Source organism: Leptinotarsa decemlineata, unplaced genomic scaffold, assembly GCF_025532065.1.
Source record: "Leptinotarsa decemlineata unplaced genomic scaffold, Ldec_3_MD MMD2_tig00026307_RagTag_RagTag, whole genome shotgun sequence".
Classification (NCBI taxonomy): domain Eukaryota; kingdom Metazoa; phylum Arthropoda; class Insecta; order Coleoptera; family Chrysomelidae; genus Leptinotarsa; species Leptinotarsa decemlineata.
The window spans coordinates 17,089,889-18,108,115 of record NW_027412681.1 but is presented as its reverse complement, the minus strand read 5'-3'; the positions used below and the strand labels follow the sequence as shown (position 1 = coordinate 18,108,115).

The window sequence follows — 1,018,227 nt, the reverse complement described above, 5'->3', positions numbered from 1 at the left end:
TCCAAGAATTTCAAATAATTGAGCAAAATTTCCGTATAGTTTAAATTGGGGAACTTGTGGTTGCATTGCAAGGAATGGTTTGAAAACGTCGAATCACTTTTACCTAGTCTGAACGACCTTTCATGTTCAGCATACCGCTTTTAGAAATTTCGACTACATTTTCCCACATAAACACTAACCCTCCGAACACTCAAGCTCATATACTTCAGATTTCTCCATTTTATCCACTTTATCCTTGGCATTGAAAAGGAAATTAGATAACCTGGCATGTGGCCTGAATGCCAGATTTTCTAAATTGCAAAATGCCAACATTTTTACAACTATTTCAGAAAGACTAGTGAAGAAGAAAGCATCATTATGTCAATAAGAATGTGTCATGAACTCTTTTCTGAAGATAGTATGCGCTATCTCTATAGTAGAAAATTTCACCGAAGTTAATTTTTTAAAACATACTTTAAAACTCAACCAATTTTTTAAAATATGACAAATAACAACTTGATCTCGTAGCTAACCGATTACATTTTTTTCGCTCTCATAAATATCTCATACAGAGCAGATTTATTGAGACAGATGTGCATTACCGAAGGCTTGCCAAGGGAAGCGAGCTAATCGAACGCTTGGATTTATATTAAACGAACCCACTTTTTATCGTAATAATGAATCCTCAAATTGAGGATAGCTCTGCCTAAGGGACAGTCCATTAATCACGTGATGTTTTTTAGCATTTATTAAGCCCCTCCCACCCCTCGGTGATACGTGGTGAGGTTTGAGACCAACACCCCCTCCCACATCCAAAATCACGTTTATTTTTTAGTACCTACAAAAAACTTAAAAATTATTAGAATATCATCACTGAATACATTGAATACTCAAATGCATATATTTTAATACACAAGTAATTCCATTCTGAAATTATGGATCATGACAGAAATGTCTAGACAAGTTGTTTTTGACTGACCTAAAAGTAATATTGAAGTAACGGTGTAATCATGCGAAAAACATATATTATACCAATACATGAACATATTCTTTCAAGTACATTTTCCGTGGACAATGTAACTGGCGACTGGCAAGCCGAGCCGGGCGGCCATCGTGGTGCGCCGCCCAAGTGGACATCTTTCATTGCACGGCAACGGCGAGCCAAGGTCCGACTACACGCTGCTTTTCGGAAACATAAGTACACGTGATATCTCACTACAACCCCCTTCTCTCTTGTGATATTTCGTGAATTTTGCTAGACTCTTCCCCCCTCCCTTTCAAGCCCCACGTGATTGATGGACGGCCTCTAATGAACGCGTACTGGAATATAAAGTACTGTAGTTGAATCAAACAGTAGTGTTCATACTACAAAAAATGTATGTTTTGTATCGAAGTCCAATGGATATAAATATGTTTTTTCAATTGAACAATAATGACGGAATATCAGAACTTGACAACAACATGGCTATCTATTCTACTAATATTATGGATCAATTATGACAATATTCCTAAAGTAATTCAAATATTTAGATCGTAAATTGGTTTTTGGTGGTGTATTACGAATTTGAAATAGAAGAATGTCACCAGGAGAAGCATTCGTTTTTAAATTATGTTTTTTATAAGAGAAATGTTGATTATTGAAGTGAAAAGGGTCAAAGAAAGCTGAAAATTCGCCCTTTTCTGAACTTTGAAGGGCCGTAACTTTGTAAATAAGGGAAAGCGCCGCTTTTTTTTCGGATTCGTAATCTACGCATCAAAGTACGTGAGTACACTCAAAAATTTTTTCAAAAACGCCGGATGCCCTCAAAACGAAAATTTACCAAATTTTCATTACTACCGATGAAAATTGCACAATTATTATCAGGTATTCATCATCAAGATATTACCGGTAACATTGTATGTCAGAGTCATATTTGTGATATGTGCATTCAGTTTGAATATGTAACTGATCAATTTACGAAATTCAATTGGATTATCATATGTTGTACTCTTGAAAAATCTGAAAAAATAGAGATTTCGTGGAAAACGATTAGGTATATTTCTTTGAATTTGAAATTTTCGTACTTTCATCATATCGATCTCATTTCGCAGTGAAATTTCAATGTTTTTCACGCTTGCTTGAGGATATTTTGGATTTTCCTTTATAGAATATGAGAAATTTCCACAACTTTTTTGTGAAATTCTCGAGTACACAGATCAACTTTCACTTCATGAAAACTAGTTAGGGAGTTCGTTTAAACAATTATCAAAGCATTGTTAAATATCCCTTAGTTGATAAAGTTTGAAGCAAAATTGAATTCAGTTGGTTGCTTCCTAGAATTATCAATATGGTCATCAGCTTTCTAAACTGAACTGAAAAGTAAAAAAGATCATTTTTATGAGAAAAAAAGCACACAAAGTGTTTGACTGGATTGTGGTTGGAATAACGATATATAATAATAATAATAACTCGACGTAACGACCCGAAAAATAATGCATCTCTATAGGAGTTTGCATCCCAAATCGTCCGTTCCACGGTTGTACTTCCCCCGACAACAGGGAGGCCGTGAACTTTTGAGTTTGGAGTGTCTACATGACAGAATGGTGCTGGATACAGCTTGTAAAATCGTCAGGAGTTCGGATCCCCTTCTCTGCATGGTCCGTGACCATGAGAGAGCAGGAATTGGAGCATTTCTCTTTAGGGCAGTTGCCCGAGCAGCTGATGATCTCGATATAGTTTTCGACACTGAACGAGGTGACCACAACTCTGTCACCAAGTTGGAACCTGTTCAGCAAAAAGCCCAGATAAATGCCGCAGAGATTACCTTACTTCTGCGGAAACACAAAGATAAGCCAATGCATGGGGTCTTCTTCAATAACATTAGAGACCTTGGCTTATCAAAGCGCCTGACCTTTACTTTCCTCAGGTCGAGGGGGCTGAAGTCGGAAACTGAGGGGTTCATCATGGCTTGCCAGGATGGTGTCTTCAACACCTTAGTCTACCGCAGTCGCGTGATGGGTATAGAGGTTCCTGACATAAGGTGTAGGTCCTGCCGCGAGGCGCCCGAGACCCTAATGCACTTGCTATCAGCATGTCCAGCATATGCGGTCCCGGCCTATATCCATCAACATAACGCGGCCCTAAGAGTGCTATATCACCATCTACGGCACTCTTACGGTATTGACGAGACACAGGTTTTGCCCTACGCTCCGGGGGATATTAAATCCGTTGTGGGGAACGAGAAGTGACGAATTTATTGGAACTATTCGTTCCCCACCCTCAGGCTCATACAAGCTAATAAGCCTGATGTGGTCCTTCTCGACCACCAGAGCAAAACGATATTTGTCGTGGAGGTTTCAGCTCCTGGCGAGACGAATATCGTCAGAAAAGAGCAGGAAAAACGGATAAAATATCGAGATTTTCTCTTCGAACTCCGCAAATTCAATCATGATATCGACGGCAGATAAGACAATGGCATTATTATCAGGATTCTCAATATGCGTCAAGACTTGACTCTGGACCTGTCATTTTGAAAGTATTTTATGATGAATTGAAATATACCCTATTTCTTCTGAGTATCTTAGAATCTTCTGGAATCTTGAGGATTATAGGACTTTAGTGTTGAGTGTTAACAAAAGATTTTATCAGGGTGCCAGTTTTTTTTACCATGATATCAAAATGTTACATTGGTATTCTTATTTGATAGCTTTTTATTGATGCGACTATTTAGCATTTTTTTCTCCTTCACGAGATATTTTTAATAAAAATTTTGAAATACAGACAGCATTTTCAGCAAGCCAATTGGAACGGGGACATCAAGGACTCCTAAATGGAAGATCTTAGTTCCAGTGTTTGACAAATTTTAAAAACATGTCACTATTTGAGGGGATATTATTAGTGAACAATAATAAGTCAGGAGGACCAAATCTGGCAAATACAGTTTTCATTCTTTCAATGACAATATATGTATTTTTATCTGGAATATTTAGTAATTCCAATTAGTTGGAATAAGCATCAAATAATGTCTTTGAGTATTATGAGTAAAAATGTCAGAACCTACACCTTCCCAGCATCTATTAGGTAGTGGATATCATGAGAGAGTTTCTTTTATGTTTTTTAGCAAATTTTTCACGAACGTGACACGATTTGATGAAAGTCTCTGTTATCATTCCAGGCCAAGAATATTTTTCTTGCTCGATTTGGATTCAAAAATCCGTTTTCATACATTTTCAAAGCAAAGCTATTATTCATTGAATTTCATAAAAAAGTAGTATTTATTCTTACTGAAATAATCTATATCTATTAATATGCACACCTGATGTGAATCACTTGTTCCAGTCACATCTTCATCAACATTAATTTATTTCCTTTATAACAGTTCAGTTCCCTGTACCGACAATCACGCATACGGTAGGTACGTTAATATTTTGACAAAAGCCTAATTTCAAAGTCTTCTATCTGGAAATCAGTAAATGCTATCACTTTCAAAATATATGAAAAAATATACATAGTGTTGCTAGTGGTTTCTTCTGCATGTCCCTATCCCATCCTCCCTTTCTGTCCTCCAATTAGAAAGAATCAATGAAGATTGTGATATTTCAACTCAGTGAGAATTTTCCAAGAAATTTCTATATGAAACGACTGTTTTGCATAAACTTCATCGTTACGCCCTGTCACTCTCGAATGGAAACTTTGGTTGTACTTTTCCGTGTCATTTAATGAGAGAAAATATATGAATTTTCTGAACTGACGATTGGAATTTTCTTCATTCTTGTGCAACCAATATTGTCCATAATATAATTTGTAATAATAATTAAAAGATTATTGATAACTCGACTTATTCTTTTATAGTTTCATTTATTGACAGGTTATTTGAGTTATAAGAAGCTTATAAATATACCTACGTATGGTATTTTCAAACGATTACTGATAACTATGATTACCAAAAACACAAAAGTTTCCTTATTTCAAACAGCACAATATGTGTGCAATACAATTTTCCATACACTAGTTGTTTTAGTATCGGTAGTTATGTTTCACGTCTTCTTCAATAATTTTGAAAAGGATGCGAAGAGATTATGGCACATTTTTCTCAGTTCTTGTGCGGTAAGTTATCAAATGTCAAACTATTTCATGAAAACTCCAGGAATATTCATTTACATTACAAAACATAAAATCAAACTTATTTCATTTGGAAAATGTCAATGAAACGGCGGTTTACGTAGGAGATTATAAAATACAGTTACTTAAAGTTATTTATTATGCAAATGACTTCGAAGACAATATGCTTCCAGAAAGGAGGGGCTCTTCTAGTTCGGTGAGGGTATGTGAACTCTTTTGACGCTCTGATTAGGCTTCCAATGACTTTTTTTTTGTCCATTTTTGAAATACTTTTTCAACAATTATTATTATTTTATCCAGTTGCATAACTTCTTAGTTATTTTAATGTTTCAGCAACCTTTTGTTCCTTCACATATTAGCTTTTATTCATTCTAAATTCTATTGCATATTTATTTTTCATTTTACTTTTTTTTGCCAACCTATGATAACATCTGAGGTCTATGTTTTTTTTAAATATTTTTACTGTTTTTGAAAGTGATTTACCTACTTGCAGATTTTGAATGTTACAATTGAGGAACGAACCGCTATCATTCAACAAGAAATATCCATATTCGAACAAACCTAATAAACTCATTAGTGAAAACATATTTCAACAAATTCACGCAAAAAAATCTTTACTTGAGCGGTTGGATTGAAATTCTGAATATTACCACATTTTGAATTCCATGTGAGTACATATTCGATAAGGTTATACTGAAAACAGTGCGAACATATTTTGATTGTCTTTCAGACAAAAAATCCAAAAAATCTGCAGAAGTACTTCTATATTATATTAACATCCTTTGAGTAGTTGAGTAAAACTATTTTTAAAAGAGCAAGATTTTCATACCAAGGCGTATAAAATTAGGAATAAACAACAGTAATCAAGCAACATTTTCTTTACGTAGGAAAAGAATTTTTGCTGTTGTAAATAATTGATAATTATGCAGTGCGGACGTGAAAAATCGGATAAAATTTGTATGAAAAGGAATCATTTTCAGTAAGTTTTGGTAAAAAAGCGAATTAGGTGACACCAGTCGCCGCAGAGAGGCGCTACCAACTTTTTTTTTCAAAAAAAGGAGGATCTTGTGATCCTTCGCCCGAGATGTATTTGAGTTTTCTACACAAAGACTTTCTATGTTTTGAATTCGGATAACCGGTTGCGGAATTTTTGGTGTATGATTTGAAGACTGGGAAAAAATTATAATTTGTAACTTTGCAATCAAAAGAGGGTTCAAACATCCCCAAAGTTAGTTATCACAGGTGACACTGAGTTTGTAATATGTATGAGAAAATAACGAGTGAATCATATTTAGGAACAAAATTGAACCAAAATATTTGAAAAAAAGCACATTTCTTTTTTAAACCAGTTGAGGATTTTTTTGTGTTCGACTATGTAGAAAAGAATCCATACCATGTTACCTCAGTAACAGAGAGTACTGTGTGGGGATACTATCTTATCCCTCCACATTTAGGAATGAAATAAGAAGCTATCGATTAATATCAATTTTCAGTTCATCCTTCATAACTCCTTTATTTTCAAACTTTCAGGTCAGTAATTGTCATTGAGGAGTATAGCGAAGCCACGACGGTTGAATGCTTATCTCTAAAAGTTCCACATTTATCTAGGTACCTATACAGTATCATAACTTCTTTTTTCTCAACTTCACAAATGAAAATTCTTACATTTGCTGTCTTGTAGTAGTAAATTGACATCAGAAAGTGTTTTGTGTAGGTATTATTTCCTTCAAACCGATAAAATAACGAAACACTTTAAGACTAGGCCACCGAATCGAACGATTGAATGTTTCTTTCCAACGGTGATAAAAATGACATTCATGAAATCAACGTCCAGTTGAAATTATTTCTTGAATCGTACGTGACTTTCGGGACCTAGTTATTAATCATTCTCACAATTTAATTCACTGTCACTGTCCTAAACAAATTTAGGTAATGGGATCTAATATTCAAATATAATTGTGACAAAATATGAAAATTATGATTATTACATTACCCACACTAATTTTAGTGAGACAACTCGAATAAATATGTAATCAAATAAAACTAACCAATACAATAAACAAATACAAAAGACCTGAACGAAAAATAAATTGCCACATTTCACTGATTCACATAATACGGAAATAATTCTTCAGTTTGAATACCAACATTTTATATATGATATACAGAACTCTCAAGATTTTTATTTGTATAATGAAACATTTTCAATGGGAATGCAAACGTTGTGCTGAATTTCAATGACATCGAGAATAGTACTCGACGTATCTCAATCACTTCAATTACGTTCTCTTCAGGACCAGGCGAACTAATTTGTATGCGGACACAATTAATCAATTTGTGTTATTTCGGCAAAAGAGCATTGAATCAAATGGCGCTTCACTGAAATATTACAGTTTAAACTAGAATCATAGGAACGGACAAAACTTTTGAAACAACTAATAGAATAGCGTCATTGAACTATCTGAATCAAACGTACGTACGCAAAATTTCAACACAATTGGATTCATTTGCAAGATCTGACCCGAAATAACATTTATTATCAGAAAAATTATGAAATACAAATCAATCAACCTAATTCAGCTTATTAAAAGAGAAAAAGAAAAAAACATTAGAAAAGTGCTGCTTTGTTCTCTCCTGTTCATAAAAGAGGACATATGCCTCCTCACTCACAAGCGATTTTGGTGAAATTGGGGACACGTGTGAATCGTTGTATTCATTCCACATGCCACTATTAGGGTGTCTGCAATATGTTGTGTAATGCCCGTTGTAAGTAGTCCCACTGTGATTCGAAAGTACATATAGATTGTAACGATAAGGAACCACATTGTCTGCTGCATAATTGCTCATATCTAATCCTTCTAAAGAAAAATTATTACTAACATTCAATTTGCCTCTGAATCTTTCCGTTGGAGAGAAGCTTTTTAAATGAATTACTGAAATACGAGAAAACTTATTGATTGATAGGGACTTTGTGCATTTTCTTCTTTCCTTGCACCTCAAACAGGTTGGTTTTCATCTCCATCCAGGGATTCCTCTTTTGTCAAGAAATACAAGCATTGTGACAAATATAGATACATTGCGCAAACATTGCGAATTAAATAAAAGCTTGCAAAATGTTATGTACCTACCGGGCTTCCCACTAAAAAGAAGGTATTCAACTCAAAAAGTAAAAAGGCATTATCCACTTTTTCATTTTTCAGAGATGTATATGCAATATTCACAATGTCCCTAATATAATTGATGTTGATACCACTAGACTTCAAATATTCATCGACTCGTATACAGTCTCCGATGTAAACAAAGATTTTGACCGAAAGAAGTTGCGAAATTTTGACGCTAGCAATGTGTCACCTTGCAAAAGCAAACTATTGCATCAATTTCGCAAGTAAATTATTTATGTACCATTTGGAATAATGCTCATTTGCAATATCCAACCACATATCAACCAGACAATAAAGGCTGGATATAATACCAGTTCAGATGGTATGAAGGGGATCAACTACCAAGTTATTGTGATTCGCTCAAAACTCAATCAGGTAAGTTTTTGTTATTACAATTGATTGTAAATAATTTTTCAATATGTCATAATTGTATAAACTTGCAGATTTTTATCAGAAACTGACGAAGAAGGCGATATTGATGACGATGATGCCATCGACTGAAGGAGTAGTGATAAAGAAAATGAAAATATCGACGACAATGATGAAATTTATGAAATATTTTTTTCTATTGAATGATATTAAAATATTTTTCTTTACTTTATATAACATGGCTATGAATGTAATACAGTTATTTTTCGATTGGCTATGTTTAAAGATTGTAATCGACTAAGTATTCGCGCTCGCACCTACAGCGGACTTTATAATATATGTAATTATAATTTGTTTAAATAAAGATTGTGGCAGGGGGTAGCAATAAAACGTGTTGACATTGACAAAAACATTATTTCAGATGAGCATCATTTTGGATTGTGTGCAGTTTTTATTCATTGCAGCGTTGAACGATTCTGAATAGTTCTGAATTGTTTTCACACGTGACTTTTGATATCTGTTGATGTTAATTTCTAGAATATTCAATATAAGAGTTTATAGCAAGATGAAGTTCTCATTATTGTAATTTCTTCAAAATATTTGAAAAATTTCCTTCAAAACAAAACACTTATTTCTGAAATGAAACACAAATTGGTGTGACATTAAAAAAAATACTTATGAGTTACTAGCAGATTTCTTGAAAGTTATTGTTTTCAGTTCATACCACTTATGGCGGAGGGAATTGTTTTAATGTATGACTTGAATGTTTGGAGCCTGGAGATTGGCAGAGTGCAGAAAGCTTATCTTCATGGGTTCCTCCTAAGTCTTAGTACTATAGCAATTTCAGTTGGCATTTTATTTGAAACAGTTTCCAAGGCTGAGAATGGGCAAGAACACTTCCAGACATTCCACGCCATTACAGGTGAGTTTTCCCCTTGAGGCCGGATTAAAAACTAAAATGAAACCGAGAAGCACTTTTCAGTTAAACAGCAAGAGGTTCACTTATGTGTTGTGTTTTTGTGTGATGACTCTTCTTTGGTTTAAATTGAATGGGGTATACTTTTATGAGGAATTCATTTTTGGGAAAGAAAGTTTTTGCCTCTCAACTTCTCTATCTTCAAACAAATATTCACGGCTAGCGAAACGGACCAAATATTTTTTGCTCTGGCGTGAGAAAAGTATTTTCGGAAGATTTACTCTTGCAAATCGTCTGTAAATTGAACCATCAGTCGAGAAAAGAGAACTTCAACAAGAATTATATTATCGCAACTGTGAAAACCTGATACTTTTACAATTGAATATTCGGAAATGGTAGAGGTCTCAAAGAATGCACGTCCTTTGAGAAGGAATAAAAAATCTTGATGAAAATTAACAAGTTTTCATTAATAGAGAGATGATGAAAATCACCGTTAACTGAGAAATATTGAGTTCACAAACTACAGTAGAAGTAGTCGCTTTTTCGATGGTTGAGAAGTGAAGGTGTTGAGCGGGGTTAAGGGTAAAAAGACCCCATATTTGAAGAAGTTTTATTGCGAGTTCGGATAGGTCCAACGATCATCAAACATCTCTTAATGAGAGCTTAAATTATGGATAGTGCGTCCTTGATGTCTACATTGTGGAACAGAACAAAAAAGTCAATTGAATATTTCTGAAAATTAGGAGTGCATTAGTTTCATTGTATGGGAAAGGAAAATTTTGGCTTTCTACTACTCCATCTTGATACAAAAAAATGTGGGAATCTTTCAAAGAAAGGAAGGAAGCAATAAATTTTGAAAAAGTAATTCCATACAAAGAAGTGTAGATCATGCAATGAAGTAACTTTCAGACACAAACTGAAAGAAAAAGCCCTCCTGAAACAGTTACTTTCAAGTAAATTCTGAATTACACGAAAGAAAAATTATTTCGAAACAAATAATTACTTTTATTTGTATTCCTCACTGGTATACATCGACGTTTACTCGTGAGACTTGCCTTAGGGCTCTTCAGTATCACTCTGGATAACATAATGAGAAAAAACACATAATTCTTTCATAAATTATGGCTTTATATCACGAAATGAGTTGAATCTACCCATGTCGTCGATGACATCGTAATGACAAATAAGCGAATTTATTTGATTAAAACCCAGCCAAAGGAATTTTGTGTAAAAATATAACCTTTTCAATTTCATTATATTCGTGAATCAGAATAACGATAAAGAAAATAACCAAGTTTCTACAAAATCTGAAAACAATATGGTGGTTAGGCTGAGAGGAAAATATGTAGATTCAGATACAGGAATAAGTCAAGCTGACTAATACCGACGGCGACGACAGAAGATGATAATCGTCCTATTGCTCGTGAATAGGGATAACTCAATACTTCTCAGAGATGGGAACAAACCTTATACTGAAGACAAACAAGTTCAGGGAGTCTATGCTGAAAAAAAGGAAAATTGGACCTGTAAATCATGAAGACGATGCTGAAGAAATTAGATGATGTCTTATATATCTCAATTAAATCTGGCTTGGCATCGAATCATAAAATGAAAACTCATGATGCCTAAGCAATTAGACGAACGTCAAGAAAACTTTCCGTCACCAAACAGAAAGGAGTAAGCGATACGGTTCAACAAGGAGGTGTCGCTGACAGATTTACAACTTTATAACCGTCTCCAACAGTATTAGTGAAAAGAAATGGTGGAATAACCCATTTTTTCTAAAATTTAAGGATCTGAATTACGCCTGAACTTCCTTAAGTCTATGTTTTTCAGTTTATTTGATAGTTATTCAACATATATTTGACTCTCTCATAGAACATGAATATCCTATTAGATCGGAAGATTTACGAATGAGACACAGGATTAGATTAGTTATGTCGGACCAAATTTCTTTGAGATTAAAATCAAACCAAAAATGAAAAAACATCACATATGCACGGTGTCACCAACAGGAGCTAACCGCACATTTGTGGTTTCAATTAGAAGACCCAGCATTCCCAGGCATCATCTAACATCACCACGTAGGCAGCTATAGCTACCTGCGTGACTTCCGGGTCCAGGATATAAATACATAGATATAGATTATTATCGAGTGTGTATGATATATATCAAAAGGGAAAAATTCGTGGACAAGACACTCAAAGAATATGGAGGCAAACCGCGGACACGTGTTTCTGGCTATTGGCCTCATCAGCGCGGTGATGTTAGATGATGCCTGGGAATGCTGGGTCTTCTAATTGAAACCACAAATGTGCGGTTAGCTCCTGTTGGTGACACCGTGCATATGTGATGTTTTTTCATTTTTGGTAACCAGTTGTTGTACATCTTTGCAATTGGCTGCACCGCGCTGATGAGGCCAATAGCCAGAAACACGTGTCCGCGGTTTGCCTCCATATTTCTTGAGTGTCTTGTCCACGAATTTTTCCCTTTTGATGTATATCATACACACTCGATAATAATCTATATCTATGTATTTATATCCTGGACCCGGAAGTCACGCAGGTAGCTATAGCTGCCTACGTGGTGATGTTAGATGATGCCTGGGAATGCTGGGTCTTCTAATTGAAACCACAAATGTGGTTTCAATCCAAACAGGATTTCAGCTGTTATGGCATAATATGCTCTATTTAACTTATCACATATTTAGTCCACCTGCCTATCCCAATTTAGATTGGCGTCTAGGTAGGTCCCTAAAAATTTTATTTGTTCAATAATAATATTGAAGGTAGTCAATTTGTTTGGAATGCTTAGTATATTTAAATGCCGTTCAATGAAGTTAGAACAAAAAGGTGAAGTTTCCTTTTCACATTGATTGTTTTCATATGATAATTTTTGAATGGAATTGGCAATTTTAATTTTGATTGTAATTGAATTGTTCTATATATCCTTCAGTAACATTGGAAGACTTCTAGTCACCAAGTCGCTTCAAATTTGGTTCTATCTACCATAATCAGCAAATAATGTCGTTGAAGTTCGACGAAGGCTATGAAATGTGTAATTTTCAGGTTTGGGTAAAATTAAAATTCTGCGATTTCAAATCTAAGGTTGCCGAAACGATGGATACCAGCAGACTGAATCGACCATTTTCGTTTTTTGTCATTCACGAATGACAGTATCGGATGGAATATAGGATGGCCGTAAATATAAATATTGCCTGTTATGTACAACAGCAAGTTTCCTTGCAAAATTACAACTGATGTTCTCTCAATATGTCTTGTGGTTTCTGGTATTTTCAAAGCAACATGTATTACTTGTTGTCTATTAGATTGATAATTGACACTTTTGTTAGTTCTTTTCGTCTATACTCACCGGCTATCCCAATAGTTGTTGCTATCTTGAAATACAGCAAATAAAGTTGATATTTTCATATCTTATTTTGTTAAAATTACCGTTGAAATTTCATTAACTGCTTCCCTAATGAATTTATTGATCTGCTGGCTGTTGAAGACTTCTGATTTCTTTACTCTATAACCAACATTCTTTTCTTGAAGAAATTCGATAACGTCAAGGAAAGTGGCTATGTTTAGATTTTTCTTCACTAAAATGGTAGTAAGGGTACATGGTTGTTTCTGGCGCATTTCAAGGTCGCGTGTCAGCGATTAGAATTGGTAACGGTTTTAGAGGCGTTAGTGGGTGGAAAAGAGACATGTGCGACGCAATTGATGCAGAGAAGGGTAAAATGAGTATCGGAGAGATTATCTTCCAAATAAGAGAGTGGTTGAATGATGAATGTGAATGGAAATATTGGGAGCGCAAAAGTGATATAATGATAGTGATGAATGAAAAATCAGAATAAAGAAAAAACATGGCGGTAATGTGACGGGCATTGATTGGGGTCTCAATTCATCATTTAAGAAAAAAACATGATGCCCATGTGCACAAGGTGTGGCAGAATATATCATTCAAGAAAAAAAACATGATAGTTTAACGTTTCAACGTGCGATCCCTTAATGTGTATAGGTTGTCTCAAAATACATCTTTCGACCGTTTTGCGTGCAATTATTCATTATTATTCCGACGTTACATTGCCGCCATGTTTTATTCTTCCATCTGATTTTCCATTCACCATTATTATTATTATTATATAACTTTTACGCTTTCAAAATTTTCATCTACATTGATTATTTTTATAATTCAACCATGCTCTCATCTTTCAAATGAATCTCTCCGATACTCATTTCGTCGTTCTCTGCATGGAGTAGGTCGCACATGAGTCTTTGTCACTTACAAACGCCTCTGAAACCTTTACCGACTCCAATCGCCGACGCTCGACCTTCAAATGCGCCAGAAACATCTTTGTATTCCTACTTATGGTAGTTTTCAACATAGAGTACACGCTCTACAAAGTAGAGAATTTGACAGTTTCAGATCTTTGCGACAATTAGGCCAAAATGACATCCTCCGTGATAGTTTCGCTTTCCTTCATATCCATCCATTCCGAAAACGAATCATAAACGTTTTCGTATCTGGCCAATAATTATGCTGTAGCAACAGTTGCTGTATTGGAAATTCCGTAAGGCACATTTTCAATTTGACTATCGCTTTCGTTTATAGCAATAATTGCAAACAAAAATCATGCAAACTTTTAAAAATCAAAATGTCTACAAACTTCATGTCAAATTGGTGTCAGTTATTTTGCTTAGTTATTTACCTTCGACCTGGAGGGACACTCCTAGCCAATATTTTGCTACTACAAAAAAAGAAATATAAAAAAAAATATATACATATATATGCATATGAGATGCGCGCTGAAAAGGCGAAGTTCATCGTGAGCATAGATATGCTCACAGATGGTCTTCCACTTAACCTAACCTAACCTATTATTGTGTAAGAAAATATATTATTTTGCCGAGATGGCTTTCTAGGTTCAATGTACATCAATAAACGTATCTTGGGAGGACAGCTAACTTTTACCTTTATTTCAGGTTTGATTTCCTGGATCCTAGCCGTGGTATCTATAATTTTTGGCCTGTTTGTTACATATTCCCATACTCTGAAGAATTTGATCAAGCCAGTGATTTTAAAATTCATTCACAACTACATTGGAATTGTAGGATACGCAGTAGGCATACTCAGTTTGTGTTTGGGATTGTATTATTGGGGTTTCTCTGACTTCGTAAAACCCAATGATCAACAGGCTACAGTAGGACTAGTAGGAATCATAGGAATATGGACAGTACTTGGGGCCTGCAAGTCATTATATTATCAAGTGAAGACGATAATTACGTGATAATACGTTCATGGATTCGGAATTGAAAATCCTACTATACTGATATTCAATGTATGACCGAATTGTTTTTATTGTATTATTTATTTTCGCGACTGTCAAATTTTTAAAGCAAATTAAAAATATTTGAAATTTCAGTGTTTCATTTAATTTTCATGTCATGACTATGAAATTTGAATTTATTAATTCCTCATGGAGATGTAAATTTGATTTCAACGATAAAACAAATATACTTCATTTTTTTTTCTAACCAGTTCCATTTCCTAATATATGAAGGTAATTATTCTGAAGGAAGAACTAAAAGCATTAGAGAAATATAGAAAAATAAAAATCCAGACAATTGTAAAACGAAAATCAATAATCAAATCGGAGAAATCTTTTTTACGGAAGTTCTGAGAAAAAGCTTCGATTTTAATGTTTTTTTAAAATTGTTAGTCTATATTTTTTGCAATTAAAAACCTTTCAAAGCAGGAATACAACTATTTATATTGTATAAACTCTATATTTGATGAATATTATTTCGGTTTTTCCCACCAAACTGTTATTTTAACACCTGGATACGTGTTTCAATCACCAAGTGATCCGAGGTGTTAAATAACGGTTTGGTGTTGGGAAAAAACTTCAGTAATATTCATTACTAGACCAAAAGTTCCAAACAGTGCATCACAAGTCTATGCATGATATTTACATAAAAAATCAGATTTGCGTGGCTTTTTTCGAAAAAATGTTTTCGAATATTATTTAATAATACAGATATACTCATAAATTATACTCCAATCGATCAATTATTTGAAGAATACGTGTCTCTCAATACAACTGAAGATACATTTTTAGGAAAGAGCAGAAAAAAAAGGTTTACTAGTTTTCTCAAAAAAAGCCGCAATCATTCATATTTATCAGAGTCAAGCAGAAGGTAATCACTTTCTGATCAATCAGTTGAATAGAACTGGGCCGGAATATTAGGCAATCATATTGTAGGTCCATTTTTCATTGATGGAAATTTAACCGGTGATTCTTATTTACAACTTCTTGAAGAGGCAATACAACCTCGTATAGTTGAAATAATTGAACAGAATTTGTGGGGATATTTAAAATCTAAAGTTTATGCTACACAGTTAGCAAATTTAGATGAATTTCGTCGTAGAATTATTGATGAATGCCAAGCTATAACTCCTGAGATGTTGAATAATGTAAGAGCAAAATTCGAACAAAATCTTTATTGTTGCATGGAGCAAAATGGCGCACATTTTGAACATTTACTCTAAATTTCCTATGTGAGTTACCCTTATTAGGTGTTACTTTTTTTGTGTGTGCTTTAAAAACAATTATTGGGATTTATTAACCCTAAAACAGTTTTTTAAACTTTTCTGTGTCATCAGCATTCAAGGAAATCAGCAGGTTGTATTCGTTGTGTAGGTAAGTTTTTGGTATGATTCACTTTTTTATCAGAAGCATAAAATATCCACGTCAAAAGGCCACCATCATAAGGAGGTGCCACTCAATTTACCTAAAATGTAAGGGTGGTAACCAACCCCATCACCGGAAAAAATCTCGTAATAAACAAATAATTCTTTCTTTTTTACGAAATGAAATGGATACGTATTAGCAGGTTGTCATAAGGAGCAAAATTTTTATTTTTTTTTCATGAGAGTTCTGAACGTAAATTGTGCCTTGAAAACAATTTGATTTATTTTAAAAAGAGTTGAACTCGATAAAAATAACTTTAAATCTTCAAATCATCTCGAAAACTGATCGTTACAAAAATTTTCTTTTAACAGAGATGTGAAGGTATTCGAAAGACCTTTAAAACAAGGTGCCACTCGACCTACTTTCCCAATCTAAATAAGGGTCGTCGGACGCACCCCTCCGAGGGGGTACGTACTACAAAAAACCTGATTAGTCTGAAAGGTGTCCCCCTTTAATTAAAAATCGACGTGTCCGAGCTTTTTTTTAAAAATCTTACTTTTTATATTCAAAAACGGCTCTGTTAAGTTTTCGTTGTTACACACTGTATATATGGAGTGGTTTGAAACTCTGGCCATTGAAGAAGCCCCAAGTCCGGTTGATATTCGTGGGCGACACCTTCATAATATGGAACCATGGAAATACAGAACTAGACACCTTCCATCAACATCCACCATCAACAGCGTAAAACCTTCCATCTCTTTTGCAATGGAGAAGGAAGTTCACAACACCAGTCTTAGACGTTTTGGAGAAGAAGATCGACACCAAATGAAAAACATACCGAAAACAACCCACTAACATGGGCCAGTATCTAAACCAGGAATCCAACCACCATCAATCGACGTAAGAGAGGAATCATCAAGACTTTAGTAGACCGTACTTTCGGGCTCTGTTATACAAAGGAAGGTCTCGAAAAGGAACTGGGCATCATCAAAAATGATATTTAATGGAATAGTTACTCCAAAGTGATGGTGGAACAGACTTTGGCTAGAACAAAGCCAAATATAAATACAAACGAATACAATAAACTGTTCATTGTATTCGTTGAAAAATGTCCTTATAGTACAATACTGCAGTGACGTTAGTTACAAATACAAAAACATAGGAAGTTTTATTTCTCAATTTTCTTGATGATCTCGTACCACATAGTAACGGCTACATCCATCAATTTATTTAAAGGTTTTTGATTAACGATTGCGATTGCGAATATTTGAGTCAACATGAGGACTAATTTTTTTTCATAAATGAGTGAAATATTTTTTGTAGTTGAAATAAATAATAATAATAATAATGATAATAAGACCTTGGCTTATCAAAGCACCTGACGTTTGCTTTTCTCAGGTCGAGTGGGCTGAAGTCGGAAACTGAGGGGTTCACCATGGCTTGCCAGAATGGTGTCTTCAACACCTTGGTCTACCGCAGTCGCGTAATGGGTATAGAGGTTCCTGACACAAGGTGCAGGGCCTGCCGCGAGGCGCCCGACCTTATGCACTTGCTATCAGCATGTCCAGCATATGCGGTCTCGGCCTATATCCATCGACATAACGCGGCCCTAAGAGTGCTATATTACCATCTACGGCACCCTTACGGTATTGACGAAACACCGGTGTTGCCGTAAGCTTCGGGGGATATTGAATCCGTTGTGGGGAACGAGAAGTGCCGAATTTATTGAAACTATTCGTTCCCCACCCTCAGGCTCATACAAGCTAAGAAGCCTGATGTAGTCTCAAGGCAAAAATATTAGCCGCACAGATGCAGAAGGCTGTCATTCTTGGCTCACTGCGTTTGCTCAGGGCACATTATTCTCGGACCCAATGATCACTTATCCCACGGTGTGGGGAGTGGTCATTGTTTGATAATGCTGGGGCGCCCTACCGATTGTATCGGGGCTTTGGAGGATAAGGCCTGACCAGCGCACACTACGGTGAAATAATAATAGTAATAATAATAATAATAATAATAATAATGTTTATTTATCAACACAATTCACAAAGTGTATTAGAACAATAGATATAAATACAATCGAAAACAAATTATTGAAGCTTGTGTGTGATAATACCTTAATAATAATAAACTAATACATATACAATAATGATCATAAACGTATAAATGCATGTGCAATTGGGGATTCGTCGTAATTTGGGTAAAGATAATTGTATAGTCTTCCATGTGGTTAGTCTTTCATTTAGGTAATAGTATTTGGGTAATTTGGACGGTGGTTTGTTACAAAAATGTCAAATCGAGCAGATCATTAAAAAATTTCCTCTCGGTGGTTGTTATCCACATTTCAACATGATGCTTGAATGTATTGTAATTGGACCAACATCATGTTCGTCATGACTCGCTTAGTATTGATGATAGAGACTTTCATAGTGGATATTTGAAGTACTCCAGGAAAGCGCTTTTTATGAAATCTCTCCGAAAAATGCTTAGTTGACATGAAAACTTTCAATTTTGGCTTTCGACGAACAAAAACCAATCATGTATAAGTTGACAGTTCGTTTCTCTGACGTAAAATGAATCTATTAAAATCACCTTCCAACATCATAACAAAATTACGATCTCTCGACGCGCGACAGTCATAAAAGCGCGTCGAGAGACGCGCTTTATGACTGTCTAACTTTTTTCTCAAGGATGAAACACAAGCGCTATAGGAAAATCCTTAAGAGCGATACCTGTGCGAAAGAAGCGATTCACATTGGATTTGAATCGCTGGATATTAAATTTCGTTGGAAAAACGTTCTCAGAAAGTTTATTCCACATGAACGCAGTTCTCCAAATGAAACAGTTCCTAAACAGTGAAGTTCGAGGTGTACTGAGTTGAACCTCATAACGATGAGCGGCCACAGTCGGTGTCGTATTTCTGATATGTACCGCTCTTGGTGGAATCAAATGTGCCAAGTCACTTGAAAACTCACCGTGGAAGTATATATATATAGAAGACAGATAAATCTCCAACCTTTCTTCGATGTTCCAGACTATGTTCGCTTCTCCAATCAGGCGGATGGCTCATTTCTGGATGGAATCCAGCAGCTTCAGGGTATATTTGGGGACGCGGCTCCATTCTTGAGAACAATACTCCGAAGAAGGTCTGGTCTGAGCTTTATGAAGCATCAAAAGTTGCTAAGGTGTGTATTTTTCTGGTTCAACACAGTGTTCCAAGTTTTTGAGAAGCAGAGTTCGCAGTTCCAGCGACATGATTGTGCCAAGACATATTGGTGCAGAAAAGCGGAATTGTATGTCCTGACATTATTATATCTGGTTCGAAGACATTTATCTTTTTGAAGAAAGCCAATGCCTGGGTTTTCGTGGCATTGAATTGAACCTGGTTTTTTTCACCCCAATCCGAAATCACTTCTAGATCCTCATCAAAATATGCAACCTCCTGCTGCCGGTGAAGATGTGCATCCGCAGCCGATGTTCTGAAATCCAAATGAAATGAAGGGACAAGTATGATGTCGTCAGCAAAGCAATATATTGAATTCTTGTTTTTTCTAATGAGTCGTTGATATACAATGAAGAGAGGGTTGGAGACAATATGGATCCCTGGGGAACACCAGCGTTAATGGTGAAAGTATTCGAGAGTTATCCATTGACGGCTATTTTCAGGGAACGGTCTTTCAGGGAGCCAGAAATACACAAAAATGATTCGACAAGTCATAGCATCGAAGTTTGGCCAGCAAACCCTCATGGTACACACCGTCAAAGGCCTTAGAAATATCAAACGCAACAACTCTTGACTCTCGATGTTACTCTATTGCGTTATTTCATATATGGGTGACATACGATAGAAGGCAGCCTGTTGATATTTGTTTCTGAAAGTCATTTTGATGATTGCTCAAGATGTTAAAGGTTTCCGAATAATTAAGGATATGGTGGTTTACGGCTTTCTCCGTGATTTTTGATATCACTGATAGCAAGGCAACTGGTTTATAGTTTCTTGGGAGATTTTTCTTCCTTTTTGTTTGGGAATGGGCTGAACGCAAGCAATCTTCCAACAAGAAGGGATTACCCCTTCCTTGTAAGATAGGTTGAAAAGTCAGCAAAATACTGGTGCAAGTTCATTTGCGCACTTTTCAAATACATCAGGACCAGACGCCTTGTCGATATTTAGCTGTTTCAAAACTCGCCTGACTAGACGATTTCGAGAATTAACTTCCTGCATTGTGGATTCTAGTGTTAGTGGTTGAATGTTGGATTTTGTAAAGTTTTGATTAACGTAAGATACGATTGGCAAGCAGTTTATCCTTAATTCTTTGTTTTCATTCATTCCAAGTTTGCAGCTGTTGAGAGCGTTAAAAAACCTAGTTTGGTTTTCAGCACTGGCATTTTTGCGCCATTGTCGGTAGGCGAGATTTTTGAAGGCGGCAGCTTGCTCGCAGTTTTTGTTGAACCAAGGTTCGCCGTTAAAAGTTCGTTTCGTTGAGAAAGAAATATATGCATCCATGGATGATAAAATAATTTCCGTAACTTAAGAAGCACAAGTTGATGGATCTTTAGAGATGAAACAAACATCCAGCCAGGGGAAATTTCGTAAATGGTCTTGAAGATCCTCCCAGTCGGCTGATCTGTAATGCCAAACTTTGCGCGGCTTAGATTGTTTCCCAACATTTATCGGTAATTCACTCAACACTGAAATGAGTTTGTGGTCAGAAGATCCCAATGGAGACCTAACGGTGACTGTAAATTTCTGGATTGGTTGTTAGGTATAAGTAGGGTGCTAATGCCGACTGAACGCCTCCCCCCACCCCTTTTGACCTTGAGACGTCACACGACCTTGAATGACGTCACCTAACCTTGAACGTCGTACACGTAGTATGAGCTTGAATGCGGTGTTTGACCTTGAGTGTAGGGTTTGACCTTGACGTTCGACACTTCGACTACCTTGAGCTTGCTCCATGGCATTGAATGTTGACCTTGAATGAAATCGTGACGTGTACAGAATATAACCTTGAACAGTGGGCGTTCGGCGTTGTCTACTCCCTTGTTGGTAATTCCTATATAAGTTCAGAATATCGTATGACGTCACCTAACCTTGAACGTCGTACACATAGTATGAGATTGAATGCGGTGTTTGACCTTGAGTGTGGGGTTTGACCTTGACGTTCGACACTTTGACTACCTTGAGCTTGCTCCATGGCATTGAATGTTGACCTTGAATGAAATCGTGACGTGTACAGAATATACAGTGGGATTAGGCGTTGCGGTGTTTGACCTTGAGTGTGGGGTTTGACATTGACGTTCGTCACTTCGACTACCTTGAGCTTGCTCTGTGGCATTGAATGTTGACCTTGTAGCTCTCATTTGGGTTATGGTGGGGGGGAGGAGTTGGGCTTTTATAAGGAGTGTGGTGTGAACGTTTCACTCATTTCAAATTCTCCTTATCGTACGGTAGATATTTCTATATACAAGATGTATTCGTGCGTTGATTGTAAAAAAAGTTTCACTCGTAGTGACAACCTACGTCGTCATCAGCGGGATTCCTGCACACCCGCAAATGGTGATGGACCTTCAACATCGAAGAGGCAACGGTTGACACCCCCAGCACTTCCAACACTGCAAACATGCGTTTGCTGCAATTTGACTATTGCAAGCGATCAGATGAATGTACATCGGAGGACGTTGCAGCACAGAACAAATGCATGTGTTCAATATGGGGAAGGTGTGAAAATTGTCAATACAGCTTTCAAGTGTCGAATTGTGAGCTACCGAGTGGACAGTGAAAACCACCACATGGATTACCCAACATGCTTCAATGAAATTAGGCAGAAAGTAGTGAAACTACTCGAAGAAGTGTTGGATATCCATAAATGCATGAAAGTGAACATGGAAGTGTTTGGGCGGTACAGTCTGCAAACTAAGGATCTTTCAGACATCAAATCATTTAATAGTCCCAATGAAGTAATTGATCAATCGAATGATTTGGATGTGGTTTATAGCAGTTTTGCAGATAGTTTAACTGTTAAAGCAGCGGAATTTCAAGATCGGGATTCAGGTATGTGATCTAGTCAAAATGTTGATGATGATGGACTTATAGAGAAAACCCATATTTTCAGGTTGGACCATTGAGAAAATTTTGTACTTGGAGGTGAATATCAACAAGTATAGCCCCTTCGGAGGGTCTTCATACATCAAATTGCCAAGGTTCATCGAATTGAAGAAAAGTGTGGTGAATGTTCTTAATCAAGATCAGTGCTGCTTTGCGTGGGCTGTGACTTCAGCTTTATACCCTGCCAGTCAGAAACTTAATGAAATTTTATCATATCCCCACTTCTCAACCGTCTTGAATGTAGCAGGTATGGAATTTCCAGTTAAGTTGAAAGATATTCCTAAGTTTGAGGTTATGAACGATTGCTCTATCAATGTTTATGGGTTGGAAAATGTTTTTAAAAATGGTAGAATTGAATATGAAGTTGTGGGTCCGTTACACTATTCTAAACGTAGATTAAATAGTCATGTTAATCTGTTGATTATTACAGATGATTCTGGTAATAGTCATTATTGTTGAATTAAGGATTTATCGAGACTAGTATCATCACAAATATCTGCCCGTGGTCATAAAAAGTATTTTTGTGATGGTTGTTTATTGTACTTTGATAATGAACGAACTTTATTGCGACATCAGTTGAATGATTGTAATCACATATCGACAACGACACCATCCACAAATTTCAGGGTTGATAAATTTGGTAAAAGGGTACCTGAGAATATTTTGAAATTTGAAAATATCGAGAAACAGTTGAGGGTTCCATTCGTTGTATATGCTGATTTCGAATCTATTCTGAAACCAGTGCATACTAATGAGCCAAATCCTGCTAACTCTTATACAAATCGAACATATCTTCATGAACCATATGCTTTTTCTTACCTCATAAAGTGCTCTTTTGATGATTCTATATCTAAATTTGTACTATATAGAGGTGCTGATGCAGCTAAAGTGTTTGTGTCAAACTTGGAGGCTGATGTCACCAATATTTATCACAAATATTTGAAGAAAGTCATTCCAATGAGTCCATTGACTGATGAGGAAGAGCATGATTTCAATATTGCCGCCACATGTGGTATATGTGGAGAACCATTTGGTGATGGTGATATTAAGGTGCGTGACCACTGCCATCTAACGGGGAAAAAAAGAAATGGAGCTGCACATAGTATTTGTAACCTCAATTTCAAATTGCCCAACTTTATACCCATAATTTTTCATAATCTCAGTGGGTATGACTGTCATTTGTTCATAAAAGAGTTATGCACAAACAAAACAAAAGTTGATGTCATTGCTCAAACTAAAGAAAAGTATGTTTCCTTCACGAAACATATAATTATGGAGAGAATAGTAGATCACAATGGAGTGATGAAAAATAAGTTTTTGAAATTAAGGTTCATCGATAGTTTTAAATTTATGGCTGCTTCCCTTCAAGAGTTAGGTGACAATTTAGATGAAAAACATTTTGTGGAAACAAGAAAATATTTTCCGGAACAGGATAAATTCAAACTTATGAGGCAGAAAGGTGTTTTTCCGTACAGTTTTATCGATTCTTTAGATAAATTAAATTATTCTAGTATACCATCAAAGGTGGACTTTTATGATAAATTAAATGAAAAACATGTTTCTGATGAGGATTATGATAGAGTAAAGCAGGTATGGAACACATTCAATTGTCAAGATTTGGGTGAATATTCTGACATATACCTAAAATCTGATGTTCTACTGTTGTGCGATATTTTTGAAAATTTTAGAAATATGAGTTTAGATACATATAAATTGGATCCTGCTCACTATTTCACTTCTCCAGGTCTTTCTTGGGATGCTATGTTGAAGTATACGGGTGTCAACTTGGAATTATTAACTGATATCGATATGGTGCATTTTCTCCAAAACGGTATACGTGGTGGTGTAAGCCAGTGTTCGGAGAGAAAGCATATTGCAAACAATCAGTTTCTTCCAAATTATAATCCCGAAGAACCTTCATCTTTCATAATGTATTTGGATGCAACAAATCTGTATGGTCATAGCATGTCTCAATCATTACCTTTTGGTGGGTTCACTTGGTTGACCGCCAGTGAAATGTGTCAGTTGGATATCAATAGTATTCCAGATGATAGCCCCCAAGGATACATACTTGAAGTAGATGTGCATTACCCTGTCGAGTTACACGATCTACATTCGGATTTACCATTTTTGGTTGAAAGTATTATACCACCTGGTTCAAAGTCCAAAATACCCAAACTTATTCCTAATTTGAATGATAAAAAGAAATATATCGTTCATTATAGGAATTTGAAACAAGCGGTCCGTAATGGTTTCATGGTGATGAAAACTCATAGAATTCTCAGATTCAATCAGTCACCGTGGCTGAAAAAATATATCGATTTAAATACAAATTTGAGAAATAAGGCTACCAATAAGTTTGAGAAGGGTTACTTCAAATTGAATATAAATTCCATATTTGGCAAAACGATGGAAAATGTAAACAATAGAAGAGACATTCGAATTGTCACACATTGGGAATCCATAAGAAGAGGTATGGGTGCCAATGCTTTGATAGCTCGTCCCAATTTCAAAACATTATCCATATTTTCGGAAGACTTTGTCGTCATACATATGGATAAAGTTAAGGTTTGTTATAATAAACCATTGTATTTGGGGTTCAGTATATTGGATATGTCGAAAACAGTCATTTATGATTTTTTCTATGATGTCATCAAAAAACATTACGGACCACAAGCTTCTCTTCTCTATACCGATACGGATTCTTTGATACTGAAAATAATGACGGATAATTTTTATAATTTTATGATTGCAAATGTTGACAAATTTGACACTTCTAACTATAGGTTGGGTAATAAATTCAATGTGCCAGTTAGCAAATCGGTGATTGGAAATATGAAGGATGAACTTCCGAGTGATCCCATCATCAGTTTCCATGGCACCGGTGCGAAAGCATATCATGTACAAAGTGTGTCTGATGAAATAAAGAAAGCAAAAGGTATTAAAAAATCCGTTATAAAAAATCAAATTTCAATTGAAGATTACATTAGGATTGTTGAAACAGGCGGTATAATATTTAGAAAGATGAATGTATTCAGGAGTGATTCACATGATATTTACACGTTGATGTGCAATAAAGTCGCGCTATCACATAATGATGATAAGCGATTCATCATTCCTAATACCACCAAGACATTACCTTGGGGCCACAACGATATTGAATTCTATCAGACAAGTTCCGAACAAAATTTAAGAATTCTTTTGAATGTACTGAAAGATGAAAACAGTATAAGTGACAAGAAATTAAATTTACTCATTGCCTTATTGGAAGAGCAATCGAGTAATTGAATTTTTTCACTCATTATCTGGTCTGTTCAACAAATTGTAAAATTCATACTTGTGGAATATTTCAAACGAATTATCCTACCCCACTTCCACCCCCACTCCCATTCCCACCCGAAGTGGTAGGGAGCATACGGCTATAAAACATGAGGAGGAGGCCGCAGTTCATCATTCGATTGCAGTCTTCCTTCGAAAGCAGCAGCCAACCTGAGATACCTGCCAGCCAACTTAGTTGAAGTTGAAAATTCCAAGCAGCTTGATGTAAGTACACACTTCCATACTATTTATATTATATTGTCTAATATTTTCATTTTCTCTTTCTAGAATCATGTCTTTTCTAAGGAATGCTCTGATGACCCCGATTACCACTCTCAGTGAGAGACAGTTGGAGGATGTAGAGCGGAGGAGGGTGGTTGTCCTACAGGACATCATGGTACAACCACCAGCTGCAACACCAGCTGCAGCTCCCATTCCACCACCGGGGATGACTTCCACCCAGGAAGTGGCGGCTCCCATTCCACCACCGGGGATGACTTCCACCCAGGAAGTGGCGGCTCCTGACTTGAAGTTCTTTTTCGAGGACTTCAAACCAACCCCCGAGGAGGAGATTGACCCCCCACCAACTTTGTCGACATTCAGTGGACCAACTTCTTCGTCAGCACCCCAAATCGAAGATTTACTGAATGTCTACAACCCGGACCTGGACGAGTCTCTGGCGGATTTATCGCATCTTCAAAGCTTCTTATCGCCCATCGAACTATTATCCCCCATCGATTCAGGGGATGAGTTCGAGAAACCGGTGAAGAGGGCCAAGAAGATGAAGAAGTCCGCACCTGTGAAGAAGTCCGCACCTGTGAAGAAGTCCGCACCTGTGAAGGCATCCAAAGCCAAAGGTGGGAGGGGTGGTAAGTTGAGTGCTTTTCGCAAAAAGTGTGAAAAGAACTCACCTTACGTTGGTTGGCCTACAGCACCCCTTCCAGTGATGGAGGTGCAGAACTTGGTGGAAGTCGTCGCCCAGGTCCATCGGGATGCGTCACCCCCTCCAGTCACCCCCCAGGTCCATCGGAATGCGTCACCCCCTCCAGTCACCCCCCAGGTACGTGTTGAGCATTCCGAACAAGAGGTTGGCCCGGAAAATGTCCTTTCACAGACTGTGGTAGAGGGTAATAAACTCAAAGAGTCTAATACCTATGCACAGTCTGTGAAAAAGAGATATTTGAGGGAAAAGAAGGTTGTGGATGGTTCTGATTCCAGAAAAAGGGCCTTGATGGCGGATATTTCCACCATCGAGGCCCAGAAACTGGAATTAGAGAAGCGACTCTCTTTGCTTAGGGCGAAACTTCAAGAAGAAGATTCGCAACAAGGAAAGAGTTTGGCTTACATCCAAAAATATGGACCTCTTGTTCAGGAATGGGATGCCATGTGCCAGGGGTTCCTTAATACCTAACCCCTTTTGTAAATATATTTTTGTTTAGTTTAAGTTAGATGTATGTTTAGAATAAAAAAATTGTAATTTTAGGAATATAATAAAAACTTGCATGTTAATTTTAAGGTTATGAATGAAAAAATAAAATAAAGAATATTGGAGTGCATATCTATTTTGGTTGTTGCACACAAAATACTGCGTGGTTGGGGCAGTATTTATTCCTTCATTCTAGTCATTTTCTAGTCACATGTAGTATATAGAATAAAATTAGTTAAATAGAATAATTGTATAGAATTTCCATCATTTGAAAGTGTGTGAATTGTAAAATAGTTATTTTTTCTAGAGAATAAATAAAGGTGATTCTAGTAATGATGCTCTGAGTATAATTCCAAAACTTTTGACACTTCTCTCATCATTACTTCTCTCAACATTATTCAAACAAATTTCATTTTTGTGAATGTGTAAAAATAAAATCATGAATCTAATGAATATTATATTGGATTTATTCCCCAATTCTCACATCAATACTTGAATAAATAACCTAGTGGGTCTTTATTTTTCACTTATTCCCCCTCTCTTACTCTACCCCACTTTCTTCAAATCATATAAATAAGATTGTATTCTCAATATTCTTCAACTTGTTCGTTCATCATGAATCAAGCAACACCAATTATTCGGGAAGCTGATTCCACCAGTGAACCTCATTTTGCCCCACCAGAGAATTGGTCCTATGGTGACATTCAAGTTGATGTAGTTGATTCAACATCTCCCGATGATGAATTCGATGGGTATTCAGATACAACAATAGAGCTGAATGAAGAACAAGATGTAACCTCAGACGAAGATGAGTTTGAACATGATGAATTCGCTAGCCCAGAACTTGTGGATCAACTGTGGCTTGAAGATCATCAAATCGCTCCACCAAATATCATCGTGGTGGTTGATTCTCCCGAACCTGACATCATCATTATAGATAGGTTAGGTTAGGTTTTCCTCGGAGTGCACATAGTACCTGGTTGGTGCACACGGAATGCTGCGTGGATGGGGCAGCATTCAACCTAACCACTCTATTTGGTAGTAGTGAAAAAAATAGGCCTATATCGGTACACCCTTGCGGTGAAACGTTAGTTGTTTCGCTATAAAACGAACTAATTAGAAAATGGAAACAGTTAATCATTATCTTTGAATATCTTTGGAACACTATTTTAATAATGTTGATAAAAATTCGTATCATAAGGAAATTTCAAGCAATGTATATTCGGATAAGTAACGAAGGGAAAGGTTGTATAGGCGATCGCTTCGCGGCCTGGGGCGCTCAACATCCGCCACTTGCATCCGGGGCGCGTTTTTTGCGACCCCCACCTCCCCCCCACTCCGCCTCCCACTATACCCCCTCCTGTGCAAGAGTATAAATGTAGGAGTTCCTCAATGTAATCTTCAGTTGAGTAGCTATCGTCAGCATGTCAACATACCAGGAAGCCGATTCCACGACCGGACCCCAGGCGGAAGAACCTACAGCGCCACTCCCGGATCTTCAGTTGGAGGATTCCGATATGGAGAATCCAGATATGGAGGCCGATTCAACCACCACGCCTCATCACCCTTCCACATCTTCGGTCCAGGTACTGCATGTGACCAGTACCGTAGACCACTCCGAAGACTCGAGCAGCTCGGATGATGATGACGATCTCTGGGACGACGACGCATTTGCGGAGGAAATGGCGTTTTCTGAGGGTTCGGTGATGTGGCAGTACTTCCCCCGACCCGATGACAGCGACGACGACGACTACTTGTAATCCTTTCCTTTTTTTTCCCTATTTTTTTCCCTATTTCACCCATCCTTTATCCTTCCTCGGAGTACACATTTTGTTTGGTTGGTGTACACGAGACACTGCGTGGTTGGGGCAGTGTCTACCTCTCTCTCTCCTTTCCACCTTTGAAATAAATATTCTGAATTACAATACCAATTACTCTTATTGACTACTCTGAATAAACACCCCTCGAATTTGAAATATTGTCTTATGAAAATTATATTTCCAAATCTTGACATGAATTCTGCAATTGTTCAGATAAGAGAGAGCTAGTATGTTATCAAACAGATTCAAATCCACTCGGACGCTTGAACAATCATTTTTCAATGTGATTTATTTTACATAGATAAGATATTCAGAGAACTTACATATTCTATAACACATTTGTGCATACCTCATATGTATATGGATGTACATTTTAGAGGTATATCCATACATTACAAACTACTCTTCGTATGATTATGTGACACTCAAAATATTCTATTTCTTCGATTGAGTGATCAATCTTATTATTAGATATCTACACTTTGTTTGTAGCTCTGAAAAGAGCTGTATTTTTGTTGACCCGAAAGTCCACGGTAACTGCTCCGCAGATGGGGTGTTGTTGCAATCTCATTATGAGATATCTACTCTTTGTTTAAATAATGTAGCCCTGAAAAGGGCTGTTTTTTTTTGTTGACCCGAAGGTCCACGGTTACATCTCCAGAGGTGGGGTGTTGTTACATATGATACAGACGGCTATTCTCCTAAAGTTGGTCAAAGGCCTATCACATGCTTTACACCATGTTTGCCCCATCTCCATGAAGCGGGCGGTGTAATGAATGTCGACGTGCTCATAATACCCTCCATTGTTATTCCGCACAGAATAAAAGCGGAAGCAACACCAACACAACTTCTCTATTTCACCGTCAATCGTTTTGATCCTGACATGGCTATCCGTTACACAATACAAATCTAACGGATCATCCAATGTCTCAGTGATATTCAACCACTCAACATTGCCAATAACTACTCCGCTGTCGTCAGTCTCGTGAGTCGAATCTGTTGCGATACCTTCATCTTCTTCTTCAACAAGACCTTCTTCATCATCATCAATATCTAAATCCCCAACACCTTGCTCAATTGCCTCATCGTCTTCGATATTTAAGCCACCTTCTGCACCTTGCTCATTCACCTCATACTGCATATCTCCACCATCATTTTCTTCGTCAACACCCACTATCTGTCCAACGTCTTCAAACTCTTCCACCAGCTCATGGTTATTAATATCTCTCTGAGATAATAATGCTAACACAGCAGCTCTCTGGGCAGACATATTAATGTATTCTTGTGGTGATACTTGAATACTGACTGAAGTTTACAATCACTCACCGATTTTTATATGATTTTTGACAGTGGTGGTGGTAGCTCCCTCCACTCTACCCCACTCTTCACGGTACCTGTTTATGAGAGGGAAACATGGGAGCGTGAGAGTGTAGTTAAATTCATCGATTGAATATTTGTACATCTATCAGTGAATATGTCTTTCCCTAAAGAGTGGGATACAAAACCGACAATACGCGGCTTTCCAATCAAAATTGGCAAACATATAGTGTGTTACAACTGCCATGGGTATTGGACTGAAACATATATCAACCCATGTACCGGCCTGTGTCGTAGATGTGTTGTGGCAAGGAATCCAGACCCACTTCGGAAGAGGATAAATGGTTCAACTCTAGAAGTAAGTGACTACCGCCAGCAGTGCAGAGAATGTTCGAAAGAGATTATGTGTAATAATATGGGCATTTCAAGGAATATATGCATAAATTGTGTAGCGACTTGCGATACATTAGTCCAGCGATGTCTACAATGTGGTGAATATAGTGTGGATTGTTGGAACAATTTATGCAGTGCTTGTAGAAATGATTGGCAATTGTGTGAGAATGTCGGCCAATTTCACCCCAACAGAGATGTCCACTTTCGAGAGTGCTGGTGTCTAACCCATGAAGAGCGGATAGAGAGACGGAGGATTCATGGAAATCTTATGCTAACATACACATCTTGAAGTGATTTCAATATGTTGAATTTATGAAAAATAAAACCAATAGTTTACATATTACTTGCATCATTTCTAAAGTTATTATTCTATTTAGTTTTTAATAAATAAAACAATTTTAATACACTATTTTTTTATTTTTTATCTAATATTGAGTACAATCATGATAATGTCATTACACTAAAGAATTTTCATCGATCCATGAGTTGTGATCTTCAGAGAACCCCAGCCACTTTACATAGAGGCGATGTCCTTTTCTTTTTAAAACTCGCTCCACCAAATACGTATTGGGATCTTTCGTTTTATTCAACTCCAGCCCATAAAAACAGCCTTTGATTGGTTGCCCATTCACATCTTCTAATGCATAAGTTATAGGTTCTGTATTATTAACTTTCACAACTTTGAATATTTCAGCTGTAAAATTTGCTGTATAACCTTTATCGAATGCATTTTTATATTTGCTGATTCAAACACTATCCCCAATTTTAAACGTACTTTTTTTACGTTTCACATGTGGACTCTTAGATTCGGCATACATTGACAATTTAGTAGACTGTTTCACATCTGCAGGTTTCATACCAATCGTACGATGAACTTTGTTGTTATACTGACGAGTAATTCTAGGAAGAATGTTCAACCACTTGTAATGACCTTGAAGTGAAAACTCCTTATGAAGCCAACTCTTCAATGTTCTGATTACTCGTTCTGCAATTGCAGCTTTTTTTGTGCTGAATGTTGAGTAATGATTGATGTTGTGTTTCTTCATTAACGATGAGAATTTCGAATTATAGAACTCAGTACCATGATCAGATTGTAAATTTTTTGGAGTATATTTAGCATCTTTCAACACGCTTGCCATAGCTGCAGTAACTGAATCACCAGTTTTATTCTTCAACGGCCTTGACCATACAAACTTTGAATAACAGTTGATAACTATAAGGATGTACCTACATCCCTCATTTTCTTTAGAATATGGTTGCATTTCCATCAAATCCATCTGCCACAAGTCAGAAAAACCCTTTATTATTGTCTTCCGACGGGGGAAATTTCGACGCGCCGGCTTGTGTATTTCTTTCACAACCTGCCATTTTGCATTACTCATATTACTGCTCTAAGACTTCTTCAAGATGATAAAATTGAGGAATCACTTTTCTACTGTTCAGGTGCAAGTGTAACGATTGACTATTAAACTTCAATGACTCGCTCAGTAAAAGTATCAACCAACTTAGCTATTACGTCAGTTCGCTTTTCCACATTACTCAATTGATCAGCTAATGCAGAAGTGATGAGTGCATTTTTGTCAATGATTATTTGCACCTCATTATGTTTTGAATCAATATGTTTTCCGATGTTACGTAGCGTTGATGCAATGAATTCTTGGAAATACTTCAGGTTTGTCTCATTGACTTTTCTAATGTGATCGTCAACATATCCTTTAGTAACAGAATCTTTACTGTCTACAGGTTCACCAACATTTTGAAACCGCTTATTCTGAATATCATAATCACCATTTGGTGTGAGAATGAATCCAACACCAGATCTTCCAACTATTGGTTTACTAACACCACCTCTTCTACGACCAAATTTATCAATTGTGGTATGCATAGTTAGATCGTTTGTGATCGACTGAGCCAGTTTCACACATCATGTTCATGATATTGCGGTCAATAGACTAATCCTTCTTCACGTAATTCCTCAATTATGGCTAATATTTCATTATCATGTCCGGTATGTCCAGCCAGTCGTGAACTCCAAAGTAGTCGAAGGCGATCAATCAATTCTTCGAGTTCATTCCAATAAACATAAACTGTATGCTTATTTCTGATATATTTTTTCTGGGTGGGTATTTTGATCATGCCAGCACCTTCTCTACTAGGGTTTCCATTGGATAATAATGGTAGGATTATTTCTCTATATTTCTTCCAATTATTCGATAGAAGACCTTGTTTTCTCTCATTGTATTTATATGCAGCCTTTGTTAATTTGAGTATATCACCATATGTGGTCATATCGGAAGAGGGGATATTTCTCGATGGTACTTTCATGAATATCAAGTTATATAGTTTTGGAGTGCCCTGATAAGAGCCAATAGTTTTACCATTTTTCATAAACACAATTTTCTCATCGATAAATTCCACATCAGCTACTCCCATTTGTAAATTTCCCGTTTCAGTGTTCATGTGTACTCCAAAGACTGTATCGTAAGAGGGATTTCCTGATAGTAACTTTTTTATATGCTTTTGTACTTCATCACCATCATTGAATACATTAGGTGATTGTGAATCTAAAGTTGTCAATTGAGAGATTTGAAGATCCTTCGAGGAAGCCCCTTCAAATTTCGGTTTCCACTCACTTTCAATTATAGTTTTGGTTGTTAATGGTGTAGCAGGCTTTGTTTTCTGCATCACTTGATTCATTTGAGATGCTCCTTCAGTATTGGCTGATATTACTTTCAAAGGTGTTATTATTGGCTCATAGATCCTCTCGAGTGCTGATTGATCACCTAGACGACTACTTTTGATATAATTGAATTTTTTCCGAACGGCATCCGTTGCTTCAATTAACTTTCTTTTTAAACATATTTCATCATCATTTTTTCCCTCCATAATTCACTCCAAGAATTTGTATAATGAAGTGTTATCTCCACTATCTAGCACTCAAGTGATTCAATTCTTCAAGAACGTCAAGGATATATGAAAGCGTCGAATCCTTTTCGATAACGTCCATTTACCACTTCTCGATCCTTATCAATTACTAAAAATCCATATTTATCTTCCCAACATCTCGCACACATATCTTGAAATTGCTTATATGTTACATCTGGTGATACATGGTCGGAAAAAATATGATTGAGATTCATATCATCTTGTTTGAACATTACGATAAAATTTGCATTTGCATCTCGTATCAATTGTTTCGGAACTCGTGAATATGTTTGGGCTAAATAGAAACAATCCACATTTTTATGACGACCCATACTGAAATATGATCGTATAACATCCTGTTTCTCGCACATAACATCATCAAAAATGAATATCGAATCAGGTTTGGCGTCTGAAGGCTCTACTATTTCACCTGCATTATTGGCAAAAGTGTAAAAACCCAACCCTTCGATTGGAGATAATTCTTCACGTAAATACTCGTATTTAGGTTGATAAAGAGACTTTGAATAAAGATAAACATTTGCGAATCGTAATCCTAGAGGATGCGTTAGCAAAGAAATCATAACATTTGTCTTGCCACAGTTAGAAGGTCCAATAATCAGGCCGCGAATAGAAAGTGGAAGTAAAGATCCGTGATGTTGTTTGACACCACTTCCCGATCCACCACCCACTTTTTCATCGAAATTATCGATGGAAAATTGCTGCTTCTGCTTCAATATGCGCATTGTATGACAGTTGGAGACTATATAAGCAGGGTTCCACATCGATTCCTTTATTTAAATAGGGGTTATGAGTCGATGCAGATCTACTGAATTGCATTCAAATAAAACTGGTAGAGGATTGATCAATTCCCTCATCAATAATCTACCATTTGAATTACACTTACCTGGCTATCAGTATTGTGGTCCGGGCACCAAATTGCAGAAAAGATTGTTGAGAGGTGATTCGGGTGTCAATCAGCTGGATTTTGCATGCAAAAAACACGATATTGCATATTCACAGTACCCCGATAATCTTGCAGCTAGGCACATAGCGGATAAAGAGCTTGCAGAAAGTGCTTGGAATCGTGTCAAAGCAAAAGACGCTACTATTGGAGAAAAAGGAGCTGCTTGGCTAGTTACGAATATGATGAAAGGGAAACGCCGATTTGGTATGGGTTGTGACTCATCTCCCAAGCACTCACACATTCCGAAGAGAAAGCGTTCTATTAAGAAAAAAAAAGTTAAAAAAATATTGAAAGCTTCTAAGGTGATAGCTTTTGGTTCTGGGATCGTTCAGAAAGTGCGTGATGTTCTACACAAAGCGGGTGGAAGTGAATTTGTTGTCAAAAATTCTAAAAGAGCAGCTGAAATTGCACTCAAAGCAGCACGCAAATATATGAGGGCTGCAGGTGGGAAAAAGAAAATTCGCACACCGCGAATCATACCGATTCCTAAAATTGGTGGAATACTACCACTCATTCCAATTTTTGCTGGTTTATCAGCACTAGGTAGTTTAGCCGGTGCTACTGCTGGTATAACGAAAGCAGTTCAAGCAGCAAAAGCGTGTAGGGAGCAGTTGAGTGAGACAAATCGCCATAATAAACACATGGAGGCAATTGCTATAGGTAAACAAGGAAGTGGCATCTACTTGAAGCCTTACCGCAAAGGATTAGGAGTCTATTTGAAACCTCAAAATTCAAAAAACTCATAAATTTGCTACCTAAAAGAGCTCTCTCCAATATCGACCTCAACTATTACGCTAAGAAAATGACGATTCCATATTTTCGGGGGGTATATATGCGTGACGATTTACCAAAATCAGGACCACTCCGATATGAATCTGCCATAGTAAATTTGGATAGTCGACATGGTCAAGGGACACATTGGGTAGCATATAGAAAAAGGGGAACTTCGATAAAATATTTTGATAGTTTTGGCGATTTACCCCCTCCCAAAGAACTGATTCACTATTTTTATATGGGTTCGCACTTTACAAAAAATGAGTAAAGAACAACTCGCTGATATGCCGAAAGAGGTGTTGATTGGGTGTGCATCACATGAAATTGCATCTGTATGGGATAAGTTACCACAAAACCTACAAAATAATATTGATGTCTTGAAGTATCAGTACTGTCAAGAGCATTACAATGATTCCAGCGGTAGCAGTAGTAATTCCGATATGAATGATGGTCCACCTACAAGAAAAATTTTTTGTTGTTATTGTAAAGTGAATGATGTGAATGTAGTCACACATAATGATATGGATAGACCACCGAAAAAGCGACGATTGGTCCACAATTTCTGCTGTCAGCAATAAAAAGACATGAATCATCGAAAATTCATCAGTCATGTCACGCACGTTTTCATTGTCGGGATACTCTAGCGAGTTGAGTGCCAACTTCTACCCATTGAATTGGATACCAATAGTAATTATGGTCTGGGATTACATGGTTTCTACTCCTACAATTCCATATTCAATGTAGATGCTAAGAATAATGTTATCGGCTATTCGAAGACAATTATCTCACCCCCCACTATTATAAAAATTCCACCTGGGGCATATGAAATTGATGAAATTAATAAGGTGATTCAAAGATTCATGAAATCCAAAGAAGTGCAACTAGAAAATGGAATTGAAGAAAATATCGACGAAGTATTTCTCCTACGTGCAAACAACAACACTCTGAAATGTGAAATGCGATCGAAATATTACATTCATCTCAAACATGAAAACAGCATTGCTGAACTTCTAGGGTTCGATGACAATGTTTTCAATTGTGGTGAAATACATGAATCAACATTGCCCGTGAATATCAATAAGGTGAGGATTATTCGTGTGGATTGTAATGTCACAGCTGGAGCATATTCGAATGGCGATGAAATCCATAGCATCTTTGAATTTGATATTGATGTAGAGCCCGGTTACAAACTCACCAAGGAGCCACAAAATATTATTTATATGCCAATCCGACCTGGTGGTCGTCAGTACCTCGACAATATCACTCTTCGCATATTGGATGATAATGGTAATCTGATTAATTTCAATGGTGAAAAAATAATAGTCAAATTGGAACTGATAAAGCTATAATAATCATCATTTCTCATATATTTATTCACAACATCGACGACAGTCATTAGTAACAATCATCGTTTCTCATACGTTGATTCAGAACATCGATGACTGTCATTAGTGTATGAGTAAAGGAAGCATCGATAAGTTTGGTCGCAGAAGTAAGGCAGTTTCAAATACTGTTTTGCGTGGGCAGGCTGGAGTTGGTTTCAAATTAACAACCGATGGAAACTTTGATATGGAAAATAAACGTTTGAAAAATATAGCAGAGCCTGAAGAGAGTACGGATTGTGTTAATCGAGGATATGTCGGTTTTTACATCTCAAAGATTAGAGGAGAATTAGATACTGATATTGACAAAATTAATTTGAAATTAGATGGAGTAGAAAAATATTCCGTATCAGTGAGGGAAGATCTCATTACGCTTGGACTGAAATTAGTAGAATTTGTAAAAAAGTATGAGCATATGGATAAGGATATCAAATCGCTGCAATCTGATTTGAAAAAACAACCCTCGATAAGCATTCAAACGATCGAGCAAAAACGATGGTGAGCGATGATCATCTGTGAAAAAAGTCAATATAAAGCTGAAGTTGATCAAATTGTTACTCAGTATTTGTTACTTCCTAACGCTGAGCAGGTGATATTCATTGATGGAACTATAAATTCTGCGATTATCGTTTCTAAAAATGGGGTTGTGCTTCAATAGTCAGCGATTGCCGCAGCGGCAGCAGTTGAGTCAGCATAATGTATTTGGTGGAGGCTATGATCATGTGCATTTAAAGAAGCGAAAATCCAGCAGTCGATTCATTCCACGTATATCTGCCAAACGGTCAAGATATAGAATAAGTGCTAGTAGCCTGAACTTTCTCAAATCTATTGGCTTGAAGGTGCGATATAAAAAATAGTAATAACATGGCGACAATCACCACAAGTGATAAATTGGAAGTGTTCGAGGAGCCCATGTTCGACCATTCCCTCATCAGCCTTCATGAGCATACATATAAGCCGTATGGTTCACCATATTACAAAAATTCAGATGAAATAAGAATTCCAATCAATTTTCAAGATCTTATACTCGATATTGCAGATAGTTACATATATATCTAGGGAAAGTTCACACCATCTGATGCAACGAATCAGTGCTATCTATCCAATAACGCCCTCGCCTTCCACTTCGATGAAATTTGCTATGAAATGGGTGGAGAGCAAGTGGCCGTTGTTCGAAAACCCGGCATAACTACCACAATGAAAACGATGATATCATTCGGAAAAACGCATGCAAATTCGCTACTACCGATAGGATGGGGACTCGATGTGAATAAACAAGATATATTCGATTCCGTTAGCAATGTATTTAGTGGTAAATTACCCTTGAAGTATCTCATGGGTTTTGCTGAAGATTACAATAAGGGGATAATGAATGTGAAGCAGGAGCTCATTTTGATTATAGCTCGCTCATTCAAAAATTCATTCATTGGAGAAGTCGATGCAGATTTGGAAATCAATAAAATAGAATGGAGAATCAGGCACATTGTGCCGGAAGATCGACAGAAACTGAAACTATTGAATCGCATAAATAAAAATGGTAATGATGCTAAAGTGAAGGTGGCTTATCGTATGTGGGACCTTTATGAATTACCCACACTTCGTGATACATCCTCGGATATATGGGCGGTGAAGACAACCAGCAGCCTCGAAAGACCACGATATATCATCATCGGCTTTCAAAACACCGACCAATCCGAAAATATGTCAAAAGATGTAACGAAATTCACACATGTGAATATTAATAATATTCGACTATCTCTGAACTCTGAAGTATACCCATATGAGCGTTGGAATCTGGATTTCGACAAGAAGTTAGACTCATCAGCTTACTATGCATATGAAAACTTCCAACGTAGCTACTATTATAAAACTATGAGTGAACCGATGATGGATATTGGTAGCTTTCGCAACAACCCACTATTCATTATCGACTGCTCCCATCAACCCGAAGCTATGAAGTCATCCACTGTCGACATCAAAATAGAATTCGAAACACGCAAGGTGAAGTTTCCAGCAAACACCAAAGTATATGCACTCATCCTCCACGATGCTGTTTTATCATATAATGCTCTTAATGGATCTGTTCAAACTGGATTGTAATAAGATTGACATGTAATATGCTATGAAATATTCGATATTGATGAATAATAAAACACTCAATAATTATGTTATATCTTTTATTCACCAAACAATTAGATACAAAGAAATATGGATTGAAACATTATTTTATTCACAAAAATATACAACAGATTTCAAATATTCACAACACCATCATTTATCGCTTCTTCCAGTTGCGGGTTGGGACTCTGTGGTTCCAATTGATATTTCTCTATGATATTTTGCGGTAGGTAGGTGCATATGTCTTGAAGAAAATGTTTCAAGTCTGCTTCAATTATTAACTCACAGAACTCATCCAAATTTCTACTCCCATATGAATATTCATGACACAATGCCACACCGAGTTCATACTTCTCACTAAGCTCCAAAAGTTTTCGCACCTCTTCAGCATCGTAACATACACTCAAATCATAATTTGATGAATGTAGAGCATCAAAACTCAGATCAGCCATCTCCCAAGCCATTTTTCTTATGGCGGAATCCAAATCCACTGCTTCCGGCCACTCTTGGGCTGAATATTGCATCCACATATTTATAGAATGGTGAGTTCTGAAAATTCATAAATGGCATTCATTAGTTTGCAAATAATATAAAAAAAATACTCACTTGAAATCTGACTATGTCTATGAAGTGACCAAGTTGATACATATTTTATATTAATCTACCATATTTTCACTATTTACAAAAAAAAAATTCATAATTTCAAAATGTTCAATCTAAAACATTGAATTTCATCAATGATCGGGTTTTAGCACCAGGATAATCCTGCGGACTTTGACCCATATAAGTAAGTGTGAATTTGGCTTTGGATGAATTCACTTCACGAATGAAGTCTTCTGGTAATTGCTCTGTGACACGTTTTGGAAGCCATGCTTTAAAAGGAGTATCACTTTCCTCATCCAATAAAACTACTTGAATTGATTTACCATATCGTGTGGAATACATTGACATTTTTTCAATTTTATATTCTTTATCAATAACCAGAGTGTTTATAGGTTTCTGCTCTAAAGCTTCACTTTGTTGAATTATAGAAAAATTAATTTTTTCAATGTCAAATTTCAAATTATCCATATTCATAAATATAGTGAAATTATGGTTAATTAAAATAAAATATATATTCACCTCACTGACGAAAACGCCCTCTCGGATGGGTTGATACTCGTTGTCTTCACTTTGGAATTCGACAAATACTTTTGTTTACCTATTTGGGTATTTTAGAGTGTCTAAACTGAATGTGGAAGCATGATATTCTGAACTTATATAGGAATTACCAACAAGGGAGGGGGCAACGCCGAACCCCACTGTTCAAGGTTATATTCTGTGCACGTCACGATTTCATTCAAGGTCAACATGCAATGCCACAGAGCAAGCTCAAGGTAGTCGAAGTGTCGAACGTCAAGGTCAAACCCCACACTCAAGGTCAAACACCGCATTCAATCTCATACTATGTGTACGACGTTCAAGGTTAGGTTACGTCATACGATATTCTGAACTTATATAGGAATTACCAACAAGGGAGGGGACAACGCCGAACGCCCACTGTTCAAGGTTATATTCTGTACACGTCACGATTTCATTCAAGGTCAACATTCAATGCCATGGAGCAAGCTCAAGGTAGTCGAAGTGTCGAACGTCAAGGTCAAACCCCACACTCAAGGTCAAACACCGCATTCAAGTTCATACTACGTGTACGACGTTCAAAGTTAGGTGACGTCATTCAAGGTCGTGTGACGTCTCAAGGTCAAAAGGGGTGGGGGGAGGCGTTCAGTCGGCATTAGCACCCTCCTGGTATAGATTCAGAAGACTTGCATATTCTCTATCACGGTCAGGAATCCAGTTTGGCTCATTTATAATCTGAGTTCGTCCGCTGTTTATTGCAAAAGCCTCAGCTTCGCGACCTTGTTCGTCGTTGATATTGGAAAATTTGAGCATTTCGATATTTTGGACGTTGAAGTCACCGAATATGTAAATTTTGTCACTGGGATGATTGATTTGCAGAAAGTCAACGGTGTTTGCAGTTGAAGAGAATAGTGCCCTGGCATTGGGAAAGTGTTTTCAATGGATTCATCAATAAGTTATTACTCCGTTTGCATTGGATATACAGACTCCATATTTTCACGATTTTTTTTATGTTTCATGACCTAATTTTTTACTATATTTTTTTTTATAAAATAGGTACGTACTTTCTGTCATTTGCAAATAACTGTCTGAAAACATCGGATTATATTTTAAAAATTGAAACATTTTTCCGCGAATAAGTCGTTTTCTGAAAAAAACTTTGTAGAACAGAAGTTGTTTGCAATTAGTCAGTTTATTTTAACTCAAAGAAACATTTTTTTATTCTCGAGACAGGGTGGCATCCATCTTCAGGTAAGAAGCAACCCCAGGTAGAGGGTTGGCTCTGAAATAGAGGGCGAGTAGAAACTGAATTGAATTTTTTGTGCAAATTGGTGCTGTTTGGTTATTTATTATATTCAATGAGTGGACAAAACTATCAGGTATACTTTCATTACATGTATTATATGAATTATTAACGGTTGAAATGAAGAAGAAACTCTTCATGAATCATTAATCAAGCATATCAATATATTTCAACTTTTCCTCAATTCCAGGTAGTTTTTCTCCTAGGGACTAAGTATCCATTTGATTTTTATAATTTATACCTTCTCCTCTTCCTTAATCTGAAATCAATTGATCCTACTCTCCCCCATCAAAGTAGTACACTTGATTTGGAGTACCTATATCTTAGATACAATTTTCAATTGGATTCATTAGATCTTTGATCGCGGTGAAAATGGTTGTCAATACAAAATCTCGAATTCTTCACGTTTCTGAAATTTTATTTCAACAAATTTTAGCAGTTTTTATACTACTCATATTTTGGGAAATATTCAAGAGTTATAATTTTTCTCAGAAACCAGCTTGGCATATAATACTATGTGTAGCGGGGGTAAGTAAAAATACAATAATGAAAATCGGTTGGTTGAATTTGGGATATCTTATCAAATTTGAAAACTGTTTAATTTTTTTTATGAAAATGTACGCTCCCAACGCTGTGCTTGTATAAAAGTGGCACTTCATATTTGATTCGAATCGCTGTAGATTGTAATAATTCATAAGACCTTCATTACACAAAAGTAAAAAGAAAGTTAGCAGAAAATAGGTACTGTTGAGGTTCAACTACACAAGGTTTTTGAACTTGAATGTATTAATTTTCGAAACTTTGCAGTTTCAAAAATGAATACATATAGTCATCGCTGTGTGAGGTACATGAACAATATGTATCAGTTCGTTCGAAATAGACATAAATGAAAAATGATTTGAAAATGAAGTCACATGTAACCTGTAACTTGTAGCATAATCCTAAACGATATACAAAAACATACATGCAAACAATTGAATATATCAAAATCTATTTACTCGTGGAGTCCCTATGCTGGTATAATTCAAGTAAATGATATAGTGCAACCTATCTTCTAACAGTTCCCCTTTATGATATGGTTAGGGAGTTAACTAATTTTGTTATTCAATAATCTTCAATAATCATTTCTGAATAAGAATCACAGTAACTAATAATATAATAAATATTTCGTCTACATTGATGAGTGGAAAAGTAGGGATTGAAATAACAGAGTGATGATTAAAAATACTTCTGAATACTACTTACTCACATATATATACAATCGATCGCTTCAAAAATACTTCACTAACTTTCTTTGAAAGCTTTTGATTATTCCTTTTCCATATTCTCTGTTTCACTATCACTGTCGTCATTCAAATCAATAATGAATTCATTTCCATCATTAATATGGAAGAGTCCAATCTTCTTATAGTCTTTTTCAACTAAAATCACTTTTTTAATCCTTTTCTGCCAGTCTTCTTCAGTAATATTAGATACTTCTTCTTTAAGTAGCTCTATTACCTTCTCATAAAATTTTGTAAAATTATTTTTACGCCTGATGCTTTGTTTCAATTTTCCAAATTATGTGGATAATTACACTTAATTTTCAATATAGTTGAACTATGCTTTGATTACAATGCTTCAGATTACTTCCTCAATTATTTTCTCCCAATTGTCTCATTAGAAATATCAGAACTTGGGTGCTTCTTGCTTTCCTGAACCCATGTTGGGAGTTTTTCAATGTGTTTTCTGGTTTCTATCTAAGTGTTTTTTCTATTATTTTGTTAGCACGTTCTCAGAAATGCTGTTAATGTTGGGCTTCTATTTTTGGTGCATTTCGCTTTTTATTTATCAGCCTCATTCCAGCCATTTGATATGTCTTTCAAAAATTTCTTTTTTCCACTTTGCTCCGTGAAATTTATCATCTCCGAAGTAACTTCATTCTGAAGTGGAGATTTTTTCAGCTTTAATTCACTTATAGCTTCTGTAATCCATTCCTCTCTTGAGTTTTCTCCTTTATTTGATTCCGTAGCTTATTTAACATATTGTTTCCATTTTTTTAACGATTTCTCTGTCTTATATTTCTCTTATATTTCCCGAGGTAGGTATTTTCTTATCTTTGAAAGGAATTTTTTGTGGAGGACTCAATATTTTTTGCTGTATTTTGGGTATATAACCTTCCAGAATCTGAAAAAATAAAACCTAAATCAATAGAGAACCTGCTGCAGTGTAATGAAGGGCAAACTGAAAAGTTTACCCCGATAAGTTTCTGGGAAATATATACTTCTATGGAGTTCAATTAGTCAGTAACTTGTCGCATCCAAAAATTTTGCCAACAAATTGAAAAAATTAAATATGAATACGTTTTTAAAACCTGAAATTCACGATGAAATTCTCGGCCCAAACTGTGATGACTTTAATTTCTTGACACAAGTCAAAAGAATGAAATGTCCAGATTTCACACGCGACAGTCTACGAAAACAGCTGCTACGAAATAACAGGTATGTAGTAAGGCACAGATCATCCTAGCTCCTTCCCCACTTCTCTATGAAATACCTTTGCTAAAATTTTCGGTAGGTCACTCAAGTATATAAATTATTCCAAACCAGCAATAAATAGGCATCTACAAATATTATTCAAAGAAGATTCTACAACCTTCTCAAACTATTGTAGATGTCTTATTGAGTATTAACTTTATTGACTTATTTGTTTGTTAATTATAATAGTATATTTCGATTTGCAATTTTTTCGTTTATCAATGTAACATGAGTAATTGAAGTGTACATTTCAATAAAAAGCTAAAAATTGTACACAATGAATAAAAAAAAATTTCGAATTCGAGTTTCTGATTTTTTGCATTTTCTGAGAACATTTACTGCACTAATGTATATTTTTTTCACACCATCAGAAAGAAGAGATTTCAAAGAACAAAACGCACATCGACTTCTTGAACAAAGGTGATATTTTGATGCGAGCATTTTCGATTGAAAATAAGAGTGCTTTTTTGATGTTAAGTCAAACTGAGGTGAAAAAAAAAATATTTTATATCAAATATAAAAAAAATTACAGTGTATTTGAGACATAAAAAGGTAAGTTTTCACTTAATTTCGTACTGAAAAAGTTTTTTTTTGAAAAAGCTTTTGGTTTTTTGAATTTTTCACATAAATTTTCAGGATATGTGAAAAAATTGTGGAGACGAAAATTGGAGATATATTTTTACAACTTTGCCTCTCAACTTTTTTCCATTGGTCTTGTAATTGTGCCGGAAATCCAGATAAATAATTTTTTACCCTTAAAAACTCACCCCCTCCCATAGCCCTTAATTTATTTTTCCTTCCATTTTTATTATATTTCCTTCCTTTTCTAATAGGTGTATCCTTTTCACTTTTTACAATTTTTGAAGGCTTCAGCCCTAATCTATAACGAATAGCTACAGCTGTGGAGGTTAAGGATTCGGTAATATAAATAAATTTTTGTCATTCTCTGAATTTGTTGATTGGAAGTTATTGATGGCGAATCTGGAACCAAACTCACTAATCACTGAATGGATTTCCTATATTAAGCAAATTACCTGTTTATTATTAGGCTATCCATTTATAATTAACTTAATTTCAAACTACTATTATTATTTCAATACATGACGTGCATACCATTTTTGTTTGAGAAAGATATAGGAATAGCGGAACGTGTCACATATTACAAATAGTAATATATTGTGGATTTTGAAAAAAACAAGTGTATTTTTGTTCAGCTGTTTTCTCTAGTGCCTCTTTCTCAAAATATAGCATAATTAGTAATTTCGATGTTTTAATTTACAACAGCACTCGGACTATGTAGAGTAATAACGCAAGATGAGAGAAATCAAGTATTTTGATCTTCTCGTAACTGATAAATGATAATTTCTCGTAAATGATAACTTGTCAATAACATCTGATTCATAAATACCGTAATTTATGACGTATAAGTGGGTCTTTCAAAATATCCCGATGATTATAATTTTCAATTGATCTATCTTTTTTAGTAACTGATAAAATAATGACTGAACAGTAAGATAAAAAAATGTATTATTCAGGCTGATGAGATGATTCAAACTCGATTTCGAGAAACGTGATTATTGACAATAAATGTTCATGAAAAATGAGAAATGAACATTTTTTTTTACCACTTTTATTTGTAACTAACGTTACTGCAGTTTCGTCCTATAAGGACATTTTCAAACTCATACATGTTTAATGTATGTATATTTTCTCGAGTTTCGCTCCGTGTTCTGTTGTGAAACTCCAGATAGCCCGAGAAGATGGCAAATGAGACAATTTTTTTCTGATTGATTCGACCGTTACTTGATGAAGATCAATAGTAATTTCATAAATTACACCTTACGATTTGATCTCCTCAAACTTTATTTTTTAATATCACGACATGTTTCGCTAACACAGTTGCTTTTTCGTAGTGATTGAGTCGTTCACTATGAAAAAGCTACTGTGAATTGAGTACTTAATTAACTACGAAAAAGCTACTGTGTTAGTGAAACATGTCGTGATAGTTTTTAAAAAGAAAAAATGAGATTTTGCCGAAACGTTGTGATAATAATCCTAATGACGATAAAATATACAGAACACGAAGAATAATCTTAGGACGTTCATTCCAATATTTCGACACTTTTTAATGTTATCATCAGGGAAAATTGTCCATTTGATTTGCATAGAACCTCGTTGAATGAATATTTTAAAATATTTTTGAAAATTCAAGAATTAATTTCCCATTCATTTATCGAATATATTTTTTTTTAGTTTGCATTATTCCTGGCAGAGGGAGTTCAGGTCTATAGGAAAGAAAGTATTGTGTCTTTTGGAGAAACAAGAAAGGATAAGATCAAAGTTCATGGAATTATTATGGTAACAGGATTTATATGTATGTCAATAGGAATAATTCTGAAGATCTCTCAGAAAGAAGATTCTAATTTGGCCCACTTCACAACAGTACATGGAAAATTAGGTGAGAGATTTCAAATCAAGAACTAATCCAGAAAAATATCAATACATATCTGTTGAAAGGGAACATAAAAAACATAAAAAACAAGTTTATATTTGATATTTAAGTGTTTTCATTTCCCTCACCGGCTACCGGTCAGTATCCGGGCGGTTCGACGTAGGTGTTTTGTTCACTCAGTCAAACGGTCGATGTGTGAGTCGATGGTTCAAGCCCCAGCCTAAACGCTCGATTTTCACTTGCTATCGTCCTACTCGTATTAGGAATCACACGATAAAAGATAAGACCTCGTTAGTCCTTAGCTCGCACAAGTTTCGACTTCTTAGGGTTGTCGTTCGTAGGGGTGCGATAGCTGGTTACGCAAAACGTATTTTATACATATAAATCCAGTATAATAGTGAAAGCATACTTTATTGCTTCCCGTCGCCATTGCAATGGTAATAATTCTATCTATTGAATTTAGAACTGTGTTTGAAGGATTAAATTTTGTGAGGTCTCTGGATCTTGAATATCAAATACCTGTCCTTACTCCTGATAAAAGCGAGTTTTCAAACTTCGCATCTCAGTTTCATACTTGATAATGGGGTCAAACCCGAAACCGGTCGTATAAATAAAATCAACTAGTGGTAATTAGACAAAAGAGTCGGTCGGTAGCCAAGCGGTTCGGCGTGGGTGCTTTGTTCACTCACTCGAATTGACTGCCGTGTTGATCGGTGGTTCAATCCCTAGTCTGAACGATCGATCTTCACTTGCTATCGTCCAACCCGTGTTAGGAATCACACGTTAAAAGGTAAGACCTCGTCAATCCTTAGCTCGCACAGGTTTCGACTTCTGAGGGTTGTCATTCGTAGGGGTGCGACAGCTGGTTAACGGAAAAAACAGATTTTGAACATATTTTTTTAAACAGATTCATTCCATTAAAGTGATCATGAATTACCACAAAATAAACAAGTCATCAATCACACATATTAGATCAGTCAGTCGAGCAACACAGATGACAATGTATTATAGACTAAAACTAAAATACAATATAGTATCTTTGAACCTGATGTTTAATAAGGAGTGTGTAAAAAAGAAGAATCATGCCCAACTTCATAAAATTCAAGTTCTGCGTCCAGGATACAACTAAAAATACAAGAACTAAGGTTGGAAATGAATTAAAGGAATCTATAGATCGCGAGACAACTTGAAATTCCATCTGAAATAAGTCCAAGACGAGTTAAGACATGTACTCCATAACGTGGAATTTGACTGCCTGGAGGATAAGATTAAACAAGAAATTAGTAAAGTATCGAAAGAGAAATATGATAAGCTGAAAACTAAGTGCTCCTCAATAAACAAAAGCCAACTATGAAAGAAGAAAACATTCAACATTCGGATCAGACATTCCACCAAGATTCGTTAACCTAACTAATACCGATTTCAATAAAAAAGAAATTGAAATTCTGGAAAAAGGACCAAAATTCGCTCCCACAGACAACAAGAACATAAAGACATCATAGGAGAACAAGCTGAACAAGCTATCTCATACAACGCCAATATACTAGATAACCCACTCTAGAAGAAAAAAAAGTACTTTTCGAAAATGCAAGAAGTGGTGGATAAATTAGATGTCACCATTCTGAGGAATGACCCCACCAAAATGAACTCCCAGCAAGCTAAGAAGCCTCCAGAATTGTATGGATTATTCAAATTCCACAAAGAAGGACATCCAGACAGACCCGTGTTATCATATATAGATGTCCCAACCAGTAAGTTCTCTAAGTTTTTGAATTCAAGATTTAGAGACCTCATAAAATTCAATCCTTCAAACACAGTTCCAAATTCGGTAGACCTAGCTGACAAATTATCAAATCTGAATATCAAAAATAATATCAAACTAGTATCATTCGACGTAGAAAACGTGTTTCCTAACATTCCCCTCGTGAAATACATATTAGATACGAGTCATACAAATCCATATACGACTACCGAATTTTGCAAATTCCTTGATACATATCTGAAACAAAATTTCCTCAAATATAATAATAATTTTTATCTGCAAAACTCAGGTCTCTCTATGGGCTCACCACTAAGTCCCATTCTGGAAGAAATTTTCATGTACTCACTAGAAAATACCCGCATCCTTAAAAACCCTCTTTCCTCTGGTGCAGATCCAGAACAGATATATCAACCTGCCTGCGGACCTATTGCGAAACAAAGTTAAAGTTGGTAGCAAATTGCTAAAAACGACTCTCCTCAATGGAAAGATTCACCTAATTATCTCTGGTCTGGATTCCTGGTCACAACGACCTGGAAGGCAATAAGGCTGCTGACTCCCTTGCAAAGGAGATTCATCGGACCAGAACCTGTCGTAATTGGCATTGCATTCAAAAATTGAACATTTGGATGGCAAGAACATTTGAAGACTTGTGGCAAAAATCGTCCAGGATTGGCCTACTCCAAGGCGTTCATTCACTCTTCGAAGTTCGAAACCAAATAGTTGTTGGACTACAGGATGTCTAACAGGCCTACTTACAGGTCCCTGTCGTCTGAATCATCATATGCAGATACTCGGACTGTAGGAAGACGGTGTGTGTGTCGGAAAATGATGAAATGAAACAGCAGAGCATATACTATGTGCCTGCCCCGCAGCACATCGATTCAGGTTTTCAGAGTTTGGTGGAACCACACTTCTACCATGTGACCTGAAAGATCACTCACCGTATAAACTAATCGGTTTCGTCGAGAAGCTGTGTTTATTTGGTCGAGTTTGAGTAGGTGTGAACCACAATAAACCCTTGCGGGTTGCATTGGAGGATTGACTAATCCCACTCACTTTTGACCCAACCTAACTACCACCTTTACCTTATTTATACACAGCCCCAATCATTTCAAGTTCAGGGAAAATGGGGCTTATGTCGAGGTTGAGCAGTTTACTAGGAGCAATTCTTTGGGATCACAAGGAATTCGTACCATCGCTACAAAGAGTTTATTTTTTTATTTCACTGAATCGATGCCTTTCGATTTTATTAAGAGTTAACAGTTTTCCAATAGCTAAATTAGAGAGCCTCTCACACAATTATCTTGGAGATTTTCTAAAGTCTGTCAGAATTCATTGAAGATTTACCTAACTTTTTTTTTCAGAATTAATTCAGCCCTTCATTCCGCCAAGTTATATCCCTGTTGATGAATTGATATCTTTCAAGACAGCTGTTTTCCTATACTTATGTAATAGTATTTTGTATTTGCTTGACGGCTGAATCTAGTTTCTCAACCATATTTAGAAATGAATAAATGCTATCATCTTTTCTCCTAGAATATTTTCGAAAAAATCCAAGCCAGTCAATCGATTTGGGTATTTTATATCTCTCGAAGCGTGTCTATTATTATTTCAAGTCGAACTTGCTGATGGTCAGACATTCATCATCTCTCAGATACATACCTATTACCTATTCATTGAATAATAATATTGATAAATACTACTTCTACCAAGCACCGATGTTGTAACTGAGGATACAATATAAGGTAGTAATACATGAGACAATAAATAAAATGTTCATAGTAAATAAATGGCAATCCAGTTCAGATGGCAGTTGTGTACTGTTTCTGTTCTTCCACCTGTTCCAAGAAAGTTGAGAATAATAATTTTAATAATTTACATGAAAGAATTTCAACAGATTTCATTTGAAATAGGGAGAAATAGAACAAGAGGATGGTGGAAAATAGTCTAAAGGTAAAATGGCAAATTAGGTCTAGAGAAAAGTAACAAAATAGAGAGCCCTTCAGGTACTGAGTTAGATTTACCAAATGCCAAGCAAATAATCTGTGAGTTTAGGGCTTGATGCTGTTCTGGGGGAATTCAAAAGTGAACTATCAAGTTCATAGATATTATTGATGAATGATGCGATACTGGAATGTTTGGAAATTTGGAATGTTTTGAGATTGTAAGAATTGTTTGTCGACGAATATTCAGATTGTATGAAAGCGTTGAAGGGCCACACAAAAATATTTTTTTCGATTTGTATAATTCTGACTTTCATCTTAGAATTCTGAGTTGCAAGTCAGAATTCTGACTTGAGTCTCAGAATTCTGAGTTGCAAGTCAGAATTCTGACTTGTATCTCAGAATTCTGACTTGTATCGCAGAATTCTTACTTGTGAGTCAGAGTTCTGACTTGTATCTCAGAATTGTGACTTGCAAGTCAGAATTCTGACTTGTATCTCAGAATTCGGACTTGCAAGTCAGACTTGCAACTCAGAATTCTGAGATGAAAGTCAGAATTATACAAATAAAAAACAAATTTGTGTGGCCTTTTTTGTATAATTCTGACTTTCATCTCATAATTCTGACTTGCAAGTCAGAATTCTGACTTGCAACTCAGAATTCAGAGATGAAAGTCAGAATTATACAAATCGAAAAAAATGTTTTTGTGTGGCCCTTCAACGCTTTCGTAAGACTGTGTAAATCAGTTCTGAATGCCAGTTTTTTGTGTGAATCGGGAGGTGTACACAACGTGAATATATTGTAAAACATGCAAGCCATATGATGTCGATCTCTGTTGTATTAGTGAGTCATTCAAGTTGTTTTAGTTTTCCAGAACTGATATGCGTTCAAATTTACGAAGTTCATAGATGAGTCGAACACATGATGATTGTACTTTCTAGATACGTAGATATTTCTGAGCAATTTAAGCAAGAACTATACAATGCATTGAAGTGGTTACAATGCGATGGATAGATAGATAAATATATCGATACATTTTTATTACTAAATATCAGCCATTCATTCATTTGGAATTGTAAGATACAGGATGATTCTTGTAGATCGAAATATCTACAAACACTTTGAATTCGCAACATACACACCGGTGATCTGATATTAGTTTATTTTTATGCTGGAACAGTATTCATCACAACTGAAATTGGTAATGATCAAATCAATTAGTGATACAGATGTATTGTATCCTATCAGGTTCATTGGCAACCTGAGAAAAATCAAATGAATCCAAAAAAGCTAAAGAAGAAGAGCTAAACTCTTCGACTACTCGTATACACATATAACACCTTGGTTACAGAAAACATGATTCATATAGAAATAATAAATAAAATTAAATAAATCAGGTGAAATGAGACTCACTGATATTTGGCCCTCAGCATATGATAAACAAAAAAAAACAATTATATTTCAGCAAATAATAGAAATTGTACCTATTGAATTTGTGTCATATCACTTTCATCGCGATGAATTCTGTTATCATGTTGCCGTTGCGGTAACAGATATATTTTTTAGACAACTTATCTATGGCACTTTTTGTCAGGTTCAGCCTCTTCCGTGTTAGATCTTCCAGTACAGAAATTGTCGTCGACTTCAGGTGTTGTTTATTGTTCATCACTTTATCACGCGTCACGGTGTCAAAAAAATTTACCAAAACAGCTGACGGATAGCTGTCGGTATTTATTACTACATACTTTTTTCGGTGATGGTTTTCACTTTCATATTTTGATTTATAATTTCCAACACAAGTAAATTGTCGCCAGTATTATCTTGAACAATAAAAAATCTAATATTTGTATTTCTAGATATCATCATCGATTCAAGATAGTAGATCATACTTTACCTGGTTCAATTCTACAATATAGTCCGATAAAGTTCGTTCATATTTGTCACTGATTTTTTTGATGATTTTATCCACCACACTTTGTAGTTATCCTTCAGTAAATATGTCTTTAGTTTTTGTCAACTAACGTGGTTATTTTGTTCCAAGTCCCTGTACGCAAGACCTATTTTCAATGAGTCCGATACTTTTTTACGGCAGATGGCAAACAGCAAAAAGAAGTTGAGGATAAACGAAGAAACACTTCCAACTAGTTCATGAAATGACACAATGGACGACAGTTTCGTTTTTGATATGGTGGTGGACAGACGTGCCGATAATGACCGTCTGCCATCAAAAGGTCTCCAGAGCAGAAATCGACTTACTGAAAATCTCAACGGAGCTTCTGTCAACTTTGATAGGAGGAGACTGAACAACTGCGCTAGATTGGTTAGCAACATCCAATAATATGAGAGAGAGACAGAGAGAGAGAGAAAATGGACATCTCATAGAGTTATGACTTCACAATGTACTTGAAATCAATAAGTATCAGGACACTTATGGTGATGTGACTTACTCATTCGCCATCTTGAATACATGGAAGGAAAGGGTTGAAACCTCTTTTCAAATTGCATTCATCAAATATAGTTTATTTGTTCTGTTTATAATTCCTAGATTAATGCCAGATAAGTAGTTTAGAGGACACCCACCCTTACATTTTTGTATCATAGCCAGAAATAAAATGTCGCTTATCTTTTTAACATCATCTGAAAGATACTTTCTTTTGGATAAGGGTATGCTTATGAGTCTCCTGGTGATTATCTGGCTTTTTCAGATATATTTTTCGAAGGTGATTGCCTTGCGAGAATTTCAGTTTTTTGCCCATATATGGTTGTATTTTTGGTGCTCATCAAGGCCAACCAGCCAGGTCTGTTTTGCGTTCTACAGAAGTGTAACTTGGATTATTACCTTTTACATTTTCTATTCGGTTGCCCATCGATATTTTCCTCTTTTGAACAAACTCTCATCAGTGCGTTGTCAAAGGCTAACTCCTTCTTTGTCCAACTGTCTTGAGTCATAACTATTCCTTGAGGGATTACAAGTTTTCGACAGCCTTAAAGTCTGTGTCCGATTGTAATAGATCAATACATATTCCCGGATGTTACACGCTTTTCTTGATGCTGTCTGTGTACATGAGTACTAGTAAGTTTTGCGGAGTTCTTCTCTCCCTTGTTCAGATCTGTAATATGGTTCATATATTTTCTTCGAAATGTTGGGAAAATACAATCACCAGTGACAGAGCGCCGGATGTTTCTAAAAGGCATATCGAAACCAGTTGATCAGATATACCGAAGTCCCCACTCCTGCACGTTTCGAAAAGTTGTAACAACCGTGCGCATGCTTGCCGAAAATGATTTCAACCAGATAGTTTCCCTACCAGCAACCGCATAATTTAAAGTCCCGGTAGGGCCCAACCCGAATTTGAAATGCTGTAGTTTCTATTGTATGACATAATGGTAGTTTCTAAAAACTTTAATTTTGTCGAATACAAATAATCGAAATACTTTTGAGGATTGGACAAGTTTAAATTATTTGTGCCCTGATTCAGACCACACTTTTGGATTCAAATTGAATTGAATTGAAAGAGTTTCAGCGAGGTTAGGTACTGCCTTATCACACCAGGCTGGTTCGAAAGTAGTTAGATGACGAAGAAGTTGGATAGGCGAACCTGGTCTCTAAAATGACCTGCTAGATCGCCTGATTTGACGCTTCTAGATGTAGATAAAAAATATTTAGAACGAAATTATCACAAGAATGTTTCGTAATGTAAGAAATGAATGGTGAACATTCATTAGAGTGAGTTCTGTATATATTTTTGAGATCATGGTACTTTTCGTTCATTTAAAAAATCTCAAAATGAATATAAAACTACTGATCTCTTTCATACCAAAATGTATTGAAAACGATGACTTTTTGCGTAAATTTCCCCCGATCTCGATATCTTTTCTCATTCAAGAGTTGAGGATGGGGGACTTTTTACTATAATGAAAATTATGTCAACTGCAAATGTTTTCGTTAGATTTTGGAATTAGAGGAAACACTTCAAGTAGATACTAGTATAGCACAGATAAAGTCATTCTAATGATGAAATACCGAGATATGGAATAACTATCATCGTCTAGACCGAGTAGATATTATCAATCAATACGTGGCTGGATACAAGAGTAGATTATTTCTAAAATTTCATAAATTTTCTAAATTGAGGAAAAACTTAATGAAAAGCATGATGAGGTATGCTTGTAAACCGGTATCTGTTTATATCATAGTCCAAGAACCTGTGAACGCCAGACCTTCATTTCATGAGAGCTGAAAGTTTCTCAGTACATGGCCCCAACTTTGGTGGGGATTGAAGAGCTACTATGAAATTATGATTATCGTGGCTTTGGAAGATAACAGTTAGCAGAGGTGTGACAATTTTTGTGTGTGTAAAATTTATTTTTCAAAGTGTCAAAATGTTCATTGGAATTATATTTCGTGATGTGGATATTTTCAGCCGCATTGGATAGTTAATGTTGCTGAAATGATTATTTATAACCAAAAATACTGTCGCTCTTGCTTATCAATACGCATTTCTGTACTATCCAGTGACGAATCAGTGCTCACTGTTATTCGATCTTAAATAAAAAGCCTCCAAAAGTACTCTTGTATCACTCCGACCTTGAATAAGGTTATGATTGGACCTGCATGGGTTAGGTTAGGTTAGGTCCAAAGTGAGTGGGTCTATTCGACCCTCCACCGCAACCCGCAATGGTTTATTGTGGCTCACACCTATTCACACTCGGCCAAATAAATCCAGCTTCTTAACGAAGCCGATTAGTTTGTATGGTGAGTGGTCTTTCAGGTCAGATGGTAAGAGTACTAGCGAACTCTATAGACCTAATTCGGCCCCCAGCGGGGCAGGCACAAAGTATATGCTCTGTTAATGAGGTAGTCGGATAGTCAAGTTGCAAGATTTCCACCTTGATACCCACTACAACTTCCCCATATGAGGGTTTTTGCACGTCATCTACACCTGACGATGCCTCAAATTCAGCCGTGCAGGGCTTTTTCGCCTCCGGTTTTGGTGATTCATCATTTGAGCGTAAACGTTTGCTAACCTGCTCATGGGAGGTTTATTCCCCCACCTGAGACAGATTCTGCGTACGCCGCTCAAAAATTGGGTGCAAGGCGGTTTTAGAAAAGGTACCCCGCTTTCGAGGAGACGACTCAGTCGTTTCCTGGCTGCACCACCAAATTTTTTTTTCAAGGCTCAGTTATTGGATGAGTAGTTGGGGAGTTGAAAACCACTCGCTCCTGAACTAAATTTACAGGGACGTCAGTTGGAGTCGTAAACTCGACATTCATCTCCTCTGTAGACTCGCTCCTGAACTAAATTCACAGGGAGGTTCGTTTGAGTCGTAAACACGACATCCATCTCCTCTGTAGACTACCTGCATAGGACGTAGAACCATTGGCAAGGACCTGAAATATTCAAAAGCTTAAATCATCAAACTACAGAATGATATAAAGGAACTAAGAGAGGATAATAAATCCGACGCAATGTACCCTAGAATGGATTTTGAGGAAAACCCTCTGAAATGTCTGAGAGACAAAAACGTCAAAGTGATGTTTTGATATATACTTTCTCGGAACCTGAACAACAACAACAACAGGACGAATCTGAAAAAAATATTGTCTCCAGTATTTTGGATAGAATGATACAAAAGAATGTGTCATTCACTTACTTTTCTCTATTGAAGATACACAACTGAAATCACTCTAGTTCAAACATGTACTTAGTCAAACCAACAAATCCCACACACCAACTCTCCTCGAACCTAAAATGAGGTATAGTAGGTTAATCACCATGACTTTACTATCGATGCTATTGCATTTTACTTACTTTTCTTAAAGACTGAATATATGCAACTCTCTTGTTTGAAGATCCAAAATCAAACTATTCGCTGTCCTGCAAATTGGACAACCCTAAATTATAAATGGTACACTGAACGTGACAGAATTATACTTTGATAATAACACCAACACACCATGCATTACACACGCGAACCTGCCACGTCAACCGCCATGTTGAATCAAATGTCATGAAGGGACAGCCGCTTTCACAGAGCTTATTCGACTGTCGCGCGCTACACTTCAATTGACCAATGAGAAACGTTTACTCCAATTCTTCACTTCCCCATTTCTCTGTTTCCAGGATTTTTCGCTTTGTAATTAAATAATTTCAAATACAAAAAGACAAATGGAATGAGAATTAACCAATTTATTGATGCAATTGGTTCATTTATTGGCCCATTCAAATTTTTTGTCGTTTCCAACAGTTGCTGTTGGAGCAATTCATCCAGAATCTTCGTGTTGAGTTCAAAAACTGGTTAACACTATCAGGGTTATATACATTAGGTTATGCATTTGATTAAGATCTTAAAATATTTTTGTTTTTAATAATATTGAATTATTTGAATACGTTATTATAAGATAATTCAAAATTCCATTGTATAGAATATTCCAAAATATACCGTGGGGATATATTCTAAGAATATAGCATATGGTATATTCGATCGACAATATTCTTAGAATATTGAAGGGAGAATAATCCATTTATAGACATTCTATGCACATTCTTTCGGGAATAATCCTGCCATATTCATTCAAGCATATTCCAAGAATATTCTATGAATATTTGGAATATATACGTTCGTTTTATGATATACAGGGAATATTCTATGAATATCTGGTGCTGAGTGGGTCGTTAAAGTGTCGTATCTATTAATAAAGCACCTTTTGTCAGAAACCTCTACACTCATCACGCGACTGCGGTATACTGAGGTGTTGAAGACACCATTCATCATTATTATCATTATCACCATTAATATTATTATCATTTCAGTTATAAGTGCTTTCTGAAGATGTTAATTCCAAAATGAACAAACAAACAAAGTTTTCATTTTTGTAATATTATTTCAGTAATATCTAATATATAAAAATGGATGTTTGTTGTTTGGTTGGTTGGTAAGTGAATAAACTTCTATATCGCTCAACCGATCGTGATGAAATTTGACATGTGTAAGTAATTTTTCATAGAGAAGGTTTCTAGGCTATCAATTTTTCTTTAACTCGCCACTAGATGGCGCGGAAGAACAATTTTTTGAAAGCACTGTTCTATAACGCTGCGCACGCCTAAGTTCTTTGATTCTGATTCTGTTAAAACATTGGAACAACAGCGATACATTACTATGAATTACTAGTACATAGTACTAGTAATTCATAACACAAGGCTTTATAAAACACGAATGACAAAGAAACTCTAGTGACTACCTGAAGAGTTGATATTGATCTTCAAAATTGGAAGTTTGAATTGTGATATTCTCAAAGATGTGTAATGAAATAATTTTATTTTCAGGTTTGTCGGCATGGATCCTCGCTTTTGTGGCCAGTATAGGAGGAGCTATATCCGCTCAGTTTTCATTTGCAGAAAAAACCGCCACCATCAGACTTGTTCACCTTTTAGTTGGTGTTATTGCCTACCTCCTTGGAATTATAAACATTGGATATGGATTGAAATATTTGGATGTGGGAGATAACGGGAAAATATTTCTCATCGTTTTATTGTCAATTTATGTATGTTACAGTTTCATGGGACCACTTTTGTCAGTTAAAAATTACTTCAAGAAATGAGTATTGAATAATGATTTCAACACGAGAAATACCAAAATTGTATGAAGGAGAGCCCAGGAAAAATTATTATACCTACTAATCATCATGAATAGATATTTTTGATTACGAAGAAATTTATTTGTAGACCAAAATCGGTGAATTGGCGGAGTGTGTAATGCGCCCGACTCACGAACGGAAGGTCGTGAATTCGATTCCAACCTCCACCAGATATTTTTCTCGAGATAATTTATCTAGTTGAAGTTGGGATGATTCTGCGAAGGTGTATGGCTGACGGACTGCGAATAGCCTTGAGGCTCCCTGGGTGGCTCGGGGAGTTATTAACATTGTTTACCCAAAACACGAGACTAATGACCAATGTAGTTGATGCCGATGACACAGAAGAATAAAATAACTTTGTCGATCAAATGATCTACCAAATTAGAATATTTTCAATATACAGTGTATTATAATGTATAGTTACTGTACTAGTTAAATTAGTAGAAGGGTGGCGTATCAAATTTAGATTTTTTAAATGTTATGAGATCTTTTGCTTTCTATATTCACATGGGTATCTATATACCAAGTGGATCATAAGATATGCCAAAAAAGACGTCAAACTGTTGATCTTTGAGCCGCTGATATTTCCAATGGAATTCATTTGAAAAGAGATGGAACAAATGAGAAGATGACAAATTTTTCTATTCGAAATCTGATTTTTTTTTCGAAAGCCCTTTGCAAAAATATCGTTTTATATAAGGTCAATATGTAGCGTTTTGAAAGTAATAATGAAATAGGGCTGTACAACAGACATATATAAGAAGCAGACGAATCTTTAAATGAACATGTGTATTTTCCTTTGCGAAAAAAAAACGAATAAGCTGTTTTTTGAAGTCAGAAGAGGGTAGCTCTGATATATGTAATTTCATAGTGGCATGTATAGACCTAACTATATATAGACCTAACCTAACCAAATCTTTATTGATGTCAATTTGCTCAATTTGAGCAAAGAAACCTCCTTGGAGCACTGTACCACGACTCGATCTCTTAGATTTTGTAACAAGTTGCTATGTATCACAGCATGTATCACTTGACTTACCTTTTGGGGTCTTTCATCACGTTTTTCGAAGCTCAGTCTATGTTGTTTACCAAACATACAAGCTTCACAGACTTCACTGTCGACTTCTACATGAATCACACGTTTCTTCAAAAACTTCTGAACATATCTCTTGTTTTGGTGGCCCAGAAAATTGTAGTTGATCATTAATAGATATGTTAGCTTGTGCCTCAACTTCAGGTAAAACAACAAGCATATTCATATAGTTGAGACCATTTTGTCTTTCTGCAAATGCCATGGCATTATTTTTGAATATGCTACAACCATATTTGGTGAAAGATGAAGTCATTCCATTATCGAGCGCAGAAGAAATAGAAAACAATTTTCTTCCCACCTCTGATACAAACCAAACGTCTTTTAGGTAATTTTGAGACCACTCTCTGTTAACACACATTTCAACATCGATATCCCCCTTTCCTATAGCCTTCATGCAGTGACCACTACCAACTAACACAGATTGAGGGACTGAAAAGTGTTCAAACGAAGAAAACCATTCCTTATGCATTGTCATGTGCTGAGTTGCTCCGGAATCGGCAATCCATACTTCATGCTGGTCAATTTTATCATACTGATATGTTGATCCTATGAAAGCGCTGCCTTTCTTAACATTTGTTCTTCCTAAATCTCTGTTTTTTTACATTCATTTTCTTAAATGTCCGTTCTGTTCAAAACCAAAACAAATCCATGTTTTTCTATTTTTTGGGTGTAGGATTTTTGGGCATTTGTGTTGACCTTTGTTTGCTGACTGGTCTTTGCTACGAGAAAAGCTGATTTTTCAGGAGTATTCTCACTACTTTTGTCCTGCAAGCAGAGATCAACAGTACAAAATTTTTTTCGGAGAAGAGTGGAGTTTCTTTGAGATTTAGGAACAGATTCCCAGGCATTCATGATTTCGAAGTAATCAGGAGGCATGGTATTTAAAACTCTGAGAATTATTGAAAAGTTCAAAGGAAAACCTTTTGGAAAATATATTCTCATCAATGAAAATCAGAGAAGGTTCATTAATACATATCCGTTAGTTGTAAATAAATTCTGACATAATTTCCTGAATGAAGATATCCTGGAGAAATAAGATATATCAATAGCATTTCTCAAATTCAAAGTAGTGAACGATTCTCTTGATCACGTACACTTGGAGTTATTCAGAATCTTCTAAAAGTTCACAAAAACTTATTTTCAAAAATCAAATTCTTCAGTGTAAAATCTTAATGCATAAATTTTAAGACGTGTGGAGAGCACCCTTATAAAAACATTGATTATATCTTCATTGAAATATCTGATTGGAATTTATTAATTTCTTTTGGCTATAATATATTATTCCTGTTTACAGTTTGTGTTTTCCATGAGTACAAAAAAACCTAAGAAACCTATTAATTTGATGAAAATTGTACGAAAAAAATTCCTCAAAATCGAATTGAAATTGAATGCCTCCGAATCCTATCAAAAATCAATCACAAAATGAAATATCAAATATAAAGATGTGGCAAAACGTACAATTAAATCAGAATGAAATAGTAGATAGATAGATTAGGTTAGATCAAAAGTGAGTGGGTCTATTCGACCTCCTTCACCGCAACCTGCAAGAGATTATTATGGCTCACACCTATTCACACTCGACCAAATAAACCCAGCTTCTTAACGACGCCGATTAGTTTGTATGATGAGTGGTCTTTCAGGTGGTCTGATTGGGTCCCCAGCGGGACAGGCACAAAGTATATGCTCTGCTGTTTCATCGTTGATGAGGTAGTCGGATAGTCAAGGTGCAGGATTCCCACCTTGATACCCGCGACAACCTACCCATATGAGGGTTTTTGCACGTCAGCTACACTTGACGGTGCCTGAGATTCAACCGTGCAGGACTTTTTCGCCTCTGTTTTTGGTGAATCATCACTTGAGCGCAAACGTTTGCTAACCTTCTCATGGGGGGTTTATTCCTCCACCTGGGACATATTCTGCTTACGCCGCTCAAGAATTTGGTGCAAGGCGGTTTCATAAGGTACCCCGCTCTTGAGGAGACGACTCAGTTGTTTCCTGGCTGCACCACCAAACCTTTTTTTTAGGTTCAGTTATTGGATCAGGAGTTGGAGAGTAGAAAAGCTCTCGTCCCTGATCTAAATTTACAGGGAGGTCAGTTGGAGCCGTAAGCTCGTCATCCATCTCCTTTGTAGACTCAGCGTCAGAAATCATTTTTAAGTTTACTCTGTCCTTAAAAGTCCCAAGAGTAGCTAGGGAAGAAAGGTCAATCACGGCAGAGCCTCGCATTACCGTGACAAGGCGATACTACGACTAGAGGGTGCCCGGTATCTCGAAGGTTCCGTAGAGACAGCTGATAGGCTCAGGGTCATTCATCCTCTCGACACGGATACACACACCTCAGGATTGAGCCATCGTTGGGATGTCATTCAGTTAGGGAATAACAGAACCACAAGTGATTCTGTCACTCCCGTATCCAGCGGGGCTACGTGGAAGCAGGCATCCGATGGCCGGTTTGCTCAACCACCACATCCCAAGCCAATGTACTCGCCAAAAACAGTATGCACAGTGGTTCAGGCAGTGAAAGATGAACAAGTATAGTCAACCCGCCAAAAATGAAACAGTATCACTTCTCATAAAAATTACCATTTATCAAATTCTCACAGTGGCAAATCCGATCATTCAAATTGTAATTTTTCATTTGTGGATAATATTGATTATAACTTCACGAGAAATGTTGAAATGGTTATTTGGAAGGTGTGAATAAACTTATAAGAAGTTGAGTTAGAGAAACTATGTAACACCAGAAGTAAATTCTTTAATATTGAAACTTATGTGATAGGTACCATATATTGTACAATTACATATACTATCAATTCGATGTTTCGATTGAAACGAAATCTGTAACATTTTGATGAATGAACGGTATGATATCACTAGCTTTTGAGTTTTAGTGAAATAGTTTAAAGTGAAATGGAAACCTTATAACTTGCAGAAGTTCAATGAGGTTTTCCTTATTTGAAGATCATAACCTTCTTAGATCACAAAAATTGCGCTGAAATGAGGCAAACCTAAATTGAAAAATACCTTATTTGTATTAAATCACCACACTTAATGTGGTGAACTAGTGTGACTGGTTATTTCCTGTTATTTCAATAATTTTAACAATTTGTTTCATGGATATTCTATTCATAATAAAAATCGACTGAAACTTTTCAGAAAGAAGTATTTTCTGCAACCAATGTAAAAATATTTGAACATTTTGTTTACTCCTGTTTGATACTAGAGAATTCAGTGTTAAAGTTCTAAAATTCAAAATAGTTATAATTTCACTTTGTGAAAAGGTATTGATTTTTCAATTGATAACTCATAAGCTCTGTACATTATTTCAAAATTGAAAATAATGCTCTTCGAAGGAAGAATACAATCTAATTCAGTATTTAATAAAACTCTTTTGTCCCCATTGTAGTCTAGTTCACATGTACTTTTTTTTGTAACATTTTTCAGCCCTGTCCAAAAATTACGACCAAGGTGTCATTCGATTCGTATTTTTGCCTAGAAAGTTAAAGGAAAGGTCCGAAAACGCGCCGTTAAAAATTACAAAAGTTATGAACAATTAAGTGAAAAAAATGGGGCTTTAGTTTTTTCTTATTATCTCGGAAAATTTTCAAAATTTTGGAGTTTTGAAAAAAGATTTGAAAAGATCAATGAATTTGCGTAAAAAAAGTCCCGACTCCCGAAACTGTATCTCGATTATTTATAATTTTTACAGAGCCCTGAAAATAGAGCCAATAGCGGGTAGTCTGACATAAAACCAAAAAAAAATTATTTAAACATATTAAATGTAAATATTAAGGAATGAAAAAATTCATGTATTGTTGGGATACATCAATAAACAATAATTCGCAGTCAAAAAAATTTCATCCCAAATTTAACGTTAATTATAAATTTGTTAATTAACCCTTTGACTCACGAGTTTTGGTTTCAAGAGATAAAAATTATTTTCTGGTAATATATTGTCAAAATATGATATTTGTAAACACTTCAAACATTTGTTTAGAATTCACACCCCTGGTAGTACGAAAAAAAAATTGTCTACAATTGTAGACATCAGTAGTCAATGGTACCTATTATATTTATTTGAAAAAGCAAAGAACATTCGTTGTGTAAAATCAAATATAAAAAAGATTGTTCATTCTAAATCAATTATTGTGGAAGTTCTCAAAACAGTTGCGATTTTTCTGAAGGCACAAATGTACCTTACATTTAGTGCAAATCCATCGTGACTTGCCCTTGCACCCAACATTTTTACAACGTCCAGGTAGTGATATACTAGTGTGCTCTGGCATATGATTCACATTGTCCATTTGTACATCTGCTAGAGGCCTCACTTCGGTTCTTTTTCGACTTGGCTGGACTGGGGCATCATCTTTTGATGGCCTCCCAACCTTCTTTCGTGAAATTTCATTTCCCTGTTTGATGAGGACGTCTCCTATTTCCATTCTGAAGTGTAATAAATCTAGAGTTTTATTTGCTGGCCGTTCAAGCAGCTGATAATCTTTTCTGTACTCTGTCCATGAATTTATGAGTGATATATCTACAGCATGAAATATCATCCTCAGTGTCCATTTCTTGGACCTTATTTTTGTTCTATATAATGATATGAGTGTGTCAGCTTTGTCGACGCCACCCATAGAGGTATTGTATTCCTTTACTATTTGCGGACGGTTCACGTCAATACGATATTTTTATTCCAGCGTTTCACATTATCCTGGTCTCCTATTCCAACATAGTTTGACGCCAATGCCACTGGTTTATTATCCAGCCAATTGACCAAAACAACTCCTCCGTTTGAAAATCCTCTCTGTTATTTACGAAAATCTTTGTCGTTTGTGAGAGGAGGCTTGAAAAATCTATTCAGTCTGACAGTACCCGTCACGAAAATTGACTTCTGGTTCGAAACTTCGATCAAATTGTAAAACGTGAAATAGTTATCACAAAATAATTTATGCTTTCGTGATGCTAAAATATCTGACAGTTTGAATAGAAGGGGTTATATTTTTAGGAGTGATTAATTTTTTGGGAAAGAAAGTTTTTGGCTTTCTACTACTCCATCTGATACAAAAATCTGACAGTTGTAATACTATCGCAGCACTTTGCCCAAATTTTTTTTGATAACTGTGGATTGATTTCCGTTGTATTTCCTTGATATATAATGAAATTGTACGTTAGACCACTCGCACCACATAGTAGAAATAATTTGAAGCCCCAAGGATGTGACTTATTTTTTATATACTGTTTTATATTTGAGTGGCCTTTGAATGGGACCATCTGCTCGTCTACGCAAACATTTGTTTCGACATCTAGCTCCTTGCATCTTTTGAGTACCGAGTCGAAGATTGGTCTCACTTTCCACAGCTTATCATTTTGATTTTGGTCATCCAAATTGTTGACGCAATGCAGATTGGTTCTAAGTTTATAAAATCTATTTATAGACATTGTCGTGGAATATCTGAACTTTCAATGATTTATTCCAGTACATACTCAGTCGTGGAAACTTCAAACAGCCAGTGATTATGTGCAATCCAAAGAAAGCTTTCAACTCTTTTATATTGGTGGGTGTAAAATGCATGTCATTGTTTTGAAGTGCATAAATATTGGTACATTCTACCATTTACTCGAATAAGTTTTCTGAGAAATATATCATAAAGTATTCTGTTGGAGAAATTTCATTTTCTAGTGATATATTTTGCACTGATTGATCATTCAAAAACATACTTCTTGTTTGGAACTTGACGCCTTGCATCCATTCTATTTCAAACTTCTGGGATGTAGATATATTTCAGGCACTCGTCATTGGTTGTTCATTATCTATCTTTCTTTCTTCAATGGAGTCCTGCTCTTCGTCTGGTTGTTCGAAATTTTCCTCAGTGTCCTTCTCTATGTCATTTGACGAGGGATCTCCAATTTGTCTTGATATCATAATATCTTCATCACTATCCTCACTATCAAGGCCTTCTATGTCAGAAAGGCCTTTCTCTAGTTCTTCTAGAAGTTCTCTCTCAGTTAGAATTCTCTTTCTGTCCATGATTTCCTGAAATGACCAAAATTTTCAGTGGAACAGATAGTTAGTTCCTTGTATACAAATGTCTACAATTGTAGACACGATATTTTAGGGGCCTATCATAATTCCTAAGAGAAATATTTCACAAAAATATGCATGAGAACTTCAAGACAATTCATTTATAATCAAAAGAAAAGCAAAATATTGACTGGATTATCAGTAACTTCTGATATAATTAAAGAATTACGAGAACTTACCTGGATAGAATGTTTAACGAAGTTGTCAGAATGCACGCTGCTGGATATGTTTCTATATGTGTATGGCAGATATCACTGCTAACTGGCTAACACATGTGCAGAGAGGTCAACAAATGTATTTAGGGTTGTATAAATGCGAAACGAAGCGAATTGTGGGTATCACGGAAACTGGAAAGTTAGTGTCTACAATTGTAGACACCGTGAGTCAAAGGGTTTATAACTTTTTCTGAATTGAAAGTTAATATAAAAATCCCTATAATTATTAAACTAAAACCCCGGCATTTTTTTCACTTTGGTGAAGTTATCCTCAATAGGCAAAAAATAGATTACCGTTGCAAAAATGAAAAAATTGTTATTTCTATTTTTTTATTGACAATCGAAAATTATAATTTTATAAAAAATACATTTCAAAATTTTTTTTTCCTACTTTTTTATTGTTTCTATGTCTCATGGCTAAAAACTAATTGGTAATTTTTTTTTAAATTTCATACAGCTATTGTTAATAAATTTATTATAAACAAATACATTGTTTATAAGCAATTCGAAAATTATTATCGCATTATGTTAATTGAAAAAAATCATGATTTTTAGAAAAAAAATGGTTTCGTAAAAAAATTTCTTTGTTGCTGAAAAATGCGTTTGTTAATTGACAATCGTTTTTTGCAACTACATATTAAAATTGAGGAACCGTTTTTTTTAAATCATAAATTCTAATGTTCTTTAAGGTTTTGAAAAACTTTTTTTTAATTCTTTTTTAATTCTTTAAAAAAATTGTTATAAACAAATTATTATTTTTTTTTAATACTTTGTTCTATAGTAAAAGTAACTATGTGTTTTTTTTAATTTATTCTATTTTTCATAAAACTTTCAATATTGTGATACCTTGATACTTGTCTTTTTCATCCGCTCCTTCGCTTTTATAATTATAATAACTTTCAAACTATTGCAGTTATGATGAATATGCTCTGAGTCTTTTTTGTTAATTATGAATTTATTAACAATTCAAGCCTTTTACTAAAGTTGTAGTCCTATTATTTATTCAATTATTGATCGTTATTTATTAGAAAAAGAAAAAAAATTAAGTCTTTTCAACATAAACTTTGTGTCATGTAACAATAAATCATAAGGATTTTATTACTTGCACTTTTAGTAGTTGTAGAATCATTAACATTCACTTATTGTCATATTTGTATGGAGTTTGAGAAAATTAAATGAAGCAGTCAGTCATTCTGTTAATTTAATTTTAATGAGTTTACTCATTAACCTTCTTTAAATTCCGATGCTCACAAATTTTTAAATTACTTTAAAATTCCGGTTTATACCTGTATGCGATATTCTTTTGTTACGTGGAAGAAACATCTGCTTCCGGTTTTGGAGGGTTTACCTTTATCCGAGAAAACTTGAATTTTTTTTTTTAATAAATAACGATCAATAATTGAATGAATAATAGGGCTACAACTTTAGTAAAAGGCTTAAATTGTTAATAAATTCATAATGAACAAAAAAGACTTGAAGCATATTTGTCATAACTGCAGTGGTTTAAAAGTTATTATAATTATAAAAGCGAAGGAGCGAATGAAAAAGACAAGTATCAAGGTATCACAATATCAAAAGTTAAAAAAAAATAGAATAAATTAAAAAAAACACATAGTTACTTTTATTATAGAACAAAGTATTGAAAAAAAAATATTTTTTTTAAAAAAACAATTAAAAAAAGAATGAAAAAACAGTTTTTTCAAAACCTTAAAGAACAATAAAATTTATGATTGAAAAAAAAACGGTTCCTTAATTTTAATATTTAGTTGCAAAAAACGATTGTTAATTAACAAAAGCATTTTTTAGCAACAAAGAAATTTTTTTAAGAAACCATTTTTTTCTAAAAATCATGATTTTTTTCAATTAACATAATGCAGAGAAAATTTTTTCGAATTGCTTATAAACAATGTATTTGTTTATAATAAATTTATCAACAATAGCTGTGAAAAATTGAAAAAAAATTATTAATTGATTTTTAGCCATAAGACATTGAAACAATAAAAAATAAAAAAAAATTGTAATGTATTTTTTATAAAATTATAATTTTCAAGTGTTATTAAAAAAATAGAAAATAACAATTTTTTTATTTTGGAAACGGTAATCTATTTTTTCGCCTATCAAGGATAACTTCACCAAAGGAAAAAAATGCCAGTGTTTTAATTTAATAATTATAGGGATTTTTATAATAACTTTCAATTCAGAAAAAGTTATTAATTAACAACTTTATAATTAACGTTACAATTGGGATAAAAATTTTTTGACTGCGGATTATTGTTTATTGATGTATCCCGTGTTAGGAATCACACGTTAAAAGGTAAGATCTCGTTAATCCTTAGCTCGCACAAGTTTCGACTTCTGAGGGTTGTCGTTCGTAGGGGTGCGACAGCTGGTTATCGGAAAAACAGATTTTAAACAGATTTTAAACAGACAGATTACATGAATTTTTTCATTCCTTAATATTTACATTTAATATGTTTAAATATTTTTTTTTGTTTATATGTCAGAGTGACGAAAGGCGCGCGGAAGCCAGACTACCCGGTTTTGGCTCTATTTTCAGGGCTCTGTAAAAATTATAAATAATTGAGATACAGTTTCGGGAGTCGTGACTTTTTTTACGCAAATTCATTGATCTTTTCAAATCGTTTTTCAAAATTCCGAAATTTTGAAAATTTTCCGAGATATTAAGAAAAATCTAAAACCCCATTTTTCTTTCACTCAATTGTTTATAACTTTTGTAATTTTTATCGGCGCGTTTTCGGACCTTTCCTTAAACTTTCTAGGCAAAAATACGAATCGAATGACACCTTGGTCGTAATTTTTGGACAGGGCTGAAAAATGTCACCAAAAAGAGCTAAATCGAGTACATGTGAAACAGACTATTGAGTATATCATGAATATTTTTAGCCATCAAGAGTACGATACACTTACTTATTGAAAGGTCAATGAATGAAAAATTTATATTTTACTCTCTCGACTGGTACATAGGTCTAACATTGTTCTGAATAATTCAAATGAACGCAGATAAGTTCACAATTGCTGTAAAATTGCTCATTAAATCACAGTTCTAGATATTCATTATGATTTGCTTTACTGGAATTTATTATCTAACTGGAGTTTCCTATACTGTAAATCACCTGAAAGCGTATATCCCCAACCGCATTACATCTTTCAATTCAGTTGGCGATAGAAATCACTAGCATTGATATGGAAATAAACAACTCTCGTGAGGAACACAAAACAAATGAGATAACTTTCTCAACTATGGGCGACAGTGATTGCGATAATCATAAAATAATTTCGAGGTTAGTGAATTATCAATGTGAACATATTTTGCTGTGATATAAACGGAATATCCTTTTCAGATTCGTAATTAATTATGTTGTTCGATTCCTTTCTGCAGTTGTTATTGTGTATTGTTGTTGGATTCCCTTCCAGAACTTGACAGGATGGTTCTCTTATCACGTTATACTCTGCACATTTGGGGTAAGTGTACATTCATATGAGCATTATTTTAGAAATGAAACACGAGGGGTGTCAAATGAACGTTAGTTGGCTCAGAAAAAAAATGTTATTTTGAATTGTGCGGGTTAGTTAAGAAATGGCATAGAACAACTCTTTCCAAAATGTAAAATAATAACATACTTGAATACCGTCGGAATAGAAACGCAAAAACAAAACATTCAGAGTGTGTCATCAATGTTTGAAATAGTAATGAAAGATTGAATGTTGAAAAAATATCATTACAAATAATACTTCACTTCTGAAAGAAAAATTAATTCAATTAGGTAAAAAACAATTTTATACTAACTGATAAAGTAAACATCCATATATGTTTACCCAATTCAATAAAAATAGTGTATTGACGAGTCACAATTCATAAAAGAATATAGGTCTGCATAAAAAAAGTGGAAGTAATGTATTTCCAGGTGCTGATTACAAGATAAATTGTAAAAAAAATACATCATTAGGTTTCCTTATAAAATCCAAGTGAAGCTGGAAGAAAAATGCTTCAAATATTTAGGTGAGATGTTTCCGGGACTCTCATTTTGTTGGACCAGATTATCGAAAATTCGTTCAACATAATTTTGAAACGAAAGTTGAGAAAAAATAAAAAGGAGTTTGGGATACCTTCAAAAAAGTTATCCTTAAAACTCGCTCAAGCTATGTGCCAAAAATTCAAAAATTTCAGGTTGTTCAATGAGCCCTAAATTTCACTTTCTCCACTCTTATCTCGACTACTTTTATAAAAATTTGCATGCGATAGGCAAGATACACGGGGAGACATTTCATTTAGATATCAAGAAGATAGAATGAAGGTAGGTATCAGGGCCGATGGAATGTCAATATTATGGTAGACTACTGTTGGACGCTGAATGAGGTCTCAATTCAGTACAACGGAAAAGCACCAGAAGAAGCTTTCAAGATAAATATGAAGATTCATGTAATATGAAGATTCATTGATGAATTGACCAAATAAAACTATGACCAGGTTTTTATTGCAAATTTTTCAGTTGTTCCACTAACACTAACATTTTGGTGACCAATTTTTTAGTAGTGTTCACTATTTTCGCAAGTATTAAAATATCTAAACATGTGCTTTGCATATGATAAGTGATGGATTTATTGTTCTGATTTCAAAAACACTGATAACCACTAATAATTATGTTGCGATGACAAAATATAATATTCAAATACTCAACTCAATTTCTTGATCCCATTCTAATTCAAAGACATTCTGAGGGAAATATTTCATTAGAAATCAAAATCCGGATGATTGTTCATGAAATGGTTATTTCTCCACTCTAGCAGAAAAGGAAGAGAGGCCGTCACAACCTGTGATTGCACTTCCCTACATCAGAGGATTATCGGAAATGATAAGAAGAAATGGGTACAGGTACAACATCAGAACCTGCTTCAGATTCTGAAACATTATCTGTAGCAGCCTCACGAAAACCAGGTCACCAAACGGGGACTGCGATTCCAAGAATTGCATTTACCGGATACCCTGTGAGTGCGGAAAATCCTATATCGGTGAAACTGAGAGGCCATTGAAAGTTCGCATTGCCGAGCACAAGAAACACACACAGCAAGGGAAAACAAGCAAATCAAGAGTAGCAGAGCATATTTGGACCCATCAACATAACATCGAATGGTCCTAAGCTGAGATCATATACAGAAAGGAACATTGGTTTAGGAGAAAATTCAAAGAAGCCGCATACATGTTGTCCAACAATGTATTCAGCCAAGCTAGCGTAGAGATACGAAACATATAAAAACCCATAATCAAACGAAAAATGGCCAACTCCCGCGAAACGGTCATCTCCGGCTAAACCGGTGAAGCGGAAAAAGGAAAGCGGGGATAAGTGAAAGTACTTGAATAACCCATAAATAGTTTTTTTGGAGTAATCACCCGAAGACGATCCTGGATACTAACAATTGAAACGTCGTGAAGTAACTTGGCTTGAAATATCTTAATATTATATATATATATATATATATATTTATATATATATATATATATATATATATATATATATATATGTATGTATATATATATATATATATATATATATATATATATATATATATATATGTATAAAATCTAGAAAGGTTAATGCAGTCAAGCTGCTGGAAAATAATTCCATGAAAATCAAAAAAAATTAATAGATAAGTACTCTTTGATCATTCCCATATTGATTTCAATTTAAGAGCCACCGGTATACAGCTGTTTCAGCCTAAGCCTATTGGGCATCGTTAGTACCGGGCAGGCGGTCCTCGATTGAAGACAAAATGAGAAAAAAACAAAATAGTACTTGATAAAAATAGCTGCGTAAACGCAAGCGAAACATAAGTGGAACCACCTATTATATATATATATATATATATATATATATATATATATATATATATATATATATATATATATAAGTATATATATATATATTGTTCAATTGTCTTTATTTTTACTTGTATTTTATTTCACTGTTTTCAAGGTTTATTTGCTTGATATAATTGTTATTTTCAGCTATTCTTTTTAATTCTTTATTAGTTCTTTTTGATATTTCAAATCATTTTATATATCCGAACTTAAACCAAGAAGGGCGTTGGATTATATCCGACAGGTGTCAGTGCAGGATTCTTCACTGAAGTTATTCCTGCATATGCTGTTGGCAATACAACTGCCGCAATAGATTTTCAATCATTGGAACACATTTGCAGACCGGTTTCGGGCTGCTCTTAAAAAAGGTAGACATACCTATACATTTTTAATTTGAGCCAGAGGTTTTGTTTTTAACTCTAACAAGTACCTACTTATATTATTTCTCAAAAAGATATACATATTACTTAATCGTATCATCCTAGTTTTAATTAAAAGTTGATTTTCGTTTTATATTCAATTCGCTAATTATTTCATCATGTCGATTGAATACCTGTTATATCTGTACCTGTTATATCAATGGTTGAAGTAAGAATTTTTGTATCAATAAACGTGATTATAAAATAAATAAACTTTTTTATTCAAAATCTAACCTGCATAATACAAAATAATGTCGACTATTCTTGCCGAAAAGTTTTCTAGAATTAATATATATATATATATATATATATATATATATATATATATATATATATATATATATATATATATATATAATGTATAGTATAGGTACATTGAATTAAAATACCTAATTATAAGGGCGGCAAAATTTTCTTCCGCCCCGGGCAGCCGATGCCCACGCTACGCCACTGGGTTGTGGATATGGTTTTCAGCTAGTTGCGGTGGAAGCTGTAGTCGAATACAGAAGGCGAATCTTGTTGGTGGTCGATGTCGAAGCTTGGATTTGCAACTGATTACCTTGGGGAACCTCATTTATCCTCGACATCCGAGGATTGAGTTCTCTGTCGATCTTATAGATGGCGTCTTCGTAAGGGAAGATGTCGTCGACCTTATTTGTCCTTTATAGACAGTTGAGTCTAGTACCGCATATGTAGTTCAATATAGCGCCACTGATAGACCTACGGCGGGTCGGAACAGCACTATCTGGTGTTGACCCATTTATGCGTCGTGTTTGGGTTCTGGTTTTGAATTCGTAGTGACTGTTGAAGAATTACATCAGAGTATCAAAAACCGTTCACAATTTCCTTTAGATCGATCTAAAGAAAAAACCTCCATATTGAGTATGTATACATACGCAGTATTTGCATTAACTTTTTCAATCCTATTATGAAGGTTCGCGTTCCATAAACTGTAATGAAATCAAAATGAGTTGAGAATGATAAACTACCAGCAGACATATCAACCCAACTCCAAACGATACAACATGTAATAACTGGTATTATCAAAGGGTTCACATCACATGAACGCAACTGAGATAATAACATTTCTTACTGGAATCTGGAACTGAAGTGAAATTTGCTCAACCTTTGTCATCTCACAAAGCAGTATAGTAATTGGCAACATGATCAAATAAATTGAGTAATGTTGAAAACTCTTCACTAATGTACTGATGAATTCATCTCTTGAGGAGATGAAGTAGACTGTCTAACTTGGTGGGAGAAACGCGCGTCGAGAAGAGTGTTGCACTTCTGATCTTTGGGAACAGTTCTCATTTTGGACATATTTTATGCTATAGGTTCCTTTCACAACTGAGAAGAGTATTGATGGACATACGTTAGAGCTAATGTTGTTAATCTATACTTATAAATGCGAAAGTCACTTGCTCATTCATCTATGTTTCACCATATTTACATATAAAAATTACCTTTTCATCACTGTTTCTCCGTAACGCTATAATTTCGGAGGCTGAAATTTCGTATGTAGGTTCACTTTATTTATTTATTTATCCTAACAGACCTCACAAGGGAGTTGTAGATGTGCAATAAGAAAGGATTTCTAATTATTCCAACTGGGGCGAGGGCAGCGGGGCAAAAAGGGGCGTTCATAAAATAAAGTTACTTTTCATCAGTTCCGTATCGGTATTTTATCGAAGACTGAAATTATATATGTAGGTTCGTTTTATGTTCCCGATGTGCAATGAAAAAGGATTTTCAAATATTCCAAGTAAGACGCCAGCCGTGGAGGAAAAAGTTGCGTTCATAAAATTATCTAACAGGATAACAGGAATGTAATTTGGATTACTAGTTGTTACCAGTGGCTTCGCTCGCGTAGAATTTGGTTTGTCACATTAAGTTCCGTGACAGACCATTTCAAAATACTAACAGTGGAGTAGTTGTTTTCTGATAGGCGTCAGTCCATTCAACCTACTGTGTTGGTATATCCAAGAATGGCTCGAACATTTGAAGTTCATTTCTTTAGATTTGTTTATTGCCAGTCTTCAAGCTTAGCCCACTGGCTAATAAGGAAGTTTTTCTTCCTTATTCAGAGGAATAGGGCAAATTTCGGATATGCAGTTGGTTAGTACCTTGGCCACTAGATGGAGTAATATTTTTGTTGTTCGCTCCAAATTGAGAGGAGGAACGAAATACTTTGAAAGAATTTCGATTCTCAATTATGGAATATCATTGACTCATGGAATATGAAAAAGTTCAGGTTTCCAACTTCCAAACTGACTAAATTTAATACAAACTTTGAACCCCTATTTTTTCTTCTTGGGGATGAAAATTCCTGATTCCCTATCTTGATGCTTATTTACGCTATACAAGGATCCAACCTGCATATTTCGAGATTCTAGGTTCAGTAGCTTCAGATGTACCTTAATATAAGAGCGGTCAACAGCTAGTAATTTATATGTTTACTTATAAAATACAGTAACTAAAAAATATGCCAACTGGACTGAGTAATGAATAATGAAAAGAGAAATGAAAATTTCTATGTTTTTTACCACTTTCATTAGTAACTAACGTGAGTGGTAAAAAACATAGAAATTTTCATTTCTCTTTTTATCATGATCTCCTATCACGTAGTAACGGCTACATCCATAATTTATTAAGAGTAATGAATAGCTTGGAGAATCGAATTGTTGCCTATATCTAAAGAAATTCTCAAAAGCAACACAACCGTCAATGACGTCTGTCCTCACGCGTCTCTCCGCTTTCGAGTCTCGTTCTTGGCTATGGCCTTTCATTGCTTAGACTGCCCCTCTAACCCCACGTTTCGTTCCTTGTCGTCTTACAGTAGACGCGACGCGTAACAACTTTTAAACGATTCGTCAAAATTACTCAGTGTAAGAAACAAAGTTTTGTCTATATTAAATACTCAAAACGACAATTGTATCAATTTTTATTAGAATTTGATAGATACTCTAAAATGTACATTGTAAAAAAAGTATCCAATTTAATTGTATATATGGCTCAGTTGTCTTGCATATAGTGACTACCATATAAGTAGATATATGCTATCGCGGACTTTTATTTAGGAATATTCGAGATAAACAATCTTACGGTACATTTTCTGTATGTAATAAGTCCAACTGTATAGGCAGCGCACATGTATAGGGAGCAAACATTTTTCCAACTTACTCAATTCTTCCTTATCGTAAATTATGACCAAAATTACACAAAACCTCTGTATATTGTAGCCAACATGTTATTCTGATATATAAGCTGTATTTATGTAAAGTTTCATTCAAATCAGTTCAGTCGTTTAGGTGTGAAAGAGCCACAAACATACATACATCCTCACAAACTTTCACATTTATAGTGGTATAGATTGAAATTGATAACAAGTTATTTTCGTTTCAGTATATACCCCTCATGGCTGAGTCAATAATGCTATTTGTTGGAGATGATATATGGAGTAGACAGATGAGTAGAAAAGCTAAATACGCAATTCATGGGATATTGGTGACTGTAGGTACTGTGTTCACGATCGTTGGTAATGCGCTAGTTTTCCATTACATAGAACCCGGATATCATCTTTACACAGCACATGGTATCACTGGTGAGTTTACGTACACTTGAAATGAAACAATACTACCAAGGATCATATATCAACTGATCAGCTTTAGATCAAAGATATTTTGAAATTTCAGTTTCATTCAAGTTTTTTATTCTAGTTATAATGTTGTTTTTGATATTTTTTGAAAATATTGAAGAATTTCACTTTCATTACAGTTTTTAACTTTGCTATAATGTTGTTTTTGATATTTTTTGGAAATATTGAAGTATCTTCACCATTCATTTCAATTGATGAAAATTTGAAAATTTGAATTGATGAAAAGTCTGTAGTAGGGGGTTGAGAAAGCGAAAACTGCTCTTTTAGTCACAGGTGTGGGATTTGGTACAGTTATACTGCCTCAAGCGATTATTTGAAGATGTGTACCGTGTTAGGAATCACACGTTAAAAGGTAAGACCTCGTTAGTACTTAGCTCGCACAAGTCTCTCAACTTCTGAGAGTTGTCGTTCGTATGGGGGCGACAGCTGATTAACGGAAAAACATATTTCAAACAGATTTTTTTCAAACAGAAGATGTGTAACTGAGACGACTCACTTTCTTCTATTTATTCAACCTAATCCACTGAAAACACTTTTTCAATTTGATTTTAGATAAAGCCGATGAACCTGTTGATCACTTAAATTACTAAAAAGTTACTACTAATTGTTCAAAAACATTAATTGATTGCAATGAAAGATGAAAACTTAGGAATCACTTTGGGAGCGTTTGTGATATGTCAAACTTTTGATCCCATCTTTGTGATACCACTGGAAAAGAAACAACATATTTTAACGTGGACTGAGCCCAACAATAACAAACATACTAGTAAAAAACTATTTCTGCAATAACTAATGAAAATTTGCTGTTTTCATTTACGATCATCAGAGGTTCATCTTGATTGCAAGTCATTTCTAGATTGATTTGAGTACAATAGTGTTTGAATGCTTGTTCAAATATTTCATTATTGCTGATTTCTGAAAACATATTTCTTAAAAGATAACAAAAACCATATTGGAGGTTATATGTTATTGTGAGACATCAGATACAATGTTCAATTCATACTAAAATTCAATAGGTAGGTAGATATTCTTGAGAAAATATTGATTCTGTTAGAAATAAACCTGTTGATATATGGAGTGATCAGATAAAAACGAACAAATCGTTATTAGGAACTGCGTCAAAATTTCAAAGAATAGCTTTTTGTAATTGGAGGAAGATACTCTTTTTCACTATTTTTGACCCCGAGACTTTCACTTGAAGCAAGGGTGACACTTACTTCAAAATTTATAAGTGACAGTTGAGTAAGACGTTCCATCATTTAGTTCAATAAATATTTGAACTGATATTCACCTGCGCCTGAACAATAATAATAAATTTATTCGAAACGTGCCCGCACATTCCAAAGTGGAGATCTCTCAATCGAGTACCATGGAAAATATTGATCTAAATGAACACACAGTATGATGGAAATCATTTGATGATTCAATGAAACAGTACCTACAATCTAGCATCATGCCTTGATTATTCATCAGTATTTTCTTCACTACATTGAGAGAAGAGGCAACATCAACTCATCATTTCTTCTTGTCTGTATACCTGAGAAGTAGAATTTATTGATAACAGTTATCTTCTTTATGAGATTTTCATGATGAAAATTGTCAATGAGTGGCATTGAATATGTTTCGTAATTTGGGATGACTCGAACAAAATCTTAATTATCGTGTGGAGGTAGGTGATTATCAGTTTCAACATTTGAAGGTAGCAAGAAAGCTACTAAAATTTTCAAAAGTAGTTTTTTTGATAAACTATCTGTCGGAATTGAGAATACTGAATTAATGGGTTCTGGAGTTTTTCTTAAATTTGCATTTGATGAAGTTTCTGGAAACTGATCGATTTCATGTGAAGACTCTATGCGAAGTAAGATACATTGTGTATAGTTCGTTCAGCATTGTCTGAGAGTAAAAGAATTTCAAGAATGCAAACATGTCGCTACATCAAAGACTGCAATTCACCCACAAAATCATTGAGATATGTCTACCCTCTATATCCCTTGGGGACGCCGCTAACGAGCCATTAAAATAGGGATATGCGACAAAGAACGCGACAACACCGACAAAGAACACAAAAATACCGCCAAAAGAACCGCTTGATGTTTTTTCTGATATTACGTTCAAGATAATATTAATAGGCGTCGGACTGGGGGTATTAATATAAATTTTCCATTGATATATTCTGTATGATGGGTAGATAATTAAAATATGGTGAAAAATGATTTTGTTCAAATATTTCATTTTGGGAAGGACAATTTATATTTGAAATAGTTTTTTAATATTTAGAATTGTTACCTTCTACAAATCTATAAAATAATCAGAATAATAAATTTACAAATAAATACAAAAGTAGAAAGGGCAAAAAGTTTACTGCATTTGATAAATTAACTTTTTGGAAAAAGAATTAAATTTGTCATTAACTTTTTTTTTTTTTTTTTTGGGGACTATATAAATTTTATTTACAAAAATGAGAAGTTGAAAATAAAATACAAAATTGAAGAAACCAAAAGTTAAATTTTCCCTCGGTTATCTTAAAGGCGCGATTTTGTTCCATCCTTTACATAAAAGAGGACGTATGCTTCTCCACTCACAAGCGACTTTGGTGAAATTGGTGACACGTGTGAATCGTTGTATTTGTGCCACGCGCTAGTATACGGGTGTCTGCAGTATGCTGTATAATGTCCTCTGTTAGTAGTCCCATTAACTTGAATTTAAAAAAAAAATGCTTATTAAAAGAAATATGTATCATCTGGTGACGTTTTAAAGACTATCTATTTTCTTTATCCAAACTATTTAAATCAAAACATTATAATTTGTAGTTATGATTCGTCTTTTGATGTAGGTAAATAAATTTGATATCATCATTATCATTGACACTGATAATATCAAATTGATCGTCGGTATGATAATGAAGGTGGTTAAAGTATTCGAAACATCACTAGAAAAGTATCCAAATAGAATAAATTTCCGCGGTTACAAATTTGAACAACTGATTTCGAGTTGAACTGGCTTTCTTTATTTCTCTTAGATAGTTTCTTCTCCATTCTACAATCTCTGATTTTTCTATTAACATGCTCTTTCTATCTTGCTTTCCAAAAGTGAAACTCAGCTCATGTAGTATCTTCCATAATCGAATTATTCTTATATCAGGAAAAAAACTGTTTTCACGAATAACTGACATAACTTTATTTAATGTAGGTATTTCGTTTTTTTATGTAAAAAGAGTGTACTGTTTGATTTGAAAGGGTTATATTTTTAGGAGTGATTAATTTTTTGGGAAAGAAAGTTTTTGGCTTTCTACTACTCCATCTGATACAAAAAAAATGGATGAGAGAATCTTCCAAAGAAAGGAAGGAATAATCAATTTGAAAATAAATAACTCCATACATGGATGTGTAGATCATGCAAAGAAGTAACTTTCAGACATAAACTGAAAGAAAGTCCTCCTGAAACAGCTACTTTCATATAAACATTGAATTACACGAAAGAAAAAATTCTTTCGAAACAAATACTTCTATATGTACTGTTCTCCTAATAGAATTCTTCACTTCTTCATCGATAACCAAACACTTTCTACCAGTGGATACTTTCGGCTCGAAAAAGTTGTTGTTCATTTTTGCACTACTTTCTCCTTACTTTTTATTTCGGGCGGATATTGTGTTCTTAAAGAATTATATACATTCATAAAAACTGTTTTTTCATTTATATTTAATGGTAACAATTTCGGATGCTTCACGATTTCCGAACAACTAGCTTCCATGTTGTGAAGCTGTTTATTCAACGCGCTCTCGAAGTAAACTGAAGAGTATCACGATTAACCCCGCTTAAAAGCCAAGTTGGTCTTATTGATAGGTGCGATGTGTCTGTTGACAGTATAATTCAAAGGAATATCAATTCATACCGCCTTAAAAAAAACAATGTTTTTCAATCTCCTTCAAGTAAATACCTATTTGTTGGAGAATGTCTTGGTTACTACTGGACATATTATAACATTTGTCATAGTAGATTTTTATTTTGTTTGTTATGAATGATATTTTTCAAGAATAAATATTTTATTTTCGTCGTACAAATTCAGTAAGAGTAAATAATTTGAATGCAGTACGCCTATGGCACTATATATATATATATATATATATATATATATATATATATATATATATATATATATATATATATATATTCCTCGACCATTCTAGACATATTTCATATACTATGTTGTGTACCTTACTATAGGTGTTTGAGAAATATCAAGTTTTCTAGGTTTATTCGAAAAAAATTACATTAAAAAAAGAAAATTATTTGATAACAGGAATTTGCTAAAAATATACTTAAGAACGAATGAGTGATAGTGTTTACTAACAGTCATACTTACACGGCCAATGTTGTTACGCCACGTTCTTGCTCATGCGATTTTTTTTCATCTAATTTCACTATATTTCGTTATGAAAGATTCGATCTTTCCGATCAGGGCAATCTAACACCGTTTCGAATCTTGCTTACCCTTCTTCTATTATGATAATACTTATTTATTCATGGGCGCACAATCATAAATATCATAACTTTTTTGTCTTTGCAACACAGCTGTCATAACCTAACAAACCGAAAGTCCATTTGTTCAATCTTCAATTTTCTTCTATCAATTTTTCAAAAGATTCAGTATTTATTTTATTGCTATTCTAGGTGGGGACAACTTCTCTTTATCAAATATCATGGAAATCTGTCCAGCCGATCTTGAGTTACAAATAGTGGACGTAACACTTAAAAATATTAATGTCATTGTAGGAGATGTCAGATATTCGCCCTAAACCAAAAACTAAAAATTTCCTTTTACATTCCTCAACATCTCAGGCCTGATCGATCTAAACGTAAGCGTCATACAATATTTTTGACATATACCCAGAAAAATTCTAATGAGATCAGAGAACGGGATTCTGCAAGCCATTCTATCGAGTCTCATCTTCTTAGCTGCCGATATGGAAATATTCAATTGACGCACTGCCCCGAATTTAATTTGATGATAGGATGATGTTTCCTCCAGCAGCATATTTACTGGAACATGTGATTTTGCTGGACCAGTATATAAGTTTGTCAAAATTGGTACATCAAAGAAAGTAACATAGTCGTTTCAGGAAAGTGGCACTGCAATTCATCTAGAAAGTCACTGTAATATATCTACCCGCTATGCCTCTTGAGGGCGCCGCTAACGAGCCATGACTTGCGACAAAGTTGGCCGACGCTGTTTATCAGGCGTCGGACTGGGGGTATTAATATAAATGTTTCAATGATATATTCTGTATAATATAAGATAATTGAAATATCGTGAAAACAAACAACAAATTTGTTGTTTGTCGTTTGCTTCAGCTTGGTTAGAGGAATGATACTCTGAACGGATATATTATCATGAAGGGCGTTGGATATGATCTATCCAGGGGAATAGTTGTTTTCTGATAGGTGACAGTGTAGGTAAGTCGAGACTGACCTGAAAAAATTGTTCTTTTAGTTGATTTTATTCGAATTTGTAGTTATGATTCGTCTTTTGATGTAAATCAATTTGATATTATTATTACTGACACTGATAATATCAAATTGATCGCAAGTTTATTTCTGAGGACGGATAAAGTCTTCGAAACGTCACCAGATAAGTATACAAAAATAACAAGTTTCTGCGGTTAGAAATTTGAACATTAGAAATTCGGATTGAACTGCGCTCAAAGTTCTACATTGTTCGTCGTTTCGGCTTCGACTTTGAAGCCATTTTCAAGAAGTAGAGAAGTGTGACTGTACTGAGAACCACACTTTAGGGTTTTGATGTTCTGGTCTTGCCAAACCTTCGACACGGTATGACCCTCATTAACCCATATTTCATCCAAATGAAAAATAGATTTACCCAATGTTCTGTCTTTCTTTATTTCTCTTAAATACTTTCTTCTCAATCTTTGATCATTCTATTAGCTTGTTTTCCAAAAGTGAAGTTCAGCTCTTGTAATGTCTTCCATCTATATTGTATTTGGTAAATTGTATTTGGTAAATTTTCGTTATCTGGACACCCGGCGATTTTGAAAAAATTTTTGACTGTACTTACGTATTTTGATGCGTAGATTACGAATCCGAAAGAAAAAAGCGGCGCTCTCCCTTATTTAAAAAGTTACGGCCCTTCAAAGTTCAGAAAAGGGCAACTTTTCAGTTTTCTTTTTCACTAAATAAACTATTTAAAAACACAAGCATTTATTCACTAGGTCACCTTTACACCTTATTCCTCCTTCTTTAACACTTTTCACTTCAATAATCAACATTTTTCTTACAGAAATGTTAAAAAATGTACGGAGCTGCTTTTTGGTTACGTATCACTGTATTTTACGTTTTTAAGGTTAATGATATGGTTGGTACGACTGATGCAGTCCATATTCCTGAAGTAATTCAAATGTTTTTTACCTTCATTCTTTAGATCGTAAATTGGTTTTTGGTTGTGTATTACGAATTTGAAATAGTAGGCGACGGCAAATACCAACCGCTTTTTTCTGAAATGTCACTAGTAACTAACCTAAAAATAGAATAATGTCACCAGGAGAAGCATTCGTTTTTAAATGAAGTTTTTTATAAGAAAAATGTTGATTATTGAAGTGAAAAGTGTCAAAGAAGGAGGAATAAGGTGTAAAGGTGACCTAATGAATAAATGCTTGTGTTTTTAAATAGTTTATTTAGTGAAAAAGAAGGCTGAAAAGTTGCCCTTTTCTGAACTTTGAAGGGCCGTAACTTTTTAAATAAGGGAGAGCGCCGCTTTTTTCTTTCGGATTCGTAATCTACGCATCAAAATACGTAAGTACAGTCAAAATTTTTTTCAAAATCGCCGGGTGTCCAGATAACGAAAATTTACCCAATACAACGAAAACTGCTCCTCAAAAAGTATTTTTTCTTGTGCCGAGGAATGCAAACATTCGATTAAGGGACGAATTTAAGAACCCGAAACTGTCTGCAACGAGCTGCTTATACTGTTGTGAAGATCACTTTGATGTAAGTATTTTTATATTTACATAGGTATATTTACATTTAGTGTCATAGTCTAAAACACTAATAAACATATTTACTTCTCGAATATAAAACCTTTCTGACTGCTGTTATTCTTCATTTTTAGGTAGAGAACTTCATTCAGTACCAAATAATGAATAAACAACAAGGAGTACCTGTTACATTACGTCTACGTAGGTATTGTGCCCCACAAATTTCAGTGTCAGAAAGTAAATAGGCCAAAACATGTGAGAGAGGCTGCTCTCAAAAGACAAAGACTTATGTTGCTTCAAGAGACTCTATCAGAAGCTGCTCCCAGAGAAGTTATGGAAGAAACTAATTTATGTGTAGGCCCTGTGGATACAGCAGATAAAACAATCACCAGAGAAATAAATTATTGTGAAGCTGGTCCTAGTTCATCTTCACACGACGTTTTCTCAACAGAAAATAAAAGCCTTGCTTGTGACAAAGCCGTTCAAGTTAACACAATGAAGCCAACGACAATAAAATATAGAATCAAAGGTGTCACTGTTAGTCCTAAGACAAAAAATGTTGCATTATCACCGTTTCTAGTACCAGTTAAAAACACATCAACTTCACCTATTAAAACCGCCCAGATTGCCGGTATGAAAAGGAAGTTATTCCCAGATACAAAACTAACAGACGATTTATTTATTACATCGCAATCTTCATCAATCTTTAGTGAGTATGAAGAAGAAACTACTTCTTCCGAAGCGAGTTGGTCTCAAGATAACAAGGACAGACAATTTCAAAATGTAATGCGTAGTGCAACATTGACCGCTGTGGAAAAAGAGCCTAAAATGATGTTAGGACTGCCTAAAGACAGTTACCATTTGATAAAACTATTGAGTGATAATATCCAGTTCCCACTATTGAAATTTTAATAACTTTGAAGAAAATAAACTTAAATGAATCATTTGACATATTAGCTATACAATTTGGCTATACACAGAGCACTATAAGTAGAATATTTTCGAAAACAGTAATTGTTCTAGCAGAAAAAATGAGGGAGTTAATTGTGTGGCCTAAACCATCTGACATAGTTGAAAATTTACCTATCGCTTTTAGAGCACGGTATTCTTAAGTTGTTTCAATTATATAGATTGCTTAGAAATAGAAATTGAAAAACCGTCCAATGCAATCCACCAGTCTCTGTCATGGTCGCATTATAAGAAATGTAATACTCTGAAATACCTTATTTCTTGTACTCCAGATGGGTAAGTCAATTTTAATTCAGAAGGATATGGTGGAAGGGCTTCTGACATCATTATAGTAGAAAATTGTGGCTATCTAGAATGTTTACCTCCAAACACAGCTGTTATGGCAGACAAAGGCTTCAAAGACTTACTCATTTGATAGAAAATAAAAAATATACCCTTATTCAGCCTCCTTCAGTGTTCAAGTCTACAGCAAGTACAAAACATTAGGTGAAGCAGTCCAAAAGAATAGCAGCATTAAGAATTCATGTAGAGCGTGTAATAAACAGGTTGAGAGAATTTCATATGTTGTTGCCTCATGCATGTGTACATCACAGCTTAGTTCCGATAGTAGATGAAGTAATAGCATGTGGCATAATCAATATGCAAAACGTTTTAATGAAAAAATAAATAAAATTTCCAAGTGTTTTATTTTTATTCATATTGGTGTGGCACACTCAGATGGTACCTTATTTTCAATGTACAAATTCCAAATAGAATGAATATAGGTTACAAGTAACTTGGCTAACTGACAAGTAAAATTTCAACTTGCTCCTCATACTATGATCTATTTGATATTTTTACATATAATAGGAAAAATAGCATTACTCCAGAAGAGCATGTTTTTTTCCAAAATATTTGCACAATAGTTCTCATCATAATTTGCAATATAAATGTCTACTTCCTTGATATTTCAAAATCATGATGTGCAACACAATATTTCACATAAAGTGGCTTCGAAAACTTTGCAGTGTGCTGCTTCATGCATCTTCGAAGCAGTAATTCTAGCATACCGTAGCTCATGCCACAGCGGACAGTCATTCTGATCAATTGTAGCTAGATTAGCTTCATTGCAAGATGATGTGTCCATCATACTCCTGCAATAGTTGATGAACTCTGTGGCGTTAAGCCGTTTTATTTGGTAGTGTATTTACTAAATGATGAATGGATAATTTTTCTACTCTGCTTTTTTCCTTGTAGTATTTCATGAGTTGACTTTCCATGTGACCGATGCTTTTGCTATGGTTTATTAGAGTTGGCAGAAGGCTTCGAGTATTGGCAGATTGAGCGGGTTTGGCTTTTGAACTACTACCTAACTCTTTTAGCTCTTATATACTTTAGGGTTGTGCCTATCGTGGATAGTTTGGACTTCTTCCAGTAACCGTCGATACTAGTAGAGGGAGGGTCTTCGCTACGCCTGTGCAGCCAAGCTATAAAAGCTATTGCATGCTTACATCCACCTGAAAATTAAAAATATATATAATAATTATATTTTCTGAATAGAACATGATCACATTTTGAAATCAGACTCTTATTTTTATGAAACAAAATGTGTAAGTTGCAACTTGTGTTAATACTCATTCGTGTCCTGTAAATAATACTTTACCAATCAATTATATGTACCTAAATGTGCTGGGCAATCTTCACATTCTGCAGAGAATGTGTAGTTCATCACATACTGCTGTTACAGAGTAACACTTCTGTTTCACATTATGTTCGGGAGTAATACGAGCTTTCACTATACATGTGTTTGCTTCCCTATTTACTTGAACATATCCAATAGCTGAATCGTCATAAGAACATCTTTCGGACCTAAAACACAAATATTATCAGGTTAGAATAAGAAGTGATTGTAAACATTTTCTTAAACAAATTTTTCACTACATTATTTGAGGTTATGTACACTTTCTCAATGTTAGTAAGCAAATAACTAGAAAACTGAACGAAAAGCTGAAATTAAAGACACTTATACACAATAATTATTCAAGTACCTTGCAGCTTTGACGCCTCTAATCTCAGCTGAAGTGAAATCGGGATGATTTGCGACAAAACTTGTCATCATGAAGACATCTATTCTCGGCAAATTGTCAGATTGTGCCATGACAAATCCGTCTTCAGTCATTGTATTTATTTTCTGGGACGTTCACAGTAAATGATAAAATGATATTAGCCAAATAACTGCTTGCAAAACTCTAATTAGACGAACAAACAATAATAGAATAGTACAGAACAGCATGTAAATAAATGTTGTTGACATGGACTTTGACGTCATCCTAAGATCCTACCAATCCCGTTGCGTTTTACCTAATTTGAATCTGTCTCGTAATTTTTACGTTTTCAATTATGAACTATTTAAAATTTATAAAGTATATAGTCATGTGAACCCATTTACATTGATCTGGTATCAAAATAGATTAAGAAAAAACTTAAAATGAGCTATTTTATATTACATGCATATGACCTATTGAATGGAACAAAATTATTTACTGTTTTTTCTATTTCAAATCAGTGAAGAGGAACGCCGAAAATGAATGTTTCTGCTTTCTCTCTCATTACCATCAACTTTTTTTTAGAGAGATTAGTTTTGAACGGAAAAGCTGCACTATAATCCTCAATGGTGGACTTCGAAGTTTCGGAAGAGAAAGTTCATACAAAAACTGATTTCTTTCAAGAATATAATCCTTTTTCGATTCTTATGACAGGGATTGAATCAAATAAGCGTATTAATATCTATGAGTACTGTCATTATAATATAGTAGATTTATCTCTTTCGGTGACATAAAATATTGATATTATGAATGAAATGGGTGCTTCATCTTGTAATATTATACAGAATGGTTCTGATGAGGTAATAAGACAAATATCTTATTCTAAAACTTCGAAGTAATTGAAGATGCCAGTGTTTCATAGTTTCATTTAAATACTACCTGATTCAATTCCTTAACGAATGCTCAGGGTACAAAATAAATAAAAAAAATGATTTTCGTATAATTCAATCTCCATATGAACGTAGTTGTTTCGACAGTTTTTTCCCTCCTGTAATTCAATATAGTTTCGGGGGGATTTGTTTCCAGCTGGCATCAGACTTCTGATTTTCATGCATAAACTACACATCTTTTTGAAGAGTTCATTTTGAACTTGTTGTTTTTTTATAAATATGAAAGGAAAGAAACTTTGTTTCATACTGTGTATAATAATTGGTTCAGTATATTCGTAAAAAAATGAGTTTTCATTCTTAACCCACCAAACTACGTAGACAACCTTCCAATCGAAATAAACAAAATTTTCATAAATTACCATTTTACAATTTTTTTTTTCAGGTTTGATATCAATGATTTTCTTAATCATATCGTTGGTTCTTGGAATGGCAGTGAATTATCCAGATTATACTAAAAAAGTTATTGACTTAAGGCCTGTATGGCATAAATTCTCCCACAACATTTTGGGCATCATAGGATACGCAATCGGGATAATAAGTCTCTGCTATGCATATTTCACGCATTGGTTCGCGTATTACAATGGAGAAGAATCAAGATGGACAGCTCTGATCATCACGATATTTATTTCTCTATGGCCTCTCAATGGAGCCTTTGTGTCAGCCTACAATCAAATAAAAACAGTACTGAGCTAAAGAATATTTGACTTATTTAAAACCACATCGCAAATAACGTTAGTTACGAATAGAGTGTACATAAATGGATCACTGTTAGTGAAATTCATTACAACATAACAAACGCGATGTAACCCCTCCAAGTGGAAAATAATTTCAGAGTATGTCTTGCGTGAGTTTCTGGGAACAAGGAAGCAACCAGAGGTGGAAAAAGTTATTAACGTGGCCCATAGAGTGAGACGCCGACTAAAAATATGTGAAATATAGAAATCCATTTTTGGCCGTTTTCTATAATCTACTATATGACTATTTGTGAGTTTTCAGAGCCAGAAGTTTTTTCTACTTCATTCAATATGAAAATATATTCACCTAGTGTACGATCAGAAACGTGTTAAGGAACTTATTAATACAAAATTCGCATGGCAACTAATGAATTGCCTTATTTTGATAAAGAGGAAGCTCAGTTGACTGGAAAATAAATATTATATTATTCGTTGATGTACCGCTATAAGGTTTTATGTACTAGGCAATACATAGGCACATACTTTAAAGTTTGGGTTTCGTTGATTTTACATGTATTAGAATAAAAATCACAACATGCTCTGTGGGATTCAGTGACATGATCTGTTTATTTCTGTATTTGTGTGAATCATTCATTTGATCAAAAAAAAAATCCCAAAGTGAATTTTTCCCCAAGTCCTTTTACATTCGGGCAACATTAACCAATGATCTCTCGCATATCGTGAGGTAAGTATTATTTGGCAGTCTCCAGAAGGTACAGCTTTGTGCTTTGTGCTGATTGACATAAGGAATTTCTGTATCGTAACCATGGTGGAGGAGATGTTGAAGACACCATGATGGCGAGCAATGACGAATTCTTTGGTTTCCGACATTGGCCCACTCGATTTAAGATAAGCAAAATGCTTTGATGAGCAAAAGTTAACTTTGTCGAAGAAAACCACACGCATCTATTCATCGTTGTAGTTGTATGTATCGTTGTAGAAAAGTAGTCTGTTGTTTTGACATATATGTGGTTACTTTGTGTAGCCAAGCAAAGTTCATCGGCTGCTCGGACAGCAGTCTCAAAGAGCTGTCCTTCCATATGCAAACAAATCATGCAGGATACAAAATTGAACCACCTGATGACTTTCTGTTGGCTCCATCATGTGATTTTCTGTTATGAAGACACTCCAAAGTCCAGGACCTTTCTGTTGTAAACAGAACATGAACGTGAAACAGTCGTGTAGAGCAGGGATGAGCCACCTTTTCAATCAACGGGCCAATTTGAATTTTGACATTTTTTGGTGAGCCGCACATATAGTAACACTTATTGATAATTTACACTTTATTCATGATAAACAATATAATAGATAACATTTAAATTCAAAAATGTAATGATTTCATTCAAATTTTTTATTCGAAATGAAAGCAAACGAGACAGGAACAGAAAGAAGAATTTATTTAAAAAAATGTATAATAAATTTGGCACTCTTTCTTCGATACAAGCTGATCAATATCAGCCAGAAATAATGAGGTAGCTACACGTTCGCAACTTTTTAATCGTGCATCACTCAGCCTTGATCGGTAGTCATTTTGATTAATTTCATGATTGAAAATAGTTGTTTGCAAACATACGTACTTTCAAACAGAGACATAATTTGCTTTGAATTTTTCGTCAAAAGCGGATATTTCTCAGGGATCACATAATATTTATAAAAATGTTTCTCTGAGTGATGGACAAAGAGATCATTTTTGTTCGCTCAGTTCACAGGGGGCATTTCAGTTGTCAAAATTGAAGTATCCAATTCATTCTGTTGTATGGTCCGCAGACTATTCATTATTCCACTGCCGGAAATTCATTTTCAGACAGAACGTGGTTCACAGAACAAATAATATTAAATATTCATTAAAAACACTAAAAAAAGTCAGTGTCGAATCGATCAAAAGTATGTAAGTTGACTTGTTCTTGCACAAAACTTCATATTGGCCAAACGGGGTGAACGTTTTGCTATAGAATGAAAGAAGGTGTGAATATTTTTTCGAATATGAAGATCAATTCTACATTTGCAAAATATCTTTTGGGAGAGTGGTATGCGTTCAATCATGACTATAACGTGTAACTTGGAAGAGAAAGGTTTGGAATACAAGTGTATGTAGAGAGCCTATATTGTTTAAATTGGTAATTTATAAATCAATCAGTCGGTAGAATTGAGTTAGTATGAATACGCCTGAAGAAGCTATTAGATTCCATCTCATACACCGGATGTATTACACTTTCAGCTTATACCACCAAACTTGGGTGAATTATTTCTTACAATTTGTTTTTTAAAATAAATCAAAGATGATCGAACAGCTGAATAAAGCTAATGATTGCTTTGGAAGTATGAATATTCATTGAGGTAGAAAAATAAATCATTATCCACCTAGAATGAATCAGCAGGGCACGAATAAGAAAATATTATCCTCAGGGGCACTAGTGAAATATCATAACAAAAACAGCAAATATTTAAGTGCGAGTATAAATTTCTAGTATTTGAAAGTATATCTTCTGGTCCTGACTTTTCGGAAGTACATTAGGAAGTGAACAGGCCGTTTTTTAAGAAGAAAAAAGTTTATGTCAAATCACTTGTAACCATCTATGGTTAGAAGCGTTCGAGAAATCTCATTAAATGTTAAAATTGCCGTTCATCGTTCCTTTATTACTTATCCACTTTTGCAATTGTATTTTCATGGTAAATATAATTCCTCCGACAGAGATCTAAAAAACTAAGGACCTATAATCTTGATGTCTAGCACACCAAGCCAATGCATTGAACATATCTTTTGCATGGCTGACGTCTCCCAACGTACAATTACCCATATAAAATTAGAGATCCAGTAACATATATCAACACAACATCTCGCGTATACGAAAAGCATATCAACATTCTCGTCATAAGAAAGAAATCATTGTTTTTCCTCACAAATTCACACGAATTGAATAATTATTCACGTTCTCAACAGAAAATTTGACAAATATACATATTATGTTAATTCATGGCTCACGTTAAACAAATCAATTCATTTCAGTACTCTCAACAATTTTTTCTACTATTTTCATTTGCCACAAAAAATAAGAAACAAATACTTATATTTCATAAAAATGGTATTTTTAACAGTTCTTCCATATTTATATAAAACCCCTGGAATGCAGGGGCGTTTATTCGAGATTTGTGTAGTTGTGAAATACACCCGGGACGAACTTTCGGCATGTGATACCATCCGTGAAGAATCACGCTAGAACGTATTCTTTGCCATAAACCAACCAAAACTAATTTGCAAACAGGTTGATAATTGCAACACCTGACGAGCTATATTTGAAGGATATCAAGTCAAATAACCACGAATACCAAAGATATATGTAGTTCCAAACACCGATTTTATTGGGGACAGAAGAAATCAAACGTTGCACGCATGATACAGTCTTATACCACTGATGACATCTAAGAAATCAAAACAGCACTTTCTAGTTCTTGAATTCAACATTTGAACGTTACTCTTGACGATATTCCAGTAAATTATCACAACAAATAAAGCAGAAATTAGAGAAAAGTTTTATTTTTTATTGAATGACTAATAAATACATATATTCTAAAAGTAATACTTATTTTCGTACAATCTAGTTTAATATTATTCTGATGGTGTTTAAAGAATACAATCAAGATTCAATCAAATTAATAAAACAATTTGGCAAGTGCATAGTAGAACGTCAATTTGGCTCTAGATACAATTGAATCAATTTGGCAATGCCAACCTAAACAGAGAACACATTAAGTAATCTCGCACCTTCCTTAACCTAGGGTTATTCAATGGAGAAACAATCACAGACATCTATTTAAATCATAAGAGAGTATTTTTGTGATTTTGTGATGATACTGTAATAATTTCCACAAATACACCATACCAGGGTGGACCCAGAAGTACCCGGCCTGACCTAGAGATGACGGTAGTTGTTTGGAAAATATCACTGTATCCGAAAGTACACAGTCTATAAAGCATTTGTTTCAAGTTTGAAGGCGCTACGTTCCTTAGTATTTGTTTGGCAGCCATCAATAGCAAACGTTTTCACTGAATTTGTGAAAATGGAAAAAAATGGTCATCGTTATGTAGTACAATACTTTTACTTTAAAGGCTTCAGTCCAACCAATATGAAAGCAGAAGTGGATTCTATTCTGGGTGAGTCTGCTGTTTCGTTTACAATAGTAAAATATTGGGTAACAGAGTTTAAAAATGGCAGTACGAGCTGCCAATACGAGCATCGCAGTGGTCGACCAAATAAGAAGATGACTCCAGAAACTGTGAAGAAAATCCACAAAGCGGTACTGAATGACGGTGGACTGAAAGTGCGCGAACTAGCAGACTTAAGTATTTCAAAAAGTGGACATAAGCAAGCTGGGCGCAAGATGGGTGCCGCGTTTGCTCACAGTAGAGTAAAAACAGTGTCGCGCAGATACTTCAATTGAGTGTTCCGCGAAGTTTCATAGCAACAAAGCAACATTTTTGTGCTGTTTCACAACCATGGGTGAAACATGGGTCCATCACAAACGAAATAGTGGACTCAAAAGGAAGAACCGGCATGGTATCGGTTTTTTGCCCGTGAGATAATTTTCACTGAATATTAAAAAAAAGGGAAACTATCAACAGCGAGTGTTATGCGAACTTATTGCAACGTTTGAGTGAAGAATCAAGCAAAAACGATGGCATTTGGCTAATACAAAAGTGCTGTTTCGTCAAGACAATGCACCAGCTCACAAATCTATCATCACAATGACCAGAATAATCAAAATGAAGTTTGTATTGTTACTTTTTTCACCCTATTCGCCAGATTCAGCTCCCTTTCATTATTTTATGTTCCTAAACTTGGGAAAATGTCTCAGTTGTCAGAGACTTTCTAACGATGAAGAAGTGATGTCTGCAGTTGAGTTGAGGAGCAAGCAGTTCTTACTATAAAAAGGTTATCGAACTTATTGAACGTCGCTGGGAAGTGTATAGAGCTTCAAGGAGATTATGTTGAAAAAAAATACAATTTTGTTGGGCCGGGTACTTCTAGGACCACCCTCTGAAACCACAAACTGACCTTAATTGGCTACACATGGCTATGAATGTGACTTCTTAAATATATGAGTCAATGTCTGTCAACCATATACGTTTCTCCAATGTAAAAGGAAAGTATTGGTTCACATTGATTCTTCAAGTGGTTGCTGACATTGTGTTAATTTTCTGAATGCCAATTCAAATAAAGAAAATCTTCATAGTATTTTCCGATAATTTTTTTAGTATAAACTTTTCAGATGAATATTCCTAATGAAATTCACTTCAACTAGCTTCAAATTTGATTTTTTCTACAAATTGACAGTTTCATAAACCATAATATTTAGTTTAATATATTAGAAAAAAAACGCAACTTCAATACAGTCCATCTCATTGTTCTAAAATCAAGAATTTAACAAATTCTTACTTTATTTCAGATATAAGCCAATAGGTGCTTGTGATTCCAATCAATTCAAGGAATCTGTTACCCGAGAACTGAAGTTCCTAAATGAATTCGAAATTTTGTATACTGATAACAACAACGATCCGACATTGATTCAAATAATCATTGAGAGTCTTCAGTTCCGGGTACGGTACATACTTAAATGAAATTCAAATTAACATCAGTCAGAAGTTTCCCTATGTCTAATTTCAAGACGCTTCTAGATTTTAAGTATTCCAAACAAAGCGAGTAGATTCAGACAGAAAAATTATTATTGAATAACAAAAAAATCATTTGAAGTATTTGATGATGGCCATACTCAGCTTGTTAGTCGCAAAATGATTTGAACTCGAGAAATAGTTCTTAAATAATTTAATCTGGAAGCGTCAATTAAAATGTGGGGTACAAAATATCGGAGTTATTTTGAAATGGCTCACTCATACATTATTTTACATTCATGCTATCATTCGAATTCACTAAATATTTCAATCGATATTTATCAACTTCAGTACATATTTTGACTACACAGTTCTATTTATTCCAATCACAGCTTGTTACTCCAGAAGATCTTTAGCCCTCCTGCAGGATTCGCAACAGTGGCTTACATAGTACGGGTAATGACACAGTCTTGCCTGTAGTGCCAACTTGCATTTGTTAATTCTATCCACACAAGATCCTGGAAAATGAAAAACCAAATGAATGAAGTATTTTTTCAAAAAATGAAATATTTCAATCATGTTTTCCGCCACGTATGAATATATTTACGAACAAAATTGTTATATACAACATTAGCTTCTACTTTAGAATCATGTTTGGTAGAGCTCAAAGAAAGCATACTTTCATTGAACAGTCGAAAAATAGTAATTCAGTTGCTAGAGGGATCCAATCTACATTCACTGAGCTAGTAATGACTTTTTTATGTTAGGTTAGGTTAGGTCCAAAGTGAGTGGGTCTATTCGACCCACCACCGCAACCCGCAAGGGTTTATTATGGCTCACACCTATTCACACTCGACCAAATAAACCCAGCTTCTTAACGAAGCCGATTAGTTTGTATGGTGAGTGGTCTTTCAGGTCAGATGGTGAGAGTACGGCTCTGCCGAACTCTAAAAACCTGATTCGGTCCCAAGTGGTGTAGGCACAAAGTATGTGCTCTGCTGTTTCATTATTTTCGAAACAAAGGCGACACAAACTGTTCATCCCTACTGTAGTCCAACAATTGTTTGGTTTCAAGCTTCGAAGAGTGAATAAACGCCTTGGAGTGAGCCAATCCTGGAAGATTCTGCCAGATTCTGTCCGATAAAGCTTCTTGCAGCACCCTCTTTTGCAAGGAAGCCAGCAGCCTCATTGCCTTCCAAGCCAGTATATGGCCAGGTATCCAGACCAGAGACAATCTGTTGAGTCTCTCTATCGAGGAGAGTCGTTTTTGGCAATCAATCATTTTCGAGAATCGAATAGTTTCAATCGAACAAACAATTGAGACTCTAGAAATTTCACGATTAGTTCACTTCTATATGATAAAAAAAAATGATTTGTTTTTGTATTTTTGAGACAGATGAAACTTCCTCAATATGCAAAAAAATCTTCGGTAACACGACCAACTCAAAGTAACATATGAAATTACATCCAGTAGCGAGTGACCTAATGCTGGGATAATATTGAAAATAGATCAGATATCTGTAGAAGGGTTCCACTTTCAATATAGCAAATATGCATTCCTTCTCTCTTATTGTAGAGCTTGTACATTACTCTATTCATTTCAGAAATATCAGCTTCGCTCAATTGACGACTCTGGAATTTTGGATTAGGCATAACTTGATATTAATATACACCAATTTTTCTATAACCTATAAATCTAGGAACATCAACGTTACGACCGTTAGTCTGCTCAAAGTATTCGATTCCTTTTAGTAGGTATTTGTGATATATCGAGAGCTTGGAAGTATCAAATAATTTGATACTAAGTAGTCGATTCCGTCTATCACGTTTTTCAATGTAATCTCTATTTTAGGATGTTTACGATGCTCAAAATCATCTGCGTTCACATAATTCCAAAGGAGCCGAAATTTCTTATCTGTTTTCGCCGGACTGACCCACATAATGTCTGCACAGCATGGAACAGTGTCACATCCAAAAGATGCAGCCGATGAGGCATTCAAAAGTTTTCAGGAACTCCGAGGATGCTGCATCTCTTGGTATCAACCAATACACTGCTTTCTTCATCCCACCCCATTTCAAGAGATTTTATGCTTACTCAATCACCCCATTTACCTCTGGTTATTTGTTCTGAGTGAATAAAAAGTAAACCGTTTTTGTCATTGGAAGATCTTGGCTCCTGCCGAGAAACGTCAAAATTAGTAGCAAATTGCCAAAAACGACTCTCTTCGATAGGAAGACTTAACAGATTGTCTCTCGTCTGGATTTCTGGCAATACTGTTCTGGAAGGCAATGAAGCTGCTGGCCCCCTTGCAAAAGAGAACTACCTTGCTTCATCGGACCTGAACCTGTCACTGACATCGCTTTAGGCTTTGCCAAACATAGATTAAACACCTGGATGGCAAGAAGATGTATGGACTTCTGGCAGAATCTTGCAGGGTGTGCTCACTTCAAGGCGTCTATTCACCCTTCGAAGCTTGATACCAAACAAATGTTGGACTACAGTAGAGATGAACTACGATGTCTAACAGGCCTTCTTTCAGATCACTGTAATTTGAATGATCATATGCAGAGAGTCGGACTGTCGGAAGACAGTGTGTGTCGCCTCTGTTTGGAAAATGATGAAACAGCAGAGCACGTACTTTGTGCCTGCCCCGATGGGGACCGAATCAGGTTTTCAGAGTTCGGCAGAGCCGTACTCTTACCATCTGACCTGAAAGACCACTCACCGTACAAACTAATCGGCTTCGTTAAGAAGCTGGGTTTATTTGGTCGAGTGTGAATAGGTGTCAGCCACAATAAACCTTCGCGGGTTGCAGTCGAGGGTCGAATAGACACACTTACTTTGGACCTAACCCATCCTAACCACAATTAGGTTCTATGGAATGTAAGCAATTCAACGAAATGAAAAAGTGACTATTTTGCTTGAATCATGAATTAATTCTATTTTTTCTGATCTGCAGAGGCGGCGTAAGGTGTGGGCGGTTTGGGCCACCACCCACGGACACGCGGTGCAAAGGGTCTCGCGCATCAAATCCAAAAATAAACTAAAAAAAATACATTGGAAAATGCATTATAACATTCTCAACCTTCGTCGCACAAAAGCATATGAATGAAAAATTCGTGAATATATTTCTTTTTCTGATAAACTATATTATATTAAAAACATCAATTTATATTAATTAATAAAATTGATTAACTAAAAAATTATCATTTTTGTCGTTCCTGATCATTCGTTTTTATTTAGTCTGGCAACATTATTTGACGTTCAGCTCCTATTGTGGGGAATCCCCGGTCATGGACCTCGGGACTTCCCCTTAATAGAAAGACATTCAATGTATCGCATGCAGACGCAGTCTAGCTTCATTTTCCTATATTATAATTTATCTAATAGATAAAAATGAATGTTTGTTGGTTGGTTGGTTGGTTGGTAAGTGATAAACTTCTACATCGCTCAACCGATCGTGATGAAACTTGACATGAACAAGTAATTTTTCATAGAGAAGGTTTTTAGGCTATACATTTTTCTGTAACTCGCCACTAGATGGCGGTGTAGAACAATTTTTTTGAAAGCACTGTTCTATAACGCTGCGCACGCCTAGATTCGTTGATTCTGATTCTGTCAAAACATTGGAACAGGAGCGATACAACTACATAGTACTAGTAATTTATAAAAGTATTTTATGTGACAATGAATAATAGTACATGGTTTTAAAACGATAACACGTTTCTAATAAGTAGAAATTCGAATGGTGTCGTGAAAAAAAATGTGTTTATTTTATTTATCAAGAGTAAGATAAGAAGTATTCATTATACTCACACTCATATTTTTCACATTTTTCTTCACAAAGCATGACACGATTGAAAATCATGTACATTATTTGTTTCATATCTACCATTTATTGCGGTAGAATCCACCTTGAATTTTTCATTATGCGTTTCATATTGTATTAAACATATATTCCGTTAGTGAAAACTATGTCCCGTTCAGTCAATAAGAGAGAGACTAAAAGGGGGAAAATGAATCTGATTCAGCAAAAAAAAAATTTTTTTGTTTCTTTAATTAAAGTAAAGTGAGTAATTAGCCGCAGTTTCCATGACTTTGACTGGGGTTTTAGTACGGCGACCAAAACATGTTTTTTTGTTGATTTCAAGTCGAGTTTTTTTAATTTGTTGTTTAATATTCCGAAAAAAGTAGAAATTTTGGTGAGTGTTCCTTAATAAATAAAAAAATTGTTCCATTTCAAATTTTTTTCTATTTTATAAACTCTTCTTCTTGCACCATTATAGGACCTCGCGAAATGTACTTTGCCTATATTAAATTTAGGTCTTGCGCTGCCAATGCTGATATGTACCTCCTTTATATGAATCTGGAATATCATAAGGAACCTGTGTGCTATCTGGGTAGTTGTTATAATTATTGAAAATAATTTTGAATGGGTAATGGTAAAAACCAACAATTTGAATTGGATATAACTAGAAAAACATTGATTTTACATATACCCCACGGAAAATGTAGAAGAATGGGTAATTATTTTATTCAAATAGAAAAATATACAAGATGTTCCATTCGGAAAAGGGGAATACTACTGAGTATTGTTTCCAAAACTTGAGATATTGATAAGGATCATAATAATTTTGGCTAAATATTCATGAAAAATTATTCCTTAATATCTCTACAAACGAAACTAGCTATTATGTAGGTAAAAAGTCCGCAAAATGAGTTTTCAATAATTTGGCATTATCGCCACAGTTTTTCGGAAACTATTTTCTCAGTGAGCTGAAGGAATATAGACTATAAAGATATAAGTCATCATAAACCATACTATGGAAATTGAGTACTTACGATCCACTGGTTCGTCTTGTACAGGCTTAGACCTATCCCTGTTATCGGCTTTACTTTCGCAAGCGCAAGTCCTCTTTGCTACAGGCATGTCATTTTCCGGACAACCGTTGGCTTGCCTTCCGTGAATATCCAAACATCTCACTTCTCGTCTCTGAACCCCGATGGGGCACGTGCCCTCGCAGGTTCTCCAGTCGCCAAAGAACCAGTGAGAAGGACAGACTCCGTCACAAGGTTGTTCTTCTGAAGGTTTAAGATGTCCTGGACAGGTCATTTCGTTAGTTATATGCGATCGTCCTCTGATTTTGACGACACAGAAAACTTCTCGTTTTTGCAAGGCACTTCCAGAACAAGAGTCTGAGCAGGTGCTCCATGGTCCTATAAAAATTTGTATCATCAGAAGTGACTCAAAGTTGATGGTACACTATTCGATATAAATTGTACTTATCAAAATTAAATTATAAATCAACAATCAAACATTTTTATTCATTACGGCCCTTTTTTGTTTGTTCAAATTGAATGCGTGATCTGTGTGTTATATTTATCAACTTTTGTCTTCAATATCCTATCATGATTTGCAATTTCTTTTCCTTTTTTCGATTACTATGCTTTTGTTTATTGAAATATTACTGAAACGTGCTTAGCAAAAATGATGTGTGTTCTTGTCACTACAAAAGCAGGTTTATCAGTTTTAAAATGTTTGACCTGATGTCCAAGAATTGAGAGTGTAATTGGTAGCCCAGTGTGTAATATTCATTTCTACCGATGAAGCTACGGTGTTAGCGTAACGCGTAAGTAACGGGTCAGTTCATTCATTATTATTTCCCAAGGTTCAACTGTTCGAGCCCTGTCCCCGAAACCCCCATACATTCGGGAGGGCACGCCAGCATTATCAATTAATGGCCCCTATCCACACCATTGGTCCGAGGATCATGTATACATTTATCTGGTCAAAATGTCTGTCTTAGTGCGGAAAGCCGACATGATCTTCAGATTCGAAAGTACAGAGGGCATCGTTCCACTATATAAGAACTCCAATATTTCACTCATTTTTTATCCTTCTTCCATTATTTTTCCCTGAGGTTGTGCTGGTCGGGGCCTATCCCCCGAAGGCCTGATACATTCAGGAGGGCGAGCCAATATTAACAACCAATGACCACTTCCCCCACTGTGGGTAAGTGATCATTGAGTCCGAGAATCATGTGCTCTATGCAAGCGCAGTATCTAGGAATTACAGCTTCCTGCATTTGTCCATCCAAAATTTTTCCCTTAGTGTGGCAAGCCGGCATGATCCTGAGGTCAGCTGATTCAGTGTCGTCAACTATATAGAGTTCACAGAGGAATGCTTCAATTCCTGTTCTCTCATGGTCGCGGATCATGCAGAGAGGGAGATTAGAACTCCTGACTTTAAAGGCTCCATACTGCTCCATTCTGCTACTACTCCATTCTGTCCTGTAGATACTTCAAATTAAAAAATCCACTGCCTTCCTGTTGTCGAGGGAAAGTACAACTGTGAATCGGACGATTTAGGATGCAAACTTCTATGAAGTTGCATCATTCATAGGGTCTTTACGTTGAGTTGATACAGCTTTTTCCGAGTTCACTCCATTACTCCATACGAGTAGTGAAGTACTATTATGATTATTATTGATTTTTTCAACGCAGGGTAAGCTGGTCGGGTTCCCTGTGGTTCCAATACATTCGGAAGGGCGCACGAGCATCATCAACCAAATACCACTCCCCACACCGTGGGAGTGATAACGAATGAAACATCATATTTTTCTGATTCCCGATCCTTCATTTTATTGAAAAAACCTCAATATTTCATTTCAATTATTTATCAATAACTCTTATCCACATCCTCTGTTGAAGAAGATCTAAGAACGTCTAAGATAATATTAACAACAACCAGTTGGATCAAACTCCTTTGCAGTATAATAATAATACAAATGAGACTACTCCACCTTTAGACCATATTTTGTTTCCTTTTTTATCTTATATCGATGATGTGACATCATGCAGAATTTTCAGAAATATAAATGTTTTTTGTTACTTTTCTTTTTGGTAGATTGATTATATTGACTTATTTAATTATATTGACATGCATTATTTCTATAAATTTCATTTCTTTTTGAGACGGCCATTCTCACCAACAAGTAAGTTTGAACATTTTTGTTAATAAAAAAATTACTATTACCATATAACTTCTTCTAGCTTGAAGCTGATAATAAATTTTATTGAAATTAAACATTAAATCCGTTTATATCCGAACTCTGGTGAAATTATTAGTTATCAATTAGGTAGAAGGGTATATGATTCCAACTGATATATTATACGAAGCACTGTTCATGTTACTATGAGCACGCCTGAGGAACCTTTTGTATAGCAAAACACGTTTTGCGATTTTGTGAACTGTTTAGTGAAAATATCACAGTAAAGTGTAACTTGAATACGTTATGGATTTTTATCAAGTATCGCATATTCATAATCCTCTTTAGATACAGACCGTTGCACATTTGTCTATCCAGAATTTCATACCGATATATCATACATGTATTTTTGAGAAAGAAGGTTTTTGGCTTTCTACTACTCCATCTTAATACAAAAAACAAGGACGAGGGAATCTTCCAAGAAAAGGAAGGAAGTAATCAATTTTAAAATAAGTAACTCTATACATGGATGTGTAGATCATGCAAAGAAGTAACTTTCAGACACAAAACTGAAAGAAAGTCCTCCTGAAACAGCTACTTACAGAAGATACTTTTCTCTACTCAGTTTGTATTTCAAACATTCGTTGTGGAATAAAAATCAAATATCATTCACATGAGTTCTACTTTAAATGAATGGTAATATAATACATAATATAATAATAATAATATACTAATATAATACATGTACTCTCCCACCACTCACAAGGACTGATAGAGTTTTTTTGTCCAGATGCATGAAGTTGAAGATCGTCCATATGAAACAAATGGTTGACCTTATGCCTCCGGGTTTCGGGGGTGTCTCGGGCGTGGGATGCAGAAAAGAAGGGAACTGACGGAATCGCCCTGAAATACACCTCTCCAGAAAGTAGCCTGAACAGATGTTATGAAGAGAATACATCAGATTTGTTCGAAGCATCCCACCATTTTGTAGGGTACTGCAAGGCATCTGAGCAAACTGAAGATGAGTTAATGCCTTGTTCTATCAAATGCCTTGCTGTAATCGATCGAGGCCGCGGAGAGGTTAGACTATGAGTCTAACCTATATGAATCCTGAGTTACACGTGTATTGATGGGCAGGTTCTCTTCACATTAGGCGACAGTCTCTCTTCGAGCATCTCTACTCATATTTTCATTCGAATACTTGGTCAATTTCTGTGAGCAGTCGTGTGTACAACATGCCCGTAAATTTTGTAATTCTCAGAGAGCCAAATCTTGTTGAAAACAGGGTGTGAATGGAATGAGCGAATGGAAAGAAGAAAGAAGGATGTACTTGACAAGATGAAAATAAGTAACCAGTGTTAGTATAACCATCGTCAATTGATGAGCGGCGGAACAAGAGGTTAGTGATGAATTTAAAGGGCGCAGACTCTGCTGATCCTAATGGCTGCCTTAAACAATGTAGGTACATTATTGAATTATAAGGAAAATATATTTATTGTTTTCTTCAGTACAGTTCATTAATATAATTACGTAATGAAGATAAGAGTTTCTTTATTTGCTGATTTCCATCCCTCCAAAATTGAAGTAACTTAGCATTTGGTTTCCGAAACGAACTGGTGATCCTTTGAGAATGGTGAGTTAAGACCATGGGGTCATGGAAATTTTCCTTTGAGACTGTCATTGAATGTGAATGACGTCATGACATTTGAATTTCCGTTGTCCAAAATGACATTGTGTGTGTTTGTGAAGGGGTAGATTGCATACAAGGTAATAACAGGGTTTAACATTGTGCGGTCGGGTATGGCGGTCGAAATTTTTCAACATGATTTGTTAATTTGTTCTTCAAGAATTTGGAGTTTATCATTAGGTAAAAACTTTAATCAAAACAAAATATAAAACTCTTCCTTAGGGATATTCTCAGATAAAAACTCACCTGTAAACCACTGACCATCACACTGCTTATCACTGGAACATGCTCTGGATAGCTCGGGTTGGACATCATCCTTACAACTGTCTCTATCTTGATAAGCACACACTGCGAACCTTTTCTGAGTACCTGTTCCGCAGTCTTCTGAACAATGCGACCATTCCGTTGTCAACCATACTGAAATGGATCTGTGACTCGCAGTTGAAGTATGTGAATCACTTACTGGTGGAGCAGGTACATTGCAGGAACCAACGTTGCAATATTCCGCATGCGGAGGGCGATCCTCTGGTCTACACCTACCTGATGGACAAGTAACTGATCGAGTTCTGTGACCAGTTCCGCAAGATACGGAACACTGAAAATTAGATTCAGATTCAAAGTAAGTTATGACAGAGGAAATTTGTATGAATAGACGAAAACTGGTAAGTTGCTTGATATTCGCGGATCATCTGCATATGGGTAAATAAACAGACAATAGGCAAATAGATAGGAAGATACATATTTGGGAAAGAAAGGTTTTGGATTTCAACTTCTAAAAATATATTCCTTTCAACTTAGAAAGATCCGTAGTAGATCAAATTCTGAACTTTAAATGCTCATCGAAATTGGAAGAGTGTAATAAATATTTCGAAGATACCTATATATGAAACAAAATATAATTGAAAGATGAAATGAGTCATAATCCACAGTGCAAAATAGTATTGAACGAAAAATGGAACATGAAAATACTGCATTATTGGGAGTTTGAGGTTAGTATTTTCAGGGGATATGGATGAGAATTTGAGTATTTAACTCTCTGAAAATAATCAGTTTTTCAAAAGTTTTATGTTAAATGAACTTTTGTAGGTTGATCATGTTTTTTTTGTTCATAATGTTATTGTCGGATTTCTCAACTATAAGCATAATGATATTTTGAATGACATATACACTGTAGAATGGTTTGCTCGTATGCCAATTTGACTTACATACTATTCCAAGTTCTATTTTACTCATATCATATATGGAAATCTAACTGTTTGGATATTTGTTGATGAGACGAAGAAAAACTCAAGAATTTGGATATTTGGATGGAATTTGGCGAAGAGAGTTTATAACTTGGTACATTGAATGATTTAATTTCGGTGAATAATATGACCTAATTTATATCAACACCACCCTCACCACTTTGATATAATAAATGTCATTCTAATAACTGATGATGTCATCAAGGTGATCTTGGGAGATATATCTGATGCATAGGTGTGAATGGTGTCATAGAAATGTTTTTTAATACTAGCGAATAGCATCATGACATTGGAATGTCTGTTGTCTGTGATAACATTTTGTGTGTTTGTGACGGGGGTAGATTACATACACGGTAAACACAGGGTTTGACATTGTCCTCCACAAACGTCTGCATAGTTCAAAGATCCACCAACTAATAAACGGTCCTTCCTGTTAGCTCATCAAGTTGATGAGTGGTGAGAAGAGGTCGTGACAGCAGCAAACAAAGCCATTACGTCCGCCTCTGGGCATGGAGAGAGACATGTGCACCCCACAAAGTTTCTCTGACTGATGTGTGCTCATCTCTATGCCGGATACCTCTTCCAAAGCTGCGGTGGTGGGGCGGGTGCGACTTCACTGCCTCTAGAGGTAGAGAGTGCACACGATAGCACTCCACTGCCTGCTTGCATCACCTTCTGTTAGAGCATTGTGATCGGATTGGTCATGAGGTTGCCTGGGACATGAGGTAGTTATAGTGAAAAACAGTTCATCCAAAGGCGGACGTGATAATTTTATTTGCGGCTGCTGTGACCTCCTCTCACCACTCACCAACTCGAAGAACTAACAAAAAGTACCACTCATCAGTTGGTAGATCTTACAACTACGCAGACGTGTGTGAAATCTGTTCAAACTTGTATGGAGTATACATGAAACACAATGTTAAACCCTGTTATTACCTTGTATGCAATACACCCGTTCACAAACACATAAAATGTCATTTTGGACAACGGAAATTCTAATGTCATGACGTCATTCATATTCAATGATAGTCTCAAAGGAAAATTTCCATGTCGCCATTCGAACTTATACACCCGACACATTTTTCAAGGTCACTTTGATGACATCATCAATAATTGAAATGTCATTTATTACGCCATAGTGGTGGGGGAGACCTAGAACCGGCTGCAATCTCCTACTAGTTATTGATAAACTATCATCTGCATTCGACTTCTTCTGCAGTATAAAATATTCAAGTGATTAGAATTCATACGTTCTTTTATAAGCATCAAATGATTTATTATTTCCCACCTTCATGATATTTTTCCTAGACTCTCTTCTGCTTAGCAAATCGAATTTTATTGATTGTTCTGTTATATAGTGAATAAGTGAGAAATTGAGTGAAAGCCAAATATTTTTTGTAAAAAATGTTTTGCTTTTTACTTCTCCATATAACGAAAAATGTGAGAAACTTTCGAAAAAAAAAATATCTACAATGAAAGCCCTCATTAAAGATGTGTAGTTCATACTCAGAAATATCTTTAGATAAAAACTGGAGAAAAAAAACCATTTCAAAACAACTCCTTTCACATGAACTTTAAATTACATGAAAGGAATTTTTTTTTCGAAACAGCTACCATCATATGAACATTAAATTAGACTAAAATTACTTTTTTCATTTTGTTCTTGTTACAATTTTCAAACGTTCCAACTACAACTGCGACAGTCATCTTCAGTGGCGTGGTCGAAGGTCAACGTTTTGTTTGTACTACAAATATCGTTATGGAATTGAAACAGATACCATTCATCAAAGGTCTACTATCATCTCTAATGGTGTACTTGGAAGTTTTTGGACAAGACACTTGTCTTATCACCACCTCAGCACAGTTTTGGATAATAAGTATAAAAAAACAAAGGTCATATTTTTTTCATAACATATACGACTTTGTGTCACTGAAAGAGAAAAATCTGCTCTTGCCACGATGAGAGTCCGAATAAACATTCAAACATTCTCAGCCATAAACATTTCATTTGAATTGAATAAGAGAATATTTTTAGGTAATATAATTTTTTTTGGAAGTCCCCATATTTTTTGTTCAATGGATGAGTAGATAGCCAAATAGACTAGGATTAGATTTGTTTTTTTTCTGTCTATGTGGCTTTATAATTGGGTGCAGAGAAAAAAAATGGATATTGAAAAAACAATAGGAAATAAATTTAATCCGCCATACCGCTTGCACTGTAGTAGAGCAAACTAACTGCAGTTTTGCATTTAAGTGATTAGAAATCGATACTCTAATTTCTAATTAGTATACTATACTATATTTTCTTCTAAAACGGACATTAGAAATAGGTCTGCAGTACAATTTCTTTATCATGATAAAATCTCTTGAAAATTGGAATAACTTTCGGTTATTTTCCAGTTATCCAGAGTTCAATTTTCATTAGAATCTACTGGAAAAAGTTAATGGTTTCGAGAAAAAACTCATTACAAAATTGGATTTCGTATCATTTTCTTCTCTATAATATTTCGTTGTTATTTTTTTAGGAAGGCACTCCTATCTCCCATGTAGCGTAACAAAAACAATCAATCTTCAAGTATATAAATTCTCGGGATAAAAATATCTGGTCGAAGGCAAATTCAAACTCAGGATATTTAGATAGTGGTCGGTCACACTACCGCTGCGACAATTCACCGCTATTTAGAGTTAGTTGTTCATCAATTTAATGTGTAGTTTCTCATGATTCTTCAAGATTTTCTCACCTGAGACCATGGGCCAGCAGACCACTCCAAAGCATTGAATTTGTGTTCATCAAACGTGCGAGGCAATTCGTTATCACTTAGACTTTCGCAAGCACTCAACTGGCAGATCCTAGTTTGACTAGTGGGCTTCGGGATTGAACATTGAGACTCGCTCACAGGGACTGAACCCGCAACCAGATCTTGCCTGCACTCGGGAATGTTCTGCTGGACACCGTCGCCACAAGTGACGCTGCAATCTGTCCACCTGGAGTGCCAAGAGGGTGGACAAGGTTCGGTATTGCAATGAATCGGTGGTGGAGAAGGAGCTCTCAAATGGGCGCACTTTCTTTCAGACACTGGCACTTGAGTTTGACCCGCTTCCCTAGTGCAAACTCTCACGTAGTTTTGAAAACCTGCGATAGAAAACATTGTTATTATAATCTTTTAATCAATGAATTATTGGGTGAAAATAAGACAAAATTCTGAAATAATTTTTCATGTTAACTAGTTTAGTGATCCAATAATTTTTCTGAAAAAGGGGCTGGTTGGGTAACAGGATCAATTTTTTTCTCTTAAAAAAAACATTGTTTTCTTGCCGACGTTTTGAATTTGATTAAATTCTTCTTCAGGGCTCGAAAAGTATTATTTTCGTGTTGATAATATTACTATTTCAAAAACCATCAGACATATTAGTTACTTTTTTGAAAACAGAAAATAATAAACATTGGGTTTGTTTCATGTCGTTTTGTGTTGGTGTTGTCTCGGAAATTTGTTGTTGCAATGTTATTTATTTTTATTTTTCAAATATGTATCTAATATGTCTGATGGTTTTCAAAATGGTAATATTATTAACACGAAAAAAACAACTTTTCGAGCCCTGAAGAAAAATTTAATTAAAATCGAAACGTCGGCAAGAGTACAATTGTTTTTTTAAGAGAAAAAAATTGATCCTGTTACCCAACCAACCCCCTTTTCAAGATTATTTCAAGTGTCTGGTACTTGTAACTTGTTAGAATATGAATACATGACTACTTTTTTTATTTAGATATACAGTATCCGAAAAAAGTCTAATCCATTTGAACATTTTTTTATTATTTAATTTTTTTAATCTGACTATTGAATTTCAATTTTATCTGATGAGGTTAGCCAGAAAATGAAAGTTTTATTCAAAAATCAAGAATTCCTTTTGTGAATAATCAAAAACTTTCATTGAGAGAGTTATTTGTCTACAAACTCTTTTCAGATTTGAAATTCACAAGAATTCCCAAGAAATTCTCAAAACCAGGATTGATGAAAATAGATTTTGAATTTTCATTGAAAATAATTGATTATAAAAGGTGAAATGGGAAAAAATGTTTTGCTGGCTGTCAGTAAAATTACTAAAATATTCTTGAAAGATATTTTGCGTGATACTATTACAAGTGAGACGTTAGTGACAAGTTATCTGAATGTTGTGCACAGATTCAAATAAAAATAGGAAAATATAGAAAAGTGAAACATATTTTTTTATTTAAACAGATCTCGAATGGAACTATACCTCTGATATTATGAATAGTGTAACGTATTTACATATCTTTATGTTTGGATCAGAATATGTTATTGATTAACGATTTCAATTCGATGAAGCTGTTTATACAGAATTATATGGAATATACGAGTATGTTACCGCCGAAAAAGGAATAGTATTTTGCAGTACCGATGACTTCAATTGCAGTGAAAAATTTCGATATTTTGGAAATTAGGGTTTACTCCTATATAGAATTTCAATTCATGATATTTCTAGTATATGATGAAATAAATTTGAAATTTGACCATTGCATTTTGGGATAATGCAGCAAATTTGAAAAAAAAAACATGGTGACTGAAAAATATTCAAGAATAATAATAATTCTGTGGTCGAAAAGACATTCATATTGTATCATGATAGAATGATAACTGCAGACCTCTCGAGAAAAGTTTTTGAATCTTGGTGAGTTGGCTGTAAAACACCGTGTGAATATCCAAAATCCACTGATTCCAGTGCCATTTGGTACTGGAATCATGGGAGAACTAAGTGTGTGAGATAAAATTGAACTTGTGCGCCTTGTCGGAGAAAAGGGAAGCTGCCAGAGAATTTCAAAACAGACATCCTGATAAATTTCCAGTGAGCAGCGGGTTGTGTACCGAGGCATATGTTCAGAAACAGAAATAATCCACATTATGAGAAAAGAAATGTTGTGGGAATATTGCAAAATTTTCGTAATAATATCCATTCAAATTTGTGAATGGCAAGTTTGAACTCAAATATCCCTAGAGAAAATATCAGGAAAAGCATTGTGAAAATTTAAAAATAAAACCATTCGAACCAAAAATTTCACATACTCCGGAACCGAGAGATGAAGAAAGAAGGTTATGTTTATGAGCTCAACGAGGATATTTGAATGATATAAAATTCTTCAAAATAATTTTGTTAGGTGATGAAGCTACCTTCACTACAATAGGAGTACCCTCGTTCGAAAATCCAAGATACTGGTCTGCGTATGATACTAATTGGGTTATAAACGCAAAAAGATAATACTTCCATAAAATAAATGTGTGGTGCAGAATAATCCATGATGAGATTATCGGTTCATTTTCCTTCGAAAGTAATGAATGGAAATATATTTTTAGACTTTTTGAAGAAATGAGTTTTGGAACGCAATACATACATGAATTTGATATTTCAATTAGACGGATCTTGATTTGAATGTTGATAAAGCTACCGTGTTAGCGAAACATATATTTTTCAAATAAAGTTTGTGGCGATCAAATGAAATGAAATGGATATTTTTTGATGATGATATACCACCATTTGAGACAGCGCCCAGTCCAATAGTGATTCTCCTGTATTTTAACCTTGAAAAGTTCGCAACAGGCCTTGGTTTTTGTAAAAGAAAATGATATTTGGTTCCAAAGTACAGTTTTTTGAACTATTCAATACAGAATTGAGTTCTTCGAAATCGGAGAAAAGATGGAGAATTTAAAAAGGAGCCCTGTTTCAAGTGGGTCACACTGTGTGTTGAGTTGGTAATCATCAATAAAATTTACAATTTCACTATTGAGTTTCAGTTACAATTTCAGCCATTTTCAGGCCTACGAAAGAAGTGAATATCATTATTCAACAACATATTTTATCCAGATATAGTATTCAGAGTAGATCTTTTTTATTAATTTTCTAAGGAATATGTGAATTCTAATATTATTTTAAACTTCAGTTCGGAAAAAAATTCCCCTCATTTTCTTTTGTAATAACTTTCTGATAAAAAAATAGATTATCACCTCCTCCACAAGATTTCGAACAAGCTGTCAACCCGGTGATCTTCCAGTGAAAATGTTTTCTCCTTAGCCTAGTTCTGCGATGGGGTACAGGAGGCCTAGCCTCGTCTCTTTGATTGAAGGAAGTATTGAAAGACGTATCGAGTTTTCTTGTTTCTAACACCATCGGTTCGATTATCGGTCGTTTTATTGAAGGTGGAGCTATAGCAGGAATTTTAGCGATCGGCAACGAATATCCGTACTTGATACCATAGTTGGTTTGATAGTTGACGATCTGTAATGAGAATAATTATTTATTATCACATCTGAGTGAGAAAAAATTTTTAATTTAAGATTAAAAAAATATTTCATAGTTTTTCATAGTTCATCATCAGTTTTCTTATAGAACTTTCTAAATGTTACAATTGGGAATAATATAGCGTTTGGTAAACATGAGCTAAACGAAATACTCATAAACTCAAGTTCCTTGAAACTTTTTTGAGTATTTTTCTTTTCACTTTGCCATCTAGTAACGCTTGACCTTATATTTATTATGATTGGAAATTCTTTATCATATCGAACGGTCAAATAGGACCCATGAAGATAATCTGCATAACTAAACAAAGAGAGTGATTCGTAAAATATTTTTTTTTGCAATGAATGTCTAAAGTTTGCAAAAACCTTCTTCAGAACACTACTATACCATATAACAAGCATTTTCTAATGATACTGCATCAATTTGTAATCTTCAATATCGGGGATGTGGAATGAATTCCTTTTTACAGGTAATTACTATGAGAAATCAGCCTGTGGACCATAGTCAACATCCGGAAATTAGCTTTACCACAGTAATTTCCGGCCATACGAATATAATCTGCAGCTATTAAAATCCAACGTCCATCAAGATTTTCGCACAATACCTTCAGGTCGCCTTGACAACTTTGATCCTATGTTTATGCCTGTTTACTATATAATTGAAGTGTAGCCCCCATAGCCCCGACACATTCGGAGGCTGCGCTGGCGTCATTAACAATGACCAATAGAGTGAGGTAAATGATTATCAGCTTCAAGAATCATGTGTCCTGAGCAGGCGCAAACAGCCGAGAAAGACAACCTTTCTGCCATATTGCAACAAGCCGGTACGATCTTGAGATTGGAGATAAGGGAGGGCATCATTCCACTATTTTCACAGAATGATCCATATAGGGTTTGGGGGATTTTAAAAGAAAATCTCCATTTTCTTTTGTTTTTACTTCTATTTTTGAACAATATTCGCCTCACACGGAAATGAAAACTACAAATATTGTTTTACTCTGATGATCAAGAAGGATTACATCAGGCTTATTTAGTTCGCATCAGCCAGAGAGCGGAAAATGAATAGTTTTAACACGTCTCATTCAATATTCCACGTAGCACGAAGCAACTCCAGTGCCTCGTCAATTCCGTAGGAGTATCGAAGGTGGTAACAGGATACTCTTAGGGCCGACTTATGTCGACATGCACAGGCTGAGACCTCATATGCTGAACATACTGACACCTGGTATGTTTAGCATATGAAGCCTATGAAGGTGAAGTGAATTTCAATAGTAATTAAAGTGATTGGCCTATTTTCGTTCAAATAAAAAAACTGATTTGTGTCACAATATGGTCTTTTTTTGTATGTATGTATATAGTAGGTAGGGTGAGTGTTCACCCACGGCATGTGACCCATTGTACATCCTCCCAAGGAGTTGTCCTCCTAGGTCATTGTCCATCCTGTCCTTTCCAGAAACCTTACAGGTCACTAGGAAACATTTCCTTTAAATCGGCAGGTGTAGGCCAAGACTAGCAGAACACATTCTCTTTTGCAACCTTGAGGTATCTCATGACGGCCTCCGCGAAGGTTTTGGAAGGTGCAGTGATATTATTGTCGTTGCGCGGCTTCTTCTACCTTCCTGGGGTTCTCCTAATGGAGGTGTTCAAGTGAGGGCGCTTTCCTGCAGGGGCAGCCGGTTCCTCGCCTTTATTCAAGGCGGAGATCTTGGCGCCTGCCGCAGGAAGTGCCCTTGCTGTTGGAGGTGGAGTGGGGGAGGAGGAGAGTGCACTTATAGTTTCTGCCACTCCTATTACATCACGAGGTGATCTGGTATGTCCAGCCTCTTTCCGAGCGGTAGATTGGGGTGGACATTTCTGTTCATGCCCAGCCACCGCCATAGATTGAGGTGATCACTTCTGTCCAGCTTCGGGATTGGTTTTTGTTGTGTCTGTTTGTTTGTTTCATATATGTGTGTTCCCACGAGTAGCAAGCTGGCAGAGCCTCGCATTAACAGAGGAAGGCTGCTTACAATGAGGTTTCGCCCGGTTCCCCAAGGGGATCGTTCGTTATCGCATATCACCCTGCGACCATTCAGCTGTCGGCACGATTCCTTACACCTTAGCTTGGGTAGGCTGGTCCACGGTGGCATGTTTCGCAAAGGCTTTTGGGGAGTTTTAGTTCCCCTCATCCTACTGCCACTGACCAGGAGTCCGGCGATCCTGTCTGTAAGGCCACATATTGGCTTCCTAGACAGGGCTTCTAGTTCCCTGGCCGTTCCCCTATCCGCCACCTGGGGACGCGTCCGATAGATAGCCCAACCCACGGAATGGTCTTTTTTAATTGAAAGAAATATTTTTTCAGAAGAGATTATATTTTGCGGAAAAAATTACCCCTTTCAATTTAAACAAGATTTCTATTGCTAGAATTGAATCAAATATACGTATGAATGTCTTTACGTACTTTCATCGTGACATGAGGAGATTTACCTCATCCGTTACATAAAGTCGTTATGTTGTGAATGAAACAAGTGCTTCATCTTGTGATATTATGCAGATATGCAGATATGGAGCAGATGACGTGATTAGCATATGTCTCGTTCCGAAACTTCAAGTCCACCACTGAGGATGATAGTGATCCAGCTGAGTACTTTTTCACATATTAGATCGTACGATATTTTTTCTGGATGATATCTGATTCAATTTTATAATGAACGTTGGGAATACAAAATGAATAAGGAAAAGTAACTGTCGTATAATTGAATACACTGCACAATAAAATCGAACTTTTTTGTGGCATGGCATATTTCACATGTTGTTTACTAGTTCAGGCTCGCTTATATTCAATCATCTCTCAGATTTTTGTAGCAGCTCTAGTTTAGGCGATACAAGTACTCCCTCGAAATGAACTTTCTATTTGACTGTTGATATCGCTGTGGTCAACCTCTCACTAGTTTCTGTTCCTTTTTTTGCAATGACTTCGTCAGGAAGGACCTGTGTGAATAATCCAAATGGATTTTGTCACATTTGTGGCAAATATATATTCAAAAATTCTGTTCAAATGTGCCTGACTTCGTGAAAAATGCCTACATGGAGTTCTTTCAACGTCCATTAGACACAAACCCTGCCCTGGATACCGAATATAGTGTGTAAAACGTGTGTTGAGCCTTTACGATTATGGAAAAATAATAAGAGTGATCCCTTGAACCTCATCAGTCCTATGATTTGGTGTGAACCGTCAAACCACCACGACGACTGTTATTTCTGCGTCGTAAACATAACAGGAATTAACCGCCAAAATCATTCCAAGTGGGTTTATCCTACTGTTCGGTCAGTTACTAGACCTGTTCTGCGTTCAACTGATACATTAGAACTCCAACCAAGTACATCTCAGGTACGTCCGCACGAAATTGTTCAACGAATGGAGGAAAGTGACCTAAGCTGCGAAGATAGTGATAGCGATTTTGAAGACGCCGAAAGACCAAGACCATTCAACCAGGAGAATCTGAATGATTTAATAAGAGATCTCGGATTGTCTAAAGCTTCTTCAGAACGTATAGCTTCTCGATTGAAAGAAAGACATTTGGTCAGCAAAGAAACGAATATCTCATTTTACCGTACCAGGCAAAGAAATTACTTCCTTTGTTTTCTAAGAAAAAGGATTTTGTTTTTTACAATAATATTCCGAAATTAGTAACTGAAATGGGATTAAAAAGATACGAGCCATAATGATTGGCATTTGTTTATAGATGCAGTCTTAAGTGTATACTTTTACATAATGGCAATGAACTTGGCTCTTTGCCTATTGCTCATTCAACCAAAGCTAAAGAAGAATATTCCATCCACAATATCCCTGGTTTTAGACACAACTTGCTCATATGCGTAGACTTGAAAATGGTTCATTTCATTTTGGGCCAACGAAGCGGTTATACGAAATATGCGTGTTTTATTTGCTTGTGGGACAGCAGAGCTAAAACTGAGCATCGGACCAAAAATGATTCGCCTCTTAGACACGAATTGATACAAGGCAAGTTTAATGTAATAAACCCCTCTCTAGTGCCTCGAGAACGTATTACCTCCGTTACATATCAAACTAGGATATCCAGATTGTTTCCAAAATTGAGTGCTGAGAAGTGAAAAGCTGGAATTAGAAAATTAATAAACAATGTGAATTTTACTGAAAGTAAGGCAACCGCTGAAAAAAATAACTGTAATGAGTTTGTTTGGCGCGTAAAAAACTTTTTGGGAAATAGTCCGTTGACTTTTCCTGACCACGTCAAGGAGTTACTATATTACAAATGCATTAAGATGCATTTTCTTCAAAGCCACCTTGATTGATTTACTGAAAATCTTGTAGATTCAAACGAGGAGCAGGGAGAACGCTTCCATCAGGATATTTGCGCCATGGAGGAGCTCTACCAGAGCTGTTGGACCGAAAGTATGATGGCTGACTACTGTTGGATCATCCAGAATAGTAGTAAAACTCCAACTCATTCAAGAAAGTCACATAAAACAAAGTTTTGTTCTGATTAGAAAGTGAAATAAGTTGTTATATGATGGAAAACCATATTTTTCTGATAAAAATAGCTACCCTTCATATCTCACAAAGTAGAGCTGCTAGCAAAAATCCAAGTACATATTTGGAATCCAGATAGAAAATGCAGCTAGATACATAAAAACAGTCCATGCAACAAAAATGCTGTTGTGCAGTGAGATTCATGTGAAAGAAGTTGTTTTGAAAAGGCGTTTTCTTACACCTGAAAGTACAATGATCCATATGCACACATCCACATGTATACAGTTTATTTCGATTTCGTTCTGGAAGTTTTCCATAATTTTTTGTATGAAAATGGAGAAGTTACAGTCATGAAGTTTTTTTCCCCTACTGTCTTTTTAATATCTTCCCAACGATGTATCACAAGGCCTCGATTATGCAACTGACCGTAACTGACGTAACGATTGGTTTGAAAAAACTAGTGTGACATGTCGGTTATACTTCAGTTGAGGTGTTTCAGGATTTTTTTATGATCATATATCTTAAAACTTGTAAGAATTCAAATGAGAGTTCTAATTTGAAAATGTGCTGAAGTATGGAAAGAATTAAAAGGAGTATATTTCAAGAATAGGAAATTTTTTCGGGCAAAAACCGGTCTTGATACAAAAAAATTCGGGAATATTTTTGAAATTGATTGATTCCTTCCTTTCTTTGGAAGATTCACACATTTTTTTCGTGAGGAAAAATAGTAAACCAAAACCTTCCTATCCCAAAATAAAAAAATATAATATTATTTCTGAATCACATTTTCTCGGTGTTCGAGTATCTCTCAGTATTTTTTGAACTTATAAAATCAAACGGGAGGTACAATAAAACTCCCAAAGAACACGAAGCGAAACAAGGTGAAAGTAGTAAAAATCATTTCACCTACCATAATATCGACGCTGTGGGCCAAAGGTCCCGGCGAAGTCAACGTCTCCAAAGAATTCTCGTCCTGGCGGATATAAACGAACTTTGTGCCCGCTCCTTGGAATACTCTGCTGTTGCTTTGTTTCCATTCACCATTAACTATGAATGACCCGTTGGTGTTTTTTATGGCTGGAAATATAATTTGATATAAATGAAAGATATGCGAGCATAAAAATACTAATTATAGTTTAATTAGAGGTTAATTTCGAAAGAGCGACGTATAATTGGCCCGGTACCGCCGCAACCGCAATGTCTCTACATTTTAAATCTGTTATATCTCCCAAAAAAAAAATCATTCAAATTACATGCTGTAAGGGCAGATAAGATAAGGGATATATTAAAGAAAATTTTATAAACGCCCCTATTTCCCTCGAAGCTGGCGTCTTAATTGGAACGCTCCACTTTTATCCTCAGGGGGTGCCCCAGTTGGAATATTTGAAAATCCTTTCTTATTGAACATCTACAATATAAAAAGAACCTAATTACAAAATTTCAGCCTCCGAAAATATACCAGTATGGAGAAATTGTGATGAAGAGGTAACTTTATTTTATGATCGCGTCTGTTTCCCCCGCTGCTGGCGCCCCAGTTGGAATCTTTAAAGTCCTTCCTTATTGCACATCTACAAAATTTCAGCCTTCGAAAAATATAGCGATAAGGAGAAACAGTGATAAGTCAAATCAAAATTAAATCAAATCAAATCACTTTCTTTAAGACAAGTACGTTCATGTTTTAAGCTTTTGAAAGAGGAAGGTAAGTTGTTGAAAATCTTTGAGCCGATTCGAGCTGGAGCTTTATAGGAAATATTGCGTTTAGACAGTGGTAATCGTAAATCATCCTTACGACGTGTGTCGTGGAAATCTTCATTTATGAAACACAAATCCCTATTTTTGAACACATAAATACAGATTTCAAATATGTAGAGGCCTGTACAGGTAAGAATTTCAAATTTTTTGAAGATTTCTCGACAAGAATAGTCTTTTTTCACACCAGCAATTCATCTACTGATTTTTTTTTCTTTGATACGAGGACGTTATTCGACAGTGAGACTCTACACTGTCGAATAACGTCCTCGTTTCCATATTAGGCAAATACCATACCTCAGTCGATTCTCTACTTGTGCGTAGTATAAATATATTATTTGTTGCTGTGTCAAAATAACTTTGAGATTCCTGAACATATAGTGGAGAGATGAAAGTTTGGAAATCAGGAGCTTGTAATGTTCTTTCCAATCTAAATGTGAGTCAACGAATAATCCTAAGAATTCGCAGCTGTTATTTAGAGGCAGATGTGTATTATTTAAAATTATATCTACATCTACCAACTCTCTCTGATGACTATGGAATTTCACAAGGTTAGTTTTGTCTGCTTTCAAATAGAGAGTGATTTGATTGAACCAAGAACTTAGTTGGCATAGAGCAGTTTCACAGGTTTCTTTTAGTTCTATTTGATTTTTGTTGGAAATCAGTAGAGAAGTGTCGCCTGCATAAGTAGTCATCTCAATATCCGGAAAGGAATTTGCGATTTCATTCATGTACAAAATAAAAATAACTGGGCCCAAAATAGATCCTTGTGGAACACCTATATTGATATCGGTATTGGCAGATGTAACATTACGAATTATATTATTTTGATGATGTTTCAGACTCACATACTGAGAATGACATCTAATAAATGATTCTAACCATTCCAGACAAACACCTCTAATACTATAGTTATACAACTTCGATAAAAGAATATCGTGGTCCACACAGTCGAAAGCTCGACACAGGTCACCGAAAATGACCATTGGGACCTCTCCTTGTTCCATATGGTTTATGAGACTGTCATAGAACTCATAGATGTTGATTTACCAGGTCGAAAACCGTGCTGACTATTTGTGAAAATATTATGCTCATTGATGAAATTCATCAGCCTTTCCAAAAATCCATATTCGAAAACATTCGAGAAACTACTGCAAATCGTTATAGGTCTATAATTTTCCAAGTTATCGGGACAGTGTTTTTATAAATAGGAATGACTTTTCCTTCCTTGAGGGTTGTGGAAAATTTTCCTGTTTCAAATGAAAGATTCAATAAAAATGTCAAAGGTCTTATTATAACATTCCTAACTTTTTTCAAAATGAAAGTGGGTATACCATCTGGACCTGCAGATGTTTTATTTTTCAGCCTATCACTGAGCGGATTAAATAATTCATTAGGTGAAAACGGTCTGAGAAATAAAGAAGATATAAGAATTTCTTGGGTATTGTTTACTGCAGTATTTTCATATATAAACGCCCCCCTGGGGGGGAGGCGGTTGGAATACTTGAAAATTTTGTCTTAGTGCGCATTTAAGACCCAAGAAGCACATATATGCCAAATTGCAGCTCCCTACGACTTGTCAGTACGGAGAAACAGAGATGAATGTGTGACTGTTAAGTGAGTGACTTTCGTGTAGATCTCTATCTGTATTCGTCGAAATTTTCCCAGCAAATCGGGAACAAAGGTATAACGTTGGTTGTTAGATATGTATGTTGTTATCGGATTTGTGATGATTGCGTTATAAGTATATGTGGGTTACTATTTCTACCAATTTCATTGAAAGCTCTTCCTATAAAATGTTGCCGATACGCGTTTTCCGCGTATCGGAAAAAAAATTATCAATGGTTATTCCTCTTCCAGATTACGAACTGAATTGTTAACTATCGTGACGAACTGAAAAAATCTGACTATAGCTTTTTTTACACTAGGTCAGGTTATGGTCCCAGAAAGCCAATACATCGTCAATATATCTCCGCCATATATTTGGGTTAATATCACAAGTCTCGGTGTATGTTTCCGTTTGTCATTGAAAATGTCATGGAGTAGAATAAATCCAAAATGAGTGTCTACCTTATCTCCTCAAGACGTCAACTTTGTTCTAAATCTAAAGCAAATGAACTTTAAACGTTCAAGCCAGTCTCTATATACCCACACACTAGGTTTAATGGACTGACGCCTATCAGAAAACAACTACTCCCCTGGCTAATACCACGAAGGACGTTGGATTATATCCGACAGGCGTCAGTGCAGAATTTCCTGCATATGCAATTGGCAATACAACTGGAAGAGTCGACCTTCAATTATGGAACGGGCGCACTTGCAGACCGGTTTCGGGCTTATTAGCCACTCATCAGTGCAAGATAGTGACCATCATCGACCTGAAGTCAATGATATTCCACAATTGAAAATCGGAATTCTTTCAGAGTATTTCATTCCTCTTCCAAAGTTGGAGCTAACATCACTAAATGTTACTCAATCTAGTGGACGAGGGACTAACCAACTGCATATCCGTAATTTGCCCGATTCCTCTGAATAAGGAAGAAAAACTTTCTTATTAGTCAGTGGGCTGTGCTTGAAGACTGGCAGTCAACAAATCTAAAGCAAATGAACTTTAAACGTTCAAGCCAGTCTCTATATACCTACACAGTAGGTTTAATGGACTGACGCCTATCAGAAAACAACTACTCCTCTGGCTAATACCACGAAGGGCGTTGGATTATATCCGACAGGCGTCAGTGCATGAATCTTCACAGAAAATTTCCTGCATATGCAATTGGCAATACAACTGAAACAGTCGACCTTCAATTATGGAACGGGCACACTTGCAGACCGGTTTCGGGCTTATTAGCCACTCATCAGTGCAAGATAATGACCATCATCGACCTAAAGTCAATGATATTCCACAATTGAAAATCGGAATGATGCTTTAGATTTGTTGACTGCCAGTCTTCAAGCATAGCCCACTGACTAATAAAAAATTTTTTCTTCCTTATTCAGAGGAATCGAGCAAATTACGGATATGCAGTTGGTTACTACCTCGTCCACTAGATGGAGTGACATTTTGTGATATTCGCTCCAACTTTGGAAGAGGAATGAAATACTCTGAAAGAATTCCGATTTTCAATTGTGGAATATCATTGACTTTAGGTCGATGATGGTCACTATCTTGCACTGATGAGTGGCTAATAAGCCCGAAACCGGTCTGCAAGTGTGCCCGTTCCATAATTGAAGGTAGACTCTTTCAGTTGTATTGCCAATTGCATATGCAGGAAATTTTCTGTGAAGATTCCTGCACTGACGCCTGTCGGATATAATTCAACGCCCTTCGTGGTATTAGCCAGGGGAATAGTTGTTTTCTGATAGGCGTCAGTCCATTAAACCTACTGTGTAGGTATATAGAGACTGGCTTGAACGTTTAAAGTTCATTTGCTTTAGATCTGTTGACTGCCAGTCTTCAAGCATAGCCCACTGACTAATAAGAAAGTCAATTTTGTTATTGGAACGCACGTCGTTCACTTCTGATGTTTAGGAACAGTGTTTCTTAGGATATTACTTCGTTATATCATTACACTTTAGCAGATTCTGTATTGAGTCAGCTTTGTTTATTTCTCAGATTGTGAAAAGTAAAATAACCAAAAATCAGTAAGAAATATCATTTCATTTTGTTTCGAGAGGAAAAAATATTGAAATGCCGATTTGTTGAGCTAATTAACATAATAATTCAATATGCATATGATCATTTCAATGTTGATTGAACAAATGTATTCCAATTGAAAAAGGAATATTTAAATGTCAATATATATGATGATCATTAATTTCAGAAAATGAGATCCCACAGCGGTTTCCACATTTGAATCTACATTCACACCATAACGTTATCTACAAAGCTTTTCAACTCTTTATTGTGATTAATACATTTTCCATATAACTCACAAATCCGAAAATGTAAATATTATTTGAAAGATATTATTTTTTGTTAAGGAGTCAATCACTATATACAGGTGTGGGAGAGTGAATATTTTAGTACACCTCGATAAGTTACTGCGTTAATTAAAAGTATTTCCACAGAGTAAAATGTTCTCTTCGCCAGTAATTTGTCGTATTCAATAATTTTGCTCATCAAAAAAAAAAAACTAAAAAACTCTACCGATACTCGTACTTAACGTTTTGAAGGATAAAATCTAGTGAAGTCTTCAACCTTTCATGATAAAAAACGCTGATTTGCTACACAAAACATGGCGTTTGTTTGTTAGCAGTTTTGAGAACGTCAAGTATTAACACTTCATGTTTTAAACATTCATTTAATTTGTAAGCATAATTTATAAACACGAATTGCACTCGTGGAATATTTATATTGAGCATTAACTTTATAATTTACCCTTTCTTACACTTGACCAGATTCTGTTTTGATCTGTTTTTTTTTATTCAAAGTAGGTTCAAAAACAAAAAAGAAACCAATTATGCAATTTTTTCGTTTTTGACATCTGACATTCGGCAGAAATGATATCTGTTAATTTTCTACGACACATATGGGTCATATGGTTTGCCCACACTGGAAGATTTTGAAAAAATCTTTCGAAATACATCGTAGTATCATCATACTGTACTCATTCATTGAGTTGCAGTTTTCAATTGCTTCATCATAGTTATCTTCAGAGACTTACTGAATGTGAAAAGTATCTATTGTAACAGATGTAAACAGATGTAACAGAAATGAATCAGTAGTAGACATCTCTTTTTTATTCATATGTTTCCGTTCTTCTTTTCTAATCAAACTGTTTGAAATCTGTTTTTCCGTTAATCACCTGACGCGCCTCTATGAACAACAAATCTCAAAAGACGAAACTTGTGCGAACTAAGGACTAACGAGGTAGCAAAGCATCCACGTCAACCTGACCGGCTACCGTCCCATGCATTTTTGTTACTTGAAACTAATTTTAACTTTCATATTCAAATCTCAACTTCCTTAGTCATTTCTTTCAATAATTTTTTATGACTCTTCTCTACTCCATATGAATAGTTTATTAATTCAACTTCAGAAATACCACTAAAATGGTTCAAATTTGAGGAGTCCTCAAAGGGGCCACTTGACCTATTGCGTTATAAAAACCTTAGCGCATTATCAAAACATATGGTACGAGAAACATAGAAACAAAAACAAACTTGAAAAACTAACACCAATAAAAAATAATCAGTTTATTCATCGTCATAGTTCATGTAAACATAAGTGCACTGACACTAGAAGTGTCATGCCACCATTTTTGGCAAGTAGTGCCTTGCCCCACTCTTCTCCTAGTAATTGTCGGATTGGGACTTAGAGCACACTAGACAAAAATATAATCATCTTCTTCAGTATCTGACGGAAGTTATGTTTTCTTTACATTTTTCTCCTTAGTCTTGTTTCAAACATTTTCATTAATTTCTTTATTACGGTGATTCTCTTCATCAGACTCTGAGAAACTTTCAAAAATTGCTTTTCCATTGATTTCTTCTCGGACTTGTTTATCTCATTGCAAGTTTTACTTTTTCTTCTACGTTGTTCTAAAAGAAGCAAATTTTTTCAGGAGTGTCTGTCAGAAGGCGATTTTCTTTTGAAAGTTCTCATCATAAAATGAAAAAAAAAAAAAAACGTTCGCGTAGAAATATTCGAGAGTAGCGTTACTAAGGCATTGAAGTGTTGTTGAGCAATACTTCGATACGAAATTCAACCACATTACCTACATAAAAAAATAGAACAGCTCATGCGCAATACAGAATTTTTCTTGGTGTTCTATCCACACTTTGACTTCTATACACAGCTCATGGCAATGCAGAACTTTTCTAAGTGTTTTATCCACACATTGACTTCTATACTTATGTTACTGATGTGTTACTTATGTAACTAGAATCTAAAATGGAATCCCAATACCAACAGACTGAAGTCGACGTACCTATGTAGGTATTTCATTTCTGTTGTGCTCTTAAAGACAGCGTTGCTAATCGAAAATTATCAAATTCCTCAATTTCGCAATCAAAATCCCCACCACAATTCGAAATTCGTCGTACCATTCCCCACTCATGCGCGATATCAATTACATGGTTTCGGAAGAGATGGTAAGACTGGATGTCAATGCCACGGCACGTAGCCAGAAAAGAAATTTATTTTTATAACTTTTGATTTTTTCGTTGTAAAAACATAGATGGCGCTCCTATGTATGAAAAATTAAAAAATAGTAGCATTCTAGTTAAAAAAATTTTTTTCTTCAAATTTCGTGAGAATATAATTTATGTGAACCAATATTCCTCGCCATCTGTTAATTTCAAATTCGTAATGTTGTTGACGTTCTCTTAATACATGAGAATATATTGCGCATCGAAATAATAAAAGAGGTTCAGTAGTGGCTCTTTTCTGCTATAGTGTGTAATTGATGGTTAATTTTTGTTTAATTCGATATATCTTTATTATTCTTCCACTTTTTTTTCGAATTGTAAATTCGAATTTTCGTTGAAAAGTATAATATTCTCAACACTAATAATTTACACCGTTCATTGACTGTTTAAAGTCAAGTTCATGACAGTGGCGACTTCAATAAAAGATAATTATTTACAATTTCTTTTTTGAAAATCTTATTCATGCAAAATGACAATTCTGAAATATTCACCACTGATCGTTCTCTATCGAATAATTATTCTCTATAGGTCGCATTTATAAAATCGGACATAAATCCATTTGAATTGATTGAGGTTAAGTTTATTTTAAACTCAGTGCCAAACTACGAATTTACTAAATAGGATACAGCAATAAATTTATTGCAACTCATTATGTTATTACTATCCGTTTATTACAATTTAGATCTTCATGTCTATAACAGTCCTGGCACATCTGTGAAATTGTTGGCGAAACTTAACAAGAAGTTAAAGAAAACATCCAACCCTTACTGGATCACTAGTGAGAGAAACATTGACCCAATATTCTTTTAAAAAAATTGAATTGGAATAATGTAGCAATTTTCCACTAGCTGTAATAAAATCTATTTATCGGTTCACCAGATATCGTTTTCCGGACCCAACAACTTTCAAAAGTTGAAACTTGTATGAGTTCAAGATTAACTAAAAACTTTTTAACGGATATCAAACTATATTTTGATGAAATGCATAAAATTATCATCTGAAAGTTAAAAAAATATATCGATTAAAATCCAAAAGAAACTTGTTTCGCTGAAATATGAATAATGCGATTTCTATCAAAGAACAAGCTGAATTTTCTTGAACAATTTACTTTTTTATATCCTTCCGCAATGAAAAATGAATGAATGAATAATTGTTATGAATTTTTCAATTTATATTCACAGTATTTAATTTTAAAACACGTTTTTTTATTCAATTTCTTATTTGGGATGACGGTAACATCGAAAAAGTATATTTATTTCAAATCCTGTGGAGAACCTGTCTGCTGGTACACGTCACAGTGAAAGTTGTTAAGGTGATACGAGTATATTAAACTTATTGAAAATTAACTCATGAATCATGAACTTCTATACTTTCATTTATTTCAGTTTGTGAAGGAAGAGAATAATGATATAAAACTGTAAGGGAGCTTTGCCATGATTCCTGGACTATTTGAATGTTATCTCAATGTGAAATGTGGATCAGGATATTACAATTTGTACTGTTGTTATGAAAATTCGCTTCCAAATATTTCTATAACCCCCAATGAAGTTATTACAATTCATCAATTGGTATACCTATATACAGGGTGTTTATTAAACATGCAGCAAAAAATTAAGGGACTTTTCCTTGGACTATTCTATGAATATTTAATCCTATGATGATACAAAGCGAAAACGAATTTCGACAATAACACTTTTGCCAATTTTTAAATTATTAACGTAGGCGAAATAAAGGATAGCGTACTACACTAGACCTACCAAGTAATAAAAAATCCAACAATTCCGTTGGCCTATCAACAATATTCCGACCACTACAAACAGCTGCAGACATTCAATTTGAATAGTATGTCTCGAAGGTGATCATTTAAATGTGTCGAATAGGTTGCATCCGAGCAGGGGCAGTAATTTTCAATAGTTCTTGCAGATTAAGAAACATTACATGTATTTTTTGTCAATAAATTGATATTGTCAAAATTCTTCTTCACTCCGTATCATCATAGGACAATATATTGTTAGAGTAGTCCAAGGAATAGTCCCTTAGATTTTTGCTGCATGTTCAATAAACACCGTGTATAATCACCCTGAGATTGGGACCAATATATTGAAAATTACGCATTTTCATACAGAAAATTATATCAAATATATCTAGTAGGTGCAGTAATTTTGAGTTGACTCTCACCTGTAAGGTTACATGAATAACACGGCTTCGCACGGGTAGCGCATCATTTCTGTCATAGGGTCACATTAGCTTGTTTATGAAGAAGGTTGTTGTTTTTAACTGAAGGACGTGGTTTTGAAAATATAAGAAACGGAAATTTCGCCCTCTAGAAAGATGTAAAACAGTGAAAAACATGCTAGAATACTCAGAAGTATTCCAGAACATTCCGGAATATCTTTTAACATTCTAGAACATTCTCTAATGTGTTGGAATATTTGGAGGTATTCTGGAATGTTCAGGAAAATTCTGTAGAATCTCATATCATTGTGGAACGATGTGGTAGATTTCTGTCCATACATTCTTGTCCATACATTTTCTACTTTGAAGGTTTGCTTTTGAAGATATAGCTGGAAGTTTCGTCCTCTAGAGAGTTATAGAACAGTTCAGAATAATCGAAAGAATCTGAGAGCATTCCACAACATTCCAGAACATTCCGGATTACTGTGTAATGTTCGATGATACTCTTGAACGTTCAGGGACACCTCGTGACATCCCAGATCACGGTGGAATGATGAAGGAAGTTATACGTTACGGTAGCCATCTATCCCCCAATCGTGGAAATGGGCCTCTCTTGAAGATATGGGTATTAGTATAGTCTGAAACGATTGGTTATGTCCCAGAACAGTCCATGTGATTGTGAAGTATTCCAGAACGGTATCTAATATGGAATCTTCTAGAACATCATAATCTATTCGAGTGGGGATACCAATTGTTAGCCGTCAACCTTTTATGATTTGAACTTTAAACTCCCATTCCAGCTATCACACTATCTCATATCAACCCCAAGCGAATTCGGGTACCCAGCTAGTAACTAGTAATAATGAGCTCGGATACAATCAACAAAAGTATGTTCACAACTATTAATTTTGATTCTGAGATAGCAGAGTACCTATTTCTCAAATACAAATTAAAAACATCAGTTCGTCAAGTTGCTTCAATTTATTTTCTCATGCAAAAGTTTTAATTTTTCAATGATTCTCGAAGGGAAATTATAATATGCATAAAATGCTTACGGTAACTAACGTATACAGGGCGTTCCAACGACAACTTGACATCCCCTCAAAGTCAGAAACGGACGAAAATGTCAAAGAGCACGTCAATTTTTATTTCTAGGGGGACTAATTTTGATTTGAAAATCATACCCCCTGCGGTCAACAACTACCCCCGCTATTTTTTTCAATTGCATGGGGGGTCGAGTGATACATCATTCGAAAGATCTTTTGTTCCTCTCTCTGTAACTTTTTTCGAAATTGGCACACTCGTTATTGAGAAATTAAATATTGAACTTTTTGTTTGAGAAAAAACAGAAAAATCGCTGTCGTTTATTCAACAACAAATAATATCAGTGGAAACAAAATCTGGGACGGATGCATTATTCAAAATGACCTCCACCTAGTTCCATACAATAATACAGTCTACTGTACATTATTCAAGATGTCCAGAGTCAGCGATCGGCATTCCCAAACCATTCTCTGTCGCAGATCTAGTAGATTCGTAGGCTTAGTAGCACCTTTCGAGGTGCATACATTATTTTGACGGATAATCAATTTGAAATTTAACGAAAATTAAAAAAACTTTCAATAGCTGCTCAGAAAGCTCATGTTATTTCCACTACCTAGTGTGTGTTGGGTTTTCTATAGAAGATTTGCGTCCAGTGTGTCCTGACCTTCATGGCTATCCATAGCACACTGGACAAAAGTTAATAAACCATCATCCAGTATTTTCCAGCAAATTCAATTTATGTTATTATCCCATTTGCATATTATGTAACCCAAAAGAATGTTGGCGCCTTAATGCGGTAATAATTTGAATAATGATGAAATGAATATGCAAATTCCTGCAACTAAGAAGATATACCACCAATGATAAAAAAAAACAATTTTCCGAAGCGATTGGAACTTGTATTTCAGAAATACATGAATTGTATTCTATTTCAGGAAACCAGTCAAATATCCAATGTGTTATAAAACATTTTATTAAATAAACAATTGAAAAAGCCTCTAGCCAGGGTCGAAACGTCTCGACACTTAATTGAAGAAACTTTTCCATTTTCCAAGAGAATCCAACTAAACCAACAGGATTCAACAACCTACTCAAACCGTATATATATATATATATATATATATATATATATATATATATATATAATCGAAGATTCTCACGGATGAAGTATGATGAGCTGTTTTCTCGGGTTTCGCTCCGTGTTCTGTGTATTTTATCCCCATAAGGATTATTTTCACAACGTTTCGGCAAAGTCTCATTTGCCATCTTCTGGTGATGTCTGGTTTTTTCAACCATACTGATTTGTTCGAAATCTGTGTCTCAATTTATAGGGATGGATGTTTCCCTTTACCTGCGTTGATTCCACTACCTGGGTTTGCTCGACTACCTGTTTTGGTCTTATTACTTGAGCTGCCTGTCCTGCCTCTGTTATCTCAGGCCAAACTGTTGAAGCATATGATTCAAATGACATTTCCGGTTTGTTTCTAACCTCACTGATATAAAGACGATTATTGAAATAAATTTACTGAAATCATTATTTGTTTTGAAATTATGGATTACCAGTAAAAGCCATGTGGTTGAAGAACAAAGAGAGAGCCAAAAAATAATTGACAATGACAGTTGTCGTGTGATTCAGTTCGAAAAGGTGTGTTTGTTTGTCTATGATGAAACTATAGAATGGAAGAGAACTATTGTGGTGCAAATGTGATCAGAGACACTGGCTGTTATATAAGTAAATCAATGAGGAAACCCCAATATCAAATATGTCCAATTTAAAATTAATTATTTGACAATACCCTTTTTAGTTTTGAGAAAAAAAGAAGTGTTGTTGAAAGAAAGTAGAACCCTGCCATAGGGAGGTTGGAACTTAGTTCAAAATATCTGAAATGTTATGAATTATATTAATGAAAATCCAGAACCATTTCTGGTTTGGAAATCATATAATTTTTTATCAATATCTAGTAGGAAGGTATAGATTTCACTGAGGTGATCAATGTCTGATCTTCTATTAAGGCAATTATTTGGTTGTAATATAAATGACATTTCGAAAACCAATCTTTTAGATGCATTTCTCTCAGGATGTAATCTAATGATTCTATCCTTGAGTAGTCTTGACGTTTGACCAATATATTCACTACTACAATTCAAACATGGAATTGAATATATTATTTGAGATTGGAAGTTTACGTTTTGAAATAAATGTATTAATGGTTGATATGGTTTTGAAAGCTATTTTTACATTCAAATTTTTATAATTTTTTTTTATTTCTACCATTTCGTATACTGTCATTAGTTTTAAAAATGGTTTATAAACCGCGGATTGAAATAACGTGTTTGTATTAGAGACCTTGTTGATCCTTAACTCGCACATGTTTCGAGTTTCGAAGGTTGTCAAACAGATTTTTAATATGGAAAATGTGTAACAATAATCATCCCGGGAGAAATGCAAGACATAAATATGTATTGGATTCATTAAATATATTCATGGAAACTGGTTAAGTAACTAATATACCATATGACTGTTCAGCAATTATAATAATGAAGGCATTGATGTAGAAGTTCTGGTTCATGATGTCCTGTTTAGAAAATACGTAGTCTTCAACCAAGTTGACTCAAGCATCAAGAGTGAGTTGTACAAACGTTTTCAGAATTATTCAATTGACATAAAATCCTTCCTCACGAATTGAAAATGATTCATGATGTGAACGAAAATGATTTCGACAGATGGATTGAATTTTGTGAGATCCTCTCAGAAAATGTAAACGGTAATCCGTCTTTGTTGTTTCTCGGATGAATATAATTTTCATTTGAATAGACAATATTTTCGATACTGCAGTGATTCATTTTCCGAAATGGTACGACAAATTTACTCCTAATATCCCCTAAAACAAAAAATGTATACAGAAAAGTAAACCTAAATAGTTAAGTATACTTCAATTTGCTGAATGATCAAAATGACCCAAACATTGCTAAATGGAGGTTTTTCACCAAGCTGGGGTTCCTGTCCAGTGCGTAGTACCAATGCAACAGTTACTCTATAACTTTTTGGGTAGCTGGATTGAAAGTAAATGTTTTACAGAATGCATTGCTGTATACCTGTTTCTATGAGGATGATTGGGATCAAAAGCCCAAGAGGTGGAACCAACTACTCAATTTACGGGAAGAAATTATGCCCTAGGTGCTGTAGGCTACTAACACCTGATAGTATTCAGAATGTAGAGGAGACATATACGCTCATTCCAGTCATTATCTGCAAAGTGGATAATTCTCAATTCGAATGCTTGATAAATCAATTTTTTGTTCGGTTTTACTTCCTGGTTCGACATTAAAACGTATTTTATCTTTCCTCTTGTAACGTTGCAACGTCGGATATATTGTTGTAAATCATGCCCTGGAAAAAATTACGCCGGTCGCCACAAGTAGCCATACACCAATTGTGACGTAGCTGCGAGCGAGCGATTGTTCGATATTCGCTGCTGCTCTAGATGCAGCGAGAATAATGCTACCGATTTCGATGGAATGTCGACGAAATTTTCTAGCGCATTCGATTAGGTACGATATATAAACGCTAGCCACCACCATATTGACCAGTGAAGTGGAAATTACAGTGCGGTATGCGAAACGATCTAGTAAAGCGATAGACATTCGAATAATAGTTGAAATTTTAGTTGCAGTGTTTATTGTATTTCAAGCGAAATAGAGTTTAGTCTGATTATTCAGTGTAGTCAATACAATATTACAAGATGGGATACGGGATTGAAATACTTTTCAAATCGCGATTTTTGACAGTTGGGTAGTTATAGGAAGGGGTTAACAGACAAGAGGTTGTTGTTTACGTAGGAATTACGTAAAATTTTTCTCAGTCTCAATATCAAATGACTCATTCAAAATTGACTCGTTTCAACAGGAATCTACTGTATAATTAAGTTAATTATTTTTATTTTTGCAATATACTATCAGAGGAAACAAAAACTAAGTGAAATTTTGTACTTATAATTTCATATGGCGATGTTTTCTTAGAGAAAGCGACTGTCGAATATTGAGAAGAGATTCGCCAACTGAAAATGTATCAAGATCAATGAAAAATCTGCTAAAATGTGATGATAGTAATAAGAAATTCTTCAGAGACAATATATTATTAGTCAATAACTTGTGGTATTCAATATTTTTTCTCATAAAACAAGATGAAACAATTGAATTTAAAAAAAATTGGCTGTCGGAAAAATAATAATTATCTTGGAAACACTCCAATAGTTTCAATTAACTAGGCCAGATCCACACTAGGTGAAATAATGTTAACATATATCACTTTCTTCCAGAAAAGAGGTATTTTTGAAAGTTGTTCTGCTATTATTCTTACCAAAAATTCGTTTTGATTTTCAGAAAAAGGAGTAACATAACCTACGAGGTGGCAAAACATTTTCATTGTAATTTTTCTGTGATGAGTTTGTTGAGGAGTGTCGAGGAAAGATACAACAAAAAAAAAAATATTTTCAATTGAAATTGACATTGAGATCTGACAAAAACCTGCAGTGCTTTTTGCGATAAATCAGTTCTGCATTGGTAAGAAGTACTCCAAAACCACTCTTCAGATGATCACTTAATTGATATTAGCCATGTCCTGCTGCTGAATAAACGATAAGCAGAATAGTTCTCTATGGGAAAACTTGAAGAAATACCTCTAGGATTAAAATCAATAATTGTCATGATTTTAGTCAGATAAGTAACAGTTTTTTGACAAATGTATTTCTTCCCAGCGCAATCATCAGTCTGGATTAATTTCTCTTCAGAGTTTTGGTGCAAGATATGCTTTTTTTCTATTTGGGGCAACTATCGGATACATAAAACATTTCCATTCTGGAATAAAAGGTTTGTATAAGCAGTGGATGAAATCAGTTGTGTATCAGACGACACTGCTGTCTTGGTTAGATTTGTCCTGTGGTGATGAAGAGTAACATGTCAAAACCAGTCTGAAGATGATAATGCGATTATTTCAAGCAAAGTCCTGCTATTGGATGAACAACAAGCGCCTACAAGAATTTCTACTGTGACAAATCTTGCACAAATATCTGTCGCATATAATCCAATATCTGATGTAGTATCAGACAGAGAAATAACAGGAATTTACTAGATCTCCTGTGGAAGCAGGTCAAGAGATGTGAAATAATTTCTATTTGAAATATTTATTTTATTTCATTTTCATCACCCACTGAAATTTTTGAAAAGTAATACAGGCTGATTGACTGTGGATGTCACACTAGACATTTCTGGTGAACCAGACACCAGTGTATTCGAACATTCTCTACCCAACTAAAATATTTTCAACAATACGCTGTTGCCACTTTTATTAGGAATTAGTGGAAACTTTGATTTTTCGAAAGGAACCTCTATACAATATTATCTTTGGAATCTACAACAAATTCTTGACAAATTTTTTTGATATTTTCCTTTACCTATTTGTTACCGTTTTCGAAATATGAATTAATTTAAATTTTTTTCTTCGGAAATCATAACCTCTAAAAATGGTCATATCTTTGAGTTGATGCATACTATGGTATCAAAACTTGGTTAGGTGTTATGTGATACTTGAAGGCTTCCCACACTAATTTCCGTTTTTCGTTTGCTTGAAAAAGTGACTGAAAATTGATTATTTCAAATGGAACACCCTATGTATCATTCCAAATTCAGAAAGCTGTTAAAATTTGCTTTCTTTCTGTGTACGGTATGCCTTGAACTTTCTACATGTTCTGCTGATAATTTTCCCACACAGCACTAGATGTTCATGGAATATTCCCTGTATATCATAAAACGAACGTATATATTCCAAATATTCATAGAATATTCTTGGAATATATACATGCCTTTAGAATATTCATAGAATATGCTTGAATGAATATGGCAGGATTATTCCCGAAAGAATGTGCATAGAATGTCTTTAAATGGATTATTCTTCCTTGAATATTCTAAGAATATTGTCGCTCGAATATACCATATGGTATATTATTAGAATATATCCCCACGGTATATTTTGGAATATTCTATACAATGGAATTTTGAATTATCTTATAATAACGTATTCAAATAATTCAATATTATTAAAAACAAAAATATTTGAAGATCTTAATCGAATGCATAACCTAATGTATATAACCCTGATAGTGTTAACCAGTTTTTGAACTCAACGCAAAGATTCTGGATGAATTGCTCCAACAGCAACTGTTGGAAACGACAAAAAAATTTGAATGGGCCAATAAATGAACCAATTGCATCAATAAATTGGTTAATTTTCATCCTATTTGTCTTTTTGTATATGAAATTATTTAATTACAAAGCGAAAAATCCTGGAAACAGAGAAATGGGGAAGTGAATAATTGGAGTAAACGTTTCTCATTGGTCAATTGAAGTGTAGCGCGCGACAGTCGAATAAGCTCTGTGAAAGCGGCTGTCCCTTAATGCATGGTACATTTGCGTTAAATTCGACATTTGATTCAACATGGCGGTTGACGTGGCAGGTTCGCGTGTGTAATGCATGGTGTGTTGGTGTTATTATCAAAGTATAATTCTGACACGTTCAGTGTACCATTTATAATTTGGGGTTGTCCAATTTGCAGTACAGCGAATAGTTTGATTTTGGATCTTCAAACAGGAGAGTTGCATCTATTCAGTCTTCAAGAAAAGTAAGTAAAATGCAATAGTATCGATAGTAAAGTCATGGTGATTAACCTACTATACCTCATTTTAGGTTCGAGGAGAGTTGGTGTGTGGGATTTGTTGGTTTGACTAAGTACATGTTTGAACTAGAGTGATTTCAGTTGTGTATCTTCAATAGAGAAAAGTAAGTGAATGACACATTCTTTTGTAACATTTGTTTTCATAATTTTTATCACTCGTTTTCAAGATAGTATCAATTTGCCCAAAAGGAAACAGAGTGGTACCTGGTACAGGCAGGTGCGCCAAGGAACTGAAAACGTAATGATTACTTTTTTACAAGACAATGCATGTTGTTCTCCAAGTCATAAAATGTTGTAAATGTTCATGAGTAACCTATGCGAAAAATATCTATTTGATTTTTATTCCAGTTTTATTGTGCCACTTTCAAATAGTGATAATGAACGTTAATGTACATTTTGTTCCATGTATTACTATTGAAACACTGGCTGATGCATTGTTGGACAAATATAAGGAAAACTATTCTGGTGAGCAAAGTTTGAATAACTTTAAGTAAATGAAATTCATTGAAGAACCCATCATACCACTCATTTTAAACACTTCATTTGTGGGTTTATTTTTCTAAGTGAGAAACCTAACCTAACCTATTTCTTGATGTAATACATTTTTTCTTTTTCAATGAAATGATATATTTATTATTTTTTAATTAGTGCTGATGAATTCACAGAGTTGTTATTTTAGCATATTTTTTAGTATACATTTGTTTGTGAGTAGGAACATCCTAATTTGAATACATTTCTAATATTTGTAATATGACAGTATTCAGGAATATTTTATTCAGTGAATAAATATTTTGAATTAGATTTTTTATTTTTAATATTGGTTGAAACGTCAAATATTTCAATGTATATTGTTTTTAAAATATATTTGTTTATGAATATTATGTCTTTTATTACTTGTGTGAATCTTGTATCAAAATGCAATATATACATGCCTAATAGCGGTTACTCGTCACATTCTTGGAATATTCCAAATATTCCTAGAATATTCATAAAATATATTTAAAGAATATTCTATGGTGTTTCTCTATTGTATATTCCTTCAATAAACTAAGAATATCCTGAATATTTTATGAATATTCCTCGGGTTCTATTCCTGGAATATTCTTAATAGAATATACCTTAGATATTCTAAGAATATTATAAGATATTCCAAGAATATTCCCAAGGAATATTCTTGAAATATATCAAAGGTTCGCCAGGAGCACTTCCAGGGAATATTCTCCAGAAGATATATATATCCATGGCATATTCATAGCATAATACAATATCCTTAAATGTATATTCATGAAATATACCTGGAATATCTATTGCTATGTGGGTTATCACACTACAAAAATAATAAACACATTCATAAGAACATCCTTACAAAATACGTTTCTGAAGGGAAATTTTCACAAATAAATGCTCACATATAAATGCTCAAGTCCGAAACTTGACTAGATAGGTATACGCATGATGTATATAGATGTACATAGATGTACAAATTTCAACAGCTTTCTGAATCTATAACAATACAAAAGGTGTTCCATTTGAAGTAATAAACATTCAGTCACTTTTTCTGGTAAACGAGAAAACTTACTGTTTCACATACGGTAACTCAAATATATAAGCATAAAAAAATGAAACAAATTCATATTTCGAAAACGGTACCAGATAGGTATAGAAAAATATCAAGGAAAGTTGTCGAGCAATTGTTGTTGATTCCAAAAATAATATTATATAAAGGGTGTTTCATTCAAAAAATCAAAGTTGCTTCTACTTTCTAATGGAAGTGGCAATATCGCATTTTCGAAAATATTTTATTTATTTTAATATCCGATTATGCTCTCCATTGAATTTTAAATGTGATTCGTTGTCTGGTTCACCAGAAACGTCTAATGGGCCATCCACCGTGAATCAGTCGTTATTTTATACTATATAAAATAGTTTCTGATTTCTATATTCTTTTTCCTTTTAATTTATATTTTTCAGTCAGAAAACAATTTTGAAAGCAATGTATTCTAAAAATGTCACTTTCAGTTATATCATTTCCCTAAACATACGATTCACATTTATTCACAAACTATACCATTAGATACGCTACTGGAGTCGGAAATTAGTATTGAAATGATTTATGGAGCACCGTTGTACTAATGACTACAAATTATGCAGTGCCTCAAGTTGGTTTATGTGAGAGATTACTCTACTCTGAGACGAGCAAAAATCAGAGTCTCATATCCAATCCCTTGTGGTCTCAGTTGTTACGATGGTTTCCGGTAGTGTATAATGACATCTTTGAGCAATGAATATTCATGAGGTGAACGACGTTTCTCTAAAGATATTTGAAACAGGATGGTGGATACTGTAATCAGTAATTCGATTTAGAAAAATATGATTTGATTGGTTGTTGATGACTTCTTGATTATTTTTAATTGAAGAAATCGTCGAGGTAACCTTGATATTACACAATAAATGAAATTTATAGAGTATTCACTCAAGCAAGCTGAGTTGTGGGAAAAGTGCATACAAAAAATGAATGGTTTTCTCATGATGAGTAATTGAGAATTTCAATCACAGACTTTAATTTATACAGATTTACAGGTAGATAATCCGCCAAATGTTTCATTTCGGCAAATAGATTATTTGTCAATGTTGTGTTCATTTCGAGATTTGGATTTATATTATGGTTTTTTTCAAAACTTGGTATTTATCTTTTTTATCTTATTAGTTGTGTTATACAGTACCTACATCATATCATTTCAAAGTCATCTTCTGGTTACACATAAAAATATTATTTTATTTTCGAATATAGACCTTTTATCTTGAATATCAAACCAATCAGTTACCAATGAGTTGCTTTCATTGATATCGAGATGTATTGGTTACATCCCCAACTACGAATCTGAATAAATACGAGGTCCGGCTATTAAATAATGAGACTGCGCTCCTAGAGGGCGCCCTAGGGCGGTGAGGAAAATAACGAGTAGTGTTTTGGGCATCTGGAAGTCTTCTCTAATCACTTACCAAAACAGGTTTTTGTCACCATTATAGTATTTGTACAGTAGCGGTTTGAAAAAAAAGTGTTTTTTTCCGTGCCGAAAACCAAGTGTGACGAAAAACAGGAGCAACGCAATAATCTCAAATTTCTCGTTGAATTGAAAAAAATCCGTTGCAATTGTTGCAAGAGGCCTAGGGGTCAATTATCCATCTCGTGCGCGTGTTTTTGAGTGGTGTAAGCGCTTCAGTGAGGGCCGAGATAGCAAGGATATCCAAATCAAAATTCAAGGCAATGTTGACCATTTTTATTCTACATTAACGGTATCGTAATAACTGAATGGGTTCCAGAGGGTTAGACTGTCAACCAGATTTACTATTTGTCAGTTTTGACAACACTGCAAGATCGCAAGAAACGGTCCGAGTTGTGGAAGAACAACTCGTAGATTTTGCAACAGTACAATGCACCTGCCCATAACGCGCTATCTGTGAAGCGGTATTTGGCTGATAAACCCACTCCAGTGCTCGAACACGCGGCGTACTTTCCAGATTTGGCACCGTGCGACCGTTCACCGTATTCATAAGAAATGGGGACGGAAGGTTATACTGATTGCAGGTATATATTTTATTACGAAATAAAATATATTACTGACATTTTTTGTGGCATTCACCATGTAGAGATTTTGAATATTGAAAAAAAAAGCGATTACATCTCTTTTTAGAATTCGCTTTGAAATTATATCTAATGGTAAAGTCATAAATATGGAATATATTTCTTCCTAGGTGACAACGAAGATATTAATGACTAATAAGATCGGCCAGTTCTACAAACTCTGCAATGCCTTCTTCAGAGGTCTCCTTTTTAAATTCAAGAATTACCGGAAAATGAATACATCCTTGTTGAACGATATCTTTTTCAAAGGTATCTAGCTTACGACGAAAAGCAGACACGCTATGTATCAGATCACATATGAATTTTTCATTTCCTGTAACTCTGTATTGAGCGCATTCAAATATTTTGAAATATCTTTCAAGAAGGATGACACTTGTTTTTTTATTAGCCAAATACGTTCAATAACTTGACTTTTACTTAGCCAACGAACATTGTTGTGTTGTAGTAAGTGAGAAAACGCAGAATCACATTCAGAAAGGAACTCATTGAACTGTCGGTGGTGAAGAGCAGAATGGGACCTCATAAAATTAATCAACTTGACCAAGTTGTCCATCACTTCTTTGAGTGTAGCACTGTTTTCCACAAAGGGTTGCTTACTGAATTATGCACTGATAAGATATTAGACCTGAATTTTTATATCTGATTCTCTTTACTACACCTTTTTCTTTGCCAATCATTGCTGGGGCCCCATCAGTTGAAAGCAAAACCATTTTTTCATAACTGATGTTATATTTCATAATAAAATCATCAATGGTCTCAACTAAGTCTTCTACTAGAGTGTTACCTTTCAACGACAATATTGCTATCAACTTTTTCTAAAAATCTGACACTCAATGTCAAAAATTCTTACGAAAATTGACATTTGTTCATCATCAACAATGTCACATGATTTATATATATATATATATATATATATATATATATATATATATATATATATATATATATATATATATATATATATATATATGTTATATATATATATATATATATTTAGCACAAGCTAATGCAGTTACAATATTAGTCTTAATCTAGGTTAAAAATTTAAATGTCACAATTAAAATTTAAAATTTAAAATCATGTACATTGAAACATATAAATAAAAACAGCACAATAAATAAAATAAAAAGAAGAAAAAAAAACTGTATTAGCAGGTTCCTATACTAAACACTTTGTAGGTCTAAAAGGTGCACTTTTAATTTTCTTTTAAATTTATCAAGTGCTATGGCGTATCAAGGTGCCTTTTGCAGAAGTTCAAGAAGAGTGTTTTTAATGTCTGCAGCTAAAATTTCAGTTCTTCGTGTATTACTTCTCGCTGACAATGGAATACTTTGAATTGCAGAGACAACAACTTTTTTTCATTCAAAAAGTGACGTAACTACTGCCAACATACATTCCTTCACTATCCCAGAATCTGAAAATGGTTTATGGTGTTTATTAAGCGTCCAGCACACACATAACACTGCTTCTGTGGATTTTTCTTGGTCGCTCATGCAACGAACTGGTAATTTTGTAATCTTTTCGTATGCACTGAGATATGTCTGATTTTTTTCTTTACGAGCCTGACTGCCGAGAGAAAAGTTTTTGTGGAATTGCTGATGAGTTGTTTCGTAGTGTCGCTTCAAATTTCCACTTTTTACAATAGCGACGGTTTTATTGCGTATAAGGCGCACTGGAACCGCTTGAGGCCTATCAGGCAACGTAAAACAATATTGATCAATTCATTATGCCAAAAACCTTTTATTTTCACTGTCGACCTTTCGTTTTGTAGGATCCATATCAACGTAGGTACAGAAATATTTTTTATCAAACGAACGAAAACGGCAGAAATCATAAAACAAAATTTGTGTTATTTTAATTGATAAAGGTATGGTATACCTCTTCTACGAATTTTATATGTACGATATGTATTTTATATACAGGGTGTCCCTGGACTTCCTCTTTTCCTCTCGGGAATGTATAGATGGGGTCAAAATATCACCAGTACTTCATATAACTTTTTTTCGTAAAAGTCTTCGTAACCAAGTTACGGGCCCTCGAAGTTACAAAATGAAAAATGTTTTTCTTTGATAACTTTTCAAGTGAATATTCAAAATCATCCAAATTTTGGTAATTGACTAAACAAATGAATTCCATCGATGAGCTTCCATGCAGAAGTCAGTTGTTTTGCTACAAAGTCAGGAACGGACTACCCCCGACGGTCCACACCCCAAAACTTTGAAATGACAGATATTTTTCAATATTTTTCAACAAAATAAGGTTACTTGGACAATTTTATGAATAAAAGTACTCGTGTGGAAAGTCGATCGGAGCAACGAGTCTTGATAAAAATGTAGTTCTACTCGACAACATCAAACCCGCTCGTCCACCATTATTTGAAATGAATAATTATCAAAGCAGAAATAATAATGATAACGTTAATTCAACAACATTTATAACAGGAATAATACAAAGTATGCTAAAATGAAGTCGTAAATAAAAAGTACAGTACCTATATGAAAGTTTAAGTCACAATTGTGATAGCAGATATTTTTTCAAAAGAAATATCAAGTTCTGTAGATTCGTGGTGTTTTTAAACTAACAAGCTACTTTACTATGAAATATCGAATTCATTCCATATTTTGTATGTACATAACACGTGTGGAATAATCACGTTTCGTGTTGATCAGTTATCTGAATCTCATGAAACTCAACATTCGAATGTTTCAAATTCTTTCTCACAGCTAAACTGTTGAGGAGTTTCACTGATAATTATAATTTTATGGGAGAAATTATTTAACACGAATCTAAATTTAGCTGAAAAAACGACCATCGGAAAAAATATTTACTATACTAATAAAAAGCAAACGAATGAACTACAAAAACGGCTGCACATGATCAGGTGAAAAATATCCAGGGAATAATTATGTTCCATTTCTTTCACAGATGTTGACAAAAAAACCTTTTAGAAAGTTTTGATAAAAAATGAGAAACTGGAATGCGATTTTGTTTTGTTGAGTGGTGCGTTGTCATATGACTATCATTGTATTGTCAATATTCTATAGGATATTTTGATATGGCAGAACAGTTTACATTCAATGAATATGCAGATATGCATGTATTTTATGGACGAGCATTTTGTAATGCTGCAGAAGCTCGTCGTCTGTATTCCGAGCATTTTACCAATCGAACGGTACCGTCAAGAGAAACATTCGAGCGTGTCGATCGCAGCTTGAGGGAGACAGGTATGTAATAATTGATAATTAATTTGAGCACGTTGTTTTATTTCGATATTATTGTAGGTACAGTTTTGCCAAAACGAGGTGGTGAGGGCGCTCCTAGGACTGTACGTACCGTTGTATTGGAGGAAAATATTTCGGAAGCCGTCGCTGATGATCCTTCAATGAGCATCAGAAATATATCAGAACAGTTCCATACATTCATAGAATAATTAGGGAACAACTGCTCCACCCATTTCATATCCAGAAGGTACATGCCATGACACCTCAAGATTTTCCAGCACGACTGGAATATGCCAATTGGTGCATGGATAGGCAAAGAGAGGATATGACTTTTATTAATCGAGTTTTATTCACTGATGAAGCAGGTTTCAGTAGAGATGGAGTTATCAACTCTCATAATCTCCATATATGGGCCGAAGAAAATCCCCATGGGATATTGCAAACCAAACACCAACGGAAATTCAACGTGAATGTTTGGGCTGGTATCATAGAAAACCATCTTATAGGACCATTCGTTCTACAGGACCGATTGAATGGAGAACGTTATTTGGAGTTCATTCAGAACGATTTGAATGGACTTTTGGAACATGTTCCATTGCAAACCCGAAGAGATATGTGGTTTATGCATGATGGTGCTCCTCCTCATTTTAGTTTGATTGTGCGTGACCATCTGAACCATATTTTCCACAATAGATGGATTGGTAGAGGTGGACCATATTCATGGCCATCGCGGTCTCCGGATTTAAATCCATTGGATTTCTTTCTGTGGGGGCATCTAAAAAGCCTTGTTTACACTATTCCTATTCACACAAGAGATGCATTGTTGAATAGAATAACATTACATTGTGAAGCCATACGAAACGACCCTGGAATGCTATTCCAAGTACAGAGAGGGTGTCTTCGCAGACTAAGAAAATATATAGAGAGAGAAGGTGGTCATATCGAGCAGTTTCTGTAGCGGATTTTTCATTTCTGTTTGCTCTTGAGGCTCTTGAGTTTCGTTAGTTAAACGTGTTTGCATTATAAAAATTCGTTATGAACATTTTACCTATCATTTCCATTTTCCTTAAAAACTAATATTTTCGAATAATGGTAGACATCTCAGGATAAATGTTGTTGAATTAACGTTATCATTATTATTTCTGCTTTGATAATTATTCATTTCAAATAATGGTGGACGAGCGGGTTTGATGTCGTCGAGTGAAACTATATTTTTATCAAGACTCCGATCGACTTTCCACACGAGTACTTTTATTCATAAAATTGTCCAAGTAACCTTAATTTGTTGAAAAATATTGAAAAATATCTGTCATTTCAAAGTTTTGGGGTGTGGACCATCGGGGGTAGTCCGTTCCTGACTTTGTAGCAAAACAACTGACTCCTGCATGAAAGCTCATCGAAGGAATTCATTTGTTCAGTCAATTACCAAAATGTGGATAATTTTGAATATTCACTTGAAAAGTTATCAAAGAAAAACATTTTTCATTTTGTAACTTCGAGGGCGCGTTACTTGGTAACGAAGGATTTTAGGAAAAAAAGTTATATGAAGTACTGGTGATATTTTGACCCCATCTATACATTCCCGAGAGGAAAAGAGGAAGTCCAGGGACACCCTGTATAATACAATATTTGGGGCGGTCGGCGCGTCAACCTTTCACGATCCGTAAACGGACCGCGGTCCGCCTGTTGCTGACCGCGGGTCTTATAACTTTGTTCCAAACAATTTTTCAATGAAACGGTCGTGGCAGGCACTAGAGGCAAATACTCGTAATTGGCAGAAAGGCGGGTAAAAATGATTTTTGATTTATTCGACAAATATGAAAAATTCAATAAGTGTTCATTTTCTGGAAAAAAATACTTTGAAATTTCATTTCTCCATATTTATGACGGAAAAATGTGAATGATTTCTGATTCAATTTCATAACAAATGTTTAGAGTAAAGTCTGAATAGGAAAACGTGTTTTTTATATAATTCAATGTTTATATGAAAGTAGTTTTTTCGAGAGGACTTTTTCTTCTAATTCGTGTCTGAAAGTTACTTTTCTGCATAATCTACACTTCTTCTTGAAAAGTTCATTTAGAAATTAATTACTTTCTTCCTCTCTAGAAAGTAGAAAGTCAAAACTTTTCTTTCCAAAAAAATAATCTCCTCTGAAAATGTACCTTCTCCAATTTTCTATTTTCATTCAGAACACATTTTTCTAGAGTTCACCGTTTCCGAGATATAATCTTCAAATGACTTCTGCCCTTCCACCCTATGCTCACCGCTGTGAGGCGGAACCTTCTACTATGATTTTCTACTAACTACTTCTAACGAAGCCCTGTAGTCAAAAACTTCGATTTGCAACAGAGTGACTTTTGAAGCCTCGTTTTTTATTGATTTGTTTGTAGTTTTCTATCGATTCCATAGATGGAGTCTGGTATATGATCATGAAAGCACGCTTTTGTGCCTGCATATGCGATTGGGTTCACAAGGATTCGAATGGGTTTTTTTATCAACCAGGTTCAGTTACCAGGCGCAGAGTATGATACTTGTGCGAACTGATGAGATTAATAACCGAAATCGTGCAGTTTCCAGCATGGATAGTGGATTAGGATTTATTTTGATAAAAACAGTCATGAAGTTATACTGATTTTGCTGTTTTTAATGACCCAGATATTTCATGTTGAATGTTTCATTCACTTTGTAAAACAGCAATGGAACACTTTTAACGTAATAATTTCTCATGATTACGTGAAATAGTTTCATAGCATAAAATATCTCGAAAATGGCAACCCTGAATAACAAATTTCTGATCAACTCACCTAGAAAATTCCTGGTGTGTTTCAACTGTTGAACAAGCACCCTACAGGCTCCAGCTGGAATCTGAGCAACCAGAGAGTAGCCGGGTGGCAGATCAGGTCGAGTATAAATCCCATTTATACTCCTACAGGTGCCCTTCAGGCAGGCTGCGCACTCTTCCTGCTCCTCGTCAAGGCTACCTATGACGCCGCGAGAGTTCACAACCTGAAAAGAGAAGTGAGTATCTGTAATGATAGGTATTATTATGATTTATACGACTGTACGTGTTGGTTGCAGGCGACAATTCGCAGATTGAAATTGATATTGTTCGATTTATTCTTTTAATTGGGCCTTCAGGTGATAAATATTGAAAAAAGAGCTTTTGCGTAATATGATAACCATTGAATCGATTTTTCAGCGTTTCGTGTGAAACATAAATCTGAATAATTTGATTCTTTTCATTTCACTGTATCCAGTATTCCAATAATTTGACTTTTACGGATTTGAATATAATGTACTGCTCCTCAATTTCATTTCGTATTACTGAGTAAAATGAGTTATCAGCGCTAAGTTACTTCCAATTACATCAGAAACGTTATTGAAATAATATTGAAAACATGTGTTTTGAACCTTTCTCATCACATCACGTAATAGCTATGGTTTATAGTGAATAGTGAATAATGAAAATGCCGCAAAGAAGTATCTCCTTATTGAAAGTCGAAAAATGAAATATCAAAATTCAGAACATTCCGAAAAGAAATTTCAATGCTATATATCTATGAATTCCATCTAACTATCAAAAAACTAAGATGACCATCACAAATAATCCAATACTAACGAGATTAGCCTCGAATCGATTTTCGAAGATTGACGGAGATAAGCTGTAGCTGAGCATGTAAAATGCCTCAACTGGCGTATCTCCCACATAATAATCAGTAATGATGAAAAAAGTCGGATGAAAGGAGACCGGCAGGTGAATTTAATAAGAAAATAAGACGTTATCTTCGGGTTCGCCGCCATACAACTATTAAAACGTCTTCGTGCACTTAAATAATTGGTGATGTCAACAGCATCCTTAAATGGTGAGGAGTAAGTGGAGTTCCAATTACTGGAAACGTTAAAAACCACACTCGCTCCCATTTATATGTAAATAATAATAAATGTCAATCACAAAATGTTAACATTTAATTATCAACAATCAGGTTGAATTCATCAAAAGAGAAAATATAAAGAACAAAAATCGTTGATCAGAAGTTTTGTAGTATGAATAGTTACAGTAAAACCAAGAATAAAATTCAAGAATTAATGTGATGAATACCGATAGTTTTTCAAAGACTATCGACAGTTATATAGTATAATTTCATAATGCTGGTGAAGTTTGAAAAAAATTAAGTCACCGTGACTTTCAAATTTCATTTGAAATTAGTATTTTTTCGTGTAAAAACATCATTGATTAGTGACGTGTCGGATATAGAGTTAGGCTTTATAACTTACGAAACTATAATTGGATTTTTTTTATTTTAACGAAAATGATTCAAAAGTCTATTGATTGCCTGATGAAAAAATATACAGTATTCAAATGACGATTTGGTGAAATGGATTTCATCGGTAAATACCTATATATGTTGAAATCGTAATTCGTCAACACACTATTGAATCTGTTTTTTCAGTTAGTTAGCCAATGGAGCTAAGAGTCTAACAGAATTAACTGACTAAATGTAAAAAGTATCTGATGAGAAAATGAATTACACTGAGATTATAGGTTATTTCAAAAGTTTTGTCCGAGTTCATGAGTCTACTTCAAACTGTATTATCTTAGTGAATACCGATTCAGTTTATTCGAAATGATCGTCATTTGAATTTGTACACTTTTATCAACGTACCACAGGTCGATTAATTCCGTCAGCATAAAAATTGTGTGTTCGAAAGTCGATGATGGCCGTTTTTTCCTGGTCTTAATTGGCAGCGCCAAAACATCCGGCAACAGAAACGATGTCTTTCAAAAAAGTATATATCAATTTACAAATTTTTTACTAAAAATGTAACATTATTTGAAAAAATATACTATGGATTTCCAATGAATAAAAGCATATCATTATTCTACAGTGTGTCTCACTTCTCATAGAAACACCCCCGTATCTTCCGTAATATTCGAGGTAGAACGATGAAACTCTCAGGACTGATTGAATGCTCAAAATGCACCCACCACCTGAATGGGGTTGGCCAAAGTGATATACACTGTCCGCCACTCGCGACGGAACACCCCATTTTTACGGTAAAACATATTAGGGGGCAAAATAGGCTCATAATTCCTTCAGATTCGTGATCAAAACTACCGACTCACCACGAATTCACTTTTTTCCTGAAAAAATTTCAGTCCGAATTTGTCTCATTTCTTATGGAAACACCCCCGTATCTTCCGTAATATTCGAGGTGGAACGATGAAACTCTCAGGACTGATGGAAATGCTCAAAATGCACCTACCACCTGAATGGGGTTGGCCAAAGTGATATACACTGTCCGCCACTCGCGATGGAACACCCCATTTTTAGGTAAAATATATTACGGCGCAAAATAGTTCGCTTCCAATACCTGAACCCCTTCATTCTATCTGGAGAGTACTCTCAGGTATGAAAGATACAGATGCTGTGAGATGCTATCATCCATTTTGAGCCTATCTGAGGAAAATGTCACAGCACCACATTCTCAGATTATCGAGATAGTGTGAAGCAGTGTATGAAAAATTATCGATGGCGGCATCTATTATAACTGAAAAAGATTATTCGTGAAACTAATTCTGGTTGCTGCACATCCAAATTCTATCCCAACCAGAAGTGAGAGCTCTCGATTGATGAGCAAAAACTGCAAAGAATGGAAAAAATCTATATTCAAAGGTTCACATCTCGAAAACTGTACAATTCTGAGCTTTGGCTGCGGACACTTTCAATTAGCACATTAAGAACTACAACATATCAAATCTTCGGCAAAATTCAAGGCAAGCCATTTCTCATAAGAAATGTGCGGGGTCCTTTATCAAAATATTGAGGAAACATTTCACCATCCGAAACCAAATTAATCTTCATACTCATTGCAACACCGAAACAAATGTTCATTTTTAAAGAAAAAATCGCACTGGGTGAACAGGTGGAATTCAGATTATTTTACCTACTTGCTGAATTGTTGTCTGAAATCATTTGAAGGAATTGAATTACATCAGTTTCATTGAATCATGCGGTGCCCTGAAATCACCATGGAAAACAGTTGCTCATTGATATTTACTGTCAACCTGACAATATTGTTGAAAGATCTTGTTGTATTAACCCCCAGACCAGTTTTCATTGCATTTGTTGTTTCTGGTATTGTTGTTCTTTGAATCACCGTTGTTCCTGTTGTTTCTGCCGTGTTTTTGTTCCCATTGTGTTTATTGTTCCTGTATTTGTGTTGGATATTGTTCCTGTGTTCCAGTTGTTTTCTGTTCGTGAGTTGCTGTTCATATTTCAATATTTCTGAAGTTCTCATTTCAACTTATATCAGTTCATTTTAATTGACAAAGTTCAACATGGCACGTCTGTCACTTCAAGCAAAAATTGAAATTGTTTTAATTGTTGGTGAAGGGGCGAGGTCTTATCGTGAAGCGGCCGCTGAATTTAATAGAAGACACCCGGTAGAGATAGCTGTACACCCTGGAACTGTACATAAAATATATAATCTATTCGAGAGCACCGGCCAAGTAACAAAGGACAGAAAAATTGTAAAACATCATATTGATGATGATATGATATTGGCGGCTCATCAAGCTGATCCTAGAATTAGTTTGAGAAACTTATCGCTTCAAGTCATTATGAGCCGCAGTAAAATATGGAGGTGTTTGAAGAGGCATGAAATGCATGCGTTCAAATCCAAATTTTTACATACTTTGCACGAAGGAGATGAAATCAATCCGCCGAATGGAGTATTGTTTATGGATGCAGGAAAAGTATCTCAATGGCAGGAATTTTTTAAAGTATATCTTATACAGTGATGAGGCTACCTTTACCACGGATGGTGTTGTATCTTCCCAGAACATGAGGTTTTGGGCTGAACAAAATCCAAATTGGGTGGTGAATTATAGAGACCAAATATCTCAGAAAGTTAATGTGTGGTGTGGTATCCTGAACGAAAATATTATCGGGCCATTTTTTTTCGATGAAAATTTAAACGGACGACTATTCGTTTATGTTCTCGAAAATGCATTTTCCGATGTGTTGGAAGAACTACCTTTGGATGTGAGACACAGCAGTTAGATGTTTCACCAGTTCACAATAGTGGCATAACAAGGGTTTGGTTAAATAGGAATCTACCTATGAAATGGATAGGACCCAATAGCCCTCTCGTAGTATGGCCACCACGATCCCCAAATTTAAATCCACTGGATTTATATTTATGGGGAAACTTGACAAATCAAGTTTATAAAGATAGGCCAACAAATAAGGAAGATCTCCGTGCAAAGCAAAAATTATACAAGCGTGTAGAGAAATCACACCTAGAGAACTGAGAAGAGTTGGAGAAAATAATAGAAGGCGCATAGAAAAATGTGTTCGATTGGAGCGAAATTTCATAGAAGGCACGAAAATATAGAATTGTCAACAGTTAAATCATTTGAAATTGATTCTTTTGTTTTTTAATTGAAAATGTGATTTTGAAAGTAGTACTTCGAAAGAATTTTGAACTTCATAACATTTTTCGCCACAAAATATCCTTGTTTTTTTTAAATGATGGGAAAATGAGAATATGAACTAACATTCCCCATTCTAAAATCTCACTGATTACATGTTTCCGTTCCTCTTACAAAATTTACCATTTTCTCTCTTATTGAGAAGGAATAACTTTCCTGACAACAAAATAAAAAATAAATTACTTATGTGAAAGCAATAGTCGAGTTTCTTTCAAACAATTTCGTTCAATTATTACGGAAGATACGGGGGTGTTTCCATGAGAAGTGAAACAAATTTGAATTTTTCAGGACTGAAATTTCTCCAGGAAAAAAGTGTAATTGTATAAGTTCGTAGTCGTGATCACGAATCTGAAGGAATTTTGAGCCTATTTTGCCCCCTAATATGTTTTACTGAAAAAATGGGGTGTTCCATCTGAGTGGCGGACAGTGTATATCACTTTGGCCAACCCCATTCAGGTGGTAGGTGCATTTTGAGCATTTCCATCAGTCCAGAGGGTTTTATTTTTTTAGAGTGTTGCTAAAAATATTTCTTTAGAAAATTTTATTTTTATTTATGAACATTGAACTGAAAATAGTTGGTCTCTCCCAAAATTTGTTAATGCTAGAATCATTTTGGATTATCAATTTTCCAATGGAACTTGAAAATTTGTCAACCTATTTGAACTTTGTGTTATTCTCTTCGAACGGATTTTTCGTTCCATTTTTTTCAGTGAGACCTATATTCTCATAATTATTCCTCAAAAAATTTAAAGATTCACTTGATATCAATAATGCGAAATTGGAGTGAAAAGTATCTTGATTGATTTATAACTATTAGCGTTTTTCATGATAAATGTTTTTCCCTCGAACGACGAGAGAGAATTTCCTAGATTATTTATCTTTTGTTCTTGAAATACCATATATGCATGCATATCCAAACAATCCACTACAGTAATCCTCTATAAAAGACGCCTGACAAATCTGCCCCTCAATCATTCCACTAACATGGGTTTTCGAACGACAGCAGATTCACGATAAGATCATCAGCAGACGTCGTCGACAATTTTTCAAACATTAAAAGAGGTTTCATCCATTTGTTTAGTCTACTCTCGTACTCAATTAGATTTGTTCATGATCCAAGATTTGTTTGAGATTTCGATCTGATGGGGCAAGATACGATGGATTTACAATAATGATTAATCAAAGGTGAATTCCTATTTCTGTATTACATGAGGCAACACTAATCTGGCTGATTGACGGAAGATCTCAGGACGGGATGGAAAGTATTAAGAACACAAGACATAGGGCTTAACTACTACAAAATATGTCTTTACACTGGATCGACTACATAGATAATTTTCAATTTGAATAATGAGGATCAAAAGAACAAGTTTCAAATTGTTGAAATTACTGTTAATGACCGTTTCCACTACTTCCCTATTATGAGACATTATCAAAAATATAAGTGAGATATATGTGACGAGATTTCAAATCAGGAATGAAATAGTAAATAATAAGAAACCTAGCACCTAGACTTCATAAAATGAGAATGGTGATTATTGAAAATCGCTATTATAGATTTCTGTGTTCAAACCCTTTCTATAACTATAGGTTTTACATAAATATAGCAACTGAATTGGTCTTTGTGACAGTTGTATGGAACGAAGACGTCAATCTGTATTGAAGTGAGAATTAGCTATGTAAAAAAATACATGTCACTTTCTGATGACAGAATCCATATTTAGTAAATACCCAAATGTAGGAATATATATATATATATATATATATATATATATATATATATATATATATATATATATATATATATATATATACAAAACACAATTTTTGATTTTGAGCTATCTAGGGCCGTGATATATGGAGGTTCATTTGCATGGTCGACAGTGGTATAGGCAATAATTGCGTTGCTAATGTTTCATCACCTTGGGACACGTAAGATAGCTAGATGTAAGTACACGTAAAGTTGAGACTGAACGTGAACCATTTGGATATTCAAAAATTTCAGATTTAATTTTAGTATGTTACTTTCTTTGTATCTGTACTAATCCAGGTATATTGGTTTTCAAACTGGAGCTTCGGCTTGTATTGAAGTATTAGCTTTTCTGAAGTGTTTTTTCTAAACCAGAGTTTCTACTCTCTCAAGAGTAGTTCGAATCTTTCCTGCACTGATGAGAAGTAATACTTCGGAACCGGTCTATAGGTGATCTACTCGAATAATTTTAGGATGGTCTTGCTGCTGGATGAACAACAAACATCCGCGAGACTAATCTCTGAGGTATTTTGCATAACAGTCTGTCGGGTATAATTTGAAAACCGGCGTGGCATTAGCAGGGAAAGTAGTTGTTTTTCGGCAGATATTTACCTACGGTGTAGATAGTTTCTTATATGAATGCATCTCTCCTCGATACAGTTTTTAAACACTTATTTAATTTCTATTCGTTTGCCGTGAGGTGAATAGGCCTGAATGTTTATCAAAATCTCTTTAAAGATCATTTAAGCAATGTTCACTACTGATAAAAGGGGCATTGATAACCAGAATAATGACATTGGAACTGATTTGGGAGTACCGTGACAGAATCAATATTTCCTCTTATATTAGAAGAAAAATGTGTAAATAACAAATCAAATTTCAGAATTAGAAACCTACTTCCAATATGAAGAATTTTCCCATTCACCAATGCGATACTTTTTTCGACGATATCACCAACCATCTCCGATGTGAATAACCTACAGTTCATTACTAGCTTTTTACTATTGAATGGTGCAGACTGATTTCCCTTCAAATTGTTGTCAAACGTTTTCTATAAATTTTTTCTTCAGATGAATAGTATCTTTCTACACGCTTTATATTACTTTCAGCTGTATGTATGTTTACTTGTAACTCTCCTTTTCATTTCATATCGGGATCTGTATTTGATAGAATTATCGACATTATTGCTTGATCTTTTCGGGGGCAGATGGTGCTGTACGTAACCTCCTTGATATAATTCGAACTCACTTCACATGTATTTTTGATTTGAAAAAAGTATTTTTTTCATCAACACGCGCGCCTGCTGCCTTATTTGTAACCCTCCTTTGCGCACCTGCTGCCTTGGGCATGTTAGCTGATTTTCAGGCTCCTTCTCCGGAATCGGAAAATATCAATGGTCATTTTTCTAAACAATATACGGCTGATTGATCCCAAAGTTCAGATGAAATAAATATAGTTTAATAAGAATAAAAAACACGCATACGAAACTAAAAATGAAAAATAAATATAAATTAAAAAACACGCTTTCAAAGAACATCGAACTAAAAAATTAAACACATTTTTTCAAATAACCCTAAAACAATAACGAACGAAAAATACTAGTATTATTGTGAAAAAAGCGTGGGCGCTTTGTGCCATATTTTTTATCAAGCGCCCGTCGCTTTCTTCACAATAACACCAGTATTCGTTCGTTATTGTATTAAGCTCATTAAAAAAAATATTTTTAACTTTTCAGTTCGATGTTCTCCAAAAGCATGCTTTTTAGTTTTTTAAACTATATTTATTTCTTCCAAATGTATTGTTTTGTAACTTATTGAGGTGAATGAAAAGTTTGGCTTCTTTATACCTAAAAGTTCCCCATTACAGTTTTTGTTTCCCAGACTGTAAAAGTGATAAAACTGTTTTCTTCACAAATAATGAATTATATTCAATATTGGACATCAGTATCAGATATTCCAACAGTAGATGATATTTTACTAAAAAAACAACAACTTTCAATACAGAAGACTGCCAGTAATAATCCAGTTAGAAACTAGTTAAATGATTTCAACCCAAATTATTTTTCTATTTCAACGCGTTTTATATGAAACAATTCATCATTTCATAATTAAATTGAAATACAAAAAAATATAAGCACTTTTTGTTACGCATGTATAAATCTACTAATTTTCGAACTATACATATTTACATTTATTGTATTCTGCTTCTTCATTTGAATCTCTATTCTCTATTCAGAGTTTATATATTTTTCATTATGGCTCGATAAACCAATAAAAAAATGGAAAACGTTAATTTAGTAATCCCTTCGGCAAATGGAATATTTCAATATTCAATTTCTGATCTTAAATAAAGAAACTAGACGAGAGAGTAAATTTATTTGATTCATGTTAGTATATGGACATCAAATTATAGCCCACTCGCCAATGATTATCTATTATAATATCTAGTTGTGTGGTCTATGGAATTGATTTCAGATATATCATTAATACATATAATTCAATCCAATCAGTTGCATCAATAATTTCAATCTGTCTAGAAAATAGGTCAATTGCATATTGTGTTGAATCAGGACAGTTGTTTTCCACTAAATCTGTACAAACAGTCATGTGCATATTGCCTAACAGATGGGAAAAAAGTTTGTAGTGACATAAGAAAAATGAAGACGGTAGAATTGACATTTTCAGTCTACAAACACTTATCCCTACAATATAGTATGATTTTTTGTAATCAGGTATGAAAAACAATTTCATTCGTGGAATTTTTAAGTATTAGGAACACTTGAAAATATTTTCAATCTGTTCCCTGAAACTGTTTTGAAATCATCATGAAAACAATATCCGCAGCAGATCAGTTTTTGTTTTTGTATGGTATACAAATAGTATACTGTAAAATGTTTCTGTAAACTTTTCAATAGAGTTGAAGTTTTCAAATATTACGCTTATATTTCTGAGATTTTCCACATTTTTTTCAAAGCAATGAAGCAGCTGCCGTGTGTACAAGTGACTCCCTAGCTCAAAATAAATTTCCAAGTTAATTAGAAGCTGCTATCAATACTCGATAAATCAATCGAAATAGGTACTGGAATAGTATGTCATGACTTTATGACTTACAATTTTACTTTTTCAGGGAAAACTGATGCCTGTGATTCGTAACATCAAACTCTACTTGGTAATTGTCGAAATCTTCAATGAGATATAAAATTGGTTATTGGTGACGATTTGAATTAGCAGTTGGAGTTCGACATCTGAATTGTAGAAAAGGACAACTGTGCAGTTAACAAAGGAAAATATTGGATTTCGTGCCTTTTCCAACAGGTCGTTGATAAATAATAGATAATAAATTGGAAAAAATTTGGTTCCTTAGAATACTAGCATTGAGTAAAGGTAACCGAGAGAAAACCATCGGTGGGTTCCTTCAAGAACCATATTTATGAACGCTTGAAATTTTTTGAAGCATTCCAAGTATGTATAAATATGATTATTAGAAGGAGGAGTATATTTTTATTCAATTATATACGGTGATTTTTTCTAAAAATCAACTATGGAGTGGAATACAAATTGTTCAGAACTGTTAGAACTGCAGTTTATTCCTTATCCACTAGTTGTGCAGTTCTGTAGATTTGTGTAACATACATACAGACAATACAGAGTGAATTTTTAATGAAATCGTTCGAATACTTTCTATATCGTTCTGAACGACGAAATATATATTTCTTCTTTATGAACAGCAATTGGCATGTTCTCTCCTATTTTTTTTTTGTCAACTGAACTAGTAATTTTCCTTTTTATTTTTATCTATTTTTCTTTAGATTTATTGAAATGATTTTCGAATTCATGCCTAGATTTTTCTATCAATTTTTGTTCCTTGAGGTGCCAAACGACGAGTTGAGTAAATTCATTTCCATTCGGAAATTGAAGGTGAACATAATCAGGATTAACCTAAGCTGAACTTTTTTGACTAACAGTTCATATTCACTCATTCTTACATGTTATTTTAGAAATATGAGTAAATTGAAGATCCATTTTATTGTTGGGCAAATAATGCCATTGCATCTCTCACACAGACCATTTTTTAAGGGAAGGTCGTGATATGATTTGATTGAAGAAATGATTTTATTTCACGTGGTATCAATGAGGTTTCTTGTGGGGTGAAAGCACCCCACAAGTCACGAAGAGTAAGCATTTTATAGCAGTTGTAGAGAATATACATAAAAAAATGTGTTTATTATTGGCTGAGGTAGGTATGAGTCGTTCAAAATCAATATTGAGTCTGATCAAGTTTCTGAAATTATCTCTCTCTCTCTCTCTCTCAGTACTGGGGAAGTTCTTGAGAAGAAAGCCACATGGTTGCTGTTTAGTGGTAGTTGAGCTGCTATTGCATATTCAGAAACATCGATTTCAATCGTGAATATACAGACTCGTCAATAGATGTAACAGTTACATTTTAGGTAATTCTTTCAAATGTCCAGATGTCGTTCAGACATAAGAAATGTTCTGCAGTAAATTAATCGTTGAATTTTCTCAAAAATCTTGGGTATTCATTTCAAGTAATGAGCAAAAATTCCCAATGTACGACGCGACGTAGAGATGAATTATTTGTAGGCACAGGCAGTCCGAGAAGTGGCTTGAATTTGTCTGGATATGTTCTGAATACTGATCTATAGCTGAGAATTTTCATTTCATCAGTAGCACATATACATTTTTCTTTATACAAAATCAATTGATATTTTTCAAAGATCTTCAGATAGATTGGTAAATTATAATTGCGATGTGCTTTATCAACTGAAGTATCCTTGGAACCCTCTTTTTGAATGTTATTTTGCATTTTTTTGACCAAGCAACCTCATTGGTAACCTAAAATGAAATTTTTCGAAACTGATAAAGATTACCACATACTTCAAAGGCGGTGTACTTTTCTTCTTCGCTGTTTGGTTCTGATAGTTAGCACTTCAAATATGGATCGAACTGAATATTTTATAGTTTGACAATATCTTTTTTCGGGGTAAATTTGTTAATTGTTTGGTAATAATCAATAACCATTTTTTTACGACTTTGGCTAGTTGTAATTAGGTACAACTTGAGCACGCTAGACAATGTTGATTGGTTCAATGAGGTTTTCTATTGACAATATGTCGATTTTTCTTTCAATAGTCTTTAACGGTCAGACGATATACTTGGACATGAAGCAACTAGCTCCAAATGAACAAAAACCAAACTAGATACTGTCAGGGGCTGTTTCGATCCACTAAATGAACGTTTCTTTGCTTTAACGAAAGTTTCCGTCAGATACAAACTGAAAAAAAAAACCTTCCAAAACAACTAATTTCAAATGAACATTGAATCAAATGAAAGGAAAAATCCTTTCGAAACCACTACTTCTATATGAATATTGATTTAGACGAAAATCACTTTCTTCTTTCAATTTGTACTACAAACAGCCGTCATGAAACTGAAACATATATCATTGTGTTGGTATAAAATGTCACTTACATGGAACATTATCATCCTCAATGATGTACTAATGATGTTTCGAAACAAGATACTTTTCTTTTCATCTCATTAACTTACGTTTTGGATAACAATTCAAGATGAAACATTTATTTCTTTAGTAACATTACTACTTTAAGTCATCGGAAGAGACACATTTGCTCTTGCCATGATGCCAGTTTGTATACGTATTCACTTGTGAGTTTGAAGACGCTGATTTGTTATCTTCGTCCTTTTTTAATTTATTGTTCTTTATAACATATGTCTACCCAAGGAGTTACCAGTCTTATATGCTATGTTAATATTCCCTCTTGTTAGTAGTTTTTTATTTCATCTGATAATTTTCCTGTATATGTGAGTGTTTCGTAGGTGTGAAAAGTTACTTTTCGAACAGTCCATTAACCAACAGTTTATATAGGAAGGACTTCCAACATGGGCTACAACATATTACATATAGAAAATAAAACATAAAAATTAAACATGCCAGAATCTGTGGAAATCAATAAACGCAAATATTCGAATTTCCTTTCAAAAGATCAACCATTACTAAACTCGTTCTCATAAAATGTCAATAATTGACATATTCACATATGTGTGATGCACTGTTTGGAACCTTTAGTGTAGTAGAAAGAGGAATATACTTTCGAAGATGATCACTTGGTGATCGAAACACGTGTCGAGGTGTTAAAAATAACGATTTGGTGTTGAGATAAAACTCCAGTAATATTTATTCACATCTTAACTGTTTTTCTAAAATAATATTGTATTATTTGTGTTTTCTAAATTTATCTGTTTTGTTAGAATTGATCATTCATCTAATTAGGTTTTCTCACAAAATTCCTATATTTTACCTGTTTCCTAGAAATAATATTGCATTTCACTAAAATGGTTCATTAAAAATCTACATATTTTACCAGATTCAGTCATTTATCTAATGGATTTTATCATTACGTACTGTTATATGAAAGACATTGTAGAATAATTTGATGTTCCAGTAACTGATGAAGCTACCGTCTAGCGAAACGCGTTTTAAATGAAATTCATTGTGAAAATTCTATAATTATTATCATGGATAGTGTTACTGATTTTCATCAAGTAACGGGTCAGAGTATACATATCATACATTTTCAAACTTATACAATATATAAGTTTGAAAATGTCCTTATAGGACGAAACTGAAGTAACGTTAGTAACAAATAAAAGTGGTAAAAAACATAGAAAGTTTCATTTCTCTTTTCTTCATTAATCAATCAATTGATTATAAAAAATTTAATTGTTTTGAGCATTTAAAAAAATTATTTGCATGCTATTTCCTGAGCTTTTCAATTAATCAAGTTCAATGAATTAAAGAAAATAAAAAAAAATATTGTTTTTGCCAGATTAAGCGAATCCCTCTAGATAATCGTCAGATTATGAGACAGCACGTCTAAAACATAAAGATGAACCATATATATATATATATATATATATTTCAAAATGGCAAATTTTTTGCACATTATAATAATGGCCGCAAGTTTGTGTCAGATCGAAATCGTCAGATTATTGAACGAGAGCTTTTTTTTGTTGCACTTAACACCCCCTTAGAAAATCTGACGCGCTGGATTAATTTTTTTTCTTTTCACTTTCAACCCTTCCGTACAACCACCCACATCGATCGATATGTCACCACAAACGATCAGCTCTAACATACCAACATTATTAAAAATATGTAGGACATTGATGCTATCAATATCTGACGCGCTCGAGTATGTATGTTTTACATATTTGAAAATCTATAGCCGCTTCCCCCACCAATGAAAAGACATATATTATATAACATTTTTTCTTCTCATCATCTAAGCTTTGCAACCTAATATGTCTCAATGACGCTCGAGTAAATCCCCATTTTGCATCGTGGGCTCCCCTGCTATTGAGATTATGCATATAACTGAATCTTATGATTCTATCAATTCTGTCGGCCCATAGACTAATTAGAATTCACACTCTTGATTTTCTCTTTTCAAATTAGACACTGATCAACACGCCACGATTTGGCTGACACATGTCTCATTACGAAATCACGAAAGAAATCAATCCACAACCCGCACTCACAAAGTGACCGACGAAATACATTATGCAACGATTTCATCGCGACTAAATAAAAAATAAAAGATATGCTAATTTGAGGGCGGTGCGAGATCGATCGGATAATCCCATTTGCAGTGATCAGATACGATTATTTGAGATGTCGAAGTCTGGCTAAAAGTACAGGTTACAACTACGACCTCTTATAATGAAGGCATTATTGCATTTTGCACGCTTAATGTGTGAAAAATATAGTACAGTTGGGACGATGAACGAATCCACACGAGTCATCAACCATGTTATTAAACTCATACTGTTATATGGTATATTTTTGTTCCGGAAGAAAAAGAAGACGAATAAATATAGTTGAGAAAACTAAAAATCATGCTTTTAAAGAACATCGAACTGAAAAGTTAAAAAAATATATTTTTTTCAAATAAGCTTGAAACAATAACGAACGAAAAATACTAGTAATATTGTGGCAAAAGCGACGAGCGCTTCATATACAAAAAATATGTCACAAAGCGCCCACGCTTTTTTCACGATAATAATAGTATTTTTCATTCGTTATTGTTTTAAGCTTATCAAAAAAAAATATTTTTAACTTTTCAGTTCGATTTTCTTTAAAAGCGTGTTTTATAGTTTTTTAACCTATATTTATTTTTAATTTTTCAGTTTCGTATGCTATAAAATCGTGTTTTTAGTCTTTTTAAACTATATTTATTTTATCTAAAATTACAGCGTACTGCGCCATGTGCCTGCGAATAGATCAAGCAATAATGTCGATAATTCTGACAAATACAGATTCTGAGCTTGAGAGTTACAAACAAACAAATAAACATACATACGTACATACATACAGGTAAAGCTAATGAAAGCGTGTTGAAAAGCATTTGCCTTCCATCGATGAGAGCTATAATTTGGAAGATACCTTGTACGTAGTACAAGAGTAAGTTGTCGTCAATTTCACTGATTCTGACAGTTTACGTTGTTTACATGTTATTTATTGTTAAGTTACTACGGTTTCAATCATTTTACACTAGACAAATAGTTGTTTTTACAAGTAATACACTGTAGGCACTTTTTAATTAACGGTGATTACATTTTTGCTTGATATGTAGAATATTTAATATCGTAAAATGAATTTTTTGAATTTACTTTTTACAAACCAGAATCACAAATGTTTTCTCGTAATGCGGGTTTTGCCAACCAAATTTTATCAACAGAACATTGTTAAAAATTGAAATGATTTTCCATAACATATGAGATAAAATATCACCGATTATTCCTTCAACCGATGAAATGATAAAACACCGATAAAACGATTCTTTCCAATAGTGATGAGACTAGCAGCTATTAAATTCAGTGTTACTATCTTCCAAACTACGATGATGGATGCAGTTCCAAACTAAGACGGTTTTCAAACCCGAATGAAGATAACACTGAAAATCTCGGCCGCGAAAGCCTCAACCAATTTATCAGCTATTGAATTGTCTAGCTGTCATTATTTTTGAATGATACGTGACTTTTGGCGCCTAGTTATGTATCACAATTTCAATCACTGTCACTATCCTGATCGAATCAAATAATTGAATATGAATGTGGCCAAATAATGAAACTTTGAATGAATATTTCACAGGTTCTATTTGATATTATGATTATAACAGTAACTAGACCCCCTCACTACTGAGACAGCTCAAATGAATACGTAAATCAAATAAAACTCACCAATACAAATAACACATACGTACAAGGGACCAGAATGGAAGATGAATAGCCACACTTCACTGATTCATATACTACAAGGGCTGAAGACTCTCGGGCTTAACACAAAGATGGCGTTAGTCTTATTGCATTCACCGTTTTTTCAGTTAGTACTAACTTTCAAAAGAAAGCTGTGGAAATTTAATGATATTCTACTCATAAGTTTGTGAGTTATTGTGCTAAGAGTGATGGAAAAAATACCGTTCAAGGCCGAAATTGCACATGACCGCATATGACAAAGAAAAAAAATTTGTTTCATCAAGGCAACGCGTCATGTCACAAATCAATCAAACCAATGGCCAAGCTACTTGAATTGAAATTTTGAAAAAAAAAGTGTTTTGATCTCTTACGCCCGGGACTTTCCAATCCATGTGACATACTCACGAAAATAAGACAAGAATCCTTCAAATCAAACTCTTTCTTGAATACCGACAATTTACATATGATATTCAGAAATCTCAGGTTCATATTCGAAACTTATCTGTACAATAAGACATTCCTTATTCCAATGGAAACGTTATTCTGAATTTCAATGAAATCGAGAAGAATACGCGACATAGTTTAATTTTATCCATATTCAACTACGCCAATATCGTCTATGACCCTTATATCGATAAAATAAAATCATCAAGAATAGAGAGAATGCAGATTGGGTGGCTGAAAATGAATAACAGAAGAGAATTGAATATGGCTAACTTCGTTCATAACCTCAGAATGAAACAGCTACCTCAATATCTTCTAAAAAAGTTGATATACAGACGTGATACACATAATAAAAGTGTCAGAAATCGAAATGAATATTCTATCCCACGGCATAAATCCAAACAGTTTGAGCGATCATTCTCTTATCAGGCTGTTACTATCTATAATCATATCGAAGAAACTATGAAACTGCTTTCTTTATTACCTTACAAATAAATATTTGAATTTTTTTGGATAAATAAATAATGATCTTGAAATCAAGTAATAAAAAAAAATTCTCCAGAATATTTTCCGTTTCAGTTTATTTTTCAACAGTGTATTTTTTACCATGTTAGAATTAATTTTATTTGTTTGTATTTACCTAGGTATGCTTGATTGAGTGGAAGAGTAGCTTATATGCTATACTCCGCCAAGTAAAATAAAGGTCATTCATTATTATTATCATTATTATTGGTAGTAGGTCGACCATTGTTGACTAATACGAGGTGAGTCATTTATGTAGGTACTTTGTTCATTTATTGGAACATGGTACTTTCAAACAAATGTTCTTACTGAAATTTTTCATAATTCTAGTAATAACATTTATTTAATTTGAGAATTGATATTTGGTTCTCATATCGATGCATTCAGCATAGAATATTACAGGAAATAATCTCTACGAATACCACACGACCTGAAAATTTTCTCAGATTCATGTCCATTTTTTTTTCAAATTCGACCTTTGTTATTTTTGAGCTTTAGCAATCGCTTGCTAGATAACAAAGTTTTCGTTAAAAATAGATATTTATCGATAGAATTTTGAAGTTTTGTGGTATTACCATGAATCATATTTCATTATGGTAATAACTGACATATAATGTGAAGATGAGAAGTTAAAGTGAAGTAGAACAAACGGGAGAAAACTTTTTTCACTTCGCGAATATTCAGATGGAACATGAACTTTCTTTTGGAAGTTATAGAATCAGCTAGTGTGAGGGAAAAGTTCTGCAAATTTTAATGAATATTGGTGCTTTAATCAGATGTATCAAGGACAATCTTGCCCTATAACCGATGACCGACGACGTCAAGGTAGTGTTTGTCTAAAATATTGGAAATATGGAAGGTGGTGTTTGCTTTATATTTTATCCTGAACATACAGTATCCCAAAGGATAAGCGAAAACATTGTTACAAAGACTCATTCTGAAAATACACTCAGATTGAGGCTCGGGATGAAAAAAACTATGGCCTATAATGGAAAAGGTATTCGATTCTATTAACAAACTTGTGGAATTTCAAACGTGGAAGTCTTAGGAAATAGCAAGTGAATGAAATTGGCATTCGAAAATGTTATTATTTTCTATGGTATAATATGAATGGACACAACCGCACTTAGTTTTTCCTTATTTTGATCAAAAACCAGAACTTTGTAAGGCTCTTAACATTATATTGATAGAATGAAAAACATAAGAGCCTCTAATAAGCATTTGAAATTACCTCATAGAAAGCTTTACCACGCTGCAAAAACTCAACTTATTATAAGATGGATCAAGGACATATCCAAAAGTGGTATTGACATGAAAATATATATATATATATATATATATATATATATATATATATATATATATATATATATATATATATATATATATATAGCGTAGGACATGCGTCAATATCGGTTGCATAGTTTGAATATTGACTTCATATTAAGAATTGCGGGATGGTCACAGTTTTCAACAGTATTCAATATGTTCTGTAACGAATCAATCATTCTCAAAATTCAACATTTTGTAGCCAGTGTTATCAATAAAAAAAGATAACACATTACTCTCATTGATTTTTGTTTTCAATTTTAATATATCTCTTCTATACATTAGGCACGAATATAATATAAAATAAATTTAACGACGATAATATACATAATAAACTATTTGTTTTCTGATAATTCAAAGTACGCATAAAATATACATCATATGTGAATAGACGTGAAATACATTTCCAAACTGGATACACCACATTTCTGAAATACAGACATTTGAAAATGTTGCCATTTTTAGTGAAAATTAAAAATTGTCATTTTTGTCATTTTTTAGTTATTTGAGTAATATGAAACTGAACAATGTTTGTTTGGAGGTGATTGACAATGTTTTATGATGAATTTCATTAGTTCGCACTTCCATTGTCTGATATATTATATGAAATGATTTGAAATCCCGAAGAAACTAATAAAAAAGAAGAATTAAAAAAATTAAAAAAGAATAGCTGAAAATAACAATTACATTGAGCAAAAAACCTTGATATGAAATAACAGTGAAATAAAATACGAGTAAAACTAGAACAATTGAACAAAGAATAAAAATAATACAATTTTGAGAGATTCCAAGCCAAGTTCTTTCACGACGTTTTGATAGTTAGTATCCACAATCGTCTTCGGGTGATGACTGGACTAATTGCTATGAGAGATGACTATTTATGGGGCATTCCAGTACTTTCACTCATCTCCGCTTTCTTTTCCGCTTCACCGGTTTAGCGGGAGATGACCGTTTGGCGGGAGTTAGCCATTTTTTCTTTTGATTATGGGTTTCCATAAGTTGCGTATCTCTACGCTAGTTTGGCTGAATACATTGTTGGACAACATATATGCGGCTTCTTTGAATTTAATCCTAAACCAATGTTCCTTCCTGTGTATGATCTCAGCTTGGGACCACTCGGTGTTATGGTGATGGCTCCAAACATCTGTTTAAAAGAAAAATCTGTTTAAAATCTGTTTGTACATTAACCAGCTGTCGCACCCCTATGAACGACAACCCTCAGAAGTCGAAACTTGTGCGAGCTAAGGATTAACGAGGTATTACCTGTGAGGTCTTAACGAGGTCTTAACGTGTGATTCCTAACACGGGTTGGACGATTTCAAGTGGAAATCGATCGTTCAGACTAGGGCTTAAACCACCGACCAATACGGTAGTCAATTCGAGTGAGAGACCTAATTCTTCTTATCCTTTCAGATAATCCTCTGATGTAAGGTGCGTGATGCAGTGCTTGCACTTCCCTACTTCAAAGGATTATAGGGTCCAAGTACAACATCAGTACCTGCTCCAGATCCGGAAACACTATCCGTAGCACCAAATGCGGAATGAGATTCCAAGAATTGCATTTACCGGATACCTTGTGAGTGCGGAAAATCCTATATCGGTGAAACTGAGAGGCATTGAAAGTTCGCATTGCCGAACACAAGAAACACAAACAGCGAGGGAAAACCAGAAAATCAGGAATAGCAGAGCATGTTTGGACCTATCAACATAGCATTGAGTGGTCCCAAGCCGAAATCATACACAGGGAGGGAACATTGGTTTACGGGGAAATTTAAACTATTCTATTCAGCCAAGCTAGTGTAGTGAAACGCAACATATGGAAACCCATAATCCAGCGAAAAATGGACAACTTCCTCCAAACTGTCATTTCCCGCTGAACCGGTGAAGCGAAAAAAGGAAAGCGAAGATAAGTGAAAGTACTCAAATGACCCATAAATAGTCATCTTTTGGAGGAATTAGTCCAGTCATCACCCAAAGACGATTGTGGAAACTAATAATCGAAACATCGTGGAATCTATTAAAATTTTATTTTTATTTTTTGTTCAATTGTTTTATTTTTACTTGTATTTTCACCGTGTGTATTCGACCCACCACCGCAACCGGCAAGGGTTTATTTTGACTAACAACTATTCACACTCGACCAAATGAACCCAGCTTCTTAATGAAGCCGATTAGTTTGTATAGTGAGTGATCTTTCAGGTCAGATGGTAAGAATCGGCTCTGCCAAACTCTGAAAATCTGATTTGGTGTCCAGCGGAGCAGGCTCAAAGTATGCTGTTCCATCATTTTCCAAACAGAAACGACACAGACTGTATTCCGACAGTCCGAGTGTCTGCATATGATGATTCAAATGGCAGTGACCTATGAGAAGGCCTATTCACATATAAGTAGGTACTTGCTAAGTTTTTATGTCAGTTTATCGGTTGATTGGTCAAACCACCAACACTGACATAAAAACTTGGCAAGTTGACTTGGGTGTCACACCAATAGGTGGTTCCACTTTTGTCTTGGTTGGGTTTACGGAGTTATTTTTATCAAGTACTTTTCTTGGTTTTTCACATTTTTTTTCAATCGAGAACCGCCTGCCCGGTACTGACGATACTCAATAGGCTGAAACAGCTGTCTACCGGTGGCACTTGAATTGAAATCAACATGGGAGAGATCAAAGCAGTACTTATCAATTTTCTATATATTAATTTTCATCAAGTAACGGGTCAGTCCATACCAATAAATGTTAAGTAACAATATCAAGTGCTAAAGATACTGGCATCATACCCATTTTTCATAACTACATTGAAACAAACTACTTGCATAGTTCAATGTGGAATTCTCTTCGACTACATAAACGGCAATTACGTGTCATGTTCAAAATTCCAATTGTTCTTGCCAAACAATGTGTTCTATCATTCGATTAGTAATACTCATTCACAGAAATAAATCAAAGCTGACATTCGTTTGATCCACCTACAAATCGTTACCCACAAATTGAAGCAATGGATTCGTGAAGTGGAAAAACTGACGTGGTTTTATTCCAAACTAATAAACATCAAAAGATTTTTATCGGGTAGGAATGAATGATCTTAGGTATGAATTTCTAGATCGATAAACAAACTGCAGTAACGTGGGACGAAATAGAATTTGGAATAAATTACATTCTTTCATTCAGTTTACAAAGTTTTTATTTTCATGGCTTATTGATGTTGTGGTATTCCAAATATTATGGGAATCTGGGACTGGGAATCAATAACTGGGAATCAATAACGTTGGTTCCATTGCGAAATATAGAGTATAAACGATATTCTACTTTGAAATTTTGAATTGATTTTTTCATTTTCAAGTAATGAAATCCAGAATATGTAGTTCACCACTATTAAAAAAAATCCTTGTTTTAACTGTTTGCCTATTTGAACGCGTTAAACTTGAAAACAACCGAACTAATTTCTATACGTTACCAATGGAAGAAGGTTTACGTATAAAATTCATTGATGTGTTGTGGAAATTGGTTGAAATTATCCGTACGAAGTCGGGGCGGATATGTTACACATTTGAGATTTCATAAAATATGCTGCTCAATCCCTTTGAAATATACTAAAGTAAGCCACTACATGTTGTCATTCTTTAAAAGGTTTACAAGAAAGCTGAATTTCGACATCGACTGCCCATCGAGATTTGTCATATGTCTTTCACCGCAGCTTTAACTGCAAAGCAACTAGTTGCGCTCGTTATCCAACACCAGGCAACACTGTTTCAACCCGACAAGATTTCATCAGTGGTGCTAGACCACTCTATTGTCCTAGAAAGATACGACTGAAAGTAAGTGATTACATTTCTCCCTACGGAACCACCATCTATGGGAGCCTTGTACTTGTGATGCACTGTTTGGAACCTTGGGTGTAGTAATGAATATTACTGGAGTTTGATCCCAACACCAAACCGTTATTTCAATACCTCAACACGTGCTTCGATCACCAAGTGATCATCTTCAAGAGGAAGATTATACTGTTTATTCTGATGATTGAAACACCTGTCGAGTTGTTGAAATAACGGTTTTGTGTTGGGCTTGAACTCCAGCAACATTTATGGAAGCCTTGTTTAACTTTGATATTCGAAGATTGAGTTGTCTGTCGATCTCACAGACGGCGGTTTCGTAGGGAGGAGGATTTCACCACCTCCACTTTCCTTTCAAGAGGGACAGTTGTCTTTATGATGTAATAGATAACATAAGTAGATCAAACTCATTCCGTGACATAAATATCGTAATTTATGAATGAATTGTGTGATTTTTTTCATAATTTTATCTAGATTGGTACTGAAGAGCCCTAAGGCAAGTGTCTTACGGCGAAACATCGATGTCTACCAGTGAGGATGACAGTGTCCCATGTAAGTGAAAGTTTTACCTTTCATTCAGTATATTGTGTAGGAATCCTGTGATTGATATCTGATTCAATTCCATAACGAATGTTTGAAATTCAAACTGAGTAGAGAAAATTGTTTTTCGTATTATTCAGTGTTCATATAAAAGTATTTGTTTTGAAAGAATTTTTCTTTCTTGTAATTCAATGTCTATATGAAAGTAACTGTTTCAGGAGGGTTTTTCCTTCTAGTTTGCGTCTGAAAGTTACTTCTTTGCATGATCTACACATCTATGTATAGAGTTACTTCCTTTGAAATAGTTTACTTCCTTCCATCCTTTCTTTCGCAAATTCCCATATTTTTTTATATCAAGATGGAGTAGTAGAAAGCCAAAAACGTTTTTTTCCTAAAAATGTTATATTATTAAAATAATAAGAGAAGCGGGTTCAGGTTAAAAAAAATCCTACCATTGAAGTATTTCAATATGTTTCGTCTATTTCCAATTTTCAAACAGGAGATGATTGAATAAAATTTGAAAATCATTGGAAAAAGATAATAAGGTTTCTGGACAAAAGCAGTTCATTTGTTATTGTTGCACTAAACTTAATCATACTTTTTCAAATCATGGATTGAAAAAATTCATTCGCAGATTTGAGGAAAACCATTTTTGAAACGAATATGTTTGTTTCTGGGAAAGAAAGGTTTTGACTTCCTACTTCACCGTCTTGATACGAAAAAAATGTGGCAATCTTCCAAATGAAGGAAGGAAGCAATCAGTTACAGATATTAACTCTAGATTAAGTGTAGATCGTGCAAAGAAGTAAAAATACTTTTATATGAACGCTGAATTATACAAAAAACACTTTTCTCTATTCCGATTGTATTCCAAACATGCAATCGAATCAGATATCATTCACATGATTCCTACACAATATAATGAATGAAAGTAGTAAAATTTCACTAACATGAAACACTGTCATCCTCACTGGTAGACATCCGATGTTCCACCCTGAGATACTTGCCTTCAGTACCAAATACGGGTAACATTATTAAAAAAACACTCAATTCGTTCATATAATTACGGAATGAGTTGAATCCACTCATGTCATCAGTGACAGTAAGCAAATAATATTCATTCGCTTTTTTGATTAAATCCCAGCCATACGAATCTTGTTTAAATTCAAAGGGTATATTTTTAGGAGAGATTTCGAATGATGAAAAGATGAATTTTTTTTTGAAATGTAAAATTTATGATTTAGTTTTCAAATGTTCCTTGCATACCAACTGATCATGTTGAGTTTAGACCATAAAGTAAATCACTTTCTACATTCAACGGTGGAGTTTCATGGATTGGTAAATTGAAAGAGATTTGTAGATTTCGCTATATTTGAGTGGTCACAAATGCTCAAAAAATTTTCATGAAAACCGTGTCCATGATTTCTTGAATATTTTACAATTCTTCTCGAATAAATGCTTCTTTAATTGATTCATTTGGATGAAAACATTTCAATTTCATGAATGTTTTTGTTTTTGAAATAATAAAAATTTGAAAAATTGGTATACCTTCATACGCCATTCGGTGTAAATTATTTTTCATTAGTAATATTGAAGTTATTGTTTGAGTAAACACTTATTCTATGCTAGTTTGAAAATAAAAAAAATACTGTGACATCAAGTGTCATTAGTTTTTTTGACGTTAGATTAATTTCTGGTGATTGTTGTTGTCACTTCTAGAAAAAATACAAAAGTATTAACGTTATTTGTTCACAAAACATTGCGGTTTATTTAAGAAATAACTTCGATAGGTTATGGGCCCTAACTCACAATAATTTGGTTTGTGAACAATTTTGAATTTGCTGGTTTTTTTAAGCTGCTGACATAGATTCAGCGAAGCGTTTTAAACCCCTAACCAGTGAGTTAGAATGGTCTATGAGGTAAAGGATAATCCGCGATTTGCTAGACTATCATGAAGACGCATTAGATGTTATTGATGGAAAACTGGTAAAACCGTCCCTATTACCAGAAGGTACTTCAGAAGTTCAGATCAAAAAGTATAAAGAGAAATTTGATCTGTACCGTGAGGCCAACAGTTATGCCAAATCGATGATAACATCTGCAATAAGTGACTCCGTCTATTACGATCATGGATGAGGAAACAGCTTACCAAACCTGAGAAGCGCTAAAACAACAGTTTGAAGCTACATCAAAATATCAGTTGTTCAACATATGTACCGATTTTGTCGCTTTTGTTTGGACGTCAAGAGATGATGTTTCTACTCACATAGCAAAGTTACGGAGTTTGTGGAATGAACTCAATAATGGACTCAAAACAAATAATCAGCCAAGTCTGCCAGATGTTGGTTTGTAAAATCCTTCATGTATTACTTAAAACTTCTGAAATATTCAGATCCAGTTTGATGTTGCTGACCTAAGATGAAAAATAGAGATTGCAACTTCTGATACAACCAACTGATCTTCTGCCTTTCCCGTTTCAGTGAATGTTCACACTCCATTGTATCATTCTGGGATTAAGACCTATTATTATTTTTTTTTTTTTTTTCACCGTAGTGTGCGCTGGTCAGGCCCTATCCCCCGAAGCCCCGACACATTCGGGAGGGCGCGCCAGCATAATCAACCAATGACCACTCCCCACACCGTGGGGTAAGTGATCATTGGGTCCGAGAATCATGTGCCCTGAGCAAACGCAGTGAGCCAAGAATGACAGCCTTCTGCATCTGTGCGGCTAAGATTTCTGCCTTAGTGCGGCAAGCCGGTATGATTTTTAGATTCGAGAGTAGAGAAGACATCATTCCACCAAGGACTCCAACAATCAGAACGACCATCTTGACAGAGTGATCTGGATAGAGTCTGCGGAGTTCGAAGAGAAAATCTCGATATTTTATCCGTTTTTCCTCCTCTTTTCTGACGATATTCGTCTCGCCAGGAGCTGAAAACTCCACGACAAATATCGTCTTGGTCTGGTGGTCGAGAAGAACTACATCAGGCTTATTAGCTTGTATGAGCCTGAGGGTGGGGAACGAATAGTTCAAATAAATTCGGCACTTCTCGTTCCCCACAACGGATTCAATATCCCCCGGAGCGTAGGGCAACACCGGTGTCTCGTCAATACCGTAAGAGTGCCGTAGATGGTAATATAGCACTCTTAGGGCCGCGTTATGTCGATGGATATAGGCCGAGACCGCATATGCTGGACATGCTGATAGCAAGTGCATTAGGGTCTCGGGCGCCTCGCGGCAGGCCCTGCACCTTGTGTCAGGAACCTCTATACCCATCACGCGACTGCGGTAGACTAAGGTGTTGAAGACACCATCCTGGCAAGCCATGATGAACCCCTCAGTTTCCGACTTCAGCCCACTCGACCTGAGAAAAGCGAACGTCAGGCGCTTTGATAAGCCAAGGTCTTCAATGTTATTGAAGAAGACCCCATGCATTGGCTTATCCCTGTGTCTCCGCAGAAGTGAGGTGATCTCTGCGGCTTTTATCTGAGCTTTTTGCTGAACGGGTTCCAACTCGGTGACAGAGTTGTAGTCACCTCGTTCAGAGTCAAAAACTATACCGAGTTCATCAGCTGCTCGAGCAGCTGCCCTAAGGAGAAATGCTCCAATTCCTGCTCTCTCATGGTCACGGACCATGCAGAGAAGGGGATCCGAATTCCTGACGACTTTACAGGCTGTATCCAGTACCATTCTGTCATGTAGACACTCCAAACTCAAAAGTCCACGACCTCCCTGTTGTCGGGGGAAGTACAACCGTGGAACGGACGATTTGGGATGCAAACTCCTATAGAGATGCATCATTTTTCGGGTCCTTACGTCGAGTTGATACAGCTCCTCCCGAGTCCACTTCACTACTCCAAACGAGTAGAGTAAGATTGGAACGGCAAGCATATTTGTTGCAGCAACTTTGTTCTTCCCCGACAGTTCCGATGACCAGATCTGTCGAAGTTTGTGCTGATACTTGCCGCGGAGAGAGTTTTTCACTGCAGTTACCTCTTGTGAGTGGCGTTGTTCCACCCCGAGGTAAGTATACGTCTCTCCGGCATCCAGATGGTGTAGGATGCTTCCATCTACGAGCTGCACATCCTCTCCGTAGTCCCCGCATCGTCCTCTTTTGAGATGAACCATTGCACATTTGTCTATCCCGAATTTCATACCGATAGCATGCGTGTACTCTTCCACCACCCTCGAGGACTGATAGAGATCCTTCTCTCCAGAGGCATAAAGTTTAAGATCATCCATATAAAACAGATGGGTGACCTTGTGCCTCCGGTTTCCGGGGGTGCCACAGTTATATCCTCGAGTCTTTCTGAGCGCAACGGATAATGGCAGTAGTGAGATGCAGAATAGAAGGGGGCTGAGGGAATCACCCTGAAATACACCCCTTCTGAAAGTGACCCACCCTGTTTGAACTCTTGCTTGACCAGATGTTATGGTGAAGCGAGTTCGCCAAAGTGGTGTCAGTTGTTCAATGCATCTCACTATGTTGTCGGGTACCGCAAGGCATCTGAGCAAATGCAAGATGAGATTATTATTATTATTATCATTATTATTATTATTATTATTATTATCATTATTACTAAAAAAGATGACAAAACTTTTGATGAGCTCCTGTTATAATTGTGCATGTAGGAAAGAAATTTCTCACCAGATAAAAAAAAGAATAAAGAAGTACAAGAGGCACTCATTGCTGATGGTGAAAATTTCAGGAAAACAGGAAGATAAGCTCAAATTTCCAAGAAAAAGTACTCAAAGAGAGAGGATTTCTGTAAATATTGTAAATGTGAAGGACACTGGGTGAAATTTTGTAAGAAGTGGGTAGCAGATGGACGACCGGCCAAAAACAAAGAAAAGAATTCAAAAAATGATATTGCAACGGTAGCGCTCATGTGTTTATGTAACGAAGTGAATACTTTTGAAACAATTGCATTAGAATAGTGGATAGATAATAGAGCCACAAAGCATGTTGCAAATTGTTTGGATATGTTTGTTAGTTTTGAACAATTTGAGAGTTCCTGTTCCATTAAAGCAGCTGGGAAGGAGAGTCTCAATGCACTTGGAAAATGTATCAGCAGAGTCATCAGAAAATGCTCATGATCAAAATCATAACAGTCTTTTTCGATCAACACCTGAAGATTGTTGATATGAGGTATAAAAAGGCTGCTACAAAATGAGCTAAGTCCATCCAGTCGAGAAATCAGAGAGTTTTTGATGGTGCAGAAACTCATGAAAACCCATTAGTCAGGGAAGCTATGGATTATACTATAGACGACCCCTCCCGATAAAGAAGGCCCCGAGACTCTGTCGAATGAGGCCCCTTTATCTTCCGATGAAAGATGAACAACGTTTTCATCCAATTCACCCCAGCCAGGCAGGGGTACACCATGAAGGGCGGTACTGATGTCTGAGGACATTCATGCCGCCATACCATTTAACACCCATATCAGTTATGACCAGCAAATCTCATCGTCTGTCATTTGGCACAAGAAAGGTAGCAACACAGCCAGGTGAACGTATCTTGTCTGATGTATATGGTCCTTTTGAAGAGTCATTTCAAAAGGAACGATATTTAGTCGTTTTCAAAGACAGTTATACAAACTTTCGATATGGCTACATCATTAGATAGAAATCAGAGGTCAAAAATGCTATGGAGCATATGATTGTGCATGCGAGAACAACGGGTCATATAATCAAGAAAGTTTCAAGTGACATTGGCGGGGAGTTCGATAATGAAGAAGTCCGAAAGCTTCTGAGAACCAAACACATAGCAATCAAACATTTCATCATAAGAAAGAAAGTGACGAAAGGAGTAATAGGAATTCAACAAATTCCAACTGAGCAGCAGATATTATGACGAAGACGTTAGCAAGACCACGCCTACAAGAGCTGTTGTGTGATCTGATGGGACTCGTCTGACTAATTTTTTTGGTGATATAAGCTTTGTTTCACCAGGGGAAGTATTAGAGTAAAAACTTAGTTGAGCACAACTTGTTCTAAGCTAGTTTAAAAATAAAAAAACAAATCATATGTTTTCTGGTGATTGTTGTTGTCACTTCTGAAAAAATGCAAAAGTATTAAAGCAATTTATTCAAGAGATAACTCAAATAGTTAAATATATCCCAATGCTGTTCTGTACAACGTAGAGCAAATTCTGTGATTGTTAAAATTTCAGTATCCTCACTATTTTCACTGCATAATATCATTGAGATTGATTGTTTCTGAAAGTTCTGTTGAAGTTTTTATTTCAGTTCATTCAAACAAAGTTCATTCAAACATATGAGCAATTGTATAAAATTTTAGATGAAATGACGTGCTTTTCGACGAGTCATAATCTGAAGACTCCTACTAGATAACACGTTGCAAAGTTGCTTGAAAACCGTTGCTTTCATTTTTTACAGTTCGTGCCAATTTTATCATTTTCTCAGACTCAGATTGATCCTTACATCCGCCAATCCGACTCTATAACATATTTGGTGGTATTTAACTGAAATAGCAGTCCAAAATTCGTCTGTTATCCAGCTATCACCCCCTTACGAAGGACAACTCTCAGAAGTCTATATGGGTGTGGGCTAAAGGTTAATGAGGTCTTACTTTTTAACATGGAATCCTAGCACAAAGACCCGGATTTTCTTAGCGGGGAGTGCGTTATGCGTCAACTTTCACATATTCTAAGTCCGCCTCTGTTGAATATTTGGAGTTACTTGTGGCGACTACCATTTCAGAATTAACCGAAAATCAACGTGTCTACTGCAGTACATGAGCACTTCGAATAATTATTCCCTGTACTTCGTTACATGTACTTGGCGCTTTCCAAACCGAAGTGTACGGCTTAAACTTATTACCAACTCGCAACTTCATACACCAATTAGATGGTAGATATACCTTACGAATGTCTGTGTCTAATTAATCTTGTTTACTACCTGCAGCAGCGCTATGAGTTAGACAGCCCAACAGTAGCGTAACGCTGCACTGAAATAAATTATGATTTTTAAATGGTTCTCGTGATGGAAGATACTACGTGGGAATTGATATTCTGATAACGAAAAAGAAATATTGCATACTAAGTGAAATAAAATTCATGGTTTTTGTGGGTGGTGGGGAAATAGAAGCGTCTACATAAATACTTAAACAAAGATAAAAATTGAATAAGTATAACTTTCAACATAAAATCCATTCCAGCATTTTATCACATAATATAATTACATCATGGATGTGGCAAAGAAGGGTTGAATAAACCCTAGTAGGTGGAATAATTATATCAACTGTGACTTTTCTACCGTGAATAAAAATCTAGAAATTCTTTTAGTATCTGAGTTTACCTTTTTCTGTTCTGAATAAAAACGTAGAAGCAAATGCCACATGGTTACCTTTATATACAATAAAATAAACCAGTGCACTCTGAGACTATGATAGTCAATAAAAATGTCTTTGTATGTATGTTAACACCGGAAGATTTACAGTTAGATTTTTAGTTTCTCAACTAATTTCGAATGTTCGCTATACGATAGCTGAACTGATTTTTTGAAACAAATATCAAAGTGGCAGTCATTTGTGACAAATTAGAGATACCAGAATGTGAAAGATTGATAATTCTCAATAGTTTTTACAATTCCTTTACGTTTGTAATTTCTTTCATTGATTGAATTGCTGAAAGTTTCCTGTAACTCAACATCTATGCGAATATAGTGAATTTTCATAGGATTATATTTCAAATTTGTATGTCGAGCTTTCTGAATTATTTTTGAAATACTCCATCATTCTGTTCAACTGTTATATCACTGAAAAGTATGTCAGTTAAATAGACATTTACATTCGGAATGTTCCGAAAAATTGACATAGTGACCTTTTGAAATTCTTCGGGAGCATTTCAAACCCCAAAAGGTAATCTTAGAAAGTAATAAACGCCAAACAGTGTTGGGAAAAATCAATGCACTAATGATCCTTCGCCAAGGACCATCTCAACTGAGAACATACGCCAGAAGAGGTAGGTAACAGATCCTAGATACCTATAAATAGCTTCATTCAGCTCTATCAAAGTCTCAATGATCCAACCGTTTTCTTCACTACTACGAAATAACTGACACACATTGAAGCCGCTTTTTCGTAACTCCACTGATGAGTGTCTTTTCTTGTGTCTCCAACTAATACCTAGATGTGAACACTTATTTGTTTGGATTGAATAGTTTTACTACGTACTAGTAAGTGATGAAGTCACCATGCAGCGAAATGCGTTTTAAATAAAATTTATTATGAAAATTATACAATCATTATCATGAATAGTTTTATGACGGGTATTCTACTTGACCTTGACATTTGGAAATTCGTGCCCCTCAAAAACAATATTTTCCGTACCTTGCAGTAGTTGTCAAATTCCTCTATAGTATAATTGAAAGTTGCCTATGCTTTATCTCCAATGAAATTCAGTAGAATCGCTTTTGCAATATTATCTGGATTCGTTGATATTTTAAGTAGCAAGAGGTGGAAAAGCAATTGATGAAAAATGAGAAATGAAACTTTTTATGTTTTTTACTACATAAAAAATATCATATCTCATTTTCCATAATGACCTCCTACCATGTAGTAACGGCTACATCAATCAAATTATAAAAAACAGTTGACTTTTCTGTCAATTCCATTCATGACATATTCGTAAAGAGAAATGTCCGTACTTTTTGATTCGAAACTTCGAACTATTCTCTGTTGTATTTATGAATCAGGATTGCAATGTCTTTCGGCTACGGTTGACAGGTTTCAGTAAATGCTGCAGAGTGAAACAGTAAGTGACAGAGTCTCAACAGACAACCGTTGAGACTCTATTTGAAGTGATAACTTTTTTTGGGAGGGTAAACCGCTTCGTTACCTAACGCGTTACGGCCTGGCCACGGGGATCGGCGGTGCGAACATCGAAGCGTTTGCAGGTCACGGGCAGTCACGTTCGTCGCCGCTACCAGTAGTTCTACAGCGAAATGCCTTTATCGAAATTATCTCGATATTGCTTAGAAAGTAATTGTTTTTGGTTTGAGACCTGATATTTGTAAGAGATTGTGAAGTACATGATTTGAATAAAAATCGGGGTATAGATGGAGATTTCCACAAGAAGTACGAGAAATACAGATTATATCCAGGAAAATGTTTTCAGTATACCAGAATGAGTATTGAAACCTTCGATTATATTCTTATGAATATTCAACCAGATACTTTCAAATAATTATGTTTGTAATTATTTATTGCAATTAAATTATATGACACTAATTTTTTGTATAATTAAAACAAAACACAACTTCTACTTGAAATTGACGGTAGAATCCCACAATTAAACTCGTTTGATCACTGCACTACTCGCCGCGACTACCGCTTGAGTCCGTGGCTCGCGCCGTACTGATTCATGCCTTTGTTTTGCTCGCCCGCCGCACCGCAAGTCGCCAACGCGGTTTGCTCGCTACATTTCGCCGCTCGCCGTTGCCTTGGCTTCATCAGTACGTTGTTTTATATATTAGATTGTGTATATAAATGTATCTGATTTTTATGAGAAATGAGGAACATTAACAGCACTCACGAATTCGAACTTGTGAATTATGCTTTTTTAAAAAAATTGGTACTACATAGAAGAGATAATGTAAACTGAATAGTTGAAAGAATAACCTTTGGCTACTAATGAATCATGGTGAATCAATCTCTCTAATATTTATCAGTCTTTCCTTGATCGTAATGTCAAGTTCCCAGACTACTTGTTTACAATACCTCAATACAATCCATATATGTCTTTTCGATATGTTTGTTACATAATATCTAGCACCATGTGTGGAACCAGTGTGTTAACAAACATAACAATGTGTTAACGTCCGCTGCTATAAAATTTAGGTATCATTTTCGTGTTTGTTTAATGGTATCAATTTCATTTCACTAATATAAATAATAGTAACACCTTGTTTGTTGAGATTTTTTGGGAACTGCTTTCTATTTAGGTTCTATAATAGTATAGTGTGCTGCGATCTAACAACCAACACTAATAAATTCGTTTTTTATGAGAGTTTTTATAGCTGGAGATCGATTTTGGGGAAATTCGTTTCTGACATTCCAATCTATGAGGTTGCTTAATCTAATGGTGGGTATGAGACATCATTTTGATGCGTGTAAAAAAGAATTTGATTTTATTACAACGAAGTGTACTGCCACTTTTCAGTTTTTAAATAAGTATATTGATTATTGATACCGTATTCGCTCTTAAAGAATGCCTCCGTGTGTTTGAGTGTAACCTTTGAAAACACACTTCTTTCAAAGTTATCATGGCAACAGCAATAACCCAAGAAATTCGAGGTCTGAATATTGACTTTTTGATTAATGATAATACAAGTGTACTTTGAAATATGTAATAGAATATCTTCAATAATTATTTAGCTTAATTTAAATATATAACAATCTCAACGTTTCAAATAATTGTGAAAAGTGGTTGGTATTGTCTGAAATGATGAGATTTATGGCTATATGAATCTGTAAAATTTTGCTCAAATCATTACAGCCAATATTCTCGGAAGAATATGAGATTGCACTATCTTTAATGGTAATCTCAATAATATTCAATATGTGTGACTGATTACTTGTTTACTTTATGGTAATTCATGGTAACTTAAATGAAATGAACAAAAAAACTTTTGTCTAAATACCACTGGTAAATTTTGACCCCATTATCAAGTATGAAACTGATATTTGGTGGAATCAAATGTGCCAAGCCACTTGAACACCTCCCGTGAAAATATCTATAGAAGAAAGACAAATCTCCAACCTTTCTTTGATGTTCCAGGCTATCAAAGTTGCACGTGATGTTTGCGTCTCCAATTAGGCGGATGACTCATGAATGGAATCCCCCAACGTCAGGGTATGTTTGGGGGCAAAGCTCCAAACATGTGAACAATACTACGAAGAAGGTCTCATCTGAGCTTCATAAAGCATCAAAAGTTGCTGAGGTGTGTAACTTTTCTGGTTCGGAACAATGTTTCAAGCTTTTGAGAAGATTTATTTGCAAATCCAGAGACATGATTGTGCCAAGATATATTGGTGTAAATTTTAATCCCCAACAAACTTATCGAAGCAGAAAGCGGAGTTCGGTTCAGAGATATTTATCTTCTTGGAGAAAACCGATGCCTGGGTTTTTGTTGCAATGAATTCAACCTGGTTACTTTTACCCCAATTCGAAATCACTCCTAGTTCCTCATTAGGATAAGCAACCTCATGTTGCCGGTGATGATGTGCATCTATATCCGATGTCCTGGAATCCAAATGGAATGACAAGACAAGTGTGCTATCGTCAGCAAAGCAATATATTGGATTCTTGGTTTTTTCAAATAAGTCATTGATATACAATAAAGAGAGGTTTGGAGACAATATGGATCCCTGGGGCACAACAGCGTTGATGGTGAAAGTATTCGAGAGATATCCATCGACGGCCACTTGTAGGGAACATTCCTTCAGGAAACTGAAAAGCCATACTTAGAAGTGATCCGACAAGCGATAGGATCGACGTTTGGCCAGCAAACCCTCACTCCACGCACGGTCGAAGGTCTCGATTGCGTTACTCCAAATATGGGTGACATACGATAGGAGGTCGCCTGTTGATCTTTTTTTCCATATTGATGTTCGCTCAAGATGTTGAAACCTTTCAAATGTTTGAGGATCTGGTGGTTTACGACATTCTCCATGATTTTTGATATCACTGATACCAAAGCGACTGCTCTATATTCATTTGGAAGATTTTTCTTGCCCTTCTTTAGAATAGGCTAAACGCGAGCAATCTTCCAACAAGAAGGAAAAACTCCTTTCTCATAAAACAGGTTGAAAAGTCTGCAAAATACTGGTGTGCAAGTTCATTTGCGCACTTTTTAAGTACGATGACAGGCACTTCATCAGGGCCAGATATAAACTAGAAAAAGCTTTTATCTGCTGAATGATGAGCTTCTTGTATATTTTTTGTAGTAATTCGTATTCAGTGAAATAATTCCAACAGCAAATAGTGAATTGTACATAAATAATTCGGATTATTTCCTGGGTACTCTAGTTTCAACTATGTTATAGAAGTAGCATATTTTCAAATTTGTCTAAACTGTACTTCGAAATTGATGCGCATTTACAAAAACATGAACGTGATTGAACTTTATGAATGTTCAATAAATGCATGATTTCATGGCGAATGCTGTCGTTATTTTTCCAATTGGTTCATTGAATGAATTCCAAAATGGAAATCAAACATTTGGTCGATCGATAAAATGATCATAAAATTTTCACGATTCCATTTCGCGAAGTTTGTGTGTTGTTTTAAGTTATATGGCATTTAAAACGGTATCCAGGTATCATTGAAGCCCAAAATGATATTATATATTTTTTATGAACCCACATTCTCTCGAAACTGCTGATCTTAAAAGTTCTTATAAATATCACTCAGAATCGTATTCTATAACAAGAAATGAATTGAAAGAACTTATGATCCTCATCCATGAATTATCACATCGAAAATGTTTTATTATTAATTTCAGGTAACGAGGTTATCGAATTCGTTCAGATTATAGGAATTTTGAATATTACTGGAGTTTTTTCCAAACACCAAATCGTTATTTTTAACACCTCGACACGTGTTTCCTTCACCAAATGATCATCTTCAAAGAGGAAAATTAAACTACACCAAAGGTTCCAAACAGTGCATCATAAGTATAAAGGAATTTTACCAAAATGAATTATTTGTTCATAGAATAAAGTACCTTCATTTTTGACAATATTGAAAAATATTATTAATAGAAAACAAAGCAAGAAAATAACTGAAGTTGAATATTTTTGTTGAAATATTTGGAAATCAAACTATGCGGAAACTCAATCGAAAAAGTAAAAAAATCAAATACTTGGGTATTCTAGTTGACTATGGACTAACGTTTGAAGAACATGCAAACAATATATTGAAAACTATTTATTTTAGGGTAGGTAAACTTTTTATTCAGATGTTCAAGATAGTTCCAAACATGAACAAAAACGGTGATATATAATAGTATTATACTTTCTCATTTCCTCTATCGCTCCACTATTTTATATCTACTGAACCAAAATCAAATTAACAGGTTCCAAAAACTACAAAACCAATAAATGCGTATCATTTTGTCATGTAGCAGACGCACCACCTTAAAAACAATGTTGGATAGTTAGCAATTAAAGATTATTTATTATTCCAGACACCTGAATACTCAATTGATGAAATGAGTTACAATTTTGAACTGCACAAATACCCAAACAGATCAAGAAATTGTTTTCACAAAGTCTATATAGCTCTCAAAATTCTGTCTTCGTTAAAGGAGACCAAGTTTTCAATGATTCAACCCCAGAATTGAAGGATATAGATTCTATTATTGAAGGATATAGATTCTATTGACTTTTTCAAAAAATTGTTGAAAAAATTGTTACTCAATGAACTGTATTATTAGTGTGTGACTAAATGAAGGATTCATATATGAGTCCAGTATCTCGTTACTGGACTCTTGTGACGTAAATCGCCACGTCGATTTTTGATTTCTACTTTGTATGTACATTTGAGTATAAACAGTTCACCCCTAATTTCATCCCTTTCTGGAGGGGAGCAACCCTTTCGAAAAATCCAAATATCATGGGGTGGTGAGTGATAGGGGGTTTCATTCTCTATTCAACCGTGTAAAATTATTAAAATTTGCTACATCAATTCAAGAGTTATGATTATTTAAGAATAACGACGATTAATGTAGCGCAATCACCCTCAGAATTGAAAATTCAGTCCTGTAAGAAGGTGTAGGTGTTTTTGGATGTTTGAGGATAAATGGTCGATACAAGAAACTGATATCACGGAGAGAACAAGTCAGTGTATCCTAGCTGTTAGTTGTTCCCTTCGACATAATCTATAACTAGACTGCTAATGGTCATATCCCAGATATTTGAAAAATTCATCCCAATTGAATTTATGAAAACGTGTCTGCGCAATGCGCAGAAGGCTCAAATACTGTCATTTGAGACGTTGACACAAGGCTTCGACCATTTTGTTCATAGGCGTCGTCGGCTTGATAGTTATTCGTGAAAAAATGAGGTGTTTCGTACTTTGGTGTAGGAATTCTTCGTTGAATCACCCAAAAGGTGTTAAATTCCATAAGTAAGTCAGTTATAATTTTAAAAACATTAATATCCAATACAATAATAATTATTTCACAATTTATAGGTTGAAGTGCCTTGAATTATTTACAATAGTTACAACTTTGGATTCACGTAGCTAGTACTAGTTTTAAAGTTACCATTATTTATAAAAAGCAATTGTAGATGTTCACTAACCCAATAAGGATTCATAGAATGGAAAAACTTAAATTCCTCATAATAATATAAGTACAGAAATAAGTGTAGTACTTAGAATTGAAAAGATGATTTATAATGCTAAAATAGATTTTTCTAATAATTAGTGTATGCAAGGCTCTGGCAAGGCTATAGAACAAATGAAATTCTATTATACTGTAATTTTATTGCATTATTCTAGGATTCCTGAAGATAGATACAGTGAATGGTTAGAAGCCATCAAAAGAACATCTGATACCCTTCCACTTTCTTCAAGGAGAATATTTTCTGAACACTTTACTCTCGATAGTTTTATACCTATACGTGGAAGGCTCAGAAAATTTAAACCACATGTAATATCAACTTTAAAGTTGACACAGTCACAGTTGTTAATGGGGTAAGTTTCTTTTAATAAAATTGGTGAATAAAATATGCGATTACGGTAATACATTTACAATTGCTGCTTATTGATTACTTTAAATTATTAAAGATGGCACTCCAGCATTACCAACTGAGTAACTTTTTTTTCAGATCACGAAATGGTTTCAATAACAACCCTATGCCATATCAGTTCAATAATACTTTCAAGATATTAATGTTATACCATGACATCAAACAAGATGGAGGAAATTGTTTGGGTCTAGACATCACTTCAGTTTTAACACTCCAAAGTATATCTAAACCAAAACAGAGAGAGGTCTCTATTGTAGAGCTTGGTTCCATTAAGAAGTATGGGTTTAATCATGAGGAAGTAATAGATGATCACGATTATGGCCAAGAATTTGCCTCCCTTTTTTGATATAATCACTGAAAATGTTTTGGTTTACGTAGCTGGTTTGGTAATCGAAAAAATCAAAACTGTCATTGAATGTGCAAAATGTTTTATCAGTAGAAGTTGTTGTAAATATGACAAAAGATCATTGTATAGATTTTACACAGTTATTGATAAGTAGGAAAAACAGGGGCGGATTGATCAAACCATCCGATGATGTTGTTTCAGTTATACGTTTTGTAGAATTACAGATCAAAATATTTGTACCAACAACAGGTAGTTTTACCTAACCACAAATTTTTTTCCCAGAAATTCAATTTTCGATGTTACTTGACATTTATGCGTTTCAAAAAGGATGTGTTTTCAGATCTGGATGATCGCTGTCACTTTTTCAGAAAACCATAAATCCATTCTTATCAAGCTCATAATACAAGTTTATACCAAATTGAGATTTCATGAAGATTCAAAGAAACAAATAGATATTGTAAGGGGTGCTGTGATCAGAAAACAATTTTCCAAACTAATATTGTTTCGAAATCAATGAAAATTGGAACATGATGTTTTTACACTATATTGAGAATAACAGTGCAATTTCCTCACAAATTGCATTTAGTATTCTCCACTAAAAATAAGTAATAATATTTAGTTACATTTACTATGTGAATCGCTAAGAACTATGCCTGTAAGACTCATTGGAATATTGTATTGTAGTCTGGAACACTTGCTTCTTATTCCATTAAACAAAATTGAATCCATATTCAATTGTTCGAATCTATTTATACTAATGTATCATTATCATTGGTTTGCAATTATTATTTTAGTATTATTTCCACTGATGTTACATCACAATCTAATTGAAATCAAAACTGAGTAGAGAAAAGTGTTTTTTGTATAATTCAGTGTTTATATAGAAGTATTTGTTTTGAAAGAATTTTTTCTCTCGTGTAATTCAATGTTTATATGAATGTAGCTGTTTCAGGAGGGCTTTTTCTTTCAGTTTGTGTCTGAAAGTTACTTCTTTGCATCATCTACACATCTATGTACAGAGTTACCTCTTTCAAAATTGATTGCTTTCTTCCTTTCTTTGGAAGCTTCTCACATTTTTTTTTTGTATCAAGATGGAGAGAAAGGAAAAACCTTTCTTTCCCAAAAATTAAACACTCCTAAACAACATACAACATACTTATGTTTATGTTATGAGTAAACTGAAATTTCGTAAATGGATGAAGTTTTGTTATACGGGATTAGCAGTCTAGATTAAGGTTATGTCGATGGTTGTTGCCACTATTCGTCTTCAAACAATGGTTGCACCACGTGCGTTAAATGAGAAATGCGAAGCGATTGTTAATTTTGGTGAGGCTCATCTCAATTATCATGAGACTGTACGATTGTTCAATGGATGTTTTCCAGATCGCCCTATTGATAGAAATTATTTCAAACAGTTAGTGAAAAAATTTTATGAGGACGGCAAAATAAAACACTACATGGGATGATTAATAAGTGGACATTATGAGCGAGTTTGTGAATAATTCGTCCCCATCAAAAACAACTGTTGCCTTAAATTGTAAAGTTTCGCAGATGACTGTATTGGAAGTTCTAAAAAAAATTTCATCCATACAAAATGAAAATGGTGCATGAACTGACGGACGATGATCCAGACCGTCGTCTAGAGTAGTGTGAAATTGCCTCTAACAATATTTTGCGAAATCACATCTATTTGAAACACATCTGTTTCATTGATGAGGCTACTTTTTTTTGAACGGTCACGAGCATAGCCAAAGTGTGAAGTACTGGTCAAATGAAAATCCTCGACTTTTTCGCGAAACTCATACTCAGTTTCCCCAAAAAGTTAATGTGTGGGCAGGAATACTGGGTGACCACATTATAGATCCATTATTCATTGAGGAAAATCTGACTCGTGCCCTCTAGATCCACTGATAGTTGCAACTATTGAAAATAATTCAGAGGAATTTTACATGGACATTATTCTACAACAAGATAGAGCTCCTCCTCATTATGCAGTTGCTGTGAGGACTTATTCGAATACTGTTTATGTAGAACGATGGATCCAGCGCCGAGGATCTGTGGAATGACCTCCAAGATCACCAGATCTAATTCCTTTAAATTTTTTCCTATGGGCTTGCTTATAATCTGAAGTCTACGAGACTCAATGTCACTCTATTCAGGAATTGCGTGCGCGGATTACGGAAGTGTGTACAACAATTACTCGCGATACATTGCAGAGCGTCAAGACTGAAACTAAAAAATACTCTATTTTTGCCAGGAGGTCAAAGAAGAACATTTATTGTAATGACTGGAAAAGTTACTGTTAGTTTAGTTGCCTTCTTGCTTCGGGAAGGCACCTATTACCTGAGTGTACTGTAAAGATAGATAGAGGTTGACACTTATGATGCGGACTGAAGTAGCCTATCGACAAACCACGGTTCAACAAAAGTTTCGGGCAAGCTGTGGCATCAAGTTAGCATTTTCAGGAGATGACTGAATCTATGGTGATGTTTTAACGAGTAGTAATATACTTGTATACGAATCATCACCTTGCACACTGAACTGGTGTATGTAACCGAATGTGTGAAACATGTTCCTTGTAGCCACCTATTATAGTTCGCTTAGTTTGACCAACATATGTCGCAGTCCTTACAGCTTATTTAGTAAATCCCAGAGTTTTATTTTTTGGGTTGCCTAACACTTGTTGGCATATACGAGCAGTTCTGAAAGCCACTTTCATATTCAATTTTTTCTAAATTTGAACCAGTTTGTTGGTGTATTTTGGTTCGTATGAACGGATTATGAATGTTGATACTTCATATTTTTGAAAGTCATGAATTTACAGAGGCACTTTCTAAATTTTTTCTTTCTGAAATCTTCTTTGGATCCATTATTGTTTATATTGACACCTATACTTCAAATAATATTTTATACTGTGATATACCTTATTTCATTGCCATGACATGTGAACGTACGTTGAAATTGTGTGTATTTGTTTTTTACATTTTTTGAAAGCGACTATTCTTTCGAGAATCGTCGTTAAATTTTATTTTTTATTGTTATATTTTACCTATTTGCTCTAACTGAGTTCACATTAGTTTTGCTCAAATTGTGTTTCTGAATATTTGTATTTTCAAATCATTTCTTTACTTTTATAGTTTGAAATGCTCTACATACCAGATTTTTTAAAAAGCTTTGTCAATAATATTGTATTTTCTTGGACAATAAAGTATATATCTATCTATCTATCATTATGTTTGGAGGATACCAGTTACTTTCAGTTATAGGTATTCTTGATGAATGTTTCTTTGATATCATATCTTTGGGAACGTGACTGGCCTATGGATAAAAAAATGTAGTGTGCAATAGTGTGTCATTGTGGGTGCTGTCGGGGATATATTTGAAAGTGGTAAATTCTGAACAGTTATCGGTATTTCTAATAACAACAATATCCAATAATGGTAACTCTTGGTTGTTTTCAATATCATACGTTAATTTCAATGAATAGTCAGGTAGTAAAAATAAAAAAAGACATAAATAGGACATATTATGCAAGGTGATGATTTCTCTACATACATATGAAAACATCAACATAACTTGTTAAAATCAGGTTTGGTCAACTTTTGATGATGCTAACTTGGTTGGCGAAACATGCGTTGATAGACAGAATTTTTGTTCTGGTGACGGAAAAGTGTCAGATCAATTTCAGCTAGAGGTTTCAAATCCTCCTTCATCAAGCCAATCAGTAGTGTTCACTTTAAACAACGTCACAGTGTTGGTATATCAAAAACTCCCCGCAATGGATAGTCCTCTCGAAGAACCAAGAAACAATTGAACAAGTGTATAAAGACGCATTTCGCTAGCCAAGTTAGCACCATCAAGAAACTGAAACTATTTCTTATATCTATGCTAGAGCTTTCAATATACATGTGGACGAATCATTACCCTGCATAATGAGGATCATAAAATGAGTGCCTCAGTATCAGTTACTGCGTTACATTGTTATTGTATTTCAATCTTCAATTATATGTCAATGATCACCTCTTTTGATACATGATATTTTCCTGGTGATTATTACCATAAAAAATGAACGAGTTATTTGGATAGGAACTTCTCTCGCTGTTCAGATCTTATTCTAAATTTTTTCATTTTAAACTTCCAAAGGTGTTCAAAAGCTTATAATCGGGTCTCAACAATTTCAAACATTTGCTCAACGAGTTGCCCAACAAGGGTTGAGCATTAAGTGTTGTGGAATTTGATAGAATTAAGCTTGCATCTCACAAAGTTTCATCGATTTTCAATTTACTTGGGCTTATTAAGCAATTTTATTTAAATTGAAACTTGAAACGTAGGTACTATTTTGTTTTATTGCTTATATTCAAGCATGCCGTAGACTCATCATTCATGTATTATATCAAATATTCACTTTCTCTCATGCGTAACTTATGATTTCAGTTTCAGTTGAGGAAATATTTCTATAGATTAATCGAAATTATGTTACTCAAACACCGTTTTCAATAGTTGTGAATATATTTTCAATATTTTGATATTTCAACCTTCCCGTCAAGCTATTTCTAGATACCTTCCAGAGTTCGGTCATCACTCAAAATATACAATAAAGTGAGTAAGGTAATTCACGTATCAATTTTTTCCCCTGATTATTTAGTTTGTAACATGTAACTGCTTCTTTATTGATTAGATACTGATGTATTTAGCACTTGTGTATTTCACCAGTGAAAACTTAATTTGCTGTGGATGAAATACTGCAAATGCTAAATATTTTGATACTGAACTGCCAATATTTCAATCCACTGCATGTCGATTGGAAAATAGTATGTTTGTGATAATCGAACAGTATATTGTTATGAAGTGTTAAAAATATGAATAAGTAACAATTCGTAGAAATGAGCGAATGTTTAGAATATCCCTCGAAATATTAATTTTCTTAATAAGCTATGTATCTCTATTTGACACAGTCGTCAGACTCATTTTAATTACTGTAGAGATTTGCTGCACGAGACTGACTGCAACTTTGTCACTGTATTTGAAACAACTTCTGTCTCAAACGCAGGTTTCATATATACGGTGAAGAGTCGAAGGAGTCAGTTGTGTCCCAAATTTAGGTACTGTTATCTTGGTTATATCCATTCTGCACTGACGAGGAGTAATTCTCTGAAACCGGTCGTGGTGACCATTCAATTATTCTTAGTGGTGTTCTATTGTTAGATGAACGAGAAGCATTTACAACAATTTTCTCTGCGGAAGAAGTTGCACAAATGTTGGATATAGTTTAATGTCCGTCGTAATATTAGCCACAGAAGTAGTTCATTTCCTGCAGACGTTGGCTTGATCCTTGAGACACCAGGTTTTTCCTTCAACTATTTAGTTAAGGAACATTTTATTCCTTAATTCAATTTTGTATTATAAATTTTTGTTAGAAAATTAACTTTTTTTAACTGCATCTATCTGCTTGGGTTTTTATGTTAATCTTTTGTTTTAATTTTTACTTGTCATTTTCGTTATTTCTCATCGCATATCATTGAAATGCTCTCTTCTCTCGAAACGAAAATTTATTGCCGAAAAACAGATGAATACTTATAACGACACGACTTGGGATGTTTCGAGTAGGTACTCATTGTTAACACTTTTATGGATTTAGACAAGGAATTCTGGCCCAAGCGGTTGACCCTTTTTGTCAGTGATAATTTTTCGAGAGTTACTTCGAACACATTTCTAACCCGATGCATTCATTCTGTTGTGGGATTTCGGCCAGGAACTATTTCTCATTCTGAGGTTTCCGCCGAGAGCTGAACCCGTTTAGAGTCTCCTCGCTGATCGAGAAAAGACTTAGCGTTAGTTTCTCGAGGTCACCCTGTAATTTTCTTTTTCGTGTTTATCGTGTTACTGATAAATGCTGTGTTCGTCTTAATAATAATTCACCTATCACCAGTCCCGACAGATCCTGCTCTATCGTGACTTCTTTCAGGTTTTTTGTTATGCTTATTGAAACTTTTTGTGATAATATACACACTATAGGAGCAATTTTGTTTGACAAGAATTCATTTAACAAACGTTGATGACATCTCCCCTTACGACGACGCCATCTACGGGATCGACAAAAGACTCAATTCATGCATATCAAAGATAGACGAGTCTTCCCAGATATTCAATTGCAAAGCGTTGTCTTGTATTGTTTTGAAGTCTAGTTTAGTCAATAGTTGATCTAGTTGCAAGTGGCTTCATTCTGCTAAGTTCAGTAGCTGATGCTACTGAGAATGACTAGCGACTACTATAGTAGTCGATACAGTAGACACCGAAGGAAAACAATGTTAATGTCAGAGTTCATGTGGATATATTCACATATTATTGTTCTCAACTCGGTTAAGAAAGAATCTAGAAATATAACAATCGTTCAGAAAACATACATGTCTTTATGACTTACCGAAAATACATAAAGAGAATGTGCCTCTATCGTGGCACCTATCATAAACGCGATAGGTATACCAATTCATGGAGTGGTCAAATACCTGACAACCTTACTGCAACCTCGTTGAGGAAATACAGAATCGTTTATCAAGGACTCGAAGCATTTCATCGAAAAGATTAGAGACATGAAGCTACGTCCTGGAGACATACTAGAGAGCTTCGACGTGGTATTCTTATTCACAATGGCGTATTCCCAGCAGATATAACCGTCTTCTTCGCACACTGCTCATCATCAACCTATTTTCAGTGGCATGAAGTGCCACGTACGGTACGGACGGTACTGCAATGGGCAGTTCATTATGTCCGACGGTGGCAAACTTTTTATGGAAAATTTCGAACAAAGGGCCTTAGAGCAAGCGGCCGTGAAACCATGTTATTGGCTACATTATGTTCACGACACGTTTGTGGTATGGTAAGATGGTGAAGATACACTAACATATTTTCTACTACATCTCAACTCGCTCAACCCAAAAATTCAATTCACAATGGAACGAACCAAGGGACTCTAGCGTTCTTGGATGTTCTCGTAAACAGAGGTGAAGACGGTACATTGGACCACCAAGTGTACAGAAAACTAACGCACACAGACAGATACCTAAACAAAAACTCGAATCACCAGCCACAACAAAAGAGAGGGGTAATTAAAACGTTGGTTGAGAGAGCACGACGTATCTGTGAACGACCTGAAAAATGCATTAAAATGTAATGGGTTCAGCGAAACAGCCACAACAAAAGAGAGGGGTAATTAAAACGTTGGTTGAGAGAGCACGACGTATCTGTGAACGACCTGAAAAATGCATTAAAATGTAATGGGTTCAGCGAAACAGAATGCGAGCAGACCATACAACCCAGGAGAGATAACACCAAAGCAACCCTAGCTAGGCCAGTCCAGGGACACGCTAGTGAAACACGACGTGAAATCAATATTCAGGCTAACAAAAATCATCAGGCAATGTCTCAGGTCAGCGAAGGATTCTAGGGAACCTCTAACACCCTAGGGGTATACCGGATTCCGAATAGCTGCGGGTTGGTCTACATTGGAACCATGAAACGAAGTATAGGGATCCGTCTCTTCGAACACAAGAGAAACTGTCGCCTCGGACAAACCGACAAATCGGCTATAGTCGAATACGATCTCAATGGAGAAGGTAACTACATTATCTCATTCGAAAACACAGTAATACTCGACAGTACCCAAAATTACTACCCAAGAATATATAGAGAGGCAATAGAGATTCAAAAACATAGGAATAATTTCAGTAGAGAATAAGAGACAATGAATATTAATAAGAGTTGGTTACCTGTTTTTTTCAAGTACGAAATACAAGCACTGCAGGAAAAGCCTGTACATAAAAGCAGTTCTCCAGATGAAAGAGGAAGACGGAAACGAACGGGTAATACAACTGAGAACGATATAAATAGAGCGCCCAGTACTGAAATAGTAGTTGATGCGTTGGATACAACAGGAACACGAACCCGAGAACTAGCTCGGGTATTGCGACCGTTTGCGCATTTGAAAATATCTACCGCAGCAGTAGGCGAAACGGCAGGTATAAAACCTGCAGATTATGGTCAGAAAACTCGAAAAATAGCGTTCATACAAATACACATGAATTTATTTGGTGTAGCGCCATTTCGAATTTGTTCTAAATCGAAAGATCAGGCCTTTGGCCAGAAAGTTGCATTTCATGTTTTTACATTCTATTATTTCATATGACTAAGTAATAACTGTTCATCTCTCACGTAATCCATAAGTTTTATCTTTCGAACATTCAATATTATTTTTTATTATCGATTGCCTTTTTGTTATTTTTTTTATATCCATTTTTCATATTTTGATATTTATTTGTTATTGTTCGAAGTAATAGCTAGAACTTAGAACTAGATCAAATGAGAAAATTTTCATTCACACTGCATATTGCCTTCAATTTTCAAAATCTATAACGAATCTGATGCGAAAAAATCAATGGAACGTCACTGTCAGAAAATGAAAACTGATTCAGACAAGATTTATACTGATGTATTTTTATGAACTCCTGATATTTTAAGATTTTAATTCAACCGGTCACGTTAGAAGTATTTACTGTCTTATAAATATCATGTGAAAAGATAAACAATAAATTCATCCATGCGTGGGGTCAGCGAATTTTTGTTTCGGAACTAAAAGTGAATTAAAGTTTTATTTTTAGATATAAAAATATATTAATTCGTGTGAGTTAGTACGAATACGTCGAACAGGATAAAAATAGGAATAGTAAAAGTGTGTATGCCATAAATTGTTTCGATTTATTGACGATTTGGCAGCTCGTGGAATCTGGGTTCTTTATCATGGATTAACAATACTCTGTGTAATTGAATAATGTAGCCCACACATACTTATAACGTTTTGATATTTATCAGGTTCATCTAACTGCATAATATAGCGCTATGAGTAATGACGTTCTTAAATGTTAAAACAATATTTTTTGAATAAACAGTTGGGTTTTTTGAATGCTTATCAGTTTATCTTAAAAATATATGGTGATATAATATGATAGAGATATATCTATTGTTAATGAAAGTTATTCGCGTTTTGAATCCTTCGACATAATGCAATAAAACATTGAAGTTTCGTAGAAATAAAGCAAATGCACAAAAGTTAAAGAATGCTTGGGTCTATTCAAAAGAGCAAAGGGGTTAACTAAGTTAAATTCAAGAAAATAGAAATCAAAATGATCCTGATGACCGAGTTGAAAAGAAATACATGGATACTTTGAGAAATAAAAAAAATGGAATTCGAAAAATTCACCACCTTCAACGTCCCTACAAAATAGGATCTGGCAAATGTCTGCCGGGAAATACAAAATTAATAATCTAACATATAATCAATGTGTAAGTGATCGCTGTCTGTACATGTAAGATATGTGACATATACTATTATTGAGGTTCTTCATTAACGCAATGGAACCCAAATTAATGTTTTTTAAATTTTGTATCTGTTCATCTGTGCCGTCGTGCTCGATAAATTCAAAAAAGGGTCATTCGATTTGGTAGCGATTTCATCTAAAGTATTTTAGTAACCTTCTTTCAGTGTTTTGTGTTTTGTCTGTTTGATAGCAGGGGAGACCACGATGCAAAATGGGAATTTACTCGAGCGTCATTGAGACATATTAGGTTGCAAAGCTTAGATGATAAGAAGAAGAAATGTTATTTAATATATACTTTTTCATCGGTGGGGGAAGCGGCTATAGATTTTTAAATATGTAAAAAAATAATGTTGCATGGACATACTCGAGCGCGTCACTCTCATTCAATAATCTGACGATTTCGATCTGACGCAAACTTGCGGCCATTATTATAATGTGCAAAAAAAATTCGCCATTTTGAAATACTCAAGTGCGTCAGATTAGGATATATATGGTTCATCTTTATGTTTTAGACGTGCTGTCTCATAATCAATATTTTTTTATTTTTTTTAAATATAGCATGCAAATGAATAAGTGTATGTTTTTTAAGTAGAATACTTGTATCTATAGGAAAATAATTTTTTAAAACTGCTCAAAAAAATTTGATTTTTCATAATCAATTTATTAATTAACGAAGAAAAGAGAAATGGAACTTTCTATGTTTTTTACCACTTTTATTTGTAACTAAAGTTACTGCAGTTTCGTCCTATAAGGACATTTTCAAACTTATATATTGTATAAACGTATATATTGTATAAGTTTGAAAATGGCCTTATAGGACGAAACTGCAGTAAAATTAGTTACAAATAAAAGTGGTAAAAAACATAGAAAGTTCAATTTCTCTTTTCTTCATTATGATTTCCTTCCATGTACTAACGGCTACATCCAATTTATTGATTAATTGATCATCATCTTCAACTTCATCACGAACGAGTCTCTGTGATCAGCTGTGATGGCATCATGGCAACAGAATTCAGATTGGGGACGGAGTGAGAGAGTAATAGATAGGGAAAAAGTGAATGAAGGAATAAAAACTCACAGAGGGAAATATAGGTATCACACAGCTGCACGCATTACACCTTATCGACGAATTTTTGTTATTTCGGCTTGCGGAAATCGTCAGATTATATATTTTTCGTTATCCTTGAATTATTTCCTTCAGAATAAAAAAAAATTTGCTACGCTCGAGAATGTCGAAATGACGTTATTTTTTTACAACTTTGCTGCCTTCCCCTTTCTTTACGTCACTCTCGAATTGTCAGATTACTGGAATATACACTTTTTAGTACCAAGATTCAAGTATCTTGAATGTTTTGAAGGTAACTACGAATGAAATCATTGTAAACGAGTTAGACTTGGTAGTTGTTGCCTCTGAAAAATTAATTCCTACAAATGAACTTTAATTTTTCATAATAATGTATATCACACTTGTACCTACTCTCCGAAGCGATATAATAGCTGGTTGACAAAACTGTGATATTAAGTAGTACTCGAATTGAAATAGAACCCGTGAATACAATTCCGCTTTCTGCTTCTGCTTTTTTGAAGGTTAAAATGGACACCAATATGGAGTATTATCCTCATGTGCGGATCCCCCAAACATACCCTGAAGCTGCTGGATTCCATTCAGAAAAGAGCCATCCGCCTGATTGGAGAGTCAACATCACTAGCAACCTTGATAGTCTGGAACATCGAAGAAAGGTTGGAAATATTTGTCTCTCTTCTTTCACGTTCAAGTGACTTGGCACATTTGATTCCACCAAGAGCAGTACACATCAGAAATACGTGACAGACTGTAACTGCATATCGTTATGCTACACTCACTCACTACACCTCGAACTTCACTGTTTGAGAACTCTTTCATTTGGAGAACTGCGTTTATGTGCAATGAACTTCCTAAGAACGTTTTTCCTAATGGACTTAATCTCCAGCGATTCAAATCCAACGTGAATCACTACTTTCGCACAGTCACCGCTCTAAGAGCGTCTTAAGGATTTTCTTGTAATGCTTGTGTTTTGTCCTTGAAAAAACTGTTAATAGATACAGAAAAATTACAAAGAACTGTCCAGCCCTTGTTGAACAGTATAATAAACATATATTTTTATATCATTCAGATGTCACAGTTATAAACTCACAGCTCATTCATAGAAAGATTATGTTGGTCAAAACCGAAAATATATGCCTCCCAAATGATTCAGGTTGGAATTTGCGATGGGTTTGTTTCTGTGTAAAGAAGCATTGGACACCGTCCAGTCAAGCACTGGTTTTCATGCTCACTGACTAGTACATATAAGTAAAAGGAGATGGATGTACAGTATGAAAAGTACCATTCGCCTAAGATGTGGAAAAATACTCATTTCAGAAACTGTTTTAAATCATTTCGTTTACAAAAAATAAATTCCTCATATGTTGAAATTCAAGGAAAAAGAAATGGAAACCTGTGATTGTTTATTTAGCAAGGAACGAAGTATGTTATTTATATATAGTCAATGAAATATGCGCGAGTAGGAACAGTAATTTCACTAATCTCAGTAACCTCATAGATATCAATGGGAAAAGTGAAATTCCTAAGAAGCAACAGTTTTTGAAAAAAACACTATTTTTTTTGTTCTTCTCGAACATTAAAGAAAAAAAAACTTTCACCACATAAAAACTCTTCATGAAGGTATTGCATACACATACTGAATAAAAACCTTTTAGAAACAACTACTTCCACATGAACATTGAATTATACGAAAAGAACTTTTTCTAATTAATTTTCTACTACAAACATTCTTTATGGAACTGAAACATATATCATTCATATAAACGCTACGCAATGTGATATAAGAAGGAGTATCAGTAATGTTACTCACATGGAACACTATTATTCTCAATAATGAACATCGAAGTTTCGGGACAAAACACTCGTCTCATTACCCTATCTGCATCGTTTTTGATACAGTACAAAACAAAGCAGTCAACAGTCATTTCTTTATAACATTAAGACTTTGTGTCACCGGAAGAGACAAATCTGCTTTTCTCGAGATGAAAATAAGTAACTGTATTTCATCAGTTCGGACTTCCATTGTCTAATATAATATGAATTGATTTGAAATTCCTGAAAAGAAATTAAAAAGATTAACCGAAAATAACAATTTTATCAAACAAAAAACTGAAATTACAAAGAAATAACATACAAGTAACAACCAAAAAAAAAATTGAAATATTAATTAAAGCTGAAAATGAAAAAATATTATCAACAAAAAATTAAAAATTGAAATTAAAAGATTCCAAACCAACGTTTCGATTATTAATATCCACAATCGTCTTCGGGTGATAACAGTTATCACCCGAAGACGATTGTGGATCCTAACAATCGAAACGTCGTGACGTAACTTGGTGTGGAATCTTTTAATTTTTATTTTTCATTCTTGGTTAATAATATTTTTCAATTTTTTAATTTTCAGCTTTCATTATTATTTAAATTTTTTATTTTTTTGTATGTTGCTTGTATGATTTTATTTCTTTGAAATTTCAGTTTTTTGTTCAATAAAATTAATATTTTCGATTTTTTCTAATTTTTTTTTCAGGGATTTCAAATCAATTTATATTGTATTAGACAATGGAAGTCCGAACTGATGAAATACACCACGACACGTTGTCAACCACTTTCAAACAAATGCCTAATACCTATTCATATGCATGCAGTATTCCAGTCATAGGAGTTTCATTTGATTTCAAAAGGGAATATTTCAGGAGAGATCAATGTTTTGACTTTCAACTCCTCCCTCATTGTTTAAAATACGTGGGTAATTCTAGAAGAAAGGAAGATAGAAAATAACTACAATACAAATTCTCTATAAAGACATGTAATACTTTCATAATAGTATCTTTCAGATATAATCTGAAACAAAAAACCCTTCCGAAACAACTACTTTCACATAAATTTTAAATTGAAAAAAAATCTCTCGAAAAAACTGTTTCCATGTTGACATTTAATTTCGAGAATATAACTTCTATCCATTCAGTTAATACTAAATACATTCGTTTTTTTTCTTCCTGTTTGAATATGAAAGAAACTTTCGTGTGTGCCCTACATACCTTCATAAAAAGTTTTCATTATAGTTTATTTTTCGGAAGTTTTCCATATTTTTCGTTCAAAGATTCAGAAGTAGAAAGTCAAAAAGCGTTTTTCCATATAGACAAAATTTCAATTCAGTAAATTAATATAAATACGGATGCACAGCCACTTTCAAACAAGTCCGTGACTTTATTTCGATCACCGTCTGTAATATAATGTTTTCATTGAGCTTCCCTATTTTCGTGTCCATTATGGAATGAAAAATATTGTAACCGAATGGTGTCAGAAAGAAATATGGGGTTAACGTACCGATTCCAGCTGAAAAAAATGTGTGTTTCAAAATAATTTATTTCGATCTTTTCCCACAATAAATTGCATGAAATCGCTGCAATCCATAGCTTATATCTGAGCGTCTAATTCACGAAAATTATCGTGTTCTTAGAGTTAATCTTCTTACCTATAATCATGTATAACGTATTATGCATTGTATTTTTGACTTTGACAAGCTAATCTTCCTTATATGTCTCTATTATCCATTATCGTTAAACTGAAAGGGGCCCTTATTTCGTTAGCTAAATTAACCATGACAGCGGGTCCCTTCATGAAGAAATTACGGCATGAAACGTGAAAAGTGTTTTTTTAATTTAATTTTCACGATTCAGCGCCTGATTGTGATGTATTAACGAACGTTTGGGATAACAACGGGAATTTATGTGAAGAATTGTTAAAAGAATAATAATGTCCATTGTGTGAACTGAATATAACCATTTGCATTTTTTTGGTAATCATTATCAATAAGTCACCTCATCAGTTTGAAGTTTGATGTTCTCTGCATAACTAACAATATACCGTCAATGATGATCATGAAAGGAGTAAATTATGGAATATATTCATTATTCGCGACTTTGTTAGCGAGGGCTTAAATTTTTAGGTTTTCTTGGGTTTCCTAACAATGAAATATACATGAAAAATGGGAAATTAAACTTTCTATGTTTTTTACCACTTTTATTTCTAACTAACGTTACTGCAGTTTCGTCCCGTAACATTAGTTACAAATTCAAGTGGTAAAAAATATAAGAAGTTTTATTTTTTATTTTTCATGATGATCTACCACGTAGTAACGGCTACATCCATCAATTTAATAAAAAATATTTTCATGTATTTTCCTATCTTTGCCTTCTACAAAATTTGATTTACAAAATATAAAGATAGTTGAAAATTCAACTGTAGAGTACTTTTATATAATTTTTCTCCAACAAATATTTCACCTAATTGTTAAATTTGATATAACTTTCTCATTTATGTACCGATTGTAATAATTAAACACTAAATGTTAAGTGCAGCATACCACTTGCAGCCATTTTTGAGATTAGAGCACACAAACACACTGTTTCCACACATTGTTTTGGGTGGAATAGCCTAATAAAACACCTATAATAGTTTTTGTCAAAAAACTGTCACGTACAGTCAGCGATCAGTCACATTTTTCATATTATTTTGAACATTCTACTAATAGATGAGTCAAACCGAATAAAAGTTGAAAAGAACTGTTAAATTCAACTAACCAGATACTTTATTGATAATGATAGTGTTTCTAGCAGTAGCAACATATAAGATTGAATATACTTAAAATAACTTTTTTCTATACAAAAACTTTGATATGCTTTCTACTGTCAAACATTAGACCAGATAGCTTATCTGTGTGAAAATATTCATCAGTTGTTATCATACACTGTTGACACTTAAACGGCGAGTGAAACGGTGTCGAAAGAAGTCACCTTCAACGGCCAAGAGATTGCGTGGACCAACGAAGCTAGATACCTGGGAGTCAACCTAGACAAAAGATTAACGCCAAAACCTATTACCAATAATAGGTCGAAGAAGCAACATGGGATTGAAAGTAAAGATGCTGATGATGAAGACCGTAATATTACCGATAATCCTGTATGCTTGCACGGCATGGGACCAGTGCGCAGCAACATTAAGAAGGCAGATCCAATCGTTTATGAACGCGTGCGTAAGTAAGGGCCGCCGTAAACGTTCCAAGATATGTACCGAATAGGTACATATTCCAGGATCTTCTTCTCCTACTTCTCTTTTTTATGGTCTTTGCTTCCCTTTGGCGCAGTAGACCATTCCGGGATCTAAACCTGAACATACACTAGAAGCATGTATGAGAAAATACGCAGAGGACACGCTTGACAGAATTCGAGCGCACGACAATCCAGTGCTAAGCGATCTACACAATGCACTGAACAGGAATCACCCCAGATTCCGAGAGACGGGCAAACACTGGAGGCCTACGAAGTAGAATCTGAGACCACAACGGAGAGTCACTGTCAGGCGGCTCCGGTATGTATAAAAATTCTTCTAACAGTTAACTAACACTTCCTTTCCAGGTTTAACGAGAAGCACTCGACAGCGATCTCTTTTTTAAAAACAATAGTATCCAGTGAATTTTTAGGAAAGTCAAGATAAAACAATATAATAGATCAGAAAGTAAAAGCACCTAGAGGCTGACTTTCGACCAAAGAAGGTCAGATGTCAATCTTGCTGAAGTGTCCATCAGTAAGTTGAGGACCGCTCCGGAGGAGCGGGGGAACGCGATGAGATGTTCTACACACATTACCCGTGTGGAAAAGATTTCAACTCAGTGTACTCAACTCGGGGCTCTTAGCCCTATAGCACTTTATAATCAGCAGCGATCGCACGTGTTAATATGTATATTAAGTATTAGCATTTATCCCGTGCGGAGCCGGGCCGGTTCGCTAGTTTATTCATAAAATTTACTGAAATTAAATCTTGTATCTATATTTTGGTTTATTTTACTAAGTTATGTTATGTTATGTTATGTTATGTAGGATAGCTTTTTCTTTATTTTCTAATTAATGTTTATTTCTTAGTTTAAATGCATTCAATTGCTCTTGGCAACAGTGCCCTTAAGTAATGTTCAATTTCTGGGAAAACCGACGGTCACGACGACTCAGACAAATGCAGGTAAGAGGCTAAGAGTTCACTGAACAAAGACGTTCTAATTGTGCCAGTGTTTAACCAGTTATTGTTTTTCTATCATTTAAAATACGTTTTTAATATTGTTGCATCCGAGTCCTAATCAATATATTCCCTAGACAACGATAACAAACCTACAGTTATATTATGTTGTGTTGTGTTGTGTGTATTCTTATTTCGATATCTGGAATTATGAATATTTCAGTATACTGAACTTAAGACCGTTAATCAGTTGTAGAAATAATTATTCTTGAAGAATGAAAAACTTGAAACTGTAGGAACTTCACAACAAACAATATTGAACCGTCAAACGATAGTAATATGTGATCAAAAATCTAACAAATTGCAGGATCTCATTTCTTATTGAACCTAGAAGTTAACTATTTCGTCTTCGTTTCTCACTTGTAGGCATGTATCTAATCGTATCAGGTTTCTTTTCGCATTATTGTTTTTTTTCATTAGGTAGTTATACATTTCCACTGTCAAACTTTTCAAGAAACATATCTCTTGTTTTCATTGTGAACTGACAGCAAATCTGATTGTTGATAAAACAAAGCCCGGATCAAAAAGTACCTCCGTCAAACCCTTATCGCAACACCACGTTTTCTTGGGTTGATTGAATTATTCGAGATAAATATTTTCTACATAGCCCCGCTATGTCGCCATATCGTTTCTCATGTCTCGCGATGTGTGGCTATCTGTTAGCACATGGCCGAGAAAAAAGTTATCTAAATTGCCGCTGTACATTTACATTGGTGTATTTTATGGCTTGATTCGGATTAGGAGTCGGATTCCTAGTGAGCGTTTGGCTGACCGCCGCGCCGTTTCATTCACAATCACTTTCGATGCAGCTTCGAGAAAAGTGTATCTGCTAGGACCTCTAGGCGCCACATCATTCACTCTATTGAAGAAACAAACGAAGTTTGAAGTAATTAAGAATCATAAACATTTGTTCAGTTGGAATTACATAATGAACCATTTTTGGGAAAAACTTTTTGGCTTTCTTCATCTTCATCTTCATACAAACATGTCGAGAACTTTCGAAAAAATTAGTTTTTTCCTTCAGAGGAACTAATTTCTCCCGATAAATATTCACCATTCAAGTCATATAGTGAATCATGAATATCTGATAATGAAAATAATTTACAGTATTGAAAATGACAATAATAAGAACACACATATGGTTCAGGTCAATAATGTGTTGATATCGAAAAGTATATAACCCCCAACGAAGGTGAGAAAATTGTTTAGAGGAATAAACAGAACTCCACTTTCATCGAAATACAAAACTGAATATGCCGAAATGTATTATTATTTAAAAGAAAAGCGATGGGTTCAAAAAATGTTCTCTATGAATATTACAAAATTGACTAACACGGTCTATTTCTTATCTATAGCTCTGAGACAAACATCCAAATATACGATTTCACTGACTAGACTTACATTGTTTTAGTATTTTTTTCAGAATATAATGAAATTTTCATAAACACATGAAACTGCAGTTTTGCTTTTATTATTTATTATTTTATTTGGAATTAAGTTTATAAAAAAAAGGAAAAAAATCACCTCAAAGATGTTGCTTCGTTTCCTCCCGTTCATAAAAGAGGACATATGCCTCATCACTCACGAACGATTTTGGTGAAATTGATTACACGTGTGAATCGTTGTATTAATGCCACATGCCACTACATGGGTGTCTGTAATATGCTGTGTAATGCCTGTTGTAAGTAGTCCCACTGTGATTTGAAAGTGCATATAGATTATAACGACAAGGATCCACATTGTCTGCTGCATAATTGATCATATCCAATCCATCTGAAAAAAAGTCAATGGAAACATTCAATTTGCCCCTGAATCTTTGGAGATAATATTTTTAAATGAATTACTAAAATACGAGGAAACATAGACTGATAGATACTTTGTACATTTTATTCTTTCTTTGCACCTCGAACACGTTTGTTTTTTATCTCCATCCAGAGTTTCCTCTCTTGTGAAGGAATCCAAGCCAGTTCTTTGTGGTATGGGGATAGACAAATTCCAGAAAGGATCGAAAGTTACTGATGAGTGTCCACAGTGGGTGCACTTCATAGTGGATTTTAATTGACCAACGAAACTGTCGCACAATTTTTCGTCAATTTACGTTAAAATCGATTTAGGTTTCTCAGTAATTCTGTTGAGATCCTCATGTAAACTTCCTAAAAGATAACGAAGGAATTCCTGGGCGTCTTGATGGGCAGAACCCATGAATTGAGGAGCAAATCTTTGAATCTGACTTTTAAAGTAGACTGTATTGATTATTCTATCACATCAATCTTCTGACTACAATTCCTAAATAACTTCTGCGAACGCTCTGATTAAACCACCTTTCATACTAGAAATAATAGTATTGATATCTTCCATGTATGTTTCCTTTTCTAAATATTCCAGCAACCATCTCGTGTTTGATAAACATTGGATTACACTGTTCATGAAACAGGTGTTTTCAATATTTTTCAACCCATTAAACCCGAGAGTTCTGACTGAAGAATGTATAAGCCATCTAATGTTGTAAGTGTTGATGCTACGTTCGCCACTGCTATCTTCTTCTGAGTAATCACAGATACGATGAATCACCCCTTCATTGGATCGGTGAGATAAGAAATTCGAAGCTAAACTGCTCCAAACTGAATTGGATATTAATTTTTTTGGGAACTGTGAGGGCTCGGCCAGAGGATTCTACTGTTTTGCTGAGTCTTTCACCACACTGCACAACTCCAGTTCTTGCATTGTCTCTACATATTCATTGCGTTGCGTGAAAACAAGAGAATTAGATAGCGACATCGGAGAAAGAGATTTGTGATAGATAATGTTCGATTGGGGATGAGGATAGGATAGGATTATCTGTACTTAGTGTTTTTGATTTGGAATTGTACCTAAACATGAAGCTGCATTTCCCCTTTGAATAGAAATGTTAATTTTTTCAATCAAGAAAGAGGTAGCTCTTGGGTCGTTCGTCTCTTTGAATATCCTAATGCCGATTTCATAGGCCCCAATGCTTTGGGGCCTATGGTACCAAATATTTCGACTTCTATTGCATGAAAAATGAAATTATCTCACAAATGGTTGTATTTTCTCTTTTTTTGACAATTTCGCTGACGAAGCTGCTGCACCGCTGGGTACAGAAGTCGAAGGAGCGTGACAAGAAGCCAAAGTATCGACGCAGGTGGAATCCCAGACAACTGGTTTCCCTCCCCGCCAACGAATGAGAGTCAAGCTATCTGATCGTTTCCCATCATCGCCTGAGGGTTCTTAGATGTAAGATATATTTGCCGAACCAAAGGTACATTTACAGCTTGATGAAGAGAAAAGCGCCCGGCGCTATATCTACAACTAAATCCATGATATACTCGGGTGTTTATTTCCACTCCACATTTGCATTTGTGTTGAACAGAAATATTGAAACCTAGTCAGAGACCTACAACAACTCTAAAAGATTCATTTTCATTTATAAACTAGCTACTTTCCTAGAACATATGCCAAATAATTGACGTGTTGGGGCAACATTTTTTATATTTTATATTAAGTTGCTTGCGAATGTATATATCTAAAACAAAAAATCTTTCAATTTATAATATCACTTTAAAATAATTAAGAAACAACCTCGAACATAGCCCATTTCACTGACAACGTAGCTTCCTATCAGTGAACACTTTTGAAAATCGTTTAAGTTGCTTGCGAATGTATACCATGTGTCCCACATTTTATGTGACAGGCAATATCTGGTTTGTTGAAGGAGATACACAAAAATGTTTCATATAAAAGTTTTAGGAGTTCATGAGAGCTATATTTTGATATAATTTTTAAATATACAGGGTGTTTGGTGTAGGTGCTACAGACCAAAATTACATTTTTTAAAATAGAATGCCCTGTATATCATTACATATTCAGATGCTACGTTAAATTCTGATATCATTTCATGTTTGGTTGTTGAAATTCGGTTACGGCGTTGTTGAGTTATTGCACTTTTCCTTAAATATAAAGTTTCAAAAAAACGTATTTACTCGTACACGAATCCAGTCTATATCTTTTATTAAATTGACCTAGACTACTACTGAATACAAACCATTATTCTCACCTCTACGATACGATATCGATATCAGTTGAATATAATATTGAAATTCTTGAGAATGTGACTAACTTGAGGGTGAATTGCTTTATATTGCACAAATTTCATCAAGTAGCTTATGCTTGTTGATGCCATAGTAACAAATGTTGTTGAATTGTATCTACTTGTCAGTTCGATTCAGTGATTCTTTGCAAAACAGTAACTGTGTTCTTTGTGCAAAAACTCCAGTATGCCTTTCGCGTTTCATCCAAGTGATTGCATTGATATGTTATTAATTTTTGGGGAATGTCAGAAAAACTGCCGTCAAGCACAACGTCTATACCAAGAACGTTTTCCAGACAGACCCATTCCGTCACGAATGACTTTTTCGAGAGTTGTAGAAAAATTGCCAACTGGGTCATTTCCTTCTACTATAAAGCATCGTCATCATACGAGATCTGTTAGAACTGAAGATTTATCGTCTGCCTCTTTATACGGTCAGAGCGTCAGAGGCAGACGACGGGATGACAAGTTCAGTTTGAGGAGTGCCTAGAAGATGACAGTACTACAAACTGTCGAAAGCGCCCGCAGATAATTAATAGAAGATATAAAGCTTCAAATCCATTTTGTGAAATTTAATATTGAAATACTGAAAATAAAGGAAAAGTAGTTGCATCATTCATATATATATATATATATATATATATATATATATATATATATATATATATATATATTTATATATATATATATATATATTACTTATAACTTATATATAAGCTTTATATCTCCTATTTAATTATATGCGAGCGTTATCGACAGTTTCGATAGCAGTTCGAGTAGAGCCTAGATGATAACAGCACGACCAGCTGCCGAAAGCGCTCGCATATAATTGAATAGGAGTTATAAAGCTTCAAATCCTTTTTGTGACTTACAATAATATTAAAATTTATATATATATATATATATATATATATATATATATATATATATATATATATATATATATATATATATATATATATATACTTATATATATCAATAATGAATTTATTTCCACCATTGATATGGAAGTGTCCAATCTCCATATAGTCTTTTTCAACTAAAACTACTTTTTTAATCCTTTTCTGCCACTCTTCTTCGGTAATATTAGATACTTCTTTTTCAACTAGCCTTATCACCTTCTTATCAAATTTTGGAAAATTATGTTTACGCCTGATGCTTTGTTTCAATTTTCCCCAAATCAACTCGATGGGATTGAAAACACAAAAATAGGGGGAAAGTCTCAATACGGTGTGTCCATACTTTTCAGCAATACCCTTTCAAATGTTTCTGTCTGTGAAACTTCAAGTAATCGATTTTTGATATAGTTATTTTCAAAATACAAATTGTTATCCATTAAAAAACTTTGTATTTCATCTTTCCTTGAATTTTTATTCGGTACTTTAATGAGCTGTCGCGAATGATAGGAAGCGTTGTGAAGAACTATTACACTATTCGGATCTGAATTTGAGATCAATGTGTTTTCAAACCATTTTTCAAAAATATTTGCTTCCATGTTCTTATGATAGCCAACATTGCAGTCTTCAAGTTTTTTTCCAAATAATTTCAAAGAATTCGGAACCCATCCTTTACTTCCTCCGCAATGGACAATGATTAGTCGCGATCCTTTGTTTGCAGGCATGTTAGGCGTACACTGCCGTTGTTCTTGTCTATATTTAATTATTTGTTACGCAATTCCACTATCCGTCTGCTTTCCATAACTGGCTTGACGTTTGTTTATTATTTTAAATCTAAATCCTAGTTTATTTTTCCAATTCTGAACAGTTTTGTCACAGCAACTCACGTTATGGCCGAAAGTATTCAATTTCTTCCTTATGATTTCAATTGTAGGAATCTCATTGCTTTTGTAACAGTCGTACATTGTTTTTTTCAATGATTTTATTGGATGAAAATCTAAAGGTTTTGGTAATCCCGCATCAAATCGCGTCTTGCGTTCATAAGGTTTGTTTTTGATTATTTTACGTACAGCTGAGAAAGGAATTTCGGTCAAATCTGATGTTGTTTGTAATAGTTTTTTCACTCGAAACAAAACTTGATATGTAGATTCTTATATACATTGAAACATACTCTCTGTGTTTCAATATTCAAATGCAACCGAATCGTACTCAGTGGTATCTCTTTTTCGTATTGTTCACCAACGCTATTAGAATCACTACACAGGAAAAAGTCTGCGTTGTTATCACATTCGTTATTGCTATTAGTACTTGTCTAAGGACGCCACATTTTAAACAAATAACAAAAATTTTAAGTAATTATAACTTCATCAATATCGAATTTCAACACTCAAATCGCGATCAGTTCCTGAACTGAACATTGACAACATGACTCTTCTTACCATCCTCACATTCTATTGGTCACCGTAACATGACTTCAAATTTAATTTCATGACTCTTCAGCTAATCATAAAACTCGGTTAGTAAAAATTATCCAATACGAATCGTCAATTCCTCAGTGCCTTTGACTTCACCGATAGCTTCAAGAATTACTATATCGGTCACTTCGACTATACAAAGTATCAGATGACTTATTTGGTGGTCTCAGTTTTCTTTTTTTTACTGACTATTCATTTATTTAAATTTCAATGGTACTTCATTAAGTCAATACCTACAACTGAAATCAATGAATGATAATTTTGCTAGAATTCGTTCATTCTGATCGAGCTGAACAAATAAAATTAAACTCATCGTCCTGGGCGTCAGATAGATGGCCAGGCTTGCATTTCACTCTCCATGTGAATTTCGTAAAAATACTTTTATTGAATAGAAAGCATTCATCGATTCAGCTTGAATAAAAAATACTTCGAATGTTCGCTTTCACAGTGATGCTGAAAATAAACAAATAAAACATGTTCATGACGGCGGAATAATATGCGATTTTGAGAAAATAATTCGAGACGGAAATAACTTGAACATCAACCATCCTGGGCAATAAAGAATTGACAACAAAGGCATTATGCGCACATAGGCGTGCAAGTGAGAAATAATTGAAAGGAATCAATACAAAAGTTTAACTGATCGCTGTCTGTTTGTTTATCTGTTTTCCTATACGTTTATACGCGATAATTTCAGAAACATTTTGATCGATTTTGTGGCGTTTTTCAATAATGTATTGTGGTCAATGAAAAAGTTATGTCTTTTAAAAATATCACGTCAAATATTCGACAGAAAAAATGAAATCAGAATGATGTTCAGTTATTCAAGGTGAATATTTGGTCAACTATACTTATAATTTGTGAATAGATATTCCCATGAATCGGACATAGGCAAATACATGAAAACTCTCGAAGCCGCAAGAAACAGGTAAACAAAAATATTTGATAGTTTTTTTATTCAACTATTGTATACAGTTCATTTCCCTAATTCAACTGTGGAAGTTTATAAATCATTTCTTTCCGTAGAAGTTTATATGAAATCAGATTGAATGAAATTCTTTACTTATTTGGATACCACGAGAATAATGAAGATACCTACAGGTTGGATTATTGAAATGAACTATTCTCTCCATGGTATCATGTTCGTCAACTCCAGAACTGTTGAATGTTTTTTTCCTACTTACGTTTCAGTTCAAATATCAACAAGAGATGAAAACAACTGATAATCACTTTCATATAGACTATCTATCTGGTTCAGTGTCTGGCGGTAAAAATTCTGTTGTAGAAAAAAAATAAAAACTTGTCTATTTTATAGATGATAGAAAGAAATCGAAGCTTTGAATGTTAAGTGACAGAAAAATCACAGAGAAAAATATCAATTCATGAAAAATTACTGGTACTGTGCTCTAAAGACGTTTACATATCTTGATTTTGTGTCAGAAACCCTGTTGACAAAGACAAACTGACTTATTTTTATTAAGTTTATTATTATTATATTTGAAAGGGTACTGATTTTCGTCTTCTGCCAGAGAACTGGACGTACTGGAAATAATTAAAATGTTTATGTTGAATTAGGAGAAAACCCAGAAAAAAACCTTTTTTTCGTGGAGAACCGGAGATCCACAGCACCAGGAGTAAGTATTCAACGAAACTTACGGCTGATTCCTACGACAGTAATGATTTCCATTCAATTGTATTCCAGTATACTTTTTTTTAAGAATTCGGTCGATGCAGCTAATAATTCAGTTACATTCGTTACTCTACGAAATATTTTGAATTGAAATTTTCTTGAATAACTTTTTCGTAATCGTTGTTGAAAATAGAAATTATTCGAATCAAACAATATTTTTGAAATAATTTTTTCAGTAGGGTGGCAGTGTTATCAACAATAAAAAAGGCCTGTTGAACATTTTCTACTAGTGAAGTGAATCGAACAGAATTCAAGATTATTCAAACAGAAGGGGCAAATTACGATTTTTAGAACTCCAATTCAGCTCAGTTCTCCATAAACTCGAACAAAAACCGGCAAATGAAGAACAAAAATCAAGAAATTGGGTTCACCATATGAGAAACCGAGATATGTGAAAATTCAAATTATCAGGCATATTTTGACGAAATTCTAATGACATAACCTAACGAAACTGGAAGAAAATAAAGAGAATACAGTATACGCCACGGCTGATGGCGAGCGTTCGCGCAGGTATAACCTCCCCCAGCTACTACTTTCGGAATACGATGAGCCCCTTGCCGGCCAGCGTCGTGTCTATAATTAGTTTTAATTAGGGTAGCAAATGGAACATGACTTCTTTGTAATTTCTTTTCATATTTTATTTAGTATTATAGGTAGTAGAACAGAAAAATAAACTTAATTCAGTCATTACATTACATTTACATTAATAATTACTGGATTTACCTCTGAACGTATGTGTTTGTTTCAGTTTCCCAATATATCCGCTCTATATCTACTATATGTCAGCAACGCCCTTGCCATTTTTCGGAAGTGATTTGATCAAACTCGTGCTCCACCAGTTTCCTCACATCTTCAAATTCGAAAGTAACATTCATTTGGGACACTTTGTTTTCAACAGTAGCTCAAATGAGTTCAATAGGTATGATGGAAATCGCGAAACGTTATGTCCGTGTTGAAGCAGAACCTCATCAAATTTGTATCTGAAATGATGCTTTTTATTTACCTTTATCAACTCGTATAATACGGGTTTGAGCATGTTAGGGGTGAACACAATGCTTTTTTCGTGCAGCCACTTCACTATTTCAGCCTTCCTGGAATTTGTGTTGGGGGCCGGAATAATTTGAATGTTGTGGTATGGAGCATTATTGGTCCCGACTACCTAATTCACAGGTGAATTTGGGATTAACTATTATTGTAACCATTTATCATAATTTTCAGAATTCACTTCTGAATCATAATTCCCTGATGTTGTGCCTGATTTTAATATAAGCCGACAATTAGGTATATAGCCCATGTCACCTCCTGCATGGACAATAATGAGTCTTGGCCCCTTCGCAATATTTTCAAATAACCCTTTGGTTGATTCATTTGTCCAGTTCGTTGAAAATGTATGTCTACTATGAATGCATGTTTCATCAAGAAACACACAATTGGTCGCTGTTGGCTACGAAATTATTTTATTTTTTGTAAATACTTAATTCTCAATGCTCACATGTCCATTTTCTCTATTATAATATAAAAAAAAACTAATCAATACAGTTTATTGTATGATTTTCATCATAAGAGTTTTACAAAAACCGCGACACGTGTTTCCCTATACAATAGCTTCTTCAAGCATAAACCGAGAGTCACTTCTGAATTACACCATTTTATATTATAACCTATTACATATTCGTCTACCTAAATGATAAATCTACCTGGAAAGGTCAGGTATGAATTCATTAACAATATCAATACATTATGTTATGTTGTGGAACTGGCCGCGATGGTAGTGCGCCCGACTCACGATCGGAAGATCGTGGGTTCAATTCCCGCCTCGACCAGATATTTTTCTCGAGAGAATTTATCTGGTTGAAGCGGGGATGATTCTGCAACCGTGTTAGGAATCACACGTTAAAAGGTAAGACCTCGTTAGTCCTTAGCTCGCACAAGTTTCTCAACTTCTGAGAGTTGTCGTTCGTATGGGGGCGACAGCAGTAGTTGTTTACAGCTGATTCTCGGCCTCCCCCCACCACTATGACGTATTAATTGCTTTTTTTATTGGTTGTTGTTTGGTGAAGTTTTTTTGTTGTGCAGTGAAGTCAAGGCGTTGTGACCTTGAAGTGTCTGGTGCATGGATCGTTCAGATTTTTTTTTCATATGAGATTTTGTGTGTTTATGTGTGTGTGTGTGTGTAGGAGAATGCACGGTACAGGGTTTCATCATGTGCTTGTTTGTCTATGTACAAACATACGTCTGCATACTTCGAAGATCCTCCAAGTAATAAATGCTCCATCGGTGTTAGGGCACCAAGTTAGTAGTGGAGTGACGTCACAGCAATAACCGTTCAACGGCTAGAGAGCGACATGTTCACTCCACGACGTGTGGCAGAGTAATGCGTATTCATCGGTCTGCCCTCACCTCTCCCGAAGCGATGAAGGTTCGCTCTAGCCCCGCTATCGATGGTGACACAACGGCAGCCGAGGACCGTTTGCCTAGCGTCTACCCTCTCCGAGACCGCAACGACTATTGCTTGCTCGTACCGGCAACTGTTATCGCATCAAGTTGGGAGATGGGCTTGGCTGTGACGTCAGGCATCTCTAGTGGATAGCAACTAGCAATGTGAATCTTTCACGGTTTCATGGTGGGGGTGACTCACACTGTTTAATATAAAAGAAATGCTTGGCACACTATGAAATCAGTAGACGAATATATCTGCAGCAGTTAGCAATTGGTAGAGTGTTATTCAGTTGTATACGTGCAATTGTTGTAATGTGACAATTCCTATGACCCAAGTGAATTCTCACCGAAGAACCATGAGTCATAAAAATAATGCATGTGTTCAATTGTCTGACGGTGTTCAAATTATAACGAATGCATTCAATTGCCGCATTGCTACATACAGGGTGGAGAGTTCGATTGTAACCAGTGACTACATGTCATTTTTCAATAAGATTAGGCAGAAGGTCATTGAATTACTGGAATCAGCCATCAGGATCCATAAAAGCATCAAGGTGAATATGGAAGTTTTTGGGAATTATATTCTTCAGACTGATGATTCGAGGGACACGAAGTCATTTAATTCCCAAAATAAAATAGTGGACCAATCTTCAGATTTGAATGCTGTTTTTGATGGATTCCGTGATGTAATTGTGGCTCAAACGACTGAGTTCCAGGATCGTGACTCAGGTATTTATTTTTTAAAAATTTCAATAAGATTGAATAGTAACATTTTTTTTTATAATTCAGGTTGGACTTGTGAAAAAATATTGTTTCTCGAGGTCAACATTAATAAATACAGTCCACTGGAAGGACGTTCATATGTGAAGCTGCCTCAATGTATTCAATGGAAGAAAGCTGTTGTGAATGTTCGTAATGAAGATCAATATTGTTTTGCTTGGGCTATAACATCAGCATTATATCCTGCAGATAGTCGAGTGTCCGAACTTACGTCATATCCACATTTTTCCACTGTTTTAGATGTCACAGGTATGGATTTTCCGGTTAAAGTTAATAATAAGAGTATCGAAATATTCGAAGATAGGAATGATATTTCAATTGATGTTTACGGTTTAGAGAGTACATTTGAGAAGGGTAAAATGAAGTATGAAGTGATTGGTCCATTGCGATACTCACAGAGAAGACTCCGGAGACATGTCAATTTATTGTTTATAACTGATGACTCCGGTAATGGTCACTATTGTTGGATCAAAGATCTTTCAAGATTAGTTTCTAATCAACTGTCAGCTCATAGACAGAAAAAATATTTTTGTGACGGATGTTTGATATATTTTTCTGATGAGAGATTGCTTTTACGTCATAATATGTATGATTGTAATCACATTAGTACCACAACACCAACTACTAATTTAAAGATCAATAAATATGGTAGAATGGTTGCGGAAAATAAACTAATGTTTGAAAACTTTGAGAGGCAAATGAGGGTGCCATTTGTAGTGTATGCTGATTTTGAATCAGTGCTTAAACCGATTCATGTGAATGAGCCAAATCCTGGAAGTTCATACACGATTAAAACATTCAAACATGCCCCATATTCATTTGCTTATTTGATAAAGTGTTCATATAATGATGATTTGACAAAATTTGTTACATATAGGGGTGTAGATGCAGCTCAGAAATTTGTGAGTAGCATTGAAGATGATTTGAAAGAGATACATGAAAATCATCTCAGAAACCCTAAACCAATGGATACACAAACTGTCGAAGAAGAAGAACAGTTTGTTGCAGCCAGAACTTGTGGTATATGTAATAAAGCATTTACTGATGGTGACGTCAAAGTAAGAGATCATTGTCATGTCACAGGAAAGAAAAGATCACATGCCGCTCACTCGAAATGTAATTTAAATTTCAAAATACCAAACTTCATACCTATCATTTTTCATAATTTAAATGGTTATGATTGTCATTTATTCATAAAAGAATTGTATAGGAATAAAGAGAAAGTTGATGTTATCCCGCAAACTAAAGAGAAATATATATCTTTCACGAAGCATCTCTTTACACACAGCTATACCGATAAAGATGGTGTGGTTAGGAAGAATTATCTCAAAATGAGATTTATCGATAGTTATAAATTTATGACTAATTCGTTGGAGAAGTTGGGTGCAAACTTGACCTCCGATCAATGTTTGGAGATGCACAAACATTTCCCACAAATTGAGAAATTCAATTTGATGAGACAGAAAGGTGTATTTCCATATAGTTTTGTTGATGACATTGACAAATTGAATTATCCATTACTTCCGACAAAAAATCAGTTTTATGACACACTCAATTGTGAACATATATCGGAAACTGATTATGATAGGGCTAGAAATGTTTGGAATTTATTCGAGTGTCAGAATTTGGGGGAATACTCTGATTTGTATTTGAAGTCGGATGTATTGCTACTATGTGATATTTTTGAAAACTTCCGCACCACAAGTTTAGAGATATATAACTTAGATCCGGCACAATATTACACTGCACCTGGATTATCATGGGATGCCATGTTGAAGTTCACTAATGTTGAATTGGAATTACTAACTGACATTGATATGATTCACTTTTTTCAAAAAGGTATACGAGGTGGAATTAGTCAATGTAGCGAGAGGAAACATATAGCAAATAATAGATTTTTACCCAATTATAATCCCAACGAACCTTCCACATTCATTACATATTTAGATGCAACAAATCTATACGGTCACAGTATGTCACAACCTCTACCAACAAGTGAATTTACATGGTTGACACCAAATGAAATTCTTAATCTCGATGTGATGGATGTGAGTACTGATAGTCCGTATGGGTATGTATTTGAAGTGGACATTCATTATCCACAAGAGTTGCATGATAAACATTCTGACCTTCCATTTTTAGTCGAAAAAATAATACCACCTCGTACACAATCGAAAATTCCCAAATTAATTCCAAATTTGAATGATAAAAGAAAATATATTGTTCATTATAGGAATCTACAGCAAGCTGTCAAAAATGGATTGATTGTAATGAATACACATAGAGTATTGAAATTCAAACAATCATGCTGGATGAAACCCTATATAGATCTTAATACTGAAATGCGTAATAGGTCTAACAACAAATCTGTTAAAGATTTCTATAAACTAATGAATAATGCGGTGTATGGAAAGACAATGGAGAATGTAGATAATCGAATTGATGTTAGACTCGTTACACATTGGGAAAATATAAAGAAAAATATAGGTGCCAGCACTCTCATAGCCAAACCAAATTTCAAAAATTGTTCAATTTTCACTGATAATTTCGTTGCCATTCAATTGGGTAGAGTGAAGGTTCATTACGATAAACCATTATATTTGGGATTTTCCATATTAGAATTATCTAAAACAGTCATGTATGACTTTTTCTATGGATGCATCAAACAACACTTTGATGAAAATGTCTCTTTACTTTACACAGATACCGACTCGCTCATTCTTAAAGTAAACACAGAAAATTTTTATGAATTCATAAAAACTAACATAAGTAGATTTGATACATCCAATTACAGTATAGTTAACCAATTCAATATTCCAGTAACAAGTTCAGTCTTGGGTAACTTCAAAGATGAATTTCCAAATGATCCAATCATGAGTTTTTATGGTACAGGTGCTAAAGCATATTATGTGAAATCTGTTGATGGTGAATTTAAGAAAGCCAAAGGGGTTAAACGATCTGTAATAAAGAATGAATTGACATGCGAAGATTATCAAAAAATCGTCGAACAAGGTGGTATGATATTCAGAAAGATGAATTCATTTAGAAGCGTGTTACATGATATGTATACTGAATTAAAAAATAAAGTTGCATTATCATATCACGACGATAAACGATTTATCATTCCGAATACTACCCACACTCTTCCTTGGGGTCATAATGATATTGAATTTTATGAAAACGATCCAAATGAGAACATTCGTTGGATAAGTAATATTATTCAACAATCACAATCTCAGGAGACTCCATTGGATCAATTGATTAATTTATTATCTGCCGAGATCAATGATTGAAATATCATTCAATATCTTCAAAACCGGAAAATTCAATATTGATATTTATGTAGCCATTTATAATTAATAATATATGATAGAAGTAATGTGATATTAATGTATTATGTATGTATGTATATGTATTACTGTAATGAATATAAAATGATTGAAATTTTATTTGTATTATTTCTATTTCCCTAATCAATTACTGCAATATATAGTATAATGTAAATGACAGAAATATCAGTTTGAAGAGAATCATCGTAGAGTGCACAATGTCTAAAACAATCGATAAGTTTGGTAGAAAAAGAAAATGGGGTGGTAATGTCATTCGAGGTCCTCCTGGGAATGGTTTTAAATTAACAAAAGATGGTCATTATGACATGCAAAGGAAAATATTGAAAAATACAAGTGAACCAATTGACAAGAGTGATTGTGTAACTGTATCATATCTTGAGGGGGAAATTAATGGAGCAAAGGAAGTTATACTTCTAGCCCTACAAGCTGCAATACAATCCACAATAGGCAATATTGCTCGGGACGCCCGGCAAGCATTTGACGATAAAATTGCAGAGGCTCGGATAACTTTCACTCGTAAATTTGACAAACTTACAAGTGATGTAGACATAAAAATGTCTGACATAACAGCGTCTACAAATAAAAAATTTGATGCTATGTCAAACATAACAGGGACTACAATGAAAAAGTATGATGTACTGGAACAGAGAGTTGAAGTATTGGAGAAAAACCATAAAGAAGTTTTGGAGAGAAACTATAAAGTCAGGCCATCATCATCAGGTGGACTGGGATATCCAGGACTGAACATTAATCCAAATCATAGAATAATACAACCAAAACCAAAACCAACTGATGATGTATTAATGGAACCAACATGGTGAATGTATTCCCTCGTTAGGTTAGGTTAATAGTTACGTTAGGTTAGCTGCATACTTACGTTAGGTTAGGTGTTAGGTTAGTATTCCCTCGTTAGGTTAGGTTAGATTAATAGTTACTGTAGGTTAGGGTAGGTTAGGTTAGGTTAGGTTAGGTTAGGTTAGGTTAGGTTAGGTTAGGTGTTCGGTTGCATAGCGGTAGGTTAGCGTACTAGGTTAGGTTACGTTAATACATACGATAGGTTAGGTGTTCGGTTGCATAGCGGTAGGTTAGCGTACTAGGTTAGGTTACGTTAATACGTTAGGTTAGGTGTTCGGTTGCATATTATGTTACGAACGCGCGCGCGAAGAGGGCGTAGATGTCTCTCCAGATGTCCCGCCTACCTGGGGCCGGAGGCCCCACCCACCTGGGCAGAGCCCAGGCAGCCCTAACGGGCCACGCCCCCCCCCCCCGGCGCCACCAACTTTTCGGATACCCCGCCCCTTTCCGAAGCCCCGCCCCCTTTCCGAAGCCCCGCCCCTCCCCTCCCCGAAGCCCCGCCCCCGACTCCCAACATTTGCGCATGTACACCCCTACCCTCATCGCGCATGTGCGCTCCCACCATTTTCCCACCGCTCACGCATCGAAGTCGATACCCTCCGGAGAGCACTCCACAACATTCAGTTCGAGAAGTCATCTCATCGAGAGCAGTCCACTCCACAACAAGGCAGTACGTTCCAACGACCAACTTGATATTTGAGTAAGTAAATTAGGAATGTTATTTTTTATATCAACTAACTTTGTATTATTTCTTCTTTTTCAGAATGGCAACCAATACACAGGAGGTGAATAATGCTGTGGCGTCTATTCTGCCGGTGTCCGCTGACCAGGAGGAGGCAGCATCTTCGAGAGCGGTGACGGTTGACCAGCCAACCACTTCGCGTTCGCGAGTTAGGTGCAGATCTTCTAGCCCTGACTTATTCGAGGAGGAGGAAGTCAGGGCTGTGAAGAAGGTTTGCCAACGACCTGCAGCAAAGGTTGGTCCTATTTCAAAGTACCGAGCTACTTGCAATAGGACTAATCCTTATGCAGGTAGTTTTTCGACCTCTCGTAAGAGGGCCTCCACACCAGCAGCAGCACCAGCAGCAGTGGAAATTCCGAGGAGTCCTTCTCCGGAGTTGGTGATATTGTCGCCGTTGGTGACGCGACTACCACCGCTGCCAGCGACACCGGCGGATCCTGAGGTGTTGGTGCCACAGCCTATCGGAGAGGTTAGTGAAAAGATGAGTGTTTTTCTGCAGAGATGCAAGAAAGCAGAACGAGCTGCCCGATCTAGCGAGGCCGCGTTGGTTACCATGAAGCGACAAATGGCTGAAATGGATAACCGACGGAGGGAAATCCAAAAGGAAATGGCCGAAATAGATCGGAAGTATGCATCTCTGCAGGAAAGGTGTAAAGCAGAGACCTCTTCGATAAAGATGTACAAAAAAATAGTGACAGTTATGGACACTCTTTTTGTAGATGAAGTGTAAATATAAGATTAGTTTTAGGTTAGTTAGGAGTATTTAATTATGGTAGTTTTAAGTTTATATTTGTTAAGTTTATATTGAATAAAGGAAAAGGAAGTGAAACAAAGGGTGTACACTGTTTTTTGGTTTGGTACACATTGAACAATGCGATGGTTGGAGCATTTTTCTTCACTTCCTCTTATTATTATTATCATTTTTTTTTATTTCAATTCCAAGTTCTTCTAGACAAATACCTCACATCAATTTTTGTGTTCTCTAATCACTTGTAAATAATTTCATGTGAAGAAAATTTAAAAAATAAAAAATAGACATGTTTCATAGTGAAATCGACAAGTATATTTCATTTGTATTTTATCCATTCAAGTATCTCTTTCATTGAATATGTCTTATGTCACTTTGCAATTTACCCCTACTCATTGAATATGTCTTATGTCACACTACAATTTACCCCTACTCAATGTTCCACTCCTCTCCCACTCCCTCTCGAAAGTATAAAAGTAGAAATCATCTGATGAAACATTCAGTTGATCAGCTAGCATCGAGATGGAACCCGATTCAACCTCCGAACCCTATAGCTGCCCGGATCAGGGGTACAACTTCAATTACTGGGATAACAGCCAGGTACAGGTAGTCTCTTCCACCACGGAACCCCACAGTCCGCCATACGAATACCGGGATCACGACATCAGGATGCAAGTTCAACATGTCACTGGCAGTGACGAAGGACACTTGGATGACTCGGAATATCCAGATCCTGACGGATGGTGGGACCCTGCTTATGATGACATTGTCCCAATGAGTAGCGACGACGACGATGATGACGACGACGACTCTGGTGATGATGCTGATGACGAGCTTGACATTAGACGTCCTCCACCATCCCCTATCCTCATCGAGGATAGTCCTCCGCCATCCCCAATCCTAATCGATGATGATGTCCTCAATTCCGATGATGACATATAATCATCTACTCGTCCATCATTTCCTTTCCTTTCCTTCCACGGAGTACACACTTTTTGGTTGGTGTACACGAGGCACTGCGAGGCTGGGGCAGTGTCTTCCTCCCTTCCTCTCCCTCTTATTAGTTTTTTTTTTCATAATAATCACTAGAATTTCTCCTAATAATCGCTCAGAGTTTCATTCTTGATGTTTTCGAATCTCAAACACTGTTCTACATTTCACCCCCTCCATTTCATTTCTTCCAATATAAATATAGCAACAATCCCAGTTCTATATCATTCTTCCACAATGTCGAGTACAGGACCCATCCAAGTACATGAAATAGATTCAACGTCTGATCATTTGAGTACAACCTTCGCTCAATTTCTGCAGCGAATCTATGATCTTCCTGATGATTTCGCAGAACGAGTGGAACAAGGTATTCAGGACGACATAGATGCTGTTGACGATAATAATGCGGATGATGTGATTAGTATATCATCTGATTCAGCTGATTATGACGACGACGACATCATGAGTATATCATCTGATTCAGATGACTACTATGAGGATGATATCATTAGTATATCATCTGATTCAGATGACGATACCATAATTATTGTTTCTGATGATGAGGAGCGTTAGTCCATATCATTGCATGGATTGATAAAAAATAACAGCCCTTTTCAGGGCTACAATTAAAGACTGAAACAATAAAAAAAATAGCTCTTTTCAGAGCTACCATTATACTTTCAAACAGAAACAGATTCATACCATTGTTAACATTATGTTAACATTATAATCTCAAACGAAATATATGTATGTGAAAGTATTCATCATTATATGCATATGAATGATTGACAAATGCCAACTTCAACTTTCATTTAAAGTAGTACTCATCATATGCATAGATATTCAATGACTATCAAATTCCAAATTTCGACTTTTCAGTCAAAGTAGTAATTTATTTGTCATATAATGTATAGATATTCAAAGACTAACAAATAGTAATTTATTTGTCATATAATGTATAGATATTCAAAGACTAACAAATTTCCAACTTAGACTTTTATTAGTCAAAGTATTCATTTGTCACATAATCTATGAATACTAATACAACTAACTACTGTTTGTGTGAATAATGTAGCCCTGAGAAGGGCTGTTGTTTTTTTTTTTTTGACCAGTAGGTCCACGGTTATTGTGCCACAGGTTGGACATTATTACATATAATACATGTAGATACTCGGGTGAAGTTTGTTAGTGGCCTCTCGCAAGCTTCACACCAATTCTGTCCCATTTCCATAATTGAGACAGTGTTGTGGGTGTTGACATGGGCATACCACCCTCCATTATTGTTTCTATGCGAATAAAACCGAAAGCAGCACCAACATAGTTTTTTGTTCTCTCCATCTATTGTGCTGATCAATACGTATGCATCCAATGCACAATACAAATCCAAGGGATCTTCCAGTGTCTCACTGACATTGAGTGTTCGCATACCGATCCTCATAGCACCATCACCTTCAGTTGTGTCAGCTTCTATCCCTTCATCATCTCCTTCTTCATCCATGACCCTCTCAAACTCCATCACGTCATCATCTTCGTCGCTTTGGTTGGCCTCGTTTTCAACTTCGTCTATCTCATCTTCATCGACTCCAACATCTTCTGCTTCAACTATTACTTCCTCTAGCGGAACATTGACATCCTCATCATCTGATTCGTCTATCCAATTGTTTTCATCAACAGCAGCTATTCTATTTAATGCAGCATTTATTTTTGCAGAATTCATCTTGTTGTTGTTTGCTCACAGTTGTAGAGAGTGAATGAATGAACTCTAGGTTTGCAAGTCAACTTATATAGGAGGTGATGCGACTCCCACTTGACTCGTTTAGAGTGGAATAGTAGGAGAAGTTATCCCACTATACTTCCACATGATGTTGATTTGTATAAATAGAGATCGTAGGTATAGGAGAGAGCATTCAGAGTTTCTGTAAGTCATCTCTTAATATTTCTAATCGAATTAGTAAAATGCCGTTTCCAAAAGAGTGGAATGAAAAACCAAAAGTGTGTGTCTACCCAATGATGATTGCAGGGGCTATTGTGTGCTACTTTTGTCAAATAAGTAGACCTAAGGATTCAATCAATCCATGTACTGGTATGTGTAGTGATTGCGTGTTGCGGATTCAACTATCGCCTCCTTCTCATCCACCGAAGCGAACAAAATCGGATTATCGTCAACAACAGTTACAGTGTCTGAAGTGTTCCGAACCTATAATATTTAACAATATAGGTATCTGTAGAAATATTTGTGGTACCTGTGCTGCCGTTCCAACTCCACTGCAACGTTGTTTGCGTTGTGATACATATTCCATGAATTGTTGGAATCATGTATGCAATGCATGTAGAAGTACTTGGGATCTGTGTGAGAAGGTTGGTCAACTCTACCCCAATAGGAGAATCCATTTTTTTCAATGTTGGTGTTTGACGCACGAGCAACAACTATTGAGGAATAGAGTCAAAGAACGTTCCACATCCACAGAGACATATTAACATTTTTCATTTTTTATTATCGTTATTGTCCTCTATTATTAATAAATATATATATATATATATATATATATATATATATATATATATATATATATATATATATTTTGAATTTATTTGTATTATTTTCTAACATTTAAAAATACATGCATGCAACACAAAGTTTTCCTCTTAAATGACAAAGATTGTTACATGCGTGAATAGTTTAGTGAGAGAGCGCATGTGCCAGTTGATGAAAGAGCGCATGCGCTAGTTTATTTTCTTCTATAAATGGTGAGGTCTCAGTAACATCATCACCTTTCCTATCCACATTCTATTGCTATCACATATCATTCCTCAGACCTTAATAATCATGAGCTCTATGCCGCTATTGATTGCTGAAGATGGTTCACCACTTGTTGATATCGATCAGACTGATTTTGAAAATATTCCAGTATTACATTTATCGAGTCAAGATTCGATAAATGATTTTGATATTAACGACTTCGTTAACTTTGCAGATGTGCCAGAACCAAATGAGCAAATTATTATTGAAAATCCGATCGTTTCGCAATTATCATCACTCAAACACTCTTCATTTACCCTTCCTCTTGGTGTTGATAAGAAATCTAGAACAATCAAGAGGAAGGTTACTAAGGCATCTTCATCGATTGTCACTGACTTTAAAGAAAAGAAAGAATCCAAAAGTGTTGTGCGACAGAAAAAACCCGCAACGAAAAGTGACAGATCGAAGAGGAAGCCAAAAGGTACTCCTAAAAAAATGAAGAGTGATTTGAAAGCTGAACCGCTATCTTCTTTCAGTCCCCTCCATCGGTTTGGGGAAATGAAAAGGAAAGCAAAATGCCGTCTTGTAAAGGCACAGATGACTATTGCTGAACTTGAAAAGAGTGAGCGAGCTATTAATGCTAATAATGAAACTCTTGAAGCATTAGATGCCAAGATTGCATTAGCGAAGGTTGAATTGGCTAGAATGTCTAAAGATGCTGATGAACTCCGTTCAAAAATTGGTAAAGATAAGCAATTCCATCAACGTTCGAGAATGCAAGCTCAGGCTGAGCTTGAGGAGTCGACTAAGCTTTATGAGACAGCATTATCAGTGAGAGATAATTGGCAAAAAGAGTTGGATACTGCATTTCAAAGTGACGGCGATTAGTTTTGGGAATGATAATGTGTTTTCAATATCGTGAGTTGAAAAATATAAGCGGGAATGGAGTATACAATTAATTTGGTTTGTTATACACAGAACATTGCGAATGGCTGGGGCAATGTTTACCGCTGCAATATTTTTCAGTTCACATACTTATAATTGAAATGAAAACAATAATGAACTTTAATATTACTTTATTCATAAAAGTCACTATTATATACATTTAAACCATATTTGATTCATCAATCCAAGAATTTTGTTCGCTAGGAAGGCCTAACCACTTTACATATACTTTATTTTTTCTTCTCTTCAACACCTTCTCAATCAAATATACGTCAGGATTCTCGGTTCGTAATAACTCTTCTTCGTAAAAACATCCTCTAATCGGCTGTTCATTCATATCTTCAAGATTATAAGTCGTTGGGATGGTTTTATTAATTTTAACAATCTTGAATAGCTCCGTGGTAAAATTCGCAGTGTAAGACTTTTCAAAAATATGTTTGTATTTACTTATACGTACAATATCATTTAATTGGGATTTGGGTTTACTTTGTCTTCCTCCAATTCCATTGATACCCTTGAATTTTAATTTTGTTGTTGAATCAACATTGATGGGTGCCATACCTATTGTACGATGAACTTTATTATTATATCTACTAGTTATAATTGGAAGAATATCAAGCCATTTGTGGTGACCTCTCATCGAAAATTCCTTGTAGAGCCATGCCTTTATTGTACGAATCACTCTTTCTGCTATAGCTGCCTTCTTTGTGCTAAATGTTGAATAATGATTGATATTATATTCTCGCATGAGAGATGAGAAGCTTTTATTGAAAAATTCTTTCCCTTGATCGCTTTGTATGTGTTTGGGGGAGTATTTGGCTTCTTTCAGTACATGTTTCATTGCATTAGTTACTGTACTACCTGTTTTATCTTTAACTGCTACAGTCCACAGATATTTGGAGTAACAATCTATCACTACAAGTATATATCGGTATCCTTCATTACTTTTTGCATAAGGTTGCAGTTCAGCTAAATCTATTTGCCATAGATCTGCAAAACCTTTGATGGTGGTTATTCTTCTACGAAAATTACGTCTTGCAGGTTTATGTAATTCATTAACAACTTGTCGTTTGACATCACTTATTTCATTAGTCATTCTATTTCAATATGATTAAAGAGAAAAGGTGATAATGTTACTGCATTGAATGATGATGTGACAGTGATCATTACAAGTGAATATGTTAATATATTATACCTTCTTCACGTAATTCTTCAATTATTGAAATTATTTCATTATCATGTCCGGTATGTCCGGCTGACTTTGAAGCTACCAATAGTCGTAGGCGAGCAACTAACTCTTTCGGTGAATTCCAGTACACATAATTCACAGGTTTTGAATTATATATTTTCTCCATTTTCACTCGTTTGAGTGCTCCACCAATTTTACTTCTACTTCTTATTGGATATTGTCGTGAGTCTAATAGAGGTTTGATAACTTCACGAAATTTTTTAGAATTTGTATTTTTAAAACCATTCTTCAGATGATATTGTTTATATGGAGCATTCGTTATTTTCAATATTTTGGAATATACTTGACGAGTTTCTTCATTATCAACATCTTGTGGATTCTTCAAAAAAATCATATCATACAATTCTGGACTACCTGCGCATTCATATTTTTTCACTTTATTAGCATCCCAAAATGAAATGTTTCCATCTTTGAAATTTACCACTAGACTTCCCATTTTCAGCTTTTGTGTAATTGAATCCATACGTACGCCAAATGTTCCATCATATGCTGGATTTGTAGATTTTATATTATTCAAATGTTTCATCAAAACATCTTCACCACTTTCATTCATAACAGGTGAGATGTCAGGATCCGAGGAATCGATGTGGGACGATGATGGTGTTTCGAATAGAGTTGTTCTCATATCGTCTTGAAGTGTGCTCGTGTCACTATTCACAGATGATACACTACCAAAAGATTGTTTTCTTCCTATTGGAGTACTCATGGGATAATTTGAAGTAGATTGAACAGTTCCATGATTTGGTGATAACACTGGTGATTTAGAAGTAGCGTTTGATGATAAAACATTCAATGGTTTCATTATGGGCTCATACAATCTTTCAAGTGTCGTACGATTTTCAATATTATCATTCTTGATAGAGTTGAATTTCTGCCTGACAGCTTCTGTTGTCTCTACTAGTTGACGTTTCAAATTTATTTCATTGTTTTTATTTTCAGGATCTTTTTTTGTATTCATAATGCCCTTTTTTTGAATTAAAGCTTAATTCGTTGGTGAAGTGACCACTACAATATTCAGTGATCGAATAAGTTCCAAAAACAAGATCATGGGTATATAAAACTATCGAATCCTTTGCGATATCTACCTTCATCTATTTTTCTATCCTTATCAATGACTAGAAATCCATATTGGTCCTCCCAGCATTTAACACACATCAATTGGAATTGTTTGAATGTTACATCGGGTGAAACATGATCTGAATAAATGTGATGTAAATTCGTCTCATCTTGTTTGAACATTATAATGAAATTGGTATTGTCACGCACTAACTGTTTGGGTACCCGTGAATATGTCTGTGCTAGATAAAAACAATCAACATCCTTATGACGTCCCATACAGAAATATGATCTAATAATATCTTGCTTTTCACATATCACATCATCGAAAATGAAAACAGAATTAGGCTTAGCGTCGGAGGGTTCCACTATTTCTGCATTATTGCTGAATGTATAAAAACCTAATCCTTTTATAGGTTCCAAAACACTTCGCAAGTACTGATATTTAGGTTGATTGAGTGATTTCGAATAGAGATACACATTTCTAAATCTCAGTCCTTGTGGATGTGTTAATAGTGATATCATTGCATTCGTCTTTCCACAATTTGAAGGTCCTATAATGAGTCCTCGAACTGATGATGGAAGTAGTGGACCATGTCTGAATACCCTTTGTCCATTCAATCCACAACCAAATTTCTCATCTAGATTATCTACAGCAAACTTTTCTTTCTGTTTTACAATGCGCATCGTGCCGTGGTTGGAGACTATATAAATGTTATTAGCTTATTCATTTCAATGTGTACCATCAAACGATACGGACGTATTGAAAGTGATCGTAAAATTAAAAGAGGTTGTGGTTTTGTTAATGATTCAATAAACAAACTTCCTTTCGAATTACATCTACCCGGTGGTTATCAATACTGTGGACCGGGTACAAAATTGAAACAACGTTTAGCTCGTAACGACCCTGGAATCAATAAATTAGATATTGAATGCAAAAAACACGATATTCAATATTCTAAGCATCCATCCGATCTTGCAGCAAGACATTTAGCCGACAAAGAACTTGAATACAGCGCTTGGGATAGGGTTAAATCGAAGGACGCAAGTATTGGGGAAAGAGCAGCTGCATTACTTGTCACCAACATTATGAAAGCGAAAAGACATATGGGCATGGGTTGTAGTACCAATAAGAAAAAATGTAAGAGGAAACAAACGAAGAAAAATAAAATTAAAAAAGTTGCATTTGGTGCTGGGATAGTCCATAAAGTGCGAAATGTATTGAAGAAAGCTGGTGGGAATCAATTTCTGACGAATAATAGCAAAAAAGCTATCACTGTGGCATTGCAGGCGGCACGTAAATACCTTAAAGCTGCCGGTGGAAAGAAGAAAATCCGCACACCACGCATAATTCCTGTTCCCAAGATCGGTGGACTTTTACCATTGATACCAATTTTTGCTGGACTATCCGCACTAGGAAGTTTGGCGGGAGCCGCTGCTGGTATTACCAAGGCCGTGAATTCGGCAAAAGCCAGCAGAGCGGCTTTAATGGAAGCCAATCGTCACAATAAAACCATGGAGGCTGTAGCATTAGGCAAACGCGGAAGTGGAATATATCTCAAACCATACCGTAAAGGTTTAGGACTATATTTAAAACCATACAAAGCCACAAACAAAACAAAAAACTAATTGAACCCCTACCTCAGAGGCCTCTTACTGATCTCGATCTCAGTTATTATGCACAAATAATGAAAATTTCACATTTTCGTGGTGTTTTTATGCGTGATAGATTACCATCTTCAGGTCCAAAACAAAACGAGACAGCTATTGTTAATTTAGATGGAATAAGTGGACCAGGAACACATTGGGTGGCATATAAAAAATGTGGGAAAGAAGTCACATATTTCGATAGTTTTGGAGATCTACCCCCACCATTGGAATTGACTCGATTCTTTCGAAAATGTTCGAATGTAAAAATCAAATATAACTATGATCGACAACAGAAATTTAATACAGTTCTCTGTGGTCACTTGTGCTTGCAGTTTCTCTCTAAATAATTCTCCAAATAAAAATGGATTCAACACCAAAACTGGATCGGGAGGCTATCAAGGGAATGGGGTTTTCACTTAGAATGTTTTCAAAATATGGTACCTTGAAAAAAATGGATAAAGTGATGCTTGCAAATATGCCTAAGGAAGTGATACTTGCATGTGTTGCACATGAGATTGCATATGTTTGGGAAAAGTTGCCTAAGCATCTGCAAGATGACATCGATATAATGAAACATAGATATTGTTATGAGCACCACCACCACGATCAAAATTCAGAATCGGATGTTAATGACGGTCCTATACCTCGGAAATCTATGTGTTGTATTTGTAATATAGAGGATGTGAATATTGGTATCAATAAAAATGATACTTATTACAATACAACACCTTCCAAAAAGTGTAAATTGTCTCAAATGTGCTGTTGCTGTGTACAATAATAAATTGAAATGTGTTTCAAAATATTCATCAGTCATGTCACGAAAGTTCGAGCTACAAGCTGTCGGGACAAGTGTCTTGAGTGCGGATTTTTTTCCACCAATTGAATTGGATAGGAACAGTCGTTATGGATTAGGACTTTTGGGATTCTATGGGTGCAATACAATCAATAATATAACTGAAGCTAATAACTTAGTTAGTTTTAGAATCAGTAATGACAACTCATCGATACCCCAAAAGTTGACAATTGAAATTCCATGTGGTGCTTATGAAATAGAAGAGATCAATGCCGTCATACAGAAACATATCATGTTCAGATTGTTTCATGATAAAAAACCAAATGATGTCGTTGCAGATGATATTTTCTATCTACACGCCAATAATAATACATTCAAATGTGAAATGCGATCCAAATATGAAATTGATCTGACACATCCAAATTCAATAGCAGAAATGATGGGGTTCGCTCATGAAATATTTCCACCAAATCAGATACATGAATCATCATTACCAATAAACATTACAACTGTGAGACTTATCCGCTTAGATTGCAATATAATATCTGGTTCATATATAAATGGTGAAGAATCCCACATTCTTTTCTCATTCGATATTGATGTTGAACCTGGCTACAATCTCACTAAAGAACCACACAGTATTATATATATGCCTGTCAGTCCAGAAGGTCGTCAATTGATTCACAACATTACAGTGCGTATTTTGGATGAAAAAAATAACCTTATCGATTTTGGAAGTGAAGAAGAGATTTTCATTATTTTGGAATTGAAGAAAATCGAATAACTGTTGTTATGGGTTTCATTTATAATAGACAAAATCGCATTGAACAATCCCAAACGAGTTGCACTATCAAAAAGAAAGGTGTGCATAAAAAGAAGCTCATTCCACAAGTGTATGCTAAACAGTTAGCACATAACGCTCTGTCTGTGAGTGATCTTAAATTTTTGAAATCGATTGGATTGAAAGTGAGAAAATAACAATGGTGCTCGAAACAAACAATGAAAAGTTGAATATATTCAATGAACCAGTGCTCGATCATTCTCTCATAAGTTTACATGAGCACACATATAAGCCCTATGGATCACCGCTATTCAGGAATTTGGATGAAATCAGAATTGCAATCAATAATCAAGATGTTATACTAGATATTGCCGAGAGCTTCATTTACATAGAAGGTAAATTCACCCCCACAGATGTAGCGAAAACATGCTATCTCTCGAATAATGCAATTGCATTTCTCTTTGACGAAATTCGTTATGAAATGGGTGGTGAACAAGTGGCTGTTGTTAGAAAACCTGGGATAACATCTACAATGAAAACCATGATATCATTTGGACAATCTCATGCTAACACATTATTGACATCTGGTTGGGGACTTTCACAATTGAAGCAAGATATCTTGGATACAAACAGTCATGTTTTTAGTGGAAAACTACCATTGAAATATTTGATGGGTTTTGCTGAAGATTACAACAAAAGTATCTTGAATGCCAAACAGGAATTGATTTTGATTATCGCTCGATCATTCAAAAACTCATATATAGGTGAGGTTGATGCTGATTTGGAAATAAATAAAATCGAATGGAAAATAAGGCATATTGTACCAGATGATAAACACAAGCTCAAACTTTTGAGTAGAATAAACAAAAGCGGTCTGAATGCCAAAATCAAGTTGGCGTATCGTATGTGGGACCTCTATGAACTACCATCATTACGTGGGACTTCTTCAGACATATGGGCCATCAAAACAACTAACGCATTGGAAACTCCTCGTTTTGTCATCATCGCATTCCAAAGTACTACCACATCTGAAGATAGAACACAAGATATTACAAAATTCACAACTGCTGATATCAATAGTATTCGAGTATACTTGAATTCTGAAGTTTATCCATATGAGCGTTGGAATTTGAATTTCGATAAAAAACTTGATGCTCCTGCTTATTATGCTTTTGAGAGTTTCCAGCGAAGTTATTATGATAAAGATATGAGTGAACCTCTGATGGACATTGGACAATTTAGAGAGAATCCACTATTCGTCATCGATTGTTCCCATCAACCGAATGCAACAAAATCATCAACTATTGATATAAAGATTGAGTTTGAGACGAGGAAGACCAAGTTTCCAGACAACGCTAAAGTATATGCATTAATTTTGCATGATACAGTTTTAACATACAATGCATTGGATGGTTCAGTTCATAGCAGATATTGACACTTTTTTTTTCACTCTATCATGTACTGTTTTATGATCTTTTTTTTTTTTATTTGTAACTGACTTATATCATGTATTGTATTTTATATCATATTTATTGTTTTGTAATCATTTTCTATTGTATTTCATCAGATTTAAATAAATAAAACATGAAAATAATACAAAGTTTTTTATTTGACATTATTTATGATTTACAGGAACATACAGACTATCTAAAATAACTTCTTCCTCATAATCATCATTTTCGCGACCATCTTCAATTTCCTCTCGATTTTCATCATTCAATTCAAAGTGATGAATAATCCATTCTGGCAAGTATGGTTGGAGGCTATACAGGAATCTTCTTAGGTTCAGTTCAATCATAACCTCACAAAGTTGCCACAATTCCAATTCATTATCCAAAAATTTGTTGCAAACTTCTGCACCACTCCAATAGTTCTCAGCATCACGAAGGCATAATTCGATTTGTTTTTCATCATAGCATACACTCATATCATAAACGCTTGCATGTTCGGCTCCATCACCCAACACCTTCAATTTAGACGACAAATGTTGAACCGATGATTTGAGATCTACAATATCGACCCAATCTTGACTTGCGTACTGCATCCACATCTTTAAATGGTGGAACTGAAATCGAATAAAAAAAACAATAAGCAACCTCCAATTTTTCAGTGATATAATACTCACATTCCCATTTTACTTGTAGTTACAAAGTGAGTGTATTCAACTAAGTTAGTAATGTTTATATTTCCATATAATTATCATCTAATATATGAATATTAATAAAACAATAAGAAATTCATTATACTTACTATTATTATTCAATCATATTGAATTTGACTAGAGTTATCGTTTTCACACCAAAAAAACTTTGTAAGCTATGACCTAAAGAAATTCACTATAAATTATTACTATTATTCAATCATATTGAATTTGACTAGAGATCGCGTTTTCATGCCAGCAAAACTTTGTTGGCTCTGTCCTAAATACATCATCGTATATTTACCACCTGATGAGTTGATACAAGATATATCGTCATCACTGAATTGCAACGAAATACGTTTTGGTAGCCATGTTTTAAATAATTTATCATTGCTCACATCTTGCAAAGTTAATAAAATTGATTTACCAAATCGTGTAGAATAAGTTGACATATTTTTAATTATGTACACTTCATCAATTGGCAATGATGATAAGGCCTTTTGCTCTAGTATTTCAACCTCCTGTACAATCAAATTATTAATTTTATTCAAGTCTACTTTTGAAACGGACATGATGAAAATATATATGAAAATATAAACAATTTCCAACAGACAAATACACTCACCGTCTTCCTTCTATTACGAACTGAATAACACTCTACCAATTGCTAACTGCTGCAGATATATTCGTCTACTGATTTCATAGTGTGCCAAGCATTTCTTTTATATTAAACAGTGTGAGTCACCCCCACCATGAAACCGTGAAAGATTCACATTGCTAGTTGCTATCCACTAGAGATGCCTGACGTCACAGCCAAGCCCATCTCCCAACTTGATGCGATAACAGTTGCCGGTACGAGCAAGCAATAGTCGTTGCGGTCTCGGAGAGGGTAGACGCTAGGCAAACGGTCCTCGGCTGCCGTTGTGTCACCATCGATAGCGGGGCTAGAGCGAACCTTCATCGCTTCGGGAGAGGTGAGGGCAGACCGATGAATACGCATTACTCTGCCACACGTCGTGGAGTGAACATGTCGCTCTCTAGCCGTTGAACGGTTATTGCTGTGACGTCACTCCACTACTAACTTGGTGCCCTAACACCGATGGAGCATTTATTACTTGGAGGATCTTCGAAGTATGCAGACGTATGTTTGTACATAGACAAACAAGCACATGATGAAACCCTGTACCGTGCATTCTCCTACACACACACACACACACATAAACACACAAAATCTCATATGAAAAAAAAATCTGAACGATCCATGCACCAGACACTTCAAGGTCACAACGCCTTGACTTCACTGCACAACAAAAAAACTTCACCAAACAACAACCAATAAAAAAAGCAATTAATACGTCATAGTGGTGGGGGGAGGCCGAGAATCAGCTGTAAACAACTACTGACAGCTGATTAACGGAAAACAGATTTTAAACAGATTCTTCGAAAGTATGCCTGTAAATATACCTAAGTATTTTCACCTGCGAATGAACAGATTCAATAATGGCGAATTATTCAATTCAGTTTGATCGTTCATGAGTTGTTGAGAGTTTTTGAATTTGTTTATTTCCATACTCTCCAACATGTTGAGTTTTAAACCTTTCTTCTGGAAATGGAGGGGTTTGTATTCATGGTTGAAATCATGTCCCTCTGAGATTAAATGACTGGCATATGTGGAATTTATTTTTCCATTTTGAAAACTAAATTTGTGTTCCTTTATGCGTTCCTTTATGCGTTGTGTTCCTTTATTTGGACGTTCTTCCAGTTTGACCTATATAAAATATCGGACATGATCCACACGATAATTTATACACTACTGATTTTTCTGAAACTGAACTTTTATCTTTGTTATTTTTAATGTGTATGCCAAAGTTGTTGTTGGGTTTGAAAGCAGTATTTACTCCTTTGCTGTAGAGAAAACCTAAAATATTTGTAGTGGGTTGGCCTAAATAGGTTTAGGTTCTATAATTTTTATCCTCTTCTCGTCGAATTGGGTAAACTTCTTTCAAAGCTTGACTGTATAACTTTTCTGATAATAAAGAATATATCAGACCGCTATCGTTATCATTGTTGACGGCTATTAGCTTTATTATATTCAGTTCTTTATTGAAATTCGCTTCTAACAAGGATACATTTATCAGTCTGTGGATCAGTTGAAAGCTGCTACCTTATGCTGATATGGGTGAGTGGACGAATTATTAATGATAAAATCTGTATGTGCCGGTTTACAATACATTGAAAAATCATGTTTGTTGTTAACTTTTGTTATTGTCAAGTCCAAAAAATGTATAGATTCGTCCTGTTCCATCTCCATTGTGAATGTGATAGAAGGGTGGAGAGAATTGATGAACTTCAAAAAGTTTGTCAACGGTCTGTTCGTTCCCGTGAAACATACCAGGATATCATCCACATATCTATACCAATACACGAAACTTCTTACTGTGTATTCTTCTCTCCAAATCGTCCATGAAAATCTCTGCCAGAATAGGACTAAGTGGGTTTTCTACGGAGAGATGTGTCGGAAGCCACAATTCCCAAAATATCATTAATTTTGTGTTGCAACTTTACCGTTCCATCTAATGAAAGTCGTAAATTCAATTTGTCTCATATTGGAATACTAATTACTCGGGAATATCAGTTACTGGTGCTCTTCTAGGCCGCTTCTTTTTTGGGGCGAAAAATTTTACTTCTCCGTAATTTGCAGAAATCAATTGATCCTCTTCAACCATTCTTTCAATGGTTCTTATTGAAAGAACTTTAGTGAGGGTTACATTTTAAATGATTTTTTTCGCATGAGGGAGGTCTCGCCATCACGGCGCTGTCGTTTGAATAATTCTGAATGGAAATAGATTGGGTAATCTTGGTCGAAACGAGACAGCACAAGATAGTCCCCACTCGACAATGAAGGACAAGAGAAGTCGAGAAAAGTAATATTATAGAAACTTACTCAATTTTTCTTGCACAATTTGCAGGTAGCAATTTCATTCTTATTCTCGATTATGAACGAGAAATAATGGTTATATTTTGAATATGTTGTTTCTATTTGGCTATAAGTTGTGGGACTGTTAGGTTCACTTAGATATAATATAATCTCAAGTAACATTCAAATACTATTGATATTCATATGAGTTCAATGAAAGGTATACAGAGGTATTTTAGTCGCTAAATAGGTTCATATCAATAACAAAATATGCTAATCTTTCTTCCATATCAAACATATTTGCGATAAGGTTTGAAGGTGCTCTTGAGTTCAACACAATATCCCCAGTTACCATTATAGAATATTTGTTCCCCTAGAAGATTCATTAGCCAGCTACGAATCCTTGTTGAAACTTCTTGGTTCTAATATTATAGACCTTCAACATTGTTTGGATTTATTATATACGGTGTGACCTATTTGAAAGCGAGACACCTTCCTTGAATTTGCATCTTTTTTCTGATTCCGAAGAACATCATTTTGAATTGTAAGGATGAAAAAACTGTACTTTGGTACCGAATATTATTTCCTTTCTACAAAAACCAAGGCATGCTTCAAATATTTGAAATAATAGAAATCGTATTAGTGTTGTTTTAGGAAAAATTCACTATTGGACTGGGTACCCTCTCAAATGGTGGTGTACCAAATTTTATCAAAAAATATTTAATATCAATAATTCTATGGCTGAATCAACATTCACATTGTATCATGATAGAATGTTAACTGCACACCTCTTAAATGGTTTTTAAATCTTGCTGAGTTGGCTGTGAAACCCAGTGAGAAAATGCAAAATCCCGCTCTTTTCATTTGGCGGTGGACACAAAAGAGATTATTGTTGATTATTACTGCTGCTGTCGAAACAAAAACTGTATTTAAACAGTAACGTCAGATTATTAGTAAGAAAAATATTTTGTAAAGTGGTAGGAATTAGTGATTTATCATGGGAGAACTAAGTGTGCGATATAAAATTGAACTTGTGCGCTTTGTTAGAGATGCTGCTCTTTCCGCAAGAGAAGCTGCCAGACAATTCCAGGATGTCTGATCCTGATAAACTTCCAGTGAGCAGCAATACGGTGCACCGTGAAAATTCTGTTTTAACGAAACAGGTTGTGTATCGAAGCATATACTCAAAAACAGAAACAATTAACATCATGAGAATAGAAATGGTGTGCGAATATTTTCGTAATAATCCTCATTCAAGCTTGCGAACGGGTAGTTTAAACTTAAATATCGCTAGAGAAAATATCAGGAGATGCCTTGTGAAAAATAAAATCGAACCATTTGAGCCAAAAATTTTACACACTCTGGAACCGGGAGATGTAGAAACATGTAAGAATTCTGTTTGTGGGTTCAAGGAGAATATTTGAATGATTGTATAAATTTCTTCAAAACAAGTCTCGTCCCAAAATTTGGAGTATAATTCTGCATATAATCCAAACTGGATTATAAACGCAAAAAGGCAATATTTCCATAAAATAAATGTGTGGTTTGGAATAGTCCATGATAAGATTATCGATCCGTTTTTCTTCGAAAGTAATCTGATGTAATTATATTTTTCATAAATAGGTTTTGGGACACAATACATAACTCAACGGCGCAGGATTGCTTGAATTTGAAATATCAATTAGATGGGTCTTCTGTACATAATGCAGGTATTGTAAGAGAATGGCTGAATAATAATTATGGAAATCGATGGATAGATCGAAATAGTCCATACTGTATGGACTCAATGTATGGAGCATACATTGAGTGGCCGACAAGATCCTCGTACCTGACACCGCTATATTTTTTCTTTAGGGTACTGTGAAACAAAAAGTTTACAAGTCCAGACCGCAGTCAGTAGAAGAACTACGCATCAGAATATCTGCAGCTTGTGCAGAAATTATAATGGAACAACTGACAAAAGTTATATTGAATATTAGAAGAAGGTATTACAAGTGCATTACAATGAATGGCGGATTGGTTGAATCAACAAAAATTTGATGAACGATCATTCCTGTTTCTGTTTACAATAATTTGTTGAATTTTTTTCAAATATTCAATTTTCCTAATGATTATTTGATCAGAATCAATATGTTCATTCGTTCATTTAATTTGCCACATAGTTATCGACGATTATTCGACGTTTATTTTACCTTTCCGTATCGAATATTTTTTGTTGAAATTTGGTATACCATCATTTGAGAGGGTGCAGCATTCCTTGGTTTTTGTAGAAAGAAAATGATATTTCGTCTCAAAGTACAATTTTTCGAGACCTACAATTCAAAATAAAGTTCTTCGAAATCGGAGAAAAGATGCAAATTTTAGAGAGATGTCCCGCTTTTGAATGGGTCACACTGTATTCACGTCGGTATTTTGGAGTCACGATGAAACATAAAAACATGGGTTTATGGAAGTTTTATCATATAATCTTAAACGCTATGAAATAACATCTATAATAGTTTAATTATGAATGCTCCTTCAAGTAGTTCCCGTAAATAGTAGTACATACTTTAATAGGTTCATTTTTATAAGCAAATAGTCTTACTATAATCAGCAGAATGATTTTTCTTGGAAAGTACATGAAAAAAGGTAAAACAAAAATAATTGAAAATTATGAATGAAGAAGCATCTGAAAATCATGAAAACAAAACAGCAACAATACAAAATAATTAAAAAAAAAGTTGAAGTCGATCACTGAACTGAAGAATGACGAAGTGTTATTTGGAAAAATGTAAGTTTTCCTAATCGACCTCATGATCATATCCATCCATTATTCACCTGATATCTGCTCGAAACGTCTGCATGAACAGAGATTTTCATATCGGAAACTTCAAAAAAGTTCCGGCTTACGGTTGGATAGTTTTACTATGGTATTATCTGCAGCTAGGTAGTTGGGTGAGTTAGATATATTGTATTTCACAAGTAGGGGATACGAATGGGTGCATGAAGAATGGATAACTTTTCATTTCTGATTTCGATCTATTCTTGATCTATTCTATCAGAATGAACTTAGGCCATAAAACAATTGGAGATATATATTTTTTTATTTTTCCCGAACATCATATCATCTTCTGAAAAATTTTTAATTTTTGGATGATTTTTGTATCTTCACCTTTTATGTTATTTATTGAAACTGCTATCAAAATAGACAATGATCATGACATTTTCGAACATTGTCGGACATTTTAAGGGCACCTTAAACTTTGAAATTTTTCATATAGAAATGTATATTCCATAGCAATATTTTTGATGGTTAATGTTCATATTATATCGTACAATTGTAATTTTTTCCGATATTTACGAGAGTTTCGGTAATCTGATGACCATCAAATGAATTACATTTTTTAATTGGGTCCTGACAATCACTCGAATGAAAGCAACTCCTGCTCTTTTTAAGTACCATAGCTTAGTCTCAAGAACTTCACACGTACCAGAAATGTGTTGATATAGTATACCTCTGATATTTCCACATCGCGTTACAATCACCAGAAGTATAAAAAACAAACTTTTACCTCTAGCCTCCACTTTGGCTCTGGCGGTATTCAATATAGAGTCAATCAACGTCAAGAACATATACATTTTGAAACGAAATTCTGGAGATTTATTTCTCTCAAAGTACCTACATTGTAGGTTCTGGGAAACTAACGAAGTTGAGTCTCAGACGACGATATCGTAAATACAGTGGATCCACGATATATGGATTCTCAGGCACAGTAATCTATGGGCTGGATCTGATGAGAGAAAATTTATCGAAATAACTAGTTTGTCTGTGATCTACTCGATTAATTCCAAAGTAATCCTGCTGCTGGATCAACCAAGAGTGTTTGCAATTTCATTTACTGTGTGATAACTTGCATAAATGTCTTTTGAATATAATCCAATGTCCTTCGTGGTATTAGCCGGCAAAGTAGTTGTTTTATGGCAAGCATCTATCCGATCTTACAGTGTCGAAACGTTGAGAGAGATGAGTGTTTCGAATTTTATTTAAAATAATCATTTTCTCAATACGTCTGTATTCCTCTTCGACCGTCGTCAGACTGTGTTTTATATAGATACTCATCACATTAAATAATATTTGCTATCGAACAAAGAATCACTATGTAGAGTTGCATTATTGTCTGACGAAATTGCACTCGTCCATCAATTTGATGCGTTTTGAATAATGAAAAAATAGAACAAATCGACCACCAAGTTTTGCTTAATGTAAGTCATGAAAAGCAATCGTTTCAACTATATTGCTATGAATGACGAACCCCAAAACAGGCTTCAACAACTCCTATACTAATATTTGATACCCTTATTTGAGAATCTGTTCTGAAAAATCTGTTTTTCCTTTAACCAGCTGATCAATTCTTCCTTCACTCGCGAATTGATTTTGGCAAACCGTTTTTTGCTGTATCCGTTATGAAAGTGTATCAATGTAATTTGGCAAGTTTTCACTTCTTGAAATATGTAGGTATATGATTGCCTACTTATTCGTGGATTCAAACTTGAATCTAATACAAGTATTAGATTTCGACTTGTGCAGAAATATTACAGGTATCTCCGCAAAACAACTAAATCACATTTGTGTTATTATACCACTGACGATTTATTGTCTGATGGACCCGATAGATCAGAATAAATCATAATCGATTTTCCACAGCCATCATGCTCTTTCTGAGAATTGTTATTCCTCGTTTGATTAGATGACATCAGAACTAATTTTTACCATCAATTAAAAAAGGATCATCATGTCGACACTCCCGTAAGTGTTTAATTCGACATAATGATTGGTTGTAGAAAATTTTACACAATAATTAATTGCTTTATGTTATCGATGGTATTTTATTCGAAGGATTGTTGTTCGATGAAATGTAGTGTTTCAATTTTGATCGAAGATAATTTTATTCAATTCCAAACCCAGAAGGCGCGGTGGAACTTGTTACATGGAAGATCCCTGAAAAGTTTAAGGTTATTTCACCTTTCAAATTAGAATATTTTGTGTCTCATTGAAGTTAGAATAACTTAAATCTTACAGTGACACATGAAATTTGAAACTTCATTATGATTTCTTTAAGAGAAATGAAACTGATCATGAAAACTTTTAAGTTGTAACATCGAAATTCAATTACTGAACCTACATTTTAAACACCGTGAAAGGTATCTTTTTGACATCAAAACATATATTTTTTATGTGAAAAATAATAGTCAGCTACACCTATTGAATTATTGCTCAATTTACAATGAATTGTAATTCTTTTCGTAAATATTTAACTCCTGGTGGGTCCTGTTTGAGTCTACCATAATGATTTGCTAGCATTCCTGGACTCCATTTCCCTAGCAGCGATTCTCCGTTGAGGAAATGTCCTGATGAAACCTATCGCTTCAGTCGTCATTCACAACAGCCAAATTTGCAGGAAGGAAATGTGTATTTTCAAGGACATATTACATCCTAAAGCTCTATATACAGGGTGTAACTAAATAAGTGTAAAACATTTAAGGAGGTGATTCCTCATCGAAAAAAAAAAGATCTGTCATATAAAGAAATTTCATTGGAGCATCCCTTGTTAAGATACAGCCCCTTAAAGGAGGTACATAAAATTTGTATAACAATTTTTTTCATAAGCACTAACAAAGTTACCAAAATTGAAATTAACCTCACGTTTTGTTCCACCAAAAAGACACTTAGTCAGAAATTTATTTGATTTACTCTATGGTTGTAAGGGGTGGAGAACGCAACCCCTAAAATTTATTTCCAATGTAACTTTTCGTCTCATTATTTGTTTACCATTTGAAAATTTATTTCTGATAGCCTGTTCCATTTAAAACAATAATGTCTCGTGGGTTTTTTGCCCAAAATGAACCAGTTCGCAACAAAAAATTATTTTAGGAACAACTACAGAGATACATCGTCATAAATGCGAAAATACGAAACTAATCTATCTAGTAGGTCGCTAATAGCGATAGTGACAATTAAATTGGTATGACGCCGTCAGTTTGTGAATTTTCGAAATTGAATTGATACTAATTGTGTGTTGTTCTATTCTTAATTTGTTACTTTAATAATTCACTTGTTATCAAAATGGCATACACAAATGAGAAAATGGCTGATATGCATTACGTTATATGCATTACGTTTACGGTTTGTCGCAGGAAAATGGGTTAGAAACTTCTAGAAGATATGCTGAAATGTATTCTCAACGGCAGCATCCTTCACATAAAATATTTGCTCGACTTCATCAACGATTACGAGAATATGGTTCATTCGATAAAAGAACACAGGATTGTGGTCGCCATCGAGAAGTACGAACACCACAGCTTGAGGAAGCAGTACTTAATTTGATTGACAACCTACTATCAGTACTAGAAATATTGCTTTCCAGCTGAATGTTGATCATATGACGGTATTTCGAATGTTAAAGGATCAACTCTTATACCTTTACCATCTGCAACGAGTACAGGCACTGTTACCGCGAGAATTTCCGAACCGTCTTGAATTTTGCAATTGGATGCTGGAAATGATTAGAAGAAATTGTGACTTTCTGAAGACGATAGAATTCACAGACGAATGTAGTTTTTCTCGGGACAAGATTATTAATTTTCATAATTACCACATATGGGCTGATGAAAACCCTCACGCTATTGTCGAAACTAACCATCAAGAACAGTTTTCTCTTAACGTGTGGTTCAGAGTTATTGGGGATGATTTAATTGGGTCTCATTTTCTACCTCCTCGATTAAATGGTGAGGCATACGTTCAATTTTTAAGAGAAGTGAATCCAGTACTGCTGAAGGAAGTTCCTTTGAGCGTCAGAAGGGATATGTTCTTTATGCATAACGGGGCTCCCCCCCCCCCCATTTTAGTCACGTAGCACGTCAGCATTCAATTGAAACATATGCAAATCAGTGGATAGGTCGAGGAGGACCACAGAACTGGCCCGCTCGATCCCCGGAACTCAATTCTGTCTATTCCTCTATTTGGGCCATTTACAGCATTTGGTTTATCGTACTCCTGTTCGCGATATAAAGAACTCAAGAAACCGCATCATCGATGCGTGCAGGGTAATCAGAGAGACTCCAGGAATATTTGAGCGAATACGTGGCTCAATACGCCGACGTCTAGACGCATGCGTAATGTCTGAAGGTAGACATATTGAACATTTACTATGATTTCTACATGTTGTGTGTTTTGTTATTAATGAATTAGTTTTGTTTATTACCCTTTGATCGTTTAATGCAGGTACTAACTACAGAATAACAATAAATCCAGTTCGCATTTACGACGATGTATCTCTGTAATGTAGTGGTTCGTAAAATAATTTTTTGTTGCGACCTGGTTTGTTTTGGGCAAAAAAACCCAAGAGACATTTTTTGTTTAGAATAAAACAGGTTATTGGAAATAGAAATGTTTAAATGGTAAAGAAATAATGAGATAAAAAGTTACATTGGAAATAAATTTTAGGGGTTGCGTTTTCCACCCCTTACAACCATGGGGTAAACCAAATAAATTTCTGGCTGAGTGTCTTTTTGTTAGTACAAAACGTGAGGTTAATTTCAATATTGTAACTTCTTCAGTGCTTGTAAAAAAATTGTTATACAAATTTTATGTACGCCCTTTAAGGGGCTGTATCTTAACAAGGGATGCTTCAATGAAGTTTCTTTATATAAAAGATCCAATCTTTTTTCGATGAGGTATATACAGTTACACCCTGTATATATATATATATATATATATATATATATATATATATATATATATATATATATATATAGAGAGAGAGAGAGAGAGATTTTATCGAGTGTGCATCATATAATATAATGATATGATAATATAATATAATATATATGATATATATATATATATATATATATATATATATATATATATATATATATATATATATATATATATATATATATATCATCAGTTATTTCAAACTCTGATACAATACTGATAAAAAAAGGCAATTTTATTGCATATTATAAAGAGGGCCATGAATAAGTCAAAATGAATGCAATGGCGTATTTATGGATCTGTCACAAAACCTGACAGGTTTGACGAAAGTGTATTCAGTTTTGTGTTAATTTTATAGAAATTGAAAAAAGGGTTCAATTTTCAAATGCAGAAAAGGTGGATATACTATGTATTCATGGCGAAGCAAGAAGGAATTCAAAAAAGCAGTGAGAATATACACTAATCGGTACCCTGATAGAAGATTACCGTCAGACAAAACATTCGCTAGCTTAGCCAAATCTTTGGCATGAATGTTTTAATGAACGCAAGCGAAAAAAACAAAAAATGACTACAGATGGGAATCACACTGTTGCATTGCTAGGTCAAATTGTATTGGAACCACATAGTTCTACTCCAGACAAGTAGCAATCGAATGTGATATTTCAAAATCGTCAATTGCCAAAAAACAAATTCCATCGATACAAAATACATCTGGTTCAAGGACAACATCCAGGTAATAATCCTAATGTTTTATTTTAATAACTATAGATAATCTATTCCCATATTTAGGAGATGCTGATAAAAAGTTGAACTTCATTGCATGGTTGTCCACCCATATTCATGATGATGATCAGTTTCTGATGAAAGCCATTTCCATAACAACGGTAGAATGAACTATTGTCACTATTGGTCTGACGTGTCCCCTCATTGGATGCAGGAAACAAGATTTCGGTCTGTGTGGGGGTTAATGATTGATGCGGAATCACTGACGGATATTTGATAGGACCTCATTTTTTAGAAGGCATTCTCAATGTGGAGAGAATTTGATACAGGATCCAAAAACAAATTGAAAAATCTGGGTTACCATTTAAAAAAAGCGTCGGTGTCGCGACGCCCTAACGGATGACGCTTAGTGCTGAATCTCTACGCGAATAAGAGATCCCTTCAACATCAACATTATCTGCTTTCACAAAATATGGATATTCTCTTTCATTTTCCAAATATTTGCTGACGGAGTTTTATATGGGAAACCCGGTATATATACATAAAATTTAGAGATAACGAAATCCTAGAAGAACTACTGAAAGTCTCGGCTGCCTGAGCAAGCTCGTAGGTAATGTAGCCAACAAACAAAATACTACTCCTATATAAGCAGACATAATAATTTTGCAAGGTGGAGAAAGGAAGAGAGAGGACGAGAGAGAAAGAAATCCGTTTGTGATGTGCTCTGGAAGGCACCTCTGAAATGATCATCACTTATTAAAGAATAAGGAGAAATATCATAATTATTGTCAACAAACTTTTTTTTAACTCTCTTTTGATTTTGAGTTTTGTTTCTCATGTTGTTCAATAATTCAGATAGAGTGTTGTAAAGTTTGGGTCCAAGATATGTTATAAATTTCGTATTATGCGTGAGTTTGCATTGTGGAACATTTATGGTTTCAACTGAACTGTTACGAATATTAAAATCGTGTGCTACAAATTCAACTGAATAATAAGCACTCCATTATAAACTCTGGAAAATGTAAGTTTATAAATTCATTTATAGATTGATTACAGCGAAGAAATTGGTCCACTAATATCCCTAGGTATTTTCTGTGTCTGTTTTATAAAGGGAGAACAGCTACAATTGGGAACATTTGCACAAGTTGTTTCGTGGATTATTGTAATGTTTCAGCCAGGTGATTTCCAGTTGTTGGAGTAGATGCAATACATTTTGTTTTTTCGACCTTGACACTCAACTAGTTAGAGCTCAACCAGTTCTCAACCAGCCTGGGTGTATACTTCTTCCCAAGTTTTTCCAACAAAAGTAATAGCTGTGTCATCAGAAAATGAAGTTATTTCAATAAAATAAGGAATTTTGAACATGTTGTTCATATATAGGAGAGAAATAAGATACGTTTCAATACAGTTTCTTGGGGTATGCCCTGAGTAGCTAGGAGTGGGACCCTGAGGGAGTCGTTTGCTTGACATTTGTCGAATAGTCCGCAAATATTTACAGCACCTCTCACACTAATATCAGCTAGACTTCGAAGGTGTATATATATTATGATCGACAGTATCAAATGCCTTAGCCAAATCCAAAAAGAAAATTATGCATTTTCGTTGATTTTGGAAACAGATTTGGTAAACAATATCAAAAACTTGAATGGAACTGGCTGATACTTGATGAAAATCCATAATAAAACTAATTGAGCCAACAACAACTTAGGCAAGTCAAGTCAAGTCAAGTCAAAAATGTTTATTAGCTTTCAAGAATAATTACATAATATTGTGAGTGTGTTTTGTGTGGGGCCCTGCTATAAGCTTATGCCTCTTCAGGGTTACAACTTAGGCATACAATTAAGAATAACAAAGATAAAAGTTCAGTTTCAGAAATATCAGAAGTGTATAAATTATCATGTGGGTCATTTCCGATGTTCTATATAGGTCAAACTGGAAGAACATTCAAAGCCCGCATAAAGGAAGACAAATATAGTTCCAGAATGGAAAAATGAACCATTAATACAAGCCCCTCCATTTCCAGAAGACAGGTTGGAGACTGTTGGAGAGTTTGGAAATAAACAGATTCAAAAACCCTCAATAGCCAATGAACGATCGAACTGAACTGAATAATGTGCCATTATTGAATCTATTTATTTCCAGGTAAGAATAGTTGTGTATATTTACGGTACTTTCGAAAAATTTATTCATATAGTTAATGAATTCATATATGTCCTATTCAGGTGGATTCATTCATTAGAAAGTAGGCATACAAGTAGGTTATATGTTAGAGTATAAAATAGTTGTAATTTAGAAGTAACTTTCAGTTTACGCTTGAGGAAACTATTGTTTAGTGAAAATCATACAATAAACTATAATAATTGGTTTCAATATCAAAAACTGTGTATTCAGTGGAACTGTTTTCCAGTAAACTATATTGTAATTCAGGAAAAATGTTACAATTGCAATCACTTTGTGTTAATGAACGACGTTTTTTTGAAGTTGACGGTTCATAACTAATTTTTGTCACTTTTTTGAGATATCTCATTTCACTGATTGAGAACAAATTCCGCACTATAGAAATAGAATTTTGACTTTCTGTCTTTTCACCAGTTGTACGAAACTGTTAATTCGTACAGTTGTACGAATTAGAATGAACCAGTCGGTTAATTCTGAAAAATCTTTAGTATAATTCAATTGGTTGTACGATCTACTCAAAAATTTATGGTAGACAATATTTTAACGAAATGGTTCTTTTTTCCGATTGACATTGCAACAATTGTACAATCAGAATAACAAGAGAATAACTCGGTAGTGAAATAATTCACATTGCCTGACACAACACATTTATTCTCTGTTCACTCTTAGTTTCATGATTTTTTCTGAAATCATCCGAAAGGCAATATTAGTTGAGTTCAGAAAATGAAACATGGAAAAGCGAACATGTCAAAATCAGCAAATCGTTGGGAAAAAACTTTCCTTCCAAAAAAATTCGAGGAGATTTTCGAGATATTTGACGGTTCTCAAATAATTAATTTGTAGGGTCAACTGTCAACAAAAGCGACAAAGGTTGAATGGGCTTGATATTTCAAGAAATCATTGGCCATGAAAATATACAACAAATAGAAATGTACATGCTTACTTACGCCGTTCAAAGAACCTACCTGCATATTTCATGACTCTAGGTTCAGTAGCTTCGGCTGTACGTTAATATAAGACAGGGCAACAGCTTATAATTTATATTTTTACTTTAAGAAGACAGTAACTAAAAAAATATTATGTCAAGTATTGGATAGTTTCGAAAATCGAATTATGTTACCTATAAAGAAATTCGCAAAACCAACACAACCGTCAACGACGTTTGTCCTCACGCGTTTGCCCGCGTTCGGGTAGCGTTTTAGACAATGGCGCTTCATTGCTTAGATCGCCCTTTTGCCTCTGCGCAATTGTACCCCGTTGTCTTACAGTAGACGCAACACGTAATGACTTACTGCGTTGCGTCACGTTAATCTTATCGTGATAACTTGCCTGAAGTTAATCTTATATAACGTTCGAACGATTCGTCAAAATTACTTGATGTAAAAGAAAAAGTGTATCTATATTAAATACTCAAAACGACAATTGTATCAATTTTCATATGAGTTTGATAGGTATTCTGTCTGGCTCAGTATTTTGCATACAGTGCATATTTCTTTAATGTTCCCAGCCCCTTTTATATTTTTGAACAAGTCAACTCAAAAAATTGAAATTTGGGATAATGGAATTAATGCATGAATACTTTATTTTAAAGTAAAACTGACAGATGAAACTTTCAAGATGGCGACTTGTCGCCATATGGGAAAAAAATTAAATGGAAAAGAGGGTCTTGTGGCACATCTTTTTGAAGCTCCTGACAAATGTTCCACAACCCTAGAATATGAAGTCAATATCTCCACCTACTACAAAATGGTGAAACATTTAATAATTGCCTGAATATATTGACTTGAGGTCGGTTCAGAAGTTGCTCGAAATGGTTGCCTTGATCCGATATTTCACGCCAAACATTTTCGAACACAGTAACGTCAATATCTCTACAAATATTTATTATTCTCCGCCGTATATCTAATATTGAAGCAGGTTCAATTTCGTACACCTTTTGATTCAAATAGCCCCATAAAAAAAAGTCCAAAGGTGTCAAATCTGGCGAGCGGGCTGGCCATTCTGTAGGACCTCGACGGCCAATCCAACGACCGGAAAAAGTAGCATCCATATAATTTCTTACTTGTCTGGAGTAATGTGGTGGTGCTCCATCTTGTTGGAATACAATATCCATATCGAATTCATTAGGATTCGCTTCAACGATTTCAGTAATGACAGGGTCAACATTAGTTTCCAGCATATTCAAATACAGTTCCCCTGTTAAATTTTGATCAATAGATAGAGATCTTACAATATGGTTTTCCAATATTCCTGCCCACATGCTAATTCTTTCTGGATATTGGGTATGCGTTTTCCGGAAACGTGAGGGTTGGTTGTCTGTGAACATTACCGTTTACAAAAAATGTACATTCGTCACTAAAACAAACATTGTAGAGATAGGTAAGATGCCTTGCAATAGTTTCCGTCATGATTTCGCAGAATTCTGTTCGTCGATCAGGGTCATCTTCAATTAATTGGTGTAACATTTTAATTTTGTATGGATGATGAGATAAGAAATACACGAATAAGAGAAGAACTTGACATAGAAGACATTATTTCATTTATAGAACAAAAACAATTAGGATCGTGGGGACACATACAGAGAATGCCAAACAATAGACCTGTGAAACAAATCTATGAAGCGAAAACACAAAACAAGAGAAGAAGAGGAAGACCTGAAAAAACATGGAACGACATGATAGGAAAGATTCTAAAAGGAAGAAATAAACAATGGAACGAAGTAAAGACACTGACTAGATATATATATATATATATATATATATATATATATATATATATATATATATATATATGTATAACCCAAGGTTGCCAGTTGGTTTTCGTGTTATGTTTACAGTTTACCGAAAACCCACACACACCAACCGCTACCTACAAGCAACATCACACCACCACCCTACCCAGCTACAATCCGTAGCCAACACGTTAATATCCCGCAGTTTCCGCCTAACAGAACCAACAAACAGGGCAACAGAATTGGAGGAGACAACAAAGGCTCTGCGACAAAATGGCTACGGACCAAAGATCATTCAAAAGGCCATCGACAGACAAAGAAGAACCAACAAAACATCCATTAGATCGACAGAAGACTCCACACGACATACAATCTGTGACACTACCTTATATCAAAGGTGTGACCGACAAAATCGGGAGAATACTAAGACGTAAAAACATTCGGACAACCTACAAACCACACAAAACGATATCCAGTTGGCTGCCCAGACCGAAAGAGATAATTTCCCTAGAAAACCAAGGAGTATATAGCATCACATGCGAGGACTGTGGACAACAATATATCGGTCAGACCAACAGACGTATATCTGCCAGAACCCAGGAGCACAAAAACTCGATAAGAACTAAACAAACCTCCTCTGCCCTCTTTCAACACCATCTACAAACAGGTCACAAGATTAATTTTGAGTCCACAAAACAGATAGCACAGGTGCAAAACCCAAGAATACGACAAATCAGGGAAGCTATCGAAATCGAAAAGCAAGGCCTCATCAACAAAAGGGATGACTCACTAAACATCCCAAGGATTTGGAAAACAATAATTAAAAACAACCACCAAAGACAACCACAAATTGATAATGAACCATCGCAGGTAGGAGAACCGCCAGAAGCCATTAACAACCCTCAGGTAGAAAAACAGGTAGGAGAACTACCAAAAGCCATCAACAACCCTCAGGTAGAAAAACAGGTAACAAATCCATACAACTTACGCAAGCGAAACCATATAAAAACACCACAAGAAGAACCTGACATCAGTTACACCTCTCGAAGCGAAGCAGTAACTCGTCTTGATAATGCCATCTGAGATGATGGCGAAACGTCGACTATCGAATAGTACACAACGGATGAACACCCGGAAAAACAACACATCATATTCTACCATCCGTGAAAACCTACATTGTAATATATATATATATATATATATATATATATATATATATATATATATATATATATATATATATATATATATATATATATATATATATATATATATATATATATATACATTCGCGATGGAATAAGTAGACTGTTCAGGATTTACTAACATCTCACCAATTATTTGCACTTGCTGTTCTTCCGGAATGGACGGATGACCCGGAGGCTTTTTGTTATATACACTACCGGTAGTTGTGAATTTGGATACAAGTTCCCTCAAATATTTTCTACAGATAGGACGATTCGGAAAACGTTCATTGTTACGCGTGCAACGGTATAGGAAGCGCATACAAAGATAGCTCTCAGGGAGCAAGAATTTTTCCAAGTTACCTAATACTTATCGTTATATTATGACCAAATTTACACAAAACCTTTGTAAATTGTAGCCTATATGTTACTTTGACGAATAAGCTGTATTTATGTGAAGTTTCAGTCATTTAGGTGTGAAAGAGCCACAAACATACATACATATATCCATCCTCACAAACTTTCACATTTATATTAGAATATCAAAACGAAGACATTGTTGTCAAGGTTGTGATTCTACATATTCTATCATTATTTTTCCTTAACTGTTTAGTATAATTTCCGTTAGCCTCTGCAAGAGACATATTACGGCAAAAACGTCAGTCATTTCTGAGAAGTTAGTGCCAATTTTGGAATTATAGTATAGCTATTTTAAAGAGTCAGCAAAATTCCATATAATTTATCAGTATGTTCAACTGATTTTTCATTTGTTTCTAATTATCATGTTATAGGTTAGGTTAGATGTCCTACCGCATTATAACAAGAAAATCCATGTTCAAGGCAAAAAAGTATAAATTCGAAAAGACAATAATCGCATACTTCAAGGAAACAAAATATTTTCAAAGTAACATTTTGTATTCACATTTTTATGGCAAATATCGTTTTGTTCATTTGCAAAAAATTCCTCAATGTTCCTGTAGTGAAAGTATTGTTGAAATAAAGCGTTACAATGTGAGTTTTGTTACGTATTCAAAAAAAACAGTCTAATGTGAGATATCCATTTGACAGTTCACCCATCCGCGACAAGTTTTTCGGTATACAGGTATCACAATCACAATAATGACTAATGCTGTCAATAATGACAGCATTATTCATTGCTGTTTCTTGAGTTCTTGACCTTTTACAATATGAAAAATGCAAAAAGCTAAATTATTAGAGAATTTGATGTCTAATGAATGTGATAAAGGGCAAAAACTGTAAAGTTCACCACGAAAAGAAACTATGTAATATGAAATATGATATATGAAATATGAAACTGAAAAATACAATTAACCCTAGTAGAATACAACTTTTTTATCAATGAAGAGTACAACTCATGTTAGGATTGATTTCCAATATATTGGAATTATCGATACATATAGAGCAATAGCGTTACTGGTGGACAGAACAAATATGAGAATGTAAAGTTTTCGACTGCATTTAATCGACGTAATAGTTTATTGAGAAAAATTCTGTATTGAAGATAGTATTTATGTGAAGTTGAACTATGTATAGCGCAAGAATTGAACCCTGGAGATCATCACCGTAAATGGCTATGAGATGAGTGTTATTGGATAAACGAGCCGTAAGCTTAGAACAACTATTACTTCGGAAATAAAGTTTTCTAGTTTCAATTCGTTCTGCAATATATTGAACCATTCTCAATCTAAAATCAATCACATGATCGAGCGATAATGAATATTTCCGAATAAATTTTCATGCATTCAAAACCAATTTGGTTCTAATGAAGATATCGACTTCTGTGGCTTTAACATAACGCAAACATTTTGGCATGAAAATGATGAGGTTTTATTGAAAAATGTTATTTACGAATATATAGATTGATTTTATAGGTATTTTGACTTACAGTAACCAAACTTCGCGTCTTTAATTGCAAAATTATAGGACAACCAATACGGTTTTCTAATTGACTGTTGAATTGAAATTCAAAAAGACCTGCATCATTAGCAATTTTGTGTTATTTCAAATGAGCTATCATTAGAGTATAAATACTGTTTATACCAAAATCGACGTGCTCTAGAATTTTTTGTTGAAACTCAAAAATTAAAAAGCTAGGATAATTTCCATTGGAATACTCTGTATATCTTTGATCTCCACGTATTAAATGACTAGTTTAGAGAATGGTACAGTAAAACTTTAAAACAATACGGAAATATATTATTTTATGGATTTTATTTCAATAGGCATTGAATACCTACTCAAACAGCACCTAAACATGCATTGTTCACTAGCGCTCTGAGAATAGCAAGATATGCAGAAAATTTTGTTCCATGACAAGTCAAAGCCAAACGATGATGAAATTCCTACACATAAAATAAATTAGTTGGAAAATAGTATTCTGAACCTCATATATGTGTTCAAGTGAATCAAAATGTTTATTAGTTCTCTATGCGGTCGTAGAAAAGTACATAAAGGGAGTTAATTTCAGAAAAAACACTGTGAAAAAATATATTCGTTTCTTCGAAAATGATGTCTTTGGATAATTTTGAAAAGAATTGATCCTAAAATACGTTTTTCTATATTTTCGATACGAGGCACCAAAATAATAAATTCAAACAATTGAATGCATTGAGAGAAAAAAAAATATCTGAGTCTTGGAGTGTTTCCGAAAGCAAATTCGAACTTAAAATCTCTGGATTGTGAATCGGATACACTATCATTTACGTCGAGCAACTCTTGGCTCTTTGAAGAGCCAAATAAAATTGTTTTCAACAGGAATATTCAACAAATTCTCTCTGGTCTGGCTACACTGACCCAAAAGGTAATAAGGCTGCTAACTTCTTCCCAGATAACATGTCACTGTCATCGTTCTAGGTTTCTTCAAATAGATGCTAATTATTTGGACTATAAAAAGAGTTTCAGGTTGTGGAAAAATCTGCCAGTATTGGCTCAATCCAAAACATTCATACAACATTCGTAGAATGTCATCGAACAATTTGTAAACTAGACCAGGAATGACCTACATTGTTTAACAGGCCTTCTCACAGGTCACTATCGATTGATTCACTATTTGAAGAAACTTTGATTGTTGAGAGAAAACGGCGTGTCTTCTGCGAGAAGATGATGAAATAGCAGAGCACATTGCTTTATGCTTGCTCCGCCATGGTTATCAATGTTTGACAGAGTCTCACTTTTGTCATGTGACCTGAAAGGTCACTTACCCAATAAATTCATAAGCTTCTTCAGAAGCTGGATTCATTTGGTCGATTTTGAATACGTGTGAGTCACAATGGTTCGAAAGTACCATTTCATAAAATTTGAGTCCTTCTTCACAGAATATTATGATTGCGATATCATTCCATTCGTAACTTCGACCAGAGTAATTTTCGATTTGAGCCAAGATTCGCAACCACATAGTTAAAAATTCACAAACAATTTAGGTGAACAAAAAAGGTTTTTTTTGCTCATATCTCAAAAACTATTGCGTTTGATCAAAATTTCAAGAAAAATCCATGAAAAACAGAAAATTCCATAAAAAATTTTCAATTGAGAGACGAGAAGGCGTGTATTTGTAGAAACGAGTGGTTCGACTCACACACGCAACGCCTGTTTCGGAAACTTCAACAATTACCATTATTTTCACCCATTGAATACAAATAGTTAAGAATAAAACAATCGGGTACTCGCTGCATTGTTGAAATACTAATCCGCCAACAGGAAATTATTTTGTCAATTTTCCCCTTATTTACACTTATGCTGATCAATAACTTTTTCCAGGATGAAGATTCACATGAAATTCTTGATAAGTTGTACTCTGAAAAATATATTCTCTATTGGATTGGATTGGAATTATTCTTCGAAAGCTTATGAAAAGATTCTCGCTGGAAAAAATTACAAAATTTGATTTTACATTTTTGTATGAACAATAAAATATGTTGAAATAACTATTTTTTTTAATATTCCGATTATTTTCATTTCCTACTGATGAATACTACATGAAATTGTGGGCTGACTAATTTTTTTTTATTACAATTACCTATTCAAGCAAATAATATTTTTTTGCGAGTAACGCAACTCTATTTTTTATATTACCTGAAAATATCTAAAATAATACCTATTTATGTTCATTTTGTCTGACCTTGATATTTTGTCCGTAAAGGAATTTTCAATTATGGAAACATATGAAAAAAAGTAATACAAACTATGAAATTATGGAACAACAAAAATTATTTGACGCTCCGAGGCGACTTGATTGATTTCAGTGGCGCATTTGTTTTTTCAGCTGCAGGAAATCCCTGAAAAGCAGTATGATTATTTATTGTGTCGTTCACATTTTATTATGTTGACTTATTTCACGAAATTATAATTTTTGATAATATTTCATTGGTAAACTCTCAATTTCTTTAAGATTCACCAAACTTTCTGTTGGTTGTGCTTATTCTTTTTAATATAATTCTTCAATTGAATTATATAAAGTTTTTTATGACGAAGAATCTCCTACAATGAAACACTTATTGCAAGTACACTGAATATTACAGGCGGTAGAAAATAAACCTATGATGTAATATACTCGTATATTGGACATAATTTCATAAGTTTCATAAGTTTTTTTCATTTCTTTCAATAATATGATAACTACATAATTGACTTATAGACGTATGTCGATATAAAGGAAAATAAAATAAAATAAAATATCTATTTAACATACAGATATATTTGGACGTTAATACAGGGTGTTTATTAAACATGCGGGACGCTTTGTTTCGAAGATGCGGGGCGAAAAAGAATTTCGACAATAACAATTTTGGTAATTTTAAAATAATCAACGTGGCCAAAATAAAAGTATAGCGTACCACACTGGATCCACCAAGTAATAAAATCTTACAATTCTGTTGATACCTATCAACAACATTCCGATTACTACAAACAACTGCAGACATTTAATTTGAATGGTATGTCTCATTAGTGATCCTGGTGTTTTTGAAAGAGTTCGGGAGTCGATAAGGAGAGATTGAGGAGAAATGGGGTTGGTCATTTTTAACAGTTCTTGTAGATTAGGACCATTACATGTTATTTTTGCAAATGAATTGTTGTTTTCGAAATTCTTTTTCGCTCCGTATCTTCGAAACAGAGCGCCCTATCAAAGATCATCAAAAGACAAAATATCCTCAGAAGAAGTCCAAGGCATAGTACCTCAAATTTTTGTTTGCTGCATGTTTAATGAACATCCTGTATAATTATATAGAAACATGTCATAGGCAGGGCTTTTAACGAAAGCAAAATACTAATTTCGGAATTTTTTGACAACGTAGTTGAGTGCAGCAAATGGATAGTGTTCATAAATTTTATAATAACTCAATCAATATATGTTAGGATGTGAATTATAGTTCCTCACCTGCAACCCATCATGATAAATTTATCTCGGACTTACCTGGAACAAAAATTCATATTAACAATGCATTCAACACAGTTATAGAAAAGCATAAATATGGTTAACTGATAGTAGGGTGCTAATGCCGACTGAACGCCTCCCCCCACCCCTTTTGACCTTGAGACGTCACACGACCTTGAATGACGTCGCCTAACCTTGAACGTCGTACACGTAATATGAGCTTGAATGCGGTGTTTGACCTTGAGTGTGGGGGGTGACCTTGACGTTCGACACTTCGACTACCTTGAACTTGCTCCATGGCATTGAATGTTGACCTTGAATGAAATCGTGACGTGTACAGAATATACAGTGGGATTAGGCGTTGCGGTGTTTGACCTTGAGTGTGGGGTTTGACATTGACGTTCGTCACTTCGACTACCTTGAGCTTGCTCTGTGGCATTGAATGTTGACCTTGTAGCTCCCATTTGGGTTATGGTGGGGGGGGAGGAGTTGGGCTTTTATAAGGAGTGTGGTGTGAACGTTTCACTCATTTCAAATTCTCCTTATCGTACGGTAGATATTTCTATATACAAGATGTATTCGTGCGTTGATTGTAAAAAAAGTTTCACTCGTAGTGACAACCTACGTCGTCATCAGCGGGATTCCTGCACACCCGCAAATGGTGATGGACCTCCAACATCGAAGAGGCAACGGTTGACACCCCCAGCACTTCCAACACTGCAAACATGCGTTTGCTGCAATTTGACTATTGCAAGCGATCAGATGAATGTACATCGGAGGACGTTGCAGCACAGAACAAATGCATGTGTTCAATATGGGGAAGGTGTGAAAATTGTCAATACAGCTTTCAAGTGTCGAATTGTGAGCTACCGAGTGGACAGTGAAAACCACCACATGGATTACCCAACATTCTTCAATGAAATTAAGCAGAAAGTAGTGAAACTACTCGAAGAAGTGTTGGATATCCATAAATGCATGAAAGTGAACATGGAAGTGTTTGGGCGGTACAGTCTGCAAACTAAGGATCTTTCAGACATCAAATCATTTAATAGTCCCAATGAAGTAATTGATCAATCGAATGATTTGGATGTGGTTTATAGCAGTTTTGCAGATAGTTTAACTGTTAAAGCAGCGGAATTTCAAGATCGGGATTCAGGTATGTGATCTAGTCAAAATGTTGATGATGATGGACTTATAGAGAAAACCCATATTTTCAGGTTGGACCATTGAGAAAATTTTGTACTTGGAGGTGAATATCAACAAGTATAGCCCCTTCGGAGGGTCTTCTTACATCAAATTGCCAAGGTTCATCGAATTGAAGAAAAGTGTGGTGAATGTTCTTAATCAAGATCAGTGCTGCTTTGCGTGGGCTGTGACTTCAGCTTTATACCCTGCCAGTCAGAAACTTAATGAAATTTCATCATATCCCCACTTCTCAACCGTCTTGAATGTAGCAGGTATGGAATTTCCAGTTAAGTTGAAAGATATTCCTAAGTTTGAGGTTATGAACGATTGCTCTATCAATGTTTATGGGTTGGAAAATGTTTTTAAAAATGGTAGAATTGAATATGAAGTTGTGGGTCCGTTACACTATTCTAAACGTAGATTAAATAGTCATGTTAATCTGTTGATTATTACAGATGATTCTGGTAATAGTCATTATTGTTGGATTAAGGATTTATCGAGACTAGTATCATCACAAATATCTGCCCGTGGTCATAAAAAGTATTTTTGTGATGGTTGTTTATTGTACTTTGATAATGAACGAACTTTATTGCGACATCAGTTGAATGATTGTAATCACATATCGACAACGACACCATCCACAAATTTCAGGGTTGATAAATTTGGTAAAAGGGTACCTGAGAATATTTTGAAATTTGAAAATATCGAGAAACAGTTGAGGGTTCCATTCGTTGTATATGCTGATTTCGAATCTATTCTGAAACCAGTGCATACTAATGAGCCAAATCCTGCTAACTCTTATACAAATCGAACATATCTTCATGAACCATATGCTTTTTCTTACCTCATAAAGTGCTCTTTTGATGATTCTATATCTAAATTTGTACTATATAGAGGTGCTGATGCAGCTAAAGTGTTTGTGTCAAACTTGGAGGCTGATGTCACCAATATTTATCACAAATATTTGAAGAAAGTCATTCCAATGAGTCCATTGACTGATGAGGAAGAGCATGATTTCAATATTGCCGCCACATGTGGTATATGTGGAGAACCATTCGGTGATGGTGATATTAAGGTGCGTGACCACTGCCATCTAACGGGGAAAAAAAGAAATGGAGCTGCACATAGTATTTGTAACCTCAATTTCAAATTGCCCAACTTTATACCCATAATTTTTCATAATCTCAGTGGGTATGACTGTCATTTGTTCATAAAAGAGTTATGCACAAACAAAACAAAAGTTGATGTCATTGCTCAAACTAAAGAAAAGTATGTTTCCTTCACGAAACATATAATTATGGAGAGAATAGTAGATCACAATGGAATGATGAAAAATAAGTTTTTGAAATTAAGGTTCATCGATAGTTTTAAATTTATGGCTGCTTCCCTTCAAGAGTTAGGTGACAATTTAGATGAAAAACATTTTGTGGAAACAAGAAAATATTTTCCGGAACAGGATAAATTCAAACTTATGAGGCAGAAAGGTGTTTTTCCGTACAGTTTTATCGATTCTTTAGATAAATTAAATTATTCTAGTATATCATCAAAGGTGGACTTTTATGATAAATTAAATGAAAAACATGTTTCTGATGAGGATTATGATAGAGTAAAGCAGGTATGGAACACATTCAATTGTCAAGATATGGGTGAATATTCTGACATATACCTAAAATCTGATGTTCTACTGTTGTGCGATATTTTTGAAAATTTTAGAAATATGAGTTTAGATACATATAAATTGGATCCTGCTCACTATTTCACTTCTCCAGGTCTTTCTTGGGATGCTATGTTGAAGTATACGGGTGTCAACTTGGAATTATTAACTGATATCGATATGGTGCATTTTCTCCAAAACGGTATACGTGGTGGTGTAAGCCAGTGTTCAGAGAGAAAGCATATTGCAAACAATCAGTTTCTTCCAAATTATAATCCCGAAGAACCTTCATCTTTCATAATGTATTTGGATGCAACAAATCTGTATGGTCATAGCATGTCTCAATCATTACCTTTTGGTGGGTTCACTTGGTTGACCGCCAGTGAAATATGTCAGTTGGATATCAATAGTATTCCAGATGATAGCCCCCAAGGATACATACTTGAAGTAGATGTGCATTACCCTGTCGAGTTACACGATCTACATTCGGATTTACCATTTTTGGTTGAAAGTATTATACCACCTGGTTCAAAGTCCAAAATACCCAAACTTATTCCTAATTTGAATGATAAAAAGAAATATATCGTTCATTATAGGAATTTGAAACAAGCGGTCCGTAATCCACCATCGAGGCCCAGAAACTGGAATTTGAAACAAGCGGTCCGTAATGGTTTGATGGTGATGAAAACTCATAGAATTCTCAGATTCAATCAGTCACCGTGGCTGAAAAAATATATCGATTTAAATACAAATTTGAGAAATAAGGCTACCAATAAGTTTGAGAAGGGTTACTTCAAATTGAATATAAATTCCATATTTGGCAAAACGATGGAAAATGTAAACAATAGAAGAGACATTCGAATTGTCACACATTGGGAATCCATAAGAAGAGGTATGGGTGCCAATGCTTTGATAGCTCGTCCCAATTTCAAAACATTATCCATATTTTCGGAAGACTTTGTCGTCATACATATGGATAAAGTTAAGGTTTGTTATAATAAACCATTGTATTTGGGGTTCAGTATATTGGATATGTCGAAAACAGTCATTTATGATTTTTTCTATGATGTCATCAAAAAACATTACGGACCACAAGCTTCTCTTCTCTATACCGATACGGATTCTTTGATATTGAAAATAATGACGGATAATTTTTATAATTTTATGATTGCAAATGTTGACAAATTTGACACTTCTAACTATAGGTTGGGTAATAAATTCAATGTGCCAGTTAGCAAATCGGTGATTGGAAATATGAAGGATGAACTTCCGAGTGATCCCATCATCAGTTTCCATGGCACCGGTGCGAAAGCATATCATGTACAAAGTGTGTCTGATGAAATAAAGAAAGCAAAAGGTATTAAAAAATCCGTTATAAAAAATCAAATTTCAATTGAAGATTACATTAGGATTGTTGAAACAGGCGGTATAATATTTAGAAAGATGAATGTATTCAGGAGTGATCTACATGATATTTACACGTTGATGTGCAATAAAGTCGCGCTATCACATAATGATGATAAGCGATTCATCATTCCTAATACCACCAAGACATTACCTTGGGGCCACAACGATATTGAATTCTATCAGACAAGTTCCGAACAAAATTTAAGAATTCTTTTGAATGTACTGAAAGATGAAAACAGTATAAGTGACAAGAAATTAAATTTACTCATTGCCTTATTGGAAGAGCAATCGAGTAATTGAATTTTTTCACTCATTATCTGGTTTGTTCAACAAATTGTAAAATTCATACTTGTCGAATATTTCAAACGAATTATCCTACCCCACTTCCACCCCCACTCCCATTCCCACCCGAAGTGGTAGGGAGCATACGGCTATAAAACATGAGGAGGAGGCCACAGTTCATCATTCGATTGCAGTCTTCCTTCGAAAGAAGCAGCCAACCTGAGATACCTGCCAGCCAACTTAGTTGAAAATTCCAAGCAGCTTGATGTAAGTACACACTTCCATACTATTTATATTATATTGTCTAATATTTTCATTTTCTCTTTCTAGAATCATGTCTTTTCTGAGGAATGCTCTGATGACCCCGATTACCACTCTCAGTGAGAGACAGTTGGAGGATGTAGAGCGGAGGAGGGTGGTTGTCCTACAGGACATCATGGTACAACCACCAGCTGCACCACCAGCTGCACCACCAGCTGCAGCTCCCATTCCACCACCGGGGATGACTTCCACCCAGGAAGTGGCGGCTCCCATTCCACCACCGGGGATGACTTCCACCCAGGAAGTGGCGGCTTCTGACTTGAAGTTCTTTTTCGAGGACTTCAAACCAACCCCCGAGGAGGAGATTGACCCCCCACCAACTTTGTCGACATTCAGTGGACCAACTTCTTCGTCAGCACCCCAAATCGAAGATTTACTGAATGTCTACAACCCGGACCTGGACGAGTCTCTGGCGGATTTATCGCATCTTCAAAGCTTCTTATCGCCCATCGAACTATTATCCCCCATCGATTCAGGGGATGAGTTCGAGAAACCGGTGAAGAGGGCCAAGAAGATGAAGAAGTCCGCACCTGTGAAGAAGTCCGCACCTGTGAAAAAGTCCGCACCTGTGAAGGCATCCAAAGCCAAAGGTGGGAGGGGTGGTAAGTTGAGTGCTTTTCGCAAAAAGTGTGAAAAGAACTCACCTTACGTTGGTTGGCCTACAGCACCCCTTCCAGTGATGGAGGTGCAGAACTTGGTGGAAGTCGTCGCCCAGGTCCATCGGGATGCGTCACCCCCTCCAGTCACCCCCCAGGTCCATCGGGATGCGTCGCCCCCTCCAGTCACCCCCCAGGTACGTGTTGAGCATTCCGAACAAGAGGTTGGCCCGGAAAATGTCCTTTCACAGACTGTGGTAGAGGGTAATAAACTCAAAGAGTCTATTACCTATGCACAGTCTGTGAAAAAGAGATATTTGAGGGAAAAGAAGGTTGTGGATGGTTCTGATTCCAGAAAAAGGGCCTTGATGGCGGATATTTCCACCATCGAGGCCCAGAAACTGGAATTAGAGAAGCGACTCTCTTTGCTTAGGGCGAAACTTCAAGAAGAAGATTCGCAACAAGGAAAGAGTTTGGCTTACATCCAAAAATATGGACCTCTTGTTCAGGAATGGGATGCCAGGGGTTCCTTAATACCTAACCCCTTTTGTAAATATATTTTTGTTTAGTTTAAGTTAGATGTATGTTTAGAATAAAAAAATTGTAATTTTAGGAATATAATAAAAACTTGCATGTTAATTTTAAGGTTATGAATGTTATGAATGAAAAAATAAAATAAGGAATATTGGAGTGCATATCTATTTTGGTTGTTGCACACAAAATACTGCGTGGTTGGGGCAGTATTTATTCCTTCATTCTAGTCATTTTCTAGTCACATTGAAAGTGTGTGAATTGTAAAATAGTTATTTTTTCTAGAGAATAAATAAAGGTGATTCTAGTAATGCTCTGAGTATAATTCCAAAACCTTTTGACACTTCTCTCATCATTACTTCTCTCAACATTATTCAAACAAATTTCATTTATGTGAATGTGTAAAAATGAAATCATGAATCTAATGAATATTATATTGGATTTATTCCCCAATTCTCACATCAATACTTGAATAAATAACCTAGTGGGTCTTTATTTTTCACATATTCCCCTTCCCTTACTCTACCCCACTTTCTTCAAATCATATAAATAAGATTGTATTCTCAATATTCTTCAACTTGTTCGTTCATCATGAATCAAGCAACACCAATTATTCGGGAAGCTGATTCCACCAGTGAACCTCATTTTGCCCCACCAGAGAATTGGTCCTATGGTGACATTCAAGTTGCTGTAGTTGATTCAACATCTCCCGATGATGAATTCGATGGGTATTCAGATACAACAATAGAGCTGAATGAAGAACAAGATGTAACCTCAGACGAAGATGAGTTTGAACATGATGAATTTGCCAGCCCAGAACTTGTGGATCAACTGTGGCTTGAAGATCATCAAATCGCTCCACCAAATATCATCGTGGTGGTTGATTCTCCCGAACCTGACATCATCATTATAGATGATGATGATGATGATCAGGTAGGTTAGGTTAGGTTTTCCTCGGAGTGCACATAGTACCTGGTTGGTGCACACGGAATGCTGCGTGGGTGGGGCAGCATTCAACCTAACCACTCTATTTGGTAGTAGTGAAAAAAATAGGGCTATATCGGTACACCCTTGCGGTGAAACGTTAGTTGTTTCGCTATAAAATGAACTAATTAGAAAATGGAAACAGTTAATCATTATCTTTGAATATCTTTGGAACATTATTTTAATAATGTTGATAAAAATTCGTATCATAAAGAAATTTCAAGCAATGTATATTCGGATAAGTAACGAAGGGAAAGGTTGTATAGGCGATCGCGAAGCGATCCTATAACGAACCTATAACTTATGCATTAGAATATCTTCTAATGCATAAGTTATAGGTTCTGTATTATTAACTTTCACAACTTTGAATATTTCAGCTGTAAAATTTGCTGTATAACCTTTATCGAATGCATTTTTATATTTGCTGATTCGAACACTATCCCCAATTTTAAGTATTTTTTTTACGTTTCACATGTGGACTCTTAGATTCGGCATACATTGACAATTTAGTAGACTGTTTCACATCTGCAGGTTTCATACCAATCGTACGATGAACTTTGTTGTTATACTGACGAGTAATTCTAGGAAGAATGTTCAACCACTTGTAATGACCTTGAAGTGAAAACTCCTTATAAAGCCAACTCTTCAATGTTCTGATTACTCGTTCTGCAATTGCAGCTTTTTTTGTGCTGAATGTTGAGTAATGATTGATGTTGTGTTTCTTCATTAACGATGAGAATTTCGAATTATAGAACTCAGTACCATGATCAGATTGTAAATTTTTTGGAGTATATTTAGCATCTTTCAACACGCTTGCCATAGCTGCAGTAACTGAATCACCAGTTTTATTCTTCAACGGCCTTGACCATACAAACTTTGAATAACAGTTGATAACTATAAGGATGTACCTACATCCCTCATTTTCTTTAGAATATGGTTGCATTTCCATCAAATCCATCTGCCACAAGTCAGAAAAACCCTTTATTATTGTCTTCCGACGGGGGAAATTTCGACGCGCCGGCTTGTGTATTTCTTTCACAACCTGCCATTTTGTATTACTCATATTACTGCTCTAAGACTTCTTCAAGATGATAAAACTGAGGAATTACTTTTCTACTGTTCAGGTGCAAGTGTAACGATTGACTATCAAACTTCAATGACTCGCTCAGTAAAAGTATCAACCAACTTAGCTATTACGTCAGTTCGCTTTTCCACATTACTCAATTGATCAGCTAATGCAGAAGTGATGAGTGCATTTTTGTCAATGATTATTTGCACCTCATTATGTTTTGAATCAATATGTTTTCCGATGTTACGTAGCGTTGATGCAATGAATTCTTGGAAATACTTCAGAGTTGTCTCATTGACTTTTCTAATGTGATCGTCAACATATCCTTTAGTAACAGAATCTTCACTGTCTACAGGTTCACCAACATTTTGAAACCGCTTATTCTGAATATCATAATCACCATTTGGTGTGAGAATGAATCCAACACCAGATCTTCCAACTATTGGTTTACTAACACCACCTCTTCTACGACCAAATTTATCAATTGTGGTATGCATAGTTAGATCGTTTGTGATCGACTGAGCCAGTTTCACACATCATGTTCATGATATTGCGGTCAATAGACTAATCCTTCTTCACGTAATTCCTCAATTATGGCTAATATTTCATTATCATGTCCGGTATGTCCAGCCAGTCGTGAACTCCAAAGTAGTCGAAGGCGATCAATCAATTCTTCGAGTTCATTCCAATAAACATAATCTGTATGCTTATTTCTGATATATTTTTTCTGGGTGGGTATTTTGATCATGCCAGCACCTTCTCTACTAGGGTTTCCATTGGATAATAATGGTAGGATTATTTCTCTATATTTCTTCCAATTATTCGATAGAAGACCTTGTTTTCTCTCATTGTATTTATATGCAGCCTTTGTTAATTTGAGTATATCACCATATGTGATCATATCGGAAGAGGGGATATTTCTCGATGGTACTTTCATGAATATCAAGTTATATAGTTTTGGAGTGCCCTGATAAGAGCCAATAGTTTTACCATTTTTCATAAACACAATTTTCTCATCGATAAATTCCACATCAGCTACTCCCATTTGTAAATTTCCCGTTTCAGTGTTCATGTGTACTCCAAAGACTGTATCGTAAGAGGGATTTCCTGATAGTAACTTTTTTATATGCTTTTGTACTTCATCACCATCATCGAATACATTAGGTGATTGTGAATCTAAAGTTGTCAATTGAGAGGTTTGAAGATCCTTCGAGGAAGCCCCTTCAAATTTCGGTTTCCACTCACTTTCAATTATAGTTTTGGCTGTTAATGGTGTAGCAGGCTTTGTTTTCTGCATCACTTGATTCATTTGAGATGCTCCTTCAGTATTGGCAGATATTACTTTCAAAGGTGTTATTATTGGCTCATAGATCCTCTCGAGTGCTGATTGATCACCTAGACGACTACTTTTGATATAATTGAATTTCTTCCGAACGGCATCCGTTGCTTCAATTAACTTTCTTTTTAAACATATTTCATCATCATTTTTTCCCTCCATAATTCACTCCAAAAATTTGTATAATGAAGTGTTATCTCCACTATCTAGCACTCAAGTGATTCAATTCTTCAAGAACGTCAAGGATATATGAAAGCGTCGAATCCTTTTCGATAACGTCCATTTACCACTTCTCGATCCTTATCAATTACTAAAAATCCATATTTATCTTCCCAACATCTCGCACACATATCTTGAAATTGCTTATATGTTACATCTGGTGATACATGGTCGGAAAAAATATGATTGAGATTCATATCATCTTGTTTGAACATTACGATAAAATTTGCATTATCTCGTATCAATTGCTTCGGAACTCGTGAATATGTTTGGGCTAAATAGAAACAATCCACATTTTTATGACGACCCATACTGAAATATGATCGTATAACATCCTGTTTCTCGCACATAACATCATCAAAAATGAATATCGAATCAGGTTTGGCGTCTGAAGGCTCTACTATTTCACCTGCATTATTGGCAAAAGTGTAAAAACCCAACCCTTCGATTGGAGATAATACTTCACGTAAATACTCGTATTTAGGTTGATAAAGAGACTTTGAATAAAGATAAACATTTGCGAATCGTAATCCTAGAGGATGCGTTAGCAAAGAAATCATAACATTTGTCTTGCCACAGTTAGAAGGTCCAATAATCAGGCCGCGAATAGAAAGTGGAAGTAAAGATCCGTGACGTTGTTTGACACCGCTTCCCGATCCACCACCCACTTTTTCATCGAAATTATCGATGGAAAATTGCTGCTTCTGCTTCAATATGCGCTTTGTATGACAGTTGGAGACTATATAAGCAGGGTTCCACATCGATTCCTTTATTTAAATAGGGGTTATGAGTCGATGCAGATCTACTGAATTGCATTCAAATAAAACTGGTAGAGGATTGATCAATTCCCTCATCAATAATCTACCATTTGAATTACACTTACCTGGCTATCAGTATTGCGGTCCGGGCACCAAATTGCAGAAAAGATTGTTGAGAGGTGATTCGGGTGTCAATCAGCTGGATTTTGCATGCAAAAAACACGATATTGCATATTCACAGAACCCCGATAATCTTGCAGCTAGACACATAGCGGATAAGGAGCTTGCAGAAAGTGCTTGGAATCGTGTCAAAGCAAAAGACGCTACTATTGGAGAAAAAGGAGCTGCTTGGCTAGTTACGAATATAATGAAAGGGAAACGCCGATTTGGTATGGGTTGTGACTCATCTCCCAAGCAGTCACACATTCCGAAGAAAAAGCGTTCTATTAAGAAAAAAAAAGTTAAAAAAATATTGAAAGCTTCTAAGGTGATAGCTTTTGGTTCTGGGATCGTTCAGAAAGTGCGTGATGTTCTACACAAAGCGGGTGGAAGTGAATTTGTTGTCAAAAATTCTAAAAGAGCAGCTGAAATTGCACTCAAAGCAGCACGCAAATATATGAGGGCTGCAGGTGGGAAAAAGAAAATTCGCACACCGCGAATCATACCGATTCCTAAAATTGGTGGAATACTACCACTCATTCCAATTTTTGCTGGTTTATCAGCACTAGGTAGTTTAGCCGGTGCTACTGCTGGTATAACGAAAGCAGTTCAAGCAGCAAAAGCGAGTAGGGAGCAGTTGAGTGAGACAAATCGCCATAATAAACACATGGAGGCAATTGCTATAGGTAAACAAGGAAGTGGTATCTACTTGAAGCCTTACCGCAAAGGATTAGGAGTCTATTTGAAACCTCAAAATTCAAAAAACTCATAAATTTGCTACCTAAAAGAGCTCTCTCTAATATCGACCTCAACTATTACGCTAAGAAAATGACGATTCCATATTTTCGGGGGGTATATATGCGTGACGATTTACCAAAATCAGGACCACTCCGATATGAATCTGCCATAGTAAATTTGGATAGTCGACATGGTCAAGGGACACATTGGGTAGCATATAGAAAAAGGGGAACTTCGATAAAATATTTTGATAGTTTTGGCGATTTACCCCCTCCCAAAGAACTGATTCACTATTTTTATATGGGTTCGAATCCTATCAATACTATCACATACTATCAAATGGTGTGGCCATTTGTGTTTGAAGTTTCTTCAGAACAAGACATGGAGTTAACACCAGTACAGGATAGGGAGAGTATCAAGAGGATGAGTCATTCATTGATCGCATATTCCAGAGTACGCACTTTACAAAAAATGAGTAAAGAACAACTCGCTGATATGCCGAAAGAGGTGTTGATTGGGTGTGCATCACATGAAATTGCATCTGTATGGGATAAGTTACCACAAAACCTACAAAATGATATTGATGTCTTGAAGTATCAGTACTGTCAAGAGCATTACAATGATTCCAGCGGTAGCAGTAGTAATTCCGATATGAATGATGGTCCACCTACAAGAAAAATTTTTTGTTGTTATTGTAAAGTGAATGATGTGAATGTAGTCACACATAATGATATGGATAGACCACCGAAAAAGCGACGATTGGTCCACAATTTCTGCTGTCAGCAATAAAAAGACATGAATCATCGAAAATTCGTCAGTCATGTCACGCACGTTTTCATTGTCGGGATACTCTAGCGAGTTGAGTGCCAACTTCTACCCACCCATCGAATTGGATACCAATAGTAATTATGGTCTGGGATTACATGGTTTCTACTCCTACAATTCCATATTCAATGTAGATGCTAAGAATAATGTTATCGGCTATTCGAAGACAATTATCTCACCCCCCACTATTATAAAAATTCCACCTGGGGCATATGAAATTGATGAAATTAATAAGGTGATTCAAAGATTCATGGAATCCAAAGAAGTGCAACTAGAAAATGGAATTGAAGAAAATATCGACGAAGTATTTCTCCTACGTGCAAACAACAACACTCTGAAATGTGAAATGCGATCGAAATATTACATTCATCTCAAACATGAAAACAGCATTGCTGAACTTCTAGGATTCGATGACAATGTTTTCAATTGTGGTGAAATACATGAATCAACATTGCCCGTGAATATCAATAAGGTGAGGATTATTCGTGTGGATTGTAATGTCACAGCTGGAGCATATTCGAATGGCGATGAAATCCATAGCATCTTTGAATTTGATATTGATGTAGAGCCCGGTTACAAACTCACCAAGGAGCCACAAAATATTATTTAAATGCCAATCCAACCTGGTGGTCGTCAGTACCTCGACAATATCACTCTTCGCATATTGGATGATAATGGTAATCTGATCAATTTCAATGGTGAAAAAATAATAGTCAAATTGGAATTGATAAAGCTATAATAATCATCATTTCTCATATATTTATTCACAACATCGACGACAGTCATTAGTAACAATCATCGTTTCTCATACGTTGATTCAGAACATCGATGACTGTCATTAGTGTATCATAAAGAAAATGAGTAAAGGAAGCATCGATAAGTTTGGTCGCAGAAGTAAGGCAGTTTCAAATACTGTTTTGCGTGGGCAGCCTGGAGTTGGTTTCAAATTAACAACCGATGGAAACTTTGATATGGAAAATAAACGTTTGAAAAATATAGCAGAGCCTGAAGAGAGTACGGATTGTGTTAATCGAGGATATGTCGGTTTTTACATCTCAAAGATGAGAGGAGAATTAGATACTGATATTGACAAAATTAATTTGAAATTAGATGGAGTAGAAAAATATTCCGTATCAGTGAGGGAAGATCTCATTACGCTTGGACTGAAATTAGTAGAATTTGTAAAAAAGTATGAGCATATGGATAAGGATATCAAATCGCTGCAATCTGATTTGAAAAAACAACCCTCGATAAGCATTCAAACGATCGAGGAAAAACGATGGTGAGCGATGATCATCTGTGAAAAAAGTCAATATAAAGCTGAAGTTGATCAAATTGTTACTCAGTATTTGTTACTTCCTAACGCTGAGCAGGTGATATTCATTGATGGAACTATAAATTCTGCGATTATCGTTTCTAAAAATGGGGTTGTGCTTCAATAGTCAGCGATTGCCGCAGCGGCAGCAGTTGAGTCAGCATAATGTATTTGGTGGAGGCTATGATCATGTGCATTTAAAGAAGCGAAAATCCAGCAGTCGATTCATTCCACGTATATCTGCCAAACGGTCAAGATATAGAATAAGTGCTAGTAGCCTGAACTTTCTCAAATCTATTGGCTTGAAGGTGCGATATAAAAAATAGTAATAACATGGCGACAATCACCACAAGTGATAAATTGGAAGTGTTCGAGGAGCCCATGTTCGACCATTCCCTCATCAGCCTTCATGAGCATACATATAAGCCGTATGGTTCACCATATTACAAAAATTCAGATGAAATACGAATTCCAATCAATTATCAAGATCTCATACTCGATATTGCAGATAGTTACATTTATATCGAGGGGAAGTTCACACCATCTGATGCCACAAAGCGGTGCTACCTATCCAATAATGCTCTTGCCTTTCTCTTCGACGAAATTCGCTATGAAATGGGTGGTGAGCAAGTGGTTGTTGTTCGAAAACCCGGCATAACTACCACAATGAAAACGATGATATCATTCGGAAAAACGCATGCAAATTCGCTACTACCGATAGGATGGGGGCTCGATGTGAATAAACAAGATATATTCGATCCCGTTAGCAATGTATTTAGTGGTAAATTACCCTTGAAGTATCTCATGGGTTTTGTTGAAGATTACAATAAGGGGATAATGAATGTGAAGCAGGAGCTCATTTTGATTATAGCTCGCTCATTCAAAAATTCATTCATTGGGGAAGTCGATGCAGATTTGGAAATCAATAAAATAGAATGGAGAATCAGGCACATTGTGCCGGAAGATCGACAGAAACTGAAATTATTGAATCGCATAAATAAAAATGGTAATAATGCTAAAGTGAAGGTGGCTTATCGTATGTGGGACCTTTATGAATTACCCACACTTCGTGATACATCCTTGGATATATGGGCGGTGAAGACAACCAGCAGCCTCGAAAGACCACGATATATCATCATCGGCTTTCAAAACACCGACCAATCCGAAAATATGTCAAAAGATGTAACGAAATTCACACATGTGAATATTAATAATATTCGACTATCTCTGAACTCTGAAGTATACCCATATGAGCGTTGGAATCTGGATTTCGACAAGAAGTTAGACTCATCAGCTTACTATGCATATGAAAACTTCCAACGTAGCTACTATTATATAACTATGAGTGAACCGATGATGGATATTGGTAGCTTTCGCAACAACCCACTATTCATTATCGACTGCTCCCATCAACCCGAAGCTATGAAGTCATCCACTGTCGACATCAAAATAGAATTCGAAACACGCAAGGTGAAGTTTCCAGCAAACACCAAAGTATATGCACTCATCCTCCACGATGCTGTTCTATCATATAATGCTCTTAATGGCTCTGTTCAAACTGGATTGTAATAAGATTGACATGTAATATGCTATGAAATATTCGATATTGATGAATAATAAAACACTCAATGATTATGCTATATCTTTTATTCACCAAACAATTAGATACAAACAAATATGGATTGAAACATTATTTTATTCACAAACATATACAACAGATTTCAAATATTTACAACACCATCATTTATCGCTTCTTCCAGTTGCGGGTTGGGACTCTGTGGTTCCAATTGATATTTCTCTATGATATTTTGCGGTAGGTAGGTGCATATGTCTTGAAGAAAATGTTTCAAGTCTGCTTCAATTATTAACTCACAGAACTCATCCAAATTTCTACTCCCATATGAATATTTATGACACAATGCCACACCGAGTTCATACTTCTCACTAAGCTCCAAAAGTTTTCGCACCTCTTCAGCATCGTAACATACACTCAAATCATAATTTGATGAATGTAGAGCATCAAAACTCAGATCAGCCATCTCCCAAGCCATTTTTCTTATGGCGGAATCCAAATCCACTGCTTCCGGCCACTCTTGGGCTGAATATTGCATCCACATATTTATAGAATGGTGAGTTCTGAAAATTCATAAATGGCATTCATTAGTTTGCAAATAATATAAAAAAAATACTCACTTGAAATCTGACTATGTCTATGAAGTGACCAAGTTGATACATATTTTATATTAATCTACCATATTTTCACTATTTACAAAAAAAAATCATAATTTCAAAATGTTCAATCTAAAACATTGAATTTCATCAATGATCGGGTTTTAGCACCAGGATAATCCTGCGAACTTTGACCCATATAAGTAAGTGTGAATTTGGCTTTGGATGAATTCACTTCACGAATGAAGTCTTCTGGTAATTGCTCTGTGACACGTTTTGGAAGCCATGCTTTAAAAGGAGTATCACTTTCCTCATCCAATAAAACTACTTGAATTGATTTACCATATCGTGTGGAATACATTGACATTTTTTCAATTTTATATTCTTTATCAATAACCAGAGCGTTTATAGGTTTCTGTTCTAAAGCTTCACTTTGTTGAATTATAGAAAAATTAATTTTTTCAATGTCAAATTTCAAATTATCCATATTCATAAATATAGTGAAATTACGGTTAATTAAAATAAAATATATATTCACCTCACTGACGAAAACGCCCTCTCGGATGGGTTGATACTCGTTGTCTTAACTTTGGAATTCGACAAATACTTCTGTTTACCTATTTGGGTATTTTAGAGTGTCTAAACTGAATGTGGAAGCATGATATTCTGAACTTATATAGGAATTACCAACAAGGGAGGGGGCAACGCCGAACCCCACTGTTCAAGGTTATATTCTGTGCACGTCACGATTTCATTCAAGGTCAACATGCAATGCCACAGAGCAAGCTCAAGGTAGTCGAAGTGTCGAACGTCAAGGTCAAACCCCACACTCAAGGTCAAACACCGCATTCAATCTCATACTATGTGTACGACGTTCAAGGTTAGGTGACATCATGCGATATTCTGAACTTATATAGGAATTACCAACAAGGGAGGGGACAACGCCGAACGCCCACTGTTCAAGGTTATATTCTGTACACGTCACGATTTCATTCAAGGTCAACATTCAATGCCATGGAGCAAGTTCAAGGTAGTCGAAGTGTCGAACGTCAAGGTCACCCCCCACACTCAAGGTCAAACACCGCATTCAAGCTCATACTACGTGTACGACGTTCAAGGTTAGGCGACGTCATTCAAGGTCGTGTGACGTCTCAAGGTCAAAAGGGGTGGGGGGAGGCGTTCAGTCGGCATTAGCACCCTACTACTGATACAGAAGTATTCAAATATCAATTTATTACGATTGGAAGTAATACTTTTCAACAAATTCTTGAATCCAATTGAAGAATAGTTATTGTGACATTGTGTTAGAGATAGACAAATATTCTAATAATGGGAATGTTCGACACATTAGGAAACGTGTTTTTGAAGCAAATTCATATGTTCAAACACAATGTTATGGGAACAATATCTTTGGAGATTCTCCTATTTTTTTTCAAATGATTATCATCTAAAACGACGTGTAACGTTCTAATTTTTTCTAGGTTCAATTTACAATGATATTTTTAATCCCAATTGGGTGTTTTCCATATTTAAGGTACTTGAGACAAATAAACATAAAAATAAAAATTTTCTATGACCGCTCTCGTTTGAAAATTCGAAATATATATAAAGTTACAACTTTATTTCTACAGACTGTCTTGGATGATATTTTGGAAATGAATACGATACTATGTTGATATCTAAAAAGTTTGCAGAAAAAGTTTTGATAATTTCATTGGTTCACCCATAGAAAAAACTCGAATAACGCTATAAAACTGCTAATGAAATTTTTTACCCCATTACTCCACCTTGGGTTCAATCCCAATTTGAAAATATCTATAAATAGTTTCAACTCGATTTACATATTTCATTTCTCACTTCTTCGACGGAACACTGTATAGTGACCAATACCTAATATTTTCAACGGAAATATTTCCCAATAAAGAAGATGCTGATGTGTACTCGATAACAAAATATGCTTGCAGCAAGACGGTGTGCTGCATATTTAGTTTGGGAATCCCTCGATCAAATATTGTCTAATCGGTCGATCGACAGACCAGAACCTACTCAATGACCAGCACGATCACCAGATTCAACTCTCTTTACCGAAGTGAAGTCATTCCCTTTGAGTGGGTTTGAAAACACTGATACATCTAAGAGGAATGATTCATAAAGAAATCCTCCTAATAACCGCAGAATTATGGTAGATAATATCCAATAAGCCTTTTTTATAGATTAGTGTACTATACTATTTAAGTATACTGAAAAAATATCTATCATATTACCGCAAGAGCCACTCTACTATTTGTATTTTGAAGTTGGGATTTTCATTTTTTAACCAAATGGCAAAGTTAAAATGAAAATCGGCCAACTTCGGCCACAGCATTATCCTGAAATATCGTTGACTACGATTTCATAAAAGTTATCAGTTACTTTTGGACAGCACTGTATAAATGAATATCACGTAGAACTAACTGCATGCCTTTAACTGAAATACTTCAAGCGTTATTCTCCAGAGTCGCGGTTCCTTTGAAAATCCCGATTTATTTTTCAAATTGTGGTATAGCTCGATGGACTGAAAAAAAAAACGACTAATGATCGATGATAATCAAATCACCGATAATAAGATTAAAGGCGAGAATTAAGCCTACAAGACTTTAATTCCTTTGAAAGTGACAGCAATTAGTTATTCAATCACTATCGGTAATTACATCTCGAACTGCTAAAACGGATTATCATTTACTTGTGGGTACTATCTGCACGGATTGTGTCTCAGTACTGACAATTAATAAATGACGTGCAAACTTTTTCTTTACGAGTGAAATAGGTATTAACTATTAGAACACATTTTTTGTTATTTTTTGGGTTTCCAACAATGGAAGTTTGAAAATGATTTATAAGCCATCAGAACTATTAGACTTCTGCTGGTGATGAAATTGTAAGTGGCTGTCAAAGTTCTAAGGTGGCACGCTGAGTTATCAACATTGACTACTCTAAACACAGGAATAATGACCATAGCAGATACCTGAAAAATCCTAGGTATTATAAAATTAAATTGTAGGCTTTGACAGTCATAGTTAACTATGTCAAAATCTCTTGATTGCCATCGTAATGTGAAAGTACTTCAAAGATGAATTAATTTCGAATGTTGAAAGCGAAATGCTCTGTCCTCCATTGAAGGTTATATTTATGATTCGAATGTGATGTTGGGGGAAGACGAGGTGACGAAGCAGTGGGTCGTGATGGTATTTGAGGCACCTGGACGAAGCGCTGTGGTGCTATCTTCGGCAATTCTTGATAAAATGAAGATATCTCTCCATCACCATCATAACCTAATAGGTCGTTGCCTTGGTTTCCCCTACATCATCTCCCACATCATCGAATATCTGAGATGGGGTTTCCGCTGAAAAAGCTAACCATGCGTGATAGCGAAATGTCAGGAAGAAATTCCATATGTTGACATGGCCCAAACTCAACAAACGATACTAATGTAGCATAAAATGAGTTATTATCATTTCATTCTTGAACAAATTTCCTCAGGTACCTATTTTTCTTCCTAACAGTCACCGTTTTTCAAATATCAACAATGGAAATACAGTATTATGAAAAATTCAAACATTCAGAATAGCTACGGTAATTTACCTTACTTACTTTATTGACTATCGTGAAAATCTCTATAAAACGTATTGAACCTTCCTGGTGAGAAAATCAGTTTTCAGGTTTGAAATTCTATGACATTCAGTCCAAAACATGATTGACATATCTCCAAAACTGTCAAAGACCTGTTGAAAATGCTTTATAACTATTTGGTTTATTTGGAAATTATCTGCAGAAAGCCTCTTACTTTTTTGTAGAAGTCAAAGCATTTCTTTCAACATCACTATATATGTATAAAGGATTCAAAGAGGATTTTTGTCAATAGAAATTTGAAATGGCAATGGGTTCTTCCTTGTCGCCAATTCAGGGTAACATTTTCATGCAATATTTTGATCAAATTTACATCGACATTTATCAGATGGTCCAAAGATATTGTGCATATATGTTCACGATATTGTCACCATCTGGCACCAAAACCACGATGACATTACCTTGTTTTTAAATCACTCAAACAATAAAGAAATCGAGATGATTTTTTTTGTTTTCTGTTGTTCTTTCTGTGGAAGTTATGATAAAATAATTTTAATGTTGTTGAATCGGCAAAGTTAGGATTGCCAGCTATATCACCTGATTTCTCACCATTGCATTTTATTTTCGGAGCATTAAGATAAGAAGGTTTCATTACTATTCTTGCAAGTCTGTTAGAAATGCAACTGTTAGAAAATGCCGACAACTTCAATAATGTGAGAGACTGTTTGGAAAATCGGATAAATTATTGTAGAATAATTCGTGGTCATTATTCTGTATTTTTGTAGGTTATAGGTAGGTTATAGAATCAGTATGAAATTGGTACCAATAGATTTATCCGATAATCAGCGGATTTCATAATGGGGATTAAATTCGTGGTCACCCACGAAATTAGTATGTAGACTGAAATTAAGGCAATTCGAAACAATTATTGAAATTGATCTGTTGATGAAACAAAAAAATCAAGAGATTTTGTCGTAGAGAATATCAACCCCACCCTGTGAAAAATACATTCCGAAGAAAATCATTAACTCCTTCAAATCTTTCGCGAGTTGGGATTTTTTCTGATAAAAGCCATGAGTCAAAATATTTTACCGGCTCGAAATCAACCCTCAACACCTGATTTTGAAGAAAAATCAAATTTCCATAGTTCTCAAGGACAAATTTATGAGTCTTTATGTTAGTGAAATAAAGCATATATCGGAATATTTTGTCGGCCAGAATCCTTGAAAATTGAAAAATCATGAATAATGTCATAGAAATTTTCATGATTTTTACTGTAAACTGAATAATTTTGAATGTTTGCTCTGAATCAATTTTGTAATAATAATTACCCACTTCCGAAACGAGCAAAACATTTTTTCTAAACAATAATGAATTTTTCTGGACAAATGACGTTTTCATGCTTTGAATTCAACCTGCATTCAATTTAAAACTTTTGATTACTATTTTCCATAAGATTATCCAAAATTCCAATGAGAAAACCGCTTAAAATTTTCATTCTAGTTGAGAACCTATTTGAGTTTAATGTTTCAAACGTTACAATCATATTTGATAGACTTTTATATCATTTTTAAAATATATGTATTTTTTCCGTTAACCACCTATCGCACCCAAATGAACGATAACCCTCAGAAGTCGAACCTAGTGCGATCTAAGGATTAACGAGGTCTTACTTTTTAACTTGTGATTCATAACACGAGTTGAACGATAGCGAGTGGAAATCGAGCATTCTGCGTGCAGTTTGAACCATCGATTCAAACATCGACCGATTGACTGAGTGAACAAAGCACCCACGTCGAACCGCCCGGCTACCGACCGACCGATATGTATGCTTTTGTTGTACAAACATTACTTTGTAGTTATAATTTCTCATAGTAAATGCGACGTCGACAATTTTTGAAATGAAAAGAGTCTGTAATAGGAACATGGCCATATACCATAACTGGCTAGAGTAAAAGAGCTAACAGTATAATTTGGCACTATTTACGAATGAAATATATGTTTAGGTCTTCAGCATATGCATTAGAATAACTTTTAAGGAAACATATTAGTCATTCTGTAATTTCTGTATGGGTTCTCAGTTTGTGTCATGTTGCCGCCTAAAAGGGAAACAATAATGGGATTATGACAAAAGAAATAAGCTTGTTGTTTGTGCTTGCAGAGTGATAAAATGTTGATCCTTATTTGGAGTTGAAATATACAAACAGTTTTTGTTAAAAAGCTAGTGAGAACATTTTGAAATTCAGGTGACTTCAGCAATATTTGGAAGGTCTCATTTGAAAATAACATTTTTCTTGTACAAATTTATTAATTTGAATTATTTAGATATAATTGAATTCCTGATAGAGATTAGCTATATATTTGATACAATATGAAGATTGCAAATTACTGTTGATTAAATTGTTATCAAAAGTACGATAAGAACAGAAATATTTTCGAAGGATCTGAAAATTTAAATGAAAATTTCAACATTAACAAAGCTATCAATTCATGAATAATAATAAAAATACATGATTCACTTTTTCCAAGAGTATTCCACTTCTCTTTGTATGAATTTGTTTGTGGTTGTTTTTGTACTTTTGATATCGACCTGATTATAAGATGAATTATTATACTCACTTTGAAATTCATATAGATGTTTTTTTAATCAACAAAAATTATACGTTTTGTTCAAGTTTGAAGCTGGCGTTTTTCTATTTGAGGACGCCATCTTTGATATTTCCAAACAAATTGAATTTGTATCTGTCATAAAGTATAGATGAATATTCGATCGGATTTTCCAATTTCAATGAATTCTAGTCGAATTGGATTTTTTTTTTTAATTTTGAAATTGACTACTCGAATCATATATTCTGTGAAGCTCTCATCAATGACTCGTTAGGCCTCATCACGAGGCGAATTCAAATGATTATCGAAGTAATACTTGATTTCAAAAAGTGAATTTGAAGCACCTTATAAAGGAATTTGAATACGATCTGAGCCACTTTTCATTCTCAAATTGTTGCCACTAGACTAATTATTATTTTGAAACAACACTTTTGGCTTTCTACTCATCCATCATTATACGTGGACTGTTCAAGGACTAAGGTGAATGTTAAAATTTCGCGGGCCACGCCAAGTTCGATCAAATGTCATGGTTTTGCTCACTGTTTTTGTAGATTACCACGGCGTCGTTCACCAGGAGTTCTTGCCACATGATTGTACGGTCGATAAGAAGTATTTATGCGCCGCTTGGGAGAAGCAATACGAAGAAAACGGCCGGTATTGTGGATAAACTATACATGATTTTTGCATCACGATAATGAACCTGCTGCTCACTCGTTATTGCTTGTTCGTAATTTTTTGACCAAAAACCACACCGTTATCATGCCTCAGCCATCGTATTCGCTAGATTTGGCTCCCCTTGTCTTTTCCTGTTACCAAGATTGAAGAGATCCATAGAAGGACGGCGTTTTGTGACGATCGAGGTGATGAAAAACAAATCGCTGAGAAAGCTCAAGGACATACCGAAAAGTGAACATCGGAACTTCTTCGAGGATTAGAAAAACGGTGGCATGAGTGTATTATATCTGAATGAGACTAATTCGAAGGGACAAAAAACGAATTGATGAATAATTAGATACTTTTTTACCAGTGTGAAGTGTGTAATCTCAATAATAGAAAAAACAGTTTTTTGTCGAACATTTTTTGGGTATTTTCACCTTCCACAATCTGAAAAATATGTAAATTATAATGAAGAACTTTATACAAGTGTAGAAAGGGCAAACTTTTTAGTTTAACCCCATAAATGACGCAAAATCAAAGTATTTTTCGCAATGAAAAATGTTCCATTTATCAGTAACCTGTCGTATTTAACAATTTTACCTATAAAAAAAATTGCTAAGAAATAATACAATACTTAACGTTTGGGAGACCGAAATCTGCTTCTGTCTTCAGAATAATCAAGAAAGTAATAACTGCAAATATCTTCGAATTTTTTGTCCATTTTTGAAGACGCAGACAGATTTTAGCCTCTGAAACGTTAAAATAAGTATTGTATTATTTCTTAGCAATTTTTTTGATAGGCAAAATTGTTAAATACGACTGGTTACTGATAATAGAATATTTTTTATTGTGAAAAATACTTTGATTTTACGCAGTAACTTATCGGGGTAAAGTAAAAAGTTGGGCCTTTCTACACTTGAATAAAGTTCTACATTATAATTTTCATATTTTTCAGATTATGGAGGGTAAAAATACCCAAAAAAAGGTCGATAAATAACTGATTTTTCTCCACAAAAAATTACTTTCGTTGAAAATTTAAGAAAAAACGTTAGAATAATGAACATTCTCAAAAGAGACGTGTCTATCATTCGTAAGAAAAATGAACTCTGAACTGCACAAAAATCACTTTTTTCATTCTGCATTATCGGCGTAGAAACCTTTTGAAGTAGACTCAGTATTATCTATACTCGCAAACATTTTGTATTAACTTTTAAAAATTATGTTATATTAAAGTATTCGTTTTGTATTTTATTTATAAAGCTTGGAATTTAGAAATTTCTACCATTTTAGGAATTATAATTTCTGAAAAACCACATCAAAATCATATACAGGGGTGCGCAAAAGTCCGGAATGAAATTAATATCTTTTTAACCAGTATTTTAGGCAAGAAACTCTGAAACACGTAAGTTGATTCCACGTTGTACGCATTTTTTCGCAATAAAATGAATTTTTTTTTCAACCCCTTAGCAACCCTCCCCATGTTTTTTTTCCAAATGCAAACCTATGTCGTGTATGGGCTCATTGAAAATGAGAAATGAGAAAGAACTCTTTTAAAACCAAAAAAGTTAGAAATACCTACTTAGTGCTATCTATGAGTGAATTAACGTTGAAAAAACAAATAAGTGGTGATGATGTACATTGCTCAACAATTGCTGAGGATCACCAGTACCTACTTTCTAGAAGTTTACAAATTTTAAGAACAGACCAACCCCAGGCATCACAACAAATTTTATTGATTTATGTGTAAAACTGATAACGTAATTTAGCATCAACATTCTGTGGATTTTATTTTTTCACCAAAAACTTACACATAAAATTAGTTCCATCCCAAGCAATTGTTGACCAGTGTACCTTAAAAAGAGAAAAATGGTTGTTGCATTTTTTGTACCAAAATGAATGCCCTGATAAGAACTATTGTCTTGATTCAGTTTTAAAATTGTGGCATTTTTGGGTGAAATTGAAAATATGTATGTTTAGTTTATTAATTGGGTACCTTCAAAGTGTTCTTTTTTAATTTGCTGAACAAAAATGGTATTGTCAGAGAGGCAGCGTATCGAAGTCTTGATATTGTTGGGATGTGGGGATAGAATGCGGAGTCAAACTGAGGTGTGTACTTTATTTAATGCAAAATATCCGGAAAATCACATTTCCCAGGCTACTGTGAATAAGATCTCACACAAATTTTAAGAACATGGTACAGTGAAGGACTTGCCCAGACGTGGCCGGCCACATGTTTTAGACGAAGATCAAAAATTAGACATTGCCGTATGTCTGCAGGAAGATCCACATTTGTCAACGGTTTCATTAGCCCAAAACAATCCTGCGTCTAGACGTACAATTGGGAAGTTTTTGAAAACAAAAAAATACTACCCATATAAGGTATGTCTTGTCCAAGAGCTCTTAGAAGATGACTAGTAAGTAAGTAAGTAAGTAGCTTTATTCATCATTAAAACATATACACAATTCAGCCTGCTGGTGAACATATATATACCGGGTGTCCCACATTTTATGTGACAGGCAATATCTGGTTTGTTGAAGGAGATACACAAAAATGTTTCATACAAAAGTTTTAGGTGTTCATGAGAGCTATATTTTGATATAATTTTTAAATATACAGGGTGTTTGGTGTAGGTGCTACAGACCAAAATTCCATTTTTTAAAATAGAACGCCCTGTATATCATTACATATTCAGATACTACGTTAAATTCTGATATCATTTCATGTTTGGTTTTTGAAATTCTGTTACGGCGTTGTTGAGTTATTGTTTGAAATGTAAAGTCTTTAGAACGACTATTATTTTTTAAAATATCTCATACAATTATTCTCTCTGCATCAGATCACATGAAAATTAGTCAAAATTTTGGGTGTTCGAAGTAATGGTTTCAATTTTGAGTTGTGGAATTCAGTCAGGAATCATTTTGAATATGAAACAATTGCGAAATTGAAAGAGGTGTATTCGAAAACAAATCTTTAATTAATAACAATGTAAATAATATAACTTGATAAATCATTTCATAGGAATGGTAGATACCTAGAAATAAGTCAAAAAAATTGTTCAAAGTGATGCCCATTAGATGCTCTTATAATATCAGGCGTAATATCACTGCTCGCTAGTCGAATTTTCATTTTCAGATCATCCACATTCAAAGGGGGAGTAGTGAAAACAATATTTTTTAAATAACCCCATTGGAAAAAATCAAGCGGTGATAAATCTGGGGAACGAGCCGGCCACCGAATTGGACCCTTATTACCAATCCATCTATTTGGGTACGTTCTATCCAGATATTCAGTAACAACCTGTGAATTGTGAGGAGCACCATCTTGTTGCCACCAAATTCCTTGTCGTTCTGCTATGGGAATATCTTCCATCAACTGGATCAAATCATTTTCTAGAAAATGTAAATATCGCAATCCATTGAGATTTTCATTGAAAAAGTAAGGTCCTATGATGGGGCCATTGAACAATCCACACCATTCATTAATACCCCAAGTAGTTTGAAAATTACTTTCGCGGACCCAGTGGGGATTTTCTTGAGACCAATAGTGACTATTATGTCGATTCACAACTCCATTATTGTGGAATCGCGATTCATCGCTCCACAAAATTTGACTGTGTAATATTGTAATATTAACTGAATACAAGCAATGAATTCAAGTCGTCGTTCAAAGTCCGTGGGTTTCAAACCTTGTACCAACTGAATTTTGAATGGGTGGTATTTATTTTCTTTCAGAATTCTCTGTACATTAGATTTACTCACACCGACTTCTTCTGCAAGAGTACGGATAGAAACATGTGGATGAATAATAATATAAGCCAACACATTGATCTCTAAATCTTCAGTTCTAACAGATCTCGTATGATGACGATGCTTTATAGTAGAAGGAAATGACCCAGTTCGCAATTTTTCTACAACTCTCGAAAAAGTCATTCGTGACGGAATGGGTCTGTCTGGAAAACGTTCTTGGTATATACTTATCAGACTAGTCAAAATCTTTAAACTAAGGCTAAAAATTTAAACGAATCCCAAATATAAATATAAAACATTATAAAAGAAGAAAACTCTACGATATATATACACTTATACACACATATAATATATAGGTTACAATAATCATGCCGCCAGGTATTCATTCAGAGAATAGAATGCGCCGTTACAGAGAAATGAATGTAGCTCAGTCTTAAATTTACCCGTCTTGTTTGGTTCCGAGCATAACTCCAAGTATTTGTTGTAGCATTTTATTTGTTGGTATTTATGAGATTTCTGTCCAATAGTCCATATAGAAAGTGGTTGATAGATTTTGTTCATATTTCTTGTATAATAGTCGTAGATGTCTCGATTCTTGGAAATATTGTGTTTTTGTTGTGTGAAATCTATAATTAGTTTGAATATGTAAAGACTGGGTAGGGTTAAGATTCTTGTTTTCCTGAACAATTCTTTACAGGATATAGTAGGTGACGTTCCCATCATGCATCTCATTTTCTTTTTCTGTATTCAGATTACTAGATGACCCCCAAAAAAGGAGACCATATGACAGTATGCTTTATGCATGTGCAAAATATACCATTTTCAAGACTTCAAAACTGACTGTGTTACGTAGTTGCCTTATTAAGGAACAGATACTGCTTAGTTTGGCTGCTACATTATTAATATGTTCTTTCCAGGTCATCTTATGGTCTACTGTGACTCCTAGGAATTTTATCGATTCAGCTTGTTGGAATTATTTGGTGGTTCATTGTTATTGTTAGAGTATTATAAAAGCTGCCATTCTTGGGTAAGAATATCATAAAGTGAGTTTTTTCTGCATTAACAGATAATCCGTTATTGTGACAGTAATTATAAAATGCCTGTGCACTTACATCAGCTCTGGCAGAACACTCTTGAGCTGTTGAGTTCCTCAAGCAGAAGTTTGTGTCGTCTGCATATACAATTTCTAAATCTGCTTGTCTGACTGAGTGAGTCAGGTCATTCATAAACAATATGAACAACAGTGGGCCAAGTATTGAACCCTGTGGTACCCCCTGTGCGACAAATTGTTTATCAGATACATTATTATTCAGTACTACAGCTTGTCTTCTTCCGTCAAGATAGGAGCGCAGCCAGTCGTTGCCTATTCCTCTAATTCCCAGATACTCCAGTTTATCAAGGAGTAGTTTATGATCTACTATGTCGAACGCCCTACTTAAATCAAAATAGAGTGCAATAGGAGTTTCTTTTTCATTCCATGTGTCATAGATAAAAGAAGTGAGTTGAGCTATAGCAGTAGTTGTAGATTTTTTCCTCCTGAACCCGTGTTGGAAGTTCTGTATCAGATCATTCGACTCAAGAAACTCTACTAGTGTGGAATAGCAGCATATATCAAATACTTTGGCTAGTTGACTTTGCAGACAGATGTTTCTATAGTTCTTTGTGTCATTTTTTGTTCCTTTATTTTTATAGATTGGTATTGATTTTGACAACTTCAGTATGCTGGGGTATTGTCTACATAAGAAAGATTCATTGACGAGATAAGTCAGTGGTTCACTGAGAGCATGAGCACTTTTCCACAAATTTCATCAATTACAGGGCAGGGTTTCAGCGAACCTTTTTTTTAATAGTAATTCAATTTCATTAGTAGTGACTGGGAGAAAAAAAAAGTTTTGTATTTACGAGGTGGATGTTAGTTTACATGTTTAATGTTAGTATAATTTGGTTTGTTATGTGGAAAATTAGTGAAAGACTTGTTGAATGCATTTACAATATTTGATATACCTGATATCTCCTGTCCATTGTAGTTGATGGTATCAGGAACATTTATTTTCCCTGTCTTCTTTCCATGTTTCATTTCACCAACTATCTTCCAACTTTCCTTCACAATGTTTGTGCTAGTGGCTAATCTGATATTACTGTATGTGTATTTCGTTTAATTTTTTAATTGATTATATATAATTTTTAGACTCTTATATCTTTTTTTGATTATAACATTATCAGTGGATTTTGCCAGCCGAGACATTTCACACAAGGTGTTATGTAATTCTCTTAGTTCCTTTGTGTACCAAGACTTTTTTTCAGTTTTTGTTTTTATTTTATTATGGGGAAATGCACTATTGAAGTGAAACATGAGACTGTCATAGAATTCCTGAACCTTATTATCGAGACCTAAGGCTGTTTTCTTATCCACCCATGATTCTTTCCATAGCGCGGTAATGAATGATTGAATGTTATTATCATTGATGATTCGTTTGGATATTGGACTGTCTGTTGTATTTTGCTTAGCATTACCAACTAGGATGCTACATACCTGAAATGTATGATCAGACATATAAGAATCTTTCACCCATACTTTCTCTGTATTTGCATCTGTGAACATAACATCTATTAGTGTTTGTGATGTGCCCTGTATTCTTGTTGGTTCTTTGATTACATTAACCATATTAAATTCTTTAAATAAGTTGTTTACCTGCTTGGAAATATTACTGTCAGATAACATATTTACATTTATGTCTCCACAGAAAAAATAGAAAGCATCATTTACATATTCTGTAAAGCAATTGTTGCAATTTTTCTATGAACACTATTTCATCACTTCCCGGTGATCTATATAAAACAATTATAAATAGTTTTTCATTAGTTTCATCAATTTTAAGACAAGTGATATTAACCTCAAATATTTTTTCAATGGTTTCTTTATACTTTATAACTTTTGTATCAAACTTAGATTTGGCAAATATACAAACGCCTCCATGAGTGGAAGTTTTCCTACAGTAGCGGGATAAAAGTGAGTATCCTGTTAGATTAATGTAATCGAATTTATCTTCTGTTAACCAGTGTTCAGTAATGCAGCATATATCAATTTGAAATTCTTCTAAGATGAGCACTAGATCCTCTATCTTGTATTTCATCAATGTATTTCATTTCCTTTCAATTAGTTTCACTGCAATCTGGTGTTTCCGTTGAGTGTGATGTGATGTTTTCTCGAGAATCTTCTTTCAGGTGTGTGGGAGAAACCTTATATAATTTATTTTTTTCTAACTGGTATTGATGTACTGAGTCTCCAGTCGTATCTATAAAAAAGAACGTGATCTATTTGTGTCTACATCATTTTTTAGTTGGTTATCTAAAAAATGTTGTCCCAGCCTGAAGTTGAAACGTGTGAAGCGTATCTTACTGGGCCAAAAACTTGCTGCATACACTTGCTCTTTCAGGTGTGGTTCAACTCTAACCATGAAAGATTGGTTGTCTTTTTGTGTATTTTGTGTTGTTAATTTTTTTATGTATGTGTTGTCAGAATTTGTTCGTTGTTTTATGTAGTTATCTATGTTTTTCACAAGAACTCCATCTGGGACACCTGAGACAAATAACCATATTTTTTTATTTTTGTTTTCATTCTTCCCATGGAAATGTTCGTCACCATCCCCGCTTCCAACATTTTTTCTTATTTTCCGTCTGACGATAGTCCTAAAATCCTGATCATGTTCTTCTTCTGGTTTTCTTAAGTTAATAATTTCATTGAATTTTCGCTCTGTTTGGATTTTCAGTATTTCGGATGCAACCTGATTTGCTTCAATTTTTTCCAAACCCTGTACTACGGAGTTCGCCGTTGACCCTGATTGTGAGCTTGTATTCATTTTATTTGGTTCCTCACTTTGTTTTTGTTTGAATGGCGTTTTTTCGGTTGGTTTCTTCTTCGTGTTTCGCTCCAGATTTTTTGTTGGGCCAGATTGAATGTTTTGATTATGATTGTATTGAAACAATTTATCTTGAAGATATGAAATTTTCTCATTCAACAGTGCAATTACACATTCCTTGTCACTTATGATAATGTCTTTATCCTGAATAATTTGTCTAAGCAGCTCATTTTCTATTTTTCCGAAAGCATCGTTGGTTTCACATGATTGCGGAAGTTTTTTATTGTCACAGCAAATTATTTTTGCATTTATTTTTTGACCACATGATGGATGGTAGATTGATTTCTAATTTATGCACTTAACACCATTAGCTACGACTTTTTTACAATATTTGCAGTCTCTCTGATCATTCGCGTCCGACTCAGTCGGCGCCATTTTTACAGACAGGCGTTTGCTATTTTGTGGGGAAATGATGAGGCGATGTGACGAGAATAATGTGTTTCCACTCAACATACTCTTTTCGGACGAAGCTACTTTTTATTTACATGGAGTAGTTAACAGGCACAACTATCGATTCTGGAGTCAGGAAAACCCACACTGGATATGCGAAGCTCGTACGCAGCGTCCTCAGAAAGTAAATATATGGGCAGGCATCATCAAAAACAGAATATTAGGGCCATACTTTTTCGAGGGAAACCTTACCGCTGCACGCTACTTAGACATTTTACGCTTTGAATTAGTCCCTGCTTTAGCTGTTATGTTTCCCAATGAAGCAGATCCAGATATCCTCAGTGAAACACTTTGGTTTCAACAGGACGGCGCTCCCCCACATTTTGGTATTGATGTCGAAGAATATCTTGATGACATATTTGCAGGGCGCTGGATTGGACGACGTGGTACAATTGAATGGCCGCCAAGATCCCCAGACTTAACGCCGTTTGATTTTTTTTATTGGGGATATATGAAAGACAAGGTTTATCAAAATAGGCCGGCTAATATTGAAGAACTAAAAAGCAGAATTAGAGTGGAATCACATAACATAACGGCTGAGGCCATTCGGAATTCCGTAGACGGGTTTTACCATCGCCTAGGAGCCTGCCAAGTGAAGGGTGGAGGCCAATTTCAGCATCTGTTACGTTAATTCACCCGTAGACAGCACTAAGTTAGGTATTTGTAACTTCTCAAAAAGTTTTTTCTCATTTCGTTGTAACCACAAAAAAAATGAAGGGTATGGTCAGAATCCATTTTTCACGTGCTTTTCAATGAGCTCATATACGACATAGGTTTGAATTTGAAAAAAAAGTTGAAGAGGCTTGCAGCTAAGGGGTTGAAAAAAAATATTTAATTTTATTGCCAAAAAATGTGTACAACGTGAAATCAACTGACATGTTTCAACGTTTTTTTTCCTAAAATACTGGTTAAAAAGATATTAATTTTATTCCGGACTTTTACGCACCCCTGTATTTGTTGAAATGAAAGAAATTATATTTGGTTTCAATGAAAGGAATTTTCGTTACTGACAATAGAACATAATTTGAAAAGCTGAACATATACAATCAACCGCACTGTATATTATTTCCACTACACAGAATCGAAAACCGTTACTTGACTGCATTGTAGATTTGAATTGCTGAACTCGTGCATGATAAATCAGAACAAATTAGAAAACATTCGATGAATTTCATGAAAATAACCTTCACACTATTCCCTACTAAAATGAAGTTCAAACCAGAACAAGCACGTGCAACAAACACTTTTTCTTCTTTTTGTTATGTCATCAGTATGGATTTTCATCGATATAGTCACAATAATTTATTATGTGTATGTCCTAACAAATTTACATATTTTAACGTTAAATTGTGAACTTCTCGATTTCCGTTGTAAGAATTCAGGACATACATCAAATAGTAAACAGCGTTAATGAATAGTTGGTTATTAACATATAACAATAAATTGAACTTGAATAATTTGTCGAACAAGATGAAAATAAATTCAAAGAATTATACAATAAGATTTTTTCAGTAATTCTCCTTCTCGAAAGAGTGTTCTTGCAAATGACATGAGGATTTTTATAATATCTATTTTGGAGCGTTATCTTCCGTAGTTCTCGTCATAAAATCATTACCAATGGATTTGTTGTGGTTCGAGAGACTCGACGGGGGTCTACGTTGGCGTGACCATAAAATGGGGGTTCATAATCCGTAAGCGGATGTCCACGGAAATTTATCTGGTTTCGATAGTAAAGAACTAAAATGTTGGCTTTACCTATCAATGTAGGCAGATAATATTTTAAAAAGCTCAGCGACTGCAACATGTAAAAACTGGCGAATTCCATATTCAATACAACGTGCCGAGACTTGCAAAGCGCCTCCGCCGCCAGCAACGTTTGTTCAGACGTGCAAAAGGAACGAAGTAAGTACAACTTGTGTGTGTGCTTGCAATCTTGCATGAACTTGTTTGATTCTTCACGAATATAAATATTGAATACGAATGTCATGGATAAACGTTACTCATTTGTTTCCGGAATTTTATTCGAAAACTATTGATTCGTGACTGAAACGCAGCCGTAACAAAAATTTCCATAGTTAGAATTAATTTTCACATTTTTCGTCGAGTTTTGGGAATATGTTAAAAATGTAGCTGCAGGGGGTCCACCGGAACTAGCAGAATATCAACTGCAACTACGGCAGTTGTGTGGTTGAAGTACTCTTTTTGACGTATCAAACGTCAAGAAAAGAACTCCGATACCGCGATTAAAGATGACTGCCGCAGTTGCAGATGGAATGTTTGGATATTGTAACCAAAGAAGACCATAGCGAAAGCCGAAAACCAACCAAAACATTGACGCCAGCCGTGAAAGTGTACATTCCTATATTTTTTCTGTACTCCGAAATTATATCCATTGATCTTTCCGAATATATTTTCTAGTTATTTATTTTACACCTATTGTCAATGACATTTATTTCACCGAAACCTTTATATTTTTCCATTTGCTATTCTACAAGTCAAATATTGATTTCGTTACTATTTATATATTTACATAACGCAAGGTTTTGATAATGATAAATAGTTACAAGACATTACCAGGCAGTATCTCCAATACTCGGCAATTAAACTCGTAAGTTTTGATTAGCATATAGATAAAAGTAGTAATCATACCTTGCTAATACGTTGTTTCTAATCATAATTCTGCGTAGACATTATTTAATCAAATCCAAGAAGCGATCTACTTCCAACAAATTAATAACATAGTAGATTAACAGGAAGAATGATGAATTGATTGGAGTTTCGTCTCGTTTCGTAAATTATTCCACCGTGCGTGGGTATAAATCTTCGTGAAATGTTCAGTAGTTTATGAAATTCCGTTCTGACGTAGACGCTAATGCAAATCGTTTTATGCTTTTGAGGAGTTGAATGAATCCGGTATCACAAATAGTTTAGAGCTTGAAAAAATTCAATCGTGTTCAAATAAACTCGATAAAAATATTCAACAGTGGAGGTGTAAAAAGTTCTTCATATTTACTTTTGAACTGTAGAAGATATCAAGGTCAGACAAAATTTAAGTAGAGAGGTACTATTTCCAGTACTTCTCAATACAATGAGCAATTCTGTGTTATCACTAGTCGCTAAGAGGGGCTTATCTTTTTTTTTTTATAGAAAGGGGGGTTTTGCGAACTTTTGTTTGATATCTGTATCCAACGATGGTTAGTTTTCTTTTCGAGAATCTATAAAAGAACAATCAAACTCGGGATCCAAAAGTTAAATAGAAACTCACTTCAGTTCATCCCATTATTTGTTTGAAAAATCCACCATAACATGGAATGTTTCACCATTATATAATAATATAACGAATCATCACAAACAAAACCAAAGGTGTAACATTAGATGATCTAGCTAGCAACTCTAGGCACAACGTCTGTATTCCATCTGTTTGGATAAATGAGTCCTTTGTTTACGAAGCCACACTTGTCTGTGAATGAACTCATCATCAACGTAATATCCATCAAGAGTCACACAATCAGTCCAGCGCTGCTCTAATATTTCAATACCAGTTTTGTAGAACAATTTATCTTTAGCCTGAAAATAGGCCTTAGTTTCAGCAATAACCTCTTACGAGCGGAATTTCTTACCGGTGGCATTTTTTTTAGGTCTGCGAATAGCTAGTAGTCGTTGGGAGACAAATCTGGTGAATACGGTGGATGTGGAAGCAATTCGAAGTTCAATTCATGTAGATTTGCCATTGTTTTTATTGAGTTGTGACACGGTGCGTTGTCTTGATGAAATACATTTTTTTTGCCAAATGCGATTGTTTCTTTGCAATTTTGGCCTCAGACGTCCCTTCTCAAGATAGTCGATGAATATTACACCATGCACATCCTGAAATACCGAGGCCATAGCCGTTCCAGCCGATTGTTGTGCTTTCGGGAACTTTGAACGAGGTTCGCCAGTTGTTCTCCACCCATATGAGGACCGTTTTGATTCCGAAGGGACGCGATAGGTCCAAGTTTCATCCATTGTCACATATCGACATAAAAATTTCGATTTGTTATGTTTGAACATGGCCAAACACTGCTCAGAATCATCAAGACGTTCGTGTTTTTTTGGTCAACTGTGAGTTCGAGCGGTCCTCACTTTGAACAGAGCTTTCTACTAGTCAAATGATCATGTAATGTACAACCGACACGTTCGTTTGATATCTTTACAATATCAGCTGACTCACGCAACTTCATGTTTTCATTTTATGTCTTCTGGTGTTACGGCCTCATTTGGACGTCCACTGCGTTCTGCATCATCGGTGTCTCTAAGCCCATGTTTGAAATCATCAAACCAACGTTTAATTGTTGTTTCTGATGGAGCAAAGTCCTTGTGATACATTTTTTCACATCAAGAATCGGTGTAAAATTGAAACACGAAATTGTAAAATTATGAGTAGGATATCATGAAATTTCAACAGCTTTCTTTTAAAGGTTAATACTAATTGCGATAGTGCTGAATGCAATAAGAGTAGCGCCAACTACGTGTTAGGCCCAAGACTTTTCAGTCCAGGTAGTAGGTATATGCTCTTCTTAGCTGGAGCAGGTGCAGTATAAAAATGTTTACAACAATATACAAAATAATGTAAAAAACCAAAATCGATGTTTTTTGGACAAAAGGGATTTCTCAAACAGCTGATTCAATTGTCATCCAGTCACCCTCGAATCAGCCTGTCGAAATAAGAAGGTGTCCCCATCTTCATGAAACATATCAACTGTTGAAAACTAAAATGCGAATTCTGATTCAGGTTTTGTGGCGTTTGATGGTCTCATACTGACTTATATTCATTGATGCTCAAATGAAGAGAGCAGTTGTATTCTTTATTGGCCCTCTTGTCAAAGTGGTGCTACAGATTTTTTCTATGGTCTTCTTTGCAGCTATGAATCAAATGCATTATTTTAGGAAAAACACTCTGAATTACTCATGTTGTCCTCATCTATATGAACAATGTTTTATTTACAATTTGTGTGACATTTTTACAATTTTCATGTTTTGTCGATTTTATTGTAATGGAAAAAATACAATTTTGTAAATAATAATTTCAATAAGTAGTTCCTATTGTTGAATGAACAGCTAACAAAAACAAATTGTATTTCCATAACAAACACAATTGAAAATTTATACGGAGTGGGCCGAATTGAAGGTCAAATTTTATGACAAACTTAATGATGAAAACCGCATATCGATATCTATCACTGTTTCTGAGTTATAGCATGTTTTTCGAAAATGTGCATTTTCGAAAAGTTACTATAACTTTTGTCCCGTCAGAAATTTTTTATTTCTATGAAAACATTTCCAAAATATTTTTTACGTAGAATTCAATGGTGTAAACATTTTTGTGAAATGAAATATCAATAGATGGAATACCTTTTTTTATATGTGACACCCTGTATATTCTTGAATATTTTAATAGAACTTAAAATTACCTTTTCAAAAATGTAGCACACTTCATGATTTGCTAGAGTCATCTTTGAAATACAAAGCTTTTAGGTATTTTCATGTAGATTTTGAAACGCACACTTTGAACAATAGGCTTTGGACGTCGCGACGCGGCGACAAAACAGGAAGAAATGTTCAGTAGTAGCCATCAAATGTTGAGAAAGCTTTTCACAGCAGTAATTGAAACGCATTAAAAAAATATATGTTTAAAATATGTTTTTCCGTTAACCAGCTGTCGCACCCCTACGAACGACAACCCTCAGAAGTCGAAACTTGTGCGAGCTAAGGATTAACGAGGTCTTACCTTTTAACGTGTGATTCCTAACACGGGTTGGACGGTAGCAAGTGAAGATCGATCGTTCAGACTAGGGCTTGAACCACCGACCAACACGGCAGTCAATTCGAGTGAGTGAACAAAGCATCCACGCCGAACCGCTTGGCTACCGACTGCCGCTACCGACTGAAACGCATTGTTTCAATAAAACCCATAACAATAATAATAAAAATGAAGAACAAACAATGAAATATATTTCCTTACAGAAGATCTTCGAAATGTCTACCAGCTTCTCCTTCACACAGGCAACACCTTTTCTGAATGTTTTCTGCCGGGTTAATTAGTTCAACAGGAGTGAGAGAGGCAAAACTTTGCATCACTGCGGCTTCCAATTCGTATCTAGAATTGGTTATCAATTTGAAAATGAGATCTTTCAACCTTCCCCAGAAGTAAAAATCCATAGGCGTCAGGTCCGGTGACCTGGCCAGCCAACGGTTGGGTCCTTGTTTGGGTATCCAACTATTACCAAAATTTACAGCCAAAAAATTGGTGAGAATTGTAGTGTTGTCAGGCGAAGCCTCGTCTTGTTGACGATATATTTTTCTGAGCTCCATTACTGGCAATTCATCAACAAGGGGTTCAATACTTTGCCTTCAGATTTCTAAATCCCTCGGAAATGTGAGAGTAGCATTATAAATGAACGATATTGATATTTCCAAATTTCGCGTTGACGTTTTGGAATTATTTTCAACAGCTCCTAAAACGACTATTTCTTTCCCATTTGATTCATATAATTTTGGCATTTTCTTTCCAAATTGACCACTAGTAACTAGGTTGTGTCGCAATCTTGCGAAAATGTCTCCTAAAAGTTTTCTTTTCTCTGGATACCTCTCGTGATACTAATTGCTTGCTGGTTCTGTATTTTCCCCGATTAGTATAAAACAGACTATCATATCCCATTCTTCATAATTCTCATACTTCATTGCGAATGTATTTGAAAATTGAACAAAAACCACTAATAGGAAAAAGTTTTTATTGCTTAAATCAAAATATTACAACTACCAGTGAATATTTGCATTCTGTTTTATCACCGTATCGTCCGAAGCCTACTTGATCAAAGTGTGTGTCTCAAAGTCTACATGACAATACCTAAAAGCTCTGTATATCAAAGATTACTCTAGCAAAACATGAAGTGTGTTACATTTTTGAAAAGGTAATTTTAAGCTCTATTAAAATATGCAGGAATATACAGGGTGATCTATCAAAACAATAGTTTTCCGTCATTAACTACTTATTGATATTTTATTTGAAAAAATTAGTGTTTACATCATTGCATTCTACGTAAAAAAGTGTTTCGGAAATGTTTTCATAGAAGTTTTTGGCAGAAAAAAAAATTACAGCAAATTTTCGAAAATGCACATTGTCTAAAAACATGCTGTAACTCGGAAACGATGACAGATATCGATATGCGGTTTTCACCATTAAGTTTTTCATAAAATTTGACAGCAATCAGTTTCCATCTATCTAGTTTCCTTTTAAAGTGTCCAATTTGGCCCACCCTGTACATTGAATCTCTAAAATTATAGTTCAATGAACTACAAGTTAGATTTTCAATTCGTTGGAATACTAAGTCCACCTGTGTAATTGTGAGGTTATAACTTCTTGAGTGCCGCAGATGCATAATAAAATTCAGTTCAGTTGAAATTCGCTACTTATCGGCTATATTCGCCTTCAGAACAATAATATTAGGTCACTTCCTTGAAACTAATATTGAAGAAGGTTGAAGAAATCAGGCTATTTTGATATCAATTCTTTCAACTAACACTATAGCTACCTAAGATTTTGTATTAGTGTGAAGTTACCCACAACTTTTCATCCACAGTTTATGACGAGGGACAATCGAACAGGGTTTAGAATGAGATTTGCGAACGGTGTTGCCAGATTGCAAATATTAAGAATTTTAACTGTATTTCGATGTTATCATTTCCAAAACATGTCGAATAAATGAGTCAGCATTCTACATAAACTCATTATATCAGCTAACTGTCACTATACAAGCATTAATACCGAAAAAAATGTAAAATAAGCGTATAATATTATTCAGGAAAAATTCATTTGTACCGAAACAGGTAGCGTATGGGAACTGGAAAATTGGTATCTCGGTAAAAATTTTATGACTTGTGAAAAGTATGTCATTTGTAATATCCTGCGTTGAACAATTCCGAATGCCCAGGAAAGATTTATCCACAAAATATAAAATTTCTCACTTATCAAAAATAGTTTGTCGATGAAAATTTCAGAATATATTCTTCGAAGGTACATCTATCGACGCGCTTAAACGGATTTGCGACCCATGTTCCTTCGGTGCGAAAAAAAAAGTTCCATATATTCGGAACTGAATTACTCAAAAAAGTCAAATTTCTGATTATCAAAAATAGTTTGTTAATGAAAATTTCAGAATATATTCTTCAAAAGTATATCTATCCACGTGCTTAAACAAATTTGCGTATCATACGTTCCTTCGGTGCGAAAAAAATAGTTCCATATATTCGGAACTGAATTACTCAGAAAAGTCAAATTTCTGACTTATCAAAAATAGTTTCTCGATGAAAATTCCAGAACATATTTTTCGAAAGTATATCTATCTTTGTGCCCAAACAGATTTACGTACCATACGTTCCTTCGGTGCGAAAAAAAAATAGTTCCGTATATTCGGAACTGAATTACTCAAAAGAGTAAAATTTCTGACTTATCAAAAATAGTTTGTTGATGAAAATGTCAGAATATATTCTTCAAAAGTATATCTATCGACGTGCTCGAACAAATTTGCATACCATATGTTCCTTCGGTGCGAAAAAAAATAGTTCCATAAATTCGGGACTGAATTACTTAGAAAAGTCAAATATCTTACTTATGCACTCGGCGGTATTGGAACTTTCAATTTTCTGGTTTCCTATCGACATAGTTTCGAAGAATATATTCTGCAATTTTCATCAACAAACTATTTTTGACAAGTGAGAAATTTGCCTTTTTTGAATATTTCAGTTTCGAATATACGGAACAATTTTTTTTGCACCGAAGGAACGTATGGTATGCAAATTTGTTCAAGCACGGCGATAGATTTACTTTCGAAGAGTGAATTCTGACATTTTCATTAACAAACTATTTTTGATAAGTGAGAAATTTGATTCAGTAATTCAGTTCTGAATATACGGAACTAATTTTTTTCGCACAGAAGGAACGTATGATACGCAAAACTGTTTGAACACGTCGATAGATATACTTTCGAAGAATATATTCTGAAATTTTCATCGACAAACTATTTTTGATAAGTGAGAAATTTGATATTTTGTGGATGAGTCTTTCCTGGACATTCGGTATTGTTCAACGCTTGATATTTGAAATTACATAATTTTTATAAGTTATAAAATTTTTACCGAGAAACCAATTTTCCAGTTCCCATACGCTACCTGTTTCGGTACAAATGAATTTTTCCTCAATAATATTATACACTTATTTTACATTTTTTTCGGTATTAATGCTTGTATAGGGACAGTTGGCTGATATGATGAGTTTATGTAGAATGCTGATTCATTTATCATCGAAATACAGGTAAAATTCTTAATATTTGCAATCTATCAACACTGTTCGCAAATCTCATTCTAAACCCTGTTCGATTGTCTCTCGTCATAAACTGTGGATGAAAAGTTGTGGGTAACTTTACACTAATAGATTTTGTTCTATTCAAGCTATGAACATCTCGTGATTTCAACTATATTTAATTTTAAGTGGAACATATTTGGAAACGCACATCAAAGAAATACATATTCGATAACAAATTGAAAGAACAAAAAATGTTCAAATTCAATTCCCTTCAGAGTGCAGCTTCTGGTAAACAAGTCATAAATTAGATAAATTGGCAAATAAATTGTGTTGAGTAATTTGAAAACTCTTATGGACTGGCAACCTTTTACCCATACAACTTGTAGTTGGAATTGTAGAACAGAAAGATTGACTAGATTAGTTTTTAATTGATGGTTTCACAGACAATTATAAATAACTTTGGTTCGGAGATGTTTGATAATCAGATTACTCTCGGTGAGATTATGAAACGGCAATGAAAGACGCAATGAATTGTTAAACAAAACTTTAATAAAACCCGCAATCGAGTTCGTATCGAAAACTGTATTGTTTTTCATTGATTAGATTAGTAAAATGATATGCACATAATTTGTGCCATTATCAATTTGTTATTTTCTCTTCCAAAAATGTACCCACCTCACAGTGTATTCTTTTACATTTTTCATATTTTGTTGTCATGAAGATATCTTGAACTGATGTGATTTTTTATTATTTTTTATTCTATTCTATTCTATTCTATTCTATTCTATTCTCTTCCATTCCATTCCATTCCATTCCATTCCATTCCATTCCATTCCATTCCATTCCATTCCATTCCATTCCATTCCATTCCATTCCATTCCATTCCATTCCATTCCATTCCATTCCATTCCATTCCATTCCATTCCATTCCATTCCATTCCATTCCATTCCATTCCATTCCATTCCATTCCATTCCATTCCATTCCATTCCATTCCATTCCATTCCATTCCATTCCATTCCATTCCATTCCATTCCATTCCATTCCATTCCATTCCATTCCATTCCATTCCATTCCATTCCATTCCATTCCATTCCATTCCATTCCATTCCATTCCATTCCATTCCATTCCATTCCATTCCATTCCATTCCATTCTATTCTATTCTATTCTATTCTATTCTATTCTATTCTATTCTATTCTATTCTATTCTATTCTATTCTATTCTATTCTATTCTATTCTATTTCTATTTGGCACAAAAATATGTTCCTTTCGAATAATTGTTTTTTTTAGTCTCGCCGCCAAGAAGACTCATTGAAAAAATTATATGTTCTACAGTTGGATTATTTATCGATATTTCTTGAAATAAATGAAGTGAATGTCAATATGCTTCTGAAGGATACTATAATAATCTACAAATTATTATGTTTTCGTATAACATAAACTCGAAATGAGCAATAATTATACTTATCTTCCTGAAAGAAAAAACCTTTAATGAAATACCTTACAGAACAATTATCTATTGTCACTATTTAATAATTATGAACTATTAAAAAATGCGATTTATTGAATTCAAGGTTTCTTAGTTACAGCTACAGCTACAGGAATTATACTATGAAATACCAAAATGAATATTCATAACCAAAAAAATATTGATTTTTCTAATATTGCCATTGATGAAAATAGGATAATTCCATGTCATCAGTTCTGAAGTTATGTCGGAACATATGAAAAAAACAATGAATTACAATAATGAAAATAGTAATTTTGGAAAAGAAATGTTTTTTCTCAAAAATTTAACTCTTAAGAAACTATTTGCCTTTCAATTCAAAATAAAGTATATTTGGTGGACATTTCTTTTCAGAATGAAGTTTATCGTAAATCATTTGAACGAGTCATGACCATTTCTCGCAAGTAGAATACTATACTTTTTCATGATAATCAGGAATTTTTCAAAATGAGATTCATTCGAGAGAGATATTCCGAGGAGTAATATGATCAAATTACATTAAAATAGCGACCTGAAAAATAGTTCGAAATATTTTGAATTTTCATCATTTTATTTTACATGAGTACTCCTCCAGTTTACAAGTGTCAACTACTTTAAAATCGTAAATACCAATCATTGAGACATAAAACTATTCAATTCAAAATTATTCTGACTTAATTATCCAGTGATGAACTTCCGAAAACGAGTATTTTTTTGCCACATTACAAATTTCTGGTGGTGTTCATTGCTCAAGCTTGACGTCTGTGAATATATTTCGATATATATATATATATATATATATATATATATATATATATATATATATATATATATATATATATATATATATATTATATATATGTATACAGATAGAGATTTCATCGAGTGTGTATGATACAAATCAAGAATGGAATGATTAAGTGTAAAAATGGGCAATGGTTTCTGTTGTTGAGCAACTTTGGCAACACAAAAGATTAATCGAGTCTTTTCTAGCTTACAGGCGACGCCTCTGCAGAGTAGGACAAGAACTTTTCACCATGCGATTACTGGAAGCAGGGGTCCCACAAGGTGCAGTCCTTTCGCCACACCTACATGCCAAGCGTACATCACTAGATACTTGCAGCAACAGGCAGATATTTATATAAGAGGAATGGGTCAACATGTGGAAGATCAGTATAAACCCTGACAAGAGTCAGGCAATACTGTTCACCCGGAAGATGATATACCGATAGTATACAGTAAACGTCTCAGATGTCTCCCAGCGACCTGTCCACCTTCCTGGAAAGGACAAGATGGACGATGACCTAGGAGGACAACTCCTCGGGAGGATGTACAATGGGTCACATGTGGCGTAAGTGCGTGGGCTTACACTCACCCTCCCTACTCTACAAATATAGATACAGTAACCGTGTGGGGAAGATTCCAACTCAGGGCACTCAACCCGGGAGGGGGCATGGAGGGTCTATAATACTTTATGATTAGCAGCGATCGCACGCGTTAATATGTATATTTGGTATCAGCATTGCACCTATGCGGGCCAGGAGTATCGATGGTGTCATATACATATGAAAGGGTATTGATATAAAATGTCACATCTAGCACTGTCATCCTCAATGGTGTCCTTTGAAGTTTCTGATCAAGACAGTTGTCACTATCCATGATAATAATTGAACAATTTCATTTGTAGACGCGTTTCGCTAATCCCGGAGCTTCCTCGGTGGAAATAAGAAGCTGAATGTTTGTAAAAATTGTGATAAGATTACAAGACGAAGCACTCATTTTTTTGGAATGAATTACGACTCTTTGTCACCGGAAGAGACAGACTTGCTCTCGACACGATGACAATACGTATACATACTCATACGGTTAGTTTATCCCAGCCAAGGAAATGAGAGATTAGATTTCTGAGAAAAATGTTTCTGGTTTTATATTTCTCCATCTTCGAATTGAAAATAATGAAAACTTGCGAAGAAATGAGAAAAGAAAATGATCACAATAAAAACCTATAAAGATATGTAGAACAGACACAGAAGTTTCTTCATGACGAGTTTTCATAGTATATATTTATTTTCTAGCTCCCTCTTTCTTTTTCGCGAGAAAAATAATCTCTTCTCAAAATATTCTCTCTTCTAATCATTAATATCTTCATTATAAATATTTAAAATCATGCATGACTGAAATGAATGCAATTTTCACCAAATAATGTTCAAGCATGAAAAGAATCCTGCATTCGCCTTGACCTAATCACTCGAAGCTAAAAGAAGGTGATGCGTGAGTGGCTGAACATCCGAAATTAATAAGTGTGAGTCGGCGCATCGAAAATCAACCTAACATAAAGGAACACGTTCAATGAAAAACGATAGTTGGCCATGCACTTTGTAGATTTTAATCGCTTTCAAACTTATGGCGAACCCGCCGACCCATCCCAATGTATAAATCGTCTTTATCGCCGAGATAAAAGTGTCAGATCGCGTGGAATATTTGTTAATTTCACAACTGATAGTCATCGTGGCACACTTCTCTTGTATCTATGTATTCATCACATGCAACATACATTTTATGATATATAATTAGGGGAGATGATGAAAGGTGTTCATTGCTGATAAAACGGTTCGACGTGGATGTGAAAAAATAGGCAAACCCTCTTTTGTGCCATCGAATATATTTATTTTGATGAAAAGGTGGAACGTTTCTACTGAACCGTTAATTTCACGGAATTGAGATTTTGGAAAAGCGGCAAGCAGAAAGTTCTTGACAAAAAGCAAATTATTGACCACCTATATGCAATTTTCTTCCATATGAAAATTTATTCTGAAAATATTCGAAATATCACTTGTGGAGGAAATACCTCGACGTGAGAAAGTTGAACTTATTTCGACTTGAAATTTCAAAATAAAGGCTGAAAAGTAATTGATATTAACTATTAATGTACTGATTGAAATGGTGTCATTTTCAAATTTCAACTTTCTTCCAATCAATTGATTGATCAGTCATTCATTTCCGTTTTGAAAGAATCCAGTACATACGAATGGGTGAAAGGAAAATAATCGTGACAATTTCAGAACTCAAAGTAAGTGTAAATAAACACCAAATATTTAAATAAACAAGATAATCATATTTTGTTTGTGAAAATGGAAATATGCAGTTGAAAATGTTTAGGTAGTAATTTTTTGTTCATTCCCGTTCTATAAAATTGCTGAACCATTTCTGTTTTACAAACAAATCTATCCTTGAATAACCATATAGACCTCTTCAAGATTCTGAAGGTTCAACTCCAGCTAAAATACGGGCAGTTCTTGGAGTGAACACTCTATGAGCTTCTATAGAGATTTCTCAGTGTATCTGTTTAAAAAATCTGTGTTTCCGTTAACCAGCTGACGCACCCCTACGAACGACAACCCTCAGAAGTCGAAACTTGTGCGAGTTGAGGACTAACGAGCTCTTACCTTTTAACGTGTGATTCCTAACACGGGTTGGACGATAGCAAGTGAAAAATCGATCGTTCAGCCTAGGGCTTGAACTACCAACCAACACGGCGGTCTATTTGAGTGAGTGAACAAAGCAACCACGCCGAACCAACCGGCTACCGACCAACCGACCGACTTCATATGTGAATGAGAAGAAACTGAAATATAATATTTTAATGATATACTTTTTGCATCGTTGAGATAATATGCAGAGTGAATAAGTTCCAAGTTGAGTCTGCTTTTACTTCTACTTCATATGAAAGTAGTTGTTTCAGAAAGTTTTTTTTTCAGTTTTTAGCTGAAAGAGGTTTCTGTGTATGGTCTCTGAATCTTTATAATTTTTATAGAAATCACTTTCTTTTGTGAAGGTTTTCAATTTGTTTGATGTTTATTGATGAAGAATTAGAAAGCTAATTTTTCATTGGTATCACTGGGATATTGAAAGAGGCTTCTGTGTATGATCTCTAATGAATCTTTATAATTTTTATTGTAGTTATTTTTTTTTGTTTACGAAGGTTTCTCATATTTTTGTTAAATGATGTAGAAGTAAAAAGCCAACAAATTTTTTCATTTGTAACTCTGAGATATTGTAAGTCCAACTTATGGATAAAGTATACTATCATTTCCATACTACAAAGTTTGCATTTTCTGAAAAAATAAAAATATTATGGAAATGTCGCTACTTTTGAACAACAATAACGCTAGTTGCACACACACCGATTTTGGATGGCCAGTATAAAATCGGCCGATATTTTATTGGTAGCGGGTGCTTGCACACTCACGGGATTTTTATCGGTCAAACAAGCAGTTGCTTTGTTGTCGTAATTAGCACGCACTACCAAAACGAAGTTAATGCGTAGTAACTACATATTCACCGAACATTCGACACTGGAATGGTCGGTAAAAAACCGGTGAGTATGCAAGAGTGTATTTAGTCATGTACGCCACTACTTCCCGGTACTGCCGGCGATACAGTGGCAGTGGACGGCTGCTCACAGGTATTTTACCGGCGACGATCACCAGTTGGCGTGTGTGCAAGGTTCCGTTCCCACATGTGGTTCACTATTGGAATTTGGACGACCGGTACAAAGTCGGCCGTCCAAAATCGGTGTGTGTGCAACTAGCGTTAGTCTGTTAACTGAGACTGAGAACTTCAACGTCTATATTTGGCTTATTTTACGATATTCAAAAAGGAACTTCATTCCATAATTGTTTTGTGCGAAATGGCTAGTACCGTTTCGCGAATCCCTTATATGCCAGACAAAAATGACTAGTCATAGTCATAATGACTAATTTTGTTTATTTAGACTGTATAAAATATTGATCTTTTCGAAACTTAATTGAATTGATTATGAGAATTGTTAATAGAACTGAAAAAAACTGGTCACTTATTTTTCAAGAAAAAAAATTTTTACCCACTGTCCCAAATTTTTTCGATTTATCACCTTTGATAACATTCACATCACATGGTCAAATGGTCAATCAATCAGAATTTCAAAACACCATATTTTTCAGTCTCAGGTTTTATTACCTAGAAAAATGTACAATTCGAATGATATTATTGAGAATCCCTGTATATATGAAATGAGGTCATGGGTATGGGTATCCAATAGATCCTGAAATATTAAACTTGAAAAAAGTAGTATGTAGACACTTACCAAACAAACGGCGATAAGGGCAATAAAATTTGACAGCCACATGTTGAGTTCCATTCACAGCTATGCTTCTCAGTTTTATAATATTTGTTGGACGAGCGATTATTCACGTATGCGGCACTGCTACATCAAAATGCACTACTAAATATAACCTCCTGATTCAATAGCATTATTGACTGTGAGAGAATAGTACCCAAATAAACACGAATCAGTATAATTCCTGATTTAGAATATATTAAAATAAACATCAGTTCTGTATATGGATTCGTTTCACAATGCAATGAAAAAATTCAAAATTTCCAACTCACTAATCGCATATAATTGTTAAATGTATATATTGAAAAATAATGTTAATATGCATCATAATTCATAATCGATTCAATGGTCATGTTGAATATCATTAGACCGTATCGGCACCAGGATAGAAAAAGCAAAACTGAAGTGATTAACGTATTTCAGATTAACACAGTAAAAGAGAATGTATTGCACTTCGAGAAACCAATTCAAATAGTTGAAAAATATATTTTATACACTTTGAAATGGATAAAAACGGGTAGCCTGCTGGGTTGACGTGGGTGGTTTGCTTTACTCAGTCAGTCCATCGCTGTGTGAACCGGTGGTTCGAACCACAAGGTCGGATGATCGGTTTTCACTTAAAAAAAAAACTAATAAATAGAGTTTATTCTATGATTTTCACTATAAGGGTTTTACAAAAACCGTGACACGTGTTTCGCTATACAATATATTCTTCAAGCATAACTGTTATGCATAACTGTTATGCTTGAAGAAACTATTGTATAGCGAAACGCGTGTCGTGGTTTTTGGAAAACCCTCATAGTGAAAATCATAGAATAAACTCTATTTATTAGTTTTTTAAATATGGATTTTCATCAAGTATTGGCCAGTTCTATTCAATGATTTTCATTTCCTTTTCACTTAAGAAGCACACGTGACAAGGTTAAACTTTGTTAGTCCTTAGCTCGCACAAGTTTCGACATTTCAGAGTTGTCGTTCGTATAGGGGCGACATCTAGTTAACTTTAAACAGACTTTAACAGAGTAACAGGTTATTTCACGTTGTTATCCATTTCACCTAACCTTAAATCTAACCTAATCCGGAATCTCAAAAGCTAGGTCAAACATCTCAGCTTGTAAAGTGGAAAATCAAAAAATAATGTCTCAAAAATCAACAGTAATATGTTTCAATTGACATGTATATGATACATGAATATGAAAAAAAATACCCATTGAGAAACAATTGAAAGTAGACAATCTCTTGTTATGTTTTGAAAACAGTGTTGATATCTTCCGAACTTTGTTTCAAGTTTTAGTACCTAGATTTAGTAGAAATATCACCATGCAGGTTATAACAATATACATTTTTGATATATGGCAATGGCCGGTTTTTTCAAGAAAATAAGTAGGAATAGTTATTGATAACCTATGTAACCTAGATAAAGATTAGATAAGAGTTCATGGTTTTAATGTGCTGCAGAAATCGCTATATAAGCACAAGTTTTATTGAATAACAGGAAAGTTTGCTGACTTTTGACAAGTTCATTGGATATATAAGCCAGAACTTGATGAATAAGTATAACTTTCACGAAGGAAAATTATAGCTCCACTGAAAACTGATACTTTTGTTATTTCATCAGTTCTTCTTTCATAACCACTAAAATTCATTAAATGACAAAAGTAGTAGTTTTCAACACCGAAGAATGTGTTTTCCCTTCCTGAAGTTAAGTTATGGCCTATACATATGATAAACGGACCCTTCAATCACAAATGATAAACTATAGTTCATTAGGATCAGAAAAACATGTGTGAAACATGTGTAAGATTTCCGGACGTAAGATGTTTTTACGCAATCTCTTTGTAGGCTTCAACAGCTTTGATATCCAGATGAAACATCTTGTTCTTCAAACTGTCAACCTTTGTGGGTTTCCATATTCATTTACTCAGTTTGTTTTATCCAATGTGTATTTCTTCATATTTGTTGCTGTTGCCTTTTTATATTTTGTAGTGAATGAAGAATAATATCATTATTCTTTCATTATTATTATAATAGATTGTCAGGAAGTGGCCATGCAAGTAATGCAGTTTCATATACTCACATTGCAACTAAGATTTTTAAAGTAAGTATTTTGTTCACTAACTTCTGTCAGCTGTATATTTTCAAGACGAACAAGACGAATATTCAATTAAATCACATTTATAGACTTGAATGTCATATCGGAGCGGTATCAAAATCGCCAGCCTTTAATTTTACATTATTATGTCCTAGAAATTCAATCCCTATTTATAGAAAACAGGATCGTTCATGTTCAAGGGGCCCTTCGTGTTTGACTTGTTTCATTGAACCTATGTAACGGAGGCGAATATTTTTTCCTCTGGAACTGAGAGGTGTCTGAAACAAGTTTTTTGCCAACTGTCCAGTGATTCCTCACTTTAATTCTCCAGTGGTTCCTCACTTTTATTCTCCAGTGATCATCTCTGGCGCTGTTATTCCAGAGACACTAACGCAATGAACAACTGGATATTCGATCCAAACGTACGATTCAATTGAATCATCTTCTTCAAAGTAATAACATGTTGAAAAAATTGAAAGCTATGCTTTTGGAAACAAAGATCAACAAGCGACCTTCTATCGCATGTCACCCATATTTGGAATAACGCAATCGAGAAAAATGGAGAATTAGCTATTGCGCTTGATATTTCTAAGGTCTTTGACCGTGTATGGCATAAGGGTTTGCTGGCCAAACTTCGATGTTATGGATTTTCGGATAATTTTTGAGTATAGCTCTCCAGCTTCCTGTAAGAACGTTCTCTGCAAGTGGCCTTCGATGCATACTTCTTGAATACTTTCACATTCAACGCTGGTGTTCTCCAAGGGTCTCCAACCCTCTTTTTATAGTATGTCAACAACTTATTGGAAAAAAACCAAAAACCCAATATATTGTTTTGCTGACGACAGCACACTTGTCTCGTCATTCCATTTGTATTCCAGGACATCGGCTACGGAGGCATATCTTCACCGGCAGAAGGATGTTGCATATCTTAATGAGGAACTAGAAGTGACTTCGAATTGGGGTGAAAGTAACCAATTTCAATTCAATGCCACAAAAACCCAGGCATCGGTTTTCTCCAAGAAGATAAATCTCTCCGAACCGGATATAATGATGTCAGGTTAGACAATTCCGCTTTCTGCTTCAATAACTTTGTTGGGAGTTAAAATGAACATCAATATTTCTTGGCACGATCATGTCGCTGGAATTGCAAAGGATGCTTCTCAAAAGCTTGGAACACTGTTCCGAATCAGAAAACTATACAAACCTCAGCAACGTTTGATGCTTTATAAAGCTCAGATCAGACCTTTTTCGGAGAATTGTTCTCATGTATGGAGCTCTGCCACCAAACATACCTGAAGTTGCTGGATTCCACTCAGAAAAGAGCCATCCGCCTGATTGGAGAAGCGAACATCTAAAAGAGGTTGAAAATTTGTCTCTCTTCTATAGATACTTTCACGGGAAGTGTTCAAGTGACTTGGCACATTTGATTCTACCAAGAGCGGTATATATCAGAAATACGCAATGTATTGTGGAGGCTTATCGTTTTGAGGTTCAACTCAGTACCACACGAACTTCACTATATAAATACTCTTTCATATGGAGAACTGCGAACCTTCCTGATAACGTTTTTCCAAATGGATTTAATGTCCAGCATTCAAATCCAATATGAATCGCTACTGTCGCTCAGGCACTGCTCTGAAAGCGCCTTCAGTGTGCTTGTAGTGCTTGTGTTTTGTCTTGAAAAAAACAGAAATTCACTGCGATAAAACGCTTCTTCCATGACAGGAACGAAACATATAGCAATGAAATTCATGATTACCACTCGATCTGAGAGTTTCCTCTTTCATTTTCAGTTTTTCGAACATGAAATGTGTTACTTTTGATGTGAAACATCTATAGCCACACGTGAAACCGATTGGTACTTTGGCGACGCATGCTGTGACGACGGGTCTCCATGCGCAAGCGACTGTACGATTCTCTTCCCATTGGTTCGGCGTTACGCTATCTCTCTTCCCACACTGAGCTTGGATACGTATAATCTATACAGTTGTGTTTACTACTGTATAGATAACCTGTGTTTTACTAAATAAATAATTTTTAAAAATAATTCTAAATGAAATATGCCTGATAGTGATGATTTAGAGGGTGAAAATGAGCAGCCTCCGGCAAAGAAAGTAAAATCACACTACGACACACTATCAAGTCATCAGTAAGTTAATTATATTTTTATATTTCATAACTGAAGTGTGCATTTAACTATGCATTAAGCCCACGTATATTTGGTGTATCTCAAGGGTCAGTAAATGTAAAATTTAGTCTCTTGGTAGATCGAATTTACACAATTCTCATAGCATATAATATTTTTAAATTAATTATTAATTAATTTTAATTTCATTCTCATGAAAAATTATGCACTGAAATACTTGAAGAATGAATTTCATAAAGACTAACAAAATTGTATATCAAAATCAGCTAATAACGAGTAGCGCACGATTTAATTTGTTATCACCAGAAACACCAAAATATCAATTAATTAATTGATGTTCTAATGATAGTGAAATTTATATTGAAACCTTCATTCTTGTTATTTATCATTTAAAATCTAGCCAGATTCTTGAGTTTACTAGTATATTAAAGCCACCTCAAAATTTTTTCATGTATATTTTGATTACATATTGATTATTAATAATTCAGTACTCAATATTCACCATAGGGGTCACAAAATATTATTTTTGATGTTTCACATCTGCTAGGCATCCTCTGACGGATCACAATGTTTTTGGTAAAACCAATCTAACAATCATCAATAGATGCTCTCATTGTACTGCTAAATAACAAAGTTTTCATTGGAAAATGGAAATTCGTCGATGAGATTTTGAGGTTTTGAGGTATTGCTTCCAACGAAAATTCAAAATTATTTATTCAAGGTAATCGAACGAAAATGTACCCAGAAGATAACTAAGAAAAACTACTTGTGTTCTATGAAATTTACTTTTCAAGTATCTTCACAAAAATCAAGAGAAGACAAAGCTTGTGATAGTGAAGGCCAATCAATTCTGTCTTTCCTTCACATCTACATTCATCTACCATTATTCGTCAGAATTCAGAGAATTAGACGATCAGAAGAAGAAACAATTTTTGTGAGAACGACTGAAAAAAATTAATCCATGGCATACAACCAATATTTCAAAAATATCCGTTGAAGTATAGGTGAAGAATGCGGTTGAATCAACAAAGATGTGCAAGGAGATTCCGAATGAAATCTTAGTTTAAACTGAGTGGTTAGCAACTAAATAAATTAAAATATTGAAATTATTTTTTTTACAAAAATATTAGGTAAAATTAGAAAATTGAACGACTGCTGAAAGGGTTCCAACAATCCTGATACCTCCTTTGGAGGATACAAATAATGTGATCACAAATATCGGAGAAAAATTTCCATTTCCAATAAAAAACCTACTGGTTTCTGCATTTTTTCTAAAACGTTAGCTCCTCCTATGGAGGGTTTTGCAGACAAACTTATAATAGAGAATAAATAAGTGTTTTAAATATATATACGTAAATCACATTCAAACTATAAACTGTGTCATGAAATGGGAAACAAATCTAACAGATAACAATGGCATTCAACGGACTAGAATTACCTTCCTCGTATTTGTAAGATGATATTTAAACATGAAATGATGAAGAATTAATCGATTAGAAATGCAATAACACGGCTTGCTTTTATTAAACGATATGACGTGTCCCTCGGTTTTATTGATAATAATTGTTATGAAAGAAAAAATGTCGATTTAATGGAAGAATGGATCGATTCGTCCATGAGGCTGATTACGAACTCGCTCGAATTTAACACACTACTCGGAATTAACGACAAATAATGCATTTCAGTTCTTGTTGCAATTGGACATGACCGACGAAAATTAAAGAACTGGGGTTTTCAAACTGACAAAAATTAAAGAACTGGGGTTTTCAAACTGACATAAACACATAAAAACACAATGCATTTTCTATTTGATTTTTATCACTAGCAGAAGTAGTAAAATTTAACAGAATGGATTATTATAGGTTAACGATCAGAATGATAATAATGATTTTATTGATAATCATATACCAAAAGAGAGATTTCATCCTTTGATAGTCAATTAGTATTGTAGTATCAGTATTCTTTTGAACATTAGTTCAAGTCAATTCTTTTTTAAAGAATTATTATTGTTTCATTAATTGGTGTCAGCGTTTCCAAATCACTCTTCCAGCCCTTTATTTTTTTATTGAAAATAAAAATAACTTTACTTATCCATCAAATACTTTTTCCAAACCGGAATAAAAATATTGGTTTTCGACTCGCGTTTTGCTCATCAAACTAACATCATCAGCTAAGCTGACTTCTAGACTTATGTTAACACTTTCATATACATCTGAACAAATCACTACGTACATGATGAGGGTGATTTGAAACCGAATTTCTTGTTACGAGTTAATATAGTCCGCTGAGCAAGAATGACAACCTTCCGCATTTGTCCGTCTAAGATTTCAGCCTTAGTGCGGCAAGCTGACAATCTCGAGAGTAGAAAGGGCATCATTTCACCGAAGACAACAATAATCACAACAACCATCTTGACATAGTTGTATGGATAGAGTCTGTGGAGGTCGAAGAGAAAATCTCGATATTTCATCCATTTTTTCTCCTGTTTCGGATGATATTTGTCTCGCTAGGAACTGAAAACTCCACGACAAATATTGTGGTCGAGAAGGACGTTCTATCATTCAAAATAGTATGAGTACAAAGAGTATCAACATGTACCACATTGTTTGCATACCACCCAATATATTTCTTTGAAGTCGTGTTCATATAGAAGTATTTGTTTCGAAAGAACTTTTTTCTTTCGTGTAATTCAATGTTTATATGAAAGTAGCTGTTTCTGAAAGTTGCTTCTTAGCACGATCTACACATCCATGTATAGAGTTACTTATTTTCAATTTGATTACTTCCTTTCTTTGGAAGATTCCCACATTTTTTTTGTATCAAGATGGAGTAGTAGAAAGCTAAAAATTTTCTTTCCCAAAAATTAATCACTCCTAAAAATATAACCCCTTCAATTCATTCTACTGAATTAGGAACTACCATCGATGGCGTTCCTTCCGCTAATATTATAAACTGTGACGAGACAAACATTTGTGATGATCCAGGTCAAGTTCTAGCCGTTGTCAGAAAAGGCAAGAAACATGCCCACAGAGTGATTAATGTCTCGAAGTCAAGCACCAGCGCAGCGTAATGTTAGCGGTGACATGTACGTAGGCTGGATGGAGGATGGCTTTCCAAATGCCTGGTATAATAGAACCGTAAGCGGCTGGTTTGATGCCAAAACATTTTAAGATTGGTTCATGACCATTGAGCTTCCATATTTTAACTCACTGGGAAGAAATAAAGTTGTTAGGTGATAATTTCTGCGGCCATTCAACAGCCAGCGTTGTAAAAGCCTGCGAAAATAATTAAATTAAATTTGTTCTGCTTCCTCCCAATTCAACCGACTAACTAAAGCCTCTAGATGTTGCCTATCTTCAAATATGCATGGAAAATGATCTTAGAATATTGTGAACTTGAAAATATGGGAATCCTGGCACAAACCGTGCCAAAAAAGTCACAGACTTTTAAACGTAACTATTGATAAAGTCGGTTTAAGAAGTGGGAAAACACAAAAACAGGCTTCAAAGCATGTAGTATATTCCCCTTCAATCTAGACCAAACTCTGAAGAAAAATGAGATATTTGAAAATATAGAAAATGCTGAGAATGAATATGAGATAGAGCAAATATGGAGTGCGTGATATAATTGTTTCAAATTGAGAGAATTGAGAACAGAAGAAGAAAGCGCTTCAAAACGAAACGAAAGGGTAAGTGTGGGGGCTGGGAAAAGTGTTTCTGTTGGATACTTAATGAATACTCATGTGAAGAAACAACCTCCCGACCAGAAAGAAAAAATGGTTGAGGACCAATCCTCTGGAATGTCCCAAGATTTATCAGATCTGTCTGAGGTAGAGGGGGACCAGAATAATTTCGATTTAAACAGGTAGGAAAATAATGAAAACCAAATTTTTGGCCTTGGTGATTTTGTAGTAGTTTTCCACCAATAAACGAGACATATTTTTTGTTGCTGAAATTAAGCAAATAATGAGACGGACAATAACTTTGCTGTCAACTGTTTACGAAAAAAAATCACAAATTGAGTAACATTTTTTATATTTCCGAATAAAATAAAGTTGAACAGGATCAGATAATGAAAAAAAAAATTGAAAAGTCCTCAAGGAGATGGCAATATATCTTTTTCATTTCAGAATGGATATTTTTTTAAAAAACGGGATAAATGATCAGTTTCACCCACGAAGTTGCTAAAGTCAAAAAAACGTGAAATAAAAGAGACGATCCGTTTCACCCCCTATTACGGGGTGAAACCGATTAACTTTTGAATGAATATATAATCCAAAACACTGTATTTATTTTGACAGCGTTGACAGTTATAAATGCTTGAAACTTTAAGCTTTAGTATACGGTATTTTAGATTTCCATTTTTGTAAGGAAACAGAAAAAATGCAAAAAACTACAAATTTTGACCGGTTTCAACATTTCAATATTTGGAAATTGTGCAGAAAACAAAAAACTGATCATGGAAGATAATGTTTCAATAATTTTTGTACGAAATCACAATATTGACGACATTGACATGAACCACGTTAGTGATAGACAATATGCATATGCAGATTGCAGTGTGAAAAGCAAATACTTCTAGCGTCTCGGTAATTAGCATAGACAATATTTGTTCGTAGTAATGTAAATCATATGTCAAATATTGTTCATTTCGAAAATAGTTGAACAAATATTATAACAACAAATTTATATGTATTTATTACCTTGATTCAACAATTTGAAAGTCATAAAACTGGCAGTCATCAGATTGGATTGTTAATTGATTAAAACCGACTGAAAATGACTCTTTTTGAAAATGAATAGATTGAGTATAATTTCTTTTATTGAAATTAGAAAAAACCCCATTCAAAACAATGAATTTCTAATAGAAAAATTGAAGAACACAGAAATCTATTTAGCTTTGATTGAGTTGAAAGAGATCTTATACGGGAAACGCTACAACATCATATATGGAAGGGTAATTTTAAATTGTTTAATTACAAGCGTTTATGTGGAATAAACTTCCTGAGATCCAATGTGAATCGCTACTTTCGCACAGGCACTGCTGTAAGAGCGCCTTGAGAATTTTCCGGTAGTCCTTATGTTTTGTCTTACAAAAAAAACAAGCGTTTATCAGTTATCACAATCACCTCACTACCTTTCCAACGTATATAGATCTCTCGTCACAATCCAAGTACAATATTTCCTGGTTTTTTTGGTATACGAGTATAACCTTCCACAATCTGAATACAACTTTTCTGGGGTGCACTTTTCAGTTTGCACTTCAGCAAATTTCCTATTGATGAAGCTTTCTTCATTTTTTAGATTGCGGGAGGTTATATACCCAAGAAACAATGAGAAGTATTGAGTACTCCATAAAATTTGTGTTTCAAGGAATATACAGACAATACTGTTGTATCACTTGTCGTCGAGAGAGCGCTACTAACTTTTTTGTGAGTGAAAAGAGTCTTGTAATAACTCGTTTTGGTTAGGTTAGGTCCAAAGTGAGTGGGTCTACTCGACCCTCTACTGCAACCCGCAAAAGTTTATTGTGGCTCACACCTATTCACACCTATTCATACACCTATTCACCCAGCTTCTCAACAAAGCCGATTAGTTTGTATGGTGAGTGGCCTTTCAGATCAGATGGTAAGATGATTCTAGATATCATCTAGAATGTTTAGAAATCAATAGATTCAGGAATTCGGGTAATTTACTGAATGATCAATTAGAACTCAATAACTCTCCGTTACTGAATATATTTTTTCAAATGTGAAAATGGAACATAAGTGCAGGTAATTTAATTTGTTAGAAACTCAGGTAAAATATCAGCTACTTAAAATGCAGGTACTTCGTTTACAGGTACTTTGATTTCAGGTACTCCATAAACTATATATATATTTAGTATTGAATGTGTAGAATTAGTTGAAAGACACGCCAGATGAAGCCATTGTATGGCGAAACACGTGTTGCGTTTTTGTAAAACAATTTAGTGAAAATCTCACAATAAAGTGTTTTTGGAATACGTTAGTTATGGATTTTCATCAAGTATCGGCCGATTCCATCATATAAACGATAAATATCTTAATTTCAGAAAAAAATGTATTCAACACTCACTTCAGTTCATTCCACTCAATGTTTGACATTTGCTCCCTGACAATAATGAACTATGTTCACAAATTCATTTCCTACATTATGAAATGTTCCGGAGATAATTTCATTGCGTGAACCCTTTTTTAATCCGCGGGATCTGAAATGGCTTGCGGTTGAGTATGATACACTTCAGGTGTCATGTGCCTCCTAAAATATATCCACAGGCATCATATCAGGTGATCTAATGGGCTCCTCTGAGGAACCACGTCTGCTTGTCTACCGGTTTGGATAAACAGAAACATTCTATAATGTAAGAAATGGATGTGTATACTAACTTCATTATTGATGAACATTATCAAAATATACACTGGAATGGTTTTTCTTGACATTATGATAGTATTGTTTTCTTGCAAATCCTTGAAACAAATATGACACTACTTATCACTCAGGATCGGCTGATTCAATTTCAAAAAATTAACAAAAGTTTAATGGATAATTGTAATATTTATAAACGTCGCTCTTTCGGCGACGACTGATCACCATTGGCTCATCAACAAGTACTTTAAAAGATGATACCTTTTTACGTTAATTTTGTCTGACCTTGATATCTTGTTCAGTTCAAAAGTTAAGTGGAGGTGGGATATTTACGTCTACACTGTATAGTAGTGAAGTGAATTCAGAATGAACATGTGAATGAATACGCAGGACTGTCTACAGAGCATTGCAAGCAATTAGAAAAGCTTGTAACTTCAAAATACACAAGAGAGAGTATATTAGTGTGCAATGAAAAAAAAAGTTGATTTTTTTCTTTATTGAAGTTATCTATTTTCTGGGTTTGAAGGCTAAAGTTTTTGGAATTTCTTCCTGACGTTTCGCTGGCGCGAGTGGCTAGCTGTATCTGTAGAGTAGTGAGAGTGGTTTTCCTCATTGAGTACGTGTTCTGCCACAGGCGACTCTTCCGTTTGGCCAAGTCTGCAGTTTTTTTCTTCAAAGAAACTGTACTCTGTGAAAGAAATCACAGGATTCTGAAAACATGGAACTCATTACCCCCGACCAAGAATACCGTAGCCGACTGGTACGGCAGGCAAAAGAGATACACTAACACACGGTTAGTTCCAACAGAAAAAAAGAAGTTGTGAACCTCAATCGAATATGGAATCCAATTCTAACGAGTTCAAGAATAGCAAACATCATGACGCCAGGTAGAAAAGGGTCAACGAATGTTATTGGCAATTTACCTAATTGAGGTACAGGTATTATCACACAAGACTACCTGAATCAACATATACACGCTCTACGTAATTTATATGAGCTAGGTTTAGGTATTAGCACGCCAAACTTTCTGGCGAGTCTATAAAAATACGTAACAGCCGTAATATCCATTCATCGGAGATATTGACTCAGGATGTATAAACCTCTGAGGAAGCCAGCGAAACGTCAGGAAGAAATTCCAAAAATCCACGGCCTTGAAACCCGAAAAATAGTGACTTTAAACACCTAGGCCGCGAAAGCCTTACCCATTCTGTCAATTATTTTTGTTTGCATTTTACTTCAGATGTTTCGACTTTTGAGAGTTGTAATTCGTTGGTGGACGACAGCTTGTTAACAAAAAACAGATTTGAATTTTCTGAAAGTATAATACAGATTTTACAGCTGCAATGAATTCAAGGTTTTCATATAAATAGTACCATACTGCATCTCTCATGACTATATTTTGTTACGTAATAGCAGATCGTACTAACTCTTCACAGTCTTCAGCAACTCGTGGACATCCGTGTTATTATTGAAATGTATGGGTTCTCTGGTGCATGATTGAGTAAACTGTATGTCTTTGCAGTAACTATTTTTCTGACCAGTTGATTTTCACCTCATTATTAGCTATTATTCTCTTTTTCAAAACTGTTGGTACCAGTGTTGGTACGAGTTGTACAATCGATCGATTGACATTTTTTCGATTGCTGACAAAATGTTCTACCTACCTTCACGATTTACACTGTAACCTACTGTACGATCGGTAGTACAACAAATTATATGATCTGTGAGCCCTTTAACTCATATGAAAAGGAAGAGAGAGAACAAATAACAGAGATTTTTACTGAGTAGAACATTGAAAATTGAACCTTCTGTGCGATAGGTAGTACAATAAATTACATGATCTGTGGGCCCTTTAACTCACACGAAAAGGAAAAGAGAGAACAAAGAATAGAGATTTCTACTGAGTAGAATATTGAACCTACCATACGGTCAGTAGTTACAACGTATTACATAATCTATGAGCCCTTCAACTCACACGAAAAAAAAAAAGAGGGAAAAAAGAATAGAGATTTTACCGAGTAGAACATTGAACATTATGCTGGGCTGAAAACTATCGGCCTGACACATAGATGGCGCTAGTCTCATTGCATTCACCGCTTTTTCAGTTAGTACTAACCTTCTGAAGAGACCTGTTGAAATTTCATGATATTCTACTCATATTTGGGAGTTATTGTGCTGAAAGTTACACTGCTTTTCTTATTTTCAAAATAATACATCAAAAACAATTTTCGTGTTTTAATTTTACACTGCCTCTTGATGGGAAAAAATTCTGTTCAAGCGAAGCAACGGCTTGAAAAGTGGTATACAGACTCCGCCCCATCAGAAACAACAATTAGACCAAACCAATGAAGCGGAAAGACGGAAGAGGGGATAGGTGAAAGCACTCGAATGACCTATAAATAGTCCGATCTCGGAGGAATAAGTCCAGTTATCACCCGAAGACGATTATGGATACTAACAATCGAAACGTTGTGACATAACTTGGGTTATAAAATCAATTTATATTATATTAGACAATGGAAGTCCGAACTGATGAAATACACCACGAAACATTGTCAACCACCTTCAAACAAACATATAGACGTTGGTTTGCTGACTTCAAACGTGGATACACCGATGATGTAGAACGCAGTGAACGTTCAAATGAGGCAGTAACACCAGAAGACATAAACAAATCCACAAAATTATTTTGAATGATCGAAACGTGAAGTTGCGTGAGTTAGCTGATATTGTAAAGATATCAATCGAACGTGTTAGTGTTATATTGCATGAGCATTTGAATATAAGAAAGCTCTGTTCAAAGTGGGTGCCGCGCGAGCTCACACACACAAGAACGTGTTATTGTTTATGAGCAGTGTTTGGCCATGTTTGAATATAACAAACCAGAATTTTTACATTGATATGTGACACTAGATGAAACATGGCTCCATCACTTCACTCCGAAATCAAAACAATCGTCATCTGAGTGGAGATCAACTGATCAACCTGGTCCAAAGCGACCGAAAGCACAACAATCGGCTGACAAGATTATGGGCTCGGTATTTTGGCATTCATGTGGTTGTAATATTCATCGACTATCTTGAGGAAGGATACACCATCCACAGTGAATATTATATAGAAACGACCAAAGAAACGACCGCATATGGCAGAGAAAAATATTTGTTTCATCAAGACAACGCACCCTGTTACAAATCAATCAAAACAGTGGCAAAATTGCAGGAATTGAGTGTAGAATTGATTCCGCATCCACCGTATTGTATTTGTGAAATTCTATTTCATATCTGATTGGAAGAAGAAGATAACCTGGAGCAACTACTTTTCTCCATGGATATTGAATTGCAAATGATTAACTTTTTCAATTTGTAAACCAAACAGTCATAAACAAATATCATTGGTGGGAAAAGATATACAACAACCAGTATTTATGTGAAATTCTATTTATGCTATCAGGTGGAAACAATCATTTTTAACCCTTCTTCGACAATAGTTTGGACAATTCAAAGAGGGATATTTTTTGTCTTTTGAATATTTGACAGTCAGGACTAACTGAGACTTCAAAATATAAACTTCGTTCTCGCAGTCACTTTTCATGTTTCAATGTATAAATTGAGAAAAGATGTGTGAACTCTCTATAAAATAATATCCGTAGGTGCAAATAGTTCTATCCATATCTGGATGAAACAACCTAATATTCATTTCTTTAAGTAGCTTTCATTATCATTTGTTTTATTTTAATATTTCTTTGAGAAATTGTACAATAACAACAGGTGGTCCCACTCAGTTTCTAATTAGATGAACTGGTAAGTTGAATCTACATTATTTGATATTCAACCCATTTTTTCTAATGTGAATTAGAATTATTTATTAATGATATAAAGATGAGGATATCGCCTTTAATGTGCACTCACTATCATTTAGTCTCTATCATTAAAGCTCAATTATGTAAATTAAAAGTGTATCTGAAAGAAATGTTTCCTGTGGTCATAATGGAAAAACAGTATTTTCTTTTAAAGTATAATCCATAGCATCAGAAGGTGTTACAGCACATTGAAATTGTAGAAATTATTCTAGAAATGCGATTACTAAAATATTCTGAAATGGGAATGGTAAAAAAATTAAAAAATCCTATTTGATGTGCTTTGATGATAAAATTATCTGGTGAATTTAGACATCCAAGGGTACAAAAATTAGCACACAACGTTGATAGGATTGTTCAAAACACCATCATAAATGAAATCTAAAAAATCCTCATTGATTCGATACCTGTAAAAATTTACTCAGGGTCAAAGGACACAAAAACAGTTTTTTCGCCATTTTCAGCAAAACGGTAAGTTTTATCAGAAAATTAGTTCTGACAAAAATTGTAGATCAGATAATCAAATATGAAAAATGATTGAATATTTTATTCCTAGCCCTGCGTGGCAAGGGTCGTATTCCTGCTTCATCTTAGAGTACCCAATACATGCAATACTTATTAGTTTTGAGTGCCACTCCGGAGTGAAAACACTTTTTTATTCTAACCTATATTTTTCAACATATTTCATCCTGTTTTCAGTTCTATAACAAGAATGTCAAAATATTGCTTTATTTTTTAACTTTTCACTGAAGGTGAAATTGATACTGCTGAACGTGATATGAAGACATTTAATCAATGCAAGTACTGAAAGAGCTGATGAATTCACAGAATATTTTAAAGAGAAATATGTGACCATACATGTGGAATGTCGTAAAAAAGTATACTTGAAAGTGTTCTATTGATGTAACTATTAAAAAAAAGCATGAAGAACAAGAAACTAGTACTGTAAGTCCTCTTCGTACTAGAGCTTGTGTAAGTGAATCAGCATTTTGTTTTAAAATCCTGACCACTTACTTTGCGGCCAAAAATTCAAAGAAGAATATGAAATTCTTGCCGTAAAATTGAAAAACTAAGTACACTTTGAAGATTCGATTCTGGAAAAAGCTCGGACTCGTTCTTATGCTATGGCAAAAGCTGTTCTTGCTCGAGGCTAAGTTTCATCATGATTGCTTCATTTGTTTCTTGAAACACCACTGGGGTTGAAGTCGTTCGTCTTCAAGATGAAACTACGAATCTGGCCATGGAGGAAATATTCACTTACATCGAAACTAGCGATGACTGTCAGTTCACTTTCAACGAATTTAGAAATGTTTGCAAAACTACAACTATATAACAGGACGCTGAAGGTACGATTGAAACTGATGGTGATAAAATTATTTGAATAGGATGGCGAACGTTGAATATGATTTTGATTGTCAAGTTGACGGGAATTCGGTCAAAATGTTGAAGAAAACCAATTTCTAAATTGTTGACGTTTCGAAACAATAAAGATGAAACAATAAAGTTTCGAAACGTCGACAATTTAGAAATTGATTTTTTTCAACATTTTGACCGAATTCCCGCCAACTTGACAATCAAGATAAAATTATTATTACTGAAAAATCGGAAGCATTAACATTCATATGCTCAGTAGACAAACATGATATTTTGAATCAAGCTTGGTACGACAAAAAACACGACAGAATCCTAGAAGACAACAAACCCTAGAAGGAAACAGACAGAACGACAGAACCCTAGAAGCTACTGCAGCAAACATTCGCAGCACAAATAGAATCACAACAGATCCGTGGACTAGGCCTATCGGGAAAACCATGTTAAAAAACGCGATAAGTCCAGATCTCAAAGGTGGCGTGGAAACGTGTGCATATTATGACGATTACAACTCTTTCAGCGTTATGTATCGTTATATGTCAGAAACGGTGGCATTTCAGAAACGACGGCTCTTTGAAAAATATAATCTGTCATTTTTTATAGGAAATTATCTATTTTATGATAAAATGACCGTTGTGTGACCCGTTTTTGTGACTTTTGATCCCGAGTAAATTCTTCTCCAGGTATTGATTCGATGATTTTTGGATTTCATCTATGATAGTGTTTCGAACAATACCAGTAATTTTGAGCTAGGTGCAAATTTTTGTACCTTCACTGATATTTTTTGGTCCAATTTCACCAGATAAAAATGAATTTCAACAGAGAAAACTGAAAAGTTTGGGACACTTTTCCAATAGTAACGTTGAAATTGATGTATTGGAATTCCCTATAATAGGATTGAAAATCTAAAAGAGAGAACATGACTGTCTTAAAAAAATAAGATGAATTTAGTAATTTTGACAAAACTATATTTAGTCGCCGTCAATATAGGCTCGTGGATTAAAATGAATGGATATTGGAATTCCTACCGAAATTATTAACAGCTGGATCATTTGGTTTTTCACAGGAGTACGTGTTCCAGGACGTTATTTATAATTCAAATAGTAAACATGGCGTCGGAAAGGTAGTTCTTCCATAAAAATTGTAATAGTCATCGTGAAATGTGTTCTATTTGAGATCTGAAAATGCCAATCAATGGTAGCGAAAAAATACTTATATTCGAGTAGAACTGAACTTTTATACATATTTGAGACCTTCAGATTCCGATTCATTTATTTTTTGAACTGTAGTTCGAAGATATAAAGAAAAAATATAATTATTTTCGAGCGGTAGTTCATAATTTGATATTACATAAGTGATTTGGATGTGGAATATAGATATTAAGTATTCCAAAAAAGCAATTCATAATTAAAATGTCGCTAAGGAATTTTATTTTTCTGCCCGATACATAAATGATTACATTAACACCTGGTACGGATAACGTTGGATGGTTATGCCTACTGTAGGCTGACAGCAATCCTGGAAAAACCCAGTAGATAATAATCGCAAATCGCTTCAAATGAAGTTCAATATCCACACCTGAATCAATACTTTTCACTATGAACTAAAAATATTTCGCGATATAGTGCTCTCTAGACAAATATCGCAACAAAATAATATTGCATATTTTACTACACGATTTAATGCCAGCTGTTCCTGTTGTAAATAAAAATGACGGAATACGGATATAAACCGTATTGTAGAATATTCCACACTGTCAGCAGATAAAAGATGGACAGCGAATAATTATTATAATGTATCGTCCATAAATATAGTACATTTCTTTGATGTCCCCCTCCTTTTATTTTCTAACGGGTCAACTCAAAAAATTGAAATTTGGGATAATGAATATCTTCAATATCTTCAACTACTACAAAATGGCGGAACTTTTAATAATTGTCTGAATACATTGACATTAAACTACATAATATAAGGTAATAAGCTTGAGATCAGTTCAGAACATGCTCGAAATGGTTGCCTTGAACTTCTTGACATATGAACAGCGTATCCAATATTTCACGCCGAATATTTTCGAACACAGTAACGTCAATATCTCTACAAATATTTATTATTCTCTGCCGTATATCCAATACTGAAGCAGATTCACTTTCTTACATTTTTTGCTTCAAATAGCCCCATAAAAAAAGTCCAAACGTGTCAAATCTGGCGAGCGGGCTGGACATTCTGTAGGACCTCGACGGCCAATCCAACGACCGTGAAAAGTAGTATCCAAATAGTTTTCTACTTGTCTGAAGTATTGTGGTGGTGCTCGATCTCGTTGGAATACAATATCCATATCGAATGCATTAAGTTTCGCTTCGACGATTTCAGCGATGAGAGGGTCAACAGTAGTTTTCAGTATATTCAAATACAGTTCCCCTGTTAAATTTTGATCAATAAAAATAGGTCCCACATTGTGGTTTCCCAATGTTCCTTCCCAAACGTGGATTTTTTCTGGATATTGAGTATGTGTTTCCCGGAAAACGTAAGGGTTGGTGTCAGTCCAATAACGGCAATTTTGTCTGTAAACATTGCCGCTTGAAAAAAATGTACATTCGTCACTAAAAAAATATTGTGGAGATAAGTAGAATGCCTTGCAATGGTTTCCGTCATGATTCCACAGAATTCTGTTCTTTGATCAGGGTCATCTTCAGTTGATTGGTGTACTATTTTAATTTTATATGAATGATACCTATTCCTCTTCAAAAGTCTCCACACAGTAGAAGCAGACACCTCACATACATTTGCGACGGAATGAGTAGACTGTTCAGGATATACTACTATCTCACCAATTATTTGCACTTGCTGTTCTTGCGGAATGGATGGATGACCTGGGAGCTTTTTGTTATGTACACTACCGGTAATTGTGAATTTGCATACAAGTTCCCTCAAATATTTTCTACAGATAGAACGAATCGGAAAACGTTCATTGAAAATCCTTTCGGTCAGTTTTGGGTCAATTTTTTCTTCCAATGGACGAGAATTGACCATTTTAGAGACTGTTGTATAGTAAATCCGAAAACTAAATGAGAATATTGTAACTGAACAATGATGTTCATTGTCGTACTGACATTTTTTGTCATTTTTATAAACAAAAAATAACTTAACAAACTTTATCAGGTTGTTGGATTTATCATATGGCAGATAAAAAGAAATATTTCTAGAAATATCGATATTGATGTGTTTCTCTTCAGGAAATTATTAAATGTACCGCCATTTTGTAGTAGGTGAAGATATTGACTTCATATTCTAGGGTGAGTGGCGGGGGATCACTGTCTCTCTCTTATGGGTGTTTGACAGTCCCCCGGTGCAGACCACACGGCACTCACCCAGTAAAGTTATCGGTCAACCACCCAATCCCGCTTCTGCGGGCAACAGGTGTTGGCCGATTTCAAGCTAGATGTGTGGGAGAGGTGTCTCGCAAGAGCCCTCGGCGGTTACTCATCTAACGCTGGAAAGGTAGCTTTCCTAACATGAGTGCCCTTCGGGGTAACGTAAGGGTATGCGGTGCAGACCACACGGCGTACACCCAAAAGTTGTTGATGAACCGCCCTATACCGTACCTATACGGGTAATGGGCGCGACATCTTCGACATATGATGTGTGGTAGACGATGCTCGTGAGAGTCCTCGATGGTTACTCATCAACTCCTAACATGAGTTCTAGGGGGGAGGTGAGTGCCCGCTCGCGGCTGGAGGCTAGTGAGCCTCATCTCCAACTGGCGTTGGCCTCTTAGGGGCAGCGGCTCCGCTAGCGGGTAAAGGGATACGGGTTGCGGTAATCCATTCATGGGTGCATTGCAGCCCCATTCTGAGGCACTGGACGGCTTATGCTGTTCCGTGATCCTTGCCTGCTTCTGTACGGATCCAAGCGTTTGAGGTGTCGAGGCTCGCGGTCCTTCCGGGCTCTAGTATCCGAGTCTAGCCTTGAAGGGCACCAAGGCAGACACTTTAGGTGTCGGAACCCGATTGGACGGAGCTACTAGTATCCGAGCTTAGGACCCCGGCCGGCCACTTCCGGGACCATATTCCCAACTGATTTGGCATTGCTGGCGGGGGCAGGTGTGCGACGCGAGCACTCTCTGGCGAAAGAAGAGCTTAGTTAACTTGTACGAACGTTCGGTCGAACGCTGCCTATGGTCCTGTCTCTTGGTTAGCCACACTAAGTAGATGTAAGGAAGCAATTCCGGGTTAGGTGAGCGGGAGGAAGCCCTGCGAAATCCTGTTGGTGTGGGGTGAGGGGCGGTACCCGCAAGGATTTCCCGAAAATCCACCCCTCCACACCCGATCGCATCCAACGCCAGGGTGCGTCTGGGGGGCCTAACCGGCCTAACCGGCCCCCAGGCCCCCCGGTGCGGTCGTAACTAAGACTCTCTTAATGGTCAGGAGCTTCAAAATGATATGTCACAAGACCCCCCTTTTCCTTTAATGTTCTTTTCCAGATGACGCTCAGTCACCATCTTGAAAGTTTCATCTGTCAATTTCACTTCAAAATAAAGTATTCATGTATTAATTTCATTATCTCAAATTTCAATTTTTGATTTGACCCGTTCAAAAAATAAAAGGGGGGCATTAAAGAAATGCACTGTATATAATGAATAGTAGACTTTGAAGAAATAAAAGGAGGAATAGAAAACTTCATGAAAATATAAATTTCCTCAGAGCATTATTGGTTTTTTTAATTTCTCCTTCCATTCGAAATTTCGCTTTCTTTATATTACAGTTATCTCTGGCAGTCAATGGAATGTATACGCCTATCATATTTCCAAATGATGAATATTGATCAATGGAAACCATAGTCCAAACACACTAGACACATTAGAACGGCGCGGTTTTGACCCGCCATAGGTCTCATCAGTAGTGCAGGGCTGAACCACGAATACGTTGCTGGACTCAACTGTCCTTGAACGACAAGCCTGAGTTAGTGAGGTCGACAATATCTTTTCTTACAAAGACGCCATCTATGGGATCGACACAGAACTTAATCTTTGAATATCAAAGATAAACGAAACTTACCAAAGCAGTCAATTGCAAAGTCAAGTTTCGACATCGACAAAGTTCGTCCTCTGTATTTCACTGGACACTGTGTTTGGGCTCTGGTTTTCAACTAGTTTCCTTGCAGTAAAAGCTGCAGTGAAAGACACAGGTCGAATACAAACAAGTATACTTTTAAAAAACATCGACTTTTTCAAATAAGAAAATATATTGTCGTTAACAACATACAATAACAACCTCCTTACTTGTATAGATATCTCAAGGTTACCAAAAAGGATGTTCTACACAGACCAATCAACAGTTTCAGAAATGCTGGATGAAATGAAATTCATACAACGATATAATAATATCATGAATAAAAGGCACTCGCTACTGCAAATCATTTCAAAAAAGCCATCTTACAACAAGAATCTGCAAGTCCGGGACAAGATTACCAGTAAGAGAAATAATAAAGTTACTACAATGTTCTATCCGAAATTATTATTTTGAAATGAAAGACAAACTTTTCTCGTAGAAAGATAACCAATGGGATTCTTATTTTTCCCGGTTACAGGATATAAAAACGATGGCTTTTAAAGAGACCCATGAGGTTCCAAGTCTGACTCAAAAATGTGATAACTCACATGAAATACAAATTGCACACGGATTTTCAAGGTGATTTTCCATTTTTGGACATGAAGCAGAAGAGAATCGAAAAATCCAAAACATCTATCTCTATTTTCTTCCTGTAACACCAAGGAAAGGTCAATGAACGGAAGCCAACCAATATTATTTACGTCAAAAGACTATTGGAGAAGATGAAAAGAATTAGACATCAGAATCTACTTGTGTGCACTGTTTGGAACCTTTGGTGTAGTAATGAATATTACTGGAGTTTTTTTCCGACCATCTCCAAGAGGAAGATCTTCCACTTGAAGATGATCACTTGGTGATCGAAACACGTGTCGAGGTGTTAATATAACGGTCTGGTGTCGAGAAAAACCTCCACCAGGACCTACTTTGGAAGCTGCAAGTTTGAATACTCACAAGAAAAAAACCAGCATAACTTCCACTGGCCCGAAGCTGAAATTATACATAAGAATGACATTGGTCAACAAAATGAAGAAGCTGCGAACGCACGACGCACTCAGCTAGGCCAGTGTGCAGATATGTAGAGCATGAAACTCAAAAGCAAAAGGGAAAAGTACAGCGCACTCTCCCCGTTGACCATCGTGGAACATATCAAAAGTCATGAAATAACTCGGTTAGGAATATTTTTTCTACCTTTCTTTTTTTCTATTATTTCTTTCCATTTTTGTTAAATGGGCAGAACACTCAATTTTTATATTTTTTTGTGGATATCTGAACTTTCAGCATTTCACAAGAAATACTGCAATCAGATGATAAAAGGATATTTCTGTGTCTAGTGTGAAATAGAAAGTGATCCCTTCATGTCGAATTAGCAGAGAGTTATAGATATGAACTGATGAAATGTTTCAATGTATTTTCAGAATTTTTGATTGTTAATGGTAGGAGTATTCTGATTTTGGAGATTTCATTGGCTTCCTTGTTCAACCTGACACATTTTGCAGATTTAGTTGCCAAAATTTCGAAGTGTGCTCCCCCATTATGGAACATGCTAAGCCAGTGCCGACTTTTCTGTGCACCCTACTATTATGTTTTTTCCTGGTGTACATCTCAAGTTGGTGAAGTATTTTCCAAGGCATACCAAAGAGACAGTTCCATTTTGAAAGATAAAACCAGCAGCTAGGGATGGAAGCAAATTATTGTTAGTTCATTTGCAAACAAGGGGTGAGGTTTGTATTCGGCGTGTATTGTTGGAATTCGTGCTTGAAATTGTGCTTTGAATTCTGAATGACGTTTACGAACAAAAATATGAAAATATGTCGCAAATTGACAATTTGATTGAAATAATATTTTTGTAACTGCATTTTTTCTCGAGTAGATACATTCTACCATGAATGTCCTATAAAAAAGTCATCAATATATCCACTATTTTAAAATAATGATAAGCTTGAATACCAAAATGAATATTTCAATTATTACTGATCTATGTACTGAATGTACTCTCTAATAACTATATATGGTGCTTCACCCTCTGCTATGTTTACGATCTCTAGTCAAAATATCAAATCAGTATATCCCTGAGAATACTACACTATTGTTTTGAAACGTCCCGTCTTGAAAATATACAAAGTAACTACTACCATATACTTTAAGGAATGTGAGAAGGCCGAACATATCATAATCTGTTCAGTCACAATCACGATCTTGATAAAATACCGAGTTTATCCGCTCAGAAAAAATGCGACGTCACAGGTCTCATCAATCGCATTGACGATAACGAGTACCATCAATCTTCAGTTAGTGAAATGATTCATCAGTCCACTTGTCATTAACTCGATGTATTGACTTTAAAAATAAAAAAGAAAATAATATATATGGATAGTTTTTCTCGTTCCCAGCAAGAAAAAATATTCACTATAATTCAGTCCCTCCGGTTCCGTAATAAATGCACTTTTTATCGAAATTAATCGCCAGAGGATACAATCAATCACTTGAAGGTGGCCGTGAAAAATAATGTTGATTCGGTTTTGCAACAATGATTTTCCACATAATGAAATGTGTTGTAATATTTCGATTTGATGAAAAGGCAGAAACTATGCATGATTTTAATTTTTTCATTTGCCAGTGAGACGGAATGTAATTATTGTTTTCAAAGGTGTGAAATATTCGAAAAGTATGCAAAACAAAATAGTATATTTGGATAATGAAATTGGAAAAATATATCCTCATAGGTTAAATATCTCGTCACATTTCTGTGGATTTGAGGGCACTTTTAACAGATTCAAGAGAAAAAAGGTGAAACTGGAAGCTCTAACGTGAAATGAATTCAAAACAAACACCTTTTTCACTCATCAGAAATACAATACTTTTCTTGACGCGCGTTTCATCATCAATGTAGACGTCTTCAGGGGATGAAGATGCCTATATGATTGACAATATTTCATGATGAATTTCATTAGTTGGGACTTTCATTGTCTACTATGTAAAATGATTTGAAATTCCTAAGAGAACCAGAATAGCTGAAACTAACATTTATATCAAGCAGTAAAACCCTAAAATGAAATTACAGTGAAATAAAATACAAGTAAAAAATAGACTAATTAAACAAAAAATAAGAAATTGAAAGATCAAGCTAAGTTACTCCAAGACGTTTCGACTGTTAGTATCTACAATCGTCTTCGGGTGATGACTGTTAGTCATCAATCGAAACATCATGAAGTAACTCGGATTGGAATCTCTTAATTTTGTATTTTTGATTTTCTGCTCAATTGTTCTCTTTTTGACTTTTATTATAACTTTGTATTTTATTTCACTGTAATTCCATTTCGTGGTTTTTTTGCTTAATATAATTATTATTTTCAGCTATTTTTGTTTTAATTTTTCATTTGTAATAGTTCTTTTAGGGAGTTCAAATCATTTTATATATTAGACATTGGAAGTCGGAACTAATGAAAGTATTGCAGTTTCATACATATACTTTTCACTTTCGTTGACAAATTGCTTGAAATGTTTCGGCATTTTTCGGAAGAATGGAAATTGTTCTAATAAAAAATTAAATAATCGGCATCAAAAAATGATAATTTACCTATTCCGTTATTTTTATTAAAAGTAGTTTGCACTTGTTGAAAGACTTGTATAGGTTATTCTTCTATAAACGATTGACTTCAGAACGAAAGAAGATAATGGTTCTTTGGCAACAGGAAACACATCATATGAAAATATTGTATTTCATTTTCTACATTCATAAATCTCATTCAAATACGCTTACACCATTGATACACAACTCTCACTGTGGTAAAGTTCACACTAAAAACTTGATAAAACATATTTTTTCAATTCTCCTTCAGCAATTTTTTGTAGTTGACCAGAAATTGCAATTGTCGAAACTTATAATAATATATTCAGAGTCTATTGCTGAAGATATCGTCAATTCGTATTTTCAAATATTGAAAATTTTAATTTTGACTTTCTTCTCTTACTGAAACGGAATACCACTGAAACATACTATATGATTTATGCAATTTACTGTCATTTAAATATTCACAATGAACTCGTTAATTGAAACAGAATGTCTAGAATTCTTGTGTCGACTTGAAAATATATATTTTTAGATTCAAATTTTTAAATTGTTTTCAATGAAATTCTATAGCTAATAATGACATCTATTTTAAATGATTCAGGTTTTTATCAATCACCATTAATATCATTTATAATGTATAATTCTCAGAAAAGTTCAATTCCATACTTTCATACGTTCAAAACCAGGATAAGGATATAGTTATAAAAAAATGAACTAATACTAAGTGATGTTTTATTGCATTACATACGTCTCTACTTCAAGAACTATGAATGAAATAATATCGAAAATGAATACGTTAATGGAAGAGAAGATACATTATGTGAAAAATTATTTCAGTCTATGGTGAAAGAACACGAATCTCACAATCAATGCATAATTATTATAATGAATCACTGTAAATCGAAATTTTATATAGTTTCATGATACTTATATGTATGTAAATGAAAAAAATTCCATTAAAATATATTATACTTTTCTGTATTCAATGCAAAATTCAACTTTCCATTTGTATTTTGAAAAGTCTAATATCTGAATTTTTGAACATCATTGTAATAAATGTACCTACTTTATTCTAGTTTGAAAATTATTTACATTTTCCATTCAATTTCTATAGGTGGTCATGAATCAAAGACGATAACAGATAATTCATAATGAGCATTAATATGATTCAATTTTTGAAAATATCTAGATACCAAAAATCCTAATTTTTGTCGAAGCTTTCAGGTATTATTTTTCATATTCAATATCATCAAAATTCAATTCCTCAGATCTAATTCTTAAATTTTTTTCACAATTTGAACTTTTCGAATGATTCATTTTCCATTCTGATAAGTTTCAGGAAGAATTGTGTGAGATGAGAAAAAGCAGAGGATTTAACTTTTGAACGTGAAATAATAAAAAAATTGGATTTTTATTGAAATTTCAAATATTATTTACGAAAATGAAAAATATGACGGCGCCGAAGGCAGCTCCTTGTGAGAGTTCCATTATTATTGATTATTCAGCACTACCTTTTGATATTTAAATTTGATGATCAACAACAAAAGCATTTTTAATATTACAAAATATGAAAAGAATAGATTTGTTTCCACCTAATTCATTGTATACTCATGAAGTCAGTTAAACTAGCATTACTATTACTTTCTGTAGTTATATTTATATATTTTCTATAGAAATTCACGAAAAAACTATTTTTTCTCAATGAAACTCAAAACATATTTCATCATTTTCAAATATATACAACAAGAACTTATACCTTCATTCCCCAAGTTATTTGCTCAAAATCTCTGTATAAGTTTTCATTATTGAATGAAATCAACATTTATTTCAATTTCCAATTATTATCATCCATTTTCTGTAATATATAGAGTTGTACTCTGAATAAATAATAATGATGTTACGAAGATTTATCTGTTCAAAGAAATAAGTGAATATCTGATATTTCAAATACATTTTCAAATAAATTTCACAATTTTCATTTACTATGGCGTTCAAGGAATATCAGAAATGTATATTTTTTAGTATTTAATAGACATTTGTAAACGGAAATTAGCAAAATGGGTGATTCAAATAATTTTAAAAACGATTGGAAGCACAGTTCATGCCTCATTATAAAGTATAATCTGCTATTTTTTGAAATTTGTAACCAGAAAAAAATTTTCGTCACAAGATTTCATTAGTATGTGGCAATACAAATAGAAATATTAATCTTACTCAACACAGTCAATAAAACAATTGATCGCGAACACAGCAAACAGCGAAACTGAAAGCTCCGCAGCAACTTAAAAATTCGGCGCGTACGAGAGATTTACCGGAGAGGAGAGAATCTAGTAGGCGCCGGCCACACCGTCGACTTTTCGAGCCAACTTGATTCACAGCACTGACTATTCCACCAAGGCCTACTCCATATAACAGCACGCGCTCGACTCTGACAAGAGATTCGACCATTTCACGTGCTCAGTGCGCTCCGTTTTCGCTAATTTATGGCATTGTAGGTGGGCAGGGGCATCTCGTGTCGCACTTGGTGCAATATCGAGATGCAGCGGTAGTGGTAGCGTTTGGGATGGAGTAGGAAGTCGTGGTTGTCGCAGGTCGGAACTAGGTTATTATAGAGCTTGCGACAAAAGAGAACTTTAAAGGTGGAGTCAGCTTGAAAACATGATCGATGGGTTCTCATTTAGAGGTCTGGACTGATTATAGGTTTTACTTGGTTTCAATCCCAGTTTGTTAATCTTCAAACTGGGTATTTTTGGAACACATTTTGAATAATAATATTAAAGTAAACAAAAAACATGAAATCTCAAACGAAGGAAATAAAACTATCTTCGTAAAAACGAGGAAGCGTAGAGGAACACATAGGTTTACATTTGCAAATGTAATGTGTCTGATGGGAAGAAATTGGATCATGAATTTTGGATTAGAAGAATTTTTTGCCTCGATAATTTCTTATAAAAATAGAAAAGTCTTGAATGAATAATTGCAAAAATCAGAGATATCGGACCAATGCAAAACTGAATGTTACATGTCAAAATGTGTTCTTCGTTAACCAGCTGTCAAGAGTCTTACTTTTCAATGAACTAAGTTGAACAATCCAGGTTTGTTCTAGAATGTGTGAAATACTCCACGGAGAATGAGAAATAACCTGAAGTATAGAATGAGGAAAATAAATTTTGTCTAATTTCTACTACGACTGGTTTCGGTTTATTGAACTATTATCAAGTAAACTGACGCAGTTTGACGAACAACTCCTCGAATATACAATGATATGGTCAATGTACCTGCAATAGGTACCTGAAATAACAAAAATGTTACCCGATATATCAATACTTCATCTCAGATACCAAAACAATCATAACATATCAAAAATACTGGCCATTGCTCCAAAAACAATACTTGTGAATTGCTCCAAATTACAATGGAACCGAAACCAGTTGTCAAAATTCACAAATTCAAAAGTGGAGAGCTGCATAGTTCTGTTTGGTAATTGAGGGTTTTGAAATTGGGGTTTCCATTCATTTCATTTATTTCTTATTTCTAACACAATTAAGTGTTACTTGAAAGAATATCGGTCTATGCGATTATATTGATATACAATATTTCCCAATATTCGGTGAATGCGCTCAGTTCAATTTAATATCTGTAATATAACCTTTCAATTTCATTTATTTTTTGAAGAGGTATGTAGAATTATGATTATGGATTTTAACTGATATACTATGGTTAATATTCGTAACTGACGAAAGACATATTATATGTTATGACAAACAATATTTTTTAGAGTTCAGTCCAGTTGATGTGAATTTATCACAATGAGCTACCAGATTTGATAATATCGAATACCAATCAGTTTTATGAAAAGAGACCAATCTTGATCTACACCATATTGAATTTAAAAAATGCACTATAATTTGCATGTGTATTTTTTCACATCTCCTCATGATACCCATTTTAATAATTTTAGTTATAATGTTAGTTATATTCTTCAGGCCTAATTTTCCACAAATTGTTTGCATATTGTGATCATACGAAAGATGACGATATGTTTCTTTATTGCATTGCCTGTAGCTGAAATCTTTCTTACACAGCCATATTTTATTCAGTTGTTCTACAAATAGAGGATGTCAACTATTGATCAATCTTATACTTAATCTAAGCAATTTTTTTTCAGGAGACTCATTCATGAACATTTTTCCTTGTGTGGTCCTTGGTATGTTTCCCTTTATATTGAGTTTTTGGCCTATATATGAAGTCCTGGTCATCCCTGAGAAACACGTTTTCATTTTTTATTTTTTCCAATTTTTTTAGCACCCACAATATTTTGCTGTCACTCATTTTCTTCAGTTCTCTGCATCATATGCAATCAGGCATATCAATGAAGTAAAGATGAACACTTCCATTTATGCGTTTGTTGAAAATTGAAGATAATTTAGAAAGAATGGTCCCTGTCAAAATATCCGTAAAAAAGATCATGATGAATTTCAATAAAATGTCACAAATGAGACAAATTGTTTTCATTTCCATGGTAACCAGAAGTTTAAAAACGTGCACATAGGAACATATTGTCTAGATTAGCATATTGCGATATAATCTACGGACCTGCTGTGATATAATTTGATGTAAATCGCTTACAAAAAATATAAAACAATTGCATTCGACTTTCTTATGGTGTGAGGAAATTCGACAATATATCCCCCAAGTTCTCGAAGTCAGGTTGGTTACCGATTGCTGAAACCTGGCAGCTCCACTTACTGTCAATCACATAAATTCCCCTGTTACAAAAAGCCAAATTATATTTATGAAAGAAATAAAACTTTTAAATCTCAGAATAATTCGAGGACACTCGACAGCCTGCTTTTCTCGTAGTTTCATTCACAACTCCATCAAATGATATAATGCTCTGCCAAGTTAATTTAGACATTACTTCATGTATAATTTCAAGAAAAAGTTAAAAACATATCTGAAGTCTTCTAGATAGATAATACACACATCGGAAAAGTCTAGGGATATTTTTAAAAATGGCAATATTTTTTTTTCAGATCGCTTTAGGAAAAAAAAAGTTGACGGGTGATTATTAAACGAATGTAACTTACAAAAAAATTTATTAAATGGTCAAAAATACTGAGTGCGCATATAAGCAAAACTAAAAAAAATATGACTCTTCTTTGGCACCCCGAAAAAAAAAATAATACAAAAAAAAATTGGAATCAGTACAACGTATAGCCTCCACGCTGGTTTATTATGGCCCTACATCTATCGTGCATCGACAAAATGAGATTGTCAATGTCTTGTTGAGGTACATTTGCCCATTCAGCGATTAAAAGCTCTCTCAATTGAAACGTTGTGTGAATGTTTCTCGTATGCGGAGTAATTCTTCGTTGAAGCATGTCCCACACATGCTCGATGGGATTCAGGTACGGTGATTGTGCTGGCCATGGCAATACATCAACTCCTTCGTTGGTGAGCCAGTCAGTCACTAGACGCGCGACATGTGGACGAGCATTATCGTGCATTAGGTGGAAGTTTTCACCAACAGCACCAGCAAACTAACGGACGATAGGTAGAAGAATGGTGTCGAGGTACTGTCGAGCTGTGAGGGAGCGATTTGGAAAAACGAGATCGGTTCTGCCGCCGATCATGATTCCGCCCCATAGCATTACTGTACCACCTCTGTATGTGTGGACTTCCTGGACGTGTCTCAAACGTTCATTATTTCCAGGTCGTCTCCACAGTCTTACTCGACGAGAATCTGGATGAAATCCAAATCTGGATTCGTCTGTAAACAAAACTGTGGCCCAATCATTTGCATCCCAGTTTTGATGTTCTTGACACCACTCTAATCTTCTACCGCGATTGCCTCTCGACAAAGGTGGACATCTAAGTGGCCTTCTGTTGTGGAGATCTGCTTCTTGCAGTCGATTTCTGACAGTATCACGACCAATGGTTACCTGGTGCGTCTGCTGCAACACGTTAACCAACTCAGGTGCTGTGATTGTCGGTTGTCTTCTTGCGGTTAAGACCAAAAATCGGTCTTGAACTGCAGTTGTAGCGCGTCCTCGCCCTGGATGTTGTTCGGCTGGACTGCCAGTTTCACGGAAACGCCGCCACAATCGACTGAAACCACTTTGCATAGAATGTACAAACTCGATACTTCCAGATTATTCATTTTAGCCGAAAACCTACAGTTTGTAAAAAACTTGATAAAAGATTAGTTACCGTTTTTGCAGGCTTTGTTCAACCCATAGAAATCTACAGGGTGGTCGAGTGTACCAATTTAATCGAAATTAAACGACCTCATGCATTTATTTTTATGATATTCAGTATGTTATAAAAATATCCCTAGACTTTTCCGATGTGTGTATATTCATGTTATGCCTTGCTCGTATGGTTTTTCCTTCGTCTCACTTTTGTGTATGTTTTGTTATATATTTTACCTTATTCAAGCTGAATACATTTTTAATATTTACTTTTAAATTCATAGCCTTCATTTTACAAAGATTCATAAACTACCCGCTAAATTATGTATACTTGGTATTTATTTTTATATTTCTATATAATACATGCTATCCCCTAGGTTAAGTTGTAAAACCCTCTCAGCTGAACTTCGCCCTTTCATTGATTTTTGTATCTACTTCTTCTTTATAGACAATGTATGTCAATAAATAAAGATCATTTACTATTATTATTATTATAATTATTATTATTCAAGAACTGGTCAAGAATGTAACTTATAATTATTAGGAAAAAATAATTCTTGCTCTGCTCACAGAAGTTTATCATAACTTGCAAAATGGATATCGATGACTTAGTTAGGTACTTGATATAACCACACTAGACATCACTGAAGTAAGCATACTTTAGAGCAGGAGAAACTTCGTGATTCAGCAGTGTTGGAATTCCCGCATTTGTTTAATAAACTGTTCTACAATATGATTAAATCAGTTGTTTCATTAGCTTTTCCTCAGAGAGAGAGAGAGATATATTACAGTCTGTAAGATTGGAAAAAGGGTAGGTTATTTATATGAAACAGAAGTAATGATGGAGCAGTGGCAGCAAGGATTGTGTAGGAGTTGAAAATGATGGTAGTCTCATATGGAAAGGGATTGAGTTTTAGAAAAGATTATTTCTCAAGATATGAGCTTCATGACCATTTTACCATTTACCATTTTACACAAGAATGTGAAACACATTCTGCAATAATGCAATAACTGCAATACTGTTCAACATTCTATTCTATTTCAATACAAATATTGTTTTTGAGTGATTATTATGATCATTATGAATTTATCATTCATGAAAAAAAATATTAGATGATCCCAGTTATGGTACATAGATCTTCTGCTCCATAATATTTATATTTTTGAACTCGAAGGAAGTATACTACATGTTCTCAAAGTGAAGTGAATAAGAGAAAGAGCAAAATTCATTAACACAACTTGTAATATATCGAATGTTTAAGAAAAGGAATAACCAGCATGTAAAAATCGAAAATGTTGTGGGATACAAAGTCGGTTAAATTAAGAAAAAATTGAACATTTCAGAGTAAATTCAAATCGGCTATTTCCAAAGATATTCTAATATATTCAAAATGCACCATTTTCCTTTACTTTTTTTCTGTTATCTTTCATAAAAATATTGAAACAAAAATCAGTTTTCAATCTTCCCAATTTATAATCTGACATTTTCGAGGAATTATATTATTAACTTTGAATTTTAATATGGACTGGAGACTAAATTCAACCGATATAAGTTAGCCTCTTTGATGATCCCTTCATTGATGTATCAGATAAAATCGAAATTTTCAAAATTTGGATAAGCTCCCAATTCCACCGGTTGTGTAGATATCTCTTATTATTACCAATTTTCTCATGCTGGATCATATTATCAAAGTTCACTTTCAGTCGATGGGTCGAAAAAGTATGTACACATTGAACAAAATCCATAGTAAAAATCAAAAGGAAAGTGCGACTGGCAATCATATTTTCCTACAATTGACTTATTAGTGAAGGTGAAATTATATCATTCACGATTGAAAATTTTTCTAGAGAAAAATAAAGATGAAGAATCAGCTAGTGAATAAAAAATGAAGTTAGTATAAGTAGGTACTATATACTTATGATACACTGTTTGGAACCTTTGTGTAGTAATGAATATTACTGGAGTTTTTTCCCAACACTAAATTGTTATTTGTAACACCTCGACACGTGTTTCGATCACCAAGTGATCATCTTCAAAGGGGAAGATTGAAACTAGAAACTGATGCAAGCTAGCCCTATTTATGCTATATAGGTATCCCATACAGGTAAACCATCCAGGGGTACCACCCATACAGGTATACCAACCTGAATAATTTTACAATTTTGCCTTATCTATTATTTTACAATATATGTTTATATAAAACAATTTTCAGCTATATAAAATTTATTTCACAATATTGCCTATCCGAATTTATTTTTGCAATGTGTCCTTATGTAGTGATCAGTAAACCCAACAACATTTTTTTATTTTAACAAGCTATATAGTATGCTCTTTGGTATAGGTCCATCATCGTTATTCACCATATATTTTTGGGTTTCTACACTCTCATAGGCATCTAGTTGCCTGTTGTTGTTAACTTGTCTAACTAATCTTAATCAACTGAAGTCTATGGAATGGTTTTATTGCAAAATATGATGGGCGACTGCTGATTTTTCAGGTCTTCCATATTTTTTGTGTGCTATGTGTTCCTTATATCTTACTTTAATAGATATTTTTGTCTGTCCATAATATTTTGCATCGCAGTCCTCACATTCAATTTCGTAAATTCCAGACTTTTCCGAATTCTCTACTTTGTCTTTTAGACTTCCCAAAAGGCTCTGCACTGTATGACTTGTTTTGAAAACCACCTTCATACCTAGTTCCTTGAAAATCTTTCCAAAGTTCCTCGTATATTCGTGGTATGGAACTGAGATGTATTTATTTTGGTTTTTGTCCTTTCTGAAAGTCGAGATTTCGTTCATTCTTAACCTAAACTTCTTCTTCCTTATAATGTCATCTAAAATATCCCTCGAGAAACCGTTAGTGGCTGCTATTCCTGTATTGTACGTCTTCCTTTTGTGAACCTATCATGTGTTAGAGGGAAAGTCAAAAGACGATGTACATAAAAATTCAACCCAGCACGTTTGTGTTGTCCACAGTGATGTGAACTGTTAGGAATATACCTGTATGTGCTTGTTTCTTTTCTAAATATATCGTATATCGAAACACGTGTCGAGGTGTTGAAAATAACGACTTGGTGTTGGGAAAAAACTCCAGGTACTATATGATTCGACGAATGAATATCTAAATGTGAACAGAACGCAACCCTTTCTCCTATACGCTTTCATTTGTTAGATTCTAAAATCTTTTTCGGGTGATGACTTGACTAGCTTGGCTGAATGCGTGACACCATGTATGCAGCTTCTCTGAACTTACTCCCAAATCAATATTCCTCCCTGTAGATAATCTCAGCTTGGGATAACTTGATATTATGTTGATGAGTCCAAACATGATCTGCTATTTCCTATTTCTGGTTTCAATGGCCTCTCAGTTCTACCGGTATAGGATTCTCCGCACTCACAGGTAAATGTAATTCTTTGAATTGCAGATCGCATTTGGTGGTCTGGTTTTCGTGAGGCTGCTACGGAAGGCGTTTCCGGATCTGAAGCAGGTTTTGATCTTGTACTTGGACCCAATTCTTCTAAACCTTTCCTTTGACATAGGGAAACACTGGTTGTGACGGCTTCTCTTCTTTGTGAGGCTCTTGCTGCCTTTCAGACAAAATGTGTTCCACCATCACTTTGGAGTAACCATTTCGTTGAAGATTTTTTTTTTATGATGCCTAGTTCCTTCTCGAGACCTTCCTTTGTATTACAGAGCCCAAAAGCACGATCCACTTGAGTCTCGATGATTCTTCTTTTGATAGATTGATGGTGGTTGGATTCGTGATTCACATACTGTCTCCTATGAGTGAGTTTTCGGTATACAGATGTTTCCTTCCCACTTAGTGATGGTCCTCTCCACCAATACGTCGAAGAATGGCAATACGTTGTGGATTTCCTTCTCCATTGTGAAGGTGATTAAAGGTCTTACGATGTCGATGAGCTTCAGAAAGTTGTCTAGTTCTGTTTTTCCATGGTTTCAAATAATGAAGATGTCGTCAATGTATCTCAACCAGACTTGGGGCTTTTTGTGGTCTTCTTCAATGGCTAGAGTTACAAACCACCCCATAAATATGTTGGTTATAATTGAAAGTCGATCCCATTGGCAGTCCCTCATCTTGCCTAAAGAATCCGTCGTTCAGTTCTGTACACAGCACAGTAATCCATGATTACTTCTAAAGGTTATTCCAGAAATTCTAAACCATATTATATCATGTTAGGCAATAGAAGTCGGAACTGAAGAAATTGAGTGTTCCTTATTGTTTCGAATAAAATGTTTACAGGACTTTTTGAAGTTGATGTTTCAGTTCACGAAGAGAAAGTGTTGCATTTCTAGTCGATTCGTATACGAAACGGTCCTGCCAATCAGTACTAACTCCCTAATGATAATGACTGGTTCATCGTAAACTAGTTGAAGTTTCACTACGAAAAAGATACTTTGATAGCGAAACATGTCGTGATATATTTCTAAAACAAAGTTTGTGAAGATTAAATCATAAGGTGTAGTTTATGAAAATAGTTGAATTCAGGCCATTGGTTGAGTGTAAGATGCATATATTATTATGGAAAATAGAAAACAGTCTGGCGCGAATTGACGACTCTGTAATAAGTCAATTATGAAACAATCACAATCATTTCCAGGGGAAATCCACCAGACTTTTGTTAATTGTGCGAGCGTTCAAACGTTTTCAGCACTATTGGAGGTAAATAATGTGAATGGTCGAATAGCTATAAATAAACAAGGTGCTAATGATTCATTTCCGGCGAAACCAAAATACTTCATTAAATTTAATGCAATTGAACATTTCAATAGAATGATTTATTGAATTTGATGAGTTTGATATATAGACCATATCGATTGAAAAGATAGGTTGAAAAAAATAGAATGAAATTTTTTAAAACAAAAAAATTTTTGCAAATGATCTAATACAACTTTGCATGACTTTATTGTGCATTTTTGAATGCACCAACTCAATGAAATATTGTGAAATAGAAAAATTCGTGAATCCGAATCACCCTGTCATAAAAATTTCCTGTTATATAATAATTTTCATTATTATTTTCCTCATTGCTTTATCCGAAGCTTGGGCTGGTCGGACCCTGTCCTTGAAATCCCGTTGCATTTGGGAGGGCGTGCCAGCATTATTAACCAATGACAACTCTACACACTGTAGGGTGAGTGATCATTGGGTACGAAAATCATGTACTCTTAGCAGATGCAATGAGTCGAGAATGACGGCCTTCTGCATCTGTCTGGCCGAAATGTTTGCCTTAGTGCGGCATAATTTTTGAGATTCGAGAGTAAAGAGGCAATCATTTTACCAAGGACTCCAATAATCACAACCATCTTTACATAGGTGTCTAGATTAGATAGAGTTTGAGCAGTTCAACAAGAAATTCTCGTTATTTCATCCGTTTTTTCTTCTTTTTTCCGACAATATTGATCTCACTCGGAGCTGAAAACTCAACGACGAATATCTTCTTGAACTGATGGTTGAAAAGAACTATATCGGGCTTATTATATAGCTTTTATGAGCCGGAGTGTATTGAATAAATAGTTTCAATGAATTCGGCACTTCTCATTTTCCACACGATGCAATATCTCCCCAGAGCGTAGGGCAACACAGGTGTCTTTTCAATACCGGAAATGTGCTCTAAGTGGTAATTGAGTAATCTTAGGGGCGCGTTATGTAATAGCCTCACCTATGGATGTACAGTGTGACATATTCAAGATGAAGAGACCTCGGTATTTTGGTCATTTTTGAAAGTGGAGATTTGATTTTTGGTACAGGCGTAGACTTTCATAAACCGACTTTTCCCAATAGTGAGCCCGAGTGACAGCCTTAAACCTAGCCTACTGCGGTCCCGCGAAAAGGGCAAATTCTCGATATTTTGCTTCGCGTTGATGATACCGAAATGAGGTATTTGAGAAAGTTGCTTGAAAATCGAATTTGACTCTACATCCCGAATTTCGATGCAAAAGTCGGATTTCATATTCGAGTCCAACTTTCAATTAATGGTTTTAAATGAGAAGCTACGAAACTAATCAATTCGTTATAATGTAGGAATAACAGTAAAAAACCTAATATTCATTATGAATACATTTGTTTCATTGATTTTGACTATTTTATCATTGCTATAGCTTCTTATTCGAAGCAATGTTGTGGAATTGGCCGCGGTGGTAGTGCGCCCGACTCACAATCGGAAGACCGTATGTTCGATTCCCGCCTCGACCAGATATTTTTCTCGAGAGAATTTATATGGTTGAAGCTGGAATGATTTTGCAACCGTGTTAGGAATCACACGTTGAAAAGTAAGACCTCGTTAGTCCTTAGCTCGCACAAGTTTCTCAACTTCTGAGAGTTGTTGTTCGTATGGGGGCGACAGCTGAATAACGAAAAACAGATTTTAAACAGATTGTTTTAAACATCTGATCGAAAATCGGACTTGAATATGAAAATTACATAAAGATTCAAATTTTGAAGTTTCCGGAAGAAAGCGCCATCTTGTAAAGTTTACGGGACACAAAATACATATTAGAGAATAAACTTTTGAAAGTAATACTTCATGTGAACTGGACAGTTTACAAAACAGCAGCACGTGTTTGGCTATATAGTAGTTTCCTGAAGCTTTTTCATACTGACTGAAATTCGTGATTTATATTATAACAATTTCAATAATGTTACCTTTTACCTAGTTATTGACTGATAATTTCACACAAGTTTGGGTGATGACTAATTTTTACCAACTCATTGAATATGTGCTTTATAAAATAACAATTTGAATCATTTGACTACATAAAAATTGAAAATTTCACCTGAGTTTAGGTGAAAAATAATTGAAAATCTAACATCATAAAAAGTCCACCAACACATTGAATGAACATGTAATAAATAAACTACCGATTTCCACTTTAGAAAACAGATTCGGAAGAGAAGAAGAATGAAATTCTATTTGGTTGTTCAGAATATCATCAGAATTCTTAAATCTCTTTCGAATGTAATACTTTATAGTCATGGTTGAACACATGACCCTCTGTCAAAAGATGATTTGCAAGTGTTGAATTGATCTTCACATTCTAGAAACTAATCCTATGTCATTTCGTTCATTGTCAAAGTTTTATGACACTCATTATTATTTTTCATTGAAGTGGGATAGACTTGGTTAATGGTGGAGTCAATGACCGAATATACTGAAAGAATATTTGAGTAAGAAAACATATCCTCATTTATTAGTTTATGAGTGACAATTATCCCCAAAAAGGAGATCTTCAATATTCACACAAGAGTAAATGAATGCTCAAAATAATTTTTTTAAGATCAGAACTTTGTCACATTGAATTCGAACCCGTTTTTATATGACCTTTCAAAAACGCATTTCAACATATCAATCAAATAACAGTTAAAGTCATCGACGGTGTTTTCTGCCAAGACATCAAAACTATAAAAATATTTTTTGAGGAACGCATTGATATAACGATAATCGATAATATATAAGCCAAATAATTTCTAAAGAAAGAGAAATGGACTTTGATTTCGGATTATGACGACCGATGAAAAAAGATACATGTTCGTTATGGATGAATGCCTCAGGAAGTAAAAGTTTTGGTGAGATGTGAATCGTGCCCAAAAGTTTATATAAGGGAGGAATTCAAGAATTTTCAAAACAAGAATTTCCGAACATGATAAAAGTTCTAAATTGAATAAAACCAATTCCACGTATGCTTGCCACCTCTTAGACAATAAATACGATTTTAATATGAATTACGACATGTCATCAACAGAAGATAACGCACAAATAAATCAAACCTGCTGGAATGTCTGGAAGTAAATCAACGCAAAACATACAAATTTTCTTTAGAACGATCAACAAGAAGTTAATCACCCACTATTATTAAATTTGTTTTCATAGAATGCCAAGAATTAACATACTTGAAATTCACCTGTTCTCCTAGAATTGATATTGGATATTTTTTTTCAAAATCCACCTGTTTTTTCAGAATTAGTCGTTTATCCAAATAAAATTTGTAATTACCTACCATTGTAAACAAGTTTGATGTACCAGTTGAACTGATGAAACCACCGTGTAGTGACATGCGTCTTGAATAAAATGTATAGTGTGAAAATTGTTTAATAATAATCATCAATATTTCATTGTTTATAATTTTCCAAAATTTTCAAGTGCACCACAGCTGAAGGCGTTATGATGACCCAATAAAAATATATTATAAGCGGTTTATAACCGCTTATAATATATTATCCGTGTTGATGAAATTTTATATCGAAACTTACAAATACAGTTAATTGTGATTTTCAATATGGAGGGTTTAAACCGCATTTAGATTATGCAACAAGTCGTAAAACAACATGTTTTGAAACAGTGTTGTAGAATGAGATGTTATTTCTATAACGAAGGATGTTTTAGAAACAACGTGTTTGAAAACAATTTTTGTGTTTTGTTGTTTTTTTCAGTCGGTCAAGATGAAAGCATATTGCTTAAAAAATGTTGATATGAGCGCTGAGTTGTAATAATATAATCGGTGTATACATCGGCTGTTGTACTTCTTGACAAGCACTAGTTTCTATCCTCTTTTATCCTAATGCATCTCTCTGTCAGGAATTTGCTAACCTGTTGATTAGCAGTTGAAAAACGAAGACAAAACAATTGAAGTTTGTTTTCGATCAGTGTGAATGATATGAATAATGGCTTGGACTCGGTACATTGAAGAGAGATAGCCATACAAATGCTCGTCAAATTCCAAAGTCGACAATCGATCACGTATTACTGGGATGATTCTGCAACCGTGTTAGGAATCACACGTTAAAAGGTAAGACCTCGTTAGTTCTCAGCTCGCACAAGTTTCTCAACTTCTGAGAGTTGTCGTTCGTATGGGGGTGACAGCAGATTAACGGAAAAACAGATTTTAAACAGATTTAAACAGATTACTATAGTTTGACAGTAAGCATATTCTTTCGAAAAGTGTTTTCAAATCCATTATGATACACAAATATTCATTTTCACATTAAATGAACTGTATGCATCTCATATTTCTCATAGAAGTAAATTGTTTATCAAAATTAAACATTTCAACCTCAAATATTCCCCACACTGCAATATTTTTATTTCCAGATATCCCAGTTGTTTCTTCATAAAAAATTATTAGAGTGCTGGAGAATTGATAAGCACTGCACAGTGAGAGATTGAGTATGATAATCTTGTACGATCAAATTCGACAAAACAGAGTTATTGAAATCAATTTGATCCTTCATAAGATATTGTGAATTTATTAATTCCCATAATTTCGATAAGGTTGAGTTTCAAATATTTATTCTTTCAGTAGAAAGTTTTGAATCCAACATTGTGGAGGTGAGTATCAAACATTGTTTTGTGAACCTTTCATGATGAAATTCATATGAAACTGTAAGTTTTCATCTTTTTCTTTGGATGCAAGTCTCTCTTTCTACTGGTTCTTCGAAAAAATTTATTTTCGAATAGTGACAATCTTTATGATTAAGTTGTATCTCTCAGAAAGCATTCATGAGCAATAAAGTTATTTTTATCAAAACTGATTCGACTGGATTAATTCAGTCCAACTTCTTCAAACAAAAGGTTACATCACACGAATCATTCGAAATGTCAGAATGAAATATTAATATCATTTGTTATTTCAACTCGGCCAAGTGCCAACTTTGATTTGATTTTCCAGAGAATCCTTTATGAAAATATTATAACCAATGAAATTTGATTTAGATCTCCAATCACGAGTCGATTAATTTTATATATACACAAAGTATACAAATGTGCCATTCCTTAAATAATTCATGAACATCAAATATCGATATGATAGTCCTGTTTTCAAAATATTCCATTGCGTTTTTTGGTCGGTTGGTAGCTAGGCGGTTCGACGTGGGTGCTTTGTTCACTCACTTGAACACTGCCGAACACAACACTGCCGTGTTGGTCGGTGGTTCAAGCTCCAGTTTGACGAATCGATTTTCACTTGCTATTGTTCAACCCGTGTGAGGAATCACGCTTTAACGGTAAGACCTCGTTAATCTTTGGCTCGCACAAGTTTCGACTTCTGAGGGCGGTCGTTCGTACGGGTGCGACAGCTGGTTAACGGAAAAACAAATTTTTAACAGATTTTTTTAAACATTTCTGGTTGTACTATATAAAATGGTACCTACAAAAAATGTGAATTGGTTATTTCATCCATATTGTCAAATCCCAAAAGTATTTACCTAAATTTAGTAGATTTTTCGACTCATCCGAGTATTCACCTGAGAATCCCTTGTGAACATATATAGAGGGGGTCATATAACGTACGCAAAAATTCAAAGTAAGGCGAGTTTCTGACCTAAACACTATTGCAAAATATCAAACTATCATGCGTGGCAGAAGTTTTATATTCAGTATCTTAACAAAAACAAAATATGTTTTCAAAATATGTTTCTTCCGTTAACCAGCTATCGCATCCCTACGAACGACAACCCAAAGAAGTCGAAACTTGTGCGAGATGAAGACTACCGAGGTCACACCTTTTAACGTGTGATTCCTAACACGGGTTGGAAGATAGCAAGTGACAATTGAGCGTTCAGTCTAGGGCTTGAACCATCGACTCACACATCGGCCAATTGAGTGAGTGAACAAAGCACCCACGTCGAACCGCCCGGCTACCGACCCACTAACAGGAGCAATACCCTCCGAAAACGTAATTCTATACATTGTCGTTCTGCTTCAGAAAACTTATTCATTCGTTCTAAAGACATGGAGGTTCAACATGCTGACGATGCACTTCAACTGAATGTTCAAGATACAATCATTCACAACAATTTTCAATTTTTGCCGTTCGGTGTGTATTCAGGTTTTTGCTTACCAAAAGATTCAGACAGGCTTAGCCTGTCATGCCGGAAAGGATAGATATGATTGAACTTCATTAAAAAGAAACAGAAATGATAACTTAAACTAATCTAAGTTGAGCTATTCAATATTGAAATTATTCAACTTGAGAAAAGCTTAGGTTATTATCTAAATTTTATGTATATTTATATGATAATATGAAGAAAGGTTATTTATTATTAGAATTTTTCATTAATTATTCTGTGTATGCACATAAGCCATTGTTACTTTGGTAGGAATAAATAATGATACTAATAATGTACATACACAAAATAACTATCATAATTTTTCGGCCACATTTCACTTAATGAAAAATATTTTATGCTTGTTGGTTAGATTTTCAAAATACTGTCAACAGTATATGTCTCGTCTGTGCTACGAGAGAGGAGGAGCCTGCCTTCCGCTTACGTATGCGTAAAGGGAAGCCAGACAGACTGGCGTTGTAACGCGTTAGGTGACGATGCGGTTTACCCTCCTATAAAAAGTTATCACTCCAAAAAAAATGGGAAAATTGGGTTGCCGACTTATGATGTTTGTCAGGATTGAGTTTCCTGGCAGATATATTTCTAAGAAAATTGTTAGCGAATTGATCGGAGAATTTCGCGAAACTGAATGTGGTTAAGTAGAGGCATGGTGAAAATCCGATATTAAATTGAGCTGTAGAAGAAGCATTACTACAACAACTTGCAATTGATAGTTCACTCATTGCAATAAATTTGGCTCTGCGACTAGCGTGACTACCTAGTGAATATTGAAAAAGTACAAGTTTCATGACTTTGATTATACTTCACGATGTTTCGATTGTTAGCATCCACAAACGTTTTTGTGTAATGCCTGGACTTATTCCTTCGAGAGATGACTATTAATAGGTTATTCGAGTACTTGCACCTATCCCCACTTCCCTCTCTCTGCTTCACCGGTTAAGTGGTGGTAATGCAGCACCACAGTAAGCACCCTCACTTGTATGGACTACCCAAAATCCACAAAAAGGGTGTACCACTCAGATCGGTCATTAGCTCCAGAGATTTTTACTGGCACTAATAAAACCATTACATGGAAAAAACTTTCATCTTTTGTAAAGAATTCACAGAACAAGATCAACTAATCAGTTTCGACGTGGGAAGTCTTTACACTAGCGTTCATGTTGAAGAAGCACTTTAAATCATACTTATAAAAGTAATCATGGAGTTACTAGGATGCTCTGTACTAAACTGCTATTTCCAACTGAAGGATGAATTCTGTAAGCAAGATGAGGGACTACCAATGAGATAGCCACTTTCACCAGTTATAGCCAACATATATATGGAGTGGTCTGAAACTCTGGCCATTGAAGAAGATACGTTGGCAACACCTTCATAATATGTAACCATGGGAAAACAGAACTAGATGCCTTCCTGAAGCACATCAACTGCGTAAGAACTTCCTTCACCTTCACAACGGAGAAGGAAGTCCACAACTAATTGCCATTCTTAGACGTATTGGTGAAGGGGACCGACACTAAGTGGGAAACATCTGTGAATCGGAAACCCTTTCACACTGGACACTATCTAAACCACGAATCCAACCATCATCAATCGACCGAAAGAGAAATCATCTAGACTCTAGTAGATCGATCGTGCTTCCGGGCTCTGTAATAAGAAGAAAACATCATCAAAAATGATCTGCAACGGAATGGTTAGTCTGAAGTGATGGTGAAACAGACTTTGGCCGGAAGACAACAAGAGCCTCGCAAGAATAAGAAGCCTCCCTATATCAGAGGATTGTCGAGAAGAATAAGAAGAAATGGATCCAAGTACATCAGAACCTGCTTCAGATCTGGAAATACTATCCGTAGAAGCCTCCCAAAAACCAGGCTACCAAACGCCGACTGCGACTCCATGAATTGGAGTAATTGAAAGTTCACATTGCAGAGCATAACATCAACTAGTCCCAAGCTGAGGTCATCCACAGGTAGAAATACTGGTTATGGAGGAAATTCAAAGAAGCCGCATATATGTTGTCCAATAACGCATTGAGCCAAGCTAGCGTAGAAATACGCAACATACGGAAACTCATAATCAGGCATAAAACGGACAACCCTCGCTAAATGGCCAGCTCCTGCTAAACCGGTGAAGCGGAGAGAGAAAAGAGGAGGTAGGTGAATGTATTCGAATAGTCACTTCTCAGAGGAATGAGTCCAGTCATCACCCGAAGACAATTGTGGATACCAACAAACGAATCGTCGTGAAGTAACCTGGCTTGAAATCTATTTATTCTTCAATTTTCAATTGTTGCTTGTATTTTATTTTATTGTTATTTCATTTCAGGGGTATTTTGCTTAGTATAATTGTTATTTTCAGATATTCATATTATTCATTGTTTCAGGGATTTTAAATCTTTCAATATCATATAAGACAATGGAAGTCTGAACTAGTGAAATATATTTTTGTTTTCTTTTCATGCTTGTTTTCCTTATACTAAGCTGAATAGTTCCAAGGTCTAAGTACTTAATTTTATTGCGCCTTGAAATTTCACTCTCACTTGTGTTTCGTCCAGTTTTTCATTATTTTCGATATTTGAAGATTCGTCAATGTGAACAATTGTGAATTAACTTTTGGTTTCATCATATTTGCCAAAATTTTATATGCGCAATTTAGCACAGGCTACTGTGCGCAACTGGTCTGTAGCACAGGCATATTCCTTCGGGTACTTTCTATTAGATTGGTCATATGATTCCTGTTCAATTATTTAGATATTTTGCTTTCCACCCATATGTATATGTGTATTTTGAATATTTTTCAAAACATGGTCGAGGAACTGCGATTGACGTTACCAACACTGGTCAAAATAAATCAACTTGGCATATGTGGAAAGAAGAAGAACTGAATACCAACAATACTCAAAAATGTTTGATAAACACTCCAGAAATCTCAATTGACAGTAATATCATTGTTTCAGTATTAGCTAACCTCAATTATTGATTTCAAGTAGGCTCATATCTCGAAGAAGGATCGTGTTCAAATCCGATTTGTCAATTGTTCAGATTTATTGGGAACGGCAGCCGGTATGCAATTTCCTTTCTTCATCTTTGAAAAAGTATTCGTGTCTATTGTGAATAGAGGAATATAATGCAATAACATGGATATTTTTCTCCTGTTTCAAAGTTATAGTAGCAGGAATGCCTCAAGTGATACAGATAGGGGGTCGATGGAAAAATACTAATTATTCCAATCATTAATTCCATACAACTTTATGTATTCACATTACATTATTGTTTCTTACGGTCGGTTTCAATATTATTCAATCAATTCTATGACAGTAGTAAAAGTATCATCTTGATGAAAATTTAATAAAAATATTAAAAAAGGCACTGAAACTATTCGTTTGAAAGTTGTGTCGAAACTGAAATATGCGCCACATTCTATTGAACCGCACTTGTGAAGCACCTCTACTGCCCTTAATCGCTACTCTCAAAAACAAGATGGTCTGTGCCTGTAAAACTTGGAATTATGGAATTCAAGGACAAACGCTTCTTCTCTCCATCTCTTCGCGCTGAGCTGATCTTCAACAAGTGTGAGTATCACGTTTCGAATCAAACAGATGAAAATTATTTTAAATGAATCTAGCCATTATTAATCGTACTCTTACTCACATTGTGGTTGTAGGTACCCTCATCCCTGATTATTTAATATTCCGGTTTAGTTTAATAAGTTCTTCTGAATATTGTATAACGAATAGATACTCGTCTCTTGAAATCTTTCAGACGGAAAACTATGATCCTGATTTATTTTTCTATCACCACCAGAAGAACCATCTACAAGGAGTGTCTATTCGATCCTTCATTATAACTCAAGAGTGTTTTATTGTGACTTACACCTATTTGAAGTTGACCAAATATATCCAGTCTGAACGAATTCGATTATGTTATCGGGTGAGAGATTTTCCAGGTCAACTGATAAAAGTGAGACTCAAACGCTAAAAAAACTGATGCAGTTCACAAAGGCTGTGTTACCAGGGCCAGAATTTGACAGACCGTAGTATATTTCCATGAATCTAGTGAAGTCTTTATTGGCGATCATTCAGTGATTATCTTCATCAGGAAGGTGAGCAACACATATGTGTGGACTGGGAAGTAGGTCTCCGTGATGGATTTCAAAGAACCCCCCCCGCCATAACTGCAGGAAACTAATTACATCCACCTGCCAGGAAACGCTTTCCTGATCTACTCAGGTGAACTCTAGCCTCCCAAGCCTCCCAGCTTTGTAACATCCTCTATAGAAACCATAATGAACAAGATGAATATCAGTTCCATACCACCAATACACGAAGAACTTTGGAAATATTTTCAAGGAACAAGGTATGAAGGTGGTTTTTAAAACAAGTCATGAACTACCAAGCCTTTCAGGAAATCCAAAAGACAAAGTTGAAAATTAGGAAAAGTCTGCAATTTACGAAATCAAATGTGAGGACTGCGATACAAAATATTATGGACAGACAAAAAGATCTGATGATATAATGAATAAGTGCACACCTTTTAGGTGTGGAAGACTAGAAAAATCAGCAGTCACTCATCATATTTTGCAACAAAACCATTCCATAAACTTCAGTTCATTAAGATTAGTTACACTCTCATAGGAATCTAGATGCCTATGAGAGTGTAAAAATAAATAAATATAATAATATTGTGAATAACGATGGTGGACCAATACCTAACAGTATACTATATAGCTTGTTGAAATAATATTTAAAACTATTAGATAAGGCGATATTGTGAAATAAATTCAAGATACGCAAGACGCAGGTACCTAGAAGAGGTATATACGGTATGAATAAGGATAACATTGTAAGTATATTTAGTTTATTCTTCATTTTGAAGATGATCACTTGGTGATCGAAACACGTGTCGAGGTGTTAAAATAACGATTTGGTGTTGGAAAAAAACTCCAGATATATTCATTACTACACCGAAAGTTCCAAACAGTGCATCACAAGTACATAATGAATATATCTCGGTTGATTGGTAAATATTGAAGTTGGCGGATATTCAAAGTGCACTATTCCTACTTTAACGACCACAGCAACTTTCTGATGTATGTTAGTGGGCTGGGGATATATTATATTCAGTCATTCAAGGCTCCTACGTCTATGTTTTTAGTGAATCATCATTTGGGTGTGTTTGCTGACCTGCACAGGGGTTTGTTTCCTCCTGATGCGGATTCTGCTTCTGCTACCTAATGATTTGGTGAAAAGCAAATTCATAAGAAATCCTGATCTTTAGAAAGTGATGAGTCTGTTCCTGACTGCATAACCTAGCTTCCAAAGTTTGTTAACAAAATCAAGAGTTGAAGGTTTGAGAAGTTCTTACTCTTGATACGATGTTACAAAACAGATAGATAATTGAAAGTCGTTTGATCAATATCCATCTCCTCTGTTAACTCAGGGTTGGATTCATCAGTTACTTCATGGTTCGAGTAGCAAAGGGAAGAAATTCCATTACGCATAATCATGACAAGTTTTTTCATTATGAGTGGACGTTTGATATCTCGATCCGTTAGTTATCTTGAGTGGACTCTGAATAAGATATTCTCTCAGTACGGAAACACACCTTACGATGAGGCGTCATATAGGAGAACATTCATCTTCATGGGTGACACCTCATCCGACAGAGATATTCTAAGGCCCCCTCAGCTAGGCGATTGAATATATTACTTATGAATTATACCATATGTATATATATATATATATATATATATATATATATATATATATATATATATATATATATATATATATATATATATATAAATTGGATAATGTTAGCGACTGGAAAAATGTATGGTGAAATGGATTAACAGGGTCTCTCAGTCAAAAAATCAAAAATCAAACAAAATACAAAAGAAGTGAAAGCTTGGCAAAGTAAAGCAGAGTTTGATTTTTGATTTTTTGACTGAGAGACCCCGTTAATCCATTTTACCATATATATATATATATATATATATATATATATATATATATATATATATATTATGTATTGAATTTGATCACATGAACATTATTCAGACCAGGAAGCCTGATTTCCAACCCGAAAAATCCAGTTAGCCAAGCTATCGTGCCAACCCGCTTAGTAAAACTATTCTGTAGTCCTGGTTGGAAGAAAACTACAGATGAGGGAGGGAAAGGAAGTTTCATTAAAGTACACTTCACTATTGAAAGAAATGCATGAGTACCCATAATTCGACAAAATTTGTAGACAGTGAATAGGAAAGATAGATTAATTTTCAAGTATGAGAATCTAATAATTCAACATCTAACTACAACATCTAACAGCTTTCATAAAAACAGTTTTTAGTTTGATCTATCTCTTCAAGATGATCATTTGGTGATTGGAACACGTATCGAGGTGTTAAAATACCGGTTTGGTGTTCGGAAAAACTCCAGTAATATTCATCACCTCACCAAAAGTTCCAAACAGTGCATCACAAGTATATTACAGAAATTTAACGAAATATTAAATTTTTTTGTTAGTTTCAACTTCGATAACTCTAGTTTATTCTTCGATTCTCGAAAAAAAATCTCAAACTTCAAAGCCGCAAAGAATTTTTTTGAATTTTCATTGTTATCTGGGTTCAGATTTCTTTCCAGTTTCACGATTTGATTTTTAATAATTTTCTTATTTCTTTCATTCTTTCAGTTATCATATATTATAAAATATAAAATGTCCTCACCTATGCTTTCCTTTTTTGAATCTTCGTTTCAACTTACCTGAAAAAAAAACAGTATTTGAATGCAATCGAACTTTATAATGGTATGGATAATAGATTAGTTTCAAGTAGCCACACTTTTCCATTCACAGTTTTCGACGTACAGGCTCTCGATGTTGGGATGGTGGAGAAATCGTCAACAGTGTTTACGAAAAAGTATTCACGATAACTTCTTGTGAAAATCAAATTATATGAAACAAGAGGAAAATAAATAGTAGCACGAATAGTCACAAAAATATCAAAAACTCTTCTGGGTTCTGGGCATCTATTCCCAGATGAATAAAAGAATTTGACAACTGAAAAATCAATATTATTAAATGGCAATCAGTAATTTTATGGCTTCAGAATTATCTTACTAACAGGGTAAAAAAATCGTAATTCCCAAAACACGTTGTATGGTACCTTCGTAAAATTTGGTGAAATAACTCTTGATAGGCTGTAGTTAAAGGGTAGATTATCATGACATGCTATAACAAGATCCAAATGAATATTAATACATACGTAGCTGAGCCACTGATAGCAAACCCCACATGCAATCTCGAGCCACTATTTCAAACCTGAGCCATATAGGTATATGGCTCAGGTTTGATTTTCCCGTATTTCTCACTCATCTGCTGTCTAAGAGCCAATATTCGAAGGGGGAAGTGCGAAGCCAATATTATCCAATGATTTTCGTAACGCACCGTCACGTGTTTCTTTTGTAAATAAGCGTTATTTGCCAAAGTTCAATGGGTCAGGTTGGTATGAAAGATGTAAAAATTTGTTACAAATACAATATACAATATGTATATGTAATATACAAATGTATACATCGCCAATATCAACTCCTATATGTAAACCTGAGCCATCTGAATTTGGCATCACTGTTTCGATTCTTCAACCGGGGACTTCACTTGAGTGTTTTAAGTTGTACTAAAATGTGTAGGAACCAGGGCCGTCATCGTTGGAGCCTCCCTCCTACTTTTCCGACTTGGGAAAAAGTTGGTACATTTTTGGCCGTGAAGATAGAAAAAAATAATAGTAACAAAATGAATAAATTAATTTGAAGAAATAAAAATGAGAGAAAAGAAAGGGAGATGTAATAAGAAAAGGGAAAGAACCAGGAGAAGGTTGGGATTTCCCAACATGCATAACTTGGAGATAAAATACTTTAAAATTCTGAGTTGTTTGAAAACTTCAAAAACGTTTAATTTCTCCCAAGTAAGAGAACAGCCAACAAATTTCGAAGTAACAATTTTACAAAATTCATAACTTTTCGCTGTTTCTTCGGAAAATTTCGGGCCGTGAAGATAGAAAAAATAATAGTAGGAAACAATAAGCACAATATTATTTAAGTGTTGTTTCCTTTCATTTGTATTGAATATTCCTATACATGGTGGATATGGTGGAAGACCAAGGACCTTAGTCCAAAGTAGAATAATTCTCACTATTATTTTTATAATTACCAAAATTTATTTTTGTTTGTGCATACCCTAATGGGCATAAGCATTCAGCCAATCTTTAGATAACTGAGTAAGAACATTAATATATTATAGTAGTAACTAATCCCTCGGCTTTCATTTTCATGAAAGTTGGGAAATTTTGCTGATGGGCTTGGGTGAATTTGGATTCCCTCCCCCCCTGGTTTTTCTTTTCGCTACGGCCCTGGTAGAAACCATGTCTCAACGAACTAAGAAAATTCTTTCGTTGGCTAAAGCAAATGCTTTTGGAGGTAAGTTTGTTGTTGTTATTTTATAATTCGAACAGCCATATCAATTATGTGATTCCAAATATCTTTAGTGTCTGTGCACGTTTATTTTATTTCAACTTTATCCTTCATATATGATCGACTGAAAATCTTTCAGAACACTGTCTGTTCTTTTACTAGTTGTACCGAATGAAACCTAGTTCATGATAAATTTTTGAAAATTTTGAGAAAAATCCTGAAACTCTGTTCTGGCGTGATTTTGCAATCGGTTTCAAACTGGCTTGAAATACAACAGCTTACAACTAGATGAAAATGGGATATCATATTATTTTTCCCCTCACAATCATTATCACTCCTAGAAGCGCATTTCGAAAACCAAGTTATTTTCGTAAGTAGGGATCGTTATCCCTACTCACTGTTACTTGTGTGCTAAAGGAACAAATGATACTTGTTGTCATTGATTGATAACACCGGCGTTTCCCAATTTCGGTAATAATTTTTGCTTGTTCTGTACAAGCACTTATATAAAAATAAATCTTGATTTGCAAGAAAAAGAAAATGAATTCGAAAGCATCCTCACTGAAACAGAAAAAGTATTCTCAAGTCTTAGCAGAATTGTTATCAGAGGAAAAAGAGAGCAAGTAATTCTTATTTTATTTTATCAAAAAATTAGACAACATATCTATTTTAAAGTAAAAGTGAGGGACAGATTTGTGAAAGACAATGATTACATATTTCACACTGATGGAAAATCATTTTTAGTACACAACAAAAGTTGTGTACAAATATGCTGAAAAATGTGACGTCGAAAATCCCAAAAGCATCAGTGCTACTAAGTTACGTAAGCATTTGGCAACTGTTACACAGTTACTGCAATTTTTGAAAAGTGACTTAGAGCAGCTGTCCAGGTTTATGGGACATACCCTCAAAATGCATTGTGATATCTATAGGCTCTCTGATAGTACTCATCGTACAGCCAAAATATCCAAACTTCTGCTCCTCGCAACAGAAGGAGGTTTGGAAAAATATACGGGATTATCATTGTTTGAAATTAACATTAATATGAACGCGATCGTTGAGAAGTGCGAGTTTGAAGAAAGAATATCTTCAATATATGATGAAATGACCAAGAACACATGACCAAGAATAAACAAGAAAAAAGTGTTCATCCAAAACTGTGATGATCTGCAGAACATAAAAAAAATATTGCAAAATATGAAAAACATATTGAAAGCAAAAAGGCTCCAAAAGAACACGAGATCACTAGCTTTAGGGAAGAATATCCTGGTATCTTTGATGATCGGAAGTGGACACCTGTGAAAGCTGTTGTTTACAATATTTATACTGGTAAACTAATCATTTCAGAGTGAAGGTGGTGGCAGTCAAATCATAAGTTTTTTTAAACTCTCACATACAGGTATACCTATTCTTTTCTCCGAGTAATCTAAAAAATAGTTGACCATAGCATAACTTGGTTGCCGCCGATCAAGCCGAATACGATTTTTCCCTTTTAGTTCTCATCAACTTCCAACAATGTTTCATTTTGAATTCAGTGAAATGAACCACGAAATATAAAATTATTAGTTTGAATTTATATGTACATTCTCCCCGATTTCCCACTTATTTTCTTGCCCCTCTAGAAAAAAAAAATTAGGTTGGACAATCATCCATTTGTCGTCAGTTTCAAGACATGCCGAACATCTGTCTTAATCTTTCAACAAACAGCAAAGCTCTTGCACTTGCTGCCCCAAGAGGTTTCCCCTGAGGTATACAGCCTGGAGAAATTCTAGAATATCAACTCTTTTCTACTCTACACTGGTACCCACGATGTTCTCAGAACATTACAGGATTTTCCTTTCCGTCAGAAATAATCTGATTAAAAAAACAATTTGTTTAAAATCTGTTTTTCCGTTAACCAGCTGTCGCACCCCTACGAACGGCAACCCTCAGAAGTCAAAACTTGTGCGAGCTAATCATTAACGAGGTCTTACCTTTTAACGTGTGATTCCTAACACGGGTTGGACGATAGCCAGTGAAAATCAATGGTTCAGACTAGGGCTTGAACCACCGACCAACACGGCAGTCAATTCGAGTGAGTGAACAAAGCACCCACGTCGAACCGACCGACCAGAAACAATATATAAAAAAATATACAGATCGTAAAGCTTCAGTTTATTTTTCATCTTTACGAATCTTATTATTTAATATTGCATAGACCAGTTATTTTTCGTTGTCAACATGGTGATAAAATTTGATTAATAATCTAAAAACAATTGTCAGTATTGCCAGAATTTCCGAAAGTCCATCTGAATTGCCATTTCGTTGAAAATGAAGTGGAAATAAATAAAAAATAAACCAACAATGGAAACTTTATCCTTCAAATCATTCAATGAATAAAAATACTTGTAGAATTAAAAGAGATTAAACATATCTATCTATCTTTTTTTCAACATAAAAAACTGGAATTAGATTAGGCAACGGTGTTGGGCTCAGGATTGTGACCTCAGATCAATAAATATGTATATTCTGATTCAACTTGGATGACAATATTTGTGAATTCGTAGTGGAAACTGTAAATTTCAAATTTGTCTTGTTGATCGAAACCTTATTTCACATTTTCCCATTTGTATTCCTATTCAGTTCTATCAAATTTTCAAGTCACTGTAAATGTAGACGTGGTCGAATTGAGTAGTAGCGGCTGGAATTTATTATTTAAAATGTATTGTTCAGACTGATGGAAACAAGGTGAATACTTTTGATGCGACCGTAGAAATCATCGTTGGTTGTTATTGGATTATATATAGACTATTTCTTTAATGAATGCGTTCAGTCGGTAGCCGGTCGGTTCGAAGTGGGTGCTTTGTTCACTCACTGGAATTTACTGCCTTCTTGGTCGGTGGTTCAAGGTCCAGGCTGAACGATCGATTTTCACTTGCCATCGTCCAACCCGTTTATGAATCACACATTAAAAGGTGAGACCTCGTTAATCCTCAGCTTACACAAGTTTCGACTACCTTATGTCACTTCGAACGATTGTGTTTCTTGACGATATTTGAAGTAGTGCAGCAAATAAGACATTATGTAGCGTTGAAAAGTAACTACATATTGAGAAAGCTGGATGAAAAAGTCAATGATAACAGCATATGAAACTTAAAATTGGGAAATATGAATTTCAACAACAGATTTCAAGTGACGCTGATGACAAATACGCCAAGTAGTCAACTTTGAGAACAGCAAATAAAACTCAAAAATTTACGAAACAATCACCAGCTATGGCAACTGACAATTACACAAACTGTCCAACATAGAAAAAATATATGCTCCAGACGAAATCCTTATACAATATGTTTCTTTGCAACATTATACGTAAAACTATGAGTTTGGCTGAGGTCGAAAAAAGTTTTTTTTCCGCAAGCGGTAAACCACCAAACCGCAAAACCGCCCGAAACGTACACGCTACTGTTGAAAACCGCGAGAGAGCTGTATGTGTTGTTGATCTGATGAAAAGAAGCAGAAAAAGAAAACGTCATCAAAAATTAAAAAAGTATTTGGTCCATCCACTGACTAGCCAAGATTCTACATTCAAGAAAAGTTTCTTAACAAAGAATCAAGATTTAAGAAAACATCCTGAGAAATGTTTCAACTACTATCGGATGTCAGTAGCCAGTTTCGATAAAATTTTGCAGACTGTAGGTACGTCCACACACTACCTACATGAATACAATAGTTCGCTTATGTATTTCACGAGAAAAGCGGAGACTCTTCATGACGGTGCGTGCCGAATAATGATAGAACCGCCCGCGGTTGCCGCGTTAAATATGTGCGCTCCAATATAAGTTCTATGAACTTCAAATTTTGGCGCGGTTTTTCCCGCTAGCCATTCTGTAACGAGTCGCGATTTCAAAATCGGTTGCGGAAAAAACCGTCAGTGTAGCTGCTTCCATTAGTTCCATCATTGGTGGTTTAGCCGTAGTGCGGCCTAGGTCTCAGTTTGAAGTCAATACACTTTTTTCCAATATTTCTGTAAGTTCATTTTCCAGAGGGGATTATCCAGTCGGTCAAATAATCGGATTAACATTCCGGGTGTGGAAACTTTTGACTCATCTTCTCGTAATTATATCTACTCATTTAACATATAATCAATCGCAAAATGTTACTATTTTAATAGGTCCTCTGCTTTCACTTTTTGAAAACGGTCTCTGTTTAGGTTTTCTGAAAATCCATCGTTAAAAATAATAATTGGAAATGCACGGATCAAAAGTTCAGATCCTTGTGAAATCAAATACATGTTCTGATAAATTGAAACATTCGCAATAATAAATAAATATTTCTGGATATATAATCTGAATATATTCAGCATTGAATGTGTAGAATTAGTTAGTTAAGACACGCTCAAAGAAGCCATTGTATGGTAAAACACGTGTTGCGTTTTTGTAAAATCGTTTAGTGAAAATCTCACAATAAAGTGTTTTTTGAATACTTTTGAATATATTCAGATATATATAAAAAATATTCTCGAAACTTTCGAAAAATAAAATTCAAATAGAAAAAAAATTTGGAAATGATTTGGAAAATATTAGGGCGAGTTAGATTTAAAATGAAAGAGTTGTTACCAACATCCGATGTTTTCACTAGAAATTAGGAAAAGTCAAATATTTGAAATACTTCTAACCAGCTCATTTGAATATGCAGGGATCACCTCAAACTGAGAAATACCATATTTACAAGTTGTATCTACTTTTATTAGTTATTTTTACCTCTTGAATATAATGTTTGAAAATATTTCTGCCTTTTGTTCTGAATTCGATGTTGAAAATGGTGAAAATAATAAATATTCATTGTTCATGCTCTAAGTCAAAAAAGTTTGAGCTGAATTCATTCGATGATATCAAAACTCTTTTGAAACTGCCTGAATCGTAAATTTCAACCATGAATCAAAAGTGTTGGCGTCATGACGCGGTCAAAAATATGCAGATTAGTCTATGAAGAAGAGCACCCAATTCAATCTGAGCAGAAAAGAGCAAAAATAAAGAGAATGTGGGAGGATGTAATTTTGCGATCAGTTGATAATTCATATACCTTACGCAACTTCCATTCAAGAGCAATTTCATTATGAAAAGGTTCGAAACGGGCATTTTATTTAAATTTCTCACAAAACACAATAATTTTTTATCTGCCTCAGCGTTTCTCCTGATATCAGATCAGATTCAGAATATTGTTTTAACAAAATGGCGCAACAACTGTGAGCGAATTTACAGTGTGGTCCAACGAAAACTTAACACCTCGATTTTCCGGCGTTAACATGAAAATGTGGAAAATCGCTCGAACCCGTCAATTGCTGATTCGAGGGGGAACAACTTTTCCGCTGTTTTCATCCCCGTGACTTCAACCCCCTAACGGGGGTGAGCACAACCCCTTGATTTTGAATACGGATGAGGGGTGTTGAGATACCTCATTTTGAAGATCTTATCGTGTACTATCTGCCCGTAAAATTTCACTTCAAAATATCCATCGATAATGAAATAACAGCGAAAATAGTGAAAGAGGCAATATGGAATTTATCTCGAGAATATTATTCGTATCCGACGCATTTCAAAGGTATTGAGTGGTTAATTTTTTGTCCAAAAAAGTAGACGGACCTTGTTTTTGTACCTTAGTCTATCGTGAATTGTTAAGAACGGTACAAGTGTGTACAAGCGATTGTAAATTTGTAGTGGAATTAAAATGGTGTATTCCGTAGAAGAAAGGGTGGAAATGATAAAATTATTTTTCCGAAATAACGACTCTGCGCGCACAACAGCGGCTTTATTTAACGAACGACATCCTGGAAAAAATGTATCCGCTGCTTACGTTGTGCAACTGGTTGCCAAATTTGACGCTACTGGGTCAGTTGGAAACAAAAAGAGGGTGCATGAAAGAGACGAAGCGAGGGACGTGGCTGTCTTAGGTCATATAGCAATGGATCCGACCGTTAGTACTAGGAAATTGTCCGAGGTATCTGGTGTTTCACGCACAAAAATCATGAGAATCCTGAAACAACATAAATTCCATCCGTATAAGATACGATTGGTTCAGGAACTGAATGAGGATGATCCCGATCGCCGACTCCAGTTCTGTGAAGTGATCAGTGAAATAATTAACTGCAATCAAAACTACATGTTCGATATCTGTTTTTCGGACGAGTGTTCATTTTACCTTAACGGCATTGTAAACCGGCATAACTGTCGGTATTGGTCAGATGAAAATCCACGATTATTTCGTGAGGTGTATACACAGCGCCCCCAAAAATTAAATGTTTGGGCGGGTATTTATGGAAATCACATAATCGGCCCTTTTTTTCTACCCGGTAATCTCACAGGCCAACTTTATCTCGATCTATTGGAGAACGCTATTTATCCAGCCCTCGTGCAAGTATTGGAGAATGCAGAAGACCATCAAACGATCATTTTCCAACAAGATGGCGCACCACCTCACTTTGTTCAACCGGTGCGTCAGTTTTTAGATGACAATTTTCCTCACGCCTGGATTGGAAGAAGGGGACATATTGAGTGGCCACCCAGATCACCGGATCTGGCTCCACTGGACTTTTTTCTATGGGGTCACCTGAAATCCAAGATTTACGCTACCCAGCCTGAGTCACTGGATGATTTGCGAACTCGGATCATTAATGAATGCCGTCAAATTACACCAGACATCTTGAGTAATGTACGTGAACGTTTTCAGCAAAACTTATATTATTGCATGGAAGTGGATGGTGCCCATTTCGAACATTTAATAAAGTAATCACAAAAGTACGTACTCTTCCACTCTTTTACCTGTCATGTCGTTATCGATGGATATTTTGGAGCGAAATTTTACGGTCAGATAGTACACGATAAGATCTTCAAAATGAGGTATCTCAACACCCCTCATCCCTATTCAAAATCAAGGGGTTGTGCTCACCCCCGTTAGGGGGTTGAAGTCACGGGGATGAAAACAGTGGAACAGTTGTTCCCCCTCGAATCAGAAATTGACGGGTTCGAGCGATTTTCCACAAAGTAGGGCATTGTGTAGCTGTCGATGAAGAACACTTAGTATGGATTTTATGCTGTTTGTTTCAATGAATGTATTCAGTTGATGCATAATGACGGTTAATTTTTCATATATTAATTTTTGGAAATTACAGTAACACATCATTTTCAACTCCAAGAAGAACGATTGGAGATGTTCCATTTGAAAAGAATGGTGATCACTCGAAGATAGGCCATTCTGCATATTAAATGTTCATTTGAAAAAACAGTACAGCAATAAAAACTCGACTCGTTCGTGAAATTTTCAATAATATTATTTGTGTGTTTAGCCAATGATAAATTTACGCGGTGTTTTAGAAACGCACTGTAATTCTCAGAATTGCATATAGAATTTGTTCATATACTTTCAGTTCCAAAATTAATTGATAAATTTTCAAAACCAAGTCACTCTGTAAGCGAGAGTAGGTATGTGAATTATTGATCTAGCACAAGATATGAGCTGGTATTTGATGGCTGCGAGGTAGGAAAAACAGTGAATGTAGGAATGCAAATTATTCATTGTAGAGATTCGTGAAACAGCGGAATTTCATTGTGAACGATATATCAGCGCGAATTGAGAACCAAGAAGTTCTAAACCAAAGCACAATAGCCAGGTCATTACGAAAATAGAAAAAAAAGGGGAATATTAGCACGAAGGCGTTATGTTTCTTGAAAGAGGTGTCGGCACCCAGTTTTGTGTTTTGATTGACTAAGATCTGTCAAAAAAACTTCTTCATCTTTCTGGATCTACGATAGTAGACAGCCTGAAGTATTCTGACAACATTATAATATCAATTGTTAAATACAGGATTTGTTTAACATAAAGAAGTTAAGTTTATTTGTAATGGTGGAAAGTTTGGATCTTCAAACCATTGTCTTTATCCCTAATTTTTCAACAAAGAACTGGTGTTGAGAGGTGTCATTAAGAAGAATTACTCATCCATTTCCGCTTCGTATTTGGAAATCCATTTTGAGAAAATGGAATTTTGTATCGCCAAAAATATTAGAAATTTTACCTAAAATTCATCTAATTAATGAAAATCATGATATTCACATTTGGTTTTTCTCAATACTGCCTATCAAAAAATTATTCTGAGTGTGTCACTACCAAGTACTGCTGTAAATTAATATTTTACGTTCCGACCCTGTGTTTTAGCGAACCACTTCGGCTTCATGGAAGATCTGCAAGTCCTCGTCATCAAAACCATACATTTCTTGATGCAGTTAATGCTCCAGAGACACAAAAAATAGTTCATGTCGACTAGCATTAGCCGCTCTGGTGGACACAGCGGAGGAAATGATTTAGTGCACCAGTTGACGTGTTTATTATCTTATATCTCATAGAAGACCTCTATGAGCGCGATTTGTTTAACATGTTATATCGCAAGATAATGATTTACTCCTGTGAAATTAATCATAGAATTATAACGATGAAGAAATATTGATACGATAAATTTCTGATGGTGGAGATGGAGTCCGGTGACGCTAGGCCAAGGCAAATAATTTTTGAAAATTTCACCAAATATTTTGGGAAATTAAATATAGAAGTTGTAAGTAATGGCAAGGTTCGCCGCTGTTTCATGGATTATTTTCTAGATAATTCAAAATTTTATCAGAGAAACTGGAAAAAACTGAATTTTTATATTCTTATTTTCATTTTTTTTCAGTGGAACAAAATATTTATTTTCACACTTTATTCTGATATCAAAGATAAGAAGAGACCTTCACAATTGAATATCTCTATAGGCTGGAATCATTTGTTTCAAAATATCAAAATTGATTAAAAAAATTAAAATTAAAATAAAAACTTTGTTCCAAAAAATATTTTCTGAAACGAATCAAGTTTTTAATTATTTACGAAGTATTTTGGTGAAATCCGTGAGTAATATTTATGATATGAAATGTTACAGGAATGTTGAAGAAAGTAATTGCAAAACTTTACCGTATGATATGTTATGAAAAACACGCCAAAATTATTCATTTTCTGAAAATTCATTCTTAGGTATCAACTGGTTTCAACTACAAAAATATTACTGCAGTATTTGGCAGTATTCAAAAATTATTTGATGGTATTTGGGTGATATTTATTGAATGAATAAAATTATACTTGAAAAATATACTTATACATTATCTACTCATAAATTTTACAGTAAAATTTCAGCCTCTTGGTTGGGTTACTTGGTTGGGCTACTACTTCAGGCCATTTGGAGAAATAGTCCATCACAACCATTAGGTAATTATTGCCGGATGTGGTCATAGGAAGTGGTACCAAAATGTCAACTGAAATTCTCTCGAAAGGGCACCTACTGAGGTACCTTTCTCGAAGGTCTCAGCGCTCACACCACTTTTCCACGTTTCGGTGGCAGTTGACCAAATAGTACCTCTCACGCACTCTCGCTAGAGTTCTATTTACTGCAAAATACCCTCCAGTACGACCATCGTGAAGTTGTACTAGTATGTTCGGGATACACGTCTTTGCAAAGATCATCTGGGATTCGTGGTTCCTTCCATAAGGGTAGTAGGTAATCTCGAATGCACATGGAGTCCTGTTGGAGCCAGTTACCCTTTTTCTGCTGGCCGTGCTCGTAAATATCTTGTCATTCCGGTCTCACTTCTTTGAATCCATTCTCGTACAGTTTTCAAGACAGGATCCTTCTTTCGCGCTACGATGACATATTTCTTCGCCATGAAGATAGTGTCACCCTTGGAGGCTGTTAATAACCGAACCACAACATGATCAGGTGACTCCTCAGATTTTCTGTCCGTATCCCTTACAGGTTCCTATCCTCCGGGTCAGAGCGAACCCGAAGCAGCAGGAGGTAGGGGAGCTTATCTTCCTATCAGAACTGTTCATGAAGGAGTCTCTTCCCACTACCTTATCAAGTCTGGTGGAAAGTTCTTTTCCTGCTCACCGGCTATCCTCGTCCTCCTGGCATTGACAAAATTTACATCTTTCCACAGTAATACTTTTCCGGTTCGGTGATTCTTTCTGAATTTCCCGGAGAACTTCTTTTTTGAGCTTTTTTCCGACTCCTTCAGCTTCGTCTCGAATTTTTTTTTAACTCCGTCAAGCTTCTCATTGACTACTTTTTCCAATTCCTCCTTTGTTTCTTGAGAAGTTTTCAAATCTTCGAATGAATGAAGGTATATCTGATTGTCTTTCTCTTGTTTCTCCTGAATATTTACCAATAATTTACGATACCCCTTCCTGTTTCTTTCTTGTTTTTCCAGAATATTCAGCAATAATTCACGATCTAACTTTCGGCGTAATCGTTCTTCTTCATTCACCGCCAGGAGTTCTTCCACCTCGTCATAATCGACACTCCTTGTTTTCCCCATAAAACAGAAAATTTTAGCCACTTCCGACACCAAATGTTACTTTTTTTCCGTAGGTTTACCATTAATTAACTACACTGTGTGATAATTAAACTTAAATTCATTTCACTAATAATAAAACAAAATACTTCAACTGAAACTTCAACTATTATTCAAATGTATATCGGCTCATTAGATCGCTCTGCACCGTACTGTTCGCGAAACTAGACTTCCATAGGCGAGTGGGTCGAATTTATATATGGTAATCAAAGGCAGTAGAAAATTCGCCGGAATTCCATCGAATCCGGTATCATTATTCTCGAAGAAACGCCCCGTTTGGAACGGCCGCTAACGTAGTCTTGGTCACGTCACAATTGAGTTAGTTATGGCTACCAGCTGCGGTCGGCGTTATTTTCTGTAGGGCATGATTCACAACAATACATCAAAACACGTGTCGCGATTTTGTGAACCATGTTCAGTGGATGAGTGAACTGTATTTATCAGTTTTGAGAAGAACTATCCTCAAGTATCAGACAGCTTTCATTCAAGTTATACTGTAGTCCCTTCCTAATTAAAAAAAAAATGTTTCAAGAATACCAACTGAACAAATATTATTCTTTATGTTGGGTGGTTTTTGTCGTCGGATACGAGAAAACTTTCTGATTTTGTTGGATATTCGGGTTTTTCAAAGCCATGGTCGTCTTCACCATAGCTGATTTTTTCTGAATTACTCACTTCTTCTTTTTCTTTTAACATTGCTGCATACAGAACCATTACAGATGATGTATAAGAGATTATCTTTGAAAAACTGACAGATAATATGAAAAACAAAGTTTTTGAAATTACAATTTTTATTAATTTTCATTTTCCGAAAAAACATTCATGATAGTATAATTTGAGTAAAATTATTATGAAAGATTAAATTTAAGATATATTATACAATGGAATTGTTTAAATTGATATTGTTTTTGTAAAAGCTTTTATCTAGAGAAATTTATTCCTACTTATTGACTCTAGATAAAAGCTTTTACAAAAACAATATCAATTTAAACAATTCCATTGTATAATATATCATAAATTTAATCTTTCATAATGATTTTACATAAATTTTACATTATACACTAGAGTACACTTGGTACTCCTAGTGAGAATATATAAGTTTTATCAATTGACAGATGTCACTCTGGCATTTTAACGTTCTATTCTCAGACTCGTTCATTTGAATCCTGCACGCATGATGTGAATAACGGTCTGACGAATAACAATATTTTATAAAAAATAATCTCAAGCATTTAGAATTGTATATCAAGTTTCATCTTCTCCAATGTATCAACATTTTTTCTTCAACATCAATGTAACCATCCTCACATAAGATGTAAGTCATGAACAATTAATATTTTTGATCTTACCTTAAAACTTATATTATTGTAGTTTCCCTGATGATGGAAATAAAATTTTCCGAAAGCTTGGACTAACTTAAAAGAGTACTCATTTACTTGCTGCAATACCCCACTATCCAATAGTTTTTATTCTTAACTAGTCAGCAACGACTACCCTTCCTCTAATATATATATATATATATAAATATATATATATATATATATATATATATATATATATATATATATATATATATACGAGATTACTCACTTAGACAATTGTTTTGGGGCCCACTAGAAGGTGTAGATTCTGAGTTATATGTTGTGCAGCTCATATGCCAATTCTGCAATGGTTACACCAATGGTTAAAAATTGCAAATTTGCAAAAATTTACTGGAGGAAAACTCATGATTACCATCACAAATATTTCAAATTACGATAACTGGAAACATAACTTCCTGAAAAGTTTTCGAGCCATGCAAATGCGTATTCGTGATTTAACAATTTCGTGAATTTGCATAGTGTATAGGTAAGTATAACGGATATAGCGGCTGAATAATGTAGTTCCACAATAGTATTATGAATAAGATGGACTAGGTAGTTGTATCTCTGATAAAAACTAATTTCATTATTAATATCAGGTTAAATATAAGTTGAGTTGGATATCTGAAGACAAATGAAATCCTTTTGAAAAACGGGAAAAAATAGAGTTATATTTATAGATTTCTTATTTCTGCTATTTCCATTTCGCCCCTTTCCATCTTGATTATGCCATCCCCAATTCCCACTCAACTAAAAAAATTTAAAAAAACTGTTGGAAATATGACTTGACCCAAGATTGAACCTAGGACCTCTGGTATACTAGTACAGAATTCTAACTACTTCACGAAGTTACTTACAGTTGCTAAAAAAAATTCTTTTTTCGTCATACTACAAATTTCTGATTGGGTACACTCGTCTTCACTTTTCGTTAAAAACCATATATATTCCCAAACGAACTGTCAGATCAAATATAAGGTTTGACGTTCAAAGACATTTTATGAGGTAGGAATTACTCAACGCCTATTTGCGAATGAAAATTATTGAAGAACAACTGAAGTCATGCATTTGTTCATCTGTGATTGGGTGAGTGAGTGAGTTATGAATCTGGTCGATTGTGACTGGTTCGAAAGTGTGAGTTGTGAATAATTTTGACTACCTACTTAACAAGAAAGGGAAAATAATTCCAAATTCCAAAGTAAACCAATTACATTACATATATATATATATATATATATATATATATATATATATATATATATATATATATATATATATATATATATACATCGGAAAAGTCTGGGGATATTTTTGAAAATGGCAATAATTTTTTTTTAGATCGCTTCAGGGAAAAAAAGTTGACGGGTGATAATTGAACGAAACGAAAAAAAATCATAATACAAAAAAAATTGAAATCAGTACAAAGTATGGCCTCCACGCTGGTTTATTACGGCCCTACATCTATCGTGCATCGACAAAATGAAATTGTCAATGTCTTGTTGAGGTACATTTGCCCATTCAGCGATTAAAAGCTCTCTCGATTGAAACGTTATGTGAATGTTCCCCATATGCGGAGTAATTCTTCGTTGAAGCATGTCCCACACATGCTCGATGGGATTCAGGTCCGGTGATTGTGCTGGCCATGGCAATACATCAACTCCTTCGTTGGTGAGCCAGTCAGTCACTAGACGCGCGACATGTGGACGAGCATTATCGTGCATTAGGTGGAAGTTTTCACCAACAGCACCAGCAAACGGACGGACGATAGGTAGAAGAATGGTGTCGAGGTACTGTCGAGCTGTGAGGGAACGATTTGGAAAAACGAAATCGGTTCTGCCGCCGATCATGATTCCGCCCCATAGCATTACTGTACCACCTCTGTATGTGTGGACTTCCTGGACGTGTCTCAAACGTTCATTATTTTCAGGTCGTCTCCACAGTCTTACTCGACGAGAATCTGGATGAAATCCAAATCTGGATTCGTCTGTAAACAAAACTGTGGCCCAATCATTTGCATCCCAGTTTTGATGTTCTTGATACCACTCTAATCTTCTACCGCGATTGCCTCTCGACAAAGGTGGATATCTAAGTGGCCTTCTGTTGTGGAGATCTGCTTCATGCAGTCGATTTCTGACAGTATCACGACCAATGGTTACCTGGTGCGTCTGCTGCAACACGTTAACCAACTCAGGTGCTGTGATTGTCGGTTGTCTTCTTGCGGTTAAGACCAAAAATCGGTCTTGAACTGCAGTTGTAGCGCGTCCTCGCCCTGGATGTTGTTCGGCTGGACTGCCAGTTTCACGGAAACGCCGCCACAATCGACTGATAACACTTTGGGAGACCCCCATACGAAGAGCTACATCATTTTGTCGCATGCCACCTTGAAGAAGCCCTACAGCTCTATTCATCTCAGCCAATGGTAAGTGATGGCGTTCCATGTTAAAGCACAATATTTCCAGTTTAATTGCTGAGCAAGAACTGCATAGAATGTACAAACTCGACACTTTCAGATTATTCATTTTAGCCGAAAACCTACAGTTTGAAAAAACTTGATAAAAGATTAGTTACCGTTTTTGCAGGCTTTGTTCAACCCATAGAAATCTACAGGGTGGTCGAGTGTACCAATTTAATCGAAATTAAACGACCTCATGCATTTATTTTTATGATATTTAGTATGTTATAAAAATATCCCTAGACTTTTCCGATGTGTTTATATATATATATATATATATATATATATATATATATATATATATATAAGCGATGGGTAGTCCTGACTGACTAGTTAAGGAGAAATACGGAATACTGTTGGGGATGCAGTCAAAATTGCTGGGCTGTTGTTTAAAGAATACTCTTTGTTATATGGTCGAGCTTTCGAGAATGTTTATTCCCTTTATCAAGACATCTACAATAAATTGATAACATTGAAGCAAAATTGTAAAACAATAGATAAAAAGTACTTACTAACTTGAGGTTATATTAAAAAGTCGAAAATTTCACTGAGAAACACAAAAAAGTCCTTTTCATTATGTAGAAAAGTGTCACACATTAAAATTTTTATGGTTTAAAGAAAATATATATATATAAAATTTATTCAGAAATAACATTTAGAGGATTTGAAATTTTAAATTTTATTTTAACGGCCATGCATGGCACTTACTAGTGGCGTGGTAGCAACTAGAAAGAAAGGAAACAGGAAATATCTGCAAATTGATAATTGACATTATGACATTTGAAGTTTAAAATTTGAAAATTGACAATATAACTAAACCAGGATTACCAAAAGGTATACCAAACAACAGTGTTTACACTAGCAGTCTCAAAAAGTATCTGAAAATGGATACAGTGCTGCCAAGTACTCATAAAAGAAGTGAGTAACAAGACTCAACACTACCTCCAAACTCACACACTATCTGTTACTTTGGGAACCTGGGGGAATCAGTTCCAATTTCAAGATATAATTATAAATATTACTAAGGTTGTTAATCTCAGTCTTTTTGTTAATATTGTTTGTATTCCTTTTGATAAAGAACATTTCTTCAAACAGCCGTTTCTGTAAATTACTTCCAGTACACAATACTCTAACTTCGGTGTAATTCATTGTGTGTTTTGTGTTGATGACATGTTCAACCAATGCACAGGTAGCTTTGTTCATATTACAATCACTTTTATGTGACGTTATACGTCCTGATAAAATTCTAGATGTTTGACCAACATATGTCTTATCACATGTATGACAAGGAATTTCATATACTACATTAGACTTTTCTAGGGTTTTCAAAGGAGTTTTAATTTTGGAAAACAGACTATTCGTAGTAGTGACAATGTATTGAGCAAATTTAATATTTTCACTCTTGAAAACGTTCAAGAGCTTGGGTGTTAAAGACTGAAAATATGGTAAGGTTTTGAAAAATAATGAAGTTGGAGGTATATCTCCACTGTTTGATAAATTTAAATTATTATTATTTATGGGGTTAACTAAATTATTTGAAACAGTAGTCACTGTGGAAAAAGAGTTGAAAAGTAATTTATTCAAAAGTTTGCAAGGATATGAATTTTCAAGGAGAATACCTTTTAGTTCTTTTATACAATCATCTTTGAAAAGTGGATGTGTCAGATTGATCACCCTGTGTTTCATGGTGAGGACTAAATTTATTTTCATCTTTGTAGGATGGTATGAATGGTAGTTCAGTAACCTGTTGCTTGCGCATGGTTTCCTGTACCATCTTGTTCGTAGAACGTTATCTGTGTTTCTGCACACTCGCATATCCAAGAATGGTAAACTGTTGTTACCTTCCTCTTCAGCTGTGAATTGCAGATGTTCGTTGTAACTGTTAAACGTTGTTAATGCTTCAACAGTTCTCCCACGAGGCACAGATAGGATCAAATCGTCCACATAGCGTTTAATGAAAGGAATATTAAAAGGGATTCTATCCTTTACATTCATAATTAAGTCATCTAGTACAAAGTTTACTAGAGTTGTGGAAATGGTTGACCCCATTGGGGTACCAAAAATTTGCTTATAGAAAGTGTCCTGAAAAACTAGGACATTAGAGTCAAAAATAAATTCTAAAATTGATTTTAAATTTGGAAAATCAAGCATACAATGCTGAGAAATGATATCCCAGTGGTTTTGTAGGCTATTAATCATTACATTTAAAGGCAAATTTGTAAAAAGTGAAACTACATCGAAACTCACTAGGACATAGTCTTCAGGAAGTTTATAATCATTAATAAAATTACTAAAGGAAATTGAATCTTTCACATAAAATTCGTTGTCAGTGTTATATGACATTGACAAGATATTGGCCAACCATTTAGCCAGTTTGCTGTTAGGTGAGTTAATTGATGACACAATGGGTCTCATCGATAGTTCAGGTTTGTGTACTTTCGGTAATGAGTAAAGTAAGTAAGTAAAGTAAGTAAAGTGAGTAAGTAAAGTAAAGTAAAGTAAGTACTTTTTATCTATTGTTTTACAATTTTGCTTCAAAGTTATCACTTTATTGTAGATGTCTTGATAAAGGGAATAAACATTCTCGAAAGCTCGACCATATAACAAAGAGTATTCTTTAAACAACAGCCCAGCAATTTTGACTGCATCCCCAACAGTATTCCGTATTTCTCCTTAACTAGTCAGTCAAGACTACCCATCGCTTTATAAATTCTAGACATGGGGTTCTTCATAAACATCCGACAGCAGTTTGGTCTACAAACAGTTACACACATGAAAACATGGGCAAAAACGAACACCAAGTTGGCATCGATGAGAAACAGAAAGCTGTTCTTGCTGAAATGTAGAAAGTACCACATATTTCCAAATCACGTAACGAATGGCATTAGAAACGTGACAACATTATTACACCACCGAGGAGGAACAACTGGACGATCCGTGCAGAGTTTTAATCACAGGTTGAGGAAAAATATTTTCAACTTAGAAATTAAAATCACCTTCAGTGAGCTCATAACTTTAGAAAGAGTTTTAAATGACTTCAAGCGAATATTATCTGCCACGTTGCCGGTTTCCACTTTTGAAGAATATGAACGAAGGCTTACCATAAAATATAATACACTTTTCCATAAAATAAAACATAAAAACATAATTAAATTTAACAATCTCCAGAACAATGAATTTCTCTCTATTAAAATACAAGAAAAATGGATAAAGAACCTTACAAACGTTGAAATACCTTCGGACATTAAACGTTTTCTGGCTCTGGGTCCAAAATTTGGAATTTGTCCTTTAACCAAAGAAATTAAACTTTCTAACCTTCTTGCAGATTTAGAAAATATACTATTCAATATTGATAAAAACTTTCAAGATATCTATCGTGCTCAATGCACAAATATTATTACAAATTTCCTCTATAAAAATTCAGATAATTACCATTTTTTTAAAAAACTTTTGATCAATGTAAATCTTTTTCAAAACAACATCCTGAGATTTATGTAGTAAGAAGTGATGAAGGCAATGTGACGGTCATAATGTTCAAAGAGAACTACTCTACTAAAAGTTTTGAATTACTTAGTGATATTGAATATTATAAAAAGTTAAATCATAATCCAGTCAGCACCTTACAGCAAAAAGCTAACAAAATAGTTTCTAGGATTAAGAAGGATAAATTGGTGGATGAAAACACAGCCAAAAAGCTGACTATCTATAATGCAGTAATTCCTAGATTTTACTCATTACCGAAAGTACACAAACCTGAACTATCGATGAGACCCATTGTGTCATCAATTAACTCACCTAACAGCAAACTGGCTAAATGGTTGGCCAATATCTTGTCAATGTCATATAACACTGACAACGAATTTTATGTGAAAGATTCAATTTCCTTTAGTAATTTTATTAATGATTATAAACTTCCTGAAGACTATGTCCTAGTGAGTTTCGATGTAGTTTCACTTTTTACAAATTTGCCTTTAAATGTAATAATTAATAGCCTACAAAACCACTGGAATAACATTTCTCAGCATTGTATGCTTGATTTTCCAAATTTAAAATCAATTTTAGAATTTATTTTTGACTCTAATGTCCTAGTTTTTCAGGACACTTTCTATAAGCAAATTTTTGGTACCCCAATGGGGTCAACCATTTCCCCAATTCTAGTAAACTTTGTACTAGATGACTTAATTATGAATGTAAAGGATAGAATCCCTTTTAATATTCCTTTCATTATACGCTATGTGGACGATTTGATCCTATCTGTGCCTCGTGGGAGAACTGATGAAGCATTAACAACGTTTAACAGTTACAACGAACATCTGCAATTCACAGCTGAAGAGGAAGGAAACAACAGTTTACCATTCTTGGATATGCGAGTGTGCAGAAACACAGATAACGTTCTACGAACAAGATGGTACAGGAAACCATGCGCAAGCAACAGGTTACTGAACTACCATTCATACCATCCTACAAAGATGAAAATAAATTTAGTCCTCACCATGAAACACAGGGTGATCAATCTGACACATCCACTTTTCAAAGATGATTGTATAAAAGAACTAAAAGGTATTCTCCTTGAAAATTCATATCCTTGCAAACTTTTGAATAAATTACTTTTCAACTCTTTTTCCACAGTGACTACTGTTTCAAATAATTTAGTTAACCCCATAAATAATAATAATTTAAATTTATCAAACAGTGGAGATATACCTCCAACTTCATTATTTTTCAAAACCTTACCATATTTTCAGTCTTTAACACCCAAGCTCTTGAACGTTTTCAAGAGTGAAAATATTAAATTTGCTCAATACATTGTCACTACTACGAATAGTCTGTTTTCCAAAATTAAAACTCCTTTGAAAACCCTAGAAAAGTCTAATGTAGTATATGAAATTCCATGTCATACATGTGATAAGACATATGTTGGTCAAACATCTAGAATTTTATCAGGACGTATAACGTCACATAAAAGTGATTGTAATATGAACAAAGCTACCTGTGCATTGGTTGAACATGTCATCAACACAAAACACACAATGAATTACACCGAAGTTAGAGTATTGTGTACTGAAAGTAATTTACAGAAACGGCTGTTTAAAGAAATGTTCTTTATCAAAAGGAATACAAACAATATGAACAAAAAGACTGAGATTAACAACCTTAGTAATATTTATAATTATATCTTGAAATTGGAACTGATTCCCCCAGGTTCCCAAAGTAACAGATAGTGTGTGAGTTTGGAGGTAGTGTTGAGTCTTGTTACTCACTTCTTTTATGAGTACTTGGCAGCACTGTATCCATTTTCAGATACTTTTTGAGACTGCTAGTGTAAACACTGTTGTTTGGTATACCTTTTGGTAATCCTGGTTTAGTTATATTGTCAATTTTCAAATTTTAAACTTCAAATGTCATAATGTCAATTATCAATTTGAAGATATTTCCTGTTTCCTTTCTTTCTAGTTGCTACCACGCCACTAGTAAGTGCCATGCATGGCCGTTAAAATAAAATTTAAAATTTCAAATCCTCTAAATGTTATTTCTGAATAAATTTTATATATATATTTTCTTTAAACCATAAAAATTTTAATGTGAGACACTTTTCTACATAATGAAAAGGACTTTTTTGTGTTTCTCAGTGAAATTTTCGACTTTTTAATATAACCTCAAGTTAGTAAGTACTTTTTATCTATTGTTTTACAATTTTGCTTCAATGTTATCAATTTATTGTAGATGTCTTGATAAAGGGAATAAACATTCTCGAAAGCTCGACCATATAACAATGAGTATTCTTTAAACAACAGCCCAGCAATTTTGACTGCATCCCCAACAGTATTCCGTATTTCTATATATATATATATATATATATATATATATATATATATATATATATATATATATATATATATATGTATATATATATATGAACTAGTACTATGTTGCTGTATCGCTGCTGTTCCAATGTTTTGAAAGAATCAGAATTAACGAATTTAGGCGTGCGTAGCGTTATAGAACACTGCTTTCAAAAAATTGTTCTACAGCGCCATCTAGTGGCGAGTTACAGAAAAATTGATAGCCTAAAAACCTTCTCACTATACAGTGTGTCTCACTTCTCATGGAAACACCTCCGTATCTTCCGTAATATTCGAGCTAGAACGATGAAACTCTCAGAACTGATGGAAATGCTCCAAATGCACCTATCACCTGAATGGGGTTGGCCAAAGTGATATACACTGTCCTCCACTCGCGATGGCACACCCCATTTTTACTATAAAACATATTAGGGGGCAAAATAGGCTCAAAATTCTTTCAGATTCGTGATCAGGACTACCAACTAACTACGAATACACTTTTTTCCTGAAAAAATTTCAGTCCTGAAAAATCCGAATTTGTCTCACTTCTTATAAAAGCACCCCCGTATCTTCCGTTATATTCGAGGTGGAATGATGAAACTCTCAGGACTGATGGAAATGCTCAAAATGAACCTACCGCCCGAATGGGGTTGGCCAAAGTGATATACACTGTTCGCCACTTGCGATGGAACACCCCGTTTTTAGGTAAAACATATTACGGCGCAAAATAGTTCGCTTCCAATACCCGAACCCCTTCATTCTATCTGGAGAGTACTCTCAGGTATGGAAGATACAGATGCTGTGAGATGCTATCATCACCACATTCTCAGATTATTGAGATAGTGTGAAGCAGTGAATGAAAAATTATCGATGGCGGCAACTATCATAACTGAAGATCATTCGTAAAACTAATTCTGGTTGCTGAACATCCAAATTCTATCCCAAGCAGAAGTGAGAGCTCTCGATTGATGAGCAAAAACTGCAAAAATGGAAAAAATTTATATTCAAAGGTTCACATCTCGAAAACTATACAATTCTGAGCTTTGGCTGTGTACACTTTCAATCAGCACATCAAGAACTACAATATATCAAAATTTCGGCACAATTCAAGGCAAGCCATTTCTCATGAAAAATGTGTGGGGTCCTTCATCAAAATATTGAGAAAACATTTTACCATCCGAAACAAAATTAATCTTCGTACTCATTGCAACAACGAAACAATTGTAAATTTTTAAAGAAAAAATCGCACTCGGTGAACAGGTAGAATTTAGATTATTTTACCTACTTGCTGAATTGTTGTCTGAAATCATTTGAAGGGATTGAATTCCAGCAGTTTCATTGAATCATGCGGTGCCCTTAAATCACCATGTAAAACAGTTGCTCATTGATATTTACTGTCAACCTGACAATATTGTTGAAAGATCTTGGTTGTATTAACCCCCAACCAGTTTTCATTGCATTTGTTGTTTCTAGTATTGTTGTTCTTTGAATCACCGTTGTTCCTGTTGTTTCTGCCGTGTTTTTGTTCCCATTGTGTTTATTGTTCCTGTATTTGTGTTGGATATTGTTCCTTGTTCCAGTTGTTTTCTGTTCGTGAGTTCCTGTTCATATTTTAATATTTCTGAAGTTCCCATTTTAACTGATAACATTTGACAAAGTTCAACATGACACGTCTGTCACTTCAAGCAAAAATTTAAATTGTTTTAATTGTTGGTGAAGAGGTGAGGTATTGTCGTGAAGCGGCCGCTGAATTTAAAAATATTAAAATCTGTTTTTCCGTTAATCAGCTGTCGCCCCCATACGAAGGACAACTCTCAGAAGTTGAGAAACTTGTGCGAGCTAAGGACTAACGAGGTCTTACCTTTTAACGTGTGATCCCTGACACGGGTTGGACGATAGCAAGTGAAAATCGATCGTTCAGACCAGGGCTTGAACCACCGATCCACCATATTTTTTGTATATCAAGCGCCCGTCGCCTGTTTTACAATAATACTAGTATTTTCCATTCATTATTGTAACTTTTAAGTTTGATGGAAAATTGGACGTTTCGAATGCGCTCCACCCAGAGAAGCCGTGACGGACATTTGAACGATGTTATATTCCACTCATAATGGCATCAATATGTCTTTCAGATGAATGAAAATTTCGATGTTATCTCACACACACTTTGTTTTATATAAATTTAAAGGTAGGAAGATCTCAATGAATGATTCTATAGTAATAATAAATACTATATGATAGGACTTCCCTTAGATTGATATTCAATATTATATCTTGGAGCTTCAACCATCGATTCATTTTACCGTTTTCATTGTAGTAAAATTGAAAAATACGTATTTGTACACCCTATTACGAATGTAATGGGCCTGTTTCATGCTATGGAAAATGATACTGGTTTGCTTATAGACTGATCAAGTGAGTTATATTATATCTATCAAGACTAATCGGTTCCGAGATCTCTTTATATTTGCAGAAAAAAGAACAATTCGAAAAGGAAGAATTTAAATTGGCCGCCTGTCGGTTAACCAATAAAATTGATTGTGTCTAGAGCGGAGTTGCCAAGTGTATTGGTTTTTAATATCCAATCACAGATCTGATGATCCAATTTGACATACGCTATTTTTGTTGTTATCGTTGTCAACTCGGTGTGAATACAACTGTTACAATTATCAAATTAAAGAAATTAAATCAAAACTTTCATCCTTCGATAAAAGACAAAGTTTGAAATGAATGTCATATAAATAAAAGAGACCTACTAAATATACCTCCTACCTTTTCAATTTTTCATTCTTCATTTCGGTACTAAAGTATTGCAAATTTTTCAAGTAAAATTCATCGATCACATATACTACAGAGGGCGCTGGCTGACTGGATGAAAATATGGCTAATATACCAGTAACGTTGAATTTCTTATTTTTGGTGGGTGGCATGAATGCATAATTGATTTATTTTATTAGGGTTCATGAGCATTCGAAAACCATTCAAAAATACAGCTCGTTAAATTCTATTTAGAATCATATTTAGATATACTACATCAGTCATCAGTCAATCAATGCTTGATTCGTGGATTCGAGCTATCTTATTAAAGTATATTTATTTGTTTGCTGGCTTTATTCTTAAAAAAATGAATGAATAATTACAGAAAATTTTAATTGATCGTTCATTTTCTCAGGAAAATGGAGTACCCATATCACAATTCATTGGTTTATTCAGCATTGAAAAAGTATGTCATATCGGATCCATTCTGCTTGTTTTTGCCACATTGAGTTTCAACTTCTTCTTAGCTGACACCTCGCATAGGAACAATTCGTTTTTTCATCGAGTTTGGTTAGTGTGTTTCGAAAGTATTTTAGAGATATATTTGAATATCAATATGGTGCATTCTTGTGCTGACTTAAAAAGTGCGGAAAGGCACAAGAAAACAGAAAGCGCATTGGTTTATAGGTGAGTTATGTCATATACTGTGTTTAGGTTCCCAAAGGATAAAATGGGTGGAAGTATTGAAAAGAAAGAACTACAATTCTTCTACTCTTCCGAAACTTTATAGAAATCATTAATGTAAATGACAATAAATGGAAGGGAAACGAAAATATTGAATTTGATGATACAGTTTTTTATTTCAACTTCAAGTATTCTCCACAGAAAGTATAGTCTGGAGTTAATACTGTTGCTGAAAGTATGAAACAAAATAAATTATTATTTTCACACAATAATCAAATGCTTTTCATTCTACTTCATTAATTTTATATGATTAATGGTATTACCTCAGAAGCTTTTGTTGGGTCAGTTCAAATACAATCAATTCTGCCTATATTCGACCTCATTCAACCTTCCTCTTAAGTTTTGGAAGATTCAATTCAGTAGCAACAAATTTTATAATAAATTGCAGTTGTACAGATTGAGGAGTGTAGAATAAACTGAATATTCGAAATGATTCTTTAATCCAGTTTGCTATTTTTTTGATTTTCATAATAAGACTTTACTGTCTTTGAACTGTATATTAATAAATAATGCAAAAAAATCATAGTTTAGGTTTTATGATCTTTCGACTTTGTGTACTGAACTTATTTCCAAACCTGATTTTTCATGTACACTCCATTCCATGTGGAGAATTTTTCATTAATTGAAACGTTAACGAGTTCATATACACTTCCATAATTGAATTGATAATTATAGGCTTCGTGAATTTTACGATTTGGCGATGTTGATTATTTCCATCATTCCGATTGATCAATCGAACAAGAAGCGGGAATAGGCTTGTGACGTTACCGGCCTACCACATTCAATTTTTAATAATTATTTACGGAAAAACTATGGTACTCAGAGAGCTGAAACAAAGTGCATTGTTATTCAATTTGAAATTTCTATCAAGTGAACTTTAAACCAAAAATCATAAAACAAGCCCATTGTGGAGAACCAGGATAACCAACATATGTTTAATAATATGCAAAAACAATGTTTACTGCCTTTTTATACTAGTAGTGATTTTTCATTCTTACGGCAATAATATCTGAAATGAATGATAATGATGTTAATAGTAATAATAGTTCATAATAAATTTGATGCAAAGCCAATTTCACAATCAACTGAATCAAATTATATGAAAAATATAATGAAATTCGAACAAAACCACCAACACCAGATAGCTATGCTAATGAGATTTGCGGTCCCGTTTCGTGATTTATGTCAATATTAAATTAACATGTGTTCGCATTCCGCTGATATTAGAAGTGATACAATTTTCGTTTTTAGTGAGGTGGCCATGAAATGATGAACGATCGCATTAATTGACTGATTTATCGTATAAAGCTTTTCTTTAATCTATTTTCACCAATATTCGAATGGTATATGCACCGCTTAGCAAAAATAATAAACATTTATGTAGTCGTAACGTGTTTGAATATAGGCTCACCTAAAAATGAGTCACTGTTGCATAAATTAACTGATAAAGTAACAAAGTAGCTGGAATGATACATTTACTGAAGAATTTCAAAGATAACTGACGTACACCTGTTATTTGAGTGCCAAAGTTTCATAAAAATATTCAGGGTGTTCCTTAATTACCTACTGTCAATAATTTCAGTGAGTAAATATTTTAGATAAAGTTTTTATATACATACTGGGTGTCCAAAAAGCTTTAGTGGGGAAGTTAATGAATATGAAAACATTTGGGCAATCACATATGTACAGGGTGTCCCAAATTCGAGGGTGACCACTGGGATTTCGGAGACAGGATACAGTTCCGGTTAAATTGCAGCAAAGTTGTGTAATTTGTTACTCTGAAAAAATATTTTAAAATCTGTAAAATCCGGAATAATCCTGAAACAACCGAAAATGCGCGATTTATTTGAAGCACCATTACAAACAAAAACACTTTCTGATAGCAACTTTTTCGTTCTACAACAGACAGTCCTCAAATTTGAAATCCGACGTTCCGTTCTTCAGAGACCATCATCAACTTTGTTTTTCATAAGGACTGATATAATGAAATACCCTGTATTCGATAGAGCTTTTCAAAACAAATTCAATGATATATAATAACTCATTATTCGAAAATTGTTTTTGGTCAAAACATTTTTTTGTCAATTTTCAGTTGGCATTGCCAAAGTGATATTCGCCGGGTAACTGACTTAAATGAAAGGCAGCTATGGACCAAAATAATAATTTTTAACTGAAGCGTCATTTCTAACTAAAACCTTTCATTCCCACATCCAGAAGAGCGTATCATTTAGGATTTCTAGTTTCATTATTTCAAAATAAAAACCACGGTATATCGTTAGACATTTCGTTTTAATAAAGATTCACTGAAAAAACAATAAGCAAACTAGAATTGGGTAAGTAGTAAAAAAAAATGTAGCTTCAAAAATTGATCAAAAAGCTGTAATAACAAATTATCAACACTTATTTATATTTATAAAGTACGTTCAAACTGTTAAAGTTCTGCTTCGATGCATTCTGCACTAAGCTGACCTAATTTCAATATGGAACGTTGAATGAACCTGGCGGGAATTGACCTAATGTCTCTGATCAAATTCAGCGGCAATTGGTTATTACGATCTGGTATCTCGCGGTATGAACGATTTTCGAAGTCACCCCATAGGAAATAATTCAGAGGATTCAGGTCTGGACTCCTAGCAAGCCATTGCACAGGTCCCCGGTTTTTAAACCACATATTTGGGAACATTTCATTTGAATTATCTGGGATTTAATCGTCTATTATGAAGAAGGGTGTTATCTTGTTGCCATCATGGCAGGCTTATCTTTGAATATGTTGTTTAATACTGAATCTATATATCTTTCAGAAGTCGAACGGTACTTGTCTAGAAGTTCGACCCGTTGGATTGACTCCTGACTTTCTACCAACCTATATAGTACTCGCCGTGCCTATTGAAGATATCGTTAGTAGAAAAACAGCATTCATCGATTACTTTAAGTGAAAACTCATCATCGCCATTGATTTTATTGGAAAGCCACTCGGAGTAAGTTAGTAACTTAAGTGAATTTTGAATGCATGATAATTATTCAAATTTAAATTTTGCCATATTCTCATTCTGGGCAGTTGCTTTTCATTTTCAAAATACCTAGTTGATCCTCAAGATGAATTATCCACCTCAAATAAAAATATGGTCAATAGCAAAATAAATATATTGTTAATAATATTTCAAAACTTATATAAGTTTGGCAAAGTGATTTTATGCGGCTGCAACCGTTTAGGATATTGATGAAAGTATGGTTCACTAGAAATTCTAGTATTCCGATTTGATCCCTAATGAATCCCTAATGAAATATTGTCAAATATGTTACGTCAAATATGGAAAATAATCATGAAATAATTCAAATTCATTCAAGAGAATACATGAATTGAAAGATGTTCCAACCTCAACTTCATTATTCTAAAACAAAAACACTCAGTATTCAGAATTCCATCTTTTGATATTCCAAGTTCATAGACGACGAAATTGATACGAGCACAGGATATAGAAATATAAAATAATCTCTAAATACCTACGCAAACTCTGCACAGATTGCATACTAAGCATTTTACCTTAGTAGTGACCGGATCAAAGTTGCAATGTCAGCGTATAAATCTTCATAAATATTAAGGGAGGTCAAGATCAGGAACAGCAAATATTGAGAAATTCATTCAGTATCTATTGATCTTCAAAAAAGGTTCCAGCAATGCAGCACATCTCCTTTTCTTCAATCCTGCTGGGTGCTAGTATAATGTAAGTTTTTGGTGATTTATTGTATTTTTTATTAACATTTTAGTGTAATCTTATTCCTGAAGTATTTTCCCCATTTCGTTACAATAAATATTTAATTGAGTTTTTAAATGAGTTTTTATATTATTTGGATGAATGATGAATGGGTGAAACAGCGAATGAAATCCTCTCGTCAATAAGCCAAGCGAGTACTGAGTTGCGACAATATCACACTTTTCTGAATTTGAAAACGGCATTTTCTATTTTTATAAAATTTAGAAATGGAAATTACAACAACTGATACAGACATTCAAGTTAGGCAGTGAAATTTTTATTTTAGTCAGTTATCCGGCCAATGTCGCTTTGGCATGGCCTACTGTTTGAATGAAAATAATATAGCATTGACTTTGTTTTGAAAAGCTCTATCGAATAAGGGTATTTCAACATATCGGTCTATATGAACAACAAAGCTAATGATGGTTTCCGAATAATCAAACGTCGGGTTCAAAATATGCGCACTTCATGTTGCAGATCAAAAGAAATTTGCTGTGAAAAAGTGCTTTTTGTTTTATAAAAGCGCTTCAAATGACGTTATAAAAAAATAAATACGAAATTGCGCATTTTCGTTTTTTTCAGGATATATTCGGGAGTATTCGGAACTTCATAGATTTCAAAACATCTTTAAGATGTTCTACTTCAATTCAACCCACCCTGTATCTCTTACGGATCCTGAAATTCCGATGGTCACCTTCGAATTAGGTACACCCTGTACAAGAAAATCTAGTTTTTTACACATGTATAACCTATTTAGCCTTGCAGGTGCAGAACCAGGGACTGAATCCCAAATTCCTGAATGGAACCCTCTGATTAATAGGGAAGATTAATAATGAATCCCAGTCGTATAAAACAGTTTCATTTCATTTCATAAGAAGTGGAAAATGACTACCATTAACGTTTCTACAATAATTCCGCGCTTACGTTTCTGGTGTTAAAGTAGCGCACACACACAGTGCCTTCATTTCAAAACTTCCCACCCCTTTGTGTTTCTTTTAGCAGGGAGAATTTGCCGTAGGCAAAAAACATGCCAATTTAAATATCGAGGGGGAAGTTTGAAACCAGTGCCAGTGGTATTTTAGGTTCAATCCCCTTACCCCTAGCTACCCCCACTTAATAATTTTAAATGGCACCCCCTATCTTGTAACACATCATTGTAAAGATCTTAAAAATCCTCACTCAACCCCGTTTAGAAAAGTGAAATTGGTTGATCCGTTCTCGTAAAATAGGACAAAAAAAAAATTAATTTTAATAAAAAATAAAATAATAGCTATTGCAATTAAATAAATGTACCTTACTTTATTGGGTATTCAAAATGTTCATCTTTGGTAGCTAAGCAAAAGTTCAATCTTATTCTCGAATTCCTGTCAGACTTTTGTAAATGTTATTAATTTGTCTGTATGTGTCAGTAATCCTATGCCTTAGATCCTGAATGTCCTGCGGGAGAGTTTTGTATACCATTGTATTCAAATTACTCCAGAGAAAGAAATCCAATGGCGTTAAATCCGGAGATCTCGCCGGCAATTCCAGAGCGCCTCTTCTGCCAATCCATTTGTCAGGATTACCGTTGATCGAGCCACTGTCGGACATGCAATGCGTAGTGTGTCGGTGCGCCGTCCTGTTGAAAATATAAATTTTGTTCATCCAAGAGCGGGTTGTCTTCTTCATCAACTTGGCGTTCTAACGACTGTGTTATGGGTGGATGGATTACATTTTCCAATAAGTTTAAATACAATTGACCAGATGAATTTTCTTCAAAAAAAAATAGGGCCAATTATTTCGTTTCCCAGAATTCCAGCCAAACGTTTATTTTTTGTGGATATTGCGTATGATCCTTTCGAAACAATTGTGGATTATCCCAGTATCTACAGTTATGCTAATTCTCGCAGTGATTATTTCACAAAATTCAATTCTCCTATCATAGTCATCCTCACTGAGTTGCTGAAGAATACTCATTTTGTAAGGAAAGAACTTGTTTAGTTTTAAAACTTTGTGTATAGAACCAACTGAAATATTTACAAACTTGGCGACTTTCCAAATTGAAGTGGTAGGCTCAACGGCGAATTGGCCTAAAATCTCAATCTGTGCGGCTTCCGTAAGAACTCTCGGCTGCTTTACTGCTTTGTTCCACATAGAACCGGTCTCTTCAAATTTTTGAACAAGGTCTAGAGCATATCGGTGACTCACATTTTGGCCTGCACCTACGAGCACACCTATCTTCCGCACCATGAATAAAAATAATTTCAGTTATTTGTTGTAAAGTGTACACCATTACGATTTGTATTACTGTCAGTGCAACTGAAACCACTTGACAAACAGTTTAAAATTAGGAATAACTAATTCTGATAAATGTTTTCACCATTTAATTGTAACTGACGCCAAGAAGCAACTGTGTGCCCTTATCTCACTTTCAGCTAAAGCAAAAAACTCTGTGTAAAAAAGAGACATAAACATACCGTTATTGAGTCAGTGGTAGCGGTTCCATAAATGTTTGCATTTTGTTATAATTCATTTTGTTTTTGCCCTATTTTACGAGAACGGATCAACCCGGTTTCTAAACGGGGTTGAGTGAGGATTTTTAAGATCTTTTAAATGATGTGTTACAAGATAGGGGGTGCCATTTAAAATTATTAAGTGGGGGTAAGGTAAGGGGATTAAACCTAAAATACCACTGGCACTGGTTTTAAACTTCCCCCTCGATATCTAAATTTACGTGTTTTTTGCCTACGGCAAATTCTCCCTGCTAAACGAAGTACTAGGAGTGGGAAGTTTTGAAATAACTAGTTTCAAATGAACATTAAATTATAGATAATCACTTCCTTCCAGTTTTTACTCTGAATATTCGTCATAGAATTGAGTCAGATATCATTCATACGAACGCTACACAATATAATATATGAAAAAGTAAATATATGAAATTTCACTTACTATCACTCTCAATGGTGGACTTCGAAGTTTTAGAACAATACCCTTGTCTTATTATTGCAACGATATACATTTCTGGTTAACATTGCAAGGTGGTGAACTCATTACATTCGCAACATTTCGACTTTATGTCACGATGTTGATTCTCAAAGACATTCATATGTTAATTTGATTAATTCCCAGCCATAGGAATTTTGTTTGAAATGATAGAGGTATATTTTTCTATCTTTCTGAAAATCATTTTAGAAAGCCAAAAGTTTTTTTCCATGTAAGCTCACCATCAGATGGACTTCGCCCCCTTAACATCAGTAAACAACTGGTTGTAATAACTGGTGTACTGGCAAAAATACTTTTTCTGTCAAAGTAGATCTTTCGAGAATTAATAATTAATTATAAATATAACATTGTAAGGGGTAATCATTTTGACTAGATATTTTCATTCTGGAGACAATAATAATTACGCAGAAACATATGGGCAAATACCAAATCTCGTTTCAAATATAAGACATGTATGAAAATATTCCTTATTTCGGTATTCATATCGTTCTCGTTATTAGGTCAAATTCCAAAAAATCCATCAACCATGATAATCGCGTAACAAATGAACATTTATTACTCATACTGTCAACAAATTTATTCGTTTGCCAAAAGCCGAATCACATACTCAATCAACAACTTTATTAAGCAGCAATAAAAGTGCCTCGGAAAATATTTACAATTCGCCGAAATGGAAATCTCGTACCTAGTTGAGTTGTTATTTATTGTTCGTCCCAATAACAGTGCAGAGCCGGACTTGGAAAAAATATGAGAAATCAGATACACCTACCACTTGGGAGACGTCATACAGGTACCACAAAACCGGTCCCTTGCTGGATCTATTTCATATTCTTCTGGACATAATTTTGGTTTTTCATAAATTATGTAATCGAATGGCGAGCTGTCTTTGTCCCTTTGTTTGCATTGTCTGCAGCTAAGGTCTCCGTAGTACAGCCCTATATTATTCAGGCGATTTCTCCATGAACATTATGTGGCATCTGTCGAGAAGGTTTAGAAAGATAACGATTCAGCGAGAGATAACTGCGTAATACATTTTATTTTTTCCAATTCTGAAGAAGAGAGGAAGACTACGTTCATAGTCGATATGTGGTTAGTAAGGTAGAATGCTCAAAGAATCAATACCCAGGCAGTTTAGCTTTCAAAACTCATCTGTTGAGAGTTCTTTTTCATTAAAGCTGTGTGATTACAAATCTCGCCCTTATTTAACATTATATAAAAAGGCAGACAGAATCAGTTTCGATTCGTAGATATGGTTATAAAATGATGTGTGGAGGGAGAGAGGCCCAGAAAATTAAGTTCAGTATTCAAATGTCAGCAGAATTTTGGAACATTTGGAATAAAGGATAGCATATGAAAACATAGGAGAAAAACAGCTAGAAGTTTTAGTCAGTTTATGAATGGATTGACGCCTCACTTGATGAAAATTGATAACCTTCAGAAGATTCCTACAAACTCATAGATGAAATGCTTCTCAAAAATCAAACAAATCCATTTATTCATTCATACAGGGTGGGCCATCAGAAACTTGACATGGAGGTTTCAGGTACTAATCTAGCAAATTCTAAAAAACGCTCAGACAGGTCGATTTTTATTGGGAGGGGGACAGTTTTTTCCCCATTTACAGCGTCGTCACTTCAACCCTGGAGCAGAGGGGTGAACAACCCTAGAAATTTCAATATAGAACTGGGGCGAGTCGCACATCGATTGAAAGATCTTGGAATGTTCTAAACAACGGTGTACATTTTTTTGAATTGGACGAACCATATTGAATTTAGAGTTGAAGTTACTTACTTTATTCTCATGTTAGCATATGCTCAAAATGGGCACCTCCAGCTTCCATGCAATAATAGAGATTCTGCTGGAACCGTTCTCGAACATTGTGGAGCATTTCTGGAGTAATTTGGCGACATTCTTTTGTGATTCGTCGTAAATCTTTGAGTGATGCAGGAGGAGTTCAGTAAATTCTGCTTTTCAAATGACCCCACAGAAAGAAATTTAACGGTGAAAGTTCTGGTGATCGTAGTGGCCATTCGATAGTGCCCCGTCTCCCAATCCAGTGATCCGAAATAGTCTGATCTGAATACTGCCGAACAGGCAGAGCATAGTGCGGAGGTGCCTCATCTTGTTGAAATATTAACAGATCCTCCCGATAAGTGTGGCCATTTTCGATAATATCAGTGAGAAGGGGATTAATAGTATCTTCCAGAAGCTCCAGATACATTTGTCCGGTTATATTGTCCGGTTAATGAATATGAATTCCATACAGGTGTCAAAAATAACCAGTTAACTAGAGTTCAGTGATCCAATAATTTTTCTGAGAAAAAGGTTGGTTGGGTAACAGGATCAATTTTTTCTAAAGAAAATCATTGTTTTTTTGCCGACGTTTCTAATTCAATCAAATTCTTCTTCAGAGTAACAGTGTAACAATGAATTTTCATAAACATACCTTCTACAAAACTATACGATTACTATCGTTTCAATTTCACAAGAAATAATGAGTTCTTAATTAAATTACTCACCGAAAAGTAGTTTTTTCTTGTTGATAATATTACTATTTTAAACACCATCAGACATATTAGATACATGTTAAAAAAAAATAAAGAACATTGCAAAACAACCAAAATTTCCGAGACAACATCAACACAAAACGACATGTAACGAACGAATGGCTTTATCTGTGATTCTGATAAGGAGGTATACGTTATTTAATCAATGGCAGAAAGAAAAAGAATGAAAAAAGGGTAAATTATTCCGGTATTTCATGTGTTCTGAAACTCTTGTTTCAAGATACCGTCCGATTTGACCAACATATTATTTGTGTCAGCTTCCACGGTTCAATTTGTACACTATATTTAATTGTATTTCTTGTGGTGTTTTTTTTTTGTTTCATTTTGTGTCATTTTCATTGACTTTTTTCAAAAGATAAGACGACGATATTGTTACTTCCATTCCGAAAAATAAAAAAACCGAAACATTAGACATTTTTCATAGTTTTCATCCAAAACTAAAATTTAGATACTAAAATAATCAAAGATGCATACCAAATTTTAAAGGTAGACTGGTATCATAAACTAACTTTTTCTGAGAGAATTTCAAATAATTTTTCAAGACATAATTTTCAGAGTGAAATCAACATTATAAGGAATTTGAAATCAAGAGCAATTGCCATTTCCAATTCTAAATTCCATAACAAAAATCATCAATTGAGAATTATCTAGTAAAAAATAATTTTCCTAGAGCCCTCATTAGAAAAATAATTCAAGAAAGAAATTTCTCCTTCGAAAATACAGGTGTGAAATTCAAATATCACAAACTTCCATTCGTAGAAAATTTATCTGAATAACTTGGAACAAATTAAAGTGGCATTTTCAAATGAAAATACAGCTGGAAAGCATTTTTTCTCGAAACAAAAAATAAAAACACCACAAGAAATAGAATCCAATATAGTATACATATTGAACTGTGAAAGCTGTCACAAATGCTATGTTGGTCATACACTTTTTTCATTCTTTTTCTTTCTGCCATTGATTAAAAAACAGACACCACCTTAGAATCACAAATGAAGCCATTCGTTTGTTTCATGTCGTTTTGTGTTGGTGTCTCGGATATTTTGGTTGTTTTGCAATTTTTTTTATTTTTTTGGAATATGTATCAAATATGTCTGATGGTTTTTGAAATATTAATATTATCAAGACGAAAAAACTACTTTTCGTTGAGTAATTTAATTAAGAACTTATTATTTCTTGTGAAATTGAAACGATAATAACGATGAAGATCCATAGTAACTTCGAAAACCACACCTCAAGATTTGAATTCATACACTTGAGAAAGCTATAGTGCTAGGGAAACATGTTGTGATATATTTTTTCAAATAAAGTTTGTGGAGATCAAATCGTGATGTGTAGTTTTTGAAATCACTATGGATCTTCATCGAGTAACGGCCGAATCAATAAAAAAAAACCTATAAGTTTTGTGGTTACAGATCCCTAAAGAAGAATTTAATTGAATTCGAAACGTCGGCAAGAGAACATTTTTTTTCTTAAGAAAAAATTGATCCTGTTACCCAACTAACCTTTTTTTCGTTAAAAATAACAGTTTGGTGTTGGGATAAAACTCTAGCAATATTCATAACTATCAATTCTTAACAACTTCTCTATAAAGCATTTTGTTGTATTTTTCGAAATAAGTGTTCTCTATTTTTGAAAAAACCCAATCATAGAATTGGAATGTCTTCAAATGAAAAAAAAAAGAAGCAATTACCGCACTGTATGCATGTCAACCTACCAGAGAGGCAAATATAACGTTTCTTTTCAGTTCAACTGATGAAGCTACAATACACCGACACGCGTCTTACATAAAATTTATTGTGAAAATTATATGATTATTATAATAGATAGTGGATACTGCTATTAATTTTCATCAAGGAACGGTGGGACGGAAGCTGGTTGGCTGGGCATGGGTGGTTTTCTCCAATCACTCAATCGACTGCTGTATGAATCGGTGGTTCAAGCCGCGAGTACGATCGGTTTCCACTTCCTATCGTCCAACTCGTGCTAGGAATCGCACTTTGAAAGTTAGGACCCCGTTAATCCTCAGCTCGCACAAGTTTCCACTTCTGAGAGTTGTCGTTTGAAGGGGGCGACAACTGGTTGATGGAGAAACAATAGTTTTTAACATTTTTTTAACGGGTTAGTGTATTCGAAATTTTGTACATATATTTAAAGATGTAATCATTTGAAGATTGAAGAAACAACCTGTGATTGATTATTTGACCTAAATTACCAAGCAGTAGTAGATCATGTTACGAGTATATCTTCTAGCCGCTCCGAAATATTATTTGCTGGCCTTGTGTATGCAGAGCAGTCAACAGGGTTGGTATCACCATGACGTTAATGGTGTAGTTATCACTAGAATGAGAGTATATAATTCAATTTCTTCCCATTAATAAGCCGATCAAATACTTCAGTGACAGTATTCACTTCAATTACCCACTTGATTAGCACCACAATCGAGAGAAATACCACACTGACATTCCATTAGTAGATTCTGTGGTGCACTTAAATTTATTGCTAACACGAGTATTATAAAAAAATGAATCGATGTCCTTGCACGGATTAACTACTGCATATTGCAAGTGAAGTAGGAAATAGAAGTATTGCATAATTTTTCCAAGAAACAAGCTCGAGGTATCCAAAGTAAGTTGCGTATCATTTTCAAAATTTTCATCGATAATATTTCGTTACTTCCACTAGTATTATTTTTAATATTTCTCAAGATGAAGATTATTCTCGCTAATCTGGCGTAGAATAAATTCACTTCTTCTGATGACACTAAATTTGTTGATGAAACCCGCGTCGAGAGAAGTATTGTATTTCTGGTAGATGTGAAAAATATTTGTTTCATATTAAACTCACTAAAATATTGGGATAAATCTTTCCTACATTCAATTATTTTGTTTCCATACTAGAACTTAATTTTGCATGCAGGCTGAAAATGGATTGAAAATGGAAGCCGAAACGTCGAATACAAAACTCCAGACACGGTTCAACCAAATTCAACAACCTACTATATGTATATATATATATATATACATATATATATATATATATATATATATATATATATATATATATATATATATATATATATATATATATATACAACAAAAGGAGGAAATTCGTGGACAGAACACTCAAAAAATAGGGGCAAACCGCGGACACGTGTTTCTGGCTATTGGCCTCATCAGCGCAGTGCCTATTTTTTGACTGTTCTGTCCACGAATTTCCCCCTTTTGATTTTAATCATACACACTCGTTAATATTTATATCTCTGTATTTATATCTTGGACCCGGAAGTCACGCAGGTAGCTATAGCTGCCTACGTGGTGATATTAGATGATGCCTGGGAATTCTATGTCTTCTAATTGAAACCACAAATGTGCGGTTAGCTCCTGTTGGTGACACCGTGCATATGTGATGTTTTTCATTTTCGGTAACCAGTTGTTGTCCATCTTTGCAATTGGCTGCACCGCGCTGATGAGGCCAATAGCCAGAAACACGTGTCCGCGGTTTGCCCCTATTTTTTGAGTGTTTTGTCCACGAATTTCCCCCTTTTGATTTTAATCATACACACTCGTTAATATTTATATCTATATATATATATATATATATATATATATATATATATATATATATATATATATATATATATATATATATGCCCAATAGGATGAAACAGCTGTCTACCGGTGGCTCTTGAATTGAAATCAATATGGGAATGATCAAAAAGTACTTATCTATTTATTTTTTGATTTTTATGGAATTATTTTCCAGCAGCTTGACTGCATTAACCTTTCTAGATTATATATATATATATATATATATTTATATATATATATATATATATATATATATATATATATATATATATATATATATATATATATATATATATAACCAAAGTATATATATATATATATATATATATATATAGAGTTGTTTCGTTTTTCTTGGATTTTGGATTCTCTTGGAAAATGGAAAAGATTTTTCAAACATTACTATATATATATATAGTAATGTTTTTTTTTTGTTTCGTGGGTTCAGCAGTCAAATGATGTGTACAATGTTTGCCAAGCTTTCGCTTTATTCTACAGCTTCTTCAGGGCTATCTTAAATACAATTTGGTTTAATTTCAACAGAAAAAGGTTAATATTTATACTTACAGTAAATATAAAAAAAATATATATAAGAACACTGTATACAATAATTGTGGAAAGTTTGTAAAAAATGTTTCTCAAAAGATTGAATTTAAATTGACTTTGTTTAACGAATAGATATCAATCATCTCAGTACAATATATACTTATTTATTACATTTAGACATAAATATAAGTGACATCATTGGGAATTTTCCATCATGTATTTCTTTTTTTCAATTTGTCAAGTCAAATACGAATTTTCTCTGACATTTTGTTATAAATCAAACATAACTATATATTTCCATGAACATCAACTATTTGTTTTTCAAAATTGTTATATCAATTTTGACAACCATTAAGTCAATTTAAATTCAATCAATATATATATATATATATATATATATATATATATATATATATATATATATATATATATATATATGATGAGCTGTTTTCTCGGGTTTCGCTCCGTGTTCTGTGTATTTTCTCCCCATAAGGATTATTTTCACAACGTTTCGGCAAAGTCTCATTTGCCATCTTCTGGTGATGTCTGGTTTTTTCAACTATATATATATATATATATATATATATATATATATATATATATATATATATATATATATATATATATATATATATATATATGTAAATAGATAGAAGAGTACCTAGAAGATGACAGCACAACCAGCTGTCGAAAGCGCTCGCAGATAATCAAATAGAAGTCATAGAGCTTCAAATCCTTTTATAACCTACATTAATATATATATATATATATATATATATATATATATATATATATATATATATATATATATATAGATATAGAGGGATATTGAGCGAGATGGTATTATCGATGGAAAAAAGTTATTGGACAAAGCACTCATAGGAAGGTGGGCCAACCGCAGACACGTGTTTCTGGCTATTTAGCCTTCGTCGGTACGGTATAGCCAAGTGTAAAGGATAGACAACACTTGGTTGCAAGAAAGGGGTCAAACAAGCAAGCGGATTCATTATCAGGGGCCAACTGCGATTTTGTGTCATCGTTGGAAGACCTTGTGATTACAAGGACTAACTCCCAACTCCGTCACGGGTGCAGCTATAGCAACCTGCGTGACATCCGGGTCCAAGATGAATAAAAAAAATAGAGGGATATTGAGTGAGATGGTATTATCGATGGAAAAAAGGTTATTGGACAGTCAATAAGCTAATAAGAAGCTATAGAAATGATGACATATTCAAAATCAATGAAATGAATTGTGTTCATAATTGATTTTAGGTTTTTCATTTTCATTCCTACAATATAACGAATTTATTATTTTCGTAGCATCTTATTTAGAACCATTAATTAAAAATCGGACTTGAACAAGAAATTTGAATTTTGCGTTGAAATTCGGTATTTTCGAGTCAAAATCGATTTCTAAGCAACCCTTTCAAATACCTTATTTCGGTATCTCGAAGCAAAATATCGTAGACTGGTTTTAAGACTGTGACTCGGACTAGGTATTGCAAAAAGTGCGACCCGCGAAGGTCTATGTCTGTAACAAAAATCATATATCTGCTTTCAAAAATGAATAAAATACAGGGGTGTCTTTATCTTGAGTGTGTCACAACGTATACAGGCCGTTTCTTTTATCATGTGGTAACATTGCTATATTCTAAACCGTAACAGATACGAAGACGATTGAATAGGAAGAAAATTTACATTTCCCTCTTCGAGATATATGGGAAAAACAAAAAATGCTGTTTTTCGTTTTTTTCGAATGTAATTGTTATTTCGGAGATTATAAAAAATGTTATTTTATTCGAAGTGTACTATGACGATGTAATAATAAATACCCGATAAAACGTTTCGTGTCAGCATAGCCTCTACTACCTACTACCCCTACTACCTCTACTACTCTACTACTACCTCTACTATCATCATCAGTGACAACAATTTTGAATTACGTTCCTGTCATTTCTTCTTTTATGAATTGTTTCGATTTCTTCTAAATTTAATTCGAACAACTCGATAAATTTGACAGGTAGTTACCCTTCCTTAAACAATAAAAATTCGTACTTTTTTATTTTGGGAATTTTTGTATTGCCGTAATCCTTTTTTCAAGGCTTATTTCTCCACAATCAATTATATTTCATAACATTTTTATAATTCTCAATCCTGAAAGTAAGGAAAATATCAGTTTTTGGTCAAAATTTGATTGTTGTATAATTTGGTATGATCAAGTAGCATTTCAATTCATTCACCATCTTGAACGCGTAGGCTTTGTTCGGTTTCTATGACAGGAAAAATGAATGCGTTGTTGATATCTGTTGAGAACTTTAGATTTTTTGTCTGACAACACATGAAGGATAGAGTTTTTTCAACACCAAGTATAGATATCGACCATCTAAAACAAAAATTAAGAGATGCGTGTATTAGTATTACACCTATTATGTTAGAAAGTTGACACAGAAATTGTCTGGACCGACAACTTATGTGCATTTAACCAAGAGGTCGTCAATTTAAGCATTCAATGTAGATTGCCATGTAGCTTTGATTTTCCATATTGGTTTCATTTTTCCCATGGAAAAATAAATTGTTTTTCTGTTTGATTGTTGTCACTGATGATGGTTATTTCAAATGAAACGCTATAGAAATATCAAACGTGACATACCTGAATTGTGAATTTATCGCTTTATCATTATCTGTGATGAAAAAGGCAGGTCCGTATTAAAAAAAAAGTTGATGATGGTCATGTTGACAAGAAACGTTTTATCGAATATTTATTATTACATTGTCATAGTACACTTCGAATGCAATAACATTTTCCTTTTCCATTTTTTGATATTCTCCGAAATAATAATTATTCCATTCGAAAAAACAAAAAACAGCATTTTTGGTTTTCCCCGTATAACTCGAGAAGGGCGAGAGTCCCCGTAAATTTTCTTCGACCATTGTATTGTTCTCAATAACAGTTACGTTTGTTCCCATTTAATCGTCTTCATATCTGTAACGGTTTAGAATATAGCAATGTTTACCACGTGATAAAAGAAACGGCCTGTATAGAAGGATTTCAACACCGCTCGACACTCCAATGCCCTTATAATGTTTTGGGAAACATCCCGTTTTTTTTTAAGAAACATCTTGCACTCACCTCAGTCACTTGGGGGATGAAAGTGGCGATGTGACAAATATCTAAAAGAGGTCCCTGCACGGTTGATAATGGCTGTTTCAGTGTTTTGCTTTCCAATTGTGTCATGAAAGTGAATCTGTCTTGAGGAGACATGATCCTACAGTTACTTACACATAACATGATTGGAATAATCGTTATATCCAAACTCTACAGCCGACAAAGAAGTCCCAACTAACTTAATTTTCTCTGAAATGATAGAGAATGCCTTCACGATACTTTGCATAATTAACCACCGATAACAAGATGTATTCCGTCTCACTATTACTATAAGACACTTCCGTGATTCCTAATTAACTTGTTTTAATCTCATTCGAAGATTCATGATTGCTCTAATGTTCCAAATCGAACTCAATTAGTGTTATTAGTGCACGGTTCGATTAAACGAGACCAAAGTAATGGACTTTGATGACTTGTCATGTTTTGAAAATATATTTATTGCTTTTGTTCTAAAATCCCATTGAGCAGCAAGAAAACAAATGAACCAAATTTTGCTCGGAATTGTTGAAACGGAAGCCGAAGAATTCCGATGTCTCAGCGTGACAATGTTTATGATAACTCAAAGAAATTTGGACGAAAAATCAGGTACAAAAATGTTATTTTTATATTTAGTGAAAGTCGAGGTCAACCCATCGAGTGGATAGTTATATTCATACTACTTCAACAAAAAAATAAATCAATGCAATGAAGTCTGAAAATTTTTTTCGTGAAGCTTTTGGACACCCAAACTGTGAAATTTTGTGTTGTATACAATTATGAAAAGCTCAAAATCAAATTATATTAAAAAATATTGGTATAAAACTTCATTTGCATGAATAACTTTCATTCTCAAGGAGTACCCCCGGGTTTCATATAGAAGCACTTTCTAACCTCTAATGAAACTTCGTTTCCAAGAAACTATCAAAATAAGTACCTACCTGAATACAACACACAACTACATTCATTCATTTATATACAATTAATATTGATATAATATTCTAATTCAAAATAAATATATTATAATAAATGGGTGAACTTATTCAAAACGTTATTGTGTATTAGCAAATTGTATGGTATGATATCATCAGATCAATCGAATATTATAATTGAAGGTTCTACAATTTCCTCAACCTAATGGTCTAATTCACGCATGTTGTCTGTTCTCTATTTTTATAACATGCTCAATACATTCCCGCCATTATCGACACCAAGGACTCCTCGATGAGTATTTTGACATTTTTTATTCTGGATGTCGTATTTCTTTTACCAATGAAACCCTTTACCTGAATGGGGCTGACGCAGAATAATAATATCTTGTTTGTGTTTCATCTTGTCGACTATACAGGGTCCTGCAACAGTGGCGCGGTGTTCCATATCTCTATATAGGAAGCAGATAGGAATCTAATTTTCTATAATATTACCTTATTGCTCGAGCTCGACAAAATAAAAATATTGGCGGTCACACAGGGTGTTCGATTTTTTCTGGGCGGATCCCAACTGTGTCTTTTTAAATGGCAACCTATATTTTTTATCGCTTTTTCGGTTTCTTCATAGAAAATAAAATAAACTTTATGTATATCTGCACTTCGAAAATATTGACGGTTTTCGAGATATCTAGCATGACAGGTTTTTTTTTCCAATATTCGTCACTCAGAATATTTGAAATTATAAAGTGGTGCCAAGTCCAGTTGAAATTTTTTTTTGGTCGAATATTCTACATTGGTAACTCTCTCAAACGATATATCTGAAATCGACCTGTGATATACAGGGTATGAAAAACCGCTTGCCAAATATTGTAAATGAAAATTTGCAAAATCTTCCTTAGATTAAATGGAACACCCTGTATATTATTGATCCATAAGAAGCGCCAACGAAACCTCTACAAATTTCATTAAGTATTCCCTATGGCTAAGTTCAATAGTTTTTCTTAAATGAGCATTTCTTTCGAAAAATGGTCATTTTTTCAAAGCGAAATCCATTTGACGACTGATACATTAGTAGGTGTCCAAACAAATATTTTTTAACGAAATAAATGTATGTACCTATCACTTTTTGCTAAATGGAAAATTATTTTTTCATTGGATGCAGAATTTCACTCATAAATCGTGCAATATCAAACCAAACAAGTTAAAAGAAAAAAAAAATTATAAATAACTATTTTTTTCATGTTATTATATTCATTCAGAGCTTGAGTTCTAGATATTCAAATTTGTCAACTGGCAAATTACAAAACTACAAAAGGGATAGTTTAATTAAGGTTGATAATGAAACTTTTATAAAATATGTTCAACATGTCTTCCATTTTCTTGAATGCAGAGCTGAAGTCTATGTTTGAAAGACTGTTCTACCCTGCGCAAGACAGCTGGTGTAATGCTGCGAAAAGCATTCGTTATTCTAAGTCGCATATTTTCGGGAGAAGTTGGTGGCTCAACGTAAACCATATTTTTTATGTATCACCATAAAAAAAAATCTAGTTTCGTCAAATCTGGTGATCTAGCGGGCCACCGTACAGGCCCATTCCGTCCTATCCATTTATTGGGAAATACTTCATTTAGATGATCTCTCACTTCTGCCGAATAGTGAGCAGGTGCACCATCATGTTGTAACCACATTCTATTGCGGAGGTCAAGAGGAATATCATCTAACAAACCTGGTAAATCATTTCGTAAGAAATTGAGATACATTGCACCATTCATATGTCCCTCAAAAAAGTATGGACCAATTACATATTCTCCAATGATGCCTCCCCAGACATTTATCGACCACCTATGTTGATAATCCACCTGTCTCAATAAGTGAGGATTTTCTGTCGCATAATAATGGTAATTATGTCGATTTACAAATCCATTTTTATGGAATGTCGATTCATCCGACCATAAAATATTATTGAAAAAATATTCGTTTCGACGAATTTTGTTCATGGCCCAATTGCAAAATCTCACTCTTTTCTCGAAATCAGCATACAGTAGTTCTTGATGTAACTGAACGTGGTATGGATGCAAGCGATGTTTCTTCAATACTCGTTGCACTGATCTCTCACTTATATCCACTATTTCCCCAATTTGTCGTTGACTCCTACTAGGATCTTCTTCAACAGCAAGAAGAACTTGCAATTCATTATCTTCATTAGTAGCTGGCTTGATGCGCTCATGTTTGGAATAATTAATAGATCCAGTTTCAACGAATCGTCCCAAGACCTTTCGGAAAGATCTTTCATCTGGATGCCTTCTATCTGGATACCGTTGAGAATAAATTCTACTTGCCAATAAACAATTCCTGTCTGATTCACCTAATATGAAAATCATATCAATCAAATCACTTTTTGATAACAACATTCTGATGAAATTATACCGACAGTTCAACTTCACGATTGACTAAAAATTTCAATATTCATTTGCAGCCAAATATTTTGTTCTGTCATTTGCCAGACTACTTGATTTCCAATAAATATTTCATTCGCTGAAAGGTTGTTTTAGACCGAAAGAATATGGCACAAATTCCGAGATTTTTGAAATTATTGTAACTATTCAAGAACGTCCATTTTGTGGTGTAATTCTCAACTTGTTTATCTAGCAACAGGTAATTTTAGGAATGGGCGATATTTTAAGGAAAGGGTATTTTTTGTATATTCTTATCAGTCGTCAAATGGATTTCGCTTTGAAAAAATGACCATTTTTCCAAAGAAATGCTCATTTAAGAAAAACTATTGAACTTAGCCATAGGGAATACTTAATGAAATTTGTAGAGGTTTCGTTGGCGCTTCTTATGGATCAATAATATACAGGGTGTTCCATTTAATATAAGGAAGATTTTGCAAATTTTCATTTACAATATTTGGCAAGCGGTTTTTCATACCCTGTATATCACAGGTCGATTTCAGATATATCGTTTGAGAGAGTTACCAATGTAGAATATTCGACCAAAAAAAATTTCAACTGGACTTGGCACCACTTTATAATTTCAAATATTCTGAGTGACGAATATTGGAAAAAAAACCTGTCATGCTAGATATTTCGAAAACCATCAATATTTTCGAAGTGCAGATATACATAAAGTTTATTTTATTTTCTATGAAGAAACCGAAAAAGCGATAAAAAATATAGGTTGCCATTTAAAAAGACACAGTTGGGATCCGCCCAGAAAAAATCGAACACCCTGTGTGACCGCCAATATTTTTATTTTGTCGAGCTCGAGCAATAAGGTGATATTATAGAAAATTAGATTCCTATCTGCTTCCTATATAGAGATATGGAACACCGCGCCACTGTTGCAGGACCCTGTATATATATACAGGGTGTCCCTGGACTTCCTCTTTTCCTCTCGGGAATGTATAGATGGGGTCAAAATATCACCAGTACTTCATATAACTTTTTTTCCTAAAATCCTTCGTTACCAAGTAACGGGCCCTCGAAGTTACAAAATGAAAAATGTTTTTCTTTGATAACTTTTCAAGTGAATATTCAAAATCATCCAAATTTTGGTAATTGACTAAACAAATGAATTCCTTTGATGAGCTTTCATGCAGGAGTCAGTTGTTTTGCTACAAGTCAGGAACGGACTACCCCGATTGTCCACACCCCAAAACTTTGAAATGACAGATATTTTTCAATATTTTTCAACAAATTAAGGTTACTTGGACAATTTTATGAATAAAAGTACTCGTGTGGAAAGTCGATCGGAGCAACGAGTCTTGATAAAAATGTAGTTTCACTCGACGACATCAAACCCGCTCGTCCACCATTATTTGAAATGAATAATTATCAAAGCAGAAATAATAATGATAACGTTAATTCAACAACATTTATCCTGAGATGTCTACCATTATTCGAAAATATTAGTTTTTAAGGAAAATGGAAATGATAGGTAAAATGTTCATAACGAATTTTTATAATGCAAACACGTTTAACTAACGAAACTCAAGAGCCTCAAGATCAAACAGAAATGAAAAATCCGCTACAGAAACTGCTCGATATGACCACCTTCTCTCTGTATACATTTTCTTAGTCTGCGAAGACACCCTCTCTGTACTTGAAATAGCATTCCAGGGTCGTTTCGTATGGCTTCACAATGTAATGTTATTCTATTCAACAATGCATCTCTTGTGTGAATAGGTGTAGCGTAAACAAGGCTTTTTAGATGCCCCCACAGAAAGAAATCCAATGGATTTAAATCCGGAGACCGCGATGGCCATGAATATGGCCCACCTCTACCAATCCATCTATTGTGGAAAATATGGTTCAGATGGTCACGCACAATCAAACTAAAATGAGGAGGAGCGCCATCATGCATAAACCACATATCTCTTCGGGTTTGCAATGGAACATGTTCCAAAAGTCCATTCAAATCGTTCTGAATGAACTCCAAATAACGTTCTCCATTCAATCGGTCCTGTAGAACGAATGGTCCTATAAGATGGTTTCCTATGATACCAGCCCAAACATTCACGTTGAATTTCCGTTGGTGTTTGGTTTGCAATATCCCATGGGGATTTTCTTCGGCCCATATATGGAGATTATGAGAGTTGATAACTCCATCTCTACTGAAACCTGCTTCATCAGTGAATAAAACTCGATTAATAAAAGTCATATCCTCTCTTTGCCTATCCATGAACCAATTGGCATATTCCAGTCGTGCTGGAAAATCTTGAGGTGTCATGGCATGTACCTTCTGGATGTGAAATGGGTGGAGCAGTTGTTCCCTAATTATTCTATGAATAGTGGACTTGGATGTATGGAACTGTTCTGATAGATTTCTAATGCTCATTGAAGTATCATCAGCGACGGCTTCCAAAATATTTTCCTCCAATACAACGGTACGTACAGTCCTAGGAGCGCCCTCACCACCTCGTTTTAGCAAAATTGTACCTACAATAATATCGAAATAAAACAACGTGCTCAAATTAATTATCAATTATTACATACCTGTCTCCCTCAAGCTGCGATCGACACGCTCGAATGTTTCTCTTGACGGTACCGTTCGATTGGGAAAATGCTCGGAATACAGACGACGAGCTTCTGCAGCATTACAAAATGCTCGTCCATAAAATACATGCATATCTGCATATTCATTGAATGTAAACTGTTCGGCCATATCAAAAAAATTCAAAATATCCTATAGAATATTGACAATACAATGATAGTCATATGACAACGCACCACTCAACAAAACAAAATCGCATTCCAGTTTCTCATTTTTTATCAAAACTTTCTAAAAGGTTTTTTTGTCAACATCTGTGAAAGAAATGGAACATAATTATTCCCTGGATATTTTTCACCTGATCATGTGCAGCCGTTTTTGTAGTTCATTCGTTTGCTTTTTATTAGTATAGTAAATATTTTTTCCGATGTGCGTTTTTTCAGCTAAATTTAGATTCGTGTTAAGGAATTTCTCCCATAAAATTATAATTATCAGTGAAACTCCTCAACAGTTTAGCTGTGAAGAAGAATTTGAAACATTCGAATGTTGAGTTTCATGAGATTCAGATAACTGATCAACACGAAACGTGATTATTCCACACGTATTATGTACATACAAAATATGGAATGAATTCAATATTTCATAGTAGAGTAGCTTGTTAGTTTAAAAACACCACGAATCTACAGAACTTGATATTTCTTTTGAAAAAATATCTGCTATCACAATTGTGACTTAAACTTCCATATAGGTACTGTACTTTTTGTTTACGACTTCATTTTAGCATACTTTGTATTATTCCTGTTATAAATGTTGTTGAATTAACGTTATCATTATTATTTCTGCTTTGATAATTATTCATTTCAAATAATGGTGGACGAGCGGGTTTGATGTCGTCGAGTAGAACTACATTTTTATCAAGACTCGTTGCTCCGATCGACTTTCCACACGAGTACTTTTATTCATAAAATTGTCCAAGTAACCTTATTTTGTTGAAAAATATTGAAAAATATCTGTCATTTCAAAGTTTTGGGTTGTGGACCATCGGGGGTAGTCCGTTCCTGACTTTGTAGCAAAACAACTGACTCCTGCATGAAAGCTCATCGACGGAATTCATTTGTTTAGTCAATTACCAAAATTTGGATGATTTTGAATATTCACTTGAAAAGTTATCAAAGAAAAACATTTTTCATTTTGTAACTTCGAGGGCCCGTAACTTGGTTACGAAGACTTTTAGGAAAAAAAGTTATATGAAGTACTGGTGATATTTTGACCCCATCTATACATTCCCGAGAGGAAAAGAGGAAGTCCAGGGACACCCTGTGTTTTTTCTCGAAGCCACTCAATGATATTTGTTTACCTCCATGCGTTGGTTGGTGATTTTCCAACATTTCTGAAATGATAACTTGCATTGTCCACGATAATCACAGAGTTAGGTGAAATGAGGCCTAAGATTTGCTCAAAAAATCTTCATGGTAATCGCCAGAATGCTTTTGACTCAAACAAATAACCGCCCCCAAAAAAAAACCATGACCACTTCCAATGAGGTAAATTTTTCTCCATTTTTATGCTGTTTATCATTACACATACTTTGGTCTTCTTTCAAGGCTTCCATCATTTTGTCGAGGGTTGGCTATCTCTTGAAATAAAATGAATGTACAGGCATAGTTTTTTGTTCTGAAGATGGTGTTGGTGATTTCACAGCTTTATTTTTCTCTCGATCTAGAATTTGAATTTTGAAACTCTCGTCATTTGCGAATACATTTCCACCAGAGTATCGAAAGTAAATGGAATATTTCAATATATGAGAATAATAGTATTTTCGTTAACAGAAAAATCACATTTGCTCATTCGTTTTACTGGAAAGAAAATTGAAGTGGCCATTCCATCATGAAGTCGCCTTCTTTTCCATAGAATATTGAAAATATCTCAGCAAAGTCTGATTTGATCAGTAAGCTGTGCAGGTATGCGATATATTCGAAAGTGATTTTCATAGGAAGTATTGAACATTTCAATCTATAAACAATCTTTTGAGATTTGTTGCATCAAATGATACAACAACATCGGATGATCAAAATGATTACTACATTGTTCATAATTTTACAAAAACGCAACACGCATTTCGCTATACAATAGCTTCTTCAGACATGCCTTCAGGATGGATCGTCGGGAAGAGAAAGAAAAAACTGCTTCAACAAAGTAGGGATCGACTCAGAACAACTACATGGGTATTCACAGGAAGGTTCGTCCATTGGGAAGACTCATTGTATAACAGTGACCTAAATTGCAGACAATGCGACAATACAACAAAAAACTTATCATATTCTATGTCAATATGAGACACTGGATCATATGTGGCAAACAATTCATGGACAACCTACATTATTTCCATAAAAATATCACGAATATCCAATAAGGGATCTATATGTATAATTTGTTACAGGGAACAAAATTGCTGGAATGCGAGTCATGGAAAAGGTGAGGAAGAGTTGCAATGAGACTGCAGTGTTTTCCGGAGACATGGAAGAAATGAACAAGTCGGACTGCTCCCCCGAAAAGCAAAAATATATTTGAAGTTTGATTTGAAAGGGTTAAAATTTTTAGGAGTGATTAATTTTTTGGGAAAGAAAGTTTTTGGCTTTCTACTACTCCAGCTGATACAAAAAAAATGGATGAGAGAATCTTCCAAAGAAAGGAAGGATTAATCAATTTGAAAATAAGTAACTCTATACATGGATGTGTAGATCATGCAAAGAAGTAACTTTCAGACACAAACTGAAAGAAAGTCCTCCTGTAGCTGTTTCAGGAGGACTTTCTTTCAGTTTGTGTCTGAAAGTTACTTCTTTGCATGATCTACACATCCATGTATAGAGTTACTTATTTTCAAATTGATTAATCCTTCCTTTTTTTGGAAGATTCTCTCATCCATTTTTTTTGTATCAGATGGAGTAGTAGAAAGCCAAAAACTTTCTTTCCCAAAATATTTGAAGTATCTCATACTTCAATACATGAATTTTTTCAATGTGCACATTATAAGAGAACTGAGTATTCGATTAATTGAGAACATTTTTGCGGAACTGATGAGTTATGCGGAAGTATCGATTGTAGTTACTTCGAACTTGAATGACTCAGGATAATTGTGATGCACTGTTTGGAACCTTTGGTGTAGTAAATAATATTTCTGGAGTTGTATACTGTAGCATTTGAAATGCTACAACACAGAATAATCGATACCTTTTACCTAATACTATTTCAAGAGAGAACACACTGTATAGAAAAAAAAAAAAAAAAACCGAACAAACCAATATTCAGAGTATTCATTTTCACATCCAGGAAACATCAAAATGTTCGGAGAACCAATTAAGTCCATTTGATGGTATGTTTCTTATTTCGCGATTAAATTAATTTCTGGTGATTTTCCAATATCAGCTATGGCTCATACTGTCAGTATGTACACTCTAAAAACATCAGTTTTAATGAATATGAAAAATAATATAGCAGACATCATTTAACATTTTGAACACCTCTGATTGTCTTATCGTATCCTAAACTTTGTCTCTCCGTGGGTGCTGCCCTCAGTGAATATTTCCGTAGCGTGACGGTATTTCATGTTCCCTTTAAAATTGCCATTCCTAGCCCAGAAACTGAAGAGTTCAAATGAGAAGCATTGTCGAGATCACACAAGGAAAATAAGTTTTTGTGGTGATATCATGAGTTCATGGATCTATAAAACATCACAGATTACGAGCCTTGTTCAGTGAAAAATCTCAGCAAATATTTTTTTGGACCCTTTCCACTTTGAGGCCACATTCCACCAACGGTAAGATAATAAAAACTGAAGTTCCAAGTGCCCAAATAAGCCCTGTTTCATTTTCAGGCCTCTTTTTCCTTCTCCTCAATTTTATTTATTATATTGATTTCTGCCTGAAATCATCATTCGATGAACAAAAGTAGAAGAATAGTACCGACCGGCATTTTGGATCCTTTCAATTTCAACTGTCACCTATGGTAGTTTCTGATCACTCTTTTGTGAAATTCATCAGTAATCATCCTTGGGAAATTGGACGAAGTCTATGTAACCGGCGGCCCTCGAAAGAAATTCCAGATAAGCTATATATAATTTTTTTTATTCATTTTTTTTATTTGCGCTCCAACGAATATTTCGCAAGAAAAAAATATTCTATACAGTTTCTGTTTTACCGAAATTCAGATTAGGAAATATCAGGATTTTATTACTATTTCCAAGGTGTAAGGCAAAGGTATACGTATACGATTGCATATTGCTACAGGAAGAAATATCCTGAAATATATTTTTTTTTGAGATTGAACATAATGTATGATATATGTATTTCTACAATGTTTTTCATAATAAATGTTTAGTGTGTGTTCAGAAATCTGTTGCATATCTTTTTATATATTTTTTTTCCACGACATCATTGATCCTTATAGTTATATTTATCAGTTACATAATTATACATATATATATTCTCTTTTGATAACTAAACTGATTGGCGCCCAAAGAGGTTAATTTTGTATTTTTTCGTCCAACTCACGACCCATAGCTCCCTCGTAAAAACTGAGTAACCGTTTGCAACTGTGTAGCCTTGTTTTATTTTATTCTCTTTGATTTTTTAAACAACCAAGGTTATACAAATATTTGGCGCCCAACGTGGGGCCAAAAAAAAAAAAAATCTTGAATTATACCTTTTGAATTTTTTTGATGAATGCAACAAATTTCAGGACACATTTTAGAAATATTTGTCAAAGTTTCTAGCGATCGTTGGTGAAAAAGTTTCCGTATCTATTCCCTATACCTTTTTATGGTGTGTTAGAATTTTTTGTCGAAATTCTTTCGAGCTGATTGCCGTCGAAGTAACAAATAAATGAAATTTGATGAATGTTCCTGAATATTGATAATATCCATGCAGGGTGAATCATAGCTGAAAATAGAGATTATTTTCCTTTAATTGATAGTTTGTCCTGTAATTGTTAATTGTGTTTGTCATATTCTTTTGAGCAGAATGGAACTTAAAAATATGAAACCCATTAATTTATTGGCAGAGGAACTGAATTATGAGTTGAGAATTAGAGGTATAGTTACTGTAAGAAAAGATCCTAGTACGAAACGTAAAATGTTACAAAGGCGTTTGGATACTGAGTTTGGTAGAAACGTGGAGTTGAGCGACCCTGAATATGACTTTGAAAATGAAATTGTTGTGATCAATAATACTTTTACACAGTTGAAATCACTCATTGATGAATTTAGTGGTCCTGAAAATGATTCAGGTTTTCAAAGAATTAGATCTAGACTAATTTATATCACAAATAGAGTCAAACGAATTAAAATTCCGGACACAGATCCTGATAAAACTTGTGAAGTTTTTAAAAAAGAAAGCTTAGCGACTTGTTTGGAATTAGAAACGTTATTATATGATAGTATAATTAACAATCAACCTTCACCAATAGTTTTCCGAGCACAAGTTCAACTAATGATAATAATGTTTCGAATTATAGTAGACTATCACAGCTTCCTCCTTTACAATCTTTACCAAAATCAATTCCTGTCTATAAATGGAATGTAACCAAATTTAATGGTGATACCAAAACTTTAATTTCATTTTTGAATAAAGTTGAAGAATTATCTAGGGCCAGAAATGTTTCAAAAGATGAACTGTTAGTTTCTGCTGCTGATCTTTTCACTGATAAGGCTTATAATTGGTATAAATCAATCGAAACGACTATACAAAATTGGGATCATTTAGTTAGTCAATTGAAAACTTATTTCTTGCCTATGAATTTTGATGATCATATTTGGGATGATATTAGAGCGCGAACTCAGGGTAAAAATGAACCAATTTATATTTACATAGCTGTTATGCAAACATATTTTAGTAATTTACAAAAACCAGTCCATGAAAACATCAAATTGAAATATATCAGAAAGGGTCTATTGCCTATTTACAATGAAAGGTTATCCGTTATGTCTGCGCCTATAGAAAATATTGACACTCTCTTACAGTGGTGTAGAAAAATTGACGAATCTTTACAATACGCAAATGAGTACCGTTCACCTCCTAAAACTTCAAGTTTATGTCCAGAACTTGCCTATATTAGCAGCATTGAACCCTCAACGTCAAATTCAATAGTTTCTATAAATTCTATCTCGTTTTCTTCTGGGAAAAACGTTACTACGAATAATAAATCATACAACAATAAGTTTAGCAGAAATTATTCTAATAGGGTAGGTCCATCTCTTAATACTGCAACAAATACTCCTTGTTGGAACTGTCATTTGGATAATCATAATTACAGACATTGCACTGCTCCCAAAAATAAATTCTGTTTTAAATGTGGCAAAGCAGGCGAGACCATAAGAACTTGTAGTTGTCAAAAAAAACTAGCTAGGTCGACATTCGAAAATGGCCGTCCAGTGTCGACAAAGCCTAGAACTAATTATAAATATTTTGTCAAAAATAAAATCAACTTCCAAAACTACAGAAATAGAAAACAGTTTTTAAGTGAGTGTGGGTATAGCCGTGAAAATGCTCATAAAAATTTATCTTCCGAATATTACAAAGAAAATTACTGGGAGGAATGGAAGAGTTTTGTAGCAAATTTCTATAAATTTTATGGTAAATCTTCTCCTCAGATTTCTCCACTGATACTTGAAAAACCGTTCGATGATAGGCCATACATAGAGATAGAGATTTTTGGAAAACCTCTTGTTGTTCTTTTAGACTCTGGGGCTTCTAAATCAGTTATAGGAAATAAAGCTAACCATTTGTTAAAAGATTTCAATTTAATTTTGAAACTTGCGAAAAGTCTGTTCATACTGCTGATGGATCTCTACATGTTGCGAGTGGTTCAGTTGATTTGCCCATATGTGCAGGAAATGTTTGTAAAATAATAAACTTTTTGGTAGTTCCATCGCTGAATCAATTTCTCATATTGGGGAGTGATTTTTGCAAAAAATTCGCAATTGAAATTAGTTTTCGGAACAATGTCTGGAATGTTCATGGTGGTGTTAATGATTTTGATTTTAAATTAACAGATATCTCTCATAGTTTGGAAGAAGTAAAATTATGTAGTATTGAATGTCTAAATGATTCAGATAGAAGTAAAATGGAATGTGTTATCGACTCTTTTGGAGATATCAGTTCAGATGAAAAATTAGGTTGCACAATAAGATGATTTTTGAAATTGATACTGGGGATGCAAAACCAACTCGTGTGAGGCAATATCCACTATCACCATATATGATGAGTATATTAAATAAAGAACTCGATGAAATGCTTTCTCTCGGAGTTGTAGAACCTTCACGTTCAGCCTGGAGCTCACCTGTTCTTTTGGTGAAAAAGAAGTCAGGCGAACATCGCTTTTGCTTCGATGGTAGGCGTTTAAATTCCGTAACAAAGCACGATGCTTATCCTCTCCCTCGAGTTGATAGGATTTTAAGTATGCTTAGAAATGCACGGTTTATTTCAAGCCTTGATCTACGAAAAGCGTTTTGGCAAATTCCTCTCGATGAAAAAAGTAAGGAAAAGACCGCTTTTTCGATACCTGGTAGGGGATTATTTTGTTTCAATCGTGTCCCTTTTGGCCTTAGGAATAGTGCTCAGTGTCAACAAAGACTCATGGATGCAGTCTTTGGACCAGAATTGGAACCGAACGTTTTTTGTTACCTAGATGATATAATAATTGTAACTTCCACTTTTGAGGAACATCTGAGAATTCTCAAAGAAGTTCAACATAGGTTAAAAGAGGCAAACTTAACACTAAATTTGAGTAAATGCAAGTTCTTCAAAACCTCCTTGAAATATTTGGGTTATGTGGTAGATTCAGATGGTTTGAAAACCGATCCTGATAAAGTGTCATGCATGGTCAATTATCCCAGACCTATCAATACCACTGAAGTAAAAAGATTCATTGGTATGGCTTCGTGGTATAGAAAATTTATCCATCACTTTTCAACATTAGTTTCGCCTTTAAATGATCTCATAAAGGGTAAGAAAAAGGGACAACAAATTACTTGGACTCATGATGCCGAAAAGTCTTTTGTTAAACTCAAACAAATTCTGATTTCTACACCTATTCTGCGAAGCCCTGATTTTTCTAAGCCATTTGAAATTCAATGTGACGCTTCTAATACTGGTTTAGGTAGCGTTCTCACTCAAAATATTGATGGTGAAGAATATATAATTGCTTTTGCTAGTAGATCTCTTTCTAGAACGGAACGTAATTACACAGTAACTGAACGTGAATGTTTAGCAGTAATTTTTGGTATTGATAAATTTCGTCCTTATATAGAAGGAACGCATTTCGTCATTTATACCGATCACTGGTCACTTTTGTGGCTCAATAATATGAAAGAGCCAACCGGAAAACTTGCAAGGTGGGCCGTTAAATTGCAACAGTTTTCATATGAATTGAAACATAGAAAGGGTTGTCTCAACGTTGTCCCTGACGCTCTCTCAAGAATTCCTGAAGAAAACGTTACCTTTTTCCCTCAAATTTCACTTCTAGATTTATCACATGTTGTTTTAGATAAATTTTACCTTCGAATCAAAGAAAATATTGCAAAATATCCAGACGATTATCCTGATTGGAAAATAATAGATGAAAAAGTATATAAGTATATTCCATCACGCATCTCAGTCAAATCTAATATTTCTGAATTCAAGCTTTTGGTTCCTAAATCACAAAGAAATGAAATTATTAGAGAATGTCACGATGTTCCAACCTCTGGTCATTTTGGATTTTTCAAAACGCTTTCACGTGTGAAAGAAAACTACTACTGGCCAAGGATGAGGCGCGATATTTTAAAATATGTAAAGTTTTGCAAAGTTTGTGCATCTCAAAAAATTTCTTCAGCCGGAAGAATAGGTTTAATGGGTGCTGAGAAAAGGGTAAATTTTCCTTTTCAAATTATTGCTGTGGATATCATAGGGCCTCTACCTCGAAGTTCCCGTGGATTTTCCCATCTATTGGTTGTAGGAGACTGGTTTACTAAGTATACTCTTATTTTTCCACTGCGTAAACCAGATGCATTGAATATCGTGAAATTGATAGAAAAAGAAGTTTTCCTCACTTTTGGTGTCCCTCAGATAGTAATGTGTGACAATGGTTCTCAATTTGTTGGTAAAACCTTCAAAAAACTGATTAATAAATATAACATTCAAAAAATTTGGCTGAACGCTAGATATCACCCCCAAGTGAACTTTGTTGAGCGATCAAATAAAACTATTGAAACTACCATTCGTTGTTATATAAAAGAGCATAAAGACTGGGATAAATATTTGAACGAAATAAATTTTGCAATCAATTCAGCAGTTCACGAAGTGACAGGTTACTCCCCATCTTTTCTTGTTTTCGGTCGAAATGTTCCAATTAGTGGATCGTACTATGGTGAAATTCAATCTACTAAAGATATATTTCTTCTTCCAGGGGACAGAGATAAATATTTATCTGATATCAGAAATCTCAGCGAAATTTACGAAGATGTTCGTGATAAACTTCATAAAGCATATGAAAGAAATTCAAAGAGTTATAATTTGCGGAAACGCGATATTTCTTTCAATGTGGGTGACAAGGTATGGCGTCGTAACAAAGTCTTGTCTGACGCATCAAAGAAGTTCACCTCTAAGTTGGCGCAAAAATATATTTTGTGCAAAGTTGTAAAAAAAGTCTCCCGTTTGGTATATGGGTTAGAGAATTTAGATAAACAGTATGTCGGTGAATGGCATGTTAAAGACTTGAAACCATATTATGGTTCCAATTCCGACATTTCAGTTGGATCTGCTTGATCCAAATGTAAATGAAATGTGCTTTTATTGAGAAAGTTTTTTTGTTTGGCCATGTAGTATAAGCTGTAAGTTAAGTTATTTTTTAGGTTTTATGTAGTATTCCAATTATAAGAGACTAGAATAAGATTATTCATGGTAAAATTGTTAATTATGGTGGTCACTCCAAAATTAGGTACTTTTCTTGAATATGTCTCTCCTACTGTGTCCAAATAATAAAAATAAAATGAATAAATAAATGAAATTATGTCCCCATTAACTCCAACTAGGCGTGTGGTACGCGAAGATACCAAAATGGTCCATAATGAATATAAACAAGGAATTAACATGTATAAATTTTTAATCATATTTTCATGTTCAATTTTGAAAAATGACATTCCATGCTCATTTTTTTTTAACGAAGGGGGTGGTGTAGCATTTGAAATGCTACAACACAGAATAATCGATACCTTTTACCTAATACTATTTCAAGAGAGAACACACTGTATAGAAAAATAAAAAAAAAAACCGAACAAACCAATATTCAGAGTATTCATTTTCACATCCAGGAAACATCAAAATGTTCGGAGAACCAATTAAGTCCATTTGATGGTATGTTTCTTATTTCGCGATTAAATTAATTTCTGGTGATTTTCCAATATCAGCTATGGCTCATACTGTCAGTATGTACACTCTAAAAACATCAGTTTTAATGAATATGAAAAATAATATAGCAGACATCATTTAACATTTTGAACACCTCTGATTGTCTTATCGTATCCTAAACTTTGTCTCTCCGTGGGTGCTGCCCTCAGTGAATATTTCCGTAGCGTGACGGTATTTCATGTTCCCTTTAAAATTGCCATTCCTAGCCCAGAAACTGAAGAGTTCAAATGAGAAGCATTGTCGAGATCACACAAGGAAAATAAGTTTTTGTGGTGGTATCATGAGTTCATGGATCTATAAAACATCACATATTACGAGCCTTGTTCAGTGAAAAATCTCAGCAAATATTTTTTTGGACCCTTTCCACTTTGAGGCCACATTCCACCAACGGTAAGATAATAAAAACTGAAGTTCCAAGTGCCCAAATAAGCCCTGTTTCATTTTCAGGCCTCTTTTTCCTTCTCCTCAATTTTATTTATTATATTGATTTCTGCCTGAAATCATCATTCGATGAACAAAAGTAGAAGAATAGTACCGACCGGCATTTTGGATCCTTTCAATTTCAACTGTCACCTATGGTAGTTTCTGATCACTCTTTTGTGAAATTCATCAGTAATCATCCTTGGGAAATTGGACGAAGTCTATGTAACCGGCGGCCCTCGAAAGAAATTCCAGATAAGCTATATATAATTTTTTTTATTCATTTTTTTTATTTGCGCTCCAACGAATATTTCGCAAGAAAAAAATATTCTATACAGTTTCTGTTTTACCGAAATTCAGATTAGGAAATATCAGGATTTTATTACTATTTCCAAGGTGTAAGGCAAAGGTATACGTATACGATTGCATATTGCTACAGGAAGAAATATCCTGAAATATATATTTTTTTGAGATTGAACATAATGTATGATATATGTATTTCTACAATGTTTTTCATAATAAATGTTTAGTGTGTGTTCAGAAATCTGTTGCATATCTTTTTATATATTTTTTTTCCACGACATCATTGATCCTTATAGTTATATTTATCAGTTACATAATTATACATATATATATATATATATATATATATATATATATATATATATATATATATATATATATATTCTCTTTTGATAACTAAACTGATTGGCGCCCAAAGAGGTTAATTTTGTATTTTTTCGTCCAACTCACGACCCATAGCTCCCTCGTAAAAACTGAGTAACCGTTTGCAACTGTGTAGCCTTGTTTTATTTTATTCTCTTTGATTTTTTTAAACAACCAAGGTTATAATACCAACGCCAAATCATTATTTTCAACAATCACCAAGTGATTATCTACAAGAGGAAGATTAAAACAATAGCAACATTCCTAAAATTCATCCAAAATTGTACTTATGAAATCATATCTATTCGTTTTTTATTCGTGAGCTTGTTAGAAGAGGATTAGAAGATACAACAGTTGATATAATAAAATAAACATTCACGATACGCTTGAAAGAATGAGAGATATGAAATGGAAAACAAATAGAATAATTATGTTGGTTTTGTTCGTTCATGAATAATAAATGAACATATTCAAATATTTATTGTTGAAGAGTTTTGTGTTTACCTAGATTAATAATATTTTCTCATTGATTATAAACCCTGGAGATGAAATATATGTTCTCGTATATACGGAAATTGCAGTTTCTCTTTTCTAAATTGACGTCGCGGTTGTTTCATGATTTTTGTCCGTTTTCATGAGTCTACATCTCGGGAAATACTCTTTCAGTTTATTAAAGACCTGCTCGTAGGAATGGCAATCCACAGAAATCAAAACTTATGCGAGCTAGGAATTAACAAAGTCTTAAAACCAACCCACATGGTCCGATGTTTTTGATGTGTTTATTATTCATTTATATAGGAGTGGATGATTTTTGCTAGAATACGTCGTACACATCGGCTTGGAATTATATTACCTCATGCTCGCATCTACAGCAAACCTTCAAGTTTGTCTGGTCAGGTGTCAGAACTGTCAAAAACTTACTATCCGACTACTTAGGAAACATCTGATTCAGTTTCCCAAACAAAATATTATTTCAGCTTCTATACTATGCGTGAGCCAGTTACAAATGAAGTGTATCCGGCGAATGGTTTTCACACATTCATATGCCACCTACCAAAGCCACGATGATACAATCCTGATAGTGGTCCGTCGTTCCCATAGGACAGATATGATGTTGAAAATATACTTTCGTTATTAGTTTATTGAAGTAACTGTAATGACAATACTTAGTTTCATTTCGTTTTTGTATTACTTATCTTCGTTACGTAGTATTAAATTATACTAAAAGGATTTGAAGCTTTATATCTTGTTTGAGGAGTTTGAGAGTTGGAGGAGGGCCTAGAAGATGACAGTACTACCAACTGTCGAAAGCGCTCGCAGATAATTAATAGAAGATATAAAGCTTGAAATCCTTTTAGACAGATATGGTCATCGGAACTGTCAAGGAAAAACAAAGTTGCTGTAACAAATATGCTTGCCGTTCCAATCTTACTCTACTCATTTGGAGTAGTGAGTGAGGGAGGAGCTGTATCAACTCGACGTGAAGACCCGAAAAATGATGCATCTCTATAGGAGTGTACATTTCAAATCGTCCGTTCCACGGTTGTACTTCCCCCGACATCAGGGAGGCCGTGGACTTTCGAGTTTGGAGTGTCTACATGACATAATGGTACTGGATACAGCCTGCAAAGTCGTCAGGAGTTCTCTGCATGGTCCGTGACCATGAGAGAGCAGGAATTGGAGCATTTCACCTAAGGGTATAGTTTTCGACTCTGAACGAGGTGACCACAACTCTGTCACCGAGATGGAACCCGTTCAGCAAAAAGCTCAGATAAAAACCGCAGATATCACCTTACTTCTGCAGAGACACAAGGATAAGCCAATGCTTGGGGTCTTCTTCAATAACATTGGAGACCTTGACTTATCAAAGCGCCTGACATTCGCTTTTCTCAGGTCGAGTGGGCTGAAGTCGGAAACTGAGGGGTTCATCATGTCTTGTCAGGATGGTGTCTTCAACACCTTAGTCTACCGCAGTCGCGTGATGGGTATAGAGGTTCCTGACACAAGGTGCAGAGCCTGCCGCGAGGCGCCCGAGACTCTAATGCACTTGTTATCAGCATGTCCGGCATATGCGGTCTCCGCCTATATCCATCGACATAACGCGGCGCTAAGAGTGCTATATTAACATCTATGGCACTCTTACGGTATTGACCTCCCTATGGCAGGGTTTTACTTCCAATAAATAATTTCTTCAGTTGTTTTCCACAAGACTAATGAGTATTTTGTCATTGAACTAACATATTTGATTTTTTGGGTTTTCTCATTGAGTTACTTACAGAACAGCAGATGTCTCTGATCACACTCGCACCAGGATAGTTCTCTTTGTGTTCCACAGTTTTATCATCTACAAACAAACACACCTTTGAACAGAATTACATGACAGCTGACATTGTCAATTGTTTTATGCCTCCCTCTTTGTTCTTAAACCACATTGCTTTTACCGGTAATTCCATAATTTCAAAACAAATAACGATTTGTAGTAAATTTTAATTCAATATTCTTCTTTGTATCCCGTGTGGTATCTACCTCTTTTAACTTAATGACTTGTTTATTATATTGACATGTTTCAATTGTTTAAATGTAACATTCTTTTCGACACGGCCAACCTCTCTAACAGTAAGTTGTGACTTTTCATATCAATTTTATATTGTATCACCACCATAAAAACATTTTGTAGCTTTTCACTGAAGATGATAATAAATTTTATCGAAATATTGGAATAACTTGTGTTATAAGAGTACATTTCCGTTCTGCTGATCACCCAAAGATAATTCCCAAGTTATATATATATATATATATATATATATATATATATATATATATATATAATATCGAGAAAGGTTAATGCAGTCAAGCTGCTGGAAAATAATTCCATGAAAATCAAAAGATGAATAGATTAGTACTTTTTGATCATTCCCATATTGATTTCAATTTAAGAGCCACCGGTATACAGCTGTTTCAGCCTATTGGGCATCGTCAGTACCGGGCAGGCGGTCCTCGATTGAAGACATAATGAGAAAAAACCAAGAAAGTACTTGATAAAAATAGCTGCGTAAACGCAAGCGAAACATAAGTGGAACCACCTATTGGTGTGACATAAAAGCGTGTCACACCAATAGGTGGTTCCACTTATGTTTCGCTTGCGTTTACGCAGCTATTTTTATCAAGTACTTTCTTGGTTTTTTCTCATTTTGTCTTCAATCGAGGACCGCCTGCCCGGTACTGACGATGCCCAATAGGCTGAAACAGCTGTATACCGGTGGCTCTTAAATTGAAATCAATATGGAAATGATTAAAAAAGTACTAATCTATTCATCTTATATATATATATATATATATATATATATATATATATATATATATATATAATTGACATATATGTATGAATGGTATCATGTACAAAAAAACATATGCATGTAACATTTAGAAAAAATTACAAAATACAAAATATTTGAAATTAAATTTGAATAGATCTATAAGAATTATAATGAATTTTCAGTGAAGTTATATAATAAGATGAAATAACAGGTGGGTATATAAACATTATGATAAAATTTCAATATACTAATATGATAAAAAAATGCAATGAGTAAGGAGAATTTCATCTGCGAAATATGCGTTAACCTCAGTCGTTAAAGTTGTGTCAAGTCCTGGTAAGTATTTGAAGTCTTAGTTTCAGCATTTGTACAAAATATCTCCCACGGTCGAGTATATATATATATATATATATATATATATATATATATATATATATATATATATATATATATATATATATGTGGAACCACCTATTGGTGTGACACCCAAGTCAACTTGCCAAGTTTTTATGTCAGTGTTGGTGGTTTGACCAATCAACCGACAACTGCGGTAGCAGAAATATATATATATATATATATATATATATATATATATATATATATATATATACCTATATTCACAATTTTCAATAATTATACATTAGCTCATAATGAAAAAAAAACATTATTTTATGGTCGCATTGTGCGCATTGACGAAACGTTGTATCATTCTTGGATTCATTTGCAAATAACTACTTCGTTGTAAAAGTAAACATATCACCTTTCGCTTCTTGACTCCTCAAACAAATCATCGGTGAAAACAGCTCATTGCAGAAATAAATGAAGTCATAAACATGAAAATTTCCTCAATGAATCATCGGCCCCGAGCTGTTATTTTCACCCGCATCCTCTCACAGGTGCTGAAGACTACAGGTACAGGCGCCTACTTCCAACTCCTGTTATTAAAGTAATTGCTCTCTCTGTGATGTATCCTCTCAATTATTCAATCCGTTTACGGGAAAATTGCACTTCATTGAGTATGGAGATTTACAAAGTTCATAGGAGGTCAAATATTTGACGAACGTCTCGTACAAAAAGCAAACCTGTGTTTATTGGGGCGCTCACATTTACTGATATATAGCAGGGCTTGATTCTGTATTTACCACGTTATTTGCCAATTACGGAAAGACTAGGTGACGTTAATCACTGAATGAATAATTGAAACTGTGTGCGATGAAACAAATCTGATTACACGAAGTTCAAGTAAACTAATTGGATTGAGAATTCAGAACAAGAAGAAAAGTGTATACTGTGTCTCTATTCAGTAATCGAAACCTATACAGGGCCAAAACGATGTATGAATTCTCAGAATTCTGTATTCAGCCGGAGATGAAAGAAAATGGCATTGCCTATAGGTTTTTGAATGTAAGTCTGCATTTTGTATATTGATTTATTCGTTTCCCACATTTGTATGAAGATGGAGAAGTTGATAGTAAAACCTTTTTGAAGTGATAACTTCTTATGGGAGAGTGAACCGTTACCTAATCGTTACCTAACGTGTAACCGTGTCGGTTTGTCTGGCTTGCCTTCCTCTCAAGCATATATCAGCGGAAGGCAGGCTCCTCCCCTCTCATCGAATAGATGATCAGTGTTTAGTGTGCGTTGGACATGAACTGATGACAGTATTATAAAAATTTAAACAGCAAGAACGTAATATTCTTTTATTACGTGAAACGTGGCATGATAATTATGATATTAATTTTGTGTATGTACATTATTAGTACCATACAGAAGTAACAATTGGCTTATAGCCAATATCCAATATCCACAAACTTTATTTGAGAAATATATCACATGTTTCGCTAACACAGGAGCTTTTTCAACAGTGATTTGAATACTACAAGTTGTTTCTTACACCAATATTCATATACTACAGGTAACTACAATTGAGACTTCATCAAATTACCTAAACCCCTACAACTTTTATATACCTGAGGTACCTCTTCAATTATGATTATCTAAAGCATATCACCTAACTTCTACATCAATAATGATACTTCCTCGGTTTTTTTGAGAAAACAAGTTCCAATAATGGTGATCTATTCAAATCCAGTCGATCATTCATTACAATGTTTGAGTTTTTTTAAGTTTATTAATTTCCATTGCTTCCAGACGATTCAGTTTCAAACCTTCATTTTTTATGAATGAAATTTCGAAAACTTTAAAGATATGTTGATCTTGTTTTCTTATTTACGTAAGTCATATGATGTTCCTGAATTCGATTCCTAAATGTTCTGCCAGTTTGACCAATATATACCTTAGAACACGTTCCACACTTCAATTTATATACTCCTGATTTCTCAAATTTGGTGTACTGATCTTTATTGTGGCGACTTACATGTATGTTTTGATGTCTTCTAGTTTTATATTTATGTATGTCATTATTTTTTGGTAAATCTCTTGATATTTATATAGATATATTACAAAATATTTCATCGATACATGCTGGAGGAATTTATCACGTTGAAAAGAGGACCGACCTAGGAAAAATGGCTTACCACAAATAATCTCATTCAAATCGATCACAGCATCAAGAGAGCCAATACGAAGAGACTACGACTACCCGTGATAACATACACTTTCTTGGTTTGATAGTCAAAAATGAAACAAACTACTACAAATTGAGCAGGGCGTGGAGACTCACTTGTTCGGAAAAAATGAGATGGATAAAACCACACCAACAAAATCATTGGAGACATTTTAAATCTACCCCTTTAGATCTTTTGACAATGTGTGAGGCAAGTGTAGGAGGGCACTATTGAAGTTCTGAAATTTCACGAACCAAATGACAACGAAATACACGAAGAAACAAACGTCCCAATTGAAGTCATCAACCGTGAAGGAAGGAAGATAAATAGTTATCCCGACAACATTTTTGGCTGAAATGTCTGGTATGAAGTATAGGTACTATACGGGTATAAATTTACGTTACAATTTCCCGCTTGGTCTGTACATATCCGTCCCCCAATCGGAAGTGGAATTTTGCAAAACGCAACGATCCAAAGCGAATCAAAATTCTCACAGAGTGAGATCCATTTGGGTGCCAGATGATTCAAGAATCACGGGCAACAAAAAATCTGATGAACTCTAATTGTACTAAAATCTTTAGAATGGGAACAGATCGGAAAAAGTGTCAATGAGGAAAATAAAGAGTACTGAAAAGATGCACACGTGAAAAATTCATCGATAAATCGTTTGAGAATGAAATTGAAGAACTACTGCAGTGGAGCAGCCATAGGCGACCCTCTTGAGGCCTTTCATTTACACCTGAATAATAACTAATAATAAAGTTTATTCAGATATTGGATACAAATATGACAATCAATACATGAAACGAATAAACAAGAAAACAAAATCATGAAGCGTCAGTGGTGAAACCGCTGCTTATATGTGATAGGATTAACTCAACTTAAACATAATATTAGTACGTAGTATACTATTTTGAGATGTGTCATCCCTCAAAAATCTTTCAAAAATCTAAATCTATCAAAAATCCTCTTAGTTTTTTCACTAAGTTTTGAATTTGAAGATCCCATCTCATATGTCTGTCAATAACAACGCCTGTCTTCTAGAATTTCGCATTTTTTCCGAATTTTAATGATCCATGATGATTTTATCTGAACCATCCATCATATTTGGCGAAATCGGTTTCAACCATCACTTTTAAATTAGTCCAAGAGTCCGACTGGCAGAAGATGGCGGTGTCACTACCTAAGCATAATACTATGCTTAGCTGTGTTCACACTGAAACTACTGTTCATGTAGATAATGAATAGAAGGGGACCTACAACTGTCCCTTGGTGTACACCGTATGTATCAGTCATCGACTACCTATGCTGACACTCTCCCCTCGGTTTGATAAATACTCTATCAGTAACTTGTATACATTTCCTCTCATCCTCTCATAGTTTTCCAATTCACTCAGCAATTTTATATGATAATGTCGAATGCTGTCGATAAATTTACAAAAATGCCTAGGGCCGGTTTTTTTTTATCAAAAGCCTCATATTTCTTGGATGTGAAATTGGGAATTGCATCTTTCGTCGATTCATTTTGTCTGAAACCATAAACTTTTAGCATGGAAGGATCTTGTGTTTACTCAAAAAGCTCACTATATATGTTCAAATATTTTGATCAAGTACCTTTTATTCGCACTGCATGACGTGCTAAACTTGAAGCAGTGTAAAAAAGGGACAAAGATAAACTCGTTATATAATATGCAAATATAAGGTTATATAAGAATATAAGGTTATATAAGAATATAAGGTTATTTGCGAATGTTAGGTACCAGATTACTGGGAAAGGAACTTTACACGCTAGTACAGGAAAAATATATTTTCAGAACAAATTTCATGAAAAGATAAGAGGAAAAAGGCAATGCACTGTTTTCCAGCACTTGAAAGGAATGGACAACCCCAAAATAAACTCTTCAAAACTCATCGCTTACATACCGCATACAACACCAAATAAAAAAATATATAAACAACCCCAGCAGTGAACCGACGAAATGAAATAGAATTTACAATTTCAAAATGTGTCGAAAATATGAAACTTGCATGATGATTTTCAAATGAAACCTTTCCTGCCTAAAGATTGCTTTCGAATGTAATGAAATTAACTTCTATGAAAGAACAAAAATTGGCACCTTTAGGTCAGGCCCATTGGCCCATACACCAAAAGATAAAATTGAAAATCGATTCCTTCAAACTGGCACTTAGCTCCTTTACAAAGAAACAGATTTAAATATTAACAATTCACATAATAAGAATTAAATTATTCAGATACCTCATTTATATAAACATTCATAAATGGTCATATATTTTGAATATTGAGTATTTTCTGTATTTGAAATGGATTGATCGGCTGGTTGTTGTCCAGCCAATCTCTAACTAAACAGAAGTAACCTGTCGTAAAAAGGAGGTGTCCTAACTTGACGACGCGAAAAATAGCTGAAAACTCATTTAAGGCTGTCCTCTACTATTCTACTATGAATGAACAGTCTATCATCTGGTAAAATACTACTATTTATTCCCTGGATAAATGATCTGACAGCAAGTTGAAACATTATCAGGTATTATTTCATATAATCAACATTATAAGGAATTTGAAATCAAGAGCAATTGCCATTTCCAATTCTGAATTCCATAACGAAAATCTCATTAGAAAAATAAGAAAGAAGCTTCTCCTCCCAAAATACAGGAGTGAAACCCAAATATCACAAAATTCCATTTTTAGAAAATATATCTGATAGACTTGGAATGCTATTCAGTACCGAACAAATTGAAGTGGTCTTTCAAAATGAAAATACAGTTGGAAAGCATTTTTTCTCGGAACAAAAAACAAAAACACCACAAGAAATACAATTCAATATAGTGTACAAATTGAACTGTGAGAGCTGTCACAAATGCTATGTTGGTCAAACTGGACGGTATCTTAAAACACGAGTTTCAGAACACATGAGATACTCTAAGAAACTGAATTTAAAAACCACAGTTCTCGTTGAAAATGAAAAAAAAATATGAACCAATCTTTGATTTTCATCATCCAAGTATTCATCCATATTTATCCAAAAGACTTTTGAGCGAAATGATATATACTTTCAAATGCGATAGGGTTAACACTAGAAGAGATGTTGATGGCCTCAATACTACATATTTCAATTTGATACGTAAAATAAATACCTGAATAATTTATCTTTTTTTCATTCTTTTTCTTTCTGCCATTGATTAAATAACCGACGCCACCTTATCAGATTCACAGATAAAGCCATTCATTTTTTTGTGTCATTTTGTATTGGTGTTGTCTTGAAAATTTGGTTGTTGCAATGTTTTTTATTCTGACGGTTTTTAAAATATTGAAATTATCAACACGAAAAAACTATTTTTCGGTGAGTAATTTATTTAAGAACTCATTATTTCTTGTGAAATTGAAACGATAATAATCGTATTCTTAAGTTTTGTGGAAGACATATTATTGAGAATATTTGAAAATGAAAAAAATTGTCAAGAATAGTGAATATCAACACTCTCAGCTCCACCGCCGCATCAAATCTCAATTCAAAAGTTTGAGAGCAAAAAAATCAGTGTATTTCATCGGGAACAAACACATAAATATAAAATGAATAGCAAGGTTTTTCGGAAAGAAGATTTTATTACACTATAAAGACTTTTTTTCTGTAAAACAATTTTTGGCGGGAACTCTTGGTAATTTGACCACACCAATCTCAATATAGTCTCAATCAAAGCACTGACCGTTTTTAACAACCCCATATTTTTTCCGAGGTCATCTTGAAAAATAATAATTCTTTTGGAGTAGAATATCTAGAAAAAAAGTTGATGTGACCTTGGTCAAAAAAAAGCTAACCTAATATGAGAAAAAAACATTTGATATTTCATTTTTGATTGATAAACAAAGAAAAAGTGGAATATGGATTGTATTTTTTTTTCAAACAAATTTGAGATCACTGCAAAATGCGCAATAATTTGACCAAAGATCTCAAAATTTCTTCTACAAAAGTCATTTGACGTGTGTTGCGAGAACTACTCATTAGTTACACAGAATAATGTACAACATATAGTAGTCATTTCATTCACAAAAGATTCGGCAATGTTATTTATCTAACTATGAAAGTTGCGATAATCGCTTTGGTTCAAAATGATTATTGAAAATACGGATCTAGTCGAAAGATGACTTTCGTATCATGATATCAATCAGTAGATATCCAATTAAATGATTTCATAATCGAGCTTGATTGTGTATCCAAGATTTTTTTCTTTGAATTATCTGAATGAGATCTTTTGTTTATGAGTACATACAACTTTCATGAAAAAACCGTAAATTTGAATTTGATAAGGTTACCACTCTGAATTGCTTCTGTGGCAAGTCGGGGTGATTCGTTAGTATGTAACTAAACTACTTTTGTGATTAAGATTTAATATTCGTTCGAATGTTCTCATTGAACAGTAAAGTTACATTATAACCAAATTTGATGTTGAGAAAATGTATAGGGTCTTATCCTCAAAGGGATATTTTTTTCTTTTCACTTCACTTCTGACAAAAACAAAATCGACATAATCACCCAAATTATCCTTCAAAATACAATACTTATACCCCATTACTTTATTGAAATATATAGTTTATAGAAGCAATTGAAAATAAAAGAAAATAGAACGATGAACGATAAATACGTTATGATCGCATTCAGAAATTCGCAATCTGTAATGTAATCCTCTGACGCCGTATCGGGTTCCATAAATGAGTGTAGCACTGCACTAGCCACCATATTAATTGCAATCGGCGGCACAAGTTGCGCTCAGTGGTGGCGTAATGGGATACCATTTGACACAGGCCTTTAAAGTAGTATTTATACTTATGAATGAGATAGTCACTTAAGACTCATTCATCTCTGTTTCACAATACCGGTAAGTCCTAGGAAGCTAAATTTTGATATATAGGTGCTACTTAGGTCCTGGATGCACCGGTTGGAATATATTGCATTTGAAAATTACCTTTTTATCACTGTTTCTCCATACTGGTATATTTTCGAAGGCTGCAATTCTGTACGTAGGTTCGCTTCATTTTCTAGATGTACAGTAAGAAAAGATTTTTAAATACTTCAACTGAGTCACCATTCGCGGAATCACGCGAATGGTGACATTGAATAATGTGAAATACTTTTTCAAATTTTTATTATCGTTCATTATGGGGATTTATACTGTGTTACTATTACAGGATGTATTCAGATTTATATTTTTTGTTAGTAAAAATGAATAAATTTTGCTGAGGTTGTCGATGTCTGTCTTTTTGTTGATATTGTTTTCTTTAATTTTGATCTCAGCCATTTCATATATATATATATATATATATATATATATATATATATATATATATATATGAGAAAATACTCAAGTTCTCTACATTCCCATACTTCTCCGTTTTCGTCCATCACTCCTAGCCAAATTTACATGATATTTAAACTTATACATCAACTATAGCAATATAATCCCTTTTTCGTCTCATTGGGTATATTAAATTACAGGAGAAACTATTGAAATTGCAGATAAAAAAAACTGAGAATTGAATGATGAACTGTTGTCTATCGAATTATGTTCGAAAGCATTGTTTTGATTTTCTCTATTTATTTACTCTATTGATATGATATAAACGAAATAATATGCCATATTGTCAAAGATTATTGTGAACAGATGAGTCAGATGACTCATCTGTCTAGAGGTGACTTCAATAAATCTGTCATTGATTCGCAATACTCGACATTAATCAGCAGCTTTACTAAGCTCGACTTGGCACTTCCATTATGATAGATGCAGCAAACGTTGATATATAGAAGTAGTTACAAATCAGAGGGGCATATGTTCAATCATTTGAAAGAGAACTGAAACTCAATCTTGAAAGTCAATAGATTTGAAAATTCGGAACAATTACTCAATAAACAAATTCATTTGAATAATTCTTTGTTGAATTCGCATAGAAATTAATTTTATTAGTTCGGACTTCCATTGCCTGATATTATATAAAATGATTTGGAATTCCTGAAAGAAAAAACCTTCAAATGAAATAACAGTGAAATAAAATACAAGTGAAAATAGAGCAGTTGATCAAAAAAATGAGAGATTCCAAGCCAAGTTACTTCACGACGTTGCGATTGTTACTATCCACAATCGTTTTCGGGTGATGACTGGACTAAATCCTCTGACAGATGACTATTTATGGGTCTTTCGAGTACTGTCACTTATCTCCTTTCCTTTTTTCGCTTCACCGGTTTTTTTGCTTTATATAATTTTTATTTTCAGCAATTTTTTTTAATTCTTCTTCTTATTAGTTCTTTCAGGGATTTCAAATCATGCAACAAACGTTGCATTGTAATGATATCATCGTAATTAGGGTAGATTTTAATTTTTCTTCAGGTTCAGGCAGTTTTGTTTTTATTGTAGGTCCAATTTGACGAACTTTGTTGGGGAAAATGAAATGATTATGTCATGCAATGACAAGAGATGCATCACTTTTGGATGTCCTTTCAACCATATTCTATGAATGTTCCATCGGCTGAACTTCAGGTTGTGGCCGCAAAAAATCTGAACTGTTCCAGGTTCTGTAAACATTGTTCTGGGCAGTCCTGTGAAAACACAAGACAGTTTGACCGACCAGGATGATGATGACAAAGATAATTTAGCTGTATCAGCTCGAATTGAAAACACCGTTGATAAATAGAACCTCATTGGTTTCAGTCCGAATAACATATAAACAATAAAAATTCAAATGGTTTCAAAAGTGCTTTACATTAAACATTGATTCATAGAAAACGTCTGGTTCAAGTAGGTAGTTCATTGAATATCAATTTTAACAAAAAAATTACTCACGTTTTGAAGGATATTGAGTCGCTTGGAGAAGCATATAATTGTAGATGCCACGAAACAATACTTTTTTATCTTCGTGATGCACTCCGGAACGATACCAATCCGGGAATTCGAGAATTTCTGGCTAATACTTTACGCGATTCGGAATGATTTATTGCGAATCCCGATGAAATTCCAATATTGCAGACAAGTGGTCCAAATTCCTATTTGGAATTAGAATGAGATATTTCGGCAAGAATTGGAAATCGGAATAAATTTTTTTCGCCAAAAGTTATAAAAGGGGCCTTTGGATTGATGTAAATTCTACTTTCGTTGGAAAGGGGCAAACACCGTTGGAGCATCTGAAAAAGTGCGTTATCAAATAAAATTGAAAGACGGTGTATCCGTATGAAGTGAATTTGATATGTTGCTGTCGTGACAACCATTTTGAATGTAGTACGGAAACAAAGCGGAGGTTTTCTATAAATGTATTTGCATTTGTAGACAGAAGTTAGTTCAGTCCAAATCTTACTGCTTCTATGGTCTACGAGGTGTGAAGAATCTTTGGTTTTTATCAGAACCACTTGAACGAATTCTGAAGCGGACAACTTCAGGTTGAACGAATATGTTCTTTGTAGAACCTCTTATAGGTGGGTTGAGGTTTTGCGAATCGTAGACCGACGTTGTACATATTAGAAAGCTGTGGGATTTGCTTGGCAAAGGCGAGCCAAAACATCAAAGGAGACACTTCTATCGTGGATATGGATTTCTATAAGAGTAAATGTTCTTAGTCGCCTAAACGACCATCGGTACATCGCCAATAAACGGGCTGGAAAATGTCTCAGAGTTGAAAAGAGAGAAAGAATGGCAGGGACCCATTTACTAGTGGACCCTTGTGGTTTCCACGGAGCTCGGTATGAATATGTTACGGTCCGTGATTTTCCTTATTTAGATCAGATCTACTCACTGAAGTCTCGGTCAGGTTCAGAAATATCAACTACGCGAAATAGTGAAACATGACTCTAACATTCGTGAATTCTACCCTTCAGTGAATCTTAACTGGGATAATTACTGATTTTCATCGAAACGCAGACAAGAGCGGCTTATTTTATCAAATGATATGTCACCCTCAATGATGGCCCAATTACTCGGCCGAATGTCTATCCTTTTGAGCACAATAAGGCGCCTACGTACGCCTTAAAATGGTCATATTCGACAGGAGCCTAACACCAATGCTCCCCAGGAGCTGAAGACATTTCAAGAAAATGCCATTCCCAGACTCTCGACGTGGTCAACTCGCCCGAGGCTGACGCTGATCCAATTTGTCAGTCAACTGAAGCGATTGGCGCTTTTCCCTGGTTTTGAGGAGACGAACTCGAGGAAGAATTTACTCGTTCGGCATTCGGTCAGTACGGACCTATCGAATGAAGAATATTCATCGACAGCAGCATCCGAACTAGCAATGAGTCCTGAAATCTCTAGGACTCAAGTACGGACGGTTTGAAGTCCGGAGCTGTAGTTTGAGGTAGATTCTGGTGGTAGGCGTAACCGAGGAGACGCCGCCCAATTCAGTGCAGCTCAATCGATCCCTATTTGGGACTTAGAAAATCAATTACTCCCCCTGAGGACTAAACTAACTCCTACAAAAACTGGTTACGAAAAGCCATCATAAATAATCATGAAGATGATTGCTGAATTGATAATTTTCAGCGATGAATTGAAAACATAGCAATGACCCGAAATGAAACTTGGAACCTAGCGGTGGAAAATATATCGAACTTGAAATATTGAACCGAGAGTTGCCAAATTAAAATAATGATATAAAAATCAGTTTTTTTCGTTCTTCATTTTATGTAACACCATGACGTCAAGGATTAAGATGACCACAAATAATTCCCACTCATACATTCATGGAAAATCTCTAGTGAAAACTGTTCTCAACAGTGGTAGATTTTCATAAGTCTAAAAATTATTTTTATGGAAATTCCTACTGATACGTGAAAAAATTGCCTGATTTGAGAGCTCTGAAAAAATTCCAATCGTTGAGGAAAATTCGTTGGCATCAGAGATTGTACCGGTTGGACGTGGTGAGGGTACAAGTGATTCGCATTCAAAACACTAATAGCGAACAGCAGTAATATATTCCCAGTTCCCATTTAAGGCTATAATCATGTTTTGTTTTCCGCTCACCACAATTGGAACCAATTTTGTATTGAACTGAATTCTGTATTATGATATAATATAATAACTGATATTGTTGTTACAGTTTCCAAGGAATGATCCGGATGTAATATCAAAATTTTAGGATAATAAAATACAATGGTTACAGATTGGTAATCCAGTCCTTGACCTAACGAACAGATACAGGATAGTTTAAGAAAATCATGGATCAGTGGGAGGGTTATCCTTCAAAATCTTGAAATGATTTCTAAAAAATTCCTCGTCAAACCCGATCATTAAAATATAAATGAGTGAGTTCATCTTTCAAAACACTTTTATGCAGATGTTGACTACAGAGGAAAGATGAGTAGATCAGTACTCATATGTTTTGAAATGACTAGTTTCAAAAAATATATTTGGAAGACACAGGCACATACACAATTTTCAGTAGCGTACTATAGATCTGTTTAAAAAAAATCTGTTCTGTTCAGAATACATTCGCGAAAACCACTCATTCTAGCCAAATTTTGTTTGATTTCAAATATACCAAACTAAAAACTACATGAAATACATGAAAACAGTAACAAAACTATATCAAACATAAAATGAGTAATATAATGTTTTCCATCTGTTAATTCGAACAAAATTTTATAAGATCAAAAATAATAAAATTCATCTACGAAATTATGTCGGAATCAACTAGTGTAGAAGGAAAGACAAATAACGTTTTTCAATACAGTTGTGGTACAGAGTGGTGACTTCAAAGAAGTACTTGTTATTTTGAGGTAAAAATCACTTCGTTCGATAGGTGATATATCAGTTACGTTCATTTTTATTATTCACCATCAGGATCATAAAATTATATTTGAGAATGTAGGTATGTATTTTCATCATAAAAAATTTGACTTTTTCAAAATTAATGGCAACTTTAATATATCTGTAAAATTTCTTGAATTCGTATCTATACTATGGGAATCCAATGCTGGAAGGTAAGACCTCGTTAGTCCTTAGCTCGCACAAGTTTTGACTTTTAAGTTAGGAGTTGTCGTGCGTATAGGGGAGCAACAGCTGGTTAACGGAAAAACTGATTTTTAACAGATTTTTTCAACAGTTGAACTAAATTAGTAATACAGTGAAAGTAACGAACAAATAGTTGCTGAAAATGATATCCCAACTTCCTATCTGACAATAAAACTGTGGTATTTATAGCAACTATTATCAAAAATTATTACATATAGCCAAAAGTATGCATATGTATAATAACTAGGTAATCGGTACCATTTGTTAAAGAATTATCTATAGTTTATCTGTTGTAAATTTCGACTCAACGGTATAAGAGTGATTTCAATAAAAAGCATTGTGTCTTATAAATTGTCAGATATTCAAAGATGGAAAATTATTTCTCTTGTGCAAAAGTTGTAGCATAAAATAACCCACTCAAGTTATTTAGATTTGGGTCTTTCTCAGACCGAGATAAAGTAGTCAAAGAGTTACTACTAATTGGCCAAACGCTTTTGGATATCCAATAGTCCACCATGCTACACGTAATCGACAATTTCTCGAAGAAAAAGGTGCTTATATCGCACCAATGGGTAGAGAATCCTGACTGGTACATTTAACAATGAAATTTGCCAAAATGCCATTTCAATCAGAAAAATCAGATGATCATAAAAGTACGTTGATGAGTCTACAAAAAGACAAGTTGAATTTCGTAATGTAAGTTCTATTTATAAAAATAGATTAGAAAGGGAAAATCATGTTCCCGGGAGGCATGATGCCCTGTTCTTTGCTCTCCAAGTAATAAACTCTAAATGATAAGAGTTGGTTTTTTGTTGGACTAGACATGCCAAGAGAGGGAATTTAATGGATTTGAAGGGAAATTCATACATAGGATAAAGAAAATGGCTTTTGTCTGATTTCTACTACGATTTTTTATTTGTTACGACCGGTTTCGGTTTGTTAGACCATTTTCAAGTAACTAAAAAGTTTATTTCACAAAAAAAATCTTGAATATACATGAACTATTGAGTATATGTGCTTTAGGTACCTGCAATAGGTACCTCAAATAACAAAATTTTACCCAAATGATCAAAACTGATAAAAATAGCAAAACAATAATTATTTAGAAAATTACCAACTATTCATCTTTCTTCCTTTATTGCACTTATTTGAAAATTTTCATGTTTTCTTTATTTATTGTTTGGTTTGTTTTTTATTTCTTGTAGATGCCCATATATAGCTGAGTTCGTATATGATGATAAATGCTCATGGTATCTTACGTTGAAATTTCTTCCAATTTTTTTTTTCAAAATTCAACATAACAACATCATTATTTACTAGTTGTTCAACGCTAAACCCAGAAGGGATAAATGAAAAAAATCAGGCATATATAGACTAGAGTGTGGTGACTGTTCAGCAGATACCGGGAGCATGTATTATCAGATACAAAATTAGTTTTATATGAAAATCTAGAAGAAACAATCCATACAGTAAATGAAGAAAACATGAAAATTCTCTATACGTGCAATAAAGGAAGGGAGATGAATTTTTTGGAAGCATTGGAAATGAATAAGCTGTATGAAAACACTATTTTGAAACCCGCAATGACCAACTAGAACTCTGCAGCTCCACCCTTTTGAATTTACGAATTTTTACTACTGGGTTAGAATTCATTTGTAGTAGTATCAATCCACAAGTATAGTTTTTGAGATCAATAATCGGTAATTTTCTGAATAATTATTGTTTAGGTATTGGTACTGATAATTTTGGTAACATTTCGTTATTTCAGGTATCTATTGCAGGTACCAGAAGCAAATACAGCATGTCAATTTGAAAACTCACCACCCTTAATTTTATTGTCAAGGGGGACACTTTCAAGTAATATTTGTAGCGCTCGTGATTCAAAACCCTACCAGGGTTAGATGTTGCCCTCAGAATTTGAAATGGGAAGGGGGTCAGGTGGTACATCATTTTGATTGGCATTCAATTCTGCTGCGAATGGTACCCTGGTCTATTATTTTTTGACGGGCATTTTTCGGAAAATAGCGTTCTAAACTAACAGAAGTAATTATTATTACGCTTATACTGAGATGCATTGTTTTTCCAGAACTGGTGAGAATAGTAGTAGTGGTACAGTTCTCACCCTTTATTAGGGTGATATAAGCCATTGGTTACAATTTATTGACATCAAAAAGTAGTTTAATAGTAAAACGTAGATGGTAGTAAAGTTGTGTTAAGAAAATGCTGAATTTTTCAGTCTCATCACAGAAAGTGTACAGATGGCCGTCCTTTTTTGCTACTTCTGCTGTGAAAAGTTTTTTACGCCAAAAATTAGTTCGTGTATTTTAGAAGATTTTGTACTATTGTGCATACTATTGTACCAGTTGGGCTGTTTAGTGATTACTTCAATAAGTGTATAAAAGTGTAAAAATGGTTTACATTCTTCAAGACAGAATTGAAATGATTATAATTTATGGAGAAGTTGGCAAATGCGCAAGAAGGGCGCGAAGGACGAAAGACATCGATATTGTTACGTAAGTTACCGGTAAGTGCTTGATTTGGTGAATGAGTGTTACAAAACCGGTTCAGTGACAAATAAAAAAAATAACCTAAGAGAACTGAATGAAGCAGCTCAACATTGGCTGCAGAGTCCACGACGCTCAGTATCAGACCAGACGGAAATGTCACGCGACACTAAGAAATTCATTGAAAATGCATAACTTTCATCTTTATGGAAAGCAGATTCTTAAAGAGCTCCACGAGGATGATTATAATAGAAGATGATTTAGTTTTGTGAAATAATGTCGCCTCGAGTCAATACCATCCCTAATCTTCTGTTAAACATCTGTTTCAGCGATGAGTTAATTTACAAAACTTGAGTGGCAAACTGTACCTTAAAATGTTTGGAGAGGCTATCGATACTCTTATAACTCACGAGCTGGCAACTCAAATGGATGCAGAAGATAATGAAATTTTGCTGGAGGATCTGTTAAATTTCAAGCAGGACTTTGCTCAACCTCATTATTTTCTTTCGTCCGACAGTGGTTGAACGAGAGATTTCCGGATGGATGGATTGGCAGAAGGAGAGTAGTTGAATGGCCTCTATCTGATATTGAAGAAGTTAAAAGACGAATTACAGCAGCATGCCAGTCAATTCCTAGTGATGTTTTTGGTAATGTTGGAGGGGAGTTCGAACACAGACTTTATTACTATTTAGAGCAAAATAGACGACTTAGAACCAATTTGTAAGATAAGCGTAGGTATATTTTGTTTCAAATGTCTTTCTCGCAAATTAAATTTCATTTTGTACAAGGACAATAACCAAAAAATTAAAAATCCAACGCATAATACATTTAGTCATGCCATTCATAGGTTGCAACGGTGCCATCTTCTCTTCAAACTATTTTTATTAAAAGGAGTCAATACAATAATGCATCTCAGAGCAGGTAATTTTTAGAACGCTATTAGTCGGATACTGCTCATCAAAAAATGAAACGTTAGGGTATCATTGGAAGCAGAATTGAACGCCAATCGAAATGGTGTGTCACTTGATACTTCTTCCCATTTTAGATCCTAAGGGTGACATCTACCCCTCTTTGGAGGTTGAGCCAAGAGGGCTACAAATATTCCTTGAAAGTGTCCCCCTTGACTATAAAATTGACTTGTTTTTTCGATTCCTCATATTATTTACTGGAAGGAAGATAATACAGGTGGGAATTGTTCAAATTAACCCCCCGTATATCTACTAGTTCAATGTAAATTTGAGAATTTGTTTGTAAATAATTCTTTAGTTACTTGAAAATGGTTTAACAAACCGAAACCGGTCGCAAGAAAATGAAAAATCGTAGTAGAAATAAGAAAAAATCTGCAACAAAGATCTTGGTGGGCGTTTTGGTCTTTGTAAGCAAAATATTCCAAATAGTTTCAGAAATTCCGATATAATTCTCTAAAATATTCATGTGTAATGTTCCTTGAGAATGAAGTATCACTATTATTCATGTAGGATAACAGACATTTTGGAGAGGTTCGCTTGCACACAGATAATAACTACAAACAAATCATAGAATAACTTAAAAATACGAGTCAGAGCTCGCTTCAAGAAATGCTGGACAACTGACTGAAGTGGCGTTTTGGAATATCATCAGAAAAAAAAATTGAAATATAATTAGCAGCAACATAACAATAAGCTTTCTTCCATAATTCAGAATAGTCACTTGATTTTTTCATAACTAAGAAAAATAATTAGTGTTATCAATTTATTTTTCATCCAATACATGTTTCACTACCAATGAGGCTTATTTTTAGCGTAGTAGTCATTTTGTCAATATATAAAATAAAAAAAGCTCATATTTTGTTATTCCGTATGGAAGTTGTCTTTATTATCGATAAAAACTAGAAGATTTTCAAATACATCTGTCACAAGTGAACTCATTTGAACCTTTATATATGTTTCCACTTTTGTAATGAATATCATTATTTTTTCGCATGACAAAGTAATACTTTTGTTTTCTTTATTCATTTCATTAGAGTATTATAATATATCAGAAATGATATAGCTAATATACTGGCTTTTACTTCAAACAATTTACGTTTGGTATGCCAAAACATTATGGGACTTTCTCTATGTAAAATGATTTCAAATAAAAAATATATCCCATTGACTGCCTATTGACTATCTCGTTAAAACAGTAACACGTGAAACCATGAAACATGAAACTCATTAGTTCATGTGTTACATTGGTTTTTTCTGTTGTTAAGAAGAAACGTAAATAAATTGTGATCATGTATCCCGCCACTGGTTTTGCCTAAAGCACATGGCGTCCCATTTTTCTTTGTTCGCTTTTTTGGCGTGCATTAAGACCGTTTGTCATGATCTTCTATGACATGTTACATTTGTCGTGATTTAAGTTCTCATTTTATCATTCTATTATGAGTATTAAAGGAGATTACAAGAACAAGCGATGAAGGCTCTTGGTAAATGGATATTCTTTGGAGACAGTCTACATCTGAACAATTTCCGACCTTTATAATGAAATGTATGTAACATGAATCTGTAAATGATATGAAGTGCCTAAGAAATATGGGGGATGCCGCGGCAGTGGAAAAAAGTTGAATGTACGTTTGTGAGGAAATAATCGATCACAACTCTCTGGCTATCTTGTCCATTGAAAACAAACCTGACAAACTTTATCGAAAATACATAGTTGTGCCAGAAACTCAGATATGTGTTGAATAATAGGATTTTTGGAGAAGGTATTGCATGTAAAAATTGAAAATACTTTTTTGGGAGTATGACAGATAAGGTTATCTATTTGTTCATGAACTGTTAATCGTTTTGGGATTGTTTGAAAGGGGATATGCTGAACCGAATAGAAAATGTATTACTAACGCTGTTTACAGGGTTTTCAAGAATGATGAGACCAAACCTAAAAGTATACTTTGCGATTTCAAAAGAGAGATAGCAAATGTCTCGAAAGTAAATCATTAACGGAGATTTCTAGCTTACTGATGTAGTTGTCATAGCTCAGATTTGTATCTGAAAGCTACTGTCCAGCAAGATATTTATATCTCTGTGAAAAGTTTATTTTAAAATTAGTTGCTTTTTTCAATTTCACTTCAAAATAAAGTATTTTTGCATTAATTTCATTATCCCAAATTTCAATACTTTGAGTTGACCCGTTCAAAAAATAAAAGGGGTGCATTAACGGAAAGCACTGTATCTCTCAAATAAAGTAGGTATGTGGAGATCAAATCGTAAGGTGTATTTTATGGAAAAACATGCATCACAGGTGGAATAAAACTATAGGTATTTCCAGAGTGAAACTTTTTCCGTCTTTATAATAAACATACCTACACAACCTTCATTGTCAGAAGACGCCAACTTTGCTGGTTTAACACACATAGAGAATAGTGTTGCAGTTCTGGTGTGCGGAACTCCTGAAGAATAACGGATCTTCATTTTATGATCTTAGTAAGGTCTCGGTTATAGTTATCGACAGCGTAGTATGGCAGGGTGGAATATTCTGTCTCTTGCAAAGCTATATGTATTGCAAAGTATTGCAAAGGGAGTACATATGTGGGTCAAAAATCAATATAAAAATATAAAGTTTCTTAAGTAAGGAATTTCGATTACACTTCACTATATCAGAAGTAGAAGAAGACTAGTAAAGAACTCAAGAAATTTTCGATAGCCCTTATACCCAGATTGAACGATATGGACTATTCAATATGCTCAAGAAAATATTCCGCCGAGTTCACTGATTCATCAACATATTCTGTACAAGGCGGGCCATCAGACACTGGGTCACCAGAAGCTGCCCTCAAGGTGGGGTACTATCTCTCCTTCTGTGGTCGCTCCTAATGGATAGTCTGCTTGATGCCCTCGACAGAAGAAAAGTAGATCTGCAAGCTTATGCAGATGACCTTGTCATTTTGGCAAGGTCCACGTCGGAAAGGGTAGCTTGTAATATCCTCCAAAGCACGATGGACGTTGTTCACAGTTGCAGCCTGAGAGAGGAGATGTCTGTCAACCCCAGCAGAATTGTGATAATCCCCTTCACCAGAAGGAGAAAACTGAACGATCTAACGCAACTTTCCCTCACTGGTAAGGTCATTTGGAACGGATGTGAAATATCTTGGCATTGTCTTTGATAAAAAACTCCCTTGGAACGCTTTCCTGAAAAAAGTTTTACACAAAGCGAGACTATTCATACGAACATTTCAAAGAATTTGTGGTGAAACTTGTGGTTCAGGTCCCAAACAAATCCATTGGAATTATGTGATAATTGTCAGACCAATGATCACTTATGGTGCAATTGCCTGGTGGCCGAAGGCTTTACAGAAAACGACCAATGCGAAGCTCTCTTGTTTACAGAGACAGGCTTGACTGACCCTCAGTGGTGTCATCAGTACCACACCGTCAGCGTTCCCGAGTAGAGAGGACTGGATTCTCCGAGAGAAGGAAATATTGAGAGCAGATAGTAGTTGGTTCACAGATGGATCAAAAACACCTTCCGGTCCCAGTGCAGGAGTTTTCAGTCGCAGACTCAGGACAGAAATATTCACCTGCCTAGGAACCTATGCGAAAATTCACGCTATTGAATTGTGTGTGGAGAAATTGGAAGAATCCAACCTCATACACAAGTCAATCAAAATATTCTCGGATAGTCAAGAGGTGTTGGAAGGTCTTGGCTCCTACCGAGCAACATCTAAATTGGTAGCAAGTTGCCAATAGGAAGACTTAAGAGATTGTCTCTGATTTGGATTCCTGGCCATACTGGCCTGGAAGGCAATGAGGCTGCTGACTCCCTTGCAGAGGAGGGTGCTGCAAGCAGCTTCATCGGACCAGAACCTATCATTGGCATCGCTTTAGGCTTTGCCAAACGAAGATTGAACACCTGGATGGCCAAAAGATGTATGGACTTCTGACAGAATCTTCCAGAATTGGTTCACTCCAAAGCGTTTATTGATCCTTCGAAGCTTGATACCAAACAGTTGTTGCACTACAGTAGGGATGAACTTAGATGTCTAATAGGTCTTCTTCCAGGTCACTGTCATTTGAATCATCATATGCACAGACTCGGACTGTCGGAAGACAGTGTGTGTCGCCTCTGTTTGGAAAATGATGAAACAGCAGAGTACATACTTTGTGCCTGCCCTGCTAGGGACCGAATCAGGTTTTCAGAGTTCGGCAGAGCCCTACTCTTACCATCTGACCTGAAAGACCATTCACCAAACAAACTAATCGGCTTCGTTAAGAAGCTGTGTTTATTTAGTAGAATGTGAATAAGTGTGAGCCACAATAAACTCTTGCGATTTGAGGTTCAGGGTCGAATAGACCCACTAATTTTGGACCTAACCCAACCCAACCTAACTCTGTACAATATTTTCATCAAACAAGTTTTTTTTTCAAATCAAATAGTAAATGTGAACAGTTAAGAACCGTTCAGCACTGTGATAATCCTTCACCCAGACAACAATTCAGATACCTAGAGCCAGAGACTTAAGAAGCTATATGAGTTACTAGAACATTTGAATTAAATGAAAAAAAGATTCAATTATTCATGATACTATTAAAAAAATAGTAACGGTTTTTCTGAAACAAGCCAATTTTTGAATAAAGGAGCCAAACAACATATAATTCAAGCGTTTAAAATGCAGTTATGAAACTTTTCTTCAGGAGAGTACCCGAACACTTAACGTAGTACACGAAGAAAGAAACCAAAATTTTCACTTCCAGATATTATATGACTTTGAATTTCTCGAAGGGTAGAGATGGCTCATACCGCCAGTGATGTATGTCAACTTGAAAACGGATTACAATAATATTTATAGGAATATTTTGACGGCACATAGACCCAATCTAAGGTAGGATACACTGTTTTAAAAATAAAAAAAATACAAACATAATTTTACAAATATCATAACCTAGTTTTTATGTGTGATTTTAGTTGTTAATGATTCATATGTCTGTCAGTGATTATTCGCGGTTTTGATTATACATTTTATTCTTTTGAATGCAAATTATTTGGTGATTTTTATAGAATAATCCAAATTTAATAGAGACACCAAGACCACTGCTCGCCAAAACAATTGGGCGAGTACACTGAGGGGATGGCATAGCATCAAAGTTTTCTGACAAAATATATTCTGATGAATATTACTGAAGTTTTTTTCCCCACACAACATCGTTATTTTCAACACCTTGACACGTGTTTCGATCACGAAGTGATCGAAGATCACTTCTCTTCCTCTTGAAGATGATCACTTGGTGATCGAAACACGATTTGGTGTTGGCAAAACAACTCCAGTAATATTAAATACTACACCAAAGGTTCCAAACAGTGCATCATAAGTATATATTTTGATGTAAATGTTTATAATTTGATAAATAAAATTGTGATATTTCTAGTAGTATTTTTTATATTCTAACGATCGTGAAATTCAGATTGATAAAATGATGTGAGGAAATATCAGAAAATATCTGGTAATGCTTTTCAAACGGATAAGGAAACATAAAACGGTATCTTAGAAAATCAGAAGAGAGAAAATTTACCTTCGAAGAAGTGGAGATATTGAAACTTGAATATGTTAACTTGATTGGTGGAATGCCCGTCCAGAAGTGGATAGCGCAATAAAAATTAAGATCACAGAATTAACTTTGAAAATCCCAAAAATTTTAAAACTCGCAGATTCGCACTACAATATCCTACAAATTGAATCCACCAGAATTCGAAATTTAAAAATGTAAATAGTTTCCCTTTTTTGATAATTGAACAAAAATAGTGAAGTTCAAACAGGCTGGATACAAATATGATCTGAAACAGGGAAAAACAAGATTTCGGCACTCTATTTAGTAGTAAAGGAGTCATCTGCTTGTGTTAATTAAAAGTAGTAATATTTACTCAACCAGCAATTCGAATAATTTGGAAATGAAATACATATAAGAAAACTTTGTCCACATACTCAATCTGGGAAATATGAGAATCCATAACGTTTTTCCATTCAATGTTAATGAAAATTCCATAACTGATAGACTCCTGGTAGAATATCCTGTCACTCGAATTACAATAAATTAAAATTTTCATTTATCTTCGAAGGACACTAAAGTAATGAAGGAAATATGAATAATATTACCTATTGTTTCAACAAACTTTGAACAACAAACTTTATATTATTGTATAATAAATCATACAAATACCCACTAATAACACCACAAAGTAATAAAACGAAGAAATAACTTTCATTCCGTTTTTGAAAGCGTAATTTCAAGATGTGATTAAAAAAATCTTAATTGAAGAGGTATGAATTTTCAATATATCAATTTTAGTACTGATGAAAAGAAGTATCTGATGCGAATTCCAAAACAAGCACTGTTCCCAAACACCAGAACTGCAAAACAATTGTCAACGCGCATTTCGCTAATCAAGTTGACATCTTCAGAATTCGAAAATAATGTTGCAGTTCTGGTGTTTGGAAACAGTACTTGTTTTGGATTCATTCTAAGCCAGAATTTCCAGTTCTACCGTTGATACGAACTATGTATTTCACAAACTACACCTAACGATTTGATCTTCACAAACTTCATTTTTAAGAATATCACGACATGTTCATCTGCAAATTATTCACAAGTTTTATCAAATATTTCAGTTAACAATGATTCCGATTGAGAGTTAGAAGTGAAACCTCCAGCACAAAATGAATCTAACCCAAATCCCCTTTCCACATACCAAGTCAGAATGAAGTTGACTTTAAAGTCTATGTTGAAACTGTGATATAGCGTGACACCAACTTAAACTGAATATAAATTTGATTAGAGGTGAAAACTAATTTTTCTCGATATATTCATGACAGTTCATCGTCAAATTTACAAACTGAAAGACGTCATTCTCAGACAGGAAAAAATATATGAGCTGAAAAAGGCCGGTTGAAACTTCAATTATTCTACCCTTCCGAAGACACTTACATATATTATATTGCATCGATTCATAAAATTACTGCCACGTCCGTTTTCTAAAACCAAATAGAAAACGGATGTGGCAGTAATGACAATGGTTCAGATAGTTTCACGAAGAGGAAGGCCATGAAGTATTTATTGCCTAATACCTACTGTGAAGAAATGCATTACTTGAAATACGAATTGGATACACTAAGTGAATCTAAATCATGAAATATCCCCACCAAATAACTTTCAGACCACCTGTTTTACAATAGATTACATAACATCAAAACACATGATTCAGCAAAACACCTAGAAATATTTCAAATATCGAGAAAAATATTTGCACTCAAATCCACGATCCCAGACAGTTACCTCAAATATAGAGCAGCACACATAATCGAAAACAGTATTTCCTTCTCATAAAATCGTTATTCCGAACAAAAAACACTAAAGTCGATAAAACAGAGAATACAATATAAGAACATCACATTCAAAGAAGCACACGAAGGTACGACAGTATTCACCATTCTCGATGACATTTACACAAACAAAACACTAAATTTCATAATCTGCTGTAATTTCATAAAAAAATCCAACCAACAAGTAATAGTGAATTAATCCATCCAACATGCTACCTCCCCAATGAAACTTGAACACAGATACAGATACCTCATATTCAATCAACAAACTCCACAACTGTACTAATTCATTAATCTCGATGAACAACATCATCTCATTAGACCAGTAGTATCGTTTCTAACAACACCATTGTATGGCATTCACAAATTTCTGATAAATACAATTAAAACCCACTCCCATTTCTTATCTTCTTCCGATATCGAAATCTCACAAGAACTGATAAAAAACATCTCTAATATTCACCAAACATTCCTACAAAACATTCTCACAAACACATAGATAAAATGCTATTATACGAATTTATTCGTATTATTAAATTTGTTTTTCTATAAGTGATATTGCATTGTAATTGTTTTTTCAAAATATATCTATCTATTGTATGTGTTAAATGTATAAAATACATTGTAAAATAGTTTGATACACCAGTTCAACTGTCAGCCCATCATTTTAATGAGTACTCAAAACAAAATAGACAGAGTGAAAATTCTTATCATGAATGGCAAAAATCCCTCAAGTTTTGAGATATATTCTGAAACGAATGGATGTAGAAATAACTGCGCTTTTCACTAACAATCAAGCACCCATACGATAACAATCTAAATGGAAGTCACGTCACTTTTTCAACAAAAACTGGTTCCTTCATATTGTGTTGCACCTGTACACATTGATGACGTCTTTGGTGGAAAAGTTGTTCCTCAAAAATTGGTACGCACAATTTTTGTTTTTCACGCTTTAAGTGATAAGATGGATAACGAGTTTTAGCTGTGACACACTGTATGTAAGTTTCGATTCGAAATATACAAAAAAATCAAATTACTACACTGGCTGTGTTCAGCTGAAAGATGTGTTGGAAAAGAAAATGAGACAGTGAATATTCCCAGACTCAGTAAGGTGCCGTCAATCTCTCATTTCGAACTAGATGCGAACAGCATATTCTCTTGTGATAATGGAAGCTAACTAAACCAGCAATTAGAGCAATTTGTTTCAAGTGTTAATAAAAGCCGCTTCATAAATTATATTGGAAATGAGAGAAAAAACGTCAATTTGCCGGGCTTAATTGCCATTATCTGATAAATACAGTCTTAAATACTTCACTTCGGTAATTTATCGAGGTAATTTTTCCCATTCACAGAAGATCGCGATAAATTCAAATACCGACTGCGGTTTGCACTTGGACGGCGTGATGTTTAAATTGAATTATAACCAGTCATGTCAATGTGAGAGAAAAATATTTACAATTACAATTCAGAGTGCACAACATAGAACGAATTTAATAATTTAAATATTAAGGGAAAATATTTTATTTTTTCGTACGTTTGTTTGTAATGGTTGAACTCAGACACTGCTTAACCAATTTTGAAAATTCTTACATCTATAGGAAGTTTTACATTATCAGTACTACTTTATTAAAAAAAATAGTTATTCGATACTCAACGTATCAAAAATACAATATGTAAATACTCGACATCTCCTACTTTCTGATGCACGGAAAAACAAAAATATAATATAATATTTCAAAAATTTAATAGCAAAATCACGATAAATATGAATGAGTATTCAACAGATGCACCTACCTGTGTTATTTTTTTTTAGGTTTTGCTCTTCAATTATTTTTAAATGTTAGCGGCGGGCTGGCCCTATTATACACCTGATGAATGAAATATTATTGTCAGAGATAAAAAGATGGGAGCCAAAACAGATACTCAAAAACACGTCAACTTCTTCAACAGAGTAAAGGCAAAGATATCTGTCTTTACTAAGAAGCCCATGTACGGGATGGACAAAAGATTCAATCCTCGAATATCAAAGATAAACAAAACTTCTCAACCATGCTTCGACATTGACTGCCGACATGTCCTCCCCCCTTTTATTTTTCGAACGGGTCAACTTAAAAAATTGAAATTTGGGGTAATGAAATTAATGCATGAAAACTTTATTTGAAAGTGAAATTGACAGATGAAACCTTCAAGATGGCGATTGGGCGCCATCTGGGAAAAAAAATTTAATGGAAAGAGGGGGTTTGTGACACATCTTTTTGAAGCTCCAGACAAATGCTTCATAACCCCGAAATATATTGTCAATATCTTCAACTACTACAAAATAGCGGAACTTGGCGGACTTTAAGCTTGAGGTCAGTTCAGAAGATGCTCGAAATGGGTGCCTTGAACTTCTTGACATATGAACAGCCTATCCAGTATTTCACGCCGTACATTTTCGAACACAGTAACGTCAATATCTCTACAAATATTTATTATTCTCTGCCGTATATCCAATATTGAAGCAGGTTCAGTTTTGTACACCTTTTGCTTGAAGCAGCCCCATAAAAAATCCAAAGGTGTCAAATCTGACGAGCGGGCTGGTCATTCTGTAGGACCTCATCGGCCAATCCAACGACCGGAAGAGTAGTATCCAAATAGTTTTTTATTTGTCTGGAGTAATGTGGTGGTGCTCCATCTTGTTGGAATATAATATCCATATCGAATTCATTAGGATTCGCTTCGATGATTTCAGTGATGAGAAGGTCAACAGTAGTTTCCAGCATATTCAAATACAGTTCCCCTGTTGAATTTTGATCAATAAATACAACAATATGGTTTTCCAATATTCCTGCCCAAACGTTAATTTTTTCTAGATATTGGGTATGTGTTTCCCGGAAAACGAGAGGGTTGTCGTCACTCTAATAACGGGAATTTTGTCAGTGAACATTGCCGTTTGAAAATAAATGTACATTCATCACTAAAACAAATATTGTGGAGATAGGTAGGATGGCTTGCATTGGTTTCAGTCATGATTTCGTAAAATTTTGTTCTTCGATCAGGGTCATCTTCAGTTAATTGGTATACCATTTTAATTTTGTATTGATGATATTTATTCTTCTTCAAAAGTCTCCACATAGTAGAAGGAGACACCTCACAAACATTCGCAATAGAATAAGTAGACTGTTCAGGATTTACTACCATCTTACCAATTATTTGCACTTGCTGTTCTTCCGGAATGGACGGATGACCTCGGGGCTTTTTGTTATGTACACTACCGGTAGTTGTGAATTTGAATACAAGTTCCCTCAAATATTTTCTACAGATAGGTCAATTCGAAAAACGTTCATTGAAAATCCTTTCGGTCTCGTGAAAGTTACGCGTTGTACCGTGAATAAAAATCGCTTCAATTTTTCCTTTCAATGGGCGAGAATTGACCTTTTCAGAGATTGTTGACGTGGTACCTTTCTACTAGTGAAACCGAAAACTAAATGAGAATATTCCAACTGAACAATGATGTTCATTATCGTACTGACATTTTTTGTCATTTTTATAAACAAAAAATAACTTAACAAATCCATAACTTCGCTTCATCTGAGTGGTGCAACTGGTGACCCTAATCCAAAGCGCCCGAAAGCACAACAATCGGCTAGAAAGTTTTTGGCCTCGGTATTTTGGGATGTGTGTGGTGTAACATCCATTGATTATCTTGAGAAAGGAAATACCATCAATAGTGATTATTATATAGCATCATTAGGGCAATTGAAGGCTGAAATTGCAAAGAAACCACCGCATATGGCTAAGCAAAAAATGTGTTTTTTTAAGACAACGCAGTGTGATACAAGTCAATAAAAACAATGGCAAAACTACATGAACTAAACTTTGAATTGCTCCTACATCCACAATATTCACCAGATTTGGCTCCCAGCGACTACTATCTATTCGTAGACCTCAAAAAAATGCTCACCGATAAAAAATTTTGCTCGAATGAAGAGGTTATAGCTGAAACTGAGGCCTACTTTGAGGCCAAAAATGAATCGTTCTTCAAAAGCTGTATTTAAATGTTAGAGCAGCGCAGGAATTATTCTGTGGCTCTTGATGGAGTTTGTGTTGATGGATGAAGCTAATTTCAAATTTAAAAAACGCGTATTTTGTCTTAGTCAATGGACTTTTCAGCCAATATACTCAAAACTTCACTTAGTTTTAGAGAGACGAGAATGCTATGAGCTCTGTTCAACTGAGGTTTGTGGTGTCTCCTGGAAAGCAAATAACCAAAGTACAATCATTTTTACTTGTTATAGGTCACACTGTGGGTATCGTAATATTTTTAACGAACATATTCATTTTCTTTTGGAAGAGTTATACAAACCGAATGTAGATTTTAGTATAACTGTGGATTTTATTATTGAGTCAACTGCAAATGCAAGGAATAGCAATATCTTCAGTAAACTCAAAGATATTTGTTCTAGTTTCAATTTACATCCAGCAGTTAAATGACCGACTAGAGTTAACTCACATTCATGTACTATTATTGATCAGATTTTCACGAACGTGAATGATTCTGTCATTTGTGTCATTGATAACGATATTTCTGACCAAAAAACTGTATTCTTTGAATTTTCCAAAAGAGGAACTTCCTGTAAAGCGAAGCTTTAATGAGCATGCAATTCAAAATTGTATGGAAGCGATGCAGCGAGAATCGTGGAATGAGGTTTATGAGGCTAATAACATGAATAATGCTTTTGAAGCGTTCCATGATACGTTCATATATTATTTTAATCTACATTTTCTATTGAAGAAATATTGGAATATTGGTAATACCGCAAATAAAAATGGGTAATAGATAAAGTAAAAATATCCAATATGAAACTGAGAGATCTGTCATGAATGTAGTTATTTCTGCTACTTACTGTACCTAGATGCTTTGTCCATGGATTGTACTTGTATGTAAAAAGTGATAACGAAAATGTGTGAAAAGAAAATAAAAGCCAGTCTATCTCCAGCTGTTGTTTCTATTCAAGGAACCTTGACATGGCGCAGTCGGTAATTACAAGTAGTATTTAATAGTAATATTAGTGATTGATAACAGTTCTGATATGAGTGACTTCAGAGGGATGGCTCCCATGGATTTTTCGGGAAATATCTCCAAAAACTGGAAATTATGGAGACAAAAATTTGAAAATTATTTAGTTGCCTCGGAAATGGGAAAAAAGGATGAAAAAATTTAAATAGCCCAACTTCTCCATTACATAGGTGAGGAAGGTTTTGTTATTGACAATACCTTCGCATTTGAGAATGACACCGAAAAAAACAAAATAAAAACTGTACTGGCAATGTTCGAGATACTTTTTTTGCCGAAAAAAAAATCTTTCCTACGACCGTTATAAATTTTTTACGCGCAAGCAAATGTCTAACGAAACAATGGAACAATTTGTGACGGATCTCAAGACTAAAGCACGTTCTTGCGAGTTTGGCGACTTGAAGGAAAGCCTAATTAAAGCCATTTTCACCTGTGGACTACAAGACCAGAGTCTTCGAGAAAAATTACTGCAAGACGACGAGATGGATTTAGAAAAAGCCGTGAAATTCTATATCAGTCGAGAGTTCCAAACAACAGTCTGATATCATTGCACAGGCTTCCTTTTCGTCAGATGCTATGGAAGTCCAGGCATTGAAAAAGTGTAGGAGTTTTGACTCTACCAACAAAGGACAAATGAGTGCGGACACATCAACAAACAAAATGGACCATACCGAGGAAAGAGAGTTTGCTATCGGTGTGGAAGATTTCATGGAAGAAACCAGTGTGCGGTATATGGTAAAAAGTGTAGTGAGTGCGGCTACTTGAATCATTTCGCAAAAATGTGCTTACAAAAAAATGTGAATATGGTGGAAGGAGACAATGATGAAGGCAGTGAAAATGAAAATTGTCTATTCATAGGGTCTGTAGATTGTAAAAGGTACAAGCCTCATGAATCATGGTTTGCATCCCTGTCAATAAATAATGTATTAATCGAATTCAAACTAGACAGTGGAGCTCAAGTCAATCTGATATCAGTAGATAAATTAAATACTATTAATTTCAACCCTGAATTGATAATGATGAACGAAATTCATTTGAAATCATATACAAATAATACTTTACCAATTCTTGGAAAATGTGTTTTGGATTGTCAATACAAAAATAAATCTTATAAATTGCAATTTTTTGTAGTTGAAATGGGTTATCAATGCATTCTTGGTTTAGAAACATGTGTGGAAATGAATTTGTTGAAACGCATTGATGTTGTAAATAGTCAGGATCACATACACAAAACCCATACACAGATTTTTTAACGAATTATAAAGATAGATTCACTGGTTTGGGTCGTCTCAAAGAAAAATATCACATTACCTTAAATGAAAATGCGATACCAGTTGTCCATCCTCCTAGAAAAATTCCAATTCCGATTCTCAAAAAATTTCAGGAAACTTTAGTTGATTTAGAAAAACGAAAGATTATTAAAAAAGTTGATGGTCCTACAGATTGGGTCAATTCAGTAGTTATTGTAAGAAAAAACAATGGTTCATTACGTATTTGCTTAGATTCAGCTGACTTAAACCGTGCAATAAAGCGTGAATATTTTCAACTACCGATCAAATTGTTTGAAAAATGTCTGGCTCTTGTATTTTCAGTACATTAGATGTCAATATAATTGGCTTTGGCAAATTCAGTTGGATGAAGCAAGTTCAAAACTTTGTACCTTCAGTACACCCTTTGGAAGATTTTGTTTTTTAAGGCTTCCTTATGGAATTCGATCAGCTCCAGAAGTGTTTCATAAACGTTTTAAAAATATTTTTCATCTTGAGGGTGTCGATATATATGTAGATGATGTAATTGTTTGGGGGAGAAATCAAGATGAACATGATGAAAGGTTGAGAAAAGTTTTTGAAATAGCTCGAGAAAATAATATTACTTGTAATAGAGAAAAATTTAGATTTGGACTTAGTGAAATAAGTTTCTTGGGTCATAAACTAACAAAAGATGGATATTTTCTAGACGAAAATAAAATTGCAGCTGTAAGAGATATGCCTTTACCAAAAAATAAAAATGATGTGCAGAGATTTTTGGGTATGATCACATATGTTGGTAGATTCATACCGAATTTATCTAATAAAAATTATCCACTTCGTGAACTCCTCAAGAAGAATGTAATGTTTGAATGGTCAGATAGACATACAAAATCATTCAATCAATTAAAAAAAATATTGGTTGGTTTGCCTGTGTTGCAATTTTATGATATAAATAAACCGGTAACAGTCTCGGTTGATGCTTCAATAGATGGAGTGGGTGATTGCCTTTTGTAAAATAATCTGCCATGTGCTTACGCTTCAAAAGCCCTTACGGAAACACAAAAAAATTGGGCCCAAATAGAAAAAGAGCTATATGCAATACTCTTTGGGTACGAACGTTTTCATGAATTTGTTTTTGGTAGAACATTCGTTGTAGAAAGTGATCATAAGCCCTTATTAGGTGTATTCAAAAAGCCTCTAATATCATGTCCTTCAAGATTACAAAAGATGAAGATGCAACTACAAAAATTTTATTTCAAAATAGTTTTTAAACCTGGAAAAGATATTTTTATTGCAGATGCCTTATCCTGATCATATTTGCAAACAAGTGGAAATGATGTTAGTCTTGATGATAATTTGGACATTTGTGTAATAGATATGAATTTTAGAATGACTGATAAAAAATATAGAAAACTAGTTAACAAAACTTCAAGTGATTATGAATCAAATTTATTAAAAAGTGTTATAAAATCCGGTTGGCCATCGAAAATCAACAAAGTTCCTTTGGAAATTCGTCATTATTATAAGTTCAGGAGTGAAATTATCAAGAGTAACGTATTCCAAAATCACTTTATTGTGAGATTTTCACTAAATTGTTTTACAAAAACGCAACACGTGTTTCGCCATACAATGGCTTCATCTGGCGTGTCTTAGTGAAAATCTCACAATAAAGTGATTTTGGAATACGTTAGTTATGGATTTTCATCAAGTATCGGCCGATTCCATCATATATTATCAAGAGTAATGGGTTATTGTTCAAGGGTCAACAATTGATTATACCTACTGATATGAGACGTGATATCATAGAAAAAGTTCATTACGGGCATTTCGGCATACACAAATGCAAAAATCGGCCCGGCATGTTCAGAAATATTGAAGATGTTATTTCATATTGTAGAATTTGTTTGAAGTATAGTTGTAACCAACAAAAACAGCCTTTAATGCATCATGAAATACCAACAATAACGTGGTATAAAATTGGGTGTGAAAAAATGTTGTATAAAGCCATAGAAGATAAAAAAGATTTAGATTTGATACTTCTTATGTACATGAATACCCCATTAGAAATTGGTTTTTCACCAGCTCAATTATTAATGTCTAGAAATTTGAGAGATATTTTACCTACTACTCAAACTTATTTGAAACCAAAAGTTGTCAATTTCTTTAAATTTAATAACCAAATAAAATCAAGTCACAAGAAACAAGAAGAATATAACAACAAAAATGCCAAAACCTTAAAACCTATCGAAGTAAATAAGAATGTAAGATATCAAGATAAATTAAATTCAACTTGAAAATTTGGCAAAGTAATCGACAAACCTAGGGAACGCTCTTATGTAATCCAAAAAGGTGATGGAACTTCAATAACACGTAACCGTAAGTTTATCGAAACTTTGCCGATGGAAAGTGAAAATAATACAGAAAAGATAGAAGTCAATAGTAGAAATGAAATTGATGTTGATAATTTTGATTCTGATGATGATTTGGAAATGACCGCGTCTGATAACACATTGTATGAAGTACCCGAGAAAACAATGTATGGTCGAAGAATAAAAAAACCAGACAGATTGAAATATTAATAATAACTTATTTTGTGGGCTTGGTTGATCTTGATTGAAAAATAATAATATATGATCATGTATGTTTTTATTTTATTTGAATGATTAATGTATTTCTAAACCTGTTCAGTTATCTTTCTTATATATATATATAAAAAGGAGATGTCATGAATGTAGTTATTTCTGCTACTTACTGTACCTAGATGCTTTGTCCATGGATTGTACTTGTATGTAAAAAGTGATAACGAAAATGTGTGAAAATAAAATAAAAGCCAGTCTATCTCCAGCTGTTGTTTCTATTCAAGGAACCTTGACAAGATCTGCATACTTTGAAGTGTGCAAATCCTGATACTGTGATAGATTCTTGAAAAAAAGCCAAAAAGGAACATCAAGCTTTGGTCAAGAATTCCAAAAGGAATTATTATCAAAACAGAATAACGGGTTCATCAAATCCTAATAAAGCAGCTTGAAAAGTAATATCTGAACTGTCAAACAGAAAAGAAAAATCAGGGAATATTCAGATTAAAGGAAATGAAATCGTGTATGATGATCCTGCAACTATTTCAAATCTATTCAATAATTTTTTCATTAACACGCCGCAGCAAATAGTGAATAATATTATCACCGAAGAAAATGTAAGCGAAGGGAGACTCATAAATATTCATCAACATTCTATATTTCTTGAACCACCTTTTATTCCGGAAGAACTACTCTCTCTATTGAGAAAGAAGCTCAAGAACAAACATTCTTCTGGTCATGATGTAACAGGGTCATTTCCGAAAGAATCAAAAATTGGGAAGGTAGTTCCAATACATAAAAAGCAGGACCGAGAAAAACTGGAAAATTATAGACCAGTAACAATCACTTCTACTTTTTCAAAAATATTCGAATATTCTTACTTGGATTGGCTCATTACCTTTTTGAGTAAGAATAAAATTCTCACTGATCAGCAACATGGTTTTCGATTAGATTAATCTACGAATACAGCAGTAATTAATTTTGTCGAACGTTTGATATATTATACAGAAGCAGGAGAAAGTACTGTAGGCATTTTTTGCGACCTTAGCAGGGCCTTCTATTGCGTTGACCAAATAAATCTCTTATCGAAATTGTATTCTTATGGTATAAGAGGGGAGCATATGATTGGATTCAATCGTTTTTAGAAAGCAGAAAACAATATGTGAGTATAACACATAACAATGAAAATAGGACTCTCATACATCACTCCGATTATGCGACGAGTCAGAAGAAGTTTTAGCTGACAAATGTAAAAATGTGGTACAGAAAATTACCAATTGGTGTGGAATGAATTCTTTATTTCTCAACGCCGATAAAACGCAATTGATAAGATTCCACAATCGCCAAAAACAATGCCCTGATATGCGAATCAGAACAGGCAACCTAATAATCGAAAATTCAGAAGAAACAAAATTTTTAGGTGTCACTATCGATTTGTGCCTGAATTGGAGGAAACACTGTGAACTCCTAATTGGTAAATTGAATTCCTTGTGTTATCTATTCAGAAATATAAGGAATTTCTTGACGAAACAACTACTTTCTTTATATCACTCACAGGTTACATCCAGGCTGAAATATGGCATATGCATGTGGGGTAACTCTACATTGGCATCTGAAGTATTCATAGTATAGAAACGGATTTTGCGAATACTGGCTGGAGTTTACAGCACTTTCTCTTGTAGGAGTTTATTCAGGCAGTTCAGGGTTATGACTCTTGCAAGTCTTTATATTTTTGAATTATCTTTATATGCTTTTAAGAATAAAGATAAGTTCTTACTGAACTCAAATGTCCATAATGTGAATACGAGGCAAAAATCAAATTTTCATATTCCGTACTGCAAGTACAAAATTTCATCAGACTCGCCATCTGTGATGGGAAAAATAATTTTTAATAAGCTGCAAAAATACATAAAGGAGGCACGCTTTATGACGATTGTAAATGTATTTTTACGATAGATACTTTTTTACTTATGATCTGTTGTTACTTATGATCTTGTTTATGTATCCTTATTTTATTAATAATTTATATGTATTAATTTATATACACATATATGTACATTTATAGTGCGTCTGCTCATGAATTTATGTGTGAAATTTGACGATTCCTATACATATATATGTCTAATGGAAAATAAAGATTAGATAGATAATTTAGAAGAGACAGGCTCTACTGTATACAATGAAATGCAGAGTCTCTCCAGAAGATGGAGATCACCACAAAATATACAGAATTGAAATTTTCAAAGTTCAAAGTGATTAGCAGAGTGGCAATATATTAGAATATTTGCTGTTTCGAAACTTTATTGTCTAAAAAAAACTAATAAATACAGTTTATTGTATGATTTTCACTATAAACTTTATATAACCTGCAAATATTGAATAATTAGCAGCCTGATTTCGCTCTAGTATACGAATATATAGTATAGTCGTCTGTTTTCAGCCTGAGATAAATACAGTAGTTTTCAATAAACATAAACAAACATATTTATAAAAGTTAATACTTGAAGACACCTGGCCGTTTAGATGAATTGGTGATCGGACTCGGTTAGGTTAGGTTAGGTTGGTGATCGGACTCTGTAATTCTTATTTATTGTCAAACTCGGCAATATAATGGAAAAACTATCGGAATTCAAGTTAGGTTCATCATGTGTGGAACGTTCAACGAATTTTTCGTAAGGATAAAACACCAGCGCTACAGAAAAATCCTTAAGTCGCTCTTAGACCGGTGCCTGTGTGAAAGTAGTGATTCACATTGGATTTGAATCGCTGGCGATTAAATTCATTTGGAAAAACGTTCTCAGGAAGTTTATTCCACTCGAGCGTCGTTCTTCAAATGGAAGAGTTCTTAAACAGTAAACTTAGAGGTGTAATGAGTTGAACCTCAAAACGATGAGCAGTCGCGTATTGTCGCGTAGATTGTCGCGTATTTCTGATATGTATACCGCTCTTGGTGGAATCAAATGTGCCAAATCACTTGAACACTTTCCGTGAAAGTATATATAGAAGAGAGACAAATCCCCAAACTTTTTTCGTTGTTCCAGACCATCGTGTCTCCAATCAGGTGGATGGATGGCTCTTTTCTGAATGGAATCTAATTAGCAGCTTCAGGGTATGTTCGGGAGCAGAGCTCCATATATGAGAACAATACTCCAAAGAAGGTCTGATCTGAGCTTTATAAAGCATCAAAAGTTGTTGAATTCAATTGCTGAATTCGATAGTATAAAAACACTGACCTAATATAAGATTTATACTTTGATTCACGACAATTCAATTAAATGTCATTCACGAGAATTATTCCATTTCTGAGTGATATATTTCAGCTATGTTTTTCGGTCGTTCTGCTATTTCATGTATATAACATATTATCTGAGCGTTTGTACGAAATTCTAAGTTTTGTTGGTGAATTTACAACTGACTTTCCGGTAGGAATGTGATCGTAAATTGCAAATATTTCTTAGAATTTTTCATATTACTCACTGCCAGGTTGAAAGAACGTTATATTTCTTTTTCAGAAAAGTATATTAAATTCTCAAGAATGTTCAAGTATGTGAGTGATACTGAAAGGAAACTTCAATAATTCATTTGGAAATTTTGTTCCACTTTTATCTTTTATCTCTTTCATCTTTACCGTCCGTATTTTTATTCATTTTGGCGACATCGATTTCTAGGATCATCATTAGCTTCGTGTAAAAATTTTTAGGACTGACCGTATGGAGATTTCTCTGTATTGCTTGTAATTTTATATAGATTCCATTTTCCATTAGATTCCTTTATTTTGAAAAATCAACTAAATTATTAAGTTCTGTTGTTTAGTTTACCAGGTATGTTTTTATATAATTGGATATAAGAGTATGTTCTGCGGATATTGATATACTGGGGAAAGTGGAAGAGATAATGTGTGACTGCGAGTCTGATATCGTGACAGTATTCGGCCGTCTGTCTACAAAGAGTTTAAACGTCGGTCGATGTCATGTATTACCGTTTCTTAGAAGAGTATTGGCAACTAGCTCTCGGCGGGTGAGATGGTAAATTAGCAAGAATATATCTTACCTTTCATTCCGAAATGAAGATGAAGTTGAAAAAATGATTGATAAATAATCCAAATGAGTCTGAGAATCTTTGAAATGTCAAGGAGTTCTGAAAGTTGAAATTAGTTCAAAGTATGGAAAGGAAATTTGAAAAATATGTTACTTCAACCATCAGAAGTCGAAACTTGTGCGAGCTGAGTTTTAAACTAGGTCCTACCTTTCAACGTGCGATTCCTAGCACGGTAAAAATATTTCATAAAATTCACATTAGGACAGGTCAACCGAGAAATTACTTCGAATGATAAATAACTTCAATGCAGACAATATTATTCATTGATTTGTTGTAACTTCCACTATTTATATAAAGGCTGTCGAGAAAATGAAATAATTGATACAATAATACATCCAGTATTGACATATTGAACGCGGAAGAGTGGAAATAGTTTTAGAAAACATAATAGAGAAGAAGGCAGATTGAGACCTCAGTGTAGTGACAGAAACGTTTTCTAAAAACACAATACGCGGACTTTTTCCGAGCACACACACATAAAAAAAGTTAAAAAATGGAAAATACACATGAACAAAAAAATTTAAACCCTCAAAAATTATTAACTTTATGTAAAAGTTACTTATTGATATCAGTGTGTTGAACTGACATTAATAAGGTCATGTCCAAAGTTAACTATAATGACAAGAGTTACATTAACATAGGAAAACATTTCGATCTCAAAATGATTTATTGGATATATTTCTATCTGAATTCAAAACTTTCGTACCATGTTTCGATAGAATGTTATATTAGCGCACAAGAATTTGTCCTAGGGCCCCATATTGAATGGAGATACAAATATACAGAGTTCTATTTGAAATTCTTGACTTGGGACATTTCTGGTCGTTTGAAAAATGACAATTTTGAAATTTGGAAAACTAGTATATATCACTGAAGCCAATATATCGAAAAAAACAATTGGAAATATCCTCTACGCCGGCATTTTGAATAGAAATGGCCACTTTTATTATACCGTTGAATACAGAATGCTAGATGGTATTTGCTTCAAAAATGTATGTATGACTTGGGATAATTTTCTGTTAAACCAGTATACATTTTCAAATGCTTTGTCGGTTGAAATATCGGCTACAATTGAACGTCGCCGTGTACGAAGAATTAGTTATCATCTGGTATATAATATTTGAAAACACTGTCGATAAAAAACCGTGAGTGTCTCAGATGCGTAACATTTGAGAAGGATTTTTTTGGGAAAGAAAGTTTTTGGCTCTCTACTACTCCATCTGATACAAAAAAAAGGGATGAGAGAATCTTCCAAAGAAAGGAAGGAAGTAATCAATTTGAAACTCTATACATGAATGTGTAGATCATGCAAAGAAGTAACTTTCAGACACAAACTGAAAGAAAGTCCTCCTGAAACAGCTACTTTCATGTAAACATTGAATTACACGAAAGAAAATAATTCTTTCAAAACAAATACTTCTGAATTATACAGACGATACTTTTCTCTACTCAGTTTGTATTTCAAACATTTGTTGTGGAATAAAAATCAGATATGATTCATATGAGTTCTACTTTGAATGAATGGTAATAAATTGTACTCACATAGAACACTGTCACCCTCACTGGTATACACCGATGTTTCGCCTCAAGACACTTGCCCTAAGGCTCTTCAGTACCGAATTGGATAACATTATAGAAAATACACACACTTCATTCATGAATTACGATTTTGAATGTCACGGAATAAGCTTGATCTGCTTATGTCATCGATGACATCGTAATGACATTCATTCACCTATTTGATTTAATCCCAGCCAAGAGGAATCTTATTTGAATTGAAGGGGTTATATTTTTAGGAGTGATTAATTTTTTTGGGAAAGAAAGTTTTTGGCTTTCTACTACTCCATCTGATATAAAAAAAGGGATGAGAGAATCTTCCAAAGAAAGGAAGGAAGTAATCAATTTGAAACTCTATACATGAATGTGTAGATCGTGCAAAGAAGTAACTTTCAGACACAAACTGAAAGAAAGTACTCCTGAAATATTACGTCTTCAATTCATTTGAGAAGGACTTTTAATACAACACACAGAATAATATATGTTGGAAAACCAACCGTGCACGCATTATAGTAAAAATATAGAATCTTGACAGTTTGTAATAGTTTCAAAATTATTCAAATTAGCTTGGAGCTTACAGGAAGTTTCTTCAAAGAGAAGTTATTTTAGTATTTCAGTTCACGATTCATTTCTCGAAATGGCAAACACGTACAAGAATTTCTGTAAACTTTATATCACCTATTGCGGTAATATGAAGTTCACTTTCAAGCAAGAAATTAGTATTTCGTCTGGAAAGTTATTTAAAGAAGTACTTATACTGAAGACGAATGTTTTCACCCAAAACTTCAAAGTACAGATTGATAATTTTTCCATTTAAAAATTTTTTGTATCAATACTCTTTCGTAAATTACGTTGTCTGTGAGTATATTTATATCAATTCCATAACGAATACTTGTAGTACAAACTGAATGGAAAAAAGTGATTGCCGTGTGGAGTTTATATCTGAAAAAAACTTTTGTTCATTCCCTTTTCCAGAAGTTTCACATATTTTTTTGTATGATGATTGAGATGAAGAAATCCAAAAAGTTTTTTCCCAATAGTTTATTAACTCCTTGTCCACCTGAGGCGCAGCATAGCTTTTTGCATTCCTATCAGCCATGTATCGTAACATGGCTGATAGGAATGCATGGCCATGTTACGATACATGGCTGATAGGAATGCATCAATCTACCTTCAACAAAATAAAATGAAAAAATTAGGCCCAAAAGGTTTCGAACCCACCAGAGCCAAACTTCTGATTTTCTTCATTTTTTGTTCCTTAATTAGGCTCTTATATTTTTTGCCAACTCAACCTGACTATTTCCATACAAGTTCGTGTCTTATGGAAAATAATCATTATTATTGTAATAGGTATAATAATTTTTATAATAAGCGCAAGATAAATTTTTTCATCAGTTCAATTAAATGGCAAATTGGAATGATTATACCACCTAAAATATTTACCTACAAATATTTACATTTTGAACAGAAAAAGGTAATAAAATAATACTGAGTCAGTAAAGCAACATCATACAAGTATCATATATAATGAACAAACAATTTATGAATGTCATGAATGTGTGTGATTGATGGTGTTGGATTGTTTCCTTTTATGTATGTCACTGTTACGCTATAAAAATACGATATGCAATCTACATAAATTTCATTTCAATACTCGTACCGTATAATTTCAGTGTGTTTTCTGGAGCAAATAGTGTGCTGATCAATTGTGAATTATGTATTATTATGGTATAAAACTAACACATTTGCAACAGTGCAAGGTTGACATATGTGCACACCCCTATAATTGGAGTTTCTCGATTAAATATTCATAAAGGTTGTTATTTCACTTGTTGACTAATCGTCAGTCACGAAGTGGAATCCTGAAAGTTTACCATATCAGATTGTCTCTCATGATATGAGATTTATTTTACTTTAAACTATAATGAGAAGCCATCAAGAATAAAAAATAATTTTCTCTGTTCCTGTTGCGTAACTACTATACAATGAGATTTGTATTCGCAAATAAGAAGTAGTCCATATATTTTATTGAAGTAGGTATCTCCTCTCCAAAACAAGCACTTTTCCCAATTGCCTGAAATGCTTGAAGATGCCAACTTGGTTGGTGAAAAGCGCTTCAAGAAGATTTCTGGTCATTGGGAAAAGTGCTTGTTCTGGATGTATTCTACGCCATCAGAGGTTCCAGTTTCATCTTTCTTATTATAAATCTATTCGTGAATGACATATCTCAGTTGCACATTGTCAACTGTTGTTTGGTTTCAAAGTGAAAATGATTTTGAAATAATTCGTAGAAACATTCATACCGTTCATTTAATCCAGAATTTCCATTTGAATTGGGGTTAACTACTTTCTTTCTTCGGGAGGTTACTTGTTTTTTTCAGTGGTGAAGCATAAAATTGAAAAAATTTTCCTGAAAATCTCTCATTAAAATTATGTCTTTCTCAATTTAATTATTACTAACATTGCTGACTCAGAACATGGTGCAGGAACGAAATAATGTGAAAAATCGTATTGAAGTAGAAGGGAATAATTTATTTAGAAAGTCGTTTTCTAGATCAAATCTCTTTTTATCGAGGCATCATTGAACTTTTATCAGTCAGAATGGTCTAACGTCAAAGAACAATGTTTGAAAAACTTTTGGCACCGATAAGACAAGTATAATCAACTTACTTTTATGAGATTTTGCACAATTTTTTTGCAGTGAGAAAAAAATTAATGAATAAAAAAAACTTTTGGGAAAGAAAGTTTTTGGCTTTCTACTACTCCATCTTGATACAAAAAAGAAGGATGAGGGAGTCTTCCAAAGAAAGGAAGGAAGTAACTCTATACATGGATGTGTAGATCATGCAAAGAAGTAACTTTCAGACACAAACCGAAAGAAACTCCTCCTGAAACAGCTACTTTCATATAAACATTGAATTATACGAAAGAAAAAATTCTTTCGAAACAGATACTTCTATATGAACACTGAATTATACAGAAGATGCTTTTCTCTACTCAGTTTGTATTTCAAATTTTCGTTGTGGAATAAAAATCAGATATCATTCACATGAGTTCTACTTTAAATGAATGGTAACAAATTGCACTTACATAGAACACTGCCATCCTCACTGGTATACACCGATGTTTCGCCTTAGGACACTTGTCCTAAGGCTCTTCAGTATCAAATTGGATAACATTGTAAAGCATTTTATCACTTCAAAAAGACCTGAAATAATTATGACGTATATGCTCTTATTCTGCTACAATTATCTATCGCAAAGCAAATATGAATATCTATAAAAACTGTAATGAAAATATTTGTCACTTCTTTTTCACGAGTATTTTACTTGCGCTGCGATTCACTCAGTATCAACAACTTCACTTAACATGTGCAAGACAGCATTTGTTTCAAAGAAAAGTTAGTAGGTAGTCAACATTTCTCAAAACGGTTATGTTTCTGGAAAAATATTTTCTCACAACTCATATGAAACTTGTCCGGTTTGTCAGACATAGCTAAGTCGCGTGCAAGGGTAAACACCCCTTACCAACAATTGTAGACATATTTAGGTCAGAAGCTGGAAACAAATTCTTCATATTATTCCATATTGTATTATGGGGTAAGTCAGGTAGCACAGCAATGATAAATTAGGTTTTGTTCCTCATTTGTCATATTGTAATGCGATTTTTATGTCCCTGTTATCAGATATCTGCGCCTCAATGTTTCTGTCTTGAAGCAGGTACTTCGTTTTGCCTGTTCTGTTGTACGCAAATCGGATGCAAATTAGTGCAACATAAAAAAATAATAAAAAACCCCGTTCATTTTCAATTATGTGTGATGAATAACAGATGTATAATCATTTGTCACTTCACTTTTCCAAAGGATAGGTAATGAATGTAATAATAATGCGATTTCTATTGCCTATAGTGTTTGAATGATTGTACAATGATTTATTCGGTTCCCACTTTTTTGTATGGAGATGGAGAAATAGAAAGGCAAAAATATTTCTTTTCTGAAAACAAATCTCTCCTAAATATACATTCCTTTCTATTCAAACATGATGACTATGGTTGGGATTTAAATCAAATAAATGGATAAATGTCTCTAAGTACCGCCATCGACACATGAGCAGATTCAACTCTTTCATAACATAAATTCGTAATGTTATGAAAGTGCCTAATTCCGAAACTAAAGGATGATAGTGCTCCATGTGAGTGAAATTTAATATCGTTTCCATTGAGAGGGGTATATTTTTGGGATAGACTATTTTGTTTCGAAAAGAAACGGATTGGCTTCCCACTTCTGCATATTTATATAAAAAATGTAGGAAACTTCCTAAGGAAGGAAGAAGGCAAATAACTTCGGAATAAACTCCAGCGGCGGATCCAGCCTTGAACGCTGAAAAGGTTCAATTATGGGATATAAAGCAGTCCTACACACTTGCCCATCACCAAACCGCAAGCCATAACCAAATTCCTGCATCTCAAGTGCGCTCTCACAGAGAATTCTTTATTCTCTCTTCATTACCCCTTCAGATGAAGATTATGCATAGATACTTTCAGGAAACAGGAAGAAGAAGCCCTTTCGAAACAGCTACTTTCATATAAACAATAATTAACACAAAAGAAAAAATACTTTCGGAACCACTTTCATACGGACAATGGATTATAAAGAATACTTCTTTCTAATCAGTTTGTATTCCTTCCAAAAATCCGTTTGGAATTGAATCAGATATTATTCACAGTATATGAAAGAGAACTTTATCCTCAATGGCGAACATTGATGTACGCTTGTTTTATTGCCACTTCAGAACCAACATACAGTGCATTTCTTTAATGTCCCTCCATCTTTTATTTTTCGAACGCGTCAACTCAAAAAATTGAAATTAATGCATGAAATTGATAGATGAAACTTTCAAGATCAAGATTGCGACTGGACGCCATCTGGGAAAAAACATTAAATGGAAAGGGGGGTCTTGTGACACATCATTTTCAAGCTCCCGACAAATACTTTACAACCCTAGAATATAATGTCAATATCTTCACCTCTTACAAAATGGCGAAACATTTAATAATTTCCTGAAGACAAACACATTAATATCGATATTTCTAGAAATATTCCTTTTTATCTGCCATATGGCTATTCCAACAACCCAATAGGGTTTGTTAAGTTATTTTTGGTTCATAAAAACGACAAAAAATGTCAGTACGACAATGAACATAATTGTTTAGTTAAGAGTATTCTCATTTAGTTTTCGGTTTCACTAGTAGAAAGGTACCACGTCAACAATCTCTAAAATGGTGAATTCTCGTCCATTGGAAGAAAAAATTTAAGCGATTTTTATTTACGATGCGACACGTAACTTTCACGAGACCGAAAGGATTTTTTTTAAACGTCTTCCGATTCGTCCTATCTGTAGAAAATATTTGAGAAAACTTGTATCCAAATGCACAACTACCGGTAGTGTACACAACAAAAAGCCGCCAGATCATCCGTCCATTCCGGAAGAACAGCAAGTGCAAATAATTGGTGAGATACTAGTAAATCCTGAACAGTCTACTAATTCCATCGCGAATGTTTGTGAGGTGTCTCCTTCTACTGTGTTTCATCCATACAGAATTAAAATAGTACACCAATTAACTGAAAATGACCCTGATCGACGAACAGAATTCTGCGAAATCATGACGGAAACCTATCTCCACAATATTTGTTTTAGTAGCGAATGTACATTTTTTCAAACGGCAATGTTCACAGACAAAATTGCCGTTATTGGAGTGACACTAACCCTAACGTTTTCCGGGAAATACATACCCAATATCCAGGAAAAAATTAACTTTTGGGCAGAAATATTGAAAAACAATATTGTAGGACCTCTATTCACTGAGCAAAATTAAACAGGGGAACTGTATTTGAATATGCTGGAAACTACTGTTGACTTCTCATCACTGAAATCGCCGAAGCAAATCCTAATGAATTCAATATGGATATTGTATTCCAACAAGATGGTGCACCACCAAATTAATCCAGACAAGTAAGAAACTATTTGGATACTACTTTTCCCGATCGTTGGATCGGCCATCGAGATCCTACAGAATGGCCAGCCCGCTCGCCTGATTTGACACCTTTGGACTTTTTATGGGACTATTTCAAGCAAAAGGTGTACGAAACTGAACGTGCTTCAATATTGGATATACGGCAGAGAATAAAAAATATTTATAGACAAACTGACGTTTCTGTATTTCAAAATGTTCGGCGTGAAATATCGGATAGGCTGTTCATGTGTCAAGAAGTTCAATGCAACCATTTCGCGCATCTTCTGAACTGACCTCAAGCTTATCAACTCATATTATGTCAATTTCACTTCAAAATGAAGTATTCATGAATTAATTTCACTATCCCAAATTTCAATTTTTCAAGTTGACCCGTTCAAAAAATAAAAGGGGGGGACATTGAAGAAATGCACTGTAGATATTACAAAAAGAACCACTCAATTCATTCATGTCATGACGACTTCATGTCACAGATGTGTTGCTGAAAATGTAGTAAGTCTTATTCCGAAACACCGATGTCCGTCAGTGAGGATGACAGTGTTCAATGCAAATGAGGTTTTATCTCCTCTTTGTGTAACAAAAATTTATAATCAAACTGAAAACTTAAAAGTGTCTTTTGTATAATTCTATGTTCACATAAGAGTAGTTGTTTCTAAATCAAAAGTATTTGTCTTTTCGTATAAATCAATATTTATATGAAATTAGTTGTTTCGAAAGACCTTTTTTTCCAGTTTCTATCGAAACTTATTTCTATGGAAACTTATTTCTATGCATCATCTGTACATCTTTTTGAATAGTTCATTTTGAAAGCATCTGATAGAAAGTCAAAACCTTATTTTTGCAGAAACATATCCCGTCTAAAAAATATACTCCTGTCAATATAAACAGGATTCTTATCGCTGATATTGAAATCTGTTTGAAATCTATTTTTCCGTTAATCAGGTGTCACCCCCACACGAACGACAACTCTCAGAAGTTGAGAACTTGTGCGAGCTAAGGACTAACGAGGTCTTACCTTTTAACGTGTAATTCCTAACACGGTTGCAGAATCATCCCAAATTCAACCAGATAAATTCTCTCGAGAAAAATATCTGGTCGAAGCGGGAATCGAACCCACGGTCTTTCGATCGTGAGTCGGGCGCACTACCACCGCGGCCAATTCGACAACTTAAATATATAAATAAATGTTTTTGGCTTTCTACTACTCCATCTGATACAAAAAAATGGATGAGAGAATCTTCCAAAGAAAGGAAGGATTAATCAATTTGAAAATAAGTAACTCTATACATGGATGTGTAGATCATGCAAAGAAGTAACTTTCAGACACAAACACAAACATCCATGTATAGAGTTACTTATTTTCAAATTGATTAATCCTTCCTTTCTTTGGAAGATTTTCTCATCCATTTTTTTGTATCAGATGGAGTAGTAGAAAGCCAAAAACTTTCTTTCCCAAAAAATTAATCACTCCTAAAAATATAACCCTTTCAAATCAAATAAATAAATGATTGTCATTACGTAGATACACTACATAAGTAGATTTAATTCATCCTTGTGATGTTATGAATGAACTGAGAGCTTCATCTCATAATGTTATTCAGATTTCTGCTGAAGAGGTGAACGAAACAAGTGTCTTATTCCGAAGCACCGGTATCTGCCATTGAGGACGATAGTGTTGCATGTATGTGAAATTCCATCGCTTCCATTTAAAATAATATATTGTATAAAATTTCTGTGAATGACATCTGATTCAACCCCATAATGTTTGAAACATAAACTGAATGAGAAAAAGTGTTTCACTTTTCAAGTTCATATCATAGTAATTGCTTTGAAATAGTTTTTCTGTGGAAGCAATTGTTTCGGGAAGGCTTTTTCTTTCAGTTTGTATCTGAAAGTAATATCTATGTAAAGAGTTAATTTCGAATTCAATTGCTTTTTTTTCTTTTGGAACTTTGCCACATTTTTTCTTATGAAGATAGCATTTCTTGCCCAAAAATAAACACAAATTCATTTGCTGGGTGAATCTGCCCGGTAATTTTTCACTACCCATTTCAGTGCCTATAGAGAAATGATGAACATTACGAGTACATTCGCTCATTAATTCATTGAAGGTTACAGTAAAGGAAAAGAAAACATACATATTTAACAGAGAATTCTATAACAGAGAGTTTTTGTACTTGAATACAATAAAATTTGTTTAGATGATGTTTTCTGTGTGCTCTGCGATGAGCACAAAAAAGCATAGGTACATAAACCCATAACATATAAAACAAACCTCGCAACACACTCCATATAAAACAAACATTACTTTTCCCCACCAGAAAACACCAAACTCATAAAACAAGTCAATAAAGGAAACCGTATGGACATCTGGGAAAACCTAAACATCCATAAATTCACAAGTCATAATTCACTTATCGAGGAATAAATACAAATCAATACACAAGACCTAACATTCAATATACTACAAAATACCATACACATTCCTAGAAACAATGAACCTAGGGAAAAACCAACACAAAGGATATTACCTGATGTATCCCAAGTACAGGCAAATTTAAAGAGACATCCGGATGAAAGGAGAAGACAAATACCTCCACTAAGGCGTTCTAACCGTATATCCAAAAATATTTTGCAAAAAAGTATGCCATGGCTCAGTACCTGAGCGAATGTTTGATTTCAAACATTTTTTGTATATATCGAAACCATGGTGCTTCTTTCCAAAAAGAATTTGATTTTTTTTGCCGTCCTACGGTTTGAATTGAAGCCATACTGTGTGCATCATATGACTTTCAAAGAACCGTACCAATTTTTGGAGGTATAAAAACGTCAATTGTGTACGCATAAAAAATCTTATTTGTGAAGATATGATTAAAATAAAATTCTTTAGCTTTATGCTTATCCTGAATTGCATCATCTTATTTTGAACAATGCCTTTTTCTATTCAACACTGCATTAAATCGATCAGATACAAATATTGTTCGTGATTTCCAAATGATTTGCAAATTGTGGCATGTTGATCTATTCAACAGTGGATTCCACAATTCTTAAACAGTAAATAGGAGTATACTCATTCCGTTTGAACATTTATACATTCCATATGGTTAATAAGTGTGCACTCTTGTGTAGAGTGAGCTTCTAGTGGAGTTGTCAAAACATGAGTAATGAATGGAAGGTCCGATGGGCTATATTTAAATTTTCTTTGTTCTCAGAATAATTTCAATGTGTTTGATCGAAAAATTCCTACGAACTTGAATAAACGAAAGTAAACATTGTATATTATGTATTGACAGATCCAATATTTTTCACCTGACATGTTTGATTGGATTTTTTCGTTACGAAAATGTATATTCGTTTCAATATTCCAACGTCTGTTCTATAAATATTTGATTTTCTTGATATTTTATTGTAAATATACCGATAGCTAATGATGATCGTTGTGTGAAAAACTGTTTATTATTTCAACTTATTGAGTTGAAAATAGTTGAAGAGCAATTTTATTGAGTGTAAAATTTAAACAGAGTATTGATGATATGACAGGTAAGAAATATCTGTATTTAATTTTGTGTTCGATTCACACTCTTTTCAAGAAGAAAATGACAAAATGAGGTTCAACACGCCGCTCTCCATGAATTCTTCAAAATAAACTTTATTATCTTTGAATTACTTCCTGTTGCAGAATCATTTCAAGTGGTGGAAATTAACTTTTTTCATTACTCACTTCAAACCGTCAATAGATTTTTTTTGCATTATTGTCTTTGTGATTTATCAAAATGGAGGATTTGTCAAACAATAATCTGTATCTGTAGAGAAGGGAAGGTGAGTGTAGACCCACAGCACTTTGGCCGCATGTGACCCATTGTACATCCACCCGAGGAGTTGTTCTCTTAGGTCATCGTTCATCCTGTCGTTTCCAGGAAGGTGAACAGGTAACTAGGAGACATCTCCTTTCTATTGGCAAGTGTAGGCCAAGACTCGCCGAACACACACTCTATTTGGCAACCTTGAGGTGTCTCACGGTGGCCTCCGCGAAGGTTTTGGAAGGTGCAGCGACATTACCGTCGTTGCGCGGCTTCTTCAACGTTCTTGAGGTTCCCTCCGAGGGGGTGCACATGTGAGGGAGCTTTCCTGTACGGGCAGCCGGTTACTTGCCTTTATTCAAGGCGGAGCTCTTGGCGTCCGCCGCGGGAAGTGCCCTTGCTGTTGGAGGTGGATTGGTGGAAGAGGAGGGTGCACTAATAATTGCTGCTACTCCTGCCTCTTTCGCTCTCTTTCTCCTTTTGGCCTCGGAACCGCAAATGCGCTTACGCCTTGGCCTTTGTAATACATCACGGGGTGATCTGCTATATCCAGCCTCATTCCAAGCGGTAGATCGGGTGGACATCTCTGTTCGTCCTCAGCCACCGCCTTATTGAGCAAACCAACAATGGCTGCTAGATGATACCAATAATATCGTTAATGGTATTTATAGTATATCCATATATACTAAAAATGAAAATGTAGTATTCATTAAAAAAATCAATACTGTTATATAATGCGACATAACAAATCTCAAAAGGATTTTTAGAGGTGTATGTAAACAGTGAGTAACAAAAATATTGAACACCCTCATTCATAATTAATAGATTGTTTTAATTAAATCTCTTTAAATATGTTTTTCCGTTAACCAGCTGTCGCACCCCTACGAACGACAACCCTCAGAAGTCGAAACTTGTGCGAGTTGAGGATTAACGAGGTCTTACCTTTCACCGTGTGATTCCTAACACCCAAAAGTGTAAAGCACTTATTTTCCAATTTTCCTTAAAAAAAGAATAACGTAATGATTCGATCCGTTCTAATAGTGCGTTAAGTAGTACTTCAGTACCTGAAGAATATGAATTAATGATAAAGACCCTGTGTCTCAATTATTGCTGTTAGTAGTGAATTATAGTGAGTGAAATAAAATGGCTATTTCAATTTTCTCTCGAATAAAAAAAAGTATTATTCTCAATTCATTTGATACTCTCATACATCAAAATCTTTTGTATACTGATATACTCTATACTGGTGAAAATATGTTCACAAATGACGGGAGTTTCAGAATATTCGATATATAAATTCAAAACCACAACCAGTACTTGCACTTCCCTACATCAGAAGATTGTCGGAAAAGATAAGAAGAATTGGGTCCAAGTTTAACATCAGAACCTGCTACAGATCTGGGAACACTATCCGTAGCAGTCTCACGAAAACCAGGCCACCACCAAGAATTGCATTTACCGGATACCCTGCGAGTGCGGGGAATCATGCATCGATGAAACTAAGAAGCCATTGAAAGTTCGCATTGCCGAATACAAGAAACACACACAGCGAGGAGAAACCAGCAAATTAGGAATAGCAGAGCATGTTAAGACTCATCAATATAACATCAAGGGGCTCAAGCTGAAATCATCCACAAGAAGGAACACTGGTTTGGGAGAAAATTCAAAGGAGGCGTGTATACGTTGTCCAACAACGCATTTAGCCAATCTAGCGTAGAGATACGCAACATATGGAAACCTCTCATCAAGCGAAAAACGACCAACTCCCTCCAAACGGTCATCTCCCGCTAAAACCAATGAAGCGGAAAGAGGGGATAGGTGAAAGCACTCGAATGACCTATGAATAGTCAGATCTCGGAGGAATAAGTCCGGTTATCACCCGCAGATGATTGTGGATACTAACAATCGAAAGGTCGTGAAGTAACTTGGCTTGGAATCTTTATTTCACTTTTCATTTCTTGTTAAGCATTTGTTAAATTTACATCTAGTGTTTTATTGGTTGTTGCTTTTATTTTATTTCATTGTAATTTCAGTTTTTTTGCTTACTATAATTGTTATTTTTCAGCTAATCTTTTTAATTTTTCAGATTCTTTCACGGATTTCAAATCAATTTACACCATATTAGACAAAGTAAGTCCGAACTAATGGAAAATATTTAATATCTGGACAAAACTTGGCTTAACAAACCATACACCGTTGAAAAGATGTGGCAAGACAAAAACAATACAAGTTCATATCATGTCAGAAGGCTGGTCTACTGGATGAAAGTCGCCTTAAGGAAAATGAAAGCTACTGATTATCATCCACATTGGAAGTGTTGATGGTTTTGTTAAGGGCGGTTTGCTGATTTTTGAGCAGAAGTATTCTGACGATTTCGTGAAGACATGAACGGCGATATGTTTGAAGAATATTTTGGATTCGTTTCGACAGAAAAAATATCATTTGATGAAAGTATGATTGAAAAACAACTCTTGTCCAAGAATGTTAAAAATGTCGAATCTGCAAAATGGCGCAAATGTTATAAAAGAAGAGGACAACATATGGAAATTAGATCATTCAATTGAGGCACCGCTGTAAGAGCGCTTAAATGATTTTCCTGTAGTGCTTTTGTTTTACCAATATAAAAACCTTCAAATAATAACATGCGACAAAGATTAATTGGAATTATCTGATGATAACATTTCGTAATTTTGGCTACGACCTAATATCTTTCTAAATATGCATACCTATTTATTGTAAATATTTCAAATTATGATGTTATCAAATCAATAACCGTATAAACTTGAGTCATAAATTTCAACAAATATTTTTGATCAAATACCCAAACGCATGCCACTGCAGTTAGAAAACGAACCAACGACTAATGAAATATCTTGTTTGTGACTTGTTTGCGATACAAAAATAAGGTGAACCTGTAAAGTATCATACACTCACCCATACCAGCAAATTATAACGAAATAACAAAACTGTGTTTGAACACTGTATTAACGTTTTACAATAATAATGAGCATTCAATACTTTTTAATATTAGCAAACAGAGTATAGATGATGAAACTAATACTAGTGTATTTTGTGAATATCAAATTTTTCAAAAAAAAATCATCAGTCTCAAATTTATCCGCAGTTTAAAAAAGGTAACTTGATTTTTGCTGCCAAATCGAGAACCAGATACTATCGTATCGATGGTGACAGGTATCAGATATCTGAATTAGTGTTGTTTAATTTGAACGCGTTTGATTATCTCATTAATTTTTTAATTATCTGAAAATTCCAAAAATTAAGGTGTCAGTTAGGGAAATGGAATCGATAGCCGGAAGAATTTAATGGTACAATGACTGATAATATATCTATCATATTGAAAACAATGAAATTATTCGTTGTGATTTTATAATGTAACTTTGCGTGATGAAATATGCTTCCAGATTATCACAATAAATGTTTTTCAATCCAAATGCACTCTAGAAAATATATTCACATCGCCCATAGAAAGTATAAATGTTCATTTCACATATTCAGAATCTATGTTACACCAGGGAAAATACAAAATAGTGTATCGCAGATGTCTAGCAATTGCTACCAATTACTAATCATATCCGATAATCCAATGTGGCTGTTCATTTTCACCCAGGGGCTTATTCCAGGATCTGTGTTTGTTTTGTATCCTTGGATACGGTCACATGAAATACTGCTATATTACATTTATAAATCAAAATTAGCCAACAACATCGTATGCCAACTGTGTAGTCCACGTAATGTGATCAATTAGGTGTAGAGACACAGAGTTGATAGTACAACGTGCTAGAAATTCTTCAGTAGTATCGTAATTTCTTACACCCCAGAAAACATTTTAGAAATTTCAAAAATATACTTAAAAAAGGTACTGTGCTAGCGAAACATGTGATTATATATTTTTTCAAATAAAGTTTGTGGAGATCAAATCGTGAGGTGTAGTTTATGAAATTACTATGGATCTTCATCAAGTAACGGCCGGTTAATAGTTAAATTCTCGATTTAACTATTGAAAACTAACCTAACAAATAACATAACAGCCTATGAAGTTGGAGAAAAGCAGGAACGGGAGTGTCAATTCTTCAAAATTATTATTGAAAATCATTCTTAGCTATAAACATATCTAGCCTGCAAAGTGAAAGAGAAAAGACTGCAGTGGACTATGCACCTGAATGTACGTCATGCAACATGGTCGGGTGGAGATATTCCCATTTTAGTGTAGCAATGGAGACATTTACGCAATCTACATTTACGCAATTACATTTTTACATATCCTTAATATCCACTTACGTGGGAATTCACACCTTGGATCTTATTAGACACTCGGATACGTCCTGAGAAAACTAAATGAAATCTACAAAATAACAAAAACAATAACTTCAGTAACTCACCCCGTCAATCCACGTTCTTTGAAGTATTTTAACATTACTCTTGCAGAATTATTATATAACGACCGATTGATTGTATTGCCAAATCCACGCCAAATTAAATCACAATATTTTATAAGTCATGTGAACTGGCAATGCGGACTTTTAACGGCCTCTTAGTTTCACCGATGTATGATTCTCCGCACTCGCAGGGTATCCGGTAAATGCAATTCTTGGAATCACAGTCCGCGTTTGGTGGTGGCCTGGTTTTCGTGAGGCTGCTACGGATAGTGTTCCCAGATCTGAGACAGGTTCTGATATTATACTTGGACCAAATCCTTCTCATCCTTTCCGACAATCCCCTGAACAAAAACACACAGCGAGAAGAAACTAGCAGAGCATGTTTGGACTCATCAACAGCTCAGGCTGAAATCATCCACAAGGAGGAACACTGGTTTAGAAGAAAATTCAAAGAAACCGCATTTGTGTTGTCCAAAAACACATTTAGAAAAGCTAGCGTAGAGATACGTATCATATGGATTAGCGGAACGGTCGTGTTCCGCTAATCAAGCGGAACACGACCAACTCCCGCCAAACGGTCAGCTCCCGCTAAAAACCAATGAAGAGGAGAGAAGGAAGAGGGGATAGGTGATGCAGTCGAATGATCTATAAATAGTCAGATTTCGAAGGAATAAGTCCAGTGAAGATCCGAGTAAACCCGGAAAAGACTCAGGCGATAACCATGGGAAGATTACTATCTTCTCCGGCCAGAAAAGTGAGAATCTCTGGAAGGGAGATTGACTGGCAAGCGCGGGTAAAGTACCTAGACCGTAGGCTCACTTGGAACCCGCACATCATGTGCGTCAAGTCTAAGATCGAGGGTCGGATAGCCAGTCTGTACCCTCTGATCAACAGAAAATCTAAAATGAGCACGAAGAACAAAATCATGATCTATAACACGATGTTCAAGCCTGTCATCATGTACGCTTCAGGCGTTTAGGGACAAGCGGCTCCGTCCAACATTTCCATTTTGGAAAGGTTGCAAAATAAATTAATTAGGATGATTGTGAATGCTCCTTGGTTCGTGCGGAATGAAGCCATCCGCAGAGATTTGCAGCTGCCTTCCATTCGGCAGTCCATCCAGTCGAGGAATGAGAGAGTTTTTGAAAAAACGGAAACTCATGAAAACCCGTTAGTTAGGGAAGCCACAGATTATGCTGTAGACGACCCCTCCCGATATAGAAGGCCCCGACACTCTGTCGAATGAGGCCCCCATGTCCCCCGTTAACGGATGAATAATTTTCTCATCCATCCCACCCCAGCCAGGTAGGGGTATCCCGTGAAGGGCGGCACTGATGTCTAAGGACTTCATGGCGTCATCAATCAGTCATGAACCCATTGGTCCTCTTCGAGACCAACAATCAGTTAAAAGGGTAGGGGAGCTGGTCTCCAAACCTGAAAGAATTCAAGATGACATTCTGGAATAAGTCCAGTTATCACTCGAAGACGATTTTGGATACTAACAATCGAAACGTCGTGAAGTAACTTGGTCATGAATCTTTCAATTTTATATTTTTAATTTTCATTTCTTAGTAATATTTTTTTTAATTTTTCAGCTCGTGTTAATAGTTCAATTGTTTTTCAGCTAATCTTTTTAATTTTACTACATATTCTTTAAGGGATTTTAAATCAATTTATATCATATTAGACAATGGGAGTCCGAACTGATGAAATGCATCACGAAACATTGTCAACCACCTTCAAATAAGTTTGACTGATCAACAACGTTCATCTTCATTTTTCGGGAACGTATCAATAAAAATAGAAAACGGAAAACAACGTTATATAGAAAATAAAAATGGCTTTCAAAGTATCGTCCTCTTTTCCTACTGAGAACATATGAATTGGTTCTGAAGTGTAAATGGATGAAGTCAAGAAGTTACACTGCTCTTTCTGGCTAGAAAATGTATGAGTTGTGGATTTAAACGTGAACTGTTTTCAATAAGATTCCCAATAATTCTATGTCTAATAGTTTCGAAAACATGGTTTTCTTGATATGAACTAGGACGTGTTCCACTGTTCATGGCTCCAAAATATATTTACTGAAAATTTTAATGTAAACTACTTTCGATATGACATCCAGCACATATTCATATATCTGCAGTTTTGCAATATCTAACAGTTTCTGAAAGATGTTTTTTTTTCGATTATTTGTTTTGATTTTAAACCCAAAAATTCGACTTCCATCTCAAAATTACGAATTTAATCACAAAATGTAGACATTGAACTTGAATTTCCACTTCATTAGTATCATAATTTCAAAATTGAAGTCAAGTTCAACATCAAAATTCCGAAATTGAAGTCGTCATTTCGGGATTAAAGTTTAAATTTCAAGATTGAAGTCGACATTTCGAGTTTAAAGTAAAAATTTCGGTAACTAAGTTGGAATTCTAAGTTTCAAATTCGAAATGTCTAAGAAACGAATATTATTCAAGTAACACTTTATTGTGAGATAAACAGACAGTTTAAAAAAACAGTTTTGTAAACTATCCAGAGATTCAGTGGAAATCTCAATAAAGTGTTGCTTGAATAAGTTTTGATTTTAATCAAATATCGACCAATTCCATTACATATGAAACACATAATACAAATATGTGGCAGTTCTGCGCTTTCTTACATGACTGATAATTCAGAAATTTTTGGTTTGAGTTGATCACAAAAATGATTTATAATCAATGTGTATATGATTGTTACATATAATTTCATTGAATACATCATCTATCAGAGGTTTAAATACCAGAACAAAAAAAATCTGTAAAAGTCTCAAGTTCCAAACCGCATAACCTATATATTAGATTTCCCGAGACGAAATCCAATTCCTAGTTCCGCGGTGCACGCGACAACGAACTGCTCGTGAGATAAAAACTCGGCTGTTTGTAACCCAGTAAAGTAGTAAACTGTCACATTGTTCGCTTTTTATTATTACTATTCGCCCATTAGCCACCCAGACAGCGGAGAAGAGCGTGAGCGAACTGGACCATTACCATTTAGATTCAAATTGAGTAATAGCAGGAGGCTACCACAACGCTCGATATTTTTTCGGTGGCTCGTAGTCGAAATAGATGTAGATATTGATGATTTATCAAGTTTTTACATGCATAAACAACATGAACAATGTTTTAGGGCCATAATTGATAACTGATTGGAACTGGCCGATACTTTATGAAAGATGAAAATCCATATTCTACAATGAAAATTCACAATAGCTTCCTCAAGCAGAAACGCATTCCTAATTAACTGATAAATCATCTAATTTCATTTATTAAATTTGATTTGCAATTTGGGAAATAACACTTCTGTTTTCAAATGTCCAAATGTCCAAATAGTGTTCAAATAGTTTTTGAAGTAAACCTTTACGCGCGCATGACTTGGGGAGTGGGCTGGTGAATGCGTGCCGAGAGCGTTACGAAAAGTGTGATCGGGCGAGGCGAACGAAAGTTGAGAGCGCGGTATAAGTAAGGGAAGATTGAGAGAGAAAGGTACATTTCGTATATCACCGTAGGGGCAAGATAGAGAGAAGTGCGAGCACATATATACGGTCGAGTAGGCTCTGAAGAATTAGGAGAAAACTATCATACGTTGCTACTAATTTAAGCAGGAGATTTCAATGTTAATTTCGCGTCCGAAGATGGACAACTCTAATTTATAGTAATGAGTCGAAAAGAGGCAAGAAATTAAAATTTCGACAAAAATGAATAGCATCATAGAGTACAAAATTCTTTATCGATCAGTTTATACCATGATACAGTAGAATAAATATCTATTGAGATATGGAGCAGAAAAATAACACTAAAACGGACAAAACTTTTAAAACAACCTTATATAACTCCAAAAGTCATAAATATCTCATCATCTCATAACCCACAAATTTGTACCGATGTATTCAAAATGTTGGAGAAAGAATGTTATTTTATTTCCACAGTATTCAAAATGAAATAATTTTAAAGCCATATTGAAGACAGGATTCTCAAAATGCAAAATGGCCAATTATTTTGATTTCTTCTGAAACGGCCTATTTCTTATGAACTCATTACTGTTATCCGTAAGACTTTTGTTTTGAAATGTTATATGAACATTATAGTCATGCATTGAATATTCAGTAATACATATTGCATCGCAATCACATTTTCCTGTATTATTTTCGTGGTGATAATAGTAGAAACTAAATAAAAAATTGGAGGTCGCAGTTATAAGTGTTATCAATAAATATCATTGAAGATCATTTTGCAAAATATCAAAAATCTAAGGAAACTTATCAATATAACTCACCAAATTCAATATTCTGTATCCTATCACATTCCTCATTTGAAATTTCTATATAATTTTCCACCCAGAAGTTAGTTCACCGTTCGCTTCGTAATAGTTAGGTCGTAGGTTCAAGGTACAGTGGAGTTTATTTTTCAGATAACGTCCATGCTTATTGGCATTGCAGGGTTTTGTATAATATAAGTAAAGAATGGTGATGTAAATGAATGTGTACAGGGATATATTTTTTATAATGTTATGATGACTCTGTTCGCCATACTTGAAATCTTCATTACATTTTGTGTACAACCATATCTTTCCAATATCAATGTCAACTCCTAATTTTTTTCATTACGTCTAAATGTTGGTTCCAGCTGAGTCCGGAATTCAAAATCACTTCCGATATTGAACCTCCATCTGAACCTCCATCTGAAGTTACATCTTACATCGATACTATGAGGTATATAAAACATACCATTTCATCTATCTCAATGTTACTGGAACCATTGTTAGACAGTTTCTATTTCTACTTGTCACCCATATTTGGAATAACGCAATCGAGAAACATGGAGAATCAAGAGCTGTTGTGCTTTATATTTATCAGGCCTTTGACCGTGTGTGGCATGAGGGTTTGCTGGCCAAACTTCGATGCTATGGCTTGTCGGATCATTTCTGTGAATGGCTCTTCAGCTTCCTGAGAGAACGTTTCCTGCAAGTGGCCGTCGATTGATATCTCTTGAATACTTTCACCATCAAGGCTGGTGTTCTCCAGAGATCCATATTGTCTCCAACCCTTTTTTTTATTTCAAATCAACGACTTATTGGCAAAATCCAAAAATCCAATATATTGCTCTGCTGACGACATCACACTTGTCTCGTTATTCCATTTAGATTCCAGGACATCGGCTACGGAGGCACATCTTAATGAGGATCTAGAAGTTATTTCGAATCGTGGTGGAAGTAATCAGGTTCAATTCAATGCCTCAAAAACCCAGACTTCAGTTTTCTCCAAAAAGATAAATGTCTCCGAATCGGATATAAAAATGTCAGGACAGACCATTCTGCTTCGATGAATTTGTTGGAAGGTAAAATGGACACCAATATGTCTTGGCACAATGATGTCGCGGAAATTGCAAAGGCTGCTTCTCAAAAGCTTGGAACACTGTTGCTGAGGTGTACACATCTCAGCAACTTTTGGTGCTTTATAAAGCTCAGATCAGACCTTCTTTAGAGTATTGTTCTCATGTATGGAGCTCTGCCCCCAAACATACCCTGAAGTTGCTGGTTCCATCCAGAAAAGAGCCACCCGCCCGATTGGAGACGCGAACATCAACCTTGATAGCCTGGAATATCGAAGGAAGGTTGGAGATTTGTCTCTCTTCTATAGATACTTTTCCGGGAAGTGTTCAAGTGACTTGGCACATTTAATTCCACGAAGAGCAGTACATATCAAAAATACGCGTCGGACTGTAGCTGCTCATCGCTTTGAGGTTCAACTCAGTACACCTCCAACTTCACTGTTGAAGAAATCTTTCACCTCTGCGTTTATGTAGAATAAACTTCCTGAGAACATTTTTCCAAATAGATTTAATCTCCAGTAATTCAAATCCTGGAGTGCATGTGGTTTGTCCTTAAAAAATTTTCATTTTTCCATAGGAATTGGAATAGATCCAACACAAATTTCTCTTCCAAATTCAAGATACCAAACTGCATACATAGCGACAAAACTCAATGCGTCAGTAGAATACTCAAGTATTCGCAATTTTGCTATTCAATTTTGGATGAGAAATTAAACTGTTCTATTGATCGTGAAATCAGTTGGATTTTTAATGAAACCCATTTTTGTTGACATCATTTCTGTTCGAATCGAAATGGGCATACTTTTAGGAGAGATTAATTTTTGGGAAAGAAAGGTTTTGGATTTCTACTTCCTCATATTGATACAAAAAAGTGGAAATTTTCCGAAATAAAAAGAAGCAGATGATTGCTTCCTTCCTTTCTTTGGAAAATTTGCACATTTTTTTGTATCAAGATGAAGAAGTAGAAAGCCAAAACCTTTTCTTTCGAATCGGTTCTGTCTAATTTAGACTGAGTGAGAATATCAAAAAAACTTTTTTGCTGACAAACAAATCGTTAATAGGATTTTTAAGTAGACAACACAATTTTAAAATAAAGAGAAAACATTTCAGGAACATTTTGAAATTACCTAAGGTTGCATCCACGCCAACAGTTTCGTACGAACAGTTTTCAAAATTCTTTCAGTGTAGCCATAGCACAAACACGGCAATATTAAAATTGTTTTCGTACCATTCAATGAACATATTCTCTCATTCATATCCGACTTTGTAACTAGAAATTACCGCCTCCTCAGATGATATTGAAACGATAAATGGTATCTTCAGAAGGTTGTTGGTTTAGAGCAAGAGGATCGCAACAGGATACAGCTTATTTGAAAGGAATCATAGTAATATCAGGATGCCAAATAACATCCCATACTAAAAACCGCTTCACATTGAATTCCACATTCTAATTAAAATAAAATAGTGCTAATTACATGTAGTATGTAGCAGAGTAATTGCTATAAATTTCAACTCAAGAATATTTTTTAGTTAGGATAACTCACTTCAATATTAGTTTCAAATAATCTGAATTTAGAAAATGACATAAAACACCCCGACCACAGAATATATGTCTCAGATACTTTACCCCTCAACATCAAAGTACAGCTGGTTGAGTGGCCATTCTGTAGGGTATTCTATGGTCACCGTGCTCTGCTTCTGCTGAAGCTTGAGCATTGTGGGAAAAGTGGAATCCTACTGAGTCTCAACAAATAGTATTTATCAACGGGACCACTTTGCGACGAGATCATACTAATAATGGCGTGCGACACGAAGATATCCTGAAGCCGCTGTTTCACACCATTTCAATTACTTCATATCGACTACAGCATCTAAAGAAGAACTATATTTTACGACCAATAAACTCAAAGTAAATCTTCACAGACAGCACGATGTTGCATATCTCAATGAGGATCTAGAAGTTATTTCGAATTAGGGTGAAAGTAACCAGGTTCAATTCAATGCCACAAAAACCCAGGCAATGGTTTTCTCCAAGAACCGGTTATAATGATGTCAGGTCAGACGATCCCGCTTTCTGTTTCGATAAGTTAGTTGGGTGGTTTTAATGGACACCAATATGACTTGGCACAATCATGTCGCTGGAATTGCAGAAGCTACTTCTCAAAAGCTTGAAACACTATTCCAGACCAGAAAACTGTACAAACCTCAGCAACTTTTGATGCTTTATAAAGCCCAGATGAGACCTTCTTTGGAGTTTTGTTCTCATGTATGGAGCTCTGCCCCCAAATATACCCTGGAGTTGCTGGATGCCATCCAGAAAAGAGCCATCCGCTTGATTAGAGACGCGAACATTACGTGCAATCTTGATAGCCTGGAACTTCGAAGAATGTGTCCATCTTCTATAGATATTTTCACAGAAAGGTTTCAAGTGACTTGGCACGCGACGGACTTTGGCTGCTCATCGTTTTGAGTTTCAACTCAGTACACCTCGTACTCCACTGTTTAAGAACATTCCCATCGGGAGAACTGCGTTTATGTGAAATAAACTCCCTGAGAACGTTTTTCCAAATGAATTCAATCTTCAGCGATTCAAATCCAATGTAAATTGCTCCTTTCGCACAAGCACCGCTTTGAGAGCGCCTTGAGGATTTTCCTGTAGTGCTTGTGTTTTTTCTTGAAAAAAGCGATAATAAAACTTAGTATATCACGTTCTCTTCCAATAAAATACAAATGGATCTGTTTGGAGGTGGATGACAATGTTTCGTAGTGCATTTCATCAGTTCGAACTTCCATTGTCTAATATAATATAAATTGATTTGAAATCCCTGAAACAATCTTTGAAAATTAAAAAACGATAAGCTGAAAAGTAACAATTTTATCAAGCAAAAAAAAACTAAACCACACAAGAAATAACATACAAGCTGCAACGAAAAAAATTTAAAAAAAATTAAACAATGACACGAGCTAAAAATTAAAAAAATTGAAAAATCATTATCAACAAGAAATTAAAAATTGAAATACTCCAGAGTAAGTTACTTAAAGAAGTTTCGATTGTTAGTATCCACCAGTTATCACCCGAAAACGATTGTGGATACTAACAACTGAAACGTCGCGAAGTAACTTGGTTTTGAATCTTTAAGTTTATAATTTCTTGTTAATAATACTTTTTTGATTTTTTTAATTTTTAGCTCGTGTTAATATTTAATTTTTTTTTGTTTTTTTGGTTGCAGATTGTATGTTAGTTCTTCTGTAATTTCAGTTTTTTTGCTCAATAAAATTGTTATTTTTCAGCTTTTTTTATTTTTTTACAGATTTTTTCAGGGATTTCAAATCAATTTATATTATATTAGATAATAGTAGTCCGAACTGATGAAAAACAAATGGATCTACTATCAAATTTCTGATGATGAATTCAAAGTGGATAACCTCATAAATCATCCATACAATAAACTTTCCAGCCGACTAGTTTTCCTACGTGAACTGAATACTGAATATTGTTGACAGAACTGTTCTACTGATTATATAAGACTCCGTTGTACATTCACATATAAGCCATGGTACGATTTTATGGAGACATTCTAGTCAAGCATTGAGAGTATTCAAGTTGAGAAAGAGGGTATTGGAAAAAATCAAAGGTGCGTGCTACAACAAAAACAGAATGATGTTACTTACTCGTATTTATATACAACAATGAATTACACAAAAATAAAGTTGAACTTGGACTTCCAGAACTATTCCATCCGAAGTAACAGTCATGTGTCTCCAAACAGGTTTAGGCTGAAAACATCTTTGTCCAATTCATCGTTTTTGTCCAATTGAATAAATAAATTTAATGAAGACCTAACAAAACTCAACATGCATTTTTTGAAGAAAATAGTGAGAAAACAGTGACTGAACATTTTCACTCAGAATACATGAACTCCATAATTTATTAGTCCATTACTTTTGAAAACACATAATATTTGCCTTAGTGTTATATCATTTCAATGTTTTACCATAATTTCCATCTTCATTTTGGAATTTATATGTGTACTGTGCAATTTATAACAGTTCCTGAACTGATTCATTACTCGTGTTCTTCATTCATTGTGTAGTCAATGAACTTAACTTACTTGAAAATTTTACTGTGTCAGATATAACGCAATAATAAAAATATTGAAAATTTTGGAAAATAACAAATTGTTGAGACCAGAACTACAACAGCACAGCGGTATGAAATATTTATAAACAAAAAAAAACAGGAGAATATTTATAACAATGAAAATCATCACCACTAGCAAAACAAAGAAAATAATTTCATCAGTTCGAACTTCCATTGTCTAATATAATATGAATTGATTTGAAATTCCTGAAAAGAAATTAAAAAGATTAACCGAAAATAACAATTTCATCAAACAAAAAACTGAAATTACAAAGAAATAACATACAAGCAGTTTTTTGTTATTTTCTATTAATCTTTTTAAGTTATTATAGGGATTTCAAATCAATTTATATTATATTAGACAATGGAAGTCCGAACTGATGAAATACACCACGAAACATTGTCAACCACCTTCAAACAAAAAAAATAATATTGAATTACATTTGCAGCAACATACCAGCAAGTTAGTTGTATGGGAAATTATTTATCATAATAAAAATTTCTAGATGATTTTCAACAACAAAAGTACACGATAATATAGATTCTAACGAGTACATTGATCGCTTGAAAAATTGAATTATTGAATTTTTCTTTTGAATTGAATTCTGAATATTTTCCCATTACGAACTAATTAAAACAAAATGGGTTTTGAAAAAACCATCATATTATTGAAAACAAACAATATATATTTTGTTGACGAAAAATAAAGAAAACCATTTAATGCCACTAGTAAGAGCTGCTTGACATCTTCGAATTAATCACAATTAAAACTTCCTACACCGCCACAGAGAACATCCGTGTCTCGATAAATTAGTGGTGACACAATTTTTATGAACTCGAAACAAAGTAATCTTTTTGTAATCGAAAAACTCAGAACTGTGATTTATAATGTTCTATCATTACAAGAGTGATCAGTATCAAAATGAAAGACACCACTAATTATTTGAAAATGTTAGAATCAGTATAGTATATGAGGTATTTTCATATCATTCTGAAGTTGTATCGACTCTAAGGCCCGCAACTCCATTCAACAAGTTTTTAATAACACATAATTTTCAATGAAAACCCCCACGAAGACGATTGCTCAATAGCGACAACAAAAATGTTCCGATAAGCTCGATTTTTCCGAAATGTCAATTGTTGGTCGCAAAATATAACGAAAATGTTCTTTACATCTTCGTTACGCTGACGATTGATTTATCATCGTGTATATCATCAATCAACATGTTACTAGACTTACTAGTTTATAAGAAAAAATCGTCCGGTATTGATGAAATTCCTGGTCTTGTTATAAAAAACGTTGCCAATGTAATTTCTGAGCCTTTGACTCATATAGTTAACTCCACTTTCATAGAGGGGAGGTTTCCTGATATACTGAAAATGTCAAAGGTTTTGCCAATATATAAAAATAAGGGTTCGAGATCTGACTGTGCATCTTACAGGCCTATATCGCTACTTAGTCAGTTTTCTAAGATTATTGAATACTGTTTCTATCAAAGATTATATGATTACTTTTGAATCATTTAGATTATTTTCTTCTAGTCAGAATGCTTATAGAAGAAATAAATCCACTGTTGGCGCAATTGATCAACTCATTAAACATGTGTTGGAAATCTTGGAAAACAAACAGCAAACTCTGGGGTTATTTTTTGATTTGAGCAAAGCTTTTGACCTCGTTGACCATGACATACTGCTACACAAATTGCAGTTTTATGGTATACGTGGTCCTGCATTGAATTGGGTTAGATCTTACCTGACTGGCCATAGTCAGCTGGTCTGTGTGAATGGAATTAACTCTGTAAGTAAATGTATAGTAAGAGGGGTACCTCAAGGCTCTGTTTTAGGACCTCTTTTATTTTTGGTTTTTATTAACGATCTTCCGAAATTTTGTTCGAAAGCTTCCATTATTATAATTTTTGCGGATGACACTAATATCTTGGTATCTGCGGAAACTATGTCCGAAGTAATTGTCAAAGCTAATGAAGTAACTAATCAAATTGAGGAGTGGTGTTCTACAAATGGTCTGCTGCTAAATTCTGCCAAATCTCAAATGCTCAACTTTGTTACTAAAAATATAACTATTGATAAAAGCTATTTGGTAAGATTAAATAATGAAACTTTACATCAAGTTAATTGTACTGAATTCTTGGGTGTTGATATTGATAATAAACTTACCTGGAGTTTCCATGTTGATAGTGTCAAACTGAAGCTCAGTAAACATATATAGGTTGAAACAAACAGTCTCTTTTGATGTTCTCATGCTTTTATACCACAGTTTAATTCAGTCAGTGATTTCCTATGGTCTTGAACAGTGGGGCTTATCAGCTAAAGCTGATGAAGTGTTTGTTATTCAGAAAAAGGTAATCAGAATTCTGGCTGGGGCATCTTCAAGTGCAAACTGCAGGCCATTATTCATTCGTTATAGTGTATTAACAATGCCTAGTTTGTATATCTACCAAACTCTGATATATATAAGAAAAAATATTTCAGTTATTCCTAGAAATGAGCAAATCCATGAACATTCCACCAGAAATAACCTTCAACTTTATCAGCCTTATAGTAGATTGACAGTATAGAAGAATTACCCCATGTGCTGTGGGATTAAACTATATAATAAGCTTAGTAATGACATTAAGTCCTCAAACATCAATGTCTTTAAAAGGAAGCTTAAGGTTTTTCTATTGCAAAAAGCATACTACTCTGTGGATGAGTTTCTCCTTGAGTCATAATCATAATTTGATTGTAGCTTAGTGATTTTATTTTTATTTAAGTTATGCTATGTATTTGATTTTTTATAATAGTTTGACCTGTTGTATCGGCCAGTATTTTATGATGATGTTTGCCTAATGTGATTGTAAATGAACACTGATTCAATAAATGTTTGATTGATTGATTGAAGTATTTGTGAGAGTCAAATCAAGTCCCGCCTAGTGAGATACAGATGAAAATAAAAAAAAGTTTCTCAAATGTTTGTTTATAACGGATGAATTAAGAAACAACCTAACTAGTTTTGGAAATTATTCCACCTACAGAAATTATGAATGGACTGACCCGTTACTTTGATAAAAATTAAAAAAATTATCCATGATAATAATTAAACAATTTTCACAATTTTTTTTATTCTAGACGTGTTTCGCTAATACCGTAGTTTCATCGGTAGTAAGAAACAGAAAGTTATGAGAGAGTAAATGGGCTGTTTTTTATTCTCCAATAAAATTGATATCTCTATGAAAATGACAATAATCATAAACCCAGGTATCAAAAATTTGCTTGAATGTCAGTTATATGGCATGCACGCTGAGGGGAATGACTAGTGTGACATAAAAAGAGAATTCCGAAAATTGATTCATTTGTATATTCACAACATTAATATTATCTGAAGTAATGAAAGTCAATATTAAAGACTTTTATTCTGTCAACAACCCAAAATTGCTTTCGATTTTACGTTTAATTGAAAAATGTTTTTATTCAAACAGCTTTCTGTAAGCATTACAGCCCATTAGTTGGTGACAATATAGATGAAAAAATTGAGTTTTTTTCATATATGAACCTATGTTTGTTCAAGTCAGACAGACAGAGTAATTGTTAGTAATAATTTTTAGATCGATAACGCAGTAACCTTACGATATTTGAAAATATGGAACTTTGTATGGATAGAACTATCGGAGTATAATTTTTATATGCCCTAAATGGATCTTGACTCAGACCGGAGATCAAATGTACGAAGAAAAAAACGTAATACTCATAATAAATAAATGAATTGTAAAACTGTGGGAGAATGAAATACACATCATTACCAGTTTACTACCACTTTCCATTTTTTTCCATAGAACAGGTAGCCAAGTGTGTGATATATTTATTTTGCCAGATAGAAAAAGAATGAGCTCTACTTCTAAGCATTCAGTTTTGTTAAAAACGTCTTATTCCATACAACTCAATGGTCGCTATAGAATTTCAAAATGTATTCTAGCAATATATGTTTTATCAATTGTCTGTTTCTGATTTATTTTTCAGGAACTTTACATTGCCTAGATGCATTGTCAACATCACTTTCACCACAAGAAAGGGGTATATTATGAAAGCAATTTTTTGTTTCTTCTGTGTGTTATGTGTATATGTCGGTTGAATTTTTGTATGGAATTATAAAATTACATCTACAGTTTCCAGTTTGTTATATAAGTGGTTTAAAGTATATTTTTCAACATTAGCATGATGGTTTGATTTGTTATGGAGGTATTCATCAGCATATGTTTTCTTATGGTTGATGATTGCTTCTATGTTGAACATACAAAATATTTTTGGAAAGGTGCAATATTTCAAAGTCGAAAGAAGTCATTATTGAAAATAATAATGAAAAGGCAAAACTGTTTTATCAAGCACGTGCCATGGTAGTTGACCAAACTAAATTGATGGAGCAATGTTCAATTATGAAGCAAAAATATGTTTCAGCTCAAAATATTTGGAGCATAATAATACTGAAAACAATTCATTTTTCCAAGACCAACTAGAGCAAGCTCTTACAATATGCTTTGCTGTCATCTATCAGAAAAAAGGGTTATATCATATAGTACGCGTCCAACATATTAATGAGATATATCAATCTCCAATGGAATTTACATGCAAATTTCTTAATAATAAAAACCAACTCAAGAGACGTGCTCATAGTGATAAATTGCCGTACACTGTTAACACCGCTGAAAAAGACATTACATTGACATTTTGATTTGTAGCAAAACTTATTAAAACTGCGTAAAGATTGTTATTAACTAAAAACAGTTCCGCGTTACTTCACCTTACCTACCAATTATGCATTTTCATAAAATGGCAGAATAGATTGTCATCAAGCACTCATTCTCAATTGAACGGAATTTTAAAGAGTGTTTCATAGCCGTACCAAAATAGTTAATTATCCACATTTAAAAATCAGAAGGATCGGAATTCAATGACATGATACGCCAACAAAAAGTAACTTTGTTCACCTACATAAAAATAAGAAATATCTTAGGGTTTCCAATAATCTATATCACATATTATACAGAACTACTTTCAAAAAATATTCGCAATTTTTAGAATATTTCTCATTTCACGTGTCCCGATAAAGAAGTTTTGTCAAGAGTTCATTAGATGTTCATAAGCCGGTTCTGTGAGAAAATATGTCTATGAGAATTATCAAAAATATATTTGCTCTGGAATTAACGAAAATTTTCTGAGATTCACTGGCGTAGCTAATATGGTTGGCAAGCGACGACGAAAGATAAATAGATAAGTACTTTCTGATCATTCCCATATTGATTCCAATTTAAGAGCCACCGGTAGACAGCTGTTTCAGCCTATTGGGCATCGGTTGATTGGTCAAACCACCAACACTGACATAAAAAACTTGGCAAGTTGACTTGGGTGTCACACCAATAGGTGGTTCCACTTATGTTTCACTTGCTTCTACGCAGCTATTTTTCAAGAACTTTTCTGGTTTTTCACATTTTGTGTTCAATCGAGGACCGCCTGCCCGGTACTGACGATGCCCAATAGGCTGAAACAGCTGTGGCTCTTAAATTAAAATCAATATGGGAATGACCTCAAACTGACTGAGTTTGAGGATGATATAAATTACTTATATTCATCACATATTATCTTTTTTATGATAAATATCCGTTGTCTAATGCTAAATACATGGTGAATATTAGACATAACCTATATGATCGCTGATGAAATATTGTTGATATATAATTTATCATGCGTTCAGAGGAAATGAGGGGTGAGTTTTTGATGTCAGAATATATCTTTTAATTAGCTTCAATAATTGACCAGATATTTGATAATTCAGGCCTATATTTTCAGTTGATAGTTTTTTTTGAAGCTGGATTTGATTCATTTTATCCACGTTTTAGGTATATATGTTCACCATAGTTCCGTCGTCATGGGTAAATAATAACCAACTCTCATGGCCAAACATTGATGCTGATAAGCTTATATGAATCCACAATTCTATGCCCGAAGCCAGTTGGTTTTCAATGATGTTTAAACTAAGACGAAGTCACATGATGACCTACCAAATTGCTGAAGAAGAACTATTAAAACGAATACTGGAGAATGACGATACAGAACAAGAAAAAATTATCAATTCTATGCAATCCAAAGAGCAAGCAGGGTTATTTTCATTCAAACAAGTTGTCACAGAAAGTGTGAAGAAGCCAGAGTTATATATCTTTTATGGGACACTGTCTATATGACAGTAGGTATTAGTTATTCGAGGAGTTAGTTCTGAATACTTTCTGTAAAGCATACCTTGCTGTACCTGAATTTGTCATCATTTATAGGGTTGTAACACGAAACTGCTTCACTCAGAACAAAATATTCAGGTTTTCTAAACAGGTAACTTAAAACTGAAACTTGAAAGTGCAAACCCTTTGTATCTTACAGTCCTCCAAATTGTGAATAATAAGGTTGATTTACTAAACCCAATGCCTTGAAAATATTGAATTTACTTACGGGGTACCTATACTCAATAAAAATCAAATATTTAGAAGCTGCTGAAGAACTAATTTCCACCACGATATCGATGGTGTCCCATTTGAATAACTGAATAAAAATATTCTTACTAAACACCACTAAAATTTTGAAGCTGTGATTAGGAATCGATGTCAGCTGGTTGTTCTTAATTGCTGCATTTTATTCTTGGTGGCAGCAAATATATATTAGCAAGAGCAATTCAATTTTATAACAGTTATATTAGTGTTTTTGAATTGTTGTGAATATACCATACTATAAAGTAGTTGGGAAATTATCATTGAGGTGACAATATAGTAATGAAAATAAAATAGTGTCTGAAAGCATGCTAATAAAATAATTTCATTAAAGCTACAGGAAACAGTTATAAAATGAGCTTGAAATAGTTTTATAACTATCATAAAAATCTCGCAGAAAAGTGTTATAAAACTGCTACATAACAATTTACTTTTATAGGAAAATAAGTTTTATAAGTTTGTTTTAAAAACGTTTCTGTGATAATTTCCTGACTATTTTATAATGGTTTTTTAATTTTATTTCATAAACGTTTCAATGACAAATTTATAAAACACTTTTATTGCCTACAACTGTGTTCACCGATCATCTAACATACAATACAATCAATTAGCATTTTGGAAGTAATTATAAAATATTAATAAAATAAAACTTTTGCAACACCATGGAATTATAAAACAACTTTGCTGGTTGGGATACTATTGGGTTTATGTATGCCTTTTTGTGCTCATCGTACCTTTGAATCAGTTTTTTCTTGGTTTGGCCAATATAGAATTTGTTGCAGTCCGAGCATTGTATACTGTATATCCCATTTTGGTTTTTGTCTTCTTCTTTTTCATAGCTGTTTATTTTTTGTGTTATTTTCGTGTTTGGCTTGCTTTTGATGTTGATGTTCAACGGCTTAAGATGTTTGTTAGTTTTTTGGTTTGGTGTCCTACGTACGTAAATGCTGTGTTGTTTTGTCTGTTGGGGTGGCTTGAACCCTGTTCTGTATTTTTTGTTTGATTGGGATAACTTAAACATCCATAAATTTAACAGTAATAAATCACTTATCGAGGAACAAGTACAAATCAAAACACAACAAGACCTAACATTCAATATATTAAACAATAAACCTAGAAACAATAAACCTAGAGAAGATCCAACACAAGGAATATTACCTGATATAATCCAAATACAGGCAAGTTTACCCAAAGTACTTGTATTGGTAAAAGGACACACAAAAGGATGACACGTTCAGATAGAGTAGAGCCAGAGGATGACAGCACGACCAGCTGTTGAAAGCGCTCGCAGATAATTAAATAGAAGTTATAGAGCTTCAAATCCTTTTTGTAACTTACATTAATAGTAATATACTGAAAATAAAGGAAAATCAGTTGTGTATGTGATATTATCTCTAATAATAATTTAATTAAAAATAATATCACATACACGGATCAAATACCCGAAAACCAGTTCAGCATATATATATATATATATATATATATATATATATATATATATATATATATATATATATATATATATATATATATATATATATATATATATAAGAATGCGATAATCGTAAATTAGGTAAATCTCTTCCTCCTTGCTAACAATTCGAAACCGGAAATTACAATTTCAAAATTCATAATTCAATTGTTTTATTTTCGACTTAGTCACTATATGACCAAATTATGAATTTGATTTAGGTTGTTATATTATTGTGTTCAGTTCTTGATATATAGTGTGGACGTGAATAGTTCCCTTCTCTCAACTTTTGAAGTTGGAAAGTCAAGGGATCACTTTGTCCTGTGTACAGGCCAAAGTGTTTACACTTCAGCAGATTCTCTATTGATTTAGCTTTATTTACTTTTCAGATTGTAGAAGATTGTATACCCAAAAGTAACAGTGAGGAATTTCGAATCCTCCTCAAATAAATAACTTTCAAAGAATAATAACTGATTATATAATAACTGTTCATTAGGTATTTTGAGATACTTCATGACTATTTCAAATATTTTATTAGTTATTACAATCATTACAATCATACCGCTCAATACTCAAAATGGTATTCTGTTAATCTGAGGAACAGGTAATCAACAGTTGAAAATATAATAATACTAATAATAATGATCTGTCAAGATGGTTGTTCTGATTATTAGAGTCCTTGGTGGAATGATGCCCTCTCTACACTCGAATCTTAAAATCATACCGACTTGCCACACTAAGGCAGAAATCTTATCCGGAAAGATGCAGAAGGCTGTCATTCTTGGCTCACTGCGCTTGCTCAATGCACATGATTTTTGGACCCAATGATCACTTACCCCACGGTGTGGGGAGTGGTCGTTGGTTGATAATGCTGGCGCGCCGTCCCGAATGTATCGGCGGATAGGGTCTGACCAGCGCATACTATGGTAAAATAATAATTATAATGGTAATAATAAAAATAATGATCAACTGTATGCATCACAAGAGATAAAAGATGTTTTATTTGCATTAACATTAATTGAAGATAACCTTATGACGAATGGGCGAAGTGTCAGCTTAAGCTGTTTTTCCACTCGACTTTATTTTTATTTTACATAAATTATGTTGATGGTATATTAACTCTTCTACAAACGAATGAATTGAAGACATAGGCATCTCCCACAGTGAAATTTAAATTAATTTCAGAAATGAAAAAAATGCTCCTTAGTTATTCAGTATTTTCTAACACAAAATACAAACAAAACATTCTCCAAAGCGAAACACGAACTAACTTCTTTGGATTTTTTTTGACAACTATTTGGAGTAGAACTTTTCATGTGAAATGAACAATTATTGGGCATTTGAAAACAAGAGTATTTGCAACAGCCAACCATAGAGATTATGGTGCAATAGATTTTGAAAAAAAAAATTCAAATACTTGACACGAGAAATGTTTGTGAGTGAGATTTCTCTCCAGCAATAAATCCAAGTAGAAACAAACTTCTGAACTCAGAAGGAATCTAAAAAAAAATTATCCCACAATTCTCCTCCAGGTCAAGAGAAAATACGAGTATTATTGTCGCCATCTTGGTCGCCATGTTGTTGAATTTTAGAAAATCATTATTATTCTAGGTGTTGATGGTTTAAACACATACTATGGTTGAACAAAATAGATGAAAAATTATATTTTTTTATGAGTGCAATAGACATTATATAAATTATTATCATAAATACGTTTTTTAACAAAATCACCGAATCTCAGTTCACGAAAAATTAAAAAAAATTCAAGTTGACAGACTATTTGAGTTAACTCGAAATTCATTAAAATGTTTTGATATCTTCGAATTTGAAAATAGATATAATTTTTCACAAAACTTGAAAGATCATAAGTGACCGTCATAAATCAACGTCAAACTGAATGATGGAACTCTTATGAATTGCTAAGCACTCGTTTTCCTTGAGCATACTGTACCTATAACTGTTCCGAAGTTATTTCAACGTTATTTAATTTTTCGTTTTCTAGCTAGCATTATCTATTTGCACCGCCTTTCAATCCACCACCAATAATACGCTCCTGAATCAATTGCCAACTAGATATCCTCGAGCGATCAGACCGAATATACTGATAGCTAGCTGGCTATGAAAACAATAGCCAGTCTGTCGGTTATCGCCTGTTTTATCAAATAACAAAGCTGCTGTAAGTCATATCAACCAACATTAGATAAGTGAATTGAATATATTCTCAATGTAATGCAATCTTGATTAGCATTTGTTTCATTTCCATGATCTATAATCTCAGTTTTCCTAGAAATCAATGCATAATGAGTAGATGTATTACTGATAACTTTCAAATCGATGTTTACGATTCTAGAGTACTGTGTGTTACCTTTATGTGCATTATGTTGACAATCCCATAACACACGAATAACATTTGTTTTGAAAACTCGATGAATTTAGAATTTGAAAACTGAATGCATCCTTTTTTTCATTAAACGAATTCAATCGTAATGTCTACTACTGAATATACGTATTTGTGCCGAGCTCCTTTTATTGTGTATAAAAAACTTTACAACCAGATGATAGTTTTCCCCTCGAAATCCAACAAGATAAGCGCACGTTGGTGTGAGTGAATTTGAACCTTTCCTACAAACATCATTGCAGTATGGTCTACCAGTCGACTTCTCAGAAAGTTCATTCCACATAAACGCAGTCCTTCGAATTAAAAAGTTCTTGAACATTGAAGTTCGAGGTGTACTGAGTTGGACCTCAAACTGATGAGTAACCACAGTCCGTCGCGTTTTTCTGATATGTACCGCTCTAGGTGGAATCAAATGTGCTAAGTGAAAGTATCTATAAAAAAAATCTCCAATCTTTGATGTTTCAGACTATCAAGGTGGCAAGTGAACAGTTATTCAGAATGAAAATCGCTATTATGAATATGTACTAGGCATAAAAATAACTATTATGTTTTAATAATTGTGTTAGAAATCAACAACAACCTCACAGACACTATAGGAATTAAAGTTTTCATTGAATCACTTAGTAGATTTGAAGCGTGTACATATTGTTTGAGTGCCTTTTTCACTTTAAAAAAATTTCGATGAAGCCACTAACATGTTGTTCTATTGAAAAATAAATTGTATTGTGAACAGTCCAAAACTGTTTGGATCTAGTCCCAATATTCTACCCAGTGTATTCATATAGTGAACAAAAAGTAAAGAAGCAAAAAAGACTTATAAGTCACTTTTACTTCAAGAAGTAGGTATAAAAGTAGCATTCAATACTCAGTAATTCTCATAGTTAATGTTTAGGTTAGGTTTGTAGTTTCGAGTCTGTTCGTTGTGATTATAAGTTTAATTGTTTGTATTTGTATTATAATGGACGATATAAATGAAGCTGGGCCTTCAGGTGTAGAAAGACGTAAGACTGTGCGAGGGAAAAATGAACAAAAACTGACTGTTGAGGAAATGATGCAGTTTTTATATAATTCAGATTCAGATGATTAGTATGAGGACGAATGTGATGTAGATAACAGTAAGTAGATGAATTTCATAATGAATATGTGGTTTGAAATTAATATGTTTAGTTCGAATTGAAAATGTTTCTGAAAGTGACTCTTCAGGAAGTGATAATAAGGATTCAGTTTTCATAAACAAATGGATTGTTACTCGATAGTCCTGGTGATTGTGCGTACGATTGGTTTAGGATATTGGTTGACGATGAGCTTTTAAATATGATTGTCTCACAAACTAACAGTTATGCAGTTGAAGTCTTTTCTACCAGCAGAGTACGTCACCGTTCAAGGATTTTTCTTTGGAAGGACCTGACAATATCGGAATTGCTAATATCAATTGGATTAACCTTCCATACTGGAACAATACAATTGCCTAACATACAAGACTACTGGAAGAAAAATAGACTATTCTCGACTTGTTTTCCTACGTACATGAGTAGGGACCGCTATTTGCTTATAATGAGATGTCTTCATTTTACCAAAAATGAAAATGAACCAGTTTCAACAATAAAATGAAGACACTATACTACCCAGGCAAATATTTATCTCTTGACGAGTCTACGATTCTGTGGAAAGGGAAACTGCTATTCCAGCAATATCTTCCTAAGAAACGGCATAAGTATGAAGTAAAGCTTTATATGCTACAGAAGCCGATTCTACAATTTTAGACGTCCATATACAGTAGCTGAAGGTCATCAATTTGAACATTTATTATAATTTTATTGTACTTCAATAAATAACATGTTTTGGTTCATCTTGTATAAATGAATATTGGCATGGTTATACCGTTGAATAGATGATTAGTAGACCTTTTGAATGGGGTGCCACATGACCCCTGTTTGCATTTAAAAAAATTGTCGATTACGTCATCACGCCAACACTGGTGACGAAACGTCTTTCATATGAATATCATGAGATGGGCCGTCAAAAATTAAAGTTGACCTGTTTTTGGATTTCTTCCGAAAGACGCTCCTTTTGTGAATATCGAATTTATTCCATACATTTGCATCGTACTGTATATGCTGGTGCAGGTGATATAACAGATGGTAAGTCTCACACAGAAAGAGTAGTACTCCACCTAATGCGCAATTTTTTCGACCATGGACATTCAGTCCATATAGACAACTATTACAATAGAGAGATATAATATACATCTCTACTGAATATAAAAATTTGATGGTAACCGTAAGAAATAAACAAGGTGATGAGAAAGTTAAGCCACTACCAGTCGTTCAATATAATAAATATATGGGCGGAGTAGATCTTGCACACCAAAAGTCTTCTTATTATCCGCCGACACGCAAAACTTTACGTTGGTCAAAAAAATTGGCATACATATGTTTCAGCTATATTTGCAGAATGCTCATGAATTGTATCATAAGCACCATGGAAAAAATAGGAAAATATCATTTTATAAGTTTCGATTGTCACTACTTGAAAAGTTGTTACCAGAAAAATGTCAAGAAGCAGAAACTTTTTCAGGTGTAAACCACATACCTTCAAAAATTGAGTTGCGTAATGAACATGGAAAAACTGTCAGAAAAAATGTCGGATTTGCAATAAAAAGAAGATTCGTAAAGATACTATACATATATCACTGTGTAGAATATCCCGATAAACCTGGCCTCTGCTTAGGCATTTGTTTCAAAGAATATCATGTATTAATATAGAGAGACATCACTTCACCAAAAAAAGTTCATAATTTGCATATTTTTATTTTACAGTTTTATATTTCTGTTTTTATGAATAAAATTTTAGTTTGTATCAAAAAATTTGTATTTGATTTACAAGAATTTTTATCAAGCGCACTAATGCGTCCTCCGCATTTTTTAAAGAAATTCTTCGTAAACTGCATACAGCGCACATGCGCGTCTTGTAAAAATTCAGGACAAATTTATTAGAGTCGGTTTTAATACATGTATAAAAAACAATGGTTGAATGGTTTAGTTTAAAAAAACTATTGCCGCAACGGTCAGCTGTATGCATTCATTTCACGCAGCGAAAAAACGCTATTAGAAGGAAAGTTCATCATTTTTTTATACGATATGCCAACATTAGATTCAGTTCTGTAAGTTGTAAACGATGATCCTAATCTACCAAATTTCAAAAGGTCGACATACCACAAATTATTACAAAAATTAAGTTTCTAATTTGAAAAAACAGGGAGAAATAGTTTGTTGCTCAAGAAACCAGGAATAGTATTGTGGAGACGACGATATTCAATGAAAATAAGAGCCTATGAAAGAAATAATAGAAAAATCCATTACCTGAATGAAACGTGTATAAACGCAGGCTACACCAGAATTTGGGTTGATGAATCAAAAAAACTTTTTCGAGACAAGCCTTTTTAGATATCCTCTCAACTGGTTTGAAGAACCCTTCAGGTAAGAATCACATTATTATACTCTCAAGATAACTTGTTATTGTCATGTATTGTTATTCGTATGGAAAGAGACGCTTCTCCTGTTTCAACTGAAACAAAATAAATCCATATAAATAAATATTAGTGGAGTTTTTTCCCAACACCAAATCGTTATTTTTAACACCTCGACACGTGTTTTGATCACCAAGTGATCATCTTCAAAGAGGAAGATTGAAACTGAATCTTCCTCTTTGAAGATGATCACTTGGTGATCAAAACACGATTTGGTGTTGGGAAAAAACTCCAGTAATATACATGTTCAATTGTTTGGAAACTGTATTGTTATGGCAGACAGTCGAGAAGTAGAAATGTTGTTTTTTGTCTAAAGACGAAAATCCAGTAATATTCATTACTACACCAAAGGTTCCAAACAGTGCATCATAAGAAAATAAATCCATTTTCAGAAAAAGGAAAATTCCACATAGAAAGCGAAACCAGTTTTGTTCTTGACGTCAAAGAAAACGGACGACTATCATGAGGAAATGGATGGCATATCTTTTAAGAATTGGTTCAGGAACATAGTTTCGAAACTAGAAGAGAATTGTGTAATTGTTTTATACAACGCTCCATACCACTCCAGAAAACCTGGAAGAATTCCTACTACAGCCACATAAAAGCTGTAATTCAACACTGTATGCGTTTGAAAAGTACACCATTCGAAGATAACATGGTGTAAGCAGAACATTTGAGGATAGTGAAAGAATGTAGTAAATACATTGTTGACAAAATTTTTATAGCACATAATATTATTACGTCTTCCCCCGTACCACTGCGAGCGCTCAACCCAATAGAGCGTATTTGGGAAGACGAATTGAATGGAAAAATTGCATAGGACATGTGAAAGATAAAGTAAAAATGAAAATGTTGAGAATAGACCATCTTTTGGATAAATTAGTTGACAGAAATCCATTGATAATTGATTTTAATGATGATTCTTCTGGCAGAAGTTCTTCAGAATCCTAGTAATCGGTCTAAAATGACTAAAGAATTTATCATTTTTATTATCATTTTTTCAATTTATATGCTAAAACGCCATCTCGAAATCAAAAACTGTTTATCCGTTTGACCTGCAGAAATGAAATGACTCAATTTTTTGTAGTTCATTCAATGGTAAATACAGCCCCGCCCTCAAGATATGCAGTAGATGCGTGGAAATTGGTTTGTTAGATTATTCGAGCCTTAAACGTAAAATTGCAAACAAAAGGTTATATTCCTTCCTTCCAAATACTATCCAAACATTACGCAGATACGATTTCTCCCAACGGCCATGACTCAGTCCGGTAGTTGTACACAACATTGTTTTTGTTTTCTTCATTGGTTAAACTTTGAACAATTTTCCCATACCCAGCCGCATATTATTGAAAAAAAATTCGGCCGTTCGTTAGTGCGAGCAGCCTTGTCTGGGAAATCACGTGCACTATGCATGATAATGTTATGAAGCACTCCGCTGCTTGAATGGACAGAGTTTAGATAGATTTATTGATTACACGTTTATGAAAACAAATTCAGTACATGATCAATCATAAATTTCATTCTGTTAATGGTTGTTCACCCAGGAAGATTGATTGAATGAATTTTATGTGTCACTGCTGGGCAGTAAAGCCACAGAATGAAAGGTTCTCCAACAATAACTGCTCCATTATATAATACACAATTCATTGTTGCCTTCGCAAAGCATGTTGACTATCTCGAATAGAATTGAAACTCCTTAATAAAATTCAAATGCAGAAAAACCGAACAAGAATCAGCAGTTATGCAATTCCAGCCTTATGTTTATTGTTCAGTAGTATTCCATAACGAGCTTAATGATATTAAAATATGTTCAAACCGTAGTTTTCATAGTCGCGAACAATGTACAATCTCAATGCTTTGAATTATTTATGTACATATACAAATGCGACGCATTATTGCTATGCATCTGGGTGCAAATATGCACATAAAAGTCTTTTATCCGCCGCACCGCGACAACTCATCGTGAATGCACATAAACGGAGTGCAATTTTATCAATTTATAATGTTCATGTAACTAATTGCTTGTTTATTATACTCAACGGATGGTTAATATTTTATGGCTGAAATTATATACTACTCCAACACAAGACGGATGATGCGTTAGTTGGAAGTGAAATCTTTGGTGTATATGAATTGAAATTCCTGTTAGAATACGTCATGAAGATACACCGTGTGTTTCAAGAAAACCAGTCATGCCAATTTTGAAAATCTATACAGTCGATGATTCTTAATTCTTTTGTGAGTTGAATCTTCCGCAACGAAAAAAGTAAATGAATTCAGATCTATAGAGAATCTACACAATGCAATGAAGGCTGAATTCAAACGTTCTCTTCAAAACGATTGTTTCATATTTACCTATAATGGTAAGGTTTCGATGCGGTCTGAAGAACCAAAATTGGAAGTCAAATTTTTTATTGCAAAACAGAAACATATTTTTGAAATCATTTTGTAAACAGTAGCAAACGAATGGAACATGATCTCAATGAAATTAATACAAGATGAACCAAAAATTAACGATACACAAACGAAAGTATTTCATATACAAAGTTAAGGCATACTAGAAATTCTGAAGAAAAAATCTCCATTAGTTAATGAATTGTAGTATTAATCTTTTTCGTTCTCAATAAGTGATTTAAAAAAGAAGTATGCGTCTCGGGACGCCCGATACAAGTGATAAGTAATCTAAGTTAAACTATTTGATATTGAAATTATTTAACATGAGAAAAGCTAAGGTCATCACTTCAATTTTATGTATAATGATATGATAATATAAGAAAAGTTTATTTATTTTATTGATCACTTTGTGTATGTAGATATATATTATAGCTACTATAAGCCAATTGTTACTTTTATAGGATTAAATAATTATACATACACCAAATTAATATCATTTTTGAGCCACGTTTCATATAATGAAAGAATATCACGTGCTTGCTGCTTACATTTTTATAATAATCATCGACACTATGCATATAAAATAAAATAAAGTATTTATTGGTTTCAATTCAAAGTATTTAATATTGTATTAACGACTTTTTATATTGGTGTTTTTGATTGGTGGTTGGTGTTTGTATATATAATGTATAATTTCACCTAAAATATCAATTTGAGAACTCTGATTTTCTGAATTTCTCACGATTTGTCTTAAAGTACCATCAGCAATATAATGAATAATATAAAAAACTGTCAGCTCAAATGTGTATATATTTCACTGTTTTCAATTTCTAATCCTCTAGATACGACATTATTGAATGTTTCAGGAATAATTAATTTTTTCAAAGTTTTTCACATTAAAAGTTGATTTTCTACATTATTGTCAACTAGTTGTTCCCCGTGGCTTTGCCCGCGTAGAATTTGGTTTGTCACATTAAGTTTCGTGACATACCATTCTAAACAAATAGTTACAATATTTTTTTACGTACCCAAAACTTCAACTTTCCAACTTAAAATCTGACAAAATCTATACAATCTTCAAACCCTTAATTTTCCGCTTGGAGATGGAAATTCCTTATTTCCTTTCTTGATGCTTATTTACGCTATACAGAGAAACTACCTGAATATTTCAAGATTCTAAATTCAGTAGTCTCGGCTGTACGTTAATTAAAGGCTGTCGGTCAATCAATAGGTACCCACTTATACAATATTGAATCGCGCAAAAAAAACTGAAAAGATAAGAATGAAATACATTGGTAATCCTACTGATCCTACTCCCATTAATATTATAAATGCGTAAATTTTGTGAGCATGGATGAATATAATGTATGTGTTTACGTTTCTTACTTTTTCACACCTTAACAGCTGAACGGATTCAAATATAAGTTGGTATATAGATAGATCATAACCTGGAATAGCACATAGGGTAGGTTCCCACGGTAACGCGGGTGAGACAGCGGGGAACAGCTAGTCATTGTATAATTGATTGACTGACACTCTTACATTAAGAGGAATCCATACCCACTTTGAAACGATTTTACTTATAATTTCACAATCAATCGTACCGATTTTCATGCACCTTACACCGATCGCTTCGAAAAAATATTCTTGAGATGGGTAACTATTGTTTCCCGATTTTTATCAAGAAAAAAAATCTATACTTAATTGTTTATAAATAATGGAAAATGGGAGTTTCCCTCCAGTGAATATATGTTTTAAAAACTCGGTACATTTCCAAATCATTACCTTTTCAAATTAAACCATTGAGAAGTAAAATAGAAAATGCATTTTCGGCATCCAGTTCATGGCGCCCTCTAATCATCCGAGAATTCGTTTTCCGAGATTGCAATTGCAGGCGATCCCGAACCAACAGGCGTACGGAATCTTGCGCAGATATATTACGTTCACTGTATCAGTGTGAGTTTGTATTTATACGAATTACGTTTCGGTAAATATATACTTTTTGGTTCTTTTGTCATCATGGGAAAGATAAACGGCACGCTAGGCGTTGCGGAGGGAAAACGATTGTTCGCAAATGAGAAAAGACGTAGTCGTAGAAATGTCGGAAAGAAATCATTCATAACAAGGTAAGTGTTTTTGACTATTCAAATAATTAGTTTCATCACACCATTTAAATTTGAACGATTTCATTATAACTCAAGGTTTTCTATAAGTTACATTCTGAGCAACGATGGTTAAGGGAAATTCATTGGAATTCAACTTAGCATGCAATTTTTATTTTATATGACAAAACGAGTAATCATGCCCGATTCTACATTCATAGAAGAAAAAAATCGCGTTCTTTTCATATGAAGAACATATATAATTGAAGTATTAATATGGAATTTTAGGAAAGGAAACGTTTTGATATTGCTATTATTTTCATTTTGGGATATATTTCCTATAAATTTGTAATTTCTTTTCGTTCATGGGATTTCCGGGAAACAATTTATATCTCAACGTTTTTCAGGTATTCCCAGAGAATTTTTTTGAAAACCTTTCAAATGGAGTTGTAATACCTTCTTAGTTTCTGTATAAAATTTCTGACAAATATATGTCCTGAAATAATTGGTTATTAAGAGGTATGATTGAACGAACGTATCCGATACGATACTTTCCAATGAATAGCCCTTGTGTTTTTTGCTCACTTAACCAAAACTCTGTCTTATACCATTTCAGATATCCCCATGTTGGTCTTGGCCTCATCGAGTATGTGGTATTCGAAACCTGTCAATTCGTAGATTATCATTATTATATTAGTCACTTTTCGTCGTAGGTCGTAGGAAAATCATTATTTCGTTTTTTGTAGGACAAAGTCAACTACCGACAATTCTAAAAAGAGCTAAGAGTTCATTTTCACTTTTCCAACATCTGTTCAAGTTTCGGAAAGGTAATCCATTATTCCATGAAATATACATAGTACTTCCTTGTGGATACATCAGCAGCATACGAACCAGAAGATTATTCATCATTTATTTTTCAGTGATTTGTTCAGTCAATGTGTAGCAAATATCTTTCTGCCGTAGCCTCACCCGTGGAAACGACTGACAAGATTTCCCAAAGGTAGAAATATATTCGTTCTGATCTTGCTGGTATGAACTTATGTGTTATTTTTTGAGGTTTTATACAGGCATATCTCTGCAGGGGCGACGTTTGACAGATATCGAATATTTATTGAAGCAATTAGCAGAAATATCCAAGCACCCACCATTCGATTGTACATCAAGTGATGTATATCCAATTCATAAATATAAAATGAGTTTGAAAACCAAAGTTATTTTAGTATGCAAAATGTGCAATATCGAAAAAACCATTCATCTTATAGAAGAAACCGACGGAGAAATGGACATAAATAGCATTTTAACGTTGTCCACAGTTTCAACCGGAAATAGCTACTCTATAGTAAATGAGATGCTCTCTGTTTTGAATGTACCGTTCATGAGTAACTCTACTTATCAGCAACACCACGAAAATGTAGCTGATATCATTGAAGATGATTATTACCTACTCTCGGATATATATACTCCGATATTTCTATTCAGGTCAGAAGTGTTAGAACACTTGAGAATGGTGTAAAAACCGAAACCTTGGTCGTATTAATATCAATACATTAAGTAAGTGGAAATTAGACAAAGTATTTTATTCCTATATCTAATTGAAGATGAATTTCCACAGAATAAATAAGTCATCAATATCACAAATCATTGAAGAGACTGCTTGGAAGGCATGGAGGAAGAAGCTCGAAAAGAAGCTCGAATAGCTCAGGATTTAGGAGAGGCGGGTGAAAGCGGTATACCAATGATTACCGTTGTAGCGTATGGGGCTTGGAGCAAAAGATCATATTCCGTAAATTATAATGCATATTCCCGTAGAAGATCCTATGCGATACGTTGTAAAGCTGCTGCTATATCATTCAATTCTGCCGGAAACTATTATAATGTTCTTGGAAAACGCAAAGATCCATTTTATACTAAAAGATATGTAGAAAAGATCAAAAAGAGACGTGAACTTCCGAAAATCAGGAGACGCAAGAATAAAAACTTTCCAAAACTAAGAATTAAGAAGGAACATGCTCTACCAGATAAGGATTATGGCCCGGATGCTAATCCTGATCCAGATTCACCTACTGATCAATTCGAGGGAAAGAAAAAAGATTTTCTCAATTCATTGAAAAAACTCCCGAGGAGATAAAACTCATTGAGCTCAATACAAGAGGTCAATCTGGCAATTCTTTATGGCAACAAGAGAGAAGTATTCGCCTAACAGCTTCATATTTTGGTGAAATTTGCAAGATGCGAAAGTCAACATCTTGTGCCAATAAGGTGAAAAACTTACTTTATTCATTATATTATATTTTATATTTTGGACTCCGTTGGGAATGCTAGTTGAAAAGGTGGGCTTTAGTAACATCTCACAATCTGTGATATCGAAACGAAAAAATTGGTTTTTATTATTCATATTTTATCTGCCTTCAACAATTTATCCTCATTTTTTAAAAAACTTTGTGATTATAAATATTGAAATTTCAGGTTGAGCAAATTGTGAATAATTTTTATTTTATGTTGCATGAGAAATAACAAAATTAATAGGTTTTCTTTAGATTATTAAGGACGACTCATTTTGGACGAATGATATGAAACCAAAATTAGAGATTTTTTACATGGCTTGCCTTTTGCCTTAACTGATAGATTCTAGATAGGTACCCGAGGAAATTGGAAATTCGCAATCCACCACGACAGTAACCATACAGAAATGACTTTCGTTCAATAAAACATACCAATGAAAAAACTTTAGCTGCGTAATAATCCTCACGAAATACATTCAAGATTATATTTTTGATACCTGAATAAATACATTTCGAATTGCTTTCAATTTTTTCCGTCTTTAGACAAAAAACAACATTTCTACTTCTCGACTGTCTGCCATAACAATACAGTTTCCAAACAATTGAACATGTATATTACTGGAGTTTTTTCCCAACACCAAATCGTTATTTTTAACACCTCGACACGTGTTTTGATCACCAAGTGATCATCTTCAAAGAGGAAGATTAAAACTGATTAAAACAGTTTCGAGGTGTTAAAAATAACGATTTGGTGTTGGGAAAAAACTCCAGAAATATTCATTACTACACCAAAGGTTTAGTATATATCATATGTATTTATCGATAGAAATATGGTTACCTAGGTATTTATCCCCGAATACGGCAAGTACCTAGATAAAACCCTGACCTCCGACTATGTGCGGTTATAGTGATTGCAAGGAGGAGATTGCGCGACGACGTGCTCCCCCGTCTTCGTAGTGAAATCGTCAGTAAATTGGGAGATGTGCCATATGAAAAGTTATCTTTGATCATCTCACTCGCATATTTTGGAACGCGCCCAGTGATCCGCTCGAAATTTTGGTGTTAATGCATTTTCACCACCCGAGTGCAGTTATTCATTCCACTTAACGTACAGCCCCAAGGGGGAAAATAGGGGTTCAAAAATAGCATTGAATTTTGAAGTAGGAACCCTGAAGTTTTGGGTTAATGAAAAAAATAAAAATATTGTGACTATTTGTTTGAAGGGTATGTCACTGAAGTTAATGTAAGACACCAAATTCTACGCGGGTGAAGCCGCGGGCAACAGCTAGTAATTCATATGTTTACGGTAAAAATACAGTAACTGAAAAATGTGTCAACTGCATTGAGTATAATGAATAGCATCGAAAATCGAATCATGTTACCTATGAAGAAATTTTGCATAACTGACATAACCGTCAACGACGTCTGCCCTCACGCGTCGTCCTTCGTCGTTTTACAGTAGACGCGACGCGTTATGGCTTACTGCGTTGCGTCAAATTAACTTTTGAACGATTCGCCTAAATTACCTAGTGTGAAAGATACAGTTTATCTATATTAAATACTCAAAATGACAAGTGTATCCATTTTTATAAGGATTTGACAGATTTAATTTAATTGTTTGAATGGCTTAGTATTTTGCATAGTGGCTACCACATATGCTACCGCGGACTTTTATTTACAACTATTTAAGATGAACAATCTTACGGTACATTATCTTCATGTAACTCCAACGGTAAGGTAGCGCTCTCAGGTAGCAATACTTTTTTCGACTTACTTGATACTTATCGTTATATTATGACCAAAATTACACAAAACCTTTGTAAATGTGAAGGACTAACGAGGTCTTACCTTTTAACGTGTGATTCCTAACACGGGTTGGACGATAGCAAGTGAAAATCGATCGTTCAACCTGAGGCTCAAACCACCGACCAACACGGTGGTCGATTCGAGTGAGTGAACAAAGTCCTCAGACCGGCTACTTAACGTTTTCTTTGTATTGCTTTCAGCAAGCGGCTCATAACTTCAAAATAATACTCCTTATTAACCGTATAATTATATGGCAAGAATTCCTGATACACTACGCCACGATTATCGAAGAAAACAGCGAGCAAAATTTTGACATTGCTTTTCTTGGTCTTTGCTCTTCTCTGCTATTCCATAGTATCTATTAATCGTCACCAGTTACGAACCCTTCAAAGCAAATATGGATTACCGTTGACATTATTCAACTTTTGACTTTTTCACAATCTCTGCCACACGCTTCATGCCCAAAATTTCCAAAAAAATTGCATGGCATGAGCCAACAGATATGGCGACATCCTTAGCAACTTTCTATTTTTTTAAAACTTAGTTAAAAAAAATCTGAAGAGGTATACACTTCAGTCCAGTTCTCATTTTTTATAATATTGAACAGTTGACACCTATACTTAATATTTATTTATCATAAATATGTAGAAAATATCAAAATTATCGTTGTTATATTTTATTAAATTTCCTTCATGTTTATGACATGTTTTTTTACATTTGAAATATCATATTCTCATTCATGTTTATAACATGACTTTTTACATTTAAAATATCATATTCTCATTTATTCGTTTTTCGCCTCTCTTTCCTGCTTTCATTCCTTTCTTTTCTTCTTTATTCCACTGGTTGGACGGAAGAGCAATTTCTGCCTTGATTTATCATGTGCAGATGTTGAATTCTGCCATTTGTTAGGTCAGGTTAGTATCTCTTCTACTGAGTAACATTTCAGTAAAAGCATCTATTATTGTTATTATTATTATTATCATTATCATGGCTTTAATTGACAGGCAAATGAAGAAGATCAGTATATATTAAAGGGCAGGATTCGACAGACGACACAGATATCTACGAAATCCGAACCGTTTTTTGTTCTTCTTCATCAAACTCAGATAAATCCCAATAGCATTTAAACTGTTATTTAGGATCTGAGTTTTTGTTGTGCTGTATTCAGGTAGAAAAACTACACATCATGATTCGCTCATAACATTTAACAGACACCTACCTTTTCCAAAATTGTCAATATCCAACACCATTGAAATTGTCGATTTCTGCATTAGGTCTTTCTATACAATATTATAATTCGACTTAAACAATCTGGTGGATACAGGGTCGACGATTGGTTTACGAGTTCTTTCAATCAGATATCGCTCTAAATAATAATGCCTTCGACGGAGAATATGATGGGTAATAAGTTAATAGATTTATAGTTTGTACCATAATCTTAATAGTGCTACGAGGGAATACAGCAAATTAATTGTTATATCCTGGGAATTCACGACGCGACGGATTGTATAATTCGATTGGTTGATCAAAATGTTAAATCCATCAAATCGAAATGCCTAAATTCATATATCACTTGATATGCAGTTTTTCCTTCGTTGTATTATTTTCTAGCCCATGAAAGTGTATATCAAAACAATTGACGACCAAGTAAAATCAAAGGGTCGTACAAAATGAGGAGTGTCAAACTCAATTTAGGATTTTCAAGAGACACTGAAACATCTTTTTGCGTGAAACCAGTTTTTAATGAACATATGTGGTATTTTTAATTGACCTAACCTAACCTAACCAACTTTAGTTTCTCGAAACAAACTTTCCAAAAACTTCACAAATGGGTTGCAACCACTCCATGACTTTCTATTTCAGGCATTTCTATCATCTGCTGAGTGGAATGAATAATATCATGTAGATGGAAGTGGAAAAACAGTTCAGTTGTTGAATTTATTCAGGAACTGAACTGAACTTCGCCCTTTATTTTCAAAAATTTTCTGTTGGTGTATTTCCTCAATCTTGTTTTTTTATATATATTTTTTTGAAAATAATAGAGACGATTATTATTATTATTATATAATAACAATAACACGATTCCAAAAAAGTTTTTATCAGTATTGTTTTTGTTGAAGCTGAAAATATCGCTGTCAGCTGTTAGACTACAAAAACAAATATGTTTTTCATTTGGTAACATTGGGTGCCAGAATGCCGGTTAAAATATTTCAACGGTAGGAAGTCTCGTGATTGCCAGCTATTTCTTCAATAACCTCTGAATAAGGATGTTATTCATTATTTTTAATCTCAACACTGTTATTTTTCAAGATGAAATTTGAAAAATTCAGAAGAAAGTATTTTTCCATAATATTGACCCCCGTATACTATCAATGCAAAAGCTTATTAAATGGAGTTTTTGATTGAATCCTACCATAAATGAAAGGCAAAAAAATCAATTGGGAGCTTATTCAATTGTACGTGATAAACTGTTGAAGATAAACGGTAATAATACAGCAGAAATTCTCATTACAGTAATAACTACAAATCAGACACGAACCAAAGCCATTGAAAACTGTAATGATAGTGTTTTAAGAAAAAATATGCAGCCGGTAGTGTTAACTGATTGCCACAGCAGAGTTAGAAATTGTTTTGGAATGGGTGTTTCACAAATTGTCTGGGAACAGTGGTGACGGGATTTATTAACCTGCACGACGCGACACTAACATTTAATTTATGAAATGTTTTTGAAATGTCAGCATCAGAGCTATTTCAACGCGATATGAAATTACTTTTTTCATTAAAAATAATCACTGATCATTATTTTATTTGTATGGTATGAACGAGACGTGATGTGGATGTGAGAGAGTCATTGTCTGAAATGTGTTAATAGATTCGAAAAAAGAGAAGATACATGAATGAACTATAATATGAATACTATGCCTCAAATATTGCCATGAGTTAGTTGAGAAATATGAAATTATTCTTTGCAGTTTTCATTCTTCTCGCAATCATTCTTCTATACTTTCATTTTTATTTCATTTAATTTTATATTGTTCGCAAATATTTATATTGTATTTTTGTTAATAACATCCGTTATTACATATATTATGAACTCAATTCCGTAAAAGATCGCAATATTTTCTCACCCCCAGAAATGAGAGCTATTTATCATACTTTCATTTTTTCTACTTTTTGTTATTTCTTTTCATGTTTCTTCCAAATTTCAATCACGTTTTGATACTTTTAGGACTATCAAAATGGTAACATCCATTTAAAAAAGATTGACTCCTAGTGCTTGTTGTAATGTATGTAACTCAACCATTCTAAAATAAAAAGTTTGAGTATAACAATAAATTGATGGATGTAGCCATTACTACGTGGTGGAAGATCATAAAAAATGGCAAATGAAACTTTCAATTTTTTTATCACTTTCATTTGTAACTAATGTTACCGCAGGATATTTTCAAACAATTACAATAGTTTATTGTTTGAAAATGTCCTTATAGGACGATACTTCAATAACATTAGTTACAAATAAAAGTGGTAAAAAAACATAGAAAGTTTTATTTCTCGTTTCTAATTTGAGTATAACATTTTTCATTTTCATAATGAAAACAATAATCATAAATGTAAAAGAAAACGAGTGAAAGAAGCAAGTGAAGAAAAAAATTATTGTTCTTTGAATGAAACGAAAATAGTGAATGAGTTGACAAGAAGGCCAGAAGGAATAACGACAAAAACGAGCAAAAACTGCTCGGTCGATTAAAAGCAAAAAAAAATCAATCAATACAATACAAATAAAACATATCAGAAAGATCTAGAAGAAAGTGAATACACTTACTACCTTGAGAAAACTATTGTAAAGCAAAATACGTGTCGCGGTTTTGAAAATATTTTATAGTGAAAATCAAAGTAATTCTCACAAAACAACTGCATGATCTGCATCAGAATCGAAAACAAATAAATCAAACAGCTCAGTACTTACTGAACTATTATACATACAACATATAACATTAAACTATTTCACTCGATTTCAATAAAATCTATTGGATCATTTCTCGGTCGGTAGCCGGTAGGTTCGACGTGGGTGCTTTGTTCACCCACTCAAATCGACCGCCATGTTGGTCGTTGGTGCAAGCCCCAGGCTGAACGATCGATTTTCACTTGTTATCGTCCAACCCGTGTTAACCCGGAAAAGTGAGCGACATCACTTGTCCGGCACAGCACAGCACGGCGCTGTCCGTCGCCTGAAGGCAGCGGGTAGTAGCATCACCCACTTGTCCAGCTACAACCAGCATACTGAAGGTGGTGTTTGTTCGATTTCAAGGGAATTTCACTTGAAATGTTTCCTCGTCCATTTTCATAGGTACCGTTTGACACTGTGCTGTCAACTGATGTAATAGCAAAACAGAAAGACATTCCTATTCGTATTTTGACGGGACGTGCCGTACTGTGCTGTGCCGGACAAGTGGGCGATAAGCTTTAGGAATCACACGTTGAAAGGTAAGACCTTGTTTCGCTCGCACGATTTTCGACTTTTGAGGTTAGTCGTTCGTAAGGGTGAGACAGCTGGTTAACGGAAAAAACAGATTTTAAAACAGAAACAGATTCTAGTTCAGTTAATACTTTCAAATTGTTATTAAAAAAACTGTTATTTTTATTTGTAAAATTATAAAACAACGATAAAAATAAAAACAATGAAAATTAATTGGCGCTCCGGGGCGACTTCATTGATTCCAGTAGCGCATTTGCTTTTTCAGCTGCAGGAAAACCCGGAAAAACCTGCAGTGCCACATCATGTGAAGATCTTGATCTGCGAATGTCCTCTCTCTCATAAAACAAAATATAGAGTGTCTCCAGAGGCTCCGATAGATTCAATACATCGCCAGAACACTTCGAGACACGGCTATCGTCAAACTTAAATCAGTTATTTATAAAATGTTTTCGAAATATACGTTTTTCTATAACTACTGGAAAAAGCATGCATAAATTAAGAGTTTTCTGTCGGGTGATTCATAACCAACACTTTCAAACCAATTACAATAGACCAGATTCATAACTTTCTACTTTAGAGGTCATTCGCGTAGGAGCAAATTCATAACTGCACAGCTCTGTCTCAATTATTTTCAATCGCAAGTGAGCCTTGAGACTACTTTAAAATTAGTAGATTATCGTCTCTTGTCTCGTCTTGTTTTATCTCTAATGACATAAGAGAAGATTTTTCTCTTGAAAAATCGTCTCTTGACAAGACACGAGATTAGGTCATCTTGGTCGAGACAAGACATGAGAGTCCTCTCTTGACGAGAGAAGTCGAGAGAGGAAAGACATCATGAAAATTCACTTCATTTTTCGTACACAGCCGGCTAAGAGCAATTTCATTTTCATTATCAATACTTAACGAAAAATAATGATTATATTTTCAATTTTTTCAACACAGTATCTGCTGTTTCTACTTGGCTAGTAGTTATTATAGTTCCAACCACTTCCACCACTAAACACAATCACTAATGATACCATAACAATGAAGACTTCAGCAGCAGAAATCAGTGCGACGGATTTTTTTTAGATATTTACTAATGCACAGGATGTTCGTTAAGAGTGTGACGTATCAAAGTTGAGTTCATTTTAAATGGAATGAAATATATTTTCTTTTTCGTAATCGGTTTTCGTTAGGAAAGTTCTTTCAAAAAATGAATGATTGAATGAAGATTTATCAAGAAATGAAATAATTATGCCAGAAAAAAAGTTGAAAAGTTGATATATTCAACCGTGCATATTTTCAATGAAAAAAATCTAAAGCAAATTGAACTTCAAACGTTCAAGCCAGTCTTTATATACCTAAACAGTAGGTTTAATGGACTGACGCCTATCAGAAAACAACTACTCCCCTGGCTAATACTACGAAGGGCGTTAGATTATATCCGACAGGCGTCAGTGCAGGAATCTTCACAGAAAATGTCCTGCATATGCAATTGGCAATACAACTGAAAGAGTCGACCTTCAATTATGGAACGGGCACACTTGCAGACCGGTTTCGGGTTTATTAGCCACTCATCAGTGCAAGATAGTGACCATCATCGACCTAAAGTCAATGATATTCCACAATTGAAAATCGGAATTCTTTCAGAGTATTTCATTCCTCTTCCGAAGTTGGAGCGAACATCACAAAATGTCACTTCATCTAGTGGACGAGGTACTAACCAACTGCATATCCGTAATTTGCCCGATTCCTCTGAATAAGGAAGAAAAACTTTCTTATAGTCAGTGGGCTATGCTTGAAGACTGGCAGTAAACAAATCTAAAGCAAATGAAACTTTAAACGTTCAAGCCAGTCTCTATATACCTACACAGTAGGTTTAATGGACTGACGCCTATCATCGGATATAATCCAACGCCCTTCGTGGTATTAGCCAGGGGAGTAGTTGTTTTCTGATAAGCGTAAGTCCATTGAACCTGCTGTGTAGGTATATAGAGACTGGCTTGAACGTTTGAAGTTCCATTTGCTTTAGATTTGTTTTCTGCCAGTCTTCAAGTATAGCCCACTGACTAATAGGAAAGTTTTTCTTCCTTATTCAGAGGAATCGGGCAAATTATGGATATGCAGTTGGTTAGTACCTCGTCCACTAGATGAAGTGACATTTTGTGATGTTCGCTCCAACTTCGGAAGAGGAATGAAATACTCTGAAAGAATTCCGATTTTCAATTGTGGAATATCATTGACTTTAGGTCGATGATGGTCACTATCTTGCACTGATTAGTGGCTAATAAGCCCGAAACCGGTCTGCAAGTGTGCCCGTTCCATAATTGAAGGTCGACTCTTTCAGTTGTATTGCCAATTGCATATGCAGGACATTTTCTGTGAATATTCCTGCACTGACGCCTGTCGGATATAATCCAACGCCCTTCGTAGTATTAGTCAGGGGAGTAGTTGTTTTCTGATAGGCGTCAGTCCATTAAACCTACTGTGTAGGTATATAGAGACTTGCTTGAATGTTTGAAGTTCTATTTGCTTTAGATTTGTTAACTGCCAGTCTTCAAGCATAGCCCACTGACTAACAAGAAAGTTCAATGAAAAATTCATTTCAATAATCTATCACAATCTCAACAGGTTTTATTTGTTTTTTTTTCAAATATAACAACTCGAAATCTCACTCAAAATGTGAATATGATAAATTCCTAGGGTTCCAAAGTCATAACAAAAATAGTTTCAAGAGATATTATTTTCAATATTAAACTCTCCCAGCAAAAGTTTCGAAAATAAAATTTCATAGTAAATTGAAATCAAGATATATGAATATATATTTTGGTAATGATTCCTATCGGAAATATGAAAGGAAGAAATTTTATAATGACAGTTCCTCCAGTAGACTCTATCTTGATATAACGTAAATACTGTTATAAGATACAAAAAAATTTATTTCAGACTCACATTTCCTATAAAATGATAATATGGAATCCATAAAATAACCTAACGTTTTTTTTTTTGAAAAACGGAATTTCCCAGTTACCCAGCTAAATCACTTTTCAACAAAGAAATAACATGATCTTTCAAAATCTTCTTCTGAGAAGAATAACTTTGGTAATAAAATTGTTTTCGTGATTTGATTTTCAAAATTTGTTTTGTATGTTAGTACATACTTGGTATATACTCATACATCTCTATATTTTCCGAGAGCTTTTCACAGAGAAATGTTGAATAAAATACAGGGTGTTCCATAAAATATATTTTCGAGAAAAAATTGACCGAAGAATCATTTCATGGTGAATTAATTATATTTTGAGAGTATTTCCAAATTTTTTTCAATGAGTTTTCATTGAACATGGCTGAGGATGAATACATTCATTTTCAGAAATTTTTTTAGTAACTTCTGAACCGCTTGGTATATACCTATACCGGGTGTCCCACATTTTATGTGACAGGCAAAATCTGGTTTGTTGAAGGAGATACACAAAAATGTTTCATACAAAAGTTTTAGGAGTTCATGAGAGCTATATTTTGATAAAATTTTTAAATATACAGGGTGTTTGGTGTAGGTGCTACAGACCAAAATTCCATTTTTTAAAATAGAACGCCCTGTATATCATTACATATTCAGATGATACGTTTAATTCTGATATCATTTCATGTTTGGTTTTTGAAATTCGGTTACGGCGTTGTTGAGTTATTGCACTTTTCCTTAAATATAAAGTTTCAAAAAAACTTATTTACTCGTACACGAATCCAGTCTATATCTTTTATTAAATTGAACTAGACTACTACTGAATACAAACCATTATTCTCACCTCTACGATACGATATCGATATCAGTTGAATATAATATTGAAATTCTTGAGAATGTGACTAACTTGAGGGTGAATTGCTTTATATTGCACAATTTCATCAAGTAGCTTATGCTTGTTGATGCCATAGTAACAAATGTTGTTGAATTGTATCTACTTGTCAGTTCGATTCAGTGATTCTTTGCAAAACAGTACCTGTGTTCTTTGTGCGAAAACTCCAGTAAGCCTTTCGCGTTTAGTCCAAGTGATTGCATTGATATGTTATTAATTTTTGGGGAATGTCAGAAAAACTGCCGTCAAGCACAACGTCTATACCAAGAACGTTTTCCAGACAGACCCATTCCGTCACGAATGACTTTTTCGAGAGTTGTAAAAAAATTGCGAACTGGGTCATTTCCTTCTACTATAAAGCGTCGTCATCATACGAGATCTGTTAGAACTGAAGATTTAGAGATCAATGTGTTGGCTTATATTATTATTCATCCACATGTTTCTATCCGTACTCTTGCAGAAGTAGTCGGTGTGAGTAAATCTAATGTACAGAAAATTCTAAAAGAAAATAAATACCACCCATTCAAAATTCAGTTGGTACAAGGTTTGAAACCCACGGACTTTGAACGACGACTTGAATTCATTGCTTGTATTCAGGTAATATTACATGAAAGTCCTAACATATTCAGTCAAATTTTGTGGAGCGATGAATCGCGATTCCACAATAATGGAGTTGTGAATCGACATAACAGTCACTATTGGTCTCAAGAAAATCCCCACTGGGTCCGCAGAAGTAATTTTCAAACTACTTGGGGTATTAATGTATGGTGTGGATTGTTCAATGGCCGCATCATAGGACCTTACTTTTTCAATGAAAATCTCAATGGATTGCGATATTTACATTTTCTAGCAAATGATTTGATCCAGTTGATGGAAGATATTCCCATAGCAGAACGACAAGGAATTTGGTGGCAACAAGATGGTGCTCCTCCTCACAATTCACAGGTTGTTACTGAATATCTGGATAGAACGTACCCAAATAGATGGATTGGTAATAAGGGTCCAATTCGGTGGCCGGCTCGTTCCCCAGATTTATCACCGCTTGATTTTTTCCTATGGGGTTATTTAAAAGATATTGTTTTCACTACTCCCCCTTTGAATGTGGATGATCTGAAAATGAAAATTCGACTAGCGTGCAGTGATATTACGCCTGATATTATAAGAGCGACTTGTACGAGAGAAGTGATTCGACGTTTCGAAGCCTGTATAATATCTAATGGGCATCACTTTGAACAATTTTTATGACTTATTTCTAGGTACCTACCATTCTTATGAAATGATTCATCAAGTTATATTATTTACATTGTTATTAATTGAAGATTTGTTTTCGAATACACCTCTTTCAATTTCGCAATTGTTTCATATTCAAAATGATTCCTGACTGAATTCCACAACTCAAAATTGAAACCATTACTTCGAACACCCAAAATTTTGACTAATTTTCATGTGATCTGATGCAGAGAGAATAATTGTATGAGATATTTAAAAAAATGATAGTCGTTCTCAAGACTTTACATTTTAAGCAATAACTCAACAACGCCGAGACCGAATTCCAAAAACCAAACATGAAATGATATCAGAATTTAACGTAGCATCTGAATATGTAATGATATACAGGGCGTTCTATTTTAAAAAATGGAATTTTGGTCTGTAGCACCTACACCAAACACCCTGTATATTTAAAAATCATATCAAAATATAGCTCTCATGAACTCCTAAAACTTTTGTATGAAACATTTTTGTGTATCTCCTTCAACAAACCAGATATTGCCTGTCACATAAAATGTGGGACACCCGGTATATAACTTGATCCACCACGCTTTCACTTGGTACCCTGTATATTGGTTGATATTTCAAAAATGTTCAATGTATTGATATCTGAAACCATTTTACCATCGCTCCAACAACTTCTAGTGGAAGCTCTATGTGACACACACTTTATACTGTCTTGAATATTAATACCAGAATGAGGTATTTCAAAGTTACACACAATCAGTAAATAGTCAATATTACTGCTAATCGAATGAATTTGATGCAATGTTTGAGTATTTATATAGTGTTGTGAATTATCCCCTCGAAAAATTACGCCGGCTGCCGCCGGTTTTCGTCAATAGATAGTGATCTGGCCAAGGTCGCGCTAAAGTCAACTTACGTTTCTCGATGGTTTTAGATGTAGCGTCGCTTCGAGGGACTTCCAGAGACTTTCCTATCGGCTTCCAGAGACTTCCATCACGATATATAAACACTACCAACAGGAAAATCAAGAAAGTCCAGTTAAAAGTGCGGTACGAAGTGATCTAATAAGGCAATAGACATTTGATTATCAATCCGACATTTCAGCTGAAGTGTTCGTGTTGTATTGTCAGTTGAGTTTGTACAGTGTAGTTGATTATTGTCAAACCCACAGGAAAATCAAAACAATAGTATTATTGGCTTTTGCCTAGAGGTGTAAACGTAGCACAGGTCAAAGCCGATTGAGTATTAATGATGCTAACTTGTTTAGCGAAATGCTCGTCAAGGGACGGTAATTTTGTTATAGTGTGAGAAATGTGGTTTTAACAGATTCATTTCACGCCAGAGGTTCCAATTCTTATCATGAAATTCAGTATATCTTTGAAAACACGTTACCCTCTTATTGCAAATTCCTAATATCAAGAATACCTTCTCTCGTCGGAAGAAACACTACTTTCGTCAAGACGAGAGAGGAATCAAGAAAAGACGTGAGAAGATATTTTCTTGTCTTGACAAGAGGCAACACTATTCAAAATAGGCTCTCATATATCATATATAGCCACTTAATGCATTTTTTTCATTTTTCCATTCATACAATTTACAAATTATTTTTTATTTCATAAAATAAAGAAGATATTTTTGAATGACTTTCACAAATTGCTTTCTGTTGTGACATTTATTGATAGTACTCTCATTTGTGATATTCTTCACAAATGAATCTTATTTAACAGTAACAGTTTAGTACTCTCTAGCTGGGTTCATTTTGTCGAGTGTGAATAGGTGCTACAATAAACTCTTGCGGGTTGCAATGGAGGGTCGAATAGACCCACTCACTTTGGACCTAACCTAATCTAACCTCAGTACTCTCTGAATTCTCTGGTTTTTATTCGATCCAATGATTCACAACTAGCCTTCGGCAGGCATTGACTCGCGAGTAATGGCCAAATTTTCCGTTCGTTGAATAATTACCTATTGTCTAATGCTGGTGGCATTCTCAAACGTCACAAAGGAAGGAAAGCAAAGTTTCCAAACACGAACCAGTTGTAAGACTTCAGAGGGTAATCTCTCTCTTTATTTTCATATCAGTAATGATTATCGTGGAATTTTCAAAGGCATTATATATTTCAGATAAAACAGGTACAATAAGAATCATTATAACTAAGACGGATTAGGGTAAAAGATAGAAGTGAACTCTTAAACTTCAGAAGGCTGTTAAATAGAGAAATAGCCCCTAGGACTGGTTGAACAGATAATAAAATTGTTTATCGAAAGTTGTTCAAAAGGTTTCAATATTTATATAAATTGAGTAGTCAGTCATAGGATGACGAAAAGAAATCATGTCATTTAACACTCAACAACCTGGTTCCTCAGTTTTTATAAAAATATCTCTGGAATACAAGTATTTTCAATATCTAAACTGTATTAGTCTCTTCGTCATTTACAAACACCAAAGAATAGAGATCCACTCACCTTACAATACCCGTCGATACATACTCCTCTGGTTCCTTTAGGAGCAGTTTTTCCCGTATAAGTCGATGGGTATAAGCACCTTGTTCCGTCGATGACTGTCTTATTGAGGGTTGCGAAAAAATTCATCCCTACAGCTCGACAGTTGAGGGCACATTCATCTTTTACTGAAAATGAAAGGTCGGAATGACATTTTTGTTTGTCGTTCAATGAAAGAATATGAGTTAAATATACGATGGTATTGGCCAATATATGACAAAATCCATGATAACATATTCAAGTGACACTTAACAGTTTACAGAACGCCAATACGTATTATACTACACAATAGCTTCTTCAGGCATATTCTACTAACTGAATCCTACTTAGTGATTGACTTCACTACTTAATTACCAATGATTTTACCTCGAAGTTATCCTTGGTTTGCAGATTTTCATTCCTGACGATTCCTCTACGACATTATCATATGCAATGAGGCAACAGAAGAAGTGCTAGAGTTGTTCTCACAGCAGGAACTGTTAGTACCCAAATTCAATTCCCTCATTAAATAAAATTTAACCAATTTCCCGATTAGACTTGTAGTGTCATGTGTAACGCTGCATCCGTAAATTCTTAGAGATGATCATGAAATTTATTCAAATCTATACTAATTTCATGCCGCGATTCAGTATAAATGATACCTACCAACTACTTCCTAATAACGTCCCCTTATAACGCCAAATTGATATAATTCGATGTCCAAAATTGAGAAACTGAGCAGAGTCAAACAGAAAATTCTAGATATACTCACCATTTCTCTGTGTAAAGGTTATTTCCAATTTATAGACAAGTTTCTTGACGTAACGAGGACTAATAGAAAACCCGTCGAGTCCTTTGATGGCTGATATAGATACGTAGATAATATCTCAATCTGTTTAAACGGTACAGGTACATTTTCATACATATTTCCTCAATACATCTCTATAAACATAAAATAGTAGCATTTGGTTGTATGCTCAACAAACTATTGAATATTTCATTATTGGAAAGTAACATTTTATCTACAATGCTTGCAAGGTGGATATTATCAACTCTATCCTTCACTTAGACAGAACAAATAATAATTCAGGCAAATTTATTAAAAACAATGAAGACAAAACTTGACAAAAGGCATGGTTCTTGTCCAAAACTTTATATAGGGCAAACCAATGATAAAAGAGAATTGAGTAATTCCCCGTTTATGTAATTTGTTTTCCAATATTTCTAATCAGTTGGTACGTAAACTCAGGCATCTTTATTTGAATACATGCCAATTCAAAAGAGTTTGCTTGTTGATTTTCTTTTCCTCATGTTTGAATTGATAAAAAGTTTATAGTGAACCCCGGTAATATTATTAGTAACCAAGTAGGTATAAAAGTGATATAATTCAATTAAATAATATACATGAAGCAGCGGCAGGTAGGATTAGGTTAGTACGAACATGCCTGATGAAGTTATTTAGTTCGAACATGACTGAAGAAGTTACTGTATAGTGAAACACATATTGCGGTTTTGCAAACCGTTTAGAAAAAATCTCATGATGAAGTTTTACTGAAATACTTCAAATTGAATATATTTCTCCTCATTAAAATGGAAAGAAACCTAAGGACGACAGTGCACCGCACATCCTATGCTTATTTTAGTGATAGTGTTCGAAACATAAAATACATCAATGATTATGTGTAATTACAATTATTGAAAGTGATCTCTGTCTCTACGTTTATGGTGTGCATAAACGTAGAGACAGAGATAGGGCATAATCAATTTGTGAGCGATTTTTAATTATGTGATGTGGTAAGTTTCAATTACCACAATACATTTAGTATTGGAGTTATTCAAATCGGTTGATAAGTAATGATTATGTCAATTAAAAAATTCACGTCAAACATATGATGGAAAAACTACTATTACAATACTGTTCAGTTGATTTGGCTGACACTTTGGTTTATTATATTTATAGTTTGTGAATCGATTTTTCAATACATGAGATTTTTTCTGCTTGGAAAATCTAATGAGAATTACAAATCGTCAAAATTCATAAAAAATCGGAGAAGACAGTAGAACAGACTGGCTATCTGGTCTACTGTCTTGCGGTAGAAAATATTTGCTGTTCGAAAATATGGGAAAACTTTGAAACTGAAGTCAGTGTAAACGAGGTCGCAGCCAACAGTCAGTTGTAACATTAAACTATTTCAAAACTAACAAATTATTGACAGCACTGAAAATGTCACATTATTTTTTTAGGATTTTCGGCGAGTGTCCTGACGAAAATTCATGATATCTAGATATGAAAGTCACAAAATAGGCTCAAAAAATCGTAATTCATTTCATATCAATCCTTTACACTTCAAAATGAGGAAAAACAATGAAATTCTTTCTGCTTGAGAGCTAATTTGATTGTGTTCACGATATTGTTACAATTAATGTGACAAAATTTTGTTGAATAAGTGGTACACATGTATATTATCGACTTCATTCAACAATTCAGTACGAACCAATTTAAAAACGCAATCCAAGAATTATTTCACTGGTTTCTTCCACTTGATTGATTATATATTGATTCTTTTCATTTCCATTACATGGATCAAACGTGTGTGGGTGTTTAATAATAATCAGTTGGAATGGAACCACTGCAGTTGATTGAATGAGTAGAATAGCATACTCATGCTAACCAACCAGCTACTGTATCTTCAGATACATTCAACAGCGTCATTAGTTTCTCTGGTCAACAAGGGTGAACAAAAGACCAAATTTTGGTTAAGAGTTTTGGCTCAGATATGGTGTACGTTTTTGGAATAATTTGGAGCCCAGTTTTAGTATTTTACGTTGATCTCGTATTTAATTCGACTCCACTAAGACATGAATTGAGGGGGAAACATAAACTTTTCTCGCTTACTAGGGTAAGAGAAAGACCTTTTACAAGTTCTCGGATTTCCTAGACGAACTTGTTGCCAAAGATTGCATCATTTACATCATTCTCCAATGTCCACGTAACAGCCGACCCAGTAGTTTCTCACACTAGCTCTTCGAGTTGTGTGTCTTATTGAAGCACTTCCGTTGGTCGTATCTGGGATCCCCCATCATCGATATATTAACCGGTACCAATCTTATCCAAGGTCCATATAGATATGACTATAAAGTTGTGGCATGTATTAGTTTTCAATTGAAGGAATGCAAAATTTTAATATATGACATACTCGTCGGAACCAAACCAACGAACCAAAGTTACGTGAATGAAAACGAAGATTTCCGTTTCAGCCCAAACAAACTGGAATTATTATAATACATCTGAATATATTAGTTTGAACGAAATAAATATATATCTGAAATACATTCATAGTTCAATGACTACAGTCATTAAAGTTCACTCTTCACATCCTTGGTTATCTCCTACTTCCTGGTTTCATCTCAAATGAAGATCTAGAACACTACTCCTTATACAAATACAAGTAGTACTTAATTTATATTCAATTGAACTAACAGGAAAGCGCACCAGCTTCCTGCAGCTTTATTTTCTCCAAGACTGCAAATGCAAAATCGTGACTACATATCCAATAGAAAACGCTCACCTATATGAGACAGTGTTACATAACATAAATGAAAATTTTTCGAAAATTAGGTAATTTAACGTTCATTAAATTCAATACAGATATTGACAGAAAGGATATCAAATATTTATTTGAACCCATTAGATTAACATTCTTGATGGACTGATATTTGAAAGGTTTATCTGACATAAATGAATTCATCCGAATAACTTGCCATATTCAATTACAAATAGGCATATCATTCGATTAAATTCAATACAGATGTCTTATGATGGAACAAATTTCACTCAGACCAAAAAAATACATATAAAATAAATCAAAATACCATGTTCAGATCAATTTTAAAATTTGATGGAGAGCATATTGGGACATTCTCTATCCAACTGAAATATTTTTGACAATGTGGTGTCGCCACTTTCATTGAATATTCAAATGAAACACTCTGTATATAATATTTTTGGAATCTATAACAGTATTACTCGATAACTTTTCTTGATAATTCCCTATACCTATCTGTTACTGTTTTCTAAATATAAAATAATTACATTTTTTTCTTCGGGAATCATGACCTCTAAAAATGCTGATATCTTTGAGATGAAGTATACTATGGTAGTTAAATTCAGTTTGGAGTTAGATGATACTTGAAGGCTTCCTACATTTCTCTCTCTTTTCCCATACATAAAAAATACAGTTTATTCTATGTATATCATACGTTTACCTAACTAGTCAAGTTTCGGACTTATGTGCTTCATTTGTGAAAATGTCCCTTCAGAGTGGTATTTCCTTCCGTGTTTCGTAAACAGGCCATGACTAACATTTCACAGTAACGTTGTGACATTCTCCTAATGATATTGACATTTTCGTCACTTCAGAAGTTTCAAATACCTCCAAAACGCTGGAACGAAACTATTCAAACCAATTTCTTATTACTTTGTTTTTTATTTTTGAACAGTATGATAAAATTATCAGAAGAACATGTAGAAAGTTCAAAGAAGGGTGTCCGACTCTACCGCCAATGAAACTCAAGAAATTTATGCGAATTTAGGACAACAGGACAATTTCAATTTGTTTGTGTGAATTTAAAAAACAAACACGAAAAAACTTGAAAGTGAACGTAAAACAATCATGTGAAATATTTTATAGTATGTTCGAATTGCTGGCCGTTCACTTCTAAGCACTTCAAAATGCGGGTATTGACTCCTTTTGTTGTGGCAGATTTGATTCAATTGGAATCCAGATATTTTCAAATGTTTAAAAACAATTCATTTCTGGAACGCACGATTGTTTTGTGAACTATTTCTTTAAATATTCCCCACAGATAAAAATCTAAATGGATGAAAATTCCTTCCAAGTCCAAATAAGTTTATTTGAAATAATGGATCTTCCTGAATGCGTATCAACAACATTTCACAAAATTCAATTCTCTGTTGAGAGTTTTGAGGCTTCATTGGTTGAATTTTGTTGAATTTATGTATTTTATGTATTCACAAGATTCGTTGAACCCAACGAATCTTGTGAATATATTCGTTGAACCCAACGAATCTTGTGAATACATACGTTGAACCCAACGAATCTTGTGAATCTTCTTCAGAACTTCTAGTCGATGAATCAAGAAATGAGAATATGCTAAGACAATGATCTGGTTGTTTTTAGCAGTTACGGGTTGAGGCAAGTTTCTTGATCCTTTTGAAAATGATCCAAATGTATGACGGTGTTTTGAATTCGTATAAATTTTTTGAGGTTCATTAGCGGTAGATTCGAGTACCTTTCGTTGAACTTTCTACATGCTCTGCTGATGATTTTATCACACTTTCTAAAAATAATCAACAAATTTATAAGAATTTCTATAGAATAGTTTTGTTTCATCATTTTGAAGGTATTTGAAACCTCTGTCAATATTATTAGGAGAATGTCATAACGTTACTGCTTACAAAATAGCGCATGGAAAAAACATTCTGAAAAGATATTTTCAAAAATATATGCTTATAAGTTCTAATTTTAACAGTTTTCTGAATTTGTAATAATATACAGAATCTTTCATTTGAAATAATCAAATTTCAGTCACTGTTTCAAGCAAACGAGAAAACTACACTTTTTCACAACCCTGTGATGGAATAACGGTGATTATGATGAAGTATGGTACGCCTCCAAGTATCATTTAACTCCAAACCAAAATGGTACCATAGTGTTCCTCAATTCAAAGTTATCAGCATTTTTAGAGATCATGATTTCCGATGAAAAAATTGAAATTATTTCATATTTCGAAAACGATAATATATATGTATGTGGAAGTATCAAGAAAAAGAGTTCGAGTAATCATTGCAGAATCCAAAAATAATATCATATACAGAGTGTTCCATTTGAAAAATCAAAGTTGATACTACTTTCCAATAGAAGTGGCAATGCCGCATTGCCAAAAGTATAGTAGTTGGGTAGAGAATGTTCGAATATGCTCTCCATTGAATTTTCAAAGTGATACGATGGGTCGTTCAACAAAAATATCTAATGTGGAAAAAGTGGATGTAGTAAGTAAATTATTGTTCATATTATTACAGTTAGACATTTTCCAATGAACTGTCGTAAGTGCAACGAATATGTATATATTTAATGGAAATGTGATTCCTACAAATCTTTTAATGCACATATAATTCAAGTTTTGAAGAAATCCTATTGTCTCTTCTGATTGTTGGAGTTCTTAGACCACTACTGAGAGAATTATGAGACTGAACTGCATATTAAAGTGTTTAATAAAATAATACAATTAAAATAATAAAATAAAACATGACTTCGTCATTCAATATTATGGCGAATGATCTGGGTAACTCCCACATCATTTCAAATGATTTATTTATTTTAAACTATTCTGTTCCAAATTCAGATCATAGGCGGATCATAGGCATATTTCTTGGAATATATACTCAATTCAAAACAAATGAAAGATGAAAGTATATTTGGAAAACTGAAGTAACAGAATGGGATGAAATTAAAAAAACTATCGAGCAACTTCAATGTCATTGCTTTTGATAACCTACAAATTTGTTTTCGCTGATCAAAAACATTCTTAGGTGGTATCTTATCACATCAGTCAACAGAAATAGTCTAGAAGTCACTTCAAATGATATTCCTGTATGACACTCGTTGTCAAACCATTGAAATCTGAAAAAAGTCATGGTCTTCATTTTGCGAAGTAATCCGAAGAAACGTTTTTTCAATATCAGAAATAACACCTAATTCATAAACTACGGTGTGAGTAAATATCAATGGAACAATCTCCATAAAATTGATTCCGTTCTTGAAGCACTGATTTGAAAATAGCACTTAATATTACTACACGTTGATGAGGAAAATAAGAGCTCACTCTTTTATCGTACCCAATATTCTCAATCATTCTATTCTCGTTAAATATTATCCTTAGAATGATACGTTTCCAATTTATGTTAAATATTAGCTACTCGTCTATATCGAAATTATACAAAAGTGGCGAATGTCTATCAACCCATGTCACACCTACATAGTATCTTCCTTTTTCACTGATACGAAATAAATGGTGGAAACTTTCCAAGGATTTCTAGTTCAGCCCTCTTCTTTGCATTTGGTTTTTCTACATTGCAAATACCTAGTTTCAAACTCCCTCAAATATGAGACATCATTATTGCAAAAATGAGAAAAAACTAACATTCAAGAAGCCTCAGAATGATAAATAGGTGAAGGCTTTCGCGGCCGAGATTTTCAATGTTACAATTTTTATTCGGGTTTGAAGGCCGTCGTGGTTTGGAACTGTATCCTAACGTTTCACCAGCATGAGTAGCTGGCTTCTTCAGAGGTTTCTTCATCTTGATGGTTCACAGATGACGACCTTTGAACCCGAATGAAGATTGTAACAATGGAAGCCTCAGAATATCTTTAAATTTCACCCAATAGTATTCAATACAAACGAGATTTCATGATAACCAATCCACATTCCAAAATCTTCAAAGATCTTCAATAAATGATCATAATTTTCAAACTCGCAATGACCATTCATCATTTAAAAATTCAATGGTTTGATCTCGGCAATTTGATGAACAATTCACTGCAGTAAAAAAATTATCTGATACTTCATCATTTGAGTAAATAAAATACAAAATACCTACAATGTTTTCACAAACTTTTCCAGTTCAGTTATTCCACATCTTTTAGCCTTCAGAAGTGTAGGAAATCTAATCAGTAAAGTGAGCACATATTGATAGATAAAAAAACAGAAGAAGTGATTCATTCATTCTCCATTCAGGAGTTTGAAATCATGAGAGACGAGTTCATTTATAGGACAAAATTAACGCCAGTAAAATTTTATGAAACTATTCCATCTTTGTAATGTATGCATTATTTCTTTTCCATTTATTACTACAAACAATTCAAACTTTCTTCTGATATGGGTGGTCCATGGAAATAAAAAAAAGTTCAAGTTTCTCTTAACTTTCTGGAAACTGGTCGAAGTGGTTGAGTCTCACTGGAAATATTGGAAAATTGAATTGATTTTATTCCAGTTATCAAAACAATTATTGACCTGATGATCATTACATCACCGAAATTCTGAGGAATATCGGAATAACTTCGCAGATTGAAAAATACTTTCGACAAGTCCGCATTTAAAAGTTCAAAGTTGGGGTGCTCCAGGATGTGCCCTGTTTTATGAACACATTCTGACAGACGTATTGAATTTAAAAAATATTTCTGATATATCTGCGAATGAAGATGATATAACCAAAAATACAATTCCAAATTCTCCAGTTTTTCTGTATATTTGCGGAACTAACATACATGATGTCGATAATTTTTAGTATTCAAAAACATTTGACTCATTTATCTTTTCATCTTCCACCATTTACAAAATCTCCATGTGGAGGAGAGTAGAATTTGAACATTTTATATCCATGGAGAAACACAAAATCAAAGGGCAGTGTACACTTTTTTAAAGTTCATTCGGCCAAAACACACTACCCGCGGCCTACTTCCCAGGTTTGTATATCTACTATTATTATTATGATGGTAGCTTTCATTTTACACCCAAATTTCCAACCAGTTCTCCTGCTATGTGTTCATGAACCGAGTTGAGTCTTCTAAAATTAGAATCACTACATGCTAATCAAATATCGTACGTCAGCCAATCCTCCGAGCAGATTACAGTATGTCGGGTTGCATATATACAAAGGAGAAATTGCGTACCTAGACCAGAATCAAAACATGCATGAGAAAGGGGTTTTTTCTATCAAAGAATCAGATATAAATTGACACTATTGAAGGACAGATGTTTTATGTAATTTTGTTAAATAGTATAAAAAATAAATTCAGCATACGCGAAGACCTTCACAGTAAAATATATTATATAGCATACATAGTATGTTTAAGGTTTCGATACCATGAGGTATTTTCCCAAATATATGTTAATATATTTGAAATCTGAGAGAAAATTACTAGAACCAAAATATTAGATTGATTTGAAGCAAAAATGACAAATGTGAAGATGAAAACAAATAATTTCATATTCTCTTGGATTTTCCAAATGAAACACCCTATATTTTCTCACATAAGTGCACTTCTCTTGAGATTTTTTTCAGGATATAAAATATTATGGGTATATACCCAGCGAAATGTTATTTCAAAAATTGTGTCAAAAAATATTTCATTTTAGAGAATAAACTTCTCCAGAAATTACTATAATAGAAACAACACATGAATTCGTGTCAAATGTATAGAATAACCCCGTTGGGAATATGAGAAGCAGAGGTTATCGTAAAAATAGAAAAGTCTGTTACTGAATTCAAAAAAAAAAGAAGAAAGGTGTTGGTTTTCTACTTCTCCATCTTCAAACAAAAAAATGTAGGAATATTCCGAAGAAAAAAAGAATGCAATTTAAAAAAATCAACTCTATACAAAAATGTGTAGATCATGCAAAAAAATATTTTTCAGATAAATACTGGAAGAAAAACCCGAAATAGTTACTTTCATATGAAAATTTAATTACAAGAAATAAAAATACAAATACTTTCATATGAACTCTGAATTATACAAAAAACACTTTTCTCTATTCAATTTATATTCTAATTCAAACAAGATTCCTATGGATGTGATTCAGTCAAAAAAGCGAATGAATGTCATTACGTACTGTCATCGATGACATAGGTAGATTGAACTCATTCGTGACATCAAGTCTAAATGTTTTGAATGAAATTATTGCTTTATCTTTCGAGGTACCTATCCTTATTTGGTGCTGAAGAGGCGATGAGGCAAGTGTCAGACCGAAACATCGGATATCCACCAGTGAGGATGACAGCGTTCCATGTTAGTGAATTTTATTTGAAATGAAGGGGTTATATTTTAAGGAGTGATCAATTTTTGGAAAAAAACGTTTTTGGCTTTCTACTACTCCATCTTGATACAAAAACATGCGTTCGAGGAATGATACTCTGACGGAATTCGATTTTCATTTATCGGAAATCATCGACTCTATGTTGATGATATACACTACCTTGCACTGACAAGTGGCCAAACAGCCCGAAACCGGTCTGCAAGTGTGTTCCAATAATTGAAAATCTATTGCGGCAGTTGAATCGCCAACAGCATATGCAGGAATAACTTCTGTGAAGAATCCTGCACTGACACCTGTCGGATATAATCCAACGCCCTTCGTGGTATTAGCCAGGGGAGTAGTTGTTTTTCTGATAGGTGTCAGTCCATTAACCTACTGTGTAGGGAGATGAGACTGGCCTGAAAGAATTGTTCTTAGATAATTTGAATAATGATTTGATGAAAATATTTTATTCTGATACTGGATGTATCAAAATAATAAAAAAGAAATCATCGGTTGCTTCAACATTGAACTCAGGTAAAATTCTAGTTATTACGTGGGTAGTAGGTTATATGATTCAAATTGTTATTACATAAAGCACAAATCAAAGAGTTCAGTCAGTATGAAAACACTTGAGCTATTGTACAGCGAAACACGTGTTGCGGATTTGTGATCTGTCTATGAAAAACTCACAAAGCAAAATTATTGGAATAAATTGAAACACTGTTCAGTTGATTTTACTTTCCTTTTCGAACAAATTAAATATAGGCGAATAACATGAAATGTTATTGTCATCACCCGAAACGTCGTGAAGTAACTTGTCTTGGAATATTTTGATTTTTAATTTACATTTCTTATTAATATTTTTTAATTTTACAGCTGGTAAATTGTTGCTTGTATTTAATTTAATTGCAATTTCAGTTTTTTTTTGGTAAATATAATTATTATTTCTCCAGCCGATCTCTTTTTAATTTTCTATAGATTCTTTCTGGGATTTCAAATCACCTTATATCATATTAGCCAGTGGAAGTCCGAACTAATGAAATGCAACATAAAATGTTTTTGCTGATCGAAAATCTAAACCTTATACCTCAAGTCCACATAATAAAAGCGCGGGCAGAAGCTAAATCAAATGAGCTGAGTTGACGATGCAATATTACAATGACATTATTGGGTGTGAGGTATTCGAGGGAATTCAATAATATTCATAAAATCGTTATTAGTATTCAGCAACTAATTTTTCCATTGGATTATATTTTAGAATTGATTAAGTTTTGGGAAAGAAGGTATTGAGCTTTCTACTACTCCATCTAGTACGAAAATATGTAGGATTATTCCAAAGAAAGGAACACCGAAAAAAATTGGTTTGAAATTACACAATCATTACATATTTCATGATGTTATACAGGCTGATTCACAGTGGATGGCACATTAGACGTTTCTGGTGAACCAGACAACGGATCACTTTGAAAATTTAATGGAGGGCATATTCGGACATTCTCTAGCCAACTAAAATATTTTCAACAATGCGGTGTTGCCGCTTCTATTAGAAAGCAGTAGCAACTTTGATTTTTCAAATGGAACACTCTGTATATAATATTATTTTTGGAATCTCCAACAATTGCCCGACAACTTTTCTTGATATTTGCCTATACCTATCTTCTAAAAATGCCGATATCTTTCAGTTAAGAAGTACTATGATATCGAAATTTGGTTTGGAGTTAGGTGATACTTGGACACTTCTCACACGTCAGCCTAATCTCCGTTACTTCAATACAGGGTGGTAAAAAAATACAGTTTTTTCGTTTGCTTGAAAAAGTTGCTGAAATTTGATTATTTTAAATGGAACACCCTGTATATTATTGAAAATTCGGAAAGCTGCTGAAATTTGCTTTCTTTCTATGCATAACATACCTATACCTAACTAGTCAAGTTTCGGACTTATGAACATTTATTTGTGAAAATGTCCCTTCAGAATGGTATTTCCATTCGGTATTTGGTAAGCAGGCCATGATTACTATTTGACAGTAGCGTTGTGACATTCTCCTAATAATATCGACATTTTCGTCACTTCAGAAGTTGCAAATACCTTCAAAACGATGGAACAAAACTATTCAAACGAAGTTCTTATGAATTTGTTTATTATTTTTGGACAGTGTGACAAAATTATCAGCAGAACATGTAGAAAGTTCAATGAAATGTATCCGAATCTACCGCCAATGAACCTCAAGAAATTTATACGAATTCAGAACAATTTCAATATGTTTGGATAAACTTTAAAAAAGCACCAAGAAACTTGAAATTGGAAATATTGATATGAATAATTATAAAAAAGTAAAACAATCATGTGGAATATTTCAAAATATGTTCGAATCGCTGGCCGTTCACTTCCAAGCACTTCAAAATGCGGTTGTTGACTGCTTTCGTGGTGGCAGATCTGATTTCATTGGGATCCAAATCTTCAAATGTTTGGGCAATCTTTTCTAACAATTCATCTCTCGAACGCACGGGTATTTTGTAAACTTTTTCTTTAAACATTCCCCACAGATAAAAATCTAATGGATTAAGATCGGGTGATCTCGCTGGCCAATTCCATGGTCCCAAGCGCCTCATCCACCGATCGTCAAATAGTCTATCCAGTTCTGCGCTCACTTCTCTTGTGCAATGTGCAGGAGCTCCGTCTAGTTGGTACCAATAGTTTCGATAATCTTCGAGTGGCAGATTATCCACGAAACTGTCTACAGTATTCTCCAAAATATTCAGGTAGCTTCTGGATGTTAATGACTCCTCGTATATCACGTACCTCAATTTGTTGTCCATCAACATGCAGAAGACATTAAAACTAAATTTTCTCCTAAATCCGGCTTCTTTTGTGACGTGAGGATTTTCACTGGACCGATAATGACGATTTTTTTTATTGAAAATCCCTTCTCTCGAAAATTTCGATTCATCAGTCCAAATAATTTTATTTAAAAAAAGTGGATCTTCTTGAATGCGTGTCAACAACATTTCACAAAATTCTACTCTCTGTTGAGGATCTTGAGGCTTCATTGCTTGGATTTTGGTGAATTTATAATCATGCATTTTATGTCTTCGCAAGATTCTTTGAACCGATGAATATTTTATACCCAAATCTTCTTCAGCACTTCTTATCGATGACTCGGGAAATGCGTGAAAATATGCTAAGACATTAATCTGGTTGTCTTCGAAAGTTATCCTCGAGGCAAGTTTCTTGGTGCTTTTAAAGTTGATCCAAATGCATTGAAATTGTTCTGAATTCGTATAAATTTCTTGAGGTTCATTGGCGGTAGATTCGGATACATTTCATTGAACTTTCTACATGTTCTGCTGATAATTTTGTCACACTGTCCAAAAATAATAAACAAATTCATAAGAACTTCGTTTGAATAGTTTTGTTCCATCGTTTTGAAGGTATTTGCAACTTCTGAAGTGACGAAAATGTCGATATTATTAGGAGAATGTCACAACGCTACTGTCAAATAGTAATCATGGCCTGCTTACCAAATACCGAATGGAAATACCATTCTGAAGGGACATTTTCACAAATAAATGTTTATAAGTCCGAAACTTGACTAGTTAGGTATAGGTATGATATGCATAGAAAGAAAGCAAATTTCAGCAGCTTTCCGAATTTTCAATAATATACAGAGTGTTCCATTTAAAATAATCAAATTTCAGCAACTTTTTCAAGCAAACGAAAAAACTGTATTTTTTTACCACCCTGTATTGAAGTAACGGAGATTAGGCTGACGTGTGGGAAGTGTCCAAGTATCACCTAACTCCAAACCAAATTTCGATATCATAGTACTTCTTAACTAAAAGATATCGGCATTTTTAGAAGTCATGATTTTCGAAGAAAAAAATTGAAATTAATTTTTATTTCGAAAACGGTAACAGATAGGTATAGGGAAATATCAAGAAAAGTTGTCGGGCAATTGTTGGAGATCCCAAAAATAATATTATATACAGAGTGTTCCATTTGAAAAATCAAAGTTGCTACTGCTTTCTAATAGAGGCGGCAACACCGCATTGTCGAAAATATTTTAGTTGGCTAGAGAATGTCCGAATATGCCCTCCATTAAATTTTCAAAGTGATCCGTTGTCTGGTTCACTAGAAACATCTAATGTGCCATCCACCGTGAATCAGCCTGTATACCGGGTGTCAACGAATCTATTAGACAAGTCATAATTTCTAGACTATTAGGAGAATTGAAATGAGATTTGGTATAGTTGAATGGTATGTGGAGAGGAATGTTTTCACATATTTTTGCCTTTCCGGTCACTTCCGGTTTCAGCGGAAATGGCTCCGGTTCTGAATTTTTAAATGAAACACCCTGTATATTGTAACATTTTTGGATTTCTGAGACAATTCTGGATCAGAAACTGACATTTCCGGAAGTTTTTCAGCCTACTTGATTTTTTCAGAGTCACTTTTAAAATTGCATCTAGGTGGCCATGATCGGACGTAAACTAATCTATGGACCTCAGGTGATATCAGAAAATTGCAATAGCGGAGTTTTAGTGACTAGTGTGTTGAATATGAATGAGACAAGTTTACAAAATAACATTTTCGTGTCTAACTATTATTTTTCAAATGGCGACCATTTTTTGACAAGCAATTTCCGAAAAAAGGATTTTTTGACGAATCTAACGTTACTAATTTATTTGCGATTGGATCAACAAATTTAACAAATTTAACTAATAATTTCAGCGATGCACTTAGATTTTTTGCAATATCCTAAGTTCTTGAAAATTCCACTATAGTAAATTTTCAAAGTGCATCCCTCCTTGTTCAAGACACATTTCAGCTCGTTCAATTGTTTCTCTCAACACGTTTTGTAACATTTGAGGCGATATACTTCTAAATGCCTGTTGAATCCTTTCTTCTAAGATTTCGAGAGTGGCTGGGGCTGTTGCATAGTAGACCCTTTCTTTTACATATCCCCAAATGAAGAAATCTAACACAGTCAGATCCGGTGAGCGGGCAGGCCACCGTTCTGGACCGTTGGTTGCAATAACTCTATTATTAAAATGCTCTATTAAAAAATCAAGTACGTCTCTGCTATTATGGGGTGGTGCTCCATCTTGCTGGAAGTAAATTTGCCGTAAAACTTCTAAAGGCATATCATTAAGATGATCCTCGATTTCATTTTGAAGAAAACCCAAGTATCTAACCCCTGTTAACTGACCTTGAAACAATATTGGACCAATTATTCTGTTTCCAACGATACCAGCCCAGACATTGACGCCAAACCTTTCTTGAAAATTGCCCTCTCTCATTGCATGTTGATTTTGTTGGGCCCAGTACCGACAATTCTGCTTATTAAACATGCCATTATTTGTAAACCGTGATTCGTCGGAAAATAGAATGAAGTTGATAAAATTTGGGTTAACTCTATGATTTTGAAGCAACCAATCACAAAATACTACTCTTCTATTGCCGTCGTCAGCATACAAATGTTGATGTAACTGATATTTAAATGCTCGATATCCGTGCTTTTTCAGTATTTTTCTTGCTGATTCGTGACTTATCTGCATTTCTCTACTAATTTCTCTTAAAGAAACCGTTTTGTCAACTTCTACCATAGCAAGAACGTTAATCTCAGTCTCCTCATTTATGACAAACCTCTGTTCTGCGTCTCGATTTCCCTCTTGCCTAAAACGACTCTCAACATAGGGAAAATACTGATGAGATGGGTGTTGCCGATTGGGATATCTCTGAGCATACAACTCAGCAGCTTTCCTTGAATTTCTGTGGCATTCTCCAAACAATAACAACATATCCACTTTTTCACTTTGAGTATACATTATTTCGACGAAAAATTAAACTAAAATTAACGAAAATCAAGAGAAACTTCTACTTTCTGCTCATAAAGCTTATGTCACTGTCATAACCTAGGTGAGCGTTTTGTTCTCCAAAGTGGACTTGATGGAAATAACCGCAAAATATTATGCATCATTCCTATCCATGGCACCCTTGACAAAAGTAAATGAATTTGTATCGAGTATTTTCCTCAGTAATATTTAATTTATGTTCTTATTTGTAATCCAATCGCAAATAAATTAGTATCGTTAGATTTGTCAAAAAATCCTTTTTTCGGAAAGTGCTTGTCAAAAAATGGTCGCCATTTGAAAAATGATAGTTAGACACGAAAATGTTATTTTGTAAACTTGTCTCATTCATATTCAACACACTAGTCACTAAAACTCCGCTATTGCAATTTTCGGATATCACCTGAGGTCCATAGATTAGTTTACGTCCGATCATGGCCACCTAGATGCAATTTAAAAAGTGACTCTGAAAAAATCAAGTAGGCTGAAAAACTTCCGGAAATGTCAATTTCTGATCCAGAATTGTCTCAGAAATCCAAAAATGTTACAATATACAGGGTGTTCCATTTAAAAATTCAGAACCGGAGCCATTTCCGCTGAAACCGGAAGTGACCGGAAAGTGAAAAATATGTGAAAACTCTCCTCTCCACATACCATTTATCTGTACCAAATCTCGTTTTGATACACCTAATAGTCTAGAAGTTATGACTTGTCTAATAGATTCGTTGACACCCGGTATTTCATGAACTTTATTATCGAACGAAATTACAAGACATTTCCGGTTTTATTCTGATATTTAGAGAAAAAAAAAAGAAGAATACGATTGAATATTATTTTATTCATATAAATTTTTGTCCTATGTTGTACTTATTCATGATTTCTGTATAATTTGGTGTTTTTTTGTGAAAATTTACATGTTACACTGTAATCGACAAGTGTTTTTTTAGTGTATTGTGGTGTGATTGCGTGTTATAACTAGTTTTATTTCAATAGTTATCATATGCGTTATTTGCCATTTTCACTGTCATGTTACCAGAAGCAATGATACACATATTTTTATTCATTGGATATGGAAATCAGAGCAATCATTGTTGAACCCATTGAATAATTCATTTTCATTTCTGGTCAAAATAATTTGTGAATATTGAATATTTTGTTATCACATTTCTATATTAAATCTCATTCTGGTAGAAGTAGCAATCAATTTCTCCACTTGATGGGCATTCAAATAAAGTTATGAAAATTCAATTATTTTTGGGTTCAGTGGTCCTCCAGCAGGGGTAAGTAATATAATATATAACCTGAAACTTACTTCTGAAATTTAAACATTTACAATGTAGTTTTACAAAATTGGATCCACTACAATGAGATTTTATAAGTAAATTTTCATTTTCTGTGTAAAATTCACACATCATTGAAGTTTCAATACGACAATTCCATAAAAACTCACGTAATTTCACTACAAGTATTACAAATTTATTGAGTATATTCACAAAAATTATTATGTAATGAAATTCACATCAAGTGTGTATTATACCGAATCGAATATGAAGGTACATAATATAACGTTGACAACAAATCGCCAACGTTTTTTTATGTAATTTTACATTTTTCTTTCCACTGTGACGGAAGCAATCAATTTCAAAAGGAGTAACTCTAAACGTAGATGTGTAGATTATGCGAAGAAATAACTTCCAGACACAAACTGGTAAAAAAAGTCCTCCTGAAATAGCTACTTTCATATAAACATTGAATTACACGAAAGAAAAATACTTTCGAAATAAATACTTTTATATGAACACTGAATCATAAAAAAACACTTTCCTCTACTCATTATTGACACAATTTGACACGAATTCATGTCATAGATAAGTTTTTATTCTGGATGTTTTCAATGTTGATAATTGAATATTCTCTTGCATTTTTTGTGGTACATAACTTTTTGCTTGATATATATCCCTGATATCCCACATTCTCAAAAAACGCTAAAAATTCCTTGATTTATGTAAGAAAATATTTGGAAAATCGTTCATCGCCTTCGATTATACAGTAAGTCTGTTAAAAAAATTGTTAAACTCTGTTTTTCCGTTAACCAGCTGACGCCCCCTACAAAGAACAACTCTCACGAGCCGAAACTTGTGTGAGCTCTGGACTAACGAGGTCTTACCTTTTAACATGTGTTTCCTAACACGGGTTGGATGATCGGAAGTGAAATCGATAGTCCAGCTTTGCGGTTCGAACCACCGGTTCACACAGCTGTTGATAGAGTGAGTGAAGCAAACCACCCACGTCAACCCACCAGGGTACCGTTAAATGATATTTAATTTTGATAAAACTGACTTTAATACAACGTGCTCCCACTCGGTAGCCTATATAGGTATCGGTGAATGATTCAAAGAAGTCCGATGCATTGATCTCGAAATATTTTATACCTTCAGTTTTTCATTTCGAACTCCTTATGGAACTCGATGTAACCCACATTGTATAAAAGCTATCAACTCACGGATTCTCAATTTTGTATATTTATTATTTTCACATATTTGAATAAGAAGTTTCCTTGATTTCTTCTAGTGAAAGTTTCATAATTTCGAGAATCTGAAATATTCAGATGAAATATATAGTACTGTGGTTTCATTAGAAACATGTTTCACCTCGGAATTTGGAACACAGTTCTAATTCCAACTGAAAATCTCAAAAAGTGATTTCTCATAAAAGAGAGGTTGAGGTTGTAACATTTTTTATTGGTAATGAGAAAATATAAAACGTTTTTTGTTACGGCATTCTGTGTAACTAAGTGTATTTTTAACCAACAAAAACTATGAGGTATCATTACTTGCTGGGCCAAACATGATTATTTTGATAACTAACCCACCTTTTAAGAAGGGCTCCCACTGATGTCTCGTTCCTCTAAACAGTCGATTATTGAATGATGCGCATTGTTCGTATCGAAAGTCTCTGCCAGACGGACAGTCCTGCAATGAAATTAAAAATAATGATTATTATGATTTCTTCTTAAACGTTCCTTGTGAATGTAATTTTGATCAAGTGATGTAATCAAGAATCCCGAACATGACTTGTATGAAAAAATTAACAGTGTACATAAACGACGGAAAAGATTACGAAAAACAAATATGACCCAAATAGGACCCAAATGTTTGGTAATTATGTTCCTCGTTAGTTATTGGACATATATTCAATATTCAATTCAATGGAATTGAATATATATTTCATGTATAATGCTCCTTCAAAGTAGTTTGTACTCTCAAAGTAGTAATAATATATTTTCGTACTAACCCAACAACTGTCGAAAAATTTTGTTTTTGAAAATTTCACAATTATCGGTGAGATATTGGCAAAAAACTAATGTAACTAATGTTACTGCAGTTTCGTCCTATAAGGACGTTTCTTTGTGATTGTTTGAAAATGTCCTTATAACATGAATCTGCAGTAATATTAGCTACAAATGAAAGTGGTGAAAAAACATAGAAAGCTTTACTTCTTGTTGTTCATGATGTTATCCTACGTAGTAGGATAACATCATGAACAACATCCATCTACATCCATCAATGTATTGAAAGCGACGTTTCGTTCATTAGATTGAATCATTACTACTTTAATACGATGATCCTAAATTCAAGAACAAAATCATCAGAGTCTCAAGTTTTACAATTCACTATTAGAGATGTCTCAAAAAAGTAAAGGCTAAATTTTTTCGTATTCTGAATTCGAAAACATCCATTTACTGGTAGATCTGAATGATTATAATGATTGGAACGTCAGAACGTGATTCGTGGCTAAATCTGTTAAGAGAGTAGCTAGTAAAATGTCCTTACTGAAAAAAAGATGATCGCGGTATTCATTAAAAACTGGTCTATATCAAGCATGAAACAGCACAAAAATACTATGCTTATTTTTACTTGAAATGAAGGCTATTTTGATTATTTCGAGTATTTCCCAAAAGAAGATTGGTAGTCGCCACTAAAAAAGACTATCATTGAATCAGCAAATAGGCGACCTTTATCGAATTTAACCAACCTTGTATGTATGTTGAACTCACTATTGCTAACCCAGTTAACAATAGTGAGTTCAACAAAAAAAAAAACGGTCTATAAAATGAACGAACAAATTATTCTTATACAACTAACCCTGTATATAACCTTCAGTGATGTAACCTCAAGAAAAACAGTCTACGAATCATCGGGAAAATAACACGTTGAAGAGAGATCAGACATTCAGTTCATATGGTCGTTTGAAAATGCTACATTACTGTGAGATTTTCACTGAACAGTTCACGAGACTACAAAACGCGTTTCGCTTTACAATAGCTTCCTCAGACGTGCATTTCATTGAAATGATTTCCTTGATACCGATAAAGTTATGAAAGAAGTAAAGGCTAGGCAACCAATCTGACTGAGGTAGCTATTGTACAGTGAAACACGTGTTGCGATTTCGTAAACTGTTTAGTGAAAATCTCACAGTAACGTGTTACTTAAATACAAATGAATAAAATAAAGTTTTACACTAACTTCATTAGAAACCGAAACAAAAATATTCTGAGTGGGCTTAACCCACATGAACATTCTGTCTAATTCCGGTAGAGATAAACAATACCGTTGAGTGGGAGTGCCATAACTCTGATCAAATTAATAAACTAATACAATACCTTCATTATCAATAAATAAAATACCACACGTTCCAAGTACAAGGTGTAGCCTTCCAGTTTATCTAATTTATATCTTGTCGGACAATATATAAGGCGATGGTGATGAGGATGAAAGTGGATAAATCAACTTACCTGACTGTTGCATAAGTGAATCCTCTTATAAAGTCCTACACAGCCGCTGGGTTGTCTCGCATTCTGACGTCGTCGTCTTTGTCGTCTGGCAAACCTACGGAAAAATTGAGAATCGGTAATTGTGAATCATTTAGACTGATAGGCCGGCCTGTTTGTCTAGTCTAGGTGGGAGGTATGGCATGGCCATATTATAATAGAAAAGCCAAGGAATAATATCAGTGCTGCGTGCTTCGTAACCAAAATTATTCATGAGTATTATTCAGAGAGTATAAGGTTTCAGAGTTCTGAAGATTCAAATGTATCATTTGGATTTCATTGCACTCTTCGAAATTGACGATTAAACAAAAACCTCAGGAAGGAATTTGAATGTGATAGCTTTATTTAAGTTGCCTTCTAGAAATACAGGATGCCCAACAATGTTTTTCATAGGAATGCATGCGTTATTCAAAATAATAGAGATATGATCTAAACTAGCTCAGAAGATCTATCACGAAATATAGAGATATCACAGTCAATTTTCTAGGAAAGGCACCACCTACTATTTCCACGCTAGAATCCACAATGTCGGAAATACTTCTCGACAACGTCTAGTCAGGCGAATTTTGAAACAGCTCACTGTCAACAAGGCGTCTGGTCCTGATGAAGTGTCCGTCATCGTACTCAAAAAGTGCACAAATCATCTCGCACCAGTATTTTGCAGACTTTTCATCCTGTCTCACAAGAATCGGGTTTTTTCTTCTTGTTGGAAGACTGCTCGCGTTCAACCTCTTTCCAAAAAGGACAAGAAAAATTTTCCAAATAACTATGCACCAGTCGCTTTGCTATCAGTGATATCAAAAATCATGGAGAAAGCCGTAAACCACCATATCCTTAAAAATTTGGAACGCTTCAACATCTTGAACGATAATAAATATGGCTTTCGCAAACAAAGATCAACAGGCGACCTTCTATCATATGTCACCCACATATGGAATAACGCAATCGAGAGACATGGAGAGTCAAGAGCTGTTGCGCTCGATATTTCTAAGACCTTTGACCGTGTGTGGTATGAGGGTTTGCTGGCCAAACTTCGATACTATGGCTTGTCGGATCATTTTTGTATATGACCCTTCAGCTTCCTGAAAGAAAATTCCCTGCAAGTGGCCGTTGATGGATGTCCCTCGAATACTTTCACCATCGACGTAGGTGTTCCCCAGGGATCTATATTGTCTCCAACCATCTTTTTATTGTATATCAACGACTTAGTGGGAAAAAATCAAGAATCCAATATATTGCTTCGCTGACGACAGCATACTTGTCTCGTCATTCTATTTGGATTCCAGGAAATCGGCTACGAAGGCACATCTTCATCGACAGCAGGAGGTTGCATATCTTAATGAAGATCTTGTAGCGTATATAAAAACCTACTGTACTTTTCATTTAATTTTCATTTCACCGAAGGTAATCCTATTTGATTTTGAAGAAAGTTTCCTGTGGAGTAGGCAATCCAATTTACACCTTTTGCCTCGCTAAGATTTTCACTTCTCAATACACATATGATAATTAGTTTCTGGTACAGATTGATAAGTTTTTCTTTCCAATAGGACCGATTCATTCGGATCCCTTCGAAGTAGATTTTCTATTTTCGTTAAACCGAAAGTCAGGAATGAGGTGTTGCCAAAATTATTTGGGTGAATTCCTCAGAATGGACTCGCGCTGTAGGTGATCCTTGATCATGAAAACGGCAAGGAGATGTGCCATTTTTGGAAAAGGAGTGATGTACAAGAATCCAGAGAAGGGATTTGTATAGTGGTGAGCCGTGTGTTCCAATTTCAAGAATTTGAACGATATTGTTTCGGATATAGTTTCAATTATAGATTTTGAGAGTTCCATAAAAGGTTGCACTTCCTGAGGATTCTACTGGGTCACAACCACTTTTCCAGTACGAGCGACGCCATTTCTTTGAAAACGTTATTCGTGATTTTTTTGGTCAACGGAACCCTTCGTTTAAAAAGGTATGAAAATTCATTTCGATCCTTTCAATTGCATATGAGATTCATCTTTCAGTGAATCGAACTTTTGAATGAATTTCCATCATGGAAATTGTTTTTTCAGGGTTTCAGTATTGATGACTTTTTACGATAATTTTTCTGCAGAAGAGCTTCTACAGAACTTGTCTGGAATCATTAAGGAGGGAAGAACAAGGACTCCTATCTCTGATTGCCTTACGGCCGATTTTCAGTTGATTTACCGAATGTTGGGTTTTTCTTTCGTCCAGTTCGATAAATGTCATTGTCCACGTCCACACGATAGCTTAAGACTATTTAAAAAATTAGAAAAGTACGTGCTCCAAGTCTGTCCCGTTCCTAGTCGAAGAAAACTACAGCTACAGCTCGACGAGAAACTAACAGGCAAATATTACTCACACTTGACTCATTTTTCCGAAAATAACTACTTTTTGCATTAAAAATACTATTTTATTAACATCATACAATTATTGAATTTTGAGTTGATCCATTCATAATGTAAACCTGAACTGAGTGTACTCTGGTGAGGCAATATTTGAATACCATTCCTAATAATTATTTTTTTCTATGACATGAATCTTATAAGTAATACTTTTCCTGATATTTTTACCTGGACTATCCTTAGGTGAATGAAAGCGTACTTTTACCTACGATCATTATTGAGTTATTATAACTTGTTTTACACATGATTAAATGGCAAATTTGGAACACATTCAGATTTTGATTTTTACCCTTATTCAATTCACCAGCCAGTATCTGTATCTGTATCTGTAGAGTAGGGAGGGTGAGTGTAAGCCCACGCACTTAGGCCACATGTGACCCATTGTACATCCTCCCGAGGAGTTGTCCTCCTAGGTCGTCGTCCATCCTGTCCTTTCCAGGAAGGTGGACAGGTCACTGGGAGACATCTCCTTTATATCGGCAGGTGTAGGCCAAGACTCGCCGAACACACACTCTCTTATTGACGATAACTCCGGGCACTCGCACAGGATATGCCTGACAGTCTCATCTTCCTGTTCACACATCCTGCATAGAGGTGTGTCCACTAGCCTCATATTATGTAGGTGTTTCCTTAGCTGACAGTGGCCAGTCAGAAATCCTACTGTAAGGCGTAGATTTTTCCTGGTCATCGCCAGATATTTCTTCGGCGCCAGCTTCCCAGGGTCGCCCAAGGTGATCCTAGCAAGATTACATCCTTTGATTTCATCCCATCTCTTTAAAGATTGAGCATGGGTGTAACATTTGACTAGTTCCGCAATTGTCGATGTCATCAGGCCGTGGGTGCCACTTGGTCCTAAAATTCTTAGTCCAGCCGCTTCCTTGGCTAAAGAGTCGGCAATGCGATTACCTTTACTCCTTTCGTGCCCTTTAACCCACCTCAGGATAATGTTATTATCTACCGAGGCTTTGGCTAAATCTTGGTGGCACTCTAGTGCTAGCCCTGAAGTAACACGGTGTCTGTTCAAGGCTAATAGTGCTTGTCTGCTATCAGTGCAGATTGTTATGTTTTTGCCAGAAATTCTTTTCTTGGTTATTTCTTTTGTGGCGATTGAGATACCAGCCAGTTCTGTTTGGACCACGCTGGTATTTCTTCCCATTCCCCATTTAATCCTTAGGCTTAGTGATCTGGAGTACACTCCACATCCTGAACCTTCTTTGGTTTTTGAGCCATCTGTATAAATCCGTATTGCATTTGTAGCATCTGACTCTGTGTTCTGCTTGATTTGTATTTTGTAGGGTTTATTAAACACAAACCTGGGTTCAATTGCATCACTTGTTGCCTGCAGCAGAGGTTGCGCAGTAAGCGCTTCCCGCCATAGGCCCAGCCTCAATCGACCCATTCCTACTTCTAGGTTTACACCAGCCGTGTGCAATCGTATCATGGCCATTGACGCAACCTCCTTAACGTACAGATCCAGAGGGGTCAGACCCGTGATTAATTCCATTGCTGCGGTTGGTGTTGTTCTCATGGCTCCTGTGATGTTTAAACAAGCCAGTCGCTGTATTTGATATAATTTTTGGATGGCCGTTGCTTGTAGAACTTTCGGTCCCCATGCAATGGCTCCATACGTTAACATAGGTCTTATTATTGCAGTGTAGATCCAGGCGACTACACGGGGTGAAAGACCCCATGCGCGTCCCACTGTCCTTCGACATTGCTCATAAGCCACGTATGCTCTTTTTGCTCTACTCTGTAGATGAGAGTTCCATGTAAGCTTCTTGTCGAGGTTAATACCAAGGTATTTCACCTCTTCAGAGAATTTCAGTTGGCTTTTGAAGATTTCGGGAGGTTTTAATCCCGTTAAACTTCTTTTCCTGGTGAAAAGGACCATCTCAGTCTTTTTGGGATTGATCGACAGTGAGTGTTCCTTACACCATGTTTCTATCAATTTGAGCCCATCCTGCGCTCTATCGCACAGTGTGTTTACAAATTTGCCGGTCTGCAAGATAACTATGTCATCTGCGTATGCAATTGTGTAGAATCCATTTTTGTTAAGTTTACCCTAATAAGTAGGGTATCCAGAACTATGTTCCAGAGAAGGGGTGATAAGACCCCTCCCTGTGGACATCCCCTCATGACCAGTCCTTTAACTGTGATGTCTTCTACATTAATACTTATTGCTCTGCTAGAGAGCATCTGGAGTATCCATTCTCCTACTACCAGGGGTACATTCCTGAAGTGTAGTTGCTGGGTAATTGTTGGAAAGGTTGTTTTATCAAACGCTCCCTCAATATCTATGAATATACCTAGGGTGGATTCTTTGTTGTCCAATGATCTCTCGATTCTGCCAACCACATGGTGAAGGGCAGAATCAGTAGACCTTCCCGGGGTATATGCATGCTGATTTGGATGAAGTGGGTTGTTAACAAGTACTTCATCTCTTATGTACCGCTCACATAGCCTCTCCATGGTTTTTAAGAAAAACGATGTGAGACTAATTGGTCGGAATGCTTTTGGTAGGGTGTAGTCCATCCTACCTGGTTTGGGTATAAATACTACTCTTACTTCTCTCCACTTACTGGGAATATACCTCAGAGCTAGAGAGGCTCTGAATATTCCAACCAGGTGTGGCATAAGAGTGTCCAGTCCCCACTGAAGTAGGGCTGGTCTTATACCGTCAGGCCCTGGTGACTTGAAGGGGGAAAAGCCCGATATAGCCCATCTTATTTTGTCCTCATCAATTACTGTACTAGCATATTGCCAGTCATATTGTGAGGGTGTTATTGGTACATCCGTCCAGTTCGCCGTTCCAGGAAAGACAGAACCTGGGAAGTGAGTTTCCATAAGAATCTCAGCACTCTCCTGGAGGTTGGCGGCTTTGTCGCCATTTTTCCTCGTCAGGATGCCGATAGTCTTCTGGTGGTCATTTGAGAGTGCCTTCTGTAGCCTAGAAGCTAGTGGAAAGTCTTCGACTGCCTCACAATAGGCTCTCCAGGCTTCTCTTTGTTTTCGTCTGCAGACTTTTTTGAACTCTCTGAGGTTGGCTTGATATATAACCCAGTCCTCTTCGAGTCTTGTACGTTTTGCCTTGTTAAAGGTCGTTCTCGCTGTCTTCCTGAGGTGTTCCAATTCAGGGCACCACCATGTGTTGGTTGTGCCATGCGTTTGAACCATCCTCATTGGACAGGATTCCTTATAGGCAGTGTCTATTTTGTTGTGGATAGATACTGTGTACCTTTCCAGTTCTTCATTGTTGCCAGGAGTCAGGACCTCTTTTTCCCGCAGAGCTCCTCTTAAGAGTCGATTGTAGAGAGCTACATCCGTCCTCTTCGGGTCACGGGATTTCACAGTAGTCCTGAGATCCTGGATTACCGTATAGGTCAGCCAGCGGTGGTCTGACATAGAGATATGGTCCGAGACTTGCCAGTCTTGGATTTTGTTTGATATTTCGGCTGTCGTGAGCGTGATATCTATTAACGTTTGGCTACGGGCATTAATAAATGTTGGCTCCGTGCCTCTGTTCAAGATTGTTAGATCTTCCTGTATTATATATTCGTATAGTGACTTACCTCACCAGCCAGTATTTTGTGAATGTCAAGTATCTTCAGAATATCTGATTTTTATAGTTCCATTTCATTGCCGTGACTTAAATAACTCAATTTTATTAGATTTGGTTTCACAGTCGACCAGATCATGTATCATTCATTTTATTGATTGTGTGGCGCTCAACTTAGATCTTTATAAAAGAAAATATCCAATTGCTGAAATTTCAGGGTACAGAAAAGTTTTTTTTGAACGAAACCCATAGTGCATACCGACGAAGAGCTGCCGTACGCATTATGCCTACCTTTCATGTATTATATGAAAGATAGGGTCACAATCTAGAAGTGATTTTCAATTGGGATGAAACTAACCAGGTTCAATTCAATGCCACAAAAACCCAGGCATCGGTTTTCTCCAAAAAAATAAATGTCTTCGAACCGAATATAATAATGTCAGGACAGACCTCCATGTAAGTATGCGAATGGAATCAGAAAAGAGACGCCCAAAGAAGTCATTGTATGACGAAACACGTGTTGCGTTTTTGTAACACTGTTTAGTGAAAATCTCACAATAATTTGTTTTTTGAATACATTTATCAGGTATCCGTCAATTTCATTACATATATTTCCACAGTTTTACAGTTTATGATGAGTGCAAAATTGTTAATATGCTGGTCAATGATAATATCAGTGTGATGGAATATTAGAGTTAGAAGGAAAACAAATTCAGCAGATAGTTTGTCCAATAAGTTATTGGTAATAGGGGCATGAAACGATAATATTATTTTGATGTGTATTACAGAGTATTCTGTGCTTTTCATTTAAAAAAATAATACACAAATATAATAATGGGTTCATTCAATGAAAAGCGGAAATCTAAATTTTGATAATAGATGATATTCATTTAGGTAGTCCTACTTTAGTTATTGGAAATGGAATCCTTCACATATTGGAAATTTTAAAATTGCCATAATTTCATATAAATGTAGAAGGGTAACTCAAATTTCTCTCTTTGTTGTCATTTGAAATATTTCGAACATAAAACAGTCTCGGATATAGATCACTTTGATTACAGCAGCATGCCGATCAATTTCAGAGCGACTTTCCAAAGTTCTGAGAAGAATTTCTATACTTACCTGGGGATTTGCACCTTCCACAATATGAAAAATTGGAAACAGTAATGGGTACCTTCATGCAGGTGTAGAAATGGCAGTGTTTTCAGTTAACGCCGGTGAGCTACATCTTTTTATAGTCCTGAAATATAACTAAAATCTTTGCCTTTTCTACGAGTGTATAAAGTATTTCATTACAAAAAGGTAAAACCACCAGAAAGCTTGAAAAAAACTGTACATTTTTTCCCCAAAAAATAATTTAACGAGTAGTTCGAAAACACATTTCATAACTTCTGATTATTACTAATACAATGAACAACGAATAGAAGCGTGTTTCCCCGGAGGTGGATGGATGCGTAGAACTATTCTCATCGCCCACGAAACGGAAGCTCATGAAGCCATAAGCACGTACAAGCAAATAATAATTGAGTATCCGTCGTCAGAAGACGTGGAAGCAAAAGTTATGAAATTTGAGGAGTGCAGAATTGTGTAAAGTAAAACTTCTGCAGTCCCAGGACAAAGTTCCCTTAGTGTATATTACACTATAAACTGAGAAAGATACTGAGAAGTGGTGAAACGGTAGATACCACGTGTTGGAAATTTCTAGTTTTGTAAAAGTAAGAGAACCAACCAATAAAGAAACGGGAAAGAAACTTTTCATGTTACTGGAAGGTTGAAACAGTGTGTTCCAATCAATTTATATACAATTCAAAGGAATATTTTCTGTTAGAATAATGATCTGAAAATCATTATCCTTAATACCTATATATTAACCCTGTAATTTTTACACGCAGCTTGAGAAAAGGCCGGACAGAATGTTTCGAATTGGTACCGTTGAAAATATAATTGAATACCATTCCATATTTGAAGATTAAGATCCACTCCTTGTTGCAGGTTCAATCACGAATAGTTATAATTATTTCTTGGAATTGTCTTCTTGAAAATAAAATTGATTGCAGTGCAGATGTTTTAGATTTTTTCTCGGGAGGAAGATTCAATCATGCCATTACCGGTACATAACAGAACAATGGTTTTAATAGATGATTTGTTTTTTTTCAATTGCGAGTTCAGTCTAATACGCAGTGTGAGTCCTGTGCACGTAATAAAGTACCAAACAAATTCTGATTGTTTTGATGCATTTTGACCTCTTCATCAAAATAGTTAGGTATTTGTTCATTTCAGTATTTATCATCACAATAACTAATTCTGCTTATTTCTATTATCGAGAATAGTATCGCCAGAAACAATTAATGGTTTTGGCGAAGGCGGCGAGAAAAAACTACGTTCAGTTGTTTTCATTTCTCACCAATTACAATGTAATGAAAGCAACGCCTCCTCGAGAAAAAAATTCAGAAGGCAACTAACGTACATACGCGACATTGCCATAAACAGGCTAACGAAAGAGACTGCTTTCCTACCGAAATAATAAAAAGATTTCTTAGTCCGTCACCTATAATAATTTACAATTGTGACACAAACAGAAGCGAATGATTCAATAGCGACAAGACTTATAGAAGAAACAAATGCATCTACTAAACAAGTTCACCCATACTATAATATCTTGTGGGATAGGGATCTTTATGTTCAGTGATATATGCAAAAATATTGAAAAAAAAATCAAATATACTCACTTTTTTTAATATATAATTATAAAGATGATTTGACTTTTTATTTCCATATAAAAGTTGAAATTGGAATTACTGAAGTGGAATGAATCCAACATAAACAATGGATAAACACCAGTACAACTAATTAAGCTACAGTATAACGACAGGCGTTTTGAATAAAATTCATTTTGAAAATTCTCCAATTAGTATCATTGATAGTGCTATTAATTTTAACCAAGTATGAATAACTAGTATAGTAGTGTGAAAGCTGGTGAACAATTCTGGGTAGGTTCTTGAGACACAACAAAAAAGTCTGTCATTGTCTTTGAATGACCCCTAAATGATAAAGTCGAGGTCTGGGCTGAAGGGTAGCGGCCCCCTGCCAACCCTTGAACTTTTTAACAGAAGATCTTTTTTAATAAAAAAAGTTTTTGAGGCATTCTGAAATTAAATATTCAAGTTGAATATTCAACTCATATCAATTACTTGTTGAATATTCAACTTGAAGATATAATATTACCCAGACTCTTGAAAAATGAATTTTTTGATAAATTGGAAATGTACTATAGATACTGAGAGACAAATAATTTCTGAAAGCGAGATCAATTTGATCTCGACGACCAAGAGAGTTGTGCGGGTGAACAGCACCATTCGTAGATTGAGGTGCGAGAGAGACCCTACATCGGCTGTACCTCCCGCTTAGGGTTACTGCGACGCGATTGGTTATCATGAGACCACGTGTCCTACAGCACCCATGTGCATGTGGACTCTCAGTTATAATTTCGAAGCTAAACAATAGTCTCACGTGAGCCACGTGTTTTCAGTTGCTTGTTTTACATGTTTATTATGCAAAAAATTTAATCACTCAAAATATTTTTGGGACTTAGCCCGTTATCAATGTCCAATGTCCGGTTTTGCGAATGAGGACATTGGCACATAGAAATCGCATTAAGTCTCCTCTACAACTTCAGGTTACAATCATTCACAAATTTCAACTAACTATTAGCGTCTATTACTTGTGGTTTGTTCAGTGCCAGTAAGGGTAGTATACTTAAAGGTGGTATTCTGTTTTCCCGTCTTAATGTTTCCATGCAATATTTGGTTTGTTCCTGATATTCAGAAGAGTTAAAAAATATATGATCAATATCAGATAATACGTTACATGTAGCACATTTATTTGAATAAATGATTCCTATTTTGTAAAGTTGAGCTAGATAGCATGCATGTCCGAATTTCGATCTGGTTATTGTTTTCCGTGCGTTTAATTTTTTCTGTCATATTTCCGCTGGGATTTTTGGTACTAAACTGATATTCCAGAAAAAAATAGCTGTCATCAAAACGAAACTACGTTGAAATTTCATTGGTTCGAGGAAGAAGAATGCGTACCGCAAAGTTTTGATTAACAATTTTTTCTTTCAATATTACACTTTCGAATCATCATTTGTTATATACAAAATCTATTTCATTTATTACAAATGATGCTGAAGTTATGGAAATATGAAGATGGAGATGAATAAAATTTCATTTTAGTGAAGATTCAATAACTTTTCTATTCATTCTATGATTATTTTTATTATTATAATTTTTATTATCATCAGTGTGATTACTATGCTTTTTTATTACATTATTTTTTACTGTTATTATTATTATATTTACTCAGCTTGGAAATATTACCTACAATTCACGTGGGTGCTGTAGATCATGTGGTATTATGAAAGTCAATCGCGTCAAAGCAACCCTAAGCAAGAGATACAGCCAATATAGGGTTTCTCTGGCACCTCAAGCTACGTATAGCGCTGTTCACCTGCAATTAAATGGAACTTTCTTGATAGTCTGGAAGGTAGAAAATTTTGTCAAATTGATCTGGCTTTTTTTATTTTTATTTGTCTCTCAGTATATATATATCATTTCCTCAAAACGACAGCGTGCTTCAAAATATTTTTTTATTTATTAAAAAAATCATTTTTATTTAGTCTGGGTAACATCAAGACTCGACTAATCGGTCTGACTTTTTTATTTCTAAATTCCTCAAATATTCAATTCGAAAATAAAAAATTTCGAAATTCCTCAAAAACATTTTTCTAATTAGAAAAATTCTCTTATAAAAAACTCAAGGGTTTGCAGGGGGCCGCCATCTTTCATCAAGACCTCGATTATTCCATTCAGGGGTTCATACAAGGACAGTTACAAAATTTGTTGTAGTGCCTCAAGAACCTACCCAAAATTATGACAATAGTGTGTGTTTTTCGTATAGATTTTTTTAGTCAACTGCTGAAAGTAAAATTCGAATGATTAGTAAAGCAATTCATTTAATGTCATATGTTTTTGAAATATTGAAAATGAAAGTTGTTTCTGATTGTGTAAAATGCTGCGAAAACAACTGAAGGTCTCTGAAAAACTGCAGCAAACACTTATCTTGGAGTATCTATCCCAGTTCCATGCAGAACTATTTTTTATTCAGCTTGTCAACAGTCCGATAACTGTACTTCGTAGAAGGTGAACTAGACATCCGTTGCCAACTTGGTAAAAGATGACATCGTGCAAACGGTATGAACGGAGACACGAGCATTTGACAGGGCCCTGATTTAATGGCTCATTGTTCTGGCGCATTGAAGTGACCAGGGCGTGAGATAACGTCACTTCCTCTATTCTGCACACCCGAATATGCACATACCACTCATTGCAACTATTTACCGATAATTAGGTTGTTTTATTTCAATAACGTATATAGTTACGATGTTACCATGGATCAAAGTCGAATCTTGTAGATGAAGCTGAGGGATTTCCAATATAATAATATTTCATTTTAAGAAATCCCTACGGTGTATTTTGGCTGTTTGAATCTATATATGGGATTCTAGTAAGTAATAAGACAGACATTAAGGCGAATTGTGGCAAAATTTTCTCAATTTCATCGAATTATACTAAAATAAATATCGACTGTACTCTCGTAATTTCCGTAATTATTGAGGAAGAATGACGAAACTCGCAGGATTGGTAGAAATGCTGAAAATACAGTTACCGGCTAAATGGTGTTGATATACACTGCTCGCCAGTCGCGATGAAAGAACCTAATTTTACGTTAAAGTTTACTATATAGAACAAAATAGGCTGAAATTTCCTTTAGATTCGTGATCGAGAGCCCCAAATTACAATAGATACACCTTTTTCCTGTAAAAATTTCAGCCCTGAAAAATCCAAATTTGTCTCTCTTCTCATGGAAGCACCCCCGTAACTTCCGTAATCATCGAGGACTCATGGGAATATTGAAAATTCACTTACCGGCTCAATAGTGTTGACTCGAGTGCTATACACCGACCGCCGATCGCAATTAAACTGCGGACAATAATCTTTGAAATATAATTCTACACCAATCAGAAATCTCAATTTATAATCAAAATTGAATTTAATTCTCACTTGACGTTTCGTACATTAACATCAATTCGTTCATCATAGTAAGATGATTTTAATTCTAAAAAGTCATTTGGGTTAACAATCGATTATTTTCCAAAGTTCATTCAGATTTCGAAATTATTTTGAAACATTCAACAAAGAACAAGATATTGTTTATATTTGTGTGTTAAAGTTGTCATATATTTTTGTATAATCACCAATTTTTGAAACGGAAATAACTGAATTTTATTGGAAATGTGTCTACTTGATTATTTAAAAAAATAATTGATAATAATGTTGTTCCTTGGATGTCACGCAATGAAATTGGAAAATAACTGCTAAAATAATAAAATTTTATAAAAATAAGAAAATATAATTGCACCATTAATAGTCACTTCAATATACTAAAGTCCCAGAGTTGAAAAAAATTCAATGTAAAATATATCCAACTACAAATAATTGAAGACAATTCTCATGTTCACCATGCATAAGTACAACCAATTTCAACAATGACCAATAAAGAATATAGAGGAAACTGAAAATTCTATATTGATTCGGAATCACCAAATCAAATAATTGTTTCGTCTGTCATTTCTCGCTCAAAAAGAATACATTTTTATATTCGTTTCATATTATTTACAACCACTTTTCTTAGTTTTCTTGGTGTAACTTCCTGGAATACCTTCGCGATAAGACTTCGCACCTTCTCCAATCATCAGTATTATTTCAATTTTCTCTTGTATACTTCGTCGGGACATGCTTCAGACTAAATCAATATAAAAACAATAGATATCTATCAGAGAAAAGTGTTTTTGGTATATTCTTCAATCTGCCAATTCCACAATTCTACGTCAACAATTACGGAAGATACGGGGGTGCGTCCAAGAAAAGTGAGACAAATTTGGACTTTTAAGGGCTGATATTTTTTCAGGGTAATGATATTTAGCCGTATAAATGGGTTCTTCCATCGCGACTGGCGGGGAGTGTATATAACTTAGGCCCACACCATCTGGCTAGTAAGTGTATTTTCAGCATTTTCATCAATCCTGTGAGGTTCATCATTCTACCTTAATAATTACGGAAGTTACAGAGGTGCTTCTATGAAAAGTGAGACAAATTTGGATTATTCAAGGCTGATTTTTTTCACGAAAAGGTGTAACTGTAGTAGGGGTTATGATCACGAATCTGAAGAAATTTTCAGCCTATTTTGCTCCCTAGTATGACTTACCATAGAAATGGGTTCTTCCATCGCGGCTGGCAGGCAGTATATATCACTTAGACCAACACCATTCAGCCGGTAAGTATATTTATCATTCAACCTTGATAATTACGGAAGTTAGGGAGTTGTTTCCATGGAAAGTGAGACAAATTTGGATTTTTCAAGGTACATATTTTTTCAGGAAAAAGATGTATCTGTAGTATTCCTTCAGAATCTGAAGGAATCTTTAGTCTATTTTGCCCCCTAGTATGATTTACCGTAAAAATGGGTTCTTCCATCGCGACTGGCGAGCAGTGTATATCACTTAGGCAACACCATATAGCCGGTAAGTGTATTGTCAGCAATTTCATCAATCTTGCGAGTTTCATTTTTCTACCTGTTAAGGAGGTGCTTTCATGAGGAGTCATACAAATTTCAGGGCAGAAAAAAGGTGTGCCTGTAGTAATTGAGGTTTTTCGGTCACGAATCTGAAGAAATTTTTGGCCAACTTTGACCTTGTATGATTTGCCGTAAAAATGGGTTCTTCCATCGCGGTAAGTATATTCACAGCATTTTTATCAATCCTGCGAGCATCATTATTATACCTTGATAATTACGGAAGTTACGGGGGAGCTTTCATGAAAAGTAAGACGTTGGATTTTTATGGGTTCATATTTTTTCAAGAAAAAAGTATACCTGTGGTAATTTGAACACGAATCTGCAGAAATTTTCAGCCTATTTTGCCCCCGAGTATGATTTACCGTATAAATGGATTCTTCCATCGCGACTGGTAGGCAGTGTATATCACTTAGGCCAACACCATTTAACCGGTAAGTTTATTTTCAACATTTTCATCAAAAATGCGAGTTCCATCATTCTACCTTGATAATTACGGATGATACGGGGGTGCTTCCATGAAAAGTGAGACACACTGTATAAAGGACTGTCCGAGAATAGAACAAAAGAACTGCTTCAAGCAGGGATCCTCCCTCCAATGAGAAGTCACCTGAACAAAATAGGTCTGGCTGTATAATGGAGACTTTAACTGTTGACACTGCAACAAAGGTTAAGAAAAAACTCGTCATACGTTATGCGAAGGGGGTAAGTTATCTATGGACAGAATATGACAAATATCCAACAACGGATCTGTACAAATTAGTACAGAAAGCGAGATTGTTGAAATGAGTTTCATCAGAGAGATGGAGGGAAAGATGCAATGAGCTACTGAGGTTGCAGTGTCATCAGGAGACTTGAAAAAAAAATCAGACGGCTCCCAATAGTAAAAAAAATACAAGAACAGAAGAAGGGTATACAGTGTGTAACAACAAAAACTTAACAGAGCCGTTTTTGAATATGAAAAGTAAAATTTTTAAAAAAGCTCGGACACGTCGATTTATAATTAAAGGGGGACACCTTTCAGACTAATCAGATTTTTTGTAGTACGCACCCCCTTGGAGAGGTACGTCCCACGACCCTTATTTAGATAGTGAAAGTAGGTCGAGTGGCACTTTGTTTTAAAGGTCTTTCGAATACCTTTACATCTCTGTTAAAAGAAAATTTTTGTTACGATTAGTTTTCGAGATAATTTGAAGATTTAAAGGTATTTTTATTGAGTACAACTTTTTTTAAATAAATCAAATTGTTTTTAAGGTACAATTTACGTTCAGAACTTTCATAAAAAAAATAAATTTTTGCTTTTTATGACAACCTGCTAATACGTGTCCATTTGATTTCGTAAAAAGGAAGAATTATTTGTTTATTACGAGGAGATTTTTTCGGGGGATGGGGTTGGTTACCACCCTTACATTTTAGGTGAATTGAGTGGCACCTCCTTATGAAGGTTGCCTTTTGACGTGGATATTTTATGCTTCTGATAAAAAAGTGAATCATACTAAAAACTTACCTACACAACGAATACAATCTGCTGATTTCCTTGAATGCTGATGACACAGAAAAGTTCAACAAACTGTTTTAGGGTTAATAAATCCCAATAATTGTTTTTAAAGCACACACAAAAAAGTAACACCTAATAGGGGTAACTCACATAGGAAATTTAGAGTAAATATTCAAAATGTGCGCCATTTTGCTCCATGCAACAATAAAGATTTTGAATATTACTGGAGTTTTTTCTCAACACCAAATCGTTATTTTTAACACCTCGTCTCGTGTTTCGATCACCAAGTGATCATCTTCAAAGTTTTAGTCTTCCTTAAACGACCCGTTTAAACAAAACAATCGAACGATGTACTAATGAAAACTGTAAGAAGAGGAGTGGGTATTGATTTTAAAAAAGGGATTTCATTTAACAAAAAACTGATAAGAAGAACTGCTCAAATTTTTTTTATTTAGGCATGCAAGTTACCGAGAGGTCTGTCTAATGTATTTTAACATGGCAATTTTAACTTCAAATTATCTCGAAAACTAATCGTTACAAAAATTTTTTTACCAAACATTACCAACATTTTTCAATATGTACTGATCCGTCGCTAATAACCCTAGCGGTTGATGCGAATTGATGAATAAAAAAAAAAAAAAAAAAAAATTTCTTTTAACAGAGTTGTAAAGGTATTCGAAAGACCTTTAAAACAAGGTGCCACTCGACCTACTTTCCCTATCTAAATAAGGGTCGTCGGACGCACCCCTCCGAGGGGATGCGTACTAGAAATCGACGTGTTCGAGCTTTTTTTAAAAATCTTACTTTTTATATTCAAAAACGGCTCTGTTAAGTTTTCGTTGTTACACACTGTATAATCAAGTTCCCAAATTTAACACCAGGATATGGAATGAATCGCAATATTGGGGTTCCCGAAGTGGGTGTTCGGGGAAAATTGGCAGGTGCAATGAGAGTGAAATATTTGTAAATAACTGAACCGTAAACTTACTCTAACCGTCAGTACCTTCTGATATTGACTGACAAACTGAACCTCTCCAAAGTAAATAATCGTCATTGGACAATAAAATGAAAAATTAATGGAAACCTTCATTTTTCAGTAATATGATAAAACTGTAAAAAATTGGGGAATTTGCGTATAGGAATTAGGTTGACTATTCCAGGTGACAACGAAATCATTGTACACGGTGATATTCAATTGTTTATGAGGAAAAAAATTTGGAATTCAGGATGAAGATATAGATCATCGAAGCCGTTAGTTTCAATGATAAAACACTCAAATATCTATACAGGGTTGTCCTAAAATCAGCCTTAAACAAGAATTTCAAATAGAATTCTGTATATTTTTTCCAATCATTTGATTGGATGAAAAATTCTCTTCTCAATAACTCAACACAAATGGCCATTTCCATTCAGAATAGCGGCATGGAATGAATTTTCTCCTAATTCAATATGGCGGCACTATGTAGTCATCTATACAAATATTGTTCAACAACGTCATACAAGAAGAAATAAGAGATGAAATCCGCTCAGTTGTTGAACAAGAATTCGAAATTTCTCACTAATCCACGTACTCTTTCAAATTTTTATAATATGCTTTACTTTACTTCATCTATCTCGAAAATAAGATATGATATTTTTCTATTTCATTAGTTCGGAGTTCCATTGTCTAATATGATATAAATTGATTGAAATTCCTGAATGAATCTATAAAAATTAAAAAGACTAGTTAAAAAATAACAATTATAATAAGCGAAAAAACTGAAATTGAAATGAAAGAAAATACAAGCCACATTCAAAAATTGAACAATTAACAAGAAATGAAAATTAAAAATTATTAACAAAAAATTAAAATTAAAAATTAAAAAATTTCCAGTCGAGTTACTTCACGACGTTTGGATTGTTAGTAACTACAATCGTTTTCGGGTGATGATTGGACTTATTTCTCCAAGATCTGATTATTTATAGGTCATTTGAGTGCTTTCACCTATCCCCTCTTGCTCAGAAATGCTCAGGAATAGCAGAGCATGTTTGCAGGTGGTCTCAAGCTGAAATCATCCACAAGGAGAAACACTGGTATAGGAGAAAAGTCAAAGAAGCTGCATATATGCTGTCCAACGCATTTAGCCAAACTAGCGTAGAGATACGTAACATATGGAAACCTATAATCAAACGGAACACGACCAAGTCCCACCAAACGGTCAACTCCCGCTAAAACCGATGAAGCGGTGAGAGGGGATAGGTGAAAGCACTCAAATGACCTATAAATGGTCAGATCTCGGAGGAATGAGTCCAGTTATCACCCGAAGACGATTGTGGATAATAAAAATCGAAACCTCGTGAAGTAACGTGGCTTGGAATCTTTTAATTTCTAATTTTCATTTCTTGTAAATAATTTTTTAGTTTCATTTCTTGTTAATTGTTCGAATTTCAAATGTCGCTTGTATTTCATTTCATTGCAATTTCAGTTTTTTTGATTGATATAATTGTTATTTTTTCAGCTGTTTTGAATTTTCCATAGATGATTTCAGGGATTTCAAATAAATTTTTATCATATTAGACAATGGGAGTCCGAACTACCACGAAACATTGTCAATCACCTTCAAACAAACAATATTTTTCAACTTTAACATCGAAGTGTACCTACCTCTTTTACTATTCATTTTTCTATGCTAGAAACTGTCAAAGAGAGTTATTAGGCAAATTTTTTTGTTGTAAAAAAGGTATATTTCGATGTCAAAATTCAAACAATATCGCTTCCTATTGAGATTTTCGAGATGAATAAACAAAATTATGGCATTCAAAAAATCGAAAAAGTACTTGGATGGGTGAAAAATTTCGATTTCTAATCAAAAACTGAGTAAATTTTGGTGTTTGTTAGTCCCTACATACTGCCGCCATATTGACTTGGGAAAAAATGGCTCCTCCGCCGCCCTTTTGAATGGAAATGGCCACATGTGTTACATCATTTGAAAGATAATTTTATATTGGATCAAATGATCAGAAAAAATATACAGCCTGAACACATTCTCAAGTTTTCTCACTGGAATTATCGAGTTCAATGAACTATACTATTAATCCAAATTTCAATTTTTTTTCCATGAACAACTATATGGCACCGTGTACAATGACTTCTTTATCACCTGGTTTACTGAGTGCCAGGACACACAGGCACTAAAAAAGCCAATGACATTTACAGAAGAATCATAACCGTATATTATGAAGAACATCCTCTCCGCCGATAAACCAAGTATTCACAATTGTATAATTTCCTTCAGGTCCTATACATATTTTCGACTGCAATTGAAAGAAATAAAAATGTATAAATTTTTTTCTATTGCAGTGTTGAATCATTTCCATTGAAATATATAATCCGACTTGTATGGTTCGTAAATTACATGCAAATCTCGCCGACACACACTAAAATGCACACCACGGTTACTGACCGTTAAAATAAATTGACCATAAAAATGTTGTATCAATAAAAATGCAAATATTGGTTTTAGACGGCTGCTTGGTTCGAAGTTGCAAAAAGTAATGGTCCCCAGAAGGAAAAGTGAGATTAAGAGTTCATGTCTGGTACAACAACAAAATAATTGAATATTGAACTGCTACTGTGGAGTGCTGTTTTAAAGTGTAATGAGGCCATTAAGCTGGAAATGTTTACAAAAGTAGAATTTTCATGTGTTTTTATACTATATAATCTTCCATAATTCAATAAGTAAAATGACAATCTCTACACCAGTGGGGAACGGAAAATTGAATAACCTGCAATGAAACTCATTCATCCTACTATACGCTTCAATTCTAAGAAGTAATCAAAACGTAGAAACAGAAATATTATCTGGGTCACTTGACTCAGTATTAGCTGTATTCAAAGATTCTGTACCTCCATAATTGATAGCTGTATCTGACAGGTCTTTGAGTCTATAAATTTCTGCTCATCAACTTATTTACTTCAACTTTTGTCAACTGGTTATTGGAAAACTCTTCGATAGTTAGATTTACATGTGACGAGCTGAGGCACTTTTTGTCTATTATATAATTGAAATAAATTTCAATATCCCCGTTAGACAGAAGATGATAGATCAAAAGCCCGAAGCACGTGTGTATGTTTTGCCAATTTCTTGAGTGCTATGTCCAATTATTGACGTCTTTATTAATATCAAGACACTCAATAAACTTCATATTTGCATAAATTCCTGGACGGGATGTCACACAGGTAACAATAACTTTGCTGTTCGGGGCCAATATTTGTTGGATAGGTATAGAGGCGTAGATGTATCGTGGCAGGTGTCCGGTGTGCCGGACCCGGTACCTGCGTTATTTTTAGGTATCTTGCGTGACAACAATGACCTCCATGCTTGTGGTAGCCTCTGCGAATCATCTCGTTTGTTAAGGCAGTTGGGACGTTTTTTATGCAAACCTCAATATAGAGGTTTGTAGGGACTGGAGAGAGAGAGAGAACCCATTGGGGCGCATTTCACTTGTTTGTTGAATTTGTCCTGGAAACGGAAATATGTACTAGACATGCAGTGGCTGATAAGGTTGATCATATCTTGTGGATACGATCAACCTCATCAGCCACTGCATGTCCAGCATTTAAATTCCCAGAACTCACATCGACCAGTCCAACAGAAGCATTTTCAACAAAGCCTATGAACATGAACTAGCTGTCAGCAAATCAGACCCAGCATCTTCTCTCTTCAAACACCACCAGGAAACAGGTCACACAATAAGCTTCGAAAACACCAAGACCATTGCTACGGAGAAAAATCTTCAGGCCAGGATAGTTCTTGAAGCAATCGAAATTGAAAACGTCCCAACTGCCTTAACAAACGAAATGATTCATAGAGACTACCACAAGCATGGAGGTCATTGTTGTCACGCAAGATACCTGAAAATAACAGTCCAACTGCTGGGACAATAAACTTTGGATCTATCTTATTTGAAAGTCGAAGATTAACGAAGATTCTGCCTAATTAACTTATTTACTAGATTTGAAGAATGTCCGTTGCTTTCAGCCTGATAACATTTTTCTTGACATTGCACATTTCTCTACTCAAGGGGAACGTATGAACAAGAAAGTTTAGACATGTCATCTTGCGGTGTAGAGAAGAGTGTGAGCTATTAGGAATATTTCTAACAGTACTGGTATTCCTTCTTTAGACATAGAATTATAAATCCTGGTCACTTCAAATCACTTAGATATCCATGAATGGCAATTCATTTTTATTTTCAATTTCTCCATCATCATCCAGAATTGTAGAAAACTTCCACGGGAAGTATTAAAACAATTATGTTTGAAATGAATTATTTACATTGATGTGTAGTAAATGCACAAAAGTTTCTTTCAGATACACACAAAAAGAAAATGCACGCTAGAACCATTAGAACTTGAATTACTCGAAAAATCAATTTCTTTATTTAGTTTGTACTTCAGATACTCGTAATGAATTTGAAATAGAAATTATTCACAGGAATGCCACACAATGTAATACATGAAAGAGCATTGATATTAAATTTCATGTGCATAGAAATGTATTCTCTTGAGGTATATTTTCTGAATTTCGAGTCAAAAGCCCTTGTCTTCATCTCCTGCTCTGAATTTATTTAAATTTTTGAAGACAGAACGCATTTCTCGCTAAAGAATACGACTTCTTCTTTCGGTTTATATCTGAAAGAAACTTCTGTGCATTATATACACATTTTTTCAAAGAGTTTATTTTGAACTCCCATCAATTTATTTTTAGAAAATTTTCTATATTTTTAAGAAGAAGTACTTAAAGAGCCAAAAAGCCAAAAAATATATTTTCAAAGTAACTAACCTTGAGTCTGCCGGTCGATTCACGCAATTTCTTGTCTGTTGTGTAATTCCTCCACCACAAGATCTTGAACATGGTGTCCACGAACTCCAAGCCGACCATTCCCCCAAATTCTTTGGTATTTTTTTCTGTAATTGATCTCTGAACATCCTGTGTATCTGAAAATTTATTGAAAAGTACAGCGATCATATACAAACCAATATAAGCTATTTGTACATCAAGTTTCATTGGCGAAATTGAAGTTCTTGTTAGACTAAAAAAATTATAAAATAATGAAACAAAATAATGAAAAATTTAATTCATTATTCATTTTTCATTCAATCAGTAATGCTGAAAAAAGTCTACAAGATGAAGTGACTTTTTTATATATCTGTATAACGGTACAAATCATTTTCAAGAGACCTTAGGCGACGACATGAAATTTCTTTCAAAGTTAAGTCTCACTGCTATCATTCTGTTTATGATTTCAGGGGAAGAGATGAAAAATGCCAGATGGTGCTCCTAGAGTCGAATAAGAAAAAAATTAAGAGAAAAACATAGTTCTTTTATATAAAATATCCCTATTCTTAAACGTATTACATTCATCTCCAATCTGTTATTGAAATTCAAATTCAAATTAATTAACAAATGTACAATATCAAATGAATGTTTATAAATATAAAAACATTGTAATTACATGTATAATATTTTGACACAGTCTGCTAAGTGTAAACACTAGTGTTTGACTGGGTTAGTTGAAAAATAAAGATAATGTTAACTGTTAATAGATATTGTTCATGAAACAATATATAGAAAAGAAAAAATGTATCAATAATAGTATTTTATAATGAATGAGGGTGAAATAAATTATTTGTTGAACAGAACCATTTTAAATTTTTCACTATTATCTAATATCCAATTGTGTAATGTTTTTTCAAATGCTTTTGTTCTCAACCTTTTAATTTCTCGTGAAATTATATTATAAATTTTGCAACCAATACATATGCAGTGTTGTTGCATTGAATGTAGACTACACTTAGTAATTTGAAAGCAGTTATTGGTCTTTGATCTTGTATTATACTGATGTTCTATTATGACAGTATTTGCAAAATGTTTTTTTATAGAGATGGTACTGATTTTGTAAAATATTTGTCTGATATTCAAAATGAAATATTTTCTGAATTAAACTTTCGATGGAAATCTGAAAGGTTTTTTAAAATTATTTTTATGGCATATTTATGAATAGACTTGACATATTTTAACGAATTTTCATATGCACCACCCCAGGCTATGATTCCGTAGGTCATGATATTGTTAAATAATGCATGATAAAACATCAATAGTGTTTTTACTTCAAATATATTTCTCAGAAGTTAATTCAAGTGAAGGTTTTTTTTCAGTTCAGGCAACAATGTATATACATTCCTGAATATTTTATTTATGGGGTTCTGTTTAATTCAAGAGTGCAATTGTATTTTTCAAAATGTTTCTGTTAACATTTCGAACTATGAATTTTTATTTCATCAAATTTTGGTTGATATTTTCCACTACATGAAAATGTAATGAATTTAGTTTTCGTGATATTGAGTGTGAGCAATTCATAACTCAAGTTATGTTTCAAAATTGACATGCCAACTTCAGCCTTCGATATGGTCTCATCCCAGTTGCTCCATTCACTATATATACAGTGTCATCTGCATACGATTATAGATCACCATCAAGATTTGTTTTTAGTAAATAATTATTGTAAATCAAAAAAAGGACAGGTCCTAAAACCGTATTGATCTAATATGGTTTCATTTTTATCCATGTTGTCGTTCTAATTGAAGAATTATCATTAAATTTCAAACAGTTTCTCAATTTGAGTATCAAATTGAATCAGTTTTTAATGACATATTAAATAATTATTGTATTTTGTTCAGTGATTTTAATAATACGATCATTTATTTCATGAGATGAGCACACAAATAACAGCATTTATGGCTATGATGTTACGCTGTTTTGTGTATATCATAGTAAAAATCTCCAACTGATTCTATGTCTAGAACTACTCCTTACAGTTTCTACCCTTCACTGTGTTGCTACAAACTTAACCATGTCAGATTAAATGAAATAGATTGTTCGTTTATTTTCAAGGTGACTTTTGTTGATGCTCACACAATTACAAATGTCATAACTTCAATTGTCTTTGCTGTGAGCACCAACTGTCATAACCTAACAAACTGAACGTCGACGTCGTCAATTTGTTTAATCCCCAAATTTATTTTCAAATTTTTCAAATGTTTGATAGTCAATCGGTTATTCCGCGAGACAAATCCAACAAATCGAAACTGATAAAATTTCTCTTGAGTTATAGATGAATGAATTATAGACGCTGAACACAAACATGACAAACCTGAGTGAGTAAACTATTCGTTTACTATGAAAATCGAAAGAACAGTATTCAAATATTTTCATAAAATTCAAAATTCACCAGTGATAGAAACTGATGAAATAATGTTTTGACTTAATCATTAATAAAAAAAAATTACAAAAAGATACACCCAACTGGCATTGTCAGGATGTTATTCAAACTATAATTGAACCCTTCCCCAACATACTTTCCAGGAAAATAGAAAAAACAACCAAAATACTTGTTGATCGTCATAAGTTGAAATATATTCAGAACATATTGTCCAGTTATGTACCTCGATATTTCGTACTATTTATGTTCTCTCTTCACATGACATTTGTAACATCGGACCCAAACCATCAAAAAGAAATATAGTGATGGTTGTATCGGGCAAAAATTATTCTCTTCTCATTACTACAACGCATTCCTACATCAAATTAATCATGTCTTATATTTGTGCAGTTTTTTATACAGTGATACAGGTTTTCAGTTTGTTGTTAGTAAAAATTGTCATGGAGCTTATGATGCATTGTCAAGGTATAGAGGAAAAACTGTTTCATCTAATCAATTTATAGATTATACTTCCATCGAAGAATGAAATATCTGAACTTTCTCATATCATAAATATTTGTTTTCTATATGGAAATATTCCGAAACAGTAAAAAAATGCAACGTTTCATCTCTCTATGAAGCAAGATAGCCAAGTAATTCAAATAAGCACATGCCAATCGCAGAGATCAACAATAATCTGCGGAGTTGAAACGAACGAGGTCAAATATTTCTGGGACCGTAATGACATAATCTGACACTCTGGGGTAAATGTTGATCATAGCAGATAGTTGAATATGACGTCAGTTTCTATGTAATAAGATATTTCAGTTCCCCGTTCAAATCAATCAACTTGTAATCTTCTTGAAATGACCAAACTGCCACCTAAATACTTATCACTAGCCTACCAACACAACATTTTCAGCACACGCTTTTGAGTTTGTCATCCCATTCACTTCCGAGAAAAATAATTGGTTGAACATTAAAATTTTCTTCCAACGAGGCATAACTAATTTGTGATAATACGATGAATTCGTTCCACTATTTTCATTTGAATGATTCTGACTTCATTGCAGTCTCAGTAGTCGTTAATCATCGAAATGACTTGCCAAAACTCAGTCAGCTAGTTAATGCTTGTGAACTTGGATGATTTTAAAATTTTAATTGTTATTGACGTACATAACCGAAATTAGTGAGCCTAATTATGTGATCAATTCAGATGGTGTGCATTCTATCGCTAGTAATAAGCTATTTAATGAAATACAAAAGAATCTCATGAAAAATGATTCGAAACATTCTACACAGACAGTTATTCTAATTAGTGCCATACGCATGGAAAGTAAAGAAAACTTATTAAGGAGCTTATTCACGTATAATAACTCATTTTACAATCTATGAACAGAACTTACTTCAGACAAACATCGATCTAAATCTTAACGATGAAACTGATGTCTGTAAAAGTATTCAAAGATGTTCGATATTTCTTTAACGGACCCTATTATTTGAAAAAATAGTAAATACAGACCTAACATAGAAAAAGTTTCCTAGAGCTTTTCACTTTTCCATTAGTATAAAAAATCTGAAATTTGTGTACACATGAAAATATGAATCGTATTCATGAATTCATTCAGTACTAACACTATATTCAGTAAATTTATTCAGCAAGATTGAATGCCATCTCTTCAAATGACACTTTATTTTGAAATTCTCACCGGACAGTTTACAAAACTGGGAACAAACGCAGCACGTGTTTCGCTATACAATTGTTTGCGGTTTTGTGAAGTGTCTAATGACAATCTTTCAATGAAGTGTTACTAGAATACGTTGTGTATATTCATCAAGTATCGGCCAATTACACCATAGAACGTGTTATGAATCACATAGCAAAAGGTAAGACCTCGTTAATCCTTAGCTGAGACAGATGGTTGTCACTCAAAAGGGGCAACAGCTGGTTAACGGAAAACAGCCTCCAAAAAATTATGACACAAGTGGGAAGCGATAAACCTAGCCGAACACAGGCAACTTTATTGGAGCCATATTTCATCACAAAAATACATTTCTGATAAAAACCTAGACGAAGACGCTCATTCACTTGCGGCAACTGATGGATTCAAATACTTTCAATTTCACTGGAAATATTTTTAACCGTTAGATTTTTTAATTATCGAGACCGAGAAACTGTCGGTGTGAAGTCTTAGAAATCCAAACAGTGTTTTAGAATCGATAAATTGGGGAATTGCAATATTTCCCATTGTAACAAAGACATATCTATACTACATTTTCGAATAGTTTACATATTCCAGAATCACTTTATTGTCAGATTTTCACTAAATAGTTTTATAAAAACGCAACAAGTGTTTCGGTGAACAATAGCTCCTTCAGGCGTGTCTTCACACTTTTAGTGTCATCAAGTATCGGCCGATTCCATGAAATAGTTGACATGACACAGATCGTGTATTTATCAGTTGAAAGAACCAGCTGTGAATAAAATTGAGAATGCCTTCAGAACACTATTATTTACCGAACAAGTTCAGTAGAACCACCATTCGAGAATGAGTTATAAATCAGCTCGTACATTTTAATTGAATATTCATCGTGTGTTATCAATTGGCGATTGATTTATGGAAGGTTATATTTATTCGAAAATTATAGTGTTAAATCTATAACTTGCAGTGGGAACGCTCGGTGCGAAGAACACCTTCAAACACCTTATTTTCATACTCAACACTTTCAGGAAGGGATAAAGTGTTTATTCAGTTGAGGCGAAGTAGCGTAATTTAGGGGGTTAGTAGGTAATGTTGCAGGAATAAATTACGATATGTTGTAACTATTTTAGAAAATTTCTATAAGAAACCTTACTTTTTCTAAGAACTTTGAAATTGTTTCATTACGTGATGTGGAGAAATGAAAACGAAACTGTATTAGCATGTTCTATCTTATGGACGAAGCTCTGGACTATGAGGTTCAATTTTCAGGTGAAATCATCAATTTCTTAATTATAACCATTGTGAATTGAATACAATTTTTGTTGCTTTATACTACCTAACTAAAAAAGTGACAACATATGATCCTTCATTGAATTTTTCGATCATTATTCAGCATCTCCAATAATATAAAATGCAAATCAAATTAGGAGTCAAACTTTCTTATATCGCTTAGGATTTTCTGTGCTTCAAATGTATTCCTATTCAAAACTCCACATCAGGTTAAAAAAATTACATGAGTCCATATGTTTTGGAAACTCATCATTGGCATCGACTTGAGTTAGAGTCAAAAGCACAATAAAAATCTTAGACATTCAGGGTACAATTTTTGACCAAATAAATTCAATAAAATCACAACTTGTTCTGTTCGATATTTTTCCAAACGATACTTCTAAGAACCTGAATATACTTTGATGTAATGGATGCCCTTCTAGATATTAGGGTTCTGAGTAATTGGTTATGGCACTTGATCAATAGCACCATTCATTTGCAAAACAATGTTTGTGAGTGCATTTTGAGGGGCTTTTTTTCTATGAGACCTAAATGACGATCTGATTAATATGATTAGCTAAATGCGTCAAGTTTGTTTTCCAATTTGCAGTGTTTTAATTCTGAAGCTATTTTGGTGATTGGAGTGACTATGCTGTTACATATCGTTTTGAGAGTTTCTTTTATAATATTGTCTACACAAGAAATTTCATTAGTTCGGACTTCCATTGTCTAATATGATATACATTTATGGGAAATAACTGAAAGAATCTATAAAAAATTAAAAAGATTAGCTGAAAAATAAGCTAAAATAAAAAAATAAAAAATTGAACTATCAACACGAGATGAAAATTAAAAATTATTAACATGAAATGAAAATTGAAAGATTCCAAGCCAAGTTACTTCACAACGTTTCGATTGTTAGTATCCACAATCGTCTTCGGGTGATAACTGGACTTATTCCTCCTATAGTAAAACCAATAATGATTGAGAGTAAAGCGCGTTGTCATATCTAAATTTTACGTTACCAGTTTATAGCAGAATCAAAATATAGAATGCAGTAGAGTTGTAGGTTGTGGCAAATTATAGATAATACACAATACTAGTACGATTAAAAGGTATTATTTATGACAAAAATCAGTAATGAGCTTGTAATGAGTAATACTTATACATTTCCTGAATACTGATCAGTTAAAATTCATTATTTTCTGTATAGTGGTAGATATTTATTACAACTAGTGGCAACGCTGTACGCAACGATATTTCTGTCATTGTCACTTTACCGTAACTTCCATCTCATCGTTGCAGTCCTCACTAATGTACTTGTAGCCATGAGCGTATCATTGGTTTGTGAATTATACAGCGTAAATTGTACGTTTTACAGTTAAGTTAGTCAGCAATCGACGTGTTGTGATAACAATTGGTGAAAATAATAGTGCTAATAAGTGTTTAAGCGTTACATAATTATATTTCTACACCGTTCTCAAACTACTCAAAAAAAATGGGAGACATGGTCGGGCCTTCCACGTCGAAAAAGGTAAAACGGTTGGAGTCTAGGTCAGTAAGAGAAAAACAAATTGTACTGCGAGTATGTCACTGTCTTGAAAGAGATCATCAGCCACCAAAAGATGACTTTGTGCATATGTGCTGTAATTCTACGTGTGTACCTCCGAATAACCAACCGGGCATTTCTACATCATTAAGTTCCACAATTACAAAAGATAAATTAGTTGATATGTGCTCTGATTATACCGGTGTACCAAATCATCGATTTACAAAATACTAAGAGAAGCGGAAATTCATGGGGACGTACAAACGCCAAAAACTAGTAGCGGACGAAAAAAAATCACAGTTGATGAAGAAGCCAAAACCAGTATACGCAGAACTATTCACAGTTTCATTTTCAGAAATGAGCTGCCCACACTACAAACAGTTCTGGAGGCACTTAGCGATCATGAATTGGTCCCAAAAATGGGTAAAGAAACTTTTAGGAAACTTGTACACGAAATGAAATTTACGTACGGAAAAGTTGACAGGAAAAGCATTCTCATTGAACGTCAAGAAATAATAGCACGGAGAAGAAACTATCTAAGAAAAATTGACGAATTTCGGAAGCTCAAAAAAAAATTGTACTTCATGGACGAGACATGGGTTAACCAAGGACATACGGTCAAAAAAGTATGGCAGGATGGTAATATAACAAGTGCACGACAAGCCTTTATTGAAGGTTTGTCAGTTGGGTTAAAACAGCCATCTGGAAAAGGTAGTCGTCTGATAGTTACGCATATAGGAAGCAACAGTGGATTTTTACCAAATGGTGAATTAATATTTAAATCTAAGAAAACAGGCGACTATCATGAAGAGATGAATGCGGAGGTGTTTGAAAAATGGTTTGAAGGCATCATTCAACTTGTGGAACCTGGGTCTGTCATCGTCATGGACAATGCCCCATACCATAGTCGACATTTAGAACCATTACCGAAACAATCATGGAAAAAAGCAGCAATTCAAGAATGGTTAATTAATAAGAACATCCAATATAACAAAGATAGTTTAAAGGCTGAACTACTTCAGCTAACAAAATTACACACAGACAAATATAAAAAATTCGCAGTGGATGAAATGGCGTTAAGTCGTGGAATTACAGTTTTAAGGTTACCACCATACCACTGCGAATTAAACCCAATAGAATTAATCTGGGCGCAAGTAAAAGGATATGTGGCACGAGAAAACAGAACATTTAAATTAGTGGACGTGCAACATCACCTACAAGAAGCTATTCGAACTGGTTCTGCAGAAGACTGAAAGAAATGCATGCAGCATGTTTTAAAAGAGGAGCAAAAAATGTGGGACGTAGACAACCGTATTGAACACAATATTGAACCAATCATAATTCACTTTGATGATAGCGGTAGCAACAGTGACGAATCTGAGGTTGAAGATTAGACGAAAATTTGTACATTCACATTTATATTATATTCTATTATCAAAAATTTGTAATTTGTATTTTTTAGTACCCCTGACGATGAGTTTAAGTTACTCGAAAGCTTGAGAATATATATATATATATATAACAGAATAATTAGTGACTGGATTAACTATAAATCGATTCAATTCGTGAGGTTGCAGTCAATAGCTGGGCTGTTACAAAGAAAACTCTTTGTTATATGTCAAGCTTTCGGTATATTTCACACCTTCGTCAGGACAACTACAATAATAAGATTATATATCTTGTAAAAAATATATAAATATGGAGAACTTACTAACGTGAGAATAAAATATAAAATGGTTCAAAAACAGATAGAAAAACATTAATAAATGACAGTTAATAAAAATTTTGGCTGACAATGTCAAGTGGGAAAATTCTGAATGATACTCGAATTACTAGATTTTTTATTTTCTTTGTCATATTTCAGTAGGTACGTGTAAATTTTGCTGAGACTATCAATATCAGTTCGTTTATTCATTGAATGTTCTTCGTTATTAATATGTATCATTTCCAAAAATATTCTTTTCGTTGTATTGGTTTCTCTATCTAAAATATTTGGATTTTCAAAATTCATTTTATGATCCTCCGAATTAACATGTTCTGTTAATGCACAAGAATTAACATTTCGTCTACAGTCGCTCTTATGGGAAGTGATGCGACTACTTAGAGGTCTAGATGTTTGTCCTATATATGTTTTAGAACAATCCATACAAGAAATTTTGTATACTAAATTGGATTTTTGTTTATTTGAAATTGGAGCTTTTACTTTACTGTATAATTTAGATATAGAAGTGACATTTGTTTTAGATATCTAAAACAAATGTCACTTCTATATCTAAATTATACAGTAAAGTAAAAGCTCCAATTTCAAATAAACAAAAATCCAATTTAGTATACAAAATTTCTTGTATGGATTGTTCTAAAACATATATAGGACAAACATCTAGACCTCTAAGTAGTCGCATCACTTCCCATAAGAGCGACTGTAGACGAAATGTTAATTCTTGTGCATTAACAGAACATGTTAATTCGGAGGATCATAAAATGAATTTTGAAAATCCAAATATTTTAGATAGAGAAACCAATACAACGAAAAGAATATTTTTGGAAATGATACATATTAATAACGAAGAACATTCAATGAATAAACGAACTGATATTGATAGTCTCAGCAAAATTTACACGTACCTACTGAAATATGATAAAGAAAATAAAAAATCTAGTAATTCGAGTATCATTCAGAATTTTCCCACTTGACATTGTCAGCCAAAATTTTTATTAACTGTCATTTATTAATGTTTTTCTATCTGTTTTTGAACCATTTTATATTTTATTCTCACGTTAGTAAGTTCTCCATATTTATATATTTTTTACAAGATATATAATCTTATTATTGTAGTTGTCCTGACGAAGGTGTGAAATATACCGAAAGCTTGACATATAACAAAGAGTTTTCTTTGTAACAGCCCAGCTATTGACTGCAACCTCACGAATTGAATCGATTTATATATATATATATATATATATATATATATATATATATATATATATATATATATATATATATATATATATATATATAGCCATATGTTGCGTATTTCTACGCTAGCTTGGCTAAATGCGTTGTTGGACAACATATATGCGATTTCTTTGAATTTTCACCTAAACCAGTGTTCCTCCTTGTGGATGATTTCAGCTTGAGACCACTTGATGTTATTTTGATGAGTCCAAACATGCTCTGCTATTTTCTCTTCGCTGTGTGTGTTTTTTATGCTCGGCAATCCTAACTTTTAATGGCCTCTTAGTTTCACCGATTTATAATTATTCGCACTCGCAAGGTATCCGGTAAATGCAATTCTTGGAATCGCAGTCCGCGTTTGGTGGCCTAGTTTTTGGTGAGGCTTCTACGGATAGTGTTCCTAGATCTGAAGCAGGTTCTGATGTTATACTTGGACCCAATGAAATGCACCATGAAACATTGTCAGCCTCCTTCAAACAAACAAGGAATTTCATTCATTTTTCAGATAGTGTGTGATATTGTTCACTGCTTCAGTGCCAAAAGAATAGAGAACTATCTATTTCTGAGATTTATGAGACGATGACTAATAAAAAAAACTGAGAGCACCACAACATAGTTTCACAGCAATACAACTGACAACTCGGAAATTGAAATCTAGGTGTCATTATTCTTGAAACATCTCAAAACCTAACTATAGTTATGTATCATTCTCACAATTTCAATCATTGTCAGTGTTCTAATCAAACTGAACCAGTGGAATCGAAGATTAGAATATGATTGTGACTGAATAATGCAAAAATGGTTTTACAAAAATTTACAGCTTCAATTTGATATGATTATGACAGTGACTAGACCCCGATACTACTGAACACACTCAATGAATATGTTAATCAAATAATGAAAACATAGAATATACGATATATATGGTGTTATTCTTTTATAGAGCTATTAAAGTGGCTATATGTGTATTTATCCAGAATACATGTTGTGAACTATGATTTTCGAAAAAGATATGAGATTCCCAAATACAGTAATGGATGAAATCAACTGAAGGCCCAAATGGGATGAATATAGATGACTGCATATTAGCAATTCTTCAAAGCAAGGGACACTAAATATATATAGCTTACTGGGAAGATTCAAGTGGGTGCTTTGCGCACCCACTTTTATTAATTTCTTGAATATCAATATCTTCTTATAAGTGGAAATCGAATGTAAATCTAGATTTCTTTACTGATTATATTCCTATTCGTAATCATTCATTTGAATTTTTTCTCTAATTAACCACTGTGATAATGTTTGATCAGTTTAAATTTAGAATATGAGAATGATGTCAATAAATGCTTTTTCGAATCAGATAAAGTTGGAAATCAGATAATCTTTTTTTCTAGAGTTACTACTTTTCTGTTGATAATCTGACCCAGAATTTCATATACCTAACAGGTTGGCTACGACATGATGAAGATATAGATCATATTAACGCTAGAATTAAGTACCTGTATTTCGATATCTAAGAAATTCATCGCAACATTCTGTTTTTTATACGCCTGTATAATAATCTCTAACAATAAAATAACATACGAGATAATCTCAAAATCACCTCAAATCAGGAACAAATTTATGACGCCTCGACCAGTGTTACATATGCCATGAGAATTTTATAAACAGTGTGATATGTTAATTATGGCTTTTCTCAGTAAATTATATGTTCTTCGAAGGAGGCCCTTTTTCTTAGCCGTCATTCTTCGATTATTATGCTTCAAATGCAGCGTTCTAAGCCGCAGTTTGTATATTTAATCAGCTGGCGCTTGGCTGAGTCTATAAAACTCAACGGATGAAAGTACTGACATGAGCGGCAAATATGAGAAAGAATTTCTGTGTATCAATTATTTTGAGAAAAATAATAAGAATTGAGGGAAATTCATACTAAATCGACCTTAGTTATCAATTTATATTTTTGCTGCAAACAATCTTCGAAAGTTATCAATGAAAATTACATTGCAGTCACTTCCGAAATTTGTATATGGTATTATATGGTATTATGGTAGTATATGGTATGATATTAGTCTCTGAAATCTGAATAAAAGGTACAACTGGAACCTCTGGCGTAGAATGAATCCAAAACAAGCACTTTTTCCAATCACCAGGAAAGCAACACTCTTCTCAATGCGCGTTTCATCAACAAAGTTGGCTTCTTCAGAAGATAAAGAGAATATAAGCCAATTTTTCGAAATTTGTCGTATCGCTAAAGTGGTTGTTATGAGAAGTAAATGGCGGACTGAGAATAAAAGTTGGTCACGCCTCATGCCACTGAAAATAGGAATGACCCGTGTATTTCTTGCCACAGACATGTGTCGAACTTATCGATGACATCCATTTGATTGCATTTCTCATTATTATTCCATAAGAAAACTCAGTTTGTATAATCGAAGTAAACGATATTCTGTACACTTAAAGTTGGCAGCACTCTCAAAGGCCTAAAAAACCTATACATAGAAATGAACCAACTGCAAACTAGTCCACGTGGACTGAAGGATTGGCGGTTCGTATTAGATAATTTTTACTAACAGAGTTTTATGATTGGCTGAAAAGTCATAAAATTAAATTTGAAGTTATGTTACGGTGACGAATAGAAATCAAGAATGGTTATCGCCGTTGTGTCATCAATGTTCAGTTCAGGAAGTGATCGTGATTTGAGTATTGAGATTCGAAATTGGTGCAATTATAATTACTTAAAATTTGTGTTGTCTGTTTAAAAGGAGGCGTCCTTGGACAAGTACTAATGGTAATAACGAGTGTGATAACAATGCAGACTTTTTCCAGTGTAGTAATTACCATAGCGATGGTGAACAATGTGAAAAAGAGATTTCGGTGAATAAGTTTCGAATGCATTTCAATATTGAAACACAGAGAGTATGTTTCAATGTATATAAGAATCTACATCTTAAGTTTGGTTTCGAGGGGAACAAATTGTTACAAGCAACATCAGATTTGACCAAAATTCCTTTCTCAACTATATGTAAAAATAGTCAAAAACAAACCTTATGAACGCAAGACGTGATGTGATACGGGATTACCAGAATCTTTAGATATTCATCTAATAAAATCATTGGAAAAATCAATATACGACTGTTACAGAAGCAATGAGATTCCTACAACTGAAATCATAGGGAATTAATTGAATACTTCCGGCCATAAGGTGAGCTGATGTGACAAAACTCTTCATAATTGGATGAAGAAACTAGGATTTAGATTTTAAATTATGAACAAACGTCAAACGTTATGGAAAGCAGAAGAATAGTGGAATTACGTACCAAATACTCAGATCAAATAACTGAATAAAGTCAAGAACAACAGCAAATTTTCTATTTGAAAGAAACTTGGTATGACACTCACGACACAGTCACGAAAGGGTGGACTGATGGTTGCAGAATATGTACGCCTAACATGCTTGCAAACAAAGGATCGTGACTAATCATTGTGCATTGCGGAGGAAGTAAAGGATGAGTTCCGAATTCCTTCAAATTATGTGGAAAAAAAAACTAGAGGACTGCAATGTTGACTTTCATAAGAATATGGAAGCCAACACTTTCGAGGAATGGTTTGGAAACACATTGATTCCAAATTTGGATGTGAATAGTGTTATAGTTCTTGACAACTCTTCCTATCATTCGCGACAACTCACAAAAATACTGAATAAAAATTTGGGGAAAGATGAAATACAAAGTTTTTTGAATAAGAATTTGTATTTTGGAGATTACTATACCAAAAACCAACTACTTGAAGTTTTACAGACAAAAACATTTAAAAAGTTTATGCCCTTGAGAGTATTGCTGAAAAGTATGGACACACCATATTGAGACTTCCCCCTATTTTTGTGTTTTCAATCCTATCGAGTTGATTTGGGAAACATTGAAACATAGCATCAGGCGTATTACCGAAGAAAACTGGCAGATAAGGATTAAAAAAGTAATTTCAGTTGAAAAAGACTATATGGAGATTGGACACTTCCATAATAATGGTGGAAATAAATTCATTATTGATTTGAATGAAAACAGTGATAGTGAAACAGAGAATGTGGAAGAGGAATTATCAGAAGCTTTCGAAGAAAATTAGTGAAGCGTTTTTGAAGCGATCGTAACAAACAGCATTTCACCAGTATAGTAAATTGTAATTATAAATTGTAAATTCGGACACTCAACAAGCCAAGTACCTGAATTATTACCTACAGGGGTGCTATATGAAGGCTAATGTAATAAACCATTGTTAGTTTAATGTATACGTTTGGAAATGTCCTTATAGAACGAAACTACAGTAACGTTAGTTACAAATAAAAGTGGTAAAAAACATAGAAAACTTCAATACTCTTTTCTTCATTATGATTTCCTACCACGTAGTAATGGCTACATCCATCACATTTTAAACTGTCACATCCAGTTTCACAGCTGCAGCAAATAGTTTCAAGCAGTACTTCCGGAATCAATTCCTTTTCTGTAAATTTGAGCATAATGCCACGTTGATGTTGCTTCCAGCCTCAATCTATTGCTGTCAGTTCGTTACCCAACCAAGCTTGAAGCTGATTATATGTACTGTAACATTGTTGTGCTGCTGCTCCTTCTGTGGGTGGGAGGTTAGCCAAAATGAAAGATGATTTAATTTTTGCCAATTGATAGTTTTGAAATGTTAATTTATTGAATATTATTTTTTCATTTTCACATTCAAAAATAGATTTGATTAATTGTGATCCATTTTTTTATATCTTCTTTACTTGCATATTTCTTATAAAAAACATTGGCCAAATTTGACAGATTTTGGCGTCTAATAATGAATTTACGATATTTTTCTTTCCTTTCCGGCAAATCCAGTTGTTGTACCGCAACTGGAAAAACAATGCAGAAATGCAACAATATTTTTGAAGGATTTATGTGGGGGGGCATTCAAAGGAAAGTAGTACGAGTTGAAGTGAGATATTAATTTTTGTAGATTCAATCGAATGTTGTGATATGATTGTTCTGAGATAATTTTCCATATCAAATGAAACTTGTAGAGTACCTATGGTGTGTATAATTCAAAACGGCATATCATAGACATCAATAAGACAATCATTTGTGAGCAAAATATGAAGTAATGACATAAGATAAAAATATATCGCGATTAACGGTTTCGTCTCTAGAACTGCTAAATCTTCAAATCTTGCATTCCTGACGTAACAGAAAAAAGTATTCCGATTCATCAACATCCGTCGATTTTAAAACTAATTTTATCGACAAACGTTATTTGCGTATATTATTGTTTCGGAGTTTATGAGATCAGAGAAGAACTATCTGAAAATAAACACTGCGGCATTAACTCTTTCCAAATTAGTGTTTCTGTTATGAAATCATATGGAAAGTTTTAGATTTTGAAATTTGGAAACTTTGTTTCTCTTCACTTGACTGAATTATACCGTTCTCTTGTGAAAAAAAAATCGCGTAGCAATACTCTTCAGAAAACTATTTGAAAATATTGATAATAGTCGAAAAAAACTTTGAATTATGAGTATCATAAAAAATACAATGAGAAAAAATTAATTTTTGTGCTAACTGAGTGTTACAATCATTTCAGAATCAACTGAAGCCACCAGATAAATAATGTCTGATATGCTTTTTTTGAAATAATTTAACAATTTCAATTCGAGTTTTCGAAAGAACATCATGAGACCTGACTGAAAATTCCTTTTTCAGAAACTCGTAGATTTTGTTATATTGAGAAAATCATTTCACCATCACTTTGATGAATTGAAATATTTCCACAATAGAAACAAAATATTGTATAACAGTGCTCGGAAAGTTCAGCAATTCTCAACATTTACTTCTTCATAATTACAAGGTGTGAACTCAAATTTTTGAAAATTTATATATCACCACGCCTTGTAAAAACTAGAATAATGAATTTTTATTCTGCATATGACTCAAAAGCAGTTGATGAATACCAAAAATATCCACCTAAATGTATTAGAAGAAAGAAATTGGAAAAACAACAGAATTCACGTAAGTTTTCAAAAATTAACACAGGTTAATGATAATTAACAGTTTTAATTCCATAAAAAAAATTTGATACACATTATGTGTCACTTCTGAGGCGACTGACAGATTTCTCAGCATCTCCTCCCTTTAAAACCTCAGTATATTTAGGTCTTTTAAAATAATTTCCATCAATAAACCTAGATCCACAACAAGTTCTTTTAATAATCACCGGAAATGCAATTCTCTTCACGATGCTTGTTTCACCAACCAAATTGGCGTCTTCAGGAGATGGAAAAAACTAATTCTGAAACTAGTCTCTATTTATATCTAGCAGGGTACCTTTTCACTTTGCAACACACATCAATAATTTCGGAAAAAATTAAGGACACTTTTCTCGTGAAAGTTCCCACAAATTATTGTCACGTCTTCAATGTAGAGAGTTGAAAATTACGTGTTCAAACGGATTTGTTCAAACGACTTGTCCGAGCATTCAAAGCATTCAAAATTCTTAAAAAATGCTTACCGTTCATACCCCTGAAAACTTTATATTGTGCTATGATAGAAAGTCATCTACGATATGGAATACTATTTTGGGGGCAACACTACGAATTGTTTTTCAGGGACGAAACACAAGCACTACAGAAAAATCCTTGAGGCTCTCTAAGAGCGATGCCTGTGCTAAAGTAACGATTCACATTGCATTTGAATCGCTGGATATTGAATCCATTTGAAATAACGTTCTCGGGAAGTTTATTCCACATAAACGCAGTTTTTTAAAAAATGAAAGACAGTTAAGTTCGAAGTGTACTGCATTGAATCTCAAAACGATGAGCACCCACAGTCCGTCGCGTATTTCTGATATGTACCACTCTTGTTTCAACGACTTGAACACTTCCTGAGAAAGTATCTATAGAAGAGGAATAAATTCCCAACTTGTCTTCGATGTTTCCAGAATATCAAGGTTGCAAGTGATTTTCGCGTCTCCAATCAGGCGGATGCCTCTTTCCTGAGTGGAATCCAGCAGCTTCAGGGTATGCTTAGAGGAGGAGCTCCAAACTATGAGCATTACAGGTCTGATCTGAGCTTTATACAGCATCAAACGTTACTGAGGTGTGTACAGTTTTCTGGTTCGGAACAATATTCAGAGCAATTTCAGCGATATGATTGTGCCATTTTAACAACTAACAAACTTTTCGAAGCAGAATGCGGAACTGTTTTTCCTGAAATTATTATATCCGGTTCGGAGACGTTTATCTTTTTGGAGAAAACTAATGCCTGGGTTATTGTGACATTGAATTGAATCGGGTTAGTTTCACCCCTATTCGAAATCACTTCTAGATCTTCACTAAAATATGCAACCTCCTGCTGCCGATGATGTGCAACCGCAGCCGATGTCCTGGAATCCAAATGGTGTCGTCAGCAATATATTGGATTCTTCGATTTTTCAAATAGAACGTTAATACATGTGAACTCACTGTAAATTTTACAATTTACTGAATTTACTGAAATTGATCACATCGAAAAACTGAAGGTATTCCTCTGATGAATTGTACAAAGACTGAATATGGGAGAGCTGTGATTTCTGTGCGAATATTTAATATCACTTCAACAAAAAAACAAGCATATATTTCTAGACACGATTGTAACACACGGAATATAAAAAAACAAACCGTCCCACAGGTTAAAAATCGATATAACGAATAGCATACTCGTATGTCTCTATTAAAATACACAACATGATACCTACAACAATACAGGCAATAAGAACTAGATACAAGTTTGAAGGCGAACACATTTTTTTTACAGAATGAAAGAAATAAAATAACTGTCCTAATAGGAAACCATGAACATTTCATTTTGGCGATGACAATATTATCACCTTTGATTTCAATTTGATTGTGAGATTTGATATTTTCAAGTATTCTACATTTCGAATTACAAAAGTTGAAATAAAAACATGCTTTCATTTTTTGAAACTTTTATATTTCAAGAGAACCCAATGTTTTTTTATGTGCATTTACTAGATATTGGTGATTACTATTTATTTATATTCTGATATATTTAACTTCTTTATCTTATCTGTACTGAAAATCACATTTTTCTTGAATTTTACATTTACATTTTCTGTTTTTGTTTCTGAGAGCAAAACAAGCGATATATCACTTATCGCTTCCTAAATTGTGCTTCATTCTACCACACCTTCATTCTATCATACCTTGTACTCTCATACAAATATCTATGAACTAACCAATAAAAGCTTTTATTTTCTGAAATAATATCAATTATTTTGCAGACTTCATCTGTTACTTGTGGAGAGTACTGTATGAGTTATTATTCTACGAATTCGTTTCACTGAAACCAGATTCAAAAAACATTACAAATATTATTTCAAATTGATTTGTTTTTTAAGCTATCGTGTTTTCGTCAAAGTTGTATATTTTCTTCAAGATCAATCCGTCGAGATTAGCCTCCAACTTTGAGTCGGCCAATATTGCAGCTCTAAATGTATTGTTGATGAGATTTCCGACTTTGTCACAAACGGAATTGTTCCAGGAAGAAAATTGTTCTGTGGAGCAAATAATGAAAGAGTATTTGTGTTTCTCCAAAGTTTTCCTCAGAAGCTTTGTAGGTTCTGCAAATAAATAATACCACATAATTGAACTGAAACATGAAATGAGTTTATTTTCACTTCAGTTCTGGGAACATAAATATTTTCAGAGAGGTGAGACAATTTTATGGGTAATAAAACTTGGGAGATTACACATAACTTTTCTGCGATGATAAATATCAGAGTAACCACAATACAGAGGAGCATTCGAAAAGTTCTTCGATGAAATTTTCTGAAGAAATTATTCATTTTGAAAACTGAGGAAGAAATACACTCGAACATGGGCAGTCTTAAAATAATATAATGAGTTCAGAAGTTAGGATTTCTAATTATTTTAAGAATTGATAAAAACTTCAATAGGGTAAAAAATTGAATTTCTTCCATAATTTCGAAAAACAGTTCAATGAATGTTTTCTCTATTTTTTTATAACATTCATTTCAACAATCATGTTATTGCTTGCCTTTTGTGATCCGGTGACTTTCGCTTACTGGTTGGGGTTAGCTGTCTTTATCCTTTTGTTGAACTGTCTGCAGGTTAGATTTCGAAAATACTAACCTATATGTTTCTGTTATTCTATGAATCGATAAGTATCTAATTAGTAATGGTATAATCATTCTGAAAATGAAACAAATTGACGGTTCTGTGTGTTGAGAATTTGATTAAGGTATGGTTGTCGGTCAAGCAATAATTATCACCCTACTGTTTTCCCCTCCAAATGTCAATCCATTTTTGATCACGAATAGGATGTCACACAATATGTAATAGATTATTATTGATGGATGATTTTGAAATTATAATGAATGTATTATTGAGAAGAGTAATGAATGAAAGACACAGAATTTTAACGTATCGGAAATTTTTTCGATATTGATTTTTTTCCTAGATGCTAACTTGAGAAAGCGGCTCACCCTGGATATCATAAATACTGAAAACCATCAAGATGATAAAAACAATTAGGTTAACCAATGTTAACTAATAATTGTCAAGCACATTATATTTCTCTTCTTAACGTTGAATGAAAATCTAGTAAGTTGTGTTAGACTGCCGAACTTTGCCAAGGTTTTCATCACTTTCTTTTGATGTTTATTTGCGCAAACTTCAAGCTTTTTTGAGTTCCTTCATTATCCCACTACATAATTTTTCACTTAGTATTTAGTTGAATATTTCAGTTGTTATCCCACAAATTATGAAAAAAAAACACATATATTGATATATTCTCCAAGTCTACTTAAAATTGCAATATCTATCTCAGTCGAGACTTATTCAATTTGATCGATATAAACGTCATTTGAATCAGTTCACTTTTGTCAATGTAAGACAAGTCGATCAATTCCGTCCTCGGGATTTGATGAAATCGACGAAGGCCGTTTCTACCTGGTCCTGATTGGCGTTGGTTCTACCGGTGAGAAAGATATCGGAGTGCTCAATTCGTTCAATTTTCGTACAGTGATTTGTTAAACTTGCGAACGGGCGTTGTCGTGAAGCAGGAGCGGACTTCTTCTATTGACCATTACCAGCTGCTGCTGACGCAATGTTCGGTACATTTTGTCGATTTCCTCACAATAGTAATGCTGTAATGATTTAGCCAGGTTGAGAAAGTTATAGTGAGTCACACCAACCGCTGACCACCATAAAGTAACCACGGTCTTTTTTTGGTGGGATTGTGCCTTTGGGAAGTGCCTAGAAGATCCACTTTTCATCACACGTGACGATCCGATTCTAAAAAAAATCATTTTGGTTGCGCAGAAGCAAAGAAGAACAGACAATTTCTGTCGATCGTTTTAATCGTGGGGCACTCACTTTTCAAGCTTCTTGACCTTTCCAATACGTTTAAAAACAAAAACCGCATGGAAGCTGAGGCTCAGATGTTCCGCCATCACACCCACCAGTTTTCACCAGGGTCATCAAATCCTCGTCCTGGATTACTGTAGGTCGACCACTTCGAGGCTCATATTTGAGGCTGAAATCTACGGAACGAAATTCCACAATCCATCCTCGGACAGAGCGTTCATTAACGGTTTGTTTCAGTTTGGATTCGTAAAGAAAAAATTTCCGAAAATTGCTTAACGACGTCAGATAGTAATAAGCTGAAAAAAGGCAAAAAATTTAAATGTGGAGTAAAAAATTCTCTATCGATCAGTACATATCACCATATAAGATATGGAGCTACAATGAACAGTCATTGATTGAAACTCGGAAACAATATAAAATGGTAATTATGGTCAAGTACATTCTATTTTCCAATTATTGAATCGACGATGCAAGATAATTACTATAATGTTTGTTTAGCATTTGCATGGAAGATATACCATCAAGTCATAACTGTACCAGTTATTTGAATCATTGAACATTGAAATCACTGAAACCGCCAGACTTGTTATTTTTTTAGTTTGCTTTCGTTTCGAACAGGAAAAGGTTTCTATAAAGCTTCAGGGACTACGAACGACAAGAAAGTATACCGTTATATAACTTGGTTATGGAAAATTTCAAAAGGAAAATATGTTGTATCAATATACAGAGTGTAACTCAAGTGATAACTTCAATTTCGGAGTTTACTCTTCGTAGAAGAGAAAGACTGAAGGTATCTTCCACAGAAAGTTCAAATGTTCATATTGAAGAAATGGGCCATCAAAAAAATGCAAGAACAATATCATTTACAGAAACAAAATACATGTTTTGGGCACAATCACCCTTAGTTGGTTCGTTAGTGGAACAACTTTTAATTTTAGAAATACCTATGTGAAGATGACTTCAGGTTGAAGTTTGAAATGAATGAATCAAAGAGGTTTTGTATGAAAGTGTATAATTATAAAATACTTGCAAAGCGCTTTCGACTTTCGTCATCATCAGTGCTCACCTGAAAGTAAGTGATCTAATTGAAAAGAAAGTTTTGTGAGATTGAAGTTTCAAATATTTCACCTGAATGATTTGATCAATTTGACTAGTTCAGAAAGTATATTATATTATTTTGCTGATGATATTGTCATTGCTTGAAAAACGTTATCAGGAAGGTTATTCCTGACAAAGTAATCCAAAGTCAAGAAATATGAATTCACATAATATTTAGATAACATGGTTAAGGTGGCAATACCATTTGGCTGAAAACTCGAAAAAAGTGCGTTTTGGAGATCTTATATTTACTATTTGGTATATTGAAAAGGAATAGAAGTAATTACTGAAATTAATTATAATATATTTTTCACGAAAAATAAGAAAGTATATATTCCTTCGAATGAATGTGGGTTAGGTCTTTTCTCCTACATTGAAAAAAAATCAGTGAAGAATAGTTAATGAATTCGAGCAAAATGTAAATTTATATGACTCATTGAACTTCTTCTATATTGGAAATCATTTCTGTCTGTTTATTTTTTTGGAAAACTCCATGTTCCATATAGTCTTAATTGGATTATATCATAAACTACACCTTACGATTTGATCTTCACAAACTTTTATTTGAGAAATATATCACATGTTTCGCTAACACAGTAGCTTCTTCAACAGTGATTTGAATACTACAAGTTGCTTCCTACGCTAATATTTATGTACCACAGGTTACTACAATTGGGACTACCTCCATCAAATTACCTGAACCTCTACAATTTTTATATACCTGAGGTACCTCTTCAATTGTGATTACATGAAGCATATTTCCTCACTTCTACATCAATAATAATATTTCCTCGGTGTTTTAAGAAGACAAGTTCAATAATGGTGATCTATTCAAATCCAGTTACTCATTAGAATCTTTAAATTTTTAAGTTCAATAATTTCCATTGCTTCCAAATGATTCAGTTTCAAACCTTTATTTTCTATGTGTACAATTTCGAATTCTTCGTTGAAGATATGATTCTCTTCTAAAAGATGATTTGAATATGTTGAACTTGTTTTTTTATTTAGATAGCTCATATGATGTTCCTGGATTCGATTCCTAAAAGTTCTGCCAGTTTGACCAATACATACCTTAGGACATGTTCCATACTTTAATTCATATACTCCTGATTTCTGGAATTTGGATGTTTAGTCTTTATAATTTTTAACTAACTTTCCGAACGTATTACTGGTTCTATATGCAATTTTAATATCTCGTTTCCTCAAAAATTAAGCCACTTTTTCTGTTGTTAAATACGTTAAATCTCTATAATTTTGATTTTGATTATCTAACTTATCAATAGGAAAAACGTCTCGAATCGGTTTTGCGTAGACTTCTTTGGAAAGTATTTTGTTTATCAATTCGGCTTTAAACCCATTGTTTACTGCAATTTGCTTGATGACATTTAGTTCTTTATTGAAATTATCTATTGAAATGGAGTTAGACTGGGGGAGGTGTCGAAGACAAAAGTTACTGTGTTTCCCAATGATTTCAAGATCAAAATTAGTATAGCAACAAAACAAAAATACTATGAAATCATTGAAATCAAGATGAGCAGTTCAGACGTAAAGGATCATTTTCTATTATCTCTGATGTTCATGGTCAAGAAAATCAGAATCATCACAAATTTCATTCGATGAAGCAACTCGTTATAAATAATTACAATCACCCGTCAATGAGGTTCCATTAAATGCATTTTATCAATGCCATTTCCGAACTTCTAGTACTTCAGCATTTCTTACCGATTGTATACAAAACAATTGATGAATCGCCAACAATTTATCCTCGACGATATAACAATTCTTGGCACAAAGCTGTCATTATTCATGCCTGATGAATCCACAATGTCCAATTGCGGCACCCTTTGTAATAGATAAGATAGATGCACGGTTCACATCCAGTGAATCGGAGATGTTTGTTTGTCTTGCATAATTTGTATTGTTTCACAGTCTGGCTGGCGTGCATCTATAGTTCAGTAAATCCTGGCTAAAAAAAGACCAACCGAACATTTAATATCAGATGCAATTTTTCATTTTTTTTTTATTAAATACGTCATCATGAACTGAAATTTCAGTTTTTGATTGGTAAATTTTTTACTCGATAGCCAATCAAAAATGACAGTGTTCAACTCGTTCAATTCACGAGTTCAACTCGTGAATTATACAAACTACGAACTTTCAATGAAAAGCTTATATTGACATAAAAAATATTATCTACATCTTTCTCAAACAACTTTCTCTTGCGATATTCACAATTGAAAAATTATAATTTCAAAAACTACACCTCTCGATTTGATCTTCACAAACTTTATTTTGAAAATTATATCACAACATGTTTCGCTAGCACAGTAGCTTTTTCAAGTGTATCTTGGTCGTCATCTTGTTAAAACTGCTGTAATTTTGTTTGTTCATCTCGTGAACTGGGACTATGAACATTTTATTAAAAGCTTTTTTAGATAATGATATCACCTACAATGATTAATCTAGTAACAATTATAATTGATCCAAAATGAATTCAAAAATAATGGATTTCTCCATTTGAAATGTATGCTTACGTTTTTATTGATTTATTTAAATTTTTCAACAAAGCTTTTTGATGTAACATTTTTAACAAAAAATGTAGGCCCAACCCACGAGTTGTTGATTAGGTTATTACTGTAGTTTTGCTTTTTAGAAGGCCCAGGTTATGGTGAAATTTACATAAGTAAATAACTGCAGGTTTACTATGGTAACAAAAGTGGAGGGTCTTTGATCGAAATCCGATTTTCAAGATATACGTATGTTGGGAGATTCTTAATTACAGTCTCATTTAGAGTTCAATTTCTTGTAAAATTTGTATTATTCGTACATTGTTAGTAATTTCAAATGAACATCTATTGGAAATTATTTTTTATATTTTTTATCTATTGGAAATTATTTTTTATACGTAGGAAAATACTCAGATAAATTAGGAGGAAGTAAAACAAAAAAGTAGATGGGACCGATATAAATATAATAAACATACACAGACCTATTTGTTGCTCCACTTCGAAGTATTCTGATATGATAAATCACTTAAAAAAGCTGCTGTGCTAGCGAAACATTTTGTGATATATTTTTCAAAATGAAGTTTGTAAAGATCAAATCGTGGTGTTTAGTTTTTGAAATGACTATGGATCTTCATCAAATAACGGCCGAATCAATCAGAAAAAAAACGGAAAATTATAATCCAAAGTGAAGGTTGTGTTATTATTGAAAGCGTAATTTTCTTACTGATTTCATCAAAAATTATCATCAAACCATTTTAATAGAATTTTTTCACCAAACAATTCACAAACAATCAATGTAAGAGATTCTTGATTTCTTGAAAAATTCTTCGAAGTGGAGCAACAAATAGGTATGTGTATGTTTATTATATTTATATTCGTTTCATCTACTTTTTTGTTTTACTTCCTCCTAATTTACCTCATTATTGTTCCACATATACAATAAAAAAATATTTCCAATAATACAAGAAATTGAATTCTAAATGAGACTGTAATTAAGAATCTCTCAAATTATGAGTATCTTAAAATATTGAAAGACCTTGATAATCGGATTTCGGTCAAAGCCCCTTCATTTCTGTTACCGTAGTAATCCTGCAGTTATTCATACATGTATATTCAACCACAACCTGGACCTTCTAAAAAGCAAAACTACAGTAATGACCTAACCAACAGCTCGTGGGTTGGGCCTATTTTTTATCGTTGAAAATGTTACTCCAAAGAGATTTGTTGGAAAATTTGAATAATTTTTCAAAAAGGGAAGTCCATTATTTTCTAATTTATTTTGGCTCAATTATTATTGTTACCACAAAGTTATTAAATTACTTATCTAAAACAGATCTTCATGAAATTTTTCTGGGGCTTCAAGAAGATGTGTCACAGGACCCCCTTTTTTATAATTTTTTCCTCAGATGGCGCCCAGTCGCCATCTTGAAAGTTTCACCTGTCATTTCACTTCAAAATAAAGTATTCATGCATCAATTCCATTCTCCCAAAATTCAATTTTTTGAGTTGACCCGTTCAAAAAATAAAAGGGGAGACACTAAAGAAATGCACTGCATAATAATGAAAATGAAAAAGTACATTATATCATTATATCAAGTGTGACAACTTTTTTGAAATAATGATACATTTGAAAGTTCTCTGAACTTCATTACACACACCTTTATTAATTTTCAGATAATAAGATCTAGAATCTCAGTATATTCTTAGAACTCTCCAGAGCGCTTAATTTTTTTATTAGTCATGAATGTAAAAATTGATAATAGTGAATGATTTTATTACTTTTCCTTATGAAATAAGAAGTATTTTAGGTTCGTTACTTCTTTAGAGGAGAAATTTCATATACACATTGAATTACATGAAAGATAAAGTATTTCAAAAACAACTCTCTAACTAAAACAAAAAACATTTCGAGATAAAATAAATTTTTGGGATAGGAAATTTTTTGTCTTTTACTTCTTTCTCCATCTCTATACAAAAAATTTGGGACACTTCCAAAGTAAGGAAGAGAGCACAATTCACACTTTGGTAGTTTTCTATATTTTTTGTATAAAGATAGAGAAGTTGTTGAAAATGTTACATCAAAGAGCTCTGTTGAAAAATTAAAAAAAAAAAAATTCAAATGAAGAACATTATTTTCTAATTTATTTTGGCTCAATTATAATTATTACAACAAAGTTATTAGAGTAGTTATCTGAAAAAGCTTTTCATGAAATTTTATGAAATTTTCATAGTCCTTATAGTTCATAAGATGAATAAAAAAATACAGCCGTTTTAACAAGATGGCGACCAAGGTACACAGTTTCGAACTACTTATTCCTGCCGTACATTTTAGTTTACCTTCTCACTCACTCAGGTCATGTGATGGTCTTTCTTCTAACGTTTCCAAAGACATTTTCCATGAATTACTTCAAATAATATTAAAAAAGTTTACTACTTTACTGATCCAATAATTTTTCTGAAAAGAAGTTGGTTGGGTAACAGGATCAATTGAAAAAAACAATTGTTTTCTTGCAGATGTTTCGAATTTATTTGAATTAATCTTCAGGGCTCAAAAAGTAGTTTTCTCGTGTCGTTTTGTGTTGGTGTTATCTCGAAAATTTGGTTGTTACAATGTTTTTTATTTTTTTTTTGAATGTGTAGCTGATATGTCTGATGGTTTTTAAAGTAGTAATATTATCTCAACACGAAAAATCTACTTTTCGAGCTCTGACAAAAAATTTAATTAAATCCGAAACGTCGGCAAGAAAACAATTGTTTTTTAAAGAAAAAATTGATCATGTTACCCAATCAACCTTTTTTTCAGAAATATAAAAAAGGTTCGTTGACAATGATTCAGGTGCTCGGGGTGGCCATTATCTCCCAGTCGAGTCCTGTAACTTTTGAATGCTTCACTTTATGGCAACAATTCGATATTCGCATCAAGATAAAAATATTAGCTGACATTTAACGCTTTCAGAATTCTTCTAACGAAATGTCAAAATGTAATAAGTATTATTTTCCAATGATCTGTTTTTTAATTGACTTGTATTCAAACAAATATATGTGATCTTTTCAGGATCGTTTTTTAAAAGATTTGAATATTTTATGGTACTACTAATGACAAAATGAAGAAGAAACTGTTACTGAAAGAAAATAATCATAGCTTGTGTTCACCAAAAGCACATTATCCGGTATCAGATATTTCATAATCATCACAAACATTTCTCCAGGAACAATGCTGGACAATTAAGATGAAAACTACCGGTCTTTCAAGTGACTCAACAATAAAGATGTAAGTGACTATTAAGAAGTGATTTGTTTAGTCAAAATCATCTGAATTTCTATTCATGCTAATAGACCTCTTGTTACTACGAGAAACTACGATACCATAAACATTCAACTCACAGTTTCGAATCTCGAATGAAAATCTATAGTGTGACATCCGCAGTCGAAATATTGATCGTTGCATAGAATTAAACAAGTTTGGAATCAACTTAGATTATATCGAATCTAAATCTTGACAGAGCTGAATGACGATAATAATGGGAATGGTAGAATAACGAGGTGACTATGCTAGTAACGAATTGAATCAAAAGGAAATAAAATTGATTCCGAAATGTTAATCCGACGTGAAATATTGAAATGACCAATTGAAAAATATTCATCGGGAGATTTGTAGATATCCCATCGGGATAATTTTGTCTGTACGTGTGAGCGTGAAATACAGGTTCATACTGAAGATACTCTTTCTAATGTAATTCAATTATGCGTGCTGAGATCACATCGATTATTTTATCGGGGTTTCAACTTTGTTGTGCAGTAATTAACTTCTTGCCCAGAGAAAATTGGCATGATCTTGGATAACCATCTCTTCTGGATAAGAGTAACACAGATTGTCCTATTCATCGACAGACTTTGAAAATATTCTATTTTTCAATTGGATATGTCGGTCCTTTCTTCTTGCCGAAAACATTGAGAATTTGCGATTAGACTGTCATTGTTGGGAGATAATATCGCTTTGCAATTAGTGATGTCAAAAATAATGGAGAAATCCGTAAACCATCATATCTTCAAATATTTGGAATGCTTCAACATCTTGAGTGATCATCAATATGGCTTTCGAAAACAAAGATCAACAGGCGACCTTTCATCGTATGTTATCATTTTCGTGTAAGGCTCTTCAGCTTCCTGAAAAAACGTTCCCTGCAAGTGACCGTCGATAGATGCCTCTCGAATACTTTCACCATCAAAGCTGGTGTTCCTCAGGACTCTATATTGTCTCCAACCCTCTTTTTATTGTATATCAACGACTTATTGGAAAAACCAAGAATTCAATATATTGCTTTGCTGACGACAGCACACTTGTCTCATCATTACATTTGGATTCCAGGACATCGGTTGCGGATGTACATCGTCACCGGCAGCAGGAGGTTCAATGTCTTAATGAGGATCTAAAAGTAATTTCGTATTGGGGCGAAAGTAATCGGGTTCAATTCAATGCCACAAAAACTGAGGAATCGGTTTTCTCCAAAATGATAAATGTTTTCAAGTCGGATATAATAATGTCAGATTAGACAATTCCGCTTTCTACTTCGATAAGTTTGCTAGGGGTTGAAATGGACACCAATATGTCTTGGCCCAACCATGTTACTGTAATTGCAAGACTGATTTTCAAAAGCTTGAAAAAGAGCCAGAAAAGAGCCCTCCGCCTGATTGGGGACGCGAAAATCACTTGCAACCTTGATAGTCTGGAACATCGAAGAAAGGTTGAAAATGTGTCTCTTTTCTATAGATACTTTCACGGGAAGTGTTCAAGTGATCTGGAACATTTGATTCCACCAAGAGCGGTACATATCAGAAATACGCGATGGACTGTGGCTGCTCATCGTTTCAAGGTTCAACTCAGTACACCTCAAACTCCAATGTTCAAAAACTCTTTCATTTGGAGAACGGCGTTTAAATGGAATAAACTTCCTGAGAACGTTTTTCTAAATGAATTTGATCTCCAACGATTCAAATCCAATGTGAATCACAGGCACAGACACTGCTCTAAAAGCGCCTTAAGAATTTTCCTGTAGTGCTTGTGTTTCGCCCTTGAAAAAAAATTGGGATTATAAGAACATTTACTCTGACAGTTCACCTGACAATTCAAGACTTATGTACCCGAATTGCAGTCAAAAGTTCTTCGTTGTTAACAAACAAAGATGACAGGTAAGTACTTACATATTGCTCACATAAACGTGTATCGTGAACATTTAGATAAAATATTTAATGCAAAAATCGAGAGTTCTAACAATAAAATATGTACTTTAACTGCATGGAAATGTAACGTTTTTTGAGTCCATGTCATTGTCAAATGAAAATCCTTGATTTTTGAATGTTGATATTATCCAGAAACACTCTAGAGCCTTCCATGTCAGTCGGTAATTTTGATAGATTTGAGCCCAGAATAACTAATGTTCTTCCGTATACACTGGACAACTTTTGTTGATAATGAACAAGATGGTTAAGGCTTTTGCGGCCGATGTGTTTTCAGTGTCACTATTTTCCAGGTGTATATATCCTGAGTTAATATCTCCGATGACAGCTGGAATATCCATTCATCGGAAGCTAGCCACTTGCCCCAGCGAAACGTCAGGAAGAAAGCCACGGCCTCTAAACCCAGAAAATAATGACTCTGAATGTATCCAACGTAATCGTTTGCCGTTATATCGCCATTTGAATCAGGTTTGAAAACTTCTCATTGGAGTTTAGTTCTTCTGATGCTTTTCCTTTCAATGGATTGTTTTTTTTTCTGATTGGCTCGGACTTTACTTGATGAAGATCCATAGTGATTTCCAAAACTACTCTGGAATCGATTCGATCTTCACAAACTTTATTTCCAAAAATATCACGGCATGTTAGGCTATCACATTAGCTTTTTCGTATGTTATTCACTACGAAAAAGCTACTGCGATAGCGAAACATGTCGTGATATTTTTGAAAATAAAGTTTGTGAAGATGAAATCTTTTCAGGAGAAGTTTATGAAAATGGCCACCTTTTGTCAACTGGGGATTTCTTGCGCTACTGGAGGATGATTATGCTGACTAACTTCCAAACTATATATTTTTTAACTACAATTTTTGAAAGAGCAACACCACATCACTTATCAAATTTATTTCAATGAGCGATATAAACGAAACTTTTGATTATCTGAGGTAACCAACGGTTTACTTTTTTCACTTAGGATTTTAGGAGATTGAGAATCTCCAAAGAGATTTTCAGATTGTTGCCTACCGCAATCAGTATACTGATTGCTACTTCTATTTCATCTCATTTTTATTTATTTATTTATACACTGTTCTACATGTATAACTACTCTAGAGGTTGTCTAGGTACATTTTGCGGTCAATAATTGAATTATGAATCAGTAAAAAAAAATTGTAGGGTGACGATCACGACGGCAACTCAAGCTATTCATAGCATGTCTAGCTAACAATGCATCATGGGGAAATCCAATTGGTGTATAGATATTGTCTGATCTATAGGAAAAAAGTTTTAGGAAACGACGTTGTACTGTTTCAACTTTCTCTGTATACAACTGATGAGATGGATTCCAGATTATGGATGCATATTCTAATTTTGATCTCATGCTACTCTGACCAAAATTCGGATGCGCAGGGGTGACTACTGATTCAACATTTATTTGTTTTCATTTTATTTTCACAAATATGATTCATTTTTGCATATTTACTGTTATTTGTGCATGTTTGTCCTCTTTTGGACAATACACAAAACAAATATAGAACGGCAGCCCATCCCTCACCACAACGATGAATAATAGTGAAGAAAACGAAACCAAACCGGTGGAAATAAATCATGCCGTCAAGCCATGCCGTCCCGTCAAGTCTTTCCGACAAAAACGACATGTAACATGCATGTTGAATAGCATTCGTAAGTACTCGAGCGATTCCAGGTAGTTCGGCAGGAATCACACGGAATCATTTATAATCGTTCGTAGGTCGATTGACTGCACGTTTGCGTATCTACTTAATATATCTGACGCCTCGCCTCATCAAACGAGATCTTGAGATGATTTTATGATCACGTTGTGGTAGGCGAGGAACGTTTACCCCATGTTCTGGAGGAATGTAAAATAAACTACTAACTGTATTATAGGAATATAAGGAAATAACCAACCGCGAATCCAAATCCATACAACATTTCAATCAGATTGATTTCCGTTAGAAACAGAACATGGGATATAAAATGGACTAGCGACCCGCCCGGCTTCGCACGGGTGCAATGCTGATTCTAAATACAGGGGTGCGCAAAAGTTCGGAATAAAATTAATATCTTTTTAATCAGTATTTTAGGAAAAAAACGCTGAAACCCGTCAGTTGATTTCACGTTGTACGAATTTTTTGGCAATAAAAGATTTTTTTTTTCAACCTTTTAGCTGCAACCCTCCCCAACTTTTTTTTTTCAAATGCTAACCTATGTCGTGTATGGGCTCAAACAAAAAACTCTTTTGAAAAGTTACAAATACCTAACTTAGTGCTATCTACGAGTGAATTAACGTAACATATACTGAAATTGGCCTCCACCATCTACTTGGCAGGCTCCTAGGCGATGGTAAAACCCGTCTACGGAATTCCGAATGACCGCAGCCGGTATGTTATGTGATTCCCCTCTAATTCTGCTTTTTAGATCTTCAATATTAGCCGGCCTATTTTGACAAACCTTGTCTTTCATATATCCCCAATAAAAATAATCTAATGGCGTTGAGTCTGGGGATCTTGGCGGCCATTCAATTGTACCACGTCGCCAATCCAGCGTCCTGCAAATACGTCATCGAGATATTTTCTGGCATTAACACCAAAATGTGGCGGAGCGCCGTCCTGTTGGAACTAAAGTGTGTCAGTGGGGATATCTGGATTTGCTTCATTGGGAAACATAACAGCTAAAGCAGGGACTTATTCAAAGTATGAAAAGTCTAAGTAGCGTGCAGCTGTACAGTTTTCCTCAAAAAAGTATGGCCCGAATATTCTGTTGTTGATGATGCCTGTCCATACATTAACTTTCTGAGGACGCTGCGTACGAGCTTCGCATATCCAGTGTGGGTTTTCCTGACTCCAAAATCGATAGTTGTGCCTGTTACTTCTACATGTAAATGAAAAGTAGCTTCGTCCGAAAAGAGTATGTTGAGTGGAAACCCATTATTCTCATCACATCGCCTCATTATTTCCTCACAAAATTGCATTCGCCTGTCATAGTCATCTTCCAAGAGCTCTTGGACAACATATACCTTATATGGGTGGTATTTTTCTGTTTTCAAAAACCTTCCAATCGTACGTCTAGACGCAGGATTGTTTTGGTCTAATGAAACCGTTGACAAATGTGGATCTTCCTGCAGAGATACGGCAATGTCCAATTTTTGATCTTCGTCTAAAACATGTGGCCGGCCACTTCTGGGCAAGTCCTTCACTGTACCATGTTCTTCAAATTTGTGTAAGATCTTACTCACAGTTGCCTGGGAAATGTGATTCTCCGGATATTTTGCATTAAATAAAGTACACACGTCACTTTGACTCCGCGTTCTATCCCCACATCCCAACAATGTTAAGACTTCGATACGCTGCCTCTCTGACAATACCATTTTTGTTTAGCAAATTAAAAAAGAACACTTTGAAGGTACCCAATTAATAAACTAAACATAAATACAATTTCAATTTCACCCAAAAATGCCAAAATTTCAAAACTGAGTCAAGACAATAGTTCTTATCAGGGCATTCATTTTGGTACAAAAAATGCAACAACCTTTATCTCTTTTTGAGGAACATTGGTCAACAATTGCTTGGGATGGAACTGATTTTATGTGTAAGTTTTTGGTGAAAAAATAAAATCCACAGAATGTCGATGCTACATTATGTTAACAGTTTTACACATAAATCAATAAAATTTGTTGTGGTGCCTGGCCCGGTTGGTCTGTTCTTAAAATTTGTAAACTTTTAGAAAGTAGGTGCTGATGATCCTTAGCAATTGTTGAGGAATGTACATCATCACCACTTATTTGTTTTTTGCAACGTTAATTCACCCGTAGATAGCACTAAGTAGGTATTTCTAACTTTTTTGGTTTTTAAAGAGTTTTCTCTCATTTCGTGGTAACCGCATGAGTAAAAAAAATAAAGGGTATGGTCAGATTCCATTTTTTACCAGCAATGAGCCCATACACGATATAAGGTTACATTTGAAAAAAAAAGTTGGGGAGGGTTGCAGCTAAGGGGTTGAAAAAAAATATTCCATTTTATTGCCAAAAAAATGCGTACAACGTGAAATCAACTGACGTGTTTCAGTGTTTTTTTCCTAAAATACTGGTTGAAAAGATATAAATTTTAGTCCGGACTTTTGCGCACCCCTGTATAAATTCGTTCACCGGAAATTTATGGTCATGGAGAAACGGTGATGAAAAGGTAACTTAATTTCATGACTTCGCCTTTTTCTCCGCGGCTGGCGACCCAGTTGGAATATTCAACAATTTTTTCTTATTGCACATCTACAACAACAAAAATACATACAAAATTTCAGCCTCCGAAAATATAGTGGTGCGGAGAAACAATGATGAAAAGGTAATTTTCATATGTAAACGCGTTCCTTCAACCCCCAAGGAAGAGCCCAGTTGGAATATTCGAAAATCCTCTTTATTGCACATCTACAATATGAAACGAACCTATAGTCCGTTCATGATTTGTTGATAGCTCACTGCAAGTTTGACCCTCATTAGAGAACTGAAATACAGAGAGGACAGCTAATATGATATAATAACAAAAACCAAACTAAAACTGGCAGTTTAAGATGTTTTCCACTAATCCACCTTGTATCTGAAGAAATACAATACAGCTATAAAACTTTTAATCCGATTATGTAGGTATTTTGAGTGGAAATGAGTGACCAGTGTCGTAGAGTATATGATTAAAACATTAGTTACTTTAAATAAATAAATATATTAATATTCTTAAACTGTAGGTACTGTAAACTGTATTTTTATTTTAAAAAAATTTCTTTATTTTATTCAAAAATAATAAGTTACTTGCAATTTGTAAAAGATACATTTATTTAATTAATACCTATTTTTAAATGATATAAACTACGATTACTTACAAAACTATTCAAATTCAAAATAAACAGGATCATCTTCGGAATCCGAGTCGTCTTACAGGTTAATAATTAGCGGTTGTGTCTCTACAGTCGCATCAATTATATTGTCAAGATCCCACATTTTTTGTTCTTCTTCTATTGCATGTCTTACTGCATCTCGCCAATTTTGTTCTGCAATATGTTGTAAAGACTCATATAACAATTCACGTACAGCTTGTATTTTATATGACGTATTTTTTCTAGCCACATAGCTTTTCATTTGTGCCCAAATGAGTTCAATTGGATTTAATTCGCAGTGGTAGGGTGGAAGTCTAAGGACTGTGATGTTTCGTCTTACCGCCATTTTGTCAACTACGTATTTCTTGAACTTGTGTGCCGGGCAATTTTTAAAAGTTCTGCTTTAACCATTCCATCTTCCTAAGGCAGGGACTTATTCCGCAGCCAGTCAATGATATCCTGTTTCTTCCACGCAGTCGTTGGAAGTCTTTCAACTAGTCGTGAATGATAAGGTGCATTATCTAATACTATAATTGAGTTTGGTGGTATATGTTCAATCATCTGCTCAAAATACTCTTCGAAAACATCAGCTGTCATCTCCTCGTGATAGTCTTTTGTGCTTTTGGATTCAAATTCCAACAAACCATGCTTAGCAAATCCTTTTTCACTGCCAATGTGAGAAACTATTAATCTACTGCCTTTACCAGAGGGTGGGAAAATACCAGTAGACCAACCTTCCATAAAGGCTTGCCTGGAGCTTGATATATTTTTATCTGTCCAAATTTTTGTGAGAGTATGACCTGCGTTTACCCACGTTTCGTCCTGATAGTAAATTGGCCTTCCTTCAGCGCGAAATTTTCGTATAGATCTTAGATACTTTCTTCTCCAACATATTATCTCTTCCCGGTCAATCAAAAGTGATTTTCGGTCTGATTTCTCCCACCGGAAATTTAATTCTTTTAAAACTTGCCACAATTTGGTTCGTCCGACATGAGGCAAATCCGGGTCGTCTCTAACTTCTTGTAAAATTTTGTTTAAGTTGGGTATTTCTTTTTTGTGAAAAAATTTGTGAATTTTCCTTCGAATACCATTTTTGGCAAATTCATCAATTTCAATAGGTTTTCTCCCCCTCTTTAAGTATTCGTTTGTATTTGGGTTAGCTATACCTTTTTTTTTCTTTCTGATAGGAACCTATATATTGTTGACTCCCCTACGCCCGTCATGTTGGCACAACTCTTGATTATGTTCTGAACAGTGTTTGTGGGATTCTGAGAAACCAGAGCATCGTGAACGTTCAAAACAATAGTCTTCTCTCTTGGTGAATAGACAGACTTACTGACTGTACGCAACAGTACCGGTGTAAAACTTGATGATGTTGATGATGATGACGAAGCCATTGCAAGCAATCAAACAAAACAAGCAGGAACTAAAGGTACGTATATGTTTGTAGGAATATGAAAAAAAGTTACTCACGCACTGCACAAAATTCGCAAAATAAATATTAGAGACGTTAATTACTGCCGTAGACGCCGAAACACCAACGAGCCGTAAATTAAATGCGATTAAAAAATGTACTAAACCAAAAATTATTTTCGTTCGTAACAACTTCACCCTTTCAAGGCAAGTTTTGAATATAAACTTTATATTTAATGAATAAACACCTCAGGATCCTCCGCCTATGATTTTACGAGTTTTACGACCGTTTTATGACTTGGGCCCTCATTTTGTGCTATCGACAAATTATGAACGGACTATACATACAAAATTTCAACCTCTGAAAATATAGTGGTATGGAGAAACAGTGATGAGAAGGTAATTGTCATATGTAAACGCGACCCTTTCATCCCCAGGGGGGCCTCAGTAGGAATATTTGAAAATTATATATTATTGCACACCTACAACATAAAACGAACCAACATACAAAATCTCAGTCTCTAAAAATGTAGCTTTACGGAGAAACAGTGATGAAAAGGTGATTTTCATATGTAAAAGCACCCCTTTTACCACCACGAGAGCTCCCCAGTTGGAATATTTGAAAATCCTTTAGTGTATTCAAAGACGTAAGAAGCATCTATATACCAATTTTCAGCTTCCTAGGATTTATCAGAAATGAATAAGTGTTAAGTAACTTTCGCATTTATAATATTTCACATGCATATGGAAAAGTAGTCGTACCAAAATACCACGATTGTGCAATTTTGTACATGTGACTCCTTGGTGAATCTATCGAAATGAATCAAGTTGAACATCGATTAGATTTATGGTCAAGATATCATAAAATGCCGAAGTAAATAGTCCCCCTTACTCCTAACTTTAAAAGGGACAAGTTATTGAGGTGGGACAAAATTTACGTTGAAAGGTACAATTTTCAGTACGTTTTGATAAGAAAGACAATGAATTTCACTAGTTCGGACTTCTATTGTCTAATATATAAAATGATTTGAAATCTATGAAACAACTAAAAAAAAGAAGAATTAAAAATAAATAGCTGAAAATAACAATTATATTAAGCAAAACTAACCTAAAATGAAAGAACAGTGAAATTAAATACAAGTAACAATAAAACGATTGAACAAAAAATAAAAAATAAAGAATAAAACTCATAAAGAAATAAAATGAAAATAAAAAGTCAAGAGATTGCAAGCCACGTTAGTTTACGACGTTTCGATTGTTGATATCTACAATCGTCTTCGGGTGATGACTGGACTGATTCCTCCGAGAGATGACTATTTATGGGTCGTTCAAGTACTTTCACTTATTCCCGCTTTCCATTTTTTCTCCTTCACTGGTTCAGTGGGAGATGACCGTTTGGCGGGAGTTGGCCATTTTTCGCTTGATGATGGGTTTCCATGATCTCAGCTTGGGACCACTCGATGTTGTATTGATGGGTCCAAACATGGTCTGCTATTCCTGATTTGCTGGTTCCCCCTCGCTGTGTGTGTTTCTTATTCTCGGCAATGCGAACATTCAATGGTCTTTTAGTTTCACCAATATAGGATTTTCCGCACTCACAGGGTATCCGGTAAATGCAATTCTTGGAATCGCAGTCCGCGTTTGGTGGCCTGGTATTCGTGAGGCTGCTACGGATAGTGTTACCGGATCTGAAGCAGGTTCTGAAATTGTACTTGGAACCAATTATTTTTATCCTCCCCGATAATCCTCTGATGTAGGGAAGTGGAAGCACTGGTTGTGACGGCTTCTCTTCCTTGCGAGGCTCCTGCTGTCTTTTAGCCAGTCTTTTCTACAATCGCTTTGGAATAGCCATTCCGTTGAAGATCATTTTTGATGATGTCAACGTCCTTCTCGAGACCTTCCTTAGTATTACAGAGCCCGAAAGCACGGTCTAATAGAGTCTTAATGATTCCTCTTTCAGTCGATTGATGATGGTTGGATTTGTGGTTCAGATACTGTCCCGTGTGAGGGGGTTTCGGTATACAGATGTTTCCCACTTAGTGTCGGTCCTCTTCACCAAAACGTCTAAGAATGGCAATTCTTTGTGGATTTCCTTCTCCATTGTGAAAGCGATGGAAGGAAGGTCTTATGCTGTTGATGTCAGGAAGGCGTCTAGTTCAGTATTCCCATGCTTTCATATTATGAAGATGTCGTCAACATATCTCAACCAGACTCGAGGTTTCTTATGGGCTTCTTCAATGGCCAGAGTTTCAAACAAACGAAAAAAGACAATAGTGCAACACTCATCACCGGTAAGGCGCTATCAACTTTTTTTTAATAGAAAGGGATGTCTTGTGACAACTCGTTTGATAGTTATTGCAATTATCTATACAAAAAACACTCCTGAAAACTAAAAAAATATTCCAAACTCACTTCAGTTCAATGAATGTTGAAATTTGTTTACAAATTCATTAGGGAATGTTTCTGGGATAATTTTGCCTCTTCTAACCGAGAGCTCTGGAGTAGACTGATGTGTAACGTGAACTTCAGATCCTCACAAAAATCTGCGTGTGTCATAAAACTTAATACAGCGGGTCATTCTGAAGGAGCAGTTCAGCTATCCACCGGTAGGTCGACAAGCAGACGTGTTTTCTCAGAAGAGCCCACTAGATCATCTGAAATGACGGCTCTAGATGTTTTTGCGGGAATACGAAATGTACGATACACAACTACAATTTCATTTTCGATAGCATGGTCTCGTCATTTCATTTGGATTTCCCGGACATCGGCATATTTTGAATAATTTTGATAATGAAAGTGATTTCGAATTAGGATGAAAGTAACCAAGTTCAATTCAATGCCACAAAAACCCAGGTTTTCTCCAGGAAGATAAATGTTTCCGAACCGGATATAATAATGTCAGGTCAGACAATGTCCCTTTCTTCTTCGATAAGTTTGGAAATGGATACCAATATGACTTGGCACAATCATGTCATTGGAATTGCAAAGACTGCTTCTCAAAAGCTTGGAACACTGTTTCGAACCAGAAAACTATACACACCTCAGCAACTTTTGATGGTCCATAAAGCTCAGATCAGAACTTCTTTGGAGTATTGTTCTCATGTATAGATCTTCGCCCCCAAACATACCCTGAAGTTGCTGGATTCCATCAAGAATAGAGCCTGATTGGAGCCTGATTTCAAAAGCTTGAAAAAGTGCCAGAAAAGAGCCCCCCGCCTGATTGGGGACGTGACCATCACGTGCAACGTTGATAGCCTGGAACAGGTTGGAGATTTGTCTCTCTACTATAGATACTTTCACGGGAGGTGTTCAAATAACTTGGCACATTTGATTCCACCAAAAGTGGTACATATCAGAAATACGCGACGGACTGTGGCTGCTCATCGTTTTGAGGTTCAACTCAGTATACCTCGAACTTCACTGTTTAAGAACTCTTCCATCTGGAGAACTGCGTTCATGTGAAATAAACTTCCTGAGAACTTTTTTCCAAATGGATTTAATCTCCAGCGATTCCAATCCAATGTGAATGGCTACTTTCGCACAGGCACTGCTCTGAGAGCGCCTTGAGGATTTTTCTATAGAGCATTCCATAGTAAAGGAAATCAAATTGTAAACAGATCACATTATTGCTGAGAGACGGTGACAAATATTTTGAAAATTCATTGGAATGAACTGGGGTGGGTTTTTAAAAATGTTTCTCCTGAAATTATGTTATTTATATATTCATAAAACCGATATAGAATTGCTAATTAGAGAGTAACAAAGTTTTGGATAGAGAATTGGAATACTCATTAAATAAAATTTAAAAAATAACAATTTTATTTCTTAGCAAAAAGTACCAAAAATTATTTTTTGAGTAAATTATGTGGGAGGCGATATTTGTCGGCACTGTAGGTATATAAATTTCATATGACATTGGACATCAATGTAAAAGTACACGGCATGACAAAAGTTACATATTTAGCATTCTGATGTCACAGAAAAACGAACCGGATGAGCAACTTATGTTGAAAATAACTCAGCCTCAAGAATGTCTAATACTTGCTGATGATATTCACAATTCGATATTTTTGTCTCAAAATAAACAAATCCCGGTTGGTACTACTGGATGTCGAATGACTTGTAGGCGTTTGTTGAGATATCGTTTCCCAGTTAAAAATTTCCCGATTATACGGTCATGTCATGTTTTCGACTAAAATGGACTAATAATCGACGATTGCAAACTTTGTACAGTTCTGTGGAAAGTGACACGAGAATTCATTTCGCTCTCACATCGTTCCAAAAGTCGCCTGTGCTTCGTAATCAAACAATGCATGATTTCATAGCTCACATCGGTTTTTTGCTATCGAAATCAAGTAGAGATTTTTCCAATCGTAGACTACCTTATGTTATATATGTTACATTTACAATACCTTGTACTCTTACATTTAGATATTATGAACCCCTCTGTTAGAATCGAAGAAACGGGAGTCTAGATAATCAACATTGCTGAATATTTTTCGAGTCAATATTTTGCTAAGGAATTATTGATCTCTTCGAGGGGCTGAAAATTATTTGGAATTTTACGAACAATACTTGAAACACATCGTGGTTAATGTCAAAAGTGCATTTCAGTACTTACTGTAGATATCGAAAAAGTTTATTCGGGAAGCTTGCAACAAAAAATGAGAAAAATTTATCTAGCAGAATGTCAATGGAAAAATAAAACAGGCAAAAACAAAAAAAATATTTTCATTTCACCCCATAGAAAATAGTTAAGGACTTTGTGACCTAAAACCAACTTCGAACAATCGATTCCTGCAAACAGATTTGAGAAAATATTGCATAACTTTCTCCTGAAATGTCATGAAAAAAGTATTTTTGGAGGTTACGACTTTATCTTGCATTTCGTTATCCTTTGTCCCACATCACTGTTCCGGTTATTCCAGACAGTTAGGTAATTTGTGAGGCTTCTGCAAATTATTTCTAGATTATTGACTTGAAGGTCTCAATAAATAAAAAGTGTCACATTGAGCTTTCATTGAAAGTTTCAGATAAGTACTATCATGAAATATTTTCTTATATACAGGATACCAAGTTGAAACGTGGAGTATCAAAGTTAGGTGTTTTTGAATGATATCAGATATATTGCTTCCGATATTCAGATTTTGTCGAAAGAGTAATTTTTGAAAATACGAGACTGTATGATTTCATACAATCTCGAGAAATACGAGATTGTATGAGTATATACCGAGTCGTTCAGACAAAACCTGATCTATTCAACAGTTCCTTCAGTCCACATTCAAGAAGTCTTTCTTATCCGTGGAATTACTCACAAGTGGTTCGAAAATTATCTCACAGGAAAAAGTCAGATTGTGAAAACCTCATCATCCTCATCAGAAGGCGAAATAAAAAATGGCATACCACAAGGTTCAATACTGGGACCGATACTTTTCCTGCTATACATAAACGATTTAGCATCTATCGATATAAAAGAAAAATTCTCCCTATTTGCTGATGACACCACAATATTGTGGCGTAATAATACGTTATGTGATGTACACGAGAATATAAGTGCAGATATAAAAAATAAAAAAGTGGTGCGACTCTAATCTCCTGTCTTTAAATATTTCCAAAACAATTTTAATAGCATTCTGCTGCTTTATTGACAGCATTCCTTTACCAACACAGAACGCGGACAGGATAATTGAAAACAGACCTAGTACTAAATTTTTCGGGGTAATAATTGACAATAAACTCAAATTCGCCGATCACATTGTAACCCTCAATAAACACCTTCAGGGTGTTTTGCAGTGAGAATAATATATAAGGATCTTGATTTGTCTGCCACTAAATCGGCTTTTTTCTCACTTGTTGAGTCACATTTAAGGTATGGAATTCCTTTCTGGGAAGTATGTTGCAAAACTCAAATGCAGACGGTGTTCATCATTCAGAAAAGGGCTATAAGATTCATGTGTAATGCCAAAAGTCGAGACTCCTGCAAACCCCTATTTAAATTACATTAAATCTTGACAGTTTTTGGAATCTTTATTTTAGAAACAGTATGTTTAATTAACAAACATAAATTGATATTTAGCGGTCACTCCAATTATTATGCCCTTCGTCAATCTAACGACTTAAGAACACTACAGATAAGGTCTGATCTCAGCTTTATGAAGCATCAAACAGTGTTCCATCGAAACATTGTTCCAAACTTTCGAGAAGCAACCTTTGCAATTCCACCGACCCAGCGGTACCAAGGCATTTTGGTGTCCATTTTAACCCACAACAATCTTATCGAAGCAGAAAGCGCAATTGTCTGACCTGACAGTATTATATCCGGTTGGGAAATATTTATCTTTTTGGAGAAAACCGATGCCTGGGTTTTTGTGGCAATTAATTAAACCTAGTTACTTCCACCCCAATTCGAAATTAATTCTAGATCCTCATCAAGATATGCAATCTCCTACTGCCGATGAAGATGTGCCTCCGTAGCCGATATTCAGGAATCCACCGACGGCAACTTGCAGGCAACGTTCTTTCGGGAAGCTGAGGAGCCATACACAAAAATGATTCGACAAGTCATAACATCGAAGTTTGACCAGCAAATGTTCATGCCACACACGGTCAAAGGTCTTAAAAATATCAAGCGCAATAGCGCTTGACTCTCTATGTTTCTCGATTCATTATTCCAAATATGGATGACATTCGATAGAAGGTCGCCTGTTGATCTTTGTTTCCGAAATCCATATTGATGATTGCTCAAGATGTTGAAGCCTTCCAAATATTTGAGGATATGGTGGTTCACAACTTCTTCCATGATTTTTGATATCACTGATAGCAAAGCGACTGGTCTATAGTTATTTGAAAGATTTTTCTTGCCAATAAATTGATGGATGTAGCCATTACTATGTTGTAGGAGATCATGATGAAAAGAGAAATGAAAATTTCTATGTTTTTTACCATTTTTATTTGTAACAATAAGAATTTATTGTTCAAGTTTGAAAATGTCCATATAGGACGAAACTGCAGTAACGTTAGTTACAAATAAAAGTGGTAAAAAACATAGAAATTTCCATTTCTCTTTTCATCATTTTTCTTGCCCTTTTTGGAAATAGACTGAACGCGAGCAATCTTCCAACAAGAAGGAAAATCTTCTTTCTTGTAATACAGGTTGAATAGTCTGCAAAATATTTGTGCGAGTTCATTTGCGCACTTTTTAAGTATGATGACGGGCACTTCATCAGGACCAGACGCCTTGTTGATATTGAGCTGTTTCAAAAGTCGCCTGACTAGAGGCTGTCGAAAAGTGATTTCCGGCATTGTGGATTCTAGTGTGGGAATAGTGGTTAGTGCTGTTCCCAGAAAATCGACTGTAAACTGGGACGCAAATTATTCAGCTAGTAGATTTGCTATTTCTATAGCTGTTGTTGCAATCGAACCATCCGCTTGTGTTAGTGGTGGAATTGTGGATTTTGTAAAGTTCTGATTAACAGCTTTAGCTACCGACCAGAAGGATCTAGACCCGTTGGGATTGGCAAGCAGTTTATCCCTGATTCTCTGATTGTGAAGTTCTTTGCTTTCATTTATCCTAAATTTGCAGCTGTTGCGAGCATCAACAAACCTAGTTCAGTTTTTGGCACTGGGATTTTTACGACACTGTCGGTAGTCGAAATTATTGGAGGCGACAGCTTATTGCTTGTTCCCAATTCATGTTGAACCAAGGTTAGCCTTTAGAAGTTTGTTTCATCGAAAAAGGAATATATGCATCAATAGATGATAGAATAACTTCCGAGACTTCAGAAGTACAATTTGATGGATCTTTAGAGCTGAAACAAGCATCTAGCCAGGGAAAATTTTGTAAATGATCTTGAAGATCCTCTCATACAGCTGATCTGTGATGCCAAACTTTGCGCGGATGAGATTGTTCCCCAACATTTATCGGTAATTCGCACAACACTGAAATGAGTTTGTGGTCATGCAATCCCAATGGAGACCTTACGGTGACTGTGTAAATTTCTAGGTTTGTTGTTAGGTATAGATCCAGAAGACTAGCATATTCTCCATCACGGTCAAGAATCTTGAATGTGAATTCTCGTACAAAAAAGGGCATTCAATTTCAACTAGGAGTTTTCTTTTGATAAGTCCATCTGGTATGGCTGCCAAGAGAACTACTCTGGGGGATTCCACGTAGTTCATCCAGAGCCTTGATTTAATTTTCAATAAACGCTATTGATGATGTTCAATTAGGTTGTATAAAATTTCTCGTAGTCTTAGTGGTAAAATGTTACCATTATTCTGTTGAAAAATATGTTGAAAGCGAAGGATTGACGAGGTCTCACTTTCTAACTTGCGATTCCTAGATGCAACAAATTCATCAATCTGGCACTCGATACGGTATCAACAACTAATAATGAAGATAATAATGAGCTATGCGAAAAGAGGTTGATATTCCTTCGATATGATGCACCGCCCCATATTATTTCTCAACTGCTACGAAAATTCCTAGATCGTACTCTTTCAGATCGATGAATTGAAAGATGGGAAAATATCAAATAACCTAAATGTTTGCCAGATTTCTCATCATAAGATTTTTTACTATCGGGTCACTTAACTGAATTTATGCAACTCAACTAGATTCAAGAGATTTAAGTCCTAAGATTTTAACTGAATGCCCCCAAATAACTCTCATGTTCTTTTTTATTATCATGAAATATCCGCATTATTGAAAGTATTGTGGAATCACTGTTATTATTATCTAGAAACATCATTAACAGTAATTCCTCGTCTACCAATGGAGTGAAATATCCTTTCAGAAATGATTAAGATATACCTTCATCATCAGCGTATGTAAATAGTATTAGATTTCAACGCAACCAACCCCTGGTGGGACTATTGTCGATGAATGGAATACGATTGCCTGATTATTTCACCTTAATTTGAATATGTGAGAAGAATATAATTGATGCTGGAGAAGTATTTTTTTGTTAGAAGAAATTAGTAAATGGAAATGAAAATGATCGATATTCATAATTGAACCTTTGAACTAATAGTACATTAATTAATTTAGAAATGAGTTTTCGACCACCCAGATGTTTGAGGTGAAATAGCTGCCTTCGGTTTCGAATAAATCTACGGTTAGATTTGTGAATATTTGAATGCATATTGGGATATTGACTTTGTTTGATGTCAGTCAGCGACAGACGAACTGATAGTGAATTAAAGAACGTGGATATAATAATTGATATACGACGTGAATATTGTTTTATGAATTGTGTGGTACTGAAGGCGATTGAAGAAGTATGGAAAATAAGTAGAATGAAATTGATAGCTTAATGTCCAACCTACTGACGTAATTTTTACCTAATTGTTAAAAATGATTTTCTGAAATTTACCAACCTGTTACAGAATTGGGGCATTTTCTCTAGAGAAATAGATTTGAAAATTCAAACGTATTCTATGAAACAGTTCATGATAGATCGACTTCATTGAAAATTTCACAGAAGATATCCACCAAACCCTTTTAGCAAGGTAGTTAATGATTATCAAGAAATGAAACGTGAGGAGTTTCATTTGTATTCATGAAAGAAAGGTATACAATACTAAATTGAAAATACAAATAAGTCAATATATCACAAACAATGGTGCATTGATAATTTCTTACGGGGAGCCCAAATTGAATATGTGGTAGCGGCTACTTCTACAACAAAAATACTTCGGCACAAGTCCGGACCAATTGCCGCTATGACGTTGAAGAAAGCTAAAAATAAGAAATTTGTACGAAAAGAGTCTCTAAAACAAAGAGCCAAGGAAAAATAAAGCACTGTGTATCCAAAATCCCCTCCGTGTGACTGACAACAGTAACAAAAACTTAACGGTGGTAATGGATTATTTCATGCACAGTAGAGGTCGAGAAAAGACGTATTACCTGACACCACCAACACTTAGAAGTAATGGTAGACAAACATAACAAAACAGATAATTCTTGTCTTGTCAATTTTTGGGAAGAAAAGAGTAGAAATAGCCGATATCAATATTCACTTGACATATAAATGAAATTACTGTAACAGCCACTATTTGCTTACCAATTTACCCAATAACACCTTCCAGAACAGCTGGGAAATTACCAGAGGCAGAATAAAAAAACTAGATTAGACATGATAGCGACGGGCACTACGTTTGAATGAGAAGATGCTGTATGGTTGAACAAACTATAGAAGGAAAAAGAATTTTTCCCAATATGCAGAGGAAATGGAAATACTCCTCTACTTGGTGACCAAGAAGGAGAATGACTCTTATTGGTCTACCGCACCCCAGAAACCCCAAGGAGCGACTCCTTATAGTTATTTTTAAACAATGCATTGACTATAATGAGCTATCCTTAAAAGATAGATATATGACATCGCGGACTTTTCTGTAGACCTATAAAGGAGGAACAACATATAGTGAATTATTCCGTTATTTCTTGAAGGTTGTGGTTTCAATGGAAGGTCCCCGGCTTCGCACAAGTAGCATCCCGGCCTAACTTTGAACAGATAACATCGCCGTATTTCAAGAATTTCACACAAAAAATTTATAAATTACATTGCAAATACATTCATATATGTGAACCCTAAATCAGTCAATTGTAGAAAACCGTATATCTGTTCAGCAATTTTTGAGTTTATCGCATTAAAGCAAGTAGACGCAACATAATTTTTTTTATTATCTAGGGGAATTATCTCTATTCATGTAACACTTTATTGAGAGAGTTTCACTGAAGTGTTTACAAAACAGCAACACTCGTTTCGATATTCAATAGATTCTTCAGGCGTGTTTGTACTAACTAAAATTTTCTTTGTATATAAATGTATGTAATTGAAAAAGAATATTCAAATTATATGCCCAGACTTGATTTCTAATTTTTTATTTGAATATATCAATTGACTCTTTTCAGGAAGTCTAACGTTGCGACTATATTGGATTTTTATTTGTTCATATTTATGCTGTGCAAATTTATGTACTTCAGTCTAGTTCTTTTTAATTTCCTAATTAACTATAAACAAGGAGGTCGATTGTAGAGCGATGGCGGTGAATAATAGTAGATAATAAAAGTTAAATATTCAGTAAACTCACTCATACACCGCTATAGGAGTTAGTCTAGAGACATCATAAATATCAGATTATATAAAAATAGTTAACATATTTTATCGTCTATTTCAACCCACTGAAATCTCAGGAGAAACTTATCTTTTCACGAAGTAGATGACTTGAACGGAGATAATACCTTATTCGACAACATTAAAAGTCTTTTTTTTCTTCAAGATGTTTGATATTTATTCATAATAGCCTGACGTAACAAAGATATCATAAACTACTCACTTGAACGGGATACTTATGAGGCCGCCTGTCTTTCCTCTGCTGCACTTCCATTTTTTGTGAGTTGCACATGCTAACGGAGACAAAGACCGCCGTGATCCTATAAAAAAAGATTAATAGAATTAGAAGTGATAAAAGGGTGCTGAACTTATAATCGATATTAAAAATATGAGAACATAATTATGAAGACGAATTCAGAATGTAACACAAATCTGTTTCTAACAATGTTTTTCATTTCAAGATTGAAATGGTGAAGTATAATAATGACTGGAAAAACAGATAATTTTCGAATAATTCGAAAGTATGTTTGTTCGTTCGTTTTGAATTGGGAATAATGAAATGTTAAGAAGAGAAACGAACCCAATTATCGATATTATAGCATGAAATTATAGTAGTCGAATAAAATCATAAAAAAGGATGCTCAAAATCTGAATACTTTTATGGTAACATTCAGTAATAAAGAAAATGAAATCATCAATAAAAGTGATGCATTAAGTTGTGATATAACTTTTCTCCCTGTATTGGTATTGTAATTGTTGCTAAGATACAATAATTTTTTGATTTAAATGGAAGGAAATAATTATGTTTCAAATCATTTTCACATTTGATTTGATAATTTTAATGGACTGGAAGTATCGTGATTCATTTTGATTTTTCATTAAATTATGTATCTATTGAATTTCAGCAGTCGGTAGCCAAGCGGTTCGGCGTGGGTGCTTTGTTCACTCACTCGAATTGACTGCCGTGTTGGTCGGTGGTTCAAGCCCTAGTCTGAACGATCGATCTTCACTTGCTACCGTCCAACCCGTGTTAGGAATCACACGTTAAAAGATAAGAACTCGTTAATCCTTAGCTCGCACAAGTTTCGACTTCTGAGGGTTGTCGTTCGTAGGTGTGCGACAGCTGGTTAACGGAAAAACATATTTTAAACAGATTTTTTTTAAACAGATTAAACAGTTCGAACTTCCAATGTCTAATATTGTTTTTCATCACCCGAAGACGATTGTGGATACTAACAATCAAATCAAGCGATCAATAAGTGCCTTGCCAGTGAAACATTCATGCAAACCATGGTAAAAAACATATCACAAGCCATAATAAAAACGATCGAAAGTAAGTTATCAGAAATGGAAAAAAAGTCCAAATTGTACAAAGTAAATTAGTTAACATGCAAAAAGAGTATGATGATAAAATCAATAAAATTAACGTTATGGTAGAAAAAATTGAATCTGATAAGGCATCTTTTGAATGCCGATTTGATCGGGTGGAGCAAACTGATAGGATAATGAATCTGAGAATTTTCGACATCAAAGAAAAGTCAAATGAATGTACCAGCGAAGAGGTCATTAACTTAATCAACTCGAAGATGGCGATCAATATATCCCAAGAAAACATTGTGGCATGCTACAGGGTGGGAAAAAAAGAAGAAGGAAAGAATAGAGCAATATTCATCAAGTTGAATAACATTAATAAGAAACAGGAAATGTTTATCAAGAAGAAACTGCTCAAAGGAACTGGCGTTGATATAATGGAAGACCTAACCAGATTGAGAATGGAATTTCTAAAAATTGCTATCGATATAGTTGGAACGAAGAATGTATGGACAAACTCTGGAAAAATTTTTGTTAGCAAAGACAATAATGTGTTCACAATCGAGAAAAGAGAGGATATCAAGAAAATTATGTGAATATTTTCTATATCATTACCATGATATAGAATAAATTAAAATTTCTGAGGAATATCGAATAGAAACTCGTATTACATTTTGTTATTTCGTGTTTATTCTTTCCTATTTAGTCTTCTACTTTTTTTTATAGTTTTTCAATTTTATTTGAGTATTTTTTCATTGGTTTGCTAGAAATTCTGAACAATTTAGACAAACACGAAGAAATTATAACTGAAACATATAAGAATTTATAAGAATGCACTGGGGAAGGTGAGGTCGGTTTGACAAGTGGTATAGGGGTAATTCATTTCAATATACGAAGCTTGAGGAAACATTTTGATGAATTAGTTGTATATTTGCAAGAGGATATTGACAATATAGATATTATTATCTTATCTGAAACTTGGAAGTTAGAGACGGTGAGTGAATTCAATTTACCTAATTGTTCAATACGTTACAGCAAGTCGAAGATAATCAAAATGACGGTCTGATAGTTTTCATAAAAAATTTGATGACAGCAAATATTAAAATTGTCCAGCTAATGGAAACAAATCTACTAAGAATAACAGCGTTTGCAAATAGCTCAAGCCACAATAGTAAAATTGGTATCACAGCCACCTACAGAGCACCATCTATCAACATATTAACATATCTAAATGACCTCAGGGAATGTTTTACAAACTTGAATAAGGAGGATCTTGAGGTATTTTTAGGAGACATAAATATAAATTTATTAGATATTACTTCCAACGATACTAATAACTATCAGAATATCATGTCAGAAAATGGATTTATATCCTAGATTAACGTACCGACAAGAGTATGTAGAGAATCAAGTTCACTTATAGACCATATTTTTATTAGAAAAAACAACCACATTAAAAATGTTGTCAATTGCAAATCAGCAGTTATTCATAGTAACATCACAAATCACTATTCTACTTTCGTTAAAATAACCATGCCATCCATAAAAAAGCAATCTACTAATAATACAATGAAGTTTGAAAAGGTGAAATATGACGAGCTAAAATTAATTTTAGAAAGAGAACAGTGAAATGACATTTTATCTTGCAAGGAGACACAGAAATGTTATGATCTTTTTATTGAAAAATTTGTGAAAAGTATTAGAGAAGCAACAAAAACTGTTATAGTGAATAAAAATGAAAACCAAAAATTAAAATCATAGATAACGGCAGGTTTAGTTACTTCTATCAAAAAAAAGGACTATCTCAAAAAAAAATCTGCTAAAAAATTATTCTCACGACCTTGAGCAGAAATATAAAAATTATAGAAATATTGTCAACAAATTAATCAGAACGACGAAAATCAATATTACAAAAATAAACTAGATGAAGGCAATGGGGACTGTAACCAAATATAGAAAATCATAAATAAAATATCCAATACCAAATCAAATAAAACCAAATAGAAAACATTACTATTGCTGGAGAAAATGGTATCCATATAACTGAAACTAAATCAAAAGCTGATTCTTTCAATGACTATTTCACAAAAATAGGACTCAACATGGCTAACCAAATTGACAGATGTGACTTACCAAACAATTGCTTCCATAATGTTCCTGCAACCCATTGATGAAAATGAGATAATGTTGTCTATAGGTAGACTCAAAAATAATTGTGCTTCAGGGTCAGATGGAATCACCTCCAGACTCATCAAAAAAGTACATACACATATTTTGAAACCGCTTGTCCATCTGATAAATTTATGCTACATAAATGGGAATTTACCCAACCAATAGAAAGAGTCAAGAGTTATACCCGTTTACAAGGCTGGGAACAGACACGAAATGAAAAATTATAGACCAATCTCTGTGATAGATAATTTTGCAAAAATTTTTGAACAATCGGTCAAGAAAAGATTACTTGAATTTCTTAACAAGCACCATGTTATAACCGACAGACATTTTGGATTCATTCAAAACTCGTATACTGAAAACGCTGTTTTAGACTTTATGGAACATACAATAAAAATAATTGATGAATCATCGAAATGTTTGACTGTTTTTGTTGATTTAGCAAAAGCTTTTGACACGTGTCACATGATGTCTTGTTGGGAAAACATTTTGGGTACAGAATAAGAGGGCAAAATTTGAAATTGATGAAGAATTATTTGTCACAGAGAACACAGAAGGTTGAGATAGGGAAAGAACTCAGCAGATCAGCGAATATATACATCAACAGTGTATCACAAATCAGTGGTTTTCGTGGGCAGATTATTTGTTATGCAGATGACACAGCGTTGATTTTCAGAGGCGAAACCTGGAATGACGTCTATAAAACTGCTGAAAACGAACTTGGAAAAATACTCATTTGGCTGAATAATAACCTGCTGAGCTTGAACACTAGTAAGACATTCTCTCGAGATAATTCTCAGATCGATACCCTAAAAAGCCACAAGCCACTGTGCAACGATAAAACTACATGTAGCTGTTCGTCAATAGATAAAACATCATCGGTAAAGTATTTGGGAGTTATTATGGATCAACACATCAGATGGGACTACCACGTTGCAAATGTCATGAAAAGACTGAGGCTTCTAATGTATAAGTTTTATATGCTCAGAGACATTCTGTCACAGAAAAACCTGTTCCTGGTATACTGTATTACTGTATGGGGGGGAACTTTCAATACTTTGATAAAGCCTCTACAAGCCATGCAGAATTCCTTATTAAAAATAATATTAAAGGAAGGTAAACGATTTTCAACCCAAAAACTGTATGAAGAAACCAAATTACTGAATGTTAGAGCACACTACTGCTACCAGTGTTTGATTTGGATGTTTTCAAATTCAAAAAAATATACAACGACAACTTTTAAAAAAACTAGATCTACTGATAATCAAAATGTTAGAACCCCCCATTACCGAAAATCCCATACGCAAAGATTCGTCTTTTTTTCGGGGCAAAATTACATAACCAGCTTCCTATGGAGCTTAAAAAAATTTAAAAATTCAGATATGCTATCAAAAAGTATATATCAGAAAATTATAAAATATATGACATATCCTGAAAATATATTGGAATATATATTGTATATATATATATATATATATATATATATATATATATATATATATATATATATATATATATATATATTTACTTTCTTCCGACCTTCACCCCCCTTGTAATTTCAATCAAATTTTGATATACTGTCACTTTTATGTTTTTTTTGTTCTAAATTGACAATAAAAAATAAATAATTTTTGTTTGAATTATGTAAGCATGTACTGTTAAAGGATATTCCAACTATAAGTGGAATGAAACAGCACAAACAGGCATTCTGATGCCTAGGTGTATTTCACCCATTTGTAGTGGTTTTGACATATGTTAATGACTAAATTTCACATATTTGTACTGAAAAATTGAAATAAATTTAATTTGAATTTGATTTGAAATTTGATTTGATTTGAATTTGTTTGTAATTTGGTTGGATATTTCTTTCAGAGATTTCAAATCACATCAAAATCATATTAAACAATAGAAGTCCGAACTAATGAAATTCACCATGAAACATTATACATATATCTTTTACTTGCACTGAGGTGATTTCATAGATTTTCTATAATTTATTTATTAATTGATTTTTTTTTAATGAAATGATTCTGCGAAATGATTAGCTCTTATCAACAAAAACTAGAAAATATTAAAATTATAATCTGGATGAGTAACGTTTCAAACAGCTTCTGAAGTAGTTATCGTTAAAAATTATCCGATTTGAGTTTTTGAACTGTCATCCATCTAGAAGGCAGACAAAGAACAATTCCCAACACCAATCGAATATATTCAAAAATATGTTTTTTTTAATGAAAATATTAGGAGAAATGTTTTCGTCAATGTCTACTCAGTTACTGATATTCCAGAAGGAAATTATCACTTGTTTTCCATTAAGATGCAAAACTTCTCATTTTGGACAGACATCTGCATTAACAGTTGATGTTTGAGCATTTAAATTTGAAGACAAGACAAATAAACTGTCATTGACGCTTTCAATGAGTTAATGATATATAATAAAAAAAGGATGAAATGACGTTGAAGGTATTCGAAAGAAAACCATTGATGGCTATGGAAAGGTCTTTTGGTGAAACCTAGATTAAAACCTCTTGCTAAGCCCCAACACCAAATTCAACCCAGCAAACTTTCCTACCAGAGTTTGTTAGACTGCACGATTGTATCAATAAAATGGACGGAAAGAAGTCAGACTTCGACTTTCAATTAGCAAACCAAAAGGTCTACAGTTGAGAAGATGCGATGGCGATCATTAAGACCTTTGTGCAACATGGAAGAACTCAACACAAATATGAATTTGTTGCAGCAACTTCTTCAAACAAATAATCATCATTTTTCGGCAAAATGCACCACTTGAAAAGCAAAGGTATATACTTGTTGATGTTTCTCCAATTATAGGTTTTTTATAATATGGAGAACAGCTTCCTTATGGAGTGAACATTTCGGAATCGTTCTTCCAAATGAATATATAAAGCTATCCTAATGCGAGTTTCTGCACAAAGAGTTCTCGTGAAGGATAAGAGACGAAGAGTAGATTGAATTATTTTGTTTCCTATTTAAGGATACTATTGGAATATATCAAAGAATCGATTGTAGCTCTTTTGGTTTAGAAAATACACAGGAAAAACTGAAAATTTACAAATTCTAGTTTCGCTTGAATCAACTCTGTATACGGAGAAATATTTATAATATTCATTTAGCCCTCAAGATATTTTCGAAATGTTAAATACGGACCTTTCCTATTTTCTAGTAGGTAATGTACCTATTTAAAATGTCATAGAATAGAATATTTTTGAGAGTTCTGTCAATGTGATAATCTAATATATAAAAATGGATGTTTGTTGGTTGGTTGGTTGGTTGGTAAGTGATAAACTTCTACATCGCTCAACCGATCATAATGAAACTTGACATGTATAAGTAATTTTTCATAGAGAAGGTTTTTAGGCTACCATTTTTCTGTAACTCGTCACTAGATGGCGCTTTAGAACGATTTTTTGAAACCACTGTTCTATAACGCTGCGCATGCCTAAGTTCGTTGATTCTGATTCTGTCAAAACATTGGAACAGCAGCCATACTGCAACATAGTAATAGATATAAATGACTTTTTTAATACGACCCTGATAATTTAGCGAATGGACGATTTGAACTCTTCAATTCATCCGGTATTCGAAGTAAAATGTGTTAGTAATCGAACCTTTTTTTCGGTGAGGTTTTTGCAGTGCAGTGTTCAAAAATTATTCTAGATTATGATAGGTGTCAATCAGTAAAAAGTTCACATCAAGATCATTGATATGATACATATCTTGAAAATAGGTTTTTTCTAATTTGAAGCTCATTTCCGATAAGTTGCTGGGAAACTTTAAAAATACTACTCACATAATTTCCCAAAACAAAGGATACCAGCAGAAATGGATCTCAAATTCTATTTCCACAGTATTTGGTAGTTCATATGAGCTTTGAATTAGGAGATATACATATTCATTCACGAATTAAAATTAATAAAATTTTTTTTTTTCAAAAACTCGGTTTCTTTATTGCTTACTGAACCTCGCAACAGGTAATTTATTGAACTGTGGGCGAAATGAGGAACATATATGAAAACTTAAAGAATAAGTCAGCAGGCCCTGGAAATTATACATTTGTTATTTTGGAATTACAAAATCAAAGTGAATCTCTACAACAACAGAATTAGAAAAACTCTTGATCTTTGTTTTGGTTAGTTTCCGGGTTATGCCATGGTCTTTGGTTACAATCTCCAAACGTTTAACTGCAACTGCGGCAGTCAATTTCAATCAACTGAACAGTTGAAGAAGTTGAAGAAAAGTACTTCGTTTACTGAAGATGACTGTCGCAGTTGCAGTTGAAATGTTTGGATATTGTAACCGAAGAAGACCACGGCAAAACATTTGACAAGCTGTATATTCCTATATAACTCTTAATTTTTTCCTTCTCATCTTGTAATCTTGACATGAGAGGCAAGAGTGGATCAATTCAGACTGGATAACTGGAAAATTCATCAAGATACAAATCATCGGATCAAAATACAAAACATTTAGCCTCCCAGTTGATCTCTATGTATATGTATATAATATATCAAGTAAAACTGATGAATATGTGAATCGTGAATGACCAACAACATTCATAGGCCAGAAATAACTGTGGATGATCAGAATCATCATCTCAGGACCATATCAGGAACTGGTCAATAAAAAAAATGAAGAATACTTGTGAATAAAACTGGGAACACATATAAAATGTATAAAAGAACTCCACATATAGTAAGGGGGTATACTTGAAGACTTGTTTCGGGCTATTTGGCCTCTCGTTAGTGCAAGGTGATTTCCCATAATTGAAAATTGAATTTCTTTCAGATTATCCTTCCTCGAACAAGTTCGAAGCGAACGACAAACAACATTTTTGTCATCGCCCTATTTGCCCGTAAACGAAGTAACCAACTGCATATCCGAATAGCCTAATTCCTCGTATAAGTTGAAATAATTCACATATAGTGAATGGGCATAACTGGCTGAAAATCAAAGTATCTAAAAAGACAATTCGTTCAGACCAGTCTCGACACGTTTCAGTGCAGGATTCTATAAAATAACTACCAGAGGATCACTGAACAGTGATCGGATAAGAAAAAATTGGAAAAACTCAAATAAGCTCACCATCCATTTATTTGTATTCAACAATATTTTAATGAAAAAGGCATCGGAATTTGAATGAATGAAATAGCTCATGTCTATCAATACCGTTGAAGTCTTTTAACCTCTTGGACATCATTGAAAATATTTCAACCACCTTCAATCTGAATCAGTTAATTGGCTAATTAAAATCGAAAGAAGAATCCATTACGAATAATCTCATTATTAATATTCGATAATCTCGTATTCGGCACACTATGCAATATGAATTAAATCGATAAAACGAAGTTAAAACGTTAATGAGTAAGACCCCAATAATTTTTAAAACTGCTGCAATTTTTATAACCCTTCGAGTAGGCGTGCTGGATACTAATTATAAAAATGATTGATCACCAGACCATTACAGGTTATTGAAAGTATTGAAGAATTTTTTTTTTGTTCAACACCTTTTAATGGCTTTTAGCACGCAACAATTCGATGTGGATCCACTTGCTTTTGATCGGTTCCCAACAATGAACAGACGTGAGAGATAAAACGCCGTAATCAATTATTCAGCTAAGAATTGAATAAAACCGGGCTCATTATATCAGTTGGAAAATATTTCTTATATATTCAGACACATCGAGTGCAACCTGGTGAGTGGGTTTCTTTTCATATATGTTGGTTAGTGACGCAATGAAATGAAATAATGGTTCAAAACCTTTTTATTTTTTTACGTAACTCATATTTCATGTCGTTCAGCTTGTACTTTCATATGAGAAATATATCACCATCTATAAACTAATGAAACTGTGTGCTGAAGTTATAGTTCAATACAATGACTTTTTGTATCGCTTTCAATGACTCAGCAGCTTAGATTGTTTATAAAAGCTTTTTCAGATGTAAATAATAACGAAAATTCGAAAATAGTGAGTTAACAATCACTTGCCAATGAGAAGTATTTTGATGAAAAATGTGAAAATCATCTACACTTGTTTCATCAAAATTTTGCGCAGAAAGAGACATTGTCTCAGATGAGACAAATAACAAATATTTTTTAATGAAAATTTCATCAATGTGTCTTCGATTCTTTTTCGTGAAAAGAAATCTGAAATCAATATTGACATTTTAAAAATACTGGTAATAATTACAACAATGAATATCAATAATAAAACATCAAATATGTTGGAATCAGCACGTTCGGTTACAGCTGTTTTGTCGATTTGCTCGAGAAAATGTATCTTCTGTTTAGAGGCCAAATACTTCGGAGAGGCCAGAGACTTCTTTTCGTTGTTCCAGAGTAAACCAACCCAAAGCTGCAAGCTACAAGGTATTCGGTATACCTTCGGTGTTGCTGAATTCTCTGGAGTCCTCAGCTGAACTTCGAATCAATTTGCACAATCCGATCTGTAACATTTTCAGCATTAACAGGCCTAGCTGGAATTACTTCAACTTCTAGGCTACAGAAGGTACTCTCAAACGACCACCATAAGAGCATCGGCCTCCTGACTAGGGAAAATGGCGACAAAGCCGCCAACCTCCACGAGAGTGCTAAAATTCTTATGGAAACTCACTTCACAGGTTCTGTCTTTCCTGGAACGATGAACTAGCGAAGAACTGTTAGTGCAGTAATTGACGAGGACAAGATGAGATGGGCCATATCGGGCTTTTCCCCCTTCAAATCACTAGGACCTGACGGTATAAGAGCAGTCCTACTTTAATGGAGACTGGATATTCTTATGCCGAACGTGGTTGAAATATTCAGAGCCTCTCTAGCTCTGAGGTATATTCCCAGTAAGTGGAGAGAAGTACAAGTAGTATTTATACCGAAACCAGGTAAGGTGGACTACACCTTACCAAAAGCATTACGACCAATTAGTCTCACATCGTTCTTCTTGAAAACTATGGCGAGGCTATGTGAGCGGTACATAAGAGATTGAGTACTAGTACAAACTCACTTCATCCAAATCAGCATGCATATACTCCGGGAAGGTCTACTGATTCGGCTCTTCACCATGTTGACAGAATCGAGAAATCATTGGACAATAAAGAATCCATTCTATGTATATTCATAGATCGAGGAAGCGTTTAATAAAACAACCTTTTCCAATTACTAATCAACTACACTCCAGGAATGTACCCCTGGTACAGTTGGTTCAGTTGTATTGCCAATTGCATATGCAGGAAATTTTCTGGCTACTGACTAATTAGAAAGTTTTTCTTCCTCATTCAGAGGAATCGGGTAAATTTCGGATATGCAGTTGGTTAGTACCCCTTCCACTAGATGGAGTACCATTTTGTTGTTAGCTTCAACTTAGGAAGGAATGAAATACTCTGATAGGATTCCGATTTCCAATTATGGAATATCAATGACTCTATTTCACTAGTTCGGACTTCCATTGTCTATTATGTAAAATGATTTGAAATCCCTGAAACAAGTAAAAAAGAATAATTAAAAGAGAATAGTTGAAAATAACAATTATATTAAGCAACAATAAACCTGAAATGAAATGATAGTAAAATAACCTACAAGTAAAAATATAATAATTGAATAAATAAAAATTAAAGGAATGCAAAAAGAAAATAATAAAAATAAAAAGTGTAGAGATTCCAAGTCACGTTAGTTCACGACGTTTCGATTGTTGGTATCTACAATCGTCTTCAGGTGATGACTGGACTGATTCCTCCGAGAGATGACTATTTTATAGGTCGTTGAAATACTTTCACTTTCTCTACTTTCCATTTTCCGCTTCACTGATTCCGTGAGAGATGACCGATTTGGCGGGAGTTGGTCATTTCTCGTTTGATGATGGGTTTCCATATGTTTCGTATATCTACGCTGGCCTGGCTGAATACGTTGTTGGACAACATGTATGCGGCTTCCTTAAATTTTCTCCTGAACCAATGTTCCTCTCTGTGCAAGATCTCAGCTTGGGACCCCTCGATGTTGTGTTGATGGGTCCAAACATGGTCTGCTATTCCTGATTTGCTGGTTTCTCCTCGCTGTGTGTGCTTCTTGTGCTCGGCAATGCGAATATTCAATGGCCTCTTAGTTTCACCAATATAGGATTTTCCGCACTCACAGGGTATCCGGTAAATGCAATTCTTGGAATCGCAGTCCGCGTTTGGGGGCCTGGTTTTCGTGAGGCTGCTACGGATAGTGTTACCGGATCTGAAACAGGTTCTAATGTTGTACTTGGAACCAATTCTTCTTATCCTCTCCGATAATCCTCTGATGTAGGGAAGTGCAAGCACTGGTTGTGACGGCTTCTCTTCCTTGCGAGGCTCCTGCTGTCTTTTGGCCAAAGTCTTTTCTACCATCGCTTTGGAATATCCATTCCGCTGAAGATCACTTTTGATGATGTCTAGTTCCTTCTCGAGACCTTCCTTTGTATTACAAAGCCCAAAAGCACGGTCTAATAGAGTCTTGATGATTCCTCTTTTTGTCGATTGATGGTGGTTGGATTCGTGGTTCAGATACTGTCCCGTATGAGTGGGTTTTCGGTATACAGATGTTTCCCACTTAGTGTCGGTCCTCTTCACCAAAACGTCTAAGAATGGCAATTCATTGTGGATTTCCTTCTCCATTGTGAAGGTGATGGAAGGTCTCACGCTGTTGATGTGTTTCAGAAAGGCGTCTAGTTCAGTATTCCCATGGTTCCATATTATGAAGGTGTCGTCAACATATCTCAACCAGACTCGAGGTTTCTTGTGGGCTTCTTCAATGGCCAGAGTTTCAAACCACTCCATATATATGTTGGCTATGACTGGTGAAAGTGGCGATCCCATTGGCAGTCCCTCATCTTGTGTAAAGAATTCGTCCTTCAGTTGGAAATAACAGTTTCGTACACAGCATCCTAGTAATTCCATAATTACTTCTATAGGTAGATTCGTTCTCTCTTTCAGGTTCCCGTCTTCGGATAGCTTTCTCTGTATGATTTGGAGTGCTTCTTCGACCGGAACGTTGGTGTAAAGGCTTTCCACGTCGAAACTAATTAGTTGATCTTCCTGTGTGACTCCAATTGACCCTAGTAGTTCAACAAAATGTCTTGAATTCTTCACAAAAGACGATGTTTTCCCTTGTAATGGTTGTATTAAGGGAAGTAAAAATCTAGACAAGTTTTGAGTAGCCGAATCTCTGGAGCTGATGATCGGTCTAAGCGGAACGTCCTTCTTGTGGATTTTGGGTAGACCATACAAGTGAGGGGGCTTACTGTGGTGCGGTGTTAGGCATGATCTTTCCTTGTCCGAAAAATAGACTTGGTGTTTTTTCAAAATCTGGTACAACTTCCTTTCGATTGATGCAGTTGGGTCCCGTACGATCTTTGTGTATCGTCCCTTCTGCAGAACCTCTTCGATCTTCTGTTCGTAGAGAACGGTATCCATTACCACAGTAGCGTTTCCTTTATCTGCAGGTAGGATCTTAATGGTGTTGTCTCTACGTAGGCCGTTCAGAGCTCTACGTTCTTCCTTGCTGATGTTAGATGTTGGAACTGGTTCTCGATCCAACTGTTCTCTAATTTTCCATCTGAACTCTTCTGCCTCGGTCTGGTCAATGAGGGAACTGGTGGATTCCACTGCCGCATACATGTTGTCCAACAACGTATTCAGCCAGGCCAGCGTAGATATACGAAACATATGGAAACCCATCATCAAACGAGAAATGACCAACTCCCGCCAAATCGGTCATCTCTCACGGAATCAGTGAAGCGGAAAATGGAAAGTAGAGAAAGTGAAAGTATTTCAACGACCTATAAAATAGTCATCTCTCGGAGGAATCAGTCCAGTCATCACCCGAAGACGATTGTAGATACCAACAATCGAAACGTCGTGAACTAACGTGACTTGGAATCTCTACACTTTTTATTTTTATTATTTTCTTTTTGCATTCCTTTAATTTTTATTTATTCAATTATTATATTTTTACTTGTAGGTTATTTTACTATCATTTCATTTCAGGTTTATTGTTGCTTAATATAATTGTTATTTTCAACTATTCTCTTTTAATTATTCTTTTTTACTTGTTTCAGGGATTTCAAATCATTTTACATAATAGACAATGGAAGTCCGAACTAGTGAAATTCATCACGAAACATTGTCAATCACCCTCAAACAAACATCAATGACTCTAGGTCGATGATGTTCACTATCTTGCACCGACGAGTGGCTAATGAGCCCGAAATCGGTCTGCAAATGTGCCCGTTCCAAAATTGAAGGTCGACTCTTTCAGTTGTATTGCCAATTGCATATGCAAGAAATTTTCTGTGAAGATTCCTGCACTGACGCCTGTCGGATATAATCCAACGCCCTTCGTGGTTTTAACCAGGGGAGTAGTTGTTTTCTGATAGGCGTCAGTCCATTCAACCTACTGTGTAGGTATATCCGAGACTGGCTTGAACGTTTAAAGTTCATTTCTTCAGATTTCTTTACTGCCAGTCTTCAAGCATAGCCCACTACCTAATGAGAAAAAAAATAACCCCTATGTTAACGTACGGAGTCATTGCATGGGGTCCGAAAGTTCTACTAGCAACGGCAATCCAAAAATTAATTCGAATACAGCGACTGGCTTGAGAAGATCACCAACCGCGGCAATGAAATTAATTACGGGTCTGACCCCTCTGGACCTGTACGTTAAGCAGGTTGCGTTGATGTCCATCTAACGATTGCGCACGACTGGTGTAAACCTCGAAGTAGGAATGGGTCAATTGAGGCTGAGCCTATGGCGACGCTTACTGCGCAACCTCTGCTGCAGGCAACCAGTGATGTAATTGAACCCAGGTTCAATAAACCCTACAAAATACAAATAAAACAGAACACATGAGTGAGATGCTATGAATGTAATACGCATATATACAGACGGCTCAAAAACCAAAGAAGGTTCAGGATGTGGAGTGTACTCCATATCACTAAGCCTAAGGAGTAAGTGGGAAATGGGAAAAAATAACAGCGTGGTCCAAACAGGACTGGCTGGTATCTCAATCACTAGGAAAAGAATAACCAAGAAAGAAATTTCTGGCAAAAACATAAGAATCTGCACTGACAGCAGCCCTATTTTCCTTGAACAGACAACGTATTACCTCAGGGATAGTACTCGAGTGCCACCAAGATTAAGCCAAACCTCGGTAGATAGTAACATTATTCTGAAGTGTGTTCAAGGTAAGGTTCAAGAAGTAAAGGTGATCGCATTGCCGACTCTTTAGCCAAGGAAGCGGCTGGACTAAGAGTTTTAAGACCCAGTGGCACCTATGGCCTGATGACTTCGCCAATTGCGGAACTAGCCAAATGTTACACCCAGGCTCAATCTTTACAGAGATGGGATGGAGTCAAAGGCGGCAATCTTGCCAGGATCACCCTGGGCGACCCTGGGAAGCTGGCGACGAAGAACTATCTGGTGATGACCAGGAAACATCTACGCTCAACAGTAGGATTACTGACTGGCCACTGTCAATTAAGGAAACACCTCCAAAATATGGGGCTACTGGACACACCTTTATGCATGGTGTGTGAACAGGAAGATGAGACTGTCAGGAATGTCCTATGCGAGTGCCCGGAGTTATCGTCAATAAGAGAGTGTGTGTTCGGCGAGACCTAGGAGGACAACTCCTCGGGAGGATGTACAATGGGTCACATGTGGCCTAAGTGATGTGGGTCTACACTCGCCCTCCCTACTCTACAGATACAGATACGAGGCTATAATTGTAATAGTATTGAATGACGATCAGCAAAAAGTATGCCAGAATTTTTATTTTCTCATTAATGGTGATTTTTCATTAAAGTCATTTCAAGAATATATGAATTATTTCAAAGTAGAACTCATGTGAATGATATTTGATTTTATTCCCCAACGAATGTTTAAAATACAAACTGAGTGAAGAAAAGTATCTTCTGTATAATTCAGTGTTCATATAGAAATATTTGTTTTCAAAGAATTTTTTTCTTTCGTGTAATTCAATGGTTATATGAAAGTAGCTGTTTTAGGAGGACTTTCTTTCAGTTTGTGTCTGAAAGTTACTTCTTTGCATGATCTACACATCCATGTATAGAGTTACTTATTTTCAAATTGATTACTTCCTTCCTTTCTTTGGAAGATTACCTCATCTTTTTTTTTTGTGTCGAGATGGAGTAATAAAAAGCCAAAAACTTTCTTTACCAAAAATATGAATTATTGTTGGTGATTTCATATGAGTATAGTAATAGATGAAACAATTATCTCAATCAATATTTTCTGATTGAATATTTTCTTTACAGAGACCACAAATTTTGGGAAAAATTTTTGAAAATGCACGGATTTGATTCTTTCAATCGAAAAAATCCTCACCAGCTACGATGCATTCCCCATAATTTACTTCCTCAACAAAAAATTCTGGTCACTGGCACTCCTGCTTTCAAAACCGTCAATCAAATAGATCCAGAGGTACTTCACCAGTATGACAATTTTTACCATACCACGAAGAGCTTGCTGGTATTGTTTCAGATCATGGGTGTTATGCCCATTGAAAGGGAAGTTGGAAGAACAACATACAGGTGACGATAAAATTATTCAAAATACTTGTTGCTTACAATATGTTGTTAATGTGTTGAAAAATGAAACCAAGAAATTGTATTTCATACAACAAATCTTTGGACTTCCACTTCACAGCTCATATGTAACTATTATTTTATTTCTATCATTCTGGTATTGAAGACTTATTATCATTATGAGTCCGGAAACCCTTAATTCTAAAATTTTTTGACATTATCCTAAAGTCCCTATAATACAAGCCCAACTAGTATATCTAATAACAGCATAACCTCAAGTTCCAATAATTATATAACCTCATAAACCCAAAACCTGATTTCGTTAGTTCGTCAACTGAATGAAAGTGGAACAATCAGTTCTAGCATCACTTGCACATCACTTAGCCCTTACTATCGTTAAAGCTTAGTGATACGCAAAACCAGTTTGTCCAAGTTATTCGTGCTGCCAAAGACGACTGACGATTTCAGGTTAAAGATATGAGGTCATTAGAAATTGAAGTGAAGCGCTTATATTTTGTGGGGTTGAGAGAGAGAAATGAGTGTTTTATGTTAAGAGTAATTACGCTAATTGGGATTGAGATCTTTGGGTTTGTGTCAAAAATCTGACGCGTTGGTATTGCATGGCTTTTGGAGTCGCTTTTAAACAAAATTTACTGAACATGTTCTCATAAGTCCAATTCTTTTGTGGGGTTGTGTAGTTGTTTATACATTTGAGAGAATGGCTACTCATTTCGTTTCAATATATCATAACTTTGAATAGCCTTTTTCACCTCAGGAAAAAATCAAAGATCTGACCATTCAAATCAGTGTTCAAGATCATTATCTGAAGAAATCAAGTAAACTGTCTTTAATTCGGTTAGTATCTATATGATACTATATGATACGTTTTTCCCCGCGAGTTGACCTGTAATTGACTACACTGAATAATCAAACTTAACTTTATTTCACTTTAAAAACACAAATACTCCAACTGAAACTTCAACTATTATTTGAATGTCTATCGCCTTACTAGATCACTTCGCGTACCGCACTGTAACGTCCACTTACTGTCTCGATATCCTTGTGGCCAGTCTTTAAATATCGTAAAAGAATGTCGTGGGAATTTCGCCAAAGTTCTGTCGAAGTCGTTAGCATTATTCTCGCCGCGTCTCGAGTGGCGGAGATAATCGTACACTCGCGCGATCTTAGCCACGTCACGAATGATTTATGGCTACCAGCGGCAGCCGGCGTTATTTTCCTTCGGGTATGATTTACAAAAACACCTACGAAATTGTTTCAAAAATGATTATTGTTGAATTGTCAGACTTATTCGTATGTTAAATTGCACTATTCAACCAATAATAATATGAACGTTCGATCCCAACCTCGACCAGATATTTTCCCCGGAAAAATTTATCTTGTTGAAATTGGGATGATTCTGCAACGTTACATGACTAACAGACTGTGGATAGCCATGATGCTCCGTGAGTGGCTCGGGGAGTTATAACATTGCCTACCCAGAACACGATGCTAATGACGAAATGATATGAAAACGATCATCTGCCAAAACCGACTTCATTTTCGAAAGTAATTGAGATTTTACCTACATTTTGACTTATTTTCGCAAATAGTTATTCGAAAAAAATTTTTTTATGCAATTTCATGACTTTAATCAAATTTCATCAACAGTTCTCTGTGATGTATTCATTGAAAGTCATTTTGGTGAAGAAAAGATTTTGAGATACCACATTTTGAAAAGATAAGACTTTCATTAGATATTTACGAACAGGTATATAAAAAACACCTCAACAAGTCAGAGGTACTGAATCATTAAACATTTCATTACTTACATATTATAAAACAAAGTCCCACGCTGCATATGTATATCTGTTTAAATGCGATGAACTCAAAAACCACCGAACGAACTTCCATACGAAATCACCAATAGACGGAGTGATTCAACAGAAAAGTTTATGTGAATGATTGACTTATGTTTGGAGAGTCGAGGAACACGCGCCATAAGTTCGAAAGAACCACTACATATTGTTCTTTTTTATAGGACTGTAGAAAAGTCCGCGATGGCATATATCTCATCATTCGAAGATATACCCTTTTCAATGTTGAAATGAATAGTCATATATAATGTAGAAATTTGAAAGCTATTTAGACGGTTACGATATCAATTCTTATCAAATTGAATGCCTAGTTACCTGAAGCATGCATGAACATTGTAAATGTTAATTAAATTATACCACTGAAATCTATAGCTTAGAAGTCAGCGGAAAATTAAACCTTTGCCACGTAATGAAGATAATAGTAAAGAAAGATTGCATTCTTTATGATAAAAAGTATACAGAGCGTTCCAACGAAAAGTTAACCCCCGGACGTGTAATTATGAATTTCAAAGAACACGTCAATTTTTATTTCTGAGGGGTGTAATTTTGTTATAGATTCATACTGGAAACTTTACCCCCCTGCGGTCAGCAACTACCCCTCCTCATTTTATTTCAACGATATGAGGTTCGAGGGATACATCATTTGAAAGGTCTTTTTTATATGTAATTTTTTTCGAATTTGGTTCATTCGTTATTGATAAAATGAATATTGAACATTTTATTTAAGAAAAAAGAAAACATTTGCTGTCACTCATTTTATTGAGGAAATCAATATATATCAATGGCAACACAATCAACGGATAATGACATCCATCTATTTTTCAGGAGGACTTTCTTTCAGTTTGTGTCTGAAAGTTACTTCTTTGCATGATCTACACATCCATTTATAGAGTTACTTCCTTCCTTTCTTTGGAAGACTCCCCCATCCTTCTTCTTTTTTTTGTATCAAGATGAAGTAGTAGAAAGCTAAAAACTTTCTTTCCCAAAAATTAATCACTCCTAAAAAATATAACCCCTTCAATTCAGACATCCATCTAGTTCCACACAATAATACAGTTTACTTTCGATAGCGTTCCTTAGATTATTGAAGATGTCCGTCGTCAGAAATCGGCATTCACGAACAATTCTCTGTCGCAGGTCTTCTAGATTTGTAGAATTTATTCAATTAGTAGTGAACTTTTTGAAATGGACAACTCTGTTAGTTTTGTTGAATCTAGTTGTCGCAGAACAAAAAATAGATAGTTGGCCACCGTCACTTCTTCACGAATTATTGTTCACTGTGTTCCAATATTATTTATTCTAATGAAGAAAGAATAGAAACTGTTGCCAACCTATTATCGAAACAATGAATGTGCTAAAGCTGCTGCAAAAATTTATAATACGAATCATCCAGACCACAACGTAAGTCATCAATATGTGAAACAGTTAATGGATAAGTTTCAAACTTCAGGTTCTGTACACAACAGAAAACATGAAGTATCCCGTCCTGTCAGAAATGACGGAGTTGCAGTTGCAGTTTTGGGACATGCAGAAATGGATAGTGGAAAATCTATCAGACAAGTAGTTAGAGCTACTGGTGTATAAACTACTAGTGTTTTTCGGATTTTGAAAGCCTACAAATTCCAACCTTCCAGAATAAGGCTAGTTCAGGAATTAAAAGAAGATGATCCAGATAATCGACTTCAGTTTTTTGGGAAGTTCAGCAAGAATTTGACCATCAACCCAAACCTATTATACAATACATGTTTTTCAGACGGAAGTTCATTCATGTTGAATGTTGAAGTGAATAGACATAATTGTCGTTACTGGAGCGATGTGAATCCTCATTTGGTGATGGAGACACATTCACAAACTTCACAAGAATTGAATGTCTGGGTCGGCATTCTTAATCATATCGTTGGACCATTCTTCATTGAAGGTAATCTCAATGGAGATACATACTTTAATCTATTACATGACTGTGTAGATCCTGTGATTACACAAATTTAAGAAAATTATGACAATTCAGTAGAAAATGGAATAACATTCCAGCAGGTTGGTGCACCCCCACATTTTGATGTTTGGGTGAGACAATTTTTGGACGAACGTTTCCAATGCGTTGGATCGGCAGAAGGGATTCAATGAATTGGCCAGCTAGATTACCTGATCTCAAAACGATCGACTTCTTTTTGTGGGGACACTACTGAAGTCGAAAGCGTATTCTACTGAGCCTACAAATCTAGAGAACCTGCGACAGAGAATTGTTCGGGAATGCTGATTGCTGACTCCGGACATCTTGAATAATCTACAGAACGCTTTCGAGAGTAGACTGTATTATTGTATGGAACTAAATGGAGGTCATTTTGAATATTTTATCCGTTGATTTTGTTTCCACTGATATTATTTGTTGTTGATTTCCTCATTGAACTGAATGACAGCGGATTTTAAATAAAACGTTTAACATTTACTTTCTCAATAACGAATGAACCAATTTCGAAGAAAATTACAGAGGTAATAGAGGAACAAAATACCTTTCAAATGATTCACCACTCGACCCCCCATGCAATTTAAAAAATAGGGGGGGGTAGTTGCTCACCGTAGGGGGGTGAAATTTCGGGTATGATTTTCATATCAGTATTAGTCCCCCTAGAAATGAAAATTGACGTGTTTTTTGAAATTTTCGCTTAAACGCCCGTTTCTGACTTACATGGTGGGTCAAATTTTCGTTGGAACGCCCTGTATGGCAAATAATGATTCGAAAGTGTAATATTAGAAGAAAAAATCATCAATCAAAATTTGTTTCAGTGAGGGCTTCTCTGGAGTTTTAATTGATAATATCATCGAGTACCGATTGCGGTATGCATTCTTCCTCAAACCAATGAAATTTCAACGTAGTTTTCATATACTGTTGGTGCGACTCGACTTTGCATGAAGGCAGGGTAGAAGGGTCATAATTCTTTCATATTTTTTCAAAAGATTCATCTGTGCTGTGAGCTTTGTATGTTTCACAGAATTTTTTAAATCTTGCTGCATTTATATTTGAGGACCGGACATCAATAACGGGCTGAGTCTCTAAAATGAGATTTTGAGTTATTCAGTTTTTTTTCTCAAAAAAAAAATTGATAAAAACACTTGAACAAAATCGTGTGTTCATCACCTTAGCTAAGATTAATATCTCTATTGCAAAAAAATAATTCTTTTTCTATTATGAATGAAAAGTAACATTTTATTCGAAAAAACAAAAAACGTGTTACAATTTAACAAATATAGGTTTTTTCGTGATTTTCCAACCTCATCATCAATAGAAAAAAAGTTTATAATTTTTTCAAAACATTGTACAAGTACATTACAGAATGATAAAAAAATACAAAGGTAATAAATTTTAATTTATTAATTCTTCAAAAAAAGCTCTATTTTCTTTCTTCAAATAAGGCAGCTCCTGTTGCATATACTTCTTGTTTTCATAAATTATTTTTACAGGGTTGTGACGGGTAAAAGTAAGTCCTTGATTTCATTAATGGTAACCTCTTTCTTAAGAACCTTGCAGGTGCCCCATGCTTCAAGTTGTTGATTAAACATTCTTCTTGTCTTGACAACTTCGATTCCTGCTTTTTCAATTCAAATCCAACTGTATAAATTCAGGTCTGCTGAGTGCTTTAAAGACGCACGAAGCAATGTCATCACCACCTCGACCAGAAAAGGCAAAGATAAACTTGTTTGCATTTCATTAGTTCGGACTTCAATTGTCTAGTATGATATAAATTGATTTGAAATCCCTGAAAAAATCTGTAAAAAATTAAAAAATGAAAAGGTTAGCTGAAAAAAATAACAATTATATCAAGCAAAAAACTGAAATTACAATGACTCACAGGGGAGGGCAAGTTTCCGTTGGAACCCTGTATATTTGTGAACATATTTTTTTTGAGTGAATTTCATTAAACGTCATCATTATTAGTTAGGAGCTGATGCACGTTAAGACAAAAAATGTGAGTATATATGCTCTGCTTACCCAGGCGAAGCCAGGGTGGGTATAATACTTTTGTTTTGTACGCCACCGAAACAAAATTCTATTTACTTTACTGTCCAAAACTATGTAAGTTGGTAAAGTATGGGTATTCCAATTGTCCTCATTTCACATTATATATTATAATTCAGAGAAGTAATTCATATCAAAAGATATATCCAATATATATCCAATTTTCAGGTGGTTATCTCCAACAAATTTGTGGGCATATTTCATATTCACTATTGAAACAATACTAGTCAGTATTGTTTTCAAGGAGAGACTGAAGTTGGTTTTATTACCAGGAAAAAGATTCGATGAATACATTTACGCCATAATTTTTCTGAGCATTTTGATACCGCATTTCCTTCTACCGATTGGGGCCTGGACGAACGGATCCGAAGTTGCAAAGTTCAAAAATATGTGGACCAAATTCCAAGTAAGTTACATCCATCAGAATGAGATCACTTATTGTTCCAAATTATTATAGTAAATCATCATATACAAGTTATGCTGAATCATTTATATTTGAAGTGACAGATTCGGAAGGATAGATAACGATAAACTTCATATTTTTTTTGATATGGCTAAAGCGGCCTAAACATATGGGAACCTGGTTCGCCAAACTTGGTTCGCACGAACCATGTCCGTCATTTGTTCAACTGTGTGTGTGTGGTGTTTAATGAACCAAGATCGGGTTGGAAAACATTTGTTCGGTTCACCGGCAGGTGAACTATAAGAACTCCTCATACTATTTCATTCATGATAATTTTTCAAAATAAAATTTTTAATGAAACAGAGCAGAAAAACTAAATGATTCTTTACCTATGTAAATATTGCTTTCGAAAATATAAGAACAGTGCAAGCAAATTATGATGATGAAGTCGAATAAAATGAAACAAATATGTTGAAATGAGCGACAATAATTTTGATAGTGAAGTGAGGTGTATTCTGTTCACTGTTGATGACGATTGTCATATTGCTGTAACCTTCGTTGTCGTAGATTGAAACGGGTTACTTTGTTACTTAGGAACTAAATTATGGGCTGCCGGAACTCAGCGGAGAGGGATGGTGGGTAAATATAAGTCCACTTGGAGGATAAGTGTATTGTTTCTTCAAACACGCAAAGCTTGTGGTGATTACAGGCTTATGGCCCAGAAGTATACTTTTGGGTTCACAGATATAAAAGTAAGCAACTTATGATTAAACTTAAGGTGTGGTAAATACTTGGTTCCTTCTAGAATTAGCAATTTGTGCCGCAATGTTGATTCGAGGTCGTGCGGGAGGGTGTAATACATAACAGGAAAGACCTTACGTGCATGGGATATGGGAGAATAGTCTCCAGCAGCACGATCCTACCCCTGTACGCAGTCCACTCAGGCAATGATCTTTTCCATGCAGAATATTTGCTCCTCGGAAGACCGTAATCAGAGATATAAGGGGTGTAGTGGTCTAGCCTTGCGAGAGATACACCAGGATATAGTTCAAAATATCGACTTGAGGTGGTAATAAGAAGGCCTAAAATGAGATTAATGTTTAGAAGGATATACCCTTTAGGGTATTTTCGGGAAGTGGGTTCTTACCGTAGTTGTTGTGTGGCCTGAAGATTGGAATTTGACAAGAGAACGGTTACTTAATAAAAATCCCCAATACTGTGGGCGAGTTATTCCTTTAGATAACCCAAATATAGTTATTCCCGTATTGAATATTTTGGTTTCTTCAAATCCACAAAGTGATGAGCTCAAAATTCTTGCTCCAGAGAAGATAACCAAACTCAACTCTCATTACCAGAGAAAAAACCCTTTTCTTTTTCCTTTCCTTTTTTTCCCTATCAACGTTATTCAAGGTCGAATTATTCTGATTGTCTTTAGGCACAAAAAACTGAACTGAATTGTTTTGAATGTTATACAGGGTGGATGCTGTGCATAAATATATGATTTCAATACATTACTTTTCTGTTATCTTATAAATCCGCTCATGCATTTTGGGAACCGTAACAACCCCCCCCCTTTCTTCAAAAAAAAGTCTGGGCCAACCGAACCAATGTTCTACATAACAGGATTACTTTATATCTGAATATACATGCCTCAAACTTCCACCTCATCATCTGAATCGTTTACGTCCTCAGGTGGGTGAGCTTTCAAATCCTTGGCATGCCAAACTCCTCGATTTCTTCCGTCCGAATCTAGTAACTCATAAGACCAGGGTGATAAGATCCTTGAAATGATGAATGGACCTTTAAACCTTGGGGCGAACTTAGAGGTAAACCCCTGTGCCGCCTTAGATAATGCATAACTTCGCTTCCAAACCTTTTGATGCAGTTGAAATCGTTCATCACGACGCCTCAAATTATATCGATGACGACTATTATCATATGCTCGTTTTAGCTTAGCTGATATGTCTCTGAATAAATCATCCAAAACCTTGGAACGTATTGACGGATCGAATGCGTTTTGATCGAGGATAGGAGCCAACGGATGGATATTTGTTCCGCTCAGTTGTAGTTCCCTACCAAACATAATAAAATTTGGTGTATGTTGAGTCACCTCATGTCTAGACGTGCGAAGAGCCCAAGCAACCTGCTGAAGATAGCGGTCCCAACATCGATGATTCGAGGAGACGTATGACGTGAGAACAGTCTTGATAACTCTATGGGACCTTTCTACCGGATTGGCTTGAGCATGGTAGTTGGAGATGTGAACTGGCGAAACATCATACTTGTCAAATACCTTGGTCAGTTCCCGACTTCGGAACTGTGCGCCATTATCCATGATGACTCGTTGCGGAGCCCCAAATAAAATCACTACATTTTCCTCGAATATTGTCGAGATTCGGGAAGTGGTAGCCTTTCGCAGCGGGAACAACAAAATGAATTTGCTAAAGATGTCCAACACAGATAATATATAGCTGTAACCCGAAGCCGATCTGGGCAGAGGGCCTACAAGGTCCATGCTCAAGACTTGCCATGGTCTGCTGGTAGTTGGCGCAGCACTTAGCATCAAACCGTTTGGAGGTTTTTGTTCAGGCTTGGTGCTGAGGCAAGTGACGCAGCGTTTAATATACCGGGCAATATCATGTCGCATTTTTGGCCAATAATATTTGCCTCCTATGCGAGATGTAGTTTTATACACACCGAGGTGACCACAAATGGGAGGATTATGATGTTCTTGTATGAGTGCCGCTCTGTCTTCCCTTGGGACTACGACGAGCCAGTTATCGGAGTTTTCTCGTAATTCTGGGTAGACTCGATTCACGTGTTTGAAAAGGATGTTGTTCTCAAAACGCCACTGAGGAAATTTTTCTGGGTTGTTTGTCACCTGAGTACACATATTCTTGTACCAAGTGTCTTTTGAATTCTTAAGTATTCCATCAGACTCCATTGCGTCCACACAAGGTACCGACCTGGACAGAGCATCCGGAACTACGTGCTCCTTTCCCTTCCGGTGAATTATTTCGAAATCGTATTGTTGGAGTCTGACCGCCCACCTAGCGATTCTGCCGACGGGATCTTTGATTTGGTTCAGCCACTTAAGGCTGTAGTGATCGGTAACTACTGCAAATTTCGTACCTTCAATATATGGTCTGAATTTTTCGATGGCAAACAACACAGCTAAGCATTCCTTTTCCGTGGTGCTATACTTTCTTTCAGCCTTCGACAGTGAACGGCTAAGGTAACTGATCACCTTCTCGCCATCATCATCCTGCTGGGTGAGAACAGCTCCGAGTCCAAAATCTGAAGCGTCTGTCTGCACCGTGAAAGGTTTTGCGAAATCCGGGCAGGTTAAGATAGGTGCAGAAATCAGATGGTTCTTGAGAGATGCTAGGGCTTCCTCACAACTTAAGTCCCACACAAATTTCTGGCCCTTCCTCAATAAATTGCACAAAGGTGCTGTGAGTGACGAGAAATTTGGTACGAATCGTCGGTACCATGATGCAAGACCAATCAGTCTCCTCACGTCGCTCACGGACTTGGGTGCTGTGATTTGTAAAATAGCTTCTACCTTAGACGGATCAACCATGAGTCCCCCTGCTCCAACTACGTAGCCAAGATAACGTAATTCCGACTTGCAAAAGTGGCACTTTTCTCGATTAAGTGTGAGACCGGCCCTCGTGAGCCGGGTTAGTACTTCTCGCAATACCTCGAGGTGTTGCGCAAAAGTAGGGGTACAGATGATAACATCATCCAAATAAACAAAGACATATTGTTCGAGGTCTATCCCTACTACACGGTCTATGAACCGTTGCCACGTGGCTGGGGCATTATGGAGGCCCATTGGCATCCTGCGAAATTGATACAATCCTCGGTTGGGCACCACAAACGCTGTCAGAGGCTTTGACTGCTCAGACAGAGGTATTTGCCAATAAGCCGATTTTATGTCCAGGGTGGTGAGGTAATGAGAATTTCGCAATTTGTCTAATGTAGCACTCACCATTGGGAGTGGGTACGCGTCGCGAATGGTGACCTTATTGAGCTCCCTGAAATCGACTACAAACCTATAGCTCCCATCGTTCTTCTTGATGAGTAATATAGGGGACGACCATGGTGATTGGGAAGGCTCAATTACTCCGTCCCGAAGCATCTTTTCAAGCTCCTGATTAACTTGTTGTTGCAGGGCATGTGAGAGAGGGTAATATCGCTGGCGGATAGGTGGATGATCCGTGCGAATAACATGTTCGACCAGATTCGTGCACCCTAATCTATCCCCCATCTTCTGAAAAGTCTCTTCAATAACTCCATTCAAAGTCTGTAGCTGTTCCATAGTGAGGGAATCGATTGAGGCTAGTGCCATAGTGGAAGGTTGTAGCACATGTTGATCATTCCTGAAACACCATTCACCCGAAAACATATCGGGGACAATCTCCATAGCCCTCCAGAAATCCATCCCTAGTATCAGTGTATGGGGTAACGATGGTACCACAAGTACATCCAGAACCTTGACCCGATCATATAACTTGAACGGAACGGAAACAGTTCCTAATATTGAGCACGACTGTCCATTTGCAACAGTACACGTTGATTGGGTTGATTTCTTCAATGCGCAAATAGACTTCAGGATGTTCCAACCGGGACCCCCTATTATTGTGCCAGTGCAGCCGCTGTCCAATAACCCAAGAAAAGAACCTCCGAAAATTGAAACCTTCAGGTAGGGTCTGGTGTCATCTTTAGCGTGCGCAAGTACGTAGTCCAAGAGTATTTTTGAGTGTTCGGCCTTAGGGGATTTTATCGGCAACAGTCGGCCTACTGTTGACCCCGTCTCCCGTTTTTTATACAATGTGGGCAAGAACTGGCGAAAACATTATCCTTTCCACATCTAAAACAGAATTTTTTTCTTGGCTGTGAACAAGACCTGAATTTATGTTCGGTGCTCCCGCAATTCCAACATATTGCTGAGGAACAGACTTTTGTGCTTGTTGGGGGCGTTTCTGAGGTCTCGTTCCGGTCCTCTCTTCGGATGTTCACTGCAGCTACATTCAATTGGTTCTGGGGTTTTTTATAGGCTAACTCGGGTTCTAGAAGATTCCGGTAACTGGTTGGTGGTGGTACAAATTTTTGTGTTCGCATTTCCGTTTCTTCGATCATACGACAGAGACGAGTCAGGTCAGAGATAGTAGACATCTGTTGAAGGGCAAGCTGGGTTTGCAGGTATGGCAGTAAATTCCTTCTGATGAGACTTACTCTAGCTTGTTCATCGGGTGGGTGGTCTAATTTGCGAAACAAGTTCTCCATCGCTATAATGAAGTTCAGAACCTTTTCCTGGGAACCCTGCGTACGCCGTCTTATCTCATCCCAAAGGCTATATTCATAATCGTAAGGCCTAAATGCTTGTCTAAGCTGTTCCGTCAGGTCATCCCACGATGTAAATATTCCCGTCCGATACCACAGGAGAGCATCTTGTACGAATATCTCCGGTGCAGCTCGTAGAAGTTGCGTCTTCGACACCCCTCGTGACACACGCAGCTCCTCTACCCGTTCGAGAAAGTCGTTCACGCTGGTCCTGCCATTGTATCGTATACTCCATCGTGAAATATCGCGCCATTGGAAGCCGCTTCCTCCTGCTGGATACGAATCCTCCTGGCCTTTCCAATTCCCTAGAGCAGCACTAATATCCTCAATCGATTTCTCTGGGATAGGTTGCTGACTGTATCCACGATGTGCGATTCGAGAGATATTCGACCATGACTGAGTTTGCGGATAAACTGGTTCCAGACGACCTTGGGAGCTAAAACCTGGAAATAGATTGTAATATTCCTCCTGCGAGGCTGGTTGTCTCGTGACAATCGGTTCTTCCGGTAATAATTCTTGTTGACGATGAGCTGGAATATCTTCGAATGATATCAGGTCATTCACTACCGGTGTGTTCTCACGCTGTTCAATGGGAGAATGTACCAAGGTTGGATTAGGAATATCCAGAAGAGATGCCCCCACACTTGCTGACTCTTCATGAACCACTGCTACCTGTCCACTACAATGAGAATGCACAAAAGACCTTTGTCGAGCCAAATTCACCTCTCCAATCAACCGAGAGCATTTGGACACAAGTCTCAGCCGCGTGATCTCTTCTTCTACTTCCTTTCCCGAGAACCGATCAAGACGAAGTAAGAGGTGTTGTAACCGACTATGAATTCTGTGAAATTCATTTTCTCCATTGGCCTGATCCCATCCCAGAATATCCTGTTCCAAATCGTTGAGTTTTTTTTCACACGTGGATATTTCAACATTTGGGTCCAAAAATACTTTAGGAAAGCTAACCGTCCCACTTTGTTTCTCTCTCTTCAACGCATCACGAAGAATCGACCTTTTCTCAGCAACAGTATTTCCAAAAGGCATACCCCTTACATATAGTTCATAGGCCAATTCATCGCTAAGTAAACGGTTGACTTCCATGGTCATTTATGAATAGTCAAATATTTTTATGTTATGCTATTTCAATAAACTGGAATATAAACCCGACCTTTCCAAAAAAACAAAAAAAAAATAAAGCGGTACACCCTGCACAAACTTACATCCAAACTGATGAATTGAAAAAAATTAAATTAGTCAAGTGTCACCCTGTACAAAATTAACGTTAATAAATAATTAACTAAAAAAATGAGTTTAATTTAGGACCACCCTGTACAAACTTACATCCAAACTGACGAATTGAAAAAAATTAAATTGGTCAAGTGTCACCCTGTACAAAATTTACGTTAATAAATAATTAACTAAAAAAATGAGTTTAATTTAGGACCACCCTGTACAAACTTACATCCAAACTGACGAATTGAAAAAAATTAAATTGGTCAAGTGTCACCCTGTACAAAATTTACGTTAATAAATAATTAACTAAAAAATGAGATTAATTTGGGACCACCCTGTACAAAATTCACTTCATAAACAAGTAACTAAAAAAAATGTAATGAATTTGGGGCCACCCTGTACAAAATTCGCTTCATAAACAAGCAACTAAAAAATGTAATGAACTTGGGGCCACCCTGTACAAAATTGACCTCTATACCAATCAATCGAGAAAAAAATGAATGGAGAAGCCACTCTGTAATAACAAACCCCAAAATTAAGATTGCGGGTTTAAGTCAATCACTATAATAACTAATACTAACTAAATTAAACTTCAAAAAAAAAATGTTCAGTTACTTAGTTATTAATAATTCAATAATAGGTTTGTTGAAAATAACTGTGCAAAGCCTTTCACTTAAGTTATGTGTGATGCTAAAGTGAATTACACCTTAGAGCAAATAACCTGTGAACCGACCTTAAGATCTTCGCAAAAATTTGCCTCGTTAAATTTTCTACCTTGGATGAAGAAATACAGATTTAAAAGAAGAAGAAGAATCTTTGAAAATGACAACAGCGACAGTGACAAATATAACTAACCACAATGTTGAATTTATATATGGGATAAATGTAAACAATCTACATTAGTCAATAGGAACCATTCGCAGAAACAACCTAAACATGAAACCTAGAATAACACACGTTAAGGGCGCCAATTTGTAACCTTCGTTGTCGTAGATTGAAACGGGTTACTTTGTTACTTAGGAACTAAATTATGGGCTGCCGGAACTCAGCGGAGAGGGATGGTGGGTAAATATAAGTCCACTTGGAGGATAAGTGTATTGTTTCTTCAAACACGCAAAGCTTGTGGTGATTACAGGCTTATGGCCCAGAAGTATACTTTTGGGTTCACAGATATAAAAGTAAGCAACTTATGATTAAACTTAAGGTGTGGTAAATACTTGGTTCCTTCTAGAATTAGCAATTTGTGCCGCAATGTTGATTCGAGGTCGTGCGGGAGGGTGTAATACATAACAGGAAAGACCTTACGTGCATGGGATATGGGAGAATAGTCTCCAGCAGCACGATCCTACCCCTGTACGCAGTCCACTCAGGCAATGATCTTTTCCATGCAGAATATTTGCTCCTCGGAAGACCGTAATCAGAGATATAAGGGGTGTAGTGGTCTAGCCTTGCGAGAGATACACCAGGATATAGTTCAAAATATCGACTTGAGGTGGTAATAAGAAGGCCTAAAATGAGATTAATGTTTAGAAGGATATACCCTTTAGGGTATTTTCGGGAAGTGGGTTCTTACCGTAGTTGTTGTGTGGCCTGAAGATTGGAATTTGACAAGAGAACGGTTACTTAATAAAAATCCCCAATACTGTGGGCGAGTTATTCCTTTAGATAACCCAAATATAGTTATTCCCGTATTGAATATTTTGGTTTCTTCAAATCCACAAAGTGATGAGCTCAAAATTCTTGCTCCAGAGAAGATAACCAAACTCAACTCTCATTACCAGAGAAAAAACCCTTTTCTTTTTCCTTTCCTTTTTTTCCCTATCAACGTTATTCAAGGTCGAATTATTCTGATTGTCTTTAGGCACAAAAAACTGAACTGAATTGTTTTGAATGTTATACAGGGTGGATGCTGTGCATAAATATATGATTTCAATACATTACTTTTCTGTTATCTTATAAATCCGCTCATGCATTTTGGGAACCGTAACATTGCTTGTTTCATCCCATAACACAAACTTCACCTCCAAGATCCTAGGTTTTTTAGGACCAGCTTTTCCTTTCACATTTCTCAGTATTCTAATTATTTATATGTTGATATAATAGTTTCTATTTATTTTGCAAAGAGATCAAAGCTGTCGATACAAATGTACCTTAGAAATGTTTCGAAGCATTTTTGGCGAGTAAGCTTACATCGCAAGAAACAATGACACCTGAGGTATCATTTATATAAGAGTCATATTTTTAAAATCCAATATATCATTGGATCCAAAATGTTCTGTTTGAAACAATACAGTTTTATCGTTGGAGAAACTGGAAACAAAAAAAAACAGTATAACAAAACTTGACTTTCAGGTAGGCATATCCGATAAACAAAATTGAAGAGTGGAGACGATCAAATTGGCGCATTAACTAATTTTTTCATAATTCTCCCATTTAGTGGATGTGGTATCACACACAGTATTCACTTTCAAATATTACACACAAGTCGATTTCTGATAACACTCACTTTTCGTTTCAGTACAAATACTTCACAGTAACGGGAACCCCGGTTGTATTCCGAAATTTATCTGCCATCACGATCTCTTTGTGTATAGTCTCATGGATTGTCGGTATCGTGATTATGTTGGCTCAATACTATCTTCAACCGGACATGCTTCTATGGCACACTTTTGGGTATTACCATATTTTGGCGATGCTCAATTGTCTCTGCTGTTTATGGTTCATTAATTGCACCGCTAAAGGAAGGGTGGCTGGTTGGTTGGCAGAAAACTTACATAATGCCCTACAATCCACAGACCCAGCTTCGAAGCTAGCAGAGTATAGAGATTTATGGGTAGATCTGTCACATATGATGCAACAGTTGGGTGAGTATTTTACAGATGAGAAACAGAAATATCGAATACCTTATATTTTCACATAAAGATACTTGTTGGATCATAATTCCCCCAGAATTTTATTCACATTTAACAAGAGACTAATGAAGCAATTTCTTCATTTTTCCTGTTAAAATATGTTTCACTACGATATCAAATATAGGTTTTGACTTCTTGGGTGTTGAAATACTGAGTGTCCTTCTGAAAAAAAGTCAGTGAGGTTTCGTAAGTGAAAATGAAAAAATCATCAAACCCACAGACTTTAGAGTATTAATGGAGTTTTTCCCAACACCAAACCGTTATTTCAACACCTCGATACGTGTTTCGATCACCAAGTGATCATCTTCAAGAGGAAGAACAAAACTATAACGGTTTAGTGCTGGAAAAACTCCAGTAATATGCAATACTACACCAAAATCTTCAAACAGTGCATCACAAGTCCACACACTTCTGTTTTCAGGGGACATATTTACACATTTATTCTGATACTTTCTTCGAAAGGGCACTCAATTTGCTTCAAGATGACGCTGCGTTCCTTGAATTATATCTGTGGATTACCAAAAAAATTTAATTTGATTTTATTGATCAGTATGTATTTGAATATTATCCTAGTAAGTGTTTCTGGACATTATGAAGAATATCGGGTATCATCTGTTGGCATTGATCAATTATTGAAGTTCCGTAAATCTTCTGAGGATTCAGGCTGGGTCGAATACATTTTCGATTCTGGATGTTTCATCCAGATGTTCCATCCAGAAACTTTCGTACAGGTGCATTATGGATATGAGTTCCGTTGTTCCTTCGATCAGCGCATAGTCTGGGCTATAAGTCCAGATTCGTGTTAAATGGACATACTATTAGTATAATTGAGTGGTTAGGCTCATTCGAGCCGGAATATTGTCCAGATCATTGTGAAAAAAAGGAAGTTAGTTCATAAAAAATTCTAAAAGTTATAAACAATTAAAGTGTTCGGTTTTGTTGTTTATAGTTCGTTAACCATAAATATTTTTGAATTTTAAAAAAAAGATCCTTGAAGAGAAGAAAATTTACTAAAAAAGTTCCGACTCCTGAAACGGTATCTCCATTATTTATAATTTTAATTTAACGCTGAAAATAGCCGTCCGCGCGCCATTTTTAGGTTGCGCGCACGGCCTGTAAGCTAGTACGTAACTTGAAAATGATTTTTAAGGTACTTTGAGTAAATAAAAATTTTTTAAAAATTCATGATATAATCTAAATACAATAGAGAATTGATTTCCGTTGGAATCTTTCATTAAAGTAATTTTTTCAATAATCTAGACTATTCTAGACAACTGGTAATCAACAAAATTTTCTAAAACTTCCTTTATGGTTCAAAGTAAAATAAATATTCAAATAACTACCATGAAATTTTTTCGCTCCGTGGAGCCATTCTTAGATACATACAAAAAAAGATTGCATGATGAAAGTTCTGAAAATTTCAATACTTTGTTTATGTTAAGTAAACAAAAAAAGAAAAAACACAATAATGTTGTGAACATTTTTTTTTCTATATTCATCATCATTTTATCGTATTTATGTCTTTAAAAGACATTTATAAACTAAAACAAATAATTTTCATCTCCATTTGTATATAAATTTTTATTGACAAATGAACTATTTCAATATTCTGAAAAAACATTTTTTTGCTGTCAATTATGATATTTTGAAAAAAAATCTCTTATGAATATTTAATTCTTTATAATAGTTTTTTTATATATCTATTTTTCAAATTATTAGTTAAGACATTTTTTGATTTCTAAAATCATAATTAACAGTTAACTACAAATTAACAGAATAAATTTTTTTTCTATTAACAATTTCATTGTTTATTAACTTAACAACTTGTTATAAACAAATTCGTAACTTAGCTTTATTTTTTTCTTGAAAGTAATAAAAATTAAAAAAATAGCCACCAGCATAAAAAACCGAAAAAAAATTGTTTTCATTATCTATTCAATTTTGAAAATACACGTGCTGCAAAAGTTACAGTAGCTGATCCATTTGTTGACTTTAATGCTTATATAACTTTTGAACTGTTAGAGATACGACAATAAACATTCAGGTCATTTTTTAAGATAATTGAATTATCTTTCAAATGTCATTTTGCATATATTTTTTAATCATTGTTGATGTGTTGTTTTGGGCATTTGTTAATAAAAATTAACGATTTCCTCGGGTTTATATAACTTTTCAGGCTTACAGCTCAGTAAATAATGCGAATTCAGATATTGAACCTCAGAGGAATTTTGATAAACTATACAGTTGCAGTTGTATCTTACAGTTGCAGTTGGTTATTTGTTTATTTGTTCATTTTTTTATGAGCTATCAATGAATTTCGCTAAACTTTGGGAATTATTATATTCCCACCTAATTGCTTACTACTATTTCATTGAAAAATATAAGGATACGAGGTTGAAATAATATTGTTGAGTAGATATGATATTTATATAACTGAAAGCAGTTTATTCATCTCAAATACAAAATTTTAATCGTAATATTACAATTAGCGTCGATAATATTCGTTATTATTATCTCAAGAATAATAAAGCAGTCAATTCATTTCATTAATTTCGTCTTTTCCTTCATTTTCTAGAGGGGAAAGTTTCTGAAGTACTTACAATATCTAGGTTTGCAAGTGAACGTGCTATTCTTTTTTCTTTTTTAGTCGGGGGGTTTTCGATTTTTTGCTCTTCTTTATCTTCTGCTTCATCTTCTTCTACTTGATCTCTAGATTCTTCCATTTCTTCTTCTTCTACTCCAGTCTCATATGGCTCCATTTTTTCTTCAGATTCGGAGTCTGAAACTGCCCTGAAGATTCCGTGAATAATTTTTTGATAAGCTGACTTCTTTTTATTTTGTTGTGTCCATGCCATATTCGAAATCCTCATTTCCATCATCAGAGTGATTTTATAGCCTATGAATCACGTTTCCAGACAAAACAAATATAAACTGTAACCCATGTTTTCGATGAAGGTAGTAGGATAAATCAGGTTAGAGGGATTATACAAAAGACGACCTTCGGTGAAGCAGCTGCATATCATAATGTACAAAATTCTAAACAAAAGCCAAAAACATATGAATATAAAAAATTTGAGTACATTGTAATGATTTGTAAGAAAATAACAGTTTAAAATCATGTGGAAATAGAAGAAAACAAACAATCTATGAACTTTTCGGACATGTATTAATAAAATTCATTAATAGCTCATTAAAAATGAACAAATAAACAAATAACTAACTGCAACTGTAAGATAATTTATAGTTTAACAAAATTGCTCTGAAGTTCAATATCCGAAGTCGCTTTATTTACTGAGCTGTACGCCTGAAAAGTTGAAAAAACACGAGGAAATCGTTAATTTTTATTAACAAATGCCCAAAACAACAAATTGACAAGTACTAAAAAATATATGCACGATGACATTTGAAAGATAATTTGATTATCTACAAAAATGACTGAAGTGTTTATTGTCGTATCTCTTAACAGTTAAAAGTTATATAAGCATTAAAGTCAACAAATGGATCAGCTACTGTAACTTTTGCAGCACATATATTTTCAAAATTGAATAAATAATGGAAACATTTTTTTTTTGTATATTTATGCTGATGGTTGTTTCTGTAATTTTTATAACTTTCAAGAAAAAAATTAAGCTTAGTTGAGAATTTGTTTATAACAAATTGTTAAGTTAATAAACAATGAAATTGTTAGTAAAAAATATTTTATTTTGTTAACTTGTAGTTAACTGTTAATTATGATTCCAGGAAAGAAAAAATGTCTTAACTTATAATTTAAACAGTAGATATATAAAAAAACCAATTATGAACAATAAAATATTATTAATAAGAAAATTTTTTCGAAAAATCATAGTTCACAGTTCTCTATAAAGTTGCAAATTTTTTTTTTCAAAATATCGAAATGAAGAATTTATAAACAAATGGAGATAAAAATTATTTGTTTCAGTTTATGAATTTTTTTCATTGACATAAAAACGATAAAAATATTGATAAATATAGAAAAAAAATTTTTTTTAACATTGTGTTTTTTCTTTCTTTGTTCGCGTGAAAAAATAATTATAAACAACGTATTCAAATTTTCAGAACTTTTATCATGCGATCTTCTTTTGTATGTATCTAAGAAGGGCTCGACGAAGCGAAAACATTTTATGGTAATTATTTAAATATTTATTTTACTTCGAACGATAAAGTTTTAGAAAATTTTGTTAATTAACAGTTGTCTAGATTATTGAAAAAATAACTTTAATGAAAAATTCCAAAGCGAATCAGTTCTCTGTTGTATTTAGATTATATCATAAATTTTTTAAATTTTCTATTTACTCAAAGTACCTTATTTCCAAGTTACGTACTCGCTTACAGGTCGTGCGTGCAACCTAAAAATGGCGCGCGGATGGCTATTTTCAGCGCTAAATTGAAATTATAAATAATGGAGATATCGTTTCGGGAGTTGGAACTTTTTTTTAGTAAATTTCCTCCTCTTCAAGGATCTTTTTTTCAAAATTCAAAAATATTTATTGTTTACGAACTATAAACAACAAAGCCGGACACTGCTTTTTAGGGTCTTTAATTGTTTACAACTTTTAGAATTTTTTATGAAATAATTTGTTTTTTTTTTTCACAATGTTCTAGAGAATATTCCGGATCGAATGAGCCTAACCACTTAATATTACCAATATTATGTCAATTTAACACGAATCTAAACTTATAGCCCAGACTAGCAGTGTTTATGGTGGTACTCCCTACTAAATTTAAGTGAGTACCTAACGAGTGCATCTATTTGAACTGAAATTTTGAGATTCCACGACCGTAAATTGAATAGTAACACTGGCTATCTGATCAGGATAGAGCAATATTTCAATGTATACATGGAATAGAAAATCCTGGAAAACTAAACCTCCATTTAAATTTCCAGGACAGCAAGTGATTTCAGACATCGTTAAGAACATCAGGTATTAACTTGGCATTCATACTTGATGTCCGTAAATCTCCTGTGTATTTCTTATCAAATTGCGAAATTTGATTTCCGAGTCATTGGTTCCGAATCATATGCATTAACTACGCAAGTCTATTTTTTATTTAATTCATGCTGTCAATACTACTTTTGTTTAAAAAGAGAACATTGCCACTTAAAAAAAAAGATATGGCCACTTTGTTACAATGAAAGTCATTCCGTCACCTTGTCCCTTAGTACAAAAATATTATTAAAATGCCTGTTCAACTAAAATAAATCAAAATTTCTTATTAATGAAGTATTGCAAATAAATTAGAGAGATGTGTGTTATTCTATGTCAATACTTTCATTTTACAACGACGGATTTATAAAAAAGATAATTCGATTTTAAATATGCCCCGCCAAATAAAATCATTTCCTCACCATATAACGAATATTCGATTTCTGAATATCGAATGATATTTTTATACGTAACCCTATGAAATTAGTACCTGGCAACACTTTCAAATGTTTCAAAATGGCGATTTCTTCTCAACTATAGGTGAGTTAGTGCAATAAAATATTAAGTTAAAAATAGTTAAGAGTTACATTTATGACGATCATTATCACGTTACATATATATATATATATATGCGTTTTTGGGAGTAATATGCATATTCGAAATGTAAACAACAAATTGAGGTTATGTACCGGCATTCTAGTAGCTTCAGTTAAAATTCGTCATTCCCTCATGGTCATTTCCTCACTACATTTGGGAGTGAGGAAATGACGGTGGGATAAGGGAATGATTCATAAAGTATTCTATATTTCTTTTAGATTTTTTATTTATTTCTATCTAGCAACTTGTATTATATGGTATTTAATTAAAACCAGGTACAAGTATGAAATTAGTACCTGGCAACACTTTCAAATGTTTCAAAATGGCGATTTCTTCTCAACTATAGGTGAGTTAGTGCAATAAAATATTAAGTTAAAAATAGTTAAGAGTTACATTTATGACGATCATTATCACGTTACATATATATATGCGTTTTTGGGAGTAATATGCATATTCGAAATGTAAACAACAAATTGAGGTTATGTACCGGCATTCTAGTAGCTTCAGTTAAAATTCGTCATTCCCTCATGGTCATTTCCTCACTACATTTGGGAGTGAGGAAATGACGGTGGGATAAGGGAATGATTCATAAAGTATTCTATATTTCTTTTAGATTTTTTATTTATTTCTATCTAGCAACTTGTATTATATGGTATTTAATTAAAACCAGGTACAAGTATATGGTAGCAAAATGACACGGTCAATGAGGTTGAATGCTGCAGAAAAAAAAATTAGAATATCATAGAAAAAGGGGAGAAAAAATGGAAAATAATACCGAATTTTTGGAAAAACTGCGTGAAAGGACAGATTAAAGTATTTAAAGAAAAAAGATATGGGTCAGGTGAAATCAGTTATACATATGACTGCTAGAGAACATAGACAAACACTAAAACAATGGAAAAAAAATAGTAAAGTGTATAGAAATAAAAAAGCTATAATATACAAACATTTACAGAGAGTACTTGATAATACACCCCCACAAAGTCCAGCATCAGATATGCAGCAAAGTAGAGAAGATGTAGCTGTTCGAAATAGACGACAGGTGCGAAGGCGCCGAGCTATTTTGTATGCAAAAATTGTAAATTTGGAAAAAAAATTAAGAATGCAGTGAAATTAACTGAAAAATACAAGAAAAGGTAAAAAGGTAATATAAAAGTTCCTGAGATTGTGAAGAAGAAATTACTTTTCAGCGAGGCGTTAACAAGAGACCTAGAAACGAGTTACAATGGTCTTGGAAAGAAACATGAAAAAAAGAAAAAGTTTTACGAAATGTTGAAATTCAAATCACTGCAGAAATAAATACAAGTTACTTCATGAGTCAAAACATTTTTTCAAAAAAGATACTTCCAAAAGACAAAAACCTCACAAAATAAGCACTAAAATGCTTAGTGTCGAAGACGATGTAGTTGAATTTTTGGAGAAAGATGAAAATTCAAGAATGTTATCGGGTAAAAAATACTGTTTAAAATCCAACAAAGGTAAAACACAACAAAAGCGTGTTTTATATGATCACTGCATAATTTTTTTTAACAGTTTTTAAGCACAGTTAATTATAAGATAAGTTTATCAACCTTCTGCAGATTCCGACCTTTTTGGATTACTTGGCAAAATGTTAATGCACGAAATATTTGCCAATGCATACAGCATGTCAATATTCAACTGATACTGGGAAGACGTGATACAGAAAATGAAGACGCCAAAGTTAGTTAAGAAGGGAAATTATGTTATAACAGAGATAGATGAGAGTGATATGAAAATTGAGACTGATTAATTTGATCTCAAAAAATAAAAACTAACGCAAGAAAAAATTAACATTAATGATTATTATTGTTAGTTAAATATATATAAAGAAGTTTAAAGTTATGAAGAGTATTACATACAAAGATTAAAAATAAATACTTGTAAGTTTAAAGATAGAAAAAACATTTATTACCTTTTTAATAGTATATTTGTTAATTTTTTGAGTTATTTATATCGACTATAAGTACAAAGTTTTTTAGTTGCTCTTCTTCAGAATAAAATATATCTTTTTTTCATTTCATGAGAATTACAAAATTTTGTTTATTATTCTTTGTTTTTTATCTGAAAATAATAATAAATCATTTCCCCACCCTGTTAATCATTCCCTCATTTTTATTTTTTTAATTTTTTAAATATTTAGTTTTAAGAGAATATAGACAAAAAAATGGCAGACTAAGACTTCTAAATAGATCTCTTCAAGTTACATTATTGATTTCAGCAACAAAAAAAAGAAAATTCCATTGAAAAAAGAAATTTCAATTATGTCTCAAATTTTGAAATTTCGTAAGAAATACCCTTCTAATGATTTCAGCTGGCTACTGCTCGCATCAAAAATAATTTCTATATTCCATTATCCAGAAATTAATTCCAAATCAATTAGCATGTCAAGTCAAACTTAGGTAACAGTTTGGAATTTCAAATCACATCATTTTATATATTCCTCAAAAATCGTGATGATCGTGATTGGTCAACAATAAAAAAATATTCCAAATATGTTATCACCGAAATGCTAGTTCGAATGTTCATATTGTTAAGAATAATATAAAACCAGAGTCAAATACGAGCATCGCAGTTAATGCGGTCGAAACGACGGGAACAACTCAAACACCAAAAAAAACCGAAAAATAGCTTTCACACAGTTATCTCCAGCCGTGAAGTTTACATTATTTGATCAAAAAGCAGATAAAAAAAATTACTATTAGAATCTTCTTTTCTATGAAAACAGGTCTACTTAAATCAGTATGACGTAGATTATGACGCATACGAATCATTTGTTTCTGAGCAACAAAAGCCTCATTAATATTTGTTGCATCTCCCCATAACACCGCAACAGAATTTATTTACAAGAGCATAATTAACATCTAATAGGTGTTAGGTTGTATTAGGGCATGGTCACTGTGAACAATTTCGATCGTTATTAATACAAGGATAATTTACTGCATCAATAACTAATTTTTAATTTTCCCCGTATGGTGGAAAGTTTTTTTAATTCGATTAGATGACATAGATATTTTTTGTTGTGTATACTTTTATGACAAAACGATAATAAACAAGTTTTTCATTCTGAAGGAAATATTTCAGACACACTGTAAATTATAAGCTAAGCCATGGCGTCTTTTTTTACCAAAATCAAGGACATTTCTAATTCAATCGGTATGCTCGCTTATATTATCATCTATAAAAAGAAATGAAATGTCAAATCTACAATTAACATAAAAATTGAAGTCGAAAAAAAAATATTTCAAATGAGTAAAGTGATGAAAGAATAACAATTTTTCGGAAAACAATTCCGGATGATTTTTCCAAAGACAAAATACAAACAGTATAAAAAAATATTTGAGTCGCTCTGAAAGCGGTACCTGTGCGAAAGTAGCGATTCACGTTGGATTGGAATATCTGGAGATTTAATTCATTTGGAAAAAACGTTCTCAGGCAGTTCATTTCACATGAACGCCGTTCTCCAAATGGAAGAATTCTTTCCGTCCGTCGCGTATTTCTGATTTGTACGGCTCTTGGTCGACTCAAATGTGCCAAGTCACACCTCTGGTGAAAGTATATATGAAAGTATATCATTCTTCGATGTTCCAGACTATCGAGGTTGCAAGTGATGTTCGCGTCTCCAATCAGGCGGATGTTTTTTTTCTGGATGGATTCCAGCAGCTTCAGGGTATGCTCAGTTTCAAGCTTTTGTGGAACAGCCTTTGCAATTCCAGTTACACGATTGGTGTCTATTTTAACCCCCATTAAACATATCGAAGCGAAAGTGGAATTGTCTGTCCTGACATCATTATATAGATACGGTTCGGAAACATTTATCTTTGTGCAGAAAACCGATGCCTGGGTTTTCGTGGCATTGTCTTGAACCTGGTTACTTTCATCCCAATTCAAAATCACCTCTTCAATCTAATTAGGATTTGCAACCTCCTGCTAACGGTGAAGATGTTTATCAGTAGCCGATATCCTGGAATCCAAATGGAATGACGAAACAAGTGTGTTGTCGTCGGCAAAGCAATATAAAGTATTCTCGCTTTCGTCTCCAATAAGTCCTTGAAATATAATATGAAGAGGGTTGGAGACAATATGGGGAGCACCAGCGTTGATGGTATTCCGAGAGATATCCATCGACAGTCACTTGCAGGGAATGTTCTTTCAGGAAGCTGAAGAACCGCAAACAAAAATGATCTGACAAGTCATAGCATTGATGTTTGACCAGCAAATCCTCATGCCACACATGGTCAAAATATGTAAAGTATGACAGGAAATATTTTACATTTGTAATATGCATCAAACAATTCTATCAAATATTGAACGAAATCATTTCTTGTGGAGTAATATTTATCAACTTTTTTGGTATTTTCACCCTCCTGTATCTGAATAAATATAAAAATCATAATGGAGAACTTTATACTGGTTAAAAATGACAAACTTATCAAGATAACATTCCTGTTCATCATCGATCGAACGGTATTTCTAAGCTATTAACTTTTTTATTTTATACGTCACTGACAAACACTTCGCGATTCTACAACTGACTAATTGAATTCAACCTCGTACTCTACTCACGTACACTTAATATCCAATTAACACTTGCATCTAAAAAAATTACAGGAAAAGCTTACAGCGGAATGTACGGCATGTACTGCATTTTAATTCTTCTAACCACCATAGTCGCAAGTTACGGATGCCTGACGGAGATTTTGGACCAAGGGCTGTCATTCAAAGAAGCGGGATTATTTCTGATATCGTTTTATTGCATGTCGCTGCTTTTCATCATTTGCAACGAGGCGCATAGTGCCTCCCATAAAATGGGAGCGGAGTTTCGGGAAAGATTACTCAACGTCAATTTGGGTAAGTTCAGTTTGACATTTTTATTTGAGACGGAATATTCGATGAAAATAAGTTGAATACTTTTTTTCATATTCCTACGTTCTTACTCTGAATTCTGAAAGATGTGTATTTGAAAATTACACTCCTAGAGTTCATCTCGTGAATATGTCTCTGATAAACCTCTTACTGGAAGTTGGATGTCATACTTTTTTAATTCTCGCGTTATATTGTTATTTTAGCAATTATTATAGACAACAAAAGTTATCGACGTCCTTGATACTGAAACTAACGTAATGCAAAAAAATCTATTTAAATAAAATAAAGTTGTTTAGATCATGAAATATATGTAACTAACAGCGACCTGTCCCGTCTTCGCAGGGGTGCAATTCTGATTCATAATGTGCTATAGGGCTAAGCGCGGAATGAATGAATGAAAATCGTTTATTCAAATTTTTTGGTTAATAATACTTCATTTGTTGGGTATGTTTGTGTGGGGCCCTGCTATAGGCTAATGCCTCTTCAGGGTAAATGTGTTGTATGTGTGTGTGTTTTGTTGTGTGTTGGAGTCTGTGTTGTGTTGTTTTTGTGTTCCGCTTGTTCATATAATTTGTTCCGTTGATCCGTGTGATGGTCGGGGTCCATTGCAGAGGTCGTGGTGTTAGTACTTTTGGGTACGGTTTTTTGGCCGGGGTTGCGGGGGTGAAACTCTTCGTATTTCGGGTTTTTCCAGGACGCTGCTATCCGCTGTCCGCTATTTGATTCTCAGTGGGAATGCCCCTAGGAAAATTGTATCGGCTCCGGCGGGTCTTCCATTGCTCCCAGGAGTCTGGCTGGGGGAAAGGGGAGCTTTTTCCTGGGTATCCTTCTGGATCCTCCACGGGGAATCCAAGACGTTGTGAGCGTGTTGATGGCATCGGTGTTGTTGCTGCTCATCGTTCTGGTCGCATATCGTCCTTGAAGTTCCTGAAATCGTTGGTTGATAGGTGTAGTATTGGTGAAGTTGTATAGGTTTAGGGATGGGTATCGATAGGATTCTTCTCTCGGTTGTGAGGATTCGGTGGGATAGTCTTGGGGGAAGCGTACAGTATATCATCGCTTTGTAGTCTAGGACTGGTCTTATGAAGGATTTATACGTATGAAGGAGAGTTTTACTGTCGCATCTCCCGAGCTTGCCTCTCAGAGCCTTTAGAAGGTTGGCTCTCTCCCGGACTCTGCCCAGTGTCTCTCTCAGGTCGGTCTCCCAGTTGAGGGTCATCGTGAAGGTGACCCCCCAAGTAGGACACCGAGTCCTGGAGTATGAGATTTTCCCCTGAAAGTCTGAGATTCAAGTTATCAGGGTTCAATTTAGGACGGGTAGAGGTGTTAGGATGTTGGAATAGGATAGTTTGGGTTTTAGTGGTGTTTATTTTGATACGCCATTTGTTGCACCATTGCTCGAAATGGTCGATCATGTTTTGAGCTTGAATTTGCAAGCGGCGGGTGTTGGGGGGCGGAAGAGTAAAGGATAGTGTCGTCGGCGTATTGTAGGATTTTATGGGTAGTGGGAACGTCATGAGCGTAGATGAGGAATAAGGAGGGAGCGATGACTGAGCCTTGGGGGATACTGCTTCACCGACTTTAACGCGGATTTATCGGTTAGATAAGTAAGAGGCTACTAGTCGGATGAAATGATGAGGAAGACGTGTTTGGGTAAGCTTCTAGATCAGGCCCGCGTGCCAGACCTTGTTGAATATCTAGGGAGATTGCAATGGTGCAAAAAGAAGTGTTGATGTTTTGGGATATGTGAGTATGTAGTTCGACTAGTGCGTTCTGAGTGGAGTGTTCGGCCCTGAAACCATGTTGGAGGTGAGCTAAGCGCGGCCTTCGACGCGCTATTTATAGTTGTAGGTACCTAATTGATGGTGGTTGATTTGAAAAAAAAACCAAAATTATATGAATCAAAGTAGGGATGAGGAGATGAAGGAAATTGTCGTTTTAGGAGCTGTTGAAATAATTCCAAAACGTCAACGCGAAATTTGAAAATATCAACAGGCCTACCAAGAAGTAACGTTAGGAAGAATTCGAAAAATACAAATTCAAGCCATACAGGACCAGAAGAGTTCATTAAATCAGACCTGAAAAGTTGTAACTAAGTGTATGATTTTTCGTTAAATTGTATTTGGACAAAGCTTAGGTGAGCAGTGCCGGCATTTTCAACCGCTACAATTCTTATACATGGGCATAACAAAATCATCATCACAACACAAAAGTTGGCCGGCCAGGTTACCGGACCTAACGCCTATATACTTTTACCTGAGGAAGGTTGAAAGATCTCAATTTTGAATTGCCGACCAATTCTATATACGAATTGGAAGCGGCAGTGATGCAAAGTTTTGCTTCTCTCACTCCTATTCAACTAATTAACTCGGCACAAAACGATCAGAAAAGGTGTTGCTTGTATGTAGAAGAAGCTGGTAGACATTTCGAACACCTTCTCTGAAGAAATATATTTCATTGTTTGATCCTTATCCTCATTATTATTGTTGAAGTTTCATTTGTTAGTTGTGAATATTATATAAATTGTCATCAGTTTTATTGAAACTATGCATTTTAATTACTGTTCTGAAAAGCTTCCTCAACATGTGATAGATACTACTGAACAATTTCTTTCTGTGTTATCGCCGCGTCGTCCAAAGCTTACTTGATGAAAGTGTGTGTTTCACAGTGCTACATTATTGGAAAGGTGATTTTAGGCTCTATTGAAATATGTAGGGATATACAGGGTGTGTCATTAAAAAAATTGTTTTCCATCAATAACTATTGATATCTAATTTATTACCACTATATCTAATTTGATACCACTCAATTTTTCGTAAAAAAGTGCTTTGGAAATGTTTTCATAGAAACAAGTTTTGGCAGTTACCGTTACTTTTAGAAAATGCACATTTTCGAAAAACATGCTGTAACTCAGAAACGACGATAGATATCGATATGTGGTTTTCACCATTGAGTTTTTCATAAAATTTGACCCTCAGACACAGCTATTTCATCTAGTTTTCATCTATTTAGTTTGAAAACAGGAGTTTCCCTTAGAACTTGTCTAATTTGGCCCACTCTGTACAATACTCTAGTACATTTTTTGATCCATCTCGAAGGGTTCAGCCAGCGTTTGCTATGCAAGCGCAAAAAATGTTATTCACATCACATCAGAAACCTCTAAAATTTTTAGTGTTTCTCTAATATATTACGCATGTTATATACCTCTAAACCTTCACCTTGAGTCACTCTATATACAAAAAATCCGCATCAAAATCCTTTGCGAAGTTTTACAGATATAAGCATACACAGGGACAGACTTCGGAAAGCAACTTTGTTTTATACTATAAAGTGATTTTTCAATTAACCTCATTTTAAATGACTGTAGGACCTCGACAGCCAATCCAACGACCGGGAAAAGTAGTATCCTAATAGTTTCTTATTTATCTGGAGAATTGTGGTGGTGATCCATCTTGTTGGAATACAATATCCATATTGAATTCATTAGGATTCCCTTCGACGATTTCAGTGATGAGAGGGTCAACAGTAGTTTCCAGCATATTCAAATACAGTTCCTCTGTTATCAATAATTAGAGGTCCTGCAATATGGTTTCCCAATATTCCTGCCCAAACATTAAACTTTACTGGATATTGGGTATGTGTTTCCCGGAAAACGTGAGGGTTGGTGTCACTCCAATAAAAAAATGTACATTAGTCACTAAAACAAATAATGTGGAGATAGGCAGGATGCCTTGCAATCGTTTCCGTCATGATTTCGCAGAATTCTGTTCATCGATCAGGATTATCTTCAGTTAATTGGTGTACCATTTTAATTTTGTATGGATGATACCTATTTCTCTTCAAAAGTCTTCACACAGTAGAAGGAGTAACCTCACAAACATTCGCGACGGAATGTTTTCTACAGATAGGACTATTCGAAAAACGTTCATTGAAAATCCTTTAGGTCTCGTGAAAGTTACGCGTCGCAATGTAAATAAAAATCGCTTGAATTTTGACGAGAATTGACCATTTTAGATTGTTGACGTGGTATCTTTCTACTAGTAGAACCGATAACTAAATGAGAATATTGTAACTGAACAATGATGTTCATTGTCGTACTGACATTTTTTGTCGTTTTGATAAAAAAAAATATGGAATTGCCATATAGCAGATAAAAAGCAATATTTCTCGATATATCGACATTAATGTGTTTGTCTTCAGGAAATTCAGGAGCTTCAAAATGATGTGTCACATCCATCCCAGATGGCCCAGTCGCCATCTTGAAAGTTTCATCTGTCAATTTCACTTCAAAATGAAGTATTTATTGATTAATTTCATTATCCCAAATTTCAATTTTTTGGGTTGACCCGTTCAAAAAATAAAAGGGGGGGGGGGCATTAAAGAAATGTATAGTCAGGAGGGACGACTGAAAATCGCTAAGAACGAGAAACGACGGATAACGACAAAAAAACAATTGGTAAATTATCGATTATAATTAACATATGTTTTAAAATTACTGGAAAGTTTGGAGAATTTTCATTGACGACGAAATATAAAGATATTGACTATAATCGACAACAACGACTGATGTTTCTTTTCATTATTTACAGTAAGTCTTGGTATAATTTCGAATTCCGACAAAAGTGAATACCTAGTAGAAATGACCCTACTTCGGTGTTGTCCAGAAAGTATGTCTAAAAAATGATTATTTTGGCGAAAGTAAAGTTTTGTATTCTATAGAAATGTATGAAATAGGTAAAAAATACACGTGGCATTTTGGATGTTTTCAGTAACAAATGTGTATTCATGGAAATATCGGTTGAATTTTGCAATGGCCGAATTTTCAAACGGCACTGTTTCCAATAAATTTTACTTTAGGTGATGAAAGTATCTAGTAATTTGAAATATTAATGAATTCAATGACACTTCAACTACAGTTACTAAATAAATCAGAATTTATTATTTCTTAATGAAGCTTCACTTAGTTTGGTGAGTGATCTTTTAGATCAGCTGGCAAGGGTGGGACTGCCAAACGCTGGAACTTATTTCGGCACACAGCGATACAGGCACAGAAGAAGCCAAAAGAAGGTTGTCAGACCATGTTATATCTTTCTCAATGTAGAGAGGAACTGATGATCGGCGGTCAGTCTACGAATAACTTCGTTTTTCGTTTTCAATTAACTGCCATATGTACATATTGTACCCACTGACGAAAATGAATTACTATTAATTTTATTATTATAATATAAGATATATCTTAGTGACGATTGATTTTGTAAGTATGTTTATATTTTTATTCTTCTGTGTTTTTACTACATATCGTTTTTATTGGTTCACATTTTTTTTATACTTCATTTCAACTATGTACTAAGAGTAAATGGTTTGATTTAATTGACGTAACATATGTATACATTATACCACAGTGGTTTAATAAGTTATTATTATTATTATTAACTTGTAGTTATCTATACCAAAATGAGCAGCTCTCGAATCGTATCATCTGTGGACCAACTTTCTGAATATCCATATTCCATATTTCATTTGATTGGTTGATATTGAAGTAGTCTGATGTTTAACATGCAAGATTCCCACCTTAATAACCGCAGCAAACTCCCAGTAGGCTAGGACGTCTTAAGACGTCGTCAGCTTTTTACTAAAAAAATTTCGCTAAAGGCGTAGGACGTCCAAATACATTCACTGTACTACATAATTTCATGGAATTCGGAGAATGACGGCACGAAACACAAGGCTGGCTTGCCAGGACACGACGATCAATGCAGTACTGTTTCTTTTGCAAATTTTTCTTGCAGCAATTAATGCACTTTTGATGGGCGAGTTTTTCCTTTCCTCCTGCTTGAGGAACATGAGAACATGTTACGTGTCGTTTTTCGTCAGAGTTAGGACCTTTTCTTTCCGGAAGTAGATTCTTTTCAATGTGTTATTCGCGACTTTTTTGTACTTTCTGAAAGACAAATGCTTTGTATAGTTTCCAGTTCCTTGAACTATTATTTATAGGAAACACCAAACAGTCAATTGAAATAATCCTTCGTTTCATTCCCAAAACAATAACAAAATCTGATAAAAGGGAAAAAATTCGAAGTTACTTTAAGGTTGAACTAATACTTTTTTCCGTTTTGTAAATGGTAACTGTTTAAAATTATCATCTTCTACTGTATTCCATATGACTACATCTGCAGCAGCCTAGAAAATGTTTTTTTTTGGTGGAGCTGTTGGAATTATTGGTGTTGTTACTAGTGTTGCAAAATCTAGATTATCTTCCAAAATACCAGGAGTATTATCGTCGAGTATTGATTAATCTAATTCTGGGTTATCACTGTCACTAGAACTATCAGACTCAGGATGTGATTCCTCAAACTCAAAGTCACCCCACGGGTGACACCAGACACGGGTGTCTTAACGTAGTTCATATCAGCAACATTTATAATTTCCAGATGAATTTTAATTCCGTGGTTCTATGCTAAATCCTATGCTCAATGATATTTTACATATTTTAATTTTTCATATAAAATCTCAATTCTAGCTGCAGTAGACAACCGAACGAGACAAGAGGTGAACATGTTCCTCACAGCCATAGACAAAAATCCACCTATAATGAATCTAAATGGATACGCCAATATAAACAGGAAGCTGATATCATCGGTTAGTATGCGATTGTTCATCTCGATATTGTGATTATCGTATCACTAGTAATGATGTTAACGATAAACGTGACGTGTATGTGTTTAAATTAGGAACATTTTACATGATGGATATATTCAAAAGATATCCGTGATATTCATAACCATTGTGTTTGTTATTCTTTTCGGACAATAGATTATGTCTCATCAGTTTTCTTCATATTTTTTTGTGAATATCTCTGAAGATGTTTTTTGATTGAACAAGAATTTACATACCTGATGATGAGTGGCTACCGTACCACACCTGAAGCGCAAATTTGAATATCTATCGCACTTGATATGAAATCGCAAGGTTACATGAAATATGCCCGGTTCTTTTTTCACTGTTACTGCCATAAACATTAGAAAAAATCCTTTCATTTCTCTTTAAGGCATCAAAACACAAGTTGATTCGATTTATGTTGATTCATATTGGATCTCATATACTTTAGTTTGATTAAAATTACACTATCATGTTTCTTACTTTCTTTTTTTGGTATACAGGGTGAGTCAACAAGATCACCTCGGTCCGTTGCTATCAGAGGAAACAATTTTTCGAACTACTCATTTATTTTGCAGTCATATAATAATAAATACCTACTATCTCTACAAATTATTTTCTCGCATAGTGGGTGATTCAGCCGATTGTGTCCAACCAAAGTTATATTTTTCAGATAGAACACCCAGTATATGAATACGTCATTCGTCCATATCTTTTAGGCTCTCCAAAGGATTTTTGTATTCGTATTTCCATTGCGGCATTGCCAAGTTATTCCAGAAAAACCTATTTTGCAGACAATAATATTTTGATTCACCACCCGCATGTCTGCAGAAATTAAGTGGATTTTTTTAGGAATAGTTAGTCAACATCACTATGATAATTTCTGGAATCTCAACTTTCGGTAACAATATATAGGGTGCTCGGTAAAACCGGTCAAGTTTCTTTCATTTTCAAATAGACATGATTCAACTTTTTCAAATGAAACACCCTGTATTTTATCATTTGTATGGAATATTTCAAAATTTCACTACGATTTTTCACCGTAAGTATTGATCACGAAATCCCCAAGCGGGGATTTCGTGATTTACTAAAGCGCGACAGATTAATATACAGGGGGGTACCTTGTACCCGGTTAAGTACCAAATATCAGCCCCATATATAATGTATAAAGATGTATAAAGGATCAGATTAGTAAAAAAAGTTGATCATCGAGCGCGTCAGATCAAGGTAGGGTGAGTTAACTACATGTTAAAAAGTGTATATTCCAGTAATCTGACAGTTTGAGAGTGACATAAAGAAAGGGGAGGGCAGCAAAGTTGTGAAAAAATAACGTCATTTCGACATTCTCGAGCGTAGCTTTTTTTTTATTTTGAAGGAAATATTTCAAGAAAACGAAAAATATATAATCTGACGATTTCCGCAAACCGAAATAACAAAAATTCGTCGATGAAGTTTAATGCGTGCAGCTGTGTGATACCTATATTTTCCTCTTTGAGTTCTTATTCCTCTTTCACTTTTTCTCTATCTATTTCTCTCTCACTCCGTCCTCACTCTGAATTCTGTTGCCATGACGCCATCACAGCTGATCACAGAGATTCGTTCGTAATGAAGATGAAGATGATGATTATTTAATCGATTGATTATAAAAAATTATTTTTTTTGAGCATTTTTCAAAATTATTTTCCTATAAATACAAGTATTCTACTTGAAAACATACACTCATTTATTTTCATGCTATTTCCTGAAATTTTCAATTAATTAAGTTCATGATTTGAAGTAAATTAAAAAAAATATTTTTTTGTCAGATTAGGCGAATCCCTCTAGATAACCGTCAGATTATGAGACAGCACGACTAGAACATAAAGATGAACGATATATATTTCAATCTGTCGCGCTTGAGTATTTCAAAATGTCGAATTTTTTTTGCACATTATAATAATGGCCGCGAGTTTGTGTCAGATCGAAATCGTCAGATTATTGAACCCTCACGTACAACCACACACATCATGCAAACGATCAGATTAACATACGAACATTATTAAAAATACGTAGGACATTGATGCTATCAATATCTGACGCGCTCGAGTATGTCCACGCAACACTATTTTTTCACATATTTAAAAATTCCCCACCGAGGAAAAGGTATATATTATATTACATTTTTTTCTTGTTATCATATGAGCTTTGCAACCTAATATGTCTCTATGACGCTCGAGTAAATCCCTATTCTGCATCGTGGACTCCCCTACTATATACTATACGAAGAACTGATATTTCACAAATTATACCAAGTTTTAGAAATTGTTGTAACCTCAAAAATGTATTTTGTTACGTTCACTACTCAAATTTGTTTTTCGAATATTCAAACTAATCGCTAGTACATTAGCATTTATCATACCATCTAGTGATTGTTATCAGTGGTTTCAATGGTAAAAAATGCGTAAAAAACCTAAAGAATATTCATACTGCTTTTTTCTTCAAGAACCAAGTTATCCATTACCGACAACAAAAAATGAATCTCGGAATTTGTCAATAACGCATGTAGATTGAATTATGTATTGGAAGTTATTGAATTCCATATTACTTAAATAGTTTCTGAAGTGCATTTGATAATCAAAAATTATTGCAGATCGAACTGTTTAATCCATTGATTGATTGCATTTCGTATGGAAGAGAATTTAAACTATTCCTATCACCGGTTGATTTATATAGCGACGACATATATTTCCAATCTTCTTCTCAAGTTATTTATAGCTCTATCTATGATAATAACTATAGGATTTTCATAATGAATTTTATTCAAAACGCGTTTCGCTACTCGGAAGCTTCATCAGTTACTGCTACCAGTAACTGATACCAGTTACCAGTTATCCGTTTAACGTTCATTGAATATTATGTGATTTTCAAAACAACAAAGGAAAATTGACTACATTGAGTACAAAAATCTGAAATAAACAATCACTCTCTCTAATTTGAATCTTCAGTAGTGGTATATTGTGAGGACTGGTGTGCCGTGTATGCACTAAAGGTTCCAATCGACCACGGCCTACCAGCCCGAATTTTGTTCTCGATAATCGTGACTTCGGCCGTAAGTTCTTTCAGTACTATAATATTTAAAATTTTTCCAGACGGTGACATCGATGGCCACCTACTTGGTGATGCTTATGCAGTTTCGGTTGTCTCTGATGAGAAATGTCTCTATCGCCTTGAAAAGAGCAACGCAAGGAGCAGCAGTAAACTCAACCCCATTCGAAAACACCACCATCTCATAAGAACAAATATTTAGGAAATAGAATTTATATAAATGTATCTGATTCAATATGAGATCATGAGGCCGACCGTTTACTGGAAGTTTTTTTTTTTGATCTTCAAGATGGACATTGCACAAATCATTAGTTCCGTTCAAGAGCATATAAGAGAATATAAAAGAAAGATAATTTAAAATGTATCGAAATCTCTTGAAACCCATTCGATAGTAATTAAAAAACTTGACAATCCTCCCCTGGGGCTTGGTATGTAAATAGTGAAACTCACCAAGGCGGTACCTTTCTGCAAGAATCGGATTGATCTAGTATTTTTGTGTTTTTTTTTGACTCCGTTTCTTTACATACTAAGGGGTATCGGTATCTCATAGTGATATTAACTTCTCCACATCTATTTCAATAGCCCGTAGCTGGGAATATTCGACTAGTAACTGACGGCCTAACGTCGGCTTCAATGTAAAATCGGCCGTTATACGGCCGAGTGTTCGACCGAATGCGGTTCCAACGGACGGCTAGGCTGATTTGTTTCAATAGATTATTTGTATATTCAGATGAGTAAATTATTGGATAACGGAAAATATATATCATTGAAATTTAGGAAGATCCAATTAGTCACAAAACGGATATAAAAAAATGGTGCAAATTTGTTGCAAGATATCTGAAACCTCATTCAAGGTATAATCGAAGTAACTTTTATTGTGAATACTCAAAGCTATCGGCATCTTAAAGGCCAAAAAAAAAACAATACAGAGAAATAATGCCGCTGCGAACTAGTTCACGTGGACTGAAGAATTGGCGGTTTGTATTGGATAAGTATTACTAACCCAGTTTTATGATTGGCTGAAGAGTCATAAAATTGAATTTGAAGACATGTTACGGTGAAGAATAGAATGTGGGGATGAGTATCGCCGTTATGTCGTCAATGTTCAGTTCAGGAACTGATCGCGATTTGAAATTCGATATTGGTGCAGTTATAATTACTTAAAATTTTTGTTATTTGTTCAAAATGTGGCATCCTTGGACAAGTACTAATAGTAATAACGAGTGTGATAACAACGCAGACATTTTCCTGTGTAGTGATTTCAATAGCGCTGGTGAACAATGCGAAAAAGAGATAGGTACCAGTGAATAAGATTCGGATGCATTTGTATATTGGAACACAGAGAGAATGTTTCAATGTATATAAGAATTTACATCTCAAGTTTGGTTTCGAGGGAAACAAACTATTACAAGCAACATCAGACTCGACAGAAATTCCTTTTTCAACTGTACGTAACTGTACAAACCTTATGAATGCAAGACGCGATGTGACACGGGATTACCAAAACCTTTAGATGTTCATCTAATACAATCATTCAAAAAAAAGAAACTAGGATTTAGATTTAAAATAATAAAGAAACGTCAAGCAGTTACGGAAAGCGGAAGAATAGAAATACTCCGAAAAAATTACTAAATATAGACAAGAACAACGGCAAATTTTCTATTTGAACGAATCTTGGTATGACACTCAAGACACAGTTACGAATAGGTGGACTGATGGTTCGAAAATGTGTACGCCTAACATGCCTGCAAACAAAGGATCGCGAATAATTAGTATGCGTTGCGGAGAAAGTAAAGGATGGGTTCCAACTTCTTTTAAATTATGTGGAAAAAACTTGAGGACTGCAATGATGACTATCATAAGAATATAGAAACTGATATTTTTGAGGATTGATTTGAAAACACATTGATCCCAAATTTGGATGCGAATGGTGTAATAGTTCTTGACAATTCTTCATATCATTCGCGACAGCTCATCAAATTACCGAATAAAAATTCCAGGAAAGATGGTATACAAATTTTTTAAATGGATAACAATTTGTATCATGAAGATAACTATCCCAAAAACCAACTAGTTGAAGTTTTACAGACAAAAACACTTGAAAAAGTTTATGCCCTTGAAAGTATTGCTGATAAGTATGGACACTCCATACTGAGACTTCCCACCTATTTTTGTGTTTTCAATCCCATCGAGTTGATTTGGGAAAATTTTAGTTAAAAAAGACTATATGGAGATAGGACACTTCCACATTAATGGTGGAAATAAATTCATTATTGATTTGAATGACGACAGTGATAGTGAAAGAGAGATTATGGAAGAGAAATCATCAGAAGCTTTCGAAGAAAGTTAGTGAAGTGTTTTTGAAGCGACCGATTGTACATATATGTGAGTGAGTAGTATTCAGAAGTATATTCATATATATATATATATATATATATATATATATATATATATATATATATATATATATATATATATATATATATATATATACCGCGCGGGCACGTGTTTCTGGCTATTTGCCTCATCAGCGCGGTGCAGCCAAGTGTAAAGATGGGTAACACTTATTTGCCGAAAGCAGGAAACAACACATATGCACGGAGTCAACAACAGGAGCCAACCGCACATTTGTGGTTCCAGTTAAATGACCTAGAATTCCCAGGCTACATCTAACACGACCACGTAGGCAGCTATAGCTACCTGCGTGACTTCCAGGTCCAGGATATGAATACAAATAGAGATTTTATCGAGTGTGCATCATATAAATCAAAAATGAAAAATTCGTGGATACAACACTCCAAACAGGTGAATTCTAGGTCTTCTAATTGGAACCACAAATGTGCGGTTGGCTCCTGTTGTTGACTCCGTGCGTTTGTGTTGTTTTCTGCTTTCGGTAAACAAGTGTTGCCCATCTTCGCACTTGGCTGCACCGCGCTGATAAAATCTCTCTCTCTCTCTCTCTCTCTCTATATATATATATATATATATATATATATATATATATATATATATATATATATATATATATATAAAATCGAGAAAAGTTAATGCAGTCGAGCAGTGATGTTCTCACTATTGTTCGGTCAGCTTCTTTTTAGAAAATGAAAATAAGTTCATTTCACTCTAGAATAGCTTAATTTTAAGTGTCTACACAAATCGGATTGATGGAAAGACCTGAAGAACATTCACTACCTCAGTATATCTTCAAAAGGAGTATTTCAGTTTGAAAATTATAACACCTAACCAGATTCTCTATTGATCAAGCTTCATTTCTTTCTCAGATTGTGAAAGTTGAAAACCCCAAAAAACATCAAGAAACATTACTCCGACAGTATTCAATAAGTAAACTATTCAACTGACATTTCTCACTAACACCGTGAAATTGCTCTAGAAGAGCAACAACCTCTTCCAATAAAACAACAAAACTGAAGTGCAATAATGATACCCTATTCTCCAAACAATTAACCACAAATTGCCATGAAATTACGAGTCAGATGTCCCGAACGTGTCTTATCCTTACAACAATCTCCTTGTCATTAATTTCTATTTCGGAACAGTGTCAGAAATTACAAAAAAACAGGTTCGTATGTATGGTATCGCAGATTTGTTTTGATCGCAATGACATTCTCAGTGGTTCAGCTGACCCATGAAAAGTGAACAGTTGAAGACATAAGACGCACGTGCGTTCATCAACACGCCTTCCGAAAAGTAATAGCTGGTTATAGTCGGTGAGCCAGTTTGATTATGAATGACGAATAATTTCGTTGTGGTGCTGCAGGTTTTTCCGGGTTTTCCTGCAGCTGAAAAAGCAAATGCGCCACTGGAATCAATGAAGTCGCCCCGGAGCGCCAATTAATTTTTATTGTTGTTTTTATTTTTATCATTGTGTTATTCAATATAAATTTCGATTTAGTCCCCATATGGACAAAATTTTAAAAAAATATTCATTTCCATTTTCTATTGCAACAGCTTATTTCAGAATATTGTTACGTTGCTGGGTTTATATTTAATATTGTCGAAACTTTTAAAGAGGTCTGGTTATTACCCCTATCGTTTCTGCACTCACAGCAGACAAGCTCTATCAGCCTTGAACAGACGTGTTACCTCAGGGCTCGTAGTAGAGTGCCACCAAGATTTAGCCAAAGCCTCGGTAGATAATAACATTTTCCTGAGGTGGGTTAAAGGGCACAACAGGAGTGAAGGAAATCGCATTGCCGACTCTTTAGCCAAGGAAGCGGCTGGACTAAGACTTTTAAGACCCAGTGGCACCTTAGGTCTGATGACTTCGACAGTTGCGGAACTAGCCAAATGTCACACCCATGGGATGGAATCAAAGGATGCAATCTTGCCAGGATCACCCTGGGTGACCCTGAGAAGCTGGCGATGACCAGTAGGATTTCTGACTGGCCACTGTCAACTAAGGAAACACCTCCATAATATGGCGCTAGTGGATACACCTCTATGCAGGATTTGTGAAGAGGAAGATGCAAGTGCCCGGAGTTATCGTCAATAAGAGAGTGTGTGTTCGGCGATATAAAGGAGATATCATCGCCCAGTGACCTGTTCACCGTCCTGGAAAGGACAGGATGGACGATGACCTAGGAGGATAACTCCTCGGGTGGATGTACAATGGGTGACATGTGCTGTGCTTACACTTACCCTCCCTCCTCTACAGATACCCCTATTGTTAATCATATAATAAATGAATGAATCTCTCGAAAAAATCTATTCTGTTTCAACCTTTCACCATCATTGACCCCAAGCAATGAAATGTATGTAACGAAAGTTATAGAATATCTCATAGGTAGATGTTAATGAAAGTATGGATAATATACATCCTCAATGAAAAAAAAACTGGGAGAACCAAAACTTTGCTACATTTGAAAGTTTAAATACTTTCAAGAAAGGAATATATTGCATTACTTTTTTTGTTTCATAAAATACTCATTAGGTAATAACCACGTATACTTCATAATGTCAGTGTTAAATGAAAGGTATACTTTTTTTACCTTATCATCAAACCGCTATGTGGATTAATATGAGAAAACAGGCTTTCACCACCAGAGTCACGATGATGAAGTGGAAAACCCGGGCTATGAGGCCGTGGTCGAAAGGAACTAGAATTGAAATATCAAACCGTAAAAGGAGTTGACACAACAGGCTGGTCAATAGATAATCTCCACTCGCTGAATGAAACAAATGCACAGAACGTTTTGAAACTATCGTAAAAACCTGTATTTGTTATTTAACAAATTTAAGCTATTCCAAATCGCGAGGCTCATTATCTGGTATGACTATGAAAGAGATGAAATATTGACTTCTGCATACCGTTTTGTATGCAACTGCCCTAGGCATTATTGAAGGCAATGAGACAACGAGGGGAGTGCTCTAGTTTCAGACAGGCGGGATACGCTGCAGAGCACAGAAAGAGCACTTCATTCGCAGCCATTCGGCATTTCACAATATCTACCGCAATTGAAAAAGAAATGTATTATTCCAATTATCTTTAGCCTACATATTTTTCAATATTATAGGCATTAAGACAATATATCATCACATTCACTAAGATATGGGATTGTATCTGAAAAATATGTGGTTTGAAGTCCTGGTCTCTGATAAAACTCTCGGAGTGAAATGAATCAAGACGATGTAAGTTATATCTTGATGATAACAGCTTATGTCAAAGTCTCTGTTAGTATGCTTTCAGATTCAGTGATGAGTGACTTGATTGTAATTAGATCGTGTATAGATTCAATACACAAAAATACTTTTAATTCATAGATTCGTTTCACTCAAACCGAAGCATTTCACAGACGTTTACCATTTGATGAAAATATATTTACTCTATTTCAATTTATTTTGGTTATCATCACGCTATGAGACTCTAAGTTTTTGGGTACAATCGTCGACGAAAACCTCAAATGGGACGAATGCATAGAGTCACTATGTTCCACCTTGAATAAGCACTACTTTGCGTCGAAAAATTTAAAGAGATGTTCAAATGAAGAAGGTCTCATGAGCGTTTACTATGCATTGGTATATTCTTCCATTAGCCACAATATTATAGTTTATGGTTCCGCTACTGGTAGCATCAGAGTCTTCATAGCACAGAAAATAATCATACGATTGATATCCCACCTGGATTTTCGAGAATCTTGCAGAGATGTTTTCGAAGAGAAGAGAATATTGACATTAACGAGTATCTATTTGTATACATTACTAATATTTGCCTACATTCATAAAAACCATTTTATTCAAAATGCGGATGTCCACCACTACCCAACCCGTCAAAAAAACCAATTCAGATTGGAAATTGTCAACTACTCGACCTATAAAAAATCCCCAAAATATGATGCGGCAAACTTTTTTAACATGCTACATAATGACTTGAAGAATCAGCCAAATCTGTTTAGATTCAAAACAAAATTGAAATGTTATCTGTTTCTAGGGCATTTTATACTATTTCTGAATTCATTTCGGGCTGTCAATGAACAGAGTACTACCTACTTTTAGTGTTGCTTGGTTTGAAAATGGTTTTAAAGTGTTTCATTGTTTTATTATTTCAACATTGTTCTGTTTTGACTTATCAATCCAATGTAAATTGGTGTATGATCAATAAATGTCTATCTATCTATCTATGACTGGCACTTGATGGACTAGTTTTAAAACAAACTAAATCTTTCTCAAGACGAGTGATTTCATTGTGTCAAAAATTCGCAACGCATTAATTTTTTCATGCCAAGTTTGATGCAATATTTGATACTACTTTATTCAAATGAGCATATACTCGTAAAGTAAAGTGCATATCAATATCGAATGCCTAATATTTTTCGGTCTCATTACTAGAGACCAAAGATATTTTTGATTTCAATTCAATCTGAAATTGAAAGAAAAACGTGTATACAGGGTGTCCCTGGACTTCCTCTTTTCTTCTCGGGAATGTATAGATGGGGTCAAAATATCACCAGTACTTCATATAACTTTTTTTTTCCTAAAATCCTTCGTTACCAAGTAACGGGCCCTCGAAGTTACAAAATGAAAAATGTTTTTCTTTGCATTATAAAAATTCGTTATGAACATTTTACCTATCATTTCCATTTTCCTTAAAAACTAATATTTTCGAATAATGGTAGACATCTCAGGATAAATGTTGTTGAATTAACGTTACCATTATTATTTCTGCTTTGATAATTATTCATTTCAAATAATGGTGGACGAGCGGGTTTGATGTCGTCGAGTAGAACTACATTTTTATCAAGACTCGTTGCTCCGATCGACTTTCCACACGAGTACTTTTATTCATAAAATTGTCCAAGTAACCTTATTTTGTTGAAAAATATTGAAAAATATCTGTCATTTCAAAGTTTTGGGGTGTGGACCATCGGGGGTAGTCCGTTCCTGACTTTGTAGCAAAACAACTGACTCCTGCATGAAAGCTCATCGACGGAATTCATTTGTTTAGTCAATTACCAAAATTTGGATGATTTTGAATATTCACTTGAAAAGTTATCAAAGAAAAACATTTTTCATTTTGTAACTTCGAGGGCCCGTAACTTGGTTACGAAGACTTTTAGAAAAAAAAGTTATATGAAGTACTGGTGATATTTTGACCCCATCTATACATTCCCGAGAAGAAAAGAGGAAGTCCAGGGACACCCTGTATACACGTTTTTCTTTCAATTTCAGATTGAATTGAAATCAAAAATATCTTTGGTCTCTAGTAATGAGACCGAAAAATATTAGGCATTCGATATTGATATGCACTTTACTTTACGAGTATATGGACATTTGAATAAAGTAGTATCAAATATTGCATCAAACTTGGCATGAAAAAATTAATGCGTTGCGAATTTTTAACACAATGAAACCACTCGTCTTGAGAAAGATTTAGTTCGTTTTAAAACTAGTCCATCAAGTGCCAGTCATAGATAGATAGATAGACATTTATTGATCATACACCAATTTACATTGGATTGATAAATCAAAACAGAACAATGTTGAAATAATAAAACAATGAAACACTTTAAAACCATTTTCAAACCAAGCAACACTAAAAGTAGGTAGTACTCTGTTCATTGACAGCCCGAAATGAATTCAGAAATAGTATAAAATGCCCTAGAAACAGATAACATTTCAATTTTGTTTTGAATCTAAACAGGTTTGGCTGATTCTTCAAGTCATTATGTAGCATGTTAAAAAAGTTTGCCGCATCATATTTTGGGGATTTTTTATGTCGACTTGTTTTTTGCATCGACTAAACAATCATAATTTCCCACCCTGAAAATCCCCACATACTAATTTTGATTCGAATCAGACTATAATTACAGATTTCGTCCACCATTTCGGAGCCACCATATTGTTTTTTGCACTGACAAACAAATCATGATTTTCGGCCCTGAAAACCACCACTTATCAATTTTGAATCAAATCGGACCATAATTGCAAATCTTGTCCGCCATTGTGAACCCGCCATTTTGTTTTTTTCCTTAGAAAATTTTCATATGCATTTGACCGAATTTATATCAAGTTAGCTTGCAAATTATCATAATTTGTAATACGGAACAATTTTTTAATTCAATAAGCCAGGGGTCTCCAAACTTTGAAGCCTTCGGGTCATAATGATTTTTTCACTTTGTTCCAAGGGCCAATTTCTGTCCTTAACTATATTTCTAGACTAGGATAGTCGCAAAGTGCGTGACCTAAGCAAACTTAGGCTTTTTTTGCATTTCAATTATTATTGTGTATTGTGACACTTAACGACATCTAGTGGCGAGTAGTGGTACTATGTACTATTGTTTTCAGCTAGCCGCTAGGTGGCATTAGGCGTAATTAAATATTTGGAATTACCGCGTTGGTTCGAGAAAGTTCTGGTTCTAGCTAGTGTATTCCGATCACTTCGAGATGGCAGTAATAATTGCATATAAAAAGGCTAGCGGCGTAACTGCGAGTCAGTCTGCGTAGGAAAGGCAAAGGAAGCGAAACTGTCTATTGTGAAATGAAGTAACACCCGTCAATAAAATTATTTTGATTTGACTTATTGTTTTTATGTGTGATTTGTTAGTATGGAAAAGAAGCGAAAAATCGACTTTCAGTATTTTGTGATTGAGTCCAGTGATAAGGTGCTATGTTTAATTTGTAATGAAACCATAGCTTTTCTCAAAGATTATAACATTAAACGACACTATGAATCGAAACATCTTCAAAGTTACTCCAAGTATACAGGAAGTTTGCGGAAGGAAAAATTTGAAGCTTTGAAACGCGGACTCAAATCGCAGCAATCTTTGTTTACCAAAGCGAATACTGAACAAGAGACTGCAACTCGCGCCAGCTTTCGTGTGGCTCTTGAAATCGGAAAACGTGGCAAACCATTCACCGATGGAGAAATGATAAAAGAATGCTTGATTGTAGTAGCCGATGAAATATGCCCCGAAAAGGAAATTTATTTAAAAGTGTCAGTTTGTCAGCAAACACCGTGGCTCGGAGGGTGCAAGACATCGCAGAAAAAATATCATTACAACTGTCTGACAAAAATGGACATCATGAGTGGTTTTCTCTAGCATTGGATAAGTCAACGGATGTGTCAGATACTGCTCAGATTTTTATTCGCGGAGTAGATAAAAGCTATGAAGTGTATGAAGAACTTCTTGATATTGATAGTATTCAAGTTCTAAAACCAGTCATATCAATTGTTAACTTCATCAGATCCACTGGGCTGAATCACCGACAATTCCGCGAGTTTATTCAACAGATTGGAGAAAATGATTTATTTACCATACCATACTGCCGTACGCTGGCTTAGTTGCGGAAAAGTCCTTAAGCGCTTTTTTGAACTTCGAGCAGAGATCGATTTTTTTTTTAAATGAGAAGCAGCGCCCTTTTGCCGATTTAAAAAATAGTGAATGGATGTGGAAGTTAGCCGATTTGACAAATCATATGAACGAACTGATTTTGACATTGTAAGGAGAACATCAGCTTCTCCCTGATTTATACACCAATATCAAATCTTTCGGGCAGAAAATAATACTATTTCAATCGCAATTACGTAAAAAATGTTTCACACATTTTGAAACATGTGAAATATTCAGCCACACTACAGACTGAAGACTGAATTTCCTGTCAATTTTGCAATCAAAACTTTGAGTGCTTTGAAGATAAATTTTGATACTCGTTTTTCAGATTTTGATGTCATTGCGAATGAAATTAAGCTTTTTCAAAATCCTATTGATTCTGACATTGAAACCTAGGCTCCGGAAGTCCAAATGGAAATTATAGATTTACGGTGCAGTGATATGCTTAAGAACAAATATCAAAATACATATTTGTTGGAATTTTATAAGAGTCTTCCACTGGAACAATTTGATAATTTGCATAAATTTGCTAGTGGGTTGTTCTCGGTTTTTGGTACTACTTACATGTGTGAGAAAACGTTTCTCAAGATGAAGTACACAAAGAATGTTTACAGATCTCAATTAACCGATGAGCATCTTAAATCTCTTTTGATAATTGGTACAAGTAAAATTGATCCACAACTACAAAGTATTGTCGGTGGAAAATCACAATTACATAAATCTCATTAGTGTTTTTGTTTTACTGCGATTTATTTCAATTATTTCTTGGTTATTAATATGCTTAAACTTTGATACTTAAGTTAAGTTTTCTTTGTCATCATTTCTGTCGTTAAGTTTTACCTTGCAAGTAAATAAAACCGAGTAATTATCATTCTGTGTTTTCTTCTTCAACTTATCACAGCAAAAGTAACAACAATTAGGTAATCATTGGCTGTCGCGAGCCAGATTGATGACAGTAAATCATTGGCTGTCGTGGGCCGGATTGATGACATTGGCGGGCCGGATTTGGCCCGCGGGCCGTAGTTTGGAGACCCCTGGAATAAGCGAATGACGTACGGTCATCGATGACATGAGTAGATTAAACTCTTTCGTGACATGAAATCGTAATTTTATGAAATTTTATGATATAATGAGTGATTTATTTATAATGTTATCCAGATGTGGTGCCAATGAGAACAATAAGGCAAGTGTCTTACGGCGAAATATAAGATATACACCAATGAGAATGACAGTATAATTCAGTGTTCGTATAAGTATTTGTTTCGAAAGTATTTTTCTTTCGTGTAATTCAATGTTCATATGAAAGTGGTTGTTTGTGTCTGAAAGTCACTTGTTTTGCATGATACACACATATTTGTACAGAGTTCACCTTTTTTGAAATTGATTGGTTCCTTCCTTTATATGGAAGATACCCAAATTTTTTCGCATGAAGATGAAGAAATAGAAAATCAAAACCATGGAATATAGGTAATACTCGTATATATGAACAAAATGTATTCCATCAAAATAGCGCTCTGTATCACAAGTCAATCAAAACAATGGCAAAATTACATGCATGAACTTCGAATTGCTCCTACATCCATCGTATTCGCCAGATTTGGCTCCCAGCGACTACTGGATTAGTTAGCGAAACGCGCGTCGAGAGATCGTATTTTGTTCTGGTGTTGGGAAAGTGTTTTCAATAGATTCATTTTACGCCAGAGGTTTCAGTACGAACTATCATACAAATAATTGATAAACTTGACTTCGATTTCTTTTACTTTTATTGAATTGAACATGAAAATTTTGTTAGTTATGCCTTTGTCTGCATGATAACGGTTATTTAATAACAGATTAACAAGAGTTGTTACTTATAATAATAATAATGGCGGGTTGGCTGTCCTTGTTCATCTTTCACTGCCTGAACCACTTTGCATGCTGTTTTTGGCGAGTGCATTGGCTTGGGATGTGGGGGTGCAAACCAGCCATCGGATGCCTGCTTCCACGTGGCCCGGCCGCTGGATACGGGAATGACAGAATCACTTGTAGTTGTGTTATTTCCTTACTTCTGACTCTGGGTCTACATAGGAGATGGATGTCGAGTTCACAACTCCAACTGACCTTCCTGTAAATTCAGATCAGGAGGAAGACTACAGAGGAGATGGATATCGAGATTACGACTCCAACTGTCCTCCCTGTAAATTCAGATCAGGAGCGAGAGTTTCTCAACTCTCCAACTCCTGATTCAATAACTGAACCTAAAAAAAAGGTTTGGTGGTGCAGCCAGTAAACACATGAGTCGTCTCCTCAAGAGCGGGGTACCTTATGAAACCGCCTTGCACCAAATTTTCGAGCTGCGTACGCAGAATCTGTCTCAGGTGGAGGAACAAACCCCCATGAGCAGGTTAACAAACGTTTGCGCTCAAGTGACATTTCATCAGAACCAGAGGCGAAAAATCCCTGCACGGGTGAATCTAAAGCATCGTCAGGTGTAGCTGACGTGCAAAAACCTTCATATGAAAAAGTTGTCGCGGGTATCAAGGTAAGAATCTTGCACCTTAACTATCCAACTACCTCATTAACGATGAAACAGCAGAGCATATATTTTGTGCCTGCCCCGCTGGGGATCGAATCAGGTTTTCAGAGTTCGACAGATCCGTACTCTTACCATCTGACCTGAAAGACCACTCACCATACAAACTAATCGGCTTTGTTAAGCAGCTGGGTTTATTTGGTCAAATGTGAATAGGTGTGAGCCACAATAAACCCTTGCGGGTTGCGGTGGAGGGTCGAATAGATCCACTCACTTTGGACCTAATCTAACCTATAATAATAATAAAACGTTTTTATTCACCGTAAGTAAGAACATACAGAATATACAAAAAAATATTGAGGTGAATGGACGGAGTGTCAGCAAAGCTGTTTTTAAACTCAACCTTCGATAAAAAAATATTAAATTTGAAATCAATGACAAAAATTTTCAAAAAATGATTATTATTCAGTCACCAGATCTTTTGTGTAAACGCATGAGCCACGGTCAGCATGAGGAAAGTGAACTACTCAAATAAATGTTCTCTGAATCTTTTCTAAAAGTTTTTCAACGTGTGGGATCTGAATTTACTGGGCAGGATATTGTAAATTCTAGCTGCATTGTACGAGAAGCAACGATATTATCCAATTGTTCAAGTTGGTATCATCTAATCTGAAATATGAAACAGAATCGTCATAACATACATCATTCATAACCGAAAAACGGCTGGACCGATTTTTATGAATTTTGATTTTGGGGTCAAGTAAGACATCATTTTGATTCCAGAGCATTCATTGAAATTTCTCCCTTTCAAACTAGTACAGGCTTGTTGAACTGGGGTTCGTGAGAAGACGGAAAAAAAACTCAATACACAATATAATAAACTCACGAACTTGTGAACTTCAACATTGAATAAACTCTAGTGCCGCTGAATAAATAGCATGATATGAATAAAGTGGTATTGCTCATCAAGTTCTAATCATCAATTGATATGAATATATTAAATTCAAAATGAGAAGATTCAAAAACTGAGAATGCATGTGAAAGTAATTATTCGCAACATTCATTGCAGATGTGCCTTTGCCTGGAGAGACTACCCAGGTGGTTCTGATTACAGGGGAATAGAAGTCCTTTGTCCTTCTCTGTGTTTAAGTTCTCAGATAATATAGGCTTGGCAGTAAACTTTTTCGAATATATGCAGGGGGCTGTCATTCTTGATACATTGTTTTTACTCGAGGCGAACAATTCTTTGGGATAATGATACTTCATAATTGTCGTTCCCGGTTGTATGCAGAATTCTTAACTTAACTTAAGGCAGATGATTCTTTGACCCACTAATTACTGAATTTCCTGTTGTAGGGTTATGGTCTTTGTTATGATGGATGCGGTGCTTCCTGATGATATATACTAATGTTTTGAAGCTTTGAAAGATTTTGGAGTACTGTGAAGTACTCATCATCCACAATTCCACCCGACCTTGAAATTTTCTCACATGCATTTTCATTTTTTTTACTCAAACTTTGTCATTTTTCTCTTCAGCTTGATCTGTTTGGGTCAAATTTAGTAACTGAAGTTTGATACCCTTCCTGTTGACAGACTGATCGGATATTTGGAACACAATTAGTTTCGATCACAATATAATTCAATAAAGTCTGTATCAAAGGAAATGCAAAATGACCGCAGCTACAAAACGGCGGATTACATATTACATTGTTACACTGGGACACAAAATGAACTAAACAGAAGAGAAGAATTTAGTTACAAAATTGAAAACTAAAAACCTAAAAATGAAATGAGTGAAAAAAAAATAATAATAATAATAATAATGTACTTAGATGATGTAGAGTAACCTGAGTAAATAGAGTGTGTGAAAGCCAAATGGAATAAATTCATTATCTCGGTTACTGTACATATTTAAACAAAATCCCGAAACACATCAAATGTAAATTATAATTTGACATTCCTCAACGTAAAAATGCCACCCCCACCTTCAACCCCCTTCGAATGATAGGTACAACCCCCAACTTTTTAAATGGGAAGTATAGGTTTGTGATATATCATTTGAAAAGTATCTTCATTCTCATTGTTATCGCTTTCACGTTTATTGCAACAATTAAGATAAAATAAATTAGAATCATGTGGTAACAGAAATTCGATAAAATACACTCAAAAACTAAAATGTAATGCAAAACGTAATGAAATGTAGAATATGAAAAATAACTATGGATGTTAACGAAAGTAGATGTTCAAAATGTTCACCGTGAAGGTCTTGTCAACATCCTAATCTCAAATAAAACTGTCTTCTAAAATTATCAGGCGTGACCGACCTAATCGCAACCGTTATTCATTATTTTAAGCCATTAGTTTTGTACACATTATATTCTTTACATCCCCATGAAAAGAAATCTAATGATGAAAGATCAGGTGATCGCGTTGGCCATTCAATCAATCCTCGCCTCCATATCCACCGATTGGGAAATGTATCGAGGTATTGCTAGACATTAACTTGTTAATGTGGTGGTGCTCCATCCTGCTGAAACCATATCGTAATCACTAGAACTTGTGGGTTTCCTGGATCAGGATATACATTTCTAAAATGACATAATTTTGAAGTAGTGACTAATAATTATCGCCATTCAAGTTGTCATCAATGAAAAAAGGACCAGTGATATGGTTTCCTACAATCACTGCTCAAACATTACCCTTTTGAGGGTATTGCGTGTATCTCTCATCCAGTGAGGATTTTTCGTTGACCGGTAGCGGCAATTTTGCTGATCAGCATGACCGTTAAGAGACAAAGTACACTCATCAGAAAACAATGTTTTCTGATTTGATGATATTGTTATCCAACATGTCCATCATTTGCTCACAAAAAAAGTTCTTTTTTCAAAATCGTCTTTCATGAGCTCCTGAGTAGGTATCATTTTATGGTAATGCATTTTATTTTCTTTTAATACGTTTACTATCGATGTATGGGTAACATTGAATGTAGTTACATCTAATTTGAGTTCATCACTCATTGTATTGGCAGCTGCTTTTTTATCTGCCCCACATGACCAAGGTCGCGAAATTGCTTCTCTATTTTGCTTATTGTTCCTTGAGATATGGGCGGTAAATCAGAAATTTCTCATGAAATAGGCGAGCTACTTCCTGTTGTGTTCGGGTTTTATCTCCATAACCAATCATTTGTGAAACTGTTATTTTATGTTGAAGCTAACAAATTTTAAACTCAAATTGAAATACTGACAACTGATGTTGTAACATACAAAACAAGTTGACAAGGCGTTTTAAACCAACGTTGCCACTTGTCACGGAAGTTATTTAGAGTTTTTTAAAGGATACCATCTAAAAAGAACATTGCTATGGTTTTTGCTTACTTTCTCATTATCAATACCTCAACATGAAATAAGTTTTGATTATATTGCATAAGGTTTTGAGTGTATTTTATCGAATTTCAATAACCCATTGATTTTAATTTATTTCATTTTTCAATTGCGATAACATTTTTGAATAGGGAATAAAGATACCTTTCAAACGACATATCACAAGCCTATACTTCCTGTATAGGCTTGTGATAGGTTCAACCCCCTGTCCTCTGGGGGACAATAGATACAATTCGTCCTACGGACTCGTGGTTTCATCAATCTGTTTGCTCGCATAGTATTGCTAAATAGCAAAGTTTTTGGGAAAGAAAGTTTTTGGCTTTCTACTACTGCATCTTGATACAAAAAAATATGGGAATCTTCCAAAGAAAGGAAGGAAGTAATCAATTGAAAACAAGTAACTCTATACAAACATGTGTAGATTATGCAAAGAAGCAACTTTCAGGTGAAAATAAATAACTCTATACACGGATGTGTATACTAGCAACTTTCAGACACAAACTGGAAGAAATCCCTCCTGAAAGAGCTACGTTCATATAAACATTGAATTACACGAAAGAAAAACATTATTTCGAAACAAATGCTTTCATATGAACACAGAATTATACAGAAGATACTTTTCTCTGCTCAGTTTGTATTCCAAACGTTCGTTATTGAATAAAATCAGATTATTCACAGGAGTTCTACTTTGAATGAATGGTAACAAATTGCACTTACATGGAACACTGTCATCCTCACGGGTAGACATCGATGTTTCGCCGTAAGACACTTGCCTTAGGGCTCTTCAGTACCAATCTAGATAAAATTATAGAAAATACACATAATTCATTAATGAATTACGATTTTCAATGTCACGGAATGAGTTTGAACTATTTATTTGAAGGTGATTGACAATGTTTCATGATGAATTTCACTAGTTCGGACTTCCATTGTCTACTATATAAAATGATTTGAAATCCCTGGAACAACTAAAAAAAGAAGAATTAAAAATGAATAGCTGAAAATAACAATTATATTAAGCAAAAATAAACCTGAGACTGATTCCTGATATGAATAGTCATCTCTCGGAGGAATCAGTCCAGTCATCACCCGAAGACGATTGTGGATACTAACAATCGAAACGTCGTGAACCAACGTGACTTGGAATCTCTCAACTTTTTATTTTTATTTTCTTTTTTCATTTCTTTATTTTTATTTATTTTTGTTCAATTTTTCTATTCTACTAGTATTTTATTTCACTATTATTTCATTTCAGGTTTATTTTTGCTTTATATAATTGTTATTTTCAGCTATTCATTTTTAATTCTTCTTTTTTTTTAGTTGTTCCAGGGATTTCAAATCATTTTATATAGTAGACAATGGAAGTCCGAACAATGGAGTTTGAACAGGAGTTTGAACTACTTATGTCATCGATAACATCGTAATGACATTCATTCACCTATTTGATTAAATAGATTAAATAAATTTGATTAAATAGATTCCATATTTTTTTTATCAAGATGGAGTAGTAGAAAGCCATAAACTTTCTTTCCCAAAAATTAATCACTCCTCAAAATATAACCCCCTTCAATTCAACAAAGTTTTCGTTAAGACATGGACATTTATGAATAAAATTTTCCGATCGTGTGGCATTTCAATTGATAAACAAGAATAAAAACATAAACATGAAAAGAAAAAACGAGTATGACCCACCAGAAATTTGTAATTTGTTAATGTTATCTCAACAACATGAGATAAGTTTGAAATTCAAATAGTTTTATGTTAAAATAATTTGGAGTGAGGAAGTTCTGGGACCAAACCTCACTGACGAATGGCAGTTTTTTATTTTTTGTGAATCACCTAATTTTGAAACTATTTGAAATTGAATAAAATGAATGATTTTTAGGTTGCCTCTTCTCATGAAATTTGAAGATATTACTCTCATTCGGAATATTCCTCACAAATTGATCTCATTTCGAATATTCCCGATGAAATACATAGAAAAATTATAGTTTTCTACTAAGGAGAAATGGTAATTACTCGCTCGAATGATTTACTTTGCTCGACTTCGGCTCGCATCGATAAACTTCATTCTCACGAATAATGACCACATTCATCTCTCATTGCATAATATCATATTGTTATACTAATTGCCATTTCTGAATCATTTGGAGGTTTATTTCACAGTGTTAGTGAACTTTATGTTCTCTGTACTGTAAAGAGAAATTTTTCAGTTGACTTATTCTTTACAGGGTATGATAATATATGCAAATCTGTTTGATGCTAGTCAATCACTTTGAATTAAAATGATTTCTATTGCTAGTGACAATATAAAATCTAAATAGAATTATTGTTTTGACTAAAAATAACTTGCTTCATAATTCATTGAACATTTAAGAGATGTTGACTCTGATCGTAGCTAATAATTGATTATTATTTAGACAACCTAAATGTGTACGAGCAAATTTTGATATACTCGTTTAGGGTGAATACTTAAGTTTTCGGAGTTGAATCATTTCAGTATACTGAGGAAACAGATTAGTACATAAAAAATGTACTCAATGAAAGTTTGAAATTAAATGTAGGTAGATTTTATCTGTGAGTTTGTTGAAAGTACAATAGACAACGAAAACGCTCCATATAATAACTTTTATACGTTTTAATAATTATGAACATATCAGAATATTTTTTTTTAACAATAACGAACGAAAAATACTAGTATTATTGTGAAAAAAGCGACGTGCGCTTGATATACAAAAAATATGGCACAAAGCGCCCACGCTTTTTTGACAACAATACTAGTATTTTTCGTTCGTTATTGTTTAAAGCTATTTTTTTTTAAATCAATTTTAACTTTTCAGTTCGATGTTCTTTAAAAGCGTATTTTTTAGTTTTTTAAACTATATTTATTTTTCATTTTTTAGTTTCGTATGCTATAAAAGCGTGTTTTTTAGTCTTTTTAAACTAGGTATATTTATTTTATCTAAACTTTGGGATCAATCAGCCGTATATCATTTAGAAAAATTACCATTGATAGTTTCCATTTCCGGAGAGGGAGCCTGAAAATTAGCTACCGAGCCCAAAGCAGCAGGCACGCCAAGGAGGGTTACAAATAAGGCAGCAGGCGCACGTGTTAATAAAAAAAATACTTTATTCAAACGAAGAAAAACATGTAAAGTGAGTTTGAATTATATCAAGGTTACGTAAAGCGCCATCGGCCCGCGAATAGATCAAGCAATAATGTCGATAATTCTGTCAAATACAGATCCCGAGCATTCAAACGGGAATAAATATGAAATGAAAAGTAGAGTTACAAACAAACAAACAAACATACATACATACAGGTGAAGCTAAAAAAAACGTGAAAAAATAAAATAATAATAAAAATATACTTTTCTCAAATGAAGAAATACATGTAAAGTGAGTTCGAATTATATCAAAGAGGTTACGTACAGCGCCATCTGCCCGCGAATAGATCAAGCAATAATGTCGATAATTCTGGAGTTACAAACAAACAAACAAACATATATACATACAGGTGAAACTAACAAAAGCGTGTTGAAAAAAGAGAAATGTATCAGTTGACTGCTTCATCTTTTTATGAAAACTCGTTAAATTTCAATTGAAGGGTGACCATCTTTGTCGGTATTTTTAACTCCGCCACTTCCACCCTAACAGGGGATGACAATCGCCCTTGATTTTTAAATTTCATAAAGGTCGAATAATACGTCGTTTCACCACCTTTGAAATTCTTCAGGTGCCTACTCACTACCTAGTTTATTGAATGAGTGAGCTGATGACCTACTACGTATAACCTATGTAATAAAGAAAATTATGTTCTCGCACATTTCGTGGCACTTCCAAATTATTAAATAGCACCCATCGGCCTTTTTTGTTACATTCCTTCTCGTGCTGTGGAAAATATTGATCTGAACACTGACGACTAACCAAGGCATATTTTGAAGAGACAACGTCCAGTTCAAACACCAATTAACCTTCATCATATTGTTGAGTTGATTAAGATAAACATTTTCTGCGGCACTGGATTAAAAGAAGAGGCGGCATTGAATAGCCTCCACGGTCACCAGATTTGTAGCCTCTTGATTGTTTTTGTGAAATATATAGATACACTGGCTCGAGCCAGTTTTTGTGACTTCAGGGGCCTAATTCAGTGTAGATCCGTACGTTTTCTGGTTGTCCTCATTGGTATCATTATACGAGCCTTTGCTCAAGTTGCGCTCATAATCTCTTCGGTTTTGGGTAGCAGAAACTGGACATGCCACGGATTTGTTTCACACCCCAAAGAATGTATGCTCGCCATGTACCCTCTTCGCGCGGGCTTACTACTCTCGTAGCAACGCATAAGGCTCTCTTAGGTCCACTCAAAGAGTTCAGTGGCATTACTTCCGTCGTCTGATGGCAAATACTCGTTATATGCTCCACCACTTTGCTAATCCGAGGGTTTATTTTTTTGACCGGGGTCTGTCCTCGAAGCCGGCCACGGGAGGGCGCATGCATCATCAACCAATGACCATTTCCCACATGATTTCGAGATTCAAAAGTATTGATGGTCATTTCACCAAGGTTTTCAATAATCACAAAGACCATTGTAGTTTAGGAGCCGGTAAGAGATTAACCTACACCCATCAGATAACTTGATGAGACATGCATTTCATTAGTTCGGACTTCCATTGTTTAATATGATATGAATTGATTTGGAATTCCTGAAAAAATCTGTAAAAAAATTAAAAAATAGTAGCTGAACAATTATATTAAGGAAAAAACTGAAATTACAATGAAATAAAATACAAGCAATAACCAAAAAATAAAAATAATGAATTATTAACACGAGATGAAAATTAAAAAATGATTAACAAGAGATAAAAAGTAAAAATTGAAAGATTCCAAACCAAGTTACTTCACGACGTTTCGATTGTTAGTATCCACAATCGTCTTCGGGTGATAACCACCTTCAAACAAATGATGAGACATATTTTTTATCATGTATAATTTATTAAAAAACCTGCCTATGATAACTGGCCTATCAAAAAGTTTATATACCTATTTTTAATTGAATTGATATAAATCAATTTTTTTTCATCACCTCCACTCTTTTCATAACCGAATGGATTTCATCTCAATTGATAATTTTTGACACACAGGTTATGCCTAGGTAGGCTTGCCTATTCATTTCTGTGCATGGCTACCTGGCAAGCAGATGTGAACGGGTATGTAAAAAAAATATTGCCTTTGATGAAAATTCATATAAAATATGCTCTTTAAAATTGGTTATTCGTAAAAAACAAAATTATTGGAATCTGAAGATCATTATTTAGCTTCCGATGATTCCGATGGTGAATAATAAAAATTATAATGAATTTTCAATTTTTTTAAAATTCTTTTATGTATTTTATATGCTTTGTAATGAACGCACTTGAAAACATGAACGTATTCAATTTCATTTTTCTGTGTTTGTTTGAAGGTGATTGATGAATTTCACTAGTTCGGACTTCCATTGTCTACTATATAAAATAATTAGAAATTCCTGAAACAACTAAAAAAGAAGAATTGAAAATGAATAGCTGAAAATAACAATTATATTAACCAAAATACACCTGAAATGAAATGATAGTAAAATAAAATACAAGTAAAAATAGAACAAGTGAATAAATAAAAATAAAGAAATGGAAAAAGAAAATAAAAATAAAAAGTGGAGAGATTCCAAGTCACGTTAGTTCACGACGTTTCGATTGTTAGTATCTACAATCGTCTTCGGGTGATGACTGGACTGATTCCTCCGAGAGATGACTATTTATAGGTCGTTCGAGTACTTTCACTTATCCCCGCTTTCCATTTTCCGCTTCACTGGTTCTGTGGGAGATGATCGTTTTGGCGGGAGTTGGTCATTTTTCGCTTGATGATGGGTTTCCATATGTTGCGTATTTCTACGCTGGCTTGGCTGAATACGTTGTTGAACAACATGTATGCGGCTTCCTTGAATTTTCTCCTAAGCCAATGTTCCTCTCTGTGCAAGATCTCAGCTTGGGACCACTCGATGTTGTGTTGATGGGTCCAAACATGGTCTGCTATTCCTGATTTGCTGTTTTCCCCTCGCTGTGTGTGTTTCTTGTGCTCGGCAATGCGAACATTCAATGGCCTCTTAGTTTCACCAATATAGGACTTTCCGCACTCACAGGGTATCCGGTAAATGCAATTTTTGGAATCGCAGTCCGCGTTTGGTGGCCTGGTTTTCGTGAGGCTGCTACGGATAGTGTTCCCGGATCTGAAGCAGGTTCTGATGTTGTACTTGGAACCAATTATTCTTATCCTCTCCGATAATCCTCTGATGTAGGGAAGTGCAAGCACTGGTTATGACGGCTTCTCTTCCTTGCGAGGCTCCTACTGTCTTCTAGCCAAAGTCTTTTCAACCATCGCTTTGGAGTAGCCATTCCGTTGAAGATCATTTTTGATGATGTCTAGTTCCTTTTCGAGACCATCCTTCGTATAACAAAGCCCAAAAGACGGTCTAATAGAGTCTTGATGATTCCTCTTTTAGTCGATTGATGGTGGTTGTATTCGTGGTTCAGATACTGTCCCGTATGAGTGGGTTTTCGGTATATATATGTTTTCCACTTAGTGTCGGTCCTCTTCACCAAAACGTCTAAGAATGGTAATTCGTTGTGGATTTCCTTCTTCATTGTGAAATTGATGGAAGGTCTCACGCTGTTGATGTGTTTCAGGAAGGCGTCTAGTTCAGTATTCCCATGGTTCCATATTATGAAGGTGTCGTCAACATATCTCAACCAGACTCGAGGTTTCTTGTGTACAACTTCCTTTCGATTGATGCAGTAGGGTCCCGCAAATTTTGAAAAAACACCAAGTCTATTTTTCGGACAAGGAAAGATCATCGCTAACACCGCACCACAGTAAGCCCCTTCACTTGTATGGCACTTTTCCCCATTTTTAACATTATTATTCATTTATGGCTAGAATGCGTTCAAAAAAATAATCTAGTCCGAAGACTTTTAATTTTGTTCCATCATAGATGTTTTTCAAAATTATCTCGTGACGTTTCAAATTGCGGTAATGGACACTTTATGGCACAAGTGTTGAAAAGCAATGAATAATTATTGATTCGAATTAAACATTAAATTAAGCTCACATTAACTACAGTGTGCAATGAGGAAAACTCAAATACCCTGTTTTGATCTAGAGGGTATTTCACTCTGAAAATCAACTGTGAAATATCAATTGAAGGTATTTTTTGCTGAATGTGCATTTGTTATAACGTATCGTTATGGAGAGAAAATCAAATGACACGGATATATTTCAAATTGAATTGAGTTCGAATACTATTAGTAGATTATACAGTGAATATACCTGATATTTACTATTGACAGAAATTGGTTTGAAATATCTATATTATATTCGAAGAATGGACATTCTTGTTAGGATCACACTCTGATTTTCATTGAACTCAAAATTTCAAGTCACTTTAACTTCACCAATTTAGAAACAAATACACGGTATCTTCTCTAAAACTTTGACAAACACCAATTTAAATAATATAAGTACATTTTCAGTGAAGACTCATCGTCATCAATTGCCGCTAATCAGAAACTTGTAATTATATACCAGTGTGGGTGGGTACAAATGAATCAAATAAATTGATATATCTTTATTAGCTGTCTTCTTTCCCGCCTCTTTTGGTAAAAGAATCAAAAACATTCGAATATCCTCTAACTCAATTAGATGACTTGATTTATGGTCGAGACCTACTAGGAAGATTTTTTGAGGCACGAGTTTGCTAGTCGTCAAGTGACTTACCATTTGAAATGGTAATCAACTGAAATGTTCCAGGTCTGCAGACATTTGAGACTGGAGGTTTTTTGTAGTTTACTATCTTTTCCGTTATTCTATTTCTTAGATCGGCGATATTCAGATTTATTGGAAATCACTTTAATGAAAAGATTATTGTTTGAGAAAAACATTCACTCACTTTCTACCTCTCGTTAAAATGGGTGGCAAATATCATTTTATAATGTATCCATTATTTGCAATACTTTTTCTTAGAGGCTTGTTTCAACAACTTGAGTTGAGTTGTGATGAGTTAGTAGATGTTTTTATGGGTCGATCAATAGAATTCATTCATTCGAAAGGCATATAGACATTGTTGCAGTTAGCAACATGATTTTTACGACTATGGATTTATGAAACTTTCTCCCTGGGTATGCCCACTTTTCAGGAAGACTTAACCCAATATGAAAAACGATTTCAAATTCGTCAACACCTGGATTGATTTTTGTCAGAAAAATACGTTGTTCAATATCAGCAAATCTCCAGAAAATGTAACTATTTTCTCAAACTCAAAGAAAGGTTATTTAACATTGAAACCTTTCAATTGATTATCTTGTGTATGTATATATAATTATAGCTACCATAAGCCAATTGTTGCTTTTGTAGAAATGAACAATGATACTAATAATGTACATACACAAAATTAGTATCATCATTTTTGAGCCACGTTTCACATAATAAAAATATTACCTGCTTGCTGGTTAGATTTTTATAATACTGTCCACAGTATATGTCACACAAAATTGTCCTGTGAAATAGGTATATGACAACTGCAATCTTAGAGTAAATTTGACGAAAACTTGAGAAAAATGAGAGACTTTCTCTCTATATTAAAAACAATCTCGGACAGTTCGAATGATATTTTTTTCAAAAACTTCTATAATAATTTCAAATTGAGATACAATCAAGAGATAAAGAGATGCAAAGCTGAAGTTTATTATCAGTTGATATTGAAATCTGACAATTCAGCTAAAATATGCTGGAATTTGATGAAAACGGAAAGCAATATAGAGATAAAAAAGGTAACGAAATATGTGACTATAACTCCTGACGAGTTTAATGATTTTTTATCAATATTTCAAGTGGTATTATAAGTGCACTACCTGATTGCGATCAGAATGCAATCAATTTTCTTGACCCACGAAAATAACCGAGAGACTCTGTTTTTCTGCATCTAATAACTGTAAGTGAAGTTCTTGATGCCATTCTAAAACTGAAAAATTCATCTTGCTCTGATATGTACGAAATGACGAGCAAAATAATAAAAAGTACTTGTTTTTTTTCTTCTTGAACCTTTGACTATTCTCTTTAATCATTCTATCTCCAATGGAGAAATCCCTGATGAATTCAAGCTAACTAAAGTGATACCCATATTTGAAACAGGTGACAAAAATACCATTGACAACAACTACCGTCCAATATCGATAATACCAATTTTTGGTAAGATTTTTGAAATTATTGTAAAAAGCCGCTTAATTTCGTTCTTTACTATGCACAAAACGCTACATGAAGGCCAGTTCGGCTTCAGATAGAACTGTTCCGCTTTTAAAGCGATACAAAGACTTGTGGCTGATATAGTCGAGGATTTTGAGGTGGGTCAACATACGGTGGTGTCTATGTGTGACTTGAGCCTTCGACTGTGTTTCTCACACAGTACTATTAGACAATCTACAATTTTACGGTATACGCGGTACTGCATGGAAAATTCTCGAATCGTACTTGGATGGTGAAAGACAAGCTGTTTTTATAGACAACAGCTATTCTGAAATTGAGAAAATTCATTTTGGGGTACCTCAAGGTTCTATTCTTGACCCACTTTCATTCATTGTCTATATCAATGACATATTTCATCACATGTGTCCAATCAAATGTATTTATTATGCAGATGATTGCTCCCTTTATGCTTCTGGCAAGAAACTTGATCACTTGGAAGAAACTTCGCATGATTTTTTAAGAGAAGCTGAAACATGATTCATTTCTAATTGCTTGAAACTCGATAAAAACAAAACTCAGAATATTATTTTTTCAACCAACAATACGATTGCCAACAATTCAGGAGTTAAACTACTTGGAATTGTTATGGATGACAAATTAAAATGGTCAGCGCATATTGAGCACCTAAGTAGAAAATCAAACCCATCTCTCTCCATATTACGGAAACTGAGCAGATTTGCTAACCTGGCAGTTCTGAAAACAGCCTTCTTTGGCTTATTTCACTCTCACATTGATTACGGTGTAACTCTATGGGGAAACGCTGTAGACTCTGTGAGAATTTTTAGGCTCCAGAATCGAGCTTTACGAATAATATCTAAAGCCAATTATAGTGACAGTTGTCGCCCCATATTTAAAAACCTAGAAATACTCAACTTACCGTGTATTTACATCCTCAATTGTTTGCTGTTTGTTCAAGATACTAATCCGAAAATATTCAAAGTCACACTGTTCCACTCGGCGAGGGGGTATTTGGAGGCCGGTGTGAGTTCATGGAAAACTACATAGTGTCATACTAAACACATCACTACAACACATGCCATTGGGGAGCATTCTCCACCCAATTTAGTTCTGAATAATTAGAAATGAGGGAATATATTTTAAATTGCAGTTTTGTTTTGAATGTGTATTTTATTTTATATTTTATCTTTGTTTTATTTTTATTTTGCTATGTCCTGGACCTACCACAAATAGAATAATACTCTGTAATGTGGCTGAATGAATGAATAAAGATATTGTTTAGTATTTTGTGACTTAACACTGAGCGTTTGTCTGACGAGAGAGGAGGAGACTGACTTCAGGTGACGTATGCGTGAGAGAAAGGGAAGCCAGACAGGCTGGCGGTATAACGCGTTAGGTAACGAAGCGGTTTACTCTCCCATAATGAGTTATCAAATATATATTGAGTATTCGATGTTCAGACAGATTCGTTTAACGTTGTTCAAAATGTCTTTGCACTAATCATATTATTCTTCTCATTTCAAATGACTCTAGACAATCTATCCATATATGCTCTTAAGAAAAAGCCTAATCACATAAGATCAGGTGATAGTAATGAGTTTTGGGTGGTGATATCTGTTTAGTGATGAATTACAAACTCCTACTCTCCGTTTAAAAATTTTGAAGTTGCAACCATCATTGAAAACGTGTTGTGAGTTGTGAGGAATGAAATGTTCACGTTATAGAATTCGATTTTGATTTATACACTTTACATTAGTATCACTACAGGATATAAAAATATTGAATTTCTCTATTTGTTTAAAACAATTAAATAAACAAATTACGTAAAAAATTCATATCCTATGTTAATAACTGCCATTGTTTAATGTGAAAACAGACATAGCTAAATACCAATTGAAAAAAAATTATCGACAATTTTTAGAGATTTCATTTTGCAATAGTTATAAAAAATCATAATTAACAAATTGATGAATTTTTATAAACTTTCATCGCAGTATCGTATGAAGTATATATATCAAAAGGGCTCCACGAAGTTTGAAATTTATAGGCCAATTATTTATATCTTTTATCCCATTATTTATGCCAACGAAGATTGGGAAAAAATTTGTTAGTTAAAAATTGAATAACTTTTTGAAAAATGGTGACAAATTTTTTTTCTCTAGGGGACTCGATACATTCAAGTGTTAAGAAGATACTAGATTTTTTTAAATTTTCAAAACGACATTTTATGTTATGAAAAAATTATTTCTTTTGATAAACTCTTTTTAGCGGCAGCGCGTGCATGCCGTAACAGCCGCGCGGAACCCCATTGTCAACGTCAAATTAAAATTATAAACAATGGAGATAGAATTTCGGGATTCGGGACTCTTTTATTGATTATTTCCTCCTCTTTAACGAGCTTCTTTTCAAAATTGCTTAAGTATTAATATTTTTTAAGTTATTAACGAAAAACTACATACTATTTTTTAAATCTTATTTTGTTAATAACAAATGCAATTTTTTACCTGCACCAAAATCCTTCGAAAATATTTTTCTAGAGGTAATTCCGAATCGAATGAGCTATAGCTCATATTTTTAGGACCTTCACCTCTATTTTTCATGTTTTTGAACTTGTTGATTACATTACTAGACATTACACGATATACTCAGATATTCGTTCACACTCGTACATATTACGCATATAACGATTCTCGGGTGTCACTAATTCCACCAAAGTCTCTTGTAGTAAGTAAAAAGGTAACAAGTAATAAGTATCATAGGATATTATTTTTAGAACACATAAAATACTCTAAGAAAGTGAATATGAAAAACCCGACAGCTCTCGTTGAACATGAAAGATAATATGACACATTTTTGATTTTGATCATCCAACTATTCTAGATGTTTAACCATATTTATCCAAAAGACTTTTGAGCGAAATGATACATATCCTCAAATGCGATAATGTTAACACTAGAAGAGATGTCGATGGTCTTAATATTGCATATTTCAATTTGATAAGTTCCGGAACAATTTACCCTTTTTTCATTATTTTTCTTTCTACCATCACAGATAAATCCATTCGTTTGTTTCATGTCGTTTCATGTCGTCGGTGTTGTCTCGGAAATTTTGGTTGTTTGGAATGTTTTTTTTTCCAAATATCTATCTAATATGTCTGATGGTTTTCAAAATAGTGATATTATCAACACTAAAAAACTACTTTTCGATAAGTAATTTAATTAGGAACTCATTATTTCATGTGAAATTGAAACAATAATAACCGTATAAGGTATGTCTCTGGAAATTCATTATTACAAAGTCCTGAAGGAAAATTTAATTAAATTTGAAACGTCAGCAAGAAACCAATTGTTTTTTTAAGAAAAAATTGATGCTGTAACCCAACCAATCATAATTATGTTTAGAGTTGAGTGAAAAATAAAAACTTTTTTATTTTATTTTCACGAAAATAAACGGAATATGACGTTAGGTATAAATTGTATTGAAGCACATTCAGGCACAGTTTTTTGCTTATGCATTGGAATTCGTCTGCTCTTCTATGTCTGACACATTTTTTATCATTAACACGGTGTTTTGAAATGAAATGAAAGAATTGATGGATAAATAAGGCGATATAAAATTCAAAGAGACCTCAGTTAGTGAAATTGTTAAACCAATAGTCATACAACATCAGGATATTTTTTATGTTATTTATATTTTCCCATGATCTATACGTAATTGTTTCGATTTTCATTGGGAATATTCTATTGAGAACTAGAAAAGACATAATGAAAAAGAAATTGTATGGGAAATATTTATCTAATTTTTAATTTTGTTTTATCATTCATCTAGCTAGAAAAATCGGAAATGGATTAATGAAAATGCTTTGTTTTCTCAAGAACTGAAATAACGGTCAAAACATCGATATTGATAGAACATAATGGCCTCTTCTAAATGACTATTCTTTTTTCAGAAAATATTTGAATATAATCAACTATTACAAATAATCAAACAATGTGAAAGTAAAGAGTATTGTATAAATATTGTTTAATATATTCACCACGGGTGACGGACGAGAACGAAAAAAAATGAAAAAAAACTTGCGATGGCCGGGAATCGAACCCGGATCAACTGCTTGGAAGGCAACTATGCTGACCATTACACCACCATCGCACTTATTTGCTAAGGAATATTTTTAAAACACAACCGTTATATCTGAAATGGATTTCATTAAAGTAAGAGAAAAACATCATCTTTCCAACATTACCGCACTTTGTTATCAAAAAAATCTCATTTAAAAATTACAGCTATAAATTAGGACTTTGTACTTGAGTAATCGTGTTCTAATTAAACAAAAATGTTTTTATTGAGTGGTATTTTAGTAATTCTGGTTAGAATATTGGGTTTTCACTCTTGAGTATTACAGAGAAAACCATTTGATATTTTTGTAGGTCGTTTTAAAATTTTAACATTTATTTTTTCAGTAGGTAGGTACTTTTACTTTTATTTCAGTTGATACCCTTCCATCAAAATTTGAAACAAATAAGCATTAAACTAAACTCCATCAAAGCAAATTAGGTCAATTTTGAACATTGTTATTTATTTTTTCTAATAATTTGTTTCGTTAATAATTGTAATTACAAATATTGAAATTGTAGATGAAATAATGATGCACGACAGTGCGCATATGAGAGTTTTAGCCAGTAAGTACCCTCTCCAAAATCCAAATTGATAATCACCATTCTGGAATAGTTCCGGTTTTGTAAAAACAACTTTGGTGACGATAGAAGAACTGTTCTGAATGAAACAAAAAGTATTAATAAATGTGCATGCTACAACTGTACCAAACTCAGAATCAAAACGAACCTATTTAGCCTAAAGACACACGAGTTTGTACCCAGTCGGCCACAAAGTCGGGCGCCATACCGCTTTGATCAAAAGAAAACCGCCACCACAGAGTTCCATTGAAATGAGTACGTATTCGATGAAAAAAGCCGATATATTTGAGTTCTTCAGATTTTTTTGAAGAACACATATACAAGATAGCGAGAGGTATGAAGATACCTTAATAATGAATGTTCCAATGTCCATAGTAAATGCTCTTTACATATGAATCATGATAAAATTGCAACACTGCAAAGGACTATAATGATAAGCGGCTTCAAGTCGTGAAGAGAAATAATCAGTTCAATGGTTCCTCGAGAGGTGATATTTATTGACAATGACTCTATCTCAAACCTGTTTCTACCCCTAGACGATTTTGTTGTCCATGTACATATAGAAACATTGTAATTTTAACTTTGAAGTCTTCAACAATGACTAACGATTATTATTATTTTCCTCGAAGCCCCGACACATTCGAAAGGGTATGCCAGCATTAATAACTAATGACCACCTCCATACCGTAGGGTAGGTGAACATTAAGTTATAGAATCACATGCCCTAAAAAACGCAATGAGAAGATCTCGATATGTCATCCGCTGTTCTTTCTGTTTTCGGACAATATTCGTGTTCCAATAAATTCGCTACTTTACATTCCTCAAAGGTACTCAATATTTCCCGGAGCGTACTGCACCACATGTGTCTCGTAAATACCGTAAAATACCTCATATCCTGGACATGCCGACAGCAAGTGCTTTAGAGTCCCAAGTGCCTCACGTCAAGCAATGCATCTGGTGTTAGCGAATACGCTAGACTATGGTATCAGGGTAAACTGAAGAGTTGAGTCATAGTTCAGGCCATAAAGAAATCCTCAGTTTCCGTTATAAGACCGAAACGGCAAGCATATTTGTAGCGGTAAATGTTTTCTTCTCAAACTGTTCCGATGACCAGATCTGTCGGAGTTGCTGAGACTTGCCTTGGAGAGAGTTCTTCACTACTACTGTTACCTCTTGCAAATGGCAGTGTCTTTACATTCCCTCCGTAATCCCCTCATCGTCTTCTTCTGAGACGAACCGTTATTATCATTATTATTATCGGAGAGTGATATGTATTCAAAGCTCCAATACATTCGGGAAGGTGCGCCAGCATTACCAATCAATGACCACTCCACACACCATGAGGTAAGTGATCAATGGGTTCGAGAATCATATGCCTCAGCAAGAGCAGTTAGCCAAGAATGATGACAGCCTTGTGCAGTAGTCCGCCTAATATTTCTGCCTTAGTGATCTTGAGATTCAAAAGTAGAGAGGGCATTATTCCACCAAAGACTTCAATAATCAAAACAACCATCCTGACGGAGTGGTCTGGATATTATTATCATTAGCCAACTGGTCAACCAAATGCGGTGTTTTATATGACATACGATGACATATATTATCCTATTCCCGACGAAGACAAATCCAAATCACAAAAATCATAAAAATTGGTCCAGCCGTTCTTGAATTCTTTTATTATTATTATTTTTATTGATGAAATATCATATATTGATACTTATTATCCTGTTCCCGATGAAGACAAATCCAAAAACACAAAAATCAGAAAAGGTCGTCCAGCCGTTCTTGTATTCTTTTATTATTATTATTTTCCTTTTTTCTTTTTTTACATTCAGTCACCTCTTAAATCTTCCTGAACTTCCACAAATAATTCAAAACTAAAATTAGCCAAATCGGTCCAGCCGTTCTCAAGTTTTAGCGACACCCACAAACAGCAATTCATTTGTATATATTAGACTAGATGGGTATCGATCGGAAAGTGGCGTTTTATTCATTTAATTTTTCATTTTCATGAAGAGGTTAATAAGTCGTGAGTTGCCTGTCCTTTGTTTATGCACTGTAATACAAAAAGTGCCTCTTGACAAAGTTAACAACCACTATACTTGTTTGGAATCATCTGAAGTGCATTGATGAAAAACAATTCGTGAGATCATATCTAAGACAAGTTGGAATAATAAAAATATCAATTCAAATCACGATCGAAAACAATAGAATGGTTCATGATATTCGAATACCTATGGCTTGTATACGATCTGCATGCAACTCCGATTCACTGAGGAAATTATAAATGAGTGCAAGGCAAAACAATTTGCCCTTTGTGAAGTGAGCTATTAAAAGATGAAACGGGCTTTTTTATGACTTGTGCGGCATTTTCTTGCATACTTAAACTTAATCGGCTTTGAACACTTTAAAAATACGGAAATGGAAGTAGTTTCTTAAGAAGGAAGGTTGAGCGACCTCTTTCATTCAGTGATCAGACGAGTTTGTTTTGCAAAAGAGACTCACTCGGAGAAATAATATCATCATAACTCTCAAAGTAGCTTATTTAATTTATCTTTGAGGTTTTTCATATATCTAAAGTTGAAGTTGTACTCCAATTTTGAAAAAATGTGTGTTCTATTTGTGTCCTACTCGGTAGCCAAGCAATCACAAATTGAATGAGAAATGTTATTCAGGATTTTCTATCGTGATTAACATGACAGGAACTCTGAAGTTAGCTGTCAAACTGACATACAGAATATTTTTTGCTGCGATAATTTCGAAGTTTTTTTCCACAAATACGACTATTTCTGGTGGACGATCAGTCATTCACCAGTAGTTACATATCTCCTATTAATAAGTGCGTTGGTTGTAGTGCGCAAGGACCCTTCAGACTTCTGGTGAGTGCGTTCAAACTATCACTTTCACGGAACTGTTGATCGCCTACCCTTGGGATATCAAAGGGTGTGAGTTTTTCGACAGCAGTATGGAGGAACTGCTTGACAGCCTGATGGCCAGGGACAAGGGTGGAATAATTACCTTCATGGGTTTATTGCTTGATTGCCTGGGCCTGAGTCCATCAGAACTGCTAAGAGGCAGCCCCGTGGCAGCAGTTCGGGAACCCTCTGGCCCTCTACCAGGGGCCAAGGAGCTTCTCGAGCGTCCGTCACGGATTGTATCCTCCAGAGATACTCCAGTCGGCACCACCCTCTCTGCTCAGTCTCAGACAAACAACGACAATACGATCAAGCCTCAAGAACCGACCAACAAAAAGCGTCGCCTTCCAGAAGAGTTTCCTTCTCTTCCATCCATACCAGTCGCTCCAGTAAACAAAAATACGGCAACAAGCCCAAAAAAGTGGCTAAAAAGATGTCAAAGCTCCGGGATGAAGCCAAACAATTCAGAGTCAGAACTCTCAACAACAGAGTCTTCCGTCGAAGGTGACCATGAAACGTTGGTTGACGACAATAGGTCTGAAAAATCGATTTCGAGTATACAGGATGGCCCAAAACAGCCATCCCGAAATCTAAATCAGGTTGGAAACCCCAACGATAAGGAAACTAGCTTCCCTCTCCCTCCGCGTCCTGAGGTGCCCCAAAGCACCAGAAAAACACGCTTTCCCCCAATTTTCGTTCGCCAGAAGGACAAGTGGGTTCAATTCACAAAGCTGGCTGCCTTCCATAAGATGAACTTTACCAAGGCAGTAAACATGGCTCGCGGCATCAAGGTTCAGCCTTCTTCGGCCGAGGACTACAGAAGTATGTCCAAACTATTGGTTCAAGTGAACCAAAATCAGAAGCATATTTATGACATCCGCGATCTCCTTAACGTTAAAGTTAAGGTTGAGCCCCAACACCAAAAAACACTGGTAGGGCAGTGTCACCGATGTCAGAGGTTCAGAGCCAACGGAACTGCCCAGCTATTCCCATTTGCGTCAAATGCGCCAGCAGACACCTTTCAGGTGACTGCAAGAAGCCACGAGCAGATCCGCCCAAGTGCAATAATTGCAAGGGTGTGCATACTGCAAACTATCGCGGTTGTTCTGAGTTCCCCAGGGTTCGCAGGAGGACCAAAGTAGCTTCAAATGCCCCCTGAAGTGCATCCTGCCGGAGCATCTGGCACACGCCCGGGAATGAGCTACGCAGGAGCGGCCAAGAGCGGTAACACCTCCGCCAGGCCGACCAAGGCGCCCAGTAGTCCCCGCCCGTCGAAGGTTAGTGACATCTGTTCTGCTCTGGACCAGATGAAGAAACTCTTCATTCAGTTCCCCGTACTCGAAAAGATGTTTACGGTGAACACTAACGTGCTAACTGGAACCTGTTAATGGCTAGATAACCAACAGTATTTCAAACAAGAAATTAGATTTTGAGAATTTTCTAATACAACAAAACATCGATGTTGCACTGGTGCAGGAAACCCACCTGCACAATGAACCTTTTGGTATTCCAAACTACCGTTTTTACCACAGAGAACGCGTTGGACGTGATGGAGGAGGAGTTGGCATTTTTGTCAAACGTAATCTTCCTTACGTACAATTCGGCACTGACTCGGATCAGTTACATAGCACGGAAGCCGTGGGCGTTGACCTCCAACTGAGAAGAGGTCGTTATAGACTAATCTCAGTTTACAACCCTCCGCGGAATCATCTACTCCCAGAATCACTGGATGAACTGTTGATGTCGACAAATACCCCCACAATTGCTGCTGGTGACTTTAACGCCAAGCACAATCTATGGAGCAGACTCAACAATGCGAACGGCCGAGCGCTCCATGCGCATGCTGACAGGCATGTGTATCGAGTGATGGGTCCAGATGAGCCCACGTTCTACCGTGGGGATTTAAGGCCTGACGTGCTTCATATCGCACTGCTCAGGAACGTCTCCATGTCCTGCGAAGTGTACACTCTGTCGGAACTTGACTCAGATCATAATCCAGTCATCCTGATGCTGGGTGATGATCTCCCTCCCCAGGAGTATCGCATGAGATCATCCACGAATTGGGAAGCCTTCAAGGCTCACCTAGTGGAGATACGTACAGACCGTGAGACGCTTCAACCTCGCAACGGTCTCGACGCGACAGTGGCAGATTTCGAATTGTCTGTGAACAACGCTTTCCGCGTAGCTACAACCAGGACAGAGTGTCCTCTGCGGAGCTACAATGAGTTTCCTCCCAGGATAAAGAACCTTATCCGGGAGAGAAATCGACTCAGACGAGTCGATTTCTCTCCCGGATTTCGAGAGGCTAGCAGGATGGCCAACCAGGTTAAACAGGCCACCACTGACTATAGAAACGAGAGGTGGAGCAAGTGTTTGGAATCGCTCGAACCTGGGGATGGCGAGTTCTGGCGAGTCATCCGCAGGCTCGAGAAGAGGAAAACCGCTCCCTCCCCTCTTCACGGACAGCGTGGCATCTGCTACTCCCCGCCGAGAAGGCGTTGGCCTTTGTAGACACAATGGAGAGTCAGTTCCGAATTAACATTGATCCGGATGATGATATTGTCCGTGATATCCGGCTGGAACACTGGGTTCGGCGCATCCTTAGGAAAAATGATAACGAGGTGATCCGTCCAGCTTCAGAGGGAGATCTGAAGGGGTATTAGGACCTCCAAACCCAAGAAGGCTCCGGGAATTGATTCAATCAACAACAGGTTGTTGAAGCAGCTTCCGGAGAACTTCATCAGGTACCTGCTGGAAATTATCAACAGCTCAATCACTCTCAGATACTTCCCTCGAAGATGGAAGCATGCCGTAGTTGTCATGATTCCGAAACAAGGCCAGAACCTTCTGTTTCCCCAGAATCTGTTGTGCTGCAAAGGCTAACAGAAGAAGTTGAAGTCCGAAATGTTCTGCCTGACGAACAATTCGGCTTCAGGGGGGCACACTCCACTGAGCTGCAGGCCCTGAGACTGGTCGAAAATTCCATCTCAGAGCTGAACAACAGGAAGACAGTCCATCTCGTCCTCCTGGATATTTCGAAAGCCTTCGACCGAGTCTGGCACGAAGGCCTGACACACAAAATGCTCGATTTCGATCTGCCTCGGGGTCTGGTTCGGTGAATTAGGTCCGTTCTGAAAGGCAGAACATTTCAGGTCCGAGTTGAAGGAATACTGTCTCCCGTCAGGGAAATCGAAGCTGGAGTGCCTCAGTGAGCTGTGCTGTCTTCAATACTGTACAGCCTTTACGTGAGCGACCTTCCGAGGTTCGATCACGTGAAGGTTTCCCTTTACGCCGATGATACGGCTCTCCTCGCTTCTTCCTCGAACGCTGGTACCTTGACTGGAAGATTCGAGTGAATCCAGAAAAAACTCAGGCGATAGACTTGGGGAGACGTAAAGTTTCTCCACACAAGGGTCACGATTTCAGGCAGGGAGATCGAATGGCAAACGCGAGTCAAGTACCTAGGTTTTTGGGTAGACCGCCGACTCACCTGGGCAAATCACATTGATTATATCAAGAGTAAAGTACAGATGAGGATAGCTAAACTCTATCCTCTGGTCAATAGAAATTCAAAACTCAATCTCAAAAATATGATTTTACTATACAACACGATGTTCAAGCCTGCTTCAGGTGCCTGGGGACAAACCACCCCGTCAAACCTCTGCATTTTGGAAAGGATGCAAAATAAACTTCTCAGGATGCTGGTGAATGCTCCATGGTTCGTGCGGAATGAAGCCATCCGCAGAGATTTGAAGCTGTTAACTATACGGCAGTCCATTCAGTCGAGGAATCAGAGAGTCTTCGAGTCAGCGGAAACTCATGATAACCCATTAGTTAGGGAAGCTGTAGATTACACTATAGATGACCCAACTCGCTCGGTTGAGTGAAGGCCCCACGACGTCTGTTAAAATGAACAGTTTGTTCATCAAATACCCCAGTCAGGAAGGGGTTCACAAGGCCAGAGCGGCATAGAGGTCATTGACCTTTATGTCGCCACCAAAACACCTTTTATGAACCATTCGTCCTCCTGACGAATCTCAGTTGAAAGGGTGAGGGAAAAAATTTCCAAACTGATGAAAATGAAGATGACTATGATAACATGACAGGAAATGTTACCTTGTCAAAACGACGACAAATGAAATTTCTTACTGAAAGAAATTTAAAAATTGAGTACAGAAAAGACATTAAACTCCTAAGAACTATCTCTAACAGGGTTGTCAATGTGTTATTTATTCAATCCGGATACAACCTAATATACAGTGAGGACGTGAATGGTTCCCTTCCTTTTACTTTCGAAATTGACAGAATATCCGAGTGTGACAAAATTTTTGTGAAAAAAAATTATTTTGAGTACTTTCTGATAAAAAATGCCACTAGTGTAAGATCATTTGCCGCCGATAAGGCACCATCAACTTTATGAATAATTGCGGGGGTCTAATGAGAGCTCGTTTGATAGGTATTTCACTTTTTTATTATTGAAAATTCGATGAGCCGTTCCTGAGTAATCAATAGTTTAACATTCGTTTCAAGGATCTGCAAACAAACAATAAATATCATAATTTCAAGAAAAATATATTCAAAAGTCACTCCAATTGATTCCAATGAATGTTGAGAATGTTCACCTATCACTTCCCAATAATAATGGAATATGTGGTCACAAATTCATTCCCTATATTTTAGGTTTGTTCTGGTTCTCCGCCCGGACTGTTCCTAAAACAGTCACCCAACTGAATACTGAACATTTTGTCGCGTTAACCTTTTCAGTCCACAACTGACTCACTGATTTTGGACGATTCGAAACAGTACTAACTGAGAACCAGAACAAACCTATTATCAAATGATGCTCGGGTAACTTCGTTGCAAGCACCTATTTTTCTATCCGCGCATTGTTAGTCCGGTCAAATTAGACCAAAAAATAAGAGTAAAGCTACCTAAATTCCCACCAAGCTGAAAATCAGTAAGATTGTTTGAAACATTTTGTACACTGCTATTTATTTTTGTGCTCACTGGGCGTTGCGTTTTTTTATCTAGAAAAAACCGCATCAGCCGTAGCTATCAGTGGCAAACATATAAAACGTATCTAAAATATGCAGTTATTTACATTACAGAATGTTACATTCTTTAAAAAATTCAATAATATTGTTCGTAATGGTATTTTGGAAAATTTCATTGAGGTCGGAGGTAATTTCATGATTTGTTTTTAGTTATTGTGAATTATTGTCCTTCATTCTACAATTAGAAACAGAAAAAATCATTAAATGATTTGTGAAAGATAAAACACAATTCAATGGTCAAAAGTTCAAAATGAATTGATGGGTGTAGCTGTTACTACGTAGTGGATTATCATGGAAAATGAGAATTAAAACTTCATATGTTTTTATACTGTATTTGTAACTGAAGTTACTGGACATTTTCAAACGAATACAATAAGTTTATTATTGTTACGAATACAAGTGGTATAAAAACATAGGAAGTTTTAATTCTCATTTTTCAACTAATTTCGAAGAATCTGAGAAATGAGTATCGATTGAATGTTCCAATTTTTTCGGTACTTTCTTGAAACTGCATTTTTTTTTTTCATTGCATTATAGGCCTGAACTATTTCAAACAACTATATCAATCGCAAGTTATTAACATACATTCGTATGCTCTCGTATTTTGTCATGAAGAAAAATGAAAATGCTGGTCAATCTAAGGGGAAAGCTTCATGTCACGTATGAGTCAAATGGAATAACTGCAAAAAAAATAAATGTTTCAAAAGACGTCTACAACTGATACTGTATTATCGATACCTACCATCAGCTTGGCTTATCTACCATTGAAGTTATCGTAACATGATAGTACCCAAAACATTCGGTAATTATTAAGTTCAGAAAATGAAAATGGATCTACTCAGTAAGACAACTAGACGATACATCAACAACGTGCAACGTGATTCATATCAAATGCTTTCGGCGTCTATACCCATTAATCATAGCGATATTTGCATCGGCAACTGCTAATAAAATATGTCAAAACTCAATTAATATCTGAAATATGATAACCACCAACACCACAACTCATCAAGAACTGGTCCACCCACTCATTCTGTCTAAATTTAAAATTTGTTAAGTTCACCTTGGACTAACATTACATTGCGGGCCATAAAACTACCGAAAAAAGCTAGTATAAAAAACCACTTTCTGCTAGATACTGGATTGTTGTCAGATTATAGGCACTACTAGTGGATTTCTTCCTAGGAAAATAGATAATTCTCGAAAAATTTTAATATCCATTCCGTTAGAAATGGGCCATCACGAATATAGTAGAATATAAATAAAATGATAATCAGCAATCACTGAAACAGAAAAATATCAAAACAAAAGTATCCTTAAAATAATATGTATAGCTATTACGTACTTATATTACGATTATACAGGGCGTCCCAACGAAAACTTGACCTCCCCTATAAGTCAGAAATGGACATGTAATCGAAAATTTCGAATAACACGCCAATTTTAATGTCCAGGAGGACTAATTCTTATATGAAAATCATACCCCCTGCAGTCAGCAACCAAATGAGGATTCACATCGCTCCAGTAACGATAATTATGTATATTCACCATTCAATATGAAAAAACTTTCGTCTGAAAAACATGTCTTGTATAATAGGTTTGTGTTATTGGTCAATTTCTCGCCGAACACCTCACAAAACTGAAGTCAACGATCAGGATTATCTTTGTTTAATTCCTAATCTAGCCTTATTTTGAAAGAATAGAATTTGTAGGCTTTCAAAATCCGAAAAACACTAGTAGATGATACACCAGACGCTCTAGCTACTTATCTGATAGATTGTCGATTATCCATTTGTACATCAACTTCAACTCCGTCATTTCTGACAGGACGGGATACTTCATCTTTTCTGTTGTAAACAGAACCTGAAGTTCTTATTATGAATTCTTTCAGCACCTTTAGCACATTCATTATTTCGATAATAGGTTGCAACAATTTCTATACTTTCTTCAGTAGAATAAACCATGTTGGAACACAGTGAACAAGAATGACTGAATAATAATTCGTTAAGAAGTGACAGTGGCCAACTACCTAATTTTTGTCCTGCGACAACTATATTCATCAAAAACTACCAGTGCAGAAAAATATAACAGTGTCGTCCATTTCCAAACTTTTAGGAGGTCCTTAAATGAATAATACAATGAAAAAAAAAACTTTGTTTGTTGAAAGTATCGGAACTGTAACTGGAATGTAACCCAGGTGAGCTGACTTCTGGAGTTCACACTTAGCTGTAAAAAAACTCAAGCTGTCAGATATACACTTTTCTATGTTTTTCTAATCTTTAGTTTAAATATAGTACTTATGACTTTCACATGAATTATACTTCATTACACTTGAAAATATGAAACCAGTGTTTTGTAGGTATGAAAAAAAAAATGAAATTGTCACTCTGATAGTGAACGGAAATAAATGAATTTATTTTGAATTTTTCTTGGATATAGTATTTGTTGATTCTACACAATTGGTAGCAAGGCTTTTAGATCCCCCACGAACTTGTTTCTTTCTTGCATTTGAAATGTTAACATTATACGTTTTGTGAACGAAATAATCTAATGCATAATGTTTACTTCCACAGTCTGAATGCTAGAATCAGTGAAATGCTGATAAGTTATAAGGTCTTTCATAAAGCTCTTCCTATCTTTAAATTCAAATGAAACAAATTGTGTGTGAGATATCATCGACATTTTTTATTCGTTTGAGAGACCTATTGATGCCATTATGTGTAGAATGTTCATATGTCCGCCACGGCTTCTCTGGATGAAGCACAGTCGAAACGTCAAATTTTCCATAATTCCTGGCTGTGGTTTGAGGCTTATTCGCATACACCTGCGACTTGAGAAAATCCCACAAAAAAAAGTTGAACGGGGTCAAATCACACACAGTGTACATCACCTTGACGTGAGATGACTATGCCCTCAAATCGCTCGTGCAGAATATCCAATGTGGCAAGTAGCGCCGTCCTGTTGAAACCACATGTCGATCGTGTCCAGATCATCCAATTCAGGCCAAAAAAAGTGTGTATTCATCGACTTATAGTGCTCGTCGTTGACAGTGATGGCCTGGCCAACGTCGTTCTCAAAGAAATATGGACCGTGACGCTGCCAGCCAAAATCCACACCAAACAGTGACTTTTTCGGGATGCACTGGACGCTTCTGGATCTCATGTGGATTGGTATCGTTCCAAATTCGAAAATTTTGTTTATTAACGTACCCATTCATCCATAAATGGGCCTCATCGCTGGAGATGACTTTATGATGAAAAATAGGGTCAGTTGTCAACTGCTTAAGAGCCTATTCTGCAAACAAAAATCGTTGTCTATGGTGACTTACCTTCAGTTCCTGGGTCAATTGAATTTTGTACAGGTGCAGGCCCGCGTCACGATGTGAAATTTCTTAAGTTGTGGTCTGCGAAAGGCCAAGTTCTTGTGAGCGACGCGAAATCGACTCCCCCGAATTCTTCTGCATACTCCCACAGACAGCGTCTATGTTTTTGGCGAATCTTGCGTTTGGTCGACGTACGGGTGTGAGTCTATCGTTTATCGAACTAGTGGACTCGACTTCATTCACCAAATTGCGAATAGTCATCTCGATAGGACGATTATGGCGACCGTGAAATGAACGAAGCGCACGGTACGTCTCCTGAACATAACACCAACTTTGATAAATCAATTTCGTTATTTTTACATGTTGTTGAATGCCATATCCATCCATGGTGATTTGGCATAACAGACTGAATAAATGACAACTAATTTGACAGATGTATTATCTTCAACAAGATGGCCATCCTGAGCATTTTCTCCAAAATAAAATAATTTGCGAGAGAATCACATATTTTTTTACAAAGCATTATAAACTTACCAATTGCCAACATGGCTTCCGCCCTAGTCTGTCTATCGAAACAGCTATAACAGAGCTTATTTAACACATTAACGACCTAATGGACAAAAATTAGTATCTGATTGTCATATCCTTTGACCTGACGCGAGCAATCTACAACCTAGGTCTGCGTGGCCCAGTGAATGACTGGATAACATTTTTTCTGAAAGACAGGATAATAATTGTGAGAAACGGTGAAACCAAATCAAAGAAATACGATTCAGATCTTGGAACACCTCTTACCTATATCAATGACTTGCCTTATAACATACAAACGGTTGAGTCTATAAGTATGCTGATGACACCTCCATTGTGGTATCGGACCCTGATCTTCAAGTTTTACATAAAAAAACTGACTCGATTCTGAAAGATTTTTCTGACTACTGCACACGAAATACACTTAGAATAAATCATAGTAAAACAGTAATTATAGAGTTTCACACTAAACATAGATTCATTATTACAGGTTCACTATGAATTAGTGTATTCCACAATTTCATACAGAATTATAGCATGAAGTCAGACATCAGACATCACTAGAATCTTTATTGCTCAGAAATGGATCATTAGGCATGTTTTTAACAATAATAGTCGCCAATCGTTCAGACAGATCTTTAAATAAAACGGATCCTCACGGTGGCATCAATTTATTTGTTGAAACTTTTAACATAAATGTTCAACAACAAACATTCAATTTCACTTTACCAGTGACTTACATTCTTACAACACTAGAAAAAATAATAATATCAAACTAAACAAAACCAAATACTGATATTACAAAAAAACTCCCATTAATGCAGGCTGCTGTTTTTTCAACAATCTGCCGCATGAAATAAAAAACGTTGGATCCCCTGTTGTTTTCAATTGTAAACTCAAGGAACTCCTAGTCAGAAAATGCTTCTACACTGTTGAGGAATTCGAATCTTTCCTGTTTTGATATAATATAAAAGGATTTCATACTTTAAGTTAATCATTATTGTAATAATTTCATATTGTTTGGTTTCGTCTTGTTGTAATTTTTGTTTATCAATGAAACTTCATACACTGACATGTCCTATCATTTGTTATCGATAGTTGAAAGAATGATTTAAAAATTTATTTTTTTATTTTCAATTGTCAAATTTCGGGAATCTCTGTTGGAAGACCCTGTATTTGGGCGACTGAAAAGGACACCAGCTACAGTGATACCCAACAAGAGACTTAGATACATGATTTCGAATGAATGAAGTATGCTGATAAGCATAATTATTGTTCATTTCTTGGTAATGAAAAATATTCCTAACAGTTTTGATAGTAGAGTAATTCATATTTATTCACGATCAGTGAACAACTGGCATTACTGTTGAACAGAAGGCTGAACAAATCAATCTAATGCAGTGTTTCAGTATAGTATTTTCAGAGATATATGGAATCAGATTTTGGCTGGAATTAGTAAACATGGCAAGATACGAAGACTCTTAAGTTATATCGATATTATAGTCGAGTAACTGCCTGCTGGTTTTATCATTATTCTCCTCTTAAGCCAAATTTTCTCTGTGAGGTGACGCCGTTTTCATGAAGGAAGTTGAATAATGACTTTCGAAATAAAAAAATTGTTGACAAATTTTGGTATAACCGGAAGTGGAAGTGAGTTAAAAATAGTTAATGAGTAGATCACTATTAATTAATTCTTATTGTTTTGTTACCGGGATTTGCCGTGGGCTTCTTTGGTTATAATCTCCAGTTGAGTTCCAGTTGACACGTCAAGAAGAGCACTTCGATCACCCCACTGAAGATGACTGCCGCAGTTGAAACGTTTGGATATAATAACCACAGAACATCACGGCAAATCCCGGTAGCCAACCAAAACATTGACGCCAGCCGTGAAAGGCTACATTCCTATATTAATTCTTGTTCTTTATTTAAAAATTTCTATTGCTGTACTTTTCAAAGTTGACAGTGCACAAAACGTTCCAATTCTTTCAACAATAACAAATCTTCTTTCGAATTCAAATCTACCATCCATCATTGACATCATCTATATTTTAAAACATTCAATGAAAGACCGATTCTCAAACTCTCCCATGTCAAGCAAGTAGTCACCGCCATAAAAAAACTATGCGGAAATCGAAACAATGCATCGGAGGCGCACAAAAAAGTTGAATGACCCTTCAAAACCCAAATTGATTAGATCGATTGCATCAATCCAGCCTAGAAAATGTTATATTAGCGGACACGGGGATGGGCTTCCGGTGACATTTCGTTGTTCAATTCACTCCAAGGGTTATCGGATTCGCGACCTTTTTCACGAGATTGTCGAGGCGTGTCGCAAACTCCATCAAGACATGTGGCGCCTGGCCTGATTTGTTTTTTGTAGAGAGACTTGAAAAACTCGATCAGAATGTGATACAACAGTTTTCGAGAGTGATGCCTTGCAGCGGGTTACTTTTATGTTCTTAATAGCTTCCGCCTTTTTTATTGACTTAATCGCATTTTGCTATATCATCGAACAAAAATCATTATATTATTATAGATGAAATGATTAATTCAAGTAACACTTGATTGTGTGATTTTCACTGACCAGTTTACAAAACCTCAACTTATGTTTCACAATACAATAACTTCCTCAGACGTATTCATATTATGAAGATGTGAAGCTAACGGCCGGTGGGAGAAATCGTATCTGTGTAAAGTTTGGGTCGCTGTATGACTAAGAAAGTATTGGGCAAAAAGGAATAAAAACTTTTGTTTGTAATTTTACGTTTACGGCTTAAATACTTTAACAGGCTGATAACAGATTTCTACACATCTACTGCACATCTTGTGGGGGGGCCATGACGGATATTTTTCATCAAATATGTGTACTGGTAGGAAAATAAAACACTTAGCATTGGTCTCAACAGAGAAGAGTAAAAGTTTCATTTCCCAACAAACGTCTATAACACAAAATGCATTTTTCTTACTCTTTTCTCGGTATATAATCATCCAAAATCTGAAACTCCTCCACAAAAAATGTCTTCCAAAGAGTACAAAATCGGGGAAATGAATAAAACTGACTAACTGCCCAAACTCAAGTATTTCAAGGAATGTACTCAGTAGTGAGTATTTGCTCTGTTTTTTCGGGCGAAATAATTTTGTGAATGAAAATCAGAAAAAACTTTTGGTTGAAGTATTTTCTCAAATTATTTGGAGTTTAGCAAAATCCACGTTCACTTTTTGTCAGTTTTATCTGAAAATCAAATCATCTCAAAAAACAATTCATTCAGGCCAGTCTCAAATTACCTACACTGTAGGTTAATGGACTGACACCTTCCAAAAAATAACTACTCCCCTGGCCCATACCAAGAAGGGCGTTGGATATCCCACAGGTACCAGTGCAGGATTCTTCAGTGTAGTTATTCCTGCATATGCTGTTGGAAAGTCATCGATTTTCCATTTTCGAAATTGGTCAAACAAATATCGAGAAAACACTTTTTGAAGACAATCTGCAAAATAAACAAACGCTTTTTCGTCTTTCAATACCGATTTTTCCTTTTGTAGATAGTACGATTTTTATCAAGAAATTTATTTGCTTGTTTTCTATAAGTACTTACTTGTATTTGAATGCTGGTAATATAATGAAAGAACGCTGTATTCCTGTATCTATTCTCTATATTCACGTTATTCCTCAAACGCAAAAATCAATTTTCCAGCATTCATACAATTACCTTGCTCCTAAGCTGTTCAATACTATTCCCGACGAAATGCGCAGTGTCACAATTATTCATTTGTTCAAGAAAAAATTAAGATTATTCATATTATCTCAACCAAGAAATTTTTTTGCTAAACTTGTTGACAAAAAAAATATTTGAAATTTGTGTGTTATGTTGTTATATACCTGAACCCATATGATGCATATGTTTGCATGTACATCATTAACATCAATTCATTTAAGTATAAAGCAGTTTCATAATATAATGTATAATACGCGTTATTATTTTTTGAATTTTTTTACAACAGTACCTATTATGAAATGAAAAATATCACCCTTCTGATCGTTCACCTTCTAGGTTTACAATTTGGTCATTTTATAGCCCTAACATTATTTTAAAAAAAGTGTCTGTATGTATTTGTGTGTGTATGTGTTAAGTTTTCTTTTTTAGGCGAAACAAGTGCTTCTGCACTTATTGCCATTTCACTTTATTCAACATAGCTATTATTTGTTTGTATGATTATAATTATTCTTTTTTATGAATAAAGTCATTATTATTATTATTATAATGTGGAAGTGATAAATAATTACCAATTCATATATCTACATCAAGTATTTCACAATATTTTGACTGTGACTAGTTTTCTAACTAGTTTTCTAACAATGATTTGATCAACTGAGAAATGAGTACCTATAATTGGAATTTGTCATGACAACAATAGGTACACTAATATTACAGCATGTTCAATCGTCAGTATCCCGATAATAATCAAATGTATCGGAAAAACGTTACTGATTTCTCAGCCAAATTTGAAGAAACAAGATCGATGACAAATGAATAACGAAGTCACTCAAGTGGAATAATGTAAACGAAGCTACAGAAGTTACTATTTTGTGGAACGTTAAAATTGATCACAATCTTAAAGGAATAAGCCATTCGGGTATAGTTTCTGACAAAGACCATACGAGCATTGGAAGAATTATGAAATATAAATTCCAATGATACATTTTTTTTGGAATTAGATGAAGATCAACAGCCATTAGCAAGTCTGTACTTACTGAGAAGAGATTAGTTACGATAAAAATGTATTGCATCCATGCAAGCAGCCGTCTGTCCCGAGGGAATACGATACATCACCCGAAATTTATAACATGCACCAGGAAGGAAAGAAAGCTTTTGAAACTTTCAAGTGCCCATCTTCATTCTGAAACTGAGCACTGAAAAGCATCCTTCGTCACAATCCGACACCCGACTGACACGTGTCAAGATGTTACGTTTACCCAAACATTCACCTGAAAACTTTTTCGGATGTACATGGTGTTATTTATTGCAGTTTTGAGGCTGTCCTGATTCGATCTCGACTGTTCAACTAGCATTTCTATCGGTGAATAATTCTGCTTTCAATACATTTTGCATCTCTCCTATAGATAAGATAGGAAAGTTGTATTGTTTTGCCTTCATTCAAAAGTAGTTTAAAAACGTTTCCAAAATTTCAGCAGACACGAAAGTGGTACTCCAAGAAAATTGGTAAATTTGTACAGTTTGTTTCCAATAATAGTTATTTCTGTATCAAGTGCGTAAAATGAGTGGTTTTTTAGTGGCACATGAAAATGTTAATTCTCTGGAATATGCCTTGAAAACACGAATTTTATACACGAAATACAAACAACATTTTTTGTAAAACTGTAAATGTGAATTGACATCGTCTGAAATATATTAAAAATAAATACTTGACGTGTTTTTTTGTACCGATAAGTTATCGCTTTTAAACGACTGTAGTCTTGAAACTATTATTCAATATTTTCAGTAAATTCGTATTCAAACATTTTTTCTGTCTGAAAAAATTAAGTCGAAAATAACTAAATAATACTTCTCTTTTCCCTACATTTTATCCTCAATGTTATCAATACTGCCAATACAATTTCACAGCATCCTGTGGTCTTTCTGTGTATTACTATAGAAATGGTTTGTTGGCACGCCGAGTGTATCACTGACAGTGTTAGCTCGTAGTCGCTTCAATTTCAAGTAGTGTCCGACCGAAAGTTCGGTTTCGGTCGAGTTTCGACAAAAAAACAGGTTTCGGTTTAGTTTCGGTTTCGGCGTCAAACCTGCCGAAACTTTGACCGAAACCGAAACTGCATTCGGGAGTTCCTGCGATATGATCGGTCATGTTCGGCGCGTTGAATTTCATACAAGCGACGAAGACATTTTGCCGCTTCCACGTGCCTAATCATGTTGTGATATTGGATAACAATTCAAATAAGTAATTTTATGTTTAATATTTTTGAAAACCCATCAATAATATTCAAAAGAAGAATCTACAACTACTCAAATAAACACCTCACCTTTTTTAAGTATTTTGAAGGTGCAATTGATATTTTTTCATGAATAAGGGTTTTTTTATGTTAATTATCAATAAGTAAAAATGTCGAAGAGTGCATAACGTTGTGATTTAAAGATGAAAAAATAACGATTAACTGATTATAATAACGTTTTCTTTATTTTTTCCTCAAAACATAATCCTTGTAAGTTGTAAGGAAGTTTCGGTTTCGGCCAAAACTGAGACCATTGCCGAAATTCTTTTTCGGTTTCGGTTGCAAAAACCAGTTTCGGTCGGACACTAATTTCAAATTATTTCCAAGAAGATGAATGTTGATTTTAATGGTGGTAGCACCCGTGGGTTAGGCTACCTATCGGGCGCGTCCCCAGGTGGCGGATAGATGAACGGCCAGGGAACTTGAGGCCCTGTCCGGGAAGCCAATGTGGCCTTAAGGACGGGGTCGCCGGACTCCTGGTCAGTGGCAGAAATAAGTAGGGTGAGGGGAACTAAAACTCCCCAAAAGCCTTTGCAAAACATGCCACCGTGGACCAGCCTACCCAAGCTAAGGTGTAAAGCTTATCGCCCACTTGTCCGGCACAGCACAGTCAAGACCGTTCGCCGCCGGAAAGGATGTCAGCTCTCCGATCGGAAATACTGGAAACATTTCTCCTCGTCTTCTTTCAGATCGTTGAAAAGATGATGAAACTCTCCCAGATTTGCCCTCTTTTGATAAATGAGATTTCTCTTGAAATCGAACAAACAGCACCTTCAGTATGCTGGTTGTCGCTGGACAAGTGGGTGATGCTACTACACGTCGCCATCAGGTGCTGTGCTGTGCCGGACAAGTGAGCGACAAGCTTGAGGAATCGTGCCGACTGCTGAATGGCCGTTACGAACGATCCCCTTGGGGAACTGGGCGAAACCTCATTGTAATCAGCATACATTTGCGGCACCGAGGCCAAAAGGAGAAAGAGAGCGAAGGAGGCAGGAGTGGCAGCAACTATAAGTACACCCTCCCCCTTCCCCACTACACCTAGAACAGCAAGGGCACTTCCTGCGGCGGGCACCAAGAGCTCCGCCTTGAATAAAGGCAAGGAACCGGTTGCCCCTGCAGGAAAGCTCCCTCACTTGTGCACCACCACGGAGGGAACCCCAAGAAGGTTGAAGAAGCCTCGCAACGACAGTAATGTCGCTGCACCTCACAAAATCTTCGCGGAGGCCACTATGAGACACCTCAAGGTTGCCAAAGACAGTGTGTGTTCGGCGAGTCTTGGCCTACATATGCCAATATAAAGGAATGTCTCCTAGTGATCTATCCACCTTCCTGGAAAAAGCAGGATGGACGATGACCTAGGAGGACAACTCCTCGTAAGGATGTACAATGGGTCACATGTGGCCTAAGTGCTGTGTACCTACACTCACCCTCCCTTCTCTACAGATACTGAGTGTGGTGATACCCCATTAGATATATCTGAGAAAGCAAATGCAATAGTATGTAATATGTTACCGGGCAAATCCAAGTTAGTGTATGAGAAAACATGGCCAATTTCGTGAACTGTGCGACAAGAAACATGTAAAAAAGGTTTCTGAAAATGTGCTTATATACTTTTTCGAGGAAAAATAAAAAATTATAAAACCACCTACGTTTTGGAGTGTCTATTCAATGGTGAAAAGTACATTGAATGTTGAGGAAAATATTGATATAAGGAAGTTTTCAAAATTGATCGCTCTCATTAAGAACAAAAGAAAGAGATCTAAAGTTTTATCAAGGTATGATATCGATAAATTTATTGAATATGCTAATAAAGAAATGAATTTACTTTATAAGTTACAAATATAATTATAAGATTAGTAGTAATTTCAATATTTTTTATTTGCAGGTTGTCCTAATTCTGGGTATCAGCGGTGCTTGTCGCCGTGAAGAATTATTACATATAATTATTTTTTTTTTAATTTGAAAATAACCGCATCAACCTCATGGTTATTAGTGGCGGAAAAAATATTTACAAGCAGTAACTATATTGATTACAACATTATATTTTGTTAGATAAGTTTAGAGCACCTAAATAATTTTAAATCTTGCTAGCACTAAAATAACTCAAGGTATAACTCAAGGTTTCCTGCGATTCCGTCGATATTTTGCACATGCCCCTTTCTAATTGAAACACTGGACATTGCACTATGATGTGATGCATTGTTAGTGCAACTTCACAAATGTGGCACTGTGGTTGATCTGCTAGAGATATCAAGTATTCATGGGTTAGTTTGGAGTATCCTAATCGAAGACGGGTGACTTGTTCCCTTCATTTCAGTGTTCCATATTTCCATGGTCCGACTTTGGGTTAACATTCTCTCAGTTTGGATGGGGTACTCTGCCATTCAATGTTCCACTTACTCAACAATAAGCTTTTGAAGTAATATAATTATTGCAGCCATTGAATATGCTGGATCTATATTGATTGTTGAAATAACGAAGACCTATTGCGCAAGAGCGTTTACTGTTTTGAATCCTGGTTATATTAGGATATACCGCAAGTATAGGACACCACGGCTGCCTCATACAAAAAGTAACAGATTATTTTTGAAATATTCGAGAGGAAAATGTATTAAACAACATGGCTTGGAAAAGACACGTATAAGAGCTACACAGGTCACTGTTTCAGGAGAAGCTCTGTAACTCTTCTGGCCAATGCAGGGAGCATCATTACATCTATAAAACTTCACGGTGACTGGAAATCTGCCTCCGTAGAAGAAGCCCATATAGTTAGTTTGATTAGGAAAATGAAGATTTCTAACAGAATATTGCATTTTTCGTCTTCTTCCAAACAAATTAAAATATCTGGTAAAATTGTGGAATCAACTGACGTTTCTGATCAGTAGCAACATGGAATATCTTCGAGAATTTTTGTTGGAAGTAATTGTTCTAACTTTACTATCAATTATCCATTCAATTGATGAAATTGTTTTACGATGAATAATCAATTATTAATTGACTATGTTAAAACTGAATCTTTCAAAAAGTAATACTTCATGTTTATTTTGGCAGTGAAAAATAGTATCAATTTTTTGTAAAAGTAATATTGATTGAATTGGTGTCACATCTGACAGTAACATCAATATTTCTGCACATATTGATAACATTGCATCAGATGCTACCCGTAATTTTGGATTAACAAATAAAAATTATTGAAACGAGCTGGCTCTAAAATCTCTTGATTATAACATTGTCAGATCGCAACTTGAATATGTCTCCATGGATATCATACAATGGAATCCAGACAATAATACATATATTAACACGCTACAATATTCAGAGAACATTTTTGAAATTTGTAACTGGTATAACTGAGGTGTAAATGAGGAGGTATTCACTGAATCTGCTTGGTGTGGAATGTTTATTGGTGAGACGTAATATTATAATCCAGGTTCCATACACCTTTAAAAGTTGATGCATTGCTTCGTTAATTCCTCAAACTCACTAGAGATAAATTTCTTTTTTATTTCTATATTTTCATACTCGTGCACATCCTAAATTTTACTGTGTAGATTATCGCATAACTGTTTTATAGATTATGCTTATTCATAGATATAGATTTATATTGTGATCCACTTTGGTAATTGTTGGAAATTATCAAGAAAAATTCCCTCTATTATCAAAAGTGTATTGATCTATAGTTAGCTGAATATCTTTTACTTTCTCATTTTTGAAATGATACTGATGAAAATTTATATTGAAACTAACTAATGAGATTCAATTTGAATGTTCACCATAAAAGATTCTCAAAACCGCGACACGTGTTTTGCTTTACAATAGCTTTCTCAAACAGAAATCTTGCTTGTAAAATTACAATTGAAAACGGAATATCTTCAGAAGAAATTAGTTGAAAAAAGTACAATAAAACGATTTACAAAGACCCATAGATCACGCATCTTCATATCCGAAAGATATTTACTCTTAGAGGAAATCAAATATCGGTTAGAGGGAATAACTTTTATCTAATTTTCACTAAAATATAGACTAGACATCTCAATCCTATATTTATTATGAATTTCCACCAAATAAATAGGTCAGAAAATTCTTGCAGATGCAATAGAATATCGCTGAGATCATTCGACTGACTACCAATACACCTATATCAGAATATCAGAGATAATTTGAAATACAGTAAAGTAATGAGAGTACCTTCTCGCGAAAACAAAAACCAAGATACATCTTGATTCGATTATTTGCACAGGGAAATGAAGTTACTTACCAAGAAGGAACAAAACGAAGCGTTGATAAGAGGTTTCTAACACGAGAAAAATTTACGGAACAATCGGAAAAAGTACAGTTCAAATTTCAAGCTAATTACAATATTTTTCACCAAATTTTACATAAATTCACATAATTTTTCAAATATCAATGACAAACAAGGTCGCGAAGCTGAGGCTTTTTGCAATAAGCAGCGGACTTACTCATATTATAAATGAGCCAACCAGGATTCCTGACCGTGATGGAGAATATGCTAGTCTTCTGGATATACATCTAAGAACCAATCCAGAAATCCGAACTGAACTGTACACACCTCAACAACTTTTGATGCTTTATAAAGCTCAGATCAGATTTATAAAGCTCAGATCAGAACTTCTTTGGAGTATTGCACTCATATATGGAGCTCAGCCCCTAAGCATACCCTGAAGCTGCTGGATTCCATGCAGAAATGAGCCATCCGCCTGATTAGAGATGCCAACTTCACTTGCAACCTTGATAGTCTGGAACATCGAAGAAAGGCTGAAGATTTGTCTCTCTTCTATGGATACTTTCACGGGAAGTGTTTAAATTACTTGGCACATTTGATTCCACCAAGAGCAGTACATATCAGATATACACGATGACCTCATCGTTTTGAGGTTCAACTCAGTACACCTCAAACTTCACTGTTTAGGAACTATTTCATTTGAAGAACCTTGTTTACGTGTAATACACTTCCTGAGAACGTTTTACCAAATGATTTTAATCTCCAGCGATTCAAATCTAATGTGAATCACTATTTTCGCACAGGCACCGCTCTTAGAGCGCCTTATGGATTTTCCTGTAGTGATTGTGTTTTTTTGTCCTTAAATACCACTCACTTATTTTTCCGGATTATTTCATTTTTGGTATCTCAGAAACCAAGTTATGTAAGGGTAAGGCCGCGTTTTATGAAAGCGAAATTACGTACTCTGATGACATCATAATGGATGAACCTCGTAAATTACTAACATCAGTAGAAACAAACAATACAGCACGATAAATGCGTTAGCAAGTGAGAGTTATCGAGAGACATTCTATGTCTTGAAAGGAAACTAGAACTCAATGAATAGGTATGATAACAGTAATGTGTTTACGAAATGAATCATGAAAAATAATTGAATTTGATTCCACATCATTTCTTGCATTTCGAGATTATTTGATTTTTTTAATATGGCTAACCTTATGCAGGTTGTTTTTCAACAACGTAATATCATTTTTCTGAAACATTGTGTGCGATTGCAGAATAAATAATTGAATATATGTACACCCTGTAGATAAAATGTCATACGTTCATATGGAAAATATCCAAAAATAATGTATTCAAATTTAAGGATCTTATTAAAAGAACACCTTACATATCTCTGATGTAGCATAAACATTCATCTAATACACTTCACTAACACAATAGACAGTAACGGTCTTTCAGCAAAATAATAATTATAGCTACCACCCCTTTTTGTACTGTTAACCACATCTCTGACTGACTGAGAGTTGATGCTCTTGAAGTTGACTATTAGAAAAAATATGGTTTATTATATATGTAACAATATAATGATTTAGCTAGTTTATTCAGTAGAATGGTGAATAAGTGAGTAACTTCATTCATGAAATCAAATAGTGAATACCAAAAAAAGCGAGTGTGCTTTAGACCACACGACCCCTGCTAAAATTAGTGGCAACGTATGATAGTTTTCACCTAATTCTTCAGAACCTACTCGACTGTAAATATGTGCCTCATCTCTCTCTCTCTCTCTCTCCTGTAATATACAAAACGTAACTCTTTTTCTCTATTTACACTAACCTAACCTAACCTAACCTAACCTAACCTAACCTAACTTATACCTTCCTCTCAACTTCCGTTCGCCTCGTCCGATCACACTTTTCATAACGCTCGCGTCACGCATTCACCAGCTTACTCCCCAAGTCAAGCGCGCGTGAAGAATTTTTGCTTCAACAATCAGTGTGAAGTAGTGAGTCCTGAAAGTTTTTGACTTTTTGACTTGAATTTCAACCAATCCTGAAGAAAAATTTTAAAGTTCCTTCCACAAATCATCAAAATAGTAATGAACGTGTACCAAAAATTCCACCTTTTCATATGTCGAAAACAACAACCGAGTGAGTGATTTCAAGAAAGAAAAGGAACAACTGACAAACGGAGTTGGTGAAATTTAGGTGAAACTAATTTACATGGAGCATCTTTTTTTTATCTATTAGTATGCAATATTGAAACGTGTAAAATGATCATATGCAATAAGCTAGAATTTTACACACAAAAAACTATGCGAACCATATCTTGAGAGAAAAGTAGAAAAGGCTATTATCTGGAGCTTTCTAATCTTCGACAATAAAAAGTATTCTCACGAAAAAACATATGGTGTGTCCGGATATAAGATGAACTGTGATGGTTCTTCGGGGTCACATCAGTATTCCAGTGAAACCATTATTGAAGGAAAAACACCTTTGTACTGACTCCATAACAATACCAATAACAATATAAAATGGTCCTCTCAACGCCCACACTACATGCACCCTCAACATTCAACACCTGAAAAATAAGCTGGACGAGGTTAATATTTTCATAAATCCTTCATGATAAACAAAACACAGTTGACGTAATGTGTTTATCAGAAACTCAAATGAGTGGAGAAGTGACATTCTTTTAATCAACTGGTTATGAAATCATCTTATTTTTTTCTCTCGTAAAGATTTTACATCGAGTTTTGTAGTAGGTAATATTGTTGTTGGAAATTTCAATCCGAAAAAAAATTGAAGTTGCCAATTCTTTTCCAGTCAAAAAAATATTGAATTCACAGTACCTATCTCAGAGTTGTGAAATAAAAGTAATTGTTGTTTGCATATACATATAGGAGTACCTTGTTGAAAATCTTCTTCTAGTTCAATCACTGAAAAAATGCGGTTGCCAAACGTCATCAAGATACACATGAAGATACACTACTTATCTTCTATTTCTACCTGGGGGTGGATGTCATACCTTCTTGAAGGGTGAAAAATTTTTCATTGAAAATACATCCGGGAATGAATAGGTTAAACTGATGATAAGAACTTTCGTTAAATGGAGTATTTTTCTGAAAATCAATACACCTTGAGGAAAAGTGTCAATTTTTCAACTAGTAAACCTGTTTTCAAACGATTCTTCGCGAATTACTAAATACCTCAAAAACGAAGTAATATCTTGTTGAAGGTTGGTCTTAGTCAACGGATTATAAAATTGAAAGTTTCCAACATGAAGTACCAAAAATCCAATTTTCGGGGAAAATTTGAAAAAACTCTTTTTTGAAGAGATTGAAAAAACCGCCATTTTTATTTTTCCATAAAAGCGAGACAAACATAACTTGGGATCTATATTTTTCAAGACGAAAAATCTGAAAATCTTCCCCCAATTATCACCTGGGTTGAAAATAATCGTCACCAGTGTACAATTCACACTACTGGGTGTCCGAGATTTGAGGGTGACCAATGGGAATTCAGAAACTGTAAGAGATACAAGTTTAGTTGCATAATTTGGTACCGTTAATAATGATGTTTTGAAATCTAAAAAATTTCGAATATATCTGGAGATATCTGTAAAAAACCGATTTCGATTTCGTTTTTATTTTTTCTGAAGTTATCTTAAACGATACTGAAAAACAAAAAAACACTTTCTAATATCGATTTTTTTTACAACATGTTAAAAACGAATTTAATGATATCACAACCCATTATTTGAAATTTTATTTATTTTATTTGAATAGTTGGTCATGTCAAAGCGACATTTACCAGATATCTGACTGAAATAAAAGGCGACTATAGTTCAAAATAATAATTGGTAATTAAACCGTTATTTCTTACTGAAACTTTCATTTCCACACCCGAAAGAAAATATTTGAAGAAATCAGATACTTCTTCTCATCTCAGCCATTCTAAATACTGAATATTACTGGAGTTTTTTCCCCAACACCAAACCCTTATTTTAACACCTCGGCACGTGTTTTGATCACCAAGTGATCTTCAAAAGGAAGATCACTTGGTGATCTTCCTCTTGAAGTCCATCACTAAATACTGACAAATACAATTATTTTCCCTTAGCACCGCTAACAGAAATTGTTATGGAAAATTCCATCATTGCTCAATAACCAAAAAAAATCCAGCAGATCTGATGAAATATCGATGACACTCTTAAAAAATAATATAAACCGAATATCCACTCTGAAACTTTTCCGGATTTATTTGAAACCTCGATTGTAACGACTACATATCACACTACTACCCAGCTCTTCAAAACTCTTGGAATGACTAGTAAATGAACAACTTATGGCTCATCCCAAGAATCGGTAGAACACAAAGGATGGCATATTTGTATTAATTAAACATGTGAATGAGTTACCTAATAGGAACTATCAAAAATTCACTGACATCATTTTGCTTTTAGTCTACGACATTTGTTTGCTTGGATAATTAAATTATATTGACTAAATTCGAGTATTATTGCTATTCAAAATAATCGTAAGAGGGAAGTTCCGCAGGGGTCTATTCTTTGTCTAATTTATTTCTTATCTATCTCGTGGAGGATATTTCATGCAACTTCAAATTATCTAGAGGAACAATTTGTTCAGACCAGTCTCAACTCTCTACACTGTACGTTAATGGACTGACACCTTTCAGAAAACTACTCTTCTACTGCAGTTGGCGATACAACTGCGCAATGGATTTTCAATTATTGGAACACGCTTAGGAACCGGTTTGGGGCTGTTTGGCCACTCGTCAGTGCAAGGTAGTGTCTGTCATTAACATAAAGTCAATGGTTACCAATAATTGAAAACCGAATTCCTTCAGAGTACCATTCCTCGAACTCGGCTGAAGCGAACAACAAACAACAGATTTGTCATCGCCCCATCTGCCTGTTAACTAGGTAATCAACCGCATATCCAAAATTTGCCCAGTCTGCAAGTATGCCCACTGACTGACTGAAGTTTATGCAACTTCTTTCATCTATCTTTTTCCCTCTTCAGTACCACAGTTTGCCCATGACTCGTAGGTTCAATCACTACTTCATTTATCACAAATAATGATGAATAGTATAATGAACTGGTTTATCTAGAAAAGAACTTTCTTTAAATGTGTCTGAAACACGAAGCATTGTTCAAGTCCTCATAAAAATTTCAAAGTACGGAAATAATTGTGAATGGCGAATTGATAAATTCAGATAATACAGTTATTCACTTGTATATGTATAACTTATACATTGACTTTCATTATAGGGTTTGGGAGTGAATATTGAAGTGATTTTTTGCTGAGAGAATAATTTCAACAGTTATTTATCATTCATATTATTACCTGAATTTCACTAGTTATTTCAAATCATAAATAAACGATTATTTTTCAAAACTTGAATTCAAATTTTATCCCTCACTTTTCACCATATTAATTGATGAAGTTTAAAAAAGTTATGACTAGTGTACTTACATTGTTTCAGCTCGTATCATATAACATTGGCTAGACTTACCTGAAACAAATGAATTGAAAATAAGAAAATATAGCTTCACAAGATATTTGCCAAAATTATAGTTAATATATCCTATTCAATGAAAAAAAGACAGTAATTACTATCTTACGATGTGTGGAATCTCACTTTCAGATTGAGTACTTTACTTTTTTTACTATATGATATGAACTGAATAAATTCGTTTAATAACATAAAAATCGAAACACACGTTGATTTCCAAATAGAAAGAAGTCAACTTTTATATGCATTGGGGCATATAAAATTAATGAGGGAGCAGTATTTCGCTGAAATCAATCGAGTTACTATTAGGCAAGGTTAACACTGGAAACTTTTTAATCTTGGTTAAAATTGAAACGTAACCTCAATACATTAGTTTAGCAAGGTTCAAGAAAAGTTTTTTTTTATACTATTTTATTCACAACACACTATGTTGTATGCTGTGATGAATTTTTTTCGGGAAAAATATGAGTAATCGACCCAAACTATCGAGTTTATCTTATTCTAATCAAATGTGAAAAGTCGCGTGGATGGAGAATAGAAGAGATCCCACTTCTCAAATAATCCAAGAACATTTCCATCATCAATAGAAAAATAGTCATGTGAAAAACAAACGACTGAACATAATTCCATAATGAAGACAAGTCAGCTTCTCATAAAGTACGTCTACAAATCTTAATATTCAGAGGTGTGGTGTTCTCATGAACCGAAGACACAAGATAACAAATCGGACATCAAAAACTGTTTTTCAGGAACGCCCCTTAACAAAACAACTTATTTAAGATATATTCGGCGGGTATAACAACGTATAAAGCTCCATGTAGTGAAACACAACCCACAGCATGTGTGGCCTTCCGATCAAAACGATAACACCACCTCATTCTCTAAATATGGTCAATTAATTTTAATATAATCGTCCGTTTGTCTGCCTGTGAATATTTTTGTAGAAAGTTCTCGTACTACAGTTTTTTTCTATTTATCATGATAATGAGATACGCCGATATGGCGAGTTTGAATGTAATCTGAAATGATGTTTTAATATCCATTCTTGAAGTGCTACCTATAATAGACACTTCTATTTCTTATTTATTCATAGCATGCAGTGATGAAATGAATTTCAATGGAATGCCGCTATGGAATAGAAGCCGCCGTCTGCTGATATTCGAGACGTGATTTCCCAATAGAAAACGTTTCTGCACAGGAATGGAAATAATATAGTATGTTACCTGTAGGGTGATTCGCTCTTCAGATAGGTATATGCATGGAATAAGATATATGTGACTATTTTTTGTTATACGCAGATACTTTTATTGGCGAAAATGAACACTTTATAGGGATAAAGACCATCAGAGAGAACTGGACTTTTTCAGGCACTGAACGAGGGGAGCACATCCCTGTCACCCAATTGGAACCCATTCAGCAAAGGTCTACGTAAGCCAACGCACATCATGTTCTTCAACAACATTGAAGACCTCTAGGCTGGAGTCGAGTAGGCTAAAATCTAAATCTTAGTTTTTTATCATAGCCTTCCAGGATGGTGTCTCAAACACATCAGTCTACCATATTCGCGTGATGGGTATAGAGGTTCCTGACAAAAGATGCATGACCTAGCGCGAGGTGTTTGAGGCCCTAATGACTTTGCTGTCAGCATACCCTGTATATGCGGCCTCAGCCTATTTGAAAATCTGTTTAAAATCTTTTCAAAATCTGTTTTTTCCATTAACTAGCTGTCGCCCCCCTCTACGAAGGACAACTCTCAAAATTCGAAACTCGTGCGAGCTAAGGACTAATGAGGTCTTACCTTCTGAAGTGAGAATTCTAGCACGAGTTAAACAATAGTAAGTGAAAATCAATCGTCCGGCCTGCGGCTTAATCCACCGATTCACACAGCGGTCGATTGAGTGAATGGAACAATGCACCCACGTCAACCCGACCGCTATCGTCCAAACGGTCCATTGATATATCGCGGCGTTAAGAGTGCTTGATTACGACCTACGGCACTTCTACGGTATTGACGAGAACCGTCGTTGCCGTATGCTCGGCGAGATATTGAATACGTTATGGGATATGAGAAATACCGAATTCATTAGAACTATTCATTTCACAACCTCAGATTTATACAACCGGATTATATTGATATAGCTCCCATCGACCACCAGAGTAAGAAGATACTCGTCATGGAGTTTTCAGCTTCGGGTGAAAAGAATATCCCCCGAAAAGTGAAAACAAAACGAATATAATATCGAGATTTTCTCTCCAAACATCAGAATCATGAAATCCGTCTTTACAGAGTGATCTCGATAGAGTCTGCCGAGTAGACTATTCTCGAAGAATAATTGTCGTGATGGGAGCTACGTCGAGCTTATTTGCTTGAATTAAGCTAAGGGTGAGGAATGAATAGTCCCAATGAATTCGGCCCTTCTCATTCCACTCAACGTGTGAGTAAGGGCCGCCGTAAACGCTCCAAGATGTACCAAATATGTACATATTCCGGAATGTAGACCTGAACATACACTAGGTAGACGCATATATGAGGAAACATGCAGAGGACACGTTTGACAGAATTCGAGCACACGACAATCCAGCGCTGAGCGACCTACATAACGCACTGAATAGAGATGACCCCAGATTCTGAGAGAGGGACCAACACAGGAGGCCAACAAAGCAGAACCAAAGACCACCCCCGAGATTCGCTGTCAGGCGGCTCCGGTGAGTATAAAAATTTCTTAACCATCTCATTTTCAGATTCACTGAGAACCAACACTTGCTCGCGACTAAAGACTTTCGTCTCCGGTTAGTTTTCGGGAACCCCATGCAATAATTCAGTTAGGAAAGTCATGACTAAACAATTCAACAGACCAGAAAGTAAAAGCACCTAGAGGCTGACTTTCGACCAAAGAAGGGCAGATGGTCAATCTTGCTGAAGTGCCCATCAGTGAGTTAAGGACCGCTCCGGAGAAGCGGGGGTGGATGGACGAGATGGGATGTTCTGCACACATTAACCGTGTGGAAAAAATTTCAACTCAGGGCACCCAACCCGGGAGGGGACATGGAGGGGGGCCTCAATGTATTCAATATACCTCGAAGCCTAAGGAAACAACGGCAACAAAGCAACAACGTAAAGATGCCGTCAACTCTCATGAAAATTTCTATAGTTCAACTTAAGTGGAAGAACTTTTTAATTTTATGTAAAAGAAGATCGCATTCCTGAAGAATATCGATAAAAAAATAACGAGATAAAGTTTGATAAAATACTTCAGTTTTATTGGAATAATTGCATCCACAATAAAAAATATGTTATGTTTGCTTCATATTTTTTTGCTTTATAGGTGTCATCCCCTCAATGAAAATATCATGTTTCATGCTGCATTTCCGTTAAAATAAACAACAAAAAAGGGAGATAAAGAATAAAAAGGAAAGTGTCCAGGATGATTTCTTAAGAAATTCTTAAACCAAAAAGGTATTTCCATCAGAACTTATTAGCAGCAGATTTTGCAGATTTTGAGATTAGACTCATGATTGAAACAGTAGAACATTTCAGATGGGTCGCAGAATAATCTAAAAGCTAACTCTCTTCCACCAACGCGCTGATGATTATATACGTCTACATATGATCCGAAACCCGAACTTTCGTGATCCAACGACAAAAAAATCAGGCTCCCCAAGACGGTCACTTGCAATGCCAAACTTTGACATCAACTGCCCAATGAGATTCGTCCTCTGTTTTTCACTGCAACTTTCATTGCTTGGTAACTAAATGAAACCAGAGTCCAATGACAAAACATTCGCGACAACAGACATTACTGACACGACACATCATAGATCTTATAGATAGTGCTAGGCTGAACCAGGAATGTATTACTTGACCTAACAATCCTTAAAAGACAATCCTACGCGGGAAAGACTTACATTTTTCCCTAGAAATATTCCATCTATTGCATGGAAAGAACACCTAATCTCACACAAGTTTATTGTCCGTTAAGGATAGTTGAGTTTACCAGTGTTTCAGCCTAGCGTCATCGTTTTGGTTGAATCAAGAATGTTTGCTTTTGGGCTGTGGTTTCAAATATTTGCCTTGGAGTAAAGCTGCAGGGAAACACGGAGGATGAATCTTGTTCGAAGTTCAGTACCGCCCTCATAAGCAAACATTTTCTTAATGTTTGCTTTTTGCCCATGATCTGAAAATATATAAACAGATACAAACAGTTAGGCATTAGCTTAATTTGCGAAGGGATATCGAAAGTATCTATGAATGGAGCATCACAAACAAATTGGAATTTAATATTAACAAATGTAGCATCATCACAATAACTCGTTTGAAGAATCCTGTTATTTTTAAGTATATGATGTATGGGGAAGCCCTCTATAGATGTTCTGGGGTTAGAGATCTTGGAGTACCTTATCGTTTGCCAAACAAATTTATAATATTGTTAAATAGTCAAATTGATTGTTATGATTCATTATTACAAAAATTCGAGACTTCACGAATAACAATACTATCAAATTACTATACTACTCACTTGTGAGACCTGAATTGGAATTTGCAAGTATAATATGGTCAGGTAAATATCTGTCTACAATCAAGGTAATCGAAAAAATACAAAATGAATTGCTCAGGTATATTACAAAAAGTACCGTATTAGGGCTGACTGAAGTTAACAGATCCAATCAACTCAAACATGAATTCGAAGTTATCTCTTTAGAAACTAGGAGTTCACTATGATGTATTTTCTGTACAATTTGATGAAAAAAAGGATAGTTCCACCAGAAATCCTTCCATTACTGAGATTCAATGTCCCTTCCAGTAGAACTTGAAAAACTTATCCATTCAACATTCCGTTGGTGGTTACAATGAACAGATTCCCTCTCGTGACCATGCTACGACTCTGGCCAATTCATGTAGTGTGCTTGTAGATTTAGATTGTCTTCTACCTCAGGGAGTATATTAGATTATTTGTTGAATACATCTGTTTGATACGGTATACACATTTAGTATATTTAGTATTTTTCATCTGTTCTTGAATATGATTTTGTATCCACGAGCTAATTTACAAATATTATTATCATCGATTTTATTGGAAAACCATATTCAATACAGTACATACATTTCAACCTCAAAGTTTTCTGACTTTCATGATTATAGATTATAGGAGATTATTTTACATTCATTATTCATGTAATTAGACCTCAGGTATGTTTGGGTACAAATAAATGATTTAATAAATAAATAAGACATACTCAATACCACTTCGTCAAAAACAGCCGTCTGACTCAAACAATAGTAGTTGAATCCGGATCTCATGTGCATAAGGATTTCCTTGTGCATATATATTCCACTTCGATTTAATTTTTTACATACTTACTTCCTTGTTTTCCATCTAGGCCTTCTCTTTTAATCTTAAACATATTGTATATGTATGTTTTTCAATTATGAATCAAAAACTCGATAGCAGTTTTTACTTTACTTTGAGAAGGAAAAGTTTAAATAAAAACTGATAGATACGACACTGAACAAAATTCTGTGTGAGAATAGTGTTTCAACATTTACTACATGAACGAAATAAATGTAGTCTCCCGAAAACTCGTAAAGGTTAATGGTTTTTTGAGATAATTGCCAGTGGTCAATATTATCGAAAACTATGGTTTATAAAACTGATGTTCCCTAAATAGTTGATCTTGATTTACTAACATACTATGTACGAAACTTTAAGTCGTAATTCTATATATAGTTCGTAATATAAACACCGCAAAATTATTTATTGGAATTCATTTCTCGATATATTATTAGTACACATCAGTAGGCATGACTCAATGTAACACGAAATCTACAATTTTGCTGGACTCAAAATTAACAAATGTCTGCGTTTACGTTTCATTATTGGATGGTTAACGATTATTGAAAGAAAAGTCGATTCCACGTACTCATTTCATTCGATAGTGACTACACAATGAATTTGATATCACTTATTGAGGAAAGAACAAATTTTCCTGGTTTCCTGGTAATAATTTAGAAGCAGTCACATGAAAAGCCAGATGGGTCCTTAATTTGTGCATGATTTATACTGATAAATGTTATTATAATAATCTTTATTTCCGGTAAGGTTGTCCAGGTCTTCAAAGAACGGATTATTTACCCAAATAAAACTCGATTGTCATGATACCGCTCATGATATACCCTTACTGTTTTTCGGGAATTCCCGTTGCAAAAGCCATGGGTAGAATACATTTTGTAAGCATGAATGTACTTTCAAAATCATTAAAATAAGCTTTTCTCAAAGACATGGGAACGTTTGAGCTTACTCGCAATCTTTTGAGTTGGATTGCAGACAGCATAGACCACCAAAAATAAAAATAGTAATTATGTACCTTCATTCAGAAATACAATGAATTGTTATTTAGGAAAGATGTAAGCTTCCTTTCAAATTTCAATTATTTCTTGTGAGAAATTTTCGACTAAGAACGTATAATTTTTTTCAGTATTTTAATTTATTTGTATTTAAAGTAGACTCAATTAAATCACTATGACATGATGTTCATCAGATTGGAGTGAGTTATTCGAACACATTTGTATATACATTTTTCAGGTAACTACCGATTTCATGTTTGTTGAAATAGCTATTTAATAGAAATATAACAAGACATGTGAAACAACCCAGAAAAAATTGTATTTCAAATTTCTATGGAAATGCTCCGAATAGAAAAGATGTTGTCAACGTTATTGAACGTTTTGAACCACTCTCTGAATTATTTTTCATTTTCTAAAACTAAAAATTTTTAATTGCACACGTATGATTTTTTCAGTATCCTGATTACATCATATTCGAAGTAGTCTCAAAATTAATTCTGTTTGATATCACTTTTTTCAAAAAATTAATGAATATTTTATGGAATATCAGTTTTTTTGGTGACCAAATTTCTTTCTTTTCGAGACAATCCGAGATCTTTTATTGAATCATTTAGATCCTCTTGGTTGAATGGTCTTGGTCTTTCGGCGTCTTCAAATTCGCTACCACTATCTTCGCAGCTTGTGTCACTTTCTTTCATTCCTTGAACAATTTCATGCGGACGTACCTGAGATGTACACTTGTATCAGTTAAACGCAAGACAGGTCTAGTTACTGACGGCACAGTAGATTTAACCCACTTGGAATGATTTTGGCGGTTAATTCCTGTTATGTTTACGACGCAGAAATAACAGTCGTCGTGGTGGTTTGACGGTTCACGCCAAATCATAGGGCTAATGAGGTTCAAGGAATCCCTCTTGTTATTTTTCCATAATCGTAAAGACTCCACACACGTTTCACACACTTTATTCGGTATCTAGAGCTTATTGTTTATTTCCAATGGCCGTTGATATTACTCCATGTAGACATTTTTCACCGAGTCCGACACTTTTAAAAATTATTTTTGGAATGTATATTTGTCACGAATGTGACAAAATCTATTTGAATTGTTTACACAGGTCCTTCTAGACGGAGCCATTGCAAAAAAAGAAACTAGTAAGACGTTGACGATAGCGATATCAACACTCAAATAGAGTACATTTTAAGGAGGTACCTGTCTCTCCCAAAGCTGCTAGAAAAAATCTGAGAGTAAATTAGTTAACAACATGTGGAAAATCTTATGCCACAAATAAAAGTTCGATTTTGTTGTGCAGTGTTATTGTCATTCTGCTTGTAAGTAGTTGTCTGACGGAACTATTTTATTCGCAAATCTGTAAATGATTGGAATTGACTAAATGTATTTTGTTATTGCGAATAAAATTATATTATTTTTCAAGGTTGTTTATTGTTATGATATCCTTCACAAATGAATCTCATTTTGAAATAATCCTGTTCCAAGTCAGAAAAAAAATATTAACTCCTACTCTCGAGCAATATTCATTACTGTCTGGCACACTTCATTCTTGAGAATAATGGTCACATTTCCCGCTCTTATTTCGTGGCTCTCAATATAAGATCGAAACCAGAATTGTGTGAACCAGAATCAATTCAGAATCCACGTCGTGGACCAAAACAAAAATAATCAAGTCATCTCTAGTCGAGAGTTAGGACATAATATTGCCTTCAGGAAACTAAATTTCTTATTATCACCCAAAGACTACACATAAATGGAATCCGATCGGCCGGTCGAACATGGAGTTTTACACTATCTTGACAGACGTAAATAAATCAGATGATCGCAGTGTGTGATCCCATGTTATGCATTTAGTTGTTTCCTTTTAGGGACAAGCCCATTTAAAGTAAGTCGGCCTATTTTTATTTTTGGTCACGAAAAAGACATCAGAATAATTTCAATGAAGCAAATAACATGTAGCGTAAAACACATTGAATGATGTGTATTTCCGATGTCTTCGTGAACACCAAAATGAAATGAAAATATCATGTACAGGGATCTCTGAAGTTAAAGATTGTCTATGAGTATATTCAAAATTTTCATTGAAGTTTCGTTTGTTATGATATCATGAGTACCTACCCAAATACATGATATGTCGACAGCGTGAAGAGTAAAGTATTTTTGTATCCTTCGTTACAGGCCACTAAAAAAAATTCAACTGTTCTCTCATATTCTGATTTGTTTATAGTAATCAGTATAGTGATCAAAGAATTTTTTTAATAGAATTTCCTAATAAGTCAAAATTGATTTTTGTTGTTACAAAGTGAAGTAAAATATGAAGTGCAGTACGGTTTGGAGATTATTACCACTTCTTTTAGTCACTAGTAGAGGTTTCCTTCAGATCATTGTTAAGATATAAAATTTCTTTCTGTTGAAAAAGATGTGCAATGACAGCTGAAGTTTGGGCATTTAAATAGGAAGAATAGATTGAAATGGTTGAAAACAATTGAAATTCTGGAGAATAGCAACATTGAAAATACTCAAGAAAGAACAATTGACAGCTACTTGTAAGGAATTACATTTGGTAAAGTCAAAGATTCACTGACAAAAAAGATTTGATAAGACATATCATCGAAGTAATATCAGAAAAAACACATCCCAGACACGGATCTGAAACAATGATAAAGTTGAATGTTTCAAAGTTAACCGTGAAGTGTGATGCAAATTTTTCAGCAAGTAGTTTTTTCTATCGCTATTGTTGCTGCTGAACTTTTTTTTTAAACGAGTATGGTCGTTAGAAGTCCGTAGTCCATTAGCAATATGAATCAGAGAATAAAAAACGTATATCAGGTAGTCTACAACCAAACATGAGATTCTTTTAAATAAATTGAAATTTTTTCATTTAATATAAGTGCCCTGGTCGGTTTCTCTGAACCTCGCGAATGGCGTTTTGCTGGCTAGGTCTCCGACATTCCAGAACTGGGTTCTAGATATTTCAGGGCACAGGCTCTGTCTGGGTACAGTGCTCGTTCAGCTGCCGATTCGTATATCTGCTCTAAATATTCCAATCTGTAAAAAAATTGGCTCCGCTATGAAAAAGCCCCTCCAGTTCTTTATCGATCTCATTGAGCTTTCATCTATCACTTGCCACTTCGCAAGATCGTCAGTTCTATTTCAGTAGGCCTGGGCTACTCCTGTATGTAGCGGGACTACCTCCCAGGAACTTCTGAAATGTCCTCTTGTGGGCATCGGAGTGCGTAATATCGTCGCCGTCGCACCGTCAACTCTTCTGCGGGGTTGGTAATTAGTGTGCAAATAATGGGGGTTTAAATCTCTGACCTAGACTTGTGACTGAGGAGGATAGTGTTTCGGCTCTTGCTGAGTGCATTCACATTCAAGTGTGCTTGAGGATTCGGAAATGTGTATGGCTAATTGGGCCACAGTTTAGGGTGTTTCATCGTACGACATTTTGTTTCACGCTTGTTGGCCCTTGTCTGCACTTCAGTCATCCGAAAATGATATCAAAACCCGATGTTTGACCAACACTGGTTCTTAGGGTTGTCCGCAGAATGAAAAGGAAAAATGTATGCCTTATACGTCCTAACACTTAGGTCTGATAGAATATAATTACGCAAAATTATTCTAATGATGACTTGAGGGCTGATATTTCGAATCCAAAATTGACCAGCTTCATTGACACCTATAGGATCCACTGGTACCTGTGTACTCGCAATTTCATAACGCAACTTTTGAAGGGTTTTGCAGTGCGCTCATGGGCATTGTTTCGAAAAAATCTCTTGAACGTCCTGTCTCCTAACCCGGTCTCCTAAGGGAGACCGGGTTGGTTGTCACAGCGGACATATTGGAAAATCGAACGAACGAAAGAGTTTATCGAACAAAATCGAACGATCGCGAGAGCAATATCTCCATCCTAACGTCACTTCAGTTCACATTCATACTGTTTGAGAAAGATACATACATTTGTTTTTTTCGGACGGCAAAAGTAAATTTTGTGTGTCGAGTCTCAAAAGTATACTAGAATTTTCCGTAGATATACAGGGCTTTTCATGATGAGCGTTAATTAGCCGTTTCTGGCAAAATATTCAACGAATCAACCTGAAAATTCCACAGTATGCATAAGTCAATATGACCTACACGCCTAAAATATTTTAGACGAAGCGGCGTTGTCGCTTCTACTATAAAGTAGCGGCTTCTTTGATTTTTCAAATGGAACACCCCGTATATAATATTATATTATGATTCATTATCACTTTGTCAACAAATTCATATACTATTTCTCTAAACCTATCTATTACCGTTTAGAAGATATAAATTTTTACCAAACATGAACTTTCATAAATGCTGATAATCTTGAACTCTCTTGCACTAAAACGATCAAATTTGAAATGGAGTGGAGTGATACTATGAGGATCTTCACTCCGAGTCATATTTTCATTTGCCTCACACAGGGTTTTCAAAAAATGCAGATACTTTGATCTCATGAAAAAATGAGTGGAACTCAATTTTTTCAAATGGAACACCTTGTATATTTCAACATTTTTGAGCTCTACATCCAATTTTAGATTAACTTTGTTCAGATAGTACTATTTCTATTTTGAACCGTTTTCGAGGTAAACTGTTTCAAACGGAAATTGACATGGTTTCCTTGTTCATCACTCATTTTTGTAAAACAGATTTCGTTTGATGTTTCTCAATTAGTCACAGATAATACAATGCAAAGATAATTATTAAAATACTCCTCAACCATCGAATGAAACTTCTCTTCAAACAATAGTTTTATTAACGCTGAAACACGAACTGAAAATAATAAACCCATAAATTAATGAGTTAATTTAATCGTCAGTGTATTTCAGAATATGTTCAAACACATTTTTACCCTTACTTCAACAAACATGTAATCTCTTCAAAAGATTGTCATGTGTAGCGCTTCTGATCAAGTCTGGAGTCAAACTATTGAAAGGAGTTGTAACTCTCGATTTCATATCTTCCATTGTTGTAATTGGAGTAGAGTAAACCATATTTTAAATGAAACCCCACACAAAATAATCTAATGGATTGCCATCTGGTGCCATTGGTACCATTTGGTACCATACACGTTCTCTTCCTGGTCTATTATTTAAAATCATTTGAATTCCTTTCCTCAGTAAATCTTCATATTCTGATGCATTCAAATTATCATCATAAAACTCGATATAAAAAATTGACTCATTCTTTATGGCACAAAATACATTGAATTGCCATCTTTCTAGAAAACCCCTTTGGCGGACAACATGGGGATTTTCTGGAGCCCAATAATGACTGTTGTGTCTATTGAAAACTCCATTTTTTGTGAACTTGGCCTCATCTGTCCATTTGATATTGTCAAGGAAATGTTCATTCTCTTGAGTCTTGACAAGTAACCATTCAAAGAATTCCACTCTACGAGGTGAATCAGTCTCTTTCAAATGTTGGACACAGTAGAACGTATAGGGATACCATTTATGCTTATTAAGAATTCGACAAATTGTCACGTAGGGTATACCTTATCTCCCTTTCAGCCTCGTGCATGAAAATGCATGAGAGTATCCCAAAACTGTTATACCACTGTCATCATCATCCACTTCAGTCTTCTTACGAATGATTTTTGGACGGAAGGTTTCATTCAACCTACAGTTTTTCAGTAGTCGATTTATCACATTATTATTTGGCTTCGGAAGTTGTAGATATCTTTCATGAAATACTCGGCATGTTCTACTTGCAATTCTATTGCACTCACCATAAATTATTAATAAATTCAAGAAATCTTCATTACTTTAACCCTCTTGACATTATTCTATTATAATTGGTAGCTATCACAATCAGTCAAAACCACCAACGAAAGTCTGACGTTAAATAATTGGTTTATTTATTTTTCCAAAGCACACTATTAAAAAATATTAACATATTAATGTGTACGTTAGAGACCAATACCTCCACTCCATTTCAAATTTGATCGTTTTAGTGCAAGAGAGTTCAAGATTATCAGCATTTATAAAAGTTCATTTTTGGTGAAAAAAATATCGAAATTAATTTATATCTTCTAAACGGTACTAGATAGGTATAGGAAAATAGTATATGAATTTGTTGACAAAGTGATAATGAATCATAATATGATATTATATACGGGGTGTTCCATTTGAAAAATCAAAGAAGCCGCTACTTTATAGTAGAAGCGATAACGCCGCTTCGTCTGAATATTTTAGACGTGTAGGTCATATTGACTTATGCATACTGTGAAATTTTCAGGTTGATCCGTTGAATAGTTTGTCAGAAACGGCTAATTAACGCTCATCATGAAAAGCCCTGTATATATATATATATCATATCATGTATTATCGATGTGACATATGTGTTTCATAATATTACTATCTGTTTTTATGAATGGATATTGATTCAGAATAATTTCAGGGGGTTTTATTTTGAAATGTGTTTTGGGGCTGCTTGTCTTAACTTGACGGGGGCTAGTAGTCACATGTGACAACTAACACCATATATATGAGCTGCATTTTTTGTTGGCATTTTGAGCATCTCTTTCATACAAGTTTGTTTGTTTTAGAAAAAATCATAGAAATGGGATTTTGGGAATAATTATTATCGCACTCTGATATGGTTTTGTAAAAAAATCACTGTAAAAGATATAAGCAATACCATCAACGAAAATTGGTTATCAAAGGTATAGGCAAATCTTCACAGACAAATAGAAGAGAGAATTAGAAAGATACATAATTATAGCTTCAAGTATTTATTTCGGTTCGTCTCCCGAGGATATTCGAAAAACCGCATTATATTTACCAGGCTACATTTGTCATACCACATGTGTGATAAATTCTTAGAAATTTTGTTTTCTTTTTGGATATATTATTCCACTTTCAATGAAAATGATCGAATATTTTTATACCCTTCAATTATCTATGTGACTACCTGCCCCAGATACTATGACAACCATTCCCAGCCCGGGGTTGAAAGTTACTTCCAACCCCGATCTCCCCTACTTCATGATTGGAATGTATCCTCAGTTACTTCTGAGATCCCTCCCTCGTCCAAGTCCAATGACGTCCGACTCTGGGTAACGTCGGTCCCTAACTCTCGAATCTTCGACCCTCCTAAAAGAAAGTCGGCGTTTAACCTAAAAAGGTCGCTTTCGAATTTCTCCAAAAGTTGGCTTTGTTGAAAATCAAAAACAAGTACTCTTAGACTCTTGAAGCATTAGCATGATATCAAAAAAAGTATATCCAAAAATATTTCATAACAAAACCCCCAATATCGAACTAGTTATAAACGTTGTCAGTAATACTCGTTCGTTGTCTAACTGCTCAGATCAAATTTTAAACTAACGCGTCATGGTGAAGTGACTGTATATTTTAAAAAAATGTACGTGCTGTAATCGTACTTCACTCCCAACCAAAATAACGGCTACTATAAAAAATCATTTCGTATGCATATTCCGGCTTTTACGACCATTTTTCCATATATACCTATATAGTCGTTTTCAACGGTTTTTACTCCATCTCAGTTGTCCAAAAGGCCACTTTTCTCACTTTTTACTAAAAAAATCAGATTTTTCTTTCGACTCATTAACATCCATCCCTTGACGAGTCCAAATTCTCTACAGTTATTGTTCAGAATGTAGTTTTCGTTTATTCGTTTATTCCACAGTCACACACAAACTGGAAACAGTTAAACAGTTTATGTGACTTCTTAGTTTATTAACTTAACTTGTTTTTACTATGTCTATATTCTATATTCTATATTGTACCTGAAGTTAATAAATAATAATAATAATAATAATAATAATTCGCCATACTTTCCTTTGTTGATTTTGGGCATAGTTTCTGAATGTGACTATCAAGAATCAATTTTTCGTATACTTTCCATTTGGCCTTTCCTACACTTTCCAATGGTGTTGAATTTCTGAAAGTATTCAAATGGACATTAAAGGCACCTTCGCTAATGATTACCTATAGCTGCTTTCGGCTATCATCTGCGAATGATGACGACTCAACGAACAGAAAACAGCTGAAAATTGTTCAAAAGGTCACTTTTGTCACTCTTGACGAAATCATTTAGTAAGATAGCTGCTTCCAGCTATCATCTGCGAATGAGTTGAAATAATAAATCCAATCCGAGTTTTACCTGTTATACCAGCAAGTATTTCACACAAGGTCACCTTTCAGAAACTAGTCAGTCTGTCACGAACTAAACAGTTTTTTGGGAAAGAAAGCTTTTGGCTTTCTACTACTCCATCTTGATACAAAAAAAATGTGGGAATTTTCCAAAGAAAGGAAGGAAGTAATCAATTTGAAAATAAGTAACTCTATACATGGATGTGTAGATCATGCAGAGAAGTAACTTTCAGACACAAACTCGAAGAAAGCCCTCCTGAAACAGCTACTTTTATATAAAAATTGAATTACACGAAAGAAAAAAATTCTTTCGAAACAAATACTTTAATATTATGAACACTGAATTATACAGAAGATACTTTTCTCCACTCAGTTTGTATTCCAAACATTCGTTATGGAATAACAGGAGTTCTGTGGATATCTAATTTTATTCCATAACAAATATTTGGAAAACAAACTGAGAGGAGAAAAGTAACTCCTGTATCAGTTTTCATATGAAGGTATTTGTTTCGAATGAATTTTTTTCTTTCGTGTAATTCAATGTTTATATGAAAGTAGCTGTTTCAGGAGAGCTTTCTTCCAGGGTGTGTCTGAAAGTTACTTCTTTGCATGATCTACATGTATAGAGTTACTTATTTTCAAATTGATTACTTCCTTCCTTTCTTTGGAAGATTCCCACATTTTTTTGTATCAAGATGGAGTAAGTAGAAAGCCAAAAACTTTCTTTCCCAAAAATTAATCACTCCTAAAAATATAACCCCTTCAATTCAAATAAACAGTTTTGTTTCGTGTCATATGTGAAGTCAAATTATTTTTATTTGAAATAATACCATTTGTTCAATATTTTTTCTGAATAAATTTGTCAGCTAAAGGAAAGCTTATCCATTCACTCATCATTCGAACAAGTGGCAAATAATAAATACCAACCGAATACCAACTTCAGAATTGAATGAATCGAATTGAATTGAAACAAAAAGTACTATTATTCATACTATAGATATAAAATTCTAGAACCCGGTACACTAAGACATCCTCACTGTTTTCGAATTCAAATGTTAACTTAATTTCTGGAGATATGTTGTTAAGAGTTGAAACAGAGTTTCCAAAATCACAAATATATCTTCTGCATATCGGATTCAAATCCGTGGAAAGTAGAAACAGTTGTTGAACTGGTAGCAATTCTATTCTACTGAACGTACAGAAAACAGTTGTAAACTGTCCAAAAGGCCACTTTTGTCACTCTCAACGAAAAAATGTAGTATGATAGCTGCTTCCAGCTATCATTTGCGAATGAGTTGAAATAATAAATCCCACACGAGTTTTACGTGTTATATGTTTAAAGAATATGTGTTTAAAATATGTTTTTCCGTTAACCAGCTATCGCACCCCTACGAACGACAACTCTCAGAAGTCGAAACTTGTCCGAGCTAAGGACTAACAAGGTCTTACCTTTTAACGTGTGATTTCTAAAAAGGGTTGGACGATAGCAAGGGAAAAACGAGCGTTCATCCTGGGGCTTGAACCATCGAATCACACAAAGCATTTACGTCGAACCGCCTGGCTACCGACCTGGCTACCAGCAAGTTTTTCACACAAGGTCACCTTACAGAAACGAATCAGTCCGTCACGAAGCAAACAGTTTTATTTCGTGTCATATGTGAAGTCAAATTATTCAATTGAAACAATACCATCTGTTTAATATTTTTTTCTGAATAAATATGTCAGCTAAAGGAAAGCTTGTCCGTTCATTCATCCTTCCGAACAAGTGGCAAATAATAAATATCAACCGAATCCATAAACTGACTAGATATCCTAAAATAAACTCGAACGAATATTTATTACGGCTAATAAAAATTCCTTCCAAGAACTAATTCTGGTATGTTTACTAACAATTATATGAATTTTCATCGGAGTTCATTAATAACGGTTCAATGATCAATCAGATGCATAATGATACAAAGCAAAGGTTATCAAAAATAATCAAATTCATTCAAAAGCTATGGTATATTGTTCAAATTTGTTATTTACGGTTATTAAAATTATCTTCAATGACCTCTATCAAATTATTATTTCGTAAACGGAAACAATCGTAATTAGTGCATATACTCTTTTCTGAATGGAAGGCAAATATAAAGCATTTTGGAATTTTTGATTACTCTTCAATATGACCCATTCATCATGATAGCAGGGGAGCCCACGATGCAAAATGGACATTTACTCGAGCTTCATTGAGATATATTGGGTTGCAAAGCTCAGATGATAAGAAGAAAAAAATGTTTTATGATATATACATTTTCATCGGTGGGGAAAGCGGCTATAGATTTTTAAATATGTAAAAAAATACTGTTGCATGGACATACTTGAGCGATTCAGTCATAAACAATGACCTGTTCACAGTTCTCATGTGCCACGTGTTCTTCGAAATAACTTCAAAGAACACGTAGCACATGTTTTCAGGGACAATTATGTACCTGATAATATTTTTCTCAATATCGTATCTTTCCTTACTCACGTTACAAGCTACGAGCAAAAAAGTTAAGTCATGCCATTTCGTGTTGTGGACAATGGTGTGAGCTATCAGAAATATATCTGAAATTAACAAGAAAATAAAAATATTGGATGTAAGATGTGTGTACGGATGTGTGATATGGATGTTCTCAAACATTAACAGATATAGATCTGATATAGCCACATCCACAAGATTCTCAGAAAACTCAAATATCCAATTACTAATTTACAGAGTCACACGCCGAGATTCGTCTTTTTCTTTGTTTCAAAACTATTCAATATACTTTCAATGAACCTGAAGAATATCAATAATATATATAAATTTAAATCTGTCGTAAAACACTTCCTTATCCAAAATCCAGTAATAATTAATATTTTTGAAGAAGAAATCAATATTGCTGTTGACACTGCCTCGAAAAACCATTGTTTTTTCCCCGACATCCCCTCTTTCTATGTATTTTTCAATGTATTTATCTATTTTTTATTATTGTGTATCACTAAATAGCAATTAAATATATATTTTGCACACTTCAAATTTTGTCCATGAATGAGTGAATAAGCAAAATACAGGCATTTGTATCCCTAGGTATCATTTACTCATTCAGAATGGAGTATTTAATACGAATAATTATTTTAATTGTATAGTTTCACTTCAGAATTGAATAAACTGAATTGAATTGAAAAAAAGAAAAAAAAACACTGGTATTCTTCCTATAGGTATTAAATTCTAGAACCCGGTTAGTGTAATACATCCTCATTTTTTTATCGACCTCTTTTGGGTATTTGTTACCTTCCACAATCTGAAAAATATAAAAATTATAATAGAGAACTTTATAAAATTGTAGAAGGGCAAACTTTTTAGTTTACCCCGATAAGTTACTGCGTAAGAATCAAATTATTTTTCACAAAGAAAAATCTTCTATTTATCAGTAACTCGTCATATTTAACAATTTTGCCTATCAAAAAAATTGTTAAGAAATAATACTTATCTTTTACGTTTCAGAGGCCAAAATCCATTATAATTTTTATATTTTTCAAATTGTGGAAGGTAACAAATTCCCAAAAAAGGTCGATAAATAACTGATTTTTCCTCCACAAAAAATGACTTTCGTTGAATACATCCTCATTGTTTTCGAATTCAAATCTTAACTTATTTTTCGGGGATATGTTCTAAGGTGTTGAAACAGAGTCCTTTACTTTAGATTTCTTTGTTTCAAAAATCACAAATATATCTTCTGCATATCGGATCCAAATCCGTGGAAAGTAGTGAAAAGTAGAAACAGTTGTTGAACTGGTATCAATTCTATTCTTTACAAATTGTTGCAATATGCAATCTTCGATTACATATATAACTTTGCTATCTGGAAATGGCAAAGAGTGGCACGAGAACTGTGATACCATGATACCATTGACCATAAGAAGATCCCTCTCAAACACTTATTCAATAGTTTTTGGTTCGAGGATACTTGGCAACGACAAGGACATTTCTGATTATTCTGGAATATCCTCATTTAGTAACTTCACATCCTCAATTTCATCCATAAGTTCATGTGAATTGACAAAACTCAAACATAAGTAATGTATTCACAGTAACAGTTTTACAAAAACGCAACACGTGTTTCGCCTTACAATGGCTTCTTTGGGCGTATCTTTACTAACTATATATTCTTCATCTGAAATACCTACATTCCATGTACCTAAGTTGTAATGACTGAAATTACCTGAGCTTATGTCCCAATTTCCACATTTGAAAAAATATTCAGTAACGCGGAGTTATTCAATTCTTATTGATCATTCAATAAATTATCCGAATTCCTGAATCTATTGACTTCTAAACATTCTAGAAGATTGAGTTTCAAACTTTTCTCTTCTAAATGTAATACGTCGTATTTATGATTAAACTTATGTCTTCAAATTTTTTTGCCAGGTTTGTGAATTTTTGGTAGACCGCACATTTTAGGAACTGTAGGATCAGAAACCTGTAGACTCCTGTTTAAAGTCGGTGCTATCAAATTCTGAAACATCTAAAGAGAGTTTTTTTTTCTGAAACCATCTCAGGCAATTGGTTCTCATTTGAATTATCAATTCTTCCATAGTAATATAATTTGTGCAATATCACAACATTATGGCCTTTGCCTGCTTTTAGATATAAAACATATTTTTCTGTCAATCATTTGATAATATTTATTCCTTTCTTTTTCAACCCGAAATCATTGATTTGTGTTAGGAAGTGAATGTTAGGTATGAATTGCAGAGACCAGTTAGGAATCAATGTACGTCATCTCCCGAAAACACCAACTTGGTTGGAGAAACGCGCTTCGAAAATAGTGTTGCAGTTCTGTTGTTTTGGAACAGTGTTTGTTTAGAACAACCAATATATTTCAAATGAGTATTGTGATATATACAAGCACATACTTTCAAATAAAAATTACTCCTCTTGAAAATCAGAAATTACCTACCAGAATTTTTATCTGAATCCGCCCTTGGTTAAGCCAGAGTTTTTGGAATTTCAACTGGCCTATATCATTTCGATAAGAGCGCCATGAAAAGTTCACAATTCTGATCAAGTTAATGGAAATAGTTACATGAAAATTCGTTCGACAAAGGTTTTAAATGTCTGTGAATACACAAGAGTTCCAGCGATCTCGCATTCTCACCTAAAATTGAAGTAACTGTCGAATATATCACTAGGCTTGATGATTTATTCCGAAAATATCGTGCTCCAAATTATGAAAGATTTAAAAATAACCACGTCTTCCAGAAAAATTAGATCTTTTAAACGCATTCACTAGTTAGACATTTTATATTCAATACAATCTGAAGGAAACAGATACGCTCGTTCAATGAGTCACTTGAAACTTTTGAGAAAATAGTAAAATACGCCAATGTTAATTCATGAAACAACAATATTTTACAAGAAACTGCCACTCGCCCTTCAAACGCACGAAATTCCTGCGTTATCCATCTTTATCTACTCCCTATACTAATATTACAAATATGAAAATTTGTGAGCAGAACAAGCTGGACATTCTATCGTATTTGCCTGCTAATGCATGTAATGAAAAAATATTTGTCTGAATAAGCCTATGAAAAATGTGGTACACATCACATTTGCTCATTGGTTCCACAATATATTTGATTTCACAAGTTATTTTTTGAATTTTAAACTTAATTTTTCCGATGATTATTCAATCAAATTAGAAAAATGATACGGCCTAATGAAAAAATTTTTCGAAAAATGTATTCATAACCTTCTACTTCATGGTTGTTGAAGTAGTTGGTTGATTTTTCCATGCCAAATAATGTAGTTAATGTAGAAAATTTTGAAAAATTGACGCGTTCCAAAATTTTCCTTGAGAATGTCAACCCAAAAATTCAATTTATTTGTTATCTTTCTATAGAAGTAGAGAAGAATTATCTGAGAACAATAGCCGCGCAAGAAATATCGATTTGATTTGCTGTAAAATCAATACAATTTGAAAAAACGGTTTCGTGAAGTGTCCAAAAGCTTGGAACACTTCTGACCTTCTTTGGAATATTGTTTTCATGTATGGAGCTCCGCCCTTAAGCAAAAGTGTTCACGTGACTTGACACATTTGATTTCACCAAGAACGGTATAGTTCAAGCAAACGATATAGTGTAATCTACCTTCCAACAGCTCCCCTTTAATGATATAGTTAGCGAGGTAACTAATTTCGTTATTCAATAATAATTTCTGAATATATAAGAATCCCAATCCACCATAAATATAGAAGTGTCCAACCTCCATGTAATCTTTTTCAACTGAAATTACTTTTTCAATCGTTTCTGCCAGTCTTCTTCGTTAACATTAGATACTTCTTCTTTAATCAGCTCTATTACTTTTTTATCAAATTTTGGAAAATTATGTTTACCCCTGATACTTTGTTTTAATTTTCCCCAAATCAACCCGATGGGATTGAAAACACAAAAACAGGGGGGAAAGTTTCAGTATGGTGTGCCCATACTATTCAGAAATATTTTGTAAGTATATCATCTTTCCCAGAATTTTTATTCGGCACTTTGATGGGCTGTCGCGAATGATAGGAAGCGTTGTCAAGAACTATTACACTATTTGCATCCAAATTTGGGATCAATGTGTTTTAAAACATTTCTCGAAAATAGTAGCTTCCATGTTCATATGATAATCAACATTGCAGTCCTCAAGTTTTTTCCACATAATTTCAAAGAATTCGAAAACAATTCTTGACCATCAGTCCTCCCTTACTAACTGTGTAGTGAGTGTCATACGAAGATTCGTCCAAATAGAAAATTTGCCGTTGTTCTTGTCTTTATTTAGTTATTTGTTCTGAGTATTTGTTACGCAATTTAAGTATTCTTCTGCTCTCCATAACTGCTTGACATTTGTTTATTATTTCAAATCTGAATCCTAGTTTATCTAATTCTGAAGAGTATTGTCACAGCAGCTCATGTTATAGCCGAAAGTATTCAATTTCTTCCTTATGATTTCAGTTGTAGGAATCTCAGTGCTTTTGCAACAGTCGTATATTATTTTTTTCAAAGATTTTATCAGATGAACATCTATAGGTTTTGGTATTCCTATATCACATCGCGTATTGCGTTCATGAGATTTGTTTTTGACTATTTTCCGTACAGTTGAGAAAGAAATTTTGGTCGAATCTGATGTTGCTTGTAATAGTTTGTTTCCCTCGAAACCAAACTTGAGATGTAGATTCTTATATACATTGAAACATACTCTCTGTGTTTCAATATTCAAATGCATCCGAATCTTATTCACTGTTATCTCTTTTTCACATTGTTTACCAACGCTATTGGAATCACTACAGTAGAAAAAGTCTGCGTTATCACACTCGTTATTACTATTATAACTTATCCTAGGACTTCACATTTCAAACAGATAACAAAAATTCCACCAATATCACCAATATCAAAATTCAACAATCAAATCGCGATCAGGTCCTGAACTGAACACTGATGATACGACGGCGATAACCATTCCCGCATTCCCCGATTTCTATTCGTCACCGCAACATGACTTCAAATTCAATTTTATGGCTTTTCAGCCAATCATAAAACTCAGTAAAAATTATTCAATACGAACCGCCAATTCTACAATCCACGTGGACTAGTTCGCAGCCGGTTCATTTCTATGTATTGGTTTTTTTTGTCCTTTGAGAGTGCCGCAGTGCCGAGTGTGCAGAATATAATTTACTTCGACTAAACGTATCAGAAATACGCGACGGACTGTGGCTACTCATCGATTTGAGGTTCAACTCAGTATACCTCGAACTTCACTGCTTAAGAACTCTTTCATTAGGACAACTGCGTTCATATGAAATAAACTTCCTGAGAACGTTTTTCCAAATGGATTTAATCTCTAGCGATTCAAATCCAATATGAATCACTACTTTCGCACAGGCATCGCTCTGAGAGCATCTTAAGGATTTTCATGTAGTGCTTGTGTTTTATTCTTGAAAAATCCACAAAGACGCCTGTCTAATAATGTTACACTTCTCAATTCAGATATTTCTTCATGAAAAATGAGAATTGAAACTTCCTAGGTTTACTCATGATTTTTCATGATGATATCCTACCACGTAGTGCCTTGCAAACACGAGAAGCAATCACATCAATTTCAATCCTACAGGAGATCACTCCGCCAACTAAACCGTGGTTCTATCATAAGATGGACATTTGGGATCATTTGGAAATTATTTTCATGCCAACCAACATCCAACACAAGTTCTATCAGAAAAATAGTCGAGTTCTACTTCCTGTAAACGTGTGATCAATCCTGCGGTGAGGTGTTTTGAAGAAACCAGCTACCTTAAAGTTGACACCCACTGTATATTTCTACAGTAGACTCCTTCATCGACACCATTCTATCGATGAATTATTCATTATCAATTAATTTGTCATCAACTCGTTCCAAGAACCAGGTGAGAGGTTCGATAATTTCAATCAGTTCATTATGTTGTTGTAAATTAGCTTACTTGTCACTGATAATTATTCTTCTCCAATCACCAACAAGAGAGTTAGTTGACTTGGAAGTTTTAATCAAATGGAAGAAAACAAACAATTATTCAAAAGTCGTCACAACTGTAAGCGAATGAAAAATCTAAAAATCAGAATAAATCGAATAATAATAAATATCGTATATAATAAATAGCTCCTTAGAAATAGACCCACCTTGAAGAAAAATTTGGATAGTGGCGAAATGACAACAAACTGGTCGCCGACCGGTGATCGACGCCGATCACCGGCGTCGTTTTGGTAGTGCGTGCTAATTACGACAACAAAGCAACTCGGTCGATATCGGCCAATAAAAATTCGGCCGATATTTTATTGGTAGCGGGTGCTTGCACACTCACCGGATTTTTATCGGTCAAACAATCAGTTGCTTTGTTGTCGTAATTAGCACGCACTACCAAAACGAAGTTATTGCGTAGTAACTACAATTTTAACGAGCATTCGAGACTGGAATAGTCGGTAAAAAACCGGTGAGTATGCAAGAGTGTATTTAGTAATGTACGCCACTACTTTCCGGTACTGCCGGCGATACAGTGGCAGTGGACCGGTATTTTACCGGCGACGATCACCGGTCGGCGTGTGTGCAAGGTCCCGTACCCACATGTGGTTCACTATTGGAATTTGGACGACCAGTACAAAGTCGGCCGTCCAAAATCGGTGTGTGTGCAACTAGCGTAACCGGTATTGTGCATACTTAAAGGAGTCGGCGCTCTCCAAGGCAAAAAAACCAATACAGAAAAACGAATCCGCTGCCAACTAGCCCACGTGGACTGAAGAATTGGCGGTTCATATTGAAAAATTTTTACTAACCGAGTTTTATGATTGACTGAAGAATCATAAAATTAATTTTGAAGTCATGCTACGATGACGAATGCGAATGCGAGGATAGTTAGAGCCGTCGTGTTTACAATGTTCCGTTCAGGAGCTGATCGCGATTCGAGTGTTGAAATTCGATATTGGTGCGGTTATAATTACTCAACAATTTTGTTTTGTGTTTAAAATGTGGCGTCCTTGGATAAGTACTAATAGTAATAACGAGTGTGATTCAGATGCATTTGAATACTGAAACACAGAGAGTATGTTTCAATGTATATAAGAATCGACATCCGAGTTTGGTTTTGAGGGAAACAAACTATAACAAGCAACATCAGATTTGACTGAAACTTTCTCAACTGTACGTAAAATAGCGAAATATAAACCTTATGAACGCAAGACGCGATGTCATATGTTAGATGTTCTTCTAATAAAATTATTGAAAAAAACAATACACGACTGTTACAAAAGCAATGAGATTCCTACAACTGAAATCATAAGGAAGAAATTGAATACTTCCGGCCATAACGTGAGCGGCTATGACAAAACTCTTCAGATTTGGATGAAGAAACTAGGATTTAGATTCAAGATAATAAACAAAGGTCAAGCAGTTATGGAAAGCAGAATATGAGTGGAATTGCCTAACAAATACTTAGAACAAATAACTGAATGAAGACAAGAACAACGGCAAATTTTCAATTTGGATGAAACTTGGTATGACACTCAAGACACAGTTACGAAAGGGTGGACTGATGGCTCGAAAATGTGTACGCCTAACATGCCTGCAAATAAAAGATCGCGACTAATCATTGTGCATTACGGAGAACGTAAAGGATGGGTTCCGAATTCTTTGAAATTATGTAGAAAAAACTTGAGGACTGCAATGTTGACTATCATAACAACATGGAAGCTAATATTTTTGAGAAATGGTTTGAAAACACATTAATCCCAAAATTAGATGCGAATAGTGTAATTGTTTTTGACAACGCTTCCCTATCATTCGCGAAAGCTCATCAAAGTACCGAATAAAAATTCGAGGAAAGATGAAATACAAAGTTTTTCAATGGATAACAATTTGTATTTTGAAGATAACTATACCAAAAACCAACTACTTGGAGTTTTACAGGCAAAAACCTTTGAAAAATGTTATGCCCTTGAGAGTATTGCTGAAATATATGGATATACCATACTAAGACTTCCCTCCCTATTTTTGATGTTTTCAATCCCATCGAGTTGATTTGAGGAAAATTGAAACCAAGCATCAGGCGTGAAAATAATTTTCCAAAATTTGATAAGAAGGTAATAGAGCTAGTTAAAGAAGAAGTATCTAATATTAACGAAGAAGACTGGCAGAAAAGGATTAAAAAAGTAATTTTAGTTGAAAAAGACTATATAGAGATTGGACACTTCCATATTAATGTTGGATTAATGGGGACCGCGGATAGGTTTCCGTAGTCAGTAATTTGATATAATGTTTTCCGGGTTGAACCACGTCATCTATTCGACGTTTCGGCTCCTGCTTTCAAGCCATTTTCAAGAATCACTTGGAACTGTACTTACATGACTCGACGAGGTCACAATCTCCTTGCCCCCAAGTCTCGTTACTAGCTTTATGCTTGCTGTGTTCAGCTCTAAGTGCGGTTCAACCCGGACAACAGTATATTAAATGATTATTGAATAACGAAAGTAGTTAGCTCCCTAACCATATTATTATAGGGGAGCTGTTGGAAGGTAAGTTGCACTATATCGTTTACTTGAACTATACTTCATTGATAGCAACTGCCAAATCACAGGTTATTCATTCAGAAAATATTTGCTATTCATACTCACAAAAACTTAAGTTGTCAGCAAATTATTGATCCATTTTTAGTATATTTCTCTTCAAAAAATTAATTTTCATGAAGCAGAATGATTCATTGAATAACAACCCAAAATTCTTTAGATCCACTATCTCAAACATTTAAAAGTTTTTACAAACAAGGGGGTAAGTACTATCGTTCACTGTCATTTATAATTGAAATGTCAGATTGGCCCGAAAGGTTTTGCGTCTACCAGTAATGAATACGATCATTTTGTAAATGCGGGTCATTTTTTCAGATCAACGGATTGAAAGTAGATCTGATTGTATGATAGGAGATCACGTTTTGATGAGATCAATGGAGCGGCAACAGGTGTTTCTGGTTTAGATTTAATTAGTGAGATAGCGCGGTGGGTTTTGTTTTTGGTGCTACCATCAAAAAGTGAAATTTATCAATTCTCTACACTTCTCGAATGGAATGTGTTTGATTTTTTCAAGTCTTAATCGATTTTTTTCAGGTCTTAATCGGAGAAACGTTCATAATCGACGAAAAGCAGATTGAACGAAGACAAGGTCGATTTTTTTTCGGTCATTGAATGTGATGTGTTGAATTCCATTATACAGTGCATTTCTTTACTGTCCTCCCCCCTTTTATTTTTTGAACGGGTCAACTAAAAAATTGAAATTTTGGAAAATGAAATTAATGCAATGAAATTGACAGATGAAACTTTCAAGATGGCGACTGGGCGCCATCTGGGAAAAAATCAGCTGAAAAGGGAGGCCTTGTGACAAATCTTTTTGAAGCTCCTGACAAATGCTTCATAACCGTAGAATATAATGTCAATATCTTCAACTACTAGAAAATGGCGGAACTTTAAATAATTGCGTGAATACATTGACATTCATCTATATAATATGAGGTAATGAGTTTGAGGTCAGTTCAGAAGATACTAGAAATGGTTGCCTCGAACTTTTTGACATATAAACAGCCTATCCAATATTACACGCCGAACATTTTTGAACAAAGTGACGTCAATATCTCTACAAATATTTATTGTTCTCTGCCGTATTTCCAATATTGAAGTAAGTTCAGTTTCGTACACCTTTTGCTTTTCAATAGCCCCATAAAAAAAGTCCGAATGTGTCAAATCTCGCAAGCGAGCTGGCCATTCTGTAGGACTCCGAAGGCCAATCCAACGACCGGGAAAAGTAGTATCCAAATAGTTTCTTACTTATCTGGAGTAATGTTGTGGTGCTCCATCTCGTTGGAATACAATATCCATATCGAATCCATTAGGATTTGCTTCGACGATTTCAGTGATGAGAGGATCAGTATTTTCCAGCATATTCAAATACAGTTCCCTAATTAAATTTTGATCAATAAATAGAGGTCATACAATATGGCTCAAACGTTAACTTTTTGTAGATATTGGGTATATGTTTCCCGGAAAACGTGAGAGTTGGAGTCACTCCAATAACGGCAATTTTGTGTGTGAACATTGCCGTATCGGGGTTATCTTCAGTTAATTGGTATACCATTTTAATTTAGTATGGATGATACCTATTCCTCTTCAAAAGTCTACTCGCAGTAGAAGGAGACTGTTCAGGATTCACTACCATCTCACCAATTATTTGCACTTGCTGTTCTTCCGGAATGGACGGATGACCTGGGGGCTTTTTGTTATGTACACTACCGGTAGTTGTGAATTTGGATACAAGATACAATATTACCTACAGATAGGACGATTCAGAAAACGTTCATTAAAAGTCTTTTCGGTCTCGTGAAAGTTACGCGTCGAACCGTTAATGAAAATTCAATTTTTCCTTCCAATGGACAAGAATTGACCATTTTAGAGATTGTTGACGTGGTACTGAACAATGATGTTCATTGTCGCACTGACATTTTTTGTCGTTTTTATGAACAAAAAATAACTTAACACACCTTATTGGGTTGTTGGAATTGCCATATGGCAGATAAAAAGGAATAAAGAAATATTTTCAAAAATATCGATATTAATATGTTTGCGATATTGCGATAATGCGATATTTACTTCATATTCTAGGGTTGTAAAGTAATCGTCAGGAGCTTCAAAATGATGTGTCACAAGACCCCCTTTCTATTCAATTTTTTTTTCTCAGATGGCGCCCAGTCGCTATCTTGAAAGTTTCATCTGTCAATTTCATTTCAAAATAATTAATTTCATTATCCCAAACTTCAATTTTGTGAGTTGACCCGTTCAAGAAATAATAGGGGAGACATTAAAGACATGCACTATATAATTTTCAATTATGCATTCTACATATTTTTGTGAAATTGTCGTCTTCTGTGAATATTCATGATTATAAAAAATTAATCAGTATCAGTTTCTTCAAAAAATCATCTCTATCACCAATTTACAGTCCCATTTGAGAAACCTCAGAAGCATTCTATATACTTTTCAGTATGATTATAATCAAAGTTGAATAATATTTTCAATGAATATGAGGAATAAACTTGCTTTTTTATACCACTTGTATTTGTATCTAAAGTTACTGCAGTTTCGTCCTATATGGACATTTTCAAACCAATAAAAAGTTTATTGTATTCGTACAAGTGGTATAAAAACATACGAAGTTTTATTTCTCAATTTTCATGATAATCTTCTACCACGTTGGAACGGCTACATCCATCAATTGATTTTAATATTTCCAATGTCGATAAAGAACGTCAGTTTGAAATAAATAAAAATGGCTGAAGTACCAAAAACTCACCGGCTAGTGAGATTTTCGTAAATAACAGGAAAGAAAATTTGATACTTCAACCTGATGAATCTTGAGTATGAAATACGATAAAAAAGATTCAAAATTTTAATGGTTGATCATGAACTTCACAAAAAATTACTCAATACCAGGAAATATTCAATTCGGAAACGAGGTAATATAAGTAACAAATATTGCCAATTACAACAATGAATGCAATACTTGTAATTGAAGCATTACAAAAATTGAACAAAAAGTTCTGAAAATGAAAATTACACTTTTGTTGTGGATATTGTTCAACCAGTGAAGATTTTACAAAATGTTCAGCGCTTGATAGTTCATTATTCAGAATAGAATAATAATAATTTGAACGAAAGTCATTTTTGAGAAGGAAAATCGGTTTTTCCCGGCCTCCTTTGGGCATTTTCATCTTTCACATCTGAAAAATATGAAAATTGTAATGAAGAATTTTATACACGTGTGGAAAGCGGAAACATTTTAGTGTACCCCGATAAGTTACTGCGTGGATTTGAAGTAGTTTTGACGAAGAAAAATATTCTATTCATTAGTAATTTGTCATATTCAATGATTTTGTCTATCAAAAAAAGAAATAAGAAATTATACATACAATACCTACTTCTCTTTCGGAGGCTGAAATCTGCCTCCGTATTCAGAAATGGACAAAACTTAAGTTTATGCATAGGTTTTTTTAACTGATTCTTTATATTTCTCAATTGCTTCGACGAATGTCAAAGAAGTTTTGAAATGTGAATTATGTCAATGTTGTTGATTGACTCCTGAAACAGTAGTACCAGGTGTTCCCTGATATCAATCTGCTGCTATTGCGCCACTATTCATCATTTTCAAGACGGGTAGTTAAGTACGATCCATTTCTGTTCCATATCTGTTCGAAATACACTTATATCCAGATATGAGAATATACGCCAATTCTTTAAATTCACGTCTCTTAGAGAAGGATTCATTGGCAAACATTTTCATCTTGTTCCATTCAACTCGTAGGCCAGTAAAACGAGCCTCAAAATGGACGTTTAGTCGGCGTAATTCGGGGAAAGCTGGAGATGGTTTTAATACCTTCTAATGGTCCTAAATACATGTAATCTGAGTTTGCACCATCGCAGGTGGTGAGCTTAACTTTTGGTAGCAAAAAAACCTCGAAATTTTTACATTTTTTTCAGTAAATACACGCGAAATCGCTTATAACTCGTAAACGACACATCCTACAGAAAAAATCATACTTGACAAAATTAAAGAGCATTAAATTCCACGTCTAATGACCTACTCAAACACCCGAATCGGTTAAGTGGTGTAGCCGCAATCGTCCGTCAAAGATTGGCAATTTTCACCAACTTTGCTCAAAATTTCATCGATGTTAACCGTCTGATTTCAAAATGTGTTCTGACAATATAACCAATATAACTTCATTCACCAATATAACTTTTACCACAAGAGCAAGGTATCTCTTTTCTTCTGTGTTGCTGAGTTTTGTATGTGTGAATATAGATCTCAGTGTATTTGTTATATTGTAAGAAATTCTAACATCATATCTCTATTTCCAGGAAGTTTATTCCACATACACGCAGTTCTCCAAATGAAAGAGTTCTGAAGCAATGAAGTTCGAGGTGTACTGAGTTAAACCTCAAAACGATGAGCAGCCACAGTTCGTCGCATATTTCTAACATGTGAAATCAAATGTGCTAAGTCACTTGAACACCTATACAGGGTGTTTCAACGTCGATCCTTATCATCGGAATCTCGGAAACTATGAGAGATACGAAGATAGTTAAATTGGGGCAAAGTTGCCCATTTACCTGATCAACAAATGTCGTTGGAAAAGTTCTGAAATTCTCTGTATATCCGGAGATATCCGGAAAAAACAAAAATTTCAGAAAATTATTTAATTTTTTCTGGCTTTATTTTTTGAAGGATTCGAAAATAAATTGCACTTCTACGTTGACACCTTTTTCCTGCTACATAACGGTGTGGTCACATTTGTTATTGGATCAAAATCTCACCGAAATTGGTTCATTTGAAAAGTCGAGAAAAAATTCGGAGACAGAATGGACCAGGAAACTAAAGAAAATTTGATGAACGAGGTATGTTCGTGGTAAGTCAAACATTGTGTCCATTTCAATAAAAATTATTAATTTGCAGATAAACATGAACCCGGGGAAATCTACACGTCAATTTTCCTCCGAAATGAATATTTGTCATACAACTGCTTGGAGACATCTCAAAAAAGCGGTTTAAAATGTTACAAATTACACATATCTCAAATATTGATTCCAGGTGATCCCGAAAGGAGATTAGAATTTTGTAATTGGGTAATGAAAAGACCTGATTTTCCTGTTTTCCTGAAAAATGTAATTTGGGCAGATGAAAGCACTTTCACAACTTGTAGGATATTCAACCGAAATGACGAACACATTTGGAGCATAAACAACCCTAGTCAGTTCCGAGAAATTCGACCTCAAGTTCAATTTAGTATTAACTTGTGGGCAGGAATTTACAAAGATAGAATTTTGGATACTCATTCATTTGACGGAATTCTGAATGGAGAAACCTATCACCAGTTTTTAAAGTCGATTTTCGAAGACTATTTGGATGATCTATCTTTGGCTAACTATAACAACATCTGACTGAAAGGTTTGGTGATAAATGAATAGGGAATAATGAGCCGGTGAGGTGGCCAGAAAGGTAAGTGTTATGGATACAGTATTATGGAATACACTGAAAATTACAGTTTATCGTCAGAGGGAATATCAAAATATTGAGGACCTTCAACACATCATTGTTAGAGTGTTCGGAAGATTGAGGAGAAGGGAAATTGATCGTGCAGTGAATAATATTCGTAGAAGGTCACAGTTGTGTTATCATAAGGCCAGCATTTGGAGCATTTGTTGTGATTTAATTTTGTCTTTAAATTTCAGTTAATTATTGTTATTTGTTCAAAGTTCTATTTTCATTGAAAAGGACATAATTTCTAATTTTATCCACACCTCATTTATCAAATTTTGATTGTTGATTCTGCCTCGGTATTTTTTCATTGGCTTTTCAAACGAACCAAACTCGGTTAGATTTTGATCCAATAACTCGAACATAGTTCGATGTGGTTGTCGTCTTCCGGGATAGAATTTCAAATATATTTCCGATGCCCTAACACTGTTTCTATCGTATTTGTAATAAATTTGTTTCATATCATTCGTGAAAGCCATTTTTCGCCAAAAATTTAATGACTTGTACAACAACAAAATGTCATTGATTGTAAGAAATTGAAATTCAAATTCAGAAACATCAACGTCAAAGCCTATTATGATAAAAATTATTTTTTTTCAATATTTCCAATGTTTCGAAAAAGAATGATAACCTTAATGATAGAAACATCATTGAAAAAGTAAATATCTGCTTCTATTCAAAACAGAAAAAATCCAATGTAGAAAAAGAAAAAATAAGAAAAAATAAAGTTGATACTGGTGGCCGGAAGACGAAACGTCCGGCAGCAAATCTGAAAACACCATTATGTAGCAGAGAAAAAGTGGCAATTTGGAAGTACAATTTATTTTCGAATCTTTCGAAAAATAAAGCCAGAAAAAAAATACAAACTATTTTCCGAAATTTCAGCATATTGTTAGTCAGGTAAATTCGCAACATTGTCCAATTTAACAATCTTCGTTTCTCTCATAGTTTCCGAGATCCCGATGGTGACGATCGAATTTGAAACACCCTGTATAGACTATAAAACACATAGACTATAAAGACCGAAATAATAATTCTTTGTCACAGGTGAAAGACTGAAATGTCGGTGGTTACCAAAAAATTTGTTAGTAAAAAACGTAAAGCTCAGTTGAAGCTAACACAATAACTTTCAAATACTAATAAAAAGAATGCGAAAGGAAGTGATCGACTTTTAGCATATGTATTTTTGGCACTATAAGTACAATTTGAAATCAAATCTTCAGGTCCCCAGTTGTTCACTAAAATCTAAAAGGCGTTTTTTTCATCTAGACAGAAAATTGATACCCAGGTATATAATGCAAGGACCCACCAACTGATTGTTTTCATTGAACTCAATTGAACTTCAAACACAAGTCCAGTTAGCTCACAAAGTTCAACGACGATACCCTGATTTTCATCCAATACGCTGATTGAAATTAATGTATTTATGTCACGCTACTGAATTGAGATTGAAGGAACACACAAGTTGATCTGAATTAATTCATATATCGTTTATGTAGCGTTTTATGGAATGTTTTATGAAAACTGGAGTGCTTCCAGTTATTAATGTGGTCAATGGCGCGAAAAATAATAGAAATTAAACGCGATCAATTTATTTAGATTTCGCTGGATCTGTTATTAGGTTGGAAGCAAGATGAAAATTGCCTGCTTCCGAGATGCAATACCATACAAGTGTAGAAGCATCACTGGTAAAATATTCACTTCAACTTCAACTCAACAGTTTCGATGGACGAAGTTACCAGTTTTTATGAAGTGAAGAAATTACGTGATACTTATCATTAGAGAATATATTAGAGAATAACTTCACAACCAGCAAAATACAGAATACATTTTCTTGAAAGTAAAGAGTATGTATTTCAACAATATACAATTCCACGGACAAATTCTTCCTAAACATGGCTTATAATTCCTGGAGTAACTCTCATCATCTTCATGTTCAATATCATCGCCCTTTAATCGATCTAGATTATGGTTAACGCTTGCAACCTGTTTGTAGGTTTATGAGTCCTCTTTTCTTATATCCTATATCGTCCTGGATGATTTAGTTTCCGTTCAGATTTTAGTGCTTTCAGGATCTTCTCTATGTCGCATTCTTGGTCTTCTTCGACTTCTTCGTTGCATAGATCTCAATACTTTTTGTCTTCATTGATGACTTTCCCATTATGTATGTTTTCTTCGATGCGATTTGATTACTCCCATTATATTCTCATATCCTAGCTCTTTTTCTAACCACTAATTTTTCTTTGTTCTTTTTTTCTCTTTTTGGGGTAATAACAGGTCCTAGAATTGTTTTCATCAGTTTTTTTTTTCAAAAACTCTGGCCATACTGATGTCTTGCGGGTTTCAACTCTTGACTTTTTATCAGTTTTGTGGCATCCTCATTTTCTTCTCTACCGGGATCTTCACCTGTTCAACTTCGAAGTTGTCAGTCAGTTTTTATATGTTCCCCTTTGTTTTCGTACAAGTGACAATCCTTATGATACTAGACAAGAAAAAAAACTGCTCAAATTACCTTTGCTCGCGACGTACTTGATAAAGCATTTTATAATTTATAACGAAGTGTACAAAATGTATGAAAAAGACAAAAGTTACAATAATATATAAATACAATTATTGAATTGGATACTTTTTTACAATGTACAGTTTAGAATATCTGTAAAATTCTTATAAAAATTGATACAATTATTGTTTTAAATATTTAATATAGATAAACTTTGTCATTTACACTAAGTAATTTGGACGAATCGTTTGAAAGTTATCACGATAAGATTGTCTTGACGCAACGCAGTAAGCCATTACGCCTCGCGTCTACTGTAAGACGACGGTGAACGATGCGTGGGGGTAGAGGGGCGTTCTAAGCAATGAAGCGCCATCGCCATGAACACATTCCGAACGCGGGCAGACTCATGAGGCCAAACGTCGTTGACGGTTGTGTTAGTTTTGCGAATTTCTTTATGGCTAACATAATTCGATTCCCGAAGTAATTCATTACTCAGTGCAGTTAGTTAATTTTTTTAGTTTTTGTATTTTTAAAGTAAAAATATATTTAAGTAGCTGTTGCCAGCTCTTATATTAACGTACAGTCGAAGTTACCGAACCTAGAATCTTAAAATTTGCAGGTTGGTTCTTTGTGTAGCGTAAATGAGCATCACTGAAAGGAATCAGGAATTTCCACATTCATGGGGTGGAAAACGCAACACGTGTTTCGCCATACAATGGCTCCTTCATGAAGACACTCCCAAAAAAGCCATTGCATGGCGACACACCTGTTGCGTTTTCGTAAAACTAATTAGTGAAAATCTCACAATGAAGTGTTTTTTGAATACGTTATGGATTTTCATCAGGTATCGGGCGATTTCATCAAATGTATCTGACTTTCTTATTAGTCTGCGGGCTATGCTTGAAGACTGGCAGTAAACAAATCTAAAGAAATTTACTTTAAACGTTCAAGCCAGTCTCGAATATACCTACACGGTAGGTTGAATAGACTGACGCCTATCAGTAAACAACGTCTCCCCTGGCTAATACAACAAAGGGCGTTGGATTATATCCGACAGGGGTCAGTGCAGGAATCTTCACAGAAAATTTTCCTACATATGCAATTAGCAATACAACTGAAAGAGTCGACCTTTAATTTTGGAACGGGCACACTTGCAGACCGGTTTTGGGCTCATTAGCCACTCATCAGTGCAAGAAAGTGGCCATCATCGACCTAAAGTCAATGATATTACATAATTGAAAATCGGAATTCTTTCGGAGTATTTCATTCCTCTTCCTAAGTTGGAGCGAAACAACAAAATGTTACTCCATCTAGTGGACGAGGTACTAACCAACTGCATATCCCGAATCCTTTGAATAAGGAAGAAAAACTTTCCTATTAGTTAGTTGGTTATGCTTGAAGACTGGCTGTAAACAAATCTAAAGAAATGAACTTTAAACGTTCAAGCCAGTCTCGAAATACTTTGAAAGAGTTCCGATTTTCAATTATGGAATATCATTGACTTTAGGTCGGTGATAGTCATTATTTTGCACTGATGAGTGGCTAATGAGCCCGAAACCGGTCTGCAAGTGTGCCCGTTCCGAAATTGAAAGTCGACTCTTTCAGTTGTATTGCCAATTGCATATGCAGGAAATTTTATGTGAAGATTCCTGCACTGACGCTTGTCTGATATAATCCAACGCCCTTCGTGGTATTAGCCAGGGAAGTAGTTGTTTTCTGATGGGTGTAACTCCATTTAACCTACTGTGTAGTCTGACTTGACTTGAATTGACATTCACTCCTATATATCTTGTCTTCTTTTCATTTATCTCTGCTTCAATCCCTAGTTCGTTAAATGTTTTGAATGTACTGATTTCCCTGTCCCTATCGTTCGTATACGCAATTATTTGGATGGTATGGTTCATGTTGAACTTCTCTGTTATTTCTCCTCGAAAGTTTACTCTTGTTTTTGTTTCTTGCTCTGTCACCTTTGTTAGTTTTCTCGTTTTTTCGATATTTAGAGATTCTTCAATTCTTTGATTTTTCAATTCCTGTTATATTTCCATGATTTTTGTAGGATTTTTGTGTGTATAGCGTTCATCGTCGTAATTCTAATTATTTTCCTATACTTTTGTACGATTGTACATTTTATGAAATTGGGTTAGCCATTTAATGAGACACTTTTTTATTTCTAACTCAGTTATCGTTATAGTTATTTCATTTTCATTCATCTGGCAATGAAATGCACTAAAAAGTATCATGCTTCAGAGTAACAGTAGCTTTGGGAAAGTTTTCATTTTATATATCTTTGTCAGAATACAACTTCACTCTAGTTGAAAAAACAGTAACCAGAGTCTATATGGAACAAATTTTTGAATACTGGCCTAACTTTGCTGATATATTAATGAACGACCCAGTATGAGCTCATCGTACTATGACGAAGTTTATGAATGCACCCCTACTTTCTTTGTGAGTGATATTTCGATCGAAATATCAAGGTTCAGTGATCCTCAAGAGATGTTCATTCGCTTTTGAAGATGCAAGTCAAGAAGAGTGTTACAGTTCTGGTGTATGAAATAAGTATTTTTGTTGAATTCATTATATAACAGAGGTTCTTCTTCTATCTTTCTATCTGTCATTTTGATAAATGTCTTTTGACTCAGTGAAAAAAAATGCCTTCATAATAGCAAAAAAATCACATTACGTTTTATATGGTTTCAACTTATTAATCTACAATATAACAGGAATATTGTTACACCTATCTGGCTCCTCAGTGCTATAATATGATACCTAATGAACTGAAATTAGTAAATTCTATATATTCATTCCACAAGCAATTGATTGTCTAGATAAACACCCAACCATGGAAAAAAATCCACTAGTACATTGACCTGAAAAATCATTACTAGACAGACTGTTCCTTTGAGTGTAAAAGTGTACTCGGAAAGCTAATGAATGAAATTTTATAATAAATTTTAATGTAATCGAATTTTATTAATGTTGCATTGTGAATAGTATTTTTATCAGTGAGTATAAATACCGTGAGTATGTGTGAGTGACTGTGCAGAATGTGTTATTGTATATGCATTAATTTGCTATTATGTTCATATTTATTATTCTTACCCCCTTCACCTACAGGGGAAACCCTCGTGGAGTTCAACCATATTTATTTCATTATATATCGAAATTTTGTATTATTCTACGTATTGATATTCTGAAATAAATATTATTATTATTATTGAATACTAACAATAAAAATATAAAGATAGATTTTATGGTCTACTTCAAATATTTACATGTATTTCTAGCACGTCAAAGGTAGGTTAGGTTAGGTCCAAAGTGAGTGGGTCTATTCGACCCTCCACCACAACCCTCAAGGGTTTATTGTGGCTCACACCTATTCACACTCGACCAAATAAACACAGCTACTCAGGGAAGCCGATTAGTTTGTTTGGTGAGTGTGTCAGATGGTACGGCTCTACCAAACTCTAAAAACCGGATTCGATCCCCAGCGGGGCAGACACAAAGTATGTGATCTGCTGTTTCATCATTTTCCAAGCAGAGGCGACACACACTGCCTTCCGACAGTCCAAGTCTCTGCATATGATGACTCGAATGACAGTGACCTGTGAGAAGGCCTGTTAGACATCGTAGTTCATTCCTACTATAGTCCAACAACTGTTTGGTATCAAGCTTCGAAGAGTGAATAAATGTCTTGGAGTGAACCAGTCTTGAAGATTCAGCCAGAAGTCCATACATCTTCTTGCCATCCAGGTATTCAATCTTTGTTTGGCTAAGCCTAAAGCGCTGCCAATGACAGGTTATGGTCTGATGAAGCTGTTTGCAGCACCCTTCTTTGCAAAGGAATCAGCAGCCTCGTTGCCTTCCAGGCCAGTATGGCCAGGAATTCAGACTAGAGACAATCTGTTAAGTCTTCCTATCGAGGAGAGCCGTTTTTTGCAATTTTCTACCAATTTAGACGTTGCTCGGAAGGAGCCAAGAGCTTCCAACATCGCTTGACTCTCCGAGAATAGTTTTATTGATTTGTGAGTGAGGTTGGATTTATCCAATCTCTGTACGTCAGAAACTAAAACTAAAAAATCTAATATGATATTACTTACAAATGAGCATGCATGTTTGAAAGGATACGTCTATAAAAGAAGTGAATTGATATCTACAGAAATATTTCAAATATGACATGATTAGGTCCATCGAGGCGAAATGAAAGCTGAAATCATGAAATTTAGGCACATTATAACTGCTCCCTACCCTAAACATTTCAAACCAATATCTCATGTTCGAACAAAAAAATAAAAGGTGAAACTAGAACCTCTGGCGTAGAATGAATCCAAAACAAGCAACTCCTGAAGACACCAACTTGGTTGGTAAAACGCGCGTCGAGAAGAGTATCGCATTTCTGTTGATTGCAGATCACTAGATTATGTTCAATGAGGAGTAACGGATATACATATTGAATCACATTTATTCGGAACGTATTCGCATTACTGTAAATTACATAATAATGAATTCTACTTAGACGTGGTTCAATTTCAATTGAACAACGTATGAGGGCATTATTATTAAGAACACTCCTCAGATAGACGCCACTGCTCTAATTATATCTCAATTTCCTCGCTAATTGAACCGCAAGGTCATCAAGCAGCGACTGATTATGAATTCAACTCCTTTCCTGTTCTCGGAAACGCGTATCAACGTCTATACGGGTACAAAATGTCATAACGAATTACTTCATTTTGGCCATTATGTCATTGATAATTGAAAATTGTCCATTGACCTCAGTCATTTTCCTATAAATTAATTAATTATTATTGTCTAGACACGTTTTTTCGAATTTTAACTGCCTTTTAATTGTTATTGCTGTTTGATTTCATCAAAAAGCATTAATATCTCTCAAGATGTTTCAATTATTTGCCCTGGCGAAGATTACAGCCATGTATCTATAATGGACATCTGAACTCCGTATCTAATTGCTCTCGTGACTTTGATCTACATATGTATTATCTTACATATGAATTACTGAAAACCACTGGACACATTTGAATGATAAATATTATTTGATACCTTTTCAATTCCAGCCAATTCTAAGAAATTGACAGAACAATTGTAGAGAATATTTGTGAAAATAGGCAGATATCACTTGACAATTGACAAACTAAAATTGCAGAAACGAATTGTTTGGCATTGGTTTACATTAAGCCAAACGAATAAAAAAAAGCATTTATTCATAATCTAAGGTGAATTTTAAAGGGTATGAATAAAATTGTCAAAAGAAATGAACTTCAAACGTTCAAGCCAATCTCGAATATACCTACACAGTAGGTTGAATGGATTGACGCCTATCAGAAAACGACTACTCCCATGGCTAAAACCACGAAGAGCGTTGAATTATATCCGACAGGCGTTTCTGATAGGCGTCAGTCCATTCAACCTACTGTGTAGGTATATTGGAGACTGACTTGAACGTTTAAAGTTCATTTCTTTAGATTTGTTTACTGGCAGTCTACAAGTATAGCCCACTGACTAGTAAGAAAGTTTTTCTTCCTTATTCAGAGGAATCAGGCAAATTACGGATATGCAGTTGGTTAGTATGTCTTCCACTTGATGAAGTGACATTTTGTCACTTCACTCTTGTGAACATCAAGTATAAGAAACATTATTCAGAAGTCTAAGCTCAATTTTGTGCAGATAATTGATACCTACTGCTCTATTATAGAAGAATAACCGTTTATAGATTGTTTCAACGTTCTTAGACGCTCTGACATTTGAATCAAGGATATGTATGTAAGTTTGCTGCATAAATAGGATGGTATTTCTGTTGAATAAACTTTATGACCAAACACGTTGAATTAAGAGTGTCTGCAATTATACATATGTATTCAACAAATTGGTTTGTTCAAATTCATTCGAAATGTGAAGTTGAATCACATAATGATTTCTTCACTTCAAACGATGAAAATTGCTTCTGAGCATATGTCATCTTCAAGGTTGCATAAGCTGTTTTTAATTTGGCTGATATATGTTAAGCCTTGGGAAGTTTTGCGCGAATCTACTCTCAGTAATTAGCTTTGTTACTATTTTGAACCGTCTAAGAATCAACTGCGAGCCCGAATTGCAAAATGAGGCCCAAATATTTGTTATGTGTTCTGATGGTCATAGGGTTTCAACCTACTTGCAGTTACCAGTGATATGAGAAGAAATATTGTCGTTGCAAAGTATAAGTGCTGATGAATTGTTTGAATCTACAGTTAAATAATGATACAGTGAAATAAGATCTGTATTAACGGAACGGATGGCTTTAAGTATATCAGAAAATTGAAATGAAAAATACGATTGTGTGTCATCGGCATAAAAAGTAGAGGTCACAACATATAGGACATTTCAATCTTAACAGATTTTCCACTAAAACTTTTACTTGATTGTTTAGTGTAAAATAATGAATATTGATATCACGACATCGAGATCATTTCGCCCAAAACTTATATTATATTGAATTTGAATTGAGAAAAAGAGATTACTGACAAATCTGCACCGATTCACTTGAAGAATTAATATTATAACAGCGACAAAAATAGATTCTTATCAATGACTAGCAAGACAAAGAATATTCAACATCGACACCAGAGGGAGTATCGCTTATTTTCAATTCCCCATAATGGCTAATTTTTCAGATATATGTGATGAAATCGGCTGACATTTGATCAAAATACATAACACGTATTCAAGAGTCACTTTATTGTAAATTTCACTAAACATGTCATAAATGGCATTGACAGTTATAATAGAAATCATATTTGCCAGCATCAAAATATAAAATCAGGCCACCATTTTCATCCTTACCGGAAATCGTCAATTGCACTCTTGAAGGATGGAACCTCTGATTGAATTTAAAAAAAAATCATGTTAAGGTAACATTGAACTTTTTTCCTATTTCACAAACAATCTACCGAGTAATTTTTTGTTCGTCTTAGTAGTTTCTTGATTCGACCATACCTCGAATAATTAGAAAATAATACACCGTGCTGTCGTACATTCAGTACTAATAGTTCAATCATAATGTTGATGTATCTGCCATAAACTATAAGGTAAAGATAATCACAAAGCATTAAGATACCTGATAACAAAAATATCACAACTTTTGTTTTCAAATTTGTTCAAATAATAATAGCCAAAATAAGTACTTGACATAAAAAATTGATGAAGTGAATAAGAAATATTTTTCGATTTTATTTGCCATTTTTTTTTCACAGGTGTTTTATTTTTGAACGAATTATGATTATTCTAGAGCAAAAATTCGAATGCTTTCAGTAGCTGTAACTTTTTTTTATACACATATACTCGTAGTTTCATCTTCACATATTCGAAATGAAAGTTAACGATAACATGTAAAATACATTTGAAAATTTTAACATCATATCAACATATCTAGTTTCCGTTTCGTCTCTAATTTATTTTGTTTTTACAACTATTAATAAAATGCAGACGTTTTGTATGGCAACGCTCTCATAACTTTTTTCCATCTGCATTTTTCAATTAATGGGATACTCGGTATTTTCTCAGTTTCATTTGAATATCTGGCACATATCACATAAAACACGTATGCAAAGATATAAAAATTACCAATAACCATACATACTAGCGAATCGATTTCGCATGTGTTGCAGAACATAACTACCCGCCCTTTAGAAAGTTCTAGGTCAGTCCAGGACAATCCATGAGGTTATATGTTTTGGTAGCCCTTTATCTCCCATCCATACAAAAGGTTCTTGTTCTGTTCTTCCTTGAAAGACGCGCTATTGAAAATATAAGAATTAACATTTTATCTTTCTAGAAAATTCTAAAACAGTCTAGAACAATTCGAGAGTATTCCGCAATATTTCAAAACATTCCAAAATATTCGGAACATCCTAGAAGATCCCAGATCATTGTGGAAAGATATTGTATGGTGGTTCTCTGTCTTTCATCCATGAAGAGGTTTCCGTTTTTCGGGGCGTACTTTCGAAGATTAAGGCGATTTGAAAAGTTCACCCTCTAGAAATTTCTAGAACAGTCCAGAATATTTGAGATCATTTTACAATATTCCACAACATACCGGAACGTTTTGAAATATTAGAGATGAGTCTGCAACCCTCAGAAATATCATGGAACATCCCAGTTCATTGTGGAACATGCCAGAAGAGTCTGGATAGCTGTAGAATATTCTGGAATATTATATACAATTCATAGAACTTTCTGTATGGTAGGGGGCCCCATTGGTGATTCGAAATTTATATTTTAACTCCAACTACAGTACAATCTCATGTCGACTTTCCCACCTAGTAACCTCCCAGCTAGTAACCAATAATGATGACCTTGGATAAAATTCACTCAAAAATTTGTCACAGATACCAATTTTAATTTTGTAAGTAAGTATCTATCTGAGGAAAACACAAAACAAAAATACGACCTTGTCGGTTTGTCAGGCTGCTTGAATGTATTTTCTCGTACGATAGTTTCAATTTGGCGAATTGTATGGTGTAGAGAGCAACCATGATGTGCTTGATATTACTAAAAAATCATTTGATGAAAGTTAACATCATATCGGTGTAAATAGCATTTCAATTGCCACATTATGTGTGACCAATATGTTGAACATAAAAATGGATTTTAGTTAACTATCTTAGACATATTGCATAACAATTTTTTTGTAGACCCATAAAAGATTAATAATACTTGGTAAATTGTTCTGTTACATCTCAAAAGGATGACGATGCGTTTTCAATGCCACAAAAACCCAAGCATCGGTTTTCTCCAAAAAGGTAAATGTCTCCGAACCGTATATAAGGTCAGGTTAGGTCAGAGAACTCGACTTTCTGCTTTGATGTTGGAGGTTAAAATGGACACCAATATGTTTCGGCACAATCATGTCGCTGGAATTGCAACAGCCGCTTCTCAAAAGTTTGGAACACTGTTCCGAACCAAAAACCTCAGCAATTTTTGATGCTTTATAAAGCTCAGATCAGACCTTCTTTGAAATATTGTTCTGCCCGTAAGCATACCCTGAAGCTGCTAGATTCCATCCAGAAAAGAGCCATTTGCCTGATTGGAGACACGAACATCACTTGCAACCTTGATAGTCTGGAACATCGAAGAAAGGTTGGAGATTTATTACTCTTCTATAGATACTTTCACGGGAAGTGTTCAAGTGACTTGGTACATTTGATTCCACCAAGAGCGGTACATATCAGAAATACGCGATGGACTGTGGCCTCTCACCGTTTTGAGGTTCAACTCCGTACTTCTCGAATTTCACTATTCAAGAACTCTTTCAGTTGGAAACTGCGATCGAGTGGATTAAACTTCCTGAGAACGTTTTTCCAGCAAATAATTTCAATATAAAATTCTTCAAATATGTGGTCCAACAAAATACAAACGTCAATTATATAGTTGATAACATACAGGTTTGTCCTAAATCATTTTTTTATCATCCTCTAACAGAGTATGATGTTATTGAGTTGATTGAAAGCTTGAAAAATTCCAACTCAAGTAGCCATGATGAAATATCAAACAATCTTCTTAAAAAATCTGTTTTTGAATTGTGTAGTCCTATAAAACATAATATAAACCTTTTCACCTAACAAGGAGTATTTTCTGAAATCTTGAAAATGGCAATTGTCTCTCCTGTGCATAAAAGAGGAGACAAAAACATGTACGAAAATTACAGGCCAATTAGTCTACTCTCAAGTATTTCCAAGGTTTTTGAGTTGAATATCAAAAATCAGTTATTGTCTTTTTTCGCAAATAATAAACTTCTGTCCCCAAATCAACACGGATTTACTAAAAGTAAAAGCACAGAGACAGCACTTTACCAATTTAACGACCATATAATAAATGCACTCGATGGCAAATTAAGTATTCGCGGTTTGTTCATAGACTTTTCAAAAGCCTTTGATTATGTAAACCACGATCTGCTACTACGGAAATTGCAAATATATGGTGTAAGGGGTGTTGCCTTGAATTTGATGAGGTCTTATTTAGAAAACAGAGTTCAGAGTGTCAAGATTGGTGATGAAGTTAGCAATTTGGCTAATATCAAACATGGGGTACCTCAGGGTTCAATTTTTGGGCCTTTACTATTTCTGATATATGCAAATGATTTGATGAGTTATTTTCATATGACGACAATTCAAGTAATAACATATGCGGACGACACAAACTTTATCATCAAAGCACAAGATGCATCAAATTTAGTAGATCGTACCCACATTTTGTATGAACAGGTGCAAACATGGGCAAAAAATAATCACCTTGAACTCAACATATCTAAAATCACGCTGATGAAATTCACAATGAGCAATGTTCAAGAAAATTTTTTTAGATATAAAAACGAAGATTGACAAATTGAATCTTGTGCAACCATCGAAATGCTAGGTCTAACTCTCTTGATTATAAACTTACTTGGACTCCTCACATAGATAATCTCTGTAATAAACTAATAAAAAACTGTTATGCTCTCAGGTTTATGGCTAAACTGCCATTTAAGATACGGAATCTTGAATTGAGGTACAAGCTCTTCTGCTGAAAGAGTGTTTATTCTCCAAAAAAGAGCCGTCAGAATTTTAGCTCGGATAGGGTGGAAAGACTCATGTAGAAACGTTTTCAAAAACCATGGAATACTTACAGTTGCCGGTTTGTATATCTTTGTATATCTATGAGTTATGTAGGTATGTTTACATGAACAAATGTATATTTTCAACCCAGCAACATAGTTATATTACCCGTTATAGAGATTTTCTGATGCCCAACACTCACAGAACGACCTTATTTCAAAAAAGTTTTCTTTATCTCGGCCCGAAATTTTTCAATTAGCTGGATGACTCTGTTAAAAACTCACCTACGTTGAAAAGCTTCAAGTATAGATTGAAAAAATTTTACCTGAAAAAAATTGCTACTCACTTGATGACTTCTAAGCATTTTACCACGAATGTATGTAAAATATGTATATATGTAGTGTAATAGTCTAAAGTGAAAACATTCTCTTTATTTACGAGGAGCTAATGTGTATTGTTCAACTTTTTATATATTTATTACGTACTAGAAGGGAGTCTGTCCTTTTATTTAATGCGTTTTTTGACGTTTTTCTTGGTTATTTTATATAATGATGTAAAAAATAATTTTATACTTTCAAACATATATAGTATAATAGTCTAGTGTGAAAACGCTCTCTTTATTTACGACGTATTTCTCTGACGTATTTCTTGTTATTGTATGAAGATATTGTGAAAAATAATTTTATACTTTTAAACAAAAAAAATAAATACTACTACTACTACTACTACTAATGTGAATCACTACTTTCGCATGGGCACCACTCTCAGGACACCTTAAAGAGTTTCCTGTAGTGTTTCTGTTTTTCCATAAAAAAAAAACAGGCAGCATCATCGCCTCTACTTCTCACGAATATCATCAAATTTCGAATTTCGAAGAAGAATGCAATTCGAAATGCGCACATTTCATTTTATATCCTATAGCCCATTGCAAAATTCAAACAATGCTTTTATTAGAATCGTCTGATTTTTACAACACCATTACGTAATATAGATGGAATGAAAGATTCACATTTAATTTCATTAAATAAATCTCAATTATAGTTGTACAAAATGATTGACTGAAGAATGTAACCTCTTTATGTATTTTTAATACCCAGTTGATGGCAGAACAGTTTATTTGTCGTTGTGGTTGATGTTACAACGTTTTTATTACTACACTTTTGATTGATATATTTGAACTATTTATTGCTGTGATGAAATGAAGTCAGATTACCTCTGCAATGAACAGAATAAATTGGGAAATAGGATTTGGAAATAGTTCACGAAAACATACTATAAAAAAAAGTATGTCGTAAGTACCTAATGATTGAAAGCACCTCTGTTAAGCCAGCAGGACTATTTTGAAATTCATTATTGATTTCAGTTCTGTTACAGAATTTTTTGCTCTTTATGATGCAAGATTTTTAACATGTCGGGTGTCAATTTGAAAACGTAACCCCCTCTTTATTTTTGCCTCTATACAAAATATGAAAAAACCAAAAACACGTCAAACTTATTTTGAAGCGGGATACAATTGAATTAAATCAACTATCTAGCAATGGCGAACATAACCCCTAGAATCTTCAACGGAAAGAGCGATACCTAAAATAAAAGGTCGTTCGCTACATTTTCAAAAGCACCATTTATTTTTAAACATTCCGAAACACTTCTTTATGAAGTTCTTTGCATGCAGCTATAATTCTTCTTATTCGCCTCTTCAAATTTTACTAATGAACAATCGATTTTTGATACCCCCATACAAAGAAATCTAGAGGGTGATCGTCGTGGCCACCCTATTGCTCCGCTTCGACCACTCCTTCTATAAGGAGATTCATCATTTAGTTATTATACTATCAATAGGTATTTCTAAGGGGGCAAACTTGAAGACAGGCTGTAAAATCATATTAGGTAAAAGGCCAGTCTTAACTCACCTATACTGTAGCAGGTTAATGTACTAACATCTATCAGAAAACAACGACTCCCCAGGCTAATACCACGAAGGGCGTTGGATTATATCCGACCGGTAACAGTGCAGTATTCTTCAGAGAACTGATTCCTGTATATGCCGTTGGCGAAATCTGTCGAAATCGATTTTCAATCATTGCAATACACTTGCAGACTGGTTTCGGGTTATTGGGCCTCTCTTCAGTGCAAGGTAGTGTCCATCATCAACATGAGGGACATTTTATTCAGGCCAGGTTAATGAACTGACACCTATCAGAAAACAACTACTTTCCTGGCTATTACCACGAAGGGCGCTGCATTATGTGCAACAAGTGTCAGTGCAGGATTCAGATATGCGGTATGTATTTTTGTACTTGAGTACACATCTAATAGCCGAAGACTGATGCGGTTTTATAACTCAATTAAAAAAAAGATCTGAGAAACATTCTCATGAATTTTGTCATGGTATGAAAATACTTGAAGTATAACCTTTTCAATAACTTTCAGCCATTGCCTCCTTCAACTCCACCGCCACAGGACTGCCGACATTTAGACAGTATTAACAAAAAACTATCACTTTTATGATTGTCAGTCGTTATGAAATGACTCATTCAAATGTTCCTGGGATATAATAAAATGCCGTCTTTTGTTGGAAAAAAAGTGCTATCTTTCAAACTTGTAAGGTCAGAATGCAATAGAGTTTTGGCCCTAACATAATTTTAAAAAAAAGTAATAAAGTCCAACACGATAGTTGCTACCGAAGAATCGAAAGACAGAAAATATTACAAATTATTGAGTTGGATTGCAGAAAACTGTGTGGAACATATTAATGTAACTTAATTGCTTAAAAACTTCGGTGATTTCACAAAAACGTTTTTTCCTTGTTGCGTATGGTCTAAATATTCAAAGGTATATAGCAAAAAATATCATATCAACAAATCAGCAATCCATATCATGTATAGCTTAAAAACTGTTTCGAATGAATGATTCTTTCTTCAATGCAGTTTCGTACATCTTTTGCCTCAAATAGCCCCATAAAAAGTCCAAAGATGTCAAATCTGGCGAGTGGACTGGTCATTCTGTAGAAGCCCGACGGCGACGGCCAATCCAACGACCGGGAAAAGTAGTATCCAACTAGATTCTTACTTGTAGTAGTGTGGTGGTGCTCCATCTTGATGGAATACAATATCCATATCGAATGCATTAAGATTCGCTTCGACGATTTCCAGTATATTCAAATACAATGCTCCTGTTAAATTTTGATAAAAAATACAGGTCCTACAATATGTTTCCCAATATTCCTGCCCAAACGTTAACTTTTTCGTTATTTTTTTCAGGATATTGGGTATGTGTTTTCCGGAAAACGTGAGGGTTGGTGTCACTCCAATAACGGAAATTTTGTCTGAGAACAATGTACATTCGTCACTGAAACATATATTGTGGAGATCAGTAGGATGCCTTTCAATGGTTTCCGTCATGATTTCGCAGAATTATGTTCTTCGATCAGGGTCATCTTTAGTTAATTGGTGTACCATTTTAATTTTGTATGGATGATACCTGTTCCTCTTCAAAAGTCTCCACACAGTAGAAGGAGACACCTCACAAACATTCGCGATGGAATAAGTAGACTGTTCAGGATTTACCACCATCTCACCAATTATTTGCCCTTGCTGTTTTTCCGGAATGGACGGATGACCTGGGGGCTTTTTGTTATGTACACTACCGGTAGTTGTGAATTTGGATACAAGTTTCCTCGAATATTTTCTACATATAGGACGATTCGGAAAACGTTCATTGATGATCCTTTCGGTCTCGTGAAAGTTACGCGTCGCATCGTAAATAAAAATCGCTTAAATTTTTTCTTGCAAAGGACGAGAATTGACCATTTTAGAGATTATTTACGTGGTACCTTTCTACTAATATAACCGAAAACTAAATGAGAATATTCTAACTGAATATGTTCACTGTCATACTGACATTATTTGTCGTTTTTATAAACGAAAAATAACTTTAAAAACCTTATCGGGTTGTTGGAATTGCCATATCGTAGATAAAAAGAAATATTTCTAGAAATATCGATATTGATGTGTTTGTCTTCAGAAAATTATTAAATGTTCCGCCATTTTGTAGTAGGTGAAGATATTGACTTCATATTCTAGGGATGTGAAGTATTCGTCAGGAGTTTCAAAATGATGTATCACAAGACCCCCCTTTCCATTTAATTTTTTTTTCCAGATGACGCCTAGTCGCCATCTTGAAAGTTTCATCTCTCAATTTTACTTCAAAATAAAGTATTCATGCATTAATTTCATTAAAGATATGCACTGTATTGTATAACAATTTGCAGGCAAATCTCTGAAAATGATGCTAATTTGATTAGCGAAACGCTCCCGCTCGTCGAGAGTCAGTAATTTTGTTGTTGTGTGGAAAATGTGTTTTTGATAAAGTATTTTCATATTCATTATCCTGAATGAGCATCTTTACATACATTATTACGTGTATTCAAAAACATTCGAACTGGAAATATAGAGAAAGGTTTGAAACAAAATAGTTTCGGTTGAAATAAAGCTGAAAGTTTCAATTTGAATTTCAAAATCAAATATGTTTTTTATCAGGTCTAATGTAAGTGCATTACACTCGCCCGTAGTACGATATCGTTGATACGGCTCTTGGTACCGAAATCAAATCCAACACTTTACGACCGAACCCTTTTACGACCTCTATTGGTCAATTAAAGTTAGTGCATCTCGTGAAACAATCTCACATTATCCATATGATTGACACCCATGAGAGATGCCTATAGCGCCAGATGGTGAAGAACTAAATGCATTTCAATTTATCCTTTTAATTTTTGAAACGAATTAATAAGACACTAACGATGGCTCAAAAAAACGTCAAGAATTGAAACACCCGCAATAAAAGTGTAATAGAATCAACAACTCAATAATTGGTTGTCATTTTTTTTTCTGATTGCCTAATTACAGGGTATCCGAACCAACATATATTTGAAACACTAGACCACGTTGTACTTGATTATCGCGTAAACAGAATATTTTCCGAGTAATACAATTAAATAAATGATAGAAATGGTAGGAATTCAGATGAAAAACCACATATGTGATGAAGGTGTGAATATTTGTATGAATGTCTGAATATATGCAAACTTGGTGGTTTATTTGGAATATATAATTTTGGGATGACCTTGAAGAAAGATAGGTAATTTCCTGATAATTTCGTCTTCAATGGCAGGGAAACAATCTGAAATTTTTGTTTTTCCCAGTCCGAATTCAAATAACAAAAGTGATTGAATGAAAGGTTTATACTTTTAGAAGTGATAAATTTTTTGGAATGAAAGTTTTTGGCGTTCTACTACAGGAGGGCTTTTCCTTCCAGTTTGTGTCTGAAAGTTACTTCTTTGCATGGTCTACACATATGTGTATAGAGTTACTTGATTGCTTCAATCCTTTATTTGGAAGATCCCCACAAATTTTGTATCAAGATGGAGTAGTAGAAAGCCAAAAACTTTATTTACTAAAAATTAATCACTTCTAAAAATGAAACCCTTTCAATTCAAACAGGATTCCTTTGGCTGGGATTTAATCAAATAAGCGAATGAACGATAGTATCGATGACATGAATACATCGAATTCAATCCGTGACATAAAGTCATAATTTATGAATGAATTGTGTGTTTTTTCTTATAATTTTATCCAGATTGGTACTGAAGAGCCCTAAGGCAAATGTTCAAAGGCGAAACATCGATGTCTACCAGTGAGGATGACAGTATTCCATGTAAGTGGAATTTTTACTTTCCATTTAGTATATTGTACGGGAATCCTGTAAATGATATCTGATTCAATTCCATAAACAATATTTAGAATACAAACTGAATAGACGAAACGTTTTTTTGTATAGTTCAGTGTTCATGTAGAAGTATTTGCTTCGAAAGAATTTTTATTTCGTATAATTCAATGTTATTATGAAAGTAGCTGTTTCAGGAGGGCTTTTTCTTCCAGTTTATGTCTGAAAGTTACTTATTTGCTTGATACATACATCTGTATATATGTATGTATAAAGTAACTTCATGGTGCCAACGTAATCATTCAATATTGAATACCTCTAAATCTGTCTCACTGAAATTTTATAACAAAAAAAATAACATCCCAAGGGAAATTGTCTTCACTGATGAAATAATGATGTCACGTGACGTAAAATTTTTAGGAACTATATTAGATGAATCTCTAAATTGGGATCTGCATATTGATAGTGTCTGCAAGAAACCAAATTCAGCTTTTTTGCAATTAAACAAATGAAATTGTGTATAGATTCACAAAGTCTTCTAAGCATATACTGTGCAATGGCATATCCACATGTTTCTCTAAATATTATGTCATGGGGATGTGGTAGAGATCTTAATAGAATATTTCTTGCCCTAAAACGTATTATAAGATTAATTTTTGATATGAACTATCGTGATAGCTGCAAACCTATACTCATGAGGGAAACCTTGTTATCAGTTCCATGCATATATATACTAAAATGTGTAACATATTTAAGAAGTAACCTTCCATCTTTTGAAGTGAATGCGGCTACTCATAACTATTGTACACGTCATGGTGATATGTTGAGAATACCCTCTCACAAAACAACCAAATTTAAAAATTCTCCACTAGATAACTCGATCACACTGTACAATGAACTACCAAATGCTGTTAAGGAGTGTAAATCGTATGAAATATTCAAGAATAACACTAAAAAATTCATAATAGAAAAGTGTTTCTATAACGTAAAGGATTATTTAGGACAAAAACTCTAATTTTAAGATTCTTATTATTAATTCATTCCTTCTATAACTGTGATACCCATATGCTGTTGTGACATTTGATTCAGTTTTTTTATTTATATATGACAAATCATGATTTTGATTGTTTTTATATTATATAGTACTTCTATTGACTTACCATATGTACAGTAAGTACCGAAATGGCTAATGAATATTATTATTATTATTTGAAATTGATTGCTCTTTCTTTCTTTGGAAGATTCCACATTTCTTGTATCAAGATGGAGTAGTAGAAAGCCAAAAACTTTCTTTCCCAAAAGTGATAAGTTTTTTTTTTAAATTCACAATAATCAACAGACCATATGAATTGTGGAAATAATACTAAAATAGAAATGAGTAACATTATAGTATTCCAGGCGTCATTCAGATGCAGAAAATACACTGGGAATAAACTAACAACTCCACCTTGACAACTCTTATCTGCCTAAGACAATGTATTGTCTCCTGTAGCAAATAATTCATCATTTGAGAGCGATATTCTGTTTTGTTTTTCCCAGCTGGAATTCAAATCCTTCAAAATTTTCGAATTTTTTTTTGCCTATCAAGTGTGCATAATTGCAAACTTGTAGTTTTCATCAACAGGCACAGTTTTTCTTTCTAAAAATGTGTTTGGTGATTTCACAGCCTTATTTCTTCTTTCATTCTTGATTTTCATGTATGACTGATTCGATCAGGAGAGCTGTGCAGTGTACAGGTATGCGATACACTGAAAACTACCCTTCATAGAAAGTATTGAAAACTTCAACCGAAATTCAAATTCAAATTAATTTGAGTGTTTAATATCATTTGGGTTATATTTATGGGTAGTGAAGAAGAAAGTTATACAAATCATGAAATTGTGAATTAAATGAAGAATAAAAATACGCAAAAAAAATAAAAAAGTTAATAAAAAAATAAAACAAGATTTCAAACTTCGGGACGTTTCGATTGTTAGTATCCATAATAGTCTTCACTCGAAGCCATCACAGTTAGCTGGAAATTTTTCATGAAAATAAACTCTTTCCAAAGAAACAGAAACGAGTTATGTTCGATAATACGTGCCATAGGACATTGACTTACTTTCTGTCAACCCACCAATAACATCGCTCGTATTTTAAAAAAGAAAGTCTTGGACAGGGCTTACAGAAAAAATAATAATTTTAGCAATTTTTACCAAACAGTTTTAAAATAAACAACACGCGTTTCGCTATTCAATAGCTTCTTCAGGCGTGTCTTTAGTGAAGACACGCCTGAAAATATCGAAAATAGTGTTGTATTTTTGTAAAACTGTTTATAATAAAGTGTTATAAATTTTCATACTGCATCGGCCGATCCCATCAAATAACGACAATAAAGACAAAAGTTCATTGTCGGATAGATCATGAGTATAATATGTTGACTTATACTTCACTAACATGGAACCCTGTGAAGTTTCATAGCATAACTCTCTCATATATCTACTATATAGTGAAGCTTTCCTATATATGAATGATATACGAGTCACTTCCATAAGGAATGCTTGGAAGACAAACTGAATAGAAAAAAACAGTTTTTTGTATACTTCAATATTCATACAAGAATAGTTGTTTCGAAAGTAACTTTTCTCACGTGTGACTCAATGTTTATCCACTTTGTATCTGAAATCAACTTCTATGCATGATCTACAGATATTTGTGAAGAGTTAATTTTGAAATTGATTGCTTTTTTCCTTCTTTCGGAAATTTCCCACACATTTTTGTATAGAAAAAGAGACGTAAATGCCAAAAATCTTTTTTTTTCCAAAAACTAATGTCTCCCAAAAATATCCCATTCAATTCAACTGGAAATATTATTGAAGACATCTCTTTGTCGATATACTTATATATTTATTGCTTTTTCGGATCCTAGCAGGATAGTAACCAAAAAAAACTTCAAGGAACATTGACTCCTCTACAAAAAATAATGTTTCTCGAAGAATATTTTCATTTTGTCCCGTTATACATCATTTGCTACCTCGTAACTAAAATCTTCAATATCACGAGTTTTTGTTGAAAAACAATTTTTGTATTATGAATTGAAATACAAACAATTGTCAATACGAATCGGTGAAACAAGTTTCTGAGATTGGGTAATTGGGTAATTTTTCTGCTTCTTGAAACGTATTTCATGAAATGAATATTCAATTTGCATACCAGTGAAACTGATCTCATATGCAGCTAGTTGCCTACACTCTCATAGGCATCTAGAAATAAGTAAACATAATAATGAATAACGATAGTCGACCAATACCTAATAGTATACTGTATAGCTTGTTGAAATGACATTTCATTATCAGATTTACCTGACTTAGATGATGAAATATTGTAAAATTAATTTGAGACTAGTAGATGAGGCAACATGCAAAATTTATCTAAGACAATTAAGATGCAGGTACCTAGCAGAGGTATCAATGGTATAAATAAGGAAAATATTGTATGCAATTTAGTTTAATTTAACTTTTGAAGATGATCACTTGGTGATTGAAAATAACGGTTTGATGTTGGGATTTATCTCCAGTAATATTTATTACTACACTCAGGGTTCCAAGTATATTCTACATATTCAATGCTTTATATACCTAATTTTACAATTTGAAGTGCCTATATTTCAAGTTCCTGAGTTATACCTGGTCATTTAATGATTCATGTGTACCTAAGTCTGTGATGAATTAAATTACCTGAGCTTATGTACCAGTTTCTTCATTTGAAAATTTTTTAGTAACGGAAAGTTACTCAATTTTTATTGATCATTCATTAAATTAACCGAATTTTTGAATCTATTGATTTCTAAAAATTCTAGAAGTTTGATGCTACTTTTCTCTCGACTTAGCTTGTCCCTTCTTATATCGTCTAAATGTAACACGTCGTATTCATGACTGAACTCATGTTTTTCTGCTAAAAGGTGGAATTGGTCTTTCTATTTACAAAACTACTTCTATGCTCTTTAATTCTTCGGGAAAATGTTCTTCCTGTTTGGCCATTATACAATTTTGGGCAAGAGACACAAGTCAGCTTATATACTCCTGACCTATCCGACACCGACGTTTTGTCTTTATTGTTTTCAATATGTTTACTAAGACTATTATTCGTTCTTTAAGCTACGTTTACGCATTCTTTCTTCATAAAACGGACAATATTATTAGTTGGTTCACCAAATATAACAATGTCCTAAAACTGATGTTGTTGCATCATGAATTTGGGTAGACCAGGTCCTCGGCTTGCTTTTGTAGTTATTTATAAAGAATGGAGTCTATAATATCTACCTTATAACCGTTTTTAACCGCGATTTGTTTGATCAAACTCAGCTCTCTCTGGAAATTACTCTCAGACAGTGGAATATTCAATAGTCTGTGAAGCATACTATTGAATGCAGCAACTTTATGCTGGAGGAATTATGTATGATAATATCCGTGTATGATGGTTTGTGAAAAATTGCAAATTCATGTTTATTGTTATTTGTCATAATGGTTAAGTCAAGGTAATTTATTTGCCTGATTGCCTATCTGTACCAGTAAAACAGACTAAGATATCATCTACGTATCTGTACCAGTACAAGAAACTGTTAGTTAACTGATTATTATGGATTTCATACTCTATTGGGTATTAGTCCTTCACTGCATGAATAAAATTTTGAGATAGACAAAATAGTAAGTAAATCTAAAATTTCCTGTTTTATCAGTGTATTTACGTGGATTTTCAGTGAAAGACGCTCAACCATACCAATTGTTTCAATTGGCGGAATACTTGGAAATATATTTTGGGCATCAAACGATATATATTTTGCGTTATCAGGAAGAATTACGTTTTTAATATTATTAACTAATTGATGAGGATTATTTATACTAAATTTCGTATTGGAATTGGTATAGATTTGAATCAGTTCTATGAAGATATCTGATATCTTTACGGTAGTTGCAGTTACAAACGACAGCGCAGCTTTAATCGGGAAATTGGTTTTGGGTAATTGAATAAGAGAATACAGTTTGAGTGGTTGTGGATTCATGATCAATGCTCTACATTTATCCCTTCCATTCATAACCAATTCTATTGTCTTGAGTGTTTCCTTTACTTTTTTCTGATACATAGTTGTAGGATCATTCCTCAGAATCTCGTTGCTCCCTGAATTGAGGTTATGTAGAGTTTGGCTTCGTAGTCAATTTTATGTAATGCAATAACCGTTCGACCTATATCTGCCCTCGTGAAAATCACTTCATTATCCTTAGCTTTTTGCTTATTTGATTCTGCAATTTCAATTTCTTCATTAGACTGAAGTTGATTAACAGGTTCAGATTTCGAAACATTTGCCACGCCAAATTTTTTATAATTACCAGTACCTGTTAATGTTAATTCTATGGACATAGAATGTTTAGGTATAGACACATTTGTAACCTCTGGCGTAAAATAAATCAAAAGCAAGGAATAAATGCACATAGTTTTATATGACACGTGTGCCATCAATTGCACGCGACCTTATTTTGTCGGCGCTCTTTTATCGCCGACAACAATTTGATACGCGCCCAATTCATTGTTCGCGTCAGTTTTTCGCGCGACCAATTGATGGCCACCATTCGTTTTACTATTGTTATCTTGTATTATCTGATAGAACAACAAGCATAGGTACCATAACTCCATCATCTTCGAATGATGTTACTGTGTTACTGATAATTTAGATGAATTCAGAAATGTTCTGTGTTTATTGAATTTGGAAATTAAATTCACGTTTCACTATGTCATATCTCAACTATTTCTTTCAATGACGAAGACAACACATGTTATCGTATTTCCTGCGGTATAGCTCCGTGTATATTTCATATTCGGACCAAATTATTGGACCCATAATCGTTTGTCCTAAATAGTTGGCGGCCTTGAATTATGTTTCGAACTTATTGCCGTTTCTTATCGACTAGAAAAATTTTTCGGTTTTATCTTCGTACTGACCCGAATATCAAATGGTAAAATTTCTATGATTGAGTTATTCTCAACTATTAGTTAGTCTAAAAAAAAGATTATTGTACATTGCATTTCTTTAATGCCCCCCCCTCTCCTTTTATTTTTTGAACAGGTCAACTCAAAAAATTGAAATTTGGGATAATGAAATTAATGGATGAAAACTTTATTTTGAAGTGAAATTAACAGATGAAACTTTCAAGATGGCGACTGGGGGCCATCTGGAAAAAAAATTTAATGGAAAGGGGGGTCTTATGACACATCTTTTTGAAGCTCCTGGCAAATGCTTCAAAACCCTACATTATAATGCCAATATCTTCAACTACTATAAAATGGCGGAACTTTTAATAATTGCCTGACTACATTGACATTCAACTACATAATATAAGGTAATAAGCTCGAGGTCAGCTTGAACAGCTTGGTTGCCTTGAACTGCTTGACATATGAACAGCCTATCTGTTATTTCACGTCGAACATTTTCGAACACAGTAACGTCAATATCTCTACAAATGTTTATTATTCTGAAGCAGGTTCAGTTTCGTACACCATTTGCTTCAAATAACCCCATTAAAAAGTTCAAAGGTGTCAAATCTGGCGAGCGGGCTGGTCATTCTGTAGGACCTCGACGGCGAATCCAACGATCAGGAAAAGTAGTATCAAAATAGTTTCTTACTTGTCTGGAGTAATGTGGTGGTGCTCCATGTTGTTGGAATACAATATCCTTATCGAATTCATTAGGATTCGCTTCGACGATTTCAGTGATGAGAGGGTCAACAGTAGTTTCCAGTATATTCCAATACAATGCCCCTGTTGAATTTTGATACAAAAGTAGAGGTCCTACAATATGTTACCCAATATTTCTGCCCAAACGTTAACTTTTTTGTTATTTCTATCAGGATATTGGGTATGTTTCCCGAAAAACGTGGGGGTTGGTGTCACTTCAATTTTGTATGTGAACATTGCCGTTTGAAAAAATGTACATTCGTCACTAAAACAAATATTGTGGAGATCGGTAGGATGTCTTTCAATGGTTTCCGTCAGAATTCTGTTCTTCGATCAGGGTCATCTTTAGTTAATTAGTGTACCATTTTAATTTTGTATGGATGATACCTATTTCTCTTCAAAAGTCTCCACACATTAGAAGGAGACACCCCACAAACATTCGCGACGGAATAAGTAGACTGTTCAGGATTTAGTACCAATTATTTGCACTTGCTATTCTTCCGGAATAGACGGATGACCTGGGGGCTTTTTGTTATGTATACTACCGGTAGTTGTGAATTTGGATACAAGTTCCCTCAAATATTTTCCACAGATAGGACGATTCGGAAAACGTTCATTGAAAATCCTTTCGGTCTCGTGAAAATTACGCTTCGCGCCGTAATTTTTTCTTCCAAAGGACGAGAATTGACCATTTTAGATATTGTTGACGTGGTACTTTTCTACGAGTGAAACCAAAAACTAATGGGAATATTCTAACTGAACAATGATGTTCAATGTCGTACTGACATTTTTTATCGTTTTTATAAACAAAAAATAACTTAAAAAATCTTATCGGGTTGTTATAATTACCATGCGGCAGATAAAAAGGAATATTTCTAGAAATATCGATATTGATGTGTTTGCCTTCAGGAAATAATTAAATGTTCCGCCATTTTGTAGTAGGTGAAGATATTGACTTCATATTCTAGGTTGTGAAGTAGTCGTCAGGAGCTTTAAAATGAATGTGTCACAAGGCCCCCCCTTTCTATTTCATTTGTTATCCCCAGGTGGCACCCAGTCGCCATCTTGAAAGTTTCATCTGTCAATTTCACTTCAAAATAAAGTATTCATGCATTAATTTCATTATCCCAAGTTTAAGTTTTTTGAGGTGACCCGTTCAAAAAATAAAAGGGGGGGGACATTAAAGGAATGCACTGGACTTCCATTGTCCTATATAATATAAATTGATCTGAAATTCCTGAAAGAATTAACCAAAAATAACAATTTTATTTGAACAGAAAAACTGAAATTACAAAGAAATAACATGAAACCAAACAACAACTAAAAAAATTGAAATTGAAATATCACTAAGAGCTGAAAATTAAAAATTATTATTAACAAAAAATTAAAAACAAAAATAAATTATGTCACGACATTTCGATTGTTAGTATCCACAATCGTCTTCGGGTAATAACTGGACTTATTCCCCCCCCCCATGCTCCCTCCGGGGTTGAGTGCCCTGAAGTAGAAGCTTCCCTCCCAGCTATTTAGCGAGGAGAACCTACTACCCCACTCTATCCACCCCCGCTCTCCGAGCGGTCCTCAACCTACTGATGGGCACTTCAGCAAGATTGACATCTGACCTCGTTTGGTCGAAAGTCAGCCTTAGGTGCTATTCTTTCGTGTGGACTTATTTCTCCAAAATTCGACTATTTATAGGCCCTTCGAGTGCTTTCACATATCCCCTCTTCTCTCTCTCTCTCTCTCTCTGCTTCATTGGTTTTAGCGGGAGATGACCGTTTGGCGAGAGTTGGTCATTTTTCGTTTTATTAGAGATTTCCATATGTTACGTATCTCTACGCTAGCTTGACTAAATGGTTTCCCCTCGCTGTGTGTGTTTCTTGTACTCAGCAATGCGAACTTTCAAACTAAGAGGCCATTGGAAGTTCGCATTGCTCCAGTTTCTGTAGTTGTTAACGAATATCGGCTGTCGATGGTGAAGTGGCAGCGGAGTCAAAACACACCGCAGTCGATTTCTGACCTTGTTTTATATTGCGATAATGAGATGTATCCCAATATAAGACATTTTCTATCTATTATGGCTACACTACCTTTTGGTGTAACGACAGCGAAAGGATTTTTCACCACGTAACGAAAAATTAAATCATGAGCTTCAATGGTTGAAGAACATCCAACCATACTGGCATTTCTCCACTCCATAAAAAAGTACCCATTGAAGTACATGATGGCGCGTTTCGGGAGAAGACGTGAAAAATTGATTTTGTTATATATATATATATATATATATATATATATATATATATATATATATATATATATATATATATATATATATTTCAATATTAAATTCTACAAAAAGGACTTGAAACTTTATATCTTCTATTGATTATCTGCGAGCGCTTTCGACAGTTGGTAGTACTGTCATCATCTGGCACTCCTCCTGAAGAGTACCTTGAACACTTGAACACTTCCTGTGAAAGTTTCTATAGAAGAGAGACAAATCTCCAAAACTTCTTCGATGTTCCAGACTATCGAAGTCGCAAGTGATGTTCGCGTCTCTAATAATAATAATAATAATAATAATAATAATAATAATAAAGGTCTTTATTATTTTCAAATAATATACATATAGATTTAAACATTGTATGCAAAAAAAAAATAAAAACATTTCTGAAAATAAAGGGCGAAGTTCATTTTCTGCAGACAAACGATAGTTTTACTACGAAAATGTTCTTCCACTTAACCCTAATACAGTGCGTCGAAGAATTCATATGCGTTCGTACATGTAATTGACAAATAGACAATGAGAGAAATGAGTGATAAGTGACGAAAATCGTTATGTTTGTTGGTTTGGCAGCGGGGCAGAGGGGTATCTAGACTTGTGTTTTGAATAAATTATTTTTATATTCTGATCTGAAGCAAGTAATACTGAGGTTCTTCAAACTTTCAGGAACGGAATTATATAAATTATAAATTTGGTAGGTGAAAGATCGTCTGAACATTTCAGTTTTGAATTTAGGTGGGGATAATAATCCTTTAAATCGTAGATTTAAAGGATTATTATCCCCACATATTGTTGTCCATTTTACCCCACAACAAACTTATCGAAACAGAAAGCGGAATTGTCTGTCCTCACATGAGAATATCCAGTTCGGAGATATTAAAACGGTTTTTGAGGAAAACGCGTATCTGCGATTGTATCCGGAACAGTTTTTAAAGAAAGAGCTGAAGTTGGCAAAACCAATAACCTACATTAAAAATAATACAATTATCACAAATCCAATAACATCAACACTCGTACCTCACAACTAACGTCATACAAAACTCTCAAACAAAGTAAAAGTTCACAATAACATATCAATAAGGAATGAAAATAACGAATGGATTGAAGATCCAATTTCAGTTGTAAATAGCTTCAACCATTTTTTCAGAAATGCCCCATTAAATATTATTAAAAAATCCCAGAATTCCACAAACTTGTCCAATCCACTAGAAAAGTATCCTCATTCAAATAAGTTCTCGCTGCTACCTTATAATCAAGATGAATTGTACAAGCTATTATGTTCAAAATTAAAAAACACCTACTCATCTGGATTTGATGAAGATTTAATTGAGAAAAATTTCAGGCTCTATAATCTCACATATAACATACGTCGTGACGTAACTTGTTTTGGAATCGTTTAATTTTTATTATTATTATTTTTATTTTTCATTTTTGTTAATAATATTTTTGATTTTCAGCTTTTAATAATATTTCAATTTTTAATTTTCTGGTAGTAGCTTGTATGTTATTTCCTTGTAATTTTAATTTTTTGTTTCAATAAAATTGTTATTTTCGTGTAATCTTTTTATTTTTATTTTTCAGAGATTTCATATCAATTTATTTTATATCAGACAATGGAAGTCCGAACTGATGAAATACACCACGAAACATTGTCAACCACCTTCAAATAAATAGAGTAAATTTGTTAGTTGTAACAAATAAATGATAAAATGTATGTGTTTTTTTTTTAGAAGTCTTTTTCTTTTATTTATAGGTAAACCTTTTGAATATTACAATAAATAATGAAATTTGGAACAATCATTAAATACAATCACAATCACATCAAAGGTGCTGCTTCGTTCCCTCCTGTTCATAAGAGAGGACATATGCCCCATCGCTCACAAGTGATTTTGGCGAAATTGGGAACACGTGTGAATCGTTGTATTCATGCCACGTGCCACTATATGGGTGTCTGCGATATGCTGTGTAATGTCCGTTGTAAGTAGTCCCACTGTGATTTGAAAGTGCATAAAGATTATAACGACAAGGGGCCACATTGTCTGCTGCATAACTGCTCATATCTAATCCATCTGAAGAAAAGTCAATGGAAACATTCAATTTGACTCTGAATCTTTCCGTTGGAGAGAATTTTTCAAATGAATTACTAAAATACGGGGAAACTTATAGATTGATAAGGACTTTGTACATTTTCTCCTTTGCTTGCACCTCGAACACATTGGTTTTTCATCTCCATCCAGAGTTTCCTCTCTTGTGAAAGAATTCAAGCAATGTGACAAACTCAATTGGCCAGTTCTTTGTGGTATGGGAAGAGACAAATCTCAGAAAGGATCAAAGGTTACTGATGAGTGTGTTAACTTCTTATTTCTTCTGTGAAATTTTCTATTGAATGATGAATGAATGTTCATATTTCTTATTCATCAAAAATAGGACTATATCAATAGAAGTAGGCAACAATGGCAATGTAAAATTGGATGAAATATGAAAAGAGAGTAAGAGAAGTGATTCATCAAAATTGTGTTCGTGAGAATGGTTCAAACTAAGGGACAAAAAAAAGAGAAATGACCGCGAATCCACAAGTGACCAATGTTGAGCTATCAAGAACTTACAGACAATCGAATTTGACATCTAGCCATTTCATAATTTCAATGTGTGTCGAAGGAAATACAACTGTTTGCAATTGGGCCTTGTTCACTAGTGAATTTTCTGGGTTTTGAAAATGGAAACGGATTATTTTTCGAAACGTCAACCATCTAGAGAAATTCGATTATTGTCCCACTCTTCTATACACATGTGATTTAAATAAAATATATATTTTTACAAAATGTTGCATAACCTTCTACCTTTATATTTTCACAAATTTGTAATTTTTGATAATCAAATCCATCAGTATAATACTAGAATAAGAAATAATTTGTATGTAAATAATCAAACAAAAACGTTCAACACTAAAACATTAATTTTTAAAAGATTTATTAAGTGTAACAGTCTTCTATTTGAAAATGTAAAGTCTTCTAAGAGTCTTATACTGTTCAAAAGAAATCTATTAGACCATTAAGATGATACCAAATCATTATGTATTATTTTTTTTATATTTTCAATTATCGTAAGACTACTTATTAACGAATATCAGTAGATCTTTTTTTCTATGTGTATATGTATATATATTATTGTTAACATTATTATCATTGTTGTATATTAGAATGTATTCTATTTCAATAAAGCATTTCATTTCATTTCAATTATATTCCATTGAATATACAATTTGTGGACAAAATTCATGGATACGATATGTGACTGACTTATTGAAGTGGTCAGTTTTTAATATAAATCAGTAACTTCCCGGAGTTAACTTTCCAAATTGCCCTTTATTAAACTACAGCATTCTATCTATTGACATGAACTTGTTTATTTTTCAGAATATATTACGATATACGTACGATATATATTACGAAGCATCCATTCCTCTACAAAAAATGTACCTGTACCTTCCTGTAAGATGTATTTGACAAGTAATAATCTGACCGAATAATTTCAAGATTTTGTTTTGAAGTTGAGGTATTAATTTTTCCCAGATATCCCTTTGAGACTTGTGTAAGCTAAGAAAACTGATTGTTCTACGTTATCGAGTACTGAAGCAAGACAGTGTGAGCTAGATCTCTATCTGAATAAATCAAATATGTTATTAGCATTTCGATGGGTGATCAGTGTTCAGAAGGATTTCGGTGAAATATCTTCATCAGTTATCAACATGAAACTTTGAAAAAGACGCTAGCCTTTTCCAATATCCATGAAGTCTTTTAGATACTTCACTTTGAAAATGGCTACTCTGTGTAAAAACGAGTTGGCAGACGACTTAAACGATTTGGATTTACAGCCATAAAATCATTCAATACTTTCAAAAAATACTTATTTGTTTCAACACATTGTGATCATAATCAATTATTGAGTTGGATATTTTCAGAAAATGTACGCTTGTTCTGATTTCTGGCCTTCACTGGTATTTTCATGGCCATTTCAATATGTTTTGATGAATATATGTGCTAATTAGTTACGCAATAGTGCCAATAAAGCACTCGCCTACTTATGAAGTCTGTTTATACTGATATTCATCATTGCAAAGATTCTATTATTGATACAGGTCATTACCCTGGATTATTATCTTGAGTGAAGCATCTATTGCGAGTGTAAATACGGTAATTTAATTTGAAAATCGCACAAAACTATTCAAAAACACCAACCAATATTTAGTCATTTCGAAAAACTTCAACAGCGTTATTTGTTGACTTATTAGTTTCATCCTCCTACTCTTTGCAAATTACATATTTGCATTTCAATTAGTACTATCGTACTCGTGACTAAATTGCTTAGAGGCAAAAAATTCAATAAACCATTTCTTCTGAATGGAATTATCGCAATTAGTCTGAACGGTTTTTATTAAGTCATAAACTGTTGCCGATATTCCTAACACGCCCAACCCATGTTAGGAATCACACATCAAAGGTAAGATCTCGTTAGTCTTTAGCTCGTATAAGTTTCCACTTCTGAGGGTTGTCGTTCGTAGAGATACGACAGCTGGTTAACGGAAAACCGGATTTTAAACAGATTTTTAATTCGTCCCAATCAACTATTAGACCAATCTAGATAGAAAAATGGCGAGTGGTATTTCCCAATGGTTGAATACGACAATTATTACAAGATTCAATTCAAAGGAACATTTTGGGTTTTCAAGTATATAAATTCATAAAGAAATATAAGTTAAGAAGCATCACAATCGTTATTTTTATCATCTCCTGAAAAAGCCAACTTGGTTGGTGAAATGCGGTTCGAGAAGAACATTTCAGTTCTGGTGACTGGAAAAAGTACTTGTTTTGTATTCATTTCACGACAAAGGTTCCAGTTATATCTTTAATTTCAATGATTTTGTTGGTAGCGTTGATATACACCGAAAACGACGGACCACCCTATTCAATTGTTAAAAACAAGGTTGTTTTCTGAGGTGTTCATTCATTCAAAAAACACTTCATTGTGAGATTTTCACTAAATGATTTTACAAAAACGCAACACGTGTTTCACCATACAATAGTTTCTTCGAGCGGGTCTTTACTAACTATGGTCTACATATTCAATGCTCAATATACCTTATTTTACAATTTGAAGTGCCTACATTTCACGTTACCTGAATTTGTAATGAATTAAATTACCTGAGCTTATGTCCCAGTTTCCACATTTGAAAAAATATTAAGTGACGAGGAGTTATTCAATTCTAATTGATTATTCAGTAAATTACCCAAATTCCTGAATCTATTGATTTCTAAACATTCTAGAATATTGAGTTTCAAACTCTTCTCTTCTAAATGTAACACATCGTATTCATGATTGAACTCATGTCCTGCTAAATGTGGTATTGGTCTTTCTATTTACAAAACTACTTCTATTCACTTCAATTCTTTGGGAAAATGTTCTCCCTGTTAGCTTATATACTTCTGATCTATTTGACACCGAAGTTTTGTCGTTATTGTTTTTAATAAATTTACTTAGACTTCGTTCTGTAAGTTACGTTTGCGCATTCAAAAAACGGGTAAAATTATTGATTGGTTCACCCAAATAAGACAATGTCCTATAACATCTTGAGTTTGGGTAGACCAGGTTCATGGCTTGTTTTTGTAATTTTTTTTTTAAGAATGGAGTCTATAATACCTACTTTATAACCGTCGTTAACTGCGATTTGTTTGATCAAACTCAGCTCTCTCTGGAAATTACTCTCAGACAGTGGAATATTCAATAGTCTGTGAATCATACTATTGAATGCAACAACTTTATGCTTCAGACACGGTTTGATCTCCGTGGGAAAGATATAACTGGACGTGTTGGTATTTTAAAGACCGAGACACGGTGCAAAATCGCTTTTTGGCAATCACACTTGTACATGCTTCCGACTTCTTTCCGATTTACCACTCCGGCTTGATACACATGCCAGTGTCGATTCAAACAATATCTAGGTCCTTTAAGCAAAATGTTCAAGAATTTTAGCAACTGCGATTTAGTCATTAATGCACTCTGTTTGGAAGAAGAAGATGAAGAAAATCTGAGAGCTCTCATAGAGAACAGCGGTACAGCCCTTCAGTCTGGTAATATAGAACTAGATATTTTCTGACTTGTTCAATAAACTTGGGAATTCTAGGTCTTCTAACTGGAACCTCAAATGTGCGGTTGGCTCTTGTTGTTGACTCCGTGCGTTTGTGTTGTTTCCTGATTTTGACAAACAAGTGTTGCCCATCTTTACACTTGGCTGCACCGCGCTGATGAGGCCAATAGCCAGAAACACGTGTACGCGGTTTGCTCCCCTGTTTGGAGTGTTGTGTCCACGAATTATTTCATTTTTGATTTGTATCGTGCACACTCAATAAAATCTCTATTTATAATTATATCCTGGACCCGGATGTCACGAAGGTAGCTATAGCTGCCTACGTGGTCATGTTAGATGTAGCCTGGGAATTCTAGGTCTTCTAACTGGAACCCCAAATGTGCGGTTGGCTCCTGTTGTTGACTCCGTGCGTTTGTGTTGTTTCCTGATTTTGGCAAACAAGTGTTGCCCATCTTTACACTTGGCTGCACCACGCTGATGAGGCCAATAGCCAGAAACACTTGAACGCGGTTGGCCTCCCTTTTTAGAGTGTTGTGTCCACGAATTATTTCATTTTATATATACACACATCGGCAAAGTCTAGGGATATTTTTATAACATACTAAATATCATAAAAATAAATGCATGAGGTCGTTTAATTTCGATTAAATTGGTACACTCAACCACCCTGTAGATTTCTATGGGTTGAACAAAGCCTGCAAAAACGGTAACTAATCTTTTATCAAGTTTTTCACAAACTGTAGGTTTTCGGCTAAAATGAATAATCTGAAAGTGTCGAGTTTGTACATTCTATGCAGTTCTTGCTCAGCAATTAAACTGGAAATATTGTGCTTTAACATGGAACGCCATCACTTACCATTGGCTGAGATGAATAAAGCTGTAGGGCTTCTTCAAGGTGGCATGCGACAAAATGATGTAGCTCTTCGTTTGGGGGTCTCCCAAAGTATTATCAGTCGATTGTGGCGGCGTTTTCGTGAAACTGGCAGTCCAGCCGAACAACATCCAGGGCGAGGACGCGCTACAACTGCAGTTCAAGACCGATTTTTGGTCTTAACCACAAGAAGACAACCGACAATCACAGCACCTGAGTTGGTTAACGTGTTGCAGCAGACGCACCAGGTAACCATTGGTCGTGATACTGTCAGAAATCGACTGCATGAAGCAGATCTCCACAACAGAAGGCCACTTAGATGTCCACCTTTGTCGAGAGGTAATCGCGGTAGAAGATTAGAGTGGTGTCAAGAACACCAAAACTGGGATGCAAATGATTGGGCCACAGTTTTGTTTACAGACGAATCCAGATTTGGATTTCATCCGGATTCTCGTCGAGTAAGACTGTGGAGACGACCTGGAAATAATGAACGTTTGAGACACGCCCAGGAAGTCCACACATACAGAGGTGGTACAGTAATGCTATGGGGCGGAATCATGATTGGCAGCAGAACCGATCTGGTTTTTCCAAATCGCTCCCTCACAGCTCGACAGTACCTCGACACCATTCTTCTACCTATCGTCCCTCCGTTTGCTGGTGCTGTTGGTGAAAACTTCCACCTAATGCACGATAATGCTCGTCCACATGTCGCGCGTCTAGTGACTGACTGGCTCACCAACGAAGGAGTTGATGTATTGCCATGGCCAGCAAAATCACCGGACCTGCATCCCATCGAGCATATGTGGGACATGCTTCAACGAAGAATTACTCCGCATATGGGGAACATTCACAGAACGTTTTAATTGAGAGAGCTTTTAATCGCTGAATGGGCAAATGTACCTCAACAAGACATTGACAATCTCATTTTGTCGATGCACGATAGATGTAGGGCCGTAATAAACCAGCTTGGAAGCCATACTTTGTACTGATTCCAAGAATCAGCCATATTTGTTTTTAGTTCTGCTTATATGCGCACTCAGTATTTTTGACCATTTAATAAATTTTGTTGTAAGTTACATTCGTTTAATAATCACCCGTCAACTTTTTTTCCTTAAAGCGATCTAAAAAAAATTATTGCCATTTTCAAAAATATCCCTAGACTTTTCCGATGTGTATATATATCGGGTGTCCCACATTTTATGTGACAGGCAATATCTGGTTTGTTGAAGGAGATACACAAAAATGTTTCATATAAAAGTTTTAGGAGTTCATGAGAGCTATATTTTGATATAATTTTTAAATATACAGGGTGTTTGGTGTAGGTGCTACAGACCAAAATTCCATTTTTTAAAATGAAACGCCCTGTATATCATTACATATTCAGATGCTACGTTAAATTCTGATATCATTTCATGTTTGGTTTTTGAAATTCGGTTACGGCGTTGTTGAGTTATTGCACTTTTCCTTAAATATAAAGTTTCAAAAAAACTTATTTACTCGTACACGAATCCAGTCTATATCTTTTATTAAATTGAACTAGACTACTACTGAATACAAACCGTTATTCACATGTGCATGTGAAAGTAGCTGTTTCAGGAGGGCTTTCTTCCAGTTTGTGTCTGAAAGTTACTTCTTTGCATGATCTACCCATCCATGTATAGATTTACTTATTTTCAAATTGATTACTTCCTTCCTTTCTTTGTAAGATTCCCACATTTTTTTGTATCAAAATGGACTAGTAGAAAGCCAAAAAGTTTCTTTCCCAAAGTTTTTTTTATAGTAATCAAGAATGAATTGACGTATTGTTGTAAAAAAAAGTATATGTATTATCATATTTCCGGTTTTTTATCAAATAAAGACATTCGGTGGTCGAACAAAAATTTTAGCACCATTTGTTTATAAACAAATAAACAAAGTGACTCTCAGAAAGAAAAATTCTCAACAACAATTTTTAATCGTTCATAATTAACATTCCTCTACGACTTAACAAAAATATTAAAATAATTTTATTGTTTAATAACTAAACAATTTATTATAAACGGAATTTTCCTAAACTGCTAAAAATTACAAAAACAATCACACGTTTCAAACTTTCGGAGAACATTTTTTGAATTTTTATTGTACTTTAAAAACTATGTGCTATAAAAGTTGAATGAACCACTCTATTTGTAAAATTAAAAAATAATATGTCTTTGGAACTATTGAAGCAATGAAAACATTGACTACATTTTTATAAAGAATCGTTAGATCTTTCAAATGAGCTTTTCAACAAATTTGTAACTATTATTTATCAATTGTGAAATATCGTTTCACTCTTCCGGTTGGAAAACCGGAAGACCTCCATTAAATACAAATTCATAAACCACCTCATTGATTGTCCAGAGTTATTTTCCCAATCGTGTTTTTATGTATAACGTTTGAACAATATAAATGACCTATGGTTTTATCTATGAACCGAAATTTTAGGCAAAACTCGACTTCATTCCCCATGCAATAAATTTAAACAATGATAAAGCAAATTTTCAGCACCCATCAAATTGTTCAAGAAAGGATATAGAGAGTATAAAGTATGTACAGGGCGTTATTCAAGATGTCCGGAGTCAGCAATCGGCATTCCCGGCATTCAAAATGACCTCCATCTAGTTCCATACAATAATACAGTCTACTCTCGAAAGAGTTCCGTATATTATTCAAAATTTTCGGAGTCGGTATGCCCGAACAATTCTCTATCGCAGGTCTTCTAGATTTGTAGACTTATTGGATGGAGTACACTTTTGACTTGAGGCATCCTCACAGAAAGAAGTCCATCGGTATGAGATCAGTTGATCTAGCTGGCCACTCCGCTGGACTCCTTCTGCCGATCCAACGCATTGGAAAACGTTCATATAAAAACTGTTTACCCGAACATCAAAATGTTCAAAATGTGGGAGTGCACCATCCTGCTGGAATATTATTTCATTTTCTACTGAATTATCATAATTTTCTATAATTTTTGTACTCATAGGATTTACACAGTCTTCTAATATATTTAAGTATGTGTTTCCATTGAGATTATCTTCAATTAGGAATGGTCCAATGATTACCAACAATGCCGCCCGAGACATTCAATTATTGTGGAATTTGTGAATGAGTTTCCATCATCGAAGAAGGATTCACTCCAGTAACGACAATTATGTCTATTCACTTCATCGTTCAACATGAAAGAACTTTCGTCAGAAAAACATGTATCGTATAATGGGTTTGGGTTATTGGTCAATTTCTTGCTGAACACCTCGCAAAACTGAAGTCGACGATCGGGATTATCTTCGTTTAATTCCTGAACTAGCCTTATTTTAAAAGGATGGATTGTGTAGGCTTTCAAAATCCGAAAAACACTAATAGCTGATACACCAGACGCTCTGGATACTTGTCTGATAGATTGTCGATTATCCATTTGTACATGTCCTAAAACTGCTACTTCTACTCCGTCATTTCTGACAAGACGAGATACTTTATGTTTTCAACAGTGAACAGAACCTGAAGTTCGAAACTCAAGCCGGAATTATATTATTGTGTCGTGACGCGCCACAAGTATATCGTATCCATATTTAGTTAGTATGTTTAGAATTACATTACTAAAGTGCAGTGTGTCGGGACGCAATCTATCGTGACGGTGATCGGTCGATTCCCGATCGGCGTCAGAACGATGGTGGGCTTATGACGCGTTACAACACCCTACACTAGTATGTTTGTAATCTGACGCGTTAACTAGCTAGAGAATAGTCGTTTGCATTTATTTGTGCACAAGATGTCGGACGAATTTATTAACGGGTTTGCATTTTTTTTATATCATTTTCCACCACAGAATGTAAAATCTCAAATTGAATTTTTGACATCCTGAACTATTGATAAAACTTAACATTAGCAGATACGCAAGGTTTTCTTGAATATCGCTATTCGCATCGTAGAAAAAAATTGTAGATGATCGCATGCGTTTACTCCAAAGGTCACCACTGTATTGACTCGAAATAACGTCAGAGCGCGCCCCGACACGACCGCTTAGTCTCCACACTCGCCGTCACGTCAGAGAGCATCACAACACACCACAACATAATAATGTAATTCCGGCTTTATCCTTTAACTGGTATTGATGGCTCACGTTGTGGTCTGGATAATTCGTATTATACATTCTTTCAGCAGCTTTAGCACATTCATTATTTCGATAATAGGTTGAAACAATTTCTATTTTTTCATCAGTAGAATAAACCATGTTGGAACACACTGAACAAGGATGATGAATAATAATTCGTGAAGATGCGACAGTGGCCAACTATCTACTTTTTGTTCTGCGACAACTAGGTTCAACAAAAACTACCAGTTCAGGAAAAACTAACAGTGTCGTCCATTTCAAAACGTTTACTACTAATTAAATGAATTCTACAAATCTAGAAGACCTGCGACAGAGAATTATTCGGGAATGCTGATTTCTGACTCCGAACAACTTCAATAATGTAAGGAACGCTTTCGAAAGTATACTGTATTATTGTATGGAACTAGATGAAGGTCATTTTGAACACTTTCTTCGTTGATATTAATTTTGTTGATTTCCTCAATAGAATGAGCGACATCGAATTTTCTTGTTTTTTTTTTAATAAAACGTTCAACATTTAATTTCTCGATAACGAATGGACCTATTTCGAAAAAAACTACAGGAGCAATATAGGGAAAAAAGACTTTTCAAATGATTTCATTCGACCCCTATACTATTGAAAAAAATAGGAAAGGTAGTTGCTGACCGCAGGAGGGTGAAGTTTCGGGTATGATTTCCATATCAGGATTAGTCCCCTTAGAAATAAAAAGTGACGTGTTCTTTGAAATTTTCGACTACACGTCTGTTTCTGACTCACATGGGACTTCAAGTTTTCGTTGGAACGCCCTGTATATTCTCTAATGCCTAATGCTCATCACAAAACATACTCAACTGATCATTTGTTGTTTTATCTTCTTTTTTTCACTATCTGGGGTATCTGAGATATGAAATTATTTTATTATTTGATAATTTCTCCATTTCTACTAGGAAACCTATGCGATATATTTTTAACTCGACTATAAATGTATTCGTTGTTCAATAATTTTCCTATAATTATATGTACTGTTCACTGATCATGGTATAAGTCATCTTGTAAATGGGTTTTGAAAGTGTTTGGACAACAATTGTTTGGTAGTTCACTCTAGATTCCAAATATTATTTTCATTTTTATTAGCTCAGTTTTGATGGAAATCTATTGTTTTCAACTGGTCCTAATTTGCTTTTGTAAGTCAACTTTTATGTATCTGATGAAACGGGAGATATATTTCGAAAGTTATCATTTTATCTTTCTTCATCGTCTGAAAATTTCTAACGAACACACAACAACATATTTTTTAAATTTGAATTAAAGGGGTTATATGTATAGAGTTACTTATTTTCAAATTGATTACTTCCTTCCTTTCTTTGGAAGATTCTCTCATCCCTTTTTTGTATCAGATGGAGTAGTAGAAAGCCAAAAACTTTTTTCCCAAAAATGTTTTAAATGTTCTAATAAAGAGTGTAGCGTTTAATTGACCGCCAAAAAAACTGATGGTATACAATTTCGATGCCATTTAACCGTTACCTTGAAAGTGTGAAAGTAGGTAATTTAGAAAAAGAACTAATTAAAATAAAACTCAATTTATCAGCGCTCGAGGTGTTATCTAATAATTTTTAATAAATATTTGTTCAATTGCTCTTTCAACACCAACAAGAGATAACATCTGTAATTTTACAGGTTGTACATAATAACGATGAATAATTACTATAATTCAAGAAACTTACACCTAGTTTATATCTTTTTGTGTCCAGATCAATGGTACGTAGACCAACTGAGCTCAACTGACCGACCGTATAATTATCGTTAATCACCCATTTCATTTCGGTGGATTCTTTTTATAGATTAATTGTACTTCTCTTCATGCTAGTGGTTATTGTAAACAGCCGTGGAATTTTTAGGAAATTGCTCATTAGGGTATCATTCGAAAGCTTCAGATATTGTATGACAACAAACAGTTTGAATAAGGAAAATTACAAATAGCACACCTTCTCTGATGTTCGTCTTTAGCGGCTACGGGGCTGGATTTGGTATGAATCGTTTCTGTAAGGATGCCTTCCATTGTATTCAGCGCCTTCTTCTTGGTTACAACCAAATATGATGAAATCACAATCATCTGAATTTTTCACTGGACTTTTATTTTTGTCATGGAAAGTCCGGGAACATTCCACCAGATTCAAGAAGAGCTGTTTTCATTTGTGTTAAAGTGAAAAAACTGTTTACCAATTTTCTACGGAAAGGTTCTCTTGTTTTTCACATAAAAGTTTCCGTTATGTGGGTCGTCGTTTTTTAAATAAAACAATATAACAATTCAAATTTCTCAGAAACTGTGGAAAATATTATGTGAAGCCTTTTTGTTCATCAAGTCGTTACAGAAAAGGTCTCTTACTTGTGGAATTCAAAGTTTTCAAAAAATTCGTCACCCAATTCGTAAAATTGATGACCACGGGTACTAAGTACTAGGGTACTTTTTCAATAAGCCTTATTCATGACTCAACTGAATAAGTGTTTGATGGTCAACATTCAAAACGTCGTGAAGGAACTCAATATGGTGTATATAATTTTTTTCCAGTTTTCACTATCATTTATTTTACTTTTACTCAACTGCTACAGTTTTTTATAGTATAACAATTTTTATTCACCAAAATATTACAGATTCCGTTATTATTTAATTCATAGTACCTACATGAATATAAACAATATGAAGTCACTTCGACGTTTCTTGTGAACATAAACTTACAATTTACAATTTTTTATGCGATTCATCACACAACTGATACAATGGTGTGATAAAAAAACGATACAAATTACAATAATGGTAAAGTGACAATGGTTGTAGATTAGCATCAGAATCGTAAATATCACAGTGTACCTACGAGGTATGCTCAGAAAATCGCGGGAATTTTCAAATTTCAGGGGTTTGATGAATCAGATTGTATTTTTTATCATGTTGGTATACATACAGTGTCATTCCCAAAGTATGCACCATATGGGAAACTTACTTAATAAGGGTTTTTAGACAAAAAGTTATTCATGATAAAAGTTTGTGCATCCCCTTAAACTAAATATGCACCAACAAAATACAGTACAACACACGTAATATACGAGGAGCCTTCAAATATTTGATTTTGTGACAAGAGTAAAGTACTCTCATTTTGAAAAATCTCGGGAAATGTTATTTCGAAAAGTTATTCAGCATTGAAAAATACATCTAGATTTGAAGTTATGGCCATCTAACTGAAGTTTTATTTTTTTACCAATTTTTTTAAATGGTAACTACGAAAAAAATTTGCTAAAACGATAAATAGACAGCATCCAGTATATGACGGTTCATTTTAAAAGCTTGTAATATTTCAAATTACACAACTATGGTGTTAACCATGGTCAATTGTTTCGAAAAGTAAATTAATTTTCAAAGTTTTCGGTGCAAAGTTGTTTTTATTTTTTGTTAACACCGAAAATTACTCAAAATTACAAAATTACAGTATTATAATAAGAACTTAATATTCAATAATATCAAATCACAAAACATCAAAATAAAATAGACATTTCTGAACAAACTCATTGAATTTCTGGAGATTCAACTTGAAACACTTATTTTGGACAAGAAAATCTTTAGGAAATCAATGAGTTTGTTTGTGTTTGTGATTTGATATTATCGAATATTAGGTTTTTGTTACAATACTGTATAATTTTGGGTGATTTTCGGTGTTAACAAATAATAATAATAACTTTGCACCGAAAACTTTAAAAATTAATTTACTTTTCAAAACAATTGACCGTGGTTAACACCATAGTTGGGTAATTTGTCATATCACAGGCTTTTGAAATGAACCGTCGTATACAGGATGCTGTCTATTTATTGTTTTAGCAAATTTTGTTTTCGTAGTCCCCATTTAAAAAAAAATGGTAAAAAATAAAACTCCACTTAGGTGGCCATGAATTCAAATCTAGATGTATTTTCCAATGCTGAACAACTTTTCGAAATAACATTTCCCGAGATTTTTCAAAATAAGAGTACTTTACTCTTGTCAGAAAATCAAATATTTGTGTTGTACTGTATTTTGTTGGTGCATATTTAGTTTTAGGGGACGCACAAATTTTTATCAGGAATAACTTTTTGTCGAAAAACCCTTAATGAATAAGTTTTCCATATGGTTCATACTTTGGGGATGACACTGTACAAGAGTGTTTTCAAGAGCTCGCCGATTTGTTTGTTGAAACTAATAGATCAGACAATGTGTGACAGATATTGCGTAAAAAATGAAAATACGTTGAAAATAACAAACGCCCCGCACATCAACAACCGATAAATACGTGGAAAACGTGAAAAAAAAAATTATTATGAACGATCGCCAAATCGCAATCACAGTAGTCGCTGATGATTTGTGTTAAGCAATCCAAAACAATCATGGTCCAGCCTCCATGTTCGCCAGACATGGCTCCATGTGACTTTTTCCCATACCCAAAAATAAGAAAAACTTCAAATAGCCGTCGTTTAACAAGCATATATGATATTAAAAACGCATCGCCGAAAGAGCTGAAGGCTACCCCAAAGATCGAGTTTGAGAAAGGTTTCGAGGTTTGGAAGGAGTGCTGACACAAGATCATAATATTCAATGGGGTCTATTTTGGCCTCATTGAATATTATTTGTCTACATCAATATAGAAAAATATTTTTTTTAAACAGAAATTCCCGTCGTTGATCTTCCTTTACCAATAATAATCGTCTAAATTTTTCTATGTTGATGTTGAGACTATGCGAAAATCAGGGAGGATTTACTACATAATTACAGCTTATTAATTGAATTCGAATTATACCTTAGTAAACTATTGTTAATTAAATGACTTCAAAAATGAGTTTGAATCTGGATAAAAGTCTAATATCATATGTCTTATCATAATGAAATTAGATTATGAGACAGAATTATTTTTTTATTATCAAGGATCTCACATTCGGTGAATTTCTGTTGATTTATTGTGTCTAAACCATTAAATGATATTTTTTCAGTGGTTGAATGTATCAGCGGTGCAAAACACTTTTGCAAAACTCGGATATCATTTTCAGTAGCTTGTATACATCAAGGGTGCATGGTGGAGGACTGTGCCTTGGGGAACACAGTAAGTAATTGTGATGCACTGTTTGGAACCTTTGGTGTAGTAATGACTATTACTGAAGTTATTTCCCAACACCAAATCTTTATTTTTAACACCTCGACAAGTGTTTCGATTACCAAGTGATCATCTTCATAAGGAAGATCAAATCTTGGATTACTCTCAATATCACCAATTTTAACTTATTGCTTTCGATGAGAGAGATATGATTTCAATATATCGTACGGTTTACCCCTGAAACCAATGTTTCATAGTGTCTCGAGGACCATTATGTAACAAACAGAATCGAAGACTTCGGAAAAGTCAACAAATATAGGTACATTTAAAATCGAGTTATCTATGAGATATGGATTATATAAATGCTTTCTCCGTCGACCTCATCTATATAAACCAAAATGATGTTCTGGCAACAATTTGTGATCGTCTGAAAAGTGTTGTACAATTTTTTTTCTGATATTTACCGCTCTTGGTGGAATCAAATGTGCCAAGTCACTTGAACACCACCTCCTGTGAAAGTATCTACAAAAGAGAGACACATCTCCAACCTCCCTTTGATGTTCCAGACTATCGAGGATGCAAGTGATGTTCGTGTCTCCAACCAGGCTGGATGGAATCCAGCAGATTCAAGATATGTTCAGGGGCAGAGCTTCATACATGTGAACAATACTCTACTGGCTAATTGGCCTTATGCAATCTTGCATAAATGTCTGTCGGATATAATTCAATATCCAGCGTGGTATTAGCCGCGAAAGTAGTTGTTTTTAGACAGACGTTTACCATATCCTACTGTTTAGGTAGTTGGGAGAGATTAATATTCATTTCCTCAAACTCAATCTGTTGGAATGCTTGGGAATTGATAGATTTAGGAATTCTGAAAATTTGCCGAACGAGCAAATAGAAATGAATCCTTTTCATCTATTAAATCTGTTTTCGTATGGCAAAATTGACTTAATCAGTTAGTAAATTTTCTTCCATAACGTTTGAATTTTTAATTAGATTATACCTAAACTTATGTTTGTTTGAAGGTGACTGACAATGTTTCATGATGAATTTCACTAGTTCGGACTTCCATTGTCTAATATGTAAAATGATTTGAAATCCCCGAAACAACTGAAAAAGAAGAATTAAAAATAAATAGCTGAAAATAACAATTATATTAAGCAAAAATAACCTGAAATGAAATAATAGTGAAATAAAATACAAGAAAAATTAAAACGATTGAACAAAAATAAATAAATACAAATGAATATAAATAAAAAAAGTTAAGAAATTCCAAGCCACGTTAGTTCACGACGTTTCGATTGTTAGTATCTACAATCGTCTTCGGGTGATGACTGGTCTGATTCCTCCGAGAGATGACTATTTATGGGTCGTTCGAGTACTTTCACTTATCCCCACTTTCCATTTTTCCGCTTCACTGGTTCAGTGGGAGATGACCGTTTGGCGGGAGTTGGCCATTTTTCGCTTGATGATGGGTTTCCATATGTTGCGAATATCAACGCTTGCTTGGCTGAATACGTTGTTGGACAGCATGAATTTTCTCCTAAACCAATGTTCCTCTCTGTGTATGATCTCAGCTTGGGACCACTCGATATTGTGTTGATGGGTTCAAACATGGTCTGCTATTCCTGATTTGCTGGTTTCCCCTCGCTGGGTGTGTTTCTTGTGCTCGGCAATGCGAACATTTAATGGCCTCTTAGTTTCACCAATATAGGATTTTCCGCACAGGGTATTCGGTAAATGCAATTCTTGGAATCGCAGTCAGCGTTTGGTGGCCTAGTTTTCGTGAGGCTGCTACGAATAGTGTTACCAGATCTGAAGCAGGTTCTGATGTTGTACTTGGAACCAATTCTTCTTATCCTCTCCGATAATCCTCTCATGTAGGGAAGTGCAAGCACTGATTGTGACGGCATTCCTTCCTTGCGAGGCACCTGCTCTTTTAGCCAAAGTCTTTTCTACCATCGCTTTGGAGTAGCCATTCTGTTGAAGATCATTTATGATGTCTAGTTCCTGCTCGAGACCTTCCTTCGTATTACAGAGCCCGAAAGCACGGTCTAATAGAGTCTAATAGTCTTGATGATTCTCCTTTTAGTTGATTGATGGTGGTTGGATTCGTGGTTCAGATACTGTCCCCTGTTCAGATACTCCACTTTCACAGTGGAGAAGAAAATCCACAACGAATTGCCATTCTTAGACGTTTTGGTGAAGAGGACCGACACTAAGTGGGAAACATCTGTATACCAAAAACCCACTCACACGGGACAGTATCTGAACCACGAATCCAACCACCATCAATTGACTAAAAGAGGAATCATCAAGACTCTATTAGACCGTGCTTTCGGGCTCTTTAATACAAAGGAAGATCTCGAGAAGGAACTAGACATCATCAAAAATGATCTTCAACGGAATGGCTACTCCAAAGCGATGGTAGTAAAGACTTTGGCTAAAAGACAGCAGGAGCCTCGCAAGACAGAGAAGCCGTCACAACCAGTGCTTGCACTTCCCTACATGAGAGGATTATCGGAGAGGATAAGAAGAATTGGTTCCAAGTACAACATCAGAACCTGCTTCAGATCTGGTAACACTATCCGTAGCAGCCTCACGAAAACTAGGCCACCAAACGCGGACTGCAATTCCAAGAATTGCATTTACCGAATACCCTGTGGGTGCGAAAAATCCTATATTGGTGAAACTAAGAGGCCATTAAATGTTCGCATTGCCGAGCACAAGAAACACACCCAGCGAGGGAAAACCAGCAAATCAGGAATAGCAGACCATGTTTGGACCCATCAACACAACATCGAGTGGTCCCAAGCTGAGATCATACACAGAGAGGAACATTGGTTTAGGAGACTCCCGCCAAACGGTCATCTCCCACTGAACCAGTGAAGCGAAAAATGGAAAGTGGGGATAAGTGAAAGTACTCGAACGACCCATAAATAGTCATCTCTCGGAAGAATCAGTCCAGTCATCACCCGAAGACGATTGTAGATACTAACAATCGAAACGTCGTGAACTAACGTGGCTGGGAATCTCTTAACTGTTTTTATTTATATTTATTTGTATTTCTTTATTTTTTCTTCAATCGTTTTAATTTTACTTGTATTTTAATTCACTATTATTTCATTTCAGGATATTTTTGCTTAATATAATTGTTATTATTTTTAATTCTTCTTTTTCAGTTGTTTTGGGGATTTCAAATCATTTTACATATTAGACAATGGAAGTCCGAACTAGTGAAATTCATACCTATACTTAATTGAACCTATTATTTATCAAGTAGGTAAAAGGTCATATAATTCAAATTGTTACGAAAAGCACTAATTATGTAGAATTTAGTCAGTATGAACACGCCTGAGAAGCTATTTTATAGTGAACCAGATTGTGCGGTTTTGTAAACTGTTTATTGAAAATCACAGCTCGTAATTTTTTTTTCGGGAAACTGCCGATAATTATTGCCCTTCAGTATTTTATGAAGAAAGCGAGGTCCGATTAAATGATAAAGGTATACTGTACTTCACACGTTAACGGAATAGTGCTCCCGGTGACAGGATTTAAAAATTACAAGTGGGTTTTTTCAGTCCAAAAATGTTCATTATCAAAATTTTGGATGCCAGTTCTGTGAAAATTGGTTTCATGAACGAATAAAGTTTCAGTAGCAAATAAAGGATTTTTCGAGGGATTTTCATTCGCTTTTTGAAAAAAAAAAACATCGAGAAAAGCTTACTTTTGTGAAAAATTGCGAAAGAGAAGAGCCCGAATCCGTTAGATGTAATAAAAAAAATGTGGAAAATTTTCCAAACAAAAATATGTTCGGAATTTGAATATTCACTCATTTCTTGGAGACTCAATCCGAAATCTTCCAGAATTGGATGCAGAACCGTCACTTCAATTTCTGGTATTTCTACAGTACGTTGTCTGCTCATACATGTCTGCTCATACATACTCAGAATTCCTCGGGTCATGTTTTGCAATAATAGTATTGATTTTAATAACATGAATATATGACAATCCGACTAAGAAGTAGAAAACTATCATGATTGTTTATGTTACAAAACAAAATTTGCTTCTTACCTACGAGATACTTGATATTATCCAATTTCATAATAACATGCTCATGACTGAATTCCATTTCTTATATAAAAAGAAAAATCATGAGACTAGATTTTCTCAGAAACGTATAACGAATTCAAAAATAATTTTTACTTCAATGAAAAGTAGTACCGTATTACTTCCTTCTTCAGTGCCAACCCCGTACGAACACTACTAGCAAGACAAAAAAAAATGATACGCAACAGAAAATTCCTTTTGTTACATAAAAGATGCGCAGTACTATATTTCATAAAAATATCTAGAATCATACCAAATTCAGTAAAAAAAATTGTACCACTTCAGTTCCTTGTATACTCATTAAAAACCTTGCCATTGATTTTTATGCAATAAAGTTACGACCTGTTTGGAGAAATCAAAACTATCCTTTATTGAAACTGCATACAGAACACGTTGTTTTCACACTCGTATCTCCATAATTCGTTAGAGGTACCCATACAGACATTCTCACTTCGTGAGGAGATTATTTTAATGATGAAATTTGTATGCCATAACAGGAATCTTGAGAGAAATTTTGTTAAAATAACAAATGTAATATTTCGGGCACTTTAAATATAAATTAACATTGTCATCTTCTGTGTCTTCTTTAACTTTACAGTATTACTTTGTGCCAATGGTTTCACCGAAAAGATTTACGAAGCCAGTTGTCACGATCGCTAGTTAACGTGACGTCATTAAAATAAAATTCTATTTTGCATGTTTCTACTACTGAAATCAATTTATCTAGAATATGGTGGATGTCGCAAATCATCCAAACATTTATTTCATTCTGAATAGACTTCATTATACGATTTATAACATGTTCATTATTAAAGAAATATGATATTTATCAAACACAGGGTGCGTGCTATTTCAGAAGTTCAAATAACCGCATAGTTAATAAACCTTTGGAATGATAGGTTTCAACTAACTCGTCAGCGCGTTAAAACATAAAATATTTCATATATTAAATATGGAATATAAATTTCAGAATTTTGTCAAGAGTACCTTTCTTGCGAAATGAGGAATTCATTTACAAAACTAACATTTTCTTCAGAAGTGCCTAACCGAATATAGCAAAGCCCTGAGGAAATTTATAGGAAAATGAAGATGGAGGCAATGTAAGAAGTTCGAAAAGATGCAAGTATATGTCAGACTCCATAAAATGGAAGAGCCAGGTGGCCCCAAAGAACAGGAAAAACCTTCATTGCTTTATCTCTCCGGTTGCGCTCTTTTTCCAAACACCATTTGTTTGCTAAGAGATGATCTAACTTCAAATATATTTGATATTAATTTCCTTAGTATCAATTCCTTTGATAATAGGTGTTTCCATCAAACAAGTGTATCAGATCTCCTCACACGACACCAACTATGGGATTAAATTCAAACCTTGCAACCTTGACTAACGAGGCTAACAAGGGTCCCTTTGCAGGTATATTGCAAAGCCAAGATTTGACATCGACCACTGATATAGTAATATCTTTCAGCCTTTTTCTGCATCTGTCACTGGAAGGTATTTGGTTGAAGTAAAGAATTAACATTCCTTAACCAACACCAGACAGATCTGTTTCGACCATGTATAAATTGAACAATGAATTTGTCATCTAGCCTAGCACTACTATGGTAGGTCGTAATAGCACTGTCTGTTGTTCAATCACAATGCTTTGTCGTTGTCGTTCGTAGGGGTGTCATAGCTGGTTAACGGAAAAACAGATTTTAAACAGAACTGAATGAAATGTTTTCATTATTCATCTAGTTGGGTTTCACAATGTAGAAAACAAATGGTACCATGAAAGATCCCATGTATGTTGTTTCTAACACCCAATAAATAACAAGTTTATGCAGAACGTGACGCTAATATTGTGTCAACAACAACTAACCTATTTTACAGTGAAATCCATCGAGACAATTTACATACCAGTAGAAATATTCGTGTAGGTTTTGCATTATACCTGTCGCATTTTTTACTATAATTTCCTGCCCATATGACATGTGTACGTAATGCAACGCCACAACTATCAATGAAAGTGCCTACCATTTGAATATAAATGGCCACGCTCGAAAAAATTGTACGCTATTTACAGTTTGACGCGTGGAAGGAAAACAACTTCATCTTACCAGCGACCGGTAGACATAAACTTTGATTTCCTATTTGCGAATGAGGTCTATAAATACTTATTGACGTGACAATAAGTACAGGGTGATCACTGAATCACCTTGGCAGTCTGTTTTTCATTTTCAACCGAACAGTATCAAATTTGGTTCAGATAGAATGTAGTAGAAATATAATGGTCGTCGCCATAATTTTTATCTCGGCAAAGGGTAGGAATATTTTGCACAGAAAGACCAGAAACAATGACGCATTAAATGAGACAGGCTACTCTCAAGTTTTTTCTTTTGAGATTTTCGTATATGTGTGGACAGCTGATTTACGAAAAAACACATTTTTACCCATTTTAACACAAAGATTTATTACAGGGCTTGCAAAATTATCTATATATAAAATCTACCTAAAACCCTGTGTGGAATCTAAAATGTAACACTATACACAGTGACCCATTTAAGTTGAACGAATTGATAACTTCTTATAATTCAACTAGAATTGCAACCATTTTGGAAATATTTTTTTCAGAATGTTCCTGTCAATTTCGGTGTACTGATTTTTTTAAATTAATATTATGTATAATATTCCATAGATATATAGATCGATTCGGTTCTAGGTGGAAAAAACTGTTTATCACACTTAATCCATTGCAAACTTTATTTTTTGAGTTATTTTAAAAACTTGCTCTATGCATTTTTCAAAAAATTAGTGGAAGATCCGATTAGTAATAAATTTTTCAATTATTATGTAAGTGATTGTCTTCTGTGCATGGAAAATATTTGATGAAATCTATAGAAAAATTCTTCGCAACACAATCAAAAAAATATTATTATCAATATTCATCTGTAGGACTTACTGATTTCTGTGCGATTTTCACTATAGTACAATCCCATAATAGTAGGCACTAAATTCTCAGGAATATTATTGCATTAAAAGGAAAACATTGTTGTCAAGGTTGTGATTCTATATAATTCATCATCATTTTTCTTCATCAGTTTAGTATAATTTCGATACGCCACTGCAAGAGACAGATTAGAGCAAAAACAACGTCAGTCATTTCTGAGTATGTAGTGCTTACTATTTTGGAATTATAGTATAATTTATTCTGGTGAGATTCACTCGACATTCAGTGTTTGATCTATTTCAATCGGCTCATAAATGTAAATATTATGTCAATTTGAAAAATCACGTCAAACATTGGTTGGAAAGAAAACTATCAAAATTTTGATCATTGTATTTGATTAACTATCGTTATAGTTTGTAAAATGATTTTTATAGAAATTGAAGATAAGGAAATAGATGAGAAATGTGGGAAATGGAAAATGTGGGAAAACTCAAAATGATATATCTAAACCAACATTATGACAATTCGAATGACCATTACATAAACGATCATTAGTATTAACCAATCGAACTGCATTGGCAGAATATGCCTTTTGTATCCATACACGTGACCCTAAATCATCCAAAGGATTATTTGTTCTGATTCATTTCAATTTCGAATGAAATGACCACCGGTTCATTGTCAATTAAATAAATAAACGAATTTCCAGCTGTTTCTCGTCCGTCACAAAAATAATACTAATACCCTTCGTAAGTACTTGAACTCAACACTGGCGTGTTATTATTACGAAAACTATTTATACTGTGAAATATGTTTACAATTCTCACCAGATATGATTTATGCGTTCACATTAGAAAGCTATTGTTGAAAATGAAGATTCATTTGTAACCAAATTCTTTTTTTGTAGGTATTATGAATGAAATGAAACACTCGGTTTACGCTGCTAAGAATTGGACATACTATCTTAAATTCCAAATGATAGAAAGTATTGATGAGTTTGACAATATAACTAATGTTTTTGAAAAAACAACCTGAATGAGGAAGACAATTTAATACATCTTCGGGAAAATGTGCAGATCATGCACGGAAGTTTGCTTCAGATACAAATTGTAAAATTTGTTTCCAGAAATTAGTATGACTGGAATTGAATTGTATGAATGTTTTTTACGAACTGGTATGTGACGGAGACGATTTGTCTCTTCCATTGACATACATTCGTTTATTTCTTGCAAAGATTGAGAGAATCGTCTTTCTAAGTAATCCAAACAGGTGCTGATCAGGAGTTGGAGACTAGTGTTTTCACCACAAACTTTGAAGTGGTACACATCGAGAATGAATGTTTTCTATATGAGTGAAATTTTATATCAATAGTTTTTTTATACTTTATATAGTGTAGATCCATGTACTATATCTGTTTCAACTTCATTAGGAAAAATGGTTGGAGCACAAAGTGAAAGAGAAAAAAGTGATTCTGAGGCTCATAATTTGAAGTCGTTGTTTTGTTTGAATTTCTATGTTGAATGTTCGTTTTTTCGACACGAAACAGCTTATTTTTATCCGCATGTCACAAATATGGCGCCAAAATTTGGCACTTTTGGAAATGATCACTCGAAAGTTTTTAAATATTAAAAAAATATGATTCTATTAACTCAGTTCTGATAATGAAAAATCGCAAAATGACAACTCCTTTTCACGACCGCATGATGCGTATATATCTTCATTTACCCATTTCAAATGTTTTCACAAAATGAAAATGTTCTGTTTCCAAAAATAACCTTTTATTAGACTCATTTTTGAAATGATATCGTCATCAGATTCGTAATTATTTGTTAGCGATATAAAAATCTTATTTCATACCATCGACATTCAAATAATCTGCCAATTTTTTTGATTGTCAACTATATTTTTTTGATATTCTTGCATAACACAAAGACTTTGCTAACGTGAAAAGTTATAAAAACTTAATGTTTTTCAGTACTCAATATTTATCTTACGATTACTATTTCAACGAGACGCAACGAGACAAATTTTCTATCTTTAAACTGAAAATATAAAACGAAAAATATGTTTTTTAAATATTCACAAAAATATAAGTACATGTTTTATCAGACTTTCAGCAACCAAATTTCACGCGCCCTGTGACACCGAAAATAAATATCCAAATGAAACACCAAAATCTATAGCAACTATTCACTAGTCGGTTGCACATAACATCAAACACTTCAAATGATATAATTCAGATAACTCGTTTGAGTTAAGACTTCGAATGAGTAGACTTCGAATGAGTGGACTTCTTTCTACCTACGTTTATATCACCAAATTATTGCACTAATTTATCATGTAAATGCCTGAGACCATTACTCTAATTTATGAAATAATAAACATCACTCAACTCGAGAATATAACTATCAGTAACTTTGTTTACTACTCAGAGATAAGACAGTGTTTTTATTATGTAATAATAGTACCTACTTTATTTTCACTCAATGAACATTAAGTGGGTGAATAACTGAATATTCAACCAGGACAGGAGGTTTGTTGGCAGTATTTCACGAATATTTCCAAAATTTGAATTTCATGAGGAAGAATTTGACGATTAATTAATCAGTCGGAGAAATCCATTCATTTGTTTATAAAACCTTCAAATGTTATTTTTGTTGGAAAAGAGACAAAAAATGTTCGTAGATGGACGATTAAGTTTTTGTCGATATTTTTGAATTTATTTTATGCATCATCAGGACTTTACAATAAAATAATTTTATAAGATGTAGGGTTTTTCCTACAACTATTCAGTTTAGAAACATTTTATTGATTTTTATTTTTAAATTATAAATTCTTGTTAGGAAATTAACTTTTCATAACTGTTCAAAATATCCATCTGATTGGGTTTTTTATGTTCTTTTCTTTTTATTTTTACTCAGTAGTTTTGTATTTCTTCATGGCAAATCATTGAAATACTCTATTCTCTCCAACCCAACGGTTATTGCCGAAAAACGTATGGATATTTAGAACGAAGCCACTTGCGATGTTTCATTGTTAACACTCTAATATTAAGACAAGGGCACTAGTGGTTGATCCTTCTCGAAAAAATGACCCTGACCATATTGTCAGTGTCGATTATTTTGAGAAACACTTAGAGGCATTCATTCATTCGGTTCTGAGATTTTGGCTGGCTAATCCTAGTTTTCATTCTCCTCGCCACGAGGTTACACTCAATTTTTTGTTTGCCATTTTGTTGTTCTTAATAATAAATTTGTGTCCGCCTGATTAATAATTCACCTATCACCAATCTGGACATAAGAAAACAACGTATTAGCCAATACCCTATTGCAATTTAACATACGTATTTTGTCCACATATTTCAGAAAAAAAACTAAAATGAGACTAACCAAGCATTAGTTGTTTCTTGTTGAGAGTAGTATTGGCTAAATGCGCCGTACGGAAGCAAAAGCCAAGAAAATCTAGAGAGAGAGAGAGAGAGAGAGATACATATGACAGACAACATATATTTACGAAAACAACCTGGAATGAGGAACCACAAACATGGAACTCGAACAACCACAGACACAATAATAATGAATATGCTATCCAGAAGAGACTAGTGATAACAATTGGACGTTTTTATATATAATTTTTTGAAACTGTGAAAGATAGAAAAATATCATAGTATACAAAGGGTGGTGGAGGAACCCGATTCAAAATAAAATCAAAATCAATAATTCAAGTAGAAATTTTTCGAAAAACGTTGATCGAACAATTAAGATACTGTAAAGTTTTTCACAATCAATAAAATCGAAGTAACCTTCAAGAAAATTTTTTTCGAGTCATCATAATATTTCAAAACCAAAAATGTTGAAAAAATCGAGGAAAAAATAGCGTTAGGAATTTTAAAGAATGCTAATACGAGTATTAGTATCTGTATCTTGAACAATGAACTTTAATATCTTTAAAAATATGTTGTTTAAAATATGTTTGAAATATGTTTTTCCGTTAACCAGGTATCGCACCCTTACGAATGATAACCCTCAGAAGTTGAAACTTGTGCGAGCTAAGGACTAACGAGGTCTTACCTTTTAACGTGTGATTCCTAACACAGGTTGGACGACAGCAAGTGAAAATTGAGCGTTGAGCCTGAGGCTTGAACTATCAACTCACACATCGACCGATTGACTGAGTGAACAAAGCACCCACGTCGAACCGCCCGGCTACCGACCGACACATAGAAAGTTAATTTTTCCAGTGTTTTTTTCTTGGCAACGTTGTCATTTCAAAAAGCCATATTTGGTAACATGATTTAAAACAATAATGGTTTCAATAAGAATTAAAACTACAGCCTCCAAAAATCTCCAATTGCTGAGTGCATTGAAAAAATTCAATCTTTAGTAGAGCCATTGTTTCTTAACCTTTTTGTTTGATATTTTTCCACAATCTGAAGAATAAATTAATCTAGATCAACATATAAATGAAATTGATAAATCCAGTCTGAAAAGTTACTACGTAATATAAACCTCCGAAGAGTCTGATTAGTTAACTTAATATTTATTAATGTAGCCTATATTTATGAACAGAGCTCATGTATAATTAGACCATTCAGTTGTTTGTACTACCAGTAACTTTTTGGTGTATACTTCAATTCTCTGTTGAAATTCATTTATTTATTTTTCGAATTGTTAAAACCTAAAACAATCAGTTTATTGAGAATAGATGCATTTCATGACAAATTGGGAGAAACCGAGAAAAAACATTTTCTGTTAGGGAAATTGAATCCTTTTTTTATTTTCAGTACCTAGCACGAAATGGACACTAATGTAGTATGATGAGTATTTTTGGTGAACTCAAGTTTATGAAGGGCCAACTGAAAAGTTCCCTGCGAAAAGTAATTATTCAGTAAGTTGTCCTATTTGTGAATTTTGCCTTTAAACTTATTGCTTGGATAAATGCAATTCAATAACTTAGCTTCTCTTAGAAAAGCTGACGGTAGACGTTTCGGAAAAATTTCTTTTCTGTTTCTTAATCCTGGAAAAATACTTTCAAATACGGTTCTTTTGAGAACGTGTGTATTTCCTAATTTCTTTTTCCATATTGATTTATTTCGAGTAGAGGTAGGTAGGAAACCCAAAAAGATATCAAGGAACATTGTTATGAGATATTTCTTAATCTGCTAAGAATTCATTCCTCCTTTAATTTTCATGGGTATATCATTCTGAATAGACTGAAACAGGATTACGCACAACTATGAGAAAACCTGAAACTGCAATTTGAAGTCCACAATTCATAAAATTTTCCAATTGATTTTTGTAGGAAAAAAGTCAAAAAAAATTTCGAAATATTCTTCCTGATTCAAGTTTTCACTGAATCGCGAGAAATATTTCATCATGTTGAGAATATCTGTTTCATACAACCAATTACCCACTATAACATATAACTAGTATTACTGTAACATTTTTCATACATTTTGATGAAATAACTACAATATTTCAAACCAATTTCGAAAAAAATCTACAAAAAATTAAAGTGGGGGTTCGAAGCAATGAATCAAATTGTTTTCTATATGAAGTAAATGAAGACGAGGACATCTCTCCTTACAACGTCTCCATCTATGGGATCGACAGAAGACTAATATTTAAAGATATTATTTTGAGAAAAAAAACTGCTTGTGAATAAATCATAAATGAACTACATAAAGAATGTTCAGAAAAAATATAATTTGAAAAAAAAAGATTTTTCATTCTTGCAAATGAAGGTGACGTTTAAAATTAAAATTATTTCTGAAATCATCATTCTTTCCAGACCTAATAAATATGATCTCTTGGTTTTTATTTGACGTATAGATAATATAGATGATAAATAATATTTAGTCATTAAATTGGGTTTCATTGAGGATGAAAAAAGAATTGAAGTTGACGATAGGTAAACTTGTACACATAAAACAGTGATAACAGTTGTCTACTCGATATAGTGGTCGCGTTTTTGGTACATAAAAATCAACAATACTATTAAAACAAGGTTCATTAAATGAATTCTGGAATTGCAGATATGCAATACTTTTATGGGCTTGTTGATGGTAATGCACTCGAAGCCAGGAGTTTGTATGGAGAGTGCTTTCCAAATAGAAATACTCCGGAGTCACGAGCATTTCAAATATTCTTGAAAGGTTGTGAGAAAAGAGAGATTTGGAACTGGACAATAATTTTATAGAGGTGAATAAAATATCAGAAATTGTGATAGCGGATTTGAATTGAAATAAGGATAATCCCTGATGAAGTATTCCTAAAATTTGGAACATTTTGAATATCCCACATATGCTTGTTTGAAAAATACTTCATAATTGTTTTCTATTTATATATATTCTATCCATGAATGTTGGTCAATACTTTCTCCAAAAAGCGAAAATCAGTTAATTGATACTGCTATATTATTCATCGATGATGTCAATATTTTCGGAAAAGCCATATAAAATTTTCACAAAAATTAATTCTGTACAAAGAATGTTACATTTTTTTGAATTATTTTGAAATATTTTGAGAAATATTTCGAAGAAGAATTACCTATGAGAGCTAGTAGATTGATGTACTTGAAAATCGCCACTTTCAATTCTAGATCCCTTTTCACAGGATTTTATTATTTAAAAGAAACTATTCTGACAAAAATTCTTGTTTATTTTTTTATTATAAGTCAAATATCACCTTGAATAAGATCATAATGAATAGTGCAGGTAGTTTGGTCGAACCACTCTGGGCGAGTTTTGAAAACAAAAATAAAATATACAAAAAATGTGAAAAATTTACAAACAAAAAATAAAGCAACTGATTTCAAAATGAACTATTTACAAAGATGTGTATATCATGCATAGAAGTTACTTTCAGATTAACAGTGAAAGAAAAAGCCCTCTCGAAACAACTCCATTCATAGAAAGATTGACTTCCATCTTTTCCTATTCAGTTTGGTTGTAGTATGGAGTATGGAATTGAACCAGATATCATTCAGAGGAACGCTATACAATATATTATATGAAAGGAATACAATTTTACTTACTTGGAACACTGTCATCCTCAATGGCGAACATCGATGTTTCGTGCTATTGCCCTATTGCCTCTTCAGTATCAATCTGGATAACCTCACAAGAAGCACTCAATTCATTCATAACATCACAACTTTAAGTCACGGATAAGTTTAATCTATCCTTGTCAGGATGATAGTAGTAATGGCATTCATAAGTTAAATGATATTTTGACCGAAAGTAATTTTTGTGAGGGATATTAGAGTTTCTATCGATCTTTATTGGGTATTTTCACATTCTACAATCTGAAAAAAACTGTTGTGTACAGGTATAAGTAAAACATTTCACTTCACCCCGATAAGTTAATGCGTAAATTCAAAGTATTTTTCACAACTGAAAATGTTTCGTTTATCAGTAACTTGAATATTACTGGAGTTTTTTCCCAACACCAAACCGTTATTTTAACACCTTGACACGTGTTTCGATCACCAGGTGGCCATCTTCAAGAGGAAGATGAAACTGATCATACTTACAAAAGGAAAAAAACTCCAGTAATATTCATAACTACACCAAAGGTTCCAAACAGTGCATCACAAGTATCAGTAACTTGTTGTATTTAATCTGCTAAAATCTGTCTCTATCTTCAAAATTGCAAAAAAATCTGATATTATTGACAGTTTTTTTCGCTGGTTCGCTTTATTTTGCCACTACACCTGTATACAATTCTCCATTACAATTTTTATATTTTTACAGATTGTGGAAGATGAAAATACCCAATAAAAGGTTGATAAAAACTCCGTGACAACGTTTAACACGAAATTCATTTGAACACTTTTGAGGGGATTACCATTTTTGTGGGTGGAAGTGAAAAATACCAGGAAACGTCCGTTCTTTTGAAACAAAAAGCTACAGTTTTTTGCTATTCCCTGAAATGTTAATGCACTTTTTGATAACGTCTGTTTCTTTTTCGTTTGGCAACCCTGTATACTTCGAAACGAACTGAACTGTAACTCAAATCCAAGCTCAAAACGGTACTTGGAATACAAATCACAAATTCGTCATATTAAATCTTCCATTAAGTGTAAAATTGTATACAAATAACTCTACAAATAATAAAACATAAGGAGAATTCACACCCAATCCTTTAGGATAACTATGTTTCAAAAGAAACATTTCCTAACCGCTATTAACCAGAATTTTTGACAGTGATTACCTGAAAAATATTATTGTTGGTTACTTTTGAAACAGGACTGTTGAAATCAATTGTGTCATTGATGAAACTTTCAATGTGGAAACTGGAAACCATACACTTTAAGTATATATTTTCCAATGAAATGATCTTCTAATATTCAAACTGAATATTGACTTTGATCGTTTCTTTTCGAGGGTTGAATCATTGGAGAAGATTGAAATCACAGAGGGCCTATCATTGAAGATTTCATAAGCTGGGGATAAAAACATATTTACTATTCTTTAGTATGTTGTCTTCCGCATTCAATGAAACAAATGAATTGGTCATTGTTGAAAGAGGTGATGATCCGAGTCATTTTTTTAGATTATGAGTTTAGCACTTTTTCGTGTTCTTCAGATATAGATGCACATTTTTTTGGATGTCATCGACAACGACAACATTGTTCATTATTCTCGTGTCCTGGGTAGCAATGGTAATAACTCCCCGTGCCATCTAGGAGGCATCATGGCTATTCGCAGTCTATCAGCCAGGTAACGTTGCAGAATCATCCCAACTTCAACTAGATATATTGAAATGTGCATCGAGAGATGCACATTTTAATGTTAAAACAAAATCTGAGTTCATTATTGGGTCCATTGACCCACAACAAATGAAACTTCAGCTGAAGAAGATGAAAAAATAGAATTTAGTGTTTTAAAGTTTTTCTTGAAGTTTACGAAGTTTTTAGTTGCTTCACGCTAGATTTACAAGGTTTTCATATATCTCTCTTGATAATTGTCCAGGAGGTACTTTCTGAAAATCACCTGCTCAAATATTCCAAATTCAAACTCGTCATTTGCTAACTGTCACTCTCACAAATCATCGGGCATCATTTTGACATTTGGAACAGTTTATAGGAAACCGTGTTCTACAACCAACCAGTAGAAACACACTATCGGTGATTTTAGAAACACCAAACCACATTTCTAATTACTTTTGGAACATATCTTCAGACGCTTAGAGAATGACTGGAAGTATGGAACGGGGGGAACAAGTAAAAACAAAAAACCGAAATCACAATTCTAGTAAAAACATAATTATAAAACTTAAGTCAATGTAACTATACAATTTTAGTTGATTGGTAAAATCATAAGTAGGTACATTTAACTTGAGGAAATTTTGAAATTATTAATTTTTTTCACGATCAAACGAAAACTATGCTTGAGAATCTCTGAACCTCATTATCGATTTTCAAAAAAAAAATATTTATAAACAAATGTTAAACATCAAAGTAAGAGTATTGTATATAGAAAACAGAATGGATTTTATCATCCTTGCAATTCAAAAATCGCAAAGAAGGAATCTCGAATAAAAGAATAGTTTTTCATCTCAACAAAATATTATTAGGTAGAAGTAAAATAGAGATTTGTAGGTTATTAATTTTCATCAAGTTATTTCTCATAAATTCAAATAAAATTAAAAGAGTTTCCTTTCAAATTCTATCACCATCTATGCTATGCTATGCTATCACTAGCCATGATAATAACTGTACAATTTCATGATTAATTCTATACTGTGGAACTTGCATAATCATCATGGATCAATAGTTCTCACAGATTATCAGCAGAATAAACCGGAGAATAATACAGTTTCGATTTTTTTTTAAACATTTTAGCAAAACAACTGAGTGATTACCTATCACGTATATAAATATTTGGTAAATGTTCGTTATCTGGACACTCGGCCATTTTGAAAAAATTTTTGACTGTACTTACGTATTTTGATGCGTAGATTACGAATCCGAAAGAAAAAAGCGGCGCTCCCCCTTATTTAAAAAGTTACGGCCCTTCAAAGTTCAGAAAAGGGCAACTTTTCAGCCTTCTTTTTCACCAAATAAACTATTTAAAAACACAAGCATTTATTCACTAGGTCACCTTTACACCTTATTCCTCCTTCTTTAACACTTTTCACTTCAATAATCAACATTTTTCTTATAAAAATGTTAAAAAATGTACGGAGCTGCTTTTTGGTTACATATCACTGTATTTTACTTTTTTAAGGTTAATGATATGGTTGGTACGACTGATGCAGTCCATATTCCTGAAGTAATTCAAATGTTTTTTACCTTCATTCTTTAGATCGTAAATTGGTTTTTGGTGGTGTATTACGAATTTGAAATAGTAGGCGACAGCAAATACCAACCGCTTTTTTCTGAAATGTCACTAGTAACTAACATAAAAATAGAATAATGTCACCAGGAGAAGCATTCGTTTTTAAATTAAGTTTTTTATAAGAACAATATTGATTATTGATTATTGAATACGTAAGTACAGTCAAAAATTTTTTCAAAATCGCCGGGTGTCCGCATAACGAAAATTTACCTAAATATTTTGTCAAGGGGGTCAAAGGACCCCCTTTGATTTGGATAAATTTCGGCCGTTTCCCCAAGAACAAACAAAAAACCAAAAATCCATCTTACACAAAAAACTATTCAAATTTGATATCAGCTTTCGAATTAATAATTGTTATTATATCTCGACTCGCACTCAGAAATTCCTTGTTATTCAAATATTTACATTGAATTAAAAGGTTTTCAAACAACATGATAAAAATCCATAGTTCAACAAAGTCTGATTCACTCACCTCAAAACTGCGTTTCCAAGTAGCATTTTGCGAGAAAAAACTACAAACACAAATGTCAAAATTCAAAAACACATCGTGTCTAGTACCCGACCAAAATGATTTCCGAAATCGCGTGGTCTTTAACTGTCATCCCGCACAACTGAACATTCAATCAAACAACTCAAATAAATCACGTCGCGAACTCCACGTAGAAGGCATAATAAAGGAAAAAAAACGGCATGCCAAGTTCCGATTTATTAGCCGCCCGGTGTTTGTCAAACAAAAAATAGTGTCACATGTCCCGAGCATTGCATTTCATAATCGAGTGTGCGCCTATTCGTATTAGCTGTTCGAAGAGCGGGAAGAGACTAACTCGCGGATAGCCATGCTTTTGATACGTCGATATACACGTTTGTCCAATTCGGATTTGAACAGTGTTTGGTCTACTAGATTTTGAATGGAGCAGAAAGAACAATATGAATCGAATTTTAGGTTCATTATCGTTATTTACGGCTGAGACTGAATAATAAATTGCAAGTTTCGCTAAGCTCAGGACGACAGTAAATATATATTTACTTTTCATTGTGTATTATGGCAAAGATGATGATTGGTTTTCGTGATATCCTGTTAATCGACGTGCTTTTTAAATATTGACTTTTTATTATACTTCAAATGGATATTTATGCTAATACACAAATGCATGAGGTATTTTGAAGTACTATAGCTTTAGGATACAACTTGGAAAATTATTGGTTAGGAAGACATTTATCTAGTTAGCTTAACAGAATATTGATTTTGATGAACATTTCGATTCGAGAACAAAATTGACACTTTTCCAAGTGAGATGCTTCTTGTGAGTTTATTCATTCTCAATATAGTGAAATAAAGAAAAGCAACACAGATACAAAGACATATCAAAAGAAAATACCTAATACATAATATACCACCTGTAAGAAAATCCCAAAATCATATCGATTTGCCCACATTTGCAAAGAAGCCTTAGCTAGGCAAATGAAGAAATATGTACTTTTCCACACAGTCACACGAATTCGGACCCAATGATCACCTACCTCAAGTGAAGAGTAGCTACTGGTTAATAATGTTGGTTCATTTTCCGATGAGTTTAGAGGTTTCTGATGTATAAAGTGCATTTCTCTGGTCTTAGAAGTCCTCATGTTCTGGGAAATATCAAATTTTGAAAAATGTGGAAGGTAAAAATACCAAGAAAGGTCGATAAAAAACTGAGTTTCCCCCACAAAAAATGATTTTCATTGAATAATACTTGCCTTAGGTACATGCTAATCAATAAAACTTCATGCCCTAAGACTTATTACACGTAAATCATAGGAAAATGTTCAATAAAAAAAGGGAAAATGGTACGGAGAAAATGTAATAATAAATTGTTACAAATTACAAGTCATATAAATGATATAAAAAAATTCGTATATAAGACATTCCACTGCTCGAATCAACTAAAAACAATTAGCACTGTTCACATAAGAGTGTTCTTCGTATTTATTTCCGGCAAACCTCAAAAGTTGAAACTGGTGATTAACGAGGTCTAACTTCGTGACGTGCGATTCGTGGCACGTGTTTTTTCAAGGTCAAAACAAAAGCACTACAGGAAAATCTTTAAGGCACTCTGAGAGCGGTGCCTGTGCGAAAGTAGCGATTCACATTAGATTTTAGTTGCTGACGATTAAATCCATTTGGAAAAATGTTCTCAGGAATTTTATTCCACATAAACGCGGTTCTTCAAATGAAAGAGTTCTCAAACAGTGAAGTTCGAGGTGTGCTGAGTTGAACCTCAAAACGATGAGCAGCCACAGTCCGTCTCATATCTCTGATATGTACCGTTCTTGGCGAACTCAAATGAACACTTCCCGTGAAAGTATCCATAAAAGAGAAAAATTCCCAACCTTTCTTCGATGAATTTAGGCAAACGTTCATTGATTCAGTTCGGTTGCTTTTGAAATTATTTCAACTTTACTGTAAAAATGGTTTATTCCATTCCTGAACGAGTTGAAATTTTTAAACTTCATTATCAACATAATAGTTGTGCTAGACTTACTGCTCGCCTCTGTAATAACAGTCATCCCGGGAAAAATGTGAATGATTCGTACGTTGCCAAGTTAGTCCAAAAGTTTGTCGATACCGGATCTGTCTGTAATGTGAAACACCAGCCACGGAAACCGATCAGAAATGAAGCAGTGGAAGTCGCTGTTTTGGGACATGTTGAATTGGATCATACTAAAGTACCCGTCAGCTTGTAGCAGCCTCAGGTGTCTCCCGTTCGTCCATAATACGGATATTAAAAGCCTATAAATTTCATCCGTACAAAATTAAATTAGTACAGGAACTCAATGAAGATGATCCTGATAGAAGTCTGCAATTTTGTGAACAACTAAGCCAGCTACTAATTGATGATCCGCACCTATCATTCAACACGTGCTTTTCCGATGAGACTACATTTTTTTGAATGGAGCTGTGAATAGGCATAATTGCCGTTACTGGAATGACAGTAACCCACACTTATTCCGAGAGGTCCATACCCAGTACCCTCAATGTCTGGTGTGGCATATTAGGTAGTCATATCGTAGGGCCACTTTTTATTCCTGGGAATTTAACTGGTGAGGTCTACCTGAACATGCTTGAAGATACAATTGATCCTCTCATAACAAAAATAATTGAAAATGACCATAATCATGATGATGATCGGCTTCATTTCCAGCAAGATGGAGCACCTCCTCACTATGTTGCTCCGGTAAGAGAGTTTTTAGATGACCGGTTTCCTGGACGGAGGATTGGAAGGAGAGGCCCCATCGAATGGCCTGCCAGGTCACCGGATTTGTCGCCTTTAGACTTTTTTCTTTGGGGACACTTGAAAAATAAATGTTTTGCTACGCAGCCCGAATCCATAGAAGATCTTCGCCAACGAATTACAGCAGAGTGCAGAAGTATAACACCTGATATGCTACAGAATGTTAAGAATAGATTTGAACAAAATCTGTATTATTGTATGGAAGCAACATTTTCAGCACTTGCTGAAGTAGTATTCTACTAAGTCAGTTACACATTTCAAAGTACTGGGTTGTAGTTGTTTTTCTTCATAACACCCACATGTTTGAGTGAAATACAACAAATTAGGTATCATTGGAAAGATAATTTTGTGCCCTTTCAAGTGATATATCACTCGACCCCACTTTCTATTTAAAATTTTAGGGTTGTTACTCACCCTCGCTAGGGGGTTGAAGGCACAGGTAGAAAAATACATCTAAAATGTGTCCCCCTCAAAAGGATAATTGACTTGTCTAAGCATTTTTGCGTTAAGTTACAAAAAAAGGAGAAAAGCAAGGTGCATACTTTTCGTTGGACCACTCTGTATACCAATCTTACTTCATGCAGTCTAACCATCTGTAGCTTAGAACCCTTTTCTTCTCGACGTTTTCATACGCTTTTACGCGTTTTCATACGCTTGAAGAAGGCTATTGTATAGCGAAACACTTGTTGCGGTTTTGTAAACTATTCCGTATAAGTGTTTTGATTGGGTTTTTGTGTTTTGCGGATGTCTTCTTCAGTTACAATCTTCAAACGTTCCAACTGCAGCTGCGGCAGTCATCTTCAGTCATGTCCAGTGAAAATCTCACAATAAAGTGTTACTTCTAAGAGACTTCCAAACTAGTCTTATATCCAACCTAGATTCTTTTTGATCGATTTTTTTGAAACGAAGTAATCGGTGCAGGCAGAAACTAATGATGTAATTTTAATAACTGTGATGAATGTTATATATTCCAGCTACGATAGATACAACAGGAATATATAACATGAATGTCAACAAAAATATTGTTGGAATGATAAATAATTGATAATTTTCATAAGTATTTGATTCAATTTGATTTTTGTAGAACACAAATGTAAGGTCTAGTTGACATTCTGGGGTATATTATTTTTTTTAATCAAAATATCTATTTTTTACAATGTAATACTGTATAACTACATTTTTCTAATAAGAAACTTACTATTCCATATGTGGCACTGAAGTCTGTTTCATCAATTTTGATATAATTAGGAATATTACAGTTATATTTTTTCTAGCTAAACATATTTTAAATCTAACAGTAACAATTCGGAAATCGAATAATTTTTACATGTTTTTTGAAAAATTTCATATCACAACGATTCACAATTATTTCTTTGAATACTGTAACATCACATTTTACCTTTTTCAAGGATTCCAACTGAAATTTTTTGTAAATATCAAAAATTCAAAACATAATATGAAAACATTTTTTATTCGTATTTTATTACATATTTTTCCATTCACACTATCTGAGAGTAGTAAGTTCGACAAAAAATTATCACTGTTTTCAGCGTATTGGTATTCAGGCTGAATATCAGGTATTAAATACCGCGATTTAAAAAACAACATATTTAGAAAATAAATTAATTACTTTTATAAGAGAAAAAATCAAAAATAAAATATCAGTACAACTCAGAAAATGTTAGGTTATATTAAAATGATTCTTGCAAAAGTTGTAGCTCTTTTCATTTTCTACACCTTTTCTATTGCCCTTTTTGCAAGAGAAGATTGGATAGAAATGAGATACCATTTTCCACCCCATTTTGAAATTTTAATTAATTTTTTCTATGATAAACACGCTATTTCTGCCTTGTAATTATTACTATGCTGTTGACAATTTGTTCTTCTTCAAAAAGTATTTGTATCAACCTATAACTACTTATTGTATCTTTTACCGTTTGCGGTAAACGATAACCCAAATTTTTTTTTATTAAAATCATTTGAAAAATTGTGAGAACACAGTTACCTCGTTGACAAGAGACAACGTATAGATAAGAAAAATCCATTGAACAGCTTCAACAATTCTTTTGTTAAAAAACGTTTTTAGTTCCAATTGGGCTTATTTTTAATTATGCGGAACGTGTTTAGAAGTGCATGAAGAGAATTAATGGCGTTTGTTTTTATTTTATCTTCTTTGTGATGAAGAAGACACCGCGGTAAATAAAAAAAATTAAAAAATGATATTCAACTATTATATCATCATATCAATTCAACAAATTGAAAAAACAGTATTTAATATGGTTAGTTCCAGATATAACTGGATGTCGTCAAGATAAGATCGTATTCTCTAAAATGTTCCTTTGAAGAAGTTGGGTTCATAATATAGGTTTTGACTGTATCTTCTTTCTTTCTCTGTAATACGAGATACGACAACGTCTAATCCTGTTTTACAACATTTTTACAAATAAGTTATAAAAGATAATCAGATATTCCATCTTGTCTATGAAGACTGCGTTTTTCAATGTCGATCGTATTATGTACTGTGTGTTACATAGAAACCCAAGTAAAGGTAGAACAACATGAAAAATGTAAGTATTGTTTGTGATCCTTCCCAATTAATAGACATTACAAAATCCATTTTAGTACAATAAAATTATCAGAAATCCAAAGAATATAAATTATAAGCGAATCCTGAATCCAACTAAGAAGAAATAAACCTCACTATTTTTATAAAAAAAAACTGTGTTTATATTCGACTTTTTCTTTTTTAGGGAGAAATGGCGCGATGCCAAAAGAACCCTACCGAGCCAAAATAGGTTAGGTTAGTGCCCTGCACAGATGTGCAGAGGGTCCCTCAGTGAAGACAGCAGTCGTCATAGAGAGGACGAATTTCTACTTTTTCCAAGTGATGCTCATTAGATTTACCTAAACAGAAGTTCGGGCAACGTAAGCAGAGGCACCTATCAGTGGATAGATAAAGTAACCGTTTTCGAAGTTTGTAACCATAGCTATTCTCTTTTAAACTACGGCAAACTATCCGATAATAGAGGCGTCCTGTGTCTTATTTATTCATAATCGACGTGAATATACAGACTGTTTTTTATATTCAGGCCACTTTTGGCATCGAAGACATTGAAAGTTAGAAGGTCGGTTGGATTAAAAAAAGGTGCGTATGGCAAAGGTCAATCAAACGGTGTACCGAAATCAAAAGAGCAGCAGGTGTTTTCAAGATATCTGAATGAGATAAAACTTGTTGATTTTTGTTTTCTTGATTTGGAGCTCCTATTTTTCAAAATGAAAAAACGCTGTAGAAACTTTTTTGAATAGTTGATAATGAATAAATACTTTCATTTAGTGCCATGAAATTTTCGCGAAGACGTTTCTTTCAATAATGACCTCCATCAACTTTTTTCAAATGCGGACCTGTTTTTTCTTTTAATTTTTGTAGTCATTCCTGTGCTGCATTCAGTCATGTATTACACTTGATGTATTATCGACCGTTTCGGAATATGAAACGATTGAAAGCTCCTATCTTTCATTATACGATGGAGCTCATGACAAAAATATTGTAAGTTTCAATATCAATAGAATGTATAGTTTTAATTGAATGCAGAAAAGGACAGAAAGCATGTACCTTTCATTGAACTATCCATTATATATAGATGAGAGTATAGTGCTATTTTTGACAACCACTTGAATATATATATCAGTCACAGATCTCCACCTAGAATAGAAATGCATACAGACTGTTTTCTCTGCATTCACTATCAAACAATTTCTTTCACACCAATTCATGAATTCTCTTGCTAAATTATTTAGTTTTTTTTTGTAAGTCCTCAGGACTATCTGCATCAATGGCCAATGTAGTATCATCTGCATAGAGAACTACTGAATTTGAACTGATATAGTCAGGTAGATCGTTCATGAATAACAAAAAAATAAGCGGCCCAAGATTGATCCCTGAGGAACTCCCCGGTCCATCTCATAATATTCAGATGTATGCTCTCCGATTTTAACTGATATTTTCCTGAAGCGCATGTATGACATCAGCCATGACAAGAACTTTCCACGAAAACCAAGGGAATATAACTTACCTTCGATTATCTCCAGGTCAATAATGTCGAATGCCTTCGATAAGTCGAAGAAAAGTGCTCCCATATATTTATTTCATTTTATCTAGTGAATCGTAGATATATTTGAAAAAATTGTACGAAGCACTTCCGGTCGACTTACCTTGACAGAAACCATGCTGATATTTTGACAGTATTCGAAATATGGATAAAAATGAGTACATTTCATTATAAACACATCTTTTAAATACCTTCACGATAATGGTGGGAATTGTTATGGGTCGAAAATTACACATACTGGAGGGGTCGCCTTTTTGGAAAATAGGGCTTACTACTCCAATTTTGAGAAAATCGGGGAAAACCCCGGATTGTGTGGAGCAACTTATAATGTGTGCTAATTGTTTGGTGATATATTGAGCAATTTTTTTAATGACCTTCGTTGAGATGCAATCTATTCCAACAGAATTGGTGTTTTTCAATGAGCTAATCGCATCCATGACGTCACAATCTGATACAGGGGAGAAATAAAATGTTTCACTTCTGTACATTGTGGTATAATAATTAATGTTTTTTGAACTGAAGTGGTTGTCGACAGCTATTTTAGTATCACTTGCATAGAAACTGCCGAAAGCATTTGCGACGATTATTTCATCTTCAACAATGTCATCATTTATATTTATTTTATAACTCGATGTATTTTTGGTTTTTCCTGTTTTGTTCCTCACGATATTCCAAATTTGTTTCTGCTTTTGATGGTGAACTAGAACTTCTTTTTTTTTTGATAGTATGCATTTTTTGTATAATTAAGTGATCTAACATATATTTTTTTATAAACTTCGCTAGAATGGGCATCACCAGAATTCCGCATCAACCAAAAAATATTTTTCATGTCCTCACTCATAGAAATGATATCATTATTCAACCATCCTTTTGCAATATTTTTCCTTTTAATTTTTTTCACAACCATTGAACATGTTAAATCGATTAGATATTGAATTATATTTATAAAATTATCGTAAATGTCGTTGATATTATGACAACTGTGTCGTAGACCGTCAGAAAAGTCTCTTTTTCAAGAAATAATCTCAAATTTGTGAGGTTCTGTTCACTGGTATTCCTGTATGTCATCGATTCTTTTACTGATTGAGACTCCTGTGATTGTTCGTTCGAAATAATTTCGAAAATAGTACCGAAATGATCGGCGATATTCATGTTTTTAACGGTTTCGAAATACCTTGATTGCAAATATTTGTGAAAAAATAATCTTATTTACTTTCACTAGTTTTACCATTAATATAAGTGAATATTCTTGTTGGCTCACAATTTTTACAGTTAAGTTATAACTCTCCAATAGGTCATTTAAGAGTGATCTGTCATTAGATTGGCATGAATAGTTAATGTTTACATCTCCACATATAATTAAATTGTGTTGATTTTTTTCAAAGTGATCTATGGCGAGAGAGAGTCTGTTTAAGAATGTCTCAATATTTCCATTTGGCGATCTATAAATTGAAATTAAACTGAACTTGTTGGACTCAGTTTGAAAGGATATTGCACACGCTTCAAAATCTAATTCTACAGAAAGTCTATTTATAAAAATGTCTGATTTGAATTCAATTTCTGTCTTGATAAATATTATGCTGCCACCATGTATATGGTTTTGTCGCGTGAAATGTGTTGCGAGGATGTATTCTTCAAACCGAACAGTATTCACATTGAAATTATTACACCACGATTCAGAAATAAATAATACATCTGGTTTTTCTTCAGATAGGACTAGTTCAAGCTGACTAGTTTTATTTATAATGCATTGAACATTTAAATGAATGATTTTCAAATTGTCAAAAACTACCCTAACTACTTGTTTAGAAGGCGCGTTGGTTGTAAATTTCAGAATGTTTCCTGCGAAATGTAAACTTTTTAAACAAGTACTCATTCCGGCCTATGGGAAGAAGTATATAGTAAGTCCTGAAGTTCAACGTCAGCTTCTACTCTATAAGAGTTCAGTCTGCCATGAGAAGTTAATTTTTCGACGTTCAATAAGTCTCGTGGTGATGTATTTTCTAGGTATGTTTTTATGCGTAGAATGCGGCAAACATTTTCCTACGTACAGCCATAGTCTCCTAGGTGCACCAGTGAAATCTGCTGCCGCTGCGGTACTATTCGTTCCCACTATCACTGATGAGTTTCTGCCATTGTGTCGTTGCATATTGTTATTGTGTTTAGGGTTGGTGGAATGTTGAACCTTAGGTTTTGTTCTCATCGTTGAAATTTCGACACTTTTTTGTTGTTCCGTTATCAAAGATCGTATCGTTTGCTACGTGAATTTTCTCTTTTTGATTACTTTCATAGTTAGAGAGGAGTTTAATCATATCGATATTAGATTCTCTGAGGATTTTTATTTCTTCTTTCAACTCAGAGATTTTCTGCTCCAAGTTTTTAATATGTTTCTTCAATAATTTTTCGAAGAATGTTTTCATGTTTTCACCAGCATTCGTCTCAACTTCCTCAGCATCATTGCTTTTTGAGTTGCTTCTCGTTGGAGCCATATCTTTAGGACTCGATAATGTAAGATAATATAAAATAGAGGAGACACACAAAACACGTCCACTCGCTTCACTCGCTACTCGCTACTATACTCTTAAAAAAAAACATAAGTCAGTTACTGACGGGGTTGATTAATAGATAAGTGTGACCTGTATAATAATCTATATCGATTACAACATTCAATTCATTTGCAAGATGTAACATATCTGCAAGTGGGGCACCTATAGAATAGAAATTCTGTATATAAAACATCGTATTTTATATTGTCCTTCTGGTTGGAACGTGAAAATTAACTAACGATAATAAATGAGGTGAGTTTAGTCTATTATTAAGAAACCGGTAAATGGATGATATAACACATATTTAGCGCCTATTTTGGAGAGACACTATCCTAATTTAATTCCTCAAATGTGTCTGGCCATACGTGACCTTTTTTGAAGTAGAGATGTCCCAAAATTTGTTCTGAAGTTTTCCAAATTCATATAATGTGGAGTGATACTCGCCAAATCATATATTCAATCCAAATTCCAATTTACTTTCAAGCAACGGTTTGATCGAATGGATATTGATGACATTTCTAGTTTGCCTGATAATAAACCCTAACATAATATTTGCATTTCTTGCATTTTTTTTGTGAGTCTTGAATGATAATGAGTTATTATTTGTAACTCCTAAGTCTTTTATTTCTATATTTCTTTCAGGAGAAATCCTATTCAGTCCATGACTGAAGAGAAGAGGGTCCTTCTTTTTCTAGCATTACACTATCCCGCACTGTTTGTACTTGTTTATAAATTTTTAGGTCATCAGCAAACACTCTGAGAATTCCAGCACTGCTGGCAAATGTACGGTAGAAATGTACCGTATACTTTCAATTCTTCGAAAATGCAAGTATCGCCCATATAAAATTCGAAAGGTGCAGAAACCTGATAACAACATACTTATGTCGAATAAGATGATGTGGAAGGCTCTTGATGGGAAACCGCATCGATGATGGGATTGATTTCGAAATTACATGAGAAGATGAAAGTAGGTTTACCAATAATGGCATGATCAGTCGCAATGTTCACTTTTATTAGAATGATGAGAATAAGCATCGAATCCATAATGCTAATTTCCAAAAACGTTTTGGCATCAATTTTTGAATTGCTATATTGAAAAAAGAATGATACGCCTACCTCATTCTCCTAGACTTTTGAGATGATAGACTTGGATGATAGAATACTACATTTTTTGGAAATAGATAGATAAATGACGTTGGAATGATAAGGACTTTCGAAAAATAAAAGTTAAAATCAGATGAGTATTTTATTCTCAAGTCTTTCATTGGTCTAACCATAACGATAGTCATTGTGAACCAAAACGATTGATAGTTCGATCCTTAATTCGACGAAATATTTTTCTCGAGAGAATGTATCTATGAAGTTGGGATGATTCGGCAACGTTATATGGCTGACGGACTGCAAATAGCCATGATGCTTCCTAGGTGACTCGGGGAGTTATTAACATTGCCTACCCATGACATGAGGCTGATGACCAATGTAGTCGATGCCGATGACACAAAAAAACATACTCATTAGAAAGAAACAAAGTGAAATGAAATTTTTTTGTTTCATCACGGCTTGCACAGATATCTATCGATTCCAGTACACAAGGAATTTGAATATTTCCTTGTTGGATAACACCTCCAACGTTTATCAACTACCAACCGTCAAATATTGGCAAACATTTTTGATATAGGTCCTCATATGGTTTTCTTCCAAAAAATCAACTATATGTCTCGACTTTCAAAATGCTAGATGCTAATTTCATGAAAAAATTATTCGTTTTGTTACAGGTTTGGAATGAAACTAAAAATTTTTATAAAACCAAGTATACGTGTTATATGCATTGAAAACCATTTTTGCTGTATACAACGTAATTTGCTATTTTCGATAGTAGCCTTCATACGGACAATAAAACAATTTGAAGAGAAAATGATACACCACTGATTTTTTCCAAAGTAAAAATTACTTTCGCAAATCAAAAGCTTAAATAGTCGTTATTTTTTTTTCAATGAAGTTCAGATTCAAAATAATAAATGTATCCAAGTGAGATGATAGTATGGTGAACAGTGACATGTTTTGAGTTTTAAATCTTATTTGCTTACATAGTAGGCTCAGAATTTTCAGTACATCATGATCATTGATCGTGACCATTGATCATTTTACACACACAGTTCCCCATAAAGTGACAGAATATTAATTATAGGATGAAGAAAATAACTTTTCCTAATTTCTATTAGGATTTTTATTTGTTACGACCGGTTTCGGTTTATTAAACCACTCTCAAGTGAAGTGACGCATTTTGACAACTAAATCCTCAAATATACAATGATACAGTCAATGTCTTTCAGAATATCAGGACATTCTCAAGTAAACTGACACATTTTGACCTTAATGTCCAATGTCCTTCAGGAAATTGTCTAAAGGACATTGACTGTATTATTGTATATTTGAGGATTTGTTCGTCAAAATGCGTCAGTTTACTTAAGACTGGTTCAATAAACCGAAACCGATCGTAATAAATAAAAGTAGTAGCAGAAATTAGACAAACGTTATTTTTTTATCCTACATTCAGAATGAATTTCTACAAAATAGATAGGTTATCAATCGAACGACTTGGAATCAATCGAACGACTTGGAGTATTATTTAAATATTCTAAAACGACTTGCTTTTTTATTTAGGTCAACTTTCGTAAAAGACAATAATTCAATAGGTAGGGTGTACGTATTAAAATTATTAAATAAAATCAAGTTGATATGCAGCTTCAGAGCCATTATTACATGGATACACAGGACATTATTATAGAAGTCATGTGTCACTAGTGATATAAAAAATCATCCTTTCGATCCGCGTGTGTCGTGGTGGGTTCATATCGTGTATATATTTCAATGGACGCTTTTACTGTGAGGCCTGACCTATTCAAAACTGAGTTTGGCCAGTTGATTCAACTTCCCGCTCATTCTTCTCAAGAGAAAAATATTGGTTCCAACATAAACAAGATTATTTTTCTATATAACCTCATGTATAATATCAAATCAGCACAAACGAATTCATCTAATTATTCATTTCTGGTAATGAAAGAATGGGCCAATTCATTGCAAATGAAATAATTGTTGGATTGTTAGGATAAAGTGTTATTACCTCAACTTATTATTCATTTATGCATGTCATCATTACCCCAGATGAAACGGACTGTCCTGTATCTTTTACGATTCACAAATAACACTTCACAAAGTTTTATTCCAAGATTCATTCAAAGATTTTTGGTGCTCATTTCCGATGTGATGCTTGGAAAGTCACTATCCCCGGAACGAAATGAGAGTTTCGTCAATACATAGTTCATCCTCAGGAATACAAGCACTTTGGAAGCGTTAACGATACAAAATTGACCTTTCATGTTTTTGATCATTTCAAAAAATAAATCACAGGTGAATTATAATATCTTGAAACAATATATGGTATAGTCGAGAAGGTCACTATCAAAAATGATTAGATACAGTGATTAGATAAATTTTTGTTCTCATCATTTAATTGAAGAACAACGAAATCCCCTTTCTTAATTATGTCCTTTTTACTCTCATCATTTTTTTAATAATTTGTTACTTTTGTATTGTTTCACCCTCTACGTGAGTTGAAAGCAACTACATTTTTACAATTATCTCAGCAAGGTAACTGATTATATATTCAATTATTATTTTAAATAACAGCAAATCAACAATTGTCCTGTTTCAAGAATTCTTGAACAAACTTGTCCAACTTTATTGCTAATCAAGACAAAAGTATTTCATTGATTTTCCCATATCGAATAAATACAATATTCCAGATATTCAATGGAATATTTGAAATACTGGCGGAGGTATTGGTGTTGCAATTGTTTAAAGATTCAATGGTAGAAACGATGTGACAGGATCACAACAGAATTTAAATATTTAATGGAAAAATGGAATCTACAAGTCTCAATTGAACGAGTTAAATGAATTTTAATCTTCCTCTTGAAGATGATAACCCGGTGATCGAAACACGTATATAGGTGTTGAAATAACGGTTTGGTGTTGGGATAAAACTCCAGCAATATTCATTTAAATGAATTAAATTACATATACAAGGAGAATCAATTTCCAAATTAAGATGTGAATTATGGTTCACGTGAATGTAGTATGGAATCTGAATTTTAAAAATATTTTTAGAAAATTACAAATTTGGCAGATCCAAAGGAGCTAATATTCACTTATTTTCAAGAAGGAACTCTCTGTAAAGTCCAACTGCAATTAGATGTAATAATAAAAAATCCCATATGGTTTTGACTTCAGTGGTGTGTCCCTATGTACTGATAGAAAAGTAGAATGCCAAAGAAGATTTTCTGCAAAAATTAATCTCTCGTGAAAATATTTTCTCTTCAGTAATTTCCTCGTTAGCAACAGTTATTCAACAACATTGACAAAAAGAGAAAGCTGGGGTAAGACATCTCTCAAAATAACAAATCAATTTTGTGAAAAACGAAGCATCCGATAGTTGTCCTGAACTATAGACGAAGATCTAAGAGAAATTAATTCAAAAGATCTCGTGAAAATAAGACCGCTAGGATCGATCGCAATGACTATGATATTATTAGTTATGAATTTTATGTGCAACTTACAAATCACCAGTTCCGGTGCAGAAGCTTGAGTTGGGATTGAATCAATTTGCAAGATGAATGAGAAATGCAAAAATCAAAAAACACGTCGAGTTTGTTGTTGAAAGAAACACATTAAAACCCAAAATCAATTGCAAAACATTGATGCTGCGTATAATCAATACTTCCAAATATACAGGATGAGACAACAAGATTCGCTTGGTCTGGTGTTCTAGTAAACACTTTCTCTAACTGTTCGATTTGTTTTTGTATAGATATCGATCAGCACTATCTTTCAAAATTATTTTCTCACTTACTAGGTGATTCAAATAAGCGGAACCACTCAAAACTATAATTTTTCAAATTATGAATACAACATAATACTTCACGTTACAAATGGCATACCTTCACAAATATGTGAAGGTTCAGTTCCTGGTTGAGAAGTTGCCCGCTGGGAGGATTTTCGAGTTTGAAATATGGGAATTTAAAATCATGAATCCAGCAATTTTGTGTTTTTCAGAAACTTGCATGTCAATATTTTGATAATACTGAATTTTTTGTAATGTAAACAATTTTCATTATTTGAATATTGATGTAGAATATAAAAGCAGAAACGGTGTTTTTCAACTGTATTATTCCAAGATTCGCCCTCCCAAAAACCAAATTCTGGGAGAATCTCTTGTATATTTAACTCAAATAAGCACGTTCACTGTTAGTTGATGCTTGAAAAATGATGCTCGATGGGATAATCGAATATCAATCGAATATCAATTCAAGACCTTGTTCATCAATACCTCTCACAAGTTTAGACGCTTTAGGGTTGTCGTTCGTAGAGAAGCGACATCCTGTCAACAGAAAAACAGATTTTTAGAAGCACCCAATCGAGGATATAATTTCTGAAAGAGATTTTGGAGACCACCATGTGTTCATGAAGTATGATGGTGATTAAAATGGTTGAATTTCATCTGAAAACTACCTGTCATTTGACATATTTAAACTTTCTAATCTCTATTAAAAATATGGTGCTTTCTCATCACTCACTGTTTGCCGTGATCTCAAAAAAGAATATTTATCTGGAAAAATTTTGTAATCATCTACCGCAATTTATCAATTGGTTAGCAATTGAACATGAAGGGCGAGTGAATTTTTGTAAATCAGGACCTCCGTGTTACATTAATCTATTGTGGAAACGTTCTTTTCGACAATTTAATCGTTGTCTACGCCTCTGTCATAGCGAGATTTTGTTAAAGGCGTGCCTATCCACCCACGAACGGCAGAACTCAGAACACAGTTTATATTCATCCTAATCAAAACAGATTTATCTTATCTGATGTATCATAAAAATTACATATTTATCGTTGTTACACAGAAATGTGATATGATCCTAAATGGGCTAAATGGTTTTAACTCATTCAGACAGATGAAAAAAAGATCCCTGCTGAGATTTTTTCATGACAGAAATATTTAAAAGTGACGAAAGCTTTTTGGGCTGTGGCAATTGTAGAAAGGAGATGAATGATGTGAATATAATTCCCTAGATATAATTAAAACTCTGAGAATTAACTTATGAATTTGACTTTTTTCACACAAACATTGCAAAAATATACTTTTTCAAAACATAATCTTCCAAGTACTGTGAGAACCCAGTTCAATTCACTTTCCTTTGGATTCACTTGGATTTGTGACAGATTCTTGAAGGAATTTTCGTTGCAATGTCTTCGACAGTTTTAGAAAACACATGTTAGAAGAAAAGACTTCGTTAATCCCGAACTTGCGATTTCTGAGGGTTGCCGATCGTAAAGGAATGATGGCTGGTCCACAAAAACCCGTTGTAACTCATATTAATATTGATTTCATGATATATTTCATCCAGCAATTAGAAGGAGTTTCACTAATTTGTTTTTGTGCTCTGATAACATATCCATGTGACAGACATATGGCAACTGTCATCCACTAAACTCTTTTTAGTGGAAACAAATAAAAACAAGTAAAAAATATCAACTAAATAAAGTTTTGACTCTAACGAAGAACATCAACTATATCAATTGTGAAAAAGATTCAAAGTTTGGAATTGATTCATGAGAATATTTTCATTTCAACAGGATCATTACAGATGATTTGATCATTACAAGGAATCACTTCTGAGATCCAATCTTGGGCATTTTTCGAAGTTGGTTATCTCCATCTTTCATTCTCCGAGTAATCTCAGGAAAGTTTATATATAGTGCAGTTCATTCTTTCTGATATATTTTTTTTTGTTATTAATCATATAATTTTTTTATCATTTTCGGATAATTGATCTCAGATTTTTCTTTTACCAACTATTCAATATTGGAATGCAAATCTACAACATTTCATCATCATTTGACGATGGAATCATCATCGGGTTGAATAACGATCGGATTTATGGAACTATGCACTTAATATTTGTTCTCTTCTTTTATAACGTGGGCCACACAGTTCTTCGACACATCACTATTACCTACTTCATTCACCACTCGCCTTATATTGTCAAGCACTACAGCATTTAAAGTCGGTGACTGATTATATTTCCGCAAGCTGTCTTACATTGTGGCCCAAACCATTTCAATTCGATTGAACACACAATAGTATGGAGGCAAACGTAAGAGAATATGACGACGTGTTTCACACATTGAATCAATACTATACTCTTTTTTGAAATTACGTTGTTTTATGGTCGCCAGTAATACCTTTTTCGTTGGAATCTTTTCGTGTATTTCCATGTCATGCTTTCGCATGAAATCAACAATATCTGCTTTTTTCTGTTATTGTTTGGTATTGTAGTCAATAACCGAGAATGATACGAAGCGTTATCCATAACAATAACCGAGTTTGGAGGAATATTTGGACGAAGCTGCTCACTGAACCAGGTTTCGAATAAAGCCGCAGTCATATCTTCGTGGTAATCAGCAGACGAATCTTTTATATTTTTGGCCGACAGAAGCAAAGCGTTAGGTACGAAACCACTTTCATTCCCGGCATGCAAAATTATAACACGTTTTTCCCTTGAAGAAGGTGTGTTCAAAGCACAATACTTGGTTTCGTCTACTCAGCCATATTTGACAACATCATGGGTGTCAAACTAAGTTTCGTCGAGGTAGATTGTATGTCTGCTGGATTCTCGGTAGCTTTTCATTCGCCTCAAATATAATTGTCGGAGTTGAACAATGCGTGTTGATTCCATTATAACCATCCGATTGTTCAATTTTTTATATTTGAAACCACAAGACAATAAGACACCTCGTAGAGTTTCTAAAGATTTGTAATTGTAATCGGGATGGTCGAGTAATTTATACCAAATCATTTCCAAGGTTGGTACTTCATTTTTTTGGTATATACCATGAATTGTTCGCCGAATCACATCTTTTGTAGCACCATCAACGTTTGCGAATTTTTTATTCCTTCGTTTTCTTTCATTGCATGGTCAATGACATCCCCTATTTTAATGACTCGAAGAACTGTTGAACGAGATAGTTTCGTTAACTCGCATATTCTATTCACAATAGTAGTCTGTGAAGCGTGACAATTTTCCTTCTTCAAGCATTCATGAATATTTAAAATTACTCGCTGAACTTGAACATGTAAGTCCTTATTTTCAAATTCCGGATCCCTGTCGATTGACACAGATTTCTCACACGTAATGTTATCATTTGTTTGAAAAGGTCTCCAGAAAGCCATATTGATGAAAGTATCCAAAAACACTAAGATGTTCACAAAAATCGGTTTAAACGATGAGATTGGAACCTTTGGTGTAAAAGTTGAAAACTTTTTCTAGAGATCAATCACCCTAACACCAAACTGATAATTGATAAAAAAAATCGGTTTGCAAAACCACTCACTACCTCACTTAACCCCACGAACAGACGGCACTGATAAAGAGATATTGTGAAACGGACAAAAAATTAGTATTCAGGTAGTCCAGCTAGCCGAGCTTTATTCCTCAACTACATTTGATAGCACGTTTACTAACTATCTGGGCGACTAGGGGCCACAGGCAAGAAATGTTTATGACTGTACTCTTATTTTTATTGCCGTTCCAATTGAGACTGGATAGACTATACCTATTGATACCTATAGTTTTTCGAAAAAAAATTTACTTCATATTTGCAAATCATGAAACAGACTTTGTCAAATATTTCCACTTCTAAATTATCTAGTTTGAGATTATCTTTTACAGGGATGTGCAACTCCCATCCAATCAAATTGTGATAACATTCACAAGAGATTTTTCTGGATATAGATCATATATCTTCATTGATTCTTGAATTGTCCATCCTCATTTCGATTGAGACAAAATTGGTTCATTCAATCTATACTGAATAACATGTCGAAGGATATACAAATTGTCGTTGTCCTGAACAATCCGCAGCACAGATTTTCCGTTATTAATAACTTCGCTGGACACCTCCAAACTGTAACTGTAGGTAATAAAGTATAACTTTCGTTGCAATTTATCAAACTGTAGTTGAATTTTAATAAGTTATTCAGAAAATTGTTAGAAAATGTTATCTTCTCAATGCCCGGTCAAAGAAGTATCTGCCAGCGCGAGGTAATATTCATTAGGATATTTTGCTGCATATCCATCATTCATTTACTCAGTAGGAATCATTATTAATAGTATTATACAACCAGTATATTTACTATTATTCGATATTCTTATGTGGTAGGAAATCATATCATAATGAAGAAATGAGAATTGAAACTTTCTATATTTTCTACCACTTTTATTTTTCGGTCGGTTGGTAGCCAGGCGGCTCGACATGGGTGCTTTATTCATTCACTCGAATTGACTGCTGTGTTGGTCGGTGGTTCAAGCCCTACTCTGAACGATCGATTTTCACTTTCTATCGCCTAACCCGTGTTAGGAATCACACATTAAAAGGTAAGACCTCGTTAGTCCTTATCTCGCACAAGTTTCGACTTCTGAGGGTTGTTGTTCGTAGGGATTTTTAAACTAACGTTACTGCAGTTTCGTCCTATAAGGACATTTTCAAACTTACATTATGCATTAATCACTTATACATTCAACTATACATTTAATGTATGAGTTCGAAAATATCCTATTTGTTTGTTCAATTCATAAAATAAATCTAATCTATGCTGGTTCTCATGCAGTAAATTGAACTTTTCGAAGTAGAGACATAATCGAGATTTAAGTATTTTTCGAAAATTTTTCCAATAAATGGAGTTATTGAGACGGGACGAAAATTTTCAGGTATATTGAGATCACCTAATTTGTAGATTGGAATAACTATGCTACACTTGAAAATGTCAGGAAAGATACGCTCGAATATGCATGCATTGTATAAATTCACTTGTAGTACAGCTAATAAATCAATGGCATTTTTTTTAATTTTTGTGTTTATTTCAAATATATCAAAAGCATTAGAATTGTTCAATGACAGAACTACAGAAATGATTTCCTGAGCTGAAACTGGTTCAAGGAAAAATGAATCCATGGTGGTTGGAAGTTTTTCGAATAATTTAGGATAATTAAAATCGCAAACTGGAAGCGTTTTTATAATTGTTTCAGCTGCTATGTCTGAAAATAAACTATTAGACTCATCTACTTCCTTCGAGCTATGAATATTTTTTTATTTAAATGGTTTCTTTCATGGTTTATCAATTTCCACGAGTTTCTCACTCTGTTGTTTGATTTTATCAAGTAATTATCATACGCTCATACGCTTCTCTCTCTGTTTTTTAAGTTCTCCCTGTATTTATCTCTCATCATTTTGTATATTCCATAATCAATTGGATCTTTTGAAACGCTTCTAAATTATTTCTCATTTTTTAAGGCTTTCATCATACCATTGAACTGGTGGATTATGTAGGAAATTGATCTTTGATCAAGGAACTCAACGAATGAGTTATATAGTCGGCGAGTTGGTTTATGTCCACGGCATTTGTTTGAATCTCCCTGATAGCTGTCATATTTCTGATATCTTTTAGTTTTCGGAGACATTTCAAGTGTGTTGTCTCATACGAGCCAGATATTTATTGTTCCAGCGAAAAATGTCTGTAGAATCACCATTAACTATGGAATAATGTTTTCTTGAATATAAAGATGATAGTCGTACAAACTATGCCATTAACCTTAAAAACGTAAAATACAGTTATATAACCAAAAAGCAGCTCCATACATTTTTCAACATTTTTATTGGAAAAATGTTGATTGTTGAAGTGAAAAGTATCAAGGAAGGAGGAATGAGGTGTGAAGGTGACCTAGTGAATAAATTCTTGTGTATTTAAATAGTTTATCTTGTGAAAAAGAAGGCTAAAAAGTTGCCCTTTTCTGAACTTTGAAGGGCCGTAACTTAGTAAATAAGGGAGATCGCCGTTTTTTTCTTTCAGATTCGTAATCTACGCATCAAAATACGTAAGTACACTCAAAAAATTTTTCAAAATCGCCGGGTACCTTCAAAACGAATATTTACCTTACTATCTAAAATTATGTTGCCAAGGCAATAGAATTCAACCCAAGGGGATCGAAGCGCCGCCCGCTATCGATGGAATAAAACCGGAGAAATATTCTAATATCTGATATAAGGATAATTAGAGCACTTCGTCTATTACCTCATCTCCTTTGATAATGTCTATCACAATCATAGACAAAATGTCTTGACATAAAAATCTGAATACAACGGCTAAAAAAACCCTGAAAATAACTTTGACGCAATGATTCTACATTAGGATCAGTAGTTTGAATCCCCATCTGGATGATCTGAGATCATTCAAAGCAGGAATTCGAGCATTTCTATCCCCAAGAGGCAAGGTGGAACTCTTTCGATAAAAACCATCATTGGAGATGCGGCTATTTGAGGATAAGACCAAGGGTTTTCTTCAAGAACATGGGAGTCCTCGGCTTGTTAAAGAACGTGAAATTTGCCTTCTTCAAACCAAAAGGGGGCTGAAGTCGGGCACCAAAGGATTTATTACGATCTAAACACTTGGATCTACTCTTGTGACGAGTAGAGACTTGTGGTGTCAGATGATGAGCCAGTGGCAATCGGCCTGCATTTACTACTGAGAGAGCCCGTACACGAGCCACATTTTGCAGTCGGATCGACCACACAACTGCAGTCGCGTTCCAGCGAACTCAAGCCGCCCATAAGTGTACTACACGTACACGGGCGTTCACAAAAGTCAAAACGGACGGTTAGTGTACGGCATCTGCCGTACACTAACCACAAACTTGCAGTCGTTCCCAACCACGTACACCGTCGTGTACTTTTTCTCATATTGGTCTCCCAGCGTTCAATTTTTGATTTCAAAATTCTAATTGATTCATCAAAAGAACTAATGGACATTCTGAAGTGATTAAAAAACTGTTTTTCGTCTTGCCGGAGTTTACCGGTTGTTGCTTGTATGTAATTTCAGTTTTTTGCTTTATTAAATTGTATTTTCAGCTTATCTTTTTAATTTCTTTATAGATTCTTTCAGGGATTTCAAATCAATTCATATCATATTAGACAAAGTAAGTCCGAACTGATGAAAAGCAGTACGAAACACTGTCAACCATCTTCAAACAAAATATAAAAATTTCCTTCCTGTTGTCACGTAACCAGAAGCGGATGTACCCAAAACGATCGTACCTTTCTACATCTTCTCCTTCTTCTCAAAAATAGAAGTAGTAGTGCTTCTTCTTCAAAATCCATATTAAAACTGACACTAAACTCTGATACCATAAAATATATTTGTCAGTTGCCTCAACTGCAAGTGCGGTTCATATGACCGCAAGTCGACCACCAAAATGTGGTTGGGTCAACCGCGAAGTGCAGTCATCGTGGCCACAATGTTGTGGTTGACTCAACTGCAAATATGTGGTCCGTGTCCGTCCGGACCTACTCGGTCCCAGCGTGTATGTGATAAATAATAATTCTACCAAGGATAAACAACTGTTTGAGAAATGATATAAACCGATATAGTTTGGATCATCGGCTGACACCATATTGCTGGCGAAACGCATATTGTGAAAAGTATTGCCACACTTTAGACGTATGGGTAAGGACTATTCATTAGATGCTTTTTTTTATTTAAAGAAAGTTGCATCAACCGCTAGGGTTATTAGCAATGGCATAATACAAATGATTCAATTAGTATATGATATTTAAAATTAATTCATATATGTCGAGAAATGTGTATATCTTTGAGGAAAGCTATCAATTGTTCAGTGTCACAATTTTCACCAAGTATGTCTTTCATTGTTTGTGGGATGCGATGAGTAAGTCTGTCGATGTGATATAGCACGCATTCTGTTAGAAGTGTTTTACACTCAGGTCTGTTCTACACACTTCACATCTTGGTTTGTCACCACCTGTTATGAGGTATTCATGTGTTAAGCGGGTATGTTCCAGTCGCAAACGAGTCAGGATAACTTGATGTCTTCTGTTTTTGGGGATATTTTTCCATGGGAGTACTGATGTTTTTACTTCTGCTAGCTTAAAGGTGGAATTGTACCACTGATGTTGATGATTTCTTGTTTGTAGAAAAATTTCAGGTCAATATGATTTATTTTGAGTTCAGTATGAATCAATGGATTTGAGATGGCTGCTTTCGCCAGTTGATCTGCTCTTTCATTGCCTGGGATGCCCACATGAGATGGGACCCACATGAATCTGATTACTGCTTGCCTTTGTTTGAGTACATGAAGCTCCTGTTTTATAGAAAGTATAATGGGATGTTGGGTGTTTGATTGATTCATTGCCAGAAGAGCACTCATGGAATTTGTAATAATGAGGCATTTTCCATTTTTTTAATATTTATGTACTTCAAGGCTTTCCATATAGCGTATGTTTCTCCAGTGAATACCGTGCTCTCCTTGGAAATTTGTACGAAGCTTGAAAACCTGCGATATTGTTCTAGAAGACGATGAAATTCTGCATTGATTATTCCGTGGTTCTTCTGACTTTTATCATGTTGTGGGAGAGTATGGTGGTCAATTATGATTTTGGGGATCCTCCAGGGTGGAAGGGTTGGAATATTTGAGGAAATGAATGGTTTTGGTCTCTGGAGGTGTAAACTAGATAAATACCGGTTCAGTATCTCATAAAAGGGAATATCGGTCCTCTTCTTCTTTTCAAAGACAATTCGAAATCTATTCGCAATTACATTATGGTGGACAGGTTTTTGCGGAAATGATAATATAGAGTAGGCGTATATTAGAGTTAAGAATTGCCTCCTTGAGGATAATGATGGCTCACTTGCTTCGCAGTGGATGCTGGTAGTTGGACTTGTGCAGTAAACTCCGAGTGCAATTCTAATGGCGTTGTTGCTGATTACATCGAGATCTTTCAGAACCAATTTCTTGGCAGAGTTGTACACTATAGTTCCATAATCTAGTTTTGAACGTATCAAAGATTTATAGATGAGCTTGAGTGTAGCGGAGTCCGATCCCCAGTTTCTTGAGGCGATTGTTTTCATGAGGTTCAGACCGTTCTGACAGGATTTTTTCAAATGTTGGATGTGAGATTTCCAGTCGAGTCTTTGGTCGAATATCAGTCCCAAAAATTTAATGCTTTCAACGTACTCAATATATTCTTCAAACATCATCAGTTTAGGTCGGTGTTCTTTAGGTCTTTTCAAAAAGTGTACATATTTTGTCTTTTCAAGTGATATTCGCAGGCCTGAAGATGACGACCATTCCTCTAGATTGATCATGAATCTCTGTAGATTGTTATGTATTCAGATCGGATTCTTTCCCTTGCCAAAAACTACGAGGTCATCTGCATAGAGTCTTGCTTTGAGAGGTTCTGAACATTTGTCAGTAATATTGTTGATGGCTATGAGAAATAAAGTGACACTTAGTGAAGAACCCTGTGGAATCCCATTCTTCCGAATTTTGGAGGAAGACAACGCCCCATTGGCTCTGACACGGAATTCGCGGAATTTCAGGAAGTTTGCAATGAAATGCATGATGTTTCCTCCAAATGACCACTTTTGTAGGGTGTCTAGGATTGAGTACCGCCATACAGTATCATATGCTCTTATGATGTCGAAGAAGACTGCAATGCAGTCTTTGCTAATGATTCGTGAATCCACATGAGTCTTCGATTATTTTCTCTAATAATCTGCTCATCGCACAAGCAATAGAAATCGGTCCATATCCTTCCAGTGATGATTTGGGTTTACCTGAGGGAATACGTGTTCATTCCAGATGCGATTGTATATCCTCAAAAGAATATCAGTAGCGTTTTCTGGTAACATACGTATGAATATCATAGGAATGTCATCAGATCCAGGAGATGAGTTCTTAGTACAATTGAGGCAATCGAGGAGTTCATTGAGAGTTATTGGGCAGTTCAGTGAATCATGTTCCATATTTTGATATGTTATGTCTGCTTTTTCATCATTCCTTTTTTTAGTAATGAAGGCAGAGGTATAATTATTGTCACTTGAGTGCTGGTTATAAGTTGATGCTAGTGCCTCTGCAATACCTTGTGGTGAGGTTAAAATTGTATTTAAGTTTTTCAAGTTACTTATGGGATTGTAAATATATTTTCCTGGAACTTTCTTGATCATATTCCAGACATCTCCTATAGGGGTTGTATTATTGATTCCAGACACAAATTTTTTCCATGACTCGAGTCTGCTTTTTTTCATGATATACCTAGATCTTGCTCTCAGTCTTTTGAATTCTATTTGGTTTTGAGGTGTCTTTCATAGGTATTGAATGCTTTCTTGGTCTGCTTGATAGCTTGGTTGCACTCGGAATTCCACCAAGGTAGTGGGGGATGATTTCGGATAGTTCGAGTTTTTCCAAGAGAAAACAATTCATTTTTCTTCTTTTGTATTTGAAAATAGATAGTTAATAAGATGGGATCACGGTTAATGAAGGATGAATTCAAAACTGCAAAGTTATAAAAAAAACCTGTATTTATTACTAGGTCGTATATAACTACAGAAATACTAATATATATTTGCTACTACATAATCATAATTTTTCATTTTCATAGCGTATACTGGCTGTAGTCGTGAAGACAATTCACAAAAGTGTTTTCCACTGTAGAAGGCCCATCTGGAATATATCATTTGGTTTAAATAGAGTGCGGACGTAAATAGTCCCCCTTCTTAACTTTCGAACGGGACAATATATGAGAATGGGGCAAGATTTTTGTAAAGAAATATCATGGTTAGTACTCTTTGATGAAAAAGCCGATTAGTCTAACATCACACATCGCCGAAAGGGTGCAATCAACATTTTTTTTTTCAAATGGAAAGGGGAGTCTTGTGACATTTCGTATTTCAATTCCCAATCAATGACCTTAATTTTTTGTGTATTTCGATAATGGGCTTGGAAGTTATTGATGTTTGAATTTGGGAGTAGGAATTTCTTAACTTCGCTACCTTATGTCAGAGATTTTTTGAGATGATTATTCATTGGAGAGAGAAAAGAATCAGTGACAGTTTTTGCAATAGATGAGTGTTAATTTTAAGGGCGTAACACGATAAGCACTTTTTTTCAACCTCGTTATTATTTATACATGGAAATATTAGTTCAAAATTTTCTCGTTGAAGTTCCTGACACTTATAAAACAGTCAATTTTAGTACTCATTTCTGTATTTTGAAATGTTTTTGGAGTGATACTAGCACAAGTTTCGGTAATTCTGTGATCGAGTTCCCGTATTGTTCCAGGTTGCGTAACATTCCAATAGCCAGTCCAATGAACCGCACCTACCAATCCATATGCGTGGTTACGTCGGATCCAACCAATCTCTTATAGGACTCAAAAAATATTGGGGCGTACCATCTTGTTGAAAACAACTGGACTTTCGAATGTATCTTCTTTGTTGGCTACAATCTCTTGAATCTTTGGGTAGATGAGGTTTCGAAGAATTTCCAAATATAAATCACCACTCAGATTTTTCTCTAGATTGGGACCTACCGTATGATTTCTGAATATTCCTGCCAAGACATTTATTTTCTCAGGAGTTTGAGTGTGACCTTCGAAAATATGTGGGTTCATATGTCTGACCAATATCACTTATTTTGACGGTTGTCACCTCCGTTGAAGAAAAAAGTACATTCGTCACTATGCATTCATACATTTTATGCAGTTTTGATTTGCAATTAAACGTTCGGAAAACACTGTATTCTTCTGTCAGTCTGATCATAGGGGTGAAATTGACGTAACGATTGCATACTGTTTCTCGTCTCACATAGATTTTATTCCAGCAACTACAGCTGTACACACATTTCCAGCTGTTTGAAATACTTCAACCAATTCCCTGAGATATTTTCGACAGATCGGATTATCAGGAAATCTTGCATTGAACACCCTTTCTAAAAATTATGAAAATCACGACTGGCTTCGGGGAACATATGGATTGCTTTTTTTTCTCTGAAGAACTGGCGCAAAATGAAAAGAGTCGAATTATCAGTATCAATAGAGGCAGATATCCAGCTAACACAGCACTCTTTGTTATTGGGGTAACACAATGTGAATTCTCATCTACATAGTAACACAGTACTCTCTGTTACTATGGTAACATGGTGTGGATTCTCATCTAGATAGTTGATTGCAAAAGAATCGAATTACACACAAAAATACGCTTTTTTTTCAAACACTTTCATTCAATTTGGTTCTGAATACCATTCATTTTCATGAACAATTGCTTTCTCTTACACTTTATGGACTTTGTGTAACCTGTGATAACTAACTTTGAAGATGTTTCTATCCTCTTTTGCTTACATAATTACAAATCATCATTTTTCCTTGTCTTGTCTTCAACTCATACACAATAACTCCGTAACCGGTTATCCAAATTCAAAACAGTCCTTTTCTAGAGAATTGAAAAACCTTCCGAGCAAAGGGTCATAAGACACTCCTTTCTATTTGAGAAAAAAAGTGGATAGTGCCCTCTCTGCAGCGATTAATGCGACATCATTGGTTTTTTTAAATCAGAAACTACTAAAAAGATTCCTTTCTGTACAAATTGTGTCCAACTTCGATATCTTTCCCTGTTCCAATGTTAACGCAACGTATATTGCCATGAAAATAGTACTAATATATGTTAGAAATTTAAAGCATATTCAATACAATCATCCAGAGTTTCTCATTGACAGTATTTTCGTTTGCAAGTTAGAAGTGGGAACCTAAGAAGTATAAATAAAGCAGAAAATGATGATGTAATTTTCGCGTAATTTGTCGTAGTGGAAGTGATTTCGAAAGTTATGAAAATTGATGTACACGTACAGTGAGAGATAAAATCTAAAGTTGACATATAGAGGGGAACACGGAAAAAACAAAATTGATCTATAGCATTCATCGATTTGAAGTATATGTGATTATTTGGAATAGATATAGGAAATAGAAAAAAATAATGTTAGATTCTTCATTACCTGAAGAAAAATCATAAGGAGGCAGATTTTATTATTTCTCATCAAATTGATATTTTTCATATCATCGACATAGAACAAGCAAAAAGATGGGGTCAAAACAGTGTCAAAATTGAAACTCCCACTACTTTTACAGCTACTCATTATTACATTACCTACATGTAACCTTTATTAAAGATTCATCATTGAGAAAATATATCTTCAAACTTACGGATTGGATACCACCTTGGAGCATCTACGTCAGCTTCTGCTCGAACAGAAGCCACGGCTTGACGAATCGCCAATGGCACAGTAACTGACAAACATATTGGTGGTTCGCCCACAGCTGAAATGAATAGATCGAAGTTCACTTTCTCTGCTATAACAATTACTTGAAAGAGTTCCTCTATATGTCAAACTCAATATGTACTTGTGATGGGCTGTTGGGAACCTTTGGTGTAGTAATGAATATTACCAGAGTTTTTTCCCAACACCAAACCAATCGGTTGGGTGTCGGAAAAAACTCGAGTAATATTCAAACTCATTGACAACTCTTTATAATATCTGTGACCCCAAATGTAACCGAACTCAAAATCAGCGCATGATTGACTCATAAGATAGGAACACAAGCTAAATCTTACGATCCCATATTTGTCACTTTCCCGCTGACGATTTATTTCAGGCTTGTGGAGAGCCCCAACCATCTCTCCGGCTCGTGGAAGAAAGGCAGATACAAATGAGCTCAGTGAACCAACGATCTTCACTGAATTTCGTCCAACAAATAAATGTTCACTTATGAAATAATAATTTCCATTCTGAGAGAAATAATAAAAGTGAAAAATTTTCTAATGGATCCGATCCGATGCCGGAATCGCCTGGAATAAACAATTTGCCATAGACATCGCGAGAGTGAATCATTTTAAAGAAATGAACTATAATTGAGTCTAAAGTATTAATTAAGTATTACAACTTATATTTCTGTAGCATTGAATGAAGTGGTTAATAAATTCAAAAAACCCTAATATTGAAATGAAATATTATTGATAAAAAAAGCGACAAAAAATTTGATGATAACCGTAAGAAAGACAATACGATTGGGGACTATTTATATTTCGGGAACTGGCAATACTAATGTCAATAGGTGTCAATGTGGCAACACCATAATGAAGTTTGACATTATTTAGCATAAACGTACTCACAACGTATTGATGTACAAGTGTTATTTGTTTTCTTTCACAGTGAGTTAGGAAACATCAATGGAGATATCAAGAGAAGGTTTTCGTCGGATTATTTTTCAGAACTTTCGATGTGGATCATATCAACAAGAATGTGTCGATAAATTCAGTTCTTTCTATGGCGATAAAGCACCATCAAAAATCACAGTATAACGCTGGTATAGTGAATTCAATCGTGGTCGTGGTTCGGTCACCGACGAATTCCGTGAAGGGCGTCCAAAATCCAAAATCGGTTGTTGTGCCACAAAACATCGATGCAGTGCATGATAATGCAAGATCGTCATGTGACATATTGTGAGCTAGAGGCATCCTTGCACATTGGTTTCACTTCAATACATTCGATTTTGCATGAACACTTAGTTGTAAAAAAATATTCTCGTTGGATGCCCCATAATTCATCAATCGCTCAAAAAAAAGCTCGTATCAAGTGGTGCAAGAAAATTATTAAAAATTTTGACCGTAAAGCTTCCAAAGACGTGTATGAAATCGTGACAGGTGATGAATCATGGATATATGCGTATGAGCCGCAAACAAAACAGCAATCGACCGAGTGGGTATTCCAAGACCAGCTAAATCCAACAAAAGTTGTTCGTGGAAGACGCACAGCGAAGCAAATGACCACTGTTCCGGTTGAGCAACGTAGAACGGTCAATTTTGAGTGTTACACGGCCATTTGTTTGCCGAAAGTCTTCGGAGAAAGTCGTAAAACTGACCGCCGAAGACGAATCATTCTCCATCATGACAATACGAGCTCTCACACATCTCATCATATATGCAGGTGAATTTTTGAACAAAACATCGAATTGATGACTCGCTCTCCATACAGTTCTGTTTTGGCATCCAATGACTTTTTCTTGATCCCGAATATCAAAGGTGAACTGCGTGGTAATCGATTTACGAGCGCCGAAGAAGTAGTTGTTCTTATAGATGATTTGATTTATAGCCAGTCTTCAAGTATGCCCACTGACTATACGTGAAAGATTTCTTTCCTTTTACGAGGAATTGGGCAAATTTGGATATGCAGTTGGTTACCTCGTTCACAGGCAGATGGAGCGACGACAAACCTGTTGTTTGTTGTAGTCTTCAGCTTAGTTCGAGGAATGATACTCTGACGGAATTCGATTTTCAATTATCGGAAATCATCGACTTTATGTTGATGATATACACTACCTTGCACTGACGAGTGGCCAAACAGCCCGAAACCGGTCTGCAAGTGTGTTCCGATAATTGAAAATCTATTGCGGCAGTTGTATCGCCAACAGCATATGCAGGAATAACTTCAGTGAAGAATCCTGCACTGACACCTGTCGGATATAATCCAACGCCCTTCGTGGTATTAGCCAGGGGAGTAGTTGTTTTCTGATAGGTGTCAGTCCATTAACCTACTGTGTAGGGTGTTGAGACTGGCCTGAACGAATTGTTCTTATAGATGATTTGATTTATAGCCAGTCTTCAAGTATGCCCACTGACTATACGTGAAAGATTTCTTTCCTTTTACGAGGAATTGGGCAAATTTGGATATGCAGTTGGTTACCTCGTTCACAGGCAGATGGAGCGACGACAAACCTGTTGTTTGTTGTAGTCTTCAGCTTAGTTCGAGGAATGATACTCTGACGGAATTCGATTTTCAATTATCGGAAATCATCGACTTTATGTTGATGATATACACTACCTTGCACTGACGAGTGGCCAAACAGCCCGAAACCGGTCTGCAAGTGTGTTCCGATAATTGAAAATCTATTGCGGCAGTTGTATCGCCAACAGCATATGCAGGAATAACTTCAGTGAAGAATCCTGCACTGACACCTGTCGGATATAATCCAACGCCCTTCGTGGTATTAGCCAGGGGAGTAGTTGTTTTCTGATAGGTGTCAGTCCATTAACCTACTGTGTAGGGTGTTGAGACTGGCCTGAACGAATTGTTCTTATAGATGAAACGAAAGTCTATTTTTATTATCCACAATGTTTCATGGGAAAACTTTGACAGTCATTCAAATATATTCATTGAAATTTTATCCCCAAACTTTCTTTCAGAAAGTGCATTTAAAGTTCCATTATAATTCAACAGTCATATAAATAAGTAACATTTTATTCAAAGGTCGAAATTATATGCGGAATTGAAACGTTTGTTGAATTTAGTCGAATGATACATTCCATTGACTGTTGAATAAAAATGTTTGTTCATTGCTGAGTTGAACTATATGTATATAGATTATTTTTCAGCATAATATTTAGTAAATTGGCGTTCCATTTTCCAATACTCTGAAAAAATATTTTTATTCATCAATCAATAAAATCTTCAAGTTATTTCATTAGTCTTTTTTATTCAAACAACAATTTTATTCATGTAACATTTTAAATCAAGTGTCATTTAAAATAGAACAAATTTTGCGAAGAATCGTTTTTAATATGTCGAACAAATGCATGAATCAATTAAATTCAAACAAATAAATTGTTAGGTGAATGAATTGAGGAATGAATATTTGTGACAATAAAAAGTAAAACGGCGTTCCATATTCTGGAGTGTCTCAAGAGGAATAGAAAACTGATTTGACAAATGATTTGAACGAATGCAAAAGTGTATTGATCATCAAGGGAAATAATTCGGAAAACAATAAAGTTATTTTCATAAAAAAAATGTTATTACAGGCTATTCCCGATATATCTCGTATAATAACCCTCTTCGGAATATTTTTTGTAGTTAGGGAAGAACAGTAAGGTGAAATGTGAAAGATACTATGAAGGTTCCTAATGAAAAAGTGCAGAATTATCCAGTGTTCGGTGAACTGTATGAAATACAATTGTGGATTGATAAATATTAGTAATTTCACTACCATTATTTCAATTTGATAATTACTTTTTGAATGCAGCACGCCAATGGGATTGGGATTGTTTCCTGGAAATTTGATTCTGAAATCGATTGGAATATCCTTTGCTCCTGGTGGTTTATAATTCCAACTGCGGTTGGTCAACATTTCCCCATTTTGTCCAATAACTATTTCTTCTGTCGTACCGTAACCAACGCCCATGATAAAAGCACCTTCTACTTGTCCCATGTCTATCAGTGGATTCAAGCTATAACCAACATCCTCTAATATATCTACCCTGCTAATTTGATGTTGCCCCGTTAGGACATCGAGTTCAATTTCAGAGGCACAAACACAATATGCTACGTAATTACCCAGCTCTGGATCTAAGGGAGAATTCCTGCAAGTGAAAAATCAGTAAGAATAGTATGCAATTGAAGATACCAAATTTGTTCTTACATGGAAGTAGCAGTTAGATGAATGTGATTTTTGTAACATTCTTCGACTATTTTTTCCCATGTTGGATCTACCATTTTATCCTTAATTGGCTTCATTCTTGATAAAAGAATATCACATGCCTTAATAAGTGCCTGAAATATACTGATTTGTGAGGTATATATGATGTAATGGTACTTCATCATTTTTGACAAAGAAAGGATGAAATGAAATATTGAACATTGGAGAGAAGAGAGAGAAGCAACTCAAGAATGCATTATGTAGCTATAGCCACATAAGGCAACATCACGAGTCCAATATTTTTTCCACTAATTCCTTTTCAAACTCCAGAATCTGCAACCTCTTGGGCTCATTACGTTTTCCTTCCCATATTTTCCTGATACCCATTCCAACAATTTTGTCTCCTGTACTTCTTTGTACATATTCTTTGTTGAATATTTGTTATATTCTTCTAGATATTATTTGTTTCTGTCCATACATTGTTTACCTCCAGTATTCCAGCTCCTCACATTGGCATAAAATATGACTAACTGTCTGTGTCCCTTTGTTGCACTGCCTGAAGTTGAGGTGTTCAACATAGAGCCCTATTTTTCCTAGTGAAATGAAAAATGTCCAGTGATTAGCCCTATGAATATTCTAAACCAAACACATTTATGTTTGAAGTTCTTTTTCAAACGGCCCCAATACTCTTTGTTTCTTACCAATCCATTTCCAATCGATAAAATATCAGTTTTTCTTTCAGTTGATTCAGAGCCATTGTTGATGATCCGTATTTTGTACACCCATCAGCTTTTCCATTGCCTCTGGTTTCTGATTGTTCAGGCACCCAGTATGAGTCAATCTAGTCTGGTCCAGCAGTTTCTACAGTATTTTGCGTCACTCCCAGGACAGTACTGATGTCTTGGGTTTATCGATTCCCAGCCTGTCTGTAAGGATTTTGATTCGCTTAGTAATATTTCTTTTCCACTACAAGAAGGCAAACACTTCCGCTTGAGAGAAGAATGTGTATTGGTCGAGCTGTTGCCTGTAATTTAAATTTCTCAAATGCTTTGTTCGTATCACTGTCTTCAACAATCCTAAGGTAATGTCGTGACACCACTGTTGCCGTTTGCGGATGTATGGAATCTATTATGGAGGATAAGATGTGCTCAATGAATTGGGAGTCATTCTCGTATCCAATGACTCACCTTTATCGGGTAAGTAGGAACTTGTTGTGGAACATAATGGAACATAATAAGTTATTTACATTTGATATTAAGAATGATGATTTCAATGTCACACTGAAAATAAGACATAGATGTTACAACTCTTAATTTCAGTAATAAAAAGTGGATAGGTGGGTAGAAGAATGGATGGTTAGATAGACAGATATATGGAAAGATAAAGAGATAAACGGATAGATAAATACGAGGTCTGTCCAAAAAATAAATATAAATATTCATTTATCACCAATTTCTATTGTGTCCTCTTCAAAGTAGTCCCCCTCAGATTCATGTTTCACATGAGAATTGTCATCACCGTCTGTTGATCTGGCTAGCGCGCCTTACAACTGCGCATCTTCCCTCTATCTACATAGCCACCACTGTCAGGGGGACCCCTACTCCTCCGAACTCACCCTCCTTCGTGCAGTGGGTGCGTAACCCTGGCCTTACAATGGGACGCAACCAGCGGGGTAGAAGACCCATTTTTATTTATTTTCCAATAAATTAATGTTACAAAAGGTACTACCACAATGAAAATAATTAACTCAACTCTCCTATCTCGATTTACACATTAGTCAGTGACATAATTATGACAGAACAGTAAAAGAAAAAAGAAACAATCAGTAAACTACATATTATAAAAGCATCGAGAAAGATATTGCCAATTCAGGTACACACGCTAAGTCCACACAGCTTTAGGAGTCTGCCAGGACTAGAGCAAGAACCATTCACAATTTTTCATTTCTGAATTCCGTTTGACATGCTGGCAGCTTGCCTTTCATTCTTCCCTTTCATTCCATACTACGCTCTCTGCCCATGCATTCGCAATGTGTATCCATTCATTTTCATTTACATTTGCGCCATCCAACTTTCACTCCTTCCATGCATCTCTCAAGCACATGTTGTCCCAGGTTGAATCCAGCTAGGTAACCCGGGAAATTACCATGTCCCGTGAATAGTTGTACAGCCTTCCTCGACAGATTAAGAGATTCAAACCCGACTATTTTACAGAATCTGTATAACAGTCGCACAGTCGTCCAACATCTGTCCCATGCCGGTCAGCAAGCTGATTGGACTGGGATTTTCATCCTTTTAGGTATCCACACAACCTTTGTTTGCTCCCACACATCAGGGAAATAACTTCTTTCCAGACAGGTGTTGTGAAGTTTTAACATACGAATCACTTTATTGAGGACCCCATCTATGCCAGTCGCCTTTCCATCGAGAAGCTGCTCAGCTACAGCTCGCAGCTCCCCAACCGTAAAAGATGGCCTCACCCCATTCTTCCTTATCCAACGCCTGACCGGAGTATCGATCACGTGATCATTCTTAGGGAAGTACTCTTCCAGAAGATACCTGCGGGTTTCTTCCCTTCCCATTTCTTTCGTCATTAGAAGGGATTTCCCTGGCTCTATCATCGTCAAGGAGACGATAGAAGCAGTCGCACGGATTTTCATCCTGGATACGTTCCACCCTCTCCCTCTACCATACTATCCTAGTATTCCCTATCATTCTTCTATACCTATTCCTCTCTCTCTCTCTCTCTCTCTCTTGTGCTCATCTGTTCTTCTGTGAGTATACTAGTTTTATTAATATTGAAGGATAACTTGTTACACTAATAGCATTCTTGAATTTTTGATTTTGTTAATGTCATTGGAAATGTCCTCATGAAGAAATCAAAAACGCACTACAATATTATAGGGAATACGGAAGATATAGCACTTGACAAAATGTTTCCTTACCCAACACACAGATTCGCTGGTGATACTAGCCCCGGTCATGTGAGAATTAGCTGATGAGAGATTATTACTAGGTTTAACCGTGATTTTATCCATTGGAATTCCCAATTTGTAAGCAACAACTTGAATCGCCTGAAAGAAAAAGGAGTTGTTTTATATTCTCTGAAAAACATTTTTTGAAGAGGAGTCAATGTATCTTATATGTATAACCTTCCACAATCTGATAAATAAAAAAAAGGTATAATAAGGCTATTGGAGAATTGCTTTATTTACTTTCATTTTCACTCTTTATTTTGATTTATTTTGATGTTAATTATAGTCAGTTAACTAGGTTAGTGATCCTATAATTTTTCTGAAGAGAAGTTGGTAACATGATCAATTTTTTCTTTAAAAAACAATTGTTTTCATGCCGACGTTTCGAATTTGATTCAATCCTTCTTCAGGGCTCTGTAAAAATGAATTTTCATAAACATACCTCCCACAAAACTTTTACGATTATTATCGTTTCAATTTCACAAGAAAGTAGTTTCTTCGTGCTAATATTTCTATTTGACTATCTAATGGTTTTCGAAATATTTTCATGGAATCATTTTCCAGCAGTTTGACTGCATTAACCTTTCTCGATTGTATCCCAGCCCAACTGTGGTGTTTAACTTTCAAGTTCGAAATGAATATTTCTATGTAGTTTTCTTCTAGCAAAGAGCCTTTTTGATTTATTTTTTTAAGCAAGCAAACAATTTTTCATCATAGAGAGAGAACTAAAAATTAGTGAACGATGCAAAGCTAAACTGTCCTTAAATTGTGTGAAAATTTCAGGATATAAATGGGATCAGCTATCACTACTGTGAGTCACTTAATGCTTCTAGACACATAAAGGATCCTACTTTTGAAAAATATAATTTTATACATTGAGGTAATAGCTAGAATTTTATGAGAAATTATTCGATATTGTAGAAGTTTAGGAAAAAAAAGTGTAATTTTAGAAAAAGTTTTACCCAAAAAATACTGCTCATTTCATAAAAGATATCTTCTGTATTAATTCGAAACCGTTTTCATCGACAAACGGTTCCAATTTTCGGAAAAAAATTTCTAATATCCTGAATATCTTTGAGACGGTTCGCAATAGGAAAAAAGTTGAAAACTAGTGCAAATTAACTTTTCTTTGAAATACATCATAATATCGAAAAATCTGAATTGATTCTTATGTCTAGTCATCAATCTTGTTAATCCACAGGCGTTTGCAGAATTATAGAATGCCATTTGTAAGCTATGTAGAAAATAAAATGGGATAACTGCTTCACTCGTTTAATTGCTAGTGAAAATGCCACCTACAAAATTGAAACTTTTACGAATTGACGTTTTCTAATGAATACTAGAACTTCAAAGATGTAATATTGATGATACAAATATGCCCAGATATGTGAAATGGTACTCGACAACTTGAAGAAAAGTGTAAGTTAAAACTACTAACCTATAATAGTTTTAATATTGATATTGTACTGGACTGTTGCCTCATTTTAGACATGAATGTTTTGCTATTAAGTGTTGTTTGATCTGTGATGAACTGTGATTTAGATGTAATCCTAAATCAAACCAAAAAATACCTTAGTATTAATTCCTTGTCCAATTTCTACACCCCCATGGGATATGGCCACAGATCCATCAGAATGATATATGGACAGTATAACACTGTAACTAAAAAATAAGGGAATAGGATAAATCAATGGCACCACAGATATCCCCTTCTTTTTCCAACGATTATTCTGAAAAGCAGAATTATATTTTAGTAATTATATTGCTGAATAATTAGTGTGAGTTATGAGAGATAATTAAACAGGTGATGAAAATGTGATGAAAGTTATTCATACCGCTCGCGACTGATAAGTATACTATATACAGTGCGCATCATAAGTGTTACCTCCCCTATCTAACTCGTTACTGGCCTCTTGTTAGGAAAATCACCGAGACACGTCGATTTTTTATTTTTACAGTGTACATTTCTGTATGAATAGTTCACCACTAATTTCATTCCTCACTGGAGGGGAGCAACCCTGTCAAAAAATTTAAATAGTATGAGGTGGTGAGTGATAGCTCATTTGAAAGGGCATTTTTCTCTGTTCAACCGTGCAATTATATATACCACAAACAGGAAAACAACTAAACTAACACTAATTTTTTCTGTTATTACAGTAACCTCCACCTCCACCGTTGACCTCCTGGCAAAAATAGATTCCAGTTTTAGTTTCAGTCCTGACGCTTTGAAAGGAACGTCTACAGAAACGGACAGTTAATATGCAAATTATAAAAAATAACGCCTCACTTGACGTCTGAACCAAAACCGATATCATACAGGGCGCAACGTTAATTGTCGTTATTCTTAAACAATCATAACTCTTGAATTGATATGGCAAATTTTAATTTCCTTACACGGTTGAATAGATAGTGAAACCCCCTATGAAATGAGCTATCCGTCGCCACCCTATGCTATTCACATTTTTCGAAAGTGTTGCTCCCCTCCAGTAAGGGATGAAATTAGGGGTGAATTGTTCATACTCAAATGTACATTGTATAAATAAAAAATTGACGTGTTTGGGCGATTTTCCTAACAGGAGTTAGGTAGGGGGATGACACTACGCACTGTATACCTACTAGTGGCTGTGTTGCATTCTAAAGATACCGGGATACACTAGGTTATCACAATTATCGCGAACTACTTTCGTCAAGTTGATTCGTCCAGGTTAATTCGTAAGTCGTGAGAAACTGGAATTGATTCTAGTCAAACTAACTGAGAGAGAAATTGAAAATAAGACTGGCGAGTTAACTTTCTTGATTCATGAAAGGTACTCGACGTAGTTAGTTCAATCGAGTACTTCGAAAAAGATCGAATTATTTTAATGAATTACTTTAGATTTGGAAGCGACCAAGCAGGGTGCTACCGAGTAAATCCAGAGTGCTTGAAGCTGAATAACAACTACTGAAAGAAAAAAACCGTAAAGTGTTGACGAAAAAGGAAATAGCTGATAGTTTACCCCTTCTTTAACTCGAAGAAGAACTAGGTAAAATCTAGATATATGCACGGAGGAGAAAACAGTAGTTTTTTTCATCCGCAAGCAAGAAGCATGAATATCAGGAAAAAGTTTTATGAAGAACAAGATCGACGAAACAGAATATGTCAATGAAGTGAACCTTATGATTGAGGCCTTAAAGAAACGATTCAGAAGATATAAATAAATCATAGATACTAATACTGAACAGAATAAGGAACATTCCTTTCATCAGAAAAAATAGAAAACAATTGTGAAAAGCTGATTCATTATTCTGCAGAGATGAGTAACATACTACCGACTAGAAAACGAACGCTATCCCAAAATCCTCAACCTTACAAAAATTCCAGATACAATGAAATTTTCCATGGGCCAAATGGTGGAAATCAAAAAAATCTCTTCAAAGAAATGAATACCTCATCTTGTAATGTTATAAAAGAAATGCTGGCAAGGTCATGAGACACGTATTCTATTCCGAAACCTCAAAGCACACCATTGTAGTCAAGAGCTGTAGCGCTTGATATTTCTAAGGCCTTTGACTGTGGGTAACCAGATTCATTTCAATGCCACAAAAACCCAGGTATCGGTTTTCTTCAAAAAGATAAATGTCTCCAAACCGGATATAATATTGTTAAGACAAACAATTTCGCTTTCGCTTCGATAAGTTTGTTGGGGGTTAAAATGGACACCAATATGTCTTGGCAGAACCATGTCGCTGGAATTGCAGAAGCCGCTTCTCAAAAGATTGGAACACTGTTCTGAACCAGAAAACTATACACACCCCAGCAGCTTTTGATGCTTTATGAAGCTCAGGTCATACCTTCTCTGGAGAATTGTTCTCATGTATGGAGCTCCACCCCTAAGTATACATACCCTGAAGCTGCTGGATTCCATCCAGAAAAGATCCATCCGCCTGACTGGAGTCGCGAAAATCACTTGCAACCTTGATAGTCTGGAACATCGATACTTTCACGGAAAGTGTTCAAGTACTTGGCACATTTGATTCCATTTGGAGCACTGCGTTAACGTAGAATAAACTTCCTGAGAACGTTTTTTCAAATGGATTTAATCTCCAGCGATTCAAATTCAATGTGAATCACTACTTTCGCACAGGCACCGCTCTTAGAGCGCCTTAAGGATTTTCCTGTAGTGCTTGTGTTTTGTCCTTGAAAAAAACATTGTCCTATATAGGTGAGTGAATTTCAATATCGTATCTTTTTCATATATTATAATGTGTAGCGTTCCTACGAATGATACCTGTTTACATTCCATAACGAATGTTTGTAGCAAAAACTGAATGGGAAAGTAATTTTTGAATAATATGTGTGATTGATGACTTGTTTACTTTATGGTAATTCATAATTACTTAAATGAAATGGATCCCGAAACCGGTCGTATGAATAAAATTTACCAGTGGTATTTAGACAAAAGTATTTTTATTCATTTCATTTAAATTTTTGTATAATTGATTTTTTATATAAAAGTAGTTAATTTTAAATTTTCCTTCTAGATGTTCAACTTTTGATAACAGTATTTGATTAAATTAGGCTTTTGTCCATACTTTTTAGCACATTATATTGATTGCAAATAAGCTGTGTGGAAATTTGTTGATTTACCTTGTTGAATTGCTCTATTTGCAGCTTTCTTTCATCTATTTCTGCCCATATCTTCATCTCATTTATATAGTCCATTATGCGAGGGTCAGTCTTAGAAATATTACGGATTCTAAATTCCAACGGATCCATGCCTATGGCTACAGCAGTATGTTCCATGATGGCTTCGAGCATCGTAAATCCTTCAAGAGCACCTTTAAGAATATGTTGCCAATGAGTCAAAAATATAATACAATCGTCATTTGTCAACATATAATACTTTGGAAAATATTCGGCAGACAACGTATTACGTAATAAATTTAGCAGCATTGTAAAATACAAAATCAAATGGTACGTTAACAAGGTGAAGTAAGAGATTGTGCTCACAGCTAGCCTGAACAGGGAGGGAGGGGTAAGTTCCTCAAATATTGTATGTTACTCTAACGGGTGCCAATAGATTCAATTATTTGACCCTGACTCAAACAAAGGTAACCAATTGAAAATGAACTTTGGTAGGTAACGATGTCGAAAGACTGCTGTACCAATTTAACAGATTATTAATTATTTATTGACATAAGTATGTAAATATAACACGAAAATATGAAATGACTAGGGGTTTCGTGCACTTTTAAAACTCTCAGGAGAAGGTAGAATGGTAGTGGATGAGAACTTTATTGGAGGTCTTCGTCCAGTCCTCTTGAGACACATATTACGCAAAACTTATATAACTCATACTAAGGACAGAAAACACTTACGCAAAACAATATTCGCTGACAGTTACAAACAGTTTTAATCACTGAAAGTAGATATTGGCCCGTGGACGGAACGGAAAGCAAAGAAAATGACCAAAAGCAAATTCCGCTATGCGGCACTTAGCCCGGTTGCTGAATTGTACGGAGTACTGCACGCTTCCTGGAACGGGTTTTCTCTTATTTAATTATATCCCTAGGATGCGACCACAAATATTATAATATTGCACCCAGCGAATGGTATATATTCTTTTCCGAGCATATGTTTCATCCCCTCGAGATGACTTTCAATATATTGGAGTAAAAGTCTGAACAAGTATATTTATGTTTGTTGTGATCTCATTCAAAAAATATGAACTGCATGGTATATAGAAATTCTATTCAAATTCGTGAATTTATGAGAACTCACTTCCGACTACCGACTCCCTAATAATCGCGAGACGTTGACTTCTTGTTTCACCAAAAAATACCGATATCTTGAATATTTGAAAGAGACAAATCTCTGTGGCAATTTTTTGGAGAGTTTCAGCTGTAACTGAGTCAATACCAGAGGTTTTTAGTTTCAAGGATATTACAATATCTATTGATTCTTTCTCACTAACCTTTTCCAGAACAAAGGAGTTCAAAACTGTATTACGTTTAGGAAAAGGGTTTGAGGGAGTTCGCATGTTTTCTGCAAGATTTTGACCTACTTTTGACGAATAGTCGTTTATTTCAGTACACATTACATTTCGATCAATTGTACGTATATCATTATCAGTGATTATTTCTTCAATTTGTTGTTTACTTTTTGGAGTTTTATTTATTTGCTGTATTATCTTCCACAAATTTTTTGGATTGGTATTATTCTCTTAGATATGTTTCTGAAAGTAGTCTTTTTTTAGTTTTTGTTACTAGTTTGTCCTATTTCGGTATATTGAATATTCTTTTTTTATAACTATTGTCTGGATTTTTTATGTGTCATACAAATCATTTTTTGTTAATCGAAGTGATCAATCCTGTACTTGTCCATAGTTTTCGAGGCCTCAAACATATTTTGATGTTCTTCACTTTTAAATGTTATATTTTGATGAAGTAAGATGAATTTTTCATCAACTTTATTCTGATGAAGGAATAAGTTAAGATCTGTTAAATTTGAAATATATGGGTAATTTTTTTCTCACATAATTCACGCAATTATATAATAACAATACTTCCAAAATACAAATCATGAAATTATAAAATAAAGCAAAAAATTAATTGTCGCTCTGGGGCGACTTCATTGATTCCAGTGGCGCATTTGCTTTTTCAGCTACAGGAAAACCCGGAAAAACCTGCAGCACCATATCATCTGAAGATCTTGATCTGCCAATCTCCTCTCTCTCATATAACAAAATATAGGGTGTTTCAGAGGCTCCAATAAATTCAATACATCGCCAGAACACTTAGTGACACGACTATCGTCAAACTTAAACCAGTCCGTTTCGTCTTTGACCAAGGCATAATAATGGCCAGATTCAACGCCAGAACCACAGTGAACAATGACTGCATGAAAATCATAATAGTGGTCTGCTAGTTTGAAGTGTTCACCTATTTCTAACCTTCGTAAGAGTTTAGTGTTTCCATCAGAGGTTGAGACATGTTTGAAGATCATCGCTGTTATTCACAACACAACAAAGTTTTTGTTTCGGGGTTGAAATTAGATGATTTTAATGTATTTCCACGTGTTAAAACCGAAAGTGACCATAAAAATTATATATTAGCTCTTGTTTTCAAGATATAGTATCATTATATTATATATATGTATATTGAGTTTTCAACAAATGAAATATTTCATCACCAACAGTTGGTACACATGTTTGTTTACATAACGCCCCTCTCATCAGCTGTTCTTAAGTAGTAAACATAACCTATGTGAGTTTGTCAATTGTACGCACGTGGTTGCTATTGATATTATCGTGTGAAGTTGATTTTTAAATTAATTTAAGTGCTGATCTGAAATACCTCGAAAGTGTGTGAATTCTGTCGATAGCTTTTGCTATATATGTGGTGAAATAACATTTAAGGCTCAGAAACGTAAAATGACACCTATCGTTAAGACAGCCTATGAACATTATTTTGGTGTGAAAGTTGGGGACCAAGATAAATCATGGGCTCCTCATATATGTTGTAATTCTTGTTCCGTCATATTGCGAGAGTGGCTGAAAAATAAAAACCGGGCAATGGCTTTTGCAGTACCTATGGTTTGGCGTGAGCCTACCAATCATACAGACGACTGTTATTTCTGCTTAACTCCTCCCATTAAGCAAGGTTTATCTATGAAGAAAAGAGGAACGGTTAAATACCCTAATCTCCCATCTGCTCTTCGGCCTGTACCACACTCAGACAATTTGCCAGTCCCTTCTCCACCCCAAAACTATGAAATTTTAGAGGAAGGTGATGAAGACTGTTTAGAAGGAGCAACTCATCCTTCTACATCCTATGACCCTGATTTTGAGGTAAGCGATAGGTCTAGTGATCCGCACATAATTAGTCAAGCAGAGTTGAGTGACCTTATAAGAGATTTCCGCTTGTCTAAGGAAAAGGCTGAGCTGTTAGGGTCAAGACTACAACAGTGGAATCTTCTAAAACATGATGTGAAAATATCTCAGTACAGACAGCGTCAAAAAGATTTGCTTCCTTTTTTTGAGAAAAAAGAAAACCTCGTAGTTTGTTCTGATGTTAATGGTTTGATGGACTGCTTGAATTTGGATCACACTCCATCTGAATGGAGACTGTTTATAGACTCTTCAAAACTAAGCTTAAAAGCTGTACTTCTGCATAATGGAAATCAGCTACCCTCTATTCCTATAGGTCATGCAGTTCACATGAAGGAAACGTATATAAATATGAAGACACTTCTCCAATCAATCAAATATGAACAACACAAGTGGCACATCTGTGGTGATCTGAAAGTCATTGCTATACTCCTAGGAATGCAATTAGGGTTCACCAAATACTGTTGTTTTTTGTGTCTGTGGGACAGTCGGGATAGAAAATCTCACTATAAAAAAATGAACTGGCCTACACGAGACCTAAACCCTAATGAGAAAAATGTAGTTTACGAGCCTCTTGTAAATCCTAAGGATGTTCTCCTTCCCCCATTACATATTAAGTTGGGACTAATGAAAAACTTTGTGAAGGCCATGGACCAGGAAGGACAAGCTTTTAAGTACTTGAGAGCAAAGTTTCCCAGGTTGAGTGATGCTAAAGTCAAGGAAGGCATCTTTATTGGGCCTCAAATCCGTAAAATCGTAAATGATCCTGTTTTTGACATGATTTTGACAGGAAATGAAAAAAGAGCCTGGGAAGCCTTTAAGGGGGTTGTACATGGGTTTTTAGGTAACAAAAGAGATGATAACTTCACAGCATTGGTTAAAGAGCTTCTTCAAGCTTACCACCAACTTGGATGCAACATGTCCTTAAAAATTCATTTTCTTCACTCTCATCTTAATTTCTTCCCACAAAACTGTGGAGCTGTGAGTGACGAACATGGAGAAAGATTCCATCAAGACATTGCCTTAATGGAACAGAGATATCAGGGCCGTTGGAATGAAGCAATGCTTGCAGACTACTGCTGGTCTGTGTGTAGGGATGCTCCAAAAGTGTTTTATAAAAGACAAGCTAAACGACAGCGATCTTACAATGAATCGGATGGACTTAATTGAAATTTGGTGGTACAAACTTCTTTTATTTGTCAAAACACTAAGAATAATGTTTTTTTTTATTAATTTTGTACTTAAAATATTCTAAAAGAAACATAACAATATTGTTTTATGTACTTTCACTTTTCACGTATAGTATAACTACTCTTTAAGATTAAGTACTGTGTATCTCAAAAACCAGAGCTAATAAAAATTTTTCATTGTTATTTTCGTTTTTATCACCCCAAAATTAGTAGAAATTGACTAATTTAGTGTAGGAAACATTCAAAAAATATTTTTTTGTTGTGTTGTGAATTATTAGATTGACTGGTACCTCAGCTATACTTGTTTTGTTATAATAGTCAGTTAGTTTGGCGCATGTTTGGCAATACAGTCGATCATCACCTGTTGAAAATTCCATTTTTAGATGATTTAACAATAAGCTTTGCACGGACTGGTTATCAGTCATATTAGGAAACGCTAGTTGGAGTTCCAGAAATTCACATACGTTTTTGCTACCTCTTGAATATTTACTACAAAGTAAAGAAGTGAGGATTTTTCCAGAAAAAGATTTACAAACACAAGAAGAGATATACTGTATGAAATCATCCAATCCAGAGCGGTAAGGAGTATTGATTCTGCTATTGTTTTGTTCACGAAGAGTATTCAACAAAAACCCCAAGAATTCGGAACAATTCTCTTGTCGTCCTAACGAGTATCTTGTGGACTTCAAAATCTCCTGGAAATCGGTTGGACCGAAAGATGATACATTCTTACGAAACTGTAGCTGCATGAACAGGTGTTTGAGTTTGGTGAATAAGTAGGAAACATTCTCGTTCTGGTTCATAAGAGAACAAAAACAACTGCTCCTCACCCACAGTCCAGCGGAATGGTCGATTGACATACTCACATCATAAATAACTACCTTCCGATGTGCGAGCAACTTCATCGTCCAGAACCTGTCAAAGGTATCGCTTTCGGCTTTTCCAAACAAAGATTGAACACCTGGATGGCAAGAAAATTTATAGACTTCTGGCAGAATCTTCCAGGATTGACCCACTCCAAGGCGTTTATTCACCTTTCGAAGCTTGATATCAGTTGTTGGACTACAGTAGGGATGAACTATGATGTCTAATAGGCCTTCTAACAGATCACTGTCATTTGAATCATCATATGCAGAGACTCAGACTGTTGGAGGACAGTATGTGTCGCCTCTGTTTGGAAAATGATGAAACAACAGAGCACATACTTTTTCCCTGCCCCGCTGGGGACCGAATCACGTTTTTAGAGTTCGGCAGAACCGTACTCTTACCATCTGATCTGAAAGACAACTCACCATACAAACTAATCAGCTTCGTTTAGAAGCTGGTTTTATTTGGTCGAGTGTGGATAGATGTGAGCTAAAATAAACTTTCGCTGGTTATGGTGCAGGGTCAAATAGACCCACTCACCTAATCTAACCTAATCTCTCGATGTTTGTCTCCAAAAACCAAGTCTGGAATCAATTGGTTCTTTTTTTTTTGTTGGCATACAGGAAGTTCCCAAAATGACGCGTCATTCGACGTCAACGAGTGATAGAGAGAAACAAACATAGCGGCTTTGTTAGTAATTGTTGAATTGTGAGAGATGCTCAATTTATTGAGAAAGAAAACAAAACCAAGATTATGATGTCCGAGATAGCGCCTTCAATAATAATTTATTGGAATTGTCATACAGCGTGTACGGAGATGAAGGAATTTTGAAATCACTTCAGCAATATGATGCCACACAAAGTTCGGCAAATTTCTCGCGTTAACGTTATGTGAAAATTTGTTCTCGTTCTGATCGATTTTCATTTATTTTCAGTTTTCTTTATTTTAATGAATTTTTCAACTTTATATAATAAAATTCACGTCATGTGAATGATTTGAAATGAAACATGATCCCTTTCCTCAAGAAGTTTCTGATTGCATAATGATTACATTATGTACAATATGTTTTTTTCTTCAACCCCCGTGGCCATGTTTATTCTTCAATTCGATTTTTCGTTCATTTTTATTATTATATCATTCTTTTCCACGCTGACGTATTTGGGACACCCCGTACATGTTTTTTCTCAAACGATGAGACACCCTGTATGGCAGCCATGCTTTTTTCTTTAACGCCCGTGGGCATGTTTTTTTTTCAATCCGATTTTTCGTTCATTATTATTATTATATCATTATTTTCCACGCTGACGTACATATTTTATTTTAACGATGTGACACCCTGTATGACAGCCATGTTTTTTTCCTTAACACCCGTGGCCATGTTTTTTTTAATCCGATTTTTCGTTCATTATTAATATTATACCGTTATTTTTGTAATTCCACCGCGCCCTTATCTACTGAATCTACTGGATGCTCATTCCATCCTTCTATGCGTCGATCACGTCGCACACGTCTCTTTCCTACTCACTACCGTAAGTACGTCCCCTAGGGAATACGTAATAGAACTCTTGTATCTGATCTACTTGTACAGAATCCATTTGTCGCCCGGAATCAAGTCTAAAGTTGTCCAAATAGAGAGACTGAGTCCTTACATGGGTCGTGATGTTCCCTCTTGGAATTTTGTTCGGGGCGAACAACTTCATGGAAAGGAGTAGTGTTGTAAATCGTGCCCTGAAGAAAATAACGCCGGCCGCCACTGGTAGCCATTAATCAATTGTGACGCGGCCCAGAGCGAGCCAGTCTGGCGGTTGTTCGATATTCCCGACCGTTCTAGACGTGGCGAGAATAATGCTACCGGTTTCGATGGAATTCCGGCGAATATCATCCATCCATCTTCGAGGCCGTTCGATTGCCATATATAACCGCTACCTGCACACCAATTAATATAGTCAAGTTGAAGTGACAGTGTGGTACGCGGAGCGATCTACTAAGGCGATAGACATTTGAATAATAGTTGAAGTTTTAGTTGAAGTGTTTTGTTGTATTAAAAGTGAAATAAAGTTTACTTTGTTGTTCAGTGTAATCAATTATTTTCAAACTCACGGGGAAAAACGTAACAATACTATCTCAAAGTATATACTAACTGCAGTGACAAGTAACAATTATCATCACGAAGAAGGCTCTGATAACAAACTACGCTACCAAAATATATACCGAGCACTCAAAAGCTGCCCTTAGTCTGAAACTCTCCGGTTTTTTTTGTAGCAACTCCGAAAATCGAACGCTCAGTTCACGATTCTACCTACTATCCAGTTCGTTAATTTTTTTTTTTCAACTCAACGTTATCGAGACTCCAGCTCAATACTGTCAGAAGAGGCCTCTTTTCGAAAAGAGGAGCCCACATACAAAGTCAAGAATATATTTTTTGGGCCACATGGTTATTTTCATAGAACACCGAATATATGTAGTAGTTGCGGTTGAAATATTCATAGGGACGTAGTTTGAAACTTCATTTCAGTGACAAGGAATAAAGAATACTTAATGTGGTTGGTTAGCCCTCATGACTGCGTTCATCAAAGATAAAATAGAAGAATAACTATTGTGATTATGTTTGGTTTACTTTTGAAATGTTTCGCAGACTGAAAGTGAGGTTATATCGTCATATTTTCAAGTGGCGTTGTCGGCTCTCAAACTCTATCGAACGAGCCATAGGGTAACTTTTGGGATATGGATCTCTAAGAAGACCAACTGTGAGCCGCAGTTTGAGGGGCATTTCAGCATCCCAACGGACCCCACTCCTACTGAAAAGCCTAGTATTACGAGAGAGGGGTGCTAGGTCCGTTGGTTCAGAGGAAAGAATTAGTAGCAGAGTCATCATTGAGGGTGCTATCCCGATTTTTGGAGTGTTTTGAAGGTTTCTGCAGGATATGAATTAACTTTTTTAATTATAGGGGGATCGAGGGGACACATGAGTTACCTGGTGATCTTGTATAGCAGCTGGATGGCATGTTGGTAGAAACATAACTTGAATTTTCATACCATGTCTCTGTATTGTAGGTGGCCATAATTTCAAACAACAAAAACATTGTATCCTCATTTCCGCCTTGACCATGATCGGCATAAATCATATTTTTCATATTTTGAATAACCCCTTTAGCATTTGTTGCTACTTCATAATCACTGTACAATGGACTCCTTTTCCCGACTATTCGCATATTTGTCTCGAATGGTAACCAAATCTTTACCGGTTTCTTCAATTTGAATGATGCTAAAGCTGCTGCTCCTGCTATCATGGCATTTCTGACGATTTTGGCGCCAAAGGCACCGCCGAGACGTTTTACGGAAACGTTGATTCTGAAAAATTAAAAAATAATGAAAACTAATAGTGTGGGATACTTTTATATCAAATATTGCTTCAGACATAGTAGGGATTGATATTTGATAACAACGAAATTTTAGGGAAAACATATTGATTTTTACTTTTCCATCATGATACAAAACAATGTGGGAAACTACCGAAGAGAGAAACAGAATAATCAACTTTCAGACAGACACTGCAGAAAATATCTATCTGTACTTTCGAGGATATGAACAATGAATTATTCGAAGAGTAAGTTTCATTCACATGGATATCTTTCAAACTCCTGATGGATACATTTGTCATCATCTCCTCATCAGCATCATTTTGACTGACGAGGCACTCATTTCTTTCATATGATTACGAGTGTTTATTACTGGAAGATAATTCTTCGGAAGAGACAATTGTCACGATGACAGTTCGTGAAAACATTCATAGGTTTATTTAATTTATTACGAGCAATAGGAATGAGTGTTATCCCAAAAGATGCTGACGAGAAGTGTTTTTAACCGAAACTTCCAGAGATTCACCTAAGATATATAGTGTTCCAAACGAGTGAGGTTTCATATATTAATTACATTGTGTAGCGTCCCTGCTTCAATTCCGTTTAGAATACAAATACCAACAGGTTATGAGTCCCAGACGTGTGTAAAGCAGCCTAGTATATTCAAACTGAAAATATAGTCTGAAATAACGGAAATTTATGGATTCATAGGACAGTGTAAAAGTTGGATTTGTCGACAATGGATATTTCATTAATATTGATTCGGACAGGAACTTGGAAATAAATTTAGCGTTTATATGACGCTGGGAAAATAATAAATTCGTTATAATGTAGAAATAAGAATTGAAAACTTAATACTTATTATGAATACATGTATGATTTTGACTATTTTATCACTTCAATAGCTTCTTTTTCGGAATCATTATTTGAAAATTACAAAAATTAAAATTTCGAATTTCGGGTGGAATATCGATATGTAGGGTCAAAATCGATTTTTAAGCAACTTTTTCAAATTACTTATTGCGGTATCTCCAACACGAAGCAAAATATCGAGAATTTGTTCTTTTCGCGGAAGGTAGGGACTAACGGGACTTTTAGTCAACCACGTTCAAAAAATAAACTTACTCTGTTTCATAAATCGCCAAGCTATGATCTCTGAATAGAAACTTCGTCAAGACGCTAAAATGAACTACAATAGAAAAGAACTAAAAAATTGGACAATACTTATGAGTAATCTGAGTTTTATAATTCAAAATTCAATATTGATGAAAACATTTTACAAAATTGGCGCATTAATGTTAATAATGTCATAATTTTCAGATATTTGTAACATTATTATCATTATGACATTATCATTGAATTGATTTCTTTTTCATAAGAGCCCATTGAATGAATTCTATACGTGTAATTTTTTCACAACCAGATGTTGCAGTCGGACACAAGACTCGTTTTTCTGTTCAAGCATTTTGATTTTAACGGAAGATTCCATTATGATTATAAAGCCAGCATACACATTCATGTGTTTCTTGATACCTCATCAAATCAAAAGAATGTAAGAACATTCGAAAAATTCAAACTCTTTAAAAAACCGTTCATAGTTAAAAAGATGACTTAAAAACAATTATAGTAACTGTTCAAAATTTTTCAATATCCATTTTGTAAGACTTTTTGGAGTCCAAGTCAATTGTCGATTGTCTTGTCGAAATATAAAATTTAAAAACTATGTCCATGGAACATGGAACTCAAAATATATGGAAACGTCTCTCAAAGTGACTACCTGTACCATCGGGGTTATGACGGCACTTCAAAATATTTTCGTTAAAAATGTTTTTTCAATGATTATTTTATGGCACATTTTCGCCCAGGAGAAGCAATAATTATCGTGCGAGAAAATTAAACTCATGGGATGTCATCATGAGTTGGAGAAAATATTTGGTAGGGCTGTTACAACAAAAACTCTATGTTATCTGTCAAGCTTTCGGCAAATTCATTATTATCGTCAGTACAAAACAGAAAGAAATTTGTTTTATGAAGATATAAATGTGGAACACTTTCTAACGAGAGAATAATAAAGAAACCGGAACAAAAAAAACAGATTTCTTTTAACAAGTCAAATTTTGACGGAGTGTCGTATGGGTACAATTTAAACACTCCATTTCTAAAAATATCTTTTTAGTAAGATTTGTTTCCTTATCTAAAATTTGGTTTCCTTATCTAAAATGTCTGTTTTCTCGAAATCGATTCTGTGATCCTACATATTACGAGAACACAGGGAAACCAATCTAACGTTGGTGAGTCATATTTCACAAAATTCTCTTTGGCCTACTTGTTTGTACTGAGTTGCCGAAAACGTACCTGTTGGCAGGAATATTCAGAATTGCAGCAGCTGCAGATTGAGATAAGTCAAGCCACTGAGTGGTGGGGTATAAGTCTAGAGTATCTTCCTTGTAGACGGCATTACAATATTGAGTTTCCGTATGAAAATGAAACTGCCAATTGACGTCACATTTTCCTTGAATGGTGTGGACGATATTATCTCCTGAAAAATTTAATGAAAAAATGTAGTTTGACCCATTTGGAAAAGTGTTCTTGTTCATATCAAATTTGTCAGATCATTTTTTTATTGCGAATGTGAGACTGACTGGCCATATAATGAAGACTAGCTGCAGACAAAGCAACATAAGAACAGAGACAGCTAGTCATATTTTATCCTAATGTGAGCCATTGGGTCTTAAGAGGAAAACAATATATGGACAACTCAAATTGTGTCCGTGAGAATACAACAAACGTTAACAAGAGACCTGTTAAGACTATTACAAGGAACACGATTGTTGGAATGAATGTCATGAAAAAGATGACAGAAAAATTTGGGAGTTGAGACGCCTATGAATTAGGAAACAGATTTCGAGTGAACCAGTCTAAGCTATATCCATTCAACAAAGTAACCCAAACAAAAATAGATGCGTGATCAAAGTATGTTCACCACGCACATTTGCATCTATTGGCTGAAATAAACAAGCCTCCTTACGATGGCCAGGCCATATTATACGAACATGAATGAATATCGTGCTTTGAAATGCATTTACGATTATTCATTATCAAAAGGAACATTTATGTTATATCTACATACAAACATACAACAGTAGTTCGACGAGTTATCGTGTTTGGGGGACATTGAGTGGTTTTTTCGGCTTACTCACAGATGAATAAAATCATCAGAAATCATCAACACTCGACGAGATTATATTTCCGAATAAATTCGTGGTTGTTCATTCGCGGTCTGGAGCTAGACTTTTTTTTCGTAGTAAATCCATAGGTTTTTGCATAAGTTTGTCGTTAAAAGATCGATTAAAAAAAATTGTAAATTACATTAATTTATTTCTGTTATTTCCGTACTATATTCAAACATAATTCCGGGGATGAATGATTAAAAAACGAAATTGCACTGTTTCGTTTCGTCGTACATCATATTTACTTCATCATATAGGCCCGAAATTGAGTTTTAAGTGATCGGAACTGAACTGACTTCACTGTTACATTGCGCACTGATTCGATGTATATTGAACGGAGTTTTGTTGTAGACTGGCCGTCACTCTCGTGATTTCGCCATCTTATACACATAATGACAGGTGCAAATCCGTTTTATGATTTGCCGGAAATCCAATGTAACGCGAATTTTTTCACACGCGGCTTCTTTCACTACTTGATTCATGGCTCCATTAATTACTACTTCAATCAATATTTCGACATTTGCCGCGTGCATTAACGCCCATCAATACATTTTGAATTTGCCGACACTCGAATTTCTATTTGTTTTATTTTCGAAAAATATGCGAACCGCCAACACGTGTTTTTTCATTAGTGTCATCCGTATGTTATGACTTCGTGTACTTGCATTGTTTTTGCAACCAAGCGTTATCTAACGTTGCACTTGATTGTATCGAATGCAGTCGCTAAAATATCATCCCTATACAGTGTGTCTCACTTGTCATGGAAACACCGCCGTATCTTCCGTAATATTCGAGGTAGAACGATGAAACTCTCAGTGGTTCATTACCAAACATTATTTTTCTTATTATTATTTTTGTTTCACACTTGTAAATATGGTTTAGGTTGCATTTACAATTTATGCGGTCAAATAATTTAAATTGTTGTTTTTTCAAGAACCTAACTTTGATGAAATCCTCCTACTTATTCCTATTATTCAAATCTACTCATGCCGATCCTGTCCTTTTTTTGTTTTCTCGAATCGGTCATTCCGAAATATATTCAACGAGAGGAGCACAGAGACGAAAAACCTTCTTCATCGTGATCGGGTGTAAAAAACTGCAATACATTTACGTCATAGTGCGAACCCACAAAGTTACATGTGCGATTTTTCCTTGTATAATAAGGAACTTCCACTCCTACAATACATCCTTCTGCCATACTACATCAAACAAGGTGAGTTAACTCATTCATCTTGCAATTGATTTTTTTATTCGTACTTTTACGCAAAGTTTGAGAACAAAACAAATCTCAGTGGTGAATCTGCGTCCCTATTACATACACCGCTTCAAAAGCGTTCACTCAGGACTGATGGAAATGCTCAAAATTCACCTACCACCTGAATGGAGTTGGTCAAAGTGATATACACTGTCCGCCACTCGCGATGGAACACCCCATTTTTACGGTAAAACATATGAGGGGGCAAATAGGCTCAAAATTCCTTCAGATTCGTGATCAGGACTACCAACTTACTACGAATACACTTTTTTCCTGAAAAAATTTCAGTCTTTAAAAATCCGAATTTGTCTCACTTCTTATGGAAACACCCCCGTATATTCCATAATATTCGAGGTGGAACGATGAAACTCTCAGGACTGATAGAAATGCTCAAAATGCACCTACCACCTGAATGAGGTTGGCCAAAGTGATATATACTGTCCGCCACTCGCGATGGAACACCCCATTTTTAGGTAAAACATATTACGGAGCAAAATAGTTCGCTTCCAATACCTAAACCCCTTCATTCTATCTGGAGAGTACTCTCAGCTATGAAAGATACAAATGCTTTGAGATGATATCATCCATTTTGAGCCTATCTGAGGAAAATATCACAGCACCACATTCTCAGATTATCGAGATAGCAGGGTATGAAAAATTATCGATGACGGCATTTATCATAACTAAAACAGATTATTCGTAAAACTAATTCTGGTTGCTGAACATCCAAATTCTATCCCAACCAGAAGTGAAAGCTCTCGATTGATGAGCAAAAACTGCAAAAACGAAAAAAATCTATAGTCAAAGGTTCACATCTCGAAAACTGTACAATTCTGAGCGTTGGCTGTGGACACTTTCAATCAGCACAATCAGCAATGAAACAACTGTTAATTTTTGAAGAAAAAATCGCACTCGGTGAACAGGTAGAATTTAGATTATTTTACCTACTCGCTGAATTGTTGTCTGAAATAATTTGAAATTACCATGGAAAATAGTTGCTCATTGATATTTACTGTCAACCTGACAATATTGTCGAAAGATCTTGTTGTATTAACCCCCAGACCATTTTTCATTGCATTTGTTGTTTCTAGTATTGTTGTTCTTTGAATCACCGTTGTTCCTGTGGTTTCTGCCGTGTTTTTGTTCCCATTGTGTTTATTGTTCCTGTATTTGTGTTGGATATTGTTCCTGTGTTCCATTTGTTTTCTGTTCGTGAGTTCCTGTTCATATTTTAATATTTCTGAAGTTCCCATTTTGACTGATATCAGCTCATTTTGATTGACAAAGTTCAACATGGCACGTCTGTCACTTCAAGCAAAAAATGAAATTGTTTTAATTGTTGGTAAAGGGGTGAGGTCTTATCGTGAAGCGGCCGCTGAATTTAATAAAAGACACCCGGTAGAGGTAGCTGTACACCCTGGAACTGTACATAAAATATATAATCTATTCGTCAGCACCGGCCAAGTAACAAAGGACAGAAAATTGTAAAACATCATATTGATGATGATACGATATTGGCGGCTGATCCTAGAATTAGTTTCAGAAACTTATCGCTTCAACTCAATATGAGCCGCAGTAAAATATGGAGGTGTTCAAAGAGGCATAAAATGCATGCGTTCAAAACCAAATTTTTACATACTTTGCACGAAGGAGATGAAATCCGCCGTATGGTGTATTGTTTATGGATGCAGGGAAATTATCTCAATGACAGGAATTTTTTAAAGTATATCTTATAGAGTGATGAGGCTACCTTTACCACGAATGGTATTGTATCTTCCCAGAACATGAGGTTTTGGGCTGAACAAAATCCAAATTGGGTTGTGAATTGTAGAGACCAAATATCTCAGAAAGATAATGTGTGGTGTGGTATCCTGAACGAAAATATTATCGGGCCATTTTTTTTAGATCAAAATTCAAACGGACGACTATTCGTTGATTTTCTCGAAAATGCATTTTCCGATGTGTTGGAAGAACTAACTACCTTTGGATGTGAGATACAGCATGATTTTTCAGTTAGATGGTTCACCAGTTCACAATAGTGGCATAACAAGGGTTTGGTTGAATAGGAATCTACCTATGAAATGGATAGGACCCAATAGCCCTCTCGTAGTATGGCCATCACGATCCCCAGATTTAACTCCACTGGATTTTTATTTATGGGGACACTTGAAAAATAAAGTTTATAAGGATAGGCCAACAAATAAGGAAGATCTCCGTGAAAGAATTACAGAAGCGTGTAGAGAAATCACACCTAGAGAACTGAAAAGAGTTGGAAGAAATAATAGAAGGCGCATAGAAAAATGTGTTTGATTAGAGGGAAATTTCATAGAAGGCACGAAAATATAAAATTGTCAACAGTAGTAGTACTTCGAAAGAATTTTGAACTACATAACATTTTTCGCCACAAAATATCTTTGTTTTTTTTTAAATAATGGGAAAATGAGAATATGAACTAACATTAACCATCCTAAAACCTCACTGATTACATGTTTCCGTTCCTCTAACAAAATTACCATTTTCTCTCTTATTGAGAAGGAATAAATTTCCTGGCAACAAAATAAAAAATAAATTATTTATGTGAAAACAAAAGTCGAGTTTCTCTTGAACAATTTCGTTCATGTTTTGATGTCGAAACCAAAAAAAAATCTACTTCAATTAATACAGAAGATACGGGGGTGTTTCCATGAGAAGTGAAACAAATTCGGATTTTTCAGGACTGAAATTTTTTCAGGAAAAAAGTGTAATCGTAGTGAGTTGGTAGTCCTGATCACGAATCTGAAGAAATTTTGAGCCTATTTTGCCCCCTAATATGTTTTACCGTGAAAATGGGGTGTTCCATCGCGAGTGGCGGACAGTGTATATCACTTTGGCCAACCCCATTCAGGTGGTAGGTGCATTTTGAGCATTTCCATCAGTCCTGAGAGTTTCATCGTTCCACCTCGAATATTACAGAAGATACGGGGGTGTTTCCATAAGAAGTGAGACAAATTCGGATTTTTCAGGACTGAAATTTTTTCAGGAAAAAAGTGTAACCGTAGTAAGTTGGTAGTCCTGATCACGAATCTGAAGGAATTTTGATCCTATTTTGCCCCCTAATATGTTTTACCGTAAAATGGGATGTTCGTGAGTGGCGGGCAGTGTATATCACTTTGGCCAACCCCATTCAGGTGGTAGGTGCATTTTGAACATTTCCATCAGTCCAGAGAGTTTTATCGTTCTATCTCGAATATTACGGAAGATACGGGGGTGTTTCCATGAGAAATGAGACACACTGTATAATACTCGTCACGGATGTCACTCAAGTAGCTAAAGCTGCCTCGTGGTGACTTTAGTGATATCTCTTACCCGAGATGACTTGAACGAAACCACAAAGAACGGCTGGTTTTGGGCTCCGGAGCTTCGGACTTCAAATAGTGCTCCGGGCTCAAAAATATATATATATATATATATATATATATATATATATATATATATATATATATATATATATATATATATATATATATATAACAGAATAATTAGTGACTGGATTAACTATAAATCGATTCAATTCGTGAGGTTGCAGTCAATAGCTGGGCTGTTACAAAGAAAACTCTTTGTTATATGTCAAGCTTTCGGTATATTTCACACCTTCGTCAGGACAACTACAATAATAAGATTATATATCTTGTAAAAAATATATAAATATGGAGAACTTACTAACGTGAGAATAAAATATAAAATGGTTCAAAAACAGATAGAAAAACATTAATAAATGACAGTTAATAAAAATTTTGGCTGACAATGTCAAGTGGGAAAATTCTGAATGATACTCGAATTACTAGATTTTTTATTTTCTTTATCATATTTCAGTAGGTACGTGTAAATTTTGCTGAGACTATCAATATCAGTTCGTTTATTCATTGAATGTTCTTCGTTATTTGGAAATGATACATATTAATAACGAAGAACATTCAATGAATAAACGAACTGATATTGATAGTCTCAGCAAAATTTACACGTACCTACTGAAATATGATAAAGAAAATAAAAAATCTAGTAATTCGAGTATCATTCAGAATTTTCCCACTTGACATTGTCAGCCAAAATTTTTATTAACTGTCATTTATTAATGTTTTTCTATCTGTTTTTGAACCATTTTATATTTTATTCTCACGTTAGTAAGTTCTCCATATTTATATATTTTTTACAAGATATATAATCTTATTATTGTAGTTGTCCTGACGAAGGTGTGAAATATACCGAAAGCTTGACATATAACAAAGAGTTTTCTTTGTAACAGCCCAGCTATTGACTGCAACCTCACGAATTGAATCGATTTATATATATATATATATATATATATATATATATATATATATATATATATATATCACCAATACGTTGTGTATTCTTTTCGGTTTCATAAGAATTCAAAATAACGTAACCATTCTAATCAAAAGTATCGTATTATACAAGTTTTGAGTCAGGATTGTTTACTTATTGAAACCATTCAATATTGATTTGATTCAATTTCAGAATATATTCTCTAATCCGTTTACTTTGGAGAACTTTAGTGGAATGCATTTTTTCACACGCTGAGAGGTAAGACCTCGTTAATCATTATCTCGCACAAGTTTCGACTTTTGAGGGCTGTCGTTCGTAAGCAGAGCCACAGGTGACCAAGAAAAAAATCAGATTGTTTAACAGATTGATAAATGTATGTACAAGTCATGGTTTTGAGAATATAGTGTTATGATGATCTCCACTGATATCATTCATCAGAGAGGGAAAATAAATTCGATTATAAAAAACATAACATATGTGATAGTTCCTTTAAACAAGTTACTACCGATAGTTGGGGTTTTGCAAAACGTTTTGCGACAATCTCACAATGAACTAAATACTTTCCTCAAATATTGGCAAATTCCATCACAGAAACAAATGATTATACAGTGCTTTTCAGATAAAAGTATCCACCTTTAATAACTTTAGTAATACTGGTATTTAGGAAAAATCCAAAAACACGTCAATTTATGTTGGAAGGGGCAAGCATTATGGCTTATTTAAACGTAGTGGAAAAGCCACCCCCTCACCCCTAGCGTCATCCTTTTTTTTTAAAAATTACTTATCATATTTTTTATGTAAAATTTGGATACTCCTCTTTGAGCTGATTTCAAAAATGTATAATACTTGTAGGTTAAGGTGGTTAGTTAATGAGATAAACAATTTTTCTTTTAATAGCACAAATTTTACTTATTTTTTACTTTCACCTTATTTGCCTGTAATAAAATGGGTTGTACAACAGTTCAAACTCTTTAATCTTTTTAACTGTGCTATTTATTATGAAGTTACAATAAGTGTTCAAAATGAGTACCATTCACTTCCATACAATGGTATAATCTATTTTGAAATGCCTCTCTGACATTGCTTAATACGGCTGGATTTAATTGTCGACATTCATTCTCTATTCTCTCTCGTAAATTATCTAGAGATTCTGGTTGGGTAGCATAAACTTTTGTTTTTAAATACCCCCAAAAAAAGAAGTCTAGGGGTGTTAAATCCGGTGACCTAGGTGCCCACTCCATCATCTGCCCTCTTCTACCTATCCAACGAGCGGGGAATGTTTCGTTTAAAAATTGTCGGACAGGCATAGCATAGTGTGGGGGAGCTCCGTCTTGTTGAAATACCAGTAAATCTTCGGAAAGGTTATCATCATCTTCTATTATTGTTTTAATACGTGGGTCAACCCCTTCCCTGAGTAACTCAAGATATGATTCACCATTTAAATTTCCGTTGATGAAGAAAGGTCTGACAATGTGGTCACCTAGGATACCACACCAAACGTTTAACTTTTGGGGATGTTGTGTATGGAATTCACGCATAATATGTGGATCACTTTCAGCCCAATATCTACAATTATGCCTATTCACTAAGCCATTTAATGAAAATGAGCATTCATCAGCGAAACAAAATAAATAATGTATCAAAGTACACTATCAATAGTGACTACAAATTCTAGTTGACAATGTCAAACTTTAATAAAAAGTAGAGTTTTTTGTTGTTTGGATTTTTGAAGTAGAATAAATAGCACAGTTAATCAGATTATAGAGTTTGAACTGTTGTACAACCTATTTTAGTACAGGCAAATAAGGTGAAAGTAAAAAATAAGTAAAATTTGCGCTATTAAAAGAAAAATTGTTTATCTCATAAACTAACTACTTTAACCTACAAGTATTATACATTTTTGAAATCAGCTCAAAGAGGAGTATCCAAATTTTACATAAAAAATATGAGAAGTAATTAAAAAAAAAAGGGATGATGCTAGGGGTGAGGGGGTGGCTTTTCCAGTAAGTTTAAATAAGCCATAATGCTTGCCCCTTCCAACATAAATTAACGTGTTTTTGGATTTTTCCTAAATACCAGTATTACAAAAGTTATTAAAGGTGGATACCTTTATCTGAAAAGCACTGTATATACTACACCTCACGATTTGATTTCCACAAACTTTATTTGAAAAATATATCACGACATGTTTCGCTAACGCAGTAGGCTCTTCAATAGTGATTTGAATACTACAAGTTGCTTCTTATGCTAATATTTATATACCACACATAACTACAATTAGGACTACCTCCATCAAATTACCTAAAACTCTACAATTCTTATAAACCTGAGGTACCTCTTCAATTATGATTAATGTAGAAGTAAGGTAATATGCTTCAGGTACATCAATCTTGCTTCTACAATCATAATTGAAGAGGTACCACAGGTATATAAGAATTGTAGAGTTTTAGGTAATTTGATGAAGGAAGTCCCAAGTGTAGTTACCTGTGGTATATAAATATTAGCGTAAGACACAACTTGTAGTATTCAAGTCACTGTTGAAGAAGCTACTGTGTTAGCGAAACATGTGATATATTTTTGAAATAAAGTTTGTGGAGATCAAATCGTGATATGTAATTTATGAAATTACTTTGGATCTTCATCAAGTAATGGCCGAATCAATCGGAAAAAAAAACAAATGAGGCTATAGAATCCTGCCTTGTGGCAGCAGTTTTCTTTAAGGTGTCACCTAACACTATTCATCGAACCCAGACGAAATGACTCGTCAACCCCAAAATATTTTTCTGGAAACCAATGATATTCAATTAAGCTTGAAGGAACTTCAATGATATCAAAATGAAAACTGTTAGATGGATCATGAATGTAAACAGTTTCGAGATTACATTATCGGTATTTAGGGCACGTGGCTTCATAGATTCCAATTATCAATTCAATCCAACAAAATATTATAACTAATATTAATTACCAGTTCTTTCGGGTTCCTTGATTATATCCTGAATTATTCTATCAGTTGCGTTATCTTCCAAGACTTGTCTTATATTGAAATATGGTTTTTCTTTTCCCTTCTCATAGGTTACCGCAACCAGATCTGCTGCTTTCTCAGCTATTTCTCGAGAAGTTGCCACTATTATACCTACTGGCTGGGAATAATATTTAATTATACCATCACAGAATAATTCTTCTTCCACTGGATGCGTGGCAAAAAGGCCTGCTTCGAAGGGAGTGAAGGTATTTTTTCCAGGTATGTCGTTTTTGTCAAAGAAGGCAATGACTCCACACATGTTCTGAAATTAGAGTAAAGTATTTCAGAGTGTGAATATTACTAATTATAAAATAATCCTTCCGATATATTTTTTCTATTTCATGAGGAGAAAGTCGTGAAGAGTTTTCATGTAACAAAAGTAATAATGCATTCATACCAGAATGTCCTTGACTACTGAGGTTTCAAGCTTCGTGTTCTTGGTGACTATGTCTACCTCAGGGATGCTTCCTTAGGGAGCATCCCTGAGTGACCGTCATAGCTATTTACAGTACACTTCTCATGTAATGAAGCAGAATCCATCCACCTTCAAGTAGCTGAATTCTCACTGAAAAAATATCTGGTCGGAGCGGAAGCCCACGAAATTTGGTTGTAAGTTGATCAGATTATCGCTTTCGCCAATTTACCGTTTTTAATGTAATTAGTTTTGGAGATATTTTCAATTTGTTTTTTATAGTAGGTACTCACGCATATTTCAGTTTTTTCTGAAAAAAAACTAATTCATCATGAAAAACATAATAAAAATCTCTAATAGATTCAAAATCAATAAAATCTGCTTCCGAAACGTTAAGATAGGTATCTGTATAATTTCTTAGCTCATTTAAAATGTTCTTCATTCATTACAATTCTTATATTCTTCAGATTATCGAAGGTGAAAATACCCAAAGAAGGTCGATAAAAAACTGATTTCCTCCACAAAAAACTACTTCCGTTAATTATATTATAGAGTTGTTCCTCAAATCACTTCTATCAGTTCCTAAATGATATGGTTATAAAATTGTTTTGTGTGTTCCTAAAAATCATTATAAACCTTTGGGTTGGAATCAATTTCGTTGTGATCATTTCCAGTCTGATTATTAATCTTTCTGATATTTTTGGCATCCAGAATAATATGATTCTTCAAATATATAACTTGTGTACTGTACTTACCAGCGCAAATTTTGGGTCAATTTTCACAATCTTAGAATTCGGCGTTGCTTTAGATAGAACAAATGCAGCATGAAGTTGGCCAGGATAATTTGGTATATCAGAGAGATATGCTGCCTCTCCTAAAAATAACTGTCACTATAACGTAAATCAATAAATCATTAAGAGATTTAATACCACTACTATTGGTATTTTTTTGTAAATGAGTAGCAGACTTAGTAATCAAGACTATTCACTCAGTTAGGAACACAAAATATTGTTTGCTGTTTCAAACAGCAAACATTTGCTGATTGACAAGTTATAATTTACAGTCTAACTTTCGGTATTACTTTGCTTCTCTTTTGAACCAGGTCTTTTTACTTAAATATCTTTTGATCCAAATCAGGGCATGGTTCACCTCTAAAATGTGTATAGCAATTTACTATAAAACCGGTCAATGTTTCTTTTCGGACTAGATATGGATCACCAGCTCCGCATTCTAGCCCCAAACCACCTGGATGGGTACCAAAATCTATGGTGCTGCACCACATCAGGAAGTTAATCAAAAAGAAACAGAGTACTAGAAGAATACATCTGGGAAAGGGACCGTCTGAAAAATAAATTGAAGAACTGCATCGACTACAGGGTTTTTCATTGAACATTGTCAATTAAGAAGACACCTGAGTTTAGTAACTATTTCTTTTGGAGAACTGCGTTTATGTGGAATAAACTTCCTGAAAACATTTTTCCAAATTAATTTAATCTCCAACGATTCAAATGCAACGTAAATCGCTACTTTCGCATAGGGACTGCTCTTATAGAGGCCTTAATTATTTTCCTGTAGTGCTTGTGTTTTGTCCTTAAAAAACAGAAGGCAAGCAATTCTTGGATAACCCAAATCATGCCTAGAACAATATAAAATACTTTCAACAAAAGACCTGTACAAACTAGAACAGATGACAAAATGGAATCGGTATCATAAAAAGACGGAAGGAAAATTACAATAAGTTCAGGTATTATAAAAACGTCGAAAAATCATATATCACTTATTATTACTGTATTTTATCATTCTTGATCTTCAGTGTTCATCATTAGGCCGCAACAATGTTGGGATTCTCCCTTTATCTTTGTTATGGGATCCAAGAATTCTTACTTTTTAAGTTAACATCTACACGTTTTTTTAACACACTTTTATTAGCTTCACCTGTATGTATGTATGTTTGTTTGTTTGTCAGTTTGTTTGTTTTGTTTGTAACTCTCCTTTTCATTTCATATTTATTCCCGTTTAAATGCTCGGGATCTGCATTTGACAGAATTATCGACATTATTGCTTGATCTATTCGCGGGCATATGACGCAGTCCGTAACCCCCTTTTGATATAATTCTAACTGTATGTATTTTTTATTTGAAAAAAGTATTTTTTATTAACATGCGCGCCTGCTGCCTTATTTGTAACCCTCCTTTGCGCACCTGCTGCCTTCCTTGGGCTTGGTAGCTGATTTTCAGGCTCCTTCTCCGAAATCGGAAAATATCAATGGTCACTTTTCTAAACAATATACGGTTGATTGATCCCAAAGTTTAGATAAAATAAATATACTTCAAATAGAATAAAAAAAAAAACGCTTTTTATAGCATACGAAACTAAAAAAATTAAAAATAAGTATAGTTTAAAAAACTAAAAAACACGCTTTCATAGAACATCGAAGTTGATTTTTTTTTTAAATAAGCTTAAACAACAACGAACGAAAACTACTAGTATTATTGTGAAGAAGGCGTGGACGCTTTGTGCCATAGCTTTTGTATATCAAGCACCCCTCGCTTTTTTCACAATAATACTAGTATTTTTCGTTCGTTATTGTTTTGAGCTTATTTTTAAAAAACATATTTTTAACTTTTTAGTTTGATGTTCTTCAAAAGCCTGTTTTTTAGTTTTTCAAACTATATTCATTTCGTTGTTAACAGGTTTTATGTGTTACAAATTCCTAGATCTGCCATATACAGCATGACTCACGATCGATGGTAGGTTAGACATTTCTGGAAAACGCAAAGCATAATTTTTCTGTAAATTTCACCTCTCACATTTCCTTACGTGTTCTATCGATCTTAAATATTTTCAGCATTGCGGCATTGCCACTTCCATCAAAAAGTCCTAGCGACTTTATTTTTTTAAATGGAACACCCCGTATATTAGTACATTTTTGGAATCGCTCTGGTATTTTAATACTCTTTTGTTAATAATGTCCTATACCTATCTCTATACCTATCTCTATCTATTTCCGAGATAAAAAATAAATTGTGCTAAATATGGTCCAAAACATAGCCTTAATTGAAATTAAGTACATCAGTACTCTCAATTCATGAAAAGTTGATATTCTGATGATAGTTTGGACAAACTCGAAATATTCAAATAACACCAAGAAATCGACTCCATATCATACAGGGCGTGCTAAAATTACTACTATTTCCATTGTGCATAAAAGTAGTCAAAAGTTCATTTCTTCAAATGAAACCCCCTGTATATTACTCGGTGAAATGAAAGATGGTAAAAAATGCTTCAAGATGATATATCATGTCCCTATACCTAAATCGTCAAGTTTTCTCAATGAAGTCGCTTCTTCTAGAAACATTATTTCTTTTTAGAATTTGGATTTAGGTAGCAGTGGAATTATCAATCTTATATCAGTTCGGTTACTTTTATAAGTAATTTACAAAGAGTTATCGACGGTGTTTCGAATCATCTTCCAAAATGAATGCAAATATCGATTATTCAAACGAAGTTCTCAGAAATTATTTATTATACACATGAACAAAGTGATCAAATCATTGTCAGAACGTGTAAAAAATTCAACCGAATGTATCCTTAATTACCACCAATGAACGAGAGGAAGTTTGTGAGGTTACAAAATAATTTCCTTAACTATGGCTCAAAGTTTTCAGGGAACAACTGTACCAAAAATCAGTCATTTCTAGGTAAAAAGTAAGATTTTGTGGACTAAAACATGTGAAAGTACAGACAATAACAGAATAGGATGATTCAAAATAACAAAATTGTAAACAAAATATCACATTTTTCACAATAAATGCTGAAAATGTTGTAGATTACATTCTAAACACTTTAAAATGTTTTTTTTGTACGCGACTTGTGGTTGCTTTTTCAATTTCCTGGGGATCCAGATCTTCAAACTTGTGGTTGCTTTTTCAATTTCCTGGGGATCCAGATCTTCAATACTCCGCACTATTCGCCGTCGCAATTCTTCTTTGGTAGGCACTGGAGTACTGTATACCCTTTCTTTCAAAACACTCTATGAAAAAAGTCAAGGGGCGTGAGATCGGGTGATCTCGGTGGCTAATCCCACGGCCCTAAACGCCTAAACCAACGATCGTCGAAGAGTTCGTCAAGTTTCCTGGAAACTTCCTGGGTGGAATGAGCTGGCGCTCCGTCCAGTTGAAACCACAAATTCCTGTATTCCTCTAACGACAAATTTTCAAGAAAATCGGTTACAGTCGTCCTTAATATATGAAGATATCTCTCTGCATTCAGTGTGTCTTCATAAATAAAAAAGCTAATTTTATTGTTCTTCAAAATACAGAAAACATTCAGGTCAAATTTTTCTTGAAAACCCATTTCTTTTGTAACATGAGGATTATGATGAGCCCAAAAATGTTTATTCCTTCTATTGAAAATACTATCCCTCGTAAATTTTGATTCGTCGCTTCAAATTATTTTTGACAAAAATTCCCGATCTTCCTGTGTATGAATCAAAAGGGATTCACAAAAATGCATTCTTCGTTCGAAGTCTTCTGCTTTTAAAGCTTGAACTTTGGTAAATTTATACGGATGCCTTGCGCTTTTAACATGAAGCCATAGTTAAGGAAATTATTTTGTAATCTTACAAACTTCCTCTCGTTCATTGGTGTTAATTCAGGATACATTTGGTTGAATTTTCTACAAGTTCTGGCAATGATTTGATCACACTGTCCTTGTATAATAAATAATTTCATAAGAACTTCGTTTGAATAATCAATATTTGCATTCATTTTTGGCGATTTTTTTAAACACCGTCAATAACCATTTATCAATTACTTATAAAAGTCACCAAACTGTCATAAGCTTGATATTTCCACGGCTACCTAGAAATGAAATTCTTAAAAAATTATTTTTTGTACAACTGTTATTGAAAATCTCTTTGATAGAAACACTTCAACCAGAACACCTACCAAAAAATCATTTAGAAAAGTTCACACATGCAGTTCGTGCTATTGGTAATATTAAATCCCTGTGAAGTTACTGACGATGACGAAGTAGTACTCAGTCCAACTGTAGAAAGTCCTTCATGACTAACCAATAATCCTCCTTAAAATAACGTGAGTTTGCGTATGTAGTTGTAACGTATGGCTTGTAATCCAAAGATCGTGTGTTCAAATCCCATGAACCCTATAACTTTTTTTATTATCAGCAGTAACGTTATACAAAAAAAATTGTATGATACATTTGTTAAAAGTGATTTTATTTTGCTCGTGAGTTTGCTCACGAAAACAGATAGAGATAGGACATTATTAACAAAAAAGTATTAATATACGGAGTGTTCCATTAAAAAAAAATATAATTGCTGGACTTTTTGATAGAACTGGCAACACCGCAATTCTGAAAATATTTTAGATCGATTGAGCAGGTAAGGAAATGAGAGAGGTGAAATTTTCAGAAAAATCATGCTTTGCGTTTTCTAGAAACGTCTAACCTACCATCGACCGTGAGTCACGCTGTATATTGAATTGAAAATTATTGGCGGTGTTCAAGTCGCAAGCAATGAAAGCAGTAGCTCACTTTGGCATCTAATTTTTCTATTTTCAAAATATGTATTCTTCATATTCCGGAATTCACTCCGTTGAGTTCATTCATATACATTCGCACATTCTCATACAAATTAATTCGATGGTAAGCAAAGTTAACAGATAAAAAAAAATTATTACAGTTGAGAATAATAAACTACCCCGGAGTATGTGTTTGTGGAGTTGTTTCCGGACTTTGTTCGCAAGTGGCACAGTGGTACACACTACATAATCAACTTCAGACAGAGCTTGTCATTAGTTGAATTAAATTTTGTTTGTTTGGAATATTCAGACGGTTTACTCCATCTGAAATGACTAATACTCCGAAACCGGTCTATCGTTGGTCATCCCGTCTAAATGAAATCAATTTCATTCTACTGACTTGATAAAAAACATCATTGATTTCGTTCACACGAAACTCGCAACACATTGTTTGATAGCAGTTCCGATTTTAGGATATATCTTCTTGTTGCGATTGTATTTGTTTGGATATATTCATTCATGCTTGAGTTATAGTAGTAGATTGTTAAAAATCAAATGCTAACAAAAACGGATCATCAAAACCATGCTATCCAAACCAGGAACAAAGAACATTTTGACTTTTAAATAGTTTTATATTTCGATTTTCAATAGGTGGTGGTTTGAGAACAAAATGTATTCAGAATAAAAAAATAAGTACCCTGATAGTAGCTTAATTTATGAGTAACTATAAAAACACCAAGAATCTCATGCATGTCTATACTATACTAATATTATAAATGTGAAAGTTTGTAAGTATGTATGTATGTTTTTGGCTCCTTCACGTCTTAACGACCTAACGGATTCAGATTTAAACCCACAAAAATACAGCTCATACATCAGAATAACATGTGGGCTACAATTTACATAGGTTTTGTGTAATTTTAGTCATAAAACCCACAAAAATACAGCTTATACACATTTTGGAATATCTGTCAAATTCTTATAAAAATTGATACAATTGTCGCTTTAAGTATTTAATATAGATAAACTTCGTCTTTTACACTAGGAATCGTGTGAGGCGACGTCGTTGACGGTTGTGTTAGTTTTGCGAATTTATTTATAGGTAACATAAATCGATTCTCTAAGCTATTCATTATTCAATGCAGTTGGAATATTTTTTCAGTCACTGTATTTTAAAAGTGAAAATATAAGTTACTAGCTGTTGCCCGCTCTTATATTAACGTACTGCCGAAGCTACTAAACCTAGAATCTTGAAATATGCAGGTGGGTTCTTTGTATAGCGTAAATGAGCATCAAGAAAGGAAATAAGTTATTTTCACTCCAAGGTGGAAAATTAGGGGTTCAAAGATTGCATTGTATTGAATTTCGTCAGTTTTGAAGTTGGAAACCTGAAGTTTTGGGTTGATAAAAAAATATTATAACTATTTGTTTAAAATGGTCTTTCACGAAACTCAATGTGACAAACCAAACTTTACGCCGGCGAAGCCGCAAGCAACAACCAGTTAGTTATAGAGGTTTCATTTCAACACCTACATCTCTGTACTTACAGTTTTCTGTGCCTATAGAATTCGAAAAATCAATAGGATGTGCACTAATACATAAACAAACGATAATAAAAAATAAACTCATATCATCACACCACAAGTGAGAAGTAAGAACAGTCGTTAACAGTGTGGCCATATCCTTTCCTATCTAAATTTGTATGTCTACAAATTCTCGTAGAGCAGGGGTGTGACGTAATGACATTCTACAGCAATCTCTTTACAGAATTTTTTTTTGACAAAATTCGTCCCATTCGGAGCTGAAAACTATACAACAAATACCGTCTGATTTCAATGATCGAGGAGGACGACATCAAGCTCGTTAGCTAATTGATAAAAGCATATGAACTTGGTTATGGTTGGAAATGAAGAAATTCTGCATTTCTCAATTATTACAACGGATTCAATTCCCCCAGATCATACGGCAAAACCGGTATCTTGTAGTGTCGAATGTAGTAGTAAAGTACTAGTAAAGTACTTTTTCACTTATTGCAAAATCAAAATTGAAATAAAATGTACTGAATGACCTCACCAGTGGTTTGGTAAACTGATTCTATCTTCGTTACTGGTGCAGACACGGGATAAATGTTCTTCTTTGTCTCGAAACTTTGAAGACCAGTAGACAATGGACGTATCAATCCCCCTTTTCCACTATGATTTCTCGCAGAAACAAAATTTTCAGGAGCTATACTTAGAATGTACTGAAAAAAACAATCCATATTTAGGATAAAAACTGACTATAAAATCATACAACTGGTTTAGTAATAAAATTATCAACAGAATTATATATATATATATATATATATATATATATACATATATATATATATATATATATATATATATATATATATATATATATATATATATATATATATATATATATTGAATGATGCAACTGATTTTCCTTTATTTTAAGTATTTAAATATTAAATTTCACAAAAAGGATTTGAAGCTTTATATCTTCTATTAATTATCTGCGAGCGCTTTCGACAGCTGGTCGTACTGTCATCTTCTAGGCACTCCCCAAACTGCAGTTTGAGGAGTGCCAGTTTGTGAAATTAAATATTTTTATATATATACATATTATATAGTAGTCAAGCTGCTGGGAAATAATTCCAGGGAAATCAAAAGATAAATAGATAAGTACTTTGTGATCATTCCCATATTGTTTTCAATCTAAGAGCCACCGGTAGACAGCTGTGCAGCCTATTGGGCATCGTCAGTACCGGGCAGGCGGTCCTCGATTGAAAACAAAATGTGAAAATCCAAGAAAAGTACTTGATAAAAATAACTGCTTAAACGCAAGCGAAACATAAGTGGAACCACCTATTGGTGTGACACCCAAGTCAACTTGCCAAATTTTTATGTCAGTGTTAGTGGTTTGACCAATCAATCGACAACTGCGTTAACAGAAATTTAGGAAGCTAACCTGAAATGCCATCGGAAAATGAATCCACATGTTTCTAGAAATGATATGAAATCGAGAAAGGTTAATGCAGTCGAACTACTGGAAAATAATTCCATGAAAATGTTCTGCTAACCAGAGGAACACGAAGATTACCTCTACATCTAGTATCGTGCTGATGAACATCCTGATTGAGAACTAAGATATTCTGCAAGTATTCAGGTGCTATACCTCTTTTAATTTTATGAATGAATATAAGGGAGTGATATAATAGATAAGTCTTAACCGGTAACCAATGAAGAGTATCGAGCATAGAATTTATTGACGTGTCACGTGCACAACAAAGAATAATTCGCATAGCTCGATTTTGCAATTTTTGCAAACGGCTTAGCACATTTTGATTTACCAGATAAAGCACTGTTGCACAGTAGTTGAAATGAGGAAGAATAAGTGTATTATAAATTATAAGTTTACTCCACTGAGTGAGATGCGGAGAACATCTCCTCAAATAATAAATTCTCATGGCAATTGTTCTTATAACATTTTTTGCATGGTCATTAAAATACAGTTGACGATCAACCAAAACCCCTAAATATTTAAATGTCTCAACCATTTCTATCTGGACACCATCCATTGAAAGTTTTGGCTCTGTTTTCATTACTTCCCTATACATTTTATCTCTACTGATTAACATCCATTTTGTTTTGTTTGTATTTATTTTCAATAAGTTTCCACAGCAATAATTTTGAATGGCTTCTAAACTTTCGTTGATTGCATTGAAGCATGTTGAATGATTATTCCCAGAGTAATAAATAACAGCGTCGTCAGCAAAGAGGTGTATACAACATCCTTTCACCACCTCAACCATATCATTTATATAAACTAGAAACAATAAAGGACCCAGAACACTACCTTGAGGCACTCCTATATTATTATCGAGTGTGCCAGATGTAACATGGTTAAGTCTTAATTTTTGCTTCCGGTTATTCAAATAGTCTGCAATCCATTGTAATGCTGCATCTACAATTCCAACTGACTCCAATTTCTTCAATAATCTGGTTCTGTCAATAGTTTCGAAAGCCCTTTGCAAATCCAGAAAAACGGTCACTGTTATTTGATTTTTTTCTAAAGTGTTCTTTCAATCGTGGAGCACACATTGCAGAGCAGTTTCACAACTGTGTTTATTACGAAACCCTGACTGAACACATGTAAGGGCCTTATTACCTTCCAAGTGATCCACAATTTGATTGTAGACCGCTTTTTCTAGTACTTTTCCTATAATTGGTATCATATTTATTGGTCTCAATTCACAAGCTTTATTCGTATTTGGGACTTTAGGAATTGGGATAATTGTTGCAATTTTCATTTCATCAGGCACTTTATGAATTTCGAAAGAATAATTTATCATATTCAAAAGTGGTTTAGAGATGGTTGAGAAGCATTCTTTCAACAATTTTGTAGATATTTCATCTGTACTATTTTTATTTGTCATTGAAAATATTATTTCCTTGAGATTCACAATGGTAATCATCTTGAAATATCTCAATTTATGTGAAACAGGACTAACTATAAGAGGAATTTCGTCTTGAGGTATATTAATTGAATCAGTGATATCGTTAATACTTTTGACATAGTATTCATTAAGACTATTTGACATTTTGATATTATCATTTTCAATAATAACATCATCGAATTCAATACTTGCATATGTGCTAGAAATACTATTCTTTGGTATATATTTCTTCAAAGTCTGCCACATTTTAGTAGGATTACCGATATTACTATTTATTTTATTTTCTAAATATTTCTTTTTTTCTTGTCTTATAACCTTCACAGCAGTGTTTCGTTTTTGTCGGTAGGTTTCCCAGTTCTCTGCTATACGATTATTGACATATATCCGATAGCTTTCATCTCTCTCTGCAGTCGCATTTTTGACTATAATATTCCACCATTCTTGATAGTGAGGTAATATTTTTATTTGCCTCACAGGGGCAACTGTATCAACAGCTTCTAAAATTGTGGTAACCAAATACTTATATTTACGATTAATATCATAGGTTCTATAATCCCATTCTATACTCTCTAGTCTTTCATTGATTGCATGATAATCCAAAGTCCTACCTCTACTCTCGATTAATTTTACTTCATTTTTTGAAACAACTTCATCGAGATTTACTATTATATTTCTGTGGTTACCAATTCTAGGTAAATCTAGTACTTGTACATTGGTGTCACAATTTGACAACACTAAGTCAATTAAAGTACCCCCACTACTTGTTATGTTCGTATGCTCTTTAACTTTATTTTCAAAACCAATATCCTCTATCACAGCCATCAATCTCTGAGTGTACGTATTCGTACCATACCAATTAATATTGAAATCTCCAACAATAATAATCTTCATATTCTTGTCTGTTAAATTATCATCACACCATTTTTCGAAAAAGTCTAAAAATAATACACCACTGCTGTTTGGGGATCTATAAACTGAGACAACTAAGAAAGTAATTTTATGATACACAAATTTTACAGATATTAACCAGTAGGACTTTTCAAAACACGTTTTAGAAATAGTCAAGATTTGTAATTCATTTTTTGTATAAATGAGGGCACCACCAGTGTGTCTACTACTACTGTCCACTCTATGAACTACGTAACCACTTAAATCAATTTCACTATTGTATATATCAGTTGTTAAATGTGTTTCCGATAAACAGACTAATAAAGGTTTTTTATCATCAACAAAATGCTTTATTTCATCAAAATGTGCTAAAAGACTTTGCGAATTCATGTAAAGAAGAAAACAGTCAATATCTTTCGTTATGCGTTGTATTCTACGGTTTTTTTGGCTCTCTCTAAAAAATTACTTTCGATTATATCCTTATCATCAGCGATCTTGCATACCTCATCTCTATTTAAATATTCACCTATCTCGATATGAACTAAGTTACTATGTTTTCTACCATTAACAATTATACTAGTTAATTTAGAAACTAACATATTTTTAGTAAGTACACGTCTATCATCGTTAATATCTACTAATATTGCTCTCGTCTTAATACAATTGTCTAACCTGGTAATGTACTTACCAAGTTTGTCATTAAATTTGTCAATAAAATAATTTTGATGTGATAATCTAAGAGGAACTGTAGTCAAAATCAAATTTGTATGGAGACATTGTTTCAAGTTATTATTTAACATTTTGAATGAAGGATAATTCTTATTGAGAAAATCATTGAAACCAGCTTGTATAATCACAAAATCGTTCATTGTGAATGATCGTGTCAACTGTATTATATCTTCAATAACATATTTTAAACTAGCACCTGGTTTGATTATAGTTTGTACAAAATACTTTTGTCTAAGTTCCTTACTCAATAAGTTTCCTACGTTCCTGCCTCCTTCATCACATAATATCAAAATCTTATTTCTCTCACTTTCGACTGCTTCTTCTTCTTTATTAGAAGAGAGTTGTTCAATTGCTTCTTCTACTTCTTTATTTGAAAAAAAATGTTCATTTTTCCTTTCTTCAAGAATCTTTGTATCCACTGCATCTATCTGACTTTTTAGTTCAGTCAGTTCTCTGCTGTATCTTGTATTTTCCTGTTCTAAAATTTTAATTGACTCCACCATGCTTCTGCATATCTCCTCCATTCGTTTGAGCTCATCTGCTAACAATTTATTTTCATCAATCCTAATTTTCATATTATTTTCATAGGACTGATTTGTTTTTTTGATTTCAATAATTTTTTGTTCAGTTTTTCTATGATATTACTCTGTTCCTTCAACATTTCCTGGTCTTTTTCATCTCTTTCCATTACTTCATCTTCAAAATCCCTTGTTCTTCTATTCAGCCGTTTGATATATATGTTATTTTCTTCTATTGTTTGTTTCAATTGGTCAATTACCGCTTTAAGTTTTTCGACTTCTTCATTTGCATCATCTTCATTCTTCTAATGTTTTTTCATTAAAGCAACTTCCTCAAGTGCCTTGTCATGCTCTACTTTATGGGAAATACCTTTTTTCTCGCATTTCATCGAACAGTATAACTTGCCACCACCCAGATCTTTTCAGAATTTCTTTTTTTCTATACAGGCACGATGAAATACTTCGAAGCATACTATACAACACACGTTTTGCGATTCTTTGTTTTTGCAGCATTTAAAGTAAACTTCCATTATTTGGAGCTGAAATTCAACTTGGTACACCACTGGTCACTGGTTCTAGTATCAGTGTTTCGTTTTTGTAGCAGAAAAACGGTCCACTTTTTCAGGTGTAAGTTGTTTTCATTCACCGATATGCATATCAGTTATTATTTAATCTATTGAAGATGTATCATTAATTACAATATTTATCAACTCACTTTTTTCGGCTCGAATTCTTGAGCAGATTCATATAAATTTTACTTTTGAAAGACACTTTAAACCATGGAAAATAGACAAATTACCAGAGAATACCTTCACTTGTTGTATATATATATATACAACAAGGTCTTTGGACCTACGATATGAATTTAAAATATTATCTTTAGAACAGCGACGCCAATAAAATTATCAGCAATGATATTCACGCATAAACTCTTGAATAACAACATTGATTCTTCAGAAATTCTCAGTATGTTACCATTTCACGTACCTCCTCGTCGCACCCGATTTTCGCTCATGTTCAATATTCCAACCGTAAGTACCGCAACGAAAGCACCACTAATATCCTTACTAAAGTTAGTAAATAGTTTGATTATATCAATAGATCTTGATTGGACACTTTCCCAATCAGCATTCCGCCAAAAAATTTTGGAAAATATGTTAAAATTACCTATTTAAGCAGTATTTCCCTCTACAATTCTGGTCCATATTTTATTATTTTTATATATTCATAAGTATTTCAAGGATTATATGAACTTTAATTTTTTTATCCATGTAATTAGGCTGTAATAGCTTGTGTGGATAATAAATAAATAAATAAATATGTATAGCCCGGTCGGTAGCCGGGCGGTTAGACGTGGGTGCTTTGTTCGCTCAGTCAATTGGCCGATGTGTGAGTCGACGGTTAAAGCCCCGGGTTGGGCTATCGTCCAACCCGTGTTAGGAATCACACGTTAAAAGACAAAACCTCGTTAGTCCTTAGCTTGATTGATGCAACTAATTTTCCTTTATTTTGAGTATTTCAATATTAAATTCTACAAAAAGGATTTGAAACTTTATATCTTCTATTAATTATCTGCGAGCGCTTTAGACAGTTGATAGTACTGTCATCTTCTGGCACTCCTCAAACTGAACTGGTCATCCTGTTGTCTGTCTCTTTATACGGTCAGAGTGTCTTAACTCAGGTATTTCAGGTACTTTAGGTGAATTTGCCTGTATTTGTTCTGCATCAGGTACTCTTCTTCGTGTTAAATCTTCTGTAGGAATGTGTATGGAATATATTAAACAAAACCATACACATTCCTAGAGAAGATCTAACACGAAGAAGAGTACCTGATGCAGAACAAATACAAGCAAATTTACCTAAAGTACCTGAAATACCTGAGTTAAGACGCTCTGACCGTGTAAAGAGACAGACAACAGGATGACCAGTTCAGTTTGAGGAGTGCCAGAAGATGACAGTACTACCAACTGTCGAAAGCGCTCGCAGATAATTAATAGAAGATATAAAGCTTCAAATCCTTTTTGTAGAATTTAATATTGAAATATATATATATATATCACTGGACAGTGGTAAACTAGGCGCAAAACAGTCCTTATTAACGGCTTATACAGGGTTCTATATGCAAATCGAGCGGCGATCTCCTTCAAGTAAATGAAATTCATCTGATTCAATAAGTGTATATATGTCTTTGTAATTAGGATAAATGTATGTATCTTTATTAGTTGTTAGGATAAATGCATACATTATGTATTTTGTAAATCAAATATAATGATAGTTGGTCCAAGATTTCACCGTTCCATAGTGAATAACTCTGTGAATATCTGCATTCGAAAAGAGACACTAGACATTGTTAGTGAAGCAAAAAATCTTATCTTGGTGTTTTGATGGATGTAGATCTGAGATTTGGAAAATTTGTAAATAAACTCTTACAACGTGCCTATTCTGCACTGAAAATCATTTACGGTAACCGACATAGTCTGCCTTATTATGTGAAAAAGACTTTATGTGAATCTTTGGTGCTTTCAATTTTCAATTATGCGGATGTTCAAGCAAAAACATAACAATCTGCACTGACAGCAGACAAGCCCTGTGAGCCTTGAACAGACGTGTAACCTCAGGGCTTGTACTAGAGTGTCACCAAGATTTAACCAAAGCCTCGGTGAGTAATAAAATTATCCTAAGGTGGGTTAAAGAGTATGACAGGAGTAAAGGTAATCGCATTGCTGACTCTTTAGCCAAGGAAGTGGCTGAACTATGAATTTTAGAACCCAGTGGCACCTACGGCCTGATGCCTTCTACAATTGCGGAACTTGCCGAATGTTACATCCATGCTCAATTCTTAAAGAGAAGGGATGAAATCAAAGGATGCAATCTTGCCAGGATCACCTTGGACGACCCTGGGAAGCTGGCGCCGAAGAAATATCTGGCGATGACCAGAAAAAATCTACGCTTAACAGTATAATTTCTGACTGGCCACTGTCAACTAAGGAAATATCTCTTTAAAATGGGGCTAGTGGAGACACCTCTATGCAGGATGTGTGAACAGGAAGATGAGACTGTCAGGCATGTCCTATGTGCGAGTCCCCGGAGTTATCGTCAATAAGAGAGTGTGTGTTCGGCGAGTCTTGGCCTACATCTGTCGATATAAAGGAGGTGTCTCCCAATGACCTGTCCACCTTCCTGGAAAGAACAGGGTGGACGATGACCTAGGAGGACAACTGCTCGGGAGGATGTACAATGGGTTACATGTGGCCTAAGTGCTGTGGGCTTACACTTACCCTCCCTACTCTACAGATACAGATATGCGGATGTTCTTTATGGCCCATGTTTAACCAATAAATACAAAAATAAGACTGAAAAATTTCAAAACTCTTGCCTTAGGTTAATGTGTGGTATTGGTCGGCGATACAGGATCTCATATAAGCTTCAAAAAATTGGATGGCTGAACATGGAGAAAAAAGGTTACTCCATGCGGTCTGTTTTTTCCATAAAATAATTGTAACAAAAAAACCTTCATATCTTCATAGAAAAATCACATCGTACGGACATTCATAACCTGAATATTCGATATAAAAATATGATTGCAATGCCTAAATTCAAAACAAGTATTCAGGCGGTCTTTCAGGTACCAAATTTGTCGAAAGTATAATTCTGTCCCCAACCAAAACCAAAACCTTATCTAAATCTTATTATTCAATTGAATTTGAATCTTATTATTTACAATTATATTTTGTAAAGTTATTGGAAAATTAATATGTTTAATGTAATTTAAATCTTATTTTTATCATTTTAGGGCGTAAATAAACGTTTTTTTTATAAGTTTTTCATATTAATTTATTAAAATCGAACACCCTGTATATAATTATATTTTTGTAATCTACAACTTTTCTTGATATTTTCCTATACCCATCTCTTAACCGTCTTCGAAGAATGAATTAATTTCAATTCTTTTCTTCGGAAATCATGACCTCAACAAATGCTGATATCTTTGAATTTAGGAATACTATCGTACCAAAATTTGGTTTGGAGTTAAGTGATACTTGGAGGCTTTCCAAACTTCAGCGTAAACTCCGTCACTTCAATACAGGGTGGTAAAAAAATACAGTTTTTTCGTTTGCTTGAAAAAGTGACTGAATGTTCATTATTTCAAATATAAAATCCTGTGTATTATTACAAATTCAGAAAGCTGTTAAAATTTTCTTTTTTCCTATGCATACATGCGTATACCTACCTAGTTAAGTTTCGGACTTCTGGACATTTATTTATGAAAATATCCCTTCAGAATTATATTTTCATTCAATATTCTGTAAGCAGGCCATGATTCCTATTAGACAGTAACGTTGTGACATTCTCCTAATAATATGGACATTTTCGTCATTGACTAATAAGAACGTTTTTCTTCCTTATTCAGAGGATTCGGGCAAATTACGTATATGCAGTTGGTTAGTACCTCGTTCACTAGATGGAGTGACATTTTGTTGTTCGCTCCAACTTAGGAAGAGGAATGAAATACTCTGAAAGAATTCCGATTTTCAATATCAGTTGAAAGGGGAAGGGAGCCAGGCTTCAACCCGAATGAACTCAAGATGGATTACGTCGATTTTCAATTATGGAATATCATTGACTTTAGGTCGATGATGGACACTATCTTGCACTGATGAGTGGCTAATGAGCCCGAAACCGTTCTGCAAATTTGCCCGTTCCAAAATTGAAAGTCGATTGTTTCAGTTGTATTGCCGATTGCAGGAAATTTTCTGTGAAGATTCCTGCACTGACGCCTGTCGGATATAATCCAACGCCCTTCGTGGTATTAGCCAGGAGAGAGTTGTTTTCTGATAGGCGTCAGTCCATTCAACATACTGTTAGGTATATTCGAAACTGGCTTGAACGTTCAAAGTTCATTTCTTTAGATTTGATCCAAATGCATTGAAATTGTTCTGAATTCGTATAATTTCCTTGAGGTTCATTTGCGGTAGATTCAGATATGTTTTTTTGAACTTTCTAAATGTTCTTCTGATAATTTATTCACACTGTTCAAAAATAATAAATAAAATCATTAGTACTTCGTTCGAATAGTTTTGTTGAAACTTCTTAAATGACGAAAATGTCGATATTATTAGGAGAATATAACAACGTTACTGTCAAATAGTAATCATGGTCTGTTTATAAAATATCGAATAGGAATACCATGCCCAAGGTACATTTTCAGGAATAAATGCTCATGAGCCCGAAACTTGACTAGTTAGATATACGTATGATGTGTATAGGAAGAAAGTAAATTTCAACATCTTTCTGAATTTGTAGTGATACACAGGGTGTTCCATTTGAAATAATCAACTGATGTCAATTACTTTTTCAAGCTGTATTGGAGTAACGGAGATAACGCTGAAGTGTGAGAAGCCCCAGAGTATCATCTAACTCCAAACCAAATTTCGGTACCATAGTATTTCTAAACTCAAAGCATATTTAGAGGTCATGATTTCCGAAGAAAAAAATTGAAATTTATTCATATTTAGAAAACGCTAACAGATAGGTAAATAATAATATCAATAAAAGTTGTCGGGTAATTGTTGTACATTCCAAAAATAATATTATGTACAGGGTGAACTATCTGAAAAATCAAAGTTGCTACTACTTTCTAATGGAAGTGGCAACATCGCATTGTCGTAAATATTTCAGTTGGGTAGAGAATGTCCGAATATGCTCTCCACTGAATTTTTCAAAGTGATCCGGCGTCTGGTTCATCAGAAATGTCTAATGTGCCATCCACCGTGAATCAGCCAGGAAAAGGTAGAAGGCAGCATTTAAGTTGAAACTCATTTTAACAAACTGAAAGCTACTACGATGTGTTACTAATAAACCACTCACCTTATAGAAGAGTGATATCGCCAATTTTTTTCGGAAGCTAGGTTGTGAACTTGGTGGGGAGTAGCTGGGTATAATCTCTCCGTCCAAAGTTGCGAAGGCGGCTTGTAGAATGGCATTATCAAATAACATTTTGCCCTTCAGATGAATTTCGGTTTTTGTTGCATGTACGAACTCTGTATTTATTCCACCATAGACAATAATAGCACTAGACACTTCAAGCTTTTTGGTTATTTGAAATAAAAATCCTGCACTCACCAATGCTGAAGCATTCTGAGCCCTTGGCATTATCTAGAAATTAGAATCAAACGAACAAATGAAGAAACAAATGGAAAATATTTCAAGAAAATTCAAAAAGAACATTTTTTCTTCTCATATGGAAGTTCCAATATAAACTGACTAAAACCTTGAAAGCATACTTTCAAATTGAGGACTACAATGAAAATTTGAATTTTTATTCATTAGTTCACTTTTTTTCCAATATTCAATTCCAGTTGAATGAAATTATACAAGATAAGAAAAAATTGTAAACCTGGTTTTCTAGAAATGTATAAATTAGGTAAATATTGAGAAATGAATAGAGTATGAATAAAAGCGGTACTTAAACACTTCTCATTTCCCGAGTATGAGTAAAATAAATAAATTATAATAATTATGTTTCAGTATAAGTTTTTCTATACAACCTCTAAAATTAAAAAAATAAACTTTAAATTAATACATTACATCATTGCATTACATCAGTTTATTACATTACACAATAGAATTACTTGTGTCAAGATCAAGTTTGTTATTGTATTCTTGTTTTTTCACAGGAAAAACAGATATAATCGAACCGCTAGGTATATATTCATGAAATTTCATATTTTAGAAAGTACTTTAACGGAGAAATCAAATGTAAAATGAACTATAAGGTGTTCCATTTGAAAAATCAAGAAAAAATCGTTTTCCAGTTCTGATTCACCCAGTATCTGAAAAAAAATTTTGGTCAAATTATTTTTTAACTTGTTTTCAAGAATGTTTGCGAAATGATTTATTCATTTTGACTTTGAACGTCAATGTAAACCATGTATGGGTTAAGTAAAACTTTCAACTTTGGCATTGAAGCAGCTGTTGAGATTAGATACCAATATATCAAAGATAAATTACGAACCAATGATTAGGGAGTTCATTAAAACCAAAAGTGTGAAATTTTTGTTTTTTTTTATTTTTCATCTTTAACCCCCGACGTAAAAAGGGTGTTGATCGTTTGACTTGTGTATCTGTGTGTCTGTCTACGGCACTGTAGCTCCTATACTAGTTGACCGATTTTGATAGCGTTTTTTACATCTAATACCTAATTTTGTCAGGATAGTTCTTAGGTATGTTCATTTAAAAGTTGCTAGATCATTTCCAATACTATGAAGAGGAATTATGCATTTAATTACGGTTAACAATACATCCACTTGACTGATCGATATAAAAATTTGATATTTTTAATAGTATGTACAATAACATTTTTACTTTGACTTGATGCTGCAACCAGAACAGTGCAAAGGACCAACTCTTCGGCAATTTACTGCAAACGTGACGTGTTTGGGCTCATTTTAAAGGCCTCAATGAGTGCATAGCCGCAGTGTCAGTGACTTTTACATTATGTTTTTTGATTACTTTTGAACCGGTTTTGTTCAATTTTTAATTCTGTTGAATGTTCCAAAAAAGTACATAAATAAAAATTTTGGTATTTCTCAATGGTTAAAAAATTGTTTGATTCTTGCATCATCAGAGGGCCTCGCGAAATGTACCTTGCCCACATTCAATTCGTGTCTTGCACCGCCACCGCATGTACTCATACGAGGTACCCACGTTATCGAGTATGAAGTGAACCGAGTTCTCGATTGAACTCAGTTACTATCCAAGGGAGTCGACATGAATTCAGAAGCACAGAATAATATAATAAACCGAACGAAAGAAGGAATCAACATTGATAAATATTTGCAATGAATTGATTTCGTATCAGGACAATCAATTCAAGTAATGAGAAGGAAGCCACGCCCAAACCAATACTGTGGTATCTGCTTTGAGACAACCAGAGCACTTGCCGTTGCCTCATCGCTTTTGATGATGAAACTGCAGTTGTAGACGAAACGTCGGACATAAAAACCTACAGCGAACAAGTCCACACAATGGCTTTGATCCAATTATCTCCGGTCGTGTAAGTTTTTTTTCAAGAACAAAACACAAACACTACAGGATAATCCATTAGGCTCTCTAAGGCCTGTGCGAAAGTAGCGATTCACATTGGATTTGGATCACTGGAGATTGAATCCATTTGGGAAAGCCTTCCCATGAAATTTATTCCACATAGACCCAGTTCTCCAAATGAAAGAGTTGTTAAACAGTGAAGTTCGAGGTGGACTGAGTTGAACATCAAAACGATGAGTAGCCATATTCCCTCGCGTATTTCTGATATGTACCGCTCTTGGTGGAATCAAATGTACTAAATCACTTGAACACTTCTGGTGAAACTATCTATAGAAGAGAGACAAATCTTTCTTCGATGTTCCAGACTATCAAGGTTGCAAGTAATGTTCGCGTCTCCAATGAGGCGGATGACTGTTTTCTGAATGGAATCCAGCAGCTTCAGGGTATGCTTCTCTATACATGAGAAGCATCAAAAGTTGCTGAGGTAGGTACAGTTTTCTGGTTCGGAACAGTGTTCCAAGCTTTTGAGAGGCAGCCTTTGTAACTTCTGAACCGCTTCATATAACTTCTACATATCTTCATATTTTCTTTTTGATAGCTGGATGTACAACGCAAGTTATATAAGAGCTTGTAAAACAATTTGTAGGTCTCTAACACGTAGAATCTCTATATTCTTTTATGAATAAGGAAGCTCAATGACTTTGGAGCAAGTGATAAATTATTGGAAAAACATTTATTCTCATAACAGGTTTCATTTCTCTTCTTTATTTTTTACAGACTCCAGTTTTACTTAATCCCAGGGATTATAAAGAACTGATTCGTTATTCACCATCAACAACACAATTTTAGTTGTTGAAAAATAACAAAAAAAAATGTTTAGATTTAGGAACTCACCTTGAAGCTATCATAATGATAAGTTTCATTCAGAAGCGGTAAAGTTATTTTCTTCATCACTTTGTAATCCATATTGATTGCCAAAAATTCGGAAGGACCAACAATTGTTTCCTTGTCACTCGTATCAACTGGGAAAATTAATATCAATTAATGAATCAAGAAATAAAGTTTGTTCCAAAAAAACCCAAACACAATATTATCTCTGCAGTTTTGATGAAATTCTTTCAAATCTGACTCCCAAATAGATCTTATCCACAATTTCTCAAAAATATCTATCAACATGTGTTTCAAAACTTGTCAAGTATTTCAAACTTTACTATACCAATTTGGAATCTTGAAAATATAAAACAGAAATCAGGTGGAACAGAGGATAGTTTAAAATAATTTGTAATAGATTTGTAGACTCTTGAAATATTTCAAAGAATTAGGAAAGTGACAATTGTGAAGCAAGTCAATTGGGAAGTGAACTCTGGTGATAGTGGTGCGATGAGTAGTATTATATAAGATGGGCAATTTTTCAATACTCAACTGATGGTATAAGTTAAAACATCAAACTATTTTACGGAATGGCAAAATCATCAGAAATTGTCTTCCAAATTATTGATTGAAATCAACTAATTACAAGTTTGAAGTATCAATGCTGGACTTGAAAGCAATTTATTTCGCCAAAGTTTATAACTCCTTCAAACTATAACGAAACAATAGTGATTTGCCTTGACTTTGAACCACTCTGAATGTTTTTCCTCAAGAACCATTGTTGATAAGGAATTCATGAATAATTTCAATATACCTATGGTTAAAGTAGCTCGAAGAGTTTCCAAAATCAAAAATATATCCGATGACAGTTCGTGATGATAGTGCTTCATCATTAGATTTCCAGCTAAGGTAGCGAGCTAAAAAAATTCAAATTTCAGTAGGCCATACAACAGAAATGTTTTGAAACTTACATTCCGAACAGGTGTATTTGCTATCCAATCAAAATGTTGAGAAACTTTCTTCAAATATGCGAATTTCGTATTTGTCACTGATAATTCATCGAAAAGTTTCATTACAGATGCTAGCGACATATTAGCACCCAGAATCAAACCAGATTCTTTCTTGAGTTCATACTGCCTCAGCTCGGCTATATTTTGTATGTCTACATATACAGAAGGTTCGGGATCTGATTTGAATACACCTGAAATAAATAACATTTTACATTGTGTGTCAATTGAGCTCCCTTCAGAAGCTTGTGATAAAGGACTTCAGTGACGATTAGGATTGAGAAAAGATTATTTGTATACACCAATATAGATCTATATGGTTTGAAGCCGTATACTAAAAATATATTGAAAGACAAAATAAAACAGAAAATGCAGAAAATGAAGTAGTTTGGTGCCGTTATAGATAAATATATTGGTATATAATGATAGAAAGGTATAAATGATATTTACTGCGATATGAAAGTTGTATGTTCTGAGGCATAACAGAAGCACTGAGAAAAAAGTGGGTTGAAACAAGAAAAAAATTATTAGGGCAGGGTGAATTGATATCGAGAACACCCTGTCACTAAAAAAGTTACTCTTATTGTTGGCCATAAACTACTATATGCAGGGTGTTTCAAATTCTATCTTCGCCATTGGAATCTTGGAAACTATGAAGATGGTTAAATTGGGACAAAGTTGCACATTTACCTGACTAACAATATGCCGTTGAGAAAGTTCTGAAATTCCGAGTATATCCGGAGATATCCGGAAAAAAATAGAAATTTCAGAAAATTATTTTCATTTTTTTCTGGTCTTATTTATTCGAAGGATTCGAAAATAAATTGCACTTCCACATTGCCACTTTTTTCCTGTCTTCCGGCCACCATCATCAACTATTTTTTCTTATGGGCGCTACATTGAATTCTTTCTGTTTTGACTAGAACCATATTTCATCCTATCAACGATGTATCATGAGTTATCAATCTTTTTCTAAAAAGTGGAGGTATTGGAAAAAATTAATTCTTATCAAAATATGTTCTGCCTTTGATGTTTCTAAATTTGACTTTCAATTTGTTACACTCGGTGACATTTTGTTATTGTACAAGTCATTGAATTTTTGGCGAAAAATGGCTTTCACGAATGAAGAAAAAAGAGATATGATACAAATTCATTACAAATACGATAGAAACAGTGTTAGGACATCAGAAATGTATTTAAACTTATATCTCGAAAGACGACATGTTCAAGTTATTGAAACAAAATCTCGCCGAGTTTGCTTCGGTTAAAAGCCAATGAAAAAATACGGAGACATATTCAACAATCAAAATTTGATAAATGAAGTATAAATTAGACATTGTGTCCTTTTCAATGAAAATAAAACTTTGAACAAATAACAATGATTAACTTAAATGCAAAGACACAAGTAAATTCCAGCAAATGCTCAAAATACTGGCCTTGTTCATGATAACACAAGTGTGCCCTTCTTCGAATATTATTTACTGCACGATTAATTTCCCGCCTCCTCAATCTTTCGAACACTCTAACAATGATGTGTTGAAGGTCCTCAATATCTTGGTATTTTCTCTGTCCATAAACTCTATTTTTCAGTGTACCCCATAATAATGTATCCATAACACTTATGTCTGGAGACCGTGCTGGTCACCTCATCGGTCCATTATTCCCTATCCATTTATCACCAAACCTTTCAGTCAGGTAATTACATACTCGTCTGGTAGTGTGCGGTGGAGCACCATCATGTTGAAACTAGATGTTGTTATAGTTAGCCAAAGGTAGATCATCCAAATAGTCTTCGAAAATCGACATTAAAAACTGGTGATAGGGTTCTCCATTCAGAATTTTGTCAAATAAATAAGGAACCAAAATTTTATTTTTGTAAAGTCCTTCCCACACGTTAATACTAAATCGCACTCAAGGTCGAATTTCTCGGAACTACCTGGGATTGTTTATGCTCCAAATGTATTCGTAATTTCGGTTGAATATCCCACAATTCGTAAAAGTGCTTTCATATCTCCAATTTTTTGGAAAAGAATGATAATTTATGATACAACAATGAAAAGGTAAAATCTGGTTCTATTCAAAACAGAAAGAATCCAATGTAGCGCCCATAAGAAAAAATAAAGTTGATGATGGTGGCCAGATGACGAAACGTCGGATATCAATTCTGAAAACACATATAGCAGGAAAACAGTGGCAGTGTAGAAGTGCAACTTATTTTCGAATCCCTCGAAAAATAAAGCCAGAAAAAATAAAAACCATTTTCCAAAATTTCTATTTTTTTCTGGATATCTCCAGATATACAAGGAATTCCAGAACTTTCTCAACGGCATATTGTTAGTCAGGTAAATGCGCAACTTTGCTCCAATTTAACCATCTTCGTATCTCTCATAGTTTCCGAGATCCCAATGGTGAGGATCGAATTTGAAACACTCTGTATAAATGTTTCTTGAATTTTCTATAAAATTCGACTCACCAGGAGCGCGCATTATCATTAAGTTTGGTTTTTTTCTTCAACTTCGTTGCGAATTGCAATGTTTATTTAACGGTTTTAATAATTCTGCTAAGGATGTTTTCAGTTTTTTAGTTGATTTGATTCGTCATTAAACTAAAAACCGGAAGTAACAATGCGACAGTGAAAGTTATGACAAAGGACACAAGAAAAAGGTGAGAATATGACATGAAATGTTAGAAGTCTTCAGTCACCAATAATACTATTTCTTTCATATAAGCGTTTAGCAGTGAATTTGATATAATATATAATACTTATTTAGCCAAACTCATTTTTAATTGTTTCAATCAACCCCTGCAAGTGTGACGTCCTGATTGGTTGCCACCCCTGAGGCCGCCACTGGGTTATGGTACAAAATATGAGTTTTGAGGAAATAAATTCAACTCAATATTAGGGATATGCAATTAATGCAAATTTCACTATCGATAAAATGGTTTCCTTTTTCATTCAGAATTGAACTTCAGTTCAAATTGGAGAGATTAATTTTCAGTAAAAAAAAGTATCGGTTCTCTACTTCTCCATCTTTATACAGAAAAATATGGAAATCTTCCAAAGGAGGAAAGGAAGCAATCAATTTCAAAAAATTAACTCAGTATTCTGCATATTTGGGCTGCACTTCTGTAGACATTCACAGCACCTACTGACGCATTAATATCTGTCGACAATAGGAATACATTTTCATAACTAAACGAAGTAGTACTAAGTCTAGTAACCTATGGTATTGACTCAACTTTTATGAAAACGTCACTATGAGATAAAAAGTTTTTATGATGAACCAACATTTATCGCTTATAAGACGTGATCGCTGTCACTGTGACTATACGGCTCTGGTTTGGTAAATACGTGGCTCAACAAAGAAAACACAAAAATTTTAGAAAAAACCTATTTATTTTTTAACATAATCTTCTTGCAACTCTATACACTTCTCTCAGCGATGTTCAATAAGTTCGATACTGTTTTTATAATAAGAACTGTTTTGCTCTTCAAAATTTCCATCGACTGCCGACATCACTTCTTCATCGTAGAAAAATCTTTGATCACTGAGCCATTTTTTCAAGTTTAAGAACAGAAAATAATTCGCGGGGGCTGAATGTGGCAAAAACGGTGTATGAAGTAGCAATTAAAACTTTAATTCGTTAATTTTGGTCATTGCAATAAAGGATTTGCGATCTGGCGCACTGTCTTGATGAAAACACTGTTTTCTTAGCCACCTGCGGTCGTTTTTACTTGATTTCTCCACTCAAACGTTGCAATAAGTTCGCATAATACTCACCGTTGATAGTTTTGCCTTTTTTTAAGATAGTCAATAAACATTATCCCACAAGCATTCCAAATAAAAAACGATGCCATGACCTTGCCTGCAGATGAAACGGTCTTTGCCTTTTTTGAAGCCAGTTCTCCTTTTTGAGTCTACTGTTTTGATTGTTCTTTTGTCTCGGATGCAAAGTGATGGACTCATGGTTATGAAACGGTTATGAAACTTTGCTAAACACTCAATTGAAATATCTTCACGACACTGTTTTTGTCCGAGTGTGAGCAAACGCGGCACCCACCTTGCACATAGCATTCTCATGTCCAAATTTTCAGATAATATACAATATACCGCACTTGGAAATGCCTACTAAGTCTGCTAGCTCGCGCACTTTCAGTCCACCGTCATTCAGTACCGCTTTGTAGATTTTCTTCACAGTTTCTGGAGTCATCTTCTCATTTGGTCGACCACTGCGATGATCGTCTTGGCAGCTCGTACGAGTAGTACGTCGTCGTTTAAACTCTGCTCTCCAATATTTTACTGTTGTAAACGAAGGAGCAGATTCACCCAGTGTAGAATCCAGTTCAGCTTTTATTTTAGTTAAGCCTTTCAAATAAAAGTATTGTACCACATATCCATGACCAACTTTCTACACTTTCATAAAGTCACCGAAAACGTTCGCAGCGTCTTCAAACTTGAAACATATGCTCTATAGATTGTGCCAGATCAGGCCAAGAACTTCTGGGACCACCCTCGTATATGGTTTTCATTTCAAAAAAATTTGTTGCCCAAATGTCACTTTGAACTTACAAAATTCTGAGTCATTTTTAAATTACACATCATGTAGAGTAGATGAAGTAATTATAATAATAATTCTAAGATACAAGTACAGTTGATTACCTTTTGCAGTATTGCCAGCAACCAACATATACGTTCTGTTTTCATTCTGAAAGTATTTCAATATCTGAAGTAAATCACCGTATTTGAATACTCTTATCCAGCATATGCCTTCAGGTTCATAGTAAACAGGAGAATTGGAAGCTACACATGATGGAAAACATTGTGCTCTGTCACATTTGTATATATCTTCTATATCTGGATATGATACTTCTCTGATAGGATTTTCTAATGTAGATCTGAATGCTGCCAAAATAGACCTATGAACAAAATATTATGCTGAATATATTTCCCACTTAAATTACAATTGTTGAATGGGTGTAATTTAATATTTTTGGAAGAATCTTCATTATTGATGGAAAATTGAAAAAATGTTGTTATCAAGTACTTCCGTACACTTGTTAGCCCATTTTATTTTCGAACTCAGCATGTTTTCATACTGAGGAATCATTATGGAAAGACTGAATTTTATTCAAATTTATTGTAAAAATAACAAAGTATTAATATTTAGAACATAAGAATGAAACAAAAAATGTCAAATTAAAACATAGTTGATAGCATCGACTGTATGCTATCAACTATTATATTTGGATACCCAAAACTGACAGAAGACTTCATATCGAAATGAAAGTCTCACCATAACACATCTGTTGAAATACGTTATGACACTAGGAATGGAAACAGAGGTGAATGAATCGATTTAAAATTTCGCAGTCAATTTCTTTTGTTCAAAAACTGTAAACTTTCTTTTTGGGAGATAACTATGTCAAAGGTATTTTTTGGGTTACCTGGACATGTTCTGCAAAATTTTATGCCCGATGATTCCTCTACGACTGCCGTAGATATTAACAAAGGTGATAAGTCAACCAGAACTCAGTGTGCTAGTTTCCCTCAAAGTAGATCCTATAGAATTAGTTTGATCCTCCGTTTTCATTCCATTTATAGTGGGCGTGACTTAATTCCTATCGGTGGAATTGAAAGATCTGATCAGGTACTTAGATTATATTAAGGTCAATTTCCTCTTCCTCTTGTTTATAATTGTTTGTGTATCTGCATTTCTATCGCCTCCCTACATAGTCGTGGAAAGTTATACTGAGTTCTATCGAGAATTTGTGTCTCTACAAACGCTATAACGCGGTTATCTTCTAGAAGTGCATGTTCCGCTATAACGCTGATTTATGGGTACGCCTCAGGCAATGATTTCTCTTGTGTTCAAAGAGCTGGGCACTCTTTATAGTTCCGATGTAGATCGTTCTAAAGCTACAAGGGTTTCGGTAAACCTCTGGTATTGCCGAAGGCTCTCTGGGATCTAAGTCTGACCTTTAACCCTTTCGTTGGTCTGAATATCCATATTCCCCTGATCCGGTCGAAAACATTCTTCAAATATGATAGGAAAGCTGTTTCATTGACAGATCTATTGGAAATTGACTATTTTCTGGGTCGTATTACCCGCTCAAAATTAACTTCGCTCCACCCACTTCTTTTGAAAGTATTCTTGGAATGATTGAGTTACTCTCAAGCAGAGTTTTGATTAACCCCCTCTGGTTGGAGTTGTTATTCAGATATTTGTCTGTGTGCATTGCTTTTCCGTACACACAATGTCCCAAGTACATCTAAGAAAGCAATGGTTCCTTGGGTTTCTTGATTCATTGTTCAGATATGAAAGAGATTTGTTCAGTTGTTTTTTTACTGTGATGTCATACAATGTTGAAGTTTTTATTCAGCAAAAAAAAGAATCGGTGAATTCTGATATTTTCCTTGAACAGAAGCCTTGAAGACACAAAGCACAGCAGTGCTCGGTATCTCCAAGGTGTCTATAAGCATATAGCAGTGCTTGGTGGTATCTTTCGAAGTCTTTTGAGGAGTCTCAGCATCGATTTTAGTAGTCACCAGTACAAACTGAAACCTACAGCATAGTAAGTGGACCTTGATGTTCTTACAAGAACCCTGGATTCACAGATCGAAATTCGTGACAAGGAACCCCAACCCCAAAAACATTTAAGGGTATCCACAAATGAATAAACAGGCTGCCAGATAAGTCTCCAGAAAAACTTTTTCCGACTAGTCGACAGCGATCAACTTGAAGATGGCTAGAAAGGGCAGACCTGAAAAAACCATCATTTTGTTGAGGACAAAATACAAGCACTACAGAAAAATCCTTAAGGCGCTCTTAGTGCGGTGCCTGTGTGAAAGTAGTGATTCACATTGGATTTGAATCGCATAATTCCATTGGGATAATCTTAATTTGCTGATTGATATATTCCTAATAAAAAACGACATTTTCATCAATTACACACATTGAATAATTCCTGCCTGAATTATTAACAACCACCAGTCAGGAAAGTAAAAGAGGATCTGTTGAACGGATCACATAATGCGTTTGTTTCTGGAAGTTTCATTTAATTCTTTGTAAAAAAAAATTTGATTAATGTAGGATTTTTTCAATTCAACTTATGGAGATGGTCATTGACCAGATGGCTTCAAACTGTTCTAATTTCTGGATATATTTATTTATATTTATTTTAATTTATTTGTATCTGTTTCATCAAATAATTTTTACGACTAGAATTAATTTTTTTCACCGAGATTTTTTTCTCTCTACCCATTGGAAAATTGGGTAATAACCTTAAAAGACTTCTCTTCTAAAAAGTGGTTCTTCAATAGTTATTATTATTATTATCATATAATCGTATTTGCGTGATTTTATAAAGTTATAGGTTGTAATTATGGACTTGTTCATTATACTAAATTTTAGTCTCAGGAAAATTACGAATAACGCCACCTATCAAAAATACCCACTGTAGCAGATCGTATGTGAAATACTTCAATTAGAGAAGAAAATAACATTCCAATTATAATAATTATATTTCCGGTATTTTACAAACCAGAGAGAGTGCGTGACAAATCTGAATATTATTAGATAGGTAATGGCATGTAACCGGCAACATTGGTGGAGAGTAAAGTTATTTATCATTACAGACTTATAGAAAATGAAAAATTGAATACTCATCTATCAAATATGATATATCTCTTCAAATAGTTGTAAATATATTTACGCATGCGCGTTAAAGTTTTGAATTATTTAATTCCATAATAATTTAAAAAAAGATATCAAAAAAAATTATCTGTGTTTAAGAAAAATTGTTTTCTTGTTTTGTGCGGTCGTCAGAAACTAAGCTATGTTTTATGAAGTAGTAGAGTTAGGTATTGAATTGAAACCTACAGACACTTGAGTACGAGGTAATTTCAATAACAAAAAATTTGGGTGACTGCCTGTAAACCAGTTTCAGGGTTGTAGTGCAGGACAAATAACTCACCTGGCTCAAGAACATGAACCAAAGGCAGACAAACAATAAAATTATATGATCACCCGCAAAACTGCTTTCTAGTGTGATTCTTGGAAAATATTACCTGTAACCGGTGCATCTGCAAATATTTCCTCCAAAAGAATTCTCAACTTTTTCTTCCGTCAGCTGTTCATCTGATTTCGTCAATGCAAACATGTTCATGATCATCCCAGGAGTACAGTAACCACATTGCGTACCGTTGAATGTTGTTATAGCGCTCTGTAGGGGATGAGGTTGGTCTGAGTTGCCAATTCCTTCTATCGTTCTGACTTCCCAGCCATAACATGAAAATATCGAAACCAGACACTGTAAAAGATTGAAAATGTGTAAATAAGTTATTTATTAATGGGAATATAACCGCACCAAACTGTTATAAAACAAAACAATTGGTTTACTTATGTAGAAATTGACACATAAATGAAGAAAAATAGCCAAGCGATTCTGGATGTACTTGACTCTTGATGAGCAAGGTTCAAATTGAACTGCCGAACAAAACAAAATTTTAGACTTCTGGATTGGCCCATTTCAAAGCATTTATACATCCTTTGATGAATATCACCAAACAATTATTATACTACGTAGTACCTACGTTGTCTAAGAGGCTTATTTTCAGTATACTGTCGTCCAATCATCGTATGCAGAGACTTAGACTGTCGGAAGATAGTGCGTGCTGTATCTATTTGGAAGATAATGAAACAGCAGAGTAGGTGTACCCATACTCGTGTGTCTGCTTTGGCGCGGACCCAATCGGATTTGAAAGATCATTCACCTAATGAACTAATCGGTATCAATAAGAAAGTGAACTTGGTGGAGTTTGAATTGGTGTGAAGTCCAAATGAAACGAATGAACCTTCGCTCCATGCACCTAACCTATCCTATTCATAAATTAAAATACATCCGCGCTAATCTGTCGAAAGGGAGAGAAGTTATTTTCAAGTTGATACTGTTGAATCTGTTATAATTTATACTGGAGAAATTTGAAACAGAAATTTAAAGTAGTTAATTGAAGAGATTTTGTACAAACGATGTTTGAGGAATCTACATAATAAAAAATTTCGTTACTATGTATTTGTCATTATACATGCTTGCGTCTTGGTATCAGTCTTTCAATGCAAGCTTTCAGTAGGTTACTTAGTTTTCTTTTTTTCACCCAGGTAGTGAGGGAGATGATGACTGAAGGTGGAAGAGCATTGAGCTAAAACTTTTCTGATTATGAAATATTGTATCCGAATTTGATTATTAGTCTATTCAAATATGAAACTCGATGAATTGAATGTTTGAAATTGTTAAGCCAAAAGTGTTTTGGCGGTATAATTACCCCCATCGTATAAGCACCTGATTGATACATTGCATATACAAATAATCCCCTTCTGTGCATGGTCCGCGACCATGAGAGAGCAGGAATTGGAGCATTTCTCTTTAGGGCAGCTGCCCGAACAGCTGATGAACTCGATTTAGTTTTCAACACTGAACGAGGTTACCAAAACTCTGTCACCGAGTTGGAAACCGTTCAGCAAAAAGCTCATATAAAAGCCGCAGAGATCACATTGAAGACCTTGGCTTATTAAAGCGCCTGAATTTCGCTTTCCTCAGGTCGAGTGGGCTGAAGTCTGAAACTGAGGGGTTCATTATGGACTGCAAGGATGGTGTCTTCAACATCTTAGTCTACCGCAGTCGCATGATGGGTATAACCTGGAGGTTCCTGACACAAGGTGCAGGGCCTGCCGCAAGGCGTCCGAGACCCTAATGCACTTGCTATCAGCTTGTCCAGCATATGCGGTCTCGGCCTATATCCAGCGACATGTAGAATGTATCAGTAATTACTATAATTCACACTATTGGGTGAAAAAAAACCCACACTTGCATTTTTTTCATTGATATTGGCAATTTTTTTCATTGGTCATTTATTGTCATTTTTCGATTTAATGGTGAATGGTTTATAAGGAATCCTTTGGATTGGAAAGAAGCATCTGTAACATATTCTAACAGAAACGAATTAATTTTTCCTTGATGTGTATGACTGGAGAATGACAAGTAACATGTTCATCAGCAGTGAACACGTGCGAAAAATTAATTAATGGGATACAAAATGTTCAGTAACTACAAGAGTACACTGTGGATACACTATAAAAATACACTTTTGTCTATTTTCCACGATAGTTTTATATTTGTTGACTAGTTTCGGTCATTACACCATTTTGATAAAATTGTTTAGATTGAATTGATCTAAACCAATTCCCAAAACCTACGTTTTATCAAAATGTTTTATGTTCATCGATATACTGCTATTAATTGAGGTTATCTCAGGTATAGAGATTGTGGGTAAAAATACTTAGATTTGAATGTAATCTAGTTAGTTTTGAAAATGGAGTAATGACCGAAACTTGTCAACAAATATAAAAGTATCGTGGAAAATAGACAAAAGTGTGTTTTATAGTGTATCCTCAGGGAACATGAATTTCCACAAAATAAATAAGTCATCAATCAAAGAAATACACGAGTACACATTAACGACAACAATACATAAGAGGTATCATGAGACCGTCTCTCAAAAAACCACAACCACTGTTTCTGCCAAAAAAGAACAAAAAGCTAGAATACTTATCTGCCAGATCCAAACTTTCCAACTTTCAAAATTAAATAATCCTACTAGTTAATTATTTCGTACATACTTATCAAAGGTAAAATATTCGTTAGAAATACTCACGGAATTTACTGCTACTACTTCATAACTCTGAGTGACTGGGTTTCTCTTGGAAACGGACACCACGCAGGTCCCACATCCACCTTCGAGACATAAACGTTTAGTTCCAGTTAAATTCAAGTATTCCCGTAAGTACGTGTTGAGCGTCGTTGTTGGTGAGAGTGTTCTGACGTCAGCTGAAATAAAACGAATTTCACGTAAACAAAGAAAGGCTTTTGGACAATAATGGGATAAAACTATGAGCAAATAAGGGCGATGACATCTCTTCTTATGAAGACGTCATCTATGGGATCAAATTATGAATGGACTGACTTGATGGAAATCAGTAACACTATCAATGATAATAATTAAACAATTTTCACAAACATTTTTTATTTATAGACGCATTTTGTTAACACCGTAGCTTTATCTAACTCTACCGAAGAAGCTACGGTGTAAGCGTCTAGCTTCATCGCTAGAGAAAGCTACGGTGTTGGCATCTAGCTTCCTCGACAGAAGAAGCTACGGTGTTGGTAAAATTCGTCTACGGTTTAAGCGAAAGGCGTCTTGAAATGAAAAATGTTTGTGAAAATTGTTCAATAATCATCATAGGATCGACAGAGAACTCACTCTTCGAGCACGAAAGATAATCTCCATGGCGGTTATTGCAATATTGAGCATTCATTTATCGAACCTCATTTGATGACTCACATAACCTGGAGTCTGCATATTGATAGACCTATCTGTAAAAACTCTGTCGTTGTCATCTCCTGATGATGCTAACTTGGTAAGTGAAACAAACCCGTTCAGACAGTGTTTTTATTCCGGTGTAGAAAAAAGTGCTTTCTTTAGATTCTTACTGCGAGGTAATTATAAGTCCGTCCTGCTTACAGCTTACAGCTGTATATTCTCTCCGTGGTCCGTGACTTTTTTTTTGTCATGGACCGTTGCACATTTATCTTTCCTGAATTCCATTACAATAGCATACGTGAACTCTTCCACTACCCTTGAGGACTGATGTAAATCCTTTTTCCGAGGAGTATAGAGTTCAAAGTGGGTAATCCATATAAAACAAATGGGTTATCATATGCATTTGGTCTTTAAGAGGGTGCCACAGTCATACCATCTTGTGGGTTGAGGGAATCCCATGTAAGTACACCTCTCAAAAATTATTGCATTGCTCGGGCTCTAGCCTAACCAGGGTTTATGGTGAAGCTAGTCTTCCAGAGTGGGCACTGCAAGGTCGTATCTAAGCAAATGCAAAATGATTTTATTTATTTTGGGGAAAGGTTTCGGCTTTCTACTTCTCCATCTGTATACAAAAAAGTGTGAATCTTCAAAGAAAAGAAGAAAGTAATTTATTTTTTAATGAACTCTATACAAAGATGTGAAGATCATGCAAAGAAGTAACTCTTAGACACAAACTGGAAGAAAAGTCCGAAACAACTACTTTCATATATACATTGAATCACTAGATAGAAGAAATACTTTCGAGACTAGTTTTCTATTTTTTCTATTCAGTGTGTATTACTCCAAACATTTTTCATGGAAATAATTCAGATATCATTTACAGAATTGCTACACAATATGGTATATGAAGGACGCAAAATTTCACATACCTATATGGAACACTGGTGGACATCGTTGTTTCGGAATAAGACACTTATCTCATTGCCTCTTCAGCACCAATATGAATAACATTACAAGATCAAGCACTCATCCATAAAGCCAAAACTTTTCTCAAAAATTAATCTTTACTAAAAATATATTTCTTTCAATTTAAACAAGATTTCATTATCATTATAAACATTTTATATGCTGCTCTATTGAATTAACCGCAATTTTTTTAGTATGGAATAGTATGGAATAAAGTACCACAAGAAAAACCTGACGAAGAGCAAAGAAGAATAAGCCTAATATGCCACCATAAAATGATGTATTGGTTTGGCCTGTTTACATATTGATTTATTTTGACTTATATGGTCAAGGTTGCAATATTTGTTTCGTGTGTTTGAATTAAGTAAGCAGTTGTAACAGGAAATACCAGTTAATTAGTGAATGGATCATTCGAAAAAGAAACTACCATAAAATTTGATAATGAATATAATTACAAATCAACAAAATTTCCATCCTGAACCTACAACCTGATTGTCAAGTCATCCACTTGCTGGACAAAGCAACTGGTTTAAAATAATATCATCATGTAAAGCATCTCTTAATTCTCTTTAAACCACGAAAAATCATCATATATATTCATATCTGAACATTGCATATCAAATTCTCACAAACATCATTTATCAATAGGAAACAAACCAACTGAATATTTATCGTGTTCAGAATATATTGACAATATATTCAATATATCGGCAGAAACTACTTGGCGTACTTCAAAAATTTAAAGTCAAGTACTTCTGAAATAAAGAAAAAGTATATTTGAATTGAAGGGGTTATATTTTTAGGAGTGATTAATTTTTCGGAAAGAAAGTTTTTGGCTTACTAATACTCCATCTTGATACAAAAAAAAGAAGAAGTATGAGGGAGTCTTTCAAAGAAGGGAAGGAAGTAACTCTATACATGGATGTGTAGATCATGCAAAGAAGTAACTTTCAGACACAAACTGAAAGAAAGTTCTCCTGAAACAGCTACTTTCATATAAACATTGAATTATACGAAAGAAAAAATTCTTTCGAACACTGAACACTGAATGAACACTGAATTATACAGAAGTTACTTTTCTCTACTCAGTTTGTATTTCAAATATTCGTGGTGGAAAAAAAATCAGATATCATTCACATGAGTTCTACTTTAAATGAATGGTACCAAATTGCACTTACATAGAACACTGCCATCCTCACCGATGTTTCGCCTTAAGACACCTGCCCTAAGGCTCTTCAGTACCAAATTGGATAACATTATACAAAATACACTCACTTCATTCATGAATTACGATTTTTTAATGTCACGGAATAAGCTTGATCTGCTTATGTCATCGATGACATCGTAATGACATTCATTCACCTATTTGATTTAATCCCAGCCGAGAGGAATCTTATTTGAACTGAAGGGGTTATATTTTTTAGGAGTGATTAATTTTTGGGAAAGGAAGTTTTTTTGGCTTTCTACTACTCCATCTTGATACAAAAAAAAGAAGGATGAGGGAGTCTTCCAAAGATCTACACATCCATGTATAGAGTTACTTCCTTCCTTTGGAAGGCTCCCTCATCCTTCTTTTTTTGTATCAAGATGGAGTAGTAGAAAGCCAAAAACTTTCTTTCCCAAAAAAGTATATATTTTGCATCAATTCATTCTGAAGTACAGTATCTTGTATGGGGCAAAGCATATATATCTGAAACCATTGAAAACCTTTCAAAATAAACTCCTCTAGTCATGATCACTGTACACGACACTCAGACAATCTTTCTTCAACAAAAATTGGAACAGATATTAGTAAAAGAATAATATATTATAATGAACTGGTTGAAAGTAGAAAAGTGTAGATATACTTTTTGATTCCACTATTAAATATTTCATCTTTTATATAGCATTTTCACTAGTTCCTGTGCAAATCAAAAAGAATTCAACTGTTCGAAATATTTCATTGTGTTAACTGTGATGGCTCGTTATTTTTTGTTCAACTGTATATATTCCCTTTTAAGAATTCCGTTTGTTTTTTGGGTTAGTCGGGCCCTGTCTCAGGAGCTCCGATACATTCGGCAGGGCGTGCCAGCATCATCATCCAACGACCACTTTCCATGCCGAGTGTTAAGTGATCACTGAATCCGTGAACCATTTGTTCTAAGCAGACGCGATGAGCCCAGAATGACAGCCTTCTTCATTGATCCTGCCAAGATTTTTACCATAGTGCGGCAAGCCGGCATGATATTATTATTAGAGGGTATGGAGAGCATCTGTTATGATCTTATAGTTACTGTTAAATTCACACAATGAGGTGATATACATTTAAGAAATGAAAAAAAAAATGTCTAACATTAAAACAGCTTTCGGTGCAACAGACAACCAACTACTAGGAACGCCTGACATCACCTGTCATCTGGCGTTTTTTCTTGACGTGTCTACTATGTCAAGGACTCAAATTATAAGAATAATCACCTCAACATAGTGGTCTAAATAGAGTCTGTGGACTGGAAGAGTAAATCTCGACAATATTCGTCTCACCTGGACCTGAAAACCCCACGACGACTATCGTCTTGTTCTGATAGTCGTCGTGTAGCTTAATATTCCTCTGTTTTTTCAACTGAAACCCAATATAATATTGCAGATGTACTCTTTTTCAGCAATATAAATAAAAATTGAAACAATCCCGATTCGTATATCATGAGATCAAAATCATTTTATTATTCAGTATGAGTGTTAACCAACCTCTACAAAGTTCTCCATTCACGAACAGAATGACTTCCTTACACCGTGAATAACTTTCGTTGAATCTGAAAAAAAAAGTAACAATAAAAAAAAATTGAAATTCAAATTATTATACTATATTCAGTAAATCTCAAATCGTTATCTACAAATACAAAAACTTCACTTCTTATGAAAATTTATGTATAATCTGAATGAACCAGATAACGGATATGAAATTACAAAAAAAAACATACTCAAAGATTCAAAAATTAAATACTAACGCAGGAGTAAAATACCTTAATCTTTCGAAAACCGAAATATGTTAATTCAGAACGTTGTTCAAAATAGCATTACTCTTCCGAATCTATTTTCAGGACTAGCTTTTAAACACTTCCGTTATCATCTCTCAGTTTTCATCTTCAGTTATCATCTTCAATTTTCAATGTTATAAAAATTATTTTCTGCTCATATCATAACTGATAAAACGTGTTGATACTTTATAAATTTTCAACATCACCATGTCAACTGGTTTTCCATCGTCACTTCTTTTTGTAAGAATGGTAGGTAGGTACCGCTTCGTCCATCTTTTCCAAAAATGTCTTCGAAAGCTTGTGACTGCAGAACTAGCGACAAAAATCTGCATTTTGTAGCTTATCGAAATGTTTTTTTATGCATCCCACTAGAGAATGAGTAGTTCAGTTACGGGTCGAGAATTGATGATGTTTTCACATTCAGCAAATAAAATTAAAAAAAGTTCGCCAGTACCTGTCCATTCAGTATGCAAAGAAACGATTTCTTCACGAAACGTACAAGACTTTTACGGAGACATAAATTTACGGTGGTATAAATTTCCATTCCATCCATTTATTCGTTATGGTATCAGTTAATTTCATTTGATTCAAATTTTGTACAGCTGCTCCCAAATCCTCTGATGCTTCACGAATATCCGTACCATTGCCTGAATAAATTTCCTCCAAAGTAAATGATTCTAAATGGACAGCACGTACCGTCAAGCAAGTAAATATTACGCATCATTGTTTTTCCCGAAGTTCTCCAATTCTGACATATAATGGTCCAAAATAATCACGACCAGTATATGAGAAGAGTCTAGAATTTATATCAATCGCAAAATAGATGCTTGTCCCATGTTCGACACATGCGGTTTCACCCTAAATCTATACTTATAAATGCGAAAGTCACTCACTCATTCATCTCTGTTTCTCCGTACTGGTGAGTCCTAGGTATCTAAAGTTTGGTATATAGGTGCTTCTTTGGTCTTAGACGCGAACTAAGAAAAGAATTTTAAATATTCCAACTGGGGAGCCAGCCGCGGGAGAAAAGGCGCCTTCATAAAATAAAGTTACCTTTTCATCACTGTTTCTCCGTATCGGTATATTTTCGGAGGCTGAAATTTTGTATGTAGATTCGTTTTATGTTATAGATATGCAATAAGGAAGGCGTTTTAAATATTCCAACTGGAGCGCCGGCCGCCTGGGAAAAAGCCGCACCCATTGAACAAAATTATATTTTCATCTCTGTTTCTCCATTCTTTTGAATTTTCGGTGAGTGAATTTGTATTCAGTATTAACATTGCACCCGTGCGGAGCCGTGGCGGTCGCTACTTGTGGAGATTTGTGGTATCTAACAAAAATGTAGCAGTAACAGAACATTGGAAATGCGAATGACAATTTAAACTTTATGGGATTCAAAACTTCAAACTCGTTTCTTTTCATTCTTGTTCCGAAAATGAACATAGGAAGTGTCCGGCCTTGCGTTTCGAACCACCGGTTCACACAGCGGTCGATTGAGTGTGTCGACCAAACCACTCACGTCAGCCTACCAGACTATTATCTCATACATCTCACACACTTCTATTTCGGATCACATCGTACAGATCAGTTTTTCAATGAACAAATATAGAATACAGTAAGGGATATATGAGAATATTCTCTATAGAAAATTCGAAACGATTCGAAACGACTTAAATTAGATAGCGATTCCTGAGGAAAATCATGAAGATATCTTTCTAAGTAAATGTTCATAATCATCAGTGATTGATTTTCGCAAAATGTGCGGATTTACATTTCAAAGGCTCTTAGGGGTTGAATGTTTATTGGAAGTGAATTCAACCCTTGATTCAATTGAGTTTGGATAAATATGATAAATTGATTTCGAAACGTCTCCTATTGTACTAGGGATTTCGACATAAGGAGGTAAGCGTTCGACATTTTTTAGAAACATAAAATTTGGAAATACCTTGAATTGTTAATAATTTTAGACGTTTCTTTTCTCCCGTTTACGAGTTTCCTACACTCGTGTGTCTAGATGGAAGTTTCAGCCTGTTTTACTTCCAGAAGTATTGCGAATACTCAGAGATTTGTGTTACTACACTTTTTCATCTAGTGATTATATCAGAGGAACGTGTTAGGAATCACACGTTAAAAGGTAAGACCTCGTTAATCCTTAGCTCGCACAAGTTTCGACTTCTGAGGGTTGTCGTTCGTAGGGGTGCGACAGCTGGTTAACGGAAAAACAGATTTTAAACAGAACAGAAACTTGAATAGAATCGCCGAGGATAAGTACCTCGAAGAGGATTTTCTTTTCTTTTGAAACAATCGTTACGGAAGCAATAAACATACGAATTGAAAGAGAATTTTCGGGTGAAATTAATTACTTAAGGACCAACCTATGCTTATATTTTATGTTTTACTAGAAACCTTATTTATAGTTAAGAAGAATTGAATGATTACCGTTTTGTCTGTTCACATTCAATTCTTCCAACCGAAACTCTTGCAAGAATCGGCTCATTACATCGTTAATTAGAACGTTTCTCTTCATCTTGATTGTTTTTTGTTTAGTATCCATATATTAGGTAACACCCTGGGTATTAGTTTATACTTGAATCTTGTATATTTTAGTGATTTTCGTGATAAAAGCCGGCAAAATCACTTGGCGCCCATTTTGATTAGAATGTTTTTATTATTAGTCAGTGGGCTATGCTTGAAGACTGGCAGTAAACAAATCTAAAGCAAATGAACTTTAAATGTTCAAGCCAGTCTCGTCTCGATATACCTACACAGTAGGTTTAATGGACTGACGCCTATTAAAAAAATAACTACTCCCCTGGCTAATATCACGAAGGGCGTTGGATTATATCCGACAGACGTCAGTGCAGGAATCTTCACAGAAAATTTCCTGCATATGCAATTGGCAATACTACTGAAAGAGTCGACCAATTTTGGAACGGGCACACTTGCAGACCGGTTTCGGGCTCATTAGCCACTCGTCAGTGCAAGATAGTGACCATCATCGACCTAAAGTCAATGATATTCCATAATTGAAAATTAGAATTCTTTCAGTGTATTTCATTCCTCTTCCATCCTTGTATCCCGACTCTGAGTTGACAAGGTTCTCTATAAAGATTATATTGGATTTGCATTTTTCTCATAGTGTACTACTATTCTACTAGTCAAGCCCTATCATTTCATACCCATATTGAGGTAATTGTGGAAAAATATGTAGTCCGCCATGTTGTAGCTGCAGCCATTTTGAATTTACAATGATACAGAATTTATTAAATTGTATTGTCATCAAAACTAAATGTGTGTTGTAACATTTCCTATTCTGTTTGTAATCTTCATTTTCGACATTATAGAAATTTTAAATAGGGAGAGAGCTATTATTACCAATTACGCCGATACAGATTTGATGGTCTCTAGCTGCAACTATAAAAATTCAATAACCCATTCATCCTGTTTATTTGGGAAAACACAGCACTGGTTTTTTGAAATGGCCTAATCCTTAATACCGATAAAACTCTATTCAGAACCCTCTAACAAAGAATCGAGACATCAAAGCAATTCATTCAACAATTAATGAAATGAAAGTAAAACATTCAACAAAATTTTTAGGTGTACAAATCAAGAAGCACCTGCACTGGCATACCCACATTGCAAATTTAGGAAGTTAAATTAAGTTAGTTGAATCAAGTTTGCTACCGTATACAGATTATTTGTACTTATCTCAACAAAAAGTCATCAAAAAAACATATGCAGCAAATTTTGAGTCGTCGGCAAAGTTTGGTATATTATTCTGAAGGTCTTATGATACGATCTCAAATATATTTACAATTGAAACAAGTATGATAAGAACTATATACAAACTTTGACACCGTCAGTATAGGTATTTTCATAGAAAATTATTTAATGACTGAACATGAACTGTGCATTTATGAATGTATAGTGTTTTTATTTGAACACAAAAATAATAAGTTCTTAGAAGCAGGAGCAAATCATACTAACCCCTCGCGGAATGCAAATATACAGTGTCATCCCCAAAGTATGCACCATATGGTGAACTTATGTATTAAGGGTTATCGACAATAAGTTATTCCTGATGAAAGTGTGTGCATCCCCTAAAACTACACATGCACCAACGAAATACAGTAAAACACACGTAATATACGAGGAGCCTTCAAATATTTGATTTTGAGACAAGAATAAAGTACTCTTATTCTTAAAAGTCTCGGGAAATGTTATTCAGAAAAGTTATTCAGCATTAAAAAATACATTTAGATTTGTAGTCATGGCCATCTAAGTGAAGTTTAATTTTTTTGCCCACTTTTTTTTTAAATGGGGGCTACGAAAAAAAATTTTGCTAAAACGATAAATACATACAGTATACCACGGTTTATTTGAGAAGCCTGCATCATTACAAATTACGCAACTATGGTGTTGACCACGGTCAATTTTTTTGTAGAGTAAAATAATTTTCAAAATTTTTGGTGCAGTTATTTTTATTTTTTGTTAACACCAAAAATTACTCAAAATTATACAGTATTGTAACAAGAACTTAATATTCACTAATATCAAATCATAAAACATCAAAATGAAATAGGTATTTTGGAACAAACTCATTGATTTTCTGGAGATTATTTTGAATATCAATGAGTTTGTTCCAAAATACCTAATTTATTTTGATGTTTTGTGATTTGATATTATGGAATACTAAGTTCTCATTACAATACAGTATGATTTTGAGTAATTTTTGATGTTAACAAAAAATATAAATAACTGCACCAAAAACTTTAAAAATTATTTTAGTCTTCAAAAAAATTGGCAGTGGTTCCAAAATAAACCGTCGTATACAGGATGTTGTCTATTTATCATTTTAGAATTTTTATTTCTCAGTCCCCATTTATAAAAATGGGTAAAAAAATAAAACTTCGCTTGGATGGCCATGACATCTAGATGTATTTTTTAATGGTGAACAACACTTTTGAATAACATTTCCCTGTACTTTTCAAAATAAGAGTACTTTGCTCCTGTCTCAAAATAAAATATTTGAAGGCCCCTCGTATATTACGTGTGTTTCACTGTATTTTGTTGATGTATGTTTAGTTTTAGGGGATACACAAACGTTTATCTGAAGTAACATTTTGTCGAAAAATTCTTAATAAATAAGTTTCCCATACTTTGCATACTTTGGGGATGACACTATATATCTTTCTTTTCGCAGGCGCTGGAAGAAAAGCTTACATCATATGCATCAATCAAGTATTTCATGACCACATATCAGATTTGAAAAATATGTGAAAGATTTCCTCATAGACTTAGAACCATATTCAATTCAGGAATATGTTAGCATCGATTTATATTGAGACATTTGACTTATACTTATACTTAATACCGATCATTTGGTCTATATTAATGTTCGTACAATCTGCCTGACGTTGTTGCATATTCCCTGTAATCTGAGGATACACTAAAATCACACTTTTGTCTATTTTCCACCATAGTTCTATATTTGAAAAGAGAAATGAAAATTTCTATGTTTTTTACCACTTTTATTTGTAACTAACGTTACTGCAGTTTCGTCCTATATGGACATTCTCAAACTTATACAATAAACTACAATAACAACATAGTTTGAGAATGTCCATATAGGACGAAACTGCAGTAACGTTAGTTACAAATAAAAGTGGTAAAAAATATAGAAATTTTCATTTCTCTTTTCATTATGATCTCCTACCAAGTAGTAACGGCTACATCCATTAATTTGGTTCTATAGTTGTTGCCTAGTTTCGGTCATTACACCATTTTCAAAACCCGACTCACGATCAGAAGACCGTGGGTTCGATTCCTGCCGCGACCAAATATTATTCTCGAGAGAATTAATCTGGTTGAAGCTGAGATGATTCTGCAACCGTGTTAGGAATCACACGTTAAAAGGTAAGACCTCGTTAGTCCTTAGCTCGCACAAGTTTATCAACTTCTGAGAGTTGTCGTTCGTATGGGGGCGACAGCTGATTAACGGAAAAACAGATTTTAAACAGATTTTAAACTAGATTATATTTAAATCTTGAGTTATTTATACCTACATTGCCTATCCTATCATAAATAATTTGGTACCTACATTGTCTATACCTGCAATATCGAAGAACATAACAAAACAAAACTTTTAATATAATGTAGGTTTTGGAAACTGGGTTATAGGTTCAGGAGAGGACTATTGTTTAGATCAAATTGTTCGTTGAGGATAATAAAATTGGGATTTTTCTTTGACTTGTTTATTATCATAGATTCCAATAGAAAAATCCCTAAGTCGCGCTTGCCTGTGTGAAAGTGGGGATTCATATAAGATTTCAATCACTGGAAATTGAATCCATTTGGGAAAACGTTATCATGAAGTTTATTTCACATAAACGCAGTTCTTCGCAGTTCGAGGTGTACTGAGATAAACCTCATAACAATGAGCAGTCATAGCCGGTCGCGTATTTCTGATATGTACCGCTCTTAGTGAAATCAAATGTGTCAAATCACTTGAACACTTTCCGTGAAAGTATATATAGAAGAGAGACAAATCTCCAATCTTTCTTCGATGTTCTAGGGTATCAAGATTGCAAATGATGTTCGCGTCTCCAATCAGGTGGATAGCTCTTTTCTGGATGGAATCCAGCAGCTTCGGGGTATGCTTAGGAGCGGAGCTCCATTCATGAGAACAATAGATAGATAGATAGATAGATACTTTATTCATGTTGTTACACAAAAGTGTTTATACATACGTCACATAAAACAGTTACAACAGAAAGTAAAAATGTGAAAATTACAGCGAATAATTAAGTTATTTAAAATCCATTACAATCAACACCATTTGTCAGACAATAAAAACATATTCAAACACAAATATGTATAGCTTTGTATACTTCATAAATACATAAATTCAGTTACTTGATTACAAATAGGGTATCGGATATGAAAAGTAATTGAAATACTCTTCAAAGGAGTAGAAACATTCCTCGATCAGAATACTCTTTACTTTCTTTTTGAAGTTGCTCAAACTCAACGTTTCGTTTTTCAGATTCTTAGGAAGAGCGTTAAAAAATTTTATCGATAGATACAGAGATGATTGTTTGATCTTAGTTGTTCTAGGCTTTAGCAGTCTTATATCACTTTTTCCTCTTGTGAAATATTCATGTACCTGCTCATATTTGACGGTATCACCACGAATATTTTTATTTTTTATATAAATCAAACATTCATATATGAAACAAGAGGGAAGTGTAAGTATCTTAAATTTTTTAAATAGTGGTTTGCAATGATCATTATAATCAACCCCTGCCATAATTCTTAGAACTCTTTTCTGCAAGACAAAAAATTTGGCTGTATGACTTGATGCACCCCAAACAACTATAGCATACGTCATTGCTGCGTAAAATATTGAAAAGTAAGATACCCTGATGAATTCTTCAGTTAGCTTGCCCTTCAATTGTCTAATAATAAAAGTTGCCGTCGATAACCGTTTGGATAAATGGCTAATGTGTGACAAAAAATTTAAACTGACGTCTAGATGCACTCCTAATAACTTAATATCATTATTAGCTATCGTATTGTTCAGTGTGAAAGAGATTCTTTGTGTTTTGTCCAGATTTAATGTCAGATAGTTGCTTTTGTTCCATATTTTCAGTAATTCTTCAGATTCCATTATATTTTGTTCGACAATACATTTGTCCCTGTTACAATGTATGATGGAGACATCGTCAGCATAACTAGTTACATGTACATTAGTTGGTTTGGACAAACTGAACATCATATCATTAACATAGATTATAAAAAGTAGAGGACCTAAAACAAAGAAGGTCTGATCTGAGCTTCATAAAGCATCAAAAGTTGCTGAGGTGTGTACAGTTTTCGAAACAGTGTTTCAAACTTTTCGAAGCAGAAATCGGAATTGTCTATCCCGACATTATTATATCCGGTTCAGAAACATTTATCTTTTTGGAGCAAACCGATGCCTGTTTATTGCCATCCTAATTCGAAATCACTTCTACATACTCTCATTAAGATATGAAACCTCCTGCTATCAGTGAAGATGAGCATCCGCTGCCTATGTCCTATAATGCAAATGGAATGACCAGACAAGTGTGCTGTCGTCAGCAAAGCAATATATTGGCTTTTTGGTGTTTTCCAATAAGTCGTTGATATACAATAAGAGGAGGGTTGGAGACAATATGGATCCCTGGGAAACACCAACGTTCATGGCAAAAGTATTCGAGAGACATCCATCGACAGCCACTTGCAGGGAACGTTCTTTCAGGAAGCTGCAGAGCCATACACAAAAATGATCCGACAAACTATGGTATTGAAGTTTGGCCAGTAAACCCTCATGCCACACACGGTCAAAAGCCTTAGAAATCTCAAGCGCAACAGCTCTTGACTTGAAAGAGTCTATTGAAAAAAACGTTTCTATTTAAAAATAATTATTTCAGTTTTTATTTGGAATGTCCACAACTTCTGGAGGTAACTCTACAAAAGTCACCCTACAACATAAAGCCTTTACGGCGTGAAAAGGTACCTCAGAAGAATGCTGTAAGCTCTTCGCAAGAATTCAAAAAGTGGCGAAAGTCAGAAGCAGCTAGGTATCTCAATACTATGAATGTCGTTTAACCTTCTTCACAAATTTACGGCTTTGTATGTGGAAATACAAAAAATCTTCGAACCCGTGTTTTAAGAGGGACATATTTACACATTAGGTTTGTTCTGGTTCTACGAAATTCAGGTTCTAGGACGTCAGGATCATGCGCAGTTGATATAGAGCGTTCTGGTTTATTGAAGATGATTTCGAATTGATGAATCCTCTGTTCTGGTTTCGATTGCGAAATGATTCTAAACTGTTTTGAACCGTCCCGAATCGTTCTTGCTCTCGAGGCTGAACTGTTGAGAACTGTTCCCGTTGCTCGTGCGCATTTATGTGGAAATTTTGATTTTGATTTGAACTGACTATGAGGACACGCTACATAACAAAATGGACATGATCAATAGTATTTTCTCGTCTTCATCTCTTCATATATACGATAGGTGGCATAGTGGTCTCCTCAAAAGTGTTCTGGTTTAAACAAGTGTCCGAGACTATTTCGGACTGTTTGAGATTTTTTGCTTGTACGCATCATGTCTTGCGCTGTTTCCAAACAGTTTCGGATGTTAGAACCAGAACAAACCTACTGATTCCATCATCGTGACTTCAGCTCCTTAGAGGGGAGCGGCAGTCATTCATATTTTTTTATATGGAAAGTTTGCCGAACAATGGAACTATACTTCATATTTACATTACGTCGTGTTGTGAACAAAAAATTTATACTAACAAAGTAGTTGCTGTAGATAGTTCGATATTTCTGTGCATGTTTTCTTTCGATTCGATGAAAAATGGTATATTCTGTCGCGAAAACGAAGAAAATTATCGAATTGTATTTTATTAACAATTGATGTACGAGAGTCATGGAAATTCTTTAATGTGAGGTATGCAGATAGATGTGTAGAATGAATATAAAAATTTTCGCAAACTGCTTCGGTGACAGATACTAATCAATAAAATGAAATTCAATTTCTTGGGAAGCAGCAGATATAAGTTGAAGGAGGGAAATACCATTTTAAAGCAAATTTCATTCCGTTACATAAAATATATCACAACATACAATTCTTCATTGTAAAAATAAGGGTGGATGCCGCCCCGCTAAGAGGTTCAAGTTGCAGTGATGAAATTAACTTGAAAACATATCCACCTGAAAACAAAACTATGCTGTTTTGTGGATATTTTTTATCAACACTTATAAAGCCGTGAATCTTTCTGGGTCAAGGAGACAAACTTAACAAATTGGCAAGAAATGAAATATTTTCTTTACCGTGTTTACCAATACAAAAAATAAAAGCATTTTGAGTTCAGATTTCAAAGCCACCATATTAGGAAGAGATATATAACAGGAAGTGAATCGTCACCTACAAATCTCAGAATGGAGTATTTTCCGAATACAAAGTAACGTTGTTTTTGTGGGCCTTATAGATTAAAATCAGATAAATGTCAAGTGGATTACATGGAAGTGCATAGAAATAGAAAACGAAATATAAAACAATCAAAGGCAATAAATAAGGGCTGCAGAATCATGAACAGAAATTTATCGTCAAGTAGCAGATTTGAAGTAGATTAGTCGAAAAAATTTCGAAAGCAGGGAAATAGAGAATTGAGAACAATATCGAAGTTGCTCAAACATTCATTATTTATTCATGCCATAAAATATTCTGATGATATTCACAGAAACATTTCGTCTGAAATGGGTGAACAATACCTGTCAACAACAGTCTCAGTTGGTCATTGCCACATCGCCTTTGATGATGTCTGCCGCAGTAGTAGACGAAACGTCGATAATAAAAACCTGCAGACCACGCAAACATAGACAATTTGTTGGACACTGACCGTGAATGCCTACAAACCATGATAAAATATAACTTCATATTCATAATTTTAATGCAAACAAAAATTAAACGGATTGAGCGCCAATCGACTACAATCTTTTCAAGCACGTCGGTAACTTTTTCACTGGTAGAACCTCTGCCAATCAGGACCAGGCGAAAACGGCCTTTGTCGACTTCATCGAATCCCGAGCACATACTTTTTATGCTGACGAAATTATTTGACTTGTGTTACGTTGGCAAATGTGCACTGATTCAAACGGCGGGATGACAAAGAAATTCTATTTGAAAAAAGGTTTTCAGAACAAGTTTCACTTTCGATGTGATAGAATACAGATGGTAGGTACATTGTCGAGTATTTCACCTATTAAAAAAAATACGACTAGGTACATTTTTCGACAGCTTGAATTCGTTCGAAAACAGTTTTGATTAAATAATGACAAACAGTTATTCGCCTCTTCAAAGAGAATTAAGCTCTTGATATTAACAAAAGTATATTCAAGGTCGACAAAAGTCTACAAGCTGTTTGATTCTACGAATTGAAAACAAAAATTGATACGAGAATAGATTAATATAACTTCATAACTTACTTTTTCATGATATATTTTGCATCACCGATAAATAATTTATTCATGTAAACAATTTGTCGGAATCAAGGAAACTGATACACAATATTATTCACAAGGTTGAATCGTGACTGCAGTTATGCTTCAACTTCATGTACAAAAACCCACATTGTCAATTTTTCATGAACGGATTCTATGGGGAGGGGAGGCAATCACAAATATCAAAGCGTTCAACAAAACATGTAGAATTAGTAGTGATGTATGGGATAAACACTGATTTTTTTATTACATTTATTTAATGTCGCATCAACCTCGAGGGTTATTAGCGACAATTCAAATATCATAGAAATATTGATTTCTTACAATAAATTTTCATATACGGTGCAGCAGCTTTATACGTCTTAGAAAGGCAATTAGTTTTTCATAGTTACAATTTTCTCCTAACGCTGCTTCAATTGAAGGGGGGATGTCGTACTCGTACTCGTTGTAGTAAGATGCTAACTCGGATAAAATATGTTTGACACTTATGGTACATTCACAAACTTCAAATGTTGGAGGGTTATTACCGTTGAGGATGTATTCATGAGTGAGGCGAGTATGCCCAAGTCGAAGACGTGACAGGATAACTTGCAATTTTCACGTTTTTGGAAGTGATTTCCAGGGTAAGACCAATGGTTTGATTGCTGATAACTTAGAGTTGGAGCCATTCCATTGCTGTTGCCATACGTTAGTAAAGATTTGTTTGTAAAACGGTTTCAGGTCAGGGTGGGCTATTCTTTTTTCAATATCTCTAAGTGGGTTAGTATTAGCATCCTTTGCCATCTGGTCGACCCTTACGTTGCCTGCTATACCAACATGTGATGGATATGTTTACGTTTCTCAATGATTGAGTGGAGCTTATGTCTGATGTGAAGTATGATGGGGTGTTCTGAGTTTAGCTTTGTTATTGCCTTCAGTGTCCTCAGTGTGTCGGTAGTTACCAAGGATTTTGAATGATCGCTTTAATCTGCATATTCAAGTGCTTTCCATATGGCATAAAGTTCTACTGGGAACACATTGCTTTCTGCTGGTAATTTGAAAGAGTGATTGGAGGCTGTACTGGTGAATGCTGCCCCCACTCCTCTTTCTGATTTGGATGCGTCGGTGTATATTTGGATACAGTCTCCGAATTGTTGCAATAGTTTTTAAAAAGTTGCGTGAATTAAACTATGGTTGGTGTTATTTTTCTCCAATTGTACGAGTTCTTTTTCAATTTTAATATTGGAAAGGTCCATGGAGGAGGATTATGAAAGTTTGAGGTGTTGAAAATTTCAGGTCGATTGAGTAGTAAGTTGGAAAGGAATCGATTGAGTCTCTTGTAGAATGGAATTGACACTCTCTTCCTTTTTGCAAATGTATTTCTGAACCTTTGGGCTATAACGTTATGAAAAACAGGGAAACATTGAAAATATTTTTGTAAGTTTCACACTTATATCAAATAAAGGTAAAGTGGATGTTCAATAGAAAGTATAGGTATTAAAAATATTCACGTTTGTATAGATTTCGTTTTGGTTTCTTGTTTCTGTTTTATTTTTCTATTGATCCTGAAGTTACTTGAACAAGATTTAATCCCCATCTTTTCTTTCTACTGCAATTAAGTTTTTGTTCCGAACAAAAAAAAGGTTAAATAGCTCAGCTCATTTTTTTCGATTTTAAATATTATTATTTTAAAAACTAATCAATACAGTTTAATTATTGTATGATTTATTGTATGATTTTATGGTGAAAATCATACGATAATATGGATTTTCATCAAGTATCGGCCAGTTCTATTCAATTATTATTTTATATTAAAGATCGTTTCATTCGAAAAATTGTATGTTTCAGAATATCTGATAACAGACAAATGCAAAAGATGAAGGCTAAAAAAGGTAACCCAAAAGAAGAAACAAGCAGCTGGTGCTTTGAAGAATTATTTACAAAATACGTCTGGCAGAACTAAGACAATGACGATTCAGCATGTAAAAAAAACATGGAATCGTTGGGGAGTGATGGTGACTATCAAATTGGCGTTATTTCCAAACCAATTGTTTTTGGCACCGCACCGCCACCAAATCGAAGCCCAATAAAAACTGATACCAAGGTAACATCTCTAGATTATAGATCCAGAATTTTGGGATATCCCGAAAGATGTTTTTTGGTAACACAGGGCCCACCTGATATATTGTATGGAGAGCAAGTTGAAATAAAATAGCAGGTGTACTCTATCACTTACGAAGAACTACGTTTATTCCTTTCGCTGTGAAATGTTTGTGTGTGTGTGAGCAGTTCTCTTTGAAAGGAAAACTTTCAAAGTTACAAGCATCTTGAAACTGTAGAAGTGGCACCTCAATTAATGTTGAAATAAACCTTTGGTCTCAAGATTTTTCTAAAAGTTGTCGAGCTTTTCAAGGTTCGAGCGACAAGCAGTTTGAACACAATGCCGATGATAGCACTATTTCCATATTTCTCATGAAACACTTTGATTTTGAATTGCTAAACAAACGGTTTGGCAAAAATTTGCTGATGCTCAATATCGAAATAAAAACCAATGTACTGACTTATTAGGGGTAGTTCTGTATCTTCATTTCCATTGGTTAGAAATAAAAGGCATGAGGAACAAAAATTATGTTTTGACCCACGATCATTTTATCGTGAGTATGAATGCTTAATGCGCACAAGAATTTCCTATATTAACTCTTGTGAAAAGATATTGAAAATATAGCCATTTGTAGCCTACAATATTTACGTTAAATAGACTTAAATATACGGGTTGCCCAGGTAAAGATATCAGGGAATATTGAATTTTATGAGGATAAGTGATTTAGAAAAGACCCATACATTAGAAAACCAACTGGAAAACCCCGATTGGGAGACCCTTGGGAATAATAAAAAACTAAATAACTTAAACGAAATTAGTAAGCAATACCTAAAATAAAAATAATGCCATAGAACAATCTGCTTTGTTGTACAAATTTTAGAGCTGGCAACTCTAGGCTAAATACTAAAAATTTAAGATTCACAATTCACTAGAAAAAATAATAATTTCGATAGCAAGATTTTGAAACCGAACATGCCGCCACACTTGAACTGTCCAAGTTCAATAAAATAAAATAGAGCCGTTAAGTGAAGGGTAGAGGTCAAAGTTTCTTAGTACAGCGCTTGTACTCGCCATTCTTGGTTTTTAGAGTCACTACACACTACACGAACAATACCGTCTTCTCCTGGATGGATTGCTGTGATTTTTCCAATGGACCAAACAAGTGGGGGAAGATTGTTTTCATGGATCAGAACCAAATCTTCAACTTGAATCCTGCTAGTTGATTTATAACGTTGATGTGAGCTAATAAGATTATTTAGATATTCCTTATGCCAGCGATCCCAAAAGTGCTGCTTTAATTTCTGCGCATGTTGCCATGGAGTGTCAATGTAGTCAACCTCTGGACAGTTTATCAATGGAGCACCAGTGAGAAAGTGACCGACAGTCAAAGGTCGTTTGGATCCGAGAATAAAGGGGATAAAGGACGAGAGTTCAATATCGCTTCGATCTCAATTATATGTGTTTCTAATTGTTCATATGTAAGCAATGTATCTCCGATAGTGCGGAGTAAATGTTTTTGAATGATTTGACCGCAAATTCACAAAATTCTCCAAAATGAGGAGCTCTGGGTGATATGAAATGCCAAGCGATTCTTTCATTATTAAAATGTTGCTTTATAGCGGTTCGGTTTTCAGCTGAATTGAATAAGGCTTGCAACTCACGGTCAGCGCCGACAAAGTTAGTGCCGTTGTCAGAAAAGATTTCAAGAGACTTTTCATTCCTAACAAAGAAGCGCTTAATACTATCCAAGAAAGCTTCCGTGTTAAGATCGGAAACAAGCTCTAAATGTATAGCTTAGTGACCATGCAAACATAAACTGTAACGTAGACCTTGATTTTAATCCGATTATGGAATCTCTCCTCCTTTGTATAGTGGGCCGCAGTAGTTTTCAAAAAAGGTCGCGAAGGCACAACGGGGTAATCAGGTAGAAGACCTGGCTCATGATCTGCTAGACGAGGTTTTGCACTAAAACAGGGAAGGCAATCATGAATAACCTTTCTTACACTATTTCTCCCGTCAAGCGGCCAATAGGTTTGGCGAACGGAATATAAGGTTGCTTGAGCCCCAGTATGCATGAGTTGCGTGTGTTCCTCGCGTATGATAAGCCGGGTGATATGGTGATGAGCAGGCAAAAGTATAGGGTGAAGCTGATCCAAGGGCAAGGGGGACCGACGAAGGCTACTGCCTACTCTCAATATTCTTTGATCATCTAAATATGGACATGAAAGGATTAATTTGCTAGAGTCCAGTAGAGATTCATTTTTCTTTTTGGCAATTGATTTCTTTTAGAAAGAATGACGATTGTGTGAGTCGCATAATGACGTTGTGAGCTGCAGTTGTGAGTATTTGTGGGTTTTATGTTTTGAATTGTGTACAAAACGCAATATGAAAAGAACTGAAACATTCAACTAATGGAAACCCTTTTATTAAAATGCTCATGCAAGTAACAGGATTATTCGCTACGGTTCAGGGATAGTAATTTCAGATAATGCGTCTTTGTCCTGTAATAACCAAGAGGGGCCGTTAGGTCATATAGAACTAGTAAAGGTATGGTTTCACTGGCACGTCTGGCGACGGCGACTGGTAGCGGCGTCTCTGGGAATCGCAGTCGCAGTTGCCGGTCGTTGCGTCAAGTGGTTTGGTTGGCGCGCCCAGAATCGTATTTTTGAGCTACTACGGCCTGGCTATCACGGCAGAAACAACAGGTGTTCAAATGGATAAGAATAATTTGTTACAATTAATGTTAATACAAGAGGAAGAACAGGATGAAGAGCATATGTTAATTCACCATATCTTCCAGAAAAGGCGTGGGATCCAAAACTTATTTGTCAAGAGGGCAGCAGAAGGGATATTTCAAGCTACCCATTGACCATTTGAAGACGTACGATTCGAAATTCAGAGAGTGTTTTCGTTTAAATCTCGACCAGTTCCATTTTGTTGTAGCACTTATACGAGACGACCTTACAAAACCAGAAGCAAATGCAGTTCCACTGCCGATTACTGCGGAGAAAAACCTGGCACCAACATTAAGGTAAGCAGATAGTACAAAACAGAATAAATACTATGTGTTTGATATTTGGAAATAACTTTATTTTAGACAAGTGACAAATCTACATTTTGTAATAAACTAATAAACAGAAATCAGGATGCAACGTAGCAATGATTCCAATAATAACGTAATCAATAAAAGGTTTTTTATAGTTCTTGAAGGGTGAAGTCAGCAATGGTTGAGGATTCTAGAACAGTTGGAGGTTGTGAAGAAGGTATTGGAGATGATAGTTGTTGTGTGTGTGGATTGTAAGACTGATAGTAGTCACCTAACTAATTGTTTGCACTCAAGTTATATCTCGAATTATACTGATGTGCTTGCTTTGTATGGAAAGACATTGCTCTAGACTCTAAATTGGTCACGAGAGTTAAACTACCCAATTTCGCTTTATTTATTAATGGTTTTGGTAGTGTCTTAACTGTTAAGCTTATACTTTTCATAAAGAGATCTAAGTCATCAAGTTCTGGTACTTCGGTCTGTTTCTGCAAAGCTTGTAAAATTTCAGTTCTCTTCTGAGCCCTGTCTTTAAAGCGTTTAAGATAAGCGTCCGTGGGATAATATTTGATCTTGCTGATATAGCGGTGGAACTAGCAGCTGAAGAACAACGACTGGCAGTAGTGGTAGATATGGTATCGCTTTCTCGAACATTTGGATAAGATTGGTTATCAGAATCTAATACACTGGAGGTTGAAGGATCCAACAATTCTTCAGGACCAGTATCATCGGCAGATGAATTTGATTCGTTGTTGTCAACAGATTCCCTTTCGATCTCGCTCAATTGATTTCCATCAAAATTCAGTGTGTTTTTTGAACTTCGTTCTTGTACAACTCTATCTAGAAAGGAGAGGCGTTCATAAATGTTCCACTTTACTGGTTTGTCTGACGCAGATGAACCGGTTCCCATTTTGCGTTTTTTTTCTATGACGAAAATAAGTATCTTTATACCTATACATCGCTATTTACATGCGTCAACTGTAAAAGAAAGTTTTGGGCATGTCATTTGAATTTGAACAATAAATGATGCAAATTTAATGACACTTATAGTAACACGTATAGTAATTCTATAAGATACATTTTTTTCCAGATTTTTGGCAACTGGCGAGACGTTCAGATCTTTAGAATTTGCCATCAGGAGTTCGCACAGCTATATTAGCACTTTAGTAAAAGAAACTTTATCATTGAATATGTGTAAGCATTTAGTACCAATGTTTATACCAGCGCCATCTACGGACGTACTCAAACGAAATGCAGAGGAATTCTGGCAGCGATGAAATTTTCCAAACTGCGTTGGAGCTCTGGATGGCAAGCACATGCGAATTTTCGCCCCTGCCAAGTCTGGATCTTTATATTTCAACTACAAAGAATATTTTTCTATCGTTATGCTTGCCCTAGTTGATGCAAATTACAAATTCGTCGTTTTGGATGTTGGTTCGTACGGAAAAGAAGGTGATAGTTCGATATTCAATAAGTCAGCTTTAGGAAAAAAATATTAACGTCCGAAGATTTTTCCCAAAAGATCAATTTTTACCGAATTCAACCAAAAAATTGCCACATGTAGTTGTTGGAGATGAGGCTTTTCGATTGCATAAACGCATCAAGAAACTTACGGCAAATTCGGACAAAAGAAATGCCCTATTTAACTACAGATTGAGTCAAGCGCGAAGAGTAAGTGAAAATGCCTTTGGATTGATGTGTCAAGTATTTCGAGTGTTTTATACACATATAGCTATAAAACCTGAGGTCTGTGATAATTTAATAATTGCAGCTTGCTGCCTACACAATTTATTACGAGAAGGATAGTTGGAAACAAACCAACGTCCACACTATGTATATGATTCAAGTGAAAATCCATCCAATAGCAAGACGTTTCAGAACTTTTCTAGGCCAGTTGAATTTCAAAATTCTGATGGTTTTCACATTAGAGATGCATTTGTGAATTTCTTCAACCAGGAGGGAGCTGTAGATTGGCAAGACAATCACATTTCAATAGAACATTAGTTAGGAATATTTTCATACTTCATACAATTTCATATACATATATCCAGAAGTGTACCGTCTATTCCCTCAATTCATACCTTATACAACCATGCAAGTGCCCCACCCTGTATATTCCAAATAAATTTATATGTATTCATATTCACTTACCATCTTTCTTTACTGTAAATGCAATTCTTTTTCATGCATTTTCTTTTCCTAAGAAGTTCTTATAATTTTCGCTTTGGTAGTCGTATATGACTGAATATATCTGAACTTCTTCAATTAAGATCTCGTCTTCACTTGTGGAGAATTTCTCCATTTTTGTACACTCGGTCGCACGGCAGCGCGTCTTGACTGGTCTACTGAAGAATAAATCATGAAGAATAAATTGAAAACTTTCCTTCTCTCCAAAGCTTATTATTCGCTGGAAGAATTCTTCAATGATAATTTAAACTGATGTTGTTCGCGTTGAATATTTCATGTCGTATCATTCTGCATTGTGATGTACTTTAGTCTCCTTTGAACCCTACATATAGATGTATATGTTCGTGTTCTGTATCTAATATAAAAATATTACATTAAGTATATTGACTGTGATAACCTTGTTATTCATACATCAGTGGCCATTTATATTCTTAACCAATATCAATGATATTGCCTCATGATTATTTTACTATTTCTGTAATGTTCACTGTAATTGACATGTTCTACACCTGAAAAAAAATTTGTAATACAAAGAACTGATAAAGGATATCTATCTATCTATCTACTCAGCAGTCGAGACGCAGACGCGGCTTGATTGCGACGGAGACGCTCCAGCGGAACCACACATACACACGGACTGCGTCCGGACGCAGTCGTGAGTTGCCACCAGACGTGCCAGCGAAACCATACCTTAACAAATTCAGAGGGCAATTGTTCGCATGAGACTAGATCTGCGGGATTGTCTTTAGAGAACAGATGTCGCCAATGACAGGTTTTGGTTAGCCTTTGTATATCAGCTACACGATTGGCTACACAGGTTTTTAAGCGATGCGGGTCAGTTTGATAATATATATGTATATTACATCAGTGAGGTTTAACAGAAGAGATTCCTTGACAATGATAAGTAAATTGGAAAGCAAGACTACACTGCATAGCTCTGAGCAAGGTAAGCTAACAGGGCTCACAGAAGCCACTCTTGATTTGGAGCATATTAGTTGTGCGTGGACAACTCCGTTTGAATTTCACTAGTTCGGACTTCCATTGTCTACTATATATACTATACTGGCTAAAAGACAGCAGGAGCCTCGCAAGGAAGAGAAGCCGTCACAACCAGTGCTTGCACTTCCCTACATCAGAGGATTATCGGAGAGGATAAGAATTGGTTCCAAGTACAACATTAGAACCTGTTTCAGATCCGGTAACACTATCCGTAGCAGCCTCACGAAAACCATGCCCCCAAACGCGGACTGCGATTCCAAGAATTGCATTTACCGGATACCCTGTGAGTGCGGAAAATCCTATATTGGTGAAACTAAGAGGCCATTGAATGTTCGCATTGCCGAGCACAAGAAGCACACACAGCGAGGAGAAACCAGCAAATCAGGAATAGCAGACCATGTTTGGACCCATCAACACAACATCGAGTGGTCCCAAGCTGAGATCTTGCACAGAGAGGAACATTGGTTCAGGAGAAAATTTAAGGAAGCCGCATACATGTTGTCCAACAACGTATTCAGCCAGGCCAGCGTAGATATACGAAACATATGGAAACCCATCATCAAACGGAAAATGACCAACTCCCGCCAAAACGGTCATCTCTCACGGAATCAGTGAAGCGGAAAATGGAAAGTAGAGAAAGTGAAAGTATTTCAACGACCTATAAAATAGTCATCTCTCGGAGGAATCAGTCCAGTCATCACCCGAAGACGATTGTAGATACCAACAATCGAAACGTCGTGAACTAACGTGACTTGGAATCTCTACACTTTTTTATTTTTATTATTTTCTTTTTTGCATTCCTTTAATTTTTATTTATTCAATTTTTATATTTTTACTTGTAGGTTATTTCACTATCATTTCATTTCAGGTTTATTGTTGCTTAATATAATTGTTATTTTCAACTATTCTTTTTTAATTATTCTTTTTTACTTGTTTCAGGGATTTCAAATCATTTTATATAGTAGACAATGGAAGTCCGAACTAGTGAAATTCATCACGAAACATTGTCAATCACCTTCAAACAACTCCGTTTGAATCTGTTGAGCGTTAGTATAGACAAGCTCCATGGGCCTTTTCACTTGCGTCACAGAAGCCGTGAATTTGAAGATCACGTGAGGTTGGAGTGATGAGACAACGAGGAAAATGCCAAGTTACATGTATAGAAAGTTGAGATTCATAGGCAATCTACATGTCATGTTTACTCTGAGGAACGGATTCATTCCAGGTAATTCCAGCCTTCCAACAGAGTTAAATTATTATTTTTGCATAAACTATAACTGGCCCCAGAAGGCCTAAGGGATCAAAAAGCTTTGAGAGTTCCAGTGGATAGTGAGGGTTTTGACAAATATTCATATGAATATTTTTTGGATGCTCAGAGTAATCGGATACAAGTGACGGATGATTTGAAGCCCATTTTCGTAAGTGAAAACCACTTTTCTTAACTAAATCTTATAGTTGATTGCGTAACAGCTCTGATTCTGGCAGTGGTAAGAAGATAGTGATGACCTTCGTCCTCAACTAGCTGCTATAAGGATCGAACAGCTATAGATGAGAGGCCGAAGCTGTACCGTATATGACAGTTTCAAGAATAAAAGTCTCAATCGGAGCGCTAATACTTTCACAATAAAGAATCTTTTGATAGATCGCATCATCTGGATGTACACGAATTTGTCGGTACATTTTTTCAACATCGACAGTAAGTGCGCATAGATGAGAACGATAACGAAGCAAAATTACAAACAGATCATCTTGCAATTTAGGACCTATTATTAAAATACCGGTTGATTTTTTAGCCGAACCGTCAAATACGACTCGAATTTTGGTAGTCAAACTGTCGTCCTTTCTCACCGCATGATGGGGAAGATAAAAACCCTTGGCAGTATCGTCTTAACCGGAAATCCGAGACGTGACCCAGCTTTTGATATTCGCTCAAAAAGTCAGAGTATTGGCGTTGAAGTTCTGGATCCTTTTGGAATCGCCTTTCTAAGGCGTAGAAACGACGTGCAGTTGAAGAAGATTCTCCGAGATTTTGGATTTTGTCATAAAGGCAAGCCTAACGATGTATCGACCAGATTTATCTCGGGTAGTGGTAAGTGAATAATGCACTCACATGCCTTTTCTCCTGGGGATGAAATTTCTGAGGAGGGAATTTCTTCGATTTCCCAGAAGCGAGTGAGATCAGATCAAAATGGCGCTGCATGTAAGCCTAAGTGACAACTTATGTGCCTAGTGGCAAAAGGATTTTTAATTTCACCAGCTACGATCCAACCTAGTTGAGTTTTTTGAAGAACCGCATCTGGATTTCACTAGTTCGGACTTCCATTGTCTATTATATAAAATGATTTGAAATCCCTGAAACAAGTAAAAAAGAATAATTAAAAAGAATAGTTGAAAATAACAATTATATTAAGCAACAATAAACCTGAAATGAAATGATAGTGAAATAACTTACAAGTAAAAAATATAATAATTGAATAAATAAAAATTAAAGGAATGCAAAAAGAAAATAATAAAATAAAAAAATAAAAAAGTGTAGAGATTCCAAGTCACGTTAGTTCACGACCTTTCGATTGTTGGTATCTACAATCGTCTTCTGGTGATGACTGGACTGATTCCTCCGAGAGATGACTATTTTATAGGTCGTTGAAATACTTTCACTTCCTCTACTTTCCATTTTCCGCTTCACTGATTCCGTGAGAGATGACCGATTTAGCGGGAGTTGGTCATTTTTCGTTTGATGATGGGTTTCCATATGTTTCGTATATCTACGCTGGCCTGGCTGAATACATTGTTGGACAACATGTATGCGGCTTCCTTAAATTTTCTCCTGAACCAATGTTCCTCTCTGTGCAAGATCTCAGCTTGGGACCACTCGATGTTGTGTTGATGGGTCCAAACATGGTCTGCTATTCCTGATTTGCTGGTTTCTCCTCGCTGTGTGTGCTTCTTGTGCTCGGCAATGCGAACATTCAATGGCCTCTTAGTTTCACCAATATAGGATTTTCCGCACTCACAGGGTATCCGGTAAATGCAATTCTTGGAATCGCAGTCCGCGTTTGGGGGCCTGGTTTTCGTGAGGCTGCTACGGATAGTGTTACCGGATCTGAAACAGGTTCTAATGTTGTACTTGGAACCAATTCTTCTTATACTCTCCGATAATCCTCTGATGTAGGGAAGTGCAAGCACTGGTTGTGACGGCTTCTCTTCCTTGCGAGGCTCCTGCTGTCTTTTAGCCAAAGTCTTTTCTACCATCGCTTTGGAGTATCCATTCCGCTGAAAATCATTTTTGATGATGTCTAGCACATGATGATGCCGAGCACAAGAAGCACACACAGCGAGGAGAAACCAGCAAATCAGGAATAGCAGACCATGTTTGGACCCATCAACACAACATCGAGTGGTCCCAAGCTGAGATCTTGCACAGAGAGGAACATTGGTTCAGGAGAAAATTTAAGGAAGCCGCATACATGTTGTCCAACAACGTATTCAGCCAGGCCAGCGTAGATATACGAAACATATGGAAACCCATCATCAAACGAAAAATGACCAACTCCCGCCAAATCGGTCATCTCTCACGGAATCAGTGAAGCGGAAAATGGAAAGTAGAGGAAGTGAAAGTATTTCAACGACCTATAAAATAGTCATCTCTCGGAGGAATCAGTCCAGTCATCACCAGAAGACGATTGTAGATACCAACAATCGAAACGTCGTAAACTAACGTGACTTGGAATCTCTACACTTTTTTATTTTTTTATTATATTATTTTCTTTTTGCATTCCTTTAATTTTTATTTATTCAATTATTATATTTTTTACTTGTAAGTTATTTCACTATCATTTCATTTCAGGTTTATTGTTGCTTAATATAATTGTTATTTTCAACTATTCTTTTTAATTATTCTTTTTTACTTGTTTCAGGGATTTCAAATCATTTTATATAATAGACAATGGAAGTCCGAACTAGTGAAATTCATCACGAAACATTGTCAATCACCTTCAAACAACCGCATCTGGCTGGCCTTTTAATGAGAGTTGGCCTATGCTAAGCAATTTGTAAAACAATTACACCCCAATAAGAGCATCAATCTCAGAAGGCTTGAAGAATTCTGGATCAGCTAAGGGAATGTTTTTAGGAATCTCAAGTAGAGAATGATTAATATGAATGGACGGCATGAGAGTGCTTATTTGAGGTACAATGAGAAATTCGACACCTTTTGCAAATTGATTGTGACGAGATTAAATTGTTGCATAAGTAGATTGTTTTATGTTTGTTGAGATATCATCAAGACCGGAAACTACAACGTTTACCGTTTTACGATCGAGATTTAAAAAAACTTGCGTCGCTCTCTGTAATGAAATGAGCTCAAGAGCCTGCGTCCAAGAATACTCTACAAGTTTTAGATTTTCCGTACTTATTGACAATATCCACGATTGCAGTAGCTAGAACTGCTTCAGGAGAAACCTGCACGTGCAGGTCTCCCGATTGGGAGACCCTTGGGAATAATAAAAAACTAAATAACTTAAACAAGATCAGTTAGTAATACCTAAAATAAAAATAATGCCATAAAACTGTGTTGTCCAAATTTTAGAGCTGGCAATTCTAGGCTTAATACTGAAAATTTAAGATTCAGAATTCACTAGAAAAGATAATAATTTCGATAGCAAGATTTTGAGACCGAACAAATTATTTGGACTGGATGAAAATTAAGATCTTGATGTTCGATAACCATATAAAACCGACTTACAAAATATTATCTTCCGAATGCTATGCTGCTGGGATATAATGCTACTATCCATGGACGTAGAAAAATAAATGGACTCAGTTATTTACCTCATTAAATGAAGCCGGTGAATGGGAGCATTCTAAGATCACGATGTGGATATGGACGTTGCCATATTGAATCCGTGATAATTCTTCAATATTACCAATGCTGTGCGGAACTTCAAAACTAACAAATTACATTCAACAGCATGAAGTTATGACCTTCTATCATGAGGTTAAAATAGACATCAAACATTTCAGAACCTAAACTAGTGTCACATTCACTTCGAAAATATTTGTCATTACCATATAAATCGGCACAGTTCGTTATAAGTGAACTCGTGGCAATACTGTCGAATTTGTCGTTTGGAAGCCTACTACCTGCCTTGCAGTGATGCCAATTTGCCAGTAATTACTGCATTTGCAAGTAATCCGATTATTCAGAAACTAAAATGCAGTAATAAAGATATGCAAAGAATTTGTAAGGACTTTCGATATTCTGCAAGGATTTTGGATATCTCTCTTTCTGTTTAAAAAAAATCTGTTTAAAATCTGTTTTTTCCGTTAACCAGCTGTCGCACCCCTACGGACGACAACCCTCAGAAGTCGAAACTTGTGCGAGCTAAGGATTAACAAGGTCTTACCTTTTAACGTGTGACTCCTAACACGGAATTGATATATTTAGTGAGAGAGAGAGGAAGAGGGAAAGAGAAACAGTTGATTGAATAGAATAATTACATCAGCGACAGGTTGGTATGCATTTTGTACAATTCCCATTGGCAACACTGCTGCCTTGTTCTGTTTGTCTATGTTATCCTCGAGTGTTTACTGTTTCCCTCCACTACGTGTAGACATGGTTTGGTTTGTGATATTTTTTGAAAATAGTGAATTTGTTACTGTGTTTGGTTTATATAGTTAAATAATAGATAGAAACTAATAATGGTGCTTTACTGTTGGGTTTGCAAGCAATCCCAATGTTCTAACCAAAAATTGACCTTACACAAGTGAGTGAATACAGGTTTTTGCTCATGTTTTCAGATGAAAACATTTTAAATATACAAATTCTAATAATTTCTATCTACACGTATTAATGAATAAAGAGCAAAAATTTTCAGATTTCCAACTGATGCCAATGAAAGAGCAGTTTGCTTTGAGAATTTGGGATTGAAGCAATGCCCCGAAAATACTCGAAAGTATGCAAGAATTTGTTCCGTTCATTTTGAGGGAGAAGCGTTTGAAGTGAAACCCAGTGGAAAAATATTCCTGAAAAAAGGTGTCCGTCCTTTGTCTTTTAATCAAGAGTAGGTATATTCCTCCAACTTCAAGGTATAGTAATCATTCAACAGTTATCATTTTCTAGCAATATTTTTTTCGTAACATAAATTAACTTTTTTCAAAAAGGATGACTCATCTACAGATTCAACAGATACAGCTTCAGAAAACAATTTTTTGGAAGTTGACAAGTCTATTGATGGCCCTCCACTAAAGAGGTAAGATCAAATCCAGGTGGTGTAACATGATTGAGGCTCATTTTCATAACTATGTCTGCTCCTGGTATTGTGCTAATGATCAAATAATGATCTTTTATGCTCACGGAATTTTGTACTCTTAGTGCTAAAAAAAATATCAAAGGAAAACTGAATTGGTTCCAATGTTTCCTGTGGGATTTTGAAACTAATAGTGTTTTCCATTTAGAAATTGGCCCAATCTGAGCATTCTATAATTTTTAGATTAAGAAGCAATGTGCAGACTCATCAGACCGAAATATCTCATACTCTGACTCCAGAAATGGGCACACATTCAAAAGGAGAATATGAAAAATGTATTCATTCTAGCTCAGAAACATTGACTGCATCAGAAACTGAACTAATCCATAACTTAGTCACAGAAAAAGAAACAGACTCGCCCACAAATTTGCAGAAGAGAAAGTAAGTGAAAAATAATCTAACAGAGAAATAGTTTTAAGAAGTTACCTATCACAAGCGATGGGTTAGCTGTATTTGTAAGCTAATTTTAACCACGATTCCCAAATCTGTATCCGTCAATAGTAACAATTTGCGTTCAATAATAATAATAATGAGTTCAGTTCATTTTGATATTTTAGGCCAGTATTTTTCTGCTTGTCATTTCAATGTAAATTAATTATTGTTGATATTTGCAGTCTAATCTTATATTTTTCCAGAATATTCAGAATTCATGTTCTTTGACATGTGCATGCTTGTGAATACAAATAACAGCTTGAACATTATTATTATTATTCTTTATTAATCCCAAAAAACATAAACGATGATCATACTAGGGAAATAATACTAAATTATTAAACTTCAATATAACAATTTAAAAAAAAGATCAACAGTTTTTGAAAAAAAACTGAATTTTATTTATATTCATTTCCGAGCTCCTGATGACCTAGCTACCAGTGATTTTTCAACTCCTCGTAAGGTCAGAAGAAATCTGAAAACAATGAAAAAAATCTTGACAGGCCAGAAAACTAAAATTAGAACTTAACAACAGTCAGTGCGGAGACTGCGGTCCAAGGTGACAAACTTGAATTCACTGATAAACCATTTGAAAGCTAAATCTTTGATCCGTGAAGATTGTGAAAGTTCATTGAGAGTGAGTTAATAAGGTTTCAATCCGTTTCACCACCACAACAAATTGTATGAAAATTATAGATTTTTGTAGAGTTGATTGCTCATGAACTTCTTTGCCGAGCAGAAAATATGATAATGATAATGAAATAGTCATCTTTGATGTCATAAGGAAGTGATTGAATAATTTTCGGTGCTATAATATGTAGCGCATTATGGGATATATTGGGTTTTGTGTTTATTTTTTTCTATACACTTCATTTCAAGTAGCATTATGGGTACAGTTTAAACATATACAAAAACTCCTTTTTTTTTCCGCTAACTCTAAAATTTTTATTTTGTTTATCATCTCAACAATCTGTGAAGGAATTGAAACAAAAGTTTTCTTTTATGAATAATAGACTCATTCTGAGGAGTTGAAAGTTCCAGCAACTTACTATTTTATGTTCTTTTGAATTCATCCATACTCGATTATGACAAATCATGTGATAACAACTTTTTGATCTTCAAAGATATCTAGCATATTTTTTGTTGCAGGCTTCTATGTCAGAGTCAACATCTGAACTTTTCAAAAGGATGCTTAAGGGTCCCAGAACTCAAAAATATACACCAGCACTTAGATCATTTGCTCTAACTCTGAGCTTTTATTCTACTAAGGCATATAATTATGTTAGGACGACATTCAATAATTCTTTACCGCACCCGACAACTTTATCAAAATGGTACCAATCAGTTGATGGTGCTCCTGGGTGGACAAAAGAAGCGTTAACAGCATTGAAACTGAAAGTTGATGCAGCTAAACAAAAAAAATGTGATATTATTTGTAATTTAATTTTTGATGAAATGTCCATTCGAAAACAAGTTGAATGGACTGGCAAAAAGTTTTGTGGGTATGTAGATTGGTACTGATTTGGATAGCGATCAACTTCCTGAAGCTAAAGGAGTGTTGGTGTTTATGCTGGTTTGTTTGAACAGTTGTTGGAAAATACCTGTTGGATATTTTCTCTTAGATGGTCTTTCTGGATCTGACAAAGCTGGTCTTGTTAAGAAATGTTTAGAGTGGGTTGATGAAACTGGGGTAATTGTGTCCTCTATAACATTTGATGGTACTGCAGCCAATTTCAAGATGGCTTCAATTCTGAGAGCAGATTTCAATGTTTCACCAATGAAAACTCATTTTAATCATCCTGTTACGAAGGAAAAGGTATATTTATTTCTAGATCCATGTCATATGATAAAATTGGTAAGAAATTGTTTGGGATCTTATAAGAACTTGCAAGACTCTGATAAAAATCAAGTGAGTTGGGATTATTTTGACAAATTAGTTAACATTCAATATAATGAGGGGTTACATGCTGCAACAAAACTGCAAAAACGTCATACTGTGGACTAGAGAAAAAATGAAAGTCAAAATCGCCACACAAACGTTAAGTAAAAGTGTAGCAGATTCTTTGATATATCTATGTAAAGATTTATTACTGCCTGAATTCCAAGGAGCGGAAGCAACTGCATTGTTCGCCCGTTACTTCAATGATTTTATTCGACATTTTCAATGCAAAAAATAGATTTGCTAAATATAATTATAAAAAACCTTTGTCTCCTGAAACGAGTAAGCAATTTTTCGACTATCTTGACATTATTAAGGAATAAATATTGCATCTGTCTACAGGAAAAGTTGAGGTATTAAAATCAAAGAGAAAAACTGGTTTTTTAAGATTTCTTATTTGTATAGAGAGCCTCAAAGGCTTATGTCGAATCTGGAAAACTGAAATATATTCTAACTTATAAATTATCCCAGGATCATGTTGAATTGTTCTTTGGAGCAGTTAGAAGTGTGGGGGATTCAATAACAATCCAACTGCTAGACAATTTGAGGCAGCTTATAATAGGTTGATAGTTCATTCAGAAATAAAAGCTGGAGATACGGGAAATTCTTTGAACTTAGATGCAACCTCGATATTATTTTGTAACAGTGGTCGAGTTACCATCAGTGAGAATGGGGAAGATCTTTCTTCGACTACTGACCAAGCAATATTTGAGAATAAACTGAGTGAAGACATACGAGCGTTGGATTTTCTCCATTCTTCTGCTTGGTGTCTAACAGATTATGTTATTGATATTGTCTGTTATATTGCGGGTTATGTGTCGAGGAGCCTGGAAAATATTGTTTCATGTTTTAGATGTAAGTCACTTTTATTTGATGAAAATGATGAGACTACCTCTACACTGCTTATAAGAAAGGAATATCGAAACCTCACTAAAGCATCAAAGTTAGTAGTAGAAGTTTGTGTTGTTGCTGAAAAGTATTTTAGATTTTTCCATAAAACTAACAACATATTCAGTAATAGAATAAAAAAAACCTAATGAATGTTTTGGTGAATAATACTCTGAAAAACATGCCACCAAAAATATATGATTATTTTGGTGATCACTTGTATGATGAAGATGCCATTGGTGGTCATTCATTGCAGCTATTAAAACTGATTTTAAATAAATATTTCAACATTAGAATTCATCATGAAACATCCTCTAAATTAGATTCATCAACAAAACGAGTTAGGAGTATATTGACAAAAACTGTTTTGTTTCGAAATCAATAAAACTCTTAGAAACTTCGGAGAAGATGAAAACCCAAACACCAAACTGGAATCACTCGCACTCGACGCCCTTTTCACTAACCAAGTTAGCGCTAACTTGGTTAGCGAAACGTATGTAGAGTGCGAGATTCCAGTTTGGTGTTTGGGTTTTTATCTTCGAAGTTTCTAATTTCAAACAACTATTTCTGAAAAATATTTCCATTCATATTATCGAGTGTGTTATTTATCAAAATTATTGGGAAGTTATATGATTATATAATACTATATAATTGTAAAAGGTTAATTTTTAATTGACTTGTTTCAATTGTGAACGACACTATTTTTCATATAATATTATAATATTATTCGGTATGGATTCATGGATATACACACATCGGAAATGTCTAGGGATATTTTTAAAAATGGCAATAATTTTTTTTTAGATCGCTTTAGGGAAAAAAAAGTTGACGGGTGATTATTAAACGAATGTAACTTACAACAAAATGTATTAAATGGTCAAAAATACTGAGTGCACATATAAGCAAAACTAAAAAAAAATATGGCTCTTCTTTGGCACCCCGAAAAAAAATCATAATACAAAAAAAATTGGAATCAGTACAAAATATGGCCTCCACGCTGGTTTATTACGGCCCTACATCTATCGTGCATCGACAAAATGGGATTGTCAATGTCTTGTTGAGGTACATTTGCCCATTCAGCGATTAAAAGCTCTCTCAATTGAAACGTTGTGTGAATGTTCCCCATATGCGGAGTAAGTCTTCGTTGAAGCATGTCCCACACATGCTCGATGGGATTGAGGTCCGGTGATTGTGCTGGCCATGGCAATACATCAACTCCTTCGTTGGTGAGCCAGTCAGTCACTAGACGCGCGACATGTGGAGGAGCATTATCGTGCATTAGGTGGAAGTTTTCACCAACAGCACCAGCAAACGGACGGACGATAGGTAGAAGAATGGTGTCGAGGTACTGTCGAGCTGTGAGGGAGCGATTTGGAAAAACGAGATCGGTTCTGCCGCCGATCATGATTCCGCCCATAGCATTACTGTACCACCTCTGTATGTGTGGACTTCCTGGACGTGTCTCAAACGTTCATTATTTCCAGGTCGTCTCCACAGTCTTACTCGACGAGAATCTGGATGAAATCCAAATCTGGATTCGTCTGTAAACAAAACTGTGGCCCAATCATTTGCATCCCAGTTTTGATGTTCTTGACACCACTCTAATCTTCTACCGCGATTGCCTCTCGACAAAGGTGGACATCTAAGTGGCCTTCTGTTGTGGAGATCTGCTTCATGCAGTCGATTTCTGACAGTATCACGACCAATGGTTACCTGGTGCGTCTGCTGCAACACGTTAACCAACTCAGGTGCTGTGATTGTCGGTTGTCTTCTTGCGGTTAAGACAAAAAATCGGTCTTGAACTGCAGTTGTAGCGCGTCCTCGCCCTGGATGTTGTTCGGCTGGACTGCCAGTTTCACGGAAACGCCGCCACAATCGACTGATAACACTTTGGGAGACCCCCAAACGAAGAGCTACATCATTTTGTCGCATGCCACCTTGAAGAAGCCCTACAGCTCTATTCATCTCAGCGAATGGTAAGTGATGGCGTTCCATGTTAAAGCACAATATTTCCAGTTTAATTGCTGAGCAAGAACTGCATAGAATGTACAAACTCGACACTATCAGATTATTCATTTTAGCCGAAAACCTACAGTTTGTAAAAAACTTGATAAAAGATTAGTTACCGTTTTTGCAGGCTTTGTTCAACCCATAGAAATCTACAGGGTGGTCGAGTGTACCAATTTAATCGAAATTAAACGACCTCATGCATTTATTTTTATGATATTTAGTATGTTATAAAAATATCCCTAGAGTTTTCCGATGTGTGTATTTATATTTGGTTCCTTTTCAAATTGTAATAATTTTTTTATTGTTGTTATTGTTGTTTATTTTGTGTTGTTTTATTTGTTTCATTACAGTTATTCTTTAAACTCGAGTTGTTTAATTTACAATCCTACCTCAGAACAAGAAAAAAATACCATCTGAGATGCAAACAAAGACTTCCTCTTCGTGCAGGAAGCCGAATTCAAGCTTTTTCGAAAGCCTTATGAAGTTGATATAGTTGCAAAATATATCTGGTGATAGCACAACAATAATAGTTGATGTAAAATCTAACAATGAGTTTTGATTTCAAAAAAAGGCAATGACACTTTTGATGATTTTCGTTGTTAGAGAGAGAGAAAGTCTGCTACGACAAAATAATGGTGGGTTAAAGAAAATTAGACAGTCAAATTGTAAATTCAATCAAAAGGTGAATATTATCTTCTTACTAATTACTTTAGTAACCCATCTACTCTTAAAATTATAAAGAAATACCGTTTTGTGATTGTCATTTTGTACCTTCAATATGATAGAACTAGAATAGATCAAAATACTCAATTCAAAACATTGTTCCTTTTTCCTCTTTTTTTATTTATCAATTTTCAACAGTTTTTTAAAAGAACCGACTTTTTCGAGTAATTATATTTATTTCGAATACAATGAAGTTTTCCTGTAATTGATATCGGAAATATCTATAATCTCTAACAATAATTGATGAATAGATCTCTGAAGTTTTCATAAGTATATAACATTTTGCATATTTTCGTTTACATTGCCCATATTGAATTTATTGCGTGCGCCACTGTCGTTGGAGGGTATGTCACAGTCTATCGCAAGATTCCTCCTTCCCCGTAACCCGCTCGCCACCGAACCGAGCGGCTTCAAAACATTCTGTGTTGAAGGTATTGGTTTGCCGAGTCCATTTATTTTTCTACGTCCATGCTACTATCTGCCAATTACGCACTCATTTACAATACGGAATTGCATTTTGGGGAGTATGCTCCAAGCAACTCATTTAAGTCATACAAAAAAATAGCTATTAGGCCCTCTGCAATGTGAAATTAAGAGACTTGTGTCGACCAATATTTAAAAGCAATGACAGTTTGTTCGCTTTTCGTCTCAATTTAATAGAAATAAGCGCTAACGTAACTCAAGTCGAGTAATTCCGTCAGCATGAAAATTGTGTAGTTGTGATTCGATGAAGTCGACGAAGGCCGTGCTTGCATGGTCCTGATTGGCAAAGGTACTACCGGTGAGAAAGTTATCGAAGTGTTTGAAAAGATGGTAGTCGGTTGGCGAGAGGTCTGAGCAGTATAGTGGGTGGACAGTACCGGCTGCTACTGACACAATTTTCGGTACATTTCATCGATTTCCTCTAAATAGGTTGCAACTGTGATGGTTTGACCCGGTTGCAGAAAGTTATAGTGAAAAATACCAGCCGCTGACCACCATACAGTAACCATGGTCTTTTTTCCGGTGGATTTTCGTCTTTGGAAAGTGCCTGGGTGGCTCATCGGTGTTGAACCACTCTGCTGAATAACTCCTGTTGTCATAAAGGAACCACATTTCATCGCACGTGAGGATCCGATCAGAAAAAGGATTGTTTGATTGCGCAAAAGCAAAGAAGAACAGACCCCGAAACGTGACAATTTTTGTCGATAGTTCAAATTGTAGACTACTCGGTTTTCCATCTTCTTAACCTTTTCAATACGTTCCAAATCATCAAAAACCGCATGGTAGCTAACGCCCAGTTCTTCTGCCATCCCACACACCGTCAGTGATGGGTCAGGCTCTATTAGGGTCTTCAAATCCTCGTTCCGGATTATTGTAGGTCAACCACTTCGGGGTCATCTTTCTAGGCCAAAATCTCTGAGACGAAATTTTGCAAACCAACGTCGAAAAACACTATAATTACCAAATGCCTGATTAATTTTTCAAACTGTTTCAGCAGTGCTTTACTTCAATTCAAATTCGTAGAAAAAAAATTGCCGAAATTATCAGATGGAAATGTTGCAGAAGCCCGTCGTCTCTGTCGAGAAATATCCTAACAGAGATATTCCAGCAGACAGAACTTTCATCAGATCACACGCTGGACTGCGCAAAACTCAACTCAAGCAAAACTTCAAGCGTCCTGATAGACCGAGGACAATAATTACACCACAGAGGAAACAATAATTCATGAAGTTAACGGCAATTCATTAACAAGTAACCGAAAATTAGCTGCACAGTTCAATATCAGTGATCGATGTGTTTTGCATACAAATTTATTATCTATAACACAAGCAACGGGTGCAGGCACTTTTATCGCGTGATTTTCCAAGACGATTGGGTTTTCTCAGTGGTTACTTCAAAGAATTGTATGAAGCTTGTGAAGTTTTATTCACAGATGAGGCAAGTTTTTCAAGGTATGCAAACCGTGTTAGGAATCACACGTTAAAAGGTAAGACCTCGTTAATCCTTAGCTCGCACAAGTTTCGACTTCTGAGGGTTGTCGTTCGTAGGGGTGCGACAGCTGGTTAACGGAAAAACATATTTTAAACATATTTTTTTTTTAAACATAAACTTCCATAAAAATTATTCCTAGGCCTACGATAATCCCCATGCTACAGTAGAAATTAGATTTCAGCAGGAATTTTCAGTGAATGTCTGGGCGGAAATTTTAGGTGATCATCTCATTGGACCCCATTTTCTTTCTCCTCGACTCAATAGTGTGACGTATAGACAATTTCTAGAAGACACATTGCCAGAATTGTTAAAGGATGTACCTTTGCTAGTAAGACGACCATGTGATACTTTTGCTCGCCAGTGGATAGTCGTGGGGGACTTCAACCATGACCACCTAGATCTCCAGATATGAACCCTCTGGATTATATCTTTTAAGAGTATCTAAAATCGCTTGTTTGTGCGACACCAGTTGTCGATGAAAATGATTTGAGAAATGAAATGTTTAGCTTTAAAATTTAAAAAAAAATGAATAATTTTTTTTATTTATTATTATATTAAATTGTTCATTTTTTATTATTCCATATATGTAAGTATATATAATATGAAATAATACAAAAATTATGATCGAATTTAGAATTATAATTAGAGTTCAACTCTACATTCAACGGTCAGGTAGCGTGTTGCTATGTTGTGTCCTGTTCTAGCACACGGACTTCAGAAGCTCTGCTTTCTCTCATGTACGATTTTTTGCAGGCAAGCCTATACGATTGGTTTTGTAATTCAAATACCTTACTTGTGATATCAATTTTGATTGGTTAACAGATAGATGTATAGAAAAGAGACAAGTCCCCAACCTTTCTTAATGGAATCCAGCAGCTTCAGGGTATGCTTAGGGACGGAGCTCCATACATGAGAACAATATTCCACAAAAAGGGTCTGATCTGAGCTTTATAAATATTCAAAAGTTGCTGAGGTGTGTACAGTTTTTTGGTTCGGAACAGTGTTTCAAGCTTTTGAGAGGAAGCCTTTGCAATTCCAGCGACATGATTGTGCCAAGACGTATTGGTATCCATTTTAACTCCCAACAAAATTATTGAAGCAGAAAGACTTCTGCTTCTGTCTATTATATCCGGTTCGGAGACATTTATCTTTTTGAAAATATACCGGTATGGAGAAACAATGAGCTACTGACGCTCCATAGGAATATTTAAAAATTATTTCGTATTGCACAACTACAAAATGAAATGAACCTACATACAAAATTTGAGCCTCCGAAAATATAGCGGAATGGAGAAATAGTGTTGGAAAGACAATTTTCATATGCAAACGCGCCCTTTTTATCTCCAGGGGGACGCCTCAGTTGAAATTTCTAAACATCCTTTTTTATTGCACACCTACAACATAAAACGAACCTACATACAAAATTTCAGACTCCTAAAATATAGGCGTAGAGAGAAAGTTATGAAAAGGTAATTTTCATATTTTTACCCCCTCGCGAGGCGTCCCAGTTGGAATATTTGAAAATCCTCTCTTAGTGCGCATCTAAGACCTAAGAAGCCCCTATATACCAAATTTTAGCTTTCTAGGACTTTCCAGTACAAAGAAACAGACATGAATGTGTGAGTGTTAAGTGAGTGATTTTCGCATTTATAAGCTTATAGTTGTTTTATTATTTTGAAAACAGTATTATTATTTTTGAAGAACAGGTCTCAAAGAAGGGTTCAAATAAATAAGACAATCAAAAAATAAAACTCATATATTTCCCTCATGTTTCGAATAAACTCCGACCAACAAATTATTCTTATTTGTACAGCTATTTGGTTTGAGCTTACCCAAATTAACATTATACCCATAACTTTCTGCCTGTAACCTTCGATCAGTATCCACAATGTCCATACAAAAATACCCCTGTTTTGTCTTCACGTTATCTTCTTCATGAGTTTGATCAGCAGCATGGGCAAAGCTCAAATAATTCTTGTATCCTAGTTTCAATTTCCTAAACTGCTCACTACGAGGATATGTCACATGATGGCAGTCCTTAACACCTCCATAACAACAAGGGCAGACAACAAAGTGTGCTCGTCTATAAATACAATTTTGTATAACTAGGTCTGTTGCCACTCCACAGGCATGCAAAGCTACGCCTATATCAAAACTGCCAAGAAAATAATCTAGGTTAGACTGTACTATGGTAACATTAGGTAGATTAAGCTTTTGTATTCGTTCCTTCGCTCTCAATAAAGATCTTTCTTTGTTCTCAACTAATACAATTTCACAATTTGGTAGCAGAACTGCCAACAATATTCCTAAATGTCCGCTACCACTACAGAAATCCACGATTTTATACTCCTTGTCCGAAGCCAGCTTAATAACAGCTTTGGCAAGATTTTCAAGCTGCTCGCATTTTCTACTTGCCCGCTTCTTAGGTAATGCACCCCCATTAGGATTTGCCTCAATTGGTACATTTGACCAGTCAAAAGCTGCATCTATTCCAAATGGTATACATTTGTTGATAATTACACTTTCAACAGGAGCAAGCAATTTAAAAGCTAGTTCAATATCATTTTGCTTAGTGTAAACTCGTTTTTCTGGTCTATAACGGGATGGATCGGCAGTGTAGAGACTTTGTTTCACAAAGACAGGTTCGTCAATAACTGTCACTTCTTCTTCCGGGTTAGAAACTTTCACTTCCAATTGTGGCAGACCAGAAGCACTCATCACTTGAAACCATCTCAGTGTTAATGGTAATCTCTCCTCTAGTAAATCAAAGGGAGAAAGTTGGAAAAATATTTTGTAACACTGATACAAGATCACATCTGCCAATGTCATCATGGTACCTTCACTGAAAGTGTGATTCAAGTTGAGTTTTTCTATAGGTATTTGAGAAGAGATATCTTTGTCCTTATTTTTTTCTCTAGCAACTTTATAAATATTGTGCATCCTCACAGGTTTCGATAAGTGAAACTCAAATCTTGCTATATCGCCTGGCAAGCAAAATCTGCCTTCTTTGTAATACTTATTTTTGATGATATTCTTCGTTGTTTCTATGATGTCAATTTCACAAAATCGAGTCCATATAGAGCTCTCCGAACAAGCCATAAGGCAAGCATCTCGGAATCCTAATAAGCTCTTGATTTCTATGTTAGTTGAATTCTTCAGCAAGTATCTTGCTACGGAACACAAGCCAGCCACCACTTTTTTTCCCGAGACAATTACTGGCCACTCAGCAAACTGTGCTATTTCAGGAATATCAAGGGTTGGTGTATACGTAATGCCATCAAAAACACATTCAACCAGGGGTTCTGAAGGTTTGGCTATTAGCACGTCGAGGTAGAGATCAACTGTGTCAGTCTTAACTAGTTTGTAAATATAAAGGATTTCCAGTGTTTCTACACTTACTGAAAACGATGTTGATGACTCATGGAATGCACTGATGAAAAGTTTATCCTTGGTCATAGTTATCTGAAAAAATATTCAATCGTCATTCCGCATTCCATGTGTAATAGGAATCAACAAAAAAAATGCTTAGTTTTCATGACAAAACAGTTTTATTTGAACGAAAATTAAATGAATTTGGAGATGTTGCATATTAAAATCAAATATATATGACGATTTACCACCATAACCCGCATGTGTTCATTGAGGGACACACCTAATATAACTCATTCAAGTAGCACTTTGTGAAATGTTCACTGGATAGTTACCAAAACCGTTACAGTTTTCACTATACAAAATCTTTCTCAGGTGTGTTCATACCGGAGTATGGACAGTTGAAATACGTGTTGCAGTTTTGTAAAATGTCCAGTGGAAATCTCACAAAGTTTTAGTGGAATACATTATGGATTTTTAGCAACTATCAGCCAATTTCATCACATATTGAAACAACAAAATGAATCCAAGTTTTATTTTATTTAGTGAGTGATCTTTCAAGTTTGCTTAAGAGCTGACAAGGGTGAAACTGACAAACCAGAGCCTAATTTTTTTGTAAAGAATAATCCACTACTAGATCAACAGACCATAATATATTTTCTTCAATCAAGTGAGGACCTAATCGGCGGTCAGTCTGCGATTTCCTTTATCAGGTAATTGAGCAAAATAAATGTGTGGTTTGAGAAAAAAGATTCCTGTAACACATTTCAGAAAGACTATCTTCCATAGCTGAAGAGTACTAAGTACACCCACTAGCTGGAAGACGATCACCTGGTACTAGCAGAAATCTTGTAGCCATCTGAACCAAAATGTGCAGCTCTAGATTCGTACCTGAGGCACATCTTCTGGAATATCCTTTACAGCAGCCATAATAACACATTGAAGATACTCTTGTTGATTGGTCAATATTGAGGTTGTTTGGTGTTCAAAGTGAAATAAGGGTTTATGTAAGTCAGCTATACATGATCAAAAAACAATTTATTGAGAGATTTTCATTAAAAAGTTTTACAAAAACGCAACAGATGTTTCGCTATACAATAGCTTCTTCAGGCATGTCTATATAGTATTGACATGCTATTCAATAGCTTCTTCAGGCGTGTCTATATAGTATAGACACGCTATTGTATAGCCAAACATGTGATGAGTTTTTGTAAAACTGTTTAGTGAAAATCTCACAATGAAGTGTTTATTGAATATGATATGGACTTTCATCAAGTATCGGCCGACTCCATCACATGACATGACTCCTGATGAATATAAATGAAGTTTAATCCCAACACCAAACCGTTATTTTTGACACCTCGATACGTGTTTCAATCACCAAGTGATCATCTTCAAGAGGAAGATTAAACTTTAATCAGCTAGTTTCATGCCATTTGTCTCAAATAAAACCGGCTCTGTATGATGGTGGACAGACGAAATTGTATCCATTGAATAAAGTGTTTCCTGATTGAAAAAACGAAGTTCATATCAAAAGTAAAGTAAAATCAGTGAAATAAAGTGAAAAGAGTAAGTACAGTAGGAATGAGACCCGACACAAGATTTTAAATTGGGGTTTAAATTAGAATCAATAATTAGATAAAAATTAGAATAGCAGTGGATATTGAACGCCTGAAAACAGCAATGAGAGATCAAGATGAAAAAATCGAATTGCTTGAGAGAGATCAGGAGGAAAAAATGTATAATACAAGGTAAAAACAAAAGATAGAGACAGAGATAGAAACAATAGGATTATTAAATAAAATGGGAACTAAAATAAAAGTGGTTGAGGATATAGAAGAATCCAAAGTAATGGGAAGATTTACTAATAATAGTAACCAAACACTTAATAGGTACAAAAATTTAGATCGAAGATGATTATACAAAAAGAACCCAAAATGGGCGAAGGAAGTTGGTGAAAGATCACCAGAAAATAGTCGAATCTAGAAACATACCAAAAATAACCAAACATAGCACACGAATATGTCACAAGAACAATAAACAAAGGAACAATAAGAACAGGAGATGGACATTTAATAGGCTACACAGATGACTTAGTGATTCTGGCAAAGAGAAATGACATAACGAGAAATATGTTGTGTGAAGTAATTACAGAGGAACGCAACTTGGGCCAGGTGATAAACTGAAAACAAAATTCATGACAACATATGGAAGTAGGGAAATGAAGATGAAATAGAAAATTATAAAAGCCAACAAAAATCAACAGTCAACTAGGAAGCTACCAAAAAGTAAGGAAATCTCAAGTAACACTAAAATGAAAATGTATAGAACAATAATAAAACCGTCAATAATATATGCACCAGAGATGACGTCAACAACTAAGAAATATGAAGAAGACATGAGGATGGCAGAAACAACAATAATCGGGCCAATAACAGTTGATGTAAATCAATACAGAACAAGAACAAACAGGTAAATTGCGAAAAAATGTAGAAAAGATATAGTCTTGAAAATCAAGAAACAAAGAGCCGGTTGGAAGTAACACATATGAATAATGAAGTATGATAATGTAGTAAGAATAATATGTAGTAAGAAAAATATGTTTTTTCCGTTAACCAGCTATCGCACCCCTACAAACGACAATTCTCAGAAGTCCAAACTGGTGCGAGCTTAGGACTAACAAGGTCTTACCTTTTAACGTAAGATTCCTAACACGGGTTGGACGATAGCAAGTGGAAATCGAGCGTTCAGCCTGCGGCTTGAACCATCGACTCACACATTGGCTGATTGACTGAGTGAACAAAGCACCCACATCAAACCACCCAGCTACCGACCGATACAATATATTATTTCTCAGCATTATTATTTTCTCCAACAAGGTTGTCTAAATTCAATTAGAGAAAACAATGAATGTCGTCAAAAAAAGAAAATTAGTTTTCAACTGAATTCTCATGTAAATTAATAAAAATGGCATATTATGAGTAAGAAATAAATACACTTAACTAGTAAATACCTTTTTAAACACAATTTGCAAGTTGTCTCTGGACTCGCTGGAGTATCCTTTGATTCAGAACTTTTCGTCGGGTTACCACACAGATAGTAGATATGAGACCACCAATAAACATAAATCCCTCAAACCTCCAAAATGCTTGTTCGCCGATATAAGCTGCTCTGTCACAACTTCTTGTAACTGTTTCACCGTTTGCACATTTCAATACTTCTTTGTAATGGGTGTGAATACATACACCAATGTTTTTACTACGAATTTCAAATGCTGAAAAAAAATGTATAGCCTTCGTTATATCAAATGAGCAGAAACCTTGAATTTACTGTAGCAACGATAATATAAAAATTTAGGTTATATTATCCATCAACATAGTAGTAGTAGTATTCATTTGACCATCTATAAAGTTTGTGTCAGACAAGGAAAGATTTGGACTGTCAACAAAACATATCATGAGGTGTAGATCTCTTGATCGAAATTGGAAGTTTGATTCAGAAGGTGATTGGATTATAAAAGAGCGATTTTTTTAATTTGGTTGTTTTGTGAATGGGTATTCTTAACTATCACCTCGACTAGTGCAATAGTAGTGAAAAAAACAATTGGTTAAAAAAGTAGGTTCTTTCTAACAGGTTCTTTCTAACAAAAACTATATATTTATAAATGTATACCGATGGGACAGTTAACACTTTCTATATTATAAAAATCGGTTTACAACTTTCTTGATATTCCGGATCATTCTCATGATGATTATTGCATAAAAAGTTGTTGATTCTCAAATAATTCATTATTCTGATTCCTACAATTTTTTACACATAATTTAGATACTTTCATTATTACCTTTTTCTTAAATTCATTTGGAAAGTACTCTTGTACACAGGATTGATTCACTGAATATGCAAAAGGATCAATTATAACATGGGTTATATATTTGATTATAACTATTGATAATTCATAAATGCTAGTCTACCTCTTATTCTTCATTGATATGAGTGTCATATATTTCAGATTGTGATATAGGGCTATTCAAAGGGAGTGAAATTTACTAGCAAATTCTGTCCAAAATGTGTAAAAAGTATAGATGTGGCAGCATTTTAAAAGTGATCAGAAAATAATTCGGCAATGTTTTATGGGTTATGTCTACCAGAATTTTTTTGAGAAATATTAGCCATTGATCTAATGATGTGCTTTTGTGCAATGAATATATTTTGTGCTGAAGTTGACCCTTCCCAGAAACAAACACTATAGATACTCAATTCTAGAGTCTACTTTAGCATAATAGATCATATGACGCACTGTTTGGAACCTTTGGTGTAGTAATGAATATTACTGGAGTTTTTCCCCCAACACCAAATCGCTATTTTCAACACCTCGACACGTGTTTCGATCACCAAGTGATCATCTTCAAGAGGAATATTAAACTAGAAACTATCGCGATTTATGCTTTATAGATATACTAAATTAATTTTACAATTTACAGGGCGGAATACCTGTAAGGGTGGTAAATAAGGCAAAATTGTAAAATTAATTTAGGGTGGTATACCTGTACGGGTGGTACGCCTGTAAGGTGTCGTCCACTAGTAACAAACATAACTGGATAACTCCTGAAGTGAAACAGGCCAGTCTTGATTTGGAAAGTATGCATTGGTTATGTAAAAATACAGGCAATGAAGATTCTCGTGCTGTATACAAAAAAGCGAAGAAAGACTATGAATCATTAATAAAAGCTTCAAAGTTGAATTTTTACGAAAATGTAATTAAGAATTCCAACAATAAAAATAGAACAGTTTGGAACCTAGTCAACAAAGAAACGAACAGAAAAAAAGTTCAAAGAGATATTACTCTCAACTATAATAATAAAGTAATCACAGATAGAGATCATGTTGCGAACATGTTTGGGGACTATTTCTCTTCAGTGGTAGAAAATAGCTTAGCAGACCATTTTGGCGACAATAGATCATCCGTATGCACGCTTTCTGGAATTGAATCGAATACTTTTTTCTTTATGCCCGTTAACGAATGTGAAATTGACGCAGTAATTAACAGTCTAAAAAATAAAAAAGTACAGGAATTGATAATATATCAATGAGAATTTTAAAAGAAATTAAGTTACACCTTTCAAAACATTCAGCTTATTTGTTGAATATATCAGTCACAAGTGGCAAATTTCCTTCAATTCTAAAAACAGCCATGATCATACCAGTTCATAAGAAGAACGATACATCGGATATTACAAACTATCGCCCCGTGGCCCTGCTAAGCATTTTCTCAAAAATCTTTGAAAAGGTTGTGAATGAGAGAATATTAAGATTTTTATCAAGGTTTTAGATCCTGTCCGATTCTCAACATGGTTTTTGCAAAGGCAAGTCCACTCAATCAGCTACTTGGAGATTCTTAGAAATCATATACGCTTCTTTAGATAGTGGTAAGCATGTTGCAGGAGTATTCTTCGATCTGTCATGTGCGTTCGATTGTTTAAATTTTAAATTCATCGAGAGCAAATTATATAATCTAGGATTTAGAGAGGACTTTCTAGATTGGATCATTGACTTTCTTACAAATCATATGATGTTCGTCAAGATTAAAGATATGAAATCAGACTATCATGATATATGTTCTGGGGTTCCTCTAGGCTTTGTTTTAGGTCCACTAATCTTTCTGTTGTTTGTGAATGATCTGCCTACTTATTTCACCTGTAATGAGTATACTCTCACTCTTTTTGCAGATGACACGTCTTTAGCTATATCAGCAGAGAGTCAGGAGGAATTAAAATCAAAAACAGAGGAATTAATATCACTGTTCTTAAATTGGTGTGAAATGAACAATCTGATTGTAAACTTGACCAAAACAAAATATATCTATTTTAATTTAAAAAACGATCTGAAAAAGCAATCGCTTGCCTTACTAATCAATGGGATGGCACTGGCATGCACAAGCTGTACAAAATTCCTTGGCGTTCATGTAGACAACTGTTTGAAGTGGTCTGACCATATCAGAGTTGTATGTAAAAAAAATCAATCAAGGGTATTATGCAATCTCAAGAATTAAGAATTGTATGCCTTTTCACGCCATTTTAGATGTATATTAGTCTGGTCTATAGCCACCTAAGTTATAATGTGATCCTATGGGGAAACAGTGTTGACAAAGATAGGGTTTTCATTGCTCAAAAAAAAAGTTATTAGGAAATTACTAGGCATCCCTTGGAGGGAATCATGCAAGACATTTTTCATTAGTCATCAAATTTTAACCTTTCCCTGCATCTACATCTTTAAAATACTTTTATATGTTCGCGATTGTACTTAGAACTCATTCTATCATAGCTACCCAACTCGATATGCAGAGGAGTTGAGCATTCCTAAACATAAAACTATAAAATTCGAACATTCTCCCAAATATATGGGAATAAAATTATTCAATCGGTTACCAGACCATTTCCAATAGATGAACACTGTAGCATTTAAAAAAGCAGTTAAAACATTACTTCTTACTAATGCCTACTATAGTATTGGTGAATTTCTCTCGGACCATCTCGACTGAATGGGTTCATGCGGCTTTGGCATGACATATTCAATTTTTATAACTACAATTGTTTTAATTTTTGTAATTCTGACTTTTATTGTATAAATTTTTATTGTATTATTTTTATCTACTGATCTACAATTTTATCGTTTGATGTGATTTTTATGTGCTTAATACTGACCTATCCTATACGTTTGTCAACGTCTTTAAGGATGAATAAATATTATTATTATTATTAATATTATATCTATATAGCATAAATAGCGTAAGCTTCGCGATAGCTTCTAGTTTAATCTTCCTCTTGAAGATGATCACTTGGTGATCGAAACACATGTCGAGGTGTTAAAAATAGCGATTTGGTGTTGGGAAAAAAAACTCCAGTAATATTCATAATAGATCATGATTAACTGAGCTCTAGCCAATACTAATCTTTCATTAATAAAGAGAAATATCAGGGAATTCAGTTTGGATATCAGGTGTTGGCAATGACTATTCCAACTCAGGAATTCATCTACAAACTTTTGGGAAAGAAAGGTTTTGACTTTCTACTTCTCCAAATTCATCCAAAAAAATGTGGACATTTCCCAAACAGTGATCTCTCCTGAAAATATCCCTATTCAATTCATCTAGAAGCATACTTAAAAACTTCACTACTATCATCACATTTTAAAAATGTGTTATTTACATTGAACTAGTGTTTTTACATTTTTTTCTTATACTTTTGGGCATGAATATCCTGTTTTAATTAGTGATGAAAAATAAATCGTTATTATTAGAGAAACTGGAAGATTGATATTTGTGAGCAGTGTTTTGTATTTATTTGGACATGTGGACTCATATCCAACATTTTTCCCACTTCTGCAAACAATGACCAGAAATTTGAGAGGTTTCCAGAGGATTGTTTTTTTTTTCAAAATGTATAAAGAACACCCAACTGTCTCCTATACTTGGACTAACGTACGGTATGAATTTCCATCTAATGCCTTTTTGCAGTAAATTGTTACAACTATATTTTTAAAATTTGTTTCATATACTTAGTATTCAAACCAATGTATTCATTGCAACTATTCTAGCTTACCAGAACAGGGTTCACACTCCTTGATTACATCAAATTTTTCCTTTTCCCAGCAGGTGGAATTCTGTTCCACAATGAAATTAGATTTTCTGCTGTGCTTATTGGATTCTGTCCAATGTGATTCCACAACTAATACTAAAATTGTTAAGCTGTAAATATGCTATGTTAGATTTGAAAAAAACTAAAATTATATTTCAGCTTACAGCCCCAACAATGATATTCCCAGAACCATACGTTTCTTAGGGCATGATTCAATCATTTTTATTTTCTTTTATCATCAAGACTGTCATGAAAACTAGCTCTTGTTCTTCTAAGTGAAAATAATAAATAATTAAAAAAATAATTCAATTAATAAAATGATGTTCTGTCATCTGATAGTTATTAATCAGCTAAGGTTTCTTCTTCTTCTTAAGCCGTAGTATTTTGTTACTAGTTTTTTTCCAAAATCCAGTAAAAACGATGTTTCTGACGTCACCATTATTCGACATGAACTTGGCAACTTGTTTTGGAAGTCAAATTCATGGTTACTTCCGAAATAAGGAAGCATTTCATATTACGGAACAAAGACTTTATATTTGGAATTTAGTTAAAGAAATATTCGATTGAATGAGAAGAGTTTCATTTCTGGTATGGTGGTGGACGGACGTGCTGACAACGACCGTCCACAAAGAAGATACCCGGACGCCATTTTTTGGAGATGAAACTCAGTGTTGTGTTGTGATCCGCCGTCATAGAACGTGCCACCAATAAAATAAACATTATTTGTGAAAAGTCTTATAACGCTAGATGCACACACACCGATTTTGGACGGCCGACTTTGTACTTGTCGTCCAAATTCTAATAGTGAACCACATGTGGGAACGGGACCTTGCACACACGCCGACCGGTGATCGTCGCCGGTAAAATACCGGTGAGCAGCCGTCCACTGCCACTGTGTCGCAGGCATAAGTGTTGAAGAAAAACAGTACTCTCATTCACGCCGGATGGAGGCCGGAGAACCGGATGTCCACGTGGGAGAGTTACAGTGGAACTACATAACTCCTAACCCCATTCACGTCGGTTGGAGGCCGGAGTGGATCCGATGTTCACGTAGGGACTGGATTTTGTCAATCATATGTGTAAAATTATGTTTAAAAAGTCAAAAAACTCCCGAGCAGGAGGCGAGTCAACAAAAAATATTGAGTGTTTCCATAAAAAAAAAGGTTTGATAAAAAAGGGGTGGCAGGATTGCTTCGAGCAAGACCGCTGCGCTCCGACGAAGTTTCTATCAATTCTGATAGGAGGAGGATTAACGAATGCGCTGAAAGGAAGCAACGTCCAATAAATCTAGAGAGAGAGATATTGAGTAATTGAATTAGAATAATCATGTCATATATTCGGTCGTGTATTTTTTTCTGCTTCACAAATATCATGTGAATTTTGGAACATGATTTGAAAGGAAGATAATTTTAAGTGGCATTGATGTCACTGTCATTTTTGAAACTTCTATCTTTTTTTGAAATGGAAAATTTTGGATGTTTGCTTTAAACACCTAAAAGTAACGAGTCATAATTGACTATACTTGATGTCATGTATTAAAATTGTTGTTTAAAATTTGAGCCAAAAAAGACGACTTTTAATAAAAATGAAATACCTGAAATATTTCGTTCTTCGAGACCGATATAAATATAAATAGTCTGGGTAAGACAGTAAACAATCGCATGCACCTCCGAGCAAACTAAAATAATCCAATAAATATGTCTAAATTGAGACGTAGTAAGCGATTGATGCAAAAGACCAAGAACAATTATGTCATTAATGGACCTGCAGGTGGAGACGTTGACGTAAGACAAATCCGAACGTCAAAACCAGCGAGTAATTTTGAAAAAGTGATCACTCAATGACGACAAGTACTACGAGTGAAAAACTGTATTGAATTGCTTGCATCAGCAAGCAATTCAATACAGTTGGATTTAGAATTAGCCATACAACTGAGTTGAATTGATAGCAAGAGTGAATCTTAGTCGGTGAAGGAATATGTGCAGCCTAGAGTGTTCCGAAAGTAGAACATAACAGGTATTTTGAGAAAAGTGTAAATACTTCACACGAACAGAACGTAAGTGCTTCACATGAAGAAATACATTCGAATTCTAATTTTATTGATCCAAATATTTCGACACCTGATTTTAGAAACTAATTTCAATATATTGAAATATAGATGCATTTTCTGTAATGAAAGAAAATGACCTTGATATTTCCATTGATGTTTCTGACGGAGTGAAAAATTTCATTGCCACCTTGGAAACAGAAGTTGACAATCAATTAAATATCCCCTTCTTTCGAAAGAATCGGTTAATAAATTCCCTTCATATTAAATTTAATAAACTAATAGAATTCCAAAAATGGTTGTAATCTAAAGGAAACGATACGAATCAAATCAATTTAACACATTCCCTCAAAAATCCTAAAGTTTCATGTGATTATAAACATGATGACTCTCAAAATAAAAATTTCAGTTTGACAACTGTCAACAAAATTGGTGGTGACACGAAAAGAAAAGCTTTTGTTCTGAAAAAAATACATTTTCTGAATGTTTGTTCAGAATTCAATAAACTGGGCGTTCAAAAATGATGGAAATTTGTAACTTAAAAAAAAAAAACATGTTTTCATGCTTATTACTATATCACAGTACCAGTGTTGATAGAGATCAAAAAGTATGTGGAATAAACATGTGTGTAGGACCCCAACATAATAATTTGTTGCATAAAAACGAACGAATGAATTCTTCAGTCGATACGGAAGAAGCACAAATGAAAGTCCATCTGACTTTCAGTTTAATTGTCATATTATTTTTTCTAATAAACGAGTTTTATTGAAAATAATACTAGTTTTTATCAATAATGGTAGGAATACAATAATGACGACACATCAACTGTCACATTAATCAATGAAAACCTTACAAATGAATTAGATTTGGATGATCTCCAACAGAATCTTTGCATACAGTGGAGAAATAATCAAATGAATGAACAGGGTGATTCAATGGTAGTAAAGTTTTACTGTTTCAGGAATAAATGGTAGTTAGACATGCAAGAACTATTAAAGGTCGGTCAATGCCAAAATTTCAAAAAAATATCCATTCATTGGTGAAGTTTCATCTGTAGTAGACACAAAACCAAAAATATTAATTGGTTAATACAGTTGGCCTTTACTTTCATTAAGAAAACCCATCAATGGGCACTCTAGGAATTGTTTACTCATGGGAATATTGATAAAGAATATTGTATTCTTGTGGAATCAATCCACTGAGTAATTCATTTGTCAAAACAAGAAATAAAAGCAAAAGCTATTTTGGACAGTAGTATGAAAAAAGTGAATAATTTAATGAAAACTGATCTGCTCTGGAAGGATGACGACTCGGTTCTGCAAGAGAGCAAGACTTATGCTCGTCGTAGACTTTGTTGCAGTGGGGTAGCGTTTAGACTTTTTTCTTCTTTATTAAGAGAAGAAAATGGATAAATGCCCTCAATATCGAAAAATATAGGGTGAAAAAATAGAGTATTTAGTAAAGAAGGCTATTTGAAAAAAATAAGTCTTGAATAAATAATAATTGTCAAAATGTATGGTATTTACCTAACTTTAGAGTTATTAATCCCAACATGATTAATGAGAATAGTATTCGACGCCTCTGCTAAATCAAATAGTAATTTGAATTACTACCTACTGACTAGCCTAGATCTATACAATTTTCTTTTCCCTATTTTTTTTTGCAGAATTAAAAAAAATGAATTTGTATCAGACATCAAGGAAATGTTTCTTCGTGTAAGAGTGAATGAACAAGACCGCTGTGCACAAAGAATATTATGGAGAACATCAGATGAAGGTGAGGAACCTGGACCTTGTCTTGCTCAAGAAGCCCAGAATGAAAAAGATAGGGAGTTTATCGAAGAATATCCTCAAGCAGTAACAGCAATAGTTGAAAATAATTACATGGACAACTATTCACAATTAACATTTGGTTTACTAAGGATGATGCAGCCCTGGAGATTATTGATAAAATTCTACTTACTAGAACAAATGAAAGATTTTATGAAGAACGGCAATACAGAACGCATTTTGGGTTTATGATAGAATCATAAAAATTATATTTTTGAATTTCCAACAAAGTTTCATGAAATGGGCAAGTCAATATTGAAAAATTCTCCAGTGGGATTTTTCAATATTTTTGACTTGTGAGGTTTCTGATAGGTGGATAGGTGGATAGCAGGTCTAGAAATTTTTAAACACTCTGAAGTGATGTAGAAGGTAGAATAATGACAAAAATTCTCAAGGAAGAGAAATTGGGAGTAAATGAAGAGGAGCAGTCCATTATATCAGAGACTTGTTTTGCCTGGTTCTGAAATATGTTCAAATCAGAATAGATTTTTGCGTTCAACAGCATGGGTGTTGAGATTCAAATGGAATTTCAAAAATCGAAGGAAAAGTTTTGGGAAATCAAAATCCTTCGGAACTGTCGAAAAATGCAAAATTATCATTTTCCAAAAGAAATCTCAAAGTCAGAAAATGGAAAACTGATTCTTCCAGATAGTAGGTTTTCTCAGTTATCACCAGTTTTGAATAGAAATGTACTTATATGTTTGGAAGAGAAATTGAAAACAATGCCTTAACTCTGAATTTGACTACAAAGAAGCCAATTATTCTGGATCCAAATGCCAGAATAATTTCATTGATCATTAAAAAATACTTGAAACATTTTGAGTAGTGCATGTGGTACAAAATGGTTTGAAAAAGTGGAAAAATCAAAGTAGAAGTCGTGGTTATTATGATAGATTGCACCGGTCCGAGAAACACTTGGAAAAAAGGACTGGTCAAAGTTTCATATCCATCCAAAGTCGGGACAGTGAGAATAGTCCACATAAAAGGTTCTAATGGAGTCATATATCGACGTCCCTTTTCCAAATTAGTTTTCTTAGATGTAGCCAAATTTATGAAGAATAATGTAATGTGTCTGTTTTATAGAAGAGTGAAATAATAAAAACCAAAAAAGGTCTTCCCAGTAGGAGACGACAATAAGAAATGGAAATTGACCTAATGTGAACAGGAGAAAATTGATTGAAAAACATGTAGCAAAAAAACATGAGATGATAGCTTTGCCTGGAGCAAGACAACTGCGACCCACGACCATATCATAAGGCCTGAAAAAATATTCTGTTCTCCGACGAAACTCCTGTTATATTGTAATAGAAGGAGATCAAAGTAGAGAGAGAGAGAGGTGAAAATAGTTGGTTTTCCCTCATCCCTCAGAGTAATGAAATATCAAGAGGCACTTTACCTATTTGGCTATTGAGTGTTGTTATGGATTGCAACATCTATCCATGCTTCAATGACCACTTTATTGACGTTGAGATTGAGTTTTTTATTGGGAGCCAGAAGACAGTGAAGCGACAGTGTTTAAGTTACATCGACTCTTTACCAGTAATAAACTATGGGTATGGACAAGTGTGATGTTTCAGTGTAAACTCGAAAGGAAAGGCTATTCAATTGTATTGTTCTGAGACACAGATATCCCAAAGAAATAAGAAGAAGAATTTAAGCCGCTTATGGTTAGAATTTATAATCACAAAACTATTTGATTTTGTTGTTAGAATGCAGGAAATGTAGTAATATCCTTGAGAAGTATGAATATTGAATTGTTTCCTAAAGATTCGTTGGAGTGATGTTATTGTTTAGTTAAACAACTATTGATACCAATAAAACTGAGTCATAATTCTACGAATCCAACTATCGCCGGAAACGGGTTCCAATTCAGTATGGCTAATGTGGATTAGGAAAAATCTGAATTAGCATGAAAGAAATAAAGAATTTGAACGACAAAGGGTCAAATAAACGAAAATTCTTCAATAGTTGATACTTTTTGGTGCACTGGTTTTACATTGAGCAATGATGCTTTATTTTCAAATAGGATTCACTTTTATTCTACTACTTGCTGTGCTAGAAGTACATGCAAATGTTAACGTTACTGTGAAAGTTAATAAATGTTGCGAAGAAAATGAGATATATTTGGGTCGATACTGTATGAAGGTAAATAAAACCAATGAAGAATGGAGGCCTCTCTTTACAACTGATAAAGGCATCGGTAATCTGCAGACCAACTACACGTAAGTATGACTTATATTGTGTGTATATATCAATCCAAACTGAGAAATATAACAAACTAAGCAGGATAGGACTTTATAATGGGAACACTTCTACAGTTTAACTTTTATTTACTACACTAAGTTGTAGTTGTTTCCACAACTAATGAACTGTAGACATGAAACCGGAGAAGAGGCTATTTGAGAGTTTTTCCGGGTATACTTTCCCGGGTCGGAAATTACAAATCTAACACCGGACTCCTGGGCGAATTCAGAACTGGAGACCCTGAAAAGGGCATCCAGGGAGGACTGGCAAATGACAAAGAAGGTGATAGATTTGGAATAAATTAAATGGGCTGTAAACTCATTTCAACCCTATAAGTCGCCGGGACCTGATGGCATATACCCAGTAATGCTTTAAAAGGGACCAGAAATAAAAAAAAAAAATTGTGTATAATTCTCAGGGCAAGTTTAGCACTGGGACACATACCAAAAATTTGGAGACTGATCAGGGCCACCTTCATTCTGAAACCTGGGAAAATCGGACAGAACTCGGCGAAGGCCTAGTCTTATGTCATTTGCTTTGAGAACGCCAGAAAAACTACTTGATAGGCATATCATGGACGTATCACTGGCTATCAGACCATTACATCAAGACCAATATGCATACAGGTCAGGTATGTCAACAGAAATGGCTCTATGTTGTCCTTAACCATCACAAATTTTAGTCTTTTTTATTTATACATAACATTTTACCATTGTTTCCTTACTTGTCATAAATGTAATTTACAAATAACATGATCAAATAAATCTATCTATCTATGTCTGGTAACAGAAAAAGTAGAATATACTCACAAAAACAAGGAAGTACTTTTAGCTGCTTTCTTGGACATTGAGGGCACATTTGTTAATACGTCGTTAGAATCTCATCTAGGCGTCGAGGAGAAGAGGGATCGACAAGACAAGCTGTAGGTGGATAGACTGCATGCTTAGAGGAAGATCGGTATATTCAACCATTATGGGGAAAACAGTCGTGGCACGGGTAGCAAGGGGCTGTTCTCAGAGGGGGGTTCTATCCCCTCTGTTATGGAACGTTGTAATGGACGAGCTATTATGTCTCTTGGACCACAATGGGTATAAAGCACTGGGCTATGCAGACGACTTAGTCATCTTAGTCCAGGGTAAAAATAATAATGTAGTGAAGGGATGCATGCAGCAGGCCCTGAATATTATAACAAGATGGACCGAAGAAGAAGGACTAAAACGGAGGGTCTCGGACCTCTAAAACTTCGAGGTGAAAAAATACAAGTGTCGGGGGAGGTTAAATATCTGGGAGTAATCCTAGATTCCAAACTGACCTGGAACCAACACTTGGACAGGATAAAGAGGAAAGCGGAGTTAGCACTGATGCTCGCAAGACGCACCTATGGAAAAACATGGGGGCTAAAACCAGACATGGTATATTGGCTATACACGATGGTGGTTAAACCCGTGATAACATACGCATCTCTGGTCTGGTGGCCAAAGATGACTCAGGCGACTGCCATCAACAAACTAGGCAAGGTGCTAAAACTTGCATGTTTGGGAATGACGGGAGCAATGAGAACTACCCCAACAGCTGCATTGAAGACACTCCAGAATCTACCTCCTTTACACCTTGTGTAATGGCCTCCCCAGGAGGCCATTACACAAGCCTGCCCCAGGAGGCCAATTGAACTTGGTTACTTTGGCCCCAATTCGAAATCACTTCAAGATCCTCATTAAGTGTGACAAGTGTGCTGTCGTCAGCACACTTGTGTGCTGTTTGTACAGTTTTCTTTTGAGAAGCAGCCTTTGCAATTCCAGCGACATGATTGTGCCAATCTTTCTTCAACCTTTGTGTTATGATGTGCCGGTATCCATGTCTTGTTGATGTTTAAGCTCTCTTCCTTACGAATGAATTCATTCCTTTGTTTATGTACTCATATGGTCCCTTCAGAATAGCCTGAAATAGTAACCTCTGCGTGCGTTCGAGGGCAGCCATGACATTTCCTTACCACATTCATTTACTTAATCAAACCTGACTACATTAGTTCTAATGAAGCTGTGAAAACTACTAGAAATTGCAAATAAAACTTTAATTTCTTCATAATAAGAAATTGAAAATCCCGAATTTTTAAACCCTTGACTGTATCTGGTGGACTACTGGTTCATTACTTCCTTTGATTCTATTGGTATTTGGGGAGAGTTATTTTAATTTGGCATATTTCAAAGAAAAAGGAGTTGAGAAAAATACTTAATACTTTAATTAATGGAAATAACAATCATTACCTAATGAAATGTTCATCGATACCATATTTTCTTTGCCATGTATTAAAAAGTTCCAGTGTTTCACGTGAAATACTTATCGAATGAAAAACTACCGATATATGAAATGAGAGGTATTCATGATAATTCATTATTATTGTTCCTATTTCAGATTAGTTACAGGATTACCAGACTGTGGACATATGCAGTTATGGCCCATTTACCATTATCAGAATTCAACGGATCGTTTGAGACTATTACCCAATGGTATCTTGAGACATTACTTTGATCATTCTGAAGTTCCTGGTGATGAATTAGACTCAGAAGTCACTAATGTTGGAGGACCATTCCATGACTACGAATATGGAAAATATTGTTTAGATAAGGTAAGTACTGAAGAAATATTTAAGTAACGCTTTATTCATACAATAAAACTTGGAGACCTTAAAATTTTAGTTGCAGATAGTATTGAAAATTCTCCCTGCACGAATTTCTTAGATCTATATATCGAAAGTAGTTTAAATTCAATAAATATGCCAGATTTATCATCTAAGCACTGTTAGGTTCTTAACTAAAAGAGTGGGTTTTTTAGCTGAAACTGATTCATTAGTGCGTTCAATGAAACCTTAACTAGAAGTTTCTAGAATTTCCACAATTTCTCTTTTTTCTCCCTTCTGCTTCGTTTACTATCCCTTGCTGTCTCATTTATCAACACTTTCTATTGGTTTGCTGCTTGAAGAGAGATGAGATAATAATAATAATAATGACCTCGGGGTGTAACAACGCCACTCTTAAGAGGTAACAGCAGTGAAGAACTCTCTCCGCTGCAAGTATCAGCACAAACTCCAACATCGGAAATGTCAAGAAAAAACAAAGTTGCTGCTATGAGCATGCTTGCGATTCCAATCTTACTCTACTTGTTTGGAGTAGTGAAGTGAACTCGTGAAAGCTGTATCAACTCGATGTAATGACCCGAAAAATGAAGCATACCCATAGGAGTTTGCATCCCAAATCGTCCGTTCCACGGTTGTACTTTCCTCGACAACAGAGAGGACTTTTGAATTTGAAGTATCTCCATGACAGAACGGTACTGGATGTAGCCTGTAAAATCATCAGGAGTTCGGATCACCTTCTCTGCATGATCCATGAATGAAAGACGAGAAATTGGAGCATTTCTTTTCAGGGCAGCTGCACGTAGGAGCAGCTGGTGAACTGGATTTAGTTTTCGGCACTGAACGAGATGATCACAACTCTGTCACCGAGTTGGAACCCTTTCAGCAAAAGGCCCACTTAAAAGCCGCAGAGATGATCAACAAAATTGCCCTTACTTTTCTTCACATCTTTTTTGTATTTACATCCCACTTTATGAATTCATTAAATTCAACTCCCAAATATGTAATTTATGTTTGTATTTATTTGATTATATTTGAATTTAGTAGTAATTATCATTGCTTTTGTTTTTTTAACGTTAAGTTTCATTTTAATGGTTTTCAGATATTTTTCTACTTTTTCTAGAACTTTATTCATTCTGCCAACAGTTTCTTCTAAATTTACTCCAGTACAGGCCAATAAGGTATCATTTGCAAATAAGTTGATGAACTCACAGTCTGTAAATAATTGAATATCATTCAGATACAGAATTAATAATAGGGGACCAAGCACACTACCTCATGGCACTCCTGTGTGATTTGTTATATATGATGAGAAATAATCGTTTACATGTACTCTCTGTTTCCTATTTGATAAATAATTACTTATCTATTAATAAACCTTCCCCTCAATCCCATATCTTCTCAGCTTCTGAAGCAAAATACTTCTATCAATCGTTTCAAAGGTCCTTTTAAAATCTAAAAAGACAGCTACAACATATTTACCTTAATCTGTTTCATTAGTAAATTCAGTCAAAGATAACTGTAGAGCTGTTTCACAAGGATGTTTTTTTCGAAAACCAGATTGATTGCTAAACATGATTTGATTTTTGTCAATAAACTCTAATAATTCAAATCTCTTAAGGTAATCAATCTGAAGGTGCTGAAGGGCAAATATAAATTATAATCCAAATTGAACCATGGCTCGGAATTCTCAATACCTTGGACTATATGTTGGATGCTGTTTACAAAGTATAGGTTGAAAGTTTCGGCCATGTCAGGTTCACCTTTTTTAGTACTTACTACTCCTTCATCTCCAAATTGGATTAGGTTAGGAAATGTATGATCATTACATGATCAAGGGTTTTCAAAGTTTTCCACATCAAGTGATAATTATTCTTTTATCTGTCTATTTTATTATGATAATACTGAACTTTCTTTATTTTCAATGAGTTAACCACATCGTTTCTCAATTTTTTTTTTAAATTTTCCCGTTTAATCATTTTTAAATTTTCATCTCCCACCGTAGTCATAAATATTTTATAGGCTTCATCCCGTTTCTCAATTTTGATAAAAACTTCATTTTCAAACCAAGGAATATTGTTTTTGAACTTACTTATTTGTATGGGAGAAATACTATCGACAATATTTGAACATTTTTCGAAAAATTCTTCATAAAGTAAATTAACATCTATAGAGTTTAAAGACCAATTACAAGAAATGAGCTTATTCTTAATTATACTCAAATTATTATCACAAAGATTTCTTGTATTTTCTTATTGAGCTTTCTTTGTTAGTTTGACTAAAGAGACAATTGACAGAAATAATTGAGTGGTCAGTAATTTTTGGCGTTAAATGAACATTCGAAACTATATTATCGTTATTAGCCAAAACCAAATCTATTAATGATTGTGTATCTAGTGTCTTTCTAGTAGGCTCAGTTAATGTTTGATTTATACCATAGGTTGTGAAAATATTCTAGTTTTTTTTTTGTATAGAAACTTTCTTCTAATAAGTTTAAATTAAAATCACCTTCCAGAATAAAACGATTATTAGATGACACAAGCTTCTCGCAAACATCCTCGAAATCTTCTAAAAAAGTTGCATGAGAACTAGAAGGTGAATGATATAAACATCCGATCAACCATATTGAAGATTTGAAGTTAATTTTAACAATTTTACACCAGTAGTTCGATTCCAGTATGCACAACGAATGCAAGTATAATTGTCCATTATAAGTTCCACATCTTCAATATCCTCAGTTGTTCTGGTTTCACTTAATAAAATTACTTTTGGATCATAACAAACAATACTTTCTTGAATTTCATCTTTATGTTTCAGTAGGCTTTGTGCATTGAGGTATATGATATCACTGTTCAACTGAATATTAGGGTTATTTACTGGTTTTTTCTTACATGACTAAAATTTTTGTTTCTCACAATTGTGGGCTTTCCATTCATATATTTGATGGTACTATTGTTATCCCCTGCTGCAATCATTTCATCCAATTTAGATTTCACTTTACGGAAATACTCCCTTTGTTTTGGAGTTTGGTCATTAGATATTTTCACACTGGGTATTCTTATTAATTGTTTATTCTTCAATATATGTCTGGCATCATGTTGTGATTTGAAAATAACCTTGATGGGTCGATTTCTGTTAATTGTCGGTTTTCCCAATCTGCAATGTTTTATTTATTCCTCATCGACGTTGAAGTCCTGCAGTATATTATTTATGGTTTCTCTTTCTTGTGCTGATCTTTCAGTGTGGAGGTTTCCCTTAGGTTCATTCACATTATAAATGATAATATTGGCCGCTCTTGATTGTCTGTCTATAATTTCTGATATTAGATCTTCACTTCCAAGCAAATTATATTCCATGTCAGAATGTGAGTTGGATACACTCATGTCATCAACTTTTTTTCGCAATTTTTCATTTTCCTCTTGAAGTATTCTATTTATCTCCATAATATCACTTGGCTGTTTTATGAGTTTAGGCATTTGCTTGATATTATTCCTACATAGCTCTAAGTTCGGTACTTGTAAGTTCAGTACATGTTGAATGTACTACATCATTGCAGCAGTCACATACGACAATGTCTTCCCCTTCTAAATCCTTTTCACACTTATTACACAGTATTTTACTCATTTTACTCACAGTGAAGACAATTGAAAAAGCACGCCACTGGAAGGGTGTTATGAAAGATATGGCTAATTTATACTAGCTATACTATAGGAATACTATAATAATCATGGCCTACTTACAAAATCCATTTATTAGATTACACAATTCATATGGTACCAAATTATGGTCGCTGGATTCATGTTTCTAGATACTAGAATACAATATGTTACTCTTCCTTGGCATAGATATTTCTAAAAAAAGTTTTTTATAAAATAGGTAAATCTCATGTCAAGCTTTTATATCATATACATTGAGTAAGGTAATAAACTGATGGGTTTGATTCAATTCAGTGTTTTTTGGAGGATAAATAAAAGCTTGTAGTTTACTGATTTGATTTTGTTATTTCAATTGCATCTATTTGAATGTAACTCCTACTTTTGTTTTTTCAGAAAATAGATGGCCTCAGGAGCGAATTCGCTTGGGTTTGTGCCCCTGAAGTTCACACACATTGGTTGACAAGTACCGAATTTCTGATGCATAATGTCATCAGCCCTGCCACACACGGTATTTCCATAGCATGCCTCCTTGCCATAGCCGTTATCTACTTTGTATTGCCAACTTTACGTGATCTAACAGGAAATATTGTTACGACAATATGCATGTGTCTTATAGTGAGTCAAACTGCTGACTTGATAAGACTGTTGACGGTTTTCAAGAGTCATATTAGCTTGCTCATTGCAGGTAAGATCATCGCAATGCCATTATTCACTTGGTAGTCATTTTTAGTTTTTAAATTAGTAATTGAAGTTGGACCCCCTTCCTGTTGACAGATTGATTTGAAATTTGATACACACATTTAGTTTTGATGATAATACAATTTAATAAATTCTATATCATTGTAAATCCAAGATGACCGCAGGTACAAAATGGCGGATTAAATATTGTTTCACAACTACCTTAATACGGGTATCAAATGACAGGGCTTGACTAGTAGAATAGTAGTACACTTTGAAAAATATGCAAATTCAAGATGCCCGCAGCTACAAAATGGCGGGTTACATATTACTTTGTAATACTGAGGCACTAAATGAACTAAACAGAATTAGAAGAACTGAGTAACAAAATCATAATCTAAAACTTAAAAATGACAGTAGTGAAAAAATTTCTGTTGAACGTTTTTATTGAAAAAAAAAAGATAATGATTATATTATCTACTAAAAACTAAAAAAAAATCGGAAGGTCCTAGGTATTGGTCATCACACCATACTCTGCAGCAATCTACGGTATTGTTCAGATGAAAAAATTATAAAATCATTTGGCATAGTATTCACACATTTACTCAGGTTACGCTACGCCCAATGATTTTATTATTTTTTATCTAATCAATATCGTAGATTGCTGAGTAGAGTGGTGTGATGACTGCTACCTAGGACCTTTCAAATTATTTTTTAGTTTTTACAACTTTTTCTACATCATTATTATCTATTTTTTTTAATAAAACTGTGGGCATAAAACTTTTTTTTTTTACTTATTTTATTGTATTATGTATTGAAATACTATTTAAAAAACGATTTATTTTTTCAAATAAAATTTTCAAATAAAAGAACAGTTCAGTTTCTGGCAGAACGTCTATGAAAGTTAACAAGTTTATCTGATTGACTGTGTCATTCAGATTTTTCAGCTATAACTTGAGACGCTGTTCAAAAACCATTGTAATTGTATCATCCACATTGCATCAATAATAAAATAATGTAAACCTCTTGAAACTTTTATAAATTGATATGCCTGATTCAAAGTGTAATCATAAATAACAAAATCAAATCTAATTATATAAACTAGAAATATCTTCCTTGATTCTTTATTGCTGACCCATCTCATGCAATCAATTGTGATTTTATTTTGTTACAATATGTATTTGTAAATATGGTTGAAAGATAAAATGTATCATTTTCAGAAACAATATGCTATTTGAGCATGCTCGGTGCCTTTTTTTGGTTGAATAGTATGGGTTACTATATTTGGAAAACTTTCAGGTGAGTTTCGTATTTGAAATTTACATATTGTATCAGTCCACATAATGTACAAATTTGTCTTTCTTTATTTTCAGATCAAGGAATGTATTTTTAAGAATTACAGATGGAAAAAAGTATTGTTACTATTGCAGCTATGCTTGGTCGTGTACTATAGTTTTGGGATTTCTAGCAGTTTTTGCACATTTTACAATGGACTATCCTGACGTACAGTACACACAAAACTTAACCTTCGATCAACAGAGAGAGCAAATAGGTAAAGTCACATTCAGCTAGTTATTACAGTTTTATTAGGTTTTGTAATTACCTACTTCTATATTAAAAAAATTTTAGAATAGTTTGATGTACCAGTCAAACTAATGAAGCTACCGTGTAATGAAACGTGCCTTGTATCAAGTAACATCAACCTCAACATTCCTTTATTACCTGTTTCTCTACACACATTCTGAGGTTCGGGTGAGCATATGTACGTCTCTCCCACATATGGGAGTGGGTGGAGGGGAGATAGGATAGGTATAGGAGGGGTAGGAGGAAAAGCATGAGGAAACTGAAATGTTGAGCCCCAGTATATCTGCAAATGAAAACGTCACCTATAGCCCTATGATAGGGTATGGGAGACGCCCCCGCTGATGGTGACGAATGGCTCTCTGCCCAACAGAGTTTTATTTCGTCCTCTGCTTAAGGCGTCTCGCTTCTTGCCGAGGCTTACGCGAGAAATGTCAGGATGTCGCACTTCGATACTTGATGGAGTACTGTTGCTGTTATTCAGTATTTAGGTTTGCCTATAGCCTCCTGGAAAATATTCATGAAAAAAACCAGGTTAGAATAGATCTCGTATCACAGGTGACCCGTGAACTATCCTAGTTGGTTTTCTCATGAACTAATCGCGTACGCGCTGTTCATGATAGATAACTAGCGGTTCATATATCAGATTGTGTTTACGGGGCTGATCATGCTTCTATTTGTCGTGACGTTCCTCGTCAGCGGGCCTTCGGTAAAAAAAATTTGATGAAGAATTTATGAGACAGGCTTCTGATATTATCAGTGACCGTCTTAACACCTGCCAGATCTAACAGGTCATACAATGAAATGTGTCTGTCACTATTCGTGCAAATACGTAGCACCTTATTCTGAATCATCTTGAGTCTCCGCAAAGGAGCTTTCTTGAGGCTTCAGATTACAGGACAAGCGTACAATACAGCTGGTCTGATTAATTGCTTGTAAATTAGCAACTTGTCAACACTAAGCCTCAAGTTCCGTGCAATGAGCAAATACGCGTGTTATACCGCCGCACCCGCTCGTTGGATTACCAAGCTCCCAGATATCGCGCGCGTCTCTGTTCATCAACGCAATCACCCTTGATTCGCAACTTCCCGAAGATCTTCACATTCGTTAATTTCTTCGTGAAATTAACGTGTTCTGTCTTCTTTGGGTTAATCAGAATTTTATTCTTCTCGAAATATGGCACGACTAACCTGTCGAAGTGAATCTGAAGTTATTGCTGTGTCATCTGTGTATATACCACATTCGTTCTTGAGAACATAGAAAAGTCGTGCGTATACAAGTAGTAGAGGTGCGGTGTCAAGCAGGGCTCCTGTGGAACACTTGATTTAATTGAATAATTCTCAGATGTGGTTTGGTCCTCTCTTACGAAAAAAAGTAGATACCTCAGGTAGGATTCAAGAATACTAATCACAAATAAGGGCATGCCTGCCAACCACATCTTGGCAACAAATTCCTCTATCTAAACTCTATCTAAGGCTTTCTTGATATCCAGCAGGACCATAACTGTATTCTTCTCTTGGTTGAAGGATTCCTTCACCCCGTGAATAACCCGGATCAGTTGGGAAGTCGTATTCCGGCCTCGTCGGAACCCGAATTGCTCCTCAGGAGTGAGCTTTATCCTATCTTTCAGGTGACAAAGTCTACTCAAGAGAATTTTATCGATGACCTTTGCCACCGAACTGAGTAGCGAGATCGGTCGATAGCTGTCTATAAGAGATTTAGGTTTTCCATTCTCATGGATGGGTACCACCTCCGCGTGCTTCAAGCAATCCGGATAGTGTTGGTGTTTGATAGTCGCGTTCATGATGTGTACTAGCTGTACGAGACCCTTTCGCGGCAGGTTACGTAGTAGAACTGCCTCAATACCATCAATACCTGGGGCTTTGTTCTTCCCCAGGCGCTTGATGTTTGCAATCATCTTCTTGACATCTGTGATTCCCGTCTGTGATCCACTTGAGTAGAATCGGCTCCGGTATTATTGGAGCCGGTCTATGTTTTGTCATTCAAAATATTTGACATTTCTCTGTGGTGCTCACAGCCGTCGGGATTAACCTGGTGAAAACTGGCGAAGTATTCCCCAAATAACTGAGTCTTTTGATGGTCCGTCACTGCGTGCACGTTGTCTTTCTCCAATGTGGTTGTTCAGTCTCTTGGTCATCCTCCACAAAGGGTGGTCTTGCACAAGTCGAGTTTGTCCTTCCACCTCCTGTTGGTGAACTCATTAATGTGCGGGTTGACCTCCGCAGTAAGTCTCAACATCCTTGCTACGGGGGTCGCGTGTTCTCTGCAGGCCCTTGCGCATCTGATGTTTTTGCCTAATGAGTTCAACGACATCAGGCGGAAGGATGTCTCGATCGCCTTTCAGTACGATCTTCCTCTTAGATACTTTTCTAAAATGTTAGCATCAAGTAACGGGTCACTGTATTCATAATATTGAAAAAGTGACAAACAATATGGACAATATTTTTTTTATAATCAAGACAATTTAATAGAATTATCAATTCTCATACACTAGTAGAACGAAATTCATGAAAATGTTTTTGTCAAATATGTATTTTTCAATATCCTCTCATTGCTAAATTCTAAAAAAAAAATTATACAGACAGAAAAATTATAAGGGGCTATCACTGTAATTTTAGATCAGTATTAAAAAGATTTGTCTAGTGAAACGGAAATTATATGTTAGTCAGCCGTACATCGAATATAAAATAACCATTTTTAGTGCTCCAGAAAGTATATGATTATACTAGTGTTCTGAACTTTGTCAAATGTTCATTAACGTTTTTTCTAGGTTCTTTGGGTCTCATCATATTCTTCGTACCTGTAGCTTTCACTGTAATTGCTGATGTATTTTTTTTTGCCACTACTATGAAAACAATAAATAAAATGCACACATATGGAAGAATCCACCATAAACTACGTCACAGGTAAGTCTGAAGTAGATATTCTACAGTGTAGAGTGATCGGAGGATATCACCCAATTATAAACTATAGTTAGGTCAGTTGTTGAAGAGAAGCTCTAAACAAAGCTTTCTTTCCCAAAATTTTGGGAATAGAGTAGAGGGGAATTAAAAATGTCTGTTAAAGTGATTATCGCTATCAATGCTATTTTGGACATTCCTTTGGTTATTCAACTGATTCCAGTTGGAGGCCAGAAAAATATTTCTATTGATGCAAACAATCAAAATGAATAATTTTTTACAAGACTTCTATTAAAATTAATGATTAATTATAATTCTACAAAAACATTGGGAAAGTTCATAATTTCACTGCAAAATATGAAATCTTCAACAAATTTGTAAAATGTAACCAATATAAATGGCCATCTCAACCTCATTGACTACATGGCCACAAATCTAAAATGAATTAGTGTAATGTTGTTGTACTAAATATTGTTGAATACCTAGCTCATATTCTTATATATATTATTCTGAAATATTATGTACATATTAGGAATATCAGAGAGCTGGATATAATTGAAGTCAATAAAGAATTGAATTGATCACACTCATGAAACCAAATCACTTTCTTAATTATGCATATAAGGCAAAAGTAAAATGAGCACAAAGAAGGGGTTTCAAAGGAACAAGAAAAAAAGGAAATAAGAGATAGTACTCTAGTATAAAGATATAATTATTTCTGATCCAGATAAAGTTATGTGTTATAAATGCATCAGTTAATTTATTTTGGTTAAAATATCTTCCTTCCTCATATTAATGCAGAAAATGCCACCCTGATATAGAATATGACTTATTATTATAAAAAAATATAGACTCATATAGAGGCAATTCAAAAATCAGTATGATAGAACACAGAATGTAATCATAAATCACCCAACAGAAAAGAAATTGAGAAGTGTCCTAACTCTTTTTTGATTATTTTAAAGTTTTATAAATTTTATTGTGTTTTGTGTTGAATGAGATTTATTACAATATGAAGTGTAATTTTTGAATTTGAATAAAGTTTGTACTAACGTTGAAAATATAGTTAAGAAAATTGAAAGGATATAAGTATGATTTTGATTTGACTTTCCATAATTTCCTTGATCCAAATGCTAAAGGTGAGACTATATTTCACTTAGATGATTGGTATCAGTTTTCTTACTCAAACATAAAGGTAATCGTTAGATGAAGGCCATCTCTAAGAAGAGTCTTTTTTATTTATTGTAAGATGGCTTTCATCTCAGTCACCTTCATGCGTATATGTCATAAATAGTGAATAAAAAGTATTATTGTTTTTTTAGCTTTCGGATGTTTATTCTACTACTGCTTGTTATGACTCTCTGGTGGCTGTTCTTCCTGTCATCGTTTTCTAAATATGAAGGGCTAGTCAACTGCCACATAATCATTAATGCCTTCCAAGGACCCCTTGTGCTCTACGTCTGCATCTTCAATCAGAAACACGTTGCTTACCTAATTCAGAAAATGTGTTGTTACAAAACATTTCCATGTTGCCAGCCTGATCCTGAAACTGAGTGGGGAGATGAGATGACAGCCATGAACACAATAAACAATTGCTGATTAGGTTGATCATGATTTGAAACTGAATAAAGAACTTGACTCAGTTTATGTATTGTAATTAAGGACTTCTACAGGGTACCGACGCCAGTGAAGTATTTTGCTCTCTCCGCCCTTAACAAATAGGTTGATCGGGTAACATTTTTAGAGTACTCGAATACAATTTACGAAATAATTTATATAGACAATAAGACAAATTAACCAATACATATTCTTGTGTGAGGTAGTGATACTGATTGCAGCTGGTTACTACTTTCATTACTTCTCTCGAGTTATATTAAACAGAAATTTGTTTAGAATATTTTTGACAAATTGTCGAAGACATGCTTTTCTCTTAACAAAATTCAGGGGGATCTTGAAGGAAATAACCAGTTTTACATTAGGTTTTTCAAGTGTATAACCTAATGTTTTTATTTGATATTATGAATTACTTGTGGCTGTGATTTGGGAAGGAAAAACTATCATGGACTGATGGTTTCAAATATTTTTCATATTGATGCAGTGTTGAGTATGAGAAATTGTACAGTGAAAAAAACAAAATCAGACAAGAATATTTTCTAATATTGATGCAGTGTTGAATATGAGAAATTGTATAGTGAAAAAAAAAAACAAAATTAGACATGAATAGTTGAAGTGCGTTGTAATGGCACTCTTTCCTTGTATTTACATCTACTTGAGCCATCATTGTCAGCCATGTTTGAAATTCAGATGGATGACCTGGTAATTCAAACATGGCATTTTTCCCAATCACCAGAAATGCAATACTCTTCTCGACGCGCGTTTCTCTAACCAAGTTGGCATCTTCAGGAGATGACGAAAACTTCACTCGTCGAGAAGAGCATTGCATTTCTGGTGATTGGGAAAAGTGCTTGTTTGCTTGATTAAATTATGTACTTTTCTTGATCTTGGGAAATGCACTTCAAAAAGTAATCCAGCTTATCTCATATAAATCCCAAAAAACTTGTACTTTGTCTCTGGGAAATTCTTGATAAGAGCTATTTTGAATTGATTTTAGAGGCGCGTTTAGTATTTATATCGGAAATAATTTGATGAACCTTTAAATATCATTTGTTATTTTCAACAACGTTTGCAATTTTGTAGAGAAAAGGCATTTATAAAATTGATTTATGGTGGTGAGGACAAAGATATTTTCAATGCATGTTCAGAATTCAGAAACAAACCACCAACTAAACCTTTTTAAAGTGCAATCCTAAGTACGTTAAAAATGAGCAGAAATTTCAATTAATGGAGAAAAATAATTCTATTATGAGTTTTGCACATTGTTTTTTGTCAGTTTTGAATAATCTTATAATTTCTCGAGTTTCTCTTAACATACGATTCAAATTAGTGGTTTTGGAAATTTTTGAATGCTTTCAAAGGGTTTTGGGAGTTTAGATCTAGTATATATGCAGGTCATTTGAAAATATTTCTCTCGATTCATTTTTGAGCATTGAGAGGGTTTGTTTTCATTTATTTTACGTTAATTTTCATAAAAATACACTCGCAGGCACAATTAACCACCCACCCTGTATTTCTATAAATTTTCAGAAACAGTTGAATTTATATCACATTTCATGAGAGGTTATGTTGTAAACTACCCTTAACGTGAAAAAAAAAAAAACAAAAATGATCAATAAAAGTCGTTTCTCAACGGTTTCTTTACAAAAATTTAATTAATGAAAATTTTTGATGAAAATTTGACAAATTTAATTGTGACAAAAGTGGCGGTTTGTAAAAAAAATGAAATTAATAATGGGTGTTGCCGCCTCTAGCCCTTATGACTTCTTGGAGTCGGTTTGGTAACTCATCCATGATATTCTGAATATCCAATTGGGGGATATTGTGCCACTCCTCTACCGCAGTCGTTTTGAGTTCTCCCAGGGTCATAGGGGCTAGTACTCTACCTCTTACAACATATTTTGAGGTTGTCCCAAATGTGTTCTATCAGGTTAAGATCGAGACTGCGTGCCAGCCATGGTAAAAATTGAGTCATGACCTCATTAAGGTACTTGGTGACGGATCTTGCGGTACGGCACCGTGCATTATCATGCATTAATGGAAAATTGTCACCAGTGAACTGTGCAAAAGGTATGATGTGGTCTTGAAAAACCTCTTCCATGTATCTTTGAGCATTCACATTACCTCAACAAGATCAGTACGAGCCGCATAAGAGATACCTTCCCCAAACCATTAGGAAACCTCCCTGGTAACCCAGTGTTTCTGTTACAGTGCATTCATTTTGGCGCCTGTAGACACGCTGACGTCCATCTGGACCTCTTAAAGCTACTCTTCTCTCGCCTGAGAACAGTAAGTCCTTCCATTCATCCACTGTTCAGTCAGCATATTCTCGTGCAAAAGCGTCTAGCTCTACGGTGTTGTGGAAGCAGTTGTGGGGCACGAGCTGGACGAAAAGCCCTTAGATTTTTTTCTGCCAGGCTTCTTCTAACGATACGCTCACTCACACGGACATTTCTCTCCTCAAAAAGACGTGTACGCACTTGAATAACGGTGCCGAAGCGATTTCTTAACACGTTGCTGACGACACAACATCAGTTGTGTCGAGTAGCATTTTTTACAGTCACAAACAATAAGGGAACTCAAATTAAACAATACTTGCACCCTATAGCAAAACAGAACAAGAAATTATAACACAGAAACACAACTGCAACAATGTCAAACAACGACTAAATTGCAAAAACCTGTCGGGGAGACAAATTTAGAAGACGAAGTAATGTTATAAGTGTTTAATTTCACACAATTTCACAAAAACAAAACAAATGACAAGTCATAGTCAACATAAAATATACAGGGCGACGAATGATATAAGTGGGCGGTTAATTGTGCCTGTGAGTGTATAAATTATTTTTGTTGTATGATAATCCAAAAATGTAACAAAAATTGAACAGATAGCTTATGGAGTACCCACATTTCACTATAAATAATATGTCATGTGTCAAGTATACTATATCAAAATGTACAAAATTCTTTGCACGATCACTACAGAATTCGATCAAAGTAGATATCTATAAATAGTCAAAGAAACTAGTTGATTTCGGTATTGACTTGATACTTTTTATAGTAAGGAATTGATAGCCTTATAAAACCAGAGAAACACTATAATTACTATTGCCGATAATAATGGACATATACTTATATAGATTTTGAAAATATGGTTCAATTTGTAGAAAACAGGGTATAAGGGGCCTTGCTAGCTTATAGTTTACTAATATAGTCGTTGACTACTTTTAGGATTTTTTTTATGTATTGGGCTATTCAAAATTGATTAATGGAATATTTTTATTTCAAACTTTCAGATTGTATCTTGACTTACAGTGAATGAGAGAAAAGTAAACAGTGTGGAAATTATTTAATTGAAATAACTCTTGAATGAATTTTAAATACCTATTCCAATATGAATAGCTCACAATACATAACTAGTGTGTTATTTTACTGTTGGAAGGTCAGAGAGCAGAAGGACATTTTGTCACATGAAGTCTCTTCTGCTCACTGCAATATAGTACATGAATTAATTACTAGATCTACTTACTTTTGTAAAAATAAAATCAGTTTGTTTGTTATGAGATTATACTGTGGTTTTTATATAATATTTAGGCAGCTACTGCAGTATTAAACTGTCTTTAACTGACAATGATATAGTTCAAACCTTTTTTCACTACTAGTTATATTCATATTTTCTAAGACTTTTCTCATTCCATATTATCTATTTTATATTTACTCACTTATTTATGTTATTGATCTTAAAAAATGTTTTTATGTACTTAAAATATGAATAAAGCTTTTTTATATGTTTCTATAATTTCATTTTGTATATACTTTAACACTGTCAGGCTCTTTACAAACAGTTTCTGAGGGGTGCAAGGGTTAGGCGGGAGGAAGGGAAAAGGTGGAGCTTGCAGGTAGCCAATATATGCTCATAAACACAATATCGGCACAGAAGCAACTCGACAGACAGTGTTGGTATGTAAAATACGTTGTAATTGTGTTTCTATGTTTGAGGTTGGATTATTGCTGTTTTATTTCGGTTTAGTTCATTTCGTAAAGTGTAAGTTGTGCTTAGTATATATTAAAAGACAAATAGAAGGTTGTTGGACGATATGAATATGGAAAGCAAACGTTGTTGGAGAGACGTTGGCCCTAAAAAAAGAACGAGTTTGAGTATAAGGCGCATTAGTGCAAAAACAAGAATCACTAGGCTATCCAAATACAAGTAAGTAAAAATTTTTGATTTTCAAAGAAATACATATGTGAACCGAAACTAGAATTATATTGGAGAAGTGAAAAGTTTATTTACGCCGTACATAAATATTAATCACTTTTTTCTTAATGTTACTGGAAATTCTACAATTAACAGTGATACCTTATTATTTTATAGTAATAACAGATTCAATATCAATGCAAGTTTCTCGTTTATGGAAATATCCAATAAGGATATCTTTGAAGCTATCAATAAAATCAAATGCTTTCGGTATCGATAATATCAATATTAAAATGATTTCATTTATTATTCCACATTGCATAGATGAAGTAAAAAATATTTTTAATGAGTCTCTGAGGCAAGGCATTTTTCCTGATCTTTGAAAAATTGCTAATATTTTACCCACTTCCAAAATACCTATACCCACCTGTTTCAACGAGTTACGTCCAATAAGTATTTTACCAGCATTCTCAAAAATTTTTGAAAAAATAATAACAAATTAAAGTATATTTGGATACAGCTAACATACTTCCAGAAGTGCAATCTGGATTCCGACAGAAACACGGTACCAACACTGCTCTGTTGAAGGTTATCAATGATATCACTACTTCTCGGGACAAATCGATGGTCTCATTTTTGGTTATGCTTGATCAAAGCAAAGCATTCGATCTGGTAAACTTCAAAATATTGCTGAGTAAACTAAAATACATTGGGTTTGAATGCAGTTCTTTAGATTTGGTGAGAAGCTATCTCACAGGAAGGGCTCAACGGGTTATATTGGATAATGATCAATTATGCTCATCTCTTCAGGAAACTTCTTCTGGTGTACCACAAGGTAGCATTCTAGGTTCATTAATGTTCTCTCTTTTCATTTTTGACTTTCCTGCCACGTTATCCCAGTGCGACATACATTTATATGCTGATGATTTTCAATTATATCTGTCAAGTCAATCTAATAATATTTACCATGCTATCACCAGGATGAACTTAGATTTAGAAAATACACTTCTATTTTCCAAAAATCATGGCCTTTGAATAAATCCAAATAAAACAGTAGCCCTATGTTTGGGATCTGATCTACAAAGAAATGAAGTTGAAACAAATTTGCATCTTTTTCTTGACAATGAACCGATTGACTGGGTGAATTCAGCAAAAAATTTAGGTGTATATATCGATAACACTCTCTCGTTCAACGAGCACGTTAAACACATTTACAAAACTTGCTTTTTTAAACTGAAATCCTTATACAAGTTCAAGTTACAGCTTCTTCAAGAAACAAAACTGAAATTAGTTCAATCATTGATTTATCCCCATATTGAGTATTGCTGCTCAGTGTATTACAACTTCTTGCCAGACTATAATAAACACAAACTTCAATGCATATAAAAACAACCGTGATCATGTAACTCCATATTTATTGAAATTAGATCAGCTGAATATTGAGTTTAGAATTCGTTATCTCATATCTGTATTCTTATATAAACTATTGGAAAGCAAAACTCCTAATTACTTGTTCAGATTAATTAGTAAGCGATCTGATAATCATTCTATCAATTTAAGAAAAGATACATTTACCATTCCATATCATGTTACCACCAAATTTGAGGGATGTTTTTTTTTTAACTTTGGACCGAAGTATCTAAATAATTTATTACCGTATATTCATTTGTCTATATATCAATTCAAAAAAACTTTGAAAATTCATTTCTTAGATGTTCAAAAATGATTGTGATCTGTTATATTATATCCATAATAGTTTTTTTATATTATTTTTGTGTCTATTGTAACTGTTACTTATAGTCTTACTGTATGCTTTTTTTTTCTTAATTATGGGACGGGTGGAAGATATCCTCTGGCTAACCCTTTTCCCTTTGTGTATAAAATTTGTTTTTGCACAATAAACGTTATTATTATTATTATTATAAAGTAAAAATTTTACGCGTAGTTTATAAAGTTCAACTTATGCACTAGGACGTGAATTACACTTTTTGTACTCACAAAATATCATTCATGTGTTCCATAAATATATATATATAGATTTATTAGTCCTTTGTGCTACATTATGTAGATGGGACAGGTCATATTTCTCAGGTATTATATAAATGTGTAATATTATAAGATGTCATTTGAAAAAAAAAAATAATGTGACACACATTGTAAAACAAACATACATATTATAAACAAAATGTTACGATATATACGTCACAATGACAGTGATCTGACATTACCAACTTCAAGTATAAATTAATCTACTGTGTAGAAACCTCTTTCTGATAGAAACACTTTCAACTGTTTTTTAAAAACTTGAGGTGGCAGTGTCTTCATATCGCATGACAGTATATTAAAGAGACGGATACCAGCAAACAGGAGACTTTTTATACTTTGCGTGATGGTGTTTTTGGGTGATGAGCATATGGTTATTACTAGTATAATAATTATGGACTTCCGATCTCGACTCTAGTTGTCTTCTATTTTCATGGATATACGTCAATGTTTTAAGAATGAACAAACAGGCAACAGTTAGTATTTTATTTTGACGAAAAATCTCTTTACGTAACGTTCTGTAATCTAGATCGAAAATTAGCCTCAGTAATGCTTTCCGTTTTATGAAAATTCCTGAAAATGAAATTGAAATCTAGTAGATGAATTTGCAAATTCCATGCAGACAGTTTTTCTCAGGTCAACTATAAGTCTATTCCTGTAACACCAGTCATTAAATTCGTGTAGGACTGAGTTTACAAGGTTATGCATTTCTTCCGTTGTTTTACTTTAAAGAATAATGCGTAAAGATATATCGCCCCATTACTTATATTATTAGGTAGATCATTCACATATAACAGAAAAATTAGCGGACCGAGTACACTGCCTTGAGGTGTCCCATTTGTTACAAGGAATTTATCGGACATGATGTCATTCTGTTTCACCTGGAAATATATATTTGTTACGAAAGACATTATAAGCTGATTTATGTTTCCTCGAATACCAATCTTAAATAGCTTATCTGATACGAATTTAATATTCAAGGTATCGAAGGCTCTACTCAAATAAGAAAATAAACCCACCACAATGTTTTCTTTTATCCATTAAATTATGTACTTCCTGTACATCATAGCTGAACGTTGCAGTTTCTATCGAGCGATTTTTCCTCGATCTAATGACAATTGTCATTAGATCGAATATTTCCAAGTAATCATTTATTCTGCCAGATATAATATTTTCAAAAATGTTTGAGAATATACTGATTATTGATATTGGTCGATAATTCTCGATATTTCTACTGTCACCATTTTTTAGTATAGAGACAAGGACCGCAATTTAAAGCAGGTCAGGATATTCTCCAAAGGAAATACATAAGTTTAAGATATATCCTATAACTTCAGAGAATATATCCATGCATTCTTTGATTATTCTTGTGGATACTTCATCATGTCCTGTGCTTTTCTTATTGTCTAACGAGGCTATAACTGTTTTTACTTCATCCGTAGTGACTGGTTCAAAAAACATGGTTGCATTAGTATTTGACATTGTAGTACAACTTTCTGAATCTTTCCCTGGGAAATGTGTCCTGATTTTCTTGTCAATTATTGTTACTCCGAATGTTACTACTTCTTCTTCAATAGTGATTATTTTATCATTATGTTTTAGTACTGTACATTTGTTATCATTATTTTTATGTCGTTGTTTTATAATATTCCAGAGAATTTTGGGTTTTATTGGTAGAATCCTGAACTTTTTTCATGAAATGATTTATTTTTTTCTTGACGTATTTCGTTTTCAACACTCTTTTTGGCTATTTTATAAGCGGTGTTACTATTTTCAGAGTTTTCCTGTTTTCTCAGGTGATTCAAGTGTTTAAGATAATTAACTCTTTAATGAAGTGGAAAGGGTGATTCTCTATTATTTTCCTCTTGGTATTTTTTATTTCTTGTGGATTTAGGAAATGCTGCCTCAAAACACCAATGAAAATGTTCTCAAAAAACATTAAAAGCTTCATTGGAATTAGCAAAGGTGGTGGTAGTGAAGTTTTTCGGAATTTCATGTCACCAGTTGGAAGTTTCTTAAATTCGGCTATATAGAATCCGTTAATTTTCCTAAATTTATAAATTTCTTCCGGATTATTTGTGTTTGTGGGAGTATTTTTCATCTTATTTTTCCAACTTATAATTTGAGAATGATGATCCCATAAGGCAAGATCAATGTTAATTAGGGTTAAGCTGTTTCTGTTGATGATAAGTAAGTACATAATCTATGATACTGATTGTTTCACGATCACCGCAATGTCCGATTCTTGTTGGTTAATTGAGAAGAGATATAAAACCGTATGATTCAATTATATCATAAAGAACTATTGTATCCATATTTCTTGTTAGATTGTCAATGTTGAAGTTCCCACCTATAAACACATTTTTGAATGTTTCGGTAACCTTTGCCAGTAGGGCGGAAAGTTGTATGAGGAACAAGTTTACATTGCTGTTTGGTGATCTGTACAGACAGATTAGGGCCGTATCTTTATCAAATGAAGTGGCAGAACATTCAAATGTCAGCTCAATAGATAGGTTAGAAATAAATTCTAAATTCTTACATTTATTGCAAGCACTATTCTTTACAAGAACAATTGATTCTCCGTGTTTGCGGGAGAGTCTACTATACCTAATGATTTCCTTATAGCCTTCAATATCTATTATTTGATCTTTATTTGCCCAATGTTCACTGAAACAGATAAATGTTCAATTAAGTTTGTTTTATTTGACAAACACTGTACATTTGCATTGAAAATTTTCATGTCGGAGAAACACGATGAGTCATTTGAGTATGAGGAATTTTTACTTGTAACAATTGATTCGAGTGGTTTCCTATTGTTGAAGCTTGGGATAATCGTGGGCATAAAAAATTGCTGTTTTCATTTTCATCATTACTTTTAGTTACATTTTCATCATTATTAGTGGTACAGATTTTCACTTCAGATAAAGAACTGTTGGGAAGCTTATGTTACAGTAGAATTTCTACAATAATGATTTCGTATATAAGTTGCTATTCCATTGCTTAATAATGATTTTCCTTTGTTACTGAGACAAACCCCTTCCGTTTTGTAACAGTTTCTATTGATAGTGTTGTTGTATTTGAAAATGGGACATGTGTTCAGCCCTAGAGAATATATTTCTTGGAATAAATCTAGGTTTCTTTCATAAATATTTTCATTTTCTAACCAATGATCATAGCGATAGGCTTCTGGGCATGCTTGAGATTTATTATAAAATCTTTGATGGTTGCTCTGTCGTATCTATTGGGCCAGAGGATAACCACGTCATTATTACAGAAATCCTTACTATTACAGAAATCCGTCGCATTTGGCTTCAATATTGACTGAATTGTACAAGTGTCACCTTATATATTGGTCAGTCTCTTTGCTAAATCCCTTCCTTGAATTCCTGAAACAATTAAAATCCTTTTTTTCGGGTGCTTCATAAGTTGTTCTAGGACTGTTTTCAGGATTCCTATTTCCTTTTCTCTCTGCGAATGTTTTTCCTCTTTTTTCGTTTTTCTGTGGTTTCATGTCTTTATTTGGATCTACTTCAGCTAAGTGCCTTTCATTCCTCATCTCCTTCAGTTTGCAAGAATATAGACAACTTTCTTGAGTAAGAACATCAATTGATGTTAACATATTTTCTCTCATTTCCTTTATTTCCTTGATGGTACTTTCTGCTTCTATGAGCTTTGATTGAAACTATTTTGGTTGGGAAAAGAATTATAGATATCGACCATTTTTTCAATGCACTGAAAATAATTTCACTTCCAGAAAATCATGATCCCGGTACAGAATGCACTCTGCAAAATATTGTTGTTATTGATGAACGTCGTTTTGGATTCGCATCGACTATAAAATTGAAATGTAACATGTGCAATAGATATTACAATATAAAAGAGTGACTGAACAATCGGTTTTGGGGATCATGTCAATAGGATTGGGATACAAATATGTTGAAAAGATCGCAGCAACATTAGAAATTCCTTATGGATCCCATCGAACATACGATAAATTTCACAATAGAGTTTGTGATAAGATAGAGGATGAATCACAAGAAGTAATAGATGAAGCAATAGAAGAAGAAAAAAAATTGCTATTGAGTCGGAAAATATTATTAACGGAATTTCATTTATTACCGTAAAATGCGATGGATTTTGGGCCAAAAGGTCGTATAAAAGGAACTATACGTCATTGTCTGGTTGTGGTGTGGTGATTGGTGCAAAAACTAATAAAGTCATTAGCATGAGTTTGGAAATAAATATTGCATTGTGTGTAAAAAACATGAAAATAAACGAAGTCAGCCAAAACCCCATCGCTGTTTAAAAAATTGGATGTTGTCTTGAAATGCCATGGAATCGGATGTAATTGCAGCAGCATTCCAACAAACTTTGGAAAAGCACGGAGTAATTTTTAAAACGATGATTGCAGATGGAGAGCTCCTGTTATCAAAAGTTATTGGAACGCGACCCTTATGCAGAATACAACATACAGTGGAAAAAATTGAATGTAGAAACCATCTCCTAAGGAATTATGTCAATAAGTTGGCAGATATTTGCAAGAACAAACATGCTGGCCCTGCAGTTTTGAGAAAACAAATTAAGGTCAATAAACGATTATTGTATCAGTACAAATGAAAAAATATATATGAAATATACCCCAAAATCATCTGAAAATGAAATTTTTAACAGGTGATGATCGACTGTATTGCCAAACATGCGCCAAACTAACTGACTGATATAAGGAAACAAGTATAGTTGAGGCACCAATCAATCTAATAATAACACTGATGATCTTCTAACAAGACTCAACCTCTGACGGAAGGAAACAACTCTTTCGAAGGTTCAAAATAGATGAACATTTCAATCTAGCAGACCACTGTTATAATATTCATGCAGTCATTGTTCACTGTGGTTCTGGCGTTGAAGTTGGTCATTATTACGCCTTGGTCAAAGACGAAAGGGGCTGGTTTAAGTTTGACGATAGTCGTGTCACGAAGTGTTCTGGCGATGTATTGAATCTATTGGAGCCTCTGGAGACACCCTACATTCGAGATCTTCAGATGATGTGGTGCTGCAGGTTTTTCCGGGTTTTCCTGCAGCTGAAAAAGCAAATGCGCCACTGGAATCAATGAAGTCGCCCCGGAGCGCCAATTAATTTTTATTTTCGTTTTCATTTTTATAAAGTTCAATAATTCCTGAATTGATTGTTTTACTGCAAATAAATGGTTTTGATAATATAACTTTTTTATTGAAACTTTTTTAAACTCCCCAAGTTATGACAAAGAGAAATATTTTGCATTTTTGTTTCTTTGTGTATTTGCACGTAGTTCACTTTGGGTTTCAAGTAATACACACACTTTTTTATTACAAAGAAAATTGACTGAGAAATGGACAATGAATATGTTTTCCGCCTACCTCTCTCGAAAGTATACATTTCCTGACCTCATTGTAGGAAGCAAAGTCGTACTTTTCCTCCCTAAAGTGAAAGTGACGTATGGTACGCCATCTTTGAAATAACGACATTGACAACCTAAACTACTTATATTCTATTATATAAGTATAAATTTTACCGTTCATTTATAGAACACCCAGTATTTTGCAAAATGATAGAAATCAGTGGAAGGTGAAGTATTTTCAAATACCTATATTTAGAAAATGAGTCAGATGTCACTAGTCCTACAGCAATACGATATGTCAATAATTTCGCAATCTCTCGATAACGCAGCAGTTTGATGCAAGTCAAGTGAATACGAGACTCTCAGACCCCTTGCCCCTAGATTCTAAGCGAAAAATTGAGTATATAGTTTAAAATGAAAAACTCACCGAATAACCTAGATCAAACAATAAATGATTATTTTCCTTTTTTTAGTGTGTTTGTATAAAAAGTTTCTGTTTGAAAATGTTATTTTATAATTTTTATTTTTAACTCTTTATTTCTTTTGTTATTGACAACTACAAATAACATTTTTTCTGTTTATTTCGCCTCCATCTTAATTTTTTTTTCAAAAAAATCATAATCGCCTACCTTGAAAACCCCCAGATTTCAATTTTGAATAAATCGGGCGATAATCACAAAACTCGACCACCATTCTGGAGCCACCACGTTGAATTTCCCAATTTTGACATGAGAATCATAATCTTCGACCCCAAAAACCCCTAGATACCAAATTTGATTCAAATCGGACTATAATCACAAGACTCGTTCGCCATATAAAGTCTCCATTTTGTTTTTTTTTATTCAAATTTCTACATAGTATACTAAATGAAAAGTAAACATTTCACTTACATGGAACACTGTCATCCTCACTGGTAGACATCGATGTTTCGACGTAAGATTCCCACATTTTTGTATCAAGATAATAATAATGAGGTTTATTTGGATAAAATTCAACATTGTCCCCTTTTTTATATATAGGTTTGACTACCGCCAGTTTGAATTCATTTGGGACATAGCCATCTTGTATTATTAAGTTAAATAGATGTGCTAACTGATGAGATATTTTTCCAGAAATAAGCTTTAGTGTTTCGGTTTTGATGAGGTCGTAGCCAGGCAATTTCTGTATGACTTGTTGGTTCTAGAAAAAAGGATTGGAGCGCGGGGTCAGGTCTGTGTATTATTTCTTCTTGAGGAGTTACTTTATTAGCCATCTCTATACCTACATTGACGTAATAATTATTTAGCGAGTTTGCGATATCTAAATCTTTGTCTACAGATCTACCATCGGTAAGCCGTATTTGTTCAATCTCAGGTTCATTTTTTGATCGAATTGATTTTATCTTTATAATAATTATTCTTAGTATTTTTTTATCAGAAGGTTCAGATGATTTTTATATTTTGTGTACTCTTCTCTATGAATGTTAGGGTTCTCTTTGAATTTTTCATATAATTAATTTTTTTGATTTATGGAGCGAAGTAATCCCGCCGTCATCCATGGTTTCCTATGAATGTTTTTTTTGTTTGTTTGACTAAAGTAGTTCTATGTTTAATGGTATTCTGGAGCGTCTCGATGAAATAGCTTGCTGCTCGTTGTGTATTTCTCATATTATAGAATATTGTCCAGTCGAGAGCACCTTAATCAAGCTTAACTTGTTCGTAATCAGTAAATTTTTTGTATCCAGATGTGTCGCCAGTTTGTATGTGATGGTTTTCAAAGAGAATACTTACAACTTCTGTATAATGATCAGTTAGGTTTGTTTTCAATATACATGGTAGCTAGTTATTTTTTATATTTGTATTAGTATTTTTGAGAAAGCAATGATCAATACAACTTGCAGACTTGTTTTGTTCACGGGTCCTTTTGTTGATTAGTGAGATAAAGTTGTATTCACCTAGTATGTTCAGATAATCATTGACAATTCTATCATCCTCATCTAACAAATTCAAATTCATGTCACCGATAATTATGTGGTTTTTTAGTGCTTTTTTTGTCCCAGGTACACACCCAAATGGTCTATGAAAATTTCGGAGCTCTCAGATGGGGATCTATAGATGCCAGTGATCATTATATTAGTTTTGCTACATGATGTTATTTCTAATTCTATGCATTTACTGTCCTCTATGCTTATTATTCTGTTTGTATAATTATATTGGCTCAAAATAAATATTATTACTCTATCATTTTTGTTTTTTGGGCCTTCACTGTATAGTTAGTCATATCCATCTAGTGAAAAGAAATTTGGGTCCTGTACCTGGAATGTTTCACTCGATACGATACAATCAAGATTTATTTTACTTTCGTTGAGCATAATTGTGAATTCATCAAAGTTTTTTGCGATGCTTCGAATATTTTGATGTAATACATTGAAACATATTTCACGATTTATCTCACAATTTGAGTTGTTATAGTCAGAAATATTCTCAAATTCAACAGTATCGGTATGTAATTGTAATTTCTAATAATTGGATCCATGGTCTGTAAATTATTATTTTTTTTTTTAAAAATTTGTTAACAAAAATTTTATAATGCATTGTCTCCTGGATTATGTACACCTGCAAAATTTTTAATCAATCGGATGATTAGAACAGGGTCAAATTCAACTTGCAATATTTCTTACATTGTTGGTTAGTTTGTTACCTGCAAGTGAATCTAATCCTACAAGCTTATAAATGAAAGCTTGTCTAAATACACACATCGGAAAAGTCTTGGGATATTTTTATAACATACTAAATATCATAAAAATAAATGCATGAGGTCGTTTAATTTCGATTAAATTGGTACACTCGACCACCCTGTAGATTTCTATGGGTTGCACAAAGCCTGCAAAAACGGTAACTAATCTTTTATCAAGTTTTTTACAAACTGTAGGTTTTCGGCTAAAATGAATAATCTGAAAGTGTCGAGTTTGTACATTCTATGCAGTTCTTGCTCAGCAATTAAACTGGAAATATTGTGCTTTAACATGGAACGCCATCATTTACCATTGGCTGAGATGAATAGAGCTGTAGGGCTTCTTCAAGGTGGCATGCGACAAAATGATGTAGCTCTTCGTTTGGGGGTCTCCCAAAGTGTTATCAGTCGATTGTGGCGGCGTTTCCGTGAAACTGGCAGTCCAGCCGAACAACATCCAGGGCGAGGACGCGCTACAACTGCAGTTCAAGACCGATTTTTGGTCTTAACCGCAAGAAGACAACCGACAATCACAGCACCTGAGTTGGTTAACGTGTTGCAGCAGACGCACCAGGTAACCAATGGTCGTGATAATGTCAGAAATCGACTACATGAAGCAGATCTTCACAACAGAAGGCCACTTAGATGTCCACCTTTGTCGATAGGCAATCGCGGTAGAAGATTAGAGTGGTGTCAAGAACATCAAAACTGGGATGCAAATGATTGGGCCACAGTTTTGTTTACAGACGAATCCAGATTTGGATTTCATCCAGATTCTCGTCGAGTAAGACTGTGGAGACGACCTGGAAATAATGAACGTTTGAGACACGTCCAGGAAGTCCACACATACAGAGGTGGTACAGTAATGCTATGGGGCGGAATCATGATCGGCGGCAGAACCGATCTCGTTTTTCCAAATCGCTCCCTCACAGCTCGACAGTACCTCGACACCATTCTTCTACCTATCATCCGTCCGTTTGCTGGTGCTGTTGGTGAAAACTTCCACCTAATGCACGATAATGCTCGTCCACATGTCGCGCGTCTAGTGACTGACTGGCTCACCAACGAAGGAGTTGATGTGTTGCCATGGCCAGCACAATCACCGGACCTGAATCCCATCGAGCATGTGTGGGACATGCTTCAACGAAGAATTACTTCGCATATGGGGAACATTCACACAACGTTTCAATTGAGAGAGCTTTTAATCGCTTAATGGGCAAATGTACCTCAACAAAACATTGACAATCTCATTTTGTCGATGCACGATAGATGTACGGCCGTAATAAACCAGCGTGGAAGCCATACTTTGTACTGATTTCAATTTTTTTGTATTATGATTTTTTTCGGGGTGCCAAAGAAGAGCCATATTTTTTTTTAGTTTTGCTTATATGCGCACTTAGTATTTTTGACCATTTAATAAATTTTGTTGTAAGTTACATTCGTTTAATAATCACCCGTCAACTTTTTTTTTCCCTAAAGCGATCTAAACAAAAATTATTGCCATTTTAAAAAATATCCCTAGACTTTTCCGATGTGTGTATAAGTTATGGGCTCTAACCCGTAATTATAATTTGGACCACTTCCTGTGAAATATCCAGTACTAAATATCTATTCCCAATAATTTCGGAATATCCCATTTACATTTTATTGAAGCAATATTAAAATATGTATTCGCGCGCCGTTGTTCTAGGCACCGGAGGTAAACGGGCATCTCAAAGTTCCAGCCATAGTGCAATTAGTTAGGTTAACCTCGTTGACGTACCTGTAGATGTCTTCGATCCTCGGGTATGGCAAATTCGTCGAAGGAGGTCTATGGCCTGTCGATGTGAGTTGGTTACCTTTCTTTATATTATGTAATCTAATTGATTTGCGGATCTTCTGACCAGAACATCCAGAAATGTTAGTTGTCTGTCTCAATCTCCTTCTCGTGAACTGAATACTTTAGACTGTTTTAGAAAGTAATTTAGACTTTCTCTGCCATGTTTACAGATAACAAATGAATCGTCAACATGTTGGTACTAGCCTGCAGGCTTTAGGCTTTTTGAATGACTACAAGGAACGGGACTTTGAAAAAAATACGAAAATATCCCAATCATACACCAAAACAGGAGGCAGTGACGAAAGCTTTTTTCAACCCTTCATTGCAAAAGTAACAGACAGGGTTGGTCGCTTTCTTGGAAAACACAAAATCTGAATAATACATGAGCCTACTTAGTCAGTCAATCCCAGCAAAACTGTGATAATCCTCTTCTCCAGGAGGAGAAAATTGGACGATTTAACGCCACTTTCCCTCAATGGTGAGGTCATTCCATTTGGAACGGAGGTGAAATATCTGGGCATTGTCTTTGATACAAATTATGGAGCACTTATGGAGCAATGGTGAATGTACCTCCTGACGAAAATCAAGTAGTTTTCATAAAAGAGCTCTAAAACAACGCATTTTAAACTTATCATTTCAACCTTCTTCTTTTGAAAATTATTTAAATACTTAAAAAAGAGAAATGAAATAATGCATTCAACATTTAAAGGGATTCGTTTCTATTTCACCATTTGGCAACATCGTTTATGGCTAATAAAAGACAATGAATCTGTTACCTGTATGAGACAAACAAAGATGACATATTTCAGAGGCGTGCTGTTCTGTTTACTTATGTTCCGAGTTCCGAGACATTCTGTGACATACGACATTTTGTGCACCTAACCTATCTTCCTCTATATAAATAAATAACAAAACAACTGTTGTTTATGTGGCTTGTGGAGGTGGTATTGAACTATTATTTATATTTTGCCTTAATTGTTGATTTATAAAGATAATTTTCCTTTTTTAAAGTAGAATATCTAGGTACGTATAAATTATTTCAACTTGATATAGGCGCTGTTGCCAATATGTGAATTAGAAACAAATTCCTCTAAAAATTAAAATCCAATATTTGAAACATCAATTTGAATACTTTCCGAAGTGAATTTGAAAAACTCATGAATTAAACTCAACTTTATTTTGTTCAAACTTGCATTTGCTGTGATAACCCAAATTGAGGAACTTTCCCCATTGCCTCGTGGCCGAAGTCTTTACAGACAACGGCTCAGGTGAAGCTCTCTGGTTTACAGAGACATGCTCGTCCGGCCATCAGTGGTGCCATCGTCAGCGGCCATGGAGATCCTTCTAGATCTCCTCTCCACATTTTTCTCGAGAGAGAGGTTAGATGGACTGCATATAGACTTGTGCACATTGCCAATTGCACAAATCAATTTAATGCAGAGTGCAACAGACTCTGGTTGACACTGGAAGTCACATTCTGGAAATGACCTCTGACTTTATGCCTCCATCTGTCAACTACGAACTGCCTTATGAAGTAGTTCCTAAGTAGAGAGGACTGGATCCTCGGGAAGAAGGAAATATTAAGAGCAGATAGTTGTTGGTTCACAAATGAATCAAAAACATCTTTCTAGTTCTGGTTCTGGTGTAGGTGTTTTCAGACGCAGATCCAGGACAGAGATATCAACCTGCCTAGGAACATATGTGACTGTATTTCAAGCGGAAATTTACGCTATTTAATTGTGTGCGGATAGATTGGAAGAATCCAACCTCGTACACAAGTTAATGAAAATATTCTCGGACAATCAAGCGGCGTTGGAAGCTCTTGGCTCCTACCGAGCAACGTGTAAATTGGTAGCAAATTGTCAGAAATGACTCTCCTCGTTAAGAAAGACAACAGATTGCCTCTGGTCTGGATTCCTGGTCTTGAAGGCAATGAGGCTGCTGACTCGCTTGCAATGGAGGGTGCTACAAGCAGCTTCATCGGACCAGAACCTGTCATTGGCGTCGCTTCAGGCTTTGTCAAACAAACATTGAACACCTGGATAACAAAATACCAAAATACCAAACAGTATTTGGACTACAGTAGGGATGAACTACGATGTCTAACAGGCCTTCTCACAGGTCACTGTCATTTGAATCATCATATGCAGAGACTCGGACATTCAGAAGACAGTGTGTGTCGTCTGTTTGGAAAATGATGAAACATCGGAGCACATACTTTGTGCCTACCCCGCTGGATATCGAATTAGGTTTTCAGAGTTTGGCAGAGCCGTACTCTTACTAGCTGACCTGAAAGACCACTCACCATACAAACTAATCGGCTTCGTTAAGAAGCTGGGTTTATTTGGTCGAGTGTGAATAGGTGTGAGCCATAATAAACCCTTGCGGGGTGGTGTGGAGGGTCGAATAGACCCACTCACTTTTGACCTAACCTAACCTACCTAGAAACTTTAGCTTTGCTTGAACGTTCCATGCTTCTGTGGTGAAGTATATATTGGCTCTACCAAGTGTTAGATTGGCACAAGGGTTGCTGAGCACGAAATAGACTGCAGACTGGAAAACACGAAAAAATCAGCATACACTCAAAAGTGGAGAGCACAGGAAAAATTTCGAGAACAACCAACTTCTTGTCTATTCATTGGGATTATACAACCGGTTAGTATATGTGGCAGGTAAAATCTACAAACATGATACTAAACTCAACCGGAAGGAAAAAATGATATTTAACAAAATTTGGACACCACTTGCTAACTTCTTCCACTCATAAATATAGCCTGCGTCCTCGAGGGGCCAGTAACAAGGACCTCTAAAGATGCTAGTTACCGCACTGGCGAATCGCCAAGAAGAAATTCCAATAGACGACAGCCTAAAAACACGAAACAACAAACAGTTTCTACTAATATAATTATTTCACTCCTGCTCTTCTGAACTCCCGTCGTCGCTAAGATGTTCAACAGTAAACAAGCGACTTCTACTAAAGTTATGTATCCGACACGAAGCTACTAGAACATTTCTAGCTTTCGTCATTTCTTCTAGTAACATCTAGGGTGAAGATAAAATAATATAAATAATCATCCTCAACGATACTATATTGACTACTTGATGACTAAGTGCATGATTTTTATTGCATATTGAATAGTGTTTCTTAAATAATCACTACAGTGAGAAAATCTTCCCCGTGTCTCTCTCACGGACTCATGAAGTGTATTCTTGAAGTTAATTTTGATTTTTGCTATATAGTGTTTGTAACAGTGCAAAATACGAGTAAGAAGTTCTCATAACCTGCAATAAAAAGAAATATGATGAAACCGGGCGTCAGGTAATACTACATGAGTACAACATAATATTAAAAACAAGTAGTAGGGCTATGCGGATTCTGGGTCGTTTCGAATTCATCTGTAGTGGCCTTGAATCCGCATATGGTTTTGGTGGATGACTTGGTCTGACAAAAAGTTTGCATCGCTCGGGATTGAACCTCGATTGCCTCATTTGAATTTCACCGCTACCAATAATTTTATTTTATATATTCAATCTGACCATTCATTGCTTTTTCAGCACCACGAATATGACCTGACAATAAATCAAAAGTAAATTCAATAAGTAACAACAACATTTACCGATGTGTAAGATTGAAGAGACAATACCGAAAATTTTCCGGCTGTGAGCAACATAGGTTTTTTACTGCGTTCCATAATGATAGTAATTGTCTTCCTGGCTTTCAGATCTGATTCAAACCATTTGAAATTATAGCAGGAATCTCGTATATCCAAACTCTAAAAAAAAGAAAAATGAGTATGTGATATACAATAATTTGAAATGAAAAATTTAATTTTATCTGGATTTATCTCAAAATATTTTTCTTTACACACACATTAGGTATTTTGATTATTCTATTTACTGTTGCTAACATTGTTTGAAAGAACTAGACACCGCTCTTTTCACTGATTGCCAATAAAAACATTTTATTTATCATTACAAAGAATATAATATAAGAATATATATATGAATATATAAACTATAAAATCATCACAAAGTTCGATCTAATTCGTTTGGATTTTCTGACATGCGTCACAAGGCGCCAGCGCAGCTATTCTCCTTATCCAATTTAGTTTTTTTTAGTTTTGATGGTGATTGCAATGCTTCAAAATAAAGCAAGTTATTGAAATATTTAAATTTTGTAGATTCATCCATTTTTTAGGATCATGAAAGGGAACGTTCTTTCATTAATGAAAAAAGATAATTTTCCAAAATAGTATTTAGTAGAAGAAGTGGAAACTAGTAATTTATGCTATCACTATATTTTCTGAATTTTTTTTACAGAATGATTACAAATTTTACCTTCACGAAGGAACCAAAAGAGTTTTTCAGTATTTTTTCGAAATCTCATCATCCGTTTATTATATTCATATGACGTTATCATAAAAGGTGTTGGTAGTATCCATTAGGAAAAAACATTGAGGTTATGGATTTGAAATCATTGACAAATTGGCTATCGTGTTGAAGAAAATACCAAGTGGACCTGAGGTACTCCGACCAACGTTTTGTTGGGCAATGTCGGATTATAGACTACTCATTTTTAAATGAGTACCTTGTAATCCGACAAATTACGCGTCGAGCACAATAGTGCTGGCCCGTACAAGTAAACAACGTATGTACCTATAATCAACAGAGAACATGGATAAAATGATAATTTTAAATTGAAAGGGGAATATCGTTAGGACAGATTAGTTTTTGGAAAAATAAGGTTTTTTGCTTTCCATGTCCACATTTTTTAGAGTAGTAGAAAGCCTAAAGTTTGTTTATGAAACTAATCTCTCCTGAAAAAACATTTCTTGCAATTCAAACAAGATTTCGATGCTGGGATCAAATCAATGAATGAATGTCTTTACGTACGTAATTATGACAAATTCACACGAATCGAATGATTATTCACGAACTTGATAATGAATTTGACAATTATACATATTCTGTTAATTCATGGCTCACGTTAAATAAATCAATTCATTCCAGTGCCCCCATAAATTTTTTCTCCACCAGTTTTATTTGCCAGAAAACATCAGAAACAAACAGTTTTGTTTCATGAAAATTGGCTTTTGAACAGTTCTTCCATATTTACATAAGACCCCTGGATTGTATGGGCGTTCATTTCTACTTGCAAATTTTTAATAGATGTGTGGAATTGGAATAAAAAAAAGAGGTTCGCACTTTGAAAGTAAAGTTAGTGATGAAATATAATGAACGAAAAGTCGCATTACTAATTGGTTATATTATATTATAACGAATATGAAACAGTAGTGTAGGTTCCTCTGCCTTTTTTTGTCATACAAAATGGAGGCGGTAGTAATTTTTTGTAATTTACAGAATGGTTAAACTTATTGTTGGTGAGGATGGCCGTGTCAAAGCAAATGTTAAGTTTATATAAATGATACATGCAGAAGGATAACTTGAAATTTTCTACATGAAATTCGAATACGAAATAGATAAGTACTTTCTGATCATTCCCATATTGATTTCAATTTAAGAGCCACCGGTAGACAGCTGTTTCAGCCTATTAGGCATCGTCAGTACCGGGCAAATATTAGATGTGATATTTTCATGAAAATCCTGCATTGTGTTTACCATAAACGTGTAACCTACCATGGACCGTGAGTCACGATGTATATAGGTGTACCTCAGTCGCTAATAATCCAATAGAAAAATGAACGTGATATATAGTTACCTTAACTATTATTTCATTTCCAAACCAACAATATATTGCTAGTTGGATCATCATTGCAATGAAGTAAACTAGTATAGGTATAAGCTGCATACTCATAGGATCAACCTGAAAATAGTTTGAAGGTCATAATTCCTAATTCATATTTCTAAAGAATCATTACGTGTACTAATTGGAACCCAATGTTACAAATAACGGCTGCACTTGTAGCGTACTGCATCAATATTATCATAGAAAATACTTTCTCCAAAATTTCGTGGAATCTGTAAAAATCAAATATTATTTGTTATTGTGGTAAGAAACAATTTTCACCTCTATTTCCAGAACAAACATTCAACAATGACGAGATTTGTAACAACTTTGAAATATATTTCACTTCTCAACAATATCTGTCAATTATTAATTTTTGTCAATTGATGATATAACAATGAAGGACAGAAATTTTGGTAATTTCTTATAATGGACCAATTGATAACAACAACAAACGAAGATCAAAAATGAAAGAGCGTATTACTAATTAGGAAAAAATATTTCATGAGAGACTCATAAGGATCATTCTCTCTGACTTCAATATAGCATAGTGAACTTTGTTTTAACATTTTTCTAGCATTTCCTAACATTCACTATGAACTGAACGAAATTTGTTTCTTTACATTTCTTGACAGATCGTAATTAATGTGCGGGAAAATTATATTTTTGAGCATTGCCATGAAAAAACGAATTCCGCCAGATCGAGTGATCTAGCTAACCTCTTCACATAAGACTTTTTTTTCAGTTCCCTCACTCTGATTCAGAACTTTTTTGGGACTGATTTGACTGATTATTTTATACTTTGAGTGGAATCTGTAGTAGATACTCGTCACAAAACTGGTGTTTCGGTTGCTGCAATTTTTACTGAGAGAGTAAAATTTCATAATAGGAGGCACTAAATTCTCAGAAATATTATTGCATTGAAACGAAAACATTGTTGTCAAGGTTCTGATTCTATATATTTTATAATTTTTCCTCATCTGTTCAGTATAATTTCCGTACTCCACTGCAAGAGACAGATTAAGGCATTTCTGAGAATTTAGCGCCTACTATTTTGGAATTAATCGGCGTATTTTGGAAAGATGCAGTCAGATATATTTGTCACGTAGCTGAAAGCCGTCCAGTATAAAGATATGAGCACATAAATTTCCCAACCTTGGAATCGTGAGTTTTGTGAGTTCAGCGAAAGAGATTTTTCTCTTGACCTCCGTCGCACGTGGACGACGGACGGTTATTAAGAACGGTATGAAAATTGGCTAGAGAGTACGGGGAGCTCTTGACATGAGGCAGCGGTCTCAGAGTGGTGCGGGAAATGTTCTGAAAGTAAGTATGTCGTGAACTTGCAGGAAAGTTCGAAAACTTGGAGTTTGAAGGGTTCTCTCGACGCTCGGTATTTTGTTTTGGGAGATAGTTTTCCTGGGTTGAATCTTTAAAAATTTAAATGAGGGACGAGCAGAAAGAAGGCAGCGGTGAGTTAAATGTACATCTGTACTAACCATTTTATGATTTTGGGAAGGAGTTAGCTATAATAAATTTGTATACAGAGTGAACTTAATATTTGCGTCAGAGTTATTTTGCGGTCAGAAATCACCAGTCAAGCTAGAGTATTTCGTCACTCTCATATAACTTTGAGTTCTATTTTCGAGATTTGGTTAGGATTATTTTCTTCAATTTTAGGTGTATTTCTTTGTCTATTTTGTTAAATAATTTTTCTTTTTTTTCATTGAATATAGTACCTTTTGAAGGTTTTGAACAGGCTTATTTATATTTCAAAACCTACCTAGGAAGTGTCTGGGAATTCTTAAGATCTTTCTCTCTGCAACTGAAGACCTCCTGTTCGTGCAGGAGGCCGAATTTAAGCCTCTTTCGGAATTGCCTGACATCCAAAATTTGATGTGGATAAATCCGCATCTGGTAAAAGCAGCTGCCAGAATTAATTTAAATAGTTATTAACGTTACAACGTGGATATGTTGCAAATAACGGATGATGTTGAATATTGTAATTCGAGGCGAAGCCAAGGATTATAACAACCGAAACCGTTATTTGCTTATCTGCCGTGTGTCTTTCGTAATCTCTCTGATAGATCATCTTCTGATTTAAAGTTTTTATCAATTGAATTATCACTAACTAATTCAACTCATTCAGTGATATATGAAATAACAATTTGAAGCATATGACCTTCTATCTACTCGATAAGTAATAGTTTCACATGAGTTCAGGTATCAACTGATTGCTCCTCTGTCAGAAGGGCATGACTTCATCCACGACTATGACGTGCTACTTTTGGAAGAGAAATGTTTGAAACTCAATTTTTTGGAATGCCTGAAAATCAATAAATTCTAGAAGTCTGAAAATTCACTGAAAAGTCAAGAAGTAATGAATACTTTTCCTATACTGAATATTTCTTACTTATTACGGTAATTAGCTTATAACGTGTTCATCGTCCATTTAATGAGTTTGTGAAAATTGGGTATTGTTTAGTGGAACACGTATTGTGGTTTTGGAAATTGTTGAGTGAACATTTCACAATGAAGTCTTACTTGAAAATGATAAAACAAATCGAAAAAATGTGAAACATATTTCTTTTAATTTAAATATCTCAGAAACTTATTAAAAATATACTTTTATTGCCGTTTAAAAATATCTGATTATCTAGCCCTATGTATTTGGTCCATTCTATTGTAAATGAAACGTATTTATAGAAGATCAATATGATCAACATTTTACTTGCTTCTGTAATACCTTATTATTTTTACATGATGTTTCACACAGTTTTTCAGCCCCCTGTTGACCTGATCTGATCTATACATTCCAGATTCATCACAATCATTCAAACTGATGATTGTTCTGTTGAGTACCTCAATCTGAGCAGCACATATTCCCATCAAACTCATTGCCAACATGTCCAAACAAGAGTTATTTGTCGACGCGCTGATCAACCCTTCAAAAAAAATTAAATTTTGTTTCTAAAGACTCATTGACAAACAAGTATTATTTGCATAGATGCATAAAATATCCCTGGTGTGATCATTTGGATAAAAGATACATAGAAACACTGGTGTTCAAGAAAATTCGCTTTCTTTTTGTCAAAAACTCTGAACATATGGCACTCCTGATAAAAAAACTGATAAGGATATCCCCAAATTTTCAGCATTTTATTTATATTGTAGAGGAGTGTCACTGCTCTACAATGTCAAGTCGGGACTTCAATTTCCAATGTTATTCACATTTAGGAATAATTTGGTATTGTATAGGAATTTAGGCTTTCACGGCTGGCGTCGATGTTTTGGTTGGTTACCGGGTTTTGCCGTTGTCTTCTTTGCTCATGATATCCAAACGTTTCAACTGCAACTGCAACAGTCATCTTCAGTGGCGTGGTCGAAGTAGGGGAGAATGGGTACAATTGTAACAATATTGAGATTTGATTTTTTCTGAAAACAACTACTGTGCACCGTTGCATGAGTTGAATATCTAGCTTTTATTTTCTATATAATATCTATGTATGTTGTGAAGTTTGAAACCAGAAAAATGCATATTGTGCTCACTTGAAGAATGTTACAATCTCACCCACCGAGGGGACAGTTGTAACACAGGAAAGGGGCAATTGAAACATTATCTGAAATACCGTCATTACACATGACGATGTTAATGTTTTTATTAAAAATGATGATATTCAGTTTCAACTTATTTATTGTTATTCGCAAACAATTGAAACCATTAATCACTATCGTATTCATCATCATCACAATTAACACAAAAGAAAAAATGAAGACGCAGCTTATGTGCACAATTTTCATGTGCCCACTTTTTACATATGTCACACTGAATCAACGTGGATGACGATGATTCTTCGTACATTTTGAAGCAATAAGGACACATTGATTCTTCATCATCTGTGCTAACGCAGATTTTTATTTTGTCATTTCTCGTTCCTTTCGATTTTCGTTTGATTTTTTTGTTTTTGTTGTCTTCAACTTTTGTTCACTCCTTTTTCTTCTGAATCCATTTTAATTTTTACAGCTTACGCTTTTTATTTTCTTAATGCTTTTTCTTCTAGGAATTGTTTTTCTGAGATGTCAGTTAGAGTTGCACTCTTTTTTGTTCTTCTTTTTGTATTTTTTTTCTAGTTACTGTAACTTTTGGAAGTGGCCGATTAATTTCCAAAACTTAAAAAGAAATATTGAGCTGGTTTTCTGGCGAACCAAAATCAGGCTTACAGCTAGGACCTGAAATAGCAATAATATATACAAATGTACCCACCGACCGTGTTACTATTGTATCGACATCACATTATAGGAAACTATTCGCAATCGATAAAAAAGTACAACACATAACCTTAAATTACTTACAGATGAACTACCTGTGTTAACTTAATTACTTTAGGACAATTGCTAACACGCCAGTTGTACGGAAAATTTGAAAATACGTAAAATTCAATTACAGATCGCAAAAACGCACAAATTTCACTCACACCCTATCACTTTGATGGATGTTTACCGACAGCCATCTTGGTTTCAAATAGGTTGGTGCCTGGCTCCCTTATCCTTGCAACTGGTCAATCGACGGATGTTTCTCAACGGCGGTAAACCTATTTGGACTACATGATTATTCAAATGCTGTGCTGCCAAAACTATAGATCAAAGATTAAACGGCATTATGGGCGGTGTTACAATTGTACCGCGTTACAATTGTATCCACTCTCCCCTACTATTCACTGAAACTGAAGCTCTCATTTTTGCGGAGTCATTTATAGTGCTGATTTTTTGCGTTCTTTCTGTAATGGCGGATTCACGCGTACTTCCCGCGCGATTTGGGTGACTTGGCTTCGTTTGAAAAGCCAGCATTGAAAAGCGCTAAGTCACCCAAATTGGCCTAAACACCCCTTCTCACCTCATTGAGTTATTCTTACAGTTATCGATGAACTGTTTTAAACAGCTGAGAAAGAGGCGTAGAATTGTTTTCTGTTCAAGTACTTGATATTAGCATATTGAGATTTTTAAGGGAAAATGGAAAATTGTGGATATGTACCTAAATATTAGGTCAATTTTAAAATACTCGTTCTTCCTGAACGCAAAATTTTATGCTCCAAAACTTTCAATCTATGACTGTTTTCGATTGGATTAATTGTTTTGGAGTTACAGCTCTTCAAAGTGCCTGAAAAGGGATTCTTCCAAAAAATCGACGCAGATTTTATTGCACTTTTCAATGAAATGCTTCCTTAACGAGTTGTAAGCGAAAAACTGAAAAAAGTCTATTAATTTCGAGGTTTTTAAGATCCTAAAAGTTGTTTCGATAAAAAATGTTGTTGGATTCGCTTAGTTTTCCACTATTGGGGTGCCGATACACCAATTGACATTTAGAAACATATCATAGGCAATCACCCCTTTGGATGTCTAGATTGATTGGACTGTTAAGCGAAGGACCTGAGCGGTCCTCAATCCTACTGATGGGCACTTAAACAAGATTGACATCTGACCGTCTTTGTTCGAAAGTCAGCCTTAGGTGCTATTACTTTCCGATCTGTTAAATACTGAATATACATACAATGTTATCCTCATTTATACCACACATACCTCGGCTAGGTACCTGCGTCTCAGTTGTCTTAGATTAATTTTACAATGTTGCCGTATCTATTAGTGAATATTACTGGAGGTTCTTTCCCAACACCAAATCGTTATTTTCAACACCTCGACACGTGTTTCGATCACCAAGTGATCATCTTCAAGAGGAAGATTAAACTGGAAACTTTCCTAAGCTAACGCTATTTATGCTATGCAGGTATACTATACAGGTAAACCATACAGATATACTACCCATACAGGTATACCACCCTAAATTAATTTTACAATTCAACTTGTCTAACTAATCTTATTAAACTGAAGTCTATGGAATGGTTTTGTTGCAAAATATGATGGGCGACTGCTGATTTTTCGGATCTTCCATAAGTGTGCTATGTGTTCCTTGTATCTTACTTTAATAGATCTTTTTGTCTGTCCATAATGTCTGTCCCCACTTCACGTTCAGCTGTCGTCGAGAGTGGACGTGTTTGTTAGAACGGATGAATTTGAAACCTGTTAGTGGTATTAGTTATCAAGTGATGGTAAAAGTGAAAAAGGACACATAAAAAGGTACTTGGCATTGTTAATTATCAAAACAAAGTGATAGAGACACAAAAAGTGTATAACAGTATTTTATTAATCCCATGCAATTTCGAAAAACGGAATTCTGCATTGGATTGAAATACGTAAAAACATCGAACAAATCGTTCAAAACGAAAGAAACTTATCTTATCGGAGTTGTATTTCTACGGACCTTCGAACTAAAATACGGGCCGTTTTCGGGGAAAAAATTGAAATTTATGAACATTTAACATACGTTACGGGCCGATTTCGGTTTGCACTTAGTAAAGTGGATTTCGAAAACCTTCGCCATTTCATAGAATGGATAAAAAGCGCAAACAATGGGAGAAGGAATTGGACGAACATCTCGAGGAAATATTTAAACCCCCGAGATTCATTGCCTAACACCTCCAGGCAAGAAACAACGGATGATAGACGAGACATTGAAGGAGGCGAAACAAACAATGGTGGAGACCGTGAGGGACATCATGAAAAAATCGGCGGAGAAGTTGAGAGATGATTTGAACAGAACCATTCTGGAGGGATCCAGTGGAGAAGAGGGAGAGGAGTCAGCGGCTGGACCTGGCAAAAAAGCTGGGGATGCACGGTCCATGGTCGCCGGGATTGGGGACATGGTCGACACGATCCAGAAGGCTACCACCAGGTACTCCGGAGGAAAAATACAGTTTAACCGGGACGAACAGCTGGCGGTAAGTAACAGCCTGCAGCGACTCATGACTATAGCAGGTAGAATGGGAAGCAGAATGGCTCAATTAGAGACGAGAGAGCATCTGTTGAGCGAAAGAATGAGAGATCTAGAGAAAAGAGTAAGCGTGCATGAACGCGAAAGGGAAATACTTATGGCAGTGGGGATTAGACTGGAAGGGATTGTAGACTGGATGAATAGGTTTGGAAATGAATGGAGGGACATGAAAGCACGGTGGAGAACCTCACGAGAGGTAAACCTAAGCCGGTTCAGACGAGAACGAGCGAAAGGTCGGCCGAAAGGACGACCGAAAACACGTCTCATGAACCAAGTGAGGCAGAAGGCACTGACCGGCCAACCACAGCTGGGACGGGAGCTGATACGGATATGGAAACGGACGCTGAATTTCGGGTAGCGGCAGTAAGCAGGCGAAGGAGAAGGAGAACCAGGAACAGGGACAGAAGAACATATGCCAGTGAGCTCAACCGAAACAGAGGAAACGAACAAAGGCCAGGATGGACTACGCCGACAGCAATGGAGGAAGAGATCGTTGTTCTTAAGGCCGACGAGGAGGACAGTACACCCACGGCTAGGATAGTGGGTGAACGATTACGAAATGGGGGGGGGTGATGAGCTACGTAGAAGCCATCACCCGGAGTCGCAATGGGGTTGTGGTCCTAAAAGGAAAAGATGATGAAGGTAGGCAGAGGATCAGGGAAGCGCTTCAGAATGAAAGCAGGGTGAACGTTAGAGAAGGCAAAAAACCGAATCCCCATGTCATGCTCACAAGGGTGGAAAAAGGATATGGGGACAAGGTACTGGTAGACCTCCTTCTGGAGCAGAATCCATCTTTGGTGGAGGGGCTCGCGGAGAAGGATATCAGAGGGATGCTGGTACGAAAGAGGAGAGAGTACAGGGTAAATAGATGGAAGGAAAACATAATTGTAGAGGTGAATCCGATGCTCTTCCGGAGGATGATGCGAATGGAGGTGATAAAATTAGACCTAGCGGACATATATGTGGAGGAGCACAGCAGTGTAGCGGTGTGCTTCAAATGTTGTCATTTTGGGCACACTTCTAAGATATGCAAGCAGGACCCAGCATGCAACAAGTGTGGAGGTATACATGAGGGGAGAGAGTGCAGGGGAGATAGAGGGCTCAATTGCATTAATTGCAAAAGAGCCGGAGTGAGAATGGATGAAAGAAGGCACTCGGCACTTGATCCAAAGTGCCCGGTATACATGAGAAGAGTGGAGCTGCAACGGAGGAGAACCAATTATGTTCAGGGTCCTTCAAATTAACGTCAGAAAGGGAAAGGAAGCTACAACACTGCTGCGGAGAACCGCTGAAGAGCGAGGAACCGCAGTAGTGTGTATCCAGGAGCCATAGGTCAAAGAACCACCTTGGGAGGGATGGCTGAAATACGACGGAGGGGAAGTATCGAAGGTTCGAACCTGGGTTCGTACCTCCGTTGAAAGCTTAGCTCTTAGGAATACAAGTAGTGTGAATGATAGGACAAGAGAGAAAGAGGATACGTATTATGAATGTGTATGACGAACCAGGAGGAAGAAGGAATGCAAGGATGGATGTGATGAGGAGAATCTTTGATGAATGGGAAGGGAAAAAGATATTGCTAGGAGACGTGAATGCTAAGAATGTGGCGTGGGGAGGAAACACCACAGACGAACGGGGAGAGGACATATTAGAATGGATGACTGGAAAAGGATACGTCATAGAGAATGATAGCGAAAGTCCGGCTACCTTCTCTAGCAACAGGGGTGAAAGCTGGGTCGATTTGACCATAAGTGGGAACACGCAGGTGGACGATTGGAAAGTATGCATGGAATAAACGTTAAGTGACCATAGAATGATTGAGTTCAGTCTGACGGGGTTTCCCAAGATGAGGAAAGTTAGGGTAATGAATATAAAGGGCACAAACTGGGCAGGTATCGAAAACATCATAATTGACTACTGCCCAGGAAGGCTAGATACGAATGAGGATATTGAACGGGAAGCGATAATGCTTCAAGAAATAATGAAAGAAGCCTGTATGAGGTTTATACCTAGGTGTGAGAGGGTGATCGATGTGGAAAGAGAATGGTGGAGCAGGGAGCTCGAGACTATGAGGAAGCAAGTAAGGAGGAAAAGGAGAGAAGCTCAGGGAATAAGGGATGAAGACGCAAGAATGAGAGGAATGAATAACTACAGAATGACAAGAAACAGGTATAAAAGAATGATAGGGAATGCAAGAATAGCCTGGTTGAGGGAGAAGGTGGAGCGGCTCCACCCTCGAATGTCGTAAGAGGGGATGGAACCTACACCGAAGGGAAGGAAGAAACCAGTAGGTATCTATTGAATAAGTACTTCCCTAAGGACGACCCCTCAAATGACACACCAGCCAGACGAGGGATTAAGGAAGGAGCAATGGGAGAATGGGGAGAAAAGCAGCCGTCCTTCTCGGTCGGGGAGCTGCGCACAGTTGTTGAGCAGCTGCCCGATGGGAAGGCGACAGGAATAGATGGGGTCCCTAACGAAGTCATCCGTAAGGTGACCGAATGGAAGGGAGACTGCTTGGTTAAAATATTCAACGCCTGCCTGAATAGAGGGTACTTCCCGGAGGTATGGAAAGAAGTACGGAAACCCCAGACCTATCAGCTTGCTGACTGGAATGGGACGTACGTTAGACAGGCTTCTAAATGGTAGAGTGCAAATCTGGTGTGAGAGAGAGTTGAAGTTCTCCCCGAACCAGTATGGTTTCAGGGCGGGAATGGATATCAGTATGGCGGTAGAAAAAATGGTGAATAGAGTGAAAGAAAATAAGAAAGCAAGCAGATATAGTTTGGTTTTGGCGTTGAACCTGTCAAACGCCTTCAATACCGCGTGTGCACCAGCGATAGAGAGGTGCATGAAGCGAATGGGGACGCCGGGTAATGTGGGGATGACGTGTTTGAGTTTCATAGGTAGGAGAACGGCTACCTGCGGGCAGGTCTCTGAGATGGTGCACAGAGGCTGCCCTCAGGGGTCTAGCCTGGGACCTACACTATGGTTGGTAGTGATGGAAGCATGGTTCGAGCGAATCAGAGACATGAAAGTGAGAGAAGGCATCGGAACATACGGAGTATACACGCAGGCCTACGCGGATGACCAACTAGTCATCATCGAGGGAAACCTTGTCAAGGACATAGAACGGAGGTGGGAGCTGGTATGGAAAGAATGTAAAGAAGGGGAAGACGAGATGTGGCTGGAATATATCGACTCGAAAACAGAATGTATGTACATACCAGCCAGGAGGGATGAGACTCCCGGTCATAAATATGAATGGAAGAGTGATTGAGCAGAGCATGAATGTGAAGTACCTGGGAATTGTGGTGGATACTGGATTATTATTCATAGACCACCACAAAATAAGGAAAAAACTGAATACGCTAGCGGGTAAGTTAAGAAGATGGACCGGGAGAGACGTTGGACTGAGGAGAGAATGTGTGAGAATAATATACGAGAGAGTGGCAGAACCTGCGATCATGTATGGAGTACAAGTGTGGGGGGGTAGAACGCATGATAGCCGAATCAGGAGACAACTGAGCGCGGCGCAGAGGCTCTTCCTAATCGCTTCATGTGGAGCGTATAGGACGGTGCCATCGGCTGCGCTCTGTGTTATCTCAGGTATGGCACCGCTTCATGTGGAAGCGAGCGCCAGACACCATGAGTGGAGGGTGAATGGGAGAAGAAAGAGAGAAGATAGGGTGAAAGGAGATGATAGAATACTCCCATGGATGCAAGGAATGTTGCTGGAGGAAAGGGAGGACGAGAGTGTGATGAGGGTGTATGTGGATGCTGGAGTAAAATTGGAAGAAGAACGAATGGGCATAGGCTGGGCATACGAACTGGAGGAAAATGAATGGGTACAGGGGAATGAAAGAATCCCCGGACAGAGCAGTGTGAATGAGGCAGAACTGGTTGCGATCGAGAGAGTGATAGGTATGTGGGATATGAATGGGAGTGTAACTGTGGTAAGCGATTCTGCCATGTCTGTGGAACGTCTGAAGGCAGGAAGAACGAGGAATAAGAGGGTAGCGCGTATACAGAGGATGATAGAGGAGAGGAAAATGAGAGGAGCGCGGACCTGGTTAATCTGGAAGCGCGGCCATGAGAATAACAATCTTGGTAATAGAAAAGTTCACGAGGAGGCAACAAGGGGAATGAGGAGAACGGAGATTACATGGGAAGTAGTGAGAATAGGGAGTAAGAGTGAAGAGAGGAAGAGGAACAAAGAACGAATCAGGATAGATTGGCAGAGGGAATGGGACACGGGAGAGACTGGGCGGCTGTTCTACAGATTCTGCAGGACAGTCGGGAGTGAATCACTGAATCTGTCGCGGAAGGCCACCCAGCTGCTTACGGGACATGATAATTTTCCGAGATACCTTGCCAGGTTCAACCTAGGCCCGGAAGTGCCATGTTTCTGCGGCTATGGTGAGCCCGAAACAGCGGAACATGTGATAGAAAGATGTATGGATGGAGACAGGATTGGGTGGCGTGAATGGAGAGAATATAAGGAGCGGGAAAATGGGGAGATAACACTGAGAGGAGAGAATGGAAAGAACGGTGAATGGATAAGGTTTTTTAATGAATGGGCGGAGAGTGTGGTAAGGGATGAAAGAGAAGGGTAAAGAGCAGGCTGTTACCTTGGTGCCAAAAACTGGAGTGCCGAGGACTTGGAGTGCTGGCGGCGGTCTCCCCAATGGTGGCGACCATGGATATTGTTCGGGCATTCAAGCAATGTACAGAAAAAGAAGAAATGTTTTAGTTGAACTATCATGATATATTGTATTTAGTTTGATTGATTATTTTGTATATAAATGTATTGTTAATGATATTATTGAAATAAAGAAAAGGATTTCTACCCCGCTAATTTGAGGGAGCATGGGTTCTCGTGGCGATGGTTTCGATAGATAGAGGCAAGATGCTCCATTGAAAGGCCTTCGGCCAGGACAATATTGAGCGATGGCACTATTCATGTCCATAATGCTTTGCATCGCAGTCCTAACATTCAATTTCGTAAATTCCAGACTTTTCCGAATTCTCGACTTTGTCTTGTTTTAAAAACCACCTTCATACCTACTTCCTTGAAAATCTTTTCAAAGTTCTTCGTATATTGGTAGTATGGAACTGAGATGTATTTATCTTGGTTTTTGTCCTTTCTGAAAGTTGGCATTTCGTTCATTCTTAACCTAAACTTCTTCTTCCTTATTATGTCATTTACAATACCCTTTGAGAAACCGTTAGTGGCTGCTGTTACCTGTATTGTACGTTTTTCTTTTTTAAACCTATTATGTGTTAGAGGGAAAGTCAAAAGACGATGCACTAAAAAATTCAACCCAGCACGTTTGTCCTGGAATATACCTGTACGTGCTTGTTTCTTTTCTAAATATTCTATTCCATACTGGCTCCTCATTTCCCTTATTTTCTAACTCACACGTGAATTTTATTGATGGACATCTATTATTTAAAAGGGAAACTAAGTCTTCAATATTCGATTTTTTGGTATAGAATATCGCGAAAATATCGTCCACATACCTTAGCCAAATCCTAGGGAAATACTTTGACTTTTTTTGGTTTCCATTTCGAATCTGCTCATGAACAGGTCTTCCAGGTACGGGGACATGGGGTTTCCCATGACCGTTCCTTCCTGTTGTTCATAAAAGCAACCTTCTACCTGGAACCGATTTTGTTTCACACACAAATTAGTAAGAGAAACAAATTCATCGATTTCGTTTTTATTGAAATTATTTTTCTCTAGTAATTTCCTGAGGTATTGCAAGGTCAGTGGAATTGGGACGCTAGGAAATAAGGAACTAACATCAAAAGAAACCAAAATCCCACCTTCTTGCAGAACAATGTTTTTTGTATGTTGTATGAACTCTAAAGAGTTTTTTATACTAAAACCTGGTTTTGCAATAGACAAGCTCCAATACCTGACACGATGGGGGGCCTAAATTTATTTTACAATGTGGCTTTACGTAATAGTCAGGTAAATCTGATAATTGAAATATTATTTAAACAAGTTATATAGTATACTGTTAGGTATTTGTCCACCACCGTTATCCATAATATTATTATGTTTACTTATTTCTACACTCTCGTAGACATCTAGATGCATGTTGTTGTTAACTTGTCTAACTAATCTCAATTGAATGGTTTTTTTGCAAAATATGGTGGGCGACTGTTGATTTTTCTGGTCTTCCATATTAAAGGTGTACTACATATTCCTGACATCTTATTTTGATAGATATTTTAGTCTTTCCATAATATTTTGCATCGCAGTCTTTACATTTAATTTCGTAAATTACAGACTTTTTCAAATTCTCGACTTTGTTCTTTGGATTTCCTAAAAGGCTTTGCAGTGTATGACTTGTTTTAAAAACCATCTTCATACCTAGTTCTTTGAAAATCTTTCCAAAGTTCTTCGTGTATTGGTGTTATGGAACTGAGATATATTTAACCTGGTTTCATACTACTAATACATGAAGAACTTTGGAAAGATTTTCAAGGAACTAAGTATGAAGGTGGTATTTAAAACACGTCATACAATACAGAGCCTTCCAGGAAATCTGAAGGACAAAGTCAAGAATTCGGAAAAGTCTGGAATTCACGAAATTGAATGCAAGGACTGCGATGCAAAATATCATGGACAGACTAAAAGATCTATTAAAATAAGATGTAAGGAACACTAAGCATACCTAAAATATGGAAGACCAGAAAAATCAGCAGTCGCCTATCATATTTTGCAGCAAAACCATTCCATAGACTAGTTCATTAAGATCAGTATATATGGGATAAATGAGGATAACATTGTATGTATATCAAGTTTAATCTTCGTCTTGAAGATGATCACTTGCTCATCGAAACACGTGTCGAGGTGTTAAAATAACGGTTTGATGTTGGGAAAAATCTCCAGTAATATTCATCACTACACCAAAGGTTCCAAACAGTGCATCACCATTACTAATATAAATAAAGGAATTTCATCAATATTAGATACTTGTTGAAACTTACCCATTACTTGAAATGCATACATTGCTGGTTTGAATTCTCCTAGGTAATAAGAAAACTTCACTGGTAAGTCAGCCTTTGAAATCGCTGGTATCAAACAGTACATTAAAATAGTTATGAAGCAGATCAACAGGTATCCGTTGCCTAGAAATATTAAAGATCTAACGGCGTGGTCAGTAATGCTTCTCAAATGTTTCGGATAATGCTTGAATTCTTTTACTTTCATTAGAGCAATCAGATCTAAGAAGGCATAAGACTTGCATTTGAAAATTATTAACTTGATCAAGTAGGAAGTTGGTGATATTGTTAAAGAAAGATGTTTGGAAAGAGCTTCAAAGTCATCAAAGTGGTTCACAAGTTCCAATAGCAAGCTGAAACTGAACAGTATATCTAGGAAAAATAATACCCTCTTGAAAATCGATGGTTTTTTTTCCGGCCAGTGGCCAGTTATTGTGAGAACCTGTTTCGGAATGCTTATTGCTTCCATGATATCACTCATTTTTGCACGGCAGCTCTATAAAAAGAAATGAATAGTAATAGTAGTGATAATTAAAATATAATAATAATAGTAATCACTAATAATCAATAAAACAATCAGTAAGTATACAGGATGGCAAAAATGAATGAACAATGCTCGTAGCAGAAGCTCAAGTTTCAGTAAAACTATGGCTTGTACGTAACTTCCTGTTCACATAGAGCAGTAGATGTTTAACAATAAGAATATATGATGGTGATTGAGAATAGTACAATGAAGAATTGAAAGTTGGGGATGAAATTTATAACATTTATGCATTGAAAGTTGGTGATAAAATTTATACATTTCTTCAAATATTGAAAATTGAAAATCTCTAAAGCGAGATATCTAGTAGAAGTGATATAAAATTTGTGAATGTGATTTAAAATTTGTAAAAATGTGTCCATTCACATTCGACTTATATGATCTATAACAGATTTGCAAAACTAAATTATTTCCCTCAAGAAGTTCAACATTTATTCTTCTGGTTGACAAAATCATGTATATTTTGTCTTTGGCAATTTGATAGCCATACATATGTGCTAAGCAATCGGGGCATGGAATTTCATATACACCCAGGGATTCATTAACAATGTTGTCCTTGGGAGGAAAATCAAATTTTCACGTTCCTCCGTTCCCTCAACACAGGTAATCAGACCAAGTCAGGTAGGGAAAACCACTCAGATGAAAGATACCTGCTTAACCTGTGAAGCAAGAAATAGAGTTCCAGAGAATCAGTCTAGGTCCAATTTCCAGACATCACCAGAAGATGGCAAAAGAGAGTTTGCCAAAACGTCGTGAAAACGGTCCTTGTGAGGCTGAAAATCCAGAACACGGAATGAAATCCAAAATAATTAGAAATTCAAGACACTAGGACTCTGTTGTGCGTACGTACTGTTATCATGATAAGAGTTGAATTATTCTTTCAGTGTTATCCAAGACGGTGCTGATAAAATCATAAGAGTTGAATTGTTCTTTCAGTGTTATCCAAGACGGTGCTGATAAAATCATAAGACAAGTGTCTTTTCCCGAAACAGGATGGAAGTGTTCCATATGAATGATATTTCATATCAAGACTTTTATATAACACATTGTGTAGCGTTTCTAACGCTACACAATGTGTTATATATATTAACTTCTATTCATAATACTAATTTTTTTCTTTCTTTCTTTGGAAGTTTCCCATAGAAGTCATAGAGTTTTCACCTCCTCCTAAAAAAAGCCCATGCTAATGAGTTTTAGCCAAATGCCGCAATTTGTAAGTGGTGTACGTGAGAATCTTGAAAAAATGACAACACAATTACGGCAAAACTCGGAAGTCAATCAAAACATTGACGCCAGCTGTGAAAGCCTACATTTCTATATAACTGCTATTGCAGTTATATAGAAACATTAGAAATAAAAAGTATGAAAAATTATCTTGATGGTCCTTATTTGCTGGAAATATTGTTACAAAAGTTATCCTACTCAATGCAGATATCTTGGGGCAAGGAAATATCATCGAGTAAATATTATCTCAATTTGAAGTTCCTAAACCCTGATTTAGAAGAAAAAGGGAATTCTGTTGTGAATGAGAAGTTAGCACATTGAGTAAAAAACTGTTTGAGAAAAAAAATATATTAGCAATCATTCATATATTATCAGAAAAAACTTGTTATGAAGGCATTTTGAAGGTGCTGCAAATATTTTTTTGAATAACGAGTAATTGTGCCAATTTGATTTCATGTAACGTAAGTAATGAACCCTATTTTGTAAAAGTGGTTATAGATGAAAAAGAATACTCTTTTCAACTGGATTCGGAAGCTAGCATTTCAGCAGTTTCAGAAAAGTTTTATTTGAGTAACTTTCATAATTACGCAAAGAAATTATTGAAAGGTACGATGCATTATTTTCTCCTGGGCTTGGTACTTTTAACAAAGGTACTGTAACTTTCAAATTAAAAGACAAAGAGGTATCTCCTAAATTCTTTCGTGCAAGACCCTTACCTTACGGTTTGCGAGATAAAGTGAACAATGAAATTGATAGATTGGTTGAGATAGGAATTTTGAAACCTGTTGATTTTTCAAAATGGGCAACTCCCATTGTACCAGTCATTAAAAAAGACGCATATGTGGATATTTCAAAATTACTATCAATTCTGTTCTTGAAATTGATCAGTTTCCACTTCCTCAGATAGATGATTTATTTTCACGATTACAGGGGGGTGCAATATTTTCTAAAATTGACTTATCGCAAGCCTATGCTCAAATACTTTTAGATGAAAACTCCAAGGAATTAGTCACAATTTCAACCCATAAAGGTTTATTTCAATACCAACGTTTACTATACGGTGTTGAATGTGCTTGTGCTAAGTTTCAAAAAATCATGGAATCTTTGTTACAAAACATAGAAGGATCAGTTGTTTTTTTGAACGATATTCTTGTGTGTGGTAAAAATGATTTTGAACATAATAGTAGGCTTGACAAAGTTCTGTCTCGTTTACAAGAAGTAGGTTTGAAGGTTCGTGTCGATAAATGTGATTTTAATAAAGCAGAAGTTCAATATATAGGTTACATTATTAATAAAGATGGATTGTGTACTTCTCAAGATAAAATTATTGCCATTGAGAAAGCACCGATTCCAGAAAACATTACTCAGTTGAAATCTTTGTTAGGAATGATAAATTACTACGGGAAATTCATTCCCAATCTTGCAACAGTTCTCAGTCCATTATATAATTTATTAAAAAAGGATGTCAAGTTCATTTGGAGTGAAAAATGTGATACTGCATTCAAAAAAAATTAAAGATTTGTCAAGTTCTGCTCCAGTATTAACACACTATGATCCAGAATACGAATTGAGACTGACAACTGATGCAAGCTCTTATGGAATAGGGTGTTTAATAAGTCACATTTTTCCAAATAATGTCGAAAAACCTATAGCATATGCAAGCCGTACTTTATCTGTAGCTGAAAAAGGGTACAGCCAAATAGAAAGAGAGAGACTGAGTATAATTTTCGGTTTGTGTAAATTTAATCAGTATCTTTACAATAGAGATTTTACATTGGTTACGGATAATAAACCGCTTATGGCAATTTTTAATCCAAAAAAAGGTATTCCTCAATTTTCAGCGAATCGACTACGCCGCTGGGCAGTCACATTATCAAGTTATCGTTACAAAATAGAATACGTTAAGTCCGAAAATAATTCCGCAGATTTTCTTTCACGTTTACCCTTGAATGTAAATGTGGAAGATGAATGGAAATCTGTTGATATTGATTATTTCAACTATTTTGTTAAAACTGAATTAACTGCAGCGAATTTTGAGCATGTTGAGCAACATATACGTTTTGATGAAACTTTACAAAAGATAATTAAATATGTAAAATACGGTTGGCCAAAAAGATCAAAGAATACTGCAAGATTCAAACAATATTATCCAATCAGGCATGAATTATCGATCGAAAACAATATTTTATTATGGAATCATAGAATTGTTATACCGGAAGGTCTTAAGAAACAAATATTATCACAGCTTCATTCCTCGCACATTGGTGTAATGATCTACACATCCACGTATAGAGTTACTTATTTTAAAATTGATTACTTCCTTCCTTTCCTAAGAAGATTCCCTCATCCTTGTTTTTTGTATCAAGATGGAGTAGTAGAAAGCCAAAAACTTTCTTTCCCAAAAATTAATCACTTCTAAAAATATAACCCCTTCAATTCAAATAAGATTCCTCTTGGCTGGGATTGAATCAAATAGGTGAATGAATGACATTACGATGTCATCGATGACATAAGCAGATCAAGCTTATTCCGTGACATTAAAAATCGTAATTCATGAATGAACTGTGTGTATTTTCTATAATGTTATCCAATTTGGTACTGAAGAGCCTTGTGGCAAGTGTCTTAAGGCGAAACATCAGTGTATACCAGTGAGGGTGACAGTGTTCCATGTAAGTGCAATTTATTACCATTCATTTAAAGTAGAACTCATGTGAATGATATCTGATTTTTATTCCACAACGAATGTTTGAAATACAAACTGAGTAGAGAAAAGTATCTTCTGTATAATTCAGTGTTCATATAGAAGTATTTGTTTCGAAAGAATTTTTTCTCTCCTGTAATTCAATGTTTATATGAAAGTAGCTATTTCAGGAGGACTTTCTTTCAGTTTGTGTCTGAAAGTTACTTCTTTGCATGATCTACACATCCACGTATAGTGTTACTTATTTTAAAATTGATTACTTCCTTCCTTTCCTAAGAAGATTCCCTTATCCTTGTTTTTTGTATCAAGATGGAGTAGTAGAAAGCCAAAAACTTTCTTTCCCGAAAATGAAAAGTATTGCTAGGAATCATTTCTATTGGCCTGGTATAAACGCTGATATTGAAAGTTTGTCTAACTTATGTAAAAATTGTTCAGTTAATAAGTCAAGTCCAGTCAAACATAAATTACTTCCCTGGAAATGGCCCGATGAAATTTTTTATCGAATTCATATAGATTATTTTGGTCCATTTCTGGATTATTATTACTTGATTATATTCGACGCACATACAAAGTGGATTGAAGTGTTTCCCACAAGAAACAATGTCTTCAAGTTTCACTGTGAAAGTACTCCATTCAGTATTTTCACGTTTTGGAATACCTAAATATGTGATGTCGGACAACGCAAAAAATTTCACAAGTGGTGAATTTCAAATATTTCTGAAAATATATAATATTACGCATATTACATCTTCTCCATTCAATCCTCAATCAAATGGTGCCGCAGAAGTAATGGTAAAAACTGTTAAAAAGTCCTTACAGAATGCTCTAGGTACAAATAAGAACATCGATATTTCTACAGCACTAAATGATTATTTGTTCGATTATAGAACCTCTGTTCATTCAACAACTAACGTATCACCTTCAATATTAATGTTTGGCCGCGATATACGTACAAAATTCGATTTATTGAAACCTCCTATAGACGATATCAAAAAAAGAATAGAAAAACAACAGTTAAAACAAATTAAACATTTTGATGGAAAGGAAAGACCAACATTTAATATAAATGAAAATGTAAAAGACTATCGTACAATAAACAAGGTAACTTGGATACCCGCTGTGGTAAAAAAAATATTAGGTAAATGTACATATATAGTTTTTGTTCCCGGAGTCAATCGTTTCTGGAAACGTCATAGAAACCAGATATTAAAATCAAATGTTGTCTCTTGTTTACCAATTCATGACGATTGTGAAGATGCAGAACAAGATCATAAAAAATCCGAAATTTCTGAAAGCGGCTGTTCGACTTTTGTTGATAAATCGAGTACCACTGTAAATATTTCCAACTCTGAAAACCAGGGTTCGACAAGTAGTACTATTGAAAACTTTGAAAGACCAAAACGTGTTATTAAACCACCTGATAGATTAACTTATACCTGATGTATGTTTATTATGTATAATATTTATATTTTTTTACTTGTATATTTATAATTGAATTTTTCAAATTATATAACTTGATTAGAGAGGGGAGAGAGAGTGTCATACTGTAAAAGTGTTTGCAAATTGGATTCTTTCCCCTGTTTTGTTTCATGTAGTTTTTTGTGGTACTTCCTTTTTTATATTCTATCGTATACTGAGATAAGAGACGAATATTCTCGCAGGGAATGTATAAGTTTTATTCACATTAGAGTAATAAAAGTTTATGGTAGTGGTTGTTCATATTAACTACCCTCATCAACCCATAAAGAGCAAAGTTTATATCTATTGAAAAAATGGGATGATCAAGGGTGTATGTTGGTGGTATTTCCCGTGATACGGAAGAATGGGACCCGAAATACTTTTTCAGAGGATATATGGAAGAATAAGAAAAATTCTTATCAAAAGGGGATTCGCCTTCGTGAAATTTGATGGCAGCAGAAATGCCAAAGACGCCATATACGAATTGGACGGCAAAAAACTTCTGGGAGTGCGAGTGACTTTGGATGCGGCAAGAGGAAAGCCCAAAGGTCACGATTGGTCGCCTTCGACCAAGGACAAATCAACCAGAAAGATCGACGGAAAGAGATTACATAGTCGTTCTGAACTTCCATTTTCTCGTGGAACTTCCCGCTCATATAGTCGCAGTAGGAGTAGATCCAGATCGAAGTGTGGAAGTGACCAACTGGCCAGGAAGTCCGGTAGCCCTTCCAAAAACCTTTCGCATGCTTAATCAAGGTCGCCTTCGACCAAGGACGAATCATATAGAAAGATCAACGGAAAGAGATTACACAGTCGTTCGAGTGGGTCGGCCTCAAGTTCTCGTTCAGGGAGTGAAGATGCTAAGGATAAATATTCTGATGGCAGGTCACGAAGCAGTTGTAGGCGCAGTTCAAGCCGGTCAAGATGGAAGTCCAAATGCTCGTATCGGTCTGTCAAACGATACCGAAGTAGGTCTGGGTCGCACACATCAATCAAACGCTTTAAACCTAGTTCCTGAATTACTTCCGTTACTTTGTAATAACTGATTGAATGTGTGGCGTGAATATTTCCTTTTTGTGTATTATAAGTTGACTGATTGTACTGATTTTAATAAATGAATTTCTATGAATGAGCTTTTTCAGATTGTTTTGAAATTATATTATCTATGCACGTAGATGTTTGTGCAGTTACACGAGTGTATTTAAGTTGGAAATGTGGGATTGAATCAGACATTTGATCTATATTTAAATATCCCAATTAAATATGTTTATGTTTCTTCCGAATAACTGAGGCAAAGGAGCATCCAGGTTTGCATATGACCTGTAGAAACAAATAATCAACATAATATCAGATTTAATAATACTGTCACAGAAGTCGTAGTCCAGTTCAACATTATAATAGTTCAGGTCTACAATTCGGAGATTCGAAGTTTTTTTACAATAGATGGCAACCCCACCGTAAGAATCTCAAAGTAATCATATATCATATATAAGAACAAATATATAATAAATAATGTAAACAAAACAAAAAATCCTAAGGTCGTCACAAATTTATTTTAGCAGGTTCAAACTAGGGAACATGCCGTTCTTTTGGATTCCGTCCTGTAGAACACTGAATAACGTGGATATACAATTATGCTTCTTCATATCGGGAGAGAGAGAGAGAGATAGCAAGCTTCACCTTGACCCACTGATTCATTGGAAAAAATAAACGTTTGGGTAACAACAGAAGAATGTTCATTACCATTATTGATGATTGAACTGACATTCTTTCAAATTCGAATCAATAAATGAATTTACAAAGTCCGAATGCTCGTATGGGTCTATCAAACGATCCTGTTGTAGGTCTGGGTCGCACGCATCAACCAAACGCTTTAAATCTGGTTCCTGAGTTACTTCCGTTACTTTGTAAAAACTGCCAATACTAGGTTGAATGAACCGTTGCAACCCTTCATTATATTTTTGTGCTAACAGTGTTAGCGTCGTATATTTTTATTTCGTTATCACTTTTTAGATTGGTATATTTGCAAGACAATGTTATTCTCGCCTCAGATATCTTATTATCGAATACTTGACGGGCTTCACGTTTTCTACATTACCTATTGTATATTTTATTGCAGCTTGGAGAGCCAGGAGGGTGAGCTCTTTAGTTTATTTGATTTTTTCTTCGATATATGATATAGTTAAACCATTACAATTTTTCATTGGTTCTTTTGCATTTTTCAATCCTTTCCTTTGCATATCATATTGACCATATGATGTTGATTTAAACCAAATATCTGGTGGGACCCGAACATTGCCACCACCACCCCATAAGACCCACAGAACGATACTTTTTATACTGATGATTCTTCAAACTATCATTTATTTATATTGTAACTTATACATGGAGACGATTGAGTATCAAAAAAAAATATAATATTGTAAATATCGTTCAAGGACACCCTAATTACACCACATGTTACTGGTCATTAATGACGTCATATTGGTCAGGGGAGATTTTGTTATATGATTCAACTTCAATAACGGATGTTGTTCTCTCATCTGTCTCGACGTTTGTTGTGACTTCTCAGAATTTGACAATTCTTTATCGGTAATTTCGTCCATATAAATAACCGCCTATGGTGAAAATTTGGAAATTTTTCAAATGTTTAAAGACATGACCTAATATTATTACTCGGTAGTACATTTTTCACTTTCTACTTCTTTGGAAAAGGAGCTTTTAGCTAGTAGATTTAAATTTTGCAAGGTGTAGTGCCTTCAGAGACGAGTGCACATGATTATACAAATGTAAGTTTAGTGAATTTTTCTTACTAATTGTTAATTTATGTCCGGTCAAGTTCGATAAACTTGTGGATCTCGTTCCATAGGCATGAATATCACAATGTCGGTGAAATTTATTAACGTTAAGAAGATTATTGGAGTTACCTGAATGATCGCAAATTAGAATACTAAATGACATAACTGAGTGAAATAATCAATTAAGCTGACCACATTATTTAATCATCTCTGAACAAACAAGACAGTGGAAAGTTTGCTAGTCACAGCTTTGACATGATCGAACCAGCTCAATCTATTATTAGCCAAACTGTTCAGTATTCCGATAACCCCAATTCACCCAAGTGAGTGGTTTTTGAAATTTCTTAGACCTTTTTTGGTGACATAAAATATGTGTCTTATGTAAATTATCAAATAGGTTGGATATTATATTATCTATGCTTGTAGATGATTGTGCAGTTACTCGAGTGGAGCTATTGATGATTATTTAATGGCCATAAGAATCTACCAAGTATTCAAGTTGGAATTTTGAAATTGAATCAGACATAAAGTCTATATTGAAATCTCCCAGTAAAATATTTTTATGTTGCTTTCCAATATCTGAGACAGAGTAGCATCCAGGTTTGACAAAAAACGTTGATGTCACCTGTACATGATCTGTAGAAATAAATAATCAACATACTGATAGATTGATTTAAAACGCCACATATTTCAAATTAATTAATGATTTTAAAAGGAAAAAAATATTGGTAGAAAAGGATAGTACTGAATTATCATTATTGATAGTGACGAGAAAATATTTATTTCAGCATTCGATCATACTCAAGATTACTTCTGAGTTTATCACATATGGAATTTCTATTAGCCAAAATTAATGTAATAATGTAGATATATTAAAAAACGGTATATGTATATAAATACTTAACGTGCCCACCTGGAGCTTACACTTTAAGGCTAACTCTTGATGTGTGGTAAGTTTCGAATGAATGAATATGAAAAGTTATATAACTGATATCGGTATTGACAAGAAGGATCATAAATATATGCTATCTGCACAGTTACAGACAAATATCATGCACATTATCTATCTAACAATTCAGGAATAAGATTTAAATCGGCGACTGAACTGCAACATTGCACTGTTTAGGTTAAGTTAGGTTAGGTCTGAAGTGAGTGGGTCTTTTCGAATCTCCACTGCAACCCGCTAGGATTCATTGTGGCTCACACCTATTCACACTCGACCAAGTAAACCCAGCTTTTCAACGAAGCCGATTACTTTGTTTGATGAGTGGTCTTTCAGGTCAGATGGTAAGAGTACGGCTTTTCCGATCTCTAAAAAACCTGATTAGGTACCCAGCGAGGCAAGCACAAAGTATATGCTCTGCTGTTTTATCATTTTCCAAACAGAGGGGACACACACTGTCTTCCGACAGTCCGGGTCTATGCATATCATGATTCAAATGACAGTGACCTGCAAGAAGGCCTGTTAGACATCGTAGTTCATCCCTACTGTAGTCCAACAACTGTCTGGTATCAAGCTTCGAAGTGTGAATAAACGTCTTGGAGTGAGCCAATCCTGGAAGTGATCATTGGTCTGAAAATCATCACAAAAATCCTATAGATTTGTTTGGGAACTAAACCCTAAGTTATATCACAAATCCTTCAACATGTCCATAGGGACATCTGCTCCCTCAGACACCAACTGTAAACAACGTCCAACGTGTTTTGGAGGATATTGTAATTTACCCTTCCTGACGTGGACCTTGTCAAGATGACAGGGTCATCTGCATAAGCTTCCTGATCTATCTTTCTTTTGTCGAGAACATCAAGCAGACTATCCATCAGGAGCGACCACAAAAGGGGTGATAGTACCCCACCTTGAGGGCAGCCCCTAGTAACCCTGAACCTAATGGCCTCGCCTTGAAGAGTCGTAGTTGCAGTTTTCTTAACCAGCATGGCATAGATTCAGCCAGTTACGGTCGATTCTATGTCTTTCCAAGTCAGAGACGATCCTATAGATTTAGGTAGTGCATTGTCAAATGCATTCAGTATGTATAGATATTCGAAAAGTCTACTAGAGTGAGTCTTTGCTTTCAGAGCCAACTTCAATTATTTTTCCATTTCAAAAATGAATTTGACGATACCACTGAATTCACGTAGTTTTGAAATGGTTCATCTCAAAATTATTTCGAAAGGCGTTAGTTAGACTTTGAAAAATTGTAAGGAAAAAATGCCAACTGAGTGATTATTCTACTAATTCAGGTATATGAATTACTTAAAAATTGTTACTACTTCACTGAATTCAGTTTTGGTTTATCATTGTCCAGAATTTCATAGAAAACTTGTCTTCATCAAAAAAGGGTATGAGTGAAGTAAGTTTATAATCACTGTATGAAAATAGCTAAAAATTATAATGGTAGGCTTTCGAGTTGTAAGTATTTGTACATGAATTGTTATTTTGTGAATTACTTAGAGATAAAACTAGTTTCACAACAAATACAGTGATTTGATCACAAAGTAGTCGCTATTGTTCTTTTTTTTTGACGACAATATCAATCCGCGAATGTCCGCGAATGTCCATCAATTCCGCGAACTTTCAATAAAAGTATTGTTGAACGTACTCGTTGAACAAACTGTTGCAGTAATAAAAAATGTATATATGCATCTAGATGATTTAAAGATAGATGTATTTAATTGAATTGGTGAGGTAACTTCATGAAGGCTATATTATACAAACTTTATTTCCCAGAACTAAAATAAGTGGGTGTTCAAATATTTTTATATTCAGTTCAAAACTCAAATTATAATTGTGTAATTGTTTCTGAGAAAAAGACTAATGAATGATAATTTGTACTGAGCTGAATAAAAATATATCCCTTGACTTGATGATTCTTATACATTGGGCGAGAGAATATTACATCTTTCTGTATTTCTTTCCTCTTTGAATGAGAACATTTGTCGAAAGTACTGTCATTTATGATTTGCACCAGTTATTTACGCGAAGTTAGCTGAAATTATCTCTGTATGTTCAATTTATTTTGACAGACAACTAACTCACTCAATATTACTGGAGTTTTTTCCCAACACCAAACCTTTAATTTAACACCTCGGCACTTGTTTCGATCACCAAGTGATCATCTTCAAGAGGAAGATCAATGTGAGCTTCCTCAGTGTGATCGAAACACGTATCGAGGTGTTGAAATAACGGTTTGGTGTTGGGAAAAAACTCCAGTAATATTGATTACTACACCAAAGGCTCCAAACAGTGCATCACAAGTGCATCACTGATCGATTGAACTTTTTCCTCAGAAAATATATCATATAGACATAATTCGAAAAAGCCTTCAATTTCTCAACCAGTTCTTCAACCTAATTTATTTGAGAGAATTTGACCAAGTAGAAACAGCTATGTTAAATAGGTTGATATTGCTTTGAATCAAAAATAATACGGAGCTGAATTAAAAAGTATACTTCACGGTTCATGAGGAATCTGTAGATATAAAAAATATTCAAAATCGAAGTGTAATTATGCCTAACACTGAAAAGCTCATTCGGTCCGCAGCGGGGCAAGAACAAAGTATATGCTCAAAAACAAACCATTTTGTGGGTCAGTGTAGGCCCACAGCACTTAGGCCACATGTGACCTATTGAACATCCTCCCGAGGAGTTGTCCTCCTAGGTCATCGTCCATCCTGGACGATGTAATTTCTCCACCTTAGAAATCACTGGGAGACATCTCCTTTATATCGGCATGTGTAGGCCAAGACTCGCCGAACACACACTCTCTCATTGACGATAACTCCGGATTCTCCCATACATCATGCCTGACAGTTACATCTTTCTGTTTACACATCCTGCATAGAGGTGTGTCCACTAGTCCCATATTAAAAAAAATGTTTAATGTCTAAACAGGAATGAATCCCAATAACAAGACATATTAATATTATTAACAAGCATGTTATCGTTTATATCTGCCTATATACACACAATACACATACATATATATGTATATATATATATATATATATATATATATATATATATATATATATATATATATATATATATATATATACATACACATATACATGAATACAATACTAATTTATCAACTAGAAACACCTGAAGCGAGTAAACAAAAAATAAAATAATGTAAACATTTAGGAGAATTAAGCAAAAAATTAGGTGGAACACTTGTGTACAGCAAGCTGGGAGAGTAATTGAAAAAAAACCTTAAGTCAGATATGGAGCTAACAAGAAAAAACATAGTTCAGGTGTATTACAAAAAAAACATAATTCAGCAGTAATACAGTAGTAGTAATAAGATCACATCGTAGAATAACTTTCAATTTGGGCTCATGTATTTTGATTAAAGTGTAAAAGTTTCTTAACGTGGTTCTTAACTTGACCGAAAGGTTCATAATAAATGTCGAGAGTTTCACAGAGTTGATTGTAAAGTTTGCTCATTGCAACAACTGGTGACTTGAGTAATATGTTTGTTCTAGAATTTGGTAGATAAAAATTCAGTTCATTTCTATAATTGATTCGTGGAACGTGAAAGTTGAAGTGGGAGAGTAGTTCGTGACAGTCAATCAGATTATTCACTAGTTTATAAATGAAAATTATAGAGTAGTAGGTTCTTCGGTTTTGAAGGGATAATAGATTAAATTTATTCAGTAGTATTCTGTTGTCGATGCCTTGTTCAGGGTAAACTCCTTCTTGCTTGTAAGTAATAAATTTCATGAAGTCTCTTTGTATAGACTCGATTTTGTTTATGTGGACATTGTATATGGGTGACCATATAAGGAAGGCATATTCCGAGATTTGACATATTCATTGAAAAGAGTTAAAAAACTGTCTCTGCTACGAAAGTTCTTACAGTTACGATAAATGAGCATCCGTTTGGCTGAGCATGTTATTGTGTCATAGTGGATGGAGAAACTCAGTTAGGGTCAAATGTGACACCAAGATCCCTTTGATGAGTGCTTATTTGAAGAGGTGTGTTATTTATGCAGTAATCATGAGAAATAATATGTTTAAGGGTGTATTTACATTTGTTTGTATTGAGGGAAAGATTATTTTCGGTACACCAATTGTACAAAAAGTCAAGGTCTTTTTGTAAGATTATGCAGTCCTCCTGTGATGTAATGGGCCGAAAGATTTTCAAATCATCTGCAAAGAGTAAGACATTGCTAGAGAGAGTATTTCCTATGTCGTTAATGAAGAGTGAGAATAAAAGAGGTGCTAAATTGCTTCCTTGAGGGGCACCACTGGTTGCATATAATATGGTTGCATGGTTGCATGGTTGCTCATATAATTTGAGCGGAAAAGGTTTGAGAGTTGGGAGTTGAATCCATATTGGTGAAGTTTATTGATAAGAATGTTATGATCCAACTTGTCGAACGCCTTCGAAAAATCTGTGTAGACAGTATCTACTTGTAGGTTATTATTAAGTGCATTACTTACTGATTGTGTGAAGCACATTAAGTTATTTATTATTGATATTTTGCTGAAGAAACCGTGTTGATTGTTCGAAATGAAATTCTTAACATCAGGAAAGATTCTGTTGTACACGCACATCTCAAAAGCCTTTGCAAAGTTTGATAACAAGGTGAAGTTTTGTTCGGTAGTTTTGGATATTGTTTATGGCACCAGCTTTGAAAATATGGCAAATTTTTGATATTTTCCATTTGTTAGGAAAGCATCCTGTACTCAGTGCTAGATTGAAGATTGACTGTAATGGTATGGCTAGGAGGTGTGCACAATCTTAAACGAAAAAGCTAGGTATGTTATCATCCCCGCTTGTGAGTTTTGGTTTTAGTTTGTTGAGATAATTGCAGATTTCAATTAGTGAAAAATGTTTTAAAGAAATGATAGGATTGTTTGAGGTAACATTCGTGTGTTCATATGATTGTAGGGGTGGAGAATATGCACTTTCAAAAAATTGTACGAATGCATTAACGATTTCGGAGGCATTGTTGTATTCAACATTCCAGAATAGAATACTAGGAAATTTTGATGTACCTTTCTTATTTTGAATGTACGACCAGAAATTGGTAGAATCTTCTTTGATTGCCCTTTCAGATTTATTTTCATATTCTCTGTATGCTGAATTGATTTTTGTTTTGATGGATCAACGAAGAGATCGGAATACTTCTTTGAGAATATCGTTGATTATTTCATTATTGAACCAGGGAGGATATTTTCTAATGAAGTTGTGACTAACCGGAAACCACTGACTAATAATCGGGGTTAATAATGAATAGAATAATTATGTGGCCGAGTTAACTTCTGTACAATGGTCGATGGGCGACCAGTCAACATTTTGCATTAGAGTATATAAAAGTGGAAAATTGGCTTTACGAAAGTTATATCTGCTTCCTGATGAGTTATATGGTATTGCTTGTTCTGGTGATGAGAATTCAAAAATTGTGTTCAGTGCTGGGTGATAGCCATCTTCGGTTAGAAGGGGTAGTTAATCGTGGGATACAGAGCATTGAAAATTAGATAAAACAAGGTCAAGTAAATGATATGAAATATTAAGCAGAAAATTTAATTGGTTTAGATCATAAAAATTATTGAATTGATGGAGATTGTCCAAGTTGTGACTCCCATTTATGAGATTTTCATTTGAATAGTTTGGTATATTGAAATCACCTGTGATGATAATTTTGTTATCGTATAAACATTCAAGTGACTCTAGAGTTTCAAATAATTTCAGGATATGAGCTTCGCTAGTACTTGGAGGTATGTAAATCACAAACATGAAAATAATATTGTGCTTGAATACAATCTTACAACCTATGACATCAATAGTAGAGAAGTTACCCTCGAATTCAGAAAGATCAATTTTAACAGCTGACAGTCATCTCTCACTGCAAACAGAACGCCACCACCTCTAGATACGGAGCATGCTTCGAGGTTTCTGTCTTTTCTGAAGACCACATAAGTATCAGTAAAGAGTTCCGAGTTGTGAACGTTGGATTGGATCCAGGATTCTGCGATGGCGATGATATGGAAATCGGCTCCAGAGATAGATTTGTAAAAGTCATTTGTTTTTGTATTGAGACCTCTGACATTTTGATAATAATACTGTACATTGATGAGAGACTCCTGTTTTGACGAGCTTAGTGGTTTTTTATGATTCCCGGCTCTCCATTTATATGTTTTATTTTGGTTTTATCATGGAGGTGTTTCCTTAGTTGACAGTGACCAGTCAAAAATCCTACTGTTGAGCGTAGAATGTTCCTGGTCATCGCCAAATATTTCTTCGGCGCCAGTTTCTTAGAGTCGCCCAGATTGATCCTGGCAAGACTGTATCTTTTAACTCCATCCCATCTCTCAAGGGATTGAGCAAGGTGTGACGTTTGGCTAGTTCCGTAATTGTCGAAGTCATCAGGCGTAGCTGCCACTGGGTCCCAAAATTCTCAGTCCAGCCATTTCTTTGTCTAAAGAGTCGGCAATGCGATTACCTTTACCCTTCAATCCACCTCAGGATAATGTTATTATCTACCGAGGCTTTGGCTAAATCTTGGTGGCACTCTAGTACTAGCCCTGAGGTAACACGTTGTCTGTTCAAGGCTAATAGAACTTGTCTGCTATCAGTGCAGATTGTTATGTTTTTGCCAGAAATTCCTTTCCTTGTTATTTCTTTTGTGTCGATTGAGGTACCAGCCAGTTCTGTTTGAACTACGCTGGTATTTTTTTCCATTTCCCACTTAGTTCACACACTGGAGTTCACTCCACATCCTGAGTCTTCTTTGGTTTTTGAGCCGTCTGTATATATATGCGTATTGCGTTTTTAGCATCTGACTTTGTGTTTAGTTTTATTTGTATTTTGTAGGGTTTATTGAACACAAACCTGGGTTCAATTGCATCACATGTTTCTATTAATTTGAACCCATCCTGCGCTCTATTGCACAGTGTATTCACAAATTTGCCGGTCTGCAAGATAATTATGTCATCTGAATATGTAGAATACATTATTGTTGAGGTAATTAATCAAGGTATCCAGAACTATGTTCCTCCCTGTGGATATCCCCTCATGACCAGTCCTCTCACTGTAATGTCTTCTACATTGTTACTTATTGCTCTACTAGAGAGCATCTTGAGTATCCATTCTCCTTCTACCAGAGGTAGATTTACCTGTATCGTCACTTTTATCACAAAGTATGAGCTCGACCGTTTAGTTATTTCGGAAATTCCGATTGTCCAAGAATCCTTATATGAAGATTTGGACGAAATTACCTGTAAGACTTTGTAGTCTGCTGCAGTCTAACGATTGTTGACATCTTGATATTCTTTTAAGGATGTATCGACACCTTGAAATATGCCAATCCTGGTAATGATGGAGAAGTAAAAGTCAAAAAGCTTTTTTTCTGAAATTTTTTTAGGAACATTCAAACTGAAAATTTTCTAGAAACATTCGAACTCACAAGAATATTGAGTAATAACGTACACTAAGAATTCTGAAAGAGAATGAGGCGAATATTTCTGAAAAGCAAAGAAACTTTCAATTGTCCGCGTTTGATAAAATAATAGTACGAACATATTTATAACCCTACAATTTTTCAAAATCTTTCTTTTTTACCTGAAGAAAGGTTTTTCTGCTTCACCTCCGTTTTGGTATATTTTTCTGATATATTATTTCGTATTCGTAGCTCTGGGACTAGTCTTGGTTGGATTCTATCAGATTCATAACTGTGTCTCTTCTAATGTAAGAGGATATGGCAAGGGCACTCATAATACGTAATTTCGATGATTAATGAATATATTGCCAATCAATACAATTTCAGTCCCAACAAAGCATATTAAATGAATAATGTTTAATTAAACAATCGTGGGATATTAGTAGGAATCACATATACAGTACATACTGATTAAATCGGAGTCAATGCAATAAATATGAGTACAATTGAAATTGAGCAATTTGAATATTATATGTCTGGCCAATAGGAACATATGTGTAGAGTGCAGAAGTAAATAGGCCCCCATCCTCTAACGGGACAAGGAATAAAAGTCGTAAAAAAGGAATAATTTCTAGCACTTTGATAAAATATCCTATAGTGTGACATTACTTGTCGCTTTCAGTTTTCTTTTTTCAAATGGAAAGTGAGGGTCTTGTGACATTTCATATGAAAGGTATTTCAATTCTTCATACAATGACGTTCACTTTTTGAATTTCGATAACCAGTTGCGGAGCAACTATTATCCTGGACTGCAGAGGGTTATTCAATACGGATGCAACGGTTTCTGTCAGTTTCCTGTCCGAGATTTTCTTTCAGCTGCTCTAGCTACACTTCCAGTTGATTGAAATTTTTCGACCAATTTCCTGAAATATTTTCGGCAGATCGAATTATCTCACATTGAACACCGTTTCTGCCTCATGACAACTTAAAAACATGGCTATTATTTGGGCAACCAAATAAAATATAAGAAATCGCTAAAAGCAACTTCCATATGTTTCTCTGCGTCTTAAAAACAACATATTTTAGATGGCCGCAGAGGAAGAACTCAAGAGGAGATAGGTCCGGGTATCTAGGAGGCCATTCATTAGGATCTCTTCTTCCAATCCATTGATTAGCATAATTATTATCTAACCATTGTCTAACTGAAACTACATAATGAGGAGGTGCCCCATCCTGTTGAAAATGTAATAAATTTTCTTCAAAAGATAAATTGCCGTGTATGTATCTCTGATTCTCTAATTCATGAACTATCCGAGGTTCGATAAATCTTTCTAGTATGTGAGCATACATTTTGCCATTTAAATTTTCTTCACAAAATAATGAACAAATGATTGCATCTCCCAATATACCAGCTCAAACATTAACTTTTTCGGGGTATTGCGTATGCCCTTCTCTAAATAGTCGTGGGGTCTCGTCACTCCAGTAACGACAGTTTTGTTTATTTGCGTGCCCATTTAAATAAAAAGTGTACTCGTCACAAAGCAAATATTTTTGAGCCGAGGTTCTGCGATAATAATTATAGTTGTCATAATTGCACAAAATTCAATTCTTCTGTCGAGGTTGTCATTACCGAGTTCATGAAGAATTTGTATTTTATATGGATGAAATTTAAGTAATTTGAGTAATTTCCTTGCAGATTCGCGGGATAATCCGGTTGCTGTAGCTGCCTGACGAGTCGATAAAGTATGGTTCATTGCAATCAGTTCGAGTACTTCAATTTGCGTTGCTTCGTCCAGTAATCTTGGTTGATCCCTTTTTTCATTTGTGACACTACCTACCAGTTTTATGAAATTTTGCTACTAGTTAGCGAAAGTACACGTGATTTACAAGTAGATCGACTATCAGATTCTTGTTACGTATTCCCTGGGGGACGTGGTTACGTTAGTGAGTGGAAAAGAGACACAGAAGGAGTATCGGACAGATTCAGTTGAAAGATAACAGCGTGGATGAATTATGAAAATAATGGTATAATAATAATGGTGAATGAAAAATCAAATTGAAGACAAAGACATGGCGTCAATGTTCACAAGGTGTGGCAAAAATATATCATTCAAAAAAATTATGGCAGTTTAACGGGGCTCTAACGTTGCAACTTGCGATTTCTTAATGTGTTCAGGGTGTTCCAAAAATACATCATTTAAAAAAAAAACAAAGTGTCAATGTGTGTACAAGATGTGGAAAAATATATCATTAAAAATCATGTTGGTTTAACGGAAGTATAGAGTTTCAACGTGATATCCCAATGAGAAACGTATTTATATTCAAAAGTGTTGGGGGGAGTTAGGTGTTGTGGAAGTTAACGTTCGAAAATGGGGCAATGAGGGAAGCGGAGTATTCACCAATGACATTTCTTAATACGTTGTTTTGAGTGCGTTTAGACCATTTTGCGTGCGTTTATTCGTTTTTCATCTTTGTTTTCGTGTCTAAATACATGTCATTTGTCAAACTTCAGGAGGAAAACGGGGGTGTGGTCGGTCAAATAAAACACGCGGCATTGGGGGGATGGAGGGATTTCAAAACGTTTTCGTAAAAGCGCAACGTTTTCGTGTAACGTTTTTGTGAAAGCCCAACGTTTTTATAAAAGCGCAACGTTTTCGTGTAGCCGTTTTCGTTTTTACCATCATCAGGTGATGAGGTTAGGTAAAACATTTCAAATAGGAAATTTCATTCTGGTAAAAAATCACAAAGCCTTTTGTATAAAATATCTGCGTTTCGGAGACTGAAATTATATTTGGTTCGGTTTTGAATGTGATGCATAAAAGGTGTTGTCGAATGTGGAAACCATCCGAATCGTAGTGTCATAGTTCTTCAAATTCTCAACGCGTGTGGATATATCTATTTCGTGAAATTTCATTGTTAGATAGTCACGTTTTTGATGTCCTCGCACATAAAATGATATCGACACCTTGTAGATTTTCATGAGGATGGCATCGAGTTGATTATATTCTACGAAGCCAGAGGAATAACTTAATCCGTGAACGTTCCGCTCCAAGTAACAGGCGGTACGGCGATCTTCTTTACTCAAACAGGAAAATGGTAAGTTTGGCAACAGTAAAAAGTCACTACAATCCTAATAGCTATCTCCTTAGGATGTAATTGTTGCTCGATGGTGAAGCCTTGAATATCTACAACAGCTATCGCTATGTTGACTTTGCGATTGATACTGCAGCAAAATCACATGTTCAGTTCCATTTCTTAATAATTTTGCTGATTGGGAAATCCCGCTGATGCTTCGATTTCAAGTTTCACATCAACACTGGAACTTTTGATGATCTCGTCTCTTCTGGAAAAATCGATAATGAAGAGAGCTCTCTCCAAAAATGCGGTGTAAGTGAGAAGAGGATTATGTTGATCAGTAATTTTGTAGCAAAGGCCGAATTGCGAGTAGTTGAAATAAGCTTGCGAAAAATTCCTCTTTGCAAAATTCAGATGCATATTTTCTTTGGGGTAATCCTCATCGTTTAGAGTTAGCGTTATATTACTGATATCCAAATGATTGAATATTGTTGTGGAAAGAGAAATGAAAATTTCTATTTTTTACAACTTTTATTTGTAACTAACGTTACTGCAGTTTCGTCCTATGCGGACATTTTCAAACTTATACAATAAACTAACCTCCTATACGGACATTTTAAACATATAAAATACAATATAAGCTTGAAAATGTCAGTATAGGAAACTGCAGTAACGTTGGTAACGAATAAAAGTGGTAAAAAACATTTTCATTTCTCTTTTCATTATGTATTCCTACCACGTAGTAACCGGCTACATCCATCAATTTATTGAATATTGTTGGTTCATTCTTGACTTTAGTGTAATCACGATTTTTTTGAAAACACACAATTCGAGAAACAAGAAAGCTGCCTGCTCTCACACCTTGTGTGAACGGTATGAGAATAGGAGTGTCAGCTTGAATAGCTTTCCAAAGTTGCAATTCAAATTGATCATGTGGAAAGATTCGTTTGAGTTCGATATTTTCAATTTCCAGCTTAACTGCCGTCTTTGCCGTTAGTGTTACAGGACTCTGATCTATTTTGAAACGGTTGCTATCATCCCTAGCTCGTACTAATCGGATGGTGTGTTAACCGTAGGAAACACACTGATAATCGTTGAATTTATTCAAAAATGTTTGATAGGTATCAGGATGTTGAATGTTAGATGCGTTGTATTGATGACATCCGTATTGGTGGGATATTTCTATCCTGAGATGGAGTGATTGATATCTTCATCGGTGTTGGTGAGAAAGCCTCTGACAGTAATAACAATTCCAACTTCACTAAATGCTTCCAATTCTTTGCCATTCTGCAGGCTATCGTACAGAGCTTAAAAGGCATTGGATTGATTAATGTTGATTTCAATGACATTATTGTTGGGAAAACATTTGACATACGGGTAGTAGGTCCGCCACTCTACCTTTTGTATGGATTCATCGTTTTGTAGTTTTCGGAAAATGTTAAACACATGATTGGACAACATGATAACCCAGAGATTCCAAAAATAATTTATTCTCCATAGACAGTTGTTAATGCTGTTTGAAGGTCTTGGTGAAGACTGACGGAGAAAATGGTGAGGAGTTTTTCTTATAGGTAGTCAACAAACACAATACTTTCGTTTCAATTCCAAACGAATTATTATTTCTTCGTTTTTAAAATTAATAAGTTTAGAACGTTGATTAAGCACTCGCAATGTAATGTTGTGTATTTCGTTTTATGAAATAATGGGTAGATGAATAAGATGATTGCATAACCAGGATCAACATTAACGACAACTTCGTATATCGTATGGGACGGTGTGTCGTTGTAGAAAGCTCAAAACGTAATCTATATGTATGATATGTACTTTAATGATATCTACAAGTAGATCGGATGCTTAATGCAAGTTGGGCTTGAGAAGAGTAGATGGAAATTTTAAAATGTGAGCCAAGCTATTCGCGGGTAAAAAATCAATCGAGTGTTTCAAACAAAACACTTCGCTTTTCAGTGTATTATTGTTTGGTTTGAGATAGAAAAAATTCACTTGTACGTTTTAGGCAAAATATATCTGCTTATAAAAGCTTTAATATCACCAATTTCTTAAGATCCAGGGATATTGATACTTCTTTCTTTAGTTTTCGTAATAACAGAAATTCGTGGCTTTTTCAATGTTCGGTATACTGTTGTATGTACAAATGGAAACTGAGCGAAGCTGAACTGTATTCTGAATCGGAATCCAATCGAATGGGCGGATTGAAATCGATGAAAAGTGTTGATAAAAACCTCTGTACGTCCTATTGGAAATAAAATCCAATTTTTTTCTTCGATTATCCATATCTGAAAAATAAAACTATATATTCTTTCCACCAGTGTCTTTTTCCGTCACCAATTGAAGTATTTTTTTTTAAACTGCTTGACTTGTGCCACAGGGTATAAGTTCCAGCATTTTTATTGTTGTTTTTATATTTTCGATTTACGAAGTTTCTAAACTTGAACTTGTTTTAGCAAGGAAATGAAGAATCTCTAAGGAATACAACGTGGTGAGTTCTATTTCTCTCCGTAATGGAAATTTCATAAATTGTGAATGAAATAAGTCACTTGACGTATATTCAAATGCTGGTTTGGAGCATGAGGATTCAGGATAGACAATACTACCATTGATTAAAATTGAAAAGAGTCCCCTTTTGTTGGAGAGATACAAAAGAATAATTCCTTCTTGACGGAATCCACTTGTTGAAGGTTTGAAGCATACATCTTCGGGGAACACCAAATATTTTATTATTTTATTCAACGGTGCCGTACTCTGAAGTTTTTCTGAAAATATTCAATTTTGTATATTAGAAGTAAGCTGTTTGTGTTATGAATAAATACTTGCAAGTATTTCAATACGTTTTGTTTTTTTACGATTCTACTTAAGTTAGGAATAATTGTGCTTTCACATATCTTGACTTAATTGTTTCATATTTGTCACTTCAAAACCTGATTAGCTGCCCATAAAACAACGAAATTTTCATACTGTGGATGTGGATGAACAGTTGAAATTCAATCATGTTTGAGAAATCATAATCTCTCGTTTAAATTAAGAAATAGAAATTAACCAGAAGTGTTAACCAAAATTTAGAGTAAATCAACTAAACGATATATTTATAGTTTTTTCTATAAATCTTTGAATGAATCTTGAAAAAAGCTTAGCACAAAAATATTCACAGATGTTTTTCACATTTAGGCAGCCGTCAATTGTACTTTTTTATATGATACATCAAATAAAATGAATTAATGAATCTTGAAGCAGTTTCAACAAAGCTTTTTTACTTACTACTTCTCTAACATTGAAGTTTCCTCTAGTCTTTGTTCAATGGGAAGATTTGGATATTCTGGTGTGAAATTGGAAACGAACGTACCCGAACTACAACACCCTCAGACAAATGAAGATTTAGTGTGAGTTGTTTCTTAACTGCACTCATTCTTTTGTTGAGGTTGGTTTCGAAAATGTATGTCACTCTTCTCAGCAATCTATGGTATTGATCAGATGAAAAAAATAATAAAACCGTTGGGTGTATCGTAAACTGAGAAAATATGTAAATATTATGACCAATGATTTTATTGTTTTTAACGGATCAATACTGTAGATTGCAGAGAAGAGTCGTGTGATGACTGTTACCTAGGACTTGCTAAATTATTTTTCAGTTTTCACTACCTACATTATCTACATCATAATTATTATTATTTTTTTCAATAAAACCGTCAAACATATTTATTTTCAATTCTCGAGTTTCTAAATTTGTTACTCAATTCTTCTCATTCTGTTTAGTTCTTTTAGTGCTTTAGTATTACAAGGTAATATGTAATCCGCCATTTTGTAGCTACGGTCATCTTGAATTTGCATCTTTTTTAAATTGTACTACTATTCTACTAGTCAAGCCCTGTCATTCGATACTCATATTTAGGTAGTTATGAAAAAAATATGTAATCAGTCATTTTGTAGCTGCGGCCTTCTTGGATTTACAATGATACAGAATTTATTAAATTGTATTGTCCTTTACTGGAGTTTTAGCCCAACACAAAACCGTTATTTCAACACCTCTTCAGGAGGAAGATTAAATTAGTAATATTCATTACTACATCAAAGGTACCAAGCAGTGTATCACAAGTAAATTGCACTGTCATCAAAACTAAATGTGTGTACCAAATATCATATCGATCTATCAATAGAAGGGGGTCAAACTTCAATTAATGAATTTTTGCCAAACAAACAAAAAGGGCTTACTACGTTTCTCTGTATTACGTATTCTGTATATAACGATTATGATTGTAGCGTTATGATGCATCGCAATTTCTTTCCTTTGATGTTATGATGGAGTGAGTACATTATGATGAATTAGATGGACACGAATCTCGAGTATGATGGAAGAGTGAAATCAATATTTACTTCTTACTAATAATAAAATTAATTTGGTAATATTTTTTTACCTCAACATTCTTGAGGTATTTTTTTTCAATGAATGAGAGGATCAAGGTGAAGCTTGCTATCTCTCTCTCTCTCCCGATACAAAAAGCATAATTGTATATCGACTTTATTCAGTGTGGTACAGGACGGATTCTAAGAGAACTGCAGCTTTCCCAGTTTGAATCTGCTAAAATAAATTTGTGACAAACTTAATATTTTTTGTATTTTTTATTATTATTTATATTTTTTTCTTATGTGATAACTTTGAGATTATCACGGTGGGTTGCCATCTATTGTAAAAAAACCTCAAATCCACGAATTGTAGGCCTGAATACTTATAATGTTGAACTCGACTCCGACTTCTGTGGCATTTTTATTAAATCTATTAACACGTTGATTATTTGTTTCTACAGATCAAATGCAAACCTGGATGCTCTTTTGCCTCAGTTATTGGAAAGAAACATGAAAATATTCAACTGGTAGATTTCAATATAAATTTCATATGTCTAATTCAATTTCAAATATCCAACTTGAATACTTGCTAGACTCATGGCCTTAAAATAACTATCAATAGCTCCACTCGAATAACTGCACAATCATCTACATGCATAGATAATGTAATATCAAACCTATATGGAAATTAACATATACCTAACACTCATTTCTGTCTCTGACCTTAAAGGGCAGTTTGCTACCACCAATGTTGTTCCGGACAGTTGCACAAAAAAAGAGACATACTTTGTGTCACCAAAAAGGGTCTAAGAAACTTACTTGGGTGAATTGGGTTTATCTGAATACTGAACAGTTTGGCTGATAATAGATTGAGCTGGTTCGATCATGTCAAAGCTGTGACTAGCAAACTTCCCACCGTTTTGTTTGTCCTGAGACAATTAAATAATGTGGTCAGCTTGATGACGCTCAAAACAGCCTACTATGGATTATTTCACTCAGTTATGTCATTTGGTATTTTGATTTACGGTCATTCAGGTAACGTTAATAAATTTGACCGACATTGTGATGATCATGCATATGGGACGGTATCCTCAAGTTTATTGAATTGACCAGACATAAATTAACGATAAGTAAGAAAAATTCACTAAACTTACATTTGTATAATCATCTGTACTCGTCTCTGAAGGCACTAAGCCTTGCAAAATTCAAATCTACTAGTGAAAAGCACCTTTTACAAAGAAGTAGAAAGTCAAAAAATGTATTACCGAGTAATGAAAAGAGAAATGACGTAACTAACGTAACCAACGTAACGTCAGTTACAAACAAAAGTGGTAAAAAACATAGAAAATTTCCAGAATCCAGAAGAAAAAACTACCCGTTCAACTCCGGTTCTATCAGTTCAATGGAAATTGTCAAATGAGTATCTACTGTTCGTACAACGATTACTGCAAACCCCAACAATACGATTTATCGGTAAAAACTTTTTACTTTTTATTGACGTTAGTACATTGGCAAAAATTGACAACTCCTGTGACAGAAACAGTATTTTCCAATATGAAAAAATATTACAGGGTGGTTTTGTACAAAATTCAAAATAGATTTCATAACATTTTCTTAACATTCTCCCACCTGAGAAAGATTATTATTCGTAATATTATTTCTCACGTCTCACGTCTCACGTATCTGGCAGGTTTTTTCGAAATTCTGCCACTACGCGTTTTCACAACGGAATCGGGTACGTTGCTTTTTGACACTCCCGATTCGCCCAAATGCACTGAATTCACTCCGGCACTATCATCTTCTTCAACTGGAAGACATGGCGACTGGGATTCTTCTGCAACATGTTCCGATCGTGATTTCACAGAAACATCTGGGTCCAAGCATTCCAAAGGATACAGCTTCTGTACTGGTCGAAAAATTTGACCATTCTTAGTATGAACCCGAACCAGGCGAACTACATCATCTTCCCCAGGTAATGGTTCAATAATTCGACCCATTGACCACTAAATGCGCTTCTGACTGTCGTTACCCACCAGAACAATCTCACCAAAAAAGACATTTCGTGATATTTTATTTGATGCAATTTTCAGCGTTCCCAAATATTAATTTCTAAAACGTCGACGCAGATCATCTCTCAATTTCTGTTTGTGTCTCATTTTACGACAGAGAGATTTTCTGTCTATTTGATCACAATCAGGCATACCATACTCATTACCAAGATCATTTAAAAACATAGCAGGAGTCAAGGCAACTATATGTGCTGGACCGTTAGATACATAAGAGATTGGTCTACTATTTACTACAGCTTCACACTCTCAAACCAAAGTTGTTAAATCTTCATAGTCCAGGGAAGCCCGACCCAACACTTTTCGGTGAAGAGTCTTTACAACACCAACTAAACGTTCCCAGAACCCATCCCACCATGCGGCTGTCGGAGGGTTGAAACGCCAAGTAATGCGTTGCGACAAACACTGTTCCGAAATTTTAGACCAGTCAAGTTTTCCAAAAGTATTTTCTAGACCAACGAAATATCTACCGTTGTCACTGTAAATTGTCTTAGGCCGACCTCTGCGAGCAACGAAACGTCTCAAAGCCAACATAAAAACATAAGTTGACAACGAAGTAATTAATTCGAGGTGTACCGCATGATAAACGACACAAGTCAATGGACAAATGTAAGCTTTGTCTCCGTTTCTCAAAAACTTAAGTTCAGCATAGTCGATACCTATTATTTCAAACACATTGGCATCGCGAACTCGATCGATTGGTAATGGTGGGGAGTTAACAGTCAACCTTTTTGCATTGAATTTCCTACACGTGAAGCATTTTACAAAAACAGATCGAACGGCACGACGTTCACCTAGTACCCAATACCGCTTTCGAAGAATGTCCAACAATCCTTGAGTTCCTACATGACAAGCTGTACGTGCTCCTGAAAAATGATTTGATGAACTGTAGGATGTTTAGCAGGAAGTAAAATAGGAAAACGAAAACTCTCGGAGTCTTTACGAGATGATACTCTACATTTAAGATGAATCAACCAATTTTCATCACAGAAAGGGACAGACTGATGATGGTTTTGTCCTTTTCTTTGTCTGGAAAAGTTTCTTCTTGAACAATTTTCAAAATGAATATTTCAGCGGCGTTTAATTTCTGCATGACAGTGGCCCACAATTCCGTCTAGATTTTTTAGTTTTTAGATTGAATATAAATCTAAAGACAGCAGCCACTAGCTTTACTGTTTGGAAAAATTCTGAGAAAACAGTTAAATGCCAAAAATCAGAGCAATCATTATCAAGAAGTGTGGTGATCAACTTTTTCTTTATTGCAGTTGACAGTACCACTAGGCCACTTATCTGGTATTTCATAGAGCCATGCTGGCCCCTTCCACCATCTCGAACGGAGTAAAATTTTTGGAGAACAACCACGTGATGGAAGGTCTGCAGGATTGTGAATCCAAAGAATATGTCTCCATGTATGTGAAGGAGTTGAACTACGGATTTCAGCAATTTTATTTCACACAAATGTGGCCCATTCTTCTTTTCTTTGTATCCAGAAAATTATCGTAGACGAATCACTCCAGAAATAGCTCGTTATTTGTTTGAATTCAAAATTATCTATGACATTTCTGAACAATCTTGTGCCAATAATTGTCGCTGCAAGTAACTCTAGCCTTTGAATTGTCAACATTTTCCCTTTCTTCTGTATAGGAGTCAATCTAGACTTCGCCGCTAGGAGATGGACAGACACTTGTTGATTCTTAACAACACGTAGAAATATAACTGCAGAGTAGGCTGTGTTACTGGCATCACAGAACGTATGAATAGAGTAAACGAAATTAGAAGTTGGAGCAATATCTACCCATCTAGATATAGCTTTTTCTAGTAGACAAGGTAGTTCATGAAACCAATTTCTAAATTTAATAAATGTGTCTTCATCTACAGGCTCATCCCAGGTGAGGTTATTATTCCACAATTCTTGTAACAACAATTTCGGAACTAATGTAGCAGGGCACACAAAGCCTGTAGGATCAAAGACACGTTCAGCCATTGACAAAATTATTCTTTTGATAATGTATTCTTTTTGTGAGATCACTTCTTTTAGGCAGCTTGGATTAATATTCAATGTATCTCGTACTGGATCCCACATCAATCCCAATACTGGAAAAGATACTACATCTTCATTGTTGTAGTTACTCTCCTTTCTAGTGAACTCTCACCCTCTTAAGACAACCTTACCCTCTGCCATAATCATAGTGGCTTCTTGCAAAAACATATTGAGAGTTAATTCATCAGAAAGACTTGTAACGCAGTTGTCGACATAAAATCCTATATTTATCAGCTTCAATATTACTTTACGGAAGTATCTCGTGTCGCCGCTTTCAGTCCTTCTTAACATTTCTTCAAGCTGATGTTCAATGGTTGCTCCTAAGAGAATAATGCTGCTATTAACACCGAAAACAACTCGACAGTGGCGAAAGGTCAACTCATTTCGAAGCGAAGCGAAGAAAATCTCGATCTCTCTCGTGAAGACTAATTTGCAAGAATGCCTTCCGGATGTGTGAAACTAATCCAAACTTGTACTCTCTAAATTTAAGCAAAATTAACGGAATCAATTCGATGTAATTTTGACATTTTTCCAAACAATCATTCAAAGAAGGCTTGTCTTCTTCATGAGCAGATGCATCAACCACAGGCCGGATTTTTGTTGTAAGGGTATTTTCTTTTATGACTGGTCTGTGAGGCAGATAATGAATACCACATTTGTCATGTTCAGATGGAATTATCCCAATTATTCCTTCCTCTAACCACCCTTTGAAGACTCGGTCATAAGATTGAACGAGGTTTTGATTCTGTAATTTTTGAAGACTATTGTGTAGTTTCCTTTTGGCAAGATGATAATTTTTTGACAGTGATGGGTGACCATCAATCCAAGGTAACCGGACCTCACAACGACCTTCATTGTTAATTGTCACGGTGTTTGAAAAATATCTTTGGCGACTGATACCAATTCCTCCCGTGTTCTGAACTTGCTTGGTTCTTCAATACCCAATATATCAAGATCCCACAAAGAACTGATGATGGATTCCTTCACTAGAAACGACAAGGTTGAGCTGATCAAAGAGTTGGCTGTATTCAGATTGTTGTGCATTGGTATTTTTCCAAGAAGAACCCAATCGAATGAAGTTTCATAGGCTACTAGACCATTAGATAATGAGTGACAATTTCCTGTGAAGATTTGACAGACGGAATCAGCACCAATCAAAATCTCAATAGATTCAGCAGATCCAATGTCTGACAACTCAATATTGAGATCTCTGAACTCTTCAATCCTTGGTCCAGAACAGACAGGCGAAACCTCACTGCATATTATTGGTTGGTCTAAAACCTCTAAAT

At 34.7% G+C, this 1,018,227-nt stretch overlaps 13 protein-coding genes, 3 long non-coding RNA genes, 1 other non-coding gene and 1 pseudogene across 28 annotated transcripts; 12 read left to right on the top strand and 6 right to left on the bottom strand.

Annotated features, from left to right (window-relative positions):
* The first annotated feature begins 4,871 nt into the window (after nt 1–4,871).
* Nucleotides 4,872–14,951, top strand: LOC111503567 (transmembrane reductase CYB561D2). Of its 2 annotated transcripts, none has more exons than XM_023157909.2 (3): nt 4,872–5,065; nt 9,328–9,532; nt 14,515–14,951. In XM_023157909.2, exons 1-3 carry the CDS (start codon nt 4,895–4,897, stop codon nt 14,817–14,819), a joined length of 681 nt encoding a protein of 226 aa, XP_023013677.2. In that variant the 5' UTR covers nt 4,872–4,894; the 3' UTR covers nt 14,820–14,951. The 2 variants fall into 2 exon arrangements, with proteins under 2 accessions (XP_023013677.2, XP_023013678.2); XM_023157910.2 differs by lacking the exon at nt 4,872–5,065 and adding an exon at nt 8,291–8,616.
* Nucleotides 14,952–25,808: 10,857 nt separating this feature from the next.
* LOC141485151 (uncharacterized) lies at nt 25,809–27,178 on the top strand. The gene is made up of 2 exons (XM_074181275.1): nt 25,809–25,872; nt 25,936–27,178. Exon 2 carries the CDS (start codon nt 25,940–25,942, stop codon nt 27,056–27,058), a length of 1,119 nt encoding a protein of 372 aa, XP_074037376.1. The 5' UTR covers nt 25,809–25,872; nt 25,936–25,939; the 3' UTR covers nt 27,059–27,178.
* Nucleotides 27,179–41,527: 14,349 nt separating this feature from the next.
* Nucleotides 41,528–57,577, top strand: LOC111503566 (uncharacterized). The gene is made up of 3 exons (XM_023157908.2): nt 41,528–41,716; nt 45,958–46,162; nt 57,190–57,577. Exons 1-3 carry the CDS (start codon nt 41,561–41,563, stop codon nt 57,462–57,464), a joined length of 636 nt encoding a protein of 211 aa, XP_023013676.2. The 5' UTR covers nt 41,528–41,560; the 3' UTR covers nt 57,465–57,577.
* A 10,304-nt stretch (nt 57,578–67,881) lies between these two features.
* LOC141485149 (uncharacterized) lies at nt 67,882–86,471 on the top strand. Its single transcript, XM_074181274.1, has 4 exons — nt 67,882–68,189; nt 68,250–68,370; nt 74,590–74,788; nt 86,157–86,471. Exons 1-4 carry the CDS (start codon nt 68,092–68,094, stop codon nt 86,465–86,467), a joined length of 729 nt encoding a protein of 242 aa, XP_074037375.1. The 5' UTR covers nt 67,882–68,091; the 3' UTR covers nt 86,468–86,471.
* A 3,556-nt stretch (nt 86,472–90,027) lies between these two features.
* loh (thrombospondin type 1 domain containing lonely heart) lies at nt 90,028–791,222 on the bottom strand. Of its 2 annotated transcripts, none has more exons than XM_074181270.1 (13): nt 790,864–791,222; nt 588,719–588,815; nt 541,946–542,100; nt 520,927–521,020; nt 519,004–519,103; nt 500,388–500,551; nt 140,359–140,560; nt 113,748–113,914; nt 108,055–108,325; nt 104,779–105,170; nt 101,040–101,388; nt 96,960–97,334; nt 90,028–92,634 (listed from the first exon to the last, which is right to left on the bottom strand). In XM_074181270.1, exons 1-13 carry the CDS (start codon nt 790,887–790,889, stop codon nt 92,513–92,515), a joined length of 2,514 nt encoding a protein of 837 aa, XP_074037371.1. In that variant the 5' UTR covers nt 790,890–791,222; the 3' UTR covers nt 90,028–92,512. The 2 variants fall into 2 exon arrangements, with proteins under 2 accessions (XP_074037371.1, XP_074037372.1); XM_074181271.1 differs by lacking the exon at nt 790,864–791,222 and adding an exon at nt 697,798–697,823.
* Nucleotides 210,462–216,131, top strand: LOC141485148 (uncharacterized). The gene is made up of 2 exons (XM_074181273.1): nt 210,462–210,695; nt 210,759–216,131. The coding sequence occupies exons 1-2, from the start codon at nt 210,544–210,546 to the stop codon at nt 211,465–211,467; spliced, it is 861 nt and encodes a 286-aa protein (XP_074037374.1). The 5' UTR covers nt 210,462–210,543; the 3' UTR covers nt 211,468–216,131.
* On the top strand, nt 250,210–252,724 carry LOC141485089 (uncharacterized). Its single transcript, XM_074181089.1, has 2 exons — nt 250,210–251,505; nt 251,569–252,724. The coding sequence occupies exon 2, from the start codon at nt 251,573–251,575 to the stop codon at nt 252,722–252,724; it is 1,152 nt and encodes a 383-aa protein (XP_074037190.1). The 5' UTR covers nt 250,210–251,505; nt 251,569–251,572.
* Nucleotides 393,044–393,730, top strand: LOC141485150 (uncharacterized). Its single transcript, XR_012467042.1, has 2 exons — nt 393,044–393,156; nt 393,214–393,730. It is a non-coding gene; the product is annotated as an uncharacterized lncRNA (long non-coding RNA).
* On the top strand, nt 485,798–486,603 carry LOC141485088 (uncharacterized; annotated as a pseudogene).
* Nucleotides 506,367–640,818, top strand: LOC111508677 (gustatory and odorant receptor 22). Of its 2 annotated transcripts, XM_023164257.2 has the most exons (7): nt 506,367–506,475; nt 604,285–604,560; nt 610,612–610,849; nt 619,947–620,292; nt 630,513–630,752; nt 637,288–637,406; nt 640,553–640,809. In XM_023164257.2, the coding sequence occupies exons 2-7, from the start codon at nt 604,316–604,318 to the stop codon at nt 640,694–640,696; spliced, it is 1,332 nt and encodes a 443-aa protein (XP_023020025.2). In that variant the 5' UTR covers nt 506,367–506,475; nt 604,285–604,315; the 3' UTR covers nt 640,697–640,809. The 2 variants fall into 2 exon arrangements, with proteins under 2 accessions (XP_023020025.2, XP_074037373.1); XM_074181272.1 differs by lacking the exon at nt 630,513–630,752 and having other exon boundaries at nt 640,553–640,818.
* On the bottom strand, nt 669,614–669,685 carry TRNAG-UCC (transfer RNA glycine (anticodon UCC)). Its single transcript has one exon. It is a non-coding gene; the product is annotated as a tRNA-Gly (tRNA).
* Nucleotides 791,223–815,791: 24,569 nt separating the features above from the next.
* On the bottom strand, nt 815,792–899,847 carry LOC111508569 (xanthine dehydrogenase/oxidase). 3 transcript variants are annotated; one of them, XM_074181234.1, is made up of 21 exons: nt 899,696–899,847; nt 888,385–888,449; nt 884,029–884,201; nt 881,386–881,627; nt 877,978–878,234; nt 873,281–873,510; nt 873,124–873,226; nt 872,334–872,461; nt 869,262–869,549; nt 858,870–859,038; nt 852,009–852,127; nt 850,785–851,103; nt 841,364–841,547; nt 838,624–839,000; nt 830,352–830,542; nt 827,296–827,454; nt 825,695–825,823; nt 822,754–822,884; nt 822,345–822,694; nt 818,485–818,598; nt 815,792–815,951 (listed from the first exon to the last, which is right to left on the bottom strand). In XM_074181234.1, exons 1-21 carry the CDS (start codon nt 899,737–899,739, stop codon nt 815,884–815,886), a joined length of 3,840 nt encoding a protein of 1,279 aa, XP_074037335.1. In that variant the 5' UTR covers nt 899,740–899,847; the 3' UTR covers nt 815,792–815,883. The 3 variants fall into 3 exon arrangements, with proteins under 3 accessions (XP_074037335.1, XP_074037337.1, XP_074037336.1); XM_074181236.1 differs by lacking the exon at nt 827,296–827,454; XM_074181235.1 differs by lacking the exons at nt 888,385–888,449; nt 899,696–899,847 and adding an exon at nt 886,839–886,932.
* Nucleotides 890,351–919,939, top strand: LOC111513256 (uncharacterized). 5 transcript variants are annotated; one of them, XR_012467034.1, is made up of 7 exons: nt 890,364–890,576; nt 901,538–901,793; nt 904,734–904,821; nt 908,959–909,244; nt 913,896–914,270; nt 914,511–914,708; nt 915,909–919,906. It is a non-coding gene; the product is annotated as an uncharacterized lncRNA (long non-coding RNA). The 5 variants fall into 5 exon arrangements; XR_012467033.1 differs by having other exon boundaries at nt 890,351–890,576; nt 904,734–909,244; nt 915,909–919,939; XR_012467036.1 differs by lacking the exon at nt 901,538–901,793 and having other exon boundaries at nt 890,367–890,576; nt 915,909–919,901.
* Nucleotides 919,940–924,033: 4,094 nt separating this feature from the next.
* On the bottom strand, nt 924,034–925,749 carry Gstcd (glutathione S-transferase, C-terminal domain containing). The gene has a single exon (XM_023169435.2). It carries the CDS (start codon nt 925,747–925,749, stop codon nt 924,046–924,048), a length of 1,704 nt encoding a protein of 567 aa, XP_023025203.1. The 3' UTR covers nt 924,034–924,045.
* Nucleotides 925,750–928,679: 2,930 nt separating this feature from the next.
* Nucleotides 928,680–933,667, bottom strand: JTBR (jumping translocation breakpoint protein JTBR). Its single transcript, XM_023169437.2, has 3 exons — nt 933,461–933,667; nt 933,261–933,406; nt 928,680–928,936 (listed from the first exon to the last, which is right to left on the bottom strand). Exons 1-3 carry the CDS (start codon nt 933,514–933,516, stop codon nt 928,680–928,682), a joined length of 459 nt encoding a protein of 152 aa, XP_023025205.1. The 5' UTR covers nt 933,517–933,667.
* A 5,134-nt stretch (nt 933,668–938,801) lies between these two features.
* Nucleotides 938,802–956,290, top strand: mthl5 (G-protein coupled receptor Mth-like 5). The gene is made up of 7 exons (XM_023169439.2): nt 938,802–939,394; nt 941,829–942,042; nt 946,098–946,389; nt 947,603–947,681; nt 947,756–947,934; nt 950,755–950,890; nt 952,207–956,290. Exons 1-7 carry the CDS (start codon nt 939,177–939,179, stop codon nt 952,481–952,483), a joined length of 1,395 nt encoding a protein of 464 aa, XP_023025207.1. The 5' UTR covers nt 938,802–939,176; the 3' UTR covers nt 952,484–956,290.
* A 15,440-nt stretch (nt 956,291–971,730) lies between these two features.
* LOC111510818 (odorant receptor 46a) lies at nt 971,731–1,005,726 on the bottom strand. Of its 2 annotated transcripts, XM_074181230.1 has the most exons (7): nt 1,005,583–1,005,726; nt 988,277–988,787; nt 977,138–977,336; nt 974,528–974,627; nt 974,368–974,472; nt 972,266–972,421; nt 971,731–971,930 (listed from the first exon to the last, which is right to left on the bottom strand). In XM_074181230.1, exons 2-7 carry the CDS (start codon nt 988,770–988,772, stop codon nt 971,865–971,867), a joined length of 1,122 nt encoding a protein of 373 aa, XP_074037331.1. In that variant the 5' UTR covers nt 988,773–988,787; nt 1,005,583–1,005,726; the 3' UTR covers nt 971,731–971,864. The 2 variants fall into 2 exon arrangements, with proteins under 2 accessions (XP_074037331.1, XP_074037332.1); XM_074181231.1 differs by lacking the exon at nt 1,005,583–1,005,726 and having other exon boundaries at nt 988,277–988,993.
* Nucleotides 975,557–1,011,433, top strand: LOC141485139 (uncharacterized). Of its 2 annotated transcripts, none has more exons than XR_012467032.1 (4): nt 975,557–975,863; nt 1,007,097–1,008,496; nt 1,008,550–1,008,787; nt 1,010,938–1,011,433. It is a non-coding gene; the product is annotated as an uncharacterized lncRNA (long non-coding RNA). The 2 variants fall into 2 exon arrangements; XR_012467031.1 differs by having other exon boundaries at nt 975,557–975,717; nt 1,010,938–1,011,432.
* The last annotated feature ends 6,794 nt before the right edge of the window (nt 1,011,434–1,018,227 follow it).

Excerpts from the sequence above, each read along its gene's own strand:
- LOC111503567 (XM_023157909.2), top strand. The coding sequence starts at position 4,895 with ATGATTACCAAAAACACAAAAGTTTCCTTATTTCAAACAGCACAATAT. Across the intron at positions 5,066-9,327 it reads TTTTTCTCAGTTCTTGTGCG|TTCATACCACTTATGGCGGA; the intron begins GTAAGTTATCAA and ends TATTGTTTTCAG. Across the intron at positions 9,533-14,514 it reads GACATTCCACGCCATTACAG|GTTTGATTTCCTGGATCCTA; the intron begins GTGAGTTTTCCC and ends CCTTTATTTCAG.
- LOC141485151 (XM_074181275.1), top strand. The coding sequence starts at position 25,940 with ATGTCTTTTCTAAGGAATGCTCTGATGACCCCGATTACCACTCTCAGT.
- LOC111503566 (XM_023157908.2), top strand. The coding sequence starts at position 41,561 with ATGGTTGTCAATACAAAATCTCGAATTCTTCACGTTTCTGAAATTTTA. Across the intron at positions 41,717-45,957 it reads TAATACTATGTGTAGCGGGG|TTTGCATTATTCCTGGCAGA; the intron begins GTAAGTAAAAAT and ends ATTTTTTTTTAG. Across the intron at positions 46,163-57,189 it reads AACAGTACATGGAAAATTAG|GTTTGTCGGCATGGATCCTC; the intron begins GTGAGAGATTTC and ends TTTTATTTTCAG.
- LOC141485149 (XM_074181274.1), top strand. The coding sequence starts at position 68,092 with ATGGAAATAAACAACTCTCGTGAGGAACACAAAACAAATGAGATAACT. Across the intron at positions 68,371-74,589 it reads TTATACTCTGCACATTTGGG|TATATACCCCTCATGGCTGA; the intron begins GTAAGTGTACAT and ends TTTTCGTTTCAG. Across the intron at positions 74,789-86,156 it reads CACAGCACATGGTATCACTG|GTTTGATATCAATGATTTTC; the intron begins GTGAGTTTACGT and ends TTTTTTTTTCAG.
- LOC141485148 (XM_074181273.1), top strand. The coding sequence starts at position 210,544 with ATGTGCGCTCCCACCATTTTCCCACCGCTCACGCATCGAAGTCGATAC. Across the intron at positions 210,696-210,758 it reads ACGACCAACTTGATATTTGA|AATGGCAACCAATACACAGG; the intron begins GTAAGTAAATTA and ends CTTCTTTTTCAG.
- LOC141485089 (XM_074181089.1), top strand. The coding sequence starts at position 251,573 with ATGTCTTTTCTGAGGAATGCTCTGATGACCCCGATTACCACTCTCAGT.
- LOC111508677 (XM_023164257.2), top strand. The coding sequence starts at position 604,316 with ATGCACGGATTTGATTCTTTCAATCGAAAAAATCCTCACCAGCTACGA. Across the intron at positions 620,293-630,512 it reads ACATATGATGCAACAGTTGG|GAAAAGCTTACAGCGGAATG; the intron begins GTGAGTATTTTA and ends AAAAAATTACAG. Across the intron at positions 630,753-637,287 it reads ATTACTCAACGTCAATTTGG|CTGCAGTAGACAACCGAACG; the intron begins GTAAGTTCAGTT and ends TCTCAATTCTAG.
- loh (XM_074181270.1), bottom strand. The coding sequence starts at position 790,889 with ATGCTACTTGGAAACGCAGTTTTGAG. Across the intron at positions 500,552-519,003 it reads GTGGGAGCCCTTCTTAAAAG|TAAAAGATGAATGTGCCCTC; the intron begins GTGGGTTAGTTA and ends TTTCATTTTCAG. Across the intron at positions 140,561-500,387 it reads GTATCGACGGGTATTGTAAG|GTTGTGAACTCTCGCGGCGT; the intron begins GTGAGTGGATCT and ends TTCTCTTTTCAG.
- LOC111508569 (XM_074181234.1), bottom strand. The coding sequence starts at position 899,739 with ATGAATAAATTATTTATCGGTGATGCAAAATATATCATGAAAAA. Across the intron at positions 839,001-841,363 it reads CTGAATATTCCTGCCAACAG|AATCAACGTTTCCGTAAAAC; the intron begins GTACGTTTTCGG and ends TTAATTTTTCAG. Across the intron at positions 822,885-825,694 it reads CCAGCGAATCTGTGTGTTGG|GCACTTATTAAGGCATGTGA; the intron begins GTAAGGAAACAT and ends AGTATATTTCAG.
- Gstcd (XM_023169435.2), bottom strand. The coding sequence starts at position 925,749 with ATGACCAAGGATAAACTTTTCATCAGTGCATTCCATGAGTCATCAACA.
- JTBR (XM_023169437.2), bottom strand. The coding sequence starts at position 933,516 with ATGATTGAATCATGCCCTAAGAAACGTATGGTTCTGGGAATATCATTG. Across the intron at positions 933,407-933,460 it reads GGAATATCATTGTTGGGGCT|CTTAACAATTTTAGTATTAG; the intron begins GTAAGCTGAAAT and ends GCATATTTACAG. Across the intron at positions 928,937-933,260 it reads GGAGTGTGAACCCTGTTCTG|CATTTGAAATTCGTAGTAAA; the intron begins GTAAGCTAGAAT and ends ATTTTTTTTCAG.
- mthl5 (XM_023169439.2), top strand. The coding sequence starts at position 939,177 with ATGATGCTTTATTTTCAAATAGGATTCACTTTTATTCTACTACTTGCT. Across the intron at positions 942,043-946,097 it reads GAAAATATTGTTTAGATAAG|AAAATAGATGGCCTCAGGAG; the intron begins GTAAGTACTGAA and ends TTGTTTTTTCAG. Across the intron at positions 947,682-947,755 it reads TATATTTGGAAAACTTTCAG|ATCAAGGAATGTATTTTTAA; the intron begins GTGAGTTTCGTA and ends CTTTATTTTCAG.
- LOC111510818 (XM_074181230.1), bottom strand. The coding sequence starts at position 988,772 with ATGAGTGATATCATGGAAGCAATAAGCATTCCGAAACAGGTTCTCACA. Across the intron at positions 974,628-977,137 it reads CATCATGTAAAAATAATAAG|ATTCCACGAAATTTTGGAGA; the intron begins GTATTACAGAAG and ends TGATTTTTACAG. Across the intron at positions 971,931-972,265 it reads CTCTTCAATCTTACACATCG|GTTATGAGAACTTCTTACTC; the intron begins GTAAATGTTGTT and ends TTTTTATTGCAG.